Here is a 1,068,066-nt window from a genome sequence, read left to right on the forward strand (position 1 = left end):
GTTACAACTGCTATCAGATACATCTGTTCAGCATTTTATTGCAAAGAGAATGTAATGCCAAAACAATGCTAAACTTGGATTGCCCATTTCCTGATATTACTGCTCTCAGAAAGTTCATATAAAGTTTTTCTGTCTGTAATTTTAACATCTGACAGACAAAATCTGAAGCAATATTTTAATTTCATACATTATCCATAAACTCCTGCAGAAAATATAACTATAATTAGGATAATCACTGTCATCTGCCAGCAGAGAAAACATATTCCAGAAATAATTTATGCTGAATATCCTATTTGGGGGCTTTTGTTGTTGGTTTTTGTTTTAATGCAGAAAGCCTACATTGCTATGCTCTCCACTTTGCTTGTAGACCTTTATAGGCAATTGCTTATCTTTTCTTTAACAGAGAAATAGTTTAGATTTTATATCATACTGTTCAACTATTTTCAATATCATTTTTAGGGGGATTTTATTTTACAACTGACAATCTTAATAAAGCCTTTCTACTCTCTCTTTCTATAGCATAAGTCCATACAGCCTTGCAACATACACCTGAGACAGTCCTCAGGTGCTGAGATGAAAAAAAGTCAATACAGACAATCATGGCATTAAAAGTTAATCTCACTACGTTTATCTTCCTGAATGTGGGTCTCCCCATCTATACAGATGATCAAGACAAGAAGGAACTACTCTGAGTTCTGAGAGGGGTGAAACTTATAACTTAACAGCATGATAAAGGTCAGGTCTGGAACATCTCCTCCCACTGACTTGCTTGCTGTCCTACTGCACATTAGTGCAACAGGAAAGTATTGGGTCCTGTAGTCATGGCTCAAGTAATCTATGTACTAATACACAGCACCCACATGTACAGTGTCTCCAATTCAGATGGTCAGCTGTAGTTTAGACCAAAAGTGTACACATCAATACATGCTCAACCTCACCACCAGTCATGGCTTGCGACAAGGAGCTATGGCAGCTTTGTGTATGTCAGAGCTCACGTAGTGGTAACACCCTGAACAAGACAAATCACAAAATCCTGTTTCATCACCTGACTTCTCCATCCTCCACAGTTTATTTGCAGAAAAGTCTCACTGTTTTCTAGGTAGTGCTCCATTTTGCCCAAAATGAGGGCTAATGAACAAAAAATAGCTGAAGAATGAGCAGAGTAACAGTTTTACTTTCACATTCCTGCATTAATCCTATGCGTGTCCAAACACAAGAGAACTGGCGAGTGAATTAGAAAATTACCTGAAGCAAGGTAAGGCCGAGTTACTTTTTCAAGGAATGATGCACTAGTTTTAACAGTGTCTCCAATGTTAAATTTAACACTGGGGGACAAGTAGCTGAACTCATTTTTATAAAGATGATAGAAGATTTTTATGTTCCTACCTCCATCAGGGATTCAACATCGCACTTACAGTTTTTATCTCTTGTTATTTCTCTGTAGCAAGTTTTCCTAGAAGGGTGGGAAAAATATGACCCAGCATGAAATACCAAATTGATATACTATTATAGATATTTCTTACTACTACCACTTTTATTAGTCAAGAGTGTGAGGCTTCATGAAGGCAATTTTTGTGGACTTTCAGAGAGACAAGAAGAATGAGTATAGCTATTGCTCTTGTAAGTGCTTTTCTTCCTACGAATACTTCCTGCTCCCTCTGTTTTAGAGGATTTTTTTTTTTTTTTGGTGATCCAAAGATTCAACAGCTCCATAACAACTCCAGTTAAGCACAAGCTCTTCTAAAAAATATCCTGCCGGCCCAGATGTGTGTGCGATGATGTATATCTGCTGGAGCAACTGACAGCATTTTCATAGGCCTTAGGTATTAAGCTTGTGGTCTACAACCCCTCAGATTCAGAAAAGCCAGGGGACAAGCAATTTTACTTATGTCCTGAAACAGCAAAAGGAATGGAGCAAAGCTTTCTCTTTTCTCATTTCATCTATGTGATGCACACAAGAAGCCAAATCAGTTTAGTCTGAATTATATTGCCTTCTCAATAAGTAACTTGCCCACATTCTTCATAATACACAAAATTTAACATACTGTACTGTACTGTGCTATATTATACTATGCTACGCTATGCTATGTTACACTATGCTACAATATACTATTTCTCCAGACTATATCCAGGACACTTATAAAGAGAAGACTAATTCGAAATACATTATTATTTGCTCTTTTTGGAAATAGCTTTTTTGTGATAGATCATTTTTAAGGTTTCATTTCCATAACCCCCTTGAAAAGCAAAATAGAAAATACTACGTTATTTAGCTCGATGTTCTAACAATATCGGTCAGTCAGCTAAGGAAAAGACAGTGGTCTTGAAAGCTACTAAAGTTATGGGGACAGAAATATGCAATTGATTTCTTTATGGAAATAAATACGTTTAAAATCAGTCTTATTAACATAATTTGATAAAGTAGCTAAAATTAACATTTGCTTTAATCTCTGTTAGGGTTTAATCAATCTCTGTTAAGTGTTTAAAATGTATTTCAATTTATGATTAAAATTCATAAAACTGACTTAGTTGACACATCATTTGTCAGCACCACTGCATCTGATCATATAACATGAGGGTTTAGGAGAAATTTCTTAGAGCAGTTTTTTTAATGGATTATCATGCATCGATTGATATCTGAGCAAACTTTGTGAGTTACCTGCATTTCTTTATCACCGTGATTATCTCTCACCTCTGATTCCACTACCTATTCAATCAAAGCTGAAAACTATCTTTTTTTCATCAGCTAGATAAATACCAGTCACTGAATCCAAGAAGTAAATACCAATTTTACAACTGCTCCTGAAATGCTCAAGTTCAGTCTTTCATTATTGCAGCTGAATAAACATCCAGGAAGGATTTTTTTGCTTTCCTGTGAGAAAATCTCCATAAATTCTCCAACACCATAATTACTAAACTGCTGTCAAAATCATACAAGGCAATTAACACCCTCAGCTTCTTTCTATCTCAGTGCAACTCAAAGCTGATATCAAGGGAAGCACATTAAGAACACACTTAAAACATAAAGAAATCTATTGCACTCAACATGGCTCCTCATCAGTGGCACTCACCTATATTCTAGCCCAAAGTGCCTCACACTCATAAAACTGGGATGTAAAACAGGCCCAGCTTCACTCTGAGTTAACATAATTGATCATAAGGGAATGGACAGTGACACTGTCTTGCAGCCACACATTAACTAGTAGCAGTAAAACAGAGAGAGGATGCCCTGAATCCTAATCACTGAACCCCAAAACAGCTTTTCTGGTGCACCCTGCCTGTGCAAAAATTTTTTGTTTGTTACCATTGATATTTAAGGAGAGTGCCACAAGTAGCGACTAAAGCCTAAAAGAAATTAATCCAAATAGCTTCACAATGAAACACAAGGGGGTACTAATGGGGCTGAAATTACATTAGTAACTCCTGTGTTACTGTACATTGATTAATACTGAAAAATACATAGGTAATCTGCTCTGGTTGAAAAATCTGAAAAATGGCAAGAAATTCAGACGAGGTTAAATCTTTCATAGCATGGGCTCAAATGCTCAAATGCTTTCTACAGCAGCAAAAGACTGTTTCACAACTGTTTTCCTACACAAAAATGCAGACAAATTACAGATTTATAATAAAAACAGACAAACAAAAAACCCCAACACATTGAGAAGCCCAGAATAAAAGTAAACTAAATTTTAGGTTTAAATGCCAGAACTGTTTAATCTTCTGTGTTGATATTAGAGGAAGGAAATAATAAATTCTATCTATGACCAGGCATGGACCTAGTATACTACAGGTCAGTCTGATTTATTGTAGATATTTATGATTTTCTTATTTTCATAAACAGTGATTAGCTTAATGTTAAGCAGAACACTTTGTCAGTGAAACACACCAACTGACATGAGACTAGTCTAATCTAAGCCACTGGACAAGCTGCTAATGGATATTCAAATCTCAGTACAGCTACATTTACTTTCCCCTGCTAAGTATAAATGCGTTTGGTATTCACTGCAGCTGGTGTTACTCAAATGATGCTAATGATAGTTTATCTGCTTCCCACCCTTGCATAGCTCAATCCCTATATTTAAGTCAGTGATGCCAAAAAAGAAAATTATACAAGATATCCCAGATCTAAAGTTAATCTTCAGTTCTGGCATCACCCACCTGAATGTGGAAAAATATTCCGCTCTTTGGCAGATGCAATTGCTGTCATAAATGCTCATATAGATGCCTTTGTTGCATCCTCAGCCATTGGCTTTTACTTTGCAATAAAAAAATGCTTCTGTAGTGCAAAATATGTGCTTGATTTGTTGCTTTTCTTTCCTCTCCCCTTTACTGGTAAAACTATCTTGCTGCCTTGCATGGTATATTACTTACAGTAATTTGATTTTCATTAGTAATGAACTCTAGGACCACTAGGTATTTACTGAAATTTGCCTCTGACGCTTCCAGCTAAGTTTTCTCACTGTCAGCCTTCTCTGTTTTCTAAAAGGAGTCTTCTCACCCATCTTAATGCCGAGTCAGTGACAAGGCTCTTTCTGCAACAGAATCTCCAGCATTTCAACCAGTTCTGCACCATCAAATGACAAATTCATCTCAAAAAAATTTGTTGGCATCAAACTAGATTTTTCATGTTAATTTTGGTGATATACAGGACACTTCCAAATGTGGTTGAAACAACTGATTATCTTCATTCAACCAATGCCAAAGTAGCTGTTTACTAGCATATGGACAGCTATTACATCCAGCTGAAAAAAATGTGGAATCAGTTGGGTTTGTTTTTTTTTTTTTTTTTATATAGATATGGTCTTTAATGAGCACACACAGTTTAACTTTGTAAAACAGTTATTCCAGATCCACAAAACGTTCAAGTGGAACTCTGGCTCATGCCAAAACCTGTTTGGCTTCATAAAAGCTAATACCATCATTACAAAGTAAAGACAAAGAAAAACCTAATAGAGACCTGATTTTCTAGGCTTTTGATTCTCTACAGTTTACAAAGAGTTCTGAAATTTTAGGACAACTTCTAATTTCTCATTCTAATCCTGCCATGTGCCACCCCAGGTCCAGGAAACCATGGAGTTGAGCCATCCAAGTTCACAGAAGTGCATGATGGAGGACTGGGCTTTGTAACCAGAAATTTGCTCTGTTTCAAATTGTGCTAAACTAAATACTGAAACCAAAATTGTCCACAAAACACCACTGCTTTCACACCCTACTCAAATCATTAGGCCAATATCCAAAATAAATAAAAGGTTAATAATAAGTTAAAATAATTTTAGGGCTTTACAGTATCCTAAGAAAACTCTAGATATGGTCTTCTTCAAAAAAATACAGCAAGGTTTTTAGATAATTTCCTTTAAATACCTACATACACAGATTATATGGAAGTTATGATGAAAATCTGCAACAGAAACATGAGAATCCCAGAGATGATAGGTTAGATTTATTGAGATACCTACTCTGTTCCTGGGACTCAAAGTAATATACTGAGCTATGGAGGTGTTTCAGCTTCTCAGAGCAAATTCACTATGGCTGTTGCACTATATTTATTGCACTGCTCTATGCTGTGCACTCCAGGTGTACTGTTAGACCACTGAAACCATCATCATCCATCCGCTTGTCTATGACATCCATCCAGACCCATCCATCAGCCCCATGCCTCCCATGCAAGCATACATACAGAGAGATGTAGTGAGTCATTAGCACTGCACCACTGATGTGACATAACCTGGAGCTTAAATATGATAATTTTGATTTATGGGAAAAATAATACAAATATCTTATTAGAGCTCTAACAATATTTCTCTATGATGTAAACCCTACAAATTAGGCCTGTTATGCAGTTAAATGTTATTCATGCATGTAATATTCTTAAAATTAAAAATTAAACAGAACAAAATATTTATGCACTTTATAGTTGTCATTATTATGAAATCCTCATGCATTCTATTTAAGTTTCAATGTTGATTGTATCCCCAACACATGAGCAAGCTACAGAGCTACATCATAGAATTACTTTACAGAAGAGAAGTATACAGAAATACATATTTACAGTACAGCAGTTTGGCAAATTTTTGCTTGTCCAACTTGCTGAAATGAATAATATTTTGTAGTACAGCAAACAAAAATTATTAATTAACCATGAAGATTGCTTACTGTGAAAAAGGCAGAAAAATTGAAAATTGCCTCTGTGCTGGCAAATTTTAATGACAATTTTGCAAGGCTATATTATGCAGTCATATTACAACAATTTGCAGTAAATCAATTATTTTCTACTCTTCCCATTAGGTTAAAGTTGGTTGAAGCCAAATATTTTCCCAATTTACACTTACTGAAACACTGGATCACAAAGATTTTATATTCTTATTTATAATATATATATATATATATATATATATATATATATATATAGCCAAAGGACTTTGCCTTCAACCCCATGTTTCAACACACAGAGAATTAAATGCTAATATTAAGCCACAAAGAGAAAAGAAAATGAAAATCCATGTGGTGGCTAGGCAGACCTATTCAACTTAACTTGAGTGAGATAGTTTTTCTATTACTAATTCATAACAGTTCTTGCTGTCTGTCTCTCAAATATCCATCTTTCTTCTCAATATAGTATTGTATACTTTTTACACTTTGTTTAGTGTAACATCCTTTGGTTTTATCTAGTAATGAAGGAATTACTTTTACTCCACTTTAACTTTCTGCTTCTACAAGCTCTGATATTTCTATGAAAAAAAGAGTTCTTTAAATTGCTATTTTACACGTCCAGATTTTTCTATCCCCAATGAAATGGTCAAAGATGAATATGAGAAAGCTCATGGGAAGCACCAATGTTTAACAAACAAAATATAAAAATACAAATTTATACAAGGATTCAGAGTATTGAACAATATATCAGGAAAATGTATCCTTTGAATGACACTTGGAGTCTGGGATTCCAGCCAAAAAGAAAGGTTTTAGGTTATGTTGTTTCAAGATCAAAAAGGCAAAAGTTTTTTATAATCTATCAAGTAAGAGCTAACAGATTTACAGTATGTTTTCTCTTGTACTTTCAGCCTTCAAGAAAACATTAGGTAGGAAGACAATAAGAACAGTCTGGAGGAAAAAAGAGGTAAACATATTAAGTATATCAGAGATATACAAGTATTTTATAATATTCACTTTACTGAATGATTGTGTAGCTTATTAGGTACATGAATTGGCAGAACAAACACCCAGTGATGCCTTGTTAATTTATTATATTTCTATTCACATGTCTACTCAGATAGATAGACATCTTTAGGAGTGCTATTGCAGCTAAGTATAAGAATCATAGAATCATAGAATGGTTAGGGTTGGAAAGGACCTTTAGATCATCTAGTTCCAACCCCCCTGCCATGGGGACACCTCACACTAAACCATCTCGCATCTCACCCAAGTCGTTGTCCAACCTGTACTTGAACACTGCCAGGGACGGAGCATTCACAGCCTCCCTGGGCAATCCATTCCAGTGCCTCACCACCCTAACAGGAAAGAACTTCCTTATATCCAACCTGAACTTCCCCGGTTTAAGTTTGAACCCGTTACCCCTTGTCTTGTCACTACAGTCCCTAATGAAGTTTCCCTCCCCAGCATACTTAGAATCATAGAATAGAATCACAGGATAGTTTGGGTTGGAAAGGACCTTAAGATCATCAAGTTCCAACCCCCCTGCTATGGGCAGGGACATCTCACACTAAACCTTGCCACTCAAGGCCTTGTCCAATCTGGTCTTGCCAGGGATGGAGCATTCACAACCTCCCTGGGTAACCTCTTCCAGTGCCTCACCACCCTAACAGGAAAGAATTTCCTCCTTATAACCAATCTAAACTTCCCCTGTTTAGTTTTAATCCATTACCCCTTGTCCTGTCACTACAGTCCCTAATGAAGAGTCCCTCCCCAGCATCCCTATAGGCCCCCTTCAGATACTGGAAGGCTGCTATGAGGTCTCCACACAGCCTTCTCTTCTCCAGGCTGAACAGCCCCAACTTTCTCAGCCTATCTTCATACGGGAGGTGCTCCAGTCCCATGGTCATCCTTGTGGCCCTCCTCTGGACTTGTTCCAGCAGTTCCATGTCCTTTTTATGCTGAGGACACCAGAACTGCACACAATACTCCAGGTGAGGTATCTCATGAGAGCAGAGCAGAGGGGCAGGATCACCTCCTTCGACCTGCTGGTCACGCTCCTTTTGATGCAGCCCAGGATACGCTTGGCTTTCTGGGCTGCAAGCGCATACTGAAGCCAGCTCATGTTCATTTTCTCATCGACCAGCACCCCCAAGTCCTTCTCCACAGGGCTGCTCTGAATCTCTTCTCTGCCCAACTTGTAGCTGTGCCTGGGATTGCTCCGACCCAGGTGTAGGACCTTGCACTTGGCATGGTTAAACTTCATTAGGTTGGCATCAGCCCACCTCACAAGTGTGTCAAGGTCCCTCTGGATGGCATTCCTTCCCTCCAGCATATCAACCAAGCCACACAGCAAACTTTCTGAAGCCACACTGAATCCCACTGTCCCACTGTAAAGGGAATAATAATTATTCTGTTGTACAACTTTGTTCCATCTTGCAAAAAGCAACAGGAAAGATGAAATAAGATGAATAAAACTCAGGTCTGCTTTTGTGGCTTTGTTGATTTATGTATCCTTCGTACATTAGTTCATATGGTGATGCTCAATGCAAATACAATTGGAACTTAAGACCCTTTCTGTATTATGTTTTCAAGACAACTCAGCAATCAGACACATGAATGAAGACTTATGATTTTTTTGGGCCTGTTTCCACCCAGCATTTGTTCCTTAGTGGTCTGAGGAGTATTCTGTTCAAGGTTTATATTTCTTCACCAACCTTGAGATATATAAACCTGGCCTAAATTTAACCTACTTGCTTCCGGGTGAGACTTTTTTGACATTGGAGGAATCTTCAGCTAGCAAGCTCTGGCTTTAAGGGAAGTCCTGGCCTAAAACATAAAAAATAGCCTACTATTAGTGGAGTAGTACCCTTTCCAATAATTCCAACAGTTTTCAAACCAATAATAATAACAAGGCTAGAATAGGAAAACTGAAACTTGTAAAGTAAGTAACTTTTTTATATCAGCATACATGCTACTGTAGTGTTAAATCATCTTTTGCTAGTTACTATGATTCTACTCTCAAACAGATACAGATGAATTTGTCAGCTGAGAAATATGCTGGTTGCTTGTGTGCTTGATGACAAGGCTTAAGGCTGAAGCTGATAATTAGGAATGGGAAGAGATACAAGGCTGGACTTTGAATAAAGAGGAATCTACTGTGGCCAGTTTACCATTGCTTGTCAGCCTCAGTAATCATCTGCACTGCACAGAGCATGTATATACCGTTTCTATTCCATGACTAAAATATTCCATATGGACTGCTCATGAACAAGTGGTGTGAGATGATCCCTACTGTCCTGCAGTTTGTGCAAATTTTACACTTGCAGAAAAGCAGCATGAAACACAGCATTTCTTGCTTGATAAGGCTCTCAGGTTTGAAGTATAGATGAGCCATAGATGATGGCAATGGTCTAGGAGATGCTGACTCTTTCACAGACTAATCTGTTTCTACATCTCTCCCTACATCTCTTTCTTTCCTTCTCGAACTCCCCTAGTAGGTTGGGAGCAGGATGATGGCATCTTCTGTACTTGGAATTGAGTGCTAATGAGCCATAAAAATACATATTTTGCATACTTTAACCAAATTTATTTCTTATGCATGCCTGTATATTTAAAAATAAGATGCTGATATGAAAACCAAGTTCACATTGAAGGTAATTATGAGAGTTTTTTTAAACTTTATTCTTATACAGAGAGATTTAAAAAAGATTCCTCTCTGAAGTATTGTCTTTACCTAGACAGCAGGCCCTAAGTTTTCATGTGCTGTTGTAATTTCTGTTAATAAAATCTCCTCCTGTACTTTTCTGCCTCAAACATACGTGTGAAGAAGAAATCCCTAACACACCTGCAGTTTTAATTTAGTGATACAGATTATCTTATTTTTGCCAGATGACATCAAGCCAAAACCACAAGCTTTATTTACCCTAAGTCCCAGATGTCAGCAAACATATCTCAGACTTTAGGGTATATTCCCCTAAATACTAGCTCCTTCAGTTACAGGATGGTCAGGATTAGGATTTCGTAATGCCTTAGGCTGTCAAATTCAAGGTTTGCTAATCTCATGCCCATATTAAAAAATGCGCTAGATCTATCAGACCTTTGGCCACAGCTCTCACAATTCCATTGGATCAAAAGCAGTCTATGGGAAAAACAATACGGTGCTGGCTGTACATTCACAGATTGGGAATCTGAGAGTGAAAGGAAATGAGCTGTAGTACTGAGGAGCAACTGAGGAGTATTAAAATACTTGGATTCTGCTCAAAGCCCCTCTACATACATTCTTTTATATACTATATGCTCATAGGAGAACCCATGTCATGCTAGAATACAGCGATTAAACACATATTTGTGAAACCTGTCTCCACCATATTAATTGAATATATATGTATCAGCTGATTCATTTACCCAGGGAGGGAAAATTCAAAGGAGAAAACTTCATTAAAAATATCACATCCTGCAATTTCATATTTCATATAAACTTTATCTGACACTTCTCTACTGGAAAAAAAGAACCGTAACTACTAAAGCTCTTTCAGATCGTGTTAGGATTTTTAAAATGTCATTCTAAAGAGTAAAAGGCTAGCAACACTGTTGACTAGAGAATGTGATGCTTTCTATTGCATAATGTATAGCCTTTTAAATACACTTCCTCTTGTATCTGCATTCAGTATAAACTCACAGTATGTGATAGATACACTCACTGTAGCTAAAATTAAGTACAGCCTGAATCATAGAACTGTTTTGCTCACTCTTCGTGTTGGAAGTGAATGAATCCAAAGTTAGTAGTAAAATAGACTGATAGCTGATACTCCTTTTGTTGCCTGTCTATACTACATGTGAATATAGAAAATCCTGTTCACACAAAAAGAAAAGCCCCCCAAAAGAATCACCACTAAAAAAAACCTCTACAAAACAGTTGCCATTTTAAAGAATGGTTCAGTTTCATAATGCTAAAAATAAATCATTGTTCTTCCACTGGAAATTATATTTGTTCTTTTCTAGATTTCTTTTTTAATCCTGGAACATGTATTTTTAGTCCTGTAGACTAAAATGAGAAAAGAAATACAAAAATAAGACCAGTAAGAGTTCTTTGGAATTTTTTTTCCACCTACAAGAAATTAACATGCACACACAAAGTACTTCACTGGTCTGGGAATTCTATGAAAGTAGCGCCTAGCCTAACAGCTTCATCTTCTCTTACGAAGATAGTGTGCTACTTTTGGTTTCTTTCTATTGTTTCTTTTTCTCCAAGGTTCAATACATCCGAAGTACTGCTAGTGCCTCTGTATGCCTAAACTTTTCAGCTGGTATCAGAGATTGAAGATGCCTTCTTGGCCATACCTGTGATATGCTGATGTCTAGATCTAAAGTCCCATCAAATAAATTGCATTAGTTAGGTGTCTAAAATTCCAGTACAATTATATATACGAAGCAGCTGCACAGTGTTTGAAGTTATCTGTATACCAAATTTAATTAGAAATTCTCTTTTTAGAGCAAAATTTTTACAGACTAAACAAGCGTGAAGGATCCTTCATCAAGTTAGAGTCTGTCTCCATTTCTCAGCTACTTATCTTTGCAATCAAAGCAAGAAAAATATCCATAACAGGGCTCTGAAACACAAGATCTACCCAAAGAACAGTAGCTAGAGAGGAGAAAATCATGTCATGGGTTACACAGATTGTAGATTTTAAGTCTGAAAATATAGGACCAACTTTTGAAAAAGAAGGCCTGGACAAAAAGCACACAAAAGCTATTTTATTTGCACAGATTCTGGACTTAACTCCACTGAGGTAGCATCTTAAGGTATGAAATCCTCCTTCCCAAAACAGCTGCCAATTTTCTCTGCTCCTGCCTGATGAACAAGATAGATTTCTTTCATAAAAATCATTATGGAGACTGATATGAATTGTCTTTGACAGTTCAGATATTTTTTTCTCAATTAGGTGAAAGAATGGAGATTCTTAAAATCCTACCTTAATTTTCAAATCTATTGGATGACCTGTAGTTTCTCATGTTAGTTAATAGCCTGAACAGCTATATAAAGTCAAAACAGTGTGATAAGAAAGGATTTACATTTTTCTATATAAAGGACTGGATGTTTAAGTTCAAGGTCTAGACTTTTTCATTTACATCTACACTACCTCTGTTGAAGAAAACAACCTGCTCTTTTTCACAGTTTACATGACCATGTACACACTATTACATTCAATAAACTAGTGTTTACAAGCAGGCAGTAAAATACTAAGAAAACAATGTTAATAACTGTCCAGATATCAGGTTCTGTATTAAATCTCCAGTTATTACAGCTTCCTGTGGAAACATAGCGGTTTAAGTGTTGAGTATTAAACAGTTCGTGGTGCGCTATAAATTTCAGATGCATTTATATTATACAGTACTGCGCAAATCATAACCTGAAAGTCAGTTTCATTTGTGCAATGTGTGCTTTAGTAGAAGAAAAGCAGTTCAAGCATGTGTGTCTTCCATTTTTACAAGGATTTTACAGGATTATTTAAATTGAAGGAAAAGCAGCTTCTAATGAAATTTGAGCTATAGCATGAAGAAAGGATCATAAGCAATAGCTGGGCTGGCTAAGCACTTAGTAAAACTAACTGTCTCAAGTTTATGACCAATTTAAATATTTTCTTTAACATTCCATTGGAGAGACACACACAACTAAATTGCCTTATGAGGTACTTGGGGCAATGCCATCACATAAATCACTTAACCTGGTTCTCATGCTAAGGGATTTGATACCAGTCAGTTTTCAACTACTAATTATTTCAATTCACAATTATTTTAGCAAGCAATGCAGCCTCATTTCCTTTGGTCACAGGGAAGGGTGCTTTCCTTTGTTTAACCTGAAAATACAAAACAGTGGATAATCTGGAAAGAGAAGAGGAGGTGCAAAGGGTGGACAACAAAGGGTGCTTCACTGCTTGCTCTTTGCTTCTTAAGAAATCCCTTAGTCAAGACAAAAGGAAATAGACTAGTTTCAACAAAAAGCACACAGAGAGCCAAGCATTGTGCTGATATGGCTGAATGTCCAGGGGACTCCAAAAAGCATCTGAAGAAGAACTGGGGGGCAGGATAGGAGGAAAAATAGGAAAAAGAAAACCTAATCCCACCATATATTTTTTTCTGTTTAGGCCATCAAAGGACCATGAACCAGTGATAAGGAAAATGGAAATGTTGCAACAAGAGGAGTCAGCAACCAAACTGACATTTCTTGTGGCAAGACAGAAACTAACCAAACTGCTGAATTAAGTAATCATGCAATAACTAAATCGCTGATTTGGTTTAAATATAATACTGATTTAACATTTATCAAGCCATAAAGTAATACAGCTGGAGCTGTAGCAATTCTGGAGCAGCTCCCCAGAGGCAACAAATGATTGGGCTATGAGGAATGAGGGAGAGCCAAAGACCCCCAGTCACGGAGATCTGAGGGGACAAAAAGGTAACTCAATGACTAAGAGGTGGGACCAATCAAAGATACGCAGTGTTGTTGAAGACCCCAGCAACTGAGACCTGATTTCCAGGAGGCTGCCCCCCCCCCCTTCTCCTCCAGGCCACCCTGACACCCCAGCTAGGGCATCCTGGGAGCCCCCATAGCAGGAGCATGGGCTTGCAGGGCCAATAGAGTTGTCTTGCAGAATTTAGCAAGCTAGAAGAATTTAGTAATTTGAGGATGCCTGTCACAGTTTATGTTCCTGTGATGCTAAAGTTTACCAGAGCTATGTTCTGGCAAACATATCCATCATAACTGTATGTGACATTACTGTGCTTGAGCAATTGCAGTTGTACCTTGCAACCCTTAACTGATTAAAGGATCGCTGCCGTATGTACTTTTACCATAGTCTCTTTCTTCCCCGGATAACACCATTCTCATGCACATTTTTGCCAACAGCTATCTGTATGAGTTGCTCTTCAGCTTGTCATTTCTAGGAGAAAAAAAAATTGGTTTATATTTTTTATCTTAATTCACTATTTTGAAAAAGCATGTGTTTTCCCATGGACATAGATCCAGAATGTTGTCTCAGTCACATGATCTGGTCAAAAGAATATTATCCTAAATAAAATTTATGTTGGAAAACTTAAGAATGAAGCCAGTTTATTTATTTTTAAATAGTATCCAAGGCACTTAAGAAAGAATAAGACAGCACTCTTAGAGAGACCAGCCTGACTGCTAGATCTGAAACAGACCACAGAAATATTTCTTTTATCCTGTACAAGACTTCTGACGTTTTGGGATTAACAGATACATTCCACTAAACTGTGCTGTAGAAATTAACACCCTTCCATTCTTCTTTGCCAGCATTTACTATTATCACAAGAAAGCCAGGAGAAACTATCAGTGACAGAGTATCTGAGCTAAAAAAAATATACGTGTTTTCTCCAGCTAGCATTGCTGAGAAGCAGTAAACTCTCAGGACTGAATGCAAATCTGTGTTTAAAAACCTAAACTATGATAGCAAGGTTTACCAGTGGTTGGTAGTTAAAAATAATGGTTCAAGAGTCGTTTTGCATTTATGCAGTAGTATTGTATCTTTTAAATGTTAGTCTAAATGCATAGTATTAACTTAATAAAGGGCTAGTTCCCATGAGTAGAAAAGAATGCAGCACCTTCAGATAACTACCCATCTAGCAACACTTGAGAGGCAACACAAGGGCTGACCCCTTGTTGAACTCACAGGACCAGGTTGTTAAAGAGGAAAGGCACAGAGAAAACTAGAAGACAAAGCATTTCAAACGGGTTTGAAAAGTCAATCTTCCAGAGAACAAAAGCAGTTACTCTAAAGAAATTGCACTCCCATAAAGACCACTCCTACAGCTAATAGAGAAACCTAAATTCCTAGGTTCCAATGCAGGGTGGGGACAGACTGAATATAGATATTCTGGTTGTTGCAAACTACCCTTTGTTAGTGTATGGTGGTCCCACTATTAAACAATACTTCAAGACACCTGTCTGGTCACAATTTTCATCACTGGTCATGAACTCCAAAAGCAGCAATGGGAGTTTAAACTGATCCAGGGATTTCACACACCAAATGGCCATAGGAATTACAATGGAATTGCACTGTCTGCCAGGATCAGTGACAGCCCACACCTGGTCCCCGTTGAGATACAGTCAAAAAGAGAACAAAAGTAAAAATAGCCCTGTAGCCAGAAATGCAATGCTGTAAATATTGTTTCGTTAGTACTTTTCTTCCTGGAAGATCACCTTTAATGGTACTGCAGATACTACCCTTAAATTAGCCCTGCTTATTTAAGAATTGCTTTTTTACTTTATGCAATTTAATCTAGAAAGGATTACTTGCCAGAACAGCCTATACTACTCATGTTAAAATTCCTCATCAATAACATTGACCTTCTTTTGTCATTGCAATAAGACACATTCTGAAACAAGAATGCTTTAGATTTAAAATTAGGGCTGCTGATGGTCTTCATACTGGAGTTATCATCTTTTTGTATACTTCGGAGGATACACAGAGTATCACATATTACCATTGTGCACTTGGCAGGAAATTATTTGAAGAGCATCTACAAAGTATAAAACTATTCCTGTGTTCTCAAGATTTATCACTCCAGCAATGGTAGATAACAATTAGTTAAGGAGTCCAATTTTACTTAGATTCGACCTTCTAATCTGACTTGCTTTGTTTTCTTGACAGGCAGCTCCAATAGAAGTAGTCTGGAACCTTAAGACCTTTGTAGTAAATTCCATGGTTGCAGGCCTCCTGTGGAGGTTTCTAGCATTCTCTGGGGAAAAAAGAAAAGACCATGAGAGTCAAACTAAGGTATTGGATTCAGTAATGTATTTGACCAACTCCTCGGTATTATTGTCACACTCAACCAATAGGAAATCCTACCCTCACCTCCTTTAGGAGCTCAAGTTAACGGTCATCTATTTTAGATTGTTTTTATATAGGTAACAGAGATTTGAAAGCAGCCACAGCTTTGAAATATATTTGTTTCTGACTAAATTATGCTTTCTCTTGCCTTTAATAAAAGGTTACTCACATTTATAATGCCAAGGGAGGAGTGTCTAAATTGAACATTAGATGCAATAGATTTTAATTTCATATAATTAAAAATATACTGGCTCCTTTGGAGAAATTTCTCTGCTGAATGCTTGCATTTTAGAATATTTCTGATAGATAATATGCTGCAATACGCAGGGAAATGAGGCTGAAGGTAAAGGAATAGCATCCAAAGGCTTGGTGTTTAAAACAGCTAGGCCAGACAGCAAAAAGTGAGGAGCAAACAGGCTCCTCACTAGACTACAGAAAAACAAGAGCAGTCTGTTAGAAATGTCTTTGTCTCTCCTTCCATCCAAGGGCAATCTGATTCCCAGAACTCTCCGTACTCAGCAGAGAACCCCAAAATCTCTTTTTCTGGGGAGAGCCTGGATGAATGCTCATGAAAGTCAGTGAAGATGTTCCCACTGACACTCCTATGCATGGTTTATGCGTTCATTTAATATCAGCTATGGGGTTTTTTTTATACCCATATTGTTATAGCCATTGGTATTTATACACCCAAGTATATTTAGAAACATACACACATGCTTATAATCATGATATAAGCATACCATGTTAAAAGGAAGTTCTATGACATAGCTTATCCTTTGCATGAAGACCTGAGTGCTACTGGACGTTAGTGGGGGGACACGGACCTCTGGAAGTTGCACCTCCTTCCTGCAGGAAGCAAGGCAGCACAGCATTGCATATCCTGGTGACTGACTACTCCTGGGGCTACAGAGCCTCTTTCACTGGAGAAAAAGACAGTTTTAAATGAGGAAGAAACCTCTTTTAGTTCTATTTCAGTAACAGTTGGCCCAGTAGGAAAATTAGGCAGCACCGTTACAAGAGCTATAAAAATTCTCTGCAACTAACACATAGTGACTAAATCACAGTCATGTGCTGATCCCATCATTATTTTTGTTTATCAAAGAGAGTCTAATACAAAATGAAGCAGCAATCAAAAGACAAGAACACACATATTCCCCTTTTCTGTTTGAATTTTCCTCCTCCTAGGACAGGACACAACGTCCTGCCCTTGGCCTAGAGCGTGAGTCATCTCCTGGGAAGCCAAAAAAAAGGAAATGAAATCCTTTGAGAATGAGGAGAGCACTGAACCTGTCTTTTACTATGTAAAAGACAGATGGCTGCAGTGGAATTTTTCTGTGACTTTTCTTTGTAAGGAACCCAGTCATAAAGACATACATTTATTATGCTCTGAACAGGTCTGTCAGTAGTCCTGCTGACAGCCTTTGGCATCGATAAACTTGCTTTCTGAACCCCCAGTACCCATATCTGCTCCCTGCTCAAACTGAGCAAAAGGACCAATGGCACTTTGGAAAATCCTCGGTGAAACTGCGACTGTTACAAAGTGAGGAAGTGGAAAGGTTTAGTACAGGTTGGCAACAGGGCACACAAAGTCTTATTGCACTTTGCCATTCATTGCAACAGAATGTTGGTCCAGTCTTGAAATGGATAAAAGAGTGACTCACTTTTAATTAATAGCAGTTCATTGAAGATATTTACTCTTAGCACTATATTAGAATCATAGAATCATAAAATAGTTAGGGTTGGAAGGGACCTTAAGATCATCTAGTTCCAATCCCCTGGCACGGGAAGGGACGTCTCACACTATATTGATGCTATACAGCTATTATAAAATAAACACTGAAATCTAGCCTATAGATTCTGCAGGCTTAGGCTTGGACCTGGGCTATATTACTAAGGTCCTACCTATGGCAGAGCATATTAGTGTATTTTTCCAGAAAATTAAAAAGATAAAGTTTCAGTTGTAAATCAAATCTCATCCTCCTTAATGGGTCTATAGGAGGAGTTTACAGTTCAAATCCTTAAACTTCAAAAAAAAAATGCTTAAACTCCCTTCTCTAAATATATTATCAATTACTAACTGTTTCATAAAGAAATCTTCTGCATTTAGTACCTGGGTCATATTTTTGCTTTCACTTGGGACTAAAGACTCCGATGAAACAGTACAGAACTTAAATGAAAACAGCTGCACACATAGGGAAAACAACTGAATTTCCACCTCACACCACAAGTAACATTCAGGTATTGCAGTGCTGATGTACATGGCCCCAATTCATCCCATTTAAAAATAATACCAAGGGTTCTGGCACATCTTTTGTAACAACTTTCAGTGGCTATTACAATATAAAAGTGAGCAACTGACTAAACACAGAACCCAATTACTGACAGATGATAGGAACAATTTTTCAAGCAAATCTTTGAATAGTGAGTCTTTGAATATGAGCTGTCGAGCTTGATTTCATTGACTGACAGTTTTTAGCATTTGAGTAGGTAAAAAGCTGTGGAAATTCTTCACTTCATAAGCATTTTGAAAGTGATTTCTGACATATAAACTTTTGGCAGCAATTTTCAAGGGGGTCATCTAAAATGACTAATATAGTAGTTAGTGTGATGCAGGCGTAGCACATTTAACAGCCACTGAGCTTCGAATATGACACAGTATGATACTAATTGCAGCACTGCAAGCAAGGCATAAAGAAGTTGCTCATAGTGCTTGACATACATTTTATGACTATAAAAAAGAGAGAGGCTTCAACTGGCAAAATCAGGGCATGGTACAATACCTCCACTACATTTTACAGATAAGAAAATGCCGTTCACTAGCATGACCAAGACCATTAAAAAAAGAAAAATAAGATAAATCCCAACTAATTTTAAGGGGGTTTTAAATCCTAGGTCACATACATTCTATTCTTAAATGTCACAGAATTATTACAGCATATTGTACTTTAGGTTTTGTAAGATTACAAATCTTACTTTAGTATGATTTTGATTCTAGAACCAGCTCCCTGCCAAAAACTCAGTGGTGTGAAGAATTGCTTCTGCTACGTGTTGTTTTATTATAGCAATGTACATGATTTATACCAGGAGAAACCTTGGCTCTATGGTTTTAATTCAGTTCCACTGATAGCTTTTCACTTGAACTGCTCAATGCACATGAACACAGCAAGTTATTTGTGTGAAGACTTTTGCAGCTATGAGAAGGCTAATTGGATTGCACCATGAAATTCTTCCTGGAAATATTCCTTCTGAAGGGAATCTGGTGAGCCTTCTTATCATGTTCTGTACAGGTATGCAAAGCCTGAGATTCAGAAAAGCTACTTTTTGGCATTAAACCAATAGATGGAAAATATTTCAAATCTTTCTCTTCTTCGCCAAAGGTATTGCCAATGAAACTTTCACACCATTGCTATATTTGTGAAAACTGATAGTGCATTTTATGGTACATAATAATCATATATTTGTCAGGAGCAGGTTTTCAGGTTTGTTTTTTTCATTTCATTCCTAATGAATTTATTGTCTAAGCCTCTGACTTTTATTCTAATTTTATATTTTCTTCAGCTTTTTGAGAAACATCACTTCAGATCATAGATTGACGCATCCTTTTGAGGCCTGATCTTTGGTTAGAGTTGGAGGAAGTCATGGTGATAGACAAAGTACAGACTACCTTTCTGTTTTATCTTATGTTTTATATTAATTCCTCATGCTTATGTTTACATTTATTTGTTTGAAGCTTAATAAAACTGTGAGGAATAATCTTTTCTGTTTGTATTTTAATTTTTTTAAACTGTTCTTTCTTTCTGTGCTAAAATTCCTCTCCATTACTGGGATGGTCCAATCATTTAATGTACGCAGGATACCCAATTATCTTTTTACCCTAAGTACTAATGCTTCACCCTGTGAAGCAACAGCTCCAGTCCTTGTTCTTTCACATCGACTATTTGCTCTGCTAGTAATCTCAAGGGTAGTGTCTAGTGCTTGCTACTCTGCACTAACCACATATAGTCAGTACATGTACCCCCGTGTAGTACATCTTTGCTCAGTGGCCTAAGGGTCAGGGAGCAAGACACTGTTTGCGTTGATAAAGTAGCAACAGATCACAGCAGCATTTCAGTGCTGATATGACTTCAGTTTGCTATTAGGGGATTAAAGTCTTGACCAGTAATCAAACAAACACAGCAACAGAGCACAGCTGAACCTGAACTACATTAAATGGCAAATGGCAGTAAAATAGGCAACTGAATTGTTTTTCAGCCTGCTAAAAACTAGTAGCTCAATTAAAAGAATACCTAGTGTTGGTGTTAATTTATAAAGAATCTTTAATATCTTTCAAATGATTCGTTAATTTTGTGCTTGAAATGCACATTTAGCAGTGTCCCAATCCTCCATAATGACTTTTTTTCCCTAGAATTACAAATGTAATAGCTCTAATGTGGCAAGGATTTAGCAGAACACTTCTTCTATCTTTGCAGTAAGTCCTCAGATCAAATCTCTCTGCCACTTAATTTGGCCAAATTTTCACAAATTTGGAGATCTGCCCTTGCTGCAATCCTGTGCTATTTTAAGGTTAGAGCCAGTTTGGCACTAGTCACTCTATTCTGATTCCCACAAAATAAAAGAGAGATAAGCCAATAAAACATGCACAGGCTGCCTGGGAGGCTAGACCCTTGTCCAGAAGTGAGGAATCAGGACTCTAAAACTCTAAGATCACCTTTGCCATGGAAAGGCAATATTTACGTCCTCTGCTGACTGGCAGGGGAGCTCACCAGCCACAGGAGCAAGCGTGTTGTGTGTCTTAACAGATTGCTTCCCACAAGGCATGGGAGGTGCTGGGGGCTTTGGACCTGGGGCCAGAGTGGTTCTGTGATGCCTCTGGCCCAGAGAGGTGTTCCAGCCATTGCAGTCTAAGCTCAAATGAATTATGAGATGATTTCACCTGTCAGACAACGTAAATATATCAAAATGTGCTTTATCAAGCACACAACTTTCTGTTTCATTCTTTAGTATGTTTAGATCCATGACAAAAGTCTTAGCATACATAAACCTGATTAGACTGTAATATTGCATAATAAATAATTTTTTAATGATGTTTCTGATTACAAACCAAGCCTATTCATGTAAAAATATCACAAGGAGCCTGCAACTGTGTATTAGGACACTATGCAAACAAAATACAAAAAGATGACCCTCCCTCAAATGAAATCCCAAATGAAGATGCAGACACAGGATTCAAAACTATGAGCTGCAGGGAATAAGCAATCAAACATACTGTTTCATACTATTTTTTCCACACAGAATCATTTGGGTTGGAAAAGTTCTTGGATTTGGAAGGACCTTACAGATCATCTAGTTCCAACCCCCCCAACCACAGGCACATACACTTTAGGGATTATTTTCCACTGCTGCTACTAAAGAAAACAATTTTGAAGTTCTGTTGATTACAGCATGGAGAAGGAATTTTCTTCTGTTTTTCATTTTATACTCCAGGGTGATCCATTAGGTTAAGCTGTATTTTAATGACCTGTTTTACTCACAGTATCTAAAACATCACAAAGACTTACTATGCATTTTGTTAAGCCCAAAATCCAACCTGAGCATGCAGAAGCACATGGATAAGCAAATAAAATGAAAGCTGTGAAGAAAGTTGCACAGAAGCTGCATAAATGAGATTTGTGTATCTGAAAGGCTCGTGGAGAGGATAAATTATTTCAAGACTGATTTAATGCACAAACACAAGCTGAACAAGCTGAGTGATTTTTCTCATTTTTGGTTCTCTAAAATGAGGGACAATGTTGACTCCTGAATTTTCCTAAAGCAATAGACACCTGGAGAAGATTAATAAAAACCGCACTTATTAATTCAATACAGAGGAACTGTAGATGGATGATGTTACACCTGCCAGTGGTAACCAAAGTTAACAGCTTAGTCATAACATTTAAACTTAAGATTGCTTTAATCATTTTTTATATTAATTTTACAAAAAACAAGATATACATTTCATGAAAGGCGAGGAACAGAAAATTAACTGAAGTAGTTCTGTCGCTGAGAACAATTTTAAAACATGATGGGACACATCCATCAAACATCTAGCATCAGCAAGTTTATCTCACAGACTACTACATGAGATTACAGTGTAGTGGGCCTGTAGGACTCTTCAGCAAGCAGACTGAGAAACTGTCATCGACTAAGAGAAAAACAACAGCTATGCTGTGGGAAACAATTAAAAGTTTTTGCTTACACAAAACCAAAATTTGAGCCTACACAAAAGACTCTGTATCTGTTTCTACCTTGAGAAAATCCTCAAGCTTTATATTTTGGAGTATGATTTAATAATAAAAGTATTAACAGTTTCAACTATTTTCTAAGATATCCTTTTATAAATAACATTGGGCTGGAAAAAAATTAGACAAATAAGCCTCTTGCAGATTCTGGGAGAAACAACAGAACTTGATAGAAAAAATAGCAGAATGCAACTCGGGTACAAATAATAAGCATTTTCAATGCACATCAATTTAGTTGTAGTCAATTCATTTTCAGATACTCATTGCTACACAGAGATGTCTTTAACTTTCTTTAATACTTGAAATTAAAAAGAATTTGAGCATTAGCATCTACTTCAAATGTCTAGGAAATAATCCGTAAGTCTCAATATATGCATTTCATATGTATTTTTGTATGCTTTTAAAATTTAATTGCTGGTTATTTCTTCATGAGATCTTCTATGTTCTCCTCTCGACCCTTTAAGGTACACTCTTCAATGACTTTAATTTATCTTAATGTGAGAAGGCACTTAAAAACGAATTACCAAGCAATTTCTTCTGTGGAAACACTCTTCTTCTGTCTGTGTTTATGGTTGCTTCCGCCGGTAGAGCTGTTCATACAAACTTACAGCTATTAATAAAAAGTTACAGTGCTGTTGGGTCACTTGCTGAGGTGCGTAGCTCGAGAGAGGACGCCTTCAACGCCGGAGCGGGGGCAGATCAGCGTCCAGGAGCCTCAACTCGGAGCGGCGAGAGCCACAGAGGGAGCCTCAAGTCCTCGACAGGACCTGCCCAGGAGCCGGCAGCTCAGCTGACGAGAGCGAGCAGCTGACTCAGGGGGCGGAGCCAGGGGCAGCGGCACCAGCCCTGATTGGGTAAAAACCTGCCCCAGGGAGCGCGAACGAGTAAGGGGTGGTGAGGCGTCACCTGGTTGTCAGGGTCCGGCCTGGGAGCTCTGCTCTCCTGCCCCGGCGGTGGCAAAGCCGGCACCAGACAGAGCCCATGAGAGGGGAGGGTGCAGTGCAGGGCTCGGGGTGCAGAAAGTGCGTGCACCGGTGTGGTGAGGGGAGGGTGCACAGGGGGCAGGGCTGCACTCGGTGAGCGCTGCTGGAGGCCCTCCTGCAGCAGGGGCTGAGCTGCGGGACGCTGTCAGAAGCTAAAAAGTGTCGGGGAAGCAGGGCTGCTCGCTGCAGGCTCCAGCTGTGCAGGGGCCTCACTCGTCCATCGCAGCTCATGGAGGAAAGAGGAGGGCGTTAACCCAGGAAGCTGGGAACAAATAAACAACAACAAAGAATGGACGAAGAGGACAATTAAAAGCAAGGGGCTTCCTCCTAAACCTGATCACCCCACCCAGAACGGCTTCTGCTCTGCAGGCGGCTAATGATGAAACTCACACCTGGCCACATGACCAGCCAGCCGATGCACTGGTAAAGAAGATCACTACTGGTGCTGCCAGGAAAAAGCAGCCGGTTATTGTGGTAGGGGACTCTGCTTTGAAAGGCACAGAGGCACCCATCTGTTGGCCTGACCCAGTCTCAAGGGAGGTGTGTTGCCTACCGGGGGCTCAGATCAGGGATGTTGCAGAGAGGCTGCCTGCTCTAGTAAGTCCCACGGACTATTACCCACTTCTAGCGATCCATGTGGATGCTAGTGATACAGTGACAGCAGTAGCCCAGAGAACATTAAGAAGGCCTGCAGAGCCCTGGGAGAGGTGGTTAGGGGCTCTGGAGCTCAGATTGTCTTTTCATCAATTCTCCAGGATAAAGAGGGGGATCTTACAAAGGCTAGGCAGATTTGCCAGGTTAATAAATGGTTAGAGCAGTGGTGCTGTAGCCAGGAGTTTGGGTATTTAGAGCATGGGACTGAATTTGGGAGGCTAGGTCTACTGGGGGCTGGTGGAGCTGCTCTGAGCTGTTTTGGTAGGAGGCTTGCCAGACTGGTCAAGGAGGCTTTAAACTAGATGTGTTGGGGGAGGGGGGCATCATTCCATCCCAACACACCCAGTCAGTTGCCAGCATCTATAATAAATGCTCGGAGCAATGTAGAGATAACCCAGCCGCTCCAGCCAATGAGCCAGCGTCATTTGGAGCTCAGCTCAGATGCCTCTATACAAAAGACCGGTGCATGGGGAACAAACAAGAGGAATTATAGATATGTGCATGTCTATGGGAGCATGATATAATAGGCATCACAGAAACATGGTGGGATGGCTCCTATGACTGGAGTGTTGGAATGGAAGGTTACAGGCTGCTTAGAAAAGACAGACCCAGCAGACGGGGAGGGGGAGTTGCTGTTTATGTTAGGGATAAGCTGGAGAGTATGGAACTCTGTCTGGGGACAGGTGATCAGTCAATAGAGAGTTTGTGGGTCAGGGTTAAAGGGAGAACAGCTATGGGGGACATTACTGTGGGGATCTGTTACAGACCACCTGATCAAGAGGACTCTGTGGATGAAGCACTCCATAGACAGATAGGAACAGCCTCACACTCACAGGTTCTCTTGGGGGACTTCAACCACCCTGACATCTGTTGGAAGGACGGTATGGCCTGGCACAAGCAATCCAGGAGGTTCCTCAATTACGTGGAAGACAACTTCCTTCTGCAAGTAATAGAGGAGCTGACAAGGAGAGGTGCCATGCTTGAGCTCGTGCTCACCAGCAGGGAAGGGCTGGTTGGAAATGTGACGCTCCAGGGCAGCCTTGGTTGTAGCGATCATGAAATGGTCGATTTTGAGATCCTGAGGATAGTGAGACCAGCGTGCAGCAAGCTCACTGCCCTGGACTTCAAGAGAGCAGATTTTGGCCTGCTTAGTAAGGTTCCATGAGATATAGCCCTTGAGGGCAGGGGGGCCCAAGACTGTTGGTTGATATTCAAGGATCACCTGCTACAAGCTCAGGAGTGTTGCATCCCAATTAGAAGGAAGTGCAGCAGGAGGGCCAGGAGACCTCCTTGGATGGATAAGGGGATGCTGAGGAAACTTCAAGGGAAAAAAATAAGCTTATAAAAGGTGGAAGCAAGGACAGACAGCCTGGGAAGAATATAGGGATGTTGTCCAGGAAGCTAGGGACCAGGTTAGGAAAGCTAAGGACCAGTTAGAATTAAATTTGGCAAGGGATGTGAAAGATAACAGGAAGGGATTCTGTAGGTACATTGCAAATAAAAGACAGACCAGGGACAACGTGGGCCCTCTCCAGAAGCTATCAGGAGAACTGGCTACCCTGATTTGGAGAAGGCTGAGGTTCTGAATGACTTCCTTGCCTCAGTCTTCACTGGCAAAGGCTCTGATGACACCACCTAAGTCTTGGAAGGCAGACACAGGAACTGTGAGAATGAAGACCTTGGGCCCAGTTTAGGAGAGGATCTGATTCGAGACCATCTTAAGAACCTGAACGTGCGCAAGTCCATGGGTCTTGTTCAACGTCTTTGTTGGCAACATGGACAACGGGATTGAGTGCACTTTCAGCAAGTTTATGATGACACCAAGCTGTGTGGTTTGGTTGATACCCTGGAGGGAAGGAATGCCATCCAGAGGGACCTTGACACGCTTGTGAGGTGGGCTGATGCCAACCTCATGAAGTTTAACCATGAGAAGTGCAAGGTCCTACACCTGGGTCGGAGCAATCCCAGGCACAGCTACAGGTTGGGCAGAGAACAGATTCAGAGCAACACCTGTGGGTGTTGGTCGATGAGAAATTGAACATGGACCGGCAGTGTGCGCTCGCAGCCCAGAAAGCCAAGCGTATCCTGGGCTGCATCAAAAGGAGTGTGACCAGCAGGTCGAAGGAGGTGATCCTGCCCCTCTACTCTGCTCTCGTGAGACCTCACCTGGAGTATTGTGTGCAGTTGTGGTGTCCTCAACATAAAAAGGACATGGAACTGTTGGAACAAGTCCAGAGGAGGGCCACGAGGATGATCAGGGGACTGGAGCACCTCCTGTATGAAGACAGGTTGAGAAAGTTGGGGCTGTTCAGCCTGGGGAAGAGAAGGCTGCATGGAGACCTCATAGCAGCCTTCCAGTATCTGAAGGGGACCTGTAAGGATTCTGGGGAGGGAATCATCATTAGGGACTGTAGTGATAAGACAAGGGGTAATGGGTTAAAACTTAAACAGGGGAAGTTTAGATTGGATATGAGGAAGAAGTTCTTTACTGTGAGGGTGGTGAGGCACTGGAATGGTTTGCCCAGGGAGGTTGTGAATGCTCCATCCCCGGCGGTGTTCAAGGCCAGGCTGAACAGAGCCTTGGGTGACTTGGTTGAATGTGAGGTGTCCCTGCCCATGGCAGGGGGGTTGGAACTTGATGATCTTAAGGTCCTTTCCAACCCTAACTATTCTATGATCCTATTCTATGATTCTGATTTCCAGATTGTACTGACATTAGCAGAGTATTTGAGAACAAGTTTTTGCAATTTCTACCTATTTTTTTTCTCAATGAAACATAATCTGTTGTGTTTTTATGCATATCAAGCAAAACAAATTCAATTTAAAAATTACAGTATCTACCATTTTAAAGAAATTGAATGGTTTAAAATACTTTCCTTAAAAATACTTTCAGGATTGAATTATGCAAGCTGTTCTTTGACCTGCTGCAGCCTTGGCCCTGTGCCCTCCATGCCTGTGTGTGTCCCACATGTCTATGTCCCCTCTGCCAGCTGAAAATTTCACACCCTGGGTTTCTAAGTAGCCACAGGGTGCAAAAGGTAAAAGATTAGCACCCAAAGCCACCCCCGAGTATGTTTTATTCTATTAATTGTGGATTGATGGGACATGCAGTCTTTGCAATGAGGGCAAAGCTCTCAAAGTTCCTAAGCTGTAACTCTGACCTGCGAGTCATAGCTATTTATGCACTGCTGGGTTCCAAAAGGAATTAAATCCTAAATAAAAATTAACACCATTTTTTATTTTCTTTCTTTCCCCCCTTCATCCCTTAGGAATAACAGGCTTGATTCTCCTTTTCAACGGAAGTACTTGACAAACTGCTGTTTAGCCTCATCAGCCAGCTGAACCTGAACCAGGAAACAGAAAAGAGAGAACTTCATACAAAAGCTTCCCTGGTAATGGAGTTTCTTTGGAGCTATTTACATTAAATCTTTTGTTTCATGTACTGAATATAAAGAGCTGGTCTTCAGCTAAGTAGTATATCAATAAAATAAAATCTGTTTTCTTGGTAGCTTCCTTATTTTCAATTGAAATAAAGGTAACGACAAAATGTATAGCTTTAAGCTCACTTTAATTAATACACAATGAGAAAGAGAAATTTGTCATGCTGTCATCTTTTTCTGCGGCCAGGCTACCAGTTCTGTATTTGATTCTTTTTCTCCTTTACCTGGCAAGAGATCAATCTAAGCTGGTGGGACTAACTTTCGCTATTACTGACTAAGCTGCCAAAAAGGAAGCAATGTCATTTCACATCAATAGGTCAGTAACAATTTCTGTATGGAAAACCAGATTTCCAATCCACTGAATTACCCCAGGAGAGTTCACCAACCAGATGTCACTTTTCTTCAAGTTGCCACAAATGTCAATGTACAGTCCTTAATCCAAAGCATTTAATCGATTTCGAAATCACTATTGATATTGGATTTCTCTTTTCATAATAAAGACGTTTGTCATAAAAAGAGACTTATATTGCCTAGGTAACTAGGTTTATTGCTATATTAGAATCTGTGTCTTTGGTGACCTCAACAGTTTGTGAAGACTTTTTTGCAAAACTCATTTTTCGTTCTTTTATTTTTTTAACATTGTGAATGCAGAGAAGAAGATACAGGCACATACACACAATAATTATGTAGCATTTCATCCTGCTATTGATCTGTGCTCAAAACTTCCATTGATATGCAGCATCAGGCACATCTTTGCCAGATGGGATTTTTGCAGACTAACCCTTTGAAATTTCACAGCGCTATGTAATGGCAACTCTTACTACCTTAATCGAAAAAGTAATAGCGATATTTCACTGTAAGCTCAGATTTGTTGATCAAATCCTCAGCAGGACAGTCTGGGAGAGAATGATGCAGGATCCCTGTGCACCATTACACACAACTCTCTCTGCCTATTCTAATGCAGGTGTGAGGATTACAGAGCAGTGTCTACCCACATGGCATTGGTCTGACTCACCAAAACAAAAGAATATTTTATTTTCATATTGCCTATTCATTTTGTCTGCCTGTCAGGCTATCAAACAGCAACCATCTGTGACTATAAGGAAAACCAGTCCCCTGATCAAAGCACTGAAATACAGTGAGCAGAGAAGTAGTAACATCAAAATGATAATTATGAAGGTCCCCATAATCTGACATGAACCACCTGTGAATTTCCTGGATTGAAATGAGAGCAGGAATAGTTCAGCAGGTGCCTTTAGGCTGAGACCAGCACAGCTGAAAAAAAATAATTGGTCCCTTTGAGTTCACATGACTTCAGTCTTTTTAAGCAGTGTTGTCTTTTAGAGCAGGCCCCACTACAGGTACCAAGTTTAGCCTTTTTCCACATAGTATTGGTCTGTTGTGGTGGCTGTGATCCTGTATTGCCCTTGGCACTGTTTTCTATGAGATCCCAAAGCTGCCAGGACATAAGAGCATTTCACCTTCCCATGTTTCTGCTGTGTCCAGAACATAGTTTCTGATGAAACAAGATGTGTTTCTCACTTCTTTCAAAGTGATACCCTTTCAAGACTCCCTTTTAGAGTCCTTTGCTTCCTCAGCACCCATATGATGGCAATAAAAAACCCAAGAACTTATTTCAGTACATTATAATTAGCTTAAGTATAAACAGCTTACCATAACAAAGGAAAATGTACATCCCACTGGTGTTCTTGAGCTTGGTGAAGAGAGAAAGAGGCACTCCAGGGTGCAGTTCCCTACCATATGATCCCTTTTGACTGCAATGCAGTTGTTTACATCATCTGCACAGTACCCAACAGGAAAACTGCAGACTCTGAAATCCTCCCGTGCACTGTTCTGCCCCTAGGGAACAGCCAGGTCACAGGAAAACCAAACAATAAACAAGTTCCAAGGCCAGGATCAACTTCTGCTTAGGCAGGACAAATGACTTGCACTTCAGAGACTCTGTCTCTGGTAGTCTGTGTGAATCAGTTCCTCCTTCCTGGTACTTACACAATTGCATCTCTAGCGTGACAACAGCTTTTGGTCTACCAATGGCCTGTATGGCATCACTGCATTAACACCACGTTTATCAGAGAGTTATTTCTGTGTCCATGTATTTAATAATAATTAAAATTCCATCTATTTCATAATAATTTTTCAGCAGAGGACCTAGGAGTCCCTCTAGTTAACTGTATTCATACCAGTATTTATACCAGTTTTGCCATACTTAAAGATACATTAGTGTCTGTGCAATGGGGGAAGCACAAATAAAGCAGGTGTTCATATTGGAGGAGACCCAAATATGTTAAAACCACACAGTTCAATGAAGTCTCAGAAGCATGAATTTGGAAATAGCATGTCATACATCACCACAGAATTAGCTGTGTGACTCCTAGACTCAGCCTACCTCATACAGAAACAGTCCTGCACATTCAGTTTTGAAGGTGGTTGAGGTTTCTCTGCCATCTCTGCTTGAACACAAAATCCCTCTCTTCAGGCTAAAATAGTACCAGTGCTTTGGCAATCATGGAACAGTGTTTCAAACCCTATTTAGCATTTTTCTCAGCCATAACCAGCTGCTTTCAAGCTTGCAGGGCTAAGCACAACATCACTGACACCAGCAGAATGAGTTCGTTCACAGGCAGTAATGATGCTTGGTTCAACAAATAAACTGGAATCGGCTAATAAATACTATGCCACTTTATATTTTATTTACTTCATATCGTTATATTTAATACCAGACGCAATCAACAGTTCTTATTTCTTTTTTTTAATTGCATGTCTAAGCCAAACAATAACATTTCTGGTGTGAAAGTACAACCTGGCTAATACTTTTCCCCAGACAAAATAAACAAAACAAACCAAACTCCTGCACGCATTTATGACTGAAAGTAAATGTCACTCTGAAAAGAATAATGTATGGAGAATAAACAAACTGTGAGACATGAGGGGTTTCCTGAGCTAAAGAGCCTGGAAAAGTAACACTGGCCTCTAAACTACAATCTTAGACTCTTCTAGTATCATCCTACCTGGTTTCTAATTTTCAGCTGCACAGGCAGAAGTGTTTTCCTGGTTTTCCCTTTTTCCTTCAAAACTGAGAGCCTATGTTACAGAAAGCCCCAGGATAATGATTTTTTAGAGATTGCATTGTCTTGTGTATTTAAAAAAGTGTTCATTCTAAAGCCAAGATTAAGGTCTCACACAGGACAGGATTATGAGGATTCAGTAGCTGAATATCACTCTTGGCTGGTTTTGTGCTGCTGCTAAGATTTTAGTTGCCATGAAGACAGAAGTTTTTTCTAGTCAGGACACACATCTGAAAAGGGGAAAAAAAAGCATGGAGGAAACTGAACTTTTGAAATGGGATTGCTAGGTTATGAAGAAAATTGACTTGGTTCCAACCACATGATATTATGCATAGTGTATTTATTATGTTAATACATTTATTATTAGCAAATGCTCTTAAGGTTCATTTATACAAATCTTAAAAATCTTCAGTGCATTTTCTTAAAAAGAAAATAAATAAATCCTTGGATAAAATCTCAAAAGTCAAAAATGTATTCATGGGTACAAATGAGAGACTATTTCACCCTTGTCTAAAAGCCATTTCTTTTCATCTTTCTGAATACCTTTTTAGCCAGCAGGGATCATGTCTGCATTCGACAGTGACATGGAAACAGAGGCTAAAAGCTTTGGAATAAGAAACAGCCCAAGTTAACAAATGGCACTAAAACTCATGCAACTGGAGAGTGCTCCCAAGCTCACACTACAGTATGAAAATTGCTTGCTGCAGTTTTAAAAGCCCAGGTCATTGCCAACAGTGGCTCTGCTTTGAGGTGTAAACCTCACATGGCAAGCACCACCCCAAAGACTCTGTAACACTGAGAGATCAACTGGTCAGAATGATGGTAAAGGACATGTAGTAACTCAGAAATACACCACAGTATTTTAGAAACATCTTTTCCTCAATACCGTATTTTACTGTTCCACTGCTGGTAATGGAAGGGCAATTGAAGACCAAAATAATCAAGGGATCACCTTAATATTATTGAGGTAACATCACTGTTTCCAATTACTGTCCTCTGAGGAAATATGGGGGGCAGAGAGAGGGGATTTGCTTGCCCAGGCTTTCCTTGCCAAACCAATACAGTCCAGTACAGTCCTGATAGGGGAGTAACTGCTTGCAAAAGCACAGTACAGCCCTCCTGGCCCAGTACAGTTATGCTGGAATAATAGATCAGCACATACAAAACTGCAGACTGAAAAAGGGCCAGGCTGACTTTCCTGATGTGCTGTCCTGCATATTCCTGCACTGCAAGCTGCAGTTACAGCCCCATAGTCTAAATTCCAGCATGTACCAACACTGTCTCCGTTGTACACCTCTAAGTTTCTGTCTTTTTTTTTTCCCATGCATATTTTTTTCACTCCACTTCCAAGTCACACTCAGGATATTTCTGTTTTCTGAGTTTTGGGATGGCTGTGAGGCACACACCTATGTGACACCAAGTGCTCAAGAAATTTAGAGTGGAGAGCTCCATCAAGGACCAGTACTAGAATACAGCAATTGTCTGCATGAGCCTCAAGGCCACTGCTTCCTCATTTTTCAACATCAAAGGATCCTGGGTTTTGTCATCCCAGGCAAAACGTTTTATGGAGGAGCATTAACTGTAACTCCATCTAAATCCAAGCTGCATCCAAAAAAAGTACCAGCGGCAACAAAAGGCATAGGACAGGATTTCGCACTAGAAGCAGAGGAATGGTGATGAATAGTTTCTCAGAAAGCAGATATTGAAGGTAATGTGCTATGGTTATACACTTAACACTTCAGGGTAAGTGAGGCAAAACAGAAACAGAAGACATAATTTGAAATCAACAGATTTCTGAAGTCTAGTGAGGCAGGTATATATCTCAATATCACTCTCAGATTATACTGCAACGTACAAAAAGAAATACTAAGATGCAATTTGTACTTGGAGTGTAAGTGCATAGTTGTGAGAAATGTTCACTGGACTAAAATTAATAGAAAACACTAAGACCCGTATTTCATACAGCGTGCACAAAATAGGATTTCCAAATAATATTGATTATAACACTTTCATTAATATTTGTACTTTTTTTGTTGGCTCCAGCCTTTAGTTCTCTAAGAACCTATCTTCTATTACTATCCCACTGCAGCTTTTAAGTTTTACAAACCCTTATATGCTTTGGTCTTTGAACATTATTGTGCATCTGCTGTCAGATTCCTTCTGTCCAGTATATGCAGGTGCATGTTCATCCTCATACAACATTGCAGCACCTCTGAAAGCCATTAATGCAATGCTACAGAGAAAAAAACACCTAATTAAGAAATACAAAAAATTTGCTTTTGCTTTTTAATTAAACAGAGTTTAGCTAGTTAGTGATTAATGTATATAAGATGTTATTATCTGTGTGAGAATATGTTTAGTCTTACTATTTAATACGTGTGCACTCATCCTATTCTAATTTCCAAATTACAAAGCAGAAGACTTCTGCTGCTGGTCATTGATTATTTACTAGTTATTAAGTGAAACACTGATTCATTAGGTTACATAGGTGCAGCTTCAGTGGCCAGTTTGTCTGTGTAAATGAATTATATGTTTTGACATTATTGCATATTTTGCCTTCATATCCACAGCTAAAAGAAAGGCAGGAAAGGTCCCCAACATCTCCTTGCTCTGGAGCATACAAACAGATTGAGAAGTGTATCATCTGCGCATGTTACTGCAGCAGCCTTCCCTTTGTTGTCAAACTCAACTCGGATTCATTCCAAAATATCCGAGTCTAAACCTAATTTCTGGCCGGACCTGCAGGATCAAATATGTCTGCTTGGCATTCATTTGCTGTGAGAAAGCCTCAAAAGGACAATGAATGACAGCCAAACTGATTATCATCAGTTTCAGTGAGTGGAGGTCAGCAAGTGTAACATCTGCCTTGCTGGTGCTTGCCTACATATTCATGTGCAACTTTCTGCTCATCCAGAGGTCACAACAACTCACAGAATGAACAAGATCCCACTGAAACCTTCTTCTTCCATAGGCACACAAGCCATGTTTTTTTACCCATTCAGTAGCATTGATTTTTTTTTTAAATTTAACTGACTGAAAGAGCTGCACTGGTCAAATGACCTCAGATGATTATTATTTTGTTTAAAATTTGATGATACAAAGATAGGGAGAAGGAGAATGGCAAGCATGGTATAGGAGTATTTCTTCTAACTTTTACAGCACATACTGAATCACTGAGACAAGAAAAATTACTATCATTTCCATAGTGCCTTTCCCATGACACAAAAAAAGAGGGAGGGAAGGGGGTAAAAGATGCTGCCTCAAGCATTTTGGATCATTATGTCATATAAATTAACATAGGTCTCTCATGGACTAGCACTGAATACCTGTTCCATATGCTTATAAAAAACAAATCTTCAAAATGACAGTTATAAACTGTACACTTGAATAAGTAATTCCTACAACAAATCTTAAGCAGTGTTGAAAGTGCACTGCTTCCTCTGCCATGATCCAGGAGAATGATCTAGTCCCACCTGAAGGACTTAACAACAGTTCTTTTGGAATGCAATTTTTAAGGTTTTACCGCATATTGCACTACCTGCATAAGTCCACACCTAAATTTTATAACTTGCAAACAATTTTGTGTTTGGAGATATCAAATACAAATGAGTTTCAGAACATATTTCACAGAGGTTAGACTCTTTGCTCTGGAAATTTGGAAACATGGGACACAGTAGGCATGAAATAATTTATAACAAAAAGAAACAGAAATGAAACTGAGTATTTTTTCAGCTAATGCCCATTATGGTTTATATTTTGATTATTTTAGTTTCAAAATCTGTTTTCATAGTTTGGGAGAATAATGAAGTTCACTGAAGAATATTCCCTTTAATAAACTATATGAAGTCATCCGGTGCACTGGTACATTCAACACCTCAAGTAAGTTAGTTTTCATGATTCAACAGCCCAGATACAGACTTCCACAGAGCGAGCAGTGGAGCTGAAGTGGCCAAGTTAGTACAGCTTTGCATTAGGTACCTTTTCAGCACATTACTGGAAAACGGTTGCGTATTTCCTCAGCACCCCAACAGTGTCAAGCAGCCTTTCAACACCATGAAAGATGACTGTTGTTGAAACCAGGAAAGGCTACAGGCTTATCCAGATACACAATCTTTCTAATAACCTTTCTCTTTCTTGAGTTGTCACCATATGTTCTCATCATTGCATGCTTTCTCAGTATTATTACTAAACAGCAAACTTACTTAGGGTAAAATTTTGCACATCAACAGAAGAGATAAAATGCTCTAGGGTCTTGAGGAAGAATCCTAAAGAGGTAGCACAAAATCATATGTTTGTTAACCAAAACTGAGCTTCTAACAACTAGAAATTTTTAACACTGAAATTTGACATAGTGAAAAAAACAAGAGTACATCTAAGTGCAATTAGAGTATTATAAAAAAACAGACTGTGACAAACATAAGCAAAATAATACATTGGTAGTTGTTATAAGGTATCTCTGGTAGATAGTTTGGCAAAATCAAAGAAATGGCTGTATTTTAATTTGAGATGTGCCTGAGGCAAAACCAGAAAAGTTAAGCTCTCTTTCCCAGTCAAATCTTACATTCTTGCAAGAAGTTGGTATTTTCTATTTTTGTATTACATTAGCTAAACACAACAGAACCAAGATGAGACACAGGGATAAAGTCACATCTCCATTTGCTATAGACAGGGCAGAAAAAGCATAGCAAGAAATATTCCATGCAGTCAGAGGGGGAAAACCAAAATGTTTTTTCTTACTTACCTAATCTAATTTCACACATGTACCATGCAGCTTGTGAGTGCTCTGGCTGAGAATTAAACTTTATTCACTAAACAGGGGTAGCCTTCCACTCACATGGTCCTTCATGCACTCCGCAAAGTTTCATGAAAAGTGTAATTCCCAGGGAAGATATTTTTGTTCTTCATTTACAGTAAATTACATAAATGGCATGTTCCTCTAATCTTTAGCCTTTAAGTAAATTAATGAGCAGTTTTAATGAATTAGTAAATACTATGTGCTTGTTATTAATGATTATTCTCTTGTCATTGTCCTGGATTATATCAAGCCCTTATTAGAGAAAAAAAAACAACAAATGAAATTCACGATTAATAGCTGTATTTATTATGGTAAATTCTAATTAGTCTGTAGATAGCATGCTGCACTGTTGTAACTGCTTATATAAACAGAGCACAAGAGAAAGATGTATAACATAAATAAACTAAAGAATGCAATTGCAGGAGACATTACGGCTCCACAGTTTTTCAGGAATGCTCTTTGCAGCAAGGATTACCCAGCTGCAAAAGCAACAAAAGAAGAAAGTGTGACTACATCAGAGGAAAAGAGAGGACGGAAGAAAGCAAAATGCTTTAAAGTAGAGCTGAAGAATACAGTAGGGTGAAAGGCAGGAAGGAGAAACAGTTGTAAGAAGCAGAAAAAAATTTACGCAACAGAAGTACCCAAACATGTTGACTACTCTGCCTTCTGCTTGACACCTGCATTGCTATAGCTGAGTAACTACACTTCTGTCTGATGAATTCTGCTAGCTCCTATCCCAAATACTGTGGAGTTTTCATAAAAAGTCCACATGACACATAAGTATGCTGAAGGGAAGATCTTAAGATTGCCTATTTTGTTAGTCATATCTGAGATAGGGAAAATGTAGCTTTGGCTTGATTCTCCTTCATTCACTTTCCTGTGTGCAAAAGCATGTTCTAGCTTAGGTTGGCAGCTGACCTGCTAGAACCCAAAGACAGTCTTCAGCACAATCAAAGGCACAGATAACAGAGCTGGTCAAAGAGCTGGCTGAACATCTTTACTGAAAAATTAATTATACAAAAAATGTCTTCTCCACCAATTCTTACAGTGAAAAAAAATCATTTTCAAAAGCCTTTTAAAAGATAATGATTTTATTTAAGTGATAATCCATTGGAAAAAAGGCATTTTATCTATTTTCATATAAATCTTCATCTCTCAGTACTGCTGAAATGTGTGACTTCCGAGTAACATGAGTAAAGGAGTGGAAGATGTGCTCTTGAGCAATGGTCCATTGAAAAATGGAAAAGTAGATGAGTTCACTATTCTGTTAAATGAGAAAGCAATCTCCCTGACTGCGCAAGAGAAATTGGAAGAGTCATAATCATTTGCCAGCTTTCAAAAAACAGTTCACTTCCGTTATTTGAAATTAAATTATTAAGTACTTCTTTCCAGAATCATAACTTCAGGGACCAATCTCTATATACGTAAGTTGCTAGCACTGCATAAAGCCTCTTTTCCTTTAAAACAAGCAAGCTAAGCATATTTATTTGGCCATGCATTCCTAGGACTGGAAACTTCATCTCAAAATGCTTTTATAATTTTTTATGTACTTTTTATACTCCAGCCATTATCTTCTGTCATTGAAATTCATGGGGAGCACAGCCTCCTGCCTGGTGTAGGCAGTCAGATTCTCTCAAGTTCTCTCAAGTCTTTTGGACCAGGTATGTCTGTCCACATGATGCTTGCAAAGTGAAACACTGGGTCTTACTTGAGTGCAATTTTTGTTCTAATCCACAAGACCCTCACATGCTTAAGATTAAACTTTTCAGAGGAGCTGGGGAGGTTACTGGAAATATATGTTTACCTGTTTACTCATGACCAGCATAGGAGATGTTTTGGGGATGAGGACACATATCAGATACAAACGTATGCTGTATGCTTTTAGAAAATGTGTTTGGTTTTCAGGTTCATTTCAGAAATACAGTCTGATTTTGCTCTTAAGTTAACATGTGGGAAAAAACAGACTTTTACTTTCAGCTAAATAATATATAAGAAAAAAACTGTCTAAGCTAAGCAACATAAAATCTTTAGTTGAGTCATTTATATGCAATGCATGAGGTCAAATGATTTACTTTTTTTATGGTTAATTACAACTTTTGAAGGAAACAAAAAAGGCTTCATATTGTGTGTCTGCTAATAATTACCAGTAATGTGATTAAATTCATGTTTAATGCTTATCTAAATTAGCTCATTAGCTTGTATGGACGTTTGAAAAGCTCCAAAGACTGAAAAATATTCAACTTTCATTATAGTCCTGATACTGATCTCTCAGACCGTGGCTACCATATTCATTACTTTCTGTATAGATAGAACTGTACGGAATATCACTTGTTTCAAACCAATTATTATTCAAATCCCAAGATCTTCTTGCTTAACCACTCCCCAGTGACAATGAAATCTTGTTTGGCTTAAATAATCATTGGGGAGCCATTTTCATTGTGAATGAATATTACAGATTTTGTATAGTAAGGAACTATGTTTTTTTACTCATCAGAGTAACATGTAATAATAAGCATCAATCAGAAGAATAATTTCAGTTTCCCTGCAACTAAATTCTGGTTCGTCAATACTTCTTTCTGGAGTATATGTTACTAGATGAAAAGATCAGACTAGTCTAAGTTATTCTTGTTTATGCTGCCTGTTATACTTAGAAGCTTCTTATCATGAACCTATTTCAGTGACATTAGTCAGAGAGGTAACTGCATCTGATAAAAACTACTTAACCTTGTTGCTATTCCTTCCCTTAACAGAGTATATGAAAACAGTAGTAAAAGACAAATATTTTCTGAATTAATAGGTATTAAAAAATTAATGTAAAAAAACAACATATCGTTTACAACAGCAAATGCATAATTATGTCTAAGTATATCATAATTACCTATTAATACATTATACAACTCTTTCAACAAAGATGTGCAATTATATATCTACAGAACTTTAAAATTATTAGATATACAAAATGTATTTTCTTTCATCTATTTCTTTTAATATAACAATGTCTTTTACTCTGCGTGACTCTTTGAAGATAATCTGAATTCTATTCTCAACTTTCATGAGACCAAAGTTTAATCTGTATATGAAATCCAGCCTTTAGACCAAAAACTCCTTTAAAGTTTCCTTACAGCACTTGTTTAAATCACAGCTTTATGGTCATACACTATTTGTCAACATATTCTAACATTCTTATTTAAAAAAATGAATTTAATATTATGCATTTATAGCTCCATTTCTTGAAATACGGAGTTCTGTATTGAAAAAAAAAAGAAAAAGCAAGCAACTTCATGGCATTCATTAAGATATAATTAAGTAGATTCCTGCTGGCAAAGCATTGTGATAAATTAGTAGAGGAAACCTTTTTGCTCTAACTTCTCCATAGTCAGGAGAACATTAACTGTATTAATAGTGCTACTTTAAAAAATCTAGCTGTAAAAATTTTTCAGCATTCAGAACTGCTGACACATCAGCTGGATATTTGGTAAGCCTCCAGACCTTTAGATGCATCTTGTATTTGTTCATTCTTCTCTCTAGCTATTTCTAATACTCATTTCATGATCAAATTTAGTAACCAATTGTCAAATCCATGTTACTATAAAATAGCTAAATCTCTTCCTCTTTACTACCATTAGTTCCCTCATTTCACATTTTTTTCTTCAGAATAGACATCTCAGGTTGCATTTTTTTCAAGAGCCTGAATCATTTCAGAGTCAAAAAAGCCTGTAGTTAAGCAAAAGAGATTCTCTTGCCTAGAAGCCATTATCCGTCCAGTCATTATACTTCAAACCTGATCCATATAACTATGAAGAAAAAAAAAGACTAAATCAACCAATATTACTCCTTCATCTGACTGAGGCAATTTGTCTTCAATATCTGTAGATTTCAAAGCAAGGATCATTCTCCATCTATGATAAACCTCTTTCCCAAGTGGTTACCAAAACCAAGGCTTCCTGTCCTTGCTGTGTAGGTCACTAGCACTTCAGGTAATTGAGAATCCCTCACCTCTGGCAATCAGCAGCAGTATCTTACGCTGCTTTGAAACACTTCAATTTAGATGCAGTGGTTATTTCAAGAATTAGTGGAATTCACACCAGTATCATCTTGTTCCCTCCCTTCAATGTAGAATTTTATAAAATGGAAGGACTAGAATCTTGTACTTTTCTGGGAAGGATAATTTCTATTTTTATCAGTAAAACATTCGCAAGCATTATGGCATTCATGGGACTTAAAACTTTCCCTGAGGATAAAAGTCCATCTGTGTTTTATTTCCAGGTTCAATTTTCATTGCAAGCAGCTAGGTTATGCCTTCTTTTTACTATCTCTACAAAGTAATCATTCATAAATTAGAACGAGTGCATATATGTTGTCCTTCAAATAAGGTATTCCAAGCCATTCCATTTGTACGGTTATGCAGCCAGGAAAAAGCATAAATAAAAATAATGCATTCTAAATGGGATGTAAAGTATACTGCTCCAACTCGAGCTGACATTTGCATTTGAATGGAATCACAGAATCATAGAATAGTTTGGGTTGTAAGGGACCTTTAAAGATCATCATGTCCACCCCCCTGCAATGACATCTTCCACTAGATCAGCTCTGTCTGTCTCCAGCCTGACCTTGAATGTTTCCAGGGGTGAGGCACCTACCAACCCTTTGGGCAACCTGTTCCATTGTTTCACCACCCTCATAAAAATGTCTTCCTTATATCTACTGTCTAAATCTACTCTCTTTTAGTTTAAAACCCCTACCCCTTATTCTATCACAACAGGCCCTGCTAAAAAAGTTTTTCCTCTATGTTGTTACAAGAAACCCAGCTGATGCTGTTTGCCCAGGCCCTGCTTGTGCATGCACACCTAAACACACTGCAACAGCAAGTCTCTGCAGGAATCCAAATTATACCAGTTTATCCATGCACAGCAGTTGATGTCTCTGGAAACCAGAAGCTTCCCTCCCTCCTTGTCCTGCTTCCAGTCTTGCCCCAAATCCCATTTCTTAGCCTGACTCTTCCCATCAGCTTCTGGGGACAGGGAATCAGGTACCAAAGAAAGCATGATGACATGTACAACTTTTCTGTTAGAAAAATTGACAGAATGTTTTGTAGGTTGAAGAAAAATTTCAGCTACAGCCACATACCTAATTTTTCATTGATCAACCATAGCACTTTTTAGAAAGTATTGTTTGACTTCTCACTGGCTGAAGTGTATGTATATATTAGGGTGTCAGCTAGACTTTTCCTTGGTCTATGTGAGGAGAGGAAACTGGCCATTACATATATTTGGAAGCCTACTTGGATTAAGCATGGCAAACAGAGGCTCAGTATATGTTGTGAAATACCAGGGAAATGCGTGGAGACACAGCATTATGGTAGAAAAAAATAAATTCTTTCCATTAATTTTGGAAAGTTCATATCAAAAATAAAAAGAATTTCATTTGAAATGCATTTTTTCCCCTAAGAACAATATACATGAAATTATAAATACAATTTGCAGAAATATTTAAACTGTGAGAAATGTGAATCCTACTTTCTTGCCCTCTGTGTAAACAAAACACCTTTTGAAAAAACAATTTCTATAGAGACTATAAATTCACTGTTCAAAGCCATCAATGATTTTTACCTTTAAACATAGCACATCTTCAAAAGTATCTTAATATTTTCTGTAAAAGTATTCATTTTATGCACTGGTAATATGAAATTGTCTGGTTTGACTTACTTCCTTATTTATAAAATCCTATACTTTGACTGCCTAAACAGGATTAGGCAGTTTTAGGAAATACATTTTAGAGGCTGACTCCTTTAGTTAAGTTTTCTATCAGTGCTCATGTAAGGACCATTTGTACTGAACTGCCAGAAAATATCAAAAGAACATTTCCTGCTGTTACCAGTAAGAATATCCATCTTACCACCAGACTGGAACCTGCAGTTTACCTAATGAATAGAATATTCTGTTCTCATTTTTAAAGCTTAATCACCTACTATTCACTTTCATCACAAAACTAGATCTTAGGCTCATCTTTCACTAGTGAATATGCAGTGATTCATATATATTGTTTTTCTCTATGTGCAGTAAGTACATACTTGAAGCAGAGAAAGGTTTAAATAATTTTTAAATATTACTGAAAGCAACATTTCCATCTGGGATTTTTTTCTTAATCTGTCAGAACACCAATCTGTTAAACATTAAGTAACTACTATGTTATTGCAGGAGACAATTATATATTTTAAACAAACAGGCAGAGTTTGGGGAAAACATGAATTTTTAATCTAACTCACAGGCAAGTAAATGCTAAGAAAAGGGTTGAATCATGTATTAAAGAATATATAGAACTTATAGAAGAACAACTTAATTTTGGATCATTACATAGGTATCATGGAAACATTTTTCTAAACTTCATATGAAAAGTTAAGGAAGATATAAGTTTTTCTGGAAAATGGGTTTCGGTTCAACCAACAATATCATTAAGAAAAATGTTTGCTGTGTTAACTGCTTCCACTTCTGCAAAGATGGTTCTAGAAAGAAACAAGAGAATTCAGAAATGTCACACTATATCTATGTAGCTACTGGCTATTTGGCTCTGATCTGGCATGCATTAACAGATCCGAAAGATGTGCAGCTATTCATTTGCAATTCAAAATGTCTGGATAACAATATCACTCTATAAGAAATACAATCTATTATAGTAAACTATCATTCAGTAGTGACTTGGATGGTTTAGGAGTGTTGATTAATGAAACCTCCTGTTTAACCTTCCCCCCCCCCCCGATTGTGATAACTAATCATTTACAGAAATTGTAAGAGATTCTGTATGTATATCTTCCATCCCTTCTTTAGCAGTAACAGGAATCAATGTTTGCATTTACTCATTATCAGGGATGGGACATGTATCAGCAATTCCAGTACCTTAGCACAATTCATTAATATATCTATAGGAGTAACAACCTGCACAACAAGCAAATGAATAATAGAGGTGCCAAACAAAAAAAAAACCTAGTCTGCTATGGTAACTTTAGGAATAATCACTTACAGTCTGCTTTGACTCTTTGGATCTCAGTACTTTGCCAATATGTGCACAGGTTTACCTTTTGATTTGAAAATAAGTATTGGGATGTTCAGCTGAGAAAGAGCACTTGCTTCATTGTGCTGTACACCCCAGGATATTCGAAATACATGCACGTATAAAAGCCTGCAGACAAGCTCTGTCTAGCCATGTATCTGAAATACACACACAAGTATTTTCCTTTCCATCTGTAGAAGTGCCACAATCTTACAGTGCACTTTATAGGCAATCTTGCCACAAAGAGACAACCTGCTGGGATTAATTGGAAATGCATAGGAAAGCTGCCTCAGCCTCAGCACTGCTGAGCCTGTTGTCCTAATGCTAGCAAACCTGGAGCTGCTACTGTCAATCCTCCACACTTAGAAAGAAAAAAGGATACACTTTTGGTGCTCACATAGCACATTATGACACAGAGACAATAGACTTAATGCCAGTTGCTTCAAACTTGTTCAGTTTTGACTTTCTTCACATGCAATACCATTTTACATAACTAAAACATGATAAACAAAATAAAAATGAAAAAAATGTAATATTTACTGGTGATTTTCTTAAGTTATCTGCATCTCCAAGGCATTTAAGAAATTAATATTTTAATGTAAGATAGTGTAACAGCCTCATTTGAAAAGTTGCATTTTGGTAAGTTGTTAGCAAAATGTTCCATAGTCTTTTGGGTGAGAAGCGGAAAAGTGGCTGTCTATACTTAAACAAACCAAAAAAAAAAGGGATTAGGATAGGAACTATTGGAAGAAAAAAAGGATTGGCATACAGAAGCTTGTACACCCAGGATCTTTTTCTAGTTCCTAGGTTTTTGTGTGTAATGCCAGCCAGCCAGCCAGCCAGCTACTGGACAGAAGCAGCCTGCAAAAGAAAACCAGTGTGCGTGTGTATGGCAAAAGCCCCAGCATGCACAAATGCATCCAGTACAAGTCAGCACACGGATCACTGCCAAATGCACCAAGGAGAACAGTAGTCCTACCTCAGCTTCTAGGCATGGAAAGCCTAAGTAAATACAGCATCCTGTGCAAAATCAGTGTAGAACATTCATGAAAGATTACATAAAAGGGAAGGAGAGAGTAAAATTTATGAATATACTTAACCACGCAATTTCTTATGAAATACATTTTAACTTTATGACAAGATTTGAAATGTGCTACCACCAGAGCATCTGCTTAAAATGCTTCAAAATGATGCTTACCGTAGCACTTGCCTGAAGCTATCAGCAAATATTTATGAAATGCAGCAGCTGAGTATGTCCAAGCATACCAGTAACAGTTTGTACACAAAATGGTGAGCTGCTGCTGTTATTAGTTACCCTCTTAGTTCTGGCAGACCTATGAGATGTCACTTCTTGTTTTTCATTTGCTTTCTGAATAGACCCATGAAATTGAACCTTCTCTATATAATGTAAAAAAAAAAAATAGGAAATAAAGTAGGAAATCCTAGATTCACAGCTAATCACATGTCTAATAAAACCACTACACCTCTAAGTCATATAAGGCCAATATTTTTAAGTACTATGGAAATCTGCATTAAGTTTTCCATTATTGTGCATTTAAAGAACTGTGTGAATAGTGTACACTAAACACTAAGTGTAGTTCGTAGTTTCTATATTAAGTGCTCACTTACCATCATGATCCATCAATTAGGAACAGACAGTGAATAAAACCCAGAGAATTTAAAGGGAAAGGAAAGGCATAAGAAGTTAAAGAAAAAACACAAAACATAGGATGCTTAATCACGAGTTCTTAATTAATCATAGCATGTTTTTACAAATACATTTTATGTAAATGATATATATGTGGGTTTGGGTTTTTTGGTAGTCTTTCATTATCTTCTTGTCTTGCTATCAATATTGGAAATATTTGAAGCAAGATTTCTCCTAGAAAGGAGGAATAAAAAACAGAAGACTTTGCAATTTTCTTAGGATTAGGACATTTATGGTTAGAGGGTGTATTTACATATGCACACAAAGTGAGTTTTTACTGCATCCAGATTGATGGGATTTCATCTTGGAATTACAGAAGGAAAATTCTAGGCATGTAATTAATTACGAGCATACAACTCTAGTGGGACCAGTATCATGCAGGAAGTTACTCTTATGTTCATATTTTCAGCATCAGACACTAAGAAAGCAGGTGCTTCTGAATAAATTCCCACTCTAATAACAAAAGAGTTAAAGCTGGCAAACAGACCTGCAGCATGAAAAGTCTAACAAAGCCTCCCTGTAGTTTGGAAAGGAGAACAGTACAGATCAGAACAGTACCATTCTTGTGAGCCAGTCACTGTCAATCTGTTTTCATACACGCCCCTGGTGAGAACCAAGATCCCTCAGTTTGTATTCATGCAAAAATCCAGAAATCAAAACCTCTGACTTCTGTTGTAAGTTTAACTATTACTTATGCTTTAGCCAAGATCACGTCTTTATCAAGGGGGAAAGACTGGCCCCCTTTTTCTCTCTCATCAACTTGTTTGATTTTCTCCTTCAGGTGAGAAACTGGAACAAACTTTTCTCCTCTTTGCCCACTATTTATTGTAATGGAACTGTACCAGCCTTGATAATTTCTCCAGCACAACTTCCTTCATCACTGATTATTTGTATCTTCTTTTTTTAATATGGTAGTCCAGTTTGGGGTTTTGCTTAGTGGCTTATTCTAAGTAGTTATGTTGTGTGATAGGCAGAGCACTTCCTATCACGTACAACTACTTAAGAAGCACACAGGAACCCTACACTCTGCCAGAACTGTTGAGTTTCAGAGATCTATAGTCTGAAACATCACAAAGTCTAATTTAAGCAAAGCAGAAACCAAGAGTATAATGGAGCAATAACTGTAATAACATAATATCAGAAAGAATGATCTTCCTTTACTGCTATAACAGTTGCAGTCATAATGAATGCTAAAATTAACATGGAATGAATGCAAGATTTTTTTTTTTCCTTTTTGATAATGCTAATGTACTATACTGAGGTAGTTGGTTCAGTCTGTTTCGTTTTAAAACCAGGATTTAGATACGATTTATGTTAGATTTACCATAAAATTATCATTAGTAATCCAAACACTTTGTTTCTTATAGTGTTGTAATATCAAGCATTTTGACATCATTGACACTTGAAAAAAATCTTTCCACTTCTCTTCCATCAACTTTCTCATTTTTTTCCCATCACATTTTAGCTTCTTCTAATCAATATTTGAACATTCTTGGGTGGAAAAAAATGCCCATACTTCTTTCTTATCTCAGCTACTATTAAAAAAAATAGTATTTCACAGAGAACAACTTGATTTTGGTCAACTTAAATCTACTTTCATCTTTGTAGCTACGGCAATGTTATGCGTCAAACCAAAGATTGAATTAAACATATGAATGCTCACAGTCGTTACCCACAACATCAGAAGATGTGCAGATTTGAAGAGCCACTGCCTGCAGATTATTTATATTTTATGGTTTTAAAAAAAGTTAAAGGTGTGTACAAAGCAAATGCAGATAACATGTACTCCACTCTCTGAGTGAGACCAAGCACTGCAGTCGTGAAGCCAGGTTGCCCAGTACAAGGCTATGATCAAAGTCAGCTCAATAAGTAAGGTTAGATTTTTATACTCTCCAGCTATAGGATACTTGGGTGTTCCACTTATAAGACATAACTAGGCTGGATACACCCAATGGTTCAGAGCACTGGGACAGAAGTCTACTGTTAAGCTTTTCTCCCTAACTCCAAAGAGGATGCTCTATCAATCCTGTCAAATGGTCAAAATTCTCCTCTAAAGCTATTACTTTTTAAAGTAGTTTCTCTAGGTTTCTATCCAACCACCATCATGCAAATATGTTTTAAAATTTTCAACCTCACCTTTTGATTTTCATGAGCTTAGTATTAATGTTTTTCAGAGAACAGGCTTCAGGAAACTGAGATTTGAGCAAATGGTAGGTGAGATTAATTTCTATCCTAGGGTGCAGAATTAAAAACCAAACTGTTTTCCTTTGCTGATCAATCTGTCTGCAAATTTTGTCCTCAGTAAGAAATTTTTGGAGGAAGAAAAAGGAAGCATTATTTAACAAAAGCATTTTCCACAGAGGAGCACTCCAGCTCCTTTACCTCCTATACAATACTTTTTAATACTTTTAATACTTAATACTTTTTTAATACTTTTAGATCAGTAAGAACAGTTTGTATACATAGAAACTTTCATGACAAAGAAAGTCATTGATCGCCAGGGTTGATTCAGCTCATCTGGCTGGCTAGGCAGGTGTCCCCTTCCTCCCTCACCACTCCACTTCTGTCCCTCCCAAAGCTGCGCTCTCAGTCGAAGAGAATGACCTTCCCTGATACAGGTGGTACTGTTCGTTGGTTCATCGGTCACGGGTGTACGGTACCTGGGGATGGACTCTTCATTAGGGACTGTAGTGACAGGACAAAGGGTAACATGTTCAAACTTAAACAGGGGAAGTTTAGATTGGATATAAGGAGGAAATTCTTTCCTGTGAAGGTGGTGAGGCACTGGAATGGGTTGCCCAGGGAGCTTGTGAATGCTCCATCCCTGGCAGTGTTCAAGGCCAGATTGGACAAAGCCTTGGGTGGCAAGGTTTAGTGTCTGGTGTCCCTGCCCATGGCAGGGGGGTTGGAACTTGATGATCTTAAGGTCCTTTCCAACCCTAACTGTTCTATGATTCTAAGAAGATAATATGTCATAGTTTGCTTTTTATTATACATAAGGTTTGGGGTTTTTTTAATCAGTTTAATGACAGATACAGGTGCATTGTAAGGCAGCTGCTTTCTTACAAAGATGTTAATAGTCATACTTGTAGTACTGGTTGTAAAGGTTGGTCAGTGTACTTATAAACAAGAAACTGTATCAGTGACCCAAGATATTTGCTTCCCTTGTGTTTGCAGCAGTGTCTTCACTTTACTGTGCAAAAAATGTTCATTCATAAAGATTGAGATACCCAGCATAACAAGAAGGTATAACTCAGAAGATGACACACAACCAATCATTACTGTGTTAAGACCTAGATACAGTATCTTTAAAATAATATCCTTAAGGACATGAGTAATTTAAAAGCAGCTAAATATTTCATTCTCAAAATGCCTTTCAGCAGCGAAGGTTTCATTCTGTGACTATTATAATTCTCAGTCTACTTTGTTATCCCAAGGCAGAGAGACCATATAATTAAATTAACTGTGACTTTGCAACTAATTTTCAGATTTTAAAAAACCATATGGTACCTTTCATGGGGCATTTAATCTATTCATTTATTAAAAACTTTGACCCCACAAGTATTTCTTCAGTTCAATTAAAAAATCTCTTATACTAGTCCATGCATCAATCTCATGCAATCATCACTACTCAACACTAGCCAAACATAATGGATGAAAGCTAAGCAAACCTTAGCATTAAATTCAACAACACAGTATGGAGTCATTGTAATGAGCACTCTTTCCTCTTACTTTCATTTTTTGCAATCAGATTTCAAATGTTTATCATTATTTTCATCTGTCTGAGCAAGTACCTGTTCCATAACCTCATTCACAAGCACCAAAGCTTCAAAAGCCTGTGAGAAAATGCAAGTCAAATGCTTGGAGCTAGGAATTATGTTGGACTACAGAGGGAACATGGGTGAATGCTCCCCTATGTGTTTACATTACCAGTTTTATTTGGTCCTTTTTTTTCTCTAATCTGCCACTTTCAAACAGTCTAGAAGCCGAATATACCAAGTTTGATACTCTCTCCCTCTGTGCTTATCTTCACATCATTGCTTCATGCTTCTGTGCAAGAGCAACACATTCAGTGACATGTTATAGCAAGATTAATGTGGGTTTGTGAAGCAGCCCTCTCCTTATTCACATGGCAGTATCAACAACAATACTACTGAAAAATCACTGTCCTTGGCAACTAAGATATCTCCCTGAAGTCAGCCTCAGCTCACAAAATTTGTCTTGGATCAGTTTTCAAGTAGGTCTCATATACAAATATTATGTTAGCATGATATTGCCCAGCCACTTAATTTTGAAAAGATTAAATCAGCCTGTCCAGAAACTAGAGATGTCAGCCCAATCAGGTGTGTACCTAATGGTGCCAGACCTCTGCAGATGTGGAGCAAAGAAGATAGTGTACTTGAAAAGGGGACAGAAGGAAGCTCCAGCTGAAGCTTCCAGGTCAGACAAATGCATAGCTCTGATGAAGGCTGCGCTTCTCAGTATACTCACAAGGGACAGAAAAGAGTCTAAGGCTTATGGGACATGCACTGTGGGAGAGTAAGAAGTCTTGGCCACCCCTGGCTCAGTTGCTTGTTTATGATTAGTTTAGTAATAACCTTTCTTCCTCTTCTTTCACTTGTCATTAGTGCTTTTTTTACACCTCCTTATTCATGCAGAGAGCAAATTTATAAGATCATTAGCACCCTGCTTCCTTTCAAAAGGAATTCCATTGCCCTGCTGCATGCATAAGTTTCAGACATTTTTGCCTCCATTTTATTTTCACTTCAGAGGCCAAAAACAGCTAACAAACAAACAAAGAGCCTCATAGCTTCTCTTCTCTGTATGGGCAATGTCTCAAAACTCATCCAGAGAGCCACAGGTAACTTTTTGTATTATGACAGTGTTGTGACTTAAGCCCAGCCAGTAACTCAGAACCATGAAGCCGCTCACTCACTCTCCCCTTTTTCCTCGCCCTGCTCCTGGATGGATGAGAAGAATCAAAAAAATGTAACTCCCACGGGTTGAGATAAGAGCAGTCCAGTAACTAAGGTATAACACAAATCACTGCTGCTACCACCAATAATGGTGATGATAAGGGAAATAACAAGGGAAGAGAATACAACTGCTCACCACCCACCAACTGGTACCCAGCCCAACCCAAGCAGCTATCTTCACCTTCCAGGTGACTCCCCCCAGTTTCTATACTGGGCATGCCGTGCTGTGCTATGGAATACCTCTTTGGTCAGTTTGGGTCAGGTGTCCTGTCTCTGCTTCCTCCTGGCTTCCCCTCCTCCCTGGCAGAGCATGAGGCTCAGAAAGTCCTTGGTCAGAGTAAACATTACTGAGCAACAACTAAAAACATCGCTGTTACCAGCGCTGTTGCCAGGCTGAAAGTCAAAACCACAGCACTGCACCAGATACTAAGATGGAGAAAAATGACTGCTACTGCTGAACCCAGGACAGTTGCAGCTTTAATGTCTCAGAATTAATCACATGCAAGTAAAACAACCTTTTAAATTTCCATGATCTATTGTAAAACTACTTCCCAGATTTACGTTTAGACAGTGAATGTTAGAGGGAAAACCATACCATACCTGATGTCTTAAATAACAATCTAGAAAACTTTTTATGTATGTAAAGGATTAAATCACATGGAAAGCTATTTGAATGCTCTGTGCACTTAGGACAAAGCATTTTTTAAAATGTTTGGAGAACAATAAACAGTGATCAGCCATGGCAATTTCCAGAACTAATACTGCATTGATTTTATTATTACTTCTAAGGAATTAATATCTAATTAAAAGCAGTTTTTATCATAGTGTTGCCTTATTGTCAGTTTGCATAAGACAGTTCTTTACTGTGATTTTCTGTTCTGTTTCCTGCAATAAATTTCTGTGGATTAATCTGAAATAAGACGTTTCTACTGATTTTAGAGGTAACAAGAAACATGTTTCAAAGACGAGGTTCAGCACACTGGTCTTTGTTAGTTCTTCGTAATATCTACTTTATAAATTACTGCTATGCTAGAAAGCAGAGCAGGGAAAAGGGAAGGGTCTAGTTTCACCAATTTTATGTGTGAGAACTCCATGAAGGACAGTAGAAATAAAGTAATTTCAAGAATGAACTGAACATTAGCAGAAAACTAATCAGAAATAACCCCCAGTAATTTAGTGTCAGGTGTACTGTAAGGTGAATACCTCCTGGTGCTGCTGGAGCCGCATCATTTTGTAGTCCAGGTGAAGAGGCACTAAAGAAAACAGTGGGGTTTTTAATAAAAGCATTTTCCTAATTTTCTGTTTTCAAACAAATACATTTGAGAGCATACAGAAAACGTTAAGTCTAGCTAAGAAAAAAAACCAAGAAGGTACAGGGAGTACTTGTTAGAATCCAGAACTCTATATAAAGCAAATGAAGAGTAATAGTTTTCTAGAGTTGAGAGTTCTAGATTCTCTAGTTTCTAGAGTTCTTCATAAGTAGGGTGTGTGTGTGTGTGTGTGTGTGTTATTCCTGCTGTATATAAATATTTATGAAGTGACTGCTGCGATAACTGGGCATCAGACTGAGAAGACAAATTTCCAAGAAGAAAGACTTACATCAATAAAAGCATAATCAGGTGAAATAATATCCCACACATAGAAAATTTTTCACTCAAATTTTCTTCAGTTAGTACACTGCAAAAAAAAAAACCATGATTTACCAACATAATTTGCATAATACATTGACTAACTTAATTTTTAATACAAAATTAGAACATATGTATGAGGTACAACTGCATCTTTTGTGCATTACGTAGAATTTATATTTAGTACAGAAGTGCTATTGAAAGTAAAATACTCAGAAAAATCCTGAAGTTAGTCCAGTCAGCATGTAGTAACTCTTACTTCCCTTCAACAGCCCTGTAGCTTCTACCAGCAGCCAGACTCCTGGCTTTTATCTATGATGTGGAAAAAAAATAAATCTGGTTTTAATTGTCCACTAAGCTCTTTTATGCTTCTTGCTCTAATGTTAATGGCAATGTCTGGAGTCTTGAAAGATACCATAATTTCTATAAATTATACACAATATGCCCCAAAGCACTTGTAATAAGCAAATAATATATTCTAAACAATGTTATTGAGATACAAAGGATATTATTTACAGAAATAGTTGATAAACATTTCAGTAGAACTTGCCTTATGAAATGTGTCCTAATTGAATATATAGAAAGTGCAACATAAAGTCCAATTCCATGTGTTCTGATCTAGTTGAAGAATACTTTCTTGGACCCCATAGTATGCTTTAGGGAAAAAAGTGGGATGACTTTACAGCTGCCATACAAAGGGTTAGTCAATGAAGACATGATGCCTTTGAAAGGGTAAATCAAATGCAGATGCAGAGGAAATTCTCTGGTATGAAAATTTTTACCATCAAATAGGTCACTGGTAAATATTGAAAAGAAAAAAAACCCCAATGGATGATAATTTCAGGCCATGAGGTGGACGATTCTGAAGTATTATAAACAAAAAAAAATATATTAAAATATGTAGAGCAAATTGGAAGGCAGGGAGAACAAAACCACATTTAGTTCTGGCAAGTATCTGCAGCCAGCGAGGCAACATTGCCAGCTGGCTATCAGCTGTAGATGGAAATATGTTCTAACAACTGTTCTGGGTGGTTTCATAATGAAACTATTCCTTCTCTCTTCTAAAAAGGCGCATATCTAGGAAGAGCCATATGTACAGATCCACAAAAAAAAAAAAACCAAAAACAACAACCCTATCTATTTTAGGGAAACTTATACTTTAGGAAGACTGTATAAAATGAAGAAAGCATCATTAATTCAGGAAATTACAGGCAGCCAGTGAAAACTGTGATTGCAGCACTTAGAGAGTTTCCAGTATTTAAAGAGTTTCTGGGGAGTTTCCAAAGTTTCCCACAGAATTTTACCAGATTAATATTCAACACAAGCCAATTTCTAAACCTAACCAAAGAGGAACTATTGCACATATAATATGAACAAGGACAGCTATACTGTTTTCCAGGTGGTTTCCAGCTAGGACTGTGTTCAAGAAAAAAAGATTACATACCATTATCAAACATGCTACATTCCTGGAAACACATGGGAATAAAAATTAGTAACTAATGAAGAATACTCAATAAAATAAGATATACAGCAGTATTTTATTATTTGTAATTCTGCAAGTAGATAATTTTCATTGACTTTACCTTAAAATTCCATGTGGTACACTTCATATAATGCATTTCTTTAGGTGTTTTACATGTCTCTAAACATATTCAGAAACAGACTTTCAAAACCCTAGAAATCCTTATAAGCATCCAATTTTATGGAGTCCATTGGCAGCTTGTTATTTAAATCCTTCAGTAATTGTGAAAATTTTTCCTTTGTTTCAGGATTCAGATATATTAAAAAAGTATATCTGACTGTATATTAAAATGTGTCTGACTTGTTGATAAAGCATCTTTGAACAATCAGTATTCAAAGCTATTCCCCAGTGTATATTCATTTTTATAACTGACAGGCTGCTAAAAATATGTAACAAATAAACCTGAAGATTTTCAAGGCAATCAGATAATTATTTCCACTTAATTATTGTCAGGCCTATTCAAGAGCAAAACAAAGGACTTTGATACCCTTCCATGACATTGCCACCAACCTCCCTACTATTGTTCCCTCAAGACACATTGGTGTTCAGCCTGGACATTTACACTAAGTTCTGTTTGTTTGTAGGATTTTAAGTCATAGTGCTGTTAGCACATTAAAAGCTAAAATCATGGGTTTTTTTGAAAGGTTCTGGGCTTGACTTTCAAGAGAGCTCGAATTCTGTTTTGGCTTCAGGAAAAGTGCTACTTGTAAATCTGATTGGCACAGTGAATACTGAGCACTTATGAAATTTGCAAGCACTGAAATCTTGCAAACCCGCATGTGTAAATTAAAAAGAAAATCTGATTTCCTGGTATAGAAGAAAAAGTCCACGGCTCCAATTAAGGAAATCAGTTTTTGCCTGATGATAAGCTGATAATGTATTCCCTGGGTCCCCTTTCTCCAACTGTAGCCTCTGAAGAAGTTCTATTTCTGTCTGCCCCTCAAATCTCCCTGCTTGTCATGTAGTTTCAGAAGCACCTTTGATATGAGCCCTGGGACAACCTTGAGCAATTGTTGCTTCTTTTCCATAGCACCTGCTCAAGACTGCCCCTGCTTACTAAATTGACAAGGGAAAACATAAAAAAGGGGGATATTGTCTGCTTCCTCATCTTATTACAGAATTCCCAGAAAAGCAATGTAAGAGTACAATTAACTTTCCCTCTGCATACAGAAGTGCTTACAACCATCCATAAAAATAAGATTACTTAACCAAAGAGAGAGCTGCAAATGAATGACCCACTTAAACTTTCTAATAATTTTCCCCAGCCTTTGATTACCCAAAGGGCTGCAGTAATGTGTTCTATTTCACTGCCATCCTTGGAAAACACAAAAAGTGGCAAAAAATGGTATAATTTCCTTCTATTTTTCAATATAACATATATACACAGACACATATATTTACATGTATTATATACATATATAATATATACACACACACACTCTCACATACATTCCTTATATATATGTGGTGGACCATCACTACAAAATGGACCATCCCTACAAAAGCTTGAGTTCATTCAATCCATGACATTGGGCTCCATTTGTTGTAACTGCCTTTCAGGGCAGGAGAGATGATGTGTGTTGTTGGGTTGTTCTCCTGAAGCCAGTTCCAATTTCATTACAGCTGTGCTTGTCCAGTTTCAAAGTTCATTCTTCCTTACTGTGATGACCGAAACTAGTGAGGTTCAGGCCCCAAAGTCCAGAGTGGCAGAGATATGCATCTAGCTGCCATAGAAGTGTTATATAGCAGTCAACAGCATATAATCGAGTTCATTGGCTGTTTTACTCCAAAATTAAATCCCCTTGAGGTACACATTGGACTTCCCCATCTTCCCACATTGCCCACCAATTATATCCCAGTCCCTGAGCAAAAGCAATCCCACAAGTGGGTTTGCCTTTACCTGAAGCAGGAATAACCAAGAACTGTCTTCCCCCATACAATTTTCCCAGAGGCGGGTGCATAGTAGAGGATGTGATATACCCACGCAATGCTGTGCTCTTTGGCCCAAGTGTCTATAAGGTTGTTCCAGGAATGAGTCCCATTGTCTGACTCAGTTCTCTCTGGGGTGCCGTGTCACCACAAAATCTGTTTCTCAAGGCCCAGGATGGTGTTCTGGGAAGTGGCGTGGGGCACAGGGTATGTTTCCAGCCACCCGGTGGTTGCTTCCACCATGGTAAGTGCATGGCACTCGCTTTGGCGGGTTGGTGGGAGTGGGATATAGTCAATCTGCCAGGCATCCCCATAGTTGTGCTTCCATAGCAGAGAAGTTTTAACCGCTTGGCTTGCTTAATTGCAGCACGTTTCACATTCGTGAATAACCTGGGCAATAGAGGCCCATCAGTCATGAGCCCATCTGTATGTTGTGTCTCTGTCTTGATGGTCTCAGGTGTCATGAGTCAACTGGGCTAAGAATTATTCACCCTTATGTTGCCAATCTAAATCCACCCAAGCCTCTTCAATCTTAATCACCATGAACTACTATAAAAGGCTTTTGATAATTGCAAGATATAATGCTCCTCTAATTGTTAGAGACTGAAAGAAGCATTTTGGAGGTTGAACTTCCATCGCAACACAGATTCCAAAGCTTTTGAAAGTAGTAGATGGTTAGAGACAAAGCTAGTAGAAATGGCTTTCTGCTGAATTTATGCTTTTAATAAGGGTGCACATGCTTGCAAATTCTATAAGACACACATTGCTATAAATGCCTCTGCAGGACTAATGCCTTCTGTGTGACCTCTGGGTCTGACACACAGCTACGCTGGAATAGTCTTAATTTTATTTCCCTCCACCCCACCTTCTGACTGCTGACTCAGGAAGACATCATTACTTCAATCACATGCTGGAGATGTGTTCAAGCCTCATCCCCTTCCTTCCACAGTAGTGAGAATAAGAAAAAACCACCAAACTATTAGAAATGGAAGCAAAGTTTATAATTTCTTACTCTAAGTCCAGGATTGGAGAAACATCAATTTGATAGGTGAACCACTTGGTGAATAAAGAACTGGCTGGATGGCCACATGCAGAGTTGTGGTCAATGGCTCAATGTCAGTAATGAGTGGTGTCCTTCAGGGATCGGTGTTGGGACCGGTCCTGTTCAACATCTCTGAGTGGCAACATGGACTGAGTGCGCCCTCAGCAAGTTTGCGATGACACCAAGCTGTGTGGTTCGGTTGATACCCTGGAGGGAAGGAATGCCATCCAGAGGAACCTTGACACGCTTGTGAGGTGGGCTGACGCCAACCTCATGAAGTTTAACCATGACAAGTGCAAGGTCCTATGCCTGGGTCGGAGCAATCCCAGGCACAGCTACAGGTTGGGCAGGGCAGAGATTCAGAGCAGCCCTGTGGAGAAAGACTTGGGGGTGTTGGTCAATGGAAACATAGCGTGCCTGCTTCAGTTTGTGCTTGCAGCCCAGAAAGCCAACCACATCCTGGGCTGCATCAAAAGGAGCCTGACCAGCAGGTCGAAGGAGGTGATCCTGCCATTGGGTGATATGGTTAATGTGAGGTGTCCCTCCCCATGGCAGGGGGGGTGGAACTTGATGATCTTAAGGTCCTTTCCAACACTAACTATTCTATGATTCTGTGTTGGCTTAAGATATATGTAAGTTTTAAGCCTTAGTCTGGATGTGCCCTTACCTCATCTTTCTCCTGATATATGTATTAGTCTGTTATATGTTTTGCTTGTAAGCAGGAAAGAAAATACGAGTTCTGCTACTATGATATTATCCAAGCCATATATATGTATGTATATATATATTTTTTTCATATACTAGTCATCCAACTTATCTCCCCTTCCCAGCCCACCCAGGATGGTATCAGCATTCTCATAAATCTCCCATAAGACAAAAGTCTTCCTCTGGTTTTTCTGAGGTTTTTGTATTTCTTTCTTGGAGCATTTCCCAGGCTCAGGTATTCTCTTTGTATTGCTTCAGTTAATTACTTATATTTGATGGCTACCTCTGTGAGCCCTATTACTTATTACCACTTGTGAACTGCTATAATATAAGGTGTTTGTCACTTTACGTCAAGGTCATAGCATGTCATTTGGTTTCATTCCCTATCTGGTAATATTGATGATGGTATAGTATGAAGCATTTTCAGCTCACACTGACCCCACATGAACAAGAATTGCTTTTGCTGAGTAAGCCTTTAGTTCTCATCAGTGCAGTGCTGCAAATGTTAACTGTAAGTCTTTGTGGTGAATTGGGAAGCAACATAAAAATTCAGTTGCTGCAGCTTTTGTGGCTTGAAAGGTGACATTGATCATTTCCTCCCTCCCCCCACAAGCCTTTGCTGCTTACTGCTAATCTTTTCTAACCATGGGGTTTTGCAAGTGGGAGTGAAAATAATGTGTCTCATTCTTTAATGACAAATACGATACAAACTTCTTTTTTTAAGCTTAGAAGGACGTGGTTCACTTTTACATTCTGGTGATTTATCTTCTCCCATTGACACAGTCCATTACTCTACTTTGGTTTATTAATAATATTAACAGTTATATTAACAGTTCACAAACAACAGTATTGGAGACCTGACTCCAGATGAACTTATGTACTTCCACCTGCTTTCATCTTATCCCACTGCTGTGCTTTACCAAGCCCATATTAACCTTTTACATATCTTTTTCTTACCTCCATCTGAATTGCTTTGTCTCTAGTTCCCAAAGTTGATTGTGAACCTTCTCGCTTTTACCCTGAACAATCTCTTTCTCAGGATGGATGTTAAGCCTGTAAGGTTACATATTTTCATTGTTCCTGGATATCAACAGTAGGCTGGGTAAGATCATTAAGAATTTAGCTGTGTGACTGAACAAAGACAAAAGGGAGTCAGCCTTCATTCACGTTGCAAACGTCATTCAGCTCAATGGCATTCTGGCCAAGCCAATACCATCTCTGCCTCTCAAGTATGACACTTCTGTCAGTGCTGTTATACCAGTAACTGAAACGGCTGGTGGCAGTGGGCCAGTCACTGTCTCAGTTTTCCTGTCTGTGCATGGGAAAGGTAAGGACCCTGAATTCCTACTTTGCATTTTTTTAGTCCCTCCTTAGAAAAAAACCCAACAACACACCAAATGAAAAAGCCTGCCACAAACAGCTCCTGTAAGTTCTGGCACATAACCTGTGTCCTTAGACGACTTCCCTTTAAGCTGTGAGAACTTTTAACCAGGAATCCATTTCAGTTTATTTTGGGAACTGTCAGTTAAACCAGTGCAGCTAGTCAAATGAGAATGCATAAAACCCCACACTCCTAGGAAAAAAAGTTTCAGGATATACAAGTAGAAAGATGCTCCTCTATCTTTAAGCAAGGCTATAGGAGTAATGTCAAAACCCAAGACAGATATGGAGTCAGGGTTTTTCAAGCTGCAGTCTTATGCACAGGTCAGTAGGCTATAACTTTTGTCTAAAAAATTATAGTCTTCTGTTATCTACATTACAGCAGAAATTATGGTACAAAAAGTACAAAGTAAACTCAAACCAAGGGCACACAGGTTTGGTTGGTTTTTAAGAAGCAATATTGAAAAGCTTATTGGTCTAAATGACCTAAAATGACATTTCATGTGTCTATGGTGATTCAGAAAATCCCAATGTGCCTGAATAACACTAGACACATTTTAGAAAGTGCTACTAAATATTCATTATTAAAAGCCAGTTTAAAATTTAGCTGTTACAATACTTTCCCCAAAACCCAATCATTGTTTAAGTTAATTCTCCACTTAGTTGGATTAGAAACTCAAATGCACAAGTTAACTATATTAAAAATAACATTTGCTCGTTATTTTCATCACTACAGATATTATTGGATAATTTCATCTGTAGTGGTAAAAAATATCCACTCAATTGAGAAATATGCCTGTCATTTAGACTGGAGTGGTACCAGATAGAGAGGATTTGGGCTCCACATCAGGAGGACACTGCTTCAGGCAGTGTGTACCCCTGTATTTGTTCAGATAAAAAGATTAGCCACTGCAGCTGAAATCTAAGTCAACTTTATAATTAGAAAACAGATACTTTGCAATAGTACACAGACCTGACAGATACATAATGTAGGCACATCTGTGTCACAAGAAATGGTCTTTCAGACCTTAGCCACTTTATTAGGCCAAATCTCACACTTTTAAATGACTTAGGAAATGCATATAATTCCCTACTACATAATTTCCTCCATACATAAGCAGAAAAAAAGCTACACAAAGCTCCATGTACAGCAGCATGGTAAGCAGCATACTGACCAAATAGCATTGTACCTAAACCAGAATGTCTTGTTTGCAAACTTTATATTGGGGAAGAAAGAAAACAGTTCAGTAAAGTCTGGTAATGTGCCTGATCTTAAGACCTTAACTAATACTAGTCTTATTCACAAAAGCATTTAAATTTAGCACCTCAAACACCTAAAATGATCACAAATATATGTCGGTGCAACTCCTGTAAAATATTATTTTCTCGTTATCTGTGGTTTAGAAAAAAAAACCCAAGACAAATTCCAAAAAAAGTTCCTTTTATCAGATATTAAGCAGTCTATCAGTATGGAAATATTGAGAGTGAGGAGCAGAATCACGTCAGCAAACATTCATAACAGTTGTTGTACATGGTTATTTGAAGGTCCCTTTATTAATATGAGGACATTTGTATTGGCTTCATGTACTCTTAATTTCCCTCAAACTGTATTTATTTCAGAGATAAAAATGAAGGCATTTCACCAAAACTCCCATCGGCAAGTTTGAATAAATTTCAACACATCCTTGAGGTTATGCTGAACTTGCCCTTTTTGTAATTTGTTTTCCTATCTTGTCAATTATGCATGCATTCTGTCTGTATCTTCAACCACAGCCACGCTTGCTTAGTTCTATAAAATTATTATTTAATTAACTTTCTTATGTTTGATAGTGTACTTAATGAGACACGAGGTTATGAATTTACTCCTTGTTATGTTCCTCTTACAAGATGACATAAGCAGAATATAAGCAACCAGATCCTTCAGGAATACAAATTAGCTGTTGAATCAAAAAGAGTTTACACCAACTACATCAAGAATCTGACATGAAACAAATGTACCTAGAGCAAGATGACATATTTAATTAGCAATAGTACACCCATATGTGTACCATCACATATAATTAAGACTATTGCTTACTTGAGTAAATGAAAAAGTTCTAGAACAGTGTTTTGCAGCATTAGGTTTCATCCTACTCTTGATAAAGTAGGAACTCCTGTCAGCTAGCATGATATATAGGCTGCTTACCAAAGACATGCATGAGTCACTGTCTGGAGCTCACCCTTTTAAAGAACATCATCAACACTTGTAGAGAAAAAACAACTTTGTCAGTGTTTCCTTCCTCAAATTAAAGATAGCCAGCTTGGCAAATGCTGAGAGTTGGCTGTCAAAAGGTTTGACAGACTTAATAGAGCTACAAACTGAGTGCCAAAACAAGAATGGACTGAAAGATTACAACAATCCCACTAACAGGCGTGGGACCATACCAGTGACATATTGTAAAGGTGCATTGCATAAACTAAAATTCATTCAAAACAAGTAACTGGAGGTAAAGATAAAAACATTATAAATCCCAATTTATTCTTTACATACTTTCTAGCTCGTAATCTATAATTCCATCAAAAAAGGAACATGTCTTACAGTTTTGAACTAAATCGTCAAGAAGAATCCTCTGAGTTATCACCCAGTGAGGTTCTAGAGCAGATTCTCCTGCACTCAGTGGGAAGGGAAGGTTGAAGGGAAATAAAACACCACACAAGCAGAAGAGGTTATCATAAGTGGCCTAAATTTCCTGAAACATAAGTGTCATCTCTCTCCTGGTGCATACCTGGCCATAACTGCTGGATCTGCACATTAATGGCTTTCTGACTGCATGAAGGCAAGTTGTTGCCAAACTCTTCTATTCTGGCCTGTTTTGCAGCTATAGTACATTCATTTCCTTTAATTTGTTTTTGTTGATACTGTTGTTTGTTTCCCCCACTGCCAGAAACAGAGAGGAACATGTTATTTCTGCTGCAAAATCCTGTCACCAATAATATCTGTAATTATCTCCAGTAAAGTAAGTGCTGATGTCTGTTGGTTTTCTTCAAATGGTTCCTGTTCCTCCAGATGATCTGAGATGTTTTGTTTGTGTATTTGAACATTTCTACTATATAAAACTTGTTAATTTAGCTTAGGAAAAAAAAGAAAAATAAATGTCAACCTATAGACTTTGTGGCTCTTATTCTCTTATTCTGCTTCTTCTGGACTACTGCTCAATTACAGTACTCATGCCCTACTGGCAACATAAAGCTTTCCTCTACAGACTTTACTGTAGAGGAAACAGCTCATAACCCTTTACTACAATGATTAGAATATTCACCTTATTGGGAGATGGAGACTGTAATTGCAAGCCTTCTCTGAGGTCTTATTTATGTATTTTAGCTAATATACAATCATACAAGAAGTGTGTCACCAGCAACTCCACCTCCTCTGTTTCTGCTGCTGGGTGAAAGGTGGATTTTGGGCTGGAGTCAGAGTTTTGCATGCAGGAAAGGTGTGTGCTGGCCTATAGCAAATTTCCCTGGGTCCAAGCATACTGGCGCTAACTCCAGAGCCTTCTCTCACTGCACCAGAGCTCTGGGCAGCCCCAGGGACTTGGGAGGTACTCTGGGAACTGGGTCAGGCTGCTCCCTCTAGAATCACTACCACCTTTAGCCTCCTTGTCAGCAGGTCCACGAAAGCAGCAGGCCAGCACAGTGCAGACTTATGCTTTCGCCCTTCATTTTCCCTTCTCCTGTAGAGCTGTTCTGTCTCCTGGACCTTATTCACAAAATAAGTTTAAAATAATAAAATCAACACAATGTACACTACTAAAAACATTGCTCTGATGCTATTCAAGTAGCTAAGTTCAGCACCCATGAAACATGCTAAACAACTCAGTTATGCCAAAGCAGTGTCGTCTTAGAGAAGCACAAAGAAAAATGTTTGATTCATAGGTATAATCACCTAATAAAATTTGCATTCTTCAAGACTTCAGGAGGTATAGAACTGGGAATTCTAAAACTCACAATACTGAAACTGAATCCCAAACTACGCCTCTGTGCAATTTCAGGCATCTGTGTCCTTTAGGACTGTATAGAAAATCTGGATTTCCTAGATGCGGATAAGCATTTGGGGTTTTACTGTATTTATCTGGCTAAGCTTACTAAATGATGTTAAGATTTTGGCTACCTATGCAGAGTTGCAAGTTAAGAAATTTTTCCAGCATGTCAATAAAATGGTTTCCTAAATTCGCTCTCCTTAAAGCAAGGCTATCTAATTGTACTGAATTTTTGCTATCTTATTTACAATGGTGTGGGTCTGTAGGTGTGCCAAAGCATGTAGCAGAGAGATTCTAGGTATAGTGTAGGCATCATCAATTTCAAACGCACTTTAATATCTTCTTTAGGATCATGAGCCATGTTAACAACAGATCTCCACCCAAACCAGATGAGATAGACTGCCAGGCACACAAGCTTTTCAGGTTTGAAACAGAAAATTTCAAAGCTGCATAGAAGCATAGGAGTTGCAAACAATTAACTGCATATATTATGCAGACCATCTGAAAGAAAGATGTTTCCTGACTACAGAGCAGAAAGAACTGTAAAAGAGAAAATGGCTGTTATCTTTCAGAGAGAAAATCCATACTGTCCACAACCATCAAATAGTAATTAAAGGAGCAGACAAAAGAAAAGAGATAGTAATCCTGAAATGGAAAGACTACATCAATGAAGCTGTGACAGGCAACTCTAAGATTATCCACTACAACCAAGTTAAAAAGGTGTTATATCTGCCTCCTTCCTATGGTACTAGTGGTCTATACTCAAACCATCATTTTGAAAACAGAAAAAAAAAAAAGCTTAGGCTGAGGAGCCCTGAGCCACCTGTAGGAGTCTCTTGTCCTCTCTCAATGACAAGTTTTAGAAGAATAAAGAGATTGCCTGGACCAATTTCTACCTCTAAAAATCCAGCCGTCTTTCCAATCAGATGAAAAGAGTTCAACACATGTCTTATGAACCAAGAATTATTACCTATTGATACTATTCCTCATACTATACTAGCCTATATTATACTACAGTATCGATACTAGTAAAACCATCAGTAGTACTTGCACTAATCATTATACATTAATTTTTCTCTGTACAACAAAATAAATAATGAAACAACCTTTTAAACACTACCATACTTTCTGAGGAGAACTGCTGTGAGCCCAATCAGGTATCTTGAAAGGATTTTTACTTGACTAGATAGAACAGTTTTCTGGGAAAATACCCCTACCCAGTCCACAACATTCCCAAAATGCAGGGCACATCATCCAAAACAGCAAATAAGGCTCCCCAGATTGCTTGGGTGAAACAACAGCCTCACAGTGACCTTGCAAAGACAGTCCACAAAGGGTACAGGCAGCCAGGGAAGGGCATTTATCACAAGTCATCTGAACCCAATCTCCTCTCCCTCAAGGGAGGCTCCCCAAAAGCCTGGAAAAGATGAATTAATTCACATACGAACTGAAAACTGAAATTTATAACACAAGAGGATGCTCACAATTATGTATTCAATAGAGGCACTGCTTTTATGGAACACTGCAATTTCCCTCAGTTAGCCAACAACATCCCACATAGAAGAAAATTCACTCCCTCCCTTTCTTGTAAGTTGGGAAAAAAGGTAAAGACATGGTTAATACCTCAATACAGATACAAATGCCAATTATCTGTTATCCCATGGTCTATGTAACACAGCTAATTAAGACAATAATTGTTTTCAACTGGTGCTTAGTTTTAAAGATTGCGGTTTCTTTTTTGGGCAGGCTGCAGGTTTTCTCTCAGACTATGTTGGTTGGTTGAAGATGCCACTTCCAGCTAAAATATTGTAGTCCATAACAGCTACAGTAGCAACAAAGCGCTACATAAATTTAAGAGACCTAATTGACCTAAAGATGTTAAACTTCAAAACATGTAGCAGTAAGAGAGAGAGACATCTGTGAAAGCAATTTTAGACCAAAAGGGGAATTAAACTAAATACAAACTGTGAGACTCACAGTTACTATGCTACTCTGCTAACAGACTGAGAGGAATCAGATGGAGGAACACGAGAAAGAAAAAGAAAAAACATACCTTGAAGAAGAGAACAATACATCAGCAAAAAGTAAGCTTTTCAAGTGAGGAGCTCTTACTATCAGAAGGGAGAAAAAAAACCCCAACATGATAGAAATAGGAGTGAATTAAAAGATAAAATTAGAGGACACAAACACACACACAAAAGCCCATGAAACTAAAATGTATTTCACTATGCTCCTACATTCTGTTTCATCTCTCTTGTAGGAAATTAAAATGAAAACTATGCATCCTAACTGCTGGGAATTACAAAATTTGTCTTCTGGGCCACAGAGCTTTAAAGTCCTGGGGTTTGATAAAAGAAAATTCTAGTTGATTCTAGAAAATATGCAGGTTCCTCTCAAAACACTCACCAGCATTTGCTGAAATTACTTTTCTGTTGCTTTAATTTCCCTTTCCAAACCATTACATATACTGGTAATGTTGCCAGTGGCAGTTCTGCAGTATTAAAAGAAAAACTCTCAGGACAGTAAATTTCCAAGCAGGACAGATTTACACTAAATGAAGACAGTTATACTCCCCTCACTCAGACCACTACTCCCATTAAGATCTCATTAGTCAGCCAATTGCCTCATCCTACTTAAGATATTAAAGAAATGAGTGGGTCATAAAATTCTCATAACTGTTCATTTGTATCAGTGTATCTTTGCAATGGTATACTTCATACCCTCTGATGAGTAACAGCTCAAACTTCACTATGCACGTTGTGGAGAACTCCATTAAAACAAGGTCATTTTGGTTTGAATTGTAACATTGGTGTCCATCAAATTGGGTTGTATTTCAGGCCCTTTTGGATAGCTATCTGTATCCAGGGAAACAGAAGCATTTTAAAAGGACAAGACCGAAATGTCTCTTCAAACCCCAGCAACCTATCCTTACCATAAATAAACCTTAGAGTGGGCTCAGACCAGATCCATCTGTACTACTGACCATGGATATTCTTAATGAACTGACAAAAATCCCCAAAACCTCACAATTTACAAATAATTCTACCATATCTTTTTCACCTTTCTCTTTTCCTTCTTCCCTATTTCAAGAAAATTGTAAGTTTTACAGCCAAAAAATTCAGCCTCAAGCAAATCCCACACTATATCTTGCACCTGTTCTTTTTTTAAATACAGGTGTATATAACTAGTGACTTATACACTAGTAGAGAAATTGCATTATAAGAAGGGATGCATTTTACTTATTTCAAATAAAGTCACTGATGAACATCAGCTCTCTGCTTGTAATTTAGGCAGAGCAGAAATTCACCCATTCAATGAATAGCCTGACCTTAGCACTAACCTACTCCAGATGCTTCAGAGGACAAACAAGGGAGTTCTAACACATGTACAGTGAATCAGTTGAAAAGGTAAAGCAGAGGTGGGATGAAAATATAAACAGTAAGGTGAGCCACTCCAAGAAATATTGAAAGAAAAAATAGAAATGGAGAGGTAGTTTTTAAAGTACACTGAAACTCCTACCCGTTCAGAAGCAGCTTCCTTCTGGGAGCTTCTTTGTACCTCTCTGCAAGTACTTCAGAAAGACAGCCTAGCACAGAAATATATGCTACAGCCAAAACAAGGGAATTTTGAGACTGTTTTTTATACATGCTAGCACTAAACCAGCACTATTATTGATGTTCTAAAATTATTGAAGGGTATTCAGATCCTACCTAGAAACCCCACATACATTAAAATAGTGAGAGAAAACTGCAGTAACTATGAGGAAAACATTCTAGATAGCAAAAAACAAGGGGACGGGGATGCTAAACAAATACCAGACCTTTCAGATCACTTTTAAAATAGAGGGTTTTTTTGTTTGTTTGTTAGCCTTGACTTTTTACATGCTGCAAGGTCAACATCACAGTAAGCCTGCAGGATAAAAGTATTTTAAGAACTACTCTTTAACCATCTGAAAGTGTCACATGTCATGGCTCAGCAGCAGAGGACATTAACACTTTCCAAAGGTGTTAGCAGTTGCTTCAGAGCATTCCAGTCACCTGCTGTACAGCAGGGCAAGAGGTTCCAGAACAGAAATAAACCCAGCTATCCCACAGAATAGTGAGCATCTAGGAAGATTGCGCATCACAAACTTCTCCAGGTTTTATCCCTTTAAAAAAAAAGCAAACAACAAAAATTCCCAAACCAACAAAAAGAAAGAAAAAAAGGGAAAAAAAACACAAAACCAAAACCAAATGAATTTCAAAATCCCAAAACCATCACAAAAAAAAAAGCCACCAAAAAGTCCTCATCCAAATGCATATTCCTAACTTTAGAAGTGTTTCAAAATTTAACTTCAAGGCCTTACATAATTTTAACTTTTAATGGAGTAAGATTGAAAAATCAGCCTTTAACAACAGACATTGTAAAAGTTGAGAGCATTACAGAGTTAACAAAACCTGATGACTTTCAACAGACATAGATTTTTCTGTTAACAGTCTGTTATGTATCTAAATTGTTTGCAAAGCCTCAGCAAATAAGTTTGAGTTTATCCTCATTCTTTTGCTCAGGATGAACTCTTTTCTGATCAATAGCAATTTAAATGTCATCCTTCCAAGAATAAAAATGTCAAGCTTGGTTGTCTGTTTATTTCATGAGATACCCAGTTTTCAGTTTTAATCTGCCAAGCTATCATATTTTTCTTTCAGATTTAAGAATCACACAAAGAGAGAGCGAAAGTGTGTGCAGCGTGCCTGAGAGAAAGCAAGAAGTCCTGAATTTAAACTGTGAATTGATTCACACAGAGCAAGTCAAGCCTGCGAGTTTGATGCTAACCTGTTTAGTGTTTAATGTGGTTAATAATTTAAAATATCACAAAATTAAAGGTTAAAAAAAGATGATACCAACAGACAGATAAAGCTCATTAAATTAAGCATTCCCTATAACAATTGTTTTAACTGATGGTGAAACTGTTAGAAGACAAAAAAAGGACTTAAAGTGCCTGTAGGATATAATTTAGAGAATACCATAAGATCCTTACTAATATCCTTTTCCTAGTGGACTTGTAAAGGAGGGAGTTCATAGAAATGTTAGAATTAACATTGTAATGGGAGCTGTATCTCAGAGTTTTATTGTATTTCTGATAACACTATGAGCTAGTGAATAGAGGTCAGGGTCTCATAAACATAAGCTTAATCCCTGGTTCTACCTTTGATGAACTAAAAAAAAATCATTTAATCACCCCTTAATTCATTTTCCCAGTGGAAGAAAATAATACACTTTCTACAAGTCTTTTGAGAATTCTGATTAAAGCTAGCTGTTATTCATTAGTACTGCACACACAAAAATTACAGCAGTTCATTAAATGAGTTAGATGAGTATAACTTTCTCATATTTTCTCTTTCTTTACAATTGCAATTGCTTACTCTTTCCAGCTCAACATATGGGGTGACTTATTCCTGAACTCCTTAAAGACCACTGCCAGAAATCAACGAGATGTAAGTCTCGGAAATGTTCTAACCCACTGATGATTCCAAAGCAAGTGGATGACATGAAAGCTTCTTCAAACCATGTGATTACCATACCGAAATCCTAAAACCCAAATCCTGAAGGTCACTCAATCCCAACACTAGCCTCCGTGATCCACTGGCTCATGGTGCCAGTCGTGCCTTGAGCACACAGTGTCAGAGCATGCAGAGCCTGCAGGTAAATATGCTGCTCACTTAGAGAGACCTTGTCAGCTACCAACCAGTTTTTACACCTAATCCATGACCTTCTCATATCATGGCCATGCATTTCTCTAGCCTCCTTCCTTGGCATTGCAAGGAGAAGGGATCTGGATCTCGCTTCTCTTTTCTTACTTTGCACTGTCCGACACGAAAAAGACAGAGAAACCAAACACTATCCACAACACCCTCATGCAGGTGAGTGCTGCTGAGACACACACACTCCTAACACAAAAATGATAGTTCTGCTCTACATTTATATTGCATCTTCCTCTCAAAACACTTCACAATGTCACACAAACGTGAGAGAACCATTACTGCAGCGATGTATGGGGCATTACAGGAATAATGCAGATTCACATGAACAATTAAGCTAACATAACAGGCAAGCAGAATGCTTTCTTAAAAGCATAATTTCCTCTATTTTACAAATCGGGAAGCAGAGCCACGAACAGATAATTCTTACCCAAATCTCACAGGGTGAAATAATGCAAATTTTTTTTCAAGATCAAATCTCCTTATTTTACAGGTCTTTTATGGTCAGCTTTGTCACACAATGCTATATCTTCTGTTTCAATCTTTTGGACTACGTTAAAATAATTTATACACATTAGTTAAAAAATCTTGAGTCATTACTGCAGTTGACACATAAAATATACAGATACTTTTGGTGGTCCATTAGATATTCCATTAAAACTAAGAGTCCTAAATTCTAAAGCAGCCTAAGTACATTGAAATCCTCTTTTCCCTTTCCTTCCCATATATATTCATATTTATATCTATCTTGCCTTAAGAAATGCAAAAAAGGAGTTTTTTATGGAAAGTTTATAGGGCTTCCACCTCCTCCCCCAGAACATGGATTATCTTCTTTCTGTCTGCTTATCACAGTTTAATAATAATAAAAGAGGAAATGTGAAATGAATGTGAAAATATATAATAGTGATGATATTCTAAGTACAATGAAGAAAACAATAATTAGGACTCAGCTACATCAAAATGTATCTTGAAACTGTCATATATATGAATATACTATTTTTACCAAAGTTTCTAATCAATTTTTGTTGCAAAAAGAAATTGTATCTGACTGAAATCTGAAATTTTATTTTGTGTCTTTACAACATATATAGAATAAAAGGTATTACAGGAAAACAACACAGTGAAAACACTTGACATAAGTAATTGCAGTCAGTGTCTTATTGACTTACCTGTTGTCCAAAGGAGGACACCAAGTACTTATATACATTTTGGCTCCCACTGAACCTGTATATTTTAATGTAAATTAAAAACAAGAATTACTGAAATTTAAGAGTTTTCAGCAAGAATGGTGGAATTTAACAACTTGCAGAGATGTCTAGATACCAAGAAATAATGTTACCAATAGGTTTTCAGTTAAACTAGTTTCAAAATCATATGCAACAGCAAATTCTTTTTAATATCAGCTGATAAAACCCTTTTTCTCAAAAAAAAACCCAACAAATTAAAAAAAAATCATGAAATGACACATGGTCCATATTTTATTATCTTTAAAAAGAAAAGCTGATATCAAAGTCCAAAATAGTGCAGTGATTTATTGATTGCTATTGATTAAAGAAGAGGAGCCTGAACATTGAAAATATTCACACATAGGCCAAAAGCTTATGCAAAGTCTCCTGGCAATTTTCTAAAATAATTAAATGTTTTAATGACCCTTTATAACAATTGCCTGAAATGTCATGCACATTCAAAACCCTGTCTCACATAGGATTTGGAAAGAATGATTTCTAGAGGGACTTTATGTAGGTAATGTTATTACCACAGTATCACAGTATCACAGTATGCTAGAGATTGGAAGGGACCTCGAAAGATCATCTAGTCCAATCCCCCTGCCGGAGCAGGAACACCTAGATAATGTTACACAGGAATGTGTCCAGGCGGGTTTTGAATGTCTCCAGGGAAGGAGACTCCACAACCTCCCTGGGCAGCCTGTTCCAGTGTTCCGTCACCCTCACTGAGAAGAAGTTTCTTCTCAAGTTTAAGTGGAACCTCTTGTGTTCCAGTTTGTACCCATTACCCCTTGTCCTATCATTGTTTGCCACTGAGTAGAGCCTGGCTCCATCCTCGTGACACTCACCCTTTATACATTTATAGACACTAATAAGGTCACCCCTCAGTCTCCTCTTCTCCAAACTATACAGACCCAGCTCCCTCAGTCTTTCCTCATAAGGGAGATGCTCCACTCCCTTAATCATCTTAGTTGCCCTGCGCTGGACTCTCTCCAGCAGCTCCCTGTCCTTCTTGAACTGAGGGGCCCAGAACTGGACACAATATTCCAGATGGGGTCTTACCAGAGTAGAGGGGAAGGAGGACCTCTCTCGACCTACTAACCACCCCCCTTCTAATACACCCCAGGATGACATTGGCCTTCTTGGCCACAAGGGCACAGTGTTGGCTCATGGTCATCCTGTCGTCCACTAGGACCCCCAGGTCCCTCTCCCCTACACTGCTCTCTAACAGGTCATTCCCCAACCTATACTGGAACCTGGGGTTCTTCCTGCCCAGATGCAGGACTCTACACTTTCCCTTGTTATATTTCATCAAGTTATTCCCTGCCCAACTCTCCAGCCTGTCCAGGTCTCGCTGGATGGCAGCACAGCCTTCTGGCGTGTCAGCCACTCCTCCCAGCTTAGTGTCATCAGCAAACTTGCTGATAGTACACTCAATTCCCTCATCTAAATCATTGATGAATATATTAAATAATACTGGCCCCAGTACTGACCCTTGAGGCACTCCACTAGTTACAGGCCTCCAACTAGACTCCACCCCATAGACCACAACTCTCTGGCTTCTCTCCTTCAGCCAGTTCACAGTCCACCTCACTACCTGACCATCCAGACCACACTTGCTCAATTTAGCTGTGAGGATGCTGTGGGAGACCGTGTCAAATGCTTTGCTGAAGTCAAGGTAGACCACATCCACCGCTCTGCCATCATCCATCCACCGTGTTATTTCCTCATAAAAGGCTAAGAGATTGGTCAAGCATGGTTTCCCCTTGGTGAAGCCATGCTGACTGCCCCTCATAACCCTCTTATCCTTGATATGCCTTAGAGATGGCACCAAGGATAAGGTGTTCCATCGCTTTCCCAGGGATGGAGGTGAGGCTGACTGGTCTATAGTTACCCGGGTCCTCCTTCTTGCCCTTTTTGAAGGCTGGAGTGACATTTGCTTTCCTCCAGTCCTCAGGCACCTCTCCCGTTTCCCAAGACTTGGTAAAGGTGATGGAGAGTGGTCTAGCAATGACTTCCGCCAGTTCCCTCAGCACCCGCGGGTGCATCCCATCTGGACCCACGGATTTATGGATGTCCAGATTGCTCAACTGCTCTCCTTGACAGAAGCTGACAGGGTGTCCACCAAAGATTACCTGATTCTTTGGAGCTGCACTGGCATGAAGCTTTGTTCTTTGGAGCTAATTTGTCTGCTCCAAAGCAGTTTATCTCAAGGAAAAGTGCTCAGCTGAGGGATTTTATACCACAGTTACATTTTATTCAGGTGTAAGTCTAGGATGTTTCATTTCTGTTTCATTGTTCTCTTCTCCTAGCTCCCGCATGCTGGCACTGTTGCTGGCGATTCAAACCAAGGCAGGCATATGGCTGGAAACAGTTGTAAAAAGAAAGAAAGAAGAAATAACCTTTTCACTTTGCTTAATAGCACAGTGAGCTGGAGAGGTGGAGCGAACATTGAAACATTACTGAGGGAGAAGGTTTAAAATGGAATTCATAGCACTTCTTAACTCCAAATCTCTACAATTGCTGAAACTGCCTTTAAGTCATTCTTCAATTAAATAGCACATCAGTGAAGTAAGACAGAAGAAAATATTGATATTCCAGAATATATGAAAACAAAATACCTTATTAAAAAGGTATAGAATCTGATAACAGCCAACAGCTCCATTCTACCTCCATTTACTTCCTCAGAAGTAATATTCCTGGATTATTTGTCGTCTTATTCATTTTCCTGTCTCCAATGAATGCAATTGATATACCTAGTGCAAGCACTCAAAATTATAGATATGTAGAAAAATGAGGGATCCCTGTTAAGTCTGTTACATACTTCTCTAAGAATTTGGAGACACAGGACGTGATATACCCCAAAATAAATTAGCATGAAAGACCTGTGATTTGTTCCAGCTCACAGAGCACAATATTACACTTATTCTTTCACCAGAACGATAGTTCCTATGAGATCATTGGTAGTAAAACATCTGCTGCCACAACACCTGGAAATTGTTCTGCTTTGCAAACAGAAAACTGATGGAGCATGCTCAATACAGTGGCTTTCAAAAGAATTAACTATAGAGTAAGACTCCATACTTTTGGTATAGGTTATTAGCTCTTTCTAACTAAGTGATTAACAGCGAATGAAAATATACTTCCACTCAAAAACCTAGTTTTTGTAATTTCAATGAAACACTGTACTCTGACAAACTGCTGCAGTACATGGTTCTGCTTTGATAAATAATTTCTAAAGAGTCACCCATTATTTCTTGTGAATAGCTTGTTTCAGTCTTCCCACTCTCCAAGTTTTCATAGCCATATTATGATAAGTGAAAAATATTTCATAATGGTGGAATGGATATAGCCTTATATTGTTCTTATTTTTCTTTCTTTCTCTCTGCGAGTTCTTTGAAACAGATGTGGTTTTCCATAATAATTCAACTTTTCAGATTGAAATAAATACTCTCTAATAAATTTAATAAGGTTTTTTTAAGTATTATTTTAATATTTGTCTTAAAGTAGACAGCATGCAATTCATTCCTTTAAATAAGCTAATGTTGGCAATAAAAATTGAGAAAGAGAAATGAAAATGGTGGTGTCATGCCTGAGGGAATATTGAGTGCAGTTGTGAAACAATAACATTTCTTTTGTTTGCAAGTCTGAGATCAAAGGCTTGTGGTTTGTGTACAATAGCCATGAGTAATGCATACAAGTGACATTTTTTATTGCATGAGATTCTCCTCCTGCACATCTCATTTCTTCAAGATAATTCAGTCAATCAGCAAGACAAAGACAACAGATCACGTTGTTCTTAGTGTTAAACAGATAATCAATAGTCCAAGGCAATAAAATTAAATGTTTTGAGCTTTATTAAACTTTGGAGACTGCTGGTGAGTAGCTGGAAAAATAAAACAGCATTAAAAGCCAATTAGCATAACCATTATAGCAAAATATTTGCTTTTCATTTCACTACTGAAATTACAAAACAAAACGTGATCCTGTAAGCTCATTGTTACAGCCATGTGAGTTATGTATCTATTTAACACCAATAAGAATAAAAATTTATAACATAAATGCAGACTGAAAAATCCAATAGAATTTTGGCCGTATCAATGAACTGAAGAAAGCAAAGCCCAACTCATTATGTTGCTTTGTTTCAGTTCTTTCATGTTCCAGAAATTCCTAGGTGATAAGAGGTTGGTATGTGCTATGCACTTATGGCCCACACAAGTTATTAAGGTGAGTCATCCATTAATGTCTATTAGTTGAAACTACTGAGTGTACACAAGTAAAGTGTGCAATTAAGCTTTTTAATTATTTTAACCAAAAATATTTAACATGGCATGCTTGTCTCAAAGCCAGCAGATCTCTAACTCCCAGATCACCAGTTATGTTTCTTTTTGCATTTGTTTATTAGAAAAAGTTAAAAATCACTGAAACAAGCAAGGCTTATTATGTTTAAGATTGAAATTCAATTTGGATTCGATGAACTGGTGTTAACTTTTACACTCCTCCCCAAAAAGTAGCCAAAAAAGGTTCCACTGTATGTACTTAAAAAACTATACAGAACTACCTATTAAAGTTTCATAAGTTCCAGTCTTTGCAAGTCCATTTCTAGTGCCTGTAAATTCAACAACTGAAGCCTGTGAGTGACAAACATTAATCTGTTTTAGGCAAGATGAAACAGAAAGTTATTGCACTAAATATGCTTCTATTCTACCTTTTCAAAATGTCTGACTCTCCAAGGGATACTTTTATCCATATCCAGATATTGTGCAGTGGTACAGAAATGATAATACCTATAATCCACACTGAACCAGCTGTAGAGCTAACATGAAATGGTGGTGTAGAGGATTATATACCTTAGCTGCGATTCAAGTCACTTTACAGCAAATCTGTTACAGCATGTTCATCGTGAAGGTGCTGCTTTCTCATTCTAATGTCATTGCTGAAAAGTGGTGCACAATATTAACCTCCCCACTCAAAGTTAAAGCCATTATTTTTATTCCTAGATCTATTAGACATTTCCTTTTACAGAATAAAACTAAATTTCAGATTGCAATTAGCATAAAGAAAATGCATCTTTCAGGGACCTGAGAACTGACTCAAATACAAATACGTTTTAGTGCTGGTCCACCAAGCAATGGAATTATCAGGACTGATAAGTGGTCGTCAGTTAAGCATCAAAATGGGACACCTGTTCTTATAAAATTCACTTAAAAACTGTGAATACTCAACATTCCATATGGGTTCTCTCTCTTTTGCTAAGAATTTGTATTCAAATGGAGATTTCAAATCCTTTGAGATAGTTTCAACACATATCATGACTCAAAGTTCTATTGTGGGCCTTCATTTAACAGTTAATTCAGGGACTTCCCAGTTGCTTTATTCATCAGACATTTCATCACCTCCAGCAACAGACAGATTAGGTAAAGTCAGTCTGAAGCTTGTAAAATAGGTAGATATGGTTTTCATTAAAGCACATTAACCTCAACACTGGAAGCACTGTTAAAATTCAAATTAGAAAAGTTTTGAGAGAAAGCTTTGTTAATTAAAATAGTAGAGTTTGCAGTATTCTTACTGCTCTTTTGTCATAGTGGATATGACAATCATTTAATGTCAGTTTTTTTCCCTGCTTAAAAAAGGGTATTTTAGTTTAGCTGCCAATTTTTGCATACAGGTTTAGCTTCAAGCTTAAGTGCTATTATATGAGGATCAGTATTAGTTATACGCAATTTGTTTCAGTTGACTCGACTTTCCTGTTTTCATGCAGAGAAGGGAGGGAAGTGATCTAAAAGCAACTTCTCCAGAGTAAATAGTAAAATATTCTTTTGACATATCTATATGGCTAGAAGCTTTAGATTCAGAGAGTGTATGGGGACTATATCAGCATTATTTAAACAATAAACATAAACCTCATTGAAAAAAGTATTTCTATCAACATTTTTCTCTGAGGAGACTCTGCTGGTTCAAGTTTTGAGCCATGGTTCTGCTATGGCACAACACAGTTCTCGAAAATAACCTACTCCTCAGACACTTGAAGCTCTGTCTCAAGACAGAAAATTATGCCCTTTTTCCCTCAGATACAAAATATTCACCGCAGAAGCCACCATTAAGGTTACCATTTTCATCATGTGTTGTGTCTGCGGTTTTAAACAGGAACCTTGATTGTATTTCAGATATTACCATGGCCTTCACATCATGCTACATTTTCTTCCTTGCTCTGGACATTATCATTTCTTAGTGTCTCAGGGATTCAGCTTGTCAGTGTTCTTCACCTTTCAGTTTTCCTGCTGAGGCCCAGAGAGATCATGTTTGACTCTCGCTAGTCATTATTCATCTCTTCAATCTGTGCTCTCTCTATGTTTGACTTCTGAGAGCAGTCAGTCCAACAGCCTGCCTGCCATAGCTCTCTTGCTGTCACAGGCTGATGCTTAACCCCCTACCTATTAGACACTGCCTGGGACACCTTCATTTCTTTCATAAAAATCATGGGCTGCTTTTAGCCACTCTTAAAAACATCCTTAAATCCCTTCATACACGAGCTAGAGTTTAAGTTCTTGACTTCCAAAAAGTGTCCTTCATCTTCCCAAGTTTTAAAGTCTCTCTCCTAACATGGAGATGCTTTATCCGCCAGTGTAAGAAAGCATGCATAATTTTTTCCATGGTCTTGGGGCTTAAATAGTTTTCTTGCAAGTCTTCACTGCAGAAAGGGTTGTGTATTTGTCTGGTTCATGAATAGATAGGCTGGATTGCATCCTTACTGCTGAAAGGTCTAGATGAGTGATACACACTTCACAGAAACAAAGAATGGAAGATAACTTGCACAGTTACTAAATCTGTGTGGTTCTCAGACAAACTTAGCTTATGAAGCTTTCCAGAAGCCTTCTAGACAATACATCCCTTTGCCTTCGGGTCTCCTTACTATACTAGGCAACATCTGAAATATCAAAAAGATTAAGAGTGGCAGTGTGTGAAAGACAACAGAAAATTAATCAACAATTATTCACTCAGATTCAGTTGTATCTCATTTTCACGAGATTTGTCTTCTATTCCCACCAGAAGCAAAAAATGTCAGGTTCAAATTGAACAAAATGCAGAAATGAGAAACTTATACACATTTTCTAGAGACTACCACAAGATGAAAGACAAAAAGACAACATCCGAAAAAGAGACTATCTAGACGTATCATTAGGAATATGGGAGTTTTTTCCTCTTTTAAGAAATCACTGAGACTTGTTATTCGTCTTTTGCCCATCCTCAAAACTAACCAACTAACCAACCCTAATTAGGAAGGAGTAAGCAAACCAATCATCATTCTTCTACCCAAAATCAGCTGGTAGCAATGATTCAAATTTTATCAAGCCAATAAAAACATATCTTCTGGACTCAATGAGTCACATAACTGGAAAATAGGGAGGTTTAATCAGCAGTATTTAATTAACAAAAGAAGAGAAAACAGTGGTAGGAGAATAAACAGAGTAATATAGAATAATTAAACACTTCCTGAACGTTGGCTCTATTTTAAAAATTCATTGCCTAACTAAGACATATGGAAAGAAAAAAGTGGTGGGCTGCTCCCCTCCTCCCACACTAACACACTCCTCAAAGCGTGGGACAGAAGAAACTCTCCTACCATCATCCCCAAACTGCACTGATATACTGGGAGAGCTGACCTGCCTTTCATGTCACTCCAGGCCATGTTCGTCTCCCCTTAGCCCTCTCTGCTTCACTGCCTGCTACAATTAGATGCTGTTTGTACACTGTTTGCTCTGGTTAATGGCTGCAGCTCTGCCAAGAGCTTGTGTTCACTGTCAAAAGCACATACATGAGCCTTCCAATTCCACGGATATCTCTGATGGTCTTATTGATTCTTTTTCATGACCTGGGCATGGCACAAGTTTGCATAACACTGCCTATGATTATCTACAACTAACTACACCACCTAGTTGGTCCAGGCCAACTTACGTGGGTTTCTCCGGACAAGGAACTAAAAAAACATAAATTATTAGACCACATATATCAAAAGACAGGAAATGAAAACCAAATATTTCAACTCTGTCATTCGTATTTCTTTCTTTCCAGGTGTCAAAAGAATCAAGTAAACAACAAATACAGATTTTTAAGGACTCTTAAATCCTACTTGCATACACAAGTTCTGGGGTTTGTTTCTATGTGGTTGCCACTGAAATAAATGTCTTTTGCTCCATGATTCTAATAATTTTCCAGAAAAATTACACAGGAAAGCTTCATTTTTTTAGACTTCTTCCTAAAATTGGAGGCTTTTTGAGAGCACACTCTTCATCAATACGAACATGTACTTCTCCATGTAGGCCAAAATGAATCTGGGCTCTCTTTCCAGAAGTATTCATTATTATCTAGTGCACCAAATACAACACCTAATAATAATATTTAACACTTCAGCAGCACCTTTTATGGTTTAGGAAGGATCTGGCTGATGTCAAACCATGCCAATTTGCTTTAAGTGTGTTTCAGCGAGACATTTTGGTAAAGAGGTTCTTTTCCCTTGCACAATCCTTCAGATCATCTTCAGAGAAATTTCAACACTCAAGGTTCTTTTTAAAGTAAAAGAATGTGATTCTTTACTTTGATATTACCTCATCAGTTCAGTGCAAAGAGCATTTAACTTTTTTCTAGAAAAACTGTCACTTCCTCCAAGGTTCTTCAAGGGCACAAGTCAGGGCTGAAAACAAAGGAGGCATTACAAAATAAACTGCAATGCCCCTGCTAATTTCTTCACAAAAAATGTTAACTCTAAAAATCTAAGAGATCAGAGTGATGATAAAATGATATTATAGAAAAACCTAAAATATTAAAAGCAAAGGGAAAAGTTCATATGGTATAACTTGCAAATAGTCACTTTAGAAAAATTCTTTCCAAATATGTAAGTGCTCCCTGCAAAACATTTGTTAAATTATTTTTGCAGAATAGTCATAAATGCTTCAAATTAAGAAACCTCTTTCAGAGCCTTTTTAGTTCCTATTACATCACCTAACAGGATCCTTGGAAATTGTTCTGGATACCATATTGTTATCTTAATTGCTTTCTTTGTCCTTTTTGTTTCCAGCTTATAGTGTTGCCCCACACTGTTTACATATGGCTTATATGCCTCAAACATACCTCAGATGATGATACCTATTTACCAGGTTACTAGAACTCAACATAAACTAAATTGAGCTAGTTTACTTAAGTCAACTTCACCTTCTAAACAGAACAAGCTTTGCCTCTCCTGCAAAAAGTAGCAAATGATTCACTCCTCAAAGTTTCCAGATTCAAGAAGCTCTTGTGTACAAGAGTAACACTAATGAAAAAACAACCCATATTATCCATACACTTACCTGCATACATTGTTAGCTACAGCACTCCTTCCACAAACACCCTCCCACCTTCTCAGCCCATCCCCCTTATCTCTTCCTCCTCATAGGCTCTCTTAAATTTTCCAAAAGAAACAGGAAACATCTGCACACATCAGCTGTGATTTACTCATCATTTTCCATCAGTGACTCATCTCAGAAGTTTGGTTAAGAAAAGGCAGACCACTTAGTATCTTCTAGCTCTGGCTTTATACTTCCTATGTGTCATGTGGTGCAGCTAGAAGTAAATGCCAGGTTTTGAAAGAAAATGTTCCTTAAACATGTTTGTCTCCACAAACAACCTCCCATTTGCACCTGCCTTCCCTATTTCCTATGATAATTTTCTCCTACCTGTTAAAGCATAGGGGAGTACTTTGCTTTTTAAAACACACTTGCCTCCTCTCTAATGCATACAGACCCTGCCGCTAATAAAAAATTACTTTCCATTAAAAAATGCTTTCTGTACACAAAAAATGCACAAGTCATGATGAAGCACAGCTGAGAAACCAAAACTGAAATGAAGCAGAATCATTACTGTACAGAAGCTGTACTAGGGAGATACCAAAGTAGAATTTCTGAACTTAAGCACAGTTAAATATATTGCTTTTCTAGAGTTTGACTGTTTAATCTGAAGTTAGAATTTTTCAAAAAAGACTTTTGGGTTTTTTTCTTAGTTAAATACTCAACTCCTTCCCCAAACTATTGCCTTGACAAAACATTATTGACCAACAGCTAAATACATACATTGATAGAGAAAGAATTGGCTTTTAAGCTTACCATAGTTTTAATTGAAACCTTCCTATTCTTTTTCTACTTCTGAACAACTAAGATATGAAATGAGACTGGAGTTTATACCCAGCAGTAAAGCTGCTGACATAACTACTTTGTACTGGATGTACTTAGTACATTCACACAATACTCACTTCACCAACTTTTTGAAGCACGGTATTGAGTTCCTGACAAAATCTCTTTTGCCATACACTCTTAGAGGCCTTTCAAATACAATCAAGTGTAGCTGGGATGAGTCATCCTTTACAAACCATTGATTAACAGGGTGTATGAGTGCAAACAAAACAGCCTGCTTACTCTCCATTAACTTTGTCTCAAGACTGACGTACCCAGCTAGATCCTAGCAAGTATAAAAAGAACAGAGAGAGAACAGCTAGAGTTGCCACCCTTTTCGTATCCCTTACTGCTCCAGAAAGACCACAGCTTGACCTGAAGGACCACGTTTGCTTGCTAGTAGTGACAGCAGTTTTAGATATTTATTTATGTATTTATTAATTGTTAAGGCCTGAAAAAAATCTAAGCCTACAGCAAATAGAAGACCATCCAATGGTCAGGTCTCTAATTCCATGATACATTTCAAAAGATAATGCTACAGAACTACAGTAAAAAACATCCAAATAGGGAATTTCTCTTCCACACCTGCATCTGCGGGAATAATGGGACACAAGAGATCTAGTGAGGATTCATACTACTACTTTTGCAAAAGCACAAATTCTGCTGTTCCATTAGTACACTCCAACAATTCCTGCATATTTACAACATACACATTTTTAATTGTGGTAACAGAGCAGCTCTGTGATTTAAATATCTTTAAACTTGTATTTTTTCTAACTACTCTTGCCCTGGGAAAGGCAAAATAAGTTTGCCAAATGTGTATAATATTTTGCAATAAGAAAAAGCATTAAAATGTTAAAAGAAACCCTAGATATACCTCTTTACAACTGGGTGTATGCACTGCTTGCCTTTGATTTGCATTTTGATGCCTAAGAAGCTCATTGAAGCTCACCATGAGCCCATTTCTTCTCAAATCTTACTCAACTTTAACAGAATCTCTGTTGTTATTAAGCAATGTAAATGCACACAATTTTTTCCACACTGAATAATCATTACAAAATCTTTGTTCCCGTACATATTCAAACTATATTGTGTGAATATTTCCACAGATGAAATAAGTGTTATATTTGACCAGACTTTGGATTAAGAGGACAAGTCTGCTCATTGCCATTGACTTTGGATCACGTTATCACAGAGTGCTCATACTATAAATAAGCCAGGTATTTTCCTTTATACGTTAGATTTTATTTCATACAATCTTATATGTTACCACTTACCTTTCTATATAGAAATGCATGCTTTGCTGATTACTAGATGTAAAAATGTAATAATGATATATGACAGTCACAGTTTGTTTTACTATTGTGCTAAAATTCCCCATGTTCACATGAACTCCAGTAAGTGGCCATTGTTTTCCCAGGGCAAGTTAGAAACTGATACTTGTCATCACATATACCGACCTTGGAAGCTGTTCCAAGGGGAAAGTATTCCAAAACACCTTTGGCTAGTAACTGTGTAAAGCAAGGAGATTTTTTAGTTATCTAGAAAACACCAAAATGTATTATATTACCCACTAGATGCAGCATCGTGATTATGTACCATTGATACTTACTTCTGTACCCCATATGAATATCTAAACACCTTATATACAGCCTTGTTTATGTTATGCAGTGCACTATACATGTATTAGGCTTACATGCATATACATAAGGAACACATGTATACAGATATTATTATACTTCAGAGAACTTTGGTTAGCGTAATGTTTTATTTATTTGCTTGCCCTCCATCAAGCTATTAGCTGGAGTGATAATTGATCAAGCAATTGCATTTTAATTGTGGTAATAGAGGAGCTTTGTGATTTATTCCTCTTTGTTTTGTTTCACTACAAAGTAATCATCTTCACTCAGATGTTTAACCACCCACCCAATTTATCTATTAAAGCAGTTTCACAGTCATATTTCATTAATCTCTGTAGGCTCCACAATGGGTATGGCAATTTCTCTCCTTCACGGGGTAATTTCTTAATTATGATGGTGTAGGTTATTGCCTCCTTAATTTGCACTTACACTAATCTACTATTTTTGTTAATTTTGCAGATGATGCCATGATTTTGCCTTATTTTGTTAAATACAACAGGTCTCAGGTTGTTCTCTTTTAAACTGATGTTACTCAGGAATCTCCATTAAGGTTATGATGTGCATGGCCAATGGAAGTAATAAGCTTCAAGAGGTGAAAGGTATATCCCGAGCTCTCAGGTAAGCAGAACTTGTCCTAAGTAGACCTAAAGAGAAACAAAAACAAAACAGCGATACAAAATTTGGTCTGAACTGCAAATGACTACAGTATCTTCCTTTACAACTTTCATTGTAGTGCAATAGTCACCTGTTTTCAAAGTACAACTTTGAAACTTAACTTTCTTCTACTTAAAGGGAAAAAAAAAAGTGCATGTGTAACTACTGTGATAAGAATGTATTCATGGAAGAATTCTATAAACTTGTCCAGCATACCTCCTCTGACAAAAGAAATACTACTGGGTTTGGTTATACTTTTATCTAAGGGATAAAATACTCAAACCAAAGTAGCAACAGAATTCAAAGAACAAAGACTTAGAATCTTCTTCCAAAAAGATATGAGAGGTCTTAAAGATGCAAGCTGTAAGATAAGGCTGAAATGCAGTGCTGAAGGCCTGATTTTGAACTCCTAATGTAGTATCTCTCTCATCTAAGGCTACTGATGCAGAAAATTGTTGATTCCCTTCTGCCCTCTCTGTTGCTGTCCTCCAAGGTGTGCAGAGTACTTTATATCATTCAGCTACTACTGTTGATTCTCAGAGTGCAAGAGTAGTTTAAACACTGCTTTTTCCTTCATGGTTTATTTTAATCTTATTTGGTCTCTTTCTAAGTATATATTTGGTGAAATAATGGGGTAGTGGCAAGTAACCTTGTGCTGTACATATGACTTTTCAATAATATTTGCAAAATGCATTTGCCATACTGTATTTACATTGGTAGCTCCCAACTAGAGTGTAAGACTTGTCATATTAACAATACCGTACACACAAGACCCTTGTTGTTGATTTCTATCCTTCTATGTAGGACACGTGGGCATGTTTAGACCTTTAATTGCATCATGCATGGCAATATATTGCAGTCTTTATTTATAGATAATCTTCATACACTATTTACAAGACTTCATTAAATACTTGCAGTCTTAGCCTATTAGTGTTTATTATCTATATGTATGCTTGCTATATGATGTATATTATGTCCAAGACAGCAATGGAACTTTTGCTGTGTGTGATGCTCTTGCATGTATATGTAAGTGCTTACCCTGTTGTTAGTTCTCAGTTATGCTGACCTATGTCATCAGTATCTCACACTGTCTCTCAGTTTAGCAGTCAATACATAAATGCTGCATCTGTTTTCTGTTCATTTCAGTGCCTGAATTTTCAAATGGGATATTTTCTTTCAGTCCATCGACATCCAATAAGGACCATAATTTACATATTGTCTTTGTATTCATTAATAGAGAAAACTGATAATTCTTTTTTTTTCTCTCTCTTTTAATTAGAAATCAGTTGTTTAATTGTTAAGAATGTTTGTTTACCCTCTTGGCACAGAGGCACAGACGTGCCCTTGGAAAGCCATAACTTAAGAAAGAAAAAGCATAGGTAAGTGAAATTCGATGAATAATTGATTACCGGAGTAACTACATAATTACTGCAGAACGTGACGGATAATTTTGACAGGGCAGGGGAAAAGAAAATCAAACTCTACAGACAAATAAAGCCCTATTCTTAAAAATCAGTCACATTGCTCATACCGGACTGCACAATAGCCATGCAAGAGCAGCTATGAAAGGGGAGATTGCATGACATCCGTTTATAATGCGCCTTTCTCCCGCTTAAACATTGCAACATGTATTACAATAGCCGAGGTAACGAATCAATTAAAGGGGACTTGGCCCCCGCGGCCGCCCCCCTGTTCCCCCCTCCTTCCTTCTCCCTCTCGCTTTCCCCCTCCTCCCCTCCCGTTCCCCCAGACCGTGCCCTTCCCGGAGCCGCTCGCCGCTGCTCGGCGGCTTTGTAGTTCCCGGCGCCGTAGCAGCAGGACCCGGGGCCCCTCCGCGCCCGCCGGCTGACGCGGCCACTTGGATCTATCTGTATGCGATGCCTCCCGCTCTGCGCGCTAGAAGCAGCAATACACATAGCGGGCCTCAAAGAATTCTCTCCTGAACAAGGATTTTATTATTATCTATTTTTTTATTATTATTACTAGGGTCCTGATACTGGGAAGAAATCCAGTTTCATCCCCCTTTTATTCAAAAGTCTCCTCAACTGCTTGTCGTCTGACGCGCGCTTTCTCCCTCCCTCTCCCTCTCTCTCCGTACAAATATCTATAGATACATCCTCGCTCTATGCAAGGAAAGTTGCAAAGGACTGTCGGGATGACGGAACCGCTAGTTTTCTGAGAGCCTGCTGAGCCCGGAGGGTAAGTCCCCCAACTACCGAAGTACCGACCGGTGCGAGGCTCTCGCCCGCAGTCCCGAGGGGCGTGTGTGGGGCGGGGGGGATCCGCTCCCCTCTCGGCCGCTCTCGAGCACCGGCTCCGGGCTAGGCAACAGTTTCTCGGCGGCGCTGGGAGAGGTCACAGCGGGAGAGGGGGATGCTGCAGGGACCAGTGCGCGGGGGCAGCGGAGGGAGCGGTCCAACAAGTTTCTCCGCAGGTACCTGCGGCGGCCTTATTGTCTGGGAAGTTGCCGGGGTTTCCGCGGGACGGCGGCCCCAGCTTTATTGCTCGGCTGTTATTAACAAAGAAGTTTCACCCCTGAGTAGCTGGGTCCGTCCCTCGCTGTGCCCGCCGGCCCCTAGGGCGATCTCGGGTGCCTCCCAGGCTGACAGTCTCCCGCGGCCGCGGAGCGGGAATCGGCACCGCAACTTCTGGCGGGGCGATCCCCGCATCCCGGGGACCGGAGCCAGAAGCGACGGCTTTGTTTTCGCCGCGCTTGCCATAACCTTCTCCCTTGTCGTGGGGATGCCGTTCCGCCGGGGGAAGCACCCTCCTCTGCCCCAGCCGGTGCCGATCCCCTGCGGGGCGGGCACCGAAATGCGATGGGACGGTGGGGGAAATATATGTATATGTGTGTATGTCTATAGGTATAGAAATATCTTTAGAAATAGCGACAGCACGGGAGAGGGGGCTATGAGAGCGCACCCACCTGGGGTGCTGGGGAGGGGAGCGGCTCCTCTGTGCAAGGGCTTGAGGCCGGGGGCGGGGGGGGAGTCGCAGTCCGCTGGTGTGTGGCCTCCCGCACAATGGAGGGTCCCCGGCGCGGCAGGGGTGGAGAAGGAGCAGCAGCAGGAGGAGGAGGCAGAGGGAGGTCTCCGGCTCCGCTGCAGCAGCTGCTGCTGCAGTGCCGCAAACCCGCGCCGCTCCCACCCCGTGGGGCAGCGCCCCCGCGGAGGATGCTCGGCGCTGCGCGCACGGAGCGCTGCCCTGGCCCGGCACGGCCAGGGACAGGAACCGAGACCCGCGCAACTTTGCGCGCCAGCGGCTGCCCTCGCCGCGGGGTGGCAGGCTGCGCTGGGGGCTGCGGAGCGGGCGGGGTGTGTGTGTGGGGGGTGGGTCCTCTCCTCTCGCTGCCTCGCTCGTCCCCTGTGCGGTTTGGGCAGGCGGGGAGGGTCATCCACAAGAGGCTCCGTAGGTGCAGGGTCGGCAGCAGAGGTGTTGCCGCACCTGAGTGTGAAGCTACTGAATTAAAACAAATGGACTACGAAGGGAGAAATGCAAAACGCGTCTGCGAAAATTAGAGCGCATTCAAGTTTCACAGGATCAGTATCCGTGTTTTTGTAAAATGTTGGTTTTTTTTTTTCTCCATGTTCACTGGGCTGTGTTAAGGCTCAAAAAATTGATTTAAATAGGCTTGAGATGTTTTTCATTTTAATTTCACTTGCTTGTGTTCACATTTCAGTTGCAGAAAGGAATTCTTTCAAGTTGCTGGTCATTCTGAGGACATTGAAGAACTTTAGAGGCTTTGGGTGAAGGGGAGGGGTATGTTTTGTGACATACCTGTGTTTCACAGATGTGTGGCTAGAAAGGACAGGTCTCTAATCCTAGCCCATTGTGCATGTTGAGGTTCAACTGATAGGCAAGAGCTGCCATCTGAGAAGGTTTCTTATTAAACAGAAGTACACACTCTTCATTAAGGAAAAATAAGCTTTTGTTGAATGCAGTTTGTAGACAAAACAGGTTAAGAATGTCCTGTTATATTATGGAGAAATAAGGCTAATTTCCAATCATCATGTCTGGCTTTTTTTTTAACTATATTCTTCTTTTCTTAATTCATTTTTTATTTGCCTGCATGCATGTTTTCTACTTGCATCTTACACTTCTGTAAACTCCAGGGGCAGTACGCTGGTGTGAATAGGCTTTAAGAGTGTGGAAAGAGACTTAGCTTTTGGTGATTAGGGACAAGGAAGGAAGGCATAAAATGATTCTAGTGATTCTCAGAGAGGTTCGTTGCTTTTCAGTCTTTCAGCAAACACTGCCAAACTTCTGCTAATTGTGTAGCAATTGTGTCCCAAGTCCCTACAGTAACAGATTCCTGCAAGCATTTTTGGTACCGTGACTGACACTTGCCCAGAAGCTGCACTGATTTCCATAAGAATCCTCACAAAAAAAAAGGACACCATTGTGTCAATGTGAAACAGCTGGGTGCTTGTTGATTGACTTTTTTAGTCAGTGAGAAGAAATTTGAATTCTTACCATTTGCTTTCTTTTGTAATATTGAATCCTCAGTATTGAATATCAACCAGTTGAATATTGGAGAAATGAGGACTCAACCAGTTTTGCAGTGAGGGATATGTGTCTTCGCCAAGGCATAAACAAAGGGTTTATTAGAAATAATCTCCCAATAGGTTTTTAAAGAAATCTGAATTCTTAACTTTTGAGTTCTATTGCTTTTCTCTGCTGATATTATTTCATCTATTCCTGCATTTTATCTTATTGTTTTTCACTTAGTGGACTTTTCATATTGACTTTTGATGTAACTGGATTTGGACCACAACAAGCAATATAAATCCACATGGGCATTTTGTATAGGAAGTACTTCCTCTGAGTAACTTTTCAAGGCATATGTGCACATCTGAACTTCAGCCTAAGCAAGAAAGGCAAGTGCACTAGCCACAGGAGACTTGGGGGTGGGGGGGTGAGATGGGGCTTTGTGGGAACAATGGAAAATTTCAGTGTACACAGATGAGGAAATGCTATACACTTTCTGCATGTGTAAAGTGTTATACAGAACTGAGAGTAGAGAAGTATTTCTTCTTCTGTCTTGGTTTCCATGACTTACTTGTTGTGGCAGTGGCAGGTATAAATTTAGCAACCTTGTATAGTTCATCAAGAAAGTGTGTAAAAAAGGAGAAAAAAGAGGGAAAAAAAAAAAAGTGGGAAGAGGATGGGGTTTGTATTTTTCTGCCTTTTTATGCGAGAGGAATTCTACAGGCTGTGATCCTTCCGTGGTGGAGTCAGCTGTCAAGCAAAGGAGTCCTTAGGTCAAAGCATGAAAATGAGTGGGAAACCATGATTTTGTTTGCCCAGCTTTTACACTTGCTCTTCTAAGTGCGTTCTGTGTCCTCAGAAATACCTAGCAATCTCATCTTGCTTTAGAGCCAGACCTTGACTCCCAGGTAGCAAGTGATGGAAGTGACATGTGTAATGTGTTAATCCATTAGGGGCTACAAACGTATGTTTGTGAAAAAAAAAAAGAGTTGAGAAGTTAAATAAAGTGGGTTTAAACTTACTTTTCCCACCTGTATATCTTCTCCAGATAGCTTTTTCTGTGGCTTAAAGTGCAAATCATCATATTTTCTAAACATTTACAGAATCTGTCTTTGTATTAACATGTCTCTATATCCTTGTTACTTTCCTAGCTACATCTTTATCAACATATAGGATCAACAACTTTCAATATTTTTATCTCTTCTGTTAAGGAAAATATTAGAATAATTTCAGATCAAGACTAAACTTTCCTGATAACTTTATTGGTGAACACTTTATTTTTACACATATTAGTCAGGCTCTATAGAATTGAGCACCTGGTTCCAGGTTCAGAAGGAGCTTGTGGTCTAATGGTTTTGCCATGTCTTTCTGCGTTCCATAATAGCTTAACCAATTTGAGTGGATTTGAACACATATTTGTCTGCTCAGTCCATAAATCTTTCTTTCCCTACCCATCAGTTCTCTCTCACCACTGTCAGTTTCTGGTTTGTGAAACACATCAGTAGTTTGCCTCAATTAACTCTCTCTGTCCTCCAAAGTTCTTCACTCATTAATCTCTCCTCATCCATCTTGAAGTCTGAGTATGTACCTACCATCCCTCTGCCTTCCCTGGTCATCTGTGTATCTTCCATAAGGACATTTCTGTTTGTTTGTTTCCAGTCCTGTATCATCTGTCTTTTGTTGGCCATTTCTAGGTCTGTGCCTGAGGTCTACCAAGTAATGAGAATTTCTTGTTTTCATATGGTATATTTATTTCCCCAGGCATCCTTTAGCTTTCTCCTCTGTCAGTAGTGAGCACATTGAGTGTATTTGTCCTTTTTCCCTGCTTAAGTCAGTTGATACTTACACCAACAAAATCAGTGTGTCAGGAGAGGGAAAATGAGGAAACTGCAGCGTGACTTGGTAGCCTACAGGTTATCCCCAGCCTGGGGCAGGTATTGCTAATTCTGGTCTGACTTCTCTGTAATACAACTGGCTTCAGACAAATAGCACACAGTTACAATGTTAAAAATTGGTCTAAGGAGTTACCATCCAGAGCCCAGAAAGTCCTATCTTCAGCTAAGCGCTTGAGTTCCTGAGCCACAGACTGTTCTTACATGTTATTTTGGCCTGAAGTGTGGTGCCTTTCTCCTTGCAGCCCGGCACAATAGGGATGGAACGTGCCACTTGCCCATCTTCCTTGAAGTGTTCTTGAAACGCAACATAAAATAATTTGCTAGAACTGAGGAGCCCTAATTTGTTAGGACTGGGAAGAGCCATGATACCTGAATTTCTGGCAAGAGGGTAGCTGGAATTTAGGTCCGCATTAAGCCATTCCTGCACAATATATCATTCCTTATTTTCTCCTCAGCCTTTTGAAGTAAAGTGGCTGCTATGGTTTGTATTGTGCTTCATGCTGCCTGGATCTTCACTTTGCTCAGAGCACAGGGTTTTCTTCCAACTGAGGAATGGCACTGAGTTCAAAAGCCCTTTCATCCTGATTCTGTATTGCGTGGGGTTAATCCAAGTTCCCTAGCTGAGGAAGTTCTGCATCATCCCCATCTCTCTGGAGAAATGTTCAAGCTGAAGAGAGAAGCATCTTAAATAACAGTTAGAATGTGGCTTTTTCTACATCACTTTCTTGAATTTAGGGGAAATGATTTTGCATAAAATCCATTGCATGCTCTGACTTTCCCTCTTAGAGCCTCTTCTAAGTAGAAGAAACAGTTGTTTGGGGGGAACAAAGAGTGAACTTAAGTCTGTATCTTTGTTACTGCCCATAACAATAAGTCTACTCCACTCCTAAAAATAGCATAAGGAAGAATTTGTCTCATCTGGTAACCAGGATTCAGTTGCCAACAATGGCAACTTTTCAAACTAACAAGTTTGTTATAACCATGACTATATATTCAAAAAGTAGCATCTTTTTGTAATATCTGATCTAATATATCACACTTGGATGCTTCTAGTATTTCATGTGCCTGTTTTACCTCAGACACAATAATCAACTATTTTGTTCTCCTACCTCTTTTCTTTCAAAAAGGGAGCTATAGAAAGGTAATGGAAAAAACTTTGTTAATGCAAGAGGCTGGCTGTGAGCAAGCATGTTCTAAATTGCTGTAATCACACTTTTTTTATGTCCTGCAATACATTCTAGAAAAAAACCAAGACTTAAGGAACCTCATTACAGTCTTCATTAAGTCTTCCACACTCAAAATAATTTAATGTGTTAGAAAGCACTAAAATACTAAACATTAAAGGTAAAGTGATCCTCCAAAACAATATACATCTAAGAACAGATCACCTAACTACAGGAGGAGATCCATTGCACATGGTGCTGCTCTTGGCAAATATGGAAATCTAAACAAATGGCAGTATTGTTTGTAGCTTGCCCTTGTCCTAAGAACACAAAGACTTTAGAGTAGGATTTTACTAAGAACAGCTGGGCGGAAGAGTTGTGAACTCATTTTGATTCCTTATAAAACTTTCCAAATTTACTAAACTTATTCTAACTGCAAGTCCTGCCACACCCAACCTAACATCTGAAAGCCAAATGCTTTCTTTCACTCTCATTTATCACCACTGGTAGTTGTGACTCAGATAAATTATTCTGCAAGTTTATGCCTCAAATCCACCCCGGCTGTGTCAAGAATTTTATTAACGATGAATGCATTGAAGGACATGATTTGACTTCTGAAACTACGTTTCTGGTTTTCATAGCTGACAACCAAAAAAGAATCCTTCCTGTGTTAAAAATTAAACAGGAAAATTAAACAAATTGTCTGCAGGCAGACAGGACTGCAGGCAGTTCTAACTTATTTGAATAAAATAAAGCCAACTTCAGTCCCCAGATAAGCTGCTGATGCAGCGAAGTATTTTTGGCTAATAGCACTTCTGAATGTTTTTAAAATTAAGAAAAAAGCTGTTATTGAAAACATTGCATACATAAAGTCTAAAGAAAGATAAAATGTATCACTGCTTCTTATATCATGGTACTGTAATCAAGTTTGACTGCCTACAGCATCAAAATGAAGCACTGAAGAAACTGTTTCAAATAATTTCTTTCAGATTGGGTGTGCTATATATGGATGAAAGCAAAGCACACTTTTGAACTATCTACACTCTGTTCTGAAAAGATAGGAACACTTCCTCTGAGTGAAATAGGAGAGGAATGAGAGAATGGAAAGTATGGCAGAAGGAATTACAGAGTCCAAACACTCTTCATCTCACATGGAGATTTGACACTGCAAGTTAATTTTATCTTTGCTTACTAAAATATATCTTGGAGTAGCCCATAGCTTATGGCTGCTGTGCTTTAGTAAATCTCGTTACAGAAAACAGTTATCGTAAGGAGAAGATCAGCATAGGAAAAATATGTATTTAAATAATGAAAACGACTAGATGGCAAGCGAAACCAAGAAGTGTTCCTCTTCTGAGGGGAAAAAAGTACATTTTCCAAAATTTTGCAGTCATGGTCTATCATGGCAAAATGAAAAGTATTACATCAATAATTGAGTTGTCTCCAACACATTAGCCAAAGCAGGATTTTAATTTCCTAGCTGCTGAATGATGTGTAGAGTAAGTGTTATTTCTCTATCTTGAAGCATTATCTCAGTTGAAAATGTTAAAAATATGCCCCAACAACTTTAATCAAATGAACAGAGCTCTGTCTATAATTATTTTAACTTGAAAAATACAAAACTTTCAATCTTGAAATGTACATGAGGTATAAGGTAAAAAGTTTAGCTGTGGAACATGTTTTGGGATAGTGGGATATTTTAATCTTAAGAGTTCTGGTGACAAAAACTAAGAAGTACTAAGCATAAATGGGTAAGAGAAGGATGGGCATTTTCATGCCTTTCCATACTTAACTGTCATCTATGTTCAGTCTTACTTGTTTGGAAGCGGTTTGTTGTGTTTATATTAGTATTTATGTGATTAAAATATTTCTGTGTTTGCATGTAAATTGCCATGTGATTTCAATAATTCTCCCAAAATCTTTGGTAGAAGAATTTTGTAGTTGGTGGTCTGAAGGCTTTTCTCTGGGGGCCATAAGTCCTCTGGAATATCATTCCTTAATGCCATGTGTGAGAGAGCCGACGTGCAACCACACAACTGCCAATTCACATCGACAACATAGTTCACAAATGTACTTCTGTAAAAAAATGATTTCAAATATTGTTAATTTAAATACTGCAACCTGTTTTCTAGGAATGGTTATCCTAAATCTCCTAGACTAGATTTCTACTGTTATTACAGTAGAACTCTTGTTTATTACCTGAGGTCACAGATACATATTTGTATGGGAAAATGTAGACTCTAGGCAGCTCCCTGATTTTTCACTGATGGGAATATCTTAGCAACCCCTCCTTGGTTGTTTTAGGGCAAATCATAATGGGTATGTATTTGCTTCACTAAATAAACAACTGTAAGTGCAAATACAATAACTGGTTTTTTTTTACCTATTCCCATTGATTCCATTTTATGCAACTCGCAGCAATAAGCAGCACTTTAAAAGATGAAACCAGGTGAAACTGATCTTGATCAATGTCAAGGTACGCAGAATACTGCGAAGCAAAATACATCAGTTTTCGCATGATACTTTTTGTAAGTCTATGTAGTTCATAATCTACTGTTGCTAAAGTACCCTATATGCCTGGCATCACTCTACTCTTACTAATGAGACCACAAGTTCCGTGCTAATGAGCAGAGATCAAAAGAGGCAGTGGCCTTAACCTTGCATTGATCCAGAGAAAGCCCAGCCATGGTTGAATGATATTATTCAGAATGTTTTTTTCTGACAACAGGAACCAAGTGTAAATCCTATACCTTTTCTCTGCTCATCTGTGTATCATCACAGATCAAGACATTCAGAAGGGGAAGTGGTATACTTTAGGAGTAGTGCAATAGTCCAGGTTTCTTTTCACTGAAGTCTATATGACTCTACAGTGCATTTTTAAACTCAGACTACATGTCTTCTTACCCTGATGTTAGGAATAACTTACAATAAAGGCAAACACTAACGGTTTCTTGCAGTTTGATACAAGACAGTACTGCCCTGTTCTGCTAAGATGATTGTGGATGACTGTAAAACTCTCTCTTGTCTTATTCTGACTCTAATATAACACTTTCGGGGGAATAGTTCAAACCCACACACATCTCTGGGAATGCAGGAAAATTTCAGTTGACCTCAGTTACTCAGATCTTCGTTGATTCTTGGCTGAGTTACAGTAATGGGAAGCATGAAAGCCTAAATATTTAGAAAACAGTAGGCAATATAAAATCATGCAGCACATTTCCTGCTGGGGCTGCCATAAGCGTATTGACCCTACTGTCTGCATCCCATCAAGTTCAAGGTTTCTGTCTTAATATCTAGGGATTTTAATGCGTTTGGCTCAGGAAAGCCAGAAATTTTCCAAGCTTTTTATATAATGTCTCAAATATTCTGGCTTGATGGAATGTGCTACAGGGAAAATTGAAGTGTGACCTCTGTAAGAGACAGGACTTCCTAAGGGTACATGCTAAAGCACTCTGATTGCCTAAGGACCTCAGAGCCAACATCGAACTGCACCTACTTATTCAAATACAGCACTCTGTTGGAGTCTTGTCTAGAGTCATTAAACGACTCAGAGGTGGGTGTTTTTTTTTAAGACTATCTCTCAGTCATCTTGGAGAAGATGCAAAGGTCATAGCTGTTAGTCAAACCCAAAGAGAAGGCAGTAGCATGCTACCATGCTTAACATCATATAGAAGTCACTTGCATGGATGCTACCACAAAGTGCCCCATGGGGGAGATGGTACATCAGTCTGCCCACTGTTTCAGAGGGTGGAGATGAAAGGAATGCATACCAGGTTCCAGCTCTTCCATAAACATCTTCCTTTTCAGGCATAGCTGTTCTCTGGCAGGTGAAATGGATAGGTTGGACAAAAGCCATGTCTTCTTGTAGCCTTGATTGTTGACATAAGATACAGCTGTTCTCATGAGCCTGTTTCCTCTGGGCTGTGTGCTAACTAGTCAGGGGACTTATCCCAACCAAAGTTGCTGAAAACAGTTTCAATAGTAAATAACCTTAATCTCTCCATTACAGTGACTTGCCATATTGTTCTGTGCAGTGCACATATAGAAACTCTGACATGGGGGCTTTGTAGATTTTGAAATTGATACTTGGCAATCTGAAGGTCTGTTCTATTTCAAATATATTTCAGTGGAACACACTGGAATTAGAAATATTAATATTTTCATACTTTACAATGCATTAATAATCTGTAAGTTCGTAAGTACACTGGTTTTCAGATGAAGATAGTATCATCTTGTTACCAAATCTTAACAATAAGAAACTATAAGACAGCATACATGAAAAACAACATCTACATGAAGCCCTTTTACAAAAGAGGAAATAAACTACACATTGCTGCTCTGTCCAGACACCTTAATCCCTGTGTCAAAGGAAAGCGTGACCTGGAAGTCTAAATATAATATGAAAGACTTTATTTGTAACTAAAACCACATCCCATTTTCAGTAAAACCAGAAACAAAATCAGAAAATCAAATATACCTCAGGTGGGAATCTTCCTTTTTCTTTCTTGATTTTTTATTGTTAGAAAACATTTCTGCATAAATAGACCTTCATGTTCCAGTGTTGTCCTTTCAGCTCTTAGTGACAACAGACCATCCTTCACATAGGAATAAGGCTGCTATTGTACATGGCACTGGAGCACTAGTTGGAAATTCAGTTCCTGAGCCTGCTCCTCCCTCTAGTGGAACAGATACTCTTCTGAGTAACTCTGGAGAAAAGTAATGGAAATAAGTAACCATGGCACTGTATGTTTCTTCCTCTCCATAACTTCTTGAAATGGCTCAAAAAACTGTACGGATAAGGACTGCTTCTATAGGTAGCTAAACCGACTTAAATGCTGCTCCACCTGGACCACCTGCTGGCTGGAGCCATTGCTGGAGAGCAGCACTAAGGTGTCTATTTTGCCCTGCTTTGCTTTTGAGAGTCTTTGGCGCTAGGAGGTATTCTGGGGGTGTGACAGGTAATTATGTGTTGTGGGAGAGATGTGGCACCCCTCTCCAAGACTCTTCTTTAAACAGTGATAGTTTTTTTATTGTTTTGTACTAATCATTTGAAGTAAAATGACTGTAGTTCAGAAGAGAAATGCCCATACCAATCCTCTCTGGCATGCTCTGTTTCAGATTAAGAAAGAATAAAGATTACACACATGTCTTTGGTTCATGCATTGAATGTAATATGTATTTTAAAAAACCCACAAAGCTGGGTGTCTGGTTGCGTTATTACCCACCAGCAATTTTCAATGGTTTCCATGAAAAATGTTTGAAACAATTTGAAAAGGTAAATCTGAAGGCCTGTTGCTTGCCTGGCTCAGTACTGGCTGGCAAATGCGTGTTTGTGACACTGAAGTCAGCTTCCACCACCATCATTACTGGTATCAGTCCATAGCTTTCCTTAGATAATTGAGACTAAAGGTTATCACAGCATTAAAGACTCAAAAAAGGTCTGTGTTTGTTAGTGCTGTATTTTACTAATATCATATGGTTTTGGAATGTGTCAGTGCCTTTCTCAGATAGTTCCATATCAAGTTACAATTTTATATTACCTTACACAGCAGTAACACAGTAAATAAACACCATCGTCATGGTTTCAACCTGTAACTAAAGAACTTTATTTTTACTTTCTCTAGATCAGTAAGAATATATTCACTAGAAATAGATCATCAAGAAACACCAAGGATCTAGATTCTTTGGTCAGCAAAAATTGTACAAATAGGAGCAAAAATTTTGACTTTTCCTGAATTTTTCCTATGTCTTTAAAGTCCATTGTGAGTTTTAGATTACAAAATGTTAAGGCATGAATGCACTAGGAAAGTAAAGATAATAAATAGGAAAGATATTGCAGAGTACTTTGTAAATGTTTTCTTAAGTAAATTTTTCTTTAAGTGGTATATGATTTATGGAGTATGCCTGTGCGAATTGTACCTCCCACCAGTAGCTTCTCCACATAGAGAAAGAACAGCTTATTGCAGCTGTCAGCTAATGAAATGACTCCTGCAGTTCAAGTAGTTGCGGCTTTGGGCTGAAAACTGTGGTTCTGACATTTTTGGCAATGTATACCAGTGTCCTGTGGCAGAAGGTTTTTGTTCTGACATGATGTACAACTACTGCAGTAAGACCATGAAGACTGGAGTATCAGAAATCATTTTATCATGAATCTGCTGTTAATTTTTTTTGCTGAGAAGCAGAAAGTCTGACAGTTTTTTGTGCAGAACATAATCTTAGAGGTTAATGCAGTTTCAGTATGTATGAATACTTTCTTAAAATGTCAAGCTTAAAGAAATAGTGAGAGAGAGCTGAGGTTGCCTTTACAGAGGGTAATCGCATATCCACGTTGGAGCCACTCTTCAGCTGTCTGGGCACAGGAGGAAATATCCTCCATATGATATTAATGCTTTCATTTGAAAGGCCTTTGGGTCGTCTTGAAGGTATGCTGCACCTAGAGTTGTTTTGTTTTTTTTTAAATTAGCAAGTTCAAATGTAATGCAAATGAATGGGTAAAATAGCTGGAAATAGTCTAATTCATTACTTTGCTGTTTATGGCTTTGCATGTAACTCAGAGAGAGATGACTGCAATGCTAGCATTTATACCTGATTTCTCTCTGAGTGTAAATGCACCTACAGACTTTTTATTACAGTCTAACTGGAGGGCTGGTGAATAATCTCAGCATGGTTGAGCAGCAAATGTTGGAGGATAATTGGATCTGCAGGCTAAGATAGTATGAATGTGGAATGTCTGGTAGGGAAGATTGATAGGCAGTTATTTTTACATTGTGTTTGAAATCTGCTTTTCTTTTGTAATTTTATGTGGAAGATAACTTACCTTTAAAAGTTTAAAATTATAAGTTTTGATTCAAATGAAATTGAGGTTAATGTTCCCTAAATAATATTTTTGTAGTCATAACCTGGTAAACAATGTGATGAAGAGTCCATTCAATAAAGCATGTAAGCCTTTAATTAAATTGTGAAGCCATCTATACAATGTTTTAAAATAGAATCTTTGAAAGTAAATTTCAAACATTAGGTTGAAGATATTCAAGTATTAGACGCCCTACAGAAACAGGATACCTGCTTAAAGGTGCTACTTTTCCTCCAAGGTGAGATTTCAATGCAATATCGTATGTTAAAAGACAAACAATAAATACAGCCAAAGTACTCTGGATACATTCTGGCCTTTTTCATCTCTTTACAAAGCTGATAGTGTTTGGTTTGGATTTTGGCTTTTTGTTTTGTTTTGTCATGTTTTGTTTTTTAAACAAGAGTGGCTTGGGCAAGTGCTGCTGTAGCAATCCTTTAATAATATTACTATCCTTTAGTCCTTTGTCTGTCCATTCTGTTTCCTTTTGATAAGAAATCTGTTCTTTTATTGTTGTTTATCTTCGGACACTTAACATCTCAGGGTAGGATACATTTTGCTTGCTTCTTTGCAAAGTTATTTTATTGAATACATATTTGATAAAGCCGTAGTCTTTAAGATGATAAAACTTGTTTGACAGGAGGGGAATACAATACAAATGACTCTTGGTCACACTGCTACTCATGCTAGATTTCACAGTGGTGTTGGCCAACATATGTGGGGTCTAGTACCTGTAATTGTGCTTTTCTCACACAATTCAAGCAGGTAAAGAAGAAAAGCTTGATTAATTACAATGACAGTCATTGGCTGTTTATAGCTAATCTTGGAATCTGCTATCCAACTATTCAGTTAAAATTACTAGAGAGATTGAATTTTCAAAGATATCTAAGTTCTTACAAGTAGCAGAGGAGTAGAGACCCAAACGAATGCCCACATTACCACAGCATTTACCTGTTCTGTTAATCTTGCTGAATGACTGATCAGTGTGTAATTCTTGGCTGGCTGACTACTCCAGATCAGTCCCAGATCCTTGCCTAGTTTGTCCCCCTGGCTAACTTGGCATGCACTGGCAGGGAATTGGGAAATGTGGAGTTGACTTGATGAAGTACACTGTTTTCAATAGAGACTGGAAGGAGGGGGAATGGGGTGTAACTGGGATTATTGTAATAGAACTGGAGAAGGGATTTAGGACCCAAATCTGTAATAGGGGAGACTTCAAACGGACAGCACTGCAGTCATCCACATGGTCCACCTATTACATTTTCCAGATGAAGCTGAACTGCACAATTGTGAAAGGAGAGGGAAAATAAAATAATTAAATAATTAAATAAAATAAAGTGTAGTCACCACCAATAGCAGTTCCTGAAAATGTGAGAACATTCCCTAGATTTACTGTCATTAAAAAAATCCGCAAGTCAGCTCTTGCTCTGTCTCTCAGAAATGGAGCTAGTAAATCCCTCTATTCCAATAAAGAATATATGCAACAATCTTATTTGGAAATTGATCAAGTGTGTGGGACTGAATAAAATGTGATGTATTTAGCCTTTATCACTGCAAAAGAGGAGAATTAGAATGTCTTTAGCTGTTATTATTCATTGTTAGTATCTTAAGTGAGTAGTGCAAACTGCATAAAGGTGATTTTTCACTTTAATAGACATATTTAATAGCTGGCTCTGAACCCTGCTTTGTAACCACAAAGAAATGTCAGAAACTTTGAGCATCTGATGTAGAATATTACATTTCTTTTTCCTTCTATAGAGCCTTTTCTTTTACCAATGTTTTAAAAAAAAAGGTAAAGTTTGGGGTGGAAATACACACTTCCACTTCTATAATTATGGTCCAAACATTTCAAACTCAAACTATCTCATGACTGAAGTCTTCATTATTGTTCCTTCCAGGCTTCAAGCTGAAATGCTCAAACTACTTCAAACTATTGAAATTGTTAATTGTGAATAAGATTTAGAGAATACAAGAGAAGGAAAATGATCTTCAGCTGAGTCTTTGGTTTAATTCCTGTAGCAGCTACCTTGGATGCAGTCCTTGGATTCAGTTCACACATTACATAGTAATTGGCACCCAGGACTTTCTCTTTTCTGCGAACTGAATTAACCTTTGGCTGGAGAACTCCTGTTGAAAAGTGTATAATCCATAATGCATGATAATGCTATACATATTTCCAATATTTATTGTTGTATGGCATTGTCATGGAAAAGGGCCTAAGTAGGTTTGCTAGTATTGCTTAGTGTGTCACATATCTTCACTGCCACATTAGTAAACAAGAGGTAATTCAAAAAGCCTCCATTAAACTTATTTGAGTTCACAGAAAGTTGGCTTGTCAAGCAACAACCATTAGCAAACCTTCTAGTTTACTAGAAACATACTAGCTAGAAAAATACTTCTAGTACTCACTTCTAGTACTTACCAAATATTGGTTATTACTACCAGTATTTGATAAAAATAACATCTGCATGGTTATATAATAGTTATAATATTTAATTGTACCATATAGTTAGAATTTTTAAAGTTGTGGGTTTTTTGTTAGAATCAAAAGTAATTAGACTGCATTAGGAAATAATCATGAACTAATATTTTACAAAAAATTACGCAAAAGTCTTGAGATAATGTATGTCAACAGAAATTGTAAGCGGATGGATCAGTTCACTTACAAGCAGAACACATGTCACTGTTGGAAATATCTGCCAGGTGTGGACAACCTCCTAACAAACATGTTGCCCTGTAATCGATATGTGCAAGTTTGTCTTTTTTTCCTCTGTGTAGCATCTTTCATGTCTCATCCATGTCTATCCAAAATCAGGGAAAATAACGTTTACAAGGTCAACTTGCGAGCATCACACCTGATACAAATCTGTACAGTCACATAGTCTTTAATGAAGCTGTGCTGGAGGGCAACAGTTGTAGACACAGTTCTTTGGAGGCTGAATTTAACACTATTACGTGGAGTTTAGCAGACCATGAAAAATTATGACATACTGGTGAGAACAAGTATGATCAGAAGGAAAGTAACGCTGCTACAAATGCAGAAGGAAATGCTCCTTACTTGTACAGGCTAAATTTTGAGATTTTGGTCATCTGTGGATGAATTCTGAGAGAACTCAATGCCACCAAAGACATAATAATTGTGTATGGCACCATGTTTACTAAGATGTAAATGCCCATTCTTTATGCAAAGCAGTTACGAATAACAGTGTGCTAATTTCCATTGATCTCTCGGGGAACAGAAGATCAGTAAGGATGAAGAGGTTTTGTGAAATGAAGGTGATAATTGTGAGTGCATTTCTCCACATGTGAAGAAGCAGTTCTATTTATACTTTTAAGGTGGTGTTGTCTTGAGAGCTGACTGGTGGATCTCACAGAAATAATTGTAGTAAATAAGACAGCAGCTAACAAAGATGCAAAAGCTTTAATAGGAAGAAAACCAAAAGAAACCCCAGCAACCTAGACTAAAAAATAGAAGCTGTACCAGTGAACACTGGACATGTAGAATATATTAAGCAACTTAGATGCAAAAAAATCAGAAGAGTATCAGCTTTTTGATCTGCTCCTTAGACAATTACTTTGAAATATTTACTTAATATTCACTCGTGGGAATGAAAAAATTTAAATGCTAGTATACCATAAATGGGAAAAAAAACCAAAAAGACAGAAAATTTATAATCATTAAAATGAAAATTGATTTCAGTCTGAAAAAGTGTCTAGCACTTGCCTTGTAGTGGCAAAGTGTATATTTTCTAACTTACATAGTTAGGAAGTAATTCTTATTATATGCAGGTTAACAGCTGCTGATCAGAACACTGGGGTTTACAGGAGAGCTGTTAAAAGTCATCATAGTTATCATAATTAGTGCTAAACAAATAGAAAATAAATAAATAATCCCATTATCTGTATTGACAGAAATTAAAAATCTTTGACTAAATTATTCCTGTTTTCCAAGTTTAAAATGAATAAGTGAGGCAATTGATGCCTTCTTTTGCATTCCCTCTGTTGTACCACCAGGTTTATTGATTGGTTTCAATTAATGTATGCCAACAAGTAAATTAAAGTAGCACCTGAGGCATAATTCTCTGGTGGTTCATGTACACTGACTTCTTACCATTCTTGCTGTTTTAACTCCTACTGAGCATATTGCTGGGAGCTACAATATTTTTCAGTCTGGACACGGACATTACCCACAGCTCTAATGACAGGTCATTTACAGCAAAGCCATGTTTCACTGCAGAGATGTCTCTTTAAGTGACATCTTATCAATGGCAATTCAATTAGTCAACCTTAAGACTCTCAGATACATCTCACACTGTGTCACACAACAGTAGCTGGTTTGCATTTTAAATGTTAGCTTTTGTCATACTTCTTTGGTATATATTAAAATGCATTTTCAGTGCAATTCTTCATTCAGAACTTCATAGAAAACGTTTTCCACATTAAAACCAACTGCCTTCATTCCCAACAATGCTGTCAGCTGAAAAAACTTGTGGACTTGTACTGCGGACAGGAACTTTTCAAAGCTGGTGCTTACCCTATCACCATATCCCAAATGACATTAATTACTGTAAACATCAGATGATTCTGAGCATCTGAAATATCAGAGCATCTGAGTGTTTAAAGTAGTCAGCTACTGCAATGTAAATGGGAGACATATCTAAAGAACTACTGTGGTTGACACAGTCTATACATTCCAGGGTTTTTTAAAGTATCAGAGTAGAAGAGAATTTACACCCAAGTCCTGATTTTTCTGGAATACTTACACAATGAAGATATCGTAACAAGACGTGGTCTTACTCTGCATCAGCCGACTGACCTCCTCAGGGATAAACCACATTGCTTTCTACAAAAAGTGGTTACATGCTGCTGTATTTGGAACGAATGTCTTTCTCTGCAATATCTATATAGCACAGTGCAATTACATTGTTCTTCAGTCTTGTATGTGCTGAACATGCATTGTTCAGTATGCATAGGTATAAAGCAAAGCAGATATGCTTACTAGTTGTGCTATGTAAAACCCTGAGCAACAGGGCACACTTACAAATATACTATTTTTGGGTCAGTAAGATGCTATAGATGCATATTGGAAACTGTCTTGTGAGAAATAAGCAATAAACTTGAGGTTTTTTAAAAATCTAAATGTCTGCTGGTTGTAATTTAGCACAGGATCTTCTAAACTAACATAGATATCTTGAATACCAAACATTTAATCTCCCTAAATTCTGTCTTCTAACTCCTTTGTAATAAATATGAATGACTGAATGCACAAGCAATTTTTTCCCCTTTCCCTGTATATGAAAAATTATGTTTCTTAGTCTATCCAGTCATACTAAAATGTTTTGTGGGTATCTACTTTCTCATTTTTAAATAACTATTTTCACACGTTTATCTTTGAGTTTGTTCTTCTGCATCACAGAATCATGATTTAAAGCTTATTTTCCTGTTGTTGCAAAGAAATAAAACACAGTCCTTATTTACATGGAGAAAGCACTGTCGAGGCAAATCAACTGGTGTATTTGGCAAGACTCTGAGCTAAATACACAGTTTTCCTGATAAGCTGTGTGGTGTTACAGAACATCAACTTGTTTGACATGCAACATTTATTTTGCAAGGATTTTATAACATCTAATTCAGTATTAAGAATTCCTTTACTAATGACCAATTTTAACTAGTTTCAGATTATTAAATCACTAGTGTGATATAAAATTTTAATGGAGGAAACGATAGTATGTTTTAATGGAGGAAAAGATAGTATGATAAGGCTCATGAAAAGCTTAAAAATATTAAATAAGACTGAAGTGTAAAATAATAGTGGGCAAATTGATAGAGCTACTGTTTGAAGTAAACTAAAGAAAAAGAACACATGAAGAAAACAGATGAATGATATCCACTAGTTTGTGCTAGAAACACTTTTTTATGTATGTTAGTAATACATATGTGCTTATGTGCATATGCGTGTGGGCTGAGATGTGCATGCATATTTTCAGGACACATCTTTGTTAATGTATTACTTTGAATCAAGAGCATGCTTTTGAAGTGCATATTTTTCTTTTTTTCTCATTGTGCTTTGGGTCACGTCATGTGGAGCTTTTGCAGTGCCTCAACTTGATTCCTTTCAGATGAAACTAGGATTCAGATTTGGAAGATTTAGCACACTCCAGGAGTGTAACTAATGCACTCCAGCTGCAAATGGGCATTCAGTCCATAAGGCCAGACTAGAGCTAATCTGAAATAAAAAGCCTTGAAAGGTGTATATTATGGACACGTGTTGTCAGCATCAACTATAGTTCTCTATGGGGTTGCTGCTATCCACCCGTAAACCATCTGCTGATCTAGACATAGTCTTTGAATCCTTATATGTTAATTCTTTCATTTTATTTTATTTTATTCTATTCATACTTCATTTATATTTTATTTACATTTTATTTTATTCTCTGTAAAGGATAAAACACTATTCCTACACAACTATAGCAGTCACTTTTATCACACAGTGCAAAATAAATACATACTTGTATTCAGTGAGATAGATAGCTATTTATATATAACATCTTAATTACTGTATAATATGAATATGTTGGAAACCCTTCAGGATCTGGATCCCTTAGCAGACGCTTACATCTGTGGCCTGAGCCATCTCTTATTGCTATCACTGACTATTAAAAACTTATCCTGAAGTTCCCATAGGTTATGAATTCAAGTTACTGTACAGTTCCACTGAGCTAGTTGGACAATGTTGGAGTATGTATGAGATAACAGCACTAAAATTCACCTTTACTGAACTCAATCCCTTTCTCCAAAGTATAAATTCCAATATAAAGCATATTTCCTATCATTATGATGAGAAATGTTACAGATTTAGTTAATTATGAGTGTGAGTTACTGTCTGTAGTAACTGCTTTGCAGAGCCTTTCTGAGATGTGACAGGGTTTTTATATTTGCATGTGCACAAGTTTTAAAACCCAAACATACTTCTTTTATATCTCTCTGAAGCAGCTGGTTTTGTTACTGTGCTATTCAACAATGCTTTGCTTTTATGCATTTGATTAAAACAGAATCACTGGGGAATATTAGTCCACATGACAAAATCATCATGTAATTTAGCAGAAGCACAGCACAGTTGACAGAGGCTGCTCAGGGAGAGCCCCAGGACAGAGCTAGCAGAGGGAATAAATTCACCTTTGACCAGAAGCAAAAACGATGTCTTTTGGATGAGAATGAAAGCCTTGCTGTAAAACGTTCCATCTGCTCCAACAGCAAACATTCAAATGCTTGCCACAAGAGCATTGAAATCTGAGCTTTACAGAAATGTATAATAAATGATACTATTGCTTACATCCTTAAAATGAAATTATTCAACTACTCCCATATTCTGAAAAACCTTATTGTGTGCTTAACTTGATCTATGTAAAGGGTAACTTAGTGGGCCTCAGCAGCAGGAAAAATGATTTCTTATGACTTTTTCTCTAATTAAAGTTGGAGAATTATGCACTTCTGTAGTCTTGGATGTCCAGTTCAGGAGACAGTAACCATTTGAAATGAAAATATCACTATGTTTAAGGAAAATAAAAAAAGGCTTTCCAAATGACACCACTGCTACACATCTTTACTTTCCCAAGCACAAGAAATATATTTAACCTAGTGACTGTTTTTGCCATAATGTCTCATTTTGTAATCAGTATTTTTGGGTTTTAATGTGGTGAATTTCTACGTGGCTTTTGTTTGGTTTTATTTTTCTGAGCCAATTTATAGATACACTTGTTCAGGGTTTTGTATTTGCTTGGTTGTGCTTCTCCTGTTCCTGTTCATAGGGAAAATGAAAACCAGACAAGAAGGATGAAACTGCTGTTAAAAAGGAATATGGGAGAAACCAGCAACGTATCAGCAGGCAGAATCATCAGCCTGAGGCAGCCTAATGAGAAAAAAAATGCTCTGATATGACAGGAGGAAAGAAATTTTTCCTGCTGTGTTTTTTAATCTCTCTCTCTCTCCCATTAGATCTCTGAATGGCATAAAATAATTCCTTCATTGCAGCTTTCTAGTGTGAATTCTGCTTACAAACTTGATTTTGAGACTTTGTATTGTTTAAATGGAGCCACGATAACTTTTGGCTCCCAGCCTGTTATAAGACCTCTTAGAAAGGAAAACTTTGTCTACAAAGCATGCCAGAACCATGAAGCTGAATATCTGGGTGCTTCTACTGAATGAATTGACCTCAGAATAATCCCCACTTAATCTCTGTCTTGTCGTAGTCACCTAAATGGATACATCTCAGGAGAAAGATGGTTTATGGAATAGAGCCTCAGAACAAATATATGTATATTATAAGGACACGTCTGCTGTATTTAATGTTTAATTTAATCAAGATGTTAAATAATTTTAATGTTAGCTTAAAATGCACTAGTTTTTGTTGGAAATGATTCTGGAACTGATAACCCATATATGCCATTGTATCTCTCAATAACTTGTCACCAAGTTGGTTGTTTATTGAGAAAAATACTAGTTTTCCTAACAAAACAGTATGTGAAATCTAATCATGATTTGTAATATTCTTTTACTTCTGTCTGTCCCTCCGTCCATCCATCCATCCATCCATCCATCCATCCATCCATCCATCCATCCATCCATCCATCCATCTACCGAATCTTGGATGTAAGTTGCTTGAACTACAGGACCACTAAAAGATAAAGAAAGCCCAACCACAAAAAAAAAAGCCCAAAGCCCTGAAGTGAGCTAGCAAAGTTAGTTTACCTAAATGGGTATTTTTGAAGTCCATTTGATGGCCACACGTATTACTGGAAATATTTGCCCAATTTCCCTTACCACCCACCAAAATCTGATACTACTATGCAGAGTAGTATCCCTTAAATCAGTTGTCCCTGTCTTTAAATCCTCACTGAAGTCAGTTGAAAGGCTTTGTCTTCTCAATGGAGCATTTGTGGTTCAGTGACCCCCCCAAGATTAAAGGTTACTATCATTATGGGGCCCCGATTAAGGAATAAGCCTGCTGCGTCTTAGTTCATCTGGTCAAAAATCCATTACAGAATATTTATGTGGAGATGTTATGTCCTCACTATCATTCATAAAAAATTAAGTAACGTGGAAAAGGGAGTAGCAGAGATGTCCTTTTTGACTATGAAACTGTAAAATAGCTTTCTGGGAAGACTCCTGACATTTTCTCTCCAGTACAGAATATTTAGAGTGCTGATAGAAATGTCTGAGGCAAAATTAAAGTCGGGAATAGTTTCTCCTGGATGCGTAGACTCTAAACCAGCAGCCCTTTTGGAGATACGCCAAATATTTTAACACCCTATTGCAGTATTTCTTCTTTGTAAGTCATGCAGCATTTAGATTTGGATAATATAAAATAAAGATACAGTGAAGCCAGTCTGAATGGCAATTTACCATATAGTCAACTACAGTCATCTGAGACAGCTAGTGTTAAGATTTCTTTCCTTAAGGATTTATTTAAGAGCAACTTGTTACTATAATTTTAAAACAGACTCCTTCAAATACATACAACTCATGCTTTTCAGATGTTGTCAACAGGTTGGTCTCTTGGCTTCACATACTTCTGTGGCTGATAGGGTGGCATAACTGCTCTCAAAATAAGTTTGCAAAACAGTCTTTGTCTCACAATAATACTAGTGAACTATTGCTTCTGTAAGACTAATGGGAACTCTTGGTTTTGTTCTGTCACTTGTTTTAGGTTGGAGTACTCAAAGTTTGGATTATGTTATATTCCACGTTTGACACTAAATTTCACAGCTTCCTAGATATTTGTTGTTCTTTTAAACAAGTTTAGTTATATATTTTGCTTTTCTTTCCATCCAAATATTTGAACAGTGGAATGCAGTAAACTCCTACAGCTGCGCAACTAGGAATTTCAGTGAAGCGTGGGTGTCAGGCTTGGAGATAACATGAGGAAGGTATAAAGTTCTGTGCTGCAAAGTGACCGTCCATAATTTCAGGTCTCTTGATTTTATCTGGTGCTTCCTTTGACAAAAGGACCAAGTTGCTTTGAGACCCATGACAAAATCCACTGCAGCAACAGATGCAGCATCGATACAAGATGCCTGTATGAATTTGTGGATGTTATCAATACCCCAGATTAGAGTGTTCTTTCTGCTTTGTTCTTGAATTTTGTTTAGCCCTTACTGCCATTGATCTTCATGTTGCAGAATTCTCATTATGAATAATCTGCTTGTCTCCATAACAAATGAAGGCTTTTGGCCCATGTTAGTTAAAAAAATAATCACTTTGAATTGAAAATAAATCCCTGGCTTTGGTAAAGTGCATTGTGTTTGTGGATTTAGGCTTTGAGTCAGAATTAGTTAACAAGTAAAACATTTAAAGCATGTATTGTGTCCAGTGAGATCATCAAAGCTACAGATACATTGACTTCTGGCCTTACCATGTAAATGGAAAGTATCATCAAAACAGGCTTCTGCTGTTTATTTTGGTGGAAATTTTATTATCAAATTCATTAATTTCAGTGAAATGAAATGCTAATGTTATAAGTCAGGTTCAGAGTCTTTAGTTAGAGTAATTTAGAAATGCATATATACCAATCCCTATACTTCAGACATCATGGGTTTGAAGTATGATATTTCTTTTCCTTAATTTCCTAATAAGTTAGATTAATAAAATCCAGGTGCCTTAGAGCTCTCAGTAGCTACAAGTTTAAGGAATTATTAATCCTTTGAAAGGAAGACTCCACACCTTTTCGGTTCTTCTTGTATTTTATTCAGACCTTAACAGTTTAGCTGTTTTGTTTTATTTTTTTAGTTCATTTTAAGAAAATGTTTTCTTTAAGACATCAGTGAGAGAGGACATACTTGGAAGGAATGAGAAAGTGCTTAATGAGTGTCTGATGGAGTGTGCAATATGAAAATGCAAATTTCAGTCCTTCCAGGAAATTAATTGCAAGATCTCCTGAAAAAGCTCAATCTGAATATCAGTTTCAATATTTAAAAGTTACTGAAAAGGTACATGTTATCCTTTGAAAAACAAAGGTCAATGTTTGAACTAGAACATACATAAAAGTGTTGGTTTCTGTAAGGCACATAGCAAATATTCTAGTTTTGCCCCAAAATTTAGGCAGTTAGATTTTTTGCTGAAAAATAATCTGCAGTGAGAAGTAAACATTCTTGTTGATTTCTGCTAGATTATATACATAACGAAGTGTCAGATTTTTTAGCTTAGCTGGCAGATGTTATATAATAGGTAAAGAACCACTAGATGCATTTTTATTAAAAGCTATGTCTAGAAGGTATCTTTTCCATAAGCCATATTATTTTTCACAGTTTTCTTAGTTACAAAAAAGAAATTTTGACATTACCATGGATAAGTATTATGTTTTATTCATTTTATAATGTTAAATTAAGTTTATTTTAGGATTACTTCAATGCAAATATTATTAGCATTTTGATTGGAAAAATAGCATCTACTTAAAGCCCAGACACTTTAACAGATCAGGCGTACTAAGTCATAAGTTTGCCAGAAGTGCCAGGATACAGAATCAGAGTTAGATTAGCAGAAGTTGATTGTAACATCTGGCTTTTAAATCAAAGCTGAAAGTTGGGGGAGGTTTTTTTGTGGGATTATTACTCAGGCTTTTTCATTAGTTCTAATGTGCTGAATCAATGTTTCATATGTGAAGCTCTTTCCATAAATAGCAAAAATGTTTTGGTAGAAAATGAGTCGGGAATATAGGTATAGACATCTGTGGACTGTATTTTCTCTCTATGGCTTTATTTCTAAGGTCTCAGTTTAGGCAGCAGTCAGGATGGAGCAACACTGCTTGCCACAGTGACTGATGAATGATTGCATAGCTCTAATGGGACAAATAGAAAGAAGAAATGAAAGGGTAGAAAGACATCCCATCATGCCTAGTTAGAACTGTACCCTGTACACTAATGTTATATTTTATGGTTATTTATCCCCTGGCACTATTTAACACCACCAATTTTGAAGATAAATGTAGTAAAAGCATTTTTATCCTGCTGCTATGAAAATGTGCTTTTAATAGATTTAGGTTTTCTCAGGTCATAAGAAAGAAATAGAAAGATTTTGCAGCTTTCTAAAGTACTGTATTATATAAGGAGTTTAAAATGTCATAAAGCAGCTTGAAACACTATAGGGAGTCTGTGCAGTAATTGGAAAAAATGTTTCATACTAATGTTTGGATTGCATTAGTGTGAGCCGTTGGCATACATTTAGTGACAATAAACATGTCTTTGCTTAATTGTAATTATAGCTTACAAAAAGGCTTAAAGAAAGGAAGTGAGAAAGGTACTTTGGTGAGTATGGATAATGACCTTTTAATGCACTTCAGGCACAAGACAGCACTCCTAAAGACCAGCGTTAGTTTGCATGCACTATTGATAGACCAGGTCTATGTTTTTATTTAGCAATATTTATCAAGGTTGGGGAGTTTGTTAGGATTCCTCGGTTTCACACCCTCTCCTTGCAGATTAACAACTGGCAGAGTTGCCAGTCTGTGTCTCTTCCTCAGGTTAAACTCCTGCTAGTAACACATGAGCAGATTCTAATCATTATTCAGTACTAAAATGTACCAGATTTCCACTGGTGCTGTTGCCTACATGCCACTCCCACTACAGTAGGTTTTAGTCAGTAACAAAACATAGAAGAACCAGAATCACCCACCTTTGAAAAGTCACTTGAGGAAAAAATGCAAGTTCAGAATTTGTAACAACATCTAATACCTCCGAGGTAAGTCACTGTGAATGCAAAGTTGAGCTTTTGTGCGCAGATTTCCACCCTGTGGAAAACCTCCAACATCTTCATATATTCAGAGTTTCCATTTCAGGCATTTTATGTCCACTGAAATCACTAAGCACTGAATTATAAGTAATTGGGAAATTTCTAAAACTTAAGTATTGATCTTCCTGTTGTCCTGTTGTCCTGCTTAAGTATTGATTTCCCTGCTGTCATTTGCTTCCTGAAGGATTACAACATCAGTTTGGAACTGGCACTGTTTCTTGCTTGGATTAGAATATTTTATAGCTGATTATTATGCCATCCATCAAATGCGTATATAGTTTATTTTTTTCCTCAGAGTTGAAGCCTGTCAAGATTTTTGGAGCTCTTTAATTAATATGGTAGCGCACTGACAAAACACCCAGCTGCTTTCAAGTCCTGTCGATATAATTTTGAGATGTAGCTGATTCCTTAGGATCCTTAGTGTCTTTCTGTGCTGCTTTCAGTGCTGCTGAATTCAAGCCTCAGTCAACTGGATAAAAGACAGTGTTGGCAAGCTGTTAGGACCTGCAACATGCTTCAGGTGACCAGAAAGTGGAATGAGAAAAGCTACTGTAACACTGAAGAAGATAAAAGGATCAGAGCTCATCAAGAGATGCAGTTGTAACAGCAGCACTACTTTAACCTAGTTAAATTGTGCTACAGCAGGATACTGAGATAGAGCCTTTAAATTTGTATTTCAGTATAATTCAGGACTATCCTCTAAAACTGAAATCAGTACTTTTGGGTCAGAGTCAAGATTAATATTTAATCATCAGAATCATAATATTGGGCATTTCACCCTGAACTTGATATTGGTGGGAGGGAGTTGCTGTTTAAACAGAGAAACCAAATTTTTTTAACAAATGCATAATTGTGCTTCATGAAATAATTTGAAATTCTTAATTTTAAGTGAGGGAGATTTTCCATCTAGTCCTAGTTTTTGTCTAAGCCATAACAGCAAGATAGGTCTACATGACAGGGACAGCTAAAGTAAAAATACCAAAAGTTTCATTAATAAACCAGTGAAAAAGGTTTACATGTAACAGGAGGACTCCAGGCAGCATGCTCTTTTCGTGCTTTGAATTTTTAAAGAAAATATAAGGTGTTACTTGTGTTTTCACTGCTGTCTTTAAAGACCTGAAAAGTAATGTTGAGCAGAATAACTGACATATAACCAAAATACTTGTGATTATAGCATCTGTGTTATGTAGTAGATACCAGAGATAACATGGATCAGGGCAGCAATGTAGTTAACTGGGCTTCAACATGCTGTACTTAGCCAGAGTCCTCCTGAGTTTATACTTGGTCTCTGGTGTACATTACAGCCCACAAATTCATATGGGCACCCTGCCTTTCCCTTTTGAAGTTATAGATAAGATGATAGACAAATATCATGTTCAAAGTTTCTGCACAAACAACAGTCTGTCACTGAGCATGATCTACACCTTCCATGTAGTGAAACCTACTGGGTATGAAGTGTTATTAGTGTGGAATCATTAGGAAATTAAAAATATTATTTGCATCCTTCTACATAATTTTATGTCTATAAGCTTTACATCTATTGCTGATATATCTGAGTGCAATAGCAAGTCCTCAGGCTTATCAGCTTTTGGTCATTTTAATCATAGGAACATTTTCCTAATATGAAGTGCGTCTTCATAGTATGTGGCATATGTGGTATGCCACATATCATATTAAATCCTTTGGGGATCTAAGTCATTCAGAAGATTCAGACTGGGAGATGTAGTCCTATAGTGGTAGTGGAATCCCTGCACTAGGAGCAATCTCCTACTTTCCTTCCAACAGCTCTTCAGCACTCTACTGTGTGACCCCACCTGAAAGATCTCCCACTAAGAGGTGAGGGGCTGTGCCCATGGCTTTGGTAACCAGTGCCATGTACCAAAGGTGGGAATAACACCCTGCAGGTGGGAATAACACCGTACAGATGTGGTGCTCCTGTACATGCTTAAAGCTCACTTCTAGTGACTTCACAGCATTCAAGACACTAGAGAATAAAGGTGAGAGTGAAGATAGTTAAGATGGGTGCTATAAAACACATCACAAAACATTACACTGTGTTGTGTATTACATTTCTGTGTATATTTTATGGCTATGTCTTGAATCAGATTTTGATCAAAAGGAATGTCAGAGACTAGAGCTAGCTTCAGAACAAGTATTTAACCCATCTATATGGACTTCTGCTCCATAGAAGGTGTCACCTTTGAATTACTAATGCCACCTTCAGAGCTCTTTTGCAAGATGGTTATTCATGGTTGGAGGGAATCATTTACTACACAGTTAATCTTCATTTTTTCTTATTAAACATTTTAGATGAGTATGTTTTACTTTTTGTGTCTCTAATATTTTTTTAGATTATAATAGTAGATTGAGACTGAAATTTCTGGTAATAAGCCAGACAATTCCACTATGTAACTATTCTTCCACCAACTACTTTTGGGTACCTGTTGTCAGAAGCTTGGAAGAAAAGCCAGACTGCATTTATTTATTCTCTACAGGCCAAAACATGTGGGCTTTAGAGCAAATAATCATTGTCTGGCTGACTTTATTGAGCATCCGTTTTAAATCACCCTACAAAACATGCTTTTCGTGTACTACAAAGTCTTTTTGAGGCCTATGGGACCTAAGCACAGGTATACTAGCACCAGTACTTGAGATAAACCATTAAGAGATCAACCTTCTGACATGAGAAAACAATCCACTTAATATAGTCCATATAAAAGCTTCTTGAATATTGGGAAGTGAGTTCCTGAAAAGGAGAGAATCAAGAAGTAAGAGCCTACAGTGAAATCTAGAAAATATTGTTCCCCCTCCAATCCTTCACAATAGTCACATTTATTTGAAAATTAATCACTTGTACTTACCAACATGATAAACCCCAATACACCCAACTCCCATATTTACATGCCCACTTCAGATATTTTTAGGAAGTGTCTAGAAAACATGGTCTTGCTAAATTAGTTGCCTCCAATAGTCACAGCTTGGATGTTTTTGCTAATATTCATTAGAAATCATACACCATTAAGGTATACAGGTAGTTGCCATCCTTCCATACCCCAGGAGATTGGTTTGGTACCATCTTTTCATGTACTTCTATGCAGGGCAAAATGGTTTTAAGTGCCTTTACTTCCTGTGTTAAAGGATGAATGCAACTCTTCCACAGAAATATGCAGTAAGATCACTGTGTACTGTCATTTTCCAGTGCCTCCAGATCACAGTTTCTATGGGTTACAGCTACATATTATTTTCCTTACCACTGCTTATGTGAAGCTGAACAGACTGCACTTGAATATTTAGGTCTTGCCTTTTCTGAGAACTTCATTCATAATGATTTTATGTTCTGCTTGACTGACAGTTTGTGGTAGGGCAATTCATTAAGGTTAATTGAATTCTGAAGGGAGCAAAAAATGTATCTTTTGTGAATTATTGAGAAATAGTGTAATGTACATGCTTATAATTTTCAGAGTGTATAAGAAAATGTATTGACTTTTAAAACAACAAAGGTAATTTCACATCTGAAATAACAGTTAAAAATCAGTGTGGGATTAAAAATAGCACCTTTTTCTTCCTTGTTAGCAATCATGATTGTTTAATCAATAGCAAACAGAAGTGACACAAAAACCTGCATCTCTACTGAAGCAAACAGGATTTTGACATTTAAACAAATGCTTTAAACATACTGCCCTTACTCTTCCAGTTTTAATATTAAAGGCTCGTGTGGGAGCTTGTCTTATTTTATCATTCATATTAATCTTGCATGCACAGCAAACTTAGGGTGATTCTTTTTTCTTGTTATTTTCTACATGAAAGCGGATCACAAACCTATCGAATCCTTTTCTTTCAGGATATTGATCGAAAGCTCTGTAACATTTGGGACTTGGGAGACATTTCCATTGATCTCAGCTGCTGTAAGCATGAGTAATAGCCAGAATAACCCAAAGCAAGCAACCTGCCAGGATTTCTTCTTCCTAATGATATGAAACTTTTCAGCCATACTGTTGGTAGAATATGTGTCTGCACTGATTTTTTTTTTAAGGGAGAGACTTTCATTGTACAAAAAGATGAAAATGTAGCTAGTAGAGATACACTATTTAGCTTTCAGCTGCATGGTTTGGGCTCTGTTACTGCTGCAGCTCTGACAACCTGGTGGTCATCATGGGCTAGCTGTAAGGCAGTGTACGCCGCTTCCCTGGTGGGTTTTGGTTGCTGCAGGGAGCTTCCATAGCATCGCCCATGGAAGCTGCTCTGTTTAGCTGAGGATGCTTCTGCAGAAGACAAGGAGCAACAGGCATTTCAGTTTCTCTCTAGTGGTTCAGGTACTTAATACTTAGTAACAGGCAGCTGTGCAAAATAGCCCTTATTTGTAGAGGTGTTTCCCAGACCTCCTGCTGTTCCGGAATGAGTGCCTTTCTAGAAACGAGGAGATTTTTGTGATATAGTTGTCTCCCTCAGTGCCTAATTCCAAACTACCTATAAAACTATTGACCTGACATACTGGTGAGGGTAAAACAGGCTCAGCTCTGGGTTATTTTACTTAATTTGTTGCCAATTAAGACAAACATCTAATGACAAATTTGGGTATTGAGGAGAAAAAGAGAATGTAGACAATGAAGATCTGAAGGAAACACCAGTCTCCTCCTTCCCCCCTCTCCTCCCTCCCCCCTCTCCTCCCCCCCCCCCTCCCCCCAGCTGCAGCCAGACCTGGATCCCTCTCCCCTCCTGCCCCACGCAGGGTGGGTGTGGAAGCTGGGTATGGAGACTTCTTTCCATCTCCCCGTGGCTGATGAGCAGGAGTAGCGCTGCTTCTTCCCCTCTTCAGTTATGAGTTCAGGGAAGGGTGGCCAAGTCTTTACCTGTTTTACAAGGGAGGAACATTCCTTGCAGGTGTAGTTTATGTGTGGAATGGGATACAAATCCACAACACCTCATCTGAGCAAGGAGAAAGAGCAGTTTTGGAGGCCTCTTGAAACCCTGCTATCAAGTCACCCAGCCTGTCAAGTCCACCAGACTTTCAAGACTACCAATGTGTATGGGAACAAAGTACTCACAGGGCACAGGTAGTCACAGGAATCTCTTTGTGGTTGCCAGCTAATAAATATTTATGGGCAACTGCTTCTGCCATTATTACATGGATTTTAAAACAAAGATCTCTGTGTGAAACTGAATCTTATCATTTCATCTACCTTGTTTGCAGTGCAGGAAAAAAATGAGGGGTTTGACCTATTAAAATGATGGATTGCATCTCCTTGAAGGATGGTTATAATTAGTTGAATAAATATCTAGAAAGTAATGAGCTGTAGAGATACTACTATCCAGCTTTCATATATAGTAATGAAAGTAATGGAAATTATTGGTGTGCTCATTTACCAACCAAAATGATGGTTGTACTTGATATCCATAGTAATATAAAATGTGATAAAACACTTGTGGTTTGAAGATGGTTCTTTCTAAATTTGTGGTTAGTCCAACCACTTATGAATTAAAAATTAATTACTTTTAAGTTATTTATAAGTATTGTCTATCTTTCACTATAAGTAGTTTGAATGTGCTTTTCTGACTGCGTCAAACATTAATCAAACTGAAAATTTTCTCATCATAGGGTAATTGAGAAGCAATGCTTATCTTCACTACAAATGATTTTACTTTGTCTGTAAAAGTGCTGCTTTTGGATTTAAGGATAATGCTGAGAGATACAAATGTAGGCCTGTCTTCTGTAAGCCTGTGGGGTTTTTTGGTGGTGTGGTTGTTGGTGCAGTTATTACTGCATCCCTCTACAAAAGTTGCTCTGTCAATTTTTTATATACCATGATGACTATGACACTTTATTAAATAAAAATGTAAAAACTATTTACACATACTAAGAGTGAATAGCTGTATTTGTTATATGATCTAAGGTAAGTTTTATACTGTTATTACTAAGAATGAATAAGTTTATTTTGTTATATGATCTAAGGCAAGTTTTATACTGTTATTTCTTCCTCTAATTCTCTTACCTTTTTGAGGACTTTTTCTTGTGTTTTTGATAGATGGTTTGTTCATTGGAGTTATTCAGACATTAGAAATGATACTGTTCAGAACTTATTATCCTTGTATCTCAGAAGAGTTTATGAGTTCATGCATGTCATAGGATATGTTTACGTTCCTGAGGGAGCAATACTTAAAACAGTATTGTATAGGAAATTAAAAGATAGAAAGGCAATCAAGGGCAGGCAAATGGGTTTCAAGAAAAGATCTGATTCTGGAATGAATATAAAAGTTCCTTTTTTTTTCTTTTTCTATTAGGAATCTGGTTTATCTAAAAAGATAATTTTCACCAACTGATGTAAACTAGATTTAAATACTGGTTTAGTTGAATGATTGAAGTGTCAGGCTTTGAATGATTAGAACTTATTCCTGTCAATTTACCAATAGAAGGTAAATCAATATGACCTTCATCTGAATGAAATTCAGGCTATCAACTAGCAGCTTGTATTGGTTTTACTGTATGGCTATAGATAAGCTGATGAAATTTGTGTAGACTAGACCCTTTCTGGTTTGGAGCTGAACAGGACTAGCATTGGGTGGTAAGGAAAAAAACATAGTCATTAATTTGGAGCTTTCTTCTAAACTATCCTCAAGGAAGTTCTTGTACTAGATTATATTAGTGTTTATGTGGCATCAGGACCACTCAAACTGTGGCTGAATGAGACAAATGTCAGTGGAAGTAGAAGCTAAGGAGTTCTCACTCTGTGTCATACTAACACATCAGTTTCTCAGGTCTCTGTGTTCCAAGCTATGAAGAGAATTAATACTTTTAAAAGAAGTGCCTTTTTAAAGTGGTTTTGAAAAAAATGGGAAATTCTTCATTTTCATACCTGCCTCTAGCTTTACAGATAATCAATATCAGTAAGTTAATTCCAACTTTGGTTGTTCTTAAAACCTATGTTTTTTAATGCTCTGCCTATATATGCCTTTCTCCAGCAGTCCAGTTCTTATCTTCTCTGGGCCAAGATGTCATCCAGCTCTGGGATAAATTAGGCTCTTCCATAAATCACATCCATGTACCTCCAGAGTAACATGGGAAGGTCCACAGGCTGTACTCCAAAGGGGGAGCTTTCTAGCCTCTGGTTTACCGACTTCCCCTCCAGCATATGAGTGGACCCTGCTGTTGCAATGTGGCTCCCTTTTAAATTTTAAACTGCTTTCTGGAGTGTTCCCCTGGGTGCTGTAAAGAAAACTTTAATCTCATGGCTGTGCTGAGAGGCATGAAGCAGGTCCTGTGGTATTTGCTTCTGACAGGGAAATAGATGCTGCCTCACAAAACAAGTTTGAATTTTACTCCCAAAGTCTCCAGGCAGTTCCTTCATAGCTTACCTACCAGGCATAGACAACACATGAAAAAAAACAAACCAAATAAATATAAAAAGAACTTAGCAGACACTGGCTTTCTGTTGCTTGCAAACAAATCTTCAGCATCTTAATTTTAAACCTGCCTAATGATCTCAGAAGCTAATATTTGGTTTCCAGCTTGAAATATATTCACAAAGTGTTCCAAAGGCCTCTCAATGAAAATGTACTGGGACGCCCAGGTTGTTGTAGCTTGCAATCGATAACCACTCCTTTAATAACAAAGTAACCTGTTGGCAAGAAACATAGTGGAAGTGTCTTTCTCTAAATCAGTCAAAGAGGATAAGCCCAGAGAAGGAATGGAAGTTAAATTCCCCAGATCAATAGCTACTGTAGCGTATCTATCACCACCACTGTGTGGCTCAAACAGAAGTAGCTATTGATGCATTTTCAAATTTCAGCTGTTCAGTTTCTTGAAGGTACTTAATGGGAGTTTTTAGAGCACCTAATTAGTGGTCCTTGCTTTAACGATGCACTTTAAAAGTCACAATAGTTCTTGGACTTCCTTTTTCCGTTGTTCTCCCTGTGTATATCCATGGACTGGTTTCTCCAAAGGATCTGGTTTGATTTGCATAAACTGCACAGAAAAGTCACAGCTGCTGTAGTTTCTAGAGCTGCAAGCGCCTTGAGCACTAGTTTGCCCTTCCTCTCTTCCGAAAGAAAAGCCCTGTCTATATGAAGCAGCTAAGTGCAAGCAGTGTTGTGCTGTCTCTGAAATATAGAAGGGCAGGGCAGAGACCAGGGGAGAGGATGAAAACATCTTTCATTGTTGAAGTTACTGTGGATTACCTAACTGGGCTAGATTTTATTTTTTTTTAAACAGTATCTGTGATTTCTGCTGCTTTTGCACATCACTGTGTGTCCCTCCAACAGCTTTTTAGTGGTAAAATGCTTAAAGCAATTAAAAGACTTTGTGGGGGGGAAAAAAAGACAAAAAAAGTCTGTAAGGTCTGGAAAACTGTATGTCTTTTCTGTAGAGTAAGAACATGTTTCTCATCGAAAATGAACAGATACCATTCTCTTTCTTTCATGGAGCTTAATGATTAACACCAACTAAGGATGTCTTTGATATTTGCTGCCTCAAATCCACTCAATGAGAGTGTTTCGAAGAGGGAGTTCACTATGAAAGGTAGGAGGACAGCAACAAAATATATTGGTTTCTTAAAGATGACCTGCAAACTAATTTGATGTTATTTGATGATACATGCATAGTGCCCCCAGTAATAACCGTGCTTTCAACATGCTATTATCCAGCCTTGCCTGGATCACTGCCCTTTCTTCATATACTGATGCCACATCAAATCTATTGGACCATAAGAATCATAGAATCATGGCATCGTTAGGGTTGGAAAGGACCTTAAGATCATCTGGTTCCAACCCCCCTGCCATGGGCAGGGACACCTTACGCTAAATCATATCACCCAAGGCCTTGTCCAACCTGGCCTTGAACACTGCCAGGGATGGAGCATTCACAACCTCCCTGGGCAACCCATTCCAGTGCCTCACCACCCTAACAGGAAAGAATTTCCTTCTTATATCCAACCTAAACTTCCCCTAAGTTTTAACCCGTTACCCCTTGTCCTGTCACTACAGTCCCTAATGAAGAGTCCCTCTCCAGCATCCCTATAGGCCCCCTTCAGATACTGGAAGGCTGCTATGAGGTCTTGACGCAGCCTTCTCTTCTCCAGGCTGAACAGCCCCAACTTCCTCAGCCTGTCTTCATATGGGAGGTGCTCCAGTCCCCTGATCATCCTCGTGGCCGTCCTCTGGATTTGTTCCAACAGTTCCATGTCCTTTTGATGTTGAGGACACCAGAACTGCACACAATACTCCAGGTGAGGTATCACAAGAGCAGAGTAGAGGGGCAGGATCACCTCCTTTGACCTGCTGGTCACACTCCTTTTGATGCAGCCCAGGATACAGTTGGCTTTCTGGGCTGCAAGCGCACACTGCCAGCTCATGTTCATTTTCTCAACCAACACCCCCAAGTCCTTCTCTGCAGGGCTGCTCTGAATCTCTTCTCTGCCCGAATCTCTTCTCTGCCCAACCTGTAGCTGTTCCTGGGATTGCTCTGACCCAGGTGTAGGACCTTGCACTTGGCATGGTTAAACTTCATGAGGTTGGCATCAGCCCACCTCACAAGCGTGTTGAGGTCCCTCTGGATGGCATTCCTTCCCTCCAGCGTATCAACCGAACCACACAGCTTGGTGTCTTCAGCAAACTTGCTGAGGGCGCACTCAATCCCACTGTCCATGTCAGCAACAAAGATGTTAAACAAGACTGGTCCCAACACCGATCCCTGAGGGACACCACTCGTTACTGGTCTCCAGCTGGACATTGAGCCATTGACCACAACTCTTTGCGTGCGGCCACCCAGCCAGTTCTTTATCCACCGAGTGGTCCATCCATCAAATTGATGTCTCTCCAATTTAGAGACAAAGATGTCATGCGGGGCAGTGTCAAACACTTTGCACAAGTCCAGGCAGATGACATCAACTGCTTTACCCCTGTCCATCATTTCCATAGCCCCATCATAGAAGGCCACCAAATTGGTCAGGCGGGATTTCCCCTTAGTGAAGCCATGCTGGCTTTCACCAAACACCTTGTTGATTTTCATGTGCCTTAGCATGCCTTCCAGGAGAATCTGCTCCAAGATTTTGCCAGGCACAGAGGTGAGACTGACTGGTCTGTAATTCCCCGAGTCATCCATTTTCCCCTTCTTGAAAATGGGGGTTATATTTCCCTTTTTCCAGTCATCGAGAACTTCACCTGACTGCCACGATTTATCAAATATGATGGCCAGCGGTTTTGCAACTTCATTTGCCAGCTCCTTCAGGACCCATGGATAGATCTCATCAGGACCCATGGACTTGTGCATGTTCAGGTTTTTAAGATGGTCTCGAACCAGTTCCTCTCCTACAGTGGGCGCAAGGTCTTCATTCTCACAGTCCCTGCATCTGCCTTCCAACACTTGGGTGGTGTGGTCAGAGCCTTTGCCAGTGAAGACCGAGGCAAAGAAGTCATTCAGAACATCATCCTTCTCCAAATCCTGTGTAGCCAGTTCTCCCAAGAGCTTCCTGAGGGGGCCTACATTCTCCCTAGTCTGTTTTTTATTTGCTATGTACTTGTAGAATCCCTTCCTGTTATCTTTAATACCTCTAGCTAAGTTTAATTCTAACTGAGCCTTAGCTTTCCTAACCTGGTCCCTAGCTTCTCGGACAATATCCCTGTACTCTTCCCATGCCACCTGTCCTTGCTTCCACTTATTATAAGCCTCTTTTTTCAACTGAATTTTCCTCAGGAGCTCCTTATCCATCCAAGGAGGTCTCCTGGCCCTCCTGCTGCACTTCCTTCTGGTTGGGATGCAACACTCCTGAGCTTGCAGCAGGTGATCCTTGAATATCAACCAACAGCCTTGGGCCCCTCTGCCCTCTAAGGCTGTATCCCATGGAACCTTCCTAAGCAGGTTCCTAAAGAGGCCAAAGTCTGCTCGTTTGAAGCCCAGGGCAGTGAGCTTGCTGCACGCTCTTCTCACTGTTCTGAGGATCTCAAATTCGAGCATCTCATGATCGCTGCAACCAAGGCTGCCCTGGAGAGTCACATTTCCAATGAGCCCTTCCCTGTTGGTGAGCACGAGCTCAAGCATGGCACCTCTCCTTGTCGGCTCCTCTATTACTTGCAAAGGAAATTGTCTTCTACGCAATCGAGGAACCTCCTGGATTGCTTGTGCCGGGCCATACCGTCCTTCCAACAGATGTCAGGGTGGTTGAAGTCACCCAAGAGAACAAAGGCCTGCCAGCGTGAGGCTTTTCCTATCTGTCTATGGAGTGCTTCATTTGCAGGTTCTCCTTGATCAGGTGGTCTGTAACATCCCCACAGTAATGTCTCCCATAGCTATATTCCCTTTAACCCTGACCCACACACTCTCTGTTAATTGCTCACCTGTCCCCAGACAGAGTTCCATACTCTCCAGCCTATCCGTAACATAAAGGGCAACTCCCCCTCCCCACCTGCCGGCCCTGTCTTTCCTAAAGAGCCTGTAACCTTCCATCCCAACACTCCAGTCATAGGAGCCATCCCACCATGTTTCTGTGATGCCTATTATATCATACCCCTGTGGACATGCACACATCTCTAATTCCTCTTGTTTGTTCCCCATGCTACGGGCATTTGTATAGAGGCATCTGAGCCGAGCTCCAACTGAAGCCGGCTCATTGGCTGGAGCAGCTGGGATATCTCTACACTGCTCCGAGCATTTATTATAGGTTCTGGCAACTGACTGGGTGTGTTGGGATGGAATGATGCCCCCCTCCCCCAACACATCTAGTTTAAAGCCTCCTTGACCAGTCTGGCAAGCCTCCTACCAAAACTGCTCAGACTAGCTCCACCAGCCCCCACTAGACCTGGCCTACAAGCTTGGGTCCCATGTTCAAGACACCCAAACCCCTGACTATGACACCACCCTTTTAACCAGTTATTAACCTGGCCAATCCTCCTAGCTTTTTTTAGGTCCTCCCCTGTATCCTGGAGAATTGATGAAAAGACAATCTGAGCTCCAGAGCCCCTAACCACCTCCCCCAGGGCTCTGTAGTCCTTCTTTATGTTCCCCAGGCTACTACTATCTATATCCCTAGCACCCACATGCATCACCAAGAGTGGGTAATAGTCCATGGGACTTACTAGAGCAGGCAGCCTCTCTGCCACATCCCCGATCCGTGCCCCCGGTAGGCAACACACCTCCCTTGAGACGGGATCTGGCCGGCAGACGAGTGCTTCTGTCCCTTTCAGTGTAGAGTCCCCTACTACTACGACCCGCCGCTTTTTCCTAGCAGCACCAGTAGAGATCTTCTTTACCAGGGCATCAGCCGGCTGTTTCTGGCTCGAGTGCGCTTCCTCATTAGCCCCCTGCAGGACAGCAAAGCGGTTCTGTGTGGGGACAGGGGATTTAGGGGGAAGTCGCTTGCTTTTGGTTGTCCTTTGCCTTCTTTTTTTTTGTTTTGTTTGTTTTTGTTTTTTTTTTGTCACTAATTCCCAGCTTCCCGGGTTAACGGCCTCCTTCTTTCCTTCATGGGGTAGAGGTGAAGCTCGAGGCCCCTGCACAGTTTGGGCCGGGAGAAAGCATTCCTGCTTCTTCTCGGCTTCCCTGACATCCGCAGCTCAGCCACCTGCTGCAGGAGGACCTCCACCAGGGAGCACCGAGTGCAGCCCTGCCCATTGTGCACCCTCCCCTCACCAGACCAGTGCAGGCACTCTCTACACCCCGAGCTCTGCACGGCAGCCTCCCCTCTCATCGGCTCTGTCTGGGTGCCTACGTTGGCCACCGCCGGGGCAGCCAGAGCAGAGCTCCCGCACCGGGCCCTGATCATACGCCGACCGCTCACCATCCCGCCCGCCCGCCTGCTCGCCCTCACTGCCTCACCGCACTCCTAATCGCTCGCCCCCTCTGGGCAGGTTTTTACCCAATCAGGGCTGGTGCCGCTGCCCCTGGCTCCGCCCCCTGAGTCAGCGGCTCGCTCTCGTCAGCTGAGCTGCCGGCTCCCGGGCAGGTCTGTCGAGGACTTGAGGCTCCCTCGGTGGCTCTCGGCGCTCCGAGTTGAGGCTCCTGGACGCTGATCTGCCCCCGCTCCGGCGTTGAAGGCGTCCTCTCTCGAGCTACGCACCTCAGCAAGTGACCCAAAGGGAAGCTAATAGTTAAGTGCCATTCATTGAGCTACATATTTGGTAAAACATTCACTTTTAATTGCATTAAATATTTCTAAAAAGCTTTTTGGACAGAACTAAATATATGCCTTCTCCTGTTTATGGCCTGCTTGACAAGGAGAAGATTAGTAGGAACCTTAATATAGTCATACAAGTGGCAGCCAAGAAGTTATCTTCTCTGGGACTTGCCTGGTATAGGGCTGCCTTGGAAAGAAAAGGGGAGAGAGCTTTGTGGGAGGAGGGTAAGGCATTTCAGCACATTAGGATGAAATTAAGCCATTCAGAATGAGCCTGAGAATCTGGGCAAGATAGATACATATGAAAATATATGTCCAAGGAAGAGGAATTATGCAGAGGAAAGCAATAAGATGATCTCAGAAACAGGATTTTGAATTAAAGAGGGAGGTAAACAGACTGTTAACTCCTGAGGTCAGGAAACTCAGTCCAACCATCAGCCTTTGCACATGCAGAAAGATGTGACTTCTTCTCCATGACAACATGGAAGACTATATGTCTGGAAAGTCTTTTGAGTGATAGAGATGGTAAAGCAGTGAAATTGATTAGTTGGGGAAACTGGGGGACCTCCATGGTGTGATAGCCCCAAGAATAGCTTAAGAACACATCTGTCAGGAATGCCATGAGGTGTACTTGATGTAGCCATTGATCAGAAGGCTATGCTGGATCATGTCTCAGTGTCCTGTCAACTACTTTTTTTTGTATATGACTGTGAAGGCTAAAGGAAGGTCAGAGTGGAGGGGGCACAGAAAAGATTTTGGAAGAAGTATATCAGTGACTTTAATTTCCAACTTCCTATATCAGAGATGGGTTCATTAAATCATTACAATTGAAAATATTTGACATATTGACATATTTAATTTAGGTAACCCATGAGATGCTGATAGACATGTATAAACAAGCAGATGGAGAAATTCTGCCACAGATTTCTGAGACAACCTAGTAAAGGAAACCATATAGCCTTCTTATTAAACCTTATATATATCTGCTTATGTATTAATGGGGAAAGTGAACTGTATTGAAATTTGCTGTGCCTCGAGAAAAGATTACTTCCACCTTCTTTGAAGGTGAATTGTCTATCTCTCTAATCCATCAGAATTGGATGCTCTGTACATCTGAATTATTAGCAAATGCACTGTCAAAATTGAAGTCCTTGTTTGCAAAAGTAATATTTTAAATCCTAATGCTGGTAAGAGCTATAATTTCATACTTTTATCAGGGTTTTGCATCTACATGCACTCCCAGAGGAAATAATATTCACGCTTAAAAATATATATACACTAGTCCAATAAACACTGATGAGGTGGGCATAGGCAATAGGATCAGCCCTTTATGGAGAAGCAATACGTTATTCAGTATAGAAAAATGTTAATATTCATTTGGGTTTTTCAATTTGATTGTAAAGTTACATTCAAACCCTCTGTATGGGTATTGAGGTCGAGAAATGCCCATTATGTGTCCTTAAATAGCAATTTGTTACATTTACATGCAGAGAGAATGATGCTTTTGTACAAATTCTGGGTTCCATACATAAAATATGAAACTATTAGGAAGATATAGTAGCCACCTTTATGGAGTTGAATTACCTTATAATTTTGAAATACAACAAAATGACCCAGGGCATGCTATAAAAATCTTAATTTAGGAAAATGTGTATGTGAAAGTTATTTGATAGCAAATGGTAATTATTTTCCTCTGTATTGCTAGAGCCAAATTGGTAGGAGATGGATTTTAGTGGGGTTTTAAAAATAAACCAGCCCTAATCTGTTGTCAGTTGAAACCTTGTCTGCAGAGTCCCAGCCTAAAGCAAGATTTTTGCAGTCAAGTTTTAAATCCCTTGATGCATCTGTGTTTGTAATGGAAATACTAACATAACCTTAGCTGTTACAGGGCAAACAATATTGCAATAATAAATAATGAACAAAGTGTTTAATAATTTGAAGCAAATCGTGTCATGGGCAAGATTTTATGTCTAAATTATATGGTCAGGAACCTATCAATGGACATGCTGCATAAATATAAATAGATGGAGTAAGGGTGACTGTTCATGAAGCTGAAGAGCCAGTTTGCATGATCTGGGGGATAAAATGCTGGAAGAGACTGTAAGAAATTAAGTAGAAGCCTTAGGCAAATGAAAAACCAGAATAGATTATCAATATGTCAGTTTTTAATCAATGGCTATTATCTCTAGTGCTAATGATCTGTACAGTACGTCACTAAATCTGCTGGGCTTCTGAATATGGATGTTTTGGTTAATGACCCATTCTGTAGCCTGTTGGTAAAACTTCTTTCCTTCTAATTGCTAAATTATATATATATATATATATATATATGTATGCATATATATGTATAATTCCCCCCTTATTTTCCTTTTCACTACCATGCATAACATGATTGAATGTTTTCATAGCTTAAGGAATTTCTCTGGCATGGTTTGGATCTCGTTCAGTCAGGCTAGTGCCTTCTTTCCAACAGTTGCTCATACTCACTGCATGCTTCTAAAATGATGCAATGACTCACAAAATAGGAAAAGGCTGATTAATTTACTCCTTCTTGTTCTCTAATACCAACGAGTTTTTGGAGTTATGTCTTGAAGGCCATCTGTTTTCCTTCAAAAGGTGAAGGGCTTGATCCTCAGTTAACTCTTTCCTTCGGCTGAGATCAACAACGTGGATTGAGGGCGGTGACCCCTGGCATGCTTGGGAGCTACTTGGTTTTTAAAGCTGTGAAGAAGAGAGTCTATGGTTAAGAGTTAAAGAGCAGTCAGGACATGGGAAGTAGCCCCAGCTCAGCACACTGCCAATACAGCACCTTCTGCCCAGAACTGGGCAGGGGAGCAAAAGAGCCATGACCCCATTACACAAGCCCCATCTTAGTCAGGAAGGATCTCGGGCAGTTTTCTCTTGTTGGCCTTGATAATCTTAAAGTTCTTTTCCAACCTAGTAAATTCTATGATGCTATAATTCTCTAAGGGGTTCTTAAATAGGCAGAAAAAAAAGACTCTTCAGGTGGTAGTTGATTACTAGGGTGAATTTATATAAATAAAAGTCCTGTTTTCTTACAACAGTGTCTGTGTAGCAGGGGTCACAAGATGTGGTGCTAAGGCTGAGGTTTGGGTAAGATTGTACTTCTTTTATGCTTCTGTGAGCAAATGAGGTATTTTAAAAGGTGGGAGGTTAATCAGTCAAAACCTGTGTTAATTTTTGTCTGTGCAGGACTTGGTTTTAAGGGATAGCATCACAGCTGACATTCAGAAATACCCTGGTAGTATACAGCAGCTTTTTCCAAATTCCTAGCATGTTTTTCTTCTACTTGTGACATACAGGCAAGTCATTATGTTAGTGTTAATGTATTCGGTTTGTAGCTATCTGACACTTCTGCAGACCTTACCAATGGCGATAGGATTGTCAGGCTGCTGTGTAGTCAGAAATGAGGATTGCCAAAGAATGATCCAGCTTAGTCTATAAAGTAAGGGGAGGGGGTTAGACTACCTGAAGTCAATTTGTGAACACCCTTCATCTAGGAGTCTTACATCCAGAGAGATGATGAAATTTATCTTATAATCCACAGATTTGTCTGTTGCTTCAAAAATGTCTTTCTGTGTCTGTAGCCCTTCAGGTAACAAGGGTTTTAGTTCAAACACTGAGATAACAAACTCTATTTGGTGATCATCTCAGTGCATGTAATTTTCTGGCCAAATTAGTTTTTAGAGATTTGAGTAGACTCATTTGTGACAAAAAGAGGCTGTATTGCCTTAATGCATAATAAGATTATTGTTGTTGCTATTATTATTATTATTTAACTCAGTGCTTTAGATATTCTTTGAGAGATCACCCTTTGTCTATTTTCAAGGCTGCCAAATTAGGGTGCTCTGATCTGATACCATTTAATATTCCCCTCTTAACTCATCTATTTAGAGAAAAACATGGCAGATGTTCTTTAAACTCTAGGGAAGGTTCTGTGAGCCTTTACAAGGAAATTTGTGCTCATGCCCTGTCACAATGCAGGAAAAGGGTCTTTTTTCTGGTGCTTTCCTAAAAACAGCATATGCAATGATATGTGTTCTTGATATACAAGAACAGATTTTCCCACAATTTCAGGTCTTGATTATGGTGGGGAAAAAAAGGAGGGGATATAAACATGGGAATGCTAAAATTATATGTGTTCTCCAAACTTGTTAATTGCATTTAGGCAAGGTAAAAGCAGAAACTTATCCTCTATTAAGATTCTATATTTATCATTGCATGTTAACTCTAGGGATTCAACTAATATTTTCTGTCATTATAGTTTAACTGGCTTTAATGATTTAGAATCCTATTAAATAAGAAAATAGCTCTTCTCCTGTCTCAGGTCTTAGCAGTTTAAATTAAGCGTCTGTTATATATTACAAGGAATGCAAGGATAGCTGCACTTGTAAGGCAATTTCAGTCTTGAGCTGTTGGTTTTACAATTCACTGTGAGATTTGAAGACATACACTGTTTAGGCTGAGCTGAAGGACTGCATTGTATCCGTATAGCTCTTTGTTACTGTTTGCTGTTTCTGGTACCCATCATTGGTTTGTATTCCAATGTCTGACAGCTTCTCTTTTTGTTTCTCTTTTGCAAAGCTCTTGTGTGGTCTAGAGCATGATTAATTCTGTTTTGTGCTCAAAATTACTTGGAGTATTACCTTCGGTTCTGTACGACTGTTAAGAGATATCTCATTCTGTGCTTTTCAGCGATTAATCCAGCTAAAGTGACTTTACAGAAGTCTTTTGCAGGAATTGGCAGTCAGATTGCAATTCCTCCACCCCATAACCTCCTGTCCCCCAAATGAGACTGTGTTAAACAGCATACAGAAAGTGTGCCACAGTTCGTATTTTTCAGAGTGGGACGATGATGTTCTAGGAGGGAAAGAAAATAGAAAATGGCCCTGTTTTGTTTTTTTTTTTAATATTCATGCTTCAAGGGTTCTCTAGGAGAAGGTTTGAATAGAAAAATCACCCAAATCCAAGCTTGTAGCTACAGATACAAGCACTTGATGCCAAGCATTCTGGAAAATCTACTTGTGTCTTTTTCTAATGCAGGACAGATGCTTAGGCTCCCTTGTAAAGTTCAGTTCCTTGTACCACAGACACTAGGTACATCCCCAGCATGAACTAATGAAAATTAAATTTGAGCACTTTAGTAAATGTGCTATGAAGACATTGTGCAAATGATTTTTATTTTGCTTGGGGTATTTTTTTGCCTGTTTTCTGTCTCTGGTTAATACGTCTACCTTCTTATTTAAATAAAACCAAAGTCATCTGTTGTCGTGGCAGAAATCTGCCTGATAGCTGAATTCGACACTTTGAAATGCTGTAATTCTGACAGAACAAAGACAGGCATTGGAAATGAGGTGTTATTTCCCTGCTCAGACACATCTTTCCTTTTCCTAAGGAAAACTTAGGAAGGGGAATGTTGTTGGTATGCCATACCTCACAGAAACAAGCAATATGAACTGTATTAATACCAAGACATTCAACTCCCATACTGTAACAGCGTGCCTGTGCAACATATTTCCATTTAAAATGGCAGGATCTATTTATGTGCTGCATAAAACATGGTAGTATCTCTTGAAAACCTTCAGAACAGCTTATCTGTATGTTCGGCAGCTTTTGTAAACATCTGAGGATGTCAGACATGCATCTGGCACACAGAGTGTTAGGTATGAGATTGTGAGAAGAAAAAGACATGAGGAAGAGCTGGTTGGTTTTGGAGGGGTCGTTGTGTCTGTGAAAGCCTAGTGTGATGCTGTCTGTATTCCTGGGAAGGAAAAACCCTGTTACAGGCTCTGTCTGCTTCTCTTCCAACTCTGGCTCTGAAGAGCTCTGAAAGCTCAGCTGAAGGCAGCAGGCACTCTGAAGCACAACAGTCCATCACGCAGGTCAAAACCAGAACAGTTATGGATTGTCAATGTATCCCATTGCTATCTCTGTTTGTCCCATTCTCAGCAGTTTCCAATAGTATTTAATTTGGATTTCACACCTGAGAGGTCTCACCTCTTTGGTATCAGCTGCTCCTTGTCTGCTGCCCTTTTTAGTCCTTCCTTTGCAGCTCCTCCTGTCTTACACCTTGCAGTTCACAGAAATTATTGGAGTTTATGTTGTGCTTTTTTTTTTGTCTTGCTTTATCTTAGGGAAATATGCTCTGCAAGAGGGGACATGCCCTAAAAGGCTGAAGAAACAGAAGTTGTAGGGAAATGAGAGAGGAATTTGAGAATCCTTTTCATCTATAAACATTAATGCCTTAAAAATTATTAATATTACTTTTTTTTTTTAATTTGTTGTACACTGTTTTTTGAAGAGTAAATGTTAACTTCTAGATTTTGTTGTTTTGGTAATGCGTTTACTTCAGAAAGGATTTGGGAGGTATCTGGGATGAATGTTACTTGATTGCAAACTGTTTGCCATGGGGGAGTAAAACAGTTATGAATAGCCAAGCTTTTTGTGTGTGTGTATGTGTGTTTTGGGTTGGTTGTTGTCTTGTTTCTGGTTTTTTGTTACTTTTTAAGGCTAAGCGCTGCAGTCTTTACCTTGTCAATCACATGTAATTAGTACTTTCTGTGCTCAGAGTTTTCACTGTCATGTAGATTGATTGGAAGAAGGCATGTTCTCCAAGGCCTTAGTTCTCCATATGAATTAAATAGTCTTGCTATTCAAGCTAGTCAGAGCAGGCTTTGACAGATATTACATATGTATACTTTCTGCAGTGTTTGGAAGGCTACTTTGACTTTCATGGGATTTAGATCCAAGTCATAATTCCTGCTATCATAAACATAAATGATCCTTCATAATAAAACATTTGGCAGTATTTACCATCAGAAAAGCCTCTTCACAGAATATATGCTATTTTCTGTCTTCTGCAGGCTATCACTCTAAATTTTTATTTAATTGGCGCCTACACCCTATTGAAACTGGTGTCCCACCTTGTGTGTGGGCTAAGTGCCAGGCTGACAGATGGACATCAGTGCTGGTATGCTAGAGAGCCAGTTTTTGCATTGCATGTAAGTCTGAGTGGTTACATTTTCCTTTGCTGATAGTGAATTTGAAAATCTTACAAGGACTTTCATGTTTAAGGTGAAAAGGATGCACTTGTGCCTTCCAACTCCATGGCTGGAGACCAGGAAAAAATATTTCATAAGTAGTATGAAACAGATGCTTAGCTATGGTTAGCCACGGCTGCTATTCAGAAGGAGGATTATTTTCATCTCCACCCTCGATTAGCTCTCCACAGGGCACATTATGACTTTTTAGTGACATTATTTCCATGGCTAAGCCAAGTTTCTTGTGGAATACCTTTGCTGAATACAGAAATCTGACCTGCCCTGTGTCCCATATAGGAGTCTGTCATTACTTCTGCTCAATAGAAGCTTTATAAAGACAGCTTTGATGAAAGTGCATAATTCAAATGGTGATTTAACTCCTCAGTGAAGCAAAGATGTTAAGAAAAAGAAATCAGTAAATATGCTGTCTTATTATTCTGCAGCATTTAATACACATTTCAATACTCCCTGTTCAGTGTTTCTTTTCCTTTCTTTGGGCAATTAGCTGCTAAGATATAAACATAATAAAAGCTAAACTGTACAAGAGAGGGGTTTTCATCCTTTTGCTAATGCAAGTGCAGACTTTAAATCTCAACCTGAATACTCTTTACAGATTGACAAGGGGTACATTATTCTAAGTCACTCCATTTTATGTGTGAAGAGTGCCCCAGCTGTGTCACTGCTGAGGTTAAAAGGTGTTAGTGCTTGCTTCTTTTAAATGAGCATAGTAAATGAAAGTGAACAATTAGGTAAGAAATTTGGCTTGCTATCTCTGCATGCTGTGTTTTATTGTGATGTTGCCAGCTTCTCTGAATGAAAATACAAGAGCAAATTAAACAGCTTTATGAACTCGCAGGAGGAGCAGTTGTTCTAGTGGCTTTCATACAAATGTCTAATTAATTCTTGAAGTAACCCAAATTGTTCTTTTGTGATCTGTGAATGGGAATTTGTGAGGAATCTGTGCAGATGAAACTAACTGAAAGGAGAGCTGGGATTTAATGATTAGCTGGCAGTTTGCAGTTGCTGGGTCCAGGAAATTTTAGTTATCCTTCTCATTAATATTGCATTACAAAGTTAATGAAACATTTGGGTGAATATGTTATAAGTAATAAGGCATTAATGTTATTTTTTGAGCAGTCAGTTATGCTAATGGGCATCTGTCATTTTTGCCACCAGTGTTTTAGTTATTTGTCGAAATCCTAAAATCAGGGTATTTTGCAGATAACCCCCAAAATTTATCAAAAATCTACATTTGATTGGTAGCAGTGGACTTAAACTTTATTACTGACAGAAACAGAATGTTAATTTAGGAGAGAAGTTCACTACTGTGTAACTTTTGGTTTCTTCCTCTAAACATTTTAGAAAAGCTCTGTTTAGAATTTTCAAAAGATGTTCTTTCTGTTCCACACCAAACCCAAATGAAATAAAAAGTTCCTTTAAAAAGATATATAAAGTATTAATTGTTGATAGTCAAATGCAAACCAACTTCAAAGCCTGTATTAAAATTACTGAATCATCAAAAACTACTAAAAATACTTATTATAATATTCCTATTCACTATGCCAGTGCTAGTGTCTACTTAGACATTAATATCATGGTGTCAAATCAGCAGCACCTTCACAGCTAATACTAATCCAAACTCTACTTTTGTAAGCAAATTTCATGTGTATAGTATCAAGTGTTTATATCACAGAAATGATCTGTTGTGTATTTTAACAGTGAAAGCTAACTGATTTTAGCTAATAGTTGATAAGATTGCTCTCTACGTAGTTTGAAACACAGCACTCCATGAATTATATGCGTACAGTTTCATTAGCAGGTCTTTTTATAGAGCAGAATGGAGCCAAACAATGGGCAAAATATAAATAACAGAGGAAAGCTTGGCTAAGATATGAAAGTGTCTTTTAACGTACAGGCAGCTATAGATGTGAAATAGCACCTATATCTCTCTGGTAAGGGTGCTGAAAGTAGCTGTGCATTTTCCTGGAGAAGGGAAGAGCTTGCTTTCTTCATCCTCAGTTAAAAATGTAATAGCTTACAATTTATCCTCTGCTGTGTTTCTATTAAAACTTGGGAATTCTTTTAAATTAAGAATTCAGCCAGTGTCTTTGGACCAGATTTTAATCATTAAGCATAACTTAAATGTCCGAGTTTGTTTACTTAGAACTTTTTCTTTTAAAACTTCCATATATGCTTGTCTTTACAATAACTTAGCTGAAGATCAAATTCAGCTCATCCTAGTTTTAAATCAGTTTGGGTTTAACTTGCTCTTTTCATTGTGGAGATCCAATTTAACTCCATGCTCTTTGATTTGATAGCTGAGAAATGCGGAACTGGGCTACGTTTCCATAGACCCACAAAGCTTTAGTCAGCTGACCCGTAAAATGGAAGTAATTTCTTGTAAAAGCAAATATCCCCAATTCACTGAGGTTTAAAATAAGCCCCTTAACTCCATGATTCTTGTCAAAAGCTGTAGTAAGAAGTGCTTTACATTTTCAAGTAATGCACTCTCGAATAATGACATAAAATAATACCCAGCCACAATGAAAGTAAACAGGGATTCTCTCTAAAAGAGAAAAGGTTTGGGGATCTTTGGGAGATAAAACTCTCACTTCTACTGAATGTGTTGCAGTGGAAAAGGTTCTGATCCAGGAGCTACATCTAAGTGTTACCTGACTACCATAAAATCCTTAATGGATAATCTAATACTTTACTGTATTGTGGTCTACAGTAGTAATCGTTAGTGAATTAATGTGGACAGTGTTGCTTTCAGAAATGATAAGGGGTTAGATCAGAAGCAGTACCTGAAGGTGTGTTTTCCACTGTAACAGGTTATTACTACTCAGTTGAATTCATACCTCTTAAAACTCTGTAATATGTTAAGTAAAGATAACCTGCACTACAGCCATAATTGTCACTCAAAAATTTCCTGTTCTCTGTCTCTAAGGTATTAATAGTCAATAAATTGACAGAATGAAATAAAAAAAAGAATCAGGATTTATTTCATACTTGTGTGTGTATGTGTATGATGCATATAAACTTGCATCCCAGTGTAGCATTTTATTTAGTGAGAGACTTGCAAACTTACGTAAAAGGGATATGATAGCTTAACTGGAAGGAGTTACTCAAAGTTGTAATTTATATTTTAATAGACGAGGATGCTTTCTTTTATACCAAGCAGCAACTGATGGATGTTGTCTGGCCACCTACCTGTTGGTAGCGTACCTCTGAGAAATCTGGGGGAGATTTTCTTCAAGTCTTCGTTGGCTGACTCATATTAATCTGCTATTAAAAAATTGAATGAATAAGTATATTTTATAATGAGTGACTCCAAGAACTGAAGATGTTGACAACCTCAGGGACAGCTGATGGATTGTAATGTTGTCAAATTTGCGTCTGACAATTTGGAAATCTCCCAAGTTGTAGAAGTGAGTGTCAGAAGTGTAAAATAAAGAGCACTACTGTATATGCTTATAAGGCGTAAGCTGTGCTATTGGGATATGCATTCAAAAGTCACAGGGCAGTGAATAACTGGCATATGTAAGTCTGAGAAGAGAGCTTGGCTCAATTCTCATATAGATGAAGTTAAGAGGTATGTATGCATAGATGTCTATCTTATATATGCATATAATGGCTAATACAAGTATGTATTTATTTAATAGAGGTAATAGCTCCTTGTCAGATTGTCACTTTAGCAATAACATAAAGTTTCTGAAGGGCCAGAGTGGAGTCACACATTTTAATACAGTCAATATTAGTTCAGTCATCCTTTGCCAAGTACAGCCATATGTGGTATAACTAATTCTGTGTAACCCCTTCAGCTTTCTGTCACAGTTATTGCTAATGCACTATATTATTTTCCCGGACCCGTGACTTGCCTCTGATCTCCCACAGGGCTGTAAGTGACAGCTCAGTAAAGACACTTAATGCCTTCCATAGCTGCATGTCAGCTGTAATGCACTGTTTTGCACCTTTATTCAGTAATGGTGGTGGTGCTCCATAGCAACGTCAGCTTCCCAGCTGTGCAGAGGTCTGCCATGGGGAGGCCTACTGGGAGCTATTAGAGCCTATGGAAAATCTCCAGAAAAGATGCAAGGTGCAGCACACACAAAGCACTGGTGAAAGAAGCTCTGCTGCTGTGTGTGCCTGAGCACTGTAATCACTGCTAAGCCCTCATGAATATGCTCAAGTATTGCCAATGATGCTCCTTTTGACAAAATACTCTTTGCTATTGATTGGAAGCTGAAAGCAAATATTAATTTATAATGTAATCAAAGATATAGCTCAGAGTTTCTACTGTGCATGACAACTGTGAGATTTGAGGGAAAGATTTCCTTATGTAGATGGAAGAGTGATAATCTGCATACAAAGGGATTTTGGAGCACATCTGCACCAACTGCTTCTGAAAATCCCTGCAAGAGAAGGGGAATCCTACCTCCTTCCGCTGCCTTTGAAAGCTGCCCTGTCCCCCATACAAATATGTTACTTCTTGACCACACAAAGGGTAAAAATAAGTGAAAATCTCAAATTATTCTACTCGATTATCCTGAAATCATAGGATGCACTGGTGTTCTAATTAAAGTAACGAACTTCTATAATCAAGTCTTAAGACACAATAGGCTTGACCGTTACTTGCTGCTCATGAAGACAAGTAAAGCTTGTTCACAGGTATGTGCTTACCATTTCTGAATTTTTTTAAACTGGAACTTCAGTGAAACAGCTTCATAGTAACTTAAGACTTCAATGTAAGTTACTCAGTTTAAATATTAACACTGAGAATAGCTTTTAGGCTTTTTTTTTCTTTCCAAATTGAGGCCAGCCCTGAATTTGAATGCAAGCTTTTCACAAACAATGTGGCATTTTATGATTGCAAAGCTCCACAACCTGTTGGCTTGTGCTCTCCATGTGATTTCTGTGTGCCCCCTTTGCCTCCCCACGTTTTTTTTTAATTTGTTATTAGTCAGCCCTGATGTTTAAAATTACATAAAAAGAAAGTGAAAACCCTGGTACAGAAATACATCCACTGTAGAGCAGCTTGCAGCCAGCTTTTTTGGTGATTATTGGATTCTGCAGAGGAAGGCTTGACAGTGGCTTCTTAATTTTAAAATTGCATTCGTGGTTTTAATTTCCTACCTTATCTGTGCTTTTTCTGTTTCTTTGTTATTTAATACAGGGAAGTTTAGGGTTTTTCCTCTACTCCAGTTTTGTGATCATTTTAGGCTAATTGTAGCAAAACTGCTGTTTATAAGGGATACTAAGAGGAAACATTGAAGGCAGTCTTTAAACTTTTGATTTTCAATCTCCAGAATATTTCCTCTCTGGAGGGCTGTAGCTTGTGATAAAAAATGCAAATCAAGTATTTTTGGAAGAAGCTGTTTCCCATGGGAAAACCAAAATTAATGTAATCGATATCAATGCTTTCTTGCTTCCTAGTCTGCAGCTGTAGAGACAGAGTGGTGCAGGGACACCTGCTTTACTATCTCCGTTTATAGATCTGAGGCGACATCAGTGTAAAGTGCTTCAGCCTTCCCTTTACATTGAAGGCAGCAGGAGGGTGATTAGCAAAAACTGACCATGCTGACCTTTAGATCCACCTGCTAAGGGAATAGACTTAGATTTGTGTTAGAAGCAGATAAACAAAGCATTTGAAAAGATCCAAGGTGTAGATGTTTAGTGCTTCTCACATGGAGCTTTGTAAAATGCCACGCATGGCATCATAGTGCCTCTGGTTCCTCTGAACAGCGTCCCAACCGGCCCATGCAAGCATACCAGGTCCTCCCTGTACCATTCATACCTGCCTTCAGGCATTGGGGGTCAGCAACGAAACGTATTTCTACTTATGAGGATCCCCAAAATAAACAAATATTGGTTTGATTTGTGGAATCTGATATTTCTGTTCAAGCACTGCAGTCATGAAATGTAAAGCAACTGCTGCTTGTAGGATGCAGACTTTTTGCATTGGCAAATGCTGCAGTGACCAAACTGGATTAAACCACTGATTAAATAAACTCAGGAAAAGAAAGGTTTATACCAAAAATAAAGACTAAAGATGCAGGATCGACTTCAGGCTTAAGAAACCCCTCACCCAGGAGGGGCTAGGACCTGGGCAGTCGTGCTAAAGAAGCAGGTGTGTGTACCTGAAGTGTTCTTGTCCCTTGTTGTCCTCACTGACTGATGTGGGAGGGTACTAAGCTAGACAATCCTCTGTTTTGACACATTCTAGTTGGTTTATGTTTATATATATATATATTGGGTTTTATTTTTTTTTTACTCTAGCAGTTTCTACCCTTTTATTTTGCAATTGCATAGCTATAGGTTGACTATGTGGGCCAATATAATTTCAGGTATTAAACATTAGTTTGTATAGACATTGAAACTGTCTCCCTGAGCTTGTAATTTCAGTATCTGTTGGCTTTATCCATTGCTGTTTATTACCTATAGGATATAAAGTTTTAATTTGAGGCAAAGAAACTTGCTGTGTAGAAATAGTTGTACAGCACAAGCTTAAATGCTTTGCTGAACTAGTATTCCACAGGGTATCTACACACAGAAGTCTTAGATTATTAGAGGAGTAACTACAGTTTTTATATAACCTAATTTCAAAATTCCAGGGCAATAGTAAATTTGCAGGATAATGCTCTCTGTTCATGAAAAAGGCCCTGAACAAGCACTTATCTTCACTTGTTTTCATATATTCTGAATGTTCTCCACTGACTTTGTGTTGTCAAGGAAAAGTTTGCAGGATCAGATCCTTAGTCCAGCATCTGGCCTGAAGTGTTAGTGACCTTCTGCACCAGTAGTTTTGTTTTGCAAGGGCTGACATGAATTTTACTTATCTTGACATGTGCAGATTAAGGTGCTCTTTGCTTCATCACCCATGAGAAGTAACATCCTGAGCAAATGATATGGAGTCAGCAATTTTAGGGGCATTGGAGGTCTTAGTATCAACATAAATTTTACCACCAATTTGTTGGGTATTTTAGAATGCCAGTGGCAAGTCAGGTAGTAACATGAGAGACACAGAGAGAGAGAGCCCCTTTGTTTGGAAGATAGTTTACTTTAGCCACTTTGCAGGTTTCTTTATCTGTCTGGATTTGGCTACTATAAAAATTGCCTTATAGGCTATTACTTCTTTGTATGGGAACATATAAAAAGAAACGGCTCTTCATCAGATTTGACAAAAACACTCTAAGCTAATCCTAAGTCTTGATGTTTGAGAACCAAGAGCTTGGAAACAAGCAGAATGAGTGAGATTTTTTTTTTTATTTGGGTGGGGATTTAGGAAATTTTATTTTTTTACAGTGCTGTTAAATCTTTTTTGCCTAAGCTGCTACATAACAGTTTTTTTTAATATTATGGATAGGATTTTGACATGACCTTACCACTCAGCATATGGCAATACAGATGGAGAGTGAAGTCACAGATGAGTGACAATGAGGAAAAGACTGGGAATGAGCAAAGCCTTCGATATGTAGAGAAGGGAGGAGAAAACAGTCTGGTTTAACAGTTTTCTGATGGACTCCCTTGCAGGCTGCATGTCAGATACGGCTTCTGGAAGTGTTGAGAAGAACAGTTTTATTTCCTTCCAGTTTTGAATCGTACTGAAACATTAACCAGGCTTCCACAGTGGGAAGGATTCTGCCATCCCTACTCAGTCATCTTCAGGTTAGACTTAACTGTAAGCTCTACCAGCTTGAGAAAATAATTACTGGAGAGCAATGAGCAATGACATGTCCAGAGGGTGACTTCTTCCCAAAACAGATATTTAATACAATAGATATTGTCCTTCATAGCTGTCAAAATGTCCTATTTCCCTCCACCACAATCTGTGTTATTTTCAAAGTACAGTATTCAGCAGCTGTGAATGTATCTGAAAAGCACATCAAATGCACCATCAAATTAACTGTATGTACCAATCTTCAGTGGTGTAATGCAAGGATTGCATACTGGTTCTGTTACTCCAGTGTGTTAGCAAGAACATTTTCAATTTTATCATCAGCTTCAGCTTCTCAGTATTCAGCACTGTACTGATGCAAAGCCGTGTGCTGCTCAGTCATTTTAACTTGAACTTTTTATAGAATAAATGGGTGTTTCTTGTACCTGTTGCAGAAAATGACTGTTTCTCTTACTATATAAAGTCTATTCTTCGTCATCAGTTCCCATTTAATTTTTTTTTTATTCTGTGTTCTTTTCCTTGTTACTCTCTTCATTCTATACTGCTGTACTCCACATAGGATAACTCTCTGCATATGAGGGAGTCATCTCATTATTTACCCCAAATACAAGGCAGTATCTGCAGTCCTGGGAAATTAAAGTAAACCCCTGTATTTTAAGGGAGACTCTATACAAGTCTGACTGCATAAATAGGAATGCTGCAGGAAGGGGCCAAGCCTCCCACCATTCTCTCACCACCTGACCTCAGCCTTCCAATGAACCTCACCCCCTCTGCTTTGATGTGTAAGGCAGGTCAGGCTTCTGTAACATGGTGCAAGATTACTGAAGCAACCTATTACAAGTGGTTTTGTTGCATATAAATCAATTTCTTTTCACTGCTTTACATCATCATCAAATTATCTTTAATCTCTAACTCTTTCTGCACTATGCACTGTAATCTTCTGATTGTTTTATTTACTGAAATAAGATAAAGTAGCCTGAATAGTGCCAGGAAGAATTACCATGTTCTGAATAAGAGTCATGAATTATATGGAAAGTAGGAAAAAATTTAAAAAAGAGCAGAAGTTTGTCATGCTTTATTTTAATATCATTCTTACTCTTGAATACAGCAGCTAATAGATGGTTCACATTAGTTCATACAGCATATAGAAAACTGACAATGGATGTGAAATAAATAAAAGATTGATGGGAAATGTCACTTAAATTCAATAGGTCAGATTCTCAGCTAGTGTAAAATGAAGCATTGGAGATTTCCACCTGTTTAAGGTCAGGTCTAATGTATTCACAAATAGCTATGCTATATCTCTATTTCATACAGCTATATAACATTTTTATTATTTTCAAATTCATCTTCAGTTGATGCACATCTAAAAATCTGGTAAAGATCAGCAGTGGAGCAATATAAAAGCTCAGCTTCTATATTATGACTTTAAATGAATTCTTCATATCAAGTTTTTAATAATTTAAAATAAAAGTTAAAAAAGTAATCCCTTCAGAGCTGTGATTCTACCTTAACTTTGTTTTCTCAGAGAAAGTTTTCACAGAACCTTTGAGTTGTAGTTCTAGAAGAAAATTAACTCTATCCCAGCTAAACCCAGGACAAACTAGAAGGCTGCAGGCATGCCGTGTGATCCATAGGTTTTCTGGGATGACTTCTTCAATGTTCATTTTAAACAAGTTTATGGGCCAAGATGTTAATATTGTAGAAATCTAAGTATTTTTTTTTTCCCTTACAAGTGACATTATAAGAATTGGAAACTTGTAGATTTTCTACATCAGATGTGCATGAAACACAAAATCCAGGAGGCAGGTAATTGGGCACATTTCATTAAAAAAAAACAAACCCTCATGCAACTTGTGAAGTGCAGGGCAGAATCTGTCTCCAAGTGATTAGGTGTGGAAATAAGACTGCCCTTATTTTGCTGAATAAACTAAAAGCTATTGTTTAAACGATCTTTAATGCCCTTCTAAATCTTTACTTTGGTAGCCTTCTGCTATGAATAACGACTCTGACCTTCCTGACTTTTCTCATGGCATGAGGTGCTATCCAATACGCACAGGATCAGCAGGAGTCTATCTTTAAAGAAGCCCCATTGAGATGCTTTATTTTCCCTGCATCCGTTCTTTTCCTTCTGCACTTAAAATTGGTAAAAATCCCTCTCTTTTCTGAAGCATTTTTCCTCATGCAGGTGTAGGATATTCCCCAACTGGGATGCTGGAAATCCTTTTGTGGCAGAGTACCCCATTTTTTTTCATTTGTTTTGAACTGAGTCTATAATATGCAGTGAAAGTCCATTAAAAATAATTGGTTAAGATAAGTTTGTTAGTCTTGCTGCATGCAGGTTGCTATTCGGTTTTCAGAAATGAGCCCTGAGTAATGTAGGAGTTGATACTAAACTCTCATATTTAAGGTACGTTTTGTTATTAAGTTTTATGTCCTCTGAAGAGCAAAAAAACTCTCATCTTTCATTGCTTTTGAAATGTAATGATAAAATTTTAATCTAAATTTTATATTGGAAATCTCACCCATTGCTCCAGGTGCACATGCAGGAGGAGTCTTCACAAGAGCCCTTTCAAAGAACAGTTCTTAAAGTATTTGTCTGGGCGCTAAGCTGCTAGGATTTCCTTGCTTTGTTTTTGTTTTATTTTATAAAGGTAACACAATTTGCATTCCCATTAGCAAATTCTTTGTGTTGCACAGATCAGTCTCTGATGTTTTCATTCAGAAGCCAACAGTAGATCTTCCTTTTTGTAATCTCCCTGTAGCAGGACAACTAAAGGCATAGCCTAGGCTAAGAGGTTGTTCAATAATGTCAAATGCATCCCTGGAGCCCTGCTCTCTGTCATATTATTTTCTGCAAATGCTGACACAAATGAAGTGAAGCATTTATTTATATTCATATATCTATTTTTATGGTAACAGAATCGCTATTGTAATATCAATATGAGAATTTAAATATACAGGATGTAACATTATGGTCTTTTTCCATGATTACCATTTTTACCCAAAATTGAAATGGAAACTCTGCTTTAGTTAAATAGTATAACTTAGTTTCTGCACGAGTAAGGAAAGTAACAGTTCAAGAAATTAAAATAGTTGTGTCTTAGGTGAGGAGGTGCACATAACTGCTTCCTGCATCCATATAAATGAAATATATCCAGTAATAAATGACAAGTCATGTGACTACAAAGGATACCTTAGACTGCCAATGTATTGTGAAGCAGAAAGGGGATACGAGTTTTCTTCATTCCCCAGAGAAAAGTGAGTATCCATTGTGAGCTCTGTTTATTGAAGTGCATTACTGCACTCATAAAATGCTTTTTGGTTGTGGTTCAAACAGAGGAGAGAGCAATTTAACCCTTAGTTTGCAGAAACACCAAAGCAATTGGAATTCCCATTTAAATTATACATTAAAACATAAGGTAGTACCTTCAGCTGTAAGAGAAATGGGATTTCATTTTAGTTGCCTAGTTGACCAAAACATGACTGGTTTGTGTGCTTTAGGTCAAACACTTTGCTGAGTAATGTAAGTATATATTTATGCATGCAGTTTTTTATATGTTGGTTGTGAACTTCTCTTTAGTGTTTTTTAAAACAATCTGATTATAACAAATTATATCAGTCATTAACTGATTATTTCAGTTGTTTTTGTAAAAAAAAAAAGAAAAAATATGTGTTAGAACTTCTAATTTATTATTGTGCTACTGTTTTACTCCTAACTTCTATTTAGTCTTGCATTATCCATGGAATTGGCTATGCCAGGTCTTTTCAATATAGCTAATTGCTGTGAATTTTCTTTCCTTCTTCACCTCCCCACTTTCCTTCTTGTCCATTATGTTAAGAAGGGTGCCACAAAGACATAGCTGTGATCTGGGGCTGTTAGGTGCTTGTTACTTTTCTATCCTTTCTTAATGATTGTTTATTTTTACTTCTTGCTCCTCCATGTTTGGCTGTCATCCACTCTTCACTGCATTGAGGGTTAAGTGGTTGCTAGCTCTTTAATATTGTTCTTAGTTTTCTTCATTTGTAGTGTATAAATATAGTCACTTTGACTGGGTTTTTTGTTTTTTTTTCATAGTGTTTCCCCCCTTTTTTTCCCTCTACTTTCTAGTATATCCTTCTGTGATTTTTATAGTTCTGCAACATCTATTGCCTCAGGGTATGTTCTGTAAAATCCTGCAGGAGTTTGAGTCTTTAGGAGGTATCAGTTTGTTAATAATGTTACAGGACTTGGAAAGCAAGATAAAAAGTGTTATTTGTAGTAGGTGGAGTTCATTCACTGTGGCATTTTGGCAGATAAGTTGATAGTTTCTTTGAACTTCGTGCTTTTCTGTTAGGATGAACTCTCTCATTTTTCTTGTTCAGTTTCTAGGGGCATGTGGTACAAGTGTGTGTGCGTGTTTGTGTAGCATTGTGTTTTACATTCTTGTCTTCGTTACAGTAAGATTCAAATTATTTGCAATCTGTATCTCAGCTAGATACACAGTAAAACGTACATACTCTTTATTGCCTTTTACGTTTTCCATGTTGTACTTAAGTGTCTAGGTAGCCAGCAACTCTTCTGCTCAAGTCATGGGTCTCTGAAATCGATGCACCAGTCAGAACAATCTTACTGGATAATCAGGCAAACACATGCTTTGGACTTAAAAAAAAGAAAAAAAAAAGGGGGGGGGGAGAGAGAGAAGAAAAGTAGATCTATTAAAGTAGATCTATTCAGTGGAAAGAAAAGGCTCAGGGGCCTTGTTAATGAGAGAATGAAAGATCATGGGAGAGAGAATATTTCACTCCTAGGTCACCAGTTCAAATGCAGACTAGCTTAATAGCGTAAGTTGTTACCATCTGACAGCTGTTCCATAATCCATGAGAAATGGGAAATTGTCACCATATAGTTTCTTTGGCATCTAGATCTGTAAATGTTGACATCCTACAGACAATCAGAATTTGCACGGGCATATTAATCATTTGTTTTACCCTTGCAGACTCCGAAGTGGAATATTACAATATTGTGTGCAAAGAACATTTGCACTCTCACATTCTTGAAATATTGCACTGTGGGACAAAGTTGAAGGATATTTGAAAGCTGCTGTGAGAAAGGTATCACCTACTGCAGCTATTTGCAGTCCTGAGGTTTTTTTTCATAATTGATTGAGGATAGCAATGATGCTCAGCATCAGGCAACACAAACCCTTTCTTTAAATAAGCTTTACTAGAAGTTTTTGATGAATAAATACAGTGCAATAATTCCAAATTTATTTTGAAAACTGAACAGATTAAAAAAATAAAAATTTGAAGAAATTCAGCATGAATATGTTTCCTTTCAATTCACAGCCCTGAGGTGATGGTACCTATTCCAAGTTGTAGCTTCTAAAATTTTTAATTTACAGCATCATGTATTTTAGTGAAAGTTAAGAACAGCACACTTAAACAGGTGTAGTACCTATATAAATACAGTTATCAACTTCATGCTAACAAATTACTGTATTTGTGTTCTGCAGTCCTTCAAATAGTAAAATAAGCGTGTGTCTACATTATGTGTATCAATTGACCACAGAAGAACAATTAAATTAGGATTTATAGTCTTAGATTTCAATAGGCAGAAAGTTTCAATATTTACTTGAAAAATTCTTGGACTTGATTCTGGAAGACTTTTTTTTTTCTAAAAAAGGCAGTAAATTTAAAATTAAAAAATTAATTAAAAAAATGCAAAACAACTTCTTTGAGCAGGATTCAGCTTTAAAATACAAAGTGAAAAAACTGTCATCTGTTCGTGCTGTTCTTGTAATCTGCGTACTTGAAAGATTTGGGAACTTGAGTGTCTATTCCATCCCTCAGACGACAACAATCACAGAATGGGTTAAGATTTATTTTAAGGCTTCGAGTTTGTTTAGAATTGGTGTACTTTATCAGTTTCTTAATGATCCAAGGCCACAAGCACAGTTATTAACACCGCCAAGCATCTGTACATCCTTTTGACTTGAACAAGCCTTGTAAGTGTTCAGTGGTTGGCAGTTCAGACTGGCACTCCAGAAATTTCATTTTCATCCACATATTTGTCTTACTCTTTGGTGCACCTTGTAAAGTCTCATGAGGTTAATGCAAACCCAAACAGCTGCTAGGAATAGAGAAGCATGATTTTGAAGAGTTTTTATTTGTTATAAATGATGCATAGTGCTGATATGTTTGTAAGGGAAAAGGCTCAAATAGTAAAGCACATGTGAACAGCTGCTCTTTCTTTGTACGTAATTAGAAGCCAGATGTGGTAGAAGGTCGGTCATTTAACAGTAGTTAACAACAGACATTAAAACTTTATTAAAATAAAAAATGCAGCCAATACACTAACAGAACACGGAGATTAGGGAGCATAAACTAGATATGATTTAGTTATGTTGACTTTTGTTAACCAAATTGCTAAATTAGCAACAATTTTATATAAATGTAAGCAGCTATACTGTGCTCTGGCATGGCATTTCAACAACCATCATGAAATATTAATGTCATAGTAGGTTTTTGTTTTGTTTTTTTTTTTTTTTTTAGAATGTAATGAGAATTTCAGACTCTTGATTTTCCAATTTTGTCATTTAGTTTATGTTCTTTTTGAGACACATGCTTGGAAGGTTCTCCCTGGTATTGTCTCTGGATAAAAAGACTAGAGAATTCCTTAGCTTAAAAATGACTGCAGTTTTCAATCTAAATATTTTCAATCTATCTAGGTATATGAGAATTAGTTTCTTACAATTTGTTAGTGCCCCAAGGCTCAATGGCAAAGAGGATGCAAAATGAAAATAGGTGGTGATGATCTAAGTAGAAGAGAGTATTTTTCCACAGGCATTTCTACCTGAAGATGAGAGACAAAGCTCACAAACAAAACCCAGTGCTAAAACTTCTTATTTGAAGCGCTCTGTTTTTACTTTTGATTTAATTTTCAAGATGTAAACTCAGTTCCTTCTGATGTGATCCCATAGTCTGTGATCACATTGGAAAAATGTCATGCGAAATACAGTCAACTGATGGAATTACTGAATAGCTGTTTATTGTGACTTGAAAGCAGCAAATGCTTACTGCATGATGAATAATTTTTAATGTTAATGTTTTCAATATATTTTTATTGCCAGTGCAACATTTTTTTTGAGCTCAATTTTTAGCATGGGTCTAATAGTTCGCAGTTTCAGAGCTCAAGGGTGATGTACTGAAGACGATATGTTCCCTTAAAGTATTTCTTCTCTTTGTCATTTGTAAGTCTGACATAATTTTGTACATCGTTCTGATATATTACTTAGAGACATCAGTGAGGTACTTATACTGTTACACATCATCTGATAAATACACAGTCTTGTGTGTACTTGCATATATGGTATGTTTTGAGAAGAGGCATTAGCTAAACTTTCTGGAGATACTAATTATCTATCACTAACATAAATGCAAAGTTGAAGTAAGTGATGTTTCTCGGTGAGATTCACTTGTCAATGTATATTTTACTGTCATTACCATGCCAGTTTAGCATTCTGTTTAAACAAAAGTGAAAACTATGCTCAAATATATGTCATTCTGTGAGATCTGAGGTCAATTTGCATGTATGGAAAGCCAATTGCAGATCTAGGATAGAGAGTTCTCCTGATGAATGTTGTTTTTGGTTTAGAAACAAGGAATAGTCTTCTTTTATTTTGCAAATAATGGTATCTGCACACAGATAAAAGGAGGCAAGTTTGAGAAGAATATGTGTCTAGTACTTTGGAATAAAATTTTAATGAACAATACAGGCTCAGCAGGACAGACTGGAAATTCAGTATTGTATTATGCCCTCTATATAAACCTATAAGCAAAGTGGACTCAGTGCTTTTTAAAATGTACTCTTTAAGAAACTGCTTGAGACCAAGACTTCTGAGGTGCAGTGTGGCACATAGTGTTGAACATGTGGGTATGTAGGTCTGGCTCACTGGTTGCATTCCAAACTCAATAAATAAAGACAGAAACCTCAGTATGCAGTTAAAACTATCATTCAGGATATACTGGAAATTGAAAAGAATTTTGCACCTTGAATGGTTGAAGGAAAGGGTTGTAAAGAGCAGAACTTGCAGATTGAAAAGAAAAGCTAAAAACAGGAAAAAAAGATTGAGTTTTCACCTACCTCAGTTAAAACATGAAATTAGTATTTCATTCCCTGATTGAAATTCAAGCTATTCTTTTAAATAATTTGAGTATTAATTTAATGGAAGCATTGGACAGTGTAGTTTGGATGGTGCTTCTCAATCTCTCTTCCTGCATTCAACTTTTCTTTTACAATTTATGTGCTTGCAGATATAACAAAGATGGTAGTTTATAGCTTGCTATTGATTAAACTCCTTTTCCAGTTAATTTAATTAGGTCCTTTGCTCCCTGAAAATCTGATCTGAAGTTTAGATATGGATACATTGCTTCAGGCATTCAGGCTAAGGTGAGGGAAGAAAGCAATGTGCCCATTGTGAAGGGCTTGGAATGGGGAGCAGTGGGGGAAGCCAGGCAGCAATCAGTCAGCGCTGCTTGCCTTTAATAGAAAACTCTTTAGTGCCAAAATTTCTATTGGGAACAGTGAGATGCAAATGAAAGCATAGATAGCTGTATAAATGCAGACAGAGGGGGAGCTTTAGCAAATTCTGTATGTATTTGTATAAAGTCCATACAGTTTGAGGGTTGTGGTGATTTTTGTGGTGGTGGTTTGCTGCTGGGTTGGGTTTGTTTTTTCTTTAACATGATTAAAAAGAGAAATCAGAGCAGGCTGGAAGACTTGCATTTTATCAAGGCATGATATATGAGCTTTATGTACAGTTATTCTAAATGGATGCAAGGACATTCCTAGATGTGTGTGACCTATTGACCGTCTAGCAAGAGGGAAGTACCATAAAGGAAGATCTACTGATATTACAGTAAAAATAATTTTAATCTGACAGCAGTTACTTTTGGAAGCATGGCAAGTGATGAGACTACAGTTACTCTGACCACTGCTTTCTAGCATCTCAGAGCCTTTGTGGAGACTGTCTCTCCTGTATTTAAGGTATTAATTTTTCAACTCATTCTTTCAGGAACAAATATGAAGCAGTCATTGTACTCCCTATCTATTTTCCTATGGGCTAAGTAGCAACAACTCCATATACCTATATGGGTTATAATCCTATCTCTAGAATAGTAATTTATTACTGCATATTTAAATTAAGTCAAAATAAGAAAGATCAAAATAAGATTACTATATTTCCTAAAAGTATTTCAGCAAGTTTCTTAGATCAGTAGGCTGTGTACTTTCAACCTAACTGTAAGTTATTTCAGATTCCAATTACCCCTATTTAATGCTGAAATTTATATGATAGGGTATAAGTCTGAGCTCCCTTAAGAATTTCATGCACAGTAACAGATCTTTAGGCAGGCTAGGGTAAAGTGATATGAATTGATATGAATAGCTTCAGCAGAATTATGTGTATTAATGCTATAGTGTAGAATGCCTATCAAGGAAGATGATCTTCCTTACTTCAGACACTGTAAAGTGCACAGTCATTGTCCTTTGTTTCTCAAACAATATAACTTGAAATGTAAAAGCTAGCAAATCTTCTTTTTGGTCAGGTGTCAAGCAGAGAATCAGGATTAATGAGCTGCAACAGTGGGGGAAAGGGAGATTGTTTTCACATGAGTTTGTAGTTGGAACATATGCATAAAGGATGAAATATGTTCAAACTTTAGTAGCTCGCTGCTAGTTCAACCTCCTGTTGAAGGCAGGATTAACGTCAAAGTTCACATTCTTGATATTTTGTTCTGCGCTGTGGCTATTAAAATAAGTATCTTGACTCAAACGTGAGGTGAGTTTTCAGAATTCAGTGGGCAGGAGGGAAAGGTTTGCTTATTTCTGCTGCCCAGTGCTATGGTAACCAGTCTCTATCCTTTTTCCCAAAATATGCCATGCCCACATAATAAACTGGGGGAGGTCAGAGGAGGGGAGAGAGAGAAGGTGCACCTGTCTCAAACTCCTTTAAGGAAAACATGAGAGGGATGTGTCCAGTGATGGTGGTGGGCCAAGTCTTTCTATTTCTTTGAGTCTTATTTCCCTCCTTTGCTAAGCACAGTGATGTGTATACTGACACAAAGCACAGTGGAGGAAAGTGTATGGTGCTTCCTGGAAGAGGAAGGACAATCCCCTGGGCTGGAGCTCTCCAGTAGGCACATCCCTACATCCTAAAGCATGGCAGGGGTTTGGTTGCAGGTGTAACCTTTTGTTGCTTAACTATCTCAGCTCTTGGCTATCTGATAATTTTATCCCTACACACAGTGAACTCTGAACAAATAAGTAAAAGAGGGAAATATGACAGACATAAGGTACAATGGCAGTTTTTTCATGTCTGATGATAAAATGGGGACTAGTGATGATGTGAGGTGTGCCTTGGAACCTTTCCCTGCAAATGTCCAACAGGAAACATTGCAAAAGATTGTTTGTAAGAATTTCCAGTTATTCACATTTATGATATTCATTTATTTATTTTTAGGTTTTGTTTTTTTTTTTTCACTGCATTGTGGAGAGTTAAAATATAAAGGTGCAAATAAGAAAAATTCTTCCTAATGCTACCTTTTGATTTGCATCTTCAAAATGCTGCTTTGCTTACTCTGGGTTGTAGAATCTTATAAAACATCTCAAGATATTCTGGTATTTTAATTTTTGTTTGCTACCCTTGCTACAAGATGGTTATCCAGTCTCAGTAAGGATTAACCATTTCACTAGGGGAAGAGAGGTTAGTATATGAACATGGTGGGGAGAAGATTTATTCCTGACAGATTTTGCAATAGTTTAGAATTGTCAGTGCCAGCCAGAATTGGAAAACAGGTTTACTTTTTCTATGGAACCTTTAAAACTTTTTCCTATAATCAATTGCTGTTGAAACCCCCTCCCCCCTCAAACAAACAAACCAACCAACCAACCCACAACAAATCAAACAAACAAAAAGAACCCACAAACAAAAAAACCCACACAAACCCCAAATGCATCTTTTGAAGAGGCTGCGTTCTGTGTTCCCATTTCTGTTCTTAATACTTCAGGGACCATGACACCTTCTGTTAGGCTTGCAGGTCATTGATGTTTCAGAATATCAAACTGGCATCTTCTGACCAAGGGGCTATCCTTGGGACTTGAATTTTACCTTGAGTCATGTGGAAAGCATTTAAAAATCTTCTGAGAAGATAAATGCTGCATTTAGCCTAGAATTTTATTGCCAAAATGCCCATGTTAAAACAAAATTCAACACCCTCTTTATTTCTTTTTCAGGATGTCTAGAACAAAAATAATGTCTCTTACAGATCGATAAGTATTTGGAATATCTTTTGGAAAAAAAATAGGTCTTTGTTGTGCTTTAAACCCAGCCACACAACTCGTTCACTCATTTCCCCCCCCTTCTTTCCCTCCCCCTGCTCCCAGAGGGATGGAGGGGAGAACAAAAAGAATGCAACTCCCACGCGTTGAGATAAGAACAGTTTAGTAACTAAGGTATAACACAAATCACTACTGCTACCACCAATAATAATAATGATAAAGGAAATAACAAGGGAAGAGAATATGACCGCTCACCATCTGCCGACAGATATCTCCCCCCCCCGCCTGACCAAGCACCGACCGATACCTAGTCCAACCCCGGAGTGCACTAGCCCTTCCAGGTAACTCGCAGTTACATCCTGGGCATGACGTGCTGTGGTATGGAATACCTCTTTGGCTAGCTTGGGTCAGGTGTCCTGTCTCTGCTTCCTCCCAGCTTCCCCTCCTCCCTGGTAGAGCATGAGGCTCACAAAGTCCTTGGTCAGACCAAACATCTGAGCATTATCAGCTCTGTTCCCAGGCCGAAAGTCAAGAACACAGTGCTGCACCAGCTACTAAGAAGGAGAAAAATGACTGCTACTGCTGAACCCAGGACAGTCTTGAGTCTTGGAAGATGGGACAACGTATGTCAATCACATTACACTTACTGTAGTTTGTATTACAGATATGTAGGGGCCTGATACATGGATTCAGTATACTCCTACTTACTGTTACTGCCTTTGTGGTTCAGGTTGTATCAGACCCTCTTTCTTTCCTGGTACCTGTGCCTGGCTTATCTGCACTCCCTGGTACCAAATCACTCCCTGGCCCTGAGTGATATGGCACAAGTAGTTGAGCAGTTATAGATGTGCTATATGCAAATGTACTAAAGATGTCCATGGATGAGTATCTGTGGTACATGTATCACAGATTACTTCGAATGCCATGTGGTGTGAGTGTGACCAGGCAACTAGAAGCAGAGATTAAAAAGGACAGTATGGGTGTGAGCCACTCTCAGTCTTAAAAAGACTGTATGGATACACTTGGCCCATGAAAAATTTGGGAAGACTGCTGCTGTTGCAAATCTTCCTGTAACAGCAAACTAGGTATCACAGAAACTGAATGCTTCCTTGGCTTTCCTGTAAGAAAGTGCTTCTTAGAGGCAGTGTGCTGTAGCATGACTTTGGGCTGTACTTCTTCACACACCCTAAAAAAAATCATTTTCCTCGGTTCATCTCCTTCTGTTTCTTAAATTAAACCTGTGTTTTAATGTGGATGAATTCTTTCATGTCTCCATTTTAATTCTGACAGGTAGAAGATAATTAAATTTAACAGAAATTTAATTTAATGTCCAAGAAATGTGCAGAAAAGTCCATACTGTTACTCCCACAGATTTGCAGCCAAATTTTGGGACTCTGTGGAAATAAGCTAGTGTTGTTACTGGCAGTATTTATTGTCCTCTTTCTTATGATGTAGTGCAAACCTGGGCTGGGTATCCAGCAGCGTCTGTGGAAACTATGCTTACTGAAACATAAAGGGAACAATGTGAAGAAAGCATTCTGTGAACTTTTGGACATATGTAAGAAAGTATGAAGTCTAGCATGAAGGACCATGAGCAAGTTGACACTAGTGATATTCCCATGTGGAAAAGTGTATTGTGGTCATGGTTACTCCCTTTACCATGAGATCTAAGGAAGATGCATCTTGTTGGTCACAAATTCTTTTTCCTGAGAAAGTAGGACATGCTGCTTAGAATGTGGGTCATTTCAGTATCCTTTACTGTCTGGGTCTCTTGATTACAACTTTAAGCAGAAGTGGGGCCTTGAGAGTTGTGGTCAAGATATACTCAGCAGAAGACCTGGCAAAGCAGTTCTGGTTGTATATTGTTATGACCTTAATCCTCAAGTCAGTACTCAGCTCAAATGCCATTTCAGCTAGCAACAGTTAAAAGGAGTACATGCCATTATAGGAAAGATAATATCAGATGATTAATGCATATGCTGGCCATTTTATTCCATCTTTGAAAATGTGCTGAACTAACACTTTTGACAAATTTCATAGTGTTTCATCCCTAAACATATATCCTGTGAATCATTTTTGGCTTCAGTACTAGGTTTTTTTTGTCCAGGATGCTTAATAATACATATTGAAAAGGGCAATTCATATTTCTTTGATAACTAGAGCTTTGGATTCGGTGGTTTGTTTTTCTTTAACTGCAGGCTGTAGGTAATGCATGATTTAATAAAATTGCTTGAGCATTCCCTTCTGAGCACTGATCATGGTAGAATAATACAAATGATTGATGTTCACTTCCTTTACAGTAACCCAAAAAACCTGATCACAGTATCATAAAAAAGAAATAGCATTTTATAGCAGCAATCAAAGTTGAATGAAAGCTAATGAATTAAAGGGGGGAGTTTTAGTACCTCTTTTAAGGAAAGATTCCAAGTATTTTATGGGATGCATTTATATAAGCTTTAATGTAGGGTTCCTTTTATAAAATAGATATGATAGTTTTTGCTGTCACATTTAGTGTTTATCAGAAACATTCTAATAGCATGGTTTACTAAATAACAGGCTCTGATATTTTGATTAGAATAATCAAATATTGCTTTATTTTATAGTGTGAACTGAATATGTAAAGGAAAGAATAAATGTATTTCTGTTGTGGATAAAAAAGAACTCTTTTTTTTAAGCAGAAGTAATTTCATTTTTATATAAAGCTTAGCTGTGGAGGCTGTTGAATACTTTCCTCATGGGGTTTTGTTTCGTTGTGCTGTGCTCCTTCACATATGTATACCCTTCCATCCAGAAAGTAGAGAATTATTATTAAGAATCTCTGACAAGTTCGAGTTGTGATATGACCGTGGCCTCAGACCATGACCAAATAGTAATTTAGTTTGGCACAAGTGCCCTCAGTGGCAGTTCCTCCCTTCCTCTTCTATAGTCATGGCTGCCTAATCTTACTGTGTCCTTCATGCTCCCTGTAGCATTTATGAAGCTAGCACATAGACTCAGTGAAAAACTTATCCAATAAAAAGAAAGCAGCTAGCTTCCTGAATGACTACAGGAATTTATCATCACCAGAAGTGAGCAAACAGCTAGGTGGATGTTTGTTCTTTTTTTTTCTGCTACAAACTTCAACATACAGAAAACAAAACCTAATAATGCTGCTAGTTGGGGGCCTGGGGAGTAGGACAGTCCACCAAACGAACTGCTGTTGTCATTTTAATGTCATGGGTCGTTTGTTTTAATTTGGACTCCAAGGACAAAATTTCCTATTTAACAAAGCCTGTAAACCACGCTGTTGCTAGAGAGGCAGTCTTCTCGCCCTTCCGCATGCCCTGGGGTGGAAATGGATGAACATGGCTGAGAGCCATGGCCCGTGTACTGCTCTCCACATCACAACTTGCCGTTTCAGAGCAACATAGGGAAAGGTGTTTTTCCCACTGTATAAATGTCCCTCTGTGACATTAAGTACATCAAGTTTAGTTCAGAGCAGGCTGATGGAGGTTCAACAGGTAGTTCACCGTGTTTGAGTCAGTTGTGAACCACTGTTGTTAATTTACTGCTGTCTCAGCATACACGGCACGGTCTACATGCATTGTCTTTGGCTAGCAACGTTGAAGTATTTTTCTGTGGCTTAGGACTTTCTTTTTTGTTCATTTTACTCTTGGAAAACTTTGGTTTCTGACAGTTTGTTCAGCAAAATTACACCGATGTATGAGTGGGGAGTCCTAGGCAGCAAAAATCAGGAAAGAATGAAATATTGTTTTTCTCCATTTATTATGGTTGGCTTTAAAATTGTGGTTTCGAGCGTTTGATAATTATCTGCATGCTCTCTATGCATGAATTATTAGAAGTTATGGTCTTAATATATATGTTGATAGATGTTCTATTCTTCCCAGTGAAGACTCTGTCTCACTGTAAGACACTCAAATGATGTAGACTGGAATGTAAAATCATTGTAAGAAGCGTGACAATATGCAATCATATACATTGTTTATACACAGATACATGCTTTACATTAACAGTTACTTATTTTGTTACTCTTGTAGTATTAAGCATCTTAAACTTGACTGACATTAGTGAACTAGTCTTAGGTGACGAGGAGGTTCACAGGGGATATTTTATGCCGACGGCATGAAGTGAAATTAAATTTTAAACATTTATGGGAGAAAGAGGCAAAGCTGTATATAAAATAGATGGTAGCAGAAGCAGTAGAATTTAAAATGTCAAGAGGAAAGAGGAGGAAAAAAGGACAAAGTTAAGAAATGATATGGAAAAAAGGTGCATGAAATACAAGAAAGTGGCAGAAGGTTTATAAGAGTGGATGAGTGTGTGAAATTGTTCAATTTCTAGGATACTTAGGGGCTGATGTGCCATTGTCAGAGAGAGAAGCTTTTGTAGATGTTCATGTGTCTAATAATAATCTGCATCTTTAGATGCATGAGTGCTTACAAAAATGACCCATATCCATTTAGGATCCTAAATGGATTCAAGGATCTTTGGTTTTTAGGCTGTTTCATGCTTTTGGAATTTTTACCCATTGTGATGAAATCTAAATGGAGATAAAACTAAAAACCCGCATTTAGAATGGGGTGAAAAGGATTGGTTGATACGATGTAATGGAGCTTGAGAATAAATGAATCAAAATGAGAACCAAAGGCTTAAGTGAGCATTTAGCTGTGCAAGCAAGAAGGAAGAAAATTATCTTTAATGTGTGGAAGAAGCAGCAGAAAGACTTATTTAAGATCTGGATTAGGAAGGCCTAGGGAAAGGTGAAATAAAAACTACATTTATTACAAGCTTGAGTGACTGGGTGATGCTGGTGATGCAGTGGTTGTGTGGGAAGAGGAAGAGGTCAAATTTGGCCAGGCTAACCTGATGGCATACCAGTGAGGTAACTGAGGTAGGAGATTAGGTAGAAAAAGAAAGGTCAGGAGTGGAGAGGTTAATCTATGATTTGTTAATAAAGCTGTTTATATATTCTGTTTAGTGAATAGTGTCATTAAGTCTGTATCAGAGTCTCAAAAAAAAAACCCAACCCAAAGCCACTGGTGGTGACTAGATATTTTTAATAAAGGGTGCATTTATTGCAGGTTTTACGAGTTGAAGATAGATCTGCTAACAGAAGTACTTTTCATATATTCTATTATTATAACATTGGATTTGATTTATGTTTGAATGGAGACAGTGGTCAATTAAAATAAATTACCTGAATGTTTGCCCAGCAGGTCAGATTGACTTTCATATGGGAAATTTAGAGTTTTAGACTTACAGTTAGACTGATAGGTCCCACTAAATGAAAGAGCAGTAAAACTATATTGTGTCATTCCTGCAGTTTTCTTACTTCCCTTCTAGTACTGTATTCTTAATCTATTGTGATACATGAAGCATACAAATCAGTTTATTCCATTTCAGATGTTCAGAGAAGACATATATTTTCTATATGATATATTCTGTATTATGAAAAACTAAAACAGATGCTTTACCAAGTACAGAGTAAACAAACTAAAGAATGTGATTGTTTAGCTGGCTTAATTTATATGTAAATGTGAGCAATGCTATTTTAGATTAATGCAGCAAATTGCTAAAAGAGGGGTCTCATAAATACCACCTGTTGAAGACTGGAGTCTAATATTTAAACAGGAAAAGGTTGTTTGTTTTCTTTTCAGATAAATTTGATATTTTGAATGCCATTTGAAAACCAGGTGTTTTTATTTCTTACCTGGGACTGTTGGTTTTCAGACTCTTTTTCAGGAGCTCTGGATTTTCTGTTTCTTTCACTGAAATCAAACCTGCTGTAATTTATACATGCACTACATTTTTATTTTCTTAATTTTCCTGGCCTGTAGTGGTAGACCAGCATCTATTGCTTTAAAGTTTGCTGTCAACTTGTCAGTCATGAATTATTTTGTATTTTGTTATGTTTTATCTGTAAGAGTATTTTTAAGTTGATTTTACTGGGGGAGGGGAGTAGAGAGTTATTTTCTATAGGCATTCACAAGGGTAAATTTTTTTCCCAGTGTACTGATGAAGGTGCTGTCTTCTAGAACATACGTTAGATCGTATCCCTGTGTGTATCCTTGTTGGTCTTTATCATGCTCTTCCTCCCTGACTTTGATTTAATTTTCCTGTTTCATCAAAGGCAATTTCAGACAAGAACTTTAAACATCAGGAGAGGTAGTGTTTGGTTTATGAAAATGAGATTTTGATTTGTCATCTGCTGGCACTTTAATTCATGGCTTTTGAGCTATTTGAGTGCTTTGCATAAGCAAGTTCTTTGCGGAACTAGGAGACACCTTGAGGAACTGAGAAACAGTTTCTTATGGCAGCATTGCCTTGGCCCAAAGGAAAAAAACCAGCTTGTTATTGTAATTATTACACCCTTACTTGGAGGAACTGTTTGTAAACAAACAGTATAAACTATTGTGCAAAGACCAGGGTAGCTGTTGATTTTGTGCTTATGAAATAGATCATCTCATGGTAATGACTTTAGTAAAGACCTAGTCAACAAAGTTTAACCAAGTGTTAGGAAGCTGGTAGTGGGAAAGAGATATTAGCAAAAATATGCACACAGACTGACATAAAAGAAATTGGAAGAATACCAGGGAATAATTAGATTTTTTCCCCCCAGATACTGACATTCTTGAGTTGCTGTGTGGTTATGCAAAAGAAGCTTTGTCTGTATAAATTATTTATTAATTATGATAATACATTTTTAGAGGTTTCAACCCCAGTGTTTGCTGTGCAAAGTACAGTCTTACACTATAAGCACATGAACGTATCCTAGTGTATACTCATTTCCCTGGGAAAATAGTTTTAGCTGTTGCCTTTTTCTAGTTAAAAAGTTTAGGGATAATTTGTATTCTGTAGATCATGCTCTTTGTAATATTCAACAAATCTACTTTTTGTCAGTCAATACATCCTGGAGATCTGCAAGGTAGTTTGAAAACAAATTAAGTATCCATTTTTCAGGAATTAATGGAAAGTGTGTTGTGATATAGGTTGGTGAGGATGAGAGCAAGGATTTAAAATCAATTTTCCTCTCACAAGAAAACTGGAGAAGAGTAGCTCTGAAGCAGTTTAATGTGTGCAAGGAATGCGACTTTGAGGCATGTTATGAACCTCTTCATTAATACTGATTAATTCATCTGACTATATAAATAAGATGCTCAAAGTGTGAGTAAATTTACATTGTGCCATATGACCATTTAATCTACTGCTTTTTTCACACTGGTTGCGGCATTAGAGTGCTGCAAAGAACCCTACCTATGAAATCTATGTGGGTACAGGTCTTCAGACTTATCTGAAAGGAGGGGGGGGGGGGGGGGGGAGAGAAAGGCAAGGCAATGGAAATAACAAAATTATTACTTTAAAAAAGGTAAATGGGGTAAAAGTATCTTGAGTCAGGTTTTGTTTGGGTTTTCTTTACAGTGTCCTCCTTTCACTAAGTTAATGCTGCCTGTTTTTGAGTCCTAGAAAAGCAATATTGCCTTCAAAAAGTGCCAGTAGCAACGCTGAGCACATGCATAATTTTCTCTAACGTCTAATTAATGTTCTTGATTTCAGTTTCCAGTTCAGAGAAAAGGTATATAATTGTTTCCTTGCTCCACTGGTATCTGATAGCATGGGGCTTGTTAGAAAATGGATTCCACTTTATTTCAGGTATTTTCAAAGAGACAGCTGCTTCAATGAAAGAAAAGCAAATCTTTCTCTGAAGTCAAAGACAGAAATGTTTCTCTTGAATCACTTTTAGCCTTTTTAAAATTACACTGTCACAATGCCTGAGAGGTAGTCACGCCTCTAAAAGTCCCAGACTGAGAGAACTGTTTAAATGAAATATGCAGAAACAGAGCTGATTATTAAGTCATGAATACACAATTCTGTGGATTCAGCTTTTTTTTTTTTTTTTTCTTTCTATCCCTACCTAATTATTCATCCATTACAAGTTCGTTTGGTCATTATGGTTTACTGCTAGGAAATCAGTAGTCCACATCTATAAATTTCCAATTGTCTGTTTCTGTCCAGCTAAGGAATATTTAAGCTTCAGTCTCTGAAGGTTTAAGAGCTTGCAGTTTAGTTATTTGGTCCACGTTTTCAAATTCCTGCTGATGTGACGGAATTCGGTGATTTAAGATGTTTTATTTTCTTGCCCATCTGAGAGTGATTATACAGCAGTTCCTCTATTAGGAAAGGTCATACCAGTTATGTCAGGCGCATCCATAACTTTTAAAATATGTTTATAGCTGATGCCTGTTGTAGTTACAAGGAGCATGATACATGTGTGAGCATCTGATTGTGCATCTGACAGATACAAAATGTGTGAGGACCCATGCTAGTAACTGGGAACCTGTCAAAGTATTAGACAGTTAATATGAACTTTTAGTATATTAAATATTCTGACAAAATGATAATCCTTTTCTTTGAGCTGAATGGTTTCTCTCAGGAAAGTTCATTACATTGATAGGAGAATATATGAATGTAGATTATTTTCAGGCTTTACTGTAGCTGAAACCCTGGAATTTGTTATTGAGAGACATGGGGAGTTTATGTTTGCTCTTTTCTGTAAGTGTTATTTCAAATTTTGCGTCAGAACTAAGTTTGAATAGATTTTCTGCGACATGAACCCTTCATTCTCTTTTCCATATCTTGTGCTTTTGTGATCAGGATATGTTTTTAGGAGCTTTATCCTTCTAACTTGTTTTTCTACAATAATACTTGGAAACAAAACTTTAAGCACACACTCGTGTTTGCTGTACATCACATACTAATGGACAGTAACAGCTTTTCTGTTTCTGATAGGTGGGATTAATGGTCTGGGAGCATCATCACAGAGAATACTCAATCTACCAGTTTGAGTTCTCTGCTACTGTTAGCTCTGTAACAGATAAGTTCAGACCTTAAATTATGTTCCAGAACTGGTGAGGTGATTACAAATATGCTGTAAGGGATTTTCTTAAAAGGAAAACCAAGGAGAAAGGGGAGAGGGAAAGAAGGGACAATATTCTTTTTAGGAGTGATCTGCATTTTCAAAGGAATACTTACATTATGAGGGAAACTCCTTTTGCATACCCTGTTCTAAATAAAATTTAGTGCAGTTTTAAAATATATTTTGTCTGAGACTTCAACTAGATTAAAAATGAGATTTTGGTTCTTCCCTCAGATTCTCTCTTCCCAGTCTCAGGAGCTGTAGAAATGCAATTATACTTTAAATCATTGTTTTTCTCTTGGTGCTGGGCTCCTGGTTTAAAAGCCAGTGGGAGCAAAATTGACAATGAGATGTCAAAGTCTTCTTTAAGCGTGAAAGCTACTAGCTGTGGTCCCAGGAAGGCTGAGGTAATAGTACTCCTCTCACTTGCAGGGAAAGGCTCTTAATGTCTGCTGGGATGTGGACAGGACAAGGCTTTCCAGAGGGGCAGCCTGTCCCCAGCATCCCCCTGCAATGTCAGCTCAGCTGCTTGCTGCCCCACACTGCAGCTAAATGCCACAGCCTCAGCAACGAAAACAGAGGAAAGAGTTGCTATTAACAACCATAATCGCCTTATCAGATCAGTCTCATTTTCAAAGGGATTCTGCTACTCTTCCAGTATCTTCATGAAAGCTGGCATCTTCTTCTTTCCCCCCAGGGATTTCACATTTCACACAAGTCTAAGCAAGAAGCAGACAAGGTTAAAAGTCCTTATATTGTTTAAGCTTCTCCTTTACTGGCGACCCCCGAAGGATGAATGTTGAATATTCTTTGAATCAACTTTGAAGTTTAATATTCTTTGAATCCTGATGTAAGTTTCTGTCTCTGAGAAGGGGGGGTAGGATCAGTGGGGTAGGATCTGCAAATCTTTTCTAATTGCTCTTGTTCTAATTAAGGGCAAAAGCCGAGCTATTTTTCTTTCCCTCAAAGGTGAATCTCAAGAGAAAAGTAATTTTGGCAAGTCTTTTGTCTCCAGAGGCAAAAGTCCACGATCCCCAAATGCTTACTGTTTCATAGTTTTGCAATAGAAAGCATTCCAGTTTGCTTTGTGTGCTGTGACTTTGCCTAGTATTCCCTTTCTTCATTTAACAGAGTTTTAAATTTATGAGCGAGCATTTACTGCCTCTGTCTGTCATGACAAATAGAACCCTAAGAAGCTTGGAGTCAAGATGAACAGAAAGCTTTCACCATGCACTGAAGTGGAGCCCAGACTTAAAGTGACTAGCACTTGTGGCTCTTTCTTCTAAATTGTAGCTGAAGAGAGTTTATCTGAGAATTTTACTTCTAGATTTAAACACACTTTCACAACACTGGTTATGCCAAATCTGCTATCTGAAGTCAAATCTTAACTTTCAGATGAGCAAAACCCTAGGACTGCCCACTGAACATGGGCACCTGACTGCTGGGAACTAAATGCTAGCAGTGTCAGCTCTTCTCAGACAACTTTCATTCACGATATGTTCTAGGTGAATAATGGTGAATGCAGAAATGCTGTCACTAGCTGAGAATCTGAAAGGAAAAGGGTTTAAAAGTGTCCCTTTGTTCTTGACTGTGTGTCATCACTAGTGTTCTGCACCAGACTAAAGCCAGCCAGCTTAGTTTAAATCTTTTTCCCCACACTTCAGACTCAACAGCCATTGACTGGCCTCTCTGCTGTTCATATGTAACATTTTTGTGGCATTACTTTTAAATTATATGAACGGGATTTACATAAGTGCATAGATCCATCCTTATTTCATTGCATTTGCAAAATTCCAATCAATTTATTCCAGTCTGGGAACAGAGTTAGGTCAGAAATGTGTACTTTTGAGATTAGAATCCTGGATCTGTTGTGTTTTTCACAAAGCAAACACATATTTCATAAAGCTTGAGGAATATATAACTTAGTCAATTTAATATTGTTGAAGCATTATCAGTAATCTTCTGTTTCCCATCTGTGATTCTGATCTCTGCATCATTACATTGATATTTCATGCTCTCCACTCCATTAACATTTAGGATATGCAGTAGGGGCCAACACTTCTCCAAACACAAGGAATTATAGAATTAGCTTTTGTAATGTACAGTTTATAAATTCTTCCTAGTTAGATAGCTAAGGCTATAATTGCTTAAACTGGTGTGCTTTTTAAGTTGGCAACATGATTGCAATAGAAATGAATGTAAAGCCCATTTCTTATTATACACATTATATATTAATAGAGACAAGGTTAGACTGAGTAGTATACAAATACTTTCTGGAAAATTGAGTGATTTTAAGGACTCGAATATTTACCGTTGTGGATTTTGGAATGTAATTGTTCTGCAGTATGCAGTCCTGTTTTATTTGAAAATATTTTAAGTCTCTGGTTAAATATTGATTCTGTTTACTCTTTGAATATTTTATGCATATTCTGTTCTCTCTAGGGACTTTCTATGCATTTTATCAGCTGAATAAATGAAGTAATTCACAAACCAGCTACCTCTTGCTCTTGATGACTTTAGGGGACCTTGTCATTCCCTGTAGCCTTTTCTCAGGCCCAGCTGTGTGGCTCTGAAATCACTTGGCTGGTAATTAGGTATTTATCAGATTGTTTCTGAAAAGGGATGAGACAGTTATCTGACACAATTATCTTTGAAAATTGAATCCCTCTTTTCTGCTGAGGACATTCAAAAATACAGTGACTGTTTAAAGCTAAATGCCTTTGAAAACATCTTGCCTTTTTTTTTTTTTTTAGATCAGGTATAACAGGAATCAAAATGGAGTCAAATGAATGTTTGGTTTGGGTTTTCTAACCTTTCAGGCACTGTGTTTCCTTTTTGTCAAATGTTGTTTCTTGTCATTGTGACTCTGGTAGTACATTTGTGACAGCCACTTCTTCAAATGTCCACTACTTAGTGTTTGAATATCATGTCTTATGAGTAAAGAAATTGCTAATCACAGCAATGCATTAGATATGATTTCTTTTTTTTTTTTTTGCCTTTTCAATAGGTGATGACTATGTAGTTTTACAAACGTGATTTGGAAACATGGTATTTTGTACTGGGTTAATTTGTGACTGATAGAGTACCTAGATTTTTTTCCAAACACTCCCTTGAAAGTCTTGGTAGTTGAGACACAAGTTGCTGATTTAGTATGTCAAAGGGCAAAAAAAAAGGTAATGCATCAATAATATTAGAAACGTCTTGCTTTATTTAGATCATTCCTTAGTTGTAGCTTCAAAAAGCACAAAATTTTTAACATTTAAACAAGCTCTTAAGATTTGTCTACTGGCAAAAACAGAACTCATTTCAGTGTTACTGAATTTGTCATAACTTTAGATTGCAAGCATATTTTTATTATTTTGGGGAGATAGCATTGCTTTTGACAAGTTCAAGCCTCTCTGAAGGAACCTGTTTAAATTTGAATAGAAGATACTTTCTTCTTGCATCACATGTGCAAAAGGAGTATCTACAAATGAAAGATTGAAGTATCTGCTGTAATAGAAGTAGAGTACCACTTTATTTCTTCCTGACATTCATAAGTAGAAGTATTTTTAAAGGGAACTTTCCTTTTTACTTTTGCAATACTGTTTTCCATACTTGAGAAAAGACAAGAAAATGATTTTCTAACATGCATGATGCTCTCTTCAGAGTAGGTATATATCTAGATCTGATGCTTGACAGTAGTGTAATTTGGGTTCAGAATCATGATGGACACTTTTTTCCTGGCTGTTGAATTGAAGTCAGAAAAAGAAAATCTCACTAAAACAAGGGAAAGCATTTAAAAGATAGCAACCTCATAGATAATCCATGAATTCTTCTATAATTTTCATGCTCATGCAAATTCTTTGCAAGCACCCTGCCTCAGTCAATTATCCAGCTACTAACCAAGAATTGTTATTTTTTTTCATTCCCCTCCCTGCTTTATACCTAGTTTTGTATATGGTGCCACCTTCCAAATCCCATTATGAATTCAGTTAATTTTCCCATAGCGTTTTCTGTGGTGCTGTTACTACAGGATTTGCTTCACATTTGCTTGTTTACCTTTATTGTGAAATAGTCCTTTATGCAATTGGGAGGCCCAGGTTGATTGGAGCAGATACAACATACATATATATGTGTGTGTGTGTGTGTGTGTGTGTGTGTGTGTGTGTGTGTGTGTATAAAACATGAAATAGCATTTAAAAAACAAAACAAAAAGGAAACATTCAGAAGTCCTGTGGTTTAGAGTTGCATGGAACGAATTAGTTGAAGGTTCTCGAGACTGAAGCTCTGTTCCTTTGGTAGGCTTCTTCATAGAGAAATTTGGTGTTTTATGAGCAAAAATTATGCCAGGTATCCTGGCTACAATTGGGAAGAGCAACCCAAAGTGTTGCTTACCTCTAAGTTTGAAGCACAAGTAAATTTTAGTAGATTAGATATGTCTCTAAAGCTCAATTGCCTCTTCTCACACAAGTGCTCATGCATGTGCTCATACACAGAGTATTCTGCACTTATAAAGCTTTTAGCTAAGACCTTAAGATCTTTTCTTATTTTCTTGTATGACTTCTTGAGAGTGATGATACAAATATCTTTACTTTTTCCCGCTCTTGCCACAGCTTTTAGCTAGATCAGCAGTTTCAACAAAAAAGCCTAATTAACAGAATGATATCACCTTCTGGATTTGAGGAAAGTTTTGTACAATAAATTCACCATTGACTGTTACCAGTTACATTTGTCCTCTGATTGCTCCCCTGAGAGTGACTGAATATAAAAGAGAGAACAAAACCTGCAATGCTGCGGCTCTGTGCAAAATAATAGTTTGCAAGTTAGAATTGATTTTTGCATTCCAGGGGAATAATCAGCCTGAACACAACAAGCACTGTGATGACAGGCAATGGCTTACGACACGCATGGTTAAGTGTTTGTATGTTCTGCGTACCTGTGGGATCATAAGGTTATTCCCCCCCCCCCAGAACACCACCATTCTTCCCATTTTTGACCATGCATTGAGGACTTTTCACAGGATTGCACATTTATCGAATTATAAATATTTTGCTTCCTTATACAGAAATCATGTTCCGTTGCTCACTCTCTCACTTTTGTACTCCTCCCTGAGGAAAACATCATTGTTAAAGTTATCCCTTATTAGAAATTTAATCTTGGTTCCTCTAGACAGACACATGAAGGAACTGCTAAGACTAGCAGAATTTCTGGTAGAGAGATTGTTTATGAGACTGAGACTGGTGGGAGAAAAGGTATTTCTTTTGTCATAAGTTTGACTCATACTGAGCTTTCATGTGTAAACAGCATAGTAGAGGGGAATTGGGGTTTAGGCTACAGCCTATGTCGCATAACACAGTTTGTCAGGCTGATATTGCTGTCTGCTGCAGTCTTTCAGTATGAGTGTGAATTATATTAGGTGAACTGTTCTGTTACTGCTTAGGCAGTAAATGTATCATACAGAGAATCCAGTCAGTTAAAATCTAGGTAAGACTGTTTTACATATAAGTTTCATATGAGCTGACATATTCCTTACCAGCTTAAAAATGTAAATTGAACACATTCAATCCATTACTACTATTATTACTAATTATTTTACTCTTTTTTTCACTGCATTTAAACCACTAACAAACCCATAGCTTAAAATAAGTAAGGTATAAGTCTTGCATCATAATTATTTAAACTCGCCTAACAGTTGGTTCTAAAAAAGCAAATATTTTTGAATACTAAAAGATAAAACAAGATGAGCTTCATGAATGTCTGCATGAATTGTCACTGAAAGGATCACAGTCCAGATGTTTAGTTGCTCTGTACTTATAACTACTCTGGTTTAAATAGATTTATGTATTTTTCTTTTTTTAGCTTCTTTGATCGTAGTAGAGGTGATTTACTTTACAACACAAAGGGAGCTTGCCAGAGTTTTTTCCCCTAGTTCATCAACCCTTGTCATTCTTGCTCCTAAATGGAAACAGTTGAGACAATGTATGGCAGCGCTTCCTTCTCATCCTTCTGAAACTCCAGATAAATTTAGCTTAACAAAGACAGGATGTTTAAAATAGTAAAGGGAAGTTCTTATTTTCAGTGATGTATAACTTCACTGATGATAGTGCACAGGAGGATAAAGCTCAGAAGCAGTGTCAGTCTAAGCAGAGATGACCAGATCTGGTGTCCGACTAAGAGACGTTAGGACTTTCTAATTAAGGGATTGAAAGTATGGGAAGGTCCATCCAATATCAGCAGGCCTAAAAATGCCATGACAAGCTTTAAATACTTTTTTGGGTTCAAAATGAGTTAACATTGCTTCAAAAGGCAAATTTTCAGTTTTTATTCCTTTCAGTGAAGTTTTGCCAGTACACCCCAAAATGGCCTTTGGGTACACGGCAAATAAAAATTGTGTCTCATTCTGTATGCAAACAATCTTCAGCATGTTATTAGCCAAAATGCACAGATTTTTATAAAAGGAAGTTATTTTTACAAGTTAGAATCTTAATTACCTGACCTTTGTGTCCTTTTTTCTATTGAACACATCGTCAAAATCTAAAAAATTAAGCAGGGGTATGAATTTAAGGAAAACTTGCATTGGCTTTGGCCTGGTCTCAAGTGTTGTTTCTTCTGCAGAATGCTGCACTGGCAATAGTGATGAATAGCCTTACACTTAGGAAGTGGAAGAAAATAATTGATTAGACTCTTTCCCTGCATTTACCACAGTGCTTCTTTCCCCTCTGGGTTTGTGCAGTTTAATTTGCCATTGATTCTTTAATGATTATAATGTCATAGAACAGCTAGCGTTTATCTTCATTGTGCACTCTGGACAGTGCATTGGAACTGAATCTTTTCATGCACATTCTGGTGTGGGTCTGCAGTCATTTGATAGAGAGTTAAGTGAGGATTCAGTCCAGTTGAAGTTTATCTACGGTGAGTGCATCCTACTTCTGGCAACATCTAATTAGTTACAGTCTTTAAATCTACAATATGAGTTATGTATTTCAGACATTAAAAGACTAATTGCAGAGAAGAAGCAAACACGAACATTTAGTTCAGCTTTTACAGTAAAAAAGTTAAATGTGATGGCATGGAGAAATATGTATATGAATAGAAGCTCTAAATACATGTGGCAGATACTTCATAGGCTTTTACTATGTACTAAGGGAAGCAGTGTTTTACATTGACAGCTGAATCCCTTTTGTTGCAATACATTTCTGTGTTTTTTTTCCACTATAGTGTAGCACTTGAATTGTGAGACTGTGGCAGTAGGCTGTGATAAGAAAGATCTTATTTCTCTTCTACTGAACCCAGCTTCTATCTGAAAACCATTTTCAATTCTGGTGACATCTTTTCCTACTTTATCTTTCCTTTGATAAGGCTACTATTTCAGAAGAAAGCACTATACTCCCAATATAGAGAAGTAGCCTCCTATTCAGGATTGGTTTCAAGGTATATCTACAGGAATTGTTTCCAACCGTAGACTAAGAAGCTTTCTTTTCATATTAAAGTTATTTGGCTTCATTAAAGCCGTCTTGACTGAAATTTTCTGTAAGAATAATGTTTTTAATAACACTGAAATAATTTTGGGTTTTAGAATTACATATTGTAGTTCAAACATAAACCACAAGCAGAATTAGAGGGCAAAAAGGTTGTAACAAACAAGCCATGCAGGCAGGTCAGAGCTCTCTGTGGAGCTGTCTCCTATAAAAAGGTATAAAAAGCAGTCATAGTTTACCAATTTAAGTAAATGGAAGAGAGATATGGAAATGAAAAAACTCTGGATTCATTCCTTAATATACAGGACAAGTTCTATAAAATATGTTGCTGGGATCTCCCCCACCAGCTTTACTGTTGTGGTGGGTTAACCTTGGCTGAAAAGCAGAATTTATTGCTGATTAAAATAGAGTTAGATGGTGAGAAAGACATAAAACATCGCCAGCGCCACATTTTTCCTAGGCTCAACTTCACCCCTTCATCACCAACTACCTCTTCCCCCCCCAGCCTCATTTCCCTGGAATAGTGCAGGGGGATGGAGGATGGGAAGTTGAAATCAATTCATAACAGCTCCTCTGCCTCTCCTTCCTCCTCACACTTTTCCACTGTGGTTACTTCACATGGATTGCAGTCCTTCAGGAATAAATCTCCTCCTGCATGGGCTGTCCATGGGCTGCAGCTTCCTTCAGGCATGTCCACCTACTGCAGCATGTGGTCCCCCATGGGCTGCAGCATGGATATCTGCTCCACTGTGATCCTTTTCCATGGGCTGCAGGGGAATTTATGATGTTACTTTTTGTTTTATGAACCAAATTCAATGGGCTGCCTCATCAGTTTTGCATTAGAAACAACACTGAATCTTGTATTTGAAGGCAGAAAGTAAAGATGAAGAAACTATAGGAATCTGAAGTCAAAGTGGTAAATAATTTTTTTAAGCAAATCTCTATTGCTGTAAAGAGATTGATATTTGAAAGTCCTGAAGTTGCAAATCCTCATCTCAGTTTTGGAGTCATATCATGAATAGCATTTAGAACAGCATGTAACACCTTGGCCATTAATTGCCGCTAACTCTACCATTAAGAGCTGTCAAATTATTTGCAACAGAACAGCAGTCATACAAATGATAAGGAAAATTAAAAGAATGAGAATGGAAGAAACTGATTTTCTGTGTGCAGTGCAGATATAATGAGAATAATGAAGAAATAGTATTTTGTATGACTATGGTGTGTTGGTCATGGGGGTGATGCCAGGTACCTACCAAAGCTGCTCATCACATTGTGTCTCTGCCACTCCTTCCTCTTCAGGGGAGAACTCCTCACACTCTTTCCCTGGTCCAGTGTGGGATCCCTCCCACATTCGACAGTCCTCCACAAACTTCTCCACTTCAGGTCCTTCCTACAGGCTGTAGCTCTTCAGGAACTGCTCCAGTGTGGGTCCCTTCCATGGGGTACATCCTTCAGGAACAGATTGCCCCAGTGTGGGTCCCCTGCAGGGTTGCAAGTCCTGCAGCAAACCTGCTCCAGTCTGGTTTTCTCTCTCCTTAGGGCCACAGGTCCTGCCAGGAGCCTGATCCAACACTGGCTTCCCATAGGGTCACAGCATTCTTTGAGCATCCCCCTGTTCCATATGGGGTTTGTGTTGGAGTCAACTGGCATTGGCTCTGTTGGACACAGGGGAAACTTCTAGCAGCTTCTCACAGAAGCCACCTGTGTAGCCTCCCTTCTACCAAAACTTTGCCATAAAAACCCAATACAAGGATTCAGGTAATAGCAGTAGCAGGAAATGGAGTATTCTTATTTGTGTTTGGTAAGACATTAGAAGTGCAGGTATAACACAAGAAGCAAATGTAAAATGCAGCATGTGTAGGTGATTGAATGTATTAATATTTAATTTATTTATGCATTTTTGAGCATCTAAAAGTATCAGATGACACTGAATACTCCCTGTAAAAATACAACTCTTCTACCTGCAGTCATTAAATATATATTAGGCTTACAGCCAAAAATTCTCTGTCTCAGCAGACTGAAGAAGCAACTGATAGCACTGTAGGTATTTTCACTGTTATAATACTATCTTCTGGCTTTAGGTGATACAGCAGTTGGAATCCAAACTGTTCATCTCTAAGTATGTATCCTTAATTACAAGGGGAATGAGTACAAGGATAGAGAAATGAGAAGCGCAGTTGTAATGTTATCAAGGTCTCACATAGTTATTTATTGTTGAAGTAGAGCTTAATGCATCAGCCTGCTTCACACTTACAGTTGTGTTCAGTGATCTCTAATTGTTGGTTAGGGTCAGGCAATTGTGTATCTAGTAACTTGAAAGGCACTTAAAATAACATCGCTTTTGTCATCAAGAACTCCTCAAGAACCTCAGATACCGTGCAGTATATGGGACATTGAAGTCACGTGTTTTGGTATATATTCAAGTAAAGGCCCTTAAAACAAAAAGGGGAGGGGATGGCAAAAAACCCTCACCCCCACAATAAAAAAAAACCTAAATCAAAATACTAAGCCCAGTGATTTACAGATTGTGTATTTAATGAAAGAGATTATCTAGAAAAAAAATCTTAATGTTTTTTAAAACCTATGATCATCTAAAAAAGTTACCATGTGTTTTTTAGAAAGCTTAAAGTGAAAGGCATTTTGAATAGTTCATGTGCTATAAACAAGGCCTGAAGAGTTCTGGCATAGTTCTTACTAAGCACTAATGTGTCTGGAGTGTAAGAAATGTGTAGAATGAGCAGAGGTTATTTTTCAGCAGTGGCGGCGTTGTGAATACTTTGCAACCTACAATTGTGGTGGTCAAAAAACGAGTCTAAAAGACATATTTTGATTGAAAAGATTTTCTTCCTTCATTAGTTTTCATTTTCCTGCTAGTCAGATGAAAATTTTCTGCCTTTAGAGACACTGAAACTCAGCAGAAAGTTACTTTGATTTTTTTTTTCCAAGTTATTGCTGGGTAAAATTATCCTTAATCCTCATTCAGCAAAACGCTCTGTCATAAGAAGACTACTGCAAAATTTTAACCCTGGTTGTATAGAAAGCTGAATAGTGTTGAAGCGTTTTCAACTTGAGCAAGCGTTTAAGTAGATCTTTGAACTGAGATGGATTAAATCTACACTGAATTACCTTGCTGAACTCAGCAATTTCTTTAATAACTTGACCAAAAAACATGCAGCACTTAAATATACATGTGCACTATGGGGTTCCTCATACCTCTCTTTAAAACATCTGTTTTGGGGTTGTCTGCTCTGCGAGAATAGTTAATATTCTGGTTGTGCGCTACAACTTCCTGGTTGTTAGAAAATTTAACATTATGCCCCATCCCTGGCAGTGCTCAAGGCCAGGTTGGAAGGGGCTTTTGGCAACCTGGTCTAGTGGAGCATGTCCCTGCCCATGTCAGGGGGATTGGAACTAGATGATAAAGTCCCTTCCAACCCAAACCATTCTGTGATTATTTTAGTAGCTGAAACTGTATTAAAACCCGTATAATTCATAGAGTTACACTGGGAAAAAATATTTGGAAGTACCTTAAATTTATCATTAATTTATCTGTTCTTATTTCCATTGTGTATTGCAGGTAACGTTTACGTTAGCACTGCTGAGCTGGTGTAATGCAAGGAAGGACACATCATGAAATGGAAACACTATCCCTTTTTGGTCATAGTAGCTGTATTCAGCCTTCCCAGATGCCATCAGTTACTGGGTCAGCTCATTCCAGGTAGGTACCTTTTATTTAAACATAAATGTTCATGATTTTTAGAATGATTTTTATGCTGTTTGTGTGAATATGTGCATGTACATACCTGAAGTTCTCTCTCCACATATTAGTGTGTATGTGTAGTTAAGAAATTTGTGAGCATATCTGCATATTTCAAACAAAGAATTTAATAAGTACTGAATTGTGTGCTGTGGTAAGTTGGGTTTTTTTTCAGTTGCAAAAGAAACCATAGAAAAAGGGTGGCCTGGAAGTATGAGAAGGTTAAGGCGGCTATTAAAGCCTTCCTTCAATTAGCACTGTCAGTAACGGGAAGAAATAGAATGCAGAAACAGACCTGAATATCAAAGAGAATAGGATATCTATAGAGATCCTTCCTGAAGAAGGAAAATAGCAGCAACTGTGAAATAGTTGAAATGTGGTGTTTTCAGTGAAGTCCTAGAGGTCAGGGATTGTCCTCTTGTTTTCATACAAGTTCTTACTAGTGCAGAGGAGTAGTAAACATGTATAGAAATAGCCGGAGACTGTCAAAAGAGAAGGTGGTGGTAAAATAGTGAACAGTGATTTTTATTGAAGCAACATAAAGGAAATAAAATCTGTTTTGTTGTGTTGGGTTTTTCTAAGAGTCAGATCTGAATCATCTTCAATATTTTTTAGGAAAAACCCCAAACAAACTTTGATCGTTACTGCTAATAATTTACAACCTTTTAGTAAAATGTGAGAAAATATAATAGACATTTAAAAAAAGAGAGTGACATGTTTTTTTGATGTGGTTTTTTTCTGTGTTGCACCTGAATAATAGTGTAGAAGGCTCTGCTGGCTGGATTTCTAAGTTGAATACATTGTGCAAGCAGAATTTTGTGGCAATAAATTCTCCATCTATCTGTGGGCAACTAGTTCAAATACAGACTGCTGAACGAAAAGAGAAAGGAAAAGTTTTTTCCTTCAGGGTTTTGTTGACCTGTAATGAATGGTGGTTTAATTCCTGGTTTTGTTGGTTTCAAATGAGTTATGTAAGAGACACAAAGAGACTCTAGAATAAAGGAAGATGCAAGCTAAAATTATAATTTTAAAAGTTTGACCTCAGACTTCAAAAACAATTTCAAAGCAATTTGCCTGTCAGAAAGGCATCTACCACTCTCTTTAAAAGGAATGCCTGCAGATCCGAATGTATTTGCATGATAGCTACCTCCATCCACTTGCGTTGATTCAATTTAGTCATAGTTTTGTAGACTCTACTAAAAAGACTGTTTGTATTGTATTTTTTCCCCCATCAAATTAGTTTCAGAATAAAATCACAGGTGGCATTTTGATTTTGTCCCTGCTTTGTAATTTTCATCACAGACCTCAGGCTTGAACCAAGGGATTACTATACTTGGCCAAACATCAGCATGCTCAGCCTCGCTGGCAGGGTGCCAGGAGTGTGATTATCACAAAGGATCAAATAAAGCAGGAATAGGGGGTTTTTTTTTCCCTTTAAGCAGTTCATCCAATTCATTTTTGCTCTTTTCATATGTTTTCCTTACAAAGATGTGTCTCCTTTTTAATTCTGTTTATTTATTTATTTATTTTAAATATGGGGAAAGAGAGAGACCTGTGCAGAATCTCAAACATTTTCCTCCATTTAATGGTGGTGGGGGAAAGAAACAACAGTTCCTTGGAATTCTGCCGTATCCGTAAAAAAAAATACCAATAGAGCAATAAGTGGCAGCTTTTTCTGTGGATTGCTAAAAGGAGCTAAAACGCCTGTGATCATAGTGCTACTAAATTGTGTTGGTTTATTTCAATAAAAAACATACTTTTGAAATAACAGATTCAATGAAATTCTTTTCAGATCATATTATTAGAAACCTTTAGAAATAAAATTTTATGGTTTCAAACTCTCCAGTTCTGTCTTATCTAAAAATATTTCCAGCTCATTGATGGCATAGCTTTATTTTTTCAATTTTATATGACAAACTATTGGGAATGTGTTAAAGCTTACTTTACCCTCCTAAACTGAAATTTTCAGCTTTGGTAAAATGTGATGAATTTTAATGGTGATCTTATAACTTTGAAACATTTATAGTAGTTTCTGCTGATTCTTTTCATATATTCTTGTTGAGTCTCACTCTTTTGCATATGGAGTCCACAGGGAACTACTGTCTCTCCCTTTATTAAAATCATGGCTGAGCCTTTCATCTCATGTCATTACAGCTTACCTCTAATTCACATATAAAATACACTCGCAGTTCCACTATGGCTGTCTCCTGAGGCATGAAGTATCTCTGCCTTCGCACATCTTTATTTAATCAGGGGTTGAATGTTATCTGGGAAAGATGTGATTTTTCTTTCCAATTGTTCTGCATTTTTAAAAGCTGGAAAACTTGATAGTTGATTTTAAAATGCACTGATCTAAGAAAAAATGGCATTAACTAATCCTGTATTCTGTTCAGATGCATACGCTCTGCTTTTAATTTTTCAGTTATGACACCTAAGTCTTTTAAACTTCCCAGTTACTACATTGTTAGAAAAACCAGAACTATAAATCTAACAGAAAGCAAAAGACTAAAAAAATAAACTGAGATTTTATATATATATATATATATATATATATATTTTACACCAACAGAATTGAGCTTTCAAGTTTTAAGATTTGTGGTTTGTTAATAAAGATAGTACAAGCATTCCTCATGAATGTGCTTGGGCTTGGGATCAGGTCCTTTGGCAAGGAGTATTGTGGAAGCGTCCTCTATCTGCACTGGAAAAGATGCCAGATATGTGGGATCTAGTCAGTCCTTGAGCTTTATGGAGATACCTGGACAAAGAAAGATCTGTAAAACCATGGAATGACAAATGTTGAACTCTCCTGATACATTATTAATTGCTTTGGTTTTTTTTTATTTTTAACCATTTTCAGTGATCTTAGGGAGAGGAGGATAAGGAAAAAAACCTGTTTTGAGCCCAGATTTTTGATAAATTCTGATAGGAGCTTGTAGACCTCTATGGTCTAAAAGTACTGTCTCAATATTTGAGCAAAGATGTTGCACTAGAAAGCCTGATATATTTCCATTATTTTCTGCTTTTCTGATACTTTCTTTTTTTATTTTTAAGTCTAAGTGCATTGTTTCTTCCACTCACGTACCTGATAGACTACTGAATTTGTTGTTTAAAAACGATACTTTGGGTATATATGTGTGATGGATCCATTTTGACAAGAAATTCTATATTCCTCTGGTTTCCCTGCAATCTGTGAAGGTAACTTGAAAAACATGGTTCCTAACACTGAAAGATCTTCATTTACTGCTTCATAACGGAGATCAGTGTCTTGTATAATGTAATGTGCACTCATTCATTCTTCCGTGCTTTTTAAATGCCTGAATGAATTTTCAATCAAATATCCAAAATAAAGCTCTCAGTGATCTGAAGGAGACATTGAATAGTTCAGGTGAAAAATCTAGTTTTATGGCTGTGCAGGTTTTTTCTGAGAATGTTCAAAAAAGAAATGTTCAGCCAAACCCAACCCATAGTTAGATGATTGATTGTCTTTTGGCATAGGCTCAGAGGCAAAGAGAACTGCATGCTCAAATTCCATGCAAGCCTCTGATTGTGAAGCTGTAAAGGAAGCATGAAGACTCATTGAGCTAAGGAAATTAAGTCACCAGTACTCCCTTGACACTTCTAAAAGAAGTAGGGGATGTGGATTTAAATTCCTTCGGTTGGGAGGTTCTGGAGGATAGTTTTCACCCTTTCTGAGCAAGTGATCCAACAGCTGAGCTCATATTTAAAAAGATGGCAATTTTGTTGGTTATAATTTTGTATTGTTTTAAAATGAAGTGATGTTTATGACTATTTTGTGATGAGCCAGTGTTTCAAAGCACCTGAACAGGAAAGCCTAGCTTATAGTTCACAAGGGAAATAAGGCAAAAGATAATAAGGCCAAAACCATCAAAACTTATGTAAAGCTGTGCCTTCCCAGGAGCAGAACTTTAAGTCCCAGAGAAATGTTAACTCTAAAGACAGACATGATTTAACAGGATCAGATTTTTAAATATAGGTCCCCAAATTCCATGCAAATTCCACTTACTCTTTTGTTGAATCTGAGCCCAAATGAAGATAACCTTAGCTTTTTTTATTAAAACCAGACATATATATATATAAGACTGCAAGTATGTAGCTCTGAGGTAGAAACACTCACAGAATCATGGAAAAAGTTAGCTTAGAAGGCACATGGAGGTCATTTAGTCTGATTTCCACCCCTCCCCTCAAAGCAGTGCTATCTTCAGAGTTGCACAGGGCCGTGTCCAGCTGCATTCTGAGCCTTCCTCCCAGGAATGGAAATTTCATGACCTCTGCACCACTCTCAAGGTGATTTTTTTACTTCCTTTTCGAAGCAGCTGGAACTTACTGTATTGCAATTTGTGACCCTTGCGTCTTGCCGTTTCATTGTGCGCTTCTCGGGAGAGTCTGGATCTCACTTCTGAAAAACTTTGTGTAAGGTGGTTGAGGACTGTAGACAGACCAGTAGATTGGACTTCTGTTTGCTAAACCAAAACATATGCTTTAGCCTTTCTCAGCATTTCACATGCTTCAGCCCCCTGACCATCTTCGAGGATCTCCTCTGGGGTCTCATCTATTTCTGTGTTTCCCTCTTGGAGTGATGCAAAACTAGAGGCAACTGGAAAGAACTGATCACCTGCTGGTTATGCCCTCACTAAAGCATCCCAGCATGATGGTGGTATCCTTCCCTGGGTCAAGGGCACACTGCCAGCTCAAATTCAACTTACTAGCCAGGAGCACAGATTTGTCTCCGGCATGTTCTTAACTTTCCATTGTATAATTTGTACTGTAGAAAGGATCATCTTGGAAGAACTGTTCTGTTGACAAACTGTGCTAGCAAGAAATACCATGATTTGGTGCATGCTCTCCAGTAATTCTGTTTTCTCAGGCTTTATGAAATGTCACTCATGGCCATAAATTAGGTTTTCATGATCCTAATTTAATATAACGGTGACAAATGCACCTGTAAGTGATGTGTAGCAGGGGATGATGACTGAACATACTGTTTCCAGTTGTAAGTGACACCAAGTTTGTCGATTGTGGTATTCAAGGTCAAATTCAGAGAAAAGAGACAGGCAGTTTAGGCCTTGCTGGGGTCAAGGAACATGTCGAAAGACATGCTCCTGTCATCCACATGCAATTAACTTGAACTAGAAAGAAAATATTCTGACCTCGGATCTAAAAACAAGAAAAAAAGACAAAACAAAGCAACCAAAAACCAAACCAAAAGAAAAACCAACAAACAAACCCCAAACCAAACACCACTCACATTTTGGCTGTGGTTAGAAGGGGCTAATAATGTAAATAGAAGGGGCTGTATTTAGACAGACTATAGAATAAAAATTAACAAAAAACTGACATATGTGCACTTCTAAAGACCATATTTTTATTCATGTCTGCCTCTTCCTTCTCTGCTGTGTCTGCATTGTGTGTATGTATATACAGTAACTGCTTCTAGAGCGCAAGCAGTACCAGCTGAGATTAGGTAATTTCACCACTGTATATTTGTATGCATTTGTAAGTATACATAATGACGTGCAATTATTAGTTACTAACTTTTAAGGCTGAAAAGCCATGTTACCTCATGGAGCATCCAGCTGACTTTGAAGTGTGGTGTAAGAAGTTATCATTGCAAAATAGTAAAAAATATTTTTCACTAATTTATTATATTCCTATATCCTAATATCATGGATTAATGCTAGATCACATTATTTTATGGTACACTATGATTGCTATCAAGGAAACATTCTGTTATTTCCATGGTATGATATTACCATGTATGATTTCCATTATAACTATAAAACCCAGATTACTTAACACAAAAGATAATAATTTCTAGTTATCAGAAAATGGAAACTATGTAGTAAATCTTGTATACTGCTTTCAGTTAATTTACTTACATAAACGTAAGGTAATTTATATAGTCATCCATCCCTGCTGATTGAAGTAAAAATACATAGCTGGCTTTTTAGTTCATTTGGAATATTGTGACTGAATTTGTTCTATCAGATATGACATCTGATTTTTACAGTTTTGTCATTTGCCCATCTTTTTTCATCTGATTGACATCAACATAATTTCAAAGTATGCAGATAATTGCACATTTGTTGTCTTAATAGAATGGCCTTACTTTTGGGGGGTTGGTTTGGGTTTTGTTTTGTTTTAACTCCTCTCCCTTCCTGGGAGGATGACAAAGGTTTGTGATTCCTATTAGTAGAAGTGTTGTGCCTGGAAAGAGGGCATATATTAAAAGCGGGGAAAAAAGAAATTCCCAGCACGTGCCTTGCCTTCCAGATATTGTCACTGTGTACACTGAAGTCTTAATAAATAAAAAGATTGCCAGCTGTACTTCAATTCATGGGTTCTTTATTAGCCTTTAAAAAGAAATAAATAAAGCATGCTTTATTTAATTGTCTGAATAGATGGAGACAAACCAAGAGGCACAGTCAGCTGCAAGACACTTAATGAAGAAATCCCTATTTTTAATCTAGCTGTAGAAGACACAACTCTTCTGCTTTGATGATGTGGCCTTTGTGATGAACCTGGCTGGAAAACCACATGTGCTGCACCGTCTTCCTAATTAAGTCATCAAAATGCACTGGAGCAAACTGAGTGACTTGCGTAGAGCACTATAAGTAATTTTAGTTCCTCTATTGCTTGGTTAATAGAAAGTGGCACTGTTCTAGATTATGACTGATGGAGGTTAGATGCTACAGCTGCTATTATTATGCCTGCAGGTAGGCGCCTTTGTAAGCTGTTTCTGTGTAAGAAGGCACACTTTGCTTTGTTTCTGTTTCTTTTCTCCTACGTTCCAAGGATGTAATCTCAGAGGCATTTCCTTCCTTCACCCCTACCCCTATCCTCCCCATGCCTGCGGTTTTCTTCAACCTATATAGTAGATATTCTACTTGTTTGGGTGCACTGACAGAGCATTCACTAAAACTAATCTCAAAATGAAGGTTTTGGGAAGACTGCCCCCTAAAATAAATTGAAGAAAAAAAGTCAACAGTGGCAATCATGAACGTTTGTGTATATATAATGAGGAGGAAATCTGTCTTTCTGATACAGGCTTGGTTGGCCACAACTAAAGATTTTGTAACTGTGTAGACCAGATTCTGAACCTTTTATTGGTAAAATTGTTAGTAAATACTCATTTATTGTTTCCCAAACAGTGTCACTCGAAGCTCTAAGTTTCTCAGACACAAAAATGCACTGATAATGAGAATGGCATAATCTGGTCTTGAGTATCTATCATAGGCATGAAAAACTTTTGTTGAAATGCTTTCCTAGTTTACATAGCTCTGTGACATTCCCAGGTTGATAGCAAGGTTCTTGTACAGAGACTTGAATTTAATAATCTAAGAATGCAAATGCATTTGCTTTAATTTGTCTGTAAAGATCATGTATTATATGGTTAATGGAGAAACTGACATAGATACTATGTGTGTATATACAGATAGTACAAATAGAATTTTCACCCGAAGTTGTTCTACCAATAATAAAATTAACAAGAATAAATGTTTCTTTACATAATTCATTAATTATCCTGAGAACAATCTTCAGTTACAAAAGTAGAGCGCAAAATGACACAGTCTGTATTGAATCTAATATTTATTTAGATTATGAATCTGTTAGAGCTTCAAAGCAATTTAATGTCTTTAACATCAATTATAAAACTAATTTCAGTCATATCAGTGAAAGAATGTAACAATTTACAAGGGTGTTTTCACACTTCTGACTACTCAAGGGATTACTATAGGCATATCTACACTTGCTAATTTATTTTCAGTGCTGTAAAAGAGCGTCTAGAGATGTTTTATTAAATATTTTAATAAGAGTCAAACATATTTGCACAATTTCTGCCTTGACAAAGGGTGATTTATATGCACCTGTATCTGCATATGCAGAAAAAGGTATTCTTTTGTCAGAGATTGCTACCTTATATTTGCACTAACTAAACAGGAAATTACTGGCTTTCCCCTAATCTGAATTTTAAATCAAAGTGGAACGGGCAAAAGCAAACAAGTCTTATATTCTAAGCCTTTTTTCCCCTCAATCTTAACTGTTTAGTTAGATTGACAGTAGTGCTATCCTATATATTTCTACTATACCCCTGATTGTGTTATCAATACAGCAGTGTGTAACTGACTAGTTGCTGTCTTTCTTTATTCTTTTTTTATAGCATTTTATACATGTTTAAAAAAAAAACTTTACTTTGCTATATGGTTTAAAAATCACCATCTATTATTCTGATCCAGAGAGAAACTTATGTATGGTCCATCCCCTGATATTTTATATTTGATAAACGGTATAAGGCTGCAAGTAGCATGACTTTCAGTGAGTTGTGGTGTTGGTTTTTGTTTTTGTTTATAGCTTAAATATTTTTCCTACATTAATTTTTGTACACTAATTGCCAAAATACCTTGTCAAATATTCTGTCTACTACTATTAAACCAGTCAACTCTCTTTCCTCTGTTGTATGAAAACAAAGAAACACCTATCCTTTAGACATGGTTTTTGTTCAAGGCATTGTTACAGGCTACTGTGAAGATAAAAGAACCCTTAAAAGTGCTGGGAAGCACATCTGGTTAGCCAGTTACTGTTAAGTTTCCGTGTTTAGACATTTCTTTAATTACATTTTAGGGTAATTATGTAGGTAATTAATTATTTAAGAGTGTGGGTTTTTATTTTGTCTTTTTTTTTTTTCTCCCTAATATTACCCTAAGGGTAAAATTTAATGATATTATTTAGAACTTGTTTTTGAAATCAGATCATAAATGACTCAGGCTTTAAACCCACTTCATTTTGACACAGAGCTGAGGTCAAACTTTCACTAAATGAAAATGAAAAGGCAGTTAACCATAGGCAACAAAAGGGTGCTTTTTCTTTTTTTTTCCTTTCTCTCTCCTGTCTTTGTAACATGGATCTGTTATGCCCTTCACTTACAGTGCTCCTTACTTACAGTAAGAGTAAACAATTGGCTGTTCACTTTATGTCCATCTGGCACTTGAAAGTATAGTTGTAAAATTAAAGGTTCTGTTCATGTACAGTACTATTTCAGAAAATACGCTTTATTATATTCACTAACACTCATCTTGAAAACGTGGCACTGAACTAGCATAGAACTGATCACTGGCATTTTTTTAAATTACTTAATGTCTAAGCATGTCTTCCTTTGAATGTATGTTACTCTAAAATATCTACGATAGCTGAATACTTGAAATTTTGCTCACACTTAGCATTCTTTGCTGATTTGGCCTTTAGCACCTGAACAAGCATCACTGTTTTTAAAGATGCTGTGCTCCTGGCTTCTTCTATTTATCAGTTTCCACCATCTCCTTTTGCCATATCTCATAAGCACATTTGCTTATGGATGGTAGCTGGTAAGATGGATTTCTTCTGGCTATTAAATCAGGACTAAGCATTGTGCTAATTCAAAATTGGAGTTGGAGAGAGGCTAGAGCCTATGAATGTTCACAGCTACATCTTCCGCTGAGGAAGACTGGAAAAGAGTTTATGAATGGTTAAGTAAGAGTTAAATCAACTCTTGGTTGCATACATTCTGTTGCCTCTTGAATCTGGTCTTTCCTAACTTATACAGGGATTCATTATTTTACCTTCCCATTGACTTATTTCTCTTATTTTACAATTTGATTTTATCAGTTGTTTATGACATCTCAGTATTTTCTCCTGTTTTCTTTTACAAGTTTACAATTTATTTACAGTCCAAAATACCTGTGTTTAGCTCTACTGCAAGCTTTAGGTTTTACTTCAGCCACTTTTGCACAAAGAATATAAAACCTGTTTTTAAATTTCCTGACTGTGGTGGCCTGATTCTGTTATAGCACTCATGGAGGGTTTCTGATTTTAAGTTAGAGCCGTGGCCTTTGGGTTGAACAAGGTTAGTATGGATTGGTTTCATAAGTTAATTGTGTCAATCTAACACACATATCACAATTTCTATTTGAATATAGTGCTATTTTGTCCTATTATTTCAAAATATGTGGACAATTCTGACTTTGAACTAAATTGCATGAAACTTAGGACTGGAAAGAGGATGATTACTGCCTACTTAGTTTATTTTCCATTCTTTTAAAACATGTCTTTTTCAAAAGTCTGCCCTTGAAAATGTTTGCTACATAGAGAGGTCAAAATGTTAACTTAAGTTTGGCTCCTTCTGCCATTCACACAGCTTACACAAATTGTAATCGAGCTGTGACAGCAGGGAGCTCTTCTGGGACCTAAGCGAGCTTATTTAAAGCTAGCCTGGGACCTTGACTTTACTTTGTAGTCTGCTGTGCTTTCACTATCTGCTGTCTGTATTTCATAGTGCTGCTTTTCTTGTGAGACTTCATGGTGGTTTATCCTATTGTGGATATTCTAAAAATTATAAAATAGCTGGTAAATGAAACTGGCTTCCACGTCCTGTTTTTTTTCCAGAAATATTCCATTATTAAGGATTTTCTGTCTTCTGTGGTTTTTGAAAGGCTGCACACAGGGTTTTGTTTTTAAACATTATAAGAAAAAGTTATGCATGCTTTAGCAAGAAAGTCTGAATTATCTAGTATTTCAAAGGAATTAGGTACAATGAGAAAAAGGATGGTCTGAGGTCATTCACAGCTTATGAAGGTATTCAGTCAGTGTCAAGTCTGGCTTTGAGCTCTAGTTCAAAATATTTAACCTTTCCATTACTGCAGAAATTCCAATCAATCTGTGTTACAGTCACCTTGCAAGAAATAAATGAAATCCCTTGGTCAGCATTTGCAGAGCAGTGCATTTTGCTAATTCAGAAAGACTGACAGAATGTTGATACTAGAAATAAACCAACTAGTGTATCCTCTTTCTGAAAGAGTAAAAGCATGTGTGATATATATGGCTACAGTAATAACATGTTTAAAATTCATAAAAGCACATTTTTTCCAGGATTTTGAAACTGAAGGAAGATATAGAGTAAAACTCCATTCTAGGCCAGTTGTATAAATTTATTTGGCTCATTCTGACAGTTGGTGAAATAAGTATTCATGTAAATAACAAAGCATGCACAATATCTTGATACTACATTGCCAAAGTAACAAACGTCATTAAACGCCATTAAACGCCACAGGACGCTCACCGTTACCATTTCAACTTATTAATGAATTGACTTCTATCAAAATGAAGAGTAAAGTTGTCTTCTGTTGAAGCCTTTGTTTTATTTCTTATTTGGATCTTTAATATACCTCTTCGTTCAGTCTCATCTTGTGTCCTGGGTTCAGCTGTAGTAGTCATTTTTCCCCTTCTTAGTAGCTGGTGCAGCGCACTGCTCCAGCTGAACCCAGGACATAGAGGTACATCATGTTTCATTCCCCAGCTGTAAAGGACTAGTTTGCAGCATTTTCTCTGCAGAATTCTTCACCCCTACCCTCATGGATAGCTCTGCATGTTTGCTTTATCTTACTTTTGTCTACAGAAAGATGTATTTATTAATTTTTTTTAGCCTGCTTATGTAAGCAAGTACAATAGCATGAAATCTCTCTACTTCCACAACTGTCTTCTTAATTTTTTTTGTTTCTATTCAGTTCCAGGCATACAGTGAAGTTCTCCATCACTTGGAAAGTTTATTACAATCTTCAGTAGTGATAAAGTAATGAGCTTGACTATATGACTAATAGTTCCCATTATTAGGACCTACCTTTGACTATTTTAATCATGTGGATTGCAATTTTCCTTGTTTTTGTTTCCAGGTGAAACAATCCATATGTTTGTTTAATGCAAGAGAAGTGTTTCAGGGTTGGTTTTGGTTTGTATTTTTCAAGAAAAGGTAGGACAAAAAGGCTCTCTTGCCTTTATTAGTATGTGCTTAATATTTTGGAATAAGAACTTGAAATTGGCACAAGACCACAAGAGTCTTCAAATAAACTGCCTTGAGGTGAACATTAACAGCTCACACCTTGTTTAAAGAGTTGTCTAATTTGGACAGGACTGCATTTTTCCAGCAGAAATGGTCTGAGCGTTCACCATTAGAATTAAACATAATTATGTTTTTACCACAAAAGATTATTATTAAGGTGTGAAGTATTATTAAGAAATGAGATTCATCATGTCTCAGTTCGTCTGTGCAGTACCGGTGGAAACTCTAGGTATTATGGATGGTAGTCCCCAGTTCTCTTCATTTGTATAAGGGAAGAAATATTTCACAGAAAATCGTATTTTCTGGTTATGAAATTCTGATACTTTGAGAGTATAGTGTACTGTGAAGATACTAAGATAATTCAATAGAAAACTCTCTTACACTGTTACATTTCTAGCATACCTACTGATTCATAGGCCTGATTATTTTATGTTTACAGGACTTGGGGGAAAATATCAATAGGGGTTTTTCAACAACTAAGTTTCTGTATACAGAGCTCTGAATGCAACTGCATACAGCCTAAGAGCTGTAACTATTATCAACAAACTTAAGACCTAAACCCAAATATTTGCAAACAAAAGAAAAATATTTTTTTATTGAAAAAACAACTTGAAACAGGAAATCCTAGGTTTCTTTACATAGACTTTTCTAGCACAGTGCAAGGCTGCAACTCATTGCCTGGACCCGACAGATGATAGGCAGAATCTCTGTGCTGACTTAAGAGTTCTTCATCCATCCAGCTAGCATCATACACCTAATGTTGTAGATACCTCTAAGCTGATCAGTTAGCCTCTAAATACTTAAGAGAATCAGTTTGAAGTGCAGTTGATGAGTCCTACGTGCATTTTAGAGGTTGTCCTCTCTGGTTGCCTATTCTCTCCCTTTGCTAAAGAAAGAGTATGTGTTTACCTTTGTTCAGATAAATCCCATCCTTGGTGTCTGTTTATTCTCTTCTGACAACTGGACTGCCTCTCGACTAAGCAAGTGGATATGCTGTTGTTTGCCTTGCAGCTATTTGTCCTATAATTATCCAAATTAGGGATCAGTGTAATGTGGCTGTCTTGTGGTCCACATGTTCCTGTTTTCTATCCAGCAAAACCAAAGCCTATGATAAAGGCCCTTGCCTGAAATGCAGGTCAGACTGAGGATGTACTGCTAGCCCAGCTAATTTAGGTGTAGTGTAGAAGTCTTCATCAGATTTTAAATGTCATATCTTTTCTGTTGTCAAGATGATGAGAAGTCTCAGAATGATGCATTGCAGGAAAAGTGCTTTTTCCAACCTATTCTGAGAGCAGCTCCAAATTATGCATAAAGCTTATAGCTGTAGCGCACAGAGGAGAAGCATTTGGGGTTCATTGATATTTTCAGAAGTAAGCAAGGCTATGGGAACACATGATGTATTTCATAGGGTTGCTTGGACATTGTGCTGTCAGAAATGAGGAATTTGGAAACACTTGTGAAGTCTTCAGCATCCTCAAGTGCTCTTGGAAGGGACTCTGGAGTAAGCCTGCTGAAAAGCTTGGGGTATGAGTCACAAGCTTCAGCAGCTGGGCCAGAGCATCTAGGGTCTCAGAAGGGGAAAAAAGAGTTATGCTTAGAGATTTAACTCCAGGCACAGTGCCTGAAAGCTAAACTCTCAGGAAACATAAAAGCTCAACTGTGTAAAGCCAAAGGAAATAAATTAGAGAGTAGTTATGAGGGTCTGAATTCATTCCAGCTTATGTTAAGTGGAGACACCTGAGGTAGGGCCCCACTGCAGCCAGGGTTAAAGTGAGTTGAATTATTCCTTATCTGTGTCTCACCATTGACTAAAGAAGGAACCAATAATGTTACCTGGTGAGCATCTGATGTTAGATCAAAGGAGGCAACATAGGAACCACCAAAGGAAGTAATTTATTATCAGGCTTTGCCTTGAATAATAAATTAAGTATTGGTTCAAACTTTGAAAGATGACAACAGAATGAAATGTTGCAGCTAGGTATTATAACCAGTGTTCAGCCTATGCACTGAAAGAGGTGTTTTACCATGTGAGTAAATTTTACAGCATTATGTATAGAGAAGAAATTAAGGTTTTTGTTGTGGTTTAAGCCCAGCCGGCAACCCAGAACCATCAGCCACTTGCTCACTTCCCATCCTCTCTTTCCCTGCTCCCAGAGGGATGAGGAGAAGACTTGAAAGAATATAACTCCCACGGGTTGCGATAAGAACAGTGCAGTAACTAAGGTATAACACAAAACCACTGCTGCTACCACCAATAATAATAATGCTAAGGGAAATAACGAGGGGAGAGAATACAACCACTCACCACCCACTGATGGATACCCAGCATGACCTGAGCAGTGATCAGGCCCTTCCGGGTAACTGCCCCCAGTTTCTATACTGGGCATGCCGTGCTGTGGTATGGAATACCTCTTTGGCTAGTCTGGGTCAAGGGTCCTGTCTCTGCTTCCTCCCAGCTTCCCCTCCTCCCTGGCAGAGCATGAGACTCAGAAAGTCCTTGGTCAGAGTGAAAACATTGGTGTTATCAGCGCTGTTGCCAGGCCGAAAGTCAAAACCACAGCACTGCACCAGCTACTAAGAAGGAGAAAAATGACTGCTACTGCTGAACCCAGGACATTTTTACATAGAATTATTTTACTGGAATTTCCCAAATGCTGAGTTTCAGTTTCGAAGTTGCTCTTTAAAAAAACAAACAAAACTCAACAAACCAAACCACCACGAACCCATGTATAATATCCTAGTTTTGCATAAAGCCAACAAAATAATCAGTTTATTTTTGAGTTTGAAATCAACATCAGAAAAGTTGATTGTGCTGTAAGTTGCTTGGCACTCTCTGTTACAAAATACTCTATGAATAAAGCAGTGTATAAACAGTAACAGAACTGGGTATGAAACCCCGTCTTCTTTAGTTTAAGTTTGCATACTTTGATTGCGTCTACCAAAACAATTAAGCTCACCTGGAGGGTGTGGTTCTATATATTTTAACAAGTTTTTACCCCACATACTTGTTTCTGCATGTACTTCAGTTGTGCCAGGGTATTTATTTGTCGTGTTATGGAGTAAACCAGATCAGTAATATGATTAGTTTACATGGCAGCCCAACAATTGAATGCAGCTTTATAACTAAGGTCGTGCCTTTGGAAAGACAGGTTGGAGAGCAGAATATGATAACTTTTCTCAGCAGCAGTGTTGTTGAAAGAAACCATTTGACCATGTGAGATAAACAGCTTGTTAGAGCTTCCTTGGCAGTGGACAAGCAAACAGAACACTGCAGAAGTGGAAAGCAGCCTTTGGTGTTAGACTGTATGCATTTGCAAATGTAATAAGCAATTTTTTTTTTTTTCTCTGTGGTAGTTAGTAAACATAACTAGAATCTCTTTCAAATGGCATTTTAAATTCTGTCTGCAGTTGTGGGGTTTTTTTAATCACACTGGTGTGTTAAGGTTGTAAAAAATATGCATAAAAATAGATCTGGTTATGTCTGCTTATATCAAGGCTGTTGCTTCAGGGAAGGACTTCAAGAAAAGGTATGGGAAAAATGGGGTTTCTAATAATTAGAAATAACATAACTAATTTAAAACTGTTTAATTGAACTCATTGAAATTTAAATTGAGAAAGGATATATAGGATGCACTTCATTTTGCATGCTGCTTGAAATTCAGATGTCAATCTATTCATTTCATAAGCATGAAAATAAACCTTCATATTCCAGCTTTACAAGCATATCCCAATTCCCTAATTTATAGGACATGCAGATAGCGTTCGAGTAATTTTACATGTGGGTATTGTACTCCCACAAAAAGGCTTCATTGCTTGATGCTGGCCTCTTTTAAACTTTCTCCTACACTCCCAACAAAATCGGAAGATGTTTAGGTCTTCTCAAAATTGCTCATGATTTCTCGTGTGAATTATCAAAGGCCTGTTGACACTTATTAAATCCAGAGTGGTTCACGAAAGTGAAATGGAATTTAGAAATCTGCTGTTTTCTCTACTTATTTTTATAAATATTTAGTGTCTTTTGGAGTCTAAAAATATTCAAGGACTTACTCCTGGAATTATTGGGGTCACAATCCCTTACAATTAATTGTTACTTATAAATTGATTTTATCTTCTGATTAATGACTCAGCATGTTGATGTTAGTGTTTTATTGCTCCTGCATTTTTACATACTTTGTGAATTATAAATGTAGTTATCACCCAATGTTGCAAATGTAGTAAAAATATCTGTATTATTATTGCTCTGCTTTTGATACTGTTTATTACACAGACTTCTGCATGAATGATTTTATTTCGCCATTATTAGATGCCTCTTTAATTTGCACATACAGGAATCATTGCCCCAGCGTGGTTCAGATGTAATCACCATGTTAGGACTGTAATTCAGTGCAGTAGTTTGCTGCAACAGTGAGCATTAGATACCTAAGGGTAAAGAAATACCGAATTAATTAATGATTTCTAAACAATATATTGCACAGTTAGATCAGCAAATTTTAAACTCTGATTTGACTAAGGGAGCAATGATCCCAGTTTATGTGCTGATAATGAAAAGGAAATGGATGGTTTTTAGTACAAACAGCCTACTTGTTTTTTATCTCTCAGTTGCTTTTTTTCTGTAATGGTTTTGGATTTTAAGTTTTGTTTTTGGTTTATTGAATGCTGCTTCTGCTGAGCCGTTATTAAGGGAACTGTGTGAGACTGAAATGTGTACAACTGCAGAAAATCCATCAAGTAATATCTAATTTTTATTATGAGCTGAGAAGAATTTGAAAGAGGAGAGTTTCTGTTCTGTGAATAGCTGTGTTCAAGTCTTTGACATAGAGTGCATTGAAAGAAAGAGCAGATCACTTGCCTCTGCTAAGCTCAGAGCAGGGCTCCACAGTATGAAAAGAGCACAAAATATGTACATATTTGGGATTACTAGTTAGGGGAGAGGAAAATTGCTAGATAAAGAGCTAAAAAGTATTTACTAAACTGTCCTTGGTGCAGCACATAAACGCACCTGTGAAGTTGAAAAAATGCAGTAACAGAGAGGAGAAAGAATAAATAATGGAAGTCCTACAACTTTTATCTTCATAGCAGCATTTGTGACACATGCTCACTAGCTGTTAAAGAGAAAAACTAGAGGTCAGTGAGCAGCTCCAATATGAGAATTAGAGCTGTTGCCCAAAGGCGAGAGAAAAAGAGAAAGGAGTCCCAGGAATAATACATTTACCTCCTAGGAGAAAAATGAAGTAAAAAGAGCATTAACTAAAGGATTCAGCTCTGTGCAGTGACATGTCTGGTGACATGAATTAACCTCCCACGTGCCACTCAGGGAGACGGTGGTGCTTACAGTGCAATTCAAACGTGTCAGAGAGCCATTGACTCTCAGAAGCTGCTGAAGTCACTGTATTTTTGTAATACTTTGATATCATACACAGCAGTAGCTCAGGCAACCACTGTACATTGAGATAAGCGTGCAAGCAAATGCACTCCTAAATTGATTCCTCAGGAAACAATTTTATTAGTTTATCTGATTTTATATGAATTCACAGTAATGTGTTGTGTACTGTCTCAATTATTGCAGTGATAAGGAGCAAAGAACTTAAAAAGATGATGAATAGATATTACTGTACTTGATACCTATAAAAGACCTATGAGTTTTGTGCCAAGGTCCGGCATAGAGAAGCTCAGCCCATAATCAGAGGTTTATTACTTGCACAAACAGATAAACTGATAGGCCACAAAAGAGTAAGATATAACTTCAAAATAATTTCTTTTATGTTTTTTTGTTTCTCTGTTGACAGGTTGTGGTGAATGTATAGTACAATTTCAAATAGATTCTTGAGAAAGATTGACAATGATACCATAGTTACCAACCTTGCAGGAAAATACATGTTAGGGTGCTTCTAATCTAGAATGCTACAAGATAAGGATTCAATTTTTCTTTTGTTTGGAATTTTGAATTTTGCATCATTTATTTTAAATCAAAACATAATTTTATAATATTGAACTGCAGCCACTTCATGCAGTTCACAAGAAATTTAACAGGAATCCTTGGAAGATTAGGAGAAATGATGCGGTCTCTGTAAACAAATGTTTAATATAATACAGCCAAAGTACCTAGTTTATATATTGCCACATATTTGTATTGCTAATGAAACAATATATGTACAGTTTTCCATCTGGAAGAATATATGTTGATTGGAGTAGGGTACCCAAATATATGAAATGACACATCCATCATAAGATGATACCTTTTATATTATCTTTCCCAAAAGAACCATTGCTTTGCTTCTCCTTAATTTATGGATCTTTATTTCACATGCAGTGATGCTACCTTTATACTCCGTTTTTGTGGTTTTGCATTATGTGTTCTTTGAGGGGTGTCATGGTTTAAGTCCACCCAGTAACTCAGAACCACGCAGTTGCTCTCTCACTCCCCTGCCTTCCTTCCCCCCCCGTCTCCCAGAGGGATGGGGGGGAGAATCGAAAGAATGTAACTCCCATGGGTTGAGATAAGAACAGCCCAGTAACTAAGGTATAACACAAATCACTGCTGCTACCACCAATAATAATGATGATAAGGGAAAAAATAAGGGAAGAGAATACAACTGCTCACCACCAGCTGACCGATACCCAGCCAGACCAAGCAGTGATCTAATCCTTCTGGGTAACTGCCCCCAGTTTCTACAGTGGGCATGATGTGCTGTGGTATGGGATACCTCTTTGGTCAGTTTGTCTCTGCTTCTTCCCGGCTTCCCCTCCCTGGCAGGGCATGAGACTCAGAAAGTCCTTGGTCAGAGTAAACATTACTGAGCAGCAACTAAAAACATCGGTGTAACCAGCGCTGTTGCCAGGCTGAAAGTCAAAACCACAGCACTGTACCAGCTACTAAGAAGGAGAAAAATGACTGCTACTGCTGAACCCAGGACAAGGAGTTTCTTACTTAGATTAAATTGCATTTGAGAAATTCAACACAAGATGTAGACATGAGCTAAACCTCATGTTGACTGTATTAAAAACAACTATTTTTTAACTACATAAAAATAATTTCTGACAGAGGTCACAGAAAAGTGTACATAATTTCTTAATACAGGTCTCAGAAATAATACAAGAGGAGTTGATCCAGGTCAGAAATGCACATTCTGACCTGGTTCTGTTTGCTGTGATCTGATCCACATTTCTTAGATCACTGAAAAAAATCACTATACAGAGCCATAGACGTCTTCTAGGATTTTTCAAAGTTGAATTATGTTAAAATTCAAATCATTTCATGCTGGGTTTACCTTCTGAAAGTCAACAATGTGGTAAGGAAGTGTTGGAAGTTCATAAACAAGCAAATGTCTTCTAATCTATCCTAAAACCCCCCAATAAATGTTCTCTTAAGCCCCCATATGGCTATATTTTTGAAGGAACTGAGTCAGCAATGGGGAAGACTTGTTGGTCAGAAAATTAGTAAAGTTAGAATCCAGTACATCTCCTTGTATACAGGGTCTTGTGTGGTGAAATCCACTATCTGCACTGAAGAGCCTCCCTAAATGTGAGATTCCATTTCCCCTAGCCAAGTTTCTATCAGATTATACCACAGTTGACTTCCAAGATAGCTCAGGGCTTTACAGCATGACTCAGCAGGACAGTGTTGTGAGGTCGAATGTGAGAACAGTTTCCTGAGCTTCTCAAACAAATCACAAATAAGTCAGTCAAAATTTCCTGATAGACTCTGAAACCAAGAGTAATCCTCAGAAAAGAACTCACTCTAAAAGGTACCAAACTATGGGGTGTAGAATACAGTAGGGAAATGAAATGAGTCCATATTGGGGAGTCGCCACATGGAATTGTGTGTATCAATGGACAGATTGCGCTCTGTTCTTTCTTCCTTGTAAATGCAGTGAGTGATATGGAAGAGGCAGGAAAGAATAAAGAAAGGTCTTTTATCTGGACAGCTGACAACTGTGGAGGAAGCACAATGCAGTGGAAGGGTGTAAAAAAAACGGATTCAGAGAAGGTTAACAGTGAGATTGTAAGTAGTAATGAAGTAATATTGATCACTCAGGCTAAAAGCAGAAAAGACTTGGATACAGAAAGATCTGTGAGAAAAGTGTGGGAACATAACATCAATTACTTTTATATATATATTTTTAAAAATTTTCACTGATACACAGTCTATATAGTTGTTTTAAACGTATATTTTACCTCCAATCTGAGGATTCAGACTGTATTGCAGTATGATTCCTGTTAATACTAACCTGACACACGTTTCTCACCATCGGGTAACTGATCCAGTCTGTAGAGTAAGCTACTAATTACTTTGGTTAAAAGTGGGGAGAATTGGGATATTTGTAATTGTTCTCCCTCATACAGCTTAAAAGTCTTATCCTTGTAGTCTCTCAGTCCACTTAAGTCACCATAGGAAAGCAAATCTTCTAAATATATTAATGCATTATTCATGTTATCTTAATATTCCCATTTTCCCGAGAAGATAACAAACCACAGTAAAATGACAAGGCATTTATAGGTAGTCTTTCAGTAGGAGAAGGCAAATTCTCTGTACTTCAATACATGCATAACATAAATTGGAACACAATACCCAGCATACAATTTTGAGGAAATTATGGTTGCTTCGGGTACCGTTAAAATAGAGAGTGTGTGTTGTGTGTGTTTGTGTATACACACAGACACCTGTGCCAGCACTCCTGAGCACACAAGGGCTGGATTGGTTTTTGCAAGGAAACCAAAGGTTATGCTATAGGTGGGAGCATGATGATGTAACCAGCTTGTAGACAGTGTGGACAGTCACAGGACTGTAGAATAGTTCAGGCTGGAAAAGCCTTGGAAGCTCACTAGTGCAGCCTCCTGTTCAAAACAGTCAACCCCCTGGTCAGACCAGGTTATTCATGTCTGTGTCCAGTCCCTTCCTGGAAATCTTCAAAGACTGAGTTTGTGCAACATGTCTGGGCAACCTCCTCCAATGCTTGACTGTCCTCATGGTGACATCCATCTGTGTCTGTTGTCTCTCATTTCCCCACCACTGTAAAGGGCTTGCCTCCTTCTTAATGCATCCTGACTTTTTGTGTACCAGCATGATAACATAGGCTTGTCCGTAGTGTCAGAAAAAATGCTCTGTTGCATTTACAATAGGAAGAAGAATCAATTGAATACCTTTACTGATAAATTCTTTTTAATGTTTAAACAAAAACTTGTTACATGGCTTATTGAAATATAATTAGTGGTCAGACGCAGTCTTTCCAAAGTGCCACTGTCATATATCAGAATGATAATGACACTTTATTAGTGACTATATTAGTGACTAATCCATATTTCTGATAAAAGAAGGCATGTACAATATGTTTGGTAACTGGTCATATTATGGAATACTGAACTATCTTAATTCATGTTATTTTTTTCATTAAAATAAATCAAGAGAATGCAGAATTACTACTCTGCTACTGTGACTCACTTCCTTGTATTCATGCTGTGAAATTAATTGGGTGAAATACTGCCTCTTTCAGTTTACCTGCTGTGGCCACTCTAATGTACAGGTTGGGAAAGGCTGATGGGACAGGCTTTTTCATCTCTTCCTTTTAATTCTAGTACTTAAAAGGAGATTTCAATGGAAAGATGAATATGCTCACTCATAAGGTAGTGGCTATGTCTGTGAATGTAAAAGGAAATTTCTTTTATGTTTTTTCTGCTATGTTGTCGGGTGCTTGTTCATCATGTTACAGTCATTTTAATGTCTCTTTTTTTACGTTAATCTTTAACCATTTCAGATGCCATATAGCTATCTTTAATACAAATTATGTTGCTACTGGTTCTATGTCTTGTGATAGTTATGAACAGAGAAGACAGCTGGATCTTCATATTTTTGTTATGTATCTGCATTTTCTGTGCTCTTACTCGGTGTATGTAGTGATTCTCATGCCATCTTTATGCCTGTGTAAGCAGGGAGCAATATAAGATTGCTAGTAAAATCAGTTTAAGAAATTAGCAAGAAAACAGATGAGAAGCTGAAATGTTTTTACATATTCTGTAAGGCTTGTATTCAGATGTTCGAAATTACTGGTGTGGATAAAGCATGTAGGAAAATTCATAAAATTGCTGGGATGCATAATTTGTGTTTCTCTGCGCAGATGAGAGATGTATATGTAAAATGTCATAGTAGATTATTTGAAATGAACTGTCAAATGCAAGTTAGTTCAGCACTGTCTGTTTTTAATGACTTTTGAACAGCAAGCAGAGTATAGTATTGCAATAAGGAAAACATTATAGAAAGTACTTCATAAGTGACATGCAAAGCCTGTTCATATATGTACAGAAGCACCTATGATAATTAAGAACCTCAAGCCCTCAATGGTGTGAAGAGAAGCAATGGATTTAATGCATTTTGGAAGTATATATTACATTTATAAAAGAAAATAATACTATCGCATTCAAACAAATGGGATTATTTTCATTTTAGTTTCGGTGGTGGTGGTTTCTCAATTCACCCCAGTGAATAGGTGAGGTATGTGCCATCCTGGTCCAAGGCTTATTTCTATCAGTAGGCCCATATATTATGTAGCATGCTAATATTGGAGTTAACATATGGAGACAGTAGTGTAGATTGTACAGGTCTTGAACTTTATTGCTCTCAGTGAAAAAGAGAATAACATTGCAGCTAAAAAGTACAATTTCTCCTGATTCTTCTTGCATTAGACAATAATGAGGCCAAAAGAAAGGAGCAAAGATGGGAGTAGTGGTATAGAACTTTACACTTTCCTATGGAGCAGTTTAATACCTGCAGTACCTCTAAGTTAATTAAATCAACCGCTTTGCAAGGAAACAAACTCCTTTGCTTACTACCCATGTACTTGTTTGTGGGTAACAGTTATTGGCTGGGAACCCCTGGGTAATTTTATTCTAATGTTAAAGTCAGTATCTGAGCAGCAGAATAGAAAAATAATCTGCTTTTTTATCCCATAGCCCTTACTGTAAATACATATTAATAGTCTTATGGCTAACCAAGTAAAAGCCAAAAGGAGGGAAATTGATTTTGTAGTATATTAATATTGTCAAGATATTATGGTGAAAAGGTCAATCATATTATACATAAGTATTTACATATACTTGAATTCTGCTGTGGAATGATTCAAAGTGGTTTTAATAACCTTATATTGAAGCTGGAGTTAGCCACATGCTAAAAGTGTACAGATGGAATATGGTTGACATTGAGTGTAACTCTCTTTAAGGAATTGGTAAGGCATAAAAGAAGGGAAAATAAGTATGATCTGCATTGACAAAGCATGTGGAACTTCACAGAATAAGTATCCCAAATCTTTAACATAGTGATGGATTGCATCCTATGCCAGCCATTTTTAGGCTCATTACTTATGACATGGAAATTTCCTTTGCATGTAAGTGATGAATATAAAATGGTTTGGGGTTTTCTGTGTGGGTTAGTTTTTGTGTTTTCCCCCAATAGTTATTGGAAAATGCGTACAATAAAACCTGTCTGTTTGCATTTGAGGGTTAGTTTTGTTATAGATCCGTGTGTAAGCAGTACCAATCCTCCTTCTGTCCAGATGTTACCTATTTCAGCTATTGTTTGTTTTGTTACAGAAGACATCTGAACAGCAATGTAGACTGTTATCTTTGCTGAACTGATTTGAACAAAAGAATGCAAAAAAAAGGGAAGGTAAAGAGCTGAAAGATAAAGGCAGAATTCTAGCCTCCAAGCAGAGACGAGTAAATCAGGAAAAAGAAGGTAGGAATAAAAGGTTGGTCTTGAGAAAGTAGGGAGGTCACCAGCAGTCATGCATGTCTGGGTTGTTCAGTGTTTTCATTAGTACTAGCAGTGTGGATGAGTAGACAGAATTTACTGATGAGACCAAGTTTTTCAAGGTAATAAAAAAACAGGCTGACTACGGTGAATCAAAGAAAGATATTACCATATTAAGTAACTGCAGTAAAATAGAAGATGAAATGCAATCTAGATAAATTTGAAGTGGTGCACATGGGAAATAAACAATTCCAACTTTACATATGTAATGATGGATTCCTAGCTGACTATTATCACATAGAAATGAGCAAATGAGACCTTGGAGTTATGACTGATAGTTCTAGGAGTCAGCTCAGTGCTCAATAACAGTGACAAAAAAAAAGGCAAATCAAATGTGTTATTAGGAAAGGTACAGAATAAGGCAGATAACATTAATATATGCATATAGCTCTAGTGTTCTAATATTTGGAATACTATCTGAAGTTAGTTCTAGTCCTACCATCTCAAAAACATGTAGTAGAGCTGGAAAAACTGGAGAAAACCAGTGGGGATGACTGACAAGAAAGGCTGACCCATCAAATTAGGACTCTTCAGCCCTTGAGAAAGCTGGATATTTAGAAACTAATTGTAATGGAGAAACCAAGTTTGTCATGATTATTCACCAGCTTTTCAGATTCAAGAGCTGGAACTGATCAGTAATACTTAGGAGGAAATTGTGGGGAAACAAAAAAACCACAACAAACAAGTCAGCTTGTTCTTTTGTATAATATTTTGTCAGCTTGCAGCATTCCTTGCCACAAGATGTCATATCAAAAATTGACTGGAAATAATAGTGGAAGAAAAAGTTCTATTCCATACCAAGTCATAGAATAGGTTGGGTTGGAAGGGGCCTTAAAGATCATCTAGTTTGAAGCCTCTGCCGTGGGCAGGGACACCTTTCACTAGAACAGATTGCTCCAAGCCCTGTCCAACCTGGCCTTGAACACTGCCAGGAATGGGGCAGTCACAGCTTCTCTGAGCAACCTGTGCACACAGAAATTCTCACCACCCTCATAATAAAGAATTTCTTCCTCAAGTCTAATTTAAATCTACCCTCTTGCAGTTTAAAGACATTCCCCCTTGTCCTGTCACTACAGGCCCTTGTAAAAAGTCCCTCTCCAGATTTCATATAGGCCCCTTTAGGCACTGGAAGGCCACTGTAAGGCCTCCCCAGAGTCTTTTCTTCTCCAAGCCCAATCCTCTCAGCCTATCTTCATAGGTGAGGTGCTCCAGTCCTCTGATGATCTTCATGGCCCTCCCACAAATAGAATCATAGAATCATAGAATAGTTAGGGTTGGAAAGGACCTTAAGATCATCTAGTTCAAACCCCCCTGCCATGGGCAGGCTTTTAGCACTGAAATTCCATGACCTGATAATTGGTAGACAGATGAAAAGCATATTAAGAAAGGAGCACTATACATTTGACCAAAAATGTACTTTTCGATTGGCAAGTAATATGCTTTTTAGATACAGCAAGAATGTCCCTTAGTATTTTTGCAGTGTATATAACCAATTGACAAGTCAATGTATGTGTACAGTGTAAGAGCATTTTTATGCTCTTACAAAAAAAATTTGTAAATCCAGTTGCAAAGGTACTATTATGCCCACTGGCTTGCTGAGACAGCTTGAATTTATTCTTGTGTGTATTTTGTAAGAAGTGTTTCCTTGATAGATTTTTATATATTGCATTTTGCTTTTCAAAACTGTAGCCTAGAATTCAAGTTAAAATTATTCCTTCTACAAAAGTAACAAAAAGCACTCGGAGCAATGGATACACAAGATAAAACCAATGTTTGCATTCAAAAAACATATTTCCTTCTAATCTTTAAGTATGAATGCATCTCAGGTATATTTCTCACCTTTCTGTCATAAAATCAATGAGAAGGAACACAAATCAATTTCAGCCTCAGAAAATAAGTTGTCAGGATTTCAGGAATTAGTTTATCATTATCTGCAATGTATTTTAGAAAGAAGTAAGAAAGAAGTAGAAAAAAGTACAGTGTTCATGACCAGTTTTATGTGTTTTTAAAAAAGTATAGTGTCATTCAGAATATCACATATAATTCAGGAGCAAGTTCTCAGCTGGTATTTTATAACAGACAATTTTAAAACATCTGGGCATTTTAGAATTTTGTGTGGCTTGTCTTTAATTCTTTAGCTTTTCTTAGGCTTCATATGGCAAAAAAATTTACTTACAAAATATATTGCATAGTTATTAGTTGCACTGTTATCGGATGTTAATATAATCTAATAATTGCTCTGAAGTTATTGCAACCTGCTGAGTGTTTAGACCTTTTGTTAAATTAAACATCTCTATAAGTAAGAATTTAAGAACCCCATTGTATTTTTAAAATAAAATTGAAGACACTCCCCACCACTGTTACCATTTGGTTAGCATATACTAGCTGCATATTGTTTTCAAGAATTGTATTCAGGACTGATAGAAGAATGCAACCTTGAGGAACCATTTAGAACATCATATTTCAATGGGAGTATGCTCAAAGTTCAGTTTAGGGTGTTCCAAACAGTATATCCTGAGATGCAGGTACAAAATACTTGTCACACCTCAAAATTGTGGCTTAATGTTAGTACTAGAAATTCATATGTAAGGTGGTGCCTATCCTGTTAAAGAATCTCACAAGAACATTTCTGTCTATTAAAAGCTAGCAGTATGCACTGATGAATACCTGGATCAGTCTTTAGCATAGGTGTTGGTCTGGGCGAGCCGGAAGGCCAAGCAGTCCCCAGGCATGGATGAGCAGTTAACGGCAGGCAGAGAACAGACCCTACACCTCTTCGTACTTTGGAGAATAAAAGTTTGTACAGACAGGGGTTGCACATGTTGAAGGACCTCAGGAGTGTCTTTAATTCACTATCGTAGCTACACAAGGATCTTGAATCCTGAAAGGATAGTTTAAATGTTTTTATAATTATCTGATTCTTTAAAGAAACCTAAACCTTAGAAATCTCTAGAACTCATCAAGAAACTAGACAGTGCCTATTGGAGATCAATGTCAATGTTAGCTACATAACTTCTGAAAGCTGATACCAGGCACGAGCACCACCTCTGTTTGTGTGCATAGGTGCACCATAGATTTCTGGCAGTGTTTTCTGATCAGAGTCATTACTGAGTCAAGGTGACCCCCTTATATGTTTGCTAATCTCTATAGGTGCAAAATGCTAATTCTTAACATCTTCGATTTCTTATTAAAGATGGGATTTAAAAGAATTCTTTGTGTCATCTGCTATGCTGTCAACAGTGAGATAACCAGGGAAAGACAACACTGCAGCAGAAAAACTTCCACTGACTTCTTAAGTGAATTAGTCCCATAATAGCCAGAGGCAGCAAAACTATCAGCCGATGATTAACTATGAAACTATTTTGTGGAAGTGGGATTGCTGAAGAAGAGCTGGAAATGGACCAGAGGATAATTATGATGTTCCTTTGCCCTTTGTAGCCAGAACTCTCTTTGTGTGAAACATTTGTGCAGCTCTACAGTCAGGAGAAATAGGTTTTCTTAGAACACTTGAAACAAGGCTAAGAAATTGTAACTTTACTTTTGAATGGACAGAAACCAGAAGAGATTGGGAAATTGTATCTATTTTATTAAGTCATTATTCAAAATTTTTCAGGAGTGAAATGGTCAGTTTTAAAGAACTAGAAAAAATATTTATTTAGAAACAAGATTAAAAGCTGAAGAAATGTTTCCCCTATCACTGCCAAGTAGTACTGAACACTTCTTTGATGCATAGATAATGTTTCCCAGAGGAAGTATCAGTAAATGCTCATGGGTGAAACACTCCGTGATGAGTATTCTTTTCTTGGCCTTTGTGTAACCTCAGTTCATTTAATACTGCTGTGTTATTTGCAATTATTCTGTAAAGTTATATAGTAATACTTCCTGAATCATAGGTATATGTGAGAATAAGCATAGTAGTAGCTGAAAAAGTTACTACTTTAAAATATAGTCAGTGATTATACATTTCTGTATAGCTAGAAAAGACACTAAACGTGTTAACATTAAGAATGCACTATGTTAAGCTCAGCAAAATGCTCAGTGGAAAACCAGTTTATGTAAATGCAGTGACCAAATGACTATTTATTGATGTTCTTCTTATGCTTCCTTATACTGACTTTTAAACTTAATTTTCTTAGGGAAGAAAAATGGATCTGTGAATTAGACAAACTCTGATGGATAACTTTGTCATATATGACAAAGTGCAGTACAAAGAGTACAAGAATCAAAAGTTACCCATACGCTATAACTTCCAAGTCTATTATAAGTATTTATCTTTGGTCTGCAAAGAGTAAAAAGGAATTGATTTCACACTTATCAATTCACTGCTTATTTTTCAGCTCAACAGAAAGCTTTTTAATGAGTGAAAGGAAATCAATTGATAGCAGTTGCTCCTCTAGTCTGTTTAGAGATTATCTAACCATGGAAGGTAATCCAAGAAAATATAGCTGGACCTTAAAAAGCAGGGTGGTTTGACTTCATGAATTAGTCTGACATCATACATTTCATAATTGATACTTATTATAATGGACTAAATTAAGCATGTTCCAAGTTCAGGCTCAAAGCCTGCAAAATATTCAGTTAAAGAAAACCAACAAACCTGTAGGCTTCAGGAGCTGTGTGAGGATACTACAGATTAAATTAATGACTCCTGGGACTTGATCAAGCTCTGAAAGGAAGAGTAGATATGCTCACATAATGTTTAGAGTAAGGAATTGCCGAGAGAAGTCTGTAGTGGCTTCTCAATGCTTCTGTTGAGATCAGTGTGTCTTTTTGGAGAAGTACTGTCATTTTTCTGTGCATAAGTTTTTCCATCTATGTAATGGAGATAAAACAGAATTATTTTTCAATATAAGTAGTGGCCAGTATGATTTTCAGCACTCTTCAATATCTGGATGATTTTCATTCTCATAGAGCATCTACTGTAACCATTATTAAAATTTCTGTGAGTCATCACATATAACCTGGCTTTTCTATCTGGATATAGAGTTTAAATTCTCTCTTATTATATGAGTGTCTGTATATGCATGTTAATATTTTTACAAATATTTATGTACCATATGCATATATGTGTAAATATATGTATAAAAATAGGGAGTTGTGTTTTTAAACATTCATGTGTAGGTACATATTTTAAAGTGTCTTCTGTGTTATGTTCTTGAGGTGCATCATTGAATGAAGTGTCCAGGAATATGGTAAAGGAAACAAAAAGATGCTGTTTTAATCCAGTGAGAGGTGGTAATGTGAATTGATGAAGCGATGTACAAGCAGATTGTGTAGTATCTCTGTTGGAATTATTGAGCTTGAAATCTGATCAAAGATGGGAATCATTGAAAGATAGTTGTTTTAGAAGTGGAAATTCTTCTTTGACAAAGCAAGACAAGACTGCAATAACCTTGACTTAGACGTGGAATCAGAATGATTAGAGTCTGCAAATTTCAGACTCGCTCTCTGACAGTAAATAAATGGAGGTGTCAATTCGCATTTCGATCACCTACAGTAATGACCTTGAATGCATGCAAATGCGAAGTTTGCTCAATGGAGACTGTGTGGCAACTGAGATTCAACTGTGAAATTAGTGAAGCTTGTACTTAAACTGGAATTTCACACCTGCTGAACTAGTAGTCTCTTTCTGACTTATAACAGGAAGGAAAGCGATCTTTTACAAAGCTATGTTTCCATCTGTTTACTTGAAATGATTTATTTTTCCTCAGTTATGACTAAATTGGGTAAAACTAATCTTAAAACCCAGCTGGAGGAACCTGAGACAAAGTGACTGACATTGATTTTGTTTGAAATTTATGCTCACCCTATTTTTAAAACATTCTTCACTGCTAAAACAAATATTGCCATCTTTGTAGATGCTGTATCAATCAGAACTTACTGAAACATCCAAAGTGTTCTAGTTTTTACACTGTGTTGAAGTTTTTTTTCCTTTTTATCTAATACATTAAATAACAGAATTACTAGAATTGCCAGAGTTGAGAGTAATAGATATCTACTTGATTTCATAGGTAGGTCTGCTTATTTGTTTCTTGACCTTGATGCAGAGAGAATTTTTTTTAGAGTTGAATGGGGTATGCATTTATTCAAGAGTACTATAGTGTCAATCACACCTGAACCCAAGCGCTTTCCAAAATAATCAATTGAATATTGGTGGTGAAGACAAACATCACCAAAATACAGAAGTGGTTTCACAGCAGGGAATCTCAAATAGAATTGCATATTATGAAGCTTTTTTTTTTTTTTTTATGGGGAAGATTTGTCAATTCCTGATTTATATACAATATCTGGAACATCATAATGATAGTGTTATTTCCTGTCTTGGCCACCAGCTGCAAAAAGAGAGCTGTTACATTCAAGTTCTAATGAACACGTTGCCAGGGTCCTACCTATCAAGGATTTTTCCAAGTTAATATGCATGCAAATTGTGAATTATCCAAAATGTAACTGAAAGTGGAATAATCTTTTAAAAATACTTAATAGTTAGCTACTGAGGTTAATTTGTTGGACACAATTTAAGTCGTGTACAGGTTTTTTCCATATGGATAGCTGTTTCTGGTGAGTAATGTTTTCTGTATCTTCTTTGAACGTATTTTACTGTTCAAGCACTTCTAATGAAAAACAACAAAGTAACAAATGTTTCTGTACATCTTTTCGTATTACACTGTGTAAAAACTATACATGATACTATGCAAAACAGAAGAATCTCCGTTATATCCATGAATGTTTTCCTGTATGCAATAGAGTGAAAATACCTGTGTTTGAGAAGGCATTTTTTGTCTAATAAGATATAATATAATAGTATTTATAAAATACTATTGTAAACTACACAAATACATTTCAATCCATTCACAATTTCTCACATCTTATGCCCTGAAAAAGGAAATATATGAACATATGCCTGCAATCGTTCAGCTAGTCCTGCCTGGACTCATTCTCTGATAGGGCTACTCCTTAGCTGGAAAACAGTTTCTGTTTTTCATCTTTATCTTCAACACTCAGAGCAATAGCACCGTCTAATCTTTGGGTATTTTCATTTTTTTCCGTAATGAGTTTGCTATTTGTAAGCATTTGTTTACAGGTACATTTTATATTAGGTGCCTATCTCTACAGTTAATCAACATACAACTGATTATTTTTGTAATACCTTGTTTTGTTTGTTTAGTTGTTCTTATTGAATCAAAATTTAAAACTGTATCATCAGCTGGTGATTCAGTGGTGAAGAGGTCTTCATTTATTACATCCAGATATGCCAGTTTGTAAAGGCAATATTTGTACTTTAAGATGTATCTTCACTGTAGAACATAACTACCCATATGTTTTACTCCCCAGTTTCCAGCAGAGGTCTCTACTGATATTACTGTTTTTTGTTTTGGAGATTTCCGTTCTAAACAGCTGAAGCAAAAGTTAAGTGCTGCAGAGTAGCTATGTTTAAATTTGATTCATCATGGAAAGATTTTTTTTTCAATGGCTATGTCTGCTCCTAAGAGGCACAAACTATGGAAAAAAAGGGTACAAACTGCATCTTCTCTTTCTCTCATTAGAGATCAGAGATACCCTGTTTCGCTTCCAGATAATTTTTTTTCCAGATCAGGCTGCATGTAACTGTGATATATAAGCATTTGCATTTTTCCAAAGCTTTTTAGAGCATCCTTGGTTTTAATGGCTAGTAGTTTAATTATTAGTTAAGTACATAATTATTGTGGGGCAAATGTGTTGTGTCTCAGCATTGTTGCACAGAATCCATAGGCCCCAGTCTAGAAAGTGCCTTAGGCAGATGCTTATCGTTAGACGGATGAGGTCTGTTAACTTTGATAAAACTAAACTTATGTTCTAAGTGGTTTGCTGGATTGGGGCCACAGACTGTTACTGAGTTGGATTTTTATCTTTAATCCTTCATCCGTTCGTTAAAATTTGTGATGAAGTTTGCTCTTTTGCACAGAATTATCTTTGTTTAATGCTACTGGTTTCCTAATGTAATTATTTTCCAGGTTTCATTAGTCATGTTTAAAGTACTTTCAGATATTCATGCATAATTTCTACATGTTAATTTAACTTGGTTATTGGGATTTATTTAATGTCCTTAAATATTACAGGATATGCATCTGTATGTGTGTCCTGGATAATAGACTGGTCTGATTCTGAAATTTTAAGTGCACTTATATTTGCGTTAAGTCTTAGCTATAATGACCAGGGAGTCAATTTTGGCAATGCTTTGCATTGTAACTGCAGTGCATACATTTCCTTAGTAACATAGGTCTACTGAAACCTGTACTTCTGAAAGTTTCTGAAACAACTGCAGATAGAAGCTAATCACTTTCTACTGTGAACAGTAGTTTGCATCAGAATCTATTTCAGTGGTAATATTGGTGAGAAACCAATGAAAAGCAGATAGAATAGAAGTTGGCATTTGAAAATACAATACATCAAAGGGTAGACAATATATTACGTATGCACATGTGGGGGTTTTTTTTTGTAAGCACAAGGATTTATTATTGAACCCTTGACTGTTTTCATTTTCCTCTTGTTTATTTTATAATCATTTCATTGTTCCTTTCAGTTAGGATGTCTATGTTTTTAGGCATGGCTTGTGTAAGATGTATGTATGCTTGTATAGTATTTAGCATAATGATTCTAATTAATGCCTATGATGACTTCGTTTAAACAAATAGCTATAATCACATGAGGAAATGGATACGCTTTAACAATCTTAAGAGACAAGAGCTTCCTGACAACTGCTGCTGTGTTAAATACATCACAATAGGCACTGATCCCTTCCCAATAAGCTAATTAGTTATGGAACTTTTTATTATTGCACGTTATTAATTATTTTTATAATATGGTACTTATGGAATTGGTAGCAACTGGAAATTTATTAACAAATTTTGAGAGAATGTACCTTGAAATATATTTAAATTATTTCATACTTTTTATATTAAAATTTTCATAATTTACTTTGAGAGTATTGAAGCAATTTAATTGTCAGATTTTATGTCTGTTTGCCTTAGTTGTGTTGTCTTCTGTCTAACATATTCCTTCTAAATTTTCATTAGTCTTTTTTTACCTCTACCTGTATACTTGGCCATGGTCCATATCCTTTCTGGTTCACACTATTACAGATTAATGTGATAACTGTAGTTAATGATGAGTGATTAAAACCATCTTTCTGGAAACTGCAAATACACTTTTAAATTGTCCCTTAAATGTCCTTTAAACATTCATTTGTTAGATCCTGCATATTTCATGTGTTTCAGTGAGAGAGGAAGAGAAGGAGAGAGGTGGGAAGATTTCCTCCTTAGGCTATGTATTTCTTCTTACCTAAAATTATGCCAGGAGGAAAACTGTTGACAGCCCAGTGGTCCAGAGGTAAAGAAACCTAAGGATATTGCTAAATGAAGCATAGAGTTCCGTGAATAGGGTTCTGATAGTTTTCAGTATACCCCATTTCACCAGTTATCTTCAAATAGCTCCTTATTTGAATTAATTTTTGTCCTAAGATGATTTAATGGGGAAGCTGTATAGCATTATGGTGGACTACTACTTCTACTCTGATGAGGCTACAGTAATTTAATATTTAATTTTTTTTTTAGTACTGTATTTTCAAGCTATATAATTCTAACTACAAAGAGTAGGATTTGACCTATGTATATTTATATACAAAATACCAAGGTAGAGGAGACATTTTGTTGTAGTTTATGGCTCTCTTGAGTTATGACTGTCTGGGTGAATGGTTCATCCCATCAAATCTGAACCTAGCTAATAAAAACAAGATCTTTTTTTGTTCAGCAAATGCTGAACAAACGCTTGGTATGCGTTAGATTCAGACTTCAACTCTGCTGAACTGTTCACCTCCTCTTAATCATTAATCAATTTACTGACAGCTTAACTGTATGAGCAACTTTTTTATGATACTCATATCACGCCTTTAATAGCATAGATGAAATGTTTTAGTGTGATGCTTTCTGGAAAACATGCTGTTTTGCATCTTCTATCTTCCTTTTATTTTATGTATTTAAGAGTATACTGTCAAGCCCAAGTAACAGGATGTTTAACTGTCAGTCCTCATAAGTCAACATTAAAGACACTATGTGTCCTATTTTCTGCTAGATAATTTGTTGAGGGAAGAAAGCTGCTGCTGTTGGCTACATAGCTGAAAACATGCATCAACTCTGTATTGTGAATAAAACCTAAAAACATTGTTTTGTGTAAGTTTCTACTTGGTTATGGTGAGGATATCAATAGCTGATTAACTTTACAGTTAATGATCTATATTAATTAAGGGGAGTGGGCAACTCAGATTTGGGTCCAAGTGGCTGAAAAGTACATACAGCTGCAGAAATGAAGTATGATGTTCCTTTTTTAAAAAATTAGCTCTTCTTGCTGCTAGAAGTTTTCCACCTTTGTCTGTGTACATGTGTACGCCTGAGCATGAGAGGGAGCGAAGAGTAAGGTAGCAAGCACAGCCTTTAACTGTAAGAACTTTTTCAAAGAACAACAGAGACATTGAATGATGTTTTGAATGTTAACAAAAGAGATATCAATTTCCAACAGAGAACACACAGCATTCACTGTAGCGGTAGCTGGGAAATGATGCAGTCTGGACAGTCTCCACATAAAACATTAACAGAATTTAAAAACAAGGTCATAACATTATCTTTTCTATGTTTTAAACAGAGGGGTAAAACCTCACCATTTACATCCTTTTCTTCTGTCCAGACTAGGTCAAGTAGGTCAAGTAAATATCATGTGTTTATTGCAGAAATAAATTATATTGCATATAACAAGACAAGTATAATAGTAAAAATCTAAACTTACTAAAAACTCGTAGCTGCCTGTCAAATAGTTCTATCGGTCTGTTGATTATATGAAACACAAAATACTGCAATAGAAACACTTTATTTTCATTTGTTCGGACTCCTCTGTACAATTAATTTTTGACTTAGCATGGTAATGAGTGACAAAATGCACACTCAGAAAATCTGCGTGCCAAATCATTGCATCAACTACTCTTTCTGAAATACTCATATAAAACCAATAGCTATTATAAAGGATACAAATGTGATCATTTGAAGAGTGCTTAAAACAATTGGTAATGTTCATTTAATGGTTTTTCATATATATGGATATAGACTGAATTTACTGTGTAGCTTTGAAGACAGCTATTAATATTCTAATGGTCTTTCCAGTTTGCTTTTTCCAAGAATATCTGAGTGATTTAGAAATACTGTTGAACTTACATTCACATGACTTCAGCAAGGTAAAAGGGATATTGTTATCCTGATTTATAAATGAAGATCCTAAGTGAAGAGAGGATTAGATCAGAAGTACCCACTTCATGCCTTCCACTAGGGACATGTTGGACCTTGTTTTCCAGGGTTTGAAGCATTCAAAGTACACGGTTTCCAGTTGTAGCTTCAAGCACTTGGCAGTTTTGGAAATCAGGTGTTACACAGCTGTTTGCAGACCTGTGTATGAGCAATGGACAGAGATCACTAGTGAGAACTCAGCCTTAAATTGCATATCACCACAAAAGACAGACCTCCAACCCATTTCTTCTGACAAGTTTGTCCCCAGAAATTCTCTTCCTGCTTCCACCTCTGTGCCTTATTCATGCTAACTCCTATAAATAAGGGAAATGTACCTGATAGAATACTATTTCTTTGAGTTCATAATAGTTCAGAGTTATCTATAAAGTGAACTCTTTGCAGAAAATAATTCAGGATTCTGTGAGCAACTTACTGCCACGCAGTGACTGTCATAGTTAAGTTATGTCCAGATCACGTTCTTGATTACTGGTGCAAAGACAAAGTGTAAATTCCAGTATTTTCCTAGTTCTGGGGCTTAGCTGTGAAGCAGTTTGAAGAGTGGTATTTGCTTCTTTGCATTTTATAAACTTTAGAAACAAGATTTTAGCAGACTTTTAATAAATGAGGAAGTGTTGACTTTAAATCTGATTAGTTAATTATGAAGAGGTCAATGAAGAACTTGGCTAAGAAGAAAATGTTATCTTTATATGCCGTATATTCTTTATAAACTTTATAATATGGGAGTACCTATGTATCTTAATATGCTTTCATTTTAGACCTGATGATAATCTCAGTCAGTATAAAAATACTCCTTGTTGTTTTAATGGAACTTTTAAAAACACTTGTTGACTAATTTTTCTTTAACTTATTCACATATACATAAAACAACCACCATCTTTTGGGATAAAAGGCTCATTCTTCATAGTGCATTCATTAGAGCTACATTTATCAGTGCAAAAGGAGCCTTACGTGTTACATTTTATACTCTTCTTATTGTCAAGGAAACAAGACGTCTGTTTGCAGTCCTCATAACACTGAAGGTGTTCTCATCACCATATCATAGACTTGGCATTATGCTTATCACATGGATGCTTAAAAAAACCGAAATCACACAGTCATTTCGGGAAATGAAAAGATGATTTGCTGTTCATCCTTGTTACTTTTGATGGATGTGAATGCGCTGTGCATGCTCATGGTCATTGCCATGCACATTCATGGTCCTAAAACTTCCTGTGTAAAAATTGTTCATAAGGTAGAAATATTCCTCTGCCTTACCAGTAACTGATAAAACCCCAACAAAACAGCAGAATAATCAAGGCTGGTTATTGGCAACTAGGTACATATTAAACTTAGTGACTACTTAAGCAGTATATTAAGCTCTTGCTAATGCTACTTGCACTCCCCATCTCAATTTAAGGTATTTTATATGCATTTGTACATATGTATATATATACATGTATGTATGTACACATACTATGTGTAAGTGAATGTATATCTGTTAGCACAGATACAGTACAGTTTGCCCTATTCATTACAAAAAGGTGTTGTCAGAGCAGCAGAATTGCTGCGTTCTGAAGGTTGAAAATGATCTCATTGAAGACACTGACACATCTGTGAAACATAAAATCACTAATTTTTAGAAATAATTTTAGCATTTATTAAAATACAGTATGTATACATATACACAGTTATGTAAATAGCATAAAATTAGTAACATTTCATTCTTCAACAAAGGTAAAAAAGATATTGCCCATCAAAGGAAACAGCAGCTGATGCTGCCAATAAGCTGAAAACACTGAACAGCTGAGTTCAGTTCTGAGAGAATAGGTTGACTTCTTTTCTATAATATATATTGTTTTCATGTTTTGTCTAGTAAATCATCACTCCTATAATAGCATTACTCTTAGCATTTACTTTCATAGAATTTTGGTTAGAAAAAGGTGTTATATGTTACTTTCTCCTCTTTTTTTTAAGTTCATACTCACAAAAGGAGAAAAGAGACAAAATGAAACACATTAAGCATGGTGTTGCCACGGCAACAAATACTTGAGTTTCCAAGGTGGAGTGTGACTGAAATGCCTATGATGCCATTGCACAGGGACGTGTTGTCTACTACCCTTAGAACTAAAGCCTATTTAAAAAAATAAAAATTAAAACCTCTGCTTTTAATAACTGTGCCTATTAAGACAGTTGAATTTCGAGCCAGTAGCACCATACAAAGAATAATTCATTTCATATATACTTGAAAATATTTACTAGTACTCCTCTATGGGCAAATATTTAAATTGAATTTTAAGGCCTTCTAAGGAGAGGAGGAGGTTCCTATGTTTTGTTTTAGACTGGGACCTGACTAAGTGTCAAGAAAATACTAACAAATGCACACAAAATATCTGACTCTCAATGTCAAATCCAGTCTTACCAAATTAAGGGCATGGAGAGGTGTATGTATAGAGCTTTTTTTAAACTCCTTTCAGACATATCAAACCTTAACATACGTTTAGTGAAAGTTACAAACGATGTAGTAAAGCAGTTACTTTTTGAAGAATTCCTTCTTCAAGTTGACTGAGTAGTCTCTCCTGTAATAGTTATTGAAGTTTTGGAATAATGTTTAAATACTGCAAAATGGAGCAGTGTTTGAGGAAAGCAGGGCTTATCTTGAAACTGCAGTGTGTTTTACTTCCAGAGCTGTGTTTGCTATGCAGTGCTACAAAGTAGTTGTGAGATTGTAACTTTAATTTTGTGTGTAGGTTATTTTGGGCAAGAGAATTTATCTAATGTTTGTTCTCCAGAAGAAGGAAAAGACAGGAAAAAGTCCAAACTAGCATTAGTTTAAGAACCATAATTAACAATTACAGTAACCATCATAACTGGTTTGGGATTCAGTTTATCATTAAAAGGACTATTCTGTCATCATTTCCTACCATCTAGATCATTAGTTTCTATACTATTCAGTAGAAAGAAATCTGTTATGTTGGGGGAAAAAGGGAACTTAAATGGTGAAAACAGAGTGAAAAGATAAATAGGGTTATTCCTTTATTTACAAAGAACATGTAGACTGATAACATAAATTACACCACGGATTCTCTGCATTGGAGCCCCGTTCAGACTAGCAGATGAGCACAGTTCAGATTGACATGGCTGGATGCGCTAAGAGGAGCAGAAGCCTGACTGTGAGAGATATCTTTCTAGATAACTATGTCGATATTATGCTTTGGATTTTGAGTGAAATCAATGTTGAAAATGATTTTGCAATATGTGTAAATGCGTGTTTGTGTCTAATGTACTTCTACATGTGGATTTGTAGACACAGGGTTATATAGTTTCTACCTGTATATCCTATTCCAGCATCATTTACTCTAGAGGAGGTTGTGTTTGCTTGGGGAGCTTTGTTATAAGGCCCAATATTATACCCCAGATGTTTTTTTAATCTTAGGATATATTGGTTGTTGCTAGTGCCTTATGGTGAATATTCACTGTTGCTGGAGTGAAGAAAATATTCTTTGTTGGTGCTTGCATGTGGTTTAGCCATGTAGATATTTGGTATAAGCAACAACAGTTGCTCAAAAATTTAAAGTTGAATTTTATCAGCATTGTGATAATATGTCAATATTAGTATTTTCCTTAGTAGGAATACATACCTTCCTCATACTAACAAGACTAGATGGAATTTAATTTAAAATAACTGCCATTTTCTATTATAAACCAAAACACAGCTTTCTAATGAGAACCCTTTGGGCTATTCTTCCAAAAAGTTTTGCATAATCCTTTGAATTTTTACATTATCTTTCTCTCAAAACCTGAAAACTTTGCACTGAACAGTTTCCAAAAAGTCCCTTAAGTGAAAATTAACTTGCAAAGACTCATTCTTGTAAGATGTGACAGCCCTTCATAAAATAAACGGAATTGTCTGTCTCTCTCTCAATTTCATGTTCAAATGCATCTCTAAACACTTGTGAACTTTTAGCTGTTTTGTAAAGTTTGTATTTGTTAATTCACAGAGAGATAACACGATAGCCATAAGCAAGGATTTTTCTCAACTGTCATGTTCAGAAGCAGCCAAATTAAGACACTAGAATTGCACACGTAGTCTGTTGCACTGTGATGTTCCTTTCCTGTGAATTACCAAATACAGGACTTGTGTTGCATAGTGCCTCATAGCCAATGCTTTCCTTCAGTCAGTGTGTCCAGTTTACTTGTCTAACAAGTATGCATATCCCTAAGCCAGGAGCCCCTTAAATACCTCTACCTAAGATATTCTCATTTTCTGGATACTCTCTACTTGCTTCTACTGTCTGCCTTGGTTCTTCAGATTAGGATCTTTTGGGGTCACAGTGCGGGTATTATACATAGAGTATTTCTACATAATCAGACTAATTTGTTAGATCTGTGAGCATCACCTCTATGTGGGTCTTGAATAAGGCTAAGCAACACCAGGTGCATGAGTTTAGTGTCTTAAGAGTCATGCTGTCCTGTGGCTCTCAGCTCTGGCACTTCATGCTGCAAGCTAAAGTGACACAGCTTTCTGGTCAGCTGCTTTCCACGTTCTCTCTTGGGTCAAGCAAAAGCTCCTCAGGAGAAGGGACTGCAGTGGAGCATGAGCAAACTGTTCTAGAAGAGTCAGCATCACTCCACTGCCCCATCCCTTGAGCAGTGTAAGAGTACAGAAACGCTGTGGGAAAAGGGTAACTTGGTGATTAAACCCTACTTCCACCCCTGGGAACTGAGGAGACAAAGAGAGTAACCACTCTACCTTAATAGCACTCCTTCTGCTTCTGCTCTGTTCCTAGCTAGCACAAAGAGAATACGGATGCTTTGACCCGAGTCAGGGTTGATTTGCAATAGTCAGGGAGCTGCCTTACTTCTTGAGATTAAATTACATAAAGAAGCAGCTTTCTTTAAGAATTTGTTTACCCATCTTCATGCTGCAGCATAAAACTGTATTTTTTTTGTTACCTCGCTACAGTGTTCGTCTGCTAGTGTTAAAAAACAGAACACATTTTCAACTTTCTTAATGTTCATCTCTGGACAATATCCTATGGAAAGGAGAAAAAATGGATTTGTAATATTGTAATCCTGGCTATATGTGATATATATACATAAACCTCAGCAGTAATATTCTTTAATAGGTCTTTCACTAGCAATTAAAACCCCAAAAATCACTCCCCACCAAACAAATAAAACCAAACCAAGCACAGGTGGCAGTAAAGCTTTTTTTGCACACTGGAGTAATTGATAATTTGTGGGTTGATTTTTTTTTTTTTTTTCCTTCTCTATGAAGCCTGCAAGACAGGCAATTCCTTAGCGTATTGCAGTACCATGCAGTACAGATGTAAGGGAAAGCTAGGTGTCACTCAGTAAGGGATCCTGTTGGTATGACTGACACATAAAGCATTTTTTTTTTGCCATTCTGATGTGTGCTTTCTTGTGGAGGGATCTCTTGGAGACAAACCATTGGAGTAAACCCTTTTCTGCTGTCATTTGGTGAGATATTTATTTTAATGAAAGCGATCTGTGTTGTGTGCAAATACTAGCCTTTGCCATTTGATATGCACAGAAATTCAATCAGATGCTTAATTACATCTGAACATGAGTTCCAAACAGCTGGCTAATTCCCTTGTTTCTGATTAAAGAGATTACAAAAATAAAATTTAACATTGCATTTACATACATCTCTAAAAGGAAACATTTGCCCGTAAGTTTTAGTCGTTTAGGAAATTCATGTCTGTTCAATGCTTGGGATCAAAGCTTTTAGCACGATGAATTGCAGAGTGACAAGAGATTAAAAAGAAAAAAAAGAAGAAATAGCAAGTGGAATTTGTCAAATGTTCTGCTTGTTGATTATGGCAGGATTTAACTTGAAGGTGTAAGTCCATAGACGTATGCAGGAAGTATTTTGTTTCATACTTCTTCTTCGTGAAAATATAAAAATTAAGTACATGCACTAAACTGTCTTTTCCCATGAACCCAGAATATTATTTTTCAAACAGGATTGTTCTGAGCATATGCACTGATTTATTTAAAGTTGATTTATTAACTGCCACAAAATAAGCTAGAATTTTTTTTTCTGTCTAATCTTAAAGTGATGTATTTTTTAATAATTTATTTTTTGTGAATATTTTTTGTATTTTTAATCAAAAGTACAATTATTCTGATATCAGAGAGCGTTTGACATTTACATATATCTTCAAAAGTGATAGAAAAAAATTCCATGCCACAAAATCAGATAAATTCCTATTAGCTGTGATTCTTGTGTCAATGTGCACCAGAGGTGAAGCCAATCTGGAAAACTGCTAAAAGGTAGCAGAAAATAGACTGCTAATGTTGAAATTCATGTAAACACATTAAAAGAGCTGTTGTTATGCATAGAGAATTCATGAGGTTTTTTTAATATTTAAATGTGTTGACTAAGAAATAGAAATCAAGGGAGCTGATAAAGCTGCTAAATGAGTTGTGTGCATGACTCATACTGAAGGTTGTGAAAAAATACCTCCCCCTTTTGGCAATAAAGACTGAGCGTTTGGAGTGGTTCTGGGACTCCTCACACTTTGGAAAAAAATCAAATAGGAAAAATTCAAGTCCTCTAAGAGAACTGGAGTGTAAAATGAATGAGAGGCTATTAAAAATATGCAGGTTTTCCTTATTCAGGGGACTGGAGAGTGACAGATATCACATCCATATTTTACAGATGTCTGTGTTTGAACCAGGGGACTACTGACCTCGAAACCATACACTTCAGCCTAATCTATTAGTGAGAGGGAAGACCTGGGAGACAGCAACATGACAACTCTCAGCAGAAAAGTCTGTGTGAAAAAGAACCTCTCCCTTTTTGATCTGTTGACATTTTACAAGCATGTTAATAAATGAGCATATTAAGAAGATCATAACTGACATTTTGTGTGCTGATACTTTGAAGACATCTCTTAAAATACCAAATACATTGAACAGTCATAGGATGCAAGCTGAAAGCATTGTATTGTATCGTATTGTATAAAAAACTGACTTAGTTACAGAAGATGAAAATTGAGAATAAATGACAAGATTTCACTGTCAATCCCCATGTCCCTCAACCACAATAAACAAGCTGAACAGATACACCTACTTTAGAACTCCTGAATTATCTTATGCAAGAACAATGTCTAAGGTAAGGCCGAAAAGCCAACTCTTTTTTACTGGCCAGCACCTTAGGGAAGAACTGTTATAAGATGGTATTTCCCCTCACATGCAAGTTAGGGAGTATAAGATGAAAGATTGTACTGAATAATGGTGTTTAATAGCCCTTAAAGGCTTTTTCTTACAGTAAGTGATCAAACCAATTTGGACTGCATTAATGTCAAGAGTCCACTTTTCTCTGACCAGGTTATTTTTGATATTCCACACGTGAAGGGTTTGATGTTTTGTATCGGATTTACTTATTTTACATTATCTGACCTGACATGAGATTTTGATCTAGTGCAGTGATGCAGCAGTGCGTGTAGATCAAAATATAAGTACACTTCACAACATATAACAACTGCAATGCACAGCTGGATATCAGTACAATGGCTGGGTATCCTCAGCTGCTGGAAAGGAGTACATGGGTTCAAACCAGCTGAAGCCCTTTGCTCTCTTTTAAGTTCTGTTTCTTAGTTGTTCACTTTCTGTAGTCCAGTTAGGCTGACCTGTGTAATAACCTACATCCTAACAGTCCAGCTAGCTCAGGAAAACAGCTGATGTAGCCTAAATGCCACCTTATGGACCTCTCTGTGTTGAGAAAGGTTCAGCTTTCATTGCATCAGAAGTGGACAGTCATTCCCCTCATCCCATCACAAGCTTTATGAGTACGAAGTTCTTGCCTGTCTCCTCAGAGACTTGTTCCACTGCATGGCTTTGTTGATCAGTCACAATTTCTACTTTTGATGTTCACTTTTGAGGTTTTGTGGCAATTAGGGCTATAATGTAAGCATGCACTGAATGAAAATAACCCCACCTTTTTGTTGGTTATTAGGAGAGAAATGTTGAAAGGCATAAAGATAAAGAATAGCATGGAGATTATTTCAGAATTAATAGACAAAAATAAAATGGTCAAGCTTTAGATTCAAAACCACCTGAAGAGTCCGAGGATAACATACCGCTCCTCATGCAAACTCTGCTGCCTATCTCCCATCAGTTTTGTTGCTCTTTCCTGTATTATTTCTATTTCTGCTATATACTGCCTTTAATAGTATGTAGTATCCAAGATGTGGGCTCACCATGGTTTTCTGCTGTGGCATAATAATGCTAAGCACTGGACCCACATGGAGCCTCAGCCACCTGCTGTATCTGGCTGTATTTTGTTCCATTGCAAGTGAGAACTGAGAGATTAAAAAACAGAGAAGGGTCCCCAGCAAACTGTTCTGTGAAGAATCTCTCCCTGGCTGATTCCTGCAATGCTGTAAAAACAGTAAACTGTCACTACATACAACTCATGATACCTTGTTCTGCTTTCTGATGTGCATCACATCATAGCCTAGCCAAGACCATAGGCTTTTGTTTCCATTTCACTGTAACACAATCTTTTCCCTTGCAGCTCAGACCACATAGTACCCTAAAGCTTTAGTCCACTAGAAAAGCTGAAGGAGAAGAGAAAGTGGAGGCTTTACTGCCCTTATTGGTAAACAAAAAAAGTGGTACAGAAGCTAACATAACATATCTGCTGGTAATGAGAGAAACCTGCTCTAGGTAATCATGAATTTGTATGTTTATCATATCATCAATTAATTGTATGCTTTCTAATATAAAGCAATCATGGCTAGTTAATTTTTTTCAGGACAAAAGTTGTTAAATACCTTCTCAGTGATCAATGGAAAGAGTGTGCAAGCTATTTAAAGATTTATGCAACAGAACAGAGGTTTAGAATTACTAGTAAGAGATCTAGCTAACTGAGCTCTCAGTTCCGGCTCTGAGCCATGAAATGCTTCTTTAGCTCTGCTGCTGGCCACCAAGGCATCTTCTTATGGGATTTCAGGATAGTGTGAACTCTAATGAAGGGAGAGTGGGAGGAAGATAGAAAATACACTCTCCAGACAGTTACAGGCTGTGCAGGCCAAGTAGTGTCTGACAATGCTGAGAAGGTTAGCAGATCAGTTGGACTCAGCTAATCGCTTGCATTAGCTTCTTTACTGATTTCATAAGGTTCTACTATTTATTTCTGTCATATTTGATATACACCTGCATGCTGCATACTACAGGAATCCAGTGATTCCTCACTGAGCTCCAATTTTACCTTAACACATTCTGCTTGCTCTACTCTTGTGATTTGGCTATTTTTTTTCTCACTGCTTTTACTTCTTTAACTAACTTAGTTTCTCCCTTTCTCCTGGCATGCATGCTCTCTTACTACCCTTTTTAAGGAGTAACTTGTGCAAGATCAGAATAAAAACCTTCTCTAGAAAGTATGAACCAAACCTTAAGCTTTGGTTCATTTTGGAGTCAGTTGCAAGATGAAAAGTGAGAATTATTACCTTTTTAACAGAAGTGCAACTGTAAAAATTCTGCAAAAGCATATTAGCTTAATGGAAGTGCAGTGTTTCATTAAAATCAAAGCTTTTTAATCTTGAACTGCTCAATTCCATAATAAAATGTTCATAAGCAAATTATGAAATTTGAATAGAGGTCAAGAATTTTGTTCATAAGCAAATTATGAATTTAGGAATAGAGGTCAAGAATTTTGGGGATTCAGGTAATAGTTGGACACCACAACAGGCCCAAGAATATTAATTGTTCAAACTCTGAAAACAAGAGCTTTTTTTATCTTTATCTGAGTTTTGGCTACTTTGATGAATCTTTAGTAGGAATGCAGAATTATTGTTGATCTGTACTTGTGGTACATTTCCTTACAGCCTTCATTCAAACATTACGTTTAACTGGTGCTGATTTGTGGTAGGAGTGTTTGTTAACAGTAGTGGAATTGCAGGGTCTTCATATAGAATTTGTCATCATCGTTTGTTGCTTTTTTCCTAGAATGCTTTTTTGACAGCAAATGTTTAATAATAAAAAAAAATAAACAGTGTTTTAGTAACTATATCCACTATGGAAGAAGGATTTTCAAATGTCCTTAAAGCTGCATTTATCACTCTTTTATTGCTGATTTAGAAAATGGAGCATTGTTTATTTGTTCTGTAGTTTTATTCCATTGCTGGGAACATCTGGGAGCATGTTGCTGTGTGCTCAAGCTACCATACTGGATGTTGTTACTAGTATATAGATACAACAAGTAACAATAACCATGTAGTTGTCATTTCTGTTGAAAACTATTTGAGGAAAAATAAAGCCACTAATCAGAGAGCCCTGAACACATAGTTAATACAGTCTTCAACTACGTTCCTCATAGAATCATAGAATGGTTAGAGTTGGAATGGACCTTAACATCATCCAGTTCCAACCCCCCTGCCACGGTCAGGGACACCACACACTAAACCATGTCACCCAAGGCTCTGTCCAACCTGGCCTTGAACACTTGAACAGGGATAGAGCATTCACGATGAAATATTTCTCTGCATATTGCTTATTTTAAAGCTAGATCTATATATGCCAACTAAAGTACCAGATAAAAACAATTTTGTGAGGAAACACATAAGAACAAATCAGGCCGTAGCTGAAGCTGGAGTGCAGTTATGGTTGCAAAGTATTTCCATTATGAGTCCATTTTTTTTCCAAATTCTTAAAATAAAAGTCAGAAAATACCCTGTTTTCATTGTCTTGGAAATAAGGTGGCATGTTGCATATATAGGGCTCATTAGTTACTTTTTCAAGTTCCATTTAAACTAAATAGGTATATACTTTATATGCAAAGACAAATATGCTTCAGGATCAGGTTGATAAAAGAGTAGAACAATTTCTTTGCTGCACTGTCAACTAAGTTAACTGCTTAAATGTCTGCTCTACTAGAATTATTATGTTTTAAACCACTTTGTTTCTATAAATGAAACAATTCTTAGCATTTCAGTGGTTTGTTCTGCATTGCAGTGTTTGCATGGTACTAAAAAATTCTTTGTTTTAAAAGAGAAAACATTGTCATTTTCTGGAATTATACAAGAAGTATCTGAGAATTACTTAAATTAGTTAATGTAACTTATGTTTAAGACAGGTTTTCTCCAAACTGAGTAAATGACTCAAAAATCATCCCAAATCCAAACAAAGAAATAGTCAGCTCTGGGGCTCAATATTACCTAGGGCTGCAGCTCAAAATGACTCTGGGTGTGAGCCTTCCCCAGAGGAGTATGAAGATAAGGCAAGACTTTGAGCTGGGGTAAACCTGTGTTCACAAGTGTGGAATCTCTCTCAATCAATGTGGATATGTTTGTATGCTTATGTTGAGATTACTAGTGATTTTGATCCAATTGCTATGGCCAAAAACTTCCTCTGTGATGGGGAACTACGCCTTGGGAAACATCTTCAGGAAAGATGTTTTCATCAAATTAGCTTCAAAAGCATTCATGCTTTGTGTGTGAGGGAGGGCACTTTTAGGTATTCTCACAGTCCTCAGTTAAATCAATCAATAGTTTATATTAAAAGCATTTCAGTAAAAAAACTCTTACATTTTTACCCAAATATATGGCAAAAAATACAAATAGATAAACTCTCAAAACTGTTTCGCATACGTATGGTAGCCATACTGTAATTCAAGTAACTTAGTTTAGAATAATTACATTGATTGTGTTTTCGCTTTAGATTTACTGCAGTATACTACAGATGCTGCTGCATCATGGCAGTGACACAGTCCATTATTTTAGAGGCTTACGTATTTACTTAGTTTTCAAGACTGCATGAAATTCAAAGGATAAAGCACATGGCGATTAATGTAATTGTGGAATTTAGCTTGAAATGCAAACTGCTGCATTCACAATCCACCTCCTCCCAAGGGCATTGTTTAGACCCCTGTCAGATAAGGGTTATGTGTAAAAGGTACATAGGCAAGTCTCATGCAGCATATCATTGCATCGGAGAGTGGACAAGTAGCCAAGAGGGCTGGAATGCTGCCAGCCAGGCTATATTTTATTTCTGTGTCATTTATAGTGCCTGCTACAATACATGCTACTATCATTTAATCTTGTTTCCTGTATTCAGAAGAGTTCATTGCAGTGGAAGAAATCATAGCATAGCTGTTTTAGAGAGTGTGTTTTCTTATTACTATAGAGTATAAATTTTTAAATGCATTGATTTGTAAAGGACAATTTCCTCCTCCTGTCTCCCAAACACACAAAACAAGCTTACCAGAAGGCTTGGGGAGAACTTTAAAGTCTTAAGTCTGAATGAAATCCTCACTGCAGTTTTAGCAATTTTTGCTGCAGCTATGGAAGGCTACAGTCTGGGGATGCAGACCCAGATTATCTTTATTCTCCCTCTCCTTTAATATGTTTCACCTACTTTGTTTCTAGCTCTTTCTTCAGTTAACAGGTTGACTTAAAAAATCTTTGGCATTTAAGTACCAAATATGAAAGTTTTTATGCTTGTGTAAGAACGTATATTCCGTTGCAATCCTTTCCGTAATAAAAAGTGTGTTAGTGCTGCTAATTTGGCAATATGTATTTTGTGTGATAGCAGAGACAGGCATGAAATGGGAGTGGGTGAGTCTGTTTACCCAGCTCAACCTAATCTGCCTTCCTGTGATGACCCTTCTGTCTAGGAGGTCATGCAAACTCTCTTAGGTGATGTATGTACCGATCCTTTGTGTGTATATGAATTTCAATGACATTTTACATTAAGGCTAGAATAAATACCAACAGGATGTTTTGCCAAGGGCTTAGTCAGCAGTCTTTATAACTACTAACATGGCAGGGGGTTGGAACTAGATGATCTTAAGGTCCTTTCCACTCCTGACTATTCTGATTATGCTATTAGGTTAGAATGAAGAAAATGTCTTGCTGTGCAACAAAGAAAAAGATGAAAGAATCAGAAGAACTGAGAAGTGTTGGTAGTACCACTTGCAGCACAGTTTTTTCAAGAGTATCATCAGGACTGCAAAGAAATGCAGTTTTGCACAAAACATCTATTTTTGAAACTTTGTGCTTTAAAGAGATGTAAGGGAGATAAGCAGTACATATATAGAAGTACATTATGTGTATCAATATAAAATGAATAACAAATTTGCAAACTATGGAAATGATGAAATATTTATCAAGCTATCAGTTTCATTTAGACACATTTCAAAAATAACCAACCTTTTATGCGAAGGTTAAGATGTAAAACAGTTACATGTAATACTCTAGAAAAAACGTTAGACATCTTAGAAATTAAGCTACTGTATTCACTTTATTCATTTGATCTGTCTCCTGAAACAGCATAAATACCAAGAAGTATAAAAGGATGGTTTCAGGTGGGAAAAAAACCTAGGGTAAGTAACATTACCCGATCTGGCACATATCATATTTGACTAATGAATCACTTCCCTGGATTTGGTTTCTAGTCTAGAAGGCAAAGAAAATAAGCACATCTAAGTCTACCTTATTAGCTGATGTTTGTGAAGTAGTTGATGAATGAGGGGTGTAAATGTTAAGTGCCATTACCACAGTTAAATGATCTTGTGATATTTGAATTGCAAGAGAATCTAAGCCTTCAGCCTTTTCTTCTTGATGAAATCTCAGTGAAACAACTTGTGTCATGTGACACAACTGTGATACTGGGACAAGTTTAGGGTTTAAGGGTCAGGAAGAGATGGATTCATTGTACCCCTATAGATAGAGGGAGATATTTACCACCAACTTTTCTTGCTCAAGACACAGAAACAAAACTTACTATCCCAAAATATCGCATAGGTAGCAAGAGTTATAGTAAATAATAAAGTAGCAGGACAAAAATTTGATTGTCTTGTATTTTGCCTGGTAATTATGTGCAGGAAGGATGCAAGAAAGCTTGCAAAGTTTTATCACCTTTAATCATGAGAAAAATATATTACATTAAGTTTTTCCACCATGTTCAGACTTCTCTCCAGTGTTACTTTTCTACAAGTGCATTCAGTGTCACAAGTAGTTGGTGCAGTCATCAAACAGAAATGGCTTAGCTGCTTTATTTGTTTTGTCTTCTTTGTCTTGTGGTCCACTCTTTAAATTTTCCAGAAGTCTTAACAGGTATTATTTTGATTGTTAAAAACATGGTTATACTGCTTCCTAGTGGTAGATGAAAGAATATCTTCTCATTTGGTGAAACTTTTGTCATCGTGCTTGTGCAGTTTCTTGTTCTTTGGATTTACTGCAACACTGGATTATTTAGAGCTTTTCTTTTTTCTATTGCATGGTTTTATATCAGTGTAGATTAACTTCAGTGAATTTTCCCTAGTTGATACCAGTGTGTATAAAAGAATATAAAAGCAGAATGCCTTGATATTTTACAAGGTATCTTAACTGGAGGCTACAGCATGCTGTTTACGATCCAAGACAATGATCTGACTAGAGCAGTGACTGCAATCTCCCCTGGAGATGGGCAAGCAAAATGTAATTTTCCCTCACCTCAGTTGTGACTTATCTATGTTGGATAGCAGCATGTGTTTCTAAAAAGAAGATATTCTCTAGAGAGGGAGAGAAAATGTAAGTAACTAAAAATATATGGAGATCCATTAAAAAACAGTTTGGCAGAGAGAAATGTCTGTCAACGAGAGAAATGATTGCTTTTTGAAGCATTCACTGGGAAAAAAGTGACACTGTGCACTGACCTCCCTAGGAGAACAAAACCTGAGTACCTTTAACACATTAGTCATATTAGCCTGGTAGTACAGATGTTGGACTGAGACTCAAGAGATCTGCACACAGCCCTTGCTTCTGCCATCAATTTCTTGGAAACAGTTGGGGATGTGCCATTAGATACCAAAGTTCAGCAAAATGGTGGAGTTAGACTTCTGTCTCTCTCCCTTTTTCTGCCTAGGAAGAGCTTCACTGCAGTTAATCGTGTCCAGCTGTCATTTGAATATTCCAAGTATTTTTAATAGAATTATGGAAGCATTAAGAGGGAGAAGTGGGTCTACACTTCAGAGCAGAACAGGCATTATTCAGTCTGTTTAAACAACACCTGCAGCTGGACACCCCAGTGCCCAGCTCTGGGAAAGTGACTCTGAGTTCAGTGGTATATATGCTTCCTCATGTCCTTGCAAGCTGCGTACTTTGTTTCTCCATTCATTTGGGGTTTCTTTGTTCACATAGAATCCCAGATCCACCCAGAATCAGAGAGGGTCTTGGCAGAATCCACTGTCATGAACCTACCTACTATTATATAATGTTTCAACTTAGGTGGTATGAAGGGGAATTGGTAGTATCTCAGAGTAGCTGTGACCCGTTCTTACAAATATAAAAAGGGCTGAATTTGTGATTATATGTCATTCACAGCCGTATTTTCTCTTAGACATGCTTATTTGTCGATTCATTCCAGTATGACAAGTGGTAAAATACAATATGCAAAGTAAAGAAATTTTCCTGTAGTACCTACTGTTGTCAATAGTGGTTATGTTTATGACTCTCCTGTGCATTAAAATGGAAGTATACCCCTTTGTGTTAAGACAGAGATATACCCTGAAGCAGTTTTATGTGACACCTAAAATTTCATTATTGAAAATTAATTCAGAATGGAGTGCATCAAATTCCAGACATCTGGTCATGACAGGTCAAAATAACTGTGCGTATGCTTTTGTGGGATTTTTTAAATACATTTCCATAGTCTACAAAGATCTAGAAACTAATCTGTACTGAGTGACTTTAGCCAATGACTCACACATTTTCCTCCCCTGAATTAAGCTTCACTTATTTCATCAACTTTTACCAAGGCTGTATAGATATAAAAATGCTCTACTGTTTTCTTTCAGGATAATGCCATTCATAGCAATTTCTAATTCACATAAAAATTGTTAAATCTCTAGTGTACAGATAGTTTCAAAGGGCATTCTCTTGCAAACCTTGCTAGGATGGTTAAAATATAAAATGAGTAAGTCTCCACTATGTTCTTCAGATCTCTGGAAGAAATCATGTCCCTCAAAGAAGAGGTTGCAGAGAGGACCATATCCCTGTACTCCATGTGTCAGCCTACCATGTTAGTGTAAGCCACTGTTGCTCACATGCCCTTCTCAGCAAAATGCAGTGAATATTGCAGTCTGTAGAGCTTTGTCTTTTGCTACCCACTACATTTTTGATGCTGTGTGTCTGCCCCAGTCCCAGCATTGCTTATGGGTTTAAGCTATTGTTTATTGGGAGCAGCACTGGAGTATGTGACTACTTGAGTTTTCCTGTCAGAGACTAATATACAAGGTTTTCCAGGGGGATTTGGATTTTTATTGTGTTTATTTATAGAGACTGTTCTAGAAGTTTAAATGGGCCTGAAATTTTTTACAAAGCTGAAGGCTGTAGGCGATTTCTGTAACTACCAGTGACAAGGTGTTTCCTTTCAAAATAAAACAGCAAAGTTCCCTTAAGTAACTAGCAACATCATTTCTGTCTTTTAAGGCAGAAACAGCTATCAGCTTTCATTGGTAAATTATAGCTGAAGTTGTTATTTCTGTGTTCAGAAAGGCAAAATAAAAATAACATGAGCTAACTCATATACTGACTGACTCTGCTATGCTTAATCGGTTTAAATAATGTTTTACTGTCCAAGAGGTCTTAGTCTAGTGAATCTAAAAGCTGTTTCTGTTTATGCTCACCCTAACCGTTCTATGATTCTATGATGATGTGTTTTTACCCATGGTTATAGTATTAACTGTGCTCAGCAGTAATTCTACTAAGTTAGGAGCTTGCCCTAATCTGAGTGAAAATACACAGAAAAGATGGAGGACAGCTGAGAAAAAGCTAGTGATATTGCTAGACCATCTGATTAGCCAGGGACAGCATTATGCACAGACTTTAATAATGAAATCTTTTCTTTAAAATCAACAGATGTAAAGTTGAACTTTTTTAACTGAAGTCTATAGCAATCATTGAAATAATTGATGTAGGGTAGCATGGCACTCATCAAAATACACTGAAGCTTAACAGGAGTGTAGAAAAGGCCGTAACAGGACCCATCAATGGTCTGCCTAACTTGATGCCTCAAATCCAGTTTTGCCTACAGCAAATACAGAGGCAATGTAAGAACAAGGAAAGCCCACCTCCCTAAAACACTCCAAGGGATTTCCCAGACCAAGGTACCATCTTTCAGTTTAATAGTTCTTAGTGGGTGTCACTAATTTTTCTAAATGTGATTTTTTTTTTAAGCATAAAATTTCAGTGTCTTCTCTGTTTTGGGTCAATAAGTACAATGGCTTCTTTGGCTTTTCAGAGCAAGTACTCTAGAGAATATAAATACGCCACCTGCTGTCACCAGCATTTACTTCTCTGTGGCTTTTTTGTTATAGCTGGGGAATAGTTCTTCCTATCCTTGAGTAACCTCTTCTTAGGTGTTACTATTTTAAATCCAGTCAACACGCTAGAGAGCTGATATTTCTGAATATGAAAGATGTTGTGCTCAGTCAAGTGTGAAGGCTCTTGAACTTAGCAGATATGTATGTATGTAAGTAAAAACTGTTTGGCATCACAGTTTTCCCAGCAGTTTTTGCTTTGGTGATGAGTAGTCAGGGTCATATTTTGGTTCCTGAATGTAATACTCGGACTCAAACAGAAAACCTACATGTAGTCTTGTTATTTATCAAATATATATTTGATGAATATATTTTGATAATAATAATATATGATATATGATATATATTTGAATATCAAATGGCATCCATAATTTTTGTTTGTTGGGGTTTTTTAATGCCAACTGAGTAATTGTGATACAGTAGCTACTTGGGAACTGCCAGAAAGAGACTTGGAGTCTGAGGTGAAAAATGAATAGGTTTGCTCTTGTTGGGTAAAAAAGAGAATAACTTTCCTGAAACATCTGGGAGCAATGTGAAATGCTGTGAAATTACTTTCACCACAGCGTTTATGCAGTGCTTTACATTAATAAGGAAAGAGTTGAAAGAGAGCAGTGAGATGGATTCCTGGGTGTATATGTAGAAGTTTGTACATAAGATGAAGCATAGAAAAGCAGGAAAATGGTAGAAAACCTGAGCTATTCAAAAACTACTTGATTATGAGGATTTGGGGGCTCTCTCCCTTGTAGTACTTCTACACTAGTTTAATTGATTTCAGTTGAAAAGATGGGTAATTAATCCCATAGAAAGAAGAAATTGATCCCTGTTATATATTTGACATTCTGATATTTATGGTTAGGGGTGAGAAAACATGGTTTACCCCTTGTTCTGCTTTTAAAATATATGAGGGGTAAACTTGCACTGCCTAGTTAACCTAACATATCAAACCCTTAAAGGGTTTGCACAGCTCAGGTGTGAACAACTATGAAAGGAAATTAATATTAGCTTACTATGGCAACCTTTTCTGCTGAAATTACCCTTGTGCAGAGCCAAGGCATCTGTGAGGAAAAAGAAAATAACCATTAAACTTTTTGGGTACAGTCATCTGATTTTCCCTGTGGTCCCTTCTGGGGGACCTTTCCATTTCTGGTTGTTGGGTCTGCACAGGGGGAGCTGGGAAAGAAGGAACAACATGGGGAATGTCGGCAGCATTGCCAGCATGAGGGGGAAGAAGGAACACGACAGGGATGTTGGTGGACCAGTCATATTCTCACTATTTCTACCCATTGGAGCTGAAATTGCTGCTTAATTCCAGTTAAATTTTAAGAATGAGGCAAAGTTGAAACAAAAGAACAGCTAGTGAGTGGTATATAGGAAGTGGGGCTTTTTCCTCTCTCTTTCTCTTTACCTGTACCCAACTTCTCCTTCCTCCCCTCTCCCCTACTCCCCCATCTTTTATTGGTAGTTTACATGCTTGTATGTTGATTCTTAGGAGACAAATACAATTTCATCCTCCCAGAGCAACAATCTCCAGCCAATTATTCAGCATGAAACCTGAAATACTGTATATACAATACTACAAGCCTGAAATAATGCAACATGAATTACATATTTGATCACAGATAATAGCTGTGCTGTTGCGCAAACTATTCCCTTTGATTTCAAAATACATTTGAGTGAGTCCTGTTGTCACCTGGATGTGCCTTCCTTCCTTGGCAGTGCCAGAAGCAGCTCTGATTGAGGCGGGAGAGCTTTGAGCAGCTGTTCTGCCTTCTCCAGAGCAGCAGCTCAGCAGCCCACCCCAACCCTTTGTTGCCTTAGTTTGTGACATTTCTACCCTTTGTTTTCATGTAGTGCAGCTCAGAGATCTCCTAAAGTGATGCAGAGGAGAGCTCTGCCAAATCCAGAAAAACTGAAGCTTCTAAAGTGTAACTCTAGGCATATGAAGAAATATAATATGACTACAACAAGGCTCAGGGTAGGACATAATGTCTGTACACACTGCTTTTTTTTTTGTGATGCTACCCAACAAATCTAGGCTGTAATGGATGCATTGCTGCTCTTACGCAAAGCCTTTGGCTACCTCAGATAAAGCTTACCTATGCAAGGACCAAAGGCAGAGTTACAACACAGCCTCAGTGAAATTTGCCATCCCATCTAAAACACCTTATTTCTTTTAGCAGCAAATCAGATGCAAAGCTGCTCAAGTTCAGCTGTATGTAACTTCTCAGATAGCCAACACACATTGTTTTCCACTTATCCAAAATGTAAGCAGCTCCACTGAGGTGATCCAGTGTGATTCATCAAAGACACAATGGGATACAGGAATCTGATTCTGATTGTAAACAAAATGGTATCTTGATTGCTTTCAGTGGCAATACAGCTGAAGCACACGTTGCTTTTATTAATTTGTTTAGGTGCATTTGTTGTATTCTTTTATCCACTAAACTGGTCAGGTGAGCCAGTGTTATCTTTTAATCTCTTTCTGTTAAACTCTTAATTCAGTTAATATTTTCTATAAAGAGAGATTTCAAATTTTAGAAGGGGGCGTAGAAGAGCCCTTATTAATCTGCCTGTTCATTTCCGTATTTGCGTTGCTTGTGTCCTAGTATTCATAGACTTATGGAATGGTTTGGGTTGAAAGGGACCTTTAAGCTCACCCAGTTCCAACCCCCTGCCATGGGCAGGGACACCTTCCACTAGAGCAGGTTGCTCCAAGCCCCATCCAGCCTTGCCTTGAACACTGCCAGGGATGTGGCATCCACAACTTGCCTGGGCAACCAGTTCCAGCACCTCACCACCCTCACAGTGAAGAATTTCTTCCTAATGTCTAATCTAAATCTACCCTCCTTCAGTTTAAAGCCATTACCGCTCATTCTGTCACTATATTCCTTTGTGAAAAGTCCCTCTCCAGCTCTCCTGTGTGTCCCCTTTAGGTACTTGAATGCCATTGTAAGGTATCCCCAGAGCCTTCTCTTCTCCAGGCTGAACAGGCACTCTCAGCCTATCTTCATAGGAGACATGCTCCAGCCCTCTGATCATCTTTGTGGCCTTCTCCTGACTTTCTCCAACAGGTCCACTTCCCTCCTGTGCTGGGGGCCCGAGCTGAACACGGTAGTGCTGGTGGGGTCTCATGGAAATGGAGTAGAGGGCGAGAATCACCTTCCTCGACCTGCTGGTCACACTTCTTTTGGTGCAGCCCAGGGTATGTGGCTGACTTTCTGGACTGCAAGCACACACTGCCAGGTTTGTGTGTGTCATACTGTTAAATTCCTGGGCAAGCCCGAGAGGTAAATCCCTTTCTTTGATCTGCAATTCAGCCTAAATCCTAAATTCTACATTCAGTTCTTGATCATTTTCGACTTAAGCATGCAGCCCTTTGAAGGCAATATGAATTGGCTCCAGGAGCTGACCTTATGGCTTTGCAGTTCTGTAGCAACCCCTGGGACACCAAATCTTTCTTATCATTAGCATTGCCATCATTGTTGGCAGAAGCACCCATGCTGGGATGGGAGCAGGCACCAAAGGAAAGTGCCAGGAGGCAAACGGTGTGTGCATACAAAGATTGCAATGTGTGGAGTTAATTTTTATGTAAGTGCTGGCAATTTTTATTGAGAAAACACAGGTGAAATATTTCATCCGGTGTCTTATAAATGCTCCGCTGAAAATACAGGCGAAGTTGGGTGCAGCCTATTCCGGATGCTCAGCTCCAGCCTTGCTCTGCCATCTAGTGTTTAATTTAGAAATTTCAACTTCAGCAAAGTGGGACCTATGTATAAGGCAAAAAACATTTAAAAATGAAATGAAGAAACAACATTTGTTAGTATGAAACAAATGTAACAAAAATGAGGGAAGACATTTTTTGCATTCTAAGTAGAACTGTTCTTGTAGAGACTAAATTAAGTGGTCATTGTCAAGGGTAACGTTTTGCAGTGATAGAGCTATGAAATTTTTATTACATTGCTCCAATTTTGGAATCTCTTTGTTTAGTTAAGAGCAAACTTACTTCAAGAGTGAATCCAGATGTTCCTTACAGTGTATCTGTTACCATAAATTGTCACTGAGCACTTTAAATAATTAACTCTCAGATCTTCTCCTTGTTTTGGGTTGGTTGTTGTGTTTTTTTTTTACAGACTGTTTACTTCTGACTGTTTCACACTGATATTTGTGCAGTGCTTGACTTCTGAATAATTGATTATATAGGCTTTTAAAAGTAGAAAATAGTTGGTTCTACTTCAGATCTTGCAAGATATGGTTGGTCTTCATAAGACAGATTACTTCCTTTTTGGGATGGTGTGGAAACTCATTAACTGGAAGTTATAGTCCAACACAGTCTTCTGTGTTGATGGGACCCCTTTAAAACTCTGAAACAAAACCATATCAGTTAAATACAATTTTTTTGCTGTGCTTGTTTTACACCTGATTTCATGTTCTGGTTAGGAAAGGAATTCTTGATGATTTCTTTAAATATTGCACAGCCATTATTTTCTGCCAGTAAGTTCTGTCTGCTTGCTATTCTGCACTGACCATTTACAGACTGGAAGTAAATCACATGCAAGAAATCATGGTGGAACATTAGATCACAAGAATGGAAGCAGTAGGAATATCTGTTGGTAGTGTTATCCCAGCTAATGCTGAGAGGCAAAGAAAATGATGGGACAATAAAGAGGTTTGAAAGAGAGAGAAAATACAGGAGAATGAAATTAAAAAAAATGCAAAGTATTAAAAGAAAGTATGTATTTTACAACACTGAATGTTTAATGAGGATCAGATTCACAAATAGTGAAATTCATTCCATATTCTTGCACTTTGGTAGAGTTACACTGATTTGCAGTTGCTGGAAGATCTTTTCCTTAGCCTTAGGTAGGCTCATTTCCTGTTTCAAAATCTGAAATTCTCTCTTCAGGTGTTACAATCTTATCAAAAGCTATAAATGAAGTGGCAATGCATAAATTAATTCCATAAAATGCCTAAAGACTGCATTGTTTGAGATTCATGATGGATTATCCATGGTGTCCTAATCTTCCTTACACAATTTCATTGCTGTCGCTGCTCAGCCCTGTGGTGTTGTCCTCTAAAGCATAATATCATAAACCTCTGAAAGCTGATAAAGAAAACATTATTATTACTATATTTTTATTGATAGCTCTGAAAAATATATGTTTTCCCAGTTATTTAGCACTATTTAGCACTGCCCATATTTTCATGGTTTATCCAATTTTTCAGGTTTTAATTTTTCTTTTTTTGTTTGTTGATATTCGGCTAAATACTTCTTAGTCTTCACTATATTCCACTGGAATATGAGACTGTTCAGGGTCCTTTGCGATCCTGTTTAACTGTGGGTCTGAATTCATTGAGTTATTGGGGTGTTTAACCAATTTTCTAATAAATTCTCAATTTCATTGGTTAGAAATAATGACTGAAGGGGCATCTTGCATTACAGTAGTGATTTAATTTATTTATCTATGCAAGATAATAGAATTTACATTAAAAAATATAAAATCAGTTGTTTCTCCAAAGTCTTGGGAAATTACCTGTAATGAAGGCATAATGAGAATCTTGTTCTGTTTATGGAAGCTTACAGCTCATGCATCAGAAGGCCATGATATACCCTTGTTTTGAAGCTACATTGTAGAAGAATTAAAAATACATAAAATCATGTTTCAAATCAATTGAACTAGAGCATGGAAGGTTTTGGTATCTTCTGTCTTAGGAATTCCTCCTGCAGCTTTCTGCCTATTTTCTATAAGAAGAGGTAATAGAATGAAATTCAACAGCATTGAAATATCCTGGTGGAATATCCAGCAGGAGAGAATAGCACAGATCTTCAGGAAAAGGACAGATCAGGAAAGAGTGCATCATATCTTTTTGGTGATACCATGCTTTCACATTTCCTTCAGATTTGGGTCCATTTTGGTCTTTGTGGTACTAGAAGAATTAGGGACATAAAAAAAAAGTTGGCTGTCTTTCCCTTACAAAAGGTAGAAAAAGACATAACTGAAACAACACTTTGGTTATCAAATTCTTCCAAACATTTCTCAGTATCTTTGAAATGTCAATAATGATACCTGGTTTTCTCTCCTTTTTCGAAGAGAGGCAAGCAAATCCTGTTTGTCTACTTTTTCTTGTTAATTTTAACATTTTGAATGGTAATTTCACACACACACTTTCTTTGTCCAAACATACCAGAAGTTTCTATCTTTCCTCTCCTTCAGACATGGGCTGCTTGTGCTCAAAGAGCTTCTTCAAGCTACAGCCAACATTAAGAGCACACTGTGGCTCTGCAGGAGTTCAGTTCTGAACTGCAATCCACAGACTCTCAGTAGGTTTTTTTCTCCTTTCTGGAAGATTCTATCCTGTCTGTTACTATTTGTATGTTGTATACTTATGAAGTAATGTTTTTCTTTCTGTTAGATGTGGTTCATAACCTTAACGCCTAACTTTGTAGAACAGGATCTTTGCTCCTTTCTGCACTATCAAATGTTAAATTTGTTTATGATATAAAACATTACATGTCCGGCCTTTTTATTTTCTCGTATGAAACAACCTATGACCACAATTAAAAATCTACTACATAAAATCAAGGACAGAATGCTTATTTTTGGTGTGTTCAAGTTATTTAAGAAAACTGCCTACTGGTAACGCAGAAGGTCTTTATCCCATAAGGTGAGTCTTTGTGAATGTATTCTTGCAACCATTAAAGTTGGTTGATTTTATTAGGGTTCTGACATCCAGAAAAAAACTTGTACAGTCTGAATCTCATAACTTTTAGCACCCAGTTTTTAATTTATTCCTTTCACAGTAACTTCTCAGCATCCAGCCATATCTGTATTCTTCACAGACAAACAGGATTATTTGGGTTTAAGTCAAAATCAACATACCTATTCAGAACTGTCAAGTATGTATACATTATTTATGCAGTAGTAAAAACTCTGATAGATAAGTATGTTCAACAGCGTACTGAGATAGCACAACATAGCTCTCATTTTTCTGGTTGGTTGCAGACAGTTTTTACATTTCATGTGGAAATTTGCATCTGAAAAAGAAGAGATGAAGTGTTTACCATGCAGTGATCTCAAATCCTTTGTGATTGCATTTTTGCATACCCTACTGCTTTTGCAGTTTGAAAAAACTGTAAGTATCTTGATAATTGTCCACATTTAAAAAAAAAAATAAAAAAAAAAAAAAAAAAAAAGAAAAGAAATTATTGCATAATTACCACTAATGGGGAACTGGAAAAAGACACTGGAAAGAAAATTTTCAATTTCCATCTTACGGTAGGGTTAAAGATTTTCTTATATCCGTTTTAATAATGCTGCAATAATAGACCTTTGTGCTCTTGTCCAGTGAAGGGGAACATTTTCACTCTGAGAGGATGCAAGTGCCCCTCAGTAAGAGCACACTTCTAATCTTTCTTCAGCGTTGTGGTGTAAAGCAAAACAGTCTGTATTTTGCAGGAAACTTTAAGCAAACATGATGTAACTCTAAAGGGGTACAAGACAAAAGAAAGGAAGGAGTATTTTGTCTCAAGTTCAGAACCGCAGAGTGGTTTATCATGAAGCTGCAGGCAAAAAAAGGAGCCATGCCAAAAAGTAAAGCTTGTCTGGCTGGATTTCTTTCTCCTTCCTCATTCAACAGATTCTTTCAGTGACTGCAGATGAAGAAGCATCCAGACTATATTTTGCATATTTTCTCTGTCCTCATTGTCCACTTAGTGCCTCTTGGAATAGATTACACATTCGGGCATCCATTTGTTTTCTGTGCTACTCCAGCCTTACTCCCATAGTGCTCAGAGCATTTAAACAACAGTACAACAAAGAGAGTCATGTTGTCAGCTTGTGTTAGCTGATTCCCTCAAATTTCCCTTAAGAACCTGAATCTGCACAAGTCCATGGGACCTGATGAAATCCATCCACAGGTACTGAAGGATCTGGAGAATGAAGTTGCTAAGCCACTGTCCATCATATTTGAAAAATCATGGCAGTCAGGTGAAGTTCCCGATGACTGGAAAAAGGGAAATATAACCCCCATTTTCAAGAAGGGGAAAATGGATGACCCGGGGAACTACAGACCAGTCAATCTCACCTCTGTGCCTGGCAAAATCTTGGAGCAGATTCTCCTGGAAGGCATGCTGAGGCACATGAAAAACAGCAAGGTGCTTGGTGACAGCCAGTATGGCTTCACTAAGGGGAAATCCTGCCTGACCAATTTGGTGGCCTTCTACGATGGGGCTACGGAACTGATGGACAGGGGTAGAGCAGTTGATGTCATCTACCTGGACTTGTGTAAAGCATTCGACACTGTCCCACATGACATCCTTGTCTCTAAATTGGAGGTGATCCTGCCCCTCTACTCTGCTCTTGTGATACCTCACCTGGAGTATTGTGTGCAGTTCTGGTGTCCTCAACATCAAAAGGACATGGAACTGTTGGAACAAGTCCAGAGGAGGGCCACGAGGATGATCAGGGGACTGGAGCACCTCCCATATGAAGACAGGCTGAGAAAGTTGGGGCTGTTCAGCCTGGAGAAGAGAAGGCTGCATGGAGACCTCAGAGCAGCCTTCCAGTATCTGAAGGGGGCCTATAAGGATGCTGGGGAGGAACTCTTCATCAGGCACTGTAGTGATAGGACAAGGGGTAACGAGTTCAAACTTAAAACAGGGGAAGTTTAGATTGGATATAAGGAAGAAGTTCTTTCCTGTTAGGATGGTGAGGCACTGGAATAGGTTACCCAAGGAAGATCTGAATGCTCCATCCCTGGCAGTGTTCAAGGCCAGGTTGGACAGAGCCTTGGGTGATATGGTTTAGTGTGAGGTGTCCCTTCCCATGGCAGAGGTGTTGGAACTGGATGATCTTCAGGTCCTTTCCAACTCGAACAATTCTCTGGTTCTATTTGACAACGTATTTACTCCTATGAACGAGTGGGGTTATGTCTTAACTCTAATAACACACATATATATTATTTTATTACCCTTTTTATTTCATATTCTGATGATAATCCAGTAGTGAGAGAAGAGTGGCAGCATAAACCAGAGGTTGTGCATGCTTATTTGGCATGGGAATAAATATGATAGGGCTGGGGTGGAGGAACAGTGGAGGAGGAGCAGTGTACAAACACACCACTAAAGGTTGTGGTGAGAAGGAAAAATGAGATGAGGAAAAAAAGGAAGTAAGAGATGATTTTTTTTTTTTTTAATTTTTAAGTAGAAATGACTCTTTAAAAAGGTAAAAGTTAGAGCACGAGAAAAGACTCATAAGAGTTGTATATCAGTACCTTACCCCATTCTAGTCAGTAGTAATTAGAGTGTTACTTTCCCTCAGCGTGGTGGTATTAAAAGACTGTAAATTTTAAGTGTAAATTGTTATTTTTCAATCCTTGCAATCATTTCATCATATTCCAAGTAGAGGTGTACAGTTTTACCTTGCAGACTGTATGTACACATATGTGTGTATATACTACAACCCACTGTGTTGTGAAGGCATTCCCATTAATTCCCAGTTACCGTTACAAAACTCTATTCTGTAAATAAACATCGCTCTGACTGCATTGTTTGGTTACTGGTAAAAACATGTTTTAAAAAACACTTCACCATCATTGGATTCTTTTTTGCATTTTTGCGTGTGTCCAACAAAATCCAATGAGAAGTAGGTTATTCCCAGAATGAAAACATACTGACTTTCCGAGGTGTCAGCAATGCATCTACTCAGTATTCAATCTCCATTACACTAAACAGCTGAAGTTTCATAATTTGTAACATCAATATAATTGGCATATTTTCTAGTTGTCAGAAATATTTGTAATGTTAATTAAAAAAGAAACTGTTTTGACAAAATACACAGCTTACAGACAAAATTTCCACTCAAATCTTCTTTCTTTTAAAAGCATCAAATTGAGTAAATAATGAAAAACTTACAACTTGTTTTTCTAGAAATGTTATTGCCTTCTTCAGTGAGTACATGAAGACAAAATACGCTACTTTCTATAAAAACCAGGGTTTTCTCCCATTGTTAACAACGTTTTCTGAAATACTAGACCAGTGAGTAGAGATATAAAATATAACTTATGCTTCATTAAACATCATAGCTTGTTTGCTGAAATTTCTATTGGTATGATTTGTTCTTTGAAACTCTTCTGCTGTCAACAAGCATTTCACAGATCAGTAATTGGAAATGAGATTCTGATGTTCAACCCTAACTCTGCTGCGAGACATTACACGTTATATGTGAAGGTGAGGCTACCGTTGGATCATAGTATCTACTTGGATATTCAGCATACAGAATATCTCTACTGGTTCTGCCTGCAGGGTGCTCCATGCTCCTCTCACCTGGCTGTTCTTACCTGAACAAGAACAACCCGAACAGGACTAGTTTTCTTATTCCTGAATTGAGGTATAACGTACTTCAAGATGCTTCACTTGAAATACTTGGGGTCTGGTCAAATACAATAAAAATAAGAAGGTTCTGTAAACTTGACTTTGCTCACAGTGTTTTTGTGGTTGGGTCCTTGCATGGTGTCTTGGTTCCAGTTATCTCAGCAGCTCTGACTGTGAGCCAGCTCTGCACAGTCCCCTGAAAGCTGTTCCCCGCTGTCCAGAAGGCACACAGGCAGCTCCTGGCTCTGCTACCTGCAGATAGCCACTTTTTTATGATGTATTTGATATTTCTATCCTTGACCTAAGGCTAGTTCTTTTATTAAAGGTTCTGTACGTATTTTTAGGAAGAAAGGAAAAAATTAATTCAAATTTGAAATGTTTCTGCTAAGATAGACAAGCTGTTAATAGCAGATACAGAAATCTGTAGTTTCGCAAGAGGCAGGTTTGGAATGTGATGCGTTCCTTTGCAGTCTGTACCCCACTGGCTTTTAGTAACTACATATACCTTCTGATAATCCAGGTATTTTGACTACATCTTGACGATGGCTGATACAGTTTCAGGAAAAAAGCAAATACCTGAAGGGTTGTTCCGACTCCTAGTTGCTATGCCACCCCAGAGGGCTGCCTGCCAGCTGAATGTAGGCAGGTGCAGGCAGCGATCTGGCATCCCCTGAGCACAGATGCAGCATTCCCTTATTCCAAAGGCAATGAGGGTTGGAGTGTGGATATCAGTAACCTCCTACAGATTTTGTGCCACTTATACACAAGTAACGTACAAAAAAATGAGTAATAATAAGATGTAAAAGTGTGTTACTATCTAGGTCAGTTCTGCTCTTTCGCTTGCTGATGTGGCAGAAACATTGGAGATCATAGACAAAGTATTTATAAACCAATGCAAGGAAGGAGTACAGAGATCAAAATGAAATCTGAGAAATCTCCAGGCAAATTGAAGAAAATGTATCTGTTTTTTATGAAGTTGTTTCTAAAATATTGTGCTGGTACAAACAATTTGTATTAAATATTTCTTTTAGCTGTGACTTTCTTCTGGAAAGGAAAACTTCCTTGTAAATTAAGCCCACAGAATTCTGGAGTAAACTCAGCAGTGGTTTTTTCCCTGACTTAGGGCTGGTTTAGTGTGCCAGCAAGTAGCCTGGTTGGCTGACCCTTTCCTTCCCTTGCCTTCTCTGCTCCGCTGGAGCTCTTGTACAGGCACCACTGATGGAAAGCTCTGTTCTTTTATCCATGCTGTTGATTATCATCAACCATAAGGGGCTAGAACCCTATAGTGGGTGCAGGTAATGGTAATTTGCAGGCAGCTGGAAAGAGGGGTATTATTTGGTTTACTTTCTTATTTCAGAGCCAATTTCTGTACTTTGCTGGCTACTTTTATTTGACTATGCACATTCCAACATCTCTAGATGTTCACAGCACTTCAAAGCTGAAGGTGTTACCGTGTATAATTCATTCCATCCACAAGTTGTGACTTTGCTCCTGAAAAATGCATAGGTGCGTTGTCTAAGTAATTAAAGCAACCCTTAAAGAACGCTATTGATTTAAAACGTTTAGGGGTTTGGCTCACCCTTTAAAACCCATCAGTCCAAAACCAGGATGGAGGTCTTGAAATAGAGGCTGATAGATTGATTTTAAAAATGATGATGGAGAATGTTAAGCAGGAACTGGGGAGGTTGCCAAATCCAATTGGGAAGAACACTGTAGGGAAAAGGAAAGGATATTAAAAGGGAGGGAGAGAGGCAGAGTAAAAGCCATAAATTTTTCATCATGAGGGATCATTCTAACAGAGCTGACTCAGGGCTTCTCAACAATGTAGGCAAAAATAAATTCTGCTCTCCCAGATGCTGTGGAGTAGAGCTTTGACAGAGTGCTGGCTGAAGAGCAGAGAAATCTTTACCTTTATGCTGACCATACCAATAGCTATTATGAAGGCAAAAGGCATAAGAGTAGCACCTCGTCCTGAAGGTGGAAAATTGCAAATGTGAGATGCATCCTGCCCACAGTGTCTGCTACCACCCCTGGCCCTCACTCTCGCTTTGACTAGAACCTGGACTAGTTTTCCAGGGATGTGGCATAGGCTAACAGCTCAACAGATCATGTCTGTTCTTGCCAGGGAGAGGGAGGAACGGCCTAGGCAAGCTTTTGCTATCCCTTTCAGTGCTGCCTTGATATGAGTAAATAAATCCTACTTTATGTATACAGTTTTGACAGTTTAGAATTTACATTCTGAGGCCTATTTAAATAACTGTTGAATGATGTTGAACCCCACTGTATTTTGCCCAGGACTTCTTTATATCAGTTTGTGTACCTTATAAGTGATCTTGCATGGGTTACTACAAGCTTTGATCATGGCTTCTGTCACCCAGAATGTTCAGTGGATGCGTAAGAGTTAATGAGACAACAGTGAAGAGCAGAAGATGTAGGAGCTGTATATAACCATAATAAATGACAGAGAAGCTATAAATCCTGATTAAAGAAACATAACTTCCTTTTGTTACTGGGCTTTAACACAGGGCTCATTTAATCCTTAGCTGTTGCTGGACACTAGTGCACTAAATCAGAACCCACTGATTTTAGTGACTTTGTGAAGATTTCGGGCCAAATCCTAATATTTCTTGTTGCATTCAGAATCAGGTTTGCTTGAAAATCATTATTCTCATTATTTATTTTTAGAACAGAAGCAGGATGAAATGCTTTAGTACATTGTGATAACAACTTTTTCATGTACACCTTGTGTTAAGATAATTAAAATAGCATTCACATAAAACATATTAGATGTTACTCTGGTAAGACGTTACTGCAAAGAAGAGTTTTGTATTAACAGACTAACAAACAAAGCGAGACCTGAAAGTTTTACATTGATTTTACTTGTGAAGTTGCTATACATGCACATTCAATATGAAGCAAAGTCAGCAGAAGACTGAAGTACCACATAAATCTTTTACCAGCTGGATAGGACAAAGAATGTCAGTAGGGTTAATATTGTGGCTTCTTGCTCCTTCCTACCTCCCATGAAGTGTGTTAAAAAAAGATATTTTATTTGGGTTCTGGATACAAAAAATCAAAATGAATCCATTGTATGCTTTAAACATTTAATGTTGGGTTGTAGTATCTTTTCATATAATAACTTTGCATTTGGAGAGAGAAATTAAAACATATTTTGGGAAACGGTCCAGCATTTAATACATTCTTTTTGAAGTGCAATAACTCTTGTAGGTAAAATGTTTTAAAGCATATTGATTTCTGGAGGGGAAAAAAAGGAAAGCTATTTTAGAGGCTTTTTGAGACATCCAGCCTTTGGAAAGTCTATTGAACAAGGAGCTTTTTTCACCCACCTTTGTAAAGGAGTACAGCTGCTAATCCAAATTTATTTGGGTATGAAACATTGATCACGACCCATGAAATGTTTTGTCCAGCTGAAAGTACTTTGTATACACAGAATGGCTTTTATTTGTTCCTCAAAAGGACTGTTTGCAGACTTTCTTAATAGTCCTTCTGCTGACCATTGTGTTAGTAAAAGGGACTTGCAAGTAGCCCTTTGTGTTTCTGCATTACTCAGTGACAGCTAGAAACCAGAAAGCACTTTTGCTTGCTGTGTTTGCAAACCTGATTTTCAGAGTACGTGACATGCTAAGGAAGTTTTGTTAGAGAAAATCAGGTGTTTTTATAGATTTGACACAGTGATCACTTTTTCTCTTAATTAGTTACTAACATAGTTATCTGTGAAATTTTCTCAGGCATCACTAGAGCTGTTAATGCACTACACTGCTGTAGTGAAATTCAGATCTAGTATGACTGTCATCTTAATTCCTGATTACAAGCTCAATCCTGACCATTTACTTTTGAAGCACAAATTTAGAATCCTTTTTTCTTTTCTTTTGCATGCAAATACAGACAACCTGTGTAAGATTTATCATTTTCTTCTTATATAACTCAAGAATTTGTGAGGCTTATGTGTGGACAGTCTTTAGTATTTTTCACCTAAAGCTGTCAAGAAAGGAAGGAGATGGCAGGGATGGTGGAGTTTAGGAGCCTTTCCCCACACTGACTGCAGTATTGAATATTGCTTACATTTTTCCTTGGAATATTTCACACTCAGTATCTTCACCCCTAATTTTCTGCAGACACAACTTTCAAATTCTCTGTAAAAGTAATTCAAAGACACGGCAATCCTACCAGGAAGTCCTAATTGCACTAAAATCATAAAGTTTTCACTGAGCAAGCCGACAGACTGGACAAGACTCAAACTGCTTTCACTAGTTTACCTGCATCTGCCTTGCGAGAAACCAAAAGTTTTGACAACTGCAGACTTCACTTAGACTTCTGTGTATGGGTACGTATGTGCATCTATGTATGTGCCACATATGAAGGACTAGTTTTCACTTTTTTTATATATATATTTCTCTAATTTTGTTAATGGATAAAACATTTTTGTTGCACTGATGACTTTTTTTCTGTATTGCATCATTTGTCAGAATCAACAGAAATATCAAATACCTCGGCTGCTCCTTCATGACTCTTAGTAAATAGTACCTTTCCAAGATGATTTACCAGATAGATAAGATGAAGCTGTAAATGGCTAAGTGAGAAATCAGAAGAAGATATGTTTTGCTATTTGAAATGAGAGAAATTGCCACCCAGATATTACTGGAGTTAGTGGTGCTGTATTTATGTCTGCTTTTGAACAAGAATATAAAAGCTTAATATGTTTTCATTTTTGCTCAGTTTGGATGTTATAATTGCTCCCAAAGTTTCATGATCCATATCTTTCTGCTGTGGAGATCAGTTCTGCTACATGATGCTACTTCATGAACAAAGTTACAGCAGCTCATTGAAAGGGCAGGGGATATGCCTCTTCTGCTGCTCTTCATGAACATGTGAGCCTAATGCTTTGTGATATATGTAGGTGGTTTTGGGTTTAAAGTCTGGGAATTATTGACCTCAAACCACTAAAGCCTCAATTCACCTAGGTCATCTAACTGTGGTATTGCTTCACATCTCAATCAAGTCAAAGTAAATTGACACCGCTGACAAAAGCAATGGTTGTGTTCTCCCTAGTGCTCTCTGCCAGGCATCTCTTCCACTTCCCTTGAGCCAGCATTGTTTGTGAAGCTGTATAGTCAGTCCGTTCAAAGAATTGATCGGACTAGCTGATTACTTTTCATTCAGATCAGCTTATGTCATATCACCTTAAGCCTCATGAAATAGTTACGTTTCTCTATTAATATCATTGAGATTATATTTTGTTATACATTTGTTGATAGAAGAGTCATAATACATTAAAAATTGCAGGTGCTACTTGCCTTCTATAAACTTCTGTGAATCAGGGGGAACTCAAGTAATTTAGGGCCAATAAGCACGTATGAGTTTGTTAGAAGGAATATGTGTGTGTACACATGCAAGATTTCCTATTCTAATACTATAAAAGTACATGATCAGATTTGAGAGATGTTTTAGATAAGATTCCCAGGTAAAAGTTCAAGAACGATTCTTAGAAACATGCAATAAGCATCTGAGGATGCTAGCAAGTTCTTTAGGGCCTTATCACTCAACATAACCTCAGTTTATAGGATGTTCATTAATCACTGTTTTCTTAGAGTAGGCAGACTCCATAGACAAAAACTGCAGTTGGGAGGAGAGGGAACTGCTAGAAACAAAACAAAGCTTGAGGACTTCCATTCATCCAAATATTTATCAATGACTTTGTGGCCCCAGGTTGTTCACAGTCTCCCTATATTGAAAGAATTGAAACTTCCCGTAAATTTATTTTGTTTTGGTGAGACAATCCAGAGACACCGACCAGTTAAACTTTGAAGCCCCTGCCTCCTGGACTGACTTCATCCAAGCAAATCAAGTAAAATGTTTAGTTTGTGCCAGCACTAGAAAAAGGGTCATGGGACAGGGTGAGCTGAAATGTGCTAGCTAATCACAACCTCCCTTCAGCCCCTTTTCCTAAACTAAATAAAACTTCAGTGGGTGAAGAATAAAGCAATCACACCAAATCCATCAGATCCTGGAGACATATCAGTGACACCTAGCTTTCAGCAGTATCAGGGGCCGCAGATAACATTAACATAGAAACCTGACCTTTGTCCACAGTTGATGGAAATCTTTGATCAAGGGTACAAGTGTTGTATTCAACTGACTCTTGTCTGAAATCAAACTGAAATGGTAAAATACCCCCAAAACCACATAACAAAAACAACCACTTAGACGCATTTGAAGTTGCCCTAAATATGTTATACAAATATGTAAATAAAACTTACCTTCTGTTATGAGACATTCTAAAGGAATTTAAATACTCATATAAGCAGATTTTCTCAAGGAACATTTAGGTACTTTTCAATTTTAAGTATTTTAAAGTATTTTAAGTATTTTAAAGTATTTTAAGTATTGATGGTGTGTAAATTGCCTCTGAACTTTTTGATTCTTCTGTCGAGCTTCATTAAAACCTATTTTCTAGTTCTCTAATATTTATTTAAATGTTTAATTCAGTCTGCCTGATTTCTTTCTTGGTTCATAAGGAAAATATTTCTCTCACTTACGTGTTGAAAATATATGATCAAATTTATTGTTCTTTGAAAGCCATTGCTTTTAAAGCAATCTCTGTATTTAAAGAATGTGATTTGATAGTGAAATATGAAGCATCCAAGGGATTCTATTTATGTCGTATCTGATACAGTCATTAGTGAGGTTAGCCTGGGCTTTTTAATAACAAACAGCTGGAAATTCTAAAATAACATTGTGCATGGTTAGCAAAAATTTTAACTTCTACAAGAATTTAAAAGTATATGTAATATTTATTTATTTATTTTTTAATGAACAAAGGAAATACTGAAGAATATACTAAGGTTTTACAATTTGCAGTGCATGAGCCTGATTTACTAGACTTAATTACCTAGGTTTCCTTGTCAAATGTAGCCATGCTCAGAATATGCCCACTGTTTATCATGATAAACTACTCACATCATGAATTTAATAAATTATTACATTCTAGGCATTAAAATCTCCCTGCAAAAGCATAATAAAGTAACTTGTACTATATCATGGATTCCACAAGAGGGCAACATATACTAGGCATTTTGGCGCAATGCTATTAAAATCCTTTGCATTATTCAACAGACTTGGATGAAGTTCATTGATTTTTGTATTTAGCATTCTTGTGTATTAATTTGTACTGTTATCTAAACCTTGCACATTCATAGGTGTTAATAGAAACCAATCTAATTTTATATGGTACTGAGCATGGGATTTATTATGTGTACTTATAATTAATTGCAATTAAGGCTTAATATGCATTTCATTTATCACTTGGACTGTCTTGACACAAGCACTTTTGTATTAGAAATCCCTTCATAACTAACGGAAGCGTACAGTATCTGTTAGAAGGTCACATATTAGCAGAGCATATGCTAATATTCACATTGGAGCAGGTTAATGGCAATGTTGAGAGGTTTCTTGAAGGGAAAACAAAAAAACCAAACCTCCACCACCATGTTACACGACTGAAGGATATAATCTTTGCAAACTCTGTAAAAAACAGATTGTAAAGGTGGAAGTGCAATTTTCATCTGAATAGTCCTATTACAGTTGCTCGTTAAGGCAGAAGCCTGCATTCCTTATATGCACTGGAAGAGACTTTTCTCTGCAGGTAATCACAGTGAAATCAATTACACTCTTAATAGAATAAGGGTGGTCTAACCTGGTCCAAACATTTAAATCAGTCCTGTGAGACACTGACGTTTGATCAATGGCATTGGCATAAAACTCACAGTCTCATCAGTTTTTTCAGGACTCACAAAGCTCATGTCTGAGGGCTGAGCATTATTTATCTCTCCTTCCAAAGAATGAAGAAGTTAAACTTCCTTTTTTTGTGAATGTTTCTGTATAGTCTTAATTTTTAATTTGGAGAAAACAGTACGTTAATATTTCTGTGTCAAAGTGAGCAGTAGTGTTACACAGTATGGTCATAAAAACTGGGAAATAAATATTTTAAATAAGTGAAATATTTCATTTTTCTCACAATTGTCTCTTCAGCCTGATTGTATAACAAGAAATTTTTTGTAACTTGCAGAATGTGTGACACTTTATATCAGTACTTGGGAATAGAGAGATGCATCATTGTCTTCACAGAGCACCTAAACTGACTTCTTCCTTCTTTACAGTATTCTCATTGAAATAAGCAAAACTTTGCTGGAAAAATTAATACTACCTATCCAAAGTCTCCAGAAACAGCTGACAAAGGTTACTGCTTTTTATGTTACATTTTCTTTTGAGTAACGCTTAATGAAACAAAAATAATAAAGTATATACTGTTTAATATGCTAGGAACTCACTGCTTTAAGTCAACCACATGATGAAACAGCAATGTATGTGGAGAGTGGATACCCTCATGTGGAAAACAAGAGTAACAATGCATACCCGGATAAGCCCATATATATTTAAACTAGTCACAGCAGTTCTTTATATATGAATTAGCTTATGGCAAGCTCTATGCTTTCACAACTGATTGACTAGTGAAACCCAAGCCAGATAAAGATTAGCTGGTTTCTCAGCTACACAGCTGAATATAGTGTAGACATGGTTAAGTCAAGGCCAGGTTGGACAAGGCTTTGAGAAACCTGGTCTAGTGGAAGGTGTCCCTGTCGGTGGCAGAGGGGTTGGGACTGGATGATTTTTAAAGTCCCTTCCAACCTAAACAATTCTGTGATTCTAATTCATTCTAATTCTAGTATATTTATTTTGCTGTATTTATCTTTGTTGTCTGAGAGGCCTGATGTGATTTTTTTCTATTTAAGTGTTATTTTTCCTTTACTTTCTTCTGAAGTAGTGTGAATCGGAGGTATTAGGGGTTGTCTCAAGTATCCAAGACTGCTTTTACAATCTGCTGGCCCACTCAACAATTGCCTGGATTTTCAAACTGTGTTTTCAGCAGAAGTTGGAGTTTTTTTGTCGTTGGGTCTCCCAGATGCACATCAGCTGAATAAAATACTCCTCTGCTTGCATGTCCTTTCCCATGTGGACAAGTTCTTAATGCTATTGCTTGTCCCATCACTGCACATCAATAGTTCATTTAACAAAAACCCTCAGAAGTATAGTTTTATCTTTATAATTTTACTAAGAATCAGAATATGGTGACCATAAGACTAAACCCTCTGGGTCCAGCTCTCTTGCTTTGCTACCTTAGCCATTTTTGGCTTTTGTTTTTGTGATAACTGTGCTATATGAACTGATGGATTAAGTCAAAATGAGCTTCATTTGTGTTTTCTCACTAAGATGTTCTTCCATATACAAAAGTTATCCTGTACTGCTAAGAAAATCAAGATAGCTTTGTTTCCAAGCTTTTACCATTGATACCCTTGATCAGCACTAAAATATTTCTACCACCACGTTTGAAGCTGGAGAATATGAAAAAACTTGTTCAGGTTTGGTTTATTCTTATTTAGGAACTTTTTGAAATCAGTACTAGTAACATTTGAATCATTGGTAGAGAAAGTGTTTTTTATAGTCCTTGTAAGATAAATTTTCATTTCATTTTTCCACACCCGGTTCTTTATGTTCGAAGTGCCATCTTGAATAAGCATGCACTGAAGTTAAAAACCCTTTCCTTTTGTTTGACCTTGTCCACGAAGCTACATGTCCACGAAGCTGCTGGTCTTCCCAGGAAAACAACCTGAGGGGAAAGTGTTTGCTGATATCACTGATGCCACTATTTATTCGTCATTGACAGACCGTCACTTTATGTAGTTCATGAGGAAACAGTTTGTAGTAAGTGCCTCAGTGTATTTCATATTGTTCTGGGGGTGGGGAGGAGGAAGGTGTGGAGCGCTGCTCCTGTGTCCTGCAGTATGCCCACGGCTCTCAGTGCGTCACTCTAACATTTTCAAGGTGATGAATCGCCTGCAAATATATACTGCTGCATTAGGAAAGGAAATGATCCTTTTATTTTTCTTATCTGAGGAACCTTTCCTGGTGGCAGGTCAAGAGTGCTCCAAGAGTAACGCAATCTCCTCTGGAAATTTCAAAGAACATGATGATTATCTGCAATTGACTGGGGACATCTGTGCTGGCATACTGACACACTACCTAATTGATTATCCCAGATTCACACAGCTACATTCAAAACCAGGGCCCCATCTGAACAGATGCCATGGCTAACACCCCCCTCTTATTTCATCAAAAAAGTGCCACAAGTGGTGTGTTGTCTGTCAGAGCAGGGGATGTGTATGTATATGGATTGTATTTTATCAGACTTTTCCTTCTGTAGTTGGGAAAATCCTTTTACAACTTCAGCCAGTAACCTGGAGGCATAACTAATGGGTTATTAATAATACCTGTGGCAAAACCGTCCTCACCTCTGGCTATAAGGTAGCAATATTAAAATGTGACTTTGTTCTGTCACTCAGAAGGTGCTGAGGGTCTGGCAAACAGTGGCTGGAAAAGTCCCTTGACTCTTCTCCCGGAGACTATTTAGTTCTCTGAAAGAACCAAAACATTCAGTAAAACCTAATAGTGCGTGATCCTGTCTTTTACAGTGGGATGGTCACTTTGACCTTGACCACCATAGGAGTAATTCTCCCTTCTAGTCTCTGCATTTGACCACATGCTCTGATTTTACATAAAGATAAACAGTTTAAGCAAATTCTCGTAGCCTCTAGGCAGTCTAGTCCTCCTCTATGGCTGCCAGATGTTTATCATCACTTCTGCCAGTAGTGAAAATGCCATCAGTCCTTAATATAACATATGGGATATTTTTCAACGTATTTTCCATGGCAATCCATCCAGCAGATGAAAAGTAAGTGTGAGCATGATTACAACAGTACATTTCTTAAAATTTGCTAGTACCTAGGTAGGAAGTCCACCACAATAAATTTTCTGTCTCTAATTTCTGTAGAAGGTCATGCTTTCATGGCAAGAAACAACACTTAATCAGTTGAAACTTTATGATTCCTGCAGATACGGATCATGTAGTTATGAATATTACAGAAAATGTCTGTTAAAAGTAAATGAAAACCATGGAGTGAAAAACTGAAAATATTCTTCCCCAACTTGTCACCACTTTAGTCACCAATTTTGGAGACTAAACAGAGGACTGATATACTTTTGGCTTGACTAAAATCTCAGTTCTTCATATGAATCTTGGCTGTAACACCTTTCAAGTTTTTCTGTGAAAATCATTGGGTGGACATCCACAGCATAGCAGGAGTTCTTCAGTGCAGGCTAAATTGAATTTTACTGCTGATCTTTGCTTAACTTATTCTGACTTTCTGTCCTGATTATCAGAATTAGGATGTCTTTCAGGTGATACAAAGCTTACCACCTGGGTGAAGTCTCGTGTTAAAGTGGGGTTTTGTGGGTTTTTTCTGTATTGGCAGTCAGGTCACTGCAGTGCAGATATGTTCATTCATTGATCGCAGCTGCTGAGCTTTCTGTACCTGTTTCCACCTGTAGATTGACTGTATCATTACTTGCTAAAATCCATATCACTGTCTCCGTTTTAGTAATGGGCAAGAGCTAAAATGAAAAGAAGTCACAGTTTCTTTCTTTCCCTCAGTTAAATTGTGCTGTGGGAAATGTTCTGCCCTCTTTGGCTGTTTGATAGGTAATAACTTTAGGCTGATCTGCTTTAAACTTAGAAATCTATGTACAGAAATGTCTATGATAGCAAAAGGAACAGAAGCCTCTTACAACTAGCTTGATATTTCACTGTAATGGAAAATATTCCACCTAATTTTTCTGCTTTGGAGCATATTAAACCATAGCTTGGCAGGCATGATCTTGGATATTTTCCTGCTAATAGCTCAAGTTAATTCATCTTGCAGCATATTTTCTAGAACAATTCCTGTGCTGAGCAGTGCCCAGTTAATGGTTTAGTTCATAGAATCATAGAATAGTTATGGTTGAAAAGGACCTTAAGATCATCCAGTTCCAACCCCCCTGCCATGGGCAGGGACACCTCACACTAAACCATCTCACCCAAGCCTCTCTCCAACCTGGCCATGAACACAGCCAGGGATGGAGCATTCACAACCTCCCTGGGCAACCCATTCCGGTGCCTCACCAACCTAACAGCAAAGAATTTCTTCCTTATATCCAATCTAAGCATCCCCTGTTTAAGTTTTAACCCGTTACCCCTTGTCCTGTCACTACAGTCCCTAATGAAGAGTTCCTCCCCAGCATCCTTATAGGCCCCCTTCAGATACTGGAAGGCTGCTCTGAGGTCTCCACGCAGCCTTCTCTTCTCCAGGCTGAACAGCCCCAACTTTCTCAGCCTGTCTTCATACAGGAGGTGTTCCAGTCCCCTGATCATCCTCGTGGCCCTCCTCTGGACTTGTTCCAACAGTTCCATGTCCTTTTGATGTTGAGGACACCAGAACTGCACACAATACTCCAGGTGAGGTCTCACAAGAGCAGAGTAGAGGGGCAGGATCACCTCCTTCGACCTGCTAGTCACGCTCCTTTTGATGCAGCCCAGGATACGGTTGGCTTTCTGGGCTGCAAGCGCACACTGAAGCTGGCTCATGTTCATTTTCTCATCGACCAACACCCCCGAGTCCTTCTCCGCAGGGCTGCTCTGAATCTGTTCTCTGCCCAACCTGTATCTGTGCCTGGGATTGCTCCGAGCCAGGTGTAGCACCTTGCTCTTGTCATGGTTAAACTTCATGAGGTTGGCATCAGCCCACCTCACAAGCGTGTCAAGGTCCCAATCTTATCCACCAAGTGGTCCACCTATCAAATTGATGTCTCTCCAATTTAGAGATAAGGATGTCATGCGGGACAGTGTCAAACTCTTTGCACATGTCCAGGTAGATGACAACAACTGCTCTACCCCTGTCCATCAGTTCTGTAGCCCTATCATAGAAGGCCACCAAATTGGTCAGGCAGGATTTCCCCTTAGTGAAGCCATGCTGGCTGTCACCAAGCACCTTGGTTTTTATTCATGTGCCTTATCATGCCTTCCAGGAGAATCTGCTCCAAGATTTTGCCAGGCACAGAGGTGAGACTGACTGGCCTGTAGTTCCCTGAGTCATCCATTTTCCCCTTCTTGAAAATGGGGGTTATATTTCCCTTTTCCCAGTCGTCAGGAGCTTCACCTCATTCCACCCATTTATATCGGTTTAGGCTTTCTCATTGATCAGGATTTTTTTTTTGTGTTCAGTTATTATATTTGATGTTGTTGTGAGCTGTTAGAACAGAGCTCAGAGGAACAAGAGTGGAAGTTGCCTTCAAAAGATGGCCACCCAGGAACTTGTGACCTTCTACATTTGCATTGCAAGAGAATGGGAAGGAAACTCCTACTTATAAAACAGAAAATGAAACTTAGAGCATGCTTTTGTCTTACATTGCTTTGGAAAATGGAGTAAATGCTCTCCTGACATCCTACGGTACTTCTTCTGCTCCAAAATGTCATCCAAGCATTCACTTACATAACTAAAATGGGGGGTGTGTTTGTCCCTTTCAGAAAACAAACTTTTTTTTCTATGCTCATAGAATTAGCTACTTGCAGCATTTTAGATTATGACAACTTTTGTTCAACTTCGAGTTTTTGAAAGTCGTCCTCCTCTACTTACAGCCCCTGCTTGTTCACATTAGTGTTACAGAAACTCACAGTTTGGTAGCAGCTAATGTCCCTTTCTAAAAGCAGGTTGATGTTATCTCTCAGGTATTTCTGTGCTTTGTTTTGGAAGAGGCAAACAGATGCAACAGGTAGACAAGTTTATTTTCTTTTCAGTTCTTACTGCACTGAAATGTTTATAGAAACAGCTAAGGACAGAGGAACTCACTAAGCTGTGGGGTTTCCTCTATTAGACTATCCATATCTGAAGTCCACATCAGTGCAAGGAGGAAAAAAATACTTCCCTTCTCAAAGGTATCTTCTAAATACATTGAAAAAGTGATATGGCACTTAGGTACCATAAAAAGGGGAGCATGAAAGTCAGGAAAATAGGTAATAAAAGTTCCAAAAAGAATTTTAGAAGAAAAGGTAAGGGCATGATCCCAGGAATATCCTCTAGCTGCTTTTGTCCTGTTCTGATACAGCAACATGAGTTAGACAGTAGCTTATCACCCCCAGATATTCAGTGCAGCTCAGGGCAGAAAAGGGGTGCAAAAGGTTTCTCCTAAATAGGCATTGTCCCCAAACACAGGGGGCAAAGCTATAAGCACACATGGAAAATATATTGTATGTGAGGATGAAGAAAATTGATTAATTTGGTTAAGGCTTGCTGATGACTAAAAAGAGACAAAAGCAGGGAGACCATTTCATCAATTTACTTTAGCTGCGTGGTGCAGGGCTTAGGAGACACTGGGCATTATTCAGCACCCCAAAGGAATTTGGCTCAGTGTAAGAGGGACAAAGTGGTATATGAAACCATTTTAAATAGTAGAAGATCTACCAGGAGCATGTATTTTTTTTGCCCTTTTTTTGGATTGCTATCACATCCAAAGGGAACAATCACAAAGTTCTTATTAACTGTTAAAAATGTGAATTGTTATCTGCCTCTTTTGCCTGTTCTGAGAAAAGTGCAATATTTAATCAAGTTTCTGTCTGCTTTGACCCACTGTTAACCAATTCCCTATTGGTTCCCTTAGCAGCCAGTCTGTAAAACCTGGAGCATCCTTCAAATGCTGGCCTCAAATTACACATGAAGGAAAAATGCCTTAGTTGCAATCAGATTACGAGAGTCAACCTCTTCATTTTAGGGGAAGCTGACTTCCCTCACCTACTGGCCAGAGAACAGGAAGAGCTGTCAGAAGCGAGAGATGCTTTGTAGGGGAGGAGCATGCTACGCAATTTATCGTTCACATTAGGAAGAATTTTTTCATTTGATGACAAGGCTGGAGGATGCGTCCATAGATTCTGAATAGACACCAGATATCAATATTTTATCTGAAATTACCAAATACAGTGCTTGATTGTGCATAAATGTACATGCGTATTTGACTGAACTTCCTTTGAATCATGTACTGGCATCTAATGAAATGGATAGTCTGGATAAAATGAAATATTTTAAGGAATTAAAAATAGTAATATTCACAGAATGAAAGCTATAGAACCAATTGTTCAGCTGTATGTGTTGAAATGAGCTTAAAAATAAACAGTTTTCATTAATGATTGCTAACTCACTGCGTCTTGAGCTTTCCTCAAAACCACTGGTCAGTGAAAAAGCCACTTCAGCAATATTGAACAAAGGATTATCCCTGGATGTACTGTACATTGCATTAAGATATCAGGAAGAGTTCACCCAAGCAGCAAAGGTTGCTGCATCCTTGACTGTAATCAGTAGAAAAGAATCAGTAGCTAAGATTATATTTGATTTTAGCCAGTCTGCAGCAGGAAAAGTCCTGATAGTCATGCATCGATTTGCAATATTTAAGTGCAGCCTGTGTTAGTTTGGTCGAGAAGTAATCCTGATTTAAATGTTAAGCTTCTGAGGGCTAGCTTAATTTAAAGAAGATAAACCTTGGGATTGTATGAGGTATTTGCCACAAAGAACATGGTCTATATTTGAGACACTACTTAGCAGTTTAAAGAGCCAGAGGAATTTGAGAAACTGAAGGCCATAGAAATGTTAGAGTTCAGTAGCACTTTTTTATATATTCTGTTTGTATATTTGTAAAAGTCAAGAGTGCCTGTTCCATTAAGACTAATTCTGGCCTTCAGCAGCAGCTATGACAGCTTCTGGTTGTGAATCTAGCTTATTTCATGGCACACCTGGAGAAGCTGTGGTGTACTGGATGCTTAGCTGCTGAATGCTATAGCCTGAGTGCCTGACTCTGTCCTCTTTGTGCCCTTCCTTCAGGTATTTATATACATAGGTAAGATCCCCCATAGCCCCAAGCTTTCTTTTCTCTTAGCCTTTCCTTATAGGAGAGAAGCTCCAGTCCTTTAATCATCTTAGCAGCTCTTTGCTAGACTGTTTCCAGTATGTCCATCTCTAGTACTGGGGAGCTCAACACTGGAGCCAGCACTCCGGTTTCTGTCCTTGCCTGAGCAGAGGAGAAGGATCAAGTCCCTTGACATACAGGCAGCACTCCTAATGCAGGCCAGGATACCACTGTCCTTCTTTCATTTATAAAAGCCAAAATTAATGACAATTTGATTAAAAATATGTCTAACATTACTTCAAGCAGTGTTTTGACATTCTTGAGACCAAATGAGGTGATTTTTCCTAATGTAAAAATTACTTATTTCACAATTTGATTCCATTATGTTTAAATAGAAGCATATGAAAATGAAAACATTCTCAAAGTTCTGTAATAAAAAAAAAAGGAATCTACTTGTTTTGAGTTGCATGAAAATGGTCATGTCACATGTTATTTTTTTGGTGCCAGCAGAATGGAAAAAACCCGTATTCCTACTGTTCTATTTATAAGGACAATATTCAGTGGACAATAAGAATTTGATGAAAAAATAAAAATATTTAGGAAGTTGACTGCTCCCAAGGGGCTACAAAAAGAACTAAATTCTGTAACCAAACCAGAAATTTTACTTGTGTCAATCAAAAACTTTTCTGTTGTTACTGTGGTAGTATTAGTATGTTTCTATGTTTTATCAAAGGAAATGGTGAGTATAGTGATTCTGGCCTTTGTATTCCTACTGAATTTGAAATGCCTGCTACCTTTTCAAAGTTGAAAATTGATGCTTTCAAATGAAACATGCAAGGGAGGATCATGCTTTAGCTAAGGTAGTGTTTTAAAATCCATGCCTTGGGATTTCCTTACAGATTCTGGATGTACACAGATGAATATTTTTCTCAGAAATCACCTTTTGTGATATACAAAGTTGCCCTTGTAATGCAGCAAGGCATACTTAATACATACAAAATATAGACATTATATATATGAAAGCTTAGTGCTTGAGGTGGCACGAATGTACTCTGTCTTTTTGAATAGGAAGAAATGGACAGAAAGGAGCTAAGGCTTTCTCCCCCCCCCCTCCCCCCTTCTTATATGGCTTCATATTTCATAGTCTATTTCAATAGGCTTAATGAAATTCAGACTGCTGACCGGATATCACAGAGAAACCATACTGGGACATTAAAATGAACAATAGCAAACATAAACATAAAGTCTCCTTCAGATTCCAATTACAACACACCTATCATTCTCTATTTTTTTCTATTCCCAAGGAACACAGGAAAAATAGTACTCAATAATGTAAGATACGAATAGTGAGCTGTCTAGATCTAATACGGACCGAGAATACCTCTGTACAAGTTAGTTTACTTCATTCTACCTTGTCCAGCTAGGTTGTCCAAAAAAAGAATTAAGGAAAAAGATGTAGTGTATTGTAAATTCATAACTTAATTTGATATGTAGGAAGTTTTTGGACAGATTCAATTTTTTTTTAAGGTAGTAAATGGAGCAGAAAAACAATACATCTACTATGAATCAAGAGAATATACAGACCGTCCTAAGCCAGTCAAAAGAGCAGGGTGTATTTATTTTGAGATTAGCAGACATCCCAACCAGAAAGCTAGGGGTTTTGCCTTAAAATTTCTATGGACCTCACTCATGAATAAAGAAAACCCAAAATAATCACTGATATATTTATTCGAGCTAGTGCAAGAGTATTTTATCATGAAATTAGAGAGAGTGCCTCAAACACTGCTTGGACACCAAAATGAAAATTAGAGTTAGTATTTAGAAAAATGTTTAAAAACCAGGAAGTCATGAAATGCACACTGAAAAAGTGGAATAGAAACATTGTGAACACTTGTGTTATCAAAAATGAAAAAGTGGAAGGTGAAGTGCTTTAATTTGTACCTTACGTTAAGCTGTCCTCTTATGTATCTCACTTCTTACCTTGTTTTCTTTTTTCCTCACCTTGTTTTCTTTTTTCCTATCCTCTATTCTGCTGTTATTTGTTACCTCTTTTCTTTAAATGCCTTCAATCATCATCTTCTGTTGCCTTTTTCTTTCTTTCTATGTTACTGTTGGATCTGTGGCTTGATTTAGAGATTATGTGCTGAATTTTGGAGAGAGATTTCTGTTATATCTATCATCTCCCAGATGGAAATTATGGCAGCTGCTTTGTGTAAAGTCCTAAAGACCTTTACCTGAGATTTCCTCTCTTCTCTCCACCCCAGAGATGCAGCCTAAAGCAGCTGATGGCTTTGAATCAGGATCATGTTTGAGCTCTGATGGTGCAGGGGGAAAATCTGTCATGTGGGAGATTGGTCTCATACTAACTTCTTCATTTGAAATTCTTCCTCAAGTAGCCTAAGACCATTGACCTTCCAGTAGTGTTATAAAGCACTTGATACAGGGTTCACAGAGTGTGGGGAAATCTGAGATACTGTTGTGCGTATGTCTGTGTAGGAGAAATGAAGGTTGCTTCCCTTTTTTCCTTCAGAATTCAAGAGCTGGGAAAGTCTTTGACCTGTGATACTTCCTTCCTGTTGGTCCTTTTATTTTTGGAGATATGCTTCTATTTCTATTCTATTAAAGTATTGGTAAGAGAGCTTAGAATATGAAATGAAGGATAGCTTTATTAGGTCAGATAAAGCTAGGGATGTAAACATGTATTTGTTGCATTATTTGGTGTGGCAAGGCTCATTAATGGTTGTTCTTTTTGCTCGAGTCTATGAATAAAACCGAGTTGTTGCTTCATAAAAGATAAATTAATTCTTAGATCTGTACTCTATGCATTAAATAGTCCAGGAAACTTCCTGAATGGCATCTTGTGAAAAAAAAAAAACACAAAAACACAAAGGTCCATCCTCCTGAAAGTAAAAAAAATAAATAAAATAAAAATTAAGGAAAGAAAAACCAATGCTTACAAAAATTTATGTCTATGGAGAAAAGAAAACCTGAGTAATATGAAAATGATATTCAGGTACAAAGTTCTCAAGCTAAACCTTAGGTTATGTAAATGTTAACTACATATTGTTCTTACAGTAAAGGATTTTAAGACAAAGCAGCGTACAAAAGGGGAAGAACTCTAGTTTAAACTGTAGAGACCTTGTTAATGTGATGCAGTCTTGGTGCAGTAACTAAAACATAATTTCAGACGGAAAGCAGGAAATACATGTTACAAAGTATTAAGCTATAATATCATATTTGTGCATTTCACTAACTTCCTGATAAACTTGTGAAATTTTGGCTTACTTCTTGTCTGTGATATACCTTAATAGGTTTTAACATTCTTTTCTCATCTTTCTCAAACGGTTGGCAATATATCTGTAGTGCCTGAGATAACTGGGCTTGAACCAGGTGTCAGTCAGTCCCTACCCTGTATCTGAATTTTCTTCCCAAAAAAGCCAGAAAGTGAAACAACATGTGAAGGGTAAGGATAATCTGGGGGATTGGGCTGCAGTACTGACTGGATTCTAGGGTAACATGATGTTACATATACAGTTCTGCCTTTCTTTCTCTCCATAAAGGGAAGGAAGGAAACTAGACTCTCACACCAGGGAAATATGTAACACGTTAAAGGCAAAGGTTCATTCTGAAAGCCTAACATGAAGAATCAATTCTAATCTATAACTGCCTGTCACAAGTAGCTCTTTCATGCATGAATAATAATATTGAGCTCAATGAATACTCAGGTGATTGGTCTCTCTGAGATAGCTAAGTGCTGTTTTTTTTTCTGCTTTGTGATTCCTAGTCAAGATAGTACACCATGTTGCTAAAGAACACAGCTAAAATATTCTAAAAGCAATAGATAATAATGGGTCAAACCACTAAATATAAAAAAAATTGTTGTTCATATATTTAGCTCTATTATGGCTTTTGAGCATCTGCCTGGGTTCTGATATTGCACTAGATTTCATGCCTATTCCAGCATAAAAAGAGTTAATTGCCCTGCCCAGTAAATGAATTGCTTTATATGTGTAAGCTCCTTTGGCAATTCCAGTACTTACTAGGGAGGACTGATTTCTATCTATGGCTTGGATTGTGAGCTCAAAAAGCACGTTCTCTTCCTAAGCCTAAATGAATACGGTTGCATAGTGATGCTTCTGCTGTCCCAACATTCTCTAGGGCCTAAATCAGAGCGTGACACAAGCGTGACTGGCATATTTACTGATGCAGCAGTTATGAGAGTACATTTTTCAGAAATGTATGCTGGCCTGCAATGTGTATTGTCATACTTCTCTATATTATCATTGATTTTAAGTTACAGCCATTTCTTTTATTACAATTTTCACAGGCAAATCATGTACTAGGTGCTAATATGTTATTTGTCTCCAGAATGCTAGGGTAGCGGAACCTAGTATTAGTATTCCACTGACCACCTAAATTTTACTTTTGGTTTTGTTTTTTTTTTTGTAATGGATTTTTTTTATTATTATTTAAGCTTTAAATCTTGTTTGATGTGCTGGAGGACAAATAACCTTTAATGAAACTGATGGGACTGTCCCTTTCAATTACAAAGACAAAGGAATCAACGGGACTCATTTCACACATTAAATGAGGTTGGTGTTATTTAACACTACAATGAGGGACAATAACTGATGATAAATTGCATATGAAGTCCTACTGGATTATGCATCACTTTACTTATAGTGGTGTGAAGGATTAATTAAATTCTGTAGGAAGCTGAAATCCATGATTTTTTCTCAACTCTGCCTCAGCTATCAAACCATAGGGTAAGCGTGTAAGGCATGTTTTTGTTTTTACTTCGAGGGGAGAAAAATCAAATAATGCATTTTATATTTTCTATACATGCATTTAGATGGATTGTCATCAGTCTTTAATTGTTCATTTCAGCAATGCAAAGAAAAGGAAACATAAAATTAGGATAGACATCATAACATAAATCCCAGATCCTGATCAGAAAAACTACCATTTATGTAAGGCAAGGAGATTTCAATTAAACTATGTATCTTAATTTTTACTGTACATAAAGATATATGAAATTAGTTTATATTCCTCAGTCACTGCAGGTGAGTGGTAGTGTGATTTGGTGCACCAGCACTGTCAGTTCTTTTGTAGGACTGAATTGATAGATTCATTCACATTACTCCTGGAAAAAAAAAACAACAAACAACTAACAAACAAAAAACCCTAACAAAACTAAAAGAAATATGTTTGTAGCAGTGATTTCTGTAATGCTTTCATCCACCAGATACAAACCATGGATCCCAGTAGTAAATGTTTTTTATGCATTTGAGTGAAAATATGAGGCTTGATATTAATTTCTTAAGGATCCATTTAATACTCTTCTGCTTTTTTCCCACCACTAGTCCCCTTGTAGTAGTTCTTCCTGGTACTTCTTGCCTTATCAGCTGAGCTCAGTTTCTTCAGCCAGCTGGTCACAAAAGACTAAAGAGATCTCTGTAGCCCACCCTGGTCTCTGGGAAGTGCTCATTTATAGCTCTATCAGCAAGGGCTGTTGCTCCAAGATGAGTGTGAACAAGGATCAAGATAAAATTGCTGCAAATTTAGCCGCATGCTAAATTGCTCTGCTCCAATGTCCTGCTGAATTCATGTAGGAAAAAGTTACCTGTTTCTGCCTCTGGGCTGGCTGCTCTGTTTCATTAAACATTTTCTTTGAAAACGTAAATGTCAGAGGCTGTTTGACATAATGAGTCAGCCTCATTGCTGAGTGCCTATACCATGAAGACCTCCTTTACTCACCATGGCAGCCTCTACAGCTATTTTGTGATGTCCTAGCTCTTTTACAGGCAGGTAACACTAGATAAGGAATAGGATAATATATTGCAGACATCTCTTCTGCATGTTGTGTTCGGTTGAATCTGAGGCCCCATAAAGGAAAAGCTCTGACCAACACAGGCCAATTTAAGAATTCATTTGGAGAAGTTACTAGATAACCTTTTATTCTATGACATACAATCTTACACGATGTAATATTGGTGAGATTATTCAAGTTGAAAACAAAAACTCCAAACAAAACCACACACCTTTTCACATGACCAAAGTTTTTCAATGATGGTCTTCTGTTGTGTTGGGAGATACTCAGATTATTTTCTTTTCCCGCTAGGATGAAAAATAGAGAGCTGAATATGAAACAAGAAGATGTTACCTAAGAGATAAAATCATACCTTTGACTGACCTCGTGAAGTGTTTATAATGTTGGGAAGCAATATTCCAAGGTTTTCTGCCACCAGCTTTGTAGTCTGTAGCTCCTTTTTTCTTTTAATATTTCTTATGTAGTAGTGGCAGCACAGCAAACTGTCAGTCATGACTAGCTCATGCACATCCTCCTGTCAGTAAGTGTGTGGAGCACTGTAGAGATCTAATGGAGCAAGGGAATGAAAATCAGAAGGCAAAGTCATGCCAGTGTGACTTTGAAAAGTCAGCCTTTTTAAACAGGAGTTGTCACAAGTGGACTGGGCTGCACTTGTTCTCCTTTGTTGTGTTGGAGAAAAAGTTCTGTGTATGTTAATCAACACTTCCACCTCTTCCACTCTTCTTTTAAGTCTTGAAATTCCCATCAGGTCCCAGCTCATACTAACACCATCAGAATTGTAACCCCTTTTTTTTTTCAATAGAAAAGTTTTCAACGAATGTTTAAAAAAAACTTCAAGAGGATGCATTTTAAAGACACAGTCAGGAAAACAGAAAACAAATTAGAACACAAGATATGGACTGTCTTTTAAAATCTTGTTATTTTGGAGGCCTGTTATTTAGTGTTATATTTTTGTGGGCATACTATAATGAGAGTTATGTTTCTTTTGAATGACAAGCAAATGTTTAATACAGTAATTGCACAATTATTTAACAAGAAACATAGAAAGTTCTTATCTTCTGCATACTGTAAAATAATTTTGAAAACTCAAGAGTCCCTGGAAAATAAAATCAAATTCTATTATCCCACTTCAATAAGAATAAGCTTAAGAAAGGTTAATTGCACTGTTCTGACTCCAGGCCATCTATCATCACGTTGACAGAACATTTTCCTTCAGTGGTGGGAACAATGATAGGGCGTAGCAGTGATGATATAAATTGAATAGTCACTTTTTCATGTAGATGTATGCACTTATAAAAATAATGCATCAGGATTCCCAGGTTGTGACAATGTAGGAAGTGATTAGAAAAAATGGTGAGAAAGAGCTTGAAATGTTCATTGACACAAAAAGCAGAACAAATTGCAGTTAATAACTTCATTTTAAAATTATTTCTAATTAGTGAGACATCTTGGCAGGTGCATTTTCCTTTTCATCTTTGAAATTTTACCTTTTTTTGAAAGACTGGTCTCATAATGATTACAAAAGAAAAGGCAAAGCTTTAGGTCATCTAATCTACAATTAACTCTGTTAATTTCCTGGAAGAATAAAAAAGATTGATGTAAAATGTTGCATATTACCTGATTCATCAAAATTATTGTTAAACCTAGGAGTAGAACGTCAAGGCGTATGTATTCTGCTAAAGGTACATCACTGCAAGGCACAACACTTTAAAATAAGAGTCTTTTCTGAACATGTATTTAGCACGTACAGTAAGGTGAGAAATCAAATCCGACTTAGAGAGATGTCTTTAGCATCTGAGAATTTAGTACAAGTGAGAGAGATTTATCCTCTAATTATACAACAGGGAAGTGTTCTTGATTGTTGAAGAAATCTTCTATCATAATCTTTAACTTCAGTCATTCTGTGTTTGTAGAATCATTCCAATGTTGCAGTGGTGGAAGCAACATGAAGAATGTTTATCTCAAATTCTTGATGGCCAACATACCTTGCAGTCCACAATTATGGGTACAAAATGAATAGCATAGAAGAAAACTATAATTGAGCTAAAACTAAATAATGGCTCTGCTTCTTCTGAATGTCAGCTGCCTCTTCTCCCATATCCTTGGAAAGATACAAGGGCATGATCAAGGGGCCATGCTGTGCATGTTTCATTTCTGATTTTACTCATTGAATGCAAGCCATCAGACTCTTTCTGTTCATGATGAAATAGCTGATGAACAGTGGAAGGCACATTCTCATTTAAGCAATTTAAACAATTTTGAGTTTTTTAGATGAAAGCAAACACGTTGTATTCTACGAGTGTATTCTTTGGCACTGTGTAGATCTGCCCAGGCCACTGATGTAACATATCACAGGTGTGAAATCCCCTATAATCAGAAGGTCCCAGGATGCTGCTGCAGTCGAAGTTTACCTTGATTTCAGTGTGACACCTTGCTAACATGGAGTTTACAGCAATCAAACGCTCTGGTACCAAAGTCATGAGTATTTGTGTGGCAAATTTTATACTGCAGTAAAATTTCACAGTTTCTGCCAGGGACAAATCATTAGTAGAGCTATGTTCAAAAGGAAAACATAATGAAACTCGTTTTCTGTTGAAGGCAGCATTAAAAATCCCTGCTGCTTTTGGCAAGACCAGTTAAGTCTGTATTGAGTGCCTCTGAAAATCCTATTTTAGATGCTTTAGACACAATCTACTAGTTCTGTTCAAACTCAGCATTACTAACACCTAGTGTTCCCAAGGGCATTTGCAAAAGCATCATGTTAAACACTGTCCTTTAATTTTATGCATGTGGATTATTTATGTGTGATGCTGTGTCATTTTGTCTTTCTAATCTTCCTGCTCTCTGTCAGAGGAATGAAAGGGCTCCAGTTTTTCACTACCATGTCCTCATAGATTCTTTGTTACAGTGTAACACTGAGGGCTTTATCAGCCTCTAAGATCCCATTTAAATTGTCATCCTGTGGATGCAGGAGATTGGCTCTTCTAATAGGAACAGCCAAGACAGGCTGTAAAACTCACCCTTTCCAATTATTTTCTTCATTAACCACAAACACTTTTTTTTCCACTGCAGTGTTCAAACCCCAACCCCATTTCTGTTTTTCCTAAAGTATTACTTGTCTCAACTCATTTACTTTATAGTATTCATCAATCTGTTCCCTATCTTACCTTGCAAACCCAGTAAGAATCAAGATCACCCAGAAGAAAACAATGGCATCTGTTGCGAGATATTACTTGTCACTAGGGGGAAAAAAACCACCAACATTTCCTTATTACATAAATTTTTCAACTTACGATACAGGGAAACACCTTTATGAAACACTAGTTGTGGGTGGATATTTGAATTGTAAACTGGCAGTGGAAATAAACCCATTAACAAAAAAAAGACAGTGTACATTTTTAAGTGTCTGTTATTAAATGGCAAGCATGAAGCTATTGATAAGAAATGTTTTTCAGTGCTGAATTCTTTCTAGATCTCAAGGTAATCCCCCCAAATTGTTTCAAAAAATGAAAATAACTTAATGTATGTTTGTGCAAACATACCTTGCCTTGAAGATTTATAGCAGAAATGTGGATTTGTGTGGTGCTTCTGATTTTTTTCAGTTTCCCTGTGTATATCTATCCAAGGCACAGAAACAATACCAGCAAAAATAGTAAATATCTGAAGTCACAGCTGAAATTTGGACACTAAATACTAAAAATATTATGTGAATGCAAGGAATTCATAAAGAAAAAAAGGAACATTTGTTTAATTATAAACACTACTAGTTTTCACAAAATTAACTAAACTTTAAATTCTAAATATCATTAGGCAAAACCTGATGTGACTCCACACACACAGCCAGCCACTCACAGATGAGGCGAGATGCAAATGTTAAACAAAGGTGCATATCTACCAGTCTCTCAATCCCAACAGTAAGAACAAAATCCTAGCTGAAGGCCGGGTAGACGTATTTACTGTTACTTGCTCTTTTCTCATTTACTAGGCATTGCTGAACAGGGATTATGCATTCCGACCACAAATTTCAACAAGCATTTCTACTTTTCCTCTACCTCTGTGTGACACATTCTTTTTATCAGTACTGGAACATATTCTAGTGAGCTTGAAGTACCCTGACAGCTAACAAGCAGGTTGAATAAATTGTTGCTGTGTGCCTGGGGGTCTACGTTTCCCTGGCTCCTTCTCTTTTCTTTTCCCCTGTTTCCCCTATTCCTCTCCCTCCCGTTTCTCTTTCCTCGTCACATTTGCCTGTCCTGTCAGCTGTTACAGAATTCAACCTTTAATGCATTGTGTGCCATGTGTGCAACACTGTGCATGGGCAGGCTTGTTTCCATAATTGTATTTTACCCTTTTAGCAGTACAAATCACAATAAAAATGATAATATTTTAATATTCATAGAAAGGCATTTTACATGCACAAAATGTGGAGGCCTTGTGCCCCCTAATACCATATTCTTTTAATATCACACTTCAGTGTATGAGATGTTAGGAAACAAGGTAATTGTGCCTTGGCTTTGTTCTGGATTGTCCCTTTGATCACATCATGCTTTAAGGTGTCTATATGCCAGCAAATAGGATTCGCCTCTCTGAGCTTAAAAAAGAATATTGTCCCTTCCTCTTGCAGTAATGACTTCGTTTTCCTACATGCCCAGAAGGATGGAGCGGGTGAATTGTATTCTTAATAGATTATGCTGACAGGCAGTCACTCTCTGGTGCATGTGTTATAGTTTTGCTGGCTTACGATTGCATTTTTTATCTCTTTGAGTGAATATAATGTTAAGTTTGGTGTCCTCTTTGCTGTGGTATGATATATTCACAACTTAAATGTGAAAGTAGTCATTAGAATAATTTTTTATTTGTTTCTATTTATCCCATCAGGACCTTTCAGAATGTGCATGGTGTGTCATGTAGCTGGAACTGAAAACCTTTCTGGCAAAGAGCTGTATTCTTAGTTGCTATGAGTTTTTATCCTTTCTGTAGAGATGGGCAAAGGGAAGAGTGAAAAGGACAGTGTCCATGACACTGAAGTATTTACAGATCAAGGGCTTCTTGTGCAGCATGGTTAAATGCAGACCCAAAAGCAGGGCACAAGGTTTTGTTCAGTACTGTCACTTGTTTTCTTTGGCCAGAGCACTTGCAAGTGACTTATGAGTGTTCAAGTGTGGGATACCTGGTGCAGACCTCTTCCCAGGCTCAATGTGCCCAGCCTCAGGGAAGAAGAATACCTTCAAAGGTGTTAAGGAAGTGTCATTCCTTCTCCAGAGGTTTCTGATCCATGGCCCAAGTGTGTGTATGAGCATGGGGATGGTAGAACAGGCTAAGCTCAGACCTGAATTTGGCTGATGTGAGTGACTGAGTGAAGATTACTGACCAAAAGCAACCTGTGGAGTTTCCCCCTTGATAACCTGGAAATAAGACATGACAATCATGGCAAAGTAAATGCTACCTTCATCTTTCTGACCTTGTGAAGCTGCATAAGCTGCATGTCAAGCAGCTACTAAACTGCTCACAGTACACTGGCATATTGAAATAATGGACTGTAAATTGTAACATCTGTGATCTGATTCGTTTTTGGTTTAGTTGTCAGGCAGAAGAGATGGATGAAGATCATGGGAAATAGACGGATAAGCTTCCCAGTAGTGACCCATCTTTCCTCAAAAATACATTTATTGGGCTTTTTTCTTATTTAAGGCTGATGAATGACTCAAAAAAGGCACTTCTGCTTTCTATGAACAGATATTAACTAATTTACTCTGTGAGCTGTATGTTGTAATGTAATTTCTGGAGAGCACAAAAATTAGTTTCAATACTAGTTATATTTCCTAACAAACTCTTAGAAAGTACAGTTTTGACATTCCTGACTTCTGTGATTTATCAGTTCAAAACCACATTTGTCCTGGCTGAATTTATGGTATGGGGCAATTTGAAAGAGATCAGCTCTCTTTTATCAGCTATGCTTTTACCACTTTACTATCGCCCTTACCATATTATCCTCTGTACCCTGTGAGTTATAGTGAAAAAAGAATTTTTCTTCTATAAGGTAATTCTATCTACAGCACATTTTCAAGACTTTTATTTCACTTTTTTTTTGAACACTAAGTCAGTTTTATAGTAGGTGCTTTGTGAGATCTGGGATTTTTTTCAGGACTGACAGTATCAATCCACCTGAAGCTTCCACTTATAATACCTTAAGGACTATCTGTGGGCATATGTAGCTGCTTATCCTCCATCTTGTTTCTGGAGAGAAATTTCTGATTATTTGCTACAGGACATACACTAAAAATATTGAGCAGAAGCATTGCTATGTATGTATCTGCTGGCTCTGCTGTGCAAATTAGTACACTTGAGTCTCACATCTTAATAGCATCATGTGTAAGGGTAAAATTGTAGAATTTTTAATGAAACAGAGCTCAGACTTCAAAGGCAATATTTAATATTATTATACTATGAATGTGTTTAGTTAGTGTGTTGCTCATTGTAAACCTCCATTAGAAAAGCAAATGCTTTAGGAGCAATGAGGACTGTAACACATCCTCCTTTAATAAATTAGTCGGAGGAGGAGGAGTAACAAGAACCATGGATGAGGTTTCTGCTGAAAAAAAGTAACTAAAAACCTCAGTAAATCAGATGAATTTTAAGTAAATAATATTGCTTTTAAAACTTTCTTGGTATAAAAAAACATTAGATGTGTTATTGTAAATTACATCAATATTAAGTTGTCATTAATTGTAGATGGGAAATATAGAAAATTTCAGAAGGATGATCTAGTGAAATATGCCTAACGATTATATTCTAAAAACTGTATCTTATTTCCTTAGAATGCACATTAATGAAAAACGTAGGATAAGAGTGTCTTATTCAAAGTAAGAGAAAACAACTTTAGCACATTTAGTAATCTACTGTAATCCTTTCTATGCTATTGCAGCTGTCTATGATTCTTCTAGAATACAGAAAATGAATTTAACAAGTACTGAATTGTTAAACATTATGTTATAAATTTCATCACATGAACTTTAAGTGCTTGATTCTTTATTAGGTCTTTCTAAAGTCAGTAGAGGTTACATTAACCTCCAACAGTCCTTATTAAAAGAAAACTGGAACAATCTAAAACTTTAAAATAAATAGCATTTTCATATTTAAACATTGCTTAAGTTGGTCAAAGCAAGTTTATGTTTTATTCCTTGAGGGAAGAAATACTCTATTTTAGGATTTTGATAGCATTATATCATATTTTGATGTTAAAACTTCAACATTAGCTGGGATTTTTATTGTATGAATATTTTCTGAATTTAATGATTTCTGAGGAGATCAGTGCTTTATGTCTTTCCCCACTCATCCAATTTAAAGGTCTTTTTGTGAAACTGATACTTTTTTCCACAAAGTCTTTGTCTACATTCTATATGAGTCAATGGAAAAATTTCCATTGACCTCCATGTGGCTAAGTCGCCTCTAAGGACATAAAGGCATCTTTAAGGATATTATTGTGATTCGGCTACGTAATCAATTCATATGTGTGAGACTTCAGAGCTTTGCACCATTTTGATTGTAGAGCCTCTGCTTTCAGACTGTTTGTTTAATATATTTTAAGCAATAGAAGATAATTTGAAACTAAACAGAATTTTATTCAACAGAAAAATAACTTGAACCCAGTTCCATAGTGTTGGAAGTGTGGCATATTATTTATTATTTTGGATCGTTCTCTTTATTATTTTGGATCATTCTCTTTGAAGTACAAGTTTTATTATGACCTTATAACTCTCCAATTTCCTTAATTTAGAGACAACGAGGGAGAAAAAAAACCTTGGAATAGTATTGATTTTTTGCATTGTATGTGGTAGAAATAACTTAAAACTCCATGAGAGCATTTTGTGATATTTAAATCCTACTACCTCATCTAAAAATTTCATTGGAGTTTTATTATGTGCCTGTGAGCCACAAGATATCCTCAAATCTCTGCTGCAGATCTCTGACATCTGGTTTTATTTTTCTGTTTATGGGGCTAGGAGCAGCCCCCATGGCTAATTGAAGACCTGCTGCTGTGTTCCCATTTTCCAGAAGGAGGTGGATGACCCAACCTCCACTGTGTGGCTGGAGCAAAAATGAGTAGAATTAGCCTGAAGTGACATTGTTCGGCATATATGGTATTCTAATAAAACTAAAACTGGAGAGATGAATTGTAGAGCAAAAGCTGGTATTAATTAGCTGCAATAACATACCTTGTTCAATACATACTGTGTATAAGAGCCTAATAATTTTACACAGTAAAAAAAGCAAATGTTCAAGCTTTGCAAGCATTACCATTTCCAATTGGTAATTATTCTATTACATAATTAAGATGAGATTTCAAATTCAGGAATGAAAATAACTTCAGTGTATCACATTCAATCTTTTAAAAGAACAAACGTGCAAGCTATATACATACAAATTTCTCAGAGCAAAATGTAGAGTGACGTCTCGGAGTCAGTGATAAAAAACTTTACTACATTCATGCTGAATCATCTGGTCTGTCGTTTTGTACAATATACAGCAAGATATCTGAAAGACTGGAATAAACTTAATGTAGTCTCTCTGCCATCTAACAAATAAAGTATTTATACCTATACACTCTGCTTTACTTGTGAAGACCAATGTCTAAGCAATTATATCATTGTTTTGAGTAAATAATGCTGCTTTTTGTAGTTTCTTGGTAAACAAAGCTACAAGCATTAGATAGGTTATTGTAAATTACTTCCATTTTATATTATGTTTAATTATAGACTATTATAATTATAGTCAAATAGCCTATTTCAGAAACAACTTCTGGTATATAATGTCTAACAATTCTATTTAAAAGAATTCTACTAAACAATAAATTTTACCTTATGTGTTTCAGGCAAATTAGATGCACAAAAATAAACAGGTTTTGAGCAGGTGATGATTCTTTGGGTAATTCAATTGTAAATAGCAAAAAATCATGTGATTTTAGCTTTAATATTTTTTAATCATTTTGTAAATTAAAAAGAGATGTTCAGACAGAACTGGTAAGCGCACTGCAACTGATCTCGCTGGAGTGGAGATCACTTTTTTATGTGAGGAACTTGGTTTAGAATGTCATTGTGATATTATATTCAAAGTTTCTTGGCTTTCAGACCTCCCATTTCCTATTCTTATTTTTTTGCCAAAGACTATTTGGAATAGTTTATCAGCTTCACAGCTCAAGCAAAAGTGCCTGACAAAAATGTGACCAAGAAGAAATCTTTTTTTTTGTCCTACTGACTTTCAATTGTTTTCTTTTTTATTTTCTTTTTATTTATAGTATTGCAACTTTTCTTTATTCTTCATTAATCCTTCTTACCTTTTTACATTTCAAAATTTGCCTTATGATTTTCTTCTCTACAGTTCCCTTCTCTGTGCTTAGAGGAGTAGCATGTTCTCACGCTTTTTTTCATGAAAGTTGGAGAAATTCTTAAGATTCAAAGTAAAATTAAGAAAATCTGGATGTTTTGCTGGCAGAACCAGAAATCTTGCATGGAGTACTATTTCTAGAGTAAAAACTGGGAGGGTGGTTTTGAAGGAACCATCTGCTAGCACCAAAATACAGAATAAAAGATTTGGCTCCTGAAACTGTTCATCAGCACTCTAGAAAATTTAAGATCCATTACCTCTCCACTTCAAGAATTGTGAAAATGGTTGACTGTTTCCAAGCGCATGTTCTATTTGACAAATCCATATCATTTGGCTATGTATAAGTTAGGCTTTTATTCTAATGAACTGTGGTTTGGCAATAAAAATGAAAAATGTGCTACAGTTCAAAAATGCTGATGCAGAACTTTACAAGTTAATTCAAGGCCCAATATTTATTCATCAGCGTATGGTGTTTCAAGTTCAAAAGCACATGCTTCTATCCTGGAACAATTTTTATCCAGAGGTCTAAATCAATACTTTTGCAAAAGCTAATTAATGGGTTCTGTGTTGCACGAGAAAAAAAAGGTATAGCAAAGGAATATTTATAGATCTGGTGAATCCTTATCTTTGGAATTTGAACTAACAGAGCTATGTCTGTATTTGATAGCAAAGGATTTAGAAGGTGTGCCCTAAGCCTTTCACATCTCTGCACTGTAGCCTGAAAAGGTATTTCATGTTAAATATGTCTACTGATATTCATAATTTCTACAGTCACTTGTCATAGTTTTGATTTCAGCTGGCTACATAATTTGGGTCCAAAGTTCTTAGATTTATTTGGTTATTTAAAACCAATACCAATGAAAATTGTTTTTCTTCCTGTTAAAATTCTGCTGTTTAAAATTAATCTGGCTATATCAGTACCATTTATAGTTACTAGTGTTTGCTTTAACAACAGTTAATACAGTAACATCTACGGTCCTCATTTTATTAAACAAAACATTAAAAGGTGTTTTAAAAAAACAGTTTTCCAAACTGATTGCTTTCCAGACTTTAGTCATGAAATAAAGTTCAGACAAGCTGCAAATTTAATAGACTGTTTCATTACCCTGTAAAGTACTGAGTAAGTTGTGCTTTGGTTATAACTCCTGCTCGATTTTGAGAAAAAAAATGGTTTCTCCTTCTTACTTCTTCTTTCAGGCATTTTGTTTGTTTGTTCAGGGCTTTTTGTCTCTCTTTTATACCGTTTTCTAAATGGTGGCATAGCAAGTTACAGTTCCTACATTCTGGTCTACATTGCATTGCATAATGAGCACTGTAAGCATGGCAATATATGAAGCAATTACATTTATCTCAGAATTATGAATTTTAAATGTATCTAATTCAAACAAATCAAGCAGCAATGTGCATTACAAATATAAAGTTACTCTAGGGATTTCTGTGTATACACTGCACAGTTTTGCTGTGCGCTAACACTTCGGGATTCAGTAAATGGGCCTCACGGAGTGAAACTGCAACATATGCTATAAGCAGAGTATAATGTCATGTAGTGTTAAGGCTAATATGCTGAATTACAGATAAATGGTAATGGATCCACAGGGGGCCTTACAGTGCCTGCTACGAAGTGTAGCAGCTAGTTAGAGGAGAGGCTGTCACCTTGCAAAACAAAATGTTAGGTATTTACTTCACTTTATTCTCCATCTATTTCCTTGCTATAAACACCTAGTAAATACATATCCTAATATACATTTTGTGTGTGTGAGTGTGTGTGAGTGCATATATATGTAAGGCTTTATATATAGCCATGTAAAAGACTTGAACTGCTCCAAAGAGAGGAAAAGAACAAATTGTTAAAGCATCCTAGAAAGTGAAAACGAAGGGGATGGGTTTGTTAATTTGATTGAGAAAGATTCTTACTGTAAAAAGTTCCTCTGAATGTGAATCTAAATTATGCCATGTGATTTGTCTGAGCTGTCCAGTTACCTGTGTGCTATGTGAAGAAGTGTAGAGGACGGAGAGGAGGAGAAAATGAGAAGGAAGATGTGGGAGTGAAAGCAAGGGTGAGCAAAGGGAAGAGCTCTGTGCTGTTCTTATAGGGTTCTCTCTCCCTTCTTTCCTTGTTCCCAGATGTCATAGTGATTTATGTGGGATCAAAATCTGCCCTGAGGTTTGTGAACCAAATGCTTTTAATTTCTGCAGAGTTTGTTTATATCAGAGTTGACTGTGGCTTCGCTTTGCCTTCATTTTTATGTGTTTTTTTTTTAATTTAATTAATAAAATCCCATTGCATAGCATAGGTCTTGGAAGATGGCAGGAGAAAAAAGTGCTTTTAGAGGCAGAGGTTCACTCCAAAACCAGTGTGGATGTTACAGGTCTTCCTGTACAGCAAAGCTGAGACTGATTTATACAGTGTACATTAAGTATACCTAAAATAAAAAGAAAAATAACTTTGAGCCGATGCTCTGGGTTTGTATTAGATATTTTGAGCCAAATTGCATCACTCTGAAGCAGCGAGAAGGAAATGCAGAGTTGGAGTCAACCAGGAACACTGTCACCTACATCCAGGGCCCCACAAAAAAGCATATGCAGGCTGTTTCCAGGTTGAGCTTCCATCTGACTATCCACTGCTACATGTCAGCCTGGAGCCTGTGTAGGTGCATACGCAGCCCAAGGACTGTCATTCACACTTTGCACTTGCTCACCTCCTTCATGGCACTTTTGGTCTTTATTTCTGCTAATGTCAAGTCTTCAGCTTGAGAAGACTGTAGTACCTTCTGTGCAGGGCACAGGCAGGCTGTCACACTGCGCACTTCTATAGGTTTTGTTTTTGCAGACTACAGTTTCCCTATTAACTCTGAAGGGCAAATGAACTCTATGCAAAGACAGTAAGTTTTAGAGGTGAATTTTTACTTTTTGCAAAAACCTTCCATGTTATACCATAGCATATATACTTTGATTTATACTAATAGCAGGAATATAATTCTTATGCTTGAAAATTATTTTATCTAGGAAGCTAACAGTAATTCTGTGACTGATATCATATCAAAATACAATGAAAGGAGGATTTTTAACTTTTTAAAGATTGATTTTTTTTTACTGACTCATAAAACTATTGTCTTAACTGGCCTGTCTGAGAAAGTCATGTTAACAGCTTTCATCTTTAAAATAGCTCTGAATACACCTAGAATAGCTGTCAACAGAGCAGAAATCTGTGAAAAGTCTCAAACAACTGGTCCGCATGTAAGTGAGAACCAAATGTGTTAAATTAGCTAACATGGAAAATCAATCAATCAGGGAGAAGAGAGAAAAAGGGAAGAGAAGAATAGATTACACTTAGTAACTGGAGAAAAACTGGGATTTCTGTAGGAAGCAATACCTGTAGGCACTGAAACCTCTAAATAGGGATGCCCATCATTTCCATCTTATGAGAAAATATGATTATCAGCCTTTCATCTTCTCATATTAAAGTTGTTTTTTTTTATGTTTATTACTTATTTTGGTGTTATACATAAACAATCCATCTTATCTGTAAAAAAAAGCCTGCTGGCAAATTATGTTACTATACCGCCTCTCAAATTCATCTTTTCCATAGCATAGTTTAGCCAAGTTTCATCCTGGTATTAGTAAGGAGAATTTGATTATTACAGCCACACCAGTTTTGTTAAAACCACATCTTTCACTTCAGTGTACAATTTTTCATTCTTATATAAAACTCTTATTAATAAATGAAAGGTGCATTTGCATGTTATGGGCATTTCATGCTTTTCAAAGAAAAATGGTCAGGATTAAATGTTTCCAAAATGTGATTTGATAATCTTTAAAACAGTCACTTAGATGTTTCCACTTATTTCACATGCATAGTTCTGATGATTTCCCAAAATAATGGTTTTCTTTATCATAGATAAAAATGATAACATGAATCCAAATCTTAAGCAAGCCTTGCAGTGGCATGTAAGAAATTTAATCTAACAGATTACAATAGCTTCTGTGCACTAATTGAGTTGGAGCTTATATTGGAAGCAGTTACTAAATACTAGGAAAAAAAGTATTGATTTTATTATTGAGGTTATTAATTTCAAGTACCTCATATACTTAGGAATACTTACTATCCTGTGTCTTAGCTATTATGATATCATTCTAAACACCAGTATATTATACTGGTGATTTTCTATATTAGAAAGTATGGAATGCATTAGAAAACACGTACTTCTGTCGAGCTGATTTCCATTAACACATCTGTGTACAGTAGGAGAACATGAAACTTGAAGTGCTGCCCTGAATCAGTTCAGAAAGTGGTTTTTAGTTTGATATATGAACAAACCCAGGCACAGTGGCCTGTGTTCTGAGTATCTATATCCCACCCATAGAAAACCATGTTTATATTATATTTCACTTGAATGTAGAGCTGGCATGAGATTTTATATGGTAATTTTAGCCCCATGCTCTTTATGACATACCATCTACTGATGAGACTTTATTTCCATACATCTATTAAGGATATGACATTTTTAATTCCATCAGCTCAGGGCTTAAATTAAAGTTTAAGGTAAATGTTTTCATTTAGCATATTGATTCTGTTCCAATTTAGGAGATTACCCTGTAGCTCTAATTTACCCAAAGAATCTCACTGGGGAGATTTTCAAAGGCACAAACAGAAGTTGGACCACTAACTTCCATTGACTGCTGAAAATTGTATTACTGCCTCTCTCTGGATACACAGAAACCCTGTTCCCATTGTTCCCTTAATAGGAATGAACATCCATCTTTCTCAAGTAGGCTTTGAACACATTGATCAAAGCAGAGGAGGCCAGATGCTCACACTTTGCTGTAGTTCTGCCACAATCAGTGAATTATTTGTACCATTTGTATCACAAGTCATATTGTTGTTAAAGGAATTATAAGTTACTTACTCTCCTAATAATAAAATGCAACATTAAAGAATTATATTTTCTCAGATAAGATGGAAAAAAAAGCAAAATAGCTGTGGGTTTTGGTATATTATTATTATTATCATTATTAAAATCAATTCATTAACAACAGTGCAATTGCCTGTTAAAGTTCTCTTCCAGTTGAGGTATTAGGCTATGGGACACTGACCTTCATTCTTGTTCTGAAGATCAGCGTGGAAGCACTGCACAAAAATGCCCTCACCAGCTTGGATAAAGACAATGTAACACCTTCCCTGTATTGCAAGTTAGGTTGGAATAGTGTTAGCAGATGCAGAAAAAGTGCATCCAGACTCTTATCCCTGCCTTTGTAAATTTTGTCATAATTTCTTTTCTCTACCCATTTGCCACCATGCTTTTGGTGCCACTCACCCCAGGAAAAATTAGCTGATTTTGTATTCCAGCATCATGCCTCATTCAGCAAACATTTGTAGAAAGCAATTTATTTCCTTAAATGAACAGAATGAATACCAGGAATGTCTCCATCTTCTGGGGTAAATTTCTTGGGGTTTAATATACTTGGAAGGCTGGCCCAAGTTTCTAGCTTTTTGAGCTGAAATTCAGAACAGGGCTAGTGTACAAGGTTTATCTCATCTTTGTCTCATGTCATCTACCCAAAATTAGCTGCTGAGATAATGCCGCCCTCTCTTTAGTTTCTCAGCAACAGTTATTCACTTGTGTTGGCACAGTTTCCAGCCCAGCTGCCTCTTGTTCACCCTCTTCCATGAGGTAGCACATCACTGAGTAGGGGTTGGTTAGCGGGAGATACAGAAGAAGGAGGTGAGGAACGATAAGCGAAGGAAATAGTGGGGAAAAAAGAAAGTAGTACAGTGAGATGGAGAATGAAGAAGTCAGAGTGAGGAGGAAAGGAAAATTAGATTTCAGTAAAAAACAACTGCAAAAAGGGGAGAAATTTTAAAAGCATAAGCAATAAAGAAGAAAAAATGTGACGAGCCTTCACTTTAATCTCACAATCAATCATCACAACATGTCCAGATCTTCTCTGAATGCTTTCTTGAAACCCACTAATGTTATATTTTAGATGTGTGAGAAAAAAAAAATATAGAAATGCAAATTAGGCCTGACAGATTAACCTAACAATAATTTTTTTGAAACCAGAAGGCCAACCACAGTTTAGCAGTTTATTTTGAGAGCTGAGTAGGATGGCATATTTTTACATTAAACAATATTCATTTTAGTTTTCTTGTGTTTATTCTTGTCTGACCATACCCTTATAATTCTCCACCACTCAGTAAACACTCCTACATTTGCCTGAATTAATAGGATAAATATTGCCAGTTTGTTAGAAGAGATAATGACAAATGACTTGCATACATTAAATGTGTTTGGGACATGTTTAATCCATAAGTTTGATGTTGAAAGCATCAATATTATCTTATAAAGTTTTACTATCAACATGATCTGGGAATCATTCTTGAAGTAGTCTCATATGGCTTCTCATTTATGCTAACATAAAACACTGGCTATGCTGAAATACCAGTTCACATAGAACTGCGTAGATCTGTTACTTGTACAACCACACATGAAAATTCTAAATAATCATTCTAAGAGGGCATGCTATGGCTGCTGGGTTGGGGTCAGAACAGTAAAAGACAGAGTGCATTTGAAAGACTGAAGTGCTATAGCGTAAGAGTTTTGAGAGCTCTTGAGATGTACTGGGGTATTTTGCTGATTTAGTGCCAGAGCTAAGAAGAGATATTGAGATGCGATGCTTTTGTGAAAGTCATGCTTTCTTTACTAATGCTGTGATGGGATTCAGAGTCTGCTAGTACTTTTTGCTTTTAAAGAAGCAATTTTGTATTGCATAGAAGCTATTTGTGGCTGTAGAAGGAGAAGGTACAGGAAGGAACCTGACACGTTTGCCTGTGGTAGCATCAGCATCACTCAGATAACCTGGCTCAGCTGGGGCTGGAGTGACCTGCTGTTCTGGTCCTTAGCCATTTGGCTACTTTTTCTTTCTTTCTTTTTTAAATAGTGATCATAAATGCATAAACTCTCCAGGGATGCCATGGTATTAAGAGTATGTTAGCCACTGCCAGCTCAAATATCAGCCCTTTAGAAGTGTTTCCTCATGTAGACTTTAGCTGGTTACAGTGCCTGAAATGCCTAGGTTGCTTAGGAAGGCAGATATTTTTTTGCCTGAGTGCAAGTCTGGAGATATCTCATAGGAACTTTGTTTGCATTCTTAATGAAAAGAATAACCCTCCTTCTCTATTACATGTTTATGGATAAGTTTTTCTCTCCTTTACTTCCTTATGGGCTTAAAGTGTCTTTTGCAAACAAAGAGAAAAAATGTGTCATGAAATGAGGAAAAAATTAAGTTGGAATTCTTTATTTCTCATACTAGCTAGGCCACACACTAGTGTGTGGAATTTCTTGTAAAAGACATGGTAGTTACTGACTTAGCTTTACAGACTTTGTTTGATGCCTGTTCTTCTGCAGCCAGATGGAAAAAAGTAAATCCCGTAATATTCTTTGATCTCTGTATGTGTTTTGAAGTACCTTTTATAGCTGATAGTCACAGACCCTTGCACTTAAAAATCCCCCCAAAACATCCCCAAACCCCCCAAACTTGTGTTACCTGAAGGGCATGAGGATAGCTGGCAAAATGGGGAAGAAAAATTGCTTTTTTCCTCTCAAAACCCAGATAACATCTTTTCAAATATTCATTAAGAGGAACTTTATTCCATGTTAATTGTGTACAGTAACTGAGCATATATGTAAGGTTGGTTGACCCAAACCAGGATTGGTTTACTCAAATGTAACTTTAATCGATATTGCATAATGTATAACAAAACATTATTTATTGTACAGCTCTTACTGCACAATTTGAAAGTTTGTGTTTGTGAGTATAGTAGCAAGAACATGTATACGTATATACACGCATGTACATGCACTTAAAGATTTGTACATGTATAACTATTTATGCAGAAGGCGTTTTTTTTCCTTCTACCACCAAGAACTTGAAAGCTGTAAGTGAAATGTATGATGTTATGTTTGAGAATTTAAATGCTCAAAAGTGAGGAAATTAGGAAACAAGCATGTGGCCTCATGTAAGTGACAACTTTCAAAGCACGGTTGTGCTAGACCATGAAGTCTTTGGGGGAGAGGTAATGTGAATTTATGTGACTTTACAGCGCTGAGCGCACTGTTGGTATTCAATAAGTAAACAGAAAAAGTAAAGGATACATTGGTAGAATAGTAAAATTTGGAGGTTTTGTTGGGGGTATGCATTTGGATGACTAAAAAAAAGAAGGTATGTTTTGTACCCTCCATCCAGTCTCAGGATCCCTTGTTCTGTTGTTGTATTTAATAGTTCTATATTACAGCAAAACAAAAAAAAATATCAAGCTGATCTGGGAATTTTGCCATTTCCCCAAACTTGCAGGGGTAAAATGGTGTAGGTCTGGTCCCCTCACACACTGCTGAATTATGTGGCTGTGCCCTTTGCTTCCCAGAATCGCAGTGTTTTCATGGCACACATTGCCATGTCTGAGTGCATCTCCCCAGAGTTGTTACAGTCATAGGGGCTGCAAAATAAAACCTGGCTAATTTCTAGCCTTAATGAGTTCTGTATCTGTTGTCCTGTCATGCCTTAAAGTCTCTGCATGACTGCCTCATAGAGGCCCTCTGACAGTCACCAGATTTAGTCTTTCTTCTAAAATGGGAGACTGTTGCAAAAATGCTTCATAGGCAACGCAGGAACTGTATGTGGCAGTGGTTTAAGCACGGCTTTTACTGCAGAAATAGAGACCTGCTTTGTTTTACAAACTTGATAAAGACACCTTAAAATCAAGGACCCTAAAGAGCAGCTCATTACCCTCCATGATAGGACGGAGAGAGCAGTAGATGCCCTTACTTATGAACTGACCCAGTCCCAGTGCGATTTTCAGGAGAGGATGATTCATGAGCCCATGCTATGTGGACAGTCTCTTCCTTGTCAGTCTGTCCTCTTTCAGCACTGAAGCAGTATGTGACCACTGTGGAAAAAAACAGTGAAAGTTTTCCCAGATCATCAATTTCCAACACAATCAGTGGTGGGCTTTTCAGAAGAGGCAACACAGAGGTCCCTGTGTAAGGAAGTGGCTTTGGCTTTGAGGAGAATGGAGAAGGACTTCTGCACACATAGATAGGGCTGACCTCATGGCCTTGCAGTCTGTAGCTTTCATCATGTCTCCATGAATTAAGTATCTGTGAGCAGTAGAAAGTTGTTTTGAACCCTTCCTAGAAGGCCGTGCTAAGATGCTGTGGAGAGCTCGCTGCCCTTCAGAAGAAGGTAAAGGTGAAGTCTCTAATGAAGGGAGAGAGAACTTTAGGAAAAGATCTTCTCTTTATAGAAAAAAGCTCTGTGGAAGGTATCTGATCCAAGGAAAGACCTGTGCAGTAAATTGCTAGAGACTTTTACCTATGACACCTTAAAACAAAAATTAAAAGGCTGGGGGATAATGAGAGCTGAGGAGAAAAGGATTTACATTTATCTGAAGGTTTTAGAGACTGACATATATTAACGCTAAATAAAATTAGCATAACACAGACCATAAATTCATTTTGTAGTTTAATCTTCCCACCCTTAACTTCTGACTGAGCTGCAACATGAAAGTCAGGAAGGCATCTAGTGTTGGTGTAACATCTACAAATGGTCTACTGCATCTCTGAAAAAGTTGTCCACATAGCTAATTCCAGAATTAATTACATTGTTTTTGAATAGACTTTAAAATTGCTAAGGCACTCATATGAGCAGGAATTATACAGCAGAAACTGAAACTGGTTAAATGAGCTATAAAACACTGAATCACATAGGAACAGGCCACCTTTTATTGGGCTTCACACTTCTGAATGCTTAATCAGTTTGGTTTTATTTGCTATGACTCCAGTGGGGAAGGCAGTGGACTGGCATTGCTTCTATGGCAGTAATTGTCTAATATCCAACTAACTAGCAACACTGTACATGAGGCACTCAAGCTGACAAAAGCTTTTTTGGTCCAGGTTTTCCCTGTCTGACTGCATTTGTGGTGTGAATGAAAAGAAAAATGTTCACTTAAGAGATGCTGGTTTGGACATCCCTTCACACCTATCAGGATATAGGATAGCTTTCTTGAAAGCAGCAGCTCCTTCTCCTCTGGCAGGATAAATGGATGCAACCTGTGCAAAAATGTCTATGCCGGTTTTGTGTCTGCAAAGGTACCCTTCCATTAGTCTTGTAAGATAAGAAGTCGTCTGGCCTACACTTCTGAAACTTTCCATTAACTCTGTGTAAGATTGCGTACTAGACAAAACAACTGTGTGGCTTGAGAGCTTAGCAGACATCTGCTGAAACAGCAACCTGGTGCACCAGTTTACTTTTGCAGAGCACAAAGCTCAGTGAGGTTTGGGTCTAGGACCAAATAAAGGATAACAAGCATTAACTACAAGACAGGGGTTTCTCTGAGCCAGCTTCAGTTTTTGACTCAGATATGTTTTTCTTGTTCTGGAATTCCATGCTTAGTTTGTTGTTTTTTTTCCCTTTGAAAATCTTTATCTTCTGTCGTTCAGACAGTACGCTGCCAACTGTAAGATCACAAAGCCCTTCGGTTTTGGGACTCAAAACTGCAGCTGTCATTTGAAAAAACATTTTTCAGTGTTCAGAGGAAACTATACCATTTTGTGTTACTGCTAACGTGCACCTAAAGAACCACTTTGTATTAACTGAGGTCTTTTTCTTTGCTGTATTTTAGTGCAATGAGGAATTTGGTGCTTTTCAGGTGTCTTATACTGCCAGCATCATGATGAGTCATCTTTAGAGACAGAGTACTGACACCCTTCCTCGGTATGAATTCAGATGGTGAAGGACATGCTGTTAAAATGTGCTTTAAAAAAAAACAATATGAAATCCCAAACCATTTCTTTTAACGCTCTATGTTACCACAGGAGTTATTTTTGTTATGGGGCAAGGGCCCAATGGCAAGTATAGTAGTGATCCTCCATTATTCTTCAGCCCATAAATCTGAGTCATGCAGAATAAAATAAAATGATCATAAAGAAATGAAACCTGTTCATCAGGAAATTCCACTGTGACGAGGATGTAGTGACCCTCTCCCTGCCCAGATATAGTACTGCATCCACATGCAGAAACCACCTCATCCTGGTCACCAGCACAGGGGGAACAGCTGCGCAGGGGCTGCTGGGGTCAGAGCAAAATCGAAGGCTGCTTCTAATGCATAACATGCAAGAGATTTGGCAGATCACAGGTTCTTTATGTCTTTCACTGCAAATACTTCAGCTCTTGCACTGAGTAGTTAGCCCAGACTGAAGTAAGAGCACCTCTCCCTGAATTTCGCCAACTGCTCCAAATGGAGAAACAGAGTGCTCCTTTTTAAGGTCTCCCGGATAACTACTTTGACAGTCATGGAAAAGTTCCTGATACAATAACTCTGTGGCCATCTGAAGTATGTGATCTCTAGGTGAAAAAATTGCTCATGGCCTCTTTTGGGAACTCATCACTGAATGCCTAGAAATCACTTGCTTCAGGTAGTCATGCCTTAACTGGTCACTGAAGAGTATCTCAATAGCACTAATCATTTTGAGCTCAAATTTCATAAAGAGCAGTGTCTGTGAACACTATAGAACCTTTCTGGGTCTTGGAGCAACATTGTCTAATGGAACTAGGGGGAGTGGAACCAGATGATCTTCAGGAGCTCTTCCAACACAAACCATCCTATGATTATATGATTCTAAATTAATAGTGTCATTATTAAGAGTAAAATAGCTTACTTTGTCTCTCCTTTCTTGGTGCTTGAAATTGTATCGAAAAGGTTATTCCAGTACTTTATTCAAAAAAGCTCAGTTATAGCTATAGCATCTACACAACAGCGAAAGTGCAATGTGTGAGGCAGATGATCCACTTGTAGCTAATTCATTGCTGTTCTATTAAGAAAATAAGTTTCAGTGTTGTATAAGTAAATGACAATTGTAAGTATTTCTGAGGCTGATGCTTCCAGTGCTAAAGAACTAGACATTTTGCAGTTTCTTTTATTGACTATAAATGCAAAGTTTATCCACACTAAAGCCCTCCTGGTTGTATTATAGTGATTTTCAGCTCTCGGGCTGAAGTTTTCCTGGGCCTCCACAGGTCATGTAGCATGGTTTCGTAACTGTGATAAAAGGGCTAGCAGATAATTTTGCTACCTTTTTACCTTGAGACAGACTCTTTTGGTTGCCACAGGAAATTTTGTGATCTACTCCCTGGCTCTGATAGCTACAGGGTTAAATAGCTTCCAGCAATACTGCTGTTAATGCTGCAAGCACTGGAGCCTGCTTGCGCTGGGTACTGACTGTCCAGAGGCTGTTGGGCTGCAGGGTGAAGAAGGTTTGTTAGTTAACACAGGTGAGGTACATGAATTCTCAGAACTTCTCTTGCTGGCCATGAACTGTTCCATTTATGCAGCATCTGCTGACAGAAAGCTGGGTGGGAGGTGGTATTGTTTGGTTTTTTTTTCCCTAGAAATAGAAGATGTTTATGCTGAATAAGATTTAGAGTTACTGAACAGCTAAAAAAAAGAAAAGTTTCTTTTTTTAAACCTTTCTTTTTCATCCTAGATACGTCATTTTTCCTCCCTTCCCTTGTCCCCCTTGGTGGGTAGGGGAGGAAGCTTTGCAAGCTGTTTTCTTGCACCCATTGATAAATGTAATGAGTTTTGAGTGTCAACATTAAAATGTTCTGTGTCATCAGCTCTGTGAAACTGCAGTGGAATATGGAAGTGAGAGAAAAAAAACCTCCTCCAGTTTCAGCCTGGCTATGTCCCCTGCTAGGGTGCTGTGGGGAATGTTGATAAACACTGGGAAGGGCTGAGAGGTGGCAGAGGCAGGTGAGGAGCTGGTGGCTTCTGAGGGACCACAGAAAGCTGTCAGTGCGTCTCTTCTGCATCCGAATGCCAGAGGCTGCTGGCTAGGGAGAAGCCTTTACAACTCTTCTGTTTTTACATGCCCTGGATGAAGGCAATAAGCAATGCAATGGAAATTTTAAATAAACATTTCTATTAGGAATTATATTTTATGTCTCCCTCTGCCTCTACTAAATGCTGTTAGCTCCAATTATTCATTCCTAAGGAAAGTCTTCTAATTCATCTTCATCAGTACTCCAGGTAGAGGTGATCTATATTTTTTTTGTTACCTGGCATGGCTCTGCTGTCACTGCTGCTGCTGCTTGGGCTAGTAGACATAACTGCTGCTGCGGACGTCGCACCTAGGATAAAAGTGGGGTCAAGGTGGAGAGGTGAAAAGAATCGTGAGTAACCCGGGCTTTTCCTTTTCTTCTCAGCTCTCTATTTGAAGAAATGCGTTAGGCCTCGTTTTGCTGTGTAATAATTCTTCTCTGTAGGGTTACTCTTCAATGATAACCTTACAGCTATATAATTTTAGGTATTTAAATATGCATGTAGAAAGCATGGGCCACACCTTCTGTATGCTCCACACAGCTGCAGTACAGTCCTGTATTCCACTGCAAGCTCTCTGAACTGCCTGTGCTGATTAACTCCTCTGTTTCCAGAGAGTTGGGACATTTCCAGGCTGCAGTCAGCTGTACCTTTTCTATTTATAGTCTTACCATTTTGCATGTTATTTCAAATGTTAGCATTAGTAAAGGTAGCGAAATTTACAGGTCTGCTGATTGTGTGAAGGAACCTTCTAACCACAGCAGTTACGCTGGGTAACCTCGTAGATATAAATGAGCAACTGCAGTTTAAAATCTACAGGTTTGGAAAGGGGGATTTAACACAGCATTGCAGCTTCTGCAGGGTTTGTCAGTGCTACACTTAGAAAAGAACGCTACTATTAGAAAGAAAAAGGAGATGAGTCATGGTAATATTTGGGAGTCAGACTTCCTACTGCATACACAGCTGCTTGACTGAAATAGCCAGAGGATTATTTTCATTTAAAAGGCAACTCAGTTCTTCCTGACATTATTCTTTATTCATGTCCTGCTACTTATAAATAAGCATGCCCATGATGGGCAACATACTATTGTCATTATGCCTGTGAATTTTTGCTGTGGTTTTGTTTTTTTTTAAATACCTAGGTTACAAAAAAGGGAAGGAGTATGAAAATTGAATTAAGGTTTTCAGTTTAATTCATCTAAATGTGATAGTTTTGCTTGGGAAATATATGTGACTGTATCTGAAAGTAACCAAAACTTGTAGGGGTGGCTGTTGGCATTGTTGGGATGGATATTATCTTGACAGTCACATTATCTGGAAGCTGATCGGCAGCTTGAGTAATATTTGTGTTTCCTAAAATGCAAACGTACATATCAATAAATCTGCCACCTCTCACTCAGCCAGATCAGCAGCATTATGGAAAGAGGTGCTGGACTGAGTGGAATGGAGTGCCTCATCCACTCTCAAGTAATTTACACGTAAAAAATACACTTCCCACACTATAGGCTGTTAATGTGTGCATAAGTAGTGCACAAAAATAATGTTCTACAGTTTATAAAGAAAAACAGATTAGCTAACTTTGACTAAAAGAGCCCTTTAATTTAATGGATGTGGAAACTGAGGCACAAATCTAACGAGACCTCAAATACAGTGATAGAAATTCTTCCATGGCATGTCTCAAGGTCTTCTAAAATATGTATTTGTGTATCTTCTCAAGTATTACCTTTTTTGAAGGGAAAAATTGTGTATTTTCATTTTGGATTCACTGATATTCAGGTGTTAGGAAGTTTGTGTTTCTGAGTATTTAGAGTGACTTTTTTTTTCTATGAAGAACTGAAATAGCTGAGATATAGACTTTAATGTCTCACAAAAGCGTTAATGAAGGTAATTGGTTTGGGATGACATTTAGCCATGATGTGTAAATAACAAAAAGATTCAGGAGTTTAAGAGAGCCACGACTATAATAGATCATTTAATGTCATCTGTAGTTGGATATTATATCTTATGGATTCAAATTTCTTGCTTCTCTCAGGACACAGGGGTCTCAATTCAGCACATTGGTAATACTTGGTCAAAGGAAAAATAAGGATGTAGTTTAGATTTCATATCCTATTGCTATTGTGATACTTAATTACTTAGAGAGTTCAGTTCTGGAATGTGTTAAAAGTTATGGATTAAATCAACTCTTCTTGAAATTAAAAGAAGGTGTTTGAATCAGACTTTGAAGTTCCTTTTATTTAAATACTAGCAGCAGTGTCATGAAGAACAGGAGAGATTTTACAGGAATGCCATTTGCATTGTATACTGTTTGGCTTTGCTATCCATGGTGTCAAAATTTCTCTAGTAGCAGAATGCAGATATAGTGCAGAACAGGATCCTGTAAGAAGTAGATAGCTCCTTTCTGACAAAGGAGAAAGCCAGAATGTTGTGTAATCGTAGTTGATGGATTTTTTGTTGATTACTGTTAACATTGTGTATTTGGCTGTCAGTTGCCATAGTACTAAAAGATGTTCTTTTGCTGGTTTATTTTTGCACATCATAGTTATAAAAACTAATGAAAAAGTACTCTGAGAAGGTTTGACTTTGTACTCATTTAATTGGGTTACACTTAGATTGCATAACCAAAGCTGAAAAATGCGACTTTAAATTAAAGAGGACATGGCTAGTTTCTGCAACCCTTGACAGGAATTTTCGCTAAGTCATTCAGATATGGCAGTTTATCAATGCTTTAAAAAGTAGTTTATATTTACAATACGTCACGATTTCAAAATACTTTTGCTCCAAGTGGTCTTTTAGAAGATAGAATAACTTTGCATTTCTTTAATTCTCTGTGAGGCTTCTCCAGAAATTACCATGGCATATTAAGATGCATAATTAGTGACCCAGAAAAGATGTCATGATCCAGGTTCTAGCCATGTGTCTCAAGAGCAGGACCAAAGGGGTCCAGCAGGACCATAATAAAACACTCTGTTCTACGAGTGGTGCTCGGTCTTGGAACTGGGAAAGTTGTATCCTAGTTCTGCTCCACTATAGCTAAAATGCGTGAAATTGTATTTGAGGAAAGTGGGAAGAACTGATCATTCCTGACAAAAATAACTGCAACAAAAACAATATGGAAGGAAATTAAAGGGATTTATTCCCGTATACATCTCTACTATTCATTATAACAGCATCTGTATGGGGTGAGGGGGGAACAGCACGTATCTTGGAGGTAATATTAAACATACAAACTGTTTAAATATATGAAAAAATGTCACTGCTTAGTTGCTTAGGCAACAATGACTCCTGGCTCATGTTATAACTTTTTTTGTATTAATTTTTAAGAAAGCTAATTATTGTTTGATGCTTGTATTTTATAAATTACATGATTATGATCATGGGAAATAAAAAGTAATCTCACTGTTATTTTGATACTGAAATGATAACGTATTAAGACTGTCTTACTATCTCTCAGAAAAACTCTATTATAGAGTAATACCGTGGTTGTTACTAATTGCTATATACTGCATATAATGTTTACACTGAAGAATGTACAGGCCTATTTTCTGACATTTATAAATTTGTATATTTATTACTGTACTACATGTAATCTTCTTTTTAAGGAAATTTTAATCAAAATGGTTTGCTTACTCTGAATAAAACATATTTTCTCTTAGAGAATATAATTGTAATTTTCTGGGCAAGTTTTGGATGTGATACGTAATGATCAGAATTGAAAGCTCTCACAGATTAAATTGCTGGAACAGAAATGTGTCTTTTGTATTTTTGGTAGACAGAATTATGAAGTTTAAATAGTTTACAAGGGGCTAAAACTATTATTGTTCAATTCATTTTGCATTTCAGGCAAAGAGCTTCAGATCAGCATGATTATTTTATCCATTATATTTGTCACTAGGAATATCAAATGCCATGGTCATTGGTTAGCCATAATTATTATTAGGAATGTCACTAATTATCACTAGTAAAGATGAGAGAGACCTATTCTTGCTGATTCTTTGTATGTTGAAATGTTGAAATATGTATACATGTACACATAGACACATACATGTATGTAATGTATATAGATATGTATATGTAATGTCTAATGTCCACTTCCATACGCTTTCTAAAAGTTCCATAACGTTCTCACTTGAGCACTCTGGGACAAAATATGCTCTTGCTGAACCTGGATGATAGTAAAAATTTCCTACCATTTCTGTGTGTCATTCTCTTTGTGAAGAGTAGATTTCAGTGAAATTTAAACCCATGAAAGGGAAGGCCCTGCAGTAGGACTGACTGTCATGGGTTCAGCACTTAAACTGTGACACTCTTGAGAAAGGACTGACCTTTGTTTCAGACTTTTACTCCTGAAGTTTAGAACATAAAAAGCATGAATGCGTCCAATGGACTGACAGTATGCATGTGTGTGGGCTTCATTCCTTTGGAGGAACTTTACTTAAGGAAAAGGATGATGAAGACGGCAAACCACACAGACAGGATTCACCCTGTCACTCCAGAACAGAATGTGTTTTGCATTTGTGAACACTGAATTTAACATTCAAAGCATTTTACAACTCAAACTGATAGAAAAAGGGAGTAAAAGTAATTACTAAACAATAAAGGTATCTTTGAGTTTCATCCCTAAATTATACATGATCTAAGCATAGAATATTCAGGTTCAGGTGAAGAAAGGTGAAAATGACATCAAGGTTTTCTTAGAAAAAGATCTAGCAACTAGAACTGCAGAAAGACATCATATAGGTGATATTCTTCTGGATTTCAAAGTTATTCATAGAATATATTGAATTAGAAAATGTAAGAAAAATGTCAGTGTATTTGTTAACCTAATCAATCGATATGTGTATTCATGTATAAAGATTATTTATTATTTTTATAAGAATTTTCACTTTTAGAAAATAAATGTGTATATATGCATAAAATAGCAAAAAATAATGGTAAATAATTGCAAATAGAAAAAAATACCATCAAAGTTCCTTTTTTTTTGTCTGGACAGTGAATATATTTCATTTTTCAGATTTCTTTAGAAATAGTAATTTAAACTCTTAGTCTGTTGAAGGATTCATTGAGACATAAGCTTTAAGATTCCTATTATGTATAAATAGTAATAGAAAAAGAAAAAGTATATAAAAAAAGTAGGAATAATAGTAAAAAAAAAAAGAAGTAAAAAGAAATAGAAATAATTTCCTCTAATTAATTTCCAAGGTGAAGGAGTCTCCTTAAAATTATATTGGTAATCACAATTTACTTCTAAATATGTCACTTTTTTCAGGGTTCATACTCGTACCTGAGGCCTATTTGGTATTTCTATTTGACTTAGCTAACGCTGAGTCATCAATCTAACATTTAATGTAGGTACATACAGGGCTACTTTACTCTGTTAAAAGCTTTAACAATCTCCTGTTATAGTGATAAAAGCACATTATCAACATATTAGTCATCCCTCTGCCCTAGTGCAATGTTTTCTAGGTAGAGTAAATACGCTGAGATTGTTTGCTTATTTTCTGCTAAAAATGTTGTATTGCAATTCATTGATTAGTTGATTTATTATGATATTTGACATTCATAATTTTTACCTATCTTCCATTGAAAAAGAAACAATGTCTTAATGTTCTTACCGCAAAATCTAGTTGTTTTTTACCAAGTTTCGTCTGACTCATCACAGTTTAGACAAGTTGAAGCATGCATTGGGGTTAAATATTGCAAGGTATTCCATGGTTTATATTTGATTACCAAATAAATATATTCTTCAAATAGTTTTCATAAGAAGTCAAAGAAATCTGGTATGTGGCTTCATCAGTGTGAATCCATGAAATAAAGTACAGATTTAACAGTAATGTTGCTGCCTCAAATATAAATATGCTTGAAAAGAACAGGATCAAAGCCAGTACTGAAAGAAGTTTGGAGAAATACCTTATGCATTAAATGCTTAAAAAAAACATCTTTGTTTACAGCATTAAGAACATGTTAGGTTTATCTGCTGTTTCCATGGGAAAGTCATCTCTAACTTTGAACCAGACCCAGGTCTATAAGTTGGTGCTGCGAGAGCACTATGGGCATACTGATTACGCCTGGGTGTCGTGTGCTGCAATGACCCCTTTAGAATGAGATAGGCTATAAAATCTAGGGCAGATGAATTGCTCTGTAGTCACCCTTTTATCAGGGAGCCATTATCCCTCATGCAACTCTTCCCAGGCATGTCACTGTCCATGTGTCAATCTTTCCATACAGAGTGACCACTGGGCTCCCCAGAGAAATAGAGTAGCTGCTGGGAGCCCACCAAGGACAAGAAGTTAATTTCTCTGCCTAGATGAACTCTCCTGGTTTGATGATAAAAAGTGTAAGGTTGAGTACACCTGGTTTAGATTGCTAAAAATAAGTGTTCTTTTAAAGAAAACAGCAAGTTCCTTATCCTACAGAAAAAAAACATGAAAAGAAAGTTCTTCTTGAACTGCTGTCTTTGATGTTCAGATTTGCTCTTTTGATACAGTATTTAACCCTGATGTGTATCGAATAATTTCAATATGCAAGTTTGCCTATTAATATTATATTCCACTACATGCTTTCCTGGAAGCTTTAAACAGAATCTCAAAGCCAAAACCATTTAACGTTCTTTGCACGTCAAAGCATAACCAGAAAGGTCTAAAAGAGCCTTTCCGAACTTTGAGGACATTTTCAGAGTAGTTTTTTAAATGCTTTTCAGGTGGTTGTATTTTTTATAAGAAATCTTGTTTCACACCACACTGTCTTAAAGGATAGCGTTTTACCACAGGCATTTTAATGTCATGTAACTCAGTATCTAAAAAGAACTATGAACAGAAGAGATAGTTGCCTTTAGTTACCGAAGACTTTTTTTTCTCCTTGTGTAAATGCGGCTGATAAGAATGGTGAAAAGACACACTAAGAAAAAAAGAAGAGAGATTTAAAAAGAAGGAAGAGAGAATTGGAAGCAAAGTGTTAGTTAGTTAGTTAGTTAGTTAAATAGCTGTCAGCTGAAGGAAAGTGAATAAAAAGATAAGGAGAAAAGAAGAGAATCTGAAAGGGCATAAAACAAACTACTTCTGCTGTTACCATTTAACTAATTGCAATTTCTCATGCAAACCGGTGACTCTGTAGTATTAACTTCCATTGCAGTGTCTGTAGGATCTAGGAAATTACCTCTTATATCAAGAAATAAATTCACTTAGAACTTTAATTTCTCTAATTTATGAGGATAAAATTAACTGTTTTATTTTAAAATTGCTTCAGTAAGATTTTAGGTTAGAAACCAAAGTGAGATGACATTGATTCATAAAACTATAAGGATTTCAGAGTAATTAAAATTTGGAACATTTGGTACCCCAGAACTTTTGACCTTTGATAGATTTGAATGGAATGGAAGTGAGTTTCAAAGTACAGTGTACCATATGATAGTCAATGAAGCTGCTGTGAGATTACATTACTGTAAGACAGTCCACAATTTCAAGAGAACTCTTAAATAATTTTGAAGTACTTCTATGAAGAGAAAAAAAGTATAATTTGTATGCTTCTACTTGTTCTATTTTTGTGTAAAATTATTCAATTATATAGTTTTAGAAACTTTAGTTATTTCTGAATAACAACAACAACAAAAACATTTTTGTAATTTAGTTATATGGAGAGGTAAATATCCATTTCTCTTTGTGGGCCTTACTGTGCCGTCTGTTAAAGCCAGCCTGTGTATTTTTTTCCTTTAAATATAAATATATTTGAGGATAATTCCTTTTCAATCATGCTGTAGTCAAGTTCTAAGACGTTGTATGTATTTCTGACACCTACAAGAGTAGCTTTATTTTTCTTATCTTTAGCAATAGCCTAGGACAATGGAAGAGTTAACACCATTCTCTACATGAGAATCTCTACTAAAATCCCCAGTGACTGCATTCCCTTCTTTTTTCTCCTTATCTTAGATAGCCAGGTTCCCCAATCATGTATCTGCCTCTGCCTCTTTTTTTGGTGATATATGGAATCATTAGTCACAAGTATCCAAACTAGAACATGAGCACCACCCAGTACCTAGATAAGCAGTTTATAGTGCTCCAAGTCTGCTTTCCTGCCAAGAGCACCATTATTAATTCCAAACATCCAAAACTATGATTAAAAAATCTCAAGATTTAGAAAAGAACAGTAAAGAACTCCCTTGTTCCTCTTATGCTGATCTTACAACCTTGTAGTAACACTAAGCTCCTCCATTTTCAGGCCATTTCCCAACACAAGGCAGAATCAAATAGTCATTGCTTATCTTGATGAGCCTGGAGCTCTAACTGGGACACTGTCTTGTATCCTGCTGCTAATGAAATGTCAAGACATAGCTACAGAAGACACAGACGCACTGCTGCCTAATAGGGGAGAAACATCCCTGAACCACAGCACTTTCTCTATTTCCTTTCTGTCTTCAAAGGATGCTCCCTTTCTGATGATCTTTCTCTTCTTCTTGTGAACCCGAAATCCCGCTGTCAGCCTACTTTCCCACAGCCAGGAAAGGGAAAGGAGACAGGCACTCTTAATCTTTCCCTGCCCTTTCAGGGAATAGTAATTAGTACTGTAGTGATACTGAGATGCCTCTGCATGTACCTGGGAGTATCTTTATTCCTTCACCTCATGTGCTTATTTCACTTCTACCTTTTCTTTATCCCATACTTTTCTGGTGCCCCGGTTGCAATTTTTTGAGCTTTTTCAAGCTCCTCCAACATATTGCGCCTTTTCTAGTACCTATGTGAGTCAGCCCCGGGCAAGCAGGCTTCCCATGGAAATAAGGAACTTGGTACTGCTGTGATCCATATTATAGTCTGTCCTTGGGATTTTATTTCATACGTCTTGGAGAACTGGGGACTAGATTGGTATTTCCACCATCAGAGTTACTTTATGTGGCTCTCTAACATACCTCTTGAATTTCAGCAAGAGAAAGATTTTGGATTGCAGGTTGAAGGATCGGAAAATCTGGCTACCACTGGCTACCTGTATTGGCTGAGATGTTTTAGCCAAAATAAAAATATTTCCTTTTCCTTTTTATTTCTTTTTTACTAAAGTCTTGATTTTTGTATCGTGATTTGCACATATGTGATTCTATGGGGAGGCTATTTTTTTTTTACGCAAATACTGTAGGTGCATATCTATCTCAGAGCTCCAAGGGAGAGCCATGCATGGGAATACATTGGCACCCTCCAGAATGTCTTAAAGTCCTTTGACTTTGCTTATAAACAAGGTTTATGTTTTTTCTATACAATGTAGTTTTCAGAAAACATGTATAAATTTAGTTATTACTTCATTTTATTTTTATTTATTATACATAGGCTGTAAATATTTTTTCTGATGTGCCATTTGTTTGGTTTGTTATTTGTATACACATAAAAATGAACAGTTGTCTTATTCATCACTGTCCCACTGCAGGTCTGCCCTCCAGTGAAATTATTGCTTTAAAGTGATATGACACTGGACTGCTGATGTTATAAATCTGCCCCTCTGTCCTGGGTTCAGCTTAAACCACGACATCCTCTTGTTACAGATGAAAAAAAATTCTTATGGCAATGAATATTCATAGAAATATTTATTTCTGTATGAGAGATTAGTGAATGAATAACGTATATGTGTTTTTTAGAAATGGAACTCGTTGTCAACCTGGAGGTATTTGTCTATTGTGAAAGTATGCATGTAAGAAAAATAAGGGAAAAAAGCAGTAAACGTGAAGCTTGCTCTGTATAGAACACCTCCAGGGTAATACATACTTTATGTTTGCTGGACATTCTTTGGGTTTTTGCACTGGGCTATAAAAACAGCAAATCAGAGGAGACTCTTCCAAAAGTGGAAGTTGATGATAGTGCTGTATTTCTTTCTTTTGCTATTTCAAAGCTACAAGAGAGCAAACTCAAGACAACTATTTTTACAATTCCTGAAAAAGAACTTGTGAGCTTGAATTTATTTTCTAATTGCTGTTTGTTCAGTGGACCCTTCAGTGACCTGATTTACTTGCTGTTTGCAAACACCCATTTAAACCGGGTTTGTCCACAAATGATTAGGGAATGGGTGTTCTTTGTACAATTACCCATATTTGCATTCTTACAAGTAATAAATTACAGGTATTTCAATTGTTCTCTTTCTCTTTAAAAGTTTGCAATCCAATTAGGCACCAAAAACTACAGTATGTTAGTTCGGAGACTAGACATATACTACAAAAAATAAACTTTGGACAAATATGAATTAACATAGATTTAGCAATGCATTTCAGTTGGTTCTTCAGAAATGCATTGCCTATATTTACAGGAATATATTTATAAAAATCACGCTTACTTCTTAGACAATGAAAGAATGCATGAGATCATTTATTTGCCATAACTAGTTCACTAGTTCTGGTTAGTACTGTGATACATCATATGTTTTTTCTATGATACAAAACTACTAAGGCAAAATGCCATGAAATGTCATTTGTGCCCCGAAAATGCTTAGAATATCAGTGTGTTTCTAATACACCTACTGAGTATAATATCAAACAAAACCAAACCAAAAAAAAAAAAAAAAAAAGGAAATTCACATAAAGCAGAATTAATGAAGCCTATTGATGTGTGTCTCACATTGCATTGTTTTAGGATCCTTAAAGGTATATGCATATTGTCAGTTCCTTCCTCTCCCTTTCTGCGTATTTGTAGCGCAAACCCTCTGTCCCTGGCACCAACTTTTCCCACAGTAACGATGCTTGTAGGATCTCTCTGTCCTATCCAGCCTCCTGTTTTCATGCTACATGTTAAGATCTTAGTGCCTCTGAGAAACTCCACGATGTATGGCTCAGTAGGAATTTGGACAAAATAGAACAAAAGCCTTTTTCATTTGCGAACCGCATACTTGAGTGGAGGAAGGCACTGACCACTCACTCTGTACTTGAGTAATTAATGTGAAAATTGCATGAATTACAAACATCTACAAAAATTAAAACTTGGACATGCTATGTGGTAAATCTTTGCATGAAAATCTGTCTCTGATGGCTTGAGCTGAAAAATATAACTGCTATAAAAAAAATACATTTATTTTCTGTTCTTTTACATATGTTCAGAATCAATCAGTTCCCTACTCTCAATTACACTGCCTTTCATCAAGGTTTTTATACGTTTCAGCCTACCCAATGGACTGAATTGCCAGGCTGGGAAATTACCCCTGTGGAATGTTTCCTCTGATATATTGCAGTCCAGAAACGGACTAGCTTTTGCTCCCTGCATTTTTATTTGCATTTTCTACTTAACAGGCTTTGCTGAACGTAACTAGCTTTTGGAGGTCTTACTCTCATTCATGCCTTCACCCTTGCTCTTCCAAAATAAGTCTAGGCAGTCACGCAGTGCATAGAGAAACCTTCTTCATGTTTAGGGGCTACCTTGGGTATCTTTCACTAGCTCAGGCACATGGAAAATCTAAGCAAAAGGAGTCACTAAAGAAGAAATGTCACTAAAGAAGAAATGTCACTAAAGAAGAAAATCCACCCAGTTGCTGATCCTTATTTTTCTTTTTGAATTAGAGCTGAGGAGGCTTCAAGAATTTGCCTAAATCCTTAGTTATGAAACTAGTTTTTCTCAGAGAAATTTCTGCAACACAAGGGAACACATTGCACTGCAGAAAAATCAAGGTATTTAATGAGAAACAGATGGGGCCTGTGTATTGTTAATGGAGAAAGACTACTGTTTTGTGTAAAGAGAAGCCAACATGTAACAATAGGAATAAAACCAGAGTAGATTTAAAGACGTTGTAGCAAGGTGTGAGTTTTACGCTTGGTGTTTTAAATATAGCTTAAAATAATGTCTTTTTAATTTAAAATAATTACTTTTTAACATGTGCTCAGTGTGTATATCTTCATTAAATAACCCCCCCCAAAAAAAAAGTCACAGAAACTTATAAATATATATTCCTTTTTTTGTTGTTTCAGTGCTTTCAATGTCATTTTACAAACATATTTTCTTTCTTAACACCAGTTGTCGCTTTACAGCAATACTCAAAGTTAATATTTTCCTCTCAATCAGTTTCTGATTGCTTTAACATCTGTTGATGGGATTTGTTAATGTTCAGGTACCAATAAAAATACTTTTCTTTTTTTTTGTGTGTGTGTGTGTGTTCAGCAACGTAAGAAGAATCTAACTACATGTTTCTTTGAAAATAAAGCCTCACTGACTTAGTGTTTCTTTTTTTCTTAAAGACCATTGGGAATATTACAGTTTTACATGTCAACTACTAATGGGTTTAAATGCAATATTTGATGTAAAAATTGCATGACCCCCAATAATAATGTTTATGTTTATTTTTTTTAGCAAAGCCTGCTTAGTTTCGTCTAACACTACGACATTAATGTCTTCTTTTTATGACTGTAAACATTTTAGTTTGGGTTTTATATGCAGCACCTTTAAGCTTTAATTGGACATCTGATAGTCTGTGTACACAGGCACCTCCCAGATAATGTGGAAAATGTAGACTGAGAAGCAATGATGCTATTGTGCTAGTGGATGCAGACTTTAGCCTGTTTTGTCAGATTGTCTCCCAGGAGTGTCTGCTGTATTTCAGGAACCCTTTTCATATGATCTGTTAGAGAAATATGAAAATGATGAGGCAGGTGCCAAAGCAAATGTTTGACAGGCATTTTATCCCACCCAGATTATAAAGTTCATGCTTGTTGGTTTCTTTCTTTAATCTTAAATATTAAAATCTTCAACTGTGAGTCTGGTAAGGTTACATCTCTGACTTCTGATATGTGTTCAATCTATTATCATGTGTTGTAAGTACAATCCATCATTCTGTTCCTGTAGATGCTTTGGTCTGTACTGGCTTACTTTGGGGGGATTCATGCTGTAGCTAGAGAACAACAAATGTTATCAATTTGTCTTCTGGCAGATTCTTCAAGAACTTTTTTCCCTTTCCTTCTGCAGCTGCAGCACCTTCTGCTCTGTGAAAATGTGTAACATCAGAATGAACCAATTTTGCCTTTCTATCTCATTGTCACTATTAATTTAACTACAGGAGTCATCGGTGGTCACCTGACAGTGCTGTGATTTGAAGAGTTAGTTCATCCTGGGATTCAGCTTTTGGGATGGCATTTCATTAAAAGTATTCTGACATAGCCTCATTTCAAGAAATATAATCTAGCAACCTCACAGTGACAGTTGTACTATCTAACGACATTAATTGGTCCATTTTCTTCACATCACTACCACGTGCTATAAGTACTACTGTGTTGGCTGTCTTTACTTCATGGATGAAGTTAATGACAGACAAAGTGTGTATGAGAATTTGCAAAAGCCACACAGAATATTAGTAGTTGTACAGATTCTTGTCTTGTAGTTTGAAGCTCATGAAAACATGGTGAGATATATTGATATGTCAGTATATAGTGCAAAGTCTATATATGGATATTCTCTTGTGCATGTTTTTGGCTCTTTATAATGGCTAGTAACAGTGTTGCCATATGCTATGAGCAGCTAGGAAAATAGAGTCAATCCAGAAATATCTAGGCATATGTAGTTGTGGTCTTTTGGGGATGTTGCACCAAACGGAGAAAGCAAATGGAATTCTGGATTAGCTTAAGCATCTCTTTATTGATAAATTGCCACAGATTCCAATAAAAGTTCTACATAATCTAGTGCATATATATAGAAGCATGTTCACTCCTGCTGTGTGAGAGTGCTTTTCAGTAACCTAGTTCTTCTCACAAAGACAGCAGCTCATGACAAGGAAGATAAGCAAGAGAATATTTGGAAAAGAGATTCAGAGCAGCCCTGTGGAGAAGGACTTGGGGGTGTTGGTTGATGAGAAAATGAACATGAGCCGGCTTCAGTGTGCGCTTGCAGCCCAGAAAGCCAACCGTATCCTGGGCTGCATCAAAAGGAGCATGACCAGCAGGTCGAAGGAGGTGATCCTGCCCCTCTACTCTGCTCTTGTAAGACCTCACCTGGAGTATTGTGTGCAGTTCTGGTGTCCTCAACATAAAAAGGACATGGAACTGTTGGAACAAATCCAGAGGAGGGCCACGAGGATGATCAGGGGACTGGAGCACCTCCCATATGAAGATAGGCTGAGGAAGTTGGGGCTGTTCAGCCTGGAGAAGAGAAGGCTGCATGGAGACCTCATAGCAGCCTTCCAGTATCTGAAGGGGGCCTATAAGGATGCTGGAGAGGGACTCTTCATTAGGGACTGTAGTGACAGGACAAGGGGTAACAGGTTAAAACTTAAACTGGGGAAGTTTAGGTTGGATATAAGGAGGAAATTCTTTCCTGTAAGGGTGGTGAGGCACTGGAATAGGTTGCCCAGGGAGGTTGTGAATGCTCCATCCCTGACAGTGTTCAAGGCCAGGTTGGACAAGGCCTTGGGTGATATGATTTAGCGTAAGGTGTCCCTGCCCACGGCACGGGGGTTGGAACTAGATGATCTTAAGGTCCTTTCCAACCCTAACAATTCTATGATTCTATTATTCTATAATAAAAATATATAGTTTCAGGACTTAAGCAGCTCTGAAAAACCTACAGCAGCTTTTTCATGATGGAGGAAAACATGTTTTCCCTGGGCTGTAGCAGAATCAAATGATTTAGCGTTTTGTTTGGAGTCCAAGAGACCAGATGTATAAGTCAGTTAAGGTAGTAACTAAATAAGGATGGTGTTCCTATAAAGGCTGAATTTAGCTTAGCTGTCCCAAGCTTCTCAGCAGAGAGTTTCCTTTGAAGGATCCAGTAAAGGGAGCTTAGGGTGATTAACCTCATTAGGCTAAAGTTTGCATTTGGACCACTCAAACCGCAACAGCATTTTTGGACAACACATCTCCTCTATGGGTTTGGGGTCCTCAGTAAACACAAAATGTCTTAGGAGCCAAAAACATATCTAGGAAAACATAATTCCAAAGCAGCCAGGAAAAAGATTCTCAGGGAACTGAATGCTTACAGTCAGATAAATCTCTTTGAGATGTGAAGTTGAAGATTGCAGTTACACAATACTGTACTGAGACCACCTTAGAAAATCTGAGTCTCTGTGCTCTTATAAAAAGCCCTGCTTTAAAGTTAAGTGATATTACTCACTAAGCAAGAATAAGGTATTACTAAACAGTAAATCAGGCTTATATACACAGCAGGTCTCCATCACTCACACAGAGAAGGAAGCATTAGAAAATGTAGGATATGATGGTAAGTAGTCTGCCAGGTAGAACCTGCTCAATGGTTGAGTAATTACCGAAAGGGATGAATTCTTTTGTGACAGAGCTTGAAAACAAGTTTATAGTACTTGTAAAGCATGCACAGCAGTGTAGAGGTCCCTCACACACACCAAGTGTTTACTCATCACTTGGATAATTGTTACTTTCTGTAGATAAGTCATGAGCTATAAACTAGGTTTCTTTAGTATAAAACAGGGTTCCGGAATGAAGAGAAGCAGAAAGACACTTATCATTAGTTGGTTACAGAAGACCTGAATGCATATATTTCAAAATATGCTGCGTTAAATGTTAGGATTAACTGTCTCCAGTTTAGCAAGAATTAGATAAATATAAATAAATTAATAATAATAGACCTGCATGAAATGTTGAGATGTGACATCCGCCTGTGCAGCTGGTTATGTTCTTTTCAGTAGCTTCTGTAGTATATTGGATTTGGTTATTTTTAACTGACACCAATCTAGTTATGTTATAGCCACTGAATTCTCCTATGAATGGGAAACATAGCAGCATAACAGCTCATTATATCAGCAGAATAGAAAATGGTTTTCTTTGGAGTTGGCAAGGTCGATACCACTGTTACCGGTGAAACACAGATTCCAGGTTCTTCTGTGATAGTTTTTGTGTCACTCATGATTACCTTGCTTCTAGTGGAAGGCAGGACAGAAATACCTCATTCAACAGAGAAGTGCCAAAGCTGCTCTAAGCAATACGTTTTTACAATACCTTTACTTCTATTAAGCAAGAACGCCTCCTTAACCTTCCCAGTTTAGCCAGTCTGATTCCAGGTTTACCTGATGTGACTCTAAACTCTACTGTTTCCTCACAGTGAAACTGTTATAGGTACTCACCTAAGAATTTTGATCTTATAAACTTAAAAGAAAACAGAGCTCAGATGCCCAAGTCTCCTATACATATACACAGAGATGGGGAACATAATGCCACCTGTGTTCAACCTGACAATGTGTTGCTAATCATTTTAGAGCTCTTGGAAGATCTGTTGTATTAGTGAAGGTAGGATATTTCAAATAAAAATGTCCCTGCTTTGCAGCTGAGTTATACCTGTTTCAGAAGGCTAGTATTTGGAGTACAATTATCGACTCTCAAAGAATACAACAAAGCTGCCAACTACAATGAATGTGATTTCATGCTCAATACTCAAAATGCTACTAATGCAGTTGTGGATTAGCACTGTCAGAAAATGCCAGAATTCAGATTGAAAAATCCAGCATTTACTTTGCATTTGCGCTATCCAACTGCGTTTGATTATACAACACTTTTTCTGCACCGTGCGTATTCATAAGGACGTGTTCATGTTCTTTGCTTGACACTGTGTTTTTACTACAGTACTTCAGTACAGTAGTTAGGCTGAGTGGGAGAGCATTCATAGAGTAAATTGTCATTAGATTTTGATTTTAATTTTTATATGTACTCCTTTCTCAATCCCTTGTGTCAGGTCAATGCCTGGCAAAATCTCTATGACTCTTTCCATGCCAGTTCTGGTTCTTTTAAAGCCTTTAACAAACTGTACACTTGGTCAGCTCTCTCACACCTTGCACTACAGCACCTGCAGTAAGCCTGTGGTAACTGAGGTGTTTTTACCCATTCAGAAAACCGCAAATGTCTAACCTAATATTTCATTTGTGCAGTCTTATTATCTCTGCCCCCTCTCACAGCATGTCCTTAGGACATAATCTCCAAGTTCAGGGAAAGAAGCATATTTTCATAGAAACACAGAATCATTTAGGTTGGAAAAGACCCTTAAGGTCAACTGTATTTTGTATATTTAGTGTATAATTTCCATGTATTCATACAGGAATAGAACCAGTACCTTCCAGAGCCAGGTGGGCACAACTACTCACTGAAACATATGGCTTTGGTAGATTTTATCTTCCAGACTACTCCTGCTCTGGTTATTCAATGGAAACAGACTTGTGTGCTTATTAATGGAGAAAAAATGGTCATTTTACTCAAAATGAATAGGATTGGTTTTGCTTAATTAAAATCAATGACTTTCATGTGGGATGGCAGCATGGAAAAATAGCAGATCTCAGTGGTGAAAGTTCCAAAAAGTTATTGGTTCTTTGGGAAAAGGCACTAAAAGGGAACAGTTGTTCAATTTTGCTTCTAGGCTATTACTTTTATTCTTATCAATGTCTCACAACTAACAAACTCATTTGAGAAATAGAAAGAGTAAAGATGGGACTGGAAAGAGTATTGTGAACTACTTGAAGAGTATTTTCTAAGAACTGTAAGATTCTTGGAATAATATACTGTAGAATGCAAGGAACATTTATTTCAATAAGATACTTTAATTGTTGTGAGAAAGTTTGTTTTTCCTTTTGCTCTCAGCCTTAGCGTTTTAACTTTATCATAAAATGTATTTATACAAATAAAATCAATGTTCCTAATACAACTTTGAGAAAACATTTTAACTTGGACCTGAGCCATTCAGGCTACATAACTGTCAACTACAATTGTTATTCGGGTGATTTGAAATCAACTCTTCAAGATTCAAAGGTGACAAGAAATTTTGCTTGATTTTCAAAATGTGCATAGGTGACCAAACTAATTTAGAAAAGCTCCATTCACGTATTAATTATTTTAGTGTAGTTGCTCGTGTGTAGTATAAAGTTATGGTGTAAATCTCACTTTGTACAGAATATTTTAGATAGTTGCATTTTAACATGGGAGACAAAAAGCCTTCCAGGATTATGCTGCAGAAAACAGCTCTCTCCTCATCTCATGGGAAACACCAGTAGTATAATTAGTGAGATGAGTATGTGTAGGTACTGATCTTAAAATACTACTTGAACTTCTAAGAGGAATTCATATGATCCTCAAATCCCAAAGTGAGGTGATGGGGAAAGGAACGGTTCAGGAATGTCCATACTTTGGTGTAGTTAGCTGTCTGTCTGTGTGGATTTCTGGGTTTTAAATGAGGAGGTAGTTTGTGCACACCAGTTTATGAAGGAGAATGAAAGACTGCAGTTAAATTGGCTGAGTGTTTTTATTCACCACTATGGATTATCTTGAGTCCATCTATGGTGAGAAATAAGTATAAGAATAACCTCAGACTGAATTAATAAACCCCTACTTGTCGTACTCAAAACTTGCATCTGATTTCAATAACCATTTAATATATTGTCACAGATCTTTATTGTTTTTGTTGTCAAGAGTTTAACAGACAAATGTGTAGTCAGGTGCCATTTAAAGTAAGGAGAGTAGCTGTCTATCAGAAACATAACTATTTCTGGGTTAGGTCTGCTGCCTATGAGATGACAAATAACATACTAGATGGAGTGTACTCCAAGTTACAGAGCAAAAAGAGACCCCTTCCTCAGCTGGCAGAAATGAATTCAGTGATGAGATTGATTTGTACCAGCTGTGGGTCTAGCCCACTGTTAGAGTAGAGTGGGAACAAAGAAAACAGCTCAGTAGCAGCCAGGTTTTGATGAAATTAAAATTTTAGAATGACATGAGAGCTGAAGGTATGTGTTACAGAATTGTTTTGTAAAACATGGGGGTATTTTACTAATGTTATGAAAATACTGTGTATTGCTTATGGCTTGGTGGTTTTCACTATCAGCTTTCGAGTCTGAGCTTGATTTGGTCTTGAGCAGATTTTTGTTATGATCTATAACTCCATTGATGATATTTAGTTGGTGGATACTTGTAATCCAGTCTTGAGAGGTTACTGCTGAACGGCACTGGGAAACAGATTAAATAATCTGAGAATTAGCAAACCTTAATATGTGCCCCCTTGCAGGGGCCGTGTGAAAAAAAACAGTGAGATAGGAACAGCTTGCCCAAGTAGTTTTTTCTGAAGAAATAATTAATATGGTGGTCTTTGGCCTTGAGTTTGTAACATAAATTGGAATACAAAGCTAAAATAGCTTTTCTTCAGTGTTGTCCTTTAGTCCTTTACTCTGTGTTGTTCAAATTTCTGTGATTAAAGCTATACCTCATTGACTATTTTGGAGTTCCAGCCCCACTCCCCTTTATTTTATCTGCGCTCTTGTATTTGTTGCAGGGTCCTAGGTGTGATGATACTGATGGTTTAACACAGCACATGCTAGGTGTCTAGTTCTAATTTTGGCAGTCTAGAGTCAAAGCTTTTTTGTTAGTGAGTCCAGAATATTAAAGTGAATAAACTCATTCCTCTTCCAAAGCTTTCTGCACTGGGCTTTAGGGAAGCAGTGCTGTCGTGCGTTAAACCCAGTCAGGCAGCTCGTTCACTCACTCCCCCCCTTCTTTCCCTCCCCCTACTCCCGGAGGGACGGAGAGGAGAATCAAAAAGAATGCAACTCCCACAGGTTGTGATAAGAACAGTTTAGTAACTAAGGTACAACACAAATCACTGCTGCTACCACCAATAATAATAATGATAAAGGAAACAACAAGGGAAGAGAATGCACCTCACCACCTGCCGACCGATAACTCGCACCCCCCCCAGCCCGACCAAGCACTGACCGATATCTCACCCAACCCCACAGTCCTAGCCCGTCCGGGTAAACTCTCTGTTACGTCCTAGGCATGACGTGCTGTGGTATGGAATACTTCTTTGGCTAGCTTGGGTCAGGTGTCCTGTCTCTGCATCCTCCTGGCTTCCCCTCCTCCCTGGCAGAGCATGAGGCTCACAAAGTCCTTGGTCAGACTAAAACATCAGTGTTATCAGCTCTGTTCCCAGGTTGAAAGTCGAAACACAACGTTGCACCACCTACTAAGAAGGAGAAAAATGACTGCTACTGCTGAACCCAGGACAAGTGTGTAATAGAGTTTGTGTCTTGTTGATCTCATTGAAGTGAGTAAGGTTGCCAGAAAGCAAAGGAACCCTTTTGGTTACAAAGAATTGGAGAGTACTTGATGATTTTAATGTCTGAAAGATAGAAGTGTGACCCTGTCAGCTAAATAAACTACAGACAGTTCAGTGAAGAGCAGTCAAAGCTGTATCCTGCCGTTAATTGTAAGGTGGGTAAATTGTAATTGTATTTAACTTAAGAACTACCTAATGTAATGTATTCCTGTTTATTTTAGCATGCTGCATAAATGCAATTGCTTGTTGTGGTAAAAGTTCTTAAATGATAATGCATGGTGTATTAGGTTGCTAATATTCTCCTAATATTCTATGGGAACCCAATCTTTACTGTACTGGGAAAACCTCCATTGCCTTTCCAATAAAAACATTCTTAAAAGAAGCTGGAGGAGATGGTTTCGCAAAACTGCAGTTTCTTCAGGTTTGTTGTGCTCCAGCTAAAGCAGGCACGCTGACAGGTAGTTGGTAGGAGCCTGAAGTTTCTACATAAAGATGAATAAGGCTCTCTTTAGCAAGTATCTCTCCTAACACTAATTTAAGATTACCTGCTGGTATTTTGTGGTTTTTTTTTTTCTTTGGGGGGAGGTGGTGTTTGTTTGTTTTGTTTTTATTGTCAACAATTGCTCTCTCAAAAAGCATCTCTGAATGGTCATCATAGTCTTGTGAAGCATGAGATTGCCCCATGTACTCCTGAGGGGTGCTTGCCCAGTGACCCAGGCTGCATCCTTAGGAACATGCCTTTTTGCTTGTTATGATACTGAGTTCACTTCAGTCCCAAGTTTGGGATCACAGCTGTTTTGTGGTACCAGTTGTCCTTACCATCTGGCTTGCTGGGTTTTTCTTTTGTGGTGTAGTAGTCTTTTTGCATACAATATTTTTTTTTTGCAGTATGTGCATTTAGCTAAGAGTCTGGGTGCTGGAGTTCAAAATTACAGTTCTAAAATCGTTTCTCACCAGCTTGCAAAGCAACTCACTATGCTTACAAGACACAGTGCTCTTTAATTCTGACATGTGTAATGCTGTCAGAACCTTATTCCTGGCTATCTGTATACGTCTAATAGCTTTAACGTATCAACATTCTCTGTTAAGTACTCACATGTACGAAAAGTCTCTATTAAATCTGAGTATTTCATCTTCTTGCTCTATGGGAATAGCTTACCTGTGGGAGCCCCAGTTCCTTGGTTTAGAATATATAATGAAAACCCTGTTCATAATACTACCAAATATCTACCAGTTTGCTTCAAGTAAAGCAGGCAGTGAGTGCTGTTTACATATTCTGCATTATGGTGGTTACTTTAAGGTCACTTTTGAATGCTACTTTGTCTTTTGATCCCATTAGCAATGTAATGAACTCTTGAAGAGGCTCGTTTGTTTGAGGGACAGAATCTCCTTCCACTGATGCCAATTGTCAGCAGCATTTACCTTGTTTTACATTTGAAAGCATACCTATTGAAAACAGTCTGTGAAAAACGTCTATGCAAATAACGCGTTTAAAACTGGGGTAGATCTCTTGGCTCTGGCAAACAAACTCTAGGAGGCTGTAAATCAAACATCAAGGCTGAGATCTCTGCTCTATCATGAGTATTACCAAGTTTTCCTGTTAGTTTTGTGAAATGTTAAACTAAGGGACCATATCTTCCTGAAGCAGATAGGATCACTGTGCTAATTCAAAGGGGAAACTGAGAGCTATGAAGATATGGCTATTGTGGAGGTAGATAAGGGCAGAGAGAGTTTGAGGACATATCCAGTGTTGGCTTGATGAGGGAAATGCAGCCATGAAAGTTGCTAAGTGATTGTGGCTTTTAATGCACTTGAAGAAATAGGCTAGCCTATCCTGAGAAGCTACTTGTGCTATGGCTGTGGCAAAAGTGTGAGAAATAGTACCTGATATTCTTGGAAATGCTTTAAGAATCAAATTCAGTTCAGCTATAACAACAGTGAGTTTAATTCTCATTTTAACTATGAGCAGAGTTCACAGCTAAATTCTATTTAAAGTTGCTGTAGAAGCTATTAAAAGAATATAGGCAGCACTTTTTAAGATAAAATGATCTTCTGCAACTGCAGCCTTCTTTCACAAGTCTTAATTTTGCTTTCTTTAGTACTGAATTCTAAGCGAATTCTGTGGGTATGAGAGTCCCTTTCTGATGAACTGTGATGAAGGGCAAGAGCCCTGTCCCTTAGAGCTCCCCTTGCACTGTCTGATTGACATGAGGAGTGGAAATTAAGGTTTAGGATAGGAATGTAACCACAGAGGTTTGCACTTCATCCAGTGCATTCAGTCAGACTAATATGTGCAAGACATAGATAAAAATTCCTTCAAGTGGCCTGAGCAGGGAGCTGAAGATAAGCTATTGCATCCCGTTTGTGTGACTGGTGCTTTCTTGCAGATGAATTCAGTGACGTTGGAATAGGCAATACATGCAGTAGTTTTTGAAGATTTAGGTTTTAGCTGTGATAAAGACAAATTACTTGTTTCCTTACGGCTGGATTATAATAATAAGAATGTAATGGTGATATGAAAACCGCTTCAGGTAGACTATAGGTCTTCTTCCTCAACACATCCCCATTTTACGCAGTTCACTTTTTCTGCTGTGATTAAACTTGACTTTAAGTGAACTACAGTTCTGGCAGACACCAGAGAACTGTGGAAGTTGGGCTCCCTGGTCTTTAGTGTTGTTGCAGAAAGTCAAATGCTGGAACATGAGCTCACCACACTAAAAACTTTCAGTCTTTCTTTTGTCTTTTCCAGACAGTTGAGTAATTGCCCATTCTCTTAGGTATAGAGCCTTGTGAATGATTGTCTTGTTACTTGCCTGACAGATTCTAAACCTGCTATAAATTAAGTTGTCTACTTGTTTTACCAGACAAGTTGGGCTGCATTAGTCAATAGTTCAGCTAACGGAGAAATGTGGAGGAATGTGGAATGTTCACTGGAACATGAACCAAAAACTTGGTCCTGGAAACCTTCAGGGACTGGGTCGGATTTGGTTTTGGTTTGTTCGCCCCTGATGTTTTTATGTGGAAGTTGATGTAGTTTTGGTGACAAAGTCATCCCAGATTTCTCTCTCTCATTGCTTACTAGATGGGAATCAAAAGAATCAGCATGAAGGGGTTGCTTTTGGCAGGTTCCAGCTTTTATCTTTACTACCCTTTTTATCTTTACTACTGTTTTTATCTTTACTAACCTTTACTGAGGCAGTATGGAGCAGAGCTGCTGGCTAAGCTTGGGGAAACGGAGTCAATATACTGTTCTCTGTATGTATGGCCACCCCTGGCAGGTGTTTTCTCGCATGCATGAACCCATCTACTTGGTTTTGATTAGATCATTGAACAGCTATGGTAGCGCCTAATGAGCAGAGGCTGAATTGATGCATGCAAATTGATAGTCACCTTGCTTTTGTGAGTCTTCAAGTTGCAATACCCACTTATTAAATGCTTTAAAACCTTCTTTTACATGAATATTATTAAGTTGAGGCTTTGGATATTCAGCGTTTAATAATGCCTGTAATGTCCTGCTTGTCTACAAAACAATTGCATTCTGCAGAAGGCATTGATTAAACTTCATCATGAAACTATTTCTGTAGGTTTGCTGTTTCCTCGGCTATGTTTTTTTGCCAAGGATGTCATTATCCCTTCCACAACAGAACCTTCTGGAAAGGAGCAAAAGCTTCAAGGGGGGAAGAGGGGAGAGGGAGCTTTTGTCATTTTAAATTTTTCACAGATTGCTCAGGGTAGCAAAACAATGAATGTTTCATTATTACCACAATAGATTAAAACATCTGCAATAAATAATGCTGATGGCTATTTGTGATGGCACGAAATACTGTTTTTGTTCTCTTTTATAAAATTACAGCTCATTAACTGTCATAAAGCAAAGATACCATAAATAAAACAACTAGTAGTGTTTCATTTCCCAGAAATGTGAAAGCCTGCTGGTTGGGAACTTTGAAAATTTGTTTTCACAGCTGGAACAGTCAAGTATTGGAATATGTTGGGGTCTGTCACTTCTGTGGCCAGAGAAATTATGAGGATTCAAACAATCTTGTTTTTCCTCTTCACGAAGCTTATACTGCTCTTGTCTTCCTTCTAATGATGAAGTGTTTTTTATTTAGACCATAAGACACCTGTTTTGATCAACATATATATATTTATATACAGCAGTAATTATAGAAGACTTGTTATTTCAAGAAAGTAGTTGGAAAACTTAGCCTGACTTCCACTATGCTACAGACCATGGAGTACTTGCCCAGGTACTCTCACACTGAACCCCATAACTCGTTTTTATAGTGATATTTCAAGAAGAGGTCTAATCTTAAATGCAAGTTGTTTATAATGATCCAATTGGTCCTTCATCAGAGATCACCTCATCTCACCTGAGATCAGAGCAGTTTTATGTGCTCTCAGTTTTCAAGCTATGAGAATAGACTTGCAGTGCCTCACCTCACAGATGTGCAAGAATATAACTTCAGATTTGTTTCTAATTTATTTGCCATAGACAGGCTCCTACAGGAAAAACATCGATTTCAAAAGTTAAATAATTAGAAACATACCTCGTTTGTCTCAAGTTCTGAATGATGGTTCAAGTTTCCAGTCCCAGTTTTTCTCCGGCATAGCTCGGTATTTGTGACAGATGCAGTCATGTGGTAGTTACAGGATAGCTAGGAATTTTCTTCTCTGGCCAGGACATGAGCTGGGTTCGTGCTGGAGCTGTGGACTGCACACATGCTGCGTCTCATTGTGGGACCCTGTAGCCCACAGCTGTAGACTGCACAATAGGAAATCCTTCTCTGGATTTAACATTTCTCAACATAAAGGCTGAATTTGTGTTTTGGCTATAGTTGTCTGTATTTTGAAGCAAGAGGTGTACAGCACTCTCTGTTCCTGAGGCAATTTATTAAATTAAAAAACCTCATCTGGCAGTCTGAACCAAAGTGCTCAGTTATGGGCACAGTGGAATCCACCACTTCAAGGTCCAGCAGACATCAGGTGGCAGGCCTTTTTGGGTTGTGGTGTATTTTGTTGTTTTGGGGTTTTGGGGGGGAGTGGTGATAAGGAATGCTGGTTTTCTTTTTTTATTAGTGCACAAATGAAGATGCTTCTCCTTCCACAAGCAGTTGCATTGGAGAATTTTCTCCCAAAGAATGCTGGAAACTAGCAAGAACCCAAACAAGCTCTGAGAAAGTGTCTTTAGAGCTTCTGTCTTAGTAAGTGCCTATATGACATAGTGCCACATATAGGATACTAGCAATTCAGGGGAAGTATCAGTTCTGTGCTGAAGTGCAAATGGTTTCTTGGACACCTGGTTGAAAAAGGATGCTTGGCTGTTTGATCTGATATATTCTTCTACTCATCAATCTTCTTTATAGTATTTACCTGTCTTTTTTGAAGCCATGCCAATATAGAAAGATTTTCTAAGTTAATTTGGAGTTAAGTCCATCTTACTGCTGAGCTGGAATTGGGAAGTTATAGGTAAATAGCCTTCAAAGTGTGAGTAAGCCTATTGGACAGGTGCAGGCTGCCTGCACTTGCTTCTGCTAATGATGGTGGTAATCCCTTGCAGTTTCACTTCAGGATGTGCTGCAGAAATATTGAGCCCATTTTCCCTCCTCTAAGGCACTGCTCTGCTTTTTGGAAATGTGGGAAACCTCCTTTTGTACTCTTCTGAACATGAGGGAAAGTTCCAGCTTTGCTGCCACCCAAGGCAGGACTGAGCACTCAGTATCAGTGACAGTAACCTCGGTAGGGTTTTCTTTTGACTTGGATAAATTAGCAGTATGGCACATCCTTTCTATGCCAGTTTTTTAAAAATACATTTCTGGATGAGGACCCCATGACAGATTTCAGGAAAAAAAAAAAAGAAAGATTATAATCTGCTTTGAAGTGACTTGAGTAGACATTTCACCTTTGAATCGTGGAGAAGAAAGGCTGGAAAAACAGATGGAGACCTACATTTTCAGCAGCATACAGCTATGTTTCAGAAAAACCCAGTCTATTAAATGAAAAGGAACAATGCATGTGGGGATCATAAAGGAGGGCGTAATTTGTTTTGGGTTCCTCAGTTTTTCTTCCTCTTTAGTGATCATTAACTTGCCATCTTTCAGACTTAGGCACCGGTTCTGGTTGGGCTGACCACATCCATTAGCCGCACTTTTACTGTCTCTTTGTGCATGTTTATGATGCGCACAAAAAAATCTGAGTGTTGAAAATCTGAGCTGCTCCAAGTGAATGTGCATGCGTCAATGCTGTGCAACACAGCTTTAGGCAGTAGCCAGAGCCTTGGAAGCAGCCTAGTCCCACTGCAACTGGTTGGAACAGGGACTTCACAGCTGCTTCTAGGTCTCCAGCTCTTCAGAACTAGCTAAGATATTTTTGCACAGAAGTGAATAAGATATGGTGCAGTGCAGATGTTCTTTGCTGTATTAAAGTTGGCAAGACCCCGTGGAGTAGATATTAGTGGTATGAAACTTTCTGGATAAAAAGAGAGCACCTCTGTCACTTCAGCAGTACCAGAGGCTTATTAAGAATCCCTGATATCACAGATAGAAACCGGGCACAGATTCACAACCATACTTCAGCTTAGGAACAGTGGTCACTACAGATGCTCAACACGACTGATAAACTATTGCATGAACCTATTCACTGACTTGTGAACCTAAAGAGTCCTTAGCCTTTTATTCTAAAAAAGCTGTGAAATATGGAAGGAAATTGTCTCCAAGCAATTTATCCTGAAAGGGCTTGTCACTGCAGTGCAGAACACATGGATCTAAGGAGAATTTGTGTGTGTCTGTGCTGATGTGATACATAATCCCAGTGGATCATAACTTAATTTAAACTCTGAAATGTGCTAGACAACCTACCTGAATCTGCGATATCCTGGCACTGAGCCCTCTACCAGTACCAAGTTTCAACTGTTCTGGAGTTATTTTATCTTCTCCTATCATAACAGATAGAGAGGGAGTAATCTCTAAAGGAACACTTGTTCCTACTGAGCAGTCTAAATGACATCTGTGAGCATGACATGCAGACACAGCAATTCCTATTCGCTGCAGAATCTGAGTGCTCACAACTAATTGCAGCTGAGGTTGACTGAGGACATTCAAAATGGAAAGAGTATTTTACATCTTAAGGCTATTGGATTGTTCTGGTTTTTTTTTCAGGGATGATGTATGAATAAATGTTGCTTGTGTGACATTTCTTTGAAGAAACCTACAGAGAAATTATATGGTCCATGAGAATGTGTGTGTATACGTATGTTTTTACATACATATATATGCACACATAATATAGTTAAAATACAGCATAACAGCTAATATGCCTAAAGACATAGGGCTGAGAAGTTAGCATTACCCAGCTATGAATGGCCATTCCTGAGGTTCCAGCTTGTACCTTAATAACCCTGGGGATGGCCTTAGAGCTCAGGCTAAAGGAACAGCTGTGTGTTATGGGCTGTGGGCTTCTTGAGTGGGAAAATGTTAAATCTGGTTAAGATCCCATGTCTGGAATGATTTGCAAATTGGTTATTCGTGATGTGCACAGGATACTAGTGATGCTAATGCTTCTTATTACTGTTTACCCAAAAATGCAGACTAATGAACAAAAGCAGCCCAAAATGCCAGGGATAAAGAATTTTCTCAGTGACCTACAGGTGGCAGAGCAATATAACAGATGAGCAGTATGCTTGAAGTGTGTTTTTTCGAATATTAAAAACATAGTGTACACTAATTATGAAGGTTTTAATGGAGTAAGAAGTTTTAACTGGGTCACTATAAAATATAAGCACTTGTACAGTTACTTGCTCTACTTCAGAATATGGCCAAGATCTTTCACTTTGTGTTATAAATTGTGTTCAAAACTCAGTCCAAAAGGTCTGAGTTGGAAAAGTTTTAAGTATTGTTGGACTTAAGTAAATATGTTAATTATTAAGCCCAAATTTTCAAAGATGGGCATGTACAGGCACACACATAGATTTGTTTGTATGTAGTTTATGCCTTCAAAGTACTCCTTTTTATTAATCAGAATATTGTACTACTTTCCACTGACATCCTACTTATGTTTTGTGTAAATCTAGGTGGTTTTCCTATAGAAGACACCAATACATAGAACTTAGAGTTGACTTTTTTGATCATTTAATAAAAAGCAAAAAATCCTTTAAAAAACATTTAGTCTGAAGGAAGGAAGGATCATAGATACAATAAAGCTTTTGTTTTCTTTTCCTCTTGGGCACTAAACTTTAGTGGATGATTTGATACTTTTCTGCATCTTTAGCTCATAAAAACTTCTAATTCCACAAACATGCAAAAAAAAAAAAAAGAAACAAACAAGACTTTTGCTTCACTTGGACATAAAGAAATTATTGGGGGGGTATGAAATGGTGGATTTTAACAACCTTATTGTTTGGTGAATAACAGCAAAGACATCTTTAACCTCATGCTCTTTCAAGTGTTTTATTTTTAACATCATTAAAAAGGGTCTGGAAGAGAAAAGCTGTTGTAGGTTATACACTTTCATATTGTTTTCTAAATGGCTAGATGGCTAGAATGACCAATGCGCTGTAGTTTAGTGTTTTAGTGAGGGTTTTTTTTTATGACTGTATTTTGAAATAGGCATATTTAAAATATTGCAAAGGATGGAAGTGATTACAACCTGCCGTGTAAGGCACTACTCAGGAAATTGAAGAACAGGGGCCTAAAAGTAGTCCCCAAACAATGGGCTTAACAGACATTCTTACAAAATGCTTTGACAACTTTTTCTTTATTTTTTTTTTACTAAAAAATACTCAGTTTCAACCAAGTGACTGGAAAATATTTTACTATATTCTTGAGCTGTTTTCTATTATGGAAATCAAACAAACTTTCATGATGGATTATCCTTCAGGCAAGGAGAACAAATGTTGGTTGAGGCAGCACACAGGTCTGTGGTCTGTGCTCTGCTGTACTGGGGCAGCTAAGCCTTTCCTGTCTCCTAATCCAAAAGTATTATTCAGGCTTTTTAAAACCTAAAGAAGCCAAGAACCTCCTAAACCTAAGTCTTTGGGCAATATGTATTGAATACATACAGGCAGGAGAATGTATGGTCATTCTGAACTGCTTTTGTGGTGAGAAACATGACAGAGGGTAAGTCTGCTCTGGCTGGTCTGCATTATGTCACGCATATGTTGGAGAAGGAAAAGAATGAATTTCTCAGTACATTAACTTCAAATGTGACAGGGAAGTGTCTGGTTTCATAGTATCTGCTACAGCGATGAAACATGGAAAAGGTTGCAAAGGTGGCCCCTTGACTTTGCTATCTGTGAATGAAAGAGCTTTGATATCTGTCATAAGGTTATTTGAGGAAAACTGTCTTGAAGGTCTGCCTGTATCAGAAGTTAAATAAGAATAATGATGCACCCTGATATTAGGAGTGGAGCATCAACCTGGCACGTGCCCGGTTGGTGGTTAGGTTGCTTTTTGCACATACACCCCTTTTTTTCTTATCTGTAAATTATATGCAAGCAGAGCGAAAGCAGGGCTGGGGGGGGGGGGGGAGAGATAATCTTCTTTGGAAATGGCTTTTGTCATGACACTAAGCTTTGCTGTCTCCTGAGGTTTCTCAAACTCTTAAGAAGTAAATGAGACTGCGTAATTAAATGCAAAAACTAATGAAGTAAGTTCTGCAAGTCTTTGCTGGCTCGTGGGAAGGGACTTCAGAATCAATGCAAAGGTGATGAATGGGCATCATACAAAGTGAACAGCATACTGAAAAAATTCTGATTTAATGAGTCTACAGTCTGTGACTTCCAGCCTCAGAAATGAGCATTCAGGTAACCAAAATGTGACCTATATTTTCTCAGGCTGTTACTCATCCTTTCAGAAGAGACAGGGGTTCTAACCCATTTTCTTTCATTTTCAGACTGCAGAAACACTTTCTCTCCTGTACGCCAGCATATAGTATGCTTGCAGGAACAACTGTATAGGCTGAGTTACTTTGAAAGGTTATACTTACAATGTGCTTTCCATATAATATGACCTAGCAGTTACGAAACTGGAGGTTAGTGAAGATTATAGGAACAGCTGTCTGCTTTATGCGACTCCCACACATTCCCTGAGCCAAACTTTGAGGATCTGAAAAAGCAAGGCACATTACAGTCAAAATCTTTTCTCTTTAGGGATCCATGTTTACATAAAGAACTCAGATTCAGCAGTTGTGAATCACACTTCTTTATAGCTGACTCTGACTAGATTACAATGATTCTGACATCTCTAGTTTGCAGACAAAAATACATGCTGTGCTTCTCCCAAAATACTCCGGGGATGCATTTCCCCAGGCATCTATGCAGGGAGAAAGAGAAATTGAACCAGAATCAGTACTATTATTTAATTCCAAAACATTTATTTACTTAAAGAGCAGGAAAAGTGTAAAACAATTCCTTTTACTTCCTTGTATGTCTTTGATTTACTTATCTTTTTAATAAATGGTAGTAAGTATAAGCTCTGAGCCTGCAGTTTACTATGTGCATATGGACAGCTGCACCTGCACAGAGCTTCACTGACTTCACTGAGGCGCCATGTAGGCATTCTGCCTACCCATAAGCTGTAAATCTCGGGATAACTTGTTTATTTAGTGTTCTTGAAGAAGTAAGGCATTGAAAGTGCCTGTGGGGTGCCAGCAGGTGCCATATGAATTTTCCCATACAATCTTGCCAATGCACAGCATTCCTAATCTGCAAGTACTCTCCTTGTGCATATGGTGTTCAAGCTGATGACCATCCAGGACTGTGCTCCTTTCACCGAGGTAAAGGCAAAACAAGTCCTACTGTGCTAACGCTGGTTTGTAATTGGTATTATACTGCTAAAAGGCAAATGAATGGAATGCAACTTCTAAACTTCATTCTCTTTAAATCAAATGCATTTATTTTTTGTTGGTATTTTCTAAGTTGGTTTTGTTGTTGTTGTTCTTATTCCAGTTCAGTTTTTGTCTGGATTTAAGGTTCGGGGGACTTCTTTACAGCAAGTAAAGATACTGAGCCATGAGTGGAGGGCAACACTGCCAGTGCACCTTGTAAGAAAACACATGAAACTGCATCCACCTGTTCTAGCTTGGCTGTGCAAACTCACTTGTGTTTTATCCATCTTATTTAAAAGTCTCAAATCTGGCTTGCTTGGGTGCCACCCTCAAAAGAGACTGTACCCAAACAGCAGCTGCTTCTGGCCCTGGGCCAGGGCTCACAGATGTGGAAGAGGCATGCTTTCTGCCACACCTCTCTCCTCTCAAGCATCAAACTTGCATCAAAACATTTGTGATATTCTTTATTGCAAGCAGCTTTCCTTCATTCAGCCTTCAGCTATCGTAGTTCTGTCTTGACTGATGCAATTATTTCTACTTCACAATAATTCATTCTTTTCATGTAGGGGTATTAAAACAATGATGGGCAATGTAATGAGGCCAAATTCATTTTTGGAAACTGTTTAATGTAGCAGAGTTTCCCTGTGTTTTCAGATTTGTCTAGGGTTTGTCTCATAACTAAGAACTGCTCTCTGTTAATAATCAAGGGTATCAAAGAGGGCTGTATCAAGTTTCTGTGTTTTGAGAAGACTCCAAATAATTATCAGAAGGCTGGTAATTAAATCATAGTCTTTTGTGTCTCCTTCAGCTGAAATTTCAGAAGGACAATCTGTTTATCTGATGATGTGAAGTAGATAAAAGTATCAGTAGCATATATTAAATAGACTTTTCATATGTAGTGCATATTTCTTGTCATGAAAGTGTTACCATCTGCAGGGAAACCTGTGTTGGGTTCTTCAGTCAAGTAGCCCAACACTGACCAAAAAGTTTTCAAACATTAACAGATCAAGTTGTATTAGAACATAAACTAGACCATTTAACTGTTTATGTAACACAAAACTCAAATGTTCTAGGTAAGACACAATAAAATCACAAAAGGTTTAACCATGACTCTCCCTTCTTGCTGTGTCCATGCTGCTTGTGTCTTGGTCTTTGCCCTGCAGTAAGTCAGCCATGCCCCACATGTTCTTCAGCCTGACACACAGATGGGCACACTTCTGCCCTTTTCTTTCAGCAGTTGTTCAGCTGCTTTGTGCAGCAGCCAGCTGCAAGCTGATTCCGTATTCTTGTCTTCAATAGTCTCTTTCTGTTACAACTTTTAGACACTAAATTCTACTGCAATCTCCTCACAGAGTAATTAAGAGAAGCTCTGACATGTCTTTGGTACTGCAGTTTTGACAAACAGGATGTGCATGACTATAGTTGAGCAACTCCTTTGATGCTTCCCAATTATCCTGTAATATGCCTGTGATTTAATTTCCATTAAATGTTACTAGCAGATTAATCTTTCTTAAAATGGTGAAGAGGCAAACAAATTACTGCCTTATTATCAAGTAATTTTAGCACACCTTGAGCAGAACCTAAAGCCGGTTGATCTTACTCTAAATCAAGGATACAACCTGGTAGGCAGATTTATGAGGAAGGGGCTGAGAACTTAAATATTTGTCTTTTCTGTGATGGTGCATTGATCCTTGTCTGAATAAATAATCATCCTGGTATCTGATAAGGGAATAGATCACACATTGTGTGAAGGATTACCATGGCATATGCAGCAATCGTCTCCTTTTTAAAACAGTTTTTCTGGGGGATACCTGTTTGACTTTTAGTTTTCCTCCAAAGCTGTTTTAGATAAGCTCAGTTGTCCAACTTGAATGCCTGCAGAGTTTTACCATCTGATCCTGAATGTCTAAATCATTCTTGAATACTCCGGATATCTTTTTTTGCATTTATTTGTGTGCAGTGGTGTGTTTGGATGGGTTTTATTGTTGGTGTTGGTTTTGTTTTAATCAGATTACTGAAGACTTTGTTAGAACAGTGGAATCTAGGGGAACATGATGATAAACTGTCTTGCTATGTATTTTCTAAAGTAGAAAGGTAAACTCCAGTAAAACCAATGGTTACATCTTGAAGCAGCATTCCTGCTATTTAACAACTGCCATAAAAGAATATTTTTCATAGGCATCCATACAACAAACTGTGATAATATATAGTAATTTTCTTGCTTTTATTTCCTTTTTGCTGGTTTCCATTGCTAGTTCTTTTATATAAGTCTCAGTAATTCAATTCTACTTGAACTTTGTGTGGTATTTTAAGGTAAATGTAATGGTTATGATCTTTGCTTAAGTAAAATTCCTTCCTACTTTTTTAACCATACTGTAAAACGTCAGTTAATGCTTCTTGAGTTCTCTCATTACTTGTTTCAGACAAATAGGGCTGATACAATATAGCATATGTTCAGATAATATTTGCTTAGGCATGTCTCTTTTCTCAGGAAAGAGCTGAAAACAGCTGCAAATACATGAGTATCTTTCCTTTTCTGCTCTGTAGTTTCCCAGACTGGCAATAGATCTTTGCCTGTCTTTGAAGACAGAACTCAGTTACCTTAGTGTACACATTTTTTTTGCGACTTTAAGTCACATTACAGTATCCTGAGCTTTCAGCTGCTTCTCTGGATTGTCATTGCATGCCAGCTATACATGGGATACCCTAGGGTGAATGAAATATCAAGCTGGAGACTGGGAGGAATATTATAAGCCATACAAATGTCACCAAGCACCTGGATTTAGGCAACTGCATGCAATAAAACTAGGCAAATCTTTGCATTATAGCCAAACAGTATTATGAGATCTGTAATATTCATTTTTTTCCTTGTTATTCTTTCCAAGGGTAATGTGCTTATCAAAGGGATGTTACTAGAGTGATAACCATAATATCAAATGTTACATTTCCTTTGTTTAAATCAGTGCTCTGAGAAAGAATAGCAACCGTCATCTGAAAACCTGCTGAACTTCATATGCCAGAAGAAACCAAGGCCTCTTTTATCATAGGGCTAAATCACATTCAGCAGTTTCAGACTTTGATACTTAAACCACTGAAGTCTTGTTCACAGTCACCTTGCTGCACTTCAGTTAATAATATTTGTACTCTAATTTCTTTACCAGATGCAGATATTCTATATGCACATATTAGAAAAGATGGTAAAATGCAGTCTATTCTGCCATCATCCCTCACAACAATAACTCCAACAGCAAAGACAGCTAGTCTGGGATTTGGGAACCTGTCTTGGGGAACCCATCAGTCCACACTGGTTGGTGATGTACAAAATGAAAAAAGGATTTGGAGGAATGGCTCTGATGGTCTTCCATGTAGTGCCTGCAATGGGGTTTTTGGTATGGCAAGACAGTAAATCATGTCATGTGTGACTGTGTGTTCCAAAGACGCTTTTGCCTTCAAATATTGTGTAGTAAGGAAAATATGAATTATGTATCATGAAATAAGCTTCAGTGTGCTCAAATTCCTTGTTCCTAGCACAAAAAGTGATTTGCAAAAACATCATAGTATATATTGCACGCTGCTGCAGTTTTACACACAAACTTCGGTAACTACTAAGAGACCTAAGTCCTGACTTCTCCTCATACATCAGCCTTGGCTTTAATCACTAACTTCAGGCTTGCTTTTGTTTCTGGAGTAAAGTTAAGAGTTTGGTATGTTCTTTATGACCTACAGTGGTGTAGGTCCCACAGCTCACAACAGGAGGCTGCACTGCTCAATGGTTCAGGAGGTCATTCCACTTGAGGAAGTAAGTGCTCTTGCTTAATGGGCACTAAGGTCAGGATTCATCTTTTTCAAAGCAGTTGGAGAGAAGCACTCTGGGAGACAATTAGGATTGTTTCTGTCCTCTGATTATGGAGTGAACCTAGGAGCACCATCTTCATAAGCTTTTGCGAGGAAGTCTGATTCATGTCCACAAAAAAAAAACCTTTTCAGCTTGAATCTCATGTGAATTAAGCTTTTTTTCACACGTTTGATCTCAAAACATGTACAATGAGTGAAACACAGTTGTTTTTTTTTTCCTGTAACTTGTCAGAATTCTTCAGGGCTTTTTTGCTTTAACTGATTGTTTCCTGCACTTACAGTTGAGAAGTCTTTGGTATAAGCCTTTAGATTTAATGATATTTACTGAGCAACTCCATGCCTAGTGTCTGGCTTTCTGCTTTATAGACAGTGTTTTTTGTGCCCACTATGAGAATTCACTTTTCTTCTCTCTGAAAGATGAAGAGACTCTAACAACTGCAGAAAGCAATGGGTTCTGCAATGCATTGTATTAATGACTGCTAGCTACAAGTGAGTCCAGATGAGGGAAGAGCTTAAAATTAAGAACTAAGACTACTTTTGTGCTTTCTATTAGAAACATACTCATGATATTTTGAGTAATTTGGCTACATCTTCTAATTTTAAATAAAACAGCTTATTCCTGTACATCTGCCATATCTTGCTTTTTGGTATAATCATTTAGCCCTTAGAGGGGGAAGTTTTTCAATTTGAAGTTATTTGCAAAGAATACCTATGTAATAGCTGATTCTGTGAGGCTGTTCACAAAGGGAAATTGTTGTATTATTTTTCACATATTATTATGTTTGTTAATTGTTTTTTTTATATAGAAAACTCTTAAAATAACTAAGCAGAAAGTTAAAGCAGTGCTGGACTGTAGTTACTGAAGCCAAGTCTTAGAGCATAAAAAGTAGGCTTATAGCCAGGAAGAGATAGCTTATGACGGCTTCTTGTATTCCTCTTTGGAGATGCCAAGGTATGAGTTCACTAAAATGTCTTGCTTTGCAGGGAGGGATCAGGAAAACTTTTTAGCTACAGGCTGATGACAACTGACATGGAGTGTGTCTGCAGAAAGTAGTGACTTAAGTACAGGTAGCAGAGAGCCAAGCTCATGGCTTGCTGTGAAGATCTGTTATAGTTTAGTTGGTATGCAAAAAAAAATCCCTAATTTCATTTAGCCTATGTGTGTGCAGCTGATCAGAAAAGAAATCATACTGTCTTGCAAGGAAACGCTCTCAGTGTCGCTAGAAAAAAGCATTCCCCTCCTCAGTTTGTGAAGAGGTGAATGTTTTTGGGGGATATGACTGGGGCCAAAGCCTGGAAGAGAGCCTTGGAGCATTTAAAGAATGAGTCCCCATTAAGAAAGAAAATAGGACATTGTTTTAGGTATCTGGCTGTTTTGAGCACATTAAATGGTTAACAAGTTAACCATAGTTGATGTTCTTCAGTAAGGAAGATATTAAGATACAACTCTCTATGTACTTAAGCAATTAGCTATTGCTTCACTGGAGATCTTCCTGCAGTAGCAGAGGAACCTTGAAGTTTAGGTGTCTTGTACAACCAGACACTGAGAGCTCTCACTTTTACAGAGCCATTACACAAAGCATTTTTTTCCCTTTCTGTAGATCCTAGTATGCATTCGCCTGTGTTGCTTCTAATGTGGAAAAGTAGCAATACAAGTGATCATATAAGTGATCACAGTAAGCCCTTTCTTGTGCTCGTTTTGTGCTACCTTTCACATTCTCCCCATATTTTGTGGGTACCAGGAATTAAGGGACTAGAGGCTGAATATTCCCCCTGCTTGAAAAATGTAGATATACTCCATCCTTATCTCTGCTGGTCTTCTGCTAATCATCCATGTCTGTCAGTGATGATGGACATTTTAAACTTCAGAAAATGAAAGTGTTTAGAAACACTGGCGTTGTTTTTATTTTTTCATATGGGAAACTAAAACATGAAAATGCATATAAAATGAAAATATATATAAATATTTATATATATATATATGTGTGTCTGTAGGAAAGTTTTACTTTGTATATGTGTGTGTGTACTAAAGGAAATGGCCAAAAAAATCCTGCAAAATTACAAGTGAATACTTGATTCTTATCAGATATATCTTTTGAAAGCAAAACCATATTTTGATTGAAAAAAAAAAAAATCTTTATTGCATAACTTGCCTTGTTTTTTTAGAAAAAAAAAAAGCACTAAATTTTATCTTAATAAAATAAATAAATAAACCCCTCCAAACTACATACAAAACTATGCATTTAAAAAAAACGTAGATACTGTTACCGGAACAAACAGGTTAAAAGAATAAATTCCTTTTTCTTTTTTTTTTTTCTTCTTTTATGACTAAAACAGTCAGAAGATGCGCTAAGGAAATATAATTTTAAATAACTTCACTCTTGGGGCTTAAAGACATCCCTAAATAATTGTGCACTGTTGTTTAGGTTATGTCACTGACATTGGAAATACTACCTATAATGCACATTTGTGGTTTGGTTTTCCCATGAAACAGATGTAAAGTACTTGTGAGAACAATCAAATGAAGTTATTTCATTCCTTACAGTTTTCTTTTTAAGATGACTTAATGGTTGAAGACAATATAATTATTACTTACATATTTAGTTTATATTAAATCAGCCTCAATATGGGGTTAGGGCATTAGGAAGAGGAAAGGTTTGGAGTTTTGGATATTAATATTAATTTGGTTTGGTTGTTTTTTTTTTTTGGAAGTATGTCAGCAGATAGAGGTGGAATCTCTTGAATTCAATAGCAGAACAAAAGTGGTGAATAGAATAAAATTATCCTTCTTAATTCATATGTTTGTTGGGATGTAATCTCTGAATAAAAAATATTGCTGAACATAAAGTAATCGCATGTATACAAGCAGATGCAAGACTTCTGATGTCTGTTTCTGATTAAAGCATACGCATGCTATGTAACTCCTTCAAAGTTTAGTAGTGATTGAGGGTTGTTTCTGGAGGGGAAATTTACTCATATAAAGTATTTTCAATCTTTTAGAAATTAATGGCCAAGTATTTGTCCCAGTGCTAGCAAGGGGGATTTAGACTGGAAGAAATGCTACTTGTTTTACAAAGAAGAAGTTTGAAGGAGGCACCAGGAAGTCAGTACGGTTAAGAATCCCAAATGCTAATTAAAAGACTTTGAAACATTTATTTATGGATGCTTAACTCTATCATATATTCCATATGCTAGCAGTGATTTCTCCAGGCTCCTATCCACAGGCAAAAAATGCTGAAACTCTCAGTTTCTGTATACCTCAAACTTTCACAGTTGTCCAGGATTCAAGAGATTCAGGAATTGAGATTGAGGAAGTGTGGACTGGATGATCAGGTAGTGAGGTGGACTATGAACTGGCTGAAGGAGAGAAGCCAGAGAGTTGTGGTCTATGGGGTGGAGTCTAGTTGGAGGCCTGTAACTAGTGGAGTGCCTCAAGGGTCAGTACTGGGGCCGGTATTATTTAATATATTCATCAACGATTTAGATGAGGGAATTGAGTGTACTATCAGCAAGTTTGCTGATGACACCAAGCTGAGAGGAGTGGCTGACATGCCAGAAGGCTGTGCTGCCACCCAGCAAGGCCTGGACAGGCTGGAGAGTTGGGCAGGGAAAAACTTGATGAAATATAACAAGGGAAAGTGTAGAGTCCTGCATCTGGGCAGGAACAACCCCAGGTTCCAGTATAGGTTGGGGAACGGCCTGTTAGAGAGCAATGTAGGGGAGAGGGACCTGGGGGTCCTAGTGGACGACAGGATGACCATGAGCCAACACTGTGCCCTTGTGGCCAAGAAGGCCAATGGCATCCTGGGGTGTATTAGAAGGGGGGTGGTTAGTAGGTCGAGAGAGGTCCTCCTTCCCCTCTACTCTGCCCTGGTGAGACCGCATCTGGAATATTGTGTCCAGTTCTGGGCCCCTCAGTTCAAGAAGGACAGGGAGCTGCTGGAGAGAGTCCAGTGCAGGGCAACGAAGATGATTAAGGGAGGGGAGCATCTCCCTTATGAGGAAAGACTGAGGGAGCTGGGTCTCTATAGTTTGGAGAAGAGGAGACTGAGGGGTGACCTTATTAGTGTATATAAATATATAAAGGGGGAGTGTCACGAGGATGGAGCCAGGCTCTACTCAGTGGCAAACAATGATAGGACAAGGGGTAGTGGGTACAAACTGGAACACAAGAGGTTCCACTTAAACTTGAGAAGAAACTTCTTCTCAGTGAGGGTGACGGAACACTGGAACAGGCTGCCCATGGAGGTTGTGGAGTCTCCTTCCCTGGAGACATTCAAAACCCGCCTGGACACATTCCTGTGTAACATTATCTAGGTGTTCCTGCTCCGGCAGGGGGATTGGACTAGATGATCTTTTGAGGTCCCTTCCAATCTCTAGCATACTGTGATACTGTGAATCCAAAACTTTGTGACTAACATCTGTATAACTGACAATGGAATGAACATCCTCTATTGAAAAGAAACTTCACTAGAAACACCTTTAGGAAAAGCTGCTTTCAACACGGTATTTTAAATAAAGATTCATGCTAACAAATAATGATATCTGTGAAACACAAATGAAGCAGTGTGATTGTTGTAAGGCATGTTAAACTATGAAGACTAAGCCTAGGATCCAGTATAACCTGTTTTTTGTTTATGCCAAGAAAGAATTGTTGAAGAGTTATAGTTTTAACAGCATGTATGGCGACCAGATTTGCAACAGGAATAAATCCATTTATATATTCCTGATGTATGGTGGCATTTCCCTTCACTGTGTGTCAAAGAGGTAAATGATTCCCTACCCCATCAGTTCTGGAATGAAACCAAATATGCCCCTGGGACCTCTTGCCCAAATGGAGCTCAGCCTGCACCAAGGTACTGCCCAGAGCACGTCTGCACCACGCAAGATCTGCTGTGGGGCCAAAAGGCACAGACATCCAGGTAGCTCTACCTATGAGAAGGCCAGGTGGTTGTTGTTAATGCAGTTTACTTTTTCATTGGGAGGACTAAGTCAAGTTTTCATGGCGCTTTAGTTGCAGGGCGGGGGGGAAACTGGCTGGAACCTGGGAAGCATCTGAACCCACAGAACCTGAATGTCTTTGAGGAGGATCAGAAAAAGGTCAAATGGAAAGGCAGAAACAAAACCTTGTGAAAAAAAGTAATGCAAAATCCAAGCATCTCTCCCAGCTTTTTTTCATGCTCACTTGCTCACCAAGCTTCTTTTAGTTGACTTGTCTTAATCCTTGGTCTCAACTTGCATGCCAGACTTGCAGCCTGCTTCTGAAATGCCTTCAAACCCCAGTGCTTCTCTCCAGGTGCCAGGCAGCCAAGATCAATCACCTTCCTGAGGCACAAATCCTAGGCCTCTCTGTCTCCCTCCCTCCTTCTTTGTTCCTTCTCCTTTTCGAACACCAGTTCTAGCCATACAGCCTGGATTGATGTTAGCCCTCTCTGACAAGGATTTGATTGTTATTTTTAGTAATGAAAACCTTCATTTCATTTTACTTTGAAACAATTGCCTTGTTCAGTGTTGGTATTTCTTCTCCCTCCGTGTTCCCCAAGAGGAACTTATGCAAGACCATAAGTGAGTTTTCTGAATGCTCCTTCATTTCGTCAAAGAAATGACTTAATCTGTGCTAGAAGGTGCCAAATTCATGTACAGTGTTTGCAATTGTAGTCCCAGGAGTTAATCTGAGGAAAAATAAGGGTGAAAATATGTTTTATCACTTTTTTTATTTATTGAAATAAAATAAAGCAAACCCCAGCTTTCCCATGTGCAATGTTTTTCATTTTAAAATGTCAGCCAGTGTTATACCTGTGCAACCAATTTTTGGCCAAAATATGTTTGTCAACTAAAAATATTTTTTAACTGTATATGTGTCTTAATACATGAGTATTTTTATTGGTATTATTATGCCTAATGTATAAATAAATAATCATTACTCTTAAATGATAGGGAAGTGTGCACTAAAATTATAGCAGGTGTGTAATGTTGTTTAGAAACTAATCCTCTGAGATAGTAAACACTGCTTAAAATATAATTATAAAACCTGGTTTATGTAGTTTGAATAGGAATAATTTTGGAATTACTGCCTATTTCTATTGCAAGCTGTTGTTGGCGTACACAAGTAGAAGGATTGAGCAAAAACAAATTACCTTCATTAGGAGATTAACAGAAAGGTGAGGGTGTTGACATGTAAAGGTGAGATTTTTAGATATCTACTTTTCCTACAATTATCAAAAAGTAAGGAGGACCCAAAGGAAAAAATATTGCTTTCTACAGCTCTTTATATTCATGTAGCTGAGTGCTGCGCTCGTTTTCCTCATCTTGAGGGTGCCACGAGTGAAAGAAATGTATCAGTACTCTGTATTCAGGGCAGATTGACCTTCCTGTGCTAAATGGCATTTACCACATTTAACTCTGCTGTTGAGACAGTTCTGACATGATTTTGTTTTGTTGTTTTTTTTCTTGCAGAAATCAGTTAAGTACATCAAAGATCAAGCATCTGTACTTAAGTGTACCCATATAAATGCACAAGCAATAACATGTTGCTTGCACATTAATAACATTCATTGATACATGAAAGGTCAGGAGTCAGGCTTGTGTCAGATCGAGTGCAGGCCTGCTGTTGCATGTTTAAGGGTGAAAATACCAGACTGTAATTGGAGCAAAGTGGGAGCTTGTGTACACTGAGGTATTATTGCTCAGCTAACAAACAATAACTCATTAAGCCACGGTAGCTCTTTTCTGTGATCACTTGTTTGTATCGAAGTACAGTAGCTGCTTTTCACACACGTAACTAAAATTCTTATTCAGGTTCTTACATATATCTCAGCTAGCACAGCACCTGTTTTCTTCTTGTTTTTTTTCCCCCTTTTTTCTCTGTCCAGGCTTTTACAGATGCTATTTTTCTCTGTTCAGGGCTAGCCTGTTAACCATAGTAAAGATTTGGATGCCAAGGAACAATATAAGCAGCAATAAAAAAGAAAGGTTGAAGTGATAACTTTGAGAATCCTATTGTAGTTAAATATGAGGGCATATAGGTAGTCCATTTCCTATACTGTATCCTTAACCTCGCTATATTTAAATGTTATCCCTCTGTAGTCAATGACTGATAGAAATATTTTTGTAGTACACTGTGGTTTGTGTTTGATTTCTTTGTGATTCTCCCCCTCCCTTCCTCACTTTCCCCTTCAGACTATGGCTGAAAAAGTCACTTAAATATGTTCCAACAGTAGCATCAAAATAAACTGTCTTTAGGTCTGCAAAGAAGGAAGCTGCTCTCAAGCCCAAAGTGACATTATTTCTGGTTTTCCTATTCAAGTCATCTTGTCTGTGTTGCCAGTCTAACACTGTATATAATGCTTTGCTATATCTTTTTTGGAAGTGTATTGTGTGTATGAAAACTTAGTTTACACAAAGGGTATCTAATTCTGAAGAAATCATTAATTTGATATTGTTTCCTGATGGCACAACCATAGTGATATAAAAGTTGATCACGTATATGCAGCAGTCAGAGTGAGAAAGTGTAAGTAACTAAACATATTCTCATTTTGCTGTCTTGATCCTTTATATTGATGGATTATGTTGTTCAGGTGACGCAGTCTACAAGTATTCCAACTTGCTAATGTTCTGCAGAGTTGGTGAGGCACATAGAAGTCAAAGGGCGATGCAAAAGTGCTCCTTATTAGAACTTCACTAACGTTCGTCACCTCTCTTCAGCTTGGTACGGTACTGAGATTCATCTTGATGCATTAGACTACACTAAATATGCTATAGATCTCTCCAATATAACACAAATATATAGGAGAAAACTTACTAACTCCTTGCACATGCTTCAGCTGATATGTGGATGCTGTTTACCCAGGCATTTTTATACAGAAGCCCATAATTAAAGCAAATAAAATGGAGACATTCTCACCACGAGAGAGGTATTCATCCCAACAGCCTTTTTCTGCAAATGCTATTAGATGGAATGGAACATCCAGATGTTGTCTCATGAGTTTAGCTCATATGCAAAACATTCTGTTAGTAATATGATTCCATGAGAAACCATAAACCAAGAGTAAAATAAAACTCATCAAGAGATGGTAAAAACTTCTAATTTTTAATTGCTGTGATAGATTCTTTCCCTCCTATCGTCAATTCAAAATTATTTCGCTTTGCATTTCAAGTCAGAATATATTCTTGCTGTAGAAGTAGTACAGCGGCATTATTTCCAGTCAGAAGGATTGGATGATCTCAAATAATGTGGAGTTGACTTGGGAGACAGTTTAACACGGTCTTCCAGTTTGACAAATGTATTATCCAAATTTTTATCTTCAGTTGCATGACACTTTGTGTTTTGGACAGCATATTTTAAGATATTTACAATATTGCACACAAAGCGTACTTTAGACAGTGTAAGATCTCAGAGGATAATGCATTACAATTGTAAAATCATGGTTTGATCAAAGATCACCTGTGTTTTGTAACTAGCAGAATCTCCATCTTTGATTCTGTGGAAATAGTTGATGGCTTAGTAGTAGGAAGCTAGGCATGGAAGGGACATTACCCATTCTTCCCAAAGTCCTTCATGATTTAGATTTGGAATGCACTGAGTCTATGAGACATATGCAAATGTCTGAGAAGTCTAAAGAAAATATGACAATGTTGATGTCTGAAAGGAGCAAATAGAGGAAATGAAATTTTAAAACAGAAGCTCAGAAAAAAAAAAAAAGAAAAAAGAAGTCAAGCATAAAGACATAGTTATACTTTCAGGACTTGTGTTACTGCAGACTTTTATTCCTGGCTTGAAGTGGCATAGTATACATTTTTGTCCTTGGCAGCTACATTTAGAAAAAGAAATAACCTACAATAACAACAATGTAAGGATGATACCACAGTGATAAACATTTGCGTTAACTGAGCAGCGTGGGGTACTTGTACCCTGTATTCATTTTTGATGGTGATGCATAAAAGTACTTTATTGGACTACCCTGGATTACATATGCTGCATGAGAGAGAAACTACATTACATAACAAAAATTGGTTTCAGCTCACAGTTACTGAGTGAACAGGCTAATTTTTCATGTGTACTGTGCTGTATTAGGCCTTTTGCAAGAAGGTTTTGAAGTAATGTCTTTTTTTTTCCCTTTAAAAAAAAACAAAACCAGATGCTTCCCACTTATGATTTGTGCATCATGTAAAAGAAAACCAGAGTAAGAAGTGCACTGTCTCCTAAAAGTTCCCTTAAATGTAATAATTATAGTTTTGTAGGCTTTTCCCGCAGTCCCCAAACACATATCCCTTCCTCTCCTTCTCTCCCATCATCCCGCCAAAAAGGAGGAGGCAAAAATGAGGCTATCCATCTCTCCTTTTGGAGGAATCAACGGAGTTCTGGTGATGTTGCAACCTTGAAAGATGAGGGTTGCAATATTTGACATAATTAAAACATACCTCTTTCAATGCCAGCTGCCAATTCTAGCTGCCAATCCTTGACTTGATGCATGGAGGCAAATATTCCCATGCTTGTCTGATGTTTTTCACACAGCAGATATTTTTCTGTTTTTCTTTGTATGACTTGGTATTACAAATGGTTATCTAGGCACAATGTATCTTCATCATGTAAGGTGCAGTACAAATACTTCAGTAAATGATAAGAAGAGTCATGACAAGAAGACAATAGAGCTTTTATGCAATTACCAGAGAGATTTACGTTGTCTTAAGCTACCTTTTTTATCAAGCCAGTTGTGCGTAAAGTTCTCAAAGTCGTGGCACTGCAGTAGTTTTGAAGTGAAGCCATATTGCCATGAAGTATAGAGCAGTCAAGGGCTTATAGGAATGCAATCTGTTTGTCCAAGTGCGGAAAGAGTGGTTAAGAATTTCTTACTTTGTTCAACTAATTTCTGCTTCCTGTGAGGTTGAAGCTGTTAGTATTCCTAGTTAGAAATGCAGTTAGTAGCTGGTTAAATGTAAATGTCAGCTCACGTAGTAAGATATGCAGAAAAATGAACTGTTTTAAGATAAAAAAACAACAGGAAAAAAACCCACAAAGACAAAATCCTCAAAGATTCCCCTGCTTATTGGTGAAGGTCAGACTTATTCAAGTACTTGACTCTGACGTAATACTGTCATGTTGATACAAAGAATAATTAAACAAAACCTTTTGGTAGTGAGTAGAAATAAACCTTTATATAAGGATTAAATGCTACAGTACTGCTGGTCACAATTGTATAGAGTATACTCAGTCAATCTTTTAGACACATTTCTTTTCCCAAATATTAAGAAAGAGCGAAACAAATTGTATACAGAATAAAATTGTTGATCTAATGTTAATTTCACTGTGTACTTAATCTCCCGTTAAATTTGCATTTGCATTTTTATTGGTTTGGAGGTTATTATTTGTGTATGCTGTGGCATTGGTTTTCTAAATTGCAACTTTATGCTTTCAACCATAGCCATTTTCATTTGAAAGGGAATGTACTGCAAATGTGCTGAAAAGTGCCAGCTCTTATACAGTGCTTTCCAAAGCTTTTTTTTTCCCAGGACTTTATGGCCTGCCCTCTTGTTTGATCTGGAGCAAAACAAGTATCTCTCTTATCTAAGTATGGGTCTCCCAGGCAAGAAATCTTGTACAGAAATACTAATATTCTGTTTTCGTTTTCTCTTAAACTTATTGTGATTTAACTTAGACTAGAATTACTTGAGCTGTTTGGGTTTACCGGGAAGGGATTTTTGCACATTTTAAGTGAGCATCTGGTAGGCATGTAACTGTGCCATATGCAATCCAAGGTCTTTAGAAGGTGAAAGGCCAGTGTAGTGGTAATTTTGCCCTCTTTGCACCAGATGTTAAAGTTCTGCAATGTCCCTTAGTGACCATTAGATCACAGGCAGCTGGGATTGGTGGTTTATGTTTAATTTATTACCATGCTATTAATCTGTTGGTCTGTCAGAACTCTTTCTTCCTCATAATTTCCAAAGTCCATCTAGTTTAAGAACATTTTAATTTCCTTTATGACGGATCACTTTTATTTTGCCTATATATTTACATAGATGAAGTTGAGCATCCATTTTGGGGGGATTGTAGCAAGAGTGGTAATACACAAATCTAGAACTCATTAAGATTTCAAAATATGCCCATATTTTATTAATTAATTTCATGAAATTTAATTAATAAAAATTGCCCATATAGTTAAAAATGTGTATAGTTCATGCAAAAAGCTGCGGATTAAAACATGCCTCCTACAATCACTTTAGTGTTTAAAAAGCAAAGAACTAACAATTAAAAAAGCAAAACACAAAACCTCACTAAACAAAAAACCAATGTACCCAACCTACCACCAACTCCAGTCCACTGCAGGTATTTTGTTCCATTTACAAGTATATTTCGATTTAGCTGATATGTTTCCTGGATTCATGGGTAGAATTGTCTAGTTTCATTTTGCATTTGGGTTTTTATGTGGGCAGGGAAGAAAGGGAAAGGGAATGTTGGTGGAATGAAATGACAGTAATAAGTGAAAGGCTTGGGGTTTGCTGTTGCTAGTTCTTGAAATATTTCAAGCTAACAGTGGGGAGAGATTGACAGCACTGTTCTAATTTATCATAGATGTTTTCCTGCTTCAGTAGTTCATAGGCAATTTTAATAGCTTATTGACCTAAATGCTGTGGTCTTGGCTTACCTTTAAGGTAACAAAAGGAAAAAAAACAAACGTATTTCCAGATATTTTCTTCCTGTATTGCTTCCCTTGCACCCATGTCCACTGCCATGCCAAATATTTGTAACGTTAGGGGAAAACATTTATTATAGTTAATATTTTGCTCCATGAAGTGAAGCCTTTATCCAGATGGGATGTTCATTACACTGCTAAAAGTAATGGCAGACTCTGCAGGACTAAATTATTCTTTGCCACTGTCCTGTCATCTGGCACAAACCCCTCTTTTCCATCAGTGCCAATCCTGTGGACCAGCTACTGTAGGAATAGGTGATGTGTGACTGGATGCTTATCACTGGAAGCCACACAATGCCATAGATAATGTCCTCGGCAAGTCCCACCCCCATTAGAAATTCATAGTTCTGAATTGGCTTTTTATTTTGGGTTTTGTGTGTGCCTTCAAAGATAGTTTTGAAATTCCTTATTGAAAAAGATCCCATGCTTTTGCCTTTGGCAGATTTGTTCTTTATTGATGTACCTGCTTTGGGGTATTGTCAGCCTTTCTAGCTCAAGAAGATAGAAATTAGTATGTCTCTGCCAGTACCACAGAGGAGGTATACGCTGCTATTCTTGTCCTAATGGACTTGTGCATTCCTGGTAGGATATGGTTCATCAAAAGGTTTTGGAAGTGGAGGCAAAACTTAGTGGTTCCTTTCAGAAGCCTGAATAATTTAAAAAAAAGTTATATTAGGCAAGTTTTGGAAGTCCTCAGAGGTTAGGATTTCAGTTTTCTGTGTGCTTCTGAAAAGGTGATACACACAAGGATAACTGATAACAGTCCTTAATCTATAGAAATCTATCTTCTGTATGTTGAATATATAGATTTCTTTTTTTTTAATACTAATTAAAAAACTGTAGGTAGCAATCTGTTAGCTTTCATGTGATGTCCTTTACATCCTGTTAGAGCATGAAGTGCTTGGGCATTGCACTGTCAGCTGATGCAGTGACATTAAGAATGAATCTAAAACAGTACTGTTGAAATTTCAACAGGACTGAAGGGAATGTAAATATATCAACTAAAAAAATACAGCATGAGTTCTGGTTTTTATTACTTGAATATAAACTCGTACTGTGTTTTCTTAGTTGATACAAATTCAGTAAAATAATTCCCAGTGATTTGTCTTTACATTTTAATTTACAATGTTTATTATACAAAACACATTAATCTTTCCATGCAAATATTTTTCCTATGATTAATGGCACGAAGTATTGCATAAAGACTTCTCCAAAGTTTGGAGTGAGCTTTTTTCCTCCTCCTTTATAAAACTTCATGTAGTGAGGTCACAGTATCTTTAAATAGTGAGTTACTTTAAGTGTTTACAACAGTGTTTTGCAAAATTGGTGATCTCATTCAAAATATATGTGTGTTAATTTATTGTAAGTTGCATGCATGAAATTTTCTGATAAATGTTCTGTTTTTGCAACATTATGACACTTAATAGAGAGTAGAGATCAGGCAGAAATCAGTACAGATGTACAATGACTCATATTTATTCACTGGGATAAAGCTGCAAAGATTACTAGAACATTCTTTGTGTTTAATACCTAATAAATACTATGTTTGTGTAATCACTTGCAAAAGAATATGTAGAGAGTTTAATGATGCTAATGAAATTAAATTTTTCCCTAACTTAGCACTTGAAACTCACTTCAACAGTGGCCAAACCATAGTTACTATTCAATGTGTTTACAACTCCTGTAATTTGCATGCTCCTTTGCAGACATACCAGAAAACAAAGTCTCTGCCCAGTAAATCTTAGCAGTTGTGTTTGTAGATTCCACTGAAGCCAACAGAAATGCTTGTGTCACAATAAATGGAAGATAAATTTGGCTTACTTTAGCGATAGTGTAGGTTTGAATCCTGTTAGAGGAAGCTTTAAGCAAAAGTGGATTCATCCATTACAGTATGTTATGTGGCCTTTAAAGAAAGATGTTTGTCAATTACAGCATATGAAAACAAGAAATAAAATGAAACAGGTTTTAGGTGACATATACCTGACCTCAAATCCATTGCAATAAGATAACCTATTTCTCTTTTTGCCTGTGGAGAGTACAGCCGGAACGGTTTATGTGACTGGGGTCAGAAACGGCTGCAGGCTGCTGGGGGCTGGTTCTGGGGCTACAGTGCTCAGTTCTCTGCCCTGGCAGGGGTAGCTGTGCCAGCCCAATCACAGTCCAGACCTGGTAGAGCTCCGGGGATTGCTGTCCAGCCTCAGCTCTCCAGGGTAGCAGGGTCCTCTACCACCATGGTAAAAGGAGCACAAAGATCTTCACAGGGACCCTACATAAATGTGCCTGCACCCCTTCTGCACAGAAGTGGGGTAGATGGATGATTAAGCCCCAGATGGGGACTGCCATCACAACAAAGTCTGGAGGCCTTTGGCTTCCATCAAGAAGAGGCTGTCTGTCTGCCCCTGCAGATCAGCACCTGCAAGAATAGGTTTGGTGCCCTGGTGACAGACAACAGGCTGGGAGCTCCCTCTAGGGAAGTATCAGGTGCCAAGTCTGCACTTCATGTCCTCAAGGAGAAGTGGCGCCAGGAGATCATGGTGGGAGACTAACTGCTGCAGGGAACTCCATTCACTGACTTGCTGTGCAGGGAGGCTTGCTGAGGCTCAGAGCTGGGATTTTATGGAGGTTGCCAAAGCTCATCTGGCCCTTAGACCGTTTCTCTTGCTTGTCTTACATGTGGGCATCTGCAATATCTCTAGGGAGACCTGGAGAGCATATCAACAGCAACTGTCACACCCCCCTTGCCTTTAGAAAAGGCCAAAAGGCCAATCTGGGTGCTACAGACCTCACTTCAATCTCTGGGGAAATCGCTGAGTAGAAATTCTTGGCCCATGAAAGCAGTGGCTGCGAATGAATGGTGTTACCAAGGGTAAATCACATTTGATCAACTTGGCTGTCTTCTGTAATAAACAGATGAGGAAAAAGCAGTGCATATCACTTACTTCAACTTTGATAAAGCTTTCCCATAATGTTCCTGTATTCAGGTTGAACTATTACAGTCTGAGTGGATAGAAAACCAGATGAGTAAATTACTGATTGGATGAATTTAGGCTGCAGGAATGGACCAGAAGGAACATAAGGATGTTCAGCAAGGACAAATGCAAAGTCATGCACTTAGGTAGAAATAGTCCCTTGTTAACATAACAGGTTGTAGTTAACATAACAGGTTGGGAGCAGCTCTGCAGAAGAGGATCTGCTTCCTGGTGACAGCAAGCTGGCCATGAGCCAGCAGCCTTCGCTGGCAATAGAGGTGGTCAGTGGTATCCTCAGCTGTATTTAAAGGAGCACAACTGGTAGACGGAAGAAATAGAGACAGAAGATTGAAAGGATATCCTTCCTCTACCCTGAGACTTCTTGCTGTGGTTTAAACCCAGTCAGCTATGCAGTCTCCACCCACTTCCCCCCTCCTTCCTCCCTCAGCTCCTGGAGGGAAGGGGAGGAGAACTGAAAGAATGTAACTCACACGCGTTGAGATAAGAACAGCCCAGTAACTAAGGTATAACACAAACCACTGCTGCTACCACCAATAATAATAATGACAAGGGAAATAACAAGGGAAGAGAATACAACTGCTCACCACCCACCAACTGACACCCAGCTCGACCCTAGCAGCTATCTCTGCCTTCCAGGTAACTCCCCCTGGTTTCTATACTGGGCATGACATGCTGTGGTATGGAATACCTCTTTGGTTAGTTTGGGTCAGGTGTCCTGTCTCTGCTTCCTCCTGGCTTCTCCTCCTCCCTGGCAGAGCATGAGACTCACAAAGTCCTTGGTCAGAGTAAACATGACTTAGCAACAACTGAAAATATCTGTGTTATCAGCACTGTTCCCAGGCTGAAAGTCAAAACCACAGCACTGCACCAGCTACTAAGAGGGAGAAAAATGACTGCTACTGCTGAACCCAGGACACTCCTAAAATCAGAAAGCCTTTTTCAATGGGCAGTAACAGAGCTTACATGAATGAAGTTCCGAGATGAAATTTCAGAAAAGGAATGTGCAATAGATGGATTTTTTCATTATTATTAATTAACACTAGAGAAAGAAAGCTAGTATCACATACTTGAGTATAGATGGGGTACCATCAGCTTTGACCCCTGAAACTTCTGAAGACACAGTTATTTGTTTTCTTAGAAGCATTTTGTTTCTAATTTTCTATTCTATGATGAAAACTAAGTATGAAGACTCTGGTTTAGTTTTATTTTGTGGGTGAGTTTTTTTTGTTTTGGTTGTTGGTTTGTATGTAATTTTCAAGTAACCCCTATTTAAACATAAGCAGGAAGGACCAATAGTAAGCTTGGAGTTCAAAAACAAGGTTTGTTGATTTATTTCAATTATTTTTGTTACACAAATACTATGGTAGTAGGTAGATATACCTCTTCCTTAGCTCCTGCTTAAGATTTTTATCTCCTCAAAAAAATAGGCTTCCAGGGATTGTAGTAAGGAAGCTTTATAATTGAGTGGTTTTGTACTCGCTGCACCACTTATTATGATATATAGAGGATAATGCAAAAATTAACAACAATTTTGGTTTTCCTTAATTTGGTTTTCTTCATAAAACTAAACTTTTATTTCTCTTTCTTTATAGAACTCAACTTTTAAATGCAGATAATTTTTAAAATGTGGCATTGACAGTGAAGCATGCACTAGTGTTTGTTTTTCTAAACAAAAAGTTTAACTCTGCTATCTCTTATGTTAACTTAAGGTAGGTATTGATTAGCTCTGACTTCTGAAAAATGTGCTTTTACAAGTGATGTTTTTCAGATACCCATAGCTTTTATAATCCTTGGGAATTCATACCAAATTTGGATAGATGCAAGTTAATATTGCTATGATATAGAATAAAAACAAGCTGTTATCACATAGAACTTCTCTCTTCATTTGCTAAGGACCAGACATATGCAGAGAGTGACGTTTAAAAACTACAGAGACAACCTTCTGCAAATGGCCTGAGTTGTCCCTTGATTAAATCAAATTCTGCATTTTTAAGAATGGAAGAAGCAGTTGCAAATACCTTTCTTAGCCAATGAATTTGTAGGCATGTTGCATACCATAGTAGCTTCTTTTTTTCTTTCTGTATTTAAAATGCTGAGTATGTGTCCATTTTCTGCTGCAGTTATAGCCAGTACATGAGAATCATTAGGGATATAAGAAAAAGGGGGGGGTTGTGGTGAAACAAAGTAGTATAATTCAGATATGGAATAAATTCTAACAGCACAATTCTACCAATATATTTTGTACATTATATTTTTGAATTTGGAGAGAGGATTAGTGAGGTTTTTTTTAAGTGGTACACATTGTTATGAAAGTTAACTATAGGAACACGGCTTTGAGTATAGAGTGTTAACTAATTATTAGGAAATGCCTGTTACAATCATTTGAAAAAGGGGAAAATCATATTGGTCTTTTAATATCACCCAAAAAGTGTGATACAGAAGAAAAAACAATTACAATTTAGAAGAGGGAAAGGTGATTAAAATGGATGTGATTTCTTTCCTTTGTATCAGGTGTGTGTTGCAAAACCTCAAGGTTTAACTCATTACAGATGAAAGGCTTTTATGCCTTCTAAGATTCTTAAAATGTGCTCAAAATATTGCAGTGGAGAAATACCCCCTGAACTGTAATGAGCTACCCTTGATGTTAAAAAGAATAAACACAAACACACACACAAAATCAAACCACCAAAAAAAAAACAAACAACAAAAAAACAGCCTTTCAAACAACGACAACAACCCACCAAAACATCACACCACTTATTTTTGCCCCTTTCTGTCATTCATAGATGACATATGTGATTTTTACATTGTCACGTGCTACCAATTTCAGCGTATCTGTGAATGGTTTTACAAAAATCCTTTCTTTTTCCTCAAATCTGTCTTGTTACTACAAATTTTAAGGCCTATTATGCTATAATTGACCAATGTGATGCAGTGTGAAATGATCCGTAAACCTGTTAATACTTCTCTTTTACCTCTTTCCTTTCCATAATCTGCCTTATTCTGAAAGCCAAGCAAAAACGCTGCATTGAGTCCTAATGTCTCAGGAGAGCCAGGAGGAGCAAAGCACACCCATGCGGTATGATGAAAAAGTCTCAGCAATACCCGCAGCTGCCAAACAGATGAGCAGTTTTTAACAGAGCTGAGATTCACAATGAAATCTGGGCCCAGAACTAATCAGATCTAATTAAGACAGACATGTTATGATCCGGTACTGTTGACAGGGTCAGGGTTTCTGCAGCTCTAAATGAGGCGTGTTATAATTATGATCTAATTGAAAAGCTGGGAATGATACAGAACCTGTGCATTGCCAGGTCTGGAAGAAAAGTTGCTCTTCAAGTCCTGTTGTGTACCTTATTAGATTCTTAATGCTCAATTAGACAGCTGTGCATTTAAAGAAAAAATGTGCATGTGACAGTCGCACATGGCTCAAAGAAAACCTATATGAATTTTCAATGTCTCTTTGGATTTGATTCATGGAGAAAATATAAATAAACAGAAATAAAAAAAAATAAATTATAAAAATAAAAACTAAATATACAGAAATAAGCTGTTGTTTGATGTTTGCTTTTCTCCACACTGTTTAATAGATAGCAAGGCAAAGGGCTCTCAAGATTATTTCATCATGAGGCAAAAAGACAGTGGGGGTTTTCAAATAGCAGTATGTGCATGCATCTATCCATAGTATGATGTATGAAATTTGGAGACTGTATTTTCTATCTCTCATCAGTCACTATCAAGCAATCAAAGTGTTGTGGACTGGCTTTTTCATTCTAGAGACTGTGGTGCCTTCATTTCTATTGTAAAGTGTGACTTTGACATATGGTCTTATAAATTATCACACCTTACCATGGATTCAGTCATACGCAGTTCCAACTTTCTTCTTTTTTTTTCTTTTTTTTCTTGGTGCAGAATTTATGGTTTTGAATTCATTCATTTCTTTTTATAAGACCACGTCTGCAATCAAAAGCTTTATTAGACAACAGGAGTTCTCACTCTACCTTGAAAAGTCATTCACACATACACTAACCGCATAGAAAATTGGTTTGGTTCCATGGTGGAGAGTTCTGCTTTGATCCGGTATGTTCTTGCATCTAGCATGCACATATATGCATGAACAAGAGAGGCACTGAGCCTAAACCTTCACTGCTTAGCAGGTGTTAGAAATGGAGATCACCAACTTTTTTTCAGTCTACAGAGAATTCAAATGTTACAAAATATTTTGTTCTAGATTCGCAAGATGTTTTTAAAAATAACTTCTAAAAAGTTCATTTATTCTGCTTTTTACCTGAATTGAATTTGAAAAGTCAGCATAAGCTCTGTGAAATCTTTTCATTCTGCAAAGCAATGTGGCTGTAAGTTTTGTGTGAAGGATTAGCAGTGGCTAGTCAGATGCCCACCCAGCTGCTCACTCAGTTCCCCTCATGAGTGGGACACACAGAAAATAGGATGAGAAAGCTTTGTCTCAAAATAGATCACTTACCAGTTATTGTCACAGGCAAACTAAACTTGACTTGGGGAAAATAAATCAAATGTATTGCTCATTAAAAATAGTCAGATGATGAAAAACAAAGATAAAAGTTAGAACAGATTCTCTCCATGCCACTCCATCTTCCCAGGTTCAACATGACACCTTTGCTCCCAACTTCTCTGCCCTCAGCATCAGGGACTGTGTTGCGGGAAGGATACAGTCAGTACAAAGCATTTTCTCTCTGGTGTTTCTTTCCTCTCATAGTTTTCCCCTGCATCACAATGGGCTTTCCACAGCCCACAGTGAATCTGTGCTTGGGCACCATGGAGCATGTCCTTCTTTGCTGACTGTTGCCTCACCTCACGTATTTAGAATCATAGAACAGTTAGGGTTGAAAAGGACCTTAAGATCATCCAGTTCCCACCCCCCTGCCATGGGCAGGGACACCTTACGCTAAATCATATCACCCAAGACCTCATCCAACCTGGTCTTGAACACTGCCAGTGATGGAGCATTCACAACCTCCCTGGGCAGCCCATTCCAGTGCCTCACCACCCTAACAGGAAAGAATTTCCTCCTTATATCCAATCTAAACTTCCCCTGTTTAAGTTTTAACCCATTACCCCTTGTCCTATCACTACAGTCCCTAATGAAGAGTGCCTCCCCAGAATCCCTATAGGCCCCCTTCAGATACTGGAAGGCTGCTCTGAGGTCTCCACGCAGCCTTCTCTTCTCCAGGCTGAACAGCCCCAACTTCCTCAGCCTGTCTTCATACAGGAGGTGCTCCAGTCCCTGATCATCCTCGTGGCCTCCTCTGGACTTGTTCCAACAGTTCCATGTCCTTTTGATGTTGAGGACACCAGAACTGCACACAATACTCCAGGTGAGGTCTCACAAGAGCAGAGTAGAGGGGCAGGATCACCTCCTTCCCCTCATCCCTCTCAGCCAGGCTGTGTTTTTTCACGAAGCCATCCCGAGCTGAATGTTTTTTCTCAGGTTGGTGGAAAGGCTTTTACAGGCTCCTTTGTGCATACCCTACATTGAATCATAGAATGGTTTGGGTTGAAAAGGACCTTAAGATCATCTACTTCCAAACTCCCTCCAGTGGGCAGGGACACTTTCCATTAGACCAGATTACTCAAACCTCTATCCAACCTGGCCTTGAACACTGCTAGGGATGGAGCATTCACAACCTCCCTGGGCAACCTATTTCAGTGCCTCACCATCCTCACAGTAAAGAACTTTCTCCTTGTATCTAACCTGAACTTCCCCTCTTTAAACTCATCAGCCCTTGTCCTGTTGCTACTGTCTCTGATGAAGAGTCCCTCTCTGGCATCCTTGTAGCCCCCTTCAGATACTGGAAGGCTGCTATGAGGTCTCCACGCAGCCTTCTCTTCTCCAGGCTGGACAGCCCCAACTTTCTCAGCCTGTCTTCATACAGGAGGTGCTCCAGCACCTGATCATCCTCAGGGCCTCCTCTGGACTTGCTCCAGCAGTTCCATGTCCTTCTTACGTTGGGGACAGCATCTTGCCTGCCGGTTTGTGCCTCACTCAAGTAATCAGCATAGTCAATTAAATGGCCAGCTAAGTGGCAAAACAAGAAAAACATTCCCTATCTTAATAAAAACAGAGGCTGCTTCTGTCTTCTATGTCTTTCAAGCTAGTACCATAACTCTTTGATCTTCTGCCAGAAGGCTCTCTCCTCCGTGTCTTCCTAGGGCTGCAAAGCAGGCTTTCCTTCTCACTCACGGGGGATTAGCCGACCTGGGAGACAGCAAATAATTATGTTGAACTGCTCCTGGGCTGATTTAGGAACAGCCCTGGCTGCCTGAAAAAGAAACAACAAACCCAAGCCAACAACAAAAACACCCAACCCAGAACTGCACACAACTACATTGATCCTATCCATCTTTCTGCAGGCTTTGGTTTCAATTTCAGGACCTTCAAGAGGCTTAAGTATGTGGTCATCAAAAAAGGGTGTAGAGCAAGCTGAAAGCAGAAATGTGTTGTGTTAGAATAGCTGTTTGGGTTTAGTCAATAAACCCTTCGCTCCGATTTGCTGCGTTGCCTGGTCTGCACAAGCAGCTTCTGTCAGCTCTGCAGCAGCTCCAGGAGGCTGGCAAAGGCAACCCAAGCAAGGCTAACTTAGCCACTGGCAGGCAGCTGCATGTGCCTTCATAGATCTCCTTTCAAGCAGGAGACCTGCAGGATAGGTGCTTGGTTCCGATTACCTAATGGTCTGCTAGGTCTTTGTGTCAGTCCTGTGTGTGTCTTGTCTTCTTTTTTCCTACTCTCTTTCAAGCAGTCGCAGTAAAGGGTCTGCAAGATGAGTCTTTTTTGCGTAAATCCTAGCTTTTTATTTCAGCAGGTATGAAAAGGATCCCTGCCACCCAGTTGTTATCCCTTTGGGTAACTCTGTGCTGATGATTCAACACTGTAAATATATTGAGAATGAAAGGTGCAGCCTTACATCTTAGGTGTTGCAAAACAAAGTTCAATAACTTTTATTCTTCTAAAACATCTTTAGGAATTTGTTCTTTCTTTCTCCTGTCCCAAAATTACAAACGCCATACAGTGACTAGATGAATTTTGGTGATTTAACTATTCCAAGAGTATATGGAGAAGGGAACAGATAATGATGGAAGTCAGTGCTGTATACTAGCTGATGGAAAAGAATGACTTTTAACTGATAACATTTCTTTCTACAAGAAAAGTAGGCCTTCTCACAGGAAGCTATTTGTAGAGTCAACGTTCCTTTTGAAAGCACATGGAAAAATACACAGGCAGATGTTTCCAATTTCTATTTAAAGAATCTCTTACAGAGATTTGCATAAAAGCTTAACTGCTTATTTTACTTAGTATCATAAAGAACATCTAATTTTTTTATAATATGTATTTGTTCAGACAATATTTACCTTCAAAATTATAGAAATTAAGCTGTTGCCTGTTTTGTACCTCCCCAAATTCCAAAATCTTCAAAAATTTGTACACAATTTCAAAAGTATATATTTAATGTGATTTAAAATTCTGTTTTCTCTTAAGTCTTTATTTTCTACAGAACTTGTCATTATTAGCTCCTCTGTGAATTGCTACTATTTCCTAACCTCTTCTGTGAAGATAGGACAGGTTAAGAAAGAGGCTAGATAAAGACAAAAGATGTTAAGATACTCTTTGATTCCCCAGCTGAACAGATTTTAAGAGATTTTGCCAGTCACACACATTCTGTTATAATAAAAAATTTTGAGCTGCAGCTACTGGAACCTTGGTCTTTGTGTAAAGACATTTGCAGTTTTGTAGGTGTTCCTGCTCCTTTTGGTATCCTATGTAAATCATGCTTCAGTGCTTGCCTGGAGAAAAAAACCTGGACGTTTTCTTTTAAGTTGTTGTTGGTTTTTTATTAGGTTTGGTGAGGGCTTTTTTTTTTCTTTCCCTTTGCAATGAGAAATTCACATTAATGCATATTTCTTTGTGACTACACCTACACAGATTAAGGATACAATGAAACTGACCCTTCTTATTGACGGAGAGGTCTGGTCTATCTATCACTTACAGTAAGTCCTAATTATTTGGAATGTGGCGTGTGTCAAGTGCTGATAAACTTCAACATTAAATTCTTTTCCACGTGAGTTATCAATATTTGGTGCAGACTGGCAGGACATAATATTTGCTGCTCTATTTTCCTTCCATTGCACTTTGTTTTGCCTCAGCAGATTACAGTGGGAAAAGAAATTAAATTATTTTATCAGTATTTTAATCTTAGAATTTACCCTCAATAAAAAAGCAAACTTACACTATTAACTTTTTTTAGGAGTGTTATAGTAGATATGTTCTGTAGTGTACAAATGAGGGAAAAGAGAGCACTTTGTACTGTAGCTGTGTGTTATTATTCAGATAAGACTGGCACAATACCTGTTGTACAAAAAGGAATATTTAAGGTCATTTCTTTAATTTGGCCTGAATGAGGTGAGGGTGTTTTTGTTTTGTGGGATTTTTTTCAGGTGTTTTATTTTTTCCCCCTTTATGATTCCATGGTTCATCATTTTGATTTTTGCAAAGGTACCTTCAACTCTGTTAGCTTCCAGCCCAGAAATCTTTAACCAGTTTCTGGTTACGATGCCTTATGATGGCATTATCTGCTACACACAAGGCTTGCTTTCTCATTATTTCCATTTTGTTAATTCTTTCTTTTGTTTACCTAGTCCAGGAGTTTAAATAAATCTTGAAAAAACTACATGGTGATGGTCTGCTTGACTTTGCATCCAGCAATGGGATTTGCCCGCATGAATGTACTTGTGATGGTATGCATCCATTGGTTAGGAAACAGATGGAGATTGATATTCCCATTTTTGAATTGGGTTCGACAAGCATATTATCGATTTAGGGACTTAAAATTTTAATGCCTCATTCTCTTCTGCTCAGAAATGACTGTTTCTGTCATCCATTAGTTCAGGAAACAACAAGAATAAGTACTGACAGAATTCTGCAATGAGATTGTTTCTATTATGCAGCATGCAAAAGCTGATGAAGCGGTTGTATATTTTGCATCAAACTTGTTTTTTTCACATTGCCTTTGGAGAAAGCAAAGTGATAGGCCACAGAAAAAACAATCCAGTCTTTACTCCCTGAATTTGCATCTACTCTGTTGTTGATGAGCAAAAGTTTGGACTCCTGCTTCCTTAATGAAAAGCTCTATTGTAAGCTGTAATTGCTGTACTTTCAGACTGGTGGTTGAAGGGAGAATTATTATACTACTTGTCAAAAAAGTAGATAACTATGAGTTTATCAGCTAAGATATGTATAAATATCTATCTTCCTTTGCTTCTGACTAGGCTGCTTCATCAATGAGAGGATGCGGCATGTGACAGCCAAGCACCAAGTGCATTGCCTTGAAATCAGTTCTACCACAAAAGCTCAAAAAGAAGCTTCCAAGGAGTTTTATCTCATGGTGTTCCCAAAGAATTCCTCCATAGATAAAAGTAAGGGAGCTGTCTCTGCCTGGGAACAGCACTGTGACAGCCGTGAGGTACTTTGACATTTATGTAGTTTATACATAGATGTCACTTTTTTAATTGATGCAGTAAGAAAAAAGATTCCAAACAACTGATACCAGTGGCTTAAGAAATATTTCTCTAAGAGTTTTCAAAATGTTGAAGGAAAAACTCTTTCATACAAGTTTTAGAGATTGGAAAGCTGACTTTATAGGGTTTAGTTTCAGGGAAGATAGAAAAAGCAGAATGTGGATAGTGAAATAAAGCTGACTTTATATGAGTTTTCCCTCCTCCCCTTTCCTTTGCTGGAAATTCTGGTGGAAAATGAGTAAAAATTAAAGTAAAGCTATAAAAATTACTATTGCATATTTCAAAATAACACTGTACCCCATCTGAATCCCCAAGTTTTTCATCCTGAGACAAACAGGTAATTGTGTCTTGCCAATTCTATGATTCTGGGGGAAATAGATTGGTGCACTAAGACATTAAACAGCAATAGATTCTTCTTCCATTTAGTTTAGCTCTCTTTTCAACATGTACATTCTGTTCATCATCCTCCTCGGCAACTGCATTTATTAAAAAAAAAAAAAAAAAAAAAACACCACTGAAAATTTAAAAATCCAAATTTCCATTCTTATTAATAGCTTCTATTGCTAGCAGTTTTCATCTATTTATATTTTGCTTTATTCCAAATCCCAGTTCCAATAAATCCTACTCCACATTAATTTACCTCTAAACCCTGAAGACTGTGGGAAAGTCTTTAATCTCCTTTAACACGTTGAGGAGGGACACAATTGGATTGGCAATCATTAATGAAACATCTGTATGAAGAGCTGTATCTTGCTTTCCTGCCCTTGCTTCAGTCCTTTGATATTTGTAAGTTTTCTTTGGCAAAAGCCAGCCTTTCCTTCTTCCCTTTTCAGAGCTATCTGCACTAATACCACTGCAGATTAGTTAACTAGGTTTTCAAATTACACCGTTCAAGAACATATCAAGATTTAAATTCAGGTCACCCTGTGCCTGAAACAGAGTCTCATCTGAAGAGCTGCAGAACGTGGAGGTATTCAAACAGTCAGTCAGTCTTAGGTTTGTATTTTCTTTTGTGGCTTTCTGAATCATTATGCTTTATCAGCATATTGTATGAAGATACCACTGTTGGTACCTGCCTTTTGGCTTCAGAGGCCATTTCCATATTAGCATCTGCACATCACAATGAAGTTGTCTGTTACCTCCAGATTCTAGACATAAAAACTAAGAACTTCTTGTGGAGTTCCTTCCTTAAATAAGCAATTTCCAATTTTCTTTAATGTATTAATGTAGGTATTACCCGTATATCTTAGGCTTTTTCATACATGAAGCTGATAAAGGAAATGAAACCTTGACAACAAAAGACCCAGGGGAAGCCATTTGCCTTGGTGGTTTGGTTTTTCTGGGGTTTTTTTTGCTTTTTTTTTTTTTTTTTTGTCTGTTTGCTGGGGTTTTTTGGTTTTGGTGTGGGGTTTTTGTTTGTTTGTTTGTTTTTGTTAGCAGTTGAGCTTGGCATGTACAATTCATAAGGAAATGACTAGTAAGAATATGTCAGTGCTTTGTCCTTTGAAATGGCTCCAGCTGCTAATTCTCTGCAGTTGCAAACATGACTGGGCCTCTTTCATTCCCTTACCTCCTGTTACTGTGCTTTCCAAGTTAGCCTAGCAAAAGACTTGATGTAATGAAGCTCCTTAAAGACCCAGTAACCCTCCATGTGCTCTGCAACCTCATGTAACTCAAGCAGGAGAATCTCTAGGGTTGCGTAAGGTAAAACTTTGAGGCACTGCCAATTGATGAGATTATTTTTGTTACTAGAGCTTCAGAAGTAATAAATCCTGAATGATAAAAGGTCATCAAACATAAGACATTACCACTGTTACATATTCATACTTAGGAAGTATCTAAGCTATATGATCTACTCATATTCTAGTCTGAGGCCAATAGTTATTTCTTTGCTTATACCAGTTTCCTGACTACATTGGATATTCTGAAGGATTATTCTTCCCATCTACAGGGAAAAATATGAAATCCTCAAGGAGTCATTTCCAGCCACCTTGGCTTTGGTCTTATGAATACCAGCCTTTATCAGCGGACAGTGTAATGTCATGTGGAGTGTCCCATGAGAGTCCAGAATGTTAAAAAAGCAGATTTCAACTGTTTGCCTTGTCAGGCTGAGCAATTAGAACTAAATATGGCTTCTAAATTATGGACAATATGCACTCCTTGGCAATTACATCACTTGGACATATTTCCCATACCTTGTCTTTTTTTTACATGAACTTCATTTTTACTTGGCTCCCTCATGCCCCACAATATCAATGTTTCCTCTTCAGCTAAAGCCAACCCAGTAACTGTAGCAAACTAATACTTCAAATAAGGACAAGCTAGTGACAGATAACCTTCTCCTTTGAATAGCCGGATACTCAAGGCTCCATTTTCTATGATGCCATTACACTGTATATGTTTCAGTGTAGCAAGGTGGTAAATAGATCAGTGTGTTCTGAAATAGATTATTTTGTGGTTTTTTCCACTGCTGAGAGAACTGGTACTTTATTTACAAGTGGTGTTCATTTTTCATGTCATTGTTCCCACGGGAATTAACATAAATCAGACGAGCTCAAATGTTCTAATTTCAGTGTGGGACCAGCAGCTGTTTCCCAGAAGTTCAGACATGCAAGACTCAGTAAGTCACCAGTCAGACAGGCAAAGTCAGCTATATCCAGTTTCATGCCATGATATATTCACACTGCATGTGCCCATTAGAGATTATAATAACACAAGGATTGTGTAGGGCTTCCGAGAAATTACGAGTTTAAGTAAACAGTTATGTAATTGTCCCCCTCACACTCTTTAAATCATTGTGGCATAAAAATGTAATCTCTGAATGACCAGATCTTTGGAGGCATGCACTAGTGAGCTGACGCAAACATGAGTTGCTGAGTACTAGCAAAAGCTAAACCTGTTTTCCCCCCACCCCACAATTAAGCATGTCTATAGAAGCAGATAAACAAAGGCAATGTGTGGTTTTCATCTAAACTATCCAAAAACCTGAATTGTTAGAGCAGCTGGGAAGAGGTAAACAACTGCTGCTTTATTCTTCTGGTCTGTGATTGGACTGCCCTCATGGCATGACCCATGGAAAGGAGAAAAAGCCTGCTATAGGGATGTTTTGGGGAGGATCTATAGGTTCTTTTTTGTCCCTTACAGGGGTAGATTTTCCTGGGAGAACTTTTCTCCGCATTAGCACTGATTTAATAGCCAGCATGTGGAAAGCAAGCAAAGGGAAAGGAAGGAACCTTTATTACCTGTTATATATCCAAAGGTATTGAAGTGATTTGTGTAATTATTTACTGTGTTTTCTGTGAGACTGTGCCGTGTTGTGCAAAACCATGTTAGTAAGTTAAAAAAGATCAGTTGTGCCTTGAATTGAACCTCTCAATTTAGGACTCAGTGCCCAGACCCAGGGATGAAGTCTCCATTCTCATGAAGTCCGCAAGATTTTGTCTCTGATGCAGGTAAACTCAGGATTTCTCTGCACCTTTGTGTTACACGTATGGGAATAGAGAAGGAATAGGTGAGAGAGTGTGGTAATCATCTGTCTTCCGGTTTCACCGTGACTTTGATACAGATGAGATCAGATCCTAGGCTTGCATGTGATGAAGTGTATTCCTGATAGTATTTGGTAAAAGATCTACAGCACATAACTACTGTAATGTAAGCATCATTTGGTCTCAAATTTTAACATTTTTAAATATCCTGAATTAACAATGTTCAGGAAAATTCAGTATTAATATAATGCATACATTTGTTTTACACAAAGGATTTTTATTAAATCTCTCAGTCTCTCTTGAGATTATTTTATTCATACACTGTTTTACAAAGCACTAGTACAACATGTGTGGTGATTTCTGTTTCTTTGTTTTGTTGAAGAAAACTTCCATTTACAATAGTAATGTTTCTGCTTTCAGATACAGAATGTTTTATGATAATTTGTCAGTGGAAGGGACTGCAAGCTTGAGAGTGGGCATCGAATAACACCACTCTATTGAAGGACGACATTATGGTTCTGATTTACTGATGTGTGGTGTTTGATTAAAAAAAGACGTGCATCTTGAAATCTGTGTATCAATTATATTCTATATACAAAGGATGAATTTAGTTATCTAATGAGCTGGTCCTTGATAGCAGCCAAGTTATTGGCATTTTTTTTTCCTTTAAGTATATGCATTACTTACAGGGAGAAAAATCATTTCCAGACTTATTACTTCAATACTAATTGAAATTTACTGAAGATTTACTATGTTAGGCCTGAAGGTTCCATTTGGCTATTTCATTAATATGACTGATCTTTCTTTTACAGAAAGAAAGCATTATCTTACCTTATTTTATTGAGTACTTTTCAACAGTCTAGCTACAGTGGATCTATCTCCTTGAAGTGTATGTTTGTGTAATCATTTCCCCCTCCTACCCCCCCGTATTTCCCTTATTTCCTATTCCAAAAGCAAAATGAAGCAGGATGAGATTGATTAATGTAGGAATAAGGAGGTTAGACAGACTGCACTTCTGTTGACTTTTGACTTTAGTCTAATAGACATATATTGGGATATTTTAAAATGGCAGGTTGAGTCTAAAGATTAATTTCCTTATACAGTTGCTTAAATCTCTTCCTTCTCCTAATCACAGAACACTAGTATAAAATGCTTAGTAAACGGATTTGAATTATGCATTCATGGAAAGTGGAAATCTAAGTAGTCAGTTTTATATGGAAAAAAATGTGCTTCAAAGCATATACTGTGATACACAGGTATAATTATCATATTGCAAACAAAATTACAATAAATGTCATGCTCAGAATGGGAGAAAATATTTAGAGTTCATAACCAGACTATATTAGCAATCATTTTAAATAAACAGAACCATAGATAAATTTATGCAAGAATGAAAAGATTATTTACTTATGTCTTTCTCTAATATATTTAAATGGTTGCTAATGATATTCAACATGTAGTTAGTAGCACTACCATTATGAAAGCACAATGATGACTTTATAAAAGGGAAGCGAAAAAGGGAGTATCTCCTCATTAGGCAGTGCTTTGAGGTCTCCAACTTTATCAGGTAAAACAGACATCATAATTGGGATGTGGACAGGTAGATTTTGAAACCTGTCCAGACTGTTTTGGGCTAATAATTGCAAGATTCACTCATCTGCCCCAAATTCTGTATCTGTGTCAACATCAGTGAAGGAGTTTAGAAAGCATGCTTCCTAATGTATTGTTTCCTATTCTTCTGTTTTTCTTGGGGGATGTCAGTCTGTTCTGGGTACCCTATTATTAATAAAAATTAATAACTCTACACCTCAAATTAGGAACAGGATCTATTTATTCCGAATTACATCTGCATATCGTGTTGTCAGTAGTCCATTGGAATGGGCTTCCTGTGATCACCTAAGAGGCTAGTTTTCATTGTGTTTCGTCTGATCAGTGGTATAAGAAAGTACCAAGTATCAGTACCCCTTTTTGTGACATACGCGTGAGTGGTGCAGCAATAATTAGTTGAATATTTATGAGTATCTCATATCTGTGTATGGTCAACAGCTATGTTCCTGCTTGAAAAAAAATAGGGACAAGAATTGCTGATGTGCACTAAAAGATATAATGATAATAATATTCACAACGTCAAGTCAGGCAGAAGGTTGAAGGTCAGGCTCAGGGGGCAGCTGTGAACTTCTAAGGGAGCCGGTTCAATAAAGAAAACCACAGTGCTGGGGGGCAGGGGAGATTTATTGCCAGAGCAGTGGATTCTGCATCTGCTCCATTTGGTTTCATATGGATCCCAAATCAGAGTTTTGGGCTGCTTATCAGCACATGACTTGGGCTATTGAGGATCAATTCCCACCTGAGCTTGTTTCATTCCATCTGATGTAGATAATTTATCTTATTGTACACCACAGACACAGAAAGCACTGTGGGACTGTGATTTCCTCAGTCTGGATAGTGTGCATTTGCACCAGAAATGCTGATTTCTGTTCTAAGTTGCTGATAGCGTATTGGGGAAAGATTCCTGATGTAGCTAGTGCTGGATTAAAGGAGGGAAGCTAATGCCACTAAGAAGCTTCCTGCATGTGTTGTCCATATGCCTCAGCAGCTACTGAGGGAAAAAGGGAAGATCTGCTTCTCTTTTCTCTTACTAGCAATGGCCTGTAAATAGTAAATGAGCCCTTTTGTGAGTTTTTTGGGATGCTTACATATTTAGGAGATTCCTCCTTGCTGATTAGAAATGTAGGTACCTTTTAATTACAATCTTCCCCAGGATAATAAATGCATATAATTTCTAAATATAATGCTGGGTAAAAGGAAACATATTTTGTGAATTGTAGAAATTACTCTATGTCTTAAAAAGAAATTTTAAAGAAAGAGGACTTTTAAAGAAAGAGGACTCCATTCAGATTGTACTACACATAATCACAACCCACTAGTGCTTATACAAATATTTATTAGCAAGATTAGATCTGGTTTTCACCCCCCACCCCCAATTTATTTCTCTTACAACCACTTAAAAAAAAAACAAACTATTTTTCCATTGTGGGGCAGGTTTTTTTTGTTTGTTAAATAAAGTGCATGTCTCTGGCAGTGCTCATCTGTAACTTTATGTGACAGAAGCAGAAGTTACTACAGTTGAGCACATCCAGTACTGGAAAGTATGCTTTGAATTAACTTCCCTTGTTTGTTGCTGGGGGTTTTTGCTTCCTTTTTCTTTTCAAAGGCGCAGTGCTGCTTGAAGATTTCTAAAATTTCTGGGGAATGTGCTCTAAGGATTTTTCAATTTTTTTTTAAGCATTCCCAGAAGATTGTTTTAAAGATATTTCCCTCCAGGGTTAGCAGGTGTGAGGATGAAATATCCATGCCTTTCTGCAATATCAGGTTTAGAATTTCTGAAGGGAATGAGACTGCAACCAAGATGGTTCGTAGTTTGCTAAACCCTTTAAAGCCTGGAGGTTAACAGGGAAAACAGAAGCGTCAGTGAGAGATGAAGCCCATTTTAGACTTCAGTTTCTCTTTTATAATTTGGAAGCTTGGATCAGGGCATGTTGGGCAGACTTGGTATTTGGGAAAGGCTGTTCAGTGAAGTAGTCCAACGTTTGCTCTTCAGCCACTGTTCCCTCATTGAGATAAGTTTCTGTGAAGTCAGTTAAGGTCTGTCCAATCTGTCCTGCTATCATTAGGATGACAATTCATCTCTTGGTTACAAGGACAGCAGCATGCAGTAGAGTCCCACCAGCCCCCAGAGGCTGACCTTCTGCCTTATGGAGTGTTGCAAGTGTTGTTGCATTATAGCTTGTAGTGCCTGTTCTTGTACAATTGTCACTCCAACAGGCAGCTGAAAATGGTACTGTTGATTTGTGTTCCCAGTGTAAATGGAGTAAAAACATGACAATATGAGTTTGACATAATGTTACTTTGTAAACTAAACATCTTCCTTTAACTCTTCTCACTTATTGTCAGAAAAATGACTGCAACGTTCAAAAGTACACAACTATCCAAATTCAGATATGTAGGAATGGTATGATCTATTTGTGTACTCTACTGAGTTCTTACAATGGTGAGACTATTTGACTTGAATACAGCCATCTTATGGAAAGATGGCTAAAAGGAAACCTCTGCAATTGATATTTCATCTTTTTGAACAAATAGTTCAAGAAATTATCATTTTTTTCCATACAAACCCAACATCCCGCTTATAATTTTAGAAAGACTGGTTTTCTGAAATGCTGCAAACCGCACTGTGCTAAGAAACTGCTTGATTTTCAAACCAGACAGCTCTCCAATGATTGTATTAATAGATCTAGTAAACAAACTCCCTCTTTTTTCCTTTCTGGTATCTCGGAGATGACAGTGTGGCCAACTGCCACTACATGTGGGGATAGTTTCTGTGATTTGGACACCTGTCAGTAAGAAACTGAAAACCACATGGAACACAAAACAGCTGCCATGTGTAATGATTTAATATTAACATACAATAAGGAGCTGGGGCATGTTTCTCTTTCTGTATTGCACTATAAAATAAATGATGTAGGTAAATCACTTGTGATGTGCACTGTCAAGTGTTTAATAAATAAACTTAAGACTGCTTTATGCACTTCTTGTTATATCAGATTTTAAACCTCTTTTACTCTCAAGCATGCTATAGAAGGTAGTATTTCTGTAGTCCTGCATACTCAAAGCCAACTGCTTATCTTCCAGGACATGTTGTAATGTATGTCCCTGTGGGAACTGAGCCAGGGTCTTATCCATCAACATTAAGAGCATGACAGGGAGCTGTATATTATTGCACAGTGTTTCAGATATACTTGGTTTTACACAGTTCTGGTGTAAATGTTCTTAAAGATATTAAACCCACTATTTTTAGTTTGATAGCAAATCTTTACTAACCATCCTTGCTTGTGCTGATTTCATACACAAATGTCTCACATTTTCCAAGTCTCAGGGCTGCATCCTAGAAGAAGCTGTTATCACCTGTTTTCTTTACTGGTTTATAAATGTTCATATTCATTAGAAAATGGAAGTTGAAAATATTGAGTGATGCTCAGAAATGCAATGTAACATAATTATCATTAAAATATATTTTTCACTTTAAAATAAGAAACAGTAATGTTATCTCACAAGTTTTTTCTTGGTATAGTAGAGCTTTTCATGTGCCACATTTGTTGCATTTTCTCTACAGAGGGCAGTGATTTGCAAAAACATAGGAAAGAAATTGTATGATGTTCCCAGTGACACTGTGCTTGCTTCCTCATCTGCTTGTCTAGCAAAGTTTTGGTCATAGCCTTGAGGGTTAAGTCAAGGGTGGAGCACAGCAAGCTAATTCACATCTTGTTTTAAAGCTAGCTTCCACAGTTTGACTTTGGGAACATTCCAAAATACATCCATTTGTACAGGTTACCCAATGATTTAGTAGTTAAGGAGGGTCATGCTTTATTTTGCTTTCTGTTTAATTTAATTTCTGGTTCTATAATTTATAGTGAAGAAATCTAAGAGGTCTGATTAAAGCTCTTTTATTTTCTTCTGTGTAAATATTGACTAAAATAATTTTAACAATAAATCTAGTATTTAAACTTGACAGAATAAGCAGTGCATTGCTAATCCCTTCAAATAAGAGAAGGTCTGACATTGGTGAGAGGGAGTGGGAGAGAGGAACACAACAATGTCATATAAACTTGGAAGTACACCAGGTCTGACCTTGCAGGAATGTGAAGTCCAGTGAACTTGATGGTATCTTTCACTGCTATTTTATAAGAATTTGGTAGAAAATGTATTTTCCAGTAGTCCATTTTATTTTTTTTTTTTTTTTGTTCCGTTTCTTTGGACTCTGTGAGATGGTCCCACACAATACATCCAGTTACAGATTTCACTGCTTTACTTTGTCATATACACCATCTAAAAAAGCAATTTGTTTATGCATTGGTAGTCCTCCTTCCACTGAAATGCACGATAGGAACTATTTAACAGTGAATTTATTTATTTTCAGTAAACTGCTTCAATTCAGAAAGCTATGCTGGAGAACTAGCTTTTAAAAGCCCTTGAGATGTTGATTTCTTTATTTCTGGGATTGTCTCAACAGATAGAGCATGAGCTATATGTTTGCTAAAACACTGTGGGCAGTTCAAGTGATTCTGTTGATAAACTCTGCAGGCTCATTCGTAATGAGGGTTTCTATTTATCTGGGTTTAGGATTTTTGCTTGTACTCATAGGCATGGCTCATTAGGGAAGGGAAAGTGTTGACTCCTCAGTGATGCCGTTTTTCACATTGAAGGGTTACACATTTTGAGCAGGATAATAAATGTTCCCAAAGTGACAGAGCTGACATCTAGAAATTTGGAAGTGTTTTTGAATAACCTATTCACAGGGTTCAGCTAGGTTTTCATTTGAATCTATAATACGTTAGTTTTAGACTGAGTCAGTTCTAATTCATTTTTGTACAGATTATACCTTCCTAAGCTTAATTACTATTCTTTTCCTAATTTGTCTCTGAAGAGCAGCTATTTTAGTGCAATTACTGAATATGAAAAGGAGAATAAAATTCAGTGACAGTAAACCAGGCTTCTCAACCATACGTATTCATTTTGGGGGTCTGTTTTTTGCTGTTCTTTTTCTCTGCTGAATGAAGGACATCTCTCGTGTTATTATGAATTTAACACTCAAGATCTTAAGAGCCATAGAACCCAATTCTTTCCTGTTAATATGTTATTGACATGATTGTGGATGGATATTGTTGAATTCAATTCATTTTGGTTTTGTTACTGTAGGCTTAGGATACCAAACTTTGAGCAGTGTTTTTGATGTAGAAGCAGTCATTGGTGGTATATCTTAGGGTTTCTTTGGAAACAATTTGGAGTGGAATTATTAGGTGAAATTCTTAATCATGCGTTCATTAAAGCAATTATTTAAAATACATTCAATTAGTGGTAAGTATCTGCCTGGAATGTACATCTGGAATGTAATTAGTATATTAAATTGGGACTATTCTGCGTGACCACGGATTTTAACCCAAATATTTACTTGATACTATCCAAGCTCCCAAGGCAAGATCAAAGTGGTAAGATTTTGAGCTCTTTACCACAGGTAATGAGAAAGATTATGAACTCCCAACAAAAATGGTCTTAACCTTAAAGCTGGGTCAGTCAGACTTGATATATTAGTAGAACATCAGTCTAGATGGTCCCTAGGTTGCAAAAGAAAATTAGAAAACAGATTTTAATTTTTTTTTCATTAAGTGTACTTCTATAATTTCAAATATCTGTAGCAGCAAAGTGATGCTGTAGTCAGATCTTTGCCGTGTTCTTTTTCCACCCATGACTGATAGCAAGCAGGGTTTCTGAATGAGCTGCACTTCTACTCTGATGCAAGGGAAGTGGGGAAATAAAAGAATAAATAATCAAACACAGTGTATTCATTCCCTTGGTGTAGTGCCTTCAAAGGTACTTGATTGTGGTGGTTAGGACGACTGCTAGAATATCCTCTTGTGAAGTTTTCACTTGGAACAGAAAAATTCTCAGGTAGGAGAAATCATTTGATACGATGTACTCTAGAAAGCAGTTTTCAAAGAATGACACTACTTATATTCAAAGAATCTTCTATTCTGGAAAATATGAGATGTGCAAATTTAATTTCCTGCAAAATTATTAAGTAAACTGCATTAGTCTAGGTGATTCTGTAATTGCTCCAATGATAGAAATAGCTAGTAAAATACATCTGGCCAGGCAATTTAGCATTTTTAAAAGTCTATAAATTTTTCTTGTGCGATTTTATTATTAGCTTAGAAATGCTAGATAATTCATTTAAAGTAAAATTAGGAGTCTGATGCCATGGAGCTTGTATTGGTAGGCACCCTGGGACACAGCTCTTTTAGTGATCAGTAGTTTTGAATAGTTGAGTCTTGATGGAAGCTAAAAGGCCAGAGTACGGTGAGTGCGAGCAAAGGGGCAGTACTTGCTTCACTTGTCCAGAGACAAGGTTTGTGTCCTTGCATCTAAAGGAGTGGGGCCTGAGACTGGCTTTTTGAGGGATGTGGAAATAGCTGAGTGCATGTGTTAGATGAAAGGAAGATGTACAACCTGCCTACCTGGACCAGTAAGACACACTTTTCCCCTCAGGGTTTTCAGTTTGATGTAGGTTCAGAGGTGAGAGAGAAACAGCTACAAATGTGCAAAGAACATGTTCCATGTTCACCCCAAATCAGATCAGACTTGAGATGCTTTAGGTAACTTTATAGTCTCAATTCTCAGTATCACCACGTACCAGGCTAAGAAACAGAGCCCTTTGTTTAGGTTTGGAATAATTCCATTCTCTCATTCATGAACGTTTGTTTAGTTTCTCATAACCAATATTTTAAGACACACACATTTTTTATGCCGAGGGTCCAGAGTTCAAAGGTGTAAACATTTCAATTGAGAAGGGCCAGCTGATTTCAGAATCAGCAGGGAGGAGTTACCACAAAGCATATTACAAGAGCATATAGTGACACTACAAGCGGTAATGGCTTTAAGCTGAAAGAGAGGACATTTAGATTAGGTATTAGGGAAAAATTTTTTACTGTGAGGCTGGTGAGACGCTAGCACAGGGTGTCCAGACCAGTTGCAGCTGTCCCATCGCTGACAGTGTTCAAGGCCAGGTTGGAGGAGGCTTGGAGCAACCTGCTCTAGTGGAAGATGTCCCTGCCGGTGGCAGGGGGGATTGGAACTGGATGATCTTAAGGTCCCTTCCAACCCAGACAATTCTATGATTCTCTGAGAATCAGTCATTTGCTGGTATCACCTCCTTGTTTCTATCTCCTCATGGGCTACCCTAGAGGACCATTCACTACTGAAAATCATCTTTCTTAACTGTATGCCAATAATGCTCTATAGATGGAATTAGTATCAGAATAGTATGTGCTTTGTAATTTCCCATCCCATCTCATTTTCAATTTCTCTCTCAAAGACAAGCCTATAGCATTACTATTTTAAGGTGTTAAAGAACTTAGCATCCACTAATTTGATGTGATTTAAAGACCAAAGTTATTTATGTCTTTTAAAAAATGTTGCCCTACCTTATGCTCACCACAACATAGCTGTAGCTTTAATGGCAGAATTTTGGTCATCATGTCTTGGTGTCTGTAGAGAGCAGGACTTGAGCTTTATATCCTGTACGGTGCAGCTTTTTACTGTGGCTACAGTGTGATTGGCACAGCTGTGGGTGTGTAGAAGGACACCTTGAGTAAGCTGCTGGTCCCCATATTTTAAGGTAGTCTCAAGTTGTATTTATACATAATGCATACTGTGCAAAGAGCAGTGGCCCAGACCATAAAGGACCCTTTTTAATTAGATAACCATGAAGGTTGCTGAGGGAAACCTTGAGAAAAATTACCCTTTTAATCAAATAAGTTGACTTTGTTTGTGGATCCTGTTGCTATAAAGCTACATTTTTAAAAATGCTTGGTGTTTATGAGTGGCAAACTTCACCATTATCTTTTAAAGTATCTCAATGAAATATTTAAGCAGTGAAAAAGAATGCAGTTTTAAATTATTTACTTTTGCATAAGGGCACTTATATTTGCTTAACTTATTGTTTTGTTTAATATAAGCCGAATCTTACATGAAAGCACTGTTTTCATGTATTAGAAGCTAAGTATCATTTATTGTATTAGACTGCTTCCACCTATGAGAGTCGAATTCATGTGACGTAAGTACCTTGGAAAGGAAAATAAAAAAGTCAAAACCAATTATATAGTTAATAGAAATAAAAATCAATATATAATAAAGGAAGAGATATGTAGTATAAAAAACACGATGTCAGCACAAATCAGGAAGGATGTTGAAAACCTGCGGGTAACCTTAGTATTTGGAATCAGCCAGTCTGTGTCAGATAAGCAGCTCAGTCTGTGGTCACGCAACTCTTACAAGGCATTGAAAACATACATGTTTCAAAGGAATATGTAAATCTGAGCTATTGATAATTTCTAATACTAGCCAAATAATGAATGGGTCAACAGAAATTTCTCCTTGCTGTATCAGTGAATTTAAGCTTAATTTTCCTTTTAGGAAAACTTAACATTAGGTTAGAAGTGAATAAGATTATTGTTGTCTATGGGCACAGATGAGGCTCCTAACTTGCATGTGCTGAGATCTAGACACAGGGCAGAAATATTACTAGCTGTATTTTCCATGGTGGCTAGACAAGTATAAGCCACCAGAGGTATTGTGAGAGATCTGACATGAGTTCCAAGTAGTTGAATTCAAAGATATACAACACCTATCTATTAGTTCAGGGCAACATGGCCACTGGGCATAATGCATGAAGACTGAGACAGGAAACAGCAGAATTGCAGCTCCTTTGGTCAAACCTCATGGTTGAATTTTGACTTTGAGGAAGTTCCCCACTTGAACACTTGGGTTTTCTAGGCACTGGGATTATGAGTGCTGTGTGGACAGATCATTTCAGTGTGTAGACTGGATCTGGTGCTTGGTTTGATGCTTTTACAGGAAAGCAGCTAGAAGTGAAGCTTAATGTGAGAGTTAACTTAACTGGAAAGCTTCCCCTTCCCACAGGAAATGCATGTTTTAAGTAATAGATTAAGGAATTAAGTGGGGTATCAAAGGCAGGATGAAGCACTCTGAAAGGCAATGAATACTTTCCAGTCTTCAACTCCTCAGTACTTGATGATTCCTCAGGTGTTTTTAGCTTAGGTTTGTTTTATTTCTCTGCATTTTTTAGGGCTTTCAATCCTAACTGGCGTGTCAAACAATCCCCTTTTCATTTTGGCTTTCCCTGTCAAAATAGCCATTACATCAAAATCACACTGATTTAGAAAAACATATTCACCAAACAATAAATCAATTAGGGAGGAAAATCATGAAAAACTGCTCTAGATCATGAAAGTAACAGATTATAAAATTGTGCAGATCATGTTTGTGAAATGGTGTCCCCACATGAATAGATGTAGCATTTCCAAAGATGAAGAAATACAGTATGGTATTCCCAATAAATGAAGAACAGTACAAGAACCTTCCAAAAGTGAAACCATCTTCCATTAAGGTACTACTAAGCTTAGCTTGTCAATAACATTTTTGTCTGTTGATCAATCACTATTGTTGTGAGCAATTCTGTAAGAGGGTTTTTTTCATGCCTAGGATGAACAACGTAAAAAAATTTCCACCTCTGTACAGTGCAGTTTCTCAACTGTCATGGAAGTCTCCATTTGAACTTATGCCGCATGTGGTTCTCCTATGATTAATGAAAATCTGTAAAGAAGCATCCACTACTCTAAAGTACATGTGCCTAGAGTCTTCTCTGTTTAAAAGGAGCTTTTATTTTTCTAGTTCAAGTCTACTCCCAGCAACTTTTAAACTTGGATTAATAATGCCCATCTTTAAGAACCAAGAAAGTTATAATTTCTTTATTGTAACCATTTCTCCAAAACAGGGCCTATTATTATTTGCCTGAAATTAATGAAGAGGTATTATTTGTGAAATTTGGAAAAAAGAAATCTGCATTTTTATATAATCTGCTTCATTTGTCATTATACATTACTTATTACTTTAGTATCTCTTATTGAACATCTAGAGCTGAAACATACACTTCAAATTTGTCGTTACACTTAGCTATATTTCATCTGAAGTTTACATTACAACCTAAAACATTCTGATACAAATAGAGAGAGAGTTACGAATTGATAAGCAAGTGATATCTGAGAACTTATTCCATTTGTAACTTGTTTTAAATTAATTTCAGGAGCACTGCATGCTTCATTCTTTCTACCCCCTCTTTAGGACACATGACTTCTTCTTGCATCTTGACTTATGACAGGGAAGCAATACATTAAAGACTTCCAGAAGCTGTCATCCTAATGCAGTGTTGAATTTGTGTTTGTAACCTTGTTCTGTGTTGGTTTGGGCAAATGGCTATATCCACTGTAACCTATAAAAAAAGATTTTCTTTATACATTGATCACCTTTTCCCCATACTGTTTCTGAAATACAAGTGGAGGTATTGCTAATTGGAAGAAGCTTACAGCACTGTTTTCACATGGCTTTTGGGATCTAATTAGTCCCACCAGCTGTGTTTATTGGACTTGCATGCAGCTGAGAGGAAGCCACATGTATGTGCTGTGGGGGTGGGAGAGAAGCTGTGAAGACAAAGCCCCATTGCACTCAACCCTTGACCAGTCACTGAGAATCAAAAAGGAAGCTACAGCTCTTGCTGAGCCTTGCTAATGCTGTTTACAGCAGGGAAACCAGCACCTATATAGCTATAGTAAGATAGATATATAAACTGCAGAATATGAGAGTGATGCATGGCACACAGCAAGAGTTTGAGACCCTTCAGCCACAGAGCTTTATGTGATCTTCCCATAGTTCATCATCAAATAGATGGATAGAATTCCATGTGACACATTCACAGTATCTTTTTCATTACAATTTCAGCTCACATTTTATATTGTAAATCCTTATCATGAACAGCAGTGTGTTTTAGACAGAAAATGTAATTTAAAGGTGGTTTCTATCTTTTGCCTGGGACTGGGTGATTTGCACGACACTTCCCCACTTGCACAATTTGTTTTTCATAGGAAGAAGTTACATTTGTACTTTTGCAAACTACAGGCCATAAGAGAAAGGACTGCACACAGCTGTTTTTATCCAGGTGTTGGTGTTTCTTAATTTTGATACTTTGCAGTAGCAGTAAAGCATTTAAATAATTATAAGGCATAGCAGTTTCAGGAGAGAGCATGTCCTTAATGAAGGAGTTGTGGCAAGTTGGCTAGAGAGAGATCCTAAAGGCAATCATGAATAGGGGTCCATAAAGAAAGACACTTAGATGATGGAAATACTTCTCACACTTAAATTATTTCATGTACTTATTTTGCAGGCGTGATATAAAATCTTCCTTCACAACTGGTGGGTTTGTTTTAATGACATGTAGAAACCTAACAGCATTTTAGTGTATTGAGAATAAACAGATTAATGCACATATGTGATAGTATGCTGGGGTTTTGTTGGTTTGTTTTTTTTTTTTAATGGCCTAAAATCTTATGTACAGGGGTTTTCCTACTATAGTAAAAGCTTTGCAACTGTTATCAGGTTTTTTGATCAACAGCATTTAAATAGAAATTTCAGCTACCCTATGAATAGCATAACATTATCATCTTTTACTGGATTATTGAAATAGAAAGGAAGATTAATATTGCAGTAATTGAAAAAATACTACAGAAGCAATGGAACTTGTTCTAGCATTGGATGATAAGTGTCTACCCTGTCCTGGAATTCTGAATATCATTAAGAAATGCTGAGAATGGAATTTCCAAAGTACATTTGAAGTAATGCAATATTTATGATGATTAAGAATGTACTATTGGTTTCCCACATAACCCCTTGAGGCTCGTTGGCTGCATAATTAACGTAGGTATAAATTAGGTTCCAGTAAAATCAGATGACTCATTTTATTAGCCAAAAGACAAAGACTCTATCAAAAGACAAGTATAGGTAAACTTAGCAACATATGACTGCCTCTGTTTTAGCTATATTTAGATGGCACACTATCTTGTGTCAGAGGCAAAAATGGCAGTGGACTAAAGCCCCTTCTGTGTGGTTGATGGTTAAAAGCAGGAGATTGCTGACTGTGTGATAACGAGCAATTGCTGTAGTCATTGACAAAGAGGTTTGAATATTGCACTGATTGATTGTTTGCCCCTGTGAATGTGTGGCATTCCATTAAAAAGCTTAACCATCAAAGTCAAATTCACTAATTTATATGGAATCTAACTTAAACATCTGGCTTATCAGTTAAAGTTAACTGCACAGTAAGCTTTTAGTATAGCCTACATATGGGCTTAAAAATTCCTTTTAGGGGTAGAATTCAGGAACCAAATCATCAATATGTCAAATTACATATTGCCTTCTCATCTGCATGACCTGTTATCACGATACCCCCATCGCACTAAATATGTTCATTCAGTGGTGCTGGCAAGAAGTGACAGCAGGCACAGTTCTTAGAGTCAAACCTAAGATACATTAAAATTAACTATAGTTGTTAACTATTGGCTATTTTAGCCTTTTGGCTGCTTTCCCAATATTGCTGACAGCTGTCTTCATTTCTCTAAGGAGACACTGTCCAATTTGAAATCAATGGGAATTTTGGCATTGCCTTAAGTTTATCCAGGAGCTTCCTTTGGATGCCTGATGCCTAAGTGAACGTAAAGGAATGAAATCTTGGAAAGAAATATTTAGCCTATACATTTAAGAATGGTGTCCAGTTGTGAGGTCTGAGTCTAAGTAGTTTCTCTGTGAGAAACTGCTTGGAATATGTTTCTATTGGTTTGACATATGGAATAATCTCCCTGCAACATAACAGGTATTAAATGAGGTGGTACTTTGTGGATCATTGAGAAAAAACTCAGATTTTCTGTGGTGTTCAAATCAACCATGGCTGCCTAGTAAGTTTTAAGCTGTTTTTACCTGGTAGAGCAAGAGGCAGATGCTTTTATAAACTTCAATGTTGGCTGATAATTGCTGTGTGTGAAATAAAAATGCAAGATTATATTTTAATTTCTCACTATAATAAGCAATTATTGACTACCCTGTCCTTGGCATAGTGTAAAGATTTATTAGCATCAGAAATTAATATTGATCTAAAGTGGGATGGTGGGTCAATGAATATTGAATTAAGGTATTTTCGTTTTCCCAAGGTTAAGGTAAGATTTCACTCTGTGAATTCTGTCATCAAGATTTTGCTTCTGGTTTCGGATATATTGGAAATGTAATTGCAGGTGCAAGACTCCAACTAATTCTAGATGTGCTTTTATATACAGCAACAGCATCATTTCAAGCAGTTTTAAGACGGAAATGATTCAATCAAAATCATGCAAGCTGTTTAAAAAAAAGGGAGGGAGGGACTCTGGAGTCTTACTGTAAATAAAAGGTTTGCCTACATTGCTATATCGTTTCCTAGCCCTGAGTGACATGACAGCAGATGCCCTGATGGTGAATTATCTAATCACAGTACATGCATACAGATTGCTTTTGTGAGCTATGGCTTTACAGACCCTATTGAGTCTGTCTCACCTTCATGAGACACAGTAGTATTTTGCTGAGCTGGGAAGCTGTTGTCATTGCCTTCACAGATAGCAGTTTCTCCTGTTTATCTCTTCTTAAGGCTGTTCTGCCCCTCTTCTTTTCTTAATTGTCTGGCTCTAGCCCATTTCCCTACAAAACATAACCAAGACTGGTTTATCAGTGGTCATGGTCCCTGGCCTAAATCTTTCAGGTCAGTGTAGATGAAAAAAGCATTCTTTAAAATCCAGATTTAAGGTGGTTTTGTTTTTTTTTTCCCTGTTAAGATAGTTTGAATTTTAATCTGAAATAAATGGTTTGAAACTTTTACTGGTATAAAACACCTTCACTGAGATACACACCAGTATATGTTTGGCTTGACATTTTTAAGCATTAGTTGTGCATTTTGTCAAACATTTTCAAGACTTACCTCTTGCAACCTTTTGTTTACAGTTTCTCCTCTATGACTGAATTTTGTGACTAAAGAAGAGAATGTGGCAATATTCTCTTTTTGAATGTCAAAAATAAACAAAAATCTACTGCTTAATATGATAATCTTGAATGAAAATTCAATCCAGTGTTTAAACCTAAAGAATGTCTTAAGTGTCTTTGCATTGTGGGTACGTGAACAAAGAGCTATTAATTTCCATTTTCTAAAAAATAAGTTCTCTCTGCCTTATGACTGAGTACAAAGCTAGTCAGTCAGTGACCTGTAACCGCTCCATGGGACCATTCAAGTGTTTCAAATCAAAATGGGATGAGGGAAGGAAAGCAAAATAAAGTTACAAAATTGACCAAGATACAATATTCCAAAAAGATAGAATGGGGTGAGGGGCACGGATCCAAATCACTGTGCTGGCAGTTAAAATGCAGGATTTGCTTCCCACTTCTGCTGTCAATAGAAGGAGTAGGTTACTTTCTGTTCTTACCTTTCTCTGTCTGCTTCTATTGTATTTCTTTGTCTTAGCTACCTAGAAATGGGACCATCTCCTGCAGAGTCGTCAGTACTGAGAAATGTATATCACAAGCAAAGGAAAACAGTTTCTATATTTTGTATATATTCATTAAAGCAGATAGCTTCAGACTGAGGGTCTGATTGCTTAAAGATGATCTCCAAAGGCCAATGAATGAGTCTGCTGCCCTACACCCCACTTTGCAGTGGGTGCTGAATACAAATTAAGAATGAAGATTGGAAGTCACTGTTGAACTTTAGATGCTGAGGATGGAAAGCAAAGTATTATGAGTGGGCATATAACGGAGAGAACTATTGAGTATTTTATGATATCTGTAATGCTAGGTCCCATTCTAGTTTCCTTGGATCTGTTGTAGCTTATGTGAGCCCTCGGCTGGTGGGAGGAAATGAGTGTGGAGTCTGTCCTTCACCCCACCAACTAAGAAGAGGTAAGGTTAGAAGATAGCCCAGTATCCACGAAGTTTATTCCATCTCTTTGTGGTTATATTTCCTTATTCACAGCTCTCTACTGAGCTATGCCCAGACTGTCTCGTCTGAGCACTGATGCCACAAAGCTGTCTTTCTGTGGTCCCTTGTTTTTAACATCCCCTGAAGTTAAGTGAGGGACTGGGCTTTATTTGGCTGGCATTTCTCACTTATTTTTCCTGGTGTTCAGGAAACTGTTGAAGAAAACTTGGAACAATAAGCAATGCATTTATTCTGCTCCATTGCAGGCTAAAGTTGTCTGAATTTCTGTGTTTCTATAAAATGAAATGCACTGATAGGAAAGGCTTATATGGCTAATCCATCCTGCTGTTCTTGGACTGATTTTTGAAGCAATGCAATTACTTGCTGTTGCATGCATTAGGTTAATTTAAAACACAATTTTGCCCATGTAATATGATGCCTAAAGAGATGTATTTTGCTCGAAGTTACTAATTTTGAGAATTCTCTATTTCAATGTCATGTCTGAAAACTGAAATACCAAAACTCAGTGCAAACGCATGGGTTTGAGATGACAGATTTGACTTTAATGTTTGACTTTGTTCTGTCAAGAAAGTCCCTGATTTGTATTCATTTCCTCTTTTCTTTCTTCATTGTGCATTTGGGTAAAAGCTTGAGAAGTCCCTTATTCTCACTGACTTTCTTATCTTGATTTCTCTTTGATCCTTTTTCTTTTTTTAGTTCCTTTTTCCATTTTAACCTTTCTCTGTACATGTTGTCTAAAGCTGTTATTCTTCCCAAAAGTCCCTTCCCTTTTCCTCAAGATAATTTCTGTCCTTGAGTAAAACTTTCAAAGTAGTTCAAGTCCCATATTCGGAAGATATAATTACTTAGAAGCCTTTCTCTTTGAGAATCACTGGACTAATATTAAGCTAATCACTTCCAGTGATTTATGCTCCAAGCAGGCTTTAAAATTTTGCCTTCTTTTAATTTTCCGCAGTTGTATCTTGTTCTTTCCTCCTCTCCCTTCCCCCTTTTTTTTTCTTTACTACTTAGTCTTTAATTTTTTTCATGTCCATTGTCTCCATCTCTAGTTGTGTCTCATGATAATTCCAAAGGGTTTTTTGTATCTGTAACCTCTCATCTGTAACATTTCCTCTATCACTTTTTCTTAATTTTTATCTGGTCTTTCAAGTCTGTGCAAGAGCAATGGCGGTATCTTAAAGCAGGGGAAGAAAACTGTGTGGCAGGCATATCCAGTGTTTTATTCAGTTCCTCGTGTTCTGTTCTTTGGACACCCTCTTCATATCCAACTTTCAACTCCTTTTTTTGAAATGTATACTATACAAATGACTCTTAAGGGAGAGTTTGTGAACCTCAGCAAGGTAAGGTGACAGCCTCAGAAGAGAAAAATGTAATACCTTCATTAAGCATGGCTACAAGGCAAAGGTATTCTTCAATTTCTAGTACATTCCCCAAGTACTTTCTTTCCTAAGTTATTCTTTCTACAAAATGGTATGAAGTTATGGGTCTTTTTCTTTTTTTTGCATTCATGGTACCCTATTACACTGTAAATTAAAGTCTAAGATTTTTAATCTCTCTGTTCCTTCTACAGTTTCTTTAACAACTTTTCTAGTTGAAAAAATTACTAAAAATTATGCAATGAAATCTGAGATTCCCTAAAATTGCCTCAATCTACAAAATTCATGGTGCAAGTATTTCCTTGGAAAGCAAATGTATCTATCTCAACCAAAACATTACAGGCAACCAGTATAAATACAAATTTTGTGAAGAGATTATTCACCTTAATTAACTAATGCCTTTAACTCCCAAAAGAATGGAAGTAAAGCCTACATATATTTTTTTTTCTTCATATGACTCTAAAGTATGTTATTTATATCTGTTAGGATGAGATGTTGATTTTAATTTAAAAAAGATGTTACACCTCTTTTAACATTATACAGATCTACTGGTTCCAATTTGCCATTTCCAGTGGACACCCATATTTCCTAAGTTAGTAGTTTTGCCAGAAAAGTGACAGAGTTGACCTGATGATTTGTGAAATATCTGTGGGTGAAAGTTCTGAGTCCGAGAAGCATCCTGGGGAGATTTTGAATGTTACATGTATTCTAGCAAAGATATGCTCCAATGGGCAAAGTTCTTCAGATGAAGGTTGGGTAGGCCTGGATCCCAGTTGTGAGTCTTTAATCTTACATTATAGCAGCTGGTTAGTTGGATAAAGGAAAAAAGAAGCTTCTTGGAAATCAACTAGGTAGATGTAAGGATTGTTTCTTTATATGCATATGCCCTCTGTAGACCTGCTTATATTTGGCATTTTAAGCATAATGAATGAACTGTTTCATTACCTCACCTCTACCTTAACACTTCTGGGTGTCAAAGGGTGGTTTTGGGTGTACTGACAAGCTAGAGGTATGATTATAACAAGTCTTAAAATCAGAGATCTGGAGGAACCTTGCGTTCTGGTGTCAACAGCATAAAATGCAAGCCTCCATTGGAAGAAAGACTCTCTCATATGAGTTTTTATGAGAGTTTTAAGCTGGTAAGGTAAAGCACTAGTGTGGAAGAGGACTTTTTCTACCTCATCAGCTTGCTTTTCAGTGTATGACTGCAAAACTGGGGACAGTAGCCAGCTCCTCTTTCAAGATTGTAGCTACTAAATTGGTATGTATTTCTCCTGAATTAGTTACTGATATTTATAGACTATTTCATTAATTATTTAACATTTAAGATCTTATCAATTACTGAATTGATAAGATGCCTTGCTAGGTGTCAGATTTATTTCTAAAGCAGTGCATTCGAATAGGATTTTTGGTAAGCTTCTCGATATACAAATTTTTATGCAGAAATTAAAAAGTTGACTTGATATTATTTAATGCAGTTGCAGCTGTTAGAGATCCTATATTTGTCATTATTTTAATTTCCCATTAGAATTAAAGGAGATGCTTTTATTTTCATAAAAAGGACATTATGGAAAAGAGTGTAAAAAAGATCTACTGAAAAATTTTTTACTTCTTTGAAGAAACATTTTATTTTATACGGATGACATTTTTATTTCTTTCTGATCACTCCATGATAGTGGTAGTAATAGCACACTTCTATTGTTATCCTGTCGGAATATCACAAAATGTTCTCTTCTATTTTTATATTAGTACATTTTTGAAATCACTGTGGACAGCTGCTGCTAAGTAAAATATCCCTCCTCCTTTTTTCTCCAAAATATCTCTGGATCTGAAAACAAATTGAAAGAACTTCCTTAGGTAGATATGGATATACATTTCAAGTGTAAATATACAAAGCATGATCAGAAATAAACATAAGATGATACATTTTAAACTGTAAAAAAAACCAAATTCAGTACAAAATTGTGAAATCCTTTATTTCCTAAAGGAAAATCTTAAAATTAATACATATGTCCTCATGGGAATTTTCTTCAAAAGTAAGCTGTTTTTCTACAAGTCCTGCTTCAAACATACTAAATTCCATCCCTTTTCCTTCCTTCCTTCTATCTTTCTCCCTTCACCTCCCACAAAAGTGAATAACTTTGTAGTAGTTCAGCAGATAAAAATGGTTTTAAATCAAAGATCCCAGATGGTTATTAGAAACCCATCAATATGCTGCTACGTCATTATTCTGTATGGTAGATTAGGTATTGTATGTATTCTGAGCTAGAGAACACTGAACATAATTTATATATGACACAGCTTTATTTCAAGTTCTACTTAAAAATCAGAGCTACTTCTCAGATGTTACACATCACAGCAACTGCTCTATGAACAACTGCATTTTTGTATGTGTTACAGTCACGGTCTCAGGTTCTCAGAGTGCTGCAGTTGTTCGGTCAATACAAAGCACTACAATTGCAGTATGTTTTATTTCTCCTGTATTTAGTTCTTAGAGAAAAGTCATATGTGTACTGTTTTCCTAGCTTCTTCAGAGAACATACACACTTTGAAGCAGTTTTTCTTTTTAGCAGGATAATTTTATCATTTCTTCTGTGCTTTTTTCTACCTTCCAGGCTCTTCAGGCTAATTATAGATTATATTCTTGAATCCTTATTCATGTGAACGAAATATTATTCGCTTCATTCCTATTTGCAAAAAGACATGTTTTGGAATAAGAGTTAGGAATAAACATTTCTAGACACATTCAATATACAGCTTTTAATTTTTGTGAAAGTTAAGCTAACAGAACTTTCCTTCACACTGTTCTGGTTCTTCTTCAGAGCATGGAATGGTAATCAGTGATTCATTTCAGTGCTATGTGTGATTTGAGGGGGAAATTGATTGGGGGCATTAAGGTTTGGCTTTTAAAGAAACAAACTGAAAACAGAATCCAGAAACCTTAAATTCCAAGACGTAAAATTATATAGGCATTGTTTGAGGTTATTATGAACTTGCAGCATCTTTTCCCTGAAAAATGAATGGTATAAGCAATTGTGGTGTTAGGGTAAGAATCAGCTGCAGCATTGCGCATTAACAATGAATGAAATTACCTTCACCAACTATTATTATAAATAAAAACAGTTATCTCTGGGTCTGTTAAGTGATCTGTCAAATGTACTTTTTTGGTGGCGATTTCCATGTTTCATTTGTGTGGTGGATGAGTTCTTTCAACTGTTATTATTCCAAAGAGATATATATGCTTGTTTGTTTCTGGCTTTAGTAGCAGCTCAAGATGAAAATAGCATCATAACTGCTTGTTATTGGAATAAATCTGGGGTTTCATTTTGTAAGTCCCACTGGGGTAAAAGGATCTGATCATGTATATATTTGCAGCAGGGCAGCACATTCCCAAAATCAGTGTGTACTCTTGAGTCCACGTATGTGTTAAGAGAAGCTTATTTATTCAGGGAACATAGTTTTCCAGTTAAAATACAGTCTTTATGCTCCATTACTGTTTTTACTTGCAGCTGGTGTACAAGTTGTGGTCTTCATCCGTTTTGTGCTTTTACCTTTTACTTGAGTAAGTCATAAGGCTTACAGAAGATCCAGGGTGGCTTGTGAGCATTGTAGTACAAAGGACTGAAAGCTTTTTCTTTCTTTCCTCATGGAATTCAGTGTTGCAATTAAGGCATTTAAATACAGTTGTTGAAAAGCTTCTGTTGTGAGCAGAACTTGAAAAGAAAACAATACCATAGCAAGTCACTTGTTCTTTTATTGCTTCTCCCTAAGCAACCTGCTTTTAGCTGTTTACTTTATGCTGATTAAACAGACTTCTTTCATTAACTGCACTCCCCTCGATATTGTTCCATCTGCAAACATGGCGAGTGCCAAAAATAAAGTCATCTTTTGAGCTTTGTTCAACCTGAACTTTTGCTAAGCTATTCCTATGTACTCTGTAAATAATAAATATCATGTGATTCCATTACTTAGCTTAATCATCCTAGCACAGAAGGAGGATATTTGACCAAGTCAAAAGCACATTTGATCATACATCCTGTAGAAGTATAAGCAGCTGGTTAGTGTAAGAAAGAAACCCACTAAGTACAGAAAAAAAGTGTGGTTTTCAGAAGAAGTTTAGAAAATATTTCTAGAGGATTTTTTCAGAGAGTGCTTTCTGTCATTCATGCTAATGTCATTTGTGTGTTTCATCATTCAGGATAATAGAATGTCAGGCGTGTTCTATGTAGTGCTGAGCAGAAGCCCAGTTCTCCCAAGCGAGAGCTATTTCAGGTCTGACAGGGAAACTTAATTAGCTGGCAGTGAGCTGTGTCTTGCAGAGCCATTTGGGTACTCTTGCACTGCTCCTCCTTGTGTTATGCATACTCACGGTGTACAATGTTTCCATGGCTGTACACGAATGCAGTACAGGACCATAGCGCCAGGCAACCCTTGCCCCCCTAGTGCAAACTGTCCCTTTCTGCCAAGCTTGGCCAAACCAGGCTCTGTCCATCTGGTATTGGGTTGAGCTGGCTCCTGAATTAACTCCGTGTTTGGTGCATTGCTGCAGCTGCATGCTCCCACAGGCTTGTCCTGTGTGCTTGGCTCTGTACCACTGTGTGAGGGAGTCTGTTGCACACAGCCAGGCTTGGGGTGACACAAGGCAGGCATGAGTGTCTGAAAACCACAGTATAGTTGTCTTTAAAAACATGTGAATCAACCACTGAGTCACAATCAGCTGCCACTCTAGTTTGTAATAGGCGGTAAATGGCCAAGCTATTATATGTTTATTCTTGTTCAGTATTACTTTGCCTTGTGTGCTCCCACAGGTGTGGCTGAAGGTTTCAGAAAAGTATAATTTAGGAAGGAAAATAGTGTTATCTAATATCTGAAGTCCTTTCAGTCCTAGCAAACGCTGATCACACTGACCTTGATCCAGTCAATAGTTTCAATTGCTATCCAATAACACTGGTCCAGTGGTTCTCCTTTCCTGCTCAATAGAGACATTCCCAAGCTCACAGTTACAGAAAACAATTCAGTTATTTCATTGTTGCCTGCCTCACCCTAACTGTTTAATTTTTCTTCCTGGCAGAAAAAAAATCACACTCTGAGCCCTTTTAACTCTCTGTATTCTCACTACCAAAGACCTGATTTCACATCTTTTTGCATCAGAAGAAAATAAGATAGAAACTGTCCGGATATAAAATTAACATGCACTTCTTGCCATGTTTCTGTTGCTGTTACTGTAATTTCATCTCACTGTTCATTATTAACGATACCTATTCTAGATAACCCCATGTATTCTAGTATATTCAAGAGAGATATATTAAAATCTAACAATATTAATGTATCTCTACTTTTCTATTTATGCAAAAAAAAAAAAGGGTATTTTTTAACTAGTCTTTTGGATAAAAGGTCTCTATACTGTGACATCTACAGTTTACCTGATTTATTTCCAAGCAAAAAAGATTTATTTTAGACTTTCCAGGTCTAGTTATTTTAATTCTATATTTTAGTTTCAATGCAGACTTAAATCAAAGTGAAACTGTCCACTATAATATGTTTAATGTAAGAGAATTTCTGGGCTTCAGTTAGTTGAGTAAACCCCAAATTAGTCTCTAAAGGTCAGTGTATTTCTGAAATCATACTGAAATGCATCCAACAGGAACTCAAACATGTCCAAGAAACATTGAACTGTTGTTTTATTTATTGTCTTGGCTCCATACTACCGTAAACAAAAGCTGTTCAATTGTTTTGTATTCCCAGTAGTTTTTAGAGCAAGAAATACTGGATCCTTAAAACTGTATGAAAGAAACTTTGCAAGTAACAGGTCTGTCAGATAAGCTGTCTGAAATCGATAGGTAGACTGCATAGCTTTACTTTCTGTTTAGCCATTCAATCACACACATATATAGTTAAGAAGAAATAAGATGAGAGTTTGAAAAATGAGAAAAATGCTTAGTTGGCTAAACCTTCTGTCAAGATCAGGAACAGATTTACTTTAGCTTTCACAGAAACAATGCTTCGGATAATCTGGAATTATTTAAAACTAGTAGTACATTTTATTATCAAGCTATCTAGGGGAGAATAAATATTGCTATTTATTTATTAATAGTAATGAATCAAACAGTTAATAAAAACTTCATTGCATATGTTTTTCTACAGCACCTTTCTTCATATAATTTTTTTTAAATGGCCTTAGTAACACAAGTCCTGGCTGTGGGTAAATTTCATTTTAGAAATACCTCTTACTTGTGTGAGCAAGCAAGTTGGCATACAGCTTGTAATCACTGTATGATCAGTACTTGAAAGCGAACTGCAAGGCTTCTCCCCTTTTTTCATTTTATTCCCACTCTCTGTTTTCCTCACAGTTTTTCTTTGCTTGCTTCTGGCTCACTGAAGACGCTCAAGGCTGCGTGTATGGAACAAAATCTGTCAGCACTGAAGTGTCAGTCCAAGTGATTATCTAGTAATAGCATTATCAGCAGTCAAAAATTCTATCAGTAGAGTGAGTTGCAGGAGCAGCATTGGTAGGGATAATTTGAGAGCACTGGAATGAAGCACAGGGTGAGAAGAAGACATGGTGCTCACTACAGAGATGTGGCACATCTTTGGTGTAAGGAGTGCCTGAGCTCAGCAGAGAGGAGAGGGGATTTGTTGCTCCCTTGCTTGGATTATTTTGGTCCATCTCTTCAGTCTAACTATTGTGTTGCTATGGGGCCAGGTTAATCACTTCTGTTCTTCATCTGCAATGTGAGGAATGACAGCATTTCTGTGATTAGTGAATATATCCCAGATATAAAACAGTGTGAAAGAGGCAAACAATATTATTTTGTCTTGGGGCTTAAAAGGGAAAGAAAGGATTTTTGGAACAGATCTGGGGAAAGTTAGCCACAGATATCAAAATTAGGAGGGGCCTCACTCATCCACCAACCTCTTAACCCTGTGATACTCAGAAAGTGTTTTGTAGTTCTGTACAAAATATTTTCCTACTGTTGAAGAAGTACACCTGAGGTTGAAACAAAATTCATTGAGAATTATGCTGATATTCTAGGTCAAGATGAGCTCACCTTGTTGACATTTTCAGCAAAGCTGCTTGGGAGATGTAGACCTTAGGGAACACAGAAAACTCGAAAGGAAATCTTCAGTTCTGTGATTTTTGTATTTTTCTGTAAATTCTAGGGGTCCTTTATTTAATCTATTCTTAGTGTAAAGCAAAGTGCAGTATTTCCATTCTACTTACCATATTTTTCTAGCACTGTACAGAATTATATAAACAGACATACTCTTATTCTAAAAAGCTCTGAACAGACTGTTGAAGGTTCCCCTCCCATTTTACTTGTCTGATTTATAGCTAGAATTGGCAGCAATGTCTATAGCTAAAGTTTCTTAACACTTTCTGTTACCACGTCTGTTTTCAATTGCTTATAATTTTGCCAGCTTCAGCTGCTTCCCAGTGTTTTTAGACCTTTTGGCTTGGCCAGTGGTTTTGAGCTTTTATGATACTGGTGAGTTACTTCAGAAGTTTTATGGACCTCATCCTGAGCTGATGTAAATTTGTGTAACTCAAACACTGGGCTTAGCTATACTTTCCTGGGTATAATGCTACAGAAAGAAGCCCAGCTGGTTTTATTTATTTTTTTAGAGAGTTGTGATGTGAATGAGAATGAGACAGACAGTAAGGAAAACAGGAGGAAGTTGAGCTGGAAACTCTGCAGTCATGACATGTAGTAACTTCTTTCTATTATTCTGCCTTTTCATGTTGCACAAGCATGTGGATTCCATTTAACTATAGCCAGCTCTGCCCTTCATCAGACTCAAATTCCTTGCTATTGCAAAAACTGTTATCCTAAAGGGGAAAACTTCAGTAAGTAACCTAGTGTATTTTTCACTCAGTTCCTACAGAGGAGGCAACAGAAAGTTTTACCTTCTTTATTCAAGCAGTCCTACATTTGTGACCCCCAAGACTGAGCTCATTGTTTGCTGTAGAAGTCGATCCTCTGGGATAACTGAACTTCTGCCATGACACAATGCCTGTAGTAGGAGGTTCCCCTTCAGCATAGGTACCAGAAAACGGCCTTACACTCGGTAACAGATGCTACAGTCAAAAGTCTGATCAAGCAAGGTGGGTTGTTCCACTTCTACTGGCTGCAGTAAAACTGCACACCTGAAGAACTTCACATGCTTAGTGCCTTTTTCTTAATTTTCAGAATACAGAATGGTAATTTAATCAGAAGAATTTTGAGTCCTGCAGTGATTTTGTAGTTTACCAACGTGTACTGAATTCGCATACGTATTGCTAGTTCCTCTTGGATACACCACTTCCACTGAGCTGACCTTTATTTTGAGTATCTGACTTAATTTATAGCTAAACTGGCCATGGTTAAAAATAAACTAAAGTGTGTTGCATGAAGACAAAGTAAGATCTAGCTTGTTCAAGAGCATGAGACTCTTCTGAGCCAATATCTTCCTTTTAATCCTGGCTTCCATATTACCTGTGCCTGTATTAGAATTCCTCAAGCAATTAAAAGTTATGAAAAATAAAGGATTTTCAGTAGAAGTTGTATGCGTACCTTCAATGTGTTAATTTTTTCCTCCTGGTAATTTTTTTTTCTGAGGGGAGTAAAGCCACTTGAATACCCAATAGAAAGTAGAGGGAAAAAAAAACAAAAACAAAAACAAAATAAATTTAACCTTTTGGGGTTTTTTGCTGAAAAATTGCTCAACAGGATCAAGTTGATCAATCTGTACCTCCTTGGGCTCTCTGTGGATATGTTTTAATTTCTGTTACTCAGTTTCACTGTCTAGATATTTGATTGATAATTCAGCATGCACATTAATATAAGCATGTCTTCATTACCCAGTTTTTTAACCTTTTACTTCAAATATGTGTGTTTACACTGGATAGTGCTCTGAATTATATTTAAAATGGCATTCAAAAGCATTGTGCATTTTTAAAACAATTTCAGTGCCCACACTGACATCTATTCATTTTTTCATGTGATCTCAGCTTTTAGACTTAATTCTGATTTCTTATCATGTTTTTATCATAAAACAGTAGTCTTTGTTATTCTGAGTCTGCGCTGATCCTATTTCAGGCCTATCTAGTTTAAAGCAGAGAAAGTCTCTGTGTAGTGTACTGTATTTATTTAATTTCCAGTACTTCACTGAAGGTGTCAGTGTTTTCAAGGAGACTCCAGTGTTGCTGAAAACGTGTCAGTCTTATGTAGTCAGTTCTAGGGCTAAAATACACATGCAACAGGTTAAAGTGGTTACTTAATTAACCTCTTAATTAAGCGTCAGATAGCTTATCTAAGGCCTTAGTAGGGCACATCTAGTTAGTAATGCAGTAATGAAACACAATTGTTGCATTTTTCTCTTAAAAAGGGCTAGGGGTAGGGGTTGGGAGGGGGATTGAACCAGCAGCTTTTTATTAATGTCAGAAAAATCTGGTTTAGTTCAACCATATTAGAGACATGATGTTCTGTTGGATTAAGTAACTTATTAAAAAAATTGATCTGAAGAAAGGAAAAAAGACATGCAGAAAAACCCAAAGCTTGAGCCTGAGTCCATGCTGTTCTCTTCACGGTGTCAGCACCGCTGGCCTGGCCTGACCAAGGGCACATGGTGCTGTTTCTGTCAGTGCTGCTGCAAACAGCTTTGAACATAGCAGTAAGGCAGAATTCCCGTTCATGAAACTGCTGCAAGAAAGGTGTTACCAGATAGTGAGCTTGTTTTGACCAACTAATCAATATTATGGTGTTATCAGTGCATTCAGCTGTTCCCGCTCTGTTCTCTAAGAGCCACACCAGGAGTACTCTTTATCAGTTGTAACTTTGTGAAGGGAAAACGTTCATGTATCATGGGAGAGCAACAGTGTTTCTTCTTGGGAGGCTCGCTCCTTACTTGATTTATAACGAATATGACACCTATATCTGAGACTTCCTGGATGCATTAGAGTTTGTACCTACCTGGATTTTTGAAGAGACCATGTTCTCAGTTTGTTCTTTAAAAGACTGCTGTAATTTTTCCAAACACTTATCCTGCTTTGCTCACCCTTCACCATGAAAGATTATAGTTATTTGCCTTGCCTTTCCCTTGCTCCCTGATAAATTCCTGGTACTGGTTAATAAATGCATCTTTCAGTAATAGAATCAGTGCTTCTTACTATGGGTGAATACAGAACTCCACACTTCTGGGTTCAGACAAGCTGAGCTAGTAGAATGCAAGATGGAGCAAATTTATCATCCCTTGATCTCTAGGTGTTGAGGGCTACTTTCAGACCAAATTTCAAAGTTTTAAATGCTATTCTAGTTAATCCTTTTCCCTTTTTCTGAGAACTACTTTAAAAGGAACGTCAGAGCACATAATGCTCCGGCTGTACCCAGCAATGTGCTTTAGAGAGCCAAGTGGAACGGAGGCTCCTGTTTCCAGCTGTTGCAGCTAGGTGAACTAGGATGTAACTGGGACAACAAAGGCTTAGCTGGTTGCAGGGTTCACTGTCACTGAAATGGATGTTTCAGTGTTCTCCTCCTGCTCCTGATTCTGTCCTGATGTTTAGCTTACCCCTTGGAAAACCAAGGGGAGAGACTGGTGAGCCTCATCAGCTTGCTGTTCCGTCAGATTAGTACCTCAGTCAGTGCGAGACAGGCACAAGAGCACATGTCTGGGGGCACAAGAGAAAAGAGGTAGAATCAGGAGACAGGGAAGGAGTAGGTGAACTGCCACTTACAGTAGCCTTTTAGGTCAGCTGAGCTGTCTTGCCTGCCATCACTCTGAATTGTATGGCCTTTTTATGCCAACACAGACATGCAGCATGGATAGAACGTGACCTGCAGTCTGGCCCTTCATATTCTTGAGAAAAGCCTCCCAGAAGGAATAGTATTTGAAGGAGAATGCAAGATGACTCTCTTAATGGACCATGAAGTGCTGACAGGCTGCTTTTAAAACAAACAAAAGCCCAAACCAACCAAAATCCACACTTGGTTTTGTATATTTTCGGATTTCAACTCCCCCAACATGTGTAGATGTCATACAAAATATTCCACTTTGAGAATGTTTTAGGTCATCAGTCTGTTACTTGCAGGATTAAAAATCTGCCTTAAAAGATATTATGATCTGTCTGGAAGGCTGGTGAAAATGTATCCTTCTCATAGCTGTTAATCTCCACATCTGCCCCTCTAGAATGCTTTCATGTGATCTGCCCCTGTTGTTTTTTAAGCTTATGTGACTGATGCTAGATAAAGATTATATAGATCAAATGGGAAAGAAGTCTGATTGTTTTACATACAATATAAAATTCAAAAAGCATGCTTTCATCTACCCACTCTTCAGAAAAAAAAGTGGGGTGGGGGAAAGAAAGGTGTCAGACCCTATTCAGGGGGTAATTATCTTCTCCTGTACAGCGAGATATATAAGAAATGTACTCATCAATAAGAGAGTATCCCCCCCAAGTTATAAAGTGGAAAAAAAGTAAAGGGTTGAAACTAGGAACAAAGGCTTGTCAGACTAAAATGGATACAGCTGTGTGTGCCATTTTAATGCTGTTCATGAGGAATTACACTAAGAAGTCTACAACAGGAATTGTGCAATCACCAAAATGGACATTTCTGGAATTTAGAAATATAACAATATTAAGGGGGGGGTGTTCAGTGAATTTGAATGCATTTTCTTTGTTTAGGCATGCTATGCTCCTACTTACTTACATTTTGAACACCAACACTTAGCTGACCAGAGCTTTCTGTGAACTAATGCCTGAGAGCTGCAGTAGCTGGAGGGGATGTTAGAAGGCACACAGTCACTGCGAACAGCCCTGCTGTAAAACCTCAGAGGAGTGTGGTAGCTATTATTTGATGCAATCAAGGTTTTAAAAGAAAAACTTCTTCATCTCCTACTGTTTTTCCTGTGTTTTGATAATATTAAGTGATTTCCTGAGCTACTTCTATACTTGGAATACTTAGTAATTCAACACATGCAAGACATAGGAGGGATTTCTGCTTGGGAAAATCACTTGCAAATTCCTGTTAATTTTGCACGCAATTAACATTGGTGCTGGCCTTTCTTGGGTACCAGTCAATATGATTGATGGCTTTCTTACAGGGCAGTCAGTTTAGTTTATTGAGAACTTTTAAAGAGTGACTGATAGCTCTGTAAGTCACAGAAAGAGTAGTTTAAAGGACTTCCAGAAAAAGTATTGGAAATAAAATGAGAATTTTTTTGAGATTAGAAGGTTTACTAAGAAGTTTCATAAAAACAGTAAATCATTGCATCTTTCTGAGAATATATTGACATAAGTTTTAGGTCTTACTGAAAACACGTTGATATCTGTTGGGATACAAATAGCTTTGGGATTTTTTATTCTTAATCTACAAATTAACATGTTGTGCCAGTATTCAAAATAAGTAAAAATGTTACTACTTGAAATATAGTGATACATTTACCTGTCAAAAAGATCCAAGTATATAATTCCTGAGAACTTCTCTAAAAGCATTTACTTTATGGGGGGTGAAAGTTATTTTTAAAAGTGAGATTGATAGGAAAACCCAAACTTCTATGGTTGTGGAATGTGGATTTCGAACCCTTGTACAGCCTTCAAAAAGTGTCTCACTTCCATGAATTTCACTGATGGTCACAGACCTTCAAGACAACCTTAGAGATTGCCTGGTCCAACCCCCTGCTCCAAGCAGGGTCAACCAGAGAAGGTTGCTCAGGGCTGTGTCCGATTACCACCAGGGATGGAGATGACTTCTTCAGGATTTCCTGTTACTTAAAATACATTCTGTTCTTGCTACTGGCTGTTGTAAATGTTATTGTGAGGAGCTTAGCTGTCCCCAGGTATTGTAGGTTGAATTCAGGTGACAAACAAAGATGAACAGTTCTGCCTGGGAGCTACACACATAGGTTCACAAGATTGATGTTTCACAACTGTACCTGGCATCTTTTTGTGGCAATGCAGTTTCTCAGGCAGCTGGGGTCTCTTTACAGGCAGACTGGACCACTAGAAGAAATGATCCAACACTTCTTTCTTTCCACATTTGTCTGCAAACTTGGTTCTTGCCAATTACCTGGTAGCAGATTTAGTACGTGCAGGCACATCTTCAGCCACGTAAGGGGTCTGATACAGTTAAAAATACATATGGGTTTCTTTGTTGTTGTTATTTTGTGTGTTTGTTGTTGGTTTAGGTTTGTTTTGGTTTTCTTTTTATTATTTTGTGTGGGTTTGGTATTTTCTTTTTAAGGGACTGAGATTAGGTTTCACCTGAATCTGTTAAATGATTGAAGTGAAGCAGCCAAGCTGCCTTTGGGGGCCTAAAGCTTCTCAAGAAGATGTAGCATAAACCCAAAGGCTAGTAGGCCTTTCATCCCTATATATATATATATATAAAAATCTATGTATATAATTTTTCCCTTTTTTACTTTCTAGCCTTGGTGGCCTTACAGTCATCTCCCCATGAAATAAACAGCCAGATAAACCTATTTCCTTACACTTCTTTCTAAAAGTAACATCAGGATGTTGTTTTTTATATCAAAAACCAGCTAACATGCATGCAGCAAACACAATTTCCATTCAATTTCTTTCATTAGTAAAAAAGCAAACAGTTTTCTGCTTTGTTCAAGATGGGCCAAGTAATTCCCTGTGGCCTTTCTTTGCTTGTTTTGATTACTCTTGGGAGGGGGACAGTGATGGACTTTATGGAAATTTTGCAGCAGGCATTTGGTCACCTGCCTTTAGGGCAGGTAGAAAGCCTAAAGGAATAGTCATATGGTGTTTCATATTCACATAGGATTTCTGAATAGTAAATGTAATTTTAATCTTATTTTTACCTATTTGAAATAAATGTACAAATTTGATAGTAGTCAGATTATATTAGTTATGTTTGCATTTGTACCATCCAACAATAATTTCAAATACAGGGAGAAGAAACTACTCAGATAAGTAGAAAATGTTATTATTCCCTTTTCTACAATTTTGACAGAACATGTGCTTATTTGACAGTTTCTGCTTCTCCTTCTTTGTGTGACATTGATCAACTAAAACAGTTGATCAGTGACCTGTACAAATCAATGGATTATCTTTTCAATAGCTGACAGATAGGTATGAATGAGTTGCATGCTGTTAGTCAGCTTGTCTGTGTTACTAATGAATATTCTTGGCCACAAGACACCAAAGATCAGAGAACACGAGGCAGCACGGGGCCGCTTTTCTATCTTAGGCCTTCTTTGTGGCTGTCTCAACTCTGTCAGCTTGCATGCTAAAAGGAATGGCAGTGGCAGTCTGGTAATTTCTAATCTCCTCTAACATCAATAGGTCCTGTGGTTTAGTATATGTGAACAGAGAGGTGGAGGAGCTAAAAAATTGAACTTCTGAGAGATAGACTTTGTGTTTGCAGATGTTGCTTCTTTTCCCTCCTTCAAATGTACTTATGCAGAAAACCACTTTATTATACAGAAACCTTACTGCTTTTTTACCGCCATATGTTGTTTACATGTTCCTGGGATAGTTCACTGGGATCTTGATGTGTCTGTGTTTCTGTGAAAATTTAACTGTGGAAGGGGTGTTTTTCCAGACAATTAATCTGCTATTTTCAAAGTGTCAGACTGTCAGAAAAGATGTGCATTTAAAAAATCAATTTGAATTTGGTGAGAGTTTTGGCTCAGGGGACAAGGCTTGTTGGGGATTCTTGCACTACTTCATTAGACTAGGTGACACAGTTGGAGAGTACAGATTCCTTTGGCTCTTGGGCACCAAGGTCAGAAACAGCAAAATTCAAGCTAATCACAGAAGAGAAGAGTTGCTTCAAGCTTAACTTAATTATATTAGGGAATTAAAGAGAAAACTCCTTGTTGGTACTTTTTAGGGCAGAGGCAAATGTGAGCAAGTGCAGACATGATAAGGTCACAGAAAATCTTTAACACTTTGTAAATGAAAAGTACTGAGACGAATGAAATGCTTTTCAAATTTGCTTTTAGCAAATCTCTTGCTGTCGGGAAGAATAGTTCTGAGGCCAAAACAGGTACAAAGGCTGGATTCCTCCATCTCTAAAGATTTATAAACTCCCATTCATCCCTGCAGCCTAACTCCCCATCCAATTTCTACTGGATTTCTGTTAAAAGTCACTGTGTTACTTGCCCTAACCTCATATACTCCTTAATAAAATCTTAAGCTATCCTGAACATTTGTTATACTTTCATGAACTGTTAAAAGCAACAAGTTTTGCAACACATGGATGCTGTTTGATCAAACAGAAATTGTTTAGGCTCTAAAGTTAGCATTAGAAGAAAATTTTATTACTAGAGGCTTCTTGTCAGCATTCTATTATTTGCATGGTTCTATAAAAATAAACATTTTTAGAAAGAAGAGAGAAAAGCCCTATTTCATCAGCTAAAATCTATATTATATAAAGATGTGGTAGTTTAAAAAAATAAAAAATAACAAACAGGAAAAAAGTGTCACCTGTTCTAAATGACTAAATCAAACAAAATACAGACGGGTCTCTGCTTTGCCTCTTGGAGAATTAGAAAAAGGAACATCAAACAGGCATAATTTTTGGTTTGCTTAGCATCATTTTTTTTTACTTGTTTAAACACTATTTCACTTACGGTATGTTTATAATGCACCTTATATAGGTGGTATGAACTGAGAATTGTATATGTTTATTGATTGGGGTTGGGAGAAAGAGCATTATAGTCCAAAATTAAAAGTAATGCTAGAAATTAAAAAGTAGTTGTTGGTGACACAATTCCCTTTTTTAAATGAATTTGACCAAAACCTTACATATAATTAATGTGAAATCTGGCGAAGAATTAATATATATGCTATAGGGATGCCTAGAACATTTGACATGACCATAGAGACAAGGAAAATTTTTGATTAATAAAAACATGATTTTTTTAATATCACAGAACCATTTCCCTAGATCTTCCAAAATAAGTGAGTAAACCAGATTTTCAGGATGATTTTCCTTAAGACATAGCATCATAGAATGATTTGGGTTGAAAAAGACCTTTAAAGGTCGTCTAGTCCCAACAGCCCCACAATGAGCCTTCCACTAGAACAGTTGCTCAAGGCCCCATCCAACCTGGCCTTTGAACAATTCCAGGGATGGAACATCCACAACTCTTCTGGACAACCTGTTCCAGTGTCACATCACCCTCACAGCAAAGAATTTCTTCTTAATAACTAATTTAAATCTACCTTCTTTCAGTTTAAAGCCATTTCTCCTTGTCCTGCCACTACATAAGTCCCTCTCCAGCCTCCTCATAGGCCCCCTTTAGTCACTGGGAGCTGCTCTAAGGTCTCCCCAGAGCTTTCTCTTCTCCAGGCTGAACAAGCCCAGCTATCTCAGCCTGTGTTCATGGGAGAGGTGCTCCAGCACTCTCATCTTTCTTCTGGCCCTAGTCTGGACTCACTCCAACAGGTGCATGTCTTTCCTGTGCTGAGGACTCCAGAGCAGGACGCAGTAGTCCAGGTGAGGTCTCACCAGAGCAGAGTAGAGGGGTAAAGTCCTCCAAGAATTCTCCAATATACTAATGAAGCATGCAACCAGCTTGGTTGCCAAAATGAAAATTGTAAGATCTCATTAAAGCAGGTCTTCCATTTGTGAACAGACTGCATGAAAGAACAGTTACAGACAAGAAACTCATTTTCTATGAGCAGAAGGGTTTTCTTATGTACTATGGCCAATAATTTAGAAGCTACTGTTTAAAATTTGAAAGCATATGTGCTTCCTTGTGCGTGCTATAATTTAAAGACTAGATTTTTCAAACGCATTTTCTGCCACTGATCTGAAGAAAACATATTTTTACTTCTAAGCAGATATCGACTTAAATGAACTATTAGAAATTAGTGTCTATAGAAATGAAAGGTAAAAGTTCAACTGTATACATATATGGGGAAAAATAGAATTGGTTCTTATTCTGACTTTCAGGCTCTATCTAGACTATGCAGATGTTAGCATAGAACATATTTGATGTAGTCCAAAAGCTACAGAAACTATTTTTACAAGAGAATAAATTGGGCATTTCACACCTTGCTTAATAAAGGTTTTAAAAATCTTTTTATTTTTTAGTTTATTTTTCTATGCATGTTATCAAGAAGACAAAAAAAGGTATGGAACTTCTCTAAGAACCAGAACTACTAGTAGTGTTAGTGTTGCTTCATCTTTACAACAATATTAAGTTGCATAAATATATATATATATCATCAGTAGATTGGAGAGACTGAGGGCAATGTGAAATGCTGTCCTGATTCATCACCAGACAACTTTATGTATAATTTCTTTGATCATCTCCATAAGACCTGGTAGCAGTATATTATCATACACTTACGAGAAAAATGAGCAGCATGGCTCAAAAACTCTGGGCAGTTAATTAAATGATATGCTTGTTCCTATTGCAGGTCAAGCAGTTAATTGTGCCAAGAATTGCTTTGAAATCATGCATGCCTCAACTTAAGACTTTTTGCCTCCCGAGAGAATTCCTCGGATGTTACTGTGTATCACACTTCCCGTGAATGCCAGTCTAATGCTAATTAATCCTGTTAGCATGTATAATAGATAGAGTGATATCTGGAAATCTGAATCTGCATTCAGCAGTTCTGCACAGCAGCGTAGAAGAAAATTGAAATCTTTGTGGCTCCTTGAACATGAGAGTAAAACATGATTCATGGTTAAAATTAAAGTCATGTGCTTCGATAATTCATACTTCACAGGGCAATGGAATAACTTCAAGCTAGGATTAAAGAATTTTCAGCTACTTTTTGAACTTTTTAGCTTTACAGTGAAATTGTGTTTGAATGAGTTATATGCTTTTCAGCTTCCCATGACCCTGGATGTATAGGAGTCCACTTTTCCTGTGCAATTTTCCTTTTAGATTTAATGTTTTCACTCAAATCTCTATCAGAATGGTGTGACTGCTAATGTTGGGTTTGAATTTTCAGTTTGTTTTATAAGGCTGAAAAAGATTCCTTCAGTTTAAGAATGCTGAAACTTGAATCTTCAGAAAATGTCCATAGAGTGAAAAAGAAATCTGTAATTAATGGTCTTTGATCCATTGTAAACTTTGGTCCTTGTCTGAAATATAGAAGGTCTAACCATAAACCCAGTCAGGTAAATACCAATCATTTTTAGTGAAGCAGTAAAGTAATGCAAAGATCAGGTCCACTTGAGTTGTAGGGTTAGTTTTGGAGAAGTTTATAGTGGTAGGGATTTTTCACTGATTCAAATGGGATTGTAATACAATTGCAAAGTACACTGTTGCAAGTAATATTGCCTATTACTTGTAGTTCAGCATATTGCACTCCAAGTGTGTATTTTATTAACAACTGTACGTTTTTTCATTAGAAAACTGACGTTATTTGACATACATCAATTTCAAGAACTTTGAAAATATTGCTATTAAAAAATAACCCAACTCTTTGGTTTATTTTAGATCTCTTTTTTAAATAGAAGAACTCTTATCAGAAGGTGAGGGTGATTAAAAACTATATATCTCTGCATATGTATTTCTGAGATGATTGCATGAAATGAGGATTTACAGTTTTGTAAATATTTGTAAGTGATGTCAGAGTTTCCTCAGCGGTGTGTAAGCCTCAATTGGTAAGTGACCCATTAAGAGTCCCCAAAACAATGGCAAATGGACTTGGGCCTGTAACAACAAAATAGCTATCTATTAGATGAAGAATTTACAGGGGAAAGTACATTCTTGGCTACATCCCAGCTCTTCTGAAGCTTTTTCTTCTCTCAGTTCAAAACAAGAAAAAGATGTTTTTTCATTTTCCTGTTAGCATTCCTTCTAGAAACTGAGATCTCCTTCTTTATGGGATCAACATTTCAAAACACAAATGCTGACAAAATAATTTGGATTCTATGATCAACTTCTTTTCAGAGCTCAAAATGGTGATCATACCCAAGATATAGCAGGATCAGGAGATCTGCTACAACTTCAAATAATACAATAAAATATATTAATATAGTACGTACATCTAATCTATAAAATAGAAGGCTTTCTTCCCTTTAGTCCTGCTGTGAGAGAAAAAAATGCCCATTCTTTTAAAGAAATGTAACCTTATTTAAATGGAATTAACTTTGTTCTTCAATCTGGAAGGAGGACTAGGTCACATTGTTAAAGCGGTGGTCTTTAAATAGCATGAAGGCTTAAAAATTATAAATATAGATGCATAAATGAGTGTTACATAGGGTTTATTTTATCATCTCTATAAAAATGAAAAATATTTTCTCTGCCTTTGTAATGATTTTCAGTCCCCACATTCAACACATAAGGAAAAAGGTTTGGTTATCCATGGATGTTCTATAGAAAGTTATTTCTTGGCATCATGTCTTGCTAATTATTAGTACAATACCACAAACATCTCCAAGACTTTGTAAGCCCTTTGTAAGTGGTACAGGCTGTACACATAATAACTATTTCTGTACAATGCCTTCTCGTTATAAAATAACGAAAATACTGGAGGAACAGGAAAAGAAGCAACTTAAAGCCAAAAAAAATCCATTTGTAAATCACTGACCTTTACTGAATGTGTTATTTGTTGAAGGTCTTCCATTAATAATTTTAACAACAAAGTTTGTTTATTTTAAAGCTAGCCTTGTTTAATGTGCGAGTGGGAACTTCCACTATTCCTTCTTATCTTCAAGAAGAAAACGTGAAATTTACAGTTTCACTTTTTTTATGACCACATCATTTTGTAGATAGCACAGCCCTAATAAGGATCCCCCATCTGATATAAAAGGAAGCTAATGAAGATCAGTGGGTATTTATTCAAGGTGACTATCGAAAAAGATCCCATACCCAACTGTCTTTTTAGATTTGATATTCACTGATGTGTGAGACCTCTCCAGCCACCGACCTATTCTTCATAGCTTCTGTAAATGGTCATGAATTCGATCAAAAATTCATTGTCTTTGCACAGATTCTGGCCTTTATCAATTCTCTTCTCGAATTTTTGTTTCATCTGCTTCATGAGGTGTATGATTGTTTGTAGATACTTTGAAATAAATGAATATTTCTGTGATCACCTGACTAAAGTGGTGCTTTTGTATTCCTAGGAAACACTGATGTATCTGTCATGGCAAAATGCAACAGTGTTTCCACACTGATATTGCATGTTTTTTGCATTCAGTATTTTCAGTGAAAAGATAGCTGAAAAGAGAAGAATAAACTATTAAACTGCTCATTCAGATCTCAAGGTATTATAGGCTGTCCTACAGCATGTCTTGGGAATGCAAAGTTCCCTCTTCTGGCTCACTTACTTATTTTCAAGCCCGTGAATTCAAGTTGCCTGTCCACAAGCTTCATCCCTTTCTGACCTGTGTGTTTCTAGCCATTTGGTAAGAACAATTGTAAGTCTGAACCATGAAAAATGTTCTTGCTGGCTGCTGTGGTGACTGACAAAGTAGTGGGGTTATTTTGTTCTCTATTAAAGCCAGTCCTACGTGTAATCAAGGCATTTGTTTGACAGGAACCCCAGGCTCCAAGTAAAGAAACAATTTTTAAGTATTTTTAAAGTTATGTTGAATATATTTTTGCTTAGAATGAAAATAAGAATGTGCTTAAAGACTTAGTTTTGCGGGAGTATTTTCCTGGCTTGGGACCTCTATTGAATCACAGTCCTATTTAGTCTACAGTTTGAAATTCTTACTCATTTCTCTTGTGAATACTTTGCTGTCTTAGTTGTTATGAATAGAGCTCTTTGTTTTCTGTATCTGGAATTTAGTCTAAATAATGACCTCCAATGAAGTACTTCTGTAAGGTCACAAATGCTTCTCAGAGCCAAGCTAAAGTAAACATCCTAAATAATGATATTTTATTTTTTTATGGACCTAATATATCACTGACAAATATTGAAAGTTCTCCAGTAAGGGAATGGCAACTCACCACCTCAGTTTCATTGACCTGTGGGCTGCTTTTCTTCTGAAGAGTTTGTTTAATTGCAAAGGACTGAACTCTTGAGTAGTCGCATGCCGCACATGTGCCTTATTTAAAACCAGTAAGTTTCGTTCAGAAGGAGATGGTTAAAATAGGCTGATTTTTGTACTGGTGAAAGTCCTTCATCCAGGCAGGGTAGAGATGTTTCGTTCTGAAGCACTCACTTCTGATGCAGAGTATGACAGTCCTTACATAATCTCTCATTGAGATGCCTGAACAGATAACCTGCTTTTTCCTTTAAGGAAAAATGATAAACCGAAATCCCGAGCGCTGTTATTTGATCTCATTATTAGGGAAGCCTGCAGCTGTTCATATTTTCTCTCCACAGCACGTGTCGCTGTGGCAAATGGAAAATATTTTCATCCTCTAGGATTACAGAGCTGCTGAAAAGCCATAAACAAAACATAACTAGAATTGTGCATGTAAGTGACAGTTAATACAATCTCTCAGAAGAAGGTAAGGTAGAGAGGAAAAAAAATACAGGAGAGAATTCATACTTTTGTTTGCAACAATACTCTTCAGAGAGTTTCAGAAGAAAGAAAAAGAGAAGACAGACTGTAGTGGTAAAACAAGGGAGAATGCGTTTACAATGAAAGAGAGTAAATTCAGGTTAGATATAAGGAAGAAGTTCTATACTGTGAGGGTGGTGAGGCACTGGAATGGGTTGCCCAAAGAAGTGGTAAATGCTCCATCTCTGGCAGTGTTCAAGGCCAGGTTGGACAGAGCACTGGGTGGCATGGTCTAGTGTGACGTGTCCCTGCCCATGAGAAGGGGTTGGAACTGGATGATCTTAAGGTCCTTTGCAACCATAACTATTCTATGATTCTATAAATTATTACATTTATCAATGGAAATGTTTGCTTCCATTGTTCTCAGACTAAACAGAAACATGTAAACCTGAGGAGAGTAGTTTTTATAGAGACATATATGTGTGTACGTATGTATGTATTTAAAATTAAAGCCCCAATGTGTAAAGTGGGGATTTATTTAAAGTCATCCATATCAGAAAGGTTGCACCAATGTTTTAATGCACTTCAGTGGTTTCAGTTCCTGAGGCATATGACAGGCTTGCAGGCCTTATTGATAATAATGGAGAATGTGCCAATACTCCCATTTTAAGATCTGATTCAAAAGCTAAGTGACTTTTTCAAGGTCAGAAAGAAAGTCTGTGTCATAACTCTTGTTTTCACCAGGCTAAGGCCCTAATTTTGTCCGTCTTGCTCTTTTCTTGTGAGGAGAAGGTGAGGTTAGCATTTTCCTCAGTGTTGCTGATCCTTTCCACATTCTACCCCTAATTTATCCCCACAGCATAGATGTGCTCAATAAAAAAAGCAAATGCTAAGAAAATAATCTGGAAACCTTTGGATTGTGTGTTGTAGCTGGTTAAAGTGTCTTGAAACAGGATTGGTGGTTCATGCCTCAGCAAAAGGAGAAGAGTAGGGTAGTGCTGTTTATTCAGACTCAGAGAAGACACAGCATGTCTTCTGCTTTTCATACTAAAGAAGCTGGCAACAATTCTTTACTTTTATCCAAACCCATGTATCTAGAGGTCTCCCATCTCTCTCCTTTCCCTGCAGTTATGGCTCTTACTGGAGTGAGATGGCAAAGCAAAAGCATCTTACCAGTGTTTACCACACTTCTCCTTCCTGCCATCCTGCTTCCTATGGTGCACCTGAGCAGGGCTGCTGGCAGATCTCAGTATTACAGGCTGCCTTTCGTGGGGCATCTTTCTGGGACTCCTGCACAACAGTGACACGGGTACTCTTGAATGAACTGCACCACACCGCTTGAGTGGGTGCTTCTACTGCTGGGAAAAGAAATTCTTTATAACTTAAATAGAAAAATGGTAGTTGCAGCATGTATGTAGGAGGAGCAAATTCTCTGGGGTGATGTCCTAAATGTAAAAAAAAGACCTAGCAGTGCCAGAAACCACTTGTGTAGCTAATTAGGGGTGACCTGATAATCCATTTTCTTCATCTGCAGGGTGTTTGAACAGAGAAAGCCAGAGGCATTTTAAAAAGGGGAGGGAAAAGGTAGGCTTTAGAAACCTGTTTTTAGTCTTGGTGTATACAGATGTATAGCTACTCAGTTCCAGTGGGCAGCTGTCAGCCAGCCCTTCCCAATGCACAAGGAGCTGCACCAAAGATCCCAGTCATGCTGCCGTATGTGAAAGTGCATGTGATATTTGTTACAAGTATAAATGAACTGAACCCCGTCATGGCATGATCTGATGTCTATTTGCAATAGTGGTAAGGCTGTTGACTACGAGGCTCAAAACAGGAAGGTCTTTGTAGCAGGCATTACTTGGTGGCTAAATATGGTCTGCTAATTCACCTCTCGCTTTTTCAAGTATTCAGACTATTGTCTAGAAATAAACCCAGACATCTAGGCACTGAAACAAGAACAATATTTTAGGGTTTAAAAGGTTAATTCTGAAGATATAAACTGTCTACTGTTTAATGAGAAAAAAAAAGTGACATTGTTACTACTTAAAAAATAATCTGATGAATGTGATTTGGTAACCAGCTGGGACTGAGTGTTCACCTCCTTACTGAGAGCACACAATAAAAATAACAAAAGCAGAAAAAGGATTTTAAATGCTCTTTTCCTGCTTAGGTGACAGGAAGGCCACAGTCAGCAGAGCTGGAAATGCATATTTCACATCATGGACATCAGAAACCTATGACATACTTCTAGCACTAAATGTATGCATTGCATCAGATCACATTTTCAAAAAATTCCACCACTTAGAAAGCAATATCATACAAGTGCAAAATACCTGGGCATTCTTCATGAAGAGATCTTTACTCTCTTGCTTTCTCTTTGTGGGATCAGCCCTTGGGAGCATACTGCAAGGTGACCAGTGATTTTACAATGTTAATTCCAGGGCATCAGAGGAGTTATAAATCAGTGCAGAAGCCAGACAAAAAGGGGCATTCATATCTTTGAGAGTCTGGAAGCGAGGGAACAGTTTTGTATTTACAGTTGGGCTTTGGCTAAGATTCTGCTTTATTGGATTTAATTAATTACATTAATCATGTAATTATGAATTTTGCTTTCATTTGGCTGGTGACACAAAGTCATGATCTTTCTTCGCAATCTGGTGCTGAAGTGCTGTTGGCAAACCCACAGCACAGCGAGCAAGTGCCAGGACTTGGCACTCTCAGGCCCAGCAATGTCTCCAGCTCCTGTGGTGCATTTGGGACTGGTTGGCAGTACTAGATTTCACTTTTGGCCCACAGTCCCAGAAGGATCCTGCAGCAGACAAGGATTGCCATTGTAGATGCAGACAAGACCTTTTCCTGCTAGTTTGTACTTTATACTTTCCCCTGCCATAATGTAGATGTGTGCCACTTGCTAACTGTAGTAGAAAAATTCCCCTTTAAAATTCCCAGCTTGTTTCTGATATCTGTTACACACCCAGAAGGGGGCAAAGTGTACCTTATGCAATTAACATTATTTCAAGTGTGGTTTTCTTTTCCACTTTGGAATACAACTTTTACACCATGAGAGGAGCCATAGTGATGTGGTGCAGCACAGCAACAGCTGAAGTCCACATTCAAAGTGACCTCACAATGGCTGATGGAAACAACTGGTTGTGTCTCAAAGCCATTTGATGATATCATTCCCTAGGGTAAAAGATTTCCAAGCTTTTTCTTGAGAGTTGTTGATCCATCTGGAATAAATAGCTTGAAAAATCATGGCTGTTGTGACTGCTGGATATTCTTGTGGCTTCAGAGGCCATGAGATGACTATGTAGGTTGGATATGGGCTACTACACCATGTGCTATTCAGAAAAAATGGGAATGTTTGCAAAAATCTGTCCTTGTAATATGCTTTTGTCTTGCATACTTCTGTCTTGCAGTTTGAGAGTTTTAACTGTACCGTCTAAGAGGGTTCACATCTGAATGATATATTACCGCTTATTATTTTGAAATACAGGAACACACACGATTTTTGCAGTGGACTGGCTGTATGAGTGGTTGGCTACCTTAATGAATTTCTCATTCAGAAGCTAGCGTGGAGCTAACATCCATTTTACAAATAGAACAAATGGCTCGTAGGAGCAGGTGGCTGTTCACAGGAATTACTCCGGCAGGTCTGAGTTTATAAGGGAAGACTGTCATCTTGTGCTTCATTTTAGTTATGCCTATACAGTTTCACTACAGATGGCAGTAGCAGTTTCCCCAGCAAGGCCTTTTAAAGACTTCACTTACCATAAAGCAATTGTTTTATGTCTTCCCCAAGGCACAAAAGTCAGAACTGTGCCTTAGGAATTCTGGAATTCCTTTACAGTTGCACAAACACTGAGGCTGCACCATAACGTGCCTAAAATACTGGTTTCCTGTAACTAAAGTTGAATTGGAAATTATCATCTCACAGTATACGTAATACATAGTGGTTTGGTGCCAAATCTACTAAAATATTTTTTTTTTAAACTTATTTCAGTTGTAATTTTTATGATTTATGATGACAGTTTTTTCTCTGGCTTCGTGGGGAAAGCTATTGTACCCCTTGTCTAGAGACAACACGAAGTAAAATAAAAGCAATTATGTTCTGTTATTGTAGTTGGTAAGGGAAGATGAAAAAAGAGCATCTTAAAAAGGAAGGGCCAATTGAAATGTTGTGTTCTTAATAAGTTTTTGGAACATACATTTGTTGCTTAGCATTTTTAATAGCCAAGACACTTCTTATGTATTTCAAGATTGGTTCAGAAGTTTCAATTTTGTCATTTGGCTGTAGCTTTTGGAAATCTTTAATGCCTTGGTATGTTTTGATTATTGGACAAAATAAGGAGAAAGTAAGTAAGAAAGAAATTAAAAAAATCACTCTAGAATAAGAAATTAATGTCAGTAAACATACTAATTTCGTTGCAGTACTTGGTAGAACGTCATTCCCTCTATAAGATTTTTCTCTCTTCCTTTACCTCAGATTTCCCAGCAAGATGGCTCTTGGTGTATTTTGTGTAGGGGACATTTTTATTATTTTGTGGAAATACATGCACACATAATTCTTCAGATAATTAATCACATCTATTGTCTGTCATCTCTGGCACACTTACAAAACCATGACAGATCTGGCCAAATTTTGCCTCTCCCTTTGGGAAAATACAACTACTGTATGTCAAAACTTGCCAAATTACTGCATGTAAAATCCCTACTCTTGCTACAATGGCGATAGGTCATATTCATTACTTTCTTTTTTTTGCTACCATTTTAATATGAATATTTAGTTAATAAGCTAGTAACTTTCACATCTTAAATTAGACGGTGCAGGTGATTATTGATGGAAGAATATTAATTTACATATGATAACACTCTAGACCTGCATTTTTAGAGAATAAAAGTACATTATTTAGAGGCAATAGCAGCATAGTTTGCAATTATCTGAAATCATATGTTTTGTTTTGTCTGAACACTGCACAAGAGTTATGTGTGGCTCTATAGGTCCCAAGTGATGACATGATATCCATTAACTTCTTTAGTTTGTGGAGTCACGAGTCACCATCAAGAACTGATTATTAAATTAGTGAAAGAAAAAAAACCCTGATTATTTTCTTTAAAATTCAATTTAAACTTACTTATGTGACATGCAAAGACAAAAATGCTTTGTAGTTCAGCAACATCTTGATTGTTTGTGAACTACAGCCCATCATCCATTACAACTCCAGCTTTAGGAGACAAATCCGTGTACATGGAAGGGATACATTGCCTTGCATCCCCCTGACACTTTCCAGAACTGAAAACTGTAGCCAACATTAAAGGCATTCTGTGGTGATTTTCTTGTGAATTTGACACCAGTGATAAAAAGCAGCCCTGCAGCACCCACACTTAACCACTAAATTTCAGGCGCCAGTGGCATGGTGTCGTTTCGTGTCCATGAAATTACCTGTGGCATGTATTTCCCTCTCTGATAATCCTCATGTTCAGGGTGCCAGTAGGAAAGTGGCTGCCCCCTGTCAGTATCTCAGAAATAGTGAAATTCATTGAAGGTGGGTGTAATGGTTAAGAACAAAATGCTGTATGAGAGTAGTGTAGCATCCTGAAAGTTGATACGCTTATTGCAAAGTGAGAAAGAGAAGCCAGTCTAAGAGAAAAGAGTCTTAGAGATGGGTTTAAACTGAAGCATGTGGGGAACATTTTATTCCAAGTTCTTCTTGGAGTCCTTATTCTGGAATAACATATGTAGGCAGTATGTCATTTCCCTCTATATCTACCACCTCATTAATACAGGCTGGCAGCAGGAAAAGACAAAAAAATAATAAGAATGTGCAAGGCTTGCTACATATAGTTAAAGGGCTTTTGCATACCGTAAAAACAGGTTTCCTTTGGGTGTCTCTTCGCTACTGATCACTGAAAACAGTGCTTTCCTGAATATGTGCCGTTAGATTGTGCCACCTGTCTGAGCTGCCATAAAACCTACCAACCAACTTGTGAAAGCCTGGACTTCATGTCAACACCGGTTCTAGTTTCAAAATGCAAGTGAAGTGAAAACCAAAGGGCTTTGTCTCTAGGATAGGGGGAGAAGCATATAGTGTATGTGCATACTCTTGCATTACATATACAAATACAGGTTTTGGGTAGAGGATATAACAAGAGATGGTTATTGGGGAGAAGATTTAATAATATTGTGCTCACACCTCATATTTCCACACTAACAGCTGTGCAGCAAAGTTATGTTACTTTGGGCTTCGTCCTCATGAGATGCAGAGAGATCTTTCTGAGGAGTGGGAGCTCTCAAACGTGGACTATGGGGAGCTCATTTGCACACGCTTCAAAACCTGTAGCTGGAAACCTGGGGATTTTGGTCTGCGTCAGAACATCTGCAGCAGGTTTACTTTTCATCTGCAAAGTAGCTGGCTTGTTGCACAGCTAGGGTCTGAAGTCTCCCAGGGGTTGCAAGGTTCACAAGGCCATGAAGGTTGTGGAGATTTGTCTTGTTCTCTGTCGCTATCATTGGTTTGGATCTGTTGAGCTCCAGCGTGGTTATTTTTCTTCTCTTACCTGCACCTCCATGGATGAAACACATGAATTCTCCCAAATTCAGGGCAGGACTGAATTTGGTGTTCATCATTTCTTTGGTACTGACCATATGTTTTATCCAGTATGAGTCAAAACAGGAACTGTCAAAGTGAGTAAATGATGGCATATTTCATGCTGAGGGGTGGTAAGATGACTCAAGGTTGCAGGAATATTAGAGGGTGTCAAAATGGAAAGGGAGTGCCTCCCTACACCTTTGCATTAATTATTTTTAGGTTGCATTCCCAACTGACTTCCCACTTGATTTGTAAGGTGCATGCCAATAGATTGTAGCTTTTTAGTTTTTAATTAGTCTCTCTTTGCAGCTTGTGTATGGAAGTATTCATAATACTCTATTTGATCAAAGGTTTTGAAATTATCTTGCATCATTCATTTGTATAAAGCACACTGTATTTTTAGCACAGTAGAGCTAAACTAACTGACTGTAACTTCTTGTAAGGTAATTTCAGGAGTTTAGAGAGAAGGAAAAGTGTTACCGTTTCTATTTCTTTTTAGGTCTTTTATAACCTAAACTGTTTTTCATCATGGAACTTCTTGCTAAAAGAGTTTTCTGAAAAGAAAATAGTGTTTACAAAGTAAACATTTTTTCTGGCTGCCAGACTGTTTGCTGTCCGGGAAGCAAACGCATTCTAGTTCATTACATATATTTTGAGAGTATGAAAGGAAAATAAGTTTATACATTTTAAAAGCGCAGCTCACAGACTTTCCGGCTGGAACCCACTTGGGAGTCGTAACACATTTCCAGGACCTCCCCTAGTGAAACTCCTCAGATATCAGAGTAGTAGTGACTCATCGACAGCAGGAGAGGCAATTGAATTAAAACTTAAATATTTATGCGTCTGACTCACTCAAATTGCAAAACAAATAGAGCTGGATTTCTGGGTGAGATATCTGTGTTTCTCAAGAAATGTTGGAGCTGGTATTTCAAGAGCTGCAACAGTCTGAATTTGGCTGTTGGTCCTTGTTTTTATACCACTTCTTTTTTTTAAGTGGTTTTCACAGCTTTAGAACTATAGATGTAGGGCTATTATAACTTAGTTATTAAATATGTCTGGAGTACTTGATAAGTGTGACAGAAATTGAATTTGTATCGGATGGTTCAACACACTTTTTTGCAGTCTTAAGTATTGCTCTTGGAGATGCTGACTGTCTGATGTAAAGGCGGCTGTAAATGCTACTGCATTAGAACATGTCATCCTCCCATCACTGCCCAGATACATAGCTGACTCTCTGAGATGAAAGACAATGAACCACTGAGCAAAGAAAGAGATGCTGTAGCTACTGCTGTCAAGCTCTGTTTTTGCCAAGTCCAGAGATTGGCAGTAACAGCCACTGGGTCAAATGTCTTGCTCTCCCCAGCATAGCGTCAAGATCTTTGTGGAGAAGTTGGGCTTTATCCTCTGCATTTGTATCTGAAGCTGGTCTGGGTAACCATGCACAGTGCAGATGTGGCTACCCACACCCCACTGCAGCTAGGTGCTGGCTCTGAGGCTGTTTCATTCTCCAGGGCACTCTGTTTGGAGAAGGCTATAATATATACCTAATTACCTTACAGCTAAGCAAGCCTTAGCAGATCCTACATATTGAAAACTGAGCATGTGCCTGCTACAGTCATAATTTGAGTGTAACTATTTTATTACACATTTTCTGGTCCAAAATCCTGGTCTCCAGCCTGCCTTTGAACAAGAAGTACAGGCACTTGTCTGTCATCAGCAAGATATGAGGTATTTCATGAGACCACAAATAAAGCTGTTGTTCTGCAGACCCAAGTAGAACAAGTGTTTGTTTTCCTTAAGACAGCTTTTAGAACAACACAAAAGTGGGATCTGAAAATATAACCAAATGTTTTATTCAACATTCTTTATTTCGAGGATGTCTGGTGTGCTTCTGCAGCTCTTCATGGTCCATGGAAAAAATATGAGTCTTGTTCCAGTTGGGTTTTTTTGTAGGGTTTTTTTAGGGTTCTTATTTAGTCTCAAATCAGAAATATCTTCTGACACTCCTATTTCCAGGTCTTAAGCAAATTTATAGACTTGGCTTTAAAGATGGCATCATTATGTTCAAGTTTAAATTCTACTTGTAGAGATGAATTATCCAGCTGTAAGTCATAATACAGTCTCATTAGGCTCTTTTTCTGACGCTGAATCACTCTGCTGTGCAATGTGTGTTGTTTATCCTTTTTCTTCTGGTTGCAGTAGGATTGATTCCACATACTGGATAAAATCAAATTAAGCTGGATTTTTGGAAAATCTTGTTTTCTTTGATCAACTTCAGCTTCACAAATGCTTTGAATTAAGGATGATCGGTCCCATCCCTAGCTGGAGTTGTGACTTCAGCTTTATATGGTACAGTTGTTCAGCATAAAATAAAATTCACATTACAGTATGATTTTGTGTTTACAGGTATGTGGGTTTTATAATTTAAAAGAAATTTTAGGATAGTATGATATGAGATTTCTTTCTTTTTCATCACACAAAAGTATTTGACTAACTGAGAGTGTTGGGTACTTTTTTTCCTTTAAATTCTTTTGTGCATGTTGCAGGGGAGCTAAGTCTCTGGCTATAACAAAAGCTAGGAAGAGTTCATCCGGTGTAAAACAAAATAAATATACCTTGCTGCTGCCATCTCTGAAGGTCATAAAAATATTACGGATTTGAGGGAGCTTGATCAGTTTACATAAGGGATTACAAACTGTGGTTGCCTGTAATACCAAGGGACTGGTCTTGATGACTGAAGAATTTTCTTCCAGGTTTTCATTATTAAAACCCAGCCATAAGAGAGAAAACAAAACTATAATCACTGCTGTATTATATTAGATGCTCGGTACATAGTCTGCTGCTTAGCCAATAAATGCAGTGTTGCTGAAGTCCACCAGCTGAGTGAATGAGACAGCTGAGCGTCGGATGCTGCCCAAGCTGAGAATCAGAGAGACCAACACTTTACAGATTTCCACTTGCATATTTGCACATTGTAAACAGTACATAAGAGGTTACGCCGGCAGGACATACACTCTAATCCATGTAAGAAGGTGAAAAAATGCCAACTTTTCCTTTGGGAGAGTCTGAAAGAGCATTCTGTTTGCTTTGCTAAAATTTGCAGGCAAATCAGCAGCATGTTTTAGGCATAGAGTCAGAAGCTGCTTATAATGCTAACAGACAAAAAAATTCACTTGAGAGCAGCCTTCCCTGGGCCATTCTGTTGGTATGGTTTCAGTTCCATTTCCACATCATTTCAGCCTGTTAAGAAGAAACAGCAAATATTATGGCATCCAGTTGTTCCTGCAGCTGCCTTGTAGCCACTTCCTTAAGAACTCTTTGCAGTCTGGCAGCTATTTCACTGTTTAGGTTATGACAAATTTTTCTGTCTTCAGTAAAATAAGTCTACCCACATTTTATTGTAACTGTCCTCTCAAAGGAAAAGATTAACGACTATTGCCAACTGCCTGATATTTTGATGTTAGCTTTATATTTGTATCACCCCCGCATATATCTGTTGAAAGCTACATTTGTTGAAAACAAAATGAACCAGCAGAAATCGTGTGTGTGGGATTACAGGTTTTCCTTAAGGGCCAGAAAATTAAGTTAAAATAATATATTTTTAGTATACTTTTCAGGAACATATTTGTGGCTTGAGTGCTTTCAAAGAAGCCATAGTGAAGCTTCTAAAGATTGCTTAAAAGTTTTAATTATATTATTTTACAGCCATTTTAATCTCATCACTCTTATTCTTCAGGAGAACTGAAGACCTAAGGTATCTGCTATGAATTATTATATGCAGAACTAAGATCTGAATAAGGAAGAATAGATGTAATGCATCATGTTTCAAACGTACCATAATTTACACACAGTCAGTGAATAGAAAGGTAAAATGTGAGCCTTGCATCTTCTGGGATGACTCATGACTATAATAACTTTTATCTTTTTGGCTGACTTGGCACTTTGAAAAGATAAGAACTCATTCTTTGCTGAGTAAAGATAAAGTGAGCAAAATCTCTTGAGATGCCCTACTGATTTTTGTCATTGAAAACAAAAAAATCCAGGCTTCAACTGTGCAGAGCTCTAGCACAGTCACCTCCTTTTACACTTCTAAATCCATCAGGATTCTTATCCTTTGTAAAACTGTTTCAAGAAGTTATAATATAAAATTAAATACTGTGTACTACCAGTGTTATCCACACAAATATGTGTTATGCATAATCCACCCTTGGCAAAGCTTATGCTTGTAGAGTCTTATCTAGCATGATTATTTAACTCTCATTCTTTAGCTCATCTTATTTTTTCAGTTGATTTTTAACACATCTCATCTGAAACTTCTTCTAAGATTCAAATGATACAAGTGTTTTCACAGAGGATATTTCTTGGTTCCGGAATACAGATAAGATGAACAAAACTTACTTGCTTTTGTCGACAGGTTGTTATCCTCTTATAGAATAAGAAGTTTTACAATTGCAGGTGAAGGCCAGGTAAAGAAGTAGCAGAGAGTCACTGAAAAGTACAACTAGGAGCTCATGTGAAAATTGTTCTAAAAATCAATTAAAGCCAGTGGTGGGGATAGAAATAATATCCCAGGAATCACCACCTACTGGTGGTCAGAGTTGCTTTAATCAAAAAGCCTCAGTGATTGAAGCAAGGGGCTAAGGCAGATGCACCAAGGTAAAGAGAGCAGTGGGAATTGTCTGTGGCTTTTTACCTTACTTTGCTGCCTTCATTGTGTATGGAGTTTTCTCTCTTTTAGAAGCTAAGTACTGAAGGTTTCATGTTTTTGACCCTCTGGTCCACTTTGGGTACTCAGTGTACGAGAACAGTGTAGAAGTGGAAAATAGCCCATGTGATGGAGCACCACAGCTCCAGGTTTATTGGCTTTTCATCTTTCCACAACATGGAGTTGTCTGAATTTCTGTAAGACAGCCGAGCATGTTTTCTCAGCAGGGCTGTTAAAGCAGTTGTCCAGTATTACTTGTTTCACATGCAGAAGTGAAACAGTATTTATTTATTTATCTATCTTTATGTTAGGATTTGGTTCAGGTTGTTAGAGTATTGCAGTGAATTCTAAGAGTGTTCAATCACCGTAGAATGTCACAGTTGATAGCACAGCACTGAATGATATTTTGGAGAAGAAATATTTTTGGCTTTGTTTTCTGTTGATTGATACAGATGTTATTATTGTTTCCAGACAGATGAAGGTGCAGGAGAGCAGCTGTGAGCAGTGGGAGCCTCTTCCCTCACAAATGCTTTGAAATTGACCCTGGATTTCAGTGTTACCTCAGCTCCCAAACTCATGTAACATGCTGTGGGAAACAGGCTAATGGTTAGGTGCTCAGGTAAAAGGACTGAAGAGTTTCTGAATAGGAAAGAGCTTATTTAGTGTGAGAGGATCCAGCAGATGATCAGCTTTCCCAAAGGAAGAGCAGGGGCAGATCCACAGCCAGTTCTTCCAGGCACTGGCTGACTTACTTCTAAGCCAGCCGGCTGCCATGAGACTGTCCACAGCACAGGCTGCCATTTACTGTCAGCAATCACTGCTGCTGTATGCTCATTATTATTATTTATTTTAAATAAGCTTGATCCAAAATGAATACGCGGTTCCAAAATCCAGCTGGAATCAGGTAGGTTCCAAACTGGCTGATTTTTGCAACTGGCATCCATTCTCTGCCCAATGGAAAATCACTGGCAGAGCTTTCCATCAGAGATGTAATAAGCTAACATTAGGGAGGAATCCAGGCAACAGGAAAAGTGACACACTGAAGTGGTTTAGAGGAATGCTGTAGCTCACCTGCACAGGGTGGCTTTGTATGAATGTTGGAGTGCAGTAATCAAACATCACTTCTTGAATGCGATTTACAGACATGTCACTACAGGTGTGAGACAAAAGTTCCCTGCAGAGGAAAAACATTTTAGGTGTACCCTTTGCATCCTCAGTTTATTGCAATATTTCGTACTAGGTGCAAACCTTGCTTTCCAGGCTTTTTTTTTTGCACTGGAAGCATGGAGAGTTGCAGGTGTCTGGGTAGTAAGGATCAGGCATGCTGTGGCTGGCTCTGGCTGTGCTGAAGTCCCTGCATGTCAGCTCAGTTTGCTATGCTAAGCAAGGCCCTTCAGGAGGTGAAAGCTGGACACATGATACCTGTGCACTTATAAATATTTTTGGTATAAATAATGTATCCTGGGGCATTTAGTGGTCCCTCCAGAAATACAAACCTCCACTATTGTGATCCTAATCATCGTGTAACTCTCACCTGTGCACAGGCTATTGTGTTTGACATCTGTGAAAATCTGCTTCCTACTTGGGCATACTGCCCTCTCAGTGAAGTGTACTAAATCTTCTCAGCAGGGAAAATAACCTTAACTGATAGAGATAACATAGCCTTGAGTCCATAGTGATTTATCATGGTCAGTGCAACATTGAAGTGCTTCTATTGTGAATTAGCTCTGGCATGCATATTACTCTGCTAATTCTACAGGGTCTGTGACCAGATCCCATAGAAGTTCAAACACGCAGGGAAGTAAACAGTATACGGAAATGAATGGTAAAATGTCAGCTGTTTTCTGAACACTGGGTAATTTAAGAATAATGCATTCTGAGAATGTACTTAGGTTCGGTACTGTTGCAGAATAATCCCAGTCCCCAGCTGCAGTAACTCCCACTGTGTGCAGAGGACTCACCAAGAAGGTATGGCACTCAGTAAGCCAGAGCTGTGAGACTTTTTAGCAGGGCCTGTTGTGACAGGATGAGGGGTGATTTTGATTTTAAACCAAAAGAGGAGAGATTCAGGCTGGATGTGAGGAAATAATTTTTTTACACTGAGGGTTAAATACTGGCACAGGTTGCCCAGAGTGGAGGTGGATGCACCATCCCTGGAGACACTCAAAGCCAGGCTGGATGTGGTTCTGGGCAACCCGATCTAGATGATGTTCCTGCTCATTGTAGGGGAGTTGGACTAGATGAGCTTTGAAGGTCCCTTCCAACCCAAGCTATTCTGTGATCAGTGAGTCGCAGGCTGGGATAGTTTTCCTGGGTTGCTATCATCAATCATCCTCTAGATCAATCAATCTCAAAGTTGGGAAACAGAAATCCTCCAGTGTAATGCCTTATACTTACACTCTGGGCACAAAAAGTTTGCTTGGTACTCTGAAATATAACTGCTACATATTTTTTTGTTTTTTGACTTAGTCCAGATGAATTCAAACCCAAGAATTTTGTATAATCAGAGAAGATGCTGAATCCATTTTGCATTTTATTTTAAAAATAATCTTCCTTTAGTGCCTTCTGCTTCATTTTGCAGCAGCACAATCCTAAGAGTTAGAAAGATCTGAGAATCAGCTAATCTGGGAAAACAGTCCTTGAAAGAAATTCGTAAGTAGATTGCTCCAGGAGTTACTTCAGCTGGAAAGTGCAATGTAAGTGTTTCAGTTTGGACATCAGTATTTTATAGGCTTGCTTCTCACTGTCAAGATTCACTTAGTTAATGCCATGCAAACCTATTTTCATAAGTGAAACATTCATCCAAGTATTACAGGAAACATGCTTGTAAAGGACTTTAAACTGTCTCACAGGATACTGTAACATTTTCCCTTATGAGCTGCTCCTATGTATAATACCTAATCTTGCTATCAAAGCAGTCTTGTAACAGAAAGAGTAACCCAAGCATAATTACCTCCTGATTAATCAGCTCATTTGCATATTTGCTGCTCCAGTGCCTGTGGCGATATTATGCTAAACACAGATGGGTTCTCTGATTCTTCTCACATTTAGGTTTTGGTGCAGCTGCATGTTAAACCAGGGGTGGGAATAGCAACACAGATGTAGCTACAGCTAGTCCAGAGAAACCTGAGCAGAGCAGTTTCACCTTTATTGTGTGGGACTGGAATTCCTTAGGGGTTATCTCCTTCCCTGCACATATTTGGAATTTTTTTACTAATCTTGCCCTTCTGCATCACATCCTAAATACATTTAACATGTGGCAGTGATTTCCACTCCAAGTGTGTTGTTTGGGACTCCTATTAGCAACAGTTGCTGAAATGTTTAGCGTGTCTCCCTGATGTGCATTGTCTTTTGCTTCTATGTAACTTCTTTTCTTTTTAGTCTTTTCTCTTTAAAAAATTAGTTAACTCAGTCTTCTATGTATAACCGAACTAAGTAGTCTTTCTTCATCTCTAATGGTGTCTAATAGGTTAGATATATTTTAGTTCTCTCAGCACCCAGCATGGACAGAAATCTGGGCTTGATAGAACCAGTTACCAGATTTACTACAGCTGGTCCTGTATTTCATCAGTCTCTAGCCACATTATAAAAAGATGCCAAGAAATAACATTGTGCTCCATAATTTATCACTTGCTTACACATGAACAGACATTTGTATCCTTTTCAACTCTCTCCATCTCTTCCATCCCTCCCCAGATTAACTTGGTTTGTAATTTGATGGTTTAGTTCCAGCACTTGTCTGTCAAAAGCAGCCATATTCATCCAGTAGGCTGTAAAAGCAGGTGTTTAATATTATTGTCCAATATTGAAGAATAGTAGCCAGCCTCTATGCAGATGTCCACAATTTTGAGTGGTTTGAAGAGATTTGTTCTAAGTATGTGCACTTTGAATTCACATGGTGTTACAGATTATGTTGTCCTTTTCCACAAAAAAAAAAGTGTTCTGGGGAGGTGGGGTGTTATTTCATTTTTTTTTTTTTGAGGGTTTTCTTAAATATTTCAAGGATTGTGCGTTATTATTCTAAATGCATTGTAAATCCTCAGCTCCTTGAAAGCATTTTTTCTACCTTATAACTGGGAGAAAGATACTTAGCATCTCTTTGATTTACAGAAAGCTGTATGGGTAAAACTGCACCTCGGCCACAGTGGAAGAGGTTATGTGTAACAAAAGTACAGTAGGGATTTCTTTCTAGATTTGTCTTCAAGCTGATGAGAAATAAAGATTGTGGAAGAGGTATGTACTTTACTTAGAAGAAGCTAGATCTACTGAAAAGGAGTTGCATAACTTAGAGTAAAAATCCTTGGATTTGTAAACATCTGTAGATGTCTGAAGTTCTTTTAAACAGGCACAGAATGGATGTGGTTGCTGTAAGTGAAGTCAGTGGAAAGCTGTGTATTAGCCCAGTGATTGTAGTTCTGAGCTAGACACCATTTTATAAAGTTCTGAGATATAGTAAAAGTGCAAATCTGCAATGAAGAGGACAGTGATGTGTGCAGGATGAATGAAAGCATCGATAATATTACTCGAGTATTTTATAGATAGTTTTTATTCTGTAACCTATTAATTTTAATGGTATTTAATTTGGGAGCCACTTAAATCTGTTCAAAAAACATGTCCTTTAAATTGTGATGACTTAAATCATTTATCTTTTTAACTGTGCTGCCAGGTGGCATCAGCAGAATCCTCTGCATTACCTTCAGTGTAGGTGGGAAAGGGCTGGCTTTTCTATTTTCTCAAAAACACCGGCCAGTGTGGGAAATGAAATTTAGAAAGTAGCTTGATTTACTGCAGCACTGAATTTTCTTCCTGGACATATTCCCCATGTCTCATGCTACACTAGCACCAAAAGGTTGCGCTTTGGGGTTCCTGGGAGTTAAACTAATGTGTAACTTAGCACTCATGGAAATATATACCGAAATGAAGTTCTAGGATGAAAAATCTTAAGTTAAAATCAGAAAATTGCTGCTAATAATCAGTTTTCTTAAAAAGAGAGTCAGAATGTCAACTGGCATCTTTCTGCCTTTGTCTTCACTCTTTTTTTCTACAGTTCTTTAGGAAAAACCTTATTAAAAACAGCTTCTTGAAATTTTAATGTTTTTTAAATTTCTTTAGTATGATCTAATAAAAAACTAACACTATTAATCTTTATATTAAGTAATATAATAACACCAGTCACCTAACACCAAATGGCCTTTTTGAAATCCTCATTTTCATTTAATTTCTTTGTAAGTGCATTGGTGAATACCATTTATTGAAGTACATACTTTTGTGAAGCGAATGCTTTTCCCTGGACAGCAGATCTGCTGATCTTTGCAGAGATGCTTCTCTGGAGTTCTGGAATATGATGCCTAGCGATATTGATCTTGTGTATGTGCTCATGCCACATTAACAACATTTGAAGGCAAATGATGCACAGCCTGTGCTTTCAAATTCATACTTTCATAATGTAAGTCTTTATTAGAGAGGTGTTCAGTTTGGCTGCTTTGCTACAGCTACCAGCTGTTCCTCATCAGGAATTATACTGTACCAGGATCTGCTCTTGGACTACTTACCTGATTCACATGTAGTTCATGAAACAGCCATTGCCTTGTATTGACTTTCTGTCACTATTCATCTGACAGAATTTGAACCAGTAACCTACAGGTGATAGGCAATATATTCCTGAATTCTCTGAGTCTTTCTATCCTGTCACTATTTTGTTAATATTTCAAGATTCAGAATAAATGAAATTTCAGCATATTTATAGTCCATAGTTCAATATAAAGATATGCTCTTTTCCAAATTCTGAAGGGAATGTGGCAAATTTCTTTCTCTGAAGATCATTACAGATATCTTTTAGATCATGTCTGCACATTTTTACACTAAAAGCTCAAGTTGTCTTGAATGACTCTTTTTTTTTTCTATTCCATATCTGGAAATACTTTAATAATAGGAAAGATTTTAAAAACCTGTGTCTGTGTTCTGCTGCGCTGACAGATTAAGCTCCTAGCATGCAATTCCATAGTATACTTCTCAGGAAACGTCCAGCATCAGCTGATGAAATTACAGCATTCCTTTTAGGACAGCACAAGAATGAGAGTTTTTAAGAGAGTGTCTTTTGGGTTCTCTTAGCCCTCTGAAGTGTCAGGGGTGGTTCTTCAGCATCTCTATTCCTAACACCAGAGAAATGTTTGGAGATTTTAGCTCACTGTCCCAGAACTGCAGTATCTGTAAAGAACACTTAAGAAAATACTGATTCTAGAAATAACAGACATATTATAAACTGTAATAAAACCTATTCTTGAATCACAACATAACAGCTTCTAAAGTTCCTTAATGTTTTCTTAAGCTGGTGAAACATCAGTGTTTTAGGACCCTACCTTGTTTGTGATTTTTTACTTTGCAGTCTTTAAAACCACTCACAGCTTTATTTTCTGTTTAGAAATGCAAAGTATAGAAGAATAATTTGAAAGAAATCATTTTAATAATGTAGTTTCAATAGTACACAATGCTGGTACTTCTTACGCTTTTTAAATATTTTGAAGATGTTTGTTTTCTGCCTGTAATAAATGACAGAGCTTTAGCTTTTCTTTCCTGTGCCTCTGACCCACGGTTTTAGATTGGATTTTGAGGTATTTTAAGTGATTTTGTTAGTTTGTTTAAATAAGAAACTAAAAACAAACAGGCAAATGAAAGGGAGCATACTATGTGAAATCTTGAATCATTAACTGAACATTCATTCTCTCAAAACTTAAATATTTAGAATTTATCTTTCTTGTTCTTATCTGAGGGTTAAACAATAGGGAGCACCAACAGTGTGGCATTTGCATTGCACAGGCACCTTCCACAATTGTGCTTGACTTGCTTTAGGTTATGGGAATTCTTGTTAGAAAGAATGTATATTTCAAGCAATATGTGTTTTAAAAGTTTGTGTACAAACCTATGACCAAAAGGAGTTTTCTTTGTCCTTAAAGTAAGGGCAAGGAAAAAACTTCTTAGAAAGCACAGGGATTGTTTTATTAAGTAGTACATTATCCATATGAAGTTCATTCTAGCCACAAGTACTCAAGGGATCGTCCATCAAACAAAAGATCATGTGAAGCATTGGCATCTCGTAAGTGCTGGCATTTTTCACTGAACGGTGAATGGCAATGTTGCATTCAGACATCAAGTGTCTTGCTGTAGAAATAATGAAACAGTATTTTTTTGTTTGTCTTCATATGCCATTTACCTCTTTATCTGCTGTAGAGAAAACTGTCATGCCAGCTGAACAGTTAAAAGCGAGGCTTGAACATTTCCATGGTTCACCTTCTGCAAGCCGCCGGTTCTTTCCATTGGGTACCGGACTGTTGAGAAACAGAAGAGAAAATGAAGTCTCTGAAAACAGACTGATATAAAAAGAATCTGACAATCACATTAGGATGGTTTACAGCATTGCTATTCTGTTATTCTCTTGCTATTCCATCCAGTAACACATATATGTGTTTCCAGAATAGCTCCATACAACAAGAAGAGATTCTTAAAATGAAGTAAAGGGAGAAAGGATAATCTTCCTTATTACACTTGTTAGTAACAAGTGTGTGTGCTTGCCTTTTTATAATGATGAGCATAAAAAAGAGTAAAAGTAGTGTAAATCTGGAATTGTCTTCTTCCTTTACTACTTGCATCTCTACTATGCCTGATAAACTTATTTCCAACTCATATGAGAGGACTGATGCATTTCTATATACAAATTAATAACAGACAAAAATTGCTCACATTCCCTTCAACACAATCGCTTATGTATCCCAATCCTACTCTCTTGGTGATAGGGTCTCCGCAACTTGTATTTCTTTCTTCTGCCACCACACAAAGTAACACAAGCTGAATTTTGAGCAAGTGAAGTTCTGATTATTCAGAATGCAGAGAAGCGTTTCTGCCAGGATGGCTGGTTTGCATAGTTGGGAATTCCAGCTGATGGCTATCTCAGAGTTGGTTGTATTAGCAGGCACATAAAAAAGGGAAATGCACGGCATGCATAGATGGAAGATTTTTGTAAAATTACCCATGATCTGGTGGTTTAATATAACTTCTTATAGATTCCTAAAGGAGTAAATTAGGTAGTACTTTCTGTGTCCTAGTTGTTATATGAGATTAGACTTTCATCGAAGAACATTTGTGTGGTTTTTATAAATGAGAAGAGTAATACCACATTAAAAATTTGAATTGGTTTTAATGCATGCAAATATCAGTCTAGAATTATCCAGAAGTTTCCTCTCTCTTACACAGTTACATATAAATGTTCCTCTAGAATGTTAGTATATCTTTTATTAAAGATGTCCAGAAAATTCAAATGGCTCCTAAAAGCATCTATACTGATAAATATCACTACATTCTTCTCCCTCCTGCTCTGTGTCACATATCTCACTTCTAGTCTCCATTTTGAAATTGTTTATTTTTCTTTTCAGAGTTCTATTATTCTAAAATAGCAGAATAAAGTCACATTTAAACTTGAAGATCTGTTTATTTTTGCCCTTTTTTTTTTTCCTGTTTACCTAGGCTTTCAATTCACATTTATTTTTTCAAGTGTTTACAGTATGACTATATAATGGTAGATCTATTATAACTGAGTTCTACAGGGAATGAAATGCAGGTCTGTTTAATTTGCTTTGTGTTTTTCAATGCATTTAGAACATCATCATAGAAGCAGAGGTTAGATAAATCAAACAAAAGTGAAGCAACTGATGGGTGAGAAATCAGTCACATTATAAGTGGGAGGATTAATACTTCCCCAGTATCTCAGTGTTCTCCATTGCATCATGACTTCATGTACTTATGGTCTCATACAGCCTAGGTAAACTTAAGAAAAACCTTCATATTATGTTTCTTCCCGAATTGGGATAGGAAAGGAAATATAGTAAGACATTTTTCTGTATCCCGTAATAAAGTTTAATAAAGTTTTCACAGCTGGGCTTTTATTGGTTGCAGACTAAGTATTCCCTAAGGAAAAGATCCAAATCCCATTTGAGATTAGTGGAAGTCTTTGGCTCCAGTTCAAAGTCATAGAGTAACATGTAATCTCTGTTTTAAAATGTGGTAGCTGTTATCTCATCCTTTGAGATAACTCCTCTGAATTGGCATGAGAGGGCAAGCAGCAGACATGAACAGCAGCAGGATGGTCCAGCAGATTAAACACTACTCACTGTCCTCTTCAGGAAACTGATGAGGCATAGTTACAGGAGGTATGTGCTGATTCAGGTTATAAAAGACACGTGGCTTTGCATTACTTTCTGATTCAGACTTTATATTGGAAAAATAGAACATTCTGGAGGAGGGTTTACAACAAATTCCAAAATCAGACCCCTAAACTTTTTTTTTAACTGATTTTCAACCAAAAGTATTTCTATATAAAATCTCTGATTTTTCATTTTTTATTTTCGCAACTGATTTTGAAGCACCACTTGGGGGGGAAGGCAAAGGGGAAAAAGAAGGGCAAACCATCTGATGTCCTTTGCTTTCTTTGTTGAAGTTCCACTGAGTCATTCTGAGATAAATGCAAATTTCTTCTTCAATCCAAAGCTTAATTATGGTAATTAGCCTGTGCAATTTGTAAAGTTTGGCAGTCAATTCAGCTCCTAATATGCATAAGCCTCTTTCTGTTACAAATTGAGTAGGTTTAATCAGTTTTAAAAAGACAGTGTCTCACTATGTCTGCATGGCACACGCTTAGATTTTCAGATTGGTTGTTATTCCAAACTCTGCTACATCATTAGCAGTTTTGATATTTTTAATATTCATGAAGCTTTCATTTTAGCATTAATCCCCAGCATCTGTGATTATGATGGGTACTTTTGGGATCTGTCTATTGTGTGTCTACTGAGAATGAAAAGCCCAGCAGTTCCTGGCAGTAAATTAACCCTCACAATGCCAGTTGGTGCTGAACTCCTTTTGAAACCTTGCCTTCTGCTATGTTTCTTTCTATTCAGATTTCACACTAAGGTCTGATTCCCTCAGCAGACACAAGCTTCATTTCATCTTGACCGCCATCTGTGACACTAAGGATTTTTTCCTTTTTTCATTCAAAGAATGTGTCTTTCACCGTGTGCTTTTTCTCCCCAGATTCGGTATGGCAATCAAATGGAGAAAAATAGAGTTCAGAATGCAGATTCATATTTTCAGTGAAGGCATTAAAGAATTTTCTTTTTCTAAGATTTTTGAATTAGAATTTTCTTTAGTGGAAGATGTTTTGCTTAGCTTCTAACTGGGCATACAAAGGTCTTTGGCTGTGCAAATGAAGGCTAGTGAAAGGAGAGCAGACCTCGGGTACTGTTTCCCTCTCTGCTGCTAATTTGTGGCATACAGCAAATTAAGCCTCTGTCCGTTTTCCTTCTGTTCTTATTTGGAACTGTTAAGTACACCAGGGTAGAAACCCTCTAGCATATTTACAGTGCAGTATCATATCACCTATTTTGGGCATGCAATTTTAGCTGCTTATCTCTAGTTAACACGTACCTAAGGAATGAGGACAGACCCTTACAGCCATAGTTATAGTTCAGGTGCTTTAAATCATTGTGGAGGAACTTCCCACCACAGAAGGATCCTCAGAAGTGTCAATGGTGTTCAAATTAGGATGGCAAGAACAGGTAGTTTAAAATATATACATTCTCTGTGCTGTGGAAAGCACGAAGTTGTCAGCATCCCTAGGGCATAAAAGTCCAATGCAACAAAAATGACACTATATAAATAACGGTTTTATGCATTGCCATGATTATATAGCAAGAAGTCTTCACAGCTCATCATACTCTGCACCAGACAGGGCTCAGTTCATATCCTAAAGAAGTTCTGAGCAGGTAGTGCAGCTTTGGATGCCTCTCGAGGCTCGGTCGAAGCCCCTCTAACATGGATTGCCTGAAGATTCAAGTCTCTTTTGGCAAATGTCACCGGCTCCTAATTGCATACCTAGGCTCCCCTCCTGGGTTCTGCTACCTGATCACAGGCACTGGGCTGTCAGGGTTTGCTATTTCATCCATTGTTCCAAACTCCCTTTGTTTCAGGCTGCCTGCCTGCTTGAATTGAAATGAAATTTTTGTCTTAGAAACGTATACAAGTAGCTGGCTTTTAGCACATGGTAAATAAAGGTGGAGGATTCTTTTGTCTCTATTCATCAAGCTTTTTCTCCAAGACTGCTTTGTTATTTACTGAAGCCATATGGGTTTAATTACACACTTTTGGAGTAATACAGTTGTGGGAAAGTTGCTACCCTCAAAGATGCCTGTCATTAGCAGCCATGGATTGCCCTTGCTACTAAAGCAACTGTACTAACTGTAATGGGACTTGCCAGCACATACTTCCACCAAGACGGGAAGCACAGAAAGAGCTGCATCGGCAGTAAATGAAGTGAGAAAGCTAGGCATGTAGTGTATAATTGATATCACAGGCCAGAAATAAGCTGCAGAGAATGAAGAACAAGGCTGTGGTGTCTTGATTAATCACAAGCTTTTCTGATGTCCTACTGGGCAGTTTGTACTGCTTAAAATGTTAATGGGGACCAAGGCTGAGCACACGCCACTACATTTAGTGCTGGATTATGTAGCACTGCTTCAAAACTAATCCAGGCATCCCAATAGCTTAAAATAATACACTGTCACCAACCTTTCAATTCTAACCCTTTCAGTGTTTGTAGCAATTTTGATAGCAGGGGCATGCTGGCATTTGGGCAGAAAATTGTGCATTGGCAGGCATGCAGGAGGTGATATAGCCGTAGTCATATTCCTGTGTCACAGATTTTAGATTCCATCTTCTCCTCCCTTCTTGCATCACAGAAGTGCAGAGGGAAGACCTTCCTTTGGCACTGCTTGTTGCTGTATTTCTCCTAGTTGCACAGCCTTTTCAGATCAAAGATCTGAACTCGGATCATCTTTAAGTTTGACATATTTACCTAGGCTTCTTAGCCATTGTGCTGTTCGTAATAACCCAGGAACAGTTTATACTGTTCTTGCAAGTGCAAGAAGTCCCCAAACCTTGTCTTTTTTCTTCAGCTTACTAGTTGCATTGTATTGCGCACATACAGATTCTCTGATGCCTTCTGGGAAACGCTGGATATTCTGCTAATGTTTATGGGCATGCCCAGGCTCCCTGATGTCTGGGAATACAGGGCAAGTGTACAGAATCTTTGCTCACTGACTGGACAACATTTTGAGGAAGAAAAAGCAAATACGCTGGGAAAGCTGCAGGAATATTTCTTAAGCCCTATTTACCCAACTGCATGCCTTCAGCAGGAGGCATTCTGCATGTCAGCATTATCTGTCCTGATGGTGAGAGCTGAGCTAGCCTCCTTCAAAGCAGTACCTGTCTCCCAGCTTGGGTACTCTCTTCTGCCATGCCGACAGCGACTCTGCACTTCCACTGCTGTGGTCTGCATGGTGCATGGCTTGTACCCAGTCTCTTAAAAGGAATAATACTCTCCTACTCCCTGCCTCTTTGCAAACTAAGAAGCAACTTTTTCAGTGCTATTGTAGGATACCTGTCATGAACTGTATTCTCCCAGTGTAGACTCAGAATCTGTAGTTATCTGATCCTAAGCACAGCAATCATGAATAACTTCAAGTACTAAGGATGGAATTTAACAGAGGTTCAGTTTTTATTACAAAAGGAACAAGAGCTTTGCAGTCTAATAAATGAAAGAAAGGTGACGGCTGGAATTTGATTTAAGGAAGCAGGACTCTCAAACATAATTCCTTCTGTGTAATTTAATAGCCATTGAGGAAGTACTGGAATCTACAGTATGTGGTCTGTTAATCTAATTAATCTACCCTAAAGGTTAAGACACACAACCAACAAGTATAAGTGGATTTTGATCAAGTTTTACTGGGCCCATAAAATATTGAATATATGAGGATGTCCAAATTTACTTGTGTTTGCATTGGAAATAGCTCAACTTTGAAAAGTCGCGTACTAATATACATGTACACACAGAGGAGCACTTTTATTTAACTTTCTGTTTTCAAACATAACATGCTGTGGGTTTAAGAATTGTTTTTTATGATGCTGAATGGCATTGCAAATGCATGACCAGAAGTGAAGGAGAAAACTGCTGTTCTTTGCCAGTAAAGGTGAGGGTTAGAATGAGCGTTGAATTCTAAAGTCTATTATTTGTAAGGATGTAAAAGAGGCTTCCATTTAGTTCTGGTGCTCCACAGGTTAGTGTGCTCAGTTTGCATGCACCCTGTTGTCCTAAGAATGACTGAAAGCAAAGACCAGTCTTCCTGTTCTTAATTTCTCTTCAGCTGTAAACAGATTCCTGTGACAGTGACTCTTCATGAGAAAGATCAGGCAAAAGTAACCTTTCTCCCAGGATTTCAGATGAGACTAGCTCACTGTATCTTTCAGTAATCTAAATCCTGGTCGGATTTGAGAGAAAACTAGTCAGGATCTTAACAATACCAACTCCAGCTCCTCAGGTGGATCTGAATCTATGCAAATCTGCAGAGGAGTTTGGTTGACAAAGACTTTCCCATTTTCTTGCTCTCAATTTGTATTCTCTGTTCTATCAAAACCCAAATTCTGCTTTTGTCTCCATGGTTTCCAATAGGTTTTCTGCCTTCCTACAAACAGCAGAACTATGCAACATACACATATGTAGCAATGCACTGCTCATTGAAGGTTCCCATTCACTTGACAGTACGTCTGCTACTGTTATTGCAATCATGGTGACAGTCCTCAAAGACAGACTGTCCTCATGAAAGAGAAGTTCAGAAGAAGGGGCAGGCTGCTACATGCTTTTGGGGATCTCCAAGAGTCTTTGTTGCCTTCCCCCAGACTTTTTTGTTATCTGTATTTAATTCAAAAAACCTTTTTTTCCAGTTGGTTTCAAGCTCTCCCAAATCAGCACACCTTATCACAGGTTTGACAGGCCAGATCTCTTGAGTGAGGCAGATCACAGCAGTGGGGAAGCAGGAGGAGCTACTGGTGAGGCCAGTGCTCAGGTTTGTTCCAGGGGTCAGTTGTGAGTGTGGGTACACCAGCTAACACACTCTCCAGGAGCCTCTCGTATGTATCATCATAGCTGTGTCCATTGCAAAATGCAAATTAATTGCTTACCATAGGAGAAAATGATGTAATGAGGCTCTAGAGAACATAAATATTTGAACATGTTTAAAATACACTCAAATATGTGTGTATGGAGAGGGGAGGGGTTAATGGAGGTAATATAATCAAATAAACATGTTTGATATTCTATTGTATATCAACCCTGCAAATTCATACTAATTAGTATTGTGAGCTCTCGTGGTGTTACTAAATCATTGGCACCAGATGCATAAAATATTTAGAAAACTTTTTTATGATCTTATTGGTGCATTCACCCATGTCAATGACCAAAAATTTTTCTTGCTTTAGCAAATCAGCAGATTCCTTTCTTCTGCTAAGTGTTTTTGGCAACACAGATGGAGAACGCAGTGTCAGGGCCCTGCTCAAAGGCGCCAGATTACTGAATGGGTTACTTCCTACATTAAAACCAGCTTGTTGACTTGGCAAAGAGCCTTGGTCAAGTAATACAACCAGTGCTGCTGCCATTTGTTAATTTTGCATAATTAAACACCAATTATACATAGTATTGTTTTCTAGCAGGCTCCTCAGCTGGCTTTTCTTTATTATGATTCTGTGCCAGTTTCCTTCATTACTACTAAAAAGGACTTTTTATTTGTTATTGTAATTGGGAGGTTGAAAAGATATCAAATTTTTCTAAGGAGGGAATAGCAAATGATTATGGGAGTTGGCATATCATTTTCCAGGGAAGACATTGCATATAATAGGTATTTTGATTTTTTGGTATACTCTGAGGAATCTGCACTGTGCTATTACAGGACTCCCCAGCTCAAGTCTATTAGTGAATGTGTAATGAGAAATGATCATATTTACAAACTATCTTCAAAGTCTGTCCTAAAAAGACACCAGGAAATTCAAATGTAGAACCAGTATTGGTTTCATAGCCCTTTTATCCTCATTTGGCAAGGCATACAACTGCTGCTAGCCACGTGCTTCGGTCCTACTGAAATAAATGTAGCTTAAATGGAGTATATGCTTAACTGCTGTTTTAAAAGATAAACCTAAATATCTGTTCAGTGTTCTGCTGAAGTTGGAACATTTTATGCATCCCATCCTGTTACTAAGTATTTGGAGACTGTGCATCAAATGAGGACCTTGGCTGTCTTGGTGTTTTAAAGTGTGGTGGTGTCATCAGTGATGCTGTTCTATTAGTAGTAACAATGGAGAAATTTCTAGACAGGTTTTATGTCTTTTGCTGTCTCAAATGGAAACTGGACTCAGAAGAGCAGAAAGTTGGAGGCAGATTTCATGTTTGTTTAGGGTTTATATCTCTCCCTAAGTACTAATGAAGGTATTTGTGACATTGACTCAATATTTATTTTTAAGTTACTTAAGTTCACAAAAATAGTCTGGAAAATGTTTTTGCCCCCTTTCTTTATGACTGTTTATGTAGTAATATCACCAAAGGATATATACAACCAAAATAGGTATAGGAACTCTCTAGAGACTTTAGGTGTGTGTTATACAACCCATAAACTTTATTGGAGAAACAAAAAGATAAACTTTCAGGCTTGATAGTCTTTAGAATTTAAAAGCTCAGGAGAGATGTTAACTGTGCCTGTGGCTCTTAATCTACGGACAATTCAGCAGTTGCACACACATTCCAAATCCTTATCCAACATCCTCATGAAATCTTCTACAAGGCTGCAGCTGGAGTTCCCCCCCCCCCCCAAAAGTGCTTAGTTTTTAAGTTTGGCAGTTCTTAGTTCTTCATTTGCTAGACCACATGATAACTAAACTATGAAGAGAAGATATAGTTGCCTGTTCAGCCATGAGGTCAATGGGACTTCCCACAGCACCTAATAAGCACAAAAGTCTTTGCAAGACAGAGCTTTTGTTTCACGTTACAGTTATATCAGTGGAGCCATTTTCACTTGTAATTGTCAGTAAAGGCATTCCTTAACTCTTTGTAAGGAAAAGTCAGCTCTTTTGAATCATATTATGCGTGAAACATATATATTTCAAATTCCACAAGCTCAGTAAAACAGTACTGCTTTGTTTTGCTTTATGGAACCCGTTATTTCGGCATCTTCTTTGGACTTTCTATTGTCACAGCCCTTATTCTTCCTGTCGTAGGCATACATTTTCATTTTAATTGTGATTTAAATAGAAAATTAAAAATTGTTTTCAAAACAGCATTACTACATCAGGTATGCCTTCATTTTACAACTACATCAAACACAACAGGATTTAAGTAGTGATGTATTTTCATCACAAAACCTTCCTTTTAATACTTTTATCCTGAAAGAAATCTTTTGGAGGGCACCAATAAGGAATGCAACAGAGAATCTTGAAGGGAACCAGTCAGAATTACCGTTGAAAAGAAAGAAAAAACAATTTTTATTCCTCACTGGGAATTCCCCTAAACCAATCTAAGCTCTGGGATATTATTTTATTATCGATACTACAGTAATGCCCCAAACATGGTAGATGTTGAATTTTTTCCCTGTCACGTCGTCAAACCTGTCCCAAGTTTTGTCATGTTTGTAGTCTAAAGAGCTGGGATTAGACCCCAATTCAAAAAAAGGTTTTGCAACACATAGGTAGTTTCTCCAGCAGTTTGTATCATTGGTTTCTGTAGCTTTGTTCAAAGAACTCTTTCCAGTCATGACACTAAGATTTTGCTTGAAGCAAAGTTCCTGCATAAATCCTAGTTTGCATTAAGATAAGTGGGGAATACATGCATAAAAGTGCATCAAAACAGCGTAATGCATGCACTTTGACTTCTAACCACCAAATTACAATTTTTACTTATATGCACATGTATTTATAATATATTCTTATATATGCATTCTGAGTGTATTGTGATATGCCATTGACTAGTTGTAGAATGATGTGGTAAGCTGCATTTATAATGCACCTGGGAATGCTCCCCTGCAGCCTTGCTAGTGAGGCAAATCTCCTGGAGTCACCACTAATAGTCATTCCAGGATCAAAGGTTGAAGGTCACCTGGCTAACAAACCATGAAGGTTAGAAACAGTAGCATCAAACCATGAGAAAGTATGGATCCTCAGCTTTGCTAGGGGAGAGCATTAGCCTCAAGCCCTAGGAAGTCCCACAACACTAGGCCTTAATAATGTGCAGTTTTTATGCCTGGAAAAGACATTTCAGACTATGGCTGGAATTTTTTAAGCTAATTGTTTTTCTCTGCTTCTACACTCAAGAATAATTTAACTCTCCTCCTCCCAGATTTGAAAAAAAAACCAAAACCAAACCAAACACTGGCAAAAATGTCACTATATTATAAATAACTTGGGGGAAAATAAAAGAGAGATAATTTTGTTGCATAACAATGACACATGGAAACTCCATATGTCATTTGTAGATGTCAATATTTTTTATCTGGACTTCTTTGTCTTGAGAATAACCTGGCCATGATGCAGCTATGCCTGGCTTCATAAAGCAAAAATATTTAGACCCCATAATTATTTACTCTTTGAAAATAAGATTTTTTGATATATTTAAAATGTCACTAATTCCTTATACTACAAAAGAGCAAGCTGCCTTGGCTTCTTTACTTAGACATGATCCCAGAAATCACATTGGTGACAGGGGGTACTTCTATGTAACAGAGAAAAAAGTACCACTCATTTTGCAGTTCATTTCATAAATAGAAGTTAGCAGAACCTGAGTCAGCAGTCAACAGTCTTAGAAGCTGTTAATTCAGGTTCTTCAAATGTGGAGTTTGCATTCAGTGAGACCCTGGGAAGAAGGAAAGTATTTCCAGCTTGTATTGTTTTAGTATTCCACTGAGTGGTATTCAGAATGTCATGTTTAAATGTTACTAGGGGCTTCTGTAGTACCATAGAAATACCAGAAACAATTTTTACACTAGTTTATGGTAATGACAAAAACTAATCTGTTCAGATGTGGTGTTCATATTTGACAGGCATAGTTAGATTTGGTAGCTTGGGGGTCTCATACTAAGAAAGCTGAGCTTGTATTTCTAAGTTATCACTTGGCTACTTATGAGACTTGCAGAAAGAACATTTTTAATACTCAACATATTAGTATTTATTCTCTTAATGTTAAAGAAAGTCCATGTCATTGCCTCTAAAACATTTGTGAGATACAAATCACTGTTTTACAGAACACTGAATACCTACACTTGGCAAAGTGCTGTCTTTCAGGAGTAGTGGTGGACTTAGGCTTAATAACATTATTTCTTTCACAGGGTGCAGTAGTTGCCATTTCTGAAGATGTAATTACAATGTTCTCTTCAAAGTATAGAATTAGTAAGATAAGAGTTGTACTTACACAATCCTTAAACTTTCAGTGGTTAAGAAGGTTAAGTGGTTAATGGGTTGTCTTAGATAAATTTATGCCTCACAACTTGTCAAAGCCTCTGAGACCATTACTGAAACATTTTGGATAGTGGAATTTATAGCAATAACAAAGACATTAAGGCACATTTCAATTTGATATGGACATGCATATTTTCTAATTTGGGAATGTTTTATTAGCATTTTATAAACTGAATAAAGAGAGAGACATGGGAATGGATCCACAAGGGTGTCTGGCATCTTGGTACCTATCTGGATTTGACTACTATTGATCTGATTGTGGTAACCCAGCAAGAGCATTACAGATTAAGATGCATGATTTCGAAGTTTAGCAGCTGAGACGGCTTCCAGGCTAGAAGTCTTTCTTTCAAAAAGTCTCTCTCTCCTTAAGATTTCCTTTTCTTTAAGTTCTCTTGATTTCAGGAGCAAAAAAAAGTCTCTAAAATAACTCTGTTTTTCTTCCCCAGCAATCAGTCGCAAACTGTGTCCTTTAAATAAAATGAACCATTGTCCGCATGACGTTATTTTCTGTAGCACGTACAGAACTTTGCCTCAGCAATCAGTTTTCTTCCACATGCATATTTATATTCGTCTTATATTTTTGCTTTGTTGGGAAAGTAATAGTAAACCTCATACTATCACACAGCAAATTAAAAGCTCCAAAATACATTGATCATCAGGGTATTGGGGCATCACTCATGTCCTTTTCTCCCTGTGCTAGCTCCAGCACTACAGGCTTTTAAATATGGAGCTGGAGGTTTTAGTGATGGGATTCTGAAGAGAGTAATTTTCTTCAGAGAACTTGATTCTAACCACAATGACACCTCAGATTTTCAGCTTTAAAACTGAGATGATAACAGAAACTCCCCCAGCCTGCAGGTCTGGGGGGAAAATATGTTAGCTCACATTTGCAGAACATTCAGCACTGAGGCCTGCAAGTTTGTTGCTTTTGAAGAAGTCTGATTCATAGTCAGCATTCAGTGTCTACACACCTCAAACACTTTGAACTTCAGTTATGATAAGGCAAAGTCACTTAGCAAAATTAAACTATCATTACAGTGAGGTCTGGAATATGTATTAACAACAAAGAGTAATCAAACATTGCATAGTTACTTGTTGACTGGACATCATCTGTTCTTTGCACTGGGAGAATACTTTGATATGTTTGTGGAATTAATGACTAAGAAGTGCCTGGGGAAGCCATAGTAAGATTGGTTGTGCAGCTTCACTTCTACAATTTCCCAAGTTTCAAGTTTAGGTCTTTGTGACCGTAAAACTTCACAACAGTCTATACTTGTGAGGATTTTGGGTTGATGGCGGTGTGGGATGTCATCTTGTTACTGACGAATATTTGAGGATATTGACTAAAATAACTGGTTACAGTCCTTGTGGAAGGAACATGTATATGGCTGTGCTCATTTAATTGGGATTCCAACAAGAGTTTGCACTGTTTTCAGTGCTAATGCATTATTGCTTTGTCTCCTGCCTGTAGATGCCTGCAAAGCATAAAGACAGAGGAATCATACTTTCAAGGGATGGCTTTCAGCCCCCTAAAGCAATTCCTGAGAATGTGAGCGGGATGAAAGCGAAATGGTGGCGTTTTCATCTCTTCAGACGTTCTGCTTTTCTCCCCTCACTGCCTCCCCCCTCCATGCTCTAATTTCATCTCCTCCTCTTCCAGCAGCAGCAGCTGTAAGTCAGCTCTGCCGGGCCCCATGGAAGCTCTCCCCGGAGGCACCACTACACCTCCCTGACCTCTGCAGGGCTCCGGCCCCAGCTGCAGCAGTCAGGGGCTCTTCTCAAGCCCAGGTTTTCCCTGTGGTTGAGCACCACATGAGACACCAGCCGGGTTTTACTGAGCATCCCTGCAATGGGAGATCTGGTTCTGTTTTCCTCAAATATCTGTTTTCAGTTTTTCTAGTATTAAAAATACAGAATAAATCGTTTTCTTCCAAGGAGCCACAGACTAGACTGAGTGTGTGCGCTCCCTCCCCTCTCTCTTCTTCTCTCTTCTTCTTTTTCCAAAGAGCTTAAATAGAATTGTAAGATAAACTTACCCACCACCTTGCAGCTTCCCTTAGCAGTTAATGGAAGCCTTTGCAAACACAGTGTTCACAAAAATCCCAGGAGACTTAAAGTTTTACTGGAAAAAAGTTTGTTGTTGTGAAGGAAGGTTTTGAACGAACAAAATACCAAAAAAGGTCCTTGCAGAGATTAAACTTTCTGAATATGCAAATAAAATTACAATAGATTGAATCAGTCTGGGAATCAAGAACTGGTGGTTAGTTGAGCTCATTAGTTGGGAAACAAAAAACAGCATACAAGAAAGATAGAACAGTTACATGTAATGAAAGAGAGGTCAAAGAAAAAACTGATATTGCTTCCAGTATTTTTAAAAGCCATATTGAGTTGATAGGGTACTATTAAATATTTTGTACTCTGTTTTAGTCACACACTAGTTCATTCTGCTCTGTGCCTTTATTCACAGATTGAAGCCAGTTGCAGAAAGTGCAGAACACCCTTTCTTCCTCATGGAAGAAAGATCATCTCCATCTCTCTCATTCATCAACTTTTCTTCAAAACACATAAACATTATGGTGGGAGTCGTGTGCTCTTTTTTTTACATGTTGGTGAGAGATAAAGATCAAATTCTGTGAGGTGCCTGTGAAATCAGATATGCATAGAAATGGAATATTTCCCTCCTTTTCTCATCTTCAGATACTGGTAGGCTAGAGAAACTGTGGTCTCAGCTACCTAGTTCACATTGTTCTCTGAATGATCAAAGGTTCCCAAGCAATCCAGTACCCCTGAGTTGAGTGAAAAAAGTGGCACTTAACATGTATCGATCAGATCCTAAGCTGATAGAATTCTATTGAAGTCCATTTCAGCTACTAGCAATACTTAGCTTCCAGGGATCACTTAGTGTGTTTTGTGTGATGTTTCCCACTGAGCTCCTATGATTATGTCCTACAATTTCAGTACAGCAAATCCATTGTATCATAATAATTCTTAACTGCAACTTCAAACATTTATCATTGAAATATTTTTTTTTTCTCTGAAATTAATATCTTGTGGTTATTTTCACCTTGGCTAGATGATGTATATAAAAATGAACACAAAAGAGAATCAATATAGTCATTAACGGACTCCCCCACAGGATATGATGAATGAGGGGTCAGCCTAAATTCAAGTAAATTTTCTTTGATACTATATCACCAGTAGAATCCTCATGTGCCTATAGCATTTTTCATCAAGTGCATTTATTTCTTCTTACAAATGACCTTTATTTTCAACGGTAAGAACTTTTATAATTGTTCAAATTGTGGAATTAGAGTCAGTCATTCAGATTTATGAAATATAGAATCATAGAATCATAGAATAGTTAGGGTTGGAAAGGACCTTAAGATCATCTAGTTCCAACCCCCCTGCCATTTAGTCAAGTTACTAGTTCAAATTCTTAAATATATATTGATAAATTCAACTGAGTGGGATGGGGAAGGGCTTGGAAGTCTGATTTGCTACAGAATAGGGTTTCTCTTATCACATAGTCTACATCTATTGGGTATTGTCCTATAGTGACTTCAGAATTCACTTGCTAATCTTAACTAGAATCTTAAATAAAGATGGAAGGAGTCTCAGAGCTATGTGCATGTGAGATAGAGTCAGATTTTATCTGCATATTAGGACAAGCTTTTGCTCTACACCAGCTTCTGTCTTTTGGTTGTTTCAATGGAGATACCTGTGGTGGAGGGCTGCAGGGAAACCAGGGAAAGTTTTGTCTAGGACTCTTGATTGGGATGACCGGGGAGGCAGGACCCTGAGACACACTCAGCCTGAATCTAGTCAAACATAATTATGTTCAAGTTTCAAGCTGATGAGAAATGCTTAAATAGGAGTTTACCTAGGGAGCCTTCTTAAGCATGAGTGCCAATCTGCATAAAACTAGGTAAAACAGTCAGTCAGTGATGATGGGAAATTCTAGTTATTTATTTGTTTTACCCTGTTTGCCTTTCATCACCAAACATAACTTGCTGTTGTATGTGTCAGTGCATTCTTTTCTGAGACGACTGTATTTTCAAAACCACAGCCATTTTCTATAGCCATTTAGAAAAATTAAAACTATAGGGAAACCAAATTATTTCTAATGATATTATTTCTAGTGACAAATGTTTCTGCTCTCATTGCTCAGTTTTTTGTAGCTTAGAAAAGGTTCTAAAATGTTTAACAATTTTAGAAGCTTTTGCTGATGTCTGCTTGAAACAGCCCTCATCTCAGCTGTAAGTTCTTTTCACTGACTTGCTTAATGCTTCAGTTGTGGTCAGTTTTGAGCATTCACAGCTTATTTATCTCCAGTATTATACTTTCAATATTGTGTCACATCTCCTCCAGCTGTAGAACAACAACAAGATTCAGTAGAGTTAGATAAACTGTAAAGCTTCAGTAATGGGAATGATGTGGTAAACTCAGTACTGTTTCTTTTGTTTTAAAGTTTAAATTCCTTCACTGTATCTTGAGTTATTTTTTTTGGTATTTGTTTGAAATATTGACTTGGTATAATAAAACAATACCATTCTGCTTTGTGTTGCTTTACTTTCTAACTAGTGTTCAATGTCAGATCAGTCTCTAACTAGATATGTTATTTGATCTGATGTGTTAGTCTCTTTTTTTCCATATCTAACACCTTCTGAAATTACAGGATTTTTTTTTCCAGTAATTTTCTGTAGCCTGGGCTCCTAAAATAAAAGATTTTCATTTGAAATAAGAATTTCACTAGCATGCTTGTTTTCAATACACTAAATATGCTTTTCTTTCTCTAGGTCCTTGTGGGGTGTTTTTGTGCTCGTTTCCTTTTTCCATAATCTTTCATACCTATGCTCACACCAAAATCAATAAAACAAATCTGAAGCCCATAAAAGTATTAAATGCTTTTTCCACTTTGGTCTGTTGTATGGTAGAAGCTTAGTATACTCTTTGAAATAATCTTGGACATGGCTATAATTAATTAGTAGCGTAATATGACAAAGTTCAGAGCTAGCAAACCTTCAGACATGGCATGCAGTCTTTTAAGCTCAGTAGTAGTTATGATGTGTCACTGTACTGTGAGCCCCAGTTGCTTGCAACTGATGGGTTATGTGTTCAGATCCGGTTCAACAGCTCCATGTTTATCAGTGGCTTGATCTTCTGGTATACTCTTATTATGTAGTATGCTGCTCAGTGTATTTAATTTTAAAAGTTCATTGAAGTGAGCTGAAGTTTTCAGTAGAGACTTAACCTGATTATAAGGTTCCCCATCAACTAGGTAGTAAAAATGTTGCTGAAGAACATGCGCGTAGTCTATTGATACATCTGCTGTGCTCTGATAGCCTGTTGCCCAGCTGTGGAACCCAGCAAGGGCTGAGGGCTGCTGGTCCCAATGCCAATGAGCTGTGGCACCCCTGGGCTGAGGTCTCAGCCAGGAGCAGTCAGAGGGGAACCCTGAGGGCACAAAGGTGTGCAGAATTTTGGAGGGGGCCACATGCTCTTATTGGTAGCCCATGGGAAGTTGCAGTACTCAAGCTGAAGCCAGGGCATTGTCTTCCCTGTTGGAGTTTCTGTGCTGGATAGCAGTCATCCTAGCCCATAGGGATAAAGCATCTACTTCTGACTTTTATCCAGTTTGACGCATTAAAATTTGCTGAGGAACTCTGCTAGAGGCGCTTGAGGGCCCTGACAATATGGAACCAATCATGCTAGAAACATATGATATGTATAATGTTGCTTCAGAAGTATTTTTTATTTCCTGCCCAAAGCAGCTGCACCAACACATTTAATGAAGTCAGGACAAACAATCGGGCTTTGCTAAAGAAAGTCTTTTTTCGAGCTGCCACTCTTACAGCGTTGTACTTTAGTTCGGAGATATTAAAGCTGTGACCCAGTCAGCAATGATATACTTGGGAAACTTTCTACAAGTAAATCTGACACAATGCATTCTCAGTCACCTCTCTTTCCATTTTCAGTTCATTGCTGTGATGATAAATGAGTCTCTTACTATGAGAAGCCTAATTTCCTGATCTCTAGCATTATGGGTTTTCTGGTTTTGCTTCTCTAAGGGTGGCATAACTGTTTCCTTCCATTTGCTATTTAGTTGTTGGTTGTACCTACCAACACACGAACTGAAGTTTCTGACAAGGTTATGTCTTATTGAGTAGCTTATCTCAAAGATCTGGTTTGGTTTTGAACACAGATACGTGATTTTATCCATCTTTGCCATTCTTGATAGTCTTATCCATCAAAATTTTTCTATGTCTGCATTCTTTTTTACAGTGGCATTGTTGTCATCATATTTGTGTAGTTTGATACATTGAATTTTTCAGTATTCACACTTTATGGTTTTGGACTCTGTGCTTCCAATTACAGCTCTAAATATATCAGGGGTTCCCATGGATCTGTTGAAGGTCCTACTTTGTTTCAGAATTTCTGCCTCTAGCTAGCGATTCCCATGCTTAATATACACAATATTACAAACTGACAATATCTAGAGAAATCTGTAGATCCTTGTAAATCCAAGTACCCCTTGCTCAGCTGTATGATTTCTTATCTGGTATTAATTTTGCAGAGCTGAATTCTGACAAGATAGAAGAGTTATTGATTGTTCTCCTCAGCTATTTAATTTCATTGTCGTTCTATTTTGTCTGGAGTTTGAGTTCATAAACTTGGAGCAATTTTTGACCCTGTGCTTTCTTTTGAGGCTGACATTAATCACAGTGAGAAATGAGATTCCCAGCTGGAAGATGCTAAAGAACCAGTAGGAACCATTAAATTAACTGACCACCATTTTACGAATCTTTCAGACTGTTCAGACTGAGAACGATTAAGTTGATGGGGACGTATGTGTATGTTTCATTACGAGGTAGATAGTAATTGCTAATTCTTTATTTGTGTATCTTTCTCCCGTTTCCCTGAAGTATTCACAGCTGTGCTAACAGAACCCGCCATACAGTCAATGGGAGCATTTTGCTGCTTTAACAAGAAAGGACTTGAGCCTAATATCAAATTTTCCAGGCAAATGCTTACATGCTCCATCTTTTTTTTTTTCTTAAGGATATGGCTTTGAGCAGAGAGTAGTCAGCTCAGGTAAACAAAGGCGGGAGGAACACCTGTTGTATGGTTTCTCTTCTCTCCAAGGGACAAACTTAAAAACCTCCTTTGTAGGATGCATTTCATTTTACTGCATGAAAGTAGGAGCTCTTAGGAAGAGCTTTACAGAAAGAAACCCTGTCATCTAATACTGAAAGACAAAAATTTCCCTGAAGTACTTGCCTCTGCTTAGTATGAAGAAAACATTCTTTGCATTTAAAATTAAAAGAAAAAAAAGTTGTGTTGCAAGTGAGTATCATTTGATGGCTGCAGGTAATTCATTGTCTTGGAATGTGAATAGGAAAGGGAATTCTGGACAGAGTCAATTTACTGCTACTTTGCATGGATATGTATTTGTGATTTGATGATGCTTGTAGCTTGCTGTAGGTTTACTCTTGTAGAGCTGTACTAATTGGCATGGTTTTTCAACTCCATGCCTTTTCCCAAATCAGCGTATTTGTTTACCTTGCAGTTCTCCTTTTCATTTTGCTTCAAAATCATCCCTGTTCCTTACTCATTAATTTATTTCCTGTTAGGCTACAAAGGTTATAATTGTAAACTACAACGGAGTTGAAACCTCTGGTTTTAATCCTTGAACCACACCATAGGATATAGCATCATCAGGTTTTTGCGTTGTACAGAATACAGGTTAATAGAATGTGTGTCTTTAAGTATGAAAATAAGAGGACCTTCAGAGAGAAAACTAGCAACATTTCCTCTGAGAAATTGCTATGCTAAGGGTATCAGTAATTGCAATGTGGCTGAAGTCACTGTTGGGAAGTAAAGAACGTGTGTGGGCAACAGAAAACAGTTCAAAATGCTGTCCTTCTAAAGGAAAGTGGGAGGGGAGGGCAAGAGGAAGGGGGGATGCAACAGCAAAGGGTGGGAAGGAACCAAACCAGGACAGCTAGAAATGTAAGTAGGATTGTCTTCTTCAAGAAAGGACCTGGGATTCTGGCAATGTCAGAGAGACCTTCTTGCTTATCTAGCAGTTTTAATAGGCTTACGAGTTGTGCAGTATATTCCCTTTCCAAACAGCATATCAGTGCAGTTTGTCCATTCTTTCTATAACCAAGCATTGACATACATTGATTTAACATTATTCTTCACACTGAGTTCTGCAGATAGACTAGTAAAATGTAAATGACACAGCTGTGTTGCAGATATGTCTTTGACAACTCAGAAGATGACACTGCATATACCAAAAAGCAAAGGGATGAGAAAGAGCTTTCTCAGCTTTTGAATTGTCTGTGTCCCTTTCAATGTTCATTTTTGTGGTAGTTTTAATTTCAAGTCATGTGTCTGTAAGGCTACCGCAGTTGGCATGTTGAATTAATTCCTCATTTTTCATTGTTTGTCTGTAATAGTCATTAATGAGGGAAATTCATCACCTTTCCTAAGTTCACCACTCAGCTGAATAAAACAAGATGCAATTAAGCATGATAGATTTCTTGCTGTGCTCCAGTTCTACAGTAAAGAGAAAATGAACCCAGTTCTTTGGTACTATTTTGGGGGCAGCTACTTGTAAAGCAGCTGCATAATTCAGTGTCAAAATGAACTTAACAGGGCTAAAGTCATAAAAGAAGCAGCTCCAGGGGTTAATGCCTGGAGGACTTACTGCCGTCTCATAGAGTTGATTACACTGGTTATGGGATTATTGAAAGAAGTCCAGTGGAGTTAGAGGAGTGCATGGGAAGCTTGCACAACCAGTTCTTCAACTGCACATGGTGCTAGTTGCTGTTATTTAAATGTCTGGTAGTAGTTCCCACAGTAATCAGAACTCCCTTGAGAAATGTGTAAGTTTACTGGGAATAAAACAAAATAAGAGAACTTCCAGGCAAGAGGCTATTTCCTAAAGTAAGGTCAGATTTAGAACAAAACATTGATATGGGGAAACCTGTGCCAAATAGGTCTTTTTCCTATGCCATATTGAACATAGTCAAATGACTGGTAAGCACTTCAAAATAAGTAATTTATTTCTGTATTTTCTGGAGAAAGTTTGCTTGTTCTCTTAGAGAAGAAAGTTCTGTTATAAATCTGGTTGTTCCTCCTTAGAAAATGGCTTCTTGTCCTAATCAATCATAGCGCCTTATACAGGCTAGTGATGGGTCTCATATCTCCCCCTGCAACTGAAGCAGCTGGGGCCACCACCTGTTAACTCACTTCCAGCACCATTTAATTAGCCTAAATGGCTCTTAACTTCAGGTTTATCTGGTAGGGAAAGAAATGGGAGCAGATGCAGGACAGAAGAGAGCTACAAGAGACAGCCTAAGAAGAGCCATGAATAGCTAGGAGAAGTCAAGGTGTGGGAGGAAATGGAGAGAGGACAACAAACAAGCTTGAGAGCATCAAAGACTATAAGTGCACTGTAAGTGCGTATTTACATGCTCTGCTAAATACCAAGTTTTGAGAATTTAAACGTTTGGTCAGAAATATTGCTATATTATTATATTCATATGGTTTCCTGTGTGACTGATCTCACATAACACTTCAGCTTTAAAATTTGAAAGCAAGTGATGCAGATTTAAAGAAAAATCCCAAACAACAAACCTAACATAATTATGATACTCCGTAAAATATATTTGCTGGATCTGGGTTGAAGTTGCTAACAGATGCAAAGAGGTTGTTTACTGACAGCATAAAGACGCAAAGAGGTTGTTTACTGCTTTTGCATAACTTGAAGTCCTCATTTACCTTTTACTGAGGTAAAGGCTGTTAGTGAATGAATCATGAAGGGAAGGAAAAATGTTTAAGTAGCATCCACTACTGAGGTTTTTGTCAGGATGTAAGTCATCTGCACTGATCTTGGAAGACAACCAAAAAACATACTCAAACCATTAAATAAAAGCTGTATTCTTCCTTGTTTTAGAAAAATGTGTGTCTAAGAGTTCTTTAATAACACCATGAAGTGTTCTGATCTTAACAGAAAATTGTCTTGTGTGTAATGAATAACATTTCTGTACCTGTACATAAGTGTACATTTTATTTTTAGAACCACATACTGAGTTGCTAGAACATATTTGTACAGACTGTTAATAAAAATCATCCTTATGGATTTATTTGTAATTTACTTGTGCCAAATCCTCAGAATGAAGGCTTTGTGCGAGAACAAATTCTTGCCTTTTCCTCTTAGCTTAAACCTTTCTTAACTTTTCAGATGAGGCGCTGAGCAGTGTCCAGTTTTAGTGAAGATCATCTTAATCACTTGTGGAGACTTTTAGCTGATGAAAATGGCCACAACTCCCTTAAGTTATCCAATTTAAACTAGTTATCTTGCTGGATGTGAATGTCTCTACAAAGTTGCTCTAGTTAAGCCTTATGAAAAATAATACAGCATTTCCTTTCAGGTAATGTGAAACTTCAGTAAGGATATTCTCCAGATTAGTCAGCTATGTGCTACATAGGCTTCCAATGTAAACCTGCAAGTGTGATAGTCTAATAGTGGCCTAATTATTCCCAATTCTGCACACAGTTTGAAAGTTTTTCCTTTTTGTTAGAGCTCTGAAGAGTAGGCCTATATTCTTGAAAGCTTGTCTGTCCTTTTCTAAATAAACATATAATTTTAGATAGTACTTCTCTCTGCAAAAGTTAGTTCTTACAGATTTATTAATTTAACAGTAGTTCTTCCCAAGGTACTATTCTTATGTATCTACACGGATAGCATAAAAAGTTTTGGCATTATTGAATACTCAAAAGAAGAAATAGAATTAAATCAAACATGCCTTAAGACATATTATAGCATATTTCTACTGTAACTCTAATTAAAATGTAGAATAAATCAAAATACAGAAAAAAAAAAAAAAAAAACAGGCTACTAATTTAATTCCTCATCTTAGGTTGTGGTTTGATGTGTTCACAGTTTGTTTGGGATTTTTTTCTGATGCCTCTTCCTGAATTCCTCTAGATTGCTAGAAAGGGATCAATGGGAATTGATCCAATTTGTAGAACACAATTCTAATATTGATAGTAGTTTATATTCATTTGCTTCACCTTGATCTTTTATTAATGTTCATTTGCAAAATGATGTTCATGCTGTTTCCTCCCAATTTTGTACCGCTGAGCTGATGATGACAAAAAAAATTTAGAGAAACATAACAAGAAATAATGAAATTATGTATTTTGGAATTAAATATGATAACAGTTACTATTTCTGTAGTCAGACATTTTTCAGTAGATGGCTTTAATTTCATATAAACAATGACCAGTGTAGAAACAGAGAAACATGAGATCCCTACAGTAGTAAGAAGTTGCATCTGTTTATGTCTTTTCAGTGGCTTTTTTTATGTCCTTCAGGAGGATAGGGCAGAGCATCAACACTGAAGTGCTTAGGGACTTTTAAGGATGCATTGTCAAGAAAGCATGTCATACAGATGTATCTCCTTGGTAAAAAAGAAGCAGTAACTGATGGCATCACTTTCTGTGACTGGTGGGGAAAAAAACCACCAAAACATTAGTGACTTTCTACAAATATCAGAGCCATGGTTAAAAACATGTTTAATATAATTTTGGAGGCTACAATTGCACAGAGAGCTTAAATGCAAGTAATCATGAAAATAAATGTGTCCGGTTTGAGGTGTTTTAGGAGCCAAGAGAATGAGTAACACTAGTACATATTTACTATTCTGATTTTCTGTTCACTTTGAAGAGTTAAAGATATGTAAATTGAAGCAGGAGCGGTGTTTAGTCACACCTGCTACAATCCAATAAATTGGAATAACTGACAGATTTCAGTGGAAATTTCATTGGAAAAGGTTCCCTATATTCACATAAATATTTGGTGCTATCCTACTGTCATTGGAACACCTAAACTTATTCTAAACTTGTAGATTAAGCCAAATCCTCTTGCTGCTTTGAAGACGTCATCTGTACTTGGGCTGCACTGACTAAACCTGAAACCATACCATCAAAAAGCGAGGCCACTCAGTGCTTAGCACTCTTACATCAAATCAAAATAGATGTTTGTTGGTTTTTTTTTTTTTTTAATGCTTTAAGACACTTGCCCAACTTAATGAATGGTGGCACTGGAAACAGTTCTGTAAAGAGAGAATGAGGTATTTTTCATAATGATGAGGGGGTTCCCCCTGTCAAATGAGGCCTCTCTCAAGTGCTCTTGTGAAAGAAAAGTACGGTAGCAGTTGATAAAGGGTGGCTCGCTCCTTCTTTTCTCGTTGGTAATCAAAGCTTCACAGAAATTCAACCAAGACATTCAACCTTACTGGAAAGTTGTTTGAGGGATATGTCTCTGCCATATCTACGAAACCTGCTATAGAGTGATTATGTCATTTCTCTGAGGGATGGCACTAAATTCAGCCTCTGATTTGATTCAGGCCAAGCTGAAATTTCTTAGACATCAAGTGAATTGTCCCAGGTTTTATAATTCATTCCCTGCACCTTTTATTTGGCACGGCAACTGGCTCAAAAGGTGTAAAAATGACTCCTAAGTCACTAAGTGAGCCTTAGGAGTTTAAAATAATTGAAACCAATGCTAAAGGGCATTATCATTGGTTGGCTGCTGAGGTGTTACAAGGAGGGTGCCCATTGCTGGGAATGCTCTGTCTGAAGAGGTATATTGTGTAAAAAATACCAATTTATCATGCAGTTGTATTTTGTACATGATGCTAGATATTACATTGATGGGTAGAACACTCTGGTAGATTTCGGTGCATCTTATTGTTTCTTCTTCATTTTGAGTAGCGTGTGGTTAAATCTCCTAGAAGGCTATCAATCATTCAAAGCAATGATCAGCAGGTCTGTTGCTTGAAATCCCACTACGAGTTTTCTGTAGTCGATTACAAAATATTTGCCCTAAAAATGTAGTCACAGCTTCTGCCACTTGATTTAATAAAACGTCCCGTCCTCCTGTCCTTTACTGCTGTAATTTAAAACTCTGACCCAATCAACCCTTGATTGTAAATAAGTGAGCAAGTGGGAGAAACAGAATGGTGATCCAGTCGCAACACAGCAATTTTCAGAGCAGCTTTTAAAGATATACGTGACATTGGCCATTAGTGAGGCAGCAAAGATGAATGGACCAATAAATGAACATATTTAACTCTTTTCATCTGCCAAGATGAAGCACCACCTTGATGCCTGGTTATTTTTTGTTGTTTGGTCTTTGATTTTCATTTGCACACCAGTCTTAGTTGACTTTTAAAAAGACATTTTTGTCCAGTAAGTCCCCTTAAGTGGATCGGTCTTGAGGATTTGGGTTTTCTTTTTGTTTCTCTGTTGTTATTCATTAAAAAGATTTTTAATTGTATTTATTGTATTGTATTAAAGATTTTAAAAGTAGGATGCTGTAAGATTGCTTAAAAAATTAATAGAGAATATGAATGTGATTCTTGGCATCACATTTAAAAAATCAGATGGACTGAGGTAGTAACATGAAGTGTCCAGAGACAAAATACATTTACTTTTTTTTCTAATTTAATTCCATTTGTCATTGCTTTAGGTGTTATGAAACTTAAGACTGATTTTTAGCAGCACGTGTGTCTTATTGAAAAGGAAAAGTTAATTTTATTCATTGTAGAAGTCCAGAATATGTGTGTGAGAAAGAAAAACACATCTTTTCTATTCAGGGTCTTTGCAATAATTAATAAATTATCAGACACCTGTCAACAGGGAAAAGAAATAAGCAGCCCATTGTTATGGTAGTGATATCCTTGCAATGAGGTTTGATTCTTGCAGCTTTTTCTGAACACAGTATGAATGTTTCTTTTTAGGTGTTATCTGTCAATGCACTATCAAAAGTAAATTAAAAATAGAGTTTAAGTCGAAAAAAACAGTTTTACATTAAGCTGCATAGACAAGACTAAAAAGACTGACAACAAATTCCTTTGGGTTGTGGTGTTTTGTTTTCAGAGCCACAGGGATTTTCATTTCATTTTTTGCTTTGAATGATTTAGTTGGTTATTATGAATTAAATTTGTGGTGCTTTGCGGTGCTTCGATCAGCAATTTATCTTGGGGTCTTAAAATACGCGTTCATTTATGTGTTTAGCTGACCAGCTGCCTTCCCTTGTTTTATTTTTTGTTCAATGTGATGTAAATCTTTTTTCCTTGCCGCATCTTTCACCTCAGAAAATGCATCTTACTCCTTATGCTGCTAAACTGTTGCCTTTTCATAGAGGGGCTCTATGCCTCTCCCCTGCCCCATCTTCCAGAAGTAGAGCAGCCCCCCCGCCCCGTGCTTGTCAAGGCACAGTTGTCCCCCCCGCCTCCTCCCCACAAAGAGGTGAAGTCCCCTGAGTCTGTAATTGCCAGGAGATGAAGCGATGATGGGGAGTGATCACAGTCAATAGCTTTGATTAACAATAAGGTGGGAAATTAGCAATGCTAGCAGTCAGCTCCCCTGCCTTCCCGTCCCCATATGCTCACCACAGCCTGTGCTGGCTGGTTGGCAGGGTGGCCACTGTGTCGAGTGGGCTGCAGTGTGAGGCTTGGACTGGGCAGAGAGGGGCAGGAGGCAGCGTTCTGGTGACCCTGGGCAATGCTCGCAGCCACCTTTCACTGGGTACCACCACCGCACAGGCGGGGAAAGGACGAAGGTGCGCTGGCACTGTGGCTTTTGCTGTCATGTGTGGATTTAATTGTGTCTGGACGTGTTGTGATCAAAATGGCAACTCCTGTTACTCCTGTGACCCCATCAGCAGCTCTGGTGTTGTTTCCGACAGACTCCGACGACCTAGAGAGGGGGAACGACAGCGGGACACCACTCCCCACTTCTGATAATGGCGACAATTCACTGGGCTACACAGGTAGAGTGCATCTTTCCAAAATATTCCTTGACTGCCTTCTTCTTGACACTTTCCACCTACATCTGCCATTACCACCTGTACGGGGGGGGGGGGGGAGGTTAATCATCTTTGCTACCTGCCTGTCTTTCACCATCACCCTAGAAGTTCAACATTTGCTAGTACTGCTGGGAAACATTGTGCCTTTTAACTAACCCAGATAATTGTCTTTATGTGTGCATTGGTACATTTCAATGATTTAAATGTTTAAAGTGATTGTTCTATTGTTGAAACAATGCACCCATTATTTTCCTTCGAATCCTGGGAATATTCGTGCATGAGGCAATATATCATCTTGGTGAAATTTTTCCAAAGGCCAAAGGCAGGGGTTTTCCACATGTTTGTGATGGCTTTTTTGGTCTGTTTGGTTGGGTTTTGTTGTTATTTGTTTTTGCTTTGTTTCTGTTATAAACAAAAGTAACATGTATTGCAGCAGGGAAAACAACTCCAAATGACACTAAGATGTGATTGGAGAAGAATCTGTTTCGTTGACTTCTGCTTTGCATAAACTAGAGAAACTTGTCTCTAGGCCAAATAGAAAAAGCCACAGATAAGCAGCACCATACAGTGTGTTGCAACAGTGATCTCTGAGGAACCCAGTCCTGTAACTCCCCTGCACACTGACATGATACCCAGCTCCAGGAGTCACGCTATTGACCAGAGCACAGGCTCAGCTGCACAGTCCCTGCTTGTAGGGTTTTCATGAACTACTGCTGGTTCAGCACGTGGCAGACTCGATCTAAATGACCTTTAGGTTATGAAGGTAACTCTTCTGGTGGTAGCAACTTTTGGAAAGGGAAGGAGGGAGAATGAGTTGAACATTTGACTGGACGGTGTTTAAATACTTTCTGGTGGGTTACTAGTGTCACCACTGCTCACACTGCGTAAAATTGCATCTAGTCAAGTATGTGTGTGAATCAGATATTCGTAACTAAGACACTCTTGCAGGATGCAAGAAGATACGTGTAAGAGAGGGAGTAATTTCTTGTCCTTTCATAAAGCTTCATGTCTGTTATGCACCACTCACAATGATTATAGCTTTCATCGCCTACCCCTCACAATCATCCCTGCATGTGGTATAAAACATTGATACATAATTTCATTCCAGTTTAAGGTACTATTTTCTACAAAGGTAAAAAAGCAAAGAAATACAAATTTCCCCTCAGTCAAGAAGATAGGTGCCTTCTTAGAAAAACATAGCATGAACCCTGCTTCATGGGGATTATTTAGGTTTTTCTACCTTCTGAATATTTACTCCAAGTTTGGCACGTCTATGCTCCTGATACATGAGATCACCATATTGGCAAAATGAAAATTAGTATAGATCAAAGAATGCTTATTTTAACTTACTGTGAGTTAGATTTTTCTTACAGAAAACAGGGCTGGGAATGATGAACCTATGTCTTGTGTTTAAACAGCCGCTAATTTACTTGGGACAGTGAGTCAGATTCTGTTATTAAAGTTGCTTAGTTTTACCTAGAGAGGAGCAATTGGTTCCCTCCAGCCCCATCACCCCTGCCGGGACTGGGGCTGGTGCCTGACAGGTAGATTCCCACTCACAGCATCTCCATATCTGCCCATGGAGGTGGGAAATGGGACCCTGCATGAACCCTCCACATGCCTCTTTAGCCACAAGAGTAGCAGGGAGATACCAGTGGGAGACACATTTTCCCACTGGCATGTTTCCGAGAAGGGTTGGAGGCTTGGCTTGGGAACCCCCATGGTAAGTGTGATAGGTAGGTGATGGCAGGCAGAGGGTGCAAGGGATGCAGGCAGTGCTGCTCTGCAGTGGAGACTTTGTCCTCACCTTGCAGGACAGTATTTAAGACATATAAGGCAGTGTTTAAGACAGGAGCTCCTTGCTGAGCCCGGGGATGTGGGACAACTTCCCAAGCAGAGCACAGACCCTTCTGCATCTCTCCACCCAGGGGGATCCTTCACCAGAATCAAGGTGCACACATCGCTTCTGCATGCTGTGTCCAAGGACAGGGCTCTGTGTGGTATTGCAGCCATTTAACCTACCTCTCAGAGGCTAATGGGGTCATTTGGGAGGACTGACAAAATCAAACACTGGTCTAGTAGTTCCCCAGAGGCTGCGGATCTTAACTCTAGGCTGTGTTTCAATAGGCATTTCCCAAATGAGCACAAAAGTTAGGATCAATTTAGAAGCAAACACAAGCTGACCAAAAATGAAAACTGAGAGGATGGCTGGTTTTGTTTAACTGGAGTTTCTGTGCCTCTATTTGATTGCTCACTAAATGAAGGAAAGACCAAGTTTTTCATGTTTAAAGATTTAATGATCCAGTATTTTCTCTCCATTATGTAACAGCAATCAGTAGCACCACGTGTGTATGGTTTATATGGAAAAGCCCTGAGGTATTTATTAAAATTAGTCCAACCAATTTCTATAGTAATCAGTAAGGATTTTTAACAATAACATTAACTGTAATACAATCTTACAGGTAAAGTTACAATTCTTTCCAATTTATGGGCCTGTTCATGTGGGCCTAATATGGAATTCCTGGACTTTACAGAAACATTCTTAGATGATTTTTTGCTCTCTTACCTATAGAATTCCATTCACCAATAGGAAACCGTTCCAGAAACTTATTTCTACTGACAGAACTCTGTGTCATTTCTAAAAGCACTCAAATAAAGTCCAGGATGTCTGGACCAATGGGCAAAAAAAGCAGCAGTTTATTTTGTAATCCCATATTTATCTTCAGGGGGTGTCTGAATGGGCAAACCACAAACAAGATAATAACTGCTGTTATACAGTAGGATCATACATTTTTAGTCATACTAAGAGTAGTGATACGCTGTAGGGCACATCTTCCTTCTAGTTCTATACAAGTTTATCTGCAAGGTAAATAATCAAAGCATTCACTAGGATGGGAAGTTTCAGGGTTAATTTTTTCCTACAGATTTTTCTTTACACGTGTTTTTCAGGATTAATATATGCAGCTGTTTCATACTGTTCTGAAGAGGAGGTACATGACTCTTTGAGAGTGCTTCAGTGTCTTCTCCTAAAGTCCTCTTTAAATCCAGAAGTCTTGGGCTATCCCAGTTGTCTCCACTTGAGAAGTAATCTACTCAAGAAGTAACCTTCCTACCAAATAGGAAACACATCAGGTAGTTTCAGGGGGAGGAGAGAGGAGCTGCTAACCCAAGCTATTCCAGATAAAGATTGGAGTAGGTTAATTTCAAGACTGCGATTATAGGAAAACAATGAACTTGTATTTGACTTCTCGTGTATGTCACAGGACCAAATTAGATATTTTTTTATCTCCCCAATCAATAGTGTAATGAGCTGTACTTTTTGGAGATAATCAGGTTTTGTGCTTAAAATAATCATTATGATCATTATGATTGTAATTATTAAACATAATATTGCTACTTGATGATTATATTATTAGATATTAACTATAATATCCTTGATAGCTAACTATAATATTATTAATAACTCTGATTATTGGTTGTTAATTGTAGACCCAAAGAGAGAGACTGCATACATATCTACGTCAAATACTTTCCAAAAGTGATCATTTTGGTAATGTAAATAAAGAGTGGCTGATTAGATAACAAATCAAGAAAGGACTTGCAGTCACTGAGGATTGTTCCATGTGCATGACACTGATGTTAGACTGAAGGAGCTTATAGGAAGGATTTTCTTGCATATCTGATAAAAGAGAAATGCTAAGAATCAAAAATATGTAAAAGCTGATGTGACCACATAGGTAGCATATTAAAAATGTGCTAGACATATCTGGATTGATTCAGCAAAGGATTTAGGGTTAAAAAAATCACCAAAACATTTAACTGTAACTATCAGTTTAAAGAAATGAGCCAGGAAGATTACCTTGTCTACATCTCACAAAAGACTGATTCTAACTCTGTCAAGGCCAGACTGGAAAATAATTGCATAGTTGAGATTTGTAATAGTAAATAATCTAAGTTACTATTTTAACTATGAACAGGCCAGATCACAGTGACATTCAACAGGATAAAAACACATGAATTAGATACTTTGCTTTGTATTTAACTTGCCCTAAGGATAACATAGTAAGTAGTTTTCTGAACTGCTCTGTAACTATGCTTGTTTCTCTTTCTCCAGACTTTAAAGGAGACGTAGCTGACTGACAGTGATGTAGATACCTAAAAATGATTCCAAGCAATCCCACCTCTATCAGTTTGGATCTAACTTCTGAAACAAGAACTAGCTGATAAGCGTGTGCACCAGAGAATATAACGTAATCTTTTCTGATCACCAAAGGAAGTCAGGGGCATGGAAGATGCAAGTAGCAGTTCAGGTCTTTGTGAAGTTTAGGCTGTGGAGATGTCAGACAAAGGCTGTTGTTTGGACAGTTATTTTAGACTGGAAAGAAACTGTTAACTTACCCATCATTATTTTTTCATTAATGTCTTTCGGGTAAGTACAGCAACAAACAGAAAAGGGTGGGAAGCAAGGGAAAAGATCAAGAGGAGTTCTCGCTGTATATGAGAGGAGAAATACAGAAAATCATTGAAATCAGATACTGGAGGAACTCAGGAGATGGAGAATTTTGAAAAAAAAACAAAACAACACACCACCCCCCCCCCCCCCCCCAAAAAAAAAAAAAAAGCCAAAACCTCATAGAAGGAAAGGTCTTAGATGAAGTCAGGATTTCCAAGAGAAAAGCCTGTGGTTAGTGGTCAAATGGAGCAGACGATAGATTGTGTCTGAGGAGCTTTGAGAGCCACAATGCTGCCGCAGGGAGTGAAGAAACCTAAGGAAGCGCATATGCTAAAAACTGTCTTGACTAAAACCATTAAATCTACTTTTTTATTTAATATTTACCCTCTAGAACAGATTTTCGAGAAAAGGATAAAGTAATTAATATCTCCATATCAGATTTCTCATGTGGTTTGCTGGCCTGATTAGTGAAGTCACTATTCACACTTAGCTCACTTAGCCTTCTTTTTACCTCCCCAGGATAGTACAAGGGTAGTAAGCACCAAGTATGAGCCTCAGTTCTTTTCTGCATAATCAATGGCTGCAGAGTAATCTCTAAGATTGCATTATTCTGTGCAGTTGAAGTGTGTGCATGCATTATATTCCAGGAAGTAGCACATTTCCTGTTAAATCAACTGTGACGTAAATATTGGGGATCATTTAACAGATCATAGAGTATCACTTGTGTCACAGAGATCAGAATGATGGCTTGTAAAATTAACACTAAATAGTCAAATGTTTGCAGACAAGGATCACCACTCTTCATTAAGTAGATTCATGGCTTTTTAAACCAATTTTTCCACATAAACTTTTCTATTCACGGTCTTCTCGAAAGACTTTTGCAGTATGCAAAGAAGTCCCATGGTTCCCACATGTGACTGAAAGTTAGAGTTGGATTTTCCCCCCCCCCGATTTTAATAATGAAAACATAGAATCATAGAATGGTTTATGTTGGAAAGGACCTTAAGATCATTAGTTCTAACCCCAATGCCATGGACAGGGATGCCTCACACTAGACCATGTCGCCTAAGGCTCTGTCCAACCTGGCCTTGAAAATATGTGGTAGTGTTATTTTGTATGACAATGGATTCCATCTCTTTCACATTCCATTTCTTTTTTACTACTATGTTGTTATGTGATCAGGAGAATTGTAGTGGATCACCTTTTGTCTCATGTCAAATAAGACAGATTGCCCTTGGTGAGCCCTTCAGGAAATGAAGGGGAAATCTCTTTTGATTTTGTGGCAATTTCTAAGATGTTTTTTTCTTCTATTCCAGTAATTTTACATAGGTTACCCTATGTATTATAAAGTGGAAGTTCTAAAAACACATTCAAGAAGTATTCTAAGACTTCTTTCACGTCAAAGGTGGAAATCTAGAGTAATAATTATCCTGTGAGAAATGGAGTACTTTTCAGCCATTTTTTTTCTAACACATTAGTAGAAGTAGTAAATATGCATATAGGTTTTGTGTCTGAGAGGAGAAAAAGCTATGATATGCAACACAATGACACATAAGAATGTTTTAAAGAAATGGTTGCTATTTGATTTGAAATTCCTTCTAAATTATCATCTTTTAGGATTAGAAAGAATGAGTGATACTGGGGGAAAAATCACGTGAAACAAAAGCAGAATTTCTCTAATGGAATGCAAAAAAGACATGTTGTAGAGCTAGGGTATTTTGGGCTGGGAGGAGGCTGTCATTTCAGATGTGAAGCAGGTAGATAGCAATGTCTGAAAAAAACAAACATTTTGTTTCTGTTTGAGTATTCCAAGTAAGCTATTGGCATGGCTCATATTGCAGAGTTCATCACGGCAACAACTTTGAAGGGAAAAACAAATGCTTGTTCGCACTGCAGAACCAATAGATATCTAACAGAGCTCAATGAATTGCTAGATTAGATAGCAGCAACATTAATTGCAGTTACAGAGTCCTTAGTGGTTACACACAGTAGATTTCTTGACTTTCACATCTCAGGATATGTAAAAACCTAGCTTTTAAGACCTTTTTCATAGTCTTCCTCTGTTTTTAAAACTTGCCAACTGAGCAAGTGTGCTCTTGAGTCACTGGGACAATGAGCACAGAGCCCTGTGACACCAGTTTTACAAAGTTACTTCTTAGAGTACATCTGCATTCTAAATCCAGGAACAGATGGGTACTGTTATGCTTGTTTAAAAAAGAAGAAAGAAAGAAGGAAAGAATCCCCTGCTCTTGTCTATCAGCAATCTCTGTTTGCCATGTCAATCTAAGCTGCCAGAAAGGTCCTTTCAGTTTTGTGCTTCTTTTTGCAAGCATTCGTCTGCAACAAATACTGAGGATTCTTTTGAATTTGTATCAAAATATAAATGTAAATATAATATGAATCAATAGAATTGCCTGTCAACAATAGCAATATTCAGGCAATAATAATTAAAACACACAGGAGCAATATTGGAGCACAGAGACACCCACGTATATAAATCTTTCACTGCTAGTTTTTATGAAGAAGTTTATAGAAAATCTCCTCCTCCAGTTATTGTGTTATAATTCAAGGCAAAGCTTTGATTAAAACAAAAAGCAATAGCAACATACCATGTTTCTCAACCAGTTATTGAGTTTCTGGTAGCCCTCAGACCAACTTAAGATGACACCACCCCCACTGTCCCCTATCCCTCTTCACACTTCATCAAAAAAAGGAGGAGTGGGAGCAAAACATTTTGTGAAGCATTTGTCCAACAGTGACATTAGTAGCAGTCAGTATAACCGAGATACTGGGGATTGCTCTAAACAACCATATCTCAGGAAAAGGAATTGGAGCTGGAGAAGGTGCAGGAAAGGCCTATTAAAATAATCAAAGAATGGAATATCTATTTTGACAGAGGCCTTAATGAAAGGGGGATGTGATTGGCATATGTTACCAGCCTTATGTTCTTAGAGAACACATAGGGGGAAAAAAAATCAGCTACAGAGCGTGTTGACTATTCAACTTGAAGAAATCCAGCTATTGGTAAATAGCCTATATTCAAACGGAGCTTAGAATGTGTGCTCTTATAATGGGTGATTCTAAGCTTTTACTGATACATTACTACTTGACTAAAGAATGAGCGGGCGTAAGATGGGCCCTAGTTAATTTAGGATAGCAATTTAGGGTATTTTACAGAAGCAGACTCTAGAGCCGTTTTCAGACAGGAATCTGAAATGTCCTTTCTGAAGGTTTAAATTTGTGATAGGCCATGATAGGCTACTAGATTGGATTCCCCAGGATGAGCACTTTAATCTTGAGTTTGCATGTTCCTAATTAATCATGAGACAAGTAAAATCAAAACAAAAGGCATTCACAGCATATTATACTTTCTCTTTTCCATTTGGACTGTCACAAACTGGAACCCCTGGAGTTGATGAGAGGCTTCTTTGCTGAGGGGCCTCCAAGCAAGAGTAAAGACAGAGCAAATTACCCTCAGACACTGCTGTCAGTTCAGTGAATTAAGTATGCAAAGCAATTTGTGAAGATGTTAAGAAGTGCAAATTTCTGCCAGTAGGTCAAAAGAGTATGAATTATCACAGGATGAGAGAGGTAAGAGGAGATCACTCCCCATCCTCATCAAGGCCTTTTATACAAGTTAGTCTTTTTCTAGCCAGGCAATTTGTTTTATTTAAAGATGTAGGAAATCAGTAGCAAACATGGTTTCATTACATGTATGGGAGTGACATTCACTGTAAAATAAACACTTATTGTGTCTGAAATAATGCACTTTGAGTATTATACAAAAAGAAGAAAGTGGAAAGGTAATTTCTTGTAAGTCAGATAGTAACATTGTTGTTCATGTTTTCACAATAATTACTATAGAGGATCATGGATTTACAGGGTAATTCAGGTCAGAAGCAACCATTGGAGGTGTCTAGTCCAACCTCCTGCGCCAAGCAGTGTCAGCTATGGGGTCAGACCTGGCTGCTCAGAACTTGATCCAGTCAGCTCCTGAAAACTTCCAAGGACAGAGCTGGCACAGGCTGTGTGGGCAACCTGCTCCACTGCCTGCATGGGGAAAAAAGCTTCTCCTTATATTCAGTCTGAACCTCTTTGTTTTGACTTGTGCCTGTTGTCTCTTACCCTGCCATGCACCACTGTGAAGAGTGCATCTCCATCTCCTCTGCGACCTCTGTGTCAGTGTGGGCAAGGTAGCTGTTTGATCCCCCTTATAGCTGCATCTTCCCTAGGCTGAAAAAGCCCTGGCTCCTCAGACACCCAGGAAGTGATCCTGATGATCCTCTGTTGAACTTGTCCCAGTTTATCAATGTCTGTCTCGTACCAGGAGGCCCAAAATAGGATGCAGTACTCCAGGTGAACACTGAGTAGATAGGGATAAGCCCTTTCGTTGACCTACCACCTTTGCACTCATGCAGCTGTCCTGCTTCTGGCCATCTCTGCTGCCAGGGCAGGCTGCTGGCTTTCTCTTAGTCTGCTGCTGGCCCAGAGCCCCAGGGCCTTCCCCAGCCATACAGCAGCCAAAGCTGCTCCCTAGCCTGTATGGATGCAGACAGTTCTTCCTTCCTTCCCGAAGCAGGACTCTGTATTTGTCCTTGTTAAATTTCATGAGGTCTCTGTTGGCCCATTCCTCCAGCCAGTTTGGTTTTCTTGTGGCCTGGTTCCCCCAGTTTGGCTTTGCCAGCAGTCATGAGAAGCGTGCTCTCCCTCATCTTCTTCAGGACACTGATAAAGATGTTAAGCCAGTCAGGTCCCAGGACAGTCCCTGTACTGTCCTCCAGGTAGGCTGCAGAGCATTAACCATTACCTTCTGAGACAATGAAGCATCAAGTTTTTACTCATCTGGGGTTCACACATCCAGATCATAATGCCCCTGCTTGGATACAGGCATGTGTTGAGAGATGATGTTGAACCTAATACATGAGAGTCCAAAAAAGCCCCCCAACAAATCTATTCAATTACGGTTTCCCATCAAAACTGATCTCTCCTTTTAGCGCTGTTGATAATCACAACTCTTCTCCCAGCATCCCAGCTCCATACATCAGCACTGAATAAGAAAATAAAAATCAGCATCTATCAGAAGATCCAGAGTTAATTTTGGCAAATCAAATATCAGACTTCTGTCAAATGTTTGGAAATATTACCACTTATTTCAGTGCTTTATATGCGTGTGTGTGTGATTCTTGTATGTTATTTATCCATAAACCGTAACAAGTTGAACCATCACCTACAAGTGTTAAAACATTGTAGAGAGCTCTTTATAAGGAACTGTATTGATTTTCAGTGACCCTTGTATAAGAAAAGAGATAGTTTTCTATGGTACAATTTACTGGACAACATATTATTTTTAGGGTTTCTGCCTGAAACTTCCTAAAGCACAGTGAAAAATTGCTACTAAAACTCACTGCTGCTTTGAATATTGCAGAAAATCCCGAATTCTTTTGCACTCCTAAATATAATCAAAACCCTATTTTTTTTTTTATTCAAGCTATGAATATTATGAAGTAATCTCTTCCAAATCTGCACTAGCTTTTTGATTAGATTCTGTACCTTAGACTCTTCTTTTTATTCCCATCAGTTCTTGTAAGGTACTAAACTCCAGTTGCTTCATTCTGCTGTTTTCATTGCTTACTCAGTCAAAGTGCACTGAAAAACTACTTTCTGTATTAATTCCTGTCTAATCTTTAGCAGAGTAAATTTCTCTGTCTTGTTTCTGGATTAGTGCAAAGCCAAATGCAAGATTTTGCTCTTTCTATTAGGAATAAGTATTGTCCAAGGCAACCAAATTGCTTTTAAGTAGATTTAAACTTTTGGATATCAAAGTATAATTTGCTTCATTTTCAGTAAGACTGTTTACTTGTACTCTGGTGTGTAATGAGGCCTTTCGTCATTCAAATGCAATTATTTTCTTCAATTTTTTTCTGAAAAAACAAATGGATAATATAGCAGTCCTCACATCAATGGAAATGATAAACTTTGACAAGGAAGCACAACGAAAAGGAAAAGAAAGTTGGAAGGATAATAAACTTACTGATCACCTCGTTACAAAGTCCGTGTTCTGGATTTCTTACAAATCTTCAAATGACAAATTTAACATGAATGATGGAGGAGGAAGATGCCTGTTTCTCTGGTAAAAGCTACTGTGCAATGTTCAAGTATTGCATAGTGACCATTCTTACTGAAGAGTAAGTACATGACAGGAGGCTGAAAATGGACTGGGGGGTATTTTTTTCTCCAGATTGTAGTTGTTTAATTATACCTTTCAGATCATTATCAAATATATAAAATAGAAAGAAAGCTTATCTGGAAAAAGATACTGCAGGAATTTGTGGTAATAGTGTGACTGTTGTTGCACCATATGCACACAAATTGTTGTCAACATGATTTTCAGTTCTTATTGAGCATACCATATCATCCATGGCATAACAGAATTTTTGTGCAAAATTTATATGCATAAATATAAATACTTCTGGGTTTATTAAAAATAATTTAATAAAATTATATCCATTACATCACCAAAATAATCAGTATACAATGAGAAATTAAATAAACCCTCTCTACATAAACAAAGATAAAGCTGATATAGATATCATATTCAACAATTAATTATCTCTTTTTTTTCCCCACATTCTGGGAGCTTTGCAAGAATGCATTGAAGATATGAAGGAAAAAAAGAGATTCTCTATAATAATAGTGCTTTGATTATAGACAGCCCCTTATGGGAACTCTTCAGAACTCAAGATCTTGTAAGGGTATAGAAACCAGGTAAACAGTATAATCATCCCAAAGGGAAGGCTTTATGATGAAGAACTTCCAGAGGAAATGTTTGTTTATGTAATGGAGGTGTGCATTTTCCTTACCAAGTGAGATTACTTGTAGCACTTTTCTGACAGATGAACAGTCAATCTGAGCTTCACTTGAGAAGATCAGCATAGGGAGCCATTTTTTAGCTTGTTAAGAATAGACAGTATTGAGCTAAAAGTTCACTAAAGTTTGTAATTACATCATCTCCTTAATGTATATAAATACCTAAAGGGAAGGTGAAAAGAGGATGGAACCAGGCTCTTTTCAGGAGTGCACATTGGCAATAGAAAATAAACACAGGCAGTTGCTTCCTTCCCTCTGAGCATCAGGAAACACATTTTCATTGTGAGGGTGACAGAACACCGGCACAAGTTGTCCTGAGAGGTTGTGGTCTCCATCCTTGGAGATACTCCAAAGCCATCCTGACATGGTTCTAGGCAACCTGCCTAGGTGGCCCTGCTTAAACAGGGAGGTTGGACAAAATGCCCTCCAGAGGTCCTTGCCAACCTCAAACAGTCTGTGATTCTGTAATGCAAGAACTTTAACAAACAAAAAAAGCAAGCTTTGTTGACCTTAAGCTAGCCTGAAGCTTACCTGAAGCTATTTTCTTAACCAGAAATGTTCCTTGAAAAACTAATAGCATGTGAGAAACACCAAGATTATTTGGCTTCTCTTAAACTCCAGAATACAGAGGCTTTACCTTTTCAGATAAAGACAAAAAACAACTACTGAGAATAGGAGCTGTTTGCTCTTTCTTCCAGGAGCACAACCTAGAATTGTAAAGTCCTCTTGTTATTGTCAAGAATGTGCTTTTGCCATACAAATGTGTTTGAATATACTTGTGTTGTTTAAGTGATGTATGAAATAATTAATTGATATATCAATGTAAGTTAATTACAAGCTTATTCACATGCACGCAAACAAGTGTGTCAGGCTAGCTTGCCTTTGTGTTTCTGTGCTTGCCAACGTGCTGAATGTTGATCTAAAAAAAAGAGAACAGGGACTCCGAGGAAAACAGAATAGAGAGGATATAGATGTGAGGTGTTCCTGCCCATGGCAAGGGGGTTGGAACTTGGTGATCTTAGGGTCCTTTCCAAACTTAACTATTCTATGATTCTATGATCCTATGATAACTAATTTTATTTTTTAAAACCCACGTGACTGTAAATACAATACCTAGAATGAATATACATTGATCTCTTTCTTAATAGGTCTATAAATTTACCTGAAGAGTGGATGCAGCTAGTTTTAAAACCTAATAAGAATTAACTTCTTTGTAAAACCCAGGTTGTATCTTTATGAGTTTTTTACGTATTCAGTTAGAAAATGTCCTTGTATTAAGGTTAAATTCTTTTTGTAGCTGCAGATGCTTTTAAAATTTGCTGTGCAGAAGCTGAACTGAGATAAAGAAAAAGCATCATGACACATTTATTTTGGCAGCCTGATCAAAGAGGGACCGCTGTATTTAGGCAGACAAGTGTATCAAAGTGATGCAGTTTGCAATGGCTTCATTAGCATTCCTAAAACTGTGTCCTTGTGATAGGCTCTGCACTGGCACTTGCAGGTTACCACAATTTTAGAAAGTGGTGTACATCTGTCAGGACACAGCTTGCACTGAATACACTGAGAAATTACGATTCACTACAACCTTTTGCTGCTTGTATTAATTTCCCTCTAGACATAACACATCTGTTCATGGTAAGATTGATCCAATGCTCATCCAACTACAGTCCATTTACTTCAGCAAGCAATGGATCCAATAAATACTGTGCATGGGAAGATTTCAAAACACGACTGAAAGCTGGGTTAAGGTTATGAGGCCAAGCAGAGCAACATAGGATCCTAAATCCTCTAGCAGCTTTTGAAATGTAGTTTCCTTCTTTTTTCTACCAAGACAGTAGAGAGTCCATTCCTGATAGGAATGGAGCATTTCTTAATATGAGGTTTTGCTTGTTTATTTGTTTGGGATTTTTTTTTTTTTTTAGATTAGGGGTAAAGAACACACTTTCAAGACTATGTTAGAGCACTCAAATAATAGAAAGAAGTAGATTTTAAATCTATAATTCAGCAGTATAGTTAAAGTAAGATTTGAAGTCTTTCTCTTACAAGTTTTTAAAATAAATAGATAAAAGCCTCTTCTGAATTTGCTGTTCTGTATCTCAGAATCAGTGGGTTTTTTTTTTCCTTTTATTAGAGGAGATCAATGGAATAAAAAGTTATTCTGGATTCTTCTGAAGCCATCTGATTCCAACATATGCACACGGAATGCAGTCAGGTCTGGGACTTGGATTATAATGAGCCTCTTGTGAAATAACCTGTAGTTTGGAATTAAGGGCAATATTCCATAGAAGTGGAATATTATTAGATAACTTACATAGAAGTCAGCAGTTGAAGCGCTGCAAATACCCACTGGCCACTCATCTCTTCTACTGTAATGGAACAACATTGAAGAGTTATGAGAGCCTAAGTGGTTGGCCTGCCTTTTCACTGCAACAGAGCTCTTTATAAGTGATTTAGTCTGTATTTCCTGCTAGGTCAGTGAGCTTGGCTTCTTGGTGCCACTGCAAACAGGCAGGGAAGAAAACTGTATGGATAAAAGAAAAATGGGTCTGGGGATGAAAATGAGAATGACTGGAACAGTCTGGATGTGTTCTGTACTTTTCTGTATACAAATAGGAGTCCAAAAGAGAGATGGTTATAAGCTACTGAGAGCCATGAAATGACACATATTTTATGCAGTCTTCTGCTTTACAAGTATCGATCTGTGTTTCTTTAAAAATAACACTGCAGATTTCTTTGTTAAAGAAATTCTTAACCAGTAGGCTTATCCTGAGGCATAAGGGACATAATCAATTTCCATACTCTCCTGTGCCCCCTTACTATGTGTACTACTCTGGTCATAGAAAAGGTCTTCTCTACATGTCCCCAGGTCCATAGAGCAGAAGAGGTGAGAGGGAATGATGAGTTGATAAAGCATTGGAGTTGTTTCCTTCTCCTCCTCAAGCAGCTGCTAATGGGTCTAAGCTGAGAAATTCTCTATTATAGGTGTGTAAATCCTGGGCCTGTACTCTTGCTCTCAATCAAGCGTCTTTGTCCAGTGGATGGCTGGCACACTTCAGAGTTATGCTCTTGCTTTTCCTACTGTTGGGCCATGTGGCACCAACTATCAGCCTTCCCCTAAGGTCCCCACCAGCCCTTATCTTTCCTCTCCTGGCAGTGTTCATCCAACCCAGATGCAGAAGCAGTTCTCTTGTAAGCAGATACAACAGAGAGAAAGTGACATGTAGAAAATATACTACAGCAGACAAAGGGTCTCAGCTGGTCTCAGCTGAACTGAGAACTTCCAGACACTAACTGCTGCTGAGTCACTACTCAGCTTCCTGGGCTGTGAAGAACACACTGCCCTAAAATGAACAGGGTGCCCAGAGAAGCTGTGGCTGCCCCATCTCTGACAGTGTTCAAGGCCAGGTTGGACAGGGCTTGGAGCAACCTGCTCTAGTGGAAGGTGTCCCTGCCCATGGCAGGGGGTTAGAACTAAATGATCATTAAGGTCCCTTCCAACCCAAACAATATAAATCAGACTGATGGACAAGCCACATTGTGACCTGCACAATTCATAATGTTCAATGCATGCTGCTTAAAGCCCAGAAGAACTTTCTTCTTATTTAGTCAGAGATGACTACTTCTTTGCAGGAAAACCTACCAAGCCTCAGATATTTTAATACTATGCAAGCATTTTCTATACCTGACAGACTTAAACAACAATCTTTTTGTAAATGTACTGACAATTACAACCTCTAATGTCCTTTCTTCAGATCATTATTAACATCCAGTTCTGTGCCCATTCTTGTCTTCACAATTTCTTTTACTGATAAACTTCAGTATTTTTAAGCAGAGAGTTAAATACGAAAGTAGTCTTATAAGGTATATTAAAGGCTCCTAGGCTTGCACTGATGATTGTTGTTTCCTTTTGAAGAGACACCAGGCATGTTTTTCCATATGAATGGTTTCTTGCCTTTTCAAGCTCTAAATAGCTTAAGGCTCACTAATTATACTGGTTCTGGGACTATCTTAACAACAGTATGCATCAGAACATGTTTTAGATGGTCAGCACAGAAGAACTAGGTCAGGGACCTCTGGGGATTTAATCAAAAGGTTAGCAAACTTAGCAGCACACCTTGAGCACCAACCACTGAGGCTAATGAGACCTAATTTAAGTAGTTTTTCAGAGAAGTAGAAACTATTACCTTCTTTAGGGAAATGAAATCTTACTCTGATGTTTTTATCATACATTTAGTGGAAGACCCTTTCCTCTATTTTATTTTCTTTAGAAATTTTCTTTTTTATTCTGGCAAGTATACTAGATTACTAGATTTAACTAAAATATGCTGCCATTAGCATAACAAACACAACTTTCCTGGGATACTAATGAAAAAAGTTCTCCATAGCTGATACTTTTTATTTAAAATGGAATGTATTAATCTATAAAATTAAAATTAGCTACTAAATGAAATATATTTAATATTCTTTTCCAAAACAATGAATTCCTTCAGAAAAAGCATTCAGAGAAGAATCTCAGTAAAGACTAAGGTATATTATCTATGCTGTTGAGATAATAACAGTTTATGCATTTCATCGTCAAGATCATTATGAGAAAGACTAAATACAATTTATCAAAGTATAAAATATACATGGAACAACATTAAATATATTAAATTAATAACATTTAGTAAATAAATATCAACATATTAAGTCTTTATTTGCCTTCATTTTTAATACCATAAACAACTTACTATATAAATGTTTTTTAAAATAGTCCCACTGAAGCTAATCCTTCAGTGCTTTAGCACTGCAAGGTCTTTCAGCAAAGTTTAAGGATGAAAAACGTTAGGCCAGCATGCATTTGATACTTACATAATCTGAGAATGATTTCCTACATGCATTCTTTCCAATTTTTAAAGTACCTGTGTTCAACTCAAGTGCCAGTTTGAAATGCACCTTATTTCAAGCTCGTCTGGCATAGGAAAGAAATGACGGAGAAACTAAACAGTTAAACTCTGTGTCATTCTGAAATTGTTCTTATTTGCAGTGTGTCTTTTCATGTACAGGCAAGAATCAGAAAGGATTTGAAACAATTAAATTTCCTTTAAAGAATTATCATCTAATGAAAGCCTGGGAATATATTGCTAAAATAGTAGAAATTGAGTATACCGCTACACTCTAACAATATTTCAGAGCTTTATGTTCCCCAAAGGTACCTGGTATATGTGTCGTATTCAGTCCATTTCTGATTTATAGATAGAAATTTCTCTTTAACTACCAAATCAAACACAATACTTTTTTGTTCCACATTGTATGGCTCTCCGTGTGATATGATGGAAAATTCTAATTCACTAAAGAGATTTTACTGTAATACCTGATATATATCAAAAAGCTCTTTCAGAAAGCCCATTCAGCACACTCTGAATTGCATGTGGTAGCTCTGTATCATTCATTTTCTTAAATGATCTCTCTAGAGATTTGCATTGTATTCAAGTGAGTGGAGTATTGAAGGGATTGTGTTATTAACTGCCACTTAAAAATACGAATAAAAGGATTTCTCAAGAAAATTCTCAGGGCTTTCTTTACTTTTCCAAGTAGTTGAAAAACCAGAATGCTGAATATGGGGCTATAATATTTTATATCTTTGGGAAATCATTGTGATTTGTATGAAATGCCAGTAGATGAAGCATAATTTTGGCAAAAGTTAATTACACAGGATCCAAATCTCATTAAAGACCCCATTTTGAGCGGGTAAATTTAGTTAGATCAGGCTTGTTGATCTTTGCCAAGTGCTGTCTTGAATTATTCCATACTAAAATGTTGCATGTATGTTACTAAATGTCATAGTCCAATTCATATTGATTATTTTAACCTATAGACTTACAAATGAATTCACAATTATTTATGAAGATGTGGTTCGGTTCACAGTGGCCAGCAATTTATGGGGCATTGCTTTTGATTATCAGTCCTTTACTCAGTACTGCTCAAAGCAAGGATTAAGCCTTATAAAGATTTATATGGATCCATGGCAAGTATTCCATCTAGCTGTGGATCTGACCCCTGCTTAACTCCACCCCTCTTCTTCAAATGTATTCCATAGGGAAACTAGTGGAAACAGGCCTAGTTTAAATCAGTAGGAATTCTGCTTAGATGGGCAAATATAAAACTGTCTGGTTTAAGCTGTGAACATCTCAGTTACTCTGAAGCTACCTGTTCTCCATGCCTTTAACAACCGCTAAGAGTATAGAGGAAAGAATGCCCAGCAATCTGTTTAACTGGTATAGTAAACTGCAACATTTTTGTCTTAGCCTAAATAAGTTTTCTCCCTCCTAAAATACAGGATTTTGTTAAGAAAATAATAAATATATGGAAGGCAAATTATAAATACCTAGATAAATAACCTCTATTTAAAATGAGTACAGTTTTAGAGTAGTTAATTTTCACACATCCTCTTTATTACAAGACAGATACACCCATTATTTGTCCAAAACACTAAACAGATGAAGTTGTGGATTAAAACATGTTGAATTTCACAGATGAGTGCATTACAGAAATACATTTCCATTGATGAACTGTAAACATAAACAAAAATCAATGATGAAACAAAGCTTGTTTCTTCATATGTCAGAATGAATGGATTTACATTTTGTTTCAGCATTGAAACTGTTGGATGGAAAATGCCTGGCTATTTATATTAAAAACATAAGACTTGCTTTTCATAGGTAGTCACATAAAATGGTAAGACAAATATATGAAGTTTCCCAAATAACCTTTGCTCAGACTCGGAGACTAGAACGTTTCATGGTATTGCTATCATACATCAGAATGAATCAATACAACCCAAGAATAAGTCTCTCAAGTGAAACAAACATCAGAAAACAGCTTCTGTCCTTATTGACTTCAACAAGCTACCAGTAATCTAAAGATGTTTGAAGTTTTATACAATATCGTGTTCCACAACAAGGTATACAGTAAAGAGCTTTTCAGTCTGTCTCTAGAATACTGTCTCTTGGGTTTCAGTTAAATAAGGCTGCGCTCGTCAAGCAATGAATAACAAGGGTTCATAAGAAGGTTGCGTTTCACAACTCAATTTGATCACAGTTGTTTCCATTTTTTTCTTGAATTTATGCTCTATATCATTTCAGCTGAACAGGAGAAAGCCTCTCATGTTCACACTCCTGAAGGAAAGCCCTATTTTAGATGATGGTTGCAAATATTGCATATTGGAGTAAATAATGTAAAAATGAAAGGATAATATTTATTAGAGGTACATTACATTTGGATCAATGACAGTTATTTTAGAAAGCACAGTTAAGTAATAAAACCAGAAGAAATGCTCAAAGCATGATATACTGGAAATCATGAGGCCTCCCTAACATTGTTATGCACTTCAGCCTTGACTAGTAAATCTCTGTTGAAAAGAGGGTGAGTGGGTGCTTCTGTACACAGCATAAACCATAATAATCAGGCATTTTGAAGGCAATAAAATGTTAACATGGTATGTTAAGTAGCAAAGAAAAAAGTGAGTTGCAGTAGTTGCTTCAAAGGTAGGATAATACATTAAAAAGTGTATTTTAGATTAAAGCACAAAAGCAATTGCTATTTGTCTGCTCTTCTGTGTGAACAAAAGATCTGTGATCACAATCCTGCTTTTAGCATTTGAATGTCAAGTAAATTTCTCAGAGGAGGAATATCCTATTTTTACTCCAGAAGGCAAGTCCCTTTCTGTTTGGACTGCTTGACAAATAAACAGTTATGTAGCTGGAGACTGCCCACAAGCATGAGCGAACTCCTAGCCAACCAGCATCTCCACAATGGCAAATGGAAGACACAGGAGAAAGCTTAAATATTTCAGTGTACAATGAAAACCGTGGGAGAACTGATGATAGTGCATTACAGTGCAGACAATGTAGAGATCATGAGAAGCACAAGCACCGAATTGTGGCAATGTGACTGCTGGGAGAGGAGGCAAGAAACAAATCCTTAGGAAACCAGACTTTATTGATCTGGCTGATCAGGAAACCATTTGTTCTTATTCCATGTGCTGTACTAGTCATGCATTATTCATCACTGATGACACTGCATAGTTATTGTATAATTTGAAAGAAAGCTAAAATTGTCATTGTTCTAAGGAAAATAACTTTCCCAGATAAATATGAAGCAGATAAATAGACAAAATGTCAGTAACCAACCTCATGATAAAACAGTTGGTTTGCTGTCATTTAAGATATTATTTCAGTAAAGTTCTGTTTCTTACTGGTACATCTACCTAAAATACCCCCAGTATATAAACCTACTTTGCCACACTAGAGCAGAAAGCTCTCTCACTTGAAAGCACTAGAGATTCAGTTGTCCACACGTGCTTTTCATTCAGGTACAAGGACTATCACACTTTCCTCCCCTTGTTCACATGTTTACAAACCTGGCAGGCCTAACAAAAAGGTTTTGACTCATACCATTGGATTCTTCCAGCTGAAGGATGAAAGGTGGGGATGGGATTGTCATTACTGTTACCTTTCTTGGCCCTCAAGCTCTCTGCAAAGTCCAGGAATCCTAAAAATCTCTGTATGAGCAAGTTTTCTAAAATGCATTGGCTTCAGAACTGAGTCAGTAATGGCAGTGTGAAAAATCAAGGCAAGGGACACACTTCACTTGTCCTAAGTGGGCATCACTGCCCTAACATATTGCATACAACACTTATGCTCTACCCACAGCAGAAGCCATCTGTTGGGATGGCTTAGTGCCTGCACACAGCCAGTAAGATCTTTGTCCCAACAGCATGGGTGCCAACAACAATAGGCTTGCTTTGGGAACCAGTGCAAACCTGTGAATAACCTCTCATCATGTTGGAAGGCCTCCTCTCTGTTGGCATTCAAGCATTGGTACCATGTATCTTTTCATTTCTTAACAGTTGCTAATTAGCAGTAGTCATATTCTGAACCTCATTTGTCAATCGCATCTTGGCTAAGCACTCAGCACACTCAGAAATAGAACTGTTAGAAATAATATAAAACTAAGGCCTCTGGAGCTGAAACAGTTTTTTTAAAAGCATCATATTGCAGTTGGCTCAAAGCAAGCTTTGGGGTGTTACTGTAATATAAACTAAACATGTGATTTTCTTTTCCTGTGAGAAGAAGCCTTTGAATATGAAGTTCAAAAACGATGAAAAAATATATTAGTAATGAAAAATTGTCAGTTTCAATTTTTGTATTGCCTTAGCCTGAGAAGGAGCAAAAGCCAATAAAGGAAATAAGCCCTGACAGCAGGACCCTGGACTTCAAAGCTTCAGTTTCAGATAAAAGCCCAATGTAAAAAAAAAAAAAGCCAGTTGCGCAGTGAAGAAGCTGCATCCCTTATATGAGGACAGCAAATCCTATTATTGAGCACCCTTCTTCAAATGGATGTGGAGAATTGTCAATTAACTACCTCTGCTAAGCAGCAGACAACCTACTTGATTGCCTTGAGTGCATGCCTGTCTTGATGAGTAGCAGTAATGCTGGATTTCTGTGGTAGATTTGCTTTTAGAGCCTCTTTGAAGATCCCAGCATCACATGCACATAAGCGATCCTCATTTGTAGCCCTATTTGCATTTCAGCACCTTGCTTCACACTTCATACATCACAGTTGAGGACTAGATGAGCAAGGTCAAAGAAGAGGCAGACAGTCTGCAACTTGACTTAAGTAAAAGGGCTTGTTTTAAACAAGTACATGAAGGAAATTTTCTGTCATCTTTCAGCATAAGCACAGTGCTCAGACATGCTCCCTGTTGTTCAGTGTTCATGGTTTTTTCCATGTCTTTTTTTAAGGGTCATGCTTGGCTCCTACTCTCTTCTCTATTGGGGTAAAGCTTATATTATGAGGGTCTAAAATTCTTCAAATTCTTCCCCAAACTCCCTCTTACAAGACAATGTATTTCTCCTTTTGATTTATTTATCAGTACTGTAGCGATGGCTTCAAAACTATTTCATGGCATTTTAAAAAACAGTTTTGATCACTAAAATGTCACAGTGAAATATACTTTGCTTGCCATTTAGGTAAAAAAATCCACTCCAACTGCCCAATTAGTCCATGCAATACTAGAGACCTAACTTGAAGAATGTATCTGAAAAATGTAAGAGGCTCTAGGTCATGTCACTAGCTCTTCCTTACTTGTAAAACATTAGAGGCAGTAATGAAATAAGATTTTAGCTGGTCGAACAACCTTGTTCCCAGATGCAGCAGTAGGTAGAAACTGAGTATCGCTTCTCAAAAGAGTTCTATATATTCTTCACAGAAACAGATATGACAGTGTCTCTTTGTCTATCTGATTTTTCTACTTTGTACAAGAGACCAAAGGAAACGGTGAAAAGTAACAGCTGCTAAAGAGACAGTGAGCAAGACGGTGCTAGGATGAAGATCTTGAACAAGTCCTTTCCTATGCTGACGTCTGGCATCTCTACTCCCAGCTGAGAGAGCCGGCACACTTTTGGGTCAGGAGCATTTTTGAGTTTATGATGAGACAGATAACCATGAGGAGAAGTATGCTATGAATTATGTGATAAAGTACCTTTTCAAGTCTGACTCCCATAGGATAAAGGAACGGAGTCTGGCTTTAACAGAAAATACATTAAACAGTGTTATCCCCAATGTGTGTGGGGGAATAGAGCTTACATAGGTGTTTAGTAAAATCAGGAATCTGCGTATCAAAATCTGGTTTTCCATACACATGTATCAATTTTATCAAAGTGGCTAATCATCCCTTGCCACCTTAATTCCCCTTCTGTTCATTATTCTAGATGATATGAATCAAATAGAAACTTCCTAGTTAATGTCTGGCACATGGAGAGACTTTCATTCTTACAATTATATCAGCTGTATATTCATCACAATCTTTTACTGCAAAATAGATATGGACTTGAAGAGTGGAACTAGGATCCTAGCATACTTGAGAAGCTTGAGCTTTTGGATATGCAGTATAGGTTGAAGTGAAACATTCCATTTACTACATAGAAGGTAAGAACTGCATAATAAACACATTTAGAGGCGGAAAGAAAAGACGGAATGAAATCAGATTCCTATTTAACAGGAGGCTTTCCCAAGAGCTCTGAGCAGTACTCCATCACTCATTTACAAAAGCAGTGAAAACATTAATTGACCTCTTGATTAGTATTTAAATAATAAATACCACAGTGGATTAATGCACTGGCCTTTTACCTCAAAGACATAGTTTAAAACTGACTTGACAAAAAAAAAATCAATTTAATTACATGATACTAAAATTGCAAGTGCCAATAGGTGAGCGTTTCCATGCACACAAGGCCACACATCATATCATCATGCCAAATTGGAATTTATTCAGTGCTTTTTATTCTTTTTCTTCCTCTTTTTTAATGAATGCATCCATGGTGTGTGTTGAAAGAAAGCAGGCAGCCACCTGCCACAGAAATATCCCACAGAGCAGCTCCCATCCTTGTGAACTAAAATATTTGGTTTAAATACTACAAACCTGCAAACTGACACAGTTTCATTATCACATTCAGCTAATTAAAACAGATGCAGTCTGCAAAGAAATTTGAAATGTTTTCTGTACAGCGTATACTTTGTAGAATCTTTGTACACAGATTTGTGGAAAAATAAACTCAGGTTTTTGGGTTTTGGAAGATTTTTAAATGCAAATTTGGTATTGGCCAAGTCAGTGGAGCCTGGAGGTACTTGTTTATATTATAATAAATTAGTTAATGTAAGGCTTTCCTTATGACTTTGACAGCTGGGAAATACCATAACCTGCTCTGAGGGTTCCACCCTAAGGAGAGAAAATCTCATGAGGTCATGTATTCCTTTGAGTTTTCTTTTATCTTAGACTGAAACTCTGTACAAACACCTGGGCCAAAACAGATCAGCAAAAGAGTCTGCATCCACATTTGGGTGGAAGAAAAATCCTTAGGGCAAGTTCTGACATTTAACATTTCTGACGAATAGATGCACATTATGGTTTAGGATAATTATATCTGAACCCTCATCCTGTGACTGTGATCCTATTTTTGGCTTATAAAAGTTAATAAAAAATAGTTTCCCCAAAACCGTTCATTAAACGTGTGGGATAAATAGTTCTGGTTGTACTGAGCCTAGAATTTCAGTATGAGGGAGCTTGCTGTAGAATTTAATAGATAATCCTAGTCACAAGAACTTGAATTTAGAATTACAGATTTATAGAATGGTTTGGGTTGGAAAGAGCCTTAAGATCATTCAGTTCCAACCCTCCTGCCATAGGCAGGGACACCTCACACTAGACCATGTCACCCAAAGCTCTGTCTAACCAGGCCTTGAATTTGTAACATACTTCTTAGAAATGGCTACACTCCATTATTACTTTTCAAGTATCTTCACGATTAGGAATCCTGAGGGATCAGTCAGAATTAAAGTGAAATGGCAGGTTGCAGGAAGACTGAGATACATACAAAAAGCGCACGCAAAAACTTGGGTTTTTTCCCCCCATTTATAACTGGAGGCTCAATGCTGCCTAGTAAAGGTCACTCCCATTGATAAAATCTGTGTAGGAGAACAAACATTTTATGAGAAAAAAAAACCAAACCATTCAAATGGCTGACTTGTTTCTTTTTCAAACCAATTGTGCAAAGTTTGCATTTGCAGGAGTTTCCTTAGCACATATTTTGGCATGGTTTTTGTTCATCTCTTCATATGCTCTGGACTTTTGTTTCATATAAAAACGGTCGTAAGATTCTGCTAAAATTCAAGAGCTGCTTAACTGGAATGAGCAAAACTGAGATTACTTCAATTCGATTAGTGTTTGATAAGTTGCTTGGCTTTACCAGCTTTGTGTGATGAATGTAAAAGTTTTGGTTCTTATTAAAAAACCTGTTGGAAAATATAAGCATTAGAGTTTTTCACATATTACAACAATGTGGTTCAGGCAGCTGGAAACATTTTGTGGCAAAGAGATCCCATGGTAATACTCTTTGTAGTCTTAATTTTCTCTTCCCCCATTGCTTAGTTGTCTCAAAGATTAGAAACTCTGCAGGGCAATAATCATAACTTTGTTCATTTCATAAAACACCTAAGACAGCTTTTCATGGCACAATTTCACTACACTTATGGCACCATTTTATAACGTCTTCTTCACAATTTGAAGGTCTTGCTAAGAAATTTGGACTTGTGAGAAACGATGTGGCTTTCCTATCCTGTTTCGTACTATAAAAGGTGCATTCAGAAAAAGCTTCCATAAGTCCATGCATATAATTCATTTTTGTAAGTAGGTGTTTGTTGTTTGTTTTGGTTTAATTTAAAAGTAAGCAAAAGAAGGTCTGCTTTGAAAATACAGATCGCATTGTTTCACAGTGTTGCCCGTTTTTTCTGCATAAAGTGCTTTTAAGATTGAAAACCTTGGTTACTGAATTATTTATTAAATTTTATAACTGGACCTATTTGATGCTTTATCACAAATCCTTCCTGGTGCTCTGTATGTCATAGCAATTTGTTCACTTTGACCTGCAAGACGTAATCTAGCCATGAAAGCTACACCTGCTTTATAATAAGATTCACTTGACTTTACTCATGAAAATGACGTACAGCTACAGTGTATAAATTAGTGTTGAAATGCTGTATTTTAATTCTATTCAATTGCCACTCCTTAACATTATCCTTTAGTCAAGAGGCAGATGCCCTGTAATTTGGGAGGGTGAGGGCAGATTCTACCCTAACAAAGTCAAAAAAATCATGGGCATACTATAATTGCAAGTCACGTAGGTGCAAGGCTGTGAATGTCTGAATAATCCTAATTTACGTATAGGTAAATGGATTTTGTGATGAAGTTCTGAATATGTGACTTGTCAGAAAAATTTGACAGCTGAAGGCCCAGCTCGCCAAAAGACCAGTTCCCATGCACAATGAATCCATTCACATGCATAAGTATCTCACTTGTTTAGAAAGAGTTTTCTGGGTTGACTGAAGATGCACTGATAAATCCTCTGTTCACGCCAGACACAGTTGTCTCAGTCCCACAGTCTTTTAGAAAGCTAGACGACTGCATCATCAACACCTGCCTAGGTGCTATTTAGGTTAGTCTTACTAGATTTTATATCAGCAAAAAATATCACTTAAATAATTTTAGTCAGATTTTTTATAAACTTTGTAAGCCCCTTTATGTGTTTCAGAACCTATGAGAGAGAATATGAATAGCGCAAGTGTTCATTTTTGACAGAGGCAATGAAGCAGAGCTCGTGACCTATAGAAATACGGTCTTCTTTGGAAGTGGTAATCAGCACAACTCTTTAAAAGCAGTACAATGTGTTTTGGCAGCACATAAATGAATAGTAATCGGAAACACTACTGTTCTGTTTGATCTCCTGCCAAATGATTCAGTGTTGTGGCTTAAAAGTCATACAGGTGTCCTTTTTCTTGTTGTTTTTGTGGGAACAAGAGACACATCATCTTATTAGAGGTCTAGAATTTTCAAAGCTTCATATGGAATCTTGCATGCAGTTAAGAGATTAAAAAAGGACTACACCTTTATTAAAGGAATAGAAAACACTTTGGTCAGTTGGTTTATAGGATAAAAATTGACTTACTGGAGAAAAATCTGCTGTTTTTCTGGAGCTTGGTTCAGAATCAATTGGCAACAACTTAATTATAAACAGCCTTTATGGCTCAGTTAATTCATTTTGGTAATCGGTACATATTATCAAATCACTTTATAAGGGATAAGCTGGTAGGAATGACAGTCTCTAGTTTAAAGAGCTAAGAAGAGAAATGCTATGCTGAATTAAATTTGCTACAAATAAAAGCAGAGGTTATAATAGGATAAATTACACAAAATTCCCAGTGCTGCAGCCTGCAATAGCACCTCTATGGCAAAACCAGTTTTCTGTATTAGCAATGCCCATAATTTCAGATTGTCTGTGAGCGGTCTGCAGGTAAAATTATAGTGTTTTATATGTGTGTCATGGGTTTCCTTCGTCAGTATTCAATGTTTATCTTTTTTGGCAAATCTGTGAACATTCTGGCATTTTTATATAGTGCAATAAGAACAAAAAAGCACTGAAAAATAATTATTTTGCTGTTAACCCTTCTCTGGGAAGCTCTAAGTATTCAGTCCACTGAAATCAACACGATTTTTCCATTTATTTCAATGAGCCTAGGATCCCAGTCTTCATTCTAAATGGCACTTCTGTGTTCAAACTGCAGAATGATCCATCCCATGTGCTTGAATATTATAGTTTTGTATTAGACAATATAATTATACACCCATAAAAAGCTTATCACCATATCTTATACAAGACCCGGTACCCCAGTTGTAGCTTTAGAAGATAGATGAGTGGAAAAATTGTCTCCAATTTAAAAGCTTATTTCAGGATCCGATAGAGATAGAAAGGCTGATAAGCTGTCCTTTAGTGGCCATTCACTCTGCCCCTTATATATTTGGGGATTTTAGAAGCTAACCTTCAGGATGGGAGGAGTCCTATATTTTGCCTTTTTAATGTTTGTTATGTCAGAGCATATGGAAAAAATGGATGAAAGAGAGTATCAAACAGGCTGTTCTGTGTTTCTAACTGGAAGACTAATAGTAACCTTAGTTTTTTTAGGTTAATTACTAAAATTAAGATCAAGGAGAAATTAGATGACAGTGTGTTACCATCCTCACTAAATGGCTTTTGATGTGGAAGGTGGCAGTGTATAGCAGAACAGGCAAACCAGACATTTGATTGAGAAAGAAGCAACACATTTGAACATAATGGCCAAATAAGCACTGACTTCTTCATTGTTCCATGTCTTCAAATGCTTGAAACATAATGTCATGACAATGCAGTTCATTCAGTGTTGCAGGTTGTTAAGCACAGGTTGCAGTAAAAGGCATAAAATTATACGGCTGTTTTAAGTAACTGAGGTGATTTCATGGTCTTTAGGCTTAAAATCCAGTCAGTGTTCTTGTGCTCATGTTAGGTTTTAGTGGCCTAGATTGTGCCAGTATGTTCCACAGCCAGCCTACACCTGGCTTATACTTCCCTGCAGAATGCCATGCAGATGTACTTCTGAGGAGGCAGGGATATTCACTGAGGTGCCTATTCTTAAGCCTTTATGTTGGTCTCATAGTCTGCCAATGGTGACGACTGAATCTACCTGAACTGGTCAGACTTGCTCTTACATCATCTTCAGCTTCCATCTTTGACATTCCCATCTCTTTTCCTTGCTTCACCTTGCTGTATGAGTATGGAGGGTATGGCCCCAGCAAGCTGCTGGCTCAGCTACTCCTGCAAATGTTCCCAATGAGTGACAGAGGTGTGCAAGTCACTTCTGCTCACATCATTAATTTTCACTGAATGGGTTACAGAGCACCTGCATTGGAACCTGACTTCCAGCAGGGAGGTGTTAGGCAGTGATTCGTGGATGAATCTTCTTCAGTTGAATAGCTTCGGCTGAAAGAAAATTTATGAATAAGCACCTAATGCAAGCTGGATGCAAACCAGTAATGTCAATACACCATATTTATAAATACATACATTCAGGAATCAATCGAGTGGAAAACATGCGTGTTTCATGCTTCTAAAGACAGCAGTTCCCAAGGGGCAGAATAAACTATCTGAGCACAATCATAGCCAGGTAGCACAAATCCTACACCTTTTTTCAGCTATAGGTTATTTTCATCCCAGCTTTCCCAATATACTTGGCAGAATGGAAATGCTTGATGAATCATCTCCCCGAATGTAAATGCACGTGAATGTAAATACATGTAAAAATGAATTTGCATTATATATATGCGTGCTAATTTTTTCCAGGCTACAACTGTCACCTTTTAGATGAATAAATGACTTAATTTCTGTCCTTGGTATTCTTTTTAGAGCTTGCCATTTGTACCCTGGAAAGCAGTATTTCATATGATATAACAAACTGTCTTTAAGATATTTGTTTAAATTTCCAGCCAGCTTAGTATTTTTGAATTTTAAGGAAATTTTAAGTTTCTAATTCTGAACCCATCAAATAAAATTTCCAACTGAGAATACAAAAACTGTTTCAAACCAGATTATTTAAGTAAGCGCTATTCAGAAGCAAGAGCTTATATTTTTAGAAATCAACCTCTAGGGTACCCCATGAATATCAACTTTCTCAAATCTAAATAGTATAAACATTAGAAAAATCTACTGCTCACCAAATGTTTGTTAGTGCTTGACTAAGACAAGAAAAGACAGCCAGACAGAGATGTCAGCTTTGGAAAAATACATCTGTTTATCAGTAAGTGAACCTAATTGATATCACATAGCTTTGTTTAGTGAAACTTCAGCCATTTGAAATACAGAATGTATTGCCCCTGGTGATGAAACTCCAGTATGCTTCAATATTGATAGTGAATTTTTCTCTAGTTAACTCACTTGCTGTACTGTTCTGAAGTAAAGTACATTAACCTTCACGCTGTTATAGCAGCTCTGAGACTCAGGAGGTGGAATAACCCTCTGAATGTGGCATCTTTGGTACCCTAATGTTATTAGTGGCATTAATGTTTGATGCCTAGGACAGGCTGGAGTCACTGTGTGGCACAGGAGCAAGTCAGACTCTTGTATCTCTGAGGGAGAAGGGCAGCAACTGGTTTCCAGTGTCATTTTGAGGGGAAAGCCAGTATCACCACTAACACAAAGTGCCTGATGGACAGTACTTTAAGGTAGTATGCCTGCCAAGTTTGGAATTTTACACCCTCACATAACAAACTCCTTTTTCTCTGTACTATATTAGTTATTAGAAAAAGAATGGCTCCTCTACTAAGCATCTTGGGAGGAGGGTAAAAAGGATTTGGAGATGTTGGGAGAGGCGTAGTCTACCATGCAGGGAAGTGAGCTCCTCATCTCTACTATAACCTGTAGAAGCATGAGGAACAAACCATTTTGATGATGAGACGAAGTTGGGAGGTGATGTTGTCTCTCTTGAGGCACAAGAAACCTTGCAGAGGGATCTACATATATTGGAGCACAGGGCAATGATTAATGGCATGAAATTTAACAAGTCCAAACGCTGATTCTTCACCCGTGATTGAATAACACCAGGCACAATATAAACTGGGAGAGGAGTGGCTGGAGAGAAGCCCTACAGAAAGGGACCTGGGGGTTCTGGTTGACAGCAGGCTCAGCGGGAGTCAGCAGTGTGCCCTGGCAGCCAAGAGGTCAAACTGCATCCTGGGGTGTATCATGGACAGTATAACCAGCCTTTATTCAGTGCTAGTGTGCCTTCACCTCAATACACTAGGATTAACATACTAGAACTTAAAAATGAAAACCATGTAATTTCAGTTCTGGTAAAACAACTCAGGTTGGATGAAATAAAGATTAAACTAGCATAAGAAATGTTTATTTTAAGATGGAATGTAAAAATGTACAAATACCTTTAAATAATAGATTTAGAAGCAGCAGTTGCCTGAAAATATTAGACCATGGTTCCCAAGCTGGACTAACTGCACATATTTTCTTCTTTAGCATTGAATAAAAGGAGCTAGTAGATTTAAATTAAAAAGTTTTGTCTAATAGAAAGTTACTAGCTTATTTTTTGATCTCTGTTACTGATCAATCCCTGAAGTCAGATCCAGGTTTAGATAGGCTGTGTTTGATAAGAATACAGAAACCCTTACAGTTCTGAAATGTCAGAAATTACTTCCTGTTGGGCAAAGGGACTAGCTTGAAAATGGCCAAGAAAAGAATTATTGCTTATTCCAATTATGGAATTTTACCTTAAAAAATGATAGCTGCTCTGGGTGCAAGCTGAGAAAGATTCAGACTATCACCTAAAGTATTCAGATGTGAAAGGCAAATTATGATGGAAAATAGACTTTTTAAACCCCTACTTTAAACCCCATGTTTGTAAAATCTATGAAATAGAAAGAACTCGTATAACTGCCACTGAGTAAACTGCTTTTGTCATGACTTATTTGGGGCATTTGCAAAAGAAGCATCCACTCAGAGGTAGAAAAATCTTGCATACTACATGCACGTTACCATGAAATCTATTTGAATCATATGTATTAAAAGAAGTCTGTGTGCTTGTATACAGATATTTTCTGTGTGTTACATATGCTGTGTTCTTGCCCATTTTGTCTAGGTTAGCTAAATATCCCATTTCTCTGCCGTTAGTGTTTCACTCTCAGTTTTCAGTTCCTAGGCATAGAATAACCTAGGCATAGAATAACCAGTTATATGAACAAACAGAGTCATTATAGTGAGGCCTGTACCACTGCTTTTAAGAGTGAAGATTATTCTTGCATGGGCATTAGAAAAACATGTAAATACTCAAGGAGTCTAGGGAGGCATTCTGCTCCTAAAAGACAGTGTACCAACAACACGGTTATAACTGAATGGTGACAAGGAGCAAAAATTGTGAATTCCAGGATATGACATTGCAGGGCATTCTCTGGTTTCTTACACTGTGTGTGTTGGTTTCTTTTTATCAGTTGTAAAATATGAAGTTATTAAGGCATAATTTCAAATTCTTACCAGTTTTTCTAAATGCTAAAATGATTGAAATGCTTTCTTCTCCTTCAGAGAATTATCTTCTTTTCATGAAGGAGGTAATCTAAAATCCATAAAACCAGAGTATTTTAATTGCTTAACTATTTACTGAAATATCAAATTACAGCATATGCTATCAATGTAGGGAAGTCAGACAAACGCAAAATGTCAGTGTGATCCTGTAGCTGTATTTATTGGGTATTTATGTATATTTTTTAATTATAAGACACATAAACCAAAACTGCAAAATATAAAGCTAAACAAGAAATCTTCATAAAATCATCAACTTCAATGTAGAAATTTCATGTTTCATATAGAAAACAATTTTGAAGTAACTGAAATTCATAAATTCTAACATAAATATGTAAACAACTTGAATAGTACATTTAGGTGCTTTTCTCATAGGTTTCTCACTACTTAAGAATGCCTAACAGCAATACACCTAAAAAAGTCAGTTTAGGGAAAAATAGGATCATGCTGCTAGCATTCTTTCTGGATACAGAATCGGTTTTTTTCTGCTTTCTACTGATCTCCCTCTAGTGGAGACCTGTAAGTCTGCATGTGATGAAACTAATTTGTCTCCACAATTTTTCATCCAACATAGCTATAACACATGATGCATATGCTACAAACATCTGTTTTGAGTAATGTAATATACACAGAGACTGGAGTTACAAAGCCTTGAAACTCAAAGGCCCATTCGAGAATGGCTCGGAATGTAATTTGTTTGCTTGCTAAACCCATTCCTTATGGATTGCAATTTTATTTTTTTAAAGAAATTGGATTAATATGCAGGCTCAATTCTTCCTAGATGTGACAACAGTGGAGAAGGGGAGAGGAAAAATGGAGAAACAGGTGTTTACAGAGACTTCTTTATTCCTTGTTCTTATGGGGTGAGCAAGCTCTCAAGGGGATAAGAAATAAAGTATGGTCTCACCTCTCCTAATCTCCACACCAGCCTGCACTCTGTGTTTGGTATGCAGAAGGGATACATTGCACCCCATAAATCAATGTCATGCCAAATATGTTCTTTCTCTCACACCCATGTTTTGTGCCTTCAGATGAGTGGGGTTCTCTAATGCAAAATGTCTTCCAGTTCCTGCTGCAGACTGCTGTTTCTCTGCTGTCCCAGGCTTTACTTGGGTGGCAGCGAATGGTGTGATGAGCTGCTCTGAAAGCTTGCACTGGTGATTCACATATGTAAATAACAAAACTACTTGTGCACATAGCACATGGGGCAGCCTTACACATAGAGCAGCAAATCTGTATTATGGATATTGTGGGTAAATACATAAAAGCCAGTAACACATGTATGCATTCATTCACTCTTGTATACCCTCAAATGCAAAGTGCCAAGCATTTTAAAGAAGACAGAATATCCAAGATAACAGAAGGTTGTTTTTCTGGTATCAATAGCATTAATCATATAGTTCACTGTGAATCTACCATTAAAAAATAACTTTGATTAATGATAGTGTCAGTCTATTTAATCAAGTGAAAGCAACACAGCACTGGTTGGTTGTGATTGTTTCTCCCCTTGACCTCATCTAGCCGAGGAGAAATGTGAGTTAAATCAGGGCATTCCACTGATGTGAACCTGGCATGCAGGGGGACTAAAGGGCCCATGTTGCCCAGATGACTTCTCAAAACTCAAGGGAAGGAAAAAGAGAAGCAAGTCTGATTGCTTGAACCCACATTAATCATTGCAATGATTAACTATAGGCAATGAAATCATGTCTATGGATCCCAAGTGAAAGCAGCGCCTTCTTGTCCAAAACCTTGCACTCACATGCACTGAGGAGCCATTCCAAAGAGCTGCCAGTTACTGCAGACAAAGGTTAGGGAATACTTACAGGTGCAAACCCAGTTACCGATCAATCTGGACACAGACTTCTGATAGACGGCCCTCTGGTATGCAATCCTGTGCTAGATCTGTAGGGTTGGACTGTAGCTCTCAATCTGGCAGGGGCTTGAGCCTCTCTTACACAGTTGCCTTTTTTGTCAGTACAATGGAGCCTCACAGTTCTCAGAGGGTGTGTTACAACTAGCTGCATGTAACCCCTAGTGAACTGACACTAGCATTAGAACAAAAACAAATGGAATGGCTTTGCAAGTGAAAAAGACTAAACTCTAAGTAGCAAATCTCACAAAGGGGTAAAGGGAGAAGAAACATCAGAAAGAACTGATGGGAAGAAGGAAAATAGATGGAGAAGGACAGGTCAGCTGCAGCACTCATTGCTGCATATAAAGGAAACAGAGATGAAAATAATTCACAGATCTGTCTGGAAGAAGGGAGAGAGGTCTTTACTTAAACATCCTGCAAAACACTGCAGTTAGCCTCCTAACCACCTTTCCTTCCACTGTGCTCTATTTCATCTTGCTGCTGTATTGACTTTCGTGTTACTTTAATAGTTACTTTTTGGCAATTGCAATGGGAAATGTTCTAGAGAGTTGGGGCCATGGCATTATGTCAGAAAGCAGGAAGGAACTGGAAGGATTTTACCTGCCTGTGGCAAAGATAACTAAAATGCTTCCTATGGCATTTTGCCAGCGCCCTTCAAAAGCACCACTTTGACTGCACCTTGAAAATGGGCAGCTTGTGCTGTTCACTGAGCCAAATAAGAATTCTCTTGGTTTCTTTTTAGACAGCTTTTCAATGATGGTGAAGCCAAAAAAAAAAAAAGTCTCTAATAAGTGCTATTTTTTTTCCACTCACCACTAACACAAAAATGCTGAACAGATTGAAGGCAGGGGGATGGGAAGGGAAGAGGGATGAGTGAGGAGGAGCTCCATTGTGCTGAGACCAATTATAGAGGTCTCTGCCCAAAAAAAGACTCTTTCAGAAAGTCACAAACAAATGAAAACAGAAGACTGTGATAAATTGTGGCACAGCTTTAACAGCCATGCATCTCTTATTCCCCAAAAAGCTATAATAATAAGCAAATTGTAATGGGTCATATTCCTCTGAGGACTGTAAATTCAATCAGTATTTGAATACTTTGTATCTTTGCTGTGTTAGATTGGTTTACTAGTAATGAATTATATTTTTTTTTCATTTAAAAAACCTGCAAAAACATGCTACTTTTAAAAATGTATTTGTCTTTCTGATACCCTAATATAGTATTGACAAAACATGCTTACAGCTTGGGGTTGGAAAAAACCCAAAGCAGCAGCTGGAAACAGAACTTGTTATGTTGAATATGAATTCATCCACCTCCTTCAGTTTTGAATTCTTAACAACCTCTCACCACATTCAGGTTGTACCCTTGTATTTCTCTTCATATTCATGCATCCTTAGGCTAACAGAGCATTACCTGTCTTTTGCCCCCTTGAACATGTTTGTTCAACGTGTTTTTCACATGGCATATCCTTCCCAAGTGTGTTTTCAGAAACAAGCACATGGGAAACACTGTAGAACCTCCACTTTTTCAAGCACAAGAGGGAAAATAACCAGCTGATAATCATTAGGATGTGGGAGCTGAAGGCATATATGACATACGCATGTAAGCATAGCTTTCATTAAAAAAATGTTTAAATGGCTGACCAAAGTGGATAAATCTGTCCTGAAAATTGTTTGGTGATACCTATCAGAGGCAATCACAACATACAAGTTACAGTGTGGTGTTTTCTTGACTATATCTCAAGGCAGTTTTTAAGACAGATTATGTCACCACTCCATTTCTGATTGCCGTTATTCATGCTTTTATTGAATTCCATCTATTTCTGTTCTCATCATTGTTCAGAAATACTGGATTGCGCCACCACAGTTGGGAATCAGTAAGGAGGAGCATGCCAGTTCTAAAAAAGGAAAGCTTTTTTCTTTCACAAAAAGGCTTTGTTAATTAGTGGTACATAAGGAGGGAAATGACAAAACTCCATACTTTTCCATTTAAATGTTTGTAAAAGTGATTTTGTTTAAATTTCACTGAGTGTAGCAGGAAATGTTAAAGCTGAGAGACCAGACAGAACATACTAATGTCCTTTGGGGTGGGAAAGGGAAAGGACCTGAAGATTATATTTTCTTAATTTGTACTCTTTCCTTACCAGTTGAAAACTGTGAACTTCTAAAGCTTGTAAGCAAATGTATAGATTTGACAGCCCTCAAGATAAAACTCGTTTTATATAGAGAGCCAGTACAACATAAGCAGCCACAGTACCAAACCCCATTCACAGCTGATCTGGGGATAAAGGGACCAGTTACAGAGCCAGGCCAACCCCTATGCAAGATGCTTCCTTGCATACATTTGTCTTGCTATTTCAGAGCACCCTTACACCAGAATATATATCACCTAACTTCCTTTTTGTATTTAATTTCAGGCAACCTATTTATTTATTGCAGGTAACAGCAAAAGAGATATTTTTCTAGAGCATAAGTGAAGTCTCAAATTGATTCTTCATTGGCAATAGAAAAACTGCAGGATGCTTCCACTCCTAACTTGGATTCTTCAGTTATATGCCCAAAATTAGGTGGATAAATCTAGATCCTAGCATCTCCATACAAGGAGCTGGTGCTGAGTAGCAAGTATACTTTTAATTCACACACTAGTTCACAGTGCATTCATTTCCTCATATAGACAAGATATAACTCACAAATTGGGCTGTTGTTTATTAGGATGAATTAGTAAGATTCAGCTGCAGCTATAGAAGATAATTTCTGGAAACTGTGTTACTCCACTATCAAATAACTCATGCTCTGTATACAAAAAATAATATGCCTAAAGTACAAGGCCTTAGCTTTTTTTATATAGAAGCAGGGCTGTCTGTGGCAGTAAAATTAAGTTTGTATTTGACTAGTCCTAAGAATACTATTTATTTATTATTGGAAATGATAATACTTATTTTGGCAACCGATATTGACTTAATAAAACACAGATGTGTGAATGTAGCTGAATTTGCTATATATTGCATTCATGCAGGGATCTACAATTTATAGTAACCTTGGGGCTCCCCATATCCACAGTGAGCCACAGGCACTGGCTCCATGCTCAGTAAAGCCACAGAAGCTTTTCCGTTTGGACTTCAGCTTCAGAGAGGGAAATGTGGATGTAGCTTTCATATAATTAATTTTCCTTTCTCTCTCTTCACTTTTTCGCTTGATTCATAAGAATCCAAAACCAATCTCTTGTGGCCAACTAACTTAAACTGCACTTAAACTTGTGGCCAAAAATTAAACTGCAAATACAAGATGTTGATGCCAGAAAAACAGATTTTTCTTTTAGCCTCCAAAGCAGTCTCTCCTTCACATGGTAACCAAACATTATGTCATCTATCAATCCACCAACTTTCTGTTCTGGCAGCCAGTGAACATGACCTTGCTCCAGCCTCATTCACCCTCCTTTCGCCAAATATTTACTTCTGCTCCACTGCACCAGGGCCTGCAAGTATGAGTGACATAAAACCTGCCTTCAGAAACGCCATGCCACTTGATCTACACCTATCACATCTTTTGGTGTTTGTTTGCTCCAGATAGATAGAAGCCCATATGGTGCCATAAGAGTCCTTCAAGTCAAACTCAACTGGGTTTATAGTTCTTCAGGACTTTTTGTCCCACATGGCAGCTAAACAATAGATGTTTCTTACCTGCTCTGCAGGTTCATCCTACAGCTTTTGCATGGATTAGATAACCTTCACTTGCCTGCAAGATTTTAGAATAAATGGCTTTTTTTTTATTAGTAGATTATTGCTTTAGAGCATGTTTGCCCATTTCCTCCTGTCTTCAAAACCTAATGTACTCCATCTCTCTGTTTTGTTTTGTTCTGTTCTATTTCATTTTGTTCTGCTTTGTTTTGTTCTGTTTTGTTTGAGGTTGTGGCTAATTAAATGCTGGCATCGCTAACACCATTGTTATCTTAGTATTTTGGACTCACCCTCGGAAGTTAGTTACATTCCATAAGAAGAGGTTTGGTTCAAACTACCGTTGGGAAAAAGTAAATGAGAGCAATTGGTTTGGGCTTGAATTGTGGCCACACTTTTTAGGGAAAACTAATCTAGAAATCTAGAAACCTAGCTACATGAAGAAATCTTTGAATATTGACCCTGTAGAGCTCAGTTTAATTGCCTAGAAATTCTTCAGCAAAATTTTTTACCTGATTTTCTAGAGCAGGACTGAGTTACCGGTTTTATATGAACTTTTGGGTCTCAGCAAATGCTTGTTGCCAAGCAAAACTCCATTGCCCGTAAAATGCCATGTATAGTTTATCTTTTTGCTAAATACCTAAAGCTGTATCCCAAGATTCTAGTATAATTTAGAATGAAACCTACTACAGCTGTTTATTCCTCTCTTTTTTTTTTTTCTCCTTAAACCATGTTATTTAATTGACTTCATTGACCACCTTGTGCCATCATGTGCAAAGTGTGTAACGATTACTAAAATAGGTCATGAATTTGGCTCATGACATATAGGTGTAAAGCTAGCATCTCAGCATGAGTTCTCACCTTGCTGGCTGATCTCAGGAGGCATCAGGATATGCTAAAGCAGGTTTGCCTCGCAGTAGAGCTTTCCACATAAAAAGTTAGTGGTGCACAAAGGATTCTAGATAGAGAAAGCCCAAAAGTACTAAAAGTCAAATTAATTCAATGATTCCAGATTAACTACCATGTGCATTTCTTATGGACTCAGTCTGATCAGCCTGGTTTTGATTTGGTTATATGAGTAAATATCTGTGATTTCCCATGACACCAGAAAGCCTGTTCATTCACAAAGAGACAACAGCATGCTAGTGTGCTTCAAAACATGCAGCTGCATTTTGGGCGTCTGTTATTTATGGTCAATTTATTACTCGATAGAAAGTATTAATATACATATAAAGAAAAAAACTGTGCTGCTTTGTCTTATGCTGCCATAGAAAGCAACTAACTGCAGCTTTTGAACCTGCCCTTTGTGCCCAGTATCTCATAATCACTTCAACTTCAGTTGTGCTCTTTTTAATTTTTAATGCAAAAATTCATAGTGAAGTACAAAGCAAAAGGAAATTGAAGAAGGATAAAAAGGAAACAAAAATATAGCCAGATACCAATATGGATATATACACATGCAGATTTTATATGTTATCGAGATACCTAGAGGGAAGGAGACAACAGTCAAATACAAATGTTTACGTAGCTGTTGTGAGTGCATTAACAAGTGCAGTCATTAAATTGATGCAGATTCACAAAACCTAAACTGAAAATGGTTTACATGTCCACATACAGTTAGTGTTGTATGTAGGTAACAAAGAAAAGATTTTTGGTTGGACAATGGACAGCTCTTGCATTCGTGTAGGACAACCTTTAATTGCTTCAAGTCATTCATTCCTCTAAAAGGTATTTCTGATATTGTTCTATTGTTTTAGGATCTACGTCTTTGCACTTGCACCATGCACCTATTTTAATGTATAGCATAATTTTTTCAACTTTTTTTCTCTCAGTTGTAGCACACTTTAATTCATAATATATAATAAACAGCCAAAGACCCCAAGATACATCAAATAGAACATTTTCTAGAAATACAAAAACTAGAACATTCCTGAAGGAAAGATCATTGGTTTATTTTCCTCTCACTTCATAAATTTCACTTATTTCAGGAGTTTATCCCTGCATATTAAACCGTGTCAACAATTTTGATTTGCATTTGCCACTCATCCTTAAATAAATCAATAATAACTTAAATACTTTTTAATCGGTCAGTACATGCGCACTGCATATCTACACCATATAGTAAGAAGGGGGGGAAAGCCCTGACAGCCCCACAGTTCATTAAAGATGCATCAGGCTTTATTATTATTCAAAAAAGAGTGGGACAAAAAAAAGAAAAATAGGTGAAGAGGCCATCCTCTGCAGTGTGATAGAAGCTAGGCTCATATAAAACAAGCCAAAGAATTAGTTCCTTTACCAAGGAATGGCATGAAACCCTAGCCATGTAGCTGTAAAAACAGTTAAAGGTCTTCTTTGTGCTCATTAGCACCGCTGTGCTGGTATTCTGTGTTGGCAGCTTTTGGTTCTGCTGAGGCAGTCCTAAAGAAAGTTGTTACCAGCCTATATTCTACAGTTCACAGGCTCTCAAAAAGGACACATTAAAACAGCTAGAATCTCCAGGGCAAGTGGGGAGATTAAGTAGCCCTCTCCCTCAACAGAAGCCCCTGCAGACAAAGCTTGGCATTGTGCATTCAGTACACTATCTCTTTCCAGTACTGAACTTTACTATTGTCCTCCCGGATCCCAGTTTACAAAGTGTTTGGGGGACTTTGCGTAACGGTTCACTGGCACCACCGTTGACAGCCATCTGAGTGTGGGAACTTTTGTAAAGGACGTGATGCCCCCAGAATCACTGGCCTGTTCTATCAGTCCTTAAGGAGACACCAGTGGCAGCATTTTAGTGTGTGTGTGTGTGTGTGTGTGTGTGTGTGTGTGTGTGTGTGTTTGTGTCTAAGGGGTGGGAGGGCTTACTCTGGAGTGTTCTTGGGAGTCTCATCTTTCACAAGAATACAAATTCAGGCAGGCAAAGCAAACATGGATTATTTGTTTCCCAAGGGATCAGCCTTTTTTCGAAGTTTTAACTTATTGCACTGTGCTACAGAAGCTACCATCGCAAAGACCACAAGGTGCCTTGGGATACTTCTAGAGTTTTTGGAGGGTGTATTAAAAACAAACTGTTGAGGGGAAAAAATCAGTGCCATATTTAAAGTGCTGCTGTTCGAGCTATAGCAGCCATGAGAAGGATTCATTATCTACCCTGAGTATTTCCATTTGCTGCTGTAACAAAATTTTCCAAGATTATTTTTATGTAATTTGAATAAAGAATAATAAAAAGATCTAATCTGATACTGCAGCCCATTCCTTTTGATATGCTGGTTTTGACCAAAGACTTAAAGAGGGCCTGGAGTAAGAAAAGCAGCCTTCCAGGAAATACCAGATTTGGAAAGAATACTTCAGTTGAATCTTGTATTTCATGTTCAGTTTGTTTTATATTCCAGACAGACTCACCAGATATTTTTTTTTCCCAGGCTCTACAAATGTTACCATTGATGCCTGGAAAATGGAAGAGGTTCCTTCTGGGCAAAAGCATTGTTAGAAGCAGAACAAGTTCTGGTGAAGGGCACGAGCTTCCCCCTTCCCACAACTGCTTTCCTGTTTGCCCCTCAGCCAATCTGAGGAGCTCCACCAGGAGCTGAGGGTGCAGAAAGAGACGCCGAGGTAGTAAAATGCAGAAGTTGTGGAGCATGTTTCCTGTGAGGAGAGGTGTGGAGTAGAAGTGCTGATAGAGTAGGAGGAATGGACATTGGATTGGGGTTCTCTGAGGGAGGTAGAAAATACAGTAGATAAGAGATGGTGGCAGCAGATCAGAGTTAGTGTGGAAGGGTTTCATAGGAAGCTGAAAGTCAACATGAAAAAGCCAGGGTGTGAGATGTCCTGCTTTTCAGTTACCCACACATACCTGATACATTCACAGTATCAGGTCTAAACTGGAGAAAAACTGTGGTTTTGCATGGTTTACGTTTAGAGTATGGTGGATGGAAAAAGACTGTGTTGACAGGCACATTGATTTTTACTGTGAAGAACACTGATCACAGTGGTGTTAAATGAGATTTCATATTTATGGCTGAGAAAGAGAGGGGAAGGTAGGAAAGTGGAATAAGACTCTGTACTTGATGACTCTGAAGAAAAATGGTGAGATCTCTTTTTTTGTTTTTGATAACTGATTCCTTGAGATGAAAGAAAAGCAGATATTTGATATACATGGACTTGGGTACGTATTTTTTCTATTCTTTGTAAAAAAATATTAAAGTACACTGCAGCAATTGAAACTAGTATAAGATTGGTAAATTGAGTAAGCAGCTTAAAGGGTGATGCTGAATAGAGAAGTATAGAAATATTGAAGCTGATTCCACTATCAAAGTAATAGTGGAATCCTTCAAATATTTGTCTTTGCTCTGCCTTAGATTACTGGTTTTCATAACCATCCTTGTATGAGCACATGATAAGATTTGGAAATACTCTAAATACAGAATATCAGAGCATCATTTAGGGAAAGCTGTATTGACCATAAAGACTAGCAAAACTGAAGTGGGACTTAGTATGTAAAGAACAAGGTCATAGACTAAGGGTCTTATATTATCTACCACAAATTTGATTGTGAAATGATAAAGGAGAAACACCTGAGTGTACATATCAATCACAAGATGTCAACTGGTAAACAGTGATACAGAAACAAAGTTTGCCCCAGAAGCATTCAGCAGGAGATATTCATCAGGTAAAAAGAAAGTAATGATCAAACATAAAGATGATGTTGGCATAGTGCTAAGAAGGCATAAAGTGGCTATAAATGACTTTAAGAATTAGAAAAAGGCATCTACGCATCATGGAAGTGAAATTCTGGCACAGCCTTCCAATAGGGATTGCTGGTGCATTACATTTAAATGTAATTCCCTTTTAAGAAGGTTAATGTGTGAAGAGGGAGTTAATATTTAGCAAGATATGGTTTTTCATCTGAAATGGTGATTTATCAAAATCAAAACATTTCAGATGAATAAAAAAAAGTTAAAAAGCTAAAGGAAAAAATAAAGTGTTTTAATAAGATAAAGATTGAGTTGGACATTTAAATTTTCCTTTTTTAAATGCTTCTTATAGAACTTAGTAGTAGTAAAGAGAAAATTTGAGAATGCTGTCTTTAGCAATGAAATACTTCATGGTTTGAATATTATTCTTATCTGGTTCCTGAACAGGAAGTTGCACAGTTCCTTATGAAGCCATGAATACAATTTCCATGCACCCCTAGTAATTCTGCTAGAAGCAACAAGTTTGTGGATGGCTGTTCTGCCAGAAGTAGTCAGAGTAGGAGAAATACTCTCTGGCCTTGCTCCAGCTTGCCAAAGATTCCCAAATGAATAGATGCTGTGGTATTTGGGAAAAAATAGTACATTGCTATTAAGAGCATGCAATGCACTGGAGAGCACTAGCCAACTGCACTGGGGGAGAGCTGACTCAAAGCAGCCGTTTTAGGGCAGGTGGTGTTATTGTGAACACACGGAAAACCACCAAATGAATGCTTGCTCCAGTATATTCTGAATCAAAGGGTCTGTTATAAGAATTCCCAGGCATGTAGCCATTATGTCCGTGGTCTTAGCAAGTTTTTAGTTTGTAAATCCTGTGTAAACTCATGACTACAGGACAATAATAGGAATTCTTTAATTTATAAATTGTTCTTCCGAGGTTATTGTTTATTAATATGACATATTAGTGGTAGGGAAAATTAGGTTCTCTTCTGTAGGTACTCTATCCTCTTTTGTACATGTTCCTGTAAGGGTATATTTATTCATAGGCTCATCAGTAAAACCTTAAACTGGTATTAGTTAGAAAATATGTCACCTCTGATCTTGAAACTAATTGGTTTGTATGGACTCTGTTTAATTTGCATAATACCCTCCGCATGATGTCTTTACTCTTCTTTCATTTTAAATGGAAAAATCTCTTTATTTCAATACCAAATGGAGAGTTTTAAAAAGTAAGCCTTCCAGTGATTATAGGTTAGGTGTAACGTTTCATCTTGTAGGAAATGGATATATTTCTGTCACGTACTTTGAGACTTGGAGCTCAGTCAGAGGCTGAAAATATTATTCATAGGCATGGATCCTTGTTAACTAAGCGTTACCTTTGCTTTACCCGTTCTGCACTGGGGATGTACAGCAAAATGTACATTCTAGTGAGTCCTTACTTCCCCGTGGCAATTACTGGATTAAACTTGACTGGAGAGCCTGTTTCAGCCCATACTAACTCCCTGGCTGGGTTCCTTCCCCCACCAGATGAGAGGTAGTCTTAGCTCCGTCCTTATAGCTGCCTAAATCTGTCATACACAGCATCTATGAAAATAACTCCAACCAAACTCTAATGAAATAAGCCATTTGTTGCATTTGCACTGTTTCTCAGAAGCCTGTAACTGGTGCCAAATCAGTCCTTTTAAGTAATAAGTTCAGACCTCCTTCTTTTGGCTAGCAGAAAGTCTTAGCAGTTCTGCTTAGCAGCGGCACTTCTCATTAGTTTTAGAAGAACACTCTAAACAGTGAGGTTTAGGAAGCAAAGTGTACGTAGCCCAAAATTCTCTGTTGCTTTTTATCACTTTCAAGTGCATGGACATATTCTAGATGTGAGGAAGAAATTTTTTACAGTGAGGGTGGTAAAACACTGGCACAGATTGGCCAGAGAGGTGGTGGATGCTCCAACCCTGGGCATATTCAAGGCCAGGCTGGATGTGGTTCTGGGCAACCTGGTCTAGTTGAAGATGTTCCTGCTCACTGGAGGGTGCTTGGACTCATGACCTCTGAAGGCCACTTCCAACCCAAACTATTTTATGATTCTAGCACTAGTAAAAGGGTGTATATCTCCATTCCAGGACTCACCACAAAAATGGTCGTACAAATAATGAGTCAATGTAATTCTGCTCCATGCGGAAGTAGGGAGAAGTTATTCAATAGCACACCCATGTCTTTTACAAGGAAGTAGAGTTAAAAGAGTGGCATTGCTTGTTAACTAAGTGGAACTTTGGGTTTAGCTCTGTTCTTAATATTAGCTACCATTAAGTCTGTGATGACCACAGTGTGTATACATGAGAGGCTGAGAACTGTTGAATAGCTCTCCTGTGTCTTGTTAGCTCAAATGTGAAACATTGCTCTTGTTCATTGTTGGAATATAAGCCAGATGAACTGTTGTCATGTGGTCCTAATATTAACATGTCTTGGTCTACCTGAAGGAATAAAGCATGTATTAAACATGTAGTTTTGTAAGCAGACTATTAGGCTTCTATGAAAATTGCAGTTCAACTTGATATGTATATGATGATGTATAATTCTATTGGAGGTAAAGATAAGAAGGAAAACTGTGATCTGTTAAGTCTAATCCCAGCCCTGAAATTATGCTTTTTGTTTTACTGCCTAACATAATGTACTAAGCCACTGGACAAAAATATTTCTATTTATACAACCTACTTGCTTCACTCAGATTGCTGGAAAAGCAGATTAAGAAACTGCAGAAAAGAATGAAGTAAATAGGAAGTATTACCACTGTAATTTTGGAATATGAATAGAAAGTATAAAAAATCAGTATCCCAGAAGAGACAAAAATGACAGGGTGCTCCTTTAGTATCACCTCTTTCTAGGAGTGGGGGGGAAAAAAGCAAACTTACTCTATAGGCCCCTTTGAAAGGGCTAGGTTAAAAATGGCCAATATGCCATGGATTTTGGATTAAGTTACATTGATAGCAAATGAAATCTGCACACTTAAAAGTGAGAACATTATGCAGAAATACAGTTGAACAGAAATTGGATGGACATACATTGAAAAACACATGCTTTGAATGGCTGGTGTCAGCTAATAGGTAAATGGTACTGCTCATAATGTAGGGATTTATGGCAAGTCCTGACTTCATGACAGTTTTTACAAATCTGTTTTGCAATTTGGTATAAAGACAGTTCCATTTGCCAAGTTTCATGTAATCTGACCAGCATGTGGAAATTCAACAAAGCAGAAGCAAAATTCAGCAGGAAGAAACTGAGAGTGAACAAATTAAATACTCATTTTGCTCACACATCTCCTCATGTTGCAGTCCTTTTAGAAGTTAGGTTGGGCACTAATTTCTGAGGTTTTGTCCTAGAATGGGGACAATAAATCCAATTATCTTGATTTTTGTTTTGCTATTGCAATAATAAACCATGTGACATATATTAATACCAAAGTAGTATTGCACAAGCGACCATGCAATAGCTGAAAGTAGCTCTGTGACATACTTGTCACTGTGCTAGAACACATGCCTGACGCTGTGGCTGTGATAAACACTCTACAAAGCACTTGTTAAGACAGCCCCTAGCCCTAAGGAATTTACAGCCGGGGAGACGAAAGAGATAAGATAAGATGCACCTGGTAACCAAGAAGTGATGCTATTTACATTTTTCTTTTTTGTTTGCTTTTTTTTTTCCCAGTGTTTCACCCCCTGTTTTGTAATGAGGTGCTGGATTGGTTGATGTGACACTTGTGAGTCTCTAGGAAGAATCTGATTGAAGAAGAGTGGTGGCTGGCACTGAGTTTGGGAAATCATATTTACAAGATAGGCAGCAGAAAGGAAAATATAAAACCAGTGATGTTTGGAGATGATACTTAAAGTCCAGTCCCTGTCAAACACTGAGCATTTTGACTCCTGACAAAGAAAATGAGGGGAGTATTATTCAGAAAGGGATAAGAACGTCTGTATGCTCAGAGGGTGATTATTTTTTCTATTCAGATATTTAATGCATAACCCAGTCCTCCTCTCAACAGCACAGCCTTTTGATGAACAGCGAGTAACTGTCACAACACTGGAATAAGAACTCAACTGATGCTGCTGTTAAAGATTTTCATTTGCCTTGGTAGCATCCAGACTAGATACAAGACCTTATTTAAGTTCCCAAATGTCATTAGGTTTCTCAGGGTTATTGCTATACTACTGGACTTGCTGAAGCTGTTCCAATCCTTTCCACTTCTCATTAGAGCACTGCTGTCACTTTGTGCATCTACCTGTTCCCTGGTTTCCTTCAATACACTCCATCCAAACTGTCTTCAGTATTGCTTCCCCCGTTTCCCCTCCCTCACTTTTCCCCTTATCTCCTCCTGGAAGCATAATATCATCATGGGAAATTCATGGCAAAGTTTTCTGATTCCTTTTACCCACTCCTACTCCCTTCTCTCAGTAAGCGCTTTATATGACTGTACCTTGCAACATCAGCCAAGTCACACCACATCTTTTCCAAAGGGTTCTTTGCCACTTGCAAAGGTTTTTAGTAGTCTCAAGTTGATCATCTTATATTCTGCATTTAATTTTATTTGTGATACTGAAAAATAACAGACTTGCAACTCACTGGAAGTGTGCCTCACCTGAACCTCTATGTTTTGAGTCAAAAAAGGTTTGATTTTGTTATTTGAATCAACTTGGATCCTATCATCCTCTCCCAGTTTAAAACTGTCTTTCCCAATGAGAAATGAAAGTAGTATCATAGAATCAGAGAATCGTAGAATAGTTAGGGTTGGAAAGGACTGGTTCTTCTGTCTCTCCTGCTAACAGCCTACTCCCATAAGAAAGTGGAATAGGTTTAAATATATAGGACACGCTACAATCTTGCAATAAATTCGTAACAATTTTAATATGCAAATATACAGTGATAGACAAGCAGGTAAGGCTGTGATATCTACCTCAGTATTTACTGTATATTTCCAGTTTAGTTGGCACAGACTAATTACAACATGCTTTTATGGCTTCCTACTGTAGCACAGTAGGTGGCAATGATTATGAATTAGGTTGAATGTTATTGAGATGCACTATAGCTGTTAGAGTACAATATTTATGATAGTTTTGAAATAGTATATCTATAAGCAGTCTAAAAACTCTTAAGCATGCCCTCAAACATGATTAGCAGTAATTTATCTGGACAGAACACGAACAGATAAGCACCTAAATTGACATACTCAAAGCAAAAAAGAATTTGATTAATATAAAGCACCTGTACTCTTTAAATCATTTTAAAGATGGCATCTTTTTCTTCTGAGTTTAAATCTATGTAGTATCGGTATTTCACCTCTAGCTTGTGTCTAATAATCTCAGAAGTAGCATAAAAGAAGCGTGAAAAAGGAATGGATTTGAAAGAGGAAATAGAAAGACAGCAACAGATCTGTTTTCACATAAATGTTTTCTCCATTTATCTGAAGAGCTTTGGAAGAATTTATCCATGGCTTTGAAAACAAAGAGTAAGGATCAGACACTTGCTTGGATATTAAAAGAGATGTGAAAACAGTAAAGCAAGAGGCTACTTTCTGTCATCGTCCTCACACATTATGGAGTACAGAACATGGGGAACTCTACTGGTTTCTTTTCTCAATTGATAGCCATAGATATTTATTCTTTATTATTTATTTATTCTTCACCTGCTTCGTGTCTAATGTGTAGCTTGTTTGGAGAAATAAGATTTGAGTTTGATGCTAATATTTTACATAGAACCACTACAATTTCTCTGTCATCTTCCCAAATTTCAAAGGAAAACGTGTCTTCCAAAACTGGGCACAAGAAGCAGCAACATTGTCCCTGAAGAAGGATCTCTTGCAATTCCAGGGTTATGGAAATAAAAAATAAAATAAGAAATTTTACTGGAAGAATGAATAGTACCATCATGTGCCCTGTGTGCTTTATTAGACTGTTGATGTGACTTTTGCACATTTACGATATAATGTCTATAAGCCAAGAAGTGATGTGGGTTTATAGAAAAAGCTGAAAAGATTTTTTTCTGCTGATGGACTATTGTGATATTCAACATCAGGGAGCCAATCACCTTACAGCAAGCTTAATTAAGCATTTTGTTCAAAGGTAATTTGGGAGGGAGTCAGGACCTCTAATACAGACATTAGGAGAACATCTTAATTGCACAGAGAGTTCATTATGGTTTCTTTCTGAAATACAAGAATGAGTAAATGACAAAGGGGGCAAAGAGAGAAGCACACACATTGTGTACATGTAAGACTCAATACAAATCCTTTGCTATGGCTTGAGTAATTTCCTCTTGTACTGCAGAACTGCCAGCCAGGAAAATACAGTTGCATTCGTCTGTTTGTCCTTGCATAATGGTACGAAAAATGTAGTGGTGGTAAAGGAAACTGCAGAGTAATTAGTCTACCCTTTTTCTTACAGCCGCTTCAGTTTTTAATTAATTTATGGATAAAAATGCTGATTTAGAATTTTCTGTGAAACTAATCAAGGAAACTGCTTGATTCAATCAGATGACAGCCAAACCACTCAGATTCAAAGCTCTTAGTTAGAAGTTTCACTGCTTCTTCACAGACTGTCTACTAACTCAAAGACCTGTGTTAAATATATCTAAAGATAGATACTGAAAATACCTTTGTGTGAACATCTTTTCCAAACAGAACAAGGCCAACTCAAGTGGATCTCACGTATTACATGTAAAAACTGGATTTGCCTTGCCTAACTTCAGGTGTATGAAAAGTCATTAGGCCAAGTCTAAACCAATCATACAATAGAGGGCAGAAACAGGCACTTCCAGAAGATGATTCATCAGTTCCGAGATAGATAGGTGTGAAGATCCATCCCTTAAAAAGCCTCTGGAGTTGCCAATTTCCCTGTGTTGGTTGTAGATGGAATTGGGACAGAACTTGCTTTTAGACAGCTGACCTGTGAAACACTATTCCCAATCAGGTACACAGAAGTCATTAGTGCAGAAAAGAAAATGTTCTACAAATTTTTCACTTTGGATGTAAGACAAACTTTTGAAAAACACAGGAGTAAAACAAACGCTCTTGGAATTTTCTGGTGGAGGTAATGACTGATATTTATGTTCATGGCAAGGAAATCTGGGTTCAACAGAACAGGCTCTTCTTTGAGCCCTAGGTTCTGCAGAGCTGTACTGTATGTGATGTTGCAAATACACCAATAAACTCAGGTTGGGACCCAGTGCTGTACTTTCACACACTGGGTAAGACTATAGACAATACTGTCTCCACGGTATTTTTCTTAATTTAGTTTCCTCCACTTGATTCTGTATTATCTGCAGAGCCATTAAATACAGCATTTCTACCTGCCTGTTTCCATTGAATGAAATAGGAAAAGAATCATGGATAATTCTCTATTATTTTTTCTATTTTAGGAAGTAAAAGTAAGTTCTTATTTTGAGAATATAATCCACTTAAAGGAAGTTATCACTCAATTTGAGTAGAAGCTGTGCTATAAACCTAATACCACTGCAATTTTTGGTAATGTTAAATTTAGGTAATATGGTATAATTTCATTTCAGACAAACTTTTTCCTACTCAATGTCCTGATTCAACAAGAACATATTCTATCCTGGTTTTATTCTTTTCCCCCAGCCACCAAGTCCCACATCAAAGCATTCCAACTTTACTGCAAATTAGCAACTTGAAATAAATGGAATCGCTCATTCTAAAATGGGTGAAGATGAGAAACATTCTCTGGCATATGCCTGCTGCTTAGATTTAGCTTGAAAATTCATACCCTCCTGACAAACACTTCTTTGTCTGATAGTGTGGGTGTAAGTTGTTTAGTAAGTGGGAAAGCATACGAAATTTTACATACAATGTTTGTTATCAACACTGCTTGACAGCATAAAACTAGGAAAACGGCACAGAAATCTTTGTTAATGTTATACTTTCCAAGAAAATTACTCTTTGCATCCAAGTCTTAAAAATGCTGCAGCAGAAAGATCATACAATCTGACCATCATCAAACATTATCTGATGTTGTTTTATACTTCAAATAGTTCAACTTGACACCCTGTTTGGTTTACCCTTTGCTGAGATGGAGGTTTTACCCTGAAATGACCTCTTTGGCTTTGCAGTGAATTGTTTTAGTAAACAGATGGATCATTTGACTCAAAGAAAAAAACCTTAAAATATTCATTTAGGTCTGCAAATCATTTCTCTGAATGAGAACAGTAAATTCTAAGTGCCTGAGGCTTCAAACCTTTCAGGAGTTGGAATTCTGCATGAAATTGGGTTGTTAGTGTCTTGCCTTTATTTTATGCGATTCATTCTTTGTACTCCATGAAACTATATACTAGAAAACCTTTAATTACTTGCTTCATCAAAACATTTGAGGAGTTGTATTTATTTCACTTTATTGGCATCTTTGTTGAGCAATCTGTGATTGCATTTAGTACAACTGTGTCATATATTTCATTATAGGATTTGCTTTCCAATCTTACTTGTAATCAACTGAAGACATTGCTTCATTGAAAGATATGAAAATTCCCTTAACTTTTATAATTAGAAACATGAGCGTAATCATCTTGTGTTGTAGTCTGTAAACCACAAAACAAAGAGGTGTTAAAGGAGTAATTCAGTCCCATTTTGTGGGTACAGACTATCATGTTTTGGATCTATGTTCATTTTTGTCAGTAGAATAAGAAAATAATCTTCTGCAAGCTGTGGCATGGTTATAGTTGCAGACACAAACAAAACCTTTTAAATTAGTTGTAGTATATAAAATCTTTGAAATAGTGATATTCATCTCCTAGATAATATATTATTTAGTATCAGTTGCATGATCTGTAGGATTTAAGATAGAAAAGACAACTTAATTAATCAGTTTAATCTTATAAAGTCCATTTAAATTTCACCCATTTAGCCCATGTACTGGGCTTCATAAGACAAACTTGTATTTGCTTAAGGTTTTCAGAAAAACACCTTATTTTACAGAGAATGGGAAATGAAGACTCCACTTTTCCCCTGACTCTTCACTACCATTTTATTATAGGTGGTTTGTAATAATAATAATAATTTGACACCGAAGCTGGTGTCTGAATTCAAAATTAGAGATCTATTTCATGTGTCTTACTAAACTTATTAACAGTTTGGCATAAATGCACCCAGAAAGCTTTTTATCTGTTGTTACTTTTTTTCTGTGGGTAGAAATACAATGTTCCTAGTTTTTCCAGGATATGACCAAAATTAGACTTTCATATTACTCTAGGAGTCATGACCACAGAAGTCATGAGGTAGAATTGTTGTGCTCTGATTTGGACACAGCAATGTTTCAAACGGCAAATTTCTGAAGAATGAGTGGACATGTTACTTTGCATATGGACTTAGATATAAATTTATGGTTATGGAAACTCAATCAGACTCACAGGACTGTCACCTGCACAGTAATAGAATATTAAAGAGACAAGGCCTTTCAGTTTTCCTTTCTGCCTGTTGCTGTTAGTATGTGCTTGATTGTGAAAGCCAGAGAAGATTGCTATGCTACAGAAAAGGTTACCATCCCTGGATTAACTTATTCTATACCGGGACAGTTTTCCATCCCCTTCACCACCCTGCCAAGAACTGAGACCTGTGCTCTACCTAAAGTGTTATGTCAAGCATGGGAGCATTGGGGCAAGGAAATCACATGACTGCTATATTTCATTACACTGTTAAAGTCCTACAGCAATCCATATGTTTGTGTACCAAGACGCTAGAAATATGTCCCCTCCTTTCATTAAGATGGCACTTCTATTGTGTTCTTTCCTTCAGTTTCCCCACTATTCAAGTGTGAAATCAATGTTAAATCAGTAGGTTGTCCTGAATTCAGTGGGTAACAAAAGAATATGCTATTTCTTCCAGATGTCTTGTTTCAGCCATTGGACACAACATTAACCTTTTTATTAAGAAACGGTTGCATATAATTGTGACTAACATTACCTGTAATACATTGTTTAATAAATAGAGATGAGCAGTGATAAGAGACAATTTGAGACAACATCTTCCAAGAAAGTAATAAAACAAATTTCACAAAGTCTTGTCATCACCTTATTTCACTGATAGGAACTCTGAGCAAACTGTTTCCTGTAGCTCACATGTGAAGTTTAAAACCTAAACCCAAACAAACAGAATAAACCCAACTACAGTCCTCGTCAGAGCAAAGCATATTTCAAAGTGAGCTACGTTATGCTATTTGAAATTTGTCTTCACTGTGGCTTAAATGACATGGTTAATCAGAGATATGGCAAATCATTAAAATGTTGGGGAAGAAAACAGATGGACTCCAGCTTTTCATACGTATCTGTAAAGTGGCAGGCATGCCTCCCACACCTGCTCTCAGGCAGTGGGTTGTCACCTCAACCTACTGCCAGCTTATGATGTGGAAGATCCAAGAATGTCAAATCCTCTAAGGATTAGCCTAAATCTACACAATAGTATTGAGTGCTAATGTTTGCCTTTAACATGTTTATTACCACATCTACACACATTCATTTGGATCTGATGCCATTGTGTCACACAGAAGCACGACGTTTCTGCCATCTAAAATGATGTTGTGTCAAAACAATAAGACGTCACCTATTGTATAACAATTTCTCTCAGGAAAAGATCTTAGACTATTCAAACCATATGTCTAGTGCACTAAAATTGTCCAATTTTTGACTGTGAAACATACTGTGTGCTCGAGCATGGAGGAGACAGGCTGGTTTTGAACAAAAGCAGCTCTCCAGAGAAATACATGTCCAAACTGTAATCAAGAAAATCCTTCATATCTCCTGTTAATTGGTGATTTGCCCTGCATATTTGATGGGAAGATTTATAGCTTGAAGCAAAAATCTCTTTCAAGAGATTCACAATAAAGGTTTAAGGGTGGGATTTTCAAGAATACCAAGGGCAGTTCAGTGGCAGTTGAACATCCCCCTCTGCAAAGCAGTTTTGATACTCTCAGTCACATTTCCAAGATGCCAAATTCAGGCCAGGTTTATGATTTTTACTCTGTGCTCATGAGAGAATTGAAAGACAAAACCAAGAACATTCTAGACCTTCTTTTTATCAGTAGCATGTCTAATCAAGGCAATTTTAACCAAGGCACTATGAAATACATACGTCAAATGATATGGCACTTAAAAAAAAATCACGTGATTAATCATGCTGCACAGATGTTTTTGTGTTTGATATTTATTCACAGAGAGTATTAATTAATCCCTTGGTAGCATCTCACTAAGCTTTCTTTAAGACAGTAGCAAGTTGGGAAGGAAAAAAGCTGATTTTCAGTATTTACTTATTTCCATGTATTCATGCCATGAAAGTATTTAAGCAGGATTCTTTTCTACATGTACTGTCTAAATTGTTATTCCCATTTTCTTTAAAGGTATCCCAAATATTGACCAAAACTATCACGTGCTTCAGTTCCTTGCTTGAATAGTGGCTTCAGTATGTGTTGACTGGGTAAAATGCAAGCCAAAATCTTTGAAATTCCATCTGAAATACTGACATTTAACATGACCATTCTGGTAAGACTTTCACAGTCCTGATTTGCTAATGCAGAATTAACTTCCCCAAGTTAAATGGGTGTCAGTTTATGTTAAAGTTAGTATTGTTTAAGATCAATTTGTCTGGATTTACTTAAAAGCCTCTTACAGAGTCTTACCCACCTAAGATACTGGTGGGTATCTAAAAGATCATAGTGGTTTAAACCATTTTTATACCTCTTTAAAAATCACCTAAAATGGAAATCTACAGTGTTTTTACCAGCTTAATACCAGCAGAGGGCGTTACAGCATAGTTCACTAAAAACTGGAAGCGTTACTTTTGGGAAGCAATGCAGAGAAGAACAGACAAAGTACATGGGGGTTTTGACAAGTATTTTGCTGAAAGACATGTAGACTCTTTAATGATCGCATTGAATTGGCTGGGAGGATTTCCCCATTATAAGTATAAAAATCAGGTTTTACCAACCTCCTGTGCTTCTTTAAATCAAAATGCCAATGTTGCAACACAAGTAGTTTTGCATACCAACATTTGTCGCATAAAGTCAGGAAGCGAATTTGAAATGTTACAATTAAAAATTAAGTTGTTCACAATGAGAACCAACTGAATATGTTTTAACAAAACCTCTCCAAGTTCTACTCGGCTGAGTAGCTTTCCCTTCCAGCTAAGAAAAGGTCCCTTGGAAGTGCCACATTTTCATGGCAAAGATTCAGTATTGCAGTCTTCCCTGGCCTGAGGTCATCAGCTCTATGTGAGACTATCAATTTGAATACACAAAAGTGACAGTTTCCCAGGTCCATCATTAGGAAGCAACGTTTTAAAATGTCAGCTAAAGCTAAAACCAAAATTAATTTATTAAATGAATAATGCAAAACAATTGGGAATACTCGTCTGAGTGTGTGTGTGCATAGGTGGAGGTTTAGAATTAGGTTTCTGCCACATAATGTTTTGAGTCTTGCTGCTGCTTTTCCACTTACGTACCTAAGAATTACAGCTACAGGGATCATATGTGAAAGGGGCAGATTCCAGGTAATGTTCTCCACCGTTGTGGTCTGTAAGAGCTTTGCGTGAGACTTTATTTGGTCTGAGTATTTATTTAGTCTGATACTACTATCTGAACTACCATGCTGGTGCTGTCCCCTTCCAGCATTAAGTTTTAAAGAACAATTTTTCCATTCTTGTTGCATTCTTTGAGGCTGGCTGTGGGTCCATGCAGCTCTGACTGTGTTTTCCAGCTAAAAGTAGGAAGTTTGTCCCGCAGTAGAATTGAGGCATAATGCAGATAAACTGTGTCTACTCAGTAACAACCGGGGAATTACAAACCTGGTGTAATTTACTCTTGCATCGTGTCTGTTAAGACATGATAGGAGACTGGCTGTGTATACCTGTGATCTTTGCTTAAGGTCATGCTTTCTACTTAGGGAAGTGCCATTATGGTGTAACAGAGGTGATCCTCTGACCTGCTAGAGGCAGTCAGCACTTCACAACCTTTCACAAACATACTATTTTTGAAAAGCTCTCCTTTTATGCCAGTACATTTTTCTGAGAGGAGCAGCTGCTGGCTTCAAATTAAATGACAAAATCTCCAGGAAGAAAAGGAGGAACACGCTGACGGCATGTCTACACAGTCAGCAGCAAACTTAAGTGCCTGCTCCTGCAACACGGCAAGCCAGGCACACAGAGCCAGCTGCAGTTCAGCAGCCATATAGCCATGTTATTACAGTAATGAGCCTGAGCTAATAAGGCCTGTTGAGACACAACCTGTGTTAGCTCAGGCTTGGCACTATGATAGCATATTTACTCAGCTTCTGGAGTGGAGCTGGCTCGTGTCAGGCCGTCTCAGAGAGTGGGAGGAATAGTTGTGTTACTGGATGCTCCTAACTATGTAGACATACCCTGACAGATTTGTCCTTTGGGAGGTTTTAAGGAGAACGCATGCAAGACCAGTTTTCTTCTTAATGAAATATTTAGCTGGGGCCCAAGGCCTTCCCTCTAGTTTGTTTCTTGGTTAATTTATGTATTTATTTATTCTGTAGCCAGCATGACCTCCTGTGAGAAACGAGATGTATGCAGTACGGGAGCCTGGTACTGCTGCTTCCTGCACAAAGCTGGAAGGAGCTATTTTAAAACATAATAGCCTGCTGTATAAATGGAGATACGAGGCTCATTGACAGCATCCTATCCTTCAACAGCAATCCTTACTTGCCCTGCAATTTCTGTACTTTATCAGTGTCTTCTGCTGAACTTCACAGTATGTATCACCTGAGCACTTCTCATCAGAATCCATTATAACCTACAACAACAGTTTTGTGGGATTAAAGAAAAAAAGTAAAAAGAAAACCCCAAAATAACTCTGTGTCCCAAACAGGAGAAAAATCCTCCTAAGGGTCAGAAAACATTTAATATCTAGCAGAATGGGATGCCTCCGATCAACAGAACTCTGTTCACCGTTTTGAGGATAAGGGATTTAACTAATCTTTTTTTCCTTCATTTCCTATCTCAAAAAGTAGGAGCAGTTTGGTTTTACTCAAGCACCTGACATACATTTATACAAATTTTTGGTCTGGTAATTAAACTAAGTAATATACATATTCACAGTTCTCTTGAAGTGTGGCTCTGAGAGCTTTTAATATGGATGAGGATTTCTGGGGTCTTTATACCTCCTCACTTTGGGTATTTCGCCAGGAATTTTAGATTGCCTGTATGTATTCTGTATGTACAGGAAAGGTTAAAGCTGGGCTACCTCTTGTACACAGAGGAAGGCAGTTTCACTTGTTCATTAAAAGAGACATATTACCACTTCAAGCAGGTTACTAACAGCAAGGCCAGCAAAGCATACTGCTAGCGTAGAATTTTTGCCACTGCTTCCAGTAGCATACTGTGTCTGCTGACATGTAGTACGTACTTCTGATAGCAGCAAATAAGCATAGCATCATGGGGCAAAACTTTCTCCTTTTCCCATGCTGGTCACACAGCACACACTGAAAGATTCATATAAAATATATGCTGTAGGCACTAAACAGGATGTCTCTGTCATTTGTAGTTCCATCCTTACTTTCTTCCCTTCCTCCACTCAAGGGCAGAATGTAATATTAAAACTATAGTAAGCATTTTTTTAATTAAAAGAGGTTAAATATATGGGATCAGATAGGCTTTCATCATGCAATTATAAATTGTATGCTGGTTATTTTAAATTTCAACATGCAATTGAAATTGTACTGGGTGAGCTGGCTTGGGTATCTGCTTTGCATTTGACTGAGTTAATTCACTGCAGGTATTCAGTTCTTAAGTGGCGTCTGCTTTAAATATGTGCAGTAATTCAATCAAAGAAATAAGATGGATAGTTTATGTAATCCTTTTCATCTCCAGATTGCTAAGGTTAACCTTAACTATTCATGAATTATAAATGCGTACAGCAATCTCAAACTAATACATGTAAAACCCCCCTATTTTTGGTGTCTTTTTTTTTTTTTTGATGGCCTGTTGAAAACCATAGAAGAGTTCCTTCTTTTAAATATAATTGATGAAACCTACAGGCACTGGATATAATTTTTTCCACTTATTTGTAATCTTGAAATTTTTGAGCAACTCGTTTTAAATGCTTGTCTGTGGTAATATTAAACCTTTCCTCTGAGCCAGAAACATAGGTAATTTTCTCTTCAGAATTTTGGATGCAGCCCTTTTCAGTGCCAGTAGATTCTGTGACATGAATGGGAAGCCAAAGGCAGATATTACAGAACAATAACACTCTGTTGAAGCCTTCACAATTCCTGGAGTAATTAAATAAAGAAAAAAAGAATCCTTTCTCTTTCATTTTGTCAGTTCATTCAATGCCAGTTGGATGTTTTTGCTTGTTAGCTCTCTTAGAGGCAGTCCGAACAATCCACTAGGTGACACCCTCATACTCTTCCTATACTCTATAGAAACGAGGAGATAGTGAGCACTGAATGGTTCATTTGTTAAATACTTAAAGCAAATACTGAGATTTCAGGGACAGGTCTCTTTTTGTTTAGTAATATCAGAGATAACACTGTTTTTGTAATAAATACTGTGGTGTTTGTATATAAATTACATATTAAGCAGATTAGCATTTTGTCATTAACAAGAACAAAACCACAGAGCAGAAGTCATACGCAGTATTTCCTATAATTATAACAATTTTTAAGGAGCATTTCAGCTAGTCTGCTAAGTAGATTGAATAGAAAATATGCCCTTAGCAGTTTTTACTTGGGGGAACAGAGGAATATAGCTTCAGTGATTCTTTTTTTTCCAGTGGGGATGTGCTATAGCATCTTTGAAACAGAAATGAAAAGCCACATTCACCCCTAATATAAAGGAGTATTAAAGGATAAACTTCAATGGAATTTCGCATGTTTATGCCAGTGGTGAATTTTTCTTGTAGTTCTTTATGTTGTTAATGATGCATTATAAATCCTTTGAAGAAAGGATCTTTTGTCATGTTGTTTTTATACACCTAGCATAATGAGGTTTGAGCTTGTTTAGGGTCTCTAGCTACACATTCAACATAGTAAATAAAATCTTTTATTTTCTTGCTACTATTCCTTACTCTGCAATGACTATGAGTACTACTATGCGTATGTAGTCAAAGATACTGGAAGTCTGAATTCACTATTGGTGTAATTAAGAGTAACGTCAAAGAAGTAAGAGTTATATCCCTAAATTAATATAAATAAAAGTAAAATCATGTTAAGGCCCTAGCAATCAAACACAAGAAAATAATTTCTTTGAATAACATGTTTAAACAGTAACCAGCCAGGTCAAGAAAGAGACAGAAACTGATTTGGGCAGTTTTTGTTTAGTCATAACAGTTATCCCAATTAATTCCATGTCAACTCTAGATTTTCAAGCTTTTGCTACGCTCACAGTTTTTATATTCTGCTACACTTTATAGTGCTCCTTTTTCTAACAACTTAACTTCCTGTTTAGTTCTAATGTAGAAAATTCAGGGGGTTTACTACAGAAACCTGCAAAAAAGTAATGAAATTATATGCTATTCCGCTGTCATGTATGTTTACTGACTTCAGTTAGGATTCCTACCATGTACGTAATACACTTAGTGACAAATATACAGAGGTGTGTAATTCCTTGTATTTTTCCATTTCATTCAGCATATTAATGCTTATACTTAGAAAAAAGATTTGTAAAAGTTTTTGAAGACAGTTTACTAAATAATCCAACAGATCACTTCTGTGGTGTCCTACAGAGTCTGGAAAGAAACAGTTTCTGAAGCTCAGTTGTATCTGATAGAACAATGGCAGGAATATGGTAGACTATTTAAGTGGCTGCCTTTTTTAAATGAGCATTACATTCTGAGGATAACATAATGTGATACAGCAATTTAAACAACTTTTAGACTATAACAAGTAAATAATTAACATTAAAGTGATTAAGAGATTAACTGAAAAGAAAAAAAAAAAACAACAAACCAAAACCAAAAACATGAAGGACGGGACACATGGCATCACGTGAGTTATTATGGGTGAATATGCAAGCCCATTGGCTAATTTTTGTGAGATTCTTAAACCTATATGGTTGATTGCATGAAAGCAGAACCCAAGGCTGGGAGAGGCCTCATCTTGACAAAAATCTATGAAAACAGTTCTTCGAATAAATTGTACAGACATCTTAGCAATAAGTCTAAGTGGTAACACTAAAAGTGCACTGAACTTGTTCTCTGTGATGTCAAAGGAAGCTTAATTGTAGCATATAGAATAATGTCACCGATTTAGTCATCCTCACCGCCAGCCTCAGAATGCTCAGAATGATGAACTCCGTGTACATATGCAGACGTGCACGTGCAATCATGTAATATACACACGCAGGCACATAGGTATTTCTGGCAGCCAGCTCCCGCAGATAACCGGGAGGCTACACAGTAGTTTTAAGATCAGGAAGAGCCATTTGAAGTTCAGAAAGATTTGTGGAGAGAGAGTGCTGCTGCCCCCCTAACACATCCAAGATATCACGCACATCTCTGCCTTTAAAGAAAAGTACCTTGGGATCTTCAGTACATACAGAAATCCAGGTTCTTCCGGATAACATGAAATAATGTAGTCTGTACAAGCACATTGTTCTGTGCATCCGAGGCAGCACTGATTTCAGTCACTTCGAGGGAAGAGTGCCATCTGCTGAAATCACAACTATTAGTTCTGTAGAACCTTTTCTTTCTCTTGGAGGTCTCCCAGCTAGAGTCTGCTGCCCCAAACACAGGCAGCATGTGTAATATTCTATGTGCATAGAATAGAATTTTTCTATTCTCTCTGAAATTATGTGGCTGTTTAAGACTTAAAAATGGTGGGGAATGGGAGGGTGACATTGAGAAGATAAATACCAGATTAAAAATTTAGTCCTTCAATTGCTATGCATTCAGTACGGGATGAAATCTAAATTAAAAGATAAATGCTGGTGACTAGAGCTAATATTTCACTTTGATGAATGTAGCAGATGTGTGTTATTGTAAAGTCAAGTGCATATATTACTCTATTTTTCTGTAGGTTTAAATTCACTTAAAAACATGACTTCATGTCACTGGAAGTGGGTAATTTTTTTATGCTTTTTGGAGTCAAAATTACCCACTGATATAATTTAGAGTGGAAAATAATTTTACAACATTTTTGCCTTCCCATTTTCAAATGCCACCAAATTTACCTTATCTTAGCTGATTACTTTTCAGGCATTCACATTTCTCATATTGCAGAATTAACACAGTGAGCACATCTGCATTTTAATAACTATGTTCTCCAGATCTTAAGCGGTTAAACCCATGTTTCTTTACCTACACATATCTTCCTACAGATATATATATGTGTGTGTGTGCATGTGTCTCATATATATGTATGTATGTCTCAGTATCAAGGACAATAAGGATGCCTGAATAGGCCCCATTTTGTAAGAACATCTGCAGGATTAAAGATTATGTCAATTACTTATATTCTGATGTAGGCTTACAATTCAAAGAGATTCACTCAGCTGTGCAGCTGTTATATATTATTACAATCTAAATGATTTTTTTAAAGATAATTAGAGCAGTATACATCCACTCCCATAAATTTTTCTGAAGTAAGAAAACACTGACAGCTAAACACTGTGTTACGAAGCATCCGAGACAGTACAAATTGAACAAGACTTTGAAGCTCCAGTGTACTTTAAGTACCTGAAGTAGAATGAATACATACTCCTTACAGGAAAAAGATTTCTTCATAGTGATACAAACAGTCTTAGATGTCTGTTAGAGATGGGGTAACTGCTTTGCTTACACTCACCTCATGATCATGTGGCAAGGTCATTCAAACTTCAGAGCTTTAATCCACTGCCATATATAGAATATCTCTGTCTCTGAAATGTGACATTAGAAAATCAACATCCCGCATATGTAAGACTTCAATACAGCATAAAATTTTATCAACCTTTTTGTTTTTTAATTACCCAAGCAAAAACAGTGCATGAATCAAGAAACCTACTATCTCGCTCATGTACAGGAAACAGATTTATCTTGAGAATCAGATTTATCCCGGAATTAGCTAAATGCTCTCTTTACCTTCTCTCTATGTTGTACATATTTGTTGCCAGCTACAAAGTAAATGGATCAATTTATGTGCTGGATAATACGTATGTCATAGGATTGCATTTAAAATTATGTTCTTATAATTAAAGATTACAGAGAATTACATATAAAACCAGGAATACATAAAAATGACAAGTAGATAAATACATGTATATATAAAATATATGTGTGTTTGTACTTTCACAGAATATATAAGCCCATTTATTCCCTATAGAGTGACCTACTTGTGGATTTCTGGTTTTGCTTTTTAAACAAAAGCAATTAAAATACATAATTTGGTACAATGTGAATCTGTCAAGTATTGATACTACAGGAGTAATAAAAAACACATTCAAAATGCCATGAGTGATAGGTGGTATGTCTTATTCCTACAGACTATTTAGTCTAGGCTTAAAAAACATCTCACCATATAGTAACTGGACCAGGTTACCTAAAGAGAATGTGGCATGCCAGTCATTAGAAATGTATAGTGATGGGATTAAGAAATACTTGCTGATCGGAGTTTATTTGCATATGACCCTCCCTTAGAGTAGGGAGGTGAAATAAATGAACTCTTGAAGCTCATTTTCAGTCCTGCATGTGACTCCTGTTTGTTTAATCAAAAAAGAACAACCCCAAAGCCTAACTTAATGGAATCTCAAACTTCTCACTAGGGTTCAAGGATTACCTAGGACCTCTTCAATGGCTTTGTGGCGTGTTTTAATTCTACAGGTGCTAATACATTTTTTTTTCATAAATTACAGAACAATGCATGAGGTTACTGGGCAGAAGGGGCAATAGGCTATGTAAAACTTGAAGAAATCTTGTCATATCCAAAAGTATTCACTGTTAATGACCCCACAGTTGTTATCTCTTTCTAAATGTGTTTGAAGCAGCACACTAATTACTTTTTCTCTCTGAAAATTAGTGTTCAGTTGGTGCTAAACCACTGGAGTATTTTTCTGACTTTTGAGTGTTCTAATGTTTGGTCTATTCTCACCAGTTATAGTGGAAAATCCTGCCACTTTGGTTGCTGCTGATATATACACACTGGATATATATATATAACCAGGAGCTTCCTTTTCAAATGTAAACCAGTTATGGTTTATGTTATTGAAAATTTGTCTTTATAGATTGCAAATAAAAGTGGACTGAAATTGATACACTGCAACCCGCAGGACATTTCTGTTTCTGGACTTTAAGCCAGAGTTTGCCCAGTGCCACCCCAAGGGAGGCAAAATGGGCCAAACACAATGGCATGGCAGTGTGAGTGCAGTGCAATCGATGGTGGCAACCAAAGCAACCAAACCTGTCTGGCTGATAACAATGTGGGGTGTATATAAATACTGAGACAGGGAGCAAAGGAAGGTTCTTTCTCTGTAGTTTTATTATTCCCACTGCAAGAAAAGGCTCCCTTGCAACGGGGTTAATACGGGTCAACACGCTTCTTGGAAATTACATTTCTTTTTACATTTCATTCAATCCTCATAAGTTAATAAATGAAACCCAGGAATAGGTGGAGTGTTGTTGTGAGGTGGTAGTGCAGGTCTATATCCGATTTACGGGGTAGCAGTCTTTCTTCGGCTTCTATCCCAGCCAAAACCAGGACAATGTCCACCTTCCCTTTCCACCTAGTGTTAAGCCTTTTTGTCCTACCACTACCTCTCCTGGTAGGAGATAAGGCTGGCACGACCATATGGAGCTGTCAGAGCGGCGAGTGGTTCCACACAATGTTTGTCCGTGCACCCAGCTGTAGGAGTGAGGGTTTGGGGCCACTTTTCCCAGAGGTTGGGTCCATGCCTGGCACATGGGATAATTGTGCGAATCACCGTCCCCTCGCTCCACTGGGAACGCTGGACAGTGCCGTGCCTGCACACAGTGCCACTTGCTAGTGCCACTGACCCTTATGGGACAGGAAAGAAAAACACTTGGGTAAACCGTGCAGAAAAGGCGAGCTGTGGCGCGGCCTAACGTGGCCCCGACCGCGATGGTGAGCGGGTACTCAACAGTGCAGAATGGCTTGGACAGCGGGTCCGTAACCTCGAGGACGGCCTCAACACATGTCCTGCCATTTTCCACCTGGGGCTTGGGGTTCCGTTGACCCGAGCTGGGACCGTTTCAGCGGAGGAAGCTCAACTTCTCCTATGACTGATGCTACCCCGGCTCACCCCGGGCTCTCTTCCCCAAACCCGGCAGCTCAGCCCGTGTAGGTGCGGCTCCTTTAAGGTGTCCCGAGGCAGCACAAGACCTGCCGCGGCGGCGGTAGCGCGGGGAGGCGGCGGCCGGGAGGGGGAAGGGGAAACCCGCGGGCGGCTCGACGTGATACCAGAAAGTTCAGGCGCGGCGGGCTCGGCCCCGCCTGACTCGTGCACCCCTGCCCCAGCGGGGGAAGGCAAGAGCAGCCGCTCCTCCTCCTCCGCCCGCTGCCGCCACACCGAGGGCGGGCGGGGTGGCTGAGTGGCTGGGGGCGTTGGCCCGGGGAAGTTTCGCTCGCTCGCTCGCTCTCGCTTTCTCCCCTTTCTTCCTTTCTTTCCTCCGTCACCCCCCTTCCTTGTGCCCTCCTCCCGGGGCTGGGGATTGGGATTCCCGCGTGCAGGGGGCGGCGGCGATGCTGGGCAGGGCGAGGGGCTGCCGCCGGGGCTCCCCTGCCCGCCGCCCCGCCTGACTGCGGCCGGGCTCCGCTGCGGCCCCCGACGCGCCCGCCTCCTTCCCCCGTCATGGGAGCGGGGGCTGCCGCCGCTCCGCCGCCCGGTGCCCAGTGACTTGGCGGGGCACTTTGCCGGGAGCGCTTCCCTGCCCGCCTCTCGCGTTCGTGGAGGGCGGCGGTGGCCGGTCCGTACCCGTCCCGGCTGCGTTCCGCTACTGGCGCATCCCCGGCACCGAGAGCAACGTCCCGGGCTGGAGCAGCAACTTGTGATCGGGAGGCGGCGGAGCAAGGCTGCGGGAACTCGAGGATCTTTTGTTTTCTCCTGTCGCTTTGGATGGTCCTGGGAAGTGTCAAGGCGCCACTAAGGGAAGCCCGGACCAGGAGAGGGGAAGCCGGCCGGAGCTGGCGTGCTGCTGGAGCCCCGCGGAGCTGACAGCGCCCTCCCCCGAGGGGGCTCGCCCGGGGAGTCCGGCGGGATTAGGAAACCTCGCTGGCGCTAAGATTCTGTGGAATTACAACTGGGGGCTCTCCGTTTCTCCCCCCGCTCTTCTGGCATGAGACTGCTTGCAGGCGCCACCCGAGGACAATGATCGCGGAGTTTGCTCACTTTTACCTCTTTGGATTCATATGTCTCACCTCAGGTAACCACCACGCTTAGGGCAGTCGGAGGCGAGGCCGCTCGCCCCGGTTTGGCGAGGGGGGCGATGCAGTAGCCGGCCTCTCCGCGCCCCCGTGCTCCTCTTCATTCCTGGGGAAGAAAGCTGGATTTCCACCCACCGAATGCCCGCACCGCGTTTGCCCCGGGCGCGGTGCCGGGAACTGCCGCCGGCCGTACCCCTCTGCGGTGCCTGGGGCTGGTTGCGCGGCCCCAGGGCTGAGACTGTCGCAGCTCGCCCCCTCCCTAGGTCACTTGGTTTAAGCGTCCCGGCATTGAGGGCACGGCGGGAAGCGACCCCATCCTCCTGCGGGAGATGGGTTGCGCCTTCTGCTCAGCGGGGGCTCTTCACGGGTACCATGCCGGGGGGAGGCCGCAGGTACTGCGCACCCTCCTGCAGGCGGTCTGTTAATGGCCGGTCTCCCAGCCGCGCGTAAAGGGGTTAAGCCCGCCACGGGTGGGGAGAGCGGAGTGGTTGGAGACGGGTTTTGCTTCACCTTGGCAGTTAAAGTGAACCCACGTGTGTGGAGAGTGAAGCGCTAGCGTGATAAGTGGGAGTGAGCGCCGAGGAGGCGGTGGGGATGGGTGGATATCGGTCAGTGTTGGTGCGGGGCTTGTGTCTGCTGGGGCATTCTGTAGGTTCGAGATAGGGCCGCACTAACGGGGTGCTGCTGCTCCTGGTCTTGCTTATGTGAGCAGCCCCTGTCTCGCTGCCGAGGGTGGAGGGCTGCGGGCCGGGGTGTCGTGTCTGTGCGGACCGGGGTACGCCTGGAGGTGCTGCGGGTGTTCGGGCTTGTTCCTGCATAAGCTTCCTGTTGCTCTCAGGAGGCCGAATCTGTGTGCTTGCAGCATTCCTTCCCTTTGCCAACAAGGACTTTCGTCGAACGTTAAGCTAGGGGTAAATGTAGTAAAACTGTGTGTTATAGTAAGGGTTAGCTTGGGTGTTAACTTTTCTGCCTTAATTGATTGTTACGGGTTTGCTGAGGACCCCTTTGAGTCATTAAAGTTGTGGTAGCTGAGACACCTGGTCAGTAAATGAATGAATGAATGAAGTTTTTGAAAGAGTTAAGTACAGTGCCTGAAGTCTTAATTATGTTACCTAATGCAATAGCTTAGGACTGTTTCTAGATTATATAATAAATTTAACTATTAAGTTTCTGCTGTTAGGTCATAGGTTTGCAACTTGTGGCTTTGAGTATGGAAAGCTTTGCATCTCTCCTTTAAAAGACAGTAAGTCTCACCCTGTTTACTTTTGATTGTGTCAGGCGTGCCATTTTTCATTTGTTTTTCTCTGTATTGCCTGCTTTATCTAATGGATGAAACAACTGGAACGGGAGAGAGCCATTTCACTGATTTGCTCTTTGTAAAACCAGTTGTCCCCAACTTGGAAAAGTTGACTCCACAGACAGTGTACTCTGTAATTCAGTGCTGTACTGGGGTATCATAAAGAAGCAGTTTGGTTGTGGGGCTTTCTTTTTTCAATTCTGTCATCTATTTCTCGCATAAATGCTCAATAGAGTAAGATTGCTGTAAGTTGTTTGTTTGCTTCTCTTTCCCCCTCAGAGTGGGGATATTCTCTTTTAAAATGTTGATTCCAGCTGAGTTGGACAAAAAAAAACCAACAATGCCATGATATTTTTCATGGAGGTTTTTATTTTTGCCATGTAAGCAAAGCCAGTAACAAACAAAGAGACAGACACCAGAGAATAACTTTTTCCAGCTCCTTCACCAGAGGGGTTTCTTTTTTGCCACAGCTAGAGTGTGATCAAATAGTCTCCTGTCCAGAACAATGGAGATGCCAGAAACCTTTGGCAGGATGAAGTCTGAGGGCAGATGGCTGCAGTGCAGGAGGAAGGACAGGAGTCATCTACAGCAGTTTCTACACTGAGATCCTTTGAGTTCTGCTGACAGCTGATCTGCTTGCAAGTTGATTGATCCTTTCCTCCCTTTTCCACTAAAGGTTTTCACTTCCCTCACTCGCACCCAATACTGAATCAAGGGTTTGTGTGGCCACACTCTAAATGGGGTGTTAGAAACTTCTGATGAGAGGTGGGAAATAATTGGGGGATGGGGAGGAGGGAAATCTTAATAATAGAAAGGTAAGTGTGTTAGTGTTTGTTAAAACAGTAATTGGTAAACCGCTTAGAATTTAAACCCCCTAATTTTTACCTTGGTGTTGCCTCTGTGCAATCCTCTGAAGTACCTTCTTTCATGTAAGACTGTGGTTAATAAGTGTTGAGTAAATTTAAATTTGAATTATTTTGAGTGTTGGAATATAGCAGCTTTCTTCCCTTATTTTCCCAGTGTAATTTGAATGCTTCTTTGCATAAAGATAAGAATAAAAATTGCTTTAAGGGGTACTTCTCTGGTATCCTGTTTTCTTGAGTACTTACGTGCATTCTGCCCCTTTTCATCCATTTTCAGGCAGTCTTTCCTTCAGAATCCATAGTTTTCACTTTTCCACCCCTCAGAAACAGCAGTATCAAATTAGTATGTTTGGAAAATATTTTTTTTTTCAGTTATCTGTACAGTAATATGCAGAATGCTTTTGCTGAGAATAGGAATGTCAAGGTTCTGGTTTTCCACACACATATTCACTGCTCTAGTGATTCTCAAGGCTAAATATGTTAACTGTTTGATTTTTCTGATCCCTCTACAGGAGTCTTTATATTTCTACAAGGTATTTCAGTGCCTTGCTGATTCCCACCTGCTCAAAATGTTTCTTCCCCTCTCCTGTTCGTGATACCCTGCACTAATTACTGTGCTTCAAATGGGATTGTTGCATTTGCTCAAGAGGGCTTTTTATGCAGTGTGAAATAGGCAGTTCTGACAGCAGCAAGGCAGGCATGGTTTCTAGTGATAGTTCTAGCCAGTGGAGGGCAAAATTGTCTCTTGTATTCCTTCTTCATGGGAGAGTTATCTTCTGGCGGTTAATAGTTTTAAGGGTGTCCGTGGAGCGTCCCCAGAGCCCTTTCCAGCTGGCTAGCCTACCTATTGGAGTAAATAAATTAGCCATTTCTTTGAGATGTTTTGTTTATCTCATAAGTTTGTGCTGAAGGAGGGAAACTTCCCTGCATGCAGCATTTGAGTGTATCAGGAAATGGTTTTGCTCTTTTTCTGTATTTTCTAAAAGTAAATAAAATGAGAGATCTGATAAAATATTGTGCACTAATTCAAAGGATTATGGATGACTAAGTGCATAATCTATAAAGCAAATAAGCCACCCAAGAAAACATAAAACTCAGCTGGTTTTCACCTATCCTAATGCATTGTGTACTGTTGTAATTCTATTGTAAGTGTTTAAGAAAGATTGAGTCAGCTGCTGAAGAAGCTGGACACACACTGTGTTTGAGAACTCCATGATGGGAAGGATATAACCACGTGCTATGAAATTGGTAATACCTTACTACTAATGGAGTATTCTCCAGCTATCCAGGTGTTTGATTCAGAACCACTTATACTTGTGAGTGCTGATAGTATCTGTGGAGATAAAACTTTTTTTTTTCAACTTGCATTTGTGTGGGTTTTGTTACCTTTCCACTAGAGACACTTCTTAATAAAGCTTAGTGATTAATTTGGATACATGTTTAAACAGAAGAAGACTTAAGATGACTCTTCATCTGCTGCAGTCAGCATTGGTTGTCAAATGTTTTCTTGCTTCTGTTTTGTGTAGTGCCATGTCATTGCCCTGAAGCAACCCAGTATTTTCATTAGCAGGGATCAGCTGTAGTGTTCAGAGTATTGAACTTTGGAGGATCACTGTGTACGGTCTGTAAGATTTTATCAGAAAACATGAATTATGTGAAGGACACTCCTGAATCTCATGCCCAAAGTCTGCAGGTTAAAGACTCTGATTGGGTCTACAAAGATAGATGGACCTTCAAAAACATTTATTAGAAGCTAGTGATAGATAGGTAGCAGCTTTGTTTATCACGTTAATATTTGATATTATTCATAGCAAAATGATGTTTTCATGTAAAATGATTTCAAAGTGATGCCCAAAGACTTCCAATGCGGGATCAAAGCTAATCTTACTTTCATGAGAAAGAGAAAATACTGAGACATTCAAGACAGAGAAATCTGCTGTACTTAAGCATCTGAGAACCTATTCTCTCTCTCAGTTAATACTGGTTTTGGTCCTGAATAACTGGAGGAGTTTTGTTTCACAATCCTAAACAAGTGTAACATTATGTCTCATATGGGGATGGCTTTGTCTAATTAATTTAATAATATGCTGGAGCTTGCAAGTGCACTCACTTGCTCAACTTCTACAGTTCATTTTTTTTGCGGTCATTAAATGTGTCATGTGAATAACGGTCACTTGCCTTGGTGTCATGGTAGCTGGTTTAGATTCTTCTTCAAAAGACTTCTCTTTCATAGCTAAAACCAGTCAATGTACAAGTTACTGTTGTGAATTTGTTGGGATTTTTTTGTGTACTTGAATGGTGAGGAACGAGGCTTTTGTTGTCAATACCTGTTAATATTCTGAGGTTATTTTGCGGTCAGGAAGTTGGTAGGAACCTTGCTTTTTCCAAGCAAACTAAAGGACACTTAAGAATTTTACGTGCTGAGGTCCTGACACATTTTATTTGTGTATTCTGCTATATAATCTTGTTTGGTGGTGATAACCTGCCTTAACTTTTCACCCGAGTGCCTCTTCATAAAATTGTAAAGTAAATAGTGAAATAACTGAAGTAGCAACTGAGGTGTATTTGAAGTCCAATGAATTGTGTAAACAGGGAAATAAGAGTATTTCCCTGTTTGTGACTAGAAACTTGACCAAAAGGTGAGAATACAGCTACAAAGAAATACTCTTCTTAAGTATCTTGAAAGTCAGAGGTGCTTTTAAGGGCAGTTTATACCATATCTTCATACCTTTTTTAGGATTGCCTACAAAGGTCCTAATGCTGTTTGACTATAATTGTATGTTTCACACATATGCAGATGCCTCTTGGCCATTGATTGTGTCAGCTTGAAATCAGCACTAAAGTGCTATGGGAGAAGGACATTTTATATGAAGAAAGAAAATGTCTTATGAGAACCAGTGTTTTGTTCTGCAGATATTTAAGGTGAAAGAGAGTAGATTTAGATTAGGTATTAGGAAAAAATTCTTTACTATGAGGGTGCTGAGGCGCTGGTGCAGGTTGCCCAGAGAAGCTGTGGCTGCCCCATCTCTGGCAGTGTTCAAGGCCAGGTTGGACAGGGCTTGGAGCAGCCTGCTCTAGTAGAAGGTGTCCGTGCCCATGGCAGGGGTTTGGAACTGGATGAGCTTTAAGGTCCCTTCCAACCCAAACCGTTCTGTGGTTTTGGCTATAGAAGGCAGCCAGCTACACTGAACTTGTTCAGTTGAGAATTAGTACTGTGGAAAGTCTCTATAGGTGAAAAAGAGGAGCAGTTAGGAAGCTGATAATGATCAGTTCTCAGTCAGATGTGCAGAATCCTTTTTTCTGTTGCTCTGTTGTGTTTCTGAGGTTTGATTTTTAAATAGCTGATAATCAGAATACTGAAAGACTTAGGCCAGGTACTGAAATTTACCTTTCCCTGAAGATGTTGGTAAGCTTTTTTGAAATAAGATGGTTTTGAATTTAATTTTGGATGTCATAATTTCTTTGTTAGTTGACACAGTGATGTCATTAGGAAAACTCTGCATCTACCCAGATTTACCCACAAAAATGATAAGATATGGTTTTGGAAGAGGTCCAAGGGTAGGCCTTTCAGACCAGAAATACACGTTTTAATTGATGTTAAAACAACAGCATGAAGTCAGCCAGAGGAATTGGTAAGCAAGGATTTGTTACCATTATTTAACTTTCCTGAAGTATCTGTTTCAAGTACGAGTAGCAGGGCAGATGTCCTACACTTCAGTATAACAATGAATAGAGGCTTAAGGAAAGTATTTTCACGAGACATGTCAAGAAATAGACTGTAAAGTGAGAAAACTATTTTTAGTGGGAAAGTGAAGGAGTATATGAGCAATTAAGGAATTGTAAATGCTGTCAAACATTGAGAACTATTCTAGGGTTCTCTGAGATTTGTGGATATTTTCCATGCTCCTTTTGTTCTAAAGCTTAGGAAGGTTTCTGACCAAGGCTGGCAGGTGTTTGTGTGTGCCAGAGTATGACTGATGAAACCAAAATAGATAAATTAACAATAATGTGATTTGTGAATGGTGGCAGGCCAGTCTTTTCATTTACAGCTTACTTGTCATATGAGCAGCTGCAGTTAAGGGGAACATACGGAATACTCCACTCACACCTGTGGACAAAGAAAAGTTGATTTTCTGAAGACAGAATAGTTTATTGAGTGGTACGTCCTCAAGGTGGCCTTACTGAAAGCAGGCAAACTCTGTGCTGAGAAGGGGAGTAGGAAACCTTTTTTAGTGGGAAGTAATTTTAATGTTAATTGGTTTTCCAGAAACTTGGAAAATTTGATGGTAGACCCTACTTCCTAACAGCAGAAAATGTATTTGCTGATCTTTCATTTAAATCTGCATGTTTCAAAAGTTCAAAAAGCAGCTTTGCTTCACTGTGAGAAGTGCATTTCAGGTCCTCAAGCTTACTCATGGTTGCTCCAAGTGCACTATCTGAAGAACTACCCAGAACTTGAGCACTTTTCCATCTAGCTTTCAGTGAAATTATGCCAACGTGTTGCTGCAGGAGGAATGAAGGCCTTGGTGTAGTATAACTTGGGCATGCACTTCACCATCTACTTTGTGTAGATGTTCAATATATAGATTTTGGTAACAGCAATAGCATTTTTTTGTTATCTTCCAACTTGTTTTTAACATGTTTGGCTTTTACCTTTAGGGATATATATTTGTTAATATAAACTTTATACAGCTAGTGTGTAAAAGCATGTTTTCTATAAAGACATCCAAGGTATTTATCTTCTCAGTCAGATTGTTGACATATGTAGAATGCTTGTATAGGCATATATACTTTCACCAAAGAGTAAATATGTTGCTGGAGACTTCTTTCTTACTTTGCTTTCAAAGAAATTCCATAACAAACAATTGGATTCCATATCTAAACAAGAGAAGAGTACCTCTGTGGGTTTGCTGAATGGTGCTAGATGTAAATTCCACAATGTATTCCCATTTGCCTCTTGTTTTCTGCCACCAAACTTCAGGTGTTTAGAGGGCCATAGGGCTTTCTGTACAGTGTTAAATGTTTATTTACATTCAAGTAAATCACTGTAAATGAAATACAGCATTTAAACATAGCTTATTATAAATTCAGCTTAGACCAGAATGGCTCCTTGAGTATGATATTATTGAAATGGTATGAATATTTTTTTAAACCAGAAAGCAAGCATGTTTGCTGCTGCGGTCATGAAATACATATACTTTCTTTGAAGAAATGCATGGGTAGATATGCAGAATTATTCAAGCTGCCCTTTTCTGTTGGCATGTATTTGCTCAATATGGCGTTGCATTACCTTAAGTCTAATGCTAATATAGCGAATGATTAAAATAATATGAACACCCCTTAGTGTAGATTAAAGATGTGTAAAGCTGACAAGCCTGTGCTTAGCTCTGGATTTAAAATCTTAGTGTTTTATTTTCTTCCTCTTGCATAGTGATTAGCAGTTGGATAAACTCAGTTTTGGAAAAACTAACTACCTTCTCAGATGTGCACTGCAAGGTATAGTGGGGGTTGGTTTCCAACCAGTGAAACCTGAAGTCATCTGTCACAGCCATGCAAGATAACTGTATAGCCTGTGTACTTCTGAAGTTACTCAATTTTGTAGTCTTTTTCTTCTACTCCTTTTACTGTCTTATACATAAATCAGAATTGTGATTTCTTTAGTACTGTTCAAGTATTTCATGCCAGCATTGCAATAAAACTTGCTTGGCTGGCATTTTTGTGTGCTCTGAAATTTGCATATCCTCAGGCAAGATATTTATTTTACATTCTGGGTTAGTTATATTGCCTCTTATCTAATTGCTTAACTGCCTTTACATTGAAGATTAGGCATATTATAAAGCAGTTCATGATTTTGAATTCCTGTATAGGACTTAAGTGTTACTGTTTGCTTCTACAGTAGCATTAACGGTACATTAAGGTTTTATCATCTTAGAAATTCAGATACAATATATGGCCAAGCATGTAAGTAGGCCTAAAGATGTGCATGTCATAAACGTTCCTGTCTTGGAAGTAGGGGAAGAAGGGGAAAGAAACGGGAGTTTGACGGTGACCAGGTGGGCATGCTTTAAAGAGGGGCTTGATTTTCATTATATACTAAAACTCAGATTTTTGTACTTCAGGGTGTTGTGAGTTGTTGAAGTTGGGAACTACAGCCTAAATTTGAAGCCACTTAAGATCAGTAGTGCCTTTTGATACTCTTGATTCTAGTGTTTATGTTACATTGCACAAAGCGTTTGACTTCATCTTCAGTTGTGAATGGTTATGGATTGTTGTGAGTACATAGCCCATCTGAAAATTGAGATTGTGGTGAACATTTCCTTACGAGCCAATCAACTGAAGAAAAAAAGCTGTATAGCTTTGGGTTTTCATGTACTTCCGTAGCCCTGTGTAGGGTGGGAAGCCAACCAAATAAGTAGAATCTTCTTGTCACTTTTTTGTAGTTGTCGTGGCTTAAACCCAGCTAGACAGCTTGTTCACTCACTTTCCCCCATTCTTGTCCTTCCCCTACTCCCGGAGGGATGGAGAAGAGAATTGAAAAGAATGCAACTCCCAAGGGTTGAGGTAAGAACAGTTTAGTAACTAAGGTATAACACAAATCACTACTGCTACCACCAATAATAACAATGATAAGGGAAATAACAAGGGAAGAGAATACATCACCTCACCACCAGCCAACCGAGAACTCGCCCCCTCAGCCCGACCAAGCACCGACCCATACCTCCTCCAACCCCGCAGTCTCCCAGCCCTTCCGGCTAACTCCCAGTAACCTCTTGGGCATGATGTGCTGTGGTATGGAATATCTCTTTGGCTAGCTTGGGTCAGGTGTCCTGTCTCTGCTTCCTCCTGGCTTCCCCTCCTCCCTGGCAGAGCATGAGACTCACAAAGTCCTTGGCCAAACCAAACCATCATTGTTATCAGCTCTGTTCCCGAGCTGAAAGTCAAAACACTGCACTGCACCAGCTACCAAGAAGGAGAAAAATGACTGCTGCTGCTGAACCCAGGACAGTAGTGTGCTTTACTAACATGTGCACTAACATCAGTCAAAACCAGACCTTTCAACCTAGACATCTGATGGGTCAAAAAAGTGCAATCATGTAAGCCCAAGATAAGGGTAGCAGCCCCAAAGCCAAAAATAGGATGTGCCTGTAATTGTGTTGTATTCATTATACAGAGTCATAGAATATGGGGTTTGGGTCAAATGTTCAGCAGTGTCACTATTTTTATTCTTCTGTCAAAACCTCTTAGTGCCTGGTGTTAAATTCAGTGCTTGCTCTAGCTTTGTACTGGGAGATCTCTTGGATGCTGAGCAGGTTCAGAACTGGGATTTGCACATTCTGAATGATTCCCCCCCTCACCTCCCACTCGCAAAACAGTTCTGTCAGTGCAACGTTCTGGTTTTGGGATATAACTGATGCCCTAGGTACAGCAGTTGACAGATACTTCACAATTGAAGTGTTTAATGGTAGGAGGTGATAAAGGGAAAAAGTAGTGTGAGGAAGCAAGGAGAAGAGGCAAGAGTAGTAACAAATTATTTTACTTCTTACCCGAACCAGTTGTCATCACTGGAGAGGGTAGAGTTTGGGACTACGGTGCTGTAGCAGTAGGATGTAGGACAGAGGATGTGTATAATGAACGGGTTTAATGAAAAGGTGTCTGATGTAACTGTGGAATTCAACTTGCACTGTGCCACTGCTCAGACATAAAAGTGATTGGCAGGAGGCCACATGCAAGGAGTGAAATCCTGTCTCCACCAACGTGGAAAATTATGGTTTCAGCTGCAAAAGGAGGTGAAGCTTGGAAGGAATTAGCATATCTCTAGCACTGAGTGGCATCTGGAACTGAATGGCTGGGTTAAATCATTCAGTGGTGATTAATGGGACTCATTGCTTAAGTTATACAGCCCTTAAATATTAAAGGGAATAATGTAAACCTAGATGCAAAGCAGAAGACAGGAACCATTCCTACTATTTACCTCCACAGAAAGTGGAAGATAACCTTTTGATGCAAGGAAAATCTGTTAAGTGCGGTTAAGTTTAGAAACTAAGAAATTAACTTGAACAGTTGTTCTGAGGAACATTTTGTGACTTCTAAAATACACATGCAGCGATTGGAGCTTTGAAAGGGGAAGGAGTGTGCAGGGTAGAATTTTGCTGCTCAGGAGGACTTTGCTGCTTAGAAAACTTCAGAAAATAGTTACTTCTATTTTCTCTGTCACTCCTGAGCGTTTATCTCTGTTGCCTCTAGAGAAAGCAAAATCCTGAAACATATAAAATGAAACAAGATCAGAGGCATACAGAGTACTTATTCTGACTGTTCTCGAGCGTGATTCTGGCAGTTACTGACCTGAATGGTAATGTAGCTTGGTATCATATCAGGAGTAATGTTTGAAATGTTCAAAGGCTGTCATTCTGTAGGAGGATTATAGTACTGATATAAATACACTTCTGTTTACTTCCAAGATTTAGCGGAGGGAATAGAGAAACCAGTGAAGTGTGTGTGCAAGTGTTAATATTTTTTAAACTGTAAAAAGAAACAAACAGTGGCATAATTTATGATGTTATTGCTGAAAGCAGTTGACCTTTCTGCAGCAAATTCATAGGGGTAGGAAATAAAAGGGAGCTAGGCCCTTCTAGAGTAAGATATTATCCCACTGGGGCTTATCGCAGATACTAAAATAGAATTCAGCTTTAATCTCTTCCAGCTAGGGCCTGAAGTTTTCTAAACTGCATTGCTGAAAAATCTCTGCTCACAACATTTTTGGCTTCTGGATTGCTGCTTTTCCCACTTGTTCCAGTCTGTCTTGGTTTTTTTTTCTGTTTGTTTTGGTGTGTGGGGTGTCCAGCATAAGGGAAAGACTTTTTAAAGCTAAATGATTGCTTGTTTCCCTTCTGTATATTTATGTGGTAGCCATTGCCATAATGTGGAATGAGACTATTTAATTCCCTCCCACTGACATCCCCTCCTACCCCCTATCCCTAAATGCTCCATATCAGGTGGGGACTTTTTTCCTTTGCTGGGACAGCCAAGCTAGGCGGCTTGGTAGATTTAGGTTGTCCCAGTGCTTTAATGTTGTGACCAGAGAATTAAATGTTACTTCTACAGGCAGCTTTTTTTTTGTTTTTCTCTGACTGTAAGGATGATAGATTCTGTGGATGTTTGATTTTGACTGATAACCGTGATTCCTTTGGTTTTGGAAGTTACTATTTAAATGTCAATGAAGTCAGTTGTTTTTCCAGAAAGACTGGCTTAATGACTGCACTCGGATTATCCTGTCTTGATTGATTGATACTTCTGTCTTTGAAACAGGAATTTACATTTGATTTTTTATCAATTTACAGAAAGACATTTACATCTTGTTTGCCTGTTACCTTATTGCGGGAGGAAAGCAACAACCTCACAGCTAAAACTTGATGGGGACCTACACTCCAGTAATAATTAGAATGAAGCAGCGTTAGTCACTTAACTTGGTCATTTCATCACAATTCCTGGAGGCTTGTAGCTGACAATTTGAAATCTCATAAAATGAAATTTTATTTTACTCACCTTACACAGGTCAAATAAAAAGCCACATCAAGTTAATGAATCATTTTCTTTGCAACGAACTGAACGTGGCATTTGTTTTTGCTCTGGCAGTCATGAAATCACAGGGTGTTGGCGACAAGTCCATTATTGGCTCTGTGCACTGTGTTTCTGAGGGCTTTTACTCCACCCAGCGCATTATGTCTGCAGACTGTAACATACTTGTTAAAACTTGTTTTAAAATGAAGATTCCTTTTTTTTAAAGCAGTAAGAAAGAGAAAATAAAAATAGATCCCTGTTCTTTATTAATGCAAATGAAACAGCAACTCATTCCTTTTGTGGCCCGAGGAAGAAAAACAAAACCTGGATGAATTCTCAGCCTCTTAAAGTCAAAGGAAGTATACTGATTTCAGTTTTTAGTTTGTCTTGCGAAGGCTTATTATGTGGCACTTTTCCACTGTGTGATAGAAATCTTATTAGTGGGGGGAAAGAGACATGCTTAATAATGTCACTTCAAAACTGAAAACGTGGGGAAGTTTCAAGACTAATAAAATTCTACAAGGTTGGATTTGTTGTATGTTGTGTTGGTGTCTTTCCTGTGGTAGTCAGTCATTCCCCTGCTTCTTCAATACCCAAACTCATTTTAGCTTAGCTTCTCATGTTTGTTTGCCTGGTTTGATTTTTGTTTGTTTCTTTACATGTCTGATAGTTTTTTCAAGGCATTTTTTCTTGGCTTTGAATTTTCATGTGCTGGACAATATCCTTTTCTTTTCCTGTGACATTTAGTTGGGATTTTGAGAGAAGTCTTAATACAGAAATCTAAGAGTTTGTTTTAAATAGTTCTGGTATTTTTTTAGGTAGCAAAAATACTCAACTATTGCTCAGGTTTGCAAATTAATACAGTCTGGTTCCTACAGGCACAGTATTTGAAGGGAGCCTTAATATGTTATAAACAAAGTCTTAAGCTCAGATCGCTTGTTTAAAGAAAGAATGGTGCCAGCCATTTAAAATGATAAGCTCATCAGCCTTTAGAACATGCGATTTCCAACTCTCTACTTACTTTCATTCTTCCTCCCTCCCCTCCAAGTTTTAAATTACAGAAAAAATAAATCTAGGCTTTCCTCTGTGCCTAGGCTTTTTTCCTAACAGTACCAGGTGTCTGATCAATAGCATGTGCTGAGAAGCATGAATTTCATCTCTGAGGAGATGTTAAATGCCCTTATTTTCAACTTTCGTGAGCTACAAGTTGTATGTCTTGTTTTGTTTTCCTTTTCAGCTGGGCAGTGCTAGTTAGATTTTGTTATTTCGCTCCTGATTTAAGACACAGATAGGTGCATATTTTTCTTCAGGCTTTTAAGGGCTCAGGTTTAAGTGGTAGATCATTATTCTATGCATCAAAAGTGAAGGGTGATTAACTCTGTCTGGGTGCATGCAGTGTAATTTTAGAGGCTACAAATGTTGTTACAAGTCAGGTTAAGGTTTAAAGGTGAAAGTTTGGCTGAGTGATTTTTACAGCTTTAAGTTAACGTATGCAAACAAAGAAACTCTTGTTTTCTACCCATTTATGCCTGGTGAGCAAGTAGCTTGTGGTACAGAAAAGAAAATGTGAAGATTGTGCAGTTTGCCATAAAGTTCAAACTGCCTACTTTTTATTTCAATTTAGAAGTCTCATTAAATAAACTCATTCTAATACAACTTTTATTTAGGTTGTTCATCTTCTACATGTAAAATGAAAGGATAATGGCTTTAAACTAGGTGATAATGATAAACTAAATGATAATGGCTTTAAACTATTAGAGGTCAAATTTTAGCATGCATTTTTGTAGATTTTCTCATATGCCATGAAATAATTTGAAGAACCTGTTGAGATAAAACCCTTAGTAAAGCTTCCCTACTGTATTAAAGCTTTTCTTCTGTGTAATTCTAAAGTTGCATCAGTTAACTTGGCTTTTCATGAAAATCACTGACTTGGCGTATTCCTGAAAATTTAAGTTCAGTGATATGTGGGAAGAGAATGGGTGTTTTTTGAGTGACAGGGAAGTTACACAGAAAGGCTGGAATTTCTTTTAAAGGTATCAGCCTTTTAACATCAGCATCATGATGTTAAAATTGTAAGCAATGAGACAGGTAGGACCTGTCCCTGTCTCCTGTCCATGTGTGCTCCCCTGGCCCCTGAAAGATTTCTTGAGAGACAAGCAATTTGGAAGCTTTTTTGAGTTTCTGTGATTGATTCCATTTGCATCAGATAAAGCTCTAAATGATGTAGATTTTTATAGGGTTGTGTACTAGTGTAAGAAGCCATTCAGCTGCATCTGAAGAAGTGATCCGGTCTGATAGCATTTCTGGTTGCAGAAGTATAAACGGAATAAAAATGGAAGTGTTTAACGGAAGTAAAAATAAACAGCTTTTGGTCTTAGTAAATGATACCTTTAAAGTTTGGCAGCCTTGTCGAACATAATTGAAGTTGTAGGAATTGGGTAGGGTGTGTGGGCTCTATTCTCTGAGGTCATGATGGAAATACGAAGGTCAGGGTTTTGCACTTAGTCTTATGCTAACAACGTCATGCCCTGATAAGTATAAGAATTTATTTAACAAGGATAAGCTAATTAACAAAAAAAAAGCCACCCCAGAACAAGCAAAAGCAAAACAAGGGAACACTTAGATATCAAAATCTTAAGTGCAGCCTTTATATCCTCATTTAACCAATTAACGGGGAAAAGCAAAGAGAGGAAGGTGAGAAGGACAGGCTTCTATTTGCCCTTGCTTGGGGATGCCCGTTGCTATTGAGTGATCATGTGGTATGAGACTTTGCACAGTAACATCTCTCTAGCTTTCCCAGAGCCTATTCCTTAAAATTTGTAGGCAGGCAGTTGTTCAGTTTTGCCTCCAGCTCAAAATGAGTCATTGTCTTAGGACTTTTATTTCTAGTTGCATCTAGTGAATATTATTTTCTCTTGCTCACATGCTTATCCTTCTTTCCGTCTTTGAATGGAGCTGTGTATCTCCCCAAGTGTAGTAAGTCTTTATTTAGTTCTAGTGGTTGTAGGGTTTGGTTGTTGTTTTTTTTTTTTCCCCTTCATTAGTGGTTTGGATTATGTGTTCAGAACTGCATTTATGCATTGTGGAAAAGCAATTTGAGGGTGTGGAGGTATCCTGACAGTTCTCTCTTACGAATGACATGAACTTTCTTTCGTTCTTTCTCCTGCTTCATGTCTGACCCTCTTTGTGTTGAGCCTCCTTTCATTATGGTACATTGCCAGTCAGAAGGAGCTGCCAGCTCCAGATAGAACACATCTCTGAGAGTTAAAAGAAGAATGGCTGGCAAAAGCCCTAAGAATTCAGTTGAAAACGGGGTTCTTTAACTTAATCTGGCAGGCCCAGGTACCACTCCCTCCCAGAAGTTTCAAGGGCAGTTGCTCTGGCTTTCACACGCTTTGTCTAGTCAATGCACTGTGAGCCGACTGGGGCTGACCAGTTAGAAACGGCTAGTTGTATAAGCTGTCACTTTATCACTGCTGTGTAAGGAGGGCTGCAGACCCTCAGAGGAGAGTAAGATGGGTGCTCAGCCTAATAATGAAGTTGCACTGAAGAAACACACTGCAGTTCCTGTCTCCAGCTGTCATTAGGCAACTCTTCCTCGGTGTGAAATGCTTTCATGTAGATCAGCTTTAACTGTTGTAAATGAGTGTAGTTCTAGTGAAGTCAATGAGCCGGTGTTAATTTACTTTACTTGAGAATCTGCCCAAGTAGATGAGCAACTGGCAAATGCAAAGGCGAGTGTTTATCCCACAAGAGGAGTTCAGATCAGTTAGGTGTTCTGTATTTGTTTTCATCTCACTGTCTTCTGAGGGAGAAATTAACATTCCTACATCTTCCTTGTGTTTATTGCAAGTAGGATTTTACACACAAACAATAGGTTTGTAAACTGTTGCTGTTTCGGAAGTAAAGGGATAGTAGGAACTTCAGCTTCTCATTTCAGATCCTCTCTTTTCTGATAAAATGAGGGGGTTATCTGAGCTCAGTTGAAGAATAGGTGACAAAACTGTCAGTCATCATTCAGCATGAATTCTTGGTGGAGGAGGCTGAAGATTGTTTTTACTGGAGACTGCTAATGCTTGCCCTGCACGATAAACAGAATAGAGACATCATGTGTCCCAGATGCCCTGGTATGTCTAGTGAAAATGTAATAAACAGTGTGTTTTGCCCCAGAACAGCTTACTTTGCTATCTTATAGTTGGTGTTTGTTTAGCTGAGACTCTTACATAGCAGAAGGAACATGATATAGAGTAGTTAAACCTTTGGTGATGTTTCTGAGGACACATGCTCTGTCTATTCAGAACTACTTCATCAAAGAGAGTAGAATCATCATGGACCTGTAGATGCAGATATATGTAACGGAGAATTGCAATACTGGTAAAACCAAAAATTTTATGTCATTCAAAAAGTAATAGCCTGAGAGGTCAAATGAAAATTGTGGTTCTTTTAGCAAGCTAGATGACAAAGCTGGTGGCTTCGAAAAAGCATGTCAGAGAAACTAAGCCATTAGAGTTTCTTAATCTAATGTTCTTAAGTGATACTGTGTCTAAGTCTCAGAAAGGAGAGCTTTTAGTACTGTACTGTGCATTGCTTAAAAAATATGTGCAAATAAGAGGAAGAAAACACCCTTATTTCTGTCTAGTGCTACATATATAGCTATTGGAAGAGTATGCAGTAAATGAGGAAAGAAAATGTCAGTTGATTCTCTCAACAACTTTTATTGTTGTCCTTGATGTTTCAGCACTACCCAGGGAGTCTAAGACTATACCCTTCCAAATGATGGCATGAGTTAGTTACCTAGATTTAATACTGTTCTAAGTGTTTGCAGGACTGAAGAAATTGATTTTTTTTCAGTTTGAATTCTAACTCTTTACTGACCAATACTTTGGTAGTATTGAAGTTTCTTACACAAAGCGCTTTGCATACTGTCCTGATTTCAGCTGTAACAGTTAATTTCCTGCCTAGTAGCTGGTACAGTGCTGTGCTTTGGCTTTAGTCTGAGAGCAGTGCTGATAACACACTGATGTTGTAGTTGTTGCTCAGTAGCACTTACCCTGATCAAGGACTTTTCAGTCTCATGATGTGCCAGTGAGGAGGGGCACAAGAAGCTGGGAAGAAGAAGAGACAGGACACCTGACCCAAACTAGCCAAAAGGGTATTCAATACCACAGCACATCATGCCCAGTATAGAAACTAGGGGGAGTCACCCAGATGGGACCAGTCGTTGTTTGGGTCGGGCTGGGTATTGGTCAGTGGGGGGTGAACAATTATATTGTGCATTACTTGTTTTTTCTGAGCTTTCATTTCTTCTCTTGTTGTTTCCTATTGTCATTACTGTTGGTATTTTTTCTCTTATCACTGTATTTTGTTTTAGTTATTAAACTGTTCTTATCTCAACCCGTAGGGTTTACATTATTTCAGTTCTCCTCCCCATCGCACCTAGGAGAGGCAAGAGGTGGGTGAGTGAGCAGCTGCGTGGTGCTGAGTTACCAGATGGGTTTAAACCACTACACATGCCAATTGCTCTGCATTTACACTAGGTGCAACCATATAAAATGCTTACTCTTTGATGTGTGTTTCTTATTTTTGTGATCAAATAGCTCCAGGAATAAGGGAATAGTTTACTTTTTAAACGTTTATAAACACATAATTATGGAAGGTATGCAATAAGTAAAAGAATTACTGTATGGAGAATGCTACCTCTTGACCAAGAGCTTGTGCAGTTCTGCTCCTTTCCCCCATCCATGGGCACTTGAAATGAAAAGTTTAGCCTGGACTGTGTTCTAAATATTTCCAGATGGTATCAAGTATCATCACATTAGGGTGTATTTTTCTGCGAACAGTTGATAGTCCCAGGCAGAAGGCTTGGTTGCAGCCTGGTTGAGTGTGTAAGACTAGGTGCCATTTGTAGCTGGGAAGTTTCATCTTCCAACAGTATGACTTCAGAGGATGTAAAGGAAGACATAGCCAAATGCAAAGAACAATTCCTCCATCTTCTTTTTACAAGATCTGTAATGTGCTTTGTATATATAAGGAAACTGAGGATCTATGTGGTTTTGTGTTTAGGGTAACCTAAGCATGGTCTCTCCTCTTAAATTCTCAGGGGTTGCAAACAGAGATAAGTCAGGTCTCCGTTGAGCATGTATGCTCCAGCACAGGTATCTATTTTATTTAGCATCATCTTCACAGCATAGAAATTCTCTTGCCTTGTGTATGTGAGCTGGACAGCAGCCACGGTGGTCCAAAGGTCTGCCCCCAGGTGCATGCCTGCCCATTAGGAAGTAATTTTTTAGGTCCAGGTTAGTGGGGATTTGAAGGCACATTTATGTCAACAGTTTGAGAAGTAGTGTAATGCAGCAAGCGGGATGTTCAGGGTGATGGAGACAGAGGGCTAGAGCTCTATAGGTCCTCAGCGATATGTCATTTCTGCTAGTTATTCAGAAACAAGCCTTGCATGCAGGACTGCCTCAGCAGTCCCTTCCTTCCTGATGTAGAATCATAGGATGATTTGGGTTGGAAAGGACACTAAGACCATCCAGTTCCATCCCTCTGTGATGGGCAGGGTCACCTCACACTAGTCCATGCCACCCAAGGCTCTGTCCAGCCTGGCCTTGAACCCCGCCAAGGACGGAGCATTCACAGCTTCCTTGGGCAACCTGTGCCAGTGCTTCACCACCCTCACAGTAAAGAACTTCTTATATCTAACCTGACCTTCCCCTTTTTAAACCCATTACCCCTTGTCCTATTGCTGCAATCCCTGATGAAGAGTCCCTTAGCAATTGCAACAGAAAACTTCTCGGTTTGACTTGGTTGGCTGTGTGTTTGCTCTGTCATTTAATGCTTAAATTTTTCTTTTTTAAACAGTCTGTCCAGACGTCTTGCTTGCCATGCCCTGCTTATAGGGATTTATTTTAATTACACCTTGAGTTAACTTTTCTTTGAACATGTTAAGGTATGTCTCTAAAATACACATGTGCTTTCTAAAGTCAGATATTATATATCTGGTATGTTTTGGAACGTGCATGGTTCCCTGGCAGCTGTTAGCCAAAATTATGCCTTTACATATGTTGTAGTGTAGGAAATTACAATTTTACTCTGAAATTGCATACTGAGTTAGTTATTTTTGTTTTCTTTTTTTTTATATGAAGTGATGCCCTTGGGGATGAAGTAGAATCAAAAACCATTTCTAGTTAAGAAGTTATTAAATATTGTCAGTATTAATACTGCAATTTGGCTAATACTTGTTCTCAGTGAAATGACTTGGCAGTCTTGAGGGCTAATACCCAGTGTTGAGGCAGGTGTCAGACAGGACTCTCTGCCTTCTAAACTTTGGTTTTGGTGTCACTGCAGACCAAGGCAGGATAGCAGAGACATATTTGTATCTGGGGGTGAATTAAACTAAAGGAAACAAAAGCGTCAGAAGGTGTGCTGTTGTGTGCGCACACCTGAAAGACTGCATGTAAAGCTTCTCAGTTTTCATGGATATGGCTCAGTTCCAGAGATTAATATGTCTGGCTTGTAAATACATCTAGACTTAAAAATATGTAATAAGTGAGCAAAAACTCTGGGCAAATATGGGAACAAAATTGGAGTTTCTTTCTGAATTGGATCCTGAGTAGGGGATCAAAATTTTTAACTATTTCTCTTAGAAACTGTACGTTTCAATAGCCATTCACTTCATGTATTCATCACTTCTTGCTAGTGTGTTAATATGCAGGGTATCAGCAGATCTATAATGTAAGAACTCTGTACATTTTAATTAGCTAGAATCTAGAAGGATTAATCAAGCAGGATTTTCCTTTGTTTCGCATTGACTAAGCAAAGATGCTTTTATGAGGCTCTTTTGGTTTGACCTAGTGTAAATGGCAACCTGTTTACGCAATGGCAAAGTCTAACTTTAAGGTTTGGTTGGTTTTGTGTTGGCTTTAGTGGTTATGTTGTGTTGTTTTCTGTGTTAATGGGATTAAGAAGTCACTAATTAGTAGCCCATGAAAGCCATGGAAGAGGATCACAGCACCCAACTGTCAGAAGCAATAGCAGTCTGGGAAGTAGTGAGCAGTTGAACTAATTAGTGCCTCTGCGTTAGGCTGTTGATCCGTTGGCCAGCTCTCATTATGTGCATTCAATAAAAAGTAGATGCTGCTGAAGCTGTATTTATTTCTTAAGAAAATGTTTCCTGCGTGTAGAAAATAGCGAGTCTGAAGAACAGGTTTTATCCAAATAGCTACATATTGCCTTTTGAAATCATATTTTACCTTTTGGGGTGTAGCTTTGGAACAAGACTGCATTCAGCAACCAGAAGGGAAGATTAGAGAGTTGTGTCTAGTGTTATCTTGCCATCATAAGGAAGTGGTTTTAGTCTCATGGTTGAGGAATGTTGTGTTGGTGATAAATATTTTATGTATACTTTAACAGTGAAGCACTAGCTCCATTTCTTGGTTTTGTGTGTATGTATGTACATTTGATTTTGTGACTCATTAGTGGTGGGGAGGAATTTGATAGAATTCTTTATCTGCCCACAACACATTTATCTCCTATCATAGATTGCTGAGAAGTATTGGATGTTCACGTAAATCTTCCCTGCTGAAATGTAGTATATGGAACTGTACTGACATTCAGTTGTTAAGATGTTGTAAGTACTCTTCCCATGGTAAGGTATAGTTGGGAATATGAGTCAGATTGTTTGTCTGATAGGAGTGCTACCAAGACATTAGGTTTACAATAGGCAGAACTAATGCTAACAGACTCTATTACTTGTTTTGTAAATATTGTTTTTTGTTACTATGTTATTATTTTGGAATTCTACAGGAAGTGTCACACCTGTTTGAAATGTGTTAATATTAATCTTATAGCTTCTAGTATAATTGTGATTGAAGTCAACACCATCACAGATTTTTTTAACATCAAAAAGGGACATTTTTCAACTTTAGGAATAGCAGGAAGAGAAGAATTCTCTAGTAATAGTTTTCCTCTCGCTGGATTCGGGTGTCATCACTACAGTGGTAAAATCTTAACCATTTTGCTTATATTTTTTTCATCTTTTTTTCCACTTTGAACAGTCTTAAGGAGTAAACCTTGTAAGCAGAGAATGTTAATTTCTAAAGACAAGCTCTTTCTCTCCTTCCTTACTTTCTAGGAATTGAAAACAGTTTGTCATGGGAATAGACTTCAAAGTTAAGTCAGTGAATTTGATAAAATCACACAAAAAAATCACTAAGTACTTGTTAGAACAATCATGTCAGAGGCTCCATAGGGCAAATGGTTTTGGTGCACTCATTTCAGGGAGTGTCAGAATTGAGAGAGAACTGGATTTGGGAACAGGTTAACATTGCTAATCTAGTATAACAGGAGTTTTCAATGCCAACAAAATTCAGGGTAGATAGCTGAAGTTTTGTATCATTTTTTGAACAGGTACATAAATAGCCAGTTACTGGTTGATTGTCAGCTTTGAATCCTTCATAAGTTCGAGCTTGCTCTGTATTGCTTTTTTTACCTTTCTGGTTTTTTTTTGATAGTTGAATATAGATGCTCATCTGTGTGTCTTGAACAGTTTTCTTCAGTTGCATTGCCTTTTCCTTTCTCCAAAGACTTTTTGTATAAAGGATATAAATCCTACTGAGTTATTTTCATATATCCTGAACATAGACATATATTGCTCTTAACACATTTAAGTAGCAGAGTTTGCTAGATAATAAGGTATGTTTCTTAAGGATAGTGTGTAACTACTACTGTGGTGTAGTTCTGTTCCAGCTGTAGAGAACATTATTATTTATTGGGTCATTAAATCCCAAACTCAAAGAATATTCATTGTCCAAAGCCAGTGAAGTGTCTATTTCTTCCTTCCAAAATCTTTGTCTTGCTTCACATTCCTTCTCTGAGATAATGTGAAAGGTTTAATGTGTTCTAGATCACAAACTGCCATATTTTACATGCAGGATACCTGGTTACTTACTTTGGAATAAGTTAATCTTTGCATAGCATACAAATATTAGTCTGTTGTGATTTTTTTTTTTTTTCTCTTAGCACATTCATTCATCTCATAAATAGTCAATAGTTTTGACAATTTTCAGCAACTTGTTTTAGACAAACCTTTAATCCTTCGCTACTGCCTGTCTCTGTCATTACAAGTTCAGACATGCTAGAGAAGGGGGAATGTTTTTCTCTTATAAAATATTCATCCTTAAACAAAAAATATGAAGACTCTTAGGGTGTTATTAAAATAAGGAGGCTTATATATAATTAGGGAAAAAAGGCATATTTTTTTTCTGTGTGTATTTAAACAGCTTGTTGTAATTTGGGAAAGTTCAGAGAGGAGAACGTTGCTTGTAAAATGTGTTTTCTGTTCCATTAGAATAGAAAATGCCATTTAAAAAACAAGGCATAATGACAAGCAACTCGTTGCTCCTCCTCATTTCTAAGTATTTTTGTTTGATTCCTTCTGTTCTTTGAGACACCGGCACATCACTATTGTAATGGTACGGTTTCCTTAGGAAATACCACTCTGCTGTCTGCATCTACACACTTATGTCTTACCTCTTTACCTTGCTTGAGTGTGCTGTGGGAGCACACTGGTTTCCACCTTTTTTGTATTTAAAGTAATGTGTAAATGCAAACAACATTCTTGTACATTATTATGCGTACACCATTACACTTAATGGAAAATACTGTAAAAGTGATGATGGTTCCACATTATCTGTATGATTCCATCATATCAAACTGTGAATCTCTTAAACAGCCTTGTGCAGAGTGATAGTGGTTTACAGCTTACAGTTTAGGATCCATCTGCAAGGAAAGACCAAAGATGGGATTTTTTTTCCAATGACAGATAGTAGCAGAAAGAACTTTTGGAGCTTCGTGTCATTGATATTTCACAAATTGTATTTTCTCTGTGCATGTGTTATTTGCTCAGGTTTAGAACTTACAAGCAGGCTAAGGTCTTCGTGACTTCCTTAATCTGAACATGACTGTGTACTTGCATCCAGGAGCTGTTATCTTCAAGTGTATCCTGTGGATTCTTTCAGAAATGCTTTCTCTTGTAGCACAGTAACAGAGAGAAAAAGTTCTTGAAGATACATGTACCATGCCAGTGGAGGCATAGTTATAACCAATGAATCTTTTATAATTAAACCAGCAACTGTATGACTCAGAGTTTGTGCTGGGCAGGTGGAATGCTTTGTTGTGGGTAATTAAATTACAGTACTTCTGCTCTTAGATCTTGACCATTTTCCAAGGAGTTTCCCAGCATATGCATTACCTGTGATAAGAACAACCTGGGCTTTGTTTGGCTTACGCATTCCTTTTTACATGGGTAATAACCACGATTATTAGAACTAAATATCTGTTCTCTCTGAGGATGTTGTGTTAAGCATCTGCCTCCACCTTACAAGAACAAGATTCAACTATTGCTTATTTCAGTTAAATTCCTTATTGAAGAAATGAAGTTGGGCAATGGGATAGACTTTCTGAATGTTCCAAGTATTTCTGAGAATTAAAAGTAAATCTTTGAGCTCCTTGCCACTGAAAGTGCTCTTTAATATTACTGCTACAGATAATTTTAATCAGCGAACCAACAGTGAGGCAGAGAGTAATTCTGGAAATTTATTTTTAAAATATTTTTTAAATTTATAATAGAGTGATATTATTTTATATGTACTTGTTGAACTTAGCCAGATGGATGCCATTTAATAACTAATACATAATTCTGCAAAAATACAAAGGTGACTTTGTTCCCAATATGTTTAGCTGTTCTATCAGATTCCAGGTATCTTTAATCTATCAGATTCTAGGTATCTTTAATCTATCAGGTCCTATGATAGCACAATATCATAGTGTTACACTGTTACATAGTGTTACAGTGGTAGTATTTTAATTTCCAAATCTGTTTTTTTATGTTTGGTTCTGTTTTTTCCCCTGCAGGACTTGCTCTCAGTAGAAGCTGACCAAGTGCGTTTCAGAGTTAGTGAAGGATTCCAAATCCATTCACTTAAGAACGGCTCATTTATATCTGTTGGCATCAAACTTTTCTGGAATGTAAATTCAGAGAAGTAAACCAGATAGATTTTAAAGTGTTTAAGAATTAAGAGTCAATTACTTAAAATATAATCAGTTATGAATATAAGCCAGCTTGTGCCCAGGCAGCCAAGAAGGCTTATAGTATCCTAGCCTGTATCAGCAGCAGTGTGGCAGCAGGGCCAGGGAAGAGATCATCCGCCTGTGCTGGGCACTGGTGAGGCTGCACCTCGAATAATGTGTTTGGTTCTGGGCCCCTCACTTCAAGAGAGACATTGAGGTGCTGGAGCAGGGCCAGAGAAGGGCAATGGAGCTGGCGAAGGGGCTGGAGAATAAGTCTTATGATGAACTGGGGTTTAGTCTGGAGGAAAGAAGGCTCAGGGGGAACCTTATTGCTCTGTACAACTACTCGTACGGAGGTTGTGTCAATGTGGGTGTCAGTCTTTTCTTCCAAGTAACAAGGGATAGGAGTAGAGGAAATGACCTCAAGTTGTGCCAGGGGAGGCTTAGATTGTATACTAGGAAAAAAAATTCTTCACTGAAAGGGCTGTCAAGCACTGGAATAGGCTGTCCAGAGAAATGGTGGAGTCACCAATCCCTGGAGGTATTTAAAAGATGTGTAGATGTGGAAGTTGGGGATGTGGTCTAGTTGTGGACTTGGCAGTGCTGGGTTAGCAGTTGGACTTCATGATCTTAAGGGTCTTTCCCAACCTAAACAATTCTGTGATCACGTTAGTAGGAAGTAGACACATTGCAGTAGCGGAGGGAGGAGCATGAACAAATATGACCTCCAGTGTTTAATGTTGTATTAGTGGTAAAACAGGACCAAGTGTCATCAGTTCCTGCAACAAAGCAAAAGCAAAGATGAGAAGGACTTTGACAGGAAAGCCATCATGATGGAGCTTTTCACCTGTTAAGGCCAGCTGTCCCATGTGGGGTTTTGCTTTTGGTTTAAGTCCATGTCTGCTACAAGTCTAAAACTGCAACAGAAACTGCAAACTCTCAGACATGAACAGGAGCCCGTTTTATCTGATACACAGGAAAAAGTGTCATGTATTGGGAAGTTGAATTAACTGTTCATGTATTTCTCTTGTGTTTATATTGAGTTTTGAAGTGGTGTTCTAGGAACCCCGTGCCATACTGCTGCTGCCAGAGTGACTAATAGATCTATTGACACCATCTGTCTAAGGAATTCACAGCCGTTCTTCCAAAGTCTGGTTTAGTTTTCAATAGAACAGCATTCTTTATACCAGGAATTATTCCTGAGTTTCTCTCTTCTTTCCCTTCTGCTCTCTTTCTCCTCCCAGGGATCCTCAGTGGTGATTCATACTGGAATTTCCCACAACTTTCCCTGCCGCGACTTCCTTTTGCATATCCAGTAAATTTCTCTGTTGATTCTCCAGTATTATATGATATGTTGGCGTGCTTTATCACAGTATAGAAGCTGTAGGGCAATCTGGACAGAAATAAAACATGAGCAGCTCATTTTGCAGATAATTCTCTTAAATTGTCTTGTTCTTTTGGAAACTATTTGATGTATATAGATAATGTTTTTAGAATTGAACTGCTGGTGCATTAACCAGATTAAATAGTGTGTCTTCTGAAATCCTTTTCTTTGGTGGTAGAAATACCTATTTCTGCCAGGAGGACTTGTGTTTAATACTTAGAATATCCATTTCTTTAAAACTTGCTCTAGTTGAGTAGTATGAGTGCGTTTGGGAGGAGAAAAGCATACATGGGTTGATACGCAGTGCTACAGTAGTAACTAACACTGCTCAGTCTTGCCATTTGTGGTTGGCAGAAGCAGCCTGATGCTCTAAGCAATTGTCTGTTTCTGCAATTACATTGCTACTGGTGATGATTTAGAGGGACAATTATATACATTTATATTAAAATGTAGACTTCTGTAAAGAAGTTCTGAAGCTTGGTGGGATTTTCACCAAGTCAGTCTCCAGAGCAATAGTGATTGCTTGTGCTTGCTGAAAGTTCTGGGAAGTCAAAGTGAAATCTGTAGTTTGTAAATGAGGACCTAATCAAAATAGGAGAACAGCTTTATCATTAGTTGATCCCAGGAGCTAAGAGTTAAAAGGGAGTGGGGGGTAATGCTAGGTAAAAATCCAGGTTGGGCCAATTGTGAGCAATGGCAGTGAGCTGGTGATGCCATTGCAAGTGCTAGAGATTCTAGGAAGGGGAGCTAACATCTCTCAGATAATGATTGAAGGTTTAATTGTTCATAATGAACAAGCTTCTTCTGTTTCACTGGTGTGTATTTCTTTTGTAGTATTTAACTTGGGTTAGTATTAAACAATCAGAGTCTTTAAATTATAAAGGCAATACTAATGTTGTAGGTGCTTTCTTGAGTGAACTGAGCCACCTGACCCATGTAATTTAATGGTATTTAGAAATTGAAGTTCATTACTTACAAGTTCATTGCTTACAAGTTCTGCAAGACTATACGATGTTAAAAAAAAAGATGCAAGTGTAACAAGACTTCAGCAGTACTGCATTCAGCTCCATTCAACAAGTGTGTTCTAGCCATATGAATGTCATTTGCAGTAAATTGTTTGAAAATGTCTGTGTTCATTGAGTTTCAGTGATGCTGTAATATCCCAAGGATCTTGTCCTCCTGTCACAAAGAATTGGTTGACCTATTTCTGTAGGAGTTTGTGGGATTTCTTCTTGCTAGGTTTGAAGGACGGGGGAAAGGAAGTACTCTGCTAAATATACTCGTGTATGGCACTAAAATTAGCTACTGATCATGGTGGTGGGAGCAATATGAAGACATCATAGATGTCTTTACAGTTTAATCTTTCATCTTTTCCACTGTTTGGACAAGCAGACATTTTATTTCTGACATCCGTTATGAAAAACGTATGGATCACACTTCTCAGGTATTGCATTTAGTTCTGCAGAGCTGGGCAGGTCCTAGAACAGTCGCGTTAAGGCCATTTTGGGCAGGAAGAGAAAAATTGGGGTTTTTGGAAACAAAAAGATTTGGTATGATGACTAAAAATCTATTTATCAGGTAATGTACAAATCTGTAGCATGAAAATGCTTTGTGGGGAAAAAACCTGATTGTTGTTTACAGCAGGGTGTTAGTTTTAATACTGGTGTCCCATGGAGCTGTTTAGAAGTAGTTTCAAGAGCACTACAACTTCTTAAAAGTGGCTTTGTGGTGTTAGGTTATCACCTTGCTGAGACTTGGTCACAAGCAAAAGTGAGCCAACAGTGGGTGCATCAAGGATACTAAAAAGCCTACATCATCAAACTTGTACTGAGAAAGGAAAGGAATATTTGACAATTTAATAAAAGTGTAATAATAAATATCTTCAACATCACACCGTATTTCTTTGGATGCAGTATAACTTTGCACTTCATGTTTAAAATATAACTAATTCAGACTTTTGTTGGTATTATATAGGTTTTTATAAAGTATGCATAGTAATTTCTCAAGTTCAGCCGTGTTTTCTGTCTGACTACTGATCTTCATTTATTTCTCCATCATGAAATGGTGTCTTGAACATCTCTTCATATGCAGGACAGAAAAATCTGTCATGTGTATGCAGCAACTCATTGACCTTAAAAACAGAAGAGTGTACAAATATCACGTTAGGGTGTTTTAGAGGAGTCTGTGTTGCGGATATGTATCTATTCCTTTTTAGCTGTGTGAAGAAATCTTTCTTCTCAAGAATAGTACCTTGTTCTGTAAAATTACAGTGCCATCCTATCATACTTGGGTTGAAAGCTCAAAACCATATTTACTTGGAGGAAGTGGGCAAGCTAGCCTTACTGTTTTAACTAAGTTATGTTTTATTTTAATGATGTTTAATGATAGACTTCCTACTTCTTACTTTGTATGGATTAATATTTGAATCAGAGTAGTTCTGGTGCACATGTACAGTCATATTGTCTGCGGAATTTCTTAAGGAAGTTTTTCTTACAAATCAGTTCAGGAGGGATACAAATTTACTTCAAATGTTTATTCCTATTTCCAATTGCTGGAATTTGACATTTTCCTTCTTCCCCTCATCCTTCCCTTGATGAAATAAACCTTAGGAGTAGGTTCCTTTTTCCAGAACTGAAAATTCATTTCTTCTGTATTACTGTCTCCAGCAGAGTATCATCTTACCTACACTGGAAGCAATGTACTGTTAGCAATGCAGTATTTACCGCTACAGTTTTGTGTACTGCTGCAGATTTTTTTCACCTGGAGTTATTAATAGAGTTGTGTCTCAGTGGAGGACCAGCATGCTGTAGAGTGAGTGACAGGCATTCGTAAGGAAAGGAGTGTTCTTGAGAGGGGGGGAAAGATTGTACGTTAGTGAAGGAGAGCAGGAAAATTGTTGCATAGAGAGGGGACTACAATGAGTAATACTAATAAACATGCTAGGCTTAGGCACTTGTATTCACAAGTGTTTTGTGGAGATGGCCTCTTTAGCGTTATTTGTCTTTTTACTTTCTATCCCCTGCTAATTCATTCTTGTCATCATGAGAGCTTTTAACATAAAAGTAACCATTTTTAGTAATTCATTCTGGGCTTTATGACAGCATTAACAGGAAAATGAGAATTTTTTGTTCCTCATGTATCCCACGAATGGCTTTTTTCAAGGTCACAGGTGTTCTCTGCTGTGGCTTCTACATGTTTTTAGGATTATTCATTTTGAAATTAATCATTGAGGATATTTACTTAAACTAGAATGAAAGATTTTGGCAGAATCTCTTGTTCTGCTTCAGAACAATGCTTAAGTTTGTGTTTTGTTTTAGAGTTGGATTAATGGGGATAAGAGAGAGACTATAGCCTGTGTTGTCCCACCAAACTCCTGCGATTTCTCATGGAAGGGAGAAGTCTAGATAAGGAGTATCATTAAATGAAGCTGAAGAACTGCAATCCTGTATTTGCATTTTGTTACATGTGGAGTTTCAAAGAATTGTAAGCTGATATTTTAGCAAGGAAAGATATTGTTGTTTTTAAAAGTGGTATGGTGTCTTGCTGTTTTTGGAAAGCCTGTTAATTATGCAATATATCTTTGCACAGGGAATAAAGCCATGTAATAAAGCAGTTGTGGAATTGTAATGTTGACTTGCAAGAAAAGTTGTTTGATTGCATAGATTACAGCTATGTTGGTTGTTTTTTTTCTGATAATTAAATACCAATATTAAAATAAAAAGTTTCCTGTTGAGCAGTTAAGCTTTGTGAACCCATGTTGTCATCTCAGCTGTTTCTGCTAGGGCTTGTGATTTCTGGGTATGCTGAAAAGTGCTTCTCTATTGTTTTAGTGTAATAGCATTGACTAAATAGCGGTAAAACCAGCAAGGAACCACCATTTGATGGGAAGGGAAGAAGAGAACAATGTTCTGATCATTTTGTTTAGATTCAGCACCTAAGATGATGTTTTCAGTTTCTGTTTTAATTCTCCATTATTTATAGTAGTAATTAGTGCTACACAGATGTTAGTAGGTTGAGCTGCTAGCCATTTCAGTGAATGGGTGGATAAATATCTACCTCTCTTCTGGAGATTAAATAAGCACACTTGTTAAAGCTAGGATCCAAAAAAGACTTACATACCTGAAGGAGAACAGTATCCGAAACTGCCACTCTGAAACCTCCATCTGTTTCCCAATCACAGGGAAGCCTAAATGCTTCCAGACACATTCCCTCCTCACAACTTTCTGTGCCTTTCTTCATGTCTTCTACTCTTCTTACGGTCTGTAGGGCATTCAGTCCACTAACATGTTGTGTAACTGCCTGCCTCAGACCTGCCAGGTCAGGCTGCGTGAACAAGTCACAATTGCTTTCTTCTAAAACTGGTGTTTTTAACTGCTTTATTAATTGATTAATTAATAGTGCTTGGAGTGGAGACTTCTCTGTTTGCTGGACTTCTCTAATTGCTGATACAAATGCGACTCCTCATCACCCTCCTCAGCTTCTTTTTTGGAAGAAATATTCTCGTGTGGTTTTGAAAGAAGGGGCATAAACACCCTGAAGACACCTGAAGCTTGTGGACTGCTCATTCCCGGTTGGAAGGAGGTGACTCACTTCTCATTACTGAAGTGGCAAGACATGAAGAAATGGGGAGGTTTGACTTTGGCCTGGCTAGGCAGTTTCACACCATGAAGGCAAATTCTCTGTCATTTTCTGCTTGGAATGTTAAAAAATAATATTATTTTACACTGAGTCATTTTGTCTTTCTCTGCACTCTGTAGGGGTTATATGTACCTAATAGAAAAGACCTTTTTTTCTTCAAAGGCCGAGCGCTTGGTGTTTACATATAGAGGTTTCACTTAGGGGTACAGCCAGAGAGGATCTTGAGTGGCTTCTCACCACGTCGCTTAAGCTGAAAGAGCATATGGTTGAGTGGCACGTAATCTTTGCTGAGAGCTTTGAGCTCTCCTTGAAGCCCAGTTCATTTTTTTCCTGATGATAAAACATGGGATTTGGGCTGAAATGTTTTAGAGGAAAAGAGACCTTTTTCTTCCTTTCTGTCAAGTTTCTTCTTAATTTATTTTTCATTAGATTACAGTTTTCAGAGTTGATGAATGAGCTCAATGGCTCTTTTGATGGTAACATTTCTCAATAGTGATGGAGTGTTCTGAAAGCTTTAAGCAGTTGATGCAAATAAAGACTTCAGAGTCTTTCCCCAGTATTTCCTTCCTAGTGGGCCTGGGAGCTGTTTACTGCTGTCCTTACAAAGAAACAGAGTGTTGAATCTGTCCTGTGCATCTTGACTACATACAAATAAGTTTCATTTATGACGTCCTGTAGCTATTCCAGAGTGGTGTTCCTAACGCAGATATGCCAGTGTATAAGTACTTGCAGCAATCACAAAATGATAAAACAAATTAAGAGCAGGATTCCTGTGTGAGACATGGAGGACTGACAGTTTGCAGTACAGTCTCTCCAAAAGACCCATTTTAATAGACCTTTTTTAAAGCTGCTTAGCTTTTGGTTTTAATCAAAACACTGAGGGAGAATTTCCTGTTTATTTAAAGTAAGAATTTAAAATAGGGACAGATGAGTTATTATCAAGAATTCATTTAACCTGATATAAGTGCCATAATGCCTACTAATTAGTCATATAATGGTCTATTAGAGAATAAAAAGATTGAGATTAGGGCTCTACCTCTAGAGAAAGGACAACTGATACCCGTTAATCAATTTAGACCCCTAACCATGCATTTCAGTCTCAGCCTTTGCAGAGGGTACTGGTGAGCAGCTGTGAGCCTCAAGGCCTAGTGGTTCTCTCTAATTAGTCCCACTGAAGGCTTTCAGCCTCTTCAGGAAGCCTTAATTTAGGTTGGGGGGTTTTGTTTCAAATACCTGTTTACATGAAGTGGAGAAGGCCATACACTGGTTGCCTTTTAGCGTTTAGAAGCTATGCTGTGCTTACAGTCATGGTACAAAAGAGAAGTTCAGCTTTCAAAACCCCATTGCAAGAAAGGTTGCTTAAAACTTTGCATAGTCTTTTGAGAGGATGAAAGTGAACAAAACCTCTAGTCTCTTGTATCCGCCTCTCAAGTCATTTTTGATAGTCTCCCTGTGTTGTAATGGAGATGGATGTAGCTTCCTGGACAGTGTAAGTTTCTGGTGAGATTAGTGTTATGTGTTGGCAGTAAAGATCCCAGCCTACTTTCATCTCTCAGGATGGATTGAGCAAGTTCTGCATGGAGTAGTTGTGGGATGAGGAGAGCAGAAGGCAGGGTGTGGATGTGCGTGTGTGGAGGTGGTAATTAAAAGTAGACCACTTGGTAATAAATTACAGACAAACATGCAAACTTAACTCAGTGAAAAGGTAGATTCCATATATAATAGAAGTATTATCATAATCCTGTGTAGTAGATGATGAGATACTTGTATTTCAGATTAAATTTATTTCTTTATATAAGTAGATTTATTTTCTCAGGCTTTCTACATCCTTATAAAATGCAGTTTAATTTCTTGCAAGGGTAAATCTAGTAACAGAATCATACCTTAGAGTCTTACCAAATGGAGAAAAAAAGCTTTACTTTGCTGAAGGAACATACTTGAATTCCTTGAAACTACCTGCCCATTTTTTATGTGGTTGTTTCTTATGCTGTTGTTTTTCCACTTGCATCTCTCTACAGGACTATCTTAACTTGTAGAACAAGCCTCGTGTGAAGAAGTAGTCTCTTTTATTAGACATTATGATAAAGTTTCAGAAAGATAATATTTTCAGGCACACAGACACCTTACTAAGGCTTATTAATTCCTGGCATAACTATATTTCTTTGTTCCCTGTCACATGGTGATTGTTGCTACAAGTAATAATGATAATTTCTTTCCCTTTGTTTCAAACTGCTGTTCTCTCTCACAATTTTGAGGCTTTGCCATCATTTGCATTTATATGTGTAAACCACTCAAATCTCTGTTTGCCTCCTGTGGTGTTACACACAGGCTTTTTACAGGCCTGTAGTGATAAGGTGAAGGGGAATATCTTCAGGCTGAAAGAGGATAGATTGAGACTAGGCGTTAGGCAGAAGCTCTTCCCTGTGAGGGTGGTGAGATGCTGGTGCAGGTTACCCAGAGAAGCTGTGGCTGCCCCGTCCCTGGCAGTGCTCAAGGCCATGTTGGATAGGGCTTGGAGCAACCTGGTCTAATGGAAGGTGTCCCTGCTCATGGCAGGGGGTTGGAACTGAATGAGCTTTAACCTCCCAACCCAAACCATTCTGTGACTCTGTGGTAATCTTCTCAAATCATGAAACTCTGTTCCTCTCTTTTTTCACTTAAGTGTTTTTTATATTTCTTGCATAGCTCCATGGAACTCTGGAGATCTGTTTCTCTTCCCTTGTTTGTTTCTTATATTGATCGCTACCTCTTTTGACTCTGCCTCATGGTTGTGTAGCACTGTGTCTTTCGCTTGCCTCCCCTCTCATTCCTTTTTCCATTTTTGATGTCTGAATACTGACCTCTGGTTTTCTGTCAGCACTCTAATCCCTTCACCAGAACCCCTTATAATACAGATTAAAAAGGTAGTTGTTAAACTAGCTACTAAAAATAGTTATAAATTAAAATAACTAAAAAATCAAAATTAAAATCACACTCCTGACTTTATTTTGATCAAATAATTACATTTTCCTATTTTTTCCTAATAATTTTAACAATGCCTTTCACTGTCTTAAATCTCATCCTCAAGTATAAGCTACAGCCTTTCTTGAACCTTCTTTTCATGCCGTTATAAGCTTCAGTAGGCAGAGTAGACAGCCCTTTTGTTTATCTCTCAAGCTCTAGCATTTAGCATACTATGTAAGTTATAAACATTGTCTTCATTAATGTTCTGGGTATGTCAGAATTTGCTTTTAAGGTTGAAAATTGACTGAGGTGGGCTGCATTCCTCTAGGGATTTGTTACTAATCCTTTAAAAGGCCATTTGAAATATTTTGGTTTTTTTTAAGTATAAATAACCCCAGACAATTATCTTTAAAATGGTGGTTCAGTACTTTTTCTTGAAGAAGTTAATAACTCACCCAAGATTATAAAGATATTTAAATATCTTCCTTGAGTGTGCCTATTGTATAGGACATCTCAAAAGCTTTCTTTTAAATGGTTAAATGCATTTCAGGCTGCTGAACACGTAGGCTATTAGCCACAGGTTTTCTGAAGAATTCACTATGAATATTCAAGAAAATAGTCTGTTAATATTTCTTTTTGCCATTTCTTTTGTCAGTAGCAACTTGATAAAATAGGCTTTTTCTTTTCTTCTGTTAATTTTATAGTGTTGAATATGATATTCATGCTTAAAAACTGCAGTTGGTGTCTACAGAGTACTTTGAAACTTAGACTAGTTCTGAAACTCTTTCCTTTTTATTCACAGGTTGTTTTGTAGTGTAAAATAAGACAGAAACACTAAAAGCCACATTGTGAACTGTATTTTTTTAATATATAAGTAGCTGTGTATATACTGTAGCATCTTTTATCAAAAAGAATATTGAGAAAATTTAGAGGGTAGTTCAGTAATCTTGATTTAGAGACTGTAAAGAGAAAATGAAAGCCCTTTGTACTTTCCTCAGTTCCATTTATACCCACATGTTTTGTTTGGCAGGTGTCAAAACTGCTAGCTGGGTGAGTGCCTCTCATAGCAGGTACCATTCCCTTCACTCTTCCTACGGGTAACATTCAACTTGTTGGCTGAAACATCTCCCCATGCTCAGCTATGAGATCATGGAGAAATTTCACTAGGCTGCTTGTTTGTGCTTCTTCACTGTGTAAAAGGGTGATGTTTTGTACCACAGTCACTTTAACATAGCTCTTAGTGAACCAATTTTTCTTCTGTACTGGTCTTACTTCAGTATTTGGATAACTGAGAGATTTTGCAATGTGCGCTGGTGGAGGAGTATATGGAGGTGAGCAATTCCTTGTGCGTCTTTGTTTCTTGGCATCTTCCAGAGAGCTTCCCATGTAACATGATTCAGAGCTCAAAGCCTGAGAACTCTGAATGCAAAAGTGTAGGTGATCAGGATGGTTTATTTAAGAGTGAATGGACAAGTCTGATTAATGCAACTTCTCCAGCTCATGTTTTATGAAACTGTGCTAGCCACTGAAGTCTTCGCTCTGGTTGTGTTCAAATTGTTGTACCATGTTCAGAACTAAAAAAGCAGTTAGTAAGGTATAGGAGTGTCAGAGATGGTGGTTGAAACTTTTCACTGTATTTTTATCTGTCATGCTCTGGGATGGAAAACAGGACCACAGATGATAATGGCAGCATTAATTCTTCATCCCTCAGAGAAGAAAACTCAGCGAGTTACAGTCTTTTGAGCCTGTACTATTGTAGATTTAAGGCAGTCCCAGGATGTGTCTCTCTGCGTGTAATGGCATTCATCTGCAGTTGCATTCAGTGTTCGTGCTGTGGAGTTTTGCTTTATGCAAAGGAGTAAGTAGAGTTTGGAGGCAAAGAAACCTTTGAAGGAACAAAACCCAAACCCAGTGGGCTTCCTAGTCTGTAGAGGGACGAGAAATTCAAACACAGTAAAAGGGAAGACATGGCACAGTTGCTCAGAAAAAGATGATTTTGTTGGCATGGATAGGTGGAAGTTTACTTTAGGTGAAAGTTTGTTTGCTTTTTTGATATATCTTTATATTGGTGAAAAATACCAATAGGAATATATCTTCACTCATCAGTGACTGTCACATTGATTGTTATAGCAAGTAATTCAAGGCTTTTCGGTATACAAATGGGCCAGAATATGCTTTGAGGAGTATGTGATTAAACTGTGTATTTCACAAGTTCTCTGCAAATACTGCATTGGTTCTAGCTTATTGCTGCAAACAGGATCATCTCATGGAGTCACTGGGATGTCCGTGTCCAGCAGGACACACTGATTTGATTTGCAGTGCTCTTACAAGTTTAACAGATGTTTCGTTTCTAAAACAGTGGGAGCATAGTTCCTTTTTCTCCTCCTCTCATAAGGAGATGGTTATTGCTTTCCTCTGCGAGCATGTTATCTTTTGGGCTTTTCATGCCAATTTACTTAGCTTGATACCTGAATAAAAGTATATTTTGGAAAGATGTTAGAGATAGATGTCTTTGAAATAAGTGATTATTTGATTTTATGTCTTTATTATAAAATATTTTAATTGATACTGATCTGTACATTTGATGTAATTGTAAACAACTTGCTGAAAATAGTTGTGGGGCTTATTTGTTTTATTTTGATTTGTATTTGAATTCCCGTTCTTCCTTATGCAACTGAAACATGACAGTATTGTGTCAATCCAGTAACAACTTGTAATTGAAAATGCCTGAAAATTTTCTAATTCTCCAAACTTGTACAAAAAGCCAAATTTGTTTAAATAGAGTGAAAGAAAGATGTTTTAATCTCAATTTGTAATACATTAAAATAACAATCGAAGTAAGGAAACTGAACTATTTAATGGTGATTCTTTTTGTTCCATTGTTAATCTTCATTAGATTATGAGCACTGAGGAATTCAGACTTTCTCTCTAGCTGAAATAACCCTCCTGTAAATACCTAATGTTCAAATTCAGGAGGGCATTTTTGATATTTCATTCAGCTTTGCATCTAAAATAACATTTTAATAATCTTAAAAAGTAGTATTTTGGATAGTTGTTTTGAAACTTCACATTTCTATTTAAAATATATTTTGGAAACAATAGTAAATGACAGTAGCAGTTGTATGAGGTGTACCCAAACTGGCAGAGGCATAAGTATGGGAACTATTGACTCTGGTGTTGCAATACTGGGATTCTGTTGGCACAAAGTTGAGGAATGTTGCCTGATTGAGAATTGCTGTTCTTCTGGCTTCCCGATAGCCCTACTGAAATGAGGATCCTTTTTCCCTTCTCCCAGCATCTCTCAGATATTTGAATGTGAACTTGAATCAATATCAGATTCAATTTCACAGTGCATCTCGAATTGGAAATGAATTAGAAGTCAGTATTCCTATGCATGGTAGGAGTTGGCTTTGAAGAGTCTGGAAGAATGTGGGGGCAAGCCATCTGAAATAATAGGAAGGGAATTTGTTACATTGTTTCCATGACTAAACGAGTTTTAAAAATAACAACTGAAAATACATATATATTTTTTTTATGAGTAAGTGTGATTCTCCAGAAGCGTATTTTGTGTTTTGTTTGTGCACATAGATGAAACTGTAAAGTAAAAATAGCCTAATGTGTTGTGATCGTGCCACAAGTAGGCGAAATCTTTCACACAGATAACAGGCAAACCTCAAATACAATTTTTCTGTATCGGCATGCCTGACATCTAAATTATCAGCATAGAATATATATTAATATATATAACATAGATAAAAGATGTTAGCATATTAATCTCATGATATTTTATATAATAGATCTATATAGTTTTGAGTCCTAGGCATTTCCACTAAATTGGCAGTTCATTTGATTCCTTCAGTACAGCTAAGGGTCCTGCTTTAGTTTTGGTGCACTGTCACTGTTTTTCTCCAAGTTCTGTTTTCCTGTTCCAAATGGCAATGGTTCACAGCCAAAAAGATAATCTTCCTGTTTGGTATAAAACGTGGCTGAGAACAAGGATTGAAGATAGAGAGGAGGGGATCCTGACTGTCTCTTTTTTGTTTCGTAATAGTCTCTTCCTCCCTGCTGAATAGAAAAGCAAGCCCTGGAAATGGTGATTCTCATATGACTCACAGCAGCCTCTGTCCCCAGACTTTCCCATTTACCGTGTCCTTTGTTTTTTCTCAGGTGTGGCAGTGAAGCTGCTAACAGCAGATCAGAGATTTCAGGCCTTCCTTTGCAGGGAAAATGACCAGTTATGGAAGAAAAGGGCAGCAGTGATTGCTCCAAGCTTCCAGATCTTCCTACCCTGTCCCAACTCCTATGCTTAACTAGGAAAGATAGTTCAAATATCTTTCAGCTCTGTTACCCACAGAATTACCCTATCACTTTAATATAGTTCAGGTATATTTTTTCCAAGTGGTTTTCCAAGTCACTCTTTACTTCAGCTCTACCTAATATTTACAGCCTTGCAGTAATCCTTTGCAACCTTTTTCCTCAGCCATCCTTTTTGCTGTCTTGACTTCCATTCTAGGGTCTGTGCAGCTCTCACAACATCATGGTCCTTTCTGTGTTCCTGTGTACATGCCCAATCCCACTGCTTCACTCTGCCTGCAGTTTAGTGGCTTTGTCCAAGCAGTTTGTTATTGCCAGGTTGTTATATGCAAACCTCCAAAGAGAAGCTTTCTGTCAGATGCGTCTCAGCCATTCTCAGTGTTGTTGTTGTGCACTACTTCTCAATATCATCCCAGTGTAAAAAATACCTCCCAGCATTACTCCAGTCATTTCAAAGACAAAATGAGTAATGAACTAGGCTTTATTACCACCGTGTTTGGTTTTGAATAGTGTGGTTGCTCACTGGGTCATAGTTGATTTTATGTTACTAATGAAAACACTCCTGTAATTTCATTAATGTGTTCTTTGAGGAAAATACTATTCTCAACTTCCCAGTTTGGTGTGGGATATTGCAATTTTTATTGAGTGAGGTTTAGTTTCCAAAGTCAGCGCTATCTCACATTATTCCAGTATTGGCTGAAGTCAGATGAGATAAATACCTTACCGGAGAGCAGAATTGAGGGAAAGAAAAACTCGAACTGACCAGTTTCTTACTACTGCCTGAGGTTTGTTGTAACAGTCAGCCTCCTACATAGCTCAATATAAATATTATTATTTGAAATTCATATTATAGCTAATTTAATGAATAACCAGGTCTGGACTTATTTATGCTAACTGTTGGACAATCCAGTAGCGTATGTTCATGTAACAAAGATGGACTGCAAAGCTGTGTCTCTTGAAAATAAATGTTCTGTTGAAGAGCAGTTTGGAAGAGCTATATTTAATTTTGGCTTAAGAAACTAAGGCATGACTGCCTGTTGCTGCTTTCAGTTTCTTTGTTAGAATTGATTATTTCAGAGAGCTGGTCTCTCTTAGCATCTCCTGGGAAATGTGTCTTTAGGTATTAAAACAGAGACTCAGTGTTAATAACTGGCAGTATACCTGCCAATGTTTCTTTTCATTCCCACCAGGCAGAGTATGTAACTAACTATAAGATACTCTACAACTTTCCAGAAGGCTTTTTGCTTAAAAATTTATGGCTTTTTCTGTCCTAACCATGTGTGTCCAGAATTACTGTAGAATAAGGAACAGAAGCCATTTAAACCAATGTGATGCAGAAATGATTTTTATTTTTCTCTCTTCTTTATTTAGCTTATTGCTGTAATACTTCAGCTAACTCCTGTTCAGTTGACCAGGACATGGGTATTGTATAAAATGAACACCTATATCTTCCAGTGTTTGGATTCCGTCTTCTATCAGTGTATGAGCCACTCGAGATCGGTCTGGACTTGAGGCATTTTTTAATACAGCTCCCATTTAATCTCTTGTTAAAGGGACACAGACAGATGTGGCTTAAAACACCAGGCCTTTGTTGTTATTCTAGGTTTTTTTTCCAGCTGTAAGTATACAGTAAATTACTCGTTTCTGACATCTCCTGGTAGTGTTGTAGCCATGACAGAAATATAATTGAAATTTGTGGTGTCTTAGCAACAACAGATACTGTAAGGTTATCTTTCTAGGTCAGAAAAATGTTTTGTGGGTGCCTATGACTTAAGTTGAAACCCCATGGCCCACAAAATTTGGATTTTATAATCAGACTTTGTATTTAAAGTACAGTTTGCTTCACCCAAAAATATCCCTTAGTAACAGAAGTAAGGAAATAGGACACTTAATAATTTCATCTCTCATTAGGAACAGCAACTCCAATAGCAATTAAAAGTGGGAAACAAAAGGATTCATGACATAACAGGGTAAACTGAAGAAACAACCACCTTTTTAGGGATCAGAGCAGCGGTAGGAATGTTAAATGGTTTTCTTTAGTTTCATCTTGCCCACCTGTACTTAGAAAAAGAAATTAAGATGTTACTTTTCAGTGGGAACACACAGAAGAATTGCAAGTTTTAGTGATCCAGAGTGAGAGCCTTGCTTGTCATGTTTTACCATATCTATTGGAAAGAACTGGACCTATTCCCAGATCAGTGTTTGGAACCATTAAATGCACCTTAAAATGCATTGCACTAAACCCTGTTGTCCTGGGTGAGCATTAATCAGCTGATTAAACAGTGTTGTTATGTTCCAGCTGTTCATTTGCTCTCAGTGTACAAACACTGGCTCACATGCAGGACTGTAGCACCTCCATTGCCTTACATTTTTGTTCATAAAGGTGGTGTTTTTATCAAGTAGTTATGGAAATGTTCACAGTTACGACTGTGAGAAGTAAGTGCAGGTTTAACTAAAAAGCATAACTTCACTTTAGACCAAAATCTATGTTCGTTCAGTACTCAGTTACGAGAGATGAGCAGGCGTAAATAAAACTGTTACAAAGACTTCCTTTCTGAGACCATAGAATGACCCATGCTATTCTCAAATCAGTATTTCAGAAATACCAGCTAAATGCAGTTTTGGCTTTTGTGCTTCATGCCAGAGTAGAATTAAGAATGAAAGTCCTGTTGTGATTTTTGGGAGATCCAAATACGCGCAGCATTAGTGGCTTCATTAATTACTTCAAGTCTTTGGTTATAGAGGGAAGACTGCAACACCTCTGCTTTTTTAATATGCACTATTTGTGCAAGCTACAAAGCTCAGAAAATCAAGTATTTTATTTGGGCTGAACAAGGGTAGGATACGAAGAGTAAGAATATTAGCAAGTTTGAGAAGTTGAGAGAAACATGAATGGAACATGGTCTCTGTGGATCTTCCTTGTTCTGTTGTTTTCCTTTGGAAATGGTTTATTACCTGTGAGAACAGGTAAACCCCATAGGTTAGGTTAGCTGCATGTCTTGTGGCAGAAAAGCCACTTTCAGAAAAATACTTTGATTTTTCCTTCAGTTATTTTTTCTCCTGCAACCTGACGTGACATTGCTTTGCAGTGCGTGCTTGACGTACATTCAAAGTCTGCTAACCTCATAAGTGTGTATGGTTTGGATCTTTCATGTTTAGGAAGGAGGAACTCAAGAATTTGAGGCAAGGAAAAGGTGAGTGGGTCTTATGAGGGGAAAACCAGATGAGATTAATTTGTTGACTTCTAACAGCAACAAGAACACAAAATCTGAGAGGATGGTAAAAAAGGAAAAGGTTGCAATCTGCATGTCAAAGGGATAAAATCCCAATAAGTGTGTGGAGAGATCAGAATTAAAGGGCAGCTCAAGCCTGAGGTATTTACTAACCTGAGGATTAGAGAAAGTTTTCTAACCCCTAAAGCAAAAGAGTTATGGAACATCTTTCCAGTCAGTGTGAACAAAACCATAAAAAGATTTCCCCACTTCCTGAAAAGAGTCTGAAGGAGGTTAAGATGTGCGTATTGGGGAATTGGGAACACTCTGATGTTCTGATGAAGTGCAGTTGTTCGCAGGAATCGCCTAACACTGATTTTAAACCTGTGGTTTTGTTTTTTAGTATTTTACTAATAACTTTGATAGCTGAGTAACAGGCCTAATTGCTCTTGCATTACAATATAAAGCATTTCAATCAAACAGTGGAGATTCTGTGCTCTGAAAATTAGTGTTAATTGTTATACTTGTGAAATGGAAAAGAAATGGGGCCAAGAGCATACTGGCTTTTCGGCACTTGGCTGATGACAGCCTGTCATGCAGCATTTTATGAGACAAAGGATAAGGTACTGTTTAGATATATAGATATTGGGAGATCAGGTTTTCTCTACCCATCTGAGCTGAAGTTTAGATCACCTCTAGTCATGGTCTTAATTTCTTTAACTTCTTAGGTTCAAATTCAAGGCGCTTTATTTCAGTAGCACATAACTTTTTTGTTTTCCCTGGAAGGAGAACAGCACAGTGTTTGTATCCCTCACATCAGCAGCTTTCCCATTTAAACGCATTCCCTGCAATTTTTCAATACGTTATGTTTGTGTATGCTACCAACAGGGAGTTTTAAGGTGGGAATGAAGGCAGATCTTGCCTCTATGAGTTCAGCATTCATCTGATGGCAGCTTACTTTGAAGCTTCACATCTGTTTATTTCAGTATTTGAAGCTTGTAAAAATAGTTGCAGTGCAGTCCAAGAAACTGGAAACGTGATTTCATACAATTGTTCTTTTAAGCAGCAGCATGAAATAATTAGTGTAGCATGCTTTAGCTGGTGGCATCCTTTCTATGAAAGACTTGACGTATAATAACAGCAGGGAAAACAAGTTCCAATAACCCAGTGCTGGCATCTTTGAGGGGAAAGAAAAAGCACCTCTGTTGTATTTTTGATGGCAGATCCAGCATGTAATAGGTGTGCTGCTTTTTGACAGCAAAATTACAGGATTGGTGCCCACTGCAAGATTTATGTTGGTAATTGAAGCTGCTGCTTCTCAATAAAACATAAATGCAGCTTAAATAACTGGGCTAAAAGGAAAGAAAGATTTTGAGGGGAAAAAAAAAAGAATGTGTAGATATGTAGAGAGATTATAAACTGATTGTCAAGGCCATTATACCCCTCAGGCAGTTGTCACTAACGCTATGGTTAATGCTATGTGCCAGTTAACAGCTATTACAGCTATTGTCCCTTTCTGCTTTAAGTAGTTTTATGCAATTTTCTACAGAAACGTTACATTATAAAATGCTGGGATTAAAAAAATATGTACGTATTTTAATGGTCATTTCTGCCATCTTAACTCGTCTACTGTTACCCAGCAAAGAAATGTCAAACATATATGAGCATTCCTGGGGTTTCCGGGGGATCTTTTCCCCCTTAAGAGTTTCGAGTCTCAGTTTTCAAGCAGGTTTAGAGGTCAGTCTTTAAACTTTCATCCTGTACAGTACTTGAAGTTTAGTGTACAGTCACTTAAATGTCAGTATGGGAAGTGTGGATGCGATAGATCTGAAAATGGTATTTCATTTCTTTGTGGTCTGGGCCAGACTGAGAGTAACAACAGGAGGCTTGTGTTAGACAGCGTGCTGGTTGGCTAGCATTATCTGTGACAATAGAAATGGGATTCATACTAGCATAAGTGCTCACTTAGTTAAAAATCTATTTATTTAAAAACAATCTTTAAACATTTTACATTGAACTTATATACTTATGAGTTATATAAGAAGTGAGCAGAGGTATAAACAAAGTAAGATTTTTATCCATGTGTAGGCACTTCTACCTTGGAAAGAGAGCTGTAAAATTGATCATCCCAGTTGTGAGGGCAGCAGTATTGGCTGAGGTGCTTTTCACAAGGGCTGTGTAGAAGTTCATTGTGAGTAGACACAAATGCACTTTGCAGTGGCTGAGGTGTGCGCTTAAGGCAAACGGAAGTATATTAAAGGCTTTTTTAGCTACTGTAAAGGACCAGTGCTGGTTGGCGCAATTTTCTTCTCCGTACTTCTAGCTCTCTCACTGTATTTGGCCTGTACCCTTCTTTTAGGTGACTCAGAGCTGGGCTGCACAGTGGGGTGCAGCCAGAAGAAGGATTTAGGAGTTTTCTGGCTTGTGTTTGAGCTGCCGATGCTTTTCCATACTGCTCGTAACAGTTTTCATGTCTCAGGCAGCTGTTACAGTTAAAAGTGAATGTAAAGTATTATTACTTGTTTGCTTTAGATACTACAAAATCTTGCATTATTGTGACTATTTGAGCAGAAATTGGCTAATGAGGTAGATGAGGAAAGATTTATTCTAATTTAGGAATAAAGTCCTAGATACAATACTACATATATTATCTTTTCATAAAGGACTGCATAGTAGGATTATTGCTGTTGGAGTTATTTTGTATTTAATGGTCAGTAATGTTCTTATGAAACTACTCTCTTTTACTGCATACAGCATGCAAATATATTTCAAGTAGAGAAGTCATACTACCAGAGATTTGGGAGCGTGTGGTTAGTGCTAGCTGCTTAGTGTGCCATTTATTTGCATTGATTGTCTTGAGGTGAAGGAAATGTGAAATGAATTTTACATGACAATTCTACATTTTATATTATTTATATATATAAAAATATATAATATGCACACATATAGTGTAAGTATGCATGAAAACAGAGCTCTCTGGGATTCCTCTCCTTTTTCCATACTAATTTATGGTTTGTTAACCTGCAGGGAATAGATCTTTTATTTCCTTCTGGTGCTTCACAGCTTTTTAAACCTCATGTTATTAATAAGGAATCTTGGCAACTAAAATTTTAATAATCAGGAGTTAGTGACCCAAGAGATTAATTTTATCAATGGCAGAGTTGGGTATCAAGGAAAAAAATAACAGCAATTTGAGATCGAGTCAACAATTTAAAACCCTGAAAGTTTTAGTAGCTGCTTCGTCCTAATTTGGAGTTCTTTGACACCCAGTTGTTTGCTGTATTCTGCTGTGGTATATATCTATCCAGACTATTACAGTTTTCCTTCATGCCAGTTATCAGCCTGCAGAAACTGAATTATTTTCTACAAGAATCATCTTGTTTGTTTGCAACTTTTCTGTTATCCCTGATAGCGTTGTCTCGCATTATATCAGAGTTCTAGATTTTATAATGTAAAAAGTTGCTCTAATTTTGCCTAAGAAACACTCAGTCATCAGCCTAACAAGTGACTTAAAAAAGAGCTGATAGCGCAAGTGAAATAATGCTACTTTGTAGGTGCTGGAGATACTAGACTTACTCTGTGGACATTGCATGAATTCATGGGCTTTCCAAAAGGTTGAATGAGTTTGGCTATAGCTTTTTGTGATGGATTAGAGAAGAACCAGTTTTGCTAGTCTGATGTCTGTAGAGTATCTGTAAGACTAGTTTTTCATAATTATGCATATATGTCTAAATTTTTATATGTGAGTATAGATCAATATAAAAATGGATGTGATTTAGGACTGTGGCAGTTTAGTTCACTAATACAGATCACCTGTTGAAAAAAATGCTTTGGAATGTATTTACCTGGGAGAACCCTGCACACAATGAAGAGCAAGCATTAAGGTTTGGGGGTATTTTTTTCCACTTTCAGATGTTAATAGCTGTTCTTTATTAGATCCTCTACTACAAGGTAGTGGTTAAGTAGTTGTTTCACAAAACACAGTGATTGTACCTGACAAAGACCTCCTACTAAAACTTTGTGTTTGTATCTTGCAGGCTCCCGTCTTCGGCAAGAAGATTTCCCACCTCGAATTGTCGAACACCCCTCCGATCTAATCGTTTCCAAAGGAGAACCAGCAACTTTAAACTGCAAAGCAGAAGGGAGGCCGACCCCTACCATTGAGTGGTACAAGGGAGGGGAGAGGGTGGAAACGGACAAGGATGATCCACGCTCCCACCGCATGCTACTGCCCAGTGGATCTTTATTTTTCTTACGCATTGTCCATGGGCGCAAGAGTAGGCCTGATGAAGGGGTCTATGTCTGTGTGGCAAGGAATTACCTTGGGGAAGCTGTAAGTCATAATGCATCGCTGGAGGTGGCAAGTAAGTACATTTATTTCTTTTCCGCTCTTTGGTAGCAGCCGCTTGCTTTGATGTCGTTTGAAGATAAAGTGTGAGCTGCCTCTGGGGCATTGACTTAAAAGCAGTGAAGGAATTATGCAGTTAATTATTATTAATAGAGAGTCAAATAGGGAAATAGACAAGGTATTGTATCACTCTGAAATGTAAACATTTTTATGCGTTCTTGCTACTTTTATGCCTCCATGCAATTATGATTACTTAAAGTTTATCTTTGTGTACTTGGTTTCAGTTTATAGATGTTTTTTCTTGCCAGATAACCATGCAAAATGCAATGTGTACTGGGAGACAGAATAGCCAGGATTTGTTGTAATAGGTTTGACCTTGCTGTTGCACAAATAAACCCTAGGAAAAATGCTAGCAGATTTAGAAACATAAATGAGCCGAGTTTTGTTTTTTCTCTAAAAGAAGTAGCCCACAAATCATCTCTCCAGTTCTAAGTATTTGGCCAACGGAAGGAACAGTCAAGTATGTTCACGTCACTTTGTAATGCTTATCTCATCCTGTATACCCTTTAAACCCTGCTTGTTTTGGAGGCAGAGAGTGTACATGAAAGTGTTCTAAGCTTTCATATGGAGGGCCAAGTGTAGGTCATAAAATAGCAGTTTTGGGGTACTGAAGTATACACAGAAACCTTGCCATTCAAAAGTTAGGTATTTGCTTTAAGTCGCTTGTATAGGCTTCCCCTGTAATCTGTGGCAATTCATCTGGTGTCATGTTTAAGAGCTGGCACACAACTATGTGAGTCGCTCTCTGAAAACACTGATCTCTCTGTGGGCTATACGATTTATGTTAACTATCTCTGATGAGGTTTATAACTGTTAGATAAGTTAAAGGCTGTCTTGGTGTATAACTGTAGAAGCATTAGATTTTCATAACCCATAGAAGGCAAAGGAAATAGACTATAAATTTCTGCATTTACGTGAGCCCTTTGCCTTCCTTTGTTCACATTCACAGACCAAGGATTTTCATAATCCTTATACAAGAAGGATCTTGATCATCACATATAATACAGAAAATGCACATGATTAAGACCTATAGCCATGCTGTTTCCTTGTTACTACTTCTAGTCATGAAAGTAATCAGTGTCTGGGTAGGTGGAAGTATGCTTATCCAGTAAATCTATATAACCTGTTTAAATCGTCTGTTGCTTGGTTACTCCCAAATGTTATATCCAGTATCTTGTAGGTGTAATTTTGAGTGGGCTTTAATGTTTAAAAGATTTGATTTTTATCTAATTGTTGTTGTTTGCTTTATAGCACTGCTTATAGGTTCTTAAAATGAGTTCTAATGTTGTGTCCATGCAGCAAAGCAACATGGACAGTTTATTCTTATTTTGCGTTCTTCTAGTTCATGATGTACCTTGGAGTAATGTTTGCAATGCATGTAGTGTTTCTGTGTCTTCACAAGTTTTCATCAGAACCCAGAAACAATGAGATAGGCTTTAGTGGCTATTACATTATGGCATGCATAATTTCAACTGGTATATAGTTGCTAGATGTGTTTGTCACCCCTGCCTCAAGTCATCCTTATGTGACTGCAGTAGAGAGTCTGACTGACGTGTTCTGAAAGTAAAATCTTGATATCACCACAAATGTTTAAGATCCTCTGCCAGTACTCAAGATAACTAAATAAAAGACTAATGCCTTATTAAAAATGTTCAAAGGTACACCACCTAACAAAAGTAATCCAGCTCAAAAGTGCCTTCATATCAAGGGATAATGTCCAAAAATAAATACCTACCGTACACAGAGGGGTAAAAAATCACAATATGCATTTGGAAATAAGATTTGTAGGTAAAATAGTATGTAATTTTAATTTAATAATTGGAAGTTATAGACAAACCATTTTAACAGAACAGGCTATGATTTTAATAGAAAAGGTAGTGATGTGACAGTGCAAAAGCACCCAAACACTTTAAATAGCACAGAAGAGGTGAGGAACAATGAAAGGGTTGAAGCCTGATGGAATAAATTTACATTAAATTAGAAATCTGTGCATTGTAGATTCAGTGCTATTGTATTTATAAGCTGTAGCTATATTCACAGTGGATTGGACTGTTTTGATTAGCTTCTCAGTATACCTGTTTAGAGCACCACAGCATTTACATTTCTGAGTGTTTACAGAGTGTCCTGGGTTCAACTGTAGCTTTTATTTGTGCCTTTATTTGATTGTGACAAAGTACTCATTTGGTTATATGCTTTGATACTGCTTTTTTAACCAAATGACTTTTGTAAAATTCATAAGAAGCATGTTTTGCAATGTACCTGATAGCTCTTGCTGGAAAAAGCATCCCCTGTCTACACCAATTTGTTTCATAATGTGATAGGGAATCTATCACATTTTCTTCCATCACCTCTTATAGTTGCAACCTTAATCAGATGATGTTCCTTCACTGTTCAATGTATGTGTAGATTTGACTTCAGTTTTAGGTTAATACTTAAAACTAAACTGGATGTCTGCTATTACTTCATCCAGATCAATTTTAAACACTTCCGGTGCTCATCATTAATAAGGTAGTTTGTTGCCTGTGTAACAAGGTGAACATCTTCCTTAAGTACTCTCTGCATAGATTCTGTAGTTGCAAAGAAGGAAATGCAGAGGGATTTCAGATCAAAAATGTCAGAATTGCACTGTATTAAAAGCTGTCATACCTTCTCAAATACCTTTGTTTGTTAGAAACTTTAAAACCAGCTTTAGATGTGATTGCCATCATGGGGGACAGACTAAAATCACAAATGATAAAATTGTAGGGGGAATTCTCCCTCTGCTTTGTCCCTTTCTGTTCATCAGACTTTCTTTAGTGACTTGACTGAGGGGTGTGTGTCATTTAATCCAGAAGATGCTGCATTTTATTCCGCTGACTTCTCAATTAATACATGATCTAAATACCATTTATTGTCAGCAAATTGAATTAAACCTCTTACGCAATCTCTGCAATCTCCAAAACGTCTGAAGATCCTATGTGTCTACGCATAGCATTGGGGATTTGTTACATCTTCTCTATAATGCTATTTTATTTGTACGTATATATATATATAAAGTATTCTTTGCAGCTGTATTTACTGCAGTTTCTGTAATTATTTCCTTGAAACCATGCTCCTAAAAAGACTGAAAACCAAGATGATTCTTCTGGCTGGTAAAGAGCTGTGTCTTTCTTTAAGTCTACGAAACGAGTATTTGAACCCCCACTGCCTATATTCTGTTTGATTATGTTGCAGGGACTGTGACTTTCCTAAATCAAATAAGTAGCCGCTAGATATTTCAAGAACTCAAATCTCTTATGCACTTTAGAGACCAGTAAAACTATTCCAGGCTACACAGGCCTGTAAAGTAGCTTTGTTATTTAATATTACATGACATTTTCTGTTTAATTTAGATCTGTAAGATATTAATAAATGGGAAGGATATAAATTTGCATAAGTAGCCGCTCAGCAGAAAGCTGAATTACAAGGCAATTAAACGAGAGATGTACTCCTGTTTAATTGGGGGATTTGTATTTTTTTGTAGTTGACTGGTTTCATCTATATTTGCAGTGTTATTCGCACAGAACTGAAATGGAGCCTCGCTGTATGTGTTCCAATTTAATCTGCAGTAGAATGAAGTTTCAGTAGGGGAGTGCACAAAGGGTGCAAGATGGGATAAGGAGATAGCAGTCTGTAGTCGTCCTTCAGACTTAGGCTGCTACAAGTCCATTTGCTTCCCTGTTCTTGACTTCCTGAACTCAGCCTTTTGATCACTGGAGACTTACTTAAATTAGCTCCTTGTTTTGTTTTTGAGGAATGTGACTGGTTTTGGATTACTGCCTACTGGTGACACATTTTGCAGTGGTGAAAGGTCCTAAAGAATGTGACAAAGGCATGTCCCTGTCAAAACGAAACTGTGTAATTCTCTCTACAAGTGTCGGCTTTTACAGGTGGGAGTACAAAGTGGGACCGTGCTTGATCCTCAGAGTGAGGGCTGGAGGCTGTTTTATCTATTGCACAATCAGTTGGGAAACAAAAGTTATTGTTCACAGTAGAGAAATCAAAGTTACTCTTCAGCAGACTGGAAAGTGGCTGGAGCTGCTTCATGTGCTTGAATCTCTCGGGATTGTCTGGTGAATGGATGCACCTAATCAAAACCAAATTCTGGTTAGGAAGTTACCAAGACCAAGTTGCTGGTGCATGGTAGTTTGATTCAGTGTTTTCCTTCTGTTAACTCTTTCTAGAGGAAAACTGTATTTCTGAAAGTTGTATGTGTCTGTGAAGTAGTGTTGTGTAGAAACCTACCCATGTCAAGAGTGGTAATGATAGCTGTAAGGGCTGTATTAATCTTTCTCTTCACTTGCTCTAAAGCTTTTGAGGATGTTAAGAAAAATCAAATGCAAATGCAGTTGGTTATGGTTGTTGGTCAGTGGCTTTGTGAGCCTTCATTCAAAGAATATTTTCTCTTAGAAAATCTTACCTCACTTTTGCCATGAGAATTCTAGAGTAACTTTCATCACAATGCTTCTGTTTTCCATTGATACGTGGATTTGTTGCTCAAGAGCAGTACTTTTACAAAAGGATTTGTAAAGTATGTACACATGCATGTTACTTGTAACCTTAATAACAGGGTATTTTACACTAAGTAAACCGCTTTGTGTAAAAGTTTGTTTTCAATTTTCAGTGGATAATTCTCCAAATATTTCCCAGGAACATCCCACTTACAGACTTGCTAGGTTGTGACTTTAAAAACAAATGAACAAAACCCCTTACCTAGCATAGGATTATGAAAGATGAGTTAACAGCACTGTATGCTCAATGGTTCTGTAGCAGTAATACCCTTCTCACAATGAAAAGTCATACTTCTTTGTGTGTGGTTTTCATCAGCTGTTCAGTCTATATGGTGCTAGGGCACATTAGCAAGCTTGCCCTCCTTACTGCTGCTGTACAGCATCAATGTTTGAAGCCAAGCTGAAATCAATGGACAAATTTGCAGATCTTGTTACTTGAGCTATTAATTCCTTGCTGATAAACAAGTGGCTGATCTTGAGTGCTCAGGTGCGTGTATGACAAAGATGAATCTCAGTTTTACAGGAATCTCTTTAAGCTCCTATGCACACACACAAAAAACTTAGTAAAGCTGTACCATTGCTTAGTACAAGCAATGGCATTAACAGAAGTTCCTTGAGGCATAGAAGATTTCAATAGCGATGATGTTGCTAATGCATCTTAAAACTTAGTATTTATCAATGGTAGGTTTAGCTTGAACTTGACTCTGTTTCAGCTGCACAGTAAACCAGGATTACTGCTAACTGCCTCCTAAGCATGTGTGACCAAAATCTAACATCATTTAAGAGAAACTTTTTTGCAGCTGTGTTTTATAATGGAGTTACCTCCATTCGAGGAAAGCAGGAACAGCTACTTTTACAGGTTGGTGTGTATTACTTTCCTCTGCCATTAGTCAGCTGAAGAACATTTGAGAGTTTGAATGTCATTATAGTCCTTTAAGTCCTCTCCCTAGTTTTTGAAGATGTGTTATTTTTTATTCTATAGGTGGTCTGTTTTGTTTACTGACCAGCTGTGGTACTGGAGTAACTTATTAGTACTACCGGGAAATCCCACTTAAGCTACTGGCAGGAAAACTAGTTGTCCGAATGAGATTTCAGGGTGAAAACGTGGAAGAACTAAAAATACCTTTTGAAACTTACTGTCATATTTCTCAATGCTCATGTGCGTGTGTATGCTTGCATGCATGCCTTTTGTCTTAAGCGTAGTAGTACTGCATCCTGAAAAGTTTGAGCAGTGAACCTTGTACTTCTTCCTTTCTTTTTTTGCATTAGATGAAAACGATGTTGTCACATATTGAGTTAGATCTAGTAAGAATAGCAGATTTCTTTACACCTCCCATAGTTTAACAAAGTCTTTCCCAGTTGTGATTACTGTCACCTATAAAAAGTAGGTGAAAGTAGGGTGAAAGATAAGGAATTTCCTTGTCCCATTAAACCTGTGCAACAAAATAGAGTGGTTTTATGTTTGTATTTTGTATAATTTTTTCTGCTCTGTATACCGTCTTTAAATCCTAATATGAATCAAGCAGACACAACAGGAGATAGGTAAGTGAGGCAGCACAGAAATCCAGCAGTGCAGCAAATTGATACATTTAAATATTACAGCTCTTCTGGTACTTAAGTTTAATCATATTATTATGATTATATTCCTAGTGCAGGGTTAGAAAAAATGGTCTTCAATGGTTGTTCTGATAGGCCTCCTTGACTGTCCTATAACATGGTTTAAAAATGGAATACTAACACATTCAAAGGATTTCAGTCTGAACTCACAGCATTCAGATTTCAGTCTGAATCTCTGGCAAATTGCTGGAGATTCCAAATGACAACAACTATTTTGAGGGTAGTTTCCTCTGCTGGGTGGAAATACACCATAATTTTAGCTTGTCTTTGAGTTGGACTGTCGCAACATGTGATGACAACGCATTGAGTGTCTATGTTCTTTATGAAAAGAACTTACCTTCATTCAAGCAGTCCACACATGGCCCATGTCACGTTTCAGACAAAGTGGCTGGTTTTACTGGGAGAAAATAAGATACAAAGTCTAATGTTCCCCACTGAATTGGACTATATGCTTTTTTTTTCCACTCTCCCCTTGCCGTGTCATAATGAATTTCTAGAGAAGAGGTACATTTATAACTAGGAAATTTGGTGTAGTTTTTTCCTGCGTAGCTTTGTCATTGTGACATAATCTTCAGTACATAAACTAATGATTGTTCTATTTCTAAAAACGCTTTGTTGCAGTTTTAAGATTTTTTTTAAAAGGACTAAAAATTGCATACAGTCAGTGTAGGTGTTAAAAACACTTCAGTTGCCTTTGATTGACAAGAAACAGTATTTACCATCCTGTGCAGAGGATGTTTTATTATCAGCCTTGTTGATTCTTGTTGGTAAAACAAAATTATCCTGTTACTCTGAAATTCCTTTGGCAAGTGAGAAAAAGTTGCTACAGAATCCAAACTCTCCAGTGACTTTGCTGTACTTCATTTCCCTGAGTTATGCAGAATATGAGCTGTTCAATTAGCTGCAAAATTATTTCTCACTTTCCATTAGTTTTAGGCAAGATAGGGTCTCCCTGAGTTATTGTTTGCGCTGTTAGCTGAAAGTTAAGCAATACTGTCAAAATTCAAACCACTTAATTTTTATAAGTGTTCTGTGTTTTAAATTATACCTCAAGTCCAACCGCTGGTGTGTTGAAAGAATCAGGCAAACAGCCGATTAACACCCTTCCTCGGTTGCATGACAGTGAATAAAACATTTTGGATATGTATCAGAATTCCCTTCATTTGAGGCACCCACGGCCTCAGACGAAAATATACCCGTTTTAACCAGGCTGTTTGTTCTTTTCCTCATTGAAGAGAAGAATTAAATATATTGTTGGTATCATATAATCCTACCAAATCATATTGTTTTAGCATTGGGTGAACCTCAGAATAACAGTTCTGTTTATTTGCTGTTTGACCCACAGATCTATGTAAGTCCCTATTCTCAACAGTGGTACATATTGGAGAATGCTGTTTACATTTTCTGTGCTTTTAACAGCTACCTCATTTACTATATTTTCACATTTTGTACAAACGAAACATTAAGAGTTTTGTTCTTAGAAGCTGTGCTAAAATGATTTTAATGACGTGAATCATTTGCCTGCTGTTTTGCCGTTCATACCTCTTGAGACCAGAGGAAAAAAGCCATTAACTTTTGTTAACTACCTTTCAGTATTTCTTTTGGTATTTACCGTTAGTTTTAGGATGTTCTTTTCTCAGTTTGTCCTGGGGAGAGCAGCCCCCTTCGCTTTGGTGGAACGTTGCTACTAGAGCCGTGATCCCTACCACTGCTTCGCTAAGAGGTTTATTCACTCGGTTTCTTCAGGCAAATGTCCACCCTTGCAGGGAAGGTGGGGGAGACAAGGAGTTGTTACTTGTTTTGGTGTTGTTTGGTGAAGTCTTGATGATTCAGTCTTGCCTGTACTCAGGAAATAAATGAATCAAATGAGGAGTGTGCCTTAATAGAGTTACTGGATATTCATGCTGTAAAGAGGGTTGCGAGGTTAATTTATGCATTGATGTAAAGATTTAACACAACATAAAAGGAAAGCAGCAAAGCTTCCTGGAAATGCCATAACTTAAATATGTTTCCTAACTGACACAGTTCGGTATGGTAGAACTTAATTTTGTAGTTAAGTATAGGTCTGTTCTTAAAGGAATATTGTTTGTCTGTTATATAAAATACACTTGTATGTATTTGGGAATATGTGAGAGGAGTTTGTAAAGAACTGAAGATTGTATGGCCTGCAGTTGTAGGCTAGTGCTTTAAGGCTTTTGTTGTTCCATGGAAATGTTTGGAAGTCCATACCATTCATGTATTTCATACTAGATCTAAAGTGCTAAGATTAAATATATTTTGGAAGCAGACTAAGAGGGCATTTACTGAGGATGTGTGTCAACATATTGGAGCATTGTAGCTAATTCTGTACTTAGAGTGGTTCACAGGTCAGTGGTATTATTGATGGGTAACGATACAAATGAAAGCTTTTTCTAGAGGCTGGTACATATGAAACAAATACAACTCCTGTGGAAACAGAGCATGTAAAGAAAAGATTCCTATTCAGTGCAATTATGTACTTCTGCCAGGGTCAGTGCAAAGTAATAGGCTGCATGAGCAGTTTGTCTGGCCTAAGGAAGCCGTTCTTACGTATATATCTTCCCAGAAATTATGCAGAATGGAGGAATTTAGGTCCCCTTTAGCCAACAGAGTTCTTTGCTTATGCTCCTGTGACTGTACAGATTATTCTGGTGATGATGAGTAATTTGGGATGTTGGGGTGACCATGCTGGGATGGGTGATCAAGCAAATTATGCATTTTCTACTCTTGCCAGAGATTGCTGTGCAGCTCAGCATTCATAAATCAGAGAATGTGGTGGCAGTCTTTTTGTAGAATGCTGATTCTGATGGGTAAAAGATGATCTGAAACCTTGAACCAAAACTGGAGAAGCTGGTTTTTAAAATGAAGTGGAAGCTATGCCTCGAAGATTTAGACTCATTTGTCATTAGTTTCAGAGGAAAAAAGAAAAAAAAAAAGAATCGTTCAGGTTTAAAGGCTTTAAATGTACTCTCTGAGTGTGAGCCTGAGTTGGATGTGTAAGTAATTTTCCTGAATCCAGCCAACATAGTGCATTGATATCAAAGCTCTGCGTAGTTTTGCTGTTGCTATTCAGAAGCCTGTGGAATGCAATTCCAGTTGTTAACACCAAGTGTAAGTATCAATAAAGGCAGGCATCCTACTTGTATGAAGAAGGAAATGGAGGTTTTGTTACTACAGTCTGTTTTCATTCTTTGCTGCATACTGCCCTTCCTATGGTGGTAGGCGACATGCTGTCTGATAGGCTTCGAGCCTGTATGTCCTGTGGGCAGGGCCTCAAGCAAAGTTTGGAGGGTGGAAGTTATCAAATGAATTGGGAGCATTGGCTGTCTCCTGTTTTTTTCTAATTGGTGAGTTCCTCTGGTCCAAGGGAGTTTTTGTATGCTGTTTTCCACTAAGAGATGGCTTTAAACTCTTGATCTTTCTTTTTCCCTCTCCACCCCTGCTGCAAGACATCTTGGTAGAGCTAAATGGAGATCATTCCTATTTTTGTAAGTGTTCACATCTCCTAGATGATGCTGTAAGACATAGGCCTGTGGGCAAAAGACTAAAGTTAGACAACCAAAATGCTGACTAGTAATCCTCATGCACTGGTTGTTCATATGTTCTTCTCCCCCCCCCCCCCCCCCCCCCCCCCCCCCTTAAATTTTAAACTGTGTTTTGCTGAAGTACTGAAAGACTCGCTCCTGAGCTAAATTTGGAGATAAATTTGCATTGTGCCAATGCTGTTTTGAATTTTAATTTGGAACATTTGGCAAATACTTCATATTGATGAGATGATTATTATTTTGAATCGTCAATCCCCAGAAAAACAATATCAGCTGTGTTTAAATTGTGAAGAAATTGGTTTTCTTTTTCTTTCTACTGTCATTACGTTAAAACGTTTCTTAAAATACATCTTGCTGCCAAAGACAGATTCCCGGCTTTGTGCGTGTGAGCTGTTCTGATGAGAGCGGCCTGACTGCACTTGCATCCTGTATGTAAATTGATTTCAGCCGATTGCTTTGAATTTGAAAGAAATTTAATTTGAAAACTGCCCTGTTCCACTCCCTGCGGTAGTAGATGCTTCTCTACGTCATCTGTTAAGCAGTGCAGAGTCAGCATATGTCTGTTCCTCTCCTATTTAAACTGTTTTCTCCAGAGGAAGAGAAAATTCCCTTTAGACCAGCCCGACATCTGCTGACTCTCCTACCAGCGGAGCAACTGAAAAGATATCTTGCCCGTGATTAAAAGAAGTATGTCTGGAGGCGCTTAGGTTTTGTTCAATTAATCAAAGATTAAACACATGTGGACTCTCTAAACTGGGCTTCTTTGTGCTTCTGAGCTATCAAAAGTGATTGGAAGGGAGCTGTGCACTAGAGCTGGCTTGAGTGAAATTTAATATTTTACCTGTACGCATGCTGTAATTCAGTTCCAAAAGTTCATCATAAAATGAAAAAAAAAACCCACTAAAAATGAGATTTTTTTATTATTATTTTATAACTTAAAAAAAAAAAATCCAGTTAAAAAGAAAAAGACGAGAGTGTCAAATACTTTTGTAACTCCTGGTTTTGTTTCTTTCTTTTTTTAAATTCCTAAGGTTATGTGACTGCTACTTTATGCACAGTTACCATTTGGGTTTCTGTAACCATTTCCAGATGCAAAGGCATTCTTGGTTGCTTTTGTTCTTCAATTCCTATTAGTAAATGCTTTGCTGGCAGAAACAGTGTTATAAAAGTCTGGTATTCAGCACAGTGCCTTATCCTTACTCAAGAATTATACTACAGATAGACTTTAGTAAAAACCTACAAGTTTTTCTCTGATGTTAAAGAAATGAATAGGTTGTTTCACCCTAAAGTATACAGAATCTGTAGACTAAAAATGAAAAGAGTAAGATGGCAGTAATTAAGCAGATTCCTTAAATACCATGCTGTTCTTCAATTTTTCATCAGACACTAGCAAGTCTCTCTTGTAGACATCTTTATCTGCAGATAATTTGTTTGGCTCCAGTTTTATTAGGGGAATTAGTTCTTTGGTGTAGTCTGTGGTAAGGTTTTAAAGCAGGAATGACTCCACTGATAACGTGACTTTACTAAAATACTTTATAAAACTATGTCTTCTTCTGGACTGCTGTTATAGCTGTGAGTTTGGTTTGTTAACTTATTAAATTTTCTTCAAAATATATGAAATCTTACCTGTACTGCCTTCTGAATTAATTAAAATACAGTGGAAAGGTCTGTCCTGTCATAAACAGGAATCAAGCAGCATTTTGAGCAGGATACTTGATAGAAAAGTTTCCTCATAAAGTAAGATGTACTAGAGTTCTATTAATAATTATTGAAGAAAATAATGAAATATTCAAAACTACCATCATGGAATTAGCTATTAAAATAAAAACAATAATCTCAACTTGTAGCTTTTTCATTATGAATAGGCTAAAGCAGTCTTTTGATGTTAATAAAATGTGTAATGGTTCACATTGCAAATTATTTCTTTTTCAAATGCTGACAATTAGGTTTTAAACCAAAACCAGGCACAATGTTTTCAAAAAATGTAAATAGAATAACCATAAAGGACAGCTAATTTTACTCTAGTATTGTACAGAAATAAGATAATTGATGCATATACTTGGATTCCAGATTCTTGGCATTAGTTTGTGATGCTTCCTTTTGCAGGAGCACCCTGAAAATTCCACACTCCTCTGTTTAAAAGCATTTTATTAAGTGTTCAAATGTGCCTGTAGTTGGGAAACAAGGCGGTCTTACTATGGCTGCTCTCTAGCCAGAAGAACTGAGGCAGGAAGAAATTAAATCTTGGTCTCAAAGGGTCACAAAGGCATCTGTCAGCCATGGAGAAACTGGGAACTTGCTCACTGTTGTATGTGTTCCTCACAAGGCTGCTCTTCATCACTCTGTTTTAAAGGACTATTTGAAAGGTTTTGTAGCTTATTTTAGTGGTAATTGCCAAATAACTTTGGAAGTCCTTTGGAATGCTGCAAAAATTATCCCTTTTGGGTGGTGCTGTGCTGGGATATAAATTGAGTTCTCTAACTTGTAATTTTTGATTTTCCTTCTATGGATTTATTCATCTAGACCCTGGATGACTGATTCCCTATGGTTATGGGTTGCTTTTGTTTTTCTCTTTCTCTCTGCCAGCTGCTCATGGATCAGATGAATATATCATGATGATTGTATATTTAACCCTCTGTTGTCCAGAGAAAGAAGGCTACAAAAAAGAAATCCTAATAGTATACCAGTGTATAGAAGGTGCTGGAGAGCCTGATGCAGAGACACTTGGTTTTTTGTCTTCAACTTAGTGTGTTTCTGGTAGACTTGGGACTGCCCCTGCAGAAGCAGACAAGTTTCATTGATTTTAATTTCACCCATGCTCAGGGAAGTGCTATAAAGTCAAACTCATCCCATTTGCTTTAATACATAGTGGATGTGAAGAAGAGGGCTTTGTCCACACCAGGAACATCTAGACTATCTCTCTGCTCCAGCAGCATGACCCCCTTTTGGAGAGATTGTGGGTCTCATGCAGGAATGGTGCTGCCTTCCTCCCTTCTATAGGGATTCTTGGGGCACTGGTTTGCTCCTGGTCTACCCTAATAATATCACAGATGTAGCAGAGCTATCTCTTTTTAAAGCCTGTTACAAAAGGCATGTGGGCTTGAGAGTCTGAATGACTGCAGCAGAAGTGATCCTTCCTGTGGTTTACCCCAGTCTGGGACAAACCCTGTGAAAGAGCCAGCCTGCTCCAACTGTGCTCCATGCTAGGTGCTCTCCATACAGGCAATTCAGGAAGGTGGGAAAGTGCTGGAATGGTTACACTTCCATTTTTAGCCTGTTAGCCATCACCCACGCTCTTTTGTTCCTCCCACCTCCTGCTTCTCCTTACTTCTTTTCTTTCCTTTCTGCACTCCTGTGAGCTAAGCAAATTGCTTAGCACGTTGCATGATGTTCAGTCTTGCTCTAGGCCATCGTGGGAGCCAAGTAAAAACATCTTGAGGAGCTGGATTCAGCCTGCAGGCTGTCAATTAGTTTTCCCTGTTCTAGAGGGAGAATCGCAGCTCATGCATATTTCTGCTCTATGTCATGAAATAGATGCAGAGCTTCAAAGTGAAAAGGGTAGAAAATGGGAGCAGTAATTAGCAGCCACAGTCCCTGGTTTTGCTCCTTCAGTATGCTGTCATCATTTAAATATTTTGTTGCTGCAAAGAAGAAAGTAAGTTTAACCTTTCCTGACTTGAATTATGACAAAAAAGAAATCTGATTTAAATCAATCTTCATAGAGGAATAGATGAGCATAAGAAGAATTTGTCCAGAGAAGAGCAGTGTGAACTAGTGGTGAAAAGTGATTTACTTTTCTTCAAATTATCTGGCTACTTTATATAAAGAATCGAGGAGTGACCATTTCCTCTAAAGACTCACACAAACCCACTGAATTTATAAATATATATAGAGTTACTGAAGTAAAAATACGTAGCTCAAAATGAATTTACCCCAAAATCATTAGCCACAACTTGCAGGTTTTGCTCATAAGACAAATGTTACCAGGTAAACAAGTAGTGGTATAACTGTGTCCACTGTCTGTATTTGAACTGAATGGCTTGGCAGGTATATATGCTTGCATTCAAATGCTTCATTACATGTCTAAACCACAAAGGTGTATGTTATAGACCATTGTCTATAAGACAGCGATGCTGAAAAGGACCTGGAATAACATTAGATAGTCTTACCAAGGCTTTTCCAACTTGTGCTGGGAAATACTACTATATTTACATGAAAATACATGCAGATATCCTGTCTCTACGAAGCTATATGTGTGTGTACTACTCTGACCACTTCGAAGGAAGTGTAAACAGTTTTGTGCCTATGAAGTAAACCAGTTGGTAAAGCATTGCTTATTCTGCTGCACTTTGCCTTTCATACTGCTCTGTGAACTTAAATTAGCACTGGAGTTTATCTCATTACTGTCAGTTGTTATTCAGCTCAGAACACAGGGAAGTTTGAGGTTAAAAGTGCTATTCAGACTGTTTTGGCTTCCAAAAATTGTGTCTTGAAGAAATATGTAGTCAATTCATATGTGGTCATTTATATAGTACACAAATAAGTAAATCCAAGACAAGTAGAAAGAACATAGGATCAAGTAGGTTGTAAAGGACCTTAAAGATGATCAAGTCCAACCTCTACCCCAGCACTGCCAAGGCCACCACTAAACCATATCGCTAAAAGCCTCATCTACACAGTGAGTGAACACTTCCAGGGACAGTGATTTCACCACTGCCCTGGGCAGTCTGTTCCAAGGCCTGAGCAGCTTTTTGGTGGAGAAATGGTTCCTAATATCTGGTCTGAACTTCCCCTGTCCCAGCTTGAGGCCGTTTCCTCTTCTCCTATCCCTTGTTCATTGGGAGCAGTGACCAGCCCCGACCTGGCTCCATCCTCCTGTCAGGCAGTTGTAGGGAGCAGTAAGGTCCCCCGTGAGCCTTCTCTTCTCCAGACTAAACCCCCTAGGGCCCTCAGCCGTTCCCCATCCCATTTGTGCTCCAGTCCCTTCACCAGCTCCGTTGCCCTTCTCTGGCGCTGCTCCAGCGCCTCAATGTCTCTCTTGTAGTGAGAGGCCCAGAGCTGGACACAGGATTCCAGGTGCAGCCTCACCAGTGCCCAGCACAGGGGCACAATTATTGCCCCTGGCCCTGCTGCCGCATTGGTGCTGGGACAGGGCAGGATGCTGGTGCCTTCTTGGCTGCCTGGGCTCAAGCTGCTTGTGCTCAGTTCTGTCAGTCAGCACCCCCAGCTCCTTTCCCATGAGCAGTTTCCAGCTGCTCTTCGCCAAGCCTCTAGCATTGCATGGGATTGTTGTGGCCCAAGGGGCCATGTCCTGGCTTTGGCTGGGATGGTGTTAATAATTTCAGTGGCTAATACAGTGAATGTTGGATTTAGTTGAGGAGAATTGCAGTTGAAAGTTCAGAAGCACAACTTGTCAGAAAACAGTGGTAGCTTTTGATACTACTTTCTTCTGTGGAAATGTAGGCTACTTGGGTCATATTTTTCTGAAATGAGGTGTGTGTTTTTAGGTTTTTGATGTGTTTAGGGTTTTGTGGTTTTGCTTTTTTTTCTGTTTTGTGTTTGTTTGCTTGTTTGTTTTGTTTTTTTTTTCTTTCACATTTACTTGAAATACTCCTTTATTGAACTCCTTTATTGAAGTGAGCTGATGATAAGCAAGGCTGTATGAGGCTCAGTGCAGTATATTTATACTTAAAAAGCAGAGTAGAAAGTGTGAGTTGATCTGTGGTCTACATCTGAACACGTTTACTATTCACCAGACTTCGTTTGCTGTCTCTGCCTGTCATTAATCGTGACGGCATCTTGTAAATCCATAGGCCACCAAAACAGCAAAAAACAGTCAAAAGTAGCTGGTTACACAGTAGCCTTGCTCAGCAGATTGCATTTAGAAGCACCTTGATGCATGCACAGTACAGAGAAAATAGGGGTTTTATTCCTTAGACACCTCTGCCTGGGGGCACTCATCTGCCTCAGATGTGCTAGCTGGGATTGTGTAAGCAAATGAAGCGCACTGCTCAGTGCCTCCTTTCTTTCCTACCCTTACCCTCTTTAATGTGTATCTGTTTTCTGATAATGCTGCTTGTTGTACACTGCAGTTTTAGTCCTTAATGAGCTGTCCTTAGTCTTCTCTTCTGGATTTCGGGCTTTTGATTCTCTTCAGAGTGGAAAAATGGGCCTTTGGCAGCCCTCCAGCCTCAGAAGCTTTTATGTGGTCCTTGGGCAGGGCTCCGGAAGGGAAGGCCTCTCCCAGGGTCGGATGGGAAAGGCAGCTGTGGCCTTGGCCTAGAAATAGGGTCTTGTTAATGCATCTGTCCATGCTATGTAAAACTGCCCATCATTTCAAAATGATTTTATTTTTAAACTGTGCTAGCAGCCTCTCTGGAATTTGGTAACTTCCTCCTCTATGAGAGGAAACGGGGCATTGTTCCTGCTAGTATGTGGTAGTGGCCTCAAGTTTAGCATCATATTGTGGCCAAGACCTGAAGCATGGGAAGGTGAATTAAGAGTAATGATCTCTTTATTCCTGACCTTAATCATTTGAGGGTTTGTCTTTCTCTTTAAATGGTTTTGAGAAATAAAAATTACTTCCCTTGAAGGGTATTACTTTGGCTAAGATGATTTATTGAGACATATGGCTTAGTATTGTCTAATGCCTGGTGATTATTTGTATCTGATTGGAGACTTCTGGTTGATGAATAGAAATCATATCTAAAATCCGTATGCATAGTGGGAATAAATAATCACATATAGGCTCTTCTGTAAGTGTAGCAGAGTGTCAAGCTTTGGAACAAATAACATTGCTTTTTTTAATAGCAAAGGAAAGAAATCAGTTGAACAGAACATTAAGGCGTATCAGTGTTAATATGGTTCAGTTGGTTTAAGTAACAAACATTTTAACTGTAAATATCATACCCTACATTTCTTGTGCTGATCTTCTAAGTAAAATGTATAGTATAATTTGGTTTAAAAAATGTTTGTTTAAACTTACACATGAGTATTATGTAGTTTCGTATATACCTCACGTGGAATATAAATGTGCACAAATTTATTCATGCATCTTGTTCAAAGCTCTGTGAATTAATTACACAGAGAACCTCTACCTTAAAAAATAAACCACAAAATACAATTTCAGTTATCGCATGCAGTAAAAGCCTTTTATGAGCCTGTGCCTTTTATTTTTGTATCTTAGATTTAATGTATCATCTATAAAGAAAGTAATATGGCTGCTATAAAAAGTTATGGCAGGCTTTGCAGCTGTATTTTTGAAGGCACTGATTGGGAAATGGTACAGATTCCACCTTCTGAGGGGAAGTTCAGGGTGTGCTTGGAAATGAGAGAGCTTCTGCAACAAGAACCAGGAGGGAGTAGTGATGCACTAGGGCTAATTAGAGGGAAAGGAATACTCTTTATGAAAGAGGATTTTATCCAAAATACATTGAAAATACTGCCTGAAAGCCCTCATCCTTTTATGGACAGAAATAAAGTTAATGCTGGCAGATGTTGTGTTTTGTTATGGTGGGGAGAAGTAACCTTTATGGTGATGGGAAAGCAATTGTTTCTTTGTGACAGCAATAAAATGTAAGGTAGGATGATTAGTACGTTAGTAAAGCACTAAGCTTTCTTCTAAATACTGTTGTGCAATTTCAGTGATGATTGTTGAGATGGTCAAAATACACCAATAAAAGTCTCTGCAATAGAGTTTATAATTAAAATTGGTAGATAACTATGATAGTAGCATGTAGAGATTGTAAGCATCTTTCATTTTTGTGAAGGTTAAAGAGATTTTGTCTAAAGATAAAAAAAAGGGATTTTTAATGAGTTTTTTTCATATTTATTTGATGTCTTGTATCTGGGACATCTTTTTCAGGCTTCTGTTCTCTTCTAGGATTTGCACATTATTTTGGGAATATTCAATTTTCTATTTGTCAGTGAAACATTGTTATCACTCTAGAAATTTATGTACCGATACCAGCATCTGTGTATGTCCTGGGGAAAGTCAGCTTTATGGCTTGATTGTAGCACCTGAACTTTTTTGTGAGTGAAGCAGAGGCCAAATCCCTGGAGTTCTGCACAGATTGTGTGTAATGAATAGGAAGGTTTTGGAGGAAAGGTAATATGAAGAGTCTCCTTTGGCTGTCATTTACCCACTTAAATTTATGACAATTTTACGGAGGCAGGGAATCTTGCTGATGAATATACCTGGATTCTAGTTCAAGATGAAGTACAAAAAGGCTGTAGCTGAGGACAAAACTGATTTGTGTGCAGTCTTTTGGTGATACAGACATGCTCTTCTGTTAGTGAGTGGAGAGGAAGTTCTTTTTAAATCCAGTGACTTTTCAATTATTTGCTTACTTTCTGGTAGGCAGGAACCAGAAATCATCTGATTTTCCTTATTTTTTCTTCTTTAGTTAAGAATGGGAAACCCTAATGTGAAAGATTTTAATGTATTTTAATGATGGGGAGAATATTTACCTTTTGTCTATGGAATCCCTTCAGCCTTGGTCATGCTTCTAGTACAAGAGCTGCTAATCTCTGTTACTGCTATTTTGTTTGTCTTCTGAAGGCCTAGTTATTTTGAGAAACTTGTCTGTCTTTAAAGTTGCTTTCATTTGTTATTCTTCTTTCTTCCCCAGACTGGGGTTTATCTCTACATGAAGTGATCTGTATTATATTAGTCTGTATAAATAGACCTGTACGAAGGCTACAGACTAGGTCTTAGCTTGAGCTGGAATATTTGCAAAAGAAATAAATGAACTGAGAATGAAGGCTGTGTCTACACCAAAGGTCAATCAAACTGCTGCATTTGTTCATATCATACATCATTAGAATAATACTAGTTGCAGAGTTAGTACTGTATCAGATCAGTGGGCTGTTTGTTAATCTGGGTGGGACATAGCCATCTCTCTTAGGTGGCATGCTGACAGATAGTTTCTGCAGCAGATATACCTGCTAAACCAAATTACATGGTTTACTTGGTTTGCTTTCTTGACTTTGTCAAGTTCAGTGTAATTTTTGATAGCATCAGTCAGTGTTTAGCAATCCAAGGAATGGAGATAAATTTCATTTTAGATGGTTAGCAACAAGATCCGTGTTTTTTTCCATTCTGTGTTTTCAGAGTGGTCAGCACTGACATGTTCTTTGATTTGTGAACCACTGGTACAAATGTGAATTTGTATAAATAAATTCATACACCCAATATTTACACTAAATATCACACATCTTCAAAGTGTTGTTTCTCCTTCTTTGAAGAAGATTTATATGCGTATGTACAACCTTAACGTTCAGTATGCCAAAAATTTGCACATCCACAGACGTGATGGTGTTTAAAACCTCAGACATCTTCTTTTAAGGTTTTTCTATACAGCAGATAACACCACAAAATAATACCCATTTGTCCTTGCTGTCTTAAAGAAGTGATAAACCCATTAGTATAAAAAATAATATGAAAGACACATCAGAGAGTATTATTACCTGTTTAAAAATAGGTAATATTTTTTAACAACTTGCTTTTAGCTTTCAGGACTGTCTACATCATGTATTCAGGTTTTATAATAGACAATACTGCAAGGGTAGAACTGGCCTAAAAATAAACAAAGAAAAAGTTTATAAAAGAGTTATGTCAGAGAGTACTGAGGCCAGGGAGCCACACTGTATTCGAAACTTGAATTAATGTGCTTTGTGGCCCTGATAGCTTTTCTACCCTGGCCTCGGTAGAATATGTATCTAAAGAGACCAGTGGCCATACAGAAACACTTTTGTATAGGGGTTCTGTACAACAAAGGCGGTGCTTTATTGACTACGTGGAGGAAAAAGTGCCAGCTGAGTCTTTATTGACAAGTATTTGAGGCAGGTTGGCCATTCTGCTAGGAGAGCACTACTGGGATTTGCAGATTAACATCATAATATTGCTTATTGTAGGATTTAAGGATTTTTCAGGCTTCATTCCAAGTAAAATCTTTTCAAAACTTAGTAGAAACAAGAGATAAGTTTCAGCACTAAAGAATAGTAGGTGTCTGTGTGATTCATATGTATACTGTATGTCTTTTTTAAGGGATCTGCTGTGTTTTCCACACTGGAATTGATAAATGTAGAAGATAACAAAACATTTTAGTTTACAGAGTGATTCCTGTTGTAGGTAAGCTGTACTGAAACCCAGGGGTCTAGAAAAGTTCAAAAAAGCCTTTGATATGCTTGTGGGTACAGTTAAGGTTTGCCTTCTGAGCGTTTCCCTCTGTCATTTATTGTTTAGTGTTACCTGTTAAGTCAAAAGGTGTAGTTCCAGTAACTGAAGTAGCAACACAAAAATGAGCCTAAAGTAGGAAATGGATTTAATTTGGAAATGTTTGGGTTGGGAGGTTGTAAAAATCAATGCAAACAATTTGTTCTTTGTCTGCAAAAGTACAGCATGTCTGTTCAATGTGCGAGACCACAGTAGCTGGTTAGAAGTGAAGAAAAGCACTAATTTCATGTAGGTAATTTTTAAGCATCTTTCTGACATCTTCTGGATACAAAATACCAGGATGTTATTTAGTTATGTATACTTATTAAAAGAAATAAAAATTGTCCATAGTTGTAAATATTGTAATTGCCCTTTAAATTAAAAAAGTTTATTTGAATTGTAACCCAGTACAGTGTTGATTTAGCAGATATCTAGAAATGGTGCATTTTAATAATGTTTTACTCCCTTGTCATCTGGATACTTGCAATTTGGAAGGTAACTGAAAAAGTTTCTTGAACTACAAAGATAATCTTTGTGTTGGTTGCCTTTATTTCCTCAGTTGAAAGACACAGAATCATATTAAAATACACAGTATTTCTTGTAAGTGAAATTATACTGATACTACGTATTAGGATCTTAAACTTGAAAAATCCAGTAGAATTTGACATTAATTTCTTTCAGATGCTGTGATTTTAGGCTGTTTGAATTTGAGCAGGGATTTCAAGTTCGGAACTTTAAATGAACAAAAAAACCCAGTGAGACCTAACTTCTTCAGTGTTTTTGAGATGTCTGATGTTCTCAGAAGGAAATTACGGCCTCTTGTGGAAAGTGGTCTTCCTTGATTATACCATTTCAGACTTTCCAAGTTTATAGACAATCATTGAGGGCATGTCATATTATGTGTACACAGCCAGCAATGTTTTAATGCCTTTAAAAAAAAAAACAACACAGAATCATAGAATGGTTTGGGTTGGAGAGGACCTTAAGATCACCTAGCTCCAACACCCCCTGCTGTGGGCAGGGCAGCCTTGTCCAACCTGATGACTTTACAATAGAAGTGAAATTAATAATAAATTTAAAGCGTATTTCAGTTTTGTTCTCTATTTGAAATAAGCAAATGTTCTTGCTGAGGCTTTTACAGAGCTTGGTTGTGCAACTCACTGCAGAAGATGATTTATTAGTCTGTATGAAGTGGCCTTGCATGTTTATTGCCTTTGTGAACATCGCTGAATATTCTGTTGTCTAGTGTGAAGGTCTTCTGCCGCAAGGTTCGCTTAATAAGAATAGTAATTGAGCTATTAAAGTCTTAATAGAAAGTAAAGCTACAAATACTTCTATGAGTATTTAAAGATGTACATTCAATGGAGTGTCGTTTCTAAAAGGGCCTCAGAATCACTGTAGTTGGAAGGTTTCTCTGGAGAACAGGTAGTCCAACCCCCCTAAAAGCTTGTCAGCTTTTAATCGTATGGAAAGAGTTCAAACTAATGTCAGTGCTAAACTATGGCTGAGTTTTAAGGGAATGTAATAGATTTCAGGTTGTCGTAAATTTGATGCAATAAAGCGTCTGTCTTAGTTGTTACTTGTAGCTTATTTTGCTGCTGTTTTACTTGGGAGGGAAAGCAAGTGGTGCATTGAGAAAAGTCGATATCGATCCAGCATAGGTCACTTTAAAGTTGCGTGCTCTCAGACTTTTCTTAGTGTTTTTTTCTGTGCACACAATTGTGTGGTAGAAAATAAAAATTCTGGTAAATGCAGTGTGAGATTACTTTTTTTTTTCTTTTTATAAAAATATTAGTTTTTAATCAGTAACTTACAGTGAATATTTCAAAGAAATAAAAGTATCAACCACTTACAAATGTATTTTTGTTCTGTCTATGTTATTGTAGGCAACAGGGAAAGAATCTTAATTTCCTATATAAAGTTTTGAAAAAAATATTTATAATCTTGCCTAGAGTTCCCAAAATCACATATTGCAAGAAGTAAAATAATCTTCTTTTATCTTGGTTACAATATCTTTGATTGGCTGATTTGTATTTACTTTGTTTTCATAGAATATCTGAGATAATTGTTCTTTCTCTTCTTGTCTGTAAAGAAATTCTTCAGTATGAAAATGTGTGGCTAACTTTCATGTCATGTATTTTTAATTTTTTTTTTTCTAGAATAGTGTGTTATTACCATGTCCTTCTAGTAAATTCAGAATTCATAGGCATAGACATTGAGAAAAAGTCAGGAAGGCATTAAGAAAACTTGCTTGTTTTTCACCATTTCTCATACTGACCACAGAATGAAATCCAGTGTTCACAGGATCAAGAGTTTACAAGCTAGCCTAGAAGTAAACAGAGATGACTGAGCTGCAGGGAGCAAATGTGTTGTACTTTAAAGAAGCACTGTTGTAGGTAGATCCTTTCCCAGGCAGAGGTAGCAAGTGGCAGTAGCCGAGTCACTTTGGATATTGAACTTGGCCTTGCCTGTAAACCTCTTCCAACAATTTTGCTATGAGCAGTGCTTGGCACCTGGGCTGACAGCCTGAATGAGTCACAGGCACTGCCCAGAGCTGTTTTCTGCTTGATTTGAGTTGCCTGGGTTTTTAACTTCAGATGCAGACTAAACCACCCCACTGTTTGCAGGGACTGTGGTGCTGTGCTGTGTTTCGTTTTATGCATAGTGAGATAAGTGATTCTCTGTGTAGTTTCATGTGGAGCCCCATGGCCACACAGTTTACTGCTTTACTAAACATATTGCTGGACACGAATGAGAAGTCACAGTGGATGTTACTATGAATGAGTTTGTTTCTACCTAAATTAACCGGAATATAGTGTGGAAGTGAGCAGACATCCAAGATGAGCTAAGACCCCAGAGAAAGCCTACCCGTAAGGGACTGGTTGTAGTCTGCTGCTGCTCTGGGTTGCTGTATCTCAATGCCGACACTGTAGGAACTCAAACCTGGTGTAATCTATATAACAGTTGCATAAGACAATAGGTAATTAAATGCTTAAGGGTTTATATAGTCTCAAAAAAGAATCACAGCAAAAAGAAGCTATTCCTTTTCAGATGCTTGCTCTTCCTTGGTAAGTATTCTGGAAAAAAATTATTTCTTGCATTTAGAAATGCAAAAGAGCAGCAAGCACAGGCTATTTAGGATGCATGGGGAAAGAAATTCCAGTACTGTGGAGTTTTTTTCTCCAGATGGCAGCTGCTGAAGTACTAGACTGCGTTATCCTCAGCAGACAACTACACTCTTTAGTGTGTGGCTCAGGAAGCAGGGACTAGGAGGAGAACCTCATCCCTTACTTCAGTACATGTGACCCCACAGAGGTGGCGACACTAACCCCTTTTCTGTCAAATTGGGTCAGATATGTTCTGCTGCCTACACCTAAGCCAAGTTAAGAGGTTTTGGTCCCAGCCAGTTCTCTCCTCTCCTACTGTTACTACAGCCCCACTCAGATACAGTGTAACTGCATGTGTAGCCACTGTGAAGGCAGTCCGCTTTGAGAAAAGCTGAATTAAATTATGCTATTTAAGATGTGCATCTTTATTTTGACAAAACTAAATTAAGGAAAGGGTGATATGATAGCTGTTACTGAGCCTATGTTTAGGCTACTGTAGTTAACCAGATCATTATCACAGAGGTTAGCTTTGGTAAAGGAGTGTGAATAAGCAGCTGAAGGTGGTTATCTCATTTTACCATCAGGGTAGCATTCAGGGCAGTGACATATTGCTGCCAGACTATAATTGTGTATTTGCTAAAGGTATGAAAATATCCTATTCCTCCAGATTCTGTCATCTTGTTCTGTCTTCCTAAACAGTTTGTGCCTATGATTATTTTTTCTTTCTTGACTTTAACCTAATGAATAACTGAACTTTTAAAATTCCACTACTTGATGTTGCTTATTTTTACCTAGTCTTAAGTAATGATGTGAAGTGTGTGAGGTGGGCTGATGCCCGCCTTATGTGTGGGGTGTGCTGATGCCCATGTTTATGAGGTGGGCTGATGCCAACATCATGAAGTTTAACCATGCCAAGTGCAAGGTCCTACACCTGGCTCGGAGCAATCCCAGACACAGCTACAGGTTGGGCAGAGAAGAGATTCAGAGCAGCCCTGCGGAGAAGGACTTGGGGGTGTTGGTCGATGAGAAAATGAACATGAGCCGGCTTCAGTGTGCACTTGCAGCCCAGAAAGCCGACCGTATCCTGGGCTGCATCAAAAGGAGCGTGACCAGCAGGTCGAAGGAGGTGATCCTGCCCCTCTACTCTGCTCTTCTGAGACCTCGCCTGGAGTATTGTGTGCAGTTCTGGTGTCCTCAACATGAAAAGGACATGGAACTGTTGGAACAAGTCCAGAGGAGGGCCACGAGGATGATCAGGGGACTGGAGCACCTCCCGTATGAAGATAGGCTGAGAAAGTTGGGGCTGTTCAGCCTGGAGAAGAGAAGGCTGCGTGGAGACCTCATAGCAGCCTTCCAGTATCTGACGGGGGCCTATAAGGGTGCTGGGGAGGGACTCTTCATTAGGGACTGTAGTGACAGGACAAGGGGTAACAGTGTCAAACTTAAACAGGGGAAGTTTAGATTGGATATAAGGAAGAAGTTCTTTACTGTGAGGGTGGTGAGGCACTGGAATGGGTTGCCCAAGGAAGCTGTGAATGCTCCATCACTGTCGGTGTTCAGTGCCAGGTTGGGCAAAGCCTCAGGTGGCATGGTTTAGTGTGAGATATCCCTGCCCATGGCAGGGAGGTTGGAGCTAGATGATCTAAAGGTCCTTTCCAACCCTAACTAGTCTATGATTCTATGTGGTAGAAACCACTGTTTCTTGCCTGGATTATACAACTGCGTTCAGTTACTTGAAATAAAGGTCTAATCAGACTGAAGCAATAAAAAATTGACTGCCTCACAGATTTATTCTTTCTAAGTGCCTAAAGTAAAAATTGTTTCTTTATAAGGCCATGTTCTAGAAAGAGAGTTTGAACTGACTGTTAAAAGGCTTATGCATTTAATATAGTAGCTAAGAGAATAAAATTGTGTTTACAGCATTTCCTGTTTAGTGTAATACAGTCACATCCTACTGCTGGGTTTTCGGTCAAATATTAGACTGCTCTATAGGGAATAAACTCTTATGTATGAAGCCTGTGAAATCACATATGCTTTTTTAATGCTCAACATAATTTTTCTGCTCTTGAAATAAATTTCTTGGTGTAAAAGAGCTTGAGGCATTATTTAATTTCTGTTAAAGCTGTTGTATAAAGTAATGTATTTTTATCTTTGTTGTTAGTTGTGCATTTATGATAATCACAGAGTGATTGCTGAGTGCAGTTAAGTATAACCACTGTTTAAGAGGCTTTTATGTTATGATTCTGTGACTTAGTTGGGGTTGCAAACACTACCATTTTGAGGTTGAAGCAGAGCTGTATCTTTAAGACTGAAGTATTAACCGTGGGACAGGAGGTGGGTGACAACTGCCAGGGCTGAGAAGTTAGCAGCTGGGCAGACTTAGGGTATTGATAGCTATGTGGTTAACTTATATATGATCCTTTTTATATGCAGTTGAATATGCTTAGAGCAAACATGGTAATCAAAGCTTGTAATTTTGTGTATACCTGGAGATAGAATATGAGTGAATAATGCATCTGAAATTCAGACATATAAACTGTTTTGTATTTCATTAGGTTTGACTTTAAAATCTTGTTTAAGGCATGTATGTTTCCCTTACAAAAAAAGGGAAATAATTTTAAGAAGGTAAATTCATTTGTATTTAAATAAATGTATTTTCAGAGCATTTGAAGCTTTATTAAAAACAACATGTAGATCTCAGTTGCTGTATAGATCAGCACTAGAAAAGTCTTGACTTGATTCAGCTGAGAATGAAATGAATTTCATCAGCTTCAATGGAGTGGAAGCTAATAAACTACTAAATATTTTAGTGCAATTTGTCAATAAATTGTGCATTTCTTGCACGTTGAACTACATTAAAACGCACTTCAAATGTTCTCCTGGTTTAAATTTATGACAATTTGATGTTTAATACCAAGTAAATGCAGACAAGGAAGGAATTAAAATATGTATTATGAATAAACATGTGGTGAAAAACTGAGAATCTCAGAATACTGAAAAGGCCTGTGGTAGATTTGTGATTATTTTGGCCAAAACTGTAGAACTGGATATGATGTTAAGTTTCTGTTTAGCTATCATGAATTTCACACCTGATTGAATAGAGTAAGTTGTGTGAGTGACCAGGGCTTTTGCAGGGAATCTGTGATCCTTCCTTTGTGAATCTTTCACAGCTCTGGGTCTTTAAACTTTTCTAAAGCTGAAAGCAGCATAAGTGAATACTTGATTCTGGATCAAAACCACAGGGCATTGTCTCAGAGCCCCGCAATAACCAGCAGTTCAGACCATGATGCAACAGCTTCATACAAAAGAATTATTCCAACATCTTCTGCAAACATTTGTTCAGACAAACATCTGAGCAGCTGTTAGGGCAAAGTGTTTGCACGGAGATTGAGCAAGGCTGGAGAGCACCCCAAATCTTGGAAGTTTCAGAGACAGTCACTGATGTGTTCCTGCCTCCTATTCAGATATCCTTGCTATTCCTTGCAAATCATGCAGCTTTTAGCCACTAACATCTGGCTGACAGCATTCAGCCTTATTCCATGCCAGCAGTTTTGTGGCTGTGGTCTTCAACACAGGGAAGAATAGTAAAAACCAGAATGTTCTGATAAAGTTTACAGTTCCTACAGAACCTGAGGATTCAGGTTGAGTCGGCTTTCTTGGCAGACCTGTGGTTGTGAAGGTGGCAGAGTTCCACTGTAGATGATTCTCTTGCTTATTTCTTGACAAAACTTGGATTGTGTTATAAAGCTAATTATTCAGAGCCACATTTCAAACATAAAAACCCTCGGTTGGCTTTCAAGAATCAGTGTCCAAATGAACAGGAAGCTGTTGCTGAGATTCCAGTTATTTGCTTTTTAAAAAGAAGAAAAAGTGGTGATCGTGTATGAGTAACATACTAATGTACTACTAATATAGCATGTACTACTAGCACTATAAAACTTACTGGAATAGCTTTACTTGATTTTAGTTTCTTTTTCCCAGTTGTATAGGTTGTGTGAAGATGTTTTTCCCCTCCTTTTTCCCATTAGGTTGAAAGGTACAGAACTATTTATCATCTTGTAATGCCACTATTCAGTGTGTTGCTTGAAATGTAAGCAGGACTTCTCACAGTATATGAAACAAAGCTTTTTTGCCAGACTGTGACTTCAAACAATTCTTCGCTAAAATATTTTCTAAATTTTAGTATTTTTACACATTCTTTTCCTCCCTTTGTGTGTGTGTATGTGTACGTGAGTGCCTGTGCCTTTGCTTTCTGTTGTTTGTCTAAAGTAGCGATGCTAACATAGCATACTGTAGATTAAGGCTTCAGGGTGCTAAAATAAGCGTGAAGTTCAGCCTCTAGCTAAACATCACTGGGCTAATCTGTAGTTTAGAATGGTCCATCACAAATATTTATTAGCAGGCAGAGTGCAGCACAAAACTAAACGGCATATGGGTAGAGTTATCCCTGTTAAAATGACCAATGTGCCTTGTATTGTATATGGAAGATAACAGGACAGGTGGTAATCTGTCTTCTCTGAGCAGAGACAGCTGGTATTTTCCTTGGACTTCAGTGGTGCTTTTCTGAATGGTCTCACCTACCAGCTGATATCTTGCTTGTTAGAATAATACCAAGTATGTATTAACCCTTTTATCTATTCCTAGGTGATGTCCAAAGGGGGAAGTAAACCATATAGCATGGTTTTTAGTTTTCTAGTCATATAAAATGCATGCAGCTTGTCTTACTGACCTCTTTACATGCATTACTGTGGTGATATTTATCAGGGCATAGTAGATGAACATACTAGAGTTTAAAATTTATATATATATATATATATATTTTTTTAATGTCTGATGAAGTTCCACACTGAAGGAACATTTGAGAACCAACTTCCTTTCATTTAATTCAGGAGAACTGGAAAGGTCGTACCGAAAAGAAATAAAATGGTTTTGTAACTTCACTTGTATTTACTTCTGGCCATGTTGCTCAATATTCATGCATGTGTTAATTTTCCTTTCTGAGCACACTGATTTGGTTCTGCAATGGGTTGGCTTCCCTTTTATGTTTATTTTTTTCCCTCTAAGGAGTAATTAGGAGCAAATATTGTATTACAGATGGTTTTTCTCTTAAATATTTAATAATTGTCTAGACTGGGGGTGAACTGGGTACTAATGTTCCAGGAAGCAGGCACTGCTTCTGTGGGACTCAGCCTTCTACTTCTGTGCCCTGGCAAGTGGGAGCCAAACTCATCCATCTCTACATGTGGCTGTGTTCAGTTAATTGATGAAATTAATCATCAGTTAAGTTCTTCCATCTCATCTGATGTTGTGGTTGACCCCCAGACAAGCTCTGGTAGCGTTGAGCTCTATGCAAGGGACAGTGGTGTAACAGGACACAGCATGGATGTGTCAGGAGTGGGATGGAGCTCTAGGAATTATTAGTACAGAAGTGGTCTTTAGAGCTTTATCGGTGAGGTCAGCTAACACCAGTCCTGGAGGAAGGCGGGGAAAGAGGAACATCTGCTGAGGGAGGGGTGGGGTGAGAGGGAGGTCAGTGTTCACTTTATTTTTAGTTGGGGATAGCAAAGAATTGCATGTATAGACTGGTTAGTAATGGTGGTTCTTGCTTTAGAAACCACATTTAGGCTTGGACTTTCCTCTCTTTTTAGTTGCTTAGTAATAAAAATGAATGTAGTAATTTGTAGGAGAAAACCTACCCTACATCTGAAGCTACAGTAGCTACGTTGGACGGGTTCTGTCCCAAAGAGGAGCATGAGTTCAAGCAGAGTGCTTGTCTTAAATTTCTGTTGAAGATCAGACAGATAAAACAAGTTTTTCAGAAATTTTAGTGAATTAACATTGGAACTAGAAATTTTCATATTAGTCAAAATAGTGTCCTCAACTTTGAAGTCTCTGTTAAAAGCTAGAGGTAGTATCTTACAAAAGAATTGAAAAAGGTGGTTTAATGCCTTACTAGAATGAAATATTTACCTAGAGTCTGTAACACAGGAGGTGAAAGAAATTGCTTGGGAAAAATAACAGTTTTGCCAAAAATAACAGTTTTGCCTGGTTACTTTCTATTTGGTAGTATTTCTTCTTTTAAATCAAAGGTAGAAGAAACATCAGGTAAAAGCACTGTAGAAACAAACCCTCATTGTGGAAAACTGTTGTAGAGATGATTTTCTCCTAAGCAAGTTAAGTTAGAAAATATCAGCATTGTTTTCAAGTTTAGGTATGGATCCCAGATTTTTCAAGTTAACCTTTTAGAGATATTACCAAGGAAATGTTTTTGGTTTGTATATGTGTCAGGCTGGAATAAAAGGAATATAAACAAATCTTATTTGATGAAATAGGTAAAAATACAGGGCTTTGGGGTTTTATTGTTTTTATATCACAAAAGAGAGATTTTTGAGTTCTAAGCATCCTCAAAGTTCCAGCATAAAGTATTGTTTGGAGTTGGTTTATAGCAGTACTTTTCAGAAGACCAGTTGCTTGCAACCTGAAGAAATATTTTTGGCTTAACTAGTAAAAATAATTTTAGTGATACACTGCATTAAGTACTGTATTAAAGCTTACAGAATCTCTTCTCCACTGTGCCAGTGCAGAAGTGTCTCTTCATTCCTAATTGTCCTGTCCTGTGTTGCACATTGCATATTTAGGCAGCCCATAACCACCCAGAGAGGCATGAACAGAACTTTGAGGATCTTCTGTTCTGATGGATTTCACTTGACTTGACTTGGTTCCAGTTTGTTAATCATATTGTCCTTGGAGAATGGCACTTTTTTTCTTCCCTGTCTGTGGATTACTGCTCACAGATCCACATTTAGCAAGTATTTCCTAAGCAGGAAAATGTCTGTGCTGTTCTGTCCGCATGTTTTTCACCCACACGCTGATGATCAGCTACAATAATGAATATTATTCTCCTTTTTATGTCTAAAAATTACATTAGAAGCATCTCACTTTCTGTCTAGGCTCCCAGGATAAACTGTGATTGATTTAATGCCCAATATTTCATGAGCCAGTACACTCAGATGCTGATTATGTTCAGTGCTGCTTGAAAAGCTGGCATTTGGCCTTAAAAGGGAGAGCATAAGGAAAGCAGCGGTTCAAAGATTTAGTCTTTTATGCTTTTTTATTTGCAGAAAGTCAAGCTTGGAACTTATCAAATGACTCACAGCAAACTAGTGAAAAGAAATAATAAATTAAAAATGCAGTTTTAAGGCTTCCAGACCCATCAAGGGTCAGATGAGTTGCGAGACATGAGCAAGAGAAAAATTCTGAACTTGGTTTGATGTACTGCTTTATTTCCTACCTCTGATTTAAAATGTGTCCAGTTTTCTTGATGTCTTCATTTGCCATTTAAACTGGCAGCTTCCTAAGAAGCCTGAGCCTTGGACCACTGTAGCTTTATTTCCATTATATAAAATTCACTGCAATTTACAATTCAAGTGGCACGTAAAGTTGTAATTGGAAGAAAATATTGAAATCTGCAGCCTGGTGTTCTGGGCTTTTCTCCACAGATTTTTGTTGTTATAGTATTGGTTGGCATGCATGGTTGGAAATGTTGCTGTAAGACATGCAAAGGCATTGCTGTTTTAATTTGGATTCATATACTTCAGTCGGTCAGTATGTATAAACATGTATCTGCTTAAAGCACAGTCAGTGAAAACTTCCTTTGTTACCAGTCACAAAGGAACAGGGCTGTACATGGAATGACAGTCACATTCATTTAGGGAGTCACAGAAATATTGATGTTTAATTTCATAAGCAGACAATCTAAGCAGTTGTATCCTAGAAATGAATTAGAACGGAGAGTTCCTATGTGGCAAAAGCCCTCCTTCAGAACAGACCAGGATGGTCCCTGAGGATGTGATGAACATGGAGAAGAACTATGACAACTAAACTACCGAATGGAAAGAAATTACACTTCCAAATGCTGCTATGTTTGGAAAAAAAATCTCTCACTTTTTCTTCTATTTGATCTTTAAGACCTAAGTCTAGAGGGTTACGTTTATGAATTCAGTGAATTCATATGCCCAGGTCCCTGAAAGGATGAAATTTTATGTATTTCCTGTCAGCATTTACTAGTTTCAGCAGAATTTTTCTGCCCTGGAAGTTTTAGTAAATAGGTAGTTTAGATTCACAAAACGATGTCAATGTTTAAAGGAACATTGTACGCAGCACATTGTATGCTAAGTCCAGCAGTGCAATTATCACAACCCTTTTGTGTGAATCTGGTTCTGAGCTGTCTTTTCCCCTTCTGCAGTGAAATGGGAGCTAAGGCACAGGGCATTAAATGTGAAATTCAGATATTCTGGAAAAAATGAGAAGTCCTTTTGTAAATCTTTAATTTTGTATGAGTGAACTGGCTGTATGGTAATTCTTCTGCATCATTTAGCTGTTCTTCTGTCTGGGCATCCTGATGAAAGAGGTTTATATTCCCTAGTAAATAAAATTTGTGATTTGCGTGCAGTACAACAAAAGCTATCGACTATTCCAAGTAAGTTTTATACATGGACTCATCATCTGTGATACCTGCCAAATCATTAAGGCTTTCATGAAGTGTCTGCATCAGGGAAATGAAGCCCCAGTCAGTGACAAGCTTTATGCTTCCCCCGTCCATTATGAGTTACTTAATGTATTCCATTTTAATTGTTATCTTGGAGTCAGTCGTGATCTCACACTACAGCTACTGACAGGAATCATCAGTTATGTGCATGGTGTTTTGCAAAACTGCAAGTTCAGAATTCATCTCTCTTCTATGGCAGCAATGTTTAGCAGCTCATTAGCTTTTGGGCTGTACCTTCTGGTCAGTAGACACTGGGTGAGACAGCCTAGCTGATTTGCAGACATATATTAGTCGAGATGAGCACTGCAGTATAACTGAAGGGAAACAGTAGAATAAAATAGTATTTAGAGTAGACTTCCGTTAGCTGAGAGATTAAAAACATAATTGGAATGGGATTAAAGAAGGAAAGTTGAGTTGGATCTCTCTCACAAAATATCCTTTACTTTCAAGTTCGATGGTTTTGATTAAACATTTCATCAGTTTAAGGAAAAATAAACCTATAGCTAGAAACTGTGCTGTATGCTTTCCTGTAAATGGTGGAGTTCTTGAAGTAAGATGCAATATCAGAAATAGGCCCCACGTGTAACACACTGGAGATACTGAGTAATATGTTGTCCATGGTTTCAGAGTTTTTGTTCGGATTTGATGACTTAATATTACTTTGGTAAAGACGGTGGACTGAAATAGGATTGTATAGTACTGCAGAGCCACTGTAGATGGGGTTTTTTCAGTATTTGACAGAGCATGAATGAGTTCATATTCAGTACAGCTCTTCAGTGAAAAGGCTGAGTTTACTTAACAAAGTGCGGTAATTCTAGTAGAATGTTTTTCTGAACCAGACCGTATTTTTTTGTCTGTATTCACTAAAGATTGCCTGTCATGAGTCTGGACCTGTAGCTGCCATTACTACTGCTGTTGCTAGCTAAGGCCTAGGCTTGGCACTTCATCATTAGAGCATTTGTATATCTTACTATACCTATGGTATATATCAACGATACCATATATCTTCTATACCTAAAGATAAATGAGCCTGTATTAAATAGTTCTTCTTGAAATGTGACTTTTTTTCAGAGGATCAGAGAATCCCGGATTGGAAGGGACCTCAGGGATCATCTAGTCCAACCTTTCTTGGTGAAGCGTGATTTTGACTAGATGTCCTAGCACCCTATTCAGCCAAACCTTAAAAGTGTCCAGTGTTGGGGAATTCACCACTTCCCTGGGGAGATTATTCCAATGGCTGATTATTCTCATTGTGAGCAAGTTTCTTTCTCTGTGTGTCTTTGCATTGGGAATCAGGGTAAAAATGTTAGCCTAGTTTATTCAAAACAGAATCCTACAAATGTTATCAGATTCATTAACTGTGCTGGAGCTTCATGTGACACTCTGATCAAAGGGATTCCAAGGAAATATATACTATTTAAATTAAATTCTTGATAATCTTTTTTACATGTGGTATTTAGGTTTGTATAAGATGAAAACGTGTTTTGCAGGCGATTGGCTATTCACTTACTTAGCTGAAAATAAATAAGACGATGCTTTCCCTCTTACATCCTCTGTGACTTTCTGTGATGTTACATCATTCCTTTTGGCTGGATATTCATTGTGTATTTCTAATAGAGACTGCTAAAGCTTTGAAAGCTGGATTTATAGGCAAGTTAAATATTCTTTTGTTCTATTCAATTTGTCCATTTTAGGTAAGAAGTTGCATTCTAGCCATTAGGCCTGATTTATTGCTCAGTGGCCTATGTGGAATGAATAAGTAAATATTCACTAATTTCTGGTGCCCAGGTGTTAAAGTTCTCTATTAAGCACTGCAGTAATTTGCCATAATTGGCAATCTGTCATCAAAGAAATGCCAAATATTTAAGCAATAATTTTTCAAAATATTGAAGTTCATTCTTATGTCACTTTGAAATCACAACGTTTCAAGTATGTGTAACTTGCTACTAGGTATGTATCCGAGTCTTCTCTTAACAGGATCAAATTGCTAAACTGGAGCATGAAAACTACCACTGAAGCATTCTTCTGAGAAAACTCTCCTTTACAGTTACGTTTTAGGTGGATTTTTAATTACACAGGAAAAGAAATTTCATTCTTTGTTGGGATTGTTCTGTCTCTGTTATGGACAAATAGAACATAAGAACATTTTCTAGTGTGAAGCATCCCTGCCCATGGCAGGGAGGTTGGAACTAGATGATCTTAAGGCCCTTTCCAGCCCAAACCATTCTATGATTCTATAAGATACATATGATTTCATTCTAATTCTCATCTCTTCATGTTTACTTATAAATAATTTTCAGTGATTTTATTCACCTAGTGTAGTCAGTGAGAGCCACCAGCAAGTCTGACAAGCTTTTTAAAAATAGCTTGCAGGTATTGATAGTGTCAATGTCTTTGTGTGAAATGCAGTAAAATCTTGCAACCCTTGATTTACAAATATTATTAGGAAATTACCTCAATGACTCTCACGGCATAGCAAAAAAACATTCTTTTTTTTCTTTTTCCACAAGGACTAACTCTAGCTAACCAATTAGTATATTTTATTGTTGCGTTTTTAAGGGATAATGATGTAGTATTTCCAATATACAAAATGATGGCTGTAGGGACTTAACACTGGTATTAATCAAGAGCTAGACTAAACCATAATAAACCCTAGTGTGAGTCTACAGATTTCAGAGACAAAGTCACTGTTTACCATCTTATGTTTTGCTGATTTCACTCTCTGTTAAATTAATTCTTAATATCTCTGTTTACAAATCAGGAATTTCTTCCCATCTTTTGTCTTCTGTCTTCTCCCATCTTTTGTCTTCTATTATTCTCCACAGATGAGTGAAATAGTAAAACCGATTGTGTGAAAAATCAGCTTTTCATAATGTGCATCTCAGGACAGTATGAGAAAATATATGCAGATGGATCTCCCTTTAAAATACACTTTTTGTTTGGTGCAAACTGAATTACAATTATGCAGATCTCTTAGAAAAACAGTAATGTAAAATCTTCGTGAAAATATTGTGCTCCAGACTGGGTGGAGGTTTAAGGTTATCCAACGTGTACTGAAGCCAACAGAGGATAAGGAAAAGGAAACCAATTATCTGTACTAGTTTTATAAATCTCTCTTTATTGCCTAACCTTTTCAAACAAGAAATGGATTTATCCTCTGTGGAGACAGTAGTATAAATAATGTCATTCTCCGGCTAGAAATGGTTCCAAAATCCTTTGATCTGAAATAGGGTTGCTTAATTCTAAGTACATCCTGTTCAAGTATGTGCACTCTAACTAGATTAAAAAAAAAAAAAAAAAAGTTCTCAAAATTATTGTTACTAAATGTTTTATTTAGACCAATAATTATAACATGATAGTTACTGATAGATGTGATTTGTGATTATTCCTTTTGATGTTTTGGACTTTTTCTGAAAACTAGGTTTACTTTTTCTTCCTGAACTTGATAAAAATATGACGGGAGATATTTAAGTGCAAGGCTAATTCATAGGAAAAAACATTTAGTTTCTAAAGGTTGGACTCTAATGACTCTTGACAAAAGTAATTTATTTTCTTTTTCTGTTTTCTGTTTTCTGTTTTAAATTGTGAATAAAGAAATCAAAAGAACGTATTCAACTTCCCTTGGACATAGCCATCAACTATTGGGCTTTCTTTGTTTGCTTTTTAAACCAGTATTGGGGGAAGAGGATGCAGACAAGGGAAATACTGAAATAATGAGAGAAGGAAAACAAGAACAAAAATGGCCATTGCAGAAGGGAAAATTGGGCTATCATGGAAGTTAGTAGAGCAGTGACTCTTGATGTGATCTAATTTACCAAAAGTACAGGTGTGAAGAAATGAGAGCTAATGTGTCTTCTAAAGATTGCCTGACAGAACCCAGTTCATGCCTGTCAGGCTAATACTTCATAGATTTAAGTAGCTTCTATGCAAGATTGTTTTCCCTCACCTTAACAAGAATCTTTGTTCACTGTGGATTTTACAGTATTTTGCTGACCCACCCACTTTAAAAAACATAAGATTGATTTGAACTGTCAAATTTTGTTGCAGTACTGCATTAAAATTGCCAGTATTGTGCTACCCTGCTGAATGTTGACAAGTTCAAGATGCTGCCGTTTCATAGTTTCAAAAAACTTTTACATTTCAGTCCTTCAACAGCAGTGGTTTTGTCTTTACTGTGATCTTCTCAAAATTTCTTCTTCTTCAAAATATTATATTTAACATGAAATCATAGAATGGTTTGGGTTGGAAAGGACCTTAAGGTCATCCAGTTCCACCCCCCCTGCATGGGCAGACACCTCACACTAGACCAAGTTGCCCAAGACTACATACAGCTTGGCCTTGAACAGTGCCAGGGATGGAGCATTCACAGCTTCCTTGGGCAACTTGTGCCAGTGCCTCACCACCCTCACAGTGAAGAACTTCTTCCTTATATCTAATCTAAACTCCCCCGTTTAAGTTTGAACCCATTATCCCTTTGCCCTATCACTACAGTCCATAATGAAGAGTCCATGAGTCACAACTTCTTCTGTGTTGTGATACTCATGCCACTGCAAGGTTATACTTTAATGAAATGGAGCTGGTTGACCAACTCTTTATGAAATGCAGAGGTGACTCTCATTTCTTATTTCTCCTGGCCATCAAGTCATCATGAAACTCTGGCTATGAGCCCTTGTCAGAAGGAACTTCTGAATTTCCATGCTGACTTCTACAGACATGATGGCCACTGGGTCCTGGAGATCTTGTTGCAGTATGCCCACTGTATGTTAGATTTTTCTAGCCAGGATAAACCTAAAGCACATCTATGAAATTAGAGTTTATTAAATATTGATTCATAAAGCAATTTCCTCTCTAATTATATAACAATAATTGGAGGGGTAATATTGCCGGAGAAAGAGAAAATGTTAAGACAATAAAGCAGATATTTATGAAGGTTCCTGATTTTATGTTTTCTTTTTTTGTTAGATTACATAGAAAATAGAAACATTTGTTCTTAGTTTTCAGAGAACAGATTTGTACCTTCATTTTTCACGGACTTGCATGATTTAAAAATATCCTCTGCAAATGTGAAAATGGTTTTTATGCATTATGTTAGGTGAATAGAATTCTCCTTTGTCCAGTCAGTCCTAGGTTTTGGGTTTGGTTGGGCTTGCAAGTCACATCTTTAGCTCAGGGAGCGTATATATAGATCAAGAAAATATTAAGAATTGGTGTCATCTTTTCTCAATGTATTTTGTTTTATTATTTTTTTTTTTTTATAAAAAGCGAGGCAAAAAGAGGAGGAAACATTGTCCATCTTCCTGGTTCAAAGGAATGAATAATTATATGTAAAGTTGGGAGATACTTGACAAAATGATTAAGGGTAGATAAGGATGATAAGGTAGAGAGCAGTGTGCAGGAGATGCAGGATCCTAATGCTAATATCACTTTCTCGTGATTGTTTTGTGTGTGTTTTAAGACGCTTTGCCAATGGGTTGTTAAAGCAATTCTTTTGAAGGTAAAATTGAACTTGATATTATGTCTGTAGTCTTCCAACAGCAAATTAGAGAAACAGGGATGCTGCATTTCTGTGTCTTGTCTTGCTGTTTTAAGTTAATTTGAAACACACTTAAACAAAACCAGAAGTCCCTTCTCACTTCTTTTGTAAAGGCTGTACCCTAGCTGGACTTCGGCACACTTAGGACTTGGAGTCATGGGGGGTTTATAAGTGTTATACATTCGTGCATATGCACTTGCTATGTTTTGTTTACATTTTAAAGTAGGTTTTGAAGCTGACTTAAGTAAATAAGTTTAGTTTCCCAACTGAACACTTGTACTGGTTTCAAACTGCTTATGTCAACTTGGCTTATTTCTGTGTATTTACTGACAAGTGTTAAAATATACAAGTCAGTGGTAGAGCCATTAAAGTGTGTCAGCATGTGGACTTGAACTGATTTATTAAAACAGTCCAGCTCTGTATGTGGACCAGATTTCTGTTTCTTTAAGGGTATTCTTTGGACAACTTCCCCTGTGCAGTTTGTCTCACTCCCCACCCCTTAAAGCTGGTGGTACCAGAACTGAGAATGGAATGACGAGTTCAGATGCATACCTGTCAAGGTATTTTAGTACTGAACTGAAGTTCAGTTAGGAAAATAAAAAAGATTCATTCATTAACCAGCAAATGATTATTCTTTCTCCCCCCCCCCCCTTTTTTTTTTTTTAATTCAGGATGCATACGTCAGTTCACTTTGTGCATGCCAGAGAATTGGTTACCTTGTCAAAAGGACCTTGCTTGGAATGAAATGAAATATTAACTTCACTGTTTTCTGCAGGCTTATGTGGTAATACTCATATAATTTCAAGAGTCACAGCTAGGCATAACTGCACTTTCAGAGTTCTTGTGGTTGAAATTGAAATTGCCATGTCTTCTGGTTTCTGTGTTTTCCTGGAGCTCTGATCACGTTTCTGTCTATGAAAGCCCAGAAATAATAGCCTTACACTTTTCAAATTCCCACAGGCCTCTCTGTTTGCTTTCAACATGGACTGTTTTTCTTGCAAGCAGGAATTCTTTGCACTGGCAGGATATGAGGCAAGGCCAGTAGCTACTTTTGTTCTGTTTTTGAAAGATTATTTTTTATGACTTAATTTATTTCTGTGTTCCTTACGTTATGGTAGTCTTGATTTACAGGCAGGGTTAGCAGTCTTCCTATAACTCTTACTCCTCTGAGTAGTATCAGTAAAATCATCTGAATTGTTCTGTGACCAAAGTGTATGCCTGCGGTGAGTGCTTTCGTAATGCTTCTCCCATGACAGCCCAGATAATAAAGACGAAGTTGCAGCTTTTATGAATTACTGACATTGATCCAAGCACTAATAACAGATTGAAATTGAGAGGCTGCATCACCATTCTTTAAAGTTTTAGCATGGTGAACAGACTCCTATTTAAAAGAAAAAAAAAACAGGAGGGGAAACAGGGAAAAAAAGAACATCATTGAGCTAGCTAAACCCATGCCTTTGTATGTAAAGTATGTGCATTATGACTAGCTGTGCTTCTCAGAGTTCAGTCACTTGACAGGTGTGGCATGGGAAAAAAGAATGTCATGCCCATTTGAATGCCTCATTCACTTGTTTCTTGCTAAAGTGTTTCATCAGGTTTTATTTAAAGGTTCTGTAGTCCTGGACAGCTTCAAGGAACTGACCGATAAGCGTGTTTTCCCTTCTAGAGATGCGTTTCTTCCACAAAATTTACATCAGCCCAGATACAAAATAGTAAGGCAAATAGACATGACCAATATCTGATTTGAAAAGTGAATCTGTGCCCACTTCTTCCCCTTGACCCCTTTCCCTTCCCATTTCCCAGCCATGCTTAATAAACTGGACAAAACAGCACATACATTAAGGTGTGCCAAAGCTATTTTAAGGAAAGTTGTAGTGGTCGCTTGTCCTTGTGGTCCCTTTCACTTCTGCATCGGTAAGTGAAGCATTAAGAGTGACAGCCAGTGATGAACCATCCAGATTTCACAAGAAGCAGTGATCACACTGAGCATTTAAGTTTTTAATTAAAACCATTGTTAAAGAGACCGTGGGCTGGCTGCAGGCCTGCGGCTGTATGAGCTGTGCCTCACTGCTTTGGTGCTCATTTGGGTCCATTCAGTGAGAACAGTCTGCTTGATCCAAAGCTGAACCAGCCCAGGCTGCAAGTCACTGAGAGAATCCCTTAAAATACAGGGAAAAAATATATCAGTGTAAAATCAACTGACTGAGACCAGTTCAGTGTGAGGTACAGGGGCAGCAGGAACAAAGGGTTTGTGTTTGAATTGAAAGATCTTATGACATACTTGAGGTGTGATCTCACATGTAAAAGCAGCGTCCTGTTTACCATCACTTCTGTGCTGGAGTCCCGAGTCTTTTAGTGTTTGTCCACGATATACAGCCTTTAATAATGTTAGTACTTAAACTGAAGCCAGTGTGTGTGAATTCTTTGTGGACGTTTCTTCCTTTGTCACCAAAAATTAATTACATTTGATTTTATTTGTGTAAATTTATTCTCCTGTTTTCTCATTTGCCTAAGCAGAATTATTCTGCATGTGGGTTCTCATAGCTTAAATAAAATCTGGATGATGAAGAGATAACTGTTTATTTGATTTTAGCACAGGATGGTGATTAAGACAAATGAAAATTCGTTGTAAGGACATAAGCTGCCCCATGAAACACCTTATCAAGCCTGTTCTAAGTGTATGGGTGGTTCAGTTGCACTTTTAAAGGAGAGTTGGTTATTTATAAGGTTGGGAAGAGATCTTTTGTATCATTCACTAACAATAGGTCACATGTCTTCAAAGATTCCTTTAGGGCATCAACCCTGTTAACCAGGCTACTCACAAAGGAATAGGATTTCTGGTATCAAGAGATAGGATTAAATTAAAGGAGATAAAATTGGAGTATATACTTAATCCCAGTTAGGAATTAGACCTAATTTATATTGAGAATTGTTTTGAAACTGATGTTTGTAATTAATATTTTTTATCTCAGACATTAAGGTACAAAGTTCACTTTCAGGGTTGTTAGGCTTGGGGTCTTTTTAGCAGTTCCTTAGAAAATCACGAGAAGTTTCTTTTTGCCTTTATTAACAGCTTATTCAACAGCTCTCCTATGAAGGGTATTGCAGAGTTGTTTTGTCACCTTCAAGTGTCTCTCAAACATTGATGTGTGTCTAGCTGCAAATGAGGAAGAAAATAGGCATTACAATACTTCATCTCTGGATGACTGATTATATCTCAACTATTCTTTGTTATGAAAAATATTAAGTGTATGTGGCTTGCTAGTCTTTTTTCCTTTTTGTGCTGGCATGATACAGCTATTCTAGTGGAAATATATGTTACAACAAGCATGGACTGTACCTCTCAGAGAAAGTCTTCGAGAACTTCATCTTGAAGGATCTCGGGTCTTTAGTCCTCAGGTTACCATTTCAAATTGGAGTCACAGTGGCTGTAATGAAACTTAGTAGTTTTACTGAAATCCTGTTGCTTGAGTGACAACAGTTCTTCGATTTGGATACTTCATCTACATTGCAGAAACACTGTCATTATAACAAATGCTTTTCTCAGTGTACTCAGTGGAGGCTACAGAGCACCTTAGAGTATACTACTCTTGCAATTCTAAATGCAGACCCTTAAGTTTAGGATTTACTTGAGTGGGCAAACACAGGGTGTATTTGCATGGGTGCGTAGTGTTTCCCTATTGTGTTCTAAGTTCTGGCATACTGATTAAAAAAATTAATTTACCTGAATTTATTAATCACTGTCAAAACCCATGAGGTAACTGTGAGGCAAGCACTACCCTCTGTAGGGTCAGTAGTTGCTGTGTGGCCATTTGTATGGTGTCTAGTGAATACCTCTCTTAGACTCCTCCTATAGTAAATCGGTAGGCAGTGTGTGCATCCAAAGCCTTGAGTTGCCTGTCCTGCTCTCTGAATTTCAGCAGGGAGCTGTGTAACCAATTAAGGCTGGTAGACTAACTTAGCTAAGTTCAGTGAGGAAAACTTCCTCTTCGAAGAACTTGGATTGAATTAGCTTGATTTTCAGTGGCTGGAGCTTTGATTTCTAAGTATTGCAAGAGATTTAATAAATTTTATCCTCTGTTGTGCTATTTCATCCTGTAATCTGGTTTTGAAATGGGCATTTCCGAAATATTGGATTCTTGGCTTTTTATAATCTTCGTCTTTCTTGCTTTCCTTTCTTTCCCTCCTGAGACTGCTGTCACTGGAGTAACTAAAACTCTGTGTGGCTAATATCAAAGTCTGTACTTTATACATGATAGGCCTCAGACTTGCTGTGGTTTTCTTCCCTTTTTCTTTGTGTTGCCATTATTTAAAAAAGTGGACTATTTAAATAAATACCATAGTGAATAACCCTGTCCAGATTTGCATCAACTGCAACTTGACCCAAATAATACTATCTGCATTTTGTCTCATTAGAATTCTAATTTGTACATTCAGCTATATCAGAGAATCTAACACTTGTGTCTTTCTCAGTTTCTCTTTGAGCCAAGTAAATCCTATTGCAGTTAATGAATCCTCATCTGCAGTACTTTATAATTTTACTAACTAATGGCTGCCTGAAGCCTGTAATCCTCCTGGAGTCACCAGTCTTTTCTTCATATGAGTTTTTCTTGTGAATACGTTGAATGTTTTCCAGACTCATTCCAGTTTTTTTCCTATAGCTCATAGTTAATGTGAATACATTTTTTTAACCAGAATATATTCCACCCACATGCCTGTTATTGTTCATGCATTTCTTCAAACATGATGCCTTTCTCTCCTGTTCTTCAGTGCTTTTACTCTTCTTGATTCCACATCATTTGCAAATATAATGCTTACATCGTGCTTTCTTCCAGGGCTTTGTAAGACTTGAGTTTGCTGTTCCTCAGGGAGGTAAATTTTTCTAGTTTCTGTAACTCATGTTTATTACTGTTTTTTTTAATTGATACACCTTGTTTTATGCTTCCCGTCAAGTAGGTTAAGCTGTTTAAAAGCATATATGTATGTGTGTGCATATATGTATGTGTGTGCATATATGTATGTATGTGCATATATGTATGTATGTGCATATATGTATGTGTGTGCATATATGAAGATTTACTAATAAATGCATAATGTAGCTATTCATAGGCAAATTCTAGGAGTACTACTTTGCTTTTTCCTACTTAATTTGGGGAATAATAAAAAATGCTATAAACTTTAAATTGCTTTTTGTCTTTGTAATTCTGAGATACGTCCTCTCTTTGGAGAATATTTTAAGCCTTCAGGTCAATTGAAGCACAATATTACACTAACCAGCCACTGCACTGAAATCTAGTGCTCAGATTGATGTTGCAATTGCAGCAGTCTCATTTCATAGATTTGCGATGCAATGAAAAGAAATAATCTGTGTATTGTGTTTTATGTATACTTGTGTGTACTTGCAATGGTTTTGCAAGTGAAACTTAGGAATAAGAGAAGTTATTTTCTTTAATATCTTTAAAGAGAATTTTTACGTGAGAATGCATGGATTAAACGTGTTTCTTTAGGCTCTGAAATTTGAAGCTCTTGCTTTAGGAAAAGTTTTCAGATTTTTCTTAGTCATATTTGTTTGAAATATATAATAAAGTGTTCCTATAAAGCTTTGTGAAAATTAAAGTTATTATGAGCACCAAAGCTAGAGACTCGGAGTCCTTTACTTGGATGAAAATGTTGGCTGAGGTGATGAAGAATTTGGGAATAAATGTACTTTTTTAACTTTTAATTTTATTTTAGGACACCCGATAGACACTGAGCAAACCTAGTTAATGTAATATTAGTGGGTTTAATGCTGTACAGCCAAATCTTACACCTGGTTTTGCAGTGTTCTTTCAACAGCCAGCGGAGGCACTGAAAACTGCGTGTGTGTGTGTTGCGTTTGAAGCAGAATTATCAGTTTTAGCCTGTAAAGCAAAATAACAGATTATTCAAGTAAATGTGAAGACTCGGAAGATCTCAAACCTACAAACAGCAAAATGTAATTGTCCACAGACTGTGGTTATATTTCCTTTGAGGTTTCAGACAGAACACTAAAAACGATTACATTTGCATGCACTACACAGATGCACTTTGCAACATACGTATTTTGGGCTGTTGTCAGAGTTTATGGGGTACACTTTTAAACTTGTGACCTCTGGCTATTATCATGCTCTTTTTATTTTGAATTGCAGTGATTTCTTTTTTCTTTCTGAAACAATTTGTTATTGTTTCTTCTTTGTCCAAAGCGTGTTTGTTAAGAGTTCTACCATGAAATAACTGCTCTTTTTGTTCACATTACAGTAATTTGTATTTTACGCTTTAAAAGTAATCTGTACATCTCAAGATAACATTTAAATCTTAACTGCCCTGTAGCAATAGCAGAGTGCAGTTGTCCTTTCTATTATTTGTCATGAGGAAAAAGAAGAAATTATAATTTTACATTTTTTTTTATTTTATTTTTTTTTGCCAGGGAGCTTTTTGTCTATCGTTTCTTTTTGTGTAATATTTAAGAGAGCTGTGCTTACTGAAAAGATACTGTGTTGTCATATATGCTCTGGGACATAAGCACATAACCAGAGAAGAGGTGATTTCAGAGAGAATTTTGGTTTAAGTTTTAAATAGAAATTCCCTAGGCATAAAACATGAAAGATGCTTTTAAAACATCCATCTCAAGGTTAAAGTAAAAAGATTTACATAAGAATTCTACAACATGGAAAACTGGCTTTATTTCTCTCTGTTTAGAGACACACAGCTTTAAAACTTTCATAGCCTTCTGAGGGGGAGGTGTAGAAATCTTAATTTATAACCCCAGTTCCAGGCACTTCTAAATTACATTAGGACATTTTGTATGTATAATGGCACTATTCATGACTGTGTGAGCTTTAATTTTCTGGAGTCTCAGCAATTATACAATCCTGCTAATCAAAATGAGGCATTTGGTCTCCTGGGATGCTCTTGTGGACGTTTGCTGAGGTGATTGCCGACATCGCTTTTCCCTCGCGTGGCAGTTAAATGGAGCTGGTTTGACTGTGCCTCCTTACACCCACATCCTCCTCTGTCTGTTGGTGGCAGCTTCCAAAGTACCAACTTGTTTCATGTCAACTGCATGTTGGGCCCAGTAATAAATCACCAATGAATAGCCCTCTCTGTACTTCTGTATTTAAAGCAGTCCTGAACATTGATTAATGTGGCTCTTCCATGGCAGAACAATGCTCAAGGCACATATGCACATGAAAAGCTCTTCCAGTGTGCAAGAGATAGCTTTGTCCTCTGTGCTCTCCGCCTTCCCTTTAAATGATTCCCTTCCTGGGCTAGCCTGGACCTTGGCTAATTGATTACCAGGACTTCAGGCAGGCTGGGTTTGGCCTCAGCCCCTTTGGGGGGTAATGAGGGCCTTTGGGAGGTCTGGCGCTCATCTATGGAGAAGCCAGCAGCCTGTGTCCTAGTTGTGGTCCTCTCAGCCATGAGGCCAGCTTGGGACCCTGGCTCTATTTAATACATAACCTAAGGACTTCTTTTTGTCAGAGCAGGTAACGAGCTTCAGTTGGCAGATAAATAAATGAATGACAAAGACTAAATATAGAGCAAGATGTTCAGGTTTTGGTTTTGTTTTTTTTTTTTTTGCTTGGAAAAGGTTGTAGAGGTAAGAAATGGGGTTACATGAGCCCAGGAGTTTTCTTGGCTTCTGCCAAGTTACTGTTCCTAACTTGTGGTTGGTTGTGTGCTCCTGCTGCTTTGAAACAACCAGTGACAAGCCCTGGAGAGCAGGGCCTTTCCTGCTCTTGGGAGGCACCTCGGGTCCTTAGCCTCAATTCAGCCAGTTAATGGAGCAAAGCCAACACAGAACAGGAGAGTATCCTTACTCTGTGAAAAACTTTGTCATTCTTTCCACGGCCTTATTTTTAATTGCCTTCATACAGACTTTAAATATGTGTCAAACTAGGTGTAAGATGGCAGCTCCTTACTGAATGTAAAATGATTAGTGCACAGTAGAGACTCTATAGTAAAATCAACTACCCTCAAACTTTTTTGACAGTATAATTGGGGAAAAACTGTTCTTCAGACTGCTGAGATTCAGTAGAAGAACTTCTCACCGTTAGCAGTTTATGTTGTTCCTTTGATTGCCCACTGTGAAATAATTGTGTGATAGGACAAGAGAATAAATAAGGTAGAAGCATCTTTAAGAAATCCCCGTGTGCTAACTAGAAATAGCTATAGTTTGAAATGTAACTTTTCTACAGTTAAGTGCATGCTTGTTTGTATTGTAGGTGTACTTATAGGGTACTTCATGCTGTATTTGTATGGTGCTCAAATTGTATTTATTTTTGCATTCCCATCGCATGTATAGGCAAAAATATTACCGTTGGAATTGCTATATAATTCTAGGTGTAAGTACTGTATGTTTTTCTTACTATTTAGTGACTCATGAGTTATATTTTTATTACTGTCTTTATTTCTATTTTTAAATCTCTTCCTCTAGAAGAATTAGCAATATCAAGGTGTTTCCATTTTGCTAGAACCCGAAGTTTCATTGGATTCCAAAGTTCTGTAGTCTTTAGTGATGATCTGCTGTATTGGTGACTTCCCCCCCCCTTTTGGAAACCTCCATGTCTGAATTTCCACTAGTGAGTAGTGTTTTGGGATTTTTTGCTTGTGATACCTTGACTATTTCTTTAAATCATCTTCAAAGCAGAGAAAAAAGAAAAGTGATATCAGACATACTAGTATTTGATTGATGTGCCCATTATAAAAATTTATCTTTTGAATTTATCTATCCAAATGTTAATGTTCTGATTATATTTTAATGTGAATTTGACATGATAGAATACTATAATTATGAAGTTTTGAAATAACCCAGTGGCTCTGTCTGAACTTGTGTCTGGTTTCTTAGTGTAAGTCCTGTTTTGTACATACAAGTGCACTGACAGTGTTTGATGCAAGAGGTAGCAGCATGCTGAATAGATTTTGCTTTGAGAGGCTGGGACTGCAACTCACATCTCCTGGCTTATGTATTTTGTCCTCTGTGTTGCTTGGAATCAACATTCCAAAGAATGTGGATACTCCTCTGGAGAACTATTTTGAGGGGGAAACAATCAGAAAAAGGTTCACCTAATGAAATGATCTTTTTTTTGAATGTCATAAGCTCATGGCTCTTTCTGAAGAAATACTTTGAATAGAAACTTAAGTCAGTATCAGAAGAGGCAATAGCAGTTTCCAAAAGAACTACCCCTTATAATATTTATTCACTAAAGGAGAGAGAGAAGAGGCTGCTTTGGAATATCCCAAGCCTCCTCCTGTTAGCATCTGAACCCCTATTACTTCATTCTCCCATGTGTCCTCTTGCATGTAGCTTATGTTGTCTCCTTGATGTCTGATAACCATATAGGTGACGAGACTCAACTTTCTTTGGTTAAATTCTGCCAGTATAAACCAAAATACACTTAGCAAAACTGATTATATTGATGTTGACAAATGTTAAAGTGCAATAGGAGTGAAAATGTTTGGGGTAAGGCCCCAACATAAGCTGTTTAGGGCTTCTGGTACAGATGCCTGGCCTTGAATGATGTTAGTGCCTCTCCAGAACTCTGTCTTCTCTCTTGGTTTCCTCTGAAGTTCACACAGTGCAGGACTGCTATGCAATGCAAAATAAATTACAGTAAGCAGGTATGTTTGGGAGTAATTTCAAAATTGGATTTCTCTAAATTGAAAAACTAATGTGTGCACACAGTTTGAGGCGTAGCATGGGTAACAAGCACCTTATTATTTAACTGAGCAGTCCTTTTACTGCAGAAAGGGACCTAGACAAAGAAATCCATCCTTAGTTTGCAAAGGGAAGAAAAATAAAGGAGTTTGAATTTCATCTACTACTAGATCACATTGTTTGTTCATTTGTTTAATACATCCTCTTCCTTAATAAATCCCTGATCTAATATCATATAAGGAATGAAATCTATTACTAGGGAGACCGGTAGAAAGATTTTCCTGTCAGCTTCTCTTTCATCATACTCCTCTGCTTTCATTGCAATCTTGTTAGGTAAGAAAAACAGACAGTGCCTTGATGAAATCTACTTATCCAAGGTAGTATTCTTACTTATTTTTCCCCTGTGTGGACTGTAATAATGTGGGACTCTTGTGAAACATTCAGGGAGATTCCCTTTTATGTGGATATTCTTGTAAGGTGGTTATGCATTGCACCCCAAGCTTAGTTTGGCACCCTGTGAGTAAAATGGCCAGTTTCACTACGGTCAGAAGTGGACTGTTGGTAATGGAATCCCAAGGCTGTGTCTGAAACTGGATTTTCTGTAAATTAGTCCATTATAGTAGCGCTCCAAGCTCTACATAATTAGCTCTTTCCGTTCACATGTTCATCAATTTACATTCATTGAAGGATTTGGAAAATTGGATAAGATACAAAGTTAAAGCTTAAACTGATACTTAACAGTGAAAGCATTTAAAACCAGAAATCATGTAGACGCAGTGGCAGTTCCCGGCTGAAGCCAAAAAAAGGATCATTTTGCTCCATTGCTGATTTCTGCACCCAGCCCTAAGCTTCATGCCTCTCCTAATTAACTTCATGCTGGTGAGCAGATTGAGAACGGCTCTAGTCAGCGCTAAAACTGCCTGGAAACATGCTGCTTTATAGCCGTACACAAAGTTGCTGCCTTTTTTTTTAAATCCCTGCCAAAAGCCACAAGACATGGATGCATATGCTTCATGCTAATCACAGAATAATAACGGAACTGATATGCAACAATTTAAAACAACAGACAGAGTATATACTTGAAATCTGCCTGGCTGGTTTTAATTAATGCTGTTGCCCACTGTTTGAGTAGAACCACAAAGGAAGTGGTGGGAACTTGGTTTTGACAGGGGGGTCTTTTCCATAATGTTGACAAAGCATTTCAATAACTCTTGATGTGTCCAGGAAGGCAGCTGACGGACTGTCTTCCTTTCTCTGTGGCTCACAATAAGTTTGAAAAGCAAAAGCAAAGTTAGAATCACAGAATGGTTTGGGTTGGAAAGGACCTTAAGATCATGTAGTTTCCATCCCCTGCCATGGGTAGGGACACAGCACACTAAACCATGTCACACAAAGCTCTGTCCAGCCTGGCCTTGAACACTGCCAGGAATGAAGTGTTTACCACTTCTTTGGGCAACTTGTTCCAGTGCCTCACCATCACAGTAAAGAACTTCTTCCTTATATTTGATCGGATATCCTTTCTTATAGCTAACCTAAAGTTTTAGGAAGGGTAAACCCTGAGAAGGTCTGGGAAGGGGTTTGTTTCTTTCTCTCTGATCAGCTGTTGCCTTCTAAGGAACCCACTTCAGGATATATTCAGATTGCTTTAAAATTACAGTTTGAATATTTATTTTTTATATTATTTAAAATTGCGCCTTTTCTGAGGGAATATCTGTGAAGCACATGCAGTTGTTTCAGAGATGGCTATTCGCCTACTTCACAGAGAAACTGAGGATTAACAGTTGTATTGTTGATGGGAAAGTAATAAGAAAATGAATATAATTTACTAGCAAGGGACAAGAAAAGAGGTCCTGGCCTTGACAGAACAGGCATAGTTAGTATTCAGAATCAGCTGTTGAGATGAGGGGATTTTGTGTGGAGGGGCTTTAGTTGCAGTAATTCTGTCAGCTCTAGTAATCAGAATTCTAGGCTACTATGAGATGTCAGAGTTTTTTTCTAGTACTCAGCCCTTCCAGTCATACTGGCAGTTAAGCCAATAAGTGTATGAAATTTGAATGAGACATCTTCAATAAAAATTAATATTTCTATCAGATATTAAATTTTAACTTTTATTTGCTGAACAGGAGCTTGCTATAAAATTTGATTCTTTTCTCTCTTCTGGAAGAATACTGGGAATATTTTTAATGATTTTGCTGAGGTGAAGTGCTTTGTGGGTGAAGCATCGCCCTTGTTAGCTCAGCTTTCATTTAGTTACTTATCTGCTTGCTTTGTCTGTGGGAATTTCACCATTTCTTTGTATGTTTGTTTTTAAAGAAAGTGGCAGAGGACAGCCAGGGAATATGATGAAAAGCCTTTCTCTTGTCTTTGCTGTCCACCCATCCTTCACCTATGGCAGTGATTGCCTCATAAACCCTAGAGCTTTAATATATGAAATGGTTGTTGTAAATCCTTGTGAAGAATGTTACATTAACTGGCTACTTCCAGGTAAATTGATAAGGTTCTATTTTACTGGAATGACAATCGTGATAACACTTTAAAAGATTCTGTTTAAGAATGAGCTGGGTTAGTTTTCCTCCTGCAAATGCTTTGGGAAGGATTTTGTTTGTTTGGCCAGATTAAGAAGTTACCAGGAGCAGAAGGCTTAAGGGTCCGGTATGGACATGGAAAGTACATTTTCTAGGCTTTTCTTGTGTTTTGACAATGTGCATGTGGCAATCCAGAAAAATTCCAGGTCCCGTTTTCAGTTATCCTTCCTAATTAGCATGTAATCTTTGAAGGTTGCACGGTTTCTGAGGTGACTGTCAGAAAATGCTTTTTGTGTCTATTCTCTCATTCCCATTAAATGGAATGGTGTGTCGTTTTGTGGTATTGAGGTACTGTTCTGGAGAAACTCTGAAAAAAATTACCAACTTACTGAATTGGAAGACATCAGCCTGGGTTTTTTTTTGCCTTCTAGCATAGTGAGGTGGCATCATAGTAGTACAAACTCTTTCCTAAAGGAAGTAAATGACTATGAAGAATAGATCTGTCAGTGGCTACTAAATATGCAAGTCCAGATGCAAACTCTTTCAAATCAGTTTCTGGCTGCCAGAAGCTGAACTCTGTTTTAGGAAAACAATAATTCTAATAAATTTCTGACTTTAGAATCTGCAGCTCACCACTAATGAGAACAAAACAGTGGGCAGCACAGGCTTTAAGCCTAGTCCTGCAAGGAAGTAGTTTGTGTTCTTGTGTTTATAGGTATTTTTGATGTAGAGGCTAATGGGGAAACAACAAAGAAAATTATGGTATGTGGCATTTTTTAAATATTCAAGAGAGTTCCAAAAGGGACATGAAGAATACAGCCTGGAGTATAAATAGGTCGTTGAGCTTTTCAAACCCTCTGTTGCCTTGGGCTCCCTTTCATTACTTAGATAGCCTGCTGGGTCCACTGCATGCACCACTTTTCTGAAGGGTGCGGAATCGCAGGACCCTCAACACAGCATTGTCAATTACTGAAATAAACATAACAGCTTTTAAAAAAGAATGTTGGAGAAGAGTCTTTTAGAAACAGGATTAAGAAGAGATGGGCTACATTATTAAAATGAAGTACCTGATGGGTACAATGCTAGAGGGAATCTAGAGGGGGAAGTGCTGAGATTCTCCTATGCTTCTGTTGTTGCGCATAAATTTAATTTCCTCATCTTTTTTTTATTAAAAGCTTGGTAAATTAAGGCTAACTCTTCTTTCTGATACTAATTTGCCTTTGGGTGAAGGAAAAAGAAGGCAACAGTGTTTTTCTCCTGTGTCTTTCACTCTAATCCATGACTATGGTAAATAACTCAGCTCTGGTGTTTGCCATTCTGCAAAAAACTTCTTGTGTCTGTATGCTCTGGGTGCACTTCTGGATGTAGCAATAATAGAATGAAGCAAACCTTGCTCACTTCTGCAGCTCTTGCTACTGCTATGCAAGGCTCGAGTACCAACCGTTGACATTACCATTAGACCCTACCAAGGCCTGCTGTGACAAAGTCATGAATGCAGGACTCTAAACAGCTTTGGTGGAGGAAGTAAATGCTAGCAGATTCATTCCAATTGTAAATAGTTCATTTCTCTAGCCTGGATGCGTTTTAAGTACTGTATTTCTGAGAAAATAATAATGCCAAATTGTAAAACCTGGGAAACCCAAATGGACAGAGTTTGTAATGAGTAGTTGAGTCAGGATCACTGTGAAGCTGAAAGTGTCAGTTGAAAAGCATGTTTGGAAGAATCAGGAAAAAGGAATAATTAGGTTCCAGCTCAACTTTGGAATATTTTTTTGTGTATGAACTTTAGGAGTTAAAGACTTCCAACAGGTTTCTGAATCATCTGCTGGTTTGAGTTAGTGGGTATTTCAAGAAACTACTGGCTTTAATAATACCTTATTTACCAGTAAACGTGACGTTGTTTTTTGTATTTGCACCACTGGAGATTATTTGCCTTTCAGTCATGTTGCAGACAGAACTTGGATTTCCATTTCTTCCCACATGTAAGCTGAGTGTCCTTTAGTGATTTGTGATCAATGAGTTTAATTTTTATAAATGTCCATGGAAAAGCTAAAAATGCAGGTCACCACCTGACAAAATAATAAAAATAATGATAATAATGCTGAAAATTTTCTGGAACCAGAAGTATTGTACAGGTTCTGTATTGCACTGTTCGATATTATAGAAATATATACTTAGTGTAGGAACTGTGTAACTTTGGTGTAGAAAATCTATGCCTACATAAAGAAAAAAGTTGAGTACTGAACCTTCCATATTTCCTTCTTTATTTCTCTGCTGAACCCAAAGCAGGCAAACTTCTTTAATTTGCTGAGCTTACAATTTAACACTTGAATACTCCCACTGGCAGTAATACATAAGATGAAGGGATGTTGCTGGAGAGAAGTACCTTCTCACATGCAGTACTTAAAATGTGCAAGGTCAGTTTGCAGCTTCCTTAGTACATGTATTATTTTTGACTTAAGCACTTAGATATGTAGCATTTGTATTAAGTTCTTAATAGTGATAGGACAAGGGGTAATGGATTCAAACTTAAACAGGGTAAGTTCAGGTTAGATATAAGGAAGAGGTTTAGTCCAAGTAAAAGCATATTTAAAATAACTAAGTTGTATTAAGTTTAAAAAAAGTGTAATACAACTTAAGTGCGCTGGCTTTTGCAAGTAGCTGTTAGAATTTTGTTGTTGTGTGGTTAAGTAAGGCATTTTAACATATGTAATTTTGAGAGCAAAAGATAATGAGGGAAGCAGTGTAGCAAGTACCCAGTTTGTAGCAGTTCTTTGACTCACCAGGAAGGTAAAGGGGGGATAAATGAATTTAGAACCACTTAGGCTCTGTAGCATTGAGTTGGCTTTCAAAACAGCTAGAAAAATGTCACTTTCCTAATATAGCACAAGACATTTCTTGTAGATGAGGTATTGAGGAGCAGAGTTGGTGTGCCTTTCTTGTTTCAGCTTTTATTTTCTCGTCATTAAAAATTAAAAGCAAGTGGAGCCTGCGGAAGTTGAATTGCTAAGCAAAGCAGTCATCTTGAGAGAATTTCTGCTGAAAAAGAAAGAAAAAAGAATGTCTTCCTTCTAGTTTAGAGCTTTGGGAAAAAAAGGTTCCACAGCTTGCACTTTATTTGGCTTTATTACCCTCACTGGCTAGCTTTGTGTCCTTGACTTTAAATGTATATATGCACTGTTACTAACAGTTTTCTCTGTGTAAACATTTGAAGAGCAAACAGCAGTATCTTGTAAAGGGTAAGTGGAGTTTCTGAGGTGAATACCCTGTAGGTAATGTGGACTTGAAAGAGCATTCCAGCAGAGCTCTGGCTTTTCCAGGGCTATCTCCAGTGGTCAGTTGTCCTTAGCCTTGCTCAGAATTGTGCCATCAGTGTTTTCTTCAAACTACTGGAGAAGCAAATAAACTTTGTCTTTACTGGGATTAATTTACGGCAGCCTGAAGCAGCAAATCTCTTCTGGCAAGCATTCATAAGCTGAGTAAGCAGCACCCTCACATCTGCTGGCAATGTGAGTTCACTGCGGAAGCCAATATCTGAGAAGACATTAGGGTGTCCAGAATGAGAGATGGAGTATTAGTCGCTTACAAGTGAGAGCTCTGAAACTGAACACTCTGAGTCAACTGCTCACATGGTGGAATATGAATACGGTATTTGTTGTTTTCTGTTTCTCCAGTATTTATGTAGCTCAGCTGGAAACCCAAAAATCATTATGCTAGAAGAAGCTTGGCCAGTTACTATTTACTTGATTCAAATAATATTTTAGTGAATCTACTGAAATTTTAATCAAAGCAAATCTCGTCAGGAAAGTTAAAGGAGCCCTGATTTTTCAGAGCTACTTCAAAATCTAGCTGAAGTAATTCATTATGTTTGGCAATTTACTTTTCTCCTGGATGGCCAGCTGTATCTTACCAAATCACTTTAAAACATTATTCCTTGTTATGAGTCTTTGGTCCTCCACAGCAGTGCTAGACTAAACAAGGGATAACCCTGAAAATCAAATTTAGGTTCAGTGACGTAATCATGTTGAATACCTCGACACTTACTGCCTTGAGTCATTTCCTTCTCCAGCTCAAGTATTGCACAACATTGATCATCTTTATTATTAAACAGTGCTTTTAAAAGGTACTTGCACTTTATCTGTGCACTGGTAAAGACCTGCTGCGGTCTTGGCAATGCTACTGCAAGGTCTTGGAGGCCTGGCGTTCCCTTCCTGCTTGGTTATTGTGCACAATGTTAGTCTATCACTTTGACTTTTTGTATGGCATTCTCCTAGCTATAGTTTGGAAATGCATACTGCTCCCACCAAGATATTTTGACTTAACTTCAAAGTAGAAAATGTTTTCAGACTACAAATTGTAGTCAGTGACAGATAAATTACACACATGTATTCAGTCAACAAGCAGCCTAGTTGCATAACTGTGATTCATGACCAGATTCCCATTTTGATTTTTTCTTTAGTCTAAGTGAACTATCAGCAGCCACTACAGCAATAGGGGGAAGAGAAAGAAAAAAGAAATACATAAATTTATTAAATATGTTAAACAAATGGAACCCATCTGTGAGCATTTGGTGAGCCAAAGAGGAAAAACGTTTTGAATACATATTTCTGAGTGAGTTCATTGCTTAGCTCTACAAATTTCTGTCAAATTGTGGAATACAATTTAAGCTGTTGAAACTTGTCAGATTTCATGTTCAAAATAAAAAGATGTGATTTCCCTGTAAGGGTTTGGGTTGCGTGTTGTTACTGGCGTTCATAAATTATCCCATGATTAAGAAAAATGACGTGGGAAACAAACAGCTTTAAACTGATGGTGAAGCCCATAAGTTAGTGACTCTGTTGTAATAGAAGATTGCTTTGTACATTTATCACTCCTGTTTCTAAAATTAGGTGGTTCCAAATGGATCTTTGGTTTTGTGTGTAGTCAGTCTCTTTTTATATATTCAGTACAGCCTTTACTTATGTTTATACCTCATTTATTTTGTTTAAGAACTACTTATGTGCTTTTATAATTTACTTTTCTATTGTTGCTGCCAAATCCTGAAAAATTGGTCCCTGTAGTATGCTGCAGCCATTAAATACCAGTCGGTTGCAGAATATCATTTGAACTTATTAAAATGTGATTCATCTGGTGCCAAGTTTATTCATAAGCCTTGTGCCGGGCCAGGCATTATACATCAAGGGAAAAAAATGCAAACTCCCGTGGGTAGAGTTGGACAACTAAATTCTGTGAGGGTATTTAACTCCTATGTACACTGGATCCAGAAGGGTGCTGCTGTCCCTTTTCTCTTGTTCTTCACTTATGTTTTTTCTGAAGTGGCCAAAGGAGCAGGCACTTGAACATGTGAGTGAGCAGAACTTCTGTGGTCCTAATCCACTAATTAGACTATCTTGCACAGATGGTATTTAGATTCCTTTGTGTGTGTGAAGGAAGCATGTGGTAACAATATTCATGAATTTTTATAAGATCGAACTGCTACATAGGTTTTGCTTGCATATTTCTTAACCTTGTATTTGGGCCAGACCACTGGGTGGAAACAAATGTGAAATTGAACCTAAATACACGCTGAAATTCTTACCAAATCACTTTACAGCATGCAATAAATAAGTGAATGCATTGCACCACATTAGTGGTATTTGTGACAAGGCAGTGATTTTTTCATTATCTTTGTCATTGACCCCAAAAATTAAAATTCACATTATTTCACTCATTCCAGTGTTATATCCAATAGTATATTATAAAGGAGCTATGCTTTACTTTTGTTTTGAGTAGTAAACACTGACAAAGGCATACTAAATTTTCAAGTTTGAAATATATACTATGTTAATTTTATGTAGAATGATTTAAGCATTTTGGACAAAGGGAGATGCATTAATATAAAAGCACTTGTGTTTGGAAGTCAGTTTTTAAAGAATCTCTCCCATAAATATCCCCAATGTTATATATATAAGTAAAACAGCACACTTGGTTTAAAAATTACTCCAGCGATGCATGTTTTGCATTTTCTTTTGCATCACCCATGGAACCAACAAATAAGACATAAATGAGCCATCATAAAAACTGAGACTTGCCGTGTTTAAATCTGACATTGAACTTGCCAATTACAGTGACAGTTTCTTATACTGTCTGGCGTTTATATGGTGAAATTGGAATCAAATTGCAGCTTTTAAATTGTCCAAGGTGAACTTCCAGTAAATGAAATGTAATTTTTCCACATTGTTTTGATAAAAGCGTGACATACCATGTTTTGTACTGTTACTGAACATTTGAAGTCTTGAAGAGATTCTCATAAGAACTTCAAAGGAAGAAATGAAACAAAGAGACATGCAAGGGACTTTCAGAGTGCAGAACCAGAAGATAAGGAGAGGTAAAGAAAAGTCAAGAAACAGTGGTTATAAGGAAATGTTGTGAATGCTAACAGAATTTGAGAGAATGATGTAATTGTATTTCTAAAAGTAGAGAGTGGAGATTCCAGATGAACAGAGAAATAATGATGCAGTTGGAGAAAAAGAGTAACAGTAAGTATCATTGTTATAGGTAAGAAAGATTAATATTATCTATAATGTTTTTTTAAGATACCTTCAGGGATGGTGGCTCTGCCACTGCCCTGGGCAGCCTGTTCCGTCAAAATCTCTGACACAGTAGTCCTTTGACTCCATCCTTGACAACCTTTGTGGTGAAGAAGTTGTTCCTAACATCCAGTCTAAACCTTCCCTGGTGCAGCTTGAGGCCGTTTCCTCTTGTCCCATCCCTTCTTCCTTGGGAGCAGTGACCAGCCCCGACCTGGCTCCATCCTCCTGTCAGGCAGTTGTAGGGAGCAATAAGGGCCCCCCTGAGCCTTCTCTTCTCCAGACTTAAACCGCCCCCAGTCCCTCAGCTGTTCCCCATCCCATTTGTGCTCCAGTCCCTTCACCAGCTCTGTTGCCCTTCTATGGCCCTGCTCCAGCGCCTCAATGTCTCTCTTGTAGTGAGGGGCCCAGAGCTGGACACAGGATTCCAGGTGCAGCCTCACCAGTGCCCAGCACAGGGGCACAATTATTGCCCCTGGCCCTGCTGCCACACTGGTGCTGGGACAGGGCAGGATGCTGGTGCCTTCTTGGCTGCCTGGGCTCAAGCTGCTTGTGCTCAGTTCTGTCAGTCAGCACCCCCAGCTCCTTTCCCATGAGCAGTTTCCAGCTGCTCTTCCCGAAGCCTGTAGCCTTGCAGGATATTGTGGTCCAAGTGCAGAACCCAGCACTTTGCCTTGTTGAACCTCATACAGTTGGCCTTGGATTTGTCTAGGTCACTCTATAGAGCCTTCCTACCCTCAAGCATACCAATATTTCCACCCGGCTTGGTGTCATCTGCAAACTTACTGATGGTGCACTTGATCCCCTCATTCAGACTGTAAATAAAGGCTAAGAAATACTGTTCTATATTTGATATTTTCTCTGCACAGAAGGAATGCTATGATACCTTCTGTGCCTTCTTGAGGAGACAGGCTCCCCAGGTGTTACTTAGGTAGCTGATGGTTTCCATCCGAAAGATAAGGTACAGGTAATGAAGTTCAAATTTCAAGTCTTGATATGTGTGCTGTCCCACATTTGAGAATTTTGGATTTTGTTTCCAAGTTGCTGTTTTTCCAGTAGAAGAACAAGGCTAACATTTGTTTTGCGTAGAGAAGAATCCGTTTTTTTAAAGAAGTGACTCTATACTCTTCTCAGAAAAAGTTTATTAAGTCATTTTGTATTTACTTTGATTTGTTTAGCATCACAGGCGTAGAAAAAAGAGATATAGGAAGCTAAAGGAAGCTATTTCTCTTCAACATATAAACTCTATTGTTTCATACATTTTTCTAAAATGCCTAAGAAAGTGTTGGTGGTCTATGTGCCCCTGAAGCAGAGGTGTGGAATACCTTGTTTAGTGTGGATGTTTCTCGCATGACTCCTGTGACTATATTATAAACAAAGTTATAACTGTTATTTGATAACTGGTGGCATTGCCTGTCTTTTGTTAGCTTACTTCATCCTACAATACTTTTGTACTGAATATTACTATTATTTGCATAAATCTTATTTTCATAAGTCTTGTGCAGTGATTACAATAGAAAAAGCAAGAACACATTTTCATGTTATCTTAAATAAGTAATCTTCTGAAAGAACACCTCTGGTTTGTAATTCTGATCATCTGACAAGATGTTAGAAACAGTGAACTTCTGGTGAGGTAAAAATGGCCATGCAGCTCTGTTAGCAGCAGGGCCTTTTTTGTATGCCCTTCCCATTAGTCCAACTTTGTTACTGTCTTCATTCACCGCACTGAGAAAACAGAGTGGTTATCTCATGGTGCCCTTTCAGGGTGTACATTGCATATAAAGCATGCCCACAGTGTTAGAGCTACTGCATTAGTACCGTGCCAGGGGCCTGCTGGGGTGGGAGATGGGACACATCCCGCCCGCACTCTGTTCATTCCAGCTGCTAGGAAGGGAGGTGAAAAAATGAAGAGATGAGTCAGATACCAGATGCAGTTACAAAGGGAGATTTAGGGCAGTATGTATTCAAATAGAGATGCAAGTGTTCTCCTTAGGCTGATACTGAATGACAATGCATGCTGGTATCGAGTACCAGTGAATCAGGTATGTAATGCAGCAGAATCTTTCATAGTAGAACCATTCAATATTCCTCCAGAATATGCTTCTTGTGTGTTATACTAATAATAAAAATATTCCAGAGGGAACTATTTTGTTGAAAAGAAGTTCTCAGTACAGTGAGTTGATGAGTAGAACTGCTAAGATTTTCTTAACTAACTTCCAGGAGATAGGCAAGTGTTTTCATAGCATAAATGGAAAACTAGGAAAACCTCTACTGTAGGAAAAAAAAAACATGGGACTATGCCACAGTCATAGAATCACCCATTGAGGGAACAGATACTTGTTTTGTATATCGGGTGCATTTCATAAAGGTGAGTTAACTCATTTGGATGTAGTCACACTGGGCAGGAAGAAGATCTCTTCACTCTGTTAGAGATCAGATTTTGCTGATTCAGAAGCTTGTTGGCAAGGCTTCCGCTGTTTAGGTATCTGATTTTTAATCTAAATAAAGAACTATCAGGGCTGGATATAAGCATGAAAGGAACCTTGAAACTGATAAACTTTTCAAGCAATTGTTTAGTTATCCCAGTGGTATTGAAGTGTTTATATAGTAGCCTGGGAAAAGGAGACCAGGTACAGGCATACTACTGCAGACAGAGCTTCACCTAATGGACAAAGAAATACGGACAACCCAGAAATAAGATCTAACAGTTTAGCTAGCCCATCTATTTGTCTTTTGGCGGAAGAGAGACAGCAAAATCTGATCTCTCCAGAGGGAGATAATAGTGCAAATGAGACAATAAATCCTTCTGAAAGTCACAGTTACCTCAGTTCTCTTGAAAAGGTGAATAAAATAAATCAGACATGTAAGAATAACACTCTTTGTCAGGCAGTTTCTCTTGTAAGGGAAAGAGAATACTCAGACTGGAGGAAATCAGATGAGGGAAAATATTTTTGTGTCTGATAGTTTAATGGTTTTATGTGTAACTTAATGTTTAAAGAAGTTTTTAAGACAGATGAAGCGAGAAAATGACTAAATGACTAAATGCATTAGTTCTGTATCCTTTTTTCCTTTAACAGTGAAAGATACGGGAAAATTGAAAGTTCATAATAGAATGAAATGGCTGAATTGTAAAATCATCTACGCAAGAAGAAAACTATTGCCTGTTGCTCAATACTGTGTAAAGTAACAGGAGAAGAAAAGTATTTTCACCTCTGCATTAGCAAGGGAAGCTACAAAGAAGCTTGTTTTAAAAAGCAGAGTTTGAAAAGTACACATCATCAGCAGAAATACTGTATGGTTTCTGGTGGAAAACATTAAGAGACTTTAAATCTGAAAAGAAACAGTTATTCTGCATGCAATATCTGTAATTCTTTCAATATTCTTGATATTGAAAATGTTTGAGTTGCAAGAGTTGCAAGTTGGGATGTAATTCAGCAAGTGGAAAAGCCGAGTTTGAAACCACTAAGTAGGTCAGAATTTTATGGAAAGTACCACACGTCTTTGGATCATATCTTGTAAAGCAGTGATGTTACATCCAAATCTTCTCTGCTCTACAGCGGTGATACCATAAAAAATGAGTTTTACGTTCTCAGGAGTGAAGCAAACCCCAAAAGACCAGTCTGTCTTTAAATTAGTCTGTGGTTTATGGTAATGGTCCATTATTATGAATTTGTGTCTTTGTAAACTGCTGGCGAGGAAATCCCTTACAAAAGGAGAATCCAAGGTGCCTGCTTTAGTGGTGGGGTTTAAGATTGTTTTCCTCAGCATTTCTGTTACTTAATGACAGGGAACTTTCTGCTGAATATGCCAACTTAAAATATTTTATTCAGCATGATGGATTTTTGGCATCCTGCTCTGAATATGGTTTTACCCTATCACTAGTCTGATGAGAACTACTGCATTTTGATGTTAGAGAAAAGGGATTAACCCAGTATTGTAGATGTCTGACTTGCCATAATCCTTGTTTTAAGGATTTTGTTTCAGTAATGAATATGGGAGTGGGATCATCAAATAGTATGGAAGAGAAGCGGAAGGCAGAGTGGATGTGCAAGGTCATTTGTTTTCAGTTTTGGAAACTGTTCGGGATGGTGAGGTTTTTTTTAATTCATCAGGTGAATATTTGGTAATACTTTGTTACCTTGCCCTTTCAATGATACTGTATTTTAAGGAAAAGACACATTAGTCTGTCATTAAACAGCAGACAGTTCTTGTGAGGGTGTTGAGGCGCTGGCACAGGTTGCCCAAAGAAGTGATAAATGCTCCATCCCTGGCAGTGTTCAAGGCCGGGTTGAACAGAGCCTTGGGTGACATGGTCTAGTGTGAGGTGGCCCTGCCCATGGCATGGGGGTTGGAACTGGATGATCTTAAGATCCTTTCCAACCCAAACCATTCTGTGATTCCATGACTTTCCCCCCTTTCACCACCACTAATTTATCTTTAAGGTATTATCACCTTTGCTCTTGTGTGATAGCATGAGTTTACAGATATCGTATAAGGACCCAGCAAAGCAGATAAAATAATGTTAAGTTCAGTATTGGCTGAAGCTTATAGCCCTGTAGTAGAATAATGAACAGCAAGTCCTGTATTTACGCTGAATAACTGAATTGTCAAACATAAACCATGATCTTACAAAGCAAAAGTGACTGCAATAGAGAAGTTTCGTGAGGACATCAGAGGAGACTGATCATCTGGTGAGATTCAGCTTAAAGATGCTAATGCTAAGTAGATAAAGAAGCATCTCTGTCATTGTTGAAAGACCTGGTGAGACCTCAACTGAAATACTGTATACAGCTTTTATCTCACACGTTCCAGAGATATGAATTGAGACCAGAAGTGGTACTAAAGAAATCTACAAGCATGACTGGAAGAATGATGAATGAAGGTTGTAAGAAGAGACTGTAAAAGCAACTTTGTTTGGCTTAGTAAAATTGAGAGCTAAAAAATCTACACTGTATGAATGGTGTAGAAGGGGAAGGTATTTTCTTCCTGTTAAAAGACTAGACACAGTGTAAAGCAAAACCTTGTGTCCTGTGATTTAGAATACTTGGTGGTTTTAGTTGGAAGTGAACAACATGTGCTGGAAGGAGTACTACACTGTTGCCTTGTAACATGCAGTTAACTTGTTCCTTTTGTTCCTAGCGTGGTCTGAATATGGACAATTACAGGTAATGGAAGACAGCTGTGATGTACCAAACATACTTTTTTTCCCCCTTTTTATCTTTTTTGTCAGTGGATGATGTTTATGACTGTCCTTGTCCCAGACTGTGAAAGCTATAGTTAAAGTTGCAACTCGGATTAAATTGTAAATCTGTGGGTTTATTCCATTATGGATTTTTTACCTTGGATTTTAAGCCTGGTGTTTGTTTTTTTCTCATTCTGCTTTTGACAAGTTTGCTGATTTTTTTCTTTGGCTTGTAGTAGCATCCTCTAAAATACCAGAGTAGTGTGCATCAAGGATTGCAAATAGCGAAGTTACTTTGCAGTCATTTTTTTATAGAGACATTTCATCACCAAAAAAAGAGGAATTTCTGCAACACTGTCATAGTCCTTATTTGCCTGTTTTGTTGAGCAATTCTCACATGCTTATGATGCATGTTGACAAGCAAGTAAATCCAGCAATTTTTTCCCGTGTATAATCAATATGATAGTTGAAGCATTTGTTTCTGCTTTCTGTGCACCAATCCAAAGAAATTTCAGGGGCCAGGCATTTCTTTTGTTTCATGCTAATGGATGTCTGGATAACTGTTTGAGTAACCTGGTCACCTCCGTCAGAAGGTTTAGGCACCTCTGTCAAATAAAGCGCAAGACAAATTCTTTTTGCATTGATGGAAGTTGTTCTAAGAGCGCCTTATGTACAGAGCCATCCTGCACATTCCAGGTGCTTTTAATTTTCTGGGTGTTTGTAAAAGGAAAACGATCCATTCATCAAAATAGTTAGCTATTCTTTCTCACCAAACTGCAGATTTACCATATTTCGCAATTGGATCCTGCTATATTGCAGATGTTAATTGATTGACTAAGCTAATAGGCCAAGTTAATAGGTTCTTTGCTGGGAGAAGATTTATTAAAATGGATAAAATCCAACATATACACATCAGAGACATTAAAACCTCAAAGGAAATTGTTATCTGCAGGTAACATTTTTGCCAATTGTTCCTATTTAATCTCTGAATGTTAAGTATAGTTAGTTTAGTAGAGTTGCCTACTTTCTTTTAACTCGCCATTTGATAAGGCTTAGTTTAAAAGCCTCCTTCACTGAGTCACTTTTTCTTTGAGTGGAGTTTTAATGATTTTGTCTGAGTACATACAAAGTTTTAATGATATGTATGAGTACATACAAAGTTTTAATGATTTTGTATGAGTACATACAAAGTTTTAATGATATGTATGAGTACATACATTCATGCCCCATACGTACATAATGCTTTTTGTTTTGAAATGCATCTGCAGCTAGCTGTATGCTGATTGCTTTGCTCCATGCAGCATTTTTTAGCCAAGAGGATATTACTCTTAGATAAGTCATTCTGAGTCTTCTAAAGCTTCCGGTTTGTGCAGAAGCAAAATGGAAAAAGTACACAAGTATCCCTAATGTGTTTCCTGTGAAGTGAGGGAACTCCACTGCTAAATTCATATTTGCACTCAGTTCTTCACATCATAAAATCTAGTTCAGTTGCAATGATTGCTGTCTTTAGAAGGAAAACGTAACCAGATTTTATGGTAAAGATTAAATTATGAGTAAGTTTTAGACAGGAGTAGGTTTGGTAGTTGGATTTTATTTGGCTGGTTTTAGTGGGAAAACTTCCCTTCTCAGGCTCCCTTTCACAAATTCAGGTAGAGCTTTGTGTTAAATACAGGGAAGCTATTACTTTATCTGAGTATACAGATAGTCTAGAATGAAACACTGGTAATGATAAAGAGCTTCACTCAAGTGCCAAGACTGTCCAACTCATAGCGAAGAAGTACAGCCTAATTACAGTACTCTTTACTGGATTCCTCTTGCGTTTGTATTTACATTTTTAATCTCACAAGTGCCATTGACTCCAGTTTTGTGTTTTCTGTGGGCCTTTGCTTGGTTCATTATGTGTCAGAATTGAAACTTCTGAAGCAGCAGAGATGGGTGGCAGGGAACACATCTCAGCCAGAGAACTTCCTTTAAAAGCCTGTCCTTTTGTTAGCAGTCCTGCTCTGTTAAGTATTTTCCAAGATATAATGGAGATTTTTAATGTCATTGTTTAATTAAAGTCAAACTATTAAATCTTTATCCTAAATTGACTAATTCAATTTCCTATTCCTAATTCAACTCCTTTGGCTTGGCCTAAAGGTATTGCCTGTTGATGTGGTGCTTTCTTTGAGATGGCCTCAGTTTCTCCTTCTTCTGTCCTAAAGCTTAGCCTCTTAGGTTATAGACTATCTTGTACGAAACCATCCAGCTGGTGTAATAACTGGTCATTTCTGAAGAGGAACAGCTTATATTTTTGATTATTTAATGTTCACAGTGCTCGGTGGTGTGTCTGGCTGACACCCAGCTACCAGAATATATTTGATTTGTAAAGATGAAAGTCTGAAAAAGACAAATCCTATAGGGAGACTTACAGCAAAGAAATAACTTAGGTTGAATGTCTTAAATGAAGTTTTCAACTACCTATATATGTTTCAAATACATACTTCTTTCCTCTACTGCAAGGGTGGAGTGTATGCCTAGGAATTAACCTTACTGAAAAAATTGTTTATTTTAGTAAGGAATTAAACAAAGACAGTTGACTTGATATGCTGAAGCCTTGTGAGCTCATTCCTTGAGAGTGGCATAGAAAGGAACACACAGAGGTGGAGAGGACAGTTGATGCATTACACCAGTGAGAATTGAACTGTTGCTGAAGTTGTATAACGGAACATAATGATCTCGGAGCTGATGCCTTTTGAGGTAGCACAGTGACGTATTCATCCCGAGCTGAAAAAACAGCGTTCTTGGGTTTTGTCTTGGACATGTGAAGAAAGATAAGTCAGTGTCATTCTTCAAGTGGAAAGCCAAGCCTGAGTTAAAGCTGGTGCTGTAAGCTGACTGTCAGCTGCCTTATAGAACTCAGCAGAGTTTGAAGACAGAAAAAATAAAGTACTATATTTTGATCACATTAACTGGAGCTCTTGTAAAGTCTTGTGGCAAGAGTAGTACATGGAATCGGAGAGGAAACTTACCTGCAGGATGCTTCCCATCTGATTGCTATATAACATTTAGACTTGGGCATAAACAAATCTGTTCTTCAGTTGGCAGTTTGCTGTAATTGCACAGCTTAATAGGGTCATTCTTAGAATAGACCCATTGTCTGTCAGCGCAGCGTGGACTCGGATGAGATGACAGGAAAAACCTTGGTTCTGTGCACCACAGCAAGAGTAAGTCAGATGTTTCCATTCCTGTCTGCTGGAAGCAATTTTTTGCAGCCTAGGCTTTTAGCATTTTAGTAGCAGCTTCCAAAGGACTGGTAGTGTGGTGGCTAGGAGGGTGGTCTGGTTTAGTAGCTTCTTGATGCAATATCTGACTTCCTGAGTGGTATCTTTTTAAAGGGAGAGAGAATTGTTTTGTTGAATTCCCGGGAGGATTATGCTGTGAGAATTAAGAAGAGAAATCTTCATGAGATCCAGACCTTTTGTTAGGGCTACTGATATGTATGCTGAAATCAGTGAGATGCACTTGTGAGCAATAACTCTAATAGAAGACACCTGAGAATATTAGATGTGTACTCAGGCATTTAGGTATACCCTGGTCAATACATACCACCATGAAATATGTAGAGGAATATGTAGAGGCACATGTACTTATTTTTTTTGTAGCTCAATCATTCATAATAGGAGGGGAAGGGAAAAAACAAAGCCAAAACATTCCTTCTTTCTTCCATCCAGATGAAAAGGCTACAGACTCTGGAATTTTTTGTTTAGCTGTTGTTTTCTGGCTCCCTCCCTCACTATTGAATTCCAGTCTTTTTGGACAAAATGGGTTGTGAAAGCTTTTCGGTCTTCTCAGAATCCATCATTTATTAACAGAAGAACTGTAAGATAATAAAAATAGGGTTTGAAGTTGAGTTATCATTATAGAAATTGTGTATTTTAATGCATACAGATTATGCTCTTACATCTTCCAAGTAATTAATAACTAATTTCATACTGTTAATCCTTTTTACACAGGTTGTACTGCCATAGATAGTAAGATACCATTGATCTGTTAATGTTTTGAATAGATCAAGTTTTAATGTTACACCCTGTGCTATTTTTTTTTCTTTTTTCTTTTGCTAAGTAGCTTTATCCTATATACTGCTATTATGAACTTCTCAGAGTTTTGAGGCTGAGTACATCACAGAACTTTTGTAGATCCTTCCTCCCAGGAAAACGGACTTGTCTTTTGAAATCGCCTTTGTAGATTGTGGAGCTGGTATGTCAAGAGTTACATTGGTTTTGTCCAGCAATGTGTTTTAATCTTGTGATTAAAATTGAAGTGAAATTGACTTCACTGTTACCAAGTTTGCTACTCCCAGCATCAGAAGGGCAAGCCTTTGTGGACAATAGAGTGACAGTTATTCACCCATGAAGGGGAGAAAACAACAACAAAAAAATTATAAAACTGTGATTTGTATATGCAAGGTAGAGAACGTAGAGCTTGGATGTTAGATTCTAGTTTGATTTTTGTACCTCCAGAAATTAGGTTGGTTGGTTTGTATTTGTCCCTGTAAATGAAGCTTTTTTTCATAAGTACTTTTCTGAAATAATAGTTACAGAACTTTCCAAATGCTTTACAAACAAAAGTGAACTTCGAGGTGAAAGGTTGGGGTGTTTAAAGACACTTGAGGGCCTCCAGGGTGGATGTCTTATGTGACTTCAGAAGTGCCTAAGCAGGCATTTAGATGAGTGGGTAATTATCTATGTTGGTGAAAAGTGCTTCTGAAAGTGTGTTGCCCACTGATCAGCATTCATGCCTATATGAATATTTAGCTGCTTGTAGCACTGTTCATAGGGCTCTTGGCACCTGATTGGTGCTCAGCTTGGGCCTTGTAGATAGGCTGTTTCTCATTATCAAAGTGTAAGAACTTGCCTAGCAAGAAATTGGGTGAAGTTTGGAAGATGTTGGGGTATGAAATAAGTTCATGAGATTCTGATGTCTTGTTTTCCTCGCTACTGCTTTGCATTCAGACAGTGGATTCCAGTTTATAACAGCACATATATGTTTTTGTCCATCTCCATGTCTCCCATGCTCCCCTGAACTTAATGACTTATTTTTTTGTCAATAAACCACAAATAAGCACTGACAAAACCCCAAATCCAATATTTATGTAAAATAATGCAGGGAAGATGCAGCTGAATGTGCTCATTTTCCAGCGCGTTCAGTATTTTTTTGTCTGCTCACTGAGCGTGAGATAGAATTTTCACCTAGCAATTTCAGACAGACTTTCATCTTGCAGAAACCATTTTTCTGGCAATTCAGAGTGTTTGCAGTATTTGGTTGGGCAAGCTAGAGGCATTGTGTCTTGGTGCAATGCCTTGTCACTATGTTAGTTAGCGAAGTGCCCTGTTTGAGGCTGGAAAGTAAAGCACCAGCTTATTAAAGAAAAGATCCTTTGTTGTGTATGTGTATGAGTGTGCCCCTGCACCTGTGCATATGCACTCTCAAACTGAGGATATGCATTCTTCACCTCTGCTAAATTTATGTCCTTTCAGCCTCCTTGCCAGGTTTTCATTTGGCTCAGCTTGTTCTTTCTGGCTTTGTTGGTCTCATCCAAGAGAGAAATATCTTTTGTCTTTTGAAGAATAAAGAAGTTACCTCAAGATTTTATTATGCTTCTACTGCTTAGGTTTGTAATAACAATATACAGGTTACCACAAAGTATTACTGTTTAGGCTGAGGAGCATTCATGTCTGAAGAACCTAATGTTGCGCTTTGAATTTTGATAATCATGATAATAGAAAATTGATGCTACAGTGTAAACACTGTAGGCTCTGGAGCGCACTAAACCTGAGCTTGGTTGCAATTCCAGCACATGTGCAACTTAACTGCAATTGCTTTCTCTCTGACTTGTCATCACCTACTGAAATGAAGAGGAAAATCTCAGCAGTATCGATTCATGTCTGAAGGGTTTCACTTATGCTGTATGTCAGATGAAGTTTATTTTACAGTGAGTGAGAAAATGATAATATGGTTTTTTTTTAAATTGTAGGCTTTTGTTTTTTTAAGGGTTTCTTTGCCAAGAAAGGTTGCACCAGATGATACTTAAGGTCTCTTCCAGGCTGGTATTCCAGCCTGGTATGTTTCTATGAAAATTGAGAAATACATATAAAAGGCAAAGCACATAATAGTTTGGATCACTTTTCCAGGCTCTATTAATTGTCTTGAAAGAGTTATGATTTTTATTTCTATTAAAATCTCAGAGAAGAATTCTTATCCCACAGTGTTTGCTGCAGTGGGATAAGAAAGAGGACACTGAAGCTGTCCAAATCTGTACCTTCCATGAAAGATACCTCTAAAATCTGGAACTAGATGTTTGTAATTTCATTTAATACTTAACTCATTTTCATTTACTAAAGATAAATCTTACTTAGTGTCACAGATTATTTCTTTTCTCTTTATGCTTTCCATGTTAAGTTATTTTAAAGCCTATTTCAAAAGTACTTTGACTTGGAGGCAAATCCAAGCAGTATTTACCTTTTATATGTCTTATTTTGTTGTCACAGTTCATTCAAACTTGGTTATCAGTGAATTAATACCATTTACTACAGATAAAGATATAAGTCATTATCAAAAGGTTAAATGCTTGTGTGAATAATACCTGGTTGTTTTTTTGGAAGAAGCAGGTATTAGCACATAAGCACTGAGAATGCATGCTGTTATTTCCACATCATGAGCAGTAATCAACAACACAAAAGAAATGTGATTGCCATGTAGTTACCACTGCTGGTATTTTATAGTTCGGTACAGAAGGCATTGCTTCAACAACTTTTTTAGTGATGCATCTTATTTCTGTATCGTTCTTCATGTTAAGATAGCAGAGGCAAAAGTCTTACATGAGTAGAGGTGGTATAAATGCTGGGTAATGCTTTATTTTGACTGCTTGTAGATGGGATCTAAAACCAGTCTTGATATTGTGTGAGATTTAATACCTGGAAAAAAATTAGGGTTTTTGTATTGTCGTCTGGAATTCTGTCATATCACTTTCTGGGACTCACTATAAAATGTTTGGCTAAGATCACAGATTCAACCACTTGCTTGTGATGCTAGCACTCACCAGACTGTCTTTTACACCCTAGCTATGCTTCAGAGAGCATCTGCTTGTTAGATAGAAAAGCCAAGTATTTCAAGCGTATTACTCTATTCTAAGCTTTTCCCCTTTCATCTAGAAGAAAAGACATTCTTTTCCAGGATTTGGAAAGTACGTTCTTTCAAGTCCCCAGAAATATTTTCTGAATTAAAATACTTGAAGAGACATCAGTTTAGTCTCCTGCCAGCTGCTCATCTTGAATGAACCAGAACAAAACGGCTTCCTTTAAGGCAGGACTTTGCAAGTTTGCCTTGGTTTTGAACTGGGCAGTGTAATTTCTCAGGGGTTTTTTTTTTTGCTGTAAGCATTCTTGTTTCTGTATGTAACGTTGCCAAGATGTAATCACTACTTAATATGGCAAGAGAGCGTTTTTTTTTTACAAATGTATCTTAGTTTTTGCCTTGCTTGACACCCTGCCCTTTGTCCTTGGCTTGCTGAAATTACCTTGGTTTCTCCTTCGTTGATGTGCTTTCCCTTTCTTTGTTCGTATCTCTTGACAGACATATCTCCTGAGAAGGCATTCAAAAAGGGATTTTTTTACTGCTTCCCATACAGTAAATCTAAAACTGATTCAAGACCTGTAACATCTAGAACAATGCCATATGTGCTGTATTGCTGGTTTCAAATCTTACTGTTCTTTATTTGCATCTAGCTAAGGACATAGTTGATAAAATGACAGCCTAGGAAATCTGCTGTTTAATAAGACTGCCTTGTGTGGGTTTTTTCCTGCATTTGGCTTTTATTTCCCCACCTCTATTTATACAAATCCAAAATGTCTTGGAATTCTTCAGACAATGTTGGCAACTCTCATCGGTGAGAGGCATCACAGCCCATAGCAATTTCTCCATGCTATTTACTAGGCAGAGTGGTTGTCCTCAGTGCTGGGTGCCACAGTGCTCTTCGAAGAAAGCCCTGCAGCCTTATTAGAGTGCTTGAACCCAGTAGCCATTAACTTCTTCTCTAACAAGTCTACCGGGCAGAATTCCTTTAGGTTGTTGCATTGGCAGCATTAGTGGCATAGATAATTTCCCTCCTTCAGTGGTGAACAGCGATGTTGAGAAGTATTTCATGTTTATTTTTATCAGGGCTTTACAGGAGTGATACTTTCAAATGCACAAGTAGAAGCTGAACTTCCCTGCTTGGTTTCGATAAAGGTTCCTGTTTTGCCTTAGAAAATCTTCCCATGTTAACTGGCTGCATTTAGTTACTGAATTTTTGTTTTCATTAAACAATAACAATGAAAAATAAGTTTAGATTTTTGACATAGCATGAAGTGTTGAGTAGATGGTTGTGGAAATTACTGTCATCTTTTCAGCTACTTTTCACAGTTTTCTTATGATGTGAATGTTATCATTTAGTTGCTGCTAATGTGTAATGGTTGTTCAGATAGCGTTCTCAAAGGACAATAGAGATCTCAAAGGATTGACTTATTTATGCTTCCTTCTATTTTCTCACTCCATACAAATCTCAGAAATGCACAAAATGCTAGAGTCATAGAAAGCAGAGAGTACTGCTTCCTCTAATACAAGTTGGGACAGCTTTATTGGTTTGAAAAGATACAAATCCAGGTTTCAGAGAGAGGATTCTTCAGCGAAAGCTCAGAACCCAGGTTCCCCTTCTGACTTCCAAGCGCTGTTTATTCTGCATATTAGAAAGAGAGGATGTGGCTACTGCTGTCTCTCTCTTTTCTTCTGGGACCTTATTTCTACACTTGGGATGAAGGAGGTTCTGTTAGCCTTTTTAATCCAAGTCACAATGTGAGGTATGTAGTGGCAAATCATGGGTTGAAGGTTTTCTTCTTGAACAGTTTTCCTTTTGAACGGCTATTGTGAGTGAACGCGGGCAGTTAGTTTCATTTCAGCAAGATGAGACAATGAGCATAAGTCAGGTTGTGAGTTTTTCCTAATCCTCCCAGTGTGTGTGGCATGGAAACAAACCCCAAAGTTCAAGCTCATTTTTCTGTTTTAAGTTGTATTACTAAAATTTGCTTGGACAAAAGTAATTTAGTAAAATGTTGTTCAAAAGATGTGTTTTCTGTAATAAAATGAGGACAGTAATGCATCTTTTAAATAGGATTGCTTATTTATTAACTCAGTGACATTGTATCATTGTTCTGTTCAAATATGCACTTGCTTGTCCTTCAGTTGTTGCACTTCACAAGATGCTAGAGTTTGTTTTCCCTCTGGCAAACTGATAAAGTTTTGGCTTGAAAAAACAACGAGAAACAGTCATCAAATCTGAGTTCATGAGAAGGTAAGCTACTTACTGGCATACGTTGGAAATTATATTTGCCTTCTCAATCCCTGTTTTGAATACTGTGGATTGATTAACTATGCATGTTTGGAAGGATTTTACTTAGCATAGTATTTTTGCATTCAAGCAGTAGATTAACTGGAAAATGAGTCATTAAGCATGATTAACATTTAATTTCTGCTAGGTAGAGACAAACTTGAAATAGCATTGTACTTCCTGTGACTGTAAAAGTGAACCCAAGGAAAGATGATCTGCTGGTGTACGTTTAGAAGAGTTCACTGCGGTGAATGGCAGTCTTCCCGTTCAGTGCAGGTTTTAGTGGCTTCTAATGAATCTTTGTCTTCATCTTGCTATTCTATGATTCTGTTGTCTTGATTCTTCTTTACAAAGCCCTTATAAACCCTTGGTCGTCATATATAGGAGACTTGCACAGCTGTTATTCACAATTAATGTGAATAAGTATTTAACAAAACTTAGGGTTATTATTATCCTTGGTTAGACTGATCCTGTTGCTTTCAGTTTCATAACTGAAGACGACAACCTAAGAAAATAATCTATTTTAGTCATTAGTTTTCTGTGTTAGATAATCCTTACTGTTCATTTCCTCATTTTTTCATTTTAATGCCGTAGTGTAAATGTCTTTATTTTTGCACAGTGGTACCACATCTGGAGGTGCATTAAGAACAGTATATTTCCTTGCCAGGGTGAAAAAAATATATGGACACAGAATTACAGTGAAAAAGGTTCAACATTCTCACTTTATGCTTTCCTGTCAGAATAATCTTCGGAATGTAATATATCAAGTGTACCTTTCAGGTATGAGGAGATATTGCTTAAAAAGTAAGTGTATGTAATGCTGTAGACTAAAGACTTCCATGTATTTTTCAGAATGATTTATTATTTAAGTATTATTGCAATGCCTTTTCTTACTCCCCCCCTCAATATTGACGAATTATAAGTATTTAGGAAACAAAATGATTATAATTGTATGCAGAGAATATATTGCATATAATTCACAGAAGCTGATACTTTCTAACAGTATTTTGCTGGATATTACAAAATACTCATTGCAGGAGAACTCAAGAGTCAGCATCTGATTGGAAGGACTGAACTCTGAAAATATATTAAAAGCTGTTGAGTGTTTGATCTGGTAGCACTTAGTAGGTCAAAGACGTTTAGGGGTCACTGCACTTGTACAGATAAAGACATCAGAGTAACCAGGGGGGTGGCATAAATTATTATTTCTACAGTAGTCCTGCTGGAAGATTAATAGGTTAGCTTTATCGGGTTAGTTTAACAGCTTTTAGCACAGTCAGATGACTGAACTTCTTCCACTGTTTATTTAGGGGTTTTTAGTGGTTTTTTTTTTCTTGGTATAAATGTTCTTCCAAGTTACAGTGAATGAAAGGGATGTTTTGTTCTGTAAATCCTATTATGAACCTTGCCCTTTCCACTTTCTCCATTTGGAAGCATTTTGTGACATTTAATGAGCTTGAGCACTGGATGAAACAAGATTTAGCCTTCTCATATACATGCCGCTGGGCTTGCAGGAGCAACACAGACAAAAATGAAAGTACATCGTAAAGATGTAGAGGGTTTGCCACAGGTCTTGCCTGGACTTCCTAGCAGGCTGTGGAGAATGTGTGGCTGTTAATGATTCCTGCCTGAAAGTAGCAGCAAATAGTCAAGCGTCTGTTTTATCCTAGTTGCACTTAATCACTCAGTTACATGTGCAAAGCTATCGCACAGGAGTTGAATTTTGCATATGTTCAGTGGCTTTAGAAAAAAAAAAACAAATAGTGCATCTTTCTCGAGTTGTTTTCCACCCCTTATTTTTTTAATGTCTTTGTGTCTTTCCCCAAACCAAATATTCACTATTCAGAACAGCAGAAATGACCTGCTGCTGCTTGTACGAAATGCCAAGTTAAAGACTGAAACAAGCTATTAGTAGGCTGGAACTGTTTACTGATATTTACGAGTTCTCAGATGCCATTTGTTATACCAGAGCAATCACAGCTGAAAGATACGTGCAGGATGTACAGTGTGTAGCATGATGTTGTGCCAGCTCAGCTTCTGCACGTCTGGCAGAAAAAACCTGCAATGATCTGTTGCCAAAATGCTAACAAGGGCCTATGTATCTTTTCTGCTGAAATATTTTCTGAATCACCAGTGATCCATGTGGCAGGCGCCGATTTCAGAATGCTTTGTTCATGCAAAATCCACTAAATCACAGTCTGGATTCCAAAGTCATATACTCCATCATCCCTTGCTGTTCTTTCATCATCTCAGCAAATGTAAATATTGCAGCATTTCTTTCTAACCTGCTCCTGGATGGAGGAGCAGTCCTCCAGGCAGTCACGGAGTTAGTCTTGAAATTTCTGTGCACACCCATGATGGCATGTGATTTGACCATTTAGTAGTGGGATAAGTGACCTTTACCCGTTTGGAACCTTAGAGAAATGTAGCTCTTGCCTGGAGAGAGAAGCCCACTTTATGCTGGTTGGCCAGTTTCCTTTTCCAACAATTCCATTGTACTTTGAGGCAACATAAAGGCACCTTCAGGCTCAAATATTTACACCATTATAAAAGATTCTTGTGCAACATTATAATCTTATGAAATACATTTTTACACAAAATAATTACCAGTAATTCAAGGTACAGTTTAATACTTTGTAAGCATCATGAGGTGCTTGGCATGGCAAAGTCTACCTTGATGTGACCCGCAGCAAAGGTGTTGCTGAAGATGGGCTGGAAAAGCAGGTTTTTTGACCACTTTTCAGTTTTCTGTTTCTTTTTAACCCCAAAAGAATAGGATCCCAGTGGGTGAAAGTTTTGCCTCATTAGTCCTTGGCAGAACTCCACAGATCAGTTTTATCACCGAGACTGCCTTCTAGGAAAAACTGCCATGAATGTTAGGCAAAAAAATATGTGCTCCCCTTCATTTTCTTAGGATGTTAACTCTCTTGTCATGCCTTTCCATCTCTCCTGCTCTCTCATATGCATATTCTTCTATCTATGCATATAAAAGTATGCTGTCAGCTGCCGTTTGTTTCCTGAAGTGTTTTTTGCCTATTTTTTGCAAGTATGCTTGCTGTATGCTGCTGCTGGAATGACAACGTATTAACTCTGAGATGATGAACTGCAGAATGGCTCTTTGGCAGTTGTTGCTGTTCTGAACTCTAATGCTTTTTTCCAGTTGTGGTATCCTTTGATGCCTCAGAAGTCACATCCTTTCTAAATTGACAGATACAGAGAATCAAATGTTATATTTTAATTAGAGATAAGAGCAGTGCTGAAGTCCTTTTGGCCAATAGCCATGACACGTTTTAATAAAGTGCTATAACTTTCACTTAGTGCTCTTTTCAAATCACTACAAGCACTTTCTCTTCTGCATACAATAAATGTAAGCCATAGAGCTCGATTGCTATTACTCAGAGCTTCAAATTCTAAAAGAATTAAACTTATTAGTGCCATGTAGGAGAATACTCAAATACCTGAGGTACTCTCAACTATGTTTGGTTTGATTTGGATTGGGTTGAAAATTTTACAGATTAATCACATTAATGTGCTTTTTAGGAGGTAAGAGATATTACTTTTAATTTATGTGTGACTGTCTTGCAGCCAAAGAGCACATTAGTGTTCAGTCTTTTATCAAGAGCAGATAGCTCTTCCGCTTTCTTCTGCCCACCTTCTGTCCCTTCTCTGCTGTGAGGGGACAGGTGACATTGTGGTACCATGGTTTCTTTCTATGCCCATTGCCTAATTTCTAAACACATATCCTGTCATTTTCTCTAGGTCTGTTTAGTGGCCATCCCATTTTCTTGGCAAGATTTACTTTTCACCTTCTTTTTGTCTTCAGTTGAGCCACTCTCCATTTTGCCACATCTTCCTTACTCTCCATTTTTACCAGTTAAATCTTTATCCCTTTGCCCCACACTCTACAAACCCTTCATTTAAGAGAAAAATAATCTATTTTGCCTTCTCTTTCCCTTTGTGTTCACAGTATCATAAGGACTTTGGGTTTTACTTGTTTTGTAGATAATTTCTGCTATATGATTATGATTTATAGGATTATTATTTATGAGTGGTCTCTACATATTCTTTATTTTAATACTGTACTAAATAATCTTTAAGATATAAAATCCCTTAAATACCTCCTTGGGCTGATGCTGTGTACATTTTTTTGTGAAATGAAAATAGATGGGTTGGGTTATTTTATAAGTCTGAAGCAAAAAGTATAATAACCTTTGCTAGACAATATAGGTTCTATCTTCTTATCTGGTTGAGTTGTACGGATAATTATGAGAGATGGTCAGACTTGTTTTGCTGAAATATTCATGTAATGTTTCTCTTGCCTTTCAGTGTTTTCTTTAAGTGGTTATTCCAGTATGGTTATGCTCACCACTCTGCACCACAGTGCTTCACAGAGCTGAATTTCAGCTGAGCTATAAAATAGTTTAGAAGAAGCTTTGGTTCTGCTCTTTCTCTTTACTTAATAGCAAAACATTGTTTATGTACTCCAAAGGATTGCAATCAAACTTTTAACTATCCCATTTTAAAATCCCTACAGTAGTTCTGTAAGTATACTATTTTTTTTTTTTTTTGGTTTTGTTAATTTAAATGGCACATTTATTTTGGTAACACAGTCACTTACATTGTATGAATGTTTTAATAGATTGTACACAAGTCCCAATGGTTTCTATTAGTTGTGCATAATAGATTACCTTGTTTGCCTTGTTAGTATGCCTTGTAGTCACTTAACTTGTGAATCTATGAGATGCTTGGGTCGTTGGCTATCACTAGAGAATATCTGAATGGAAAATGAGCCTGCCTTTAAGTAACAGAGGGATTAACTCTGGTTTTCAGTAGCTGGCTGTGAGCTGATAGCCTCCACAGATAGAAAGGATGTCTAGCCTTGTGGTCCAGCTGCTGACACTGGTATATCATCGTATCAGTGACTAGGCTGAGAAATGGCAGTGCATATGATCCTGTAACTGGTTTTCTTTTTGGAACTAACAAGATGTGTGCCCATTCTGTAAATTCCAGAGTCTGCATGAAACCATTGATCATCATTTCTGTGCGCAGCCTTTTAAAAGCAGCCGTGGTCTTCATGTCTATGGTTTTACCATCTGAAACCAAAAGTAGTAATAGACCTAAGTATTTTAAACTAAAACCCCACTAAACATAGTTTACTGAATTTACTTTACTTCACTTCAAAAAAACTGGAATACATTCCATTATAATTTAATTCTATTTCAGGATTTTAAGTACATATTACAAACTTAAAATACAAATCAGGGCTTTTTTTCGAAGGGATTAGAAACAACCCTGGACCATGTTTGCTGGTGCACAAATCTTCAGAGGACTGAGGTCTAAAAATATACACAAATGATCACAGGGGTAAATGCTTTTGAAGTTACAGTCAAGTTCTGAAATAAGTGTAGGTTCATGTGATTGCAATTCATTAATGATTGAAATTAATGATAGTTTTAATATCTCTAGTAAAAAGTGTGCAGTTTATTTATTTAGACTGTGATAAACTTTTGGTTGTAAACGAGTGAACAGAAAGTGCTCATTTGCAGGTTTTCGTTGAATAGCTGTGGTCAGTATCAGAGGGTTGTTGAAAGGAAGGTAAATAAAATGAGATATAAGAGAATACTTGCATTTTCCAGGGTTGAAGTCGGGGACCTAAGCCATGGTACTGCCATTCATCTTGGTGGCTTTCAGAGCACTTACCAGTATATTCTTCTCTCAGAATTCACTTCCCTTGAAAACACACCGTAGGTTGATCTGTTGCTAGTTTGATTAAAAATATTTGTTGTATTATTTAAGTCTTTAATGATATTTTACACATATTCTTCATAGGACAAAAATGAAAATAGCAGGTAAAAAGAAAATGGAACATTAATAGTGCTAATGAATGTGGTGTAACTGGAAATGACTGATTCAGCCAAATGTATTTTGAGTCGAAAACTGTGTTTTGATAAATGATCTTTTCAGCCATCCTTCAAACATATTAAAACACTCAACTATAAATGCAGTGTAGTTCTATATAAGAACTTGAAATGGCTTCAGGGGTGACTGCAGATGGGTAGAAAGTATTAAAAAGCTTGACTGCCTACCAAAGTAGTTTTTCATTTGCCAGCTTCTTGCACCAAATTCATATCCTTCACTGATTTGCAGAAATGTCATTTGAACCACAGGAACAGTCTTTAGGCTCATGCTATATATATAGTGCAGAATATTTGTGAGTTGTAAGATTCATAACAAATGCTTAGTTATGAGAGAAATACACCTGTAAATTGCTGTGGATTTTGGTGTAGAACTTGCTTGGGAAAAAAAGAAGTTTAATCAGTTAAATGGTCTTGTATTTAGTTCTTTATGTAAGTTTCTTTTAGAGGTGACATTTTTAAATGTCTGGTATTTTAGGTGGATTCCATGTGGCCTGGAAATGGAGCTGGGACTCCACATCCTTAGAATATCTCAGTGTTGTAGGCTTTTCAGAGAGATAAAACCAAAGTCTAAGGGGAACTTAGTGAAAAAGTCTGTCTGACAAAGAATTCCTGTTACTCTACCTTTATCCTAACATCTGCTTTAAAGCTTTTTATTTTTCTGCTCGTAACACACATATTTGGAGTGCAGTGATAAGGTCAATGACAAATTTGCTTATCCCATTCACTTGTTTTTGTAATCTGTTTAGGGTTAGCAGATTTTATATGAACACAAGCAAAAATACAGTAATGTCAATACCTGTACCACCTTTAGTATTGACTTGAACTCAAGTACTTCTCCATTAGTTTCTTAGACTTCAGCCCACTTCATTTTGTTACAGAGACTGTTATTTATGATGAATTCTCTTAGAAAATAACCATTGAGATCATCTGCTTGGAGAACAGTCCACATGGTCTGCACTAAAAGTGTAAGTTTATAGGGAGATTTTACAAACATGATTGACAGAAGTCTGGAGGCGGTAACCTCACGCAAAACTCAGTATCCTTGAGATGCCAGTTGTTAGGTTTAGCATCCAGCATTGATCAGAATCTTGTTCAGCACTTCATGGATTTGGTTTTAGCCAGTATTTATCTTTTGACACTTATTTTGAGATGGGAAGGAGCTTTCAATTGCTTTCCCATGGCAAAGTCCCTTGAGAAATGAAGAAGACAAAAGTTCTGTCTGCTACTCGTCTCCATCTCCCAGTTCGTAAGTCTTTTTTTACCCCAGTTTCAAGTTTTGGGTCATGGTTGTCCACAATAACACCAGACTTCAGGTCATATTTCTCCACAAATAATGGTATTTCCTGACTTTCTTAATGCTTGGATTTATTTTCAGGCATTTGACTCAGCAGTGGTGTGGCATTGGCGTAATTATTTACAGTTCATTGCTGCCCACAAATTCTATAAAAGCAATAGCAGTGCTTGAAGAATTTTCTTAGCGTCGTATAAAGAATGCTCACAAATTATGTGCTGTAGTTGAGGATGATGCTGCAGTTTTAATGAAGATTTGGCTTGCATTTACCAAAAAGAAGTACAAGTATTTTAAAGCAATGACAAAAATTGTGCAGATCTACAGGATTTCAGCAGATTTTTTTTTTGTTCTTAACCTCTGCTTTTCTACTTTTTTATTAGAAAACTTTGTTTGCTTTTTGTGGGGACTTGCAGTTAGCACTGTCCTGCTGAGGTGAGCATCTCATTCTGAATTCACATCTACAGCTGCCGCTTTGCTGTCTGAAAAGTTTGGTTCCTAGGATTATCCCCTTTATGTGGGATGGGTTCTAAAGCATGGCAGCTTTATCAGTAGTGACCCTTACCTTAGAAAGATAACGGCTGTAAAAGCCATTTTCTGTTGTGAAGCTTTGTTTTACATGATAGCCTGTTAGCTTGCTCAGGAAGCAGCACTGCAAGATGTAGGAGAGATTAATTTGAATTTCCTGTGAATCCCAAAGGAAAACTGAAAGTCAGTCTAACACTTCTTGAACGAGTACTTGAATCACAACGGCCTTATCTAATGAAGTCAGAAATAGCTGTATATTTTAACTGGAACAGTATAAAACCATTCAAAAAACACCTTGAGTGTTCTAACTTGAAAACTCTTTAAGTTAAGCTGTGCTTTTTTGTTCTTAATATAAATAGTATGAGCACTTGTCTTTTGGCTGACAGTGGCAATATCTGACAGATATGCAATTCTGACCTAAAATTCCAATAAATGAGTCATTAATAAGATCTTTTTTTCTTAAAATTGGCTGATACTAATTTCTGACTGGTGATTCAGTAAATTGCACAGCACCATTTTAGGCTAGTTCTTTCCATTATTTCACCTAAAGTTTCACAGGTAGTTATAGCAGACTCTGTGAAGTTGTAACTTTTCTAGCTTGTTTGACATTATGAAACATGAATTTCACTGTCAGATACTCTAACCTTATTGTTTTCAGTTATTTTAAGCCAGGGAAGTTTAGGTGCATTATTTTGGCAACTTAAACTTTTGATGGAAATAAATGATCTAATAATAGATTAATATAAATGGATGTGAAGACTCAGAATGTAAAAGAGCATTTCTTACTCTTTTATTTACCAATGCTTCCACTGAATTCAAGGGGACTTTGGTTCTAAATGCTAAGTGTTCTTAATACAGTTGTAGCAGGCAACTGCTGGGTGTATCCCAAATGTCTGTTCTGAAAAAGGAAGAATAAGTGTGATGAGAACCAAGTGTGGCTGCTACTGAAAGCATAGGTTTTAACTAAGTACAAAGCCAGAGTAGAGTAGCAGTGTTCTGTAGGCAGATTAAAGAGCTGTTGGGTGTGATTTGTGCTTGCCATCATAATCTTTTGCTCATTATTTTCTGAAGTTTAGTCTATCTCCAGGGAAGTTACAAAATCAGTAGTGTGGACTACAGATGGATCCTATGGGAAATCAAGCTGAAATTCCACAGGTTTCTCCCTGTTATGGCCAAATGTTCTCTGGTCTGAAGGGCCTGCTCCGGCTTCTGTGGTGCGATATCTTGCTTCTAGCTGTAGCTAATTCTTCATGATCTCTGCTTGAAAGTTGCACCATTTGCTATATATAACAACTAAAATAAATAATGTGGTTGTATTTTAGACACTGCTGGATGTGATGAATTCACTTCAGTGAAGGCTTTGTCTTTTGCAGCGAAGTACCAGCTGTGCTTCTCGTATTGGTATAAGAAGATTCAAAAGCTTGAAGAGAGAGTACAAAATATGGGGGGCAGTTGCTAGCTTAGAAAGAAATATCCTTTTGAAGATTAGAAAGAAATTCTAGGTCCACAGTCACCGATTGTTGACTTAATTCGATCCAGCAACCGACTGTAAATGAATTAGTATTTACCTCCTGTGCCCACATTTCTCAGGAAGGTTGTGATTTTTGTTGTTCTGACTACCTCTTGAGATTTGAGGATGGGTCTTGAAAGCTCTGAAAGCCATTTGTCTGAAATCCATTCTCCAAATATCGGCTAACTAAAATTAGCAATATTAAAGTTAATCACTTCCCACACTGTAGAAACAAAAGCTTCAAGCATTTGTGCCTACATTTAATAGATTTTATTAATCATTTGTCATTAACTTCTCTGTGAAGTTGATTTCTTGAGCATCTGCAATAAAACTTACAAAATGCTTTTGCTAGACACAAAGGTTCTGCCTTTTAAAAAAAAATACATAATTTAGTAACAGAAGAGGGAAAACAGGTTAATTTAGTTTAAAGCCTGCTTTATTGAGAGAAAAACATGCATTCGTAGAATCATAGACTGGTTTGGGCTGGAAGGGACATTAAGGCCATCCAGTTCCAACCCCCTGCCATGGGCAGGGACACCTCACACTAGACCATGTCACCCAGGACTCTATCCAAGCTGGCCTTGAATGCTGCCATTGATGGAGCATTCACAACTCACTTGGGCCTTACAGTAAAGAACTTCTTTCTTATATCCAACCTGAACTTCCCCATGATTGGATTCATTTCAGAAAGACTTTTTTTTCAGGATATTCAAACAAAATGTAACTTAAGACTTATGTGAATGATACGTAATTAAACATATGAGGTTTCTTTGTAACAGTAGTTTGTCATATCTGCTGCTTGTTGCTTCTAAAATCAGGTTTACTGTGGAGAAGGACTTTTGATTTGTTTGCTGTGGTAATTAATTATTATGAACATAGAATGATGATATATGAAGTTCATCCTGTGATACAAACCAATACGGATCCTATTGCAGTTAACAACCAAATTGTCAGTATATAGTTTTGGATTTTTGACTGTCTAGATGTGTCTCTTCATGCATACCATTCAAGCAGACTGATTTGCAGCTTTTAGTTCATATTGATTTCCAGCTGCCAGTGTGGTTTAGCTAACTTAATAGAACCATGACTGCTTGAATACGAGTGGTTATTTGCTTTCAGCTTTTTCACTGTCAGGAAGGGAAGAGAATTTATGAATGAAGTCTTGGAGGATACCTTTTATCATAGCCTCTGATGAGCTTATTAAAAAGAACATGTAAGCATCTAAAACTGATTAGGGGTAATTTAAGTTAGAAGAAAATGTTGTTAGTTTAGCTGATGGCAGGGGACTCATCAGCATCATATGCGATAGTTTAGATGTCTGATAGGTCTGATGCAATATCATTAGATCATCCTTAAAGCAGAGCTGTTGAATTTTTGTTCTCTATAATTCTGGTTAGTTCTCTTGCAGAAAAACTTCCATGCCAAAATAATTTCAGATTCCCTTTCAAAGAATATGCATTCTGCTTCATAAAATATTCTCCAGCACAGTACAAAATAGTTCTACCACTGACTGGAGGTGTTTTACAAATAAGCCATTGCTGTTACTGTTTTAGAGAGGGTGTTTGGTTTTTGACAGACACTTGGTTGCTGACTGCTGTGGGTTAACTCCAGTAGGCACCCAGACGCTCACTCTCTCACCTCAGGGAGATGGTGAAGAGAATCAGAAGGGTGAAAGTGAGAAAACTTGTGGGTTGAGATAAAGACAGTTCAACAGGTAAAAGCCACACACGCAATCAAAGCAAAGCAAGGAATCCATTCGCCACTTCCCATCGGTAGGCAGGAGTTCAGCCATTTCCAGGAAAGCAGGGCTACAGCATGCATAATAGTGACTTGGAAGACAAACATCATCACTCCAAATATCCCTCTCCCTTCTACCTTCCTTCTTCTTCCCCCAGCTCTTTGTGCTGAGCATGACACCCTATGGTCTGGGATATCCCTTTGGTCAGTTGGGGTCAGCTGTCCTGGCCATGTCCCCTCCCAGCTCCTTGTGCACCCCCAGACTACTCACTGGTGGGGTGGGGTGAGGAGCAAGAATGGCCTTGGCTCTGTGCAAGGACTGCGCAGCGGTAACTAAAACATCCCTGTGTTATCAGTGCTGTTCTCAGCACAATCCAAAACATAGCCCTATACTAGCTACTAGGGAGAAAATTAACTCCATCCTAACCAATACACTGACCAAGAATACAGCAGTGCAGAAGGCAGATTCCCTGACTTGCTCTGTTCATGTTTAAACACCTAAATCAAGCTAGTGTCATCATAACCATTACTATTATTTTATGTTCTGCCGTTTGCATTGTTCTCAGTTGGGAACCGAAACCTTTTTGTAAACCAAGACTGAATATTTGAATTTGTGTTTCTGATTTGGTACTTTATGCTTTAGGAAAGTTATTTTCTGTTCCAAGATCTGGTTAAATTCAGCTATAATAATACGAAATTTCATGCTAGTCAAATAGACTTGAATACTTTAACGACGACTGTAACCATGTTACCATTTTGTTTTAAACCAGTACTTGTTTGGCAGTAAGTTCTGAAATTAGCAGTGTTGTTGAAATTACATGCATGGAAAATACGATGCTTACTTTCTACAAAATCCATATTCATGTGTTTCACAGAGGGGAATGTACAAGTATCACACATTCACTTGTTGAACAGTCACTGTTCACACAGTCGCTGTTGAACAGTGACCTTAAAGATCTCCAGTCCTTTCCACTTTGGTTATTACTGCTGTCTTTCTTTGAAAATATGCTTCATATCACACTCTCCCATTATATCTGTCTTGGTCCACATTTAATGGATTATTAAATTGTTTTTCCTCTGGAATTCTAGAAAAAAAACTTCTAGAATTATTTCATATATATGTTGCTGTATATAAATTAAAATCATTCATGGGATTGACATAAATGACTGTTGTTCGGGGGGCGGGGGGAAGTGGGTACTGGCTCACACTGATGTCAGTTTCATGCAGATGTGGTAATTCAGTTTGTAACAGAATCCAGTTTCCTTAAATTCAGGCCACTTCCAGAGCTAAAAGCTTAGTGTTTGATTAATTGTTTTGAAGGGGTTTCATTCTATTTAAGGACTGTTTTTATTAATGTATTCTTCAAACCGAGACATAAAACATTATCGCTTTCTCAATCGCTATAGTAAGTGTTGAGATCTGAGAGGACCAGCTGTAGCAGCTGTGTTTCCCCTTGAATCTGGAAGCTAAGAAACTTTCATCTCTGTTGCTGTCTCAGCTGCCGGTCTCGGGCTATGGCCTTCCCATAACTCAAACCAATTTCAAAGCAATGTAAGTAACCTCGTTGGAATGCTTTTGGAAAACTGCAGGAAGAGGGTTTTTTTCTTCTTCTTTTTAAAGTAGTGCCTGTCCATTCTGTATGAATGTTTCCATTTTAAGGCAATCTATGCATGATTGTTGTGAACTGACAGACCCATCCTACAACCAGGTGAGGAATTTTGTTGCTGTTTCTTAAATGAGAAAAAATATGCAGATGACACATAAAGACTGAGCTTAAGAGGTTTGTTTAAATCTCTTTGATAGCTGCTTATAAGGGTATGACCTTTGAATCAGGTAGCACACAGAACTGTGTTTCAGGCATAGGTTTGCTATAATGGTAATGTTCCTGAAAGACATACAAACATTTCTAAGTTATATTGACACGATGGGCAGAATTGTGTTAAAGAATGGCAAAGCAGTGGGAGGAGAGCTTTTGAGACCTCACGGTAAGACCACACATTTACATGGGGGTTACTCCCTTCTGGATGTTTCTGACCTCAGAGAGAACCTCAGATTTTTTAGCCTTTCTTGACTGACTCCAGCGAAGTGTAGAATAGTAATAAGTGCGGGACTTTACAGGAAGGGAGGAATTCCTGCTGCTGACCTTCAGCAAAACTGAAAGAAAAGCCTTTGTTTTTCCTTCGGAATCCTAAAACTGTGATTGCCAAGCTGATGAAACACAGGAGAAAGCCCTTCTCTCCCCTGCAGTGTAGTGACAAAGTGGCTTACAGTCTCGCTAATAAGAAGCTGTCAATAGGGAAGAGTGGTAACGATTCAGAATGCTAAGTCAGTAGCAAAAAATTGTTGGTGCTAATAAAACTTTAATTTATCAAAAGAAATAATCAGGCGAGGATCTGCTTTTCTGAATGCACCCGCAAAGTAAACACTGGAAGCACCACTTGCAGCATTACAGAAGAACCAGCGATGACTCTCTGAGGGTTCTATAATTAAATATTTTATGGTTTAATTTTATCTAATTATTTGCAGCAGTTTATCTCCAGATAAGATAAGTCTGTTCCAAAAGATCTGGGTGAATTAGCTCTCTTTTCAGTGTAGACAATGAACATGTTTCTGTCTCACAAAGGACAGTCAGAGCTACTTGGGATTCATTGAGATGTTTCTATTTTCAAAATAAGTGCTGCCTTCTAGCCTAGCCCTGAACTTTCTCCTGTTTGACCTGGCTTTGACCACTGCTTTGTGATGGGACGATCAGGGAGGCAGTGCTACAGAAAGCACTGGGTGGGTGCCAGACAGGTTTGCAGTGTAAAGACCCTACATCCTTCCATATAGGTTCAGCTTGTATTGCTCCAGTCATCGCTTCTGCTCATATAATTGCAGCTGCAACTTTCAGATGCATAAAATTTCTCTTAAGCAGATAGCAAAAGCATGCTTGAATGGCAGACTGTCACTGCTGACTTTCACTTTCCAGCTATTGACCCAATTAGTAGTCTCATGGTGAATTCCAAATTAAGTGGTATTTTACAGCACTAGCACAGCACTAGTAATCACTCTCTTAGGCCAGCAGGGAAAAGCATCATCCTCTTAATTTCTGGTGTCAGGGGGACTTTTGGAGTTTATGGATGATGATTTCTGTCTCACTTCCCTTTATGACTGGTAACTGAATGATTTATAGTTTATCATTTCATCTTTCTGTTCAGTAAAGGACTAATACGGAAGTATATTTTGGGAGTGTAGGAAATCGGATGAATTTAAGCACAAGGTTTCATTACTATTCTTTGAACCTTCTAAATGATTTGACCTTTATCCATAAAGCAGTCGCTGTGGTCAACAAAGGCTTGTATTGATTTACAGCGCAGCCAACCTGTCAATTCTAAACGCAGCCTTTGACCTTTTGTTTTGTTGCTGGAAAAATTATGGTACATGCTTGAGTCATACTGTTTAATGGGGTTTTCCTATATTCAAAAGGCTCATTCTAAATAAATCAGCCAGTTTAATAATGTAGGCGGCAGGAGAAAGCAAATTGTCCATAATTAAGAAGTTCAGAAAACCTGACTACCAAAAATATTTCTCGGAATTGAACAATGAGTTTGTTCAGGGGACAGTAAATGTGCGTGCTTCACAATGGGTAGCTGCCTTCTGTTAACTGCATGTGTTTTAATTCCTTCTTGCTTGTCTTTTAAGTTGCATCTGCACCAAGTGGGGGGAAAGAAGTGGTAGACAAGATCCTGATTGCTGTATTTTTCATATTTTAAGCTTCCTCCTTTTGAATCTTGCTCACACAGCAAACACCACTGAGAGAGGGTCTGTTTACTTCCCACCTGTTCGTCATAAAGCATGTGTTTGCCCTCTTCTCTAGAGCAAGGTAGAGCACTTCACAGCAACTTTAACCTCAAACACATGAAGGATGCATTTTGGTTTTTTTTGCTAGGATGTCAGCTCAGGCAGATAGTGTTTACATTGCTCAGTAATAATGGCTTATGTAAGTTCAATGTAAATGGCTCACTGGCCATTTGATTGTGCAGATGGCTTCTTTTCTTTGGCTTGTCTTTATTTGGTTTGTTTAAAGTTGTTTGCAAAAAGCAGTTAATGGAACTAATCTAAATGAATGATTGTCCTTGCCCATGCACGCTCCCTCTCCCCACCCCCAAAACTAAGTAGTTTTGTACAGTGAATAGCAGTTGGTTATTTCTGCAGAGTAGGTTATGGTGTTGTCATTGGGGGTGTATGGATAGATAGCGCTATGCATATAATCATCCTCATAGTCTCAAAGCTTATTATCTTCTCAGTTCATTATTTTGGTCTCACATTCCATGTTTAGTAATGGGAAATACTTCTATTAAAACATGAACAAAATTTTCAGGGAATACAAAATGTTGCTAAACATAATTTAGAGCAAAATTTACGTTTGTATTTTGAAGGGAAAAATGTAATTGGGTTTTAGAGTGGACAGAAACCTTAGCTGTTAGAGTTCTGATCTAGGTTTGACTATGACAAAGAGCTCAGCAAATTCCCTTTGTTAACTGGATGTTTTTATATCGTTTACCTGAAAAAAAAAACAAACAAACTTCCTTTTTTCTTTAAAGCTGGATGATAGACTTCTGTAACATGTCACAGGTAACTGCTAGTACCTTCAGAAATACTCTTTTTATAGAACAAAGATTCTGTCATTAATCTGAATATCTTGGCACCCCGAATTGCCCATCCATACATGCAGGTATCCTTGCAGCTTCATTTTTATCTAGGACTCAGTCTAAATAAAAATGAAGAATTCCCTGTCATACATACCTGTAAAATAGGTCTAGATGTAGGTCCTTATAGATAAAAATTAATCCCCTATCATACAGACCTATCACAGTCTAGGTCTGTATGATAGGGGATTAGATATGCTTGCAGGAACACACAGCTGTATCAAAGAGATTGTCAATACTAACCTCCTTTTAATGATCATTCATTTTGAATTCCAAATTCAAATTGATGCTTGGATCTTGTTTCCATGACTACAGTTGCAGTTCTCTGAGATTGGTAATATTTGATGCCTATATAAGTCAGATTTCATGTACAAGAAATATGTGGATAGGTGTAAATTAATATCGGGTTAGATTCTCCTTTACGCGAAGACTGGAACAAAATACCATGACAACTTGCTATATACCTAGCATGCATGATACTAGAAGACAATGTGAGGATATGTGGCTCTGTGCAGTATTAATATACTGAAAGGAGTCATATTTAGACGTGGCTGATTTGGTTAGGCAGGCAAACTCTCCTGTTCTACTTACCCCAGGGAAAACAGATGCCAATGCAGAGGAAAAGCTTTAATAATAGCAGTAGATTTGCCATCTGTCACCTTGCTGGACAAATAATCAAGGATTAAAGATTTAACGCCTGAGAGGGATTTTTTTTTTTCCTTATTTAATTTCTGTTCTGGATTTTGTATGTAAATCCCTACGAACACTTCAGTGGAGTTTATTGTACTTACATTTTCCTATGGAGACCAACCTTCAAATATCTTCTCCTGAAATCCCACCTTTTGTAAGCAGATTTGGAACACATGTAGTTATCAAGGGGTGCATCATGGAAGAGATCTTGTTTGATTCCTTTGCAACTAGATTTGTCCCTCTTCGTTATTTCCCTGGAATGAAAAGAAGAAAGAATTTGAGTGATCATTACTGTGTGTTGCTACAGAACGTGAGGGCTGAAATCACCATTTTAAGAAGCCTTACTCATTGGAATTAAGTGCAAATGTACACTTACAAATAAAACCCAAGCACCCCTGCTTTGTATGAGCTCTTTGGGCAATAAGTTTTAACTTGCTGCAAGGTTAGACAAGACATTGAGAATGTGGGTGTTAAAGATGGTTCTTGCTTTTGGGAGGGGCACTTGCCCCTCCATTATTTCTTAACACTGAAATAAACAGTTGCTGTAGTTTACCCATTTCAGTTGCTAAATAGAGAAGGAAAACAGGAGGAGAAGAAACTGCAATGTGTGCTATGTATGATACCATGCGCAATTAAGGTAGGTTTATGATGGGGTATAGTAGATGGGTAAATAAAAAAAAACATCCAGAGGGAATACAAGCTAGTAGTGTAAGAAGTAAATGGTGACAATGACAGCCCATCAGCAGACTAATGTTATTTGAGTTCTGTGTAAATATTGCAACAGGACATCTTTGATAAAACTGCTTTGTGACTTGAGACTTTTGTGGGAAGCATTACTGTTACAGGGAGGATATTTAGAAATTACACAGTCGTCTGTAGGGGAAAATGGAGTAAAGGAAATACTGATGAAACACGAGATAGATGAAGGAGTAAGATATGAAGCAGCTTCAGAAGTTAAGGTTATTCTAGAGAATAGCACTTGAATTGTTACCGTAATAAAACTGTCTATATGTGAGCCCTTCAGTTGTGTGACTAAACTCGCAAGGGGATAAAGAGAGCAGAGTCTTTCTAAGTATCTGATTCCAGTTGTGGAGCAGGTTCCAGTCTTAAAGAACGATGAGATTGAAATCATTATTGTATTTTCAGTCTCAGTTAAGAAGTACTTTGTTTTTCTCTGCCAGAGACGTGATGATATACCATTGACTCTTTCTGATAGTATTTAACAAAATAAGTGCAAAAACCACAGAAACAATTTTCCTATCATGTTCTGTGTTTTTTTAACATGGAAATCTCCAAGTCACGCATAGCTTTTTCACCTGTTTAGAGACTGTAGAAGAAAATTAGCAGTACACATGCAATATTCGCATGACCTTGTACACCATGGATTTTATATCCCTCGCAGAGGGTATCATCCCTCTTGCTCTTATGGCAAAAAGCCGTTTGCTTTCAATTTATTAATTACAGAGGGACTTGCAACTTCTTAAGGTTGACACTAAGATAACTGAACTGATCTTTTCAGTTGTCCAGTTGCATCATGAGATGAAGCTATTATAATTACCATTATAATTACCATTTGACTCGGATGACGATAACAGAAAAAACAGCTATTGTACCTGTTGCTGGCCTCCCCTACTTTCATCAAATAGCTTTGAGAGTATTCAGTTCACAAGTGAGTAGCTGGTTGTGAATTAGTCAGCATTTTACCACTTCCCTTAGAGAAAGCCAGGATTCTTTTGGGTATGTACAGGTTGTGTGTCCTTGAAAACTGCGATTACAGGCCTCAGCTGGGATGTTCATTGAGAGGACAAGTGGACTCTTTCGCAGCTAGTAGCCTCATTTTGCCTAGAATTTTATTTTCTCCTTATTTTTAATTACTGGGCTTTCAATTTACTGTGTGCAGAAGAATTAAGGAGTGGGATTTTCAAAAGACTCTGCAGTGGCCTCATCTGTACTCGGTGAAGTTAGTGGTAAAATACTCAAAGCTGGATTTGATAGGATTAAGCCGATTTACACCATCTGTGAATCTGGCCCCCATTAACTTCAGAGGTAGCAGATTTAACCAACATTGAGCCCTTTTGAAAGCCCCATCCTAATTTGGTAGTAAATAGTGGATGTCAAAGACGAGTTAAAAATAAATTGGGTATTTCCAGAGCATCAGTCTAGGTTTCCTATTGTCTTTTGTAGTTATATCTTCAGTCTTACAGCTTTAATATATCCTGTACATGATGATCTGTAGACAGCCTGTTTTTTTCAGCTACTGTTGTTTTTACTCTGTCCAGTCACAGGCAATCTTAAATCACAGGTCTACAAATAGCTTTTTGTTTGTGGAGCTGATTTCAGAAAGAATAGATGTGTGGGGTTTGTGGTGTGTGTTTGTACCCTTGTACCCTTGTTCTTTTGGAAGAGAGAGGGGTTAAAAAAAGCAAGATTTCTCACTACCAAGTATAATATTCACTTGTTTTATTATTATTTTGACAATAGGTAGTATCACGGAAATCCATAAAGCTAACTTATTTTCTTTTCATATACATTTATCTGCATATTTCTCTGTGTGTGAGCATCTGTTTATATTTTTATATATCTGTTAGACATAGATATTTTTAGTTATTGTCCGTGTCCATTTATATTTGTTACTAATCAGAGGATGCATTTTATGGCAGTACTTAAAGGATTGGTGGTATGTCATAAGAAATTGCGCAAAAATAATTCTGCATTTTGGAACCGTCCCAATTTTTTCATCTGAGGATTAAGATAAAGTGCCAAATACTTAATGTCACAGCATTGCTGTAGAATTTGCTAAATAGACAAGTAGTCAAGTACTGCAGTTACTGCCTATTTCACCCTTTGTACTCAAATATTTTTTTTGTCTGGGATGGTGTAAAGCACATGTCTGAGTTACTTTTTAACTCAAATACTCTGTATGAAATTCAGCAGGAAGGATTGTCCACATGCTTGGAGTTGATCACTGCCACTGCTAAAGCTTTCCATTCAGGACAGATAGGGAGAAAAATGGCATTCCAATTTAGTTATTTGTGAGCCTTTTCATCAAGTCAGAGCAGCTTTTTGGATATTTCTGCATGCAAGAAAGTTGTGGCTGTTCAGCCTGGAGAAGAGAAGCTGCATGGAGACTTCATAGTAGCCTTCCAGTATCTGAAAGGGGCCTACAGAGATGCTGGAGAGGGACTCCTAAGGGGCTGTAGTAATAGGACAAGGGGTGATGGGTTCAAACTTAAGCAGGGGAGATTTAGATTAGATATATGGAAGAAATTATTGTGAGGGTGGTGAGGCACTGGCACAGGTTGCCCAAGGAAGCTGTGAATGCTGCAACCCTGGCAGTGTCCAAGGCCAGGTTGGACAGAGCTTTGGGCACCATGGTCTAGGGTGAGGTGTCCCTGCCCATGGCAGGCAGTTGGAACTGGATGATCTGAAGGTCCTTTCCAGCCCAAACCATTCTATGGTTGACAAAAGTGACTGAAAGGCTATAGCCAATAGGTATGTGAAAATACGATGGGTGTTCTGCTCTCTCGTTTGGATCCAAGTTACTTGCTTTTTGAGAAGAAGAAAGTATCTTGCTCCAGACAGCCTTCAGAAAGCCCACCGCATAAACAAAGCCTCCCTCCATCAACACTTCAGTTCTCAAAGTGGTAATTGAAATTTTAGCAACAAGACTCTGCTTGACTGTAACCAGAGTCAAATGACTAAAGCTCTCTGCATATCCTTGAAAGTCATTAAGGGACTTGGAAAATGAGCTCTGTGTTTGCTCAAATGAGAAGCATAGATCTTGTTTGAGCAAATTCACTTCTTTTGGTTACTTACTGTATTCTGCTTTAATCTTGATTTCTTCAGCAAAAGCGTATCAGCATGGTAAAATTGGAAGTTCTTGAAAAAAGGGGGTTTCACATGCTATAGCATTAAGAGAGAAAGTAATTTTACTGCTCTAATCTAAGTTCTCTGTTTTTTTTTAATAATATAAATTTTCAAGTCATTGCCACTGCACAGATTCTGCATATTTAAATGCCATTTGAAAAGGTAACTAAAATATAGCATGGGGTCCTGACACAGTTAGCTAAACCAAGATACAGGTAGCTAAACCAAGAAGAAAAGAAAACAGGGCTACTCCAGAGATGTTTCTAAACAGATAGTTTGCAATGGCCTGGAAAGCAATGTTTCATTTCAACGGTCGAATCAATCTATAATCTTAAGAGGATGTTCCTACTATTACAAGTATTGAATTTGACTGAAATAATTTTCTTCTATTCTTACTTTCTGTTATTAGAGCACTTAATTATGGTTAAAATGAAATATAGATTAAGAAGTAACCCCTTTAATAGCATTTCACATGTCTCTGTGAGGAGGCACAGTACAGCCAGCAATTTGGATTGTATGGCCTTAAAATAATCTGTATTCTTATGGAGATTATAGAATTATTCTTGTAGGTACAGTACTGCAGTAATGGAGCATACTCTTGCTTTCAAAACCGAAGTGGCATCTCTGTGATGTGTTATGCTGAGAGCTTTACAAGACCATTTTAGTCAGGGCTATTATATGGGCATCTCCTACATAATCTTCTTGAAAGATAGATCCTAGCATGCAAAAAAAGCAAATTATGCTTTTACATCTGATATTTCATTATTATTCAGTCCTTTTATGATAAAATGTAACCTCTGCTCTGTGATCTGTCAGTTCTGTTCCTATCCATTGTAAATGTACACAAGGTTTCAGTCTGCAGGCTTTAGTTACTAGGCTTTGGATGCGTCAGAAATTAAACTTTGTAATAGAAGATGGCCTTCTGAGGTCCAGTTGTTAATTTGATACTGAAGATGTCGAACTGATAAATGAAAAGATTCTTCTTTAGGAGAAAAAAACAAACACCTCCAAAAAAACCATGGGGTAAACTCCTGATTTATTACTTCTAATTAGGAGAAATGGAAGGCTGACACAGGTAGATATGGGTTGTTGTATGTATAACTGCATCAAAAGGGACACAGATTTTCTTTGTTGTCCAGTCCTTTTCTCATTTTATTTGCTCATTGAAACTCAGAATCATTTACAACACGTGAGTAACACAAAGCAGTTAGACCATTAAACCCAAAATGTTTTTATTGTTGTATTGGTTTGATGTTGTTTGTGAGTCAAGAATATCTTTTATAATGGTACCTTCCATTTGCTGTAGTCTCTGTCAGTATTTGTGGAGCTGAGCTTCTTACAGTAATAGAGGAAAGGGTTGGGAAAAGAATTTTCTGCCTCTCTGTGGCAGCTATAGAGAAGCATCATGGAAAGGTTTCCTAAAATTAGGGCTGCTGGAGTGCTCTGTTGTGATACCTAGAATTCTGCTTTTAAAACCCCAAATCTGCAGGCACTCAAAGGCAAAAATAGTGTTCAAAGAGATAAAAGCAATTTTGGATGGTCGTTTCTTGATTCTTTCTCAACATACAGATAGGTAGGCATGTAAGCCCACTTGATTTCTATGTAGTCCGTGATGCTCAGATAAGCCATGAGGCTATTGTGGCTAATGTATGTTTATGCTGATTGCTGAGCCAACTACTGCCTAACAGGTTTGATTGCCTTTTCTTTCTGTGAACACTAATTTAGACTTTTCTGGCTCTAGTGCTCATTTTCACTTGTAGGAGCGTAATTATCTCAGAGACCGTAGCCTGGTGTTAAATTTGGGTGAAAGTGATTGTGTTTCGCAAACTTATTAGAAGGAGACAGGTAAGCAGACAGATAGGCAATCTATCCGTATAAACCTTCCTTCTTTAGGAAAGCTAGTTCTAGTTAAAAGCATCGCTCACACAACACTGAATCTTTCAAATCTCATTATGTCCTGCAGGTATAATAGGTAAGAACTGTGTAGGAACTTGTTCTTACAGACAGCATCCTGCAGGATAGAAACGTTCCCTGCAGCGTGTCAATATTTTAAAACTCCAACATTTAACAGTTGTGCCTTGCATTCGCTTTTGTAGTGCATTTACCGTTGAAGTGCCTTTGAGTTATTCATTCGGCAAAATGACAGTGTTTCTCTTACCCCTCTTACAGATAGTACAGCAAATACTGTATTTGACTTGGTTAGTCTAGTGAATTCGTTTTTCATTACATTTTAGCAGTAAGAAAATGTCAAATAAAAACACATGTTGTATTTGTATGCAGAAGGGCCACATTGGAATAGCCCTCCGAATCCAGGTAGGAAGTTATATCCATCAAGAGCTAGCTTCGTCAAGTAACTGACTCTACCATTCACATAAATATTGTCCATTTAGACATGTTTATCAAGTCCTATGTTTTTCCATCATCATACTACTAGTGTTTTTTGGACTTTGCAGTCACGTACATGCACATGCAAATATGAAATTGAAAGATTTATTCACTGTGATAGTGTGTAGTAACATGAAGAAAGTCTTTGGAATTCTCACCCCGCCAGTCTGCCGTGTTACATATCTCGGCACATAAAACTTGTTAAACCTTTCAATATAGTGATATTGCAAACTATTGTGAAACCTCTGAAATTAGCATTTAACATCTGTTAACTTGCTGACATAACTCCGTGTTCATCCAGAATAAATTGAAGAAAATGAGTGAAAAGAAAAAACAAAATCAGCCTCCTGTCTCCAGATACTATCATGACAGACAAAACCAAGTTTACTTGGAGTCATTGCAAAGAATTGTGGGATGCAGTTCGTGGAACTTGGGACTGTCTGTCAGTGGCTTGGTTGTTAAAAAAAATGAAGGTTTAGGTAACTTTCTTCATTTTGTGATTCAAAGTGAAGATAGGAACATCACTTAAAAGAAAATAGCACAATTTCTGCATTACACAGTACCGTTTAATTCATTCTATAGCAGCGTTCATTTTTGGATCAAGATTTTTCAGATAACCCTTCTAATCCATACCTCCAGAAAGAAGAAGCCTCAAGGGATCATCCTGTTGTCATCCTGACAGAGAGTTTGAAGTTGAGGAATTAAAATTAAGTGAATTAAAAGCAGGGGTTTTGACACTTAAGGATGTCATCCAACATAGTTTTGACTGTACAGTAAATTTGCTCTTCATATTTTGTGTGAAGGCATGCTTTGTAATGGGATGCAGGAGTTGCAAGATAACCTTTATTTTCAACCGTTCACATGAAATCTCCTTCCAAATCGCAGAACCAGATATCTGTGTCCAAGTAAAACTACCCAGCAGTATTTAAGAAACTGAAATGTGTCTGATATATTAGTAAGTTTAAGGAGAGGAATTTTTACATAAACAAGGACTGTTACCATGTCTCCCTTTCGGTCTTACCCATTCTTTAGGGGATTGTTGCTTGACACATCTAGGCTTTCTAGTTACCCTTTTCTGATCTTTTTTTAACTCTGTAGAGTTAACTGACATCTTTTCTGAAGTGTGATGATGGCAAAGCACAATACCCAGCTAAAACTCTGCCAGACTAATTGATTCAAGTATTACAGGAGCTTCAGGAGGCAGCCAAGGGTTTTGAATTTACAACAAAGTTGGATTCAATATGGATATACTTAATGAATTCTTTAGTTGAGAGAGCAGTATGGGCATGGATTTTGGGAGGAGTTAAATGAAAGGGACTACTGTTATTATAAAGGGTGATGGAGATTTCCTGTTGATATTGTTCTTTCTGCTATTCATTTATGAAATATTAGATGTTTTGTTAGTTATTAGGTTCCTAAATACACATGAGCATATCTAAATAATATGTATATCATAGCTGATAAATATTGCCACCTGCTCAAGTCAGAATTTCTAAGAATTTATGATTAGTGGGCCATTTACACCTGGGTCCATGAAGAGGTATATAGGAAAATGCTTTCAGAAATAAATATTATTGAATGTTTCCCATTTTCTTTTTTCATTTCCTCCATTGTCTACTTCTAACATTGTTTGCTCTGTGATACAGATTCTGCAGTGCTGTCTTGTAGGTCTTTTACATGTGACATTGTTAGAAAAGGACACTGATATCCAACCCCATTTTCCCAGTGGGACAAGAAAGAGAAGTTTTGTCCCTAAACCTGCAGAAACAGAAATGACTTCTTTCTTGTTATGCCCAGGTTGATGCAAGTTGTAAGACCAGAATGGTGGTAGTGAGGCAGAATTTCTGGGGAGCTAGGTTTACTCAGTAGAATGCATCATTTAAACAAGGTGGAAAACTCACTATAAGTAAGTGCATCCCATTGCCTCCTATTCCTTTCTTTAACTGCACCCAAAAAGTAGCAAAACCAGATATCTTTTGCTTTTTAATTGATGAGTCCTTTTTATTGCACCTGAGTTCCTTATGAATACTTTCATTGCAGGGAATGTCTTTAACACAAATTACACTTTCATTGCAAGGAATGTCTTTAACACAAAATTAAGGTATATCACTTGGCTATTCCAAAATGTTTGACTGTCTGGGTAAATTGAAATCCTGTAGATTCATGCAGGACTAAAAATTCAATGAAAATGTGCATTTCCCAGTTGGTTAAATACAGGCAAGTTGGAATTCTTAAGTTGGTATAATTAATCAGTTAGACATGCTGCCTCTGTAATACTCAGGTTCTGTCATTTCCCAGTAGGATTTTAATGTAAAAAATTATGACTTTATAATGTAACACTAAGTTCTCCCTGTAGAAAAATTAGAATGCAGCCTTGTAACATAAACATTGTAGGCTTGGATCAGTCGTCTTTGTATTTCTGCCGTATTCATAGAATGAATTGTGACACATAGGACACCAAACCCCTGGGTTTGAATGTTGGTGGGCAAAATGTTCCAAACAGTAGGAATGTTTTCTCAGGGGTCTTTCCTTTTTGGTCACTAGAAGCTGTCCACACCAAGTCATGGCTTTGTGACTGCCTTTATGGGGGCCTTCAGAAAGACAAGATACTAAAATGTTTTCCAGACTACCAAATTCAAGTATGTAGATTTTAGTGAGAGACATATTTCCCGTATAAATATAGGTTAAGGGTAAAGTAGCCTTTTGTAAGGAAATAAAACATTATAAAACCTATTTAGCTGGTTTGTGTTTACCTATAGCAATAAAAACTGTACACCAAACTGTTGACATTCTCCTTGCTACGGACTTTATTGTATCTTTCCTACTTCCACTCAAACATATATGCACAAAATGTGTATATATGTTTGTATACACAATTTAGTAAATGGCCTATGTAGACACACTGTAAATAGAATTGTAAAGCCGATGAATGACCTGGTTTTTAATCCTCATTACAGTTTAATTTGTTTTATTGGAGATCATTTCTGACCTTGATTTTTTTCTTTTTTAACCACATATTTTAAACCTTCTGGCATGGAAAACATTTAAAATATATATTTTGGTTTATTAATTTATCATCGTGACAAGAAGGAAATATGTGCGTACCTTGAACTGTTGGGTCAGTATAAAACTATGCTCCTGGAAATGAAATACTGTAATTAGAATTCCTTGGAGGCAGTGTTTTCTTTTTAACTTGATGTTACAAGAGAATGACTTCAAAGACTTCTGCTACTTCAGCTGATAGCAGAGCAACTCCCTAAGGAAATCTCAGTTAGACAGCTCAGGGTTGGTCATTCAGTAGTAGATAAGGGAGTCTGTGAAGTTAATGAGTAATGCCGCCATTTAAAAACGCACTGTATTTTTATTCATTGATGAAAATTGCAGCTTTGACATCTTAGTTGAAAGTTGAGGAAGAAAAGGGTGCTGGTATTGTAAGAATGATCAGAGGTGATAATGTCATAGCTCTGGCAAGTAAGCATTTTAAAATGAAGTGCTTTTCCTTCCAGAGGCTCACAGAGGAGAGGAATTTGTTAGATCATCCCATCACCAATGCAGTTACTTCCCAGAGGAGAGTAATTAAATTAACGTTTAAATTACTTAAACACTGGGGCACTGGAGCAGCTTTCCACAAGATAATTGTCCTTTATTTGATAGTTTAATTCCCCATCCCCCTTTTATTTTCTTCCTATTTGCTGTGGTTTATTTGATTCTTTTATGTAAATGAGACAGTTTGGAGAATGACCATATACCAACAGAGCATTTAAGAACTGCAAAATATAGCACACAGCCCATGGTCCCTACCTAGCCAGGCAGTTCCCATGGGTCAAAAGCCTGCTTTGGTGGGGCAGCCAGTGCTGGGGGCAGCCAGGCTCATACTGATGGCATGTGTCTGGATCTGTAGGGTGGAAAGGAAGGTTTCTGGCCTGCAGTGTCTCAGACACAGATGAGCACTTGTCACAGCTATGGAGGCTGGCAAGCAGCATGGGAAGTTAACCTGGGAGAACAGGTTATCCTGAGCTGTTTGTTTCCAGAGTGCTGCTTGTCACACAGGCAAGGTCTCCTCTGAAGCAGCCCGCCTTTCCCAGCAAGGCTGGTGCTGCTTATCATGTCTCCGCATCCTTCTGGGAAGTGAATAGGGATGAGCTGCCTGCAGCTGCCTGCCAGGTGCCAGTCCACTAATAACAGGCAGTGGAGCGGAAGGGGAGGGAAAGATTGTACAACCCCATGGATTTCAGGGCACCTCTTTACCCAGCACGTGGCGCTGAGTCAGCCCAGCTTGGCTCACTTCTGGCCTTGCAGCGTCTGGGGGGCCCCATGCTCCATGGCCAGTGTTCAATAATGGATGCAAGTTCTGTGCGCTAGTTTAAAGTTCAAAGCTCAGCGTGGCTATAGGTGTAAATAAAGCTACAAGACTTGTACAGTCTGAGCAGACCTTCTCTTTTCTGCCCTTGATACCCAGAGACAGTTTTCATGAGAGATCCATTTCATGTTGCTGTAGCAAAGGGAATAGTTAGCATGTCTGCATACATCTGCATGAGCTCTTCCTTTGTGTATGGTTTTTATTGCTGTCTGTAAATTTTCATCAGTTTGTTGAGATACTTCTGAGTGGAACTCGGCTCTGTATAGTAGAGATTATAAAATCCTTATATCACGTCACAGAATCTGTTTTGTATGTATTTATTAGAAATGTAGTTCCATTCTATTTTGTGTTAAGAGGAAGGAAAATGCATATGTCCTGGTAGATATCTAAAGCAGGAAAAATCCCTTGATCTTTAATGGTAGTAGTATTGCTCTAAGCTGTTTCACAGAACTGGTGAATAGTAAATTGAGGTGGTGTCTTTGGGACAAGATGACAAATCAGTTAAATAAGTAATATTCCTATTTAAAAAAAAACAAACTGTAAATACTTTTTCTAATGCACTGGCATATTTTCTAGAGCATAACTACTACTGGTACAGTTACAAAAGTGTTATCCTGCCAGAAAGGTAAATTACCCTCTTAATTTAGAAGAGGAGGACTGCAGTTTGTGCCTGCTTGTGCCTGCATTCCTTCTTTCTGACCCCTGAGAGCACGCACCGGCTTCAAAATTCACAGAAATCAAATTAAGTGCTACTTGCTTTTAGAGCGTCTTTCATCTCAGTATAAATGTAGACAAGAAATGAACCTCCTGCATAAAACAGGCCTTAGAATTTCACTCAGCAATTTCCACATCCAGACTGCAATTTGTGGTTGAGCCAGACCATATCTTTAAGACAGACACTGAGTCTTAATTAAAAGATTTAAAGTGAGGGAGTATCTACTGCGTTCCTTAGCTGTGGAGTGTTCTCTGTGTTTTCTGGGCTGAGTTTGTCCGATTGCAAATTTGAGCAATTGAACTTTTATCTTTCTGTTTGCAAAATTAAAATACACATTTTTGTTACTAGAAATTTCACCTTTTTAGATACTTAACTAGACAATAGTGTTTTAAGTTTGACACACTGCAAACATAATCAGGATGATGTTAAAAATAATTCATACAGTGCGGTACAGTTGTATTTCTTTACATTGTTAACACTTGTGGTGCAGAGTAAGTGTGTTTCCTTAGATATGGAGGTTGGAACTAGATGATCTTAAGGTCTTTTCCAACCCTAACTATTCTATGATTCTATGAGTCTATATTTTCCATGCATCATAAGTATATAAAAAGGAATCCAAGTATATAGATGACTATATATGTATGTTCAACAGAAAAAAAAAAAACAACAAAACCTAGAAACATCAACTCAGAGTTTTAAACAGTAAGATTTACCTTAAAACAGGTTTTATTTTGTGGGCTTTGTTGTGTGTCATTGCTTAATCTTATTTCTCCCTGAACCTTCATACGGTCTTGCAAATCTGTTGTGACAATACCTTCCTATTGAGTTTCAGGTAAAGAGCAGGTGATACATTTAGAAAACACAGTTTAGTTCAATCGAAGGAATTAGATTTAGTATGTTATGACTTTGACATATAGCATGATAGGAATCCTCCAAGATGCAGTAGCCATACAAAATTTCATTAACCAATCAGTTACATACCTGGAAAATGTTGTTTATCAAGTGTTATGTTCCTTCCACCTGTCTTAGAACTATTGATCAGATTTTTACACTAATCTAGGTTGTCTTTCATTTCAAAATCTGATCAAAGTTTACAGGAAATTTCAGGTCTATAACATTTACTTTAGAAAGGAAAAACGTTTAGCCTTTCAATTAAGGTAAACCCCCAATACAGTCTCCTTAATGGCATTGCCAAGACAGGCTGTCTTGGCAACAAGAGATGGAGAAATACATGTCCTGACACAAATTTCTTCATGTAATCCTTAATCTTCTTTTTAAAGAACACAATTAAAAAGAAAAGTTTTAGCTTTGTTCCATATTGTCAAAGTGTTGTATTTTAAAATATGTAATTAACCCCCCCCCCCAAGAAATTACTTTAAAATATGCATTCTCATTGCTCTGGCTGTAGCAAAATCTCTGAGGATTGCCATTTTGATGTTAATGCCAGAAGCAAATGGGTCCGGCTGACATGTGCAGTATCAAGACAAGAAGGTCAGCATAGCAGCTAGAGACACGGGGAACAGCAGGAGGCTGCATTATTACTCATTACATATATTACACTAGACCTTAGGGATTCCTGCTATGACCAGGATGTTGTTATGCTTGATACTGTCTGTACAAGAGCAGCAAGAGCAGCCCATGGCCTGACTGATATCAAAACAGGAGCAAGCAAAATGTATTTGTGAATTGCCTTTTTCTTTTGTTTTTTGTTATTTGCACATGTTGAACCCAAACTGGCATATATTCAGAAAAATGGAAGAGGTCTTTTACTGTTCCCTGTGCCTCTGGCTGTGACTCAGATCTTTAATGACTGTCATTAGAGGAAGCGTAGGACAGTCAATGGTTTATGAATTCCACCTGGTGGTATACATATCTGCATATACTCATGTAAGCATGCATGCAGCAAGGATCTTAAACTCTGTGTTATGCATCTGGCTGCATACTCAGTCAAATTAAATTAGCAAAAGTGGAAATTATGTTATTTTGCATTGATTTGTTTGGGTTTTTTGCCTCCCCCCCATTCCCTGCCCCCCTTCTAAATTGTCATTAGCCACAGTTGTTTTCATCTGGGAATTTATCATAATTCAGATCTGTCTGCTGTGCACACCGGGTCTGGCTTTCATAATGTTTAACACTGGGAAGGATCAATAAACCATTTAGTCTCACTGGGATGGTGCATGTCACATCTGCTGAATTTCACCCAGTTATCTGTGTACTAAGACCGGCAACTTTATATAAATAAAACTATTTTCTCAAGCAGCTGAAACGAGCAGACGAGAACATTATCAGTTCCTGAGGCCTGTATAAAATGATTAGTTTGCTAAGATGATCTCAGCAGGTGTGTCATCATGCATGCTGAAAAGGGAGGTGATTTGTTTCCTCCTTACCTTGCTGTCAGTCAGACCTACAGTATACGTCTCATCTGATTATATGTGGGGGAATCACCATAACTCTCTGTGGGAAAGCTATGCACACAAGCTGGTATCTAAGAATAGTAATTCTTTGGTAGTTGGTGACCAATATGTAAAATTTTAAAGGAATTAAGAATTTCCCTTTTATTCCTGCTTTCCATCTCCTAGAAATGGAAAACGAATAATAAAACATGAGAACTGAAAGTGATCAGACCAGAACATATATTATCCTTTTTACATAGTGATCCAGGCTTCCTGGAAATCAAATGGATTTCCTTACAGTCATAAGTTTAGCCTAAAAAAACTAGGTTCCCTCTTAAGATTTGTGATAACCGCCTCTCCGTCTTGAGCTTTGGGAGCCAAAACTGTTCGGCTGCCTTCTACCACTGTGTAAAGGTGTAGCCATTTCTTCACCTGTAGTTGAAGCTCTCTGTATACAGCCAGTGATTGTTGTATTGCTGCTGCCCTTTTTTCTTGGTCATCGTATTACATTAGAAACACATGCTGATTTTCTGCATGCATCACTTTATGGCATGTTCTTGATGTGGTTCTGGAACCAGTGTAGCTATTTGCTGGCTTGAAAGTTGGTCAAAGCCAGCATTGCTGCTGAAGGGAACGGGCTGTTCTTCAGCCACAGCCACACGTTCCCATTCCTCCCCCTGCGCTGGCTCTGGTAGCCTAGTTGTAGCATGGTGAATCAAGTTTGCTCATCTGACTAAATCCACCGTGGAAAAGAACCCTACTCTTGTCTCGGAATCAGCAAGCTGATCCAAGTCCCCGTGAAGAGCACTGCAGCTGCCTTCTGGCCAGAAGTAGAGAAATTTGTAGCCCTTTTTCAGAGGTAGCGTAATACTAGATTAGTTTCACTTGCTTGTGACCAAATTGTGTCTCAGAGCTGTGCTGTGCCAAGGTTACTGGGGCTCTGGCATGGTGCCATCCTGCTGTGCCTGCACTTCTTCCCCATCCAACAGTAGCTTATCTGCGGGCTTGCAGTCTGTATTGTTGCAATTGTGTTGTATGAAGACCTTCCAAACTTTAGTTTCTATGCTTTCATTACACTAATCTGTATTTCGGTCTCAAAGGTGTTATTTTCGACTTGTCAGTATAAAATATGTTTTGTTGCAGTTGTTTAACCTGGTAGATTATTTTGTAGCAGTAGCCAAGTTGCTTTAGTTCTCTGATTATTTATGGACTTCATAATCTCTCTGTCATCTGCATGCTCGCAATAGAGATTTTACGTTTAGATCATTGTTTCAAAAAAGAAAAACCAAAACCCCAACAAACCAAACCCACAACCCCAAACTGTTGGAAATAGCAGTATTCTGAGTGTAATAAGAACAGGTCCCTGGGGATCTTAAAGTACTTCTGCTCATTCTTTGTAAGCCAAAAGTCATAAAAGAGAAAACATATAATGCAGGTATTTAATAAAATCAAGTTCAGCTATTAAACTGGAAATTAAAATCTAGGATATCAGCACAACAGAGACCACTAACACCATCACAAAAATATAACAGCTTGGGTTGCTAGTCCTGATTGTTGACATTGATATTTGTAGGCCCTAACTATTGTTGGAAGAATGAATTTAATTGTTAATAGTTTCCAAGGTTTGAGTATTTGGGGGCTTATTGTGTAATAGTATTTCCTTGGCTTGCTCACTGTTTTTTTCCTGCTTTTTTTCACTAATATACCTCTTCTAATAAGTCAACATTTTTTAGATACAAAAGTAGATAGAAAAATTGGAAATCAAGCTGGACAATTTAACAAACCTTTGTGCAATGGCAAACATTTCAGTAGACTTACAAAGAATCCCTGTGTTCTGTCTCAGTGGTTCCATCTTTTTCCCAAGTAGTCTCATTCATTTATCAGAAAATCAAATCTATTAAATGTATTGCATTCCGCATTTAGTCTAATTACCAGTGTATATCATAATTAAAACTCAGCATCTGTAGATATGAGTCAGTTATTGAAAACTACTTACTTCCACTGTTGTGGTAAACAGAGCAGTTTTGACAAGTGTAGTGGGAAATGTGGCTTATTAGAGATAATTTAAAATTGTGTGCAATTTTACTCCCAGCCACAGAATAATATGAGCTTGATCATAGAAGCATAGAATGTTTAGGGTTGGAGAGGACTGGAAGATCATTTGGTTCCAACCCCCTGCCATGGGCAGGGACATTTCACACTAGACCATGTTGCCCGGGGCTTTGTCCAGCCTGGGCTTGAACACTGCCACGGATGGAACATTCACAACTTGTTTGGGCAGCCTGTTCCAGTCCCTCACCACCCTCACAGTAAAGAACTTCTTCCTTATATCCAACCTGAACTTCCCCTGTTTAAGTTTTCCCCTTTTCCTATCGCTACAGTCCCTGATGAAGATCTTGAGCTGTGCAGTATAGAGAAGAGTTGAACTTGTTTCATGTATCGTCATTTTGTCATAAAATCTGAAAGAAACAGGCTTTCAAATAAAACACATTATAATTGAGAAGTTATGTTCCTTCTATGTCAGGTGATGCAGTTACTAGAAAATTTAATTTAGCACCAGCAAATTCTTTAATATATTCCAGCTGACTGGCTTTATTAGTGTAAATAGAAAATATGTTCCAGTTTTGTCCATTTCCTGCAAAATAATCTTACTGGCTTAAAGCCAAGACAAAACACTCAGAATAGCGTTTGTGACGTGCATCAAGTTTTTGAGAGTGGCCCTGGGGTTCCTGTACCAGAAACATGAGTATAAGATGGTGGGAGAGATGGTTTGCTAAAAGCAAAACCCATGTGAAAGCAAGGAGACAGAATGAGATAATCCATGTGGACAAAGTCTGATACTTTAGAAAGGAATCAATGACCAGATCAATGTATCTAGTAAAAGTATTTTTGCACGGTTCAGATTAGGTACTTAGAGGCTTATTTCATCATAAATCTTAGGCCACTTTGTTAGCCTAAGTAAATACAGAAATTCACTGATTTCAGTTGAGCTGTACATAAATAAGGTGAGAATTTAGCTTTCTAGATCAAGTTAAATAGGAAGTCACTGTCTCTTGGCCATACTTGCTAGACAGTTACACTTTCTTGAGTCTCTAGTCATACATGAATTACAATACACAAAGTTATATTGTACATACATACGATGCCAGGTAACTAGAAGAAACAAAATGGGATCTGTTAAACATATCTGCCTTGAATCTTGCCACAGCTGAATATGCTAAAAGCTCTGGATTAAATCTTAGCTTTTGGATTTGTAGAATCAACAGAACGTGTTTTTCCCTAGGAAGACCTCTGTTCAGTCTTCCTTCAAATACAGTGCTTAATTTAATCCCTAGTAGTCTAACAGATCGTTTTGGCAGTCATCAGTTCTACATCAGCTTAGCAACATATTAGGATAGCACAAGGTACCAGTTTACAGAAAGAGGGACTAAAATAGCACAGTGGGCTCTTTCCAGAATTGCTTCCCTGTGAGTGCTGAGGTCCTCCTGCATAGTCTCCAAAGCAGAAGAATAAGGTAGTTTATCTGATACTCTTAATACTTGGTTATTATGATTTCCCTGTTCATTGACAGTTTATGTGACTGTTGATGTGTTGCCTCATCTGTGCTTCATCTCTCTGTAGAAAACACATAAAAGTCTTTTCCTAGCCATAGTATTATTTTGAAGCTTTCAAGTACCGTGATAAGCAAGATCAGAACAATACAATTGCTTGATCACATATTGTGAGTTATGCATCCCCTGGATGTATATTGTGAAAATCTTCTTTGGCTCTACGTAGGCATCAGTCTTCTAGGAATCTCTTTCTCCTAAGGACTGAATAACACTTCTAAAATAGTATTTCTCTTTCTTTTGTTCACTGCGAGATTAATTCAATTGCATAGTTTTTAAGATTTACTTGGAACTTTGGCAATTTAATTTCTACCAGGGGATTGGAAACACGAGTTTCTGTTTAAATATCCCAACAAAAGGTGCTTGGTCTTTTCAAAGCATCCCTTTGCTCTTTTGATAGGAAATAGAGAATCCTGATACTCTATTTTGTATAAATTCTGTAAGGTGGCTGTAATGGAATATACCATGATTCTGTACCTTTTAATCACTGACTTCAGGTAGTTTCTTTCTTCCTCATTCTTAGCATCAGATCTTAGGACAGTGACTGGGTTGCAGTATCTCACTTTCATTGCCTTAATTCTTTGACTCATTAGAATCATCTTTCATAAATAGTGCCGGCCTCAGGAGTACTTTTCAGTCCAAGACAGCTTCCACAATTCCATATTTGATTTTTTTTCTTTCATTTTAAACATATGAAAATGTCTTTGGAAAGAAAACTGCATTCTCTGGTGCCAGTCTTTCTCAGTATGAAGTTCAGCATTGGGAAAACTGTCTTTCTTTAGTGGCTCCCTTTTGGTGTTAAATTAACATTCAGCGTTCTGACAGATCTCTCTTAATGTGAGCCTTTCGCTGCCACCAGCTCAGAGGAAAACAGAACTGTTAATTTTTGCTGTTCCAAACCTGCAACTATATGAAAAAAGTTAAATGGACATATAATTATCAATTCATAAAGGGGAGCTATAATTATGCATTAGGGCCATATGCCTGATGTTCCAACTCAATGCTAAACCAAGTAATTCCCATCACAGGGCAAGAATTTTCAGCCACAAAAAAGCCAGTCTATATGCACACCAATGATTAAGACGTGTAATATGTGTATCCCACTAGGAATATGCATTATGCCATTCTCCATGATGAGTTATCTTAAAATGTTTTCAGCTGTGTCCTGTTTCGCTTGACTTCCCGTTTTGGAACAGGAAGAGTATGACTGAATTTATCTACTACAATTTTGAAAGCACCTTTTAGCATTTCCTTACTTACATCTCATGAAAGAAGAGTTTGATTTGGACAGATTTCTGGGTCATCTGGTTAGATAAAACCCAGACCAGAAGACTTTAGGTAATTTCCAATCAGAATCTGGTTCTACTCATTTAAGAGAGAAACTGTGGTTTGGTTTGCTAGTGGGTCTGTGGTGTTTTCAAGGCCACATGATTTTCACAGTCTGTGACTTGCTTACATAATTCTGTTGGTATTGACACTGTTGAAGCAAATCTGTGTCTACTGTGTTCAGCTCTGGAGTCCTCAGTACAGGAAAGACATGGACCTGTTGGACAGGGTCCAGAGGAGGGCCACAGAAATGATCAGAGAGATGGAACACCTTTCCTGTGAGGAAATGCTGAGAGAGTTGGGGTTGTTTAGCCTCCAGGGAGACCTAATTGCAGCTTTTCACTTCTTAAAATGGGGAGATGGGGAGAGACTTTTTAGCAGGGTTGTTGCTATAGGACAAGAGGTGATGGTAAAATACTGGCACAGGTTGCCCAGAGAGGTTGTGGATGGGCCATCCCTGGAGACATTGAAAGCCAGGCTGGATGAGGTTCTGGGCAGCCTGATCTAGTTGAGGATGTCCCTGCTCATTGCATTGGGGTTGGATTAGATGACCTTTCCAAAGGTCCTTTCCAACCCAAACTGTTCTATGATCCTATGATCCTTGTCCTTAGAAATGAGTGAAATTGCAGAAGGAATGATGTGTGAGCTAAACCCCCAGTTTTAAAGAAATAACTGTATTTCCCAAAGGTAAACCTTTTTTCCTGTATGATTTCTGTGGTTGCTGTTACTGTAAATTGCCTTTAGTTTTGAAAGTTTGTCTTTTAGGGATTAATTAAAGCATAACACTTAAGGCCAGTTTATGTATAGATAGTCATACACAAATATATACAGCATTTCTCAATGCCTGTATATCTTTCAGCAAAACCTCTCTCTGTTTACAAACACATCTGAATTAGAATGCTGTTCATTTCAGTAACCAGTTTTGAGCTTAATGTATGTATTTTAAAACCAAACATCTGGTTCTTTGGAGCAGAGTCCTAAAATGGACACAATCCAATGACACAGACAATGTTCTTGTTCTTTTTTTATGTTAAGCTGTCTTGAAGTCTACTTGTGATCTCTTCAGTTTGTAGTGGAGGCTATCTCTAGAACATATCTCCATGCAGTATATTCCTTACTCACAGTGGGATGTAGATCAAAAGAACCTAAAGTTTAGATTATTGATTGAAGGGAATCTGCAACTGGCAGCAGGTCTTTGGTGATGTATATCAAGCCCACAGAAGTAGGCTTCAGGTGTCCACTCAGGGGTTTGTCCTTCTGCTGTCAGTGGGAATGGGGACCTGAATCATTCATATGAACACAGAATTCAAAGTGCTTATCCCTGGTGTTTCACAGCTTGCATGGCTCACTTGGGTTGCATACGCTGATGTTTGGTAACAAAAGAAAGGTCATAAGAGATTTTTAGAACACTGGTTTTCACAGCATCAGCTGGACCACATGTGCAGAGGAGTTTTATTTTTCTTATCTCTTACGTGCTGGTTGCTGTGTTCTATTTACATGTCTAGTTTCTAGCAGTATATGGCATTCCTTTGGATGTTCCACTCCTTTGGGACCAAGGCACATGACTGATGAAACGTGATTGTGCTTCACAATCAAGGATGTTATTAAATGAGTAGAACAGGCAGTGTGTAACACTTGCCTATTCGGTCTGTATCAAACTGTATCACAGGCTGGGGATTTGTCTCTCTGCAGTATGTGAAAGACAGCTCTTTCTTCTAATAAAATTATTTTCCATTCTTTTATTGGGATTTGCCTGCGTACTTGTGACTCATTTTGTCACACGCAGGTTAGGCTTTGCAGTATGTTGTCCACAGGACAAACCATTCAAAAACTGCTGCTAGTGAGAAGAGAAAATCCACTTACTAATGATGATTTTCTCCTCAGTGCATCAATAAGTGGTGTCCCCTTATTTGTAGTCTGTCACATCTTGTGTTTTTGAACTCTTCAAGTTAGGAAGTATGAGGATCATGTCAGTTTTGTGACGTTAATTTGAGCCCAGCTTCTTTGGACCTCCATTCAGCTCTCAGAGGGCTGACACAGACTTATAGATGGTTTGAACCAACTATGGAATGATTCTTTAATTTGGAAAGGAAAGAGGCAAAGATGTCCCCTCATTATTTAAACATCACTTTTTCTTTCCATCTCTCTTCCAAGTAATACAGGGTACCTTTGCATTAACTATAATTCTAATGGCCCATATCCCAGTACAAAGTCACTTGAGTCTTTTAGAAGTGCCTGAGTACTTGACTATTACAACCTGTAAAAGATGTTCTTTATTAAAATCCATTACTTTTTTTTTCCCTTATGTGTGAGTTTTCTGTGTTTTGCAGACATCTTGCCAGGCCTTGCTGTTTCTTATGAGAGTACATGCTTAATGTAAAATCATAGGTATAACTTCTGACCTGGCAAGAAGTAGTTCTAACAAAGGGATGAATCTTCAGTATTGAAGACATAGAAGTGAAAAGTAGCCTGATTAAAGACAGCAGTATTGAGTTTTTGCCATTAGACTAGAAAGGCTGAATTGTTACTAAAAGCCATGGAGAGGGGGACTCTGGAATTTGTGGTGAAAGGAAATTGAAAAGAAACAGAACATTTGGACTCATGTTTCATGAAATAATGTGTGTGACAGAATAGGAAGGCAGTCTGAGGGAAAATTGACATAATTTTTTCCTACAACTGGGCAAGGCCAGATAAATATGTCACTGTTAACAAGTGAACTATTGTATATGTAGAGAAAAAGATTCAGAATAATTTGTAAATATTAATTTGCATTGGCCCTAGGAGAATGTTTTATAATGTATAAAAAATGTGCATTTTCTCTGTAAAATCTTTGTGAGCTCATACTAATAACAAATATATCTTTGGTGATCTTTAGTTTTATCGGAGCACCTTTAGTCAGCTCCACTTATCTTAATTATGGAGCTATAAAATTAAAGATTTCCCACTGTATTTTGTTACAACCACATGAGAAACAGAGAAATGCTAACGTATTAGATTTTTCAGATAGGAAAGAACATTAGGGAAAGAAAATGGGGATTATTAGATCCTGAGTGTTAACTAAAAAGACAAGAAACAAAACCAACAAAGATAGAATTATGGAATTTACTTCTTTTTACAACGAAAGAACAAAGGACATTCTTTAGTGATGGTGTTCACAGAGTAATAGAGATTGTGGGTCACAAAAGTAAGCAGGAACAAAATCATACTTTAGCAAATGGACCAAGCTCTCAAAGTAAATCAAATTGCCAGAATATAAAATTATTGTGAATAAAAGGGCATAGGGTAAGCTATATTAAAAATCAAAAAAATGTAATTCAGGTTTAGCAGAAAGCCCAAATTTTACAGCTTGAAACTCAGAGAAAACTGAGCACTTTACTGGTGTGCTTCAGTTTATGGCTTTTATTAACAGGGTGTTTCAGGGAATTTCTCAAGTATCATGCTGACTGTAGGTACATTGACATCATGGGAGACCTCACATGCTCCAGTTGTTGTGCTTGTTTTAGCTGTCTAGAAGTTGGATTTGTGTAAGAAGGGGAAGAGTCAAAAAGAGAATATATTTGTACTTATTGCACGGCCATCCTTTAATTTAATCCTTTCACCTAGGAGAAGCTCAAGTCTTTTGACTTTTCTCTAGGCAATAAGATTTTCTTTTCTTCTTTTCAGCTACTTATTTTCATATCTGAATAGAGAAAATGCCCATATACTACAGATAAAATTAGAAGCATAGAGTTACGTAATTGCCTTAAAACAAACATGCAGGTAGGTGGGTGGGTATTGAAGCAAGAGTTCTTGTTTGAATGTTTTTTTTCCTGGAAGGCAATAGAGACTTCTATGGACAGAAGAGAGCCTGGTTCTCTTCCCTGAATTTAGAACCTGCAAAGCTTCTTGCTCTAAACCTGTCTTCTCTGGCTTCTGCTGCTCCTTGCTCCAAGAAATACTATAGATGAGCGCTGTAAATATTTAATCCACCAGATTGGTGGGTGTGTTAGTACAGCTTGCATGACATAACATTATTTATATAGCTAGTTTTGGATTGTTGGCCTTGGTCACTGTAAAGCACAATTGCAAGCCCCTTGCCCATACACCTGTTGTATTTTCAGATCTGAAGTCCATTTGTGTGTGATGCTTTCCTACTACTATTTGGGTCAATGGAGATTTGAGTGTTGCTGCAGAGAAAGAGTGACAGAGGCACAGAAAACAAAAGTAACAGCAGGGATGTTTTGTGAAAGATTTCAAGAAGGGAGCAGAAAGGCTTATATAATATTTAATGAACTTTGGGAGCCCTTTTATAGCACATTAACTGATGGCTGCCATGTTCTTGTTCTTCTACTACTGTAGTCCATAAACTGTTGATATTCCCAACCTCTTAGTCAGCCTCTTAGCTCAAGAGATACATTTGTCTGCAGTCTCCAAAGGGGTAGATACCACCCAGTTACATCCAGGATTTTCTTTTTGAAAGTGTGTTAAAGTTACTAGGAATATTTCCTGAATAACCTGAAAGAAGTCTGTGTTGGGCACTGGCTTATTATTATATTAATTTGATTGTTCTGCTTGTGCTTTCAAGTCAACTGAGAATACATATTTGACAATGTAATTATTCACAACACTTTTTTTCTTAGATTGAAGATGTCACAATTATGTCACTCAAATAAAAGAACTGTGCATACATTGTGAATGGCCAGTGAAGAATTACAAATGTTTACATGAAGAATATCTGAAAACCTTAGGAATTTTGCCTTTTCATCTCTTCTTTTCCCTTTTATGCTAAACCGTAAGAGATCAGAGTGCACTTGCTTCTGAAGGACAACAAAAACCAGTTCTGGAATTGTCTTTAAACATAGTACTCCTATTGATTTGGCTTGCTAGACTGGAAACTCATCAAATCAATTTTGGGCTTTTTTTTTTTTCACATATTATAGTCTTTGAGTCCAGTATTCAAATTGAGAAATTCCTTATTTATTTTTATTTTTTTTTTTAGTTGGAATTATTTCTCTACCAAAATGTCTCAGCACGGAAAACGCGTCATTGAACTAAAGGGTCTGTTCAGTATAGTCTGGTGGTCTCATCTTGCCCAGTCAGGGATCTGCATGGTGGTATGTGTGTTGTGGTAACAACAGCCATAAAAGGAAAGCCCCACTGCTTTTCCAGAGCATTTCATATCCTTGTATCCACTTGGAATTTACTGGTAAATGCTCTTTCATTAACTGCAATATACCTAAATTACTTAGTAAGTAGATCATAGATTAAAATGGACCTCTTATATGAATTTTCAAGGGTTTGCATTTTAAATCAGCATTTGCAGTATTCTAATTTCTGTTTGCTTTTCTTTTGTTTGGGACTTTTTCTTTGTGTCCTGGTTATATTTGGAATGCTGTTTTGAAATCCCAAATGTTGGACAGATGTAATATTATGTGAGAAAAATAGATACAAAGGATGTGAAAGATGTGTATTTTCTGCCCCAAGTATGTAACAGTCAGGTAATGAAATCTGAAGAAATCATAACATGGATAAATGCAGGTTTATAGAACATTTTTCTTTCACTCTATACTTCAACCATCACATCCATACTTTTATTGAAAATACAAGTAAAGATTTGTTCTGGAGGGAGTTCACTCAGATGCCATTTTCTAATTGTTGCTTGCAACTTCAGAATGTATTAGCATTGTAACTGAATTCCTGTGCTTTAGTTGCTTACTCTTTATTTAGCACAGAGGGTAACAATCCAGAACTTTTGTGAATCATAAGGACTAAACTAAATATTTATATGTATAGATTGACAAGAAATTTTGACCTAATAGTAACTACCTTCTATAAAGCTAGTTACCAGTGCTCTGTAAATGTTCACCTAGCTAAGCTGGTTTGTTCAGTGTATGCTTGGTGTATTTATTTATTCACTCAGGCTTAAACAGTTTAGCTTAAGCTGAGAATATTATATGATGTTATTTTACTTCCTTTGTTCCTCTGCTAATAACTTCATTATCTCTCACATCATGTTTCTTCTTCCTTAAATTTTAGAATGCTTCTTCCCATATCCTCTGCTAACCTTTACATTGGCCCCAACATTTAGCTTTGCGTAAGTCTGCCTTCCACCCACAGAAGAATGGTTCCCTTGCAGAATTAAACACATTACGGATAGTTGGAAGAATAGAGTTTGTAAAAGCAGATATTCCTCAGTTATAGAAATTCTTACATGAATCTGGTTAAAGAAAAAGCTGGCATTTATTCTGAAGGTGTTGAAATTGTACTGTGCCACTGCATACAGTTTCTGTAAGTGAAGGTTTACTGTGCCTAATGCCCTGAGTTGCTATTACTGTAGCCAAGACCAAGGAATCAAACTAAGAAAATGTTAGTTATATTTTACAGGAGTTTAAAGTTGAGGTCTTTTGCTCTGGTTAGCGTTTGTTGCTGGGCAATAGCTTGATACCCCTTTTCATTGCCTCATTTAAAAATGATACTTTTTATCAAAGCTATGATTTCAGGAATAAAACGAAAAGTATCAGGCATATAAAAAGGGGACTGAAAGAAAAGGAAAGTATTAAGACACTGTACAGCTGATTCTTTGGGGGAAGAGATTTTGTGGGGGAAGTCTTGACTGAGCTAACTGAAAACAGTGTTGATTAGGAAGAAGTAGATGGCAGTTGATTGGAAGTGGACAAGCTGAAAAAAAATGTCCCCAGCAAGTTAATAGCCTCAGCCACATCTGTTGCTGCTTTTTTATTGGAAATTTTCACATGAAAACTGGGTTTGCAAGCTCGAGTTTGGAATAACTTTTCTTTACATTGGACTCCGACTTCCCTGCAAAAAGCAATTAAAACCAGATGTATCACTTTTTTTGGATGCAAACTTCCCTTTGTCCCTCACAGACCTGTGAGCATTACGGGTAACATAAGAGCTGAATTATGAAAGTAGTTACAGAATAAGGTTACTTTTCCAATGCATTTTACAGAATGATTTTTTCACCAGATGCAGTTGCTTACATGGCTTAGGCTTTTTCATGTTTTTTCGTTCCTGTTTTACTTTTTTACAATATAGAAATGTTGGTACTGTGCTTCCCTTTTGACATTTCTAGGAGCAGTATTGACCTTCAGTGGTTTTAATGTTTTTTAAATGCCAGTCCTAAAATACACGTTCAGTTATCTAACAACTGCTGAGTATTTAGGCAAATGCGCACTGATTTGCATGGCCATGAAAGCTGCACACGTGGAAGCCAACCATATTGATCACTTCAGCCAATTATACTTGTACAACACATGGTTATCCCATTTTATTCACTAATACGCAGCAAAGAAAGCTGGCAACTAGAAGTTGTAACATGATGAAAGCCTCTTTACTTACTAGTCTGATATCGCTGCTGTGAAGGACAAGTCTTGTAACATATTTAACAGTCTTTTCAAGAATACAACTTGGAGTTACTGAGACAAGAAAAAACTGTTGGCACAATTAGGATTTGGTTGAAAAGTAGCAGTTCCCGGCCAAATAAAATGTTTTAGATTAAAGTTTGGATTCAGCAATCTACTTTGAAAGGAAAACTGTTGACAAGGCTGCAAATATTGTGAAGGGCTGTGGTGCGACAGGCTTGATCTGGAGTAGAAGTTCTGTTTGTCTCTGAAATTTCTGTTAGCTTTGAAACTCATGTCTTAATAGCTCAGAAACTAAAGCCTGCCATGTAGCTTTACCCTGGTGAAGTATCAGGGGCTTAGCTAGCATATGCGTGTTTCATTTGATCCTGGTGGAGAGGTGTAAAGCAAGGTCTTTGCTAACAGAATTGCAGAGGAGTTAAATGAGTATGCAGATGCAAATGCATTTGGTTTGAGACTTAGCTAAAAGTGAACTACTGCCTGCAGTTATGGGGATTCATTCTTTTGTTCAGTGTCATTAAGGCTCCCTCTTCTCTTCTGCTGTAGGATTCACCATTTTATAGATTGTTCTGTATAAAATGGGGCTCATTTGAGCTACAGTATTAGAAAAGAATACCTTTCTCCAATAGATCAAGCTAGTTTATTGGCAGTGAAAAGGTTTTTTAGGTTTTGTTTTTTTTTTCTCTCTCCTCTATGAATTCCATCCTTCTTCTCCATGCCACCACCTAGTTTTGCTTCCCTCTGAAATGACCAGCAAGAGTACTGTTAAAATTTATGTGGCTTAACCTCTTCTCTGTGAAAAAGGCCAGCAAAGCTAATATCCTGAGGCCCTTTCAGAGCCTGTATGCTCTATCCTGGCTAAAATAATGTGTTCTAGTAATGCTTGCGAAACCATGGGTGGGAGAGGAGGAGGGAATCACACAGTCTTAATCTGGAAATAGCATCTCTGGAGAAGCTGATATTGGGAGTTGTTTAAAATTGTTCAATCCGTGTTTTATGCAAGGCTGCAGATACCTGGGAAGGGAAAGAAAAACACAACAGCTTAAGGTTATTTTTAATGTATTATCTTAATGCTTTGTGTATGTGGAATATATTAAGTCTACGCTATCCATCATTTCTCCATTATGAAATCTCAGTTCATTAAGTCTTATCTGCAGCCTTTGAATACAACGGAGTCTTCCTTTTCTTAGTAGCAGGGCAGGTTACTCTTTATCAGCTGTTAGACTTCACAGATGTTTCCTTGTAGCCATATATAAAATGGCTGATACAGCATGAATCTCGCTATGACAAATAACCCTCAAAAGCCAGAATCCTATTTCAGATTTCACTTCAACTCCTAATCTCATACACATCTTTATAGGATAGTACAATTCGGGGTTACAGAAATTATTCACTAATTGAGAATATTTTATTCAGGTATAGTTACAGCATTTGAATAAGGAATGCATGAAAGTAAGGTTGATAGGATATAAACTGTTGTGTTGTAATGCACAAAAATGACAAAGCCATGTAAGGAGCTGTAAAGGAAGACATGTTCAGTAGCATGTTCAGTATTTAAAAGCATGAAATACCGCGCTGAACTGATAACGTGCCAGCACAACCTGTGCTCCACCTGGGCTCCTTACATTCTTAAAGTTATATATATGCTGAGTTCTGTGTTATCGCAGGGCTTCAGCAGTGGTTTTGTGACTGTTGCTAAATCCCAAACTTAGCAGATATTTGGCAGCACAGGAAAATGATAGTATGAATGGGTTTTGTTCTAATTGGCGTGGAAGAGCTGTCTCTAGAGACTGGTTCTGTTTTAGAGGTCTTTCTGTAACAGCAGCAAGCAAAATTATTGTATATAAATACTGTTGGATTTATAAGTGAGATATCTTGTCTTTACAACAAATACATTTTCTTTCCTGACTTCCTTAAAGTTACTCTTCCTCTAATTTGTGTAACCTCATTATCAGCATGGGTTTCATAGGAGAGTTCCTGGCTTCTTTCCATTTCGCTATCATAGAGTAGGTGCAAATCAGAAGAATGAGGCAAGGATCAGGCTATTTTATTTTGACCATTAGGATCCAAAGTCGGATTCACTTCATTGTTCCATAGCTGCATTGAATTCTGTGGTTAGAAAAAGAGAGAGAAAGCGTGCATATGCGACTGAGTGGTATTTTTCAGTAGATGAAATCTGAAGAAAGCTCCAGTCTCTCAAGTACATTGTGCCGTATTTTGTTATCAAGCTGCAACCATTTTCATAGTGGGTGGGTTTGCCATCTAAGTAGGGACTTCTGTCTAAAAACATGCTGGAATGGTGAAGAGAATCCATCTCTGTTGGAGCACTAAAGAGAAGGAACAAGCCTCAGAGGATTCCTGAATGCCAGGCAAAAGGGAACAAAGCTGCTGCTGACCTCAGCCATTAGTTTCAAAGTTTGGCCTTGTATAAAATGCTAAGCAGAGTACTACTAGTTAAATAAGAGGAAGATGAGGGTAGCTGCTGTGCTCAGACCTGCGCCACAGATTGACTCATTGTTGGAAAGGAACTATGACAAAACTGGTGCCAGAATCAGCTCAGAAACCAGAAGAGCATTGGAAAGGCAGGAGTTGTAAGAAAGCCTATGAGTGTGTTTGGGAACTCGATCCAAGAAGCACAGCAAAGAAATCTAGAGGTCTGCAGAAGGCAAGCTAGCCCAGAGATGTCTGAGCTGTCCATAGACAAAAAGGCATCAGGAACCACAGCTTTTGGGAAGGCTTCCAGAAGGGGAAATGATTTTGACAGAAGCCAGAAATATTTTTATATATTTGTACATTTTTTTTCTTTCTAGTGAACTACGCAGCCAAGCACTGGCAAGCTGATCCAGGATGTGCCAGTTCCTGAGGCAGATGCAGTTGTATTTGCTTTACTTTTAAGGGTTCACTAATGAAATAGAACTTTTCTTTCATTTTAGGTTTTGTTTGAATTTTGCTTTTTTAAACTGGAAAAAAAAATGCAGTCATTATTTCTACTTTAGAGAGGGGCTGAAGTGGCATTTTGATGCATAAAAGCATTTGTATGTGAGTTTTACTGCAGAGAAATATAGTATGGAAACTCCTAATACTTTCTGTATGTCTGAGTATACAATAGTGGAACCAACCAAAACAATTGGAGGCAATTTTTCTCCCTGTCTTTCAAATAAATTCTATCAAGTATTACTGAACTTTTTCATAGGGATAGATAACTGTTTTCAAGGGTTCATGGGGTGCTCCTGGCCTTGTGTTCTATTACATGCAGTTGTATATCAGTTTGTATGCTTCAGTAGAGATTGTGTTTCATTGATCTGACATCAGTGTAAAACTAAAAACCACATCCTGAATCTGAAGAGTCCAAAACACATCTGGAAGGACAAAAGCCACCAGATAAATATTTACATATTTCAGTGGGGGGAAGGGGGGATATCTTCCTAAGAAATAATGTGCTTGATGACTTTCGGATCACGTTGTTTTGTGACAAGATTATAGACATGAAGCAAAGTAAAGGAATAGGCGTGCGCTTGCACAATTAAAATTGATTCGGAAAAGAAGTAAGTTATCAAGATGTAATTAGAGCACAATTTGTGAGCACTAAAGAAGGTTGGGTACTAGTTATCTCAACAGAAAGCATTAATAACATTGTTCAAGCACACACACTGGAGAGCAACTTCTCAGCTCAACCTCCTTCGATGATTACTGGCTTCTAATGATATTTCCGATTTACCATATAAACACTGGCAGCAGATAGCCTTCCCAATGTACCCAGGCCTTCCTAGATAAACAGAGCACTGAGTACTCGCCTCAGAGGTGGCATGTATTTTACCTGGCTGAGTTACCTCCGTTCAAGTACCTTAAATCTCGATATTGTAAGAAACCTTTACAGTACAAATTCTTAATAAGAATCCAGTCGTCATTGTGCCCCCAGTGTTTTGAGAAGATAGAATGTTACAGAGTGGGAAAAACTGGTAAAAGTGGTGTTTCAAATGGGAATGCACACAGGCATTTACAGAGTTGCACTCAGTTTAGGAGGCCTTGTCTCAACAACTGCTTTATCCATTCATTCAAATGCAGAAAAATACTCTCTCTTCTTCATAGAATAGAAATTATACTGTCTGTTCAAATAGAAATTATACTGGCAAAAGCACATGACCCTTTCTGAAAGAGCAAAGGAGTACTTAGTACTTCAGAGTAAGCTGAAGGCATTTCAGTTTAGATAACTAATCCTGGTTGTACTATCTAGGCTAGTAGTCACCAAGTTTGTACTAGACTTACGCCATTTGTTTTCGGAATCTGGAGAAGTTGTTATACTGTAGGGTATCTGTGCTAAATGTGCAGCCTAGTAGTCTTTATCAGTTCATAGGCTGAGGATGTATGACTGCCAGTGCACTCAGTGTTGGATGCACCTCGTTCTTCATCTCTTCATCTTTTATAACTTTTACCCAGTTCTCCCTTACAGAGGTGATTGAGTGTCACTTGAGTCTTACTCCATACAAAAAGGAGACTAACTGCCAGAATTGGGGCAGCAGTCTGTAAGTGAGGTAGCTGGAATAGGCTGAAAGAGTGGGCTAACAGAGTTCAACAGAGAAGTGTAAGGTCTTGATCCTGGGAAAACATAATCCAAGATTGCACCACAGGCTGGGATTGACCTGCCTGGGAACAGCTCTGTGGAAAGCGACCTGGGGTCCTGGTTGGTGACAAGCTCAATATGAGTGAACAGTGTGCAGCTATGGCAAAGAAGGCCAACAGGAATGCTGCATTACATCAACAAGACCGTCACCAGCAGAGATAAAGAAGTCATCATCCCACTCTACTCGGAGCTTGAGGTCATTCCAACCTGGTCTTCCATGTTTCTATGAATATGTTTAGTACACTGCAAAAGTGAGCCCTTGTTAAGAGTATTTCAAAATGTAGTAGCATTTTTGTTAATCCTTTACTACATTTGCCACAGAAGCTGATTAACTGTTTACATCTGGAAGCAGTGTAAAACCAGCAACTAATACTGTCTTTAATACTGTAACATTTGAACTATGCAAGTTCTATACAGTAAGATTTCCTTGAGGAGTACTTGAAGAAGAAATGTAGCTTCTGTAATGTGCTGGAAAGTAATGTCAAGCCATGTATAAAATAATATTTGAAATAGGTTCTTGAACATGAAATGTCTTTTGGGGAGGCAATTAGGGCACTAGTTTTGGTTGCTTCTTGAGCTTTATGAAGCAGTTGAGGGAAGAAATGGGGGGTATAAAAAGTAGGTATGCTGTAGACTTCTCGGGATTAAATGTCTCTTGCATAGTGGGGCTGGATTCTTTTGCCCCTTAGAATCCCTCCCAGTCCTCTGTTTTTATATTAGCAGGATGACACATGCCACAGTATGATTTCCAGCTGTTTTTTGGAGTTGGATGTAACAAATTGTTTGCTTAATGGATCTTATATTGGTCGGAGAGAGCAGAAAGTGCTTTCCATTGTCAGAAGCAGTGAAAAGCTCATCTCTCTGGTTAAGACTGTAGGGCTATTTTGTGGTGATACTTGCTTCCAAATGTCTCTGGTTTCTGATTCATTTTGTTATGAAGATTTTTATACATATTTTGTCAGTGGTAGATTTTGGAATTCCTCAAAAATACTCATGTATGGCGCAGAGAAGATACAAACCTGTTATTTATGTAAGTGCAGCCAGGGAAAGGGGGAGATATGAGCACACCCAGATAAATTACACCAATATACTCCTGAAAAGAAATCCTGACTGTAGATTTAAAAGAGATAAAGCTTCTATTGACTTCAATGAGTGTTTGACCCAAAGAAAATAAGAAACATGCCTTACATGTGCTGATGTCAAGATGTACATCCTCTGCCCCACAGAAAGAGGATATTTAAAATATTTATGTAAATATTTCAAAGGCTTGCCAGTTGAGCTTTGTTAAAGGAACCTATATGCATGCTGACCTTATGTTTGTTTGTTTCATGGCAAACTCATGCAGCTGCTTTCCATAACTGCGCTCACATCTGCTGTTGCTGTGTCATTTTTAGCCTAGTTTCCGAAGGAAATGAGGTTTATGTGATTACACTGTGTGCCGGGGTGTGCATGCACACGTGCAGCCACATGCGAGTGTTTCCCACAGCTACAGACTTTTTAATTCACTGGCCAATTTCAAACAGATCTGAAAGGGTGAGAGAAGGCCTCGCTCCTCAGATGTTCCATTCCTATACATTTCCTGAAATGCAGGCATCTAGGTGAGAAAGCCAGAGAGCAAGACACCTCGGAGGAAGTACTGTGTATGAGTTCAGCCCTTAGGAGACACCAGAGAACAGAGCTGTTGTAAATGACCTAACTAGTGAAAAGCTGCAGTTTAAGTTGCCACCTTGTTAGATACTGGAGTAACTAGTTATGAGACACAAATCTATAAGAAATAGGGTTTTATTAATTCCACTGTTCACAAAATAGTGGTTTTATTAAAAAAAAAGAAATAAAAAAAAAAACTGATAATTTTTCAGTAGTAATAAATATAGTCTATTTTATATGAGAGGAAATTTTAGTGTTAAGAGCGGAAGAAATCATGAAGGGTTGGTAGTAATTTTTATTGGCAAGAGCGTTTGATGGTACTGCATATGAAAGCTGTACATTACTTCTGCAGTTCATCCTGAGGGAAGGAGAGTAAAACCTTTATGTTATACTAAAATACCATGAATTCTCCATGTACCACATAACTTGCATGGGGAAAAAAAAAATCCAGCTTCATAAAACTGTCTTGAATTATTTCTCAGTTGCATTGATGTTATTTCTCGGCTCTTCATTTGCTTCACTGGATTCCTCTTACAGAACAAATCTACCAGCATGAAACTCGAAAAGAAAGGAAAATTATAAACAATGAATTGTAGAAACCTTTAACAGTTGCCTAGTGCACCTTTTGCATAAATTTGCTGTTGAAAATGTGATATATATAAAGGTATATGTAGTAGGCTTGGTGTATACCTGTTTGTATGTATGCATTTACATGCATATATAGAAAGAATGAATAACCTAAAGTAGAAGCAGGATCTCTCTCATTGGAAAGAGAATTTGTAGATCACTAAATGCTAAAAAGCCTCTCCAGCCCTAATGGGCTGTGAAATATTATACTTTAAACCTGTCGCTATTCCAGGACTGAGCATTGCTTGTCCTGTGCCTTAGGGAAGTGTAATTTGGAGTCTGTGCACTGGGGTATTTTGGGGATAAAGATGTAAATGGAAATTCCACAGTGGAGAGAAAGAAAGGAAATACTTCCTGATGAAGGGGAAGGGGGGGGAATTTAATTTTAAGAAATGGTTGGAAATGTTCAAATAGTTGAAAATTACGAATGATAGAAGCGGCCTTAGGGATTAGTGGGCACAGAAGTATAGAACAGGTCAACAGGACATGATGAATTAAACTTACCATACAGTTACAGGCTTCATTAGAAGATTTTTAGATTTATTAGATGATTTTGCAATAGACATGTCTTTAAAGCAATAAAAAATAAAAGCAGACCCTTTGGGGCAGAGGTACCATCTCATTTAGGCATAGCTTATCTAGACATTATTGGTTCCACCAAGCACAATGCTTAAATGCTTTTGGTGATTAAATTTACAGAAGTAACCTCAACAAGGGTATATTTTCTCTCTGTAATACTTATAATGCTGAGAGAAAGAGAGACAGTTTCTGTGTGTGCAGTTTCTCAGAAGAGTATCTAAAGCATGTACTATGAATGTAGAAATACCCTTTTGAAAGCCAAAGGGAAAAGTCACTTTAAAGCATGTCATAGTTTAGCTGGAATGCCTCACAGTGTAATCTAAAAATAACTGCAGAGCATTGGCTGGATGTAATTCAAGTAATAGGAAAGAAATAATATTACCAGTCCTGCATCTCTCATTTATCTGAACATCAGCAAATGGACACTTCATTTGAGATCTTGACATTTCTTTGTTTTTATAGATTTGGCTGGTACATATCGAGGAAGATACAATGTAGTTTCTTTGAAGTCTGCTGCTGAACATCTGTAAAAGTTTACTTGGCACATGGTAGCAATTTTAAGCTGTGTGTATATGTCTCTGTACAGAAGTTAAACTGGTGAATCTACCGCATTTGTCTAAAGCATTTCATTTATCCAGCTTCTTTAAAAACGACACATCAAGTTCAAAATGTTACATTTAAAAGATTTTTTTATGTTCAAGTGTTCCTTTGAATATAATGCTATATTTTGGTTTAAGGAGTGTGTGTGTATTTATGCATATATATAATTCACATATGGATAAATTTCATTCACCATTGGCACTGAGAATCAATTTACTTTTATTTATAAGTGTGATCTGCAACCAAACCATTGCTGGTATAAATCAGAATGTTTGGATTGCCACCACAGCATGGAGGACAATGTAAATCCCATTTTTTGTGCCAAAATTAAACTTTGACTTTTTTGTTTTAAATACAGCCCAATCATGATACTTTTTTCCTCCCATGATCAAATGACAGACATTTTTCATGCAAATACACAGCTTCTTTCTTAAAATCTATTTCCTCTTTCTATCACCGAATAAAACCTTTTGCTCATGACAGATGTGTGCTTTGGGACTCAGTTGCTGTTTCAGGAGGCTTCACATATAACCTGTAGACATGGGGAGATACAAGGAACTTTTTATATGGTAGCCTGTAGATTCAGGACCTCCCCCCCCATATTTACTCTTTTTATTAATTTAGTGTAGAGGATTCTGAGCAGCCAAGCTCTGTCGTGGAGCATAGGTTACCAGTCTACAGACACTGCTTAGTTTAATGGACTAGTAGAAGATACTAGAAGTAGCTTGGAAACGGAAAAGGAGGCCTCTGAGATCAGCTGATGAAAGGGGACATGGAGGTAACCATGAGCAAGGTCAGAGGTGGAACACTTGCAGAGAACAGGGATAAAACTCCTCTATTTAGAGTCTGGAATCAGTGTTTGGCAGTAAATATTAATTTGGCTTAGGCTGAAACTTCAGTTTTGAATCTTGTGCCACCGTAAACATCTTTTGCCTTGATCATACCATTATCAAACAATCTACCCTCTCTAAAACCAACATTTATTGTCACTTGTCAGGCATTTCTTTAGAAGTTAATTCTTGGTCTTTGACTTTTTTATATACATATATATTTAATTTGTAATTGCATAGGTAATGGTGGAACACAATGCTAAAATGCTTGGTGCTTACAGAAAGTATCATCATGGCAGATCCCTGAATGAATGCAGAGCATCCTGTGTTATGTTTCTGTCAGTGTTTACAGGAAGAGTTGCATTTTGCATTAACCCGTCGTGCAGGTTCATATTTCACCTTAGGAAATCTGCAAGGACTTTACTGAAAACTGACAGATTTTCCTTTTTAATCCCCTAGCAGAATCATCAGAAAATACTATGCTTAAACTGAGTGTAAAATGCAACACTTTTTATACTTCTTCCCTGTGGGGAAGAATACAGTGTGGGTCCTTGATGTCAGTGTTGTGAGAGTCCAGTATTTGCATAAGGAAATACTTCATATCTCCTAGTGGGAAAAATTAAACTGGATTCCTGTGGTGTGAATGGATGCCATAGGTTTTATTGGGCTCCATTTTTCCATGTGTAATTGAACCTCTTTGTAGTAAGAGAACAAAGGTTAGATGTGTGCAAGTTTATCTGGGTACTAGGTTTCAATTAGAGGAAACCCCAATCCCTTCTTTTTCTAGGTTGTTTGATGCTCATATGCAAAGGACACACTTACAGGACATACATTCCTCCTCCAACACTACACCAGCATCAAGTCCTTTTTTCTCTTTTACCATCACTTTGGCTTTACATCCTAGATATCTGGGAAGCATGCGGGTAACAAAAAGGTGTAGTTAAAAAGAACTTCAAGACCATCTCACAGTGTACTTATAAAAAAAAAAATCATGGTAGGTAATACTTGCTTTTTTATGATCATTCAAGCTAATATAGAGCACAGCTGAAAATCTCCAGGGAACAAATGAGCCACATCCTTTGAACAAAGAGGTTTAGCAGATGTAGTTACTTTTAAGGAGATATCAGTATATTAGGCTGCACATGGTTTTGATGTCTTTAAAGTAACCTTTGAAGAGCTTCAGCTTCCTGTGTGGTAATATGGTCAGTAGCGTGATGTGGTCCAAGCAGTGTCGTGTTCCAGATCATGTCTTTTAATACTCATCCTTGACAAAAAAAAAAAAAAAATGGGGCTTTGGTTTTGTTTGGGTTTTTTTTGAAACCTGTTGTCATTGGAGCTTCCAATTTCTGTAAATGAAAATAAGACCGAACCTTTGTGTATTGTTTTGGAAGAGTTTATCTTGCTTTCATTCTGATTTCACACCTAAAAAGTTCTACAGAAGGCCTGATTTATCTGGCTGTAACGACACTTCTTTATAACCCATTATATTAATTCTCTGTATTCTAAATTCAGCTAAACTGTGGAGAAAATTAGGGGCGGCCAGTGGTTGTAAATGTCACCAAAACCAGATTGAAGCAGTACAAACATAAGCCCCTCTGAAAGTAACAAGTTATGACTAGGTACAGTGACTGAACTTCAGCAATGAAGTTCTGCCTTTACTCATGTGGAGAGGTTGAGTATATCTCCCAAGTCTCTCTGAACCAAGTAAGTGCAGTCTTAAAATTGCTGACTTAAAAAGCTAGAACATCTGACAAAACAAGGCATCCGAAAAGCAGTAAATCTGTAATTCTGCCAAATTACTTCTGTGATGAAAGGTACACCTGAAAAGATTGCCTTTTCCGTTCTTCCAGTCGTGCTGGGGTCAGGAGATCAGCATAGATACACAGGCCAAGTGCTATGTTTGGTTCTGAGCTGAGCCACAAGTGGCTTCCCGTGAAACCAGGGAAGTGAAAATGCTTTCTTTCATGTTCTCACTTCAACTGAGTGAAAGCAGCAAATCTTTCAAATGCACAGGATTTTAGGTTTCGTTAGGTCAGGATTATTTTTCCTGTTTTCATTTCATGAGAGTGACAGTGCTTGTGGCATTACAGCATTACTTTTGGTAGAAGCAATTAGATGGCATAATACCCTGAACCTTTTAGTGGTATTTTGTGTGTTTTTCATAGTCAATACTCACAGAGACAGGCTTTTTAGGCACACCTTTTGAGAGGTACTGTTTCCATTCTGCTTGGAGACTGAGGTGGAGAGATGTTACGCCTGTCCTTGTAACACAGGGTGTCAGGAAGAGCTTGAGTCAAACCAGCTGGGTGCTCTGACCCCCAGTTCAGCCACCCTTGGAGTAGAGCCTGCCTTGCCACCCCAGAGCTGCTATGCTGGAAACCAGTGATGAAACCCTTTGTTTGACATGGAGCACTCCAGGCCCTGTGGGATTTGCTCACTAATCCTTTGTGTGACAACACTCAAATCTCATGCTTACAAACTCAGGGGTGATGAGTGTGTTATAAGTGTTTGGATAGATAAAAATAAAATAAACTGTTAAAATGGCTCCATTTTTTAACTTGTTAAAAAAAAAAGTCTCAAGAAGACAAGATATTTGCAGCGCTAGAGCAGCTCTGAAAGGATGTCAAGATAATACTGTTATCAGCATGAGCGTTTGTGGTGATCCTTCAAAATAAAATAAGCTGAGAAACCATTTTTCTTCATTCTGTCCCCGGAGACATGCTGACTAGTGATGACTTGTCTGGCTCAGGTATGTGTCATTTAATTCACTTATTTGCCAAGATCAGTCAACACTCATTAGAAGTCAACTTCAGCACTTAGTTCAGATTCAGTAAATAGGTTTATTAGTTTAGGTGAAATACTCTTAAGTCCTCAGCCTTACCCAGACGACACAGTAATCTGGGTGTAACAAGGAGAGAAACTATTCATAAATCCTTCTATTATTTTAGTGTCACTGAAATGGAGTTCAGTTTCATAAATCACTGTTTTGGCTCTCCTTCCTTGGTCAGTCTTCTGTTACCAACCCAGTGTTCACTGATTTTTATCTAGATGCAAGTTTAATTTTAGTTCAGAAAATTATTCAAGCGTGTGATTACAACTGTCTGTTGCAAGCCTAAATGTAGACTGGAGTTCTTAAAAATCCTTCCCTACTAAAATTAATACAGTTAATTCATTTGTAGAATGTAGATGATCTCTTAGCGATGACAGAGTACATCAGCATGAGCTGGTTGTGTTAAAAACACATTGCACTTACTACACATATGAATAAATCGTTAATTCATCTACAAGTTTGTTTCAGAAAGCAGTTTTTGACCACTTCAGTGTCATAATAGGCTAACACCAAAGAAAACAAAAAGAACAATTGACGTTTTGTTGGAGATGGTTTTACACAAGCCTTGGTAATCTGGAACTGTCCACCAGTGTACCCCAATACAGGATCATAAGTAGTTATTCAGTTTAATAAATTAAGAATTATATTTCATCTTAAATTGTTCTTCTCTTTTCCATTCTTTTCTTCTCCATACTCTTCTTCAAAAGAAACCCCATCCAACCATGTCTTTCAATCAGTGAGCTTGTAGCAGTGTTAAAGAACTGCAGGCACAACCACAGGAGGTGTCATGGTAGTTAGCTTGAAAACGTTCTCAGTTGAATTACATAGGAGCTGGCCTGTGCATGAGGCTTTTAAACAGTCAACAGCAAACCACCCCAAAAAATCTCATGGTGTGCTTGGAAGCGGGTTTGCTTGCAGGCGGATTCTTGTGTTAGTGCTAGTGTAGCTCTTATGACCCCAAGGGCTCCTCAGAAGTCAGAAGGACACAAGGCCACTGTGAGGAACTGGGGAGGTACCCTGACTTCCAGTGCATTATCTGCTTTTTCGGAGCTGCTGACAAGTAGACAACGAACATGTGCATATTTGTTTGCATGTGTATGTATAAATTTGTGCTGTGAGTTTTAAGCATGTGGAACTGTTGATTCTTAATTTGGGGATTTTATATGTGAAAACGGGATGGAAGGCAATAAGAAAGATTTCTTCGGTTCATGCTCCGAATTGAATCTTATCTATCAAGGTGTGGATTCGGATAAGATTATGGTTTTTTGTCTTGTCACAGAAAATTATCAGTATTCAGGCAATTGAAAAACATGAAAACCTATGGAAGATTGAAACGCTTGTTGTCCAGCTTCCTGAATATATTGAACTGCTGCCCTTTAGTTCCTGTCATCTCTTGTATCTATTACTGAACTTCAACAACCTGACCTGAATTCAGGTTAACATAATTGCTTATAGCTTTAAAATACAGCAGTAATTAGAGTACACATAATACCAACGGATTCAAGGAGCTTGTTAAAGAATGTAAATTTAATTTGAGCACCCATAAAATGGTAGCCTAGACCCATGTATGGCAGCAGCCTCATTAGCTAATAAGTATCAGTGATGTGAAGTCCTCATCTATTTTGCCCCAGGAATCTAACAGCCATTTACTCTGCAGGAGTTGATAGTATGGGAGCAAATGAAAAGATGGGATTCCAATTATGGTACTTTTCACTTAAATCAGCATCTTTTAACTAACCTCATTCTCCCATTAGGACAGGTGAATGGAAATTATTGGATCCATATCACAGAAATGGTTACAGTGCTTTTTGCACAAGCAATAGAAAATCTCAGTTGTTCAGTTTCAGTGATTTGAATCTATTTAATAAATGGTTTGTGGGCTTTCATTCCAGAATTTAAGGTGGGTATGAAAATACAGCAAAGCATTTTGTTAATACTTTCTCAGGTTAACATGTTGATAGTGTGATCAAGGAAAATGCATCTGCCTTTTTTGCAAAAACAGGGCCTGAAGCACAGAAAGCTATGAGTAAGGTGAATTTCTTAACATATGTGCATGGGCTTTTGGCAATATGAAGAGAATGGAAGGATTTTCATTAACATAAGCCCATTTTAGTTTCTGAAAGGCTCAGTGGTCTAAATCCTCTCAGTATTTATCTACATTTCAGTATTTGTGTCTAGATGTAGGTCATGTTCTCCATCTATCCGAGGTTTTCGTATAGCCTTCATGTTTCTATAGTTTTTGACCTTTAGCTGAGTGGTAAACCATGCGTTTTTGCAGATAGGAAACTGGAACTAGAGAAAATAAAGGCATATTGGCACTACAGCGGCAATCAGCATGGTTCTGTTCCCCAGATTTGTAAATGCTGACGAGTAGGTTTGTTACCTCACATGCTGGGTTAATGCGGCTTCACTGATTTCAGAGCTGCGGTGGAATCCCCACATCACTGCTACTGAACTGTGGGGATGTACTAACTTGATTGTAGCTACTCTGCACTCTGTCTGCAGGAGGCAGATATATCCTGAGTGGCCTCAGCAAGGTGTATAGGATATTTATAGTGGAACAGGAATGGCATTTAGCGGACTGATGTACTCAGTGGGCAGTAATCCTGCACGTTGTCTTTCTAATGTTGCTGATTCTTTGCAAGATTTCAGGCAGAGTCACAGAACCTGACTGAGTCCTGGTACCCTCTCATTTTGGTACTGATAAGTGTGTACTTATTGATTAAAATAGCTTTAAAGAACTTCCCTTTTCTTGGAAACACCAAGCGATTAGTCCATCTTTATGTCACTGAAGCATCATGTGGATACTGGTAAATTCCACAGTGTGCTTATCCAACTGTTTGTGTGAACAAATCAAAAGTACAGACCACCTCATAGTGTGGTTTATTATAAGCTACAAGTAGTACTTAATAAATTAAATGTTGACATTCTTGCTAAAGGAAAGAATTCTGACTGTATGACTGTAGAAAGAAGGTTATTTTCAACACCAAATACTTAAAGCAGCTTGAAGCCTAAAACTGCTACATACTGAATTACTCCCGTAACATGCCTAACTTTTCCCACAGAACGGAGCTCAACAATGAGACTAGGATGGAGCTGCTGATACTGTTTATTGTTTAGATAAACCAAAAGCATAGTGTTTGAGACATTGTTCAGAGAGACAACATTAGAAGTTTCTCCATGAATCACAGCAAGGGGACGTGAACTTAACTGCTGGGTGTGAGAGGTGACCTGTTTGTGCCACCGGAGTATCTACTATGGGTGCCAGTGCTAACACCCTTTCCTTCTCAGTTTTGTTTGGGAGGCAGTTTAAGTATTGTTAATGTGACTTCCCAGTTTATCCAGTGATTCACGTCAAGCCAAGCAATAGTTCATAAAATTTCTGAAGTCAATACATTTTGCAGAAGGGGCTGTTTTCAACCGTTCTTAGAGAAGTGCAGGATTGATTGGCTTGAGTTGTGGCCATGTCAAGGCAAAAAAAGAAACTCACTATTCAGTACTTGGCTTAACCAGACATAGCTAAAATCCTGCACCACAACCTGTTTTTTGAGTCTGGGGAGAGGAGAAAATTATTCCTTAGGTTTACTTTCATTATGAGCCAGTGAGTAAGTTGTTCTCTTCTTCGCCCTTCTTCCCTCTTTCTCTTGGACACCAAGTGTATGAAAGTGTATAAGAGTATGACCGACATCTTAGTCATCAGCAAAGTCTGTGCTTGTTAGGCCATTACATAGAAATGAAGTGGTTCTTCTGACTCATTGTCACTTGCATATGTGAGAGATAGTCTGCATCTATCTTGGGAACCTGCCTTGTGTGACTGATCCTTGACGGACTGCTTTAGAGAGAACCATAGCCTAGAGGATGCTATATTTTTGTCCTAGTTGCCTATAAAGCTGAACTACAAAGCAAGGGTAAGCCTAGCCTGTAGTTATATGGGTGTCTGCTCTGCAGAGGGAAAAAAATGAAATTGACTCTCCTACACATAGGTAACAGTAAGTGCTGAAGCATAGTGGATTTACTCTTCCCATCGGTAACTCTCAGTAATTATGTATTTCTTATTGTTAAACATTTGTCAGATGTTTTGGATTACTTTAGTCTAAGTGAGGATAAATAAAACACATACTTGGGGTTGCTAAGAGCAGTTTCCTTCCTGTTCATGCTTTGAGATCATACAGGGAAGTGCATACATAGCGTGAAATAATTATGTATGCTGTTATCTATTGGTGTTCAGAAAACCTAGGGAAAGGCAATTCCTTTAGTGCTTCTTCTGTCTAGCCTGACGCTGAGCAGATAGCTTGTGGCATTGGTTTGTAAAAAGACATCTGAAAAAATATGGCTAGTTTTCAGTTACAGTTTATACCATTTATGGATGTTTATTCCCTTTCTGACACATGATATTTGCAATGAATAGCAAAGCAGTGCAGAGAGGCTTTAGTTATGGAATCGTCTGAAAGAAATTATCAATAATGCAGAAAAAAAAAAAAAAGTAATGAAGGGAGTTGTAAAAAGTGCCAGCAAGATTTCATGCAGCAACTACAGGCTTTGCAAGCTACTGAGTTGTGTACCATGAAATAGATGCTGTATTTCTTGAACAGAGCTGATAACTTTATTGGTTATTTCCAGTTGTTTCTCTTAATCCAGACGTGTAAGCATCTTACTTTCATGAGAAATGAGGCTGAGGGTAATTCTTACCTAGTCCTATATCTCATGTTGACTTTGAGTTGTTCTTCCTTCCCTAATAGTAGTCTTAGAAATAATGAAGCCCTTGAAAGAGTGATAGCAGCATGCTCTCTGAGTGTGACTTGGATGCCTCTTGATCTTGTTCATATCCATGTTGAATAAGAAAGGGTATTATCTGTGTCCATGGAACTCAAACTAAGACAAAGGTCTGCTTTAAGATAGAAAACAGTGAAGCACTGTTGCTTAGACTATAGAAGGTGAGCAGCGCTTGCCTCTGGCCTGTACCTACCTCACCAGAATTAGTTATGCGGCTATTCTTGAAAAGCAAATTCCTGTAACTCTCACAAAAGGAAGATTTTGTGCATATAAGACACCCGTTAACTTGTGTCCTCCTACCGCTTAAATACTTTTACTATTGAGGGACAGAAAGCTAGGAAACGTAACATCGTACAAACCTCATTTGCTCCTGGATACACTGGTGGAAGATCTTCAGCCCAGGTATTTCTCAGGGTTTGTAAAAGAAATTACACTACTCATTTAGATAGAAACAACTGCTGTCGCCTATATGGAGGAATTCTGTGGTGGTCTAGCTTCAAACAGATGCTCTTCTAAGCTCTCCACCACATTTGCATGATCCTTTCTTTCCTTTTCTTGTTGCGTCTCCCTGTAACAGAAAAATCACAATCACTCTGTATTGCTGTAATTGAAGACTGGTGCCGATGTATGTTGATTCAAACTGATTGCTAGGGCTTATTTGTTTTGCTTTGTATTTGAGAAATAAGCAAGGCACCTCAGGAAATAACCTAAATGTTCAAAAACTTAATGATGAATTTTGGGTACATTGTAAATAAATTGTAATACAATGTTAAATCATAAAGTAAATTAATTGGAAGAAACAAAATCCCACAACTCCCAAGGCTTATCTGTGGGTGTACCTCACAAGGTGTGCCTGTGGGAAGAGCAACAGGATGGGAGGAGGGCAGTGGATTGTGAAATTTGGAAAATAGATGAGATGTCCCTTCTGTGGGCATGATTTTTCAACAGTCTCTGGTAAATACATGAGACATTACTCATGATAACCGAGCTTTATCCCCTTAAAGTACAATTCCTGTTTTCAGTCATGGAGACAGTAAATGTAGCAGAAATAACGATATCAGGCAGATCTCTTTTTATCTTTTCCATGCTGAGATTGCTTCTCTTTCATCTTTGCATACAAGTGAGAAGGATTTTCTCTAGTGTAGCTATCCTGCTTTGGAAAACTCTTCAACTTACTAAGTATCATAGTATACATTGTTAAAGTTTACGAACACTGAGTGTTTGTTTTTCATAAGTTGATGCTTTATTAATACTTTCTTCCTTAAAATCTAACCTAACAACAGAAAAACATAATTTTAATTAGAAAAATCTATTGAAAATTCTCATTATATTTTTTTCCACGTGTGTGAACGTGTGTAACCCAGTGCATTTTAAATAGAAGTCATTATGAAACAGGAATTTTTTTGCTTTCTTTCATTTTGTTTGGTCAACTGCAAAAGAACATCTGTACCATCATCCTCACTGCAATTTTCCACCCTGGCAATTACCCACATGAGCAAAGATCATGTGCTGTTTTAGAGAGCGGCATATAATTGTGCAGGGTTTCTGTTGATCTGGGTAATTTAGTGGAAAAAACTCTGATTAGACTAAGCTTGCCAAAAGGTAGTAAGGGACACATTAGGTGGCTTACCTGTAATTTAGATTTCTTTCAAGCTAGGTACAAATTGATGTTTTTGTGTACATAAAAAGACATTAGAAAAAGATGTATTATTCATAGGTACTGCTTCCTAATGGGAGCGAAAACTTTTTCAATGCATAATGCATTCTCACTATCTGTTCAATATTTCTTAGATGTCAAATACATTTAAATATTTAAAAATTAGTTGAATTTTTGCTTAATTTAGCAATATATTTTAAGGCACATTCGGCATAGTGAGTTGTTCTGAAAATGCATTATCCGGTTAGCAATTGAATTAAATATTTATCTGGCATGCTGACATAAAGATGCAAAATCACTGTAGTATAATTCTTTTTATAGAGGTCGTAAAGTGAGGTCAAACTCAAGATTTCCATTCATTCATAGCCACAGAACAAGGTTACTAGAAGGTCACCTCTTCTGAACAAATAGAGCAGCAGTTACAGTAGAAAACAATGAAAGCTGCTCAGCTGAATCTTTAAGTGCTTGTTCTTTGTGCAACTGCAGAGAATTACAGCAATTGTTGAATCATATCATTTTGCTTATCACAAGCTAAGGTAAAGAATCTAATCTAAGCATCATTGCAGTCATTGTGAGGATTAGTGCTTGGTAGGGCCTGATCCATCCTTTTGTTTTCCAAGACCTCTGAGACAAGTATGTCTGAAACATCAGTTGCAAAACTTGTTTGTGAAGCTGGAGGTGCTTCTGCCATCAAAAAGTATGAAACCTATTTCAAAAATCTTGTAGTTTGCAGTGATGTATGTGACATTCGGCTATGGGGGAATGGGCCTGTCCTGAAAGGTGAAACCTTTAAGAGGCAAGGATATAAAGCCTCTGAAGGGGGCTAGAAAATAGAAGAAATCAAGCACAGGTGCAATCAGGAACAATAACTGGGCAGCAAAAGAAGTACAAAAGAAGAATGCAGCTCATAGACCTGCCCTTGCTCTTTGCTGGCTCTCCTGAATGGAATTAATGCTGGTCTGACTTTAAAGGGTGGTTCCATTTGTCCACTGAATTTGCTCTTCTTTCCATATCCTCTTTTCAGATGAGTTGGGCAAAAAAGGCTTCTTCCAGCAGGTAAAGATAGAAGACAGAAAGAGTCTCCAGTGGACACCATTGGTTGTTGGCACACCCCTGGTGTGCACCAGGTCATATTTTCAGCAGTGCCAAATTGCTCTGTCCGTGTGTCTTTCCTTCCTTCAGTCTCCCTCATTTCTGTGCTAAAATGCTGCCAGTGCATGGAAGGTTTTTGGTTTATTTTTCTTGGTAATGGTATTTTGGATGACAGCTTTTCTTATTTGGGACTGTGTGCTGCTTTTCCCAGTAAATTATTCCCGCTATTGTAGAAAACAGAGATAAACCTTTTGTTTCCCACTTTCAAGGAAAGCTTTCGTTTTCTAGTTGCTGAGTGTGGCACCAGTGTTGCCATTGCACGCCTCCTAATGACATTTAGGTCTTTTCCCGGACTACAGTTAATTAATTTATTGCTGGTATGTATACATGCATGAATAGTTCAGATTTCATTTCCTAGATAGTAATTTGCACTTCTGGCATTTAATTTCATTTGCTGTTGTGTTGTATGTTTTATAGTTTCTGACTGGCTTTTCCTTCAACAAAACGCTGCCAGCATGAAATAATTGGTATGGGAAAAGGCTGCACACATGGATTATGCATAAGGGGACTTAATTGATTAGCTTTGCAAAGATCCAAGCTTTGCTTGTTGTACGTTTGTCCCAGTTCAGTCAGTGATACCAAATCTTTATGGAAGGCTCAGTTTATCATAGAAAGGCCTTCTCTTTTCTGATGAGAGTGGATGCTCAGCTTTCTTAGGTACAGACCTGCTAGTCTGGACTCTGTAATTCTTGAAATATATGGTAAAATCACAAAGTTAATCACAGAGTTACTCATCTCTGTGCATTATTGCAAGACATTTGAATGCCAAATTAAATTAGAACTACTGTAGGGTTGCGTAACAACAGAGCTTTAACTTTTCACTCTAGCCTTTTCTGTATGTATTTTGTTAAATAACATTCAACATTCACTTTGCAATGTATGAAAAATTGAGATGGTAATTTGTCCGTAATCGAGTAAAGGGGAGTAAGAAGCAGCTTGTGTGGTTAATAAACATTATCAAAGCACTTCTGAAGTAACCTGTTCATAAAACTACCCAAAAGGAAAGGTCTGCAGAAGCTTTTTAAATCAGAGAAGTATGTTTTTTTAGATTAGACTCATCAACAACTCAAAAAAGTACTTTTCTTCTTTCCTTTGTGCTTTGACCCAACACTTGAGAAGGGAGTTTTGAATGTAAATAAATACAAATCGATAGGAATGCTGTTTTATTATTTCACTGGGAATGTCTGTACAATTTGAGAGCATCTTGCTACAAGTTGAGCAGACGATTAAGGTGAACCTTGGTCTTAAGCCAGCTAGGTTGGCTTGTATTTTATCAGCAAGGGATTTAAATTTACTCGGACACATTTTAATTGGCGTTTATGCAACGTGTACTCACAGACGCTGAACACATTGAGAAATCCTTAGTGCCATCTGTTTAATTCTGTTTCCTCTCTGTTACAGTATAATAAAATAAGGCCAGATCCTTCTGGCTTACTAATATATTTATCTTTCTGAATACAATATTTTAATTAACACATCAATAATGTGTTATTTTGTGCTAGATATTAATTTCTCTGTTTAATTAAAAGTAACCTTATTTTCTGTGCTCTTTTTCATGGCTGTTCCCCAAAAAAACCTCACATTTAAATCAAAGGTTTCAGTCTTAACTTTTGCATTTGGCATAAAATGTCTTTAAAATACTGGATGATTGTTTCAGTGTTTTTTGGATCATGATTTCAGTGTTTGCTGAATGTGGGTGCTGCTAATAGTGATCCATATGGAAAAAATAGTTAAAATTACTAAATAACATACAGCCTGTTTCTGAAAAATTTGGCTGCCTTTAAAAACCTGATTGGTATCAGTTGATCGTGTTGTCTAAAGCAAACGTGTATAAACTCTGGTCACATTTTATTCTATCGTAACGCACATGCTAGTACATCACAGTTATTTGGAAACATGAGAAGCAAAAGGTATTTTGATGGAGTATCTGACCAGTATAGGAATATGTCTATATCTATGGATATATAAATGTACAAATGTGTTCACTGTAACAATTTCCAACCTCTTTACATGCTAAATATTAAAAAAAAAAACCAACCTAACAACAACAACAAATCCCCAATCCAAACAAAACCCTCCAAGATCCTTGAACAGAGAAAGCTGTTTTGAATCCCTGGTACTTCATAGTGACTTTAGGTTCAGCTGTTGAGTTCTGAATAAGATTAAGCGTGGTCTCCAGTGTATAACCACAGATAAGATAAAGCAGTGCTGAATGTAACTCATGTCATTGTATCTCCTGACTCTTATGTGAGGAAGCAATAGAGAAGACAGCTCCCGTTCTGTAAGAGTGATGATTTTGGTTTGGTTTGTTTTTTTTTTGTGTGTGTGTTTTGGGTGTTTTTTTAACCTGAAAACCAAGCTTGTACTTTAGCGAGATTGAAGACCCGTTTCCCTGCTTCTGATATTTATAGGAAGAACTGACAGGTCAACAACTGAAGAAAACGTCTAAGCATCTTAACACTTACTGTTCCTTCAGAAAGTGTGGGTCATGCTTAGGCACTTTTCTAACTTGGGTTCCAATATTTCTCTTTTATTTTTGCATTGATGGAAATAATGGAACTGATGAAAGGTATGAATTTTCATAATGAAGAGCAGAAGGTTCCTCTTTTTTACTTGAAAGCGACTACTTGTCTCCAAATTAGTTACCTTTTGTTTATATTCTTACAATAGAAGCTGTTTAACATAGTAAGAGTTTCCGAGATTGCTGTTTAGGTCATACTTCTTCTTGTGCACATGCCACTCTTCATGATTTTCTTTTTAGCACTGTTGCTTGCTTCATGAGAAATAAAAATCCTTTTTATGATGACATTTTCTTATTAGTTTCCCTTGAATTTCCATATTTTTCCTACTTAAATCAACTTGTAGAGTAATTTGGACCTGCGTTACAGGGAAAAAAAAAGCTTGCAGAGGGTAAGAAGATTTGAATGTAACAAAATCGCAGGTACAGTGAGTTATGGTTAAGGATAGTAACATCTAACCATGAAATCACATGCCTTTTTCATATCTTCATTCCCTCCTCCCCCTGCCCTCCTTTTTATTTGCAGGATAAGCTGCTGATGTTTGAATAAAATTGTAAGGATTTTAAAGATAATTTGTGAATTTTTCCCATTTTACCTGTGCGTGATACTTGCCTTTCATAGTGCGTCTGTGGTGCTGTCTCTATGTGAAGCTTGTTACAACAGTGCCTGAGCTTTCATCATTTCTCTATGGTGGGTTATATCGAAATAACAGTAATTCCCTTGCATACTATGCAATTAGCCTTGCTAGATGGTATTGGATCTACAGATTCAGTTTCAAAGGAAAGGTTAAGACACCATGAGTATCTTTTTCCTTTGAAGTGTGCTGTTGAGACTTCATCTGGGGATGAAAGGGTATGGGCTTCTAGGGCAGTGGGGACTAAAAAAAGAATGCCCATCTCAAATATGATCAAATCAGCTTGTTTCCATCTCTCTGCAAATAGTGCCCTATAAAACACTAACCCTTCAAAGAGCTGAAGAGTTAATCAGGTAGATGTTGATGGATATAGCAGGTTCAGTGTCCAACCACACCACAGGAAAAAAAAAAACAATCCCTTGTGGGGGAAAAATAAAAATCATGTAAAATATATGTGTGCATAATAGGATTTCCTTGATATTTATTTCTTTACTTGTTACAGGCAGTGCTAAGCTAAGTGTATTCCCACATGGAAAGTATCTTTTTAATTATCCATCTGTTTTTCCCTTACCTTTTATTATTCTGTCTGAATTGGTGGTTCTGTGTGCTTCAAATGGTATGTAGATTAATTTCAGTTCTGGAAGCCTTAAATTATTTATACTGTTTGGGAATAATGTGCATTTCCATTGTTTACAGCTGTGGTGTTTCTGATTATGTAGCATCAGTCTTGTTTTGCTGAGAGTGTCCTCTGCTGATTAAATCTCTAGATAGTTTGATAATGGCCTGTATCCAAATGTGTTATATAGGAATCCCAGTTGTTTCCGTGAACCTTGACAGAATTTAGTGAGGTATTTGTTACTGAGTTTTTAGATGAATATGTATAGAGTTACCACTTTGCTCTTTAAAAAATTTTCCTCTGAGAGATCACATAGTTTTGTCTGTTGCATAGTTCTGCATGTTAAAATAACAAAGACTGCGTGGACACTATTCATGTAGGCTCACAGTGAAAACCAGTTTGACACAATAATGGCAATAAATGCTAGTGGCACTGCTTACTCCTGTTCCGTGGTAAGAGCACTCACTTTTTTCCCCCTGCTTCCTATTACATTCTTAAGGGTTCCCATTTTAGACCAGGTGAGTTGATACAGTGATTTTGCAGATCTATAATACTATTATTTCTATGGCTTTAGTAAGGACACAATAGATGTACTCCTTCCCCTTAATAAATCCAAAATATACAAATATGTTTCAACTTTTAGTTGTAGCACGTGTATTGCGATTTTGGTACTACGCAATACACACTGTATTTAGTTCTGAGATGAATATCTAATTGCTCTAAAGTGAACAAGAATCATGGCAAAGAAAACCAATATGCACCTTACAGTTCACATAAACATTAGAGCTGTCTACTGTTTAAAAGCATTTTCTGCATCATCAGGTGTAGTGCCTCAGTCTGAAGGTCCAGGAAAGCTGCTGAGTAATCACTTGTCATGGTAAGCTCCTGAAAGATGCCAGTCAATTTCATTCAAGCACATAGGAAACATCGAAGCATCTTCTGTAGCAAAAATAATTTCTCTTTTTGCTTTAGATTCTGTTATGCAAAGAAACATGGTGGCTTTGAAGATTCTTGTTTATTAGCTTGTATTTTCTTGTTTCTGACAAGAAAAGGCTTGTGTCATTTTTCTGGTAGCCCTCTTGCTCCTGATTAGTTTTGTAATCACTAGCTAAAATCTAATAAATGGATACTTAGACTGAAAGAAAACCATCAATAGGAACTTAAAATTTATCAGTTGTTTTTAAGATTGTTATAGTGGCTATTAATATGGATTTTTTTTTTTTTATGATATCAGATGTTCTTAGTTCTACTATATGTATGTTATGTCTACAACAAGTAGTTGCAAGTAGGACCAACCAATAGAAGTGTATTTATAGAGGGAAATAGCTGGCCTGAGAAACAGTGTCCACAGTGCATGTTTCCAGAGGACTCCAGTTTGGTCTGTTGCCTGAACTTCCACTGGAAACTGGTGTTTGTCTTCTGGTATAGTTCCAGCCATCCCCCTCCAACTAATCAGTTTTTGAATTCCAAGCCCCATCCTAAGATATAAATCAAGAGAAGATTTGGATATTTCCTTCAGAGTGTGGCCCTGACCCAGATAGAGTTTTACTCTGTTTGGAATCAACCAAGGAGAAGCAAGAGAAGCCAAAATTATTTCTTTAATTTCTTTTACTATACCTTGTGTATTTACTGGAGTCCCATAGAAATGTGCAATCCAAAGACCTGACAAATTTCTGATCTGTGCAGTTCTGATGTGCCTGATATAGCTTCTCTCTACACTAACTAGGTAGGGTGAGAAAACAAGTTGGAATTGTTCCTGGCTGTAGGCTTCTGAAACCAATGTTGTTTTGTACTAGATACACTAATAGTAGTGAGTAAGAGTGAATAACTTCCACGGTACCATTCACCACTAAGTTTTAAAGTGTCTAACAATAAAGGTAAGCAGCACCAAAACAGGTTTTGATTACTAGGAGGTTATGTAACAATAAAAATGTATACTCACAGTTTATCTGAAAAACATGCATAAGGATTTTGGCAATCCAGGTAGTGTTTTGGGGTTGGGATTTTTTTCTCCCTTCTGAGTTAATTATTAGAGGATAGCAGTAGCTTTTATCTTGCGAATTCGCTGGCTTCTCTATATCCTCTTTCCAAAATGAGTTGCAATGCGTTTTCTTTTTAAAACTCTCCTGAAAATGTATGACTTCATACATCAACTAATAATCTAGATCCTGTCTTATTTTGTGCTTAAGTATACAGAAAAGAGCAAGTCTGCTGGACTAACTTTAATTCTATGCAGAGTTCATAAAGAAACAGAAGAATCCTGGTCTCACACAATACTACATTTGTTTCTCCTCTTTATAGCAATTCTGAATGGAAATCTAGGAGTCTTGTGGTTTAGCAGGAAATTAACCTATACGGGCGGCTTAGGACTGATAAGAATTGAATTAACAGATTTGATAGGTCTTTGTCGAGTGTATCTTGGTACCCTACGGTTCAGGTATGTAATGGCAGGAGAAATTGAGTGTAGTTCGTCTGAAATCAAGAAGTATAGGCTCTTAAATTTTGTCCAAAACGAAGTTTCATCATTAGGAGTTAGAAATAGCAAAAGGAAGGGGGAAAAACCAACAGTCACATTACTAAAATTCCATGTTACAATTTCTTTACCGCTGTTTCCTGTGAAGGTTTTAAGGAGTTGCACTGTACTGCAGTGCCTCAGAGGGTATGAAACAAAGGGGAAAGCAACGTCTCCACCAAGTGCACTCACCACCTTGATCCTTCAGACCTTCAGAGGCATTTCCATTAGGTGGTTTTGTCTAGAATGGATTTATAAGTTCCTTTCTCAAACAGCCTAAGCTAATCTTAAGAGTCATCCACTTTTCCTCCTCCTTGGTGGTGAGTGCGGATGCCTTGTCTTGCGTGCTCTGAAGTCCCTACCAGCCCACAGTGCCTCACGGCATTACAAAGTTGGGCAGCCATGAGTGCCAGCATCTCTTTTGTAGCTGTTATTAAAGATGCTATCTTTAGCCGCAACACCGAAGTTACGCAACTTAATCTTCAGTGTGCATTAAAATATTAATGAAAACACAGGGTTGAAAACAATAAATGTGACCCAATATAAAAGGAAGCATTTAATCAAAATTAAAATCTTCAGTAATGAAATCTGGCTGGGTTTATGTGCATTTGTGTTCACACTGAGCATCGCCCTCTGTTTCCTTTTGTTAATTCTGAATCAGACTGCTGGCTGCTGTTTTACCACATGGGATGATCCAAAACTGCATGCAGTCCTTCCTGCCAGCAATAAGGCAGACTTTGCTAATAGGCAATGTTTCTCTGATTTTTACTCGGTAGCACTTATTGCACGTTGAATACTAACATATTGATCAGTTGGCATGTTGCCTTTGACTATCCCACAGGGATTGAAGCCAGGATAAGAGTCCAAATGCAGGAGCACTTTTCTGCATGATTTTATTGTCTTGCCATTTATGATAGCATATAAATCTCTGAGGGTTGCAGTTCAGTGTTCCAGCTTGGTGAATTGGGTAATGTCCATTTGCTTACGAACCCATTTTTCATTGTTGTAGCTATTAAACTTCACTACTTTTTGTAATTCTCTGCATAGAATTTTTCACTCTTTGAAGCCTTTAGATGGTTGTCTAAATGAAGAGCTATCACTGTAAATCATGAAGACATCTGTCTAGATGTTTTTCAAATTCTGAACAACAAAAAAATGTGAGTGCATGATATTGCACCATGCCTCTTTATAGTGAGAAAGCAGAATGATTCATATCTTAGAACATGCCTGAAATAGAGCAAGCACTTGCCTCTGCCGTTTGGGAGCTAACTCAAAGCAGTTAATTGAATTAGATGAAGACTGTATTTCTCTATGACCTCTGTATAAGGCTGTCTGCCATTTTCCCCTGAGGTGGTTTCCTGGAATGTTTTCTGAAACCAGCAAAAGTAGTTGGAAAAGTACATGATCCATGGCATAAATGTAATCTGGAGCAGTCTGTTGTCAGTTTACACTTTGATTGTTTTAGGAGGTTAAAAAATAACAGTCAACATGACCATAAGAAAGATACATTCGTGCATTTGAACATGCAGAGTATAGTTAACCAAACAGCCACTATCTCACTTCTGTATGTCCCGCTGCATAGCAGTCTGGAGAGACGGGAAAAGCTGGTGGAGCTTTGTGGTCTGTAGTTCTTTTCAAGAAATAACATTGTATATAGTAACAATAGAACAGAATAAAAGTGTACGTAACCACTCATTTTTGAGCATTGTGGCTTTGCTATAGTGTCTGACACCAACAGATGCTGTTCTTAGCTGTGCTGTTGTTTAGAATTAGCCACTCAGTCATATGAAGTGCCTGCATCTTGCACCTTCTGACTGATGTTTCAGGCTTGACCTCAGATCTAATGGGGGAATAGCATTTTCCAGAGTATTAAAGTGACTTTGCTGTTTGAGTGTGATAATGATACTGTATATTCTCTGATATCAAAATGTCATATTTTTCAAACACTTTAACACCATAATGGGGATTTTTCTTCATGGAAATAGAGTCCTTTCAAAGACCACTTATAGCAGTGGTATAGTTACAACATGCTAAATTTGAATGCTAAGCAGAAGGACATTGCTAAAATTACTGCCTTGTGGCTGGACCTTAGCAAAACAGTTGCATAGTGCATGAGCAGATTTAGGGCTATGCATAGTGCAGAAACATTGTTATTGCAGGCGTGTGAACCTTCATTTCTTTGAAAATGTCTCTGCTGATAAGGTTTTGGCTTCTCCAGCGTGAAAGGATGGCTGTAAGCAATTGTACGTTGGCCATTTAAGTCTTTCCCATACTTGAGGAACGGTGCTGCCACAGTTTCATTGGCAAGTCTGTAGAATAGTTGTATCTTCTCTTTTAACAGCAGAAGTTAAGACAAATAAGATTCCTTCAGGTTTGGCCTACTGAGGGATTTTCCGGCGTAGAAAATATGGGAAGAAAGTCAGTTTTTCGCATCTCAAGCCAGCGTAGCTTGCTATTTGGCAGCAAGACTTTTTGAATCCACTGTGGTCTGGCTCCATTTGCCAGTTCCATATATCTTAGCTGTAAGCTCTCATAGAGAACTGGCTAAATGTTTGCTTCTGTCCTTCCTGCTGCATTGTTTCCTTTGATTTTCTCCCTGGAATCCTGAGTTACAGGACCGTGGTGTTTCTGGGTTAGTTCGTGTCTTTCTTAAAAGGGAAAACCGTTCTGCTCATGAAATAATGTTTGAATAAGTAGTTAAGGAAAATGCTGGCATTTTGATAAAGCGTCTTCTCACCTTGTCTCTTTCACTGTGTGGTCCTAATAGCTTTTTTGTCATTTCAGTTACCTCTTCATGCTTTAATTTGGAGGGCTAAGACAAGGTTTCACTGCAGCATCTTAATGGGATTCGTTTTCTCTATTACTCTTTGCTTTGAAGGAAGGCTAGTGCAGCTAACAGTTCATTGCAAACTGGACATGAGAACCTTGACCTGGAGTGTACAGCAAAAAAACTCCTCTGTTTACAGAGCTCACCCAAATCCTTCATTTAGGGATGCAAACCCTTCTTTGCTTAGGGAAAAATAATTTGTGATATTCCAAAGGTGCAGTTCTTCTGAGCGCTGTCTGAAACCCCTTGGTTTGTGTCCATAAATTTGGAAGTCTTCTGTGATTACACAAAAATTATTGTCTGTAATAAGCATGACTCAGTTAACTCCAAAACTCTAAAATGAAATGGACAATAAAAAAATAATAATAATAGTAATAAAAAATAAAATAAGTCTAAATATTTAGGACAATTGAAGGGAAACTGTCTCTGCGGTCTCTACAGACTTACAAGTAATGAACGCCTTGTCCCAGATCATAATACATGGAAGATGTTGAGAGGGATCACGTTTTGTACACAGTCAGTCAAATTAATAATTAGGTCCCTTCTCCTTATCTGTTTTCAGTCAACTTGAGGGATACTCTGAGAGTCTCATGCCTGAGGCATCACAGATCCCTCAGGTTTTAATTAGGTTTCCCAGTGCTGCAGTGTGCTCTCTTAGGCCTGTCAGTTACCCTCCTCACAGGAGTTAAAATTACTCTTTATATGACTTATCAGATTTGGTAGTTTAATTGATTACCAATTCATTGTCTAATTCATTGACACTTTCCACATGTGGAAATACTGTTACAGGATGGCAGCTAGCTATGTTGCCCAGTAAGATTCCTGGCAATGCTTAAAGCCCAAATCTTCAGCTAGTGAAACACAATCAGACTGATTGTGAGTGGTATCCATAAATTATCATCAGCAACTTTCAGTTAGGGGTTTTCACAGCCTTTTTCTGGAGCCTGCTCCTTAAGCCTTCATTTCTTTCGATTAACAATTGTGAGTTTCTTAACAGCAGCATTTTAACATCTTCATATGCATTCAGAATGTTTATTGCCAAAAGTCTCAAATTGAACTGCTTTTGCATTGTAGCATATTGCTTGATTCCATCATAGTCAGCAGCAGCTTTTAAAAGGCATGATCCAGTACGTGCAACACTCCTTGATTTCTTTCTACATTAATGGATTAGAAGCATGCAGGCCTTGTATTTGGTAATGTTTATTGCTGACTGTAATAGGGAATGGCACTTTTTTCCAGAGAAGGTAACTAATGACCTTCAGTAGATACCGAGATCCTAGACTGGTGGTGCAGTATAAAAAGCAGTTACTCTTTGGAGAGACTACATTTTGAAACATCTTAAAGGTTGCAGTAACAGAAGCAGTACATTTTGTTAACATTTTAGAAGTGTGAGCTAATTTCACTGCTAGCAGTTCAAACATCTAACTGGTGCTGTTTCATATAACACCTTTATTTAACTCTAATTCACCTAGTTATGGTTTGTGTCTTGTTTCTGTGAATGGGCGCTAAAGCAAAGCTATATTTCCTTGTTGCTTTGACTACCAGTGCTCTTTACTGGTGTCATTAGCCAAGTAGTACTAATACTAAATTACATAGATTCATACCCTCCCTGACATTTGTAATATGTTAGCATTCTTACAGCAGAATGTGGTACCAGATTCAGTAAAATATTTATCAGATCTTCAGGTTTGATGAGAAATAGGCAATTTCCCATTACAAGGAATTCTGTGTTACTGTGGTGGGTAGTAGTAATGCTTCAAACTGATTTAGCAAGAAGTGTCTAGAATAGAAGTGCAATCAAAATGTTCGGATTTCCTTATTTCTAGTTCTAAAATGATGCCACCTGTTAAGGCATGATACCTGTAATGTGTGAAGGCAATTAATGTGTTACTTACAAATACATTCTTCTCACCTATTCACCAGTGCTTCCTGGTTGCTTTCTTTCTTCTTGTATTTTCTTTATTGTCTTTGAACTAGGTCATGGTTACTTGATGAAATACCTACATTGTGTATATGCAAAAAAAACCTGCCTAAATACCTCCCATTTCACCCAGTAATGAATCCCTACTCTTTTTCATAGTAGCCAAACAAGAACTTAAGGAACAAAACACCAGCTGTTGCATTTCCTAATGCACTGTTTAGGGTTTACACAAAAAATGCTGTGTCTACTTAGCATAGTTAGGGTTGGAAAGAACCTTAAGATCATCTAGTTGCAACCCCCCTGCCTTGAGCAGGGATGCCTGACGCTAGACCATGTTACACAAGGCTCTGTCCAACCTGGCCTTGAACCCTGCCAGTGATGGAGCATTCACCACTTCTTTAGGCACCCTTTCCAGCGCCTCACCACTCTCCCAGTAAAGAACTTCTTCCTCCTATCTAAACTGAACTTATTCTGTTTAAGTTTTAACCCATTACCCCTTGTCCTATCACTACAGTCCCTAATGAAGAGTCCCTCCCAATCATCCTTATAGGCACCCTTCAGATACTGGAAGGCTGCTGTGGGGTCTCATGCAGCTTCTCTCCTCCAGGCTGAACAGCCCCAACTTTCTCAGACTGTCTTATGTTATTCCTGTCTTACTTATGTTGCTTGTCAGTAAAAATTTATCCTCAAGCAATTGCTAGTTCGTTTCTGCTCTGGGAAAGATTCTCTGGGGAAGCTGCAATTGGTTTGCTGCTTGAATAGTACATGTTATTAAATAGTTGTAAGAGTAGATGACTTCAAAGGAGAATTACGAAAGTTGCTTTTGAACCTGATTAGTTCAGCAAGCATAGCATAAAAGTGTTTTCAGCACAAACACGGGAGTTCAGAGTTCACACAGCAAGACCTTGGAGTTGTCCTAGCTGTGCAGTGACAGTTATGATTATTATTCATTCTATTTCAGAAACTACTAGAGTAAAATGTTAGAAAACCTTATCCACTGTATGTCAGAAGGGGGGGGAGGGATTATATTTAGGAAGATTATACTTTGAATTTGTTAAAAATACGAAGAAAAGGCAACCATCCTCTTTATCTATTTCCATTCCAGCTGCATATATGTAGAAGGAGGTGCATGTGGTGAAATTTGACCCTTCGGTGACTGAAAGCTCGTGCTGTATTGGATTATAAAGTGTACTTCTAATATATCGTCAAAAGGAAATGTATTCTCAGTTTACAGTGAGCCTTGGCTATGAAGGACAGAAAAGAAAATATGATTTTATTGTGGGTTTTTTTCCAGTAAGGGAAGAAAATTTAAAATTTATAACTTCATGCAAGATTGCCAGGGCCTGAGGCAAAAAAAAACAGAGCATGTATCTACTTTACAGCTGCAAAAATAATTACATGATAACTATCTATGGAGTAATCTCTAATGGATTACGTTTTGTTAGCGTTTCATTATGTAATGTCAGAGCCAAAATAATTCATAGTAAATGGGGAAAAAAATACTTGTTTTGATGTATCTATGGCCTGCACCTTTGGTGTCCTCCTAAGGCATTTCTACTAAGCATTGGTTCATTTGTGGAAAGCCTTGGTTTACAGACAAGGTACGGTGCTTGTAAAGCTGATAAAAGACTTAAGGGGTGTAGAAATTACTGAGGTAATTTCTTTTTATTACGCTACTGCTGGATTTCTTAGTTGCTTTAAAGGTGTTAAAAGCCATCCCAGGTGCTATCTGATAGGTTTTCCTCTTAGATTTACAAGGTTTTTCAGACTTGAAAAGCTCTTACAGTTTATTAAGATCAGTTCCATTGATTTTTTTTATTCTCTTTTTCTTTTGAAACTTAAGGGCACTTCTTTTTATATCTCTTAATTTCATCCAAGTGATACAATCTTCAGCAGTAATAAGAGGCTTCTTACTCATGGTCAAAACACCTCTTTAATTGTGTTCCAGTGGAACTGAGGTGTAGCAAATAAACTCTTCTGCACTTTCATGTGCTGTTGGCACTGGGAGCTGGATATATAGGGTTTTTTTAGCAACTCGGTGCAACTTCTGTTTCTTCTTTTATATTCTTTAGTTTGGAGAAGTGATAAAAAGAAATAATAATATGACCAGTGGCTCCAAGCCAGATCATGTCTCCATTAAAGTGAATAGAAAAAAATATTTGACTTAAGCAGAAGTGGTGTCAGCCTCGGCATTTATGCTATGTGTTTTACTGTATCTGGATGGCTTGAGGGTTATTTGGAAACATAAGAAGTTGCATCTGGTTATTAATGCAACGGTTTATCGGTATAAATGGAATAAGTACATATAAGGTTTTCAATGTATGTGAGAAAGGTGTATATATACCTTTGTCCCAGAGTAGGTCACTCATTTGCCCTCAGATCATTTTAAAGGTCTTCAGAAAGACCTTACAGATAGGAATGCTTTGGTGGCAGTGCTGTACCTGCCAGTCTGTAAGCACAGCCACATTCCTTAACATCTAACAGTATATCACACCTCAATTGGAAGTGGCATTAACAGCCAAACCAGTGTTGAGTAGTGAATGTCCGTATGTGTGTGGTCCATGGCTTGGGGGATATATTTTTTGCTGCAGATTCTTTTCAGTGTTTACTGCTGACACGAGATTGTTGCAGGTAGGAAGAGTGACAGATACCCTTATCAAAATCCTAAGAGTCCTATGGTTGTAATGTACTTTTCCATTCTGTATTCTTTGTTCAGTGTGGGTGGAGTAATAGCAGTGGAGAGGAGTTGAATGTTATATTTAGTATCATTTATTTATTTTTAGATTAAACCTGATGCCACCTACTTGGCAAGACGTAGGAATGCCATTATTCTGTTAAATTGTGTCCCTGTGTAGTGGCCTGCTGAGCACAGTGTGACATCTTTCCTCTCCCAAAAAAGAAATATAATCACACAGCTATTGATAAAACTCATAGTGGGTGACGGGAGGAAACTAGAGTTTCCTAGGCCTGAGCTTGGCCAAGTGATGAGAAAGAACAAATTCTAGTAACAAGCTACAATAAGAATGTTTCTTTCTAAGAAAAGGTAGTAAAATTGACTTCCAAATGAAGGATCCGGTGCTGGCTCAGGCTAAGAGATGACTCCCTCAAGTCAGGAAAGATTTTTATTGGGGTATTTTTTCTTGAAAAAGTCTCAGCCAAATGACAAAGATGAGTTTGGCAAAGGCTGCACAAATTTGTGGTGTCATATAATATCATCAAGAACTGGGAAGTTGTTAATTTTTGACATAAACTCAGGGATGGCTGCAATTCATATGGCCAGTGGCCAATCCTTAACTGTAAGTCTTTGAGTTACTGGCAAGCTGACCTTGTGTCAAAAGATCAAATCTTTGCCATGCTTCTCCCCAAGTGACATCCTACCTGAGCAGAAGGCATTGTGCCTTCTTCAGTTGCGAAAGGAATCATAAATAGTTGAATTGGAAGGGACCTTAAAGCTTGTCTGATTCCAATCCCCTGCCATGGGTAGAGACACCTTCCACTAGGGCAGGTTGCTCCAAGCCCCTTCCAACCTGGCCTTGAATACTGCCAACGATGGGGCAGCCACAACTTGTTGTGTCAACCTGTTTCAATGCCTCATCACCCTCACAGTAAAGAATTTCTTTATATCTTATCTAAATCTACCCTATTTTAGTTTAAAGCCATTACCCCTTGTCCTGTCACTGCATTCCCTTTTAAAAAGTCCCTCAGCAGATTTCGTGTAGGTGCCCTTGAAGTACTAAAAGGCTGGTTTAAGGTCTCCCCAGAATCTTCCCCATGCTGAACAGCCCCAACATAACTTCCTAAGCCTTTCAAGGCTGGCATCCCTTCCCTCCAGGGTGTTGACTGCACCACACAGCTTGGTGTCATGAGCAGACTTGCTGAGGTTGCACTCAATCTCACTGTCCGTGTCACAGCCAAAGATGTTGAACAAGATCCTAACACTGACCTCTGAGGGACACCACTTGTCACTGGTCTCTGCTTGGACGTCAAGCTGTTCACCACAAGTCTTTGAGTGCAACTAATCAGCCGATTCCTTATCCACGAAGTGGTCCATCCATCTAATCACATCTCTCCAATTTAGAGACAAGAATGTCATGCAGAACAGTGTCAAATGCCTTCCACAAGTCCAGGTAGATGATGTCAGTCGCTCTTCCCTTATCCACTGATGGTGTGACTCTACTGTAGAAGGCCACCAAATTTGTCAGGCACTGTTTGCCCTTAGTGAAGCCAAGTTATCTGTCACCAGTCAACCCATTATTGTTCATGTGCCTTAGCATAGTTTCCAGGGGGATCTGCTTCATGATCTTGCCAGTCACAAAGGTGAGAGTGACTCTTGTGCTCACATATACTAGGCAAATATGCCAAGTACCACCAGTAAGGCAGCTCTTGTGTGCAGACAGTCCTATGGCTGTGTCAGCCTTTCATCTTTGTCAGAATTAGTCACCTGGGTTGCATGTTAGAAGTTAAATACGAGTTGTACATGGGTTTTCTGTGTTACAGTGTGAAGTACCACACACCATCCGCAGACTCCAAATGAAATTCATTGACTGAATTTTTCTTTAATATAAAGTATAATGACAACAGGAACCAAAAGGAAAAAACTTTGCTGCGCTTTTGGTATATTGCTGGGTAATTTCTTACTTAATTTTCTTTATTCTTTCAGTTCTACGGGATGACTTCAGACAAAATCCATCAGATGTAATGGTAGCTGTGGGTGAACCTGCAGTGATGGAATGTCAGCCCCCAAGAGGTCACCCAGAACCCACTATATCATGGAAAAAAGATGGTACCCCTCTCGATGACAAAGATGAGAGAATCACAGTAAGTATAAAAAGGTTTTCAAACAATGCAAAAATCAACTAATTAAAACTACTAGTTTTGAGCATAGAGTCATCCAGCCATGATGTACTTAATAGGATCTGTCTTTTCCTTGCCTTGGAGGTAAGGCTAGTTTGCATTTAGCTTGTGATGCATCCTGTAGTCTCATACTACTTCATTGCAGGGTATGCATTTGTTTGTTAGAGAAGACAATACAAAACCTGTGTTCTTCTCTTCCTCAGAGAAATAGAAACTTGTAGAAATGAAATTCATTATATTTGTCACTGTCCTATAATTTTCTTGCCTTTTATCTACCTATAACAACTGCCTTCTTTGGTTGGAAAGAGGAACTACTAGTAGTCTAGGAGCGACCACCTTTCATAATTCTGTTGAAAAGAATCCATGCAGAAAAGTTGTGCATTGCATTAGTAACAATAGTGCTTTTGGGATATAGTCCCATTTCTTTAGAGAGGTGATGGCTTGCCCTGCCCTCTCAAATTAAGCTGTTTTCTTGTTAGAGGTGTTGTACCCATTTGTACCTGTAGCTTGCTGAATACAGTGCATGATTATTCAGGAGTGGGAATAAAGTAGCTTGTTGAATCTGAAAGCTATCCTTCTTTTAATTTTTGACACATGAAACAATAAGCTAGGGAGCCTTGAAGAAATGGCAATGAAAAATGGAGTTTAAAAATCATTTATATGCTGCCAACAGGGTGATACAAAACACCATTCCGCATGGTAAGAAACCATATCATCTGAAAGCACATGCCGTATCAGATCCTGTTGGTACTGGAAGGGTAAATGCTCCATCCCTGGCTGTGTTCAAGGCCAGGCTAGACAGAGCCTTGAGCAACATGGTCTAGTGTGAGGTGGCCCTGCCCATGGCAGGAGGTTGGAGCTGGATGACCTTAAGGTCCCTTCCAACCCGTACTTTTTTATGGTTCTATGACCACCAGCGTGCAACAAGATCAGAGGCACGTATGATTTATATACCTCAATCATATGTGTCCTGGGTTTGTCTGTAACAGTTATTTTTCTCCTTCTTAGGTAGCTAGGGCAGTGCTGTACAAAGGTGAAGCAGTTGAGGGCTTTTGAGGGAAACTTTTAATGCAAGAACACTTAAACCTAAGTGACCTAAGTAAAAATTTACCTTTTTTGTTTGAGATTTAAATTGCCAGTTCTTCTATTTGGTTTTTGCAAACCAGACAAAGCTCAGGCATTCTGTAGTTGTGGCATATGCATACATTTAAATTTTTAAGTACCCTACCCGAACCTGTAGTGATTGCTGGCTATTAACTCAATTCCTCCAATCACACCTGCTAAGAACTTGCAATTTCCTTTTCAAATCTACTTCCCACTGTGACAAGCCAATTGACCTGAGATAAAGAGAAGATTCCAGTGCTGCTGCTTTTTTTCAGCAAATGCTTTCTAAACTTGCATTTTCTATTGCTATACTTTATTATCCTGAAGGATTTTCAGGTGTTGCCTATTAAGTACATTCCTTTTGTTATACACGAAAACTCCTCTCCCAGCTGCCAGAACAAAGACAAACCCAGAACAAAAGCAGCTATCCCTGACTAGCAGTGCCACCTGTATTTATTAAAATGGTTCTTAGGATGGGATAAAGCCCCACAGATTGCTTTTGTTTTCTGGTGATTGTATGAAACCCTTACCTACACAGTATCCTTTCACCATGACATCTGGTGGAGTTATCTTGTGTTATCAATTTCCACTTCCAAAAACAAACAAAAGCAAAATGAGTTTGCATGTAGGTATAGATATACACTTGTTTCGCGTGCCCAGATGAATGTTTGTTTTCAGAGGTGTAAATTAAGAGTGCTGCCATAGCTGGCTCAACTCATTCATGTACGTCATGTTTGCCTGGCATTGTCTTAAGCAGTGCTATTAATATCATGGCTACTTTCTCACACAGGCAAGAGACTGAAGCTACATTGTCATGCAGATTTGCATCAACTTACAGCTGTAGCAGGATCATGCCAAGTGGATAAATATGCATTCAGATGTACATCTTAACAGCTTTGCAGCAACCATCTGTATTATCTTGCTAGTTGGCTGGGAGGCAAGGGGAGATTGGGGCCTGGAATGGGCCACATGCTAAAGGACAGATGGGGAAAATGTATTAATTTTGCAACCCGACTTAGAATTATTCCATTTCTGTTACCTTATCTCCATTAGGTTATTTCCATTTTAGTTTAGCAACTGGAAGATGAAGAATTAAAATAGTACAACAGCTGTAATACAGATGAAGTTGTTGGGTTTGAAGTGATAGATTTAATTTTTACACTAAATCAACCTTTTAAAAAAAAGTCATTTAAGTCCCTATATTTAAAACGAACACCTACATTTATATGATGCAAAATAATGGTTAACTTGATGAAACTAAGTTTTAGTAATACACTTTACAGGTGTTACCTCCCTGTTTTTAAGCCGTGAGATTGCCAGATCAAGAGAAGTCAAACTATATACATGTTGATGTTCAATGTATGTGTAATACCAGGGAGCATTTAATCAATGGAAATTCTTTGGTGGCTCCACTTGTAAAGCATTTCCAGTTGTTTCCATCCTTAAAGGCTGGTTGATCTTTGACTCATTGCCATTTTAAGAGTTCTGTGAGTGTCAAAGGCTGCTTAAAGCATTTCGTAACAATACTTTCTGACAAAAAAAAAAACCAACTTTAGGATTATACTTTCTTTTTTCTTTTCAATAAGGGTTGATGCTTGACATCTTTTTTTTGATTCATATCTACACTTCCTGCAAAAAGATGGTGTTTCCAAGAACCAAACTCACTTTTAATATATGGAAGCTTTTCCTCATCTGCAGTGATCTGCACTGATCTTTGAGTCAGCAGAACTGGGCTTTGCAGACTTAAGTATTAAGGGTGCTGGAGAAACAGAGGTGGTGGCTTGGTTCCTGACAGAAGGTTTGAAGCAAGAGATGTAGATAAATAGTGGTTAAATAAGACCCAAGTTAAGGCACGACTTCCTCTGGAATGCAATAAAAAGAAAATATTATTTTGTGCTGGTAGGGTTAAGGAAATTGATCTGTTTATGTAGGTGAGGTAATAAAAATCTAAGTAGTCTTTGCATATCTTTGCTTCATTTGAAGGGCGAATAAATACACTTTCAAGAGAGATAAATTTTTATGTCTTTCAGGTTATAAACAGTAGGGAATGGAACAAGTAAGAAACTGAAGTAAAGGGATAGGCACAACTATCTGTGATTGGGATTGTAGAAACAGACATGTTCTTTGAGCACAGCTCTCGGTACTGCTCAGTTGTAACAGAAGTCACTCTTCAGAGCACACATGTCCACTGGGTGCATCTGGTGAAGAATCATTATTGAAATGTGTTTTAATCTCTGTTCTTAAATATATTATCTATAAACAGTTTTCTCAGTGCACTGGAGCTAAACATCATTTTTCTCGTGTATTCCTTACACCACAGTATGAAAGCATCTACTTGATGTGGCTAATCCCTCTCTTTATTACAAATGAATTGGGACTGACAGTCTTGGATATGAAGCAAATGCTTATCTTTAACTTAGTTTGTTGGAATTGAAAAACAATTATCATGAGGCCAGAGCAGAACTGGTGTTATTCTTTGCTCATCTAGGTATTTTTTCTCCTGGAATTACTGTGGCCCTCCTATAACATATATGGCTGAAAAGGAGTGTTTCAGTGCACTATGGGAGGCTGTGTGAGTCTCTGCTTAGAGCTGAGACATGGCAGAGGAAGAAGATGCAAGGTCTTGTCTGCAAGTGAGAGAAGAGGATGCTCACCAGGGTGGGGAAGTTCCTTATTCTGTTTCCAGCCCTTAGTGGTGGTTTGGAATTGCTGTCATGCCAGGTGAAGTGCATAGACCCAGAAATTGCTTGGAGGGAGGATCTAGGCTAGGACTCTGGGCTTCGAAGTGTCCTCACCAGACACAGGTCTCCTCCCAGCCCCATCAGTCTAGCCATCTTTGCATGGCAGCCCAGTGTCATTAGGACATAGCCATGTGTTTCAGGCACTACCCTTGGCACCCAAAGCTATGAGTTTGCATTGCCTCAGGCTGAGGAGGAAGAAGCAGTCTAGTTTCTGCTGACTGCTGTGATCACTGGGCTTGGTCTTTCCAATTGTATTTTGTCTGGATGTAGTTGGCAGGAGCATCACTGTCTGCAATTACCATTAGCAACGACTTCCGTGGGCACTCACAGGAATACTCACAGTGAATACTGGTTGCTTCTAAGATTGTGAATACCTCCAGTGTGCTTCCATTCACTTCTCAGCAATCTTCCTGTTGTACCCCAAAACTTCCTACTACTTCTCCCATGGTGTCCCCATTGCCTCCCTACCACACACCACTGCAGTGAAATTTTCACCTCATTCCCCATACATTTCTTCCATCTTACAACCTGCCCTTGCATTCACCCAGCCTTTTTCTTCCACCTGTCTAGCCCTGACTCTGTCATCTTGATTAGGGCTAACTGCTTGTGTGGAGATAAGAGTTTGGAAGCTCAGATAAGCAAAACCTCCTGCTGTATCCTGTAATGTAAAGGCGCTCTTCCTTTGCCTTTGCTGATAATGTAAATGGCTAGTGTGCTGTGATTTGTAAGGAATGTGGTGTTGTCTGTCTTAGGTTTGCTCAGAGCCTTCCTTAAAGAACCATGTTGCTCCTCTGTCTTCTTTGCATCCCATCCCAAATGCAGTTGCCTGTATATAAGATGCTGACATCAGTAATCTAAGCAAGATGGTGGAGCCTTTGAGCATATCTTTAGGCAAAAACTGGAAATAATTACAGACTCTAAGGAGTGCAGATCATTCACAGGATTTGTGGATCTCCCATCTGGGCAGGGCATCCTCCATATAATTTTGGATCTCTCAAGTGTTATGATAATTTAGGGCAATGCCTGCATAATTAATTAGGCCTCAATAAAATCAAGATGCAGTCAGACTGCCTGTAATTATAAATACTTTCCCAGTGAGAGAATGTGTACATTTCTTGCTTAAGTTCCAGAGCAAGTTGATGGTTGATCCAGGTTTGGAGGTCAGGACTTCACAACTGCTTCTGTCTCTGTCCCATGCTCATGCTTCAGAAAGCTTCCTAATTGTGCACATGAAGACATGGTGTAGGTGGTAAAAGGAAAAAGCTATGCATACTGAACACGAAATTTTAATAGGCAAAATCTTATGCATGAAAAAGGATGTTTGTACCTCAAAAAGAAATCCTTTGAATACAAAAAGCAAAGTCTTTGCATTGAAACTTTGGTTCAGCGCTGTGATTGCTGTTTCCCTCTATTTCGTATTAACCCTTATCTGTCATTTATCCTGAATCATCCTCATTTGATTTTTAAAAGAAAATCCTTGGAAGCCATTTATCTTTCCTTGTTCAAGTTTCTTAGCTTCTAAGATCAAAGTTATGGGAATGCATAATGCATACAGATTTTCATTCCTTTTTTTGTGTGGCTGTCTTGTGACATCAAGAATTTTGAATGACTTACACTCTTATTTTAGGTAAGTTATAACCTGAATTCTTGATTCCAGTTTGGTTTCCTGGCCCTTAAACAGTACATCACAAATACAAAGCATTTATTGTGTCTTGTGCAGTGCTGTTTTTACATGAGTGAGTGATAAAAATGTTGAGCACAAAATGTGAAAACAAAGTCTCTGAACTTCTGTTATTACAGGAAAACCTCCTTTAGAGGTACCAGCCATAGCAAGACACTTTATGCATTTGCCCTGAATTTTTTGTTAATGAATTGTCAAAGAGAGCTAGGTTCATTCTTTTTGGTGGAAAACATTCATAGCCTCATTGTGCTTTGGCAAATTTAAAACTACATAGGTCGTCCCAACGTGATCTTGGTCATAACAAAGAAGAAAGAAATAGAAGAAATTACTATGCTGATCAGTTAAAAGGGGGAAAATAAATGGTTGTCTGTACTGGAGGGAACAGTGGAAAAAACAGAAATTAATTCCTCATTTAGGAAATGGGCCTTTCTTTCCAAAGTTAAATTGCAATGGGAAAAATTGAAGAGGGGAGGTGAATCAAGACAAGGAAAACAAAAGCTGATCAAATTTGTTGCTGTGTGCTGTGCAGGAGTAACTGTCTTAACTCTTTAAAACAGCAATGCTTCTGACACAAGCTGTACTGTTACAGTGCCACTGCAAATTAATTCAAGATGTTTATCCTTTTATTCTTTCTTCTTTATTCTCCTTTTATTTTTGGTCTCCTCTCTTCCTTATTTTATTCATTGTTAATCTCTTACTCTCTTCATCTCCCCAAATTGCATACAAGCATAGCCAAAGAATGCATATTCCTGTAGAAGACGGAATGCTAATGGTAACATTGTCTGTTCTATGGAGAGCTGCATTAAAGTTCATGGCCTGAGTGCACAGCACACAGAGCAATGGGGGTGAGGGGAAATGGGGAGCAAGCACCTACAGTGCAGGGTTTTATTTCATTTTAATTGTTTTTCTTTTGGGGGGCAGATTAAAGGGCAAGCAGCAATTTCCTATATACCCTGGGAGGGTTATGAGGAGAAGGAGGGTTTTTTTCTTCAGCTTCCCAATATGTATTTGTTGCTCCCCAGCAATTTCCTATTTGTCCCATCCTTTTTCTTCATTCTCTCTCTTTTTCCCACTCCCTGGGAGGGTTGGCTTCCCACTCTACCTCTCTTCATCCTTCATCTGCTGATCCCTACAATGGCATCTTCCTCGAGGAGCAAGAATAGTGATTTATATTTCTTCTGCTATTAATATTGCTTCCTCTGGTGACACAACTGGAACTGCTGTGAGTTAACTTGGCACCCCAAGGGGAAAGAAATGTAAAAGATTGTGAAAAAAAATGTGGAACCACAGAGCTGTCCCAGATGATGGTAAGAATGGCTCTAAATCCTGGTTCTTGCTCTTAGTTTTTCTCTGTTCGCTTTTAAATCTCTGTTTTAGGGTCCCGGTTGCTTCTGCTGGAGTATCTGCTCTCCAGATTCCAGTGTGTCATCTCCCTTGCTTTCTGACCATGGCATGTGCTTCTTTTGTCTCCTGCATTATCTTCAGGGCACCTTTCCCATCTTCTGCCCTATGTCGCTAGTGTCCACATCTGCACAGCTACTGTTTCTGTGTTAAGAAGGAAGATACCCTGAGAACTCTGTTATACTGCTGCTTCCCATGTCATTTATTTTTTTTAGCACAGGCATATCTGAGCGCTTTACAGAGGCATGTTAATCTTTCATTAGTGTTTGTCACATCGTTTTGTACAGTGTGGGCTTTTGGCTGAGCCCTTGAAAAAACCTTACCTTCTTCTTCAGAAGACCCTTCTCATCTTGGAAGACTGTAAGAAGTCTTGAGTAATAATAGCCTGAACTGACAGAAAGGAGAGAAAATACCGGGTTATACCTTGGGGTTTGTATTAATGTTCTTCTTTCTCTTCTTCCATCCTATTTGAAGTCTTACCACACTCACACCGTTTTTCAGACTCGTCTCTTTGAAATGAAACTTTTCATCTCTGACACATCCATGAGTAGTTTCCAAGCCTGACCACAACAGTTAATTGTGTCAGCTTATATTTCTATAAACACTGAAGTAAATGTGGATTGAAAATCCTAACCTATTACAAGATAGGCTCCTCCCAGAGGGGCAGGAGGATGGCTTTTTGCAGGTTTACCATTTTAAAGAGCATAGCTATACAGACATTTTCAGGCAGATGTGAGCTCATTCAGTTTGCTTTTTGAATCAACCAGAAGCCATATGGCAGTGGTTAATGTGGCGCCGAGCCTGAGCTAATAAGCCCTGCTGAGAGACAGGCTAGATCACTCCAGCATGGTATTGTACTAATGTGGCCACACAGCTTCTGTTGTGCATAGGGTAAGGGCAAAAACGAGCTTATATTGCCTTGAAGTCTCCATGCACTTGAAAACACATGTATGGATTCCCTTCCTCATCTATAGCTCTAGCAGCCAACTGTCCCAAGTACTTCTTTGGAGGACAAGATGCTTTCTACATTGCAGTGATGTTTGCTGCAAGAAAATGGTGAGGAATAAGCCCATTAGTCTGAAGTGTTTGAGTTGTGCTCAATGCCGGACATTGTTCTAATTAGTTTAAATGTCTCATTGCTAACCCTGAATCTTCTGTGCAAGGTTGCTGCATGAAATGTAGGACAGGCTAAACCATCCATTGGTCCACACTTGATGTGATGTGTCTTTTCATAGACATCTCTAAAGGAATTAGTGGAAAGGGAAGGAACATCGTGATACAGGGCAAGAGGGTGGCCCAGTGTTGAACATCTGTGTACTGGGGAGGATACCAGGTTCTGTATGCTTGTGTTGGCTGTCACACAGAGTAGATTTTGCATTTCGGACCAAACTGACCTCCCATTTCTCAATGTCATGCCTGGTAATTGCATAACCTACTGTGTGAGGCTATGAGATTTATAGACTCTGTTCACACTAACTGAAACTAGTGGAATTAAAACATCATAATTCAGTGTTAGGTTTAAAGGCTTGTTAGGGTCATTTACTTATTGGCATTTTAAACCAAGTTATTGCTGACCATATTGTCCCTATAGCTAAAAGTATCTGTTCCTTCTGTTTTTTCTCACATTTTTCAGAAAGGTTCCTTTGCATCAGCAGTGCGTATTGCTTCAGCTATTTTGTCTCCACGCCACTTAAAATGTTAGGCATTAGACATGCATAACTATGGTTTCTCAGTATTGTTTCACCCAGCAGTAGTGAAAAGTACTCGTTTCATGTGAACTAAGTATGTATTTTTCTATGCTCAACTTTATTTTGCACTGATTTCTCCTTTTAAATATAAAAGTAAAGTGAAGAATAATTAAGTTCTTTTACAGATACTCTGCGGACTTAAAGGAATTTGAGAACTCCTCACTGAGTCAAAATTCTCCATGGATTTCTTTTGTCCCTAGTCATGAACTGATGACCTAGATAGTAAAAGAAAATAAATGCCTGCAGCAAATAGAGTATGTGTTGGATATATGAGTTTTGAGACTTCCACAGACCTAGACATTAAACTAACAGGATTTTCTTGTTAAAATGGCTTATTGAGAGTTTTGAACCTTTGGGACCATCTGAAATTATAGAAATGGAGTCTGGGAAGCTTCTTCTTAAAAAAATAAGAAAAAAACAGGTGGTTGTTATCTCAGACTAGGTTACTCAAGCTATCCAGAGGGTGTAGGACTTTATGATTTGAATGCTTAGGAGCAAAGGTGATTTATTATGCTGAGAAAGTAAATTCTTTGTTTTGTTTGGCTGGCAGTTAGTTGTTGGGGTTTTTTGGGGATGGGTAAGGGAGATGAAAAAAGGATGTGGGAGGGAAATTATTTCTTCATTCATTTTATTCTCTTAATGAAAAAGAAACATTTTTGTTTGGTTAGTTTTTTTAAGCAGTCAGGAAAGGAGCCTTTGCTTATATTACACACAATAAAGATGAAGGTTGGGTTTAAAAAGTTAATTCTTCTCCTCCCCTCCCTTCATCAGCTCTGTGGAAAATCCTACATGTAGGGTATAGACATCCTCTGAGTTAAAAATCCACTTCTGGAGACATCTTCTCCCCAGCCTCTTAGGGACTGCTGTGCTGTGTGCCTTATCTGATTCTTATCATGGGCAACAACAATGAAAAGCAAGGCAATATTCAAAGAATCAGACTTTTAAAGCCTTTTATTAATGTGACACACAGAGCATTTGGACTCACACTGGGAAGCATGTACACTGTGTACAGGCAGAGACCATGCTCAGAGGAGAGTTAAGTCCATTGGATGTGAAACTTAGGATCCATACAGGATCAAAATGTGCAAAAAAGCATTAGAAATCTCTTGCATTTCAAGGTTCTTTTATGGACCTGTAATCATTTGACTTTAATTTTTATTATATTTACGTTTACTTTATCCTTGCGTTACTGTATTATTTGTCTATAGCAGCGAAGTGAAGCAGCGCAGCTCCTCACTGTGTTTTCTTTTTTTTCAAACACTAAAACCTTCTACATTTGGGGAGAAGGGGAAAAAAAAAAGGTCTAAAAAGTGCATTTTTTTCTTGAAAGTCTCTGGTGGATCTTATAAATTTGATTGTTCTTGGCATTTTTGATATTTCCAGTTGCTTGCACACCACAGCAGCCACATGTTGTCACTTAAAATCTAAATATCAGATAACTTCTAACTGAGACTTTATTGTATATCATGCTTTTTTTAGGAATTAGTTTTGTAAAGTAAAAATGACACTAACTCTAAAAGCATGTTTAATAAAACCTCAACAATCTATGTGCTGAGCTTGCACATATTATGTTCTCGTAATCAAAAGAAAAAATGTAGAATAAAAATAGTCAAGAAGAACATTGCCCATTTTTGGAGCCTTGAACAGATGCAAGTGATTAGAGCTTCTTGTTTGGTTAGCTTTGATTTTTTGGTCTCCTTTTTGAAAGTTCTGTCAACTTCATTTTTGCTTATTTCACGTTGTTTGGATAGTTTTGCCTTACTGAGTTTCCTGTGATGCTTCTGGTTATGCGAAAAGTCTAGTCCAAATCACAGCACTTCAAAAATAATAATTTCTCAGTTCTTAGGTTTCCTCAACCCAACAGAGCACTTCTCCCTCTCCAGGTAATAATATACTCTCAATTACTCACTGCCAAGTTCAGATATTCACCACATGCAGTAGTGTGGGACTAACATACACATTGCAGGGTGTTATTCCAGACTTCTGTGTAATATTATGCAGGACCAAATCTGCTGTTTTGTGGTTGCCGTCTTTAAAAGGGAAAGAAAAGGAAGCTGCTTTATTTCCTTATCTAGCTGTAGGACAGTTCTTGCTAATACTCATGCTGCATTGAGCAATTAGATGATCTTTTCTTTGCTCCTGAAAAATTGTTACCCAACAAGAATCTATTTGGCACATAGTCACATAAAGACTGGCGTTATTATTTAACATTGAAGTGTGGGTGGTTAGTTATACTTGGACCTAATTATATTCATTTTCTTCTAACTCAACAGCTTTGCTTTTTGCCACTCTCTTTGCTGCTGTTGTCAGTTGTCTGCTTACCTCTGCTGGGCCTCCTGGGTCTGGCTGCGTGGGGGAGAATAAATTACACAGAGATAAAAGGGCGAAAAGTTCTTCCATCAGTATGTTTAAGAGAGAATAAAATGTATGCTGTTAAAGGAGTAAAACTTGAGAAAATGAAATGCTTTTGTGATATCTATATTGAAATATTTTTAGTGCTACTTGGAATATATTGAATTTTGAAACAAGCCATAGAAACGTATGCTTAAGTAACTTCACCTTCCCTCACAAAAGGTAAAGTTCAGGTACTTGAACAAAATTACTGTGACTAAAGGTCTCTTAACTGTAGGTTTGTGTATTTTACATCATTGCTTTTCCAAGGGGCTATACCATTCAGAATGCCAAGTTTCTGCAAGTGAAAGATATTGATGCGATGGCTTGGGCTTCCTTCCACCACGGCCCACATTTCAGACTCTGCATATCTCACTCTTCACATTCATCTGAAGTAATTTGTCTCTTAAGACTACTTTGGACTCCAGTGTTCAACTGGGGCATTTCTCTTGGAGTAAGACCTGATGCAAATCAAGTAGGGAAAAAAATTGCTTGTTCAGGGTAAATTGTTACCACAGAAGCTGCAGGTATCTGATTGAAGCTGTTTTATGGTTCAAAGTAGGTATTCAAGGAATGAGCAGTTCTGCTCCCTGGCAGACCTGTACACAGAGTTGAATCAAAGCTGAACTGTTTCTATCATGAGATTATACATTGCAACACGATTTTTAAGTGAGCTGCAAAACATTTTCCTACAGAGAAGATTATTGTACAGTAAGGGAAAGATTGCCTTGAGGTAGAAAGTCTGCAAGCTAAGCGAAGCAGATTGCTGGGCTACTGCAGTCTTCCTGCATGATTCTGGGCAAGCCTTGGAGTTGTTCAGTACTCCTTATTCAGCATTTCATGAGTCGTGGGACTGAATTCATTCATACATGTAAAGCAACCTGACACTATTGCAACAAAACTGTGTTGTGCCACTTTGCCAAAGCGTGAAGTGTTATTACATCCTAAATCACGAATAGGCTCTTTTTCTGGTAGACAAAACAGTGGAGCAGTATTCTTACTTAGATAATTAGGCCGTGCTCCACTCTAGATGTTTGTGATTGTGAAATACTTGCAGAATCTAGCCCAGCTATAACTATTTTGAGATCTTTTTTCTATTTTAAAGAAAACATCTCTTTACCTTTCAAGTTACATGGTGAAGTGTCAGAGTGGTTTTGAAAATACTGCCCTTTGTATTCAAGGATCCCAAAAGTTTATAATAAACTTGGGATGTTTTTAGCGTTGGTACTTTGCATGATTATAGCTCCTTGAAAATTTGCATTCATACTTACTGTGATTAGTATGTTTCATAAAAATCCACTTTGCGCACGTCTTGAACTCTCAGTGCAAAATTGGCATTCCTGAAACCAGTGTCAATATTACCATTGTCTTTACTGAGACTAGTATTCCACCCTTTCCAAAACATAATATAATTTATAGCAAGAGATAAGCCTCTTTTTGAAGTGCTAAATGAGTTGACGTTCGTCATCTTTTTGTCACAGTTGTTGTTACTGCTTCACTTCTTGGCTTGTTTGTCATTAAGTTACTTTCCTTTTGCCATCTGGAGTTTTATGGATGTACTCTATATTCATTCCTATTTTTGTCCTAACGAGACTTTCTGCTAAGAAAATTTCTGTGGTTTATGTCTTGCTGGTATCTTTTGCACTTGTCATTCTTAAATATTGGGAATTACCCAAGTGGAGGTGACTTGGCTAGAGTGTTACTCTACTTTTGTCATCCAAAATCAAAGGCTTTGGTGGCATATGAAGTCATCTGTTCGTGAAGTTATCAAATGTCAGTAGTTGTAATGGATTTCTCAGTAGGAGGAGAAACCTTAATTTTAATAATGTGGCCGTTTTAAGTTGGAAAATTAAGAGTAGCTGGAGCAGCCAGAGTAAATAAACCTGTGATCCTGCTTTCCTAATTATTTCTGATTAAAAAATAGAAGGTAAGCTTTGAATACGCTCACTTTTAGGGTTTCAACTGGTGATGAGCTTTTCTCCCCATGTTAGCCATATTAACAAAGGCCATTTCTTCTACTGCTGTGAATACAGAGTTCAAGAAAAAGGCAGTTCTTTATCTTTCTAACATACACTTTTCTTAGACTGCAGTGTCAGTTTTACTGTGCTGCCCTGTCTGTGAGTCTCAAATTCACCTTGAAGGTGAAATGAAGGCATCCCCAGGGATGCCAGCTGAACCTTTGACTCTTCTGTTCTGACTATCACCAAGGTTAGCACATCATTACAGCTTGTGATGTTCAGGATACCTGTTCTTTTGGAGCCTTTATCAACCTACACATTTCAGACAACTTAAACAGAAGCCTCAAACTGATTGCTTTTTCATAGGAGTTTTGATGATTTTTGATAATGAGTTATATTTCTTCCTAATTTTGTATTAAAATAAATGTGACATTTTAAAGCTTATAGCTTTTATCTCTGTTTTTCCTGAGGTATTAAAATAACACCTATAGGGGCATAAGCAAAAATAAAAGAAAGAGAAAGCATTTCCTTTTTACATTTGAAAATGGGCAGATTCATTGCCTTTGTGGGATAAATTCTAGTCACTGACAGGTTTAGGACGCTTTGTTTATTTGGGATCGTCTTACCAAGGTACCATGGTGGATAATTAGGTGGTTATAATTAAAATAGGGTTTGGTTTGCTAACCAACAAAATTATATTTGCAAATACTGTCTTGTCTGTGGGAGTGATATCTAGCCAAGGGAGCTCTTTTGTAGGGAGGTCTGTTGACACACATTTTCCAAGTACGTATTAAAATATTGTTTTAATGCGCTGTACCCTATAAATGGGCTTTCAGCAGAATTCATATTTTTCCTCTGATTGTCCTCTGATAGAACACACAGACCTCTTGATTGGCCAGATCTATTTCTGGGTACTGTTAATGGGTTTGTGTTCATGAAATACTGAAAAAAAATAGATACCAAAGTCAGGGTTATTCTTTCTCCTGCATTGTTTCAAACGACTTCTACATATTCTCATTGGAGAATTGACAGTAGCTAATGTTGAAAAGTTTTACAAGGTAAAGATGACCTATTTATTCAGGTGCAGTGGATAATGCCAATGCAACTTTGTTTCTGCTGATGGAGGAGGTTTCTTTCAATCCCGAGCAGTTCACAGTTAATAGATTTTAACCTTTGTGTTCTTTGCTCCATATTTTCTACTGAATGTAGTCTTCAAAATAAGTTTACTGGTGTTACACCTAGGCACCGGTCTGGAGCATTCAGCCTATAAGCAATTGTTCTATGTCCGCTTCACATTCAGCTGAGAGAGTTGAGATATTTAAAAGGATAGATACTGTTACATGCTTTTCTGTCCTCTCTATAAACACTTTGAATCTTTTGGGTAACAAGCATTTGAACAGTAGTTGAAAATGCCACAAAAGAGGATTCTGAAAAGAAAGAGTATTGTTTATTTAACTACATGATCATAGAGAAAAAGAAACAACACTTCAAACCACTCTAGTGTCTGTGTGCCTAGCTGACTAATTTAGCATCTAAAATCTCTTTCCGATGGAATCCCATATGAATACCTTCTTCAGCATCCCCACTTAATGAGCTTCTCATCTTCCACTCCTCAAGGAAGTGTGCATCTCATTAAATCCCTCTTCCTCCTTTGTTTTTTGACTCCTCTTATGTCTCAGGAACAGAGTTGCTGCTTTGGGCTATGCATATGTCAGGCTCAGCAGAGGCCCAGTCCTCTACTTCAAGGTGAATTTCTCCTAAGCATTTGTTGAAAAGTTGCCATTAGGATCATAAGCTCATACCATTCTGGTATATTTCCAGGCAATCCTGCTACGAAATTAGCTTGCTATGTGAGCAGAATAAATGTAGATTAAAATCTAACACATTATTAAAGGCAACTCTGAATACCACAAATATGATATTTTAGTATTCAGTGCATAGAGTGGTCTACACATCAGGTTGTCCTTTGCATGCATGTTTGAAAGTGTCAGCAATATCTATAGAACCACATTTAAGCTTTAGTTCTTACAGGTCTTGAACAAAAGTTGGAATCTAATAGGATTATCCAGAAATTTAAGAACAGTTAAACATTTTTCTGAAATACAATAGAAATACTCATATTCTACCAAATGTTTCTTGCCAGACTTTAGGTCTGGGGAAAATAACAGCGTTGCAATCCACTGAAAGTGGGTCTCATCAAAGGACAAAACTCTCTAATCTATGTCAAACCCTTGTCGAATGCATGGTAACACATGGAACTATTTGAAAGGTGAGGAGAATCATCAGAACACTTTTTCCATCTATGTCAACTATTCTCTAAAATTATGACTTTTCTGTCTGCCTTAGAAAAAGTCTGTATCAAGTACCTGAATAGTACAATGCAAAGTACAACGCATAACTGATGAAGTCTTAGTTCAGATGACTGTTTGGTTTTATGCTTATGGTACTTGATGGTTTCTATAACTTTTTCCCTTAGTTTCTGAGTATTCAGAGTTTGGAAACCACATTACAATTCATCAAAAGTTAATTTGCATGGGTATCAAGTATCATTTCTTTATCTTTCCTGGACATAAATAAGCAAAAAGAGTGGATCTGTGTTGGAACAAACGTCCTCTGAGATAAATGAGGGTTAACTTTACTGTTAACAAGATTTTCTGTAAGGTTATACCTTGGTGCAAGCATCAAGGTACTGATGTCACCTACTGAAACTTGTTTACATATTGCATTAGTAGTTAAACCTGTTAATTTGTATTGGAAATGGAGGCAAGGAGGCTAAGGGAGGTTATTGATAAGGTCTTCTGTTTGCATAGATACTGTCAAGACAGTCCTTTACATATTGTCTTCTATGCCAGTTCACATAAGTCAGCATCCTCCAGCATTTTTACTATGTATTTTTTCATCATTTTCCTTACCTTTTCTTGAGGTGCATCAGCAAAGGAAAAATAATTGCAGTAATAGCAGCAACACAGAGAAATTCCTGTCATAAATATTACTAGAAATATTTTTATGCTTTTGGAGTCACAGACTCTCAAGAGTTAAAAGCTCAGGCCTTGGTGGGGCTCCAGCTGCGGGCAGCTCTTACTCATCCCTTTGTAAATGGTCTGTGATCCATCAGCATGGCACCTGGTGTATTGCATGCCATGGGCTGCAGGCAGCACTTTCTGGTGATCTGCGTTCAGGACCATATTTTGAAAGTGGAATTGCAAGTTCAACTGCTTGGACATGTCAGTAAGTCCATCTGATAGTCAGAGGTGGTGGCTGCTCCTTACTTTACCCAGTGGCCAAGGACTCCTAACCTTTGCCGTATGCTTTAGAACCGTGGCCAGAATATTGGGTAGATGAGTTTTTTAAATGGAGAAGTATAAGATGCAGGGCTCTGTTTGTCATGCTAAGCAGCTGGCAAAGAAACAGTAATGTCTTTAATTCTTAAGTATATACTTCAGACTGACCAGTTAGGTTTGCATCTGTTTTGGAAGCATAGTGGCTGTTTCTGTGTTTTTAGCAAAGTTTGCTATGGGAATACAACTGCAGGTTTTAACTTCCTCTGACTGTCATAAAAAAAAAGTAATTTGTACCAGAGGAACTGAAATCTGATCAGGTAACACTTTCCATTTTGTGTAACAATTACTTCCTAATCATGAAGTGTTTTTATACTGCTTACACAAAAGACGTCAAAACTTCTTATTTATGTTACCATAGAACTAGCTTAAAAAAAGGCATGCACACAGGCACAGTTAAAACTGGGGCAATCAAAGTGCTGAGTAGTTTCAATTTCTCTGCCATTTTTACAAGACCATTTCACCAGCAGCAAACTGCCACAAACAGGACACTGATTTCCATGCAGAACTTGGCCAGCTAGATCAAAGTTTACTTTGCATTGTAAATACAAATGGAAAAAGTCGACCAGCTGATACTTTCAGTGTCCAGAACAGTTTCTCCCTCCTTACAGCCGCTTTTTTTTTTTCCCCTCCACCTTTCCCATTGGTTCAGTTTACAATAGCCTTTGAACAACAACAGAAATCGTGTCAGGAGTTTAAACCCACTGTGGCCTCTGAGAGGAACAGCAAGAAAGTGCCAAGGAAGCAATTAGCTCAGCAGGGCTCCAGAGCCCCCCTAAATAGCTCAGGCAGCCCCCAGTGGTGAGCAGAGGAGGTAAAAAGAGAGGCATCATTCTACAGGCTTCAGTTTCTTCATTCTCCTTGGCTATTCACACGATAACCTCTTCCATTGACACTGAGCAATAAGCCCTTTGCTAATCCAAAGGCAAGGGCTGAGTGGGAAGAGCAGAACTGGTAGGCAGCCTGCTCCTGCTGACACTGGAGCTGTGTTTCTCAGTGAAAAGCCTCACAGCAGCTCACAAACAATTCCTGGAGGGTATAATACTTAAAAGATGGTGACTGGAAATGTGTGAGCATCAGAGAGCAATGATCCCAATACATACAGAGAATGGGAACAGTGTATGCCTTGTTCTGCTTGATTGCAATCTGTGCTGGCTTATTTTAAGAGTAACAGGAACCCCAAGTAGGTCCTGGCTTTGCTGTCCGTTGCTAAAGATCATTTTGTACCATACAGTCCCCAGTGACAACAGAGGGTTGAACATTTTGGACTGGTTTGAGATCTGCAGGTCACTAGCTGCCTGTTGAGTCTGCCTGGAGGGTGTAAAGTAGACTGTGAAAATGATGCTCACCTTCTGTGTGAATTGGGGGATTTAATCTTTACTTGAGTATACATTCTCCTCCTTATTCTTTGTAAGTCGTAATTTTAGCAACTTGCAAGCAGGGACTTCTCTGCAGCTATAACATCTAGCCCAGCTGCTTTTGAGTCTTCCTTCAATAAAACTGGAAGTTAGAGTCAGATTTGCTTGTGGTTGCCTGTGACTGCAGTTTTTTTACCTCAGTCCTGTAGCACAAAGTTTGTGTGAAGGCCACAAAAAATACAAGGAAATCTGTGATTTATGATTTGCATATGCTGCTGTCACAAGAGCTGCAGTGATCCCTGGTAGAAGAGTGAAATGCGTCAGATTAATGTATGACTTTTGCATTTAGCTGTCATGAAAAATGAACAATGTGGTGCATGTGTTTCTCTTTTTGACAGCGTTACACAAATCATGTGAAAGGTTTAATGTTTTCACAACTTTGTATGTCCAGAATAAACTAAGTATAAAAGTTAGAGTTCTACTAAGCTTAGGTTCAGTCAGCGATAAATGCAGTAGAAACTTAACCAAGGGTTTATATGCCTTTTTTGAAGCATAGTCTCATTTCCATGACATGTCATCTTGGTCAAAAGTCAGAGGATCGGTAGGGTTTTAGTTATGTTAGAAAACACTTTATATTTTCTCAAGGTTACATTTTTCAAAGTATTTGTAGTGTTTAGTTGGTAGGGCCAATACTTTGGAAGTAAACTTGATTGTAAAGTTTCCAAAGAAAAAGTTTCAAATGAGAAGTCAAATTTGCTTCAAAATAGCAACTTGGGGATGTATAAAAGAATCTACTGCACTTTTGCCACCTGTGACTGGTTTTATTTGCTAGGTTTGGTTCTCACTTTGGCTTCTATGCCATAAAAGACTCAGGTTTATCCCCAGAGGAAAATGGAAATTCCTTCTTCTTTTGGGAAGCTGCTGAGGCAGCTCCAGGAAGGAGAGCTTTCACAGGCAATTGAGTGCAGGAAGTGCAATGATCACAGGAAGGATCTGGGAGCATCTCCTTCAGTGAGGAGCTGGCAGTGGATGGCCAGTCTCAGAGAAGATGTGCCTTTCTGAGGCAAGTGGGAATCTGCTGCATCTCAGAAGGTCACAGAATTCCTGAAGCCAAAGCTGAAAATAATGCCCCACTGCACAGACCCATGCAAAAAGAAAAAGAAAAATTAATATATCTATTCTCTGTTCTAAGACTGTGATGATTTTGTTGTTGCTGTTGTCTCACATTTCTGCTTTTAAGTCTAGGTGAACCTTGGTTTTGCACTAGTTAAAGGTCTTTCAATATCTTATGGGAGCTCGTCGTAGAAGAAGACCTAGGAACATGTACTTCATGGCTCTTGATTACTTGACTCCTGTCAGAACAGTTCCATTTAGAAAACCCTCTATAAACACCTTGAAAAATGCTGTATTTTGATATGATGACTGTGAAAGATCTGCACTCTTTTGTCAGATTACAAATGAAGTTTTATCTACCCATGCTTCTAAGCTTTGAAGTTACAAGTTAGGACTCTGCTATTGGAGGTTTATGATCCGCACAGCTCCTCTTTCCTTAGGAAAAAGTAGGAACCTTACTATAGGGATGCTGGGGAGGGACTCTTCATTAGAGACTGTAGTGATAGGACAAGGGGTAATGGGTTAAAACTTAAACAGGGGAAGTTTAGGTTGGATATAAGGAAGAAGTTCTTTCCTGTAAGGGTGGTGAGGCACTGGAATGGGTTGCCCAGGGAGGTTGTGAATGCTCCATCCCTGGCAGTGTTCAAGATCAGGTTGGACGAGGCCTTGGGTGATATGATTTAGTGTCAGGTGTCCCTGCCCATGGCAGGGGGGCTGGAACTAAATGATCTTAAAATCCTTCCCAACCCTAACTGTTCTATGATATCAAGTTGTCTTAAATGCATATCGTTGTCCTGCCAGGGTCAACTCCAGGCTTAGAAAAGACAATACCTACAATGACAGTTAGGAACTAACATCCCCTTGAAATCGGCAGCAGAGTCCACATCCCTCTGAAATAGTATGATGGTGGTACTACTCTCCCAGTGCTGTCTGCATGGTTAGGCATCCTCTGCATGCTGCAGAGTCTGGTCTGGTTGTGTGTCATTGGGCCTCTGCAGTCCCTAGAGAGCCAGTCTGAAGCATCTCTTGGCTTCATTCTTGGGAACGTTTTGACACAGCCCCACAAAGTGGCCTTGTGTCTGTTCGTTGCAGTGTAGGCACTCTCAGTGGGAACAGGCTGCTAAATCCCTTTGTGGAGTTGGGCTGTGTTGTTTCTTTCATGGTGAGCAGGTAGGATTTTACTTATATGCTTTAAAATTTGTGGTTTGTTAGGATTATTTTTCCATATTACATTTGTGATACTTCAGGTAACAATTAAAACCTGAGAGACTTTGTGTGGCGAATTAACCCCACTTGGTCTGGGACTATATGCTTGGAGCTGTGTAAATGACACAGTGTTGGTGGTGCTTTCAAAATTCCTGTGTAAGATACTTCAGATCTTGACTTACTCAAGGGGCTAGAAATGAAGACATACCAGACACTGAGTTCAGTTCAAGTTCACTTTTATTTCTGATTTTGATCACTGATTGCAGTGAAAGCTGCAATCCTGAGAAGATCTGTGCATAGGGTTAAATTTACCATTTCACAGAAGTATCATAGTTATCATTGCAAACATGTCATTCCATTTTGGGCTCAATTGGTGTTGCAGAAAGATTGATTTGGGTTTTTTTGAGAACTCAGCAGGGCAGATTTAAGGCCATGAATGTAGTCATAACATGCTTTTGTTGTAGGAGGATTTTAATCTTGGTTTATAATAAGAAAGGAAGTATTGCCTAGTAAGTGTTTTGTGCTGTAGCTGTGAAAACGGTTCAGGAAAGTATTATGCTGGTTCAAATATTTTCATATAAACATAGCTGTCTGTACAGAAATTAGTTCTCATTAATGTGAGCCAATACAGCCTATTTTGAATTAAATCTTCCTCTGAGATTAACAAAAGCCCAATGTTTGTAGTAAGTAAGTTTAGGATTCTTACACTTTGAAACTTCTGGGAATTATATATGCTGAGGTATGGATTTTTCTTTTCTGAAGTTGATTTATGACTTTCTGCATGTATCTTGGCTGTTTCCATGAGCTTGTTAGTTGGGTGAAGTATCAGATACATATGATAATTCTGATATTTGGTGTCTTGTGATAATGCCAAGGGCTGAATAACCCTCAACTGCCTCTGAAGTCACTAAGTGATCCAGGACACCGATAACCCTTGAGCCTTTGTAGATATCTGTCTTCTTGTAGATACAGCCATTCATAATGAGGCCATAAAAGAGGGGAAGGCAGTCTCATGTGCGGACTTGAATGCGATTCTGACTCTGATGTATCCTGGCCAGATTGGCAGGGGTGCCAGAAGCAGCAGCTTGAACCTATTGTCATTTTATCTGCCGTAAATGCTCTTTCCTTTTAAGTAAAGCTATCGTCCTGTGCATTTTGCGCCATCCTTTGTGGATTCTACCTTCAGTCTTGTCATCATTGCAAGACTGTTTTGTTGGTCTGTATGATAGGGGGTAACAATTGACTTGCACTTTGTCATGACAGATTTACAGCGCAGGAAGACCACTTGAAAGTGTGTTTTAAGCTACTCTCAAATAGAATTTTTGCATGTTTGATGTGGAGGAAGCAGCAAGTACCTTCCTGGGGTCCCAGAGAATGGAACCAAAAGCAGGACAGACTCCCCTGTCTGAACTTTGAAGCTGAACAAGAACAAACTTGAATCATTGTTGAAGACCTATATTTTGATCTCTAGTGTCTGATATTTAAACATTGCAATAATAGGTAGGGAAGAATACATGGGATTCACAAGACTTGGAACAAGGTATTTTTAAATATAAATTTGACATAGGTATTCATTTGTACTCTTTTTACGCATTTTTGTTAAAGCTGCAAGATTTCCCTCTGTTGCTGATGTTCCATGCCTTACAGTCTGTGCTGCAACAATGAGTCGTAATATGGATATACTAACCAGTTTTAGGGTGCTAGACTGCATAGAGGAAACTGAGCAAAAACTATGTTTCCTAACTGAGGAATAAAAGCTCCTTCTTACTTGTATCAGCCACTGATGACACTGTTAATTACACTTGCCTGTACTCACCTGGTTCATTACCTGGTTTATTGTCATTATATTTAGATAGTACTCTTTTAAAGCAAAGACTATGTCTGACAGGTTAATATCACATACCTGTCACATTTCATTTAAACAAAATGGGGTATATGTATGCTATACTGTAGAAGACTGAAATACATGAAATGTGTGATCTCACATAAGCAGAAACCCTGGCTATCCAGACAAAGGTCACTGTTTCACTCTGCAGTCTGAAGTTAATTTTCTTACTGATTTAAGTTTGGGTTAGAATTATTTTTCAACAGAACAGATTTCATTTATTAAATAGAATGTCCAAAAATGAAAAAAAAAAAATGCCAGTCACTTTTATATTTGGACTTCCCAAGAATTTCTCTCATGGCTTCATTCTTTCTCATATTTCATAGCACATTTCTATGAAAACTAAATGAATCACCCGCATATATAAAAATATTTCTTAACAGAGACAGATGGGTATGGATTTATACATACAGAAATTTACACACACAGCACGCATAGGTATATGAAATATGGTCTTAGAATAAGTGTATATACGTGTGTGTACAGCTATACTGAGTAGTTGGTGGTATGTTGTAGAACCCTTGGGTAAGTTTTTATGGATTTGATTTATTGGCTGGCCGAGTTGATTCATTATTTGTATATGATTTTTTGCTGCTGGGTGGCCATAATTTAAATTCTGGACCTAGTTAACTCTATGGGTGCCTCGAGTTTTCTGTGTGAACATCTCCAGCTATCGTTTAAAGAAGTAAATGAAGTGGACTTGCTTGAATGAGCCATTTACTCATGAGGAGCAAAATGTGGTCAGGCAGGCAGGTCATAGAAAATAGCTTTCAATAAGTCTTTGTAGGTCACCATGCTATCATATATTCTCTTAACGTTCATACAACAATCCATACATGTTACAGGCAGCTGAAGATCATCTGTGAACCGCTGATCACAATCTTTTCTTCTCATCAGTATTCAGTGCTGTTCTTGTGTTCTCTACTTGCAAAGCCCTGATAAATTTGCTGGAAGGCACTGAACAGAACAAAATCCTGAAGAGGTGTGAGAAGTCAGAAAGTGCCTTGGCATCATTTCTGTATAAATGAAACATAAAACTTACTTCCAGCGTTTCAAAATTGAACTTAAAGCCTTGGCAGTTAGCAGAGTAATTATTTTCCCATGATACTCAGTGTCTACCAAAGTAGTGTAATAAAACTGTTTGTGGTATCTTGTTTTTTACTAGGAAGAAAGGATTTCTCTTTGTATTCAGTATGGTAACAACTCTTGTGGAGGTTTGAGATGAAATGTTACACTGCTTGTCTCTAATTCAAACCATTATATCATTTGCGACTGTAAAGTCCAGCTGGTACATTCCAGGGTAGGGGCACAAATATAAAAAGAGCCAAAGCATTCAATTAAAATGCCTCTATGAACTAAGTATTGAATGTCTACACTTTATAAATAGTTCTAATTTGCAAGATTTCAGATACTGCCCCCAAAGGTGATTTGACTCTTTACTGCTCTAGATACTGGGTATGAACTTACAGTACTGGACGTAGTGGATATGAAGTTAGGAGGACAAAGAAATGTAGCAGTGGCTCTGTATGTATTCCTACAAAAAATTCATGTGCATGTATTTTATTGTGTACTTTGTTACTTAAACCTATTGGTCTACAGTCCACAAATATTTGTAGGATTTCCTAACAATAGAAAAAGTAGCTAATGCTGCACATAGGGAACATAAATTTATCATAGCTACACATTTCATTTGCAATGATTTATTAGTAAATAGAAGGGCTTGATCAATCTTACTGAGTTCATGGGTATCTTATTGTTAAAATTTGATGGAAAACCTGGGTAGTGACCCAACAGTGGAAATATGCTTTCTTCTAGCCGTCTGTGAATGCTCTAGTTACAGACATACATAATTCCACGTGCACTTGAGGTACATTTTATTGTAACTGTGTAATTAATCACAGTTCAATGTGATTAATAGCTGTCATTGTAGCTGAAGTTCTAAACCCTTCTTCTGTTTTAAGGAACAAACACACAGAAAAGATCAACAAAGGAAAAACCCTAGGAAAAATTAACCAAATACTCTCAGAATTCCGTCTTGAAAGCACAGCTTCCTTCAGTAGGCATGTTACATCTTTGGAAGTCTACTTCAACGTCCATGCGGGAATGTTGCCTCTGCTTCTCCTTCCTTATCTAAATCTCAACCTGGGAGAAAAGCAGTTTTCAGTGATTTTTTCAGCTGTTCAAGTGTTTCTGTGTTAATGCTTCTACATCTATGCTTTGAAGAAAGTCTTGTGTTGATTCCTAGAAGAAAATCCTAGGATCGTTCTTGCTGGAGGTTACCATTTGTGGAAAATATACAGTTGTGTCATATTGTAATGGGTTTGGATGAAGTTTTCTGAAGTATAAAATCACTAAGGAGCACAAATGCATACTGAACATCAGTAGGACTTATGCTCTTAAGACACGTATGAAAATCACTGCTTTCAGTTTACATAGATTTGAAATCATCATCAGCTGAGTTGGTAAATTCTTGTGATAAACACATTTATTTGCTAAATCCAACGCATTCAATATTGATACACATGAAAAGTATGTATTTCTGCCTGTGTATCTGGTTATACAAATATCCTAAAATGCATGTGGAAATCTTTCTAAAATTTGTTTGGTTTTTTTTTAAAGCCTTTGCATAGATTAACTGGAAATAAATAGCTTTCTGTGATACAGGGAGATGTAAAACAGGACTTAGTATAGATAGACTTCTTGTTATATTTTAGAGTCTCTTCTCATGTTTACCATGAGTTCAGGTGGTAAACAATCTAAAAATGCACACATATTCGTGAAGAAATTTGTATTTGCAGGTCACCCTTGTTTTTTCATTCTTCATGCCTCAAATCCGCATTGAAATTTCAGCATTACTAGATTTCTGTATGATAAAGGACATATCTTTCCTGTTCTCAAACGATAAATGCCAAAGGAAACAGAATGAGATCTGTATGCAACACTATCTTTGTTACACATGCATGTTCATTTATCTCAATAAGTGACTGTCATCTCTGTGTCCGTACATCTTAACAATGATAATAAGAACCCAACACTGCTCAAGATGTCAAATTTTCAGGGATAGATTTCTAGCTGCAGGCAACTGAAGCAAAGTACCTCATATTGACAACACTCCTCCTTGTCACTGACCACATTAGACCCTTTCCTGTAGCTTCATATGTGGCTTTATTTATTGTGTGCTTCCACCCATTCCTTGAACTGCGGTGGTTTTCATATGTGATTGGACTCATAAGCATATGTTCACTTAAAAATGTAATTAATGTAATTAAGTAACACTTTTGCATATTAAACGTGGTTTGTATTCAAGTTGCCTACACAAATTTTGCTGCGGTTTGGTGAACTTTAAAACTTGTTCAACCATTTTGTCAATCAAATGGGAGAATAAATACTTTTCAGAGAACAGCAATTTCCATATGCATTTAATATATATTTTGATATAATAAGATTTAAAATCACAAAAGGGAAGGATGCTTCCTAATTCTTGCGTTATTGGAATTCTATTATCTTTCAAGAACTGAGTCCAGAATTAAAAGCAGGATGTTATTCATTTGCCACTAAGGATTTAATTGCTTCTACCCAGCTGCTTATCAGCCTTTAAAATTCCTTAGTTATAGGTGAAGAACTAAAGAATAAAAGATTTCCTTCATTTCCCTGAGAAAACCAAAGCAAACACAGAACTCATGAATAATAAGGAGCATTACCAGGAGTAGGATGACGTACACATCTTTCTTGTCAAAAAAAGTAATCACAGCACTTGATGTGAAAATGGAATTGATGTCTAGTGCTAATTTTTACTCTCCACCTGATTATATCAAACTGCAGTACTACATAGGAAGGAATTGTAGACTTTGTGGCCAGCAAGCATTAAACAGGCTGTTGAACAGTCAGTCTTATTTTATGCAGAGTGAAGAGTAGAGTAATAGGGGTTCAAATCTGAGAGATTTTAAAATACTGATGTAAAACTTACAGGCAAGCTTTTTGCAAAGAGAAGGAAATTAGGTTAATAGGTTTTGGGAGAAGGGTTCACTTTTTTGTAGGATTTGGAAAGTCACTGATAGCTTGCTCTGATTCATTGTCTGTTACAAAACGTTTTTCAAGTTAACAAATATTATTAAATCAATAGTTTATATTTAAGAATTTTTTATTATCCTTGATTTGTCCTAGATCAGAGGAGGAAAGCTTATGATCACATACACAAGAAAGAATGATGCTGGCAAATATGTTTGTGTTGGAACAAATATGGTTGGAGAGCGTGAAAGTGAAGTTGCGGAGCTCACCGTTTTAGGTAAGGCCTCCTTTAAGACTTTGTTGATGAAAATGGCCATCTTAGGGTTTTCCTACTAAGCTTTCTATTAATGATCATTCTCATCTGTTTCCTTTTTAGCGTTGCAAATGTTTTTGTCATGATTGTGTTCTAGCAAATGATTGGCACTTAATGGCTTTGCAGTACACCCTGGACTGGTTTTGCTATTGGAAGATGCTTTCTTGGTACTGAAACTGAAAATAATCCCAGTGTCCACTATCTGGATCAGTATTTTAAAATACTAGCAAGACAAAAATTAGCACTACTATGAAGGAGAGGCTTAATTTTTCTCCTCCCTTAATGAAGAAAATCAGAATCATTGCAATTTCTATCTTAAATGATTATCCTTTTGTTTATAGCTGTGTGTACTGGGTGTTGTGAAGATGCAACAGGTCTACTTGTTCAGGTGATCTGAGTATCAGAAAATCTGTTTTCATTTAAGGTAACAGCTGAAAACTGCAGGGTTTGTTGTTATTGCAGAAAAGAAGCTGTAATGCCAAGTGTAGTCTCAGAATTCCTTCAGCACAGGAGAATTGCCTCATGGTGACTACAGATGCAGCCTTGGTAGTTTTCAAAATGTGTCCCGTATTAATTTAAAGTAAGGGAGGCTTGAGTTGGCTCAGTTGTTCCTGTAGAAGGAGTATTTTGTCTTCACAGGATGAGAGCATCCAAGCCATGGTTCATAACATGCTGGTTTCCATCACAATGCTATTGCCGTAATCCTGGCTCTTGCTTTTGTTTTTATTTCAGGTTTAATATCTGTCTTGTCAGTCTTTGGCACTTTCATCTGTCTTCATTACTTTTTACAGCCAGCTTAAAGTCCTGTTCAGAGTTTTGTTTGAAGTATGGGTTTTCCAGAATAAAACAAGATTGTATGCCATCTTCAAGTTGTTGAAACTGAATATTCAGCAAGATAGTGTAGGTGAAGTTAAGCAAGACTTCCTATGATCCACACTGCTGGGTTTTGGTGAGGGTTTTGGTTTCTTTTTTGATTGGTTTTTTTTTGGGTGGTGTTTGGTTTTTTTTAGCTTACAGACACCTTTGAAGCACTCTGGGAGGAAGTTTATTGTCAAACAGACTTTTAGAACTTCCAAGCAAAATCTAGAGTTGAAAGGAAGTCGTAGTTACATGAGTAAAGTTGTGGCACTGAGCTCCTAGTTAACAGTACCAGTTAGTTGCTCATCAGTAGTCTAAACAGGGGATTATGGTACAGACTGGTAGGTAATCCAGCCTGGAAAATATGACTCTTGCTAAACACCTGTAAGAGGGATGCATTGCAAAGAGAAGTCTGTCTTTGCGTTTTTCTTCATCTCATTTGCTCTTCCGACATATTTCTTAATTTCAGTGTGGGAGAACTAGTAAGGTTTTCTTTCCAAACAGGACAGTAAAGCTTTAAATGTCTTACCAGTCTGTGTCTAGAAATCTTTATTACACCTAATTCTTTCAATTCTGGCCCTAGATATGCATGAAAGAGCATAAGAAATATGCTGATATTAAAAAATTTCAATATAAATCTTCTGCTTATGGGGTTTTGGTTATTTAGAAGTTGAACTTTAAGTTTCTGCTTTAGATCAGAGGGAGGACTGCATGCCAGAAACTGTAATATTAGAAAGTTTCAAAGTGATCCTCGCTAAGCCTTCCTTGTATTTACCAAATAATCATGTAACAAAGATAGATACTGATTTTCCTTATTCATATATGTGATTTGAATAAGAGTGTTATGAATGGGCAGACAAAAGATCTTTCTCTCCTTTAGAAAACTGATTTATCGAACAGCATGCCTCTTGTGGGTTTTGCTCTTGTGCAGCAGTCCTGGCCTTACCACATCAGTCCTTTTTCTCTTGCATAGTTAAGTTGAATATTTTTCCCAAAACTATTTTACTCTGAAGTTTAATCTGGAATATTCTTTTCTTGCATTCAGATTACATTTTTACTGCATGCTCAAGAAAGCGAATGGGATGAGGGGAGCTACCTGTGTTTGTGGTTTTTTAATTACAGCTAGATTCATTTCTGTAGGTGTCTGTTTTATTACTTCCTCCTTGTCTGTGAAACCAGGATAGAGGTAACAGTTTAAAGATCAACATGCTAGTACATCTAACACTATTTGGCTAGCATTGCAAGCAAAGGTAAGTTTTCTACAACACGAGCATCCAGCTGGTCTGGACATCCTTGAGAGTAAGGGAAGCTCTTTTATAGAGTTTTGTTCAGTTCACATTTCTACTTCTAGTCCTTTCTGAACCATTCACTGAAGTTTTATGATGCTGAATCTCTGTTTCTTTATCTGCAAAGTCAAAGTAATATTCAGAACCACCTTTTTCAAACACAAATGTGAGACAATCATATGGGTTTGTCTCTTAATCCTTCTGTATGGTGGTTTTTTTGTACTGCTATGAGAAATCTGTGGTGTATTTTTTGGTTTTTACACTTCCTGATTGTGCCAATGGCTTTAGACTCTTCCAATTCCAAGGAGATGATATTTATATCTTCAATACATAGAAGTGAAAACGTGCAACTGCCTTCTCAACCCCCTCAGAGCTTTCACAGGTGTAGAGGCAAAAAAGTCATCTGCTTTAGGCAAAGGAACATGCCAAGCACTCTCCTGTTAAAGCTTCCCAGTTCTTTTATGGACATCCGGTTGTCATCTGGTGCTGCCTTTCTAGGTGTATAATCCTTCCTGGGGTATCCCAGAAATTGTTAAACGCTTATCTTCCTTGTCCATGTGTAAACCTCACTGGGCTCCAGCCTGCTGTGGAACTATGAAAAGCCCAGCACCATAAAGCTTTGAACCCTGTTACAGGTGGAAGGATGTGTCTATCCTTTTCCAGAAATTTCCATCTAGTAGTGGGGTTCCCAGAATAGCACAGCCTGGACTGAGATCCTGTTCTGTTTCAAAAAGCCTGAGGAAAAGGATTCAGCAATTAATCTGACTCTGGTGAGCCAGGACTTGGGTCATCCGTGTCCTACAGTGTAAGCCAGGGACAATACCAGTTTTTATGAATAAAAATTATAGAGAGGACATTGTGGGTTTTGCTGGTTTGTTTGATCTTATGTGTGCTATTGAAAGAAAATGTTGCCTTTCTAATGTAGCATTGGAAATGATTGCATTGAACACTACTTGCTGCTGACACCTACAAGCATCCTTGCAGAGATACTGTGCTGGGCCTTACTTTGCCTTCAAATTTAGAGGCACAATTGAGTCAAAATCTTCAGTGAGACATTTGGTTTGTGCCTTCAGTCTTTTTGAAGCAGTGTACCAGATGACTGGGCATTGTCTGGGTACTTGCAACAGGCCTGCTTCTACCTGAGGGTTGATGTGTATTTAGATTTTCTGTATAGGTTGTGTTTTGCTTTAGCTCTATTAGTTGTGACAGCGATACACAAGAAGTAAAGAAGTCTGCACCTGGACTGTGAACCACTGTTAAGAGCATCTGCCTCCTGTTCTGAAGTTCATAGTGCTGGCCATCTGCAGGGCCATGGATCTTCTGCCTGGCACTGGGAGTGAGAAGAGCAGTGGCAGAGGCACCTCCATCAGGTTCATCACACTGCTTCCCTTATTGTAACAGCCACAGCTCAGGAGAAATTGCAGTACGGGCTCAGAACTGCTGGACTAATCCCTTCTTTCCTTTCCTTTTAGAGAGACCATCTTTTGTGAAGAGACCAAGTAATTTGGCTGTAACTGTGGATGACAGTGCAGAGTTTAAGTGTGAGGCAAGAGGTGACCCAGTCCCTACAGTAAGATGGAGGAAAGATGATGGGGAATTACCAAAAGCAAGGTGCAGTACATGGAGTTACCTGTCTTATGATGTCTAGCTTGGTATATAGTGTAGCCATTCAACATTTGACAGCTAGCATTTGTTTCTTCTTGAATGGAGAAGGCCTGGCTTCATCTAGTAAGACGTTTCTCATTACCATTGAGCTTTACTGAAGTTACAGTTTAAACTGAAACTTAAGAATGTCTTGTTCTCGAGCTTTTGCTGTAACAACACATAGATAAAGATAACAAAATACAATAAAGTTCAGTCCATAGTATCTGATGCAGATTAATTTGTCACCTGAAGAGTCTTTTGTAATTACTACAAGTTTTGGAAAATATATAATAAATAGTAAATTAGATCACAACGTCAGGAAATATATATTGGAATCACAACTGGTACAAAATGTGGTCCAGCAATATAGAATCATAGAATAGTTAGGGTTGGAAGGGATTTTAAGATCATTTAGTTCCAGCCCCCCTGCCATGGGCAGGGACACCTTACACTAAACCATCTCACCCAAGGCTCTGTCCAACCTGTCCTTAAACACCGCCAGGGATGGAGCATTCACAACCTCCCTGGGCAACCCATTCCAGTGCCTCACCACCCTCACAGTAAAGAATTTCTTCCTTACATCCAATCTAAACTTCCCATTTAATTTTTAACCCGTTACCCCTTGTCCTGTCACTACAGTCCCTAATGAAGAGTCCCTCTCCAGCATCCTTATAGCCCCCTTCAGATACTGGAAGGCTGCTATGAGGTCTCCACGCAGTCTTCTCTCCTTCAGGCTGAACAGCCCCAACTTCCTCAGCCTGTCTTCATACAGGAGGTGCTCCTTGATTTTACATGTTCTTGTTACTAAGTTTCCCCCATCATTGCTCCAACTCAGGCCAAAATGTAAAAGGCCTTATTAAAAGAAATACATTCTATGGTAGATAGATAGATAGATAGATAGATAGATAGATAGATAGATAGATAGATAGATAGATAGATAGATAGATAGATAGATAGATAGATATTTATTTTGAATTCCCGATTGTCAGTTGAAAACCTGTTAAGGGAGGAGCTTGAAAGAAGAAATCCTGTAACAGTTTGCTCCAGCCATCCAATTCCCACTTCCTGTTAATCTAGTCTGTATCTTCAATAAAACTATAGCCATTTTAGTGTAAAAAAAACACATAAACACATTGACTGCATTACACAAAGAAGAGAAACAAAGTGATGAAATGAGAAGAAATGGTAAAAAGCCACATCGGTCTTTTCAAAAGAAATTGAATGAATTGGGATTTATCTTGACTTTCAAGCAATTCTGATCTTCTTGAGAACAATACTATCTTTTCAACCATATTAAAAAAAATTCTTCATTCAGATGGGAAAACTGTTGGAAGAAAAATAACTGTTATTGCGTTTACTTGTTCTAACAATTAAAAAGTTATGCGTTACAGCTTTACGTTTGCTTTACAACAGTGAAATTGTACTGACGTGTGAAAAACTGACTCATATTGCAAAAGAAATTAGAGTTAGGTTTTCAATTATTTATAAATATTTTTCTTTTAAAATATTGTCTTTACATTATCAATTTATGAGGATTTATACACTTTTTTATTTCTAAGGCAAATATAGGAATAAAAATATGAGCAAAAACCCACCATATTTTTACCCTTTACAGAAATTGTAAATTTCTATTATTCCTACTCACTGTTTATGACTATGTATATTTAAAGATACGAAATCCGTGATGATCATACCTTGAAAATCCGGAAAGTTATGGCAGGAGACATGGGCTCATATACTTGTGTTGCAGAAAATATGGTTGGAAAAGCTGAAGCATCAGCAACTCTGACAGTTCAAGGTAAGAATGATTCCTTGCATAGTACTCCAGTATAGAATAAAGTTGATTTTTTGCCTGGTAACTTTTATAGAATTGCTATATGCAACTAGTTAAGTCTGTACACAACTATTAGAGTTATGACTTATGCAGGAACTTTATGCTGTGTGGTAAAAAATATGTGAAAATATGAATTTTGCTTGAGTTTTATACTTAAGAAATCAAATCATGTTATATATAAGATTTTTTGTAAGCAGTCTTTACAGAACAGTAATGGGGAACTGAACATGTTTGAACTTCAGTGTGATCAGAATCATATCAATTACAATCTTTGTACCTAAAACCCAAATAATAGAAAGAAGAAAAGCAGTGTTAGCAAACTACATTGTTTTAACTTGAAAGGGAGAGTTATAAGTTCAAGTATCTGACAATTTTTTTCAATTAAAAAAATTAAAAAAGAGACAGTGAATGATAAATCTCTTTGTGTATCTTTTAATTCATTAAACCAAACCACTAGCATTCCTGTTGCTTTTTCATTATGGAAGCGTATCATAGCACTACTGTTTCTCTATAAGATAAAAATTCAGTGGAACTTAGTGAACTAATTTGTTTAAAAATCCTTCGTTGCCTTTATATACACCATCCAGATGTTCACTATTCAGATAATCCCTCTCTTCCTTTCCTGGCTAGCAGACAGCCAGTGATGTCATCCTCATGCTTTTTTCTAAGGACTGATTGTCCTTCTGTCCTTTTCTCTGTTCAGTGGGTATTAGTTATTATGGAGTTCTGGGAAAGTATAGGCTTAGAAGTATTTTATTTGGTAACAGGACTCTATTTTGACACATTTACTGTGACAGGAAAGGTCTTGTCCTTAACTTGCTCTCCTTTTTCCACCAGAAACACTTGGTGTTCCTAACATCTGTAGCTGTTAGGAAAATAGCTTGAGAGTTGAAGCTCTCATAAACCCAAGAATTTTGAGATGCTCTGCTTTGTTAGTCACCACAATGTTTAGACATCAAAAGTGATACCTTATGTTTGCAAAACAACCAGCTCTTGTGCTCAGGGTTTTAGAATAAAAGGTTAAAAGTAATCACAGTTTATTCAAAAGATAGAGTGAATTATTTTTAAGTGGTGATTTGTTCTGAAGATCACGTATCAACTCCATCTTGTAAAACATTAGTATTAAGAAAATTTGCTTTATGACTGGTTGAGCAGTTACATTTCCAGATATAAGATACTGGCAGCCCTAGTCTTTCATACTACTATTCAAAATAATAAGCAAGCACATTCTTATAATCTCATTTAGGTTAACAGTGCTACTCTAGATATAAAATGACGTGTAGATATTAGTGATCTAGAGTGAGATATTTCTAATTTTGATAATAAAATGGTACTTTTAAGGAATGCAATCACAACCTAAGTCTTGATTCAGCAAGGTCCTTTTTTTAAGAGCTTGTTTAACACAGCAGATATTTACACTGTAACAGCTTTGCTCTCCAGATATTGTTACAGGATAATTTGTTTCCCAGTGTGAATAAATTACCTCCTGAGCCATTTGTCTGCACTAATGTCTTCATAGGAGGGATTGATGGGAGAAACTGTAATGTGTAAGGCCAATTTGTAGTTGGTAATGTAGTAAATTATCATCGAAATCCATTTATTTGAGTATCCAGGAGACCTAGTATTATGGGAAAGGGGGGGGGGGGGACGGACACCACACGACTTCTCTAGAAAACATCCGTTTTCCATTGAGATTTGTTCACATTTTTCCTTCTTTTTCTCCTCCTACTTTTCTTCCCTCCTGTCCCCACCTATTTCCCTGTTAAAACACTGTACTTTCGGTTAGTGCCATATGCTCTATTGACTGTAGGGTTTAATAAATGTGTGTTCTGCTAGGCCAAATAGAGTTACTTTGGTTACATGTTGTAAACAGAGGGCTGTGTTGCAAATCATGGCCTCGGAAGTCACAGCTCCCACTTGTTAAATTCAGCAAAGGACAAAGTGGGGAGTTTAGCTTTTTAGCTTGGTTTGAGTTTGGATTTTAGAGGGTTTTCATGGGGTTTGCTGTAGGGTTTTCCCCCCTCAGTATCTCAGCAATAGGCCGTGGTGTTTCCATGCCAGATTACATGCTAAAGAAAGAGTAAAAGAGTTGTTGATGCTAAGCGCAGAAGCTGCGTATCTGTGTTAGGAAAGGGGCAGTCATCTCTACTAAGTGTCTGCACAGTGGAACTGCTGCACTGAATGCAGCATGGCATGCAGCAGAAAGAGCTGTAAGCAGTGTGCTTGGAGACACTCAGGCCTTAGGGTTGGTAGCACTGCTAAGAAGAGGACATATCCTCTTCTATACTCATCATTTCTCAGGCCTCGGGCGCTGTGATTGATGTGTGTGTTCTGCACTGTACAGGGTTATCTAGGGTATTAAAAGGTGGAGTGTGAAACACCAGGGCTAATTGAGATACCCAGGTGTCAGGCATGTGTCGATGAAGTGAGGTGGATAGTAAGCCTGGTGTCTCAACAGAGAGCTTCCCTGGATCTGACAGTATGATTACCTCTAGGTCAGCTCTGCCCCAGCTTTGATCTAGCAGACATTGGAGTGCATAGCGCATGCCCTGCAGTGCTCTGTGTCTCAAGAAGACTGCCACTGAGCTCCGTGAATGGGCCTAATCTGTGTTCATGGACTAGGAACTGTCAACCCTGATGGTTCAGCTTTATAATGTAGGATTCTAATTGTAGAAGATTCCAAAGAGGGGAGGGAATATCAGTTTCATTTCAGTGTTCTTCCTGCTCATGACACCAGCATTACAGATTCTTGGAATCACTATTTTCCTTTATGTGGACTCCTAACTTTGGGGAGCGTAAGTATTTCCTATGTGAAGTACAGATGCTGTATTTTTATTGTGATTTCAGTCAAATTCTTAAAGCAAATGTGGAGTCCTGTATTGACACAGAAGTCTGAACCCTTCACTTAGTCTTTTACTAAGCCTACATTATATTTTACCACTACATTGTATTTTAACAAGTAGCTGATGAGCTCCAGAACAGGAAAACAATGACCAAAAGTGCCTCTCTAGAACTAGTGGATTTCTTTCTTGCTCTAGCACTAAGCAGTTCAGCTGTATTTTTCTATATGTATTTAATATATATGCAAAATGCTTTTAATGTTTTTTTTTAAGATTTCTGTTATGCTATTTACTTAGTTTTATGCCTTGAAGCATGGCTACAGAAATAATATTTCATTATTATATATAACATTGAAGCCCATGTTCCTAAGGCAAACAGAATTGCAAGAAATGCATGCCTCAGAACTTCACTTCTAAAAGGGAATTAGTTTTGCCATGAATGCAGATAGAAGTAGGGCTTCTCCAAGAATTTCACATTTGATCATAAAAATGCTTTTCAGTAAATCTAGCAACCAAAGTTTTCCGTATTTTACTCTACTTCCATTTGCTTCACTCCCATTTGCAGTATTCGATTAGGCTTTTTAACATGTAATTTTATAATAGGTTTATAATTTATGCTGAAGTGAGCTTTATTCTATTCACTTCTAGGATAGAAGTGGAAATTATGACTCCAGTGGAAGTCCTGCTGTGGCACTGTCCAAGAACCATTATAGTGAGGGCAGTGTAGTTGCTACTCAGCAGGTCAAGTTGATTTGAGTAGTTCACAAGAATACCAACACGGTGGCTGTTGGCGACTGTTGGTGGATCACCAACAGGTTGATAGTGAGCATCATTCTCAAACTATGAGTTCTTCTTTAACTCATTTTCATCAAGCAGTGGCTCTGGTGAAGCTCACAGTACTTGTCACAGTGCCAAGCCTAATGCATCTAAGCATACAGCAGCAGTGACTGAACTGTAAAATGTTAATTTTGCTATTCAAAGGCACTAACAGTTTCAGTGTTATCAGTTTGGCAAGGAAAAAGAAGAATTCCTATGGAGATTACACTGGCCCATTCATATTTTACAGTGGTGATCTTTGGTATCAAGGTTTTTAGCATACGTTGTCATTTATTTTAGGTTTAACAGAGCTTGTCTGCAAGGTAGATAGAGAGCAGAACTTTTGATAAGTGACTTCTGGCTCTGATTTCGCTCTACTAGTCAACTGACAAGGGATTCTAATCTGAAAAGGTGGCACATGCTTCAGGTCTGGAATTTCCTCTTCCTCCTTCCACCCCTTCTTTGTACAAAGTAGCTTCAAGGCATGCCGTGAACGACATCAATTTGATAAGGCTCCTGGGTAGGGCGAATGAATGAAAAGGAATAGGATTTGCTTTTTTATCTGTCAGATACTATAAATGTTTCCGCTGTGTCAGGCCGCTGGTACACATTATAAGTTGTCTGTAAATGTAATTGCTTTATAGGCATCTGAGCTACCTACATTAAAATAACAAAGGCAAAATTCAGATTTTGATGGGATTACAAAAATGCGATTGAGGTGTACGGTGATTGTTATGTGTTGCAGTGGATGCCTCACAGTATCATGGGTGAATTTAACCACTTGAATTTTAAAACTAGGATTTGGATTTAAATCTGAACTTGTCTACATGGTCTCTCTTTAAGTCAGTGGTTCTCCTTTTGAAAGAAGTAATTTTAGGCCATATTCTGCCTTCAGTCCCCATGAAAGAGGAAAGAAGAATAGTGATTGTCCTTTGAACTTCAGGAGTTTTTTTTAATTAATAAACTTTTGGCAGGGTGAATGAGGGAAAGCATCTCTTGTGATTTGTATAGCTTAAAGAGACAGCCCTTTCCCCCTTAATGACTGCTGTAAACTATGACAGCACTTCAGATTCCTATCAAAGATCTGAGGAGTTTGACCGCCACCTATTTCTGGTGAAAGAATATAAATCTTAAAAGTTAATCAGAAGGAACTGAGAAAACCCTTTGAAGAAGAGGTTAGTGCCCTGAAGGTGCTTGTTCTACTGATGCAAGTGACGAACACCAAGATTCCTGAAGCATTTCTAAAATACAGGTAAAAGAAGGAATCAGTAAACATTTCAGAAAAAAAAAAAGTGATTTATAGTTGCTTCAAAGCCATCCAATGTATTTTGAGAAATAACTGCTTCTATTCTGTTTAAGGTTTGTTTTTTTAATTCAGTTTTATTTTTTCCATGGAGTCTCACAGCAGTGATAGCAATTGCTTACAGGGAAATAATACTTAAAAACTTTGGAGATTCCTTCCTGCAATGTAGTACTTTGAAACAGGGACTTGAGACAGATGTTTCTGAGCTAGTGGAACAGAAGGAGACAAAATAATTTGGAGAAACCTTACTACCAAAATAAACAGAAGCTGGAGGCTTTTTTCTGCTGAAAGGGTTTCATTTACTGTAAAGTTCTTAAAAAACTCTACCTTTTAACCACTCACTGCCGAGAATCGTAGGGGGTCAATTTGTGGAGCATACTTGAGCGCTCAATTAAAAAGTAGCAAAGAAAATCTGAAAACTGTTTTCTAGTGCCTGCAATTTCCTTAATCCCATGGCTGAGGAGAAAATCAATTAGTTTTGCATCAGGCTTCGCTGTTGCAGGCTTTATTTTGTGACTGCTGTTCTAAAGATAACATTTCAATAACTGTGTTTGGAACAGACCAAGTAGAGTTTTACTACAAGTTGTTGAGTTTACAGATTTTCCCTTTTATGTATAAAATTAAATAGAGTGCAAGGAATAATAATTTTCATTGGTTCTTCAGTAAGCAGGACTTCTGCTATATGTTTGTTCTGAAATAAACTTAGGCTGTATTAAATTATATTAAACAGCCATGAAAAGGCAATGCGTACTTTATTTTTGCCTTACTTATAGCCTAAAAGTAATATTCTTAAGGACTATACGGTGACTATAACGTACTATCTTATTTTTGTTATTTTACATGCATCATTAAAGTCTGTCATCTCTGAATTGCTTCTTGATCCAAAAAATGCCAATTTAGGATAACAGTGGATTCAAACATTATTTGATAAGCTGTTTTGAGTACATTTTGTTACTATGAATTATGTTTTGCTTGAACACTAAAATATTTTATTATTAGGTGCTGAATAACACTGCAGAACTGGTAATAAAGTATCTTACAGTCTTTATATGCAAACTAGATTACCTAGAAGGCACAGTATCAGAATATTCCAGCTGTATATTCCAGAATATACAGCTTCTTCTGGTTAAACTGCTATATATCACATACGCTCACATTATTTGCTGCAGGAGGTATCTGCATGCTCCTTTTGTCCCTTTGACCATACATAATTCCCCACGTTTGGGTGAATTTTTTTTTCCTGATAGGATGAGAAGATTGAGGAAAAAGGACAAAGCTGGATGGGATGGGTGGATCTGAAGCTAGTTTTCTTGTTCTCATAAATGCCCTGTGCTCTTTAAACACAGCATTGAAGGGGATTCTGTTCTCTTCGCATCCTTCAGTGGCATAACGAGAGCCCGCTTAGGACTTTTAACTCCTTAGATTAAATATACACTCTTTTGGCAGAGTTAAGGTAGGACATTAATACCTGGCTCTTGGTACAGAGGAAGAAGTCACCTGAAAGTTCTGTTGTTATCAGGCCTTCCACCAGCAAGGTTCAATGGCCTTTTCTGTGCCTTTTCCTTCAGAGTTCTTGGACGTTCAGACCTTAACAGAATTTTTTTCCTTGAAGAATATAACTAACCTAACTAAAGACTAAACCTCAGAACATGTTTGCTAACATCTTTGGACCATGAGAGCGGCAGCAATACTTTTGTTTCAACCTGCCGGCAGTTTTTATTAGCGCTGTTGTCTTTTTGGCTTCACTCTGTGAAAATCAGGATGAGTGTCCCTGATAGTTTGTTTTTTTGGTTTGGGGTTGTTGTTTTGTGGGGGTTTTTTGTTGTTTTTCTTTTTAGTTTATTTTATTTTTGCACATCATTGTTTTTCATTTCCTTAAGCAACTTGTTTCCTTTTCTACCTCCATCACAGTAAAAATTTCCTGTCATAGATTCATAGAATGGTTTGGGTTATAAAGGACCTTAAGATCACCCAGTTCCAGCCCCCTGCCATGAGCAAGAATGTCTCACACTAGATCATGGCTCCCAAGACTCTGTCCAAACTGGCCTTGACCACTGCCAAGGATGGAGCATTCACCACTGCTTTGAGCAACCTGTTCCAGTGCCTCACCACCCTCACAGTAAAGAACTTCCTCCATATATCCAATGTGAACTTCCCCTGTCCCTTGTGGATAATTCTGTCTTGTATAAAATTCTTCCATGTTGCGAATTTTGCTACCTGTTATTAGAATTCATTAATACATCATGGTTAACTTCCTGATAACATTATTAAAAAATAAGGTCAGGTATTAGTGTCCCATATGTAGACTTGGGTTGTCTCTCTGTGGGGGCTGTGGTGTCCCCATACAAAGAAGTCCAGATTTCTTTTGAGATAGTATCTGTTACATTTGACAGTATTCCTTACCAAGTATTGCATGCCCAAAATAACATTTTTTAATGGTCAAAAGTTACTGTGCTGTGGAGATTTATTGTCTTTCCATTTTTAGTGGGTGTTTGGTATCCATTGATCATGGGGCTTTGGCCACTTTTCACAAAGAGCTTACTTGCAGTAAGAAGTCTGCTATGGATTTCAAGTACTTCTTTCCAAGAAAACTGCTATCATAAACAGCTGGGGAAAAAAATCCCACTCAGTTTTCTTTTCAGCTCAACTATCTTTTGCTGTAAGTCCAAAAATGCAGTAGGAAGCTCCTAACAATTCCCCAGATAGTATCCAGCTATCATAATCTTTTTGTACTTCTGCACATCCTAATTTGAAATTCATCTATCTTTTTTCACTCTTTTAAAAGGTTTTAGTATAAATATTTGTAGCCATGACTGCTTAGATTGCAGCAGTGCCCAAAATTACCTCCGTGGTTTTTAAACACAGGGAACGACAGCTCTTCTCTGAAAAGAGAAGCCTGGGAAACAGTACTCCACAGTTTACTGCATTATTCGAGTTTTAAAATAGGTGGAATTAGGCTTAAGTGTGCTGTCTAAATTCTGTGTGCTTTATAGGCTGGTTTAGCAGAACCCAGAACAAGGAAAGGGGAGTTGAGACTAGGGAAGGAATTTCTGGAAGACTTTAAATCCCTCTCTCCCTCTTGCTGTCTTCTAACCCCCATATTTCAGATTTCTCTTGTCACCTCAAGGCAATGACTACAGGATTGATAACCACTTGAAACTGCATACTACACGTATTAACCTGAGAAGTGCTGCCTTCTAAAACCACACTGCAAAGTCTATTTCCCCTTTTTTTATTTTTATCATATAAATCTCCATTGACTTTCTTATTTTGTAGTATCTGGTATCAGGAAAATCAGTTGCAAATCAAAAAATCTCATGTGAGTGTGTTTTACACAGTTTTCTTCCCATGGATTACTGCAGTAGGTTCCTCCCCACCACGCATGTACAAACATACACAGGCTTGTGTAGCCTGTTTAAATGTTTTAAAAGGAAGATTCATTAGCCTGCTGTGAGGCAGACATCAAGATAATATAGTTACATGACAGAGACACAGCTGAGATCAAGCCACATTTTACTGCTCAGCCCCATCAATTAGGGCTAGGGAGGGAAACACCTCTCAGCCCAAATTAAAACTCAGAACAGCCAGGGGTCAATGCCATTTGATAGCTCCTGAAAACAGGAAAGCACCCAAACAGGAGGTTTGATTGATGCACAGATCTTGTGCTGCTTGTCAGCAGATGGTGGAGTTTAAACCACCAAAGAAAATAGAAAGCTTAGTGACATTTTAATGCCACCATTGAAACAAATGGCTTCTTGATCCTGGTGCAGAGCTGAGAACAGCTACCTTCCCGCTTGCTGCAGGAGGGAGAATCCTTGATTTTGAATTCTTGGCTTCAGGTTGATCTCTAAAATGGATTCTGTAGTTGGTGATGTTGAACTGCCACACTGTGTGTGTCGTGATATTACGTGTTTGTTCTGTGTATGAACCTGAATCATTGCTACAGGTTTCTAGGTTTCCACCTTTCCTAAAGATGATCTTTCTTTTAGAGCTATATTTCCTAATAGTCAACTGCCTGCTTTCTTAATTTCATTCTCTTACTTACAGCACCATTGTAGAAAACAGTTTATTTCTCTTCCAATCAGTTAGATTTCTGTCTTCTTGCCTTTGGTCAGTAGTTACTATAGTCACTTGTTCTTTTAAACTTAAGAAGTGCTTATCTGACGCATCAGCAGCAATCCAAAACAGAATTCTTCCAGTCATCATAAATGTAATAAACCAGGATCACCCCCATGCTGGGGGTTTGGAATTACAAGTCATCGCTTTTTATTTGAAACACCAAAAATCTTATGTAAACATTTTGCCTCAACTGTATGGCTGGGGGTGCTTGGTGCCAGACTGTTAGATCTTTCCTCGGGAGTTTGTACTGCACTGTATCACGCTTGGTGCTCTGGGACAATGTACTGTGGAGGCATTCATGGTGTGTAAGGGTGCCCAAGTCTGGTCTTAAATGAATGTGAGTTTTAGCAGTTACTTATGTTTGTATCTAGACCTCAAGAAGTGACAGCTGAAAACAGGCCGATGAGGATGAAAAGTGATACACCCTAGTTCTTTTGTAATGTACCTGGTATTATTTTCCCATATTTTTCACAGGTTGAAGCTAGGAAACAGCTGAGTGGCTGCATTTATATTTGCTCAGAAAAAGAGATTTTGGCCTTTGTTTATTTCTCTGTAGAAAGTGAAACTTTCCACAAATGACTGCAGAGAGATGTGCATATCAAGGATATTGGGTGTTCCAGATTTCTTTGATAAGAACAAATAGCCTACAAATCACTAGACAGAAAATGAAACCTGGCACGTTATCTCAAACATCCTCCTTTAATATCAGTTTTTGCAAAACACCAACATAAATAACTGGTAGTCATGTTGCAGAAAGGCGTTCAGCGGTCCTTGCTCAGATAGTTGAAGGTAAAAAGTAGTTAATTAGATTTCAGAGTTTAGCAAGCTTGGGAATGAAGCATGTTTATGAACAGAAGAGGTTGGCAGCTTTAGTTTTTGCTTGGAAATAGGGGAGGGACCAGAGAATGAAACTGTTCCAATGCCTTTATTTTTTTTAAAGGAGTGAGGAGTCAGAGTTTGAGCGGTTTGCTAAATGTACTCAGACTCTACATTTCCTGTGTGTGTAACTCTAGTGCCCAAATCTTCTGTACCCGCTCGTTTCAGACAGAGGTTAGAAATAGTGGGTTTCTCACCCACTTGTTTCATACCAAAATTATAAACAACTGAGTGTCAGCCATTCTGTTGAATTCCAGTGCTCCATGAGAGATAATGTACCTATCTCTATGCTATCTCTGTCTAGCCTCTACCTGGCCAGCCACATCAGAAATGTATGCTCCTGAACTCCGTTTTCAATTATAGCACACAGGCTCATACTTGCAGCCCATCTCGTACCAGTTTGTTTCTACAGGCACATTCAACCTCTGATATTTTTCACTTGAACTGGGACTAAGGCATCACAAAGTTATTTGAAAGCAAGCTAAATTTCATTGTGACTGCCATTTCCTAGATTAGCCATATCACCAGGGATTTATACATAAGCTAAAGAGATTGTATATGAGCTTGATTGTTGTATGTAATTATTGATCTGAAGACTGGGATGGTTTCATTTCTCTGGTATAGAATTATACTTTCTTGCTTCCTTTTTAATAGCTTCTGTACATGTCAAGTAGTCCTTGAAGACATGAAAATTCTTATTTAAATAATCAAAACTGAAACACATTGAACTTAAATCAGAAGTATTCTGTTTGCGTCAGCTAAATAACAAGATATCATCTGAATGCATAGAAGATACTCATAAATAGAGTAATAATTAATGAGTATTTAATAAGCAGAACAAAGTACTGTTGAGTAATTAGGTACCACCTTGGATCTCAGCATCTCAGAAGCACCTTATTAGTACAAATGAATGAAAATGTCTATAATTTTACTTTCACTGAGATAGATAATTACTACCACAGCTTTCAAGAACAGGGCACTTGAAGTTAATAGGTTGTCCATTATCAGAGTAAGAAATAGACACAACTTTGTACTACTTAATTCTAAATATGAGGAAATAGATGAGTTTGAGAGAAGCACTAGATCAACACTGGCATTCACCTGTGTGCGAAGAATTACAAAACGTGTTATTTTGAGATTTAGGTATTACACACAGCATGTTGAGGTCTCATACGTACCTGTGAGGAAAGACTGAGTGAATGGTGCTTGCACAGCTTGTAGAAGAAGTGTTTTTGGAGGTGGGGCATAACAGCAGCCCCAGTAGCTAGGAAGGTTGTTGGTAAGATGAGGCCCAGGGTCATCACAGTGGTCTGTGGTGGGAGAACAAGAGGCAACGGATTTATGTTGAAACCAGGGAGATAAGGCTGGATACGAGGAGAAATTTATTCAGTAAGCGGACAGTCGAGCAGTGGAGCAGGTTGCCCAGAGAAGCTGTGCATTTTCAGTCCTTGGAAGATTTCAAGCCCTATGTAACCAGGTCTGACCCCATAGCTGAACCTGTTTGAGCAGAAGGTTGGACTAGAAACCTCCAAGGTTGCTTCCAACCTGATTATCATATGACCCTACAATACTAAATCTGTCAGATACAATAGTTGCTCCATTGACATCTGGCAACTATACTGGTCTGTAGTTTAAGTCCTAAAACTGCAAAATCCTACTCCTGTGAGTGGATTTAATGATACCAATAGTCCCAGTGAGGCTGATAGGATTTTTGGCAAGAGTAAGGCTTTAAAAGATCACATCAGTAGTCTGGAAGTCACTTCCCTTTTTGTTTTTGTTCAGTGACTGGACAAGTCTTCCCTGAAAAACCTCACATGTCAAGGAAGTTATTTGGAAGTCAAACGTATTATTCCTTTGGTATTTGTGGTTTTACATGCTAACTTCCCGTCTTTACAAATAGGATATTCCCTGTAGCTGCCATGTGAAAAGCCATGATAAACACAGGGAAAATTAATTTACTCTATAATTGAAAGTGCTGACAAATAAAATGTGCCACAATAGAAAGGAAGTCATTTACTTCTCAGTTTTAGTAACCATGGATATCAGTAGGATGTAAATCAAGCAAAGAAAGTGGTCCTTGTTGTAGTTGTTGCTATTATTGTTGTTATTTTAAACCACGTGATGTCCCTCTGACAGAACTGTTTAAAGTCTTCTATGAAATTTCACCCTTTGCAATTGGTACAGGTTTGATGCCCTGTTTCTACAAGGATTTACTTTCATGTATCAGTATCGCCTCTGTTTTTACAGGTCGGCAAAAAAAATACAATTTCTTGACAGGGTTTTTTTGACCTACTACTGTAGGTAAAAGCCATCTGGTAAAAAGAAAGGTGGAAATTCAGCACTTAAAAGTTAATTTAATTTGTAGAAATCTAATTGAGCAACCAAGACAGATTTCTATCTGTTAGGCATTTCCAAGTGCGATTTCTGTAAGAAGGCTTAGGAAGCTTTGCGTTGCTACCAAGAAGGCTGAACTTTTCTCTTTTTGGCACTGCTTGAGTAAAGGAAAATGAGTGATTCAAAGTTACTTCCTCTGCGCAAGAATTGCATCCCATTAACTCTCTTATCAGACTGTTTCATGTGGAACACGGGTTCTGTTTTATGGAGAAGCATTTCTAATTCAAGAGGAGGTCAGACTGTGATTGCAAGTTTAATAGAGAGCTTTTCAGTTAAAAACTAATGGTTACTGTATAATCTACTTAGGCACGATCAAGAATAGCTAGGAACTGAGTCTTGGGGATAAGCATATTTGTCTCGAATTTCTTGGCCACTCCTCTTGCAAATCATAGACTTGCAGACAATCTGAACAGAATAACGCATGCCGATTTTTCTCTTTGAGATATACTAAACCCACACACATAAAGAAGGCTAATGTACATCCGAAATACGTCCTTAAGATCGAAACTTAGATCTTTGAAAAATAGCAATTTCAACTTCTTTTCCTTGGGAGTATTTCCTAAGGAATGTCTTTAATAACATTAAACCCAAATTCTCTATGTGATCTGGTTTTAGTGCATTCAGTTTCAGGTTCTTGGCTTCAACGTGATCCAAATTCCAGTCATATATCTGATTCTCTTTCTGCTTCATTTTCATAATACACCTGGAGTCTGCTGTATTTATTTGAACAGTAAACCAGTATTCCTTATGCCTAATGAATGCTGGCAGATGGGATATTATTAATTTACTCCATGTTTTTAATCAGAGGATTGTGTATTGCAGGTGCTTACCTACTCGACATGAAAGTGTGTACACTGCTGAACAATACTTAACTCTCAGTATAAAGTGATAAGACCAAAGTGTCGACAGGCTTATTTGTAACATTTTTTTTCATATACATATATATTACTTTTACTGTCATTATCTTATGCAACCTACTTTTTTATTGACTTTTTTACAGTATCTGTATATATTTTTGAAATGCATGATTCTTACATTTTTACTTGCAGCCTGTTCTTTCAGTTAGTGATATGTAGTTGGAATGCTTTCTAACATGCCTTTCTTTTATAAGCAAAGTCAGCCTGCCAGGATCTGTGCCATTTCAAATCTATGAAGATTTTCAGCTGTGGTTGGAAGCTTATTTAATATTAGATAATTTATCACTGGCAATTTTATACTGAACAATCTAATATTTTGCAATAAGTCTCTGGTTTTGAATACTTCCATGAAAATGAGGTTGGGAATGAGGGAGGAAGAAAAGGGTTAAAAATCTTTTCAGATTAATTTTAGTTGTGGTTTCATTTGCAGTTGCAGTTTAATAGTGAGCATTGTGACCTTGATACAGCAATCTTATGCTAAAGAAGTGTGTGGGCTAAATACCTCAGCATATTTTAACTTTTTAATAATCTTACTTTGTGATAGCTATTAGACAAGCATTTTCCATTTGTAGATGTTTGTGTGCTTCAGAAAGGGTGTAAATGGCACTGTTCTATTTCAGCAATGTTGTAGATTGATTTTTACTGGAGATTTCAAGTTAATTTTACCATGGAAGGTTCTTGATCCAGTGAAATAATGATAATATGAAAAAACTTTATTCAAGGCTACAGAGGTTACACAACAGTTCATTGGAAAGACTTCGTATAGAATCCATGTTGCCTGACCATTATTTCAGTCTGTTACCATTTACCTCTACACCTTACTTTCAGAATTTTATAGAGACTTCTGCTTAAAAATCAAATAGCAAATATGTGATTCAACATTTTAAACCTATTTTTCATGTATCAGATTTTGTGTGTGCTTTCTAAGGTCCTTATCAAGGGTCCTTTTTATTTTATTTTAATTTTGCTTTATTCTTTGCTTTGTTTCATGTCTATTCAATTTTATTTATTCCATGTTTTCTTTTGTTTTGTTTTTGTTTTTAGTTGTGTCTGGTAAGTTGAAATTTTATTGGCCATCTTCTAGTCATCGTATCACTGTGACGAGAACTTCTCCTCCCCTTCCCATCCATCCCCTTCCATGTCCTTCAATCAGTCAGCTCCCATCTTTTATTTGTTATTGACAAGACACATCGCACAGAATAAATTCTGCATGAAGTATGGGTAACTTAATGGCAAAGAAAGGTAATGGGTTGCTAACTTTCTGTTTCTACGTGATGTAATAAGTCAAATCCTAATGTCTTCTTTCTTCATTGACTGTATTAGTTGAACTTCGAAAGTGCTCTGTCAGTTTAATTCTTTTTGTTAAAGGTCTCAAAGATAGAAGCTCTTCTTTCCTTAAGTGTATTATTATTTCAGCATCTTTTACCATATATTCATCACATACCACACGTTTAGGAGCCAAAGTGTGAAAGCAAATAGAAGCTAAAAAAACACAGTGAAAATGTTTCCAGTACAGTGCACATTGAATGGAATTTGATAACAGAGTTTCACTTTAACCTGGTTTAATTCTTCTGACATTGAAGCTAATAGGATTTTTATTGTTTATCTTAATGGCGATAGATTTAGAATAATCCACGTATGCATAATACACATGCATATATAGGTAAATATGCATGCTAAATACATACTTAGAAGAATATCTAGAGAAACATATACCTATCTACATTTTATAAATTCTACCATGGTTACCTGGAAGACAGAATTTACCCTCATTTTTTTGGCTTTCTGTAGTCCTGAATGATCATCTTTAGGTCCTAGAATCACAAGCATTAAGCTGTTTCTCCAGTGGCCAGGACCATTTTAATCTTCTTACAACTGTATTCATTCTTAAGTTCAGTGAAATCTGAAGCCTTATACATCCTATGCACTAGCTCAGGATTTAGAAATCCTCAGTTCATTTTAGTGTGGCATTGTGTCACAGACTAGAGCCAACCATGCCCTGAATTTAACTGTATGCTAAATTTATTCTTGTCATCAGAATCCAACAGCATAACAAAGGTGCTTCACCCTCATCTCCATTTTCCCCATCATAACTCACAACCCTGTGGCAAATCCCTAACAGTGTCACCTTCCATTCTAAATTAAGCATGCTGTCATGTCAGAGTCTTCCCACATCTTCTCCTGAAGTACTGATTGAATGTTTCAGAGCTAAATGTTTTGAAGTCAGATGATTACTGTTGGTCAATCTCACCTTCACTTTGCATAGTTTCTTATCTAAGGAAGTTCTAGGAAAGGTAGTATTTGCATCCAAATGTGAATAATATGTTGTGCTTTAAAAACTCCTTCCAAAGCAGGATGGTCGTAGGAAGAATATACGCTACAATTAACTCAGTACAGAACAGGGACACGTGGCATGAGGAACAGATAACTGAAAGTGCCCATAGGAGCACTGAAAGCAATTCTTTTTAGGAAGGACTTTGAGTGCTACTTAATTCATTATAGATTACGCCACTGTTACTTGATGTTTATAAAACACATTGAGTGATAGCTTTAAATTACATGATTCACATTCTTTTTAAAAGAAAATTTTGTCAATACAGAAATGTCTGAAAGAAGAATAAAATAAAAAACAAGACACTAAAAACATTATTAAAGTCAGATTAAAAATACACCCTTTATTCTCAACCCAAAGAAGACAGAGAGCATTATTAGTTTTGGACAGATGATCAGACAGCATCGTAAATGAACAAATAAATGGAATTTCCTTTAATTCACAGTTTTACAGAAGTGAGAGCTAACACCCTATAAAACAAGCTAGGCTGTATCTATGTTAGCCCCATCAAGATACCTAATGCTGTCATCTATGATTTTTTTTTTAATGTGACTGACATGATTTTTTGACATTCCATTTACTACTGGCTGAAGGGGTTGTTGAAGCCTGTATAAATCAAACAGTTTGGACAAAGCTGGCAGTATTTATAATGTTAGGCTGAGCAGATGTTTCAAATTTGCCTTCATTTGCATATATATTGTTTGAACATGCCCCTGCCTCTGTAAATGATGGAGACATTTAACTCTGCTCTTCCTTTAAATTCATTCCTCTTAAGTAGTTGGACTGAAGAGTTTAAATGGTTAAAATTTGTTCAGTAGTTTTTCTAGGGCTTTTGACTTTAAATTTTTTGAGACCTCAAGAACATCAGAAGTCTCTTATATAAGCACTTGAGGGTTTTTTTCTCTCCTCGGCTTTCCTAAATCATAGATGATGACACTTGTGCATGTAAGCCTGAATTCATAGTTACTCAACAGTGTTTATTACAGCCCTTGACAAAGCATGGCCTGAGGGCCAGTGTCCCTCAAAGATTTCCCCATTCTGACTTGTAGTTGTATTCCTGTTTTAAAAGCCAAATTTGTAACAAATTTGTTTGCATCGGTGACTGTTGCTCTGCAAGCTGTCTTAATAAGTCAGTGGGGCTTACTTCCTTGTGAAAGTGGTCAGTAATAAAAGTGTATGATGCACAGTTTTAACTGGGAGGTCCAGCAACAGAAAAGATGATCTGAGTGATGCTGTGGCTGTTAGAGAATGATGTGTCTCCGTATTAAACTCATCTGTTTTACATGATTTAAGATCAGTAGGCAAAATGTGCTTTCAAATAGCCTGATAGTACTGTGATTGATTGGTTGATTGATTGATTGATTGATTGATTCAGCATTTTCCTTTCAGAGCCTCCACAGTTTGTTGTAAAGCCTCGAGATCAGGTAGCTGCACTGGGGAGAACTGTGACTTTCCAGTGTGAAGCAACTGGAAACCCTCAGCCAGCCATCTTTTGGCGGAGAGAGGGAAGTCAGGTAAAACAGTCTTTCTGTGTCCCTTCTTCCTAGCAGTTTCTTAAAGAGATGATACCATGTGAGAGAAAAATATTGTAATTATTGATTTAAAGATGTGGAAAATAGGTCTAAAGCTTGGAGATGCTGGATGTTTTTTCTCTTCTTCTAAGTCGCATGCATGCTAGGTGTTGAAACAGCTAGAAATATTCCATGTTTCACTACTATGACGATCTTTTTCACCTAACAGGGACAACTTTTGAGAGATGAGGAGATGACTAATGCTAAAGTTTGTTTGAACTCCCAAACACTCCCAAATTTCTAAAAAGTTTGGCTCTGGGTTCATAGTATGGCTGTTGGTTTGCCATGTGTTTGCATTTGTCTGGCAAACTAAACTCTTGTATTGATCTGCATCACTGCAGGACTCTGATTTGGGGCTAAGGAGATCTGTTTTCCCCCTCAGCTGGCTGACAGGTTGTCCTGGGTTCATACCTGAATAGGTCGCTTTTTCTCCCGGTTTTGTTATTTGAATGGGAGGGAAAATTATTTTCAGCTCCTTTGTAAAGGATCTTGAAAGCCAGTGGGTGAAACACAATATAGCACAGCAAGGGAATCACAGTTTTCTTACGGAGTCATCTTTTGAAGGAGGGATGTGACACAAAGTATTCTTTATTGGAAGGAAAGAAGGAATATGGGATTCTGGTTTTCCTGTGAATGAAAGAATGAATGGTGCGATAGCATATGACAGGGTGCTTTGTGTTCCAAAACAATAGGCCAGAGAAACTGAGAACACTTAAAGACTGGCTTCTTTACTCCATTGCAACATTTCTGTCAAAATAGCTAAGTAGAACTTAGAACTAATTAGAGGATAATCTTAAGTGGTGTAAGTATGCCAGTGTATTAAGTTTGTAGTTTTGAGTGACCTGGATTTTATTTATTTTTCCCCAAAGTATGGTCTAGTTCATATTTTTTCTGGCTTAGTTTTGACTGCTGAGTAGTGACCACTTGTGATGACTGCGGGAACTGGAGGAGGAGGAGGTCAATGAATACAGTTTGCTAATACTGAAGTAGAGGATGTTGCGTCCCGTTCCCTTGGGTGATTTTTGGAAATGAAAATGTAGTTAGGCAAGAAGGAGAGAGGAAAAAAATAGCCTCTGTGACCTTGAAATATTCCCGTTCATAAACTGTTCAACCAGAGGTAGAAATTTGGGAGCAGTATTTAATGTAAAGGACTTGTGTTATTTTGATTGCAATTCTGATTTTTTACCACTATCGGTAAATACTAGGCGCTTCATACCAAAACTGCCCAAGTAGAAACTGGCATAGGATTTAATTCTGTATTATAAGACTAATAATAGAACACAAACACTGATTAGAGATACCTGAACAACATCTCTATTTATAAAACTGCTTCTTAGGAAGGTAAAAGTTAAAATACAAGGAAGTAAACCGGCATCTGCATTTAAGTGGAATAAATAGAATGCCATGGAATAAGATCTAAAGAATGTTAAAGTAAATTGCTTGGGTTCACCACAGTTGCTTGCACCGTAGTACATATACCATTATGGTGTATGTACACAACAGATCTTTGCTACTGCATATTGAACTTTATGTAAAGCCATAGAGGCTTTACACAAATAGAGGCTCTATCGAACGTAGAGGTGTTAGAGGAATCCTGAAAGACTTAAACAATCATATGTGCGTATCTGCACCCATTTTATCACAAACAATTCTATTATAGCTATTTACATTGTGGTATAGACATGTTTAAGATAGGAAGAGCAGAATGTTTTATGCGTAACATGAAAAAAATGAATTTGTTTAGATGTGTTAAAGTTAAGATTATTTATGTTTGAATTTAATTAACCCATTTTCCCCCGCTTTTTTTCCTATACATCTTGTAGAATCTGCTTTTCTCATACCAACCCCCTCAGTCATCCAGCCGATTCTCAGTTTCCCAGACAGGAGACCTCACTATCACCAATGTCCAGAGATCTGATGTTGGGTACTACATCTGCCAGACTTTAAATGTTGCAGGAAGTATCATAACAAAAGCCTACTTGGAAGTTACTGATGGTAATTACACCTTTATTTTATCATCTGTTATATCCCACAGCAGTGGGATGACACGACACTACTTTGAAATCTGCTTTGCATAAATGTGGATAGCATGTGTCTTTAAACATTAAAGTCCTGGTTTGGCTAGCTCTGACATGGGTTTAACATGTTGGATATTGTGTAACACTCTATCTCCGTTTTGCATTTGGTAAGTATGCTCAGTTTATTTTTGTCAGATCTGTTAATATATCTGGCTTTTTTATTTTAGTTTCTCCCACTAGATTTAATCTACTTTCAAATTGCTTGTGGCCTGGATCTTTGTCCTTATCATTGTGTGTCCATTCCCTTAGCATCTTCATTTACCTGTTTTCCCCTATTTTTTAATATTGCGGTATACCAAGGAAAAAAACTCAAGCTGTGTGGAAGTCAGTAGAATAACATACAAATTAATATTATTGTACATTCCTTTTGAGAACCAGTTGGGAAAAAAAAATAAGGGAGCATGACTGCAAGCAGTAATATATGCTGACGTGAGGCCAATTTGCCAGTTATCAGAAATACTTCATATTTTTAATGGCAACCATACACAACAAAATACTAATCTTAGCTTTTAAAGAAAAAGAGAATAAGTGCAGTTTGTGGAGAGACTTATGAAGGGAGAAAAGTGTCTCTAAACTAGGCCTTTATCCTATATAAAATAATAGAAATAATGCAGTGCTTGAAACACACAGTGAACCTGGAGAATAAACTTATTTACACCCACTGGATTGAGATTGTTTAGAGGAGTAGGACTGCATGCTCTCTGGTTTCTCACAAGTGGTGAGCCACATTTCTTAATCCACTTTTATCCATTTTTCACTGGGCAGGAGGCCATGGCAAGGTGAGAAGTAAATTTAAAATAGGAAATAAGCAAATTAAGAGAATTTTTGTTAATGTCCTATGCTATCTGAACTCAGAAAAAAAAAATTAGTCTAAATATATTTCCTTTACTGTGACTGTATGCTCTGCTTTGATCTGATGGGTAGTTGCTTTGTATAACTGGCAAAGCCTCTGACCAAACCACCCAAGTGTTGGAAGGCAGATGCAGGGACTGTGAGAATGAAGACCTTGCGCCCACTGTAGGAGAGGAACTGGTTCGAGACCATCTTAAAAATCTGAACGTGCACAAGTCCGTGGGTCCTGATGAGATCCATCCAAGGGTCCTGAAGGAGCTGGCAAATGAAGTTGCTAACTCACTGTCCATCATATTGGAGAAATCATGGCAGTCAGGTGAAGTTCCCGATGACCAGAAAAAGGGAAATATAACCCCCATTTTCAAGAAGGGGAAAATGGATGACCCGGGGAATTACAGACCAGTCAGTCTCACCTCTGTGCCTGGCAAAATCTTGGAGCAGATTCTCCTGGAAGGCATGCTAAGGCACGTGAAAATCAACAAGGTGCTTGATGACAGCCAGCATGGCTTCACTAAGGGGAAATCCTGCCTGACCAATTTGGTGGCCTTCTATGATGGGGCTACAGAACTGATGGACAGGGGTAGAGCAGTTGATGTCATCTACCTGGACTTGTGTAAAGCGTTCAACACTGTCCCACACGACATCCTTGTCTCTAAATTGGAAAGACCTCACTTTGATGGAGGGACCACTCTGTGGATAAGAACTGGCTGGATGGCCGCACGCAAAGAGTTATGGTCAATGGCTCAATGTCCAGCTGGAGACCAGTAATGAGTGGTGTCCCTCAGGGATTGGTGTTGGGACCGGTCTTGTTCAACATCTTCGTCGCTGACATGGACAGTGGGATTGAGTGCGCCCTCAGCAAGTTTGCCAATGACACCAAGCTGTGTGGTTTGGTTGATATGCTGGAGGGAAGGAATGCCATCCAGAGACCTTGACACGCTTGTGAGGTGGGCTGATGCCAACCTCATGAGGTTTAACCATGCCAAGTGCAAGGTCCTACACCTGAGTCAGAGCAATCCCAGTCACAGCTACAGGTTGGGCAGAGAAGAGATTCAGAGCAGCCCTGTGGGGAAGGACTTGGGGGTGTTGGTTGATGAGAAAATGAACATGAGCCGGCTTCAGTGTGCGCTTGCAGCCCAGAAAGCGAACCGTATCCTGGGCTGCATCAAAAGGAGTGTGACCAGCAGGTCGAAGAAGGTGATCCTGCCCCTCTACTCTGCTCTTGTGAGACCTCACCTGGAGCATTGTGTGCAGTTCTGGTGTCCTCAACATAAAAAGGACATGGAACTGCTGGAACAAGTCCAGAGGAGGCCACGAGGATGATCAGGGGACTGGAGCACCTCCTGTATGAAGACAGGCTGAGAAAGTTGGGGCTGTTCAGTCTGGAGAAGAGAAGGCTGCGTGGAGACCTCATAGCAGCCTTCCAGTATCTGAAGGGGGCCTATAGGGATACTGGAGAGGGACTCTTCATTAGAGACTGTAGTGACAGGACAAGGGGTAACAGGTTAAAACTTAAACAGGGGAAGTTTAGGTTGGATATAAGGAGGAAATTCTTTCCTGTTATGGTGGTGAGGCACTGGAATGGGTTGCCCATGGAAGTTGTGAATGCTCCATCCCTGGCAGTGTTCAAGACCAGTTCGGACGAGGCCTTGGCTGATATGATTTAGCATAAAGTGTCCCTGCCCATGGCAGGGGTGTTGGAACTGGATGATCTTAAGGTCCTTTCCAAACCTAACTATTCTGTGATTATATGATAATGTCCTGGGAAAATACTTTTGTTTTTATACCTCTATAGAAGTGAAGGCAGGATATGCAGAAATACCCTGGTATTTCTAAAAGTAGTAGAAGTTGCCATCGATTTTAGTGACACTTACGTTAGCCAGGGACTTCAGTGGCATTAGATTTCTTCTGTAAAGCACAGATCGGTCAGCCTCTTCCCACTGGCAACTGCAGAGCTCTTCACAAACTTGTCAAAGTCAAATACAAACTATAAGTGAGCTTGTTTTGACTGTCTCTGCGGAGAAAGATGCTACAGGCCTTACAGTATATTGCAATGCATTACAACAGGTTGGGACAAGAAGTAAAGGTTGAATTATGCAGTTGGAAACACAGAGTGTCATTTGAACATGCAAATGAAATTACAGGAGTGGGAGTTTAGCCAAGAAAAGCAGTACTAACACCCTGTCTGTTGTTACAAAAAGTAATTTAGAAATATATGATGTTCATGAACTTCAGATTTATATTTCAGCTACCAAACCAGTTTTTAATTTGCATGGCTATTTTCAGATCATCAGTCCATGTCATGTTGGACAGTACAGGTAGAGGAGGTCACTGAAACACAATAGGATAGCTTTTTCCTCTTTTTTTTTTATTATCTTTTTTCCTCTTTTTTTTTTTTTTATTATCCATTGGATAATGGAGAAGAAAGCCTTCTTTTATCTGTGAATGCTGAGACTGCTTCATACCTTTCTATTAAATAATCAATCACTAACATTTAATTTTTATTGTGTGAAAGATGCATTAAAATTGATGCCAACACACTGTGGGATTCTCTTTGTGGCTTTGAAGTCATATTAACAGATTAAGTCATCAAGACACTGAAAGTCAGAAACTACCAGAAAATATTTCTTAGTTGAACGTTTTTAATATGGTCCTTTTCATTAGTTTTGTGTTTGCAATACTGCTAAGCATCTCCCCATTAGGAAACACCACAAAAATGAGTTGATGCTACACAATAAGTCTTTTTAGGAAGTCTGTATTCATCACATTATTCCTTTCATGCCTACCTCTTTTTTCTCTGTCTTTGAATGCTGAAAGTATAAATTCCATTATATAGAGACCTGCTACAATGGTAGAAGATGAACAAGGTGTAATCTGTGCCTTGAAAAAGAAATGGGGAAGTCCTTTCTCATTCCATCATCACTTTATAAAGACACTGGAATATGTAATACTTCTTTACTTTTTGAAAATGGTTCTGTGTATCATTTTAAAATGCTGTTGTTGTGCATCATTTTAATGTACCCTGGCCTGAATAACGCATGTCTCGAACTTTAATTACTTGTTTAATTATCTTTAGTTTGTTTCAAAGCCTCAAGCAACTGCTGTTGCTTAGATGATTAGGAAATTGTTTCCAGTTGCAGAAATCTATTTCCTGTTGTTTCTTCTGGCAGTGATTGCAGACCGGCCTCCCCCTGTCATTCGACAGGGTCCTGTGAATCAGACTGTAGCTGTAGACGGTACTTTAGTACTGAGCTGCGTGGCCACAGGCACTTTAATGCCCACTATCCTCTGGAAAAAGGATGGGATCCTCATTTCTACCCAGGATTCTCGCATCAAGCAATTGGAGACAGGAGCATTACAGATCCGATATGCCAAGGTAGCTTGAACTGGCAAACAGGTTTTCTTCTTACTAGTTTCACTTTGTTTTTTCACCTCCAGGCACTTTTGATGTAGTAAATCCTACAGTTAGAATTAATGAAATGTTAAATAAATGTATTAAAATATTTGATACTTAAATGCTTTCAAATATTTCATACTTCATGCTTCACACCTTGGCTTATTCTGCCTAGGGCACATTATTTCAGATTGCGTAAGGAAGAATGCTTTTAAGAGGTATTAATTGAGGGAATTATATCATACTTAAAACATGAAGGGGAAAGAAAGTAAGCCTTATATTTCAGTAAGAGGAATTCATAAATTATTTGGGCTTTAGTACTAATAGATTAAATAATCTATTATTTCAAATGCTTATATATATAAAACTTTAGTTCAGCATACTGCAGTAATAGAGCCATGTACACAGCTTTCTTAAAACTATTTTTAAAGTTTAAACATATTCACTTGACAGCATAAACATAGGTCAGAATAGTTAACCACCTGTCAAACATCTAGCTTCCTTAGGGAATTATAGCAGGTCTCTGGTCAGTATTGTTGGTTATGCCTCGCATGCTGTAAAATGCTTGATTGTTGTTTTAGCATACTGGCTATTCTCTGCTATATTTTCTGTGGTTTGAAGTATAGTGATTTTTGAAAATTAGGATGGATATATCACTCTACTCTGTTCCCCAGAGTTGCACTGTTACCAATTACAAGTTACACTGGCTTAGAGTTTGAAACTCTGGTTATTGAGTGTTTCCGTTCAGCTCATCTGCTGAGGCTGGAACCTTAGGAGGATAGCATTTCTTTTGAGGGGAAGGGAAAGAAACTCCTTCAAAATGTGATTAAGTCACATATGGACGAATAATCCAACATTCAGAACTCAATGAGAATAGCGCACGGAGATTCCTTTTTGGGTTTGCTGTAGAGTGTAATTTATGCTAACACAGGGAACCCCATATGTACAAGGCCCTGTGCAATATTTAAGCTTTATTTTAAGGATAACATGCTCTCCAGTGCTGCAGTCCAGACAAACCCCTGGGCATTACTTAGGCATAAGGTTGACAGTTGCATAAGGTCTTGTCATCTGAGTTCCTTCTCAACTTATTTGTTAGGACCTCTGCAGGGTAAGGAATAAATGCTACGAGAATTGGCCTTCCATTTGTTCAATATGGAATAGTTAATGTTAAATTAGAATCTACAGTTTTACCAATTCTTTAAGGGATGCTCCAAAATGAGTGTCCATTTTCATTTTGCAGTGCATGAAGTTGTAACTTCTAATGGAATAAATTTCTGGTTTGAATTTTTTGCAGCCTAATACATTTACCCACATTCGGGGGGGGGGGGGGAACTTGGGACGACATGGGACGGGACATGACATGAACAGCTGTAATTACTTTTCTAGCCCACTGAGTGCTTGATTGTTTCAAATATTTATTCTTCTCTTTTCCCACTCAGCTGGGTGACACTGGTCGGTACACCTGCATTGCTTCAACCCCAAGTGGCGAAGCTACATGGAGCGCATACATAGAGGTCCAAGGTAAATCAATTAGGGTTTCCTCTGCATGGAGAAAATACATACAGGCAAATCATAAATTGAAATGAGGAAGTTACCTGACTCGTGTCATAAATTGCCTGTGCAGATGTGAACAGCAGTTAGCTTAGCAGCTGCTTCCTGCCTACACTCAGCATTTCTCTCTCCTTTGTTAGAGTTTGGAGTCCCAGTGCAGCCACCGAGACCCACTGACCCAAACTTGATTCCTAGCGCTCCATCAAAACCTGAGGTTACAGATGTCAGCAGGAATACAGTAACATTGTCATGGCAACCCAATTTGAATTCAGGTGCAACACCAACCTCTTACATAATTGAGGCCTTCAGGTACATGAGTCTCATGTGATCTTGCTGTGCTTAAACTCATATATAAGATGTTGTAAAAAAAGCACGTGCTAACCTGCTGTTGTGTGTGTTTTATCCTTAGCCATGCATCTGGTAGCAGCTGGCAAACTGTAGCTGAAAATGTGAAAACAGAGAGTTTTGCAGTTAAAGGGCTAAAACCTAATGCAATTTATCTATTCCTTGTGAGGGCAGCTAATGCATACGGACTAAGTGACCCAAGCCAAATATCTGATCCAGTGAAAACTCAAGGTAAGCTTTTGATGCTGAACATTTTAGGTGGCCACAGTGATTGTCACAATTTGACCAAGAAGTACCAGATGCAGGAATTCTCGTAGCTTTCAACTGTCTGGCTTTAATATATACTAGCTGGTAAAATACAGTGTTTAAACTTGTATTTCTCTATAACATAGACTCTGAAAGCTGCTTAGGCAGCATATTTGCATTGCCTAAGGAACCCTAATATCTCATAGCAAAGATAGTTACAATCTTGTAGAATAGCTCTTGTTAGCAGCAGAAATAATCTCTGACTTTTTATCACACAAATCATCAAATTCTGCTGAAAAATTATTATGTCCAGTGAATCAGGCTTAAGACTGACAGAGGGAGAAACACCATTTAATCTGAGTTGATTTTTGCTGCATTAGGAAAGAGAGAAGTTTAAAATTGGAAGGAGTTGTGCATTGTAAGCCAGTAAAGAAGAGGTTTTGGCAATGTATTAAAAGTATTTCAATAGTACAACTGTTGAAAATAAAACAGTGGAGAAGAGAGTGCTTACAGATAGCCAAATGGAAGACAAAAGCTGGGTAGGAATGGCTGAAGTAGTCATCTACTGACTCCATCTATGACTGAAGTCCAGCCATGGACTGAATCCAGCTATGTAAAATGTAAAATAACTTTGTGTTCACTGTAGCAAATAAATGACACTTATGATGGTGTATAGGGAATCATGCATTGCAACTTCACAGCCTGTGTTTTTCCAGGAGAAATACTTAGATTCTTAAGAAGGGAATAACTGGACATCCTTCTTTTCAAACTAAAAGTGCTATAGATAATCTTTCTTTTTTTTCTCCTGCTTTTTCTACTTACTGCAGAAATTGACCCATTGGCCTATTAAGAGTGCCTGTGTTGTATGTTTGTTTCTTTGTTTGCATAATTAAGTACGTGTTTGTTTTTGGAAGGAAGTTCCTTAAAGGAAACAAGGCATTTTCCTTTGGTGACTTTCATTTTTCCTAAAGTTGGTCTGAAAACAAGTCTTTCTCACCTCCCCTGGGGAGTGAACAGTTACACGCTGCTGTCCTTCAGTATGCATTTCTCTTGATGGGTGACAATTTCAGTGGATATATAAAGACAGCAGAGTCATGAAGGAAGAAGTTCTTTACTGTGAGGGTGGTGAGGCACTGGCACGGGTTGCCCAAAGAAGTGGTAAATGCTCCATCTCTGGCGGTGCTCAAGACCAGGTTGGACAGAGCCTTGGGCAACACGGTCTAGTGGTAGGCATTGCACAGGTTCCTACGTCTGTTACCGAGGAGAGATATAGTAACCCTTTAAGGGTTTGTAGTGACAGGACAAAGAGGGAATGACTTTAAGCTGATAGAGGGGAGATTTAGATTAGATATGATGAAGAAATTCTTCCCTGTGAGGGTGCTGAGGCACTGGCACAGGTTTTCCAGAGAAGCTGTGGCTACCCCATTCCTGGCAGTGTTCAAGGCCAGGTTGGACAGGGCTTGGAGCTACCTGGTCTAGTGGAAACTGTTTCTTCCCATGGCAGGGGAGCTTTTAAGGCCTCTTCCAACGCGAACCATTCTGTGATTCTATGATTCCATGATTTCTGTATTCCTGGGAATAGGGCAACACGTGTTACTATGTCGGCAGTCTGCAGTGTTCTGCACAAGTCCATTTTTCATGCAGTGTAATTTCATTCCTGGATATCAGATAGAGTATTAGGTCTGAATGTCCCTGATGAACTGATCAATGTCCAGACTGATAAACAAGGTGAGGAATGAGGCAACATTCTGTTCACTCAGCAAAACTGAAAGTTTTATAACAGCATGGAAAAGCTTTGCTGTCCTCTGGGCATCTAGTACTGCTGAAGACATGAGAACCACACAAAGCCTGAGTGAAAATAATAACCAATAGATAAAATTTTCATCAGGTAAGAAATAGAATCAAGTGTCAAGTTCTTTAGAGTGTCAGTTCCAGTCTTCTTCCAGTACCATTTCAGTTTTGCGTAAGTTGTGGTCTAGCTAAGTTCAAAACTTCCCCAGTTTGTTTTTGTCTAGAAGGCAGTATAGCCTTTTCCTAAATGCATGTCCGGACCAGGAACCTAACCTACATTCATCTTTTCACTTTGCATATTAGTGACATTAAAACCAACATGCTTAGGTGTTCTCACTGACAGTCACTGTCTTGGAAGCCTGACTCCAAAACAAGAAAGCACATGTATTGCTGTATAGCACAGATGTGCAAATGGCTGAGCCTATTAATAGTTTGATTCATATTGTTGGTGACTCATCTTTTATGACTAGCAAAGACAGAAGTAATTATTCCACTGACTTTCCTGTTACATTCTAATCAGGGTGATATTTAGGCAACTCTCCAAACAGAAGTTTGTGTCTTTCATGCTTTCGAACTTTGAAGGGAGGGAAATACTCTGATAAATGGACTGTTTGGCAGAACATACTACATGTGGATATAGCAGTAAAAGAGTGCTCTGGTTTTGTCAATGTTCTTTGCTAGGAATCCGGATTTGTCACCCACTGACTGCATGTTAACCTCAGTTTCCTTCTTTAAGAATCCCATCTTCTTGTAAATATGTTCAGGAAACTGTATGATAGAAGTTCAAAGTGACATAGGCTTTGTATTCCCGAATGGGAACTGTATTTCTTGAAAAAAAAACATGTATTCATGCATTGTCCTAATGCCTCTTAGCATTGGTTTTATTATTATTTAGAGAAGACCAATAGCTGATGAACTGAGAATGTGACCACTTGGCAAAAAGCAACAGCTTTGCTACTCTTGTATTAAATAAGTGTCTTCTATATCAGCATCAACTGCTTTATCCAAATCTCATCTTTCAAGACAGTCTACACACCTACAGTGATGTATTTACAGTAGTTGTAGTTAGTTGTACATAAATATATGCACAAATTCTGTGTACTCTCTCTTTGACACTTCTTGTAAGCAGACAGGCATGGAAATTTCCAAGGTCATCAGGAAGGAAAGGGAAGGGAAAAGGAAAAAGGAAGAGAAAAGGAAAAATTAAAGGAAAAGAAAGAGGAAAGGGAAAGAAAGAAAAAAGGAAAGGGAAATAAAAAGGAAAGGGAGACATCACTGTGAGTACTTTTCATGAATTTCTAAGGCTGTGATCTTTTTTGTCAGCATGGTATTTGTTTAAAATGATCAGAGAGATATGAAATCAATACAGAAACTGTTACTGTGCTGTCCATAGTACATGTATATTTTAGACAACCTGTTACTGATTGCCTGTAAATTTTGTACATGTCTGACAGTCATTCTGTTTCAGTTAAATATATTTTTTCAAGGGCTCTGCATGCAGAAAATATGTGTTTCCATTGTACCATTGTGTATTTTGAGAGGGATTTGTCCCTTCATGCATATGAACAATTCTTTTAGCTATAAGATAGACCAAATGTCAGAAGAGCAAGATAGCACTCAGCTGTGCTCTGCCTGCTGTTTACAGAAGACAGTTGCCATCAGAGAAGCTGCATCCACATGACTCATTTGTCTTTTCTTCAGTTTTTACATTTATTTTGTAATTACAAGCAGTAAGTTTCCCCATGAAGCTATCTGAAAATACAGCTTCCGCTTTTGCCATTCTTTATAGGTTTCCAGGTCTCTTGGAATCTGCAGTGTTTTCTTCTCCCAACAGGAAAGAATGAAGAAATGCTGCTGCAGTTACTTACCAAAGACATCCTCAAGTGTGGTTTTTCTTTTTATGCAGCATTTCCCTCCTGTTTCTCTCTGTTGAAGACAGTGCTACTACCTAAACATTGGTGATTTGCTCAGGAAAATACTCCATGTAGTTTTTTCTTACATAGTGGGGAAGTACTTAGGATATTCTTTATTGGTGGTATCACATACTTTATGATATATTTGTTTGTAATTACATATGGTTCTTTTAACAATCATATATACTTGTGGAAATGAAATCTTAAATCATTACAGATGTTCCACCAACAAGTCAAGGTGTAGATCACAAGCAGGTCCAGAGAGAACTAGGTGATGTGGTACTACATCTGCACAACCCTACTATCCTTTCTTCATCCTCAATTGAAGTTCATTGGACGGTAAGTATAAATCTGTATCGTGGAGGTGGTCATATATACACTGCTGAATCTACTGTTTGACTGCAGTGGAGCCACACTTTAAGAAGCTGTGCCGTTTGTATGCTTGCAAATGAAATGTTTTTCTCTGGAATGAGTGCCGCTTGGGCTTTGCTTTCCTACTTTACTAAATGTTGCTCCATTTTCACCATTTCCTGTCTCTATAGAGAGTGCTGTTTACAATATGGTGAGAGGTTCAGAGTCGTCCTCTGGAAGCTAAAGGACTGATCAAAGCCTTCAAAGTCATATAATTTGAAGCTTTTGCACTGCTTTCAGTAGGAAGTGTATCACTCCCCTAATGAGATAGCATGGGCATTTCCACTTCTGTCAGTCACCAGTGGAGAGAAATACTGCATTATTCTCTTTGAAAGTTTTGTCTTCATCCTACATCCATACTGAGAAACACTCCCAAACCCATATAGCCTCATCTTAATCTGTCCTTTCCCACAGTGCTATAAGTACATACAGTGCAGAGAGAAGAGACAAAAAGGTCAGATGGTTTTCAGATGCCATGTTGACATTGCTCTGGTGGGAGGAAGCAGGAAGTTGGCCACGTGGATGATACAGCAGAGGAAATGAGGGAGTAAGGAAACCACCATGTAGGAGTCCGGGAGTAAGGGGAGTGGGAACATACATGAAAAAGATGCAAGTAGGCTTACAAGCTAAGGCCTCAGGAAGGAAAGGATTAGAAATGGCTTACTGAGGGAGACATTTGGCAATTAAGAGTCAGAACAACATGGGGAAACTGCAGGTACCAAGCAATGAAATCAGAAAATGTGATTCAAAGAAGAGCAGTTTTGAAATAGGATGCAGAATGAAGAAAAAGTGGGGAATAATTATACCAGGTGTGGAAGTAAATCCAAAGGGAGTCAGCTGTGAGGTCTTTTTAGGATTTCCATCTGAATGTGTCAATGCATTGGCAGAAACAGTTGAGGAGACCACAGGGTGTAGCCCCTGCTATGCCATGGCAGAACATTTTAAACAGGAACAAAAGGCACTTCACTTTGTAGCATAACCCTACCCCTACAGAGTCCTGGTTCATGACCAGGGCTCCTGGATGCTGCAAAAGTGCAGTTAATGTGTGTGCTGTGTTGCATGGTAATTACACTGTCACCTGCAGCATGGCCACCTGCAGCAGGCAATCTCCTGATTTAACTAATTCTGTTAAAACACCTTTAAGGTTCCTAGCGCAATTTCGTTTGACCTTTCCTTACAGAACAACCTTTTCCAGACAGGCAGTTTTTGTCAGTCTCTTGGGTGGCCTGTGGCTTCTCTGCAATTTCAAAAATAAGCATTACCTCAGTTTCAGCTAACACACGCATTCTTTATGTGATTATTAAAAATGGAACATGTTGCTTTTTTGGAGCAAAAGTGCAAGCAAGCAAACAGTTTTATTGTGTCATTGTCTGAGATTTTTGAAAATAGGGGAAATCTGATCCACTCTTAAAGATTTTGTTGTTATTACTGGACTTTCTTATTCATCAGACACTGAAAATGGTAGTTAAAAGATAGTGAATGCTCCACGAGGTTTCACTTCTGTAAGATAGCTTTCTCTTTCAGCTATAGCCAAACAGTGAGTCCCACCCTTGTTTACATTAAGATATCTTTCTCCAGACGTGATGTAAAATTCCCTCGGTCTGCGCAGCACTCAGGACCACTGAGTATCATTTTGATCTGCTTTCCAAGTCTCATCTGTGTTGCCATGCTGAGTTTTATGAGCCTCTTCAGAGCCCTCTCAAAACAGCCCATTCCCTCCAGCAGAGGAGCGTCCTGCCGAGAGGGTGGACACAGAGGAAGTGCTTGGACGAATCAGCCCTCTGAAAGAGCCCAGCCTAATCACAGCAATGGAGATAGTGCCAGCTGGCTGCCTTTCACTTTGCTTTCTCCAGAAGGAAGCAGGCAGGAAGCAGTGCTCATTGCATGGATTCTGTGAGGCTTCCACACCTCCAGAGAGTTGGCAGGCTTTCCTTTTGATCTCCATATTCAATACCCTGACTCATGGAGCTGTAGATCCCCTGCCCTCGCCCTCCCACCTACCCCCATGTGCCCCTGCCCTGCCGGGCAGATTTGGGTGGGCAGAAACCTGGCCTGTGCTGAGCTCCATCACTCCACGCATGCAAAAGCTGTTCATTTCACAGAGCTGGGGCATATTATACAACTCCATTATCCCCCTTTAATGCCTTCATAAATCCACGGGAACCAGCGCAGTTCTACCAGCATCAAACAGATTAATGCACTTGTGAATCAGGCCTGTAATTTGCTGTAATGCAAGGAGCCTTTATCCTCTTTGACAGTGTTGTTTACTTCAAATAAAAAGCATAGTCCAAGGGCTGTGCATAGTGTCACAGACATCATTCTGGTTCAGTTTTGTTAAAGGTTACGTTGTGTGTTCTACTGTCTCACCAGGTGGACCAGCAATCCCAGTATATCCAAGGCTATAAAATTCTGTACCGGCCTACGTCAGCATCCTATGGAGAGTCGGAGTGGTTAATCTTTGAAGTGAAGACTCCAACCAAAAACAGCGTTATCATTCCCGAGCTGAAGAAAGGTGTAAACTACGAAATCAAGGCCCGCCCTTTTTTTAATGAGTTTCAGGGAGCAGATAGCGAAGTGAAATTTGCAAAGACCTTGGAAGAAGGCAAGTGGGAGCCAGACAGTCTTCATCTTTCCTTTTTGAAGTAGTAGTCTGGCTCGCTTCCCTCTGATACGTTCGTTGTTTGATTTTGTTTGAAGTGCATGCCGTTTGAGAACAGCAATCCTGCGGCAGAGGAGGCTGTGTCGGACTGATCATTATGTGAATTGTTTGGTGACACAGAAGTAAATATTCAGAACCATGCACAAGAGACAGGGAGAGAGGGATGTTCAAAAATCCTCTCCAGCACACAATGGGAAATGTGCTTTTTATCTTCGCTGCAGTGTGCACTCCTCCCTGCTGAGTTCATGGTCTGGACACAAGTGACTTCTGTCAGATTCAAGCACTTGCTAATCACTATCTTGAGTAGATAGCAGACACCACAGAAATCATCAAAGCACTATAGCTGAGGGAATGGAAACCACATTTTTAGAAGGCTTTTATATCTGGATCAATCAGTAAGACAAAATGAAAAGATGAATGAGGGCAACATATAGAGTGGACTGAATTATGTATTTCCATCTCATATGTGTACTAAAAAGAGAAGGTTCATGCAGCTCTTCATTTTGTTGTTGCTTAGGCATAATGAATATGCAAGATGGCCAGTGCCTCTTGGTATGTGCAGCCTTTCCCCTGCACTCTTCCCTCCCCAGCATAAATGCCATGTACCTCTGTTTTATTGCTGCAGGTGGTTCAAGAGGTGTGCTTAACTGCATTCATACTAAGCATCAGCTAAGTGTCCACATTTTAAATGACTATTTAAAATTCAAAACATGAATTATTATTATAGATGTGTTAACACATTTCATCCTGATTTTAATGAGTTTTGTGTTATCCACACAGTAGAGGAACTGAGAGCTATCATTCTATTGGGATCAATTTATATAGGTTAGTTTTCGAAACTATTGATCCTTGGTTAGATGACTTGAGACCAGTGAGGAATTCAGTGCTTGGGACTATGACTTCTAGGTAATGGGTACCCGAGTTTAGAGAGTCTGGTTGATGAGCGTGACTTATCCTGTCCTGTACAGCAAGACTGCAGCAGGACTCAGGAGCCTGGTAGCAGTTTCACATTGCTTTCCTTCTGTGTCATTTTGTCTTGTGGGCAGCAACTGCCCTCAGTGAGGGGGTTAGAGCATAAAAGAATGCATTTATGTAGCCCAGAAACCATCTTCCTGTTACAAAAAACCACCTGTGCATGTAATGAACTTACCTTCACTCCTTCTTTCCAAACAAACAGCTCCTAGCGCTCCACCTCAGAGCGTTTCAGTAACAAAGAACGATGGGAATGGGACAGCAATTGTGGTCACCTGGCAGCCACCCCCAGAGGACAACCAGAATGGGATGGTTCAAGAATATAAGGTACTGCTGGCATGCGTTGACCCCCCTGCCATGGGGGCTATTGGCCAGGTAGTGACAGGTTGGTTTGTTCGTGGATGCTTGGCTCCATCTACTGGTTAGTCAAAGCAAATGAGATAGAAAATTTACTCAAACTTCGTATTTAGTAATTCTGATAGAAATTAAATTAAAACAGCGTCCATAAATCAAAGCAAAGGGTCAGCCCTCTTAATTAAAGCAACTGCCTTCTTGCCTTCATTATAACTTGAGAAATGCACACACAAGTAGAGAGGGAACCGTACATGTTTGAGAACCGTTTTGTGACCCAAAGACATTGGCTGAAGTAGTAAATATAAACAGGCTTAATGAGTTGAAAAGCTCAGGGATAATAATTAACAGTGTTAAGATCTGAGTTAAATTATGTGTAACTGGGTAACTGGAAAACTTTCAAGTAAAGAATGTGCTTGTGTAATAATAAAGGTATTTAGTGTATAGAAATTTTTTCTCTTGTTTCACACAAGCACAGTGCTCATTATCTTAATTAATTTTTAACAAATTTTAAGTACGTTATAAATTCTTACATTTGATGTTTGGTTAGTATCATACACAGCATTTATTTTCAGTTCAAATTGTTCTGCAAGAATTTGCATAACAAAGTAAATAAGGATAATTTTTTCTAAGCAAGCTACAGACGTTTTGTGTCTACTTGTGGAAATCAAATAAGCTTTGTAGCTATGGAGAGGTTTCAGTCTCCTGCAAATGTGCATTACTGACAAAATCTTTCAAATGGGAATGTCTTGGCTGTTTTTCAGGTCAAGACACTGTGCTATAGGCATATATTCCCAGTCATCAAAACTCATTCTGCTTCTCATTCTGGTTGGTTTTCTTTTTCCTCAGTAGAAATGGGAAAGGGAAGAGATTGCTGAGCTTTATGGTCAATTTAGCATAATAAAATGCCTTTCAAAACCTGTCAACTGATAAAAAAAAAAAAAAATCAGTTTATGGCTTAGTTTCAGATATATAATGTAGTTGGAAAAAAAATACTTGCGAAGTTATTTTATCTAAAGGCAGACCTTGAGCTGAAGAGATGGAATTATTTCCATCAAGAAACTGCATCAGAGGAATGTTAAGGTTGTTAGGACAAAGCAATAAAAGTCAGGAATTTTATGTGGGTATAATACCTAACATACCTCATAGCATTCAGAGGCAATAGGCTATCGGGTATTAGGAGCAAGTGTCTTACAGTGCTAGTGTAGCAGTAGGTGGCACACTGGCACATTTCACATCTACATTTATTGTGTAAATGCCATTATTTTCCTTTGTGCTTTTCACCGTGGATAGAAAACAGACTCGTTGAATATGCATGTAGTTGCTATTTAAGTTGCTATCTGAAATTAATATTTTTGTCGAAAAACTAAATAAATGCAGAACCAATGATTTAAGATTAAAAACAATAACAAGGTAATCCAAATAGAAGTCTTGTAAAACCTTCTCTTTTATTCCTCTTCTCTGTTTTTCGATCTGCTATGTTTTCTCCCAGGAAAAGAAGGTACATATGTGTGGGGAATTCTTTTTTTCAGCAACTTGAATATAAGGCAAGAGTGTACCTACTTTATTTAAAGGATAAAATAAGTAGAAAGTAGGGTAGTATCTTAACTGAAGTGCCAGTAGCACATACAAAAAGCCAGAAGTTCAGATCACAGCAGAAGTCATTCCTTCCTTCCCTAGCATGGTTAGAAATTTCCTTGTTATGCAATTCTTTCTTCACTTATGTGTCTATTATAATTGGGATTCCTCCTTTCTTCATGGTGTTGTAAAAGTTTGGTTTTGCCTGCCTATTTATGTGCGCAATCAAATACAGTATAGCAAGTACTGAACAACTTGATGTCTAACCTAACATTCCTGTTTTGTGAATTTCACTACATGTTTGAGGGCCTAAGACGAAAACAGTTTTATGAATTAGTAGTGCATAGTTACAAGTGCATAATAAATTGCTTTTATTGTTTCATGTAAAACCATTGTACATGGTGGCAGTTACAATTTCTGTGAAAATGATGTAAGTCAAAATACAGATTTAAATCTTTTGTTCTGCACTTTATTGAGTTCTTATTTGCATAAAAGGATTTTCGTGGACTTAAGAGCAATATTACTAATAATTATGCTACTACTGACTAAAACAGTCTCTCCATAGTATCAGAACATAAAAAATGATACTGTCTTTCTACGTTCTGACCTGCTCTGCAGCAGCAGTTATGTATATGCTGTGTTGGGTTTCTGTTTCAAAGAAGCTTAAAATACATTTCAGATGCTCAGTGTCCCACTAGCCCAGTTTAAATCTTTGGGAAAATGGAAAAGGGTCTTGGAATGTCCTGAAGGTGGAATAAAATTCCCCAGTATCCAGGGGGAAAGTGCTGTACAGAAAGGGCCCTAGCAATTGTTCTATATGTGTAACTCTAGCTTACTCACTTGGCAATCTCCACAGCAGCAGAATTACATAAGGGATTAAGAGCAGCTATCTGCTTACTAAATCTTCTAGGAGCTCCATATGTCAAAAAGCAAAATCTTCCTTCCTGTGTCAACGCAGGTTCAGAAATGCTGCTGTTCTCAGGAAAGTTTGCTTCTTTACAGATAAAGTACTGAATTTAACTAATTTAACTTTCTGGATAAATATTCATTGTACAGTAATGCATTTGTGAAAAGGGAGTAAAGAAATCAACACAGCTTCCTTAATTTTCTAGCAGATCTAGATTAGCCGCTACTTCTCTTTCAACAGCAGTTGGGAGTTCAACCGTACTCTTACAAGCATTTGCCACGTTAATAGTGCAGGCCTGAAGAGGTGAAAATACCTCATCATATTTTTCTCCCAATCATTTAATCTCACTGATGTAATTTATAAAGTGGTGAATTGAAGTCATTAGACTTGTGTCCTGATCTCAACTAAAAATGAGATCTGATATCATGCTGCCGTCTGTCGATAGAAGGTGGCATATTACTCAATCACACCCTCTTGCTGCCTTTTCTTTTATAAAAAGATAATGTTTGGATTCCAGCATGACATCAGTTCTCTTGTGACATCATGTGATGACAGACTTGCCCTTGGACTCGTGTGAAGAAGGTGTTTCTTGATGATCAATTGCTGAACAAGAGAATTGCAAATTCATTTAATGGAATGGTTTTTGTTGTTTATGTGAGCAATTCTTGACTTCCCATATTTGTTCTGAGTTACTAATGTTTTTAATTTTATTAGCACTGATGTCACTGGCTGAACTGTAAATGAATTACAATAAACCCATCAAATAACTTTAATAGTTGGAGCTACTCTTTGAAACAGGGATCTTTCCAATATTCATACCATGCCTAGGACAGCCATCCATGACTGCAGATGTTAGCGACAAGATCTAAATTTCTGTATCCAGCAGATAGGATGTGTCATCCTTCCTTCTACTTACCCCTTGGTGTTGGATTTTGAACTTTACGAGTACCATATGCTTACTTCCTGCAGGTTTGGTGTCTTGGCAATGAAAGTCGATACCATATAAACAAGACTGTAGACGGTTCTACCTTTTCTGTAGTCATCCCCTCCCTAGTTCCTGGTATTCGATACAGCGTGGAAGTGGCAGCAAGTACTGGGGCAGGACCTGGAGTGAAAAGCGATCCACAGTTTATCCAATTAGGTAAGCATGCTGGTAATCCTGCCTGTTGGTTTCGGTGATTTTTGTTTGTTTGCTTTTGTCTTTTATGGCACCAGAAATACTTGCAAGACAAGTGAAATAGATAGTGTTACTTGATCTTTGGAATAGCAGATTTTGACATTTCTGTTCTTAAACTTGCCATAGATCTGTATTCTAAAGATGGGATTATAACAACACAAGGTTTTTTTTGATCTCCCAGTTCAGCAGTGCTGCTTTTTGGTTACTGATTTTTCAAAGTGAATTCTCACACACAAGACTAGTGTAATAAAACATGTAGGGGAGTATGAATTACTGAGTGTTGGCTCAGTTTACTTTAGGGATGTAATTTGTCTTGATCAGATTTTTTATTTAGGCAAGAAAGCATGCTAAAATTAGGCACAATAAATACCAACTATGTGTGAAAGTTAGTAAATAACCTGAGTACAGGGAAAAAAAGGTACACAGATGACTGACAGCAATCTTGACCTCCTAACTTCATTTACAGCAAATATCTCTCTGTCATAAATGCAGATCAGGGGCACTGCTCTTGGGTGTGCTTGAGAGAAATGCATCTTTGTTGTTGGGTACCTGAAGATTATTTAAAGTAGATTTAGGTATAACTACATGTTGCCTTACCAGTATGCCTCTATCAAAGTGCCTTATCATTGCAGTATATAACTGTGAAAGCAAACTCATCATGTTGCTTTGGACTTTATGTCTGTCCATCTCTGTCTCATTAGTAGATCTTCCTTGTTATTTCACTTTTTCTATTTAAAAACCTATAATTACTTCATGTGAAAATAAGACTAAAAGATGAATATATTCGCTGGAAAATTACATGTACGTTTCCTTGGCTATTAAAATGAAGGTCATCGTCAACTTACCTTATGCAAGCATATGATTCCTCATTACATTAATAGAGATTTTACAGCAAAATTGCATTTTGCTGTATATATTGCATGTATAAATATTCCATTTATACATGTAAGACCCCATAGTTTTTTTCTAGGTTGTTCTTTCCTACAATCAGATAGCATTCACAGCTTCCTACAGCCAGCTTTAAAGTCATAGAATCGTAGAATAGTTAAGGTTGGAAAGGACCTTAAGATCACATAGTTCCAATCCTCCTGCCATGGGCAGGGATGCCTCACAGTAGTCAAAGTCAAGGTTGTTCTATATGGCTTAGATTTTGAAAATTTGAAATTGATGAAGCTTATGAATGTAAAATAACGGGGAAACCTCGATACTCAAAGCCTAAGATTTCATAATCATCTTTTTTTCCTTTTTTCCCCTTTTCTCAAACGAAATGCTAAATGAAGGTGAATTTTGTAACGAAATTCAGTCACACTGGGGTTTTGATAAGTGGAAAAGAAACGAGAGCCTGTCAGGATAAGATTTTTTGCCTGCATTATGCATTCCTGGCCTTAGCTGGCGCTATGTTAGAAAGCGTGAAACAAGCACACACCTCGAAGGGTGTTCAAGGAACCCATGTATCACCTTGTTGTTGGAGTTTGTTTTCGTAGTCCGTACTGCTTGCTTCTAATTAGGTGGAATGGCCAAATATACATATAATGTGGTAAAAAAAACATAATTTGGCTGTTACATGATAAAGACCTGAAGGCAGGAGCCTTGTGGAGACCCATGCCACTAGAAGCAGTACAAAGAAATGCCTAGACAGTGCTGCAGTACTTCTGGCAACTGCAGGCGGCTGCTGAAAATTAGTAATGAAATTTAAGGAGTTCCCTTTAGTAGTAGAGATCAACCTAAAATCATCAAAGCAGAAGAATGGCTGCAGTTTACCTAACTCTACCCCGTGTTACGCATTCACCTGCAGCCCCCGCGAGGAATCATTCTTAGTTCTTAGATGTGCTCCCAGCACAGGGGTGGAGCAGACACTCGAGTGTTCTGGTAACTCTTCTGAAGAAAGAAAATTAATCTGTTGATGTCATCAATTGGCACTCTTCACCAGCCATAAAGTATGTGGTTACAGAGAGAAGGAAGGGAGGTCAGGGAGGGGGAAGATAGAGGACGAAGGATGCTACTTTAAGAAACTTTGAAAGAGTCCTAATTCCCTTTATCTACGTTCTCTAGCAACTGCGTGTTTGGCACTGACAACTTCCAAGTTTCTGCATTTCTGCCACTGATCCCCAGCTATTCCTTCAGGAAATCTTTTCCTGGTATTTAAAATAGTGCAGGCCTTAACTTTATGAGGTTTGGGTTTGTTTTTTTTCTTAACTAAATAAAAATCCCATGTGTGCAAACAGGGCATACTTTTTATGTGAGAACTTTTCGGTAAAATCAAACGTCTGCCTCCTTTTAATGTGTTTTTCTTACAAAAATGTGAGACTAGGTTGTGACTGGCTCTGGAGCATCCAAAGAAGAAAGGTTTTTGCTCAGTGTACCCTGCTTTTGCACAGCCGCCTCATATTTGAGTCTGTGTGCTGTAGAGGGTGCTCCCAGGCTTGTGACTGTGAGAAGGGCCAGGGCAGAGTGTCAGCCAGGAAGGACAGGGAGGAGGAAGTTTCACATTCCAGAACAAGAGGGGAGGACAGGAGACACTGGATTCTCTGAGAGCTGAGGCATGCAATCGCAGTCCCATGCATCAGCTGAGCTGTGATAAATGACCTTGTGCGCGCACCTCACTTAACCTGTTACAGAGACAGGTACAAATTGTAAGCTCGAAGCTCTTTCATTTTCTGTGTCTCAGCTGACGCGAAGCAGCTCACTGAGTCGTGGTGCCAAAGACTTCCCATGCCACCAGGGGCAAGCTAACGATATATTTGCTTGTTATTCAGAAACCACCTTTTAATGTTTAAAATCATGAGTTCAACTGAAAAATCATGCATCTCAGGACACTTGGGGATTCTGAATCACAGAATTGTAGAATGGGTTGGATTGGAAAGGACATCAAGATGCAGTTCCACCACCATTACCCCCGGCCATGGGCCAAGGACACGTCCCACTAGACCAGGTTACTCAAAGCCCCATGCAGCCTGGCCTTGACCACTGCCAGGGTTGCAGTTTTTCCTCTTAGCTTTTGAATGACCTTTTAAAGCTTTCTGTGGAAGTCCAAGGTCTGGAAAACTATTCGTTTTAAAGGCAAAGTTGATATTTTACAGTAAGACAGACTGCAAGAGCTTTGGTGTTAAGGAAAAAAAAATCGTATTTCATGAGAGCTAGCCACAGCTCACTGTATTGTGTGTATATAATAGTGTGCTGTGGAAAATAAAATCATAGGATTTTCTTGTCATGAAGTTTAACTTCAGGACATTGGTTGCAAAAATGCTCCATACAAGAAGGTGAGAATTATTGCAAATTATCACAACAAACTCTTTTTTGTTGGTCTGAAGCCTGCCTTTTATACAATGATCGGATACTAACTAGGATTGTTTGGCAGTATTACCTATGCTTGTTGGCAAATATGTAGTGGAATTGGAACATTGCAACATTTTGTTCAGGGTACCAGCTTGAAGAAGCCCCACAACTGCAGTTAGTGTTACTCTTAAGTACATTATTCATAGGACTATATGGTGTGCAGTTATTTATTGAGACAAGTCTGCATGCTTATTGTAAATGCTGAGTGTGTTAGTCAACCACTGGATGTCTCAAGTGTACAAAACACAGGAAAGTTTCATTGAGTCTTTATTATTCTAATTGCATCTTTAGGAGATGTGATTTGTGTGTAGCTAGTGTGCCTTCAGGGATATTACTCTGTCAGCCCTTCAAGTACTTGTAGTGTGATAGTTGTAAGGTTTAGTGGTATTTTTGTCTTGTGACCTGCAAATAACTCAAAGAAAGCAATTTTATTTTCCTTTGCAATAAGCCCTAACAAACCAGTTCAGTGCTGTCTCATCAAACTGCATGTTATAAGATTGAAGCACAAAGCTGGTATTTTTCCAGTTTTGGAAATGTATATAACTTGAAAGGATACAAAACAGCTTATTCCTGACCTGCGTTATCAGATAATTTTCATATTGCATCATGAACATATATGTGAGAAAACACTGAAGACATCATGTTGCAGATTCCAGGTGTTTTGCAAGTTTTGAATTGCAAGGATTACCGATGTCAACAGAGCTTACATCTTCCTACTTACTGTTTGTACATTTTATATGCTATATGAGATAGGCATTTGGAAAAGTACTGTGCCATAGTCTGTACATGTACAGGGCAAAGCTAAGGTTGCTTGCACACCTGTGAACCTGAATTTGCTGTCTTTTTTTTATCTTTGGCATTCCAATCTTAATTGTGTATTAATCTTTTCTTTAACATTTAACAACTTAAAATCTAGGTTTTACATAATTCTTATTTATATGAATATTTAACATTAGAGAATTAGAGGTCTCAGTTCTTCTCGATGTAAATTCTAATTAGTTTGCATTGCAGTTTGAAACTTGGAGCTTCAGGAGAGTCAAACCACATAGTTTGTAAGCAATAGCCATAGCAACATTATCTGTGATTAAAAAGAGGGCCTTCATCTTTGGGTAGAAGAAGGGGTGAGTCACTGTGATAATATGCTGGTTTCAGGGAGTTATGGGATCAGCCTGCTCCAACAACTCTGAGGCATTTTCAAGTACATTAAATGCTGTGGCTTCTGCTCTGGCAGTAAGATGCACTTTGCCGTAGAATGTTTATGTTCACTTATTATTTTGGCATGTCTCCCCGAGGAGTGCAAGCAGGAACAGGAATGTTGATTATGAACCGTTTATATCTCAGTCAAAGCTTCCAGAAATTTCCTGGGATGAAGAAAAAGTACTTTTTTTAGTTCAAGAGCTTTTTTCCTGACTGATCATTCAGGATCTCACAGGACTACTATGGAAGGAAAATATGCCCTTCTCAAAGAAAGGCATCCAAGATAATGTTCCTGGAAATCCCCTTTGCTTTATATTTAGCTTACTTTCTTAATTACAAGAGGAGCAGGGTCAAATGTGGCTTCTTGAAAGTCCTTCCATCTTCTTTTCTATGATACTGTTTATATGACTGTACATGAACATGTACGTATACTTCTCTTTATCATGTGTCTAAATATATACCAGCTAATTTAATGTAAAGGTTCCAACAGTCCACCCAAATACAATGTGCCAAAAGCCTAATTTTTTAAAAGCAGCTACATTATTATGCTGTTCTTATGCATGCAATGGCTAGCAAAATAATACCAGAAGATGAATCTTATTTAAAAATTAGAAGAATAAATGGTCAAAGAGACTCTTCAGTATTTTGTAATCTTCAGACATGTATTGTCTGAGCAATGTTTATATGGACTGTATATATAAAATTACCATCTTTCTATATGGCTGAATTGTTGACATATTTAAAAAGCATTCTTATCTGGCTTTTGAGTTTGTCATCATTTCCCCCCCCCCCCCCCCAGTTTATTTTTTTAAATACATATATTGAAAGGATTAAAGAAAAATCATTTAACAGTCTTCTAAATTTATTCCGGACCATCGGTTCTGCAAATATCTTTTGGTTTACTCTATTAAGATGTACAAGGTAGTGTAGCTGTTCAAAAATACAGAAATCTTTCATTTCAAAAAGTGACTGATGATGCAAGTTTTCATATCTTAATATGGCCTCAGCTGCAAAGAGACAAAAGAGGGAGTGACAGATTTAATTCATTGGTCACAGCATACTTTATACGTCTAAGCCCATCTGTCCACTTGTGTGGAACTTCAGTTGTCTGTCTCCATAAAATGTGAAGCAACCCATCTTAACCTTGCACAAACAGGCATGAAATCTATAAACCCAGCAGGCACAAAGGGTGTATTAGAAAAAAAGAATGAGACTGCCTGGTGAACTTTCAGACAAGGCAGTGCACTTAGGATCATGGGAGATAAAGGGACCTGAAAAATGAAATAAAATTTCCAATAAAGTAGCAGTCAAAGGTGCTGGTGATTCCTTGGCAAAATAGGTGTTTGACCTTGATGTCGCAAAACCTGAAATTTGGAATTCTTCACTGGAAGAAGCTGTTATTAATTTAATCATTTCCCATTCAAAAAGGTAGCATTTTCCAGAGGAGGTTTTTTATTTGTATCATTTTTTTTGATGCCATCTCCTGTTTGTACTGTGATTTCTTTTAGTTCAGTGGTATTTTGGAATAATGCAAGACACGTCATCATAAAATAAATAAAAACCTATTCACTGTTTAGTTTGCAGAGAAAAGTATACTTTTTTAAGTATATAGTTTATATTAATAGTCTTATATAGTTTATATTAACAGAATTAAAACCAGCACCTTTCTTCTTAAAGCATGAATCTCTCATTCTGAATCTGAGCTCACCACCCATAGTATAAAGCAGCTAACTGTTGGATTTACACCAGAGTAAAAATGGTTATTTCAAAATTGTGGAATGTGTAAAACAATATCCACTCTGAGTAAAGGTTTTGAATTCTTGCCCTCAACCTGTGCAGTAATGAAATTTCCAGTAAGCGCTCACTGAAAAATCAGTAAGGCAGCATTTTGTCTATGAGTTGCTTCATTTCAGTTAGGAAGCATTGGTCACTAACTGAATATATTTGCTGCTGCTCATTGAAGGGTCCTGCAAAACTTCAGTGCAGAAAAAGCAGAAGAGACTGATTCTTGCACGTGCTTTCTCTACCAAAAAATAAAAATATAAATAGTGTGCAGAAAAAATACATGGCCTTTATTTTCATGGGGGATATGTAAGGAGATGCTGTTTTTGAAAAGGTCTGCTTGTTCGTTAATAATGAGGCTGCTTGACTATTTTAACCAATTCCTAACTCAGTTTTCAGTTACCCTTCTTCAACCACATCAAGAGGCAGAATTGGTTATTTTGTACTTCTTTATGTCCTTTGAAGTATTTAGTCTTTTTTAATTGAGGTCAAAGTGAGAGACTGCAAAGAATACATTAGACTGTAATACAAGATTTAAGTCATCTGTCAGGAACTGCTGAATTAAAATGTATCCCTCAGTCCAACCTCATGTGAATGTACTCTGAATTTGTAATTCTTCTGTGATTTTCACTTGTGAGAGTGGATGTTTAGGTAGCTGTATTCTACCCATTTGCAGAGCTCAAGGAACAGACTATGCGTGTTTTGTATTTGAGCTTCTTTTCCTTGCTGTGTTCTTTGCTGGCTTTCAGGATAATTTTCTGAAGCTGCTGTTGCTTTGCTAAAATTAAAATGAAAAACAAAACAGCAGCCCACAAGTTTGGCATTTTTTTGAACCTAACTATTGTGTGTCTAGTGGCCTGATTTCAGCGGGGTTTGTAAGCAAACATAAGTCATTAGTTGGAGTTACCTGTCTTGTATGGAAAACAAGACATTTCTACCTAGACCTGCAAAAGGATTTTTGAAGAGCAGTCTTTAGGATTTTACCCTGAAAAACTGGACTGTGATTATGTCAGTTCTCTTCATGCTCCCTTTGGCAGTTGCTCATTCAAATTAATGGGCTATTTTGGGTGTCTTTTTTTCAGATTCTCATGGAAACCCCGTGTCTTCAGAAGATCAAGTGAGTTTAGCCCAGCAGATTTCCGATGTAGTAAAGCAACCTGCCTTCATTGCTGGAATTGGTGCAGCCTGTTGGATTATCCTTATGGTCTTCAGCATCTGGTTATATCGCCACAGGAAGAAGCGAAATGGACTCACTAGTACTTACGCTGGTATTAGAAAAGGTGCCGTATTATGTATTTCAGGCCGCTGGCTGCTGAGTGTGTATTTACTGGCTATTTTACTTTATCATCAGTCTCTTGTTCTTCTGAGACTCGACGCAGGAATTACCAAATGACTTCATTACTTTCAGGAAGTGTGGCTCAGGAGCCAATGCAGAGAGCAGCAGTGTGTTAGAACCTGGCTTTAAAGCATAAACTTTTAGCAAAATAATTAGACTAGCTATTTGCAAAGATACTGCTACAAATGAGTAATGCAAACATGGGTTTCAGGCTGGGAGCTTCCCATATGCCCTTGCTACCTGATACCCAGCGATCTGTAAAGGTGCCAAATGGACAGTAGTTCATTGTCCTTGTTCAGTCCTTTGCTTGCTGCTGAGAGCACTAACAGTGGTGTACATTACTGTAACGCTTTTGGTGTGTGTACTTGAATTTCCTTGTGTTCTGGGGAAATGTGGTGAGGTGGCTCTTAGTACTATTGACATCAGTCCATAGTACTTTCCTAGAGTATTTCATAAATGCTATTTTGGGACCCTTTTGCTGGGAGTGGATTCTGGGGCTGTCACATCTTGCATCTGCATTCAGTTAGAATGGCAGCAGTGGGACTAACTTAAAGCACTCTTCGTTTTCATGTACATCAGATTGTTGATGTGCAAGCAGTGCTTTACAGTATACTCTGTGGCAGACAAAACTGGAATCTCTACCTGGAAGACCTTCTGGAGTAAAAGCTTGATTTCTCCTGATTCAGTAATCTGTTAATGAAATCCCAAAGTTAAAGCTGAATTCAATAAGCTGCAGTTCATTTTGTCTCAAGGGAGTACCTCATAGGCATTCACAGAGTGAGAACTGTAAATTCTGGAATTAATCAGAAAATGGGAGATCCTAATTTTGAAGGAATTGAGGGAGAATGTTTGACATTTAGCAATCAAAAGATAGACCTGATCTTAAAAGGTGCACATATCTTAATGTATGAAAGGTGTCATGAGATTATATTTTTCAGTCACTTCAAAAATGAATGTGTGATGAGCAGGATGGATATACAAATATAACACGAATGTTTTTAAACATTAGCAGTGTGTTGCTATGAAAATGAAGCAGTGCTAAAAATAGCAAGTGAGGGAGTGGAAACATGGAAATAGTTCTGGACTGTTGCAAAGTGTAAGTGCCCTCTGTGCTATTATAGTGTCCATGCTGGCAGTAGACTTTAGGCACAGTGGTTGTAGCAAAGTCGTAACCACAGAAATCAGGGATGAATTTTGCCTTTGGTTTTGTTCTTCTAGCATTTCTTAGATAGAAAAAACTGCTGCATTGGCCTGTGCTGTTTTGTTTCACTAATAGCATGCTGCCATACCGCCTTTCTACAATTCTATCAAACTAACATTGCTATGCTTTCAGCAGTACCTATGATTAAGCAAAAGGCATACAATTTGTCCTTAAAAATGGTTACTTTAACGACATCAGCTATTGTTCAAAACAGCTGTGTTTTCCAGTATCTGTAAAAATATCTTCTGTGTCATTTGTTGGGGATTTTAATGAAAATACACAGAAAAGTAAGGTCTGTGTCTCCATTATCAAGTATTCTTCAAGAAGAAAATCCATCTTTAGCGAAATATAAATTGCAAAGTAGTTTGCCACTCTGCAGTGCATCAAGTCATCATTGCAAGCCCAAACTTTCTTCACTCTTGCATTTATTTCCTTATTTTTATATTTAGCTTCAGGCCTGACATCTGTTAAAATACTTCACTACTCCCACACATACATACAGCGCTCTTACACGCACAAAAGAGTTTATTAATAGAAGCTCTGAGAATTTAGTTGTTCTTCCGTACGGTAGCAATAAAGCTGTCTTTTAGTTGAACCTCTGTTCATCTGCTCCTGTATTCCTTAAGAAACGAAACTAGGTTTAGTACTTAGGTGACAAAAGAGTAATGAGACAGTAGTTTAAGATTTTTTTTTTTTTCATGTCCTTGTGATTGCAAATTAATTTTGAGACACTTGATTCTCCTTTGAATAGCTCTGGTTTAAATGCACCTTCTATTTTAATGAAAGCTTGTTACTATGGTTCTTCATTTTCGAATGTAGCTAAATTAAACTTGACTGTGTGAAAGAGCCTAGCTCAAAGAAAACACAATGGAATTCCCAAGATAAAGAGCTGTGCTACAAATGTAGCCTGAAACGGGCAAATGCTCAGAGGTTTTTCTTTTTTTGCTTAGCGTCATATCCCTGGAAATAAATTGGCTTGCTAAAAGAGGAGGAAAAACTACAGCATATATCCTAAATTATAGCACACTCTGGACTACCCCTGAACATCAGAGTTGTAAAAATTAAATGAAACAGTTATTTTCTTAGCCAGAACTGTTTCTGTGCCAGGTTTGCTGATCAAATTCTGTCTCAAGGCTACTTTTAGTGAATATTTTATTGTTTCTCTTACATCTCACTTGGATGTCATGAGATCGAAAAGGGCAATGTTAGCCTTTTTCTGCCTATCAGTGGTAGAAAAACTATACTGTCTTGTCAACAGGAGGGGGAGCATGTGCTAATAGGAAGAGCAAATGCTGGTGCTCTGTATTTGGATTAGAGACCCTATTGATCCAAAGAGGATTTATAGTAGCTGTGAGAGTGAAGATTGTCAAGCAATGTCATTGTTCCACTGTTAACCTTTCCCTCTTAAAGCCAAGGGTTGAAAGGTAGAAAGGTGTTACATCTAGGGAGATCTTTTCCCTTTTTTTTTTTTTCTGATTATTTAAGAAAGAGAATATTTAACAGTCTTGTCTATAAAAACAAAAACTAATTGCTGCAGTAGATTTTAGTGCCTTCATTGCAGTGAGAGTTGGTGCCATTCTTGATTCAGAGACAGTAAAACAGCAGTTCTCTTTGTTCCTTTATATAATTATTATTTCCTTACTGAATACTTAAGTGTGCCTATTAGTTCAGTGTAATGAGCATTTGCTTAGTGAACTGCAGATAAGATTCAATAGGACCTTGATAAGGCTTTGTTAAGGAATTTGTCATTCTGCATTCTAAAATGATTAACAGTGTGGGGTTCTTGTTTGTGCTAGGATTTTCAGAACAGCTTATAATACCAAACTGAGGGGAATTTGAAAGGCTAAACCACAATCTAGTCCCCTCAAGAGTACCGTAGAATATCAAGCTTATTTTTTTTTGTTCAGAATAATACCTGCAAAAACAGGCTTCTTTTTGAATTGCAAATTTCATTTTATTTCTGTACCAATGTCACTGAACTACTGGGTTAGTTATATACATTTGTTTTATGTTCAGCTGTCTGCTAGATTTATACTAATGTGGTATGTTTCCCTTTCTCTCTTCAGCTTAATAACCAGTTTGTATTTTGTTTTGATTTTTCAGTCCCGTCTTTTACCTTCACACCAACAGGTATATATTTGCACTTTTCCTCCCTTCTTTGTTCCTTTAGCATGTGTTTGTGGTACTGTTTTCTTTTTCTGACATAACCAGCCCAGCTGTTCTGAAGGGTTTTTAAACAGTTTCATTAATGACAGGTACCATTATTTTGTTCTCTAAGTAGTGTATATTGCTTTGTAGCTGACATCTGTGTGTACCATTTTGTAGCATACCATTTAATGCAAGCGTGCCATTTTGTAGCATGATCCCATCAGTTTGCATAACCTGGGCTCTCTTCTTGCATATTACAATGGAGTACTATGGCCTTCTGCATCTACTGCTGCAAAAGGTGCTTCCGATGGAGGGAGAGTGACTCTGCAGAACCCAGATGCTGACTTGAAAGGGATTCAGTGGGATTATACTTGGGGAAACATTTACTTTCTTTTGTGTGAATCTGCATTGATCCAGAGCCCGAGGAGTTGCCTGCTTTGGAAGATACAGAGAATCAAACCGTTATAGCAGTTAGATTTCTTTGCTGGTTACATTAAACTGTATTTGTGTTATAAAAATATAAAATAATCATCCTGTTCTATGTAAACGGGGTCATTTCATTTTTAGGGTGGGTCTAAAATAATTTTGTTTCTTTTTGTTTGGGAATATACAAATTATTACCTGAGCCACAGCCCACCAAAATCTGTGAGAGCCTTTCTGTTCTCTGACCTGCAGTCAGTCCCATGATCTAGCAGCTGAGTGGTTTTAACTCTACAATAGATACAATTCAATACGTTCAGTACCCACCAGTATACTGCATTACTTTTAGCTACAGCCTGAGTGGACGGACAGGTTGCTTTTTCCTCCTTTGTTCTAAATCCCTTATTTTCACAAGAGTTCTATGAGACTTGGTGGCGTATCCAGGCAGGGTAAAACCCTCCTGCCCCCTCCTCTGCATGCTCAAAATCAGCAGTGCACTGACCTGACCTCTGTGCAGCAGAGTTCCATCCTTCCAAGTTGGACCACAGGTGACCCAATCTCGTGTCTGCCTGCATTCATACACACAGACCTAATAGTAATGGCTTCGATTCTTATCCACACGCTTTTTATCCCATTGAATAGTATCTTGTTTCAAAAGTCATCCTGTTACGTTCAGTGGAGTTGCTTACTGTTTGGCATGAGTCAGAGGGGCCCTTAGTGTTTGTGAAGTCCTTTGAGATCCATGGTGGAGACTAATTTAAACTATTATTATTAAGCTGTCACTTCAGTTGGCTTAACAGGGGGCTCCTATTGCAGTCACAATAGTAGCATACTATGGAAATTCTGCAGAGGTTGGTAGGTTAGCTGACATATATTCTCAGATGGATTCTGAGAAAACATCATTAAAAGAAAATGTCAGGGTTCCTTAAGATATAGCAGAGCTGCAAAATAAATAACACTGAGATTTTCAAAGAAAAAATTAGAGGAAACACGAAGCATGTAAAACATGGAAAGGGGGGCAGGAAATCCTTTTTCAATCCAGTATCCCAGTCATTAGTTCCATTTACTTTAAATGGAACCAGACCCTCTTCTTTAGCATTACCTATAGTAAAAGACTTACCTGTAGCAATTCATCCTACAGTTTAATCCTGTTATTGTAATCACTGCCAGCATTTATCTCTCTCTTGCAGACTCCCAGTTTGGAGTTCTTCTAAAGAGCAGAATTTGGCTGCTTTTTTTCAGCACATTCCTAGCTGGAAAGTGTAGAATCCATCAGCGTTTGCAGGGGAGGCAATCTCCTTAACTCTTTGCCAAACTGAATGCAAACCTGCAGTATTTATGGCACTGTTTCTTGGGTGTTTGTTTTCATCCTAAAAACTAACTTTTCAACCATGATGCTTCCCGTGAAGGATATGCACTCCATACCAACAAATTAATGCATGTGGACGTCCACTTTGTTAATATCTAATGCTTCTAAAATGCTAGCAAAACTGTTCCTTCTAATTTAGGAAGTGCTCTTTATGCCAGACGTATTTTGCCAGGATTATTCATTTAAATTTTCATATTAAAAAGCATAATTTCTATATCCAATTGTAAAATGTTATAAAATGTAAAGCTGCTGTGGACTTTTAGAGCGCGTTTGTTCCACGAGTGTAATGGAGTAGCATTCAGAAAGAGCAAGTGTTTTCGCAGTACGTTCAGCTGTAATGAGCAGTTGTTTCCATTGGAAGAAAGGCTTGTTATAGAATCGTGATACCTCTTTAATCTTACCGAAGTATTAAGGTAGAGGAAAGCTTTAACATCTAGCCATTCATGAAACAAATATATGACCAAAATTCTTCCACAGAGTAACTCTACTGAAGTCAGCAGAGTTATGTTAAGGATAAGTTCAACCTGATGTATGGCTTCCTGCTTTCTTTAACTGATACATGTGTGTGTTCGTGTTATTCAGAACAGAACCGAAATGCATAACTTTGTTGAAACTAAGACTAGCAGTTATCAAGCAACACTAGTCCTATGTGTAAACACATATTTGAAGGAATAGCTTGCAGAATGAGACTCAGAATTAATGTCTAAACAATGCACATTTATTGTGTTAGCTAAAATGAAACAAAGGCAAATCTAATACTCCTATTTAAGGAGTCTGGGGGTTTATGTAAGGAATCTACGTTTTTTTAAATTATTTCCCTTTTTTTATCTTTAACTATTTCAGTAACGTATCAGAGAGGAGGAGAGGCCGTAAGCAGTGGAGGCAGGTAATTATGTGCTTTATTTTTAAAGCTATAAATTGTGTGCAACTAGAGGGTGTCAGGAGTGCTATTGTCCTTGTAAGTGATGGCAGAATAATCGCTTACAGAGATATGTTTTAATTTATTATATTAATTGATAAATTTGGTCGTATACTTCTTTGTTCAGAAGGAGGTTATATGGTTTGAATTTTTGGGCTGATTTCTGAAGAATGAGTTGTAGTATTTTCAGCTTTATTAACCTGTAAAAACTGCATCTCAAAGAATGAGCAGCAGAGGGAGCACTTTAACTTCAAAATAAAGACCTGGTTTACCAGCTGATTAAGGGAATAAAAGTAATTAAGTCTTGGCATTTATGAGGATTAAGAAATATAGCTGCTTCCCAAACACTACAAAGAAAGAAAACGTTTACTGGAAAAAATTGCTGAAGACATAAACGGCTTAAAGGGTGGCTTTTTAAGGAAAGGCCTTGCTGTGGATGTAAAACAGGCAAAGCATCACTCACAAGAGATAGGGCATGGAAGGAAACAGGTGGGTTTTTCATTAAAATCCCCCACTTTCAGAACCTAGCCCGTTCCATATTGAGGATTTAACTAAAACATATTTACTGGCTTGTCATTGCTCAATAAGAGTGGACAAAACAGTAATTCAGTTTTCCTGTGTAGAGGTGGAAATTTCTTCAGGTTTTAGCAAAAACACAGGTCAGAGCAGTGACACTTTAGTGGCACACCTTTTGGGTTTTTTGTAGTTCACATTCAAACATGCCTTTTTATAAGCATCTCAGTTAAAGATTTGGCATGATACTGAGATAAACTATAAAATCTAAGAGAGCAGCTGGGCCATGAATTCCTGTATCAGTTGCTGTTTCACAGGTGGCATCTTGTGATTCCTAATGTGCAAGACTGTACAAAAATTCAGTAGTGGTAAAGAGTAGGCATAAAATTAAACATTCCTAGTCTGTGCAGAGGCGAGGCGACTCTCCTGATGCTGCTGAACCTATCATGTTAAGAGCAATTGCAGATATCTCTGTCCAGAACTGCATGCTGCTGTGTTGTCATGGCCATAAAACCATGGAGGAAAACCTCTAGAACAGTTACCACGTGATTGTTGAATGGAAAAATCTGTAAATCACTGGGTTGCTGCCTTCACCCCAGGACAGTGAGAAAATGAGAGAGAACAGAGATGAACCCTCTCTTTCCCTGAGAAGGTTGTTCAAAAAGGTACGCAGTTAACGTCCTTTGTGTTCTCTGTGCCACTGTGCTTTCTTGCTCTTCCCATAGCGCAAGCTAGACAAAGCACACTCACACAGACTTAGAGGACAGAAATGAACCCTGAGGCGTTTACATCGTACACAGTCAGTTTGACGCTACTAGAGAATCACAGAATCATAGAATAGTTTGGGTTGGAAAGGGCCTTAAGATCATCTAGTTCCAAGCCCCTGCCATGGGCAGGGACACCTCACACTAGACCATGTCACCCAAAGCTCTGTCCAACCTGGCCTTGAGCACCACCAGGTATGTACCATTCACAACTTCCCTGGGCAACCCATTCCTGTGCCTCACCACCCTCACAGTAAAAAACTTCCTCCTTATACCCATTCTAAACTTCACCTGTTTAAGAAGCAGCATAATTTTTTACTATCCTAGTTTTAAGGATCAGGGCCACAATCTAACAATGTAATTTATTCAAGATTTTAACATCTATGCGTTTTCTGTCCATTTGCGTATATAGCATTTACAAGATGCATGATGTTGTACCATATGAAACATACTTCTGTAATATAAAGAAAATAATGTTATTTTTACATATGAAGCCTTCCTCTGATTTCCAAACCTGAAGTTTTTGCTTCCTTACGTTGTATTTGCAATGTTTTGGAGAGGTTTAACATTTTTGCCAGGTGCAGTTATGTGAGCATCTTAAAGCATTATTCAGAATGTCATAGTGATATATTTCAACATAATCCCCGTTTCTGCGATGCTGAGAAAAATACCCAATTCTGTGGTAATCCCTTTTCTAGACAAGATTCAAGGAATGGGTATTGTGGTGGATTGACTCCAGCCAGCACCCACACAGCCACTTGCTCTGTCCACTCCTACCCCAGACCCTGTACAGTAATTCAAAGATTCAAGGAATTTGCTGCAAAGGTTAAAGATCTTTGGCAGTGGTGACCCCTACTTATTACCAGGCTATGGAGTTGTAATGGAAACATCTCTTGCCTAAGTTTCACCTAAATGGCTCCAGTTAGTAGAGTTTTTGTCTACTATATACCTCGTACCACATCTCTTACATGACAGCAGGTGTAAATGAAAAATGAATTTTAGAAGCAAAAGACCTTTAACCCTCTATCCAAAAATCCAGTTCAGAGGTCTTGAAAGTACTGATACGTTCTGGAAGGCTTTGTCTCTTCCAAATGCCTTGACGTGTAGTTTCACTGTAAGAACAGAGTGTTAAAGCAGAGAGTATTTCAAATCAGCTGGCCTGCTCGCAGAACTACATAGCTGTGCATTTGTTTCAGATTTACAAAAAATGCTCGTTTAGTGTACGGCTGATTGTTAGCCTGACAGTGAGTCAAGCCCCATCACCTCCTATGCTAAATTTTTAGATGATATATTCAGTAAAGAAATATATATACATATAGCTCTTTTAAATATCACTCTAAGACTACGACTTAAGCCTGGGGTGCTGACAGACTATCGCCCACAACTAAATGCATGCAGTTTGTATTCTCAACTTTAAGAGGATTAGCATATTTTACTTTTGAAGAGCATCACTTCTAATATTATGGAGACTAGTTTCTGCACTATTTTGAATGGAAAGTTGCCTGTTAAATCCTATGATGAAAGAGACAGTGTTCCTTTGATCCACTGCTGTAGTACTATCTGACGGTGAGGAGAACTTGGCTTCATAAATCAATAGGAATTTGGGAGTGTTCGTATCCAAACTCGGCTCTTATTTTCACATATCCATATTGCTTCCATGTGTGAATTTTCTGTTCTGTTTGACTTGCCAATTTCCCCTTTTTAACCTTCATTTCTTTAAGAAAAGGAGAAAGGGTAGAGAAATTAAACTTGCCCACAAAAAAGCCCACAAAACAAAGGGACAGATAAATGTTGCACCCAATGCAATGCGTGTGTGTAGTTCCACAAACTGAATTGATGCTGGCCTTGGCTGTTCAGTGTCTAACCAAGGAACAATTTATACAGGAGACCAGAGGCCCATTGAATAATTAAGTTGTATTTTCTAATGCTCAAGCCTTTAAATATTTGATATTATTTTCTCATATCTAATCTTTTGAGAAGAATATAATTGCAATGTGGAAATGCTTTGTTTAAGTTTTGAAATGACCAACCTTTGTTTTTAAAGGCCAGGACTCCTAAACATCAGTGAACCAGCCACTCAGCCATGGCTAGCAGATACTTGGCCTAACACAGGGAACAATCACAATGACTGCTCCATCAACTGCTGCACCTCTGGCAACGGAAACAGTGATAGCAACCTTACGACGTACAGTCGACCAGGTTAGATATGTTTCTACCTTGCTAAGGAATCCTCTTTACAGAGTACATCTAATATATGAGAGAGTGTACAGGTTTGTTTGGGGTTTTATTTACGATGCATTTAGGCTTAATATAGTTGCTCCTCTATGTTATGGTGATGCTTTTGGTCCCCTTTTTGATATCTTTTTTTCGGTCCCCTCTGGATAGTTATAGCAAGCTGTGTGCTGAAGATCCCCTGCAGAGTTCAATGTTACCAAAAGTCACACTGAACTGATATGTTTCAGCATCTGAAAAAGAGCAGCTAAGGTAATTTTTAGGTTGTTCTGTACATCTATGTTACTTGAATAGAGGAGGAGAAATGCCAAAAAGACACTAGTGAGATTTTCCTTCTGGTTTGGGTGTGATTGGAAGCATGAAGTGAAACATTGCTCCAGTACTTGCAGTCAACTTTGGCACATTCAGTACTTCCCTGGGGGTGCCATTCCCTACAAAAATGAATAGCTGGTTTTCTGTTTAGGGCATGTGGATAAAAAAGTTCACACTCTAAAAGCAATTATGAAATGTTAGGTTTTGTGGTAGTTTCCCAGGAGCTTGGGCAGGAGTGCTCTTGAAGAAAACCTCATGAGTTCCGTGGGAGCACAGCTGTAGATACATATCTGGAAGTGCTAATTGTTGCACATTTTGTTTTAAATGGATGTTAGGTTCTTTTAGTTTTAATCTGGTTTGCATTACTGGTGAGGAATGAAAATGAGTCTTTTTCACTCCCAGCACCTAGTAGCATTTCCCAGTGTTTCAGAGAGGGAGTATGATTACTTACAGTGAAGTTGCACAAGGGCTAAACACCATTACTTCCTGTAATGAATGTGAAGCCAGCCATAATGGTTGATAATTCATAGATGGTGGTAATGGTAATTCATCTGCAGTAATGCTCTCTTGCAGTGACCAGTGCCAAGTGCCTCAGAGGAAGGTGAGATATTTTAACGTTAGACTTGTATCTTACTCTGCCTGAGGATATCATTTCCACAAGTACCTATGTAAAAAGATTCCTGATGCAGAGATACTTTATCGTGACAAGTACAGACATACCAAGTTCTAGTAACTGAAAGTTAACAAATTCAGAAAAGGAAGAGAATGCACATTTTTGAGGGTTGTAAACTATTATAACACCTTGTCATGAGGTGCTGTGGATCCTTTCTCAGTTTAGCTTTTATGTTAAGCTTGGTTGTGTTGCAAAGTGATTCCTTCCTTTCAAGTAGAGCTAATGAGCTTGAGGGTCAGACAAGATGCTCATAGTGCTCTCTTCTGTCCTGGAAAATCTGGCAAATATTCTTAATTTTATCAGCTTGGGCTTGACTTATGCTCTGAAGCAGCAGTTGGATAGATAGGTAGATAGATAGATAGATAGATAGATAGATAGATAGATAGATAGATAGCTGCAAGTGTGCTAAATAACTGTTCCTTTAAGTATAGTATTTTCTTCCAAGTCTACAGAGTAGGAACGGCTTGTTCTAAAAGTAGATGTTATAAAAAAATCTAACAGAATAAATCTACTGTTAGATAGGTAAACCAGTTTTGCTTAAGTACTTTGAGGAATTCTAATGTGTCTTTGTAAGAAAATGTACCTATTACATATATTGTATCGATTATATTGTGCTACACACAAATCATATGTAGCTGAAAATGGAAGGAGGTAAAAATTCATTTCATAAGTGACCCTGCAAGGATATTATGGCAAAGTACGAGGTATTAGGAAGGAAGAATATGCTGGATGCATAATCACCCAATATAAAACAATAAACTTGGAAAGGAGGAAAGACTAGTGTGGTTTCAGTTTTCAAAAGAAAAAGCAGAAATGAAAAAAACATATAAAAAGTAGAAATCAAGAAGTTGAAGACTGTAAAGCAGTAAATAGCAGAAGCAATAAATAGCAGCTCACATAAGAAAGAAAAATATATCAAACAGTAAAACCTTCAAAAAACACAAGCTGGGGGGCAATGATAAACTGTATGTGACGTGTTCTGATACTGTTCCTTAATCACTGAAAATGTGGATCAGTGATTTTCTTCGTCAAGTAGTATTTTATCTCTCTTTTTCAGGAAATATTTCTCAAAAAAGGTGCATGTATTAGGAATTTTTTTTAAATTTGTCATCCTCTATATATTTAGTAGTTACTTCATTTAGTATGATGGTCAAATCCTGAATTCTGTACTTAGCTTTACTTGGCATCCTCTCTAGTAAATTTATTGTGGCCACAGGTAATGGACTTCAGGTTTTGAATCAATAGGTACCAATTAGCATAGGTACCACATCTTTTAAAAGAGGAAAACTGTATTCCTGGTAATTGTTATGTAATTGTTGATGCATTAATCAGTTAGCAAACGAGAATTTTTGGTCAGCGATCGTTGAATGCTAGTTTCACCAAGTCTTCTAACTGCCGACCTGCAGACTGTGTTACTCCATTCAGTATTCTTCCAGTGGACTGGATACGGAGAGGAAAGTGTGTGGAGCTGCTGTCATGCAAAGGCAAAAGAACATAGAAGGCAGGCATATACTGGTTCACACAATAATGACCAGAGCATCAGTACATGTCTAATTTACTCTGTGGAGTAAGTGGTGATCTCATGGTGGAGTAATTGTTAGAAGAAGGAATTCACACTGTCTATGTGATATATATTTAACATACAGGACAATTATATTACTGTGGTATTACTTATTTTGCAATATCCAAAGGAACTGAAAACTAGCAAAATTACCAGATTGCTTTCCTGTCTTTCTGTTTCAAACCAAAATATATGATTGTACAAGGAAACGATGATCAAATAAAGACTTGCTACTGGGTACTGAAATACCTTTTACATTGTACTGTTTCTCTTTAGTTCTCTCATGTGTGATCATTTTTTAGTCTGTTTTATAAAATGGTTTTATAAAAAATACAGTAAATATTGTTGTATCTCTGTTTCTTATGAGTATAAGAGAGTCTAAATGCTGTTGAGATGACATGACATGACATTTTCAGTTATTCCAACTCTTAAGTTTTGTTTGATTTTTCTTTTCAATGCAAATTATTTTAACCAGTTATTGATTGGATACCTTATACTGCTAGAGAATAGTGTCTAAAAATGTGAATGTTACATGGCCACTGTAGAAAAAGCCTAGCAAGGTAAGTCATTGTAGATACAATTCAGAAGGTCTGAGTTTGCAGTGAATCAAAACAGTGAACACCACTTTTGCAGCAGTAGCTTGTAAGGTAAATAATAGTCTGTAAAATATTCAATTAATTATAGTATCTCTGCTTCGTGGATGCAAGCCATATAGTTCCACACTAAAAGATTTGCCATACAGTTGCACACTAAGAGATTTTTAAAGGGAATTTCATTGAAAGTATAGTGTAAGCGAACAGAATGACCTTTTCTTTTTTCTTTCCTCTGTGGTTAGCCGATTGTATAGCAAATTACAACAATCAGCTGGACAACAAGCAAACAAACCTGATGTTGCCTGAGTCAACTGTTTATGGTGACGTGGACCTCAGCAACAAAATCAATGAGATGAAAACCTTCAATAGTCCAAATCTAAAGGACGGAAGATTTGTCAGCCAGCCTGGGCAGCCCACTCCTTATGCCACCACTCAACTCATCCAGTCAAATATCAGCAATAATGTTAACAATGGCAGCGGGGATACGAATGAGAAACACTGGAAACCCTCTGTTCAGCAAAAGCAAGAGGTTGCACCCATACAGTACAACATTATGGAGCAAAACAAATTAAACAAAGGTGAAGAGCTTTTAGCTTGTTTCTCCTCTTTAGGTATCAGAGGAGTTTTGACCTTCTGGTGCTGGGACCTAAAGCTTTCAAGTTCAGCAATTACAGACTTCAGTGGTGCTTTTAGACTACTCCCTCTTTAGGTTTAGAAATACACAGTTAGCACTGTCACAGAGTTAATTAGCACCACAATAGCCTTCAGATACTGAATTTATTATAAAAAATAAAAAGCTGCATCTTTAGAAATTAGTTAAACAAAATACATTTCCAGTGGATTTGAGATTAATTTAAATTTAATAGTAGTTAAGGGATTGGTTAGGACAGAGGCCAGATATTTTATTCATAAGCCAGATGCATGGTCGTCACATTATACTCTACCTTAAATTTTAAATAGGTCAACCCATTCTTCCCAGTCGTGGATGGAGACTAATTAAATCTACATGTTCATGTAAACGAATGAAATTTTGCATATCAAACTCTGTAAAATTGTATTGTGTTGTACACTGGGGACACAAATGGAGTGATCGAATTCATTTTATACTTGTTCCTAGCAAGCCTTCGATTCACATATTGAGAGGCAATGCTTCCGCACACAGTTTTGGAAACTAAATTCCTTTGTTACCATATCTGAAGTCTGTGAATCCAGAAGCTAAAAATAAATTGATTTCAGTGTTAACGGGAAACATCAGAATGTACTTTTGTGGGCTTGAGGGCATGTTTCTTTAATATAATGTGTGGGAGTTGGAAGAAATAGGTATGTGATTTCTTGCCAGTCCTCCAGGCTACCATGCAACCTCTTTTAATAACCTGATTTGCAAAACAGTATCCCTAGGAACTGGACCCATTCTAACTTGGAACTTTTTGCATGGATTGTTGTAACTCAGGTGATGGCATAGTGATAAGTTATCCAGCAAAAAGGTACATTTCATTACAGGAATGTTGGTTTTTCTACCGGACCAATCTACTCACAGAGGAGTTCAAAGGGCAATATAAAATGTGACACCTTCCCTTGACATAAACATGTCAAAAGAAAATTCAGTTTTTGTGGCTCCTTACTGGAGGGTGAAAGTGTATTTTTTTTTTGTAATTATGTTTTCTTTCATGAACTGTGTATTACATATCGGGTTTGGTATTAAAACTGGTTTGGTTTTTATGCCCTGGAAGATACTGCATCTTTCAAACTGTGTATATTACAGCTGCATATTCTCTAGCATACTGTAGTGTGGAAAGGCCCCCTTAAAGCATTGTCTGCTGACAGTCTTATATACATATTTCAGAGTGTTGATTTACTGTTTATCCTCTGTGTAAACATATGCGGTATGTAGGGCTTCAGCTTGGTCTCTGGAATGCAACTAGGCTGAGAAACTATTACAGAATACACTCTGGTGTGGAATCTATCATTTTGCTCTTTTTCCCATGCTTACATTATCACAAACATTTCTGCAGCAGATGGGGACCGGATTCTTAGTTTTGTTTATTTTTGTTTTGATTTGCTATTTTATGAGTCAATATTCTGATTTGGGTTTTCTCATTTCCTAAGTCGAAGCCGTCTTGCTGATGATTATACCTAGAAGCTTTTGTGATGGAAAGTAACCATTTTGATGAGTTACGTGCTGTGCTTCGTTGTCACTACTTCACATCCAGTGGTTCTGTTTATGATGCAGTTTTATTTGCTGCATGAAGAGTAACTCGGCTCCTTTCTGTTCTCTCTAAATCGCAGTTCCTTTTTACATGAGTACTGTTCTGCCAGATGAGTATTTTTCTTCGGATAAAGTTTTACCAAATCTAGATTTAAAGTAACCATATGTGTATCGAGTGCTTTGGAAATGGAGAAGGAAGTTATGGTAACAGCCAGGAGAAGGAAGTTATGGTAACAGCCAGGAGAAGGAAGTTATGGTAACAGCCGTTAGCCAAAAAAAGAACCCCTGCCTGTAGCTAGAACCTGCATGAGCCAATGTAAATAGAAATCTTCTTGAAGCCAGCAGGCATTAAACAAAGACCTCTTCTGTTGTAAACCAAATTCTGGGGAGCTGCATTGTTGCTCCAACAGATCATTCAGCCCTTGTAATACAGGCCTGACTCCTGTGTGGGGCTGTCACCTTTGAAATACAAAAAGTAGCTACCACAGTCCATTGTCTGCCTGTGTGCATAAATTAAGCAGAAACCCTGGAAAATAAATCAAGATGACAATCACACAGGTCATGTATATATCCAGAGAGACAATAGTTGCAGAAGCATTGTGCATAGGATTTAGTTTTACCTTATTTTTGCTGTGGAGCTGCTACCTACCCATGATTTTCCTTAAACTTATCATTAGAGACAAGATAAAAATAAAACATGATTATCAGATTATTTCAAAGAATTTCTTCCTCACTATTTTCAGATCTTACTTTGTGTGACAAAGCAGGTGTCTAAAAGTAGATATGTCTCTGAAGGGTGGCATTAACTGTACTATTAAACTTGCAGATTACCGGGTGAACGACAACATTGCTCCAACTATTCCGTACAACCAGTCATACGACCAGAATACAGGTGGATCCTACAACAGCTCAGACAGAGGTAGTAGTACGTCTGGTGAGTATCTGCAGTGTTTTCCAAACCTGAGTGGTTTCTGTGTACTAGCTTTAGTTAGCACTGCGGTATGCACAGTGCTAGCTGTGGTTAACACTGGTTACTGGGCTTACAGAAGGGATGATGGAGAGGAACCCACTGCCAGTAATGCAGCAACAGGGTTGTTAAACAGCATAAAAACTGGCCAAGTAGGTGCCTGTATTTCTGTTGCATCCTTGTGGCACTAAGCCATCTAATAGTCAATTAAGTAACTGATTGTCCTAAATTGTGAAAGTCATGAAATCAAATCAAAGCTGGATTTCATAATGTTAACACCCTCCTGGTTAATAATATGGGCTCCCAATGGGCAAGTCATAGAAGTTCTTTTTCAGCTGTCACTAAAAAGTCTAGGGGGAAAAAAAAGGCTTTTTGTGCTGAAGAATGCTGATCAGGGCACTAAAGTTGCACTCTGTGCGTTGGAGCCACAGCGTATGGTTTCATGCAAAAGTTGTGGGTTCTCATTATGGTATAACCTGTTCACTTCCAGGTTTAATTTCTGGTAGAGGTGTGTGAAATGTTCAAGCTAAACTGTAAACAATGCATAGGCTTGGTTTAGGGCTTCACTGTAAATCTGATACTTAGCCTGTGTTTATTTACATCTAGCCCATTACAGGGTTACTGTTGTAATCACCAGTGCCCTGGACTTTACATCTGCTAACCAACGTGAGGACTTTTCACATTTTGTTCTGCTGTTGTCTTTGATAGATCAGTTACCTTAATCCTAATCTGAACTCCATCTTGACTGATTGCAACTGAGGCACAATGGAGGCATAAACATGATGAGCCTGCTGTGCCTTTGGGTGACCTTAAGTGTCAGTGGCTGGGCTGAGATATGCACAGTTCCTGATTATTCAAGGTGCTCAGGTTCTTCTGGGAGCCAGCCTTTTGCCCATTCCCAGGTTTACAACATCAGGATGTGGTGCTGAGCTTGTGCTCCATGATGTAAAGACCTGAAATTCAGTGGGAAACATATCGGGTATGAAGCCATGCAAATTAAAAATGAGAAGGTGGTATTCTTCACGCTGACATCTATTGCGGTTATTCATAATACTAACAATTTGTAGTCGTATACCAAGGACTCCAGCAGGAATGAAGCAAGGTGACCAGAGTAATAAATTAATTGTGCTGAATCTCGTATATATCATGGTGCTTAGGGTAAAGAATGCAGATGATTGTCTCCTTGGGATAGTTTGGGTCTTGCTTGACATACTGAGATACCAGGAAAAATAATGGTACATAGCTAAAATATGTTTGTATCTGGCAGCTAAAGTGGGACAATAATAAGCAGAGCTATCCTCTGTAAGAATGGAAAATCTGACACAGCAGAAGTGAGAAAAACAAGCTTCCTAAATCTCACTACAACACATTTCATCATGTGTATAAGGTTTAACTAAAGTAATATAAGACTATGAAGAGAGAAATGTGAAGGATTCTAAAACATACTCAAAAATGCAGTGGCTTTATCTACAATGGAAGCAGTAACAAGAACAAAGACAGATAAAAATGTATACCAAGGAAGAGTGGTAGAGTCAGTTCTCATCATAGCCATGTCCAAAGTTAAAATTCAAGACCACCTGAATAACTAGTATTATTCAAAGTTACTGGAACTCTTGAAGCTGCATTGTTCTATTATGAGCTACAATTTCCCAGTTATAGTAGTCAAAAACATTTGTGTTACACTTCGTCGATCTTCTTTCTTCTTTTTTTTGCTGTTATTTTAGTTCCTCCAGCAATTATTTTCAACTGCACCTGCCATTTAGACTAAAACTATTCATTTCATTGTGCCTAAAATGTTTCAGTGGACAAGTACAAATTACATATATTCAGCGACTTAATGCAACAGTGGAACTTTAATAGATCATATCTATATCATATTGTATTTCAGGTTTGAGCAATTAAATAGTATAAAGACACTTCAGAAAATATGTCTACAGCTCATTTGTTTTAGATGATAATCTATAATGTAATTAATAGAAGTAGGAAGCTCACTTTTAATGACATTGCTTATAGAATCCATTTATGGTTTTATCACATCTTGACTATTTATTAACAGTTCCAGTTTTCTATCCTATGTGCTTTTTTGTGTGCTGTGTAAAGTTTCTGGTTAAATTCAACTGCTTAAAATGTAGAGCAGTTCTACAAAGAAGCTGCAGTTGCTAATTGGTGTAAAAAATAGTAATTCCAGTTTATTCCAACTCAACACAACAGTAAATTCCCAGAGCATTTGGGAGGGACCAGGGTTATTTTGCTTTCCAGAGCTAGCAGTGAGGAGATACTTAAAAGCATTACAAATATGTACTGCTGTTTATTCACAGGGAGTCAAGGGCACAAGAAGGGTGCTCGGACCCCAAAAGCTCCCAAGCAAGCTGGCATGAACTGGGCAGATCTTCTTCCCCCCCCTCCAGCACATCCACCTCCCCACAGCAATAGTGAAGATTACAGTCTTTCAGTGGATGAAAGGTAAGAAAAATAAATACATCATCCATTCCTCAGTTTAATCACTAGATAATTGAACTGTAATTTGCGCTACAAGGTGACAGTGAGACCTTCCTTCAATGCCATTCTAGTGCTGCTCGTCTAGCTGTAGTGTGGCTATTTAGGATCACGTACTGACAGTGGTGTATGACCACTCAGTACATCTGACTAAGCTGTTCCCAAGAGCACATATACAATGATTTTTTTTTTCCTGGCTATTTATACATGTATCCAATATGCTAATTGCACAGTAAAAATTTAAGTACTTATTTTCTTAAAAAATCATTTTAGCTATGACCAAGAAATTCCATGTCCTGTCCCACCTGCAAGGATGTATCTGCAGCAGGATGAGCTAGAGGAAGAGGAAGAAGATGAGCGAGGTCCTACTCCACCTGTCAGAGGAGCAGCTTCCTCTCCAGCCGCTGTCTCCTATAGCCATCAGTCAACTGCCACTCTCACCCCCTCTCCCCAGGAAGAACTCCAGCCCATGTTACAGGACTGTCAGGAGGATCTGGGACACATACAACACCAACCTGACCGGAGGTGTGTCAATGCAGATGTAGTGAGAGAGGTGTGACAAAAGTCATCCTAGCCCCACTGAAAATTCCTGTTGAATTTAGTGTGGGCAAGATTTTCCCATGATATTCATTCTGTTAGTATTTAAGTTCTAACTTGGGATGCTAGAACTATTTGTAACCTAAGGAATGTGTAATTAAGTTACTTTATTATTATACCATGGAAAGAAATGCAGTATATCACTTTACGGTACATACAATGCTGACATAAGTTAAATTCACAGTCATCAGGATATTAAAGTGGTATCGTTAACACAGCTTACCATATAATTACAGTTCCATTGTTTCCAATAGATTTACTGCATTATTACCATAAAATAGCATGCATTATTTCACAGTAACTGTGCAATTAACTTGTCACTGATATGTACGACTATATATAAATATATAATTTATATAACCTATAGATTTTCCTCCTCTCATAAATCCTAATACAGGAAATTATTGCTTGCAAAATTCTCTTAACATTTCCACCTACTCTTATTTAAAGGAATGACCAAAATTAATAGATATTTGTTATAGGGATATTTTGTTCCTTCTCTGAGTTGCTTTTAGTATAAACTGTTTTCCAAATACACTCTCACAGCTTCTCTTCCATAAAACAGTGAATTCTGAATGAGTCTTTTTATCACAGTATCACAGTATCACAGTATGCTAGAGATTGGAAGGGACCTCGAAAGATCATCTAGTCCAATCCCCCTGCCGGAGCAGGAACACCTAGATAATGTTACACAGGAATGTGTCCAGGCGGGTTTTGAATGTCTCCAGGGAAGGAGACTCCACAACCTCCCTGGGCAGCCTGTTCCAGTGTTCCGTCACCCTCACTGAGAAGAAGTTTCTTCTCAAGTTTAAGTGGAACCTCTTGTGTTCCAGTTTGTACCCAGTTTTATGTATGATGCTTACTTGTATTACTTTTAATGAAGAAGACACAGCTTTTCCATCCAAAATGGTAATTCTTGTATGATTTTTCTTTTCCTTCAGTGGTTTGCACATATTGTTAGCACAAACATGCAAACTTACCTGCAATATTCTACTCATACTTTCTGTTTTTAGGGAAATGCAGGCCTTTCATGATGAAATGAATTTGAGCTTCCCAAGTAGACTGCAGAATTTTGGTTCCAGTAATGTAGCTTACTGGACATTTATGGATGTATTTTCCAGAATGTTTTTTTTTTAAGTTAATGTTTACCATTTTTAAGTAAGCAGTAGTTACTAATCTGTTTTTTTTTTTAAGGTTCTGTATCTGCTATTACTTTTGTTCTCCACTTTTACTTGCTCTGCCTTGATTTGTTTTCTTCATTCTTTACGGTAACACTTCTTGTCCTGGGTATCTTTTTCTCTTCCTCTGTCTTGCTCATAAAATCCTCTTTAAAATCACTTTTTTTATTAGTGGGTGGCTAATCATATTTTAGTGTAATTTCCATTGGCCCTGATATGTCGGGGCACAGAAGTGTTCACTTTAATCATTCAGTTTTCTGGGTTATTCAGAGGTTAAACTAGCTGGATACTAATGGAAAATGTTGTGAGTGACTTTCCAGAACTTCAGCTACCATATTCTGGAGAGTGGAAGATGCATACTGACACAGAGTACAGAGTGGGCAGTGGAGCAGGTGTATGCAAGCAAGCATAACCAGCCAGCAACTGCCTGGGAAGTAGAAGGTTTGCGCAACACAAAGACTGATGGTTAATCACTATTAATGTCATCAAAACTAGTGGCGGAAGTATCTAGAAGGATGTTCTAGTTAAAGCCTCTTAGGGCATACAGCTTATTCACTGAGTGGACTGAAAAAAAATATATACTTATTTTGTTCTTAGTGCAATGATTAAGTCTAGCTTTGCTAAAAGTCTTAGAATTTCTAGTGACCAAATTTGTCTTTTTTATCTTACTTTTTCAAGTGTTCTTTCTTTTCTTTTTGCTACATCCAACTCATCAGTTAAAAAGATTCACATAATTCCATTTACTTGATTTGTAAGGCTTGGCTACCTTTTCCATCTAACGGCATTGATGTGACCCATGACATTGCTGCTTAGGTTTTGGGTGTACTGTGCTGAGCAGCTCTGGAACATGTTGCCAAAGAAGTGGTAAAAGCTCTATCCCTGGCAGTGTTCAAGGCCAGGTTGGACAGAGCCTTGCGTGACATGGTCTAATGTGAGGTGTCCTTGCCCGTGGCAGGGGGGTTGGAACTGAATGATCTCGAGGGGCGTTTCTGTTTTGAATATGATGTGACAATACTTGCCCATTAAGAATACATTCTGAGTGATGCCTCTGTATCATTTGGAGTGGGGTGGTGGGGGTAAATGGTGACTTTAAAGTGAAAATAATGTCTAAAATACTGTTTGTCATAGTTTTCATTAGCTTTACTGGTGGTTCACCTGAATATTATTTCAACTTCTGGTCTGAACCAGTCATCTAGATTATGATTATGATTATGATGATGGTGATGGTGTACTATAATACTCCTCTGTCCAGGCAACTTGCTAGAAGTATAGCAAAATGAAATAGAACTCTGTGCTCTGGAAGAGTGGACAAGCAGAGAAAGAGTCTAAAGATTTACTGAGATAGCAGATCATGTCAATGTTAAAGCAAGAGCTGAGCTGGTAAGCAGTGTCACTGTTAAAGCAAGAACCACTGCATCAGATGAAGAGAACAAAGTAGTATGAATTCTGTATGCCCATGAACCAGCTGCTCTCTATTAGCCTATCCATAGTGGTTGGCAGGAAAGCTGTATTTTCAAGAACCCTTAGCTATTTTGTAACCAGTTGCCTGTCTTCTAATACCAAAACCTAGAGAATAGCAAGACTGGCAAATATATCATAAGGACAGTTGTCACAAGAGCTTTAAATTAAGGCAGTAAAACTATAGGGCAAGGTCTCTAGTCAAAGGCAGGTAGAGATTTCCAAGCAGCAATGGCTTCTGGGATTATGGGGGTGAAGTGGTATTAAATGATTATTGGATATATATCCCTAACTGACCTTTTCTTCATTCCGCTCAGTACATAATGCAGCAAATGGAAAACAGTGGCTACATGATGTAGCCCAGGGAGGTTCTAGCTTACTCCTGCCACAAAGTATTAGGTTTTTCCATGCCAAATTTTCCTTTCAAAATTAGTAAGTGTTCCCATTCATTAAAATTTAAAAATTACATTCCCCCCCCCCCCCCAAAAAACCGAAAATAATTTATGAGAGTCACCATCTGTCAATGAGATAAAAATAGGGAAAAATGACAGAGGAAAATTACTTTGGATTTTTTTGCAAAGCAGTAGAAATTCCTGGTAAGCAAAGCTATCAGTACAGGCATTGCATCAGAAAGTACTTTTTCCTATTGGATGATCGCAGTTAAAGAGCATGCCTCTGGCCCTGTGAAGAAAAACTGTTGATAGCATTTCTACCTGAGACTTCTGAGTGAAGCATAAACTAAACTGAGCATTGGTCTAATGATATCTAATGCTTTGCCTCTTTTAGCTGGTGACACCATTACTGATGATTTAAGCTCAAAATAAATTAACCCATACATCTATATGCATGTTGGTATCCTTCAGACCTAGAACCAACATTTCAGTGGAGAATTCTTTCTTTATATTATCACCTAGACCAATTTGAAAAATAATGAAATAATAGTATCTTTTCATCTCCTTCTGAATCACAGGGGTGGGTGGAGGGAAAATAATGTTTATGGAGCAATCTATTTGGATAGAGGCATCTATTGATGTTGATAGTCTCAAGCTTCTAGAACACTGTACAGACACTACTCTCAAGGGTGCACAAATAATGTTTAAATAGTCACACGAACTGTAACCACCTCTTTGCCTAGCTGTACATGTGCTACTTTAGGAAAAATGAACAGCTTTATGCAAAATAAGCCAGTTTTCATTAAAAGAACTGTATTGAAAGTCAGATTTCTCTGTGGTAGATTTCAAACTAAGTCACTTTTGATTCACAGAAAAAAATAAAAACTATAAAAAAAGCAACTAACCCTGGACCTTTCAGATATAAATATTGTTGGTTTAAGAAGGCAAATCAAACGTCTTGGGAAATAAAAGGAGTATTTTCATCAATCTACTATTTTCTCTGACTGCGTTACGTGACCTCAGTCCTTTTTACCCTTGTCTTTTTATGCAGACGTCAGCCTGTGAGTCCTCCACCCCCTCCAAGGCCTATTTCCCCACCACATACCTATGGATATATCTCAGGGCCCTTGGTCTCTGATATGGATACTGACGCACCAGAAGAGGAAGAGGATGAGGCAGATATCGAGGTTGCCAAGATGCAGAGCAGAAGGCTCCTTTTGCGTGGCCTTGAGCAGACCCCTGCCTCCAGCGTTGGGGATTTGGAGAGCTCTGTAACAGGGTCCATGATCAATGGCTGGGGTTCAGCCTCCGAAGAAGACAACATCTCAAGCGGGCGGTCCAGCGTTAGCTCTTCCGATGGATCCTTTTTTACCGATGCAGATTTTGCACAGGCTGTTGCAGCAGCTGCGGAATATGCGGGCCTGAAAGTAGCCAGACGTCAGATGCAGGATGCAGCAGGAGGTGAGTTTGTCCTCTGTTTGATGAGAGAAGAGGGGAAAAATGGCCACTGAGAAATGTTATTTATCCTCTACTGCTCTCTATTTTCCTGTTGTTCAGGTTAGACATAAGGAAGGAGTTCTTTACTGTGAGGGTGGTGAGGTCCTGGCACGGGTTGGTCAGAGAAGTGGTAATGCTCCATCCCTGGCAGTGTTAAAGGCCAGGTTGGACAGAGCCTTGGGCGACCTGATCTACTGTGAGGTGTCGCTGCCCATGGCGGGGGGGTTGGAACTGGGTGATCTGAAGGTCTCTTCCAGCCCAAACCATTCTATGATTATTTAGAAATTTGTGTGTGTGTGTCAGTTTACACTAGTGGAAGAGTCAGAAAAGGGGTTTTGGTGAAAAAGTTCCAATAAATTGCTGCTCTACATCGGTTTTAGTGGGTAATTCCATAAGTAGTTTGGTCTCACTGATTGTTGCCAAACCATAACCCTACTGGTGGATTTGCATCCAGAACTGAATGAAGTGGGGGAAAAAAGGTATTAGAGAATTCTCTCCTTTTCCTAGTGTAATGCTACCAGCATTTTTACTTATTCTTCATAAGAGATTTAATCCTTCTGTATTGAAATGCCCAAATAAATAGTAAACCTTGAGTTGTATTTCCCCTGGATTTGAAAAAAAAACCAAAACCCAAAGCCTAGAATACATTTGTTTTCCATTTTATCTTTCTGAGAATGCTGCTTAAGCTCTTACTGCTACATTACTGAGATCAACTGGGTTTGTGCTGGCTTTGTAATTTAAAAGCTGTTATTAGTTGCAGTTTTGTTTATACATTATGCATATGCAACAAGGCCATATGGGTTTTTTTTTTCTCCTGAATCGCCATTGGAAATGTGGTATTTGAAATATCTAATATTTTACAACACACCGGTTACTAGTAACACTGGATATATACAGGTAGTCAGTAACCTCACTAGGCCCAATCAGTGTTGTTACAGTTCATCTAAGAAGTAAGAATACCACAGGGGATGCAGGTTTCAAGTAGATCCATGAATGTTTTGTCAGTCAGTCCTATTAAACTGACAGACCTGGTGAAGAGGTACTCGCATAAGTGTGTCCACCCCAACTCCACAGATTTGCAACCTTCCTTCCATTTCTGATATCCTCACCCCGTTAACAGTCCTTTGTTTCATTTCCACACAGCTGTTCATCATGAAGAGTGAGAGGGGAGGTAATTTAGTACTTCTGGATGAAATCCTGGCCAATTGAACTAAGTGGCAAAACTCCCATTCATAGCCACAGGGCCAGGATTTTATTCATTTTATACATATAAGTATACATTTTATACATATAAGTATACATTTTTATTTTATACATATAAGTATACATTTATTCATTTTATACATATAAGTTCATATTTATAGATTTAAGTTCATATTTATAGATATAGAAAACGTGGTTTTACCTCCCATTACTACTACAGGTAAATAATTTTGCAACAGTCAAGATCACAATATGCAGTGATTTCTTCCTTTTGATACTACCTACACATGACTACACATCCCAAAAATGTGACATTTCTTATCTGCAAATAAGCTGTGATAATAAGCCAGTTACATATCCCAGCTCATTTGTGGTAGTTCACTCACGGCAGCGTAGGGGACGTCTGTACCTGAGACCCTCTGGTGACTTACTCTGCTTGTGGCATGGGTGACCTTGTGCTGCTTGACCCAGGGAAGATGAAACCATCTTGAAAGTGAAATGTTTTCTTGCTGGGTGGGAAGCCTGCTTAAGCTTGTCTGCCAGTGGAGTTCATTGGAGCTCCTGGGGCAGGAGCTACCAGCTACTAAGCAGTTAGTTAATTTCTGTGCAACTAAGCCAGACTGCCTACTGATAGGACAGCAATTGCTTTGATTTAGTTATAGCTCACCTTAAAACTGATTTCAGGAAGGATGGGAGGTTATTGTTTTTCCAGCAGTGTATTTTCAGGTTTGATATAGCTAGGTCATTCCAATGTGAAAAGGGAAAGTATAAAACATCTTATTTTAGATTTAAAAAAAAAAAATAATAGCCATTGTTCTGTAACAATTTCCAGGCCGTAGACATTTTCATGCATCACACTGTCCTAGACCCACCAGCCCCGTATCTACCGACAGCAACATGAGTGCTGTTGTAATACAGAAGGTCCGACCTGCCAAAAAGCAAAAACACCAGCCAGGACATCTGCGCAGAGAAGTCTACACAGATGGTGAGTCCACTGAAATGGGTGAAAACGTCAGGGAACCTTTCTAAATATGCATTCAGTGTGTGTGCATGAAATTTTTCCACAGTGATAACATTATGTTTCAGAATTCAGTGATTTGTGTTTCCTGTTGCTAAACACACTGAACAGATTAATCATTTTAAATGCCAGAGTTCCTTAATACTGTATATTGATGCTTCCACTCCAGAGCCTTGCACCTGTTTTCTATAGTGTCCTAATGGGCTAATTACTGTCATTATTTAAGAGCCCTGATAGCATAAATAGTACAGTCATTGAGAATAATGTGTGGTTAGGATTAAAATCTTTGTTCACATGACTGACTGTTAAAAACTTCAGAATATATCTTTCCTGAGAAAAAAAAAAACTAATTTACCATTCAAATGGTGGACAGCACAAATCAATGAATTTTAATCCTGACCACAGCATTGGTGCAAGCAGATACTTTGTGAGTAAAAGCAATATCTAATCATCTTCTTTCGTGCCTTCACACACAATATCAACTCTTGCTGAAAAGGTAGTGCTCGTATGCTCTTGGGAGTGTAGGAGGATAATGCAAACATTGTGATGTTGTCTAGAGAGAGCCTTTAATGAAAATGCCTCAGGTGGTGCAGCTTTTATTAAAGCACTACCGTCCAGTTTTATAAAACAACCCACAGGCTTTGTTGGAAATTCATGTAAGATAAATTCCCCAAGACTTTAACCCATCTTGTCAAGTTTGCTGAATTGGCTAACGGGGGAAGGGAAAGAAAGGCATCCTTCCCCACCTCCTGGCTCTTTGCGACAACAATCTGATTAGGACTTTCATTACCAGTCTGAAATTTTTCAAAGAGGGGCATCATTTGCCATTATCATATGAAAGCCTAATATTATAGATCCTTATCCAGGGTTACAAGAAGGGAGTTTTGAGCCACTTCTCCCTATGATTCCTGCCACTTGACAGAAAAAATTTAATACAAAGCTCACAGCACGATGAGCAGAAGTAATTTAGCAATGAGTGGTTGTCCGTGCTATTATCTGTACTTTATTCTGAGTATTTTCTCTCACTAGCTTCTATCTGATATTAGGCTGCATTAAATACTGGCATGACACAGTGCACCTGGGCCTCTTGGCTTATGCCCAGGCCCCTTCTGTCAGTGAAACTGAGCTCTTGGAATATTATCTGATTTCAAGAGGTTATTACAGTGGTTTTGTGCTTGTTTGCTTCTGTGAAAGGACAACACAAGGTGTAAATCCCCAAACTCTACCAGAAATGTTAATGTTTATGAGACCCTAGTAATGGTGTTTTGCAAGATTTTATGGACATTTTATCAGCTTTTATTCTCTTGAAGAGAATGCTCTTAACTGAGTAATTGGCTGAGCATCAAACATCGATACAAACACAACAGCTAGGACACCAGAAATAAAATCCAGACAGGAGTTTTATGTGGCCATCTTCTTCTAACACAGGAATAAATAAGAGGTGGGCCTGTATTTGATGACAGGTTTTTGTGAAAGTAGTTATACAAAGTTATAAAGCATTGTGGTTAGATATTGCAATAGATTTGACAATCATGATCAATATTTGTTTTGTGCTACATGGCACCTGCTTACTTCAGCATATTTTTTAATTAGGTAAGAATTTCCACTTACCTATTTAGTGTGTGATGAAGTGTGGTCATTCGGGGAACAGCAAATTATGGCTTTCATTTCTGCAGATCTACTAAAACCCAATTCGAAGGTTGAAGGGCTTCTCTGGTTTTGACTTTATTTATTTATTTATTTTCCCTCTCAATCTATTTACATATTTGTAACCTCACTGAACGTTCTAACCATTCATTTTAATAGCCATATCTAGTATATTGTCTCTTTAGAATTAGCTGGAAAATAACATCTACTATTTGTTCTCCTTAAGTGGAGAAAAGTGGTACGGAAACATGAATGAAACACTTAAGTACTATTGGCCTTTCCCAGATATACTTAGGATTTTCTGTTGGCTTGATGTCACACCGTTACTTACCTGTTGTATAAAGGAGTGCCTGATGCTTCTTTTTTCCTCTTAGTGAGTGAACATACAAGTGTTTGTAGTGGAGCAAAGCAGATAATCTAAATTTAAGTATTTATGTGTGGCTAGAAGTATTGAATAAATACTGAAGGGAGAAAAATACATTGCTTCATTACTTTCTTAGCCTTCAAATTAGAAGTTACTTTCACATCTAAAGAATTTTCTGCTGTTCCAAGTTACCTGAAGTATTTGCTAGCAGTTTCATGAAATACTGGTGTCATGATGGATTTAAATGATTAGCTGGGAGAAAGGATATATTAATAATTTAAATCTTTGCATGGCTGGTTAAAAATGCAAAGAGTATTAGCAGCAGCAACATGTAAGTATTTTTGTGAAAGAGATTGGTATTTCTGAAACTATTTCTTACTAATGTAGCAGTAAAAAGTCTACTACTACCCTTTTTAAATAGAGTGCTCTCTTGTAGTTCAAGTAATAACAATTTTGTATCTTCTGCTAGCATTAGTTCAAATCAGTTTATACTTCATGTGGAACAGGATTTCAGCTCATTTCTTTTGTTCCTTGACAGTCATCCAGGGAGCGAAATGTTCTCCATATTTGTTGCTAAAAATCTTTGCTCAGTAGGTGGTAAGGATTAAAATGTATGAATTTTTAATTGCTCTTCATCTAACCTTTTAGAGAGTTAACTGAGAGTGCATTACAAGAATCAACTAACAGAGGCAACCTCCTTCTCAACCTTCCCTGACCTACTTACGTGCTGAATTTAGGAAACCAAATTTTAAAATTATATTTTCATCGTTTCAAAAATTATATAAATGAAAGTTTTCTCTGAACTCTCTTGAATGGATATATTAGTAGTTACAAGCCCTCAGAATTGTAAGCATTTAGATAAAAAGGATAAAAGTATTTTGCCATTGCTTTGATTCAGTAGGTCTTTCAATAGAAATTACACCATTGACGGTTCACATGAGATTTTAACTCCTAATTCTTTTTTATATCTGAGTGACAAAGGATAAAAATACTAACATTTTCACAACTAACTGGCTGAGGCTGTAACCAAATTATTTAGCTGTGCTATAAATGACACAATGTTAGGGCATCTGAATTTCTCACAAAAGGCAATTGAATATCTGCCAAATATTTCCTTGAATTTTCACATTGAAATGTTAAACCATTGCGCATGCTGGCAGCATTATGTATTTTTGTCTCCCTCTGCATGTGCAGTACGAAAAAGAACTCTACACAGCACATATTTCAGCAGTGGAAAAGATCAGTACGAATGTGTTTCTTACCTGTACTAAAAATCAGCTTGCTATTGAATGATAATAATTTTCAGATACCTGCCCTCTTTGCAGTCCTTACTTCTGATTCCATTGTGAGATACTTTGTGCATGTTGATTTTGTTGCTGAGGGAGGTCTTGTGGAGTGAAAATTGTTTTGATAAAAGCATTATGTAAATGTACATAAGGGCCAAAAAAAAAACCTAGAACCTGACAACATCATATTGGGTTTTGCTGTATCTATTTATTCATCCAATAGTTGTGTACAGTTTGAGCTTCTTGAACGATAAAGCATGAAAATAACTTCAGTACATGAATAATAGTAGCTGAGGTTATTATGTATCTATGAATGCTAAATGATCTTAAAGCTTTACTAAGTCAGGCACAATCCTGAGTTTTGCATTCCTGCATAAATATGCAATAGATAAACATGACTTCGTGTCTTCCCCAGTATTGCATCAAATCTGTAACTCTGCTGTTTTCATCAGGATATGACTGTAGAAATCTACAGCCCGATAGAACTTAAAAGAGAAAGTTGCATACTAAGGCTTGCTTCCCTCATTTGTCTCTCCTTACAATTCACCTTTTTGTGCTTACCTGTGGTTTCTCCACTTCAGTGCCAAACTAATTTAGCAGATTATTTTTCCCCGCTGGTGGTTTGCTTATCCCACGATTCCTGTGTATGTTCTCATTTAGAAAATTATTGCTCTTTTCAAAAGATGTGTATGGAAAGTTTCCCCTGTAGAGAGTGCTATGAAATGACATCCATTAATTGTTTGAGTTACGTGGGAAGCGGTACAACAGTAATACAGAGACATGAATGAAACATTTGAGCACAGCTGACCTTTAAGAAATACTTCTGAGTTCTTTACATTGGTTTGATGTTGATTTGTGATTTATTTTTTATTCCTTACAATGGAAGCTTCCATTTTGCTTTCAATAAGAAGTGTGCCGGTTTGTACTTGAGGAGGCAGATTGAATCTGGGTTTTCTCTGTGATCTGAGCTTTTAAAATAAATACCACAGGGTGTAATAGTGTTGACCTCTGGAAAGTATGGGGTTTTTTTGCCTCTGTGAAGGATTCTTCTCAGCGAGGTGTACTGTGTTATAATGAAGATTTTTATAGTTTCCCTGCAGGTTGCAAAAAATGTTCTCAAAAGAGAATATCACTTTTCTTTAGTTATTACTGTACCACAGAGCTACTGCTGTTTTATGAAAGTTTTTATATCAATGCATCTTTCCTTTCCATAGTCAAGATTTAACACCACTTTGTTCATTGTCCTGGGTAGCTGGGTAGGATTCTTGAATAAAATAATTTATTCCAAGTTGTATTTTAAAGGCCACAGGAAAGATGCTGTTCCTTGCCTTTGGTATTTACAGCCAGTGTATTGCTGTGCCACAACTGTTAGAGACTGGCTCCAAGGGTGACTGAAAAGGCTTGATGTTAAGTACCTACACTCCCTTTACATCAGCAGGCTCAACAGAAGGGCTATTCAGTGCTCTGATAATTTAATAGAGACAGAGAGTGAGGAACGTGAAACACAAGATACTGCATCAGCAGCTGTGGTTCCAGAAGCCTACACTTCTGGGTTTGAGTGCCTTCAACCACTTGTGATTCAGTATGTCCTTTTCTGAGAGAAGACATCTCATGAGAAAGACGTTTTCCTCAGAAAGCAAAATGTTTGAATCTCTACAGTCTAATGCAGAGTTTAATTTATTTTTAAAATCTTGACCAAGTTCTAGAATTGCTGAAAGCATTCTGCAAGAGGCGGGAACCATCACCATCTCCATTGCCCACCCCGTAAATACAATTATATTTAGATGTAGCCATTTATTACAGCCAAGCTTCCAGCTAATTTACATTAATGCCTTTTCAAGTTTTGGAAATAACAGTGCATTCTCTTAAAAGATATCTGCAAATGGTAAGTGTTCATCAGCTGTTTAAAACTAAGTCTCAGTATTCAGTTGTTTAGCTGCTCTCCAAATCTGATGTTCCCCAAACTCCCCAGAGTCTGAAAACCAAAATAACCTACAGAATTTGCAGGGAATACAGGGCCACTTGTCCAACCTGCGCTTAGCTAAGAGGAACAGAAAGAAAGGAGTTTATCTGTTCCTTGTAAAATAGATTTGATTCCTTATGCATGGCATACCATAGAACAAGAAGTTTTCTTGATTGCTTGATTGAGTTTTTTATGGTTTGGTTTGGGTTTTTTTTTCTCGCTTTTGTGTGTTTTTCACCAGGACAGTGAGTTAATGCAGCAATAAGGATGCTACAGATCTCATTTACCTGAAGTATGTCCAACCTCAGGAAATGTACTTTAAAACATTTTTTTCCTCATCATCCCAGTCCATACAACTGATAAAATTTCCAGTCTAATTTAAAACAGGTCAATGGCAATTCCAAGTTATGTCAGCAGTTTAACATAGGGGATGGTGCCCGGTAAGCTTGCATCAGTCACTGAATTCTGCATTGCTGCAACTTCCCAAAGGGCTAGATCAAGTCACTTCTGCTTTGTGTCACTGGAAGACCTTGAAAATGTCTGGCATCTGCCATATCTGAATTTTTAGTTAGATGCTATTTTTTTCTTATTCAAGAGTACTACCTTTATTCTTGGCCCAATTTAGCTAATTTTCAGTCGAAGTCTTCTCTTGAATAGACTGTGAATTAGCTGTATATATAGTGATGCTGTTTGAAAAACACAGCTGCTCCAAGATTTTTGTGGATGTAGAAAGAATGAATACACACTATTAAAAAATGCTGAAGTTATGTTTTTTCATAGTGCTCTTTGGGGTTTTTTTTAGCAATCTCATTTCAGAATATTAACTTCAGAAGCATCTTTCGCATCTTACTTTCTTTAACCTGTTGTTCTCTTATGTGCATGTGATTTCTTCCTGCATCTTTGTTATGAACCACTTTTGTATTGTTGCTTCCTTGTTTGACTTGTACTTTTTTCCCTGAACATTTTATATTCCACAGAGCACTATTGTATGCTGATGAACAGTTTACACATTCTAGTTTAAAGTCTTAATAGAGAAAAATACAATTAAATAAGGCACATGCAGGCCTTATAAATACTATTAAAAATATACAGCATTTTAGAACCTCTTAAGCTGTGCTAATTTAAGCAGACAAATTCAAAGTCTTGTTTGTCTGTTTTGTTGTTCTAGTGTGGACTTTCTTATATCTCATACCCTGAGACACCAGGAGTATGTATGTCAGATTAACCTAATATTTTGAAAGAAGAATGCAATAATTAATGTAGTTTATCCTTACCTATATCAGCAGTGTATCTGATACACATTCTTACACATGAGCCAACTTGCTTTAATGCTCAGTACAGTGAAGACCTTGGGCAAATACAGCACAAGGTGCTGTGATGTTGAATGGGCTTAGCAAAAATGACAAGTATCAGCAAAGATATGTTAATGTCTTTAACTCTGTGTTGATATTCATAACTGACATATTAATATTGAGGTTCCTAAAGTATGATTTTTAAGAAAATTTTGTGATTTGAAAAGGCAATGAAAGGTGTTTACTTTGCATTTTTAAAGCTCAAGCCTTGGAAAAAATACCCCTCAGATGTTGTAACAGCAACATAATACTTTTAAGGGTGGGGAGAGAAGGGCAAAGGGAGGGTTGAAAGTAAATAAGGCATCAGTTTCCTCAGTTCAAGTCAATATTATTTCTTCATTTCACCAGTGCATAATGTCATCATAACTGTTTTTCTTTCTCAACTTTGTAGATTTGCCACCCCCTCCTGTGCCACCTCCAGCTATAAAGTCACCAACTGGCCAGTCCAAATCACAGCTGGAGGTGCGGCCGGTCATGCTGCCAAAACTTGCTTCTATAGAAGCGAGGACAGACAGATCTGCGGAAAGGAAAGGAGCAAGCTACAAAGGGAGGGACGGGGTGGATGGGAGACAGCATTCAGATGTGCGAACAAATTCAGGAGAGCGGAGAGAATCGCAGGAACAGCAGAACGATGGGAAATTGCGAGGAAATAAAGCACCAAAACGAGAAGGCACACCAGCAAAAACTCACATTCTTCAAGGTTATTTTGCATGCTCTGGGTTTAGTGAAGTATTGGGTGTCGATCACAGGGAATAGGCCAGCTCTTCTTAGGTCTCTCACACCACTGGTTTGAGTGAATTTAGGCCTGCTGAATTGTCACCATTTCCTGTAATTATACAGTGCTAGTATAGATCACATTGCACGTTCTCATTAGGGTAAAATGGAAATAAAAGCCTATGAAAAACAGAGATTCTCTCTTGCTTTCTGTATACCCATCGTGTATTAAAGTTAACACTGAGGAAGCCCAAACAAAAGTATTCCGCAAGGGCTATAGGGATCAATGTCCTTGTCCTGTCCCTACCATGCATTTATAGTCTAATTATATTTAATCTAACTACTTATAATCTAATGTATAAGGGAACTGAGTGAAGTTCAAATAATAGAACTGTAAGTCAGATATTTAACATTTTCTATCAAAGAACTGGCACTTGGCCCATTTCTGCCTATCTATAAAGGAGAAAAGGGCCAGAATGGTACCTGGTCCTGTGTAAAAAAATAGAAAGCCATAGTAGTAATGCATTAGTTATAAATGCTAACTGACATGGCATTATATGAATCAGACCTATTCAGTGTAATCTCTTGTATATGGAAGTTGTTAAGATTACTAATTAATGGAACACGATTAGTGGAATTTGCCAAGTGTTAACTAAGACTTTCAACCCAGATTCATACAAATGCCTGGTCCTTTTTTCCTGCAGGTATCTGGGGTGAGTGTCAGGGGTGATTGAGTAGTAAGTCGGTTAAATGGGCACATTAGTAAGAGGTTGGTTACAGTGGATTGCTGTAAGAAAAGTTCTTAGAAGGTTAACTTAGAGAATGGTGCTGAAATTTTAAAACATGCTCACTAAGTTTGTTTCAGACTCAGTCTGAGAAATACATGGTCTGTTATTTAGATGGAATGAGCTCCTAGTGAGTATCATTCACGTATTGCCATTTCCTCCTACTCAGTCATAACAAAATATACTACAAGGGGTGGGTTTTTTCTTAATTTTCCTGTAGAACATAGAGCGGGGATCATAAATTGAAATGAAGTGGACAGTAATCATGAATTAGTTATTCTGTGGTGAATGTTTCCACGTGAATACTATAAATTTCCTTGAGAAAGCTTCTGTAATGCTGTTATGGAAACAGTGTATTTCATATTCCTGTCAGGCATTGCTTTAAACCTACTGAGGATCATAAAAAGTAAAATAAATCAAGTACATGCAGAAATTTTAGGATCACAGTATCTCTGGGCTTGTAAACATAACATTCATGTATTTTATTATACAGAGGACATCCTGCCATATTCTAGACCAACGTTTCCAACATCAAATAATCCTAGAGATCCCAGCTCCTCCAGCTCAATGTCATCAAGAGGATCAGGAAGCAGACAGAGGGCAGATCAAGCAAATATAGCCCGAAGGAATGTTGCAGAAATGCAAGTACTGGGTGCATATGAACAAGGAGAAGAGGAAGAAGAAGAGATGGAGGTAAATGCAGTTGTACTACTGAAGACGACTAGAGTAAGGCTTTTTCTGCACTTAGATGCCGAGAAAAAGCACTTGAACCAGCAATATTTCTTTTCAGAAAAATTAGTATATTTATCTATTAATGTTATGCCCAGTCCAAGAAAAGAAACTTTAAGTATATGTCAAAACCAGAAAGTGATATGTAGCAGAACCAGAAAGTAATATGTAGCACACTAAAAGCTATGGAACAGAACTTGCAGAAATGCAGTGCTTAAATAAGCACTTTACATTATCCAGATTCTTTCTAAAGTGAAAATAAAGAACTAGAGCATCTAACACACTTCGACCCTGACTTTCACATTTTTTGGCACTTAATCATTTTATTACATATTAAGGTATAAACTTTCTTCTTTTTTTCTGCCTAATGATACTTAATTTAAATCCTGATTTTAGAAAGGGTGTCCAGCATGCAGCCATGTTGCTGGATGTAATTAAAAGTTGTAATTCTTACATAAAAGTAACAAAACTCTAAGAATTATGTGAAAAAAACTTTAAACAATAAAATCTAATGTATCTGTTTGTGTCCTTTTGTTTTTTAATACAGGAAACAGAAAGCTGAAGACAACGACATGTACTGTTACCGGCTTTTAAAATCTAATCAGAAAAAAACAAATCACTTAAGATGCCTCAAGTCTGATGATGTTTGACGCCAGAAATAATGTTCAGTGCAATCAGAGTGTACAATTTTTCATCTTTCTTCATGCCATCAAAATACTAGTTTTTATTTTTCTCTTTTCTGTAAACCCTCCTTATTAGGAGTGGCCCTTGCCTATTCCGTAACACTTAAGCGCATCACCTTCGCTGCCCGAGAAGGCAGGTAAGCTGCTCTTCGTGGTACTTGGGCCAGCTGCTGCTTCAGGATTAGAACAGAAGGGGATTCCAGACTCTGGGATCCCAAGGTTTCTCCCCAGCAAGGCAGTGCTTAGTATGCTGCCGGTACACCAGTGAGCCAGTCAATAACATTGCAAGTAATACAGCATTGATTAAAAAGATCCCCAAAGTGAACATCATGCTGAACATTCTTTTATTCTAGGGGTTTTGCTGTAGTCTGCCATGAATGCAAATGATATCTTGCAATTCCAGTAAAGACTGTGTCTTGTTCTCTGCCAGTCTCTTGCTAACCTTTTGCAGATGATACAGTTTTACAAATGCAAGTAAAATTAATTTGGGATGAGGTGGCTCTTAATGTAAATATGTACTCATTTTAAATCCCCTGTGGTACTTTGATTTGTCTTTCCATTTTCATCATTAAGTACATTCTTATTAAAAATGTCCTTTGGGATAGGCAGGAGGTAAACCAATGTGATTGCTATTTGCCTAATCACACCATGAGCAAGTGTGTCTGAAACTTTGTCTAACTTTCAGCTTCAACCATGCTTAGAACAGAAGCAAGAAAATCAACGGACATTTTTAATAATAATTGGGTAATATCATTAACTGTTACTGGCCCAAATCTCAGACCTCTACTTGTGTCAATTCACCTTAAAGAAGAAGTGCCACTTAAAGAAGTTTTCTTTGATCTTGGTGATTAATGGTTTTTTGTAATGCACTGCTTATCTTTTTTTTTTTTTTTTTTTTTTTTTTTGGTTTTAAAAGCACAATCACTAAACTTTGTTTGTAAAACCATTGTAACTATTAACCTTTTTTTTTTGTCTTATTGAAAATGTTAAGCATTTGTTTGGGGTATTTTTCCTTTTTGTGTTAATGCTCTATGTTTGTATTTGGAATATTTGAATGATGACAGACGGTAAAGTAACAAAAGTAAATGTGGGCCATAATCAAAACACTTCTCACTTTTCCTGGACTTCCAGAAAATTACCAATTTTGCTGTGGCCTCTCTCAACATTGGGTTATCATTAAAGCTGAAATAGAGGCATTAGTTGCATTGAATTTGCCAAATGATGTCCTCTGTCTGTAGGTTTTCTGATCTTTTTTGTAACGATAAAATTTCTTTGTCATTGGTGCTAATGGGAAAATGTGTGTTTGTTATTGACAGCTATCAGGACTAGCCCCAATGGAAAAAAAAAAAAAAAAAAAAAAAAAAAAAAAAAAAAAAAAGTGTTTTGGTGTTTACCGAGGACTGAAATTTTTCATTTAGCTGATTTTTAAAGAAAGGTTCCATAGAAAGGGTGTGCAGTACTAAAGGAACAATCCATGTGATTAATGTTTTCATTATGTTCATGTAAGAAACCTCATATTTTAGCCATAATTTTGCATACTGAGGATCCAATAATCAGAAAAGTAATTTTTGTCACATTATTTATTAAAAATGTTCTCAAATACATTATCTTTCTTGTGTAGTTTCTTGTTTTCCCTCAAACATAATCTTAGGCCAACTCTGATCTCATTCCTATTGATAAGAGTTGGAATCTCTTCCCACTGAAATTGTGCAGTTGCAGTAGCCTGAGTGAAGTGGGAGAGCTGGATGCACTCTGAAATTTTACATAATTACAATGGATTGCCTCAAAGATCTGATTTCTGGGCACTTGATGAACTGTGATAACGAAAATGTCTCTTAGCCTGCCAATTTCCAGAGAGAGCTGGTGAAGGAAATCTGTACCAACAAAAGCATTCACCTCAGGGGAGAGATACATGTGTTACAAAGCAAATGCGATCCAAGTAAGTGAAGGGAATGAATGTTATGAGTGATATGGTTGTTGAGACCTGCACAAAATGCAAGTTTTCTTACCTGCCTGTGGCCCTCCTGTGCTGTAGCCAAGCGGAGTCCTGCTTTGGATGATGATCAAGTAGGTGATGGTCCTTTTTCTGCTCTTGCATTTTCATAAGTCTGTACTGTTACTGATCACCCCACTCTTCCCTTCCTTACCCCTACCCTAACAATTCCAGTTAAATGCAACAACAAAAGACCACATTCCATAAAAAATCATGGTATATCTTTTATTCAGCAAAACATTTTTGTTCGTCTTTCTTACTGCCATACTACTTTCTCAAGGGCTTTAAACAGTCCAGAGCTAGATCCTAAGTGCTGCAGCACCCACTGCCTTGCCACAGGAGGTTACTAGAGCCTTGACAACTTAATGGGATGTAAGCCTCAAGTATAATTCTTTTCATAACGGTAGCTGTAAAGCAGGTGTTATGATTAAGTAGAATAAGTTAAACGTGCAGCTGTAGTGTGTAGACCTCTATATATAACAGATATATATAACAGATAAGTTATATCTGTCCAGAAACACTGGTGCTGCAAGCTTGAAATAACAGGTACTTGCTTCATTCTTTACTGACACGGTAAGATACTGGAAACCACGTGTCAGATCCCCAGCTGATACCCATGTCTGTCTGCATAGCTTCACTTGAAGTCAGACTCCTGATGAAGTTCTGACCTCAAACATTGGTAAGAGGGAAATCTTGCCCAGTGAGGTCTTTATGAAGAGTGATTGTGAATGTGTTTGATGGTGTTCCCTAAGTTATACGGAATTTTTTGTGATTGCATTCACTTGTGATCAGCAGTGTCTTGAGACAGTACATCACAGAGTTGTCATGGAGTTCTTGCACCCACATGGGTCTTTGGTGCATTGTGGTCTTACCAAAAATATTGTAATGAAGATAAAGTGTATAACAGCTTGATCTCAAAATTATAACTCCTGTTAATCAGTATTGATACACACTTGATTTCGTCTTTGGCTTTCAGGTACAATAAAACTAAGTCATTTACACATTGCTGCTCTACCCAAAGAACTGTTCAGTGATTGGAAAACCAACAAAACAGAAGAAAGTAACATTCAGAGGTTTTGATTATGTTGTACACCTGAAGAAAGCAAGTTTTGCACTAGAAAATCCACAGCATTTGTGTGCTGAATTAGTATAATGGATGTAGAAGTTTGATTTTTTCTTGTAGTGTGTGAAATCCTGTATGACTTACTGTTAAATCTGACTTAATTAAAATAGTATTTGTTAAGGCACTGTGAAGGAAGTATAAAAAAATCAAAATTGTGTAATTTTAGAAAATGCCTTACACATGTTATCGCGTTATGTATCAGGTTGTTTTCCAACGAGTGCTCATTTTGAAGCATCAATGACAAAGTAGTTTTATTTTAAGGTAATGAGAATTACCCTTGGTCTGTATTTGCAGCACTTGTGTAGGAGTAGGTTAGTCTGTACCTGCTCCTGAAACCTGAGCGTGTCATTTGCTTCAACTCCTGCAAATAGATTTAAAATGTATATAACCTTACTTCCTGTGTCCTAGAAGCAGCTCTTTGTTAAAACACCAGCCTGGTTAATTTATTGCCTTGGTTGCCCCTTAAATTTTACACAACATGTTGCTTTGAATACTTCCTACTTTAGTTTTCTGTAATCTATTATCTTCCTTGAATAAACTTAAGGAAGAGAGAACTTCCGTGGGAAAAATGTAGGATCTGCCCTCCATAACATCTGTTCTGCAGTATGGTTTTTCAAAAGCTAATCTCCAACCTTTGTACAGCTCCTAAAAGGTTTTTTATTGTCAGCAAAATCAGTTAAAATTAAAAGCACTATATGCCATGAAGATTCCAAATTAATAAAGGTTCTACTTAAATGTGGAGAAAATGCTTCTATACATTGGTTTTGTTTATGCTACAAATGAAAATTCTTTGCAAAAGAAAGGCCTACTGCTTATACATAAGAGAAGCATTATCCTGTTTAGTGTGTACACAGGAAGATACTAGTATCTGCAGTGCAGATGCAGAAAATCTGCAAATGCAGATTTCCATGTGTATACAGCTTTGTTTTTGCTGAGATTAAGGTTGGGAACTGAGTCTGTTCCAAATACTTGGCTAAAAGACAAACATGTTTATGGATGTTTGAGGTTTGCCCAAGCATAAGGAACTCCTGGTGTTGCCATGGACATTATCCTCACTGAACATGACCTTCAATATGGTTGCACTCAAATAGTTGTAGTCAGCAGCTTGCTCTCCAGGTGGAGACCAGTGACGAGTGGCATTCCTCAGGGACGGGTACTGGGGCTGGTGCTGTTTAACATCTTTGTCTGTGACATGGACAGTGGGATTGGGTGCACCCTTGACATGTTTGCAGATGACACCGAGCTGTGTGGTTCGGTTGACACGCTGGAGGGAAGAGATGCCGTCCAGAGAGACCTTGACAGGCTCAAGAGGTAGTTCTGTATGATCCTCATGAAGTTCAGCAAGGCCAAGTGCAAAGTTCTGCCCCTGGGTCAGGGCAATCCCAAGCACAGATACAGGCTGGATGGAGACTGGATTGAGAGCAACCCTGAGGAGAAGGACTTGGAGGTGTTGGCTGATGAGAACCTCACCGTGAGCCAGCTTCAGTGTGCGCTTGCAGCCCAGAAAGCCAACCGTATCCTGGGCTGCATCAAAAGGAGTGTGACCAGCAGGTCGAGGGAGGTGATCCTGCCCCTCTACTCTACTCTTATGAGACCCCACCTGCAGTACTGTGTTCAGCTCTGGGGCCCCCAATACAATAGGGTTGTGGACCTGCCTAAGTGAGTCCAGAAGAGGCTATGAAGATGGTCAGAGGACCAGAGAATCTCTGCTATGAAGACAGTCTGAGAGAGCTGGGGTTGTTCAGCCTGCAGAAGGGGAGGCTCCAGGGAGACCTTAAAGCAGCTTCCAGTGCCTAAGGGGGCCAACAAGAATTCTGGAAAGAGACTTTTTACAAGGGCCTGTAGAGACAGACAAGGAGGAATGTCTTTAAACTGAAAAAGGGTAGATTTAAAGTAGACATGAGGAAGAAATTCTTCACTATGAGGGTGGTGAGGCACTGGAACAGGTTTCCCTGGAAGTGTTCAAGGCCAGGTCAGACGGGGCTTTGAGGAACCTGGTCTAGTGGAAGATGTCCTTGACCATGTCAGGGGGATTGTAACTAGATGACCTTTAAGGTCCCCCCCTCCAAACCTTTCTCTGATTTTACCTTCATATTGAACTAACAGAAAATTTCAGACTTTAAATCACAAGATGAATGTTTAAAATCTACAGCTCTGGATCTGAGTGTGAATGGTTTACCTGTGTTTGGATTTCTTTTTTTTTTCATTATACATGATGATTTTTCTGTTACCTATAAATATGTTCTTCACAAAAGCCGTTTCACTATTGTGCTGTCTGTGATAGTGAAACATTTGAACATTAGGAGCATTATTTCTTTATTCCTTTCTTTTTATCAAGCCACTGAATTATGGATCACAAAAACAGTCAAAGATTGGAGATGACACTATGGAAATAAGGATCCCTTTATATTTTATGTCCATATTGAGAATGGAAAAAAAAAAAAATCCATCCTATCCAGAAAGAGGGAAGGGAATTGGTGAAACTGGAATTCAGTCTCTGTGAAACCAATAAATCAGGAAAGCAGACTGGAGAAGAGGAATCAAGGAATATAAAGAAAAAAAAAACAACTTGAGGAGCTGAGGAACCCAAGTCTTGTTGAAGCTAATGGCAAAATCCCTGTTGAATTGAGCTGTCCTGGAAGTGAATTGCCTTCTTACGGACTGGGAAACAATAGCCATCACAGTCCAATGAACACTCAAAGAAGAGTGAAATCCTTTCTGCATGCTTGTTTTGTTCTGTGTCCTTGCTAAATACAGACCAAATGGGCTAATTTTAAGCTACCAGAAGAGTGGGGATTTAATTCACCATGGCTTTCAGCTTTCTTGTAGCATAAGATGACGAGGATGGGACCTACTCAGCTCTAGTCTCTGTATCTGGCATAAAGCCAGTTGGTTTTCAGATGTTTTTTCTGGAGCATGACAAAGCCATAATGATAAAAATTGTGTTTATTGAATTTTTGTCAGATATTTTTAGCAAGAGCAACATTAGAAGATGTAGAATAAAACTGCTTAGTATTGACTTTTATTCTGTGCCTTCACACCAGTCTTAAAGCCCTGATGTGGATCAAAGTCAGCAGCAAGGGATAGCAATAAAGGAGCCCTTACAGGGTTTGAATTATAGAAGGACAAAAGCAAAACAAAGAAAAGGAAAAAAAAGTGAACAACAAAACCCTCCCCCTCTTTCAGCAAAAGATAACTCATAGGGTTTTCCTAAAGCATTTGGATAGCATGAAAATAATGGCCAAGAACCTTTATTTCTGCAATGTTAATTGTCACAGAATCAGACATTTCATTATATTCGTAACCAAGATTTTTGCAAAAGAAATTGCATTCTACTGAGCCAAGCACAGAGCACTTTCTCATACCTTGTAAAAAGCCCTAAAAAGCAGAGCTGACAACTAGGTCCTGCCAGAATCATCTCTGGCATGTCAAATCTGCATCCCACTGATCACTCACCTTATTAATACAAATTAAAATGGAAACAAAATGTTAAGTTTCCATAGTCATCATTAACAGATATTACAAAGGTGGCAGCGTTTGATATCTTACCTTAAAATTCAAAAGCCATCATAATCCTCAAGTCTTTATTTCTTGGATGCTGGTACCTAACATAATTGTACAGATAGTGTAACAATGGAAGGTGCCAATGGAGTCTGCCTTACAGGAAGCAGAGTCTATTTAGGCAGATGTAAAGAATACATGAGTGCAAAATGTGTTTGCATATATATATGCACACACATATATATATATGTGTATCTTCTGTTCTTTGAGCTATCCTCATTCTTATGTGACATGGGAGGGGCATGGATATTACTATGCTTTGCTACTGCAGTTTAAATTCTTTGGAAGGACTTCATGGGAGTCACCATCAGCTTGACATGTACAAGCTGTAAAGGAAAAGAATGTACATTTATTCATAGATCTAAAATTTTCTGCTCTTCCATGCTTGCATTATGACATTCTTTTCACTTGCATTTTACCTTTCTTCCTAAAACGTGTTTCAGAGAGTGTACAGGATGAAGATGGACTGTCTTGTTTGCTAAAGCCCTCTGTTGAGCACATCTGTGCCTTTGGTGAGTATTTTGCAAATGCTTCTCTTCAGGGAGAATCTTTAATTTGCCCATTAAAACTCTGCACAGTACTGTGAAAGCAAAATCACATCTTCATTGAGAACCTAATCCTTGAGAACCTGCTTTGGCTGGCTACATTAAAGGCAGGCGGTAAATCCAGGGCACATACTGCCAACACTGTCCTGCTTATGTAGCTGTTCACACAGTATTACAACCTCTCATGTAGGCACCCTCATCACATTCCTGTGAGACAAGTGGTGGTTTTTTCCCAGCTGTACAAATTAATTCCAAGCTGAAACTCACATTGTCAGAGCACTTCTGAGAATTAATCTAAACCACAGGCAGACTAGCTCAGTGCTGAAGTTCAGTTTCTGAAGTCTTGCAGTTTTCCTATGTTCCACATTAACAAATGCCACAAATACAAGCTCAGCTCTGGCAATGCAGCACCTCATACTGTTTTTCCAACATCCCCTATAGTTCTTGCTTATATACGTGTGCTTACGTACCTCTCCTCTACCTTTCACAGGACTTTGTCCACTGTGCTCCAAGGAGGAAGTTAGGTGGGGCAGCAACATAATGCTAGCTGTAAGGCGATGGAGAATTAATATGTTTCCAAAATATTAGAATCATAGAATCATAATAGTCTGGGTTGGAAAGGGGCTGTCAAAGGTGATCCAGTCCAACCCCCTGCAATGAGCAGGGACATCTTCAACTAGAATCAGGTTGCCCAGAACCACATCCAGCCTGGCCTTGAATACTTCCAGGGTCGGCACAATCACCACCTCTCTGGACAACCCGTGCCAGTGTTTTACTACCTGCAGTGTAAAAAATTCCTTCCTCACATGGCTCAGACTGTGAAAGAAAGCAGGTTGTCAAACCCAAAACTATTTGGTCCTCCAGACACTCTGATCTGTGATGAGCTAATGAGTGCACAAGTGCTTGGAAAAGCATTGGTCAGAAAGGTTACGTCCTGGAGCAAAAATGCAAAGTGGAGGTGAAGAGGGGGTTTGAAAATGTGCTTTAATGGTATTTTGTGGTTTGCTTGGGGTTGGGTTTTTTGCCCCGAAAGAAGAGGTAAGCACTATTATGTTCCTGCTTGATAGTGTATGAAAGCTTAAGAAAACAAGATATTTCCTATGGAGATTACCATTTTTGGTTATCACAGTAATCATCATATAACTTTCAAATGAGAAATCTCAGCTGCATCCATTTTTTACCCAACTGAGTCATTAATAAGGCTGTGCCAACAAAATACCAGCCAGGATGTCTGAGCCCTATTTTAAAATGTCAGAAAAAACCTTGAAAGGATAATCTCACTAAAATAACAAATGGGAGCTTAACTGTATTTCCTACAGTAGGAAGGTGCTACAGACACTCAACATTTGTAGGAGATATGCCTCAGAACAGTTGGAATCCTGTGGCAGTTAGAATTAAGATACGGTGGGATTAATTTAATGTTTGACAGGCCCTCTGAATATGAATGTTTCTGTACAAAGCCATAAGTAGTAACAGTGCTTCTGTCAGTTTTGCTTTGCAATCACAGTCAGGATGCTTCCTCAATAGCTTTTGGAGAGCTTTTATTTAGTTAGTTAACCAGTCCACTGAACTGCAATAAATCTATACTACAAAAAAAGGAAAACAAAAAATAGATTTTCTATGGATTTGGGTTTTTGTTCCATGCTCACTGCTTGTAGGCTTGCTTTCTTGGATGCATGCACACTGTCACTACGTTTTGACATCATGCCCACACTAGGGAAATGCAGATTCCAAGTGCCAAGAAAACACATATGTAGTAATTTCAGTTGCTTTTTACTTCTTCTTGAGGGGAAACAATGGAGGATGTTAGTCCAGCTAACAATAGGAACCTTTTGCTGCTAACACTGATACCTGAAAAAGTTCCTAGGGAAGTGAATGAGTTAATAAATTCATCAAGTGTAATGAAATTAATTCAAATGTTGCCATCAATTTGTTGAAAGGATCAAGCTAAAAAACGGAGGAAAAATATAAATGGTACCTTCCTGAAGTATTTGCTAGTTGCAATACTTAGGCAATCAGAATCAAACAGTTCTTCATTGATTCTGATTGTTGTCACCGAACCAATTTTGTGTTAGTATGTTAAAAATTTTCCTAGAAATACTGAAACTAATGGTGGAAAACGTTTCTGTTAAACGGTTTGGAATCTCATTCAACACATCCAGAGAAGCCTTGTGTGGCAACGTGCTGATTTGTGAAAAACATCAAAGAAAAATTCTGAATCTTTCTTCAGGCATTATAATAGGCAGCAAAGTATCTTTATCACTATTCATTTCCTTACCACTTGCTTAGAAATTTCAGTGTTCTACTAACCTTAGATCATCATTCTTGTACCTGAATGAGATATAGCAGGTTTTTCTTTTTTCCCCGCTCTTAATCCTCAAGTAGCAGAAATCCACATTTTAAACAATGTTAAATAATGAGATAATCTTCATGCAAGATGCCATAATATCATCTAGATTATGGCCTCTCAAACCAGTAGAATGCTACTTCCAGCCCGTCTCCATTTTTCTTGTCAGTTCGTGGGGCTGGCTCCTCTAGAAAAGGGCTCTCTCTCTTACAGTGTATGTGTGTGTCGTGCTGCAGGACCTTCAAGGCTAGCATTGCTGCTATAATGTAAATAATACAATATAATTAGTATTAAAGTGTAAGGCCTAATGGTATTCTGAGACTATCAGTGGAGCCCCTTGAGAATCAATTTTGGGACAATCTTATTTAATATTTTCATTAAAGTACTTGGCACAAAAGCAGGAGCCCGATAATGGAATGTGCTGATCACAAAACTTGGGCAATTGGCAGTATAGAGAGGAGCAGGTCACCTTGAGGCCTGGAGTAACAGAAACAGGATGAAGTCAGGCAGTTCACTATGCAAAGTCATGCATTTAGGGATCACTATAAATGTCTATTATGTGCTAGAAATTCAGTTGTAAACAGCTATAAGGAAGAAAAAGTCCTGAATGTATTTGCTAATCCCAGGAAGTTTTATAAGCTGCCAGTGAGATGATGCCAATAAAAACAAAGCAAAATCAATACAAACCTGAGATAGCTCATAAAGCGTATTTCCAGTAGAAAGAGAGGGAAATGCAGATGTCATTATCTCAGCACTTATAAAAACACCAATGGAATGTTTCTTTTCCAATTCTAGCTGTTCGTGGAGCTGATGCTGTGGTGAAATTGATAGAAAATTTGAAGTATCTATGCCCTATCATCAGATACGCTCCTTATAAACTGAAGTACTGTGGCTAAGAGATTTTAATTCACATTATGGTACAACTTTCTGATAGGGTTATAGACACATGGAAAAAGAGCTGTTTGCCACATTCATATGTGAAAAATCCAGATTAACTTCCATTTGGTCACCGGTCTAAAATTCCAGAGAAATCTCACTCTTCTGTAGCAACCTTTTAACATCTGAACTCATCAGCAAAGTCATGAAAGTACAAAGTGCACCTTTTCTCCTAACAGTGACTTCTGAAACAGGCTGAAATGATTGAGTATCACATTAACTGTAAGAGCAAGACATTATGGCTAGTACTTCAATCAGGCTTTCCCAGCCAAACTTCAATCTAAAGACAGAGAAAGCTATCTTAGTGGTTTTGGAGAAATGGTAGGATACCAATAGCTTGAGATAACCTATGGTGGTCAGCGTGGTTTCACTACTCAGACAATTAGATGCATAGACAGAAAATAATTAACTTCATTCCTGTAATAAATTTCCTTTTGGAGATCCATCCAAAGTTGGATGTTTCGCTAACTTGAATCTGAACTAGAATTGTCTTAATCTGTTTGCAAAGATCACAGTTGAGACCATCTGAAAGTTTGAGAGAAAAAATGTAAGGAAGTGAAAGTGAGAGTAAGAGGAGAAGGGAAGAGATGAGCCCTCAGAAAGGAAAGCTGAAAACCCTGCACCTGTTCTAGAACACAAAGAGAAGACAGCCGTATAAGACTGCAGAAGTCAGCAGGAAGCTGGAAAAAATAAATACCCTGTAACCAGATGGTAGATTTTATGAGGTGCAAAGGAGCAGGAGTGCCGTGGAGCAATACCAGAGTGGCATCGGGGAAAAAGTTTTGAGTTACAAGAAACTGGGATGGACACAAGGTTGTACAGTTTGGCTCCAGGCCCAAGGAAGGCTCTGCTGAGCCTGGTGATAATTCTCTGATGCCACATTAATGATGAGCAGGACTTCCCTCTGTCTCACTGCCATACATGAACTTGAAAGTAGGAAGCAATTTCCCTCACAGTTAATGCAGTTAATAGAGGCAACTCAGCTCCTGCAATTTTGTTAGCCTCATGCCTTTTTTGTGTATCAATCACTTTGACTCCTTTCTGTGTGACTGCAGGAGTGATTCAGTGTCCTGAAAGCACATCTTTTTCACCCAAGATGCTATGTGTGAAAATTCAAATATGCTTAAATTATTTAGAAGCCTTGGACTTAGGCCCTGAGCACATTTTACCACATTCAAATATTTTAAGCCCCTTCTTCACACAATGGTTGTGTGGTTTTTAATAGCTCGATGTAGAGATAACCTCCTCCCCAAACATTTCAGTGTAAAGATGTTGCTGCCCGCATAGCTGAATCTCACACAGAAAAAGGAAGATTTTCAAGAGTTTATCATGTTTTTATTGATATTGAAGTGTCTTACAGTCACATGACTCTTAAAGGCCAGTACAATTGTAATTATAGTAGTTTATAGGGCAGTAAATCAGGCACTGAATATCCACTCTGTGGCAAAAAGAAACCCAAAAAAGTGTCGCTTGCATTTAAGTGGCTTTTTAAAATTGTGTTCATTAGCAAAATGTCTTTAGGTATTTTCTTGACTGTCATGATCTCTCCTACAGCTTTTGCCAATGATGTTACACACCAGAGCACTAAAGCTGTAGCATGTTTTTTACAGATGGAATCTACCTATGAACACATTCAGGCACACCCTCCCATGGTAGACTTCTCTGCATCCATCTCCTGAAATTGCCTTTCGCATCCAGCATGTATCACTGAAAGGGAATTACACCCCAAAGGCTCTGGAGAAGATCTTTGGAAGAAGTACTTCTAGCAAGTCTTGGAGTAATTGCCTCTCAGTAGCCTGAGCACAGCGCCTGGTTTGGCAGCCTGACCTTAATCTCTAACCTCTGGGTTTTTATTATTATTATTGTCATATCTGCTCCTCTGTCATTAAGAGACTTTGCAGTTTCCCTTTATTCAGCTGGGAGCTTTAAACCCCCTGGCCCATAATTTCCTTTTCTTTTTTTGGCATTTCTTTTCCTCAGTCCTTTCATGAAACTCATCTGCTGAGTGACATGCCCTCTGTAAAACATAAACCATAATTACTCTAGGATTGCTCATACTTGGCATAAATACTGTACTTGCAAGTATGTAGCTTATAGCAACACATGTCATATTTAATTAAATTGCAAAGCTACATCTTATGTTGTCCTTCAGGAGAAAGGAAAACAGCGAGAGAGAAGGCAGACTTGTCTAAAAGAATTTTTCATTCCAGCTGCTATGTTTAGGCAATAGTCTTGCACAAACTGGGCACATGCATGCTTGGATGACACATACCTTTCTCCTTTTTTTAATGCCAGGATTCAATCCATGCTTTCCAGGTAGGAGTGTCATACCTTCCTCTTTTTTGTTGTGCTCTATACCCCGTGTGTGAGTGACACAACCATAGTGGTGCACTCCTGAGCTCAGAATTCATTGTGGCTTCTTGTATGGGGGAGAAAATGGCACCTTCCTGCTGTTACTCATTGCATCCTAAGATACATATCTAAAATAGGTCAGATAAATCATGCTCTGGCACTGTAACTTTCCCTTGATTGATGGTCTATGCCAGGGGCCCAGGAGGACCAGCACAGATGTGGGTAACTGCGCTGCTGATGCCTAAACTAGGGTAAGATTAATTCCACCCCTGTCATCTTTACTTACAAAAAAAAGTTATAGTGTTAAGATACAAACTTCTTTTTACCACTGAGATAACCTTTTACATAACGCTGCACACACGTATGGAGCATATCAACTAATTCCTCCAAAAGAACTCCTGATTTTTCTTTTTGTTTGTTTGGTTTTTTGAGCTGCTTATATGGCCTTCATTTTTCTTAGGATAATCAGAACTGCTGTACTAAAGGTAACAGAAGCATTAGTTTACAGAAAGGTGGAAGTCTGATGGAGCTGTGATACTTCTAAGGCAATTTTCTCTTAGAAAATATCTAGCTGTGGATTTCTTTGGCTGAATCTTAAAAATGCTGGTTTTGGAAAGCCTACAATTTCAGTTAAACCCTTTTGGCTTTATACAAATGCAGATACGGTTGAAATCTTGATATTGGTTGGAGGCCGCTAAGCAGAGCTCTCGTTCAAAATCTAGGTTTCTTAGCTTCCAGACTCTAATGGTGTGAAGGCTGCTTGGATCTGGGTTGCTGTTTTTCAGGCTACCCTTCAAATTGAACTGAACCATAATCTGTAGTAATGCATAAAGGACAACAGGGATACAGACAGTTTTAACAGCAAATCTGTAGAAGTTTAGTAAGATTTTTTGATGCAGAAAAGTTCTGTGGCAGGTAGCTTTCATAGTCTTTTTAGTTAGAGTTCAGATTTTAGCATAATTTTCACCTAATATTTGAAGGGGGCTACAAGGATTCTGGAGAAGGACTCTTCATCAGGGACTGTAGTGATAGGACAAGGGGTGATGGGTTCAAACTTAAACAGGGGAAGTTCAGGTTAGATATAAGGAAGAAGTTCTTTACTGTTAGAGTGGTGAGGCACTGGCACAGGGTGTCTAAAAAGGTGATAAATGCTCCATTCTTGGCAGCATTCAAGGCCAGGTTGGACAGAGCCCTGGGCGACATGGTCTAGTGTGAGGTGTCCCTGCCCATGGCAGGGGGCTGGAACTGGATGATCTCAAGGTCCTTTCCAACCCTAACTATTCTATGATTCTGTGATTTTATTCTGGAAAGTCTTAAGTATGACTTTGTTAAAAGTCAGTGTGACCTTGGCAGTTATAATATATACATTTAGCAATACTACATGGCACTTTGTGATAGAGACTGTAACTTTTAACATTTTTTTTTATGCTCAGAGTAATGTTTTCATTAAGAGCTGGAAAATGAGATCTTAATCTTATGAAATTTGAATATGACGTGTTCGTCAGTAATTTTGGCCCAGTTCTTACTATCACATCAAGCGAATTATGTGAGAGTAGGTCATGATGAACTTATCAAAGGTATATAAAAATTAGAGAAGACTTTTTACTTTCTTTTATGACAACACAAATACAAATGGTATTTTAAGCACAAATTTCTTCTAATTCTTCACTGAATATGACCAAATAGCTCATAGTATTTTACTATTCTGTTCTAAAAGCATTGACTGAATTTCTGTAAATCCTGAAATGCATATAAATCTGGTATATAAACCTATAAAATTATATACATAACAGTTCAGCCCTTGCCATTTTTAAGCAAGCTCAACCTTTGTTATAATTCAGTCTTTTCAAGTGTTTTCTTCTTGGTGCTGTTTTCTGTCTAAGTCCTGTAATTCACATCTCACTAATTCCTTATCATAGCTGACAACTGAATGATTAGTGGGTGCTTTTTCTGTGCAGTTTTAATATAGCTAATTTAAAGAGGCATTTAACACGAAATATGGAAAGGACTATTTCATTGTTCAGTAGAACACATTTTCATTACAGCTGCATCTGGCTATGGTAGTTGACCTTTACTTGAATGTAAAAATTAATGCTTTCTCTAAACTAAAACATAGATGATTTCCTTGCAAATTACCAGTAGAGGTCTTAGATAAATAGTCACAGCACTTTAACACAAAAAGCCTTTGAATGTCATGACAATAGGAAAGCAAAATATTTGTTAGTATATTTCAAAAGCGCAAGGGCATTTCGTATTTCTTCTTGTTGGCCATGGTGTGTAGATTCTCTAGAAAGTAGTAACTCGGTAGTATTTACAGATCTACTGACATTCATTAAGCACTCTTACAGACATTTCATTTATTTGTATTTAATACCTCTCCTGTCATGAGCATGTCTGCAAAATGCATTGACACAATATCTGTATCTGGAAGATGCACAAGTAGGAAAGCAGCTGACTTGAAAAAACGTCTTGCCTGAATTTTTCTTTATATATATATATATATATATATATGCAAATATATATATAAGATCTAGTGTTCAGCACTTAATAGGTTGTCTGTGTTACTTGGATACTTATTACATCTTCATTTTACAAATATTCTGCTTTTTTGATTTCATTATTTTGAGTTTTTCTGGTTTTGTTTTCTTTTTCTAGGTTGATTATTTTAAGTAATGGCATCACTGCTTATTATTGTGATTGTTTAATTTATTATTTACATATTATCTAAAGGGTACAGAGATTTTTATTTTGTAGAGAGTGTGGAGTGAATATTGCGTCGGTGTTTTCTGCTCTGGATAGAAAGTTCACATTTTCTCTCTTTACCCCATGGTCCCTTTATCATCAGTCCAAGTTTGATAACTGAATAGCAGTACCCTCGTTGTGTACGTCCTATCTCAAAGATTTCCTGTGTTCAGAGCATAAAAACTAAAGGAAAATGTGAGGTAATGTTTACCAGTAGAATAATCTGACTGAACAGATCACACTTTGGATCCAAATAACACACAGAAGTACCCCTGTTCTCCCCTCACACCTTCATAATAGTACCTCACATGGCAATCACAGCAAGGACTTACAATGACAATTTCTACTTGACAGAAACAAGCCATGGAACTGGGATTAGGAGAGTAAGATACACTCTGTAGTTCCCAATTTCAGTCACAGCATGGCAAACACTTAGCCTGTGGAAACCAAATAATATTGATATCAGTATTAAAATAATCCATTTGACTTGAATACATAACTAAATGACAAGTAATCTCTTGCTGCTAAGCTTACTTATTCACTCAGATTTATACCTAGTGATGAATAAATATTGTGTATTAACCTTAAGTTATGCAAGCAGAAGAAGCTTGCATTTTCTCTACCACTGTTTGATCCTCATATTTTTTTTGGTCTTCTCTGGGTCTGTCTTTGTCTACAAATCTCTTGGGGTCAGAGACTCTGCTGCTCAGACATTGACTGCTTCAGTATGGGCTCACCGTAATGCTCGAGTTACTGGAGGTAATAGCATTATCACATAGTTCAGGAAAAGTACTCCCCTCCCAAATGATTTTAAACAATCAGAACTGCTCTCCTGTGTACTTTTTCAACTGCATTAGTCACCCAGTGTAGATACCAAAGCTGTCTTAGAAGACAATCCTCTACTTAGTTTCAGCAGAACTTGAGCTCCTTTTTTTTATCAGTGATTACTAGTGATGGTGATTACTGTTGCATTTTGACATCTTGGTATTTTGACTTCTTTTTTATTTTAATTTAGTGATTAAGGAAAGAAAGGTATTTCATTCTTATTGAATGCTTAAGGAATTTCTATGTCGCTTTTACTTTCTAAGCTTATGGCACTTCTGTATTAACATAGGCAGATTTGTGTAGCCTGTTGCCTCTTATGAACCTACAATAGAATATAATAACATTAATAAAGCTTATTTGCAAAGAAATAGGTTTGGGCATTTTAAAATACGGGATTATTTCTAGCTGTTCTGTGAAAGTGTGATGCCCTCAATAAATAACAAAAGATAACACGGAAGTAAAATCAAAGTTAAATCTATCTTTTTAAGTCTGCGGACTTTGAGCCAAATTCACTCCTGGTGATACTGAACAACAGATTCCAGATGAAAATGTTGCTGTAGGGTTAGCTACATAAAATAAATAGGCAAATTATTTATTGGCTTTTTTGATTAAAATTCTCTTTACTGCTCTGTTACATAATTATAAATTGGGCATGAGTTACTGTGTAATCTGATTGTTTGGAAGCCTTAAAAACAAATCATGAGTAATCAATGCCATTCACAACATTGGACTCTCTTGCAATGAATAGGTCTGATTGCAGCTACAGCCCAGAATGTCATTGCTTAGTTAGCTATATTAATGTTTCTAGCTAACATTTTCTAATGGGATGCAGTAGTACAACACATATATTGTTGACCTAAGCCTGGTTTTACTGCTGGTATTTGGCTTCTCTTCTGAGATTAACGGGGTAGGCATGAATAAAAGCAACAGAGCATGCATCCCGTTGTTTAATTATATCAGAAATATTGGGGGAACTCTATGGAGGGATTTCACTGTCTGGGGTCCCATTAATGTCACTAACCATGATGTGGTTGAATCCCCTTCATACCATTTCAAATATTTACCCTACAGTGAGCAACTGCATCTGATACAATTGTACCAACTTGTTTTCACTCAGTCTTTCTATCTGCTAGGGCAGTTCTATGTTCTCCGTGCACGGTATTGCTTTAAGTGGTTAAAATGACAACATTAGCAAGACAATGGCACTATCTTTTCTTATGTATTCTGCCTTTCAAATTTTATGACTCAGTTGTAAAAATTTGCTCCAGGCATGTTCAGTGCATTGTACAAAATATGATCCAGAAATAATTTTATTTACTTTTATGTGTTCTGCGGAAAAGCTGAGCTGGGAATCTTCCTTAAGGGGATAAGCCTTCACCTCATGGGTCATGATCAAGAAACAGGCAGTTTAGATATCTTCTCACTTTTCTCAACTTACCTACAACTTAGGCACAACTGAAATAAGCCAATACAAGCTGATCTCCAGAAAACTGAATGAACTGGAATGATCTCCCCAGTATTTTGTACCCAGTTACTTTTTTGAATAACTCCTAGAGAAAGATCAACTACAGACTTCAGCTTGCAAGACATTGCTGTGCCCTTAAACATCTTAGCAGCACCATCAAACAATCTTTTTACACACATGGCAGCAATTTCTTCTCTGGTGAAAGGAGGGATTGTGAACATATCCCACATCAAGATAAAAGAAGAAGAGAAAGGAACAAAAAGAAAGCAAGAAAGTGAGAGAAAAGGAGAAAGGAAAGAGGAAAATACTGAGCAAAAAAAAACAAGAGTGAGCAAAAGGGAGAAACTTTTCTATCCATAGCATTTGAAGACGTCACTGCAAAGTAACGGAGGAAGCAAGGTCTGATTCAGTTTGCAGGGAGCCGGGCATTTCAGGATTCTTCATTTAGGAGGAAATCACATAAAAGCTCCTGATAAGGCAGTCTGCCTTATGCACTTCCCTGGCCCTGCTACAAGGGAAGAGTGGAGCAATTATGCAGTACTATGGCAGCAAATCATGAAGGCAGACTGGGATGTAGCATCAGCTTTCCAATGCTTCCTCTTCTGAGCTGAAAGAGAAGCTATGCTTGATACTTCTAAAGAAAAAAAGGGGGTTCTGCCCCTTTTCTTGTAGGGAAGTTTTCTTTAAGCTGCTTCTATGCAGACTGATGCAGGGTGAGACAAGTGTGCCTTTAGCACAGGAACAAGGAAATAGGGCTGAAGACCTGCTTATGAAGACAAGATAAAGGTCCAAGGTTCCAATCCTTTATCTTGGTAATCTCATTTGAAGAAGTATGCATACTATGGAGGAAATGACTGCAGCTGTGAAACAAGGCTTTCAGAAGGGCTCAGTTATTTTCCACTCAATAGCATCAGTGTGTACTGGTGAACCTTTAAAGGCAGACCAGTTCTGTCTGTATTTCCAGAAGTCAGACATTACTCAGGCTATTAAGCCACTGTAAGTATATGTTTGAGCATATTTTTGTCACAGCTTTAAATTTGTTTACTCTTATTTGTCAGAGCTTTTTGCTGTCTTAATGTCATTTCTGGTAACATATTAACACTAACTGCCTCATAGCTGAATTTTTCAGCTCTCATGCTGAGCAGAATCAGTTCTGCTTTCAGGCAAAGCTTTCCCACTGTGACTGACAGGAATAGATGGCAAGGCAAGTTCCAATTCAGTGCTGTAGGAGACATTAAAATGGTCATGCTGATTATTAGTTTGGATTAATAATAATGCAAAGGTTTGTGTTTCGTTACTGCACTGGTGGGTGGGCTTTAGGGAGCTGTCACCACACTGAAATCCCTTAGTGGTATGGCCTTGCATTTAGCGCTGAAAGATGTTTCCTTCCTCTGAGGGACAGATGAGATAAGGGAGTGGAAAAAGTTTATGTGACTCGTTATCCAAAAAATAAATTAATATTTTGTAATAGCTAAAATAAAGTCCCCATAAGAACAGGAAGCTTAGTGCAGAGTTGTGTAGCAAGGTAAATTTAGGGAGTTTTTCTTGTTTGTTCTTTTAGGATAGAATACCTGGGTGTTTTATATCTCAAGCACTGAGCTCTAGTTGTTTTTTTTTTCCATATTCACAGCAAATAACAAAGTCTAAAGCATCATGAGGGTAAAACCCCCAACAGATCAGAACAGTACAGCGTGAGATCTGCACTGTGGTTCTGAAGTGATGCAGTCATCAAACAAGAACTCTGTCTCTTCTCAAGAAATTTGGATCAAGGTTTTAAAATTCTAAATCATACATTTGGCTGTGTAGTACTTAGAATTGAGATCATGGTGGACAAGACTACCACTGAAACTGTTTTGCCCTGAAAGATCATTATTTCTAGGAGTTCCAAAATCAAGGAAAAGTCATGAGCATCTATATTTTCTTGTATAAGCCAAGGGACAGCATTGTTGCCACAGGTAGTACTTGAACAAAAGGTACAGTCAATAATGCATTGTTAGGCCGCAGGAAAAGGGCCAGCTCTGTTGCCCTGTTCTTTCTCAGATTAACCCAAGGAACGTATACATGCACACCACCATTTAACTATGAAGAAAACATGTGAGCTCTGGTTTAGGTATCATTGACTCACAGATATGCTATGCTTTTTTTCATACAGAGGGCAAATATACAATAGAACTGACAAATATGAAATCTGACCGTCCTGTGACTACAAACTCAAAGACTGCAGTCAAATCTTGTTGCCCCCATCACATAGAGAACAGAGATGCTGCAGACTTAATGACTCATACCAATACACATATTTCACAGATATGTAGTTTTTACCATTCCATTTGGCTGGAAAGATCTCATCTGAATAACGACTGTATAGCATTTCTGCCAAACTGCAAAGCTGCTACATCTCCCCTTGCTTTGGGTCTTTCACATGAACCCACTCCCACTGGTACTGGCCCCTTGCTGGCATGCTCCTCCATGCTCTGTCACATCATGCCTGCCCACTTCTTTTGCAGATATTTAATTATGGAAGAGTAGTAGTATCCTATAGCTGAATAATGGAACCAGAGGGAGCTTGACCTGTTCCCATAAAAAAGGGTGAAGTGTTGCATTAATAAACAGGCACCAGGAAATTACCAGAGTAGGAATGAGGGTAAAAGTCCTGAAATAAAGGTTTGTTGCCAGGATAGGCCTGGGGAATTTTTATGGTGGTAGAAAGTCAGAGCCACATTAATATTCAATAAGCAATGCAGAGATAAAAGAAAGACTCATGTTTTCAGTAACTACATATAAATCCAGCTCTTAGCAAGTTTTCAGTCCAAAATGCAGCACTTCCAGAGGAAGATGCTGTATAGGTGCTCAGGTGCAGTTTGGGGAAAATAAGAAATCAGTCGTGATGGAGGTTGCCATCCCTTTTACCTGCTCCAGACCTCCAGGATCATTCTCCCAGTCTCTGGGGCATGGAAGTCCATTCTTTATGTCCTAAAGAAACTGACCTCACTTGTAACACAGAGTTTACAAAGATGTCCCTATTATGAAAGGCAGAAGTTACTTTACATTATGCCTGGGAAAAAAAAATGGCCTTCCTGAGCTCTGACATTGTGAGCTAGCTGTCTTGGAGCTGGTATTTTAGCTTTATTTCTTCCATTAATCGAGCAACAGCTACCCACAGATTCATTTCACCTTTGGGTTGACCTTGTTTGTAAGCAATTTATTTCACTGACTTTTTGTCCTCCCCCTGCTTTCTCTCCCTTTTGCACTGCAGTTTGCTACTGCTGGCTTCTGGGCCAGAGAAAATATCTATGTCAAGAGAGTAAATTGGTAGTCTCAGTTATTACTCTGAGTCCCACTTAAGAAGATGATGTAGGATTCCTTGGTCCATGAACTGAAAAGAACCTCAAGTAGAGGAGGTATGTTACCAGAAGAAAAATAAGAAATGCACATAACTGAACAGTAACAATGAAAGATAAAATAATAGCTGTAAGGCTGGAAATCTAATAAGTCTCCAGAAAACACTGAATTTTTGGTCATTGCTATATTGCTGACAACAACTGTCAATGGGGGTTGATAAATGAAAGGTTTTGGGGACTTTGTATGGGTATGTTGTAGCTGGCATGCAGCCATTTGAAAAAGAAATAGCTTTGTCCTTCTCCCAGTGCTCTCCTCACTCTTTCATGTATTTCACTTTTTCAAGTTTCTTTTCTATTATAAAGATAGCAGGATAGGATTCTATAGGTACATCATGAATAAAAGACAGACTAGGGAAACGTGGGCCCTCTCCAAAAGCTCTCAGGAGAACTGGCTACCCTGGATTTGGAGAAAGCTGAGGTTCTTCATGATTCTTTGCCTCAGTCTTCACTGGCAAATTCTCTGACCACACCACCCAAGTCCTGGAAGGCAGATGCAGATGCAGGGACTGTGAGAAAGAAGACCTAAGGCCCACAGTAGGAGAGGATGTGGTTCAAGACCATCTTAAGTACCTGAATGTGCACAAGTCCATGCGACCTGATGAAATCCATCCGTGGGTGGGTGGCAAATCCACCACAGAAGGACTTGGGGGTGTTGGTCAATGAGAAAATGAACATGAGCCGGCTGCAGTGTGTGCTTGCAGCCCAGAAAGCCAACCGTATCCTGGGCTGCATCAAAAGGAGCGTGACCAGCAGGTCGAAGGAGGTGATCCTGCCCCTCTACTCTGCTCTTGTGAGACCTCACCTGGAGCATTGTGTGCAGTTCTGGTGTCCTCAACATAAAAAGGACATGGAACTGTTGGAACAAGTCCAGAGGAGGGCCACGAGGATGATCAGGGGACTGGAGCACCTCCTGTATGAAGACAGGCTGAGAAAGTTGGGGCTGTTCAGCCTGGAGAAGAGAAGGCTGTGTGGAGACCTCAGAGCAGCCTTTCAGTATCTGAAGGGGGCCTATAGGGATGCTGGGGAGGGTCTCTTCATTAGGGACTGTAGTGACAGGACAAGGGGTAATGGGTTAAAACTTAAACAGGGGAAGTTTAGATTGGATATAAGGAGGAAGTTCTTTACTGTTAGGCTGGTGAGGCACTGGAATGGGTTGACCAGGGAAGTTGTGAATGCTCCATCCCTGGTGGTGTTCAAAGCCAGGTTGGACATAGCCCTGGGTGACATGGTTTAGTGTGAGGTGTCCCTGCCCATGGCAGGGGGGTTAGAAATAGATGATCTTAAGGTCCTTTCCAACGCTAACTATTTTATAACTATGATTATGCTGGCTTCTTCCTCCTTACATTCCAAAGCAATCCTCATTACGGTCCACAGCTTTGTCTTTATAATAAGCCTGATAAATCCTTTTTACACATAAAATCATACTCAATACAAATTATTCTGAATTAGAGAAGCAGCTACTGAGCCTTTATAAATCATTTAGATCCCAAGACACATCAGGTGCCAACCACCATTTTCTTTTAGCTATCTCTGTGGAGATGAGGCTGCTTAAGAGCTCTCAGATTTAATAGTAGCTGAGATTATAGCCCAAAAAGCACACAAGGAGTCTATTTCACACAAGAGCTAAATGTTTTCTTGTCTTAATCTGCATTGTCAACACGATGAGCTATGCATGAGTGTATGTATATATGCATGTATTGGGTGATATGGTTTAGTGTGAGGTGTCCCTGCCCATGGCAGGGGGGTTGGAACTGGATGATCTTAAGGTCCTTTCTAACCCTAACGATTCTATGATTCTATAAAAAACCAGCACAACAAGGTAAGCCTCCAGTCTGGAAACGTATGCTTGTACTGGTGTTGATCAGGAATATTCTCCTGCCTGTGAATGAAAGCAACAACTTGTGACTTGGACCCCATCCCAGTGGATCAGCACATGCATGATAAATCCTGGTATGTCCTTTGGGGTATTTATATGATTGTGGACTTTCCCACTGTGCCAAGCTGGCCACGGTTGTGTGACAAATCATGAAACTCCAACTGTGAAAATCATGGACTCGGTCGAACTGTCAATCCAAACAACTGAAAACCAACTGCTGGTAAAAGTAACCTTGAGAAAAAGCTGTTCTAAATGTAGTAATATTTTAATCTGCAATAAGTGGGTTTCAGTGGCAAGTTATTCACTGAGCCTTTCCTAGTGATACTATACACTACTCCTATCAGTGTTTGGAGAACACCCGTACGTGGTAGACACTGTGTATAAAGTGATGCTTACATTTCTTGGCAATTCTTGGCTTGTCAAGAAAGGCTCAAAAACCCCTTCAGTTTGTGGTAGAATGAACACTGTTATTATGCTGAACTGAATGTACTATTTTCATAATTGAAGCTCTACAAGAGTCCATGTTCTGCTAGAAATTCAACTTCAATTAACAGATCAGTCTATTTTCATGCTCTGGAAAATTCTTATTCGTATATATGCTTTCATAAGGCTGAATATATTTTAAATATATTCTAGATTTACCAGGAATTCAGTTTTAACAAATTTATTTCTTTTTAAGAATGTGGAAGTGCAATTGTATGCATATGATTTTTTTACTAATAAGAATATAAATGAAGGACTAGCTTTTAGACAAAGAGAAGGAAATGGAATAGCTATAGCATAACAATGTATAACCTAAAGGAATTCTCTTTTGGGGGTTATGATGCCTGGAGTCTCTTTTTAATACATCAGTGAGAAATACACCAGGTTAAAGATTTTACATTTGCTATACTTAGCTAGGAAACTTTCCCTTTTCTATAAAATTTAACAAAGCTTTTAATCTTTTTTAATTTGATGGGTTCTGTGTAAGGTCAAACTAAAAAAGTAGAGTTTAATCTTCTGTTTTATGCTTTCTTCCTTTCTCTTTTTAAATCTTTTTTTCTATTTCTTTCTTATAATAATAAAAGGAAGTAAGAAAGTGAAAGACAAAGCAATCAAATATATATGTTTCAGTAATATAATGGAAATTTTATACTTATTGAAAACATTTTCAGACCTGCAATAATTTTTTTTATGCTTACTTATGTTCTTGGTTCATTCTTCTTCCAGAGTTACAATCTACTTCTGTAGTACTTTTTTTTTTTTTCATTTCAGACATGGCTTACAGTGTTTATTGAATGCTCAGACTTCTATTTCTTCAGTTTGGGTTTGTTTTTTCCCTAGTTCTAGGAGATGTTGATATATTATCATGATTCTAGCAAATACATGGAAATTATTAACAGCAGTCTGAAGGAATGAAACTTCATTTGTTCTGAATAGAAATACAGTCAGTGAAACAGCCGTCTTGATTGTAAGATTATAACATGACTTCCTGCAAGAAAGAATATGACACAGAGGTCTCTCTAGCTATGCCACGCTACTCTGTTGAGGTATGTCAGGGTTCAATGAAGACAGTGAAGAGAGAAATCAGCAGCTTTGAAAGACATAACTTTGGAGTCAGACAAACTTCATCCTTCCCTTGTAAATTCTTTGAAAGAAAAAAATAAAGGGTATTAAATTGTGTTATACAGTTGTTGTACTACTCCAGTATAGCACAAAATATTATGTTAGAGAACCTGCTGGTGGATGACTAACAGATATCTGTTGAATTCAGATAGTTCAGAGACTCAGGCCTGGCCAACAAGAAAAAGAGTAAGGCTTGTCACAGATGAGGAGTAGGAGGGAATGGATGAAGGCTAGTACCATAGCCTAGTTTGGAAGCAGTGTGAAAATTACACAAACCTATGGAGAGTGCATAGTAGGTAGCCTTACTGATAAACCATTCTGAAGGTTTTTGCATTTGCTGTCTATGGCTTTACTGATAAAATCACAACAAAAAAATGGCTGTAAAAAATCTTTTTAATGCCCTTGAAGCATTATTTGTGTGGGAATTTCTCCTACATTTTGTCTGGTCCTTCATAGGTGGAATGGGACAACTGGGACCATGTGTAGTTCATGTTTAATCTGTAATTATTACCTCCAATATTTAGTCCATCTGGCAGGTTTTATTTGTTACACAGTAGATGGTGATTTGAATTATGAATGTGTATGTAGAAAAGGCCAAATGCTGACAAATTATTTGTGGTTAAACTGTGTTTTCTACTGAAGATAATTATTTAGTTAGACTTTTTTCTCTTTAAAACATTTAAAATGTATAATTATGGAAATATCCCCTCAGTCTTGTAATGCTTTAGTTTTATAATGTCTTTTATAACCTTTTCATTCTGAAAATATAACTGCCTGCAATAAAAGGAAAGCAGGTGCTAGTCTGCCAGAAATGAAACTGCCACCCATGGTATTTGTCATAACAGAAAGCTTCATTAGCTGTGGGGAAAAGGGAAGAAAACAAAGAGCTGACTACAAGCATAGAAGATCTTAATGTCCCTTTAGTTATTATTCTGCCCAGAGCATGCTCATTTTGACATTGACCAGCACTCATTAGGGCATGGTTTTAAAGCAGCATAGTAACAGAAAATGAAAACAGAATAGTCCCCAAATTGTGACAAAGCTTTTAGCCCTGTGGGGCTTCACCTGATAACAACTGGAGTCTGGCAGTCCTGTGGAAGCTGGTGCAGGTTTGATGCTGGATTCGTGCACAGTCTTGGTGCTAGGAGTGTTTCTGTAGTAACGTCGTCATGACAGCTGCAGAGGCAAATGTTTTAAGTAAGCTTGAGTGACTGGGATCTTTAACTCTTCCCCCACAACCATGCGAAGTGTTTTCTGGCCCTCATTATTTTAACTCATTGGTCTCTGACAAGGAAATAGTGGAAACCATCCCCTTCAGATATGCCTGGTAATGTAACAATGAGCAAAACCATTTGAATGCACACGGAAGTCCAGCTTTGGAGTTTATGTTGTACTTGACTCTGGGACCAGTTTAAAGCTCTGTCATGAAGCCAAGCGTCTCCTCCCATAATCTCTCCAACAGCGGGCCAGTGCCGGTGGCAGCAGGCAGTGAGCAGTAATAGTGAATAACACAGATGGCTGTACATCTGACAGTGTGGATTATTCTACAATAAAAAATGGTTGTCATTTTTATGCTTGCTATTATATGGCCACCTGTATTCAGTCTGCTCTTGGGCAATAGGAAGTGATAGGAAATCAGAGTATCTTGTGCTGAGTGTTGCATATCTATGCATGCTGTGTGTATGTGTACAGCATCTATATGATCTACAGAGAGATATGTACAAAGACATGTAAATGTGTACGTGTGCATAGATGTGTGCAGAGTCTTATGATTAAAACGTGTAGGTTTGGGTGTGTTTTTTTTACCATGGACAGCAGTAAATTTTGAATTCTGAAATTTACAGAAATATTTGATCCTACTGGTTCTTAAGATGATTCCTATTTTAAATACGGCGTCTTTGTCTGAGAAAAAGATTTCTTTCTCTGTGCTGACAGGGGAAAGGGTGTTTATTTAATAAAAAACAGAATTGTTCAGTATCCCAAAGGATAAGAGAGATACAAAGCAACTTGCAGCAATTAGCATGTTTGAATCAAGTTTCAGTCCTGTCATTGATATTGATCCCTCACCCTCACCCAGGTCTCTGCTCTGTGGGAGATTCATGGGAACAGCATGCTGTTTTCTCTGATAGTTTCTGCCAAGGAAGATTTTGGCTCTGTGGATTTAGATATTTTTGCATCACATTAGTCTGTGAAAAAGGGCCGGAGTCTGATGATGTGTGTGATGTGATGCTATCAGAAAAGTCATAATTCCAAAGAAAAGGTTTTTGTTTGCTCATAAACTAAGATTAAGTAGATATTGCTTTCTTAATGAAAGGCAAAACATCAAAAGATGACTGATCAATAATCCAGACAAAAGAAACACCACAAACAAAGCCCCAGTTACTTGGGATCAGATGCTCAACTGCTGCCGTGGCTGGACTACAAGTAAAGGGCAAATGCAAGGTAGGTCTGCCAATCCCAAGAAAAGGTCTGCCAATTTAAGAAAAAAATATGGGGTGAGAATTTTGATCCTCAGACCCAAAGCTTTTCTGGAAAACAACCTAGAACATCTGCACTTTATACAGGATCTGCAGCATGAGACTGAGCTCCTGCCCATTGTGCCTTTGCAAGGAGGGTTGTCTTTGCTCTCAGTCCAGAAATTAGATTCCAGAAATCAGAACCTAGTCAGATCTAGTTTTTGTAAGTACAGAAAACCTCCACACATTAATGTCTGGGTCCCTAGGGAGAAATTCTTTTCCATCTCTTGAGGGTCTGTGTGTGTACCTGCTCTTGCTTCTTCTTGAAAATTTCTCTGTCTCTGTCCCAGAGTGGGGTCCCTGAAGGTGATGTCCCCCTTTCTCCTGGCTGTCAACCCACTTTGAGGAGGCATAAATCCATGTAGCTTCACAGATCCATGCACATACAGGTAAGGATCCATCCAGGAGCCAGAGAACCACAAACCACAACCTGCTTTTCAGCCAAACACCAGGTACCCTCCCCAGGAGCTACCATCAGGGAATAAGCCTGACGTTTCTCCCACTAGATCTTTGACACAGGAGAGTAATAGCCCTAGTGAAACATTTTGATCTACTTTAGGTCTGGAGACACTGATTTGTGCTTTTTATTCTGGTAAATGGTTTTCATATCCTAAGCAGGATAACAAGACATAGAGCTTTTCTTATCAGACCCTTATCTCTTTTTCTGAAAAGAGCTTCTCTGACCAAAGTGATGTAAGTAAAACCTGAAAATCAAATGAGGGCAAAAACCAATTCAATTTACAGCCATTCCTTAAGATTATGAGGATTTCACTATGTCACGATTTGGTCTTTAATCATTTATCTGACTGAGTATAAAATGACAGCTACAGCTTCTCTAATTCATGTGCTTCTGAAAATTCAATAGCAGGAAATCGACAGAGAGAAACAAGTACATGAATTAAGATTCAGCACACAGGCCTTTACTTGTGTATTGAACTTAGGAAGGGTGATAGTCACCTGTAGGAATTAATAGATCTATAGGACAACATAACTGCTTCTTTCACCTTGCACTTCACAGGAGTGGCTTGCTCTCATCTTCACCCCAGTCCCTAGCAGCCCCAAAAAGAAATGCCTTTCAGACTTTAATAATTCTACTCTTAATGCTTCAGTTGGAAAAAGAAGAAGAAGACGGAAAAGGCATTGGCAACTAAAACTATCAGAGATCTGTTTTTCCTAAGAAAGTCAAAAGTAAGTGAAGTCCTGGAATGGGATCACGTATATGAGGTTCTCAAGGTAAATAATTCAAGGAAAATTTATTATATGTACTATATTTATTATATGGACAGGTATGAGGAAGTTCAGGTTACATGTAAAGAAGGTGTTCTTCCCTGTGAGGGTGGTGAGGCACTGGAACAGTTTGCCCCAAGAAGCTGTGGCTACCCCATCCCTGGCAGTACTCAAGGCCAGGTTGGATGGGGCTTGGAGCAACCTTCTCTAGTGCAAGGTGTCTCTGTCCATAGCAGTGGGGTTGGAACTGGATGAGCTTTAAGGTCGCTTCCAACCCAAACTGTCCTATGGTTTTATAATTCTCTTTGCAAATACAAATCCATTAAAAGTCATCTATTCAAAAAAGGGTTAAGTAAGTGATCACTGTGTCTTCAGATATGGGCCCTTGTCTCTTTCCTCACACAAAATAGCCTCAAACCAGTTAGGCTAACTCAGTCAAAACTGAACAGGGTTCATACTTGTGAAAGTTATTAAAGTTTCAGAGCTGTTTGAAAATACAAGGTTGGGTGCATAAGAGAAACTCTGTAATATTCTTGATCAAAAAAAAACCAACCAACCCAGCAAACCCTACAGCATTATATAGTACCAGACACCAGAGAATCCACACAGGAGATGCTCATTTAAGCAGTCCCACTCTGCACTGGAGTTTACAACAACCTAGATGTGAAAGTTGATAAAACTGAATACATGGAAACCAAAGCCTCATTAGTTCTACTCTTTATTTTTATTTTTTTTTTTCCCAGAACAGAAATCTTAGGTCAGGTTTTCTAGCTACATTATTCTGTGAAAATAGTGGTTAATAATATATGAGATGGTGAAAAAATAATTGAAGTAACGTTAGGTCTACAATTGCATTAAATTAAAAAGTGTATGGTGTGTTTTTCTATATGTTTTAGTATATATTTGGTATAACCCACGTCGCAAGGCTATATCTAGCTTATGTTTAAATTTAAAGCTTTAATCCTGTCTCTGTTTAGCTTTAAAACATCATGGACTAAATCTCTGTCTTCTTATCTTCAAAATTATGTCAGCAGCTATGACAAAATGACATCTGTTCTGAAGCTGTAGCAAGAATGCATTACTTGACACTCAGCTCATTGGCGTTACAGTACAATGTCTGCCTTCCCACATAACAGATGCAGTGATTCTTCTGCTGAATGTATACGATTCAGCCAATAACCATACCAAGAAACTGGTTAAAATTAGTATTTCCTGCTTGTATTCCAGTGAAAAAAATGTCAGTATTTTGTAGATTTGCATTGGTCAGAGAAATGTGAGACCTAGCTCCAAATGTGGGATGGAGCAATACATTTCTTGTTTTCAGTTTCCAGAACTTGAAGGCTGGAGAACAGCACAGCAAACCGGCTTGCTATCTCTCCTTGCCATTCATTGTGTGCATTTAGTCTGTCAGAAATGCTCTGCTGCTGCAGTTAATGCTGAGCAGAGATTGATTGCAGGCTGTTGTTCCACAAGACATGGCTGAGGCAAATTAATAGCTCATTGCTACTGAAAGGGGGTGGGGGTCCCATTCCCACCTTTCCTATTCCCCCAGGTAATCCTGGCCCTGGGTTGTTGCTACTTATCTTGTCTGGGGAATTAACCCCATGGTTTCCTCAGACCCCTTAGATGTTTTTCTTAAGTGGCTAAGGGATGGCGAGCAAACCCTACAGATCCTTGGTGGGTCACTAGTAAGGGGAAAGGCAAGAGCAGGACAGGCCCTTCCTTTCATGGGAGCAATATGCTTTTGATAAACTAAGCTGTGCCTAGAGCTGCCTCCCTGACCCAGTCACTAATGGCACATCTGGCCAGTAGTCCCCCCAGATTAGGGTGTTGGACACTTTTGCTTTATGCTGAGTCTGGTGTCTTGCTGCTGTGTACAACAGGTCCAGTGGTTCAGCTCTGAAGCAATGACTTTCTGTAGGCACAGCTTCCCACACCTGCGTTCTGCAGCCAAACACAGTGATATTAACTAGTGACAACAAAAAGGATGGTGAGATTTCAATGAAGTGCTCCCCCTATAAACCAGTTACATTCTTGTAGCCTCTGAATCATCACATTTCTTCATAGGCATACATGTTTCTCCAAGGACTCCAGCAGTGCTATTTTTCTGGTCTCCCCATGCCCTGAGGCCAGGCAGTATCAGACCGTTGACAGAATGGCAGGAGCATCTCACCTGCCACTGCAGAAAGGGATTTTTGCTTTTTCCAAGTGTGCCTGTGTGACCAGAACAGCATTCTAAGGGCCTCTGGCACTAATTCCCAGGTGCTGCTGCTGTTCAGGACCTTAGGATGACTCACTGTCTGTTTTGGGAATTATTGGAAGTTTCCTCAGCTCCAAATCACAGTGAGAATTTTGTCTTCTACATCTGTGCCTCTCACATAAGTGCAAACATCCTTATTTTCTGATTTCTGTCAAACCAGATGTTATCAGCTTGTAACCAGTATTTCACTAGTCCCAAACTGTCATCTAGCACTGCTAAATATGGGGAAAGGTCTGGCTTTAGAGTGTTTTTCCACGTTTCCCATTTAGATTCTCAGCAGATTATGTCAAGACATGTAATTTGCTGAAAATTGCATAGTCATATTCACTATTCCAGGGATAATGGGTAGCCAAAATAACTGTTGAACTGAAGTATTATCTAGTAAGGCTATCTGCAGGCAGTGAGTCTAAGTAGTCTAGGACATGAACATACTTTCTTACAACCCAATATAAAAACGTCAATGACTACCTGCTATATTTTTTTAAACAAAAAAGCTCCATTCATTCCTCAGTTTTTGCTATGAAATGTATTTTATATATTTGAGAGTAACACAGAAACATATAGTCTTCTTTTTATTGTTTGATTTTGTTTCAGTCCCTGGTAGGGTTCAGATTTTCTTGTAGATGTCTTTATTTCCAATGCTTTACAATCATCTAATTTACCCTCTTCAAGGGAATTCATTATGTAGTTCATGGTCTCATGCTTTGTGCTACCTGGGACATTCCTGACACTCAAGGTGTCAGAAGTAAAATTGGTATCAGTTACCTGCCCTTGGCTATTTATCATTTTATGTAGTTAATAGCTTTTATATAAATGTATACATTTTATTTTATTAAAAAAAAAGAATAATAAATTAGTGACTGTAGTGGGTACTGAGTTTCTTGATCCTTGTCTTTTCTTTCTGTTTCTTGGAGCTTCAAGAACAAGAATTTGCCCCACTGACTTTAGCACTTGTAGTTCTTAACATCCCTTTAAACATTTGTTGAATGTTTTCTGTCCCTTTTTGATGATGTCTCCATGGCTTTATTGCACCTTGCAAACTCAAGCGGACCAAGGTCTGCCATGTTTTTAAACCACAGAAGTATGTTTTCTCCTTTGAGATTATTCTGAGGTTTATCTTGTCTCAGTTCTAATCAGAAATGTCATGCATGCTTTGCCTTAATGGTCATGAACTCTGCCTTTTGCACATTTAACAAGTTCTTGTTCTGTTTAAAAATTAATGCAGCTCTTTCTTCTCACTGAGGGTGGGATATTGCCTTGGCATGTTCTTTTAGCAGCAGTATGTGCAATCTCTTGCAGACTCCCACTTTGCATGGCATCTGAGATTTTTTTAATCAGATGCTTCACTGTAGCATTTTGGATAATGACTATGTGATTCCTGAGCCCTTTCTATCAACTGCTCCTGGTTGATTCAGTTAGAACAAATCCCTTCTTTGTCAGGTTGGGCTTTTTCTATGGCCAAAATTCCAGTTTTGTTCCAGATTCAGTCTGGCTTCTTGTTCTCCTTCAATTTTCTCAGTTATGAAATGTTTTTTCAGACATTTCCGTGCTTTTAAACAGAACATGTGCTTTTAAACAACATAATGTGAAAAAAAAACCCAACCAACCCCAAACACAACTCACTGTATACTAAGTAAGTCTGATTTATTTGTAATTGATTTTCATACTTAGTGTCTTTTGCTTGCATTAAGTAGAAAACTTTTAAGAAAATACAAGCATGTTGGGAAAGTCATAGCTGTTACCAGAAATAAAATTGCTCATACCTGACTTCAGAGTCAGTGCAACTGGAACAAAATCTTGTTGGCAGAGTGCAGACTTTTATGGGTTGAAAAGCTTTTCAGGAAGATAAAGAAGAAGACACTGGGGGGATGAAACATAAATCGTTAGAAAAGATATTTCTGTAGGCATTTGTTGAGGAGTCTTTGGAGTAGGCAGTGTCAATCATAATATAGTTGAGAGGAGCTGGTGAGTCTTTGCTGCCCTGCAATAAAGTGTGAAGCACCCAGTATTCCAAAGTATTCTGTCATCATTTTACAAACTTCATAATTACTCTGTATTATGAAGGGGAAAAAATAATCATGAAAATTACTTCTATACGTAAGTAAAAATTGCCGATACCTGAATGCATTCTTCATGCGTAATATATGCTCCCTGTTGCGAGCAGTGACTTCCAAAATAAATGAGTTGGTAATTTCCAAGTGTTGTGATAATCTGGGTATTGTTATGCTACTAATCAAATTACATCATGTAGTTGTGAAAGCTGAGTTTTGGTGTCCTGTAACTGCAGTGGTATTTCTTACTCATTTGATATTTGCCACTGGGTACAACAGATGGTTTCTCTTTTCTCCTAGATGTGGACTGAGGCACATAAACACGTGCAAAATGGCAGCTCAGGAAAAAAAGCTATACCTGAAGGAAAAGGTATAAAGAGAGGATTTTACACAAATAGTTGTTTTTATTGAGGTATTCTTTTTCCTTGAATGGACGATTAATTCTGAAGGCCGTTCGGGTTAGAATTCTTAATCTGAATTATGTTGTTATTCATGGCCTCATTTTGTGTCTTTTCATCATCTTCTTTGTCTTATGGCTATTAAATAGGGCTTTTAAGAACAGGATGGATGGCAGCAAAAGAATATGTTTACTTTACCCATTTTTATAGCCTGATTCCACTTTACTTACCCTCACTGGATTTCAAGTGTCCCATTCATCCCAGCAAAACTAATTGCAGAGCAAAGTAGACCAAATGTGAATAAGGATTCAAAGAATGCAGTTTGAAGTAATTATTGAAACAAATAAAAACATCCTGTTTTGTTGACTTCTCCTTTAGTGGATAATGGCTAGATGGGAGACCTGGGGGGGGTTCACTATGCACTTGAATAAGAAGGGAAACCACAGAAAATATGTGCTGTGGCAAAAAAGCTGAGTTGATCAGAAAGGATGAGATCTTACGGTATTGGAGTTGATATTACTTCATGTGCTAAATACAGCCTAAAGTATTGTCTCCAGTACCTGGAAATATGTATATAGTGGAGATATTTGAAATAGTTTTCATTTTGCTTTTTATGAAGGTGTATATCAAAAAACTCGGTAAATTTGAAGTTTCCCTCTAGAAACTCTTCAGGAGCTTAGTTTTCTGTCCAGTAAGTTTTTAAGCAGAGATAGATAACATCCTTTACTAAAACTTCTAGTACACTTTGCAGAAGAAAGATACTTTTTTGCACATCATTCAGGTTCAAAATAGAAACAGCAAATTTCAAATATAAAGTGAGTTTAACTAGCCAAATCCCAGTTAGACCATGAGACAAAAAGTGCTTTGTCTCTTGGAAGTAGAAGGGATGCTGCTGCTAGAGAAGGATGATAAGGTGCAGGAAAACAGAAGGGTAGTTCGTACCTGTCAGGACTTTAAGAAATTAGTAGAAGAGCAAGACAGCATGAGACTAAGAAAGTTTTTAAACTAATAGTTGTTTAGGCTATTAAATTTTTGGTATTCAGTAGATTTACAACCTTTAGTTCCCACGCTTATGTCTGGAAACGTTTTACACATTTCTATTGAGATCAGGGCTGAGGCATCACTAACAGAGTGGTGGTTTTGTGAGAAATACTCTCATGTGAGTCACTGGGGTTTTCTTGTTCTTTAATCATCACACAGGAGTTCATTTTAGTGCGTTGCCATCTTAATGAAGTCTTTTGGTATACTGGGAAATGCAGCTGTCAGCCCTTGGTATCCTGAAGGCTCTGTTTTGGGGATATTTATTATGATGATTGTAAAGGTGTGTCAGCAAGTTTACCAAAATTTATGGTCTGGAGATATTCAGCACATGTCAGATTGTGACATACTCCTCCCATATATAAATATGGTCAGACCCCTGAAGATCTTGCAGTATAAATAGCTGAAGTAGGTAAAAAACTGCACTAGTATGTCTTGGTTTTCTTCTTCCCTCTTGAGTAAAGTATAGCCTGCAATGTCAGACCAGAACAGAAATAAAATCTGGCTCTGAACAAGGCGGCAGATTGGCGTGGCATGGTTTCTGTGTTCTGCAGATGCCGAACAGCTACTTCATAATGTAGTAATTACTCAAGGGTGGCACTACACGATGTGGCTACGCTGCATCCAGAACCTCAGCTAAACCGTCTTCAGTCATAGGGCGTCCCTGAACAGTGCTCCCTGCTCTTCATTTACAGTTGTTGCACTGCCTGCGAAGGAGCTCTTTGTCTTGATAGGACTGACGTCCACTTTTCAATTAAATCCTTAAGCAAAATGCTCTTCTAATGAGAAGTAATCAGCCCAAGTGAAAGCCACATCCGCATCTGATGTAAAATGGATTATCTCCATCTGGTTTGGACTGTCCCCTGGTATTTTGTGTCTGACTTCTATTATCTGTGGCTGATTTAGAGGATAAACACCTTAGGGCAGTGTTTGCGCAGTACCACATGCCATGACAGCAGTCAATAAATTATAGAAGGTGATCACGCAGCTTCACAGCTCTGATCCCACTATCCATGGGTCCCAAGCAGTGCAGAGGTACTGTTTTTGAGAAGGACACCATCCCACACTTCAACAGAGTTCTCTTAGAACTAGTATTTTCCTGATAAGGGGCATTAAAACATACCCATTCATAAAGTAATGAGAGGGGTTTTGTTATTTATTCACTCTTTAATAATTGAAATCTGTTTCAGATGTTGAGACACCTAGGACACTTATAGACAGACAAACAATAACAGAAACCCTTAAGCAATTTCCTCACTCTACCTCAAGCCCAAATGAGTTCAGCATGTCTTTTTCTCTCCCTCTTGATCTCTTTTTTTTCCCCCAGTTACCACCCACCTTTGTTTTCATTACACTCCCTTTTCTGTGCTCCTTCTCCCCCTCAAACCCAAGTTCCATATGGAGTTTTTCTTCTTCTTGGGAGACACAGAAGTATAGCCACAAATATCCATCATAATCTCCTTCAAGGTTTGAAAATACTTAGACATGACTGTAACACAAAAGAAACCCTTAATTGTGCAGGATATGATCTTAATTTTAGCCAAGCTATCTCACAGAAACCTGATTTTATACTTTATGCAATTTTATTGTTCTTCCACAAGCACTAGTGAAATACACAATACTGTTGGCTTGAAAGGCAGCACCTACCTATACAGACAGAATGCATGAGGTAAGTGGGGTCTCTGTCCCGTATAGTTATTTAAACTTTTCTTCCAACTCACCCTTTGGGTTTTATGGTATCCTGTGTTGTTTTCTTCCATTTCTCTTACACAAATAAAATAGATACAGTAAGAAAAGCGGATTTTCCTTACCACCCTTCCTCCCCCCAAATAGCAATCACCAACAAAAAAAATCTATGTGGATATGTTAAACGTTTGCATATTATTAGGCATGTTGTCTAATGGGCTATGCTTCTCATTTGAGATGTATAGATTCCCTTAAATCACAAGTTGAAATCTCAGCACTACTGAAATGCACATTCTCTGGTTTTCAGAGACAGTTGGATTGAATGCCTTTCTACTTACTCTGCAGTTCCCATTAATTTTAACAGGCATATTTCTTTTCTGTTGGAGTCAACTTGATGAGCATATGGGATCCTTTGATAACCTTTTAAAAAGACAGCCCTTCTGCTTTACATGTACTTTAGAGCTTTAATGATCTCACGATGCTTCTCTGTGTCTCCGTGGCCAAAATGTTATCTAATACTTCTTGTAAATAATACAAGATGATAGCTTTTTATTCTGTAAGTGACCTCTGTAGCATGTGCTAACAGTCTATATGAATATACCTTGCTCGTAGCATGTTTTGCTGTAGTCAGAGGAACACGTTAGGAAGCAAAGCAGAACTGCCATTCCCTTGCTTTTCTGCAGCTCAGAAACAATTGCATCTATTCAGCTACTGAGCAAGACAAAACCTGGGAGAGGGAAAGGTGAAAGAAGGAGGAGCCGGTACTGTTATCTTTGCTTTCCAGTTCATCAGTCCAAAGATGTATAGGAGAAGGCATTTCTCCTGAGGAGCATCTGAGCAATCCCTGTTGCAATGGAGATATTTTGTATCTGAGTCAAAGGCCACTGTAAACATACCACGATGAATTGTAATGCATCTGTGTATTTGTTCCTACTTCTATTTATAGATACAGCGTTTAAAATCTTTGAGTCCTTAGCTCACATCACATGCTAAGCGGTTTCCTCAGGTAAATTTCCCATAAAAAGCATGGAATCAGAGGTTTGGATTCCTTTTTATAGCTATGTTTTGGGTCTGTAGGAAGTGTTAAACAACTGTTGAAATGCAGCCTATGTGCAGAGAGCTGTCTGATCTAAAGGTATTCAAAGGAGTGTGCTGCCAGGCTTCAAAGTCCCAGCGTGCCTGTGCACATCACACACTCGAGCATGGCTTTCCCCTGTGAACATTAGGATTCTTGTCATCTGTAAATCACTTGAGCAGGTTTGCTTTAGCAGTGGGACATGGGGTGGGCTTGGCTGTCCTCCTTCTGGCTTTGGCCTCCTCCTCTGCACCCTCTCAACAGCGCTGGGAATGCAGCCCTGTGTCCTCTGCTTTGGCCATCAGGCAGCTTTGCATGACGGTGCAAAAGGAAGGAGAGACAGGGTAAAGGGAAAAAAGCCTTCCTTCCCTCCCTAAATAAACCAGGAAGGTGATCAATGTAATTCAGAACCAGGGTCTAATGGAGGAGACTAAAAAAGTGTGATACCGGATGTGCATCCCTTTGCATGTACACCACACAAAGGACTCTAAACACATGTATGTGGCTTCAGATTCCTGCAGTTCTAGAGCTTTGTTTGATGTCAGTAGGGAGTGGGAAAATCTACAGTGGCCAATCATCTGCATGCATATCATCAGAAAGCAGAGGAGCAAGCTTCCATTTATTTCTCCAAAAATAGATTCTGTTCTGTTCTCTCTTTTTTCTGTGTTTCTGGTAATGTCTGTGAAAGAATTGAAACAATTGAATACTGAGGCTCACAGTGTTACTCAAATCTTCCACTCTCTCTAACCTGTACAAAGCTGCATGACTATTACTGCATTTAGGACAAATAAGATTATTAAAAATGTGTTCACCATTTCTGCTATGGACAGCAGTCTCACTAATAACCATGTTTTAACAGTTAGCAAAATGTTATTGTTGAGTGCTTTTTGATAGATACTTGCTTACTTAGGCACATTCATTTAGGTTGCATTTCATTTCCCCATCAATGACAAAGAGAGATTAACTAAAACAATATTTTATTTCCTACTTTAATGGTGGGTACATAGCATTAATTATATTATTAATCCAACTAGAAACTCTTGTACAAAGCTATTTCAAGTCATTAGCTGCCCCATTGTAATTGATGGATTACTGCATTACCATTTAATTTAGTATTGTTTTCAAGGCATTACATTCAGTTTCATTCAAGTTAATTGTATAGCCAAATAAGGAGAGAACTTGCTTCATAAGCATGAGTGATGAAAGTGTGGATTCTTCTTGATTTCAGATGTATGATGGTGTATGATCTGTACAACAATTCTGTACAGGGCCTTCCAGTTAGCATTACCTTGCAATTTATGGCAACAAGAAAAGAGGGGATGGGCCAGAAGATTGTGTGGCGTTTGGATTCAGCGTTGTGATAGTCTCCTCTGCAAATGGAAATTAACATCAATTATTCAAATCTAGTTATGCTTTCAACCCTCTTAATTGCAAAGTGTTTTCCATTCAGTGATCAAGCCCAATTCCCTAAACATAATAGCAATTATAACTGTGCATCCAGAGGAAAATATACTCTCTTTGGCCCAATTTTCAGCTCTGATATGACCTCTTTATGCTGCTTTTTACGCAGAGGGGTTGTTAAGCTGGAGCAACTGTTCTTTTTGAATAGAACATATCCCAGGGCTATCAAAAAACATGGACTACATCTTCTTTACTATCAAAGCATAAAAACAGGGAAAACATAATGGGTAGGATTAGCTGCTTAGACCCAAGTATATAGACCATTTTAAATAAAAGCCATTAGGTACCTGAGACACTCTTTCAAGGGCAGCAAATGCGGTATGGGCCTGGGGATGATGTGTGGCAGCTGGAGGCAAGGCTGGAGGCAGTACTCTAGGGTAGCAGTGGTTAGTTGCCTGAATTACTCTGGGTTTGCCTGGCAACTGGGACAGATCTTCTGGGCTATATGAAACTAAGCGTAAATTACATTATTCTTGAAGCTGAAAATTGCTTCACACACTGGATTGCATAAGGGCATAATGAAGCTTCTTTCTCTTTAGTGCGATTCTTATTTTTTGTTAGGGTAACTTCAGGAAACTTCTATCCACTTTCAAGCTTTTCTGTGGCAAAAGTGATGATCTGAATATGCTGCATCCTTCACTGCAAATAAACTACAATGCACAGTGTGTGTCTCAAACTAAATTCAGATATTTACTGAGCGGACTCTAAACAATGCTCAAGATGAAGTCCCAGTCCTCTGGTTAACTACAATAGGAACTCTGTCCAAATGTGTCATGTCTCCTTTCCAGGCACCTTCCCTGATTATGTTTGTGTAACATGAAAATAGAAAGACCAGGCAGCAGCTGGTAATATGTTTGGCATAGAGAAGATGTTTTATCTGGTACTCAGGGGCAATTCCAGGTCTCATTCCTTTGCCTTTTGTAAACAGTTGTATGAGACATTAAAAATCAATGGCATCCACTGACAGAGAAGAACAGGTTAACTCTTTTGAACAAAAATATTAGTTAGTTGAGATCAGTGTCCTGTGGATTGTATTAGAGAGAGAAACAATCGATGCAATCAGGTAAATACTTGCTGTGCTCTCTTTTGATTTCGCTATTTCCTACCAGTACCTAATCTAGAGCTCTCCTTCTCCAGGTTTTACCACTTGTGCTTTTGAGAAATAGATTATTTTCTTGCTGCCTTTTCCATTTCCTTATTGATGCTTTGGATTCATCCTAAGCCAAACCAACCAGTATTCACTGGCCTGCATTTGGATAGTGATTCCTGCTTCAGCTCTCTGTGGCAGAGAAATTTGGTCTTTGTTCTGAACAAAGATGGGTTGCTTTTTCAATCATCTTCAACTAAATTGTAACTTCCTAGTGAAATAGTGCAGAGGTATGAAGAATCAATAACAAGGATGGGCTTCAACCTGAAAAGGTGGGATCCTTATTTTGGAAACTCCAGGTTCTAGGTGTGTTTAGATATGAGATTTTGTTGGCTACAGAAGTTTATCCTTCTAGAAAAAAAAAGACTGTGTCCTAAATGGATCCAGATGGAAAAGGGTCATATCTCTAGTAGCAGTCTGTAGAGATTGGAGAAGATGCCACATTTTCCTTGCATTCAAATGTAGTCCTTCACTTCCAGAGGATTAGTCCACGATCTACGCAACACCTCCTGCAACGTAAGCTTTGTTTTGAGAGATCAAGGAGTATTTCACTTGTAGCTGGAGGATTTCTGGTTTGTTTCTCTACAGAGGTAAGATTTTTAAACTCTAAAAGAACTGGAAATGCTTCCTGACAGAAGGAAGATTGAATCCCATGCGAACCCTGACGCAGACTTTACTCTTTTTATGTAAAGCTACTGTTCGTGTATATCAAAAGCTTTGTTTTGTATTACTCTACATGGTAGGTTATTCTGTTTATTATAAATGGAGTCAAGATGTAATGATAGACATAGTGAAATTATAGTTCATTTCTTCTTATAACTTACCATGGGGTGTATACATGTGTATATTTCTGGTGGAGCATATTACTGGAATCTGGACGCTGATCCACAAGAAATGAGAAGCATTATCTGCCATATCAGACTATTGTCCTGAAAAACATTCGGGCTTCCTTGTTGTAATAAGTGCCTTTTTATTCACTATTAGTTTAGAACGACTCTCTCATTTGAGTAAAAGAAAGGAAGAAAAAACTGGAACACAGAGAAATTACTCTAGTGGTGGCAAAACATGGAAACATTTGCCATGGGCATTGGTTGGAGTAGTTTTCATATATTTATGTCAGATATAATGGCATACTGTAGGCTATTCTTGTATACATTCTCATTCTGAGCTCGTTTGTCACTTGTCTGTGTAAATTCAACATCTTCCTCATCTGGAGGAGTCTATACATCTCCTTGCAGTTGACTGTAAACAATTTGCAAGTGCTGCTTGGCAGGTGACAGATAGATCCAGTTGGTTAGGTAAAGGCTGTTGTAGTTTCAGTGCAATATGAAAAATTTATACATTTGAGAAATTCCAGGCTGCTGCTTTCTAGTATAAAATTTGGGGTATGACAGCAGATGTCAGATTTAAAAAGGAGAAGAATGAGATTCTGTGGGGGATTGAACTAGTTCATTTTATTCTTAGGAAAAAAAAAGTCCAGACACTTAGCTGGCTTGCTGCTGTAATTGGTTGCTTTATGCACACTTTGTGAAATGAGCCCATATGTGGGGACTTTGGACTCTGTTAAAGCCGAGTTTGGTTTCTGATTTTCAGCATATGACAGCCTCTGAGTCTTACATGGCAGTCAAGGAAAGGCTTCCATTGTGAACAACTGGATTAAGGTGATTGAATCCTCCCCAGCTTCAGAGTGGCTGTGCACACACTTGCAGAGAGCTTACTGCAGCCCTGGGGCCTCAGCATATCTCTGCCTTGGATGATGGAAAACTTTAATAATGTGTACGAAATTAATTTGGACCTTCTCCTAATGCAAGTCTTTGAAGTCAGAGGGAAGCACTGAGGATTTTTGGCATGCCAGCTATTAACTTCTGTGTATTCAGCTACTTTAGCTATTGATTTCAGTTGATGCTAGTCACTGTTGTTTCCATAGCACATCTTTTAACATATAAAAGCCATATGTATTTGTTACTTCTTCCTGAGCAGCCTCTCACCTCTCAGCTGTGGTGAAAGGTGTTGTACAAAAAGAATAAAATGGTAATATAGCTTTTTGTGACTTGCTAATATAAGATGCCAGCCATATGGCTGCAGTGCTGGGCACTGAAAAAGCAACTGAGAGCTGGGAGTTTGGGGTTGGGGGGATTGTTTGTTTGGTTTTGTTGGTTTAGTTTTATTAGGCTGTCGTGGTTTAAACCCAGTCAGGCAGCTTGTTCACTCACTTCCCCCCCTTCTTGCCCTCCCCCTACTCCCAGAGGGACGGAGAGGAGAATCGAAATGAATGCAACTCCCACGGGTTGAGATAAGAACAGTTTAGTAACTAAGGTATAACACAAATCACTGCTGCTACCACCAATAATAACAATGATAAAGGAAATAACAAGGGAAGAGGATACATCATCTCATCACCAGCCGACCCATAACTCACCCCCCAGCCCGACCAAGCACTGACCGATACCTTCTCCAACCCCGCAGTCTCCCAGCCCTTCCGGGTAACTCTCAGTTCCATCCTGGGCATGACGTGCTGTGGTATGGAATACCTCTTTGGCTAGCTTGGGTCAGGTGTCCTGTCTCTGCTTCCTGCTGGCTTCCCCTCCTCCCTGGCAGAGCATGAGGCTCACAAAGTCCTTGGCCAAACCAAAACATCGCTATCAGCTCTGTTCCCGAGCCGAAAGTCAAAACACTGCACTGCACCAGCTATAAAGAAGGAGAAAAATGACTGCTACTGCTGAACCCAGGACATAGGCACTTCTTCTAATTATTTCTTTTTCCCTTTGCTCACTTAGAGCCAATCCAATACCTTGTTGTTCTGTCCGTGACTGTGCTAGCCTTTATTCAGGAGAAATCACATGGTAGTCTATAAAAGCATAGGAAAGGTTCCTAGGGTCATCAAGGGCAGCCACAGCTTGCCTTGTGTTATCTAATGACATTCACAGGTTGACTGAATGCCCTTTTCAGTTAGGCTTCTTGTGCTGCCTGTTACTTCTACTAGAAATTTGCTTAACAACTTCCATCCTCTGGAAATCTCATTTTCGGTGCAAGCTTATTCCTGGACATATTTTCTTCCTCCTTGTTTGTGTGCCAAAGACTATACTGTCTTTTAGTGTAAATAGCTTTTCTTTTGAAAGTTATCCCTCTCTTCCCGTAACACACACAAACACGAACACATGAACATTTGCAAAATACACATATCTACTTATGTGATCAGCTATTTTTTCTCTAAACTAAACAAAGGAAGCCCTTTTAGTCCTTGTATTAACTTAGGCACACTTCTTTCTTTTTATTCCAGTTTAAAACTGTCATCTTTGACCATACATGTTTGGAACTACACAAAGTATACCTATAGTATTCTACATAAATTGTCGTCAAGATTCGATACAATAGAGTTAACATTACATCTCCCTATGGAAATATTTGGGTTGCATTGTTGAGCAATATTAGCTTTTTTTAAAGGAACACAATGCACCAATGATTCATGTTCATCCTGTTTGCACATTTCATCAATTCATCTAGTTTATGAAACTAATATACCCATATTTTCTTCTCATTTAGAAACGCTGACTGAGCATAGTAAATTATAACTAAAATAGAAAAATAAGTAATCCAGGACATAGCATAAAGAGTTGGAGGCTCTCGTGCTTGGTCCCAGCAATCTTTTTCATCCCAAAACAAAGCATGTAGAAAAGGTCTCTTACAGATGCTTTGTCAAAATGCAAATTGTAATTCAGGTTAACAGGTTAACCATTTTGAATACTACTGTATAGGTGAGACGAACCAGCTAAATTCTTACTTCCTTAGTTGAAAAAAGAGTTAACTACATTGCATATAACTTTGAAATACCACGCAGGTCAAAACAAAGGGCATTTTCATTAGTGATTGCTCTGCATCAGCATTTCAGTGCAAATATTCAGGAATAATTGTGTTATAAGAGGAAAAAACAGTAGAAATTTACTTATTATGAATGATGTTACTATATTGAAATCTATCTATTCTTACTAATGACATCCATTCAGTCCAGCAATGTGTGTAATTTTAATTTTTTGAAGACTAATATCTTGAATTTACGTTCCATTTTAACCTTTACCAAATACTATCCATAACTTGAAAGTGTACAGTTCATTGGCTCAGTAGTCACACCAATCTCTGTATTAATTTTGTTTTCCTTCCTTATAATAAATCTGTTAAAATAGCTTTTCATTATTAGTTTGAATTACAGTAAATATGATTTTAACAGATCCATTATAACCTTCCATATTTGCATATTATTCTAGCAGTGCATTCTTAGCATGAAAAAAATACATAGCCAAAATAATTGTAATATCCTCAATCCCTTTTTTTCATTCTCTGCCTGTAAGTTTGAAACCTTTACAAATCAACATTATTTAATGTGCTGACCATTTCTTTTAGTAAGCAAGTGCATATATGTGTCTGTGTATATCTAGATAAATAAGGGTAGCTACTCAAAGGACTGGCTATGGATACATTATTTATTACGAGTTACTGATGATCTTATAGCTCATGAATGACAGAGCAAAACAGAGTGACGAGCTGGTATGAAAGCTCATCTACATCTTGAAGCAATAAATAATGTATTTGTCATCTGCAAATTGGATATTTTTGATGAATTAGTATTTTTTTTAATGCGTTTAGTAATTATTTTGGAACAAGATAGGGAAGTGCATAATCTGGGTTCAAGGAAGTATTTTTAAAATCTCATTTTATTCTGTGGCACACCTTTGTTTTGTTTAAATTATACCAAGAAGTATTAGGGATGAGCAACTAGTATCAATGAATAATTTATTTGAATTTAACCTCCTTTTCTGCTGTTGGAATATTCAAACAATGAGCCACAACTTTTTCTGATTTATATGTTATTAAAATTTCATTTGACAGATGCCTTTCTGAGTTTTTATTTTATATCTTGACAGCCTTTATTTGAAAATGGAGCTATGTGCTCTAATTCTGCTGAAATAAATGGGTCACTTTTTATCTGATCTTTGATTAGCTGCAATTGGCCTCATGAATCCCATGGTACTTTGGGCAGTGGCTGCATAAAAACACAAGCAACACTTACATGAGCATTTTATGTACAGATGTAAAGGTTGGTTTCTGCCAATTCTCATGCATATAACTTTGAAGATGCTTTCAAAGAATATATTGGTCAGCTGTGAAAAGCTACTGCAGACATGGAATGAAATTACTTCCTCTAAAATGTCAAACATTTTTCCCTTGCAGGTTTTTAACTAAGTTCACCATTGAGGCTAGACTATTGATAAGGAAGAAATTCTTTACTGTGAGGGTGGTGAGGCACTGGAATGGGTTGCCCAGGGCAGCTGTGAATGCTCCATCCCTGGCGGTGTTCAAGGCCAGGTTGGACAGAGCCTTGAGTGACATGGTTTAGTGTGAGGTGTCCCTGCCCATGGCATGGGGATTGGAACTGGATGATCTTAAGGTCCTTTCCAACCCTAACTATTCTATGATTCTAAGAGGCTTCATGTCTTACATCATTTTCTCTATTCTTTGTGTTGTGATCTGCCTTTTCCTGATGTTCAACTGCCCACTCCTGAGACAATGATCTTCAAGTAGCTGCATCTTTCATTATGGACTGAAGGTGAAACTTTATGTTATAGGTGAATCACAAAAAAAAATTAGGTGCTAAAGCTCAATCCATTCTTATTGCTTTTGTGTTTTCTAGAAAGACATTATCATTAAATTATATGTATGACTGAAAGTATAATTTGCAAATCCCCATCAGAAATTTCTAGACCCAGATGCCTTCCACCTAATTCAAGACAGGTAACTGAAGGTGTTACATGAGGTTCAAGCAGTGATTCTCACTCTGAAAGTGTTTATTTCATGATAGCCACCAGTTTTGTCTCACTTTTCAGTCAGTACAGAAAGAAACAGGAACCACACAAAGACAATTCGGATCACAAATGCTCTGGATTGCTCTTTAGATCATCTTACTTGCTTTCATTGCTGATCACAGTGGAAGACCAGGAGGTCAAAACCAGGTTTATCTAACTGAAATGTAGAGGCTGCCAGGGAAATAAGCATTTCTAGACAATGATAAATTTTATCCTAATGCATCTCAGTGCTAAGGCGGTTAGCCCAAAGGGGTATTTCTATATTGCTGCTGTCTGAATTTAGATTAAATGAATGTTTGCTTATATTAGAATCATAGAATCATAGAATAGTTAGGGTTGGAAAAGACCTTAAGATCAGTTACCTAAATACAGTGAGGTAGTCTACATCGCAGACTTTTTTTTAGCACAGTGGAGTCTTTCATTTTGGGTAGTAAAAATAAAGACTCAATTCTGCCTGGAGAAGCAAAATCCCTGTTGCTTCTCTGGGAGCAGCTCTGCTACTCACCTTGCTTTGCTTATTGTCATGCACTGCAGGTTAGCTATATTCCTTGTCTGAAGTCCAGGCCAAATTTCTGATGATTTTTACTCAAAACCTCAGAACAATGCTTTAAAGGGAAGTAAAATGGCCCCATGCTAACTCCCAGGGTGTATCTTCTTGGTACATGATGGTTCCCAGGCTGTCTTGATAAGCCCTTGCCACACTGGGGCATTTGTTCACAGTTAATATTAAGTAATGCAAATGATCTCATAAAAATTAACTTGGGCATATGCCCCTTTTTCACAGATTACCACAAATGGTTTGAGATTTTCTGGGGGAATGTCTGTGACAGGCAATTTAATAATGTCATTTTATTTTCTGACAGAACAGTATTTGTGGAACCTTAGAGACAGACTCCCAGCTAGCATAATTTGCCATCTCTCCCTTGGATTGCCACTGTTTTATTGCAGCTCAAGAACCCGGCTGTGACTCTTGTACCACTTGGACTCTTGCAATTCCTGTGTGCCCCATATATTCCTGTTTTATTACACCAAACTGAGAAGGAGGGATGAGTTTCCTTTGTGCCACTCCAGAAATACAAAACAACTTAATTGGCCAGAGCAGGCAGGTTTACAGCTGCTTTATGTTGAGAGAAAGGCACAAAGGAACCAGAAGGTACTGCTGAAATGAGGTTTGTACCTGATAGTGGCAAGATGTATAAAAGAGTGTACGAATAGCAAATATATTTAGATTTAACAATAAGTCTTTTCATGGCCCTTTCCTGGAGCTGAATTCTATTTCAATGGTCTTATTCACTGGAAGAGAAAAATATTTCTTTTGGGAAAAGTTACGTTCTGAATTGACATTAGGGCTCTGCTGTCTGCTGTGTGATGCAGACTGTTCCTCTATTGCCTAAAGAGCTGGGAAGTCAGGCAGCCTGCAGTAAAAGCCTGGTCAGTGTAGTCTTGAGGGTTTTAGTAACATGCTGGTCAATCCTGACAGTAGTTTGATGCAGCTGAAATTTAGATGCTGCTTTAAAGAACCTAAAGCACTTATGGACACTAAGAGCTCCTGCTAGAATCCGTGCTGTCTTTAAGGACATTTTCCTTGGAGGAAGCCCTTTCAATCAGGCTTTGCTTAGTTCTCAAACATTAAATTTCAGAATATTGAAAATAAGTATTCTGAGAATCAGAAGTGCATATGCCACTTCAATATTTTCTTTATTCATAGCACTGCTGAATCCCCCCAAAATAATTAATAAATAAAGAAAGATAGGAGCAAATATAACTAGTGGCATTATGAGAAGAACTTTCTGATCAGTCATAATTCATTTTTCATGACACTATTTATTTGATTTTCCCTCCCTCCACTCCCCCCACCTAACCCTCAAAAGAAAAAGGGTGAGGAAGAGAGGATGGCAGGGAGTTCACAAGCAAATGAATCTGCATCTTAAAAAGACTGCAGTTACTGAGGTTACAAATCACTTTAGTCCCCAGACAACAAGGAGGATGCATCTGCCATCAGCAGCAGTGGGGTTAATAAAAATATGCTCTTCTGTAGCTAGCTTATTTTTTCAGATCTCTGTGCTTCTTCAGAATTTCTGTAATGAGCATGTTGTGCCTGTCAGGGGTTGGTTTCTTCAGTGAAACCTTCACAGTCACTTTCATCCCCAAAGTCTCAGACTTCTTGTCAAAACCTGTAATTACCTCCCAGAGTCAAATCTGCCATTAATCATCTCAGAAAGACTTTTGCTAAACCCTATCACTAAGAGTGCTGAAAATGAGTAAGGACCTCCTGTATCTGTGCTGCCTCTCCGGACTGTGTTGTCCTGTCCTGGTGAAACCGAGAATTAACTAAAATAAGCTTTGCTGAAATAACAAGGCTTTCAAACAATAATACTGTATAATGTGAAGTTAATACAGATGTCTTTTTTCCTCTTTCAGTCCTTCCTTTTCTTTCCTCAAAGGTAGACAAGCACCTTCCATCCTTTGCAACAATACAGCTATAACAATTAGAGTGGCTTATAATGTGTGAAATATTTTTCCCAGTGTCTATATTTTGCAGAAAAGACCCATTGAAAAAGCTAAACAGAGGATTTTTTTTTTCCTGTTCAGATATAAAAAGCCACGGTAAAAGCTGCTAGCAATGCTAAATATTTCAGGGAAGGGAAAGGAATTTATTTAGGAAAAAAAAGAGAAAATGCATCTTTAATCGGAGGTGATTATTTTCTTTTTCTTCCTTTTTCTTTTTAATCTCCATATTGTATTTTTTTTTCACTTAGGAAAAATAAATCTATGTGAGAAAAAGAAGGGAGAAATACTGAGTGTATGTCACTGGTGCTGGCCTAGTATCCTCATAGTTGAAGGCAGCTACAAGTCTTAGCTCTGCCCTGTGTAGCTGGGCACTGAGTTCAGAAGACTGTGCTTTGGGTAAGAGCTAGTTCCTCAAGCCTGCGATGTTAAATCTTTCCCTAGGTTTTCCATACTCCAATTTAAGCCATTACAGAGGTATATATGGTAACCCATACATTCATCCTGCCTTGCATGGGATTTCCCAAGTAGTCATTCACAATGCTAAAATTGCCCAAGTATATTTCTCGGATGCTCTTTTCCCATAGAACACTTGGGAATTTTAAACCTTTAAAAGCTAATGTGGTGCAATAAGTTTTGAACATCTGGATCCTTATTTGAATGATTTGATAGTTCTCTGAAATTCGGAGATCACCTGAAGCTTTATTTCCAAATCCATCACTATTAATGGATTCTAAGAAGACACTAGTTAAAATATATATATGCGTATATATATACACACATATGTATAAAAATTCACTGTCCAAGAGACTAAAGGTTTTGCAACCACTTGTAGTAACTTACGAAGAAAAGAATGCATGCAGTGAAGGAAGAAAAAAGGGGATTATGCCATGAAGCAAGATGGACACTATGGAAGTTCTACTAGAATAGAACTAATTTGCCTTTGGTTAACCATTTGAGTACAAGGCATAAGGCTAATTGGAAGATGATTATTCAGCACAGGCCAAATGCTAGTGAAGATAATGAGAAGGTTGATTAGTGAGTTGAGAGAAATTAGAAAGATGAACCTGCTGCAGTGTTTCATGATTCCTGAAATGAGTATCACATGGAAAATACACAACTGAAAATGGTTTAGAAATTCATGTGTAGAATTGTATCTGAAAATGAAAGGGAGTATAAAATAGTGTTCTCTTATTTACTGTTGGTAGGTGAAGTTAAGAAAAAAGCTTTCATTTAAGGAAGAGTCATAGACATGCTCCGGGGGAACAGGGTACCGAATTCTAACCATTTTTATCAGCTACTGAAATTTGTTTCATTCTGTGTTGAATCCTGCACAAAATCCTTAATTTGTGCAGGCTTTTCATCCTACCTATCCAGGTATCTTCTGTGCAATTGTAGTTATCTTTGCACTCACCCATGGCCTGAGACAGCTCTCAGTTACTGCCTTTCTTCAGCAACTGGGATATTTTACTTACTGCTGGTATTCTTCCCTCCATATCTTAGCTCCCCATTTTAAAATTACTCTGGGAGCTAAAATCTAATAGAACTGTTTCCAGTCTCTGTTTCTCTGTCTGTCTGATCTATCAAGACCCATTTTCTGCTTGAAAGGGTAAACAGGTACCCATCTCTACCAACAGCATTTGTACTGACAGACAGCAGGGGAGAACTGTGAGTCTGTGACAAGCCCTGTAACTTGACTACGAAAGTTAAGACATACTCAAGCATGGCTATCAAATTTAATTCTAGAACAAAAATTCTTTTCTGTTGTGTGCATGCATCTTGCCAATATTTTTTTCTATGCACTTACATTATGCTTTTATATTTTGCATATTTTGTATATTTTAGAATTTTATAAGTAGGGTACATTTAAAAATAGTTGTACAAAAGAAAATCCTATAATATGAAGAGTACAGAATCTGCCAAAAGGTTAAGTAAATTAAAGCAGTAAGTAAGTGAACTGGTTAGGCAGAATGTTGATTTGTGAAAAGAAATATTATGGCTGACATAGAAATCTGTATAGAAATTGGAGCCATAAAATGGTAAGTTGATTCTAGGATGCTACAGAGAGAGTTTACATCTCCAGGGTAGTTGAAATAAAATAACACAGAATCAGCAAATGTTTTTTATACATTGGAGAATCCTATAAAAGGCAGAATATTTGATTCTGGCAGAGTTCTAATTACTCAGATGTTGATTTGGATGCCACTCAATACAAAAATGAAGAGGAGGAACTCATTTGGAGACGTATTTGAGGATTGTTTTCTTCCACGGCTTATTGAAGCATTCAGATGGTTAGAGGCTATTTTGGACCAAGTCCTAGAAAATACACCAAGTATGATTAATAGGACTGAAGCAAAGAAACACCCAGGATATTATAATATCATTAGTTCAAAATATTCCTGGGGGCTGGTGGAAGCAAAGTGAACATTCTGGACCACAGGAAAGCTGATTTTGAGAAAACATAAAATGTTCTAACAGGTTTTGGTGATTATTTTATTCGTCAAGATTTTATTATGCAGAGGGAATCTAGGGAAGACTCTAGGAAGTGTTTTAGAAACAGTTGGTGATGCAATTAAAATCCATCCTGGTTGAGTCTAGAGGGGAAAAAGGCAACAGATGCAAGTTTGTTTAAGTGGCAATGTAAAAATAATTATAAACAGAAGGCTTCTTTAAAATATATACAAAAAGTAGTGAGGGGTGGATTGGGAAATCTCTAAAAATAAGTATAAGCAAGTCAAGAACATAATTAGCAGTACTGAATGTCGAGCTGCAAAGGGTATTTCAACTAACAAAGGACTATGCTGCTGTATTTACAGTAAATGAAAAAGAAAATGAGAAATTGATCTACTTAAAAGGGAGACTGGGGAACCAAGAAAAGTCTAATAAAATAACAGATTTCAAGAAGAGATGGGAGATGGCAAGCTGCTCAGGGCAAGGATTGCGCTTCCTAATTAAACCAATTATCAACACTTAACGTTGCATTTGACACATTCAGAGCTCCACACTACCTGGTAACAGATGCAGGGGAGTAATCTTAGCTTCATTTTACAGGTAGGGAAGCAGAGGCATAGGTGAGCTAAGACTGGTGCAGAGTGAACTGGTAACACTGGTGAAATTGAGTCTTTCTGATTGACAGTTCCTTGCCTCTCTGTTTCCATTCTTACTGGATTGCCAAAATCTTAGGATAGGCAGGGGGAGATAACAAAACAGCTCAGCAAAGAAAGAGAACAGGAGGGAAAATTATTCTCCAGATATACAGACCTTTGTAAATGTTGGCAGACACCTTTCACAGCCACAGCGAAGGCAGCCAAGGTGCAGGTTTCCACCAAACTGCAACAGTTTTCAGGAGGGGGTCTAGGGTTCCTGTAGGAACCCGGAATATGTGGGACAGCTTAGGATATCTAAGGTAAAGTCACACTCACTAGGGCAGAGGCCATATGCATGTTCGTGTCATACAGAGCCCAACCTGTATGCCTAGGCTGCAAGCAGGCTTTCTTCCTTCCTTCTGTCCTTCCATCCTTCCATGCTTCTACCACTGGCTGATTTGTACAGTCCAAGAGAAAAAAAAAAAAGCTGTAAAACACATCTATGACTTAAAATTAAGTTTCCAGCAGTTGCAAAAATACCTCTCATCTACTTGAAGTTTAGAGCAAGTTTATGTTCTTAAATTTGATTCAGGGCCACGGTCTTCAGGATGTAGGCCTGATGGTAAAGGAAAATTTCTAGTATCCAGAGGAGACAGAAATACTAGAATGCAAATAATTCATATCTATAACAGTTCAAGAAAATGAAGACAGAAACAGATGCAGTCTTCGGGAAATTACTTTCCAGGTTCCTTGATGAGAGCACTAGAAACTCGCAAACATAATGTCTTTAGTCTGAGATAGGTCTGTGACATCAATTATGGAAAAATATTAGTAAAAGATGTGTAGGGTCATTGATGGAGCATGCTGCGGTACTTAATTTCTTTAGAGACATGTAACATAAATTTAAGAGAGCCTGGTATTGCTTAATTCAATTGTCATTCCCCCCCCCCCCCCCAGTTTTTATTATGTGGTATTTTCTGCATTCAGCATAGGAAGAATTAACATAATTTTATTTTTTAATGTACACCATTTTCACTCTTGACAGCGATTAATTTCATGAAGGAGTTACCTTGGTGAGCAAGGCAAAGATATTCTTATCCTTTTCCTCTGAAGACTGAGTCTGTTCCCATCATTTCATGAGGTGATGCTTCTAGATACATGGCTTGGGCTTGCCCTTTCTGTTCTGTCTGTGGCAGAGAGGCTGGGGAGCTTCCCTTCCTGTGGGTGTCTGCATGGCCACAGCTCAGCTCCTCCTTTCAGATGCTGCTGAAACACATTGCTTCTGGCTTTGACATATTACACATCACATTGTATGTGAGAGTGGAACTGATGCTTTAAGGTCAATTAAGTTTCATCGAAGTAAGTGTTACTTTTTGTGTGATGCTTTCATGGTTTTCCAACTGCTCAAATACTTTCTAGAAAGTTTTGCACAAAAGGTTACTACTGAAGGAACACAGTTCTGGATTAAGACCAGTCAAAACAAATGTCAAAATAATTCAGATTTTAAGACAGTTTTTCTTGTAATCTGCTTTATGATGCATTTGTCTTTTTCAGTTCTTTTCTTTCCTTCTCTTCAGTAAATTTCCTAGAAGGCTGATATGGTTTACACTGGACTTAGGGGAGTGGATTTCTCTACCCATCAAGTAGCAGAATAGTGCTGAGGTTTCAGAAGACTTTTGCCTTCACCAACAGTCTCACACGGTTGTAAAGTACGGAACATATAGCTGTGCAATAGGTGTAGAGTCTTCTTGGTCAAGGGGTGCTACCCATGCAGTCCATCTTTGAGCTAAGTGACTTGCAGGATTTCTGTTTCAGTCAGAAGGCAAATACATCTATAATATTTACAATACTGCCTTGAAAATCAGACTATTACAAAGTTACTTGTTATTCATACGAATAACTTTTTATTCATTCTAACTGATGTTGTGTTGCCTTTCTCTTGAATTGCAGCTCTTTTGCAAGCAGCATTGGTTTTCTGCTGAGGAAGCAATATATTTCAGGAACACGTAAAGAAAATATCAAAGTAATCATGGAAACACAGGGTGATGGGTCAGCCAGTGATTTCACTTGCAAGAAGAATGTGTTAGTGTTGGAGCCTGGCTTTGCTGCTGAGGACTGCACTGAGCAGCAGCTTACCTACGGAGCTCGTCATTCCACTTGCTTTGTCAGTTCCATGTCCTGAGCTTTCTCTATCTGCTTGCACACAGCGAATCCTACTTTCTATAGTGTACGGCTCACGGAGAATATGAAAAGCCTTATGATCAATATCTACCTCACAAAGGCTTCATGACCTAGTTAAACACTGTAACTCACGCTGTCAAATTATATCTGGTGTCAGTTGAGTCTCTTACTAAAATCCCTAAGTAGTTGTGTTTTAGTCATGAATATGAATTATTGGCTGACATACACTGAACTAAAAGGTTTTTTGAACCTACCAAAGGGCAAGTACAGAATATGTCTGAGATGCTAACATTCTTATAATACTGAGCCAGTGATATTCTGTAGCCTGAACCCCACTTGGTAGCATCTTCAAGTTTTATTAATATGGACTACCTTTTCTTCCATGTGACTGATGAACACTGGCCAGTCATACTACTGGTCATTCTAGTACAGTTTACTACTGATAGCACATCTGTAAACAAAGCAAATTTTAAGGATTGTTTTGCAATAGGGTCAGAAGCTCTCTTGTTACTGGTCCAAACAGATGAGAGTGACATTTGTCTCATTTAGTTAGAATGCCAAAATTCCTTTTTTTTTTTTTTTTTAAATTAGTATCCAGGAAGTTTGCAACATTTTTGTCTTCAAAAAACTTCATAATGGTGAATATGACCTTGATATCCCCTCTTCCTCTCAGTTTCTGATGCTGCCACAGATAGGCTAAAGCACATGCTTCTGTGCATAAGAGGAAACGGGTGGACAAATAATAGCAGCTATAGGAGGTTGAAAACACAAGTGACAAAAAAGGGGTTTTATTGTTTAATGGTCCTTGAATTCCTGACTGCATGTAATAGCACTGGAAAAGACAAGCAAGCCATAGAGGCATCTCCATAGGGAAACTGGAATTGAAATGCTATTGTTTGCAATGCGAGCTACCGGCCAGATTTCAGCCTGTTCACCGTGTTTAGTTTCAGTGACCTTTTCAAACACAGTAGTGCCCTGCTGAAGGTACAGAGCACAGCGTCAAGGATAATTCAAAGTGATGGAAAGAAGATGTTCCTTATGGTACATAATAAATAACAGGACTATCCCTGGGTGGCTATATTGTGATAGTTATATTTATGATCCAGCAGAAGTCCCTGACATGTACGTTTGTGGGGCATTTTTTAGGAGGAAGCAATTTTCTAAGTAAATAGAAATTACTCTTACTGGAGAAGACCGAAGAAAAAATACAAATAAAGCTTTCTTTTTTTATTCTTCATTAGATAAACCATCTCATAGCTGAACTTTGCTAAGCTCCAAAAAGTGACTCATAGGTTTTAAGCTCCTGACCCAGGAACGTCATTAAACATGTGGTTTAACTTGAAGCGTGTGAGTTGCATTTTGAATTCAGCAGGTTTACTTGAAGGTTGTATATTTAAGTGCGTGGCTGGACTAAGACCAAAGCTATGTGGCAAAGGATTTGTAACTTTCTGTTGTTGATATTACCACAAAGCAAGTAGTAAGTAGTAGTAATTATTGTTCCATTTCACAGTCATTATTAAAATAAGACTTTATATCGCTTGTTAGCTCTATTAGTAAAAGGTTGTCTGATTTCTGTATCAGATTTCTAACACAGAAGATGCTCATGTAACATATGACATACAAATAGTGTTTCACATGTCCAGGACTGATGAGCCATGCCATACCTATTCCATACACCTGATCTGACTTAGACAGATTAACTTACAGTAAGTGCACTCCATATTCACTTTTATTGCACATATGCATGCAGTCTGCATCAATTCTGAACTGCACTCACAGTAGGACTTCTCAGAGTCAGTTTATGCATGTATGACTACTTGCCTAGGATTTTGCGTATTTGTTTTTATTAATTTCAATAAAATTAATAACAAAGTGACTAGCTAAAGGGGTATATTGAATGTCAAAATCTACAAGTTAACTCATGGTGGTTTCTTAGTAAACCCATTAAGGCTACATCCTGCAATTACTTACCAACAGTTCGTTGCTTATTTTGTTTCCCTGGGGAATGGCTTAGTGTAAAATGCAACAATATATTTGACAATAACTAATTACTGTAAATTAATAAAACAATTGGTAATTAGACCAACATAGTAAGAATTTTGCATGGCTGACCCTTCACACGCAAACATGGTGCAAGTGGTCATTCCATCTTATGTGCGATACTTAGAGCAGCATGCATGTTTTGGAAAGGGAAATTTTATTGGAATATATACTTATCTGAATATAACACAAAGGAATGTTCTCCAAGCAACTTGCAAATGAGAGGGAAGAAAATGTTTGTCAGCATTGTGCACCTGGTAAAAATATTGAGGTGAGAACCAATAGATAAAACTGTGAGCTGCTGACAGCCTTAAAAATTGCCCTAATTGAGAATGAGACTGTGAGGCACATCTAACTGTTGCTAGGACCTTGAAAGGACTGGCAGTCAATCTTCTAATTCCATATTATGGAATGAACCTGCAGTGTTTGTGACCTTGCAAAATCAGTTTGAGCCTAGCTGACTTCTAAAGCCTTAAATCAAGATCATGCCAGAATGAGATGATTCTTGTAAGAATGATAACCCACAGATAATGCAAAATGAAATCTAGTTGGCTCTTGAAATGACTTGGACAAACTCTAGCAATGGAAATGTCAATCACATGGCCTTCTGCCAAGGTCAAATCTCAACTTCCCTGTGATTCAACAGTCTGGACACTTGGCAATTGTTTCCCACACAAATGCCATAGAAAAGCAAGGAATTTCTGTTAACACCTGGTGTGAGGTGACTTGAAATAGGCTTTTTAGCTTTACTTGGGAAGTAAGTCTTAGAAAAAGAGAAAATTATTGCTTTGTAACTGGTCTCCAGACATACAGACCCAAAAGACTTCTCTGCTTGCTCATCTATATATTCAAAATACAGAGCCAAGTCAGAGGGTTGTGACCTTCCAGCTAAAACTGAGGGATTGTCAAATGCTTTAAAGTGAACTTCTTCATTCAAGGTAAATTGTCATTTTCAAATTGTCACCATAAATTCCAAACATCACATTTCCCCCACTGACATTTTCTCCATATTTTCTCATTGCTCTTAATTCTGACACACTAATTTTTAAAATGTGAAAGCACAAGAACTTCTTCTGATTTACAAGGAAAATATAACAATAGACTGCCACTGCTGTTCACCCCAAGACTATAGAGTATCCTAGTATTTCTAGAACAGCAACATGTGTCACTCATTTCTAAGTGGGAGGCAATAACATGTTTTCCTCCTTGTGTTTCTGACCATAGCTGGAATGATATAACTAGAAGCACCTTTCTCTTAGAGGAAATGAAATTACAGTGCAGAAAAAGTTTCTGGCTGGACTCCAAGCTTAATTTCATAGAAGTGTGGCATTGTCTTTCATTACAAGTAAAAGCAGAGAGGAACCTAGGATTTATTTCAATGCCATGGCACCAAGTTTTAAATCACTTTTGTCTTTGTGAGGTAAGAAGCATAGCGATAAAAGTAAGCAATATGTTTATTAGGAACTTTTAAGTCCCTATTCCAGAGGTCTATTTGACATTTGAGATGTTTTCACACTTAGTGAAAACAAATATCATGTGGTAAGAAAAATTGTCAACACAGGTGGTCCAGATTTATGTTGTCTTCTCTTGCAGCACTTTACAGAACAAGTTACATGTACCATAATATCCTGTAATTCCTAAACTTGGAGAGGTATGCTAGTTCCTAGCAAGGGTTTTTGCTTTCACCAGCTCCTCTCAACACTACAGATCCAGGTTCCCCACCATGCCCTACTACTCTGTCTCTTCCCTGCCACTTCTTCCGCTTCTCTATCATACACCTTTTAATCTTTACAATGCTAACACAAATGGAGTGCTTAAATTATTTGGGCCTTGGGTAACAACTGGTCAGCATGGATCTTTATTGTTCCCTCTCAAACCTCAGGCAGGCATGTCACAGATGCAACACCTTCCTAGAAATACACTTCTCTCCCATTCCCTTCCTCCCCTGTAATTTCATGCTGATGCCCTGTAGAGTGTATTTCCCAGGGAATGCTTTTAAACCTTCTGCTGCTCTGCTTCCACTTCTTTGCTAAATCTGTTCTAAGCAGATCAAATCTGATAGGCAACTGATGTTATAGAAGGAACTCTGCTGGAGTTTTCTTAGAGGCAGAATGTAGTGCAGCTCTGTACGAAAATAGAAAATCTGCAAGGCAGTTTTCCTGGGTTTGAAATAATTTTGTCTGTAATGTCTTTTTAAGTAGCTGTACAAAGCATTCTCTTGGGGCATTTGATCTGGGATGAGAAGTAACAGCGACGGTATGGATCAGTGAATTTGTTCTCTTTAGGAATGCTTGATTGAGAACTCCCCATAAAACGTATTTATGTTTTGTTTTTCCAGGTACCTATTTGCTGTTGGGTTTGATGTTTCTCTGTCATTCATAGCAGAAGGTGAGTTTGTCGTTTGTTTTCCCGTATTTGGAATGTGTGCCTAAATTTGGAATTTATGCCTTCTGGAATAAAGAACTGCAAAAGAGGATTGATATGGCTCAAACTTGAGCCTTTCAGTTTTGAGAATAATACTTCCACCACTGTCATGGAATCAGTAAAATCTACTTCACAAGGTTAATTCTCTGTTTTGTGGCATTCATTCAGACCCTTGTTCCAGCTAGAATGCATTTGAAAAAGCCACCAATGATATAAAAAGTTAAGAAAAAAACCCCAAACCCAGATTCACCAGTACATCACATATAGGAAAAAAGCACCTGAGTTGCTCAAAAGATAGATGAATCCTAGAAAAAAAGTATCGTTGACAAAAAGTGATCTTGGTCTTCTAACAGTTTAACAGTATTAAACACCATATTCTGGTTCCCAAGCAGTGTTTTGTATATATGTATAAGTATATATATATATGCCCCTTCTGTTTCCAAATGGCAAAGAAAACCACCGCTTTTCTTCACTTTCGACTAAAACACTAGTAAACACAAGGGAGATTATTTTCCTCACTAAAACCATACCTTTAGTCTTTGACAAAGGTAATTATCTGTATCTAATTTAAAGATAAATAAGCTGACCATAAAATGAGGTTGCATTTATATCTTGCCAGAATTCCCTGTGGAAATTTTTACACAGTTGGAATGAATCTCCCACAGGTTTAAGGGAGAAAAAGCAAGCTTCAAAGTAATAATTTCAGTGTTTATTTCCTTAGCTGTTATGAAACATTGTATGCGATGTGTGTGCTGAATTATACTGGTTTTCCTGCTTTAGATGCTGGCACTGAGTTAGATCAGCATGACCAACTTCTAACACTTGAGTTTCATGCAGTTTATGGCCTGCTCAAGTGCAACTTCTTCAGTTGCCGTGCTTACAGTTAACTCCGCTTAGACATCATCTCTTTGGTCTCTGAAGAATGTGGGATGTATTAATTGGCCCTCAATCATATGATGTTATTGATAAGAAATTCACATGGCTAGCAGGGTTGTCTGTCTCTGGGTGGGTCATAAGACTCTTAGCAAGGAGAACAGGTATACAAAAACATGTTCATCTTTGACCTGCACAACAATGAGACACTGGCATGATGGCTGGCATTGTACATTGTCCTGCCCCTCATATCAGGGAATAAAATATGAGAGAACAGGATAGTAGGTGTAAAAAGTAGTCATGGTCTCCAGAGGATTGCTTAACTTCATTCTAAATATAGGTGCCCTACATTTTCATATGGGCTGGGTTTTCTGGTTGAAAAAAATGCACTTTTAAAAACTTAGAATTAAATTCTTAATATGATATTTTAACTAATTTATGCTCTTCCTGGATTAATTTTGATCTGCTTAGCGAAAATGTTTACAACAGTTATTGAAATGTATAATTTTTCAAACACTGCCTATTTCAGTAAATTAAAAATATTGATCATATGTCAGTTTCAAAAAAGAACAAAAACTAGAAATGAACATGACTTCAGTTTCAAATGCTTTGAATTAAAAAAAAGCAGATGTTTATTCTTTAGCATGAGTTCTAAATAGTCAAAGTAATGAAACACTTAACCAACACCCCTGGGAGCATTCTCTGTAACTGAATCAGTCTTATTCTCAAATGTTTTCCTGAAATTCAGTGTAAATTATCATTTTCTTAATATTACTCTCTAATTCCTATATGTCTTCAGTCTGCTTCTGAAGTATTTGTCATGAAGCTTCAGACAGAGCTATTACTAGGTCTCTTTTTCAATTGTAAAAAACATGTTCCATGCAAATCCAGCCTTCCCTTAGAGCTTGTTTAATATTGGCTCTATTGGCTTTGGATTAGACCCTAAAAGACAAAGTGTGGATTGAGTGAGCAAGTGGAGAGGAGTGAAATTCTGTACAAAAATCTAATTTCTCATTTTTGATTCATAAAAATTTGGAGAGAAATTATTTGTAATCTTCTGGGTCAGTGTTCTCAGATAAAGCACTAACTCATCCTCAAACAAATGATGAGTTGGGTACTGTGAACATCTATCAATTATATTTAAACCATTTTACTAAAAACCAGGTGAATGTGTGTTCTGATGAAACCTTAAATCTGAGCAACATTTAAAGTTTCATGCTGTAAGATTCAAATATCTTAAAGATTGCCATCAATACATTTTATTCCAAGCTCAAATTATTTGGCATCCAGCATGCAACTAATTGAATATTAGATCTTGTCATGACAAAGAACATTTTATCTTAAAGTGTCAAGGACATCAGGAAAAATAGCCTTACAGTTATGAATTCAGGAAGCTGAGTCACAGTGGTTATCCCATTGGAAATGACCTCCCAGTAGAAATTATGGCCAATAATCCCATAGGATTATTTAGAACAGAAACCTCAGAAAATGATGAGGAGTACAGATTTTTTATCATAGAGAATAAACATTTCTGGAATGCTCAAGTTTAGAGTCCACTCCTGAAGAAAATGCTGGAAAAGGTTCAAATAAGAATAGATAAAATGGTTAAAGAAAAGAGATTGCTTTGAGAGGTTCCAAATAGACATATAACCTCATCTCACATGTTGTAGTGATGAACAAATATTTGGTAAAAACTCTTCACTCTAATGGAAAAAGGCTGAACAAGATCCTGTAACTGGAAGCTGTAAAAACCCCAAAACAGTTGGCGGTTCAGTTTGAATATGAATGACAATTTGCTACTTGGAATACTAAATTTTTTTTTTTTTTTTTTTTTTTGCATTCCCTAACAATTTCTATCAGGAATTTAAGGGACATAACTTTGTTTACATTTGGCTATTCAACTGAAAGTATAAATCAACACAGTCCACTGTACTGATTTGCAGATAGATGTGATCCCAGATCTTTAATTTGAAAGCCTTAAACATATTTTAAAATAAAAGTGAAGTAGAAAACAGAATGGAAGCTCAGTGTATTTCCCTATTCAGCTTTTTAAACTCCACAATTATGCTGGGAGGGCAACTTTTTACCTTTCAACTTTTTATAGGAATGGGCTGTGGTATTTAACAAACTTTATCTGTCTACCTCTCTCTCCATCCCCATCTCCCTCTTTTATCTTTTCCTTCTAAAACCACAAAAAATGATTAACTACTTACTCGTGCTTAGCAGTCTCAGCAGAAAAATGTGCCTTGAGCATTTTGCAGAATGATTGCAACAAAAGTGTTCAAGGGAATGTAAGTAAATAATGACAGTCCAGAGGCACAAGTGATGCTGTGTTTAAGCTGCAAATGTTAGAGTGTTTCATTCTGATAATGAAGACATAGAAATATTGACATATATAGAGATACACTGTGATGCACTTACAGTTTGTTTTCAAATGTACCTCACCTACTTCAGGAAACCAAAATGTATTGGTTGCTATAAAGAAGAGTGAGAAGTCTCCATACAATTCATATTGCATATGAAGCAAATGCTCTTATGAAAACTTCATTAATATGTAAATTGCAACATTTTGATTAGCACTTGCAGACCCCTTTTGTTAAGAAAAGAGATGGAAGGAGCTAACCAGACTGCAATCATTTACATAATAACTCAGTGGTGGCAATGCCACCAAGAAGAAAACCTAAGGAAGGTTATAATGCCTTTTTTAACAGCTTAACACAGTATTAAAACACATTATGCAAAAGGAAGGAAATTTTTTTTTTCTTTAAACTGAAAAACTCTTTTTGTGAGTAGTGGTAAAAAAGTAAAGATATGCCAGAGCTTATTTTAAAATAATAGGATATGCATGCTTCCTCTATTACTGGTATTGAAAGATGTTTCAATATTTGAACACCCTAAAGAGAGCTCAATAGCAGTCATGTTTGCCCAGCTCTTTGGGCCACTGACTGTCATAAGACAGTGGAGCTCCTACAGCTGGCTTACAACATGAGGCTTTTTTAGTGGTAACCCAGAAGGTGGCTAGTAACAGGAGAAAGAGAAATAAAGTAGTGGGGATTCTGAGGACTTTTATATACTTGCCAAAGTTCAGAGACCTCAGGGCAAAACAGGAAAAAAAAAAGAAAAGAAGGTACTTGAAAAGCAAAGTTCAACAGCTCTGCTTGGTGCTACTTGAAAGTATATTACAGGCATCATACTAGATTTATCAGAAAAAATAACTGTGATCTTTTAAAATTAGTGATCTAGGTGGCAAATTATGTTTGTTACAATTCCAAGGGATTTTTTCCCCAGCTGATCTCTATAGAAAGGCCTTCATTATGATGTAACTAAAGCAAATATTGGTGTGTTAAGAATAACAATACAGCTTTTTGCCATTAAAAGGATATTCTGTTACAGTGGGAAAAGAGTTTCTGTGAAGCAGTGTGCCCATAGGGAACTTCAGAATAGGAATGGATGAACCTGCAGAGATTTTTTTATTTGCCTTTGTTAAATCTTTAAAACATTTATAGATATTTTTAATGTTTTAGAGCCCATTGTGAAAAGCAGGAAACTTTTGTCAAACTTTTTACAGGTATTCAGGATACAGTTAAAAAAAATACCCAAAATAACTGGTCATGCTTATAGGGAGGACTCGGCTTTCAGCTGGTGATAATCAGCCTTGCTCCACTGAATTCAGTAACCTTACACTGACTGTCTGGCATTGCAGGCATCTGCAGGAAGAAGTCTATCACAAAAAGCATCAGCCTTGCTCTAACTAATGACATATCTTTTGAGCTGATGGGATAAGGCTGATTTTCAACAGATAAGTACCTGGCATATAGTCTGCATGTGAGTCCGTAGGCATGAAGAAATTACAATAAAATTCCCAAATTAATTACTAGGTATTATTGACCTTTTAAGACCAGTAAATTTTGACTTGTCTGTGTATCACTATCGTTTGTGAGATGAACTCCTAACCAGATTAGTGGCTTCTTTTCAATGGATAAACCTACCACCTTTTGGTGTTTAAGTATGTTAACAAGCATGTCACATTTTAATCCTCTTAACAGTTATGAGTTGTTATATAATAAACAAGTCTTGATTATCAGCATTTGACCTGCTGGACAGTAGTGAAGGGGAAAGGGACCTGGGGGTCCTGGTGGATAGGAGGATGACCATGAGCCAATGGCATCCTGGGATGTATTAGAAGGGGGGTGGTTAGTAGGTCAAGAGAGGTTCTCCTCCCCCTCTGCTCTGCCTTGGTGAGGCTGCATCTGGAATATTGTGTCCAGTTCTGGGCCCCTCAGTTCAAGAAGGACAGGGAGCTGCTGGAGAGAGTCCAGCGCAGGGCAACTAAGATGATTAAGGGAGTGGAGCATCTCCCTTATGAGGGGAGGCTGAGGGAGCTGGGAGTCTTTAGCTTGGAGAAGAGGAGACTGAGGGGTGACCTCAACAATGTTTACAAATATGTAAAGGGTGAGTGTCAGGATGATGGAGCTAGGTTTTTTCAGTGATGTCCAGTGATAGGACAAGGGGCAATGGGTGTAAACTGGAGCATAGGAGGTTCCATGTGAACATCAGGAAAAATTTCTTTACTGTGAGAGTGACAGAGCACTGGAACAGGTTGCCCAGGGGGTTGTGGAGTCTCCTACGTTGGAGATATTCAAGGCCCACCTGGACAAGTTCCTGTGTGATGTACTCTAGGTTACCCTGCTCTTGCAGGAGGGTTGGACTAGATGATCTTTTGAGATCCCTTCCAACCCTTAGGATTCTGTGATTCTGTGATAATGTGTTCACAAAAAAAAACCCAGCACCAACTCCCTTATTGTACCTCCTTGAAAGGAGAAGTTCCTAAAAGATGAACAGCTGAGGCCAAGCAGTAGTTGGTGACACAGAGCACCTAGTACCCTCCCTCCTAGGCAGCAGGTAACCAGACCTTTAGCTGTCTGGCCCAGAGTCTCTGGTTTGCCTGAACTTTACAGGCTCAGAATGGAAAATGTGACATTTCAATTGTCTTTCTCCTGCTTCTTTCATGATTTGCCAGGTGCCAGTTAAATCCTTGCCGTAAAACATTCATTGTTAAGCTTGTCTGTTTTACAACCGGCAGCCCATAGCTGCTGTGGCCATACCAGTATGAAGAGACTTTGAACTCCAACATGCAGGAAACCAAACAACATCTTCTTTTCAGCTGCATTCATGTTGGCAAAGTGAATGTTTTGGGAGCTATTGTGCTACTGTATATGCAAAGGGCTAAGACTCTAATGAGGGACGAGGATGAAGCAGACTTGCTAATCAGGTCTGCTATCCGCTTTGCCAGATCTGCGACTTCATGATAGCATAAACAGTTCTGCTAGCCATTATATGTGTGTAGCAGAAGTGGCTGGGATTGTATGAGCATTTTCTTTGCAATAGGTCTAGAACTGTTTTGAAGCAAATTGCAGATCATCCTACCCTCCCAAGCATCAGTTTGGTTCACAAGGTTAGTCTGGTGTGTTCAAACTTTAATCCTTTCAGGGAAACTAAGCTGGAAGTTCTCCTAGTATGCACCAAATGTGCTCCAGCCCTCGTGGAAGACACGAAGGTGCAACACAATGACTTGTTCAAACAGCAGAAGGGCAAACTGTGCATGCCAAGCATGCACGTGAAGATTTACAAACCAGTAAGAACTCCTGCAATATTCAGAACAGCTCCTTTATAGTATGCTAAGATATGTAAGACATACGGTCCTTCACATTTGCAGTTGTACAGCCTTCTCTTTGTTCAAGATGCTCTCCCTTCTTTAACTACTTTATCTTCAGTTGCTGAACTCTTTCTGTACTCTTATGTCGTGGTTTAAACCCAGTCAGGTAACTTGTTCACTCACTCCCAGTGAGTGGTGCCGAGCTGACAACAATCGAGGTCCGTGTCCGTCTCCCCCCCCCCTGCACCGGGGCTCTCCCCTTCCCCGCTCCCGGAGGAACGGGGAGGAGGATCGAGAGAGTGCAACTCCTACGGGTTGAGACAAGAACAGTCCAGCAACAAATCACCACCGCTACTACCAGCTAAAACAATGATAAGGGAAAATAACAAGGGAAGAGAATACGATACCACCGGCCAAGAAAGTGAGTTCCACCCAGAAGCCCCTGTCCTTCCGGGTAACTCCCAGTTACCCCCCACCCCGGGCATGACGTGCTGTGGTATGGAATACCTCCCCAGCTAGCCCCGGGTCAGGCGCCCCGTCTCTGCTTCCTCACAGCTTCCCCTCCTCCCTGGCAGAGCATGAGCCTCACAGAGTCCTTGGTCAGGGTAAACATCACTTAGCAACAACCGAAAACATCAACTTCACCAACACTGTTCTCAAGCTAGAAGTCAAAACACAGCACTGCACCAGTTAAAGGAAAAACATGACTGCTACTGCTGAACCCAGGACATCTTATAACAGTTTTAAAGAATTATAGCTCCTTTCTTCCTGCTCACTGTGGAAATAGCAACACGTTTCCTCTTATTCACACAAATGTTCCAGAAACATGCTGCAGTGACACTGACATCAGCCTATGCCCTACAGAGCTAAAACTTTATCTAATGGCAGGATAACATGTTTAATTATTAGCAATCCAGGAAATCCTCTAACCTCATGACTGCCATCACATATGCAATGTCCAGCAAAGTGTCACGTTATATTCAAGAAAATGAAGCTCCTTTTATTGAAGACATAGGACAACAATCTCACTTTGGAAATGGCAACAATACTATAGAGACTTCATACAGTTGTTCAGGTGAGAAAACCTAGCTGGGCAGGTCAGCCTTTTGAATGTCCTTCACAAAGTATACCCTTGCAAAGCCTTTGTTTGGAATTGAACAAAGTCAGAGTAAGAAAGGAGACTGGGAAGAAGGCACCAGAAATGAGCAGGAAGAGTAATAAGGCTACATGTGAGACTTTACAGATAATCATGGGAAGCGACACGCTTCAATCTTCTGCATGAAACAGGCACAAAGGCTGTGCAAGGCTTCCTATGCTTGCTTGTTTAGGGACCTGCATCCAAGAAAGCCGAGGTTTGGGGATTGCTTTATTATGAGCATGCTGTGTGTGTGTATTTTTGGTCCATTGGAACAGCCTGATCTGGACTGAAGTACACCCTAAACCATATATGCTGCAAATGTAAGGGTGTCATCAACTGTTAGTCTAGTAGGTCTGCTCCTATCCCACCAAACTTCTTGAACTCGGCAAGTTCAAGTGACGTGTTTTCAGGTTCTTCCCCTTAGTGATCTTTCAGGGAGACCTGGCTAATTCCAGAGGATGGCACACAGAATAATCCCAGACTCACACCTATCACACAGCTTTCTGTATCTCATTTATAGGCCCCTCTCACCCACTGTGTATTCAGTCACAATATTTGCCCATTCTATACTTTTCATATATCCATACCAATTTTCATGATGAACTTCAAGTAACATGCTTTTGCTTTTTCAGTTTCAAGTGGCACTGCTCTAAAATCCTCAGAAGCAAGCTGAGCAAACTCATCCTCCTGCAAGTGACCATGAAGACTATTGCAGTGTGAACGCCTCTTCCTAACCCCTACACAGTACCAGTTCTGAGATGGTTTGGGGCATGAGCTTTCTAGCCCTGCCTAGCATGCTGTTTTTCTCTGGAAAGAATCCCAAGGGTATGCAGTGAGGCTGGTCACAGCAACAAGGTGCTGAAATAAAACAAAAAATAGTATCCAAATTGACAGTGTAAGTTCAACCAATGTGCCTACTAGCTGTGATCCAGGGGGATTTATCTGAGACACTCAGGTGGTGCAAATGCAGTGAGAATAAGTTAAATATGGTTAGCTGGCTCTACATTTTCAATTTCATGTACCTCTATATAATTATTTTCACTAAGAAAATCCATTGTCATATCAGCAACAAATGTCCTGAATTTCAGCTAACTTTATTTTCTATTATTGAAACATTTCCTTAGTTCCCTTTCCCCTCCTCACCCTACGATACTGGTATGTTTACAGCAAACCAGGTATAATGAGAGGGTCTTAATTGTTTCTCTTTCATTGGAGGAAATTATCCTCAGTCCTCTATTTTTATTGTGAAACTTGAAAAATCCTATCTATACTAATTGTAGGGTTGTTCCATATATAAATATAATGATCATTATGCTGTTGAAATATTATTTTCAACATCTCAATCAGCCATTGTGTCATTCAGTCTTTTCAAATGAGGAGCAGTTCGCATGTGAAAGCAAATTGTGCTGAACAACACTCCAAAAACATTAATGTGTGAGAAGCAACTTAAAGCAATAACTGTGGCCTTGGATACACAGGCAATCATTCATTTGGACTACAAAGCAATCATTTTGTCCAAGAAGAGAGAAAAATTGGTTGGAGCTACAATTTGTTCCTAAAAAAATTGGAATCAGTTAATCAATTTGCAGTAACTATCTGATTTATTTGTGTAATAACATGACTGACAATTTACAGCTTTTTCCAATAAATCTCAAAGCTGTGATTTGCTGCAGCCATAAGCCATTTATTTTATAAAGATGACCTTTAATCTCTCTGATGATTGATTAATCAGTATATCATAAATAGAGCTATGAGAGGTGAAGATTTGCTTGATGATCTCTGAAAAGGGGTTTCCCCTCTGCCTCATATCAAGCTCATACTCCTGCTGTTTCTCTTGAACATGGTGTGGCACTCAGGTGAGCTTTCAGCAATTGTTCCTAAAAGAAGTGGAGGAAAATACTTGGGGAGGGTGGGGGGAAGTTGATTTGCTTTTTCTCACTCAGCAATAACTCATGTAGAGAGTGAACGTCAGGGCTAGTACAAGGAAGAGTGTGTGCAGGGTTAGGGATTGGAAGAGTTCTTTCCATGGAGGTAAGCATTCAGTTGGCTCAGTTGCAGGTCTGAAACTACATCCACAGAGCCTCTAAAATGCTGTTACTGTGGATCCCACTTATCTCTTTTGTACCTGTGGTCACACAGTCATCTGTATCAGCATGATGACATGGGTGCCTGTGGCCGACCCTTGTCTTAACAAAAAAAAGACAGGAAGGAGCAAAAAATTCTGTGAAAGCACGTGAGTATTTTGTAGACTTAAGCTTGAATAAAAGCTGCAAGTGGCTCATCCAAAGTCTTTGGCCCTTTCAAATACTTTTGGTGATTTGGTCAAAAGTTGGTTGCTCACATCCAAACATTATATTATAGATTTGTTCATGAAGCATTACTAAAACTAACTAAAAATACCTGCCACCTGCTTTTCACTTGATTTGTAGAGCTGCAAATGACTGTAACAGAACTGATATAGTGAGGAGACAGGACTATAGTGTATTAAAATGCTACTTGTGAATTATAGCCAAGGAAAGCCTGGTGATAGCTGGGAAGATGGTCTGTGATGTTATTTTAGGGCACTCTCTCATTCCTGGATTGTAATTTCTTTATCTGTGCAAGTAATGCAAGCGACAGATTTGATAATTCTTCTGCCCTTTAAGCATTGTCTGTACATGGGTAGTCTCTAGAAACAGTACTGTAGTAAGTTCTCCTAGAAAGGAGGGAGAAAAAGCAAGCTGCTCAGCTAGGAAAGGGGACAGTTGGAGTAAAGGCACATGCCCCAAGGGAAAGCAGAGCAGAGAGGGGCAGAAAAGCCCAAACCACGAACTGGACCATGCTTTCTCTTCTTTCAAAATTCAGCAGGAAAGTTGCTGAAAAGTCAGCAACAAGTCTGTGGAGCATCTTTTTTTCCCAAACTTACAATATTTCTGCTAGTTGGCTTTCAAAGGGAGTAGATTGATTTTGATGGCACAATCTTCCCAGATTCTGCTGGTTTTACAGAGACTTATTTAATAGCAGTTGAGTCTCTGGTGAATGGCTCTCCGCAGCTTTATCCATTTCATCCATGCACGTCCTAGTAAGCAGTTCGACTTAGTGATTCACTGTACTGGGTACTCTGTTAGAGTCTAGATCTCTGACAGCATCCTTTTTCTGCTCATGATTTCCACAGGCATTTCAAATCTGGTTACTTCACTAATATATATATGACCCAGGAGAATCATAAATATGTCTTTCATGATTTTGGATTAAAAAGGAATGCAGAATTTTGGTAAAAAGTCACAGATAGTTTGATTGTTATGAATGGTAATGTTGTATTTGTTTTCAAAAAACACCCTCTACAATAGCTGCATATCATTTTGTGATTTACATGTGCTAAAAGGCTGAATTTGGTCTCACGAAAACCAAATCTCAAGTTGACAAAATGCAATAGCTGAAACCCAGGAATATAAGCAAGGCTGGCCTGAAACAGAGTGATTTTTTGCAACTCCACCTCCTCTCCAGCAAAGCGTATGTTTCCACCATATAATTAACTCTTGATTTCTCCTCATTTAGCCTGTATTTTTAGTGAAAAGAAATAATATTATTGTCAGTCCCATCAAACAGACACTGCCATAGGCTCAACAATGCAATGGAGCAAAGTATTAAGAGACAACAGAATTGCTTTATTTTGAAGCTCAGGAGGAGGAGGGGATCATCAAGTCATTGGGATTTTTTTAATGCATTATATTAAGTTGGCTGGCAGAACATTTCAACAGGGACGCCAAAGCCAGCCAAAAGGCCTAGCCCATAACCTCTAATCTTATGGAGCTGAACTCTATTATTTGCCATTAAAATTAGATGTTACTGAGTTGTAACAGATGTCTTCAGCAGACACAGTTTTATTATTGAAGAAGTTTAGGTAAATGGAAACTGAGCCCCAAATTTCATTTTGTAGATTATGGGACTGCTGTGCTTTGTGGTTGAAGCTGGCATTTTAAACATGAATTATACAAGCTTTTAGAAAGCACACACTAATTGATGCCTCAGCAGTTCTGCTGAATCACAATAAGAACACAAGCTGCCATGAAAAAATGGTTGCAATAACCAGTTACCCAACACAGTGCCTCATTTTTTTGCACAGTGATTGACGTTAGTTAGTGGGTCCATGTTGTGCACCTCTGTAGAAGTATCTTAATTAACTGTTCTGAAGAAGCAAGGAAGGAGGCAAGAAGAAAATCTTCCCAAAGACCTTTAATAAAAGCCATCTGGAAATGTGCTTGATGGGATATGAACCATCTTTATGAATATGCACTAGCACAGGTGTTTGAATAGAAAACAAGAGGGATTAAGACAATCTCTGTATTTGTAACAGTTCAACAAGAAAAGGTCAGAAACCATGGGAAAACTTGTTTTGACAAAGCCATTTAAGCTAGGATATTGCATTAGTGTGAAACTGCCCTCTTCAACTTGAAACGTGTAATATAAATATGAATATATTCTGCAGCATGTGGGTATGGTTCCATGTGCCTCTAGCGGTTAGAGACCCTGGCTTCAAGAGTGCGGTGATATTCTTTTTCCAATTTAACAATACTATTCAAAGGCACTAGACAGTAAAATGAACTTAACCATTTCAATAATATTCCTCTCTCCCTGAAGGTACAAGGGGAATAGGCTTTTAGATCATGTTTGCTTTATAACTTTTCAGGAAAGAGTTTGCTGTTTCTCCCTGCTTTGCCTTAGGGCATGCTATTTCAATGATGGTAGAGGTAAAGGCATAATTAAAGAAAAGAAGGTCTTTTTAGTGTTCTGTTTTCCAAACGTGCTTCAGTGTAATAGCAATGGTAGTGAGAAAACATGAGCCCTAAATAATGCTGTGTTGTTGAAAATCAACCTTTTTATTCTTTTCTAATTATTTGTGTTACCTTCATAGCCGATTTTAAATTACAAGACAGACTGTAAAATATGATGCTGTATATGGCACATACTTCTCTCATTATTATTTAAAAATAGAGTGTAATAATAAAACTTTCAGAAAAGGGAAAAAGATCTTGGTTTTATGTTCAAAAACCTGCTACCATGGAGGTCAATAAACTAAGTTAGTGGAGTTATTTGTGAAGTAAATCAGCATGAACGAGGTGGGGAACGTTGCCTTAGGGAAGCATTTCTATCTTTTCTTATGTACTATCCTGGACCAATCAAGGATGCAGTCACTGCATGTGAACCTCTTATGTTGCTCTGGCAGTGTAATTAAAATCATCAGTTTGCACCTTGACACAATTAATTGTTGTTTTTAATTGCCATGGTGGATAGAACAGAAAAATAATGTATTTTCCATCCTCAATTATCTTCACTAAGCAAGCACTTTATGCAGAAGGGTATGTCACCTTCTGTACTGATTTAAAAAAACTGTATCCACTGTTTTTAAGTGGAAAACCATTTCTGACTTGGAAGAGGTTGTAAAGGATGTGTTTGTCAGGGAACATATTTCAGTGTGCTTAAAATGGCTTTAGGAAACTTTTATTCTCTGAACAGTTTATGAGTGATGGCTTTGTAAATACATATTAGATGTAATCTGCTTTATTTCTCCATGTCTTGTACATTGTACCATACACCCACTGCCAGTGTTTTTAAATAGACTTGACCCATAAATCCATGACCTGAAGAAATTGTGGCTTGAAGAATGTATTCCCAAAAGCTTCGCTGTTTTTTTTTTTTCTCCAGCTTTATTAGTTAGCCTCATAAAAGATTTTGTCTCTCTTTATGAAATGGCCCATTCATTAAAGACTGAGGTTTGATTTATGGTAGCATTGTATTATTTTCTCCAATAACAGGAAATAACTTTGAAAAACTTAGGAGTGTTGCATTGCCTTAACTTTTGAATGCAAAGGGACATACAGACCATGTTCTTACTTTCCCATTTGGAGCAGGAAGGCAGAAGGGAACTAGGAACAGCTCTGCTCTTATTGAGGGCATCAGCATTTGTAAATTTGCACTCTCATCTATAAGCTCTTTAATTACACTGGGAGCTGTATATTGAAGAGTGTACACTAGGAGGTGATGTCTTCAAATTCCTAAAGTTGATAAGGAGAAAACTGTCTCATTTTTCTCATGCATGCCCAATCCTTCTCCTTCTTAAATAAACCTTTATAGGTTTCTGCTTTCTCCTGTGGTAAAGAAATGTTTGTGCTGCTAGAGCACTTCATTGTATTTGGAGATCTTGGGGAATAAGAAGGGCATATGGCTTTTGGCAAAGCTGTCTTTGATGTTACCCAAGTGGCCCCAAGAAATACCCTATGCCTCTTCCTGTGTCACTGCAGAGCAGCATGCAGATTGGCTGAAAAGTCTTCGTGTCCATACAGACTGAGCTGCCATCATCCAGGCTCTTCTTTCTCAATGGGTCCAGGTATTGAGAAGCTAGTTTCCTTCTCAAATTAATTCTACAGCTGATCATGATTTGCTTTCACTGGAGTTAGGCTTAAATCCAGAATCATGCAACAGCCTAAATTTGCATTATATTAATTGAGGAAAAAAATTGGCCATTAAGGTAGGCACTAGGTATCTTTCTGCAGGGGGAGAGAAATCAGAGGGTTCTTGTCATTGTGCAGGAGATCTTATTTTCCTTTAAATAGCCTAATTCCTTCAGAACATTTGTAAATGTTTTTTATTTTCTTTTTTTATTGTTTTAATTTCAGCTTTTAAAAGAGTAGCTTTAATTGTCACATGATATTAAGTCACAAATAACTTAGAAGCACTGATAGACAGGTACTATATTCACGTAGATATTTTTAAACCCATGTTTTGATTTAAAATTTTTTATTTAAAATTAAATAACAGCACTCCTTTTTTTGCCATCAGATGAAGTGTGGTCTTTACATACAACTGTTTCTGCAGTCATGTAATTAGCAGTTCAAGAGTGCATGTATACAAAGAAGAGTTAAAGTTGAATATACAGCCCTAAATTTGTCATTTTCTGACCTTTCAGTCTTTGACTTAGTAACTTAAATGCTCATGTTTTAAAGTAAGTTTGTAAGGAATATGCTTTAAATTTCTGTTTCATGACCTAGTTCCTTTGTCCTGAAGATTCAGTGCCGAGGTAAACTGTCAGAGCCCTGACAGCTGGCACTACAACTAAAACACTGGCATTTCTTAAGCTTATCTCATAGATTAACTCCTCAAAGAGCTTGTACACTTGAATGGCAGACCCTTCCAGGTTCCACTTCATCACAGTCAATGCTTTTACTTTTGGCAAACAGAGATTGCTTAGAATTCATTTGTTCTCTGCCACATTTTTCAATACATAAAGCTGAATTTCCAGCCTATTCTTACAGGAAATGTGTTTTTCCTGGCTCCAAATTGTAAGAATTGTAGCCCTGGCTAGTGTAGGAACTGTAGTTGGGGATCTACTTGAAGATTTCAGTATCTCTGAAACCTTCTTCTGTAAGTTTAACATTGCTTTAAGATAATTGATGATTTTTTTTTTACAGACCAAGGCTAAATAGAAAGAAACAAAATCTTTGTGCAATATTTGTGGCAATGTAATTATGAGGTGCATACCACATCCTTACTGTTGTATGTCGTCATGGTATGGTATGGTAACATTTCTACCTGCCCCCAAAACTGATCAGTTTGGTGTGATTAGGTGCAAAGATATGAGGTGAACAATGTATTCCTCGAAACTGAAAATAGGAGTTCCTACCTCAGCAAAGGTTGGCTACCATGGTAAATGTGCATTTCAGTATAACACACTGGCTGTGATTTCTTTGTTTGAGCTGTTTATTACCTTATTACTGAACTAGAAAAATAGCTCTTTAATCTTTTTACTTTTTAATTTTCCCTTTGTCCACCAGCTTTTTCCTCACCCTTTCAACCCATCTAATGCTCCAACCAGCAATGAATACATTACTCTTCTAAAATTTGAACAGAAGGCTAATTCCTAATCAAAATAGGCAGTAATTTCTTTCAGTGCAAATTATCATCATTCATTGCAAATTTGCTCTCCTTGAACTATGCCAACACATACGAATTTCAGCTCTTGGAGCCAGCTTCTTATATACATAAAATCAAATAATATACTATTGGCTTTTTATTATTTCTGCTGCATTTTTAATGAAAAAAAATAACCTTAAAGACTTACTAAATACTGCTACTGTTATGATGAGGAAAAAAAGTTTAAACTTTTGTTGGGTTCTTATTATTCTAACAACATTGTTCCTTAAAGAAAAAAAAACAGAAAATGCAGAGAAACTAAATGACATGACACATTGTTTATCTCTTTTCTTGCTGAAACAGATCATCCATAGGGAATACTGAGCTTTCAGGAGAAAGATACTGCTGAGATACCAGTAGAGATCTTTATTCCCATACCCAGTGGATATTATTTTACAAGCATTGCAAAGATAGCATTTGATATTATGAAAAAGACACGTATTGGCCATCCTGGGAAACTAGGCCTCCCAGGTGGTGTGCTTATCTATTTTACATAGCTTTCATGGCCTTCTAGGTGTCATCACATGTATGCCTACACATATACTGTGTCTTCAAACACCTCTTCCCAGATACAATTGTGTTTTATAGCACCATCTGTTCAACGGATGGCTTTCATAGATTCATAATAATGCCATCAGGCAAATAGCTTTGCAAATTGCAAGTATGGTTAAAATATACACAAAAGATACAAACATTAAACACAGCAATTACGTATTTTATTTTAGTCCTTCAATGTGTATGTGTCTGGATACAATTACTTCTTGCTGTTGCTGAGGTATAATGCTCCTGTTGAGGTGTAGGGCATACCTGTATGCAAACAGGATTTGGAACGTTTTGTTTATCATGGTTTTTATTCTTTTGTTTGCTGGTTTATTCTGCAATGTAGAACTCTCTAGTCCAATATAATGTTCTTTACAAGTGAAAAACATTGATTATAGTGTAAATGAAATAACCAAAATATAAAATGTGTGAAATCTAATTACATGCAATCAAAGTGTCTGCTCCAAGTAGTCTAGCACTGGGGTTATTTTAGTCATGGGACTTACTTTTTAGGATGAGGAAACTGCAAAAAGGGGGAAACTGTATAAGTTACAAACATCTTGGAGTCAGACACTTAAAACTGAACTGCTCTTCTTCATTTACATTATACATGCCTTTGATTTGTTTGCTATTCAGTCCTGGTGTTGGGAAGCTCCTAAACAAAGTATATAACGTGTACAGCTACCTGAAAATGTGGGAAATTATCCTCGTTGTAAAAGGATAGGGCTGTGGGATGTTTCCTAAACCCAACCATGGATGCCAAATCACAAAACTGCAAGGCTGTATTCCACTTGACAATAAGATGACCTTAAATGCTATAATTAAAAGCGAGAGTTACTTTCATTAAATACTGAACCCCCATTGCGCCGATTATCCTCAAAATGCTTTGCATAATTCTTGTGAATCTATAATGCTTAAAGATACAAGATGAAATGCACTGTGGAGACAGAGAGGGACAAAACACCTCCAATCCTTAAAACATTACTTGATCTTTTTGTTGTTACATGCTTTGGTTTCCATCAAACAAGGCTGAACATCAGAGAACTTAATGTTGCATGTGAATACATATATGATCCTGTGATGAATTGTGATCACATGTGAAACTTAGATATCAAACAAGTGAATTAAGTTGCTATATATAAGAATTAAGATGCTGTATATAAGGGCTACAATTGGCTACTAAACCAAACGTTTCCTGGGCCAAGAACTGAGAGAAAGACTTAGAGTCAGCACGTTATATTTTCTGATGTGGACATCACTCCCAGTGTTTAGTTGCAGCATGGTCTCTGGAGCTGGTCATAGTCATTCAGGCTGCAAGCTGCAGTTGTCTTCTGCTGTTTCTCCTAAATGAGAACCACCTTGTGCAAGGACAGAGTAAAAATGCAGTCCCTCTGTTAGGCCTTACACTCTCAGAAAAGTGATAAAATAGATGCCAGAAAATCTCATTGACATCCTATTCTCTTGTGTCAGAATAGCCGCAGCCAAGGTGTTTATTGGCACCAAGACATGTACAAGTTTTGGGGAGGGCATTTAAAGAAGCATGAAGTGGCTTTGTGGTGTCTTACAGAGACCTCCTCTGAATAATAAGGATCCACACGGCAGAAAGCATTAAAGAAGTCTGGTGAACTAAAAGCTAGTGTTATAATCTGACTAGAAATGAGATACATTTTCAATACTAGTAAATAAATGCTAGCCAAGGTAGGAATGGACTTGAAAAAAAAAAAAATCAGGTTTTGGCACAGTGTAGGAGAATAAGAGATGCAATGGATAGGCATTGTTGTGAGCTGTCTAGATAACTGCTAGGATACTCCTACCTACCTGTTCACCTATAATAAAGGTGAATATTTACTGTCTGAGGAGAACAAAGGCAATTCACAAAACAATTTTCCCATGTTACAGCCACAGAGAAATCAGAGATTTATTGCAGTTTTCTGGTTTGGCAATGGTTTTTTAATCCTAAATCCTGCCCATTCTTAAGACTTCTTTATGCATCTTTAGGTGGGGAGATCACAGCACCTTTTAAGCCAAATCAAAATACTATGTTATATTCATATCTATGCAGTAGTCACATATCCAGCAGATCATGCTTCCTTTGGGGAGGAATTCATTAATTCATGGTCTCACCTTAATGGCTTTAATTCCTCCTTCTTGCGTGGTGCAAGAATATGGCCAGGCATGGGGATTTCAGCCTAGAACACAAAGCACGCAGATGGTCTTTGGATGATGGGAAAATCCCTGTAGAATGTTAGTGGCTTGGCTAAGAGGAAACCTTTGGATGCCAAGTGAATTTACAGTGGGTTTAAGCTGCTCTGCCTTGTGCTGTCAGCAGTGCTCATGCCAATAAGCCCCCACACTGGGATGCCACCAACAATTTCCCCACTTACCTTTGAGCTTGCGCAGCCAGGCTGCTGTAAGAGAGCTGAAGTATCATGTTTACAGCCATGGTGGGTTGACTCTGGCTGGATTACATGTGCCCACCAAAGCTGGTCTATCACCCCCCCTCCTCAGCTGGACAGGGTAGAGAAAATATAACAAAAGGGTCCTGGATGGAGATAAGGACACAGAGAGATCACTCGCCAGTTACCATCATGGGCAAAACAGACTTGACTTGTGGACATTAAGTTAATTTATTAACAATTAAATCAAAGTAGGGTAATGAGAAATAAAACCTCAACCTTAAAACACCTTCCTGCCCACCCTCACCCTTCCCTTCTTCCTGGGCTCAACTCCATTCCTGATTTTCTCTATCTATTTCCTTTCCCACATTGGCACAGGGGGATAAGGAAGGGGGGTTGTGGTCAGTTCACCACAGGTCGAGTCTGTTGCTTCTTCCTCCTCAGGAATCCCTCACACTCTTCCCCTGTTCCATAGTGGGCTTTTCTCTCCATGGGACCATGGGTCCTGCCAGAAGCCTGCTCCACCATGGGTCTTCCAACCAGGTCACAGCCTCCTTTGGGCATCCCCCTGCTCCGCATGGGGTTCATCTTGGATCCAGCTGGCATTGGCTCTTTTGGACATGAGGGAAGCTCCTATTGGCTTCTCACAGAAAGTACCTCTGCAGCCCCCCACTACCAAAACCCAATGCAACAATGAGAGGTTAGGAAGGTGCTACCAGATAGAGAGCTCTTTAGGGAAGAGTGCATCACCATAACAATACTTGAAGAAATATAGAGACTGTCTCATTCAGTGTTTCATACTATGCCTTACACAGTGAAGGGAGAGAGGTGACCATAGCTAGATCTTGTTCTGAATGCAGTAAGCAAGAAAGGGAGTCTCAGGATGCTGCAAGAGGAACAATATTGCAAAACTGAGCAAAAAATATTTAGGTGACGAAAACATTTCCAGCAGTGAGCTGGAAGTGGTGACTATAACAAGTGTTATGGTAGCTTTGATTCCTGTGGTACCAGTGAGCTACAGATTGTGTTCCTCTTACAAATGAGAGGGGGAACTGAGCCCCTGAGGCTGGAGAAGGAAAGCAGTAACCTGACTCACAGCTGTCATGTCCGTGATCACGGCAGCCAACATGCTGTCGGCTCTCATGTCAGATAAGACAAGCTCCTGTCCCCTGGCTTGCTTTCCAGTTTCTGCTGCTAGTAGGCCCACGGCCAGCTTGTATTCCAGTAACTTGCAGGCTAAATCTTCCCTACCATTGCCTTGCACTCTCTAGTCATTCTTATTTTTAGTCATCTGTGCTTTTGGCTAATCTGTGCTGCCTAAGACATGAGCCCTTTGTGTTCTTTTCTACTGTAATCAAAAGGAGCCTGAACCCAGAAGATGCCAAAAGACATCAGTTTCCCTTGTAGGTGGTGTAAACTGAATGTGCTCATCACCTCCAAAGATGCTTAACACACTTCTAAGATGGGGCCCTGAATACCTTTTTATACAAGCCCGTTGCTCACAGGGCAGAGGGCTGCACCTCAATGTTATTAATGTTTAATGCTATATTAAAAAAAAAGTTCTGCAGCAACAGTGAATTTTGAGACCATAAGGAATGAACTTCATCCTAGAATTCATTCAAATTTAAGAAAATGGTTATAAGGCACTTTTTTTCTTTAAAATTACTCCCTGAATTTATTGATTTATTTTTTTAATAGCATCTTCTACACATCCTTTCCCTCTTTGTTTGCTTTTTACTAGCAATGTTAACCCAGTGTGGTCAATGTTTTGTGGCATACACATGTATAAAAAGTTTAGTTTCATTTACAGGAAAAGAAGATAATTTAATGATTTTCACACAGTAGCATGTGGGTTGGTACAATTTGACAGTGGCTACAGTCTGTATACACAGCTATGAGAGCGGAGGTGTTTGCATGTATGGAAGTAGGTGATTTTTAAGGTGCCTTCCAACCAAAGCCATTCTATGATTTGTATATGTGTTCATGAAGAAGTCCGTAGATATTAGCATCATTAATTCATGTACAGAATACTTTGCATGCAGGAGTGTGTTTGTGCAAAAGTTTGTGTATTTCTCATTGTGGTATGATAAAACCAATAACTTCTGAATAGCAGTACTGCAACTGCCTGGTACTAGAATATGATATAACTGCATTGTATTATCTATGTTGCAAGTACACAAAATGCAGTGTTGAGCATGCCAAAATGTCTTCAAAAGGAACGTCATTTTACTTCTCTGAGTATCTAAATAAATTATGAAAAGTATAAAATACGATTCATGGAGTACCTAAGAGAAGTGCCTACAAAGCATGGCAGATCTCAAGGAAATGTTGATGTTTTCAGTACTGTCATCCATCACCATAATGAGTGCCAAAACTCCTTTGAAAATTAGCTGTCTGTGATTAGGCAGGTTTCAGAGTGCAGGTTGTTTCTGTATCTGATTCTGAAATATATTAATATGAATGTTATGCTAATTTGTCTACTTTTGACCTAGAGCTTATCTCAAAGATTGAAGAGGATATTGCCTCATTAACTAACTCACTCGCAAAGTAAAACTACCTTCACCTTCTCACTTCATTATACGGAATTGTTACTTTTCTTCTGGGGAAAAGAGAATAAACAAGAGTCCTTCAAGATGTGTTGCTTATTTCAACCTCAAGTATAGGTGTCTCGTGCATACATTATAGAGATATTAAAATTAGTATTCAGCTCTAATTCACTCCAGTCTAACTGATAGTGTTTTGATGGGTTTTGGAGTTTCTGTTCTGTCTGGGAATTTTAGAGATGAGGTAAAGCAAACAGACAGCAGCTTGGGTTTCATAAGCTTGGCTGACCTTGGAGGACAGAGAAGCATAAAATGTTTATTGTGAAACTGAATAAATGTTCCTAACAGGCCAAAAGTATTGCATAAAGGAAGAAAAAAACACAGACACCTTTACACATATCCCAGACTGACCAGGAATTTGTGTTGTTTCACCTCTTCATTATTACATATATTACATATGGAGGACAAGATTGTCCCTTTTAAAATGTCAGATTTATTTTTAATGCTGTGATTTTGATTTCTGCATTTTCCTGACATTGAAAAGAAGACTTTCAATCCCCCTGCAATCAATGGGAGAATTTAGCTGGACTGTATTAAAGTCCTCCCTTTAACCTGCCCCCATCTGCAGTCCGGGGCATGTTTACTGGAGAGAGCTAAAAAGTGGAATTTGTATCTATACTCTGATGTAACTTTACCTAAAATTGGGATGCTTTGAATCCAGTGATTCTAGTTTGAACCTTTAAATTTTTTATTCAAAACCAAAAATAAATACTAGAAACAGTAAATAAAATAAGGTGTGCAAGCAACCTCTCACAAAGGCTACCTTGTTTTTTTAGCCCAATTGAATGTCTGTTCACCTATTGCACGGCCAGACTGGTTCCTTTCTTTGACTTCTGCCTATCCAATATCCACAGTGATCCTTTAGTCTTTCTCAAGGCAACTCTCTCTAGCAGTGGGGATGCACCCTAATTTTGATTTAATTCTGGCAACAGCCATAAAAATCCAGGGACTCTAAGTGCAGCCCGGGTCCCTAAACTCTGTAATGATTGCTTATACCATTTGATTTAGTCCAGGGAAGAGCCCAAAGAAGATTAAAATGATTCCTTCTGCCTAGCTGAGATATACTGCTTTGCTGAAATATGTCCCTGACCTCTTCCACTGATCTGTAATACGGAGGCTAATAGCTCTTATAACTGTTATCCTACCTAGCATAACTGCAAAGGTTGTATTTCCTCATGTTTCAAGTGGTTTGGTGTGCCCTTTCCTTTTTTGCCTTTTAATCTGTGTAAAACACCTTCATACAATCTCCTGAAAGTAATGCCTCATCTGCTCCAAACCCAGCAAATATGGCTTTACTTTTTCCTTCTTATAGCAGTGCAGTTAACAAGAGTAGTTTGGGTAGGACTGACTCATACACCCTTATGTCTGCCTGTGGCCTGGGGATGCTCTCAAGTTATGGAGATGTCCTACTTCTATCCAGGGAAAAGTGGGACCATCCTGCTAGCCAACTTGTTCCTTTATGCAGGGACAGTTCAGGAGCAAAACTGCTGTGGAGGAGTTAAAACACACTTAGATACCTCCATGTATTTGCTTGAACCAGTGGATTGAATACTTGCCATTTCCAATGCTGTAGTGCTCAAACGCCCTGGGGATGTTTTGACAGAAATGTGCCTCATCCCCAGTAGTAACACAAATTTCCAGTCAATACTTTAAAGTATGTATTTTGTCCTGAGATTACTCGTGAATAATTCAGTGACTGGGAGATCTGTGTAGGTGTATCTGAACAGAAGTGTGTTGCTCTGCTTTAGCCTGAGGGCAAATGGAGACCTATGTAAACTACTGTATAGAAAGACTAATATGTTTAATTCTGTAAAACTTAGCCTTTATTCTATGAAGGAGTTTTGGTCGTATAGCAAAGTAAATGGTTGAAGGTCATTGTACAAATGATAAATATCATGCCATATAGATAGCAGCAGAACCCCCTGATGGAACTGGAACAGTGCTTATCTGTGCACACTACAATGTTGTTCATATTTGGGATAAAACCTAAATTACTTGTATATCCTCTTGGCTATCCCTTCATTCATATGCTCACATATTTCTCATGGTTTTTATGGCACAGAACAATAATGCTAGGAGATAAGAATATATAAATCTTCTTTCTGCCACTGGAGAAAAAGTATTTGCATACTCTTTTTGTGTTACCATGTGTTGAGATAATGTAAAGCAGAAATGCAAATACTTTCACAAATTAATAATTCCTTAAGAAATACATTATCATAAACAAAAGCAAAACAAAGCACATCAAGGAGGCAGTATAAAAGTCAAGGCTCAGTGCTGGGTTGGCAGCAGTCAGTTAGTGTTTCAGTCTCGGCTATTACAGTGGAATCTGCCAGTGCAGCCAGGGGTAATATTTGCTGAGAAGTCAGTCAGATGTCAGCTTCAGCTTCTTAAAATTGCTCTATGTGCTGCTGAGAATGATGGCACAAATCAATTCACTATTTTGTTATTTACAGTTCACAAACATTTGTGCTGTTTTAGTGATCTCTCCATTCTATAATATTTGTGTTGCCATAATCTGAAATCCAAATTTTTGAATGATACATCAATTAATTGGAGGTTATTTTCAGGATACTGGGGCAGAGGTGGTGATTTCTGGAGGGGGTCACTAGGGTTTCTCTTAGCAAAGTAACAATGCCTGATACTTGTTATCCTATTTCCTCTTGGTGCTTTGCAATACTGTCTAAGGAGCAGATGTTATTTACTATAGAAACTTAAATGTCTTTATTGACAAATAGCAGGAGACAGACCCTCAGGAAGAGTGGCTTCATTAGCATGCAGCTTATAATATTTTTCAAGGATATGTTTCAGTCTTTACACTCTTTTTGGAACACTAAAATGTTGATAGTAAATGACGGTGGGAATAAGTGCAGCTAGCAGGATAAAACCGATGTTTTAAAAGGCTCAATCTGTTTTCTTGATCTGTTTTCACCATGTGTGATATAGTCTTTCAAGCTATACATTTTAAAAGATGGTTGCAGTATTTATAGTCGTGTTTTTTATATTTCCTTTTGCCAAGGAAGGGCAAAGAACTTAATTTTATATCACACAGTTTACAAGCAAGCTATTGCAAAGTCCTCTTCCAAGGAACTGCTAATGGGTGGGGAGAAGAGCTGTGTGAGCATGACTGCAGTGGTAACTGCTTCATTTTAAATCCTCAGCTTCATTTTTTGGAGATGTATTTTGTGTAGACTTTTTATAGGTGCAGAATGTCAAAAGAGAAAGAGGATGGGAAGAGTGCTAGAAGGGGTTTCCTCCACCTGTGTGGACAGTTACAGCCCCTGTGCTCAGTGAGGAGCAGGATTTTTTTCCTAGTTTTCCCATGGGATGAGTCCCACTGGCAATGGACAGCAGCAGTGCTCTGAGGGATGTGCTGTACAACACCTCCATGGCACATTCTGCTTTCCTCTGGCAGAATTCGTCTGCCCCCAGAAGAGTGCCGAAGGGGTTATGGCAGAGCCATGGCTAAGTCTGTAGGGCTGCATTTGTGTGTTACACCATTTATTCTCCACCCCCCTCACTTCCTATTGTTGAGGGCTCCCTGCCCCTCCACTTTCATATCAAGGACAGCTGATGAAGAGCACAAGTTATTGCTATGGTGTTTTCTGGCTATGCAAAATCACACTGAGAAGTGATAAAACCTGTTTTGCACTAAGATCTAATAATCCCCCATTGATGGAACCTGCGAGCAGCTACTTAAATATTTTCCAGATCAGTTCCTCTCTCTCTCTGAGACAGTCAATGAATGCAAGGTGTTCTATGCGGTCTTTTTCAATGGATTTTCATTAAATGAGAGAAGATATCACCCCAGCACATGGAGTTAGCTCCCAACCTGCTTTACTTCTTTCTGGGGGCTGTTTATTACCCTCTCACTCATTCTTTACCCTATAGTTTCAGAGCTGCTTGCCTTCCTGTCTTCAGGAATCAGAATGCAAAGAGATCATAAAGGGGTAAAACTGATGTTTTTTTGGAACACCGTTAGATAATTATTACTAGAAGGAGTATATGATATGCATTTTGTGCCTGTCTGCACAAGGGGGGAAAGGTTTCTAGAGTGCGCCATCATACAGTGACTTTGTCCAATGTCTTAGTTTGAAAAGATGATCATAAAGCAAGATAATGCTCAAAGACTGCTGATTCAAAACCAAATTTTGTAATATATTGAAAATCAGAAGTGATTGAAATGAAACAGAGGTGAAGCTAGATAGTGCAGTAAAAATTAGGCTACATGGGTTTTTAGAGGGGAAGAGTATCTCTGTTCTATTTTCTGAACATCTTGAGCAAATAACAATGAGGACAGGAAGGAAGACCGAGTACTTTCAAGGCTGATCTTTTCACACTGGAGATAAACCAGGCTAGTCACCTGAGGACACAGGCCTTGTGACAGTATTTTTTTAAGTGATTAACTTAAAGGTTTAGAAGAAAATGTTGAACATTTGAAAAAAAAAATAAATGAAAACTGCTTAGTGCAGACCTTTGAAAGTTCCTGCTGAAAAGAATTGCATAGCTTTGTATGGAATAGGGAGAGTATGTTTGCTTGTAACTCTGCATTCAGGCTACTCAAAGCTATGATCATAAAGCTAAGCTTGAAGTGCCCCCTGTGAGTTAAAATATATTCCCATTTTGTTTACAGAGGAATCGAGAATATGATGCACAGCTTCAATTTCATAAAATGGTAAATTAATTTACATTATTAGGACAGGAAAATGTAACAATTTTCTTTTGGCATCAGGAGGATGATAGTAAAAAAGATAGGATGGTATTTATTTCTTTTATAGGTTGGAGGTTATGAGGTAAGATGTTATTATATGCAATGTTTACACCACTAGAGGTCTGACACACTGCCTGTGAAAGTTAATGAAAGACTGACCACAGAGTTTTGGCTTATTCATTATATCTGTGATAATCGGGCTATTACTGCTAGTACTGAAGCTGCCAATTTTGAAAAGCAAGTATCTTGGTATTTTAGCATTATTGATTAAAATTAAAGTATAAAACAAGACCTGTAGGTATATCTACAGTCAAAAACTGAAAGCTGGAGTCTTAATATGGAATTAAATAGATGGCTTTAAAACCTGTCGCATTTCTTTGCTTATCTTTATTTATCTTTTCAATTTTATCTCTGTTTAATCCTGGGAGCAGCCAATAAGTTTCGAGAACATGTCAGCTCAAGTATAGGCTTACAGTAACCCCTACCCCTAAAGGGCAGGATTGGTTACAGGGATAGTTTTGCCACTGATATTTTATCAATCTAATATATTGAAGTTGGGACAAAGTCACATTTACTGATATTATAACAGACATATATTTCTTGGGACAAAGTCACATTTACTGATATTATAACAGACATATATTTCGCTTAAGACATATTTGCATTTATTGATGTTATGTTAATATAATATAATATAATGACAGAGGAAGTGATAGTGAGCTTTTCAGAGGACACTGATTCAGCTTGATACTGAAGTTTCCTGAGCTTTGAAATGTTTTTGTATGGAATTTAACATTTTGAACATTTGGGAGCAAGGCAAAATTGTGCTGAAATGTCCTCCTTTTTATGTGAAATAAAAAATTTTCTCGATTTTGGGTGACACTTTTGGTACATAACTTGTTCACTTCCCTATGAGTGCACTTGGTCTTTCTTCAATAAAGACAAAACTTTTGTTACCCAAACCCGTGCTTTCTCAGAATAACAATAAATAACATAATTTTGTGACTGGTTTCAAACCAATGATATTCCCATTTATCTGACAATGACTAAATAATTTCTGCTTGCTGTTGTGCTTTAAATCAACCTACTGTCTGGCAATTCAGATTTCCTGATTTTTTCTTTACAGTCTCTGGTTTAATATACAAAATAAAAACAAGCAATCAATCTCTTTATGCAGAGTGCTACTTTTTTTATGTGCATACATTTTTGCCAGGTAGGCAGAAATGGTGGGTTTTAAATTTTTAGGTTCCCATGGGGCAGGTAATTAAATGATAACATTTTGCTTTAGAGCACAGGACAAACTCATGTAGCATAAATATGTTTATTTAGATGCTACCATCCTCTTCTGTGGCTGATTTGTGACATTCCATCTGCTAATAATGTATTTGTTTACAGCAATTTTTTTCTGTTCATCTTTAACCTATTAGTGGGTTTTGAGAATTTTTGGTACGTGGGCTGTTATTCCAAAGGTCTCATGGCAACAGCTGGAACACTGAAGCATCTGTGCAGCCTAGAGACAATTTCCAGACATTTCATTTCTTTCTCATACATTGAAGTGGAAAAAAAAATCTTTCTTTGTGGGCAGTCATAAGAATATCTTTGACATTAACTGCTTTCTGAGTATGCAAAGACACAATAACATGGATAATGATGAATATCAAGTGTTTTTCAAGGGCTGGCGCTCTGCCTCATCAACACATCTGCCAAGATCAGACTTCTTAATACTAAGAGAAAACAGTCTATTTATAGAGTGCAGAGATCTCAGGCTTTCTTCAAGCAAATCTTGCCATCCTGAGATGAATGAGCACAATTGAATAGAAAGCACTGCAAACACAGAACCATTGTGCTTATGGTTGTGCATATGTTATATCTTAGATGTTCACGGGGAATGACATTTGATGTAGTTACTCAAGTCAATGTAAATGGGAGAAGGCCCTTTGTGTATGGATACACCTTTTTACCCTGTCCTTGGGGTTCAAATTCCACATCTTTTCTCTCACTTTTTGACTAAAAGGATTTCCCAAACTCTTCTAAATTCATTCATCACTGCAGTCCATATGACTTCAGTATCTCAAAGTCTGTCTTTTCAAAATGGAAATACATAGTTTATTAATCTTGGTTTAAATTGAATTCACTCATGATCACCCCATTCAAGGTTATTTTCTGCAATCAGCTCTTCTTTTCTGTCCTTGCCACTTACCAGAACCTCATCTAAAAATAAAATAAAATCATCTTTTGCTGACTCAGTAGGTATTTGGTGAATAAATCTATTTACTACTATATCCTGAAAAAGCTGCATTTTACAATTGTAGTAAGCATTAATTATTCAGTCTGTATTAGTTACCTTATTTCTTTCATTGTCTCATTTTGTTTTCTAGTGCATAAAACCTTTATATTTGTATTATAATCAAGCTTTTTAGGATTAGATGTTGCATTTTTCTTTAAAATTATGTGTTAAAACCAAGGTTTGATTGCTAATGCTAATTCGTGAACGCAATTTCTGGGCAGTTTTATCCTTTCTTCCCTCCAGCAACCTTGGCGACCCAGAACTTACTCTCCAGGAGTCCAGAGTCATTGCCGTATCATCCAAACACTGTAACCATGAAATAGGTATCCTAAAAACTCAGACAAGCACAGCAAAAAAAGTGTTTACTGACTTTAACTAATTAAAACTACATCCTACAAAGCTTGATTATAATTCTCCTTCTTTAGCAGTTGTTCTTGCATCTTATACTGGTACTTCATTTTGCTGCTTCATTTACACTGCATATTAGTTCATAAACGGCTTAGATGTTTCTCACTGTCCATAACAATTTCTGTCTTCCAGCTCATTGATACTGCTTTATTCATTGCTGAATCTCTATTTACCTTTTTATCTTTTATACACCAAAGCCAGATGAAAATTTGCCTGATGTTTTTCTATCCTTCTTCCACTACTATTTTGTTTCTTTTTACCATTTAAACCTCATTAAATGCTATTTAGTTGGTTTGCTTGTTGCTCGACAATTGTACAAAAGTGCATTTGTTGGCATTTCAAATGGAGACCTGGACTCTTGAGACACACATTTTTTAATAAGCAGCCTGTATGAATCTATGGTAAGCACATACTAAAAGTAAGTCACTTGAATGCATTTAGAATACAATCTTATTATGAATATTTTTTTTTCCCTCCAGACTTCTTCCCATTTTTTCCAGTCAGGCTAACTTTACAATCACTCTGTCTTGCCCTGCACAAGCAGTCCAGGAGGTTCCTTGATTGTGTGGAAGACAACTTCCTTCTGCAAGTAATAGAGGAGCCAACAAGGAGAGGTGCCATGCTTGACCTTGTGCTCAGCAGCAGGGACGGGCTCGTTGGAAATGTGATGCTCCAGGACAGCTTTGGATGCAGCGATCATGAGATGCTCAAATTTGAGATCCTCAGGACAGTGAGAAGAGCGTGCAGCAAGCTCACTGCCCTGGACTTCAAGAGAGCAGACTTTGGCCTCTTCAGGAACCTGCTTAGTCAGGTTCCGTGGGATACAGCCCTAGAGGGCAGAGGAGCCCAAGACTGTTGGTTGATATTCAAGGATCACCTGCTACAAGCTCAGGAGTGTTGCATCCCAACCAGAAGGAAGTGCAGCAGGAGGGCCAGGAGACCTCCTTGGATGGATAAGGAGCTCCTGAGGAAAATTCAAATGAAAAAAGAGGCTTATAATAAGTGGAAGCAAGGACAGGTGGCATGGGAATAGTACAGGGATATTGTCCGGGAAGCTAGGGACCAGGTTAGGAAAGCTAAGGCCCAGTTAGAATTAACCTTGGCTAGGGATGTTAAGGATAACAGGAAGGGATTCTACAGGTACATAGGAAATAAAAAACAGACTAGGAACAACCTAGGCCTCCTCAGGAAGCTCTCAGGAGAACTGGCTACACAGGATTTGGAGAAGGCTGAGGTTTTGAATGACTTCTTTGCCTCGGTCTTCACTGGAAAAGGCTCTGACCACACCACCCAAGTCTTGGAAGGCAGATGCAGGGACTGTGAGAATGAAGACCTTGCGCCCATTGTAGGAGAGTATCTGGTTCAAGACAATTCTAAAATCTGAACGTGCACAAGTCCATGGGACCTGATGAGATCCATCCACGGGTCGTGAAGGAGCTGGCGAATGAAGTTGCAAAACCGCTGCCCATCATATTTGAAAAATCATGGCAGTCAGGTGAAGTTCCCGATGACTGGAAAAAGAGAAATATAACCCCCATTTTCAAGAAGGGGAAAATGGATGACCCAGGGAATTACAGACCAGTCAGTCTCACCTCTGTGCCTGCCAAAATCTTGGAGCAGATTCTCCTGGAAGGCATGCTAAGGCACATGAAAAACAACAAGGTGCTTGGTGACAGCCAGCATGGCTTCACCAAGGGGAAATCCAGCCTGACCAATTTGGTGGCCTTCTATGACGGGGCTACAGAACTGATGGACAGGCGTAGAGCAGTTGATGTCATCTACCTGGACTCGTGTAAAGCGTTCGACACTGTCCCACATGACATCCTTGTCTCTAAATTGGAGCGACATCACTTTGATGGATGGACCACTCGGTGGATAAAGAACTGGCTGGATGGCCGCACACAAAGAGTTGTGGTCAGTGGCTCAATGTCCAGCTGGAGACCAGTAACGAGTGGTGTCCCTCAGGGATCCGTGTTGGGGCCAATCTTGTTCAACATCTTTGTTGCTGACATGGACAGTGGGATTGAGTGCGCCCTCAGCAAGTTTGCCGATGACACCAAGCTGTGTGTTTCGGTTGATACCCTGGAGGGAAGGAATGGACCTCAACACGCTTGTGAGGTGGGCTGATGCCAACCTCATGAAGTTTAACCATGCCAAGTGCAAGGTCCTACACCTGGGTTGGAGCAATCCCAGGCACAGCTACAGGTTGGGCAGAGAAGAGATTCAGAGCAGCCCTGTGGAGAAGGACTTGGGGGTGCTGTTTGATGAGAAAATGAGCATGGGCCGGCTTCAGTGTGCGCTTGCAGCTCAGGAAGCCAACTGTATCCTGGGCTGCATCAAAAGGAGCGTGACCAGCAGGTCGAAGGAGGTGATCCTGCCCCTCTACTCTGCTCTCGTGAGACCTCACCTGGAGTATTGTGTGCAGTTCTGGTGTCCTCAACATAAAAAGGACATGGAACTGTTGGAACAAGTCCAGAGGAGGCCACGAGGATGATCAGGGGACTGGAGCACCTCCCGTATGAAGACAGGCTGAGAAAGTTGGGGCTGTTCAGCCTGGAGAAGAGAAGGCTGCATGGAGACCTCATAGCAGCCTTCCAGTATCTGAAGGGGGCCTATAGGGATGCTGGGGAGGGACTCTTCATTAGGGACTGTAGTGACAGGACAAGGGGTAATGGGTTAAAACTTAAACAGGGGTAGTTTAGATTGGATATAAGGAGGAAATTCTTTCCTGTCAGGGTGGTGAGGCACTGGAATGGGTTGCCCAGGGAAGTTGTGAATGCTCCATCCCTGGCAGTGTTCAAGAGCAGGTTGGACAAAGCCTTGAGTGAGATCGTGTAGTGTGAGGTGTCCCTGCCCATGGCAGGGGAGTTGGAACTAGATGATTTAAGGTCCTTTCCAACCCTAACTATTCTATGATTCTATGATTCTATGTCACTCACAGGACCTACTGTTAACTTACTGCATTTTCTTCTTAAACAGTTAAGCCTAGAGCTTTGCTTGGTGTTCAGAACCAGTGATGTCTGGAATTAAGACCATTTTTTGGCAAATTCTTCCTTTATATTCAATTCTGTTCAGCACAGTGAAAAACTAAGTGGCACATAACTTCTGCAATGTAAGCCCTCAGGGAGGAATGTAAACCTAATTAGTACAAAGAAAAATAATTTTAAGTTCAAATGAACATGCTTTAATGTGCCAGTTCTCCACAAATTCCTTTTTTTTTCTTTTCTTGCTTTGTATATTTACACTGAAGACCAACCTAAAATGCAACACTGAAACCTGGTTAAGTCTATTAGCTCAATTCATGCTCACATAATCTGTTGTGCACAGAACAAACAGAAATAAATTATCTGGGAATTCTTATCTATTTGCTGGGTTTGGTTTTTTGGTTTTTGGTTTCTTATGAAGGAGTAAAACTAGGAAAAATCTAGTGGCTGCTCTATATTTAAGAATGTATTGAAAAGTATGTGACACAAGATATTTTTTGCCTGTGGTCTCAAATACTGGAAAAAGAGGGATCACCTTAAAAATATGCATTTTTTAAAAAAACAATGTGTTTGGGATTGTCTTTTATGACTGCTCCCTACTAGATTCTTCTCTTCCAATGTGAGGACTGCATAGACATTTTTTAAAGAATATGAACGTAAATTTAAGGTATTTCTTCATATGCGTGTTACTGTGGCCTGAGTTATGATTTCTGACTATTTAATATTTTCAGTTGTTGGAGGCAATCAGAGCTGCAAATGTATTTATAATATTGTAGATTTCAGAAAATGGACTATGGGTGTATGAGTTAAAATAAGGCAAAACATTTTGGAGAAGATGCAAAGCATAAGCTATAGTTTTTAAGAGAACAGAGCCTATGTGATTCTGTTTTCTGATTTTTACCTTTACTATTAAGTTAGACAGTTGTCTAGACTGAGCATTGTTAGAGCAGTCATAGCCCAAGGCAGTTGGTTCAAGATGAAGCATCATAAAACTTGGAAGATATAAAGAGAAAAATGACTGAGGAATTTAAATGACAAAGGTTTGTTGGTAGCTGTAGCTGAACTTGTTCAAAGTAATGTAGTCAGATGTAATATGTGAGCAGTGCGTCCAGACAGAACATTCAAACAACAAGGCTGAATATTTACTTTGTGCTCTGTGTTAAGGATAAATGAGTTCTTTGCTGTCAGCTTGTCTTGTGTTGTTGTGAAATCAAATCAGTGCCCAGTATTCCCAACATGCCTAAATACAAAAGAATTTTCAAACATATGCACTTTATTCTTTACTTTTCTGTTTCTATCTCTTAGTTTATGGAGAGGAGATAATGTAAAGGAGAGATAAGCCGGCATCATGGCATAAAGTTCCAGAGTATTTGAACACAAAAGAGATTTATACCTGCGCAAAAATATTCTTCTCTTCCTATTAAATGTAAAAATCTATCAATCTATCCATCCAACCACACATACCCACACTTAGAGCCTTGTAAATCCATTATGCAGTCAGTTGTATAAGCACACTGTATCTATAGATTATTAATATAAATTCATATATGTGTTACTGTTATGAATGCTTACACATGCACATATAAACCCAGACTGCATTCTACAGTGTTCATATGCCTGTAAACACAAATGTTAAAAAATATAGCCATGTAGAATCTTTTCTCCTCTGACCTCCTTCTATGACTAGATGACCCGGTAACAGGTGAGAGAAATGCTATGGATGTTTTCTACCTAGAATTTAGTAAAGCCTTTAGCATCACCTCCTACAGCATTCTTCTGGAGAAACTGACTGCTCATGACTTGGACGGGTGTACTCTTTGCTGGGTAAAAAACAGGCTAGATGGCAGAGCCCAAAGAATGGTGGTGAGTGGAGCTAAATCCAATTGGCAGCTGGTATGCCCCACAACCAAGAGGAACTGACACTACTTTTAGGACCAGTTCTGTTTAATGTCTTTATCAGTGATCTGGATGAGGGGATTGAGTGCATCATCAGTCAGTTTGCAGATAACACTAAACTGGGTGGGAGTGTTGATCTGCTGGAGGGTAGGAAGGCTCTAGGGGCATCTGGACAGGCTGGATCCATGGGCCAAGGTCAACTGTATGAGGTTCAACAAGGCTCAGTGCTGGGTCCTGCACCTGGGCCACAACAAACCTGTGCAAGGCTCCAGGCTTGGAGACGAATGGCTGGAAAGCTACTGGTCAGAACAGGACCTGGCGTGCTGATTGATGGAGCTGAACATAGGACAGCTTGTGCCCAGGCAGCCAAGAAAGCCAACGGCATCCTGGCCCGTACCACAAATCATGTGCCCAACAGGACTAGGAAAGTGATTGTCCCCCTGTACTGGGCACTAGTGAGGCTGCACCTTGAATCACGTATTCAGTTCTGAGTCCAAAGAAGGACAATCAAGCTGATGAGGGGTGTAAAGAACAAGTCTTATGAGGAGCAGCTGAGGGAACCAGGACTGCTCAGCCTGAAGAATAAGAGGCTGAGGGGAAGACCTTACTGCTCTCTACAACCCGAAAGGAGGCTAGAACAAGGTGGGTGACAGTCTCTTCTCCAAAATAACAATAGGATGAGAGGTAATGGCCTTGAATTGTGCCAGGGGAGTTTAGATTACATATTGGAAAGAAAATTGTTCACTGAAATTGTTATAAAGCAGTGGAATAGGCTTCCCAGGGAAGTCGTGGAGTCACCATCCCTGAAGACATGTAGATGTGGACATTGTTTAGTGGTAGACTTAGCAGGTAATGGTTAGACTTGATGATCTTACAGGTCTTTTCCAATCTAAATGATTCTATGATTCTCTGCTTTTCACTGTTCACTGGCATATGGCTAACTATACTGTAGCTGTTTTGAGAGATTATACCATGACTCTAATTCTGGAAGTAGCTCCAGGATCTTCCACCAGATGACACTAAAGAAAACTAAAAAAAAACAAACCAAAAAACAAAAACAACCCCCAAACCCAAACATATAGATACAGATTGATTTTCAGAATTATTGCTGTATAAATAATTTAATATTGTTAATTTCCTTCACCTTAAATTCTGGAGTAGCTTTCCAAAAGAGTTTCATGAACCCATATGTTCTAATAAACACCAACCAGCCAGCTCAACTACCTTATCAGAAACCAGGAAATCTATCCTGGAAGTGTGAATGCCCCACTGGAAAGAAAAACCTGAAAGAATGCGAAAATTCAGAAACAAAACATGAAGACACAAGAAGCTGAGTTTCTTAAGTTTTACTACTCACAAAACTACTTATTTTTCTTGTTTGCAGATTTAAGGACATATGTCTGAGCTGTCAGAGTAACAGAGGAGACACAATGAACCATAAATTGTGCTGTCTGATTTACTCAAGTATCTGAGTTTTCCAGTGCTTCCAAGCGACCAAAGCCTCCAAACAAAACAAGTTCCAAACTGAATAGAATAAGATAGGGGACAGTGCACCTTTTGGTTTTGAAGCTTCAAAATACGCTTATGAAATGAGACTTGTTAACAGTATTAATCTAAACACATGACTATTTAAAATCGTGTTATATTGGAGGTGAAACTATGTTTTTTACACCCTTCTACAAGTTGGTCTGGTTCAAATTTCTCAAGGTATGAGTAGCTGGGTGAGTGTGGATGTCTGTAAAATATGAAGAAAATCTTTGGCAGTGTGGCTGTATTACAGCAGCCAGTGTAGTTTGTCACTTCTAAATCTTCTTAGCTAGCCTTACAGGAAAAAAATACCCAGTGCTGCTTTCAAACCTTTTTCAGTGGTTTTCTTCATATTTTTTTTTTTTTGAAAACTAGGCTAAATATCAAGCATTTATGTATGCATTTTATTTCTAACTTATTTATTGTCCCACTTGCTTGCAACTGCAGGAAGGTGTGTGTATAGTTTTCACATGTTTCTGTAGTCACTTCACAGACTATATCTGAATTTTACATGTCACTGTTGGTCCATGGATCAGAGTGATGAATGATAATAAATAGAAGTCAGAAACCTAACAGCAACATATTTTAATAGGTTTAATTTCCTTTGGTGTGATACCCACACACAGAAACCATCCAGAAATCTCATTTAATGATGCATCCTCAAAGAATTTTCCCAGTTTGTGGTTAAGACTTCCAAAACCAGTAATATTTTGTCTGTATTTAATAGCCCTATACAGAGATCTCTTCTATTCATTTACTCGGTTGTCCTTTGAATTCAACTAAACTTTAAGCACCCATAGCATCTTGGGACAAGATGCTCCAATGCTTGACTGTACATTGTATGAACAATTCCCTCCTTTCCACTGTTTTGAACCTGCTACCTTCCAAGTTCATTTGATGTCCCTCTGTTATTGTGCTGCAACAAACAATACGAAATCAGTCTTTATTAATCCAGTCCATGTAAGCATTGTGGTAATGCTCTTACTTGCTTCTATTGACTCTTCAAAACAAATCCCTTTTTTTTTGTAACATGTGACTCTGTTCATGCTAATAAACTATATTTTTTTCTCTCTCAACCTCCACATTATTCAGCCCTGCTCCAAGAAATATCCAAAAATGATATGATACAAAAGAAATTACTTGGCTTCTAAATATTTCGTTGCTACATTTTGATCAGTAGTTCACTTTTTTGATGTTAAAGTAAACCAGTATGTTGTTCTGTGCAGGTATTATATACATACTTATATATATATATAAAATATATATATTTATATATACACACACATGTATAAAAAACATACACGTTTCTGTAGGGGTTCTGTTCCCAAAAGGCTAAATAGGCTGCATCTCCATTAGCTTTTTGGGGTTGTAACAGCTGTGTGCTTTTTAAAGCAAATAACCCTGATTGTCTTGTTTCTCTTACTGCAAGCTTGCTTGTCTTTGTTTCAAATGTTGTTTCCCTCAGACATAGAACCATGTAAATTCACTGCTTTGATGACTAATATGTACGTGTATAGATAAATTTTCTTTTCTAGAAAAAACTGGCTGCAGAAAGCTAAATTAATGGAATATAGTGTTAGGGGAAAATCCTCAACAAGACCTAGCTGGAATACCTTGAAATCTCAGAGGGATAAAAGATATACCTTTTATTGATTCTCTTTACTGCATCTTTTTATTAGTTCTGGTAGTAGAACTGGCCACTCACACTGAAAAGTAAAGTACAAATTTGAGACAGCTGCACTGAAGGAAAGGATAGATGCATGCAGCTTTGTCTTTAGCTATGCAAGCAAAATTCTCCATTGAACTGGTCACTAGTCATACTTTGTTAAAAAACTATTTTGCCAATGGCTTGTGTCATAGGTCACTAATTCTACTAGTGATCTTCACCATGATAATGCAGGAGTGCCTAACCTGTCACTAAAATGTCTGTAGGAGGCAGTTTGTCATAAGTGATGGCTTTGAAGTGGCCACATTCATTCCAGCTGAACTTTGTGTGACTTTTCATTATAATGCTTGTTTGTTTGGCAAAGGAATTCTATCTGCCCCTTTGGAAGTTGTTTAAATGTGTTCTGCTGTTTTGTAGATCATCCTCATTTGCAAGTATGCTCAAGATACAATGTAGGTTCAAGGACTGCTCATTCATTAACCACTGTTTACTGATTCAGGAGATAAATTCATGGGGATTCTTCTAGAACTACTTACAGAGTTCTGTTGGCGGTTTTGTATGCAATAATTTTGAGACTAAATACAGAAAACATTTACTGTACAGTAGTTTACATTATTTTTGTATTAAAAAAGTAACAAAATGAATAAACCCTAACTTTTGAGGGGTTTTTAACCAAGTTCCATTTCCTATAGGTTTCCAGGATGGAGATTCATCTTCTCCATGTCGTGTTGATATATAACAACAATTCCAACAAAAGAAAAGAAGCAGAAAACTGTTACTGCTTTGTCTTCTAACGGGAAGATTTTAAAATCTCTTTTCAAGAACATTTTGCAATTTTGATAGTTTCATAATATCAATTTTGCTTCAGTGCTTAACACTTAATCCCTCTAATGTATTCAGCTATCTCTGGTTTTATATAAGTACAATTTAAATCTATTTTAGATCATTGCGTTTATATAGAAAATAAAAAAATACAATTTTATCCCTTGTGAAAGGTAAGGACAACACAAAGCCACAATAGTTGAAGAAGTGTATTCTTTCAACACACAAGTTGTTTGGACTTTATTAAATGCAACCAAATATTAAAAGGAAAATAGCAGGAACTTTTTATCAAGAGTTTTAACAAAATCCTCAGAAGACATGAAACATCAAATGATGAAATTAAAACCCAGTAAGTGAGCATCTGACTTATGAGTCAATTATTCTGATGAAAGGCTGAATACATTAAGAACTACACTAGTCAGGAATGCAAAATACCAGAAGGACATGTAGACATCTGACAGTTTAAAGTATGAACCATAAATCTTTAAGTCTTTGCACCCACATCACATGATGGACGAACTGCAGAGTGCATTCTTGGGGAATGGGGTTAATAGGATTTTTGTTGAAATTTGCAGTAGTTTCTTAAGTACCTTTTTTTTGCCACTGAAATGGCTATTCCTCCCCCAACGTATGCACCGCTGCACGCATTCTCCCAGCCTCCCATGTCTGCCCTACTACTTTCAGGCCAGCACCTTGTTTGTTTATAGGAAAGGCTGATGGAGAGAGTCAGGAAACAATGGGAGCTGAAACTCTGCTTTTTGCAATTTTAAGGGACATGTTTCATCACTTTCCTGGCACTTTTTTTTCATTAGCTGTTAGACAGTTCAAAACTGAACATTAAATAGTTCTACAAATGTGACTTATTCTCTTTCTAAGACCACAACCACACGGAAGATGTATACATGTGTAGAAGGAGAGAGGAAGGGGAAAGGAGAAAGAGGGAAGCAGAGATTTATTGGTATGGGAGAAAAGATGTATATCTCTCATGTTCCTCAAACAGTGATGGTTTAAAATTCAAGTTTAGGTTACTGGTATTTTTGTAGCAAAATTATAATGAATAGGAAAACAGGTGACAGCATGGAGGAAACCTTCATCTTGAGGAGCTGCTGGCTGGCAGTGATACAGTGGTTCTCCAGTGAAGGATGGCACACATTCACAGGGTGGCCTTGCAAAGGTTTATGTGACAGAGAGCACAGCTGTCTCCTGTGAAAACAACAGTGGGGACAGCAACAGTGAGCAATAGCGAGACACATGCAGTACAGAGATGGTGGTAAAGGGGCAAGTGGTGGCTCTGTGGAGAGCGCTGGTAAGGTATGGCCATGACAGGGGTGCAGAGGATGCATGAGCTTTGAAAGGGCAGGTATTCAAGACAGGTTTGGTGATACAAGTGCTTCTGCTGCCTGGTCTGGCCCAGGAACTGAAGGGTGCAGCCTAGGAACTGAAGGGTGCTGCCCAATGGTCTGGCAAGAAATGAGTGTATGTAATCTAACACTTCAGTAAACACTCTTGCTCTGCCCTGGGGTTGAAGTGGGTAATTAAGCTTAATGTTTAGGATCTGTTAAAGCATTTTAAAGAAAATGAATGACTGACATCAAATTTATAAACCATCTTTTCTATTGGAATAAGTTTCTGTGTTTTGTTTTCTTGCATCTGAAGAAGGAAGCCCTGAGGGTAAAAATTTAGACTTCAGAAATATGCAGGGTTTAGTAGTTGCAACAATAATGTTTTTTCCTGAAGGATCCAGAATAGATGCCTTTAGCTTCCTAGAAAATAATTGCAGATTTCAATTATGTAATAAACATCCCTTTTTTATTTAGCTCATGCAGTATTTTTCCTTGACTTTTTAAATACAGCTACACAAAGGAAAGGACTTGTAGGAAATGCAGTTTGATTCTGAAAACCTGAGGAATAGCAAATGGCCTATTACTGGAGCAAATTCTCCTATGCTGAAAGAAAAAATACCATCAAAACTGTTTACCAGCAGAAGAAAGTGTTAGTTTTTTGCAGAATTCTTAACTTTCTCTTAAAAGAGGAGGCTTTTGGCTGTACTTGATACTTCGGCTTTCTTTGGGGAAAAAAAAAGGTGGAACGTTTTATTAAAAACTTGCTGTGTTCTGCTCTTCTGTTTGCAATAAAGTTTCACTAATGAGTGACAGTGTTTTCCATCCAGATCTGCTAATAAGTCTTTCCTGGAATTCTTTGATGTGAGCTCATGTAGTGACTGAAAATAAGTCCTTCAGAAACATATCTAATAAAGTGCTACTTATGTCAAGACAATCCCCAAAGGGAAAGTAAACGTGTCTATGCTGTATCTTAAGCCTAGCAATGTAGCAGTATTTGATTACCACATGTAGTAAAATTGAGACTGAGTAGGACTAAGGGAATGGCTGATGTCAATATTAAAGCAAAACTGTGATTTCATGAATTGAAGATATTCTTCAGAAGGCACTTCTGTAGCATAGTATATTGGCTTGCACATACATGGGAAAGAAGGACAGTTGGGATGATGTTCTTTAGCCTCTAGCTCTGAACCAGTTTAATTTTCTAGTACTCTTATTTTCAGTGCAAAACTATCCTAATTTTAAAAAGTAATGTAACCTTTTCTTTGTCTCCTATGAAAAATGCTTGGCCTTAATTAGGCAATTGAAACAAACAGAAGGCCTAGCTATTTTCATTTATGGCCCTACAATATGTAAATGAATTGAACGAGTCAAAAGCTCTGCAATGAAACTGCAAATTTTAATGAAGTGAGATTTAACATGCTGTCTTTTAAAAAATGTCCTGTTACTCAACTGGATGGTGCAGTATATCCTGTAGTTCTTAAAAAAGAAGGAGATTAATCAGATTGTTTCCTGTGTTGAATATGTCCTTAACTGGTTGCTATGACAATTCTCTTCCATTTTCTTCTTCTCTTGTAGGCTTATCTCTTTTTGATTCTATAGAGGGAGTTTGCCAAGGTAGGAAGTTTCTCCTTTTTATTTTCTATGTCAAGGATTTTATATTTTGAAAAAATGTTACAGCCAAAGCCATAGATTTTCAATTTGTCTGGTTTTACTCTGCCTTTTAAGATTGAAAAATGAAATAAACAGGTTTTGGTTTTTACAAAAGACATAATAAGTTTTCACTTAAGGGAAACCAAATGTTCTTGTTGTCATGTATCAAACCTCTGATGACTATGAAAACGATTTCTTTAAGAACTTATCATAGAAAATACCACAAATACAGAGCCCATAGTCCTATGCAGGGCCGTTTAAATGACTGTTTTACACAGCTGCGTGGCAGGAGCTTCAGATTATGCAGAGAATGTCACAAAAATCTATTTTTAAAAAGAGCTTGACAAAATGAATGATGTAGCTTGAAGACTAAATCCTGGCTTTACTCTTTGCTGAGCTAGATTTATTTGTTTCTTGCTCTCAAGTGTTGAAAGTGTGGATACACTAAAATTTGCAGTGAATTTAAATTTGGTTTCTCTGAAAGGTCTGGAAACAATTTACCCTAATTATTGTTATTGTTTAGGGTCATCTTAAGTATTGGAAGGATGTGGTTCTGCAGAGGTTATTTGAGGCTAATAAGAGAAGAGTTAAAAGCAAAAAGAGGTTTAGTGTGTCCTTTCTCATGTGAGTAGGGAAGGTGTGCAGCCAGATTCACAATTCTGAAGAAAGAAAGAAAAAAATATTTTTAACAATTTCTTCAACTTTTTTGTTTATAACTCTCAACTGCGTTTTATCATTCTTCTCTTCTGCTCTTCTTACGTTTCACGTGGTCTTTTAAACTCAGGAGAGCCTGCCTGTTCTCCTGTTCTTCTGAAATACTTCTTTACTGTTTTTCTTTGTGATCTTTACCTGATCTTCCTTAGCATCTTCACCTTCAAATCTAACTTCTTCCTGCAGAAACCTAAGTATTAAAAAAACAGAAGTAAAACAGAATTAATTTGGCTTCTATTGCAAGTGTTTTGGAAAGTCTATGTCTAGTAAACTAAAATATTCTTACACTTACATTCATCATTAAATGTTTCACCTGAGCTCTCTAGGCCCTGTTCCCCTTTTTGAGGAATGGTTCTTTTCTTGGACTCAGTTTTATAATGTGCCTGGGAAACTTTTAGGGTAAAAACATAAGGATAGTCATACTTGATAATACCTAAATTCAGTGAGGCATGATCTGACAGTGGCCATCAGTAGATGTGGATTGAGAAGTATAGTAATGATACTACATAGAAATTTTCCTCTCAGACTCCAAAAGTTTGTGGCTCAAGGACTTCCTGTGCCAGAAGTTATTTCTTTTCATATACAATGTGATGAATTTCTCCTTCCAAGAACTTAACCCCGAGGAGGCATCTGAATTTTCAGCATTCACATCATCCTGCTTCAAGAAGCTCAACAGCTTCAAAGTAGGAGGAACCTTTGGTTTGTATTTTGCACTCAACAGCTGCTCACTTTCCTAGGTCTTCCTAGGGAAGACATAATAATTCATTCATCATTTTATTTATGCCAGTCATGTCGTGATTTTATTGACCTCTATTGCATCTCTATTATTTTTAACTTTTCAAGCTCAGTAGCCCTAGTTAAGTCTCCTTATAGAAACGATTTCATACCTTTCACATCCTTGTCCCTGCCTGAACCTTTATTATTTTGATGTTACTATTTCCAAGTTGAAGAAGATCTGACCTGTACACAATTTTAAGTTGTGTGTGTATTACAGATTTATGCAGGGTTATAACAGTTTTGTTTTCTTTTCTATTTCTGGTTTGGTTTATTTTTTTTTCACCCACCACAAAGTCTTCAGTTTAGAACTGCTATGCCTCCAAGATCTCATTCCCAAATAAGAAGAGTCATTTTAGAGTTGATCGCTTCATATATCAAGCTGTGATTACTTTTGTGCAACACTTTGCATCTACCTATCTTGATTTTTCAACTGCCATGATCATTAGCTAATGTCCCTTTTCATAGATCCTTGGGTAGTGTCAGCCATAATTTGCACTGCCATCCTTAATAACTTGGTATCATCAGTAAAATTTGCCATGCCCTTTTCCGGATCACTTATGAATGAATATGCTGAAAAACAAAAGCATAGATCCCTGTGGATTTCTCCTTTGCTAGAAAAACTTCCCATTTTCTTTTTTTTTTTTTCTTTAACCAATTATTAATCTATGGAAGATATATTTCTTTTATTTCATGTATTTTCCTTAAGAGCCTATGGTGAGAGCTCTCTGAAATTCTTGGACATTAGCATTAACAAGGCCTCTTTTATCCACATGCATTTGACTCCTTTAAAATAATCTAACAGTCTGTGAGTCTGGACTTACCCTTCAAAGTGTGTGCTGATTTTTCTTTTCCTGTTTGTGCAGCAGTCCATCTGTACCTTCATAATATTTTTATTCATTTTCTTGGTAGGTGTATTTCCGTGGAAGTCAGATCCTCAAAGCCTTTAAAATACTGATTAGATATTTGGCCCAGTTATCACATATGAACCCAGGGAAGTTATACACCAGAATTAGTAGGCAAGGTATTGGATAAGTAACATAGGAACTTTGCTATTCCTGGCTGTTCAGTCCACAGCCTCTTCTAAATGCACTTTGATTTGAATCAGTTCCTCTGCTGAGAAAGACTAGAGTGAGATCCAAATTCCAAAATAACAAAAAAATTTGATTTCATCTTTCAGTTCCCACCTCATATTTGCCAGTTCTGCCCCCCAGATTTCTTCACAGATTTTTGTTCTGTTTCAGAAAAGAATCTATTGTTTTTGTGATGATATGAACAAAGTGATGATTTAGCTGCTCTTAAAGCACCATACGTTTAATAACTCTATCTAAATTCTTTATTATAAGGAATCTTTCAATAATTGTTTTGTTTGACAAAGAAGGATGATACAGTTTGCAGACATCTAGAGGATAATCTTCATTAATGCAAAGCCAAAAAGGAAAGTTTCTGCATGTTCCTATAGAACTACTAGTTAATCAATACATGGATGAATTTGGACTGTGAGAAAATCTGCAGGTCTTTCTTAGATATGTTGGAGAAATTTGAATCCTAGGTATTTAATTTTGTGTTCAAATTGTTCTTTACATTGAGTTTTTAAGACAAGGCATATGTTCCCAGACATTTGGTAAATCCAAAAGAAACTTGGACACCCTTCTCTCAGCCAGCAGAAGAATAATCTATGTTTATTTTTAGCCTAATTTGGAATATCTTTTGAGTTAAAAATCCTTCGAGTTCTGAAACAGCATCGTACCAATTTTCCTATGTAAACATAATGCGTGGAGCCCCTTTGGATAGTACAAATTGCTTTTCTAGTAAGTGTCTATTCTCTTACCTTCCCAGGCTGGTGAGACCTGTGAGGTAGCTACTATATGGTACTAGAGCAGGATAACACCAATGAACCTATAAGCCATACATTTTTCTGTGAACACAAGTTAATTTTGCCATGCTGCAGACCGTATCATAGAATCACAGAATCATGGAATGGCTTGGGTTGGAAGGGACCTTTAAATATCATCTTGTCCATGCCCCCCTGCACAACTCCCTTAACAGTTCAGGCACAGGAACAGTAGCTTCGAGGTTTTTATTGACACTGTGCTATATAGATAAGCAAAGAACATGATATTTTATCAACACAGTTTCTTGCCTGTATCATACAACTGTCCTGTTTTTCTGCTTCAAAGAAAGACTAAAATTTCTCACAGCTGCTTTCAGTAATTGAAGGGTTCAGATTTTAAACAATTGTTTTATTTTTCCTTGGCTGTATTTAAATTACTTGACACCTTTCAGAATCCATTTCTCCTATTTAAGAGTCTTCTGTGGCAATTGTTTCTTGTGTGAGCACTGTCCCAGATTTACTGCAGACATTGCAACAAAGAGTAGGCAGCTGTAGCTGTGCTTTTCTAACGTCAAACAATCTCTGTCAGCATGCCTGTTCTTCCTGTATAGATTATATTTGTTTATGTTTGGTTTTCTGTTTCATAGTGGAGCCACAAGGGATATAACACTAGCCCACCTGGAATCTTTAAACCCTTATGTAGCTGAGTTTCTCAGTGTGCCTGTAGAAAACCAAAACATGCAAATCCCATATTGGATGGCTAGCACAAATAAGGTTGGTTTCCACAGTGCAGGTTTGAACAATTCTAAGTATTCCTGTCATGTTGCATTTTACATAACATTGCCATTATACGTGGAATACATTTAGACATCTCAGAGGTGAACATAATGGATGTCATGATGAGGAATTAGAAATCATCAGGAATGTTACTGGCCCTATTGAGATCAGAAATACAAGGAATCAATTAATAGCTCTGCCAGTCAGTCTATCATCCAATTCGCAGTAAGGAAGATAAAGCATTTTTGTCAAGATAACAATCACATTTTCTCTAGGATGACCTGATAAAAATGCTGTTTACAAGCTTCTTCTTAAGCGAGCTGTGTATTTTGCTTTCTCACTCCTTTACTAACTGAATTAAAACAAACAAATGTGGAATTTTCTTCTAAAACAAATTCTCCCCAGTCTACACCTGCCTCCTGGTGTATTGGTGGGTTTACCCTTTGCTCAGGTTCAGGCTTCCCCTGAGATCTGAGGCTAAGTGAGGAGAAGGGGCAGGGCTCCTGTTTTCCTATGATTTGCTTTGCTAAATTTAGAGTTCTCATGGTTTGTGAATCACAGCTCTTTAAATAGATGGAAATTATGCTTTCAGGAGAGGTATTAGCTCCTGCTCCTACTGTGCTTGCAGGAGAGGGGGATCACAGAGCTGGGAGTTAACTTCCCACAAAGCCAAGTCAGCAGCCAGAAGGCAGCGGGAGCCCGTTTTTCTGGGGAAAATGGGATCCTCACCCCTTCAGGAGGCAGCACATTTAGCTGAGTGCAGAGATCAGCAGGAGCTGAGAAACAGAAGCAGCTGCCTCTCTCAGAGAAGAGAGATTGCTGTGCATCAGGGGCGTGAAAGTCGAGTCCCTTTCCAAAGCACCTGTAGAACTGCAATAACCCCAGTATTCCCCAATGAGCTGTGGATCTGTGATGTAAAAAACCACCCAATCAAAACCTCAGAAAAGGTATCACATTGCTTCTCTTTACTGAGCCTACACACGCAATGGTTTCTTAGATACATATTGGGCTCTATATCCTGCTTCATGTGTTGGTTTTTGCTTAAAAACCATGGCAATTTAATGCTAAACTATGCAACAAAGTCAAGTGATGTGAAAAATATGTATTTCCAAAGTAAATTTTGATTTTATTCTTACTTTTTATATATACATGTAAACCTCCTCAAAGGTTTCAAGACTTTTTTTAAATAAGCTAGGTGTCTATGTAGATATTGCAGGGACAGTGTTATCCTCCCTCTCTGCATTTGGCCATGCATAAGGTTTTCCACAGCTGAAAAGCATTTGAAAGTGATATCCAGAAGCCTACTGACACCTGTGTTATTACCGCTGACTTAGGAAGAGGGTCCTTCCAAATCATGGTTTCTCAGTAGGGTATAATAGGCCTGCAAGTCTTTCCATGGAAAGCTGTGAGTACTAAAAGCTAAGCTGTGAAGCAGAAACTCTTCACAAGGTGGATGGTTTATATTTTTTGTGTTATCTAGTATATCAAATTGAATGGAACCTGAAATGGTGCCCTTATGAAATGTACCAAGAAACTGGTTCTTCCAGCTACTGGCAGATGTTATACTATGATGGTGCAGTGAGTGGCTGGGTTGGTGGCAGCTTCCCAGTGCTGCAGGAATTCTATCTGGTGACCTTCACGTCACAAGCAAGTAAAATTTGTGCAGTAGTATATAATTTTGGAATTAAGCAGGAAGGTAAATTTAACTTTAAGCTGGGAAAAAAAAATCTTACTGCTTTGAGTAGATAGGTTTTTTCAGTGGGATAAAATAAAAGTCAATATGCTTTGTAAATAATGGCTTCTCTACAGAACCTTTCATAGCATTTTTTAGGTATTTTATCAACTTTTCTAGATTGCATGTAAATTATCATCATTATCACTTAAAAGAATTCATAAACACTTATGGCATTCAATAGGAAAACTCATTTGAATTCCTATTCTTTGGCAAATGCTATCTTGCTAGTGTAGGAAAGGGAAACATTTATTTTAATCTTGTTTGCTCTGGCTTTCAAATAATCACCCTGGTAATATCTGAAGGTGACTTGCAAATCCTTATGTAACATTAGATGTGGATTTTGTATGTGGTTTTGGTGGTTACTTCTGTGGATCTATATATCAACATCAATATCTATTCTTCAGTCTTTTGCTGAAAACTTTTTTCCTTCTCTGTACTGTAGGTAAGAAAGATTGACCTAAATAATTCCTTCATAGGAGACTGTAGAATGTGGGACATGCAGTGCCCATTGCAGCATTTCTTGGGTATTCTGAATTGATTTGAATAATCCCTCAAACAGAAAATAATTGGAGATGCTCTCAGCCCAAATAACTAAGATAAAAATCAGCTCTGATGACATGATCAAATGCCTTGCTAAAACCATCATAATAATAAATACTATTGCCTTAAATGACATGTTTTACCGTAAATCATTTCAGTCAGAATATTCCTGCGATGTGTCACATAGATTCCACCTTAAAACTTTCATTTTAGCTTTCCCTATGTAGGTTATACAGTGAACAGCATTTGGATCTGAAGTCTCATTGTGCATATTAATCTGAGGGGTATTTTTCACTGTTCTTATGCAGGTTTTGGGACAATGATTTAAAAAGGCTGATGGGATTTTTGGTATGTCCTCTATGAATAGTTAGTATAATTGCCATGAATTTGGCCAGGTGTAGCTAAATAATGTTTCAGGCAACAAACTAAGAGCAAAGCTTTTTTTACACAATAATTTCCTGGTTAAGGTTCAATAAAATGAAAACTCTTCAGAAACCCTGCTGGGATTCCATCAGCAAGCATTTATTTGCACTTAGTGGTACACCTGCTTACACAGTAATAATACACCAGTGAGTTAAGTCACTAAACCAATGCAAATTAGCTTTATTTTGAATCAAACACTAGATTTTAAAACATATGATGAGTAAAAGCAGCCCCTGTAAAGCCACTAGATGCATGCAGGAAACTGATGGGATTGAAAAAACCCCAACCAACCAACAGCCCTTTTTTTATTGCTGCTCTTCTGTATACTGATATATCCCATAAGGGTACCTGGTCTATTTATAGTATGTATCAGGAACATATGCTTTTCTCCTCTGCTATAACTAGATTTTCTTTAGCTGGAGCCCTGCCATCTGCAATAGTATTCATTTTCAAAGATGATCCTGTATTTCAGTCTGGGGAGAAATTTCTCAAAGTGGCCATTTCTGTCTGTTTGTTTAATGTGATCTTTCCTTGCCCCACATGGACACTGGTTTTCATAACATCAGTTTGTTATGTGTTTGCATGCAATGGTGCAATCACTAATCTTAGAAAGGGATCTAACATTATGCAATGAATTTGTCAGTGCTATGTACTGATTTCTGGTGTTTGAACACTAACTACTTTTTAGATTATTATTGGTTTTGTTGGTTTTTTTTTAATAAAAAACCCCAAAGTACCCCAAAACAATTTCCAGACAAAAAAAAATGATTTTGCGCACTGGGATTAGCAAGGTATCCTGGGAGAATCGGGTACCCAAATCTCACTGAAATTCAACATCCTTTACAGTCCTTTGAAAACCTCAGCCACCACCAGCAGGCACTCAGTGATCACAATGATGAGCTGTGGGATTTTGAACCTGAGCAGAATAGCAAGAATTCAGATGTAGAGCCGTGTAACAATAGAGATCTAAATTTTATCCTGTCTTTCAATCTTCAGCGTATTACAAATTTATTCAAACATTCTCTTCCCTTAAGTGCTTTTCCTTTGTCTCCAGAAACTAAGCGCAGATCTACCCTGAATTCTGCCAGCACAGCTATTTCAATCAGTAGTGCGAAGGCAAAGCTGTGGTGACAGAAGAGCAAGTAAGACACTTGTTCTGGCACTGAGGCCCCTGGCATCTTGCGTGAGCACTTACAGAGTGTAATAAATGCTCAGGAAGCAGCAAACTCTCACGTAGCTCAGTTAGCCTGAGAGAAATCCATTTCGTAGGGAGAGATGATTGCTGGTGCATTAGCAGGACCCCTTCGTGCCTCTGCATGAAGCTGCATGGTGAAATCGCATTGCTCCTGGCATTATGGAGCCCCTGTTGTCTGCCCCACAGATGCTAGTTTATTCCAGGACTTCTCTTGAAGGAAATGCAAAGGCTCCCTCCAGGGCAAAATCCAGGGTTGCTCTGGTCATGGGTTAAATCACTCTTTGTGAGTACTTCTTTACTGGTTAATATGGATTAGTCAGGTTGGGCCCTCTCTTCTCTTCACAGTCCTCTCGTGCCATCCTAGCAGGCTCTGTACTCAAGTATTTTATGTTTTCTCGTGAAAGTATCCTGAATTACTTATAACACGCACTCTCTCTTGCTTTGTACAAAGGTGTGTTTATCAGGAGAGTAATGCCAAAATGCTGTTCTATCCACTCTGGACTGGTTTTGCTATTGATGGCAAGATTAGAGTAAGGTTAGGCACAGGATAGATTTAAAAGCAATGTAAGCACTGGGTGTGGGGTGACACCAGCTCTCTTTGAATTCAGGAGATGAGCAAAGACTTTCACCTCCTATTTCCTTTTGTGGTGCTCCTCAAGCTATGACAACTTGTCACTATTTACTTATACTCTTTAAAGGTAAAGCTTTAAGATGCCAAGGATGTTGGTTAACTTCCATACTGCTCTTTCAGTCACTGCTCTTTCGGTCCTACTAGGAAACTGTTGTTGGCCTCAGTGCTGATTACTCACATCAAAGCATGACAGGTCTGGCCTTTGAACTATATTCAAAATTTGCCCACAGATATATAATTTGCCCATAGCTAAATAAATAGAAGGGTTTGCAGTGTATGTGCAGGCAAGGACTTTGACAAGCCACAGGGCTCTCTGTTTCAGTAGGAAACCAAGTGAACCACAAGGCAATTTGTGTCTTGAACCAATTTCATTTTATGCTGCTCTAGGAGAGTTCTTGATTCCATGAGGAAATCAGTGTCATTGTCTTGTAACAGCTATGCATAGAACATTTTTGTCTTGCACAAGTGGAGCTATAAGCTTCCCTTGTTTGGCAGAATAATACAATGCTTGCTACTGTACACCAGGTTACCTAGTATCAAGTAACTGACCCACTGTTTTCACTTGGAGTCATCAAGTTGGATCATATGTTAAATCTGGCAGAATCATATATGAGAAGCTGGAAATCCCATTGCTGAGTCAAATGCTTCAAAAGAAGCTGCATGCTTGTCTTTCATCTAGCCATTCACTCAAGAGCATTATTCAAGCAACAGGAATATTTTTAGCTTAGGAGATACATGCTCATAAATATTTTGACAGTAAGAAGCAAACATTATTCAAAAATGCCTTTGACTGTACTGGTGGTCTCCAAATTAATTTTTCAAGATTACTTTGTCATGGAAGGTATGTGTGCAACATTGAGTATGTGTCCATAAAAGGTGTGCTCCTGAGGGTCTGATTGTGGTTCCTTCATACTGCCACAAGATACCCATTCAGTAAAGCCACTGTATGAATTCTTTCCTTATTCTTGCATGTTATTGTACACATTTTCAGTATTCACTAAAAACCGATTGTCATAACTGGTAAACAGCAGTTGTCTCTTGAGTAAAACATTTATATTCAGCTCATTAAAATAGATTAGTTTGACGAAGTTGTAAATTTATCTGCTTTCATTATATTTGGGAATGTGAGCTGTAGAAATTCATCAGCACTCACATGCTGCTTTTCAACTAATGAATAGCCCTAAGGACAAGATAGCTGGTGAGACTGGCAGCTGGATCTGAGCTTTTTGAAGGTTGTCACCAGCTGTTATGAAATAGCTAGCTTGGTAAAAACCAAAAATCTTTTTCATGTTCTTTGGTCAAATATAAGTTGAGTGTTGTTCCCAAAAAGTAGGTGTGACAGAAAACCTACTCCTACAACTGGATAAACAAAGGCAGAATGGACAAGGGTTGACTGACTCCTTCCCAAGAAAAGAAACAAAGAAATGGAAGAATTTGTATGGAAATCCTCCATTTCCATTGATTAGAGAATTATTTTGTTGTAGGTGATCAGCTGATCTGGTTCTGTTTTACAGTTAAACCTTTCATACAAATCTGGCAATAGTAACATGAAAATTTACAAGTGTGCTTAGGTTAAGACTGGTTACATTTGCAGTAACTGTGTTTGCTATCAGGCAAGTGTGAGGTCCTTGTCTTGATGTAAAATTCTTGGCTAGAACCATGGCTTGCAAAAAATACCAAACAAACAAACAGATAGAATTTTTCTTGATCGTATTAATCAAAATAAGAGGTGCCTGTGGAGTTTTGTTGTTTCGTTGGTTTTCTTTTTTGTTTTCCTGCAGTGTTACACTGGTATGACCAGCATCTAAGGTATAGAGTAAAATTAAGACAGGGCCTCTGTACTTTGGATGGATGGGAACAAACCCTTTTTTCATTGAACGCCTACTGATTCCAGTGTGGGGGCTTGTCAACTGGCAGGACTGCCAATTGATCAGTTCCAAAAACGAGAATTATGTGAAGGATAAGAGCAGTAGGTTCATGAGCTGAAGGGCTTCAAGGAGTAGTAAAGCTGCAACCACTGTAAGCTCAAGTGTCTTGTCACTTCAGGGAAACTAAAAATTAATTTAGCTTAATCTAAAAATCAGGTGCTCTTTGTTAATTAGGTCCATAGTGTTATGGCCACATTAAACAGCCAGACACAAACTATCTCTAATCCTGAAGGCACATTTTTGTGCTTCTGAGCCAGATCTTGGTGTTAAGAATTGAGGAATAGGTTTTTATTTCTAGGTTTAAACTAAGAAGCTCTGTATATTTGACATACTAGGTGTTTTCACTATGGCTTCTTCATTCACTGAATGGAGAATGGTTGTATCTGCACAGCAAATCACTAGTCTGGAAGAGAATTCAAGTTGTGCGTCTCAATGTGGCGATGAGCGTATCACGTAAGTCTGGTGTAACCATCTGAAAAGTAATAATGCTTTGACTATGGTAACATTGAATGCTTTAATTAACATGGGAGTTAGCTAATGCTGACAGTTAATTTTAGAATCTTATAGGCAATGAGATAATAAAAAAAGCAAACTATCTTGCAGTTTTACTGCATGAATTCTGCTGGTAAATGCCCTTTGCATATGATACTCCCAAATGATTTAGTGAATGTATAGTTTCTGCTACATTTTACCCTTCTAAAAAGAGTTGTCCTTCCTCCACAAAAGCTTATTTGAAAAACACTGTTTAGGTTTGTTCCTTTTTTTTGAGGTTTGTTTTTTTTTTTTCACTAGATAAAGAAGAAATGAAAAATTGTTTTGTTGTAATAATTCCTTTGTGTAAGCCTGTGTAATTTCAACAATGAAAGTAGCAATGATATCAAAAGGATAATGACAGAAAATATCTGACATTAAAACTTCTTTTTTTTTTCTTTTTTTTTTTTTTAATTTTCTCTCAGATATTGCAAGTCTATTCATAACAGGAGTATTGGAAGCATATTTTTAGAGTCACTAAATTTAACAACATAATCCAGAGAGAAACAACCTCTAGGTGATCTGCTTCTTATAAAACACATGGTTTTTGAGAATTAGTTGTAGAAACAATATGTCTTATTTCTCTGTTTCCTTTATGTAATAACGTTGTGGTCCTGAGGGATGACAAGAAAAAATAGTTTCATTTACTAGGACTTGAGGTTTAGTGGTTTTAAATCTATAATTTTGTGACAGAATGGCACAACACTATTTTCTATTTGCAATTTATGTCCAAGACAACAAGAAAAAGTCCAGGAGCATTGTTCATATTGTAGATCCTTCTGTGGTTGTTTGTGTTTTGCTATCCATTTTCAAACCTTTCCTTCCATAAATAATTGATACTTTAACATTTACATATTAAAATCTGTAGTAGTGTTTTCCTAAGTAAATGATCAAGTCTCTGTTCCGGAATAAAAACCTCCGGATCTGTGTGTTGATAATGGCTGCAGACACAAATCTCATCACCCCATAAAAACACTGCAAAACAATTAATCCTGTATAAACAGCTTACAAGACAAGTACTTTCAGCAAGAATCACAGTGATTTAATTCTTATTTATATCAAAAGTGCAAGATCTGGTTCTGTAAAGTAGTAATTTGGACATACCACTAGCACTTCTACACGTACGTCTAAATGCAATGTTTAGGTATTGCAGAACATCTTTAATGTATTATTGTTGTTAATTTTATTTCATAAGCCACAAAAGTATTTAGTATGGGGGGAGGGGGAAGGTAGTGTAAAGGTATTTAGGCTTTATACCATGCTTGATGGAAATTAACTTGTACTTACCCAACTGCAGCTACAAAGGCAAGTAATGCTGTTCCTGGGAACTTCTGAATGAGCAATGAGAACACGGGAGCGGGACCTTTGTAACCCAGGAGCGAAAATTTGAATGAACTGTTCTGCAACAGCTTAATTTTCAGTTTGGGGATTTTTCGTTGTATTGTAGTGGTTGGGACTCCTTTTGTGCCACACATTATTCATATTAAAAAATAGGCTGGTAAGGCTTCAAAGAAATTACAATATGTAGTTCATGTTCCATTACTTACTTTTTGTGTGTCAAAATCAGATGCTATTTTTCTAGTGCTATAGCAACAACATATCCCTGTATACAGGATATTGTACTGTTTATAGCTATCATGCTTTTAGATTTTAGTAAAATATTAGCTACAAGTGAGGGGTGTAGGGAACCTATTTTGATATATATATCCCAGGAATCACTTTTTATGGTTCTATATGTACGAAAAATCCAAAAGAACCTCAGTGTAACCCCCACCAGGAAAACTCATATTGTTATGTTTCATCATTGAGAAATGTTTATGGGTCCCATAAGATTTCACTCAGATGTTTAAATAATTTGTGTAACCTTTTGGTCATGTAATTTATTTGATTTATTTGAAATGATTGTAGACAAGAAATTTCATCAGCTCTGCTTTGCTTGAGAGTTTTCTCATAAGGCAACAGAAAGAAAATAGTTCTCAAGGTATGTTAGATTTAAAATTGTAAGCTGCCCCCACAAAAGCCAGACAAACTGTGGGTTTTCTCCTAATTTCATCCATACTATGTGCTTATGCTAGATGTTTGGTGTAATTTGATCAGAAAAGACAGCATAAAGATTTTCCTGCAAAAAGCATGTCTTCATTTTAAAGTGGAGTAAATTTGCAACAACACCTGCATGAATGCACAGGGAGATCACAGAGAGATTCCTTCGGGAACCTCCATGTCGCAGTTAGGCACAGATGCATCTATGTGGTCTCTCAAGTACAAGGACTGCAGCCTGTGTCTCAAGATAGCTTTTTGAATAGGAAGTTCACAGGTAAGCCTTTTCACTTTATGTTAACATGAAATGCATCCGCATTAATATCCACTTGTGTTACACCTTAAATAGTATCAATAGTGCTGTATGTTATGTACCAATCAAACATGACTTTAGTTAGCAAGCTTTTGTATACAGATCTATAAAAAAACCCGTATTCTGAAAGGTTTCCTGTCTCTGTGCTTACAGTTCAGGTGTCTGGTTACATTTTAGAGGTACGGAATTGGCTGCTGTATCTTCTGTAGGCGTATGTTCTCTGTTGGCTTATATGTAGAAAGCATTAAACAGTGAAAATGAGCAGGTATATAGCTATGGAGGCTGGTAAAAGCTAATCTCTATCTTCAAGCAGACCCTCAGGTGAGCATTTTAGGATGTGTTCACTTGTATGGGAGATCAGAAGACACTGATTAAGGTACTGCTTAGTATTAATGAAAGAGCTTAAGAGAGTTAGAGGGACAGACATCTTGCAAACAGCAGACCTAAACTGTCCCTTCTTGTCAAGCCATCAAAGGAGTTTGCACAGCACATAGCTTGGCCTATCAGTTCAAAGGAGCACATACAAAGTAAGGGTGGTCCCTTTACAGTTTCTTCAGAATTCAAAAAAATGTCTAAGAAAAATTAGGATGGATATGATTATTTTCAAAACCCAGTACAAAGCAGAAGCAGTTCCAGTGAAGTCAGGGGAGTTATTTTGATATAAAATAAGTGTGAAGGAGACTGAAGGCAGAACTGTCAAATTAGTTCTCTTTATTCTCGTAGTGATAAAAGCTCATGATTGTTCATTATGCTTTGAAGAAAGGCAATCCTAGTGATTTTATTAGTGAAAAGCAGGTGCTCTAATTTGTGATCTTTCCTGTGCAAACTTTTTTTTTTTGTTAAAATTCCTTGGAGAACTCACAAATGAAAGGATCCATTCTGGTAATAACATACTAATGTACCTGGCAATAACGATTATTCTGGGATGCTCAGAAGTTAGGAGGATTAAGAGGACAAATTCTTCAAAAGGTGCAAGCACAGTTTAGTTTTGGTAGTCAAACTCTTTCAAGGTGAATCATTATGAATAGGAGGAGAATATTACATGGTGGTATTAGATTTAGATGTTGGTTTTGGCTTTGTTTCAACCTATACGCATGTTGGGGGGGGTGGGGTGCCTGACTGGGTGCTTTTATGTTGTTTCCATTTCCTCCCTATCCTGATGAAAGACTATTTTTTAACACAGTATTCCTTTGGTGGGTCCGTGTATAACAGAGAATGCCTATTCTGATGTAAGATATGGAAGCAGTGAAAACTAACCTGCAGACAGGCCTCTTCAGTTCTGCAGTGATGCTGCAGCAGTGAATAACTGCTGGGGCCATGAACAGCTAGCAGAAATTAAATAAAACTTGATATCTTCTCCTTTTGATTGGCAAGTGCAAAATATTATATAGTTTCAGTATTTAAGAGCGAAAAGTAAACCAATCACTTAAGCTGTCCTTAGAGGACAACCTGTTGCTGTCCCTTGGGTGAGCTCAGCTTTATCTTCTTGCTGTCTGAATTACCTATACAGATCTCTTGAAAGTGAAGTCTGGTAGCTAAAGCATGAGTTCAAACCTGATTCATCTTTGGTGCATCTGTTTCATGGTGTTTTGATGAGTGGGAACAGGAAATGTTAACACCTTGTAAGATGATTTGCTATGTGAGAAAACTCCATTTCACAGCAAGATAAATAGCAACCATCTAACTTTGCAACTGCCAAAGTCTCCCAATAGCCTGGGGAGCAGAGAGGGTAGGTTGAACTCCAGCCTCCCTAAAAATGGTGCAGAAGAGCTGACAATTTGTCAAAATGCCTATGGATTTCCAAAAGTTTCATTCCTGTCCAAAAAGCCTTAGAGACTGAAGTGGTTATAGTTGTCTCTCAGAAGTACCTGTCAAAGACATTGAAGTCTATTTATCCCTTACTACATTTTAAGAACATCTTGAATTGTCATATTCCACCTGTTCTCACAACCGCAGTGCTTTTCACTAATCAGAAGCCATCAGATTTGTAGCCTCAAGGCACGATCAAGGTGTCAAACAGAATTTGATTTTTACCTCTTTACGTTCCTCTGAAGTGCAGATGACTCTGACTTGGCAGCTTTTCCATACAGAAGCAAAGTCTCAGGGTTTTCAGGTACAATAAAACATCCTTAACAGGGAGTTTGTGCACTACATCTGGACATAACAATAATGAAGTAGGCCAGAAAAATTACACTTTGCAATCTCAATATGTGTTTTATTTGAGAAGGCAAGGAGATATGAAACTTATTTAGTATAATAAAGAACAGCTACATTTGGAATAGAATAACTTTTATGAATGTTAGAGAGCTTTGATAATTAAATATATCTTTAAAGCAGTGAAGTTCAAGCTCTTTTTCAGCTGACTGTAAATTTTACTTTGAAAAGTCAGCGAAGCCTCAGGCTGAACGAAGTCAATAAGTCACTTGCCTAAGCCAAGAATTTTCATCAAATCGGACTGGGGATCTCTTCTGACAGTCTGTAGAATGTACCTAGGCTATGGTCCAAGACACAGTCTTTAACTTCTTCAAGTCAAGAAGAAATCAAAGGCAAGGTATTGCTTCTATATTCATTGACTACAGCTATCTCAATGTAATTACATGTGCAAAAAACTTCCTGCATTTAAGATTTTTGACACCATTCATTATTAAAAACACCTTTGATGGAAACAAGTGGTGTTGAATCTTTTCAGCTTTCTACCTACCTGTTTTGAAATCTTGAAAATCCCCTGCAGGTCCCTGTCCATCCTTGGTATATTTGTTAGAAAATCAATATACAACAATGTGTATACTTTACAGTTGATCTTACTACTCTACGTATTCCAATTCATTATTTATGCCTTTTTATTGACATCTAATTTCTGGAGGCTAAAATTTATCAAAGTGTGCTTTTGTTCTCGGTTCAATATTTGTTGGTGCCATTTTCTGCCTTCTTTACAAGAAATACCAGAGGAGGCATTTTGCTTGTTACTTGTTCATTTTTGAGCCACCTAAATGTTTAGTCTTTTTGACAAAATTTCTTTTTCTTCTGTATAGCTTCATTGATAGAATAAAGTCAGCTCAATGACCTTTATTCCTGTCCCTAACATTTTGTCTATACATGTATTTTTGGCTATGTGAAGCAATAGAATTTCTGCTTTCCTCAGAGTTTTCCAGTATGAAGTGTCTAGATGTTAATGATAGAGCGCTACAGGAATCTTTCTTCCAGAAAGTGTATCCCTCAAACAGCTTTGAATCATACATTTTAATCTTTCTAGGTTCAGGTGGTCAGCAGGCTATCTATTTTAGACCCCACGCTTCATTATCTGAACATTAGAGTAGTGCTTGAAAAAGAGAGACCCCAAGTGAATCTTGTGAAAATATTGCAGTGTTCAAATACATTATACTATTGGTATTAATAAGATGAAAAATTAGACAGTACAAAGCATGCTATGACATTTTTCAATTCAGAGAAAGAAGCTTTCTTCAGAATATATATAAAGGAAAATATGACAGCAGGGAAATAGATCTGAAGAGCATTTTTTTCTAAGCTTGTGATCCGAAGAATGATGGTAAAGAAGGTAAGTCTGGGTTAAAAAACACTGGTGAAATAGCTACATATTTTACACAAACAGAAGAAAAATGTTCAAGGTTGCCAAACAATATGTTTTCATTGGGAGATGGTCTGGTAAATGAAAGTCCTGCATATTGCAGAAGTGCAAAAGTATCAAAGAATAATTGAAGTATTCCTACTTATGACAGCAACTATCGTTTCACTCTCTTTAAAACACAGCTGAAGTCCTTTTAACCAGGAGAAATCATATTGCAACAAAAAAAGAAATTGATAAAGAGCACAAGACATAAAATGGGACTACAGATTTTAAAAGGAAATGGCTTGTGTTGAGCACAGTACGTATAATACAAAGCTGAGGAAAATATCTGTGATACTTAACAAATTTGTTCTTCTTAACTAATTATTTTCTTTAATGGTACAATGAAAAAAATTATGCTTATCAACAATGCAGAAGTAACAGGAGTTGATGAAGTATGGATTATTGTCTGATATGCTAATAGGACTGGTTCAATCAGTTAATCATACTAAACTGTACAGTTGCTCATATTTTATTGGTAGAGTTGGGTAGAGTTTTACCAAAAAAACTTTATTGAGCTCACAGAGTTACAAGAAGAATAGACTAGCTCAGTGGTCATGTGCAGAAAAAGTTGGCTTGTGGTCAAATTACATGCAATGGAGAAAGCATGCATGAGACTCTTTGTACCCTTGACTTTCTTTGTTCCTTGATAAATGAGTCTTGGAGAAGCCACCCACTATTCATGTGTTAATCGCATGATCAGTGTTCCAAGCTCACATGCATCAGTGCTCACTGTTACTCTGCTCCACTGTGGGTTTTCAAAGAACAGATTGGAACTAGAGAAGTTCTTGGCTTGGTTACAGCTCAGGCCTTTACCTCCTTTGGAGCCTCTACCAAACTACTGCTAGTTTGATTAAGGCGGTCGAGTGCATACATCACAGATATTTATACTTCAATTGGCTGAGCCAGAGGACATAATTATCAGTAGGAAGGGATATAACTTTTCTTCTGGATACTATATTCAGAGTCAAAAACTAAGGCATGAAATAACTTAAAAATAAAGGAATCTGGTTGGAAGTTAGAACACACTGGGCTTTGTTACCCCTTCTCAAACACAGTAACAGAATGAAGGGATAAAAGAGTTTGAACACTGATATCATAGAAAATAAATTCTCTATATGTCAAGTATAAAGCTGTAACAAAAATGTTTAGGTTTATGTGACTTAGTAAAATACTTTTATTTTGATTTATTCCCAGACACTTTCCAATCCTTCTGTGAACAATGAACCTATAGTATTAGTAGGACACTACTCAATGTGTCTTTTCCTTTCTGACAGTGCAAAAGAATATTGAAGTATTTGGTGGTTGGGGGGGGGAAATGAACTTAAGCTTTGAGTGTTTTATCTGGCTCTGCTCCAAAACAAACGGAGCACAGGGAGGGCAGTTACTCCAGGGTGCTGAGAATAACTGTCTGGCTTAGAGTTCTGAATGGTCTTTGTTCACCCCTTGACAGAAATAGTGGAGAGAGATTATATAGGATATATATATAGGGTAGATAGATATATATACCCTATATAAATCTACCCTATATATAAAAGTTATGCATGTGTATACATTGCCAGTTTTTTCAGGAGGACATTAAAAGGAGAGGAGAGTAGAAGGTGATATTATCTTATTTTCCACTGAATATTTTCTACATTTAGTCAGTATTTTATTTTGAGATGCTGTGATACAAGTTGCTGGTCATATGTTGTTGAAGTTCCCACCTGTTCCAATTATTTCTGTGTGGAGCTGGTTGTGAATCTGTAGAATACAGAAATGCAGAGTAACATCTGTGCCTTCCATGATGGAAGAAGAAGAATTTCTGTCTTAGCACAATGCTCGTGTTGACTGCAGCACTGAAATGAAAATCTGCAGAAGTAAAATGTTGTTATAGATTCTGAGGTAGAAATAGGTTGGTGAGCTTTAATTGAAAGTTATTTACAAGGAGAATGGGGTGCTGTTCATGACAGCTTTACTCCTTTTGCTGCTTTCCTTGATTTTTCTAGTTAACTGCAGAGTTACTACTATGAGATCCACTGCTGTTCTTCTGAAGTGTTTTGGGTTGGGTTGGGTTTTTCTTCTGTCATTTACCTTGGTGTTGTTAGGCAAGGAGTAATATACCAAAGTCAGTAAAATGGAGTTGTGCTAGTGTAGAAACCTGTGTGTAATACATCACTGTTTTCAGCTCAATAAAATATATGTGCTTTTCTCTCCTTTTTAATGGCTTGTCCATTAAAATGGCCTTAATATTCTTCTCGGCTCTGATTTGAGATAGTTTTTAAAATCTAAATACTAGAAAGCTTATTCCCTCTTTGATCTGCTTTAATGGAAGTTGTGCCTACGAATGAGAGGACAATAGATCTTCCCATGTCTGAGAGAGATTACTTCTTTGGAGTTTCAGAAAGGTAATTTGTCTTTAAAATGATGTTGTTTAAAACTCTTTTGTTTCTAAAATGCGCTAAACCTATGCCAGATGCATAAAAGTAACCAGAAACTTAGAAAAGCACTCAGGTACTTGGAAATTATTTCCGGAAATCTTGGGATACGGGATTTAAAGGCTTATGGTACATGCAAAAAGAAAATCTTAACAGCTGTAAAGTAAGTCATGAACACACAGTTTCTGTCTACTTTCAAGTGTTTATTTCTTGTGTCCTCCCAACATCTGGCAACAAAATAAATGCTTAAGTTTGAAATGCAGTAGCAGGGCTTAATTCTTCAGAGTGAATGTACTTTAAATGACTTGCTGTAAAAGCATTGTGATGAACAGCAAGAAAATACAAAAATTAAGTAGCTAGTTACAGGAATAGATCTGCTTCCCTGCTCTCTCTGCAATAAGGTATCAAGCTTAGAAGCCATCTCTCAGTGTGGCAGCTTATCTTTCCCAGGGGGGAATTAATCTGTGGTTTTTTGAATGTCTCGGAGGTATTCAGAGGCCTCATTTTTGTTATTGACTCTTTTTATTTGCTTATTTTATTTGATGTGGCACTTAGGGACATGGTTTAGTGGTGGAGTTGGCAGTGCTAGGTAAACATTTGGACTCGATCTTAAGGGCCTCTTCCAACCCAAACTATGTCTCTGATTCTATACTTGACAAACATCAAATTTTCTCAGGATTCCCCTCTTGCATCCTTCCATGTAGAACTTTGTATGCCAGCAGGAGTACACAAAGTACATCTTAGGATTCTGAAATACTGATTCAGTTAAAATACTGATTCTTCAACTGTCAGTTGTTGCTGCCTATGGCTCTGAGAAGAAAGCAACTTTTTTTATTGATAGAAATCCAGTTGGCTTCAGCACTCAGCAGAGTGGGGTGCACACCAGTAGCTGTCCCAGTAAGATCTAGTGCAGATGTATCAAAGAGGAAGGAGACCAAATTTTACTGCTAAATAGGTAAAATATGTCCAGTGTGAAAGAATTAGTCCCATGCCAGTAAAACATTGATATGTATCAGTTTTGGTGGCCTTCCTTATAAGATATTCTGAGTTAAATGAGTGTTTTCTCATCAAGCATGTTCAAAGATAATCTACAAACTAAAAGGGAAAGCTATTTGCTTCACTGACTACCTGCTTCCAAGAAATGTATTCAGCAGAACTGTTTAGTATAGTTCTCTCATAAGATTATTGTGCATGTTTTTTCTACTTATGGTGTTAAGTTCCAGTTTCAGTTATGTTGGCTTCTCCAAATGTCAATGTTAATTTTTCCTATAGATATTATTGTTATTCTATAATCTGTAGGGTGCAGTTAGTTTTATTCTCCAGGTACCTTATCTCTAGTCATTCCCTAGCCTAACCACTCTATATAAACCTTTTTTCAGACCACTTCCTCTGAGATGTAAAAACATCATATATAAAAACAGCGGGGGAGAACATAAAGTCTACCTTTGTATAAATCATTTCAGCCATGGCATGAAAAATATTTTCAAAATGAAGACATATCAATAACTGAATATATTTTGCAAAAAATATTTCTTATAAGAAACTTTTAAAGACTTAAGGCTGAGGTTGAAGGGGTAATGTTCCTGGGCTCCCGTTTACCAGCTAGTATAGAATAGCTTTTATTTCACATGCATGAAATCTACTTTTCATTCACCATATAATCCCTTTTCTTGGACAGAAAAGTCGAGAGGCATATTCCAGCCTCATTGAAATAAGCATCACAGAGCCCTCTCTTCATGTGTGCATCTTGCCTCCATAATCCTAGTCACTGCTTATGCATATAAGTGTGTTCCAGCTACAAAACTGAGACATCAGAATGAAGCTGACATTTTCCTTTCACAGAAGTCTGTGCGAATGCTAAGACCCATGGTACAGTACTTCCAAAGCAGGTGGTACAAGGATGCCAGGAGGAGCACATCCCAAAGGCATTTCTGCAGCATGGAATAACTCACTCAACCTGCTGGAAGCTCCTAAATGAAAGATGGAAATACTCTGTTCTAGACAGCTGTTGCTGTGGGTTTCTATTTTTTGAGTTTATTCCATTCCATTTTAACCGTTTATCAATATGGCCTGTATCATTTACATAGTTGATGGGTTTGAAAATGGACAAGTTAAATTCTTCCAGTCATTTTAGGACCATTTTCTACTAAAAAAGAAAAAATGCTCGAGGAATGATGAATTGCACCTCCTTTGTTCTACTCTACCTCTCTGCTAATTTTTTATCTCCTTTGAGAACAGCAAGTGATTATTCAATCACCAGCTTCTGGGTTTAAATTCACAGTTTCAAAGCGATTTTGCTAACCCCCCTGTTTTTCTCCAGTTGTAGTTATCTCCACAGCTCTTGGTAGCTCTGTTTACTAAATGCAGCACAATCCAATGCAACTTATGCTGTAACAAAGTAAACTTTTCTTGTCAGAAGCCTCTTTATTAATAATACTTCACTACAAGTTGTACTTACATTTAAGTGTTGCAGTTGTTTCCTGTGCAATAACAAAAATTTACTACCAATTTACATTCAGTAACATTTTATTATCTACAGTAGAAGACTTACAAATCTAGCTAGTTAAATCCTGAACCATATTTTTTCCAACTTAATACTGGTATCCTCTTGCCTGGAGGATACACAATAGCTTTAATTATGCTCATTGTTTACTAAGGAAACAGCAGCATGGCACTTAAAAACCCCCTTTGGCTTATAGTTAAAGGACAAAGTTCATGGAGTTGATGAAGGAGGCTCTGCATGCAGGTGTGAAACTTCAGAGCAGCTATTGCTCTGTTTTTACAGCTGTTGATCTTTTGCACCTCTCAAGCAGACCATGCTGTGCAGGAATTAGTACCTAGGAAATAACTGGGCACAGTGATCAGGTATCACTAGCTTCATAATTCTTCTGCAGTATTTCAGGGTAGTGTTTACATTTTCTTTCTACTTACTGTAAATTAGGTAAAAAAGGAAGGAAATTGGTCTGATTATTTCAGTTGGAAATGAGACTTAATGCCTGCTTGATATACAGTTGTGTTTGGATTGTTGTTTTTTTTCCTTTTAATTTTGCTTATTATTATTCTGGTTGTATAATTTTTATTTCTAAGAAGATGAGATTTGGGCAATGATCTGAGAATATTTTATTCAAATCTTGATGAGGACACTTGAAAATTTAAGAAAAGATACCTCTCTGAGATAATTAATTCTCAATCTTTACATAGCCCTGATGAATATTGTGACAGTGTTAAGAATGAGATATTAGTTCAGTTGCCTGTTCGATAGAGACTTTTCTCATTACATTGTTTAGCAGTGATGTTAAGGTGAAATATAGTGTCTTCAAGACACAGAAGGACATTTTCAGCAGAAATAAGGGTGTTTGGTAAGATGAAAGGGACTAGAAATGAAATCAGGTGCAGAACTAGGTCATTTTTACACATGACATTGCGCAGAAGGAAGCAAAAGTCAGGAGCAGGGTTTCAAGCCAGACTGAAAGTGCAACTGAAGGAAAGGGAGGATGGCCCAAAGGTGGTCAGAAGGTTATAGATGCTGTCACATATGGTCTCTTGGGAAGAGCAGATTTGCAGCTGGCCCAGACCCTGCAAGGCAACTTCCATCTTCATGGGGCTGAATCTGGGAATTAAAGCTGTTCCTTCAGAAGCTGAGACCCCTTTCTCTAGTCATACAAAAGACATTGCAGAAGTGAGGAAGGTTTTTTTGTGTATTATATTAGCAATAATAAACTGCAGTCCATGAGAAAGCGTAGTAGTGTCTCTGGTGTAAATGATTATCAGGGAACTGGGTGCATTCTAAAATTAGACCCTGATGCCTCCAAATCTGCTATCTCTATAATTTTAGGATGTTATAAGCATAATTCATAGATGTTGTAATTGTCAATGAGGGAAATACTACGTAGATGCTCATTATCACTCTGAACTATCCAGAAGATTTAAGCATATAGATTCTATTTAAAAATACAGTTTACAGTGAATAACAAGGAAAATGTTCCTTGAACCTATCTCTCTCTTGTGAAATTGAATTGAATGAATAATTTATGTGTTTCAATTTTTATGTGATTCCTTGTCCATTTTATTTTAGATCAAAAATTTATTTTTCTCAGGATATCCTTAATGAAAAAAATACATAGAGTAGATGGAACTTACCTACCATTTCCAACAAAGAAAATGCTAGTTTTAATTTTAGTGTTATTCATGCCATAATAATTTATGTAACTTTCTAAACTATGCAGTCTTGCATATGAAAGCATTTCTACCCTGGGGGTGGTGGGCTGGTAGCTGAGGTAGAAATAAAATTTAAATCTTTTTCTCTTTCCATAATGCACAGTATTGGTGCTTTATAAAACTGTGCTGTTTGACAGTCCTCCAGATAAATGCAGCCTCCTGATGATGTGTCATGCTTCATTATGTTAGCAAGTTCTGTTCCTTAGAGTTAATGAAATGGCCAGTGGAATTTTCTCACATCTTTTTCATGTGTGCCTTACGCATGTTTCTTTGCTGAAGGAAGGCATTTTATATCCCTCTGAAATTGCTTTTAAGGGCAATTCTACAAAAGGTGAAAAGCGTGCTAGGGTTGAAAGTATGGGAAAGAAGGTGGCCTAGTCCTCCAGTTGTCTACATAGGTACTCTGCTAGTGCAGTTTTGTTGTCATTGAGGAACTTGTATCTGCCTTGGGACTACACTGATTTTAATTATGCCACCAAATGAGAACTCCCCAGCTGATCTCTGCAACTGTGGTCCATGAAGAAGTAATTGTATGTATGAAGTTCCAGAGCAGAATTAGTAACGCGGTACTAAAAAAGGACAGGGAATTAGTAAATTTATGTATATGCTGAGAGAGGAATAATATTTTATAGCTCTACCTCTATAGCAATATATTCAAACACTAATATGCATGCTATGTTGGTGCTTTAGAACACTGCAAGTTTCCAATGAGAAAGTCGGGGTTATATATGTCTCAGATGTTGCATGTAGTTTCCTTAGTCCTCTCCCTATTTACAAAACATGTTTTTCCATGAGTTAATGCTGAAATGAAAACAGTTTTAATCAGACCTCAAATATCTACCAATATATTTGTATGTGCAGAAGGCACATACATTTGTATGTTCTGCTCTTCTGAAGGTGAGATTCTTCATTCAGAGTCAAACCTAACTCATCCAGAAGTCCCATTGGACTTCTGCTCTCTTTTCATTTTTTTAGTAAAAATGTAATGTGATACTTTTTCAGGAGTAATGAGGTCATCTTGTACTCTGGCATAATTCTTTCCACCCTCCTTTTCCTGCAGTTTTTCCTTGTGTTTTTCCTTATGTCTTAATAAGAACTCTTGTATTTATATTCTCTGTGCATATGAGTTAAATCCTCAATTTTACTTGGCATAGCTGAGGCCTGATCAACTATTATCTTAAACTGACCTCCTGGCCAGGAGGTGCAAGAGATTGCTGCAAGGTGCCTTGAAGTTCAGCAAACACAAGAAAATATTCTTTTATGATTCTCAAAAAGAATAATGTTCTTCTAAAAGGAAGCTAAAATACATTTTTCCTTCTTTGTTCACTTGTTTACTAACAATAAAACCAGCTACATACAAAACCACTCTGAAAGTCAAAGCTTTTTGTTTCTGCTTCATCATCACTTAAATAATGCCAAAGAGCAGATCTTTGGGTCTAGCATTTGTCAGTGACCTGCTGCTCCAGAACCGACAGAGGGAGCACAAAACATTATTTGTTTTCATTTCTTGGTGATGGTGTGGTTGACTTAATGACAATCACATATCCCAGAGGTTGCTTAGAACCCATAGAATATCATCAGGTTATATATTTTTTCTGTCTGCTTAGAACTATTACTGACAGTATCTCATCTCTCCACAAATCGCACACAACTCCCAAGTATTTACTGCTTTCTTCAGAAAATCTGTCCTATCTTTTTGTGATGGGTTTGACATTGAGTTTTCAGCTGAACTTTACATACCCCATCTTTTGATCAGCACCTAAAGGCCCAATAAATGGTAAGATAGTTCAGAACACACAAAATTTTCAAAACAGACTACCTTGGCTGATGTAATTCTGGAGTGAGTTAGCATCACGATCTTGTCAATTCAGTTTTTATATCTTTTCTGTGTTATACAGCTACGTGTGTGTTCTGCAGTTCTTGAAATATCTTCTTCCAGCTTCACTGCCTGAGGCTACAAGTATGCAGCACAGTTCTGTCTCCCAAAGAATGTCAAGCATAATGAAAAAATGAACTTGCAAAAAGAGCTGATTCTTGTGTGCCTTCCTGCTTGAATCTACTGTCTGCTCATTTTGCTTTCCCCAGTTCTCCTAGGTTTTATTTTCTACTTTTGGAACTGTATCCAAAGCTTTCTTAGAATGAATTGCTTTTATAAAGCTTCCTCATAATGAGGCTTGTCACATAAATGAATGGAGCATTGCTGAACTCTCACAATGTGGAACAGGCTGACTCAACCTTTCAACGCTTACTCTCAGAATTAGCATTCTTGTCTAACAATGGTTTTTGCCCCTTCTCTTTCTGCTTTTGAAGCTCGTGACCTGCGATTCAAGAAATTTCACTCACAAAAATGAATGAAAAGTATAAGGATTAAAGTGAAGGTTAACCTCACAGAATAGGAGAACTTTAGAGTTGGGTTGTCTTCCTTATCCATTGGACCTAAGTATTGTAGTAAAAGCAGAAGAGTGAGTGATCTTGCATTCGGTGTCAAAGGTGAAGGCAGCTTTCTTCACAAAGGGCAGAGACAGCATGCTTCAAGAATAACTTCAAGGAAACTACTCTCACAGCTGAGGAAAGCAAGGTTGGGCCAGAGCTGCATACTCTTCTTCTTTACCAAGGAGGAGAGAAGAAATACCCAATGTCTGTCGAACACCTTCTGCCACTTTAGACCTATGAACAGCCTAACTGTGAAGGAGAAAAGATGCAAGATCTGATTTTGAGCTGGTGGATGCTGGAAGAGTATAGGCTAGAAAGTCTTCCTGCCAATTTGTTGAAGACATTAGCAATAAATAGAAGAAAAGACCGCAGCCCTGTTGCCTGGAGTCCTGAAAACTGAACAGTTCTCACCAGAGCTCACATCTGTATTACTGGTGCTGAGCAGCTCTGGGGGTTGTGTGGGCTTGTGTGTGTCTCAGACAGCAGCTAATCTTACACATTCTAGAGAGCTTTTGAGGACAGCCTTCTTCCCAAAGGGAGAATGGTGCAGAAGAAAAAAGAGTGATAAATTATCTAAAATACAGACTTTTCATTCTGCTTTTGATTTTAACCTTGTGAAGGAAGGCAAGAGAGACAAAGAGGGATGGGAAGGGAAAGGAAAAGAGCAAGAATACCAAGATTCTAGCTCTGCATTTGCTACTGAGAAGTCCCATGGAATGGAAACTCACATAAGGGTGGGGTTTTTTGTTTTGTTTTGGTTTTTTTTGGGGGGGGTGTGGTTTGGGGATTTTTTTTTTTGTGTTTATGTGTTTGTTTTAAACAATAACTTTTTATTTCACCCTTTAGAAATGATGTCTGACTCTCCCTGCTGATCTGGCAAACTTGCATTTAGGCTTCCAGACAGCTATCATGAGCGCTGGCGATGCCTAGTAGTCCCTGCTCAATTGAGATTGTCCCTGATGTGCTATATGGTATGCATGGCATCCTCTACAATCAGGGTATAAAAATGTGGTGACTACAGAAGTTCTTTTCATGTCTTGGCTTCTTCTGTTTAATATTTTTGCAAAAGCAAGCAGTCTTGAAGCATTGTGTGTGGTGGGCAGCTTCACATTTCTTTCATGATGTTTGAATTCAAGTTTGCACTGGTGCCCTTGTACAGTGTTTGAAAACCTTCATTTCTTCACTAATTAAGCTGAGGGACTGTCAGTTTTCTGCTTTCTATGCAAAAGATGCAGAACACCTTGCTTGATTACAGATACAATTGCACAGAATTATTAACATTATGCAGTAGAAATGATGAAAGTGCAATTTATGATCATCTGGCTTCCAGCCTACTGTACTTTATTAAAACAAGAGAATATCTGGGGGAAGAAAAATACGAAGCAGGAACAGGGTAGCTGATGATCCCGTATTCAATTCCACTTTAGGCAGAAACAAAGCATGCAAATTTAGACCAAAATGATTAATATTCCTGGGGTTATAAACTATACTGAAAACTGAAAGCTATAAAGAAAATTATTAGGCAACCTTAATTAAAAACATCACTACTAGGTCACCGCATAATAAACACACTAGAGCTGAGTAAAAGAAAATGAAGTTAATGGTGAATAAACATTTGAAATAAAAAGATTTTACTACTTAGTTTGGGGGGGCCATGGGCAGGGTCTTTCCCCTTCTCCCTCTGCTGCATGGTCACCACTGCCCTGTATCAGCCAGTGGTGGTGGGTGATCATGAAGCCACTGATTTTAGGGAGGATGTGTACATCCCCACCCTTTCACACAGAGGAAAGACAAAAGCAGAACACTTATTACCGCTAAGTTTGTGCTAGATGAGGAAAGAGGACAAGTGGCAGAGAGGCTGGACTCCTTGCCTGGCTGGAGAGGTGAGCAGGACTCCAATGAGGAGCACCCAAGAGGTACAGCCTTAGGCAGGTCCAGGGTAGCTAAAACAGTTCAGGCTGAGCAAACCTGATTAACTTCTCTAGGAAGTGACAATGACAGCTGACAGGAGTGCACAGCAGACATAATCTCCTTGGACTTCCAAGAAGCCTTTTGCTGTGGTGTGACTATTGAAGGCTGTTTCTAGCAGGATTTTACTAGTTAAATCAGAATCAGAGTGAGGAAGGCAGGTTAAAAGCACATTTGAATGTGGTGCTAATCACCTTGGCAGTGACCCTTTAAAATGAAAAGCATTTTTAAATTAGACTATACACTGCTTGCAGCTGTAAGTACTGCTTGTACTTACCCAAGCAAAGAAGGCTGACTTCAGTCAGAAAGATTAGCTTGATAGCTTTCTTTAATTAATTTTTTAATAAAAGAAAAATAAAGCAGATGAAAGAAGCCAGCTCAAGAACTTAAAAGTACTACAAGAATTTCATACTTACGGCCTGGGTCTTGTAAGTACAAGCATCAGAGTAAATTTATTTCCATGTGTGAAAATCAATGGTCTTTGTCATTGTAATTAAAACTACTTAAAAGTATAACTATTTTCATTAGGAGATGTTTTGTCTGCTTGTTTCAGTAAGAGTTATGCCACTGGCAGACAAAGTCTCATGTAGCACATGAGTTATACAGGCTTTACCTATAGTGCTTGATGAGCAGGGATCCCTAAACACACCCATCATTTTCCTTTGCTTCCTACCTCAGGAGGTGAGGCTGGATGGCCAGCACTGAGGACAATTTGTTGCCTTTTGTTGCCTTCAGTCAGTCTATTAATGGTAGGTTTTGGTGCTGTTTTTTTTTTTACTTAATTATTAAAGTGCATTGTCTTGGGGCTATTTGAAGCTGAAAAACAAAACTTTAAAATACAGAAACAAAGACAGGCTACTCTTGTCAGTGTCAGCAAATAAATAGCATTAATCTGTCTTCATTACTGCCATGCATGGTGCAATGCAAGAGTCCACCAGGTGGGAAGAGGCATAATATCTTTTAACTACTCTATGAGAGGTGCGAATTAAGCTGAAACTTAAACAGAAAAGTCTTCTTTGATTGGCAAAGAATAGTGATAGTCATTTTGCCTTCAGAAGCTTTTTGACATCTTTCTATTAGGATACTGAGAGAGTGCAGAACTGTCTGACCTGAGCTGTCATCACCAGTTCTCAATGGGAGGAGCCTCAGTGCCATTTGTGACTTTGGAAACTCTGCCTTTTCTGTACGCTGTAGTGGGTTCTTATTCCAGCTGGAGTTGCGTCTCTTTCCTGCTTTATTACTTAAAAGTATGAAGTTTTAATTAGCACATAGTTACAGTTTAGAGTGCTTTAAAATATGTCATATCCTTAAAGGCATTCAGCAAATGGATGTTTGCTTCCTCCATCCCCACCTCGAAAATGAGTTATCCAAGCAATCTGTGCTAAATGTGTTTAAGAATAAGGATTGGACACGCACAACAAGCTTATGTGGCAGTGTAAATCAGAACTGTGATATTCAATTCAGTAATTTACATTATCTGTAGATCTGGACTATTAATTACTGGAAGTCTACCTTTTTAAAAGCAATTTTTTAGTCACTTTGACATCTAACCATCTGGCTTCATTTTCCCCTGGTATGCCCTTTCAGGCATGAATGTTAGGAAGCTTTGCTTAAATATGTAGATTACCTAGGCAGCATGCAGGAGATGGTGAAAGATACCGCTTTGATTGCATGGGTTCTTTCTTTGCAAAGTCGTCTTGGTTAGACTTCACATACCAGTCAGTAATGGATTTAATTTGCTAGTCTCTCTACTATGGCTCTCTATTACTGTTAAGAATTTAACTGATGGGATAAGAAAAAAATGCTGGCTGGTGTGAGTATGTACTGCAGCAGCTAGTTCCCCTGTGGTGGCAGCAGAAGAGGTTCTTTATGGAGTGCCTATGAGCCTGGCCACTTTTGGCAGTTTGTTCCTCTGGTACATCTTTGTAAAGCATAGGTGTGATGTATTTTGGGAAAAATAACGGCTATTGCACCACTATCCACACAAAGCGTATGTCATGGCCTATTTGCAATTATTTTGTTAAAGATGTTTTCGTACCCATTTGTCACAGGTTTATATGCCTTTTCTATATGTGCATGCATTGGTGCTGCCTCTCACCCTGAGTATGCTTACAGATCGCAGCTCTGGCGCTGCTGGGTCTATTATTCCCAGCCCAGAAGCCTAGCCCTCTTTGGCTTGCCACAGCTCCATCTTAGGAGGCTGAATCAGCACCCTCACCCTGCAGAGCTGATAGTTCAGAGCATTATTACAAAGTCAAATAAGCAGAAGCTGTAGACTGGGCTGTGAACCCACAGAGATCTGGGCTACTTTTAACAGGCTGCTTATTTGGAACAGGAGAGCTCCTCAGGTCCAGCCTGAGATTCATAGCATACCCTTTCATACAGTTCCTACACACATGGACTGTAATTTTCTTTAATACCAGAGAACAATCTCATCTATAGAGTAAGATCAAATGCTTGGACACAGTTCTGTTCCCCTGAGGGATATGATTTTACCCAGCACAATATTTCCTGAGGCAGCTGAGTTATTGACTGCATATATACTATATGCTGCTGCAGAATGAAAGCCTCTGTAAAATAGCCTTTAATTGTCACCTTGTTTTGTTGTTATTGTATCTTTGTGTGTGCATTTAGAAGGAGGTTCAGGATACAGAAGATCTTTGATACCTGAAAGAGCTTTGGACCCATCCACTTTTTTTCCTGTAGTCCTGCTTAAATTTCTCCATTCATCAGATGTGGAGACAACCATAGAATCACAGAATAGTTAGGGTTGGAAAGGACCTTAATATCAGCCAATTCCAGCCCCCTGCCATGGGTAAGGATGCCTCACCCTAGATCATATCACCCAAGGCTCTGTCCAGTCTATGGTGTTGGCAGGGGTATATGCTCCTCCACCTTTATAGTACTCAGTCACTGCCTCCTCCTGTCTCCCCAGCTGCCAAAGCAAGAGTGTACTCTTGTCATCTGTCCCATGTAGGAGAAAATGCCCTACTGTTCTCTGCTACCCCAGCTTCAAGATTGTCCCCACTATTGTTGATAAAGCCTGAAGGTAACTCATGTAATTAAGAGTTGAGGGACGTTTTGAACATGCTGCTAATACAAAAACCTGCAAAGTTTTTTCAGTAACTTTGGGTTTGTAACATTTGTGACATCTCAGTTAGCGTTAACTAGTTCATCAAAAGTAATAATTTGTAAATGGTTACATTTAAGTTCCTTAAAACCTTTCTTAGAGAATGTATTTCCTAATGTCAGTCTAATTTTTCTCTCTCTCCAGTTTAAAACTGAGTTTCAGTAGCTTAGATTTTTACATATATTTTATTAATTCAGCAAGGGTGATGTACCTTTGTATGAAGAAAAGTATCTTGGATCCAATTAAGACCCTCTTCACCCTAAAAAACAGTGACAGTGCTGAGAATTTTCTGGTCTTGATGTGTGTGTCTGAATTTCCCAGTTTGTGTGTATTTAACAAAACCCATCATCAGCCTATTGGAAGTCTCATTTTCGAGGACCATTGAACACTGAACATTCCCAGTGAGCTGCAATTACAGGAACAATTGGGCTGAATAACTTTGGACTGATGGGGTGTGAATATTAGTCCTCCCAGCTTCCCCTTTCTTGTTTTGGTTGGTGTCTGACAGTGCACAGGGTTACAGTAGGAATACTTTGGGGGATGTCGATGTGCTTCAGAAACTCTGGCATATCTTGATCTGCCTGTGAATTATACTTGGATTAATTACACTTGTTTTATGACTCTATAGGCCTAATAGCCTCATATTTGCAGTTGTATTTTGGTGTTGAGAAGAAAAAGGGCATGGTGTGTTTTACTGAAGGTGAAGCATCTTCAACTCCCCTCACATAATTCTAATTCCACTTTCAAGTCATAGAAGCATAAGTCAGGAGGTGGAGCAGGTTTCACGTGTTTCCATAGTGCTGGATGTACGTCAAGTGTATGAGGTACTTAACCTAAGGAAAATTATAGACTGAATTAAAAAATCTACCTTCATTATTAGCGTTGTGGTTTGCTATTTTACATTCTTTTTTTGGCCCAGTGGAAAGTGTTAATATATATATATTATAGTGAGACTGAAGAGCTCAACCCCCCCTTAGGAATCCTACAAAGCACTTAAATAACATTAACTTTTTGCTAATTTACTAGAGACTGGTAAATTGATACCTAATGCCGACACATGGGTTGTGCACTCATGTAACACTGGCCACCAGTGTCGGTGTGTTCAAGGTTACCAAGTCCCATTATTAGGAGTCAGCACTCTGCCTCCATGTACTTTATACAGGTCTTGTTCTTGTCTCTGCTAGCTCTCTGCATCAAGTGCCACACACTGATTTCGACGTAAATTTTCACGTGATGATTCTTTTCAAATGCATGTGAAGTTATTTCAAGTCATGGAAGAGCCTATACATGGTATAGGGTGTCTGCCCTTGCTGGCTGCACCTGAGTGAGGTCAAAAAGCTGCATAGTTGGGCTATAGGCTTGCTTGTTTTGCCACACTTACAGCTAACCCATCTCAGGTTGGCTACCCAACTGAAAATACAATGCAAACATTGCCTAACCTCTGCAGGCAGCCAAATTATCTGTGGTTTAGAACTGCAAGCCTGTTATCTACAGTGAGCACAGAACAGACTTAAAATATTTGCTATGTAGTATGTAATTGATATGTAAAATGTAATCATTGAAACCAGCTATATAAACAGAAGGTAATCCAGTAGCTTTAGCAGGTACTTCTCCAGTCCTACTCAAGCACAGATGGAAATGCAGACTAAATTGTGTAAACCAAACCTCCATGAAGTAATACATAAATGGTGATGTATTGTGACAAGATAGTTAACAAAGTGGAAAGGCGAACATCTGTCTCTTGCATACGGATTGGCAGGTACAGTGAAGACTTGAGGTACATGAAGTCTTATAGAGAAACTAGCAGAATATTCCTGTGTAAAACCTCTCCCTAGTCCAATTTCTAAAATTACTTTTTCCACTGTTCTAAAAGGATGAACTGACTGAGGAGGAAAAAGGTAGTTTCTTATATGCTTGTCTGGCATTACAGGGTATTTATACTCTGATCACGAAATGAAAATAGGTATGATTCAAAGTTAAGACGTCCAGAAGTAAGAATTGGAAGGTCTATAGGGAAAAGAGTGAAGGAATGTAAAATGGGAATCTGTCATTCTAATAAGAAATATTTAATTGATAATTATATTTAATTAAAGTATACTTAATTAATAAATATAGAATCATAGAATAGTTAAGGTTGGAAAGGACCTTAAGATCATAAAGTTCCAACCCCCCTGCCATGGGCAGGGACACCTCACACTAAATCATATCATCCAAGGCCTCATCCAACCTGGTCTTTAACACTGCCAGGGATGGAGCATTCACAGCCTCCATGGGCAACCCATTCCAGTGCCTCACCACCCTAACAGGAAAGAATTTCCTCCTTATATCCAATCTAAACTTCCCCTGTTTAAATTTTAACCCATTACTCCTTGTCCTATCACTGCAGTCCCTAATGAAGAGTCCCTCCCCAGCATCCCTATAGGCCCCCTTCAGATACTGGAAGGCTGCTATGAGGTCTCCATGCAGCCTTCTTTTTTCCAGGCTGAACAGACCCAACTTTCTATAATCAATTATTAGAAGACCTAAACCCAATATGTAGTAAAGAGGTGTTCTATGTTCTTTCCTTTGTTTTATATTTCCTACTTTCATATGTGCATACAGTGGTAGCAAGCTCCAGCCACTCAAGGATTACATTTAAAATGAACAGATAACACTTGTGAGCCCTCTGATGGAAGAGATGTTAAACTCAATAAAATGGTAATTTATTTTGTTGGGCTAAATTTTTGTTCTCATGCTTGAATGCTATTGCATTCTTTGAAAAAAATGTCATCTGTGAAAGGTTTGCACTTAGAGATCTTCCAAACTCAGAACAAGTGATTGAAGTAGTGTCCACAAGTACAACATGTTTTTACAACAAGTAATCTTTGTACCCTTTATCACACTTCTGCTGTCCCTTTCTCTTAAATTCTCAGACAAAACAGAAGAGAGGTGAGGAGACTTTTCCTTAACAACATGAACATAGTAAGATTCTCTCTGACTGTAAGCACTTTTGTTTTAGTTCATCTTCAGGTCACGCTAGGACAGCAGCCAGGTGAGCTTACTGTGAAAAACACCCAACTTCCCTTCACTATAAATAAGGTTTCAGAAGTTTATTGTTCTTAGTGGGATGAGATGAGAGTAGTTGGATGACTGTGGTAAAAAAAATCTCAAGTTTTTCTAAATATAAGTAGCTTGGGCTATGAAATGAAACATCCATTTAAAACCTTCCTTTCCTCATACATAGAATTAGAGGAGCACATGGCCAAATAGAGCCATGTATGACTTTTCACAGGATTTCCATTGTTGTGCTGTAGTTCAAGCCACAGAGGATGTATATTGTTGTTTGGTAAAACCACTGGACTATTTCCAGAGTAGGATTATCCCAGCAACTGGATTCTGAGTGCTAACAGGTGCCTGAGAAGGGCAATGGGGATTTGAGCAGCACAAACTTATTTGTTTTCAAGAAGATCATAGACAGATACTTTTTGTTGTTGTTGTTGTTGTTGTTGTTTATGGTAGAAAAGCACAGGAATATGGACCATCCAGGTGCTAGTTGCTATGGAAAGCATATCACATCCTCCAAAACCTTTCCATTTAATTGTATACGTCACTGACTATCAAGTGGAGTAAATTTCATTTTTTCTTTAAAACTCCAGACTGCAAAATAAAAACAGGCATCTCCATTGCAGTTTTAAGCTTTCTGTTTTCACAGGCACTCTCGGGAAGAAAATTTTTTCCTTTTTTTTTTTTTTTACTGTTCCATCCAGTTTTATTGACATAGTAAATTACTGTATTGGGTTGTAGTGGTACACAGTTAAGGGTTAGAGGTTTGTCATTGTTTCTGTGTATTTATAGCCTAATTCTCCAGACTTCTCATGATATACATGATTTGTTCCCAACCTGCATGTTATTGGGGTTGTATTTCACCTTTGGAAATACCTGCATCATGCTGAAATCCATGTCTACTTGAAGACTACATGAAAAACACCACCTGTATACAGAAAACTTCATATATTGCCATTGAAAACAAAGCCAAGATACTAAAGTCAAAACTAAGATTGTACAATGGTTCAGATACACTTTCTCAACTGCTTTTGTGCACGAAGGTGATTTAGGTGAATGGGTTTCAATAGCCAGACTAGTCTGTACTCAGATAATTCAGATAACTCTTCTGCTCCTAAGCTGCCTTCTTTGTAAAATGGCAGTAATTATAACCAGCTTTGATATCTAAGGTCAAAAGTGAGAAATATTATTATGATTTATTTTATTTCCCTATTTTCATAGGTTTTATGACACGTCTTTTTTATGTCAGTAGAAGAGGTACATATATGACTGGTTTGGATATAAGTCATAATTTTCTTTTTTACAATATAGAGAATATCTAATTTTTTTTTCTTTCCCCTCTCTAAATGCTTTTAAGTACGTTGATCTAACAAAATAAGTAATGGGAAGTAACCTACGTATGAGATGATAAGGGGTCTAGAGCATCTCTCTTATGAAGAAAGACTGTGGGAGCTGAGCCTGTTTAGAGAAGACCAAGATGGGATCTCATTAATGCATATAAATATTTCAAAAGCAGGTGCCACGAGGATGGGGCCAGACTCTTTCAGTGGTGCTCAGTGACAGGATGAGGAGCAATGGCCATAAATTGAAACACAAGAACTTTCACGTCAACATGAGGGAGAACTTCTTTATGTTGAGGTTGTCAGAGCGCTGGAATAGGCTGCCCAGGGGGGTTGTGGAGTTTCCCTCTCTGGAGACATTCAAAACTCACCTGGATGCATTCCTGTGTGACCTGCTCTGTGTGGCCCTGCCTTGGCAGGTTGGACTAGATGATCTCCAGAGGTCCCTTCAAACCATAATAATTCTATGTGATTCTGTGTTATAGATATTATACCTTTTAGTTCAGTTTATATAATTCTTTCTTCATTGTTCTGGTTACATATTGTCACAACTTACCAAAATGAATATTTTCATATAAAAATGAATATTTTTATATTAATTTTTTTTTTATATTAAAAAAAGAATCTAGGTCCCACACAAATTTGTTCTATGAAGTAAAACTGCAAATACTTTTGGAGGTTTTCCAGGCAAAAGGTCACATGTTAATAATTATATTTATTAGCTACAGAAGTATTACCATTGCAATCATAACTGCACATTGCAAAAATTACAGTTTTGGAAGGTAAGCAGTAGAATTGAGAGATATGTGAAGACATTTCATAAAGGCAATCTTTCTGAAATCAATATACAGAATCCCCAAACAGCAGGCGCCTTTAGCCAGGTAACAAATACAGTGTTTGAGCTTTACGGAGTGACTTACACTTAAGCTGAATAATATTTTTTAAACCTAATGCATAATATTCTTTGTATCAGTATAAATTCAGTATATAAAATCAGAAAAAATCAGTATAAATACAACAATAATAAAATAATCAGGACAGGAATTTAAAGTTACAGTGTTAGTAATGTAACAAGACAAGTTTATCAAAATTAGAGACAATGAGGGTTTCTTGCCAGGAATTGGGCTATTGCTGTGATTAACTGGTTTGCTTTCTCATGAAAATGTAAATTACATTAAAAAATAGTAAGTGCTCAAAAATCTATGCTTGTACTATTTGTTAACCATTTTAAATCTTAGTAGTACTAAAAAACTAAAATTACTGTTATTGCTTTGGGTGTTAAGAATGAATTTTTTCATGTTCAGAAAGGAACTCCAAGAGAGGAAAAGCCCAGAAGCACTTTACCATCTGCCTGAATAAAAAGCTTCACCATCCTCAAAAAAAAAACCTAAGTCCTTGCACACTGCTTAGAAGGGTGAATTCCAATCTGTGGTTTTGGTTTAGGAATTCGTGAAGGACAGAGAGATGGTTCTAAACAATCCTCAGTCCGGGATCGTGCTTTGAGCTACAGATACCAATAATGGCAATTTCAGATGTATTATGAAATTGGGATGGTTCACAATTTTAATTTTCTTTATTATCTACTTACAGACAGGGGGATTATTGAGTAATTAAAGAAGATGCTTTCTCTGTATGTATGGATTATATATTATCTCCTAAAAAGTCTCAACAACTTGGGGGAGATGTATCTTCTTACCTTTTTGAAACACCAGAGAAATGCCCTGGAGGGGGGGTATTGTGCATCTTGCCAGTTTGTTGCATCTAGGTTACAGCATATATTGTATTTATTCACACCTATTTGCTACACCCAAAATCTTATTACAGGGAAAATAAGTACATATCATATACAAACAGAGATTTTATTGTTGTTATAAGTCTTAACAGATTGATCAAAGAATAATCATTAGTCTGCTTACAACTGTATTAACTTATGATTCAAATTATACACAGTTAAGATTAGTGAAGTCTAGTATCTCCATGTTTCTTTGGTGTTACTGTCGTCCTTTCATTGCGTTTCAGGGTCCTAAGGTTCAGCCTTTGGTTCAGGGCAGGGGAGAAGGATTACAGTCATCGGCATCATAGTCCTTTTTGAGGAGAACTGTGATGTTGATCTGCGTTTCCCTCCTCTTCACTTTTGGATCATTTTATACATTTTACAATATGATCTATGCCTTGCTGCTTCTTCATTGGTTCACATTTCCACATTATTATGTGTTGTACCTTTTAAGTTAAACACATGTTCATTGTTTGCTTTTATATGTTTAAGGCTGTTTTAACCCTGCTTACATTGGTTGCATTCCTTTAATGACCATTAACTGAATACTGGTGAAATATTGATAACCCTCTGGCCCGTGGTATCATCCTGCGCCCATAGTTTCAATCACCTGATATCAGCCCATGCCAGTATTCCTCTACTTTTCATTTTATTCTAGAATCATAAACAGCTCATTCTGCACTGCTTGCTAATACTCCATACAGTTCCCAAGCTAATATAAAGTAGGTAACAGTTACCTGATCATTAGATAATTGTTGTTACAGCTAAGCAAGTATAAATATGGCTTCCATTAGGCCAAAACAAGTCCAGACAGAGCTTGAGAGGTGTTGAGTTCTCTCTTGCTAGCTTAGTGAAAAGCCTGTTGCAAATAACACTGTATTTACCAAGCAACAAGGCTACAAACAAGTGTAATCCCAAAGCCCTCGCTTTAGGGATTAATGCAAGTATGAATGAAGTACCTCCTCATTGGTTAGCAGTGAAATACCTGTAATACAGGGCACAGAACCAAATTTCTTATTTGCTTATATTTTTGCAATGGTGGAATAGAGCTATAAGGAAACAGAATTAACAAAAGACATCGCTATGACCCTCCTGAACAAAAATAATCTTAAATACTTCGGATTCTCGGGCTGCTCGGTAGTTTCTGTGAGCTATCCTCAGGCTTGCACACTAGAGAGAGCCCTTAGATCTGAATGTTTTCTACTTGGGCTGCTAATGTTGGTTAGAGAAGCCATTTGGAACAGTTTCTTCTCTGGCCCACAATCAAAGGAACCTGACTTGTTTACCTACTCATCATCTTCTTGTATGAGAGCACTGAGACATTATACAGTGCCAAGAGGATTATGTAATCACTATCCCCCATCCTCCCTAAGTTTACTTGATTAACATATTTATTGTATATCTTAATTAGTAGATTCCTAGCTTTAGGCTTCAGGCTGTTTTCCTTACAGCCTTCTCCAAACACACTGATTTAATTTTAGAAATTCTGTAACATAGGAAATTTTACTAGTTTTAAATATTTGTTTTGTTATGGCTCTTGTATATAGAGAACCATAATAACATGGTAAAAATGGTTTGAGAATTTGCTTCTGAGAGGGAACAGCTTCTTCCTTTGCACTCCATTAGTTCTCAGAAAACTCATTCATATGGGCAAAGATTAAAAATAAAAATTGGATGTCCTTAACATGAATGATTTAGTAACAGCTTTTGTCATTGAAAGAATGTAAAGGAAAACAGAGGGTGGTATTGATCCCTTTCTAGCTCAAGAGTTGGAAATGTAGATATGTCTTTGTGTAAGTCACTCCAGAAAGGAGTGCCAAGCCAATTCCATATCTGCAGAAAGCACAGATAAAGAGAGTGCGGTCTCTTCTTATTCAATAGTTCAGTGATTATTGAAGTCATCTGTCAAATGATATTGCAGTTACTTGAGCACATTTTCTACACTGGATGGAGTTTGCTGACCACTATATTGCAGCATATTATGATTCAGGGCTCTTGCAATCTGTTTTGCTGAATTGTCTGTGCTTTTATAAAAGTTATAAAATATATTATAAAACAATAGTTGATGGAGCAGGGACTTGAATCCTGCCCTGACAACAGTGCTATCAGTATGTTAGTTGTCATCTTGCATGGTCTGTTTCTTCTTCCTACAAATATTTCCTGATTTGGAGGACAGGGCAACAGCTTTAAAAGGATGCTTCAGGATATCTGAGTTGACTGGATTAGGTTGCCTTGGCACCTGGTGACTCCTGGACACTCTGTCCTTGGTGAGATTCCTTATGGTGGGGAAGGGCCCTTCCTGCCTATATATGTGGTTGCAAATTCCACCAGGTAGCAGGCTGACTACAAGTTGTCCAGTGCAATGCAGTTCCTGTGGATCAAGCTTAATGCTACCAGCAGCTTGTTAATGCAACAAACAGGGTTTTGTGAGGTTTTTGTCCTTGTTTTTCAATGTACAGAAAATACAGAGGATAGTTTGCACCTGTACTACTTGGTGCACTGCATAGATCTTTTTCATGTGTTTTCTGTTTCTAGATACAATTTATGAAGCATCATTTTCTTGCTATGGAGGTATGCAGCAAAATTATGTCCTGGAATTTCTTAAGTGTGTATGAGAGAATCCCTTTGTGTTGTTTCTTTCTACACTCCAAATCAAGGAGCAACAAATATAATTTATCCCCAAATTACATTAAGAGTAACTTCTCATACTGTTATGCCTTTAAAGGACTTCGAACATACCTGGGGCTCTGCATAGCTCTTATCCTAGGAACAATTTCTCCTAAAGTTTCACTAAACTTTCTGGCTTGACTTACATGAAAATGATCCCATAGGATGGAATGAGGCCAAACATTGGATTGGCCAAAATATGAGATGATGAGTATAATTGAGGTTTTATTTATTATGTGACTTGGCGTCATGATATCTGAATTATCTATACAGGCCTACACAAGCCATATAAGAAAATGTGCCTGCTAGCTGGATTTTGTGCCTAGACTTAATCATCCATATTTTGTTTCCTCTCCCTCTCCTCTTCCTCTCCCCTCCAAGGAAGTTTGTAACACCAGTCTGACTTTCCAGTGCCTAATTCCTGTGTCATGCAGTGAAATTCCACTGATAGCTTTCCCAAAAGTACACCTCCATTTGAAGGCTAGGAATGGGCTGGCAATTCACTCAAGTTTTCTATTTTTAACTGAATTTCTGCATCTATTTTAGCTAAATGTTAGGAGCCTTGTTTTCCCCTTGGGGATATGCTTGTGGTGAGCCCATTGTCAATCAGGTCAGTTAGTCTGTGTTTTTATTGTTTTAGGATGTCAGAATTGAGATTTTGCTCCCACAAAGCACACTATGAATTGTAGTTTCCGTTTCTTTGAATTTATCCCTGCTGGTTTGTCTAGATACCTTCAATACAAATCTCGAAGGAAGAATATAATGATTATGAATCATTACTGAAGAAGTATTTCCATCAGTTAAAATTTGCTTTGTCAGCCAATTCCACTGATCATGATAGTCTGAGGAGAGGAAATATTTAAAGTCTCTTGCCCATGGAAGCCTGGGAATCAAACACATTCATTTAATATTAATTTTGGATCATGAAAAGTACAAAATTCCTTTGTGTGTGTATATATTTTCTTGCATGAACTTGGAAACATACATTCAATGAATTCTGCAAAAGTGTTATGTTGGGAAATAATATTTTCACAGGATTATTAATACCAAATATTAGTTCTCTATAAAAACCATATATTTAATTACTAAAATTAATTAAATCTCTTTTCTTTGCATGAAGTCTGTGAGAGCACTGTGATTTGCAAAAACCATTTGGTTATTTGGAGTAAATCTGGCTCTTTGGATTGCTTAAATATTCAGTATTCAGAGTGTACCTACTACTTTTCCTAAATTCCTTGATTTAACAAATGCCATTTGTGAACCTGTTTTGTAAATAATAATATTGTGTACACACTACAACTGATATACTGGTAAAAGTAGTGATATAGCTATGGTCTTATGAATATGTGTCATACTAACCTTACTAATCCTTTTCTCTTCAGAGCAGTAGTATTGCAGATAAAAGTATGTATCAACACAGTTGTAAGCATAAAGCGTTCTGCCTACAAGAGCTTGCCATGAGAATTCTAATGTGAATGTTGTGGTCTCTTAAAGTGTTTCAAATTCAAGAAACATAATTGTTCAATACAATATGTTGATGTTCTGAACTAGGAATTGGGAGAAGTGTTTCAATGAGCAAGTTTCAACCCTTGCTCATGGTTTCTGTAGGTGTTATTACATGAAAATTTGTTAACTAACTGGATCTTCCTACCAAAAGAAATCAGTTTAAAATCTATTTCTGTTTTCTCTACCCTGATTTTTTTTTAATTGCTTTTAGTTGAATCTTCTCTGCTCCATTGGAAATAAATGGCATTACTTAGAAGACTGTGTTTTCTTTTCTTTTGTTTTGTTAACAAGTTTTTCAATGACTTGATGTAATTCACAAAATTGTGGAATGAATAATGGTTGACCTTATGGCTTTATCCCAATAAGTAATTAAGAGAACCATGAAATAAGGAAAGAATATTAAACTATTTAGAAAAGATTTTGCTAAAGCTGTGGAAGAGCCACTGACAGTGCTCTAAACCAGTACTTTCCTTGAAAATTTCTCGTATCTCTAAAAGAAAGCTGTTATTTATACATAAACAGAGAAAAAAACACATTATTTGTATTTATCAAAATGTCTGTTACTGAATGTCAGTCATCACTAGGTAATTGCTTTCCACTTAATAATGACATTGCCTTGAGCTTTTTTGGCCTCATATGGTTGTACTCAGCAGTTTTGGAAGTGAAAGAAATATGCAGTTTGACAATTCAACTGACTAATGGTGAGAATGCCCTCTTATAATGTTTGTGTGGGTATTTATAGATGCATATACAAATACATACATTTTTATAGCTTGTCTGCATGTGGCTCATGAAGCTACATTAAATGACCATTGGCTATATGGTATTTAGGTGATTTAAATGTAAAACAACAACTAGCTCCACTGAAAACAAAGAATTCAGCACCATTCTGCTGTTCTGCAGTATTTTATACTGAGGAGGGGAGAGGAGAAGATCAGATTCTGCTGACATTACGCATACTAAGAAATTTCTTCTCTTGGATTCCCAAGGTTTCATTACTATCATTCACACTGCAAGGCCATATTCAGTGGGAGAAAGCATGGCAGAATTTGCTCTGATTTAAACCAAAAATAAGCGTCCAGTTTTTCAGTACAGTCCCTCATTGACTTACATTGAGAGCTCTTTGAAAAAATGGCATCCTATGGCCCTATTCTGTTTCTTACAATACAACTTGCAAAACTTACAGAGCTGTGTTTCTTTGTAAATATCTGTTAATATGAAATGATTACAGTCCAGCATGTAAATGTGTGTCTTATTAGTAATGTGAACCAGCTTTTCCTATTAACTCATGAACTGCAAATTAAAATGTAATGGATCTCTAGGTTTATCAAATTATAAAGGAAGCCACTGGAAATATAGCCCATAACAACTTAAGCACAGCTTATACTGCAGCCTCTGCAGACACCCACTGCACTTGAGGCTGAAAGAAGTTTTCCAATGCACTGCGCAATTTTAGTCCCAACAGATAGGCTAAAAATAAAACTGTCAAAATACCTTACTACCTCCTACAAAGCATTGAAGACATTTCAGTAGTAAGGCTCACAGTAAAGGCATTCGGGTCTGATCTCTAACCTAGTGATGACAATTTATATACTACTTTGATTACACTTTATTCTTGAAAGCATGTGGAAATACCAGTACAAGCCATCAGCACTGGTGACTATTGACTTTGAACAAAGAATTCTGCAACTGTCTATAAAAATCATTATTGGAAGACTGAATACAATTATGGGTTTTAGAAGCAGAGAACAATGAATTTTTTTATCTTCTCGGAATTATTTCAGAAAAAAATAAGGCAAACAATTCCACTTCATGTGAAATTGAACCAACGGTGCCATTTTGCATTTTTTGTTATTAAAAAAAAATATGGAAATATCAACTAGTCAATGGTAACATGAACTCCAAGCAATGTGGATAAAGGATTTTTAGGCACAGATCGGGGAGAAGACGGAGTAAGTGAGAATTCATTTAGTTTACAGCAGTGCCTGATGAAGTTCTTTAATAAAAGAACTCAAGTTGTTTTGAACCTTGGTGGAAAAAAAGGGTGTGAAGGAGAAACAGCTGAATTTAACAGACCTTCCAGACTAATAAGATGAATATTTAGTGCACAAATTTATGAGGTGTATTGTGTTTACAGTCTCATCAGCTCATTGTTATTTGGTAATATCTAAATCCAAGAAAGAGTGTATGTTATTTATTTGAGGAAGGGAGGAAGAACACTTCCTCATCTTTAGTTTGAATTTGCTCTTGCATAAGTAAAAAATTCTTTAGTTAAAAGAAAGAAGAGAAAATAATTTTAGGTTTACAAGAGCAAGCAAAGAGGCAACAAGAGGCTTGTCTGTTTAACTTAACAGCATTCATCAGGAAGAAGGGGCACATCTTTTCTGCTTGTCCTTTATCCCAGAGGGCTTTGTCCACTGGATGTCTTTGATTACCAGTATTGCCATAGGTCTACCTAAGAACACATTGGTGAAAACATTCAGGCAGGTCTGGAAAATAAAATAACCAACAGAATTACAAATGCTGATAATTCCTGACATTGGCAGTGGCAGATATAAAAGCAAATTGTCTTAACTATTATTTGATAATAACAGTAGAATATTGCTATTACATAGGATCAAGAGCACCACAATATGTCTCCAGTCCTTAGCGAGATATATTAGAAAAATAGGCATGATAACTTTAGAAATTATGATTTGTCTGTCCCTGCAAGTTTAATTTTCCTTGGATTAGACTGACCAACTCTGAATTCACTGATCTTACCTGTTAAAAAATAATAGCAATAGGCTGCATATCTGAATCCCATTTTTAAAACTTGTTGTTTAACTAAACTTTTTCAAAGCATTCTGCTCAGTTAACCACATACTTTTTCCACTTTCAAGCTTTAACCACAAGAGAAAGCTCTCCATCTAAATTATATCGTTTGGAAGCTGCTTTCTAAAATTCAGCCTTTTCTGTGATAGTTTCCTGAAAAGGGTTGTCACCTACACTGTAAATCCTTTTTACTTCAAATCACTAAGTTCACTGAATGCATATAACTCCAATTAACTGCAGCCTGCTGGCTCAAATGCAATTTGGTCTCTAATTAATTACTCAGGTAAACACAGGAAAAGCTCTTTTAGTTTGCCTGCATTCACAGAACAAGCAAACTCCCCTGTCTTTGATGATCCAAAACAATCTTGTCTTTTGATGCTTATCACTTAGTTGTTCAATAAAATGTAATTAAAAACAAAGACAACATACCCCTATCACTGTATCCCCCTATCACTTTTCTGAGTTACTGTTAATTGTAAAGCTTTCAAAATTACTCTCACAGTGCAAAGCTTATAGAATCATAGAATAGTTAGGGTTGGAAAGGACCTTAGGATCATTTTATTGCACTTTAGTTCACAAGACTATTTATTTAATCTCTCTCCTTGCGGATTAATTCTCTTGAGTCTCACAATGGGATTTCTGGAGGTGAAGTTTCAGTTAAAGCTGCTAGGAAGTTTTTCTTACTTTGTTTTTTGTTGAATATATGTAAAATTAAAGATATTGTTCATTTTTTTATTCAAAGGTGAAAATCAGCTCTTCTAAAAATCCAGATCTATTTATGATACTTACAGATATATTTATGATACTACTTATAATACTTAGCAAGCCATTTGATCAATTTGTTCTGTCTTTCAAGATGGGGAAAAAAAAAGCCAAAATGTTACTATTTATCTTAATTTCAGATTGATTCTAATTTCACATAAAGTAAGAAGAGGGGTAGAGGCATTAGGAAGTGTATCAATATAAAAATCTAAGTAAATCCAAGCAAATGCAAAACCAGTGGACAGAAACTAAAGCATCCAGTACAATCATGCCAAGGAGCCAATCTGAAGCTACCAAGGGCTTCAGAAAATAAACTGAGCAGTGATATGGGCATACAAGAAGTAATTATAAAAATTAATGGACTGTTATTCATCTAGGTTTTTTTAATGTTAATGAACAAATTAGTCTTGCGTGTGAGTGTACCACATCTGTTTGTCCCTTCATACACGGGAGAAACACATCCACGTGTCACACAAGCTGGCTTGATTGCACTTTGCAGGACATATTTGTATACATTTTATTATCATTTCTGTAAACAGCAGTTTATTTCAGTATGTTCCGTGCTCTCTGCCTAGGTCTTAATGGAAGTGTTAATTAGAAGCGCAGTAGGAAAACAATTTGTGCTTCTAAACATGTCTCGTGTATAGAGTTTGAGTAATGAGAAAAAACAGGCCAGAACATTTGTATGAACAGATACTAATTACTGTTTGAGTCTAACATGCTCACAGTTATTGCCAAGAGTACAGCACAGAACTATGAAGAAGACAGATGATAAAGAGATTTTAAATAATCCTGAAAAAGGACCAAAGTCCCCAGTTTCCATAGAAGTAATTTTTATACATTTATCTGAAAGAAGAATGATGGTTTGCTTTCCTAAAAGCTCATTCTGTGTTGTCTTTAATTTCCTTCGTGTTCAGTATCTACTGAAGTCTCTATATACTTACCTTGATGAAATTCTTAGAAATCTGTGGTAGGAATTTACCAGATACTTACTATTCTTCCTTAAATGCAGTTTGCATGTATCCAAGTTTATACTTTCAGGTTTGTAAGAGCCCAGGAGAAATTTCTGCCCTGTCTTGTATTCCTAGAATTAACAGAATTTATAAGGAGAAACACAGTGATAACAGGATAGATTTTCATTTGATTAGCAAGAGAACTTGCATCGATATGTTTATAGTGACTGATAATTAATTTTATAAACCAAAAAGTGTTTAAATCTGGTAGTAAATTTGGTGAATAACAATATCAGAACCCCAGAAGGGAAAGGAAAAAGGAACACCAAGGAAAAGTTAAAGGGAAATATTCCTGATACAAATGGTCAAAAATGAAGGATGGTAGTAAATAAAAGGCACTAACAGTGCATGTGACTTATTGCCTACAAAATGGTAGAATAAATGCCAAGGCTAATGAAGATTATAGCTTGATTATTTACCACCTGTTTTCATTTCTTCTTTTACTGGAGTTCATTGTATTTCATATATCACACACAGTTGGGTTGGAACAGTAAGTATATAATTTTCTGCTGCTTAAGTATACTATCACTATAGATTGAAAACTTTCAGCTTGCTTTAACTTTCTGTACAGCCAGACAAAGTGATCAGTAGTTTGGTCTTGCAGGAATACAGTGTGCTCCTTTGGAATTATATTTTCTGTTTAGTTGTCTGGTGCTTGTAAACTGCATTTATGGAGTGAGGTGATACAGGCATGGTTCTTTTTCCTCAGAGGTATAGTCAAATACATGTTTTTGTACAGCAAGGAGTAATACAGATTGCCCTTTATTTTTGTTGCAATCCTTACCCTATTTTTGTAGGGAATAATAGGCATCATCAGAAAGCTCTAGCTAAAAGTGCAATGAAATTTAAGAAGTGGATGCAGTGTTTGTATACATATACATCTACAAGGAAGAATGCACACTGAAGTATTGGAATTAACTCTACACACAACTCTCTTTCTGCTTAGGTTATATTTTTCAGATTTGCTCATTGTCCTGTTAATATGGGAGTCAACAGTGAAACCATCGGCTGTATTTAGGCCAAAGAAAGAATCTTCTCTTCTAAGGTCCGACTAAGGACTTTGTTGCTTTGTTTGCTAGGAAACTAGATGAACATAAAGCTTAAAATACTATGTATGGAATTCACACAAGGCAGAGAGAAAAAAAAGATGGGGTTGAAGTTCCTGGAATGCTTTATTTCATAACAAAACTTCAAAGTTAGGTCTGGTAGTAGACAATACAATGAAAATGGAGGATAATAAAGGTGGCATTTTAGGGTTAAAGTCTGAAAAGAACCAGAGCAATCCTTGCTTGCAGCCACATCTAATGACATTTGCTGCTCACAGTGGTACAGTTTTCCCATTTGCCAGTTTGGGAGACTTCCCATACCCTACTATGCGTAAGTGCTCATGGTTTTCAGAGTGTCCTCTTTCATTTTCAAATGGTGATGAAAGGCAGCTAGCAGATGACAAAAGCAGGTGGTCACTGTCAACAGCAGCTTCTAAAAAACAGCTATCATGCTGTGTGGCTTGAAAAACTGCAGAAGATAGGTAGGAAATAAAAACAAAGATGAGAGGGTTAAATGTAATAAAAAGTGAGAAAAAAAAGGATAAATACAGGAGAATAAGTAAGACATGAAATGTTGAATGCCAGAGTCACCAACAAGAATTTATGCCCTCTCCATTGGCCAGTCCTTCCAGTTTCTGGCCCCATGTTTTGGGTTTTTCACATCAAAATATTAATTTTTTCATGAATTGTTAATAGGTAGAAATTAATCTCACCTCACTGTTGGCACTGATAAGGTAGAAGGCTACACCAGCACTAGTCATCTGGGTCTCCCCTCTAGTCAGTGCAGAGAAATGGGCATCTTTAAGGCATGATTCATCTGACCTATGTCAGGTATTTACATTAGTATGATACAAATTGTAGCATGCAAGTTCTTGCTTTTCTCTATTGCCTGGACCTTTCTCACATTACTACTTCACATACAAGCAGCTACAATAGATCAGATTACTTAGCTCTTTTGTACCTTTGCATTGAAACAGTCTGGTGGCTTGTAATAGTTGACTGTGAGTAGCTGAGGGTTTTGGCTCACTGTCAATATTCTTAAAATTGGTAAAGTCCCAAGTTATTTCGTATTCCTCCATTTCCTGGCAAAATAAAGAACTAAAAATAAATACTTGTTTCAGGTATACCAAAATGTTTTACACATTCTAAAACAAATACATTTATGGTACCTTTTAAATATATTAAACCAATCAAATATTTTTAAAATTGAAGAGACATTCTATTGTCTTTTGAAATGTATCTTTGTTCTTAGAAACTGTTTAGCAAATTTGCTTTCATTTTGGCTGGGCTTAAAAAGCATTTTTGGCTAGTAAGAGATTTGGGAAAAAAAACAAAGTTTGACCAGCTCTAATGGCCAGATTGTATGTGCGGATTTTCTTCCCAAGCTTGATCATGTTTTGAAAAAGTCTCAGTTGTATGCCTGTGAAATGATTGCTTGCCCTTGCTATGAGTCATGGCCAAGTACTGTCCTGCAATTGCCTGTGCAATAGTTGGCAGCCAGGCAGTCGACTGGGAACACGTCTGTCTTCTGTATGAAGTCAGGCAGGTTGCTAATTATACGTTGGCAGCCATGGTAGAGGACAGAAGAACAACGAAGAGGACTGGAGCCTTCAGTGTTTGGAAAAGGCTTTAAGATTCAGTGAGTTAATCTGAAGTAGCATTGAACCTTTCCACTCAACTGTCTTCTGTGCATTGAATTACAGTTTGGGTTGTTGCTGGAGCATATAAAACCTGTAGCTGATGCCAAGAGAGACAGCATATAAACCCTTCCTTTAGACAAGGGCAAATGCTCTGTCAGCAGGACCACAGGTAGCGGTGCAGCAGCAGTGGGGAAAAGGCAGGAGCCATGGGACTGCAGTGGGCATCCCTGATTACGGTGTTGAGTACACAGCAAGGAGGAAACAAGTTCAGTGTTAAACCAAGCAGAAAGAGGCATAATAGCCATATGATGTAGTTTAGACCAACTAAGCATAATATATACAAGCGATTTGTCTTCAGTAACAGTTCCCTTCTCTGAAAAAACAAAGCGCCTCTATTTCCCACATGCTAGTGTAGGGTATTTCTTTTTATTCTTACTAATCATTACATGCGTTGAGGAATCACCTCAATTTCTACTTGTATCTTTGCAAACAGGAATAGGAAGTCATATTTTTGCCTGTATCTATGTCTGCCAGGTAAATTCCATAATGACTCGTTCTTTGCGTTAAGACTTGGGCTTCCCCAGTGTTGCTGGCACTCAAGTGTTATTAGCATAATGTATTTTTAGTGAACTCTGTCAGCAGAGCACTGTATGGCTAATCAAGCACTCACTGGGGATAAATGCTAGACTTAATATTCTTATCAGGCTACTGGAGCTTAGAAGCTACCGACCCTTGTTCCACTTATATCAAAGCCACTTACAATGCTACTAGCTTGTAGCAAATTCATTTTCTGTTCATGTCTGATTGCCTATCATGGTGCCTAGAAACAGAAAACAGAAAATGGAAAATAAGAAGGAATGAAGGCCCCCATTGCCTGAGGCCTTAATGCAATTGCAAGATATTGATCACATTGGATACTTCAACCTAATCCTCACAGTTTCACAGCCTTTGCAAAAACTGTTTCTCATAAGTACATTTTCAATTATATTTGAACCTTAGTGATTCAGAAACACTATTCTTTAACAGGATTTATTTAATATCAGTAGTAGCTGCTAATTAGACTAATGAATTTATTAATTTTACCTAATATTTAATCTTGTCTGCTGTCCCTGTGAAATCTGGACTAGGTCAGGGTAATGCCATGGGTCAAACTCAGAGAAGCTACTTCCCTCTAAGGCTTTGCCTTTTCCCTTGGAAAGATCCAGACTGATTGCAGGGGCAGTAGTTTCTGCCTAAGCACCCAAACTCCTCATATGGTGCCTGCTGTGTCCTGCCACATTTTCCCATTTCTGCTACAGTTTCTCCATTTCTGCTGCACGTCTGGGCTTGCAAGCCCAACAGCACTGCGGAAGGGCTGCTTCAGCCCCTCATATCAGTGTCGCTGACAGATCCACTTCACATTTATTGATCTATGTGCTGGGCAGTAGGTTTGGCATGAGATCTAGTTTTCCACTGAGAAGAGAAACCACAGCCAAAGGCAGAGCAAATAAATGGGAATCTAAAAGGAGGAATACTAAAGGAAGGAACTCTACATGCTGATGCATACACAGAGATCCTAAAAAAAAAACAAACAATCCCTTGGGACAGCCACTGGAAATTGGAATGGGAAGAAGATTAGTATTGAAATGGGAATAACAAGTGTCTCATTCTGTAATTATGGTTTTGTATTCCTTGGGACAAAAGGAGCCACAGTTTTCTGCTGCTCTGAGATTTCAGGCCAAATGGGTGTTTTTCAGCCCTCTTCTGTGGTAGGTTCAGAAAGTCTGCTGCCTTTGTGGACTGGATATGTGTGTATGCATGTGTGCACATGAGCCTCTGTGCATTTTTGGTCATGAATATGCGGGCACACGTGTGTGTGCCTGCCTGCATGTCTATGTACATCTATGACTCTATGTGTCTGCACATGAGTGTGCATATCTCTGTGTATTTTCCAAAACTTAGGCTCTGTCCCTGGAGCTACTTGTGCTGGGTAATGGCACCTTACATTGAAATACTGATAATCTCAGTCTATGTCTTGTCACCTACCCTCCACATTATGATTCAGAGTGTTTTGAAGTAATTGTTTTTTTTCCTATGCTTCGGTGAGAGTTAAACCTATCTATTTTGTAGAGAAAAAGATTCTAGCAGCAAAGAGCTTAAAAATGTATCACTAGAGGATTTTTCATGAGTTACTTCTATCATCAGCTAATTGGTCACCAGATAAGGTGGTTAACATGCTTTTTTAAGGCTAGAAAAATCTACACACATTTCTCCTGCAGACTTTTTATGTTTCTACTGTGCCCTAAGCAAATCTAATATTAAAAGACTGGCAAATTTTCAAGTATTGATTGTGTTGCTGGTGGATGTAAGTTTGACTCTTCCACAGTAAAGCCATTCGTTCCTTTGAAAGATGGAAGAAGCATAGGGGTTATTGTCCCATTAGATTTTATCCAACATTACTGGCTGCAGCTAGATACTTGGCAATCGAATAAATGTTGTAGTGCAGTGTAGGTAAACCTACTTTAGGAGAAGCCGTAAAAGTTTCTGAGGTTAAATAAGAATTAAAAGGAAAGTCTTGGAGACAAAGTGATCTAGTTTTAAACTGCTTTGTGTCAGAGTTGCTATTTCATCTGGTATTTGTTTCAGTTTAGGTAACTGAAAAATTTCTATATAGTGTTAAATCTCTTCTTATCTTGGAAGTGAACTAAACTAAATGAAGCCGTGTTAAAGTTGAAATGGATCTTTTAAGTTCTAGAAGAATACTTCAAGTTTAATGTTTTAGCAAAGACAATAAATGTGGTTTTTTCTTATATAGAAACATTTTTTTATGTGACCTTGTCCAGACAAACTAATAAATCTATTGCAAAATGCACTGCACTACAGTTGTTGCTACATGAAAAAGTCACTACAGATTAAGCTAGTTTCCGATTCAGTTATTTTGAAATAACTGTGTGCATCTTACTACCCAAAGCAAACAAGTAAGAAAAATTACTCCTTGTATTTGCTGTAGGTTAAAAGTTTGCAAACTAAAAACTTGGGAAATTTCAGTGGAGTAGCTAACACACCATGAATCACTAGTGTAGCTTACTGCACAGTAACCAGTGTCTGTAGCTTTACACTGAGTCTGACACTCTCGGCACCATTCAGGAGTCAATGACGATCATAAACCTCTCATTGTCAAAAAACCTCATTTTATATTTTAACACTCAGTGGTTTTCCAAGTACTGAAGTTAGTATGAAGTGGTATGTTTCGATATAAGTAACGAATCAACCCTGTCTTCTCTTGTCCTTTCCTCTCTTTTCCTTTTCCTCTCTTCTCCTCTGTACAGCATAAGAAAAATTCATAATTTCAAAAACCATTGTCTCAAGAAGTTAAAAATATTTAGATTGGGTAGGGTGTTGTTTAGCTGTTCTCTTTCATCAGTGTTAATCTTTCAGAAGCAATGATATTCCTCACAGAAACAATTTTTTCTCTTAGAGATTATGTGACATTTGGGGAACAAGGATAATATTTTTTTACAATTGTATCATGCCTTCCATTGAAATGATTCCTTAGCTTTTCACCCAATATATACTGCATGGTGGTACAAACATCTACAAGACCAGATGCCTAAGGAAAAGGACAGAAATAAACTTCAGCCTCCTTTTATAGGTCAAAGTTTATACCTCCTTTCAAAAGACTACAGTGTGTTGTATAAGCATCTGTGACTCTTGTTGACTAGGATAGGAATTGCCATCCTTGGGAAAAGAGTGGAGTTTTAGATACATGTAAAATAGTTGCACTCTGGCCCAGACTGAAATGATGTAGCTGCTTAAGGTCACAAAAGACTTGTTAAATACACTGAGAAAAAGACTAGGTTGCTGGGTTTTGTAGCTCCTTCTTCCGGAAGTGTGTGCCGGTTGTCAGCTGCCCTTGCAGAGGAGTACCAGTCTGTGCCTGCTGAGGGGAATTCCTCCCCAGAGCCTGGCATCAGCAGGACAAGCCTCTACCCTCTTTGGCAGGAGGCACTATTCCCCCTCCACATCTTGGGCTGCAAATTCCCCTCAGGGACCAACTGTACCTGCAGCTATGTTGAGATTTCTTATCTTCAAAGCACTGCAACATCCTAAGTGAAAAGTTTATTTCCAGATGCAAACCTTTTCACTTAGTCACATCTTCCCACACATTTGCCAGTGATTTACTGTTCCCTTTTATGGCAACTGAAGCATTCAGAACTTAGATAGAAGTAATTATCTTTCATCTTTAGAGCATTCATTGTAAGTCTGTTTCCAAATCTTTCTTACCTTTCTTCCTTGGAAGTGTGCTGCATTACATTTTTTACCCACTCTTTCCTTTCCAGATAGCATTAAAAAACCAATTACAATATTTCTTGATATTTCAAATGTAAAACACATAAAATGTGAAACAACTGAGTTTAGTTTATTATTTTTGATATATCATAACATTTTGATAAAGACTATATATGATGATTTAATGGTACAGTTGGCAGATTTAGTAAGTAGCTGCTTGGGCTAAGGAGCATGTCATCATTTTCAAGGACTTCCATTTGTTTCTCATTAGCATGTATCATTGCTGTACAAATATTTATTGGAAGATAACCTGCAAGTCCCATGCAAGGAGAAATTTGTTATTTCATCATAAGTATGTGAAAACAGGACACAAGGGCTACGTGAACAGATACATTAAGTCTTTTCTGTTATCCTCAAAACTGCAGTTTTCAGGGAAAAAAATGTTGTTTTAAAGGTTGTATACAGGGAAACTACACAGAGAAATTATTTATACAGACCTGGTAACAGCCTTCCAGTACCTAAAGCAGACTATAAGAAAACTAAAGAGGGCAAAAACGATTATTTCAATAAGGGTCACACTTCAGGAAGGTAAAAGAACTTAGGCTGAAATAGTTTAAAGTGAGGTAATATGGTCGCAGAAAGCAGAGGGAAGTTGTTATTTGGGCATATGTATGCTCATACATGCACTTCTGTGCATAGGGGAACATGGACAGAGCAACAGGAAGGTTAAAGCAGGTGTATAAAAATAGAATAAAGGTCAAAATTTGGGATTGTACATTTGTTCGTGTCCTTCATGGAGAAGAAGTTGTTTGGTTTTTTTTGTTTGAATATGTATATATACATATTGTATATAAGTATATATACATATGTATATATACATATTGTATATATACATATTGTATATATATATGTATATATTGTATATATATATGTATATATGTATGTATATATACATATCTATGAAATGTAACATTTTATATTTTCAATGTTAAATTTTATAAACAACAAACCAAGACAAGCACTGCAAGCTCACCATGCAATTTGACATACATTAAATCTTTGATGTGCAGTAGGTGACCATTTTGGTTTAGAGACTAGATTTTAGTGAACATTTTTATTTGTAAATCCTCAGAATATTCATTCTGCATGCAAAATTACTGTGAATTTGATAGGAGGGAGCCTGTATGTCTCATGTATGATAAAGAGATTGAATGCCAACTTTAGCTTTAACTAGCGCTTCTGCAATGCATGCTCTGAATTCTGTTTGATGTGTTTATCAATGTCCTTCAAATATCACAAGCTAAGAAAAACACTATTGGCTGCCAGGTTTTGAAATTGTCTAATGCTGGATGACTGATGAAAGCAAGCTTGTCTCTATGCTGCTACCATTTATGCTATTTAAAACTTAACCTGTTTTTCACTCCCTTTTCAATGCTATTATCCACCTACCCTGTTTGGCTGGGAAAAGATCAACATGAAAAATTCCTTTCATGGCAGATGGGTGGGTTTTAGGTTTGCTTTTTTTCAAATACTGCTATGAATATTGAGAAGATCTGGCAGCAAATTTTATCTGTGCTTGCGAGGATGATGGCTATGGCTCTTTTCATATATTCAGTATATGTTAATTCTTGCTGTTGTTTGTCAAAGTTTATGTTCTGTAAATAGAAAATTTAAATAGCAACAAAGCATTTAAACAGAAAACAAAGAATTTTAAAGAACTGAGTTGGAATCAAAAGAAATATTAGGCAGAATTTAAGATCACCACGACTGCAACTGAGCTTTTGGTCTATGTCTCACCAAAAAGATAAAGCCCCCAACAACATAATCTGTGCCCGCAAACATCACCAAAATTCAGTCTGATGCATACTTCTAAAGCATGAGTTAGTGAAACTAATTCCACCTTCTGAGTCTCCACTGTAAAGCTGGTGAAAGCTGGGAAGCTTTGGTATGAGGTGGAAAATGTTTTTTTTTATACATAGGATAAAAAGGTTGTAATTAAGCATTTAAATATATAAGTAGAAAAGAGGGTGATATTACACAGGGACCTTTCCATTTAATAGGAAATTAGAGGGTATGGTACTTTTCAAGATGTGGGAGTTTGAAATGTGTGTTTGTTGAAAATATTGCTCCCTTCTCAAACTAGGCTCTTAGTCTAATTTTCAACTTGCTAAGTGGGTAAAATGTGACAAAAAGGCATCATGGTTAATACATTTGAAATGTTATCACAGTGCTCATGAAACAGCACAGAGAGAATCACGGAATCACATGGGCAAAAAAACAGTGGAGGTCTTTCGGTTGTGGTAGTTAAGGGTGAACCTTAGGAGACTGAGTGAGTTGTTCAAGCAAGGTTTTAGCAGCTGATAGTTCTTGGTAAGGTATTAAATGCTCTCACTTTTCAAGTAACCAAAGAGAAAACATTCTTACAGAAAATGAGTTAGAGGTGAAGGACAAGAGGTCCAGTTCTGTAACAGCTGTTTAATAATGCTGAAATTATATTCTGGAATGTTTTTGGGAGCTCAAGTAACCAAATTCCCTAAGATTCAAGATTCACATCTGGTATTGCACTGGTATTTTTAGAGAAGAAAGAATTTAGCCCAGCATGTATATACAATTCCAATGTCTTGTGGCATTCATCACAATCAAAGAGGTTGTATATACTTGCTTTTACCACAGATTTTTGTTTCCTGAAGTCACCATCAATAGTATGTCAGCCATACACCCCAAATATAACAGTCGGCCTCCAAAGACACATTGCTGTATGGAATTAATTATAACCTCCACAACAGCCCTCCACTGGAAGAAGTTCGTTTTAATCTTACCTTCTGTGGACTTTTCATGTACTCAAGCAGATGAACTTCTGAAGGAAAAGGCGTGAGATGAGGTTAATAAGAGAGGGATTGAAAGTTGTCCATGAATGGGTCTGTATGTTAGAAGGTTAACCACAATACGGAAAATGTTAAAAAGCTGTCTAAAGTCCAAAGAAATGTTTCTTTTGCTCTGTGCAACTGATGAAAACCACACTAAAGCCACAAACTTGATATGCAGCAACAGTAGAATGCATCTCTAAACATATGAAAGGCACTGGGTTGAAACTGGACAAAGCCTTTCACAAGTCTCACCTTTCAATTTATTCTCAAGGGGATTGCTGTTTCAGAAGCTGAAAGATACTTTTCCATATTAAAAGGCCTTCTTTAACTAGTGCCTTAGTTTATTGTTGACTCATTCAAGTGGCACCCAATAGAGCAAATGAATTTTATTTGGAAACCCACTTAGGGCTTAACAGTTTTGGCAGTATAACTTTCCTCTGTCTTTGGGAGTATTTTCTACAGCTTTTTGCCATGTAAATGTGCCCACTGAGTGATTCAGTTAGAAATTTCCATGAGAATACACCCTGACAGCAACAGCCATAGCTACACCCCAGTATACACTTTCACACAAGATGGGCTGAAAAGCTTTCTGGGAATCCTGAAACATGCAAACTGATTACTTAAATCTTTTCCTTTCTGCATTATTTATTCAAGGTGAGCATATGTTTTCTAAGTATATCTTGCTGTTTTACCCACTGGTGGTTTGAAGCCATTTTCCCACTGATATTATCTTGGCTGATGCACACTTAGAGCTTTTCCCAAGTATAACTTTAATGACATTTTCTCTGGTACTCATGTTTGTCATACTTTGCTCTGAAACAGTAGGAAGTCTGTGGTTTTATTTTCTCCAAGACACCAGCTTTTCTGTCATTTCTGTGTAGCTCTGAAAACCTTCTTTTACACTGTCTGGTATTTCCATAAAGGCCCGTTTCTTCTAGTTGATCAATTTTCCCATGCTTTCAGGATGCTGTTTAGATCCTATGTAGTTTGACAGTATGTATATTTCTAAAGGTAGTTGCAGTTCCCCATACTTCTTGACATCTGGTATCCTGGTTTTATCTTCTTATCTATATGAGTAACGTTTTCATAGATGAGAATTTTGGAGACATGCTTCTTTGGGAACAGGCAGCTGTGGATATAATTTTGCGAGGAGGGATGAGCAGCTGGAAGAACTGACAGACTTAACCGGCAGACCACCGCTGAATACAGAGTACAAAACTGAACATTTTAATTGGGGTAAGAATGGGTTGTCTGAAAAGGGATAAAGAAATTTGTTTTGAAACCAACTGATTAAGAAAAGGAAAAGTGGTTTTATAAGGACCCTTTTTTAGTGAATCTGGGGGTTGGGCTGTCAGTTTTTATGAGGGAGAATGACAGCTTTATTTAGAATTTCATTATTAAGAGAAAATAAATGTCATTGTGTGGGCAACAATCTATTAGCTATAATGTACAAACTTACGGATAGAGAAAATTCTTTTGGTTTTCATAGGGATGCCAACAGAAAAGAATCAGCATAAACTTGAGAGCCTGGTATTTCAGGTCGTTTTCAGGTGAATCTAAATAAGGCAGTCAAATACATTTGTTTTGCTGACTGCAGATTAGTTCATTTTACTGTTTGTCCTTCTGGAAAGCTGTATTTTGTCTGCCACTTCTGACATTTTTTCTGCTGTTGCGTTTCCTGCCAGCACTACTTAACTGAATCTGCATCAAAGTATGGCCGGTACTGTATGTGACTTGGATATTTATGCAATTCTATGCATGTATATACTGTTAAAAGTCCATCAGAAGCTGCTGCCTAACTTACTTGAAGCTGTGGGGTTAATGGTAACCACATCAAATGCCAAAGTAGCTCTGCAATGCGAGAAGGAGGGGACCTGCTGCGGTATATTCAGGCGTAAAACAAAGGTGTCTGGCTATTCTCGAAAGATTCTCAAACATTTAGATATGTTTGGTTTAAATGTTTCTCTCCTCAACCATTTCTGCACATCATTCATGTTGATATTAAAAGTGTTTGTGCCATAAATGAATATTCTCTTTGTTACTGTTGCTGAAATCACTGCAGCAATGCTCAACATACCAATGCTTTCCTGACAGAAACTTGAAGTATTTAATTTAACCATGTAGGACCCACAGTTTAAATCCTATGTACATGCATTTCAAATTTTAACTCCAAGGCCTGAGTATATTCAGTCTGAATCCTTCTTCAGGCCTTTTACAGAAGTCACATTACTGTTTGGATGCAAGTGAAGAAGTTAAACCCCATTTGCAGTTCAGATGTGTTTGGATCCCTTTGTTTTTTCCTTGGTTAATGTCCACCTCTCACCATACTGACCTCCAATTCCAATTTGCTATCTAACTCGCCTTCAATAAATTGTTTCCGTAGTCATAATTAGTAGCTGAGTGACATATTTATACTGATAAAAGTGCCTGTTGAAATGTATTGTCATGATAAGAGTAAGGCTGGAGAACTTTGTGAGACAAGATTAGGTATCCCATGGCATTGTAGATTTGCTTTGCTTGTTTTTTTTTTTTTATGAGGGGAAAAAACCCTGTGCTTCCATGCATTAACCATAGAATACAGATTGCAGACAGCTTTGTTCTAAGTCAAGTCATTCTGTTGCTGAGCTCTTGGTCTTAGGAACTTGCAAATGCTGGAGAGGGGTTCCCTAAGAGCCAGTCCAAGATGGACCACTGATATGTCGGTTAATCTGTTGCTTTGAATATTAGTGGTACAGCAAAGGAGAAAGACCTTCGTTTATATATTTTCAATAATAAAAAAAATAAGAAAATATGTGATACTTTCTTCTGGAGAACTATTTTACAATAGTTGCTGCCAAACCACACAACTAATAAATAAGCAAAGGAAACAAAACATCCTGCTAATGAAAAGCTATTCTACAAAATGTCATCACAATGATAGTTCAGCAATGATGAATTTTGTAGTAATATGTCCAAAGACATAAATTGTGCTTTCAACATCTACACATTATTTGGAAATTCTCATTTCTGGTGTCAGTTTAGTATTCTGACTGTTGTCACTTCCATTTGCTCGTTGTTAAGTAAAAACAGTCTTGAAAAGGGGTTTTACTATCATCTCAGTCATTAGGAAAAGTATTATCTAACTTGTAAGTGAAACATTCTTTTATAATGAGCATACTGACAATGTAACATATTTATTTTTTTTAATGACAGAAACAGGATTTCTGTGCATCAGCTCCAGTATGATGATGACTGATTGCTATGAAAAGATACACTAAAAAGAAACTAAAGAAACCTTACATGGAAAAGAATTTTCCCAGTCAGTTTTTGAAGTTGGGTGCTCCCACACTTCATGGGTTTTCCAATCATTCTCTTTGCAACATCTTTTTGTTTGACACTGTCCCTAGGTAGTTAATCAGTTCTCCTTCCTGCCCTCTACATGCTCTTCCTGTGAGTGTTTGGCTTCAAACCAAGCGTCATCTCTAGTAGTAAATAATCCAATTCTGTGTAATTGCTAAGGGTGCCCCCCTCAGTTTTAACTTCTTACTCTTCTGTCCAAAGTATCCTGAAGAAAATAATTTATTCCTTCCTCTCACAGATGCCTGTGGCAGCACTTTCCTGCCCCTATGAGCTTCAGTCCAGGAAAACAAGCCTGGTTTGATGCCCTTCTTGAGAGCACAAAACTGTTTCATATAAACTATATTTCTGATTTTCTTCTGCTCCAAGAAGAGGTATTTTACACAATCACAATTCACTTTGGGCAGATCTTATATTAGAAGAACAAATTAAAAATGCTTTTTTGCTAATTTGCAGGGAGTAGTATTTTTTTTTAATATTGCAAGTGAAGTTTAAAAGTAACAATGTTGTATATTGTAAGAAATAATTTTGCTAATTAAAATGAAATTCATTAAATTCATTAATTCAAGTTACTCAATGGTCAAGTTTTAACCCATTACCCCTTGTCCTATTACTACAGTCCCTAATGAAGAGTTCCTACCCAGCATCCTTATAAGCCCCCTTCAGATACTGGAAGGCTGCTATGAGGTCTCCACGCAGCCTTCTCTTCTCCAGGCTGAACAGCCCCAACTTCCTCAGCCTGTCTTCATATGGGAGGTGCTCCAGTTACCTGATCATCCTCGTGGCCCTCCTTTGGACTTGTTCCAACAGTTCCATGTCCTATTTATGTTGAGGACACCAGAACTGCACACAATACTCCAGGTGAGGTCTCACGAGAGCAGAGTAGAGGGGCAGGATCACCTCCTTTGACCTGCTGGTCACGCTCCTTTTGATGCAGCCCAGGATACGGTTGGCTTTCTGGGCTGCAAGCACACACTGAAGCCAGCTCATGTTCATTTTCTCATTGATCAACACCCCCGAGTCCTTCTCTGCAGGGCTGCTCTGAATCACTTCTCTGCCCAACCTGTAGCTGTGCCTGAGATTGCTCCGACCCAGGTGTAGCACCTTGCTCTTGTCATGGTTAAACTTCATGAGGTTGGCATCAGCCCGCCTCACAAGCGTGTCAAGGTCCCTCTGGATGGCATTCCTTCCCTCCAGGGTATCAACGGAACCACACAGCTTGGTGTCATTGGCAAACTTGCTGAGGGTGCACTCAATCCCACTGTCCATGTCACCAACAAAGATGTTGAGCATTGATCCCTGAGGGACACCACTTGTTACTGGTCTCCAGCCGGACATTGAGCCATTGACCACAACTCTTTGTGTGCGGCCATCCAGCCAGTTCTTTATCCACCGAATGGTCCATCCATCAAATTGATGTCTCTCCAGTTTAGAGACAAGGATGTCTTGTGGGACAGTGTTGAACGCTTTGCACAAGTCCAGGTAGATGACATCAACTGTTCTACCCCTGTCCATCAGTTCTGTAGCCCCGTCATAGAAGGCCACCAAATTGGTCATGCAGGATTTCCCCTTAGTGAAGCCATGCTGGCTGTCACCAAGCACCTTGTTTTTCATGTGCCTTAGCATGCCTTCCAGGAGAATCTGTGTCAAAATAAAATACTACAAATAAAATGCTACAAATAAAATACTACTATTAAGTAAACCTCTGTTGAGAGTATTTTGTAAAACCTTCGCATACTAAAAATTATTGTTTGCTCTTTATTTTACAGTTTGAGTACTTGTTCTTGAGTATGGTGAATCTGCAATGGGAAACTCACTGTACAGGAGAGTGGAAGAGGAAGAAGGTATGGGTAGCTTGGTACATGCATGAATGGAGTTGGTTGCAGCTAAGGATCGTATTCACAAGAGAGCTCACAAAGAGGCTTATAATGGGGAGGAAAACAGAACATTTGGGAGAGAATGAAGTTGTATTCAGATCCCTCGGACCATATCCATCTTTGAGGAAGTAGCAGGTGGACCTGCTTTTTGTACACCCTTTCCATCCTTCATGTCGTTTCTACTTCAGTAGTATCTGGAGACCTTCAGATTAAATTGCAGTCTCATTCTGCTAGCTGCAGATGAGATGGTTGTAAATCTGGACCCTGCAAATCAGAGTGTTTGCCCGGTCTGCTTGGAGATAGAAAACCTAGTGATTTTAACCAAGCTGCTAGCCTAATGAAACAGGTCTCAAACACTGTACATGGGATCTAAAAAAGGGAGAGGAATGACTGGGGATGAAGAACAGAAAAAGTGGGGTAAAAGAGCTTGCCTATACCATGCAGGCTATGCCTTCATTGCTATTTTAAAATAACAGCACAAATAAATACAAAAGTAACATCAACTCATATAGACATACCTGAACTATCTTCAGGCTGACAAGTTTGAACAGTGATAACTGCCTCAGTTTCCCTCATATTCCCTTAGAATAAGAACAAGGCAACTCTTCTTGGATTTTCATGAGAACAAGTCTAGTACAATCTGATGGCTATTATATGATTCAAATAGTAGTTTTCTGGGACAGCAATTATAAGAGATCATCATATCTTCAAGTATAACTTTATCTGATCTCGAGCAGCTTTCAGCTAAAGCAGCAGAATCTGTATAGACAGGTTCCATACCAGAGAGTAAATGAACAGAACAGTACCAGAACACAGTAGTTCATATAACCATGGCATCTTATCATATTTCCATCAAAACTAAAAGAGCTAAAAAGGAAAAAAAACAAGGAAAGACATCTCTTATGAGGGATAAGAAGAGCAATCAGAAAGCAGGCTGCTAAAATGAAGCTTTCTTTAAAAGAAACTGCAACACATATATACGGAGTGCAGACGAGATGTGACACACTGGCTTTTAAGAAACAGACAAGGAATTACAAATGTGCAGTGTTTTGCCCTGAACAAATTAATTTGTCAGGAGCTTGAAGAGTTCTCAGGTTTGTTGGTTGGTTGGTGGTTTGTTTTTTTTTTAGAAAGGAGGTTGTTTTCATAGAATTCACTATGTGTGCATAACAAGTCATCTAAATCAATGTTGTACATTGTCTTTAGGCAATTATTTTCTCTGCTATTTGTCAATGGTAAGAAGTAAATTCCAAGCAGTTTTGAACTGCTATTTTGTTGTAATTATCCTTCCCTTTTAAAAAGATACTGTGATTTATGATGCAAAATGAGTGCTTCGGGGTTACTTTCTGGCATTCATTATGTCAAAGAGAAAAACAATTAAAACTCGGGTACCTAAGAGACTGGTAGATGCAAGAGTGTGCAGCACAGCCTGAAATTAATTTAAACACTGAAGATTTATAAACACGCTTTGTGTACTTCATGGTAGCATTGACTATTGACTGCCATTTGAGTACAATGTAGGCTTATGCTAAAACTTAGTTTTAACCAGTGTTGTAAGAACAGTTTTGTAATAGAGGGGGTGTGTGTGTGTCTGTGTGTACATATACATGTGTGTGTGCTCCGCACTCCACCAGGGAGAAAGAGATCGACAATCATAGGATACAAGAAGGTGCACCACAAAGTGTGGTTCAGGGGAAAAAAACACCATTATTTTTATCCAGAGATGTGTAAAAAATGCACAGCAATAGCAGCCTAAAAGCAGTAATTAAATCAGTTCTTAAGGTTATGTTTTCTGAGTTTCTCTGGAAGGAATTGTGTGATTTCCGTTAGTATCCCCCAAGAAATTTTACGGCTTCTGTATTACAGCTACTGTAAGTCCCACTGGAAATCCTGTAACCATACCTGTCATCAACATCATAGTTGATAATATCCATACCAGTTTTCTTTTCCCACTTGACCCCCTTCCCTTGTCATTCCTGGTATATGGCACTGCTGTCTAGGTGCAGTCTTACGAAAAAAAGGGGAGGCCATAGGCTTCTTTTCACTGCCTTTACTTGAATGTTAGAATATTTTCCAATCTGGAGCCTAGGAGCATAAAATTTGCCATATGACATCGATTCTTCTTAAAAAAAAACAACCATTATTTCAGGAAGAGAAGAACAAAACTTCTTTGTCCAGATGTAAGAACAATGAGTAGTTTGAAAACTATTTTTTCCTGAAGCTCTTGACAGGTTATGAATGTGATGGCATATGCACAAAGATTAGCTTTAGTCATTAAAAGGCTAAAGTATCTAATTTGCAAAAGACCTTGCAGGGACAGGTCAGAATAAATAAAAGCAAGCCCTATTCTGAGTCAAAGGAGGATCCTCTCTTTCGCACTTTCACTCTCTTTGTCTTGCCATTGAATGCAGAGCTATCTTAGGAAGCCCTTGTCTCTAAAACTGTTAGCAATTAGTTGTTGAAGATGACCTTGCTTCAAGTGGTAGAGTAGGACCCATTGGCATCTGAATTTGGACCTTGCAACCTGAATAATTCTATTCTATTTGGATCTAACTTTCCTGAGAGTATGGATTGTGGTGGTACATCTTTGCATTATATCTTAGTCTTATATATTTATGTAATTTAGGAGAGAAAATTATTGTTTAAATATGCTAGTCAGAAATAACACAATGGCTTTCCTATGGCAAGTAAGCTGAAAATGTTTTGAGTAAGTAGGAGAGCAGTTAAAAGTAACTACATGTGCATTTCAAACATGATCATGATTCCCTTCTCCATACAAGCCATCACTAAAATAATTTCCTGCATTTCTGTATGTTTTAACATTAATTTTTGATTGTTACAGTTTTTAGACTGCACATTTCTGTACACTTGAATCCACTGCTAATCAGTATATATTCACTGATTATACAGGCTGCTTTTCAAAAGCTCCAGGACAGCTTTGAGAGCTGATGTTCCAATAGTTCCTAAATGTTCATTTTTATGTCAGCTGTTCTGCCACAGCTTGCTGGATCCGAGTGCTCTGTGTCAAGACTGGGCTCCTTTTTGCCCAAATTTTGGTATCAAAAAAAAAAAGTATTCACAGTACAGTGATCAGGCTGCTGAATCCAATTATGTCAGTCTTGCACAATGGTCATATATGATTTACATCTGCATTTTAAAGCATCAAGGACAGGCAAAATAACTCACATCCTTCTCCTCATTTAAAATTTGATTGATTGATTGATTTCTTTATTCTAAGCTTTAGTTAAGAGATCCTTTGGTTCCTGTAGGTTAATGGTTGGACTTGATGATATTAAAGGTCTTTTCCAACCTAAATGATTCTGATTGATTCTGATTCTGTAGATGGACTTGCACAGCAAAAAGATTATTTGTTTTATAATTTGGGTCTGTAATATGTTGAATTTTTTTCTGCATTATGTGACCAAGAATTTGATAAGCCAAGACTGCCATTTTTTTAGGCAGCACAGCTTTTCTTTTTGTTGTTGAACTTGTCACGTACAATTTATGTGTTTGGAATTAATGTATGTGCTAGACTTCAACCAGAAGGTATAAGGCAATATGCCAGTAAAAGGCAGTAACTTCTGACATTACACCAGTTCTAAAGCTTTCTCTTCTTATGCTATGTAAGCATAAATGTCCAGGCTAACTTTAAAAATATTTTGTTGAGCACATTCTGCATGGGTTTATGAGCCATACATCTGCATGACTTGAAGACGGTTAGTGAGCCCTGTTACCCTGCTCTCTGCCCTCCAATATAGTCAGTCCCAATGGAATGTGACCAGGTGGGTGTATTAGTTCTATTTTTATTCATATTCCTCTTTTTTTACAGTGCATTTGTTTGAATAACAGTTAATGGGTTTACAAATAAATTCTTCATTCAGGAAACAGTGTCTCTTCACTTGCTGCTTGTCTATTTTCCATGCTGCACCACTTCACCCTTGTGCATCTCTGCTTGCAACTCAGGCAGCACTTCAGAAACCCTTTCTCTCTCCATATTTTTTTCTGACTGAAGATAGGTCTTGCTTTATGTTGCTCCACCTTACTCTTTTCATAGCCTATGATTTCACTTATATTTCAGCCTGAGTTTTTGTCTTTCTCCTGAGATCTTGCCTTGTGCCATGGATCATAGACATCCATCTTGATATGGACACTAGCTCCTGAATGGCTTCCTACAGATTTGAGTCTCTTTGTTTAATGTATGGTTCAAGAAAATAAACTATAAAGAATGCTTAATTCCTTTTTCTTTACTAAGAATTGTACCTCTTCTTTCTTGCACATAATTGAATCCTGAACTATACCATCTTGCACCACTAACAAATTTCAGAGGAATATAGTCCCTGGAGTCCCTGCCTAATAAAATTTTTTTTCAAGTAAGGACTTATTAATCAAAGCTCAGAGAGTATGAAGCTATGGAAGCCCCTAGCACTGAAAGACAGGGGTTAGTTTTAATTATTTGGAAATAATTTGCTTTTTTTATTCTTTTTTTTTGCGGTTGGAGATAGAGATGATACTTCTAGTAGAAAATGAAAGCTGAAATTCAGCCATGTTTATGCAACAATGAAAACTGAGCTTGGGTGCTATTTTCCAGACCAAGAGTGGGTATATATATGTGTGTGTATATATATATACACGCCTGCCTACACAGATTGTGTGTGCATGAATCCTGTATTCACATCTTTCCTGAGTTTTTATTAGAAAATAAGTAGTTCCAGTTCAGGCAGAGGTTTTATTGCATATCACAAATGGGAGCTGAATAATCCCCCAACATTTTGACTGTGCCATTCACTGAAATAATATTTACTTTGTCAGTTTGAATAACATCTGCACATGCTGCTTCAATCTTTCTACCAGTATTTGACCTCCATTTTCTCTCCTATCTCTACTGATTATGAGTTATTATTTAAGCTCTGAACACAAAAGTCTATTATGGTTTTTGACCTTGGTCATTCATGTATCTTGTATATCAAGGTCTTGCACTTACCTGTCCTCTCATAAATTAAACTGGATTTCATATTTATCAGGTAGCCAGAAATACAGCTACAGCATAACTGGCTCTTGACTTTTGCAGACATTAAATAATCCATAATGAAAAAGGCAATCTATTTACACAAAAGAAACTATAAAATATGTTTAAATTATAGAAGATCTCTGTGTTTTCCACCTTTACAGTTTGGATACCTTCCTATGAATTTGATGCAGGTTCTCTTGAACCAAGAAAATGTGGCACTTCTACAGAAGCAGTATACTAGTAAACATACGCAACAGCCAGGCAACCCTCAAAATTCAGGATCACGTCTATGCTATTGGAAGTAAGTTTTCCTGCTGGTATTATTTCTGGACTTTGAATTACATCCCCAAAGAACAGACATCAGCCTTAGAGTTATGTCAAAAACTGTAGGTATTGTACCAACTGGAATAGTCTAGGTTGTCATGTATCTATATGGCAGGAGCGCAAATGGAAAGAGAGAATAGGTCAGGGAAGTTTTCTAAACTTCTCTTTAAAGAAGAGAGGATGAAGTCTTCTTGAGAAATACTATGGGAGATGGCTGCGGCTTTGGGAGAGACATCAGAGGAATGACCAGGTCTATAGAGGAAATTTTGGGCATATAAGCAGACATTTCCAGATAGGTCTGTACTTAATATGTCTGCACTCTCCCCTCCAGATATCCAGTGGTTTGGAGGCTAGGATACCAGACTGGTCAATGGTTTGAGCTCCTCCAGGCAGAGGAAGCTGTGAGTCTAGGTCCTCTCCCATTTTGTCACAGTGTTTGAGGGCCCCCATGAACAAAATTCTTTCACGTCCCTCTCCTCCCTGCCTCCCAGCCCCTGAAGTGGGAGAGAAGCGTCTAATCAATATTAAATAATGAGATCCAGAAATTGGTTTTAGTCCCAAACAAAATTTTTCTATCAGATTTATATAAGTAGCTTCACTCCTTGGTATATGAAGGAAGTTTGTATAGTTGATGGTTTCCCAGGACATCAGATAAGCTGTTCTATTCTACTTGCAACGCGCAAGGAATCTACTCATAAAGGTTCATCTCTGAAAAATCACCCATCCTTTTTTGAAGTTCCATAGAACAGGTTTGTAATGTTCATATGAATGATTGAAAGCCATCTTTTGAGCATGCTAATGTGATTTCATATATTAAATTGTCTCTTAATAGCAGTAAAATTGTGTTTTCTGCCATCCAGGGTTTATACATTTGCTTTAATAATTATAAGAGCAGGCCATTTTCTAGATAATTTTAAACACTGACAATTCACATTTAAGTTTATGCGGAAGGATATTATAGGTACTGTAAATTTTATGCTTTATGAAAGATGCAGGATCACTCAGATACGTATCTTTTATGCACAGCCATTGATTGATGTGCCGGAGACTAATAAATTTTGTCTGAACAGTTTCACTGCAATCTGATTCCCATTCATTTGCATATGACTTCATTTTCTGAGCCGTGTAAGAGTAATGCTTACTATTTCTCAGGAGCATTAAACTGACCTAAATCTGACATGGGGAGATTAATTCTGGGAGGTGGCAGAGCAGAAGTACATAAGCACCACTGATAGTACCAAGAAGACTCAGTATCTATGTGGCACAACTGATTTTGTAGATAATACACAACCATCCAGAGAAGAAGGCATAATTTGGAAATTCTAAAATTAGGGAATGCTTTTAATTTTAATCTCTGAATGTTGGTGTTTTTCCAGCTGCAAAAATGTGTTATGGTATGGCATATGAAGTACTTAGATGCTACAGCAAGGGTCAAATCAGAAAAATCCACGAGGCAATTAAACTTCTGATTTCAGAGAAGGATCAGACAATGAAATGATCGGACTCTGTCCCTGCTTGTTGCTCAAGTAGTTTCCCTGCACCAGAAAGCAATCATAACTACAGAGAAGGTAATAGGCAAGGAGGCAGCATCTTCTCTATAGCCAGGTGAGAAAGGACCTGAATATGCAAGGAAACATCAAGAATATGGAAGAACTCAGAAACGTGAGTGGGGGGAGGGAAGAAAAAAACCCCAGGACACTCTTACAGAAATCCATGTTTGAAAGGTGAGTAGGAATGTGTTGTCTCCAGTTTACACCTAAGGTAGAGAAAGGTGACCATGGTTGTCAGAGATCACACAGTGTGTGTGACAGGAGACTTGATTTTCTTTGATAGACTATCCTAAGCTGTTAAGAAAAGTGAATCCCAGGAATTCAGTCATGTGATAGAAAAGTATACGAGAAATGCTTACTTTAAACTAGATAGCACAGTTCAAATGTCAGACATTGAAGACTTGAAGTAAAGTGCAAGCGTATTTATGGGAATCATAAATAACTCACAAACAGGGAGGAGGGAGTGAAATTAACCAAATCAGCTATTCATTATGAATTATTGGCTCACTCTTAAAGGACCAGGGTCTCCTCCTGTCTCAACAGTAAGGTGAAGTGCGGTCAATCAGAGCAGACAGCCTGGGGGACAGCAGCTGCAACAAGAGCACACCTCTGTCAGAGAGGCCAGGCTTCCATGTGTAGGACATACAGAAATACCCAGAAAAGTAAGGCAGGAAGGAAGCAAAAAAAGAAAGGTGAAAACAAGGGAACAGCAAAATGAGTAAAACTTAAACAAACTAAACCCACTAGAATTATTTACAAAGATTAAGAAGTTTTCTTTTGAGTTTTTTTCTTAACATTTTAGCTCGGTGTTCTTTTAGTTGATGAAATTCAGAAGTAAATACTCAGTCTGGATATGATCTAAACACCAAAAAGGCTCTTTCCTTTAAACAGATTGGGTCCAATTCCTTTGAAATAAATGTTTGAAAAGGAGGTGATGTTTGCTATGTATCTTCTGGCAAGTCCTACAAATGTGATGGCAAACTTTTTCTTATATCCACTCTATGTCCATTATCTCAGCCTATCTGTACAAATCATTGTCATGTCTCACCTATTTTTTCCTGTAGCTAAGTTCACATCTCTAGCCAGCTGGTTTGGATATTAACACTATGCCCTCTGCATTGTCCCACTCACCGAAAACCTATGATCTTGAGGCTCAATAAAGCTACCAAATAATACAGCAGTCTGTTTCCCATGCCGTGCCAATTAAAAAGCAAATAATAATAAAATATTGGAAGTTGGTGAGGACCATAATTTTTTTCTCATTTTCCCCTTACATTAACAATTCAAAATATTTTCTTCACTTACAGCCAGTTTCTGAAGGGGACTTCAGCCTAGATCTAAGGTCAGCAAGAGTTGATCCTGCAAATTTTCATTAATTTTTACCTTTCCAGCTAAAAAAGTATGTAGTGTATTTTTTATTTTCAGCTTTCAGTACTCAATTCTTTCTATATTTCTTTTTTTCCACAGTAGATTAAAGAACCTTTTGTTCCCTGGTGTTTTTCCCCTATGTATGTGGTTATAAACCATTATCAAATCACCTTTCAATCTTCCTATTTATAAGCTTTATAAAATGAGTGCTTTAAATTTCTTGCTGTAAGTCATTAAGTGTCTGGCCATTAAATAATTTTTATGGCTCTTTTTAGCACCCTCACCAACATCCTTTAAAAATATGGAGACCAGAACAGCAGACTATTGCAATAACAATCACACAGAGGTAAGCTAACATCCTTCTACTCCTGTGTTTATGTACCCATGGATGGCATTAACTCTTTTCCCACAGCACCACATAAAGGTTTTTAGAGTCGTGTATCTACAGTGACCCCTAAATTCCTTTCAGAATCACTGCTTTCCAAGACAAACTACTCCATTCTCTGGACTTAACTTGTGTTTCTGAGTCTGTTACCTGGCATTTGGTGAGACAGAATGAAGCACATTGTGATTGAATGGTACCCCTTTGCCAAGTAGAGTAGCACCTGCAGTCAGCTTTTTTTCTTTCCGTGCCATCAGTTCTCACCTCTTCTGCAAGCTCATCACAAGTGATTTTACATTCACTTCCATGTAAAGGAAGGAAAGGTTCCATGTAAAGGAAGGAAAGGTTCCATGTAAAGGTGGAAAGGTTGCTGCTAAGAGCTTTCTCAGACCCCAGGCAATACAAGCAGGGAGAGGTTGGCACCACAGGCTGGGAGTGGGCTTTGTTTCAGTCATATATAAACTATATTCTTACAAATGTCTCCAAACATACACCCTAACTATGTCTTTGCTTTCCACATGGCTAAATGAAGAAAAATAAAACAATACTGCTGGAGGAAAAGAGGCATAGAAAAATCAGAAGGCTTGCTCACAGTTATACTCAGAAGTAAGAAATAGGATTCACATTTCTATGTCTTGTTATTTGCACTCTTTGCCTATGCTGTTTATAATTTTTGCCTCTTTTTCCATGTATTTTCCCTTCTCCTCAGATAAAAAAAACAAAACAAACAAAAAAACCCCCACAAATAAAAAAATCACCATAGATTTTTTTAACTGTGTGTCCTTCTAAAGGAGATATGCTACCTGAGTCAGTGGTTGCATGCTAAACTTCTGGAAGCTGTTTTAAGTAGACTGTTGAACTAAGCAACTATAATGACTCCATCTGCCTTTAAGAGAACATTTTTCTGTGCTGCTTTTAAGAATTTGGGTGCATTTGCTAGTGGTCATTTTCTGATAGTGTGGAGTTTTTTGCACACTTGAGTTGTCTGGTTAATACCAAAATAGATTCGGTCAGGAGTTCAAGTTTTGCCCGTGCCAGTGTTAACGGTGTCTTCACAGATAAAGAGAATGAGTGTACAGGTTGTGAGATGAAAGAAACTTCTGACTTGGAGCCAGGTCTGCTGGGAGATTTATGGTCAAAAATGAGAAAAATTCCTGAGGAGGATGAATCATTCAAGGCCAGGAAAGAGGTAAGCTAACCTCTGAGGGAAAGTCTTAGGGGAAAAAGCCAGATCTGTCTAAGTGATGGGGCAGATATCCCAATGGGATTAGAGTGCCAGGCTCAGAAACAAAGAGGCGAAGATTAGAGTTGGTGCTTCTGGCTTCCCCCTCTCGTCTAGACATCATTAAAACTGCAGGAACTGATTCAGTGTGTGGAAGTTACATGACCCCGAGGTCACACAATAAGCTTGTTTCATAAGTCATATGCAGTATCCACCTCTGCTTTCTCATTCAGTTTCTCTTGTGCTCTCCCATTCCACTTCTAGCCTCCAGTCCTAGACTTTTCCTTAGAGACCGCTATCACATCTCTCTGTTGTCATCACTCAGACCTATGCCACCATGACTTGCCTTGCAGGCCCATGTTCTTCTCCCATTACACGTCAAGAGCAATAGCCCTTTCCACCCCAGGCTGCCATCCCAGTCTCTGTCTCTCCATGCTTTACCCTGGGATCCTTTCTCTCGTACTAATGCTAGACTTTATCTCCTGTGTATTTGAATATGGGAGGTTTCTTACTACATCCCCCGTGAGTCCTTTGTAGGATGTCACTGAGAGCACTAGATTCTTTCTGGAACAGACTCAGTTTTCAGTGCAGCTGCTGGACCAGGCATGGCCTGAAGCATCTTAGAAGACAGTTGCAGGGAAGCTCATTCTCAGCCCTGGCTGGAGCATTGCCAGGGCAGATGGTATTCTTTGGGAATATATAACTGTTAAAAAATTAAAAAGATCACTACCAAGCATGAGCAAACAGAGATATTCAAAGGAGTAACAACTTTTGTAGAGTTTTACAGAGACAGCAAAAGTCAGATCTCTGAAAAAGGCCACACTATATATCTAATTCAAATTCCAAATTGTGAGAATGCTAGGCCTTTCTAAATAATACAGTTTTCTAAAAAAAGTCTTTGCTTTGCCTTATGTGGGAAAGATAAGGAAAAGTTTCTTAACAGGATGATAAAATTAGGATGATAAAATTAGTTTGTCTATCTTAATCTGACCTTGCAGTAACAATTTTGAAACAAGGCAGAAAAAGGCTATAATTTCAGAATAAAAAAAGTCACATCATTTATTTTATAAAGCCTTCAATATAACTCACTTGTTGAAATTATCCAGGGAACCAGAATTAACACACTTGGCTGGTGAGAAAAAACAAACCCAAAGCACAAATCAGTGGCATTTTCAATAACGTCTATAAATGTTGACAAGTCACGGCTCCATGGCTTCCTCCCTAATCCAGAGGTGCAACATTATTCTAGTACTAGCTCAGAGGGTCACTGATTCAAATAGCTTCCTGCAGCATATAATCTTTTCTTAGAGCTCTTCTGTTCAAGCACTGACAACACCAAGGCCTGTTTACTTTTTGATACATTATTTTAACTTTCAAATTTTTATCTACATCGTGTAGCTTTTCCCCATTTAATAGAGATAAGTTTTTGTTCTCCTGGATTTATCACTTATCATAACTATGCTTTAACTGTGTTTTTAATCCGTTAAATCGTATCTTCTGGAACACAATCTATATTGATCTAGAACTAATTTTTTCTTAATTTGGTTTTTGAAAGTATTGTAAGAAACCTTTACACATACAATTTAGTGTGTGTTATGAAAGGGTAAGCTATCAAGTCTGGTATGTCTTTTGTTGAGCAGATAATATCTTACTTTCTTCTCTTGAATTATCCCAACTATAAAGAAAATGTGTATTACAAATGAGTATTAAACAATTCGTTGTGGATACCAATTTTTCTTCAATTACACCATTGTTTCCCTCTCAATCTACTCAGACACTTACTGATAGCTTTCTTTTTAAATATTTAGAGGGTTGATTTATCTACTCTGATTTTTGCCCTGAATCTTTTTGAAGTGATGCCTAAACTTCATTGTATGGCAAGTGATACAGCAAATAAATTCTAAGAAATCCAAAACCTAGATCTTTGTATCAGGCTATCCATTGAAAAAGCAGTAAATCCAGAATAAATATATTGATTTCAATGGCTACGTTCTGAGCTTGCAGACTTACATGAGAAAATAGTGTTTGACCTATTGATTTCTACTACCTATTTGTATTTCCCTATGTGATCATTACAACATGCTTCCAGTTTGAAATAAAGTTTCTCAAGGTTGAGTCTACAGCAAGTAATAAATTATTGGAGGTAAGGAAGTCCCACAAATACTAAGGATACATTAAATTCACCATTTTAAAAATGCTAGACTAAGAAAAGGTGCATTTTATAATTTAAAGTCCACTTACATAAGAAAAAAACCTGAGAAAAAATAGAAGAGTAAAAGGTGTATCTTGGTCTATGTTATTGTCTATCAAAGATCTATGGTCGACCACTAATCTGAATCTTTAGAAGTAGGTTGTGCCCATGGATGTAGAGAAGAGATTGCTGCGTTAAAGAGTGTTCCCCAAATCTTTACCTTATAGAGAGCAGTTTGTAAGCTGATTCACTTACTGTGATGTTTGCCAAAAGAAAATGTAAGTCAAATATAGCTTTAACCATGGCAAAATGTACAGATATTCTCCTATAAATAACAAGAAAACAGATATACTTTCTGTAACTAAATGTTAATTCTACACAGACAGGAGAATATATGCAGATTACATACAGGTCTCTTCAAAATTCTGTGACAAAGTTGTTCTGAGGGTCCAAATTCTCTGTATCCCCTTACAGCTGTGATTTGTGGTATACATACGACATAACTCCCCATCATTTTATTTTGATTGGCACAAACCCCGTAGCAATTTTTATGACCAGAAGCATGCTTTGTGAATCAAAGCTTGGAAAGTAATAAAAAAAGGACATTAGAAAGAGAATAACAGTGACTCTGTCTTCTGTTCAAACATCCATGCATCAGAATTCAGAGGTTTATTCCAGTAAACCTGGAGCTTGCATCAAGAGTGTCTAAAGTTTGTTTCTCCTGAGATGTGCCTGAACCAATAACATTTCCTCTATGGCTACAGAAGGTTAGTCTCTGAGTATTTGAAGACCAGCTAATTTTCCTCCACTATTGCAACTCCCCAGAACTGAGTGCATCAAAGGTTGTGATTCAACACCTTCTATCAGTGCTTCCTGACATGTTCTATGATGCACCTGGGTGTCTCTGACTCACGCAACCATTCCAACTTTTAGAGACCATTGGAAAAACACAGTTCCTCTGGCTCCTACCATTTCTCTGGGATTTTTCCTTTAAATACAAAGAACCAGGGCTTTTACCATCTCTATGGCAACTTAGGATCCCCTATAGACAAAATTAACTCCCACATTTCCTGTCAAGTTTGACTCTACAGCAACTCTGTGCAGCTGGGGTGGTGGGAAGTTACCAGATTGCAGGAATAATTATAGTAAAATTTCACATAAATGCAACTATGCATATGAAGCTAATTAAAACAGAAAAATGATCACATTTGTAATGTAATTGACCTTTACAGTACTTGGAGAGATACGGACTTCAAATGGGAAAATAAGTACAACCAGGCGATGAGATAGTATTTTTCACTCCTCAGCAATCCTCCCTTTTATTGTGTCTTGTTTTAATTCTGCTCAAACACAAGATAGAATTTGTGCTTCAGGGATCCTTACACAGAATTAAAGGCAAAGAACTCCCTTGTAAATGTCCTAGGGGTTTTTGTCATCTTGGACTTTTTTGAGCAGATTAAGGGGAAAAATAGCACCTCAGTTCTTTTGTAAACAGTCGTGAAAGATCCTGAGCCAATCTAAGCTTTTTCAACTCCAATTTCTTCTTTCACTTAACAAGTAAGGTCATTAAATAATCTCTGCCCTTGCCCAGGTCATGGTGCTTCCTTCCTTGCTGGAGCTCACTAACCCAGCAGAATTCTATCCACATCCTATTCCAGTTGCTTAGTGAGATAAAGTGGCACAGTGGTCCACAGTGGCAAAAGTTAGCTGGCAGGACTCCACAGCCTCAGGGGGAAGGTGGGAAAGGATGTTTACCTTTTGGCGGAAGCAAACTATGAGATCACATCTGCTTCATCATGTGGATTTGCTGAAAGAACTGAGATTTTTTGACAAACTGACTGTAGAAATAGCTCCATAGCCATCACCTTTGCTTTTCAGGTTAAAACCATGTGGTCTTTTTGGCAAGAATACAGCAGTGTTCTAGAAAATCTTTGGTCTAGCGAACAAACTGTCCAGGTTTTGGGCTCTGGAGATCCCTATCTTTTCTCTTTGAAATTAACTGGGTCAGCTAAGTATTTGCAAGGTCTAAAGCCACCAATGCTGATCCTGCTCTTCCTATAACAAGGATAGAACCCCAGCATAACTCGTTAATAACAAAATGTGAGTTACAGTATATAACACTTCAGAATATGTTTGGCTCCTCACATCTCTCTTAACACAAAAGGGTAGAGCAAACACTATCCTGTGAAGATCTTCCTCAGTAAAGAAGTGAAAGGTTTCAGTGGGATGAAATGCTGTCCTGAACGATGAATGCTTTAAATACCACAGGAATGAGTGATAAAATCATAACATCATTACATGATATAGTTTTTAGCTAGCAGTGTTACTTATTAGCAGTCAAAGAATAGGAAGGAAAACAAATATGAAAAAGGTACATGTTATGACTTGACTGAAAAGAATGTAATGAACAAATATTTTTTATTAGTTCATCTGTTTTTGCAAGTGATATTTAGTAATTAAGTGAATGGTGAAAGAGCCAAGGTCTGCAAGGAACGGGTTAGAAAATAATGAGAAAGGGAACAAAGCTGCACAAGCCCTCCACTTCAGGTGGTTACAGATAAAGGTTTGTTTGCAGCAGCAGGGGTCTGCCCTGAGCAAAGCTTTCAAAATGTGACCACAAGTTATAAAACCTTAAATGCGATAACAGGCGAGGAAGCAATATACCCTTCCTTATTACCTGAGTGTGTGGGATATAAGTACATGTATTAAATATTAACATTGCATAGCGAAGTCCTTGCCTCAGATTTTGGAGTGACATGTATTTTAAAGATCTAGTGGACTAACTCAATGCAGTTTAGTCTTAAGGATCCTTCCTGAGCTCCTGACTGGATTTGCAGGTCTTTATTTAAAGTTATACTCAGGTGAGTTTCTTCTGAACCATCTGTTTACACATACAGTGTACAGTCTCCTGGCTTCTGTAGAAAAAAAAAACCACCACCATTATTTAAAAGCCCCCATCTGTTTTTTCTCCTCACTTAGACTAACAGAAAGTTTATCTTTTTTTAAATCAACAAACTTCCGTGAACAATTATTTTTCTGAGTACTCAGCAAGAAAACTACAATAAATTTCTGCAGCCTGATTTGTAACATGCAAATATTGGGAATTCATATTTATTTAATTGCAGAGAAAAGAATGTTTTGTCATTTTTCTCTAGGAAAGCAAGCACCAACACAGAAATACAAAAGGCTTTTAATTTGATAGGTCTTGTACTGCAGCGGTTTTTATTTGTTCCCATGGGACTCTTTGAGCTTTCCCAGATCTACCTTGTACCACAGAATTTCCTGATGGTCTTCATCAGCTTTTGAAAACAGAATTGTTACAAATGAGAGCTTACAGTGGCAGCCCTGGTTTATTTTATGCAATGCTGCTACATAATAATTGTATTAGGAAAGTTTGGCAGCATTTCACAGCTGCACTAAGTCACGCTAATGGGTGGTATCCAGTTGCTAATGCTGAAAACTACTTCTACACAGAAGCTGATTTAATAGGTTTGCTCACTAGCAAAGGCTCACTCGCTTCTTTCACTTTTTAAAAAGAGGCCTCACATTATCCAATTTGTATGTCTGATGAAAAGTCTCAATAAAGGGTGAATAAAGTGGTATGGAATAAAATCTGAGCACTCACAAGAAAAAAGCCCTAAATGAGATTTTCCATAGACATCTATTATTCTTTTTCTAACCAAGAGACCAGAAAGAAGAGGCTTCTTAAGTTACAAATTTAAAGTAGTTTCAGGTTTACTTGATACCTCTGAGACTCTACTAAATTTTCCCAGTCTTACAAGCCTGTGTCCCATGCAGTTATGTAAAGCTCAGCTGAGGTCAGACTGATTAAGGTGAAATTTAATAAAGAGCTCAGGCACTTCATGAAGTGGAGGTTATACAGTACAATTACCAATAGGTTATAGGGTTCAGGGTGATCCAGCTTTTAGGTAGTGCCAGGTATGCTTGTGGAAGTCCTTCCTTCTGATGACTCCAGAGCAGCACCTGCCACACCTCCCTACAAGAGCCTCTTCTCCCCTCTGTTCCTACAAGGATGCTTCATCCTTCCTCCGTGCACAGAAACACAGACACTTACCTGCCCACGTGGTGCAAACATCTGCTCCTCTTGGCCACCTGCACACCTTCAAACATCTGTCCAAGCGGGTGATCCACCTCCCTGCACAGTGGTAGCAAATTACTTTGCTCTTCTTTTTCATCAGCGACTATCTGTTTTGCTTATCCTTGTGCCAGCAGATGCTCATGCTTCCCAGCTGTACCCGGCATGGAGCCTATCTGAATGTGCCAGGGTGAGTGCAGGGGGAGCTCTGCACAAATTCTTCTTCTTGTCTCCGAGAAGGCAGTGGCCAGGTGGAGCAACTTGTGGACCATTTTTGACCTAGGGGTGTCCTTCCTTATCCTTCACTAACAGGCAGGTGGGTGATACCAGCATCATTTCAAACCATAAGTGTGTCTTACTTGTAACATGCTGAGCAGGCTCCAGATGTGAACCTGGCACTGACTTGCCAGGAAACACAAATGACGCTGCTAGATCCTGTCTCTGAAAGGAGATTGAGGCTCACCAAGTAGTTCAAGCGAGTCAAAGTGGTCTGCATCTGTGCATGAAGATGATGAAATCTCAGGCACTGAGAGAGTTTCAGGCTTATAAAGACCACAGTTTATGCATTTGGATGGCTCAGAAAGAATGTAGCAGACACAGAAGAATTAGGTACTTGGCTAAATGTACTGTGTTCAAGTCTCATTGTAATGGTTTAGTTTGTTTTATGGGGCCAGATTAGCTAATGTTAATACAAGAAAAAATAACACAGCGAAGAAAACCTGAAATATTTAAAAATAATTAAAAAAATCATTACCGCCAAGGTTATTAACCTATGATAAACCTAATAATGTAAGTGTTCTTGCTTTACTATTTAATTTTTCCAAAGCTATCCCTTTCTCAGATAGTCAGGAAACCTCTGTTGCATTTCCAGGTCTGGAACCCACATGGCCAATACTTTTCAGAGCATCCTTTATGGAAGCCTAGAGACAAGTCTGACTGATAAGGCCTAACATGTCAGACAGAAGCCTTGCTACCTTCCATGTTCTTTTGCCAAACAAACGCAGCCCATTTAATGCGGGGCTGGAAGGAGGAGAACAGTGAGCATAATATTGCTTCTTGAAAGAGCTTTCTAAGGAGTTTTTCCAAGCTTCTTAAGGAGCATAACCCTTCAGTGAAGGGATCAGAACACTGAAAGATGAAACATGGAGTACAGTCTTTGTCCCAGGCAGTAACTAAGACTTTTATTTGATGATAAGTCTTTGGACTAGGACTGGAAATACAACTGAGAATATTTAAAACTTCATGATGGATAGGAATTAGAAATCATCCTTGCACTCAGTGACCAGCTCCTGGCATATCCTGTTTTAGCACACTGTATTTTGTAGCTGCTGTTTTGAGAAGGAAAATTGTTTGCCTGGATATTACTTTTGAAATACTCAGCTTTATGTTGCCCTATTCTTTTTGTAAAATTGCTTGTAGCATTAACAAGTCTATGCAATGTCCCATGCATCACTCAGTCTTACAGCATCATATTGACAGTTTGGGAGAGATACAACAGTCATTTTAAAAGGCATTTTCTCTTTTAATAAAACAAAATATCAAGGTATGGTACGTGCTACATGAAGCAGACAGCACCTTACAGCTACACAGTAAAATGAAAAGGAAATATATATGACTCTGATCAAAGTAAAACTATTGTTCACTTTAATTACATAGTAAAAAGAGTAAAAAGTACTTCTTAGGCTACGGTTTGCAGATCAGGACCAGGCTGAGAAATTAAAGACCGTATGTCTAAAACTTAGTTAAGAAATAATAAAGCCTACACAAAAATAGGAACTTTTAACACAACAGAATATTCACAAGGTTGAATCAAAATATGGTTCACCTTTCAGCATTGCACAAAAGACACTGTTAAAATAAATGGTGCTAATTTAGTGTGAAGGTAAAATGGCCTGATTGACAGCTATGGGAAATTTTATTCAGGAAATAGTGCTAGAGAGGCAAATTTCCCTACATTGTCATCACCAATTTGCCTTACCTAGGAAGAGCTATCATAGGGGTAATTACTGCATCAAACCTACTTGTGTCTTTTCTGGTCACATGGTTTCTGTCTCACTAGGTTTAGATTGATACTGTCGAGTTCATTGCAGGTAGTCCAGCAAGCAGGTGTTGGACCGTGCTGGTGACAATCGTTTGAGGTGTGTGACAGTTCCTGGACTAAATACCAGCATGTTTCTCTCTCTGCAAGTGCATCTGTGCACTAGTGAGATGCGCAGTACATAAGGCATCAAAGAGGTTGGTACTGACAGACATACCCATGCCCATGTCTGTGCCTGTGTTTGTGCCCATGCCTGTGCTCTTGCATGTTAAAGGAGGAAGAGGAGGAGAAGGATAAGAAGGAGGAGGAGCAGAAGGTATTACCTGGCACTGGACCAGGCGTCTGCTGCAGACCATGGAGAATCCCATGCCATTGCACATGGTTATTCCCAAAGGAGCTGCTGCCATGAAGAGCACATGCTGGAGCAAAGATGTGAGAAGGAGGGAGGAGCAGAGAGAAGCTGCTGCATTCTGTTTGTGACTGCCCGCTATGCCCAGCATTGTTCGGTGGCGGTCACTGGAGAGAAGGGGTGTCACTGACTCTGTAGAAAGGAAGAGAAATGTTGTTTTAATGTTTGTCTTTACCAGCACCTGAATCAGTAATTAAATATATTTTTTTTTTTTTCTCAGTTTAAGGCTGTTTTGTCCACAAAGATTATTGATAAGGGATCTCCCTGTCCCTATCTCAATGGACAGAGCCTTGGGTGACATGGTTTAGTGTGAAGCATCCCTGCCCATGGCAAGGGGGTGGAACTGGATGACCTCAAGGTACTTTCCAACCCAAAGCTTTCTAAGATTTTATGATTCTGTGGTCTTTCTTGTTCTTCCTATTTTCTCCCTCATCTCACTGAGAGAGGGGATTACATGAGCAGCTGGGTGGGATTTTGGCTGTTAGTCAAGGCTAACCCACCAAAGATTATTATTTTTTTAAATGAAAATTATGTTTAAATACCTGCTTTTTTATTTTTGTTGCTGTTTTTGCTTTTAGGCATTTGCAAAACTTCAAATAATTCCAGATGAAAGAAGACTACACTTTGTTTGGGGTACTTTGCATTTGAATAAAAACATTCCCCCAAAATTCAACCTGAAGGATAAAAGAGCGGGTTCTTCAAAGACATCAAGTGAAATTAAGTCACTGAGAATGTTTCGTTAAGCTTTGAATGAGGCCCTTGGGAAAGTTTCTAAGCAGAGTTTGTGATCCCTCCATGTTTTCTACAGGTTAAAAGAAAATTTAGAATTGAAGTTAATACACTTTGAATCTAAAATCAATACAAACTAGGAATAACCCAGTGGTGAATAAGTGTTTTTAATTCAAAACAGAAAGCAGAATGCATCTGCAGTCATTTTAGATTTAGAAAAATTAATTAACTTTGACACAACTACAAGTGAGCTGGCTCATTTCATGTCTTTCGAAGTCCAAGACAATCATCTTAACAATCATGCTTAGTATAATTTGAGTAAATGGAGAAATACATTTGAAAATCTCAGAATCACAGTCGATATAATTGACCAGAAAATGGGGAACAGCTTTCATACTCTCTTATATAGCCAATGGAATGCTCTATTTTCATAAGACTATCCTGGACAGGTTTAAGTTTATTATTATAAAGAATATGTTCAGCACCCTGTAGAAAATGAGATGGAAAGTCACTCAGTTCCTCAAGTTGTTACTGCAGATAGATAGAAGTTTTGATGATAAACTTTGAAAAACTAAAGTTCTTGGCCCAGTGAGGAATTAGATGGTCTCAGTTACCTTAAAGCTAATCAGTATGAAGGATGCTGAAACTTAATAGTTTCTGATGGAGCACCATGGCTTACCTGTATTTTCTTGCTACTTGCAAAAAGTGCTTTTGTAAGCTCTTTATACTGAAGATAGATCTTGAAAAAATACTAGGCTGAGGAATGGAAATAAAGGATGAAGACAAATGAAGATCTTTGACAGTCACATAGTGAATTTGAACGTAAATTATGAGGAAAATGTTTCAAAATAAAAGCTAAAACAAAACAAAACCCCCTACAACCTTTCCCTCCCACCATCTCTCTCTCTACATATCAACAATCTTGTTTGGAGATTTTACTTGTTCATTTCTCCATAAACCACACTTCCATAATATTTTTTTTTCCTCAATCAGTTTTTGCTTTCATTTTGAATGGCTCACATTAATAATTTCTATTTTATGAAAAATCTTTTGCTCAAAATTACTGATAGTAAATTGTGAGGTGGACTCCTTGATGTCGTTTTTGTCATTGAGTGCATTGATTTCTTTGACAAAAAAAATCAACCTGCTTTTTTGACACTGAATAACCTAAAACCTCCAAATAAATATCAAAGGTAGCTGGTAGCACAGAAACAATAAGACTGTATTAGTAGTATCCTTTTTTTTTCTTTGTGAGAGTTTGATTCTTTGGTTCTTTCATCCTTTCGTTCTTTTAAACACTGCTTCTTTACATCAGTGTTCTGTATCTTTCTGCTTGTTGCTGCTTCTTATAGAAAGCAATGTTAATTACAATAATGGGTTTTTAAACCAATCTCATTTTACAAAACTGTACTAAAACTCAGGTTTTCTTGAACACATCAGAAATCTCACAACAGAGAACTTCTCTTCTGGTTTTGGTTTGTTTTGGTTGGGTTTTTCTTTTTTCCAGGGGTAGGTTTTCATCAGCACAATGTCCGGAAAGATCTTTTTTTCTTGGGTTTATTCTGCAAGTGATCCTTTGACTGTTTAGGCTGTCTGCATCTGCTATGATTCTGCTGTGTGCACACATAGATACACATTGAGAACAGATTTACCTCTTATGATTACCACGACTGAAGGACAGCGTGTATATCCACAAGCTCAATGAGATTTTACCCAACTGTCAGACTAACAAAGAAAACACAGAGAATTGAAACAAATATCAGTGCAGTTTAAAAGTACTCTGTTATGGCTGGACAGTGAACTCTGGCACTTGGGGGGAAAGAAGAAGCCTGGAATTCTGCACAATTAATTTTTGGTGTATCCCAAGGAAAAGGGTGGGAATTCCACTATTTGGCACATAGATTTCAATGTTATTTTGTCTGTGTGGAGAATATGAATAGGTGCAAGCATGATTTTTCCCAAAAGACTAGGTATTAGTGAAATCAGGTCAAAGTTTGTGAACAAATCCATTGAAATAGATACACTGATCAGAAACTGAAATGCCTGAGGTTTTTCCATATGTAATGGATATGACCACGAATTCTGATGGCTTTATTCAGTGCTGAACCAATAAAAGCCATGAACTGTTTGTCCGGAAAGGAAGAAAAGCAAAACCCTCCATACAAGGGTGTTACCTCCTTCCAGTTTGAACATCTGGTAACCTATAGGTGTTCAGGTGTGCACAGAAGAAAAAGATGGATTAGGTAGAGAACAACATTGTGAAAGCATTACATCTTTTACTAACATATCTTAGAACTGAAAACCAAAACCCCTTAATTCACTCTTCACCTTCTCTTATTAGGTTTTCACAGTTTTCTTCATACTGAAAGATAACAGTAAGGGCTCCTTTCCTTTTTCCTTTCCTTTCCTTTCCTTTCCTTTCCTTTCCTTTCCTTTCTTTTTCAAACTTTTTCAGAATTATAAAACACTTCCAATTTTGATGTCATCTTTGAATCCTGTTTAATCCTTCTGCCCAAGTATGGAGCAATAGCATAGACTTTCCTGACATTGCACAAATTCAGAAAGCTCCTTGAAGACTAGGAAACTCTATAAAGGTATGACTACAAGGAGCTAAAACTTAAAATAGAATATCTGAAGGTCTGCTGAATTAGTGGTCTTCCTTGAGTTATCAACCCAAGTCCAGGAAGCAAATTCATAAAGATTTGAGATACTGAGTACAATGGAAGAATGACTCAGCTGTTGAAACTTTTCAAAGTGTAATCCACAAAGTAATTCAGTACATACCCAATGTCCCTAATGGTATTGATGACATTATAATCTTTGGCAAAATTCACGAAGTACACAAGCAAACTCCCGTAATATTTGACTGCCTGACAGCCATTAACCTAACATTTCACAATGACAACTGAAACTGAATCAAGTAATGCTATACTTTCCCCCCTTCCCAGAATATTATTTAGAGATAGACATAAAAAATAACAGCAAACAAAACCACAAAGTAGCTTAACATTTATATTGCAAAATCTCTTCACACACAGCTCAACATTCTGTACCTTAACACCACTTCCCTTCTGACAAGCTTAGGTGGAGCATCCTTGTTGTAAGCCAGGAAAATCACCAAGGTGTGATTTCCTTTCTTAAATCTGTCTCCTCACTGACCTTACCCCACAGCTGAACCTGCTAGAAACTTCCATTCATGATCACTTATACACTTTCCCAGATTTTTTCCCACTGACTACAGGACATAATTTACTGTCTGTCTCCTGATTTAGTCTGAGTAAAATATCATGTGTGAACAGCAATGGTTAATGATGTCCAGATGTCTGGATCTCAAACTAGGACACCTTTCTCAAGACAATGCTTTAATACCAGCTGTCTCTAACATCATCTCCCTCTGTAACTCTGGGTAAGTCAGTCGTGGCAAAACAACCAACCAACCAAAATAACAACAAATCAACACGACCCCATGCCCCCTAAAAACCCCCAAACAAACCTAAACAAACCCCCAAACCTAACCAAAACTATGCATAAGTTTGTCTGTCCAGCTTAGCTATCTAGAGTTTGAAATTTCAAGGGGAAATTGAACTGTAATCGGTAGGTTTTTAAAGAACTTTTACTAATCAGCTGGGCAAAAAACATTGCAACATTGATATAGGGTTACAAGAACCGTCTTTATGAAGCCAAATAAAAAGCTGCTCAGGAATTCACTCAGTGTGGAGACTTCATGAACCCAAACGCAACTGAAAAAACACTGGTAGCTTTAAACGTGTGAAGTGATAGGGTTTTCTTAAGTGAAATGCTTACATACTTTTCAAAAGATGCAAACTTGCTTGAGTGCCTCCTTTTTCTTCCAGAGTGAAGAAATTTAAAACTAATCTTTAATATAGAAACCATCTTGAAATTTCTTCCTATCAGTTATGTTCCCCCTGTCTGTTAAGTGCAAACAAATACCCAGATCAGTTTGTTAGTCTCCTGTGATTTCAGTTGTGTTCCTTGAAATGACTTGCCAACACTGTGAGTGACATATCCACCCTCTGGTAATTTGTCATTGATAGATTATTCTTTAATTAAAGTTTCAAGATGGATTTTCTTGTACTCAGGAAAAGCTGGCTTTACAGTTTTTATCTGGAGGCATAAGGTAAGAGTGCAGATCCATAAGTTGATGTCATTTATCAGAAAGACAAATAAATACATATTTTATATATTATATTTATGTAAATATGTTTTATATATGTTATATACAGAGAGATATTTTGATCCCAAATGTAAACACCTTTATAGAGCAAAAATACTGATACAAATCAATATACATTTCAGTAGACTTGTGTTGCTGTATATGATAAAAGTATGTTCAACATACTGCTATTTGATCCCACAACTTACAATATTAGCAACAAAATCAATCAAGTGCCACAAAAGTGAATGGAAAGACTACTATGGCCAAATCTGAATATAAAATTGCGAACCACAAAACTGGTTAACACTGCATAACCTTGAGACTTGAACTCCACAGTGGCTGTAGTTTTTATTTAGAGGGAGACTCATGAAAGTGTTTTTTGAGTATGACAGGGGCAGGCTCATCACAAAATGAGATGGCAGATACACTTGCTTAAAAGGCGGATGCATTAGAAGCTAGAAGACCATGATTTACATCTGCCTAGCATACAGGAATTCAAACTCATCTCAAAATACAGCACCTACCACCAGGTTATCAGATATTTATACTTTCATTCATTTATTTTGCAATCATGTCAGTGTGCAGGAAAGAATTAAAGACAAAGCTATTCAGGAAGCAAAGAAGCAAAAGGCAGCACAAGTCTGTAGCTGCCAGTTTACCCCACAGAAACATCATACTGAAAATATGTGCAGGTCTTTTTGTACAAGCCATGAAGTCTTCGAGTGCCTCTCATAAACTTTGTAAGGGCTGTATTAAAGGTCATTAGGGGCAATGGGAGTGAAAATCCTGTAATTTTAATGGGATGAAGAAGCCTTCTGCTAGTGCAAGTGACTTATGACTGTTTGTGGAATACAAACACTGGCATCCTTTGCTGAATCTAGCACATTTTAATTCCAGCAGTGAGTGGTTTTTGCCTCATAAATAACCTTTTGGCTCAGGCATATTCTGTTGTCACAGACATCTCTTGGAATAAGTCAGTGTAAGATATCCAAATTATATATGCAGTATCTTGATACTAAACATATAATCTTAATGTACCACATTACTGATGTGATGCACGTTTTATTTTTCTTTCTATAACTCTTCAATATATGATTACTAGAGCAAGCAAAGTGCCCAAAACTAAACAACCCCCTAAACAAAAACAGAACAAAGAGAAGTGACACAGTGACACACACCTAGATGACCTGAACACCAAGAACATGTTGACATATTTGAGTTCTGTATTTGCCTCGCCATCCCAGCCAAGTACATCTGCACAAAGGAACATTTTTCCAGTGAATTCATTTCCGAGTAGCAGTCAGCTTTCTTTCTGGCTTTTTTTTTTTCCCCTTGCCTGTTGCAAGGTGAAGAGTTAGGAGTGAAAGAGCTGACAGATTTTCTCTTTGCAGACAGGTGTGATTTAGGGGTATTATTTCTTTTTTTCAATACACTGTGAATCACAGAGTTTCACAGTGCAAGGGTTGCACAAAATGTAATGAGTCAAATCCTCAATAAATATTTACATCACTTGTGCAAAACTAAATAAACTCTAACTCCACAATACTGTAACCTTTCATTTAAAAAAAAATGTAAACCAGCCCCCACAGGACATGTCAGCTTCTCATACATCATATGAAATCCAACACAAACATTTGGGAGCAGTAGTATGCTTTGCAGCGTTTATTAAACTTGCTCTTTTATCCTCCCTCCTTACGATTCTTCTAATAATGTATTATGTGGCAAAAGATTATTGGGTTTGTGTTGGCTTTTTTAATGAAAAAGTCACAAAATATGTGCCGTGGAGACATGAGAAAATTACATAGTTATTAGGAGAGAGTATGGAACCCATAATGCAACACAGCATAATTGCTGTGCCAGTTACCTTCCCTTACTGATTTCTGTCAAAATCCTAATTCATATCTTTTTTTCTTTCCAGCTTCCTTCTGCAATTTTTTACTGCATAGAAAAGGTTCCATTTGTCAATGGTTAATAAATAAATAGAGGTTAATAAATAACTATAGCATGCTTGTAGTTATCAATAAGTGATTATTAACAGCTTATTGATGTTTAGATTCCATAATAATGAACAGTTTATTAAAGCATTTATTCATCTTTCCTTCAACTTTTAATTAAAATCTGATTTATAAATAATCCCCAAGAAATGACCTATTCACATTTATGAGGTAGCCCTAACTCTCTAAGGTGTTTTATGATTTCCAGAATGCTGCAATCATGCTCACTCTATTTTGGATATCAGGAATATATTAAACCCTTATTCTTTTGTATTTGTTGCCTGGCTTGCTCCGTCTGCTCACACTTCTGGTTTTCACCATCATTTCTGAACATTCATTGTGCTTCACTTCAGCCAAGGACCTTGCTTTAATTTATACTGGCTACCTCACCCAGAAGTCATTCTATTCTGGTGAGACAATATGTCTTTGCTAGAGGGGAAAAAAAAAAAAAAGGAAAAGAAAAAAAAAAGGAAAAAATGAAGAAAATTAAAAATGTGGTTTAGATTATTGGGCTATTGCCAGTAGCACAAAACAGCTTACAACCTGGTCTGGCGGCAGTCTGAAAACAGTAGGCTTCAAGCATAGTTTTAACATAAGAAATCTGTATGAACACAAATTTATATTCACAAAACATACATGATCATGCTCAAGAGGTTTTAAATCTTTTGCTTTAACTAGTGAACAGAAATGCCTAAGTTATCCTTTTCTTCACAAAGTGTATAATGGTGCTCTTTTAAGACATGCTTCATTGTAATTACTGCTTTGCTACTGCAGCGTACTTCAGGGAATTGTAACTCACTGAACAAAGGTATCTTGCTTTTAGTTGCTGAACAGGCAATTAGCTTGCCCCAAAATGGCATGTTCGTATCCCAGCAGCCTCATGAAACAAGAAAAGTCTATACATCATATCCTGAGCTCTCTCCTGTGTCATAGAGTGTGAGGTTCCTTTCATACATACTGCTGATATCTGCTTGTCTGTGAGAAATCAGAATAACAAAGCAACAGTCCAGCCCCTTTTGTCACTGATCATATTTTTGTCACCAAAGGAAATCTGCGCTGATCAGCTGTAGCAATTTGGGAATATTCAGCTGTCCTGGGTTCAGCAGTAGCAGTCATTTTTTCTCCTTCTTGGTAGCTAGTGTAGTGCAGTGTTTTGACTTTCAGCTCGGGAACAGAGCTGATAACAAGGATGTTTTGGTTTGGCCAAGGACTTTGTGAGCCTCATGCTCTGCCAGGGAGGAGGGGAAGCCGGGAGGAAGCAGAGACAGGACACCTGACCCAAACTGACCAAAGAGGTATTCCATACCACAGCACGTCATGCCCAGGATGGAACTGGGAGTTAGCCGGAAGGGCTGGGAGACTGCAGGGTTGGAGGAGGTATCGGTCGGAGCTTGGTTGGGCTTGGGGGGCGAGTTATCGGTCAGCGGGTGGTGAGGTGTTGTATTCTGTTCCCTTGTTATTTCCTTTATCATTATTATCATTGGTGGTAGCAGTAGTGATTTGTGTTATACCTTAGTTACTAAACTGTTCTTATCTCAACCCGTGGGAGTTGCATTCTTTTGATTCTCCTCTCCGTCCCTCCGAGAGCAGGGGGAGGGCAAGAAAGGGGGGGAAGTGAGCGAACGAATTACCTGACTGGGTTTAAACCACGACATCAGCACAGAGATTGCTTCCTCTTTCCTATCATTTGCAAGGAAGGTACTCAGTTGTGCACGCTTGGGCAGAATTTATCCTGAGTCGTGGCATTTGATCCTGTAGGCCCTAACTTTCACAGTTTCGAGGGAAGCTTCCTCTGTGAAACCCTCTTGCAAGGGTTTCCTGCAAAACATCACTTCAGTTGAAGGTTACCCCCAAGAAAAATTAACATTATAGATTTGTCACTCATTAATAAAAATTAGAAATTAAAAACAAGTTTTATTGTGGCAGAGTAAATGGTTAATTTTAGGTGAAAAACATAAAAAAAAAAAAATAGGGCAAAAAAAAAGACAAACTAAATCCAGTCATCAATCACTTGCTGTGTACTCAGATTTCTTGACAGTTTGTCTTGGAGGGAAAACAGTTCTCCACACCTGACATACATACATAGCTTTTAAAACTGACCTCTGAAAGTAATGTGGGAAGCTGGCATCGTAGCCCTCTTCACCCTGTCTGCACTGCCTTAGAAACCATCTACGTATTCTTTTTAGCCTATGATAAAACTTCCCCTCCTATCTTTCTTTTCCTCTCGTGCTTTTATTCACCTTTTCATGAGATGCAGGTTATAGATTTATACTAAATATGTCAGTTACTAATCATCTTTCCTTGCTTTCAGGGCTGGTACTCAAGACACATAATGCAGTTGCAGCAAACAGGATGCTTCACCTATGTTTAGGGTTTACAGTCCCATGGCAGTCCTCAGTTTCACATTCTTCATAGTTTAAATTACTTTCCTACCAAATTCAGTGTTTTCAGAACTCTTACTATGAAATGAACAGGATAGTCCCCTATATGACTGGTCTACATTCTGGACAGGAATCCCACTTTTGGTTATTGACCTTAAGCAGATCCTTGGCCATAGCTGTATCCATGAAGCATTTTGCTTGAAAAAAAAACTACCCAAAGGCTTCTACTATGGAATGCTTCAGAGGTTTTAAATCAAGGATTTATCAAGTATTCATCTTGATATAAGAAAATGTTTACAGTGCAAATGATAAGTCACTGGAACAACCTCCCAAGGAGCACCCATCCCTTGAAGTTCTCAACATGCGATTGGACAGGGTGCTAGATAATATCACCTAGGCTCCCTTTCCTAAAAAAGGCTGAAGAAGAGGATTTTTTGAGGTCCCTTCCAGCCTTGGCTGTTCTATGATTCTATGAAAAGCCGGTGTCTGTGAAGTTGCAAAGGGAGAGGGGTTAATAGTTTTGCCTTCCAGTTGGTACAACTATGCACTAGAAGATTAAATATATAATAGCTATTATATTGCATACATTAGTAAAACATAATATTAAACTGCTCATTCTCACAGAATAGACATCTTTGCTGTCTTCATATTTAAAGAAAAAATTTGTTTAGTCCCTCAGCTAACCTTTTTTGGTCCAACGGGGTTGCAGTTATTCCGTTCTATTATACTAATGCCATTTACCTATTTAATTTTTATTTTTCCTCCTTTTGGTCTTCAATATTCTCTCTGGGAAATTCTTACACACATGCCTGCATTTTAAGTCCAGCTTTGTCCTTTGTACCCCATACTTACTCAATTAGTCAACACGCTGTATCAGAATACCCGTTATTCTTACTCTCTACAAAGCCAGGTGTATCGCACATCATTCCTGTCAGTGACACCAGCCTAACTAAAGGAATTCCTAGAATTACCCTCCATGTTCAAAATGGCATAATAACTCAGCAAAAACAAAGCAGCAGCTTTTGAAATCAGCTTCCTGAATTAGCAGAAAAGAAAGATTTATTTTGCATCAGTTATTCAAGGGAATTTTTCAGGGGCAAATTGTGTTTCTTTCTAACAGAAATAATTGTGCCGCACTGACAGAAATTTACTATGTGTGGCTATTTCAGTCCGTTGCCACAGATTTCCAAGAGGTTCAGATGACAGCAGGCAATTGCAATTGCTGTCAAGGCAGCAACTCCTCTAGAATCTCTGCAAAGTGCTGATGTGTCCACAGATTCAGAGAACAAACAACTTGCTTTCTGTACAGCTGAAGCAAGCTGTGTCAACAAGACAGAATTTGAATTATTACATGATGCTGTTACATCTATAAAAGCAGAAGAAGGGAGTACATGATTATGGCCTAGAGCTTGTGGTTAGGGAGGGAGTAATAGTAACTCTTCAGCATTAGTTGTTGATGGAAAACATCTGCTTCCTTTCCCATCCCTATGAAACAGGCACTTGGGAAATGTCCCCTGATGGTATCTCTCTGAACTGGGTCATTCCTCTCCCTAGAATTCTTATGCAACTTTTGGATCCACTGGGAAATAATTAAAATATCAGAATGTAAAGCAGATAAGAAACCTGGGAAGCCTGTACATTACATCTGAAATGTGGTATATGCCTCTAACTGTATGAAAAGTGCCGCCAGCCTCTGTTGCCACAGCAGTGAGCACAAGCAATTCTTTGTTCTTCCCTGGGCCAAGACTGGGGCAAATCCAGATTCCTCCACTGCTTACATCAGAATCCACCACAGCCCAAGTGGTACTCATCTTCAATAGCAGCACATCAAGCTCAGAGGTTAACTAGCCCCACATAATGAGTGGAGGTGAATGCGACACATGTTGGGGAGGGAAATTTATTTCCTACTTTTAATAAATATCCTCTTTTTTTCCCTAGGCACGTGCTTTCTGTTCAGGCCTAAAGTTCATGCTCTTCAAGGTAAACCACGCAGTATATTGCTGTACAAAAGATGTAAGGAATGTGATATGAAGGAGCGATGGTTTTGTTTAGGCACCATGTTTTCAAACCCAGTTACCAGCACATTTAATCTACCATACAACAAAATGATCTAGGTTGTGAAATAATGATTGAAAGAGAAGAAAGATATTAGAGGAGAGGCAATTTTTCATTTTGAACCCAAATTTAGCCAAAAAGATTGCAGGATTGATTTCATGTTCTCATAAAGCACTGCTCATGAAGGAAGAAATGTGGGTTTTCCATTTAAAGAATGTCTGGTTTGAGAAAGCATGAATACAGGAACAGTTCCCCAGACTGTGTTTTAATCCTTCAGAGTCTGAAGAGAGATATATTTATTTATATAAATTATATATGAACATACACATATAGAGAGAGTATATATTCTTACAGATAGGAACATTACTGTGCCTTACAGATAAGCATGCAAAAAGATAACAAGCCTTTCTTTTATGTTCCTTAATGATATACATACAGGAATCTTTTTTTTGTATTGTGTGAGTTTATATGTAATTATTAGATAAGTGAGGTGTGGGAGATAAGAGTTTTATTTCAAGGTGCCTTTATGTACATAGAATGCATCAGTGTTAAAATGCCTGCATATAGTAGAACATTTTATTCACATTGTGTGTATGTCAGATTGGTTACAACAGTTGTGTTCAAATAGCAAAGTAACTTGGTTTAAAACCTTTAAGGACTGTAGTAAAATAAATGAGGACAGCAAGTCTTAAAGCTTCCACACATATGGTGGACAATATGATAAAGCATCTCTTCTCAGCTAGAGCATCCAGCCATTATGCTTCATAAATCCAAATCTATATTACTCACATTTATTTACAATATTTTGGGAGAAGTCTAGCACCCGACCAGAAATACAGTTTAAAAAGCAATAAATGTCAGAGGAAAAAAATGCCTTCTCTCATCAAGTGATAAAAGAAGGAGTTTGCTAAATATGTGGTGATGAATTAAAATATTACGACTAAGACAGAGCCCATACATAATCCTGGAAGGGAAATTTTGGAGATTAAGAGGTACTGTAGTACAAGCTAGCTATTCTGTAAATAGTGTAGTAACACACTACAATGAGCCACTTGCTTGCTCAACATAGACAATTGACAATTCTCATGCTGCATATATCTATTTACTTAAAAATACATGATTTATTCCATTTATCTTTAAGTATTTAGGAACATTCATTAAAAATAATAAAGAAGGTACAAAAAGGGAATGGGTTTCAAATAGCAGATTCTGACTTTTAGTCTGTTTCTTGTTCAGTGACAAACCAATTTAAAGGTACTGATTTGGCTTTGCTGATATGCACAATGTAATAGCAAACCCAAGAAATTATTTCCCTAAATGCATACTCATCTCTCTTAATTCAGTGGGACTTCTGTTCACTACTGCTACTGCTCCTGTTCACTAAAGTCTAAATCCAGAACAGTTTTGGGGGGGCAAACCCCCAGGAAAACTGAACAAGCTCGAAGCTGGAATTCTGAAAATTCCTAATGCCAGTTCCTGAAGTATTGTTAGTCCAAAACTGACTAAGAGCAAAACTGCATAGACTGCTTTTGTACCAGCATAAGGTTTCATGATGTGGGGGGGTGAATGCTTGAACTGCCTTTCAAGCTTTCTCTCTCCTTCAAATGACATGCAACACACTGTTCTCCTCTTAAGGTAGTCTGTGTACCCATAAACTTTAGCTTAAGTAATCACCTAAATTTTAAGGCATTGATCAATGAAGGCCTTCCAGGATCCATAAATATGTAATTTCTCTGCCTGTATTGCCTCCAGGGACCAATTCAGTAAACTGAAACGTATCTTCAGGATGGGATGCCATAAAAGATATAGTGTCTTTACCCATGCACTTTTCCCCAACAGCATAGCGACGGGATTTATCAGTGATCTAGGACATTTGGATTAAGTTTTCTCCCTCCAGCTATTTGAATGACTTTCTGATATTTGAATACATTTTCTTCTCTTCCAGTCTAAAAAGTAGAGGGGAGGGAGTAGGAAAAAAATAGGGATTGATGTATCTTCCAATTGGACTGATAAAAGTCAATTTGGCTTCTATTCCTCTTTGCCACAGATCTTACTTAAGGTAACATAAAGGTGTGAGCGTGCCATTACTATAGTTATTTCAGCCAGGGCACAGCAAAACATCCTTGCCATGAATCTGTCAGGGTGGCAAGAGGAGGTGAGGAAACAAGCAATCACTGTTTCTCTCCAGTTATGTTCTTGGTAACCTGCGTGTAACCACCCCACTCAAGTACTTACCCCTCTCTACTTGGAGTTAGTGAGCGATATTCTTTACCATGATTACCTTGACTGCAGCCATAGCACTACATGGTTTCTCATCCTTGGATAGATGAAGCTGAGGCAACATGACTGATTAATAACAGAGCTTCCCTGGCTTGCTGCAAACATAGTATGTTTTAGCCTACATAAAACCCAGAATCCATGTCTTATCTTTGAAAGCTAAGGGGAAAAAGAACGGACAAAATGTGGATGATATATACTCAGCACCTCCTCCTGAAAACTGTGGGAAACTTCAAGCAACATGGCTGTCAGGTTTTGCAAGCCCTGTTTTCTGACATGGACTGGTTCAGGAGATTGCGTGTGAAATTGGTTTAGCGTGCACAAAATAATTGGATCTCCATAGGACACAATAAGAGGCCATTAGAAAAGTGTAGTGTAGTTGTGAAGAAGTAGCCAAGACTGGTACTCCAGTGTGTACTAAAACAAAGCAGCAAAATCTGAAGGAATGCTTTATAGCCCAGTAGGTTAGACACACATTTAGCAATGGTAAAACAGGATTTCCTGTATTTCCTGCAATCAGAATGAATGCTTTTCATGTTAGACTGAGGGGGAAAACCATTTCTTCTCTGTTTTTATCCAGAAGGGCTGGATCTAGATACCTGCTTCCAGTAGATGGATCAGAAAGGAGAATCTTGATCCTGCAATGAAGCTCCAAAACCCCAGAGAAGGAGTAAGTACAGAATATAACCTTCTCTGTTGCACTTCCCGTTTGCAAATTTATTAGGCTGTCTCACGTGAGTTATATCCTTTGATGGCCAATTTGCCACATGCATGTTTCAGGATTTCACATGTAGCCTAGAACAGAAGTCAGAAATGTTAACTCCCCTTTGTAAACAAAACTACTTAACACTGATGCCATATTGATGAACATTTTAGTGCTTCAGCTTTTGTGTGGCTTCAGCCCCATGCCACATACAAAGGAAATTTCCCTGCTGAAATTATGCAGGGAAAAAAATCATTAGATTGATAGTCTGTTATAAGATGGCACAAGTATGGATACTTAGAGAGTCATGTCTTATCATGTCCTATGAATAAGATGACTTACTGCCCTAAGTACCCACAAAATCATTACCATTTTACAATTGTTTTCTTATATAAACAGTCTCTGCTGCTTTCGCAAGGATATTATTGGAGGACAAAGGGAAAAAAAATAAATCTGTGCAGTAATGGATGGAGAGCTGGCATTCATAAGCTTTCACACTCCATTAAGATGAAGGCTACACCAAAAAAATATTTATCCCACAAGATAATACAAATGCCCATAGCCAATGGGATCAAAAATTTGACAGCTTTTACAGTGCCATTTCTAATACCATACAATGCTGCTTTGACAGGCATTGTCAAAGCCCTGTCCCACAGTCAGGGCAATAGGACAAGGATCTGGTACTTTGAATGCTCAGACATGAAAAAGCCATTTCATTTCCCTGGAGGTATTACAGAAAGTCATTAAAGTACACTGGTTACTTTAGCACAATGGAGCCCTGAAGGATAGTCCAAAAAGCAGACATGGGTTTGGAAAAATATCCTAGATTCTGTAATTTCATCAAGGTATCTGTCAGAGGGTTACTTGAAAAGTCAAAATGGAAAATTATGGCTTTTACCTTGTGAAGTAATTTAACACCTTGAGTGATGATGGGAATAGGGCTAGGTGGAGAGAGGAAATTATAAAAGTCAGGCCTAAAATATATATGCAAATCTTTAAAAGAAAAGATTATGTAAAAATGTTGGTTTAAAAATATTACTGTTATAGAACTGCATCCAGCATCTAAATGCCAAAGTTATGCAGTCTTCTATAAATAAGGAAGCAACATTCAAATAGCAGAAAAAAAGTGTTTGGATTTATGGCTGTTGATGTTTATTCTTTTCTTTTTTGTCTTTTAACACATCATTAACTTATAAAATAACACATTTCAGAGTCTGCCTTGGTCTGCACAGACATGAAGCCCATGGGAATATATGAAAAGAGCTCTTTCAGACTGTGGCAAGCAATTGTCTTTTATTTCTTCATTTCCCTAAATCCACCAAAAAAAGCTGTGGCAGATGCCATTATTCCCCTTCTTTTCAACAGTGCAATAGAAAGTCCAATCACAAGTGAATGTGAGAGAAATGACACCAAATTCAGTGAGCTGCTATACCTTTGAATGAAAACGTTAAAACAGGTGGGTAACATCAGAGCATTATATATATTAAATAAGCATTACTGAAAGACAATTATGCATTGTTAGGGATGTCTTTTAAGAAAAAAAGGTAGAAAAACTATTTTCTGATCCTTTTTTATTCATCTAGCAAAAGTGTCTTCCATTAGGAGAAGTTCTATCATTCTATCAAACTTTACTATGCAATATTCAAATATAAAAAGTTTTGATGGGGTTATCAAGGATCTTCAGGATAAAACAAAAAACGAACAAAAAACAAACCCAAAGCAAAACAAACTCACCTGTATTTAAAAGTTCATAAATATATATATATACATATGGATGCTTGTGTATACTAAAGGCTTTCCAGTCATACAAGTGTAGCTGAGACGGTTATTTTTTTTTATCTCCATTTACTTGGTATAAGTTACGCTTACTTTCAATGCTGTCTTCAAAGAGGAAGATTTTGTTTTGTTTGCTTCTTTAAATTGAAAAATCCATGTCTATTTTCCTCTTGGGAAAAATGCCTGGAGAGGATTAATCTTTGAGCAGAGACAAATTATAGAAGAAATAATAAAACCAAACAAAATAGTAAATGGTGTAGAGTGTACATCAAGCACTTCTTTGCACCTTTCTCCTTAGACATATAGAAGGGAGCAGGTAGTGGAAATAAATTGAATTTAAGCAGTGAAATTATTAGTATGGTTAGAAGAGATGACAAGAACTTTTCCTATACAGTTCTTTATTGCAGGTTTTCTTGTCCCGTTCTCTGAAGCAATTGGTTCTAGACACTTTTCCATACGAGACATCAGGCTCCAGAAACCAGTTGCACTGTTTCTTTTCTGTTGCTCTGCTCTAAACCAATGGGAGGCTTGTTTCTGGTTTTCTATTCTAAACTACACAGACACACTTTTTGCCTCCCTATTTTCCCCTCTGAAGAGACCTGCATTCTTTAAGGAAAACTCTATGGCACAGTTAATGTAAGATGTTAAGATCATTTGAAGTGTTTGGATAAAGTCACACTCAGCTGTTATCAGAGTCTCAGTACATTTTGTCAGCTTTTTGGCAGAACTTGAAAAAATATTAAATTACTATGAGACAGCTTTTGCTTTACGTGGTCTGAAGATCGATGGCAAATAAAAAAGGACATAGGATATGCCTGTGCTGGAGTTGTAATTTAATGTGTTGCTAACATCTGCTTTCTTTGTATGACTAGGCACACTCACACTTTTGTTTGTTTTTTATTACCAAAATTTTCAGTCCTTTATATGAACTATGTGTTACTGTCACATTTAATAAAGAAATCTTGCATAAAACAGCTCTTACACATATAAGTTTAACGCTCCCAGCTTCAATTCCTTTCTCTAAAGGGCTATGAATCCACTTCTCTCACCTTCCAGATGAAGGTTTGAATTGGTATACTACAGGTTTATGTGAAAGCAGGTGCTGTCATGCCCTCCTTTTGTGATTGTTCCACTTTAATATTAAATACAATATTTATCATTCCATATTCAGTAGACCAGAAAGAGAGAATGAACAAACAGAAATATGACCTTCTAAGTTAGCTGTTAGAGTACCTACCTAGAAAAAAATGACTTTCCTTTATTCTCCCTGCTACAATGCTTACTTAAATTTTAAATGCTTAACCTTTTAATGGCATTTCAAGAACCTAGACTTCTTAGGCAAACACTTTTATAACAAGGCATGCTTACAGGCCTTCCTCTCAGCTCCACACCACATAGAACTGTTTCAACGAGAAAGATGAAGATTGAAGAGTATCATAAAGACCAGGGGTTAAAGTATTAAGTAGAGGAATTAATTAAAAATGTCCACAAGACATCCAAGAAGAAGGGAGAGATTCAAACTTTGAAAACTCTTAAGAGTGGAAGCATGTGCTAATGGCTAAATCCACAGAGGCAGTGATGATAAGAATAGGAGACTTCTTTTGTCTTGCTTAGCATGAACACAATCTAGAAACATCTTCTAAGGATGGGTCTCAACAGGTGAGAAAAGTGAAGATTTCAGTACTTCAATTTCAGCAGGCTTTAAATAAGTAAGCACAGTCTCACTGTAGTCAGCTACATCTCAGGGTTCTTATTAGTCGAAACTCAAAACATTTTGTGACCTTTTGAGGTTAAGGATGCAGCCGAGTCGAGGTCGTTTGACTATTTAAACTCGACGTTTGGGATAGTTAACAATAGGTCTGAGCATTTGATACGAGCAAGGGCATGCTGAGAAAGACAATACGCCATACCTTTCTCACCATGCGTCAAGCTGGGAAAGCACGATGTTCTGGATCCCCAGATGCAGCACTGCACAAGGCTCCCAGCCCCACTTCCCAATGTTAATGCTAACTGTGTTGCAATGACACAGTTGCACAGTGCCCAGCTTAGTTTCAGTCAGCTCAGGCTCCATCATAGTGGGCATCAAAAGGCCTGGAGAGGCTTGGGATCTATTCCAAGTGACAAGAATATAGATATTGACAATGATATCTCATTCTGAAACCACGAGTGGGATAAAAAGCAGATCTGATCACCTCAGTCATCACAAAAGCTTAAAAGCAGTTTAAAATCTCAATTGGAAGCTTATTATGAGTTCAGATCACAAGAATTATGTTCATAAAATGCAAAAAAAGACCAAACAACCACACCCAGATACTTATGTTCTCTCCTTCTTGGTCTTTTCGCTTCTCCACAAAGCACCTTGTATGTGTCAACTTGTGACTAAGCACTCCAGCTTCAGCCAAATGCAGGCTGTTTCCTTGGTATGAGTCACTTGATATGGATTTCCTTGATATAACTCAGAGGGACCTTGACACGCTTGTGAGGTGGGCTGATGCCAACCTCATGAAGTTTAACCATGCCAAGTGCAAGGTCCCTACGCCTGAGTCGGAGCAGTCCCAGGCACAGCTACAGGTTGGGCAAAGAAGATTCAGAGCAGCCCTATGGAGAAGGACTTGGGGGTGCTGGTCGATGAGAAAATGAACATGAGCTGGCTTCAGTGTGCACTTGCAGCCCAGAAAGCCAACCGTATCCTGGGCTGCATCAAAAGGAGTGTGACCAGCAGGTCGAAGGAGTTGATCCTGCCCCTCTACTCTTGTGAGACCTCACCTGGAGTATTGTATGCAGTTCTGGTGTCCTCAACATAAATAGGACATGGAATTGTTGGAACAAGTCCAGAAGAGGGCCACGAGGATGATCAGGGGACTGGAGCACCTCCCATATGAAGACAGGCTGAGGAAGTTGGGGCTGTTCAGCCTGGAGAAGAGAAGGCTGCGTGGAGACCTCATAGCAGCCTTCCAGTATCTGAAGGGGGCCTATAGGGACGCTGGGGAGGAACTCTCCATTAGGGACTGTAGTGACAGGACAAGGGGTAATGGGTTAAAACTTAAACAGGGGAAGTTTAGATTGGATATAAGGAGGAAATTCTTTCCTGTCAGGGTGGTGAGGCACTGGAATGGGTTGCCCAAGGAAGCTGTGAATGCTCCATCCCTGGCAGTGTTCAAGAGCAGGTTGGATGAGGCCTTGGGTGAGATGGTTTAGTGTGAGGTGTCCCTGCCCATGGCAGCGGGGTTGGAACTAGATGATCTTAAGGTCCTTTCCAACCCTAATTATTCTATGATTCTATGTGGAGATGAAGAATAAGTCAACCATCAGTCTTTCAAAAGCTTCTTCACTAACCTCCTTTGTCTGTAGCCTTAGCTTGTGTACAAAACAAGTGATCAGCATAGCAACAAATTCCCACATTAATGGTAAAGTAGCACCATACATTCCATATGCATCTAGACAATAGCAAACGTGTTAGTTTCTGAATTACAGCTTAACAAACAGGGGCATATGCAGGTTAATTAGTAATAAAGTTGAGCTATTAAAGTGGTTCTCAGTTAATTCATAGGTTTTCAAAGTATTTTAGGCTAGATGGATTCTAGCCAAGGCTCCAAGCTTATGAAACAGTGATTCATGGCTAATAAGGGCAAATGCCCTAGAGATACGAATATTTGTTACCCCAACATGCTGACCTTTTCCCAAAGAGGCAGAAATTTAATTATCTCCTTTGAAAAGCACAATTATAGAAAAAGCCAAAACCTGATTTATATTCAGTTTCTGCATTTTTCACAGATAAATAAGTAGGGAGAAAGAGAAACTGAAGGAATATTTCCAATAACCAGAACCAAAATTAGTATATGAATGTGCGTGTATTTTGGGAGGGATGGAAAAATCTTTCTCCTGCTATTCATTTAAATTTTGCCAGCTTTTTCAATTTTGCCTCACTTTAGCTCATAAGCCATATTATAACACAAAACTTTTGTTACAGTGAAGTCAAAACTCTGAAAGCTGCCTCATGTCTCTCTCTCAATCTGTGTTTCAGCTCTGGCTGGCATTAGTCCCTTCACTGGCAAGGTAAGTAACTGGACAGAGGGGTCAGTGACATATCAGAAGTGACAGAGCCACGCATGTAGCTGCCAGTCCCAGATTCACCAGCAGCAGGTCCCACGCATTGCCACTCTGGCTGGTCTTACAGGGGCTGTTGCTTGCATTCTGAGTGCAAATGTCAAATGCTAAGTGGTTGTGGTCAGGAATTAAAAAAACAAAAAAAAGTTGTGGAATTTTATTCAAAGATCTATTTTTCATCTGTTTAGCTAATGTGGAATTACCTGCAATTTTGTTTCTTGTACTGAGACTCCTCCAATGGCTAAAACCATGACACTGTGCTGATCAAGTCAGTAATCATTCATGGTTAAGGAATCTACACTAAAAAATAATAAAAAAGCCTTCTTAATTATAAGTGGAAAACAAGCTGAATGCAGATTAGCTGACACATTAGCTGACATCAGCAAGGATGCTTCTTTAAGAGTGATCTGAGCTCTGATCTGCGATACTCACACAAGATCTCTTGGGAATGCATCTCCTGTAAGATCATATCTTAATTTGCTCGGGTAGTATTTTTAGCAATTTGATGTCTTCCTCCCCCCTTTCCCATCAATGAAATAAATCATATTGTGGTCATTAAGTAAACTCATTCATCCAGTTCCATTTGCTATAATTCTGCCTGCTACTGTGTAGCCTAGGGCTATTGATCAAGCATAGCATTCCCATCCAAGAGTGAGTATGTGAGCATGTGTTTAATTAGAAACTTAATTTATTGCAGTGACAGCATGGAAATTTTAAACACAGGAATTCTTAGCCCTGTTTTCAGCTCTTAAAAACTTAGATGCCTTCAGCTTATTTCAGCTATATAGAAAATTTTTCCATGATTAAAATTAATTATGAGAATTTTATATGAAAGATTTTTATTCAGTTATTTTTCAAACATTTCCTCTAAGAACTTACAAGCCTCCTGAAGGTAGAAACAAAACCTATTTCAACCAGTCTATGTCTCTGCACTTACTGAGGGTAAACCTAGCTTCTTCCAGACTTCCCCTTGGGTGTCAGGGGCCTGGAGTCCCCAGAGGAAAAATATTACCAGTAAAGATCAAGGTGAAGAAGGCATTGTGCATCGCAGTACTTTCCATGTCTCCTGTCAGCAGGTTCCTTGCTTTGTTTGAGCAGCAGGTCCACATTTTCCCCAGTTTTAATTTTGCTGTTGAAATATCTGTAGACACTCTTTTTGCCACGTTTTACATCCCTTGCAAGGTCCAACTCCCAACAGGCTTCAGCTTTTCTAACCCTATCTCTGTGCATTTGGACAGTGTCTCGATATTTGTCTCAGGTCACCTGCCCCTGCTTCTATGACTTGCACACTTTGAGTTTAGTCAAGAGCTCCTTGTTCATCCATCCAGGACTCCTGCCACATTTGTGAGGCATGAAGGGGGACAAAGGGATAGCGTGCTTAGCTGGCATTACTGTTTCGGAGCAGGAACGTGTCACTTTCTGCCTGAAGCAGTGAAGGATGTCACAGTCATTAACTCTGGGCACTCCAAGATGCATAACTATTATTTTTTGCCACAGGAAACCACCTCCTAGAGACCATGAAGTCCAACACAGCATGCCTGTTGCAGGGACCTTTCCTCTGAGGACACACGGCAGTCGGTTCCCAGGTTTCTGGTGGAGGTCAATGGTTTGTCATAGGGGCACTAAAAGCTTAGAAAATTCACATTCAAGGAATGAGGAATTTTTCTCATTTCTTGGTCATAACATAGCAATCCCAAGATCTATTGCACAGCTAAAACTTAGAGTACAAAAGTTAAACTGAGTTTCCATAATTTTCATCTGAATTATCAGATGAAAACTGCATGATAAACTACCTCATTTTCTCTCTTTCAAATAAGAGCTTTCTCTGATTCTCCCTCATTCAATTCAAATTGTGGAGAATTTACTCTTCGGCTATATTTCTGAGCTATTTCCTCCTAAATATATATACTTTTTCCTAATATACAGGTACTGACTATGACTGTGCTTACTGTCAGAACAGAAATGAGCTCATTCTTCTCTTAAAAGGCTTCAGGGCTTCAGATAATGTACTTCTTTTAAGATTAAATAAAAATCCATGGTAGGTATGCTTTGGTTTGAGCATTACCAAGACATCTGCTAAGATGCTAGCACAATTATCCAACATAGTACACACTCTTTTAATTCATTACTGTATTTATTTCCAACATAGACGGTGTTGCATTAATGCTTCATTTCCAGTAACCATAAGGTGCTGTCCAAGATGTTGGTGAAGAAAAAAGCACAGATAACCTCAAGATTCCTCCTTCTCCATAGTGATACTGCTGGCCACAACAGCTAGAGAAGAGGAAGAGCTTGTGTTCCTCTCTGGAATATCCTTCAGCTAATGGTTTACCCTATTTTGTAAATCATTAGTAACTGTACTAATTCATCGTCCTAAATTTTGTCTCTGGACACTGCAACTTATTATACTTATTATTACTCTATTGCTTCAAACAAGAAAAATAAAAAAAAAAATCCAACTTTTAATAATTTTCTGTTGTGTACCACTTTATATCCAGCTCTAATAATGCAACTGAGATGTGGCAAAGAAACATGAAGTACCTGAAATTTCTGCAGTAATTTGCCAACACTATTTGTCGTCTCAGAACCCTGGAAAATATATGTTTCAAAAGTGTTTAAACTTCTTGTTTTAGGTCATCATAGCAGTAAAAAGAATCACTCATACAAAACTTTGCTGCCTGCTGAAGTGTGAATATATCCTTCTTTAGACATAGTTTTCTACTACTAAACAGGTATGTCTAATACCCCTCCAGTAGTTTCATGTTCAATATTTCCCTAGATGCATTGCAACTGTGAGTTGTTTGGGCGTTTTTAAGGACATATGGAGAAATACATGTACCTTTAACGTTTTCTCTCTTGCGTTTGTTACCACCAACAAGTGGACCAACTTCTCTTCCCCTTTTGAGGGAGAAAGCTGTCTTTACTGCAGGAATCACTGTTTTGTGCTTTTCACCTCTAGCTAAGACCCAGTATGCTAAGAACCTCTAGGTGCTTCACAGAGGTGTATATCCCCCCACTGGGAGAGATACATTAGGATGCTGCTCCATGAGTACAATGACAATTTAAAGAATTAGTCCTTCCCTATGGTAGTTTGTGGTATTATAAGGAAGACAGTAAGTGAAAAGCAATGTTGTAACCAGGAACAGGACTCCAGGTTCTCAAAAGGGAAAAGGTCAAGTTTCTCTTGAATTTTCTATTTTCTTACTCATTTTACTTATTTTTCTTGCCTCATGCTTCGCCTATAGGGGCTGGCTCCATAACAGGGTTTTTTTCACCCCCAGTCATCCCTCTAGGGCAGGCAACAGCAACACATTTTCTCTATTATATTCTTCAAATGTTCTCTTCTACATTTCCTCTGTTTCTTCCAATGACATTATACCTGTGCCCAAGTTTTTGAGTACATTTGATTTTTGACTTCTCTGTTGTTACTTGCAATTAACTTAGCAACACATCACTCATTTGCAGAGGCTTTAAATAATTTATATTTCACGTTTTACTTGCAGTGTATCCTCCCAATCTTTTTGCAAATTATTCCTTTTTTTTTTCTTGGGGTTCTTTGCTCATAAACACTGCCAATCTATTTTACTTAATACATTTCTGATTGTATTAAATTGGACCATTTACATGTTAATACACCTGTATTTGTATCCAAAATCTATCCCTAATGATCGTGCTACTTACCATATGCATTTTACTTAATAAAATTCAGTCTGAAGTTTTTCCTTGCTGAGTTGCCTGTAACACATACTGATACAAAAATGAGTTCTACATAAAACCCTAGTCCTCCTTATTAATGACTGAATAAATTACAGAAATTAAAATTCCCTAGATATCACTGCAGTCACTAATCTAATGCTCTCAGCTATCTCTGAGTGTGCTCCCCTACTATGAACCGCAGGTGGTAAACAATTTTTCCTTCCCCTTCAATACTTCAGTTGAAACTGAATCTATATTTCTATATTCCCCTTTATTTTTAATAGTCCTCATCATGAGTTGAAAAGAGTTATTAACTCACAGTTCCACCTTCCCCTGCTTTCCCTTACTAAATATTCTGATGCAGATTGTCCTCCAGATTCCTAATGTAATCACAGACACTGCGCACTACAAATACAAATTGACCTAGATTTACCCAAATTTTGTAAATAGGATTAATAAAATAAAAAGTCTTATGACTACTGTCAACAGAAACACTATTGAGACCTTGTATACACCTTATGTGCTGGTGTATTATGTTCTTGAAGCTAATGAATTCAGAAGGATGGAATAGGGAAAAACAATCAAGAGCCTAAACTTCAAGGGGAAGAAACCAACTTGCTCTCCTTTCTCCTGTTTCTACCATCCCTGGCAGTGTTCAAGGCCAGGTTGGACAGATCCCTGGGCAACATGGTCTAGGGTGAGGTGTTCCTGCCCATGGCAGGGGGGTTGGAACTTGATGATCTTAAGGTCTTTTCCAACCCTAACTATTCGATGATTCTGTGTTGTTATTTGTAAGAACCTCAGTAATCAACCTGTAGTCAATCATGTTAAGCTTGCCGAGCAATTTTGCAAAGCTGTTGCAACATCATTAACACTGTACTTCAATATCTTTATTCTTTTTCTGTGAAAACCCATATTTATGCCTTGCACCATTCAGTTGCAAGCCTAGATAAATGTTTAAATGAGACCTTTCATGAAAAACATTGGGCATTTTTGAAATCTCTATAAAGGAATAATTACCTCCTAATATTTCTCCATTAATTGACTTAAGATCAACATTTTAAAGTTGGGTTAATAAAGAAGAAGATAAGAAGCCTTGTCTTTCCCCCACAATATCGTCAAACAGCCTTTCCAGAGCCAACAGGACAAAGATTCTAAGCTTCAGAAGGGGAGTTTTTCTTTCAAGACTCTATTGAAAACCCCCAATCTCTGTAGCAGATTCATTGCTCTATGCATAACAAAAAGGGTATAAAACTGGATAAAATTATCAGCAAGCTGCAGCAGTGTTGGAGGAAGATTTCCTTCAGATTTGCACTCTGCTATCAAAATTGCTTTTGTCCTTTCCCCTCTCTCTGCCATGGAGCTGCATTGCTCCACCACTTTTCCTCATATCTTTGGCAGACTTTTCCTCAGCTAGGGGTACTGATTTGAGTATCTCTCCTCCAACAGTTATCAATTGCCATGAAACTTGTAAAATTGACATAATCTTGGAAAACTTCTGTCTTTCCATCCCATTTAGTTAAAACTGATCCACGGGTTCAAATGCTTACAGAAAACAGAAAGAAAGCAGACATAGGGGACAGCATGCAAACACAAACTTCCTATTTTTTTTAGAAGCCCAGGCTAAAAAATAGGAAAGCAAATTTTCCATGTCCAATCTGTGCTTCATTGTGTGCCTCAGAGGGAACACCATTTCCATGAAGTAAATTTTTCACATTCTTTCTCTAAATTTACTAGTGTCAATGAAAATCACTGGTATGTTCTGATTACTTGCCTGCCTGTCAGAGTACTTCCTTACTGCTTCGCTCATATGTGATAGGTCAAAAATCTCTATTTCTTAGTAACAAAGACTTAACTATATGACCAGTCCTCTTGCACCTGACAAATATTAGTACAACTTAAAATATGGATAATGAAAAATAAGCGTCAGAATAGGGCATTTCTTCTTATTCATAGAAAATCAATTTCCCTTTTTTCTACCAAATACCAGAATACTATTTTGGACTGTGCACTTTAAGAAGCTAGATTTCTGTCTGTCCAAGGATGATTAAAACTTCATTATGAACAAATAGAAAGACGTAGCAGGAGAAAAACATTTCTCAGGCTTATACCCGAGCTGGTCTAGTTTGAAGTAATACAACCTAGCCTGCCCAGCTGCACTGAAGGACTGTACTAAAAATAGAGATGGCTATCCTAGCATATATCAAATAATACAGGTAATACAGGTAAAGGTATATATAGAAGAGCCCATGGTCTATTGCAGAGGTTGCTCCCTGCGTATATTAGATATAATATGCTATTTTAAATCAGTACGTCAATCAAATTTGTCTACAAGGTGTATGGGCTCAGCTATGCAATTCAGCAGGAGACAGTGAATCAAGAACATCCAAAAAAATTCTGTGAGAATATGCATTTTCTAATCTATTTTGCCAATCCTGCAGTATTCAGCAGGTCAGATGTTTGCACAGCTATAAAACAGTGTTTATCAGAAAGTCAGCACTCCCTTTTCACACGGGCTTCTCAAACTCACCTTGATAGCTGCCCTTCCACGCTATCCACTGAGCCATAGGAACAGTTTGCAGAGCAAGTGGTCTCCTAGCATAGATTGTTTGCCTTGGTTTATCAGTGGGAGGCAGAGGAGCTGTGCATCTTGCTCTAGATGAATATATACAAGTTTATATTTCATGTCAATAAGAAAGGCATTTGAAGGCCTATTAAAAAATAGGGAAAAAAAAAATAGAGGAGTTTGCCTCAGTCTAATATTGCACTGACTGGTATAAGAATGCTCTTCTTCTCAGCCTATTCTCTATTTAAGTATTAAAGTGAAAAATGCAGACATGCATCTCTTATAGAAAGAGTTAAAACCTTTAAGGATAGTAAAGTCTAGAAATATGATCAGACTAATGGACTGGGACAAGAATACAAAACCAGTTTCTGCGCCTCAATTTCATTATCAGTCCCTGGCTGCCATTAAGTTTTTCCATGTCCTCACCTCTTCTTCAGCATCTTTTCTGATTTTTTTCTTCTGTCTCCTCTTCTTCTCTTTCTGCAGACCTAAAATACACTGGTGTTTTAAAATGATAAGTCAAATACCTTTTTATTCTCTTTTCCCCTCTAAAGTTCATCCAACTTTACAGTACAGTAATGACTACAATAATTTGCGAAGTACATTTTCTTTATCCTGGTCCATTTTAAAGCCAGAAGGATCTTATTTTGAACTGTCTTCTGCAGCCAAAAGACTGACTTAGAAACTTTTTTTGCTCCTTGGAAGTAATGCTGAAATTTTATTGCAGTCATAGGGCCTGCCACTCATTAGAACTTTAAGAAACAGAAAACTGTTGCAAAAGTCATGGTAAAATAGAGCGAACAGCAAAACTGCTGCTCCTATCAATCTTCAATGTGCTAAAAGGGAGACAAGAAAAGAAGGGAAACAACCACAACAGAAGAGCACAGCTTGAAGAAATGGGCCGAGTATGTCCCATTCTCTTGTACTGACATGTTAGAAGCATCCCTCCTGTGAAACAACTGTCTAACATGCACATGGTCCTTGGCTGACAGCACATTTTCCTTCTAGAAGACAACTGATTTGGATTAATATATTCATTGTATATTTTTGCGTCTCGGCTCAGAATAAATGCATTCCCACATATTCACATACTAACATTGTTTCATTTTGTGAAAAACATATTGTTTGAACTTACTCGAATTACCAGTATTAATAAATCATATCATGAAATGCATTTGATACATCACTTCTCTCAGTAAGCCACGTGGGAAAAGAGAAAAAAGAAATTGCTTCATGTGTATATTTTGGGGACATTTTGTTCTTGCTCCTTGTTGTCTCACTTTTCCTGACTCCAGTCAGAACCCAGCAAGTGAGAGCTAACTTATTTAGCACCCTCCAAATGTGCTGAAATCAGTTTAGTCACAACCCACACAGAATACTATTTCTATTTACTGCAGTCCAAGTCTGCTCTACAAGTTAAGATCATGGTTCAAAGATCATCTAGCAAGCAGCAGATATTTTATTTCCAAATCTTACTTGTGGAACAAGACAAAAATTTGTCACTTACTTAGGAGGCTTTACATGGAATACATGTAAGCATCATAAAGCAAGAAGGTTTTAAATGCAATACATGTAAGGATTATAAAATGGATTCAAGCAAACAGCAGGATATATTAATCATAAAAATTTGACAACAAATTTTGATAGCAATACCGTTGTCCAGCTGTTGTAAGGCTTATTTTCTAGAATATTGTTTCAATTCAAGGCCACTTTAACTGTTTGTTTTTAGATTATACTATTAAAAACACTCTTTCTCTTAAATAGGCTAAAATGCTTTCAAGACAAGTTTATTGCATATTTGATGATATAGTAAAGATATTTTAGTTCCTATAAATATTCTTAAAGGAGGATTTCTTGCACGTTTTTTTTTCCACACCAGGTCAAAGACTGATATATGATGCCATTAGTAGGCCATCTTTAGCCCAGTTTCTCCACCAGATGCATATACTTTTAATGATTCTTTCCTTGTCAGTGAGATTCTACTGTTTGCTATACTGAAAGTGGCAGGCAGTTGATAAAGTGGTCCATGGATCTGTCCTTCCATTCATCAATTTCTTGCAGGTGTACTGTTTTGCTTTTAAACACTACAATTCTATACCAGATGAGATGCCTATAGTCTGAGGGGGTGTATTCAATAAGCCATTAATTTTGTAGGTGGCTCTTGATATCATTATAATATTGGGGTGCCTTCAATCTTTTCAGCTCAACATACTGCTTTAGGGTTTTATTTTTCACATTCATCTAGAAGCTCACAGTTAGAAAAAAAAAAACAACAAAACCAACAGAAAACCCCTACAGAAAACAACCCAGAAACAAAAAGGCTCTTTTTTTCTCTGCAAGTACTTTTGATTTCTTCTCTCCTATCCTACACATGCGTAGTGTGCAGTCCCTTCTTTAGGTCACAGCTTTTGTGCCCTGTTTGCTTTCTGTCTCTTTATCCTAACTGAGTCAATGTTATAGTCTCCTGTGACTGCCAGAGAGGAAAGCATTTCTGAGGAGAGAAAAGAGAAGATGCAAAGGGGAAATGAAGGAATAGTAGAGACCAGATGGAGTTTTTCTGGATCATAGGGGACTCGCCCAATTTGAAAACATCCAGTTTAGAAACAGCTTCAAAATTCTTCTAAAATAAGGTGCAAGCTCAGTATCAAGTGCTAGTTAAGATCTACTTGTAATAGCCCTAGATTCATGTTTATTGTTTTATGCATCTTATCTTATAAGGACATGACCAGCTGAAAGGTGCTACAGATTATTATGTTGGAACAGCAAAAATTCACACAGTCATTTAAACTTCAGCTCCCTATCTTGACAGACAGCTTTATACATTTGCTCAGCTCTTCTGTCTTCAGGATGGATTCTGTCCCAAAGAGATGACTGTGGCTCAGAACTAATTGTGTTAACAGGTTGGATCCATTTCAATATTGCCCAATACACTTGTGAAACAAGCTATCAGAGCAGCAATATAACTATGTTAAAGCAGAGCTCTGCTAAGGTGAATGTCTTCAAGATAAGTAGTTATAACCTATGCATATTTTAACTCTCCAAAAGTATCTCTGCATGTTTTTTTCCTTGGAAAAAGTGGATGACCACAAGTGGGTATGTCAGAAACAGGAAATCCATATGTTCATATCCACTAGTCTCTCCAAAAAATCTAACTTCAAAATTAACTTTCAAAAATGAATTAAATTGTATACAAAATTTGTAGCTAAACACAACTAAAAGATTTTTCAGGCAGACAAGTTTCAGTGAAATCCAATGAGGTTTAAGCTTCTAAGAGCCTAATTAGCTTTTGAAAAGTTCCCTTAACTTCTTAAAAATCAGTTGGGTTCTTCTCTTTTGGAAATTGCAGCCAAGAGAAATATTCTCATGTTCTAGACTGACTTTTCATAAACTGCAGCAGGAAAACAGCAAATTTTTTTTTCTTATATACTACAAAATAAGAATTAGCAAAACAAAGAAACAAGCCATAGCCATATCTGTTGCAACGCACGTGAAGTATGAAACATGTATACAGTAGAGTGAGATGCTTGGATTATCTGTTTAACTGTTCAACACAGAGATACATTGCACCCATTAAATACAGAAATTGTTTAATAATAATCCAGCAGGGAGAGCTAGAGCATAATACTTTTGCCAAGCACTTAATGACAAAGATTCAGACTGCATAATCAATTACAGAAGACATTGCTACTATGATATGCATTTCTAAGGACCTCTCCAAAATGCCTAAGATCCCTTCTTTACCTTTTGGCTTGCATTGTTTACCTCAAGGAAACAAACCACTATTTTCTCCCTTCAATATGAACCTGCTTACTTGCAAGCCACTTACTTTGCAGCTGCCTTCAGAGACACACAGCCATGCTCTTCCACAGATGGTTGTCCACCCAGTGCTGAAATCATCTTGCATCACTCTGGATTCTATCTCCAGAATGGTGACAAAAACCTGTCGGCTAAGTCAGTACCCCATGGTATGCAGTAGTGGTCCTATTTTTCTAACTTCGAACTTTGCAGTAAACATTTAATTTGGTCCAGCCACCGTGCATTCATTGCTTGGGTGGATACAGCTGTAAATCAGTCTTAATGATTATGTTCCTACATGTTTCCATGTCAGCAGAGTGTACAGGTTTGCAGCTTCCAATAAATAGTTATGTGAAATTTGATGAAACCAAGATATATTGTGTAAAAATATTCTAGTTCATTATTTGTCCTTATTTGGGTGATTTTATGTCCCACTACATTTTATATCGTTATAACCATCGCAACCCTACAGGAGATAGATAGACGGAAAGATAGATACCTGTAGAATGGTCAAGACTGTACAGACCAGGATTCTCCAACTCAGGGCAGTGTCTGTAGATGCTTGATGCTGGTATTCCCTTCCCTCCCCACAGGATTCAAAATATATACCTTCAGTGTGTTAACAGATCTTACAAATCTTTTAATTTTGGGTTGTTTTCTTTTTGCATAAGTATATAAGTAATATTTCCCAGTTACAGCTATAAGATCTACTTCACAAAGGAATATATTTTCCCTGAGTTCTTGTAAATGCCAGTTGGAACCAGTTACAGAATAGAGCAGAAATTCATGTGCAGAACTGAGTTACAGAGTGCCGAGAGGCAGAACACAAACACTACACAAAGGAAATCTCTGACAAATGCCTTGGCTCCGAGTGATTGCTGAGCAGCCCGCTCTAATAACAGCAGGAAAATTACTGAGTAGAGAATGAAGCAATTAAAAGCTATACTGGGTTTGGCACATTCCCGAGACACAGAGGGCAACTGAAGAAATTGAATAATGCTGCACTCTGCATTTGTCAACAATAAAAATATCCACTCACAAAATTTATTTCTGTCTAATAATAGCCAGTTCTAAGGCACCCACATATTATCAGATTTTTGTGCATAGACATTCGGACAGTAATGAGCACCACATAATAGTTATCCAGAAGGTAGGGTGATTTTTATCCACAAAGTGTATTTATCTAGGGAGTTAACCAGAAGGCAAAGAGAGAAGACTGATAACACTTGGAAAAAAAAATGATCAGTGGTCAGAGATCCAATCTTGCAAAGATGAGTTGTGTTTGACAAGTGTTATAATGGGAGAGAAGAAAAATATTAAAGGGGATTTTGAGAAATGAGGATCTAATTAAACTTGCCCTCTACCTGAAATATTTTGACAGTAATAAAAACTATGTTGTCGATAGGTACCATCAGTCTACAAAAATATAATCATATCCTCTCCTAATAAAAAAGAAGAAAAATGTAGACTCCAGATTAAAAGAATCAAAATAGCATTTGAATTAAAATTGTAGTTTTTCCAGGCAGAAATATGTGCCATGAACAGTGACATACAGATGCATCTTACTCTTGACGGGAGGGTGGAAATGGTGTTTAAGCAACAAAGCACTTGCTGAACAGGAACATGAAAGTGGGCACCAATTCATATTTTTCACTATAAAATAACAAAATAGAAGCAGCATAGCAGCAGCTGTCCCCTCCTAACCTTTCGTTCAGCAGAAACCGGAAAAAAGCACGTCTGCACCATTAGAAACTGATGTCAGAGTCATTTGGGGCTAAATAACAACACAAGAGATGAAACACTTGCTGTAATTTGTGTTTCCGAGAGCTGCTATTACTTTGGGAAGGCTGTGGTATCGTGTGCGATGGGGGAGAGATGGCAACTACAGCTGTGTTGTCATAACAAGGTTAACCCCGCAGTCATGGGAAGTTGTCAATCTAAATGGAGACTTATATTGGAGGAATAGGCTCGGCTTTCCCTGCCTCCCTGGTGGAGGGAAATCAGGGGAGCTGAGTCACTCTTGCTCAAGGAGGTTTCAGTGGGACAGTCGCAACCCCAGGCTGAGCAGGGCTCTGGGGCTTGTGTCCATTTGGGTTGACAAAATTGCAATTAATGGATTTATTGTTTTGCAGTGCCGTGGAAATTTTAGAGGATTGTGACAGATTAACGCAAGAGGATTATGACTGTTAATTGATATTCCAGTACATACGAATGGAAAATGAAGGTGTTTGTTAGGATCTGAATGTTGAGCTGGCTCTCTAAAGAGACGGTTGAAAGTGCGGCTTGTGCTGTGGCACAGCAGCTCATGGGTGAGAAGCTGCTCAGCACTACGTAAAACAGACTCCTTGGGACTGAAGACTTCCTAAACAGATGAGGTTCTTTGACCCCCAGAGGACTGTGGCTACAATGGCCCTTAGCAGGCCCCCACCTACATTCTGCCCCTTCCTCCACACATCTGTTCCTGTTGGTAACACTCAAGCGCAAGTGAAGGTGCTGAACGTGCGTCTCACTCTCTCCTTCTCGCTGATATTTGTCTTAGCATCTTTCATCCAAAATGAAAAACTTACCTTTGCTGATGTTTCTTTGGAAATTATGCAGCTTCAAGTGATCACATAGGAAATCAGACCAGCTTTAACATGTAATGAAAACTGGTTAAAATTTATGCTGTTCTTCATTTTTACTATTTATTACAGTCCCTGCCTGAGTATATTGATTTTGTGCCAACCTCTGTTCTTGTCACAGTTTTTGTCACACAAATGAGGTTCCAGAAATGTAATGCCTATATTTTATGAAATACAATCTTATGCCATTTCAAGATGACCTTTTCAGTATTCTGCATTCTGATGGGTTGGCTGTTTCTGAAGTGGGGGCTTATTTCTATCTACACCTTATCCCCTCAATGCTTACGTTTTACAAGTAATTTAAACAGAGGTTGATATATCAATTTCTTTTGTTTGTATTGGCATGCAGAGTTTATAACCTCCTTTCTGGAAAATGGGTGAATTCTGCACAGCTCACTCTTCACTGTATGTGCCTCCATGCAGCCTCCATGTAGGAATGAAGTTTTAATTACTACTGATGCTGCCACCAATAATAATGATGAGGGGAATAACAAGGGAAGAGAATACAACCACTCACCATGCACTGACCGATACCCAGCCCGACCCCAGCCGTGATCTAACCCTTCCGGGTAACTGCCCCCAGTTTCTATACTGGGCATGACATGCTGTGGCATGCAATACCTCTTTGGCTAGTTTGGGTCAGGTGTCCTGTCTCTGCTTCCTCCCAGCTTCCCCTCCTCCCTGGCAGAGCATGAGACTACAAAGTCCTTGGTCAGAGTAAACATTACTGAACAATAACTAAAAACATCGGTGTTATCAGCGCTGTTCCCAGGCTGAAAGTCAAAACCACAGCACTGAACCAGCTACTAAGAAGGAGAAAAATGACTGCTACTGCTGAACCCCGGACAAATGGGTGGGGCATTTAACCAGAATTCAGGTAGCTAAAAATTTCTGTTGGGCCCTACTATGGCTCCAGTAATCCTTTGAGCATCAGTCCACACATGCCCTGAACCTCTGCCCTCCCTGGTGGCATTCTCTATCCATTTAGACCAGTGGTTCCCAGAAGCAGGAACTCGGAGCTGACAGCTAGGCAGAGCTCAACGCCACAGTGTATGCGTAGTGGCTATGACTCATCTGTGACAGATCATCCATTGTTTGCATGCACTGTGGAAACAACTTGTGTACGCACAGTAAATCCAGTAGACCCAGAATGTATCTGACTTGCTACACACGCTTTTGTCGCCTGTGTAGCTTGTGCAGAAGTTCTGACACATCCTGAGTACACCAGATTCATAGAGCATGCACACTTTTTGTGTGCGTTTATTTCTGCCCGAAAAAAATATATGAGCTGCAAGAACCTCAAGAATGTGCAACAGAAAAGCAGTCATGACAGATTTTTATCAGCTCAAGTCCAGCAAGTCTCTGCTATGTCTACACATGGTAGACAGCCCGTACATTGTATTTATTGCTGCAAAACATAGGTACCCCTCACTTCTCAAAAGAAACATTTTATCTGGAGGAAGGGGCAGCAAGGAATAAAGAATTTATTTTTTCCTAGCCTTGTTCAGAAGGAGAGCTGAGCAGTGCTAACTAATACAGAGGGATTGGGGGCTGTACCATGTACAACCAAGTACAAATCAGCACAGCATCTTCAGTGCTCAGGTGGGTGCCCTTCGTGCAGCAGCATGCTGTGCCACCACTGATTTGTTCTGAACATCAGTATCCTGCTGCTTCTTCTGAGGAGCCTCTGCCATGCACTCAGGTAGCATCAAGGAAAGCAGGGATACCCGCCCCCTCCACAAATCTTCAAAGCATTGCAAAACAGGCCTTGCAAAACAGATCTGAGTTATCTTGCTGGAACTGGAAGTTTCTGCTGAGCCTGAATTCATTCCATTGTACCTTCCTTTTTACAGCACAGGAAGTTACAGAATAGCCTATTCACTGTTTACAGTAAAATTACTTCAGATAACATATTTGAGGATGAAATAGCAGACAGAACAGTCAAACGAGAGGGTATTTACACCTCATGCATTCTCAAACTGTAGTTCAGCCAGCAAAAAAGGCTTTCCCACCCTGCCTGTACTGCTTCTTGGAAGAATTAATAAGTCAGTGTCATGGTTTCAGCAGTAGCAGTCATTTTTTCTCCTTCTTAGTAGCTGGTGCAGTGCTGTGTTTTTGACTTTCGGCCTGGGAACAGAGCTGATAATGCTCAAATGTTTGGTCTGGCCAAGGACTTTGTGAGCATCATGCTCTTCCAGGGAGGAGGTGAAGCCAGGAGGAAGCAGAGACAGGACACCTGACCCAAGCTAGCCAAAGAGGTATTCCATACCACAGCACGTCATGCCCAGGAGGTAACTGGGAGTTACCCGGAAGAGCTAGTGCACTCCGGGGTTGGAATAGGTATGGGTCTGTGCTCGGTTGGGCAGGGAGGGGCGAGTTATCGGTTGGCAGGTGCTGAGGTGGTGTATTCTGTTCCCTTGTTATTTCCTTTATCATTATTATCATTGGTGGTAGCAGTAGTGATTTGTGTTATACCTTAGTTACTAAACTGTTCTTATCTCAACCCGTGGGAGTTGCATTCATTTCGATTCTCCTCTCCATCCCTCCGGGAGCAGGGGGAGGGCAAGAAGGGGGGGGGGGGGGGCAGTGAGAGAGAAACTGCATGCCTGACTGTGTTTAAACCATGACAGTTGGGGGGGGGGGGGGGGGAAGGACTCTTCTCCATCAAACAAAACCAACTTTAAATAACATGTACTTTATCACCTGAGTATGTAGTTAGACCTCTGAGCAGTGAGTTATCTGCACACATTTCAAAACTATTAGTGTCAAAGATGCAAGAAAACATGAGCAAAGAAATGAAAGCATAAATACATGTGAGACAAAGCCTTTTCTGCAGAGAACAGGAACCCAGAAAAGCTTCTAGATCCAACAGTTTAAGGAAATACGTTAGCATTTTGGATTCATAATGATTTCCTTAGGAGGATTAAACAACTTCTTTGGAAAAAAGTCTTCTTAAAAGCAGTCACTTGCCATCCACAATGCCCTGAAGGTTTAGCAGAGGTCTAGTCAGTGTTGCAAGTCAGGCTTTTATTCAGTGTTTCCAAGTCAGTTTCATGAAATTCAGGCAAACCTAAATGACTGTTTGGGAAAGACAGGTTTATGAAAAACATGACAGAGCTGTATAAATAACAACAGCCAAACAGCAGGAGCAGGGTGTGGGAAATAGGAAGTCTATAATAAATGTAAGCAAGAAAGTTTGTGAGTAACAATGCACAGTTATCACCAGCATGGGTATTAACAATAACAAGCATTTTCAGAAAGGGATATGTTGTACCTATGGTAAATCAGTAACACTTCACTGACGTAAGCACATCAATGTGATACACATCAGCTGAGTACCTGGCTCTCGAGCCCTCATCAGATGTGCCATTGCAGGGAAAATAACAGCCAGACAGTGCTGGACACCATACCAGTCAAAACCAAATAGAAATTACCATCTGTAAATTGCACAACATGCTTTAAGTACATGGGCCAATAGGAATACTCACACTTCCCCTGTGAGGACATCAAGGCAGGGATTTGTAAACATAGAAACACATGGTCTGAACTCAGCTGTAGGATCCTAGGGGCACCAGCCAATACACCTGAGTCCTGTTGGCCTCTTCAGCTTGGGAAGCAGAGGCTGTGGTACCATCTAGAGGGTGAGTGGGGCCAGGCCAGGCAGAGCTCACCAAAGCTACAAGTTGGGTGTGTTAAACAAAAAGTGCCGCACAGCCAACATTTCCAAACCCTGGCATGCAGTGAATTGCCTGATGGCAAGTAGTCTGATTTGTTGTCCTTATGCCCAGCTGCCAAATCACATTAAAAAGAGCTGAAACATTAAACATCTCCTAATATGAAGTTGCCTTGGAACAATGGCTGGAGTTGTCCCAGAGATGCTATATGAATATGGGAATGGTTCCATGTGATCCCAATGAATCCACAAAACAATTCCCCTTTTAAACTGTACAAGCCAGCTGTGTGCAAGGCAAAATAGGCAGATGTTTATGTCACTAAAACTGCTCTTGAAAAACATAATGGGTACTGCTCTATCACCTAGAGCCAGGCACACAGCAGTAGCTGAAGGACAGAAGATCCGTGCTTGCAGGGAGATCACCCACAGAAGCAGCTGGATCACTGCCTCCCAGGTTCCTCCCCAGTCCCTCAGTAGCAATGGCAGCAGCAAGAATCAGTCTCTGAGCCCCTCTCTTCCCTCTATGTTCCTACATTCATACTAGATCAGCTTTTTCTTTACTCTTTTCCAGCAGCCAAGTTCCTATCTTTGGCCTTTTAGTAAAATCAATTTCTGTTCATTCTTGAAATTTTCTGGGGAGCTTTAAATTAGTGCTCTGCTTATTGAAAACACTTCCTGGATGGAAAGAGGCAAATACATGTCCCCAGTACCCTGTTGTTTATTTGTTTTGTTTATATTTAACCTAAAATAATCTAACTTGGGATTCTTCCCTCCAGGTTGTTCTTCTTTATGTTCCTAGGAATCAAGGATGTTAAAACCTAACCTCAGTTACCCTCTTTAAAATGGGGAAAATTAGTGCCTATCTCGCTGGGGGGGGGGGGAGGCGGGAAGGGGAAGGAGAAGTGGAGCCATTTGAAGATGGAAGCATTAAAAGTTACGAGGCACCAGGAACTATATCAGTGGGGTTCCCTGTAAGAAGTAGAGATCAAGTGAAAGGTCTACATGCTCTGAACAGACCTGTATGGTTTTGGAGGAAAAAATGGGATAAAAAAATCTACTGTTATATTCTCCCTGTCTAGACATTAAATACAACAGAGGAACACAATGTGTTACCTAAAAACTTCCTCATACAATCCCCCATACTCATTTCGTCTAGATGAACATTATCAGAGGGTGCTTTCCTACTTCGTATGGCTCAAAATGTTGATTTTATAGCTTGGATTTTTCAGAAAAGAGATGTAAACAAAAAAAAAAAAAATCAATCAATACCAAACACTTCTGTCACAAAGGAGCCTTGTCAGAATTTCATGTGAATAAAATATGCAACTTCAAATCAGTGGCAGATCTGAATTAGAAAAATAGAATATTTTACATACAGATTTGGAGATATAAAGTGTTTCTCCTTTTTTTTTTTCTTCCACACATTTGCAAGATTGCTCTTTTACCTGACATCCTGTTTCCCCCTGATTTCAGGCAGGAGATGTGAAGACAGCATAGAGTCAATCACCCCATAAACATCTCTTTTTAGATGTGAATAAAAAGTTTATTTTCCTGAATGCTTGCAGGAACTTCCAGCTGTGACAACAAAAATTTCCACAATAGGGTCCCTCAAGTTCCCCACTCCTCTTCCATGCTTATGGCCACATCTGTACTCAGAAGTGGCATAATAACCACTTTTGCTTTTGGTCCTGATGACAATGATGGTGTCTGTTTCGATGGTTCAGCCATTCATGGTGGAAAGAAACATACAGTACAGATGCCAGGTTTTAAAAGTTTTAGGATATTTAGAGCATCACATGGAAAGATGATAAATATCAAACAGGTTTTAAGGGTTACTGAGTCTGAAATTAGCCACCAATATATGGTTTTGGTTTAAAATAATATATTGAAACCCGAAAATGTTGAGTAGTATTAGAAGCACAAAATTTCACAATATTAAAGCTTTTTAGAGCAACCTGGGAGGCCTGGAAAGTTGTTCTAAAATAAAGAGAAAGGAAAAAAAAAAAGGAAGGGTGTATGCGTGTTTGTTGCACACAATAACCTAACTCCAGGAGCTGAGACTTTAAGGGGAAAATAAGCATCACAGGACAGTTTACGATGAAGAACAGAAGAACATAAAGAACATAAATCCAATCCAGAAAGTAATAATTGAGTACTGAGTAAGGAAATGAAATATTGAGGTAACAATGATGAAAAATAAGTGTGAAAACAAAGAAGTAAAGTTAAGATACCCATTCCTTCCAATCTTTTTGTTCTCCCAAGCAAAGCGATTTCCAATGATGTTCCCTCTGTTTTGAAAGTGATTATCCTATACGGATTAGCATTTTACTTTTGCTTATATTTACAGAACTTGTTCTTTCTACATATGGTTTCAAATGGAACACATTAAAATTGCTAATAACATGCCTTGCTTAGCTAAGAATATGTCAGGTCAACTCAGCAACAGAATGAGTCCAAGAACAACAGAGCTAGAACAGAAATAGCTATAATTTATCCGTTTTCAGTAAAAAGTATATTTGCAAGATATTGCAAAGAAATGAATATTCAAAATAAACATGTCAGGAAATAAAATATCTTTATAAGGTAAAGAAAGGAATTAAGGAACCAGTAATCTCTGTAAAACAACAGATTTAACTTCTGACATCAAGGAATAGGGTGAGGAAGTGCTCCTTTTGACACCTGAAGGGGAAACATGATGACTAGTGAATCAATGAATGACATAAACAGTGTTTCATGGCAGTTTATGCCACCCAAATCCAGTCCATAATAGCAGTAAACCACTCTGATTTTGCTGTTCAGTGGGGTCTGTGAAATGGCTTTAGGCATTTCTGTCTGGAACTTATACCTGTGAAATCATGTTACCAAAACAACGTTCTAAATAGTTTGGTTTAGAGTAAATATTTTTGGCTCAATGAATATATGTGATATATTGTTACATATGAATTGATATAATGATATAAATGAATTGATGGCATATAGTTCAGTCTACCATATGCGGATGTATAATAGGCATCCACTGATGGCCACTCTGTGAAATTCTTGGTCATTTTACATTATAACCCCACACATGCTTGCCATCTCTCCAATCTCACCACATTACATGTAGCCTAGCACACAGAGGTTGCCTCTCCTTTCTAATTTTACCAGCTTTTCTTTCATTAAGCAGCCACAGACATAACACTCATCACAAAATTAAATGTACTGAGTTTTTGTAAAATGGTCAATACTCTACCCTTATACTTGGTCTTGGAGACATATATAAGCATCAGAGAGGCACTAGGTCTTATTCTAAGTGCATCTAAGTATACCTACAGCATTCCCTGGTCAGAGAAAATATGGTTCATTATGGGCTATCAACCAGGGTGAATTTGAGAAAAGCTGTAATGTATCACAGCTACTACAAAGGGATTTACCCACCTAAAGTTCCTAGTGTCACAGTGGTATTTTAAAATATTTAATTGTGCACATAATTTTTATCCATATTCTATTGAAAAAGAAATTAATGCCTTTTCCATGGTACTGTTGAGAGGATAAGCTGGTCAGAGCCCTGGAGAATAGCACTTCCTTTAACAAAGAAGAAAGTAAATTTAAAGGTACATATGCTGACACTTAGTGTTAACAAGATGCACAAGTAGCTCCTCACATGCCAAAGCTTTAGTATCAGGGTGTGCTCATAGCCCACCAGGGCCCAGTTCCTCATCTTTATCCCCCAACAAAACAGACCTTAAGGTACAGAGACTTTTGATCAACCTTTTGCCAAATGGATCTAAGCTTAAATCACTTCTGCTGGTGAGGCAGCCCTTGTAGTGTTCCTCCCAGAAGGGGCTGCTGAAAGTCGATGTTTTTTCTTACAAAACAATGCTGTAAGCATATTTTGGAATTGATATTTCAACTAAGCTTACCAAATGCAGACCAAATTTATTTTACTTTGAAACACTAGAAAGGATATTTCATTGTTCTCTGATTCAATGGTGGCATTAAAACTTGTCAGTTAATTATCAAAGAGATTATATGAGCATCTTTGTTTCACTAACTATAATGATAAAGCTTGCTCAAATTTATTTTTACACACAATTTCCATGACAAGGCTATGAAAAATAAGGCACTTCTATCATTAAACTGCAGTTTCATTATTCCTTTGTTCTGGCATTTCAGATATGCCATGAACATCAAGAGGCAATCTGAAGTGTAACTTGGGTGTCAAGCCTAGCGCGGTCATGCTAGAAGTAAAAATCTGTACCTTAATGCTTAAATCATTCAGCACTCTTCATAGGTTAGCTCTTGGATCATTATAAACAATTTAATTGATGTAAGATAGAGGCTTAACTTCAGTTGGAAAACCTCATTTAAGGCCTTGAAAAATTTTAAGGGTAAAAGCAATTTCAGGTCTACCATCAGAGAGATGACAAGGTGGGGATGTCAATGTGAAGCCTAGGAAGGTAGCGCGAGAGGCTGTTGTTAATTTAATCCCTCATCTCAGCCTGCAGAATTAAATTAGGCTATGAGCTCAGCAAAAGACAAGAATATATGTAAGTACTTGGTGTGTTTATAGAGATGTCTGGGATCAACCTCAGGGAAACAGCTGCTTGTAGCCCTCCCATACTCTACCACTGGTGGCCAGAACTTTAATGAGAAAGACCAGACAGGTTCAAGGAAGAAAAAATACTCAGCAGTACCAAGGAGTAAATATTAGGCCTTATCTCCTTTGTTTTCAATTGTCCTAGTTGGACGGGGTACACTACTGAGATTTTGTGTTCTGGTTTAGTTTATGAGTTAGATTTAAGACTTAATTTTAGGTGCCAAAATATGACTTAGTTTGAGGGCAAAGTTTCAGGCTTTAATAATTTGTAGTCTTTAAAATTAAAACCAGGAGCCTCACTTGGATCTTGTTTTATCTGAATAGGAAGAGAAGCTTGCCTGTAAAATTGGACTTGCTTGCAAATTGGATTCAACACCTATACAGCATTATTTTATGGTTTACTGGACATTTATTTTTGTGAAGTCTGCATCTGCATTACATTAAAGTAGAAAAGAAAGACACAAATGAAACCCAAATTCAGATCTATGCAACAGTTGAGTCAGCTGTGGAGCTGCTAAGTGTATTTGTATTGATTAAATTTACATTTTGGAAATAATGAAACTACTTCTGTGGCATTTATTTTATCATCAACCCAAGCAAGGCAAAAATATTATGTGAAAAGGAAACAGTATTGTAAAATAACAAAAAAAAATGCACAACCCAAACACAAAAAACTCGTGCTCTTTTCCTCTCTCACCCCCCCAAGCTACATAATTTACTCCCAGTCCATAAGGTCCTTAGTTTCAGTGATTGGGATGATGGATGGCTCTACTTCAGCTGCAGCAAGAGAAGATATAGCAATGTATCACTCTGCAGGAAAAAAAAACAATAGAGCAAATGAAGCATCAGGTCAATGTGGTGAGCAGAAAAGCCAGGGGAATTCTCTGCTAGTGGAAAAATAGGAATCCCTACCCTGGAGCTGTGTAAAATGCAGTGTGGTGGTTCTGTACTCACTGTGGCCATGCTTATGTGAAACCTGATAAAGAGAAGGTGCCCAACAACTGCAGAAAGGGAAAGGTCTTTTCCACTTGAGTACTGGTGTTTTAAGAGGAGTAGAGGCCATACTACATGTGCTATTTCTGATTACACACTTAACTGTAAATGTTTGAAAGAGAGTTGGGTCAGTACACCGTTAATATCTATGAAAGCCAGGTGACTGCAGCTTATCTGTGACAACTACTATTACCTAAATGATTCTACAGCAATCTATTAAAACATTTATGTTTCAATGTAAGTCAGTGTTCAAACTCAAATCAAATAAATCAACAATTGCTCTGCTGAAACTATCACAGTTCCTACCATGAAACTCAGCAACAAATGGAGTAAAAAGAGGAATACTATTATTAAATATTACACTTTTTTCCACAAGAAGCAAAAATGTTTTTTCTTGGCAAGACAAGGATGGCCTGAGGGAATTCTGAATGGTTATGTGAAATAATTGAAACAAGAGACATCCAAAATATACTCCTTATTATGTTTTTGGCATATAATATAGTAGTAGTGTATTGATTACAGCTTGTAATTTAGATGATTTAGACAGAATATAAGATGACAAATGTAACCACAAAAAAGTGTACATAATTAACATCATAAAAGTAGAAGGGCACTTCCTAATGTCTACAGGGAGTAGAAATAGAAAATTTGAAGCTCTTTATTTTGAATGAAATGCTGCTATTTTCCTTTTTACAGGAAAAGAGGTTTAGCATCCAGAGAAATTCAAAGCTTTAATGATCTGTCATTGTTAAGCATGTTAATACTGCTCACTACTCAAGCTTTCTCTCACTTTCCGTTGTAAAACCTATTTGAGTAGCATGCAGTTTTGCTGAACATTAAACAATGAAGTTGAGAGGGGTTTACCATTCTAGTGGAGTTTTGTCTCTCTAACAACTCCTTCCACAAAATCATGGAAATAAACAGGTAAGATTTCACCCACCTGAATGCTCATTCTTTGAACAACGATGACATCTGCATTCGTTTAGAGCTGTTTTATTAAATCTGCAAAGGGGGACAACAGATTGATGGATTTCCCTTTGCTTTTCTTCTGCAATTCAGCAGCAGTTTGCACAAATGTAAAACTGGGAAATGCAAAGGCAATTCTGGTTAACTACAATATCTGGAATGTTGACCCTTGCAGAGCAGGGATAAAGCTGTCAGACTAGCAGACTGCATCTATTCTGGAGGTGCAACAAAAACCTTTCTGTACACCCTTTGCAGAGGAGACAAAGGGATTCTTGCATTCAAGGTGGAACTTGGAAGTCAAAGAGGAATATTATGTCCAGAAAGGCATGGATGCCCTGCATGCCCATCTCCCAGTTCCTGTGTGCATTCAGCAGCTGATTTGGATTAGGTGGGCATTCCTTCTGGCAGGTGGGGCTGACTGATGAAATGGTTGAGCCCTACTGTTGCAACTGAATGAATATTTTTCTTGCTTTAACATCCAAACTAGCAGTAAGTACACTGAAAAAAACAGAGGTACATCTGAAGTTGAGTCCCAAAGTGAGTGCATGCTTTAAACTTTCACCTGTGAGCCAGATCCCAGCATCCCTCGATCCCTCAATGTAGGGAAGATAAATTCATTAACGGCTCTAAAGTGCTAAATACTACAACGGTGATACTGGAGAAAAGCCTGTCAGGAATTAATGATCTTGGCTTTGAAGGAGAGTTTTAACAGAGACTGCAGTTAAGCAAAGCCTATGACCTTATATTGACCATAGAAGGTGAAACAAAATATTGAATTGTTAAGGGATTGTGGCTAATTCTGTACACTGAATAAAGAAAGGTTCCAATGGACATATTCTACATGTTCAGATAATTAATGGTTAGGGTATTACCGAGTACATAGAGGATGGAACAAGACATGAACTTGATTTTTTTTGTTTCCTGAATACTGGATTTTCCAAATTTATTAATATTCTTCTTTCTCATGCTTTTGTATGAATTCAAGAAAAATATTCATATTCAACATGAATATTACATATTAGAGAAATGAATTTTCTGTAAAATTGAGATGTCTTCCAGCTGAAAGCCACTCGTCACATTTTCTTTAAACCCAAAATCAGAATATTCGCTTTTGTTGCATTGCTCTGAAACTGTGCTTTCATAATCTGCTTATAAAACCTTTTATCACACCTGTTTCCCAGTGATTTGTCATGTCTCTTGTAAAAAAGTCCCAATCACCTCTGGTAAGTACTAAAATATATGTTACAAAAGTACTACTACAGCTGTAAAATCAAGTATTCAAAACAAAAACTTTGAAGAATTTGCCTTCAACTGATGCATCAGCCACTCCCCCTACCATCTATTTGTCATACTTGAATTAGTATAGTAGCACGAGAAGCCATCTCTGCAATGGATTGGACTCCCTGTAATACTACATATCTTCCATCAAAGACTGTGCCAATGTTTTGACTGCCTTCTGCAAACCTGGTCATGACATTTCAAAGTTCATGTTTTGCTATGAGACAAGGTACAGGGAAGAGGCAGAAAGGATCATCATCACTCTTTCTTTTCTAGGGGAGAACAAAAATCAACTATAACTCTACAGTTTAGAAAGGAGAGAAATGAAGGACATGCAAAATATGATAAAATATAATATAAACCAAAATGAATATAGTACAATAATAAAATATAATCCAATAATGGCTACATAATCAGGAATGGAATGGAGAAATAAAGACTAGGAGATTGAGAGGGCAGTCAGTGAAAGAAAGTATTACTTACATTATAATTAAATGGTGGAACTCATTGCAGTAGCACTTTTTAAATCTGCTAATTATATAAATAAGTAAAGAAGAGGTAAGAAAAAAATCATTAAAAAAAAATCCATGAATACCTATGCAATACAGTAATGTAATTAAAAATTCTGGTTCATCAAAGGACAGACTACAGTTTACTTGCTGTCTAATGACAGATTACAGAATTTGGAGACTACTGGAGAAAGATTACCCCATATTTTCCCTGCTTCTTAAACTCTTTCCCAAAGTACTCATTATTTACCCCTGTGAGAGGTCTGATACTGGGTTGGAGGTACCTTTGCTCTGCTCCTAACTGCTCTAACTTCTATGTCACAGAAATTGGGGAAAAAAAGCTTTCATTCGAATGTGCTATCAGCTGAATTGGTTTCTGGATGAAACAAAGAGTTCATTCACTCAAATTTGTAACATTTCTCCTGAGAAAAAATAACCACTATATTCATGAACGTGACAGGTTGTTTTTGTTGGTTGCTTGTTTTGAGTGTTTCTTTTGGTTTTGTTTCTTTTTTGTAATAGGCAGTATTTCCATTTCATACATGAAAGACTATAGATTTTTCTGCATTGCCAAAAATCTCACTTCCGTTGCAATATGCAGCCACAGGGTTAAGAACTGAAATCTTTTGAATGCAAGACATGCTTACTAGGTGATTGGAAGAGGTCAACCTGGCTCCAGCCTGTCTTACTTTTATTTTCCAGCATATTTACAGGTTTTCATGAAATAGACATGGTCAAATGTGTTGTGGAGCCAAGCAGGATCAGAGAGTCCTCTGAAGTATCCTTGGAGTTAGGAGCCCCATCTCCTGCTCACATTGCTGTCAGGCACCTACCTGCCATACCTGATGGCTGCATACAGACACCTAGCTGGTAAAGTGCTCAGGAAGAAACTGGTCAGGCTCTCTTTTTCTAGGTTTTATTTTTATTCCACCAAACAGTTAATGTAAGAGTTTAATTCAAACAACTCTTCCTCTAAAGAGCTTTGACATTGGGCAGCACTCTACACACTCTCAAATCCCACATTAGGCTTAACGTGCTCTGAGAGGTGGCGTGCATCTGACATGACTCCAGAAGAAAAGGGGGGAAGAAAAGAGCTGATTGAAGTCATTAGTACGATTCTGAACCTAGCAGAAAGGAAAGTCTCACACACTCCAACTCTTCTCTGCTGTCACCATGATTATGAACATCATGATAACAATAAGGTTGTAAGCAAATTTGTAGCTCAGCTGGGGAAAAGATTGGAATAGGCTACATTTTTTTCCTCAGTCATTAAGCATTTCAAATACAGCTGAGAGGAATTTTAATATTTAAAAAGAGAGGTTCAAAAGCTATTTACTTCTGGGGCGTTTATTCTAACACCACCTTAGCTTATTTTTGCTTCCATGCATCTCTAATAAGTAAATACATACAGTTAACTCTAGAAATCTTTGCTATTTAATGAATATGGAACTAATAAATGTTGTTAAAGTATTTCCTCTTAAAGCTTGTGTCATCTCCTCCATCTCTGGCTTCATTTTTCTTCTCATTCCAGAATTGTTAAGTTACACAAATAACTTTGATATTCTTCCTTAAAAACATAGGATATCCTGCTTTTCAGAAAACATGACACTACTTATTTGGCTGAAAACCATCACCATGTGTCAGGCTATTCAACTCAACAGAAACCTGTTGTAGCTGAAGGCTGTGCTGTACTTTAATGTATACCAATGTTATTTAAGCTGTACTGCAGAAATCCTCCATTTTTCCAATATGGGCAGGCAGTTTTGTGAGCTGAGAGAAGATATAGTGGGAAGCAGCACTTTGGGAAGGGACCCATTCCCTAATCATTGAAAACATGATGGATAAGTGAGACTAAAAGGCTGATGCAAACAGGAAAGAAAAGTGCATAAGACCAGGGAGTGGAGGGTTGTTAGAACTAACAAAGCTGCTCATTATCTTGATCCAACATATATACTGAAGTGGTGAAAGAAATAAATATGTGACAACTGCAAAATTATTAGGTTTAAATCTACTGCTAAAGAAGAGCTTTGTTTCAGTAGTGAAATTATTTTATTTATTAAGAGTAGAATCACTTCCAATAAAGTGAACTTAGTAAGCATAAGAATGGTTTCCTTTATTTTGCTTCTTTCAAAGTAATAACAGGTGAGGAAAGAGAAGAAATTTCCCACTGACTTTAATAAGGCCAATATTATACTTAGACTAGTCGCTTAATGATCCTCAGATATTATGGTCAGTATTTCGAAACCCCACTAAATAGTTTAAAAAGAAATCTCTTTACAATTACTGATCGAACACTAATAGCAGTTAAGTCTCACTAGGTAACAACATTTTCAACCATTATTTTTCCTTGTATATCATACATATTTTCTCCAACATTTGGCTAGGCAGGTGGCCAGCAGGCACTGTCAAGATAATTTATGTCTCTTGTTTATTTGAATAATTAAAATAACAACACTGGAACCCTGCAGTATTTGCACACCCCCACCTTATGCAACACTTGTATAATACTCTAGTACTCTCTTATTACAGAAGAAATCCCATGCATAAGAAGGAGACTCCTAAAGAGTCGCTAAGGCCTGAGGAAGCAGATCTTTGTGAAAGCAACAGATTTGTTCTGTTAACAAATGAAAGAAGAAAACTCCCGTAACAGCTTATGAATCCACCTCCTTCCTCGCTTATCAAGAGCACTCACACCTACCTCAGCATTGTCTCCTTCTCCAGGGAGCTCCGTGGGTGCTCAGCTTCACCCAGCTCTGCTGATCATGTGCTGCCGGCAGCATTCGGCAACTGATGGTGAGCACATATGTGGCATGCACAAAGAGCTCTTATTCTCCGATATGTGAAGGACAGAGGATTCACCGCAGAACCTGTAATCTTGAATTCTAAACTAGAAAATTGAAGCAATTGAAATCTGTGGAGACAGTGTTCTCACAGGAGAATGCATAATTGGTGCATAAACTCTGAATAATCCTGAAAGATACAGCAGGGCCATGAGAGGCCCAAAGAAGCTTAAGCAAGCAAGATAAGAAGAAGCTGGAATTCACTGAGTTAATGAGAACTGTGGACTGCTGGCAAGCTTTCGAGGTCAAGTTCTCACACCTGTGCTTAACCAATTATATGTTAGTGTCGTGGTTTAAACCCAGTCAGGTAACTTGTTCACTCACTCCCAGTGAGTGGTGCCGAGCTGACAACAATCAAGGTCCGTGTTCGTCTCCCCCCCTCCCTGCACCGGGGCTCTCCCCTTCCCCGCTCCCGGAGGAACGGGGAGGAGGATCGAGAGAGTGCAACTCCTACGGGTTGAGACAAGAACAGTCCAGCAACAAATCACCACCGCTACTATCAGCTAAAGCAATGATAAGGGAAAATAACAAGGGAAGAGAATACGATACCACCGGCCAAGAAAACGAGTTCCACCCGGAAGCCCCTGTCCTTCCGGGTAACTCCCAGTTACCCCCCACCCCGGGCATGACGTGCTGTGGTATGGAATACCTCCCCGGCTAGCCCGGGTCAGGCGCCCCGTCTCTGCTTCCTCACAGCTTCCCCTCTTCCCTGGCAGAGCATGAGCCTCACAGAGTCCTTGGTCAGGGTAAACATCACTTAGCAACAACCGACAACATCGGCTTCACCAACGCTGTTCTCAAAACTAGAAGTCAAAACACAGCACTGCACCAGTTAACACAAAGGAAAAAACATGACTGCTACTGCTGAACCCAGGACATTATCCACCCCTTATTCCATACCATTCACGTCGTGCTCAGATCCCACATTTTCAATACACCATCGCTCTCCCACATATATACATCCATATACATACAGACCAAGAGGAAAAAAATCATTTTCTTAGTGCATGGATCAATCCCTATAATGCTGCCGAGTCCATCCGGTCCATGATGTTCCAAGTTCATTCTCTGTTGGGATGATGGCTGGAGGGAAGTCAGGGCCAGTCGCTGGTGACCTGGAGACATCTAGTTGATGGGCTATAAAAGCATTACACAGCAGGCAACAGCATACAATTGAGTTCACTGGCTGTTTTCCCCTAAAATCAAATCCCCTTGAGGTATACATCGGACTTCCCCATCTTCCCGCATTACCCACCAAGTATATCCAGGTCCCTGAGCAAAAGCAATCCCACGAGTGGGTTTGCCTTTACCTGAAGCAGGAATAACCCAGACTGTCTTTCCCAGCAAATTCTTCATATGCACCACGGGAACTTTGTCCCCCTCTACAATATGTAAAAGTTCTGACTGGGCTGGGCCAGCCCTGTTGGCAGATCCTCTGGTGTTGACCAACCAGGTGGCCTTTGGTAAATGTGTATCCCAATGCTTGAAAGTTCCCCCATCCATCGCTCTCAGTGTAGTTTTTAACAGCCCATTGTACCGTTCGATTTTCCCAGAGGCTGGTGCATGGTAGGGGATGTGATATACCCACTCAATGCCATGCTCTTTGGCCCAAATATCTATAAGGTTATTCCGGAAATGAGTCCCATTGTCTGATTCAATTCTCTCTGGGGTGCCGTGTCGCCACAAAATCTGTTTCTCAAGGCCCAGGATGGTGTTCCGGGCAGTGGCATGGGGCACAGCATATGTTTCCAGCCACCCGGTGGTTGCTTCCACCATGGTAAGCACATGGCGCTTGCCTTGGCGGGTTGGTGGCAGTGTGATATAGTCAATCTGCCAGGCCTCCCCATATTTATACTTCAACCATCGTCCTCCATACCAAAGAGGCTTTAACCGCTTGGCTTGTTTAATTGCAGCACATGTTTCACACTCATGAATAACCTGGGCAATAGTGTCCATTGTTAAGTCCACCCCTCGGTCACGGGCCCATCTATATGTTGCATCTCTGCCCTGATGGCCTGAAGTGTCATGGGCCCACCGGGCCAAAAATAATTCACCTTTATGTTGCCAATCTAAGTCCATCTGAGCCACTTCAATCTTAGCCGCTTTATCCACTTGTTGGTTGTTCTGGTGTTCCTCAGTGGCCCGACTCTTGGGTACATGGGCATCTACATGACGTACCTTCACCACCAGGTTCTGCACCCGGGCAGCAATATCTTTCCACAGTGCAGCAGCCCAGATGGGTTTACCTCTGCGTTGCCAGTTGCTCTGCTTCCATTGCTTCAACCACCCCCACAGGGCATTTGCCACCATCCATGAGTCAGTATAGAGATAAAGTACTGGCCACTTTTCTCGTTCAGCAATGTCCAGGGCCAGCTGGATGGCTTTCACCTCGGCAAATTGACTCGATTCACCCTCTCCTTCAGCAGTTTCTGCAACTTGTCGTCCAGGACTCCATACAGCTGCCTTCCATCTCCGATGCTTTCCCACAATACGGTAAGAGCCATCAGTAAACAAGGCATACTGCTTTTCACTTTCTGACAGTTTATTATATGGTGGGGCCTCTTCAGCACGCACCACCTCCTCCTCTGGTGACATTCCGAAATCTTTGCCCTCTGGCCAGTCCATGATGACTTCTAGAATGCCTGGACGACTGGGATTTCCTATTCGAGTTCGTTGTGTAATTAGTGCAGCCCATTTACTCCATGTAGCATCAGTTGCATGATGTGTAGAGGAGACCCTGCCTTTGAACATCCAGCCCAGCACGGGCAGCCGGGGTGCCAGGAGGAGCTGTGCTTCAGTGCCAATCACTTCCGAAGCAGCTCGAACCCCTTCATAGGCTGCCAGTATCTCTTTCTCAGTTGGGGTATAGCTGGCCTCAGATCCTTTGTATCCCCGACTCCAAAAGCCGAGGGGTCGACCTCGAGTCTCCCCTGGAGCTTTCTGCCAGAGGCTCCAGGTAGGACCGTTCTCCCCAGCTGCAGTGTACAGCACATTTTTTACATCTGGCCCGGTCCGGACTGGTCCAAGGGCTACTGCATGAACTATCTCGCGTTTAATTTGCTCAAAGGCTTGTTGCTGCTCAGGGCCCCATTTAAAATCATTCTTCTTCCGGGTCACATGATAGAGAGGGCTTACAATCGAACTGTAATTTGGGATGTGCATTCTCCAGAACCCCACTGCACCCAAGAAAGCTTGCGTTTCTTTCTTATTAGTTGGTGGAGACATTGCTGTTATCTTGTTGATCACATCTGTGGGGATCTGTCTACGTCCATCTTGCCATTTTATTCCCAAAAATTGAATCTCCTGTGCAGGTCCCTTGACCTTACTCCGTTTTATGGCAAAACCGGCTTTCAGCAGGATTTGGATTATTTTCCTCCCTTTCTCAAAGACTTCTTCCGCTGTATCGCCCCACACAATAATGTCATCAATGTATTGCAGGTGTTCTGGAGCTTGCCCCTGTTCCAGTGCAGTCTGGATCAGTCCATGGCAAATGGTAGGGCTGTGTTTCCATCCCTGGGGCAGTCGGTTCCAAGTGAACTGGACACCCCTCCAAGTAAAAGCAAACTGTGGCCTGCACTCTGCTGCCAAAGGAATGGAGAAAAATGCATTGGCAATATCAATCATGGCATACCACTTGGCTGCTTTTGACTCTAGTTCATACTGAAGTTCTAGCATGTCCGGTACGGCAGCACTCAATGGTGGTGTGACTTCATTCAGGCCACGATAGTCTACTGTTAGTCTCCATTCTCCATTAGACTTTCGCACTGGCCATATGGGGCTATTGAAGGGTGAGCGGGTCCTGCTGATCACCCCCTGACTCTCCAGTCTACGGATCAGCTGATGGATGGGAATCAGGGAGTCTCGGTTGGTGCGATATTGCCGCCGGTGCACTGTTGTGGTCGCAATTGGCACTTGTTGTTCTTCAACTTTCAGCAACCCCACAGCAGAGGGATCTTCTGAGAGACCAGGCAAGGTGGACAGCTGCTCAATTTCCTCAGTCTCCAAAGCAGCAATACCAAAAGCCCACCGGTACCCTTTTGGGTCTTTGAAGTACCCTCTCTTGAGGTAGTCTATGCCGAGGATGCATGGAGCCTCTGGACCAGTCACAATAGGGTGCTTTTGCCACTCCCTCCCAGTCAGGCTGATTTCAGCCTCCAGCACAGTCAACTCTTGGGATCCTCCTGTTACTCCAGAAATATAGATGGGTTCCACCCCTTGACAGCTTGATGGCATCAGGGTACACTGTGCACCGGTATCTACTAGAGCCTTATACTTCTGTGGGACTGATGTGCCAGGCCATCTGATCCACACAGTCCAGTAAATCCGATTGTCCCCTACCTCCACCTGGCTGGAGGCAGGGCCCCTCTAATGGTCGTCACAGCATTGGACACTTAAGTCGTGTTGAAAGGGATTATTCTTCGTTATCACAGGAGCTGGAGTAAAATCAGCTCTTCCACTCCATCTGGGAAACTGCTCACCAGAGACTGAAGCCGTAGCTCTCATGGGACGATCAGTCTTGGCCCTTGCTCCCCTCTTCAGTTCACTCACCCGTTCCTCCAAAGCTGAAGTAGGTTTTCCATCCCACTTTGTCATGTCTTCTCCGTGATCCAGCAGGTAAAACCATAGGGTACCCCGTGGCGTATACCTTCTGTATCTCCTCTCTTGAACAATAGGACGTCTTTTGTTAATAGCTGAGACGCGTGTTGGTACACGTGAGGAGCTGGATAAATCAGATACATCGTCCCTCAATTTGTCGAGGTCCTGGGACAGTTTTTTCACAGCTGAGATGATGGAAGGAGTGAGATTGTCTTCGAACTCTCGGAGTTTATGAACCATTTCATCCACTGTTAGTGGTACTATGTCATTCCAGGTCACTGTTGCCAATGAATGGGCATATGATGACGGTGCATTCCGTGTAAGTTTTCGCCACATGGGTCGTGTACATTCAACTTCATCTGGATCTATAGGTGTATCCCCGTTATTCGGCTTGATGTGATAGATCATCTCTACGATGGCCGATTCCCTCAGAGACTGGATGCCTTTGTCTATAGTAGTCCACTTGGCCGAACGACTCGTAACATCGTCCTTGTACGGAAACCTTTCTTTCACAGCTGCCAAGAGCCTCCTCCAAAGGCTGAGGGACTTTTTCTCTCTTGCAATTGCTTTGTCAATTCCCCCTTCTCTAGCAAGTGATCCCAGCTGCTTGGCTTCTGTACCTTCTAGTTCGTGACCATCGGCCCCATTGTCCCAGCATCGGAGTAACCAGGTGATGATGTGCTCCCCTGGTTGACGGGTAAAATCTTTTCGCATATTCCGCAGCTCGGTTGAGGTCCGAGGTCGAGAAGTTACCTCTTCTTCTTCTTCTTCGTCATGTGAGGATGACTCCTGATCAGATTCTGGACCGGGTGGTGAATTCATTGGTTCTTCATCTCGCTTCACCCTTTTTGCCTCCTTTTTGCTTGTTCTCTTGCGTACAGGGGCAACTGATATTGGTACGAATTGGTCCTCTGGTTTGGCTGCAGTGATTATCACTGTGGTTTGAGTAGCGACTGTACTTGTTGCTGGGGGTGGTGTAGCTACCGTGCTTGGAGCTGGGGCAACCGCCCTGTCTGTTGCAGTTGAAGTTTGAGCAGCTGCTGTACTTGCCACTGGGGTAGCTGCGCAGTTCATTGCAGCCAAAGTTTGAGTAGCGACTGTCACTTTGCCCTCAAATCCGCCGACATTCTTTTCCTTTTGAAGGTGCTGGATAGTGTTGAACAAGGCCCTGTAAGCATAGGCCAAGCCCCAGCACGTTGCCGTGATTTGTCCATCTCTGGTATGGCCAGAATGACCACACACCTCATTTAAGTGTTTTACTAATTCTTCTGGATTTTGCAGTTGTTCGGTAGTGAAATTCCAAAATACTGGAGGGGCCCACTGACCTAGATACTTGCCCATACTATCCCACACACCCTGCCACTCATGGCTGTCCAGCCTCTGGGAAAATCTCTCGGTCCTCCTACATCGTCGTTTGACCCCAGACAAGACCCAAACCTGAATCTGCTTAACTCTTGAAATCAGTAGTGGGCAAAACACACTCTGTATGCGTGTTAGCATGGTGATTCCCATCACCATCAGCAAACAAGTCTCAAGAGCATTAAAAGGCCATTTAAAAAATTCAAAACTCTCAAATGTAAATGGTCTGGGGGGACGACTAGGAGGGTAAAAGGATGTCTCCTTCACAGGTTGAGCATCTGAGAAGGAGAAAAAAGATGTGTAATTGCTAAGCACCTCCATCATATACCTCCCAAAGTATAAAGGTGGTGACCACACTGGGAACATAAGCCAGATCAGTTTCATGATCAATGATTCTATTGTATTACAAGTCATTACCATAAAGTACAATGGGATAAAAACCTTAGCCCAAGCCCCACACTTGAAAAACACTAATACAGCCAATACCGGATGGACGTAAGATATGGTATACTGAAACTGTGAGATCAAGAGGAAAAACCTTGAGAGCCAATAAATCAGCATTGTGACGAGTGACTATCAATCCAGTCAGATCTGTTCTTATCTCAACCCCTCGAGCCCCACGTTGGGCGCCAAAAAGAACTGTCGTGGTTTAAACCCAGTCAGGTAACTTGTTCACTCACTCCCAGTGAGTGGTGCCGAGCTGACAACAATCAAGGTCCGTGTTCGTCTCCCCCCCTCCCTGCACCGGGGCTCTCCCCTTCCCCGCTCCCGGAGGAACGGGGAGGAGGATCGAGAGAGTGCAACTCCTACGGGTTGAGACAAGAACAGTCCAGCAACAAATCACCACCGCTACTATCAGCTAAAACAATGATAAGGGAAAATAACAAGGGAAGAGAATACGATACCACCGGCCAAGAAAACGAGTTCCACCCGGAAGCCCCTGTCCTTCCGGGGAACTCCCAGTTACCCCCCACCCCGGGCATGACGTGCTGTGGTATGGAATACCTCCCCGGCTAGCCCGGGTCAGGCGCCCCGTCTCTGCTTCCTCACAGCTTCCCCTCTTCCCTGGCAGAGCATGAGCCTCACAGAGTCCTTGGTCAGGGTAAACATCACTTAGCAACAACCGACAACATCGGCTTCACCAACGCTGTTCTCAAAACTAGAAGTCAAAACACAGCACTGCACCAGTTAACACAAAGGAAAAAACATGACTGCTACTGCTGAACCCAGGACAGTTAGTCACTAAGGGTCTTCAAGACATGTATCCAATCATAATATGCCAAATCACTGTAACTGCATGTAAGAAATAGTATATAAGGAGTTAAGGCTTTGTAATAAATTTGGCAATCGCTTGATCACATTGATCGTCTCTGTGTTGTCCGTGACTCCCGCGTCAACAGAAATCTATGGGTTCTTTATCCTTACTTCAACTTTCATCCTGTCATAGCTTCTCTGTGGCTGCATTTGTCCACATGTAATTGCCTCTGATGTATGCAAGATCCACATGAAAGAGAAGGGGCTAAACCATACCAATTAAATTGTACAATTCAATTAAACAATACAATTAAATTGTAGCAACAGATTGTGATCTTGATTGGTTCCTGTGATCAACTAAATCCAAAGCATTCTACTTATTTTGGTCAAAATACGTGGTGGGGTTAAGCCACAGAACATCACTGACCATGGGACAACCAGACTAATTTACAACTTGACTCTTGACTTACCTCTACATGTATTCATTGGTGTCATCTTTCTTTTTCAGACAACCTGCATTTTCCCCATGTTTCAGGAGATGCACGTAGTACACGGATATCTCCCTGCACTATAACAATGCTGCTGGCCATGTGATGCAGCAGAGCTACGTTTTATGAATGTGTTTTATACCCCTCCTGCACCACTTCAGAAGTTGTCAGGTGATTTTAAAAGATGAGAAAATAAAGTGATCGAACTTAAAGGTTTTTTGTTTTTTTTACTGTCTGTAAAATAATTAGGAGCCCCAACTCCTGTACTCACAAGACAGGGGCAAAGTCTGAAACAGTATTAATTGCTTTGTTGATGAGCACATTAGCTAAAAGAGGTCTGCTTTCCTGCTAGGCAGAATTAGTTTGTGCCAGTATGGGGGAACCAAACCATTGCCTCAACATTGGTGTGTGGTATATTAATCCTGGTATTGTTGTTTATGTTCTCAACTGAGTAATGTCTAGGATTCAGAGTTGTACTCTAGCAAGTTCCTTTAGTTAGTAAAAGATTTTAGATTATCATGGTCACACAGTGCCTTGTGGTACATTTTTTTCTCTATATACATATTTTGCTATGAATAATAGAAATTAATAAAATCAATAGGTAGTAGGGAATGCAATACTCCAATAAAAAATAAAGGACATGCAGAGCAGGGTTAGAATTTGTGGAGTATTACCAGTCACTCTGTTTCAAGAGTCAAAATATTCTGCCTATGTTAGCTGTGGATTGATCACATAGCTGAATATTTTTCTCCTTTTAAATGGCAATATATTGAAACTATACATATATTTTTTTGGGAAAGTCCAGAGCAAAATCAGATGTCATGCATAAATGAGATGCTAAATTATGGTAAGCACATTTGACAGTTCAAAACACATTATTTCTTTGCTGTCTGTCTCAGTGAACTTCTGAAAGAGAAAATAATATTACCCGCTTTACTGTAAATTGTATTGTGAGATTGAAGATTTTCTATAGCCCTAGTAATTTTCTTGTATTTCTACTACTAAAAACATTGCCTTTAGTCTGGGAAGTTTCTTGACTTGAATTCTACTGCTTTCAACATAACAGCACAGGAACAAAAAGCTTTTATTCTGGGAGGCTTCTTTTTTTTTTTTTTTCATGTTGGAAAACCTGACACAATCTCTTTAAGTTTACAACTGAGTATAGCAGTCTTGATGCTAAACTGACCTTTGCTTTAAGAAAATATATTTATTAGACTTCTCAGCTGGAATCCTCTTCTGAAAAAAAAAACCTAAACCTAAGAAAACAAACAAATGCAAAAAGAAAAAAGGAGAGGAGGACTGAGAAGGACTCGGTTCAGACAACTGTAATGGCACTTCTTTAAGTATTTCTATTTTGGTATTCTGCCCACAGCTCTGTAAAACCTATCTTTTTCAAAGTGCTATTCATTATTAGCTGTTACAGCTATTCTTTTAAAATGATTACAAGCCCATTCATTCCCTTACAAAGCTGCTACAATTCAAAGTTATTTCCATACATATGAATGTATGTATTCATATCTACTGACAAATATATATATATAATTTTCTAAAGGGAAAATACCTCCAATTTCAATAAACATACACCTCAAAATGGGCAAGAGGAATTTAAAGATACATTTGATTACAAAAAAAAAACCCAAACCTTAAAATTTAATATTTCAAGGAAATCAATGATTCTAAACAGGGGTGCTGGCACAGTAATCTATTTGGTTATAAAATAAAGAGCATCCTGCAAACACCAGCAACCTTAGCATTTAGCTAGAAGGCAGCCCAGACACTATATGTCAGTTCAGCACCCTGTTTGGTTATTTCTATCTACTAAGGCAATAATTACAAGGATTAAAGGCTAAGGCTCAGCCCATTGGAGATGACAGCTATTTAGCCATTTCCCTGGCATTGCTTTAGGGCACGCAGACAGGTTCCCACGGGGGGACCCAGCCATGGAGCTTTTTGCACCGGCAGTCACCAAGGCAGGTACATTCTGCTGATGCTGCAGCTCCAAATGGAGCATACCACAGGTGATGCTCATTATGGAAGCTATGGGAATATAAAGGAGAGCACGGGTTATTGCTGATGGTGGAGTGCCAAAGGTTAGTGAAAAGCTGGATTGTCTGCTGGACCAGGGTAGATAAGAACACAAAAGGGCACAGGGATGGATTTGAATACAACCACTTATCAGTGTGCCTTTTAAACTACATTATGCTGCCTGTAATGGTTGCTGTTAGCACTAAAATTGGGAGTCTCCTTTTATGAGTGTACTAATTTATTAACATCAATTTGTGTCACCATTTTAGCAGGTCCTGTACTTCCCGGAGCCAAGAAGTAAGACACCAAGTCAGCTAAATTCAGACTGAATTCAAGAGCTGCTAGCAGTTTTTAAACCACTATTACAATCTGCTGATGCAGCTTTCTTGGCCACTGTATTGTTTTCTCCACAATAAAAGCAAAGAAGCACATATAAAACAAAGATGTTTATGATTTGGAATAAATTGTAGCTTTACTATTCTTTATTACTGGAAACCAGCCAATTATTATGCAAAAGAATAAAAAGGGATCATTTATATACCATACTGTTAAATTTTATATCGAGTGATATGATAAAATAGCCAACTGGGACAGTGGGTGGGGAATGGAAGGAATGCTAAGTTTTATTTATGTCATGTTTATAGTTAGCTATGTTTATCCTTTTTTGTCAGTTAGAGGAACATTAAATAGAATTATCTTGGATTTATGGTAAGTAATAAAGCAGCTTCCCCCCCCCCCCCCCCAATGAATGCTCAATTAGATTAAAGCATAAAATCATAGGTGCAAATTATGCACCTGTTTATGATTTCTTACCAGAGACCATCTTGGTGCTCCTCTCCTGAGACCGCAATGATTTGCAAGTCTGGACAAAAGAGTGCATGCGTTTACTGTAACACATATGCAAGCATAATGCAAGACTGGTAGGACTGAAACAGGAAGTTTGGGGATTGTAAAAGAGAATGGAAAGGTATAGAACACATGTTAGCAGCAGACCTAAAAAACCCACCAAGTGGGGATTTCTGACAAGATGCAAATAAGTATTATTTTAAAAGGGCATGTGTGGAAGATGACTCAAAAAGGCTTTGTTTGACCTTTGTGTTGCCATGATTCACCTCTGTCTAAAAGAAAGGGAAGACTAGAAATCCTTGGTAGAAGGCACCTAGTGTATGTGTGCATATAACTCTGGCATAGTGTGACATTTTGCTCAGAAAGGGATCTGTCATCTAAAGCCAGGGGCAGATTTACATCCCTTCCTAGCAAATGATAACCTTCAAAGCTGCTTTAAAATGTGAAGATACCATTTCAAACCACACCTAGAGTCCTTTTTTCTTACAGTTGTGTCCTTTTTAAGGGAACACCCTTGTAAAACAAGGGAAAGGCAAGCAAGATTAAGTTCTATGTTTTTCAACTAGGTAATACCTGCAGTTCAAGGTTTGGGGATTTAGTCTTTGCTGTTTTGTATGCTCATATCCAAGCTAAAAGAAAAAGACCTGCAGTTTGAATAAATTAAACTGAAAACATTCTGTAAGGCTTACACCCAAATACTGGCCTAGCCTATTGGATGCCATTTTTTTATTAGCTCATAACATCTCTAACCAGTCACAAAAAAGCACAAAGTTCCATGGTCATTAAGATATTTTGTGCTTCAACATAATTTTAGGCTAGGCTTGACTTGTTGCACAAGGGCTTCCCTACATGGCAGGTTTCTTACGTTGCACAGTGATTCGTCCCAGCTCCAGCCCAGAGATCCTGCCTAAAGGGAGTTATAGCTGGAAAACTGCCAGACCTCCTGGGACCTAAGCAAGATGGGTAATTGATGGTGCCATGGCTAGGAACTCTGAAACCTGCTGTTTCTCCTCATTTCTCCTGAATCAGCAGCCAAACATCATTCATGCTATACTAATAGCAAGGATTATTTTATTACTAGTTATACTTCCAAACAGACTCGTCTTACTAACACATACAGACCATGAGGATTCTGCTTTGGGTTTTTGCCAGCAAATTGTAAAAGCACAAGCTTCTCTTCATTTCTATTCTGAGGTTTTCCATGGCTCCTTTTCTCCTACATGTCTTACAGGTAGACGCAATCAAGTAGCTATTGTTCAAAATTTTATTATTCATACCCTAAATAATTGGAATAGTAGGGTAAGTTTTAAAAATCATTTTGCTTGCTCACTCTAGGGAAAGTTCACTGAAAATCCCTATTGCAGCAGATTTTCCTAGTTCATATTTATTAGAGTGAAACCTGTTTTATTATGGCTTAGGACATAAGTAATTGCAAAAATAAAAAAAAGAAATCAGGTCAATTTTATTTACCTTGTATGGAAAGGTGATATTTATTACATAAAAAATAGTACACATTTATATTATTCATTTGCTGTGAATAACTCAGTGGCCTAACTCTACGTGCTTTCATTTTTTATCAGTGCAGAAATAGCTTTGAAGCTTGTAAGACAAGGAGCACTGTGGTCTTCAAATATCAGTCACAGACAAGGGGAGTGACAGAAGCCTGCATACACATTGGCCAAGTGCAAACTGCTCAGACACATCTAGCACCAGAAACTGCTCTGCTTGTTAGACAGCAGTAATTCATTCCAACAGTTTTTGCATATTGAAAGTACATCATACTCCATGGCATCTCCCCCCAGCTGTAAGTAGAAACTACTGAAAATGAAATAGAGAATCCCTCCTAAAATTAAAGCTATAACTAACCAATATCCATTTGTATCCACACTTTGAAGTACCTATCTTTTCTTTGAGTGTTCTCTCAGGAAACAGCACCAGAGCTGTCAGTGCTGGCAGGTGCTTTAGCTCTGTCTCTGTCCCTGCCAGGATGTGGAGCTGTGCCATTCAGGGGCAGAGGGACCCATGCTGAAGCAATCAGCTTTGTTGCAGAGCTTGTGCATGGTGCAGCACACACATATTTAGAGTGTCTGCAGGGTACTTTGCTCTTCTCTGATACTCTTCAATCAAGCAATTATGATGCTGGGGATGATAGTTACACTAGGCTATTTCAGGCATCTGTACCATTTGTCTGAGACACAAACACCTATCTGTATCAACTGTAAAGAAAACACAGCAAATACATATAAAAACTAGTTTCCTAACAGTGATGATTCTTGTGGATTCTGCAAAACATATGCGTCAAATAGCTTAATACTCCTGGCGCAAAATGCACCCCTTCCCCAAAGAATCTGCCAACTCCCTGGAAGATCTCAATGGCTCTGCCGTTGAAAGAAGAAAAAGTTAGACAGTAGAAAAAGTGGAAAATTTAGCCAGCCAGTGGCATTATGGCCAGTCAATAAACAAATCTTCTGTCCCCCAGCAGTCATTAGTCTGTCAGCAGACCTGCAATAATGATGCATTTGCCAATGAACAATAATCTGCATAAAACTTATTTGAAGCTTGGGCCGTTTAACTGGAAATCTAAGCCATCGGCAAATCCTCCTTTAAGTTTTAATTTAATTTAATTTAATCTTCTCCTCAGGGCATGGACTATGCACAGGAAGAAGTTGTTATTATATTTTTCATGAGAGGAAAGGAAAAAAAATGTTTGGTGAGACTAATGGGGATGTGGAGCAGTGCTGAGGAGGGGGCTAGAGGGGAGTTCAGCGCTGCAGATGCCTTCAGGTGAACCCTTGAGAGAAACTGACTTTTCAGCTGATGGCACCAGAGATTGTGGGTGGATGAAGACAGATCATGAAAGCCAGATATCAAAAGAGAGATCACAGCAAGCTATTAAAATGTACATTTATATTGCTAAATGTGTGTAGGGTTGCTGAATTGAGACAGCTAGCAAACAGCACATCATGAAGAACATTGATTGAAAAGCTCACTGGCTTGGGAAGGAATTTTTCATTTCATAAGTCATTTGCTGTAACCATTCCAAAAAGTCAGTAGATTTTTAAAATTAATGAGAGTTGTTCTGTGATGAAGTCTGGCTCAATGGCCACTTCCTTCCCTGGGTTCTCTCCGGAGAACTGAACCTCATCCTTTTGTGCCTTTAGAATTTTTCGGTCAGTAATGTTAACTCGTTTGGCATGTTTACAGCATGAGAAATTACCTTATCCGGTTTATAAAATCCCATTCAGGTACAATGCTTTACAATGGTTTTAAGGCCAGCTCCAAAGAGTTTTTTTCTAAGGAGCTGATACTGTGTAGAGAATAAACAGCAGAGCAGGAGGATTGTCGTTAGAATAGGCCATAAACAACAATAGCTACATTTTTTCACTTGTGGATATCTATGATTATTTATTTCCTGCTATCTACTGAAGTCTTCAAACAAAGAACAGAAATTCCCTGGTTGTAGTCCACTTCTGGAGAGGAAAAAAGGCACAGGACAAAAAAAAATAAAATAAAATAAAATAAAATAAAATAAAATAAAATAAAATAAAATAAAATAAAACCTATCTTACTCAAAATAAACAGTTTCTTTTTTTCCATTGATCACTCTCCAATACCAGTTTCCACTTCAGAAAATGCCTCAATATATGCAAAAGTTCAAGCCAGAGTTACTTCATGAAATACTTGCCACATCTTAGACCTAGTACAGATGTAAACAAGAACCTTCTTTGTTGTCTTATACTGCAGAACATTTATTGATTTAGCTATATAGACATGCTTACAGGACTTCATCTCAGCTGTGACTTGCTGATTGCAGGTAAGAAATGCAAAAGCATTGACCTTCTGCTGAAGTTTTCTTCATAGCAAGATCCTGAAAAACCTCCAGGATATATCATGTGAAGGTGAAAGCCTAACAAATAATAATTATGACTGAACATTTGTCAGACCGTTGGAAACCATCCAGCTACTAATATTCTACTGAGACCTATCAAGGGCTGTAAGATCCAACCTGTCACCTGCAACCTGAATTTTTGTCCTGTAACAGCTATTTTCTCTCTGTTGCCTCTAAGAGAAAAGTCCAGATGATGACACTTGTAGATAATGTAAGTCAGACGGAATAAATGCCATCCCTATTCTCTTGTGCATCAGATGCAATCTCAGTTATACTGAATTGTTGCTGAAATTACTGTTGTCCATAGCCTCCCTAGTGCTGAAAATTTCATTTTCCTTGTGCTCAGTATTACATAAACAATAGCAATGTATATTCTGACATCCTGCTACTGTTGTTCTTGCCCTTTTCCTTCTTTTACTCAAAGCACCAGGAAACAGAGTGTAGTGATTTGATCAACTAATTTGCATATGCATTTTGCTTTGCAAATTATCTCACAATTCCAGAGCTTTGACAAGTCTGGACCACAGTCCTATAACAGTCATAGCAACTGTTTTGTTTTGTCAAACAATTGAGCATTTTTCCATTTCTATTTTTGTTTTGCTTACTGAAAGAAATGTAATTATGGAGAAAATATATTTCCATAACAATCATCCAGACTTGCAGCTAAATTCTTAATTGTTTAATATAAGTTTTAATTTCTAAAATTTATTCTTACTTAAATTCAAATGTAAACAGAAATAGAAGCTTTTAAGACAATTTAATTCACAAATTTTCCATTCACAAGAACTTATTCTTTCCAATCCTCTTTGCCAACATTCTCTTTCACATGTACACATTGCACAATCAGGAATCTGAAATTGAAAAGGTTTCCTTTAGAAAGAAAACTTACAAGAGGTTATACTCATGGGCAATTGACCTTGGCTAAAATCAGCAAGCCTTTTTCTGTATATTTCCATATTTCTATTTACTTCTGCCTCATATGGTCATCATCTTGAAGAACCAGAAAAACATGATTATGGAAACCCAAGAATGGAAAGATCAGAGAAGGAGACTGAAATAGTACAGCTATCAGAAGAAAGCTGGCAAGCACAGAAATATAGAGAACTTGCATATTTTGGCCAAACAGGATCCTCAGACGCTGTGCAGAATAGAAGTTGCATACTCCATCCCTGGCTGTGTTCAAGGCCAGGCTGGACAGAGCCTTGGGTGACTTGGTTTAGTGTGAGGTCTCGCTGCCCATGGCAGGGGGGCTGAAACTAGATGATCTTAAGGTCCTTTCCAACCCTAACTATCCTGTAATTCTATGATTCTATATAGCCTTTCATAGGTTTCTTGGTAGCTGTATTTTTCTCGTTCATCTCAACACAGTGTAGGAACTCTTCTTACTTCAGAATCCTCATTCACACTTTCTCTGCATGCTGCCTGAACACCTACTCTACTCTCATTCCTCAGCAATGAACAAATAGAGGACAGGCAAAGTTGCATGGGTGCCAGTCACAGATCCTAATACCTTTCTTTTCCTGTGCTTTCTCACAGGCCTCTCTGCTACACCACAGTGCCTATAGCTCACACTCACTCTAAGCCGTTGTACCTTCCACTACCTTTTCAACACCTTTTGATTCCATTACTGCCATCTTTAAGGGGGAAAGTCCCGCCTCCCCAGTGCTCATACATAGAATCATAGAATAGTTAGGGTTGGAAAGGACCTTCAGATCACCTAGTTCCAACCCCCCTGCCATGGGCAGCGACACCTCACACTAAACCATATCACCCACGGCTCTGTCCAACCTGGCCTTGAACACCACCAGGGATGGAGCATTCACCATCTCCCTGGGCAACCCATTCCAGCGCCTCACCACCCTCACAGTAAAGAACTTCTTCCTTATATCCAATCTAAACTTCCCCTGTTTAAGTTTTAACCCATTACCCCTTGTCCTATCACTACAGTCCCTAATGGAGAGTCCTTCCCCAGTACCCTTATAGGTCCCCTTTCAGTCATCACAAATCAAACCACAAAATGGCTTGGATGGGAACACAATATTTCTGTGGCATTGCAAACACATAAGCTGTTCTGACCAAGGTCCAGTTCCTCCTCATTTCAGGAAGTACCTGCAGTTTCCTCGTCCTGCTCTGTCCTATGTGGGACACCAAGTACATGCAACCTATGCCTGCTGTCATCAGGTTCTTTGGGAGTTATTGTAATTTTTTGAGGCAGTGCAAACACGCTCTGATGAACACCACCCCATGCTGAAACCTGCAGTGGGAGGCACATCCATGCCAGTGCCCTGGCATATCCTGATCCTTTTCTTCTTGTGACCCTGTGTCAACCTCTCCTCCCAGGCTGGGTACCTTCTCTATTCCCCTAGGTGCAAGTCACTATGCCAGGCACCCAGTCCCTAGACCCTCTTTTCCCTCTCAGGGCTGTAAAGCAGTTTGCCACACACTGTGCCCTAATTTGCCTCTCTCATTCTTCCCCCTAACAGGGTGTCTCCACCCTGTCTCTCAGACAGTCTAATCCCTTACTCTTTGTCTGGGCATGAACTGTAAATCCTTCATATACGATGATGTTGTCGTCATGTCTTTGCTTAGTTCTATATGTCATTGCTCTATAAAGGACCAAGATCACCGCATTGCCTTCAGAACTATTAGTCTATTCAGGTACCAATTCAGATCCTATTTAAATGACAATTGGGTTCACAGAATATGGCTTCCATGTATTTTAATTTCATCAGGAATCAATCCTTCCTAATTACTTTTACAAATAAGTCCTATTTCCCAGCTGGAAATAGAGATAAGGTTGTGTCTGTATAAATTTTTCTGAGATTGAAAAAAAAAAGTTTTAATAATTGTGTATCTGATAAATTGGACAAAAGAGAGATGACAACTTTTAAAGAATTTAAAAGTAGATCTGATCCGGGTAATAATCCCTATATAAAAGCACTAATCACATTAGCAGAAAAGAATTTACAAAGAGTAAAGCAAATCAAGTGCATGTCAGAGCAAAGGAGAAGATTTATACTTGTGGGATAGATAAATGAAAAAATCAGAAAAAGCTCTAAATTCACAGCAGGAATCAAAAACCAAAGATCCTTTTTACTACTTGCAGTAAAGCATACACATGCTTAGTTTAAAGGTATTGATGAGGTAGTCCATAATACGCTAAAGTAAGGAAGTTGAAATCAGTTTAATTTTTAAATCTTTATACTGTTTAAATGCCAGTCATTTGAAAATATATAGGAAATATTAAAGTATTATAGTTCATATTTAAGTTCTTTTACCCTGCATACTCCCAAATGTGACATGAAATAACTCTGCAGAGGAGCTATCTAAGGAATAACAGATACACACATTAAATTTTAACCACCTACAAAAGCTAAGCCAAGTATGGCCGGTTTTTCCAGGTCTGTGGTAGAAATAGTTGGAGCAGCTAAGCTGTCATACAAGGAACAGCTGTGGTGCGTGTAGCGGAAGAAAGAATGGGACAGGGAGTAGCTGCAACCATATGTATGATAGAAAAACACTATCTCTGGGGCCTCTTTTGCTGTTGACTAAAAAAAAAAAAGTTCCTCTAAAGGAAGCTATAATAAATCTATATAAGATATATGTTTGAGTTTTGTTCATTCGGAAATATAAACAGATAAAATCTTGTGTATATATGAAGAAAATGTAACTTGTGCTGATTTCTTGCTTTGGAGGAACAAATTTGTTGAAATTACTCCTGAAATTATAGGGAAAAGGTTCTCATGCATCACACACAATAACCTGTTATAGATTGGAACACAGACCATCCCCAGTGCTCACCTGATGCTAAGGCAGAGAGCCATTTCCATGGCTGACAAAGCACACAAATCATCTACAAACAAAACTATGTCCCTGTTCCAATGGTCTGTTCAAATACAGCATAAATATAGCTCAAAAAAGGAGACACCAGCTATGATCATGATCTTCTGACTTCAGGGCTTGTACAAAGAAATGATGGATGCTCCTCAGCTGAACCACACCTTCTACCCTGTACACATCTCTTCTCTGACTCCGCAAAGGTAGTCAGAGTATTCTAATGCAGTCCAACTGGCTAACATGGGGTCAGAATGAAATAAGCCACATTTGTACAGAGGAGAGAAGATGTCTTGCACTGTGAGCTGACCAAACAAGCACACAGAACGCCACCACAAAGCTGCTCTGAACTGCAGACCTCTTCGACTGTTACTGTTACACCAAGTAAGACTTTTGAGACTTTTGATTCTCCTTTACTGCTGCGGGGATTAGAAATTTACTTAGAGTAACTTTTGCTGGGATTTAAATTAAATGCATCTATTTAAAATTCAGTGTCAAATAGGGCAGCTAAAATAAGAAAAAGCAGAGTAAATAGAAGTTAACATTTGTACTGCCAATGCAAATACAGGTTTTCTTTTTAACAGTTCAACCATACAGCCTATTCAGTGAAACACGCACTTCCTAAACCTTGTTGAAATGAACAGGACTCAAGTATATATGCCTAAAGTTAGGTATTTGTTGGCTAATATTTACCTAGGTTCAGGTAAGTATTGGGTTTTGTCCAGTAGCTCAGCATATAACATACACATAATACAAAATGAATCTGGAGTTTTCTAGCAATTAAGCATCTACTCTGAGTTCTTTCATTTATGTTAAATCTGTAGCATCTTTCTTGATGCATACACCAGCCATTTCCAGATGCAGTCAGAATAAGATCCAGGGGCACACCTACGTCCCTCTGCATACTAGTTTCAACTGGAGGTTAGTTAAGCATCCTGGGGAGAGCAGGAGGTGCATTCTGCAGTCAGGGTAACAGAACTGCAAAACACACCTCATAGCCCATCACACCCTAGAGCATCTGCTGACATTAGATTCAGCTGTAAACATCTATTGTTCATGCACGTCCCTGTCTCTCTCCATTGGTGACAGATAACTTCAATCACAATAACGATGGTTGTGTATGATGCGTCTTGTTCCCTGTGTAGGTGAATAAATTTTTAGTGCTGGTTTAATGAATAAAAGATTTACAAGTCTTACACAGTTCAGAAATAGGTGTACTCTTACTTTAAAATTGGAAACTGTATTGTGTTTCACTGCAATGTCCCTGTGTTACTGCTGGTTAGATGAAGGGACTTAGGTGTCAAATTTGGACTAGTTTGGGGTCAGTTTTGCTAAACAAGCCCTGAAGCTGTGCACATATACCTACATCTACAACATTTTATATTTAATATATAAAAATACACTCAGACAGATTTGCATTTAAGTTATTTTGCTGTATGGTAGATTCATTTGCTTACAGATTCTGCACTGCTCAGTAAAGCAGCAAAAGCAAAGATTAGTTCATCAAGTCAGAAACTGAATAAAAGTGTGAGCGTATAATTTCATTTTCTCTCTTTTCTCCAGATGGTTTCAGCACTGAGACAGTTTCATATGTTCTTTGGCCTCCTAAAATGGCTTCAATATAACCTGACACAAACAATTTCAGTGCAACAATAAAGGAAATCAAAATTTATAATGCAGAATCATTCAAAGCTGCTGGGATTTTGAAATCTCATGCCCTTTAAGGAACTTTAAAAATAAATGAATCATTTTATTAATTCTAACACCTTAATGTACAGAACTATTAGAGGTGTAGTCCATTCATCATTAAAAATATTTGTCTTCTCTCATAATGCATTAATTTCTTTATACAGACAGATTGCATGGCTATGTTTGCATGACACACTTTTTTGCACTCAGATCAATTCTAAGAAGACCTCTGAACTAAACAAAATCATCTTTCTAAATGAAATACTAATTTTAGCTAAGCTGCTTTGAAGACTATGCTCTTTTAAAAGCCAAAGCTCCATACAAAAGGTAGGGAGAAGAGGGAGGGTGTAGCTGATGAAATGCAAATGAGGCTTTTCTCAGACAGCTGGCTGCTTTGGGATGACATGTGTGATGAATGGCTCTTAAAACATGAGCAGGCATCAAGCTCCAATTCAGTGTCATACTGGCAAAAACAGCAGCATTACTGGATGCTTCCTTTAATTAATGCAACACTTCTGCATTAGTCCGGACACTGCCGATAAATGGGAAAGAACTGATATCAGTGGTAATATCAGAAATCCTTCAACCTTGAAGCTGGGATGCATTAGCCAAAAGCTGTGGTATCGTAAAAGGTTTAATTGTATTTGTAATGTACCAGTGCACCATGACAAAAATGGGAGATAGTGCAGGCAGGACAGAGTAAGCCAGTGATAAATGAGTGTGAGTGAGCGATTATAAAGCAAGGAGTGTGAAAACAGACAATAGACAGTGAAGGGGGCAGGGATGGGGGAATGATGATAGCAACAGCTACTCTAAGGTGAAATAGGTAACAAGAGAAACCTGGTTATAGTTTTGAGCTGGGCTACAAGCACAAAGCAGTTTAACATAAATCTTTCCTCCTAAATAGGTTTCATTGACAAAAGTGAGATTTACCACTACACCTACTTCTTGCAGGACTTCATGGGGAAGGCTTTGCTAGCCAGTTATCTACTACAAAGCATTACAACTCACTAAATCAAACACACAGCACAAGGCTTTCTACTAATTGCATACCAAAGCAACGGGACACACACATTGTTCATCCATCGTGCTTAAAATTATGTTTTCTGCCACAACATACCATAAAACTCCCATGCAATTTTTATGCTGTCACACAGTCACCAAGTACCAGTATGTAATAACAGCCTTCTTGAGATTATATGAAAATAAAGAGTAATCTTCCACTGAAGTATAAGAGCCTATCGCACAGAAAGGCTACAAAACATTCATGTTTTGTGCTTGCCATCAGTTGCAAACATTCCTAAAGAATCCATCTTCCTAGCATGTGGGCTAAGGCACATAATTAAGATTAACACATTCTAGTGAGGTTCTTGAGAGTGGCCTATGTTTCGTGTTTCTGAGAAACGTGAAGTATTCCCGTAATGTACTCAGAGTGATGTGCTGTTTCTTGATGAAACCTTTATTAATGTGGTGGCCCTTTGAAACCCTTCCAGTTGTTCTCATCCCTTTTTGTGCACACATGAGAAGTATTTACTGTGTGCACTAAGTATTGAATCTGTATTTTCAAAGTTTTTTTTTTCTCCTTTTCATTAACCTTTGTTCCATGAAGAAACAAGCAAACAAACAAACGTGCTGTTTTTCAAGATGAACACCAAGAGGAATTACTGTCAATGCTTATTTTCATACTTTGTGAGAGAGAGAGCAGGGGGAAATAAAGACGTTGGAGAAAGACTAACACATTTTCAGGCATCAAAACTAGATGCTGGAAATGTATGTTATGATAGAGAGGACTTTATTGAACAGAGCATAGGAAAAACAAAACTTATTTTCTAGTATTCATATGTATGCTTTTCTTATTTTAGAACACAGATGACAGTTTATCAATTAGGAAAGTGCCTAGAGTTAAGAGAACATTTATATGTATCTGCTTCCTTGAACTGATGCTAAAGATATTAAAACATCCTTTAAAACTTTTTTCTCAAGCATAGCACACTTTCTTAAACATAAAGGACTATAGAAAAACAAGTCAAAATATGAGTATTTAAGTGACCCTTTTTACCGCATTTCTGAATTATTTTCCTTATTAAAATAATTCTGTATTAAAATTATTATGCACAGATACATTTTGAAAATAATAGAAATGTTAGAATAGGGGGAAAAGCTATCCAGTCCTATGCCATAAAAAGTTTGCTCAGGAGAAAAGGGGAATAGCACGTTAGTGGGTTTGTTTCTTGCTGGATACACCATTTCTGTTAAATCCTTTAAGCCTGATTTTAAATTCTATGTCTTTTGAGTAAAGCCCCAGCTACCATGGTCTCAAACTCAAAAGTTTATTGGAAATCAGCTTGGTATTGGTTAGCGGGGCAGTTGAACAGGGAAGAGGGTCAAAGGGGTTGGGATCAAAACCAATTTTTTTTGCTAAGAAATCCCCGAACAAGTAAAAAAGAAAAAAAAAAACAAACAACCAACCTCATAAATTACCAAATTTTACAGAAATGCTCCCTACTTGCTGTATTTTCAGACTGATAACTTGGCATACTACTGGCAACAGTTACACTAATGTTTACCTTGTGCCTAGTAGCTGTCCCAATAAGCTTATAAACATGCAGTGTCAGTAGCTTTCCCAGTGATGTAAGCAAGGCATCAGTCTACTTGGCTTCACAATTTTGCAGGAGAAAACATCGTTATAATATATACATTAAATGATTTCCAGTGTTTCTGGAATTTTTACAATAGCTACAAAACAGGGGAAGCAGAAAGGCAGTTGTGACCCAACTTGTATCAAAATTAACAGTCAGTATTTACTTTAATGTAAATCCAATGTAGTCCATTTCCATTCTTAACTCCCCACATTCCTGTAATATAGCTTACTCTTATATTTACAAAATGCTTTACCACAGGGTAATGAGCCTATGATCCAACTATTCTCTTCAGCCTACCATCAGGAAGCCCATTTACTACCCTTTTCACTCCCTCACACACCTAATATTTAAGGTACAGAGCAAAGCATTCATTTCCACTAAATAAGAAATGCCATCAGATGTAAAGGCTTCATGCTCAACCAGGATTGGATAATGATATGCTTACTCATGCTTACTACATTAGGAAGTCTTAATAGGCCTACATGAGGATCAGGTGCTAATCACTGGAACAGCATCAGATTGCACACCATAATTTGGCTCACTCCTGCAGCTATTCAGTAGCAATGACTGAATTCTATCCATCTCTGAAAATTCAGAAAGACAAAACAAGAAAAGGAGCAGAATTTGAAAGGTCCTTAACTGGGTATAGTTGCACGGTCAGAGGAAAGCCATCAAGTAATTTTCCCTGCACTCAGTGGTGGCTGGGGCACTGGCTGTGCTGACAGCCCATAACAATCCCCCATTGTGCTCCTTTCTCATGGGATTTTACTTGCACAGCATTTTCCACTAGTGGATGCTGGTCATGAACAAACAGCTATAAATCACTCTGGCCAAGTTAACCCAAAGACGTGCCAAATTCTAGTGTTAAACTGTCTAACGTGAATTTCCTAATAAATAGAAATAGTTTTTAGCAGAAAACAACCAGCAACATGGATTAGGATGAAACCATCTAACCGCAAGGGCAGACGCAGATGGCTCTGGTTTTCTTGGTAGAGTCCAGAGCTTCAATGATCTGCCACAGTGAGCCCAGCCCTAAGGAGAATTGAGGGATACATACCCTTGTTATTCTCCTAAAAAAGGCATAGGAATGTGCTCAAGCACAGAATTTCCAGTGAAAGAAATATCCTAAAGATTAAGTGTTTATAGCAAATATTTTGATGCAACAATTCCATGCAGAAACAATGTAAGTATATATAATACATGTTTTACATAATGCATATTTTAAAGACTGTGCATTCATCATCAACCAATATCCCTATTTCCCTGAAATCTCATGGTAAGATGTAAAGATGACCTTTATAACCCAGTTATATGACCTATAATAAATATTTCATACTGATAAGAGGACAGGATTGCAGCTTAAGTAAGCTTCTAAGAATGAAGAATCTGATAATTAAGTACTGAAATAATTTGGGGGCCAGAGGAGTTTTGAAGAAAGGTTTCCAAGATTATTATAATAGCAGACACTTACTACATAGACTTTCCTGTGCTTTAAAGAATTACAAGTCGTGTTCATAATCAGGGCGAATCAAGGATCTGGCCCTGTTTTCCTTGCACCACTTACTAGCTCAAGATAAAAAGCAAAAAGAATGGGTAATTCTTTAGTTCACAACAGTTTTCGGGTTTTATATATTTTTTGTGTCAGACACAACAGATTTTGGAATCATCATAAATGGAGCCTGCATTTGGGTGGGTGTTACCAGCAAGCTCCATTTCTTTTCAGCTGGGGCTTCATTATGGAAGTTTTTCAGGGAGTAATAGACACCCTATAAAACTAGAAACCTTTTTGGTAAAAAGGAGGCAGAGGGAAGTATAATTGAGTACCTAAAACTCCTGTAAGTAAGACTACAGTAATTGATAAATCCTTTGGAGCAGACGGTCTTCTAGCTGATTTAAGAGACATGAAGTCCCTGGGAGCAATTGCTCCTGGAATATCAACAACTAATTCCCATTCTTCACATGTTCCAAATTCTGCATTATCTGGAATGCTGCTAATTGTTATACTTTGGCTCTGTTCTCAAGAGAAACCTAAATAATTTTATTTCACTACCAAAGTTTATTCATAATGGCTGGAACAACTGCATTTTATATCAGAAGCCACACTGTCTGTGTTCTACTTATTGACCATTTCATGTGCTTGGGTAATCACATCGAAATTATTTTAAAGGAAATCAGAGAAATATGCCACGGTTGGATCACCTGTGTAATGTACAGATGATTCCATGCCACCCCCATCTCCCCAAAAGAAATTAGTCAGAGTAGATACAGGGTGTGTGCTGCAAAAGGTGATTTCAGTCAGAGGACAGAAATGGAAATCGAAAACCTGGTGCTTGGCCTATTGCTAGTCAATTCACTTTATAGACATTTTTATTAAGATCATAAGCTCTTTTTGGACAAGGCCTGTTTTGTGCCATGTGTTCATACAGTGCTTTCTGCCGTGCTGTCCTCAAATCAGATCTCTGGATGCCACTGAAATACAAATAAAAAAGATCATGAAACACATCATCAGTGATTATTTATCATAGTTTATAATCTTTTTCTCTTTCTGCATGGCCTAAAAATGTCCTACATTAAGATTTGGGCATAAAACTCCTCCATAATTTTGTGAGAGGACAGCATGAAAAAAATTAACCTTTTTTACTACAGGTAAAGATTAATCAAGCTAAAAGAGCTACTGAAATTGGGATTCAAATAGATGTTTATTTTAAGCAGTTACCATAATCCCTACTGAGCAAAGAAGAGCCATGAACCGATAAGAAACTAAAACTGATATGCATAGCTTACCTGGTTTAGTTAACAAAAGACTGTTAGCCTTCTGAGTGAATTCTTATTACTAAGATTGCTGCAGTTGTTGTTATTTTTCTTTTATAAGCCTATTTTGACAAGACATTACCTGACAGGCAGCACTTGCAAAAAATAGTAAATTTATAAATAATCCTTAACACAATAGTTTCGCACATTGTTTGGCATAAAAAACACTGTGTTATCATAATACTACCTCATCCATTTTAAGACATCCATCTGCATTGTCTATCACATTATATGCATCATTGCACTGTAACTGTAGAAAGGAAAATTAAGGTGTGATAAGACCTAAACATCTTCATAACAATTTGAAGTTTGTGGATACGTAGTATGTAATTGTCAATTACATCACACATTCTGTTTAAATAAGCCCATTTTAGGAAAACAACAAACATTGATTGTGCCTGTTTTCCAGTTTTTCTTTTGGTTTTGTCTTTTGTTTTTATCTTAATTCCAAGTAACTGTAACTGGAATTGGGACTTAACCAAAACATAACAAAACAAAACAAAACCAATAAACCTATTATTTTTCTGAGTCTTTTTCCCCTAGCACTTTTTGCATCCCAAAATTTCAGGGTCATGGAAAGGAAAGAACTCAGAAGAGGAAATCAGTTGCTCAGTTGAGATAATCTGCAAGTCATTAGTGACTTACCTAAAGAACAGAATGTTTAAATATTGGTCAACTTTGGGAAAATGCTTCAGTCATTGCAAGACTGAACTGCATTTTTTCATCAATGAAGAAAGAAGCACTACTCTGAAGAGGTACCCTATTTCCACTGATCCATTATCCAAACAATATTTCAGGTAAAATTTGGCCTCTGATTATTTTCTGTGCTATAATATCTAACAGCTGGCTTAGACTGAGAAAATCCTGGTGAAGAAGCTGACTCAGTCTTGAAACAAACTCCAAAAGCTCCAAAACTTTCAGCAGCCCTTCACTATTATTCCATTTCCCTTTGCTCAGGGGTGAAGTTGTGGTGATTGCAGTAGGTGTACTACTGGGGTACATCTACCTTAATTAACTTCTTAGCTCAGTCACTCTGACCATCTAGTAAGATGGATGAATGTTATACATCACCTCACCACCATCAATTGTTCACCCCATTAGAGCAGAGCAGAAGAATATAGACAAATGACATATTCATCAAAAAGGAACAGGTTTAGCTGACCTGAAAAATAGTCACAAAACTGGGTCAAATCCATCAAAAGATTTCTACTGGGTTTCTCACACACAAGCACGCAGACGTACAAATTGCCTGTAAAATCAGAAGGGCTGGGACTCACTTTCTATTAGCACTGTGGCTGGGACAATCATGGAAGAAATGGGAGGTAACAGTTCATTTTGACCTTCTGCTCAGCCCGATATCTGCTGATCTTGGCAGGCCCAAGCCACCAAGCTTCATGACCTCTCACAATACCCCCGCTACAGTTGTCCTATATGACATACACATATATCCTATATGTGTGGGCTAATAACATATTTATTGGGGTTCAGAGGAATGAAAATAACTCTCTCAGCAGTGATGGGCGACCCCATTGATCAAGTTCGTGCCCTAAGCCTGACATTTCAGCCCACTTGTTAACTACCTCAGCTCGAGTCTGACAAAATTTCCTGCAGCTTTGCCACAGCACCTTTATCTCTTTACCTCTGCTGGTTAGTATTAATTAAAGATTCCTCAAATAGGACTGAAATATTTGCTTTGAGTCAACAGAATGGGTTTGATTGATCCAGGAAACGTTAAGGAAGAGAGCTGTAAGAGAAAAAGTTCGCATCAGTGAGAAAAAATCAAGAGTGTCTCTCTTCAAAATGCTTACATGAAGTCAGCAGATGAAACAGTAGATCATCAGTACTTTCCTGCCCTTTACTGACTTGTTCTAGTGAGTAAAAGAGCAGGTATTCCCCGTTACAGAACGACACTGAGAACACTTCCCGTGCATCCTCATTAATGCCAGGTCAATTGGATGCTGATTCAAATTAATTTGTTCACTGGTAATGAGCAGTGATACCATCACCTAAATATAGGAATAAGTATTCAGTGAAAGTTTTAATGAATACAGGAGTGGAAAAGATGGCTCTTACCTAGCCGTAGCCGTTTGGAAAACTAGAGGTCTAATAATGGAAGTTGTTTCTTCTAATGCTTCTAATGAGATAATATTAATAGCTTTCAAACAAATTAATTGCCTGATGCTAAATATCTACTAACTTGGATCCCACGCACGTTTTTATTCATCTTTTTTCAGTGGGACATCCGGTGTGTCGACACTTTAAGGGCTGTGTTCCTGAAATAAGGCTAAAAAATTCTGTTTAGATTGTCATTGTTGAAAAGGAGTAAATTCTCAGATGTTTTTCACATGGCAAGAAAGAACTTCAGTTATTTTGACAAAGTATTTAAAGTCCACAGAATACTGTCCTTAGGAAGATCCTAACAGATTCTGCCAGTCATTTCCCAAAAGTATGGAAAAAGTGCTGCAAAACCAACGGGAACTGTTCACTGTCTTTCTGTTTCTATAAACTTTTTTTGCAAAATGTTTCTAAGTTCTACAGTATCATCTGGAAATAGTCACAAGTTTGGGCAAGTCTGACTGTGTAGGCTATAAGAGGCTGAAAATGAGACAGGAGAAATTATGTCAATGGTGCTAGACTGTCAGTGACGAAGAATGACAAAAGTAAAGATAAATGAATTGTGGTTCATGGCTCATCTTTTTTCTCCTGCTGAGTCCCAGATCAGAAGTTCATCCAAATCCACATATCACTAAAGGTCAGTATTTGAAGTATATGGGGTTCACTGAATTAATTATGTGGCAAAAGTTTTACCAGGTACTTATGTGCTTTTCTGAGTAAGAATGGACAGCAGCATGTAATCTACCGCTTGGAAACACTTTGTGAGCTTGTTGTCTAAGTCTTTAAATTGGCGTATCAATCTGTTTCTTGCATTCTACAACTTAACATCCTGACAATACAACTAATTTATTTTCTTCACCTGTCCAAAGAAAGTTTCCCCTGTAACACCTTCTAACTTTTATTTATTCACACTTTCTGTCATTCATTTTAATGTTGGTTACTAACTTAACAAGAACCATAAATTAAATAATTTCCTTCATGCTTTTACTCAGAGGTTTTAAATCAGAATCTGTGTCTTCTCATGACAGCAACTGGTGAAAAGATGGACACCTGTAGGAACTGTTCTCCCAACATTTCGCTGATTTATGGTATGGTTAAGAGAAAGCAAAGATAACCAAAAAAGTACAACTGTATTAGCAATGTTACCTATGCAGTTGCCTCAGCCAGTTAGTCCCAAATTGATCAGCTTGGAATTCTCCCCTTATTATTCACCAGTTCTTATTCCCTCTACTCTCTGAATATTTCTGCACAATTCCATCTTGATCCCTCTTTTACAGAAGGAAAACAGACAAACCAACACCTAGTGAACATCCGGATAGTCTTCTGTATACATTTAAAAATCTAGGTATTTTCTGTTTTCCTAATAAAGCTGGGAAAACCATGCTCAGCAAAACGTGATTTTCATTCTGAATAACGGCTTTTTTGACCAAACCAAAAAGGCAGTAACCTAAAAAAGGGTATGGCTTTATAGCATTTCCATCCAAGAATCTGAAGTTCAGAATGTATGAGTTTGAAAAATGATAGTTTTCATTTTTGCATAAACCTCTTGAATTTACAATTTCAAAATAAACTCATATGCTTCATAATTGTCACGGCCTTGATCAGTAAAATTCTGATATAATTAAGCTGGTTTTGAGATGAGAAAATTCCTCAGAAAGTCTTCTTCCCTAATTATTTGTTCACAAAAAGACACCTCCCTGGTTGAAGAGACTTTATATTGGCACAAAAACAAGCTTTCCACAGTCTTCAAGGCATTCATAGTCACCTAGGCTGTGGCACCTGCACTCTGTTCCTAAACTCCCTGTGTATCAATGGACCCTATCGTGTAATATTGTACAAGTTTGTATTTCCATATATATAGACCCTGATTCTGCAATCAGATCCATTTGGACAAAAGCCCTTTGTCTGTGGAGAATACTCATGATTTCAAAGTATGGCCATCTGTTCTGAGGTTCTAAAACTAAGGCTTCATAACAATAACTGTTTTTTCTCACAATAGAAATGCTATACAATGCTTATTGCTTATTGTACGTTGAAACTGTAGAAGTTGTGGCTGAGTTGCATTTTCATTTTCTATGAAAAATTATGGGGCGAGAGACTTCTTACACTGTCAGTGTAAAAACAAATGCTGCAGATAGATGAAGAATGCAAATGGTCCATAACAAGAAACCACTGATCATATCTGATTGTATTGCAGTTACCTACCCAGCAGGTGCAGACAGAGATGTCAAAAGGGTCATGGTATTTTTCGTTCAGACAATTATCATTATTCCCCTCTTCCTTTCCTTATACATACTCATAGGCCTTGTTTCTGGTTTTGGGTTTCAGATGCATGGTGAATTAACACACATTTAGTGTACAGACATCATGCAGCACTGTGTTGCATAATGTCCTTCTCCCAAGTGGTGTTAATAATCATTAGTCTGTTGTGTTGGATAACAAAAGGAAATCCATAAAGAATTAATCAGAGAAATTAAGTGTGGGGTTGATTTCCAAGGAAACCATAATCTATACTGAAAATGCTTCATCCAAATTGTCAATTTATTTTTTATTTTAAATGAAGCGAGAAATGGAGGAACCATGGACAACAATGTTTTTTTTTCTGCTCAAGGTGAAGGCCTTTATCAGTCAAGCTCTCCGAAGCTCCAGTTTGCATCTGTCTGCACACATAGCACCAAAAGGAAAGAGGAATCTTGCATATCTAAGTGTATTTCTCATTACCCTCCCAAGAGCATCTTGGATTTATTTTGTAGCTGTGTTAAATGAACAAGGACTGCAAGAGGAACATAACTTATTGGTTAAAGCAAAAATATGCCCAATTTTGCATCTGCAAACACCTCCTTTTTCACAACCAACCAAAATAAGGATGGAGATCTTAATTTGTAGAATCTACTACTACTATAGTCAGAGAGTCGGACTTATTGTAAGCAAACAAATGTTTTTTTTTCCACATTAACTTCAACTGACTGAGCAGCAGAGTATCTTGGTTCAGCACACATAGAAAGAAATCATTTTGAAACATTGCATGGAAATTTTCATAAATAATGACAAAGGTAGGAAGAATTATTCTGTTTTGAAGTGTTGTCATTCAGCAGAAGTCTTAGGAAATTATCACTAAAATGAAGGAATAATCAATGAATTCTTTTTTCAGATTTCAAAACCTGTGTTGGATCCACAAGGATGTGTCAATATATTCAGTTTTTATTGTCTGATATAGTCCATTCTAATCAACAAAGCACTTTAGCATATGGCTGATTTGAAGGCTTTGCTCAACTCAACTAGCATCAACAGAACATACCTCACATGTAAAAATGTTAGTGAGGGGAGATGGACTTAGCACGCACATAAATGGCTTTACTGAATCAGGGTGTAGACAATTTGATCTTCATAGGCAGGCCTCAGTAAGCATGAAATCTCACTGATATCAACGAGGTTTCCTATGAGTAGACAACAAAATTAGGGCTCCATTTAGTAGGTGGACAAAAAACGGGCAGATTTATGCAGCTTTCCTGTAACAAAGAAAAAAACAACAGAGCACAACACACATAAAAACTGTATGCTTTTATGCAGTTGTATATCTATTTTTAAATAATGGCATATAAAAGCAAGCTCTGCTACATCTGTTGCAGAAATGTGGCTATTAAAGCCACCCACCAACAGAACTTAAGGAAAGATTGGTGATGAATTGCAAGCAGCTGCATCTTTACTGCACAGTCAGGATTTTATAATAAGCCTGTAGGTAGTGTTTTTCTGCATAATTTTCTTACTCAGCTAAAAAAGGTCTTTCTTGGGAAAACCTCAAGAATATGTACTAAAGACTAGATCCCATGGGGAATTAAAAGAGATTTAGGCATCTAAAGTATCAATTAGATGCCTAATTTAAATCTTCAAAACTCATCACTAGCCCTAATAGCATTGCAAAACCATGCAACCCAAACTTTCCAACAGAAGAATTGCCTACATGCCTTAATATGAGACAGCAGTCTGCCACCTTAACCATTTGGCCTGATGGCCAGGGCATGTACACATGCTGAAACATAAATTCTGTAAACATAAAATCTGACAGACATTAGAACAGCTCCAACAAAAGGTAATGAGGGTGTGAAACCTCATCCTAGGCTGGCTAGCCCACGCAGTGCCAATTAGGGCACTCTCCTGGGAGGTTTGGATTCAAATCCTCTCAGATAAAGGATGCTGAACAGTATCCTAAGTGTCCTTAGCAGCCAGTGACTGCACAAAAAGAGCACCCACGCCAGTGTTTCACAATATAGCCCTAATACCTGTTTGGTTTTAAAGAAAAGGTTTTCACCCAGTCTCTAGGGGATGTTTCAAGGGCATGAAGGGGAAGAAAAGACTGCATATTAATTATGTCCTATCCAAGAACAGTATTTCCTTTTAACTTCTGCATATAACTCACTGACACTGTCCTGTATTTTTACAGCACCCAAAGCTCCTCGTGAGAAATATACGGAGCCTATGCATTGCTTTGATATTCTGCAAGACTCTTCCATATTTAACTATGATAACACTCTAAACTTTGTATAGCTGAATTCTTCCAGAAGTATTTTTATATTTTTCCTTTGGCCATATTTCTGGCAAAATAAATAAGTCCAGAGCAACACGGAAGTATCACAGTGTTTCTGCTTTTTAAACATTTTAAAATGTACACCAAAAAAGTAATTGTTCAGGACCAAATTAACACTAAAATTATTTTGTATAGAGAGAGTTTCTATTTTCATTTATATGAAAATGTGTCAGAAAGAAAATAAAAAGATCAACTGAACAACTGAAACATATTAAGATATTCGCTATCCACTGAGCAGTTTTGCAGGTCAGTTTGTGAAGCTCCAAGAAAGGCACAAATGTTCTCTCTCCATACTGTGCAGGAAGTGGTGCTCTATGGTAAACTCTGCAGTCCTCATTCCTGGATGAGGATCTGATGGCCTGATCCTGGTTGCATGTCAGGAAGAAAACTAGAAGTGAACTGGCTCCTTCTATGTCCAGATTTGTTTCAAAGGAAAGATTTTTTTTTTTCCAGTAGTTAACATTGCTTGTTTGGTAGAGAGCCAGGATAAAGACAGGGATCAGACCTGCTCTTTCTTCTGGACATACAGCACCACTAAATATCCTTTCATCATTCAGTTAGTGATTTCATCTAGGTTTGTATGCCTATTTGCATATGTAGCTGTGCAATCTCACCAAAATGGAGACCAGTTACAAAACGTAATTTTCTCCTGTAGCTACAGGGGAAGGTGTTGCTATGCAAGCAGCATCCAGAGCAGTCCGTTAGTCTTCAAGGTATACCTGAAACCCAATTGAGGGATATGATGGGACTAGTTAAGAAACGGTTCTAGGAGGTTTCTGCAGAATTACAATTGCTCTGAACGCTGGTGACAATGTTTGCTTACCTATTAATCTTAAGTGCAATGAGACAACCTTAAAAAAAACCATGAAAGAACTGTTATGTGTTTTTAAATTGTGCCTTGCTCAGGTGGTAAAGGATGCTGCTAAGCTTCTCTGGGCAACCTGTGCCACTGTCTCAGCACCCTCACGGTATAGAGCTTCTTCCTAATATCTAATCTAAATCTACCCTCTTTCAGTTAAAATCCATTTCCCCTTGTCCTGTCAGTACACGTCTCCATGGAAATACCTTTGAGTCCCAGGAAGGACACTGCTCTCTTAAACTACTTTTGCAGCCACCTCTCTTGCCTAGTGACTGAAATCACTGTGTCCTATTCCAGAAGGGACAGCAAGCACTACCATTGGCAGAACAGTGCAAACAGTGCTTTCTCCAGACAGCCAAGCAGGCCTACTTCACTGTTGTGACAACGGTGAAGATGCCCAAGGAAACATATGAGACCATCTAGTAACACAGTGTACTTGGTTTGACAATCAGCAACAGGGGGGTGAATATCCTTGCAGCAGATATTGAGGTCTGAGTTTAATACAAAAAATAACACTCAGATTTGTTTTCTCAGGATCATATGTTGATATGAATAATGCCAGTCCCAACTGCTTCCTGCTACACCACTGCATTTTACCCTTGTGTGAATTCAGTTAAATATCATGTACCTGGTAGGCACGCCAGTTCGTGTTTCAAGTGCCCTCCTCCAGCATGTAGCAGCACAAGGACTACAGTGCAGTCACTACAAAAGAACATATGGTGTATGCTAAATCATGAGTACGGTTGGATTCTTACATCACCATTCACTTCAGTTATATGAATCAAACTGAAGAAGGGGAAATTCCAGTTGCCAGTAAGTCAACAAAAGTTAGATCAGATGCAAAAGACCAGAAGAAATACACTGCATATTTTTAGACTTTTAGGATTATTGCATATTCTAATTTTTTTACTTTCATGTCATGCCTTATCTCTGCTGTCAAACTAAAGAAGAGTATTTTGCTGACAAAATGGTTTCAAAGTCTGTGCTAATAGCCTAAGCTCTTCCCTCTTTCTCTTCCAGGTGGCTGCTTCGGTTTCATGCGGTGCAGCATGCTGCTGTTGCCTTAATCTAACAGGGCAGCTTCAAATGTCTAATGCTCTCAATGTGCTAGTCAATTCTTTCTTTGTCTCACTACAGACGCAGATACACTGCCAGGGAAATGGAAATTTAAACAAGCCCCAGAATTCCTGAAATATAGATGACACATAAGCCACTTGCTAAAGTAAATCATACCCTGGCAACTTAAAGTCCTGCAGGAATGAGAAAATTCAAAGATGTTACTAGTGACAATTGATCACACTACTACAGTCTTCATGAGAAAAACTAGATAAAATGAAAGAGCGTTATGTCCATTAGTAGAGAAACATCCCTGAAAGCAAGTAAAACAGAAAATACCCTAAATAAACTGACTGAACCTTTTAATGAGATAAACCCAAGTTAGATTTGATCCTAAAACTAGATTGTTTATGATATTTGAGACTTCTGAAAACATTTAGCTTAAAACCCAAAACTTCCAGTCTATTCCCCAGATTTGCTTGCAAAGAGATTTATTTACTCTACTATGGAACATTGGTTGGATATACCAACATGAAAGAGAAATGGTGTAGAAGGTAGCCACAAACAAAAGAAAGCTTCACACTCCACAGTGTTCTGAAGACAAAAGTAAGGTATCATGAATAAAGAATCAGCAGCTGAATTATTTTCTGCATACAGTTTTCATGCAGCATGCATTTTTCATCTCAATGTTCTATGGGGTCTTAAAGAGTGCTGTTAAAATCATTCTTTAAATAAGATTTTAAGACTCACAATGCTTTTTCCTAATGCAGCAACTGAGGAAGATAAACAGCACAAAAGGAAGGAAAACTGAACAGCTTTGGGATCTCACTAATTCCTACCACGGATGAAAAACGAGTATAGAGACATAACACTTGTTTCATGTCAAACAATCTACTTTCTCCCTTGCACAATAAGGTCACTTGTGACTGGAAAAACACCAAATGAAATAGGAATAGTTTTGATCATGGGAATAGGTTACGTGCACGTGGTGAATATACACAAATCATTCAGGTCCCCACTTCAAGTCCATGTTATGTAACCTGCATCACATGTGGATAACTCTGTTATGTCATACTTGCCTATGGCAGTCAACAGTCAGGGCCTGGGGCCACTGTGGTGTAATTTGAATAGGCATAAAGGAAAAGTTGGCCAGGGACCCTCTGCTGAAAAGTTCTGATTAAGACTATTTAATATGTATAATAATTATGATTTCACCAAGGCAGAATACATTATAATAGACAATTTTTTTCATGTAGAGCTGCCCTGAAACTGTGAAGTTTCACGATTTTGAACTGAAGCACCATTTCCACAGCTATTATGACTAATTCTGTCAGGCATCATTTCTAACACGTCATGATGTTAAGCTAGCTTATGAGATACAACAGTCGCAACCCTGGACCTCTCCTTGTGTGTGTGTGCGTGGTGTGTATGGGGTGTGTGTATGTTGGTGGGACAGAGCCATCCAAGTCACAGTGAGCCTCCTCTTTACTGAGCCATAGTGTATGCATCACTGTACAGGGTAACACCACACCTGATAGGGCAGTTATGATTCTGGAGCAATAAAAGCCAGGCTTCTTCTATGGGTCTCAGCATACACTGTAAACATTCAGCTGGGTCATGCAATCATGCTTGGGTGGTTAGCCCATACTGAAGGTCATCCTGTTGTTTTCATCTCCATGCTAGCATGCCTGCCCTTCTGATTACAGACCTTACAGTAACTTCCATCTGTTAGCCATGAAAATGGAATATGCTTTCCCAAGCCCTAATTCACTGGAACAATTGTCACCCTTGCAGATCTTCCCACTGAAACCATCAGTTCTATTCTCGTGATTGAAGGTCACACCAAAAGACTGAGGCAACTGGATTCTTTTAATATTTGACATTTTAGAAGGCACTCAGAAAGCTGCTAAAATTTTGCTTGCAACAGAACTACTGCATGCATCAGGAAGTAACAAAACCAATGAAGAAGATAAACATACAGAAGGGAAGACAAAAGTACACATCTCCTAAGGCACAATTAGAACTTCACAAAGGCAGAAAACAGTGCCCTGAACTGTTGTCCTTGCTAATCAAGTGCATTCTAAGTGATATAATTGGCTGCAAATCAGGAAACAGTAGATGGTAGCTGCCAAGGTTTGTTGTTTTAATGGAAAAACACTGTAAAGACATTTCAAAAGGTGGCACACTGTTGAAGCTCCTTTTGTACAGAGTTGCTTTGTGAACATCTTGCAAAAGATAGCAACGCATTTCAGCTTTGAGACAGAACACTGGGAGGAATGCCAGGCTAGCCCAAACTGAATTGGTTACCTACATCACTTCCAGCAGATGTCTTAGCAGTGTAGATGCTGCTTAAATGCATATAAAGAATGGAACATGACTAGACTACACATTAATGAGTAGGAATATGGCCCATTCCATAAATATACACATAAAACTCTACAAAAAGACTCATCCAAAGGACATTGCTAGGATTGCTAACTGTACCACTAAACTGACAGCCCTCCTCTTTAAACTGAGCTCAGTGTCCCCTCCCAAACATCTCCAGTGCATCATCTGCTGTGTCTCCCTCCTTTCTTTGGTGACTTCTAAAACCTGGAGCTGATTCCAGCATTCATTACCCAACTGCAGTTTCTGTAAGTAATTCCTTCTGGTGCTTGCCCCGCTCTCTTCCTTCCTCTTCCTGCCTCTCTGCCCACTCATGGACATCTCTACCCCAGGTCCATTTTTTATGCCTTGCTTCCCTCCAGGTTCCTTCTTTTGGAAAACTCAACACTCTATACTTCTTCAGAAACTTGTTTAGCTTGTCCACCCTGGCAATAGCTGAGGCAGGCAGTGTACCACATCATCTGAGGAAGAGCAAGCGGATGAGGCTGGTCCTTCTGCTCCTACCAGCCACTGTGGCAGGCAGCATCTGGCTAGGTGCAGCCTTTATAAAGTTCTCTTGAAGGACCTAAGAGAAGATCAGATGTGTCTACAGTGGGCAGTATTTTCAAACTTGTTAGAAGATACACGCAGACCAATCATGACAAAAAGTATTGATGACAAAATATCACCCTTGCTATCAAATGGATGAGGGCACTCTCCCTGTCGAAGATACTGGTAGCCAGAATTATTTTTCCTGAAATAGCATAATAGCTGTGCTATGCTCCCCATCATCCATCATCCCACTTGCATTGTACTATGAACTCTCAGCACAGACTATTATTACCTGTACTAAAGCTGGTGAAGCAGCTGTTGCTCTGACCCATAAGAAAGGCATACTTGAACTGCTGAGAATAACTGTGAGGACTCAGATGCAGCTAAATTCACTAGTTATTCCTCACCTCCAAAAGACTGCAGCACTTCTTCCAAGGAGACTCCAACAAAGGGCTGTGAGGAGGCTCTGCAGTGGGAAAGATGCTCTCCTTCCCCACCTCCTTTATGGTTACTTTGGTACATCCCAGGGGTAAGAAAGACTGCTGCAGGTCTCCTGGTGAGGAAGCAGATCTAGTTCTGTAGGTGGCTGCTTCTCAGTTATTTGACAGGTTGCCAAATATTCCCTAATGAATCTAAGAAAAGTAAGTTGAAATGAAGTGCTATAAATGCATAACAGCATAGAATTTTATCAGGTAAAGACAGAGCATTTTGTATAGCCGAAGGGCTTTCTTCCTCCCAGATTTCAAAGGTCTCCTGTGAGCAAAAGCAGTAGCAAGATGCTTAAAGAAAGGTTATACTCATTTAAAATGTAGGCTTAGGAAACTTTGCTATAGGAGTCCCTCCTGGCTCCCACTAAGATTCTAGATAAACTATTTTTTGTGTGCAAATTTTACATATATCCCATTGTGAGTCTGCTGGTGTTTTACATTTCTGAAAGTAGTAGATTGCAGAGATGCAAATTCTTCTTTCAAAATACTACTAACTATACAATTTTTTGCCTGAAGGATCAGCATCCATGGCTGTTTCCAGCTGATAGCTACAGATCAGTGCTGTTTGAACATCATTTATCTACTGAGATGATACTAAGCGAACACAGATGATGGTTTGTGGAGTTCTAGTTGTCTGCTCCAGTTGAAAGCTAGTTGTCTGCTTCACTGGAGATATAAGCTGAAACAGCTGATCAAGAATGAGATCTTATTTGAATAGTTAAACACTGTCTTCATCTGAGCATTAACTGATTTGCATGGCAAAATTCCAATTTACCATCTATCACTTAAATGACAGCTTGTGAAACAGTAGTTCAGCATTCTTCAATTGTGGTGTTAGATTTCTATTCAAATCAGGAGAGGAAACATATGTGGAGTGTGTATGTTGGGGGCAGGCATTGTAAAACACACACAGAATGCACACCTAACACCAAAAGCATTAGATATAAAATACAGAATATAAACATGGAAATTACTGTTTTATTAAAAGAAAATCCCAAGCCCATCAAAACACCAAACACAACTGTCTGAATTGAACAGAAACAATAAATCACATGTTAAAATCTTTTCATAATCCATAGGACCAAAGACACGTGGAAAATCTAAATTAATTTCCTCAAGCATAATGGCAGCATCCCACTGAGTTGTTCCTTAGAAACTACAAATGTGCCACAAAAAAAGAGTTCCACCCATTTTCCTGGAATGCAAAAAGAATTGTGCTTGTTCCTTGGTTTGGGGTAGCTTTAGCACTGGGTCACAAAGAAGCTATTCCTAGGTAAAACACAAATTAAGAGCTAATCCAAAAATCTGTCATCATGCATTGGCCTGTTGATTTTACCCATGTGTATAGGGCCCAGAAACTTGATAGATCTCCTATCTGAAAGCATTATCTGTTTGGGGAGTACCCGATACAAAGACAGCGTGTTTTAAGTCTGTAAACTGATGTCTTAGGAGCTATTTCAGGAAGCAGAAGCAACTGTGACCAAAGCACTGTTGCATGCAGACTATTAATGCAGAGCAGCTGGACACCCCTTTGAGGCCTGATCACAGCCAGAAGGTTAAAGCAGCCTCCCGTCTGTCAACACAAGTTTAGAATCATGGAATCATAGGACGGTTAGGGTTGGAAAGGACCTCAAGATCACTAACTTCAGGGAGGATTTAAATTGTTATTTTTGCTGTAGGAATAATCTAAATATATTTCAAGCTTAAGCAATAGAAACAAAATTCCCTCTGAAGCAAACAGAAATGCTCAACAGTGTCCCAAGTTCTTCTGCTCCCTTGTACATCCCATGGTTCTCATGACATACCTCAGTGTTCATGGTACAGTACAGTTCTCACTTTATTTCAAGAAGAAACCTGCAGGAAATAGCTTTGAGAGGCTTGTGCACTGTGGGTTTACCATGGGAGGCCAAGTGGAGTGGCCAGCAGGTTCTAGAGGAGCACAGACACAACCACTCTGCATCACTTGACCCCAAAGGCAGGAATTGCTGGTCCTGGATGCAGTTATCAGATCTTCTGGCACACTTTGTATATCAAGGCAGTATATCCCCTCTTTTTTATGCAAGTCACAAGCATGAGTCTCCCCAGGAGCCTTTTTTGGTACAAATAAATGCAGCCTTTCCCCAAACCATATCCTAAGCGTTGAAGCAAGACCTCTTTGGTTACTCTTGCAGGTGATTCTTCAGCACTATCAGGCATTCAGCATTCTGCAGGAGGTGGAAAAAAAAAACTTTTTTTTTTTTCTTCCCGAAAAGCCAAACAAGTTTAAAAACTGTGGCACCCATTTCCACAGGAGAAACCATACAGCTCACCTCTATATCCTAGCTCCTGCTCTGAGAAGAACCACAGCTTTCCACCGACGTGCCGTGTGTGGCAGCCCCACCACATGCTGCCGTCATTGTGGTGAAACAGGGCTGTTGGTGCTGCCATGTGGGAGCGCTCTAGAAACTTTTTGCCATATTTATAAATGTTACGCTGCTACCAATCTTTTAAAAGGGAGGAGAAAATGGCCTTTTAGCCATCTTCATAATCTTTATACATGATTTTACAAAACTCACCTCTGTACAAAAACCTAACCTGAAATTACGGACGCAGGTCACAGTCTAAGTTATGTTTTGCCAAACAACATAGAATGATCCACATTTTCCCCATTTTGTATGGTAAATGCTGAATGTGGCATGTATTTATTTCAATGTGTGAACCCTCCCCATATCATCCATGCAGGTAGATCATTATGAGGAACTGTGCAATTATCTTGTGCTACTACTGCAGTAAGAAAGTTCTGCTCTATGGGTGTGCGTGCTGGAATGTGTCTGCTTCCAGTAAGACATATATTAGAAAAAATTAAAAGCATGTGTGAGAAAAATCAGTTCTTAAAGCCTGTGGCCACATCTTGGCCTTTTCATTCTTGTGAGACACATTCAGAGAGGAAATTAAAAAACCGAAACCACACACACACAGATGAGGAAAAATGAGTTTAGATGTAAACATATGACCCTCAAAAAACAGATGGGGAAAAACATACCATCCCTTTATTTGCCTCTGTGAATTTAACCATTACTTATGATTACACAAGTAATCACAAAAACACACAAAACATGCGCCCTGTTGAGATGCTCTTAATGCATTGGGAAGATGCATTCTGCAGGCTGTTTGCTTACAAAGAGAAACTGCTGGTGCTTCGGGCTTTTCCCAGAGGAGATGGGAATTTTGCCAGTGTTTCATTTTCAAGTGCCACCGTTCACCTAGGGCTTTAGCGAGAAAGCTTTTGCTTATTTATTACTAATCCTATCTTAAATAATGATAATTGGTAATCCTTTTCCATTTTAAAACAGATTTATCAGACAGTGACATCAAACACAATGTCCCCCAAACCTCTGGCATTTATTTTTTCATTTAATAGGTAATTCTATAATTCATACATCCATGGATTGCTTTATTCATTCATGAAATCTGCTTCTGTGAGCATTCCTTTGACAAAATATTAATCTTACTCAGGTTGCGAGGACTCTTTTCAACATGCTTTCATTAGTTATAGTCTTGACAACACAGTAACAGAGAGGAACAGTGTTTATTGCATACTTTATCCATCTGCTTGTGAATCTTTGTAAAATGCTGGTGTATTCATATATTATTCAGACTTGATATGCATTAGACAGAACAATTATTTTTTAATATGTAATACATCTTTTTTGGTAATGTAATGTCACATCTTTTATGTTCATGATTTGGTATAAATTCATGCTACAGTATTTACTGAAATTAGGTTGGGCGACCCAGTGCAATCCTTGCTCTACACATCAGTATAGTTTGGTGTAATTGTCTGTGCTTGGTCATGAGTTGCTTAAAAACAAACAAGCATGGATGTCAGGTACTATTTTACATAATATAAAAAAACCCTGATCCCTCCATTTTGAATATTAATGTTCTATTATTGGTAAGCGATGCTGTAAATATCAGCTGGCTAATACTCTAAATTTGCTAGCCCTCCATACAATGCTGCCAGTCTGTAATCTACTCTATGAAACAACTTACCTGTCATTTGGTGTCAATAGAAAACCCTTGCCCAACAATTTGCAATACAGATGTATGAAGGATTTCTTGGACTTTTCAAAGGGGTTGGAGTGAGAGAACTGCCGTAACAACTAATACCAGCAACAAATCCACTAGTCTTCACCTAGTGCAGCGCTCTAGAAAAGAAATGGACAAAGAATCTCTCTACCTACATCTATATAACGTTTTAGCAGATTATTTAAATATTTCATGGAAATAGAGATTTCCTTGTGAAATCTCTACATTCCTAGCTAGCATTGCCAGGAGACAAGATCACCCCAGAGACACCAGTGCAATTTTGTGGCTTTAGTCTACACAGAAACTATAATCTCATGATGGAAAGGGGAAAATGAGAATATGGCAACTCTATAGAGGGATTTACTTTGTTAATCTTTGCACCAGGAAAGAGGTTTACCTTTCAGCACCCAAGCAATGAAAACCGAAAGATGAAACCTTTCCATAACTTACAGAAATTGACACATACCCCACAAAATTGGGAAGGGGAAGTACTGAGGGTAAAAAAGAAAGATCTGGCACATGGGGCAAAGAGAAGGAGATCAAAACAGTTTTCTTTATTCCAACTCCCTGACCACCTCTTAGACTCCGCAAAAACTGGTACTTTCTTCCCTTCCTCCTTCTATCGGCTTACCCCAGCTTCCTCTGCAAGCAGTGTGAGGAAAGGGAGAAGATGCTTTGAGGTATTCCAACCATATCCAGCCTTACAGATGGCAGAAAACACCAGGGAAGTTGTCATAGACTTACGGAAGCCATGTTTTTGTTCCAGGGAAATCACAACTCTCCAAACCCTCAGCAGGGTGTAGGCTTACAACAAAACAAGACCAAAACCTGGCATTTGCTGTCTCAGTGTCACACAGGACAGAGAGAAGCTCAGACTGACTTCCCCCATCCCCAAGAGAGGCAAATGAGTAGTTTGAGGCAAATTAGCACGTAAGAGTACCCAAAGAGTACACAAAGCCCTGTAGGTTGTCCCCATAACACCTCTGCTCACTGGATGGTCATGGTCATGGTACTCTGAGACCTGACTGTTGCATGGGCATTGGTTCAAACAAAAGATGTGCCCCACAATGAGGATAATTTGCCTGCTGATTCTCCAATGTCAGGAGATGACTTTCAGCTGCACTTAAAACCACCTGGATTGAAATGCGATCCTAATCTGCTCTCCTTTATGGGTAAACCAGTAGACTAAACCATACTGGTAAGGCATATTATCTTTGCAAAAAATCATTTCCTTTTCAATTACATTTAATTTCCACTTCATCTTTCTTTTATATTTATTCCACAAACAAGCCATTGTGTTATTAATGATTCAAAGTTCCCCAAATCCATATGTTTTATGGATTTTATGTCAAAGTGGACTGACAATACTTTAATGAGGGAAAAAAAAAATACTATTTTACTGTAGTCACATCTTGCGCTACCCAGCCAATAGACCTGTAAGCAGTTCTAAATCTTTCTGAAACAGCACCATGGAGATTACAGAAAATAAATAAGTATTGCCAATTTCCTCTCCCCCTCCCCCCCCAAAGGATGGATGTTTCCTTATAAGACCTTCTTAAAGAGGTGATATATTTGTAGCAAATTGCTAGTTCCTCTACACCTACATACAGGTGCAGAAAATCCTTTAACGTTCTGCAACAAGCAGAAATCAGGTAGGTGAAAAAACGGGGCTATCAGTCATTTCAGCAGTCAAGTGAATTTGATTCGCCTCTTTCTTCGGTAGACACCCAGTTTGCCATGTGCATACTTTGAGATTTAGCTATTCATGTATTAGAATGACATATTTAAAATAGAGAAATTCACATTAGCAATGCAGATGGAGGAATGAATGATCTTGGAAAATTAGACAGTGGAAAACCTGATATTGGAGAGTAGTACACGAGAGTTGGAAATCCTAGACAAAGCAGAGAAAAGGGTATTAGAGAGGAGGCAGAATGGGAAAAGCAGAATGACAGAAGTTAGAAAAAGAAAGAAAAAACTGTGATAAAGACTGAAAGATGGAGTGAAGGATCTGAGGAAGAGCTAAAGTGAAAACATGAATATTAGCAGCTAATAGAATCATTAAAATGTTCAGAAACAGCATTTAATTGACACTAATGAATAAGAAATGTGTTATTGTGTACAAACTTGATGCCATTTTTTCAGAGAATAACTTTCTTGGGCTGTTGTGCCCCCTCTTCCAGTTCTGCCAATCACTTGCTGCTAGATTAAGATGCAGAAATGCCTGTTTATAGCATTTAGTTTGAGCTCTATTATACACACATGGGCAATGCGTAGAAAATTGTTTCAATGACTGCTTATGAGAGCAGGAATTTTTTTAAAGAAAAGGGTAAGACTGGGGAGGGGGAGAGGAGGGATAATGGAAAAATCTCAGGGGAAAAAAAAGGAGATATATTCAAGAGGTATCAGTCTTGAAATTAGAAGCTCATTAATCCTCAGCTTATTTTCACTGTGTGGAGATTTACCATACGTGACAGCTATTCAGCCTTGGAGTCCGATTAGAACTGTTTTCCAACTACAAGTCCAAATTACCACCAGAAAACCTCATCATTTTCAGCAAAGTTTGATGAACTGGTTACCCTTTAACAGCAGTGTTTTGTGCACTAAATTGCAACTGGCCTGCTATTTTTCTCATATCACTGCTGACAGATGAGCCCGATTATCATCCTAGATCCACCTTGCTCATGCTCACTTGGGCAACAAAGATAGCAACCAAACTGAAAGAAAATTCTAGGAAAAGTAATTGAAGACAGATTAAGAATTTCAATAGATTTTCCTGGAAATTTGCCCACAAAGCATATTGTTCACATATCCACCTCCATCCAGAAGTTTGAAAGCATATCCCAGGATGCCTGCTGTTAGTATTTTAGCCCTATGCTGGCCAGGTTTCTCACAAAGCTTCTAGATGCTCTAGGCCAAGATCAATTTGTCAGTGCCATGTTGTATGATGATTTATGACTGTAGCTGAGTGAGGATGCCGGCTACATTCTGTCTCTCCCTAACTAGCTGTGTTGAACTGAAGCCATCCCAAATCACTTTCTGGCTATGTGGATGCACCCTCATAGAGGCTGAGGTCGTTTATTGAATTCCCAGGTACGATCAGCACCAATAACTTTTGTAGTTGACGGAAAATTTTGGAGGAGAAAATATCAATCTGTTCAAAGCTGCACTGCACTTTAGTAAATACAACACGTCACAGAGCTAGGCTTGGCTGGGAGATGTGAAAAAGCTTCTTAAAGTTAAAATTCTATTTGGCCTTTTTTTTGTTCCTGTCACATAAGGCACCAAAAGAAGGAACATCTGAACACATACCCAAACGTGTCAAAGAGGCAACAGCAATCTTAACATGTATGTAAGCATTGGCAGCCTGTAAATGATTCTGCTCACGCGGGGTGAACACTTAGGCTCTAATCTCCCTTAACAGCAAAGAAATCATGTACAATCTGCAGAAGGGGCTCAAAACCCAAAATCATATCTTTAAGAAAAAAAAAAAAAAGAACGAAAACTGGAGGTAAGAAAATTAAGAGCAGTAAATCTAGTACTAAAATAAGAATACATTGCAAATGTTACAATCCAGACCACAGGCCATAAGAAATCTATGAATAGTGGTGTCAAAAAAGAATGATGGGAACAAGGAAAGTCCAAGTGCCTTGTATGAGCAGCATGGGATAGACGTTCCCTTAGTAATACCATTTATTACTCAGGACTGCTGTAGGTAGGATGGTGCTTAACGTGCATGAAAGCATCAGGGTTAGGTCCTGTCTGGCAGGGAATTAATACATCTATCAAACTGTTTTTCTGAAGGAAGCCTTTTTTTTTCTGAATAGGAATTTTCCTTCCAAGGAGCTATGAAGATTGACAAAAGATCTGCAAAGAGAAAAAGGAAATACAGCTTCTGGCCCATTGGTTTGGGGTTTGTTGTGATTTTCTGTTTTAGGGGAGCTTTGGGAGGTCTTTTTGGTTTGTTTTTCTTTTCCAATGCAGCCATTCACAAGTGCTTCATCAACAAGATTATGCTGATAATTGTCTACACATCAGGCAAAATGAACCCAAGTCTGTGCATTGGCTAAGGAACCGTGGACATTTCATGACCAACCCAGACATCTTAGCCTTAGGAGATGGCAGCTATGAAGAATACAGTTGAACAATGGACATGTGAGCCATCCCAGCTGTTTGGTCTTAGCCAAACTCTGAGTTAAGTTGTAAGGCCTGAACTCAAGTTAGACAGGCTGCAAGGCCTAACCTTAGGTTACTAAAGGACAGCTATGTGCAGTAGAACAAGGAACTTGGCATTTGCTCCAGGTTAACAAGATGTAGAAGCGGGATGGGAAAACTGTAAGATGTGTGCAAAAAGTAACAAATGGACAAGCTTTCAGCTAACCTATTATCTACTTCCAAAATGTGTGGACAGCACTTTTGAGCCAATCAGAATCTATATTGGTTACATCAGCTAGTCCTATACACTATAAAAGCTGTTGGTGTGTGTGAATAAATTTGGCAATGGCTTGATCACACTGATCGTCTCTGCGTTGTCCGTGACTCTCGCGTCACAAGTCTATTGTGGGGGAAGGGGAGGCAGGAAGAAAGCCAAAAAAAGAAGAGGAACAGGGACAAAAAAAATGTGTTATTAGTGTTTCCTCCTTATCAGAGAACCTACCAGCAGGTCAAAGCTGCAATAATTTCATTTCAGAATAATAAAATCAATGCTGAAGAAAGATGAAACAACAGCTACAGTGGCTGCTTCAGGAGTTACGACACCATTATAGCACAATGGCCATATTATTCACTGTAGCTCTTCCTAGCATGTCTTGACCACCTGTGACAAGTGTTTCTGAACCTGCGCACAGTCAAAACCTCAAATTAAATCTGACAAACACAGGGAGTGTTTTGAGCTAACCTGTCCTCCCTTCACAGGTACTCATTATGGAGTGACCTATTCGACTCACATCCCTGTAGACTGTTTATTAAAAGCTGTTAGTTACAAGGGCTGACATTCACCAGGTTTTATATATCAGGGAATTAAACTAAGAAGAATCTGACAAACAAAGATGTTGTAAATAGCATGAAAGACCCTTACTAAACCTGCACACTGTACAAACGCAGTGGAAGATTGTTACTGTAGTTTTAGAGGCTCTTGGTGGTGCACAATTCCCGTTGTGTGAGTGCTATTAGAAGTGCAAGCACAGAACTGCAGATATAATGTCAAAGTCATCCACATTATAACAAGGTTTCAAATGCTCCATAATGAAGACTTCATCAGAGAGTGAAAATTATTGGCTCCCTTGTTGATGACTTTTACAAAAATCATAAAAGTAGAAAGTTTGCCAGCTGGATTGATCTCCCTGTGCACAGTCATTTATGAAGCATTGAAATTTTCACCATTGGCAACAATGCTACAGTTGAAAAAACTCCAAGAATATTAGTTCAATGACAAACAATGGTCTGCTAAATAGAGACGTGCTGTCCTGACAGCTCTGCTTCAGCTATATGGTATGATATGTGCCAGCAAAAGCAGAGAAGACATTTTGTAGCATCGTAAAACTGCTTCCAAAAATGAGCACCCTGCAGCTATTAGAAACTGTGTGAGAATCACCAAATGCCAGCCTCATGCTCAACAACATTCAATTTAATTTTAAGAAAATTGATTTAAGAAAATGAACAGCATAAGATGTTTCAGAACACTCTTGAGATGACCATGATAATACTGAGTGAAGAACACCACAACTGTTCACTGTAAGAAAAGGGGAGAATTTTATGTCTCATTTTTGTTCCCTGGGACCAATTAGGAGCATTCTGTCATTACTATTGTCAGCACTAGAAACAGTGTAAGAACAATAATCAATTTACTGACACATCTTAATATTGATGGTCAGAGGTCTGCACTGAGGACAGCCCCACATTGTTCTGGCAGTTAACATAAGCTTTTCTATGAAATTTTCTTTTCTGAGACAGGTATTTGCATTTATAGAAATTGTAAGAAAAAAAAAAGGGCAGTGGACAGGAGGAGTATTTATGTGAACCAGATCTACAATGTGCTACAGAACATGTGAAGGGAAGTAAAAAACAGAATTCTTTTTTTTTGTCCTGTGTCCTGGTTTCAGCTGGGATAGAGTTAATTTTTTCTTACAGCACTGTGTTTTGGGTTTAGCATGAAAATCATGTGGATAACACATTGATGTTTTAGTTGTTGCTAAGCAGCGCTTACCCTAAGTCAAGGACTTTTCAGTTTCCCATGCTCTGCCAGCAAGGAGGGGCAGAAGAAGCCGGGAGGGAGCAGAGCCAGGACACCTGACCCAAACTACCCAAAGGGGTATTCTATACCACAGCACATCGTGCCCAGGTTAGAAACTGGGGGGAATTACCCAGAAGGGACTGATCGCTGCTGGGATTGGGCTGGGTATCAGTCAGCAGGTGGTGAGCAATTGTATCATGCACCACCTTTCTTTCTAGGGTTTTATTCTTCTCTCCCTTTTATCTATTCTTATCATTATTATCATTATCATTACTACTACTAGTACTATAATTTACTTTAGTTCCTATCTCAATCTGCAGGCTTTACTTTCTTCCAGTCCTCCTCCCCATCTTACTGGCTATGAGGAGTAAGCAAGTGGCTGCATGGTACTCCATTGCCGGCTGGGGTTAAACCACGATAGTCCCTATACCATTCATGTGATTGCAGTAGCCACAATGCTTGTTGCTGGAGTTTGAGTCCCTCTCCTTGTCCTTCGAGCCGCAGTGCAAGGTTCTGTGGTATGGAATATCCCTTTGGATATTAAGAAAACCAGCTAAAATTAGGATGACTTAAAAATTGTTGAAATACTCTATGTCTTCTTATTCTCTCCTCCCTTTCCTTTTCTTTTTCTTGCCCTCCACTCCTGTGTGTGACCAGTGATGTGGGGGATGCCAGGGATGTCAGCAGGCACAAAGACATTCCTGCACCAAATATGTCCGGGCTTATGCCAAGCAGAGACCAAAGCAGGAGAAACCTCAAGTACTCACTAAAGAATGCTGAGTTTACCTGTCTTTTACTAACCTTTTTTTTTCTTCAGTGCTGCTGCTACTGCTAGAAAGACATTTAAGATTTACTTCTGCCACAAAAGTCCACTTATCAATCCATGCAGAAGATTCCGATCAAAGCAACTCAGATCCAAAGTGAAGTTTCTTCAACCAGACAGCTCTACTGGGAATATTACAAGATATTGTAATCCTATGATCCCATTAATTAAAGAAAAAGTAGCTGCACAAGACCTGAAAGGTTTTACCCTCAGCTAAATTACAAAGGTACTTACTGGATCTCAGAGGTCTAGAACTTTTACCATTAGTTTCCAATTAACTATTTCACATCAGTTTCTATGAAAACCTAAATCCCTCAGTGAAATCAGAAGCGTAACATATCAGCAACTAAAAGCTGAAACTGGTATTTGTTCTTTTTTCATGGGCCTCCATGAGACTGTAAAGAATATGAAAATACGGTTGTTCTTTGAATATGCTTAGTTAGCAGTAAGTGCTTGTGAAAATACCTGGGGTATGAGTAACTCCCAAAAGATCCAAAAGCACTCACAGACTATAGAAGCGAACTCAAAGCCCCACATTTGGAAACTGTTTTTTATGTACACAAATATTCATGTACAGAAAATCAGAATACGTTGGAATGTCCCAGGGATATATGGTACGCAGACTAGAAAGGCAGTCTTCTGATGGGCTAAAATCTGCTACTACTCTAAAGAGATTACCCTGGAAACTAGCGCTTCCTGTTGATTAAAGGCTAAATTTCACCACAGATTTCACCATAGCCAAGGTTTACTCACAGGTTGTCACTGTTCAGAGTTACTTACAATTTCAGATGTTTTAAGATACATTCCTGCGCTGCTATTAATACGTGCACACTGACACAGAGAATCATGTTATGTCACAGTAGACATGGGTTCTGACACACAGCAGTACATATTCCTCCTGCAAGTGAGATCATTCACCCTGAAATTCTCAGGCTCTGTGTATGGGGCTGAAACACTCAAATCGAGACTCATCAATGGCTCTCCCTTCCTCACAAATGCTCTAAAGGCACCCAGTGACCTAGTTTAAACTTAAAACTCATATTCCACATAGATCAAACATGGAAGTGAACTCGTATTATTCTCTAAGTGTGACACATCCAAGACAGCTTTCAGGGCAAAGAGGGACAAAAATAGAAAAGCCTCATTATATGCCTAACAACAAGGTAGAAAATACGCAGATTAAGCTTATGCCTCATGGGAAAAGAGAAAGAAGAAGGGGGTGGGTAGGCTGAAGCTAGTTTGAAGCCTGTGACACCAGAGTAAATGCAAAAGGTTTATCAGAATCTGCAATTCACTGGGAGAGTTGGGGGACTGGGGAAGGAATGGCAGAGAGAGGTTTGTTTTAAACACAAACTGAACCAGGTGCCTGACACTAAGATTGTGCCGGGGAGAGACAGGTCTGCAGTAGCTCACAGAAGAAAGTGTTTCAGGCAATTGGTGATTAATTGTGCTCTGCTATGCCACATCTCTTTCTATTAAACCTCAGATAGCCAAATTTGTTTCCTAATTGTTTTTGTGTTTCTCAGTCTTCCTTTTGTCTTACATGGGAGTAGGCAATTTCTATGCCATCAATATCTCATTAAGGGGCCTGGGATGCAAAATGCCTTGTTTTGATTTTAATTTTGTTTTCCAGGCTTTTTGCTACATTTTATGACATGGCATTTTTTGTTTGCTTGTTGCGGCTCATTTATTCTCTGGCATTCCCTTTCCCCAGGTTATAGCTTTATTTGTTTCTTTGCCTGTTGGCACTTGAGGTGTATGTAAATTATTCTTACATGCTTCACCATCACTACCTATTGCTCTTCATTTCCCCTAATGACATTCTCATCTGAATGCTAGTGCCTGCTCAGGTTGTACCTGTGTAGAAAACAACTTTAACTCATCCATGACGTCTTCTTTTCCTCCCCTCCGCCCCTCTTTCCTATCGCCATTTGCTTCAGATCTGTATTCATGCGGTAAGGAATACAACTGCATGCTTTCTGCCTAGGGCAAAATCCTGTGCCACTAGTGCAAGTAGCAGCTTAGAGGAAAAAGGAAGGGCATTCACACAAATAGCTAATCAAAGGGTTTTTAATGATACTCATTAGGAAAGAAATTCATTAACAAGCCAGCACATGGAACATTCCCTGAAGGGAGAGTGATATTACTGGTCACATCAAAGTCCCTACCTGACTAACACCTTTATTGCTGTTCATAGTAAGGCCAAGTTAGCAGCAAAACCAGTCGCATTCAGTTCCTGCTAAGGAAAAAGTCAGCAAAGCATCGTCATTGAAACTGGATCAGTTCTGTTTTTCTAATAAGAATGGCTTTTCAGCTTTTCACAGGGATGTAGTTTAGACCCACCACTGATGCTTTCAAATGCATACAATTTTACATTTTCATTCTCTCCCCTGCTCTCTCTCTCCTTTTATTTGGATACCTCTGACTATGCCCAAACTTGGTACCCATAGTAGTGGTTCAGCCCACAGAACAGCAAACCTCAGGTGGATGGATGCCAGTGCCTCTTTTTGAACAGAAGTCTGCCAAAGGCATCCTCATTGCAAGATGCCAATCATTTACCTGGACAAGGCACCAAGGCAGGCACACCAGAGCTTACACCCATTACTCGGGATAGCCACAGCCTCTGAGTACCGGAGGCATTTCCAACTTGCAGGCATATAATTGCTTTTACTTTTTCATGCTTACACCACTACTTACCTATACGAGGGACTCTTGCATTTTTCTGCCAGCTCATTCCTAGAGATTAGTATTGGTATCTTGGGATGCTCATTTGCTCTGTAAAAATCAGGTTTTTAAATAGGCTGAGCCAGGAATCTCACTTTTACTGCACTTGCCCTGATGCAGTACGGCTCAGTTATTAGAACAAATTGGAGAAAGCCGCTTCCTGGTTGTAATACCCACATAATTACTATAGGCTGATACATGAAACCATACTTCACTCTTATGCTTAAAGGCGAGATCTCCATTTTGCAAGGACAGAGCAAGTTCTATTATGCATTTCACTGCCAAAGGAGGTCAATTAAGTTTAATTGGTTCTAATTAGCACTTGCTGAAGCTGTTATATTCTTTACCTGCATCCGAGTGGCTCTCCAAGTGCTGCACAATGGATTCCTGCTTTTGAACACAAAGGAGAATTACTAATGGCATCCTTGAAGGCAAAAGATGCACTGATCAGCATAAATGGGGAACAAATATCAGCACAAATAGTAGCAGGCCTTTTGAGAAAGAAAAAATGTAAACAAAAAAACAAAACCAGAAACATTTCATCCCCATCTGGCTTTGATCAATTGAACTGAATGCAACCCTGCACCTTATTGTTTATAAAACAGAAAGTACACAAATGTGATTATTCTCTGCCACAACTTCTTTACAGATGAAAGATAAATACTGGAGAATGGTGCAGGGGGGGAGAGTGCAGCAGCTCTGAAAAAATAAATAGATCATTTCAATGGTAGCAAAGACTAAAAACCAAAAAAAGGAAAAAAAAAATCCTCAAACCTGCATTTGAAATGCTTTGTTTTATAGAATGTTTGAAGATTGATTTAAAAAGAATTGTGTTTGACAGGTTTTGGGGGTTTTAATTCTGCTGCAGAAAGAGGAGCAACCACACCTGCCTAAATGTCAGCCTAAGCCATTTCAGTCCTCAGCATCTGGTGAGAAGCCAGTGCATGGTCTATAACAGGCTGAATGAGGACTCGTATGCCAGCAGCGATGCTGCAATGGTGAGGTGCGCTCTAGAAACTTGTTTTCTGCTGGGGTCTTCCTTCATATAGCTGGACAGTTAAAGGCAGGCTAGAAAGCAGTCTAGTCCTCATGCCACCACTAGAGCTCAGAGCTAGCTCTCCCCAAATCCCCAGCCCACATTCACAGCATGCAAGCATGGCCCTACATCTCCTCTGGGTCCTATGAGATGTTTCCAAGTCACACTTGTTATTTTGGGTGAAGAGGTTAGCAGGGGAAGAGGTCAGCCTGAAACAAACAGAGGGAACGAGCTAGAAACAGCAGGGCAGGTGTTTGGGACCACTGCTCTACTGTGTTTCCTAGTCCCCTGTTAACTAATAGGGTATATGTTCAGCCACTCAAAGCATGCAGAGCATTACTTGCCCCCCAGCATCACTGTGCCTCTTTCTGTCTTGCATCCCTGTCCTATGCCAGCCACCCCAGACCCATAGGATAGCAGTAGCACTGAGTACACAGACTCTAGCAGGACAGCATGGAGACACGGACTGGGAAAAGTGGCCGCAAAATGTGAAACCTGCCTGCCTAAGTGGTCCCAGTGTGAACCAACACGGTGCCTAACTCATTGGAGACATACCCTGACTTGAAAAACTCCATCCTCTGTGAAGTACCCTGCCTCTACATACATGAAGCCTGACAAGGCGCCTTGCAAACGGATCCATTGAAACCTGCTGAGCCTAAAGCCAGCATAACTGACCATAACTCCACTCCCGAAGGCTTGGATTAACCACACCTCTAAAATAAAGTAACAGATTTCATGTTCTGAGGATCTAGGCCTCCTATGGACTTTGGATCATTTATTTTGGTATGGCAACTAAAAGTAATGAAGCTTATATGTATTATCAACAGTTTGGAATTACATGTGAAACTAGTGGACTTGGCTGATTCTAAGGCAGTGTATGTGTCCCTTTTTTCAGTATTAGTCTTTGCCATCTTTCCTGCTATTTCAATGTACCTCCTAAATGAACCGTCCATTGCCCATGTGATTTTCAAAAATAATTTATTTGTAGCTAATGTGTTCCAGATGGATGGAACACAAAATGTGTTAAAAAAGTAAAAATGAAATTAAAAAATCCTCCCCTCAGCAAAAAAAAGTTCTCCCCAGTCTTTACAAAAAAAAGGCCAAATTTTTTCCTTCTAGTTCCCCTGCTAAATTTCCACAAGGCCATTAATCATAAAAACCCCAAACTACATAAATCATAGAAAAGCCAAAGGAGCTACCTGTATTATTGTTAAAAAGTCCCTGCCAGAATCTCCCCCATCCCAATTACCTTTCCTCTGTCAGCAGTGAGGACTACTCCTCAACCTTAGCACACACCTTTTCTCGTGGCTGGCAATGCGTGGGCTGAGGCAAGCATAAACCAGCATATCATTATTTCAGACTCACGTCTCCCTTTTGCACTGGTATATAGCTAAATCGGTATCAAAACACTCCATAATCCTTTTCTTTTGTTCCTTTCCCAAAGAACAGTGTTTACAGTGTTTCTGTTGTATTTTCTGTCACCCAACAAGACCCTGTTGGATGACCACCAGAAGTTATTCAAAAGGTTTAATGACTTGCATAAGGACTTGAGAAATAATAAATAACAAAACAGAAATGTCTGTTGTTTGCATCACTGAAATGGCTGCCCATACAGCAATACACCACTGAAGCACATGGAACAATTTATTATTCAGTCCTTCACCCCTCCTGCAGTTAAAATTGAGCATATATTCAATGCAAAGATTGAGAAAGATTGACCTAGCATCTGCCTATATGTTCTGAGGATATTCTGTACTGGGTTGGCAGTAGCTCCACCAGTACAAAACCCCAAGTCCAAGGGTTCAGACCTGCTGAACACAGGTTTTACACATCCACTGGTTTATGGACTTTAAGTAAGCTATGCACTTGCAGCCCTTACTGTACATTGAGATAGTATGCCTATAAACAGAAGATGTGTCACTAGAATAGCT

The 1,068,066-nt window shown here is 38.1% G+C and overlaps 1 protein-coding gene across 1 annotated transcript; it reads left to right on the plus strand.

The window, feature by feature from the left end:
* The first annotated feature begins 82,435 nt into the window (after positions 1 to 82,435).
* ROBO1 (roundabout guidance receptor 1) lies at positions 82,436 to 789,757 on the plus strand. Its single transcript, XM_057404322.1, has 32 exons — positions 82,436 to 82,855; positions 166,946 to 167,086; positions 419,778 to 419,861; positions 527,590 to 527,916; positions 675,806 to 675,963; positions 702,088 to 702,208; positions 705,861 to 705,999; positions 707,703 to 707,830; positions 722,176 to 722,184; positions 724,853 to 724,977; positions 726,858 to 727,029; positions 731,135 to 731,340; positions 732,798 to 732,879; positions 733,050 to 733,218; positions 733,319 to 733,485; positions 737,422 to 737,543; positions 739,986 to 740,217; positions 741,452 to 741,573; positions 745,052 to 745,223; positions 752,657 to 752,854; positions 756,215 to 756,241; positions 758,892 to 758,934; positions 762,289 to 762,443; positions 765,858 to 766,193; positions 768,648 to 768,755; positions 771,107 to 771,251; positions 771,558 to 771,809; positions 775,961 to 776,370; positions 778,442 to 778,594; positions 785,631 to 785,939; positions 787,232 to 787,431; positions 788,015 to 789,757. Exons 2-32 carry the CDS (start codon positions 166,999 to 167,001, stop codon positions 788,027 to 788,029), a joined length of 4,974 nt encoding a protein of 1,657 aa, XP_057260305.1. The 5' UTR covers positions 82,436 to 82,855; positions 166,946 to 166,998; the 3' UTR covers positions 788,030 to 789,757.
* The last annotated feature ends 278,309 nt before the right edge of the window (positions 789,758 to 1,068,066 follow it).

This window comes from Pezoporus wallicus, unplaced genomic scaffold (genome assembly GCF_028554395.1).
Source record: "Pezoporus wallicus isolate ANWC-B61680 ecotype Strahan unplaced genomic scaffold, APGP_CSIRO_Pwel_v1 contig_5922, whole genome shotgun sequence".
NCBI classification, from domain to species: domain Eukaryota; kingdom Metazoa; phylum Chordata; class Aves; order Psittaciformes; family Psittacidae; genus Pezoporus; species Pezoporus wallicus.

What these genes read in the sequence shown, in the direction of transcription:
- ROBO1 (XM_057404322.1), top strand. Translation starts at nt 166,999, where the DNA reads ATGAAATGGAAACACTATCCCTTTTTGGTCATAGTAGCTGTATTCAGC. An exon ending in ACTGGGTCAGCTCATTCCAG is followed by an intron (nt 167,087 to 419,777) that starts GTAGGTACCTTT and finishes TGTTTCCGACAG; the next exon opens with ACTCCGACGACCTAGAGAGG. An exon ending in CAGAGGTAGTAGTACGTCTG is followed by an intron (nt 768,756 to 771,106) that starts GTGAGTATCTGC and finishes GTTTATTCACAG; the next exon opens with GGAGTCAAGGGCACAAGAAG.